Consider the following 1,153,433-nt stretch of genomic DNA (forward strand, 5'->3'; position numbering starts at 1 on the left):
AGCCCGCATCTCTAGTAGAGGAAGCCCCCAGTGCCCAACCCCATCTCTGGAAGAAGCTGCAAGGCAACAGGGGAAGCCCCCGTGCCCTACCCTGCTCTCTGGCAAAAGTGCTGGGTGGACGGGATGGGAGAAACCCCAGCACCCGAACTCTGGTCCCCTGCAGAAGCATGGTGGTGGTGGGGAAAATCTGGGCACTTGGACCCCTGCTGCGACCCTGGTATTGGAGGAGCTCTCACTCTCTGCTGTGGCCCTGGGGCTGTGGTCCAGGGACAGAGCTTCTCCAGTCTTGGGAGCTGCAGTGGGGGATAGAGTTGCCAGGCTTCCGGTTTTCAAGCAGAACGCCTCGTTGAAAAGGGATGCTGGTGGCTCTGGTTGGCACCACCGACTGGGCCATTAAAAGTCCAGTCAGCAGCGCAGCAAGGGGCTGAGGGTATGGCAGGCTCCCTAGCTGCCCTAGCTCTGCCCGGCTCCCGGAAGTGGTCGCCGGGTCTCTGAGGCCCCTAGGCTCATGGGTGTCGACACTCTGCCCTCGCCCTGAGTGCCAACTAAGCAGTTCCCATTGGCTGGGAACCGCAACCAATGGGAGCTGCGGGGGTGGTGCCTGCAGATGCGAGGGCAGCATGCGGAACCTCACTGGCCACCAGTGCGCCTATGGGCTGCACTGCAGGGACTGGGCCACCGTTTCTTGGGAACCACAGTAAGCGCCGCTGGGAACCTGCACTCTGAACCCCACCCCTCTGCCTCAGCCTGGAGTCCCCTTCTGCATCCCTGCACCCGCCCAGAGTCCCCTCCTGCATTCAAACTCCTTCCCAGAGCCCGCACCCCCCGCTACACCCTCCTGCCCCAGTCCCCTCCTGCAACCCAGAGCCCACACCCCCCGCCAGAGCCCTCACTGCCCTGCACCCCAGCTCCCTGTTCCAGCCTGGAGTCCCCTCCTGCACTCAAAATCCCTCCCGGAAACTGCACCCCGCAAGACCCCCACTCTACCCCTCTGCCCCAGCCCTGAGTCTGCTCCTGCACCCCAAACCCCTCATCACTGGCCCCACCCCAGAACCCATACACCCAGTTGGAGCCTGCATCCCCTCCTGCACTCTGAACCCCTCGGCCCCAGCCTGGAGACCCATTTTGCACCCCAAACCATTCATCCCTAGTCCCATCCCAGAGCCCATATCCCCAGCCTGGAGCCTTCACCCTCTGCACCCCAACCCCCTGCCCCAGCCCGGAGCCCTGTCCTGCACCCTGAACCCCTCATCCCTGGCCTCACTCCAGAGCCCGCACTCCTAGCCAGAGTCCTCATCCCCCTCCCACACCTCAACCCTCTGCTCCCGCCCGATGAAAGTGAGTGGGGGTGGGGGAGAGCGAGTGATGGAGGAAGGGGGGATGGAGTGAGCAGGGGCGGAGCCCCAGAGAAAGGGCAGGGCAGGGGCAGGTCCTTGCTCAGTTTTGTGCTATTAGAAAGTTGGCAACCCTCGTGGGAATGGGGGACAGAAAGGATCAAATAGGTTGTGGGGTGGGAGGGATGGGATGGGGTTCCAGGGAAGAGGGAGAAAGGGATGGGGCTGTGGGCAGGGCCGCGGTTAGAAGGGGTGGGACTGCTGGCCGAAGGAATGGGGAGGGGTCCCCCCCTTGTTCTGGACTACGGCCCCAGGAAACCTTAATCCACCTCTATCCTTGCCAGGGAGCCTTTCCAGCCAGAGGCCTAATTGTATCCCAGGAATCCCTACATACTGTAACCCAATCTTAGCCCTGGGACCCCTATATTTTGTAACCATAAGTTTAACCCAGGTAAGCCAACCAGACCCAAGTCTAATCCTACCCTGGTGAGGCCTACCCTTTGTAACCCTAACTCTAGCCCAAAGAGCTGTACCAGTCTGAGGCCTAACCATAACGTGGGGCTACATACTGGCTCCAGGCCTAACCCTAGCCCAGGGAGCCCCCTTCCCTTTGTAACCCTGATCCTAGCCTGGAAAGCCCAATCAAACCCAGCCCTAACCCTAGCCCAGGGACCCCTACCCTTTTTAACCCTAACCCTAATTGATGTGCCCCTAGCAGACCTATGCCTAACTGCTGCATTGGGACTACTACCCTTTGTAACCTGAACACTCACCCAGGTAGCCCTACCAGGCCCAGGCCTAACTCTAGTGTAGGGCAACCTGAATTTTGTAACTCCAGCCCTAGCTCAGTGAGCCCTACAGTCCTGAGGCCTAACTCTGTCATGGGGAGCCCTACATTGTAACCCTAATCCTAGCCCAGGAAGCCTGTAACCCTAACCACAGCTCGGTAGCCCAACTAAACCCAGGTCTAAGCCGAGTATGGGGAACGCAACCCTTTTCTATCCCTAAGACTAGCCTGGTGAGCCCTACTAGACCCAGACCTAATCATGGACTGGGGAGCCCTGCTTTTGATAACTCTAACTGTAGCTCAGGGAGTGGTACCAGTCCCAAGCTTAACCTAAGCTTGGCAACCCTACTCTTTGTAACCAGGTACCCCAACCAGACCCAGGCCAAACCCTTATGCGGGGAGCTCTATTATTTGCAACCCTAATCTGGGGAACCCAGTAAGACCCAGGCCTAACCCCAACCCTAATGTGGGGTGTGCTCCCCTATCTAACTCTAACCTTAGGCCAGGGAGCCCTAACCAAATAGCCCAAACAGAGCCGGGCCTCACCACAAAATTCAGCCGGAGGTTTTCCTCATGCTGAGTGGTCCAATAAACGCTCTGAAGCAAAGAATATAAATTTCAGTGAACTGAATGTAGTCAAGCTGAAAGAAGTCATTCTTTTGTAAGTCAATAGTTTAATATCCAGGATTTAGTGCATGCAGAGATACAATATTAAAGCTTAACAGAAATAGTCCCAGTGACCTTGAAATGGCCCTGCTAAGGTAAAAATATATTGACACAGTCTACAGTGACCTGTAGAATCAGAAAATATATAGCAGTCGGTGAATATACCTTTTAGCTTTATAATGTACCTAGAAGATTAATCAATAAACCTGACTTAGAGGAAACAAATTGTATTTCCCAATCTGCAAAAATATGATTTACATCCCCTTGAAAAACTAGTTAAAAACTGCTTTTCCTATTTTCAAAAACATTGACTCAAGTAAGATGCAAGGAAGGGAGTTTTCTTGTTGCAGGAATACTTTTTTTTATATTGAAAGCTACATCATACTTCTATTTTCCATCTATATACATCTGTATAAATAAAATACTTCCATGTCTTGAAATCAGGCTTGCATTAGTGCTTTACCATCCCACATCTCATTTGATAAGGATTTGTTCAAAATCTGAGGCTTGATAAAGAGATTTGAGGTTAAAGTGCATTGCAGCTTGCTTAGTTCCTTAACACTGACCTGAATTAGACCTAAAAATATGAATCACACGCAGGATCATGGATCCAATGAAAATTACTCACACAGAAAAACAACAACAAAAAAGCCAGAATCCTCTTCGTTGTCAACAGACTGGCCACTTTATTTCTTATTTTTTTAAGAATTAACACACTGCCCCTCTATTGCAATGGTCACTCCTGAACAGGTTTTGATGCCAGACAACTTAAATGGTTACTGTCCAGAAGCTGCTTACAACACATTCCTTTAAAGCAATGGCTTTCAAGATTTTTCCCAGAGTGGACAACCTCTTAACAGGGATATCATCTTGTGGACCACCTTCCTGTCTAATAACAATCCCATTTGCAATCATGTCACATTCTTATGGGAAGCACAATTGATTACATGGGCAAGTTATGGTCTGGATGCTGCCACTTCATTCTCCTTGTTTAGTACGTTACTCTGTGAGTTATGCCATTGATTTCAGTGAGAATCCTTGCAGTGTAAGTCACTGTTCAGTTTGAGTAAGAGAGGCAGTCGTCAGCCCAGTGTGTCTCATCTAATGTCTCCACACAAGGGAGTAAGAAGATGTGTAAGGTGTCCTCTTGTCTGTGCCAGATACCAGATACGTGTGTAGTGAGGGGATGGGGAAGCAGCCTCTAAATAGTTGCTAATTTCTATTCCTTGCAGGTGAGTGGGAAGGAGTAAGGCCTTGGTTCTTCCTGGTGCCAGGTATAGGTGCAAGGTATGTCCTCCTCTTCCTTTCTCTCCCACATTGAGCTGAGGGAAAACTGGGAGGCAGATTGACTTCCATAGCTGTGCTTCCCCATACACAGGGCTTGTATCAAAGCCACAGTTTAGCCCTATAATGCTTAGGTACTTTAAAGCAATGAACACTTTGTCATTTGTGAAAGAATTAATCACACTGCGTCCTTCTGTACTTCATTTATTTCTTCCCTCTTCCTGTTTCTTTCTTTCTCTCAGCTCCCATGCACATTCTTCCTTCCCTTATCTCCTGATTACCTTCTCTCATGCTCCCACTCTGTTTTTCTAGACCACGTGCTTCACTTCTACGCTGGTTCACAGCTGCTTGGTCCATCTCTCCTGCTTCATTGTAGGTGCTGCCTGTATCTGAGTGTGGTTAGATGACCCTGTAGTCAAAATATTAGTAGTTGGTGTACAGTAACATTTCCACAGTTCCTGGCATATGTGGCACTGAAACAGAGGTGGTAACAATGGAAAATAGATTGGTGCAGACAGTCAAAAAGTGGTAGAAACTGTTGCTGTGATTTCTGTTTCAGTATTTTTGGAGAATGCAGATACTGCAGTGACGGTGCTATGTATGTAAGCATCTAGGCAAGGCAGATTATCACCTCCTTGTTTGCTGAAAATGACAAAATTTCAGTTTGTATCCAGTCTCACATTGACTTGGGATTTCCACTGGTGCAACTGAAAGCAACATCTGGGTTCCTGTCTCAGTTCTCCAAAGGTTAATTAAGAGTGCTTCACAAATAGGCAAAAGAGCAGATATTTGATTTAGGTTACATTAGAGATCAAATCAGTGCTAGGTTTTGTTTTAGCTTCAGTCAGGGGCGCTCTACCAATTTTGCCCGCCCAAGCAGTTGCTGCCGAATTGCCGCCGCGGGACATGGACTGCCGCCCCATTCTGAATGCCGCCCCAAGCACCTGCTTGGAAAGCTGGTGCCTGGAGCTGGCCCTGGCTTCAGAAGTGGAATAATCTCACAAACTGTTCTCAGGAGATTTTACGAGCATCCGACTTGAAAGCCTAGAAATAGGGGCATATTTGGCTTTAGGGATTAAAATCTGAGTTCCTGGCATTTGAAGACATTGGGATTCAAGGTTCTGGTTTTGACCCATCATCTTTATTACGTCACTGTGCTATAAAATGCTATGAGAACGAAATGTTGTTGTAGTTACTTGTAAGTCTGCATTTCTTATCAGATCCAATAGAAAGGCTAGGCCTTTGGAAAAACCTGCTTTTCACACGGGCTGCCTGTAAATCAGAATGAGTTAGGTTGGTCATGTTGGCTTTTAAAGCTCTTAACTTTGTAGGTCGTTGTAACATCTGATACCACCTCCTTGAATCTTTCCTGGCAGGTATTGGCATTCTAAGATTCCCCATCTTTTAGGGATCCAGGAGGTGACTGTGCCAGCTTTTGCTGTGATGGGGCAGAGGTTGTGGAACTCTCTCCATCTTGATATCTGGTTCAACAACATCTTACAGTTTCCCTGCCCAGAGTTCTGTATGGCAATAGTATAAAATGGTGGACTCCGGAGTTCTATTTCCCTCCTTTTCCTTTTCTTTTACTGTGCTGCATCCCTGCTCCTTTTTTCCTGTGGTGAGTGATATTTATGAGGCTGTTGTGGAGAGTAACAGATCATTATTAATTACCACTGTCTTTGCAGTCTGAGGTAGTCCTTGGAAGGTGGTGAACTGTGATTGTTCATGCAGCTAGTGCACACACAAAGATCCTAGTTTTATTGTTTTTCTGTCTGTCCTTCTTTCCTCCTGCTCACCTGCTCTCACTGCATTTGCTTCATGTGTTTCACCCACCTATTATAGGCTGCCTCGTAAGGTGTCCGAGGGAAGGGACTGTCACTGTGGGAAGAGATTGTCATTTATTGTGTTTGTACCATGCCTGACCAATTGAATCCTAACCCAATTGAAGCCTCTTTGTCCTACCATAGTATAAATGATTGATGGTAATGATCCTTCCAATTCAGAATTGAGGAACATTGGCTTAGTGTGGCAACTTGAATTCCTGACACTCATGCAGGCCCTGTTCAGTGGATAGGGAGAGGACTTCATTGTCTAGGGCTATCAATCCAGAATATTTATTGAGAATGGAAACTAAATTGAAAATGCAAATATTAGGGAGGCAGGATATCAATCTTTTGACCTACATCACAAATGTCTTACTTTTATGCCAGTTCTGTGAATATTGAATCTAGTGTGTGTTGCAGGCTCTCTAGGTACGAAGGTTTTAAAAAATACCTGTCAGAACTTTTCAGCTGATGTGTTACTGGAATCTGCGAGGGTTTAATCCTACTGAAAGCAGAAACCTGATATATCATTTTTATGGTCATGCTTTCCTTTGCTGATAATGTTAGTAGCACAGCTTAGTGCTTTCTGTAGCTAGCTTTGGAAGCCATATTCTATAGAGCTGTTTAAGACTGTTTATACAAGTCAGGGGGCTGGATGAATCCAAAGATTTGGTAATGCAGCCTTTCACTTCTAGGTCTCTACGTCAGATCCAGCCCAAAGGTTTGATCCTGCAACCTCTTCTTAACAAGCATAGGGCTCCGTGCTGTCAGTAGTTCCAACATCAATGGGACTATTCACCATAATAAGCACTTTGTTTGGCAGTAAGTGGCAGCATAATCAAGCTCAAGTTAATAGTGTTTGAAAGTCATGTGGTATCTAATGGCTATTCAGTAGCTTACATGAAATGGGTCTGTGGCCTTAGCCAATAACCGAGGGGATAGGTATCCATATTACATAATACCTGTGGCATTGTGAGGTATTGGCAGCTGAAAAGGTATACGTTGGGCTTTTGAATTTTTATGCATTTTGGTGCTGCATAAGGAAAGTCTGGATTGTTATTTCTTTAAAAATCAGTTTTTATTTTTTTGCATTTGAAATTTAGGTCTTGTTTACTGTGAAACTCTGTAGGTAGCTGGAGAACTATTCTTGTTTCATTTATAATTTCATGAGACTGAAATGTGAGCAGTTGAAGGTGGGGGTTGGGGGGGGAGATTTGTTTTTAATTAGTGTCTACCTTTTGAGAGACTGGGGTGGGGTTAAAAATGTATCTAACTCAAATGTGTACCATCTAGGACAAGGGATGTCCTTGCTAAATATTAAACAGTCTCATCTTTTTAGTTAAGTTATGAGCTTCCAATATACACCTGAAACCTCCAACAAGCCTTCCCCTGAAAGCAGGGCAAGCTCATCCTGACATTCCAGGTATTTTAAGATAAAAAGCAGAACACAAACACTTTTGAAAAAGATAGACAGACAAAGAGAATTACCCTTTAGATCCTTAGAGGAGAAAACTGCATTTCTATTTCATTTATATGGAAGTTTTACTTAATGCACTAAGATTCAGTAGTAAAGTACTTAGCTATAATGTTGACCATGTCTCCAATGTATGAGTATTCATGCAGCTTTGACTGAAGTCTGAACATTCTGTCCAGCATGCACTGATCTTAGTGTACTTGTGGCACCTTAGAGACTAACCAATTTATTAGAGCATAAGCTTTCGTGAGCTACAGCTCACTTCATCAGATGCATATCGTGGAAACTACAGCAGACTTTATATATACACAGAGAATATGAAACAATTGTGCCCACATATCTATTCAGGGGACACCATCACAGGGCCTAATAACATCAGCCACACTATCAGAGGCTCGTTCAACTGCACATCCACCAATGTGATATATGCCATCATGTGCCAGCAATGCCCCTCTGCCATGTACATTGGTCAAACTGGACAGTCTCTACGTAAAAGAATAAATGGACACAAATCAGATGTCAAGAATTATAACATTCATAAACCAGTCGGAGAACACTTCAATCTCTCTGGTCACGCAATCACAGACATAAAGGTCGCTATCTTAAAACAAAAAAACTTCAAATCCAGACTCCAGCGAGAAACTGCTGAATTGGAATTCATTTGCAAATTGGATACTATTAATTTAGGCTTAAATAGAGACTGGGAGTGGCTAAGTCATTATGCAAGGTAGCCTGTTTCCTCTTGTTTTTTCCTACCCCCACCCCCGCCCAGATGTTCTGGCTTAACTTGGATTTAAACTTGAAGAGTGGTCAGTTTGGATGAGCTATTACCAGCAGGAGAGTGAGTTTGTGTGTGTATGGGGGTGGGGGGGATGTGAGAAAACCTGGATTTGTGCAGGAAATAGCCCAACTTGATTGTCATGCACATTGTGTAAAGAGTTGTCACTTTGGATGGGCTATCACCAGCAGGAGAGTGAATTTGTGTGGGGGGGTGGAGGGTGAGAAAACCTGGATTTGTGCTGGAAATGGCCCACCTGATAATCACTTTAGATAAGCTATTACCAGCAGGACAGTGGGGTGGGAGGAGGTATTGTTTCATATTCTCTGTGTATATATAAAGTCTGCTGCAGTTTCCACGATATGCATCTGATGAAGTGAGCTGTAGCTCACGAAAGCTTATGCTCTAATAAATTGGTTAGTCTCTAAGGTGCCACAAGTACTCCTTTTCTTTTTGCGAATACAGACTAACACGGCTGTTACTCTGAAACCTGATCTTAGTGTGAAACTGAGGCTATATTTATTATCTGTATGTATGTTTCAAAGTCCTGGAGGTACATCTTCATTACATTACAGATAGCAGAAATATGTCCTTACCCTTAAGCAGCACCTAGAATACTGTTTTATTAAAGGTTATTATGTTCTTTCAGCAGATTTACAGGGGATTTTAAGAAATCCAGGCTAACACTTGACTCTTTTGCTCAGTCCCAAGGATCTTCACTTTCTTAATGCCATTGGAAAGATTTTCTGACAGTCCTAACTTACATTTTTTTTAAAATGGAGATCTATTGGTTACAAGATTATTTCACAGTATGTAACTCAGCAAACTTAGTAATTCTTCTGTGTAGAGTATTCCTATAGGAAATCTTAGAAGTTAATGAATACATAAATCAAAAAGATACAAATAATATAGACCTTCATTTCACAAATACTTTTGCATACATATAATTTTATATAGGTGAATAGTCACATTGAACTCTATGGAAACACTTGCATTCTTAAATGTTTGCTGGACTTGGCCTTTAATTTCTGAACTCTAAGGCTATTTTACTAGTTTAAGTCAGAGTGAGAAGATATATGTAATCAGCCATTTAGTTGAGCTTTAAAGGAAGATGGGGCCTGATCCAAAGCCTGCTGAAGTCAGTGGGAGTCCTTCTGATTTAAAAGTGCTTTGGATCAACAGAGACATTGCGTGGTGGGCAAGAAGGGGTCGCATGCCCTACCCCAGATTTGCTGCTTGGCTTGTACTAAGCATGCTCACATGGATTGATCATGCTCAATAACACAGCAGAAGCTGGCTGCCTTCACTCTGCCCTGCCCACTATCGGCAGGCACAGGTCATCTCTGGATCAAGCCCACAGTATGTCACTTACCCATCCCAGTCCAAATCACTGTTCAACTATTAACTCAGCGATTGAAATGAAACAACTCCTGTTGGCTTTAATGGGCATTACACTGGTTCTTCAATGAGTAAATTATATCACGTTATTTAAGTGGCACGAGAATTCAAAAGTGGACGGGAAAAGGGAACGGAGGCTGCTTCAGCACTATTCTGTACACATCAGACCCAGGGGATCCCTGTAAACCTTTATGCACTCCTGTACCCTCTGCCGGTTGGCACCAAGAGTTCCTGGAGCACAGTAACAGCACGAAGCTCAATGGAGTTCCAACCAGTACTGGGGCCTTTTTGTGCTATCACATATCACAGATTTGATTTTTTTCCTGCACTGAACAAAAGTAATGGGCTATAGAACAATAGTGACTTATATCAGCTGAGCATCTGGCCAAGAGCCCCAAGCTGTTAGCGCATAAAAAGGAAAAAAAATGCATCATTTTAATATTATGGGACTTGTTCATTCAGCGCTATTCAACATAAATCTTCAACCTTCTATTATATTTTTGCTAACTTACCAAACAATTGATATATCACAGTATCATAATGTAAATTAATCTTTTGTTGTTCTGCAATTTCCAGAGCAATATTGCCCCACAAACAAAACCCCTCATACTTTCAATCTAAAAATCTAGTAATATTCTGTCAATGAAGGACCAGAATCACTAACCCAAACAGGCAAGGCATAGAAGCCTATAAAAATTGTTGAGAATTTGCTGAATTTGTTGTTTGCTCTGTCACGCAACAGAATACTCAAGACTTTACTTTTGTATGCTTTTCAGTTTTTAGCCAACTGTATCTTTATTTCAATTAACATTAATAGAGGTCCAAATTCAGACTCCAAAATCAAACATCTTTAACTTTGGGGGTATCCAGATCCTTATCTCTAGACCAGACCTATCTCTTGGGCTTTGGATCTAAAATATTCAGTGGTGGATTCAAGCTAATGGGTCTGGAAGCTGCTCCACTTTCTTTTCCCAATTCAAGACCCAATCATGGAGCCTACTTTCTCATCCATATTGTCCCACCTTCACCAGAATTCTACTTCTACCATGCCAGTCAGTCTATACTGAACCATTCCAATTACACTCTAGAAGCCATCAGGAAAGGGATCCAGAGGCATCCACTTCTTCAGTGGTTACTTGCTTGCTAATTTCCCCAACTGGCACCTTTAGGAGGAAGTGCAAGGTCAGCCCCCTGGCCTTCTTAGTTCTGTGAGTTGTTTTCTGGGTAGATAACCAGCCTGACACTTAAAAATACACTGCAGGATGGAGCAGCACAGTGAGTTTCCTTCTATTCACTCTGTCACCAGTGACTGTAATACCAACCCCAAAACATTTTTCCATTTGCTGCTTTGCTGTGTCAGATTTTGGTGCACAACGCTAAACTCTAAAAAGACCCCTGAAGAGACAGAAAAAACTAAGCAGAAGGAGCAAGAATAATGCGAAAATACATGGAAGGTTAATGTATGCAGAAAGCTTGAGTAAATGGACTACATTTGCTGGAGGAAGAGGGTGCTATGACTGAAGTATTCAAAATAATAAATGAGAAAATGAGGTAAACTAGGGTCACTCAGACAAGTTACTTAAAGGAAAGAATATAAATAGGCACAGTCCCTACTTAGGTAGCTGGGTGGATTTAATAGATCCATGAGGATCCATATCTACTCCATACAACATTCAATAAAAGATTGTGTCTAAATGGAACAGTTTAATCAGAATTCTTTTGTTAGAATTCTTTGAGCAGGGTTAATATACATCTGGACAAGGGTGATCCAGTGGGATAGTGTACTTGGACTTTCAGAAGGTCCTTGACAAGGTCCCTCACCACAGGCTCTTAAGAAAACTAAGCAGTTATGGGATAAGACGGGACGGTTCTCCCGCATATCAGTAATTGGTTAAAAGACAGGAAACACAGTGTAGGAATAAATGGCCAGTTTGCATAATGGAGAGAGGTAAATAGTGTGGTACCCCAAGGGTCTGCACTGGGACCAGTGCTGTTCAGCATATTCATAACTGATCTGGAAAAAGGAGTAAACAATGAGGTGGCAAAGTTTGCTGACAATACAAATTACTCAACATAGTTAAGTACAAAGCTGACTGTGAAGGGATTGCAGAAAACCGACTGATTGAGCAACAAAATGGCAGATGAAATTCCATGTTGATAAATCCAAAGTAATGCATATTGGAAAACAAAATATACATACAAAATGATGGGGTCTAAATTAGCTGTTATCACTCAAGAAAGAGACCTTGGATTCAGCGCAGATGTTTTTCTGAAAACATCCGCTCAGTTGCGATCACAGTCAAAAAGCTATCAGAATGTAAGGAACCATTAGGAAAGTAATAGACAGTAAGACAATAAACATCATAATGCCACTATATAAATTAATGCTATGACCAAACCTTGAATAGTGTGTATAGTTCTGGTTGTCCCATCTCAAAAGTGTATATTGGAATTTGAAAAGATACAGAGAAGAGCAACAAAAATTATTAGGGATATGGAACAACTTCCATATGAAGAGAGATTAAGAAGATTGGGACTGTTCAGCTTGAAAAGATGACTATAGGCGCCGACTCTGTGGCTGCTGCAGCCCCGCAGCCACTGGCAGCCAAGCTCCCCCCATCCCCACCCTCTCCTCGCCTCCTCCTCCCCCGAGTGTTCAGCGTCCCTGCTCCTCCACCTCCCAGTGCTTCCACCTGTCACCTAACAGCTGTTTGGTGGCTCTTAGGACTTTCCGGGAGGGAGGGGGAGAAGTGGGGATGTGGTGCACTTGTGGGAGGAGGCAGTAAAGAGGCGGGGCAGGGGCAGGGCCTTGGGAGAAGGAGGTGCAATTGGGGCAGGGCGAGGGTGATGCAGGGGCGGGCAGAGGCGAGACCAGGGCTGGGGAAGTCGATGCCTATAGAGATGACTAATTTGGGATATGATATATGAGGACTATAAAATCATGAATGTTGTCGAGAAAGTGACTAGGAAAGTCTTCACATAACAAAAGAACCAGGGGTCTCCCGTTGTGATTAATAGACAGATTTAAAACAAACAAAACGAAGTACTTTACACAATGCACAGTCAATCTGTGGAACTCATTGCCATAAGATGTGAAGATCAAAACTATAACTGGGTTAAAAAAAGAACTAGATACATTCATGGAGGATAGGTCCATCTATGGTTATTAATCAAAATGGTCAGGGATGCAACCCCATGATCTGTATGTTCCTAAGCCTCTGACTGCCAGAATCTGGGACTGCATGACAGGATGGATCTCTCAGTAATTGCCTTGTTCTGTTCATTGCCTCTGAAGTATCTGGCAGTGGCTACTGTCGTAAGTGTGGATACAGATTAGATGGACTGTAAATCTGACCCAGTCTGGCCATTCTTATGTTCTTAATCCTGAATGAGGAAGGAGGTTTTCATTTTTAAAAACAGCATAATTCTCCACTCTGTCCTGCTCAGGGTATGATCATTTAGTTAAGGGCTGTATCATAAAGCATAGGCACAAGGGGTCAGAGTTAGGGCTGCAGGCACATCTTTACTTTGATATTTATTGACTTTTGAATGTTTCAGTTTACAACTTAACATTTTTTCTTACATAGATTCATAGAGTTGAAGGCTAGAAGGGACCATTAGATTATCTAGTCTGACCTGTATATCACAGGCTGTTAAATTTCACCCAGTTACTCATATATTGAGACCAATAACTTGGTTTTGACTAAAACATATCTTGGTTAAACAAGTTTTTGTTTGTTTGTTAGATCTAATCATGTTAAAACAATCTTTTGAAATTAATATCATATTCAAACAAATGCATAAAAATGAAGAAATTCAAATAATATGATTCTGTGTAGTTACCTATTTTTCATGTAAGTATTTTGCATTTCTCCCTTTGTTATATTTCTGCCTTGTTTATATGTTAATGAGTTAAAGTATTTCAGGAACTATAATTTTTGACTAGCTGGAGTCTTATGTTTAAATTCTTGGCCCAATTTTTCCAAAAACAGATTTTTCATTAAATTACTTAGGCCTCGTCTACACTAAAGGGAAAAGTCAATCTAAGTTATGCAATTTGAGTTACGTGAATAGTGTAACTCAAATTGATGTAGCTTAGATCTACTTTCTGCGGGTCCACACTACGTGACGTCGACGGGAGACACTCTCCCATCAACTCCCCTTGCTCTGCTCGTTCTGGTGGAGTACAGGAGTCGACGGGAGGGTGATCAGTGGTCAATTTAACGGGTCTTCACTAGACCCGCTACATGGACTGCCGATGCATCAATTGCCGCCGCATCAATCCTCCGGTAAGTGTAGACAAGTCCTTAGTTTTATATAAAAATCACTGAGTGCACATTGAAATAAATATGTTAGCATGTTCATGTTATCTGGAGCTCTGCATCGCTCTGTATGAGTTGTTTAAATAAACACACTGCTTAAATCCCACTATGTGAAAACAGGCAGTTTACAATATAGTTCCTGACATCTGGTAACCTTACTTAAATTGGTAGACTGATCCCATATTATGACAGACAGGCTTACCTCTTAGAATCATAGAACCATAGGTTTAGAAGGGACCACAAGGGTCATATAGTCTAACCCCCTTCAAGATGCAGGATTTGTTGTGTCTAAACCATCCAAGACAAATGGCTATCCAGCCTCCTTTTGAAAACCTCCAGTGAAGGAGCTTCTGTGGCCTCCCTAGGAAGTCTGTTCCATTGTCCTCCTATTCTTACGGTTAGGAAGTTTTTCCTGAGGTTTAATCTAAATCTGCTATGCTGTAGTTTGAACCCATTGCCTCTTGTCCTGCCCTCTGTGGCAAGAGAGAGAAACTTTTCTACACCTTTTTTTATGGTAACAGCTTAAATTTGTCTTTGCTGAATTTAATTTTGTTGTCTATAGCCAGTTCTCCAATTTATCAAGTTCCCTTTGAATTTTAGCTCTGTGCTCCAAAGGGTTAACAATGCCCCTGCAACCAGCTTTGTGTCATCTGCAAATTTGGTCAGTACACTCTCTATTCCTATATCCAGCTCATTAATAAAGATGTTAAATAACACTGGATAGAACAGAGCCCTACAAAGTCCCACTTGAGACCTCCTCCTAATTTCATTAATAGTTCCCCCATTGTGTGCGGTTACTTAACCAATTATGTATTCACTTAATGGTAGTTTTGTCAAGCCCACATTTCTCCAGCTTACTTATCACAGTGTCTTCTCTTCTAGAAAAGTGCTATTGAATATAACCAGGAGATGCCAATAGGCTTCTGGAGAAATTTAATACAGTTCTATACAAATTATTCTAACGCCTTGTCGAATTCTATTGGGAATTTTATCTAGAGCTGGTCAAAAACTTTTCTCACAGAAAACAGTTCTGTTGAAAATGCTGTTTTTTCTAAATGTACAGGTTTTGCAAGAAAGTAGTGATTGATCACATTTGCAACTGGAAAAATCTAACCTAATCACTTTGACTTGTTTCATTTTGATAATGTTGAAATGTTTTGTTTAATTTTTGACTTATATAAAATTATATGTAATATTGTAACATATATTAAGTAATACAAATTATCTTAAGTACAATAAGTCTAAATGAAATTATTCAACATTATTAAAACAAAATACTTCAATAATTCTGTGTCAGAAATGTTCAAAATTTTCATTTGGTGGGAAATTTTGACTTTTCATTCTGAATGGAAATTCTAGTTTAAGACCAGCTGTAATTATATCATTTCTATAGAATCTTTAACCATTTTATAGACTTTAATAGTGAATTCTATCCATCCTATAGAGTTTGGTAAGATGGCTTAAAATAAAGAAACAAATATTTATATATGAATTTTTTGAAGAGTCATTTGGGAACCTCAAGAATCTAAACAGGAAGCGATAGTTAGGAGAAAGGTGAAGCAACGGAAGATGCCTGCTTGATCTTGGGACTTACTGACCTTTTTTTGCCTACCTATTTACTCTTTACCTTTTTATAGGACCGTTGCATTTGGACTACATGAAAAACAGCCTACTAATTATCTGAGCCTTTTGCTTACCCCAAATTTACCTGACTGAGGGATAATGAGCTGTACAGTTTTGTCTGTTACCTACTGTTATATCTGTATTGACCAAAATTAACTGTCCGTAGCTAAGATAATAAATATCATCCTGTAGATTAAGGGGATTTTAAATTGAAAATATGTATTCCAACTATATAATGTAATTTGTGATCATTTGAATTTAAGAGGAGATTAATGACCTCATAGTAGATAGTTATCAGTAAAGTTAAGATTTTGTCACAGGTATTTTTAGTAAAAGTCATGGACAGATCGCAGGCAATACACAAAAATTCATGGAAGCCTGCAACCTGTCCTTGACGTTTACTAAAAATACGCAGGGGGGAGGACAAAATCTACAGTCCCAGTTGCTGCTGTTGCCCCGTGGGCTGACCAGTAGCCCAGGGGCTGTTCCTGTGGTGGCCTACTGCTCCAGCCCAGGGGGGCTGACCTGGCAGCTCTGGTGGCTCTGGCAGCCGCTGTTCATGCTCCGGCCCCAGCAGCCACTGTTTGGCAAAGGGGGCACTGGCCCATCAGCCCCAGGCTGCTGCTCCAGCCCCTTGGGCTCACCTGGCCCTGGGGGTGCTGCTCCAGTGGCTGTGGGGGCTGACTTGGCCCTGGGTCACAGCTCTGGTGGCCCCAGTGGCCACTACTCATGCTCCAGGCCTGGCAGCTGCTGATCCAGCCCGGGGGGCACTGATCCGATGGCCCTGGGATGCTGCTCCAGCCACAGGGACTCACCTGGCCCTGGGGACCACTGCTGCTGCAGCAGGAGCTGACAGCTGCTCCAGCCCCCATCACTGTGGATGTCACAGAGGTCCATTGAAGTCATGGAATCTATGACCTCCATGACCTCAGTGACAGAATTGGATCCTTAGTTATCAGTTAAGTGTAACAGTAAAGCAGTCTGTGATGTAATTTGTAATCTCTCCTTCAGGAAGACAGCCTTCAAACTGGCCTGTAAACTGAGATGTAGTGTGGTTATCTATTTTACATCAAGAAGGAAGAATGTAGACACTCTTAAAGCACCAGTGGTCCTACTGAGACTGTCTACTAAAATTTCCCATTGATTTTTTTTGAAGTATACTTAAAAATCCAAAAACTGAATTTAATATTCCTGAGAGCAAGAGGAATGCAAGCAGTGTAGCTAGGAGACAGAGCACTTTAGGAGAGCACCTCATTGCCAAGCAATACAGAGGAAGGTATAATCCAATGTGAGGCATTCTACTTCCTGGCACTGGAGGGAGCATATTGAGTAGGAGAACTGGTGCACTTTTACTACCAGTATAATGTTCTCCATCCCCAGTGTTAGCTAGTGAGCAGGGGGACATCACCCCACTTCTTGCCAGACACACCCTCTCTGAGATGTGAAGCTGCAAACCTCTTCCTGTTTTTGCTCTCAGAACAAAGGCAGCAGCATTTTGGCTGTCTCTTACTTGGCTTCCTTGGGTAGTGAAAAAGTGATTCCTTCTTTTTACTACTACTTGTTCTCTGCCAGGTTCCTTTCCAAACTGAGGGGTTCAGATAATATCTTTGACATAATTTTTGCAAAGAGCCAGATTTCTACTATCACCGAAGTTCTGACAAGAGACCGATCTTTATTGCCTGGCTCCAGTTATTGAAATAATGGATCTTCATAGCTACCACTTAATGATGAGCTGATTTTCTTCAAATGTGACTTATTCCTTAGATCACAAAATAAAGCATGTTGGATAAAAAATTATGCAGTCATTTTTAATTCTGCATGTGCAACAGCAACTTAATAAATATGCTATGTACAAAGAGAATCATATTTGTTGACCTTTGATGTGTAGCTACTCTAGGAATCTCTGCTGACATTTCAGATATTATGGTGTATATACATGTTCTAATAGCTAGACAGATAACCCATATAGATAAATGGCTATTGGTGAGTATGTCAGACAGAACAATCATTCTATTCTTGGGCAGGGAATGAAGATTTGATTCCAAATGTCATCCTATAGTAACAGGGTGTGCAATCAATATTCCCACTATCCATCTTCTACTGAAAACTGTTATACATATTAATATAATCTGAACTAACTCAACCAATTTCATTTTATGTGCTGTCAAATGCTTGTATACTGGCTTCCTTATAGGATTTTTCCTAAACACATTGTGTACTCTGAGCAGACATCTTTCCCAACCTACTCTTCAGACAAGTCCATTCTTTACATAAAGCTAAAACTCAGCCCTTTGCTGGGGTTTGGTTACATTTAGCGAAGAAAGCAAAGATCATCACAAATTTCTTCCCAAGCTTGGCTGCTCAGTCAACATGCTAGATTCAAGCTCCCTAAAATGTCATTCCCTTGTAGCTAGATGGGGTAATGAGTTAGCTGCTTCTGACAGGTAAACACTATTAGCAAGCAACCTGTATGTATTTCATATTAGGGATCATATGGTGTCCTTCACAGTTTCTCAAAATCCCGATGGACATTAACATAGTAAAATCTGACTTTTATTAACTTCCAGTAGGAATGTGTTACTAGGATTTGGAATGATGTGTATATGCAATTTAGAGTGGCCAAGAGCAATCTTTGAACTTTCTCACAACAACGTCCTAATGCTACTAGCCTAAGCCCTGGTCTACACTAGGAGTTTAGGTCGAATTTAGCAGTATTAAATCAATGTAAATCTGCACCCGTCCACACGATTAAGCCCTTTTTTCCGACTTAAAGGGCTCTTAAAATCGATTTCCTTAATCCACCTCTGACAAGTGGATTAGCGCTTAAATCGGCCTTGCCAGGTCGTATTTGGGGTACTGTGGACGCAATTAGACGGTATTGGCCTCTGGGAGCTATCCCAGAGTGCTCTATTGTGACCGCTCTGGACAGCACTCTCAACTCAGATGCACTGGCCAGGTAGACAGGAAAAGGCCCGCAAACTTTTGAATTTCAATTTCCTGTTTGCATGGTCACCTGCAGCATGCCACGCTGGCCAGAGCTCATCAAAGGAGGTGACCATACAGAGCTCATCAGCAGAGGTGACCATGATGGAATCCCAGAATCGCAAAAGAGCTCCGGCATGGATCGAACGGGAGGTATGGGATCTGATCACTGTCCGAGGAGAGGAATCTGTGCTATCAGAACTCTGTTCCAGTTTTCGAAATGCCAAAACATTTGTCAACATCTCCCAGGGCATGAAGGACAGAGGCCATAACAGGGACCCAAAGCAATGCCACGTGAAAATTAAGGAGCTGAGGCAAGCCTACCAGAAAACCAGAGAGGCAAACGGCCGCTCCGGGTCAGAGCCCCAAACATGCCGCTTCCATGATGAGCTGCATGCCATTTTAGGGGGTTCAGCCACCACTACCCCAGCCGCGTTGTTTGACTTCTTCAATGGAGATGGAGGCAACACAGAAGCAGGTTTTGGGGACGAGGAAGATAGCTCACAGCAAGCAAGTGGAGAAACCGGTTTTTCTGACAGCCAGGAACTGTTTCTCACCCTGGACCTGGAGGCAGTCCCCCCCGGGCCCACCCAAGGCTGCCTCCCGGACCCACCAGATGGAGAAGGCACCTCTGGTGAGTGTACCTTTTAAAATACTATACATGGTTTAAAAGCAAGCATGTTTAATGATTAATTTGCCCTGGCATTTGCGGCTCTCCTGGATGTACTCCCAAAGCCTTTGCAAAAGGTTTCTGGGGAGGGCAGCCTGATTCCACCCACCATGGTAGGACACTTTACCACACCAGGCCAGTAGCACGTACTCGGGAATCATTGTAGAACAAAGCATTGCAGTGTATGTTTGCTGGCATTCAAACAACATCCGTTCTTTATCTCTCTGTGTTATCCTCTGGAGGGTGATATCATTCATGGTCACCTGGTTGAAATAGGGTGCTTTTCTTAAGGGGACATGCTGAGGCTGCTGGAGGATCAAACCAATATGCTCCAGCATATGGTTGAGCTGCAGGAAAGGCAGCAGGAGCACAGACCGCCGCTACAGCCCCTGTGTAAGCAACTGCCCTCCTCCCCAAGTTCCATAGCCTCCTCACCCAAACACCCAAGAATGCGGTGGGGGGGCCTCCGGCCACCCAGCCACTCCAACCCAGAGGATTGCCCAAGCAACAGAAGGCTGGCATTCAATAAGTTTTAAACTTTTAAAGTGCTGTGTGGCCTTGTCCTTCCCTCCTCCACCACTCCTCCTGGTGCTTCTCTCCTCCACCACCCCTCCTGGGCTACCTTGGTAGTTATCTCCCTATTTGTGTGATGAATAAATAAAGAATGCATGAATGTGAAGCAACAATGACTTTATTGCCTCTGCAAGCAGTGATCGAAGGGAGGAGGGGAGGGTGGTTAGCTTACAGGGAAGTAGAGTGAACCAAGGGGCGGTGGGTTTCATCATGGAGAAACAAACAGAACTTTCACACCGTAGCCTGTCCAGTCATGAAACTGGTTTTCAAAGCTTCTCTGATGCGCACTGCGCCCTCCTGTGCTCTTCTAACCGCCCTGGTGTCTGGCTGTGCGAAACCAGCAGCCAGGCGATTTGCCTCAACCTCCCACCCCCCCATAAACGTCTCCCCCTTACTCTCACAGATATTATAGAGCGCACAGCAAACAGTAATAACAGTGGGAATATTGGTTTTGCTGAGGTCTAACTGTGTTGGTAAACTGCACCAGCGTGCTTTTAAATGTCCAAATGCACATTCTACCACCATTCTGCACTTGCTCAGTCTGTAGTTGAACAGCTCCTGACTACTGTCCATGCTGCCTGTGTATGGCTTCATGAGCCATGGCATTAAGGGGTAGGCTGGATCCCCAAGGATAACTATAGGCATTTCAATGTCGCCAACGGTTATTTTCTGGTCTGGGAATAAAGTCCCTTCTTGCAGCTTTTGAAACAGACCAAAGTTCCTGAAGATGCGAGTGTCATATACCTTTCCCGGCCATCCCACGTTGATGTTGGTGAAACATCCCTTGTGATCCATCAGTGCTTGCAGCACCATTGAAAAGTACCCCTTGTAGTTTATGTACTCACCGGCTTGGTGCTCCGGTGCGAAGATAGGGATATGGGTTCCGTCTATGGCCCCACCACAGTTAGGGAATCCCATTGCAGCAAAGCCATCCACTATGACCTGCACATTTCCCAGGGTCACTACCCTTGATATCAGCAGATCTTTGATTGCGTGGGCTACTTGCATCACAGCAGCCCCCACAGTAGATGTGCCCACTCCAAATTGACTCCCGACTGACCGGTAGCTGTCTGGCATTGCAAGCTTCCACAGGGCTATCGCCACTCGCTTTTCAACTGTGAGGGCTGCTCTCATCTTGGCATTCTTGCACTTCAGGGCAGAGGAAAGCAAGTCACAAAGTTCCATGAAAGTGCCCTTATGCATGCGAAAGTTTCGCAGCCACTGGGAATCGTCCCAGACCCGCAACACTATGCGGTCCCACCAGTCTGTGCTTGTTAACCAAGCCCAGAGTCGGCGTTCCACCACACGAACCTGCCCCATTAGCACCATGATGCCCACATATCCAGGGCCCCTGCTTTGAGAGAAGTCTGTGTCCATGTCCTCATCACTCACATTACCGCGCTGACATTGCCTACTCGCCCGGTATCGCTTTGCCAGGTTCCGGTGCTGCATATACTGCTGGATAATGCACTTGTTGTTTAATGTGCTCCTAATTGCCAAAGTGATCTGAGCGGGCTCCATGCTTGCCGTGGTATGGCGTCTGCACAGAAAAAAGGCGTGGAACAATTGTCTGCCGTTGCCCTGAAGGAGGGAGGGGCGACTGACGACATGGCTTACAGGGTTGGCTTACAGAGAATTAAAATCAATAAAGGGGGTGGCTTTGCGAGAAACTGAATGGCCCCCTCAAGGATAGAACTCAAAACCTCAAGGATAGAACTCAAAACTGGGTTTGGCAGGCCGTTGATTTCACAGAGGGAAGGAGGGAGGGAGGAGAAAATGAATGCAAAACAAATCTGGTCTATTTCTTGTTTTGATCCACTTCATCTATCTTTATACATCTTGCTGGCAGCAGACTGTGCAGTACGACCTCTAGTCGTCATCATCTCCTGTAGAGATGCTCGGCAGAAGACGGTGCAGTATGATGACTAGCCATCATCTTCTGCTGGCTGGAGGTTAAAAGACAGTGCACTGCCGGTAGGATTGAATTGCCACGAGATGAAACTTAAAAGGGAAATGACCTGGCTGAGTCACTCCCATGTTTGCCCAGGCGCCCGATTAAAAGAGCACCCAGAACTACGTCGATGACGGCTACCAGTCATACTGCACTGTCTGCTGCCAAAAGGCAATTAACTGCTGCTGTGTAGCAATGCAGTACCACGTCTGCCAGCACCCAGGAGACATACGGTGATGGTTAGCTGAGCGGGCTCCATGCTTGCCATGGTATGGTGTCTGCACAGGTAACTCAAAAAAAAGGTGCAAAACGATTGTCGGCCCTTGCTTTCACGGAGGGAGGGAGGGAACGGAGGCCTGACGATATGTACCCAGAACCACCCATGACAATGTTTTAGCCCCATCAGGCACTGGGATTTCTATCCAGAATTCAGATGGGCGGTGGAGACTGCGGGAACTGTGGGATAGCCACTCACCATGCAACGCTCCAGAAGTCGATGATTGCCTCGGTACTGTGGACACACTCCGCCGACTACATGCACTTAGAGCATTTGTGTGGGGACACACACAATCGACTGTATAAAACCGCTTTCTACAAAACTGACTTTTATAAATTCGACCTAATTTCGTAGTGTAGACATACCCTTAGTGTCTAGCTTTCACCTACAAGGCAGCACAGGTGGTTATACAAATCTTTGCAACCAGATAGCTTCATTGTCATCAGTTCATAGCCATTAGACCCTTATGAGATACTTCCCTTTCTTGGCTACATGATGTTGTATGCCTGAAACATTCTAATAAGGTTAATGGCTTGCCCACCATTGTTTCAATATGGTTTCTATATAGGTGATAATATCCAATTTCACGTTAACATAGTTACTGTCCTTTTGCCATTCCATTGAAATGGCCAACAGAAGCAGGAGCTCACGACTAACTTTTTAATAATGTGTCAGTTTCTGCAGTATCTGACCACTGTGGCGGCTATATCATATAATAATTAAATTGCGTTTCGATAGCACCTTCTATCCCAGAATTTCAAACGAATGAACTAATCCTAGCACCATTGCCATTAAGCAGTTATTTTGCTGACCTTGCAGATGAGAAAACTGAGGAACAGAGCAGTTAAGAGATTAAATGACTTGCCTAAGATCATACGGGAAGTCTATGGAAGATCTGGGAGTATCTTCTTCCTTCCAGTCCTGTGCTTTACTGACAAGACTATCCTGTCTCCATTACCTCAGGAAGGGGCAGCTTCATTGTATACATCTGCATCTTGAAGATTTACCCCACATGCTCTGTTAAATTCAGGACTAGAGTGGAATAAAAAAACAGAACAGGTGGAGTAGGCATAGCATTTTTTTATAATCAATATATTTTACTCTGTTACTATAGGTGTGCAGCAATTCTCCAAAAAGGGCCATGTAGTTGGAGTTTAATGTACTCACCCTGCACAAACTGACATGATATATAATCTGAAAGCTTATTTTATGTACATTTAGATGAGGTAAGATGTGGAGTGGTCAAGTGGTGCTGTAAGCCTATAGGCAAGATGAAACAATGATACCCAAAATGAGTGTAATTTTTTGCACAGGTCCAGAAACAAACGTTTTTATTGTTTCAGGTAATTTCAATCTGGTGTTTATTGGTCAAAGCAACTAAACAAAACTGTATTAACTGTATTAACATTTTTAATTGCCAAAATATGTCACTAGGGATTATAATAATTGTCTATATTTTCAGTTGAAATTTGCTGTCCAGACCAGTCTTACACTGAACCAGTAGCAGTATGTTGTGTGCCCACAGTCTGTACTGCATAGTGGGTGCATATAAATGTATGTCAATTCCTAATGTAATTATTCTCCATTTGTAAGCTTTTGTACATACAATGTAGCATCTAGTCTGCGTGGTAGAAGACTTTAATTTGTGATTGCCTATGCATGCATTACTAGCCTTTGGAATATTCTAGAAACTAGCTTTTTAATTCAGTGACATGTGCAGGTTGGTATTAGTGTTAGAGATGACAATACACAGCTTCTTGTTATGAATATGCAAAAGCTCTGAGAGACCGACGTGGACTAACAAGAAGTACTGAAGACAAAAGTCCACAAACAAATCTTTGCCTTTGCACTGAAGAGAGATGAAGAACATGCCATAGTTCTTACCAGCCATGTCATCAACAATATGACAAATCCACTTGACCCTGAATCACATCCAGAGATGCTTATCAGCATATCTACTGGGCTGCATCAGATGTACAACAGCCTTGACTGAAAAAAGCAGATGTTAGTGAAAAACAAATGGAGAGATTTATGAGAGGCACTTGATTCTGACAGGAATCTGACAGCCCCTTCAGCTCAGTCAAGAAATCTGGCATCACAACAGTTGCTGACATTACCAAGAAGACCAAATTTAAGTCTTGTAAGGGAGGGACAATCACAGCAATGATCAGTCCAGAAATTGTTTTCCACAGAGTCCGCTCCTTAGCAAGATGCAGAGATGATGTTTCAATGGCCACTCTTCTTAATCCCCAGTAGGACCTGTGCCTACGTCCCTCTTCCACGCTGATGGACCAATGAGAAGAACAGACAAAACTGAATTACAGCATCAGCTGGAAGCCCAGGCTGAAAGAATCTGTAAGAGTTAAAGAGCATGCAACAAAGAAACCACAGTGTATAACAGAGATGTCATGGCTGTCATAGAAATGATGTCTGGAGACAAATTCCACACATTCAAAAAACTGTCTGCTTAGTACGTGAGGCAAGTCCTAAAAGGATTTGACAAAGCTAATTTTATAATTGAAGTTTTTGACAGATATGACAACAGTAACTCTCTATCAAAGCTGCAGAAAGATAGCACCAGACAGGATATAAGGTTGGATGCAAGAAATACTAAGTGAATGCTGGATGCCCTGTGCCTCGGTGGAAAAAGTTTCTGAATGTGGCATCCAACAAGCAGTCACTTGTAAAATTCCTCTCTAAATACTTAGTTCAAAATGCACCTGAGATTGTAGAAGCACACTCAACACAAACACTCCTTCTTGCTGCAGTCTTGGATGGTGACGTAGCAAAGTCCATCACAGTAGAGGTACTGAAGAAGCCCAAGACTTGTTCAGTGGAAGTGTACTCGAGCAAGTGGTCACAAGGATGCTTCTGCATGCTGTATGTACCAATATGGGTGTGGGTTCTCTTGGTGTCAAAGGAACCATACTAATTAGGTCGCCTGAAACAGATAGTTTAGTCCTTCCTGTTCACTACTTTCCAAAAATGAAACACGTAGATGACATGTGGATTGAAACAGTCACCGTTACCAGCACAACTTACAAGTGTTGCTTCATACCTGTGCATGCAATTTGTGACGCACATAATCCTGACTTCTGCAACAAATTTTCTGCTGTACATTCATTAACAGGGTGTGACTATGTCGTCCCTATTTGATTCAGGGGGAAAAAAATCTGTGTTTAAATGTTGTCAAAACAAAAGGAGTTTACCACTTCAAGGATCTTGCCAAATTGAGAGACAGTAATGGACAAGCCACAATTTCTGCAGCAAGGAAGTTTGTAGTGGTGCTGTATGCTCAGAGCAAGAAAAAAAAAAGGAGACCCACAGAGACCTGAATTGCTTGCACATCAAGCTAGCCATCAAAAAGGACAAATCACTGCTCAGACTCCCACCATGCGCAGATAGTTTTGAAGATCATGCCAAAAGGATGTCTTGGCAAACAAAGATTTGGATGTCTTCAGACCACAGGTGCTGGAACAGTTTTTATAGTGGGGTTGCTGAAAGCCATTGAACAAAACTGTAAACCCTGAATATGATGGAAACCACTTCAAACCAGGGGGTGCTGCCATACCCTTCAGCACCCCTAGTTCCAGAACTTATGCTTCATACCTAGGTAAACCAGATATGGGATCATCATAGCAACATGGATGGAAAAATGTGACTGATGAACTACTTCCTGTATTCTTCAAGGGCCCAATGGCATCTGAGCTCCTATAAGATCTTATTTGTGCCTGAGCCAGTTGGGGTCACTGCACAATCAGCTGTGTCTTTAGTCAGAATGATCTTCCCTGCATGGAACGGTGTACATGCCAAGGCAATGAGGACTGTGATAAGCCACTCATTGTCGACAGAGTTCATAATGATGAAAATGATATTGGCTAGAAATTTCACAAGTGCTATTACATTTCAATGATACCTGTACAAATTTATGATTAGATTTTGTTTTATCCTTTAGATTGTTGTGATGATTTGGGGTCATAAAGGAATCCAATTTTATATCTCGAAATAAGAGAGTCATTAAACTAACAGAAACTAATGCATTTATTTCAAAGTGGTCATTTTAAAGGCTTGATGGTGTCATTGTTTATCTCCATTTCTATGGTAATGTCATTACTTGACAGCTCCATGTCATATACCATCTTAAAGTAGACATAATAAGCTTTCAAATGCTATATATGTAATGTATGCAGAGAGGGTACAGTAAGTTGACCACATCAGTGGTGTCTGCTGCTTGCCTGCTAGATACTTGTGTGTCTCGCCTTTGCCAGTAAGGGAATAGGATTGGTATTTTCTTCAAAACCAGAGAAAAGGATTGTAACATCCAAAGTGTGAAAAATGACCATTGTGCTCAGATCGAGGGCTCATCTGTGGCTTGTACAAAACCAGGCTTTTATGATATCAGTGTCAGTTGTAGGATGGTCCATGGGAGAGCTAATCAGGAATTTTCTGACAAGACAGGTTTTCACTGGAAAGAGCCAATTCATCTAACCTGAAATGTTTTGTAAAAATGTATTTGGTTTGATGAACTTCCAATGAACTACAGTCAGGGTTCTGACGGCAACCTGCATGGTAGGCTATTGGGGAGCCTGGGCTTTGACAGTTCCTGGCTTCAGGGCAGGTCTGCCATGTGGACCTCCCTGGGGACCCCCCAGGGCTGCCTTTGTGGAGCTGGGAGCATTGAGAACCTTAGCTTGCGGCAAGCCTTCTAGGCTGCCTGTTGCGTGCCTGGGAGCCCCTGCTCCCAAACTCCAAAGCTCCTGGCTCAGCTGTGGCTCCCAGGCCTTCCAGGCTCTCAGCTCCCCATCAGTTCACTAGCAATAATGGGGAGTTGGGCTGAGCCGGGAACCTTGGAACTTGGGTTCCCGGGCTCATTCCACATAGAAAATTTCAAAATGAAATGCTTCAGTTATTTTGAAACAATCTTTTTGGGGATTTTCCTTGCCTTGGGAAATTTTGAAAAGTCTACTTTTCATTCCAAAATGGAACTAATTTTTTTCCAGATCTTCAGAATTTCCCACAGAAAGGAAACTCGAACTTTGGACCATCTCTAGCCCTGGGAGCCCAGTGCCAGGAAATCAATGTCCTTGGGGATCAAAGAACATATTACTGATATACAGAACTAACTGCCTTTGTATATTCTGTCTGTGGATCTGCTCAATGAAATGGCTGCTTTTTGCCTCTCCCAGATGATATACTGACTCTCTCTCATTCAACAGTTGTCCATGGCAAACTGAATTTAATTCTAATTGAGAGCAACAAGGAAGGTGAGGTAATATCTTTTATTGAACAATCTTCTGTTTGTGGAAGTGATAAGCTTTTGAGCTTCACAGAGCTCTTCTTTGGGTCTGGGGAAGGTAACCAGAATATCTAAGCTAAATACAAGGTGGGACAGATTGTTAAGCATAAGAGATTCACACATTCTGTAAGACAGTGTTTTTCAATTACCAGTCCATGGATTGATGCCGGTTCCTGAGATTTCCCTGATGTAGTTTACGAAGGTAGCAAGCCGGTCCCTGGTATCAAAAAGGTTGAGAAACACTATTGTAGGGAGACCACTTAAAATGAAGTGGGAACTTAAGGGACAGCAGGCAGTAGGGTGTGCTGCAAATTATCATATAAGGTTAGGGTTGGAAGGGACCTCAGGAGGTCATCTAGTCCAACTCCCTGCTTGAAGCAGGACCAATCCCCAATTTTTGCCCCAGATCCCTAAATGACCCCATTAAGAATTGAACTCACAATGCTGGGTTTAGCAGGCCAATGCTCAAACCACTGAGCTATCCCTCCCCCAAAAAATTGTTGTAATGAGTCATAAAACCAGTGTCTCTGTTAAATCTGTGGGTTTTAATGGCCAGAAGAGTTATGAATTTATGTTTATAGACTCATCTTTAGAATGTGTTGTGCAGGTTTCCATTGAGGATGAGGACTGAGAGGTCAGATATGGAGTGATCGCTTTGTGATAAGTGTTCACCCATGGGTGAAAGGGTGTATTTTGTCTTTTATCATTTTTCTATGTGTGTTCGTTCAAGAGTGTAGTGATTGTCAGGTTTTACCTAAGTAGTTGTTGTTGGGTCATTTAGTGCACTGGATGAGGTACACCACATGTTGTGATAGACATGTGTAGGACCCATGGGTCTTGAAAGGTGTGGTTTGGGGAATATTGATCATTGTAGCAGTGAGGATATGTCTGCATGTTTTGCATCTGTTGTTCTACCAGGATCTGGTGCCTCTTTGAGCTGGTGTTTCCTGGTTTGTGGGGAGTTTGCTTCTGATGCTCCTAATCCTAAAGGTAAGTTTGTCATTCTCAACCTTGTGGTATGTACATTTTACTGAAAAATAGCACTATTTGAGGTAAATATGCTCTGCGTAATAGGCTTAACGTTTGCAAATAATTTCCCAGGCAAAGATAACACGTAAGTAACGTTATAAACACTCAGCCAGGCAAATACGGATATTTACACATTTCTCTTCAAATTTAGGGCAATGTCCTTGTTAAAAGACTGTTTATGGAAAATCACATTGTCACTGGGAACCCTTTTGTAAGATGCCCAGTCTTTTCAAATTAATTAGTATTTAAATCACTTGTGCAACATGAACAGTATGTGAAATTCATCTGAAAAGTGTTAAAGTTCTATTAAGAAAAGAAAATCCCAGCCCTGATACTCATATGCCAAGCAATCATTAATTTTCTAAGGGAATTAGTCACTTAAGTCCCACTGACTTTTAGCAGGAGTTGGGTGCCTAACTCCCACAGGGCGTTTTGAAAAATACCAGCTATGGTACTCAAGATTAGTCTCTCCCTCTAGGTCAGTAAGAGCCAGCAAGCTTAGCCGCTGGGGAGAAAAGTACCAAGCACTGCTGTCATGCCACAGAAATACATGCAAGTGGATGCAGGTGCAAATGTACTGTACTGGTGTAGTGAGTTGAACTCACTACAAATACTTAAATTAGGCCTCATTTTCTGGCCAGCCCCTTTCAAGATGCCTGTGTCCAGAAATATCCATTACATCTCTCTCTCTCTCTCTCATCTGCTGAGAGAGTCACAAATTTGCCCCTGCTGTTACTCATTTCAGCAGAAATGTCCTTCAAAACCAGAGGTGCAGGGAGTGAACAAAATTTACTCTGATGTTCCTCCTCCCAGCCACAGCAAGGAGTCCTCTGCATACACCCTTCTTATTGCTTCCCCTTACCTTCATCACTCCTTTCAGTGCCCTATAGTGGAACGGATGGTTGAGAGAAGGCAACAAAATTGGCCATCCCACTTTCACTTGCATTTTTTCTGGTCAGGAACATCAGCACAGCTCACCTGAAACAGTAGCTGCTGATGTCAGTGGCTGCTGATTCCCCTGCCATGTGACATTTTGTAACCAAGATCCATGTCAAATAAGTGATAAGAGAAAAATCTGTAGTCTCATTGCTTTTGAAAGGGCTAATCCTGTGAGTATAAAACATTTGACCCTTATAAGATAATGGAACTAAAGGCAATTACCAGCATGGATTTGATGCTGCCTAAGGTGTTAAGGGTGTATCTACATTGCAATGAAAGCCCAGGGTTAGTGGGACTTGAGTCAGTAGACCCTGGGTTTGAGTGTCTAGACTGATTGCTAAACCTAGGTTAAGAATTTTCTAACCTGAGCATGAGTGGCAGGTATAAGAGGCCAGGGGAGGCTAAGCCTCCCCACACAGCCAGCCCACCACCTTTGGAGCGCACCACCGCCTAAAGGGCACCTGGGCTGTGGCCTCGCCTGAGTTCTGCCCCAAGGTCCCATGCCTGTTTGTCCTTCTCCCACTGAGGCCCTGCCCTCGCTCTGCCTCTTCCCATCCCCACTCCACCCACATGGGGGCCTCGGAGGAGGGGCGAAGAGTCACATGGGATGGGCAGGGGGCCTTGGATGAGAGAGTGAAGAGGTGCGCATGAGCAGTGAGTGGCCAGCTGGGTGGTGGGCAGGAGGAGCCACGAGGAAGGGGGAGAAGAGGCACAAGCGGCGGGCAGGCAGGGGGACTTTGGGGGAGGGGGTTGGGAGTGGAGTGTGAGCAGGGCTTTGGGGGGAGGAGGCCAAGTGGCAGTGGGCCTCGGAGCAGGGCCATGATCCTGGCAGGCCCAGCTGCTTCAAATGGAGGAGTCACACGCCGCCCATGAACCTGAGCTCAAACCTGGGGCTCCAACATCCACATTGCAGTATGCAGACCTGAGCTCAATCATATCCCAGACTTCCTAACCCTCTCCCAAAATGTGACTGCTCTAGCTCTTTGATCATGGTACAGTGTGGGAAAACTTGACTGTCCATCCTGCACATTACAGGACATTTGAACAGCCTGCCAACACATCCTTCAGACTTGTCATTTGGTCTGTGTGCTCCCAACAACCAAAGACAGCAACATGGAGGAGTCACCAGTTGAAGAAGTCTCACTTGAATTTTCACTCTGATTTCAGGAAACTGGCAGAGCTTCCATGAGACACTGGTGGACATTTCAGTGGCAATTTCTGACCACTGAGGGCACCTGACAGAGCTAATGATGGAGGAAGAGGAGGACACAGACAAAGCAAACTTGAACTGGCTGATACTGCTCATGACAGTCAGCCCCCCACATAGACCAACACTTCTGGAGCAGGGCCACAAGCACAGACTGGGATGATCATATCACCGTGCAAACCTGGGAGGGCCAGCTGTGGGTCCAGAATTTTTTCATGAAGAAAGCTAAGTTTCTGGAGCTTTGTGAGCAGCTTGCCCTGGTCCTCCAGTGTAAGCATGCGTTTGGCCTGCTGATCCAGAAGTGAGTTGCTGTAACTGTTTGAAAGCTGCCTATCCCAGACAACTACACGTCTGTTGCCAACCAGTTTGGTGGAGGGAAGTGGACTGTGGGTAAAGTTGTGGTGAAGGTTTCTGAGGCAAACCGGCCTGTGGTTTACCCCAAGTTAGCAGGCATAAAAGATATTCTTGAGGTAATTGTTGGCGTTGAGAGAATGGGGTTTCCAAACTGTGCCAGGGCCATTGATGGGACTCACGTACCCATAGTTCGCCATCCTCAAGGAGCATGTGAGTACATACACCACAAAGGATGCTGCTATACTGTTATGCAGGCCCTTGTGAACCACAGAGGCTGACTTATGAATGTTGACATGGGCTGCACTGGAAAAGTTCAGGTGATGCCAGGGTTTTTCACTGATTGGGAGTCTATAGTCATAGACAGGCCGGGACACTATTCCCACTAAATGACATTGTCATAAATGGTGTTACTGTCCCCACCATTATTCTGGGGGACCCCACATACTCCCTTTTGCCTTGACTTATGAAACCGTAGCCTGATATTAAAGACCCAGACAAAAGAAGGTTAATTACACTCTCAGGGGTGTAGAATCACTGAATGTGCGTTTGGCAGATTGAAATCCTATTGGAGATGTCTCTAGACACATTTGGATTCCATTGTCTTCAATGCTGTGCCCATTACTGGGGCTTGCTGTGCTCTTCTCAATCTTTGTGAACCCAGAGATGAGCCATTTCCCCCTGCGTGGAACTATGAAATGGTGGACTGCTGAACTGCACACTCGGTGCCCTATTGCAGCTGGAGCTGGACGCAGGCAGGCAGCAGACGTCAGGGATGCTTTGTGCTCATACTTTATGGACTTGCACAGGCCAGCGAGAAAGGTAGAAGAGTTCCTTTATGAATGTGCTGTTGGGGGAGAGGTTGATTGCTTTGTGGGGAGTGGTTGATTGCCATGCAGTGTACTTCTGAATGACCTGATTGCTTATCAAATGGGAGGGGAGGGGGTTGATTTACAGTATGTGTTGATATAAGGAAGTGATTGTTGTATGGGTTGATGTAACTAACTGCACTGAGGAATAGTATTCACATACAAATTACCAATTTTCCCTGATCATGTATTTACCTTTTTTATTTGAAATACACATTGTATGAGGTGATGGAGTAAGAACAGTAAACTTTACTGATAAAATAAAGAGCTCTATTTATACTTTTCTTAGAACAACATTAACTCATTGCAAGGCAGGCCATCTGTCATTACCCCACCAAAACACCAGTAACAACAAAACTTTTTAAAAGAAAAGCCCAAAAAACAAAGTGCATGATCACTTGAAAATAGTGAAACCATGTACAAAACAGAACCTCCCTATGCTTGCATCTCCTCTGCCCACCACATTTCCTTTCCCTTCCTTCCCTATTTGCCATGCATTTGGCACCAGAGAGGGTGTAGTATGGAGGTCAGCATGGTCACAATTGACCTGCCCAGCTGCTCACAGGGCCCGATTGCATAAGCCACCCAGCCATACAGTTGTCCAAGATGTTCCTGGACTGCATCATCTTCCCTTAGCAGCCATTCCTGTTCCAGGAACTGCAAAGCAAATGTCTGCTCCCATGCTGCAACCCTGTCCTCAAGCTGTGCAGCCATCCTGAGCCTTTCCTCTTGCCATGACTTTTAAGTAGTTGTAAGTCCCTCTGCCTTTGGTACTGGACCTGCTTGTTGGCTTTGTCAAGAGCTTCCTCTTGGAATAGTCCATGAAGGTACATTGAGCCTTGGCTGCTGCTGCGGTGTGGGCAAGCTGTGGAGGTATTAAAGCCTGTAGAAGTCACGGGGCCTGAAATAGGACAAGACACAGAGGGTTATTTTCTCAAATAGCTCAGCGCAGGAGCACTACAAAAATCTATGAAATTTCAAGGACATAAAATATTACTTTTTAAAACAGAACTTCAGTATATTGTGAGAGGGATGCTTCAGACCACAGAAGCTCCCTGGACACAGTTGGGTTAATCTCAGTGAAAGAAGTGGAGAGAGAATGGTAAGTTAAAAATCACAGCTGCTTTTTATTCTAAAATTTGCAGAACAGCTTAGGATTGGGGCAGCAGTTGGTGAACATGCTACAAAAGGGCTTCTCTGTCATTTCAGGCATTCCACATTTTGGAGGACATGGCAGTTGTTGTGGTGCCCGACTGGCAAAGGGAGGTGTTGCTCCAAGCTGCCTGTGGGAAACCAGCAGTGTATGCTATTGAAATATTCAAATATATAGTGACTGAACAGCACATCTCTGGGTGGTGTGGGCTGGCCAGCTACTGAGGTGGCCCTGGACAATACCCCTTCCTTGAAATGTGATTACCTATCTGGAGTTCCTGCTACAGGAAAAGTTTGCAGCTATCAGCACCCGAGACTGGGTAAGAAGTCTTGAGGGAATTAATAGCATGCTGCTGTAGCTTCTACATGGCTTAGCCTGTTATGACTTCATGCAAACACACAGAACTCCATGGCCATCCTCCTTATACCCTCTCTCTCCACTCTCTGTCTTCTCTTCTGGACAAATTTCAAATCCCAGTCAAATTTGGGACAAATGATATTGTCACGTATGGACTACATGGATTACATGTAACTGAAATTGACTAGATTTGCAAATGGAACACAATTCCACCTCCCCTGGTTCCCTTTCTCTGCACAGTTTCACTCTTTTCAGGCTGCTCATTACACTGTTGAGTGGTTATAGAGTGGAGTACTTACAGGGATGACAATGTAAGGTTATTATTTTTAAGAAACAGGGATGGCCTAGCAAAAATGTGCACCTATCAAGTCAAAATTCAGTTTTAAGGCTTTTTTTTGTTTTAAATTGTTTGCATTTCCTGGTTGCCATTTTGAATTCCACATGGGTGGGGGAGAGGGGCACCAACGTGCTGGCATACATCCTGCCATTAATGGATACAAGCCCCAGCTAGCAGTGTGTAATAACTTCTGTGTTGGTCCATAGATTGGAAAGCCCTCTCATTCCTATATTAATACACATTAAAATGGAGCCAGAAACTTACCAGGTTCTGGTGTGGCTTCTGCCTCTTCTGTTACTGTTGCTGATTCCTCAGTGGGCTGTTCTGGGCAGGGAGGGGGCATCAAGCAGCACCTCTGAGCACAGCTTCGGGATGTGCTTCAGCAGCTTCTGCTGCAAAGCCTTTTCTGGGATCGGTGTCAGCAGAAGAGTCACTTCACTGGCCTCGCTCAGCAGCCACTTTCTCTTTAAATGCCAGAGGTTCCTACTGTTACCAATATCTTTTAATGATGATGCCAAGAGGAAACATTGCAATTCGTAATGGATTTTCTCCTATCAATTTCCATTCAATGACCACACTCTGGGCTCATTCTCTGATCTTCCTCTAGCTCATCAGAAGTTCAGCCATGAGCAATTTTCTTAACTTTCTGCATCAGAGATGGCAGTGTTTGCAATTCTCCAGCCACAGCCACTTATCTGCTTTATTTCACCAGCACGCTTATCAATCTGTCAATTTATCTTCTTTCATTCTTGGTTAATGCAAAGTTTACATGTATATTCTTTATACTGGACATCTATTTTAGATAGTGCATAAGAATTCTCAGGTTCTTATTCAGTGGTGGTTTCAAGTAGAAATCTTTTTTTTTTTTTTTTGCAATATCTCCCTCTGGATTTTTGCATCTTAGTAGAGACTAGATGTAGGTGACTGGAATAGCAATGGGTGTAGAAAAAACTCAGAACTAGCTGAGATCAGAATGTTTAAAGAAATATATTGTGTATGTACCCCATGGTGGTTCAGAGACCAAAGGGTTAAAACTGGCACTGTTGGCCACTGTTGATTGGAAGCTTCACAGAAGCTGGGAGGAGAAAAAGACTGGGAAGCAGAGGGGTGGGGTGGTTACAAGAGGAGTGAGCATGCTAGAGAAAGTAGCTCTTGCTGGCAATCTACTAAAGAGCTGCCCAGAGACAACAGCCCAGGAGGCAATGAACTGACTAACAGGCTGGAGAGCTTGCAGAGATCCAGGGGAAGGTAGGAAGAAGCTCAGGGCCCTTGTCAGAATTGAAGAACACTAACCCTGCTTATCTACTTCGAGGGCCCTGAGCTGGCATCCAGTGGAGTGGGTGGGCCTGGGTTCCCCTACTGACTTGGTAGTGAAGGAAGGGTTTTTCACACTCCTGGGCACCAGGAATAGACTGACAGCCCCTCTAGGCTATTTGATCCCATGGGCTACACCACACTTGGCCAGAGGGGGTGCTGTTGCACTGATGCACTGCCTTACATATACCCATAGCTCAACCAAGAAATGTTCGGTCCAAAACATTCCCTTGCCTTTGCTTTGATTTCCCATCAAACCTACTGGGAGTTAGAAGTAGGACTGGCAACTTTGGTTGGGCCAGCATCAGTCTTTAAATCCAAAAAGGCTCTGGGCCTCCATGGTCCAGGGATGTGAAGTGAATTTGGACATGGCTCTGAGTTGGAAAGTCCCAACCAGAGTACACCAGCTTTTTAAGATAGTAGCTGGTCTCGCACAAACTGCCAAGTTCAGTGGGACCCTGTGAGAGTCTTGGTGGAATAACCTAAGATTAGAGCCTTTGGATTAGCCCAGAGGATGAGGGAGAGATACACAGGAAATGGACAAGAAACAAAGGTCAAGCTTTGATGGCTAAAAGCCAGATACCTGGTTATACTCTTGTGGGAGGAGAGGGAGTATGGTCAGAAATGAAACTTGGAGAGGTCAGGTAAGGGAAGAATGAGATCAGAAGGAGGCTGTCTGGTAGGTTTGGGAGAAAGGAAAGAAAAGAGCGGTAGAGAAAGGGGGATCACAAAAGATTTTGATTAAGCGCTCTTTCACAGCATTCAGATATGGGGACTTATCTTTATCAGCCTGAAACTCTGAACCTTGTGCAGATTTGCACATCTCTAATTATAATGACATTTTTCTACAGATTTATTTAAAAAAAGAGAAGGAATAGTTCCTGCTAGTATTTCTGGGGACACAATAGTTATGCTTGACTTTGCCCACCCCCAGCCATGTATCTATCCACACTGTATATACAAAGGAGAAAAAGTGATATAAAGCAGGGCTACTCACAGATCTGTGTCATTGCCAGAGACTTATTCAACTTTAAGAGAAACTTCTTTTAAAACAATGAATTGCTGCTGTCAGTCTGCTTTGCCATACATGCAAAACCAGGAATAAAGCTGATAATAGGAGCTAATGCCTTTCAATTGATTGGCTTACCTAACATTAGTGGGGTCTGGTCAGTACTGCCTACATTTTGGTTGGCTCAGAAACTTCATTTCTTATTAATGCTCCATCCCAAATAATTCCCTTTCTGAAACAACTTGCATTCTTATAATTGTTTCAGACTGGCAGCCATATCCACATTTCTGCTCTGCAGATTTTAATTCCTGCTCCAAGGGTTTAATATAAACCAAAGTGACACCTAAAAAAATGAAAAGTAAATCATACAAAATGTTTTCTGTTAACCTTTCATAAGTAGCTCCCTCATTATGTAAAATAAGTGGTAGGTCTTTAAACCCAGAAGACTTCTGTTTAAACATAAATACTGTCTTCCCTATAGCACCTTGCTTTGCAGCTAAAATGGGAGTCTGCAATCCTGAGTTCTGTTTGTGACTTTGTTACTGACCGTTTTGTATGTCTTAATTTTAGCTTTCCCAGCGCAGAGGAAGGCAGACTGGCTTCCCAAAGATGAGGACTCTCCCTCAAAATTCAGGTCAGGCAGTGCCTCTAGACATGAAGATAAAGTTCTGTTGTTATAATTCGGCTGTTTAAGACATTGGTTATCTCTTTCATTTGCTGTACATATAGCTCAATATCATAATTTTAATTCCAAGAGCTGTATCCTCCCAATCCTTTCCTAATAAAAGTGCTACCTTGTGGGATACAATTGGGTAACTTGAGAAGTGATCTAACCTCTGAGTTTTATTAATTCTGCAACTAGCCTAGATGTTGCTTATTTGCTGGAGATTTTCAGGCAGAGGCACCAGGTGCTAATTTGGAAATCTAATTGAGGGATCACTTACACCAAGGGCTGCAGCGTTAACCATATAACATAATTCCTTGGATAGGCACAGGCAAATTATCCATGGAACAAAAAAAAAAAGACTTTGTGTAAGACTCTGACTCTAATACACAATTTTTAAAAAGTGTAATTTTTTAAAACAAACCCATGACTATTTTTGCATCCAGACAACACCCCTTCCAAAAGGATTTCAATAGACAATCTAATCTATTCCAATGGCCTTATTTAGCTGAATTATACTTTCAAAGTTAGCTTAAATGATCACTTTTAGTACAGATGGAACAATAGTTTTACCTTAAACACAATATTACAAGGGGATTACACTTTAAAGGAATTTCACTTTATAGACACTGAGAAGTTATCCTCTACTTAATTGGCCTTCATGCACAGTAGCAATGGGAAAATCTAACTTCAGTGTATCTTTATCAGACTTTGCAGCCACTTGCATATTGTGATGGAGTATACCCTTGTTGTCATATCTTACACACTTTTGTTATGTTTTTTTCAAGATATACCTTAAAAGGCATTTGAAAACTCATAATTTGCTGGTCAGTATTGTCCTGATAAAATATGTGGGGCAATATTGTATGTGAAGTTATAAGATTCCCCATATGATATTGTCAACACATGTTCCAAACCCCACATCCCTGCCTAGGCAGAAGTCAGCAGACAGGTCTGTCTTGAACAAAGGAGTGTATTTTTGCCTTAATTTGCATTTAAGAAGTAAACAGGGTCATCAAGCAGGAAGGGAAACAAAGGAAGCTCAAACAGGTAGAAAAAACAGCAGGGAACATCCTTCCGCATCGTTCTTTGTCTCCTAGTTCCCAGCTGGAAATATTTTTCAAGAGGGCGACTAAGAGTATAAAGACAAGGGGCAAACACTCAAGACACCCCCGTCCCCTCTGTCTGTCACTGGCATTGTACCTAAGAAGATCAAGGAAAACAGCCACTGGATCTGGCTGGGGGTGGGGCGGGGACGGTCCTGACTTGAAGAGTTTGGTCAGTAGCCTTACTGGAAGCATGCAGTGAGAAATTTTGTTTGAATCTCATACAGTTTAAGTTAGGCACTAGTAAGCGTTTCATCTTTATTTTTCTTGTAACCTTTTCTGAGTTTCATACTATTTTCAGATGTCTCAAATCTGAACTGTGTCCTATTTTTAAAGCGTATTTCCCTCACCAAGGGACTTCATAGGCTCAACCTTATGCAGGCAGAAGACCCAGTGACTTCAGCAGGACTTTTGCCCTTAGGAAAATCTGTATAATCAAACCCAAAGTTTAGTCTTTCAGACTTCGTTTTAATAGTCCCAAATTGTCATGTGTGACCATTCATGTTCTATCACTGTTTCCATGGACTTAAGAAAACATAACTGAATTAAACTGATCTCCATTTTTGTAGTAATATGACCACTAAGGGCTGGAGTGTATTACAGTGAGGCAGGCTTGTACTAGGGGTAGGGTACAGTTGTATGGCCCCGAAGACATTCTGGTTCCTGGGGACATCCTGCGGCATCAGGAGTGAGTACATTACCTTGCTGCACCCTGTTCAGGAGCTGAAGCCAAGGCCACCTACTCTCCACCTTGTGTTGATTAGTGTTCCCTAGGGAATAAGGGCAGCAGCCCCTGAGCACTGGGACTTTAGTTCTGCCCAGCTTTACACAAGCCATGTGAAAGGTAGTGGTGGGGAACTTCCCTCCCCTGTATTGTACCCATGTAAAAGCTAGCCAGAATCTAGCCCTATCATGATTGGATCTTGTTTCCTTGCTTTTTAACCATGGCAGGTTTCCTAGCCTGAGTTTGGAGGCATTCTAATACCCCTAGTAGTTTGGCCTCTCATTGTGGTTTCCTATCGCCAGAAAAACTCTGCATAGATTTGTTTTTTGTAAATCATGCTATGTTTATCCTGTTCTAATTTCCAAACTAACATTTATTCTCCTTGTGACTCACCTATATTGAAATCTGAAGCACTTGCTGTCAGGGGACTTGAAAATCTTACCAGTTTTCACTGTTTTGCCTTGAGTTACATGTTCCAACTTGGAAGGAGAAGTGAGATGTAAGGGAAGTACACCAGTGTCGGGTGGTCCTTCAACAGATCAGAGAAAGAAGAAAAGGGAAGAATCGTTGTCCCTTTGAACATGGACTCAGAGCAAGTTTTGTCTGATGATGAATCTGAAAGAAAAGATGACGTGCACTTGTTGAATCCTGGTGACTTTGTTGCTTGTCCATAAGAACGGCCATACTGGGTCAGACCAAAGGTCCAGCTAGCCCAATATCCTGTCCTCCAACAGTAGCCAATGCCAGGTGCCCCAGAGGGAATGAACAGAACAGGTAATCATCAAGTGATCCATTCCCTGTCAACCATTCCCAGCTTCTGGCAAACAGAGGTTAGGGACACCATCCCTGCCCATCCTGGCTACTAGCTATTGATGGATCTATCCTACATGAATTTATCTAGTTTTTTTTTTAACCCTGTTATAGTCTTGGCCTTCACAACATCCTCTGGGAAGGAGTTCCCCAGGTTGACTGTGCATTGTGTGGACAAAATACTTCCTTTTATTTGTTTTAAACCTGTTGCCTATTAATTTCATTTGGTGACCCCTAGTTCTTGTGTTATGAGAAGGAGTAAATAACACTTCCTTATTTACTTTCTCCACACCAGTCATGATTTTATAGACCTCTATCATATCCCTCTTTACTCATCTTTTTTTCCAACCTGAAAAGCCCCAGTCTTATTAATTTCTCCTCATATGGCAGATGCTCCATACCCCTAATCATTTTTGTTGTCCTTTTCTGAACCTTTTCCAATTCCAATATATCTTTTTTGAAATGGGGTAACCACATCTGCAGGCAGTATTCAAGATGTGGGCGTACCATGGATTTATACAGAGGCAATATGATGTTTTCTGTCTTCTTATCTATCCCTTTCTTAATGATTCCCAACATTCTGTTTGCTTTTTTGACTGCCGCTGCACATTGGGTGAATGTTTTCAGAGAACTATCCACAATGACTCCAAGGTCTCTTTCTTGAGTGGTAACAGCTAATTTAAACCCCATCATTTTGTATGTATAGTTGGGATTATCTTTTCCAATGTTCATTACTTTGCATTTATCAACACTGAATTTCATCTGCCATTTTGTTACCCAGTCACCCAGTTTTGAGAGATCCTTTTGTAGCTCTTCTCAGTCTGCCTGGGACTTAACTATCTTGAGTAGTTTTGTATCAGCTGCAAATTTTGCCACCTCACTGTTTACCACTTTTCCCAGATTATTTATTAATATGTTGAATAGTACTGGTCCCAGTGTAGACCCTTGGAGGACACCACTATTTACCTCTCTACATTCTGAAAACTGACCATTTATTCCTACCCTTTGTTTCCTATCTTTTAACAAGTTACCAATTTGTGAGAGGACCTTTCCTCTTATCCCATGACTGCTTACTTTGCTTAAGATCCTTTGGTGAGGGATCTTGTCAAAGGCTTTCTGAAAATCTAAATACTCTATATCCACTGGATCCCCAGAGGTAGGCAGTTATATGAAGAAGAATTTATAGATGAGCTGGTCTCTGCAAGCTGGTTTAAAGAAATCTGTCCTCCTTTTGCAGACTGATGATTCATTTGGCCAGGACTTTCAGGATGGGATGGGGCACCTGAGGAGGATCTATATCAAAAGAAGCAAGACTTTCTGCAAGCTTAGTCTGAAGCTCCATGACAGTTGGCACTTTTCCTTGGGGGCAGTGGAGTGGAGGGGAGGAAGAAAGCATAATAGAAATATCCTATTTTATGGGTGTAGAATATTTTGGACATCCTGATTTCAAGCTCTGATCCCTCCAGAGGTGGAGTCTCTTCTAATATTTGTACCATTCTTTGAAGATGCTTGTCAAAATCTTTTTAACCTTCTGTCCACATCCTCTTCAAAGTCTAGACTTGCTATAGCAGCCATTTTTCATTTCATTTATCCCTTTAACTTTATTTTTCTTTTTAAAGTGTCTGACTTTTTGAGAAGTTTCCATTTTTAGCATTTCTATTCCCTGCATAGCCTTATCTCTGACCCACATTATATCATTCTCTAGACTTGTGATCTTTTTCACTAAGCCTCAGTGAAAAGATTTGTTTCCCTCCCTTGCCTTGGTATGAACATTTTAAAATTAGTTTGGAGCATTTTTAAAAAAATTCATTCTGACCCATTTCCTGTCTCTCCTGAGCCCATTTCATGTCACTTGGAATGTGCACTAAGGATTATTCTTATTATTCTGTTCAGTCTTTATGTTGCCTAGTTAGCCATTTAATTAATAACTTTTTGTTAAAGAATAGTGGGGAAGGGAAAAAGATCCAACTTTAACCCAGGGCCCAGGAATAGGTAGTGACATAGATAACTTTTTCTACCTGCCAGTTCATTTCAGGACCCTGTATAATCACACACAAAAGCTGTTGGCTCTTTCAACTGTGCATCACGTTATAGCAATTTTCATCAAAGATCTCTACTCACTCCTGTAAATTGGACCTTCATACCCCTCTCTGACACATGGAGCATACAAAATCTTTCAGAATTTATCAAAGCCTGTGGCCAGATACTGGATGCTGTGGCTTTGGCTCCAAGGGTATCAACTCTGTCTTTGTCATGTGTAAATAGGAAATCTTACCACTTAATTCCTACATGTAGAACAATGCCTGTTTACACAACTAACCCCTGCACTGTATTCAGATGTGATTTTTTTAAACTAGTGACTTGATTTACAAATTCTCAGTGAGAAATAAACCTTCACCATATGCACGTCACAGATGTCCCATTTTAAATAACCTTTGATCATTATTGCATTCCTTTAGCTCCAGTTTCACCAAGTAGTTAGGAGAGCCTTTTTATGTATCCTTCTTTATTTTTGTATTGCGAAGGTTTTTATAGTGGATCAGCTGAGCTCTCTCTTTCAACTAGCACCACTGCACCTGTTGGTCTGCTCAGTCCCTACTTAGAAAATATTTTCTTGCTATTTAAACACTCACTGACCATCAAGTACAGACTTTTCAGTACACTGATTAATCATCTAATCAAAGTGCTTTTTTTGTCAGATCCCGTTAAATCGGTTAAAGGGTTTACAGCATTTCTATGTCATTTTCATTAAAATGTTTTCCACTTGCAAATTTCTCTGTGTTTGAAATGGAACGTCTCTGTGTTCTGCTAACCTGACCTTGAGGGAAGAGATTTTTATTGACATATAGTATGCCTTACGACATGGTACTAAAGAAGCTCTGACCCTGTTCAGGAAAGATTAATTCAGCTGGAACAGATGCAGAGAAAGACTGCTAGGATGATCAGGGGAATGGAAACCCTATTTTACCAGAACAGACTAAAAGAGCTGACTTGTTTAGTCCAGCAAAATGAAGGCTGAGCAGGGATAAATATATGGGGGAAGGGGAACCTATTTAATCTAAAGGCTAATGTTGGCACAAGAACTAATGGGTATAAACTGGCCATGAATACATCTAGGCTGGAAACTAGAAGGATTCTAACTGTCCAGAGGAGTGAGGTACTGGAACAGCCTCCCAACAGGAGTAGTGGGGGCAAGAAACTGAACTAGTTTTAACATGGAGCTTGAAACATTTATGAATGGAGATTATATAACAGAGTGGCCTGCAATAGCAGGGAATTGGATTTGATGACCCAGGAGGTCCCTTCCAGTGCTATGTTCTTTCCTGGAAGTGGGCATGTGAATACATCTTGTCTGGTTATTCTGTATCAGTCTTTATGGCATGGAATAACTTCCCTTCAGTAGATTTGCTATAATGCATATTGAGGTGGAGACATTATTTGTTGAGAAACCTTTTCCACCAAAAGTGACACATGCAATATGAATATCCCCTTTTATTCCCCAATTCCTACCAACTTCCCTCCCCAAAACAAAACAAAAACCCTGTATCCCACGCAGATTTTTGACCCTGCAAAGGGACAAGTGGCAGAGACTCCAGGAGTCTATTTGCTATTGATTTTACATGGAAGGTGCTCGGATAGTACAGTGAAGGATAGCAGTGTAAAATTCTAAGATAGAAGATAGATAGAACTAGAAGTATGACTGTACTAGATGGGTCATAATCTTTCTTTAATTCATTTCTGAAAGTAAAAGAAGAGGCCTTCTAAAGATAATATATGTCACTATTTCAGAATGGTGCGTTTGCGCGACAGCTAATCGGTATTGACAAGGGATGCTGAGAGGTTTGTAGTGGGCCATGACCATAGGGTGAGTATTGTAGTTTATTTATCATGGTATGCAGACATTTTTGATAGGCTAGTTTTTGTAGTATCTAATTTCTGTGCCAGAAACTCATTTAATTTACAGTCATGTTGCTGCCTGTTTGGTGCAGTGGCATCCTTGTTCTATGCTTAAGAAATGACTAATAATACAATGGAGAGCCATTTCTTAAACAAGGTGGAGGTAAGCTCCCATAATGTAGAAAGTTATTACAGCCTTTGCTGTTTCGATGAAAGGACTAGTCGCACCGTTACCTTTTCTATAATTATTAATGTCCATAAAATGAATTGTATCATCCTTGCTCTATTCCATTTTGAATTTAATAGAGATTGTAATGAAATTTTCATAGTAAAACAACTTACCAGGAGGTCGAGAGAGCAAAAAATAAAATGGGAATGGAAGTCATCTAAATGTCCTTTTCTTTTTCATTTATGATAATAGCACTTCAAGCTGGAAAATGTGCTGGCTGCAGATTACCAGAGATTGGGAGGAGGAGAATATGAATACAACATGAAACATTGAGAACCTGTAGATAACTTTGCAAAACATTGCTAAGAACTCTTCATTGTGTGACTTGGCAGTGTTGTAAATTTTGTGTTGGCTTAAATGCTTTCAGAATGACTATCTTTTTATTAACTCTAGGAATGTTTTCATAATACCTTGAACTCACAGTTTTCATTGCTGCAACAGCATCTTCCTGAAAGGTTGAACAACTGGCTAGGTAAAAGCTATTAAGGCACCAAAGCAACCCGCAAACTTTTAGTGTTTAACCTGCAAAGCTTGCAAAAACGTGACTTGTTTAATTATTAAACACTTAAGAAAAAATGTTAAAAATATTATCCTTGTGTACGTATGGTGTGGTCTGAGCTAATTTACTTGTTTTCACTTAAAAAAGAAGACTATTTTGCTTTTAGCAACGTTAGCTGAGTTTTTAGTAGACCTCAAATGTTGTGAATTGAAGAATCACAAAGCACCCACTTAGGTTTCCTTGAAAAGGAAATTTAATTTTTGTGTTTTGTTTTGTTCAGAATATTAAACTTTAGGAACTAACATCAGTCTGTGTTAAGAGCATTCAGCCAGCTCAGAAACTAGCATCTTCCTGCAATTTTTCAGATGCAGTCAGATGTGATTAGACACCTGGAGGGAACAAGATGCAACACGGTTTCACCTTTGAGTGTTCCCAGAACTCACATGGACTACAGTCCAATTCCAGTATGTATTTCAATCCCTTAGTACTAACCCTGCAAGATACAGAGCGACCTAGACTTCAGTGGGCACTGAGGTCACTCATCACCTTCCAGGACTGGGCCTTTTGCTGCTGAAGTAAATACATTTTATAAAGCATGAGCTACCAAGATCAATATATTGTGTTTTTTTAACATCAGAGAGAGATGTATGTACCTGCTATACTGATCTGCAGGAAGCAAATGTATTACTTTTTCTAATAAACAATTTTATATGAGTGACAAATAGATTCTAAGCAGTGTGCCACCACCTGGCCCTTAGAATCTGTATAAGGGGGAAATAATATTTTCCCCACACACCTCTTTTGTGGCTTTCCTGCTTTTCTAATGCAGGCATGGGGGGGGGGGGCAGGTGTGCTTAGCCAGTACCCTCCCACCCCAACAAATGGGCAGGGAGTTGTTCCACCTCCCCATTCCCTGTATGCACCTGCTAGTGCAGCTAAGCTGGTGATCATGAAAGAAGGTAGTAAACTGCTTTTGCTTCCCTGGGAAACATGGAGGGAGCAGGGGAAGAATTTGCACCTCAGAGAGGCTATCCCATTAAATGCCCCATTACTGGGATCAGACAGCAATACAGCACCCTATATACTAGCCCTAGATGTATAATGAATATATTACATACTCCTATTTTAACAACATTTTGGAAGTATAAATGCCTGGTAAAGAATTCATTATTAGACAATATTTCTTATTGCTCTTCAAACATGTAATGTGGCCTAAGGCACCCAAATTTAAAATGTATGTATTGGTCCCTCAACTGCAACAGCAAATATTTCATTTAGCATAAGTGGAGATAAACAAATGTCTTGAAGTTTTAGCTTCCATTTAGACTAGAGAGTCAAAAACAGTCTTATTTTTGAAAAAAAATCTTGAGGAGTTGGAATGAGGAACGAGAAATAAAGTGTGTATGATATTCAGCAACAAATGAGTATCTTAGCTTATCCACTACCAAAATTCTTTTCTGGATGTTGAGCAAGTTCCAGTTTGACATATTGTTGATGTCTTTTGAAATCATTGGCACATTAATAATGTACCTGTAGAGTGAGATATTTTAGGTGGCTCTGTAGTGTGACATGCAGGAAAATGGAGAAATTGGTTCAAGAGTTTGTTGCATTATATACCTAGCTTTGAGTACAACTATAATCTCCCTTTATTCTATAAAAGTACATGATTATTGTGAATAGCACTGCAGTGCTCTTACTTTCCACCACAGTGGAATCCAATATAAATATTTTTATCTGACTACAAGTGGCTTTAAACATCTCAACGGTCTTTAAAATTGTACGCACTATATGTTTCTTTCACAGTAATTTTATTTTAATTTTTTGTAAAGATTTTTAAGACACATTGAAAGCAGATTAATATATAACACGAGAACCCTGCTTTCAATTGGCAAGTTCAATCCTAACGATTTTCCGCTGTTCTTTGATAGCAAAGAACCCAATATTATACACATTTGCTGCAAACAAATTTTATGTTTGTCACACGTAAGTCTGAAACACCACAACTGTTGTTTGATTCAATCTTTAACCATATTTGCTTGGTAAGTGAAAGCTTAAATGAATGAGGTATCTTTAAAATTCATCTTCAGGTGCCATTTAGGGAACATTAAGAATAAATTAAAAAATAAAAGGCTGAAGTGCTGGGATTTTAGCTTCCAGCAAAGTTATCTTTTTAAAGTCAAGAATCTGTTTTTTGAATCTCTCTAAGATGCACAGCTGGGCAGTTCAATAAGACCAGGAGGGAGTAAGAAGCAAGGCCTTATCAGGCATTTACTTGGAGTGCTTTCATCTCTTTGGCTTCACTTTCAGTGAGACTGTGTATACAGAAGACAGATTGGTGTTTAGGCTCCCAGTGGACCACTTAATATTTCTCTTTCTGCTGTCTTCAATGACTCCAATAAGGAAAATCTGCCAGTCTCTTTCTAGAATGGTTCACTGGAAAATGGTATTTTGAAGAATGAGCCAGGAAGAAATTTTAAGGTTGGAGTTTAGGAAACTGTTCACTTTTTCTTACCTATCAACCCTGCCACCATTACCAAGGCATTGGAATAACTTAAAATAAATAAAATTGCAGATGTAACAGTAGCACTAACATCTTCTTTGGTTTCTCGCCGAGGTAAGCCTGGGTGGTTTTTTTTTTTTTAAATTAATTTGCCTAATCTTCTGAAATATTCCAAGGTGGATGCTATGGAAGAGATGGGTCTTGTATGTGTTTCTGAAGGCAGTGATATTCATGATAGCCTTACACTCTTCTGGGAAGAGTTCCATAACTATGGACTTCCTCTGCTCTTTGCTGCCAGAAACTTTACTCATTTGGTTTGCAGTTCCAGAGAAGCACAGTTGTCAGGGCCAATCATGGTCTTTGTGAGAGACTCCTCAAGGATACATCAACATTGTGATAAAAGACCCACAGCATGGTTGCGGCTGACCCGGGTCAGTGGGCTCAGGTTGTGGAGCTATAAAATTGCAGCGAAGATGTTTGAGTTTGGACCGGAGCCTGGGTTCTGAGACCCCATGAATGGGGAGGGTCTCAGAGCCCAGGGAACAGCCCAAGCCCGAGTGTCTACACTGCTGCTTCTAGCCCCTCAGCCCAAGCCCAGGTCTGAGACTCGGTGCTGAGGGGCTTTTCTTGCAGTCTAGGTGTACCCTAAAAAGAGCTGGGCCCATTTGGTGAGGGGCTTGAAAATCAACATAAGGGCCTTGAATCTGGTCTTGTAGTGAATAGGGAGCCAAAGAAGCTAGTGTAGTGCTGTGGTGATATTCACCTGAGCCTGTTGTAGTAACGAATGCCCCCAAATTATGAGTTTTTACTATTTAATAATTGCCCAGGCATCGAGGCTTTTTAGAAAAGATAGGACAGAGAGCTGAGATTCACAAAACAAAACAAAAACCTCAGTCTAATGGCAAAATTTCTTCAGAGTTGCCAAGTACTCTGAGGAAACTCAGAATATCTGCAGCCTTTTGTAAGTGAGCACTGAAGAGACTTTCCTTTTGAGTGATGAATTAAAATATAAATATCAAATATTAAGATACCATATTACATTGTCAGATACCATAGGAAAAATAGGAAACCAGACTGAATCAATAATTGTGATTAAATGAAGTTATATATGTAAAAAGGAAGTGATACAACTTAGGGCAAAATATTGTAAACATTAATGGTGCTTTTACCTCATGAGCAATCCTGGTAGGAGAGAAGGGGGTTGCACTCATATTGATTTCTTTTAATTTAGTGAAGAAGTATGGTTAATATTTGCAGTCAAGCATGCTTATGCTATCAAGTTAGGGAATACACCTGTGATGAAAGAGGAAGTAAGTTAAAGGAACTGAAACCAAATAGTGTGTTTATAAGGACACTTGGTCACAGAGTGAAATAATCAGAAATGTAACCCTTTGATCAGTAATGCGCAGACAGCTCAGCCATACATACCAAGGTCCCCCATTATTGTAAAACAAGGAGAACAGAAATGGAAGATTTGTACAGACGGAAACTGACTTGTGGAGGTATGTTGCTGACTGGAGCAAACCAGCCACTCTTCAATGTATGTCCCAAGATGGTGGTACAAACAGCTACAGCCTAACTTGTCTTAAGCAAGCTGGTATGAAAAGAGCAAAGGAACTGGAAAATTCCAGCCCCAGTTGCAAAAACTCAGAGGTGATGCCTCATTCCTTAATTAGATAGTGAGAGAGGACAACTCTCATTTTGGTTGGATATTTTGAATCTTCATCAGAAGAAGAGGGCAGTGTCTAACTGGTCCATGTCAGCATCTCCAAGAAGAGGAAACAAGTTGGACCACTGAGCAGAAATGGGATAAAACGACCTGTCTCCTTCAGCACATTGTTTCCCAAAAGCTGAAGACACCTGGAAGGGAGCAAAATGAGGTTCTGGGCTGGCCACTTGGGCATCCTTCTAGTGATATCAAGTACCTATCTCAGATAGGCACCTTTAACTGTCTCTGTCTATTTTCCAGCAATTTAGGCTGCCTGTTAGCATGCCAGGAAAAGATTATGGTCACATCCATCCTTCACTCCATATGTATTTACAGTGTCCACTCCTGCTGTGAACAATAACTGAGCTGAAAGCTGATGGCTGAGCAAGGATCTGGTGATAAGTATCATACAGACTTTTTCTTGGGTGACAACCCAAATCAGATGGTTGACTGTTTCCTAAAATTGAGTACCTAATTAGTAAAGAAGTGTATATGAATGTGTATGTGCTTTAGTCATTGTCACAGAGTTCCAATGCATGTCCTTGTTTTGTAACAGGGTTCAATCTAGCATGTTGAAAAATAGCTTTGAAACCGAACAAGTTACTGTTAACTAAGATTGTGAAGCACTACATTGTTGTATGAACCATTGTTAATAGGTTCATACAGCCTTTCAAGTTCTAGATGTATACAGACACAGAACAAAACCAAGTGTAAAAACCACTTGAAATGCACACAGTCTATACACTTTGTCATAAACAGAGTTTGTCATAATATTTATGTTAGTTAGGAGTGCTAATCGGATCCTGGGCCTAATGTAATTCATGGGCATGTAGGTTAAAAGGGTTGAGTACTATAGATCCATTGGGAAGGAAATCGGGTTGAATTGTTAGGAAAGTAATTGACCAAATTGTTTTAGGCTTTAGCTTTATTGTTTTTCCTCCGTTTTGTTAGCAATACCAGAGTTGGCACAAGCGGGACCCAGGATGGAAGAGTATTTTCTATTGTGGTTGTATTATCTGATTCTGAAAACCTGGGTAGTTATTGTATTGACACTTTTTCTAGTTTGTTAGCAAAACCATAGTCCAATCCTATTTTTGCCATTGCTATTCCTTATCTATTAGTTGCTACTGTTAAGGATCATAACAAAACTTTCTATAAAATTAAATTCACCTTGAGTACTTTTCTTTCATTAAGCAATCTAAATTCAGAGATCCCTATGAAAGGTGATACGCATGATCAGTTAAGCATTTTGCTTAACTAAGGTTTGTTTCATATCCTATCTTTCTTACACTGTGTTGCTTTGCAGGTTGTCCTCCAGTATTTTGGATAATTTAATGGTCCAGGGCTGTAGAGGCAATATTTATTCCATAGAGACCATTCTTATGTACATAGCAGTGCTGGTATAAGTTAGAGCAGTCATAGGCTGCTTAAACTTGTGCCATCAGCTGGTTTGGTCTCAGGCTCCACACAGAATCATGCAGAGAGAGAAAAGTGGTTTGGAGCATCGTTTGCTTCCTTCCCCTTGGCATGAGCTTGGCACCGTCAAATACTGAGCCCTGGATACCTAATAACAGAGAAGAGTCCTGAAGATCTCAGAGCAGGTGCCATTGACTAATAGTTTTGACCAATTCTTTGAGTTGGTTTGACTCTTTGAGATTAGTCCAAGACAACTAGTACAGCCAGCTCTGTGCAATAATTCTCCCCCCTTCTATGTCTCTAAGATATGGTAGAAGCACTTCAGGCTACAGAGAAGATAAGTAGGATATGTGGAGAGGTCTGCCCATTTATCCATGATGGAAATAGATCAATCTCTAATGCAATCTGTCCCATCACTGTGTCGCATCGTGCTCTGAAACAAGAATGAGAGGGATACAGGCTGCAGGCCAGTTTTGCAGGGGGCAGCATTTTGCCAGATTGTCTGTGACTTTACTCAAGAAGAGGGGGTGGATAGTGGGCAATAGCTGGACACATTAGTTGCATCTAGTGAAGGCTTCTGGAGCAGTGGTTAAACTATTGCATGTTTTTAAAAAGCTGGTAGGTTGCCTTCCCCAAAGGAGGTGTTGACTATACCAGTTAGCAGGGAGCTGAGATGGTTTTTGCTAGCCTAGCCACTCAAGAGTTGCACGTGGTGGCTCTCACATTCTTCCGTATCTTAAAGACTTTGAGTTGGGTGGATGGGCTGGTTTCTGAGAAGGAGGGCATTTTGGTGTGAGTCCCTTTTTAGCACCACTGGTTTCTGGGAGCCAAGGAGGCTGCCCTGGGCATGGATGTTCTCTTCTGATATTTTTAAAATATGAAAACATAGTTATGGACAGTACTAATTTTCAGGAAATCTGTATCCTTGTTTAAAAATGAGGGCAGTACAGTCAGTTGATAGATGAAATAGTCGACAAATGAGAGAGAATAGATTGATCTTTTCCAATTCTAGAGAAACTCACTTTCAGTTTTACCATTTATCATCTAGCATATATTGGTAGCATGTTTCTGACAACATGTTGTACAATGACAAAAGTTGCCATGTAAGAACAATACTATTGATTATTTTTGTGAATGACTTGTACAAAGACTGATAAACAAAAATAGTTTATCTGCATAATATGATGATTGGCAGCTGAAGAGCCTGCCTTTGCGCTTGCAAAGGATAAGTAATATAGGTAAATTAGTATATGTAGGAGCCTTTAAAGGGCTGATTTTAAACTGCACAGATACATTAAATATGGAGGGAAAATAACTCAGAGGAACAAAATTCCCATGCATTTTCATGTGTTTTTTCTCTCTGCAGCTCTATCCCATTTCAAAACAGAAAAACTTTTCAATACCATCAAAATTTCTCTTTGAAAATCTGTGATTGGTGTGTGTGTGTATCAGTGCTATATGACATATACCGTGTCTTAAAAATAAAGTAGTGCATTATCAATTGAAAACAGTGACAAATGATTGAACAGAACAACAGATAAAAATGAAATATTGACATGTTTTACTAAAGATATCAATAATGCAAGGAAATTTAGAGTGTAAGGAAAATCCACCAAAAGTAATGAGCAAAATGAACAAATGTATATGTGGAAGAATTAGTACAAATAGGTAGCATAAGATACCTGAGAAACATACATTTTCTGTCTGGTGCATTGGGTTAACACATGAATTTCTTTCTGTAGGTCAGAGTTTTACTCATATGAGCTATTCTGTTGAAGTTACCTAGTGAAATTAAAAGAAAATGTACTCTTAGTTGTACTGTTGTAAACAAGGGGTAGATCCATTAGTTTCAACAGAGTTATGCCACAATTACACTGGTGAACTAGTATTACAGACCATTTAAATTTGTTTATGCTAACAATGCTTTTCCAAAAAATAAGTAAATAACCATGTGGAACTCACTGCCACATGATATTATAGAAACAAATAGTCTAGTATGATGCAAAAAAGGGTAAGACATTTATATGAAAAATAGAAATACAGCTAAAACAGCTAGAGTTACAGGTTCAGATTCTCAGCAACACTGAGTTTGGATTTCACACAGCTCAGAAAAGCAGAGGATGGAGGGAGTTGATTTTCTGCAACCTTTCTGCTCCCCCAGTCATAGACTAATAATCTTTTTTATTGAGCCTGGGCTGGCATAGAACCAACATAGCTGTGCCTATGCCAACTACCTCTTCTCCTGAACTTGGTGTTGGGGATATCTTGGGGCATGCTGGAGACAGGATGAGGAGCGAGTAAAGTGCACCAATTTCCAGCAATCCCCACCAGTATGATGGCCTTTAGGGGATGGTTACAAGTCAGGGCAGCCTAGAGAAGCCCTGAGTCTGCTCTTATTTGTGTAAGGGACTGAACAGGCCCTTGGTTACTCTTAGAATCTGTAAGATGGCAGAAAATTACCTTTGTTCCCCTCTTCATAAGCACTGAACACACTGCCATCATACCTGAGGATTCAGCCCAGGGACAATAATTCTAAAAGATATTCAAGTACAGCATTATTCCTAAAAGGTACTTTTTCTCTGAATCTGCCTTATCAGCCTGTGATGGGGCGCTTTCCCCACACTGGGCTCTAAGGGGTTAATAGAGCCATAGCGAGGCTGCGCAGAAGGCACCCAATCACAGAACACTTTATAGGAGCGGCCAGGCAGGCCCATATAAGAAGAGCTGCAGAGCAGTTTCAGTAGCTGCCTGGAGCTCAAGAAGGAAAAATCAGGCTCCTAGCAGGAGGAAGGAGCGCCAGAACCCTGGACAGAGCAGTCCTGCTAGCAGTGACCAAGGGGAGCTAAAAATGGCTCCGGCTGGCAGGAATTTGCAGGCTGAGGCCCTGAGGCGAGGGCAAAGAGGGTGCTTGCGCCACGGGGAAGTGGCCCAGGGAAAGATACTGAGTGGTTTGAGGGGACGCAGCACGTGGCTGCCATCTACAGAGTCCCTTGGACGGGACCCAGAGTAGTGGGCAGCCCCCGTCCCCTTGCCACTGAGGGAAGTGGCTGTACAGCAGACTGCGATACTGTCCCCCAGAAGGGGGAAGCACAGAGTGCAGCACAGCCGGACGGCCGTGTCCAGAAAAAGACGCTGTAGTCCTTGGAGTGACGTGGGTCCTGGAGCAGAAGTGATGGTGGCAAGACATCACCAGAAGCGGGCACATTGGCAAACAGAGCTAATCCCCAAGACAGCCAGCAGGAGGGACTGCAGTGGTGAGTGAACCCCATCACACAGCCCATAACAAGTACATTACCTTATATATTAATGGAAGGACTGTTTTGTTTCAAGAAGCAGTTTCAAGTCTCTGTGTTTTCCTTCAGAAATGATGATATGAGGTCCCAATGCAAGTATACAGGGGGAAAATACCTTTCTGTAAATAAGGGATTGCTTCCTTGAAGAGGGCAATATGCAAGACAAGTGTTTACTTCACGGGAAAAAATACCTTGCAGGCCATTTAGTTGAGTTAGTACTGGAGTATGGACTTGTGAACAGGAAACCTCTTGGTACTTAAAGAAAAACCTGATACAGCTTTAAGTCATAGGAGGATGCCTCTGCTTTTGACAGGCAGTCTATGAGGTATTCTGATGATCATATAAGTAGGGAAATAAAAATATAAACCAATTATTTTATGTAGGCATTTCCAGGGCACACATCACCTTATGATCTTCTGCTAGTGCCATCAGGTTTGATGTCCATCATCCAAAGTGAATCGTTCATAGTGTGTGCTGATTCACCTAAAAATATTGGGGAAAAAATTATTTTTCTTTCTGAGTTTAGGTCAGCATTGCTAGCTGTGGCATGAAAGGTGTTGTATTCTTTCTGCTACAACGTATGCTTTGGACCAATGTCCTTCTTGGCTGGAGAAGGATAACAAGGAAGGCCTGCTGGATTCACTGTCAGTGTCTTCCCAAAGGGGAAAGTTGCTGCCTTCCATTTAGGAAGCTGTTATATGACAAGTCACAACCCTTTCTCCTACCCGGCCCTCAAACATTTGATGTTCGCATTCTAGCCATCTATTCCCTGGTTCCTAATTTTCTGTTCCCTTTTAAGTTTAAGGTGCTTTCTGACATGTCAACCTTTGGTATCTGCCTGCCTCAGGTCTCCTTGACCTCTTGTCCAGACCTAGGTATGGCACAGAGACTGTGCTGTTATCTGTAACAAATAATCTCCTGGCAATGTATGATGATCACTTCTACATGCTGATGTGGTTAGATCTTTCAGCTGCCTTCAGGATTATTGATTAGGAGATCAGGGTGGTTAGAAAGATGGCTAGATCGTCAGGCTCAATGGGTAGGGATCAACGGCTCGATGTCTAGTTGGCAGCCGGTATCAAGCAGAGTACCCCAGGGTTAGTCCTGGGACCGGTTTTGTTCAATAACTTCATTAATGATCTGGATGATGGGATGGATTGCACCCTCAGCAAGTTCCCGGATGACACTAAGTGTGTGGGGGGGAAGGTAGATATGCTGGAGGGTAGGGATAGGGTCCAGAGTGACCTGGACAAGTTGGAGGATTGGGCTAAAAGAAATCTGATGAGGTTCAACAAGGACAAGTGCAGAGTCCTGCACTTAGGATGGAAGAATCCCATGGACTGCTATAGGCTGGGGACCGACGGGCTAAGCAGCAGTTCTGCAGAAAAGGACCTAGGGATTACAGTGGATGAGAAGCTGGATATAAGTCTACAGTGTGTCCTTGTTGCCAAGAAGGCTACAAGGCTAACAGCATATTGGGCTGCATTAGTAGGAGCATTTCCGGAAGATCGAGGGCACTGGTGAGGCCTCATCTGGAGTATTGCATCCAGTTTTGGGCCCCCCACTAAAGAAAGGATGTGGACAAATTGGAGAGAGTCCATCAGAGAACAACGAAAATTATTAGGGGCTGCGGCACATGACTTAGGAGGAGAGGCTGAGGGAACTGGGGTTATTTAGTCTTCAGAAGAGAAGAGTGAGGGGGTATTTGATAGTAGCTTTCAACTACCTGAATGGGGGGGGGGTTCCAAAGAGGATGGAGCTAGGCTGTAGGGTGGCAGATGACAGAATAAGAAGCAATGGTCTCAAGTTGCAGTGGGGGAGGTCTAGGTTGGATATTAGGAAACACTATTTCAATAGGAGGGTGGTGAAGCACTGGAATGGGTTACCTATGCAGGTGGTGGAATATCCATCCATAGAGGTTTTTAAGGCCTGGATTGACAAAGCCCTGGCTGGGATGATTTAGTTGGGGTTGGTCCTGCTTTGAGCAGGGAGTTAGACTAAATGATCTCCTGAGGTCTCTTCCAACCCAAATCTTCTATGATTCTTCTATGATTTAATTGGCTCACCAGTGAACTCTAGTGGGAGGTGCTGCCTTTTATGGCTTCACATCTTTGAGAGATTCCAGAGTTTGTGATAGACAATTGATTTTCTGCATCTTATCAACCATCTTTTTCAATTTTATCCAATAAGGGGGATTGGAAGGGTTAGCGGGGAGGTATAGACTATGGCTTTTTCACTATGTTGATGATACCCAACTCTATTTCTCAGTCTAGTTCAATTCCACCAGTGCTGTTGTATGCCTTAATCAGTGTGTGGTACAGATTGGGATATAGGAGCTGGCTGAATCATAGAATATCAGGGTTGGAAGGGACCTCAGGAGGTCATCTAGTCCAACCCCCTGCTCAAAGCAGGACCAATCCCCAATTAAATCATCCCAGCCAGGGCTTTGTCAAGCCTGACCTTAAAAACTTCTAAGGAAGGAGAATCCACCACCTCCCTAGGTAACGCATTCCAGTGTTTCACCACCCTCCTAGTGAAAAAGATTTTCCTAATATCCAACCTAAACCTCCCCCACTGCAACTTGAGACCATTACTCCTTGTCCTGTCCTCTTCTACCACTGAGAATAGTCTAGAACCATCCTCTCTGGAACCACCTCTCAGGTAGTTGAAAGCAGCTATCAAATCCCCCCTCATTCTTCTCTTCTGCAGACTAAACAATCCCAGTTCCCTCAGCCTCTCCTCATAAGTCATGTGTTCCAGACCCCTAATAATTTTTGTTGCCCTTCGCTGGACTCTCTCCAATTTATCCACATCCTTCTTGTAGTGTGGGGCCCAAAACTGGACACAGTACTCCAGATGAGGCCTCAACAATGTCGAATAGAGGGGGACGATCATGTCCCTCGATCTGCTTGCTATGCCCCTACTTATACATCCCAAAATGCCATTGGCCTTCTTGGCAACAAGGGCACACTGCTGACTCATATCCAGCTTCTCGTCCACTGTCACCCCTAGGTCCTTTTCCGCAGAACTGCTGCCTAGCCATTCGGTCCCTAGTCTGTAGCGGTGCATTGGGTTCTTCCGTCCTAAGTGCAGGAACCTGCATTTATCCTTATTGAACCTCATCAGATTTCTTTTGGCCCAATCCTCCAATTTGTCTAGATCCCTCGGTATCCTATCCCTGCCCTCCAGCATATCTACCACTCCTCCCAGTTTAGTATCATCCGCAAATTTGCTGAGAGTGCAATCCACACCATCCTCCAGATCGTTTATGAAGATATTGAACAAAACCGGCCCCAGGACCGACCCCTGGGGCACTCCACTTGACACCGGCTGCCAACTAGACATGGAGCCATTGATCACTACCTGTTGAGCCCGACAATCTAGCCAACTTTCTACCCACCTTATAGTGCATTCGTCCAGCCCATACTTCTTTAACTTGCTGACAAGAATACTGTGGGAGACCGTGTCAAAAGCTTTGCTAAAGTGAAGAAACAATACATCCACTGCTTTCCCTTCATCCACAGAACCAGTAATCTCATCATAGAAGGCGATTAGATTAATCAGGCATGACCTTCCCTTGGTGAATCCATGCTGACTGTTCCTGATCACTTTCCTCTCATGTAAGTGCTTCAGGATTGATTCTTTGAGGACCTGCTCCATGATTTTTCCGGGGACTGAGGTGAGGCTGACTGGCCTGTAGTTCCCAGGATCCTCCTTCTTCCCTTTTTTAAAGATTGGCACTACATTAGCCTTTTTCCAGTCATCCGGTACTTCCCCCGTTCGCCACAAGTTTTCAAAGATAATGGCCAATGGCTCTCCAATCACAGCCGCCAATTCCTTTAGCACTCTCGGATGCAACTCGTCCGGCCCCATGGACTTGTGCACGTCCAGCTTTTCTAAATAGTCCCTAACCACCTCTATCTCCACAGAGGGCTGGCCATCTATTCCCCATGTTGTGATGCCCAGCGCAGCAGTTTGGGAGCTGACCTTGTTAGTGAAGACAGAGGCAAAAAAAGCATTGAGTACATTAGCTTTTTCCACATCCTCTGTCACTAGGTTGCCTCCCTCATTCATTAAGGGGCCCACACTTTCCTTGGCTTTCTTCTTGTTGCCAGCATACCTGAAGAAACCCTTCTTGTTACTCTTGACATCTCTCGCTAGCTGCAGCTCCAGGTGCGATTTGGCCCTCCTGATTTCATTCCTACATGCCCGAGCAATATTTTTATACTCTTCCCTGGTCATATGTCCAACCTTCCACTTCTTGTAAGCTTCTTTTTTATGTTTAAGATCCGCTAGGATTTCACCGTTAAGCCAAGCTGGTCGCCTGCCATATTTACTATTCTTTCGACACATCGGGATGGTTTGTCCCTGTAACCTCAACAGGGATTCCTTGAAATACAGCCAGCTCTCCTGGACTCCTTTCCCCTTCATGTTAGTCCCCCAGGGGATCCTACCCATCCATTCCCTGAAGGAGTCGAAGTCTGCTTTCCTGAAGTCCAGGGTCCATATCCTGCTGCTTACCTTTCTTCCCTGCGTCAGGATCCTGAACTCAACCAACTCATGGTCACTGCCTCCCAAATTCCCATCCACTTTTGCTTCCCCTACTAATTCTTCCCGGTTTGTGAGCAGCAGGTCAAGAAAAGCTCCCCCCCTAGTTGGCTCCTCTAGCACTTGCACCAGGAAATTGTCCCCTACGCTTTCCAAAAACTTCCTGGATTGTCTATGCACCGCTGTATTGCTCTCCCAGCAGATATCAGGAAAATTAAAGTCACCCATGAGAACCAGGGCGTGCGATCTAGTAGCTTCTGCGAGCTGCCGGAAGAAAGCCTCATCCACCTCATCCCCCTGGTCTGGTGGTCTATAGCAGACTCCCACCACTACATCACTCTTGTTGCTCACACTTCTAAACTTAATCCAGAGACACTCAGGTTTTTCTGCAGTTTCATACCGGAGCTCTGAGCAGTCATACTGCTCCCTTACATACAGTGCTACTCCCCCACCTTTTCTGCCCTGCCTGTCCTTCCTGAACAGTTTATAACCATCCATGACAGTACTCCAGTCATGTGAGTTATCCCACCAAGTCTCTGTTATTCCAATCACGTCATAATTCCTTGACATCACCAGGACCTCCAGTTCTCCCTGCTTGTTTCCAAGGCTTTGTGCATTCGTATATAAGCACTTGAGATAACCTGCTGATCGCCCCTCATTCTCAGTATGAGGCAGGAGCCCACCCCTCACAGACATTCCTGCCTGTGCTTCTTCCTGGTATCCCGCTTTCCCACTTACCTCAGGGCTTTGGTCTCCTTCCCCCAGTGAACCTAGTTTAAAGCCCTCCTCAGGTAGGTTAGCCAGCCTGCTCGCAAAGATGCTCTTCCCTCTCTTCGTAAGGTGGAGCCCGTCTCTGCCCAGCACTCCTCCTTCTTGGAACACCATCCCATGGTCAAAGAATCCAAAGCCTTCTCTCCGACACCACCTGTGTAGCCATTCGTTGACTTCCACAATTCGACAGTCCCTACCCAGGCCTTTTCCTTCCATGGGGAGGATGGACGAGAACACCACTTGCTCCTCAAACTCCTTTATCCTTCTTCCCAGAGCCACGTAGTCCGCAGTGATCTGCTCAAGGTCATTCTTGGCAGTATCATTGGTGCCCACGTGGAGAAGCAGGAAGGGGTAGCGATCCGAGGGCTTGATGAGTCTTGGCAGTCTCTCCGTCACATCGCGAATCTTAGCCCCCGGCAAGCAGCAGACTTCTCGGTTTTCCCGGTCAGGGCAACAGATAGATGACTCAGTTCCCCGGAGGAGAGAGTCCCCGACCACCACCACCCACCTCCTTCTCTTGGGAGTGGTGGTCATGAAACGCCCCCATCTCAGGACAGTGCATCTCATGCCTTCCAACCAGCGAAGTCTCCTTCTGCTTTCTCCCCCCAGACATATCATGTGGTCCACTCTCCGCAATGGTACCTGTGGAGAGAACATGAAAGCAGTTAGTTACCTGTATCCGCATTGCTGGAACCCGGACATTCCCCCTTCTTCTTCTGGAGGTCACATGTTGCCAAGCTTGTTCACTGGCCTCTTGGCTCCGCTGTGCAACCTGCTCTAAATCTTTTAGAGCTTTGTGCCCTTGGAAGCATATCCTGCAGGGGGCGGGCACTGGGGCTGTCTGTTTGTTTGTTTCAGGGAAGCCTGGCTGTTTAAAAATAGCCAGAGCTTCGCGAACCAGCTGAGTGGCGGCGAACCAGTGGGGAACAGCAGGGCAGCACACAGAAGGAGTTTGCCTGGGAGTTCGCCTGGAGTGAGCCCGGTGAGGCTTACATCTTGCCAACTTCTCTGAGGAAGCTCATAGTAGGAAGGTGATATGGAAGGGGGGGGGTTCAGCTGTTGTGACCTGCACTGGATGTGCCATGTTTGTCTTTCTTCCACAGGACAGAAGCAACTTTGTCTGTACAAAGTGCAAGCTGGTCTCCATATTGGAAGAGAAGATTCAAGGTCTGGAGCAACAGATAACGACCCTGCGTTGCATACGAGAAACGGAGGATTTTCTGGACAAAAGTCAGGATATGCTTCTACGCTATCTGAAGCTCATCCAGATAAGACTAGTTGATGGTAGTGGGAGCAACTGGAAGACTTGGCCAGGTTATACCTTCCTCCTTTAATTGGAAGTGTGTCCCTGTCCATTGTTATGAGAGTTTACAATATGGGGGCATTATTAGACTCCTCCACTTCTGTCAGATGACCACATTGCAGCAGTGAGTGATGTCTGTTGTTTCAATTTGTGGCTAGTCTGAAGATAATGACCAGTTCTCTCAGATGTGAACCTTGCTACTATAATCCATCTTTGTCACCTCAAGATCAGACTAATGCAATGCATGAGTTTTGCTTGGGGCCACATTGCTATATCAACCTGAAACTGAGGCTGGTGCATAGTGTGGATGCCCATTTTTTCAGCTGTATATTGTGTTGGAGCCCACAATGTTAGGGCTCTGGGATCTACACTGGCTTACTGTCAGTTTTAGGGTTGAGTTCAAGATGTTTAGTTTTGAGCTATAAATTCCTAAATGGCTTGGGAGGTGCCTGTATATGAGAAACAAAGAGAGAGTGTGTGTCTCTCTCTCTCTCCCCATGTTCTAGGGCCACAGTAGTGGCCATCAGAGGCTCTAAAGCTGAAGCCCCAGCAGGGAGTAGGCTTGGAAGTATTAGATTTTTATTGGTAATGTCAATTTCACTTTACACACACAAACCAATGAAAACATTTCCATTGATGATCATCTAAATGTACAGATAGGCAAAGTAAGGAAAATGATGCTTGAGAACTTACTTGAGTTTGATTTAAGGATATGTATTTTGTATATTTTAACATCTGAAGTTGACAATTTGTGTTTTAATGGTTATAAAGTTTTAATTTTTGACCCCAGTGCCTACTGTCATTAAATAATTATTGTCTGACTCCCCCATAATTTCCTGCAACTGTAAAAAATTTTAGTTGATAAAAGTTAAAAATTGCTTAAATATAAACGTTGATATTATCTGTCAAAATAAAAAAAAAAACCAAATCAAATTTTAGCAAACGTAAATATAAGGGAGAGCTGCCAACACAGCCTGTTCCAGGAGGGCTCCTCAACTTTTGAATTCATTTCTCACTCCCTTTTGGCCCAACAGAGTGCACGTTTCTTGACACTCAGAGCTTATTGTATAGCCCACCTCTTTGTTCTGGCAATTAGACAAGGGAGGGGCACAATAAAGGCTGGTGTTAGTGGGTGTGGCAAGGTATTGTACTGTTATCCCGGATTATCCTCTGGCTTTAAGGGGTATGATTGGCTTTTTATGCTTTACTTTTAAAATATAGTGATCATGCCTAGAAAGCTTGGTTAGGAACCTTGCTCCCCCTCTTGTTATAAATCTAAACAAAGAAATGAAATAACATTAAATGAATACTTGAAAACCTGACGCACACAAATGTTTTCGTGACATTCCTTTTCCCTTTCTGTGTATTTGGCAATGATTTCAGTTCTTGATTATTTTTTTTTAATACTCTGTCCGTACCACACAATTTCAGAGGAGGGAGTATAGTCAGAGGAAAGAGGTGAAAATGAAGAGATACTGATGGCTGTTATCTTACTTGCATTACAATTCTAGTGTGCTTGGAGAGCCTTTCTGTGGAATTATAGGTTAAAAAAATCCCTGGCAATGGAACAGACAAATAAATTGTTGTGGGTTCCCGCCCCCCCATGTAAGCCTAGTTTTCAAAAAGAAACATTAAAGGTGTCTTTGTTGAAAACAACAAAACATGTTGGGCTCTTGTACAGAAATCAGCATTCCAGTCAAAATGGATTCGTATGTAGAGTATAATGTACTGTGCAGCATGATTAACTTTTCAATACATTTTAAAATTAAAAGTGATTGATATGCTATAGCACTGATGAGGGACTGTTGCACTGTAGGCAAATGCAGCTACTCTTCCAGCCGAGCTGTCTCACCAGCAGTAATTTTCTGTGTTCAGGCACCATGTAATCTTTCATGTGAAAGAAAAGCACAGTGTATTTAGTAATTTGGCAGAATGGTTTGACATAGGCTGATTGCTCACTTTCCTTTTTTTTTTTTCCCAAAGAGGTGATGCAGCCCCTTTTCCAATTTTCTGTAATGTGACTGATTTCCCAAACTTAAAGGCAACTCTAAGAAGCCTGTGTACTAAATCTGGGCCTCCACTCTTTAGCAGTTCTGATGAAATATTGTCAAGACCAGGGCTGCTTTATCTTTTCATAACTGTTTGACAGCAAGAATCACTTCCTCTTTCATTGGCCTGTTTTCTGCTGGGTTCAGTTGTTTACTTCCTGGTGCAGATCTATTCACTAATTCATGCTCACACCATTGCTTGAGTTGTGCATCAATATCTTGGCAGTATTGTGCGTATTTGTTCTTAAATGGCAGAAGTGGTGATAGTTAGGGCCTTCAAAGTCTCAAATACATATTTTTGATCATATCTTTCAGAAGCTTCCTCAATGTGCTGCACCATACTATTCCACCATTGATTATGATCCTTCCAGCAGATCCTCCTGACTGCTTGTTCAAGACATTTTTTCCCTCTATTGCCCATTTCCTCCTCCCCTTCATAGACTTCACTTTGGCCTTCTAGTATCTGTGCATCTGTTCTGCACTGCAACTTCTTAAGTCCTCTCATAATTTGATGGTATTACCTGTAATCCAATGTTGCTTTTTCATTCTCCTTAGTCCAAGTCGTTCTCCAGTAATCTCTGTGATAGAATCCCAAAAGAAAGCCCACTCTTCCTCCACTGTAGGCAGCTGGTCATCCAATATGGAATATTTGTAGGAAACGCTTTTAACTATTGGTGATCACATCATCAAGTAACATTGAAGCAGTCAGATGCAACCAATACCCATCTCTGGAACTTTATTAAACAGAATATTATAGCTGCTACTAGGAGTCAATTAGATTTCAGAGGAAGGCCAGCACGCCTACGTACACGTACATCCTGGATGAGTTTAGTCAAGGATTTCTGAACTAGAATGTGATGCAAAGTTGCATTGTTGCCCAATGGCTATTGAAATGTATACTTATGGGAATTGTGCTGTAACCAAGTAGCTATTAAAAATAGTCCATATGTGGAAGCAAATTTTAATAGATGCACATCATTATCTGATCTTCTTTCCAGTAAGATGTGTGGCTCAAGTACCAGTTCAAATCCAGTTCTATCATGGCCAAGTCTTGCATTCATATCTCCTAAGATGACAATATGAAGCCAGGGTGACATACTAGAGACAATGTCATCTAATGTGGTATAAAAGGCATCTTTTTCAGCATCCAGTCTGCTTAAATTGTAAGGAATAATGCTGTTGTCTTCTCAAGTGCAGAGAATGTGATGGTCAGTAAGGGGGCTTGTCCCCAGGGGTGTTTGTCCTTTCCTTTTAGAGTTTCAGTCTCCCCCTTGAAAAACATTTCCAGCTGAGACCCAGGAGACAAAGTCTGTGTGGAAGGATGTTCCCTGCTGTTTTTTTCGCCAGTTTGAAGCTTCTTTTGTTTTCCCTTTCTGCTTGATGACTCTGTTTACTGCTTAAATGCAAATTAAGACAAGCACATGTTCCTTTGTTTCGGACAGACCTATTTGTTAACTTCTGGCTAGGCGGGGTTTTGGGGTTTGGAACATGAGTTAAAAACATTGTACAGGGTAAACTTATACTTTACATACAGTGCTGGCACACATTTTATCAGGACAATACTGACCAACAAATTATGAGTTTTCAAATGATGCCTTACACGGCATACCTTACACAAAGATTATTACCATAGTGTGTAGGGTGTGAATACAGGAGTATATTCCATCACAGCATGCTCTACTTAATATTATTTAAAAATGATGAGAGTGACAAAAGGAAGTTAATATTGTGTCTATAGACTTTGCAATTGCTTTTAGTCTCAGTGCATTGATCAGCACTGTGGATACTGCTACGTCAGCATAGGGTGCTGGAGGACTTAGTGACTTAGTAGAGGAATTCTACTGTAGTACATTTAGCTATATGAGGGTCAACATTTGTATTACAGATTGGTTTTCAATAGATTCAGGAGTACTCCAGGGACATGTTCTCTGACCTACATTTTTACTGTTCTAATAGGCTACCCGATGACAAAGCTGATTGACAAAGTAGGAGGTGTGAAATCTAAAGATTCATAGAATCCTAGAACTATAGGGCTGGAAGAAACTTTGAGAAGTCAAGTACCCTTTGCTGAGGAAGGACCAACTAAACCTAGACCATTCCTGATGGGTGTTTGTCCAACCTGTTTTTAAAAACTTCCAGTGACAGGGATTCCATAACTTCCTGTTGAAGCCTATTCCGGAGGTTAACTACCTGCACAGTTTTTCCTAATACTTTCTTTAGAAGATCTAAAGTATGCAGATGATGTTGCCTTTTTGGAGAGACTACTGACTGATGCTGCCAGACCAGGTGCCAACTCATGCCAGTTTGGTTCATCTGTGTGCTAGTATTATTAAAATAGGTATGAGTCTTATAAAAATGTTTTTAGTGTTTAGACTTTGTGGAATGCTTATAAGTTGCTGCATGCATTAATCTCACTGATAATATCTGTATTCCATGTTACAAGGTAATATATAAGTGTTTGCTCTGTAACTGTAAATCACCAGTCAAGAGAGAAGCATTACCAACTGTGAAATACTAGATCGCCATCCTGCCCAACAAAAGAAGGCCCATCTATACCAGACAAACCACTGTGGAGCTTCAGAGGACCACAGACTTTGTTGATTGCTCCACCCATGAAGAGGAGACTGCAACTGAATTCTCCCAACAGCTGAATTTATAACTTGAAGCAGAAGTGGGGAAGGAATAAGAGGCCCTAATAAGGGAGAAACTGTATCTTTTATGCTGCTTGGACACTGAGGAGCAAGGATTACAAAGCATAAGCAAAAGATCCCCAGTGCTTAGCCTGGGTTAGCCCGAAAGGACATATAGAGCTTGCCTATTATAGAGGCTTCTATTACCTAACATAAGACAGGAACTCATTTGTGTGTATGTATGTTTAACTGCTTTAACCTTGTAAATATCACACTTCCTTTTCCTAGTTAATAAATCTTTAGATAGTTTATTATAGGACTGGCCACAAGCGCTGTTTTTGGTGTGAGATTTAAGGAACAAGTGACTGGGGTAAATGACTGGTTCTTTAGGGCTGGGAGTAACCTGAATATTGCTGTGATCTTTGGTGTAAGGGACCATCTATCACCAAGGGAAGGTTACCTGGGTGACAAGATAAATTGGAGTACCAAAGGGGACTGTCCATGACTCTATGTTAAGGCTGTTATAGTGCTTGAGAAAGTCACACCTGACAATTGGATGGTGAAATCTAAGTATAGAACTCACACCCAATTTGGGTTTTCTGTCCTGCTTCTGAATGGTTTCCTCTGAGGTTTATATAATAAAATATAGAGGTTATATTTTTGAATCTAATTTATTAATCTCTCTTTTTATTAAAGAGCTCTAATTCTTTATGTATTTGTTATATACAGGTGACTTCTTTGTTTTGTGAAATATTTGTTTCAGAATAGGTTGGAATATAGATTTGGGTCACGAGCATCTCACCCTTTTTCAGAATCCTTCTTGGCAAATAAGCCTAGGGGAATTTGAAAGAAATTTCAGCTACTAATTAGTGTGTGTGTGTGGCGTGATCTGCAATGTGTATTTTGTTTGATATGAAATTTGTGATTTTGTGAACTGCAGGGACATACATCAATTTCATGCTTTTGTGTTTATAAAGCATGTCAAGTTTCTTTCTAAGTGAGAAATTTGCGAGAGAGAAAACAGATGACATTTGCATGAATGATATAAAGACTTTTCCTAAGTTGTGTGTTTTGGAAGATTATAGTTTTTAAGGAATAGCTTGCTCTTTTATTATGAAAGACACATTGACACTCTTTGTAAGGGAAAGTAAGATATGTTGACATTCTTTATAAAGATAAAACCCTTTTTTCTCCTGTCATGTTTATACAATATCTTAACATTCTCTGTTAAGGTAATGAATGATTGAAATTGTGATGTTTTGAAATAACAATAGCAGCATTTGTATGGGATGTGTTTTATATTTTTATGTACAGGTATCAGCATTGGTGTGAAATAGGTATTTCTATAACATATGTCATGTTTTGCTAAATAATTAAAATAGCTTGTAAATAAAAAGACAGAGACCACTGTGCTTTTGTTCAAAGATGTACTTATTGAGAAACACTAAAAACTTCATTTACTAACATTGAAGGCTTTCATAACAACTTTTCCCCACATTTTGTCAGTATGTTGTTCTGGACACACTGTTTTTCCTGTGTGCGCCATAAAAATATTTATTCAAGCTCTTTTATTATTAAGATAAAATTAAATTAAAATAAAATAAACAGAGGACTAAAGAAATATTTCAAGTCAGTAGTATTCATCCAGCTAAAGGGAGCAAATACTATTGCCCTGTTACAGATTTCACATAAAACCACCACTGCAGGACGCTCCAACATTCAAGCACTTGAAAGTCTTTTGCCAATGAGTAAGAGGAGACCTTCCTCTTTGCAAAGCAGGTAGGAAGTGCAGTGAACTGACTTACCTGGAAGTTGCTCTTTCCTTATTTTAACAGTAGTAAGAACATGTATTTGGATAACTTGTTCTGCCAACTTCTTTCTTGCAAGTTTCCAGCAAGCCCTTGTAGTGTAAGTGATTCATAGCTGTCTGCTAACTTGCTCCTGAGTTCATTAACTCATATTCAGGACAAATTGGTGGCCTAGTGCTGCTTGATCAGGACACGCTGGTAAATGATGGCAGACACAGGGATGGATTTTAAGTGGCAGCCTGCAACTTTATTAAACTTAACCCAGCAGAGGGGCGCTACACACCTTTTCACCATACTTTCACATATCAGGCATTAAGTGATTCCAGTATGGGGTTACAGGACTCCCACCATGTAACCCAGAATTTGAGGTAGACTCTCCTCAACCAACCCTTAAGACTCAGCTCACTTTTGATTTTTTTCCCCATGCTTTCCCCCTGCGAGGGGGACATAGGGTACTAAAAAGGGGAGAACTTTGGCCCCTGAAGACCACAAGATCTCCCCCTATCCCATAAGCACAAGATCCCTCAGTAAAATCTCAGGTCCTTGTCTTTAAGGAACTGGCCCTTTTAACCACACTGGAAATCGGCCACTGGGAGCTCCAGTGACTAATCTGATTGCATTCCCCATCCACACTGTAAACACCTGTCTGATCCAGTGTTATGCTTATAAGAAGCACAAGACAATTGTTTTTAGGGGATAAGGCAATACACCAATATTTATTTAAAGTATAATTTAAATACTGAAAGTAGCATATGCTTTTATTTTTATATATACATGTCATAAATATAAAGGGAAGGGTAAACCTCTTTAAAATCCCTCCTGGTCAGAGGAAAAATCCTCTCACCTGTAAAGGGTTAAGAAGCTAAAGGTAACCTCGCTGGTACCTGACCAAAATGACCAATGAGGAGACAAGATACTTTCAAAAGCTGGGAGGAGGGAGCGAAACAAAGGGTCTGTGTCTGTCTGAATACTGCTTTTGCCTGGGATAGAACAGGAATGGAGTCTTAGAACTTTTAGTAAGTAATCTAGCTAGGTATGTGTTAGATTATGATTTCTTTAAATGGCTGAGAAAAGAGCTGTGCTGAATAGAATGACTATCCCTGTCTGTGTGTCTTTTTTGTAACTTAAGGTTTTGCCTAGAGGGATTCTCTATGTTTTGAATCTAATTACCCTGTAAGGTATCTACCATCCTGATTTTACAGAGGTGATTCCTTTACTTCTATTAAAAGTCTTCTTGTAAGAAAACTGAATGCTTTTTCATTGTTCTAAGATCCAAGGGTTTGGGTCTGTGGTCACCTATGCAAATTGGTGAGGATTTTTACCAAACCTTCCCCAGGAAGTGGGGTGCAAGGGTTGGGAGGATTTTGGGGGGAAAGACGTGTCCAAACTACATTTCCCAGTAAACCCAGTTAAAGTTTGGTGGTGGCAGTGGAAATCCAAGGGCAAAGGGTAAAATTAATTTGTACCTTGGGGAAGTTTTTAACATAAGCTGGTAAAAGTAAGCTTAGGAGGTTTTCATGGAGGTCCCCACATCTGTACCCTAGAGTTCAGAGTGGGGGAGGAACCTTGACAATACACATTAAAGGTTTTGCAGCTGGATTGTATAGTTATTAGTTTTGGTTAGTTTTAGTGGCTAGGTGAAACTGCACACGAAGGAGGGGAGGAGCTGGGTCTCTGTCGGACGCATCCAAAGCTTCAATGTTAAGGCAGAATGAGCCTAAAGTCCCATGGCAATACACCCTTTTTTATGGTAATAAGTTTTTATGCAAGTTTACGGGCTTTGCTGTGTTATGCTGAAGTTGTTAAAAGGCAATAGTTAAGGTTGCTTTCAATCAGTTACTGGGAGTTTTTGCAGCTGTTTTTAATTTTGTTTTTTGGCTGTATTTTTTGGAGGTATGCCTTTGCTTTACGGTTGTTAGTTTGCTCTTTTTTAGTTATTAGAGCAATTTTGGTAATAAAAAAAGTCAAAGCACCAATCTAATTATTTGGCCCATTTGGTACTAGCATTTTTTATTTGTTAAAATGCTCTAAAATTTTATTTACATATAAAACAGTAAATTTTAAAAGCAAGACTTTTTACAGAACAACAATTTACAGTTTTAACCTTTTAACCATACTAAAAACAAAATGGAATTTTTTTTTTACTAACTCTAAAACAGAATAGAACCATTTCTTTTTACCAATTTAAAACAGATTTTACTAACAAAATGCAAATATCGCTATGTAAAACAATTTTTATAGTATGAGTTAAAATTAGTTTTTGTTTAGATTTTTGGGCTTAGACTTTTGGGCCTACACCAGTTCCTCGTTTCCCAGAGCGAGATGTCAGTGCTGCTGTCTGACAGTGCACTCCATGGTCCCTGGAAAAACTCAGTCTGATTATCACACCAATAAGAAAACCTCTCTGAGGATGTCATATATTTTCAGATAATTAGGGTGACCACATTTCCCTATGCTGAATATGGAACACCTGGTAAAATTACTCATTCAAGTGAGTTAAACGGCAATCAGAACTATGCAGTACAAATGTTCCAATTAACATGAAGTTGACTGAGCCCCTGTTAAAAAGAAATGCTGCGTAGTTGGATTATTTTTATTTATCTTCTCATCATTTAGGCTTTAGAGCTCACACAGGGAGGGGTGACACACACACTCCCTTACACTGCCCTCACGCGGAGGGGAGGGGGTGACCAACTGACCCAACCCTCCCTGCTTGGCCCTGTCTGCCCGGCTGGGCCGCCGGGACAAACCCGCCTCTTCTGGTACCTGCTGCCGCGTCTTCCTGAGGCAACACATGGGGGGTGGGCATGCCCCCCTCCTCAGATTTCTGCCAGGGTTCACACCAGAGTGCAGCCAGCAACAACCTTTCAGAACTGTCTGGAGGGAAGGATGGAAGCTGCTTCAAATAGTGAGCAGGGAGGGTGGGGGGGAAAAAAAGGGATGACCTGGCCTGTGTCTTGCAGAGCTCATCTCTCCCTCCCCCACAATCCACCCTCCCCTGTGGCTCAAAGCAGCTTGTCCCTTCCTGCCTGCACAGAAAAGGCCTTTATGATTATCTAGTCTGGTCTCCTACATAACTCAGGCCATAAGACTTCCCTGAATTAATTCCTGTTTGAATTAGAACAGCTCTTTTTTAAAAAGCATCCAATCTTGATTTTAAAAATGCCAGTGATGGAGAATCCACCACAACCTTAGCTGATGGTTCCAGTGATTAATTACCCTCACTGTTAAAAAATTGTTTCTTATTTCTACTCTGAATGTGTCTAGCTTCAGCTTTCAGCCATTGGATCTTGTTAATACCCCTGTCTGCTACTATGAAGAGCCCTCTACTACCAAATCTCTGTTCCCCTTGAACGTACTAATAGACTGTGATCAAGTCACCCATGAACCTTGTCTTTGATAAACTAAAAAGATTGAGCTCCCTAAATCCTCAGAAACCATGTTTTCCAATCCTTTAATCATTCTCATGGCTCCTTCCTGAATCCTCTCCAGTTTTTCCAACATCATCTAATCTAATTGTGGATTAGAGCTGGGCAAACAATGGATTTCTGATTCTCTGTCCCACCAGTGCTACATACACAGGTAATATCTCTCTACTGCTTCTCGAGATTCCCCTGTTTGTACCTCCTTAGTTGCATAAGCTTTTGGAACCTTCAGGAGTGCAGCATCTGCCTTTGGCTAATCTACAGCTGTGAAGACCATGAGAAATCCGTTTATGACAGGGAAATTGGTCAACATAAAAACAATCACAGTAAGAACTTGGAAGGTGATAATGTTTGTGTGTTAGCTCCTTGTGAGTAGTATATTGTGTAAATGATGTGACATCACTGCTTTCTATTACATTAAAATAATGATCTCTCCCCCTGCGATTACAAAGAGAGGCCACAGGAGCAACTATAGTGAGCAGATACTGTGCTTTGATAAGACCCAGCTGTGCCACTTTGGCTTTTGTATTTTGGTAAGTTGCATTGTTTGTTTTCAAAGGGTGATTATTTGTTACCATCTTTGAAACAAGGTTATATGAAAAGAAGATACAAAATACAGCTCCTTTTGATGTATACTGTGTATACGCTTTTTACAAATTTGGGACTGTGCCTTTCTGACCATTTATCTTTTTGAAAAAAGTGGGAAATTATAGCTATGAGTCATTACTTTGTTTCCTGTTACAAAAATAAATAAATAAAATTCCAGAGCATACTGGAAGCCTTGGTTGGGAAGCTAGCAAACAACAATAATTATGCAAACTCTTAAATTTAACCCTTATAATTTTAAATATGTTCTGTGTTTTCCATTTATGTTTTGGTTGGAGATAAAGGTGGGGTTTTGTAAAGATTAAAGATATTTGTCAGTGTCACAGTTTTGGGATAACTTCACCTTTGCACCTTCCTCCCCCCCCCACCATGTTCTACTCTAGAAATGTCTGTTCAGGTTTCTGACCTCTAGCCATCATCCCTTTATGGGTAGGGACCTTCAGTCTTCTCTCACCAGAGCAGGGTGTTAAATGGCAGTCCCCAGTAGTTCACTGTGATCTCCCCAGCAAGCCAGTCTGCCTAAAGGCCAGCACCTGAGTGACTGTGCCCCCCATAAGGCTTTATGGAAATATGCTTATGAATGTATATATGACATAACTAGAATATGTTTTATGCTACATATGCCATGTAACATCTCTCTAAAGGTTATGATCTACTGAATCTATTAATCCTTAGTATGCATGTATCATTTTTGTATTCAAAGTTATGAATATTGGGTGTGTACTGACTTGATTTTTAAGTAGCCTTTGTAAAGCATTTGGTCAGCTTCTTGAAAAAGGAATGTGCAAATTAAGTGTCCAATCAAGAAGCACTTAAGGGATAATGGATCTTGGAATGCTCTAATTCACATAAGAAGTCTACTTGAGGATGTTCAAGGTAGCATGTGACCCCTGGATGTTACCTGTAAGTTCTGAGTCATTCATGGGCACGTGACTGGCCTATGTGAATCCAAAGCTCCATTTTGTAGCTGGATTCTATACAGGGGGAGGGAGGAAAGGGTGTCCACCCACAAGAGAGTCTATTTAAACCCCTGGGAAACCCCTCCATTTTGTTTTCATCTTGCTCAAGAGATAGCCTCTCCACCTCCAAGGATATCTGAAAGAAACTGGAATAAAGGACAGTAACTACAGGGGGTGTGAATGATTGCTGGACCCAGACTAGAAGGAGACTAGTCTGTAAAAGGAAGCTTACTGGGTGAGGTTTTCTTAGACCTAGAGTTGCATGTTCTATTTTATTTTGCTTGGTAATTTACTTTGTTCTGTCTGTTACTACTTGGAACTACTTAAATCCTACTTTCTGTGTTTAATAAAATCACTTATTAATTAATCCAGAGTATGTATTAATACCGGGGGGGAGGGGTCAAACAGCTGTGCATATCTCTATCAGTGTTAGAAGGTGAACAATTTGAGTTTACCCTGTATAAGCTTTATACAGGGTAAAATTAATTTATTTGGGGTTTGGACCCCATTGGGAGTTGGGCATCTGAGTGTTAAAGACAGGAACATTTCTTAACCTGCCTTCAGTTAAGTCTGCAGCTTTGGGGCACATGGTTCTGAGCCTGGGTCTGGGTTGGAGCAGACTGGCATGTCTGGCTCAACAAGACAGGGTGCTGGAGTCCCAAGCTGGCACAGAAAGCAGGGGCAGAAGTAGTCTTGGCACATTAGTTGGCAGCCCCAAGGGGGTTTCTGTGATCCAACCTGTCACAACCTGCACTTTTCTTTCTCTTTGAGGGCCAGGAACAGAGTACACCAACTTTTAAAAACCACCACATGACTATTTCTCAGCAAAGCACATTTATTCAGGGTAAGAAATATACACAGAAAACAAAAAACAACAAAAGGTCCTACACACATACTAAACATACCAGAAATTGCCCATCAGTCCTATGGTTAAAGTCTTTCCAACCTTTCAGCAAGGGTTGCTCCCGGATTTTCCTTGGCCTAAAGGTTATGGCCATTTGCTTGATAAGAAAGAAGGCCCTGGCGCTGTTTAAGTTCAGCCTTTACATCAAAATAATTGCTTTGTCTCCTAAAAACAGGAAAAACCAGTCCCTCCCTCCTCAACCTCATATGGTCATGCTTCAAACTCTGGTTATCTGCATTGCCAGCCTTGAGGTTTTTGTATTACCTCTCCATCTCCCCAGTGATTCCAGGAACACAAATACACATAGCCCTTTGTAGCAATACAAGTTATGGCTATTCTATGGGCTCTTATGTCTGGCCCATATGTTTAAAGATATGAGGAACACAGGCCTATTTGTCACAGTCACGTCATATTCAAAACTTGTAGCTGAAGATTAATCCTTAACTTTGATTTTTTTTAATGATCTGATTAAAATCAGCCATAATGCATGTTATACAAAATAGATCTGTCCTGGCTGTACATACAATCTTAATCAGAAACAAAAAAAGCTTTGTTTATGTTCATACTCTCTGGATAACATTAGCCCTATTCTCTTGCCTCAACGGCAGGTTTAGAGGAATTTGAGAGCATGGCATTTCACTCACTGAGCTACATAAGTTCAGAGGATGCTAGAGAAATGTGGGATACAACAGGGACCTCACTCAAACCTTTGTTTTTTGAAGACTTTTGTTGACTACATGATTGCAAGAAGGAGGCTGGCATATTTGCAGTAGACCTAATATTGCATAGACTAAACAGGATTTTGTGTTTATGCTCACGACACAATTTGTAGAAGCATGCTAAACCTCTGAAATTCTGTTTGAAATTTGCCTTTTCCTAGTGATTACTCAAGGGATAAGTACTAGAACTTCAGAGACTAAGATATGGAAAATAGATTCATAGATATTTAGGTCAGAAGGGACCATTATGATCATCTAGTCTGACCTCCTGCACAATGCAGGCCACAGAATTTCACCCACCACTCCTAAAAAAGACCTCACACCTATATCTGTGCTATTGAAGTCCTCAAATTGTAGTTTGAAGACCTCAAGGAGCAGAGAATCCTCCAGCAAGTGACCCGTGCCCCATGCTACAGAGGAAGGCGAAAAACCTCCAGGGCCTTCCAATCTGCCCTGGAGGAAAATTCCTTCCCGACCCCAAATATGGCGATCAGCTAAACCCTGAGCATATGGGCAAGATTCATCAGCCAGATACTACAGAAAATTCTTTCCCGGGTAACTTGGATATTACCCCATCTAAAAACCCATCACAGGCCATTGGGCCTATTTACCATGAATATTTAATTACCAAAACCATGTTATCCCATCATACCATCTCCTCCATAAACTTATCGAGTTTAATCTTAAAGCAAGATAGATCTTTTGCCCCCACTACTTCCCTCGGAAAGCTATTCCAAAACTTCACTCCTCTGATGGTTAGAAACCTTCGTCTAATTTCTAATCTAAATTTCCTAGTGGCCAGTTTATATCCATTTGTTCTTGTGTCCACATTGGTATTGAGTTTAAATAATTCCTCTCCCTCTCTGGTATTTATCCCTCTGATATATTTATAGAGAGCAATCATATCTCCCCTCAACCTTCTTTTAGTTAGGCTAAACAAGCCAAGCTCCCTGAGTCTCCTTTCATAAGACAAGTTTTCCATTCCTCGGATCATCCTAGTAGCCCTTCTCTGTACCTGTTCCAGTTTGAATTCATCCTTCTTAAACATGGGAGACCAGAACTGCACACAGTATTCCAGGTGAGGTCTCACCAGTGCCTTATATAACGGTACTAAAACCTCCTTATCCCTACTGGAAATACCTCTCCTGATGCATCCCAAGACGACATTAGCTTTTTTCACAGCCATATCACATTGGCAGCTCATAGTCAACCTATGATCAACCAATACTCCAAGGTCCTTTTCCTCCTCCGTTACTTCTAGTTGATGCGTCCCTAGCTTATAACTAAAATTCTTGTTATTAATCCCTAAATGCATGACCTTACACTTCTCACTATTAAATTTCATCCTATTCCTATTACTCCAGTTTACAAGGTCATCCAGATCCTCCTGTAGGGTATCCCTGTCCTTCTCTAAATTAGCAATACCTCCCAGCTTTGTATCATCTGCAAACTTTATTAGCACACTCCCACTTTTTGTGCCCAGGTCAGTAATAAAAAGATTAAATAAGATTGGTCCCAAAACTGATCCTTGAGGAACTCCACGAGGAACTCCACTGGTAACCTCCCTCCAACTTGACAGTTCACCTTTCAGTAGGACCCGTTGTAGTCTCCCCTTTAACCAATTCCCTATCCACCTTTCAATTTTCCTATTGATGCCCATCTTATCCAATTTAACTAATAATTCCCCATGTGGCACAGTATCAAACGCCTTACTAAAATCTAAATAAATTAGATCCACTGCATTTCCTTTATCTAAAAAATCTGTTACTCTCTCAAAGAAGGAAATCAGGTTGGTTTGGCACGATCTACCTTTTGTAAAACCATGTTGTATTTTGTCCCATTTACCATTGACTTCAATGTCCTTAACTACCTTCTCCTTCAAAATTTTTTCCAAGACCTTGCATACTACAGATGTCAAACTAACAGGCCTATAATTACTTGGATCACTTTTTTTCCCTTTCTTAAAAATAGGAACTATGTTAGCAATTCTCCAATCATATGGTACAACCCCTGAATTTACAGATTCATTAAAAATTCTTGCTAATGGGCTTGCAATTTCTTGTGCCAATTCTTTTAATATTCTTGGATGAAGATTATCTGGGCCCCCCGATTTAGCCCCATTAAGCTGTTTGAGTTTCGCTTCTACCTCAGATATGGTGATGTCTACCTCCATATCCTCATTCCCATTTATCATGCTACCATTATCCCTAAGATCCTCTTTAGTCTTATTAAAGACTGAGGCAAAGTATTTGTTTAGATATTGGGCCATGCCTAGATTATCCTTGACCTCCACTCCATCCTCAGTTTTTAGCGGTCCCACTTCTTCTTTCTTTGTTTTTTTCCTATTTATATGACTATAGAACCTTTTACTATTGGTTTTAATTCCCTTTGCAAGGTCCAACTCTACTTGACTTTTAGCCTGTCTCACTTTATCCCTACATATTCTGACCTCAATAAGGTAGCTTTCCTTACTGATCCCTCCCTTCTTCCACTCCCTATATGCTTTCTGCTTTTTCTTAATTACCTCTCTAAGATGCTTGCTCATCCAGCTTGGTCTACAACTCCTGCCTATGAATTTTTTCCCCTTTCTTGGGATGCAGGCTTCCGATAGCTTCTGCAGCTTTAATTTAAAATAATCCCAGGCCTCCTCTACCTTTAAACCCATAAATTCTTCAGTCCAATCCACTTCCCTAACTAATTTCCTTAATTTTTGAAAGTCAGCCCTTTTGAAATCAAAAACTCTAGTTGCAGATTTATTTTTGTTAATCCTTCCATTCAGTTTGAACTGAATTAGCTCATGATCACTTGAGCCAAGATTATCCCCTACAACCATTTCCTCTATGAGATCCTCATTACTCGCCAAGACCAGATCTAAAATGGCATCCCCTCTAGTCGGTTCAGCAACTACTTGTTGAAGGAATCCATCAGCTATCGCATCTAGGAAAATCTGAGCCCTATTATTATTACTAGCACTCATCCTCCAGTCTATATCTGGGAAGTTAAAGTCTCCCATGATCACACAGTTTCCATTAGTATTTACTTTATTAAAAACATTAAAAAGGGCTCTATCCATATCCAAATTAGATCCCGGTGGTCTATAGCACACCCCAAGCACTATCCTAGGGGAGGCTCTAATAGTTTTCTTCCCCAATTTAATTATTGCCCAGACAGACTCAGTCATATCCATTTCATCGCTTCTTATTTCTTTACATTCTATCTCATCATTGATATACAGTGCTACTCCACCACCTTTACCTTTATTTCGGTCTTTCCTAAACAGCACATACCCTTCAATACCTGTAGCCCAGTCATGACTACTATTCCACCAGGTCTCTGTTATACCTATAATATCTGGTTTCACTTCCTGCACCAGTAACTCTAGTTCCTCCATTTTGTTACCTAGGCTCCTTGCATTAGTGTACAAACATCTTAATTTTTGCTGTTTGGCCTCACTCACATTCTGTACCCTATTAGGCACGGTTATTTTACTACCAGTATAACCTATTAGACTTGTATCTACACTGCCCTTCCTCCTACCTACAGCTGTATCCACTCTTACTTCATTTTCTTTCCACTCTATGCTAAATTCTGGCGTGGAGATTACCTGGACATCTCCCAACCATCTCCCCCAAATTCCTAGTTTAAAGCTCTCTTAATCAGTTGTGCCAGCCTCCATCCTAGAAGTCTATTTCCTTCCCTACTCAGATGAAGTCCATCCCGAGAGAACTGTCCTCTATCCATGAATGCCTCCCAATGGCCATACATCCCAAAGCCCTCCTTATAGCACCACTGCCTAAGCCATCTATTGATAGTCATAATCTTGTCACACCTTTGTTGCCCTTCTCTAGGAACAGGCAAAATCCCACTAAAGATCACCTGAGCCTCAATTTCCTTAAGCGTCCTCCCCAGCCTAACATAGTCTCCCTTAATACTTTCCAGTGAGAATCTAGCCGTATCATTTGTTCCCACATGAAGGATAATTAGGGGATTCTTTCCCGCTCCCTTTAGAATCCTTTTTAACCTCAGGTCTACATCCCGTATCTTAGCACCTGGAAGACAGCACACCCTCCTATTTTCTGGATCAGCTCTGGTTACAGGCCTATCTATTCTTCTCAATAAAGAGTCCCCAATCACATAGACCTGCCTTTTCCTAGTGACGGTGCTATTCTCCAGTCTATCCCCTGTTCCCTCTGGCTGCAAGTTTTTTCCATTCCCATTCTCCCTTGTAATCCTTTTTAACCCATCCTGTATCCTCCTGGGGCTCATATTTGGTGTAATCTCCATTAACTCTTCCCCTTTTCCTATAGGACTAACCGCTCTTCTCTTCTTCCTTGCCCTGTCACCTTCAGTGACTACCTGCTGAGCCCCTTCTTCATTTTCCAACTCTGCAAACCTATTCTGAAGCTCTATTTCTCCTTCACTAGCCCATCTTTTCCTCTGCCTAGTTCTTTTAGTCACATGCTTCCACTGACCACTTTCCTCACCCAGTCTCCCCTCAAAATTCCCTAGTCCTGCTTCCATCTGCAAGTCTGAGCTTTTCCCTTCAGATACCTCATGTCTTTGCTCCATAATCTGCTCAAACCCCTTCCTAAACTCTACCAGACTTTCCACCTGCATCTCCAAACCTCTGATCTTTTCCTCCATCAGCTCTATCAGACGGCATTTCATGCAGACAAAACTCTTACCAGGTGCCCCCTCCAGGATCATGTACATACCACAGCTTCCACATCCAGTCATCTTCATTGTGTCATCTGCTACATGGGTCACTCCCACTGCCACCTCTGAATCTGTCATAGCCTTCCCACCTAAATCCTGTTAATCTGGGAAACACAAACCACACCAAAACACCACCACCCACAGCAAAACCAAACCCCACACAAGCACCACAAGACAAACTCCGCTTTCAAACTCCCACTCAAACTCCCCTGTTTACAGCTCTGTTTGCTAGCTCCTGTGCTGCTGCAGCTGTCTGTGCTGCTGCCTGACTGGCTGCTACCTTTATAGGACCCCTAGTCAGTGAAGCCCCGCCCCCTAATCAGGGCTCAGCTTCTCTCCCAGCACAAAGCCCCTACAAGCCTCTACACATACAAATACTACCAATACAAAGCCAAACAAACACAAATACCTTCTCCTCCAACAGAACTCCCACTCAAACTCCCCTGTTTACAGCTCTGTTTGCTAGCTCCTGTGCTGCTGCAGCTGTCTGTGCTGCTGCCTGACTGGCTGCTACCTTTATAGGACCCCTAGTCAGTGAAGCCCCGCCCCCTAATCAGGGCTCAGCTTCTCTCCCAGCACAAAGCCCCTACAAGCCTCTACACATACAAATACTACCAATACAAAGCCAAACAAACACAAATACCTTCTCCTCCAACAGAACTCCCACTCAAACTCCCCTGTTTACAGCTCTGTTTGCTAGCTCCTGTGCTGCTGCAGCTGTCTGTGCTGCTGCCTGACTGGCTGCTACCTTTATAGGACCCCTAGTCAGTGAAGCCCCGCCCCCTAATCAGGGCTCAGCTTCTCTCCCAGCACAAAGCCCCTACAAGCCTCTACACATACAAATACTACCAATACAAAGCCAAACAAACACAAATACCTTCTCCTCCAACAGAACTCCCACTCAAACTCCCCTGTTTACAGCTCTGTTTGCTAGCTCCTGTGCTGCTGCAGCTGTCTGTGCTGCTGCCTGACTGGCTGCTACCTTTATAGGACCCCTAGTCAGTGAAGCCCCGCCCCCTAATCAGGGCTCAGCTTCTCTTCCAGCACAAAGCCCCTACAAGCCTCTACACATACAAATACTACCAATACAAAGCCAAACAAACACAAATACCTTCTCCTCCAACAGAACTCCCACTCAAACTCCCCTGTTTACAGCTCTGTTTGCTAGCTCCTGTGCTGCTGCAGCTGTCTGTGCTGCTGCCTGACTGGCTGCTACCTTTATAGGACCCCTAGTCAGTGAAGCCCCGCCCCCTAATCAGGGCTCAGCTTCTCTTCCAGCACAAAGCCCCTACAAGCCTCTACACATACAAATACTACCAATACAAAGCCAAACAAACACAAATACCTTCTCCTCCAACAGAACTCCCACTCAAACTCCCCTGTTTACAGCTCTGTTTGCTAGCTCCTGTGCTGCTGTAGCTGTCCCATCCCTTAAATCAGGACTACTGGTGCAGTAGATCACCAAAACTGGCAGCTGCTCTTAAATAATTGATCTGTGCAGTGGAATTAGACATAGCACCACCTGCTCCAAACACATACTTTAAGCAGGCATTTGAAACAAGGGAATAAGGTAGATGGATGAGGGTGGGGGGGAGAGAATCTGGTCTTCAGCTGCTTTTTTTGTTCATGCAGTGTTTTAAGAGACTGATTGTGATGGGGTGGGACTCACCACTGCAAAGCCCCCTGCTGGATGACTAGCCAGTGCACCTTCTTCTGGTGGTGTCTCACCACTGTCGCTTCTGCTCCAGTGACCCACATCACTCCCAGGACTGCATGACACAGCCCTTTGGCTGTACTGCACTCTGTGTGCGCCCCCCCCCCTTCCAGGGGAATGTCACAGTCCCTTAGTCCAGCCATGTCCTCAGTGGCAAGTTCCTGGCCCAGAGACCCTGTAGATGGCCACTGCTTGCAGCACCCTCCTCAGTAGATTTTCCTGGGCTACTTCCTCACATCCCAGCACCCTCTTTGTCCTTGCCTCAGGGCCTCAGCCTACAGACCCCTGCAGCTCACCAGGAGCTGCCTTTAGCTCCCCAGGTCTCTGCCAGCATCACAGCTCTGTCCAGGATGTTTGCTGCTTTCAGCTGGCAAAGCAACCAGTCCTTCTCCCTTCTCACACTCCAGGGAGTGACTGAAGCTGCTCTGGTCTGCAGCCCTTCTTATATGGGCCAGCCCAGCCCTGATTGGCTGCTCCTCGCAGCCCCTCTCTAATTGGCTGCCTCCTGTGCAGTCTCCCAAGGGCTCTATTAACCTCTTAGAGCCCAGTGAGGGGCAGGTAGCTCATCACACTGATTTTTGAACTATTTTGTTTGCTATCCAAAGTTGTTGAATTGAATGTTTTGTGAGAACAAAATTTAGCATATGTATTGTTTGTGAATTGTTCACTGTTGGTGTTGTGTATTCAAGCTGTGTGAGAGGTCACCTAACTTGTATGTTGTTTTTTTCTTTTCCCTGACTGGATGATAAAACCTCTATAAATGCCTTCTATTGTACCTCAACAAAAATTTGTCCGGTGATTTTAAAAAGTCTGTTTTATAGACCCAAAATTTGCTTTCCACCACATTCGTATGATTAAAACTTCACTTGCAGTTGTTAATGGAAGGTGAATAAAATGGGTACAAATAAGGATGAAGTAAAATTCTATTTAGAAGTTAGTGAACTGTTCACGAATAACTTTTCTTACTATTTGGCCAGCTTTAGCAAAGCACAACATGGTTGAATCTAACATAAGATATTTTTTCCCCAAGCTGCAGAAGTTTTGCTTTTTACTATTAAGCCCAAGTATTTTTCCCAGTGCAAATGACTTTACAGTGCTTGCATAATTTTTTTGTAGGCTCTGCTCAATGTACACTGGTTTTAAATAATTCATTAATGAAAGAAATGATCAGCTGTCCCTGGAGGATTGAATAGTTTGGAATATTTTCAACAAGTAAAATATTTTGCGAAAGACAAAGAGAATAAGAGGTGAAATCTGCTGCCTATTAAACTTTTTAGACCTATTGATTTTATCAAGGAAATTTCTATAAGTAAATCTGTGTGGCTTTGAAGGAGCTTTGGCACTGACAGCTTCACCATTCACCCCTGAATACCATAGTTACAAGTCTGTTAGTATTTCTATTATAAGCTTTCTTGGGAGAATGGGGATTAATTTGGCTTTTGCAATATAAGGCTCAGCCTGGGAGCAATGTTTTTTTCCCTCTTGAGTTTAAAAAATCAAACCAAACCCTGTTCTGTGTTTTTTACTCATGAGCACAAAAATATTTATATAAATAAATAAATAAATAAATAGAAGCTGGTCGTTTCAGATACATGCGTGTGCTCTGGGCTTTGACCCAGTCATTAACATAACTTTCACATAGCTCAGCATATGTGGCTAACTTTTTGGCATTACTCAGGTGGAAGTTCCAAAGAATAACAAAGAAATGAGAGTTAATAGTCTTCAAGGCATGGTACCATGAGGGATCACACGTTCACTGGAGAAATAAAATGCACAAAAAAGAAGCTTGCCTTTTTTATGCAGTTGATTCCACCAGTGTATGTGTTGACCCATCACATTAGCATGCCTTGAAGACTATTGTCTCTCTTTCTGTAATTTATTATACAGTATCCTGTACCCATGCTGTCGGGCCTTACTGCCCAAAGTTGTGATCTTGTGAAACTCTCTTTTGGGAAAACAAAAGACCCTAGGTTGATTCAGATAACAGATTGTATGTTACTGCCTAAAAGAAATCATGAGGGTGCGGATGGAGCAGGAATAGGCCTGTTTCCAGGCAGCCCAGCTTTTAATTAGTGATGCCCATCAGCCAACCCAAGCGCTTGTGGCAAATACCTGGATTGACCAATGGGAGCCGTCCTCTCACAGGAGGTATCCAAGTGACGAACTTCTATTGCAGCACACTCTCACTAGGGGAGCCTCAAGGAAAGCCATTCAATTGTACCTACATAGGATACCTTTTTATCCTGTCTATGGTAACTATGGAATGGCCTAATTTTAAAAAAAATCCTTCTTTTAAAAAAGCTCTTGGGCTCAGTGATATCCTGTGGTAGTGGGCTCTGCAGGTTAATTATATGTTTGCCATGTTTAATTGTACTGCTTTTCAGTTTGATGTTCCTGTGTTACAATAAAGAATTACAGAGCGCCTGATCAACCTTCTGCATACTAGTCATTATTTTGAATACTTCTCTAATACTTCCCTGTTCAGTACGGCTAACCCCAGAAATCATGACTCAGGGCCCCTGAAGTTATGAGATGTTTAAAAACAATAAATTTGGGTCTTTTGATTTACCTTCTGTTGACTGACAGTTGGGGGTCAAGTTCTCAAGCTCTTTTTTAGCAATCATGAGGGACAGAAACTTATTTTTTTCCCCGATAAAAGCTGACATTCTCATAAATTTACATGATGCAAGGGTTGGGGCTTTAAGAAAAGCACCAGTTATCGTGAGACTCGTGATAAAATTATGAGAGTTAGCAACACTGCATGCTGTTAATTTCCTCTCTTTTGAAACAATTCTTTCTTTTTAATCTTGCTTCATAATCTCAGTCATTTTCATCCTCTTTTTTTCTGACAGATCCTTTTGAGGGTGATGAGACCTGAATACAATTTTCCAAGTGAGCGCATACCATCCATTTATATAAGTAGTACTGAAAATATAATGCTATTTGCTGTCTTATTTTTTATGTATCCTACCCTCTTGTTTGATCTTTTTGACTACACATGCACAATGAGGTGTATACACAATGACTTTAACCTGACTTATTGCAGTGGGAGCAGAGCTATGATTCTTTTTCTCAAGAAACACTGCCCCTGACCATTAGGCTGTTAATGCTTAGAAGTTGACACCTAGTTAAGATGTTCTGATTCAGTCCAATACAGGGAAGCTATATGCTTGTGTAAGCAGAGTCAGGATGAGCTCTACCCTGATATCTGGTGGCGAGTCATGGTGGGTTGTGGAAAAGAACTTCAGGGGCTGATCTCATTTGCATAGGCACACCCACCCGGCCTAGATGGTCACTTTGGCTGCTGTAGGAGCCCCAGTTTCCCTGTTATTGGGGCAGGAATAAACTGTTATTATCCTGATTATGTGACTTAAGGACAGTGGAACTGTACTTGGCCTTTTGTTATGATGGAGGGATTCACCATCAACTAAGCAGCACTCGCTAGGCAAGAGTCATGGGTTCCAAAACCCAGTGAATGGAGAGAGGCTGGGGACAGGTATTAATATTTGGTGGTATGGGCCCCTTGGTGTGGGTCTTACATGCTAATTGTATTTCCTCCTCTCTCCAGTGTGGAATATCAGAGCTATTTTTGATTCCCTTAGGAGTCTAGTTACAGGCTGCTGAGCTGAATTCATTTTGGGCTAATGGTGCACCAGCACTGAGGCTCCCCTACTACAAGCTGAAATCACAAAAGCTAAACTTACTAAGAGCTGAAATCACTGAGTGTTGTGTTAAGTAGTGGGGGAGCCTGAAGCTATATGGTGGAGCAGTTTTTGGGACGGCTGGCAGAGCAGAGCAGCTGGTGGAGCAGAGCAGTTTGTCAGATGCCTGGAGCAGCTCATGGGGGTGGCTGGCAGAGCGGAGCCCCATGGAGAGGTGGGGCCATCAGCTTTGGACCACGTAAGGTGCCCATTAACCCCCGCCCCCATCTCCACCCAGGTTGGGAGGTAAAACTCTGCAGATAAACTTTTAAACTCTGGGGCTGGCCTGACCAGGGACAGAAACTTTTGGGACTTTGGGTGATTTTGGGTTGCTGGACTCAAGAACCAAAGGGAAAGGACATGCCCCAATTTGCTTTGGGTGGGTTTTTTGTTCATGGGTTGTGTTATGAATCCTGTTGGTGGTGTTTCTCCAACATAATGCCACATTGTTTTTCTCTGTTATTAAAAGGCTTTTTGCTACACTCAGACTCTGTGCATGAGAGAGGGGAAGTATTGCCTCTTGGAGGTGCTCAGTGGGGGTGGTATATATTCATCCCAGGCCACTAGGTGGGGGCTCGAGCCAGTTTTGCATTGTGTTATTGGAAATGGAACCCCTAGATACTGAACCCGGCCCTTGTTGCTGCCAACTCTGACAGGCAGAAGGGTTACATTTGTAACTACCCAAGTCATTACAATACAATTAATTGCTTCGGTTGATGGGAGCCATAGAAGTAGCTTTTATCACAAGGGGAATCGAGAAAAGATTTTATACATGGTCATTAACATGTGGGTAAACACAAATGGAAGAATGTTTGTTTTTTAAATTGCTACAGTAAATGTATTAGTTCAAGGAATGCTACGTTATGAAGAGGAGATGGAGAGGTATATTAGGTATATTGGGTTTGGGAGAGAGAAGAGAGCTGTATCTGATACTGAGTCTGTATAAAGGTAAGATTAAAGAAAGAGAAGAGACAATAGGCAAATACAATAAGTTTACTGTTGTTTCCATTACATGCATTAGAATAATCCTAGACCCATCTAACTTTATACCCTTTTAGAAGACTTTATAATTTTTTTCTTTTCTGTATCATGATCTTTTTCTGTGTGGTGCCAGTTCTTTTTTTACGTGCTATCTTTCCAGTCAGCATACCAGGCCTTGTCATAATATTTATATGGACACATTTTAAGAGTGCCTTCAGAAGTTACACATGTTTGAGATACAGTTACCACTAAACACATTAGGTGTACTTTACCTATCTCCTATAAATTATACATATTTACATTACACACTTATAGCTTTGCAATAGCAAATGATATGCAACACACCTTGCACATTACAGACCTACTAATATCTGAGTCTGGGAAGGTTGGTTTGGTATTATATAATGTAATGATATCACTGTGCACTTATTGGTGAATTATTTTTTCATAAAGTTGATTTGCAGTTTCATGTATGTTTTCAGCACCAATTGAATAACTGGGAGATGGGAAAAGAAACTACTTTTGATCTTGATATTTTTATATTTCTGAAGCACTAACTCTCCAGATTGGGAGTTGCATATGGGATGGGATCTTCTCGTGATAATTAGGACTTTCAGCAGATTTGGAGTGTTGGCAGACTTCAGTACTGCTTGATTTTGCATATATTTTGCACACAGCATAATTTTTTTTTCTACATTACTGCTGTGAAAATCATGGTGTGGTTTTCTTAAAAGCACTAGGATTGTGTCGAGACTTATTTTACTATGTTTTAAAATTTTGAGATCTTCTTTATGACAGTTGATGAGAAAGGGAGGAAATCAAGAGGTAGCTCTGGAGATGTTCTTCGGAGGCTGTACTTAGAAGTGAACTGGAACTGTCAGTGAAACTTGGACTGCTGTGTGCAAGATCTCATGTAGCTGTAATATAAATCCAATCTAAATAATTGCTGAATGCAATTGTGAGCTCGTAATTCTTTTCCTTAAGGTGAAATGGCAAGCCTGTAAAATAAACAGCTTAGGTTTAGGTATATGCCTGAAAGAAACCTGCTGTATCTTCCTTCCTCTCGACCTTTAAGGTAACAGTAACTGGATATTCAAGGGGCAAGTCTTTTGTGATAGTTAGAGAAAACAGAGCTTTCTCCAAAAAATATAAATAACTAATTTACATGGGAATAGTGTGGCATACCACACAGGTCTGCAGGGGGTGAGTGACTTGCCATCTTGAATTTCCACTGAAAAGAGAGAAATCCCATGTTTGCTTTGTAACTTTACTGTCATTTGAAAAAGCATCTTTGTGCTTTTTACCTGTTCGGATGACTTTGGAACCTAAAACAAATGTTTAAAGCTGGTAAAATTGGTAATTGGACTTCAGCCTCTCATGGAAGAAATTAAGAAAGGTAATATTTGTCATAGAGTGACAGACTTCAAGGCCAGAGGGCTACCACTAAATCACCTAGTCTGACCTCCAGTATATCATAGGCCACCAACACCGCCTGGCATCTGCACACTAAATCCAACAATCAAAATGAGAGCAAAGTATTAAAACCCACAGGACACTAGACCATTATGTGTCCCAGGGAGAGAACAGGAGGAAGTGAGGTGAACCAATGGTCGAGGCCACTACAATGTGAGGGAAATTTGGATTAAAGCTTTTCCCACAGTCTTAAGATGTCAGTGACATATGAAAAGTTGGAGGCCTACACATGAAGAAATAAGTGTTCTGTTATTTTGCATTTGGAAATTTGGGTGCTCCAGTTGGGTGCACCAGTGTGCATTCATTTCTGTGGATGCAAGTAATTGCATGTACAAAATTTGGAGGTTATGTTGGATCATATTAAAGTAGTTCTGTATTAAATCACAAATGAGTTTGATTCCCCATAGTTTAAATTCTAGGGTATTACTAATTAAGAGCTCTCTTGGTTTTTGGTACTGTTTCTCTCCCTCTCTGTGTGAAACTTGCAAGCTGCTAATTGTGTTAGTACATTCTAAGACAGAGTCTGTTCTCAAAGCAATTCTTTGTAACAACTACTCACACAGAGAGAGACTCAAAGCAATACTCTGTAACAACAGAAACAGCACCCAGAGACTCCCCGCCCTTTTGTTGTATTCATCTCGCTTTGTTAACCATTGTGATTAAAATAGAGATAGAGGATGCATGTGGATGGATACTTGGTGTGGATAATAACTGAATGATCAGAGAGGTCCCAGCCTAAGAATCCAGTGTCCATCGGCTGAAGAAGGCGTCAAGTGGAAATAACCAGAGGACCCCCAGAGGGCAGACTGGAATCCACCCAACAGCCTCAAGAATGGGAGAACCAAAGAACAAGATAACATCTGGCAGCACGGAGCCACCAGGAATGTGCCATCTGCTGATTGATTCAGCAACAGCATGATGAAGCAATTCCCACAGACTGGCATAGGAAGAAATTCCTATAAAAATGGACTCTAGAAAGTGAGAACTTTGGGGTCTGATTCTGCAAACCAACTTCCAGGAGCATCAGATGTGCATCTGACAAGGTCCTGCTCCCTCCTCGTGTCCAGACCACCTGGCCAGTGGCTTGGCATGAGCAACTCTAAGGCTGGTAACTATGATAATAACCTTGCAGAACTTGTGTGTGTGTATGAATGAATGTGTGAATAAATATGAAATTGAATGGAATGTTATAGCGATAACTAACTGCTTACTATGATTCTTTCTGTTATCACAATAAATGTGGCATTTTGCCTTTTCCCCTTTAATAAGATTCTGCTGGTTTTTATTTTATTGGTATAACAGTTAGAGCTGAATATGTTATGCTATGGGGCCTAGACTGCAAAATAATGCAGGACCTGCAAGTCTCTCACAACTCCAAAGTATCAGAACTTTACCTTTTCCCATGTAAACTAAGTGTACGGGAGATTAAGTGTAAAACACTAGATGTAACTAAATTCTTCGTGACTGAAGTTCCAACACTGTGACGGGATTAGATTAAATTTGTACTGTTCTGATTCTCATTCCAATCCCCATCAGAATGCTGGATTCATTTTGTGGTCTCATTATCATTTTTGTCACAAGAGTGAAGTTTTTAATCCATCATACACCCAGCAAAAGACATCAGCCAGCAACTGTATTACTGTGACCTTTCCAGTGCTCTACAGTTTGACAGGCTGTTCCTATCTGCTTTGTTCCTTTTTACAGTTTCTCAGCCTGTGAAAGTGAGAGGGGATGACCAATAATCTCAGTGAATAGAAAATTGAACTGCCTGCCTTCAAAGGAATACAACTGTCTCTGTACTTGTGATGTCCTGTTCTCATTTGCAGTTAGAATGGCCTCATTGGTCCATAACTAACTTCCTCACCCTAATAATGTCAGGGGTGTCCTTATCTGATAGGTTAGTATATTAGTGATCTCATCTTATTATCATATACATCAATGCATTGCCCAGGAAAGTTTCTGGTTGTAATTTGAAGATGTTCCTATCCTAAAAAATCCAAAAACTGGCATCAGTTCATATTCCTGCAGTAACCTAGTATTATTTTACACAAAAATCTCCTCAGCGTAATATTCCCAGTTCCCCAATAACACTGTTGGGTAACTCAATTTATGCTAGGGTCATAGACTTCAAAGCCTTAAGTTAACTACTTAAGCTAAACATTTTACAGGATAGGCCTGTAGGTTTCTTGCATAACTGCTACATAAAATATCTTTAAGCTATCCCTATAGGACCAAATAAGAAAGCACAAAGGACTGGACTGTAATCCTACAATCCTGCCTAAATAAGGGACAGCTTCACTGAGTCAGGAGTAGAGCAGGAACCAGAATGTAACTCTGCTTGCACTTCCATCTGTGCTGGCAGTGTCCTTAAGAGACCTTTTGGGCAATATAAATGTTAAGTAATATGTGATAGTTTCTGCAGTTTCATTGTAAATATTTTGAATATGTTATACTTTAAGAATTAGAGGATGGATCTAGACTGTTCTCAGTGGTAGCTGATGACAGAACAAGGAGTAATGGTCTCAAGTTGCAGTGGGGGAGATTTAGGTTGGATATTAGGAAAAACTTTTTCACTAGGAGGGTGGTGAAACACTGGAATGCGTTACCTAGGGAGGTGGTGGAATCTCCTTCCTTCGAAGTTTTTAAGGCCAGGCTTGACAAAGCCCTGGCTGGGATGATTTAGTTGGGGATTGGTCCTGCTTTTGAGCAGGGGGTTGGACTAGATGACCTCCTGAGGTCCCTTCCAACCCTGATATTCTATGATTCTATGAATTTAAAGCTTCAAACACCATGATCAATCTTCACATCTTCCTAAATTGTTGTACCAAACTAGCACAGCCCTGAATCAGTATATCACCTCCTGTAACTAAATCGAACTAATGTCACCATCATAGGGACCAACTTTTAAAAATGCCATATTTTGTCAAACTCACTGGCCACCACTAATCTGCTGCAAACACAGGAGGCCATTGCAAATAAACTCCAAACCAAGGCCAATTCTCTTGCATCTATGTGTAAACAGGTCTATTTGTTTGCTGAATACTTTTGCTATATAGTAACGCTGTTATAACTGCTAAGGAATCCCTTTTTAAACTACACTCATCCAAATAAAGTGGTTTCAAAGTAACAGCTGTGTTAGTCTGTATTCGCAAAAAGAAAAGGAGGACTTGTGGCACCTTAGAGACTAACCAATTTATTTGAGTATAAGCTTTCGTGAGCTACAGCTCACTTCATCGGATGCATACTGTGGAAAGCGTAGAAGATCTTTTTATATACACACAAAGCATGAAAAAATACCCCCTCCCACCCCTCTCCTGCTGGTAATAGCTTATCTAAAGTGATCACTCTCCTTACAATGTGTATGATAATCAAGGTGGGCCATTTCCAGCACAAATCCAGGGTTTAACAAGAACGCCTGAGAAGGTGGGGGATAGGAAAAAACAAGGGGAAATAGGTTATCTTGCATAATAACTTAGCCACTCCCAGTCTCTATTCAAGCCTAAGTTAATTGTATCAAATTTGCAAATGAATTCCAATTCAACAGTTTCTCGCTGGAGTCTAGATTTGAAGTTTTTCTGTTGTAATATCACAACTTTCATGTCCGTAATTGCGTGACCAGAGAGATTGAAGTGTTCTCCGACTGGTTTATGAATGTTATAATTCTTGACATCTGATTTGTGTCCATTTATTTTTTTACGTAGAGACTGTCCAGTTTGACCAGTGTACATGGCAGAGGGGCATTGCTGGCACATGCTGGCATATATCACATTGGTGGATGTGCAGGTGAACGAGCCTCTGATAGTGTGGCTGATGTTATTAGGCCCTGTGATGGTGTCCCCTGAATAGATATGTGGGCACAGTTGGCAACGGGCTTTGTTGCAAGGATAGGTTCCTGGGTTAGTGGTTCTGTTGTGTGGTATGTGGTTGCTGGTGAGTATTTGCTTCAGGTTGGGGGGCTGTCTGTAGACAAGGACTGGCCTGTCTCCCAAGATTTGTGAGAGTGTTGGGTCATCCTTCAGGATGGGTTGTAGATCCTTAATAATGCGTTGGAGGGGTTTTAGTTGGGGGCTGAAGGTGACGGCTAGTGGCGTTTCTGTTATTTTCTTTGTTGGGCCTGTCCTGTAGTAGGTGACTTCTGGGAACTCTTCTGGCTCTATCAATCTGTTTCTTCATTTCCGCAGGTGGGTATTGTAATTGTAAGAATGCTTGATAGAGATCTTGTAGGTGTTTGTCTCTGTCTGAGGGGTTGGAGCAAATGCAGTTGTATCGCAGAGCTTGGCTGTAGACGATGGATCGTGTGGTGTGGTCAGGGTGAAAGCTGGAGGCATGTAGGTAGGAATAACGATCAGTAGGTTAGCTCTGCAATACAACCGCATTTGCTCCAACCCCTCAGACAGATTATAGTCTGGCTATGGTATGTCTACACTAGGTCTGTAGGACTAAAGCATGCAGGTTCCATGTTTCTAAGCCTGCACCTGAGCTTCCACATTGAACATTGACCCTGGGTTAGAATTTCTGGACCTGGGTCTCACACCCATGCTCACACTGCACTACACAGACCTGAGCCAACCCAGGCTGCTTCGTGCCTTCCCGAGGTGTAGCTGCTCTAGTCCTTTGTTTGTGGTGCAATGTGGGGAAAACTTGACTGTCCATCCCACAGCACTTTTCCAGAAGTCATCTCAGCCTGCCAACACATCCATCTTTTGGGAATCATAGCCAGCAACATGGAGGAGGCACCATTTGGAAAACTTGTCCTGCTTCCGCTTTCACTCCTGTCAGGAAATGGTCACAGATTCTATGAGACATTGGTAGACATTTCTGTGGCAATACTATAGGCACCTATCAGAGGAAGAGGATGATACAGACATGGCAGACTCCAACTGGTTGATGCTGCTCATGACTCTTTGCATAGTTGCTGATGCCCCCTGTGTAGACTGGTGTTTCTGGATCATATCGTCATGTGGCCCTGACATGATTAGCAAGGGGTCCAGAACTTTTGCATGAAGAAAGAGACATTTCTGGAGCTTTGTAAGCAGCTTGCCCCAACCTTCCACTGTCAAGAAACACATGAGGGTGGCCGTGCTGGTTCACAAGTGGGTTGCTATAATCATCTAGAAGCTGGCCACTTCTGATCACTACACATCTGTGGCCACATTATGGACTAGCGGAAGATGGGATATAGTATGTTTATGAATGTGCTTCTACCGCCATGTTAAAGGTCAATGAAATACTATTGTGGTATGCTATGAGTAGGGGATTGTGATACATTTTCAATTATGGCTGAGTTGACTGCTTATACGTGTGTGTGGCTGGGGAGGAGGCGGGAATGGTGGCTTGTGTGATGGGAACTGGGGATTTTCATTATGGATTGATCTGAAAAGATATTTTGAGGAATTGTGTTTAGATACAAATTCCCAGTTGTGCCTTAATCTTTATTCTTTGAAATATACGTAATGATGTGAGGCAATGAGGGTAATAAAGTTACCTAATGAAATAAGTGCATTTATTTGTTATCATGGCTGTATTGCCAAATAAATAAATACATTAAAAATGTAAGAATTGAAAAGCAGGCCAGGTCTCATTAAAACACAAAACCCTATAACAAAATAAAGTGCATAACACAAACATTGAACAGTGAAACTTATGCAAACAAATAAATAAATCTCCTTCATCCATGTGTCCCTTGACCCTCCCCACCCCTTCTCCTTTGCCTTTCTACATTTTGCATGTGCTTGGCACTGCTCTGGAGATGTGTGGGTGGGATGGAAGACTGCAGGGGGGAAATTTTCCCTGTCCAACTAGTGTTCAGTTCTGATTGCATGGGCCACCCAACCACGGTATTGTCCAGTGTGTTCCTGATCTTCTGGACATGGTACCATGGAGGGGACTCAGGATGTGGTGCGGGTGGAGCACGAGCCTGAGCTTTTGCGGTCGTTAGCGCAAGCAGCCTCGCAGACAAGTCTTTCTGCTGCACCCTATCTTCCTCCCTCAGAATTAAGCAGAGTGTGCACTCATAAGGGTAATGGGAAAATTTATAAATGATATGTTTAAATATTGCAGACCATTTTAGCCTTGGAGTGGGGGAGGGAGACAGTTGCCATGGTTTACTACCGATGGTTTCTCCACACTTTCAGGAATTCCACATTCTGGAGAACATAACAATGCTGGAAGTTCCTGAATGGAACACTCTAGTCCAAGGGACACTCTAGTCCAAACTACAAGGGGCAACCCAGCAGTGTACGTCAAAGAGGTTTTCAGGTTTATGGTGACTGAACAATGTGTCTACAAGCACAGTGGGGGCTGGTGACCTACAGGGGAGGGCCTGGAAGTATACCCTGCCTCAGAATGTAACTACCTATCTGGAGTTCCTATTATAGGAAAAGTTTGCAGTGATCAGCAGCTGGGATTGGGTGAAAATGTATGGGAGAATTAACAGGATGTCGTGCTAACATCTACATGGATTACTGCCTCCCTGTAACCTGCTGAAAACTTTCTGCAGGTGCATCTGCAGTTTACAATATGGTCTGCTCTGACTGCATCTACTGGATTACATGCAAACACACATGACAATACATACTCTCAAAGAACTACACAGCCAGCATGCCCACTTCTCTGGCATACTTTTGGACTGTGTATAATCCTCCAAGCCATATTTTGGACAGTGATTTTTTGTCTCCCATTCACTACATTTTCCCTTTCTGCTTGTACAGTTTACAGGTAGCTGGTTATGTGACGTCGCAAATTGTACAATGCAGCATACTAAAAGGGAAGGCAATATAAGGTTCTTACTTTTAAGACCCCAGCATGTCTTGGTAAGAATGTGCAACTATCTAGTAAAAATTTGATGTTAAAATGCTACTTTAAATGTTGTTTTTGCTTTCTGGTGTCGATTTTGAATTCCATGTGGAATTGGGGGTGGGGAGAATCCAAAGTGCTGGCATGCATTCCAACATTAACGGATACAAGCTGCTACTCATGGCTTGCAATAATCATTGCTTTGGGTCATAACCTGGAAATCCCTCTCATTTATATATTAATGACAGACATGGGGCCAAATATTTACCAGGCTGTGGGGTACTTCTGCCTTTTGCTGCTGTTCTCATTTCCACAGTGGGCTGCTCCTCTGGGCATCATCAAATGGCGCTTCTGACTATGGATCCTGGACATGCTGCACCTGCTCTGACAGCAAAGCCTCATGGGGACTAGTTTGAGCATCAGAGTTGCTTTGCTAGGGGGAGGGATAGCTCAGTGGTTTGAGCATTGGCCTGCTAAACCCAACCTGTTCTGACCAGTACTTTGAAATTTCTCTTAGTATTGACCTATTTAAATACTTTCTTGCAGGATGCCTACTGCCTATTTGTATTAGTGGAATATTGAAACCTACACTTAAAGCTGCCATGTCAGCAATATTTCCTATTGTTAAAATTGCTATTTTTGTTTTGTTTCTGAAGGGGGAGGAATTAGTGACTGTACTGCTCCAGGCAAATCAATGGCTGAGAGTAAAAGGACACTTACTTCTGGTACTTCTTTCTCTCTAATTAGAAATTAAAATTGATTTTATTGCAGTCTGTATTTGGGTCTGTTTATATGCGGTAGTGCATTCCAGCCCTGATAAATCAGTTTAAAATAATTTTGGTTTGTTTTTTCCCCCAACCAGCCTAATCAAAAGTGTGCTGGAGGAACTTAAAGGCCCTTCTTTTTCTTGTTTGTTTTTTATGAAGGGCCATGCCTACATTCTAAGAAAAGATGAATGAAAAGGATACACATAAAAGCAAAGAGAAAGAAAATATAGAAGGCCAATTCAGATTCACAGAGAAGATGTTAAAACAAAAGACAAGAAAAAGGGACAATGCTAAAAACACACAGAGAGCAAGCTGAATATGAGACAGAAATATCCTCATGGAAGACCCAGAAGCACAATTAGTTTAACTTGCCCTTCAGATAAAATTTATAGTTATGGGTCATTGGACTTTCCAGGATTAATAAAAGTTAAGAGATGGTATGTTCTTCCAGGCCCTTAAAGGGTTGCCATATATGCTTCTTGATTTCACTTGCACCACATATCATGATAAAAATCAGTGGAACTGATGAAGTGGCCCATTATATTATTCACTAGTTTCTGATATTATTTGCTACACTAGGGTCTGATCTTGTGTAGTTTAGTATGTTTTCTATAACATATAATTTTCTATAACTCTGGCAAACTGCAAAGGGCTACAGAAGGATCTCTCAAAACTGAGTGACTGTTGGCAGATGAAATTTAATGTTGAACAAAAACGGCAGATGAAATTTAATGTTGATAAATGCAAAGTAATGCACATTGGAAAGCATAATCCCAACTATACATATGAAATGATGGGGTATAAATTAGCTTTTACCACTCAAGAAAGAGATCTTGGAGTCATTGTGGATAGTTCTCTGAAAACATCCACTCAATGTGCAGAGGCAGTCAAAAAAGCGAACAGAATGCTGGGAATATTTAAGAAAGGGATAGATAATAGGACAGAAAATATCATGTTGCCTCTATAAAAATCCACGCCCTCATCTTGAATACTGTGTGCAGATATGGTCACCCCATCTCAAAAAAGATAGATTGGAATTGGAAAAGGTTCAGAAAAGGGAAACAAAAATGATTAGGGGTATGGAATGGCTTCCATATGAGGAGAGATTAATAAGACTGGGACTTTTTAGCTTGGAAAAGACACGGCTAAGGGGAGATATGATTGAGGTCTATAAAATCGTGACTGGTGTAGAGAAAGTAGATAAGAAAGTGTTGTTTAGTACTTTTCATAACAGAAGAACTCGGCCCTGGTCTACACTACAAGTTTAGGTCGAATTTAGCAGCATTAGATCGATTTAACCTTGCACCCATCCACACGACGAAGCCATTTTTGTCAACTTAAAGGGCTCTTAAAATTGATTTCTGTACTCCTCCCCGATGAGGGGATTAGTGCTGAAATCGACATCACCAGGTCAAATTTGGGGTAGTGTGGATGCAATTTGATGGTATTGGCCTTCAGGAGCTTTCCCAGAGTGCTCCATTGTGACCGCTCTGGACAGCACTCTCAACTCAGATGCACTAGCCAGGTACACAGGAAAAACCCTGGGAACTTTTGAAGTTCATTTCCTGTTTGGCCAGCTTGGCGAGCTCATTAGCACAGGTGACCATGCAGTCCCAGAATCGCAAAAGAGCTCCAGCATGGACCGAACGGGAGGTACTGGATCTGATTGCTGCATGGGGAGATGAATCCGTGCTATCAGAACTCCGTTCCAAAAGACAAAATGCCAAAATATTTGCAAAAATCTTCAAGGGCATGTTGGACAGAGGCTACAACAGGGACACATAAAATTAAGGAGCTCAGGCAAGCCTACCAAAAAACCAAAGAGGCAAACGGCCACTCCGGTCAGAGCCCCAGACATGCCACCTCTATGATGAGATGCATGCAATTCTAGGGGGGACCCCTACTACTACTCCACCCCGTCCGTGGACACCTGCAAGGGGGGAGTCTCATGCAACAGGCATGAGGATTTTGGGAACGACGAGGAGGAGGAGGAGGAGGATAGCGCACAGCAGGTAAGTGGAGAAACCATTCTCCCCAACAGCCAGGAACTGTTTATCACACTGGAGCCAGTACCCTCCCAACCTTCCCAAGGTGGGCTACTGGAGCATGAAGCCAGAGAAGACACCTCTGGTGAGTGTACCTTTGTAAATATAATGCAAGTTTAAAAGCAAGCACGTTTAATGATTAATTTGCCCTGAAGACTTGGGATGCATTCGCAGCCAGTACAGCCCCTCCTTGTAAATGGCCAACCCAATGGGTGCTTGGTATGGGAAAGGAGGGTGCTGCTGTTTGAAACCATTCCCACATGTTATGAAGATTGAAGAAGCCAAAAGACTGTGGCTTACCATGGCTGCCTGCAAGCCAAATTCTGTTGCCCAGCCCTGCGTGTGTGAACTCTCACACCAAACCGGCAGGCCCTCAATACAAGAGGCAAAATGCGATCTTGTACCGAAAGCACACGTGCTATGTAATGTTAACAACTTGGTTCACCGTAAAAGAGTCTACTCATTGTTCTCTAAAATGTGTCTTTTTAGATACTACTCTCTTTTTTTCCTCCCGCAGCTGCAAATGTTTCAACGCTCCCCCTATCATCTCCATCCCAGAGGCTAGCGCAGATAAGAAGGTGAAAAAAATGCACTTGCGATGAAATGTTCTCTGAGCTCACACAGTCCTCCCGCACTGAAAGAGCTCAGCAGAATGCGTGGAGGCAAACAATGGCAGAATCCAGGAAAGCAGAAAATGAACGTGAGGACAGGAGGGACGAGCAAGATTAGAGGTGGCGGGAGCAAGATGAGAGATGGCAGGAGCGCTATAAGAGGAGGCAGGATGCAATGCTGAGGCTACTGGGGGATCAAACTGATATGCTTTGGCTTCTGGTGGAGCTGCAGGAAAGGCAGTGGGAGCACAGACTGCTGCTGCAGCCCCTGTAACCAGCCGCCCTCCTTCCCAAGTTCCATAGCCTCCTCACCCAGAAGCCCAAGAACACAGGGGGGTGGGGGTGTTGGGGCCCTCCGGGCACCCAACCACTCCAACCCCAGAGGATTGCCCAAGCAACAGAAGGCTGGCATTTGAAGTGCAGTGTGGCCTTGACCTTCCCTTGTCCCCTCCTCCACCACCCCACCCAGTGCTTCTCTCCTCCCCCACCCCTCCCAGGCTACCTTGGCAGTTATCCCCCTATTTGTGTGACAAATTAATAAAGAATGCATGATTTTGAAACAATAATGACTTTATTGCCTCTGCAAGCGGTGATCGAAGGGGGAAGGGGAGGGAGGTTGGCTTACAGGGAAGTAGAGTGAACCAAGGGGGCAGGTTTTCATCAAGGAGAAACAAACAGAAACATCATGTCATGAAACCGGCTTTTAAAGCTTCTCTGAGGCGCACCGCGCCCTGCTGTGCTCTTCTAACCACCCTGGTGTCTGGCTGCGCGTAATCAGTGACCAGGTGATTTGCCTCAACCTCCCACCCAGCCATAAACATCTCCCCCTTACTCTCACTGATATTGTGGAGTGCACAGCAAGCAGCAATAACAGTGGGAATATTGGTTTCACTGAGGTCTAACCGAGTCAGTAAACTGCCCCAGCGCCCTTTTAAATGTCCGAAGGCACATTCTGCCACCATTCTGCACTTGCTCAGCCTGTAGTTGAACAGTTCCTGACTACTGTCCAGGCTGCCTGTGTACGGCTTCATGAGCCATGGTATTAAGGGGTAGGCTGGGTCCCCAAGGATACATATAGGCATTTCAACATCCCCAACAGTTATTTTCTGGTCTGGGAAGTAAGTCCCTTCCTGCAGCTGTTCAAACAGACCAGAGTTCCTGAAGATGTGAGCATCATGCACCTTTCCCGGACGTTCCACGTTGATGTTGGTGAAATGTCCCTTATGATCCACCAGTCATTGCAGCACTATTGAAAAGTACCCTTTGCGGTTTATGTACTCGCCGGCTTGGTGGTCCAGTCCCAAGATAGGAATATGCGTTCCATCTATTGCCCCACCACAGTTAGGGAGCCCCATTGTAGCAAAGGCATCCACTATGACCTGCACATTTCCCAGAGTCACTACCCTTGATAGCAGCAGCTCAGTGATTGCGTTGGCTACTTGGATCACAGCAGCCCCTACAGTAGATTTGCCCACTCTAAATTGATTCCTTACTGACCGGTAGCTGTCTGGCATTGCAAGCTTCCAGAGGGCTATCGCCACGCACTTGTGAACTGTGAGGGCTGCTCTCATCTTGGTATTCTTGTGCTTCAGGGCAGGGGAAAGCAAGTCACAAAGTTCCATGAAAGTGCCCTTATGCATGCAAAAGTTTTGCAGCCACTGTGAATCATCCCAGACCTGCAACACTATGCGGTCCCACCAGTCTGTGCTTGTTTCCTGGGCCCAGAATCGGTGTTCCATGGCATGAGCCTGACCCATTGCCACCAGGATGTCCAAATTGCTGGGGCCCATACTTTGAGAGAAATCTGAGTCCATGTCCTCATCACTCTTGTCACCGCACTGCCGTCGCCTGCTCGCCGGCTTTTGCAGGTTCTGGTTCTGCACATACTACAGGATAATGCATAAGGTGTTTACAATGCTCATAAGTGCCGCGGTGATCTGAGTGGGCTCCATGCTTGCCGTGGTATGGCATCTGCAGGAGAGCAGAGTTGCAACAGAAGCGGTGGCTAAAGGCAGATGCCACGAGAATAGATATTTATAGAGAATGATGAGAGGACGTTTGTAGCGATTTTGTAGGTTTTTTTCTCCTGCTGATAAAAGCCCACCATAATTGATTACTCTCATTATAGTTGGTATGGCAACACCCATTTTTTCATGTTCTCTATGTATATATATCTTCCTACTATATTTTCCACTCTGTGCATCCAATGAAGTGGGTTTTAGCCCATGAAAGCTTATGCCCAAATAAACTTGTTAGTCTCTAAGGTGCCACAAGTACTCCTCGTTCTTTTTGTTGATACAGACTAACACGGCTACCACCCTGAAACCTGCCACTCATTTTATTCTGTGACCTGAGGTGAGTTGAAGGGGTTGTGTCCTTTTTTTGTTTCCACTTTCCCAATTAATCTTGTTTTGCTATTCGCTTTTGTTACAGAGCAGCACAGACCACTGTGATTTCCTTAAGAAAGATGAACTTCCACTGAAACCAGAGAAGAGTTTGAACCGCATCTCAGACCAACTTTCATAAATGCATGACTAATGGCATGATGTCAGAGGGTGACTGGTCATATTAAGGGCAGATAGTGCCAGCCACACCTGTGCCATAATTAATGAGCTGCTTCTTGCCTGACTAAGGTGGGTCAGGTGATAATTTAATGGATATCTGGGCCTTATAAAGGACTGAGAGAGCTAAGTCTGGCAGAGGGAATTACAGGGAGTAAGTTGGTAGGCTGGTTCTGGTGGAAGATCCTGAGCTTGGATCTGTTGTAGGTTGAGTAGCCCAGGGAATGGAGGGACAAGGTAGCAGGAAGGTAGCGGGAAAGGCAAAAGGCACCGAGCCCAGAAAGGGGTTGAGAATGGTACACTGTGGGAAGCAGCCTGGGGGCCAAGTACTTTATACCAGAGGAGGGGAAAGACTAACAAATGTAACCCACCAGGGGCTCAGAACAGGGCTTACAGAGCAAGGTGAAGTAAAGTCCCAAAGTGCAGAGGAATCTTTTTATTTGCTTAGGACTCTTTAGTTGGACTTTTGTTACCCTGGAAGGCTTAAATTTGTTTATTGCTTGGCTGGAGGGCAAAGCCACATCTGCAGCACAGACTTGTGTGTGGAGAGTTGAGGAGATTTATCTTTGGGAGAGATACTGAGGCAGGGAGTGCTGGCAGTGCCATGCTTGGCCAGCAGGGTGCTATGGGGAGCAGCCATGCCCTTATGACCCATGTCCACAGACTCTATAGCCAATTTGGGGAAAGGCATATAGCAATCAACTTTAGCATGTCAGAGAATAAGAAGCTATCTATCACATTATTGTGTTGCTAGCAAATAATTTATTTTTTGTTTGTCTTTTAAAGACTGATTTGGTATTGGGATGTTTAGGACAATGGTTATATATGTGACACATTCTCGGTAGGTGCATATCTCAATTATGCTTCTTAAACATCAGTTTGGGAAAGTGATATACTAATGATGATGTTGTAGCCATGTCAGTCCCAGGATATTAGAGAGACAAGGTAGCTGAGGTAAATACCTTTTATTGGACCAACTTCTGCTGGTGAGAGAGACAAGCTTTTTGAGTTGGTCTCTCTGAAAAGAACTTGGTCCAGTAAAAGATATTACCTCACCCACCTTGTCTCTATAATATACTAATGAGGCAGATATGTTTATATTCAGGGAAAAATATTTAAAAGTATCATAATTAGCATCAGATGTAATGTCAGTGGAGTACAAACAGCTAAACTAGAATTATGTAGAGGGGAAAACTACTGATTTTGCTTACTTGTCTATTGCCATGAATCATTTATTAAATTGTTATGAATCACAAATTTCATGTTTACATTTATCTGGTTAAGGCCCTCATTGGTGACTTTGATTTAATTAAGTTGTAGCTACAACATTAAAAAATCTGTTTTTGCCCATCACACCTTTTTAATTTATTTCCATATGTGGATGCCTTGCTCTGAATAGAAACTGCATGGAAAATGCTAGAGGTGAGCTGGGTTTTCTGAGCGAACATCCTGGAATTTTTCTGTTGGATGTAGTTTTTACAGGTTAATAAAATTCAATTATTTGGAGCCAGGAATAAATAGTTCTATTTGCTTTATTAGATGTGATAAACTAAACAAAAAGTTTTGAGCTTTTAAAATATACTTAAAAATCCATTGAAGACTTTAGTATAGAGAATGCTATAATAAGTATTAATTAAAAAAACCCTTGTACCCAGAAATGTAAAGTCGGAATTTATAGCAATTGGTTTGGACACCATCAGCCCAAAGCTATGTGGTGAGCAAAAGTTTTGGTGACTTGTATGTTTTAATTACTTCTCCTGTGACTATGCCTGTTCAGGAAGACAGAGTATATATCTGTCCAGGTATTTACTGTACTGAAAAATCTGATTTTTCCCTTGGGCTTTTTCAGCTTTTTTCTTTTAGTTGAGCTGAAACAAGAAGTTTTAATAAGACCTTGATTCAACTTTCCCAAAAGTTAAATAGGGGTAGAATTTTCAAAAGTGACTGAGTGACTTAGGAATGTGAGTCCCACTGAATGTCACTTAGGTGCTTTTTGTAAATCGCACTCTAGATGTGTAAAGTAGTCACCTTGCAGGATGCGTGCTGGATCAAACTTGAGAGGCATTGAGAGAAGCATTGCATCTGCATTTTTTGCTTCTGGAGTTTGCTATAGCTTCCCTCAGGCGTGGGCCATTTTTTGATTTAAGTTCAATTAGAAGACCTGAGTCAGAAAATGTTTATCTGTGATTCTTTTCAGAGGTATTTCCAAGTGAAAATATGTGCAAGAATACATACATTACTGTTGAAGTGTAAAGATAAAAGGGGGCAGGGGGGGGATGTAAAGGGAGAAAGGCAACAGTCTGGAGGGAGAGAAACTGCTTTTAATCCTCTCTTGAAAGGTTTCCAGAATGCTGTTTCTAGCCCATTTTGAAAGCAATGTGGTCATCTATGACAAGCTGCTAAAAGAAAACAAGGAGTCCGGTGGCACCTTAAAGACTAACAGATTTATTTGGGCATAAGCTTTCATGGTTAAAACCCCACTTCTTCAGATGCATGGAATGAAAATTACAGATGCAGGCATTATTATACTGACACATGAAAAGAAATGAGTTACCTCCCAAGTGGAGAACCAGTGGTGACAGGGCTAATTCGATCAGGGTGGATGTGGTCCACTCCCAGTAATTGATGAGTAGGTGTCAATTCCAGGAGAGGCAAAGCTACTTTTGTAGTGAGCCAGCCACTCCCAGTCCCCATCCGAGCCCAAATTAATGGTGTTAAATTTGCAAATGAATTTTAGTTCTGCTGTTTCTCTTTGAAGTCTGTTTTTGAATTTTTTTTTGTTCAAGTATGGCTACTTTAAAATCTGTTATAGAATGTCCAGGAAGATTGAAGTGTTCTCCTACTGGTTTTTGTATGTTACCATTCCTGATGTCTGATTTGTGTCCATTTATTCTTTTATGTAGAGACTGTCCGGTTTGGTCAATGTATATGGCAGAGGGGCATTGCTGGCAGATGATGGCATATATCACATTAGTAGATGTGCAGGTGAATGAGTCCCTGGTGGTGTGGCTGATGTGACTGCTCTGAGTGGCTGCTCTCTCAGGAGAAAGGGAGGTAGATGAGAAGAAGCAGGTACAAATAAAGGATCATACCTAAAGGGAAAAAATATTATGACTGAAACCCTGGCCCCAGTGAAGTTATTAGTAAAACTCCTATTGATTCAATGGGCCCACAATTTCACTCTAAACATTTCAGAAATGTATGCCTGGATTATTGAACTCTTTCCTATAGAATCCTAGGACTGGAAGGGGCCTCAAGAGGTCATCTAGTCCAGTCATCTGCTCTCATGGCAGGACTAAAAGTGTTAACAAGACCATCCCTAACCTGCTTTTAAAAATCTCCAATGAAACCTCTCTAGTCAATTTATTCCAGTGCTTCCTGACTGGAAGTTTTTTCTAATATCCAACCCAAACTGCCCTTACTGCAATTTAAGCCACCTGCTTCTTGTCCTATCCTCAGATGTTAACGAGAACATTTTGCCTGTCTCCTCCTTGTAACAACCCTTTATTTATTTGAAAAGTGTTATCATGTCCCCACTCAGTCTTGTCTTATCCAGACTAAACAAACCCAATTTTTCCAGTCTTCCCTTAGAGGTCATGTTTTCTAGAACTTTAATAATTTTTTAATAATTGGACTTTCTCCAATTTGTCCACATCTTTCCTGAAATGTGGCACCCAGAACTGGAAACAATACTCCAACTGAGGCCTAATCCATGTGGAGTAGAGCAGAAGAATTACTTCTTGTGTCTTGCTTACCACACTCTTGTCAATACATCCCAGAATGATGGATGTTTGTTTTTTTTTTAACAAGAGTGTTGTACTATTGATTCATATTTAGCTTGTGATCCACTATGACCCCCAGATCCCTTTCCACAGTACTCCTTTCTAGGCAGTCGTTTCCCATTTTATATGTGTGCAACAGATTGTTCCATCCTAAGTGGACATCAGAAAAACATTCCGTATGAGGAGAGATTAACAAGGTTGGGAGTGTTCAGCTTTGAAAAGAGACAACTAAGGGGGGATATAATAGAGTACTATAAAATCATGACTGATATGGAGAAAGTAAATAAGGAAGTGTTATTTACTTCTTCTCACAACACAAGAACTAGGGGTCACTAAATGAAATTAAGAGGCAGCAGGTTTCAAACATACAAACAAACAAACAAAAGGAAGTATTTCTTTACACAACGCACAGTCAATCTGTGGAAATCCTTGCCAGAGGATGTTGTGAAGGCCAAGACTATAACAGCACTCAAAAAAGAACTAGATAAATTCATGGAGGATAGGTGCATCAATGGCTATTAGCCAGGATGGGCAGGGATGGTGTCCCTACCCTCTGTTTGCCAGAAGCTGGGAATGAGCAACAGGGGATGGATCACTTGATGATTACCTGTTCTGTTCATTCCCTCTGACACACCTGGCATTGGCCACTGTCAGAAGATAGGATATTGGGCTAGATGGACCTTTGGTCTGATCCAGTATGGCTGTTCTTATGAGTACTTTGCATTTGTCCTTCTTGAATTTCATCCTATTTACTTCAGACCATTCCTCCAGTTTGTGAAGATCATTTTGAATTCTAATCCTAACCTCCAAAGCACTTGTAACCCCTCCCAGCTTGGTATCATCCAAAAACATTATAAGTGTACTCTCTATGTCATTATCCAAATCATTGATGACGATATTGAACAGAACCGGACCCAAAACTGATCCCTGCGGGACTCCACTTGTTATGCCCTTCCAGCTTGACTGTGAACCACTGATAACTACTCTCTGGGAATGATTTTCCAACCAGTTATGCACCCACCTTAGCTCCATCTAGGTTGTATTTCCCTAGTTTGTTTATGAGAAGGTCATGTGAGACAGTATCAAAAGCATTTCTAAAGTTAAGGTATACCACATCTACCACTTCTCCCCATCCACAACGCTTGTTACCCTGTCAAAGAAAGCTACTAGGTTGGTTTGACATGATTTGTTCTTAACAAATCCATGCTGACTTACTTATCACCTTATTATCTTCTAGGTGTTAGCAAATTGATTGCTTAATTATTTGCTCCATTATCTTTCTGGGTACTGAAGTTAAGATGACTAGTCTGTAATTTCCCAGGTTGTCCTTATTTACCTTTTTACAGATTGGCACTATATTTGCCCTTTTCCAGTCTGCTGGAATCTTTCCTGTCTTCCATGACTTTTATAAGATAATCATCAATGGCTCAGATATCTCCTCAGTCACTTCCTTGAGTATTCTAGGATGTATTCATCAGGCCATGGTGATACGAAGACATAACCACACACAGTGTCTACACTGACACTTTGTCAATATAACTTTGCTGCAAAAAGCTCTATGCCTCTCATCAAGGTGGTTTCATTTTGTCAGCAAAGCAGAAGAGTTTTGTTGGCAGAAGGAGCATTGCAATGTGTACACCTCCACTGTTTTGTAGACAAAACCTGACTTTTGTCGACAAAAATGTGTAGTGTAGACAAGCCCTAGAACTAATCCTGCAGAACTCAGAGCAGGATTAGGATCCTGAAGAGGTGCAGACAACTATAATCACAGAATATGTCTATGGTCAAAAGAAGAAAAAAAGCACTGTGTTATAGGAGGAAGGGCATAGAAATATAGTTAAAGGAAATTATTCTAGCACTCTGTGGAACAGGTTATACCCGTTAAGATTTTGTGCTGACTTTTGAGCAGAGTACTATAGAAAAGCCACTGAAGAGGAAAGAAACAGGAATGCTATATGGTTTAACTTAAGCAGAAAGCCTGATTAAAAAAACTATTTGTGTACTCTCTGGAGAAAAGAAAACCTCTTACATTTGAAGATGCTAAAGGAGATATTGAAAGTAGATATACTGTAAATAACATCTTTGAATTAATGTTAAATCACAGAACTAGAGGACAGGAGCTCAAAATAAACAAGACTGAAAAAATAATTTAGGTATAAAATTATCCCATAAAGAGTGGCGAACTTATAGAATTGTTAAATGGTTAAAGGCTGCATTACAGTGACTGCTACCACCATTTTCAAATCAGAACTAGATTCGTATCTACTGTGAAAGAATGCATGTATTATTCGTGGATACAGCCACAGTAGAACTGTCATACTTGATACGTTCCCAGGATGCCTCTGGTCCGTAATTTTCCTAGAAATTGTTATCAGGGATATTGTACAGTACCTAGCTTACTGAGTGAATGTCAGCATGGCTTTGCAAAACAAAACAAAACCCCAGTCATGCTGGATTACTCTAATTCTGTTCTTCAAAGGAACAATAAGGAGAATGGATGAGAGGAAAAATGTAGTCACAATTTAAATGTTTGATAAAATATCCTAGGTCTATGATCTTGAGTGTGGCAGAAGTTCAATTATGCCTGTAGTGGAAAAGGCAAAAGTCATGGAAACAGAATTTAAAAAGTCACAAGTAATGGATGTTGCTTTGCATCATTTCCTGAATCATAGAATATCAGGGTTGGAAGGGACCTCAGAAGGTCATCTAGTCCAACCCCTTGCTCAAAGCAGGAGCAATCCCCAACAAAGTCAAAATCCTCTCATTCCAAATGCAAATAACTAGAATTGCTCCATAAGCTTGAATAATTTTGAACCTAGGATTTGACATTCCATAGCCCACTTCTGTAAATGCAACCCTTTCCTCTAATTATTTCCTTTCTTTTGTTTTACATTAGTGCTGTTTAGAGGGGGAAGGTGTGTTTCATGTGTGTTGAGGTGGAGAAAGCTCATGAATCCTTGAGTTAAAGTCTTGTGGTTTGATCATTGCTGTTCAACTCTTTTCTCCCTCATCCCTCCTCTCTTCTACTAGCTCCATGCCTCCATTGCATTTTATTACTTGTATTAGACCAGCGTTTCTCAAACTAGGGTCCGCAGACCCCTGGGGTCCATGAGGATACTCCAGGGGGTCCGCAGGCCCTGCTGATGAACTCCTTCACCTCCTTCTCTAAACTCTTCCCCCTCCCTCTATCTTCCAGAGGCTACTGAAGCCAAACTGGGAGATTTTAGACACTAAAAGTCCAGTAGCACAGTGTGGCTAAGGCAGGCTCCCTGCCCTGGCTCCACACCACTCCTGGAAGTGTCCGGCATGTCCCTGAAGCTACGAGGGAGGGGACAGAGGGTCTCCACGCACTGCCCCTGCAACTCCCATTGCCCGGAAACTGTGGCCAATGGAAGATGTGGGGGTGGTGCCTGCAGGCAGGGGCAGTGCGAGAAGATGCCCTGCCCCCGCCCCTACCCCCGCCTAGGAGCCGCTGCCAGAGAGATGTGCCAGTCGCTTTCAAGAGCCACCTGATGTAAGTGCCACTCAGCCAGAGCCCGCACTCCTCACCCCCTCCCGCACCCCAGCCTCCTGCCCTAGCCCACAGCCAGCATCCTGCACTCAAACTCCCTCCTGGAGTCTGCACCCCTCTCCCCCTCCCGCACCCCAACCCCCTGCCCCAGCCTGGTGAAAGTGAGTGAGGGTGGGGGAGAGTGAGTGACAGAGGGCGCGGGTATGGAGTGAGCAGGGGTGGGAGGAGGTGGGGTGGGGCCTAAGCGGAAGGGGTGGAGTGGGAGTGGGGCCTGGGACTGAGTGGGAGGTTTGGGGGTCTGTAAAAATTTTAAATCCCATTCACCCTTTTGTGTCCTTGCTTCCTTCAGAATTCTGTCTCCATCCTACCTGTCTATCTCCTTTTCGGTTCCAATACTTTGGGTGTTTCTCACATCATGCAGGGATGGAACAGAAGATTTGTAGAAAAGAAGCCAGTTTATAGAAGTCTATGGCTTGTAGAAAGCAGGCACCTAATTGTTGTTCTTGTGACCAGAGCACCGTAGTCTACAAGTGGCATTAATGTACAGTCAGTTGAACTTACTTTCTCTTTTCTTTTCTCTCTTACTTTCTCTCTTACTGTCCATTCTTATTACTTTAATGATGTGACAACTTGTGAATCTGTGCAGTTTAGGAACTGTGTTTGATACTGAGGGTTCTTTGTATATATCTGTTTCAGACTATAAATGCCGCTTTGAATGTGCAGATCTTTGCCTTCTCTATTCCCTGTTAGCCCCTAAATTGGGCTAAAACACCAAAGGCTGGTGACAAAATAAGAACAACAGGGAATAGTTAAACTTCGATGATCAACCATCCAAAAGACATTGGGTCAGTGAGAGCAAACAAACTCTATAGCCTGGTAGTTAGACCACTCACTTGGAAACCCCCATATCAGAATATCCTATATCCCAAGGGTTAGAGGACTCACCTGAAGCATGGAAAATTTGTGTTAAAATCCCTTCCCCACTCAGGAGGACAAGGGTCTTGAAATGGTTCTCCCACATCCCAGGTGAGTACTCTGACCATGGGACTAAAAGTTATGAGGGTGATCCTCTGTCTTCTCCTCTGATCACTTTTTACAAGCTTTCCTAGAGGGGCTTAATCCAGTAGGCGAGGTCTGAGCATATTTACCAGATTGAGCCCCTTAGGCAAGTTAGGTGGAGGAAGGCCACTCTTTCTCTGTTTCAAGCATAGCTCTGGGGCTTAGCCATCTGTATACAGCTGCAGTGTGCATGTCCAGAGGCAGAAACATAGCCACCTAAAGAATTTTTACTGCAAAAATTTAGGTGCTAAGCAAGTTTAGGTGCCTATCGGGTTTGAGGGCAGCTGAATGGGGGCTTTGTGAATCCCAGTGGGTTCAGGGATTTAGGCACCTAAAGTGGTAATTAGGCACCTAGATCCTTTTTTAATCCAACTTTTTGTCTCCAGTTATGGAGGAGAGAGAAGCAACCCAACATTTAGGGGTTGAATGAGGCAGGAAGCTCTGCCTGTTTTCCTGATCCCAGGTAGTCCCAAGGAAAGAATGAGCTAGTATGGGGCATTGCAGTGAGGAAGTATGTTTGTCTTCTAAATGATCTGTACTCTCTCTTGTGCTTTGTATGCTTAAGTGAAAGAACAAATGTGTTAGATTTCTGTGCCCTGGTCTACACTACAGGGTGAGGTCAAATTTAGCCGCATTAGGTCAATTTTAAAATGAATGTGTCTACACAACCAACCCCGTTCCGTCGACCTAAAGGACTCTTAAAATCGACTTCTGTACTCCTTCCCAAGGAGGGGAGTAGTGCTAAAATCGACTTTGCTAGGTCAAATTTGGGGTAGTGCAGATGCAATTCGATGGTATTGCCCTCCGGGAGCTATCCCAGAGTGCTCCAACGTGACCGCTCTGGACACCACTTTCAACTCAGATGCACTAGCCAGGTACACAGGAAAAGCCCTGGGAAATTTTGAATTTCATTTCCTGTTTGGTCAGCGTGGCAGCTCAGCAGCACAGGTGACCATGCAGTCCCCCCAGAATCGCAAACAAGCTCCAGCATGGACTGAAAGGGAGACACTGGATCTGATTGCTGTATGGGGAGAAGAATCTGTGCAGGCTGAACGCTGATCAAAAAGAAGAAATGCTAATATATATGCCAAAATTGCACAAGGCATGGTGGAGAGAGGCTACAACAGGGACACACAGCAGTGCTGCGTGAAAGTCAAGGACCTCAGGCAAACCTACCAAAAGACAAAGGAGGCAAACGGTTGCTCCGGGTCAGAGTCCCATACATGCTGCCTCTATGATGAACTGCATGCAATTCTAAGGGGGACCCCTACCACTACCCCACCGCTATCCATGGACACCTGCAAGGGGGGAGTCTCATGCAACAGGAAGGAGAATTTTGTGGATGAGGAGGAGGAGAATGTGCAGCAGGCAAGCAGTGAATCCGTTCTCCCCGGCAGCCAGGACCTTTTCACCACCCTGAAGCCAATACCCACCCAAGGTGGGATCCCCAACCCTGAAGCCAGAGAAGCCAGCTCTGGTGAGTACACATTTGTAACTACAGTACAGGGTTTAAAAGCAATAGCGTTTAATGTTTGATTTGCCCTGAAGAATTGGGATGCATTTGCGGCCAGTATAGCTACTAGAAAAGTCTGTTAATGTGTCTGGAGATGGAGCGGGAATCCTCCAGGGACATAGAATCATAGAATATCAGGGTTGGAAGGGACCTCAGGAGGTCATCTAGTCCAACCCCCTGCTCAAAGCAGGACCAATCCCCAATTAAATCATCCCAGCCAGGGCTTTGTCAAGCCTGCCTTAAAAACTTCGAAGGAAGGAGATTCCACCACCTCCCTAGGTAACGCATTCCAGTGTTTCACCACCCTCCTAGTGAAAAAGTTTTTCCTAATATCCAACCTAAACCTCCCCCACTGCAACTTGAGACCATTACTCCTTGTTCTGTCATCTTCTACCACTGAGAACAGTCTAGAACCATCCTCTTTGGAACCACCTCTCAGGTAGTTGAAAGCAGCTATCAAATCCCCCCTCATTCTTCTCTTCTGCAGACTAAACAATCCCAGTTTCCTCAGCCTCTCCTCATAAGTCATGTGTTCCAGACCCCTAATCATTTTTGTTACCCTTCGCTGGACTCTCTCCAATTTATCCACATCCTTCTTGTAGTGTGGGGCCCAAAACTGGACACAGTACTCCAGATGAAGCCTCACCAATGTTGAATAGAGGGGTACGATCACGTCCCTCGATCTGCTCGCTATGCCCCTACTTATACATCCCAAAATGCCATTGGCCTTCTTGGCAACAAGGGCACACTGTTGACTCATATCCAGCTTCTCGTCCACTGTCACCCCTAGGTCCTTTTCCGCAGAACTGCTGCCTAGCCATTCGGTCCCTAGTCTGTAGCTGTGCATTGGGTTCTTCCATCCTAAATGCAGGACTCTGCACTTGTCCTTGTTGAACCTCATCAGATTTCTTTTGGCCCAATCCTCCAATTTGTCTACGTCCCTCTGTATCCTATCCCTACCTGCCACCATATCTACCACTCCTCCTAGTTTAGTATCATCCGCAAATTTGCTGAGAGTGCAATCCACACCATCCTCCAGATCATTTATGAAGATATTGAACAAAACCGGCCCCAGGACTGACCCTTGGGGCACTCCACTTGATACCGGCTGCCAACTAGACATGGAGCCATTGATCACTACCCGTTGAGCCCGAGAATCTAGCCAACTTTCTACCCACCTTATAGTGCATTCATCCAGCCCATACTTCTTTAACTTGCTGACAAGAATACTGTGGGAGACCGTGTCAAAAGCTTTGCTAAAGTCAAGAAACAATACATCCACTGCTTTTCCTTCATCCACAGAACCAGTAATCTCATCATAGAAGGTGATTAGATTAGTGAGGCATGACCTTCCCTTGGTGAATCCATGCTGACTGTTCCTGATCACTTTCCTCTCCTCTAAGTGCTTCAGGATAGATTCCTTGAGGACCTGCTCCATGATTTTTCCGGGGACTGAGGTGAGGCTGACTGGCCTGTAGTTCCCAGGATCCTCCTTCTTCTGTTTTTTAAAGATTGGCACTACATTAGCCTTTTTCCAGTCATCCGGGACTTCCCCCGTTTGCCACGAGTTTTCAAAGATAATGGCCAATGGCTCTGCAATCACAGCCGCCAATTCCTTTAGCACTCTTGGATGCAATGCATTCAGCCCCATGGACTTGTGCACGTACAGCTTTTCTAAATAGTCCCTAACCACATTTCTCCACAGAGGGCTGGCCACCTACTCTCCATGCTGTGTTGCCCAGCGCAGCAGTCTGGGAGCTGACCTTGTTCGTGAAGCTCTATGAAGCTCTCCTGGAGGTACTCTGAAAGCCTTTGCAGAAGGTTTCTGGGGAGGGCTGCCTTATTTCGTCCTCCACAGTCGGGCACTTTACTATGCCAAGCCAGTTGCAAGTAGTCTGGAATCATTGCAGCACAAAGCATGGCAGCGAATGGTCCTGTGTTTTGGTTGCATTCAAGCAACATTCGGTCTTTATCTTTCTTGTTAGCCTCAGGAGAGTGATATCATTCATGGTCACCTGGTTGAAATTGGGGAATTTTTGTAAGGGAACAGTAAAAGGATCCTGTTCATGCTGGGTTGTTTCCACTTAGCTAAAAGAGAATCACCCCGGAGAATAGCCACGCGGTGGGGTGTGTGTGCGTGTGTGCTGCACATCCACCCGAAAACCTCAGCCCTTCCTTTTAAATGTGAAACCCAGCAGGCATTGCGTGCTATGGGAAAGGATGGCACTGCAGTTTGAAACCATTCCCACATATTATGAGGGAGTAAGAAGCCAACCCCACCTACCAAAAGGCTTACCATGGCTGCCTGGAAATTGAATTATGTTGCCCAGCCGTTTGTGATGTGTCACCATACCGGCAGGCACTCAATATAAATGGCAAAATGCGACCTTGTACCTAAAGCGCATGTGCTGTCTGCTGTGAATTGCTTGATTCACTGTGAAAGAGTCTCCCTTTTGTTCTCAGAAATGTATCATCTTAAATTTTACTCTCCCTTTTTATCTCTCCCCAGGTGCAAATGTTTCTATGTTCCCCCTATCATCTCCATTCCTGCGGTTATCGCAGATCAGAAGGCAAAAAACCCACACTCGCAATGACATGTTTTCCGGGCTCATGCAGTCCTCCCACACTGATAGGGCACAGCATAATGCATGGAGGCATTCAGTGGCAGAGACCAGGAAAGCATTAAGTGAGCGCGAAGAGCAGAGGCAGGAGGTGATGCTGAGGCTAATGGGGGAGCAAACGGACATGATGAAGCATCTGTTGGAGCTGCATGAAAGCCAACAAGAGCACAGACCTCCGCTGCATCCTTTGTATAACTGCCTGCCCTCCTCCACAAGTTCCATATCCTCCTCACCCAGATGCCCAAGAATACAGTGGAGGGGAGACTCCGGGCACCCAGCCACTCCACTCCAGAGGATGGCCCAAGCAACAGAAGGCTGTCATTCAAACAGTTTTGATTTTTAGTGTGGCTACAGTAAGCAATGTGGCCTTGTCCTTCCCTCCTCCCGCACCCCACCCCACCCCACTTGGGCTACCTTGTCAGTTATCTCACTTTTTCTTTAATTAATAAAGAAAGAATGCATGGTTTCAAAATATTAGTTACTTTATTTCCTTTGCCAGCTGTGATCAAAGGGGGGAGGGTGGTTGGCTTACGGGGAATTAAAATCAACAAAGGGGGTGGGTTTGCAGCAAGGAGAAACACACACAACTGTCACACCGTAGCCTTGTCACACTACAATGAACCCCTCCCTCAGGGAGTCTCCGGGGAAGTCAGATCAGCATTGTATGTGGCTAACACTGTTGCAAGTATCGCAAAGGTGTGTGAGTGGAGAGTGGAAGTTTCCTTTGCAGAATATGAGAGGCTAGGGGGGAGAAAGAAGAGGAATAGAGAATGGGTTAACTCAACACTTCAGCTAGCTCCATGTGAAGATAAGATACTGGCCCCGGCCCAAGGTGATGGGCTTAACGAGAAATCAGCAGTTGCCCAGCCGTGAGAAGAGGAGAACTAAGTTGAGCAGAGCTGCAGAGATAGCAGTGAGAACAATGAGAGCAAATGAGACAGTGACAGCGAAGGCCAATAGAAGGGAAAACAAAGTCTCCAGAGCCAGGATGTTTTGGGAAACCGAGGAGGCAAGCCGGTTTGGACTGGCACAAAGAGCACCAGAAGCAGAGGTCTCTGAGTGGAATACCCCCCACAAGGAGTCCAGGACTTAAAACCCTACTGAGAGCTGGAGCAACTCGGAGATCAACAGCGGATTCTTGGAAGACCTGGGGCCAGGACACCACTCCCATCCATCCTTTCCCCCCCTCTTCTTCTGACATTACACCCAGGCCTGGCCAGTCTTGGGTAGTGTGTGTGTGAGTATGAAAATGGGTTAGGGCTTGGGGCACTAACTCTTTCTTTCTTCCCCTGAATGACGTTGGAGCTTTCTCAGCACTCTCTGCTGTTATTTTATTATTTTATTAATAAAGTTTTACACTTAGACACTTGATGTGTTCCATACCTCCTCCCCAAAGATCCTGCAGCATCAGCCTGATCAACTGACGCCCCAGGCAGATTGGTAACGAAAATCTGTCACGGCCTGGCCAGTCATGAAACTGGTTTTCAAAACATCTCTGATTCACAGCGCACCTAGCTGTGCTTTTCTAATTGCCCTGGTGTCTGGCTGCTCAAAATCAGCTGCCAGGCAATTTGCCTCAACCTCCCACCCCAACATAAACATCTTCCCCTTATTCTCACAGATATTATGGAGCACACAGCGAGCAACAATAACAATGGGAATGTTGGTTGTGCTGAGGTCTAACTCAGTCAGCAAACAGCGCCAGCGAGCTTTTAAATGTCCAAAGGCACATTTTACCACCATTCTGCACTTGCCCAGCCAAAAGTTGAACTGCTCCTTACTACTGTCCAGGCTGCCTGTGTACGGCTTCATGAGCCATGGGAGCAAGGGGTAGGCTGGGTCCCCAAGGATAACTATTGGCATTTCAACATCCCCAACAGTAATTTTCTGGTCTTGGAAGCAAGTCCCTTCTTGCAACTGCTCAAAGAGCCCAGAGCTCCCAAAGATGCGAGCGTCATGCACCTTTCCCGGCCATCCCACGTAGATGTCAGTGAAACATCCCTTGTGATCCACCAGTGCTTGCAGCACCATTGAGAAGTGCCCCTTGCAGTTTACATACTGGTTGGCAAGGTGGTCCAGTGCCAAGATAGGGATAGGTGTTCCATCTATTGACCCATCACAGTTAGGGAACCCCATGCAGCAAAGCCATCCAGTATGACCTGCACATTTCCCAGAGTCACTACCCTTGATAGCAGAAAGTCAGTGATTGCACTGGCTACTTGAATCACATCAGTCCCCACAGTAGACTTGCCCACTCCAAATTGATTCCTGACTGACTGGTAGCAGTCAGGCATTGCGAGCTTCCAGAGGGCTATCGCCACTCGCTTCTCAACTGTCAGAGCAGCTCTTATCTTGGTGTTCCTGCATTTCAGGGCTGGGGAAAGCAACTCACAGAATTCACGGAGAGTGGCCTTATACATGTGAAAGTTTCGCAGCCACTGTGAATCATCCCATACCTGCAACACTATGCCGTCCCATCAGTCTGTGCTTGTTTGCCGGGCCCAGAATCAGCGTTCCACTGTATCAACCAGTCCCACTGCCGCCATGATGTTCCAATTGCCACAGCCCATGCTTTCTGGAACGTCTGCATCCATGTCCTCATCACAATTGTCCTCATGCTGGCATCTCTTAGCCCGGTTCTGCACATACTCCAGGATAATGCATGAGGTGTTTACAATGCTCACAACAGCAGCGGTGAGCTGAGCAGTCTCCATGCTTGCCATGGTATGGTGTCTGCATGGGTAATCCAGGAAAAAAGGTGCGAAACGATTGTCTGCTGTTGCTTTCATGGAGGAAGGGAGGGGCGACTGACGACATGTACCCAAAACCACCCTCGACAACATTTTTGCCCCATCTGGGTTATAGGGTCCCTAGAATTCCAAAGGGCAGCGGAGACTGCAGGAACTGTGGGATAGCAACCCACAGTGCACCGCTCCATAAGTCGATGCTAGCCACGGTAGTGGGGATGCACTCTGCCGACTTAATGCGATTAGTGGGGATATACACAGTTGACTGTATAAAATTGAATTCTAAAAATCGACTTTTATAAAATTGACCTAATGTCGTAGTGTAGACATACCATGTGTAAAGTGTATTGGGTATGTTTTATATGCTTCTCAATTACTGTGTGTCTCTGGAGAGAGTTACATTGTCACTGAGAAGCTTTGGGAGATCGTCTTTAAATATGAGAGTCTGAGGGTTCAGCAATGCTTCTAGGAGTTAGGTAGCTGGACAGCAGATGCAAACTGTCAGGATGGAGAACTGGACACAAGGTCTGTGCCCCGAGAGTGCCTAGGTACCCCCAAAATTGGGACAATGGCTGGACTATGTTCAGGACCAGGAGCCTTAAAACACTGAGAGATCCAGGGACCCAGAGGCTTGGATTCCTCTCTTAGCAGTCTGAGGGATGGTGGGAATGGGGTGCCTGAGTGGATCTGTGACAAATGGCATTGTTAAATCACCTGTGTCCTAACACTTTAACACCTGTAGTAGCTGCTGCATCTCCACTGAAGAAGAGTGGCTTTGTGTTAAGACCCCAGCTCTAAACAAAGCTTAGCCATAATTAATAATGAATGTAATTAATAAGTTATGGCACCAAATAAAATATTTGGTATGTGCAAAGTCACAAACACATGCATTTTTATGATGATCAATAAAAAAATAAAAACATGGTAGCTGTATGTGAGCAACTGCGGTGGATGTCCTATTTAATTTCTGTATATAGCAATATTTTCTTGATTTGTGCTGTTACAGTGGGTAAAATATGAGTTATCAGTTTAACAAGTGCTGCATTGTTAACTCTAAAGGTTTAACAGTAAGTTGTAAACATGATCCTGTGATGGGGCGCCCATCCCACAGAAGGCCTGCAGGGGTTAAAGTGGCTAGGCAGAACAATTAACTGCCCAGGTTGCACCTGAAGAAGGAAACGGGGAGAAGGACACTAATTGGAAATGGGCTCAGCTGGTCAGGAATAGGAGGGGCCTGTATAAAGCCCAGGAGCTGTGAGTAGCAAGAGATTGCAAGGAAGTAGTCTACAGTCATTCCCTGGGAGGGGGGAGCTTGGCCGGGCAAACCCAGAAAGCACGTGAAGCCATATAAGTAGGAAGAAGCCCAGGGAAACAGCAGCAAGAGGTAGGACAATACAGACCTTGGCTGCCTGTTACAGGGTCCCTAAACTGGAACCCAGTGTAGAGGGCAGGCCTGGGTTTCCCTACCAGCCACTTGGAAGTCGTTCAGGGCCTTAGAGATGCCTGCCAGACAGCTGGTTGGGAAGGACTTTAATGAGCTGGCTGGAGGGCCAAGCCACGAACAGGAAACTACAGCTCCAGAAGTGAGAGAGGCTGCAGGATGAAAGAGACAATGGGTAGAAACTGCTAGAAGATGGCAGCACCTAGCAAGAACTAATCCCCAGAACTGTCAGGAGGAGATGCCACGTGCAGTGAGTAGACACCGTGACAAATCCATTGCCTTTCTTAGGGGTGAATAAAAATAAGCTGTGGGAGGGTGGAATGGGCAGAGAATTTAAATTTAGTTCTGTACTGGATAGTTCTGAGGATTGGTAATAGCCAGCTGAAATCCAGCCTAGTCTAGCAGTGACCAAACTCCCTGCTATCTAAAGGATGATCTTTGGCATATGCAAGAAGAGTTGATGGTCTTGGTCAAGCTGTTACTGGAGAGGTGTCCAAAACACACAAAACCTCTAGAATGTGATACTAATTGGCCCCATTGGTGGCTGTTGTAGCAGGTAGATCAAAGATTGAGTATTCCTGGAGAGTAAACTACTCTTTCATCCTCAGAGCTGGTGCATTCTGGTCAGTCTTGAGTTGGCTGGAGGAAGCTTGTGCCTCTCTGTTGTTCAACAGAACATGCCAGTTTTGAGTTGCCACTCCAGCAACTTTCACAGACATTAACAATTGATTGGGTCAATAATGCAAGGTGCTGTTTGTCACCCAAGTCAGTTCAAGGGCTCCAGTGCCCTGCAGGAGATGCTCAGCACCTCACAGAACTGAACCCTAGCTTTGCTTTTATTAAGTAAACAAACTCTGGTAGGCATTTAAAAAACATCTTCAGCTTGCTGTATGAAGATGCTGTTGTAAATCATCAATTTATTTGAGGGGAGAGTAAAAGGGAGAAAGGAGATAAATAACACTTCAAATGGTACTTCATTATACAAATGTAATCTCCAGTTCCAATTCTTCCTCTTGGGGAAAAAAGCCCAATCAATTTTTTTCTTTTAAAAATCAAATAAAGCCTCCAATTGCACAACAGAATATGGTGGTTTTTAGGAATCTGCAACCATGAAATTAAGTATAATTACTTTGTTCCTCCTTTATATTTTTAAAACCATTTGTACTAAACTGCTAGAAATTAAATTACTGTGAATTTAAAAACCCCATTTTTTCATTGTGGAAGGAAGGGGACAAATTCCTTGTAAGGAAAAGGGAGCTAGTCATGCAGCCGTCCCTTAGTGCAGGAGGCTCCCTGCTGTGGTATATGCTTACTGTCAATATTCATCCACCTTGCAATTTCCATTTCAATTCCAAATCTCAGAATTGCTGTGCACTTGTATAATATACTGCTGGCTCTAAATCATGCTACCTACTGATGTTTAGCGACCTGAATGAAATTGTTTGATGTAATTGACTGGCACACTTTTATATATAAAAATAAGTCTGCTCAGCAAAGACTAAATTGCATTTTTAGTCAAATAAGCACAGAGATGTTTCTCTCAAATATATTGAAAATCAGCATGATTCCATAGTCTTCCTGAGCAACACTATCTGTGGACACCAAAGGGTGCAACCTTAAAAGCTGTAGTTTTACAATTGAGTGCTAATTCCCCCTTTCTTTTTTAAAACTGTATGTTATCCTATTCTGATAGATTTTTTTCTGGCCTGATCAACAATCTGCTGCAGGTAATAAGGGATAAAGCATCAACTCCCCCATGGAAGTAGGTTAGCTGTAATTATTAAACTGAATTAAAAAAAGTAATGGAACCTTTAAATGAAATACGTTAATTGTATTCTCTTTGGTATTAAGCCATAGTGTTGCTTTTGCTAATTTTAAAACTACTGTAGTTCTAGCTTGGGGTTTAACCAAAGCAAAACATTTAAAACCTAATTGGCAATAAGTTAGGTTAAATATACAGTCTCTTGCTCACTATGTGGTTTTCTGTTATTGAGCTATCGTCTAGGGATCCTTTGGCTCTCAATTTTATCAAGTTCCATTATAATCTCCCCCTCCTTTACAGAATGCATTGTGCTATAATATGAGATTTCTTCCCTCCAATAAGAAATTGGTTGCAGTGTCCTAACAGCCCCGGGAAGAATCAGGTATTCTAGCTTCTGGAAAAATCTTAGCAGAAGAATAGAACCAAGTGACTTTGTCTGGAACATCTCACTGGTGTGCAGCCCAAAAGCAATGAGTCACTTTTAGTCACTGATTGTCATTGTAGAGAGAAGTAAAGCCATACCGTGGTAGTGTGTTACCATTCTGCTACTGTGATGTTTGTAGGTGCAACATGATGTCTCTGGTACTGCAACAAATCCACACCAAAACATCACAATGAAATATCCAGATGTTGCACTGTGATTTTGTTTCTTTTTCATGGCTATCTGGAACTCCACTAGAGCTGGTTTTTCTGCCATCCCACCGGAATCCCATAGGCTGCCAGAAGCCAATCCGAGTGTGGGGAGAAGATGTTAGCTTGAAAAGTTTGGATTCAGTTTGGGATAGGAGATGACACTTTGTCAGTTTCTTGTGGCTACTATCCCATTAATTTTTTTTCTGCTGAAAATGATTTTCTTCTTCAATTATGTGGCATAGGTGAACAAGGGGAAATGGGGAAATTCTGAAACAAAAGCAATGGTTTGGCTTCCCTTTCAGAGTTGACAAAAAGGCAAATGTTGGTATCAATATTGGAAGCATTCAAAATTGAGTTGTATATTTCTGTGCCTCTAAACAATTAGTAATAGAAGAAAAACAACTATTTCAGAGCAGGAGGGGTGATGATACTGTGCTGTTTGCTAAATATGGAATTTCTGAGAGGGCTATTGCAAAGGGGCCTTGAATGAAAACTTACAAAGGAGTGGCTGAGAGAAAAAACTGAGGAAAGATATTCTGAAAATCAATAGGAAAAGGCATTTCTTTTTGGTAAGATATGGTGTGGCTGATGTGGATACTTGTGGACTTTCTTTGCACATTAAAATAAATATTAGCATTTCTCAGAAAGCCAGATCTTTACTTGGATTTTACACGTAATGGGACTTAACACCCAACAGCAGCCCTGTGTTACTCTTCAAGTGGCCCTTGGCCAAGATAAGTGAGAAGTCTCATTCTGAGATAAATGGAAAGTCTTCAAGAGATCCCAAACAGTGATATCAAGCAATCACTCAAAGGCCTTGAGGGCACTCTTGGGGTCCTGTTTTATAACCTCAGCTGTTCAATGAGCAGGACAAGCCTCTGGAGAGCTGGAGACATTTTTGAGCCTGATGCCATCAATATGCAGATTATACACAGCTTTACCTCTCCTTTTCACCAAATCTAGATCATGCAGTCTGTGTGGCTACAAGCACAAAATTCCATTTAGTTTTAATGCAATAAATAAATAAAGTGTTTCTAAAAATGGAGAATACAGCTGGAGTTCTTGCCCTATGAGACAGGCAGTATAGTTGGGGACTGAAAGGAAAATAGAAAAGTTGGTTGATTCATATATCCGCTAGTAACTATTGTACAGTAGATCAAGAATTTATTGATGCTGGAAGCAAACCATCTATGTTTCAGTCTGACACATGAAGATATTGGCTAAAATGTCAAATTGTGGTATCTTAAAGCCAGCTGATTACCTCAGAGCCTCACAGAATATACTCTACATCAAATCCTAATAAAACCAAAACAATTTAATACAGCCTGCTCACCATGTGTCCCTTTACATCCTCAGTCCTCTTTCTTCTAAATAATATGGATAGGGTCTAAACTCTTTGACTGTTAGTCACACTTACAAGATACTGCCCCAGGCAGCCCCAATTTTTTGTGGGTACAATTTGCATCCCTTTACATTTTACCCACAACTTAATTGTAGGTAACACCTCCACAAAAGACTTGATATAATATCTGATCCACACATCCAGTCAAGTGCTTAGGCATCTAAATGATAAGACTTGAAGCCTACAATTAATTGCAGGTGCAAAATAAAAGCAGATTTGCAAGAGAAAAATTACCCTGTCAGAAAGGCAGGCCTGGCTGTGACCAGTGAAACTGGGGCTCACTGTACTCAATAAATTGCTTCCTCCTTTTTAAAAAGTTTGGAAGTTTATTGTTTCTGAAAATTTCAGGTTTGCTGTTTCAGCAAGCAGATGTCCTTTATTCATTGACCAGGATCACGAAGGGGCCCAAAGACTTTAAGCTTCCCCTACCACCATCATCCCACTGTGCTTTACCTTCCTCTAGAGGTGAGAGGTAGTTCAACTTCCATGCCCATCCATTGCTTCTTTTTCTTTTATTCTTCTACTGTGAGGCAATATGGTTTATTGGTTATGGCATTGGACCGTGTGTTGGGCACAGTAAGTTATCATCTTCAAATCTTCACTGCTGAAAGAAGAGGGGGAGTGTTCTTAACTTGGGGTAGCTAACCTATGTTAAGTTAAAATGGTAGTGAAGACATGGTGATTGGGCTTTTAAGTTGGGTTATTAGCTTGAATTTAAGTCTATAGAGGAGCTTGAGAGCTGAACTCAAGTTGCTTATCCAAGATGGCTAATGAGGATTAACTAGCCTGAATTAAGAACACAGTTTTTTGCAGTATAGACGTACCTTCAAATTTACTATGGCTTCATGCAAAATTGGTGTCATACATCAAGGAGTCTGGTGGCACCTTAAAGACTAACAGATTTATTTGGGCATAAGCTTTTGTGGGTAAAAAAACCCACTTCTTCAGATGTATGGAGCGAAAATTACAGATGCTGACACATGAAGAGAAGGAAGTTACCTCACAAGTGGAGAACCAGTGTTGACAGAGCCAATTCGATCAGGGTGGATGTAGTCCCCTCCCAATAATTGATGAGTAGGTGTCAATTCCAGGAGAGGCAAAGCTGCTTTTGTAGTGAGCCAACCACTCCCAGTCCCTATTCAAGCCCAAATTAATGGTGTTAAATTTGCAAATGAATTTTAGTTCTGCAGTTTCTCTTTGATGTTTTTGCAGGAAGATCAGGAAAAAAAACCCCCCATTTTTACCATTTGGTGCAGAAGGTCAATTGGTATACAGTGCATGATCTCATACGAAAATTGTAATAGCCACACAAGAGACTGTAACTACAAAAATCTACACCAATCAATAGTTTGGCAGGGGGGTGGGGGAAAGGAGTAAGAAAAAAAAATCATCACCTAACCAGCAGAGACACCAATGGCCAAAAAGAAAATGCATGTTTTGTTCTGCAGATACTATCCATGTACCCACAATGTAATAAGGTTCATATTTATTGAATGATATATATTTTTTTATGCTGGAAATTTCTCCAATGTTCTCAGTTTTCCAGTGATGGTAAATTTTGTCTAGGTTGACCTCTCCCTCTGTATCCTACATCCAGCCTTGCTTTTCCTCCCCATGGCCACCACCCCGGGGTGCCCCCAGGAAGGAGTTGCCATTATAGCCTGAAGTGAGCAGGAGCACACAGACTGGGCATCCCTGTCCCAGAGGCAGCGGCACAGGATCCCCTTGCCATAGGTCCCTGCTGGGCCAGACAGGGAGAGCAGCCTGGCTTGTTCCTCCCCGCCCCTGCGCTCCACCCCAAAAATTCTGACTGCTCCCTGCTGGTTCGAGGCTTCCTGCCAGTCCTTGGTGCCAAGAGGAGCTGCCATGGCTTTTGGCAGGTATAGTGCGGGCCAGGTGTCAACCATGCACATAGCCACATGAGATGTGTAGCTGGTACCACATTTCTGCCCGGCTGAGTGCATGCATGGCTTAAAGGAGACATTGCCCAAACTGACAGTGTTATACCAGTACAGATTTTAAGTGTATGCCAGGCTGTAGAAATGTAACCTGTAATAGTAGGAGAGAGAGAGCAGGAGAAAAAAACCTGGATCCTAGATTAAAAGGCTGATCCTGCACCATGGCTCATGTGAATAACCCTCTTTAAGTAGGACTACTCATTTCAGTAAGTTGGCATAGATCTGGCCCCTGTGGAAGAAAGACAGAGAAGCAGCACAAGTTTTATTTTCTGGTTATAGTATGTTAGAGAGAAACTCTCTGTAGTAAAGGCCACTAGATTACTTGAAACTGAACAGTGGGACAGAATGCAGATTACTGTACTACAGACACTGATAGGAATTTACTTTGGATACCAGTATTATAAGGGAGAACTAGTCAAGGAGACTGTTAATGATTCTGCAGGTACACTGTTTCTTATTATTCTTGGCCATTTACAGAAAGCCCTTCTCTGAAAGAAAGTGACAGCAGTATATAGGGAAGAGTGGTGGTAACAGTAACAACTATAAACACCCTGTACTGTATATTTATATTTTAGGTCTTGTATATTACCAGCATGGAAACTCTCCCTCAAATACATATTTTATCTACTCTAACAGCTAGCTCATCTATATTGAATGTTGTTTCCACCATTTGATATATGTGGATACTAATGACCGGTTAAACCAGCAGACTACCAGCATAATTCAGGAATTCAAATAGTTTAGTTTAGCCATCCATTTCTTCATTTATCTCAAATAAAAATAGAATAAAATAGTACCATTGTGAAGGATTCCCTGCATCTTGTACTCTCCCTGATATCATGTCTGTTGACAGAAACAGGATCAGATTTATCCAGAATATATTTTAATTAAATGGTTGCTGGATTTGCTGGTCCAAATTATTTTTTGGTATAATTCCAATGAGCCACTCCATGAGAATTCAGTCTGCTGTGATCATTGTTGTAGGGAGTCAAATGGGAACCCCTCTGGGCTGTAAGCAGTAGATCTATCTGGTAAGCCAGAAGGGAGAACTTCCTCTGGCTGAAGAATTATATGCAGTCTTCCTTAGCTGGAAGCTGCTTTTGTATACAGTATAATTTCTACTTTTGTATGTTGCACACCTGCATTTCTGCTGGAGAATGGTGAAGCCTTGTGATAGGCATAAGTTTCTGATTAGCAGACAAGAGAGCTTGAATCAATTCCTGCAAACACACAAGTGCTTACTTTGATTGATGTGAGTAGTTCCACTGACTTCAGTTGGATTTCTCACATGCATAAAGTTAAGCTAGTGTTCTGCAGTATAGGACTAAGGAATTTATACTGACCTATTTAAATCATGTGTATTTTGGCTACTAGCTGGAAATGTAAGAATATCTATTGTTGAAACAAAAATGTTTTGAACTAGAGTTTGTGTTTTGCATGTGGAAGAATAGCTGAAGTCCTGAAGCTACATACTTGGGACAAACAGAGAGATGAATTATTATTTGGATGGGTGTTAAGGAAAGAATTTTTATGACAAAGAAATTACAAATAAATGCAGTCACTTTTTCCAAAGTAGCAATATGTGACTAGCCTTGTGTAGTGTTAATCTTTTATGATCAGGATAGTATTATTCGTGTGAAACTGAAATGGCTGAGATGAGAGGATATGGAAAAGACTGAATATAGGCAAAGTGATTTCCAAGGTGTCAGATACTAAGGATCACCTCTGGGCAACAATGTATTAAAATACTTTTCCATCTCCTCACATTTTGCAGATCAATCAGCACCTGGTGTACAGTGGAAAATAGCTCATAAAATGAAATATTGGATGGAAAGATCCTTATGAAAACATGACTTATAGGGAAAAACAAACCCATGCTTTCTAAGTTAATGTTTAACTTTTTTCCCCAAATGCTGAGAATAAAAAGTAGGTCAACAAGCGCATTTAAATAGCTTATTCCACAGTGTGGTTTAAATGAGTGCTAGTGACAAGTGTATGATGTGCCGAGCATTTTGGTTTTTCCTTTTATAGAGTATTGGTTAAATTTAGACTTGTTCAAAGTGGCTGTTATACATAAACCTCCAGGCAAATCCTCAGATCTCTCAGTCAGGTCCCTCTTTTTTTACACTTACACCATCATACCATTGTCTCCATAAGCAATACGTTCTATGCTACCACGCAATTATTGTAATAAGCTTTAGTTTGACTTCTACAGTGGAGCCTTGAAATAAGGAGCTGCCATTTGAATTAATAATTTGAAGTGGACCTCTAGCTCATTGGTCAGAGTACTCATTTGCTATGAACCTGAGGGTCTGGCCTTTAGCTTTGTTGAGGACATTCTCCTGTACAGTGATTTTAATTTAAAATGCTCAACTATATCCAGTCTGAACCCATTCAGAAAAGTTTTGAGTACCACTGAGCTGGGTGGTATCTGCCCAGTTCAGGTAATTTTACTGCCCTTGCAACATTACTCTCCGAGTCACACAGTTTAGATCAAACAAGTGTCCTGAGATGAAACAATATCTTGGATAGCTTTTGCAAGAGTTTGTCCTTAGCTTCAAAAGCCATTCTCTTGACCTATGACCTCTTTGTTTCCTAGGATGGTCAGAAACAATGTTGGCCCTAAAGTTTTGCAGGGGTGGGGCTAAAGCTGAGGGTAGAAAGAGCTTGTAACGCAGTTAAGATGAACTTTTCTTTCCCCATTACTCTTCCTTCATTGTTTGCTGTGCAGGGATGGTTCTCATCTGTGCTGTAGCTGGATATGCTGAGATATCACCAGAGTTGAGCGAATAATGAAGAAAACTATTCACTAATGTTCTGGCAGCTTCTAAATAGAATTTTTCTTAGCTCTTGTTTAGTCATTTTTATCCACGCTCATTGTTTTTGTGAAAATCTGTGGGAGTGAAGCGTTTGTTCATAGGAATGTTTGCAGAGAACAACTTTTGGACCTGTAGTCAAGATAAATCATAACATTTCTCCCACTAAAAAAGTAGCTTGTTAAAGGTTATATCCAGTAAGAGAGCAAAAGCAAAGAATAAATTCCTGTATTAAGTTCAAATGTATTATCTTTGTCAAGGCTGTATATCATTCAGCTCTCACCTACACAGCATCATAGAAATGTAGCCTGGAAGGGATCTCAGGAGGTCATCTAGGCCATCTCCCTCTGCTGAGGCAGGATCAAGTATACCTTGACCATCCTTACAAGTGTTTGTGTAGCCTGTTCTTAAAAAGATCCAAGGATGGGGATTCCACAATCTTCCTTGATAACTTATTCTAGTACTTAACTAACTTTTATAGTTAGAATTTTGTTCCCCTAATATTTATTCTAATCCTAAAGATGCAGATTAAGATGAGTACTTCTTGCCCTACCTTTATTGGAGATGGAGAGCAATTGATCATTATCCTCTTTATAACATGCCCGGTTTTTAACCTTTTTTCATAGGTTAGGTTTTCTAAACCTTTCATGATTTTCTTGCTCTTCTCTAGACTCATTCCAAATTATCCATTTCTTTCTTGAAGTGGGGTGCCCAAATGTGGACACAGTACTCCAGCTGACAGCTCACCAGTACAGGGTAGAGTGAAACAATTATCACCAATATATCAACTACAATCCCCTGCTCTCTTTTTTAGTATTACTGCCTAGCCAGTTATTCCCTATTTTGTAGCTGTGCATTTGATTTTTATCTTCCTACATGTAGTACTGTAGTGGGGCAGTTGCCTCACTTTGGCAGACAAAGGGTTAATAGCAGCCCTTGGACTGGCTGCGCAGAACCTAACCAATCAGAGAAGGGCAGAAAGGCAGCTAATCAGGGCCAGGCTGGGCCCTATATAAAGGCTGCAAAGCAGAGGCGACAGTAGTCTCTCCCTGACAAGCAAGGGAGGAGGACTGGCTTCCAGGGATAGCACCTTACATAGAGCAGCCCTGGGCAGGCTCAGGGGAGCAGAGGGAAAGCTCCAGCCTGATACCTGCCAGGCTGAGGGCCCTGAAAGAAAGGGCAAAGAAGGTGCAAGGGCCAAGGACAAAGTGGCCCAGGGAGCATGAGCAGTAGAGGGGAGAGAAGGAGGGCAGGATATGTCTGCCGCCAGAGGGTCCCTGGGCCAGAACCCAGAGTAGTGGGTGGTCCTGGGTCCCCCACTTTACCTGCACCTGGTCGTGGAGGAGCATGTCCTGATATAGAATGTGGCTTGCCCCTGAGGCAAGGGGCTAGACTCTGGGGCTGCAGTTGGTCATGAGGGCAGGTGCAGACTGAGGACTGCAGATATCCCCTGGAAGGGGAGAGAACCGAGTGGGGCACAGCCAGAGGGCTGTGTCCAGAAGAGGATGCCTCAAGCTAGGGAGCAATGTGGGTCCCAGACAGCACCGCAGAGCAACTGGTGAGATACCACCTGCAGAGGGCACTCCACAGCTGGACAGAACACATTCCCGGAGCAACCAGCAGGAGGTGCCATGATGGTTAGTCTGCACGTGTTACAAATACTTTTCACTTGTCTTTATTTAATTTCATCTTGTTGATTTCAGATCAATTCTCCAATTTATCCAGGTCAATTTGAATTCTAATCCTGACCTCCAGAGTGCTTGCAACTTCTCCCATCTTGATGTCATCCACAAATTTTATAAGCAAATTCTCCACTTTATTATCGAAGACATTTAATGAAAATATTGAATAGTCCTGGATCCAGGAAAGACCTCTGCGGGACCCCACTAAATATGCCCTCCCAGTTTGACAGCGAGCCCTTGATAACTACAGTCTGAATACGTCTTTTCAACCAGTTGTGTCCCATTTTTTAGTAACTTCATTTAGACTTCCTTAGTTGGTTTATGGGAATGTCGTGTGGGACGGTGTAAGAAACCTTACAAAAATCATAATATATCTCATCTACTACTTTTCCCCCAAACCCCATCCACTAGGCCAGCAACCATGTCAGAAAAGGAAATTAGATGGGTTTGTCATGATTTGTTCTTGACAAGTCCATGTTGGTACTTATTATCCTATTATTCTCTAGGTTTTTATAAATTGATTGTTTGATAAATTTGTTCCAATACCTTCCCAAGATTTGAAGTTAGGCTGACTGATCTATAAATGCCCAGGTTGTCTTTGGTCCCTTTTTTAAAGATAGGTACTATGTTAGTCCTTTTCCAGTTTTACGGGACCTCACCCATCCTGAAGGAGTTCTCAAAAATAACCACTAAATGGTTCTGATGTGTGGTCTACACAACAAATTTTGGTCAATGTTAGCTGCCTTGTGCTGACCTAGTTGTGTATGTGTCTACACTTAAATTTGTTTCACACTGAGTAAGTGCCCCATTACATTTATGTAATAACACTAGCTCCCTGAGTGACATTGAGCCAATGTAGGGAGGTCAGCTCAGCGTGAGTGTAGATACTGCATTACCTATGTCAACCTAACAGTCCTCCAGCAGCAGCAGTCTTACAATGTGACCAGAGTGGTCCGTGTCTGGCAATGGTTAACTGCACTGCCCAGGGGTCACACATACCAGAAGCCTCCTCTTTTTAAATCCCCTGCAAATTTTTGAAGTGCTTCTTCCTGGTTGTCCAGCTTGGTGAGCACATCTCTATTTGCTCTCCGTTGTTGTGCACAACTGCCCAGCTGACCATGCTGGCTACACGCTTCAGACATGCTCCTGCCTGGAACAGACAGGAGATATTGAATCAGCCCAGTTCAGTCTGCCCTGACCAGGGAGGAGATAGGACATGTGTTGCAGGTTCCTCCCTTGGAGCTGTCAGACTCCCAGACTGCAGAGGCCAGGCACACCAAGACCCAGGAAAACCTGCAGAAGCCCATGGGGAGAAGGAGTCATTGGGAACTTCGCTGGCCAACTACCTCAGAGACCCAGAGGACCTGCGGACTACAGGGCAAGAAGACCAGGTAGGAATTAGCCCAGGGGAGCCAGGCATCAATTCAGTTGTGGAACTGAGAACAGTCTCTGTGTGTTTTGGAGGGATCCCTGCTGACTCAGTGGCGGATAGACTCATCACTGATAGGACCCTGGGCTGGGACCCAGTCAAGGAGGGAGGGCCCAGATCCCCCTACCCCAGCTGCCAACACACCCACCCTTTGGCCATTAAACCACACTGTCTGGCACAGAAGGACAGTCTGACTGTGGCCATTCTGCCATACTGACTCACTAAAGGGCATCCCCATTGACTCTAGGCACCGAAGGGAAGTCCTATTGGCTCTAGCTGCCAGGCAATACTGTCTTGACTAAGAACAATCCACTGGCACTGGCCATTGTGCCATACTTCCTTGAGCTACAGGGCTCCCCTCGCAGTCTTAGGCCACTAGCTGAGCTGCCTTGAATCTAATAGCAGCCCCCCACAACCACCTCTGACTTGGATTATTAGGTCATACTGTCCTGAGAAGAGGCACAGTGATTCAAACTTGGGGTGACAGGGTACACCTGATGCCACATGGCACTGCTCTACACCCATGGAATGCCTGAGCCAGATGAGGAGGAGAAAAAATAGAGGAAGTGGGAAGACATGTTCTGCAAGATCCTGCAAGCCAGTGCTGCATCAGACCTTGAACAGAGGGTCTAGAAGGTGAATATTGCAAACTGTATGCGTAAGGAAAGAGCGGGCAGGAGAAAGAGGCAAGAAAAGGGAGATATACCAGGACATAATGGGGCTTGCCCAACAGTAAACTCAGATGCTGCAGACTCTTGTGGACCTCCAGGTTCAAGAATGCTTAGCTTGACCCTCCCAATGCTGACTGTGGCAAAGTGAAGCATAGTCCCTCCCTACACATCTCTTCAGCATTCCTCAGGGACTGTCTACCCCTACCACTCCATACCGGGGAAAAGTATGTAAAGCTGTGGTTGTCCATGTGTGACATAGACTTTAAGTTCAGAAGGGACCATAATGATCATCTAGTCTGACCTCCTGCACAATGCAGGCCACAGAACCTCACCCACCCACTCCTGGAATAGACCCCTAACCTCTGGCTGAATTGAAAAATTTTCAAATCATGATTTAAAGACTTCAAGTTAGAGAATTAACCATTTACAGGAGTTTAAACCTGCAAGTGACCTGTGCTCCATGCTGCAGAGGAAGGCGCAACCCCCCCCCACTCAAAAACAAAACAAAAAAAAAAAAACAAAACAAAACAAAACCCAACCCCAGGGTCTCTGCCGGTCTGATCTGGGGGGAAATTTTTTCCGAATCCCAAATATGGCAATCAGTTAGACGCTGAGCATGTGGGCAAGACCCACCAGGAACACACCTGGGAAAGAATTCTCTAGTAACTCAGAGCCTTCCTCATCTAGTGGCCTGTCTCTGCCCATTGGGGATTTTTGCTACTGTTCATATATGTGTACATCAGTGTTCCTTCCTCTTGTTTTATTAAGGTTCCTAATTTTTTAAGTTAAAAGTAAATACATTTTAAAGGCCTTCAGGTTTTATTGGAGCTGTTTTCATAAGTGAATAAACCTTTTTGTTTTGAAATGTATTCATCTTTGAGTTTACAACACATTACTGTATAATGCCTGCAGGCAGTGAAAGCAGTGGTATTGTATACGCACTACCCATAGGATCAGTGCCAAACAATGTAGTCATAAATATACAGCATGCACCCCATCACTAATAGGTGCAGTGTGAGTGATATATGCACAGATGTGCAGCAAGCACCTTACAGGCCCCAAACTGTAGCACCAGGTTGAGCACAATACACCACCACATGTCATTGTGGCTTGCTGTTAAAGTGCTCTTTCAAAGCCTCCCACACTGAGCTCATCTGATAGCCTTTGTGTCTGGCTGTTCAAACTCAACAGACAAAGGCTCTACCTCTGCCCTCCATCCCTGTGGCAACTTTTCCCTTTTGCTTCACAAATATTATGCAAGACACAACAGGCAGATACAGCCAGTGGGGTATTTTTCTCACTGAGATCCAATCTGAGTAAACAATTCCAGCGCCCTTTCAATCTGCCAAAAGCACATTCAACTGTCATTCTGCACTTGCTGAGCCTGTAGTTGAATCTTTCCTTAGTGCTGTTGAGGTGGCTGGTGAACAGCTTCATGCGCCAGGGGAATAAGAGGTAGGCTGGTCCCCCAGGGTCACTATTGGCATTTCAACATCATCAATGGTAATCTGCCTGTCGGGAAAGAAGGTGCCTGCTTGTAGCTTTCTAAACAGTCCTGTGTTCTTAAAGATGTGAGCATCATTTGCCTTCCCTGAGCAGCCAACACTGATGTCAGTGAAACGTCCCCTGTGACCCACCAGAACTTGCATAACAATGGAAAAGTAAGCCTTTCAATTGATGTACCCTGTGCCAAGGTGATTGGGGGCCAAAATAGGGATGGGTGTACTGTCTATTCCTCTACTGAGGTTTGGGAACCCCATAGCTGCAAAGCAATCCTCTGTCCTGCACATTCCCAAGAGTCACAGTCCTGATTAGCAGGAGACAATTAATGGCCCTGCATACTTGCATGACTACAGTCCCCATAGTGGATTTTTCCACTTCAAAATGCGCTAACCACTTGCTTCTTCACTGACCGTGCAGCTCTCATTTTGATGTCCCTGAGTTGGATGTCTGGGATGAGTTTGGCACACAGATCCAGGAATATGGCCTTTCACATATGAAAGTTCTGCAGCCACAGCTCATCATCCCAAACCTGAATTATGATGCAATCCCACCAGCCAATGCTCATTTCTCATACCCAGAAGTGGGGATCTACAGTTTGTAGCTGCTCCATGAACACCACCACCAACCTTCAATTGGTTCTTACTATGTCCCACAGCGAAATGACTGCCAAGAATTTGTCATGCTCCCCGCAGTTGTTCTTGCAGCTCTGCAAATACTGGAGGATCATGCATCCTGTGTTTGCAATGCTTATGACAATAGAGCAGAGCTGTGCTGGCTCCATGCTTCTGTCACATGGTGAACAGGACAAGTCTGGCTCAGGTTCATGGGAAATTGAAAATAGGTGCAAAAATTATGGGATAGAGATGATATTCAGTAAGCATATGTTTGTTTAATTGACTTCAGTAGGATTTAAGCAGGGACATTTTCCTGAATGGGAGCCTAATTCCTTTGTTGAACAGGGATGCACTTAAGCATCCCTGGACAATGATGCATATGTTTAAATGCTCTGCTAAACTGGCCCTTAATTAGCAAAACATTTATTTGGAAGTCTGAGAACCAGAGGCTGTAATTTCTCTCTGGAATTTAATAGGTGAGTCTATACACAGTAAAGCAACAATAAGTTTCCAATTGTCTCTTAAAGTCTAGCACAGCTTCATAGTGGTACCATTTCCAATCCACATACCTTTTAAATATTTAAAGTTCTAAATTGATCTCTTGCTGTTTGTTTTGCTGCTCCCTGTCACAGCTTGCTTTTTACTCTTTGTGAGCTAAACTCCGCTGGCTCTCTTTCTGTGAAAGAAAATAACTGTGCTCATACTTTAATAAATGATTAAACTGTATTGGTGTGTCATGGACTGGCCTTCCTTTGCAGCAGAAAGATGGACAGAACTATCTAAACAAAATATTTATGACTCATAATGTATCGAGATGACTCCAGCTAAAGCAAACATTTCAAATTTGTTTCATGTGCTCCTGACACATACTGCCCATCCTAATCGGCAACAATGAGGAGAACCCAAACATTTATGGAGTTTGACTCTGGAGAGAAGGTTTTTAACAGGGCAACTTGCTGACTTCTCTGTCTTTTCATGTTACCCTATTTGACAGTAGATAGTTGGATTAGACTGACAATGTGAGAGACCAAGTCTGAGCAAACATACCCGTCTGATCTTCTAGTTTGTTAAAAACTATTTTTGCCATTACATTCAGATCTGGCTATTGTAAGATTCAAGCTGGTAATAGGTACGTCCTCCTTGCATTTTATTCTGTTTACAATTTTTGAAAGCTAGTGTATGTAAAGGTGCCAGATTTGCAGTCCATGAGACTGGAGTCCTCCTTAGCTGCAGAACAGGTGGCAGGGCATAAGACTTCCCCCACTGCTCAAGCTGTACATCTCCTCATGGACCAAATCTAGGAATGATAGAAAAATCCGGACTCCATGCCAATTTATTTTCTGTCTATGGTGCCTCGGCTGAGAATACCAACAAGGGTACCACTCAGTACCAGGTGGGGTGATGGCTTTGTGAAGACTTCTCTGTAGGTAAAGCTGAGTGAATAACTGATTTTTTCCATTTGGTGGCTGAACCAAAAAAATTGCCCTCTCCCAAATTTGGTTCAATATTAATAAAAACTGACTTTTAAATTGTTTTTTTCAAATGATAAAACTAAAAATATTTTGAATTGACCAAAATGTTTCAGGTTGACCTGAAATGAATATTTTTGTTTCAGTTTGCTTGGGTTTGGGTGTTTTTCACCCGTGTGTCTTTTTTTTTTTTTAAGTGGCCAAACTTCAAAAAGAAAATGAAAAGTTGAAGCAAAAGATTTCAAAATGGTTGAAACAAAACATTTAGATGTCTTTGAAATTTTCCTATTTTGTCCAAAAGCATTGGTTGAATTTGACCCAAATTTGTGAATAATTATGGGCCTGAGAAATGCATTTTTCATGGCTGTATTTACTTGCCAGAAAAATTGACTCAGCTCTAGTCTAAGGCTCACTTATGTATGCCACTAAATTATAAGGAATTTCAATCTGTTACAATCTATATCCTGATCCTGCAAAGACTTATGAATGTTTTTAACTTGATTCATTGCAAGTAGTCGCTTGACATCAGTGGGACTATTCACAGAGCATGAAACTAAGCTTGTACTTACATCATTGCAAGAGTAGGGCCTAAGGTTGGATTTGAACTGGCAAATTATGGTAGAGGTGAAAGGCTTCATATTTAATGGTCAGTACCCTGAGCCACCCCAGTTCCTTCTTTTAAAATAAATATTCATAAAACACTAACTTGCCCAATTGCTATCAGAAATACAATTTAAGAAGTTGATAGTATGTTTCTACAGGGTGACTCCTGTGATGCTGTGTATAAGAAAGGTGACCATTTATATCACTGCTGTTACCACTGTTACACAATTTCAATAAATCTTTAAAAGAGTATGTCATAACTTTTTTCTGTCAATACCTTACAAATTGCTAAGTGTGATTATCTTGTTTGTATCTGAAGTTATGAATATTGGCTATGTATCTGTATCTCAAACATGTGTTGTATGCCTGGGTGACACTCTCCAGATAGATTTATATCAAGGCTAGCAGCTATGTGTTGACCCATTAAGAACATTCCACTCTCAGAATGGGCCATTGAAGAAACTCATCCCACCCAGAAGGCTTTTCCTGTGGATGCCTCAGACAGCAAGGAGCCAATGACCGCCCTTGTGATTCAGCATACCATGTAAGGACATGTGACCTAAGACTCCATCTTTTACCAATAACTTTCCATTTTAATGTGACCCTGGACTCCATATTGGGCCAGTAACTTTCCATGCACCTGGGCTGGACTATAAGTTGCAAGCTGTGACATTACTGCTTGGCCTCTTCCTGCCGCAGTTCTCTGAACTATGGATTTACAACTAAAAGGAGTATTTTGAACTATGGACTGAGGACCTTCCAATCCTTTGGAAGTTACCAGAGAGACTTTTGCAAGCCAGCAGTCTATTCTATCACTGCTATAATAAGGACTGATATAAGGACTTTGCAATCATTTGTATGTATGTGATCTATTAACCATTTTAACTCTTCTTTTATTAATAAATCTTTAGATTACTAAGGATTGGCTGATGGTGTGATATTAGGTAAGATTTCAGATGCATATTGACCTGGGGGTGAGTGCCCAATCCTTTGGGATAAGAAAGAACCTCACATACGGTGAATTACGTTTTCAATAACCTCTCACTCTATTAGACTTGTTTGTCTGTATGGGAGCCGAGAGGTGGAATGCCTAAACGGGGCTGTGTTTGGCTTCTGGTTAACCAATGTGGTACTGCAGAAGCTCTTTTGTTTGTGGCTTGGTGAATCTAATTATAGAATAAACCACCAGTTTTGTGGGATTGTCTGCCCTGATTCTTGCAGACTGCCCTGAGCGTGGCATTCCCAATGTGGTCTGTCCCGGGCACCTGGTCACAACTCCATCATACATTTTAGCAGATGTAAATCCACCTAACATTTATCAGTTGGAAGCACTACAGTATTTCAGACTTCCTTTATCAGGCATTGCTACTAGAATCTGTTCCTTTAGTCTACTTTATGACTGCCTCTCAGGCAATGATGGATGATGAAAAATGATATTCCCATTAACTTCAACTGCTACCAATAAACCTTTTACAGATCTCTAATTAATATGAAAGTTTACGAGATCTTGTGCATTGTGGGATCCTGCTTAAGAATCTAGGTAATTTTGCCAATACAAGCATGCAGCCCATTAATCTTCATGGCTCTGCAATTCCCAGTATGTCCCATTATGATGAAAAAGGGGCATCTGATGTAGAAAGTGTAAGTACTGTATAGAGAGTTAATAAGTGTTTCATTCTTCACTGGTGAATTAGTTTTATGGCACATAAATAAATCAAAGTTAGGAGAGCTAAAACATGAGGAACAGGTGTATATCATTCATAGGACTATATTTTCCAGAATTAAATTGTTTCCAATCAGTGAGACAAATTATTCATCATAAATTTGGTTATTTTTTGGTGTTGTCAGAAGCTGACTTCCGCCTCATGTTTCATAGAGATCAAAGGGCTGCTGACTGATGCTGTTACTAAACGTAAGTGCAAATTACTGAAAATCTAGGTTTTGCTGGCCCACAGTTTGATCTAAGAAAAAAGTAGGATGGCTCAAAGATAGGTGGGGGGGTAGGTTGGGGCTCACCAGCTTCACTGACCAACAATCTGCCTGTTTGGGCTTTTTGGACCACTTAATGTCTACTGTAGGATATTGTTCCTTCTTACTGATCAAAAATAAGTCTCCACTTCTGTGTAAAGGAGATAGATATGAGAATGTATGTAGGAGGGAATCTGGGCTGTCTGATAAGAAGCCAGACGCTACAGATGCTTTATTTTTCAATTCACTTTTAAAAAAAATTGTTGGCTGCATTCAGTATGGGCTGACTTCACTCAGAAAGCTGATGGATACTGCACCTTTATCCAATCATGTGGTTTTAGTCATTGGTGCCATTTATCGCTGTTTTTGCTCTCATCTGGGACAGATTAGTTAGTTGAGCTGTCATGGTGATTCAGGAAGCTATTACAGAGGGCAGCATAAACGATCTAGTGTGACCGGCTCTCGGGGAAGGCAGATGGAGGCCTCGTGCAGTCTGTGATTTTAGGAAATGTGCATCTGTTGTAGTAAAGAAGCAGCAATAGTATCTGTCTGTTAGGGGCAAAAGAGTTCACCATTGGGACTATGGCCAGACTAGTGAGAGAGTTTAAATAATTAAGGCCTCCTTTCCTACAGTCACTCTGAAACTGTTTATGGCTCAAATGGCAGTGAACCCAGCACAGTTTGGTTGGGGTAGAGGGGTAGGATGCATACAGTATCTGTATAGGAGGCCAAACTCCCTACACATTGCAGAGCTATGCTCCTGATGCACAGCAACAAGATGGGAGATTTTCAGTTTGGGGTGTGTTGTGATCATTGGTTCTACAAATGCACTCTGTGAGCTTAAGTGTGAAAAGTGAGTAAAAGTTCATAAAATGTCACAGTAACCCGTCATAACAAATGTTGATGGGCAAATGTGCCAAAAAAAATAAATAAAAAAAACCAAAAACAACAAACCACCCAAACAAGTGAAATAGTCCAAACAGAAAGGACTACTAAAATAACTAAAGACTGCTAAAATCATGCCTGGTAAACAAAAACAGTGTAAGACTGAAACTCAATGAACTGCAATTGGTGTATTAAAAATTAGGCCTTCCAGTGAACAACAAAATAATAAAAAAAAATGGGGCTGTTCTGATCAACACTCCCTCTTGGGAATATTTAAAAAAAATTTGGGGGAAAAATTGACAGAAAAAGCAGATGCACTGAGGGTTATAATCATGACTTCCACCCTCAATGTCTTGTGGGATGCTGGACCATCTTCCTCTTAATCCTAAAAGATGTCCTGACCAGACCAGGCCCGAAAAAGGGACGCATATGTATGCCACCTCCACCGGCTCTGGCTAAATCCCAAACACAGTCATTGAGTTTAAGGATAGAAGGGACCACCAGATTATGTACTCTGACCACCTGTATATCACAGGCCTCCAACACCCGCACACTAAACCTAACAACCAAAATTAGACTAAGTATTACGGTCCAAGCAGACTAGACTATTATGTGCCACAGGCAGAGAATAGCAGGTGCACCAGTGCCAGAGGGCCCCTGCAGTGGCAGGGAAAGGCTCAAGTGAGTTATAGCCAGATAATCCTGGCAAGTGAACTTCACCCACACGTGGTAGAGGAAGGCAAAACCTGCCCAAGGTCACTGACAGTGTGATCGGGGGGAAATTCCTTCCTAACCCACATACGGCGATCAGTTAGACTCTGAGCATAAGAGCAAAACTAGCCAGCCAAGCACCTGAGAGAATGAATGCTTGGCACCACCTCAGAGCCTTGCTCCTCCCCATCCACTGTCCCATCTCCAGCTGTTGCAATCCCTGATGCTTCAGAGGAAGAAGATAAAAAAAACTCAACAACCCTGTATACATTGTGGCTGGTGGGAAAATTCCTTCTTGACCCTGCAGGTGGTGCCTGAAGCATGAGCTTTCAGGGACATAAAACATAAGCCATAAGTGAGCCCCAAGACCGCTGGGCTCTGCCCCCCCCCATCACAAGCAATCCTATCATGCAGCTGCACTCATAGATTTGTCCTGCCTCTTTTTCAAAGCTCATTAAGTTATATCGCCTCCCCCCCCAAGCAAACTCCTAGTGGGAGGCTGTTCCAGAACCTCACCCTTCTGATGGTGAGAAACTTTCTAATTTCCAGCCTGAATCTGTTCATGGCCAGTCTCACCTAGGATGTGAGATTTCATCTCTGTCTCCTGCCCCAAATGTGTCTTCTTCCTTTTCTACCTTATTTCTTCTCTTTCCTATCCCTTGCCTTTTTCCTTCTGATTAATAAGAATCTGGCTTAGCTGGCCAAGGCTGCATATTTTGCAACATTGCTGCAAACCTGTGATGAGTAAGGCAGCTAAATGCAGTGCCCTGAAAAGCCCAATGCTGGTACAAATTTTCCAGGTCTCAGAATGGTTAATAAGACTATGAGCTGTATTTTCCAGCAGTGAGGCTGTAAGTGGTAGTCAACACCAGAGGCGGAAGTTGCTTTTTTTAATCTTCTCTGTTCTTTTTTCCCCCCTTTTGTGTGTGTCTTGTTTTCTAGAAAAAGTGATAGAAATTTAACACCAACTAACTTCTTCTCTTTTCCCCAAAAGGACAGTTATTATCATATTTAAAAGACTATCAAACAAGGTTGTTCTTGTCATTCTAAAATTCTCCAGCTAAAGGGAAAGAAGAAAAAGGTATGCTGTTAAAAATAAAAGCTTTACTTAGTAACTTATATTTCAAATGCTTTAACTGTTTTTCCTTCTTTTTCATATCTCTAACAAAAGGATAAAAGAATAACATAATTTTAATGCTGTTTGCACCATGGGACTAAGCAGGCTAAGATTTCTGTTTACCCAACCTCAGAACTTGTCTGATGCTCTTTAATGTTGGACTGTGACAGAGTCAGATTAACACCTTTGACTCTTAGGGCCACTTTATTCCTCTTAAATTAATACAATAGGCAGCCCATTGGACGTGTAGGAGTGTGACTAGTGGATCTGCAACAGTGTACATTCTCTACCCACTCTTGTGTTCACTGGAGAATGGTGTTATGCAGCAACTTCTGAGACCATAGCACTCTAATCTGTAATAGCGGCTACAGAGTGGTTTGTGCACGGAAGGAATATTTGGTCTGGATGGAAGGCTGGAAGGATTCCACATTACAGAGTTACAGTATCAGACCTAGGAATTAGGATCTTGAAGAATTCTATGAGTATTTAGAGAAACTGTCTAGTGGCATAGTTCCTACTACTGCTGAGCCTAGTGAGCTCATAGGTGCTATGAAAAGAGGCTTGTCTATGGTGCAAATCCCTAATACACTGCTCCTGGTAAGACAGTAAGGCACAAGCACAGTTTCACATTGGTGCCGTGTAATGATGTAATTACATTGATGTAAATTTCCATAATTTAGACAACCCCTTTGTAATAACGAGGCTCAGAGGTTTGGATACATCTTGCTAAAAACCCAGAAGTCAGATTTTGCTCTGAACTTCATGGATGTGCAGAATAGGGCTGGATATTTCAGACTCGGACAGAAATTGCACTTGAGTTTGTGGTTTTCAAGATTTCCAGCCCTAGTCTGCACACCTATGAAGTTCAAAGCAATATGTGACTTCTGGGTTTTTATCAAGATGGATCCAAACATCATTACACTGCACCAATGTTTCTTTTCACTAAATTGAAAGCATAAGGGAAGGGATAGTGCTAATTGGTTTATGCAGAAGACTGAAGTCAAGAAATTTGTGTTCTATATCCAGCCTCACTGCTGACTTGCTATATGATCTTGGGCAAGAGTCTATGTCTTATTTTCTTCATCTGTAAAACTTCTATGAACAGGTATTCATTATCAATACAAAAATCTGCCATACTTTACTATTTGGGTTCATTGCGCCCTCTACACCAGCTGCTGCAACGCAGGTGGCAAAGAGGAATATTGCACTGATTGTTTTATTCAGTTTTATTAGTTAATTCAGTAAAAATATCCATTTAACAATATACTTGAAACTGCTGCACAATTTAGCACTAGGATGTCACAGAACCCAGGAGCAATGTTTGCAGAATCCAGGTCCATTTTGCTGCAGGGTACACTGGCCATGATTGAACCCAATGACATAATCTGTTCTTCTGAGGTTAGAAAATTGCAAGAGGTGAAGAGGGATACCATCTTCTGATTTCTGACGTGATCTCAGCAGGTTTTTTTGTTCCTTTTAAAAAGGATTGTCAGACATACCTTCCACCCCTCTTTGCTAGCTGCCAGAAAGGTAATGAGACCTCAGTTAGAAATGCAGTGAGTGACAAGAGCTGAGCAGTCCAATTCAGTATATTGCTCCATACAATACTTGAAAACTGGCAAACATAGTTATACACAAGACATAATGATGAACCCATATGGAATGGGAAAATATTTGGACATAGAATTTTGCTCTTAACTTTTCTGGTCTTCTCTTAGTAAGCAGGCAAGCAACAGCTTCCAAAGTTAAAACCAATGTTATTTTTTGGCCAGCTGGGACAGAGGATTTAATTTCACTGGAGCCAGCTGGCTATCTTCTGCCTTCCTTCCACCTATTAGACTGAGGTATATCATCCTTGAGAAGTGACCTGAATCCTGGGTCTCAGAGCTTATTTCTTTGGCTTTTACTATTGGCAGTTGAAGTGCTAGTAAATATTAATTATTAGTGCTGTATGTGCTGTGCTTTATATACGTACACACACAGATATTAAACACAAAAACTATGCTAACGAAACTCCAAGCCTATAGCTTTAAACATGGAAAAATCAGGAAATGAAAAAGCTAAGGTTCTCAGAGTTCATTTTAACATCCTAATCTTGCCTCTCCTATGCTGCACACGGAATACTTGTAAATACTTTTGAGCTGTTAAATTTATTGAGCTGTTAAACCCAAACATGTACAGTATGTGCAATGAGAGGTAATAAATGTTATGAGGTCCATAATATTTTAATTTCCTGAGTTTGGAGCATTTAAGTTATTAATCTTAATATTCCACAACTGATTTTTTTGTACTTGTTTTTCTTTTTTAATAATGATAAGTAGTAGAAGGAAAGATAAACTGCCTGTTTTTAATAATGTTGGCATTTGAAATGTCCCTTGTAGGCTTTGAAAGTCCCAACTAGAACAATGAGTTGAACGGAGCCTGTGAGGGGTGATTTTGTATCTTTTCTGATGCTGTTGTTTGGCTGAGGTCTGTGTTCTGCATGGGCAGCAGCAGATCAGCTTACGCTGTGAATCTTCCCAATGATCATTTAGAATATGCAGAAAATTACAGATAACTGTGGAGAGTTCAATCACTAATTGTAGGTATGTGTGTGAGGGAAGTTGGGGGGAGGTTGGTATTTCAATAAGTCACCTGCATTTCCCTTAATTAAATTGTCCCAGCAGTCAAGATCAAACCTTTTTCCTGCTGAACCCCCAGTCAAGTCAGGCCAGGAGAACGTGCTGTTCACTCAGTACCCTAGTGACTTCCCAGAAAGATGCAGGTCTTCATTAGGCTGCTAACATCTCAGGAGATGCCAAAACTGTGCATGTGCAGAAGGTAACTTTTTCAGTTTTTTTTGCAGTTTTCCCCTCAGGCTTAGTCACAGAGAGAATTATTTCTCATAAAGAATAAACCACAAGTAGAATTCTCTCCATGTGTTTCCAGATACTTTCCAATAATGTTGATTGCTAAGATAAGTTTTTGCTTTGTTTCCTTTTTTTTTCCTGCTGTACAAAGGTGATAGTGGCATTTTTTATTTTAACTCCCTCTCATAATTAGACTCAGATTCATAGATTTTAGGACAGATGCATTATGAAACAGTCTTCAATTACTTTCATAGATTAGATTCATGGAGTTTAAAGCCAGAAGGGATCATTAGGTCATCTAGTCCAGGGGTTCTCAAGCTTCATTGCACTGTGACCCCCTTCTGACACAAAAAATTACTACATGACCCCAGGAGGGGGGACCAAAGCCTGAGCCTGTCCAAGCCCCGCTGCCCCAGGTGGGGGTCAAAGCCCGAGCCCCGGCACTCCTGGCAGAGGGCGGGCCCAAAGCCAAAGCCCAAGGGCTTCAGCTACAGACAGGAGGCCTATAACTTGAGCCAGCCACCCGGGCTTAAGCCCTTAGGTTTTGGCTTTGGCCCTGGGAGGTGGGGCTCAGGCTTCGGCCCCAGTAGGTGGGGCTTAGACTTTGGCTCCAGGCCCCATCAAGTCTAAGCCAGCCTGGAGACCCCTTTAAAACAGGGTTGCAACCCACTTTGGGGTCCTGACCCACAGTTTGAGAACCACTGATCTAGTCTGACTTCAAAAGTCCTTACATTTCACAGTTACCCTTGTATAGTGATGGAACTGGTACATAAGTGGTCAGAGCAGAAGCAGTTAGAGCTTTAGAATCAGGGACCAGGAATCAGAGCCAAGGGCCAGGAACCAAGCAGTGAAATGGAACAGGAGTAAGGTTGGGAACAAGGCTAGTAGCAGGGTAGGCATAGGAGAGATCACAGCTGTAGCCATGTGCATTGAATAGCTGAAGATCAGTTGTTTCTGTTGAGCTGAAGCTCAGGCTTGCTGACTTCCTTGGCCAAACAGGTGGAGTGGTCAATCAGATGGCCCGGCTGTGGCTCAGCTGCGCTCACAGCTTCCCAGAGACTGGGCAGGTGCAGCTGCAAATCCTCATTCCTGACAATATGGACCTTGTGTTTGATTAAAGCATAATTTATGTTTGGATAAAGCACATTTTACAGAAGAGCATCCAGTCTTTATCTGAAGATATCAAGAGATGGAGAATACACTACTTCCTTGGTAATTTCCCCCCAATGTTTAATAATCCTCATTGTTAAAAAATCATGACTTATTTCTAATTTGAATTTGTCTGCTTTCAGCTTCTAGCCATTTGTTCTTGTGATGACTTTCTCCGTCAGATTAACACCATTTTAGTAGCCATTTTCCCTATGAAGGTACTGTGTTTGAGTCACCTTGCAATCTCCTTTTCGCTAATCTAAACAGATCAAGCTCATTAAGTCTCTCACTGTAAAGCATTTTCGCCAGTCCTCAAGTCATGTTTGTGGTCCTTTCTGTACCAGCTCCAGGTTTTCAATATGCTTTTTACACTGTGAACACCAGAACTAAATGCAGCAGTCTAGTATTGGTCATGCCATTTCCATATACAGAAGTAAAATCACCTTCCTATTCCTGCTCATTTATCCTATTTGTACCCCCAATGACCACATTAGGGTGTTTTTTTGTTTTCTTTTTTCTTTTTTGTGATAGCATCACACTGGGGGCTCACATTGCGTTGCTTGTCCATTATGACCCCTACATCCTGTTCAGACTCACCTTGTTCCAGGACACATTCCCCTAGTATGTAGGTATGGCCGGCATTCCTTGTTCCAACATCCATAACTTTGCATTTGCTGTATTGAAATACATTTTGTTTGAATTGAAGTGGCCCAGATAGCTATCTACAGCTACACTATCTCTCATTCTTATTTACCATTCCTCCAATCTGTGTCATTTTCAAATTTTATAACCAGTGTCTTTATATTTCCTTGCAGATAATTGATTATACTGTTGAACTGGGCATAGCAGAACCCCCCACCCCCACAAACACCTCCATTTGCTGATGATTCCCTCTCGATGACTACTTTTTGAGATCTGGTAGTTAGTCAATTTTTTGTCTATTTAGCATGTCTTTTATCAGTAATGTATAGTGCTAAAGTTTGAATCAGAATGTGAAGTACTAAATCACACAGCTTACAAAAGTCTAAGCATACTACATCTACTTAGTTACTTTTATCAACCAAACTTGTAATTCATCAGAGAATGAAATCGGGTTTAATATTTTTTCCACAGTACCCTTGTCTCATAGATTCATAGATATTAAGGTCAGAAGGGACCATTATGATCATCTAGTCTGACCTCCTGCACAACGCAGGCCACAGAATCTCACCCACCCACTCCTGCGAAAAACCTCTCACCTATGTCTGAGCTATTGAAGTCCTCAAATCGTGGTTTAAAGACTTCAAGGAGCAGAGAATCCTCCAGCAAGTGACCCGTGCCCCATGCTACAGAGGAAAGCGAAAAACCTCCAGGGCCTCTTCCAATCTGCGCTGGAGGAAAATTCCTTCCCGACCCCAAATATGGCGATCAGCGAAACCCTGAGCATATGGGCATATGGGAAAGATTCACCAGCCAGATACCCAGGAAAGAATTTTCTGTAGTAACTCAGATCCCACCCCATCTAACATCCCATCACAGGCCATTGGGCCTATTTACCATGAATATTTAAAGATCAATTAATTGCCAAAATCATGTTATCACATCATACCATCTCCTCCATAAACTTATCGAGTTTAATCTTAAAGTCAGATAGGTCTTTTGCCCCCACTGCTTCCCTTGGAAGGTTATTCCAAAACTTCACTCCTCTGATGGTTAGAAACCTTCGTCTCATTCAGTTATGGGTGAGAAAGTAACTTCCTTTCCAAAATTACTAAAAATGTATACTCTAGAGAAACAAGACATGGTAAATCACAACTTAATAGCCTTAACATCAATTCATGGGGGAAAACCCCCAAATTTTAGTAACCTGGGGTTCTTATGACACATTAGGGAATACCAAAATTAAAGACAAGCAAAAGACCCACAATTATAAATTGACTATTAATAAAAAAAGACAAAAACACAATAAAATCACAACAGAAGCAAGCAGTAAACAATAGTTACTTCAGCTACAGTCTTTTCTGTACATCTCTCCATGGAGAGCTTTCATAGGGTATGTCTACACTGGCAGAGTTACAGCGTCGGCAGTTACAGCACCGCTCAGAGAGCGCTGAAGTGAAACCACTTGTGTGTTCACACTGTCAACTGCCTGTGCAATAGCATGTTCACACTTGCGGCACTTGCAGTGGTATTCAGAGCGGTGCACTCTAGGCAGCTATCCCACAGAGCATCTCTTCCTTTTCTGCTACTAACAGGGAAGGCAGAGGGTGTCGCGGGGTACTCTGGGTCCTGTTCCAATGCCCCAGCATTGCTTCGCATCCCAGGAATCCCTGTGCTTCTGTCAGGGTTCCTTCCCCACTCTGAACTCTAGGGTACAGGTGTGGGGACCCGCATGAAAGAACAGGGAAAGGACCACCTGGAGTTCCTATTTCCCCAAAATATCCCCCCAAGCCCTTACACCCCCTTTCCTGGGGAGGCTTGAGAATAAACAAGATGAGCACAGACCAGTCTTGGATTTTTAACACCCCAAAACCCAATCAGATTATTAAAAAACAGAACTTTTTTAGAAGAACAAAAAAAGATAAGAGAACAACTCTGTAAGATCAGAATGGAAGATAATCTTACAGGCAGGTAGATTCAAAACATAGAGAATCCCTCTATGCAAAACCTTAAGTTACAAAAAGACACAAAAACAGGAATACACATTTCCTCCAGCACAGCGAATTTCACAAGTCAAAACAAAGAAAACCTAACGCATTTTCTAGCTAGATTATTTACTAACTTTACAGGAGTTGGAGGGCTTGCATCCTTGATCTGTTCCTGGCAAAGGTGTCACACAGACAGACAAAAGCCTTCCCCCCCTCCAGGTTTGAAAGTATCTTGTCCCCTCATTGGTCATTTTGGGTCAGGTGCCAGCCAGGTTACCTGAGCTTCTTAACCCTTTACAGGTAAAAGGACTTTGCCTCTGGCCAGGCGGGATTTTATAGCACTGTATATAGAAAGGTGGTTACCCTTCCCTTTATATTTATGACAGCTTCCATCTGCATTTGGCGCCATCTTTCAGTGGTTTATGTACTGCGTACTCTGCCTTTTTGGTCTGCAGGAATGGATCCTGCACTGTGGACCAATATGCTGCTCACTCTCACTAACACGTCATGAGTGGCAGTGGAGTTATTCCTTAAACTACAAACGCAAGAGGAGCGCGACATTGATCTCGCCACACATATTAGCTACAACACAAGATTGCTTGTGGCATTCACAGAGGTGCTGACCACAGTGGAACCCTGCTTCTGAGCTCAGGAAACAAGCACTGAGTGGTGGGATCACATTGTCATGCATGTCTGGGATGATGAGCAGTGGCTGCTGAACTTTTGGATGAGGAAAGACACAATAATGGGATTGTGTGATGAGCTTGTCCAGCCCTGTGGCGCAAGGACACAAGAATGAGAGCTGCCCTGTCACTGGAGAAGCACATGGCGATTGAACTGTGGAAGCTGGCTACTCCAGACTGCTATCGATCGGTCACTAACCAGTTTGGAGGGGGAAAGTCGACTGTTGGATACATGTTGACAGAAGTGTGCAGGGCCATTAATTGCATCCTGCTCCGAAAGACTGTGACTTTGGGCAACGTGCGTGACATTGTGGATGGCTTTGCACAGATGGCCTTCCCTAACTGCGGAGTGGTGATAGATGGCACATATATTCCAATTCTGGCACCAGCCCACCTAGCCTCCAATTACGTTAATTGGAAGGGGTATTTCTCTAACCTTCTCCAGGCACTTGTGGATCACCGTGGGCATTTCACAGAGATTAACGCAGGATGGTCCAGAAAGGTGCTGAATTTGAACAGCCAGAGACCAGGGCTATTAGAGGGGTGCAGCACGGGCCCCTAAGAATCAGGACACTTTGAGGCAGCAATTTTAAGCTGAAAGCCAGTAATATTTATTGCTATGCTTGGGAGTGAAGTGCTTGTAATGCTAGGAGGTGATCGTGATTGGTGCAGAAGATGCACTATGAAGGTTTAAGAAAATTTCCTGTTGCTTTGCAGGGCTGTTTGCTTTCAATTAATGGAATAAAGATTGCTTTTAAACAAAAACAATTCTTTTATTTAAAAACAACAACTGGAGGAGAGAGACAAACAAAAAACCACATCAGCACTGTGGGGTAGGGGGAAGGGAGGGTCCCAGGAGGAGGTGGGGTTCCAGGACAGTTAAAGATTTGTGTATGTCCAGGTATCATATGCAACCTTGTCCTCTGGAGTACAGTGCAGTGGGTACTGTACTTCATCAGGGCTAAATTGCAGAGGAACGGGTGTTGAGTACAGGGGGTACTGGGAGGGGCAGGAGTGGAATGCAGTGGGTACAGACTGGAGCCAGGAGGTTGACAAGAGTGTGTTGGCGGGGTCTGGGGGGCACATAGGAAGGAGTTTTGTGACAGCGGCTGCAGGGGAGGGCGGGTGCAGAGCTGCTTGGTTCGCAGTGCTAGTAGTGGCCGGAGCGTGTCCACTTGGTGCTCCATAACGTTTAAGAGCCTCTCCGGGGCTTCGTTCTGGTGCGCCACGGTCTCCTTTCGGTGCCTCTTCTCGCTGTCCTGCCACTCCTTTAGTTCTTGTTTTTCGGCCACAGAGTGTATCATGACGTTATGCAGAAAGTTGTCTTTAGTTCTCCGTGGCTGCTTTCTAATTCTTCACAGCTGTTCAGCCGGCAATAACAAAGAGGGAGGCTGGGCTCCCAAGGTCATCTCTTTGAAGTTTGAATGCAACGTTTTACAGAAGCAGTATTGTTTGCAACACAGACAACGCTGATTCAGTGATTTAAAACCTAGCCAGTACTCACACACCTGTCACTAACTGTCTGACCCTAGGCAAGCACATGAGAGCCACAAGACCCCCAAAATGGTGAGTAGCCGCAGGGTAAATCAGTGTACAAAAGGGTCCAGGAACACTGGGCATGTGGCTCTTGGGGAGAGCCAGCACTTGGCGTGGGGGCTGATAATCATTCCTGTCCCCACACTTTACACAGAATGTGATCATTATGGAAGATGTCTCGCTTCTGAGGGAGAGCAGGGAATCAAGGGAGGGTCTTCTCCAAGACTGCGGCTTCCACCCTGGCCCTTATGCGGCTCGCCTGTGTGCAGCAATGGTTCCCCCCACACACACCAGTGATGGCAGAGTGGCCTGGGAAAGTTACCCTTAATGGGTCAAGAAACAAAGCAGCTCTGCCAAAGAACCTGTGGCATCAGTTTGCCCAGTATCTCCATGAAAGTTTGGTGGAGATCTCTGGGGCAGATTCCCGTGAAGTGAGGGAGTCAATCAACACCCTGTTCCGCTGCTCAGACTAGGCATGTGGTGGTATGTGCATCATACAGACACAAGCCTGCTTTCTGCAACCCTCCTGCCCCCCAAAACTCACTTCCGAGATTCCCAAAATCAAAGCCACTTATCAGGGGCCTCCTCTCCTGTTTGTGCTTCTCCAAGCTCCGAAAGCTGTGACTGGCTAGCCTCCTCTGGGGTAGAGAAAAGCTCCTGGCTGCATGCATCTCTGACCTCCAAGTCATCCTGTGCCTCTGGGTCCCCTCCCCCCCACATCCTTGTCCAAGATTTCCTCCTCCTGGCTCGGTCCACTCTCGACTGGCACGCGAGCCACCGAAGTATCCACAGTGGCCTTTGCAGTGGAGGTGAGGTCACCACCGAGTATTGTGTCCAGCTCTTTGTAGAACTGGCAGCTTGTGGGCGCAGCACCAGGTGGCAGTTTACCTTCCATGCCTTGTGGTAGGCGTTCCGCAGCTCCTTCACTTTGACCCTGCACTGCAGTGTGTCCCAGTCATCACCCTTTTCTGTCATGCATAGTGAAATCTGTCCATACATATCATAATCCCTACAGTTGGAGCACAGCTGGAACTGGACAGCCTCCTCTCCCCAAATGCCGATGAGGTCCAGCAGCTCGGCGTTGCTCCAAGCGGGGGATCGCCTGGCGCGTGGAGCAGGTATAGCCACATGGAAAGATGTGCTGAGACCACTGCACGCACCACCGAGCAATGAGGAAGGGGACTTTCAAAATTCTAAAGGAATGTACGGGGTGGGGATGACGGTTGGTCACTTGAGGGCAGGGCAGTAGAATTCAATCTGATAACCGGAGAGGCGAGAACAGGCATTGTGGGACACCTCCCGGAGGCCGACTGCCGCGCTGTAATCGACCCCGGCGTCTACACCGGCACTGCGGCGCTGTAGCCCTGGAGCAGAAAGCTCTATGCCTTGTGTCGGGGTGTTTTTTTTTTTTTTCACAGCGCTGCAACTGCTCAGTTTCTGCGCACTAAATGGCGTGGCCATGTGTGCACCTCGGGAGTTACAGCGCAGAAAGCTGCTTCACTGCCCAGAAACTCGCCCGTGTAGACAAGGCCACAGAAGTTATGTCTACACAGCTAACGTGAAAGCACTGCTGTGGTGGCACTTTACTATGGCTGTGTAGTCACGGCTCCAGTGTTGGGGGAGAGCTCTCCCAGCGCTGTAATGAAACCACCTCTGTGAGGGGACTAGCGCTGTCTACACTGCCACTTCACAGTACTGAAACTTGCATCACTTGGGGGGGGGTGTTTTTCATACCCCTGAGCGAAGAAACTTTCAGCACTGTAAGTAGACAAGGCCTAAGATTGGTCTGGCTTGGTGGGGATGTTCTTCTGCACGTAAACTGAGAGCAAAGCATATAATTCCTCAGTAAGTAGTGAGTCCTGTCTTAGTGTATCATAGATAAGTAAACAGTTTACAGAAAGACAAGGGAATGTCTTTTAAGAGTTGTTTAGTCCTGTTTTCATGATCATTGATTACCTAAACAGCTTATGAATGGGCAGAGGTAAGTCATTTTACCTAAGTCCTATGAAATTGAAGGAAGTATTTAAATCAGTAACTTAAAAGAAGCCATTCAATAGTTATTCATAAAATGACAATATTTCTTTTTAAACCCACCAGCTCATTTTAAAGAGTGGTTCCATAATAAGCAAATTAATGAAAACTGAGAATCTGAAATAAAAAATATAGCTTACTATTTCTCTCTGTTTACTAAGGTTACCTTATGTCTTCTTCCCAGGAGTACACAATCTTCTCGTGTTTAACAGAAGAAGGTGTTAATACCTTAATCACAGTAGTGTTTTCATATCCACTTAAAGTAATTTCAAGAACCAACTGAAATCTAATCTTTGGCAGGGCTTTACAAACCCCATCTCCCCAGTGATGTTGAAGTCTCGATGACATGTTGCAAAAGCAGTGGAAGGTCACTTCTTGATGCTGGGTTGTGGCTTCTTCTGTTTTCTGTTTAGTGGTTGTATTGCTGCTGCGAATTGCTTGGCTGAGATGAGAGAAACAGGCAGAGCTGAGAAGAAAGTGCTTAGGATGAGGGTGCTTAGGAGAGCATAAGAGAGCAAGTGTTTCAGTTCAGAGAAATGTATATTCATCTCTTTCCATAATCTCGCAGAAGATGGAAGACATACCTCTTTCAAGGGTTTGGCTGGATTAAAATATTTGCTGTTGTTGGCTTTCACTGTCTCAGCACTTCGGGGTTGATCTTGGCAGCATCTTCAGCTCACAAATATGCAATTTGCTAACACACAACAGTAAGGCTGTACTTCAACTTTATGGTTCTACTGCTTTTGTCTTAGTGTCAGGAAATAGTGCATTAAGCAACATGACTAACAACTGTCACCTATTTGTTCTCTTATACTCTCTCCAAGTGTACAGAGTGGAGTGTTTTGTTTGGGATTTTTTTTTCAATTCGTTTGTAATGTAATTTCGGGAAAGTATTATGGGGATTGACCCCAACCACCACGCTTTAAAAAATGATGATGTAAATACTCTTTAGAAGGAGTGTCATTGTATAAAGAAGTTTTGGGCTGAGTTAAAATAAAGCTGTGTTTGGGGGCATAAATCAGTATAGCTGCATTGAAGTCAAAGACATCCTCTTTGCAGCCTTCCTAGATATGACCCATCTCTCTATTCCTCATTAGCATTATTTATTAATTAGTGCTAGACACTGTAAAAACACATAGGGAGACAGGCCATGCCACAAGTTGCTTAAAACCTAGACAGAAAGGGGAAAAAAATAGGACAAAGATGGGAATAGAGCTACAGAAAGAGTCGGTGACTTGCCTAACCTCAGAAAGGGAAAGTGGTGGAGCTAGGCACTGAACCCCCATCTCCAGGTCTCCATCCACTGTCTCAACCCTGACAGCCTTCCTCTCTCAATTTTTTTCCACTCCCATCTATTCAATGTCACTTTCAGAGTTGCAGCATCTGCCACTGTGGCACCTCTGCCAACCATGACGCTGTTGTCGCCAGCGATCCTAGGATTTTAGAATCTGGAGACCTGATTCCCTGAAGTTTGGCAGGTCTAACTATGACTCAGGCTGAGCTATTTGTTTCTCCTGATTAGCACGGTTGACATTTCTCCCAGTCCCACTTGTGAGAACAGATATCTCAAGTTAATACACTGAATGCAGATGGATAAGGAGGCACCCAGATAACATCTGTCTCTCTAATGCTGGATGTTCAAAGTGAGAAACAGCTCGTAGGCATCTATTTCCCCCCTGCCCCAGCATTTCACCTACCCTAAACTATTTTACTGTTTCACAATAATAAGAAACAAGATGGAAAGAACAGCTTCACAATAACATGAAACAAGATGGAAAGAATGAAACAGAAGTTTAACAGAAATAAAATCTGAAAGAAAGGAACAAAACAATTAGGAAGAGAAATGGTATTGAGGCTGTGATTCAGTGTGATGTTTGGCAATGTCCATCCCTTACTTTGTTATATCTACCCCATCTTGTACATGGCTCCTCAGCCCCAGGGCTAAAAGCAGCATATGATAAAACCCTTAGCTGCTTTCTTCCCACTCTGAACACCGTTAACGTTTTTCTTGTTAACAGTGACAAATAACATACTTCAGAATAGCAATTTTGATTATATTGATCCGTTGGTAATGGGGTCAGTGTTAGATGTTGCTAACAGTATGAGTCATGACCAGACTTAACATTGCAACTTCATGCTGACTTTTTCTGCACCTATTTTTTTTCTTCTGAAAGCTCTTTAGTTTTTACAGAAAGAAGAATACCTAAAGATAAAAGCAAGATACATGAATGGAACTTACATGTAACGTGGGACTGGATCCTCACTTATACTACAGCCCCATTCCATTGCTAGAATGGTCTATATGTGCCTTAGAGTGTTTTGAATGAGAAACTTTTGGAGCTCAATTCTCTTTTACATGAAAGGTCTGATCCCACGTCTATTGAAATCAATGGCAAAGTTCCAAATGACCTCACTGGCTCCTACAATCTGGTCCTAGGTCAAAATTGTTCATCCTGGAATTCGTGGAATTTTTGCCAGTTCCTCAAAGGGGAACATCACATGTCTGATTCTTTTCTCACACCAGTGTAAGTTGGGAGTAATTGCCCTGTAAACAGTAGGCCTGATTTTCCACTGTTGCACCAGTTTTACATTGGTGTAGATTTTGTGGTGGAAAACAGAAGTAACCTGATGGAGAATCAGGCCTAGTGGAATTACACCAGTGTAAAATGGGTGTAAAGTGAGAAGAGACTCAGCCTGTAAGATTTTTGTTCTAACATACCCCATCACTATAGTATCTGTTGCCTCACTATGAGAGGTGCTGAGCATCCACAGCTGTCATTGAAGACTATGGGGGTTGCAAACAATCATGATTTCCAAGGTTCAGTTCCATGTGCAAAGGTAGACTCATAGAATCATAGAATATCAGGGTTGGAAGGGACCTCAGGAGGTCATCTAGTTCAACCCCCTGCTCAAAGCAGGACCAATCCCCATTGCAAAGAGTTTGTTAATATTTTTAAAGGGAAAATCTGTGGCAACAAATCACTCTTCTCCATTGCAGCGTCTTTCATACATCTCATTGAGATAGAGAGTATGGTCCTCATGCTGAATCATAAACAGAAAATTCTTCTGAATAGTAGTAACTTTTATGATTTTGTATGTATTCCTTTGTTTAACTCTAGTGAGGTATCTTGTTCTATGTGTCTTTTCTGTTTAAAATAATATTTAAACAAGATTTTGGCAATGGATGAGGTGCCAATTCCTATTATGGTTTACAATATGTCACAGGCTAGAACTAGATATTTAAATTGGCTTGGCAGTGTCTGGTTGCTGTTTTTTCAAGTGCATAGAGCTTTAGGCTTCCCAAATGTTACTCAATCTACCTTAGGCAGGTGAAAAAGGCTTTCATCTGTAGTTCCTAGTCTTTAAAGTATTCATGCAGAATTCACACTTCTTTATCCTTTCTGAAGTAGAGGTGGGTTATATTAAATATATTTGTTTTATGATCCAGACCAGCTGGAGGATGTTATACAGACTAAAGACAAGAAAAACTCATCAAACAGTAAGTGTTTGACTGAACTGGAAATCTGTTCCACGAGGTAGGGATTATGACTTCTTCTGTGTATGGAAAGTACCCCACACATTATGGGCACTGCTGGAAATAAATAATAAAATAGAGGTAATAGTTGAATCTTGTATCAATATATATGTATTTATTTTTACCACTGGTTGAATGTAATCTTATCATTTTGGGCACTGACAGTTAGACCACTCTGGGCAAGTTATCCTCCCCTTTACGCATGGAAAGTCAATAGAGTTACTCTGAATTTACACAAGGATAAATCACAGCACAATTTGTCCCATAGAAAGCAATAAATAATATTTAGGATGTTAGATGGGAATGTGTTTAGATCTTTGAAGATTCCTAAAAAAACTCAAAAAACAAAAAAGCCAAACAAAACCCAAATCCTACAAACAACCCATATATAAATATGCATGCATATCCTTTGTCTCCTGGTGTCACAGAGGGTGACATGATTTCAGGCTATATTCACACTTTTTGAATGATTTTACTTTTTGTGGGAAATGTAGTAAAAAATATAGTGAGAAAAGATAGCTTAATGAAATAGTTTTTTGTAATTCAGTGAATTTGTTGCTCATGAAAGGTGCCAGATTATCTCCTCCACTGTTTAGCTACAGAAGAATAGACTAACAGCAGAGCAGACTTTCACCGGTGTTCCTCAAGCTTGAACTGGTGATAAAAGGTACTTTAGTCTCCATGCTGATTCGATACTTGGTTAAAGTTAAGTAAAGTGTGTGTATATGAGAGATGCAAATATTTATTTCAAATTTAAAAGCAAATTTTGATTCTTTTATGTTTCTGCATGGCCCTGATCCAGCAAAACGGTTAAGTATGTGCTAGCTTTAAATATATAATATGTAGTCTAGGGGACTACTTGTGCTTAGAGGAATGAAGATAGCTTGGTTGGATTGCTCATATGCCCTGAGTCCTTGCCTCATCCTTGACAGATCACTCAGACCCTCAGTGGACTCTGGAAAACATCCTTAGGGTCAGAGTTACAAAGGCATTTAGAAGTTAGGTGTCAACATGTCTCAACCTAACCTCCTTAGCCACTTTTGGAAATCCCACTAAGCTCCAGTCTGCGTCTTTAGGAGCCTAAATACTTTTATAAATCTGGCCCTTAGTTTCCAAAACTACCCCTTCACCCCTGGGGTTGGATGTTATTGGTAACTCAAGAACTACAAGACAGCATAAATCTGTGTCTAAGCTTCCACCTTGTCTCTGGGATTTTCCTCCAGAACCTTCTCTGTCTCTGCTTCCCAACATTTTTCCCCCAGAGATCTGTTCCAACTCCTCCTTCTAACCCATGTGGTTACTAGCTGAAACTGCCAAAGTGAGTCAGCAGATCACCAGCAGCTTTATGCAGGGTTCTATGAAATCCCTTAACAGAGTAGGTCACCCACAGTGCCCTGCCTACTAGTACAATGAGTCTTTCATGTTTGCTATCTATTTGTGTTCACTTGCTATGAACGTTGGAGCACTCAAACTTTACTAATGTGAATATTCACAAAAAGTAAATTTTAAAGGTCAGGTGTATCTGAAGAGAACAGAGACAATACCACCTGATTTCTGTAACTAACATGATTTGAATTGCATATCCTACTGCAATTGCAGGTATATAATTCAACTTGGGCTACATTAGTCTCTAATAATGACAGGTTTCAGAGTAGCAGCCGTGTTAGTCTGTATTCGCAAAACGAAAAGGAGGACTTGTGGCACCTTAGAGACTAACAAATTTATTTGAGCATAAGCTTTCGTGAGCTACAGCTCACTTCATCGGACGCATTTCCACTGAATGCATCTGATGAAGTGAGCTGTAGTTCACAAAAGCTTATGCTCAAATAAATTTTTTAGTCTCTAATGTGCCACAAGTACTCCTTTTCTTTTTACTAGTTAGTTAAGTAAGCCAAGGCATGAAGTATTGTTTGTTTCATGGTAGAGAGCTGATCCAAAAACCATTGAACTCACTGGAGGTCTTTCCAGTGGACTTTGGATCAAACTTTGTATTATCACAATGTGAACTTTGAATTGTATATTTAGTTTTAATATTAACAATTTGCATTTCAATATGGTCATTAATTGCATCTAATCAGGGAACAGAAACAATACACAATGGATGAAATCCTATTTTAATTGAAGTTTATGTAGATTTTGCCATGATTTCATTACCACCAGCATTTCATCCAAGATTTATGTGACTCACTCAAACAGTGGAAACTCACAATTCACAAATGAGTTGCATGCCAAAAAATATTTTCTAAAGAAATGGGTAAATAATTTTGAGATGAATACACATGAAAATTGCAAGATCTATTTGCAGATGATTCACAAATAGAAAACAAATCAAAATTAATGGAGCAAATAATTTACTCCAAATTATTTCCTTAGTTCTATCCTTCTGCCTGAGATTGGTGACCAAGGTATTGATTATTGCTAATTATATTTGTTTTAAAAAGTTATTCTGAAAAAAAATTGTTTTGATTTTGGTAATATAGCCCAGTCCTGAGTTAAAGTCTATGCATAAAGACTATTGCAAATTTATAAAATAAGTCAGGAGGATAAGAAATAAAGATATAATAATTTTGCTATTTCTGAAAAGAGGATGTATATCCAGAATGTTGTTTTTTATTTAGGAAGTGGACATAAATATATAATGATGCTTTATATGATAGAAGAGTGTTCCAGATAAATATACCAAGAATATAGACATGTAGAGCTGGAAGGAACCGTGAGAAATCATCAAGTCCAACACCCCCATGCTGGGGCAAGACCAAGTAAACTTAGACCATCTGTGACAGGTGTTTGTCCAACCTGTTATTAGAAATGTCAAGTGATAGAGATTCCACACCTCCCTTTGAAGCCTACTCCAGAGCTTAACTACCCTCATAGTTAGAAAGTTTCCCCTAACATGTAATCTAAATCTCCCTTGCTGAAGATTAAACCCATTGCTTCTTGTGCTATTTTCTGTGGCCATGTAGAACAATTGGTCAACCTCCCCTATCAGGTCTTTTCTCAAGACTAAACATTTCCCTTTTTTTGACCTTTTCTCTTAGGTCAGATAGTCTAAACCTGTGTTCATTTTTTCCTTCCCCTCTGGATTTGTCCACATATTTCCTATAATGTGGCATCCTATAATGTGGCACCTAGTGCTAGGTAGATTTCTCTGGCTTTGCTAAATTCTCTTTTTTGCAGTCCATTGGCCTTATTCTGCTGCTTGCACTCCTTCCTTTCCTTAGAATGATGAAATATGTCATTTCATGATCACTTTCACCCAAATTGCCTTCCACCTTCACATTCACAACTAATTCCTCCCTGTTGGTCAGAATCAAGTCTAAAATAGCTGTCCCCTGGTTACTTCCTCCACTTTTGGGAACAAAAATTTGTCCCCAGTAGGTTCCAAGACTATGAAAAAGCTGATGTAGTCACAAGGTTTTATTATTTTTAAGGTTTTATTGTTACAAAATCAATAATTGTTGGAAAAGAGCACTATTAACATTCTCTGTTTTTATTATTAAAGAGGAGTCTTTTTCAAGATTTCTTAGTGCATTCTTTAAGAAGGTGCTGGAGTGAAAGCCTGAGAGACCTCTCTCAAGAGATTGGCTATAGTACAGTACAGACAGTGATAGTGTGTGCTTTCCTGCCCCAATCCTGATGTGAAGGTTGGGTCTGGGTGAAACCTGGCCCCATTGAAATCAATGGGAATTTTACTATTGATTCAGTGGAGCCAGGATTTCACCCTCCATCTCTAAGGGGGAAAAATGTTCACTTTGCATACCCAGTTCAACAAAGGTATCAGTTGTCATGTTGGCATTCTTATTGGAGATCAAATATTGAGTGGACAAGGGAACCTAAATTACCCTTCATCACTAGAGGTTGTACTTTGTGGTCAGAGTTGAGCCATGTTAGTGCAGAAGTGGAGGAAAGTGCAATGCCAATATTTGTATGTACCTGTTCTGTGGATATTAGGGATTTTAATAATCTGCGGTTTTATTCTTCCTTCACAAGATAAGAGTAATCCCTATTCAAGCTAATGGAAGTTACTCCTATCCAAGCACACTTTGCCAGCATTAGATTCACACAAATAATTAAAAATCAAAGCTGCCAAATAATGCTCATTGTAATGATGGATCTTGCCATGTGAATGCCTGTGAGGTAGGAATAAGACTGAGACCACTGACTCGTTTCTCATAAGCTATCAAACAGATATTTGATAATGGCTTTTAACTGCTACTAAGCAGGCCCAAATTCAAACTAATCACATTGTTAGTGTCCCAAGCCTTTATCTAAACCACATCTCTGCTTTTTCACTGTATCATTCAACATCCTCTCCAAAAATGGCTAGGAGGGTTTCACCCCAATGATCCTGGGCAATTTGATTCATAATAAAATAAGTCTCTGCAAAGACTGTAGACTTTTTGAAGCTTCTTTTTATATTTTAGTTATATCTGTTTCTTTTATGCTTTGTCTTTAGTGCCCCCACTATGCAGTGTGCTATGACTGAGAGGCTAGAGGAAAGGAGGAATAGAAACATTTTGCTTCTCATACATGAGTTGTTGTTGGCTAGTGCAGTCAGGAACATGAAAAGAAGGGTGCCCATTTTAGTGTTTCTTTTTCTTTAACATCACTTTGTTGTATTTAGTGCCACTTCCACAAAAGTTGCGCTCCATATCACCCCCCTCATCTTTATAGCAGGTTTTACACCATGAATTAGCTGTTAAATATTGTATAAAATCATAGTTTGCTTAATATACAAAGATGACCTAAGCATCCCTATTGCTAATTTGAAATGGCTTCCTTGCTTCTCTTCTTTTTAACAAGATAGGATATAATGTTTTGAGCCCAAGAAGATGCATTCTTGGCTCTAGCCCAGTTTGCATTTGCCCCCACCCAGACACTGAGCAATGCAAAGGAGGCTCATTTTTCTGCCTTCTGTAACTGTCTTGGTTTTTTTTAAAACCAGATGTCAAATGGAGAATCAACACACTTTAGTTGCTTTTAGAATAATAAAAAGGGGAGATGATAGAACATAATTGGCTTGTTCTCTCTCAGCACAATTGTTATTGATTTTTCAAGAATGTAAAAGTGTGAAATGAACATTTCTCTCATTCTGGACCATATTCTGCCACTCCTTGTCACTGCGTGGAACAGGTTTCCTTCCCCTTTTCCCCACACCCTGTGTTTTGGCTGGCAAAAGAAAGGGTCTCAGATGCCTCTTGCAGATGCTTCACCTGTGTTCTTTTATTTACAGTGGCTGTACCATCCCAATTCCCCCAACACCAGTCCCCGCTCCAACCCCTCTCTGGGTCCTCTGGCCTTTGAGGCTTATGTCAGCCAGCAGAGACAGCGCCACAACCCTCCTATCCTCCTGCCTGGCTAGCCTCCCCTTACTGAGTTCCTCCCTGGGTTTATATGCCTGCCCAGTTATCAACCCAGCTGGTTCCTTCTGGTTTAGCAGATTACCCTGAGCTTACCCTCCTTAGGGCCTGCAGCTGGGCCCCCTGCTAAGGGTTTCGGCCACACCCCCAGTCACCTTACAGGGAAGCAGGGGGAAGCCCTGTGACACTCCTACTTCACTAAATAGAACTTTACTCTGCAAATGGTCCTATCAGTTTCATTGGGGCAACTTGTAATGTAAGATGCTACTCAGTGTGAATAAGGGTGGTAGAAGCTGGCTTTTTCTCTGTCAATCAGTCCTTCTCCCATTGAAGTTATTGGCAAAACACTTGTTGAGTTCAGTGGTGCAGGATACGGACCGTGAGCAGCACTATTAATTCTTTATTCACTTTTGTGTTGAAAGCACCATTTTCATGGTTTTGGAAGGGAGAGCTCTAAAAAGTGAGAGACGCTCAAGAAAGGACAGACCCAAACCAAAGCCCTGGATCTACAGAGCCCTGAACTTTGTGGAAGCATGAGTTTGGATCTAGAGCCAAACTTCACAGCTGACCTCTATCTTTTTTTTTTAATGTGCTGAACCAGAAGAGTGGACCTGAACATCCACAGATTTAGAGTAAGTTGTCCTCTGAACTATGATCCAAATTCTGTGGTTAGGGGCCAATCCTTAGAGAATGTTACTAGCCATCTATCTACCCTTTTTTAATGAAAAAATTGGGACAAGATGGGGATTATACAAATCATAGTGAATGACATAGTAACCATGCTGAGGAACACGGAGCACAAGTGGAGTCTCACACTACACAACCCTTCAGCACAAGTGGCCACGAGACCCAATCATAGCAGTGCAGCAGTGGTTCTTTGGGAACACGATAGCAGTAGCACAGCTGATTGCCCTGCATTGCTCTTCATTTATTTGTCTGGCTGATTCAGGAACTGCATTAATAGGCTTCTGAGGATTCAACTTCTTCTTAGCTGAGGGGGCATTGTGGATAATGCCAAGTCAAGAATGCTGACAAATGCGCATGGGAGAACTCATGGAGCAGGTGTCTGGAAGTAAAAAAACAAAACAATTGCAGACACAGTAAAGACTCCTTGAAGAGTTTGCTATATATTTATTAAGTAGAGTGGGTGTCATGGATATTGCTAGAGGAGAGCTAAGAATATGCAATTAAATTCAGTAGATATTTCTGAACTAAGCCATTTTTTGAGCAGGGGGGAATACATTTTTGTTAAAAGTGAAAAGGCTCTGACTTTGCAAACTATCTACTCTCAGAAATGCCTTGTCTAATCATCAGCCCCCAATTTTCCAACAACATTTTCCTGTTGCAGTCAACTTCACATGAGAAGGTTCCAGTGGAATGATTCAATTTCGGGTGGAGGATCCTAATGAATGGAAAGCAGTATATAAAAGTAAGGTTTCAGAGTAACAGCCGTGTTAGTCTGTATTCGCAAAAAGAAAAGGACTACTTGTGGCACCTTAGAGACTAACCAATTTATTTGAGCATGAGCTTTCATGAGCTACAGCTCACTTCATCGGATGCATACCGTGGAAACTGCAGCAGACATTCTCTGTGTATATATAAAGTCTGCTGCAGTTTCCACGGTATGCATCCGATGAAGTGAGCTGTAGCTCACGAAAGCTCATGCTCAAATAAATTGGTTAGTCTCTAAGGTGCCACAAGTACTCCTTTTCTTTTTATATAAAAGTAAGTCACTTTAGAGCATTGATAAAAAGGGAGTGGAATGGTAATGGCTGGCAAATTTAAAAACACTTGTGCTAGTACCAAATAGCACAATCCACTCCATTATGAGTAATTTATCTTCCCCATCACCGTCAAGGAAATATGATCTATAGTGTAGGTCCCACAAACCATCTAAATGGTCTTCGTTTCTATTTTCCTAGAAGATGGTTCATTCCAGAAAACTCATACGTAAGTAATCTCAGTGTCTGAGGCCAATTATAAACAATGGACTGTTTCTGGAAGCCCTCTTCTGTATATGCTTTCTCATTCCGTAATCTTGGCCTCTTTCTCTCTTCCTTGATTTGTCACTTGAGAATTCACATAAAAGGAAAAATGCAGCACATTCAAAGGAAAGATCCTGGAGCTGAAATGTTGAAGCTGTTCTGCTTCTGTCATCTCTTAAATCAGAGTCCCAGTTTCTATTGCTTGTGTTGCTGAGGATTTAAAGTTTTGAAAAGTTGTTGTTGACATGGTGTGGTATAGGGCACCCCCATTCCTGATATAGCAGGGAGGATGATATTGATGGCTGAATTCTAACTATTGGAACATATATAGTGCTCACACCCTAGGTTAAGGCTGTGATGGTGTCTTCTGCTAATGACTGCTGCCAGAACAATTAGTCATGAAGTTAAATTTAATAAAGGATTGAAGCCCTTGCAAGACATTAATATCCTTCCCTTCTTTACTGCTAAAAGGCTGTCCAGATAGCAAGCCTGTCATTGGTTTGTGCTCCATCATGTTTCTTTGCCCAGATGATATTTGGCATGCTATAAAGTGTAAATCATTAAGCAATACTCATGTATACTGATGCCTTGTAATAATTTTACATACTTGAAGTGTTAACATTCAGAAGAATATTTTCCCCTTCACCTATTTGCTGTTGAGAGACGGGGAATGAATGAAAGGCGGAACAAAGTATTTTGGGGGGTGAACTGTTATACGATCCACAAGAGATAAGCATTGCTACATGATAGCTCTGGCTGCATTAAAGAATGGCGCAATGTTGAAGCATTTCATTCTCACCTTATTACAGCTGAGCAAATAATTGATTTTTCATGTCAATGGCCAAGTATAGAGAGCCAGGGTGGCTTCCCTCCGAACCAGAGGGTAAAGAGCCACCCTCTCAGCCTGAGTGGGCGGGGTCAGACCAAATTTACGCCAATCCCCGGAAGGGGAAGGGTGACACAGGAAGTACAGAGGGCGGGGCCCTTTGCCCAGTGAGGGCAGCACCAGGGAGGGAGGGAGACACAGGCTGCTGGCTGCTCCCTCCAGACCCTGCTGCTGACCCAGGGGAGGCCCTGGGCCAGGAGGAACTTGACTGGGAGGAAGGCCTGTGGCGACCAGGACTGCCCGCCGCCGAGTACCCAGAGGGGCCAGGCTGTAACCCGGGCCAGCGTGAGCCCGACACGGAGGGGGAGCTGGAGCTGCCAGCAGCTGAATACCCGGACGAGCTGGAGGGTCCGGAGAGGCCCGCTTGAGAGACTGGGTAGGAAGTAGCCCAGGGGCAGAACTGCGCCGTGGGGTGGGTGTATTTGGTCAGCGGGGTGTGGATGGGCCCCCTGCTGACCCAGCGGCGGGACCTTCGCCTCCCGCCACTATCAGGGCCCTGGGCTGGAACGCAGTGGAGTTGGGGTAGGGGAACGCAGGCCCACCCGGCCAACCCGCCTTGGGTAGCAGAATTGCGCGCTGTGGGCTCGGGCCGGCGCTCCCCTGCCCGAGGGGCGCGCTGTGGCCTCGGGCTGGTGCACCTTTCCGCTAATTCTCCAGCGCCCGAAAGGTGTGACTAAGGCCTGCCCGTGGGACTATAGCACTCCATCGCCCCCTAGGGGCTTGGAGGACCGATTGAAACCTGTCACACCGAGCCAAAAAATCTGGGGGGAAAATTGGTTAGTTTTGAACCAAAACTGAATTTTTCTATTTTTTCTTGCTGAAACCAAAAAACCTGAAAAAATATTTTGGGTTAATTTGAAACATTTTGACATTTCAGCTAAAACTATTTGCCGGATTTGACCCAGCAAATTTATAATTTGCTATAAAAAATTTGCCCAGCTGTACCACTTATTACAATGTCCGAAGGAACATGGGAGATGAAAATGGAATAATGTACACTGGTCCACATGTATTGTATAATACGTGATAGGGATTGCAGAGATGTAAATGAAGACAGATTTTGGCCCTGTGTATACAGTGACCAGAAGTCTATAGTAAAGAAAGATTGGATCACGTAATCTGCTCCTTTATGCATGAGAGAGAACAGACACATACAATTTTTATCCAAATGGAACTTTAGCATATTAAGCTAAAATTACTTTGGTGGGACCAATTTAAAAACAAACAAACAAACAGACAAGTCCAAGCTGCAGAATTCAGGTCTAGATTCTCAACACCTCAAAGTTAGTGGTGATGGAAATAGGATCTTGGTTCAGGGCTGTTTTTAAGTTAAAATATAAATAAATAAAACTCCATCTGCACCTTTGTCATCAACCTTCCCGACATGGTTCTCCTCTCCAAATACAGCCTAGCCATGTATTTTTTCCCCTCATCAACTCTACACACACACAGGCAACAGATTCAAGAGTAGAGCTGTGTGAATAACAGGAGGGATTTTGTTTTGTTTTGTTTTTATTTTTTGCTAACAGTTTCAGGAAAAAATGTTTGGGGTTCAACAAAATTTTGTTTGCAAAATAATAATAAAAATATTCTCTTTGATTTGAGAATTTTTAAAGTAAATTAAATGGAAATTGAAACCATGAATTTTGAACAAAAAAAATCAATGTTTCATTTAAAAAGTTAAAGCAAAACATTTTAGACAGTTTTTGTAGGTTTACTGGAACAATTCAGCTACACTAACATGAATTAACGACACTTTTTGGTACTGCCAATTCCCCTGCCCTCATCCCCCAAGCTGCCCCCCCGCTCCAGAAAAAAACTTAGTATGAGAAACTTTGCTCAGCTCTAACCACAAGTAATCTACACATCTCAGAGGGGCTTTTTGTGCTGCTCTTTCTCTGTAGAGGGGGATAGAAGGAAGCTGATGTGTGTCTTAAGCTCCGCACCCAAAAATCTGAAGCATTCAGGGTGGTTCGATGTTTTAGAAATGTAGGCTTGTAAGTGGTTACTCTTACCTTTAAAGTGTAGAAGATTGTGGGCCTGGTTCTTCCAGTGCCCTGAACCTTATGGGTGAAGAGGATGTAAAATGGTGTTCTAATGCAGTAGTATTCACACCCACTATGCTCTGATACAAATTTCTACACAAGGTGCAAGGCAGTGAAGAATCAGGGTCTGTGTGGCACATTTTTTTTAAAAAAAAACTCGTCAGTTAGCAACTGAAGTTAGAGACTGAACCCAAGAATGAAATGGGTGTAGCTTGTACATAAGGGTCCACTCACTGTGCTTGATTTTTTTCTTGTGTATGTTATTCTTAATCAGTTAATGCCATTTTAGTTAATTAAAAGAACATGACTGCCTTATTTGGATTTGGAGACATAACATCCGACATCTCTGTTGACTCATCATTCACATCTATTTCAGAGGCATTTCTCTTCAGTAAGGCCATGTCTACACTAGTGAGCTTACAGCGGCACTGATGCAGCGGCACTGCTGTAAGATAGCTTGTGTAGCTGTTCTATGCCGGCTGGAGAGAGCTCTCCCTTTGACATAGGGCTGTCCACACTGGCACTTCTGTCGGTCTAACGTATGTTGCTCAAAGGTGTGTTTTTTCACATTCCTCAGTGACGTAAGTTATACCAACAGAAGTGCTAGTTTAGACAGCCTTAGATTCTAGGTGAGGATTAAACTGCAGCTACCAACTGGGGTAGAGCTGCTATGTGACAGAAAGTGAAAGACCAACAAAAAATCTATAGCCTGGAATTATCCAGTGTAACACAGGGTGGCTAAAGCTATGGACTAATCAGCATGCTGGGTGTTAATTCCCCAGTAATGCACCCTGGTTCTCTCCCTTAAGGAGATGGAAGTGCCATAGAACTAATAAGGTTTTTATTTGAAGGAAAATAGTCCATGCTTAGGCTCACTCAGGTAGCAGAAGGTAAAGTTGTCAAACAATTTTCCAAGACTATTTTTGTTCAGCTAGGGACTCCACACGGGTGCCTGACTGGAGCCTCTCCTTGCCTTGGCCCCTGATTGGAGCTGGGTACTGTAATGGCAGAGCATGACGGAGGGACAGCTGGGCCAAATTTCAGTGGCATTGTGAAAGATAGGTACTGGGGCCCACAGAGCTGTGTGGCCCCTGGTGCGGATCAGGCCCACCAACGTGGGGGTGGTGTAAAGGGGGCAACTGCCCAGGGGCCCAGGCGATTTAAAAGATCCTGTGGGCCCCTGGCCATTCCCGCTGGCAGCGCAGTGAGGCTAAGGCAGGCTTCCTGCCCGCCCTAGGTCTGTGCCGCTCCCGGAAGCGGATTGCACATCCCTGCGGCCCTTAGGGAAGGGGTCTCTGCGTGCTGCCCAAGTGCCAACTCTGCAGCTCTCATTGGCCAGGAACTGCTGCCAATGGGAGCTGGAGGAATGGTGCCTGCGGGCAGAGGTGCGCGGAGACCCCCCCGGGTCCCTTGCCTAGGAGCAGCTGCCAGAGGGTGTGTCAGTCGCTTTCAGGAGCCGCTTGAGGTAAGCGCAGACCCCCTGACCGCTTCCTGCACCCCAACCTCCTACCCCAGCCTAGAGCCCACTCCCCCTCCCGCACCCAAACTCCCTCCCAGAGCCCACACCCCTCAACCCCTCCCGCACCCAAACTCCCTCCCAGAGCCCTCACCCCCTCCTGTACCCCAACTCCCTGCCAAGCGTAGAGCCCACACCCCATCCCGCACCCAAACTCCCTCCCAGAGCCCGACCCAAAAAACTAAGAAAACACCAGTCTCTTTACTGAATGATTTGTTGTTGCCAGTTTCTACCCTGCTATCTCCTCACTGCATATTGTTACCCTTTCTTAAGCCAGCAAAGCTATGGTTGTCTCTTACTCAGCAGAAATGGCAAGGTTTCAGCCTGGATCCAATTCCCAAACATTTGCAAAAAAAACAAAACAAATAACCCCCCCCATATCTTGGATACAAATATTATAAAGCAGAAACTGATAGTTTTACAGGGCTCTGCTTTCTTCTAGCCTTTGCTTTTTGTTTCTTGCCCCTCTTTCCTCAGCCAGCTGCCATGTAGGGCCACATCAGAAAGGTTAGTCCATTCTCCACTAGTGAGAACACTAGTCTCAATGGGAGATTTACAGATTTACATGGCTGGGCTGGGCCTCAGCAGAAGTGGGGCCCGTAGAGGGGCACCCCAGCCATGGGAGGTTGGGGTTAGGGGGAGGGGCTTCCCTCCCCCAGCCAGTCCCCGGTTCCTTCTCAGTTCCTTCAACCTTTGCTCATATGGCTTGCATTCCATTCCTTTAAGCATCTTTGTCACTTGCCTCTGGATCCTTTCCAGTTTCTTTATATTCTTTCTATACATTGTCCAATTTTGGTCACCACAGTACTCCAGCTGCAGCCTTACTAGCACCGAGTAGAGCAATACTCTCACCTCCCGTGACTTGCATGCTATGCCTCTGTTAATGCAACCTAAAATTTCATTTGCTTTTTCTGCAACAGCTTCACCTTGCTCTTGTTGAGGCTGTGATCCACTACAACTCCCAGTCCTCCTCAGCAGTGCTGCTGCCGAGCCAGTTATCCCCCATTCTGTTTTTGTGCATTTGGTTTTCTTTCTTTGTCTTCGTTGAATTTTGTTTTGTTGTCTATCATCCAGTTCTCCAATTTATCAAGATCCCTCTGAATTTTAGCTCTAGCTTCCAAAGTGTTGGCAATCCCCTCTAGCTTTGTGTCATCTGCAAACTTGATCAGTATGTTACCTGGGGTTTTGCAAAACCCAAATTCTTGGTAACTTTATTCTTTGCACAGCAGTGGCAGGAAATAAATCAGTAGGGATATGGCACATCTGGCTGACAGATAGTTGATGCATGTAGGCAAACAAGTGCTTTCACTTAAAGCTTCTACTTTATTTAGTCTCCAGCAATTACATACATCTGCAACTGGTAAGTGGAGCACCCCAAATTAATCCCAGATTAATAGTTACCCAAGGTCTTGAGGAGGTCTTGGGTGGAGTTCTGTAGATGTCCATTGGCCAGCCTTCCATCTGCAGGGGAACTTGAGAGGTGTTCAAGTGTCCACCAACCTCAGATTTCTTCCTCTTTTTACACCCAATTTGTTAGTATTACATAGATTGATTATCAAAAAACAACAACAACAAAGTAAAAAACCACCCTGCTCAGTAGGCTTTTAAGTTGTATGGAGTTTTCCAGCCGATAAGGCAGGGAATTTTCCATCAGCCAACCAGCTATTGCAAGACTTTCCATCTTGCAAAACTGTATGCTTCGGCAAAAAGCTCAAGACAGGAGGACACAGGGTTATGTTTACTCCTCATTGGTCACTCACTTTCCCCCTCCCCTTTTCAAAAATGGCTTTTCGAATTGCTTTCAGCAATGAGCATAACAATTGGGTTTCCAACTGCAAGCAGTTGTCTAGGCATGCTACTGGGCTCTGGGCTATCCACATTTCCCCTCTCCTACAAGTATGCTCTCTATATCTATATCCAGGTCATTAATAAAGATGTTAAACAACACTGGACCCAGAATAGATCCCTGTGGAACCCCACTTGAGACCTCCCACCAATCTGACCCATCATTCCATTAATAGTTACTCTTTGTTTGCGGTTGCTTAACCAATTTTTTATCCACTTAATGGTAGTTCTGTTGAGTTTGCGTTTCTCCAGCTTATCAGAATGTCATGTAGGATTGTGTCAAAAGCCTTGCTGAAGTCCAGGTATATTATGTCCATTGCATTCCCCCTATCCACCAAATCAGTTATCCTGTCAAAGAAAAATCGAGCTGGTCTGGCATGCTTTGTTCTTGGTAAATCCATGCTGGCTGCTAGTGATCACCCCTTCATCCGCCAGGTATTGCAAATTGAATTCATTGCAAATTTATACATTGCTCTAGTAGCTTCCCAGGTATTGAAGGCAAGCTGACAGGTCTGTAGTTTTCTGGCTCCTCCTTATCCCCCTTTTTAAAGATGGGCACTACGTTAGCCCTTCTCCCGTCTTCCGGGACCTCTCCTGTCATCCATGAGTTTGTAAATATTATTGCCAGTGGTGCCGAGATTTCTTCAGCTAATTCCTTCAGTACCCTCAGGTGAATATTATTCAGCCCCACTGATTTGAATTCATTCAAATTCATCAAAAAATCTGACATGTTCTTTACTTATCCCTTCCCCTTTATTGTCTGTGTTAACTATGCTAGTTTCCAGTCACATGTTGTTTTTTGTGAGAACACTGAAGCAAAGTAGGCATTGAGCAGTTCTGCCTTCCTATTATTTTCCATTACCAGCTCACCTTCTCCATTGAACAGTGGACCCACACCATCCTTGAGCTTTCTTTTTTGTCTGACATATTTGAAGAACCCCTTCCTGTTGTCTCTTGGGCTATTGTAAAGTCATTTTAGTAGCTCTAAGTCAGGTGGAGACCCTCTTGCCCTTTGCACACAGAGGGTGTTCCTCAGGGGCTCTTTTCAGCCCCTTTACACTGCTAAAAAAATGTAAAGAGGTTGCAGCAGAAGAGAATCAGGGCCAAGATCAGACCCTGTAAATGATGAGATTATACTAAAAAAGTTGTTTAACCCGATACATTAATCTCTTTGTCACTTTCATAAGTGTTTTTACTATATATATTACTGACACTTCTTCCTGCACAGCTTGCTAAAAACAGCTCTTGGAATTCTCTTAAAATCTTACCAGTATTTGAAGAAGCACTAGGCAATGAGGAAGTAACCGCTAAAGAGCTGTCACCAATTTCAGTGGCACGGTGTGAGTGATCCTTAAAGCTAGATTCAGATTTACAAATGTTCTTTGCACCGAGGGGACATTCCTTACAAAGGAAACATCACACCTGAGGCAGGGAAATAAGTATGCAGAAAGAAAATATCCTCCGTTAATTGTCACCGACCATATTGTATTGTTAAGGCACAAGCCTAATTTGGGGGCTCCCTTGAGGGAGCGCTGCAAAGCATTATTCCTAGTGTCTCCTGGAGATCCCTGGTATACAGAAAGAGAGTGGACTTCTGGAATCATAGAAGATTAGGGTTGGAAGAGACCTCGGGAGGTCACCTAGTCCAACCCCCTTCTCAAAGCAGGACCAACCCCAACTAAATCATCCCAGCCAGGTCTTAAAACCTCTATGGATAGAGATTCCACCACCTCCCTAGGTAACCCATTCCAGTGCTTCACCACCCTCCTAGTGAAAAAGTTTTTCCTAATATCCAACCTAGACCTCCCCCACTGTCATATGGACTCGCACTATAGGGCTGGCCACCTCTGATAGTTGATGCATAAGGACATGGGTTAAAACCTCCCATCCTGCTTTGTCCTTTGGGTGGTACGGTAGTATCTTGGTGACAAATGCAGATTTGAAGATAACATTTATTTAATTAGAAAAGCAAGAAAAACAGAGTACTACTGTAATCTAGCCTGTTTGGGCTGTCTGTCTCAATCTGTGCAACTAGCTCCAGATATGGTCAGAGAAAGTTAACAGGAAGTGCAGCATTGTCTTGTATCCTGGCAACATTAAACTTCCTGCTGAAGCTTACCCCTTCATAGAAAAAGGTGTACTAACAGGGAACAGTCCCTTGTGCCCTCCCTCCTACTTTTTCACCTACTCAAGTTCCCTTAATCCATTGTGCGTATTTGTTTATATTAAGATTCTCCACCTCGCCAAAAAAGACCTCAGCATCTGCTAGTGCAAAAAAAAACAAAAACCAACAACAAAAATCTTGTTGTTTTCATAGCTAAACAGTTCAAGCTGCAGTATGATGCAATGTGTGTTCAACCAATAAACACACACAGAATGTTGCCCATAATTGAGATACATTTTGGAAAAAATAAAAGTTTGGTTAAAATTGTTTTCCCGTTTAATGTTCAAACCCCTCTCTACTTCTTGGCTGCTTCTGGCTGAAAGGAGAGGTACTGAAATATCATGATGGGGGCTGTATTCTCAGTATTTGAGCTGGCTCAATAAGGAACTATTTAGAACAGGCTTTCTTGTAATTTTTTAAAAAATCTATCACCCTGATAAATAACCCTGTTTGGTGTATTAATATTTCCTGACTGTTTTGTATTTGAGTAGCACCTAGGGGACCACACCCCCATTTCCCTAGGTTCTGTGAGACAGTCCCAGCCCCAAAGAGGTTTGGTGAAGTATTCAAATGCTAGGGTGCTTGTTTAAACCATGCTTCTTTATTGTTCACTCATTAGTTCTTAGTTCTTGTCTCCCTCAAGATTTTTATAATTTTAGGGTTGAAACATACTCTTTCTGTGTCTCTTTGCTGTCATTGGTATTTTCTTTTCCCTGTCTCTATGGAGTCAAACTGTAGAAGCTCTTTTGTTGTTAATGTCCTTAATGTTTCTATGTACATTGGCTTAATACTTTGACTTCCCCCCACAAAGCTTTGATAATTGTAATTGTAACAAATGAGAGGAAGGGGGTTATCTTTTATTGGCTAAATCAAACTTCAAAGACTTATGTTCTAAAGTTCTCTCTTAATCAGCTGGTTAACATAATGAAGAATGTTGTCATGAAACATTTCTATCCTAGCTACAGCTCATTCTATAGGCTGATTAGTATTCATATTTCTGAGCAGGAGGTGAAAACATTGGCAAACATCTAAAATAATAATAATAGTTTGCACTTTTAAAGTCTTGAATAATTGTAATGTGCTAAGAGTCTGATAGATTCATCCTAAAAATGCCCCATGTTTCCCCCATTTTACAGATGGGAAAACTGAGGCACTCTTACATTTGGCAGCTTATGAAAGGTTACACAAGAATCTGTAACAGAGTTATAAGTCCTGGCTCCCAAATGGTAACCACTGTCTACTCTGATTTCCCTATCCCCCTCAACCCTTCTAACTGCTCATTGTATTCCTATTCTATAATAAACATATACCACACAGTATAGTACAATATGGTACGGTGGCATCTCCCTTCAAAAGAGTCCAAGGAATGGAATGACAGAGGTGTTGTAGGTCAGGGTTGAGACATTAGTGGAACTTTGGGGAAGCTCACACCTCCTGTACTTGAGCTACTCTTGGCTCAGCATAGTGATTAGACCCTTGCTTTCACTACTTTCACAACTCAGCCACAAAATGTATGTGGGGGAAAATACATTATATATATATATACCCACACCCAATCTCAAAGTATATTAAGTTTATATCTTTTTCTAGGTCATTCTGAGTGACAAACTTTCCTATGATGAGCCTTCATTTGATTTTTTTTCCCCAAAAAATATTTCTGCTACAACGCTCTCCCTTTCATTTCTTCCACTGATTTACTGTTAGTTGTTCCATTTAATGCTGTGTGACTTTTTACTAGTATGCCGAGAATGTGCTTTTTGTTCTGCAGTCTGAACATTTCAAAGATAGTTTGGGCTTCCCTAAAGTTTCATGCAATATTATTCTCTTCAGTATTCCACTGCATTTGTAAATGATATTTTATATATCTTTCTCTAAAAGTGCTCTGTGTTGCTTTCCTCACTTCTCTCCCCACCATAAGCCTGGCTTCTTCTGGTTAATTTAATACCTTTGCCACTAGAAATAGCCTTGTAAGTTTCTTACACATTCTGCTGTGTTTTACTGTGCTCATTATCTGTCTCAGTGTTTTACACAAGTTCGGTACAGTGGTTTCCCAATGTGCTTCCTTGCTATGCCTCATTTCTGTAGATGTTTTTCAGTGTTTACAAAGGGATTTTTTTTTCATTTGTTTTGCTGATGGTTCCTTCCCTGCTGTTTTGAATGGCACATTGTAATATAGTCTTCATCAGCTTCTCATTTCTGATTATCTATTTGATCATCATTTTCTTCCAGAGTTTCAAATGTTTTCTAAAAGTGAGTCTTGAAGTGCCTCCAACTCTTGTATCAGCTTTCTTACATGGATTTATAGAGCTATTCAACTGAGCTTTCCAAGGGAATGATGAATTTTAAGTTTTGTACATACTGTGACAAAGTTCCTCCTCTACCTTGGTGGGTCTTTCGCTTATTGACGGATTTGCTCGCCTTGGAGCTTCACAGCAGCCCTCTGTTTGGCCGCTTTCGTGAACCCACAGTCCAGGTCAACTCATCCTGTGTCTGACCAGGAGTTGGGAGGTTTGGGGGGAACCCGGGCCCGCCCTCTATTCCGGGTTCCAGCCCAGGGCCCTGTGGAATGCAGCTGTCTAGAGTGCCTCCTGGAACAGCTGTGCGACAGCTACAACTCCCTGGGCTACTTCCCCACGGCCTCCTCCCAATACCTTCTTTATCCTCACCATAGGACCTTCCTCCTGGTTTCTGATAATGCTTGTACTCTTCAGTCCTCCAACAGTATGTGTTCTCACTCTCAGCTCCTAGCACCTCTTGCTCCCAGCTCCTTACACGTGCACCACAAACTGAAGTGAACTCCTTTTTTAAACCCAGGTGCCCTGATTAGCCTGCCTTAATTGATTCTAGCAGCTTCTTGATTGGCTGCAGGTGTTCTAATCAGCCTGTCTGTCTTAATTGTCTCCAGAAGGTTACTGATTGTTCTGGAACCTTCCCTGTTACCTTACATAGGGAAAAGGGACCTGCTTAGCCTGGGGCTAATATGTCTGCCTTCTATTACTCTCCTGTAGCCATCTGTCCCGACGCTGTCACAATACATATTTATTGTTTAATCCTTGTAGCATCTAACACAATCTAATTGGCTGTGACAGGGTCACTTAAAAGTTTGCTGTCCTGGTACTGCAGCTGAGTAATACTTGTATTTGTGAACTACAGTATGGACTGCTCTGCATTTGGCTGAGATAAGATCAAATTATATTTTTCTGAGTAGCCCACAAAACATAATCCTCTAGGGCGTAGTAGTGTCAGCCTAACATGAAATGTAGTAACAGTGATAGTATTCACTGCTTGTATTACAGTATTGCCTGGAGGCTGCAGCCAGTTTGGGGCCCCATTGTGCTCGGCCCTGTGTTTTGTAATAAAACCACAATAAAAAGTCCTTATCCACATATTGTACAAATGTAGCACTAAAACAGGATTCTGTATAAATCTAGCTGTACCCTAGACCATTTGTGAACCTGTATTTCTCAATGAGCTCTTGAATGGAGCAAGTATCCCAAAACGTACTGAGAAAATGTTGCTTGCACAGGATGCTACATTTCTCTTTGAAGCCCATCGCAAAATCCCTCACGTGTAATGCTTAAACCACCCTCATAACACTTATTTTCATACTGTGAGGACTTTCAGAGCAATAAAGTGTTGTACGGTCTCTAAAATAGGAGACTCTGGATCTGATCACCTAGATTCTATGCCCAGTTTTCTACCAGTGTATTATGGACAGATTCTGCTACCCTCATGCACACAGATGAGTACCTTACTGTGCAAATGCTGAGGAAAATGGGACTACTCAGAGTGAGGAGGGACTACTCAGAGTGAGTTAAGAATGGCTGAATCTGATCCTATTTTAAGTTGGGCAAGTCACTAAAGCTCCAATCACCAAAGGTATTTAGGTGTCTAACTCCCATTGGAATAAGGCACTTAAATACTTTTTGAGGATCTGGGCCTACGGTCTGTCCAGCAGAGAGGAAAATCAGTCTTCTGAAGTAGAATCATAGAATCATAGAATATCAGGGTTGGAAGGGACCCCAGAAGGTCATCTAGTCCAACCCCCTGCTCAAAGCAGGACCAATTCCCAGTTAAATCATCCCAGCCAGGGCTTTGTCAAGCCTGACCTTAAAAACCTCTAAGGAAGGAGATTCTACCACCTCCCTAGGTAACGCATTCCAGTGTTTCACCACCCTCTTAGTGAAAAAGTTTTTCCTAATATCCAATCTAAACCTCCCCCACTGCAACTTGAGACCATTACTCCTCGTTCTGTCATCTGCTACCATTGAGAACAGTCTAGAGCCATCCTCTTTGGAACCCCCTTTCAGGTAGTTGAAAGCAGCTATCAAATCCCCCCTCATTCTTCTCTTCTGCAGGCTAAACAATCCCAGCTCCCTCAGCCTCTCCTCATAACACATGTGTTCCAGTCCCCTAATCATTTTTGTTGCCCTTCGCTGGACTCTCTCCAATTTATCCACATCCTTCTTGAAGTGTGGGGCCCAAAACTGGACACAATACTCCAGATGAGGCCTCACCAATGTCGAATAGAGGGGAACGATCACGTCCCTCGATCTGCTCGCTATGCCCCTACTTATACATCCCAAAATGCCATTGGCCTTCTTGGCAACAAGGGCACACTGCTGACTCATATCCAGCTTCTCGTCCACTGTCACCCCTAGGTCCTTTTCTGCAGAACTGCTGCCTAGCCATTCGGTCCCTAGTCTGTAGCTGTGCATTGGGTTCTTCCGTCCTAAGTGCAGGACCCTGCACTTATCCTTATTGAACCTCATCAGATTCCTTTTGGCCCAATCTTCCAATTGGTCTAGGTCCTTCTGTATCCTATCCCTCCCCTCCAGCGTATCTACCACTCCTCCCAGTTTAGTATCATCCGCAAATTTGCTGAGAGTGCAATCCACACCATCCTCCAGATCATTTATGAAGATATTGAATAAAACCAGCCCCAGGACCGACCCTTGGGGCACTCCACTTGATACCGGCTGCCAACTAGACATGGAGCCATTGATCACTACCCGTTGAGCCCGACAATTTAGCCAGCTTTCTACCCACCTTATAGTGCATTCATCCAGCCCATACTTCCTTATGTATGTTAATGCAAAGCGATTGTAGGTAAAGACTGCAATGAGCTGACCTATTTTGAGGTTAGCCCTGTGCACTAGGGTCAAAACTTTAACGAAACAATCCACTGCACAGACAAGAGCTGAGCAAGTGTTCAGAGGGCTGGGAATTCACAAAGAGAGCTCTCTGTCATGTGAACAGCCTTATCTCAGTTTGTCCTTCTACCATTCATGTCCCAGGCCTACTTTATTAAATTTCTTTTATTGATAGGGTGTTTTTTTTTCTATTTGGTGCTCATCATTTTGTCTGAACATCTAACATATGTTATTTTGTCCTCACAAAAAAAAGAAAACAAAAAAAAAGTGAGGTAATGTAGTTTTGTCTCAGATGAGAAACTGAGGCTCAGAGAGGCCACATGACTTTCCCAAGATCCCACAGAAAGTTTGTGGCAGAGCCAGGAACAGAACTCAGGTCTCTAGTGCTTTAGCCTCAATGTCTCTTCCTCACTAATACACCTCCTCTTGCACCCTGGGTTTCTCTTGGAGGTCAACCATTCAAGCAAGGTTTAACCTTATTTAGGCCTTGTCTACACTACAAAGTTTTGTCAGCAAATGCAGCTTTTTGTTCACAAAACAATGGAGGTGTGCATACCACAATGCTTCTCCCACCAACAAAACTTTCCTGCTTTGCTGAGAAAACAAAACCACCTCGACAAGAAGCTTTGCAGCAAAGTTAGATCGACAAAGTGTCAGTGTAGACACTAAGTCCATTAGGTCGCTGTAACTGGCCCACCGTAACTGCTCTACTCACCGTTTTGAACTCCACTGCCCGGCATCCAGCTACACAGGCATGCACCCCTCCCCTTTCAAATCCTCAGGAAGTGTTGGGGGTGAAATTGCTCAGCCTGGAGAGCCCCTATAGCTACTGCCCAGCTGAGCATGCTGGTTTCTGGCAGCAAATGCACTCCTGCCTGGACTACAGGGGAGGAGGTGCATCCCCTTGGTCTGTGGGAAGAGAAGGCTGTGGGAGAACTCGGAGGGAATCCTGGAATCTAGGGTGACCAGATGACAAGAACAAAATATCGGGACATATGGGGAGGCAGCCACAGGCTCACTCCCACCGCCCACCACACCAGGGCAGGCTCTAGGATTTTTGCCACCCCAAGCAAAAAAAAAAAAAAAAAAGCCAGAGTGCCGCCGAAGCAAAATATCGGGACCAATGGCATCCCGACTGTACATCGGTCAGGACGTCTGGTCACCCGAATGGAATCAAACACCAAAGCGGAATCCTGCTCTCCCTGTCACTAGTACTGCAGCTGCAGGCAGGCAGGGTGAGCTGCTGCTGGGGGTGGGGGAGAGATTCCTGCTGTGCAGAGCCAGGGAGGGAGGCGGGGGCTGATGTCAGGGGTGTTCTCCTCCCCCGACCTGTGTACCGGTCTCTGCTGAGCTGAGGTCGGGGGTGGGTGGGAGGGGGCGGGACGACACCAGCTGTCTGTGCACCAGCTTCTGCCTCAGGATTGGTTGCTTCTGGCTGCTGTCAGAATAAGTGTTCAGGCTGGTGAGTGCTATACGTAAAAAAGATACAGCATACTTATGCACTCACTCTCCCCTAATACACACTCTGTCTCTCTCTCCCACTCAAACACTCCCGGGGTGCTGGAACAATTTGCATAGTGGGAGTGCTGGGAGCCATTAAACCAAACCGTAAATCCTGTATATGATGGAAACCATTTCAAGCCAGGGGGTGAAGCAGCACCTCTCGTTCCAGCACCGATGCACTGCCCCCTTTCCTCCCACTTCTGTGAGCTTCTTGTGTTAGTGTTCAGCAATGTCAGTTTGGTCATATTACCGAGTGCTACTTTAAAAAGTGATTTAAAATATGTTACTTTTCTGGCACACACAGCAATCATTACAGGGTTCATAGCACAGAGCAAACAAACAATGCCAAGCTCAGCACATTACAGCAATCCACGTTGCTGTGGCTCAGTGTTAATATGCTCCTTCAAGGCATCCCCCCGCCAAATAGCCCCCCCGCCCCCTGTTGAGGTCTTTTTACAGTCTTGTGTTCATAATACACAATACTGAAGAGCAGTGCAGGACCCATACGTTCTGACAGAGATAGCTGACTCGCAGGTTACCAGAGCAGTTGAAAAACAGCTGGCAATCTAGTAGGATGCCCATGGAATGATGGATTGAGAAATCTTCATCATGTGACGCTGCACCTGACCCCAGGAAGCATTGTAAACCCTTCTCAAAGCACCATGGGGCCAGTTGCACAGTGGGATAGCTACCCATGGTGCACTGCTCTGTATCAATGCAAGAACTTCTATTTTGGATACACTTCACCGACACAAGAAGCATAGCATGGGCACGTAACAGCGGTTTAATTACAGTGGGGGCTGTATGTCAGTGTAACTTAAGTCAACTTAACTGTATAGTGTAGACAAGGCCTTAGCTTGGAAGATCTGCCAGATCCTGCTGGCAAACTTCATTTTGTGCAGCCCCCTTTAAAGATGCCTTCCAAATAATTTTTTTAAAAAAATCACTTGTAATTGTTTTAAATTTATTTTTAATTCTTTGTGATATATGACAAAAGCCTCCCACGGTTATGGTGTTTCTTAAAATAGATTTTTTTCTTCTGATAATTTTTTACTTGATCAAAAAAATCAGATCTGGTGTTCCCTGGATTTGCTGGAGGACAGGTTTGGGCCAGGGGGATATACATTAACTCCCTCCCCTTCATGGAAGAAGGACAGCAAACTTTAACAAAGATGTCCTTCCTCTAGTCAGTCAGGTTAAATGCGTGTTAAAAACTAATAAGATTTTTTAGAACAGTTGGACTAAAATATACCTTCCTCTGTCAGTTTCTTAGCTTTCACTCTCTAGGCTCTAGTGATGTTATCATTTCAATAGTTCTGTAGATAGAGGCCTGAAAAGTATTTTCCCCTGCCTTTTTTTTTTTTTGGTTAAAAGTCCAAACTCTGTTTAAACATAAATAGGCACAAACACACACAATTGCTTTTCCCTTTCAGGGCAACCTTAGAACTTCTGTAGCCCAAAACTGTCAGTGTCATTCCCTTTAAAGCAGCCTGCCTGATGGGCTGTCGTTTCTTCCCTAACCTCTCTCTAACTATTTCTCCATGCGTAATAATGCTTCCTATTCTCAGTGTGGTTATGAGACTTATGACTGGAGTGGTCCTGTGGGTGCACAGGAGGGTGATTGAGCTATGAGACTTGTACCCTCCCACACAACCTGTATAACAGCTAGGGACAGGTGCGGCTCCTGTGGTTTGTAGCACCATAGCTGGATGCTCACAAAAGCAACAGAAGAGAGAATGTAGGGGCTAGAGTTAGGACTCACTTGGACAAATTATAAGATTGGGGCGGGTGTCTATGAGATCATTTTCCCCTTAAATGTGGTGAAGGAGGGTTGGAGAAAGAGAAAATATTTCAGTATTCAACCTGCATATTTTTAATTAATGTAGTAAAATTAATATATTGACACTAGTAAATCTGCGAATATGCTCTCTTGACATTTTTAGGGGCTGGAACAGTTTGAAAGTTCCTGGGTGACAGAGCATCAAAATTAGGGACAGGCATCAATCTGCTCTTCTTGGAGTGTTTGGTGAGCAAGGTGATAGAAACTGTCCCATTGAACTGAAAAGAGGCCAACTGCAATGTATGAAGGATTTTTAGAGAGATTGGGTTCTTGTGCGTGAGTGAGGGGGAAGAGCCTCTACAACATGATATACTTTATTTTTATATAGTATTCTTTATGAACAGTAGCACATAGTTATCAGAGAGTCACATGTGAGAGCAGGAGACAAGGAAGATTTTTAAGGGAAGATTTAACTAAGGTGCCTCTTGCATCCCATTAAATCAGTGAAGAATTTGGCCAAGGAGTGTATTGGCAAAGAAGAAAGGGAAGTCTGATGGATGGCACATCACAAATGATAAAAAAGTGACTTTCAGTTGTGGAGAGTCATGGGAAGGTGACAAAAGCAGCTGTGTGTGATACTCCTGTTCAGTTTGGCTTGGATAAATACCCTAAAGTCCAATTTCACTCAAACCTCTTTGGTCTGAAAAATTGAGCTGGAAATCCCTTTACTGTCCAAAGGTATTTAGGCACTTTGGCTTCCAATTCTGAGTGGAACCCAGAAGTTTCACAGAAAACAAAGATAAGGGCAGTTGAGAGGGCAAATGTTGCTGCACTGTTCAAAACTAAAAGCCGTTTGGCTTGGCTTTTGTGTGGAGGTGTTGAGATGTGTACAAGAGGGCAAGGGGTAATTTATCCCTACCAAGACAAGACAATGGGAGTGGAGTCAATGGGCCGATAATGAGGAAGTAAGGTCTAATGGCTAGGACAAGAAACTGGGGGTCAGGAGTCCTGTATTCTGTTTTCAGTTCTGTACCTGAGTTGCTGTGTGACTTTGGGAAAATGTATATTAGCATCTCAGGTTTCAGAGGAACAGCCGTGTTAGTCTGTATTCGCAAAAAGAAAAGGAGGACTTGTGGCACCTTAGAGACTAACCAATTTATTTGAGCATGAGCTTTCGTGAGCTACAGCTCACTTCATCAGATGTTTACCGTGGAAACTGCAGCAGACTTTATATACACACAGAAATCATGAAACAATACCTCCTCCCACCCCACTGTCCTGCTGGTAATAGCTTATCTAAAGTGATCAACAGGTGGGCCATTTCCAGCACAAATCCAGGTTTTCTCACCCTCCACCCCCCCACACAAATTCACTCTCCTGCTGGTGCTAGCCCATCCAAAGTGACAACTCTTTACATAATCAAGTCGGGCTATTTCCTGCATAGATCAAGGTTTTCTCACATCCCCCCCACCCCCATACACACACAAACTCACTCTCCTGCTGGTAATAGCTCATCTAAACTGACCATTCTCCAGGTTTAAATCCAAGTTAAACCAGAACATCTGGGGGGGGGGGGTAGGAAAAAACAAGAGGAAACAGGCTACCTTGCATAATGACTTAGCCACTCCCAGTCTCTATTTAAGCCTAAATTAATAGTATCCAATTTGCAAATGAATTCCAATTCAGCAGTTTCTCGCTGGAGTCTGGATTTGAAGTTTTTTTGTTTTAAGATAGCGACCTTCATGTCTGTGATTGCGTGACCAGAGAGATTGAAGTGTTCTCCGACTGGTTTATGAATGTTATAATTCTTGACATCTGATTTGTGTCCATTTATTCTTTTACGTAGAGACTGTCCAGTTTGACCAATGTACATGGCAGAGGGGCATTGCTGGCACATGATGGCATAGATCACATTGGTGGATGTGCAGGTGAACGAGCCTCTGATAGTGTGGCTGATGTTATAGGGTTTACACCACCCTATACCGTAAACCTACTGACCGCTATTCCTACCTGCATGCCTCCAGCTTTCACCCTGACCACACCACACGATCCATCGTCTACAGCCAAGCTCTGCGATACAACCGCATTTGCTCCAACCCCTCAGACAGAGACAAACACCTACAAGATCTCTGTCAAGCTTTCTTACAACTACAATACCCACCTGCAGAAGTAAAGAAACAGATTGATAGAGCCAGAAGAGTTCCCAGAAGTTACCTACTACAGGACAGGCCTAACAAAGAAAATAACAGAACACCACTAGCCGTCACCTTCAGCCCCCAACTAAAACCCCTCCAACGCATTATTAAGGATCTACAACCTATCCTAAAGGATGACCCAACACTCTCACAAGTCTTGGGAGACAGGCCAGTCCTTGCCTACAGACAGCCCCGCAACCTGAAGCAAATACTCACCAACAACCACATACCACACAACAGAACCACTAACCCAGGAACTTATCCTTGCAACAAAGCCCGTTGCCAATTGTGCCCACATATCTATTCAGGGGACACCATCACAGGGCCTAATAACATCAGCCACACTATCAGAGGCTCGTTCACCTGCACATCCACCAATGTGATCTATGCCATCATGTGCCAGCAATGCCCCTCTGCCATGTACATTGGTCAAACTGGACAGTCTCTACGTAAAAGAATAAATGGACACAAATCAGATGTCAAGAATTATAACATTCATAAACCAGTCGGAGAACACTTCAATCTCTCTGGTCACGCAATCACAGACATGAAGGTCGCTATCTTAAAACAAAAAAACTTCAAATCCAGACTCCAGCGAGAAACTGCTGAATTGGAATTCATTTGCAAATTGGATACTATTAATTTAGGCTTAAATAGAGACTGGGAGTGGCTAAGTCATTATGCAAGGTAGCCTGTTTCCTCTTGTTTTTTCCTACCCCCCCCCCAGATGTTCTGGTTTAACTTGGATTTAAACCTGGAGAATGGTCAGTTTAGATGAGCTATTACCAGCAGGAGAGTGAGTTTGTGTGTGTATGGGGGTGGGGGGGATGTGAGAAAACCTTGATCTATGCAGGAAATAGCCCGACTTGATTATGTAAAGAGTTGTCACTTTGGATGGGCTAGCACCAGCAGGAGAGTGAATTTGTGTGGGGGGGTGGAGGGTGAGAAAACCTGGATTTGTGCTGGAAATGGCCCACCTGTTGATCACTTTAGATAAGCTATTACCAGCAGGACAGTGGGGTGGGAGGAGGTATTGTTTCATGATTTCTGTGTGTATATAAAGTCTGCTGCAGTTTCCACGGTAAACATCTGATGAAGTGAGCTGTAGCTCACGAAAGCTCATGCTCAAATAAATTGGTTAGTCTCTAAGGTGCCACAAGTCCTCCTTTTCTATTAGCATCTCAGCAGCTCAGCTACCTCATCTCTAAAACGTATAATACTTCCATTTGTAAAATACATCAAGGTTCTCTGATGAAAGGCATTATATATCCAAAGTATTATTATGGTGTGAGTGGTGGGTGGAAGACAGCATGAGACAGATTATCTAGGGAGGTGAATTTGTAAATCCATGTATTCTTATCAGGGCTATATATATACCACTATTAGTTAATATGAGGCTTACATTGTAAGTAGGGTTATACTTACACTTTTCTGCAACCATTTCCTTTGTTTATATTTTGTTGTCTAATTCTTAACATAATATCAGTAATATACCAAAACTCCTTCAGTAGCAAATAATTATCATGTAAAAAGAAATGAGAAGCCGACTTTTAAAAAACAAAATCTAGATCTTTTATTCACTATGTACATTATAGACATCAGCACTGTGTGTAAAATCTGTTCATATTGCACTGGGATTTCTACCTTTAAAAATATTTTGCTTTTGTCCTAGGAATTGCACCAAGCCTTAATACATTTTTAATAATGAAATAGTTGTGAAGGTCCAAGGAATAAAATAATAGCTATAGGATAATGACATTGGCTTCAATTTTTTTCGTATGGTTCATAGGAATTGCTAAGTTTAATCATAGCCACACATCTCCAAGGACTTATTTGGTTTGAAATTATTTAGTGTTGCAAATTCAGACATGAAATTATTTAGTATTGCCTGAAAGTTTGGCAACTGAGAGAACAGAAAACAGTCTTAATGAATTTAAGTGTATTGAAATATTTTTAGAATGCAATAAATATGTTGATAAGCTAGCAGGGCAGATTCAATTAGGTTTTAAAACCCTGTAATGTAGTTTTGATTAGATACTTTGCATTGAACAGGTGCAAAATAGGTGGCTTTTAAGTGTGAACTTTAGAGATTTATTAAATTTGTTCCCATTCAGTAAAAAAGTGAACTGAATGTTGTTTGCACCTTACATTTAGGCAACACAATGAGGCCTTCTGTGCACCAGAGTTTAAAGTAGTTTCTAAAAATAATGAACTGATTGTGTACAACCAGGATTTCACACTCCCATTTGCATAGATTTTAGGGATTTATTCTGGTTTAAATGTTTACTCTGCTAATAATAATAATAGTCATAAAATAGAGCTTATCTCAGTAACCTTGAAACATATAGATTTTTCTGTGTGTGCTTATATATATATATTATAGTTATATAAATATACACACACACAGATATCCCTTTTGTGATCAATAAGATTGAGGGAAACTATTCACTTGAGCTTCATACCCCCGTATTAATATAAAGCTCACAATCCATCTTCCTGTTTTATTAATGGACTCATTCTTTCTCACTAACTGGATGAGCAAATCTGAACAAGGATATGTGGACTTATTCAGGAAGCTCATTGAAATATATGAAAGTGTGGAGAAGCAGAAATGGAGTTGAAGAATTTTCATTCTAGCACCGTCCATATCTGTCAGTCTTCACAATGGAGCATTCCTCATCTCCATGGTAACTGGAGCCAGATCAGATCTTTGATCTACCCCAGATCTGTCCCCCTAGCCTCGTCTTCGTATCGCTCCTCAGGAAGAACTCTCCAGAACAATAGCTTCTAAAGCTGAAAAATACTGACTCTATAAAAGTGCTATTCAACTCAAAACACTTGCCGCAGAGTCTTGACATGAATTTTAGTGATTTACTGAAGGAACTCTATTCCTCTCAAACTACTTAATAAATGAACGAACAGTAGAAAAAAAAATCCTGGACATAATGCAATCCTTGGAGAGAGGGCCAAACTGTCTGACATGGACAGTCCTAGAATGAAAATTCACAGGTAAGACAAAGTTTTCCCTTTCTCAGTCCACTCCATATCAGTCTTCACAGCAAAGGTGTAGAAAGCAGTGAATGGTACCTAAGGAGAGAGGAGGATTCACTTTGCCCATGTAGAACTGTGAGAAGGAACATAAAGGTTGCTGCCGGTGGGGCACCCTGTTTCGTAACAGCCTTCAACCAAATGCTGCATTGTCATAAATATAAAGGGAAGGGTAACCATCTTTCTCTATACCGAACTATAAACTCCCTCCTGGCCAGAGTCAAAACCCCTTCACCTGTAAAGGGTTAAGAAGCTAAGATAACCTCGCTGGCACCTGACCAAAATGACCAGTGAGGAAACAAGATACTTTCAAAGCTGGAGTGGCAGGGGGGCGGGGGGAGAGGGAACAAAGGGTCTGTCTGTCTGTGTGATGCTTTTGCCGGGACCAGGTCAGGAATGCTCTTCAGAACTTCTGTTAAGTTAGTAAGTAATCTAGCTAGAAATGCATTAGATTTCCTTTTGTTAAATGGCTGGTAAAATAGGTTGTGCTGAATGGAATGTATATTCCTGTTTTTGTGTCTCTTTGTAACTTAAGATTTTGCCGAGAGGGATTCTCTATGTTTTGAATCTGATTACCCTATAAGGTATTTACCATTCTGATTTTACAGAGGTGATTCTTTTTCTTTAATTAAAATTCTTCTTTTAAGATCCTGATTGCTTTTTCATTGTTCTTAAGATCCAAGGGTTTGGGTCTGTGTTCATGCAAATTGTGAGGATTTTTATCAAGTCTTCCCCAGAAAAGGGGGTGTAGGGTTGGGGGGATATTTTTTTTTGTGGGGGGGAAAGACGTCTCCAAGTGGGCTCTTTCCCTGTTCTTTGTTTAATACGCTTGGTGGTAGCAGCATAGGGGTCAAGGACAAGGCAAAGTTTGTACCTCGAGGAAGTTTTAACCTAAGCTGGTAAGAATAAGCTTAGGGGGTCTTTCATGCAGGTCCCCACATCTGTACCCTAGAGTTCAGAGTGGGGAAGGAACCTTGACAATTAGGGGTGAGGATGTCTGCAATATAGTGTCTGAGAAAGTGTGGCTGGAAGACCCTGTAGTAGCCTTACAAACCTCCTCATGAGGTGTATGATCCATTTCCCCTCAAAAACAAAACTGCTGCTCTTTTCATAGTGCATAGCAATGAGAGGAATTGTTCTTGGGACTTTGACTGCCTCTGCTTGAAGAAGAGCTCTATGTAATCTTGAAAGTTTCTCACCAACAGAAATTTGTCCAATAAGAGATTTCTTCAGCCACCTTGTTTCTCTGCTATATGCACCTTTATTCCTCAGCCTCTAATTTATGGATTTCTACTTCCTTAAAATGTTTGGATTGAACCAGAAGGACTATAATTCCATTTCTTTTTATAGGAGGAAGATTGTGGTGAACTTGGGGCAGAGGCCTGTTTAATTCACAAAAATACCATGTTTAATAGAATGCGAAAGTGAAGTCTCATTAAGAATATACCAAACTCTGTAACTCCTTTGGACAAGAAGGTGGTGAGTAGGCAAGATGCTTTTAGTGGAGCAGTGGAGAAGGGACCTACCATCTGTGATGCTGAAAGGTGGTTTTATTAGGGCATTTAATCCACAGATTAAGATCATGATAGGAATCTGCATATTGATAACAGATTACTGAGGACCAGGGCTGGCCTTAGGGAAAATGGTGCCTTGGATGAACTTTCTTTGATGCCCTTTAAGTTCTGCTCCCCAAGCAGCTGGCAGACACTCAAAAGGCAGAGCAGCAGCACTGCGGGTGTCATGCTGCCGGGAGGGTGGAGAGGGGATGGCAGTCACTGAGTGAGACAGAAGAGATGGCATCCTTAAACACCCATCTCCCTTTGCCCAAGAGAAGTATATCTGACTATGTCATAAATATAAAGGGAAGGGTAAACCCTTTAAAATCCCTCCTGGCCAGAGGAAAAACCCTTTCACCTGTAAAGGGTTAAGAAACTAGGATAACCTCGCTGGCACCTGACCAAAATGACCAATGAGGAGACAAGATACTTTCAAAAGCTGGGGGGAGGGCAAAAGCCTCTCTCTGTCTGTGTGATGCTTTTGCCAGGGACAGAACAGGAATGGAGTCTTAGAACTTAGTAAGTAATCTAGCTAGCAATGCGTTAGATTCTGATTTCTTTAAATGGCTGAGAAAATAAACTGTGCTGAATGGAATGGATATTCCTGTTTTTGTGTCTTTTTGTAACTTAAGGTTTTGCCTAGAAGGATTCTCTATGTTTTGAATCTGATTACCCTGTAAGGTATTTACCATCCTGATTTTACAGAGGTGATTCTTTTTACTTTTTCTTCTATTAAAATTCTTCTTTTAAGAACCTGATTGTTTTTTCATTGTTCTTAAGATCCAAGGGTTTGGGTCTGTGGTCACCTATGCAAATTGGTGAGGATTTTCATCAAACCTTCCCCAGGAAAGGGGGGATAACGTTTGGGAGGATTTGGGGGGGGGGAAAGACGTTTCCAAACGGACTCTTTCCTAATAATATAATACCAGTTAGACGTTTGGTGGTGGCAGCGAAAGTCCAAGGGCAAAAGGTAAAATAATTTGTACCTTGGGGAAGTTTTAACCTAAGCTGGTAAAAGTAAGCTTAGGAGGTTTTCATGCAGGTCCCCACATCTGTACCCCTGAGTTCAGAGTGGGGAAGGAACCTTGACAGACTATGAAAACTTTACTTAAAGGCAGTTGAGGTGAAGCCACAGGTTTACTTGCTCAAGGAAGGTAGAGAGATGCAATCATTAAAGGTGTTTCATGGAAGACAGGTATAGTTGAATAGTTCTGTATAAAAGTGGTTGAGGATGTCTGAGAGGGTGAAGGTACGTCAGTTAGTTTAGAAGAGGGCAGAAGGCCAAGAAATGAACCATCATCTTTAATATCTAAAGCCAAAGGCTTAAAATGACAATGAAAGGTGTTTGCTATTGTATGCATCTGGCTTGCTTCTTTTGTGTTTCCTGTTAGCTGTTTGTCATTTATTGATAACAACTTTTTTTCCCTTTCCTCCTAACTTTCATTTACAGATGCAAATGGAATAGGATGTCTAAATTCTATGAGGTGTGTACACAACTGATAGTGGAGAAAATCATTTACATAAGTGCTGCACATATGATATTGTGCATGCACAAGTGAGACCACGGTTTGAAAACATGGCCTAATATTTACAGAATGATTTGAGATCCAGATAAAAGGAATTAGAGAAGCAGAACATATCTTTGTTTTTGTTTATTTGCCTGCAAGTTCTTAGTGTAAATGTTAAAGGTGATTGTTTTAAGTATTTCATAACCACTGTTTGTCTACTACTAATCTTGCTTTGTGCAAGGAGCCTTCTGAATTTTATTATACTAAAGATTTATACTCGGGTAAAATCTGTGACATAAGTCTTATACAATTTTTGGTGTCAGAGGATATTTTTTTTTTTACTGTCCGTAAATATCGTCCTGTTTTCCAATATTGTTGTCATAATATCAAATTCTAAAACAGTTTAAAATGTGAATTGAATCCATTTTTAACCAGCAGTTGAGATAAAGGAGTATATGCTGCCCATAACTGTTTCTCTAAGCATCAATTGGAAAAATACACGAAATAGTAGAGAACAACATTGTTTGTCCTTAGGAACAAAAAAAGAATTTGGTAAATTTATTTTAATCCTATTATCTCACTGGCTCATACTTACAAGAAGCACTTTCCCTCTATTCCATCTTCACCCTCCACTAGCTAGAGTTATTTCTGATATACAGAGGCAGGAACTCAAGGAGGTGGAGAAGTGCTAATGTCCTACTAAAGATAGTGTTTTTCAGCTGCACATATGAAATCAGCAGTAATACTTTCTCTCTTTGTACCTTTTTTAAGCTAGCATGGCCTAAAGAATTGTTATGTTTGTTTAAAATACCATTTCTACAGAAAGACTTGACATTGTCTAATGAACATTCAGTTACAAAAAATAAATTCTTAGCCATTTCCACTCTTCCACTCTAAAGTGCATTTGACAGTCTGAAATGATATTTTTCTCAGCTAAACCATAAAGGCAGCTTAGACTAAATATTTCTAGTTACGTTAAGGCATTAATAATGTATCACTTCATCTAGGAGAGATTTTAAAAACGCTGCTTTACTAGCCTGGAGGATTTCATCAAAATGTACATATGAATCAAATCTTGGCAATAAAAAAGTAAAAAGTGTAAGTTTTATATTTGAAAACTCAAACGTGTTGCATAAATAGTTTATCATGTATGTATAATTTCCAATTACGTATATTACACAATAGAACAGATTTTCAAAGGAATATGAAGAAAAATGTAATAAAAAGTATGTTTCAGGGTCTGCTCATGTGCTGGTGATATTCTCCCCACTTCCTAGCATTCATATTATGAGATTCTTCAGCATATCTGTGCTTCTTCAAAATAGAGGACACACTGAGTCAATTTATCAAAAAGAATCAAGTCAACTGACAGTGTAATCCCCACAGGGAATTGTCTTTATCACTGCAACACAATATCTTTGCCTGGGCATATCATGCTAACTAGCTATCTCACTACATTTAGCGGAAGAGACTGCCAAATTACTGTTTTATTCAGTGCAGATACACATCTAGAGAGTACATTAAGATCTTTACATTGGATCATGGGCTGATTTAAAAGGACAATTCAAATGTGCTCTTGTATAACCATAAAATCATAATATGATGATGATAATAATAATAGAGTTTATCCATTTCCACACTAAGCTAAATTTCAAGCATATTATCAACATGTAATGAAAAAGCCAAAAATTAAGCATAAGTAATAAATGAGGAGAGCAAAGAAAGGTATACAAGTTATCTTTTCTCTGCTACTGTTTATATTGTCAGCCTGTGTAGCCAATAACAAAACTACTTACCCTAATGAATTAAACAAGAGTATCCAGTTGCAATGGTTAATATGTATACATTTAAAGGCATCGCCAGCCGCTACTTTCTTCCAATTTTTGAGAGCAATGACTCAAAGAAGGAAAAAGGACATTCTGAGGGTATATTACAGTAAGCAATGTCACGGTTCAGGGCAGTTGCACCTGTATTCCCTGTCTGTGCTCCAGCAAGGACCCCCATTCTTAGGCTTTTGGCTTCCCTCCCCAGCCATCACCATTCTTGGGTGGAGACACACACCTCTCTTCCTCCTGACTAAGGTATTTCCTTGCTGAACAGTTTCCTGCCTAAACAATGTTATACCCCAGCAAGGCAGACCGCCTAAACAGGCCAGTGACTGTGCTTTTCTTACTCTTCAAAGGCCATAAACAATGTAATTGCCACTGTTATAAGTTAATACACTGCTCATTAACGCCTAACGTAAAAGCAATACAGGGAAAACACATTAAACAATTTAAAAAAAATCAAAAACCAACATGCATGCTAATAAGCTTACCAGAGATCACCCCATCTCCAATAGGGGCTCTGGCTCATGAGCAGTCCTTACAACTCTACCCAGGGTTTTTTCTGTGGTAACAAGTTCATAACAGCTGTTAGCTCAGAACAAGCACCCCCACCAAACTGTGAATCACTCCGTTATCCAGTTTGAGCCTACGGTCTGGTCCTCATGTTACAGCAGTAGACAAAGGTTTTCCTCCTTATGGGACTGCTCTAAAATTGTGGGTCTGGAGGTGAGAAGTTGCCTTGCCCTCCTCCCATGAATTTCCTAGGAATCCCACTTAACTTTGTTTGTCTAGCACATTGTTTCAAAGAGAGCTTTGGAGTTCATAACACTTTCCAAGGTTTGTTAGGCCTTAACTATACTACATCTACGTATACTAGTTTTGTCTACAAACTCAGGTTTCATTGACAACACAGTCAAGGTGTATACGCTGCAATGCTCCTTCTGCTGACAAAACCCGCCTGCTTTGCCAACAAAGTAAAACCACCTCGATGAGAGGCGTAGAGGTTTTCATGGCAAAATTATATTGACAAAGTGTCAGTATAGACACCATGCTTGATTATGTCCATTGTACATGGCCTCCAGGAGGTGTCCCACAATGCCCATCCTGACAGCTCTGGTCAGCAGTTCAAACTCTGCTGCCCTGCACCCAGGGACACATGCCCCTCCCCTTTTAAAGGTCTGGGAATTTTTGAAATTCCACTTCCTGGTTGCTCAGCATGGAGAGCTCACATTACATCTTCCCAGCTGACCATGATGGGTCCATGCAGCAAACGCTTTCCCGCTTGGAGCACACCCAAGTTGTTGGATCTGTTAGCACTGCAGGGATAGGAAGCTGTCCAGTCCCAGCTCAGCTCCAGCCACAGGAACTTCAATACCTATGGGCAGATTTCTTGTGGCTTATTGGATAAGGGCTACGAACAGGACACCCAGCAAGGGTGGGTGTGCAAAGATAAAGGAGCTGAGACAGGCATACCAGAAGGCAAGGGAGGCAAACTATTGCCCTGGTGCTGCACCGAAGACCTGACACTTCTATAAGGAGCTGGACATCATCCCTGGCAGTGACCCCATCTACACCACCAAGAGTCCATGAATACTTTGGCAAGGCTTGAGGTGATGGACAGTGGACCTAATCACAAGGATGAAGTCATGGATGAGGAGGTAAAGTTGGAGGATGATGTGAATCACACAGCAGGGTCGTCTGGTGGTGTGGCAAATCAGGACCTCTTTTCCATTCCGGAGGGGTCTAGCCAGGCCCAGAAGTCCATCTCTGGCCCACATGATGCAGGAGAGGTGAGCCCTGGTCAGTGATCTTTTTGAGTTGATGCTGCTCAGTTATATGAGTTAGACCTGTCCTTTGCTCTATATATTCTGGAAGTGGGTGAAGGGATAGAAATGTACAAGACTAGCTGTGTTTGAGTTTACTCCACATTCCCCTGTGCAGCTAAGCAGTGTGGCGGAATAGTGTGTTAATGCACACCAAGATTTCATGGGAATCCTCCAGGGAGGTCTCTAGGAAACTTTCCCAGAGGTATTTGCTGATGTTCCTTGGCAGAGCTGATTTGTTCCTTTCCCCAATATAGGAAACTTTTCTGTTCCACTCAGCAATCATTTGTGCAGGCAAGCAGCATAGGGACTGGGTCTGAAGCTGACACATGCAGAAGATGCCCCTTTGCAGCCTTGCTTACCCTAAGAAGTGAGATACCAGCTTCAGTTACCTCTGCCTGTGGAAAATGGTGCAGAATTTACAATATTGTCCCTAGTCACTTGCACTGATCCCCTTAAAAAAACACCTAGACCCTTTTCCCCATCTTGAATGCCCAATCCCCACCCGTGCCGAACTCACCATGGTTAGGGTATTCACTGAGCTGTGTACTTGCCGAGGTACAGTGAAAAAGTGATTCATATGTTAAAAGAGGTGTATTTTACTATAATGATTCAATCCTGTGCATGAACTAGCAATCATGCCTCTGTGTATTGTTTCTTGTGCTTCTGCAGATGTGGTCTTCAGGGGAACCCCTACACACTGGTGGAGTGCCTCTGCCAGATATGGAAGATACCAAGATGTAGCAAGGAGGACACATTCTGAGAGGTGCTCCAATCCTCAGAGGCTGAAAAAAGAGAATGCAGGGAGTGGAGCAAGACCCTGAAGGAAAAATTTTAAATAAATAGGCAGGACAGAAAGGAGAGTGAGGAGTGCATTGTAAAGGGCCAGGAACAAGTGATGGAGGAGGAAACAGAGATATTGAAGTCCCCAATCACACTCCAGGCAGAACATATGTGCTTGCCTCCCCATCCCCCACACAGCTGACACAGAGCTGCTTTCCATGCCCTCTCCAAACTCCTCCCACACATTCCTTGCAACTTCCCAGAACATCTCAGGACCCCGTTCACTCCACCCCTTGAAACAGCTTCCAGAATGATAGCTGGACTTACACACAGCTATGAGAGCCTACAGTGCTCTGAACTGTTCTCTCTTCCCACCACGCTTTTTGTGTGTGTTGTTAATTAGTATTTAATAAAAACAACTCTCTGAAAGATAACCAATCTTTGTCTCCTTCACATGTTGGTGGCTGTTGGCAGTAATATAGAGTGGAAATTTGATCAATTGCAGACTACAAATCCCAGTCAGGAATCATCTCAATTTTCATGTAAGGCAGCATGTTAACAAAGAATGGCAGAGCACGGTACAGAAAGACGTTACTGGTGTTCATTATCAAAATGTTGCCCCAAAGCCTCCCTGATTTAGATAGTCCCCCTGTTGTGCCCCCTCTAACAGCCCTGGTATCTGTCTGCTCAAATTCAGCAACCAGGCAATCCTCCTCCACACTCCACCTTGGGGTAAACTTTTCATCCTTAGCATCACAAATCTTATGGAGTGCACAGCAGGCTGCTATAACCATGGGAACATTTTCCTCATTTAGGTCTAACCTGCCATAAAGGCAGCACCAGTGCACTTTTAATCTGCCAAAGGCACATTCCAAGGTCATTCTGCAGCTGTTCAGCCTGTTGTTGATGCTCTCCTTCCTGCTGTCCAGGTTTCCTATGTAAGACTTCATGGGAGTTGTCATAAATATAAAGGGAAGGATAAACACCTTTAAAATCCCTCCTGGCCACAGGAAAAACCTTTTCACCTGTAAAGGGTTAAGAAACTAGGATAACCTCGCTGGCACCTGACCAAAATGACCAATGAGGAGACAAGATACTTTCAAAAGCTGGGGAGAAGGAGAAACAAAGCCTCTCTCTCTGTGTCTGTGTGATGCTTTTGCTGGGGACAGAAAAGGAATGGAGTCTTAGAATTTAGTAAGTAATCTAGCTAGAAATGCGTTAGATTCTGATTCCTTTAAATGGCTGAGAAAATAAGCTGTGCTGAATGGAATGTAGATTCCTGTTTTTGTGTCTTTCTGTAACTTAAGGTTTTGCCTAGAGGGATTCTCTATGTTTTGAATCTGATTACCCTGTAAGGTATTTACCCTCCGGATTTTAGAGAGGTGATTCTTTTTACTTTTTCTTCTATTAAAATTCTTCTTTTAAGAATCTGAATGCTTTTTCATTGTTCTTAAGATCCAAGCATTTGGGTTTGTGATCACCTATGCAAATTGCTGAGGATTTTTATCAAGCCTTCCCCAGGAAAGGGGGTGTAAAGATAAGGGAGGATTTTGGGGGGAAAGACGTTTCCAAACGGGCTCTTTCCCAGTAAAATACTGGTTAGACGTTTGGTGGCGGCAGCGATAAAGCCCAAGGGCAAAAGGTAAAATAGTTGTACGTTGGGGAAGTTTTAACCTAAGCTGGTAAAAGTAAGCTTAGGAGGTTTTCATGCAGGTCCCCATATCTGTACCCTAGAGTTCAGAGTGGGGAAGGAACGTTGACATTGCGGCAGAGCGGTGGGATTAACTTGAAATCATTTTGAGATCAATTTGAGATTTTTTGAACCAGAAGCACAGATTTGAAAAGGAATTTTTTTTTCCTTTGGGCTCCTGGAAAGCAGGTTTTAAACTGAAAGCAGTTAGAGTTTTTTTTCTCTGCTTGAGGGCCAGAGCAGAGAAAAAAGGGGATTGTCTTTTGTGAGCTGGAGTTTTCTCTACCTAAAGGCAGGGTAGTTAACCTCCTGCAGGGAAATTCATAAGTCTTATAGATTCATAGATACTAAGGTCAGAAGGGACCATTATGATCATCTAGTCTGACCTCCTGCAGGGAAATTCATAAGTCTTATAGATTCATAGATACTAAGGTCAGAAGGGACCATTATGATCATCTAGTCTGACCTCCTGCACAACGCAGGCCACAGAATCTCACCCACCCACTCCTGCAAAAAACCTCACCTATACCTGAGGTATTGAAGTCCTCAAATCGTGATTTAAAGACTTCAAGGAGCAGAGAATCGTCTAGCAAGTGACCCGTGCCCCATGCTACAAAGGAAGGCGAAAAACCTCCAGGGCCTCTTCCAATCTGCCCTGGAGGAAGATTCCTTCCCAACCCCAAATATGGCGATCAGCTAAACCCTGAGCATATGGGCAAGATTCACCAGCCAGATACTACAGAAAATTCTTTCCTGGGTAACTGAGATCCCACCCCATCTAACATCCCAGACCTGAAGAAGTTTTTTTTTCCTAAGAGCAACTAGAGGAGTTTTCTGCCTATTTACCTGGAGACAAAGGTGTTAGGTTTTTTGTTTTTTTTTTTAAGGATTTTTCTGGAGGCTGACAATCACAATCAGAGAACACAGGTATCCAGACAGCACAGCAAAATTTTACAAGCCAAGTTTTTGTTTTGTTTTCTTTTCTTTTCTTTCTAACTCTCACGTGTAAAGTTAGTTAAAAACAGAGAGGTTAGAATGACAGACTGCACTGTTCAACAGAAGCTGGAATTTGAGGCTGAGAAAAAACAAAAGGAACATGAAAGATGGGTAGAACTCAGACGGATGGAACTGGAGGAGAAGGGAAAAGAGAAGAAGCATGCACTGGAGATGGAGAAGGCAAAGGCTCAGCAGAATATACCAACAAACCCTAGCAATCTTTCTCCAGGTACCCCTTCCCATCCCAGAAAGTTCCCCACCTACAAGGCAGGCAATGATACCGAGGCCTTCTTAGAAAACTTTGAAAGGGCCTGCCTTGGGTACAGCATCTCTACAGAACAATACATGGTAGAGCTGAGGCTGCAGCTCAGTGAACCCTTAGCTGAGGTGGCGGCTGAAATGCCTAAGGAACAAATGAACCAGTATGAACTGTTTAGAACCAAGGCGAGAGTCAGAATGGAGCTAACACCTGAGCATTCCCGTGGGCGGTTCAGAGCCCTAAGGTGGAAACCAGACATGTCATTTACCCGACATGCCTACTACATTGTGAAACATTGGGATGCCTGGATATCAGGAGCAAGTGTTAAATCTCCAGAAGATTTGCCCTTCCTAATGCAAATGGAGCAGTTCTTAGAGGGTGTTCCTGAGGAAATAGAGAGATACATCCTAGATGGGAAGCCCAAAACTGTAATTGAGGCGGGGGAGATTGGAGCCAAATGGGTGGAGGTGGCAAAAAAGAAAAAAACTGGTCGCAGTTGGAGCGGATACCAGAAGGGACAACCTCAGACCACACCCTACTACCAGGGGCAGCCCAAGGCCCCACCTACCCCCCAAGGAACCCTCAGCCACCTTATCGTCCCGCCACACTGTTTTCCAGCAACCCCCCTCACCCCAGTGACCCGTCAGCTGGACGATGGGGTTTTAAATGTAACGAGCCAGGGCATGTAAAAGCCAACTGCCCCAAGAACCCCAACAGATTACAGTTCATTGCACTGGAATCACACCAGAGGTCCTCAGGCCCAAATACCTCCCAGATACCCTCGGAGCGGAGGGAAACTGTGAGTGTGGGCGGGAAGAAGGTCACCGCATAGAGGGACACCGGAGCACAAGTGTCGGCTATCCATGCTTCCTTAGTGGACCCCAATTTAATCAACCCAGAGATCCAAGTGACAATTCAACCCTTGAACTCAAACTCTTTCAGTTTGCCTACAGCCAAGTTGCCTGTCCAGTACAAGGGCTGGTCAGGAACGTGGACTTTTGCAGTCTATGATGATAAACCCATCCATAATGTGTGCATAACGGTGACCACAACAGTAGAGAGTAGTGTGGGATCCATCCTTTCAGACAGAGATGGCTGGCTCACAGTAAACAGGGGCTGTTGAAAAGTTCTGCAAAATGCAGTCAGAAGCCCATGGAATGCTGGGATGGAAAGAACTGCATCATGGGATGTTGAGCCCACACCCGTGATCCACTCATGATCCGCCTTCCCACAACTCCTAGCTTAGGGGTTCTCAAACTGGGGGTTGGGACCCCTCAGGGGGTTGTAAGGTTATTACATGGGGGGTCACGAGCTGTCAGCCTCCTCACCAAACCCCAGTTTGCCTCCAGCATTTATAATGATGTTAAATATATTAAAAAGTGTTTTTAATTTATAAGGGGCGTTGCACGCAGAGGCCTGCTGTGTGAAAGTGGTCACCAGTACAAAAGTTTGAGAACCACTGTCCTAGCTGTATAAGGTGGCGAGTAGCACAGTGGGATAGCTACCCACAGTGTGCTGCTCTCAGTGACAATGCTAGAGCACCAAGCATGGATGGCCTCTGCCAACAGAAGCAGCGTAGCGTGGACATGCACAAGCGATGTAAATATACCAGTTTTTGATTGTTGGCTTAATTTGCATCGACAAAACTCTGTAGTGTGGACAAGGCCTTAGTCAGGTTTCCTCCTCAGAGACATTAGATTTAATTCTACAATAATACATAACCATTTGCATTTTAATACAATGAACTTCTAAGATACTTGAACTTGATTCAATAAGGGTTGTCCAGAATAGTGCATAAAATTGCCATATCTGTCACAAGCATGCATTTTCATCTAGAGATTGCACCCATCTCTTGTTTTGGCCAAATTGCAAAGTCCAACTTCCCCAGAGTTATGATGTTTGGATCTATTGTTTGATTCATCCTTTTATATAGTTAGGGACCAGCTAGAAAGTTCAGTAAAAAAATTCTCTCAAATTTATGGGGTGGTGGTGGCAGGAGGAAGGTTGCGGATTCACAGTTTTGGTTTAGGCCTATCTGTATCAAAAACTGGAACCATTTATCCAAACAATTGCGACCTTTAAACCTATCTTTAAAATCCAAATCCAAATCTTTGGTGGACTTTGGGTAAATGGGATTGAGATTAGAACTATCCCTGACTGTATAAGAATTTGTATCTGTGCCCATCTCCATTTGTAGCCCCAGTCAGTATTCATAAAATTGTCCTGGAACTATGTTCGGAAAAGAGGGAATAAAAAGGTTTCCTCAGAGGTCAAGTCTTCATGTAATGCCAGTGGTTAGATGTGTCACCATCTAGAACAGTTTCACTGACTGGGATTGTGGCACTGGAGGAGAGGGAATTGTTAGCATCGCTCATCACAGTAGCAAAGGAATTATGTATACAACAGTCAGCTGAAATGAGATTTAGTTCTTCACCAGTATCATTTCAAACTTCTGTTTTTCCACTTCATCTGCCATACGTTAAAAACATAAGAACGGCCATACTGGGTCAGACCAAAGGTCCATCCAGCCCAGTATCCTGTCTACTAACAGTGGCCAATGCCAGGTGCCTCAGAGGGAGTGAACCTAACAGGTAATGATCAAGTGATCTCTCTCCTGCCATCCATCTCTACCCTCTGACAAACAGAGGCTAGGGACACCATTCCTTACCTATCCTGGCTAATAGCCATTAATGGACTTAACCTCCATGAATTTATCTAATTCTCTTATCATCAGAAGAGAGGCCTTTAGACTAACACAAATTGTCAAAAAGAGTTGTAGTAACTACTAGGCCATCACTGCTCTGTGATCCAACACCTGGTCAGTATTTTTCAGCAGGAAGTCCTGGAAGCCTGTGAGTTTCAACAGTTTTGGAGGCAGACTTCTGCAGATGGTCCACTACCATGATAGAGGTGGTGGTATGGCCATGTCCCACAGTCTTCACAGTGGGGCATTCCCTGTTTCTGTGGGAACTGGAGGCAGACTGTTAGATCTTTAAAAAAAGAAAAGGAGTACTTGTGGCACCTTAGAGACTAACCAATTTATTTGAGCATAAGCTTTCGTGAGCTACAGTTCACTTCATCAGATGCATTCAGTGGTGAGCTGTAGCTCATGAAAGCTTATGCTCAAATAAATTTGTTAGTCTCTAAGGTGCCACAAGTACTCCTTTTCTTTTTGCGAATACAGACTAACACAGCTGCTACTCTGAAACCTATTAGATCTTTGCTCTGAACCTGAGCTTAGGACCACCCCTCAAGATGAACCATCCAGAATTCTTTGCCTCCAAGCAGTACATAGAGTGGATTCCAGGGCTCCCTTTGTAGCAGACCTTTCCCCAAATTTTTAAAAGATTTAAAGGGTTAATTTGTATCAATTGCTTCATTGGCTTCAAGGATTTCCTCCTCAAAAAGCCAAAAGCTTTTTTGAGGAGAATCTGAAGGACAATATCTCTCTGCCTGAGAGACAGCAGTCCACAGGAATTCAACTCCTGGCTAGTATGGGCACAAGGCCCACACCACCATGAAACCTGGCTTCCAGCTGATGCGTGAGCAAGATCCATGCTGAGTCAGTTGAGCAGGCTGCTTGAAGGATCCTTTCACTGAGGACAAGCTACAATCAGTAGCATGATACTGAGGGTAAGTTTTTCAAAGCTCACCCTCCTTCTCCCTGAGGTATCCTGTAACAGGGTGCTCTGCCCCCTTTAAGGAGTAGTAGTGCTCAGAGCCAGTGACCCTGTTCCATGACATGGCCCCTTTAAGTAAATAGGTATTAAGGGAGCAGCAGGCAAGCTTTGAAATGGGGTCCAGGTATTAATCAGGAAGCTATCTCCTAAAAGGGATAAGAATACAACAGCTAGCTGATTCTGGGAGAGAGGTTCCATGAATCAGGTCTAAAAGCCAGCTACTGCGGGGGTTAGGAAGCTGGCTTAAGCCATTGCACAACCCTGTGAAGGAAGTCTGTGGAATCCCTTAACCTGGGGAAAGTGTTTGGGTCTGCGGGGGCCAAACAACACTGTATTTTTATATGGACTTAATAATTTGGACTTCAGAAAGGGGAATATTACTTTTTAAGTACTTTGGACTGCGAAAAAGTTATTTGGAAGAAGCAAGAGGGAAGAGCTGTATAATACTTCTTCACCAGATTGATGTGGAGTGGGAATTCCCTATCAAGACTCTACCTAAGGCTCTAAAAGGTCCACATTACTTGACCTAAGGTTAGGCCAGCTTCTTAGTAAAGGATTTAACAACTGGGGGGAATACTATTGTCCAACCCACAGACAGGAGAATGAGATAATCATTAAGACTAAAATTGGAAACAGCACCCTCAGCCTTGAGAATATTGGCTGGAGATTCTTATTGTGCAATTCTGGGTTCATCTGGGAGGCCATTGTGTGTACTTGTGAATGAAGAACTACCTACCTAGCAGCATCTTCTGGACTCCTATATGACTCAGCAGGTATGTGGCCCAAGGAGGAGACATTTTGTATAACCTGTCTCATGCTATGACAATTTAGCTCCCACACCCCAATCCCCAATTTCCAGCATAGGATGTTGTGGTGGGGCGGTGCCCCACCCCCATGCCAGATTGGGCTACAACAGGCCAGAGTGTCTGTGCAAGGCAGCAGCCAACCAGGGAGGGCCTGTTAGAGAGCCAATTAGGGCCAGCCCATCGGGCTAGGCTAGGCCCTATATAAAGGCTGCAGGGGAAGGGAGCAGGCAGTCTCTCTCAGACCTTCAAGGGAGAAGGTCTGTCTCCTGAGTGAAGGAGACCAGCACCGAGGACAGTGCTGGGCAGGCTTGGGGAAGCTGAGAAGAGCTCCAGCCCAATACCCGCCAGGCTGCAGGCCATGATAGAAGGGCCCACAGGGTGCAAGTGGGCCGAAAGGGAAGCGGCCCAGGGAGGAGAGGCAAACAAGGGGAGCGAAGGAGGGCAGGGAGGCTGCCGCCAGAGGGTCCCTGGGCCAGGACCCAGAGTAGAGGGCAGGCCTGGGTCTCCCCCTTGTACTACACCTGGCCGTTAGGAGTGGCCATAGCGGACTGCACCCGACTCCTGATAGAAGGGGATGTGGTTGGCTACTGTGGCTGGGGTGAAGAGAAAAGACTGCTGTTAAACCTCCCCACCCACCCGGGAAGGGGGCAAGTATGGACTTGGGGGCACTGCCGGAGGGCAGTGTCCTGAAGAGGATGCTGGGAGCAATGCAGGTCGAGAAGCCAATTGAGGGCTTGAGATGGATGGGACACCACCAGCAGAGGGCACTCAGCATGAACTGAGCTAATTCCCAGAGTGAACAGCAGGAGATGCTCCGGTGGTGAGTCCCAACACAGTCACAGATGTATATATTTACTAAAAGGGCAGAAAGCCTTCAGCACAGTTTAGGGAATCATGGTCGAGGCAGAGAGTCTCACTCTATTCCTTAGGGTTCTACAACAAGAAGGAAAGTCAGGGTCAACTGGCTCAGCAGGACACACTTAGAACCAAGGGTATGCAGTCTAGCTTAGCTAGCCTTTCAGTGCATCACAGGCCAGGTTGGAAGTGTACTGATTTACCTATTAGGACCCAAGTCCAGTTGGAAAACCAAAAGTAGTATTATGGGATGAAGACACACAAAAAAGTGGTCTCAATATCTCAGAAGTAGGGTACAAAGCCTTCATTATGCCTCTCCACGCCTCCCCCAGTCAATGAGTGAAAAGATGGTAAAGAAGATCATGAAGGCACAGACCTCAGTGATTATAATCCCCTTTTCATTAACACTCAGGTCTTAATTCTAAGGTCTAATATGGATATATCTAGAACCTTCTCTCAAAATCCCAAAACGCACACGCAAAACAGTGCAACAGAGACCTATCATGAACTAATATCCAGTGCTACGTAAACCTGTCAGCTGGGAAGCTAAAAAGAAGGAACCACAGTCACTCATTCTAAGGATATGTCTACACTACGGAATAAGGTCGAATTTATAGAAGTTGTTTTTTTAGAAATCGGTTTTATATATTCGAGTGTGTGTGTCCCCACAGAAAATGCTCTAAGTGCATTAAGTGCATTAACTCGGCGGAGTGCTTCCACAGTACCGAGGCTAGAGTCGACTTCCGGAGCGTTGCACTGTGGATAGCTATCCCACAATTCCTGCAGTCTCCGCTGCCCATTGGAATTCTGGGTTGAGATCCCAATGCCTGATGGGGCTAAAACATTGTCACAGGTGGTTCTAGGTACATATCGTCAGCCCCCCGTTCCCTCCCTCCATCCCTCCGTGAAAGCAAGGGCAGACAATCGTTTTGCGCCTTTTTTCCTGAGTTACCTGTGCAGACACCATACCACGGCAAGCATGGAGCCCGCTCAGGTAACCGTCACCCTATGTCTCCTGGGTGCTGGCAGACGCGGTACGACTTTGCTACACAGTAGCAGCAACCCCTTGCCTTGTGGCAGCAGATGGTACAGTACGACTGGTAGCCGTCATCGTCATGTCCGAGGTGCTCCTGGCCACGTCGGCTGGGAGCGCCTGGACAGACATGGGCGCAGGGACTTAATTTAGAGTGACTTGACCAGGTCATTCTCTTTAGTCCTGCAGTCAGTCCTATTGAACCGTCTTATGGTGAGCAGGCAGGTGATACGGATTGCTAGCAGTCGTACTGTACCATCTTCTGCCGGGCAGGCAAGAGATGAGGATGGCTAGCAGTCGTACTGTACCATCTTCTGCCGAGCAGCCATGAGATGTGGATGGCATGCAGTCCTTCTGCACCGTCTGCTGCCAGCCAAAGATGTAAAAGATAGATGGAGTGGATCAAAACAAGAAATAGACCAGATTTGTTTTGTATTCATTTGCTTCCCCCCCTCCCCTGTCTAGGGGACTCATTCCTCTAGGTCACACTGCAGTCACTCACAGAGAAGGTGCAGCGAGGTAAATCTAGCCATGTATCAATCAGAGGCCAGGCTAACCTCCTTGTTCCAATAAGAACAATAACTTAGGTGCACCATTTCTTATTGGAACCCTCCGTGAAGTCCTGCCTGAAATACTCCTTGATGTAAAGACACCCACTTTGTTGATTTTAGCTCCCTGAAGCCAACCCTGTAAGCCGTGTCGTCAGTCGCCCCTCCCTCCGTCAGAGCAATGGCAGACAATTGTTCCGCGCCTTTTTTCTGTGCGGACGCCATACCAAGGCAAGCATGGAGGCCGCTCAGCTCACTTTGGCAATTAGGAGCACATTAAACACCACACGCATTATCCAGCAGTATATGCAGCACCGGAACCTGGCAAAGTGATACTGGGCGAGGAGGCGACGTCAGCACGGTCATGTGAGTGATCAGGACATGGACACAGATTTCTCTGAAAGCATGGGCCCTGCCAATGCAAGCACAGACTGGTGGGACCGCATAGTGTTGCAGGTCTGGGACGATTCCCAGTGGCTGCGAAACTTTCGCATGCGTAAGGGCACTTTCATGGAACTTTGTGACTTGCTTTCCCCTGCCCTGAGGCGCATGAATACCAAGATGAGAGCAGCCCTCACAGTTGAGAAGCGAGTGGCGATAGCCCTGTGGAAGCTTGCAACGCCAGACAGCTACCGGTCAGTTGGGAATCAATTTGGAGTGGGCAAATCTACTGTTGGGGCTGCTGTGATGCAAGTAGCCCACGCAATCAAAGATCTGCTGATATCAAGGGTAGTGACCCTGGGAAATGTGCAGGTCATAGTGGATGGCTTTGCTGCAATGGGATTCCCTAACTGTGGTGGGGCCATAGACAGAACCCATATCCCTATCTTGGCACCGGAGCACCAAGCCGCCGAGTACATAAACCGCAAGGGGTACTTTTCGATAGTGCTGCAAGCGCTGGTGGATCACAAGGGACGTTTCACCAACATCAACGTGGGATGGCCGGGAAAGGTACATGACGCTCGCATCTTCAGGAATTCTGGTCTGTTTCAAAAGCTGCAGGAAGGGACTTTATTCCCAGACCAGAAAATAACTGTTGGGGATGTTGAAATGCCTATATGTATCCTTGGGGACCCAGCCTACCCCTTAATGCCATGGCTCATGAAGCCGTACACAGGCAGCCTGGAAAGTAGTCAGGAGCTGTTCAACTACAGGCTGAGCAAGTGCAGAATGATGGTAGAATGTGCATTTGGACGTTTAAAGGTGCGCTGGCGCAGTTTACTGACTCGCTTAGACCTCAGCGAAACCAATATTCCCACTGTTATTACTGCTTGCTGTGTGCTCCACAATATCTGTGAGAGTAAGGGGGAGATATTTATGGCGGGGTGGGAGGTTGAGGCAAATCGCCTGGCTGCTGGTTACGCGCAGCCAGACACCAGGGCGGTTAGAAGAGCACAGGAGGGCGCGGTGCACATCAGAGAAGCTTTGAAAACCAGTTTCATGACTGGCCAGGCTACGGTGTGAAAGTTCTGTTTGTTTCTCCTTGATGAAACCCCCTGCCCCTTGGTTCACTCTACTTCCCTGTAAGCTAACCACCCGCCCCTCCTCCCTTCAATCACCGCTTGCAGAGGCAATAAAGTCATTGTTGCTTCACATTCATGCATTCTTTATTCATTCATCACACAAATAGGGGGATGACTACCAAGGTAGCCCAGGAGGGGTGGTGGAGGAGGGAAGGAAAATGCCACACAGCACTTTAAGCACAGCACTTTAAAAGTTTACAACTTTAAAATTTATTGAATGACAGCCTTCTTTTTTTTGGGCAATCCTCTGTGATGGAGTGGCTGGTTGGCCGGAGGCCCCCCCACCGCGTTCTTGGGCATCTGGGTGTGGAGGCTATGGAACTTGGGGAGGAGGGCGATTGGTTACAGAGGGGCTGCAGTGGCAGTCTGTGCTCCAGCTGCCTTTGCTGCAACTCAACCATACACTGGAGCATACTGGTTTGGTCCTCCAGCAGCCTCAGCATTGAATCCTGCCTCCTCTCATCACGCTGCCGCCACATTTGAGCTTCAGCCCTCTCTTCAGCCCGCCACTTACTCTCTTCAGCCCACCACCTCTCCTCCCGGTCATTTTGTGCTTTCCTGCACTCTGACATTATTTGCCTCCATGCATTCGTCTGTGCTCTGTCAGTGTGGGAGGACAGCATGAGCTCAGAGAACATTTCATCGCGAGTGCGTTTTTTTTCTTTCTAAGCTTCACTAGCCTCTGGGAAGGAGAAGATCCTGTGATCATTGAAACACATGAAGCTGGTGGAGAAAAAAAAAGGGACAGCGGTATTTAAAAAGACACATTTTATAAAACAGTGGCTACACTCTTTCAGGGTAATCCTTGCTGTTAACATTACATACATAGCACATGTGCTTTCATTACAAGGTCGCATTTTGCCTCCCCCTACCGCGTGGCTACCCCCTCAACCTTCCCCCCTCCCTGTGGCTAACAGCGGGGAACATTTCTGTTTAGCCACAGGCAAACAGTCCAGCAGGAATGGGCTCCTCTGAGTGTCCCCTGAAGAAAAGCGCTCTGTTTCAACCAGGTGACCATGAATTATATCTCACTCTCCTGAGGATAACACAGAGAGATAAAGAACGGATGTTGTTTGAATGCCAGCAAACATACACTGCAATGCTTTGTTGTACAATGATTCCCGAGTACGTGTTACTGGCCTGGAGTGGTAAAGTGTCCTACCATGAAGGACGCAATAAGGCTGCCCTCCCCAGAAACCTTTTGCAAAGGCTTTAGGAGTACATCTAGGAGAACCGCGAATGCCAGGGCAAAGTAATCCTTTCACATGCTTGCTTTTAAACCATGTATAGTATTTTAAAAGGTACACTCACCAGAGGTCCCTTCTCCACCTGCTGGGTCCAGGAGGCAGCCTTGGGTGGGTTCGGGGGGTACTGGCTCCAGGTCCAGGGTGAGAAACAGTTCCTGGCTGTCGGGAAAACCGGTTTCTCCGCTTGCTTGCTGTGAGCTATCTACAACCTCCTCCTCATCATCATCTTCTTCGTCCCCAAAACCTGCTTCCGTATTGCCTCCATCTCCATTGAAGAAGTCAAACAACACGGCTGGGGTAGTGGTGGCTGAACCCCCTAAAATGGCATGCAGTTCATCATAGAAGCAGCATGTTTGGGGCTCTGACCCGGAGCGGCCGTTCGCCTCTCTGGTTTTCTGGTAGGCTTGCCTCAGCTCCTTCAGTTTCACGCGGCACTGCTTCGGGTCCCTGTTATGGCCTCTGTCCTTCATGCCCTGGGAGATTTTCACAATGTTTTTGGCATTTCGAAAACTGGAACGGAGTTCTGATAGCACGGATTCCTCTCCCCAAACAGCGATCAGATCCCGTATCTCCCGTTCGGTCCATGCTGGAGCTCTTTTGCGATTCTGGGACTCCATCATGGTCACCTGTGCTGATGAGCTCTGCATGGTCACCTGCAGCTTGCCACGCTGGCCAAACAGGAAATGAGGTTCAAAAGTTCGCGGTTCTTTTCCTGTCTACCTGGCCAGTGCATCTGAGTTGAGAGTGCTGTCCAGAGCGGTCACAATGGAGCACTCTGGGATAGCTCCCGGAGGCCAATACCATCGAATTGTGTCCACAGTACCCCAAATTCGAGCCGGCAAGGTCGATTTAAGCGCTAATCCACTTGTCAGGGGTGGAGTAAGGAAATCGATTTTAAGAGCCCTTTAAGTCGAAATAAAGGGCTTCATTGTGTGGATGGGTGCAGGTTTACATCGATTTAACACTGCTAAATTCGACCTAAAGTCCTAGTGTAGACCAGGGCTAAGAAAGTGTTCAAAACCCTCCTAGGATCCCTGAGGAAATTCACAAATGATATCTATGTATCTCTTGATGTTACAAGGGTCATACATTAGGGCAAAGTCAGCTGAAGCAAAATACATATTAATGTTTTTACAAGATGGCTTGGCCATGGGGCTCAAGGTCAGCACTTCTGAAGAGACAATTTAGTGACTGCAGACATATTTCACTGTAAGAAACCCATGAGACTCTCTCATTACTGTCACATAAAAGTGATGGTCTTCAGCAGGGACAGCTTATGGGTGGGTGACATGGTCAAGTGGGGCACCATAGTCAAGAGGACCATGCCCACCTCGGAGGCAGGGGGAGGGGATAAAGAGTGCTGTGGGGTGGGAGCCTCCATGATCCTGTAAGCATCTCTTGTTATCCAGATTTTTTTTCCCTGTCCTATCACATATTCTGTGGCAGTAGCTGTGCATATCTCCCCCTAGGCAACATTGCCCAGGAGTACTATTGTTTTTCATCTGTGCTAAAATCCTGATCCATGCCTTCATTTCCTGTCAATTTGACTATAGCAACTCTCCTCTTGAAGGACCCTCCAAATCCCAGTCCTTCATATGCCGGCATGTGCAGAAAGCTTAATTTCTCACAAAAAATGTCTGACCACTCCTCTTTAAACACTTCCACTGACTGCATGCATTTCAGAATCCAGTTCAAAACTGCCTGTCTCTATGCAGCTCTTTTTAGTACCTGCCTCTTCTCTGTCCCGCCTTGACGTAGTCTAACCACTGTTTGTGTAAGAGCTTCTCCTTTGCAGCTTCTGCCATCTAAAACAATTTCCCCTTTACTCAACAACTCTTCACCTATTTTAAAATCTCATCTGAAAATGTAGCATTTTTCCTTTGCCTAAACCTCTTCATTTCTTTCTCCCTTCTGTTTTTTTAAAATTTAATTGTGTAAATATAAGAACTCTGAAGCACACGTTGCACAAAGGTTCTATATCAAAGTTGTATGAGCATGTATTATTTTTCCATGTTTCAGAGGCAATGGAATTAATTTTTACTTTTAAAAAAATGTGCCTAAAGATTCAACTTTAACTGCTGAGTCTGCAGGTTTCTGCAGCCAATGATTTTAAAGATGGATAGTGACACATGTCCTCATATCAGAAATCAGAACTCAGCTCTAACAAATTATTGAAGATGCAACTGAGCTTTATCCTGCCACATAGTTATGTTTGGGGAGCACTGGACTGGTGATGTACAGCGCAACAGACTTCTCACTCTCAGCCCTAGTGGCTGGATGAGGGATTATTGATAACTTGTTGGTAAAAGCATAGTTTAGCACAATCCATGAAATATCATCAGCTTTAGTAATTCAATTTTTCACTCTCCAAGGATGTGCTGGGATTCCCTCTGAGACCTCTTTCCACTTGGCTTCCCAAGTACTCAGTTCGATTCCAGCCTTCGTCACTAAAGTATCATTATTTGGCATATAGCAGTACGAGGCTGACTTGATAAGATTCAAATGCGGGGGGGGGCGGGGAGATGAATGCAGGGTACATCATGGCAACAAAGTTACACAAAAACATTCTCCCTTTATATATATTACACCTCTCATTGCATTTACTATACATTGAATCACAAAGTTTTGGATTGGACTGGTTACTTTGCAGGAACCAATCCCTGTGCAGCATGCACTGTACACACAATGTCCATGGTTAACTTCCTTTTTACCTCATCTCTACATTCCTAACTTATTCTGTTCCTTGTTATCTAGTTTATAGAAATAGTTCCCTGTGTTCTTTCCCTCTTATCTTAGTTGGCTCAGACATTCTGTCGTCTTAGCTTATTGACCTATTTATTTCTCTTATTTAGCACAAACATTCTGTTTTCAATCTGATGATTCATTTACATCCCTAATTCTATCTTCCAGAAAATGAGGCCTCCCTCCATGAATTAATTACTCATGTTGGTCTGGACCTCAGCTACAGGACAGAGAGAAAGTTTAGTTGTGGTGGTTAGCAGAAGCAACAGTGCCTCCAGAATGAAGGGATGTATTTTTCCTATTTCCAGATATCTGTAGAGACTGTGCCAAGAAAATCAGAGGGTAGGATTCTCTGGTTTGCTACGATCACTTTGCACTGCTCACAGCACTAAGTGACTTTTCTATGTATTTATTTAGGAAGGTTTAACAACTTCACAAATCCTTGCCATGTAAATAGTAGCTGCTCCGCTATTGGTAGCCTCTTATTGGGAAAAGAAAAATAGTCCAGCCACAGAGGAATGGTTCAGAAAAGTATTGGAGATTGTCGTTATGGAAAAAATAACACACCAGTTAAAGAGAAGACACAGATAAATATTTGGTTACCTTTTATTCAATATTCAAAGTACAGTCATCTGTAAAAAACCAACTCCTCCTGTCCAATTTTTTCAATATTAACATTTGATGGATCTGTCTGGTGTATTATATGCGTATATAGAGATTTCACTCACTTTAATAAGATCACTAGAAATGACATATTAGAGGTGTTGTAATGATGCTCATTGTGAAATATGGTAAAACACTATCTGGAGATTCCCAATGGAGAATTCCCCTGTGTATGGGTAATGTCTGCTGGTATAGAGATTTGCTGCCTTCTATACAGCTGCAGCTCCCATCTTGTGTAAGAGGCGGGTATGCTGGGGACAAGCAGATCTCAGCTCTGTTATGCATGCTCTTCAGTTGGCATAAGGGACCATAAGGGACACTGGGGCTAGGGCACTAACTTCTATGGGGAGTGTATCAAGCAGCTGCAACTGGTTCCTTGAAGCTGCCTTTCTTCATTACATCCATACACAGGCCCATAATATTTAATCAAAAACTGCTAAGAAAGCCTATGTTTCCCATTGCAAATGCAATTTACGTATTGAAGCCTTCTTATATTTTTAAAGCTTTTTTTTTTTAATAATTTTGAAAAACCAAGTAGTCCGTTGACACGTTGGAAATATGATTTTTAAACTGGCATATGACACAATAGAAAGGATTCAGCATGCTTAAGAGGATTGAATACCTTGCAGAGAATCCGTTTGACATGTTCTCTTCTTCCCAAAATGATATGGTTTCTCACATTTTAAAATCATTATTTTATTTTTTGATGGTATCCAAGGTCTTAAACAAGTTTGTTTAATGTGTTGACCCTTTTTGATAGTGTTTGAAGCTGTGTGTCACCTTTTAACTGACTAGTGATGCTCTAAAATGTATAAGTTTTAAAATATGAATACGATATATATGAATAATGTGGCCACATATTAAACCTTGGAATTTGTGTTATAGGCTTTGCATATCATTTTGAATTTTTTCTTTCCAATCCCCTTTAATTTGACTTACTTTATATATTTTGCCATTTTAGAATTCATACTTTTCCTGATACATTGAACATCAAGAGTTTGTTTTGCAAAATCCATTAGAGAGATTCCAATAGATTTTGCTGATCCCCAACTGTGACGTTCAAGTTGTTTAACAGCAGTCTTTTTGTTGAGCTTGTATTTATAGAAAAGATGAGCAAACGTACAGTAACAGCCAAGGAAAATTACAGAAAAAAGCCTGCCTCTAAATTTTATTTTATGCTGACAAATTATGTAATCTATCTATAATGTGTTGATCTTACATTCCCAAAACAAAACATATTACTCAAGAGTGGCAAACCTCTGGCTTTTGGGCCAAATTCAGTGCTGAATCGAAAGAATGGCTCCATGCCCGTTGCCAAATTTCATTTGTGCAGAGCTCTCTAAGATTTTTTTCCTTTTGAATATTCATTGGTTTTGATTTAACTTTATCTAGTATATTTCTGCCTGATATTCCTGCCCACTCCCTCCCCACACCTCTAGCTTGGTGTGATGGGAGATCATTTCCCTAGACCACATCCCTTAGTGGTCAGAGCACTGGCTAGCCATACCACCTTCTGGTACAAGTCCAGGAGTTGGCAGTAGAAGAACTTGGGCCCTCCCAGAGCCTTGGAACAGGCAGTTAAAGTGTGAAACCTGGGCCAGGTATCTCCCTGGGATACTTCCAATGCTTAATTTGTAATGAAAGAGGTGCCAGGGCTCAAGCAATTTTTTTTTACTTTCATAACTGATGCAGCAAGCCAGAGGTGCCAGGGCTATGAACTACTGAAAACACGGATTACTTCCTGCTTTCTTCAGAGGCACAGTGAAGGCTCTGAGTTGAGGTCTGCTTCAGGGTGGCATGGGGCTCCTAGTGGACTGCTGGAGGAGCTATCAGTTCATGTCTGCTCTCTTGCATTGACCACCCTGACAGAGCTGTGCTGCTCCTGCACCCTTTTAAGCTCCACCTCCACTGAGAGCACACCCAGCAGGGGTGCTGGGTGGAACCTCCTATGACCAGAACTGCTCCTTAATTCCCTTGTCACAAGTGTAGGGTTTGTACACCCCATCACAGTTGGTGAAAGTTTCTTCTGCAATTCTTCATTTTACAGCCTTACTACACCACATGAACAGCTTGCATACAAATGTAGTTCCGTTCCATTTTTATCTCCATCTAGCTCTTTTAAAAAAAATAAAAATCCAGAGTTGAATGTCCATGTGTCCTCAGGGCCCTGTCACATTGGAGCTGTGCTGTCAGATCCTAAAATACCAGATACATTCTGTGCTATTCTAGCAACTCCCTTAAAAGGGCAGATGTAAACAAATTACAAAGTCATCCATATATCGTTGTACATTGTTGTACATATATCGTTGTGCGTTGTACATATGAACTTCCAAAAGGCATTATACAAATCTGCTTTTACCATATGTCTATTAACAAAAATGTAGTCTTGTGGCTCAACCATAAGTCTGGGAACTGGGAGTTCTGGGTTCCATTCACAGACCTCCTGTTTGTCTATGGACAAGTCCTTTGGCCAAAATTTTCAAAAGTGGTTAAAGTGCCTCAGCTTTTGGGTGCTCTGCTTGAGCCAGAGGCACCATCCACCTGCGAACATCAGCCCCATATTGACTCAGATAGAACACAACAAAATTGAGGCACAAAAATATTGGTCCCATTTCTAAATATTAGCCTTTATCTCACTGTAGCTCAGGGACTTTTATGTCCCCAAACATAAAATGTGGATAGTACTTTTCTACAATAGAGGATGTTGTGAGGCTTAATTCTTTAATTTTTATAAAGTGCACTGAGACCCTCACAATCTTGCCAGTTCTTGAGATTTTTATCATGAGTCATGCAATATATGGTGTCCTTCAACTCCTGGAATCATGTGACTATGAGAGACTCTTAGCTTTTATCTCTTTATAAAGTAAGTGTGTATGTAGCCCTGATTGTGGAGAAAAAGCATTAAAATGACCACACTGCACCTTTAAGTGTGGGGGAAGTTTCACTGGCACGCTTAATGAAGGGAATAGCACTTTATAGCTGTGGGGGGTGGAAGGGAGAGGTGAAACTGCTGCAAAAGAGACAAGGGGCAACACTGACTTCTTCTTCGAGTGCTGTCCCTATGGATGCTCCACTCCAGGGGACGGTGCGTCCTGGCACTGTTGATCGGAGATCTTCAGTAGCAGTGCCTGGTCGGGACACACGCGCTCAGCTGCTGTCTCGTGGTGTCGTTAGAGTCTGCCTGAGCGCGCGTGCGTCCCGCACTCCCCTCAGTTCCTTCTCAACCATCCTTGGCTGAAGACTGGACTCGGGGCAGTGCTCATCTCTTCACAGGTTACTGTAGGAAATAAGTAGAGAAAAACAGAAATATTTAGCTAGCCATTTCCCAGTTCTCTCTTTCCTTTAGCATAGTTTGTTAGCTTAAAAATTTTTTCCCCCTCAAGTTAGTCTCTTGTTGAGACTTCCCCGGCCGCTCATACTTTCATTATGCTGGGGTCAACAGGCTTTAAGAAATGTGGCTCCTGCAAGGAGTCTATGCCGCGGTCTGATGGGCACTCACTCTGAGTCAAATGCCTTGGCGAGAGACACATCCCTGCAAAGTGTCTCCATTGTAACAACTTAAAAACTAGAGCTCGCCGTGACAGAGACTTGTAGCTAAAAATGCTTCTCATGGAGAAAGCTCTGCAACCGCCTATGCAGAAGGGCAGTAAACCCTCTCCCTCACGCTTCCCTGCCAAGTCAGAACTGACCGGGAGCACGGCTTCACCCTCTCACACGAAGAGGCAGGAAGCCCTAATGTCTCCTCTGACACTCAAAAGGGTAAAGGATCTCCCACACGGTCTTTACCCTTGGTGCTGACAGCATCAAGAGCAGGCAACTCTGACCGCCCCAGCACCTCAGCAGCAACTCACGCGTGGCACAAAAGCAGGGACCCACCTTCCCACAGGGGGAAGCTTTCCTCTGCACCGGTCCTGCCGGCACCAACAATGGACCCGGTGCCGGCAACTTGTTCCACCCCAGTGCCAACAAGAACATCGGCACTGAGCCTGCCCGCCACCCCCGGAGCAGATTCAGATCCCCTGAGAGGCTCTTACAAACATCTTGCGGCTCCTACTAAAGCGAAGCAAGCGAAGCGAAGCACTCCGGGCTACCGCTCACACTCCACGTTCCGTAGCACACCAGCCTAGGGAGCAGCAACAATTTCTGCACCAGAAGGATACCTCTGTGGCCCCTGAGCCTCACTCTCCGCTCCTAGTCATGGAGCCCTCACTGTTTAAACAGCAGCTCTCACCACCTGACCTGTCTACTTTCATTGACAGAGAGATCGACATACAGCAGCAGGCAGAGTTCTCCCCACCTGAGTCTCCCCCTCCACAGGAGCCATACATATCCCATACATATACAAGACACGGCGCATCATAAGAATCAGCCTCAGTTTCCCTACTTTGTCCCCCGAGTGGCTGGGACCCAACTTTTCCTTCCCGGTGCCCTGGCCTCAGTGGCACCCATGGTCGGCTCCTTCCACTGCTCCTCCTTGCACCTCTTCTACCAGACCGCAAGCTCATCCTACGCCTATATCCCCAACTCCATCAACATCTAGAGCTCCTGAACCTCCTCTTGAAGAGGTGGGCTATGAACCCTTCCCGGATATGCTGGCTCCTGCCTCACCATCAGCCGCAGAGGATGCCCTCATGCCTCCACCTCCACAAAACATGGACGACTTTAAGCAATGCCAGGAACTTTTCAAGAGAGTGGCACTCAGCCAAGGCATCCCTTTGGAGGAAGTCCAGGAGACACACCACAGACTCCTCAAAATCCTCCAACCCTCTGCACGCTCAAAGATCGCACTACCCATAATCGAAGCTCTCCTAAAGCCAGCTGATAACTCTGGCAGACCCCTGCCTCCATCCCACCAACATGCAAGAAAGCTGAACCTAAATACTACTTGCCCGCGTTGTTTGAGGACAATGGTATCAACCTTATCAGAGGCCCCATGGACAACAATATAAACGACCACAGTCCAGACCATACAACACTGGGAGAAAATGCAGCAGACCTCCTAGGCACAGGCAAAACCAGGCACAACCAACTACTTCCCACCCATTGGGAAACAAACAACAATTTTGAAGTGCTGGTCAGGGGTCTGCACGACCACCCCTTGACTCTGCCACCTACTTGCCCATTTGGCCACCGCCTCCAGGCTTTCCACCATGTCCAGCAACAGATCATGCGCGGGCGGGGTCCTGGAAATAGTTCAGTCAGGTTACTCCATCCCTTTCCTATCTTCCCCGCCCACCTTTTCCCTTCCCTGTCCCTCTTCAGGGACCCTTCTCATGAGCACCTTCTCCATGTGGAGGTGGCTCATCTTGTCCACCTAGGTGCAGTGGAACATGTACCGATGCAACATCGGGAAAAGGGTTCTACTCCCACTACTTTCTGATCTAAAAGAAAGGCAGGGGATGGAGACATATATTAGACCTACGCCAACTGAACAAGTTCGTACATATACAAAAATTCAAGATGGTCACAATGGGCACAATAATACCCAGGCTGGAACAAGGGGACTGGTTCACAGACCTTGACCTACAAGACACCTATTTCCATATATCCATTCATCCAGCACACAGATGTTTCCTGCGATTCACACTTGGACACGACCATTTTTAGTACAGAGTACTTCCATTCGGTCTCTCCACAGCACTGAGGGTATTCTCCAAGACACTAGCTGTAGTTGTAGCTCACCTCCGCAAGCATGGGATTATATTTTTCCCAACTTAGACAACTGCCTTATCAAAGCCAGCTCCTATGACGAGACATTAAAAGTGACGAACTTTACCATCTCCCTCTTCCACAGTCTAGGCTTGCAAATAAATTTCCAGAAATCCACCCTGATACCTACACAGCAGATAGACTTCATTGGATCTCACCTGGACTCAATTTGAACCACAGCCTCGCTTCCACACAACAGATTCCTCACTATTATGCATCTCATACACACGCCCCAGAATACAGGCACAGACCTGCCTACAGCTTCTTGGTCATATGGCAGCCACCACCTTCGTGGTCAAATACGCCAGGCTGCACATGAGATGCCTTCAGGGTTGGCTCACCTCCAACTACAAACCCAGGAGACACAGTTTCTGCATAACACTGACTCCACCACCGAACGTATTGGCCTCCCTACATTGGTGGACAAAACCAGAGAACCTACGCATGGGTGTTCCCTTCCATCCACACTCCCCAGTACTCATGCTCAACACGGATGCTTCCCTGATAGGTTGGGGAGTGCACCTAGGTGATCACAAGGTACAGGGCTGCTGGTCCCTATCAGAGACATGTCTGCACATCAATCTTCCAGAACTCAGAGCCGTCAGGTACTCTTGCCTTCACTTTCTTCCCACCATTTAGAACAAGTCCATCCAAGTTCTGATGGACAATACAGCATGTATGTTTTACATCAACAGGGAGGGAAGCACGATAACACTCCCTATGCACAGAAGCCATCCGACTATGGAATTGGTGCATTCAACATCACATAGAAATCAACGCTTCCTACCTGACTGAGTGTCACAACACTACTGCCGACACACTCAGCAGACACTTCTCCGAGAAACACAAATGGGAAATACATTCCACGATACTCCGACAGCTCTTCTCCCACTGGGACACTCCATCAATAGACTCATAGACTTTAAGGTCAGAAGGGACCATTATGATCATCTAGTCTGACCTCCTGCACAATGCAGGCCACAGAATCTCACTCACCCACTCCTGCAATAAACCTCTCACCTATGTCTGAACTACTGAAGTCCTCAAATTGTGGCTTAAAGACTTCAAGGTGCAGAGAATCCTCCAGCAAGTGATCCATGCCCCATGCTGCAGGGGAAGGCAAAAAACCCCCAGGGCCTCTGCCAATCTGCCCTGGAGGAAAATTCTTTCCCGACCCCAGATATGGTGATCAGCTGAACCCTGAGCATATGGGCAAGATTCACCAGCCAGATACCCAGGAAAGAATTCTCTGTAGTAACTCAGATCCCACCCCATCTAACATCCCATCACAGGCCATTGGGCCTATTTACTACTAATAGTCCAAGATCAATTAATTGCCAAAATCATGTTATCCCATCATACCATCTCTTCCATGAACTTATCGAGCTTAATCTTGAAGCCAGATAGATCTTTTGCCCCCACTGCTTCCCTTAGAAGGCTGTTCCAGAACGTAACTCCTCTGATGGTTAGAAACCTTCATCTAATTTCAAGTCTAAACTTCCTGATGGCCAGTTTATATCCATTTGTTCTTGTGTCCACATTGGTACTGAGCTTAAATAATTCCTCTCCCTCCCTGGTATTTATCCCTCTGATATATTTATAGACAGCAATCGTATCTCCTTTCAGCCTTCTTTTGGTTAGGCTAAACAAGCCAAGCTCCTTGAGTCTCCTTTCATAAAACAGGTTTTCTATTCCTCGGATCATCCTAGTAGCCCTTCTCTGTACCTGTTCCAGTTTGAATTCATCCTTCTTAAATATGGGAGACCAGAACCGTACACAGTATTCCAGGGGCGGTCTCACCAGTGCCTTGTATAATGGTACTAACACCTCCTTATCTCTACTGGAAATACCTCGCTTGATGCATCCCAAGACCACATTAGCTTTTTTCACGGCCATATCACATTGGCGGCTCATAGTTTATCCTGTGGTCAACCAATACTCCGAGGTCCTTCTCCTCCTCTGTTACTTCCAATTGATTCGTCTCCAGTTTATAACTAAAATTCTTGTTATTAATTCCTAAATGCATGACCTTACACTTCTCATTATTAAATTTCATCCTATTACTATTACTCCAGTTTACAAGGTCATCCAGATCTTCCTGTATGATATCCTGGTCTTTCTCTAAATTGGCAATACCTCCCAGCTTTGTGTCATCCACTTTATTAGCACACTCCCCTTTTTGTGCCGAGGTCAGTAATAAAAAGATTAAATAAGATTGGTCCCAAAACCGATCCCTGAGGAACTCCACTGGTAACCTCTCTCCAGCCTGACAGTTCACCTTTCAGTATGACCCATTGTCTCCCCTTTAACCAGTTCCTTACCCACCTTTCAATTTTCATATTGATCCCCATCTTTTCCAATTTAACTAATAATTCCCCATATGGTACGTATCAAACGCCTTACGTGAAATAGAGGTAAATTAGATCCACTGTGTTTCCTTTGTCTAAAAAGATCTGTTACTTTCTCAAAGAAGGAGGCCAGGTTGGTTTGGCATGATCTACCTTTTGTAAAACCATGTTGTATTTTGTCCCAGTTACCATTGACCTTAATGTCCTTAACTACTTTCTCCTTCAAAATTTTTTCCAAGACCTTGCATACGACAGATGTCAAACTAACAGGCCTGTAGTTACCCGAATCCCTTTTTTTTCCTTTCTTAAAAATAGGAACTATGTTAGCAATTCTCCAGTCATATGGTACAACCCCACAGTTTACAGATTCATTTAAAATTCTCACTAATGGGCTTGCAATTTCGTGTGCCAGTTCCTTTAATATTCTCAGATGAAGATTATCTGGGGCCCCCAGTTTAGTCCCATTAAGCTGTTCGAGTTTGGCTTCTACCTCAGATATGGTAATATCTACCTCTATATCCTCATTACCATTTGTCTTGCTACCATATCCCTAAGCTCCTCATTTAGCCTCATTAAAGACTGAGGCAAAGTATTTGTTTAGATATTGGGCCATGCCTAGATTATCCTTAACCTCCACTCCATCCTCAGTGTTTAGCGGTCCCACCTCTTCTTTCCTTTTTTTCTTCTTATTTATATGGCTATAGAACCTTTTACTATTGGTTTTAATTCCCTTTGCAAGGTTCAACTCTACATGACTTTTAGACTTTCTCAGTTTATCTCTACATGTTCTGACCTCAATAAGGTAGCTTTCATTGCTGATCCCTCCCATCTTCTACTCCTTGTATTACGCAAGATCACAGAGGACAAGGCCTGTGTCATACTTATTGCCCCAGTTTGGCCCAGATAGACATGGTATCCTTACCTGCTACGCATGTCCATCCATCCTCCAAGGACTCTCCCCGACAGACTAGATCTCCTCTCTCCGAATTGCGGTCGGCTTCTTCATCCACAGCTCTGGAAACTCCATCTGACGGCATGGTTCCCAAGAATTAGCCTGCTCGGAACAGGTTCAATATGTCGTCCTGCACAGTAGAAGGGACTCCACTCGTAAGACTTACCTGCAAAAGTGAAAATGCTTCTCCATCTGGAGCTTCCACAGATGCCTGACACCCCAGACTGCAACTCTCCCTGACATCTTAGATTATCTTTTCAAACTAAAACAGGATGGGCTTTCACTCAGTCCTATCAGAGTACACCTCGTGGCCCTTACCATCTTCCATGACACTCTGGACTGCTATTCACTTTTTGCCCACCCCACCATGAAACGCTTCCTAACGGGCCTGCAAAATCTCTATCTTGAGATTCATTCACCAGTAGCCTTCTGGAATCTCAACCTAGTTCTCCACGGCCTTATGAAACCTCCTTTCAAGCCCCTGGCTACCTCATCCCTGCTCCACATGTCCATGAAATTGGATTTCTTGGTTGCCATAATATTAAAGAGAAGGGTTGGTGAAATAAGCACCCTGATGACCTACCCTCACTACACCATTTTCTCTAAAGACAAGGTTACTATGCGACCCCAACCCAAATTCCTCCCCAAGGTGGTGTCTACCTTCCACCTTAACCAGCCAATACACTTACCTGTATTCCATCCTAAGCCCCACATGACTCCACAAGAAGCAGCATTACATACCCTTGACATCTGAAGGGCTCTTGCATTCTATCTTGACAGAACTAAACCATTTTGTAAATCCCCTAGGCTATTTGTTTCTACTACAGAGAGATCAAAAGGTGATGCTATCTCTAAGCAAAGACTCTCCAAGTGGATCTCGGACTGCATCAGATCCTGCTATCAGACCCAGAATGTTCAACCACCAGAGAGTGTTAGAACTCAGTCTACTAGAGCAATGTCAACATCCGTTGCCTTCCTCCATAATGTAAGCTATTACAGACATATGCAAGGTGGCCATGTGGACATCTGACCACACATTTACCAAACATTATGTTATCACACGGGATACCACAGCAGACACAATAGTTGGCCATATGGTACTGTCTACTGTCGTCCCTCACACAACTCCAAAATCCCACCAACCATAGTGGGTACTGCTTCACATTCACCTGGAGTGGAGCACCCACAGGGACAGCACTTGAAGAAGAAGAGAAAGTTACTCACCTTGCAGTAACTGAGGTTCTTTGAGATGTGTGTCCCTGTGCGTGCTCCACTACCCACCCTCTTCCCCTCTACTGTGGAGTACTAATCAGACAACTCTATGGTAGAGAAGGAACTGAGGGGGGTGAAGGACATGCGTGCTCAGGCAGACTCTAACACTGCCGCGAGACAGCAGCTGAGCACGTGCATCCTGACCAGGCAGTGCTACTGAAGATCTCCGATCAACGGCGCCTGGTCACACTGTCACCTGGAGTGGAGCACCCATAGGGACACACATCTCAAAGAACCTCAGTAACTGCAAGGTGAGTAACTTTCTCTTATCCCCTGGAATACAGCTGGGCAGAAAGGTTTAAAAGGGGAAGGCGGTGCAGTGAAACCTCCTTTCACACAGAGCAGGCTGGGGCTGGTGAAGCCTGGGGTAGTGTGTTTGATTTCCAAAGGCAGCCCCCCAGGCTGATGGAAGGGGCGGCTCCAGGTGAAGCAAACACCAATGCAAGTGAGCTGGCTGCGTTTGCTGGTGGGACAGTCAGCAGGGATTTGATGCAAGTGGCCAGGGCAATTGTGTCTGAGGCTGTTTCTGGGGTGTACAAAGTGTAAGGGGTCACCCGGAGCCAGGATATTCAACTCAGGTGATTGCATGAGATGATGGAAATGTTGAATGCAGGGGTGAGTTGAATTAACAACAGATAGAGGTTCCTGATTGCAGGAGTGCTTGGATCTGCATCGGGTGGAGGCTGCAGGGGCAGGTGGTACAGGTGGGTCCTTACCACACGATGTGTGAGGCACGGGGTCCGGGCACTATAGGTTCTTCTGAGGCTTTAGATGGCGAAAATGGGGATGGACCTGACGGGGTGTTGAATGGTTTTGGGCAAGGATTGGGAGTCTTAAAGAAGCTATATTAGGCTCATCGGGGGGCACACACCTGTAGGTAGGCTCATGGTATTGCACAGTTGCTACAGGCTAAATTGCAGTTGTTGCAACAGCTTGGGACACCCACGGGAAAGAGGTCTTGCCGGGATGGTGATGGAGGCATAAGGAGGGCACGAGTTGTGAAAGGCAGGAGGGGCAGACCCCTTGCGTGAAGTGGGGGAGCACTGGGAAGCTTTCTGCTTTTCCACTATCAAGGACTGTAACTAGATGGGATAGCATTGTTGTTCCCCTGGACGGGGGCGGCGGGGGGCAACAGGGTAATGAGGGTGCCACAATGGTCAGTCCTGTACATAGTTATGCCAGGGTGGCTGACCCAATGGGAGTTCACCTTCTTAATACTACTAAGGTAAAATCCTGTGAGGTGACTATGTGGCTATGTTTCACAGGGAGGTGTTGCTGGATAATAAGGAGGGATTGAGTAAACAGAACAGAGAGATGTCCAAGTAGCCGAGGGGCCCTAGAACGTGGAAAAATTGGGAGGCTGCCTTCCTTATCTATGCAGGTGCTATAGCTGAAGCTTACCCAGAGAGAAGCCCAGCCTTGTTTAAATATATGGATATAATCAGGCGGGCACACAGTACATTCAAGAGCATGTCTTGGTTTCATTATGATTAGCAGTTTAGATTGAGGGCAGCAACACAAACGGGGATTTGGTGGGACATACCATAGCACACGCTGTGTTTGGAATGAATGACACTGCAGGGACCTGGTATCCACATGGATAGTGGTCTGTTCATTCCATGGCAAGCCCAGCAGAGGCCTGGGTTCCATGATGATATTTACTGGGCATTTAATGATAGCAGTTGTTTTCGCAGCATCTGTAAGTTCAGGCATGCTTGCAAAATGCGTTTTGAGGATCATACAGTACATTCATGCCAGAATGGTAAGGGGAGATCCCAAGGGGGAAACAGGATGGAGGGTATAGCAAATGCCACCCACAGGTTTGGCTCAGCAGCAGTGGGGCATAGGGGACAGAATGCAAGTGGGGGCAGGGGGCAAGTGGAAAACGGTGGAATAAGCAAGGGCACGATTTCCAGTTAAGCTGGAGGTGTTATGGGCACTCCTGTGGGACTACCCCAGCAAAGGTGATGGGGTGGATTTATGGGTGAGGTTTAAAGGGGTTTCTGATCCCCTTTATGTTTAAAATAATAATAATAATTGAAGTTAGAGGTGGGGGCTGGCTATACTGTTAATACAATGATTCCTCAGGGATGAATTGAGGGTAGGGTGACAGGGCCATTCAAGCAATTGCCAGTGGAGAACTTGTGAGTTTTTCCCCCCAAGGTTTGTCCCCACAAGAAGTCTTCAGGAAAATATAGATTTCTTTATCACCTTTCTGGGGTTGATAATGGCATAGCAGAGGCCTTGTCTCATTTTCAGATGCACAGATCTCTAGCATTGGCACCAGGAGCCAGCAAGGAACCCAAGCAGATGCCGCTATCTCTATGGAACCTTAGCGGAGGATGGTTGTCAGTGTGGTGCAGAGAGCAGTTGCTCTGCACACGTGGCAGAGCTATGACAGAAGTTTTAATGATTTCCTGCCATTTCCGGCTCAGGAAGGCCAGTCAGCAATGTGGCCCATTACAGAAGAGTGGGTGCTGAGGTACATGGTGGTGTTGGCAACCCGACAACTGGCATCCTCAACAATCTCGAATCTCCTTTTTGCCATTACGTTCATCAGCAGGCTGAGTGGTTATCCAGATCCTCGCCGTATTTTTTTTTTAGTTTTTGGCAGGGTGATCACATACCAGTGGCTCCAGGGAGGATTCACATCACCCTATCACAGTTTATATGCTCAGGGATCTCGTGCAGATCCTTGGCACCGTATGGCCTAGTGGACAGGAGGCAACCTTGTTCAGGGCCGCATTCTTGATAGCAATTTTTGGTGCTTTCAGGATCCGTGAGCTAGTACCTGAGCATTTAGAATTATTACACTTGCAAAGGTCAAAGATGGATCAAGTAGGCCAGTGTGCATCTGTTATCCTATGGGAGGGTGGTGAGCCTGAGGTCTGCCCCGTGCAGGCTTTCAGGGCCTATAGGGTGATGCATCTGGGTGGGGGGAAGGAGGGAGAAACGCCCCTTTTTATGCGTGGTGACAGGAGTCCTCTCACAACATATCAATTCGTTACAGTGTTGAGACAGGGACTGACTAGCCTGGGGCTGCCAGCCCATGAATTTGGTTCCCATTCATTCAGAATGGGGCAGCAACAGCAGCAGCACAGGTAGGTAAGGGAGCAGAGGCAATTCAGGCAATCAGGCGTTGGCATTTCGGAAGTGCACCAAATATATGAGAGACCTGAGTTGGTAAGTCAGCATTAATTTGTTGTACTCTCATTCCAGATGTTGGACGACTGGCCATGCAGCCAGTGGTGCGGATCTGCAGACACAGTACTGTCTTTTGGGTGCATAAGCATGCGTCCAAGTTGCTTGAGGGTTCGCAGCTGAGGTTTGGTAGTGAAACAATGCTGAGATGGCATGGAAACAGGGGCATTTATGGGATCAGCTGATACCACATCTATAGGCTATGGGGGCTGGTCAGAGGCCACCAGACATAATTGTGGTACAACTTGGGGCAAACAATTTGGGAATGTTTAAAGGGTGTCAAATTAATGCTCAGAGGAAGGAAGGATTTGAAGCTGATCCTTGAACTTTTTCAAGGAGTTAAAATGGTACTGTCAGACATGTTTCAAAGCAGGGTCTCGCGGGGAGCTGTGAGGTCCCCCAGGGTGGACAAGGCAAGGAGGTGACCAACAGAGAGGTGGCCAAATTCCCTGGGACCATAGGGGAGGCTGTAATTTCGCATCCTGGCATAGTATATGGGGCACTAGAGTTATTTCGGGAGGATGGGCTTCACCTGTCAGACTTAGGTGTGACATGTTTTTGGTTGATATAAAAGAGGGCATTGTGAGGTGTCTGGGAATCTGATTGGGTTTGGGGAGGAGGCAGCCAAGCTATTTGCTGGTGCCTCCTTGTGGCGGCTGTCCAGTGCAGGTACTCCATAGGGAAGGTGTACAGAGACCAGATAAATGGCTTGGTAAAGGGCTTAAAAAGGAGGTGTTGGTTAAGGGAGCGGAATGGGGGCAGGGAGGGTTCAGGGCTCCTATGACTGGTACGGCAGGGAGTCAACTCTCACCTTTCTTATAGCTCACCTTAGCCCTCTTATGAGGAGGGGGTGGATAGGAAGGTCCCAGCAATGGGTTGGCTGGGGGATCTGGATGGAAAGAGGGGGGGCTGGCAGAAGCCCCCTGGGAAGTTATTGAATGAACATGGGGTTACCGGCACTGTAAGCTTTTATCTAACGAGTAGTCCCTGACATCTAATAATAAAGTTGCAGCCTGATTAAAATCACATGTAATGTCTCCTGTCCTTTCAGTATAGCTGGACAACAGCTCAAAAACCAGAAAGCAAGTAAAAGGAACAGAAATATATTATTTTTAAGCCAATCTCTTGATTTTGGGGGTGCTTGGCTGCTGGGGTTGGCATTAATATCTTCAAATGGCAGGCATCATGAATTGCAAAGTATTATTACTTCTATTAAGCTCAGCGAATAACTTGTGGGAAATAAAGTACATGATGAATTTAGCTTCTTTTTATACATATAGAATGTTTGAACATGGATTGCAATTTCATTGCATGTATTTGTTGTTCACTTTTACTGAGATTTTCTTACAAGAGTACTTCATGGTATGCTCATGAAGATTTAGCCTATACTTTGGATAAACATGATTTAACATTTTAACTGTGTCGGATAGTCGTGAGTAGTCACAATATCAATTCCCTATGTCACCATGCCTGTTGCTTCTCCATGGCTCCAAAGCATGAATTGCCATGCTCAGTCAGAGTTAGTGAGGTTTATTTTCATAACAGGTTAACAAAGGAACAGAACACAGTCTAAACTAAAACCTTGGCAACAGGCTTCAGGGCTAACCCTCACAGGAGCCTCTGGCGTCTAGCTCCTGTCAGCTTCCTAGCCTCAGCTGGCTTTGCTCCCCTCCTTGCTCCAGGGACCCACCACAACTACCTACCCTTACTCTCCAGCTACCTACTAGAAGCCCTTTATAGGCCTAGGTGCAGCCCAGCCCTCTTTAATTAGCTGGATTGGCCTCACCTGCTAGTCTATCCACAGAGACCAGTTATCCTGTGACACCTCTCTCCCCTCTCTATATATATCAGCAAAAGACTTTGAAAAAGTTATTTGAGGCTTAGAATATTCCAGGGAGAGGTAGCGGATAAGCATGATGTCAAGGTTCCTTCCCCACTCTGAACTCGGGGGTACAGATGTGGGGACCTGTATGAAAACCTCTTACGCTTACTTTTACCAGTTTAGGTTAAAACTTCCCCAAGGTACAAATTAATTTTACCCTTTGCCCTTGGATTTCCACTACCACCACCAAACTTAATCTGGGTTTACTGGGAAACCTAGTTTGGACACGTCTTTCCCCCCCAAATCCTCCCAACCCTTGTACCCCACTTCCTGGGGAAGGTTTGGTAAAAATCCTCACCAATTTGCATAGGTGACCACAGACCCAAACCCTTGGATCTTCGAACAATGAAAAAGCATTCAGTTTTCTTACAAGAAGACTTTTAATAGAAGTAAAAGAATCACCTCTGTAAAATCAGGATGGTAGATACCTTACAGGGTAATTAGATTCAAAACATAGAGAATCCCTCTAGGCAAAACCTTAAGTTACAAAAAAGACACACAGACAGGAATAGTCATTCTATTCAGCACAGCTCTTTTCTCAGCCATTTAAAGAAAACATAATCTAACACATACCTAGCTAGATTACTTACTACAAGTTCTAAGACTCCATTCCTGTTCTGTCCCCGGCAAAAGCAGCATACAGACAGACACAGACCCTTTGTTTTTCTCCCTCCTCCCAGCTTTTGAAAGTATCTTGTCTCCTCATTGGTCATTTTGGTCAGGTGCCAGGGAGGTTACCTTTAGCTTCTTAACCCTTTACAGGTGAGAGGATTTTTCCTCTGGCAAGGAGGGATTTTAAAGGGGTTTACCCTTCCCTTTATATTTATGACACATGATACGGGGACTTCCTGAGAATTTGAAAACCTCTTCTGCACTACATAGATATTGGCCAAGGCATTAGGTAAAATTAGGCTACTGTACAATTTATTGACTGGGTGCAGAGTTCAGAGTTTATATTTAATGTTCTCTTATCCCATTAATACAAAGTAATAGTGTGATTGTACAGACCTGATTGTGAAATATGCAGTCAGGTCCTTTCTTCTAACTTCTTAAATTTCTTCAACTACAGGGCTTTGGTGTGGGGTTTTGGGAATATTATCCTGCTGCGTTAAGCTATGTCCCATGCCACATGAAATAATACTGCATGCATTACATTTATTGGTGTGTATTTCTCTGTCAATGCCACAAAATAGGTGTGTGCTGTGTAAGGTTTGAAATACTTGTGTTAGGGCTGATATAACTGTTTTCGGCATGGGATTTTGGAAACATCATTACCTTGTAGAGTTAAGCAGCATCCCATGTAAATCACATTGCATTGTGTACCATATGATTTCTGCATACTTATTGGATCAGCTGCAGTCTGTGATAGAAAAGAACAAGAAACGGGCTTAACGGGTTGTATTGAGGCTGATATGCAGTTTGCTCCTGGAAAACAGGCAGATGTAAGTTCCTCCTCCCACTTGTGATGCTACTGCTGGTAGAGTTCTTTTTAGGATCCGACGTTTGTGTGGGTAATATTGTTCAGCACATACATAGTAGAACTGCTTAGAATTTTTGAATTTCGAAGTGTTGACAATATTTTTGTCAATTTCAAATTTCAATTGAGAAAAAAGGGATATGTTATTTGATGACATTTTCATAAATTTCACCCCCGTTTTTTGACCAGCTCTGCTTTATATTATATGACATTAGCTAAAGTGCCTACTTGGTGCCCCATTGTTTTCAATGGGGTTCTGCATGGGCACAGTAGTCTTCCCACACAGATGACCATGTAGGATGTGGAGAGCCTAAAGCAGTTTTTGTGAGTGTGGTATAAAAAGCCCTATGCTGCAAAGGAGTAAAAATGCTGGAGCTGCACACACATTTGGATTGGTAAGGCTTCTACTTTAGGGGGAAGAGGAAGCTTGGACTTGCTGTATAAGTGATGATGGTGCTGCTGGCAGAATTCTATTCAGGGGGTCTTACTGGTCAGTTATATTGCTGTCACTGTGAGTGTGTGCAGAGCACACATATTGATCAATTATACTTCGATTTGGTAGTTATGAGAGATGGTAAACTGCATGCTATCTAATGCTTCAGACAAACAATTTTCTCTGAAATCTTGGCTCTGTTATCAAGGGATCAATTGCATTTTGTACCATTCTATTTGTGGCTGTATTCCATTGGCTGAATTCTACACTATTTCCTTTTTTAAAACAAACTGGTGACCAAAGCAAAGATCAGCTCCAAAAACCCCACATATTCATTCATCAACACCTGCCTCCCTAAAAAGGACAAAACCACTATAAAATCCTAACTAGAACCATCTAATTTTAATTTCAAAAGCATGCTGACAAATGACAAATTTCGCTTTTTTTTTAGAAAAAGAAGCTTCATAATTTCCAATTTAAAACCAATATCAGAGGAGCACTAAAGCTAACAGTATTATTTTAAGTGAAAGAAAAATCTTTTCTTATAAAGGAGAGGGTGTTTTGCTAGAGGAAAGAATAAAAATGCTTTAACCCAACTATTTCACGTATGTTGGCTTCCTCCCTACCCTCTCCTACAAAGTAATTTTGTTACGTGGCCACATAAGGACTTCTGGCATGATTTTAAAAATCACTATCTGTAAATACTGAACTTATGATCATAAAACTTGGTCTCTGTGAGGGTTCATACAATCAAAAGATAATCACTCAGTTTTTCATGGAAAGCAAACTCAAAAGGGGTGCAGTTTGCTGAAATGACTTAATCTTCAAGTTCAAGTGAATGCTTGCACACCTTTTAAATTTTGTTTCTGTCGTCACCCATCTCATTATTTTATAGATATATATAATGTAGATACAAAATAACATGTAGACGTCATGACCCATGACTCTTGAACCCAACTGTGCTCCAACCCTACACCCTGGTAGCTTGCTGACAGTTGCTTACGTGGGACCCATGAAGCCCAGTCTCACCTTGAGGGTCCACCCCTGAGGTCCAATTAGTAGAGTCTCTGAGTGGCCCCTTCTTTATCAACTATGGGTTCCTGTGACAGGGTGTACCAAGACCTTTGAGGCCCACCACTGGAGGCCTTGCAGTCCTTCACACCCCACCCCAGGAAAAGGAGAAGTAAAGCTGGGTCCTCAGGTCTGCCTAGAAAGGCTGCAGTGAAGCAGCCAATTAGAGCACAGCAGGGTCAAATACAAGGAGCTGCAGGGGTGAGCAGATCAGTTGCTGAGTGGGACCACAAGGTTGAGGAAGAACATGAAAGTCTCCAGGTAAGGAGACCTGGAAAAGATCCTGTTCAAGCAGGGAATGACAGAGAACCCAAGGACTGTAACCCTAAAGTAATGGGTGAAGGTGACAGGACAGAGTAGGAAGCAGTGCCAGGAATGCAACAGATATTAAAAAAGGCAACATGTGGCTGCTATTTGTAGGGTCCCTGGGTTGGAACCCAGAGAAGTAGGCAGGCCTGGGTCCCCCCACAGGTGAAGTGGCCAAAGCCCTGAGACGTGAACAAGTTTTGTTTTGGAGCCCAAGCAAAAGGCTGGAATTTAAACAGGCCTAGAGATGGGGATGGAGACCCTGGAGAGGGCCAATCATTAGTTAAACTTTGTTATGCTGAGAGGGGACTGAAGTGAAGGAGTGACTTGGCTGTAGAGCTGGGACACCACAGAACTGATAAGTCTCTAGGGAGAAAGTCCTGGGGCACTGCTCTATACCAGGGCAGGCACAGACTTAGCTAGCCCAGAAGTGGTTGAGGACTGAGCCCAGAGACTGGACTAAAAACTTTTTTAATAAAAGCCCAGGGACAGCCCCTAAGGGACTTTTGTTACTCCAGAGGCAGTTCATTTGTGCATATTGACTGTGTGTGACTAGGTCACTGAAGACCTACCTGATGAGTTTAACAGCTGATAGGGTGCTGGAGCAGAGCGAGAGAGAGAGAGAATGACTGTGTGTGTTTGCGTGCGCGGGCACGCACACGCACACAGGTTCACACCCAACTGACGAGGTGCTTACGAGAGGTGAGTGTCCCCAGTCACAGTATCATCCACAATGTCACCTAGAAATGCCCACATCCTCCCACAACTCATCTCTCTTGGACCTAGTACAATGCATCCATCTCATCCAAGAGGAGATAAAGGGACACCTTGACAAGGTGAAGGAGGACTATTAAAAGCATGAGGACAAACATAGAGAACTGGGACCTACCTGCTCTATAGGATAAAAGGTATGGCTTTCAACAGAACACCTCTCCATGGACAGACCCTCATGGAAACTAGACTATCAGTTCCTTGGCCTATACCAGATTTGGTGACAAATCAACCTAGTTACCTTTGAGCTCCAGCTTCCTTGATCTCTTACAATCCACCCTTCATTCCATGTCTCACTTAAAAAACCATACACTGAGAACAGATTTCCCCATAAAGCCCAATTACTGTCCCCACTGGTACATGTGCAGGGTCAGGAGGAATACATTGTTCATGAAGTCCTCTACTCTAAGAGGCAAATTATGGTACCTGATTGTTTGGAAAGGTTACAGCCCAGAGGAGCCAGGTGAAAATATTCATGCTCCTGCCCTGAGAACTACCCTGAGAAACCTGGTCCCTTGTCACCTGGAAGGCACCCCTCAGGAAAGGAATGATGTCATGATCAGGGGTTTTGAACCCAGATCCTCAGGTTTCCTGGGAGCAGCCATTCTCCAACCCAAAACCTGGCAGCCTGCTGATGATTGCTTATCTGGGACACAAGAAGCCCAGCCCCTGGTTGAGGTTCCAACCCCAGGTCTGATTGTTGGAGTCCCATAGTGGATGATTGGCCCACTGGCCCTACGTAAGCCAGCAGCAGGAACAGGAAGCAGTGTGACCAAGTGAGCTCCCCACTGTTCCTGCAGCCCCTTCCTCTCCCCTAGTTTGATTTCCTGCCATCCCAGCCTAGCATGACTCCTGGCATCTGACTTGTGGTTCTGACCTCCAGTTTGTCTTCTGCTTCTGACCTCTCAATATCTTGACCCAGCTCACTCTTGACTCCTTCTCATATTGCAGACTCTGGTCCTGATGACTAGGTCTGGCCACCCATGACTCAGCCATGACAGTAAATGGCTTCAGTTATTTGGGTCTTACAGAATGGCTTGAAGAAATCGAGTAATGTATTTGTATGCTGAGGCTTTCACAACAGGTGATTTACAATGGTACCGATCACTCCTGAATGTGTTGATTGTGTTTTATGCATCATTGAAAATGGAATTCCTTTGAAATTCTTCTCTTTTAATCTGTTTAACAATGAGAACTGTCACAGCAAGGGAAGGAAGAGAATGAATAACTAAGAAAATTGTCATTTAATAAACACAATGGCAAATGAGTGTGTGGATATGCTGGGATGTTCTCTGCTTATCTGAATGCAGCCTTTTGCTCAGATTGCACACTTCTCCTTTGTGCTGCTGCTAAATTAGTTAGAGTGCACCTATATTTGGAAATTGCATAATCATTTTTCAGTAGTGGCGTAGCTGCATTGGTGTTGCAATATACTCTACTGTGGACCAGGTAAACATGTTTATCACCATGTATCATCTAACAATAATCAGAGGTTAAAATGTCTGAGACTGATGTACACTAAAACTACTCTATTGGTAGCACCAGTGCTGAAAAGTCAGTAAGAACATTCCTAATGTGCACGAGGCTGCAGAGCCTGGACCAAGTTTAGGTACTAGACAACATGGCTTGTCACAATACAGTATTTTTCAATGACCGGTCCGTGGACAGGTTCCAGGCCCTGAGATCTCCCTGACACAGTTTAGGAAGGCAGCAAGCTGGTCCCTGGTATCAAAATATTGAGAAACACTGACATAACCTATGAGTTGAGATTGGTCATGGATTTTGGCAGGGAAAATTTTTGAAACAAATTAAATGTAAAGAAGATGGATGAATCATAGTACATTGAAGTGAATAGTAAAACTGCTATTGACTTCAATGGGGCAGGATTTCACTAGATATGTGAAAAGTGAGGGGGGGAAAAAGCAAGATGTGACACTTGTCATTTTCTTTACTATTTTTTGTAGCAAATGTGCCCTGCGTGCTATAATGTGATCAATAGAGTAACAGATTTTAGAATTGTGCTGTACTGCAGAATCAACTGCACTCTGTTTGCAACAAAGGTTGAAAACAAAGCAGCCTTAAAATAACACTGTAGAAACAGTAAATGCATCAGGGGCAAGGGAACATTTTCAGAGTTTAAATGAAAGAGTGACTTCCCTTCCATTTCCTCCTTTGGTGTGTATGAAGGGGGAACAGTAATTCTATTAATGGAATTAATCTGGTTGTTTGCCCTAATTAAAACAAAACTCTTGACTTACAAATTGGCACCTACAAAACATTTTCACATTAGTTATCCTGTCCTTTCTCTTCATCCCTGTTTTTTGTTTCACTCTCCTCTTGCATTTTGTTTTAAACAAAATCTTCCTTTTACTATATGTCTGTCCAGCATCTAGCACAACAGAGCCCCAAGCTGGTTGGGAACTCTGTGCTACTTTAGTACAATTAATAGTAGTTATTACGCTAGCAGAAATTCCTGTCACTTCTGACTTTCTACCCCTAGAAGGTTATGGAATGTCATTCATGGCAGGTTGGTGCATGCTGCATGTATGCTTAAATGGTACTACTGTTTGAACACTTGTACACTAGAGTGCTTTCTACTCAGAAAACAAAACTTAAATGATGTGCTTTGAAGAAAAAAATAATTTGAAATTGAAATCTAGTATTGATGCAATATAACCGTGTGTTCTGATTATTGTTGCCTTTGTCTTTCCTCCCCCTTCTTTCTTGGTTGTGTGCTATACTCATTTCCCATTATGTTTTTAAGCTCCTCTCAGTGAGGACTATCCTGTATTGTATCTTTGATCAGGTCCCCATTATACTGTGTGCTGATCTTGATTGGCAACTCTGATCATTACCATAATACTACTACTAATAATAGATCTCAAAACACTTCACAAAGGCCAGTTTAATTTACATTTATTTTGTGAAGTCTATTCACTTACATTTTGCATCATAGTAAAATTCTTAAGGTGTGTAAACTCTTTACCAGGTTTGTGGCTTTCCGGGACAATACTGCAAACACATTTGCTGTATCATCATAACTGACAGTTCCTTTAATTTCACATTATATTTCTGTAATAAAAGGATCCAGACTAAATAAACCATTCAATAATTCAATGTCTAAGACATAGTGGGTGCCCATTTAAAGAAATCTTTCAGACCCAAACTTAGCCACTTACACATGGACACTTGAAATCAATATAAAATCCAGCATGTTTTAATTTACTTCAGCCAATTCTTTCTTGAGAAGTTATGGTAAAACTTTGAGTAGTGTAAGTCCATCACAGGTCGTGAGAAATTCACAGCACTAATATAGGAAACTAGAGGGATATTTTCTGGCTCTCCAATCTTTGTTCACTTTTTAATAATGTACCACTGTATGTATGGGTGAGCAGAAGAAGTAATTATTAAACACAAATACATAAAATGACTGTATTGGATGTTCAGTTTCCCTCCTTTTCTCTTATTATTTGATGACATAGCTGTCCGATACCACAGTGATGGAATAACTAGAATAGAATAGCGGGGGATGGCAGAGAGGAGGCATGTGGGACCAGATTTTCAAAAGAGCTCAGCTTCCATTTGGGTGCTTAAATAAAGGTCAGACTGGTGGTTACTGAGCATTTTTGACAGCTCCCACTGTGACACTGATAGATTTTAAAAAGAGCTTAACATTCAATATGAAAGTCTGGCCTAAGTGGGAGCAGAGCTTTCCTGATCATCTGACTATTAAAGCTGTTGATAAATTGTACAGTCAATTGTTTAACCACACTGCGGTTCATTATGAAATATACTCAAGATACCAAATAACCAATTGCAGTCAGATTTATTGCTAGAAGTATAATACAGTACAGTACAGGAAACAAGGTTCTATACAATACCAATCTCTGTGAAGCCATCGCGTGGCAACAGTGTTACCTTTTACCTTATGCAGAAGGTGTGCTCCCAAAGTTACACCCCTAAAGCCATTTTTTTATCCCCTACTTCTTTAGAAGTAAGAGGTACTGTGTATATCATCTGAAACTAGATTTAACCAATCCACTTCCCATCTTGTTTTTCTGGTACTGTGGTGTACCCCTTTGTCTTTGTTCTGAACACATGTATTTTAGATATCAAAGGGAATGAAGACACCTCCTAGGCTGCTACTAGGGTAGAACAGTCCTATGTCTTCTCCTCTTCCTTTAGGACATTTCAGTACAGACCTGAGAGAGTAAATTCCTTTCTGTTGTTATGATAAAGTACTCAACTGTCCTGATCTTGATAGCTTACCTATTTGCTCAAGCCAAAACTTACTCCAGTGATTGCAAGGGGTTACGGGATGCTTAGCATAAGTGAGCAGGGTTATATAAAACTCATAGACAAATGTAGGCTATATAACTGCTAGCATGTTTGTATTTAATGCATACATATATAATTAGTGCAGATAATACATAGTATTAATATATATGCTACTCAGCATATATTAGTCAACAAAGCCAATTGCATTGATGGTAGTCCATATATTACATGTTATATTGTATGATTCATAAAGATTAAAGAAAAGTAAATTGTAAGTTAATAGATTTTGAAAACTTGAGTGAAGAAAACGATGAGGTTGGATTTTCAGACGTGCTGGGAATCCACAGCTTCTTGGAAGCATCTAGTGCACAGCAACTCTGAAAATGTGACCCAAAATGTCTAACCAGTAAGGTGATTTTTTTTCCCATTGAAAAGAGAGAAACTCAATCATGTCTAGCTGGTGGATATAATTTTATTCTGCATGTTGACAAACCAATTTAGAGTTTTTTGTGTTGTAATTAATTACATCTGAAAATTAGGATTGCATTAAAAAGCAAGATGTGTAGGGGATAGATTTCCTGTAAATAATGGATGAAATCTTGGCCCATTAAAAACTTTTTTAAAGTTAGTTTTAACTCTCTTATCTGATCCTTCCCCACCACAAGAAGAACAAAGGCATAAGGATGTGTGGGACTTAAACTCAGGTCTGTAGCACCTGGGACTGCTGACATTCATACATTGCTATCAGGAGGCCGTGCAGTGCCACCTCCAAAGAGCACTGTGGAGATTAAGCACCTCAGGAAGTACTGCTCAAAGGGTCCAGAGGAACAGAACCCTGTGGCCTTCTGATTGGCCCTGGCTCACTATTTAACACCTAAGAATGTCCCAGGAAGTTGTCTAGGTAACCATGTAGACCTCTGGCTTGCTATGACTCTAGACCTCACCTTGTTTTCTGATCTCCAGTCTGACTCTGAGCTTGACTCATACGTGCTGATTCAGGCTCTAGCAATTACTCTGATTCCTGCTTGCTGACTGCCCCCTTGCGGCTGTCCTCGACTTGTGAACACCAGCCCAGCTGTGACTGCTAGGCCAGACTGCACATGCTCTTGTCCCTTATAAAATAATGAAAGAAATATTGCATACTTATTAGGCAGATGGTATATTCAGGAGCTGAAGGTGTTATCTAAGCCAACCATGGAACCAATGAAAGAATAAGAGATAGTTACTAGACTCATTGACTGTGCATCTAAACAAGCCTGAAAGAGGCGAAATAGGAAGGAAAAGAGTATTAAAAGCTCTGAAGTGAGCATATCTCTTTCTCTCTCACACACACACACTCCCCCCCCCCCCGAATCCCTGCTTATCTGGCACACAATCATCAACTGAGTCCATCCATCTCTACAGAAGCTGCCATGACAGTTAAGGAAAACAGAGAAGACTCAAGAAGAAACCAACCCAAGGATATCTCCCCAAGATTTCAACATGGATTGGTGAGTGAAAGTTAACTGTGACAATACCAAGGGATTAGATTTAAAACACTTGTAATGAGTTTACTGGGATATGAAAAAGGTGTAACTTAATATTTTAAGTTTCTCCTGTTTATCACCAAATGGTGATACTATGTATCCCTGAAGAGGAGACAGGAGCTAAACATTGGTGAACAAAGAAATAGCAGGATTTAATTGGATTTAAGATTCTTAATATTTGTGATTGGCCTGTCTTACATTGCTTAAATGGCTTCTTCTAAGTAACTGATTTAATTTTTCCCCTTTTATATAATAGGATTTAGTTAATATTGCTTACTTTGCCCAATTATAAACTGGTTATTAATAATATCCAACCGATCCACCTGCCCTTAAACTCTTTTGCTTAACTATTATCCTTCTTAATTATCTAAGGATATTCTAAGACTGGCTTCAGAACTATCTTGAGAAATAATACCTTGGTGTCAATTTATTAAAAGTGAAGCACCTCACCAAATGTGAGTCCGCTCTCCAAGGTGTTATATCTGCTAAAAGCTCACCACAGAGAGGCATACAGAAGACCTTGTAACAGAAGTAACCAATTGATAATGTGTTCTGTCATCTGTCTTGTGGTGTTTAATATTTTCTTTTCCTTTTTTAATAAAAAAATAGCCATGGTTGTTAATCAGTTATTTTCCTTGGTCTTGATCATGATATCCCCTAAGGTAAATAACCCCTGTGACTAAAGCAATGGGAATCTCATCTCCTGAGATTGTCTTATGAATAGTCTGTATTAATTCCATCTTTTGATTTGGTTGTCCCTGCTTTGCCAATAAGAGAAACAATTAGTAAGAGCGAGCCTAATATTCCTTTTTTCTCTAAATTAAATATTTGTAGTAAGTTTTAAAATAAAATTGCTTGGTGTCTAACAATTTAAAATTACCCTGTTTCTTACCCCTCACCCTCAACTCCTTATGCTTTGGTAAGGACAAGGACTTGAATGCTGGCGAGTCCTGGTAAGCAGCATAATGATGCAGTGTGGTGAGGCTTGGGCTTTCTCCACCAATGAAAGTGGGGAAGGCACTATCTAAGCTTTATTCAATCTGTGTTAGTATTAATGAATACTATTTCTAATATGAAAAGTCTCTTTAGGTGTAAAGATAAGATACTCTTAAGACCACTTTTTCAAATGTGATCATCTTTCTTGTGCTTGCACTCACAAAAGGGTAGCTATGCTTTATGTTGGGTGGTTTTATGTAGGAAAATACCTGAGTTGGGTATTCAGTTGCAAGCATAGGTGCTGACTCAGTGGGTGCTCAGCACCTACCAGCAGCCCCACTGATCAGCTCTTCTCCCTTCCCCCAGCACTTCCCACCCACTGACAGGCCTGCCAATTAGCTCCTCTGCTGCCCGCCTGCCAAGGATCAGCTGTTCAGCAGTGTGCAGGAGTTGGTGTGGGGGAGAGGGGCATGAGGGCGGGGCATGTTTTGGGGATGGGGGGAATGGGGTGGGAAGAGGTGGAGCATGGGTGGAAAGAGGCAGGGTGTGGGTGGGGCTTTGAAGGAAGTGATGGAGTGGGAATAGGACTGGGGCATCCTCCGCAAATCAGAAAGTCTGCAACTCTGGTTGCAAGCATTTTTCAGCCACAGCGTATGAGCCCTTAAAGATTCAAAACCTGAAAAATGGCCTTTAGTGAGATTTGTGTGCTCACCACCTTAGGTTTTTTTTTTACCACAGAGAGTATAAATGCTTACTGAAGGCAGTGGAATTATGGCAAACTAAAGAACTCTGTTTAATCCAAGCAATACTGTGAGTGCTTTACTTTCTTAAAGCCAACTTGGGAAACTTCCCAGGTTACAGTTCATTTCTCTCTATGACACCAAACAGAGAGGCAGTGAGGGGGACTTGGTTACTGTACTGTCATCTTTGTAATAACAATCACAGAATTTTCATCCTCTCTAGCTGCCACATTTTGCAAGCAAGCTTTCAAATGCAAAATTAAACACTTGTCTGTTAGATCTAGTGTGATTCTCCTTGCTGATCCACAACTAGTACATAGGGAAGCTGTTGGGTAAGTTGGGAGGGCAAATTCTTATCAACAAAAAATAAAATACCTATTTTCTCTCCCACTGCTCTCCCTTAATCATCCCTCTTGATTTTTATTCCTCCCCTTCCTACGCCCAACTGGTCCTAAATACTAGTGTCCCAAGACTTGGCTCAACTTGAGCTGTCATCCTGAGCTAACTAGTTTGGATTCCAAACCACCCTGCTTCCTTATGGGTGAACTGTAGGCTAGGTAACTCTCCAACAGTGGGCTTTGCCATTACCTGTGGATGCAATTGAATAGTAGGATTTTGATTCTTATATCCTTCCTTATGATAGGAGCTCACAGTGAAGAGATCCAAATTGTTCAAACAACCGAGACTTGTTTTGTGAGCTGAAACACTGTTTTCTCAACAACATCTTAAAAAAAAAGACAATTGAGAAAAGTAATTAATAGATAAGTGTGATAAGTTTGGGTCATTTTTGTCCAACATATAAGTTCCAATTGCAGAAAGCAGCTGCCAAGTGTAGTCAAAAAACAATTTCATTGACTGTAAATCACACTTGGTCTTCTAGCAATGACAAGAATAAATATTAAGTAAATCCATATTTGAAATAGTAGCTTTGGGCTTGATTTTCATTTACACTAAGATCCCTTTCAAAGGTTAATGGTACAAAGGGGCTATCATAAATATAAAGGGAAGGGTAAACACCTTTAAATCCCTCCTGGCCAGAGGAAAAACCCTTTCACTTGTAAAGGGTTAAGAAGCTAGGATAACCTCGCTGGCACCTGACCAAAATGACCAATGAGGAGACAAGATACTTTCAAAGTTGGAGGAGGGGGAGAAACAAAGGTTCTCTCTGTCTGTGTGATGCTTTTGCCGGAAACAGAAAAGGAATGGAGTCTTAGAATTTAGTAAGTAATCTAGCTAGATATGCATTAGATTCTGTTTTGTTTAAATGGCCGATAAAATAAGCTGTGCTGAATGGAATGTATATTCCTGTTTTTGTGTCTTTTTGTAACTTAAGGTTTTGCCTAGAGGGATTCTCTATGTTTTTAATCTGATTACCCTGTAAGGTATTTACCATCCTGATTTTACAGAGGTGATTCTTTTACTTTTTTTCTTCAATTAAAATTCTTCTTTTAAGAACCTGATTGTTTTTTCATTGTTCTTAAGATCCAAGGGTTTGGGTCTGTGTTCACCTATGCAAATTGGTGAGGATTTTTATCAAGCTTTCCCCAGGAAAGGGGGTATAGGGTTGGGGAGGATTTTGGGGGGAAAGACGTTTCCAAGCGTGCTCTTTCCCAGTTATATATTTGTTAGATACTTGGTGGTGGAAGCAATAAAGTCCAAGGGCAAAAGGTAAAATAGTTTGTACCTTCGGGACGTTTTAACCTATGCTGGTAAAAATAAGCTTAGGGGGTTTTCATGCAGGTCCCCACTTCTGTACCCTTGAGTTCAGAGTGGGGAAGGAACCTTGACAGGGGCCTTTATATATGTGCTTTCACTTTCATTTTCCCTTATGTTGAAATTATTTTTTTTTTTGGTCAGTCAATATACCCTTTCCCCCTTCTTTCAAATAATAAAGCCCTGAAAATAGGGCAGTTTGATGTAAGCCTTAGTTCTATAGTTTTTTACTCATATGTAGATTTTTCCTGTATGTAACTCATTGTAATGCACAAACCACTTATCACAGAACAAAGAAAATTCTTGGTATGAGTTTTACCAGGTAGAAAAAGAAAGCAGAGATGAAAAATGTCTAATGTTTTTGTGTAAAAAGATTAAAAATGGAATGCCTGTTTCAGACTCATTAAAATTATATGAACAAGAAATTTTAAGCACTTTAATGAGGCAAAAGAGTGAAGAACTATATAATACTTTTCTGTATCTAGTATGTAAATTGTAACCATTCCCTTGACCTGTACATATTTCCATAAAAGGAGGGATACATTTGATGAAACAAGGTGTAAGAGCGAACATATATATAAAATCAGAGTTAGCATATATTCTATGAAACAATGCTCTCTGGAATAACCCTTCTTTGCCCAAGGCACAATACAGTTCAGTAGAATTTGATCTAAAAATTACCATGAACATTTTAACAACTTGTGTAGATTTGGTATGTAAATGAATGAAACAATATGTAAAGTAAGCCTTTTAAGTGCTAATGATTTAATCAATAAATCAATCTGTACTATCCTTTATTATCTGAATTAATTGCACCAGAGGCCCGATTTTAAGTACTGTAAAGATGTATGATGGCAGTACCTGCTGACTTTAGGTGCTGGCTATCTAAGTCTCTGATCCTGCAAAGACTTACACACATGCTTAACATTAGCACTCCTTGTTGTCCCATTGAAATCAATAGGACTACTCACAATACCTAAAGTCAAATACATGTGTAAAACTTTGCAACATACATGATATGATGAAGCAAGTGGATGAAACAAACAAGGGATTGAGGAGGCATAGAGCACAAAGTACAAATATGTTTTTCATAGACTAGTTCTATGCACAGTTTGTAGTTAGAGTATTATATTTGTGTGTGTGTATGTATTTTGTTCTTAGTAAATGAAAACAAATAAGTTGATCAGTAGCATCAGCTTGCCACCTGCCTGACCATTATGATCTGGCAGTGTTTGGAGGGCATACAAATCATTAATAATAATCATGGTAGAAGTAAATCTTCAGGGGGAGGTGAAAGAGGCTTTATAGATTTATTTATTGTCAGGGGAGGGAATTCCACTGCAAGGAAGAAAGCATCAAGATTCTTGTTGAAGTGGACAAATAGGCTAATGGGGCATTTATCGGAAGAGCAATAGGGCATTGATGACCTAAGATGATAGGGTGAAGTGGTAGGGCAGGGATACATTGTAGAAAGTAAGGACAAGAAGTTTGTAGTTGTTTGGTTTTTTTGTTTTGTTTTATATTCTCTTCTGCTCTCATGAAGTGCTACTTCCCCTCTTGTTTCAGAGTAACAGCCGTGTTAGTCTGTATTCGCAAAAAGAAAAGGAGTACTTGTGGCACCTTAGAGACTAACCAATTTATTTGAGCATAAGCTTTCGTGAGCTACAGCTCACTTCATCGGATGCATATTGTGAAAAGTTTAGAAGATCTTATTATATACACACAAAGCATGAAAAAATACCTCCTCCCACCCCACTCTCCTGCTGGTAATAGCTTATCTAAAGTGATCACTCTCCTTACAATGTGTATGATAATCAAGGTGGGCCATTTCCAACACAAATCCAGGTTTTCTCACCCCCCCACACACACAAACTCACTCTCCTGCTGGTAATAGGTTATCCAAAGTGACCACTCTCCTTACATTGTGTATGATAATCAAGGTGGGCCATTTCCAGCACAAATCCAGGATTTAACAAGAACGTCTGGGGCGGGGTAGGAAAAAACGAGGGGAAATAGGCTACCTTGCATAATGACTAAGCCACTCCCAGTCTCTATTCAAGCCTAAGTTAATTGTATCCAATTTGCAAATGAATTCCAATTCAGCAGTTTCTCGCTGGAGTCTGGATTTGAAGTTTTTTTGTTGTAAAATAGTGACTTTCATGTCTGTAATCGCGTGACCAGAGAGATTGAAGTGTTCTCCGACTGGTTTATGAACGTTATAATTCTTGACATCTGATTTGTGTCCATTTACTCTTTTACGTAGAGACTGTCCAGTTTGACCAATGTACATGGCAGAGGGGCATTGCTGGCACATGATGGCATATATCACATTGGTGGATGTGCAGGTGAACGAGCCTCTGATAGTGTGGCTGATGTTATTAGGCCCTGTGATGGTGTCCCCTGAATAGATATGTGGGCACAGTTGGCAATGGGCTTTGTTGCAAGGATAGGTTCCTGGGTTAGTGGTTCTGTTGTGTGGTATGTGGTTGCTGGTGAGTATTTGCTTCAGGCTGGGGGGCTGTCTGTAGGCAAGGACTGGCCTGTCTCCCAAGATTTGTGAGAGTGTTGGGTCATCCTTCAGGATAGGTTGTAGATCCTTAATAATGTGTTGGAGGGGTTCTAGTTGGGGGCTGAAGGTGACGGCTAGTGGCGTTCTGTTATTTTCTTTGTTTGGCCTGTCCTGTAGTAGGTGATGTCTGGGAACTCTTCTGGCTCTATCAATCTGTTTCTTCACTTCCGCAGGTGGGTATTGTAGTTGTAAGAATGCTTGATAGAGATCTTGTAGGTGTCTGTCTCTGTCTGAGGGGTTGGAGCAAATGCAGTTGTATCGCAGAGCTTGGCTGTAGACGATGGATCGTGTGGTGTGGTCAGGGTGAAAGCTGGAGGCATGTAGGTAGGAATGCTGTGCTGGAAATGGCCCAACTTGATTATCATACACATTGTAAGGAGAGTGATCACTTTAGATAAGCTATTACCAGCAGGAGAGTGGGGTGGAAGGAGGTATTTTTTCATGCTTCCCCTCTTGTGTGTCCCACTGAGGTGGGAATGGTGGGTTGGTCAGGAAGATGATGATCTGAGCAGGATTCTGAATGGCCAATTGCAGCAGTCTAGACTAGAGAAGACAGAATTGAAATAGTATGAAATAAAGACATGATAAAGAGTTTTGGAGGTGTGGACTAAGAGGAAGGGAAACATCTTTGGAATGTTACGTGGGAAGTAATGGCAAGATTTAGGTATGGGTCTGGACATGAGAGTCCACAGAAGGGGCTGAGTCAAAAACATTTGGAATTCTCACTGTTTTTAATAAAGATAAAAATTTATAGTTATCCCATTACACAGCATGAGCCCAACCTGTGTTCTCTGAGCACAGAAAACTCAGACTGAAGCCAACTAGAGTTTTGGGTGTGTAAGGGGAGTGCTTAATATGCCATTAGAAATACCCTTTCTTTTGATTTTTATTCTCCTTTAATCTCAAAGATAGACATTGATGTTTTGTTTAATAAAAATCTTTATAAATTATACATGTGAAAATGTAATTATAGTATCTCTTTAGTCTTGAGTCTTCGGTGTTCTTGTCTGATTTCTATGTATAGAACTGTACAGCTGACTGCTTCCTGAAAACCTGAGCAAAGAATCCTTTTCAGATGAATTCATTTTTTTTTAATTTTGGAAAGGGGTAATTCTACAAATTGTGACATATACATAAATGATCCATTGTAGTACCTTGTAAGAAATGTATATTTGTCTGCCAGTATGTCTGTACATAAATTATAGCATTGCCCCTTTTGACCTGAGAGGCTAGTCAGTTTGGTGCCCTAGGGATGTTCCATTTGGAAGTAGAAATTGGTGATAGGTATTTCTTTCATGCAGTTTTGTTTGTTTACAAGGAATATACAAAGTCCTCTGAATGTGGAAGAAACCAAGAACAAAAAGATCTGTTTCTTAGCTTACAGCCCTCAAGCCTATTTAGCCAAAAGCTCTCTCTAGCTTTTTCCAGGGTCACACTGTGCATATAGGCTCTTCCTGCTTGGCTTCTCTTGCTTCTTTTCCTATGCCTCTGTTCTTGTTTGTCACCTGAGACTTGGTCTACACTACATACAAAAATCCACACCCCCTGAGCAACATAGTTATACAGACCCTAATCCCCCATGTAGACAATGCTATATCAGCCGGAGAGCTTCTCCCACCAGGGTAGCTACCATTTCTCACAGGAGTTATTAAGCTGATGGAAGAGTTTTCTCCCATTGTCTTGTGTCTTCACCAGATGTGCTGCAGCTGTGCCAATGTAAATTTGTAGTGTAGACCTGCTCTAAGTATCTGTGTGTTCTCTCACATTCTCCTACATACCTACCCAAAACAATACTCAGGGGAAAAGTTCCTGGGAGGGTTTGTACACACCTTTTTGTCTTAGATGGGGCTTATGTTTACACTTATGTTAATTGCAGACTGAGTTCACACCTATCAACCTCAATGGGGTTTTAACCCAACCCAGAATAAGGTTTCACCAAGGTAATAACAAGTTACCTAAAACTCTCTCACCTTACATATCTAAATACAAGAATTATTGAAGTCAAATGGATAATTTGCAGGAGTTTGGATAAAATAAGAAAATTGCCAAATCTTCACCCAAAACTCAAACTATAGCTTAAATAGAATTTTTTAAACTTAACAATGTTTAGATAATTTTTGTCCATTATTTTTCATGATGAATATATAATATAAAACACATGCATGTCTTTGTTTTTCCCCTGATTTTTTTTTAACCTAATGGAAGAGTCTGTCGAGAATGCGGCGAACAGCGGAGACGCTAACAGAGGGAGTTTGCCTGGGGAGAGCCCACGGAGGCTTTCATCTTGCAGGCTTCTCTGAGTAGTTACTACAACACCTGAGGAAGCTCTTAGAAGGAAGGTAATATGGATGGTGAGCCTTCAGCTCTTGTTACCCGCACAGGATGTGCCATGTTTGTCATTCTTCCACAGGACAGAAGCGACGTTGTCTGTACAAAGTGCAAGCTGGTCTCCATATTGGAAGAGAAGATTGAAGGTCTGGAGCAACAGATAACAACCCTGTGTTGCATAAGAGAAACTGAAGATTTCCTGGACAGATGTCAGGATATGCTTCTATGGGCACAACATTATGAAGATTCAGAGCAGGCTGTGCTGTGGGAACAGAAGGACGGTGAAGAAATTTGGCAGCATGTGACCTTCAGAAGAAGAAAGGAGAGCATCCATGTACCAGCAATGCAGATACAGGTAAGCAACCATTTTCAGGTTCTCTCCACAGGTACTAATGTGGAGAGTGAACTAGATGATACATCTGAGGGAAGGGAGCACAAGGAGACTCCACCGATTGCAAGGCATGAGATGCACTGTCTTAGGGAAGGGAGTTCCACGACCACCGCTCCCAAGAGAAGGAGGCGGGTGGTGGTGGTCGGGGACTCCCTCCTCAGGGGGACTGAGTCATCTATCTGCCGCTCCAACCAGGAAAACTGAGAAGTCTGCTGCTTGCCAGGAGCTAGGATTCATGATGTGACAGAGACTGCCGAGACTCATCAAGCCCTCAGATCACTACCCCTTCCTGCTTCTCCATGTGGGCACCAATGATACTGCCAAGAATGACCTTGAGCAGATCACTGCAGACAACATGGCTCTGGGAAGAAGGGTAAAGGAGTTTGAGGCACAAGTGGTGTTCTCATCATCATCCCTGTGGAAGGAAAAGGCCCGGGTAGAGACCGTCAAATCGTGGAAGTCAACAAATGGCTATGCAGATGGTGTCAGAGAGAAGGCTTCAGATTCTTTGGCCATGGGATGGTGTTCCAAGAAGGAGGAATGCTAGGCAGAGACGGGTTTCACTAAACGAAGAGAGGGAAGAGCATCTTCACAAGTAGGCTGACTAACCTAGTGAGGAAGACTTTAAACTAGGTTCACCTGGGGAAGGAGACCAAAGCCCTGAGGTAAGTGGGGAAGTGGGATACCAGGAGGAAGCACGAGCAGGAGAGTGCAAGAGGGGAGGGCTCCTGCCTCATACTGAGAAAGCGGGACGATCAGTGAGTTATCTTAAGTCCCTATACACAAATGCAAGAAGCCTGGGAAACAAGCAGGGAGAACTGGAAGTCTTGGTACAATCAAGGAATTATGATGTGATTGGAATAACAGAGACTTGGTGGGATAACTCACATGACTGGAGTACTGTCATGGTTGGATATAAACTGTTCAGGAAGGACAGGCAGGGCAGAAAAAGTGGTGGAGTTGCATTGTATGTAAGAGCAGTATGACTGCTCAGATAGCCAGTATGAAACTGCAGAAAAACCAGAGAGTCTCTGGATTAAGTTTACAAGCGTGAGCAACAAGGGTGATGTCGTGGTGGGAGGCTGCTATAGACCACCAGACCAGGGGCATGAGGTGGATGAGGCTTTCTTCCGGCAACTAATGGAAGTTACTAGATCACAGGCCCTGCCTGGTTCTCATGGGAGACTTCAATCATCCTGATATCTGCTGGGAGAGCAATACAGCGGTGCACAGACAATCCAAGAAGTTTTTGGAAAGTGCAAGGGACAATTTCCTGGTGCAAGTGCTGGTCACAACTGGGAAGAATTAGTAGGGGAAGCAAAAGTGGATGGGAATCTGGGAGGCAGTGACCATGAGATGGTCGAGTTCAGGATCCTGACACAAGAAAGAAAGGAGAGCAGCAGAATACAGACCCTGGACTTCAGAAAAGCAGACTTTGACTTCCTCAGGGAACTGATGGGCAGGATCCCCTGGGAGATTAACATGAAGGGGAAAGGAGTCCAGCGGGCTGTATTTTAAAGAATCCTTATTGAGGTTACAGGGACAAACCATCCCGCTGTGTAGAAAAAATAGTAAATATGGCAGGCGACCAGCTTGGCTTAACAGTGAAATCCTTGCTGATCTTAAACACAAAAAAGAAGCTTATAATAAGTGGAAGATTGGACAAATGACCAGAGAGGAGTGTAAAAATATTGCTCAGGCATAAAGGAGTGAAATCGGGAAGGCCAAATCACAATTGGAGTTAGCAAGAGATGTTAAGAGTAACAAGAAGGGTTTCTTCAGGTATATTAGTAACAAGAAGAAAGTCAAGGAAAGTGTGGGCCCCTTACTGAATTAGGGAGGCAACCTAGTGATAGAGGATGTGGAAAAAGCTAATGTGCTCAATGTTTTTTTTGCCTCTTCACCTTGTTGCTTCACGAACAAGGTCAGCTCCCAGACTACTGCACTGGGCAGCACAGCATGGGGAGGAGGTGACCAGCCCTCTAGGAAGTAATAAGTGGTTTGGGACTATTTAGAAAAGCTGGACAAGCACAAGTCCATGGGTCCGGATGTGCTGCAGCCAAGGGTGCTAAAGTAGTTGGCGGATGTGATTGCAGACCCATTGGCCATTGTCTTTGAAAACTCATGGCGATCGGGGGTGGTCCCGGATGACTGGAAAAAGGCTAATATAGTGCCCATCTTTAAAAAAGGGAAGAAGGAGGATCCGGGGAGCTACAGGCCAGTCAGCCTCACCTCAGTCTCTGGAAAAATCACGGAACAGGTCCTCAAGGAATCAATTCTGAAGCACTTAGAGGAGAGGAAAGTGATCAGGAATAGTCGGCATGGATTCACCAAGGGCAACTCATGCCTGACTAATCTAATTGCCTTCTATGATGAGATAACTGACTCTGTGGATGAGGGCAAAGCAGTCGACGTGTTATTCCTTGACTTTAGCAAAGCTTTTGACAAGGTCTCCCACAGTATTCTTGCCAGCAAGTTAAAGAAGTATGGGCTGGATGAATGGACGATAAGGTAAATAGAAAGCTGGCTAGATCGTCAGGCTCAACGGGTAGTGATCAATGGCTCCATGACTAGTTGGTAGCCAGTATCAAGTGGAGTGCCCCAAGGGTCAGACCTGGGGCCGGTTTTGTTCAATATCTTCATTAATGATCTGGAGGATGGCGTGGATTGCACCTGCAGCAAGTTTGCAGATAACACTAAATTGGGAGGAGTGGTAGATATACTGGAAGGTAGGGATAGGATACAGAGGGCCCTGGACAAATTAGAGGATTGGGCCAAAAGAAATCTGATGAGGTTCAACAAGGACAAGTGCAAAGTCCTGCACTTAGGATGGAAGAATCTCATGCACTGCTGCAGACTAGGGACTGAGCTGCTAGGCAACAGTTCTGCAGAAAAGGACGTAGGGGTTACAGTGGACGAGAATCTGGATATGAGTCAACAGTGTGCCCTTTTTGCCAAGAAGGCTAATGGCACTTTGGGCTTTATAAGTAGGGGCATTGCCAGCAGATCAAGGGACGTGATCGTTCCCCTCTATTCGACATTGGTGAGGCCTCATATGGAATAATGTGTACAGTTTTGGGCCCCACACAACAAGAAGGATGTGGAAAAATTGGGAAGAGTCCAGTGGACGGCAACAAAAATGATTATGGGGATGGAGTACATGATAATGGTAATTAAATATTCATGGTAAATAGGCCCAATGGCCTGTGATGGGTTTTTAGATGGGGTAAGATCCAAGTTACCCGGGAAAGAATTTTCTGTAGTATCTGGCTGATGAATCTTGCCCATATGCTCAGGGTTTAGCTGATCGCCATATTTGGGGTCGGGAAGGAATTTTCCTCCAGGGCAGATTGGAAGGCCCTGGAGGTTTTTCGCCTTCCTCTGTAGCATGGGGCATGGGTCACTTGCTGGAGGATTCTCTGCTCCTTGAGGTCTTCAAACTACAATTTGAGGACTTCAATAGCACAGATATAGGTGTGAGGTCTTTTTTAGGAGTGGTGGGTGAAGTTCTGTGGCCTGCATTGTGCAGGAGGTCAGACTAGATGATCATAATGGTCCCTTCTGACCTAAATATCTATGAATCTATGAATTTATGAGGAGAGGCTGAGGGAACCGGGATTGTTTAGTCTGCAGAAGAGAAGAATGAGGGGGGATTTGATAGCTGCTTTCAACTACCTGAGAGGTGGTTCCAAAGAGGATGGTTCTAGACTGTTCTCAGTGGTAGAAGATGACAGAACAAGGAGTAATAGTCTCAAGTTGCAGTGGGGGAGGTTTAGGTTGGATATTAGGAAAAACTTTTTCACTAGGAGGGTGGTGAAACACTGGAATGCGTTACCTAGGGAGGTGGTAGAATCTCCTTCCTTAGAAGTTTTTAAGGTCAGGCTTGACAAAGCCCTGGCTGGGATGATTTAGTTTGGTGATTGGTCCTGCTTTGAGCAGGGGGTTGGACTAGATGACCTCCTAAAGTGCCTTCCAATCCTGATATTCTATGATTCTATGAATGTGTAAAATGTGATAGTAATGTTTTTGTTAAGCCCTCTCCCCTCCACTCCAGGACAACTATTTAAGTCATAGTGTAAAAATAGCAACCTAGGAACCAGATTCTGTATTTAAATACACTGGTGTAAATCCAGAGTAACTCAGCTGACTATAATATTATAGCTGAGATCAGATTGTGACCCTTACTGATAAAGAAATGTCTATTGGGAGTGGGATACTAATTCCTCCAAAATCATAGCACTTAGGCATAGATCTCTGCTGGCCCCTGTGTGGGCTGGCAAGGGAATGAGAAGGCAGAAGGAATTTCCATTCCACCTTAAAGGAGCAGAGAGAAGGTAGAGTCAAGCTTTGTTTTGGCACTGGGTAGGTCTTGCTGAATCTTCTTAAAGGGTGATACACTGAGGGCACTCATTTTGCATGCCAAAGAACTGTACCTTGATGAACAATCTTTTTTGGCGCTCCAATCCCAATATTGCAATTCTACCCCACCCTGAAGTAGGCCAGTACCTTAATAACAAAATGTGGCCCTTACTTTTTGTCTTGGATATGTGGGAAGAAAGACAAGATACAAGGGATGTAGTTTAATTAGGCTACAACTATATTAATTTAGCTAGTTTTGAAGTTACTTGACAATAACTTGTATGGTGCAGGTCATGATTCCTTCCTTAATTCTTTCCAGCTTTTGGAAAACTGTCATTAGCCCCAGGCTCCTTCAGACCTGTCCCCAGGCCATTGACCTCCCCTTGTATGAGTGTTAAGGGGCTAGGGAAAAGGGGTTATCTCCTCACTTACTAGACATTGAGAGCCCCAACTCCATTCCCCAGCTTCTTTAAGTCCATTTCCTGTTTATCAGGGATCTGGACCCATTATTGAACAAGTATCTGCACTGGGCACCTTCCACCTGCTAAACAGCAAAAACTTGAACTTTACTTCCTGACTTATACCCCGGGTCCTTGAGCTGCTGTGGAGAAGATGGAAAAAATCAACCCACATTGGCCAATCTGGGATGAAGGGAAAAATTCCTTCCCAGTCCCCCAAAGGACACCTAGTGCAATGCCCACAGCAAACAAAAAAAATCCTGCCCTACTCTGATCCCAGAGGTGGGAGCTGCTAATTAGATGGGGGTGGGGGGCGGGGCCTCAGGCTAGAGAAACAGGGTTTACATAAACCTCCCCAGGGGCAAATGACTTACTTAATACTTACTGGCCCATCCGTCAGCTGAGATACCACCTCCCCACTCCACACCATCACTCAGCCAACTGCTGGGGGGGGGAGGGGGAGAGGGGGAAGCTTAAAGGAGTCACTACCCCTTTTTGCCACCTAACCAGACAAAGTCCCTCTGCATACCCTATCTTTGAGGTTTCAGGGCTTACATTTTTGTTAGCTATGGAAGTTTCCCTCCAAGTTCAGTGTGAGTTTGATTATTTCTCAAACTATTTATTAATTATTATTCAGAGGTAAAATTCACGTATCAATGTTAGTGATAGTTGCCACTGGAAAAATGTCAAAAACAGCAACTGCCAAATAGAGGACCTGTGTTCAGTACAGATATCTCTCTCAGGGTTTCTTTTGTCAAGATTTTTAATAGATCATGTTAGTTTGGGCATTTGGGGAAGAGAGGATGGAGACAAAAAACAACGCCCCCAAAACCCCCAGATATTTCCTTCCATCTGGTTTGCCAAAATATAATCCATTACCTATGGTCCTTAATAAATTCAGATTCTTAGATTTTTACATTTAGTTGACTCAAAAGGTAGGAAATGCAATCTTGTAACTGTTAAATTAAATTATTTCAAAAACCTGCATGTCTGCAGATCCTCATTGAGTGTCTCATAGATGGGTGTACATTATCTTTTATGTACAGATACGCATACGTAAACTGTTTTTGAAACACAAATTGTTATATTACTCTACAGTGAATCATGATGAGCAAGGTCCTCAGCTGGTGTAAACTGATGTAGTTGCACTGACTTCATTAAAGCTAATATACACTAGGTTAGGATCTGGCCCATTATGCAGATCACAGTCATCTTGTACTCTTCTCTCTTATACATTGGTGGTCAGTACTGCTGGGCAATTCTTCATAAAGTCAGCATCAGGAAGGGCATGGTATCTAGTGCAGTGGTCCTCAACCTTTCCAGACTCCTGTACCCCCTTCAGGAGTTGGATTTGCATACCCCCAAGTTTTACCTCACTTAAAAACTACTTACTTACAAAATCAGACATTAAAATACAGAAGTGTCACAGCACACTATTACTGAAAAATTGCTTACTTTCTCATTTTGTCTGTATGAAATTTTAGTTTGTACTGACTTCGCTGGTGCTTTTAATGTAGCTTATTGCAAAACTAGGAGGAGTTGATGTACCCCCTGGAAGACCTTTGTGTACCCCCAGGGGTACACATGCCCCTGGTTGAGAACCACTCATCCTGTGGGTCTTTTGTGCAGCTGATGCAATATGCGTAGCCCATAACCTGCATTATTAGTTGGAGTATGTGTGTTTCAGTGGAAGAATAGACTTTCCTGACATTGATTTGAAAGTTTATGATGGGGCAGGTGAAAGCAATAACATGCTGGAAACCAGACAGGAGAAAGCATTCAAGATGTATCTATAAATGAGAGAAACTTTATTATCCCAGAGGAAATGTATAAATATCTGAATGATTTGCATGGAGGAAAGGAATGCTGTAGGAAATCACACTTCAGATACACTAATTTTCATCTGACAAAAATGAGTCCCTATCTGTCTACTATGATATATCTTTTTTTGACTTTATGTGAGTGTGTCTGTTGTTTAAAGAATATACAATTTCTTTGTTATTTCAAGGCTAGATTATTGTAGTTCTCAATTCGTAGCTCTCCTTGAGCATGATTCTCATAGGATGAAACTTACACAAAATAACACAGCTTGAATTTTCACTTGTATAAAGCTCAGCACATCACTCCTGTATTATCATTTTTACATTGGCTTCTTGTGAAATGTGGTGATTTTTTAAAGCTTCCTTTATTCCATATAAAGGCCTTTAATTGTAGACCATCTATCTAATCAATCTGTGATCTCAATTAGCTCCCCAGTTACTCTGAATTAAGAGTATCCAATGTATAACTTTTTAAAATAATCGAGACAATAAAATAATGAGAGCTAGAGATTTGTTTGTCCTTTCTATCAGTATTTGATATCAGGAATAGCATGGATATGATCAAAATGGAGACTATATCTCTGCCACTCCCAGCATCATAAGTAACAATTTTAGAGGCACCAGGAGTAATCTTTTTTATGTGGCTCCCTGACTTGCATCTTCTTAAAATGATTGTCTACATTGTCTCAAGTTTGTTGGAGGAACCAGCTGTTATAATTGATGTACAACTATAATTTATTTTATTATAGGTTGACAGCCACCCACCATTTCAATAAGTAGAACTAAGTTTATTCAAGTAGTAAAATATAGGAAGAAATTGTTTATGGGTCTTTGAATGTAGAATGCAGAAAGAAGTCTGTCCTGGAGGTAAAGAATTAATTCAAATAGCTCAAGCTAGAAAAGATTGTCCCAATCTTTTTTAATGCTACCATTACTGCAAGGTCTCTTTGAAATTCTCCTAGCTTTAATTCACTTCCATTCATTTTACGTTTACTGTGTATACAAGGATGTTGCATATTAGCTTAGTTGCAGAGTAGATCCAAATCTTTGATAACTGCATTTGCTGTTTCCTCTGTGTTCATTGCCCTGTGTTCTCTGTGCCATCAGCAGTTTCGATTAGTTGATTGCTGGTGGCTCTTTTCTCTTGCTCTTCCCTAGGGATCTGAAATAGCAGAACTCTAAAACTTACTCCTGTTGAGAATGAAATAATATATTTTTTGCTGTATTTTATTAACACACCATTGGCTATGTCTACATTATGAGCTGGGTGTGTGATTCCCAGCTCACAAAGACATACCCATGCTGGTTTTCATCTGGGCTAGCATGCTAAAAACAACGTAGCTGTGCTACCATGGACAGCGACAGCAGCAACGCTATGCTAGCAACCCCAAGTACAAACTTTGCCTGAACCTCATGGGTATGGATGGGGGGTCGCTAGCACATGCCACCAGTGCCACTCCTGTGCTGTTGCAGTAACACTACTACTATTTGTGTGCTAACTCAAATGAGAGCTAGAATGGGTATATCACTGGGAACTGGGAATCACACCCCAAACTCCTAATGTAGACTTAGCCTTATTTGGATTGTGGTAGCACTCACAATGTGATAAATGTTCTCCACACACTTAATTAGAGGAAGACCCCAAAAGCTAACAGTTCAGGAAGACAAACATACACAAAGGGCTAGGGATAAAACATAAAACCAATTTTAAAAATTGAAGTCATCTGTTCCACTGGTCTTCTATCTACACACGATTAGCTGGCCCTTTTTTGAATGTAGCTTTATTTATTAATAGTTTTCTGCTTTCCAACATTTTGACTGGTCCTGTAGACAATGTCCTATCCTAAGACCAAGTGCAGTACATTACCTTTTAGATGAAATAGTTTTGTTGTATCCTAGTTTTATCAAAGGCTTTCTGAGAGCCAAATACATGGTATCATTTGCTATCACCAGTCTTACCTATGACTTCAGACTGATCAAGGGTCAGATTTTTCTCATGAGAGATATTAAAGAAAGATAAGTAAGAAAGAGCTCTATTGAATGTGTCATTAGTTAGTTAAAATGCTATACACATGCATAGTGAGGGTGCTTGATTTGAGAATGATGCATCAAATCTGAAAATAAAATTACATTCTTGCTTCATGTAAATGCAATTTTAAACACTTTATTTCATATTTTTTCTTGTTATATTCTCTGCCTATCCAAGACATTTTCTTTCTCAATCCATGTTGGTTCTCCAATTACATGATGATGAATAGACTTGTCTTCTAACTTTGTTCATTATATTATGTGGTATATAGCTGTGTCTCAACTGTGAGTGTCAGGATATTAACTCTCTAAAATATCAAGCTACTGTGAACCAGTACTAAACAGCAATAATAATACAATTGGCCTTTGAAGTCCTGGTAAGAGGATTTTCATCCTGTGAGTATGAAGGGAACAGCAGGACTGAAGTGGAAAATAAGTTCTCCTACTAGAAATGTCCTCTGTCACCAAAACCCAGGAGAAGTTTTAGGGGAAAATATGTTTATGAAGAACATTAATATTGCCTTAGGGGAAACTAAAGGGGAAATATAGACTAACAAGCAAAGTTGGTATTAGGATCTTTTACAGCTATAGGTAAAATTCTGAGTAAGAGGTACAAGCCAACAAATGGAGAGAGTTCTGGGTCTCACATTTACTGTATGTGAGAAGACCCAGGAATAAATTACATGGTGGAAAATAGGAATATGTATTCTGCTTGTGACATTTTCTTCCTCTGTGGTCATCTCTTGTTTCCTGGTGAGTATCATCAATGTATTATATATAAGTACTATTAGTAGAATGATAAATTATGGAAGAGTGTCAGGTTCAAACAGTCTTTTACACCGAGGGTAACAGGAGATTTTAAAGACACTCAAACACATTTTTGGAGAGGCTGGATGGTTCATGGGAATGGTAAGGGGCTTTAAACCCTTTCACCTCTGTCATATCTTTAAATTCATTCCACGACAGTAACTAAAAGTTGCGTGGCTGTACAATGTTCTGTGGTATCAGTCTAGAGCTGTGAGAAGAAAGGTTTCCATTTCAGAGGATTTCAAACTTTGGTTTTGTTCTGATTCAGAACAAAGTCCCAAAATTCTCTATGAAGGGAATGGAGCCATGGACCCTGTAAGCTTTGAAGTCCTTGGCTCCAGAGCAGTCTGCCTGGTGGGCTGTCATGGAGTCTGGAAGCCCTTGGAAGTCTGCGAGGCAGTCTGGCAGGTGGGATGCCAAGGACCTGGGCAGAAGAGCTGGCAGGAAACCAGGTTTCTATTGGAATCCTGCCTGAGTTCTGGAGGACCTTTGTCAAAAACAAAGTCTCCAAAATATTCTTATTTTGACAAATCAGCAAATTCTGACTGGAAAAATTCTGGCAACACATCTCTTTTAATCAGCTCTATATCAGTCCAATTTCTAATGGACTGGCATTGACATCAGAAAAATACTGCAATGCTTGTATTAACTGGTACCTTTGCTGGCAGCCTTAGGGTACGCTTACACAGCAAAAAAGGCCAACAGTAGCAAATCTCAGAGCCAGGTCACCTGACTTAGGCTTGCAGGGCTCATGCTGTGGGGCTAAAAGTAGTAGGATAGATGTTTTGGGCTTGGGCTGGAGCCTGGATTCTGAAACCATGGTGAGGAGGGAGAGTCTCAGAGCCCAGGTTTCAGCCTGAGCCTCAGTGTTGACACTACCATTTTTAGTCCTGCAGCATGAGACCAAGTCACTTAACCTGGGCTCTGAGACTCGTTGCACTGGCTTTTTTTTTTTTTATTTTTTTGCTGTGTAGATGTACCCTCTGCTAACACTAAATGGATGGAAAAACTAAACTACTATATTGCCTGAGGGGGATGTATTACAAATGTGATTTGTCTTTTGCTAAGCAGTGACCATGTGCTAGGTACAAGCACAAAAAGGAAAGTACCTGTCACACAGCAATCCCATGCTGAAGGGCAGACACAGGTAAGTCAAGACACAGGAGGTCCAGACAACCTTTACAAAGAGGATGGCGTTACAATGTTTGTTATTGCTTGGAATAAATCTCTTCCATTTCAGCAAGGCACATTCATGGACCAGCACGGGGAAGCTTGCACTGCCTCTGCAATTAGTGTGCCTCTTCTGTGGATAAAGAATACTTTCCTCTCCATTGCTGTCAATAGGATTTTCTCTTGAGCATTCATTTCAATTCAGTGATAAAGGTTTTACATTCACAGCATCAGTCTTTTTGTTTTTCTTGTTGGAAAGAATGGTTGAACTATGACAAGAAAATGCTTTATAAGGTGGTCTGTCAGCATGATTTAGATCTTGAAAGGGGAGAAAAAATGAAGAAAATCAGACCTAGTGTTGCACTGTGCAAATCCATTATCCCTCTAGCCAGGCAGCAGCCCTAGAAATAATCATATTTTTAGGAGTTGCTACATTTTAAATAATAGAACAAAAGCTTTATTAACTTCATGAGCAGACAACTGCTTACATCTCCAGTTGAAAGAGGCCCAGGAGGAGCATGGTCTCCTAAACAAGTTCTCACATGACTAGCTGTTCCGTCACATGAGATTGTCCTGTTTTAAATTTAACTGGCATATCTGATGGGTCATCAGAGCCTTTGCTGAAGTGCTAGGCTCTCAGATGAGGTGTAAAACCTGAAGAGTCTTGAATAAATCCATTCACTAAAGATCTCAGAACTTTTTGCATGAATAGGTCTGTTTAACTCTGGTTTTCTGGCCTAATTCTGGCTTGAGTTCAGCCTAACTAAATTTTGCCTTTGAATTTCCATACTACTGGTAGTGGGTGCAGTATTCTTTTTTCACTGCCTGTCTGAAATTATTATTCAATGTTCCTATATGGAGTTAAACAGCTTGCATGATCTGACCTACACATGTCTGCATTTCAGTGGCAGATAGTGTTTTCTATACAAATCCTGATTTTAATAATGTTGTGGGATCTCAGCACTTCTCAAGATTAGGATAGTAATTTGCAAAGTGCTTTGGGATGAAAAGTGCACTATGCTGTACATATACTGAAAACCTGGTGTGATTGACTGAGTCCTGTCATTTCTCCTAGTCTCTAGTGAGCTGTAGTAGTTGGATCCCATTGGTTATCAGTAAGGCTGCAAGTCTGTCATGGAAGTCACGGATTCCATGACTTTCTGGGACCTCCATGACTTCTGCAACCTGCTGATGTGCCTGACCCCATGCCAGCTGCACACCTGCCCCGCCCAAGCACCAGCAGGTGCCGCGGAGCTACCCTCCCTCTCCGAGCACCCAAGATTTAGTCAGGGGTATGTTGTACAAGTCTTGGACAGTTCACCAGGCTGTGACTTTTTATTGTCCATTACCTGTGCATGACTTTTACTAAAAATACCCTTGACTAAATCTTAGCCTTAGTTATCAGTTATGCCATGTTGTAAAACAGTGACTTTTTAGCTCATAGTATGCCACTTCCCTCTACAATGGATTGTGCACTTTTTGTGTTTAAAATGGTCTGTAAATAGGTTAATGTACCTGTCTTCTTGCCCCCGGGAGATGTCTTGTCTTTAGGCATTTCTACCACTAATGCCGCTTACATTTCATGGTTGTGATTTCCTCATATGGTAGGGATAACTTTATTTTCCTGTAGATGTTCCCTGGAGCCAAAGGAGAATGAAGGGAAAATCTTTGCTGTAAAAGTCTTATTTATGAGGCTCATAGTGACAGGGAGGGGAAAAAATCCTAAGACAAATAACACAGGTTTAAAAACAAGCAATATTCACATTTTAAAATGATTTGTGGAACACAGTATTTTAGGTCTATAAAATAAAAATATCTTTGGATGTTGTTAATAAAGCAGGCGGCACATCTTTCAAAATCCCGTTGTAGCCAGCCAGTGATTTTCAATGAAACCTGACATGTTCATTTTTGCCAGACTTAACAGCCCCCAAGGCCTGTTGAAAGTCATCTGAAAAAAGGCCTTTTTAATGGATCGGAGTTGTTGTTGCTGAAGCCCTAGAAGCTCCCTATATTTATAGAGATTTGGTTTCCTTATGTCTGTATCAGTTGAGCAGCAGGCTAACTGCAGCGATGTAGCCTAACAAAGTAGGCTGGTTATATATATATAACCATAAGGAATACCAGTTTAAAAAATAGCAATCCTGGAAAACATTACAATTGTACCTTTAAATATTTGCTACTTTATTTTTCTTTTTACCTAAACAATAAGGAATTAGTCCCTGGGAATTTATAACTATATCCGCTGTCATCTGAAAAATTTCGATTAGATGCCAAATCTCCAAGAAGACAATGTGTAAAACTGGTTGGGAATTTTTTGGTGGACTGTTTTCCTGTCAAAAATGTTGATTTGTTGAAAACCAAAACTGTTCACAGGAAAGGGTCCATTTTGATTAATTGTGGGTCTCTCTTTTTTGAAAATTGAAATGTCCTTTTTTAGACTTAACTAAAACTAAAATTTCTGGTTTCCTAGTTCAAATGACTGTTTCAAAAATTGAGCTAATCATGGTATTTTTTTAAAATAAAAAATGGTCAACATCTAAACAGAACATTTCAAAATTATTGAAATGAAGTATTTTGATTGACCTAAAATGACACTTTCATATGGTGGTTCATGAAAAATTTTGCTTTTTCCTCTTCCCCCCACTCCCCATCCCTAAATTGGACAGTAAATCTTTCAAAATCTTGAATATTTTCTTAGGATGGGAAAACCATTTCCTGAACAGCCTTAATCTCAATCTTCCTGAGATTTACAAAGCAAACGAAGATTGATTACGTACAAGGGTAGGGGTGGTGTTCAAATTTTGTCTGTTTGGGATCAAAGTGTATAGAAACTGCCCCTTAGATGATTCACATTTCTCTATTGCAACCGCTGAAATTGTAAATACAAAAGCATGTATAATATGAATTACACAGGCCTGGGGACTCCAGGTCCCATTACTCCTCACTTTTCCTTGTTGAGGGACTTTTCTCTCCAACCTGGAATGATCTGAGAATAGATCAAATGCCACAGGAGTGGTTTGGTGCAGCATCTTGGCTGTCTTAGGTGAGGTGTGGATGGGACATCTTGAAATTGGAAGTAGGAAAAAGACCTGAAAACAATACCATTCAGCAGTGGGGGAAACCTGCAGGCCATGTGCAGCCCATCAAGGTAATCTGATTGCAGCCAATGAGACATTTTGCTGATGTTGACCATCGCAGCTTTCAATGGCCATGGTTCACCGTTCCTGGCCAATGGAAGCTATGGGACGCAGCGACATCATGCCCCTGTGGCTTCCTGCAGCTCCCATTGGCCAGGAACAGCAAACCGCGGTCACTGGGAGCTGCGGAGGGCCATGCCTGTGGACAGTCAACATCAGCAAAATGTCTCATGGCCCGCAATCAGATTACCCTGATGGGCCACATGCGGGCTGCCCACTACTGCCATACAGGAATAGTGAGGCTTTGAAGATGTCATTGTCTGGATGCTTGTTATCTGCCTGGATTCATAAACTCACCCACATTGTTACCACAAGATAGTGCCTGATCCTCTTTTCAGTCAGGATCTCTTCAGAGGCCCAAAGGTGCTGGTGTCTTGGTCTTCATAGATGAAAGAGAGAACCTGTGGTTTTCTGCCCCTTTCTTTTATATTCCAGTGACTTAGATTCTTTAAGGTCAGTCTTCAAAGTAAAGTTTATCCAAGAAGTGAGGAAGTCAACATAGAGTCCGGTGGTGAAGGTGGATCCATGCACTTTCTTCCCCAGTTAGCGTTAGGTAAAATGCAAATTGTTCTGTTGCCTGCTGTCTCCTCCCCCTACAGTCTTGAGGACCCTGTTTACTACTTATTAATAAATTGAGGTAAACACATATTCCTTTGTTTGGGATAGATCTATTTAACAACTTTTGCCCAGTCAGGACTGTGTGCTTTTGAATACAGGCTAATATCATACGGGGGGATTCCTAACTTTTTATATAATGTTGATACTGGTCAATATTATCATGGTGAAATGTGAGTTATTAGTTTTCAAACGATACCACACAAGGCATATTCTGTACAAAGATTACTACAATATCATGTAGGGTATTGTGATAGACCCAGGCCAGTTGGATACAGCAGAGTAGCGTTATTGGGATCCAGGAAGTGGGCGGGCTTACTGCCATGGATCTGGTCGCTGTGAACAGTTTCCAGGTCCGGAGGAGGTCCTGGTAGAAGACCGGCAGCCCAGAGAGGTCTTGCGGAAGACCTCTCGGATGGAGATAAAGGAACTGCCGGTCATATCGGAGCCCTCAGAAGTGGCGCAGGAAGGTGTGCACCAGTACGCTCCACACCGGACTACCTGCACCATAAAGGAGCCTCTGCAGGGCCTGGAGGCAGGAGACATGGACCTGAGTGCGGAGACACTTCAGGCCCTGCCCTCCCTCCTCCAGGGGTAGATGGAGAACCCCTGCAGAGACCCAGTGCAGTCCTGACCAGAAGAACTCCAGAATCAACGTCCGGAGGTTGGCCAGGAAATCCGGGTCCAGGACCAGGGTGTTGAGCCGGTACCAGAGCATGGACAGGACTAGCTGATTGAGCACCAGTGCCCGCCCTTGAAGGGACAGACACCGGAGCAGTCCTGTCCACCTCTGGAGCCGCTGTACCACCCTGCCCTCTAAACCGTGCCAGTTTTCCAGCGGAGACGGATGCGTGGCAGAAAAGTAAACACCGAGATAGAGCAGTGGACTCACGCTCCACTGGATGGCCTGAAGCGCGGGTGGGAGGGAGCTCGCCTGCCACCAGTCCCCTACCACCAAGCCAGAGCTCTTGACCCAGTTGACCCAGGCGGAGGAGGCTGCCAAGTAGATGGCCTGGCACGTCTCCACCCGCGCCAAGTCGCCCAGGTCCTGGACCACGAGGAGCACATCGTCAGCATATGCCGACAGGACCAGCCGCAGCTCCGGCTCCTGTAGCGCCAACCCCGTCAACCTCCTGCGGAGGAGACAGAGGAAGGGCTCAATCACCAGAGTATACAGCTGGCCCGAGAGGGGGTACCCCTGCCGTACTCCTCGTCCGAAGCTGACTGGTTCAGTCAAGGTCCAGTTGAGCCTGACCAGACACTCTGGAGGCGTACAGCACCTGGAGAAAACCCACAAACTGGGGTCCGAAGCCAAACACGCGCAGAGTGCTCAGGAGATACCTGTGATCTACCCTGTCGAACGCCTTCTCCTGATCCAGGGACAGGAGGGCGAACAACAGACCATCCCTACACCCGAGTTCCAAGAGATCCTGGACCAGATACAGGTTGTCGAATATCATGCGGCCTGGGATGGTGTAGGTCTGGTCTGGGTGGATCACGTCTGCCAGCACAGACCCTAGCCGCAGCGAGATGTTTTCGCTACGACCTTGTAGTCCATGCTGAGGAGCGAGACGGGACGCCAATTTAGTAAATCGCGGAGGTCCCTCTTCTTTGGCAATAAGGCGAGCACGGCTCGCCTGCATGAAAGAGGTTGGACCCCGCTCTGCAAAGACTCGGCCCAGACGGTGATTAGGTCTGGGCCGAGGACGTCCCAGAACACGCGGTAGAACTCCATGGTCAGCCCGTCCATGCCCGGAGATTTATTGGTAGGCATGCGGCGGAGGGCTTCCGAGAACTCGGCCAGAGTGAGAAGCAGCTCTAGCTGGTCTCGGTTGCCCACGCTGACCATCGGGAGTTCGTCCCAGAGCACTCTGCAAGCGGTAGGATCGGTCGGATCCAGGGAGAAAAGGCCTGTGTAGAAGGCCCTGGCCCTCCCGCACATCTCCACCAGATCCGTGAGGGGGGTGCCATCCTCTACGAGGAGGCAGGTGACGTGCTTCTTGGCCCCCCTCTTTTTCTCCAGGGGATAGAATAAGCGGGAGCCGTGATCCATCTCCCGAACGAGGCAGATGCGGGATCAAAGAAAGGCACCCCGGGCCCAATGGTCCTCGAGGGCCTGGAGCTCCTCCCGCTTCTCCCGGCATGCCCCGCAAAGGGATGGATCCTCGGGGCTGGCGGCCAGATGCCTCTCCAGCTCTAAGACCTCCCGTTCCAACTGTCCTATCGCCGCATCCCTCCGTCGACTGGCGCCCCGGGTGTAGTCACAGCAGAAGAGCGGGGCGCGCACCTTCCACAGGTCCCACCACTGCCGCGCCAAGGGAAAGGCACACCGCTGCCCTCGCCAGGCCAGAACTCCCGGAAGGACGCCACGAAGCCCACATCCTCCAACAAGCTGTTGTTAAAATTCCAATAGGCCGGCGCCGGCCTCTCTGCGCAGAGAGAGACTGTCATGGTGGCTAAGTGATGATCGGAGAATGGGGCCGGCCGGATGCTGGAGGAGTGGGCCTGTGAAAGATGGAAACGTGATAAATAGATGCGGTCCAACTGGGAGTGGCGCGACCAATGGGCCTCCACCTGGACAAAAGTGAACATCGAGACGTTGTCCGGGTGGTGGTTGCGCCAAACATCCACCAGGGAGCAATGGTCGACTATCTCCCGGAGGACGTCCGCGGCGGCCGGGCACTGCTCGGTCCCCGAGCGGTCCCGCTCCTCGAGGGTAGTATTAAAGTCCCCGCCCAGGACCAGGCACTCGCGAGGCACAAGGTGCCAAGGAAGGCAGACGCCTGCTGAAAGAAACGCAGCCGCTCTGGGCCCGATGTCAGGGCACAGACATTGACAAGATTGACCACGAGCCCCTCCATATGGACCCAGAGGTGCAGCAGGCAGCCCGACACAGCCTCGGCGACCCCCAGCACCTCGGGCCATAGGTCGGGGAGAACAGGGTCGCCACTCCAGCCGTACGAACTGTGAGATGGCTAAAGTAGACCCTGTCCCCCCATTTCAGCCACCAGCTATCTTCGGCAGCCAGACCCATATGGGTCTCCTGCAGGAAAACCACAGAGTACCCGCCTCCCGAAGGAAAGAAAGCACCTGGCACCTGCGGAGACCCATCCTACAGCCCCGGGTGTTTAACGTTGTGATGGTGAGAGGTGCCATGAGGAGGGCTGGGGGGGATCCTAGCCGGCATGGATGCTCGCGGTTCCCAACGGGTCGCGCAACAATCAGTGACCTACCCCATAGGTAAGTAGGGAGTCACGGAAGAGGCGGACCAGCTGGTAGGCCGCTGCGGCTTGCTTCCCAGTCCTTTTACCCTCCCCCATGAGGGCCCTCACGGCCCAGAGGATTTGATGGAAGTCCCCCACATCGCTGGAGGGCGAGCTGCACCTTGTTACGGGAGCCCCGGACATCCTCAAGGAACTCCCACAGCTCCTCTCGCAGCATATGGGGGGCTGGGGTCTCTAGCCCCCGGCTTTCCTCTGGAGGGACCACTGACACAGCCCCATGGCCCATCGAAATGGGCAGGCAAGGGGCAGACCCCCAATGTGGCACCTGATGGGCTGGCGCCACGCAGCCCCCCTCAAACCCTTGCTTGATTGGGAGCGGCGGAGGGAAGATAGCAGCCCCTAGTGACTTGGGACTGGGAAATACAGAAGCCACTCCCTGGGGGCTATCCTCTAGGAACGAGGAGATGACGGCCCCAGGGGCGGCAATGATAGCATGGGAGGTGGAGGGGGCAGGGGCAGGGCAGACATCGGGGCAGGGCAGGGGTCCAGAGTAGGGGCAAGGCAGGGGTTGGGTGCAGAGTCAGGGAGAGGGGCAAAGGCAGGATCCTGGGCCCCAGGAGCTAGGCCGTTGGAAAATGGCCCCTCTTGCTCGGGCTCAGGGAGCTGGGGGTGGGGCAGGGGGCCCTCCGTGATGCTGGGCTCCAGCACCACGGCCAGCGTAGTAGCCACAGCATCTTCAGTGGGGACCCCACCCAGGAAAGAGGTTGATCGTAGTGGAGGCGGTGGGCGGGAGAGATGACGGAGCGGCAGGCGGGTGGGCTGCCGCCACCTGGGCATATGCCCTGGGGGTCGGGGGAGGGACACCCGCAGAGCTGGCGGGGGGAGCAGCGGGGCGGGACGCTGTGGCCGGTGGTGGGGCCGTGGCAGTGAGGGCAGTCCCTGCCATGGAGGGCCTGGTCTTTTTGGCAGTGCCCTTCCCCTTCTTCTTACCCTGGCCCTTCCCGCCAGCTGCAGGGGCTCCCCCAGAATCTGAGGGGGGGAGGGACGTGGCAGCACTGGAGGTCACCCCGCTGCCCACCGCTGCCGGTGCCCTGGAGGGGGCGGTGACAGGTGGTTTGGCAGCGGTGGTTGAGGTAGAGGCTTGGGGGGTGATGGAGGGGCAGGAAGGGGAGGGGTATCTAGGGCTGCTGGAGGAGGGCGCCAAAAGGGATGGGCTGGACAGGGGGACTATCAAGGGCTTGTGGGGGACAGTCACCGACTCAGGGTAGGAATCCGGCTCCTCTAGCTGCACTAGGGGAGGAGGGTCATAACAACATTTGGGGAGTGCAGTGAGATCAGGGCAAACTCAAACAGGGAAAGGGCACAAGCACATGGGAGGGGGCATGGGCACACTGAGTAAGGGGCCAATCAGGGCAGGGGTATCACGTGGGGAGGGGGAGAACCAGGCTGAAGGCAGGACAGGGAACCAAGGGGCTAACTTCAGAGGAAGGGGCAGGGCAAACAAACAAACGCTGCAGAGGGAAAAGGATGGGGCAGGCAAACAAACTGAAGCCAGTGAGGTGCTGGGGTAAAGGGGAAGGCAAAAAGGCTGCAAGGGGCAAAATGGGGCAGGGAGTCAGGGACAAAGCTGGGGGCTTGCTGAAGGGGATCAGTCAAGGATGGGGCGTGGGGGGGGCACATGTGCCACATGCGTTTGCAAAAGAGTCAGTGCAGGCTGGTTGCTGCTTCAGGCCCAAGAGATGGTGAAAGGGGGCGGCAGGCCAAGCAAGCAGCAGAGTCCAAGAGGCAGGAGCTTGAGGCAGATGGTAAGTGTCCACTGGGGGTGATGGAGGGGGCGGTGCCGACAGTGGTGGTGTTGTGGGGGGGACACACACAGATAGACTGGGGGGCAGGCTCCACGCCACACCCCCTGTGTCCCCACAAACACAGTCAAAACCCCCACCACAAGAGCGCAGTTCAAAAGTCACTCAGCCTTCAAGCCCCCTCCACAGTGGCCTGTAGAGTCCCTGTGCACTCCCCAGCACCAGATGGCCTCGTCCCCTCCTCCTTCAGGGTCCAGCAGCTCCCAGGCAGCAAAGGCAGCCGCAGCCCCAGGCAACAGCCCGGTGGCCAGGTAGGCACAGACTCAGGCCCTCCCACTACTCTGGGTCCCAGCCAAGGGACCCTCTGACTGCAGCCTCCCTGCCCTCCTTCTCTTCTCCTGCTCATCTATCCTCCCTAGGGCAATTCCCCTCTGGCCCCTCCCACCCTCTAGGGCCTTACGGTCAGGTTGGGGCCTCAGGAGTCAGACCTTCTCCCTTGAAGGTCTGAGAGGGACCTTCTTGTTCTGCCGCTTGTGTGGGGAAAGCGCCTGGTAGGCTGGGGCAGTTTGTTTACCTGCCGCGTCCGCTGCTCCAGGCCAATGGGAGCTGCTGGAAGCGGCGCGGGCCAAGGGATGTACTGGCCGCCGCTTCCAGCAGCTCCCATTGGCCTGGAGCAGTGAACTGCAGCCACTGGGAGCCGCGATCGGCTGAACCTGTGGACGCGGCAGGTAAACAAACCAGGCCCGGCCCACCAGGGGCTTTCCCCGCACAAGCAGCGGTGGAACAAGTTTGGGAACCACTGCGCTAGATAATGGCAGAACCAAGGATTGGTGGGAAAGGAGCAGAAAGTTTGGCATATCATACTGACTGTCAGACACATGCAATTGATTTTAACTTTTACATTATCTAGGAGGGATCATTAGCAGCCTTGCTTTCTGCTTTCTTAGCAGTGAAGCAAGTATGACTTTATTACTGGAAGCACCACAACTACCTTTCAACAGGTGCTTTGTTCAGACTCCTTAGTCTTGGGTCCATATTTCATTCTGTCTCACACAGATTGTGCCTTGTCCTGCAATCTGTTGCATTCAGTTAATATCAGAGGTACAAAACTATCAGAGATAGTTGTGGAACGGCTTACTGTTGAGACACTGTTTTCACATCCGTTGAAGACTGCTGCCAGTTTCTTTTCTGCTGCACTAATGTAAACCTGGAGGGAGTCAAAATTGGACTTGCAAGCAGTTCTCCTTTATAACCTTACATAGAGAGAAACTGCAGCTTCTCCATAATATCCAAGACTGTTAAATCTGATAGTGTTATAGAGTCTGTATGATTTGCCTTTTTTATATAATTGTAGATAGAAATTATATTAAAATTTGACATTTGTTTTTGAAAATTCTTAAAATGCTTATAGGACCACCAGAACCATTATTTCTTTTCCTTCTAAGCAAGTATTTCTATCTGAAATCATGGAAAATAGAAGAAAAACTGTGCCCCTTTTCCTTAGTAGAGAAACCGTTTAATGGGAAACTGCCAATATTTTGTTATGACATTCTAATAGTTTGCCATAGCAAACAAATTCAACCATTTGATTAAAAAAGCCATATTACATGACCACAAGGATTTACAGAGTACAACTCCTATTAATTACATAAACTAAGAAGTTGTAAACATGTAAAATGCAAGACCTATGACCACAAAGAAGGAATCAATAAATTTTAGTCTAAAGGCCAAAATTCTGTTCCCCTCTATACTGATGTAAAACCAGAATGGAAATATTTGAAGCCAATGCAGTCAATCTTCATTAGAATTTCATAACAAAACCTATAACTCATTGATCAAAGCCACCTGTTCTTCAACATACATATCCTTTGCAGGTACCAAAAATCTGGGTGCTAGCATTGACTGTCTGTTCAAAAAGATGTAAGGTGGGTGTTATTGGCATATTGGTGCATGGCATCTCATAACTTTGGGGCCAGTCAGGCTCATTCTCTCCCATAGCTGCCTTCCCTAGTTACCTTTTTGCCTACTATCTCCCCACCCACTGGCGCCAGAGCTATTAAGCCAATTTCTTACTCATGGCTGGATCTTCTTCCATCAAGTAGTAATAGGTAAGAATAGTATTTTAAGCTTCTGCTTGCTGCTTGTGGAGACTTTCAGCATCTTTTGACCCACTAGAAGAAATATTTAACCTAGGAGAGAGACAAATAAAAGAAGCTTACAATTTAAGGGGAGTGAGGGGAGGAGAGAGAGAACAGAGGAACAAATTAGCCTAAACAAACTGTAGTGACACTGGAGAAAATCACCACTCTTACAGATAAGAAATTTGTTGGAGATAATAGTAATTACCACCACAGTAATAATAAACCTGTTTGGTCCATGTGTAAAAAGTAAGAAAAAAAAAAGAAACAAAGCAATTCAATTTGGCTTTATCTTTGCAAACTTAAAATTGTGAAATCCTGGTTCTATTAAAATCAAAGGAAAAACTCCCATTTAGCTCATTAGGGCCAGGATTCCAATCAAGGTTTTTCTGATGTAAGTCCAATGTAAATTGGACCATCTTGTTTTGTAGCAAGTGGTAGTTTTACCACCGACTTCAATGGCAACAGTATGGGGCCCATTGATTTGGCCTTAACCTGAAGTTAATGAGAATATTGTCTTAAATTAGGTCATAGTCCATCCTCACTGAGATATAGTTCACTTTCTATTTAATAACTTTCTTTTTTTATGATAACAGGATCAGATCCATTATCTGTTTAGAAGTGAAATAATTGTCTTTCAATTTGCAAATTAAGGAATGCATAAAGTGATGCACTATACAGTGTGCTCAACTATACTGGGCTACTGTTCCTGGTGTGGTTCTCACTGACTTCTGAGGAGTTACAGTAGAATTGAATTTCTCCCATTGTTTCTAAACCAGAACAGAAACAGGGTTTTGTAAATCAAAAAGCTTTTGTATGATAACATTTACCAAGTTTATCTTAAAAGGATTTTAACTAAAGTCAATTAGCAATCTGTAGCCAAAATGTGTCTTAAGAGGGATGAAAATCTTGTCTAAGATGCTGAAACAAAAATGCTAGAAGGTTGTGACTGTCTTTTAATATTTATGTAATCCCTCTGACAATATCAATCTTATTTTGTGAAAACTTCCTTGTAACAGAACCTCTTCTTCAAAGGAAAATATAGCCTAAAGGGCATACATGAACTTCATTTCAAAAGCCTAGAGAACTTCTCATTGAGATTCGTCGAAATAACTGGGTCTCCTTTCTTGAAGGCCAATTAGCAAAAGAGTACTATAAGATTGGAATGTAAGAGTTGCCAGGATCTTAAATTATTACTGTAGTTTTGAAAGAAAAAATAGTTCATACAGAGATGTTTCCATATACTGTGTATGCTATCCAAGAATATGCATTCCATTTACTGTACAGATATGCATCCATTTGTGGAGTTTGGCAGGCTGAGAATTCTGTACATACAGATCTGGCTTTTTTGTTTTTCTACTTGCGTTTTGGCATACAATAATATACTGTATGTTACTGGTATATATTGAAATATGTTATCAAATATGTATTTTATTGTATTATTGTGATTTTAAAAAGAACATTGTAGTCAAAGATGCCCATTAAATTCCCTGACAAATCTTTATGAAGTGTTAAGGTTGACATTGGATCTCAGTGGAGTCCAGTAAATATCTAAAGTATTTATACACAAATAAATTAAATAGACTGAAGTAACAGCAAACAGATCTACCCAGTTTCCCACTAGCACTAGTAACCTCCCACTGTCTTCCCACTCAACCTTCATTTTGCCCCCATGTTTTGTTTTATATTCAGAATGTTAATTTTGTATGTTGTTTTGAAAGCAGTAAATCCAGGGTAAATTGTTTCAGAATTTTATAGATTATAATAGGAGTTGTCTAATTGGAAAACAACAAACTTCCAGGAAAGTATAAAATCTCATTTCCTGTTCAAGGGCTCTATGTCCAATATACAATAGTAATAACATTTATTGTAGAAAAATGACTCATTGGTTGCTGCACAGTACAGCTAATATATTTGAAAATACAAACTTGTAACTGGATGTTGACTTCGCATAAACCTAACTGAATTGGTCTGTTTGGTAAAATCATTCTAATTATATTCATAAACATTCTCCTCCACCTATATCTAACACTATGGGCTTGTCTTCACTAAAAATGTTTCATGTTCGAACATGATTATGAAGTCAAATTATCTAACCCAATGCTGATCCAAACTGACTGGTCATTGTAGAGGAGGATAATTTAGGGTATGTCTTCACTGCTGAGTTTACCCAGGTCTGGGAACTTGAGTTAGCCAAGCTTGGGTGTAATCATCCACACTCCTAAGACACATTGGATTCATACCCATGTAGCTACATCCAAGCTGGCATTGTAATAGCCTGCATTAGGTGCTAGGCCCACAGAAATCCTATCCCATGATTCTTAGCACTGCAGTAAACTGTGCAGTTCTTTGAATCAATTCATGTGTATTGTGGATGAACTTGTCTGGCCTTCCCAGACGCCTATGCAGAACTTTTCTTTGCCCATCGTTTCAGTAAACAAAGGCACTTCCAGCTCAGCATGCTACACACTGTTGTCCCTGCTTCCATTCCAGCTGGTGCCAAATCATTGATCTAGCTCCGGATGTTGGAATTAAAGCAACTCTTGCTTTGGGAACAGCAAGTAAATGCAGGACATGAGACATGGTGGAAGGAATTTTGGCAGTGTCTTGTCAGCCTGAGAAGATGGTGTTCTTTGAGGAGGTCGTGGAGGCTCCTGATGCAGGTTGTAATAGCTGCAGCTTTCACAGTATGCTGACCAATGGTTCTGGAGAAGGACCACAAGCACTGGCTGTTGGGACTACATTGTCATGCAGACCTGGGAAGAACAGCATTGGGCTCAGAATATTTCCATATGGAAGCCTAACTTCATAGAGCTGTTTGCGCAACTTGTCTCAACTCTTCAGCTCCAAGACATGCAGATGAGTGAGGCTACAGCAGTCCAGAAGCAGGTTGCTATTGCCATTGGAAGGGTGGCGCCCCAGACTGCTAGAGGTCAGTAGCTAATCAGTTTGGCATTTTCAAGAAGACTGACAGTGCTGTTATGGTGGAGGTTTGTGAGGCGATCATTGCTATGGTTCACCTGTGTACAGTGAAGATTACTATTGTCTCTGAAATAGTAGCAGGCTTTGAGTGAATGACGTTCCTGAAATGTGTTGGGGCCAACTATAGCTCACATCCATGATAATAGAATGATATCGATTCCATCAGCAACATCAAGGAAGTGGAGAGTCGGTAGTACAGTTTTTTTGCTGCTCTAATGAAATTGTCAGAACATTGTTACTTTGGACAAACATTAAATGATGCCCTGCGTAACCAGTTAATCTCTAGATTTTGCAATGACCAGGTCCAGAAGAAGTTACTGACTGTATCCATGCTTACATTCAAAAAGGCTATTGAAGTATCAGTTGCAACAGAAACCTCAGAAAAGGATTTTTTGGAATTTAGTGTGAACTGAGAAGCTAATCTCCTTAATTGGCAAGACAGGGGTTCACGGGGATGTAAAGAATTTGTGTGTGGCCATTGTGTGGAAACTACAGATGCTGAGAAGGATTACTGGGCACATCAGGTTATTTGCAGAAAGTGTCAGAAGAAAGGACACATTACCTGACCTGTTGTACAAGTCAATGACCAGCAACACAAAGTAATCATACATCCAAAAAAACACTTATGAAGACTGAACTTAATAAAAGGACAGGAGTTGGGAATTTATAATGTGGAAAAAGACAAGAGCTCTAAAGACACTGACCAAGGCCTAGCCCTGTACATTTAATCAGAAGCTTGAGTCCGAGATGACATCAGGGTCACACCCTGGATCGAAGGAGTTTCTATGAGAATAGAGCATACCATCTCACTGACTGCTGCATCTACCAATCAGACTTTGTCACAACTTCTTCAGGTAGAAACCTTCACAGTTTTTTTTAAAGATTTGTACTGGGAGAAAAAAAAAGTTAGTTCCAAAAGGAATATGCCAGTGAAAGTTCAAGGAGATGGACAATCAGTTTTATCCTTGTATGTGATTGAAGAGATGTATTCACCATTATTAGGCAGATCTTGGCTTGAGAAGCTCAAGGTGAATTGGACTGAGATCAAAATGATCATAAAAGCACTTTAAAATCTTCAAGAAATACTGGACAGGCATTCCAAATATTTTGAAAGAGAACTTGGACAGATGAGAAAAGTATTGGTGAAGCTCACTGTTAAGTCTGACAGCTAGCCAAAATATTGCAAGCCCAGAGTTATGCCTTATACTCTGAAGCCTCTGATGGAAGCTGATTCAGACCATTTAGAGAACGCTGGAGTCCTGTCATTGGTTTTACACAGTGAGTGGGCTACATTCATCATACCAGTAATCCAGCAGGATGGCTCCATCAAAATTTGTGGAAATTTCAAAGTGACACTGAATCCAGTTTTATGTGCAGACCAGTGTGCATTACCTCCTATTGGAGTTTTGTTTGGGAGGACAGTGTTTCAGTAAACTGGATTTGCTCATTCATACCTACTAATGGAGATTGATCTGACATCTCTCAAAAATCTGTCAACTCTCAAGAAGGCTTATTGTGTTACAACAGTTTGCCTTTCAGTATCACATTGGCCTGCCCTGTTCCGGGAAAGAAATGGATGAGATTCAGATGGAAGTGAATGGAGTTAAATGTTTGGATGACAGCCTTTTTTTATTTTGTGAATTGTTCAGAGACCAGTCCCATCATCTGTTACAAATTTATCTGGTACTCCTAAATATTCACCAAGTAGTTAGAATGAAGCACTGTCAGACTGAGTTTTTCATCTTTACTGTTTGCTATTTATGGTGTGTTTGGTCACATGATACTCTTTCTGCTCTGACTGGATGACTGAATTTCTTTCTAAGGAGAATAAAACAAGCCACATGTTGGATAAGTGCTTCCAGTAACAGTATTTAAAACTCTAAGGATTCACAAACATTTTCAGGCTTACACACTTATTAGTGAATCTACACATTTCAGCCAGCTCTACTGAAGACTTTATTTTCCAAACTTACAATAGCTTTCTATAAAGTTAATACATATTTTAAGATTAAATCTGCATTCTTTGAGTATCCCAAATTTCCATTGAAGTTAATAGGAGTCTTGTATGCTAAAGGAGTGCATAATGAGGCCCAACATGTTGTATTCATTTCTCCAAATATATATTTCATTTTTCTAAAAAGTTTACTCCATGTGAATAATGCTAGAATAATAGCCAATACAGGTATATGATCCCATTCATCAAAGCACTCAAGCATGTGCTTAACTTTCAACACATATGAAGTCTCAGGAAAATTAATGGGACTATACACATGCTTAAGCATGTATTTAAGAGCTTTCTTCTGGATTGGGGGTCATAATAAGAGGGGGAAATAACTCATAAGTAATCTTGGGCAAAATTAGATTTTTTTTTAAAAAAATGACAAATGATATTAATATTTTAAAGCTTTTTTTAAAAAAATTTCAGTTGTGGGAAGTTATGGGGGGTAGGCAATAGAGTTGGTCAGGCAATTGCTTAATGACCGTAAACAATGAGATTCAAAAAGTTAAAGCTTTATAACCAGATAAGATGCAAATTAACATGGGATGTCAAAATATACTGTATAAAGATCTGTAAATCAAACTAATTACACAAAATAAGAAAATGCTACTTGAGAATCTCTGTAAATTTTGATTATCAATATTTTTTCTTCAGTTTGTGTGTGTACTGTGAATGCAACATTTTACCACCCTTTACTGATCAAAATCTAATCCTTCTAAGCCTACATTTAAATAAGGATGCAAGTTTCAGTTCAAACTTCCAATAGGCTGCAATAGTGAGGAAAATTATTTAAAAATGACATTGGCACTGTGTCCATATTCAACATAATATCAAAACCACAGAACGGTCTATTAAAATCTTTTTCTCATGTTAATCTTGGAACATAAAAAGCCAAGGGCCTGTTCTGCAAACCTTTGGTTGCATTAATAAATACCTACAGGACTCAGCCCCAAATCCTGAAGTCCTTACTAGGTTCTCACTAAGTCTTTACTCACGCAAAATTCCCATTTGACTTCAGTAGGACTTAGAACTAAGTAAGGTCTTCAGGATTTGGCCCAAACTGAATTTTGCTGTGCTTTTTTCATATTTAGACTTCAGAAATATGTATCTAACAGGAAGCATGGGAATACTACCCCATGTTTAATGTGCCATATGTTTGTCATATTCTTGAAATATATTTTTGTTATGGAGCCTAAAAGTTCAACAAACTGTGGTTTAGCAAATCTAATAACTGTATCTATGGCAGGACACTTTTACATTGTCAAATATTGTTGGTTATCATTCACTCCATTAAATTTCATTTCAAGTTATGTAGATAAGAAACAATTATTGAACCTATCAGGATATATAACACTTTTGAAGTGTACTGTGTTTAACACATAGCAAGTACTCAGTCCTGTAACTTTCCAACTGACAGGTAGTTTCACTCACATGAGCAGCCTCTGAAATGAATAGAACTATTTGTATGAATAAAAGTTTGCAGGCTTGGGATCATACTTTGTCAGCCAAATTTTCAGCCAACTTTGACCTGGCCTTAAAGTTTACATGCACAAAATTGCTCCTGCAGCTGTTTCTGCATATATTGGGCAAAATCCTGGCCCTACTGAAGTCCCTGGCAAAATTTCCGACTTCAGTAGGGGAAGGATTTCACTCAGTCTGCTTGTCTGTACAAATAAAGTAATTGCAGGTGCAAAAATGAAACCACTTATTGACTATGTCTCCTTTTTGAGTAAACAATTTCACCAGCATAATAGAGCAATCATGGTAGAAGGATTTTCTGTACTTGTACCAGCACCTTAGAAGATGAATATTTTATATTTTAACATTGTAGGCCTTTTGTTTCTGATCTTGTATAGTAGTGCTATATGAGACACTTTCGGAAGTGAAGAGGGACAATAGGTATGTAGGATTGCATACCACTATTTATGTTCTTATTTTGCTTGCACTGCTGCATTAGGATTTTATTGAATTTGAGTTCTAGGAACATATTTAGATTTGTATTCAGAGGTAAAGTTTCAGTGTGTGTTAAAGCTTTGGTTTGATAGTTTTGTAGCGAAATCATTGTCTCCACTTTATTTCTGTGGAGGAATGGGGGGAGTTCTGTCATTAAATTGAACACATCACTGGAAACCTGACATTTTTTTTCCACCAGGATAAGAGTGATTGCCTCATTACAAGAAGTTGCGACTCCTGGATCATAGAGCAGGAGCCGTTACAATTATAATTGTTTTTGTATTAGCATGGACCTATGAGTTCCAGAAATGAAGTTGAAATACCAAAGCCATTTCACAAGCAAACACTAAAAATCCCCACCGTGTGTATCTGTGTACATAGTACCTCTGAAATGTTTCAGACTATCAAATACGAACCGTTGTTTATCTTACACCCCTAATCTTCAGAAACATCATATGCGAATAGAAAATGATTTAGTGGGAGCTACATGTTATATGCATGGCACCTCTGAGTTTTATAACATCTTGATATTAAAAAAAAATCAGTTAAGTGATTACTCACTGTGCACATCTCTATTTGAGTTGTCTGTCTTAGAGAATCATATGGTTCTTAGGTAGGTATGGTCATTTTCATGTACTTCTAGAGTCTTCAGACCATAAAATCTTAGTTTAAAATATGTGTTTGGAACGCACAAAGTATTAAGGACTAGTGTCCTTCTATCTCTAGCCCATAGAAAGGGGCCAGTCCAATTGTGCTACTGCAGGAACAGCAGTGGGAACTCTGCCTGGCCTTCTGAGAACAGTGATCTGCAACTGCCCCTTACCAATAGCATGTTGTTGTTCTCTGTGCCAGCTCAGATGCCCCGAAGGCAAAAGCATCACCCGTTTCTATTCACTTCCTTTCCACATATCTGATGAAATACTAGGCATGCAGCCCCTGTTTTCCCTTCCCCCATAATGCTTGCAGAGAAATGCAGGAAAACCATTCAGGGTGTGGAAGGTATTACTTTGATGAAGGCTATATGATCATATAGGTCAAGCCACAATATGGCCCTAAGAGTTTTGACTGGGGATGCGGCCACCTGTCAGAAAAGGCTGACATAAACTCCATTCTAATATTCCAGTCACTAACGTGCAAAGAATTCTGGACTCTGCCAGCTGTGAGATGTGCCAATCAATTAGAACATGACCTGACATGCATCATAATTCTGAACATTGCCAGCATCTGTCTTTTACTCCATGCCTAGATAATCTGCGTGTGTGTCTGTCTGTGTGTGCGTAACAAAAGAGTCTGCACGGCAATAAAGTACATTGCCTAGTGTACTGCTTAAGGCTCAGATTTCATCATCGCTTTTTTGCCCCCCACTCACCCTCCATAGACATGAAAGACCATAAAAAGCAGCAGAACTGCCACATTTTTTTGTATGCAGTGTTGTAGCTGTGTTGGTCCAAGGATGTTAGAGAAGCAAGTGGTGAAGTAATATATATTTTTTTTATTAAATCAATTTCTGTTGGTGAGAGAGACAAGCTGTTGACCTTCCACAGAGCTCTTCTTCAGGCCTAGGTGTGTTCTTGAGGTAGCTATCCCATTCCACTACTCATGCTGCTGTGACTACACTTTTATTTTTAGTGCACTAGCTCAGTCAGCACTAGCGCGGACAATCAAGCTGGAAATTGCACCTCCAGCTCCAATGTATACATACTTGGAAGCAGGACTGCAGCTAGTGGCTTACCAAGTATGCAGAGCCATTAGCCAAAACTCCTGTGTGTTTGGTGGTTAGGGGGAGGTGAGTTAGAAGGGGGAGGGGGGCAGATGATGGGTATTATTTATACAGCCAAAATTGTTGCTATGTACTCATCATGGATGATTCTATTCCCCTATTCTCTGTAGAGATCTATTATATGTTTACTTGAGTTTTGCTCAGTCCTTCAGGAATATGCCATACTTGTGATGAGTGGGCTACTAAATGGATGTTTCTTTTTAAAGTCAGCTGTTTTAGCTAACATACCCAGGACCATGTTTCTATGCTAGCAGTCTCCATTGTAAGATCAGGGCCTAGTCCCTTGCTGAGTGTCTCCTTCAGGGAGCTGACTCCCACTGGAGTCTTTAAAATGGCTAATCACAGTATGAAGACTAACAGTATATGTTCAAATAATTGTGGGAATTCATTTTCGTGTTTACATGTGTGCAGCTGAAATAGTGATGCTTTTTCAAAGGATTCAATAGTTATGAAATGAGTTGGGGCTACCAGTCTTTCTGGGCAGGAAATATTTTGTATATATAGAAGCTGTTAGGGATTTTTGTACACAGTTAATTTTAGTGAGAATTTTCAAAGTGTTGTAGCTGGCACTTCTGGTTCCCTATTCTTCAGCATTTCTGAACAGAAGCAACTAGAGATCATTTTTTAACCAATGTAGTCCAAACTGTTTTAACACTTATGTAATGTACTTAAAATCAATATAAATAACATTTTGGTAAAATCATTTATTAAACAGTAAGGTGAATTATCAGGAGAGAGATTCAAACAGACTAAACTAGACAATTCATGTCCATATGCTTATTTGTAAACAGTGAAGACGTCTTCAAGGGAAAAATCATAAATCCATCTATCAGAGTCACACATGATGAATTCGTATTACAATATCTTATCACTCCTGGGTTGATAGTGAAGTGCTCTCTTAAAACGTGACAGCTCTGCTCAGTATGTTTCTGGCCCTTAAGGAAATGTGGTTCTACTGGGAGTTGAGGAGGATGCTCAAACCTGAGCATCTTTATTACATTTTTGTGCTAATGTACAGTTCAGTAAGCCTGTTGCTTAAAATCACATTCAATGAGCATTTTAGCCAGGACAAACAAGGCTCAATCCTGGAGTCCTTACTCAAGCAAAACTCCAATGGTAGGCAGGACTGGATGCTTGATTAACCCTTGGCATAAATCACAGTTCTGATCCCCTTGTAGCATAAAGTCGTCTGGATTTACAAACAATCTGCTGCCACCTGCCTTATGTGAGAGGTGCAAGACAGACTAAAGTTGGAGGATGCATGGCCAAGAGATTCAATGTTTCAGTGCACGCCCTTTGTAGCATCTGGCAGTAGGGTTCTTATGGAGACATGAATGGAAACTAAAGTTGGCCCTGACTCACAGAACCTCCAAGAAGGTGGCAGGTATAAAACAATCAAAACTTCTCAGGAATATGACTCCTCCCTGGAGTCAATGGACCTGTTTTAGTAATGTGCAATTTACACATTCATTCTCCTCCTGCAATGAATAACTCACTGGATCAAACTCAGTCTTTAATTCAACCACTGTAACCCCACTGATTTCAATTTCAAATAATTTTGAGAACTAAAATTATCACCAACAACAATCTTTCCATAAAACATGAGAAATACATTCCTAAACAGTGACAAGGAAACATCTTCATTATAGAGATCAACCCAACTGCTATGGCAAACTGACAAGCAACATAACAACTTAGTCTGTTAGAATTACAGATGACACCAAAATATGCGTGAGAAGTAACAAAGAAGGAGGGGGAATAAACAGTTAGATATGTCTGCTTGTTTGGGAATTTCAGGGGAAAAATATATTTAATCAGGAGAAGGCAAATAGGAAGGAATGCTCTCCCTTACTTTTTTCCCCCTGCATGTTTTTCTTTAAACTCCTTGACAGGAGTATCTATAGGTTGAATTTAGCCCTTGATGCTTTACCTTTCAATTCTTCATACAGAGATCTACACTGATTGATTTTTTTTTCTATATCTTAAAAACCTGTTCCTCAAGGTCATCAAAAGTGACCAATAGGTATTTAGTAGCTGCTCCAATTTGCCTCCATGGGATCTTGTTCCCCAAACATTCTAAAGATCATCCTTTTTCTGATACAAGAGGTATTTTATCAGCTAATATGAGTGCTTAAGAAGCATTTCAGGAATAACCCATACGTCTTGGGAACTTATCTATTTTGTACAGTAATTGTGGGTTTCAGGCATCTAAAGTTGCCTGACCTGAATGGAAGCTACCCACACAATTTTTGTTTACTTAATGTGCACCCCTTGTTCTTGTCACTCTCCGCCTCTTGTTTGAGAAATGCTGAATAGTTGTGCACATATATAAATGTATGCACCCTTTCTGTAAATGTTTTATGAAGCAGTTTAGAAATGTACTTGCATGAAATGTTTCAAATATCTAGCCATAAGAGTTACATTGCCATGTGCTAAAATATCTTGAATCAAGCAGAAATGCTAGGAAAAATGAACCTTGGATTAGAAATGTCCTAGGTATTCATTGTACTGGAAGGAAAGATGGAAATGTGCTGATATCTTTGTTCCATGGTAATATCATCAGACAATGGATTGAGGGGATTGTGATTTAGGTTGTGTGTATGTGCAAACAGCAATGAATCCTATCAGTGCATTAGGATTTGCCAATATAGTGTTCTGAGCATTATCTTCCTAAGGCTGAGATCCTCTCCTCTGCACAAAGGCTGAGTAAATGGGCTTTCTGCAAGCAAGTTCTATAGGAGAAAAAACTGCTCCAGCTCTGGCCTGCAGAGTGGCAATTAAGATGCTCTGTGGTCAGTACTGCAGCATACGGGCTTTCTGAGCCTCTATATCAACTTTACTTTTTAACATAATGTAGGAATTTGGCTTGTGGGACTCTGAGGGTGGGATTCACTTGTCACTCTGCATGTCATTTTGTCCACCCCCTACTTCCCAAGTCCCCTCTATGGTATAGTAGATTCCAATGGGACTCAGCTGAGGAGTGCAGATGCCATACATGGATCTTCTGCATTCTGTCCTGCATGGTGGCAGTGTACCTCTTCATCAGCTTTTGGGCTATGCATCTTGCACAACGACAAAGTAAGCTGATTTGGGCTGAACGAAGCACACAGATTGGTGGGGGTATGAAGAACAAGGTTATAGTTTGTACACAAGATGCTGCTACTGCAGTTTGCAACCTATTTTTGAGCTGGTCTCATTCCTCCCTAGTTTCTGGTGGTAGAAGTGACATGCTGAAAGTTGAAGACTTCTGGAAAGTCCATGAAATATAGGAGTAGGTGATCTGGGAATGAAACTTCGTGGCTATGCAGCTATGACACCATTTCTTCTAATTTATTCAGCTCATTACTAAATTACAGTGATTGTTTGTTTCTTTATTTATTTGCTCCAACCCCTCAGACAGAGACAAACACCTACAAGATCTCTATCAAGCATTCTTACAACTACAATACCCACCTGCTGAAGTGAAGAAACAGATTGACAGAGCCAGAAGAGTACCCAGATGTTACCTACTACAGGACAGGCCCATCAAAGAAAATAACAGAACGCCACTAGCCAACACCTTCAGCCCCCATCTAAAACCTCTCCAATGCATCGTCCAGGATCTACAACCTATCCTGAAGGACGACCCATCACTCTCACAGATCTTGGGAGACAGGCCAGTCCTTGCTTACAGACAGCCCCCCAGCCAGAAGCAAATACTCACCAGCAACCACACACCACGCAACAGAACCACTAACCTAGGAACCTAAAAGTGGCAATTCTTCAAGAAAAAAACTTCAGAAACAGACTCCAAGGAGAGATTGCTGAATTGGAATTAATTTGAAAACTGGATAAAATTAACTTAGGTTTGAATAGAGACTGGGAGTGGATGGGTCATTACATAAAGTAAAACTATTTCCCCATGTTTATCCCCCCCACACACGCTGTTCCTGTTGAGACGTTCTTCTCAACTGCTGGAAATGGCCCACTTTGATTATCACTACAAAAAGTCCCCCCCCCGCCCCCGCTCTCCTGGTGGTAAGAGCTCACCTTACCTGATCGCTCTCATTACAGTGTGTATGGTAACACCCATTGTTTCATGTTCTCTGTGTATATAAATCTCCCCACTGTATTTTCCACTGAATGCATCCGATGAAGTGAGCTGTAGCTCACGAAAGCTTATGCTCAAATACATTTGTTAGTCTCTAAGGTGCCACAAGTCCTCCTTTTCTTTCTTTATTCAAGCTCCTAGATGCAATGTTCTGACTCCACCATGCACATTCTTTTTAGAAGAGTATCTTTCTAATCTTTCAAGAATGTCCCCAACTATCAGTAGCAGAAGAGGCACGTTTTCAGAATTCTGACTCTTTGGCAATACATATCCCCCCTGCCAAAGGAAAAGAAACTCTATCCCAAGCACAGAGAAATGGTATCCCAAATTCATAAACAGTCATACATGCCTAACCTTCTTGCACTTAAAAAAAAAACAACCAAAAAAGCAAATGTGGTTAACATTCTGCATAGATTGGTGTCCTCCTAATAATCAAATTCACTTTAAGCAATGTGAAAACATACTTTTAAAAATTGTCTGTAATCACCAGTGTGTGCGGGGATACATTTTTTTCTACTGGTTTAATATGACTTATACCACTTTGCCAGGGAAAATAAATCAAGTGAATGCATGAAAATGTTATGTACATTTTGAATTAAAAACTAATGAACAGAAAACACACAAAAGCAAATGAAAACACACTTCTAGTTCTACATCAAAAAAGTGAAAGTATGACCGATCAACTACTCATTTGTACTCTTCTCTCCTGTCACAGAGGCGCTCTTCGTCTCCATCACACCTTCTGTTAAGCTATATTTTGATTAAATATGGATAATCATATGGCCCTCTACCTCATATATACCACACTGTACAAAAATATTCTAGAGTGTAGGAGGGCTCCTGCCCTTTTCATTCCCTCAAAAGCAAAATATAATCTTTTTCAAGGGGGTAATAAACTTCCCCCCCCAGCCATGGAAATTTCCACAATATCTTATCTCATTATACAAGGCAAATGTAAGTATATGCGGTCTCAGTTGATCATGCTCTGTTTGGTTTTTGGTTTTGGTTTGTTTTGGTCCTGTTTTTCCTTTATCCTTTCCAAGCATTTCAGTATATTAATTCTATCTAACCTGCTACAGTATTTTTCCTTTCCACTCCCTTTCTAAGCTATCTACAACATCCCTTTATGATGACTCAACAGCATTTCTCTAGTCTCCTTTTTAAAGTTATTCTTAGGGCTTGTCTTCACTTAGGCCTTGTCTACACTACAGGGGAAATTTGATCTTAGCTATGCAATTTGAGTTACACAAATAGTGTAACTCCAATATAGCTTAGATCTACTTACTGTGGGGTCCACACTACACGATGTCGACGGGAGATGCTCTCCCGTTAATTCCTTCTACTCTTCTCAATCTGGTGGAATACAGGAGTCAATGGGAGAGCGATCTGTGGTTGATTGATTTATTGGGTCTTCACTAGACCCGCTAAATCGACTGCCGATGCATTGATCACCACTCATTGATCCTGCGGTAAGGGCTTGTCTACACTTACCAGCGGATCAATGAGTGGTGATTGATGCATTGGCAGTCAATTTAGCGGGGTCTAGTGAGGACCCTCTATATCAACAACAGATCACTCTCCCATCAACTCCTGTTCTCCACCGGATATAGAAGAGTCGGGGGAGTCGCCATTGTGTAGTGTGGACCCCGCAGTAAGTAGATCTAAGCTACATTGATTTGAGTTACGCCATTCACGTAACTCAAATTGCGTAGCTTAAATCGAATTTCTCCTCTAGTGTAGACAAGCCTTAAGTGAAGACAAGCCCTCAAAATAATTTTAAAAAGGAGATTGGAAAAGTGCTGTTGAATCATAGTAAAGGGATGCCCTCCTTTCTAGTTGGGTTATTGAGTTTGTGCTTTTTTTAAAAAAACTCCTTTTTGATATTCAATCTTATAAGAATGAGGGCATTAAAGATAGGGCGACAGAGTTATGATAATGATGATCCCTTAATATCTTTCTGCATGAAGTCAGTGCAGTAATGGAGAAACAGACTGAATACAGTGTCACAAAAAAACTGTGGTGGATCCTTAAAGCAGAGTTCATTTTCTTTAAATATAAAAGTTACTGGGACTTCTACGTGCCCTGTGCCTGCAACCCACCATGACTAGTAAGAAAGTTTTCTCAAATGCTTGCTAAGAGGAATATCTGCTGGTTGCTCGAAGTAGAGCAATTTTTAACACCAGCTGCGGACCATCTTTTTGGTGCTGCTACAGTAACTATTATAATTTGGCACCCAGGTATAAACACACAAGAAGGAATATAAACAAAAAGTTATACACCATACAGTTACATTACCACTCAGGTTACTAGTAAAAGGCACAAATAGCTCTGAAATCTGCTCAGGACTAGGCTATCACATTTTTAAATGTATTTTTTCTTGCATGCAAAATTTGTTTACTTTTTTTTGTGTCTGTAATTTACTAAACAGCACATGTTGACTTTAAACAAACAAACACAATTTCCAGAAAACTTTACACTTCCAGAAATCAAAGTAGGAATGAAGAATATTGACCAGCTCTGGGATCAAATGATTGTTTTGTTAAAAATATTTAAGGCCACAGCCAAAGTAAGCGGGAGGCTCATATGGGGACATTCCAAAATTCCACTAAAGCAGTGAGTGATCTAATCGGGATGATTGTCACGCCATGTGTATGAGAGAATTTTTTAACTAAGAGGCAGTCATGTTCGGTTGCTTGCCACTGGGGCTGGGGGGAATTATGTAGAACAAATATTGTTGATGGAAAGGGATAGGTAACAGGTGTTTTTCTTTAAAGGGAGTGTAGGAGCATTTGGTAGCTGAGGGAGAAAGGTTATGTTGAGTTATCTGTGGGTGTGGAAGGGTCCTAGCCCTGGAAACCTACTCCAGTTGATTGTGTCTCTCTCTTCTACTCATACATCTCTTCCTCTAGTTAAAGCTGAACGTAAGCCTTAGCTGCCTCTCTGCTGTGGAACATCCCAATGAAGCTGTAGTGTGCCATGAAGGCAGTAAAGCACGGGCCCCTTAAAACTCTGCTTTTGGGCTCTCTAGGCTGCACTTGGGGCAGCCAAGGCCCAAATTAAGCTTTCAAGGTAGAGCATCCTTTTACAACCACGGGCTTCCAAAATTTCCCTCGGGGTAACATGTGCCTCCTTCAGGGTGAGGGTAAGCTCCAATTTTGCTCTGATTATGCTGGCATATAACACAGGGGGTGTTTGTGGGAGCATGCCCTTAAATGAGGATAGGCACCATCTGGTGATCATAGGAGTTGGGGGTCTCCGTGCTGCACGGCTGGCTTTTGACAGTGGGGAACCCGGCGAGCTGTGGCTGGGGGCACAGAGGGGGGTGCCACCAGGCACTGCCCCGTGGGATACTCGTTCCTGGAGGAGCTCAGAGGCCAGTGCTGGGGATGGCATGCGACCCGGCTTGCGGCCGGGGCCTTGCGTGTGGCAGGGGAGTCTGAGAAAAGAGGATGGCCGCGGTTATCACCCCAGAGGGGGAAGGCAACACAGAGGAGGAATGTAGCCGCTGAGCCTTGGCACTGCCTGTCAAGGCTCCCGCCTCCCTCCCCATCTCCCGCGCTAGTGCTAGCGCCTTCCCGGACCCCAGCGAGCCCCTGTCACGTCGGTTGTTTTGTTTAGCCCGGTCTCCGCGGCTCGCTGCGCTCGGGGGAGGCGGGGAGCAAGTTGCAAGGCGCTGAGCCCGGGCCCCGCGCCCTGCCGCCCCTGAGGTGGCCCCGCGCCGAGTGCCCGGGAGCCGGGCAGCGGCCAGCCCGCCGGCTGCTGATTGACATCCCGGCCGGAGAGGAGGCGGGACCGCCGGGACCACTCTGCACGAGCGGCTGTGAGGCTCCCTCCCCTCTGGCATCTCCCCTCCCGAGGCTGGTTCCTCGCTCCCCCGTGCGCATCAGTCCCAGGCTGCTCGCCCTCCTCCCTGCGTGGCTGGCTCGGTGGGCAGGAGGGGGCAGCCTCCTGGAGGATGAAGAGCTCAGCTGGGGGCAGAAGGGCAAAGCTGCCAGGAGCTAAATGCCAGCCCAGGAACGGTAAGTGTGGGGGACCCCGGCTCCGCCTTTCCTAACGTGGGCTGCCCTCGTCTCTGTGTCTGACGGGGGGAACGACCCTCCCCATCCTCTCCATTTCCTGGGGGCAGCGAGCCGAGGCGGGTAGAGATTCCAGGTCTCTCCTTAGCGAAGCAGCAGCAGCGGGTGCTGTTTATTTTTTCCCCGGTGGAAAGGTGCAAAGACATTTGCAACCCCTCTTCTTTTAGGTGAGTAATAATAAAGTGCTGGTATGTCGCGGGGAGGGGAAGCGTTAAAGTGTTGAGGTCTGTGCAGAACGTTATTACTTATTTTGTCGCTCAGAGAATCGGGGGTAATTTCTGTCTAAGCATCTTTGCCTTGTCGGACAAGACAAGCTGTCCTGGGACAGGTCTGTGATGAAACTCCTTTAGCTGTTCCTCCTGTATTTCATTTACTCCATCCTAAGGCTGGATGGGAAAAACAGTGTTCCCATGTCTTTTGACATCTTGTTTTGATAGTGGGGTTTTTACTTGATTCAGAAGGATTTTTAAAGGTATTTATGAACAGGCAAACTTCAATAAATTTGGAAGGAGCCCTTCAAACTCTTATTGGCTCACATATTAATGATCTTAATGTCTGGAAAGAATTTTTTTAAAACACTCATCTTATGTTGTTACTTGAAAGCAGATGCATATTTCAAGGGCTAACAGTTCTTCAGAAAGCAGCTCCACACTTTGGAAATATAGGCAGTGAGCAGTTTTATATGAGCTATCACAAATAAGAGTTCAGGTTTATAACCGTCATTTACTGAATGGTGAATTCCTTTACCCAAAGACAAATCTGTTAAGTACCATTTCCTTACTGTAACACTTGGCTGTCGTTGTCTGCTTTGATGAACAAAGCCAATGGTTTATTGATACAGGTCAGATTGTTTTGAATTCTGTCTAGAATTCCTTGTAGTGGTTCATTGTCAGTGGGGTTTTAAAACCACTCTTTGGCCTAAATTAGATAAGTGTGTTTGTATAAATCCAGGGTATCTAACCACAAAAGCCAAAAATGGACCACTTAAATTATGCAGATGCAGCTTAACATGTCACATTTTACAATAATTTATGCTGTTTGTTGCCAGATGTCTTTGCCAGAAAGTAACTTTGGTGCTATTCCAATGGAGATCACTAGGCAGCCTTAAGTATTCTGTCACAGATGTATAGTACAGTGCAAGAATAGCTACACTGGTAATGACAGTTTCCTAATGAGTGAGAACTTAGTGGTATTAAGTGTGTTTTGTTGAAGACGGTGCTTGCTATGAAACTTAAATGCATGCTGTCAACCTGAGACTTAGTAGTCATTTAAAAATGAAAATTAAAAGTTGTTTCTGGTATTATACCTGAACCAGAATCCTTCTGCCAATAATCATGGTTTTACAATCACATATATTTTCTCTCTGCCCTGTTTTTCACAAACTGAAAATGGAGCCAGAGTATATAAGACTACATTTGAGAAACTCTGGAAAATGTGCATGAAGTGCTGTCAAGTTTACAAAGTAACCATATAAATACATCAAACATTCTTAATCTCTTTCAATTACAATAACTTAAAATGTTACTTGTCACAGCAGTAGTGGAAAATTCAGACAAAGCAGTGATGTTTTTTAAGTTGGTAGTGTCCCTTTAAGTTGTGAGACCCCAGTATGCACAGATATTATATAATAACCAACCACACAGGGTGAAATCCTGGCCTTATTGAAATCAAGAGGAGTTTTGCTAGAACCTGAATGGCTCAAAAGGGAATGTACTAGCTATGGAATCTGAGCCACACCCAAGCACTGGGAGTTCAAATCTAGTCATAGATAGAACTCTGAAATAAATAATGGGAGTTTTGCCATTGACTTCAGTACAGCCACGATTTCACCCACAGATTTTATTATGAGCATCATGAGGCCAAGCTGAGAGCCTTTGGCTGATGTTTTTGTGCCATTATGTCAAAGTGTATATTTACTAGACTATGTTAGTGTGATTTAAAACAGTTTTTAAATTACTTTACAATAAACTAGATATTTTAAATAAGCATTTTATTACTTCTGATCTGTTTTGGTTCTAATCTAAAACACAAAATAGTGTAATGTCTATCAGTCAGTCTGAGAGAACACTTCCTTAATACATGCGTTATGTAAAATCCATGCACCCCTAAGGTATTGTATAAATAGTAATAGCAATAAATAATGTTTAATATTAAACTACAATGTAGTGGAGCACATCTGTTTTGTATCTTATTTCATTTTCAATGGTATTTTAAAAAGACAATAATTCTTTCTGCTGCCTTCAGTTGGAAAGGTACATCAGTTTTATTTATGTAGGGCATTTGTTGTACACTAACAGCCCCAAATGATGGCAAAGACAAATGTTAGGATAATTTGTATGATCTAATGCTAATTATGTGGTGCACTGAGTACTAGAAAATGTGTGTACAAAAATCTTAGAGTGTTGTTCTAGGACACTTTTTTTAAATTTTAAATCTTCAACTTCAAAGAAACACTTTATTTTCTAAGTGAGACATTCTCAGATAAATGTTAGCATCTCTTAAGAATACTGATTATTTCTCTGTCAGTATAATGAAACTACTTAAAATGCTTAGGTTACAAAGAATATAGGGATTACAAGAGGCAAGCAGGATGTGTATGCACACACACATATATAAAAATGCAATCTTGTAAATTGTTATAAATATATAGATTGTAACATTTAGTTTAAACATATAATGTATGTTTGTTTGTGTGTTCACGTGTATTCAAATAAAATTGCAATTTGTACTTGTTCCAACAATTTTATGTATTTATTTCTTTTTTTTAGCAGCAAACAGACTTGGACAGTTGGCTTATTGGTGCATGCATAGAATTATCATAATGGTATTTGTAGAGGTCCTGTGGGAAACAAGTACCAGTCACATCTCAGAGTAGTAAAGGGAGCTATTAGGAAGTTGGAAAATCATGCTGTTTCTTCCTGTTCTGTTCTCTTGTTTTGCTGTGAAGCAAAAATCATTGGCCACAAACTCAGTTGGTGTAAATTGTCTTGGCTGTCTTGACCTCACTGGATCTATTCCACTTTATACCACCCGAGGATCTGGCCCAATATGCCTATGTACTTTTGGATTCAGAGAAATTTGGCTGATTTTTCTTCTGCTAGTAAGAATCTCTTTGCCAAATTTTCATTTGAAGGCTCCAATTTTCCTGTGAGATGCTGAGCACCTTCAATTGACAATGAACCTACTAGGAACTGAGAAAACTCAGCACCTCATAGAATCAAGCCATAAACATTCAATATCCTTCTAAATTCCCCTTCTCTCTATAAGCAAGCACATGCTGTTTTATTATGGAGCAACTCATTACCAAATGTGCATGGGTAAAGCATAGAAATAATAGAAATGTAGGACTGGGAGGGACCTTGATAGATCTAGTCCAGTCCCCTGCACTAAGGCAGGACTAAACATTATCTAGACCATCCCTGACAGGTATTTGTCTAATCTGTTCTTAAAAATCTCCAATGACATAGATCCCACAACCTCCGTAGGTAATTTGTTCCAGTGCTTAACTACCCATATAATTAAGAATTTTTCCCTTATGTCTACCTTAAATCTCCCTTCCTGCAAATTAAGCCCATTAATTCTTGTCTTGTCCTCAGTGGTTAAGGAGAACAATTTTACTCCTGGAGGAATTCTGTGCCACTGTGCGCATGCAGAATTCATGTCATCTGCAGATTTCTTTGCCTGCCCGCAGAAAAATGACTTCTGATGGGGAAGCAAAGGGAAGCTGCAAGAGTCACCATGCACCCGTCCCCAGAAGTTCAGGCATATCATTTCAGGTTTACAGAGAAGCTGGCAGAGAGGTAAATCACCGTGTGTGTCTGTGGAGCTGGTGCTGGGGACACCCTGGCCTGTGGCGTCTACTCTGCATTGGGTTCAACTGCTAGTCCTGGCTGAGTTGGGGTGAGTGAAGATGGGACTTCCTCTTTCCCTGCAAGGAGTGGCCAGGCCTGGACCAGGTTAGACCCTTCCTTAGAAACCTCCCCTGTCTGCAGAAAGCTCCAACCCCACCCCATTTGCTTCCTGCCCCCTTCGCTCCTCAGCCACAGGGGAGCGGTGACTGTATGGGGAACTGCTCTCCTGTCCACCCAACCCCCTATGTACCCCCCATACCAAAGCCCTCCCACCAAGCCTCACCCTGCACCCAGAACCCCACCACTGAGCCGTAGTCCCTGCATTTGTAGCCCCCCCAATAACCACCCCTCATCAAGCTCCACCCCCCTGCATCTGGACCCCCATTCCTGCACCCAGACCACTCCCCGGTGAGGTCCCCACATTTGAACCCCCACTCAGATGAGCCCCACTCCCTGTGCCTGGACTGCCCCAGTGAGCTACACAGACCCCTACTCTACTGAGCCCCAAACAGCTGCACCTGGACCACAACCCCACCAAGCTCCCCTCCCCCAGCACAAACCCTCTGCTGAGCCCTCCACACTCAGGCCCCCCTACCGAGCTCCATCCCACCACACCCAGATCTCTCCTGATGAGCCCCAACAACCTTCACTTGGACCCCCTTGCAGAGTCCCATTGCACCTTCACCCAGAATGGTCCAATGAGCACCGGTGTATCAGGAGGCTTCCTGCACCTGGACCCCCACTAAGATGCCTGCATACAAAATCCTCTCACCCCACATCCCACACCAAGCCCCTCCACACTTGGATCCTGCCAGACAGAGCCTGCCTGCCCTCACCTGGCATGGAAAGACAGGGCCCTGGAGTGTTTCTGAAGTAGGCCTGGCCCTTGCGCAGTGTCAGGGTTGGGTGCAGCCTCACTGTCGAGTCTGTGTCCTGGGGGTGAGGTGCTGCAGGGTGATCTCCACCTCTATGCATCCAGTGGCCTGTGTTCCCCATTGCCATGAAAGAGCCTTCATATTTATTTATTGACAAAATTTGCAGACTTTTAAAATATTATCTGCAGAATTTTATTTTTTGGTGCAGAATTCCCTCAGGAGTAAACAATTTATCACCCACCTCTTTATAACAATCTTTTACGTACTGAAAGACTGTTATGTCTCCCTTCAGTCTTCTCTTCTACAGCCTAACCAAACCTAGTTTTTTCAATCTTTCCTGGTAGGTCACGTTTTCTAGACCTTTAATAATTTTTTTTGCTCTCTTCTGGACTCTCCAATTTGTCCACCTCTTTCCTGAAGTGTGGTGCCCAGAACTGGACACAATAGTCCAGTTGAGGCCTAATCAGTGTTGAGTAGAGTGGAAGAATTACTTATTTTGTCTAGCTTACAATGCTCCTGCTAATACATTCTAGAATGATGTTCACTTTTTTCGCAACAGTATTACATTGTTGACTCATATATAGTTTGTGATCCACTATAACCCCCAGATCCTTTTCTGCAGTACTCCTTCCTTAATTAGGAAGTTGGGAAATCATGCTGTTTCTTCCTGTTCTTTCACTTTGCTGTAAAGCAAAAAGAGTTGACCACAAACTTAGTTGGTGTAAATTGTCTTGGCTGCCTTGACCTCAGTGGAGCTATAGTGGACCTCAGAGGGCAATCATTTCCCATTTTGTATTTGTGGAATTAATTATTCCTTCCTAAATGTACTACTTTGCGTTTGTCCTTATTTAATTTCATCCTATTTATTTCAGACCATTTCTTCAGTTTGTCAAGGTCATTTTGAAATCTAATCCTATCCTCCAAAGTGCTTGCAACCCCTCCCAGCTTGGTGTCATCTGCAAACTTTATAAGTGCAATCTCTATGCCATTATTCAAATAATTTATTAAGATATTGTATTGAACTGGACCCAGGACAGGTCCTTGTGGGATCCCACTCGGTATACTATTTCACCTTGATTGTGAACCATTGATAATTACTCTCTCAGGGAAAGTCTACACTACAGCACTACATCGGTGCGGCTGCAACGATGCAGCTGTGCCACCGTAGTGCGTCTGGTGAAGACATGCTATGGTGATGGGAGAGCGCTTTCCCATCAGCATAATTACTTCATCTCGGCGAGAAGCATAAGCTATGTTGGTGGGAGAAGGTCTCCTGCCGACATAGCTCCAGTGTGGACAGTGCAAAACTTGCATCACTCAGGGTTGGGAGGGGGGAGCTTTTTCACAATCCTGATGACATAAATTAGATTGACTTAACCGATAGTGTAAACCTGCCCTCAGTACGTTTTTTTAACCAGTTATACACCCATCTTATAGTAGGTTTATCTGGGCTATATTTCCCCAGACCGTATCAAAAGCCTTAGTAAAATCAAGATATATCCCAACTATTGCTTCCCTCCTATTACCCTGTCAAAGAAGGATATTAAATTGGTTTGACATTTGTTTTTGACCAATCCACGTTGACTGTTACTCATCACCTTATTAATTTCTTGGGGCTTACAAATTGATTGATTATTTGCTCCATTATCTCTTTGAGTACTGAAGTTAAAATTTCCTGGATTGCCCTTATTCCACTTTTATAGATAGATACTGTATTTGTCTTGTTCTGATCCTCTAGGATCTCTCCTGTCCTCCATGAGTTGTCAAAGGTAATCAGTAATGGTTCAGAGATCTCTTCAGCCAGTTCCATAAATAGTCTAGGATGTATTTTGTCAGGCCCTGCTGAATTGAAGACATCTAACTTGTTTAAGGCCATGTATACATTATAAAGTTTTGCCAACACAAGCTTTGTCATCATTATAGCCACTGCAGTTAGTATATCTTTTGTGCATGTACATACTTGGCTTCTTGCACTGGCACTGTGTATACACACCAGGATTGCTTGTGTTAATGCAAAGTGAGGTGCATCCTGGGTAGGAATTCCAGTGTGCAACCTCTACCATTCAGTGCACTGTATTTTTGGATATTTTGGGTAATGCAAGGTGGGGCAGAAATGACATGTGCAGGGGTGACTGGGAACAAGGATTCAACTTCCCATAATACAGTGTTCTCCACCCCATAATATCTCTGTAACATGATTTTTGTGCCTATTTTGAATTTCCCATGAACCCACATGGGACTTGTTGCTGTTTGCCATCTCTGACAGAAGTATGGAGTCTGCACAGCTCTGCACTATTTTCATGAGCGTTGTAAGCACAGGACACACAATCCTCCAGTATTTGCAGAATTGCAAGAAGAACTGCAAGAAGCAGGACAATTTCCTGGTGGCCATATTGCTATGGAACATAGCAAGAACCAATTCAAGGTTGTTGTTGATGTTCACGGAACAGCTGCAATTGATAGAGCACCACTTCTAGGCCCAAGAAATAAGCACTGATTGGTGGGATTACATCATAATTCAGGTTTGGAATGATGAGCTGTGGCTGTAGAACTTTTGGATGCTCAAGGCCACATTACTGGATCTGTGTGCTGAGCTCACCCCACCCATCCAACTCCAGGAAACCAAAATGAGAGCTGCACTGACAGCAGAGAACAAGGGGTAAGCACAATGTGGACACGTGCAATGCTGGATTGCTACTGGTCAGTGGGAAGTCATCCCAAAGTGGAAAAATCCACTGTGGGGGCTGTTGTCATGCAAGTGTGCATGGCCATTAATTATCTATGCAAGACAGTGACTCTCAGCAATGTGTAGGACATGGCTTTGCAGCTTTGGGGTTTCCAAGCTGCAGTGGAGCAACAGATGGAATGTACATCCCTACATGGGCTCCAGAGCACCTTTGGAAGAGTACTTCAACAGAAAGGGTTGGCTGATTAAGGAAGGTGCATGATCTCACATCTTTAAGAATACAGGGCTGTTCAGAAAGCTACAAACAGGAAACTTCTTTCCCAACTGGCAGATTACCATTGGCAATGCTGAAATGCCAGTAGTGATCCTGGCAGATCCTGCTTACCCTTTGCTCCCCGGCTCATGAAACCTTACATTGGCTGCCTTGACAGCACTAAGGAATGATTCCTCTATGGGCTCAGGAGTTGCAGAATGATAGTTGAATGTGCTTTTGCTAGTTTGAAAGACTGCAATATTCGCCCTCCAGGCCTTCTGTTGAAGGTCTGATGCTGCACTGGCTTGCAGATCCTCCCATGCCCTTTCCCCCTCCTCCCTATCTGGCTCAGGCATTCCACTAGTGTGGAGGGGGAACCCCTCAAGGCTACACAGCTGCAGCTTCAGATAAAACACAGAGATAATGTTGTCACTGTAATGGGAATGGGAAGAGAAACTTAAGATTCAGAACTCCATCCTTCTCTTGCTCCCCTAAAGTGTTAAGCAAGAGATGCTCATTTACACTTCTGCTCTGGAGTGCTTGTACCCGGTGCCACACAGCTCAAGCCGTGGTGTGTATGACACACCAGGGGTGAGGGAAATGAGGAGGGAATTGCTTGGTTCCATGAAACTATGTGTCTAGGGCACTGGCACTGAATTTTCCACAGGTGGTGATGGTTTTAACTGATATTTCACTCCTGAGGGTAACAAAGGCAGAGAAAGCACAGCTGCTGCTGGTGTCCTGAACTTGCCTGGGCCTGTATGCTGCTAGCCTGTTTACTACACTGGTACCTGCTGAAGTCATTGCAGACTGGCGTGGGAGTGTCCCTATCATGGAGGAATAATTAAGGCTGCTATCCCTAGAAAACTTTGGGAGAGGATTGGAGTGTACTTCCATGGAAGTTTCATCAAGATCTCTCTGGAGGATTCAAGGAACATCTGTGCATACATAAACAAATTGCTATGCATGTCCGTCCACCACCCATCCCTGCCTAACTCAAGAGGAGGATGAAAAGTAGATAGCAGCTCTACCTTTCTTTGTTCTACCACTACCTCTTGTAGTATAACTAAATTAATGAAAAGTCAATAGCTGTCTCCTGCTAAGTTGGGGGCTCCATCATTGTACTGGGAAATTTATTTACGTACTTACCTGAGGTTCTGTCCCCTGCATCAGTCTCCTGCACGCTCAACTGCAAGGACTGGCTGTATTGTGGTGGAATCAAAAACAGATCCTGGCTCATGGCACAGCCGGAACCTATGGTCACCAGTTCCCCATCCTCCTCCTCCTCACTGTTCATGGCAAAGGTCTCTGACTCAGGCCATGTCTACACCAACATTTATGTCAGCAAAACTTTTATTGCTCAGGGATGTGAAAAAAATAACACCCCAAGCAGTATAAATTTCGCCAGCATAAGTGGTAGTGTGCACAGAACTATGATGACAGGAGAGAGTCTCCTGCCAATATAGCTACCACCACTCATTGCGGGTGGTTTAATTATGTCGACAGAGAGCGCTCTCCTGTTGACATAGAGCGGCTACATGAGAGATCTTACACTGGCACAGCTGCATTGGTATCGCTGTGCTGCGGTAACCTCTCTTGTGTAGACATAGCCTTAGGCTCCTCAGAGACATTTATGGTGGTGGGGTTTCTGCCAGAATGGCAATTAGTGGGTCTGCAGGTCAGCACCAGATTGATTGGTGGCCTCCTGGTGTGCCTGTCATAGTTCCTTGGCTTTCGAGCAGCACTGCTGTTGGTCCCTGTCTGACCCCTTCTCCTGCCTCCTCGAAGCAATCTGCTCATAGTTGTTCACATTTCTACAGCTGGTTTGGAACCATGCCTGCACAACGTCTCATGGGCCAAGGAGATCCGATACCTCCTGTCTTCTACAGACTGGAATGCGTCTGAAGTGTGTAGTCAGTTGGGCAGTTGTGCACAACAGAGAGCAGACAGAGGTGTGTTCACCAAGCTGGACAACCAGGAAAGGGCATTTCAAAAATTCAAAAGCATTAATTTTAATTTTAAGCCTGCCTTAATTGATTCTAGCAGCTTCTTGATTGGCTGCAGGTGTTCTAATTAGCCTGTCTTAGTGGTCTCCAGAAGGTTCCTGATTGTTCTGGAACTTTCCCTGTTACCTTACCCAGGGAAAAGGGACCTGGTTAATCAGGGACCAATAGCTCTCCCTTTGATTACTCTCCCGTAGCCCTCTGGCCTGGAGCGAGAAGGAGGGAGAGGGCTGTTGCTGATACTGCTGCTGTTAGGCCCTGGGCTCTCCCTGCTGCTGTTGCTGCTCCATCTGCTCCCCTGGCCAGGCCAGACACCCTCCCACCCGCCCCGGTTCTCTGCTACCTGGTTGCTGGCCAGCTGCTGGACCCCCCATCCTTGGGTGCTGCTACTGCTCCAACTGCAGCCCCTTGGGGGGGGCTACTGGCCCACTCCACAGAGGGGGGAGTGAGGGACTCCAGCCATTGCTGCTGTGGACACCACCACCACCTGAGAGGGGTCCTTTCTGCCTACCTGGCCCACCACCTGGAGTTCCTGGAGCTGCTGCTGCAGAGTCTGCTGCCTGGAGCTGCTGGTGCCCCGAGGAGGACCATCTACCAGTGTGGGAGCACCTAGAGACTGCAGACCAACGTGGAGGGGGCCTTTTGACCTGAGTGACTTCAAACTGTGCTCTTGTGGTGAAGATTTTGACTGTGTTTGTAGGGACACAGGGGGTGTGGTGTGGAGCTGCCCCCCAATCCATCTGTGTCCCCCTCAACCCCCACCACTATCACTACCGTTGCCCCCTCCACAACCCCCACACTACCACCACCGTTGCCCCCTCCACAACCCCCACACTACCCCCACCGTTGCCCCCTCCACAACCCCCACTGGCTGTTTACCATCTGCCTCAGCTCTTGCCTCTGGACTCAGCTGCTTGCTTGGTTTGCTACGCCCTATTTCCACCCTTTGGGCCAGAAGCAGCAGCCAGCCTAAACAGACTTTGTGCAAGCACACGTCCCCCCCCCCCCCCCCGGACTGCCCACCCCACAGCTTTTCCCCTTGCTACCTGCCCCATTTGCCCTTTGCAGCCTTTGCTTCCCCTTTTGCCCCAGCCCCCCCTTACTAGCTTCAGTTTGTTTGCCTGCCCTGCCCATTTCCCTCTGCAGCCTTTGTTTTGTTTGCCCCGCCCCAGCCTCTGAAGCTAGCCCCTTGGTTTCCCTGATCTAACTCCAGCCCACTTAGCCCCTTGCGCCCTCCCATGCGCTTGTGCCACTCCCCTTTTTTAGTTTAAATCCTCTTCACTGCACCCCCAATGCTGTTGTATTCCCCCCTGTCCTAGTGCAGCTAGAGGAGCTGGAATCCCACCCAGTGTTGGTTATTTCCCCTAACTCCTGATTGCGCCCCCGTCCAGCCCTCCCCCTTTGGCGCCCTCCTCCCCTGCCTGCAGCCTAGGGGGGAGGAGTGGTTGACCTGCTTCCCCTTTCCCGTCCTACTTCTGGTGTCTCCCCTCCCTCCCTGCTCACAATGGCGGAGGATGAGACGGGTGGGGCCCCTCCAGAAAACCCCACTGTCCCTCCCCCACCTGCCACCCCATTGCCCCCCCCAAGCCTCTACCTCCGCTGCCGCAGCCGAACCACCTGCTATTGCCCCTGCTGGGGCACCGGCTGCGGTGGACACCTGAACGACCTCCCTTGCTGCCACGTCCCTCGCTCCCTCCGACTCTGGGGAAGCCCCCGCAGCCAGCAGGAAGGGCCAAGGAAAAAAGGAGGGTAAGGGCCCCACAAAAAAGAGGAAGCTCTCCATGGCAGTGGCTGCCCCTACTGCTGTGGCCCTACCGCTGCGGCCCCACCACTGGCCGCGGCGTCCCTCCCCGCTGTTCCCTCCACCAGCTCTGCGGGTGTCCCTCCCCTAGCCCCCAGGTCATACGCCCAGGTGGCGACAGCCCCCACGCCTACCACTAGGTCATCTTTCCCACCCACCGCCTCCGCACCACCTATAGCGGCCGGGGCCCCTTCCCGACCTTGACCAGGAAGCACGGCGTTCGTTGCCTCCTGGTGCCCGCCTTGCCCCACATGCAGGCGTTGGCGAGGGTGGTGCGGCCCACGGCCCTTGTGGCGGCCTCCAAAATGTACAGAAAGGTTGTCTTCTTCTTAGCATCGGAAGCCGCCACCCAGGAGGTGGTGGAGAAGGGCCTGGCGGTGGGGGACGTGTTCGTCCCCCTAGAGCACTAGGGAACCGGGGCGTCCATCTAGTCCTGACTTCTGTCCCTCCCTTTCTTCCCAGTGCCGCCCTGTTACCCGCCCTCTCTACCCATCTCCGTTGTCAGTCCTCTCCCACTGGGCTGCAAAGACCCCGCCCTCCGTCACGTCCTCTCGTTCCGCTGGCAGGTGCAGCTTCAACTGTCACCGATGGCACGTGATGGAGAGGCGCTTGAGGGGTCATTCTTGGTCCCCTACCAAGGGGCCCATTACTGGATGCACTACTCCACAGGGGAGGCCCGGTGCTACCTCTGCTGGGCGATGGGGCACGACCGGAGGGACTGCCCCTTGGCCCGGCAAGGAGGAGCATCCGGGACCCCTGAGCCCTGGCAGGGCACCGGCCCTGTCATCGCCAGCGCCCCTGGCTGCCCGGCACCCAAAGCCACCCCTCCTCCTTCCCAGTCCACCATTGCTCCCACTTGGGCCCAAGGGGCACCTCTCCCACTGTGCCCAGATGAGCGGGAGAACCCCGCCTCTGCTGCATACAATCTGGCGGGGCCTGTGGAGGAGGGTGCGGCAGGGACACCGCCGGCCATGGGAGAGGGCCCACCCCGGGGGAATCTTTCCTCCCTTGTGCTGCTCCACTGTTACTCCCCCCCGTCCCTGAGCCATCACCTCTGTCCCCTGACATGACCCCTGCTACCCAGCCCCTCCACTCCTTCCATCCGATGCGGAGGCCCCCCGGAAGACCAGGAAGGGAGCACTGATGCCGAGCCTTTCGCTTTGCCCATGGGTGTGTTCCATCCACCGGTACCGGCTGGGGAAGACGTGGCAGCACCGGAAAGTAGTATCTCCCCTCCACAGGAGTCCCTCCTCTCCGAGGCCCCTGAAGGAGCCCCTCCTGCCCTGGTACCATCTGAAGCCCCTGTGAGCCCCGAGGCGATGGTTGCTTCGGGTGCCAGCGGGGAGAACCTGGGGGTGGTGGAAAGCGATCTCCCATCCATATATGAGGAGATGGAGGCCCTGGGTCTCACCCTGGTCACCCAGGGGGAGGACAACTCTTTGCCAGTGGGCCTTGATCTGGGTGACCTCACTCCAGCCCCCCTTTTCCCATGCTCCCTCCCACTGACCGTTGCTTCTACTCCCACCTCCGAGGAGCCCCTGGAGTCCTCCATCAACCCGGCCGCAGAAGGCACCCCGCTGACGGCTGCTGGGCCTGTTCAGACAACATCCAATGCCATGCAACCGGGACCTGAGCCACCAGGGGCACCCCTCGTTCGTGTGGAGCAATCAACCTCCTTCCTGGGGGGGTGGGGCTTTACAGAAGACAGTCCACCTCCTGATGCAGTGGCTGCCAAACCCCCTGTAGAGCCTGTGCCCGGCATCGCTGAGAGCCCCATCCTCATCCCCCCCCAACCCTTGAGCCTGACCGGAAGGTTCTACCACCCAGCTGCTTGGCTTCTGAAGCCCAGACTTTCACCTCTGCCCCTGCCCTTGTCCCTGATCCCGGCCCTGCCCTTGATGCTGACCCTGTCCCTATCCCTTCCACCTCCCGCGATGTTATTGCCAGCCTTGGGTCTCTCTCCTTCCCTTTTCCAGCAAATGACCCCCAGGGAGCAGCCTTTGTGTTTCCCTGTCCCAACCCACTAGGGGCTGCTATCTTCCCTCCGCTGCCCCCTATTGCCCCAGGGTTTGAGGCGGGCCGCGTGGCACCAGTCCATCGGGTGCCCTGTTGGGGGTCCGCACCTTGCCTGCCTGTCTCGGTGGGCCACAGGGCTGTGCCAGGGGATGACCAGGAGACAGTAATCCCACCCCCCCATGCGCTGCGAGAGGAGCTGCGGGAGTTTTTAGAAGATGTCCGTGGCTCCCGCAACAAGGTACAGCTTGCTCTCCAGCAATGGGGGGGGACTTTCATCAGATCCTCCGGGCCGAAAGGGCCCTTATGGGGGGAGGGTAAAAAGACCGGGAAGCAGCCTACCAGTGGGTCCGTGGCTTCCGTGACTCATTGCTCACCTACGGGGTAGGTCATGGTTTGCTGCGTGGCCCAATGGGGGCTGGGCAAGCATCCCTGCCGGCGAGGATTCCCCCCAGCCCTCCTCATGGCACCGCTCATCTTCGCAACATTGAACACCAGGGGCTGTAGGATAGGTCTCTTCAGGTCCCAGGTGCTCTCTTTCCTTTGGGAGAACAGGTACTCTGTGGTCTTCCTGCAGGAGACCCATACGGATCCGGCCGCCGAAGACAGCTGGTGGCTGGATTGGGGGGACAGGGTCTACTTTAGCCATCTCACAGTTCGTACAGCTGGAGTGGCGACCCTGTTCTCCCCCAACCTATGGCCCAAGGTGCTAGGGGTCGCCGAGGCTGTGCCGGGCCTCCTGCTGCACCTCTGGGTCCATATGGAGGGGCTCATGGTCAACCTCATTAACATCTATGCCCTGACATCGGGCCCAGAGCAGCTGCAATTCTATCAGCAGGCGTCCGCCTTCCTCGGCACCTTGGATCCACATGAGTGCCTGGTCCTGGGTGGGGACTTTAACACCACCCTCGAGGAGCGGGACCACTCGGGGACCAAGCAGTGCCCGACTGCCGCGGACGTCCTCCGGGAGATAGTCAAACACCACTCCCTGGTGGATGTCTAGTGCGACCACCACCCGGATGACATTTGCATGTTCACCTTTGTCCGGGTGGAGGCCCATCGGTCGCGCCACTCCCGGTTGGCATTTATTTATCACGCTTCCACATATCTCCCACATTTATTTATCACGCTTCCACCTTTCACGAGCCCACTCCTCCTGCATCCGGCCGACCCCATTTTCTGACCATCATTTAGCCACTGTGACAGCCTCTCTCTGCGCGGAGAGGTCAGGGCGGGCCTATTGGCATTTCAACAACAGCTTGTTGGAGGATGTGGGCTTCATGACATCCTTCCGGGAGTTCTGGCTGGCCTGGCGAGGGCAGCGGCGTGCCTTTCCCTTGGCGCAGTGGTGGTGGGACCTGGGGAAGGTGCGCGCCCGGCTCTTCTGCCGTGACTACACCCGGGGCGCCAGCCAATGGAGGGATGAGACGATAGAGCAGTTGGAACGGGAGGTCTTAGAGCTGGAGAGGCGCCTGGCTGCCAGCCCCGACAATCTGCCCCTCTGCGGAGCGTGCCGGGAGAAGCAGGAGGCGCTCCGGTCCCTCGAGGACCATTGGGCCCGGGGTGCCTTTGTTCGATCCCGCATCTGCCTCCTTCGGGAGATGGATCAGGGCTCCCGCTTCTTCTATGCCCTGGAGAAAAAGAGGGGGCAAAGAAACATGTCACCTGCCTTCTGGCAGAAGTCGGCACCCCCCTCACGGATCCGGTGGAGATGTGCAGGATGGCGAGAGCCTTCTACGCAAGCCTTTTCTCCTTGGATCTGACCGATCCTAACGCTTGCAGAGTGCTCTGGGAGGAGCTCCCTACGGTCAGTGCGGGTGACCGAGACTGGCTAGGGCTGCCTCTCACTCTGGCCGAGTTCTCGGAAGCCCTCTGTCGCATGCTCACCAATAAATCTCTGGGCATGGATGGGCTGACCGTGAAGTTCCACCGTGTGTTCTGGGACGTCCTCGGCCCAGACCTAGTCACCATCTGGGCCGAGTCTTTGCAGAGCAGGGTCCTCCCTCTTTCGTGCAGGCGAGCTGTACTCGCCTTATTGCTGAAGAAGGGGGACCTCCGATTTACGAAATCGGCGTCCCGTCTCGCTCCTCAGCACGGACTACAAAGTCATAGCAAAAGCCATCTCGCTGCGGCTAGGGTCCGTGCTGGTGGACGTGGTCCACCCAGACCAGACCTACACCGTTCCGGGCTGCAGCATCCTTGAGAACCTGTATCTGGTGCGGGACCTCTTGGAACTTGGGTGTAGGGATGGTCTGTCATTTGCCCTCCTGTCCTTGGATCAGGAGAAGGAGTTCGACAGGGTGGATCACGGGTATCTCCTGAGCACTCTGCGAGCATTTGGCTTCAGTCCCCAGTTTGTGGGTTTTCTCCGGGTGCTGTACGCCTCCGCAGAGTGTCTGGTCAGGCTCAACTGGACCCTGACCGAATCAGTCAGCTTTGGGTGAGGAGTATGGCAGGGGTGCCCCCTCTCGGGCCAGCTGTATGCTCTGGCGATTGAGCCCTTCCTCTATCTCCTCCGCAGGAGTTTGACAGGGTTGGTGCTGTGGGAGCCAGAGCTGTGGCTGGTTCTGTCAGCGTACGCTGATGACGTGCTCCTTGTGGTCCAGGACCGGGTGACTTGGCGTGGGTGGAGGCTTGCCAGGCATCTATTCAGCAGCCTCCTCTGCCTGGGTCAACTGAGTCAAGAGCTCTGGCCTGGTGGTCGGGGACTGCTGGAAGGCGAGCTCCCTCCCACCTTCACTTCAGGCCATCCGGTGGAGCGTGGGTCTGCTGCTCTATCTCGGCGTTTACCTTTCTGCCACACATCCCTCTCCGTCGGAGAACTGGCAAATTTAGAGGGCAGGGTGATAGAGCGGCTCCGGAAATGGACAGGACTACTCCGGTGCCTCTCCCTTTGAGAGAGGACACTGGTGCTCAATCAACTAGTCCTGTCCATGCTCTGGTACCGGCTGAACACCTTGGTCCTGGCCCCGGGTTTCCTGGCCGACCTCCGGACATTGATTCTGGAGTTCTTTTGGTCAGGACTGAACTGGGTCCCTGCAGGGGTTCTCCATCTACCCCTGGAGGAGGGAGGGCAGGGTCTGAAGTATCTGCACACTCAGGTCCATGTCTTCCGTCTCCAGGCCCTGCAGAGGCTCGTTTACAGTGCAGGTAGTCCGGTGTGGAGCTTACTGGCGCACACCTTCCTGCGCCGCTTCTGAGGGCTCCGATACAACTGGCAGCTCCTTTATCTCCATCCGAGAGGTCTTCCGCGAGACTCTCCGGGCTGCCGGTCTTCTACCAGGACCTCCTCTGGCCCTGGAAACTGCTTTCAATGACCAGGTTTGTGGCGGCCACTGAGGGGGCAGATCTCCTCGCGGAGCCCCTGCTACACAACCCCCAGCTTCGCGTGCAGGTGGCGGAGTCCCCCTCAGTGCGCCAGAGGTTGGTCCTGGCAGAAGTCACAAGAGTCGGAGACCTCCTGGACTATGACCAGGGAGACTGGTTGGATCCCCTGACGCTCGCTCAGCGCATGGGGCTCTCCAGACTTCGTACTCCCCGATGCGTACTTCAGGAGGTGAGAGCCGCTTTGCTGCCCGCTGCTCAGGTTTACCTCAACCGGGTCATGCACAAGGGCGTGCCCCGCCCACCCTCCACCCCAAGCCTGCTGGACCTTTTCATCGGGCCCCTGCCCTGTGGACCCAACTAATCTCCCCACTCCTTCACCGTGAGCTGGCTGCACGAGCTGCAGCCAATCTGCTTCCAGACCGCGCCAAGGAAACATCTATACATGCTCATGCTCCATACCCTTCACTCCCTTACCCTCGCCCTGATACAAAATGGTGGGACCTCCTGCCATCTTTGGAGGGTGAGGAGCCCCGGTGGGCCAGCCTATATTCCACCTTGGTCCCGAGGCCCACCGGGGATATCAGTTGGCAGCTCCTTCATGGAGCTGTGAGCACAGGCATGTACTTGGCATGGTTCACCCCTATCCCAGACACCTGCCCCTTTTGCAGCATGAGGAAAACCCTGGCACACATATATTTGGAGTGTGCCAGGCTGCAGCCCCTATTCTGGCTTCTCACCAATACTTTATTACACTTTTGGTTGCACTTTTCCCCTCACCTTCTTATTTATACACTCCCTATCCGCGGCCCCACAAAGTCACAGGATCTCCTGGTCAACCTCCTCCTGGCCCTGGCTAAAATGGCCATCTATAAAACCAGAGTGAGGAGGTTGGCTGATGGAGTCTCCTGTGACTGTGGGGCCTATTTCTGATCTGGGCAGAGTTCCTCTGGGCGGCGTCCACTGATTCCCTTGATGCCTTTGAGGAGCAGTGGGTGCTGTCCGGGGTTCTCTGCCTGGTGTCTCCGTCCAGTTCCCTTCATTTGACCCTTTGACCACACTCCTGTTCCTGTTATTTCATTAGTTGTCCCCCATATTTATTTGGTGTCCAGGTCCTGTGGATCCCCCTCTTAGGCTGGTGGGGGGGATCCTTTAGCAGTGATTGGAGGGTGTGGGTGTGTATGTATGTGTATATATATATAGTGTGTGTGTGTGTGTGTATACATATTTTCATCCTTTGTCATTTCACCTAGTTTCAGCTTTTTGTATGACTTTTTATTTTGAGGTTCAGGTCACTGAAGAGATGGATAAGCTAGGGTGGTCTCTTAACATATTTCCTATCTTTCCTGTGCATTGGGATAGTTTGCTTTTGTGCCCATAGTAATGTGTCTTCCAAAAACTGTCAGCTGTTGTGAACTCTTTTTCTCTTTGCTTCCCACAGGATCTTACCTTCCCATTCTCTGAGTTTGCTAAAGTTTGCCTTCTTGAAATCCATTGTCTTAATCCTGCTGTTTCCCCCCCCCCTGCCATTCCTTAGAATCATGATCTTTATAATTTTGTCTCTCACCCAAGCTGCCTTCTACTTCAAAATTCTTAACCAATTTCTTCCTATTTGTCAGAATCAAATGTAGAACAGACTTTCCCCTTGGCGCTTTCTCCACCTTTTGCAATAAAAAGTTATCTCCAGTGCATTCCATGAAGTTGTTGGATAATCTATGCCCTGTTGTATTATTTTCCCAACAGCTGTCTAGGTAGTTGAAGTCCCCCAATACCACCAAGTCCTGTGCTTTGCATAATTTTGTTAGTTATTTAAAAAAACCTCATCTACCTTGTCTTCCTGGTTAGGTCGTCTATAGTAACCCCATACTATTATCACCCATGGTTTTTTTACCCCTTTTATCCTTACCCACAGCCTTTCAACAGGTGCCTCCAACTTCTATCTCAGCCTCAGTGCAAATGTATAGATCTTTGATCTACAGGGAAACACCTCCTCTCTTTTCCCTGCCTGTCCTTCCTGTACAAGCAGTACCATTCTGTACTAATATCCCAGTCATGTGAATTATTCCACCAAGTCTCTGTGATGCCAATTTTCTCATAATTGTGATTATTCCCTAGTATTTCTAATTCTTCCTGTTTTATTCCTCATACTTCTGTCATTAGCATACAGACATCTGAGATGTTCATTAAATTCCCCCCCCCTCTATATTCCTCCTGTTTCTCCTTTGTCCCTGCTATAATTGCCATGTTCCCCCACATTCTGACCCTTCATCCAGGTCTTCATGTTCTGGACTTACAGTGGGCTTTTGTCTCCTGCCCCCGCACTAGATTAGTCAGTCTGCAGCCAAAAAAATATGTATCTTCAATCTATATCCAAAATATCCTAAGACACTGTAATACTGACATGAGCTAATGTAGCAAGTCAAGACCTCACCGGCGTGGTGCCTCCTGCTGGTCATCTGGGAATTAACTCAATTCCATCCTCAGAGCGCCTCCTGCTGGCTGGTGTCTCTCCTGCCTCAGGTCCAATGTCCCTCCCAGACCCCAGTGCCCCTTTTCCTTGAAGTTCTGCCCACCACAGTACCCCCACACTCTGGGTCTCCTCTCCCAGGGGAACCCCGTTCCTCTTAGCCCACCTTGCCTCAGTGGCTACTGCCAGTCATCATTTAGCCTCCTTTATCTGGGGCAAACTGCAGTCTGTAATGGCCACTCATCATTGGCAAGGAGGTTGGACCAGCTACCTCGGCCAATCCCCAGGCTGCACCTCTGCAGCCCCGGTACCTCCTTGGGCCTTTAACAAAGCCATAGCCTGGGGAGTTGCCAGGCTGGAGCTCCTCTTGCCTTTCCCCAGCACTGCTCTGTTTCAGGTACCCTGCGCTCCCAGGCAGCTAGGCCCCTCTCACTGCAAGGCTGGAGTGAATCTGTGTCTACCTTCTGGCCAGTGCAGCTCTTTTATAGGACCTAGCCTGGCCCTGATTGGCTGCCTCCAAGCCTTTCCTATTGGCTGTCAGCCCCAGCCCTCTCCCTGGGGCTGGCCTTTAACCCTTTCTGGGCCGGAACGGGGTGACTGTCCCGCTACAGTTAATCTTTACCATTTTAATGACAAAATGGCTTTCTTAAGTAAACATAACTAACAATAAAAGAAGCACTTTACCAACATCAAACTTACATAATACTAACGGGTTTGTGAGGACAATGTTTTCTACACTAGTCAAAGTATTTAAAAAGATAAGTACAAACATTTTAAATCTGTCCTCTAATGCCACACACAGAAAGTCTTGTCTTGCATATTTAAAAAAAAAATCACCTTGAAAACTCAGATTTGGAGCAATGTAAAATAGGATTAACATTTCCACTAGATGTGGTCTAGACAGCAAGTTAGGACAGAGAGTTCCTTAAAAAGTGTCAGATCTTGCTAAGATTATAAGTATCAACGAACTCGTAAAAAGCCTGGTTTTAAGGGATTTAGGATTAGATGAGCATTGGCAATTTAAATTTAAAATCACTCAAGAACTGGAAAATTTAGATGAACGGTTACAGGCAGAGAGTTCTATTACAAGTACTCTCAAAGTAGGTGTTAAGAAGTACTCTAATGAAAACCCTGGTGTAAATCAAGCAAATAGTTTTAGATTGCTACTTAAGAAAATTTGAATTATCTATATACATTGGCAAAAAAAATTATTGTAGCTTACCTTTTCTGAAGAACAGGTGTGGAATATTTATGACTAGAAGTAGTAAAAAGGAATAGTTCTTAAATTATTTGTCAACACCAAAAATAACTTTAAAATGAGCACATTTTGCTTTCATTCAAAAATATTGTGTTACAGTCAAGTTATACTCTTATAAGGCAAATATTTCTATCTTTCTCCTATAAAATTTTCTGGATTTTTGAATATTTAGGATACAGAACTGAACAGTGTGGGATATCCTACATGCATATATGTTGATGTTTTAACATATGGAAATATATATATTAATTGACTGAATTTATTGTTCATGAAAGATGTCATTTCCTTGCCTAATCATATGTACACAAACTACTCTCAGCATCATGTGATCATTCAGCTCACCAACAAATGCTTCACGGACAATTAACCGTGCATGGAGCAGTTTGTGAAACTTTGAATTAAAGCATAATAGCTAATTTTTTAAAACTAACAAACAACCTAACTTCTTTCTATTTCTGTACTTTATGTTCTTTGTTGATGCAGAGCAATACATGTTCATAAAGTGTATAGGCTTGTTTTCTATATTTCTGAAGGTAGTTTTATACTCTTTTGTATTGCCAAGAGGCCCCAACAGAGATAAGGGTCCATTTGTGCTAGGAATGGTGAAAATATATAATAAGAAACATGAAGAGTTTACATTCTAAACAAACAAGGTAGACAAAGGTTTTGACAAGACTAGGAAAAATTGCTGGGTTTGTTAACATGTTTTATCTAACCTTGACCTTTTCCTTAGTGTAGACTCAGGTTGACACTTTTTTTACCTGGATTTAGCTGGTCAAGGCACTGATAAAACAGTAGGGTAACAATTTCCATAATTGGAAATAGGTATTTAATAAGAGGTGCACTGTGGATTGTACTAAGTCTGAATTTGCAATAAAGGGACAAACAAATTTTCTAGAACTTAGGTGCTCAATGTTTGTGAATGAAACAAATGGTATTCTTTTGAAGCTTATATGCAAAAAGATTCCCCTCTGATTCGTATTCAGTTTCACTTTTGCCCTGATGAGTTGTCTGGGCTATACAGAATTATTTATAAAGATGATGTGGAGATTTTTAATCATGCAGTAACCACAAATGGCTCTACTGGGACATGAAAGGTGCTTTTAAAAGGTAGGGATAATTCTCTTCACTGATCATATGGCTGTTTAAGTTTTGTATATTTGTGAAATGATTACTCTGACAGAGATATAGAAACTAACATATTTTACTACAGTTTGAGGCAGTATTTTATGTTTTGAGTAACACTGACTCAGTGGCATTTTATGCTCACATCTGGAAGTTTCCAGTCTTAGTATTCAGTTTGCTTTCTCTCTTCCTCTTTCCATTTAGCCTTGCCATGTTATAACAATGAATCATCTTGTCCATTAAATAAACTTGGAATGTCTGCTCATACACTGAATTTGTTTCATCATGTTGCCATAATAATTTATTGGAACGCCGGCAACTCCAACTGCTTTCCCATATGTATTTGGGCTGGACTTTACTCAGTGTTGTTTAATCCTTCCATTGCTCAGAACATCACAAAAACTGGAATTTGTCTTTTCTCTCATGCAGGTATAAAGTAGCATTTTTGCTTTTTGTCTTTGTGCATAATTGATCTGAAAATTATTAGACTATGTAATATTTGGTAATTAAATAAAATGACAGCAGAATTCTCTTAATTGATACATAACAATGTAAACTGAACAAGAACTGCACCTCTTATTAATCATTGTGATTACCACAGGCTCATATGGATATACTGTGATATTTATTTCTATTTCATTAACAGATGTAAAATAAGCAGTGTTCAAACTATTAACACATTTAAAAAACAAAAACACAAAACTATAGTCAAATAAGTTAAAAGATAACAACTAGCATGAACTGAACATACTACAGGAAAGTATGTGCTAGCAAACATCAGTTCACACCTGTCAACCCGTGAACAAGAGTGCTGGAAAAAGTTGTATCGTGGAGGTGCTGAGAGCCACTGAACCAAACTGTAAACCCTGCATATTATGGAAATCACTTATAGCCGAGGGTGCGGCAGCACCCCTAGTTCCAGCACCTATGCCTGTGAATAGCTTTACAGACAGCAGTAGAGCTGCCATTTAAATAGACATTTTGTAATGAGGGGTCCTATTGTTAAGTCATGGAAAGGCACTACACTGGCTGTTCCTTGGCAGTTTTCAATATTGCTAACCCCAAATGTTAAAAAATCAGAAGTCAGGCTCACCAAGAACATGAGATTGGCTTTAAAATAATGAGATTATGTAAAAATAATAGATTTGGTGTTCTTTTTATTTGCCTTCTGCTTTTTGAGCCTTTAGGGTGCAGTGGGGTCACATTTTGAAGCTTTATTCACAGCCACAAGGGCTAGAAATTTACTTTTTATTTAAGAATGAAAGCTGATATCATCACATATCCACTTGACTCCAGGATCTGGGGCTTTAAGGAAAACAATAATTATCATGAGACTCATGACAAAATCATGAGAGTTGATTATCAAGATGTTGATTAAGTGGATTCTACTCGAATTACAAGTACTGTTCATTGTGTGATATAAATTATTTCCATTATTTCTTTAGTGGTTTTTGTTTGTTTTTAAGAAGTATATGGTTCCTCATAGCATCAAAACACTGGAGAAGCTGCTCTCAATAAGTGGAACTAAAACAGTTGTATGAAATATATACAGTGTCTCAGTGAATATCAAAGTGTTCTTCTGCATAAATGCTATCAAGAGTAGCAATAACATGAGGGGGGAAAGGAGTCCAGGAAAGCTGGCTGTATTTTAAAGAATCCTTATTGAGGCTGCAGGAACAAACCATCGTGATGTGTAGAAAGAATAGCAAATATGGCAGGTGCCCTGCTTGGCTTAACAGTGAAATCCTGGCTGATCTTAAACACAAAAAAGAAGCTTACAAGAAGTGGAAGATTGGACAAATGACTAGGGAGGAGTATAAAGATATTGCTCAGGCATGCATGAGTGAAATCAGGAAGGCCAAATCAAACTTGGAGTTGCAGCTAGCAAGGGATGTTAAGAGTAACAAGAAGGGTTTCTACTGGTATGTTAGCAACAAGAAGAAGGTCAGGAAAAGTGTGGGCCCCTTACTGAATGGGGGAGGTATTCTAGTGACAGCGGATGAGGAAAAAGCTAATGTACTCAATGCTTTTTTTGCATCTCTCTTCACAAACAAGGTCAGCTCCTAGACTACTGCACTGGGCAGCACAGTATGGCGAGGAGGTGACCAGCCCTCTGTGGAGAAATAAGTGGTTCAGGACTATTTAGAAAATCTGGACGAGCATAAGTCCCTGGGGCCAGATGCGCTGCATCCAGGGTGCTAAAGGAGTTGGTGGATGTGATAGCAGAGCCATTGGCCATTATCTTTGAAAATTCATGGTGATCGGGGGTGGTCCCAGATGACTGGAAAAAGGCTAATGTAGTGCCCCTCTTTAAAAAAGGGAAGGAGGAGGATCCGGGGAACTACAGGCCAGTCAGCCTCAACTCAGTCCCTGGAAAAATCATGGAGCTCCTCAAGGAATCAATTCTGAAGCACTTAGAGGAGAGAAAAGTGATCAGGAACAGTCAGCATGGATTCACCAAGGGCAAGTCATGCCTGACTAATCTAATTGCCTTCTATGATGAGATAACTGGATCTGTGGATGAGGGGAAAGCAGTGGACGTGTTACTCCTTGGCTTTGGCAAAGCTTTTAATACGGTTTCCCAGAGTATTCTTGCCAGCAAGTTAAAGAAGTATGGGCTGGATGAATGGACGATAAGGTGGATAGAAAGCTGGCTAGATCATCAGGCTCAATGCGTAGTGATCAATGACTTTGTGTCTAGTTGGCAGCTGGTATCAAGCGGAGTGCCCCAGGGGTCGGACCAGGGGCCAGTTTTGTTCAATATCTTCATTAATGATCTGGAGGATGGCGTGAACTGCACCCTCAGCAAGTTTGCAGATGACACTAAATTGCGAGGAGTGGTAGATATGCTGGAGGGTAGGGATAGGATACAGAGGGCCCTAGACAAATTAGAGGATTGGGCCAAAAGAAATCTGATGAGGTTCAACAAGGACAAGTGCGAAGTCCTGCACTTAGGATGGAAGAATCCCATGCACTGCAACAGACTAGGGACCGAGAGGCTAGGCAGCAGTTCTGCAGAAAAGGACGTAGGGGTTACAGTGGATGAGAATCTGAATATGAGTCAACAGTGTGCTCTTGTTGCCAAGAAGGCTAATGGCATTTTGGGCTATATAAGTAGGGGCATTGCCAGCAGATCGAGCGATGTGATCGTTCCCCTCTATTCGACATTGGTGAGGCCTCATCTGGAGTAATGTGTCCAGTTTTGGGCCCCACACTACAAGAAGGATGTGGAAAAATTGGAAAGAGTCCAGTGGAGGGCAACAAAAATATTAGGGGGATGGAGCACATAATTTATGAGGAGAGGCTGAGGGAACCGGGATTGTTTAGTCTGCAGAAGAGAAGAATGAGGGGGGATTTGATAGCTGCTTTCAGCTACCTGAAAGGGGGTTCTAAAGAGGATGGATCTACACTGTTCTCAGTGATAGCATATGACAGAACAAGGAGCAATGGTCTCAAGTTGCAATGGGCGAGGTTTAGGTTGGATATGAGGAAAAACTATTTCACTAGGAGGGAGGTAAAGCATTGGAATGGGTTAGCTAGGTAGGTGGTGGAATCTCCTTTTTTAGATGTTTTTAAGGTCAGGCTTGACAAAGCCCTGGCTGGGATGATTTAGTTGGGGATTTGTTCTGCTTTGAGCAGGGGGTTGGACTAGATGACCTCCTGAGGTCCCTTCCAATCCTGATATTCTATGATTCTATGATTTGATTGGTTAAGAAGATTGTGAGATTTTGATTTATTTTTTCTGGAAAGTGTTGAAAAACTGAAAGGTGGAGTAGGGAATAGAATAGTGGTGGGCAACCTGTGGCCTGTGGGCCACATTCGGCCCATCAGGGTAATCTGATCACGGGCCATGAGACATTTTGCTGATGTTGACCATCTGCAGGTACTGGCCCCCACAGCTCCCAGTGGCCGTGGTTCACCATTCCCAGCCAATGGGAGCTGCGGGATGCAGTGGGCCAACATGCTGGGAGTCAGCACCTATGGCTAAACATGTTAATGAAAGTCTCATTGAATTGAGGTGAGTTCCAGTCTGAGCTGGTGCTTCGTGCTGTGTCATCTCAGGCGTTATCTCTTCCTCAGCGTCTTTGGGACAAGGAACACCAGTCATCCATAAAGAAGCAGGAATGTGTTCCTGATGCCCCCCCTATGGTGACATGTCTCTTGACATGGCTAGTCAAGAGGCCAGTCAAGAGACTGATGATTTACAAAGCCATCAGTGGAAATTATCTGACTTCCCATCTGTGTCCTTGATTTTGCCATGAAGGGCCACATATTAGTCCTAATCTTAGTAATAAGACTGTCATAAAAGGAGCATGTGTTATCTGATCTTGGTGATTATTTGGTAACAGTGTAAATAGTAATTTATTTTCCTTCCATGTAAAAGCTTTATTATGTCAATTCCCAAGCAGACCCTGTATAATTTTTAGTATGAGCATCCATTCTTTTCCATTCCTTGATTTTTTTTCTATTAGTGAATATCATTAATATGTTAAAAGTAATTATATAGAGTCATATACAGAATAATTGTGCAGAATGTACCCATCAACTTATAGTTTGTTTTCTCAAACCATTCAGATGAAATGTTGTCTGGAGGAAAATTCACTTCTTTGGGGACACTGTAAATGTATTCTCCTTCATCTCCAGTCTAACAGTAGTTTACCTTGTCTTGTATTCCACCTATATTTGGTGTTCTCTAAAGTCTGCTTTTATTCTTTGAAATCGCTGGACTTGCAAATGTTTCTGTAGTTTGTGTCTAAAATTAATATAATCCTCTATTGCTAAAATTTCTCCTCTCTATTTGTATTGTCCCTCATCTCTCCACATCTGTTTGAGTCTTTATTCCTTTTGTTTTGTTCTAATTTTCAAATCCCATTTCCCCCCCAATGTTTTAACAGATTTTTGACTACAAATAGATTAATTCATTTTTAAGGCTACGTGAGACCATTATGATTGTGACGGTATGGCAATTTCCTGAAATATCCTAGTTAAACCTTATTGAATTAAGTTCAAGTATTTTAGGTATAGCTAAGGTAAACACTGGGACCTGTTATAAGCTTCAAGAGACTCTTTGAAACACTGTTTCAAATAGACAAATAGAGTAGAGGTATCAGGGCTGTCCCTAGCTATTCTGGGGCCCTACGCAGCCCCCCTGTGGGGGGGGGCAGGCCTCTGCAGAGGGTGGCAGGGCTGGCTTGGCGGGCAGGGGGGAACCGTCCCCCCCCAGCACGCACTGGCAGCATGGCTGAGGCTGAGTCGCTACACTTCCCACTGCCAATGAGTGCTGGCCCGGCCCTGCTGCAGTCCTCAGGGGAGTGGGGGGGCGGCTGGGGTGGAGCAGGGGCAGGAAGAGGCAGGGCTGGGGTGGAGCAGGGGCAGGGGCTTTGGGGGAAGGGTGGAGTGGGGGTGAGGCTAAGGCAGAGCAGGGGCGGGAAGGGGTGGGGCAGGGGCAAAGCAGGGGCAGGGGCTTTGGGGAAGGGGTGGAGTGGGGACGGATCAGGGGTGGGAAGAGGCAGGGCTGGAACTGGAGCAGCATGCAACTGCTCAGGGCACCAGGAAATTTGGTGCCCCAAATTTCCTGGTGTCCTACGCAGCTGCGAACTTTGTGTGTGGGTAGGGATGACCAGCAATGATTGATGAGTTTATCAGCAATGATTTTCATTTTTTTCCAGAAAATTTGTAAAGATACTGAATAGCATTTTTTTCATGAAAAGATCCCTGCATATGTGCACTAGATATGCCCCCACAGTATGAAGATTCCAAATTTACAGATACTTTTTTGAGATCTATCAGTTAACCATTATAAATTCATTTAATATTTGTAAGCAGGGGAATAGTCCCGCTATTGTGGGGAACTTTCCTGGCTTCTGCACTACTCTGGTGAAGTGGGCTAGCGAAAGGATCTGAGTCCTCGTTTCCACTTCCTTTACCCAGTGGCCTCCCTGCCCTTGAGGACTCCCCTTCCACTCTCCTGTCTGGCAGAGTCCTCCTAACCCCAACAAGGCTGGGCCCAGGATTCCTGGGGGGCTCGACCCCCAACCCTGCTGTGGTCACCTAGGACAGGGGCTAGGGTGTCCCCACTCTGGGGTACTCACTCTGCACTGGGCACTTCTCTGACCCACTGACCATTACATACAAGTTAAAGCAAATGCAAGTTATTTAATCAACAATTAATTTTAAAAAGAATAAGGAAAAATGGGAAAGGTTAAAAGAAACCCATCACCCCGCTCTGTGGCAGGGAACATCACAAACAGCGTCTCTGGAATGCCAGGGCAGTTCAGTCTGTTCCTTGTAAGTCCCAGGCCTTCTTCTCAGGCCCTGGCTGTGCTGCAGGGATGCTGTGGGTTGGACACTTGCTCTGGTGGTGGCCTCACGCTCTCAGGCTCTAAGTGGTAGGACCCTTCTTCCCAGTGTCGCCCCTGCCCTGTTGGGGTTACGATCCAAGCCTGGCCTGCAGAGCCTCTTGGCTGAGGCGTCTCCCTGTGCTGGGCCCGCTGCCCAGGGTCCCCCTCGCTCTCCCCAGCTGCTCACCGCACCCAGCTCCAGACTGCTCCAGCCCCAGCAGCACCGCTCTGTCTCTGCACTTCTGCTGCTGCCCTGCCTCCAGCTCCCTGGGCTGCTTCTTTGGCCCCTCTGCCTCTGGTTGCTGCAGCTCTGCTCCCAGGACAGGTCTGCTCTGCAGGCTGCTTCTGTGACTCTGCTCCCAGAACTGACCTGCTTCGAGGGCTGCTTTTCTGGCCCCTCTGGCTCTGGTTGCTGCAGCTCTCCTCCCAGGGAAACTCTGCTCTCTCTGGGCTGTGCCTCTGGCTTTGGGGCTGCAGCTCTGCTCCCAGGACAGGGTCTTCTCTCTCTGGATCTGGCCCAACTCCGCTCGGTCCCCTGCTTTCTCCTTAGCTCGGCCCCATTCTGTCTGACCCAGGGAAATCCAGCTCACATGGAGGACGGGACCTCCCTGGCCTCCTGACTCCCTGATTAGCCTGCTTGCCCTGTCATTCAGGCTGACCTGGAGCATTGGCCTCTCCTCATTGTTCCTGGGGGCTGTCAGTCTCAGGGTCCTGATTCCCCATCGACGCTTCCCCCTTTTAGTACCGGGAGCGAGCAACTAAAACACTGCCACTGAATGTTAGTAAGGGGGCAACAGTCCCCTTACATGGTCTACATTGATTTTGTATAATGATAACCTTTTTATATCAGAATCTCATGTAGGAGTAAGACAAATGCCTTACTGAAGTCTGTTATCTCACAACAGTTACCTTTATCAACCAAACTTATGATCACAGCAAAAAACAACAACAACAAAAACAGTTTGTTTGACAAGACTATTTTCCATAAAATCACGTTGACTGGCATTAATTATGCTACCATCCTTTAATTATTTACTGAATGCATTTCATAACAACCTTTCCATGATTTAGTCTGGCACTGATATCAGGTTAAAAGGCCTATAGTTACACAGGTCATCCCATTTATTCTTTTAAAATACTGGCATATTAGCTTTTTTTCCCAGTCCTCTGAAATTTCTTTACTGTTCCAATATTTGTTAAAAAAATAAACATTAGCAGTTCAGAGACCTCTTCAGCCAATTATTTTAATACTTTTGGGTGCAAGTTATTTGGTCTTGTAGATTTGAATAGCAATTTTGCATTTAAAAGGGCCATGTGTTACCCTTCTATAGCCCTATAGATAAAGCCTGGGAGGCTAAATCATACATCACCAACTCATGGAGTTGCTATCAAATTGTCTTCCTAAGGGGGAGTGGATTTGCTCACCACAGAGGGAGAAGGCAACACAGTCAAGAAAATCAGGAGATCCTCTGGATTCACTGGGGACACCATGTTGAAATTGTGGCACCTTAGAGACTAATCAATTTATTTGAGCATAAGCTTTCGTGAGCTACAGCTCACTTCATCAGATGCATACTGTGGAAAATACAGAAGATGTTTTTATACACACAAACCATGAAAAACTGGGTGTTTATCACTACAAAAGGTTTTCTTTCCCCCCACCCCACTCTCCTGCTGGTAATAGCTTATCTAAAGTGATCACTCTCCTTACAATGTGTATGATAATCAAGGTGGGCCATTTCCAGCACAAATCCGGGTTTTCTCCCCACGGCCCCCCCACCACCACACAAACCCACTCTCATGTTGGTAATAGCTTATCCAAAGTGATCACTCTCCTTACAATGTGCACGATAACCAAGGTGGGCCACTTCCAGCACAAATCCAGGGTTTAACAAGAACGTCTGAGGAACGGGGGAGGGGGGGTAGGAAAAAACAAGGGGAAATAGGTTACCTTGCGTAATGACTTAGCCACTCCCAGTCTCTATTCAAGCCTAAGTTAATTGTATCCAATTTGCAAATGAATTCCAATTCAACAGTCTCTCGCTGGAGTCTGGTTTTGAAGTTTTTTTGTTGTAATATCGCAACTTTCATGTCTGTAATCATGTGACCAGAGAGATTGAAGTGTTCTCCGACTCGTTTATGAATGTTATAATTCTTGACATCTGATTTGTGTCCATTTATTCTTTTACGTAGAGACTGTCCAGTTTGACCAATGTACATGGCAGAGGGGCATTGCTGGCACATGATGGCATATATCACATTGGTAGATGTGCAGGTGAACGAGCCTCTGATAGTGTGGCTGATGTTATTAGGCCCTGTGATGGTGTCCCCTGAATAGATATGTGGGCACAGTTGGCAACGGGCTTTGTTGCAAGGATAGTTTCCTGGATTAGTGGTTCTGTTGTGTGGTATGTGGTTGCTGGTGAGTATTCACCTCAGGTCGGGGGGCTGTCTGTAGGCAAGGACTGGCCTGTCTCCCAAGATTTGTGAGAGTGTTGGGTCATCCTTCAGGATAGGTTGTAGATCCTTGATAATGCGTTGGAGGGGTTTTAGTTGGGGGCTGAAGGTGACGGCTAGTGGCGTTCTGTTATTTTCTTTGTTCGGCCTGTCCTGTAGTAGGTGACTTCTGGGAACTCTTCTGGCTCTATCAATCTGTTTCTTCACTTCCGCAGGTGGGTATTGTAGTTGTAAGAATGCTTGATAGCGATCTTGTAGGTTTGTCTCTGTCTGAGGGGTTGGAGCAAATGCGGTTGTATCGCAGAGCTTGGCTGTAGACAATGGATTGTGTGGTGTGGTCAGGGTGAAAGCTGGAGGCATGTTGGTAGGAATAGCGGTCAGTAGGTTTCCAGTATAGGGTGGTGTTTATGTGACCATCGTTTATTAGCACTGTAGTGTCCAGGAAGTGGATCTTTTGTGTGGACTGGACCAGGCTGAGGTTGATGGTGGGATGGAAATTGTTGAAATCATGGTGGAATTCCTCAAGAGCTTCTTTTCCATGGGTCCAGATGATGAAGATGTAATCAATATAGCACAAGTAGAGTAGGGGCGATAGGGGATGAGAGCTGAGGAAGCGTTGTTCTAAGTCAGCCATAAAAATGTTGGCATCCTGTGGGGCCATGCGGGTACCCATTAGCAGTGCCGCTGATTTGAAGGTATACATTGTCCCCAAATGTAAAATAGTTATGGGTAAGGACAAAGTCACAAAGTTCAGCCACCAGGTTAGCCGTGACATTATCGGGGATAGTGTTCTTGACGGCTTGTAGTCCATCTTTGTGTGGAATGTTGGTGTAGAGGGCTTCTACATCCATAGTGGCCAGGATGGTGTTATCAGGAAGATCACTGATGGATTGTAGTTTCCTCAGGAAGTCAGTGGTGTCTCGAAGGTAGCTGGGAGTGCTGGTAGCGTAGGGTCTGAGGAGGGAGTCTACATAGCCAGACAATCCTGCTGTCAGGGTGCCAATGCCTGAGATGATGGGGCGCCCAGGATTTCCAGGTTTATGGATCTTGGGTAGTAGATAGAATATCCCAGGTCGGGGTTCCAGGGGTGTGTCTGTTCGGATTTGATCTTGTACTTTTTCAGGGAGTTTCTTGAGCAAATGCTGTAGTTTCTTTTGGTAACTCTCAGTGGGATCAGAGGGTAATGGCTTGTAGAAAGTGGTGTTGGAGAGCTGCTGAGAGTGGGTTTGTGGGAGGGGTGGGGAGAAAACCTGGATTTGTGCTGGAAATGGCCCACCTTGATTATCATACACATTGTAAGGAGAGTGATCACTTTAGATAAGCTATTACCAGCAGGAGAGTGGGGTCGGGGGAGAGAAAACCTTTTGTGGTGATAAACACCCAGTTTTTCATGGTTTGTGTGTATAAAAACATCTTCTGTATTTTCCACAGTATGCATCCGATGAAGTGAGCTGTAGCTCACGAAAGCTTATGCTCAAATAAATTGGTTAGTCTCTAAGGTTCCACAAGTACTCCTTTTCTTTTTGCGAATACAGACTAACATGGCTGTTACTCTGAAACCTGTCATGTTGAAATTGATTATGCCCTCATGTCCTAAACCCTTGTTAGGGGCTAGAAGGGATGGAAGCCTGTCCCAGCTGGTTCAAGCAGCAGTAATTCCCATACACAATTCCATTCTGATATGTCCATATATTATTGCCCAGACAATGAGGCTAGGATGCCAAATATAGCAGCTGCTCTCTTCCCAGTACCTGGAAAGCCTTTCTCCTTTCTAAACAGCAGAAATCGAGAGGAGCTTCTGCAGTGTCTGGTGGCAGGCAGAAGTGTGTACCAGAGTGGAGCTCCTTCCTGTCTGCAAATTTTAGAGCTTTTTTGCCCCATTCTGCTCCATATTGCATCAAAGAGGGGAACATATAACAAAACATTAGAAACCTCAGTATTTCAGTGATTAAAATGCCCCTGTTATCATGTCTGTTAATTCCTAAATTATTGTCCAAGTCACTCTTTACTTCCCCATTCTTTTCATACCTTCTCTTAAACCTTGAAGATTTTGGGACAAAAATATTGTGTTTGGCCAACCTGTGCTTAGCAAAAAAACCTAATAATAATTAAGGAGTAACTGGCAATGTGGCTTCAATCTTTAGGACTGCTCTAACTTTTGCTGGGCTACCAACAGCCCCACAGAACTTTTCTGCTGTCAGTGGTGATTGGGGTTTAGCGATGCCCAGGCCAAGTACCTTCCCCCAGTAACGCTTCATGTGCCACGGGTTAGAAAGGGGAGTGGTGTAGAAGCCAGATATTTCCCAATGCAGGGGAAATCCTCAGAGGACTGGATCTCTGCTGGCTTTGTGGTTGCCTTGCACTAAAGAGTGGCTGGCACAAAGTAGCCGGAGTGGAGTCCATAGTCTGATCTTTGTAATTCAGTAGTGAGACAAAATTCCTTTATTACCACAGATTTAAAACTTCAGTGGAAATTTAACTGCTGCACTTGTTAATTTATAGAAGGAAGGAAAGATTGAGGTGGGTGTTCAGTAATCACTCAGATCCGAGGAGCCTGGCAGAGGTCAGTCTCTGAGTTCTAACTGATTAGCAAGCATTATGTAACAGGAGCCTGCATAACATAACCAGTTCCAACTAGCTTTTGCCAGAGCCTCTTAATGACACAGTTTCCTACATAAGGATGCATGAGTAAACTAATTCTGGTATCTGAAGGCCTTAAAATGAACTAATACATCTCTTCACATGTACTGTGTTAGCTGGTCATAACTTATAAGTCTTCAAGTCTGGTGTGGAAAAATGTGTCCCATACAGGATGACGAACAGTACTTTCAAACTCAAACAGCACTACATACCACATATCTGTGTTACCCTATTAAGTAACTTGTGTGCTTTTTGCTACAGATGCATGCTATTGGTGTAGATAACAGTCTCAGCAAGCATTACGAGTATGACTTAGGACTCTACTGCCATCTATGCTAGCATTGTCTGCTGATGTTGTATGTCAGTTTTCATATGTATGTGCATAGTTTAGCATTTAGTCACTACTATCATTATACTAGTATATCTGAAAACAGTTATGCGGTGTAGAAAACATTAATTTTAAAAATAGCTTTGCTTGCCTCCAGTATATAGCCTATATTTTTGTTCTTTTACAATAATAGAGGTTTTGTATGAAAACAGGAACTCTTTTTCTTACAAAAGAAATGGGAACTATTTTATATAAAGATATTTTTTTCAAAGTTTTTCATGAGCAGTGGGGTTTTTAATTCTTCATGGGATTTCTTCCTCCCCTCCTCTCCACACATCTAAAAAATTCCCTATATTCTGTGTCCTTGGCCAGTAGAAAATTCTCCCTAACCTCTCATAGGTTCTCTGTGCCCTCAAGTGACCAACAAAAGGGCAATCTTGTCCTAGTAACTTTAATTCCTCACGGAGCTGAGCAGAAACAACCAGCTGCTTGTTGGGTTTTCCAGGGCTCTCTTTTTTTCCCATGAGAGCTGCCCTCTATAATCACCCGTCCTCTTAAAAAAAAAAACCAAAAAAAAAAACCACAGCCTTTCCCATTGCAGGGATTTCCTTCTCGAGGACATATCCTTCTAGGACATATCTCCTTATGCGCTTTAGAGTGGGGTCTGCCCTTAGCTGTCTGCAAAACATTGGCAGCTGACAACCGGGACAGCTTCTTCAGTAATAGGGGATAATTCCTCCCACTCCCCACAACCCTCAGGGCATGCTGCTTTCCTCTGCCATACATGACCTGGCCTCGGCCCCTCCCACACCTGGAAACACTGTTTTCTTCCTCTCCCCCACTTAATAGTTTCTGGGTCTTTACCATTTCTCTCTGGGACCCCTGCACAATATTTCTTTTTATCACAAGTTACAACATTAACAGCCATAGTCATATGCAAAATATCATTCCCCACCAGCATTTCCATGAGGCTACTATTTGGCATCCCCACTGCCAAGTCACCCTCTAACCCTTCCCATTCCAAAATGAACCTTAGCCAAAGGCACAAGATTTTTATGTTTCCCCAGTGCCAGAAACTCTACCTCCTGGTCAGACAGCATGTCAGTCTTTTGAACCACGCTTCCACTGACCAGAGACATCTGGGTACTAGTGACTCTCCACCCAGTGCATTCTTTGCCATTCACCTTGGCAACTTTAATACATGTTCAGGTCTACCCACACAGAATCAGACCTTATAAAATTCATCAGAGGACCTGCAGGTTCCTCTTGGGATCTCATTTTAAGTACAACTGCATTAACCTGGGCTGGATGGGGTGTGGATTTATTTTCTCTTAGCTTAGGGCAATGATTTCTCACGTGCTCGGTGAAGTTATACTGGACGCACCTTTTTGGATCACTTTCCTACACAGGGATTCTGTGATGTGGATTTCTATGAGAGGACTGATTCTGAGGAGGTGAGTGCCTCAGCTCCCAGCCACCCTCCTTCCTAGGGGTAAAACTGAGTCCCCCCTTTACACCAGGCTTCTGTCCCTGCCTCTGTGGCTTGTGCTTATTAGACATTTGGGCTTGCACAAAGGAATCAGTGTGGATGGCAACTTCCCGAGCAGAATTTAAAGATTTGTCCTGTATTGTGTCTCTGACTGCCTCAGAACATATGCTTAGGAAATGTTCTTGAGCAAAAAGATCAGACAATTGGTTATAGTTCTCAACCCCCTTTCCCTTTGCCCATTTTCTCAATAGGTCAAATATCTTATAGGTGTATTTACTATGACTCATGACAGCACTTTTCCTGAGATTTCTCAATGTCAATCTATACATGTCAGGGGTAATTTGAAACATTTGCAAGACAGTTTTTTTTTAAAAAATCAGGGTATTTCAAAACCTCACCAGTTGGCATTTCATTCCATACATTTAAATCTTTACCAGAGAGTTGTGCAATCAGTGTGGGGATTTTCTTGTCCTCTGGAACTTTTTGAACTTCACACCAGTTTTCAAAAGTGCTAAGGTATTCTCCAATACAGTCTGCTTCTTTATATGCAGGGCACAACTTGTCCCAGCTCAGTGCTCCTTGGATGGAGGGTGTGACTGGGGACTGTGGGTTCTGTCAATGACTTGCCATCATGTCCAGATTATACTGTGTCTCCTTATAATTTTCTAGGGCTTCTTTGTCTTTCAGCTCCATGGCTCACTAGCGTAATTCTTACTGCTACTGCCTTTCTGCCTTCCTTTCTTTGGCTCTATCTCTGCTGGCCACTTTTGGTATTTACACTATTTGTCTTTCTGTTGTTTCTCCAACCTGGCCAGCTCTGGCTTTTTAGTTGCTTCACTGGCACTCATAGTTATGATTTACTCTTGTTTTATTTCCCTTACCCAAAATAAACAAACAGAAAATAATAAAGCTATAACCTTTCTTGTGACTGTTCCCAGCCACCACATTTGAGACTCACTTAAAATTGTTACACCAGTGCTTAAAGTGTAAATCTCAGTTAAAATAACAAGCTGTGTATAAATCCTGTTTCAGCTACACCGCTGTGACATTCTGGGATACAATCCAGACCAATGAGGGCTTGTGTAGCCACCTGCCCTGCAACACAATGCTTTGCCGTTGTAGTTTCCAACCTGGGCTGTTCACAAATAGCCTAACAGCATGCAGTTCACACTCTGAGTGGTCTATGGATAGCTGAAGCCCTGGTTCAGCAGGTCTGACCCCAGAAAGATGTCAGCAACATATCAGTCACACTTTGGCTTCAGCCAGGATGGGTTACCATTTGCAGGGTGACCCCACCACACTTCTGGTCCCGGATTTTCCTAAAAATGAGTTCTGCACTGTCCAGCCCTCTCCTGGCCAGTTCAGATATTAAAGGTCCATTGCCCCTGTAAAGAGTCAATATTCAACAGTTTGCTACTTTAGCTGGAGTTACCAAACAATTCAGTTTAAACACAACACTGGATTAGTTTAGATTAAAAATAACATAAGTTTACTTAACTACAAAGAGAGAGGTTTTAAGTGAGTACAAGTATAAGGCATTAAAGTCAGAAATGGTTACAAGAAAAATAAAGATAAGTTTTAGCTATTAGAAAGTGTTTTAACAAGTTAGATTTGGTTCAAGGTAAAATCCTTACCACGTGTTCCCAGCAACAGGGCTGGCCAAATGCTCAGGTCAGGATCTCCACCTAAAGTCAAAGTGCTGGTTCTTTTGTCTTCTGAGGTGAGAGAGAGAGAGAGAAAGCTTGGGGTTTTGTGCCCCTTTCCTTTATAATCAAGTTAACCTTTGAAGTGGATTCTTCTGACCCCCAAAGCAAGGTTTATTAGAACAGTAAAGAAGGTTGTGGAGTCTGGTGGTGAAGGAGGCTCCATATTCTTTCTTCTCATTAGTGTTTGCTGAAATGCAAATTCATGTTCTCTCCTGCCATTTCTTCTCCCTGCTGTCTTGAGGACCCTTTTTGCTACTTATATGTATATTGAGGTAACCACATTTAGGATGGACCTGTTTAACTTTTGTCTAGGCTTGAACTGTCTGGTTTTGAACATGGGCTAAGAACACCACACAGGGGGAATTCATAACTTTCCATATATTGTTTCTAAATACATTTCACCATGATATTATTGACCAGTGAGTTATTAGGCTTCAGAAAATTCTGCTATAATGTCACCAGTATTTAGTCATGAATAAATAAACTTTCCTTATTTACTTTTTCCACCCCGGAACACTGAAGAACAGGACAATATAAACCTACAAGACTTTAACACTCTTATAAGCTGCAGTTATTTTGTGTAGTTAGGATCTAGCTCTGCAACCCTGATAGGTCACACATCTGATGGAGACTATGTCTGTGCACTAGTCCTTGTGCAGCAAATTCTTTCCCCTAAGGGTTTCTCAAACCATTTCAGTGTGTGGGCACCTCTCCTCCTATTGACAAAGGCTTATCTTCCCTGTGGCAAAGATAAATATTCACATGCCCTCGCTGTTCATACATTGTCTTAAATAAATACACGTGTAATATATTATATAGCATATTTCAAGCATAATGTTAACTCTTCTCTCCTCTCCTATAGAGTAGAAATGTAATATATTATGAGCCAAATCCCCTAATAAGAAAAACAGAGGATCATCAGGGATCTCTGTTTAATATAATGCTGACCCTAGACCTGACCCTATAATGCTCCACAGAACTTGTTAACATGAGGATACCCCCACAATATATAAAAAAGGTAGCATTTGCTGTTCCTCAAAACCGACAATTTTTATTTACATTTCAAAGAGAGTGAACAAGCTCATATCTCTGATTCCAATATGCAGTAAAGCTAGATGATCATTTCTACATCCATCCTGTATGACCAGTTTTCATCAGTTTCATTTGTTCTGTCTTTTCAGTTGCCTCTTTAATTGTCTGTTTTCTGTTTCATTGGCTTATGATCAGATTTGACAGTGACAGGATGACCATAAATATATTGATGGTAGTGGCTGCAACCAGATAGAATTGCAATTTCTTTTTTCCTTTGATATAATTCTATTTAGTCAGCATGAGTGACTTTGAAGCTTACATATGTATATCCAATATCAGTAATTCACCAGGCCATTCTAAAGTACATCAGTTTACAAGGTTAGCTGTTTACTTTGATCAACGAAGGCAAGCCCAGTATCTGTTTTCTGTGTAACAAGGTGCTCTTCATGTTCTAGAAAGTTATGTTGCTTATTCCAAATGGATTCATTGTTCTGCTTTTGCAGCTCTTGATGGTATGTTGATTTCAGTTAAGAAATAGACACTTTGCATAATCATTGTTATTCTTGAACACTGACATTAACAATCTCATTGTTTGCCATTTGTTGATTATCATCAATATATATAACTTTGGGGCAGATCTAAGTACATTTGCAAGTGTTTCCTTCATTTTTATATGGCATGCAACAGCCTTTTCATGGTTTGTGTCTTTGGATGTTTCACACACAGTTTCAACATTCTTAGGGCTTTGCATCTTCATACAGCCCAACTGAAGTCAAGGACTCTCCAAGCTATGCCCCCTGAAATTTAAGGCCCATATTTTTCCAAAACTTAAGCACAGGCTTAACTTTATGAACTGAGAATAGTCCTATAAAATTAAACATGTTTAAGTCATTGAAGATTCTAGGAAAAAATTTAGGACTACAACAGTTGTGTACTGTATTTAATTGTAAGGTGTTGTCCACTTCCTATGTAATATTTATTTATTTATTATTTACTGTGTCTATCTTGCTTTAGCCTAAACATTTTTCTCTTCCTAGATTTGTTCCACTATTTCTTTCCATAATATCTGTGGCTTTCTTTTTTTTTAACTTATCTTTTTCGACCACTCCCACACCCAGGCTTCTCATCCATGTCCCCACTTTTGCAAAAAGAGAAGAACTTCTCTGGCTCCACTTCGTGGAAGAGGAGAGACATGGTGGCCACTCAGCTCCTGACCTGTCTAACCACTTCCCTCAAAGACTTGGAACTCATCTTTCTTTCCCATCTAAATTCCCCTTCAGCATGGGGTCAAGAAATACTAGAAACTAGTGCCTCTTCCATTGGGGTGAAGAAAAATTAAGTACTATTAAAATACAGTCACTTTAAAAAAATCTTAGAGAAATTTCTGTTGTTTTTCTGAAGTTTTCTTTTTTTAGTTTGTTTGGAAGCTTAAGCCTTATAAAACCAAAATTGTGAGTCTGAAAGAGCTCTACTCTGACTCTCTTTAAATACTTGAGTTTGGTTAGCCTTTGAAACTGGTGGCATTATCCAATCTCATAGCCCTTGTTATATAATTTTATCCCAGAGCACTCTTATTTTTGTTGACTTTGTGGTTATGACTCAAGAAAGACCAACTTTTCACACCTTGAAGTTACAGGTTACATAGGGCAAATGCTTCTTGGCATAAATACTGCTAATGAATATTCTCTTTTGAGGATGCTGTTGTCATTAACAATTCTGAAGATATGATCTATTGTATTAGTAATATTTTGTAAATAAATCTAACCATCAATAACATATGAAAATTATAGCAGGCAAGAGTCTTATCTGCATGTTGAAAACATGCTGGAGGATGGTGCCAAGGGGTGCTTTGCAGCAGGAGACTACGAATTCTAGCTACAACATCTGGAACTCTTCTTGGGAGCTACCAGAGTAGCATCTCTGATATCCTTGGAATGTGCAAATTACTCTCTGGTCAGTGCCTGGCTAGTTTTGCTGACCACAATGGAGGTGGTATGGCCACGGTCCAGCATTCACCCTACCCTTTGTTGGGTTTGTTGCACCTGTGGACTCTAACTGGGATCAGGGACCATGATTCCCAAGGTGATTTTTGGCCAGAACCTTCAGACACCCCTGCAACAACTGATCAGAATCTAGCACGTAGAATACGCTATGCAAATCTTTAAATTAAGCAAGAGTTGTCCCATTGACTTCAGTGGGACAACTCATGCTTAAATTTATGTGCTAGAAAGCTTTATTGGATGAGGTCCTATAAGTGTTTTCTGGTATAAATTGGAATGGTGCCTCTTTTCTGGCCTGATTCAAATCTCAGAGAAGTCATGTGAATGCGTTCATTGACTTGGATAAGAGCTGCATGGGTCCCTTTTGAGGTGGTTATTTTACGGCAGAACTTTGAAAAGAGTAATAAAAAGTTCCATGCAGTAAATCAGCATTTACATTTTCTTATTAATGTTACTTTTCCCTTCAGCAAGCTTTTTAACTGTAACCAGTGTATTTCTTTTTTTGCTGTTGTTTTTTTTTTTAAATTAAGTTTAAATGTGTTAGCGGCTATGTTATGTGAGGCAGCATTAAAAGAGTACAGATGGTACTCACCATAGGTGAACATTTGGATTGTGAAGAATCCTGCTAGCATATTACAGTGTTTGACTGACCATGAACCAGAACAGAACATTATGGTAGACGAAAATTGCACTCTAACTGAGAAACACAAGTTAAATGGATTTTAAAAGAGGAAACAGATTGCAGGTCTAGTAGTTTGAAATTAAAGCAAAAGTGCAAACCACCACTGTTTGTGCTTGTGTGTGGTTTGGCCCTGTAAATAGACCTGTGACTGTAGAAAGTATAATTTGAGGTGAAAGACTGGGAAGATTAATTAACTAAAACTGCACTACATGTGCTCTTTGAGAGTCATTATTAAAACAGTAAAATTTCCTACTCTTAAATATTAAAATAAAAATATAAAGTGCCAATGTCTGTCACATTTGATGGGTTTTCAGCCGACTGTGCAAAGAAATATCCAAAATTCTTACAAAAGGGCAAAACTGGCCATGAATCTGGGGCAGGATTTGGTGGTGGGGACATTTAAGGGGGTGTGCATCCTCTCTGCAGCACAGAGCTATGTGTATATGGAAAGTTAGACAAGTGGCCAGAGAATGTACTATGGCCTGAATTCTCCAGTCCTCTACTCTTTGACAGGAGTGCATGGAGAGCTGCTTCAGCCACTGAGCTAAAGCAACCTCCACAAAACATCTTGGCAGCTGCCTTGTAGCTCATGGGATAAAGATTCTTCCCCTTCTATTTCCCTACACATTTATCCAAAAGCTATCTTATCTGGCTGTTCACTGCAAAGAGGATTTGGCCCAAAATTTCTACATGCTCTGTGCAAAACTCTCTCTCTCTCTCTAAAACACACAAAAGATGACATTAAAAGAACTTTATTAGGGATGCAAAGTCAAGCACTCAAATCTGGCATTTCCTGACTTTTAAGGCTGCCTGTGCAACCTTAATTTGACTTCCTTGTCCATAGGCATTATGATACAGTCTTTAATTACATGGTCACATACTATTTTTTTCCACCCGACCTCTGCTTCTTTCAGTGCACAGGATGGATGGTGCTCAGTTAACAAGCAGCTATTCATTATTTTGTTTGATCCCCATTCAGTATGTGGCCCTACCCCTTCTTTACTGTACACTATTCAAACGCTACTCTGAAGACAGAATTTCCTCATAGACTTTTCTATGACACTAATCACCATAGCATCTGAATGTGTCACAAAAAATGAATTTATTGTCACATTGCCCCTGTGAAGTGAAGGGGGTTATTATCCCCAATTTAGAGATGGGGAGATTTGGTACTGACAGACCAAGGTAAAAGTGTCCGCTAATTTTGGGTGCTCAGTTTGAGATGCCTAGGACCTGATTTTTTTCAGAGTACTTATCATTATATAGCATTTTATATGTTCAAAGCAGAACTCTCATTGATTTCAGCTGTAGCTGTGAGTGCTCAACACTACTCCAAATCAGACACCAGGACCTCAGATTGGGCACAGAAAAATGAGGAACACACAATTGTTGACCACCTGTGAAAAGTTTGCTTTAAGTAACTTGCCCAGCATTATATAGGAACTCTATGGTGGAGGTAGGGATAGAATCTAATTATTCAGGGCATCGTTTAGCCTGTAAATTACATGGGCTTAGTCTTATTATTAAGGCATTGGCTACAAAGAAGAGATTTCTCTGAATAACTAGATATTTTGGGATAAACTTCCTCGAGTCCACATATGCAAGTTTTTTTCCCCAAATTATCTGGCATCTTATCCATAATAATTGATCCAGTTTGGAACTGAAATAACTCTATTCTGGAAAGAGTTGTTTTGGAATAAGTTTCATGTGTACATATCCATATTTTAAATTAACTATTCCTTCTCTGGCAGTCCACTCTCTGCTATCCTACACTGCTTAGCTTTACACTTGGATTGGCCTTTCTGTTTAGCTGTGTGCATTCTATTGCTTTGGGGTCATCTTGATTAGATGTCTTCTCCCCATATGATTGCTGTTGTGCAGCCAGCTTGTGGTGGGTCCACACACCTGGAGGCATGTACTCATTATAGCAGCCATGCCCTGTTTCCATACGGACGTCTCTGGAGGTCCTGGACTTCCTTTTCCTATTCCTATTCTTTGTCTGGGCCCATCTGAACAGCAGTCACTAGACTTTCTACAAACTGCTATTGTTGTTTGCAGTGTTGTTATAGCCATGTTGGATATTAGAGATACAAGGGGGATGAGGTAATATTTTTTAGTGGATTTTTATCATTTTTCTGTGTGATTCATTCAAGAGCATGGTGATTGTCTGGTTTCCCCTCATCCAGCGCATTACATTCCCCATAACAACTATGTGGGTGGAACCAGACAATCACTATGCTCTTGAATGACCTCAACAGAAAAATGATAAAAGACAAAAATACCACATCACCTCTGGATGAACACTTTTCACAAAATGATCACTCCATATCTGTCCTTGATTTCAAAGGAAGCCTGTACAACCTTCAAAAGATGAGCCTGGGAGCTTAAATTCATAGAATCATAGAATCATAGAATATCAGGGTTGGAAGGGACCCCAGAAGGTCATCTAGTCCAACCCCCTGCTCAAAGCAGGACCAATTCCCAGTTAAATCATCCCAGCCAGGGCTCTGTCAAGCCTGACCTTAAAAACCTCTAAGGAAGGAGATTCCACCACCTCCCTAGGTAACGCATTCCAGTGTTTCACCACCCTCTTAGTGAAAAAGTTTTTCCTAATATCCAATCTAAACCTCCCCCACTGCAACTTGAGACCATTACTCCTTGTTCTGTCATCTGCTACAATTGAGAACAGTCTAGAGCCATCCTCTTTGGAACCCCCTTTCAGGTAGTTGAAAGCAGCTATCAAATCCCCCCTCATTCTTCTCTTCTGCAGGCTAAACAATCCCAGCTCCCTCAGTCTCTCCTCATAACTCATGTGTTCCAGTCCCCTAATCATTTTTGTTGCCCTTCGCTGGACTCTCTCCAATTTATCCACATCCTTCTTGAAGTGTGGGGCCCAAAACTGGACACAGTACTCCAGATGAGGCCTCACCAATGTCGAATAGAGGGGAACGATCACGTCCCTCGATCTGCTCGCTATGCCCCTACTTATACATCCCAAAATGCCATTGGCCTTCTTGGCAACAAGGGCACACTGCTGACTCATATCCAGCTTCTCGTCCACTGTCACCCCTAGGACCTTTTCCGCAGAACTGCTGCCTAGCCATTCGGTCCCTAGTCTGTAGCTGTGCATTGGGTTCTTCCGTCCTAAGTGCAGGACCCTGCACTTATCCTTATTGAACCTCATCAGATTTCTTTTGGCCCAATCCTCCAATTTGTCTAGGTCCTTCTGTATCCTATCCCTCCCCTCCAGCATATCTACCACTCCTCCAAGTTTAGTATCATCCGCAAATTTGCTGAGAGTGCAATCCACACCATCCTCCAGATCATTTATGAAGATATTGAACAAAACCGGTCCCAGGACCAACCCTTGGGGCACTCCACTTGATACCGGCTGCCAACTAGATATGGAGCCATTGATCACTACCCATTGAGCCCGACAATCTAGCCAGCTTTCTACCCACCTTGTAGTGCATTCATCCAGCCCATACTTCCTTAACTTGCTGACAAGAATACTGTGGGAGACCGTGTCAAAAGCTTTGCTAAAGTCAAGAAACAATACATCCACTGCTTTCCCTTCATCCACAGAACCAGTAATCTCATCATAAAAGGCAATTAGATTACTCAGGCATGACCTTCCCTTGGTGAATCCATGCTGGCTGTTCCTGATCACTTTCCTCTCATGCAAGTGAGAATTCATATGCAATTCATAACTCTGCTACACACTAAAATCATGCTTTTTAGTAAAGACACAGGATTTACGGCTTATTACACAATCTGTAACCCACTAACCTGGATTTTGTCATATAACTGGAGAGGTGTTAACTGGACACTTCACCTTAAATGGTCTCTTACAATATGTGTTAACTACTTCTGCTAAACAATCTGTTCCACCTTGTGTTTAGCTATGACATTCTGAATACCTTTCCTAGAACTGAAAAAGAGCTCTGTGCAGCTTGAAAGTTTGTCTCTCTTTCACCAACGGAACTTGTTTCAATAAAAGACATTACCTCACCCATGTTGCCTCTCTAAAGTCTACCAAATGGCTGACTGAGCAAATGCAAAGGAAGGGAGACTCCTGTAACAAGGACCAGTGCCATTTCAAAGCAAAGAAGCTCTGATAGAACTTCAAGAACATAAGGGACAAGAACAGGATCTCTGGTGATGGTCCCACTACCCGACCATACAATGAGGAGTTGTAGAAGAGTTTTGTAAGAGAGGCCGCCACTAAACCCTAGCATGTGGTCTGGACAATGTGGGACAGGAAGGCCTTGGAACATTCCCAAGCAACCAGTGAAGGTGCCCAAAACAATCCTGGCCAGGAGGTGATACCCCCAGGTAGCCTAGAGCTATTTGGGATGCCCAAGCCAGAGACCCAGGTGCTGGAGATGACTTCTGAAATCTAGGAGGAGAGTCAGCCTGAAACTGTTGCAGTGGGCAGCTGTACTACTCAGTATTATGTGCTGTGTTACAATACAACTATATAGGTGGATTCAATAACTTTGTTTGGTTTACTGGTTGAGAGATGAGAGCTATGTGCCTCTCTGCCTCATCCGCTTTCCCCACCACCACTTAACAGGTACAAAATGGCATCTGCTTGGATAGTTAAACACTAAAGGGTTTATCTCCCTGAAGTATCAAATTCTGCAACCATAAGCTAAACAGGTTGCCCTTCTCTACCCACTGCCTGTGCCACTGGATTCTTGCAGTCAACTGCTGCTCCACTGCTCCTTCCTCCTACTCAAAAAGGCCACACCACAGGCATTAAAACCTAAACACAATGCAATGCAGACACGTTTACTGTAGAGACAGATACAGAACAAGGAAAAAGTTCATGGTTTGATCAGCATCCTTAACTTTTAGCTATATTTACATTTTATGAGGTAAATTGTCAAAATTAGGCTACAGAGATATTTCAAAATGTGTTGAGATTATAAGACACTCATGGCTATTTTAAATCATACCCTCTGCTGGATATGATTCAGAAGCAAACAGTTCTGCAGGAGAACATTGTGGCACTATGTTCCCAACCAGCACTCCAACCTAGCCATGTCCTGAACTCTGTGGAGGACACAGGACAGTTGCAGCTCCCTTACAGTTCCCCGGATGTCAGGCCCTTCCCATGCCAGTTTACTCATCCCCTTGGACAAAGAAAACAGTTTCAATCCACTTTCATGAGCCCATCACTAAAATGTGTGAGCACTGAGCACATTAGACATGTTCTGAACCAGTTCCATTGGTTTTAAGTTTGTACTGTTGTGCTGAATCAATTAGTATGAAAAGCTCTGCTGAAACATTTCATTGAGGGTAGAGTTCCTCCTAATACCATCGGTTTCTAATAAAATGTTTACTAAAACACATTTCATTCATTCATTCACTTTGATCACTGCCGCATTCCTTTTTCCATCACTTCACTCTGGTTTCAAAGTAGAAGCACAACATATTCCTGAGCCCCTTTCACAGACCATTTGGGGCACCATATAGAGGCACCCTCTCTGGCTGCTACTAACATCCAGAAATTCTCTCCACCACTGCATATCAGCCATCAGAGAGGATCTCCCCCTTGCTTTCACAGATGTGCAAAATATCGCAAGCATCCAGCCTTATTGTGAGGCACTTCCACCTTCCCTTCAGTCTTCCAAATGCACACTCCACAGTCATTCTGCAGCTACTTGGGTTATAGTTAAACAGCTCCTTTCTCCTGTCCAAGTGTGCAATAAAAGTCTTCATAAGCCTGGGAAAACAGAAGGTAAGATGTGTCTCTCAGAACAACAGAAGGAATCACAACACCATTCATTTCCATAGAGGTTTCCCTAACTCACTGGAGTATAAAAACCTTAGCATCATGGACTTTTCAGCCCAGCCTATGTTAATATTGGTGAACCTGCCACAGTGATCAACAAGGTCTTGCAGCAGCATGCAGAAATACCCCTTTCTGTTGATGAATTCTGAGGCCTGGTATAGAGGGCAAAGAATAGGCCTGTGGGTCCCATCAGTAGTCCCTATAAAGTTTGAGAACCTCATCCATGCAAAACTATCAATAATCACATGTGCATTGACAAACTTTATGACTTGGTACAGAAGCTCCTTCTCCATAGCAGCCGACACCTTCATAAGAACAGTTGATTTATGAATAACAAACTGCTTAGCTTGTTGGTAGCCAGTAGCAATCAGGAGTGGCTGGCGTACAGATGATAACATCCACTTGCTTCTCCATGCTGAGGGGAAATTTCATGTTGGTGTTCTGCTGCTGCAGCTCTGCAGTGAGCTTTGGACAGATTTCTAGGAAAGTAGCCTCACTCACTCTAAAATTCTGCTGCCCCTACTGGTCATCTCAGATCTATGTTGCTATCCTGTCCCACTAGTCAGTCCTACTTGGCTGAGCACAGAAGTGGCGCTCCACTGCGGGAAGCTGCTCCAGGAAAATTTCCTGCAGAAGTCACTACTTGATTTAATTTTCATCCTCCTTCCTTCACCCACAGTGCTGCAACATCACTGTCTTGGTCTTCTAACCCATCCAAAGCCATTTAGCTGCATGACTGCCAATACATGTGGCGCATCCTAGTGCATTAATGACAGTCAGAATAGCAGAGGAGAACAGTTTTCTCTGTGTGCCCAACAGCAGATTGAAAATGGTGCTGGCTTGCAAAAAGCCCAGATGAATTATGGGATGCTAGGAGATGATTCATGGGAATTATTTGGTTTGCCCCAAGACCCAGAATTCCAATAGGGTTTGTTAGGCATCCTCAAATGCACCATGAGAAAAATCCTAGAATGCATAGAGCCTAGCGGTAGAACATTATACTTCAGAATATCTGCCTAGAATGCTGTGTGGTTATTTCAAAAAAGCACAGAGCCATGTGGACACGATTCACAAAGGAAGTAGCTTAAGCCAGTGCAAACAAAGCTGTGTGGGCACATGCCTTTTCTATAGTAATTCCACATTAGTTAAAGTGTAAAAACATATTCTGAAAAAACTTTCCTGTGTAGACAATGCCTTAGACTTCCTTAGGTTCATACCCCATGCATGTCACCTTGGATTTAATCCACTGCATGTCCCTGAACCTCTCGGAGTCTACTGTGATACAGCTGGTGTGCTGACTGACTGGAAGAGAGGGTATGGTAGGAAAAGCAAAAAAGGGAAGGATGTAAGTAGTTGTAACTTGCTAGGCACAATGTATACTCTGAATCAGATTTTACTTCTTTAGCAAAGTATAACATACACCCATTGTTTAATTACTTGCATTTTGCTGTGTCATTGTTTTTGTGATATATCTGGGAATATGTAGCCCAAAAAAATCACACAAATGTACTTTTGAATTTTTAAATGATTGCATGTGGAGTGTGTCCCACCTGAATTTTGCAAATAGCAAATCTGAAGCAAATACTGGACAATTGTAACAGAAAATTAATTTTGAATTTGTAAACTTAAGTATTGCTAAGGTCTTGCCTACACTTAAAATGCTGCAGCAGCACAGTCATAGCATTGCAGCTACACTGCTGTAGTGCTTCAGTGACAACACTACCTATGCCAACAGGCCAGGTTCTCCCACTGGTGTAGGTAATCCATCTCCCTGAGAGTCAGTAGCTAGGTTGACGGGAGAATTCTCCCATTGACCTAGCACTGTCTGCACTGGGGGTTAAAGTGTGTCACTCAGGTGTGGCTTTTTCAGACCCCTTTGTGACGTCTTTATACCAACCTAATTTCCTAGTGTACACCAGGCTACAATCATCCAGTCAGGGAACTTCTTTGTACGTATCCAGTTGAGACTGATCAATCCAGTTGAATTTTTAATGTAAAAAAAAAAATCAATGATTTCCCGCAAAAGTTTGTAGAGCAAAAATTATTTGTAGAAAGTATTTGGAAAATAACTTAAAATAACAAACAAATTGAAGAAAAGAGTGATCTGATTGTGGACAATTTGAAACCAGAGAAAAGCAATATTCATTCAATACATTGTTACAGATTTTTTTACCCTGTTTTGGGGAATGGAAAATGAATGACCTTTTGGGTAATTTCTTCAATAGTAGGCCTCTAACAAGGGTGCCAGTTACTACCAGTTGGTATGGACCCCTATATGTTATTAACTAGACTTTGCTACTCTTTAGGCAAAAAAAAATAACAGATTCAGTTCATTACCAATCCAGGCCTGATTTGAACTTAGCAGTGAAAGTTTCCATTACCAATCACATTATCCAACCAGTCTCATGAGGATTTTTAAAAAACTTTTATCTTGTGTAAGATGTATGTCTTCAATCCTGCACAGAGAAGAATCATAGAATATCAGGGTTGGAAGGGACCTCAGGAGGTCATCTAGTCCAACCCCCTGCTCAAAGCAGGACCAATCCCCAATTAACTCATCCCAGCCAGGGCTTTGTCAAGCCTGACCTTAAAAACTTCTAAGGAAGGAGATTCTATCACCTTCCTAGGTAACGCATTCCAGTGTTTCACCACCCTCCTAGTGAAAAAGTTTTTCCTAATATCCAACCTAAACCTCCCCCACTGCAACTTGAAACCATTACTCCTTGTCCTGTCCTCTTCTACCACTGAGAATAGTCTAGAACCATCCTCTCTGGAACCACCTCTCAGGTAGTTGAAAGCAGCTATCAAATCCCCCCTCATTCTTCTCTTCTGTAGACTAAACAATCCCAGTTCCCTCAGCCTCTCCTCATAACTCATGTGTTCCAGACCCCTAATCATTTTTGTTGCCCTTTGCTGGACACTCTCCAATTTATCCACATCCTTCTTGAAGTGTGGGGCCCAAAACTGGACACAGTACTCCAGATGAGGCCTCACCAATGTCGAATAGAGGGGGACGATCACGTCCCTCGATCTGCTCGCTATGCCCCTACTTATACATCCCAAAATGCCATTGGTCTTCTTGGCAACAAGGGCACACTGCTGACTCATATCCAGCTTCTCGTCCACTGTCACCCCTAGGTCCTTTTCCGCAGAACTGCTGCCTAGCCATTCGGTCCCTAGTCTGTAGCTGTGCATTGGGTTCTTCCGTTCTAAGTGCAGGACCCTGCACTTATCCTTATTGAACCTCATCAGATTTCTTTTGGCCCAGTCCTCCAATTTGTCTAGGTCCCTCTGTATCCTATCCCTGCCCTCCAACGTATCTACCACTCCTCCCAGTTTAGTATCATCCGCAAATTTGCTGAAAGTGCAATCCACACCATCCTCCAGATCATTTATGAAGATATTGAACAAAACCGGTCCCAGGACCGACCCCTGGGGCACTCCACTTGACACCAGCTGCCAACTAGACATGGAGCCATAGAAGCATAGTTAAATATCTGAGACCATCTGATATGAAATCCATGACTGATGTGAATGGTGCCGGATGGGTACCAGAAATAATTAGAACGTTTGTGCTTTCTATTTATCCACTAAGGATAAGATTCTGGTCAGTCTGTAGAAGTGTACTTTCGACCGCACCTAACTGAAATATATTAAAGGATTAACCTATGTGTATATTATTGCAATCTGTTTATATTTCTTGGAGCAATCAAATACCCTACTAGCATAATTATGCCAGTGATGTTCTTTATAAGTACAGAGGCAAAAGCAATAGTTAAAATATTTTTGCCTCTTAGTGAAAATAACTGCTTATATCTGGAAAAGAAATATCGGTCACATTGGTATTGTTTTTATAATTCAGAACTGCATTCTTATTATAGGTTTCAGAGTAGCAGCCGTGTTAGTTTGTATTCGCAAAAAGAAAAGGAGTACTTGTGGCTCACGAAAGCTTATGCTCAAATAAATTTGTTAGTCTCTAAGGTGCCACAAGTACTCCTTTTCTTTATTCTTATTATAAAATTTGACTCTGTCAAGTCAGTGCACAGAGGCAGGCTTGAAATTGAAACTACAGTGTTTAGTTTTTCAAGTAGTGATTTTTGGAGGGAACAATTTCAAAAAAGTGTTGCTTGATGTATAGTATATAGAGACACATGACTCCATTTAGATTGAATACAATGAAACTTGTGACTGAGGTAATAAGGAATCAGGTTTAACATCTTTTAATCATACATTTTAGTAATCTCAAAAGAATTCCCACCCTGTGGTAGCATTCACTGTTCCTGTCACTATGCTTGGTTGGGGGCAGAATGATCTCTCTGTCTTAATGCAAAGAAGTGTATTTCCAGGTGGACTGCTTCAAGGCTCCATTTCTTAGGTAAGCAGCATACTAATTTGACTTAAACTAGAGCACACTTATTGCGTTTATTCTCACTTGGTAGTCTTTAAGATGATATTTGCTGTAGTGATGAAATAATCATTTAGAAAAAATACTCATTCTGGAACTAGATGCAATGTAAAATCAGTTTTCAAGGAACAAAGGCAAAGTAAAGCCTAAGCGACTGGAACATATGTGTTACACTTCTGCTTAAATTTCTGTTAGTTGACATTAATCCTGCAGCCTCTATAATCTGGAGTTTTAGCATTGATATGTACCAAAAACAACCAGACACATCTCACATTTATTCTTTATGTGAATATTTATAATCATTCTATCCCAGGGGCATCATGTGCTAAAAAGTTCAGCAATTACATAGTTGACGCTGATATTTAAAGTATTATCATTAGGCTGTTAACCCTGAGATGAGGTTTCAATGACTCTCTGCAGATTCAAGAACAGAACACTGTATTGGCTTATACTTGGTTCACCCTTTAAAAGGTCAGTTTTTTTGCATTCGGAGGCACTAGAAAATTATTTTAATTAAAAAGATGAAGGCTCAGATTCTGACGAATTTAAATGTGCCACATGAGCCCAATATGTCAAATGGGCTGGATCCAACCTGCAAGCCTGGAGTTGACACCTCTGTCTTCTTTATATGAACAAAGAATTCTGTTATATAAGAATACCCTGACCAAGGTATATTTTCTAAGCATATGTGAGAGTACCAGTCTGTCTTTCTATCTTTACATATACTGGAGAAAATTGCTTATTAAAGATCAGCTGTCCAACTACTGTAAAGGGTATGTGCTATTTATTTGAAAAAATTGTTTTAAAAACAAGAATTTGGTCTCAGAAATTCTAATGAAACATTTCCACTTGGAAAATGGAATTTCATCAAAGTCAGAGACCTCCTGGGAATCCCTGCAGTTGTTCAATCACAGGGACAGACCACCATGCATTAGGGCCCATAGGGGAGAATGTGGGAAATGCAGCACTCAGAACTAAGACTCCCATGAGGCACTGTGGTAGCTCAGGCAGGTACAGAGATTAACGTTGAATGTCAGAATGTTTCATTTGGATTGAAAATACTGCAATTAAATGTTATATTTCTGAATTGAAATTTTTCTGAACTTTTCGTTCTGTGGAAAGTTTTAATATTTTGATTTTTCTGCTCTGAGGCCTACCTCTGAATGTGGTTGTTTGGCGAATTCCTTTCACTACTTTACTCAAAAATCCTGGATGCTCAAAAAAATCTAAAAATCAACTAAAATTCATAGTGTCATGAAGGCAGTGTCTGAGAGTGTGAACAGTTTAATTTTAATTTCAACCTCATAAGTTTCTCAACAGTGCAATGGTCCTCACCAAAATAACCAACAATGAGTTTTAAAACTCCTACTATGCTTTTATAAATATAATTGCTTATACACCAACGTGATAGAGATTTGTAAGGAACCTAAGGTAGATTTAAAAACCACCAACCCTTAAATCTGTCCCAACAATTTCTACTGTCAAATGCATACAGAGAACTTTTATCATTCATTAATGATGAAAAAAGCTATCTGGTATGCATATAATGCTTAGTCTGTTGTGAAATTCACTTTGAGGAAGGGTGAAACAGCTGGATGACATTCCAAAAAGAATCTTTGTCACCAAACACTTCAGGGTTCAGATTACAGGCCACAGTTGTCTCCCATTTCTTGCTGAGCATTGTATTGAAGGTTTTGAATGCTATTTTGATTTTCTAGTTTTCCGGGGTTGGAAGGATTTACAGACATCCAGATTTCCTGCTTTATGTTTCTCCTGAAGCTTTTGTGCTCATTTCAGCTGAGATTTTGCTTGTCAGGATCTGGTAAAAGTCTGTATTGGCAAACGTCTTGGCAGTACACAGAGAAAACTCCAATGTTTTCTGTGTGTCACACGGTGATTCCGAGTTTTCAACAATGAACGTCACCTTGATGTGCAGAATCTGGTGATCATTTTGGTTATAGTCTCTTCAGAGTTTTTGCTCTAGAACCAACAAATTCAGGATGATCTAGGAGACAGGTTAGCATAGTCCATGCGTTATTTACATGCCAGCCAATGAAGTACAAGCTCATCCACTGATGTGGCACAACAGGGGTAGGGTAAACGACAGTTGGTTATGCACTTGTCTCGCACTGTGTAAAACAAAGCCTTCAACTTGTTTGCATGGTCCAGAATCCAATGATGAAAGATTTCATGTCTTTTATTTCTTCTGTAGCAGTAGCTGCTGACAGCACAAAGTTAATCAGATGAACAGGACAGGTAATATATAACAGCTCTGGTTTCTGATTGTGTGTAATCTCCCATGTAGGAAGCAGAATCTGTGTTAGTTGTGGCCACATTTTCCCAAGTTAGTTGGTACATCTCAAACATGTTAGTTATCACTGCGTCCACAGAACAGGTGTCATCAGAAGGGATAAATGTCACATCAGCACAAAACAGTGTGGGTTTATGTGCTTTGAAATCAAGAAATGAAAACAAAAGGCCAAGAATCAGATGTCCCAAAGCATCAGGAGACTTGTCAAAAATCAGACTAAACATCACATTTCCACCAATTTGTTCCATTAGTTTAGATACTAAAGCATCATATCTATGAATCTATGAATCATCATTCTCTTTCAGATACTTATGAGTGAGATTGCCTGCATTAGGAAAGGTTTTTGCTCCTGGACAGTATTGTTTCACAAAGTCACCAATAGGCCCCTCTGCAGTTAACAGTGGGTTGTCCAGCGAAACAAAGAGCATGCAGAAATTCATTGACACAATCGTGTTGTGTCTTCTCTTTCATTAAAGCCCTGGTTAAAGCACTTGATATTGACTGTTTATCCTGAAGCTTGCCTTCTTCTTTAAGCTTCTTGGGTTGCTTGCTTTTGACATGCCCCCTTATTTTGTCAGCATGAGCACTGACCTCACTGCTGCGGTACTTGCAGCACAATGTGTCCTCTTCACTCCCATCTTTACTTCTCTTGAAATTTTCTAAGCACTGATTTTCTTGTTGCTATTCAGGCATAGATTTGCACTTTTGCCCCATGTTTACTGTTTACCTTATCTTCATTTGTGGATGATTCATTGCTTTAAAAAACCCTGGTAATTTATCAGTGAAAATCATTACAAAGTGAAAATTCAAACACTACATAAAAACTAATAAAATTATTAACACATGCCCTTGTATAAGGTAGGATAAGCTCTGTCCTGTTAACATCTCTCACCATCTCTTACTGGAAGCTTTGTGAAAATGGAATGCCATCCCTAGGATCATGTCCAGGTAATATGGAAAGTTATAAATTTAAGATTATACTCAGCAGTTGCAAATCCTGAAGCTGGGTGAAAGTATGTATGTGTCCTACATAGTACTGCAAAGGAAGTGTGTCCTGTAGCATGTTTTCAAACTGCCAGCCTTTGATTGTTACAAATTGGCCAGCTGCTACTACTACCCAATTCACAAGGGAGAGAAGGGGAAATTGTCACCAAGATAAAAGTGTTATCATAGAATCATAGGACTGGAAGGGACCTCAAGAGGTCATTGAGTCCAGTCCCCTGCACTCATGGCACGACTAAGTACTATCTAGACCATCTCCGACAGGTGTTTGTCTAACCTGCCCTTAAAAATCTCCAGTGATGGAGATTCCACAACCTTCCTAGGCAATTTATTCCAGTGCTTATGGACCCTGACAGTTAGGAACTTTTTCCTAATGTCCAACCTAAACAGCCCTTGCTACAATTTAAGCCTGTTGCTCCTTGAACTATCCTCAGAGGTTAAGAAGAACAATTTTTCTCCCTCCTTGTAACAACCATTTACGTCCTTGAAAACTGTTATCATGTCCCCTCTGTCTTCTGTTCTCCGGACTAAACAAACCCATTTTTTTCAATCTTCCCTCATAGGTCATGTTTTCTAGACCTTTAATCATTTCTGTTGCTCTTCTCTGGACTTTCCCCAATTTGTCCGCATCTTTCCTGAAATTTGGCACCCAGAACTGGACACAAAACTCCAGTTGAGGCCTAATCAGCATGGAGTAGTGAGGAAGAATTACTTCTCGTGTCTGTCTTACTACACTCCTGCTAATACATCCCAGAAGGATGTTTGCATTTTTTACAAGAGTGTTACACTGTTAACTCATATGTAGCTTGTGGTTCACTATGACCCCTAGATCCCTTTCCGCAGTACTCCTCCTAGGTAGCCATTTCCCATTTTGTATGTGTGCAACTGATTGTTCCTCCCTAAGTGGAGTACTTTGCATTTGTTCTTATTGAATTTCATCCTATTTACTTCAGGCCATTTCTCCAGTTTGTCCAGATCATTTTGAATTTTAATCCTATCCTCCAAACCACTTGCAACCCCTCCCAGCTTGGTATTGTCCGCAAACTTTATAAGTGTACTCTCTATGCTATGATCTAAATCATTGAACAGAACCAGACCCAGAACTGATCCCTGTGGGACTCCACTTGTTATGTCCTTCCAGCATGACTGTGAACCACTGATAACTACTCTCTGGAAATGGTTTTCAAACCAATTTTTCACCCACCTTATTGTAGCGCCATCTAGGTTGCATTTCCCTAGTTTGTTTATGAGGCGATCATGTAAAACCGTATCAAAAGCTTTACTAAAGTCAAGATATACCACATCTACCGCTTATGGGTGATTCTCTCACAGATAAACCCTCCTCCTGCATCATCCTTTGTTGCCTGTTGTCCGGGTGACAGCAGTGGACTTTGCTACTATTAGTTTATCTGCCACCTCTGTCCTTGTCTCTGCCTATTTAACTTGCCTTAAGACTCTTTTAAAAACCATGGAACTTAGATAAAGAGAGATAAGATTCCACTAATCTGTCTTAGGGACATCTCTGGCCCCCATTACCATCGTATCAGAGCATCTCATAATGTCCTTCTTTAATGTATTTATCCTGACAACACTCCTGTGAGGTAAAGAAGTTCTATCCTCCTTATTTTACAGAGTGGGAATTGAGGCACAGAGAGACCAAATGGCTTGTCCAAGGCTGGACAGGAAATCGGTGGCAGAGCAGTGAATTTAATACAGGTCTGCCAAGTTCCAGGCCAGCACCCCAGCCTCTGGACATTGCTAATTGTCCCAAATAGCAGGAAAAGATTTCTGTGAGAATAGTTCAAATTTTTCTTATGCTTGTTTATATCAAAAATCAATGCCACAGAATATGTGCATTTATCAACAAAAGCAATACAAAACAAACCCCACAAGGATAAATATAAAAAGCCTGGTATTGTAAACAATTCAATGGTTAAGAGTAGCAATTTTATTATTTAACATATGTAAGTGTGATTACAATTATCATGATGTAAAACTAACCACTCTCATTGTGCTACAGCTATTTTTATTAGTACATACTAGAAAGATTTGGGTGAATTCTGGAAAAAATTCTGTGCATATTTGATTGTACTTTTTTGAATCGGTTAGCTCCTGTTATGTGCATAAATGGATTTACTGGCAGGAATGTTTGCTGAAATTGTGTAAATACATTGGAGAATATTCACAGAAAGCAAATTTCTAATTATGTTTGTATTTGCACCAAACAATGTTGTTTCATGAAAAAAATAAATAAATAAAAATGAATGAAGAGAAAATTCTGTGCCGCCCCCCCGCCCCCGTCATTTCAAATGGTCACACACAGTTTTTAGTTTCTTCTTGTTTAGAAGTACTTCTTTAGAAATTTTGGATCAACTGAGGATAATGAATTCACATGTGGAGTACACATAGTATTACCAATCCTCAACATTGAAAAATCATGAGTCAGGGTCCCCCCCATCCCAAAAATCATGATTGGCTTAAACATAATGGGTGAAATCATGGCTGGGTTGAACTCAATGACAAAAGTACCACTGACTTCAGTAAGGTCAGGCTTTCATCCCATGAGATTTTAAAACCTAATACATTTTGAGATCTTTTCATTTGCCCTCTGGTGTTTGAGCTTTTAGAATTCAGGTTTTCAGGCTTGAAACTTACTTTTTTTAAAGAATTAAAAGTTGAGATTCCATGCAAACACATGAATCCAGAGGCTGAGACTTTTTTCTAAAAGATATGGTGTTCAAACAGGAATTAATTTAGGGATGTCCTATGGCCGTTGTTATACTGGAGGTCAGACTAGACAATTACAGTGGTTCCTTCTGGCATTATAATCTATGAATCATTGATCTTAAAACCTCGTATGTTTCAAACTGAAGATCTTTTGTGTAGACACCAGGAACTGGTAGGGACAGCTGGTAGGTTTGCTATGCAGGAATAAGAGAAGGATACAGTATGCTGTGGGGATGGGAGAAAGGTCACCACTGCATGACATTACCACTTCAGCTAGGCCTGACAGGTATGCATGTGTACTTGAGATCCAGATATTTTAGAGAATGAAAGCACACTAGTAAATTATGTGTGGAGGCAACTGTCAGCCCCATAAACCACATTTCTGTATTTCATAGTTCAGGTCTGATGATAACATATGGCCCACAAGCTTTTAGAATTCCTTTCTGAAAAACATTTATGCATCATTAATACTCAGTCCTTCTGGTAGTGACTAAAACAGTGTTTTGGAGCATTCCCTGAACCATTGCCTTTGCTCTCTGTCTCTGCATGTAGACTTTATTGTCAATGAAAGTGGCATGAAAAGCAATCCAAGACTCTTTAAAAGACTCATTTTAAATACTGTGCTTCCACCCTAGTATGCATTTTTCCTGTTACAAAATGTCATTTGCAATCAAAGGATTTTATTTCAGTGATGTGCAGAAAGTATATGTGGGTCACTACCATTCATGCTAGCAACTACCTCAGTAAATCATCTGTACATCTACCAACATGTATATATTGATGTAGCCGTGTGATTTATTGACACCAAATAGGCATTAGAATCCACATTTTTAAAACTCAGACACCTAAATTGCCTTGCACATAGACTCCTGCATCAGTACACAGAGAACAGGTAATTGTGCATTGTAGGTCAAGTAGGCAAAATGTAAATATATGCATGATGAAATTACATATTTTGTATGTACATATACATAATTGTTTTAACGGAAATCTTGTCCTTCAGAAGCCCTTTACTTGCAAAGACAGTTATCAATGCCTATATTTTATTTTGTTTAAATCAATACAAATTATTCTCTTTGGCCATAGAAATGGCTGAAGAATTTATATTTGTTCCTGGAAATTGTCTTTTATATAATTGCCTTTTAACTTTCTTCCTAATATTGCTGGTTGCATTTCTACTAGGGTCATCTTCATCCTGCAACTGTGACTGAATGTCCATTCTGTACCTGTGAGATTTGCAGCTCACTTGGATTGATGCTTCCAGGTTTCTTCAGGTGGCAACAACAAACCTTTCCTCTTCCAACTTCTCTGTGCAATTCTGCCAGTTTGCCAACTTTTCATAAAGGGCACAGCTGGGCTACAGTTCACACAGCTGGTGGAAGAAGGGAAACTCTGCATCACTGTGTGCTGTCTGGAGGACAGGTTAAAAATGTCATCAAACAGATGTATTCCTTTTGGTGAAATATTTGGTGGCTCAGTTCTCTTGTTGCAGCCACTAGTTCATGTATCTTAGCCAAGACCCCTTATACTCTGTAGCAAACTTCTGTGGCAAGATTCCTGGATACCACAACACTTTGTTGCAACACACTGGAAATTCATCTGCAGCTTCATTTAAAATTTAAAAATGAAGATTTGAAATTAAACATGTGGATGAAGAATATAATCAGTAGACTAGCCTTTTTGTGATTTATGTTGATATTGAACTCTATTTATTTTATGTTGTCCCCTCATTTTCAGTTTTTGATTTTTGTATGGACAATATCTCACTGCATTATAGAAGCTGTCAGGAGTGAAGCTGGAGGTTTTGGCTGCTGGGAAGGAAACAGCTGGGGCTTTTGGCACTGGGGGAGGCATTGGAGGCAGTTTAGGATTGTGGAATAAACCCATTAGCAGGATGTTTCTACAGGAAATGATCAGCAGTGAAAGTTAACAATGTTGACATTTAAATTGTCATCTATAGGTTTTGGCTTTCATAAGACACTGAGATGATTGGGACAATTTATACCTTGTTTCTGACTGTCTGAACTCTCAAGAAGATGGCAAATTGTACTGGTTTACACTCGCATTTTGTTTCATGGTTTTGTTTGCAATTGTGAGAGCTAGATTTAATTTCTTTCTTTTTAAAAAAGGACAGTTTTGGATTGTAGCAGAATTCTATAGAATCTGGTCAGCAGGGTGCATTCTGCAGCAGATTCCATGTGCAAGGAAATGCTGCATACACTTAGCCCAGCAACAACTCCCATAGTACATATATGTGACTTCTGCCTTGTAAACTTTGCCATTGATTTTAAATGGTGCCTGCACATCTTGTTTTAAGGTGCACAACTTTGGCTCAATTAGTCCAAGATGCACACAAACTATACAGTTTTACTGGGAGATGCTGCAGCCTAGCACAGACTTAGCTCAGTTTAACAGTGTGTATAGTTTAACAGTTTACAGTGTGTATAGATAGGCATATAAAATATTTGAAGGCAGGTCCAATGGTTTGGTGAAAAATGTGTCGAGTTGTGTGAGATCAGCATTTAAGGATAACCTCACATCGTTTCAATGCTGGACATGATGTACAGAATTATGCTATTTCCTCTGTCAGTCTCTGGGAAGAAAGGGAGAGAGAGAGAATTCATCATGTGTCCATGGGTGACTGAATACAAAATAGTATTGCAGCGTCAAAGGAAATAATTGGCCTCTTTATCTGGAGAGTTAGATGCCATGCTCCCCTTGCACTGGTAGAGAAGAACAGAGGTCAGAGGTATCGAGAAGGGGGTCACAGAGGCAGATAACACTGTCCCCCTTCCTCAGACATGGAAAAGCCTTTAAAAAGGGATGTATCAGGGAAGACAGATATCGGTGGTACACACAACTGTTCCTCTCTGAACCAATGGATTTACAAATGGAGAACACACAAGGAATGAATGATGCTCTAAGCCACTTTTAACTTTCCATACACAACACCTCCCCCACTTGGAATAATTATGCTTCCTGAGGTATGTGGGATACGATGGAGGGTTTGGCTCCCCATGATTCAATCCTGGTGTCTCTGAGTAGGCAGCTCATGTCTCCATGAGGTCTCAAGTTAGACCCTTCCAATCATTGGAAGTTTAGCAACTCTCCCCTATTGAGGAATTTCCACGAGGTGGGCTTTTTCTCCTCTTAGAGGTTTTTTACCAGGGGGAACATTTGGGCCCATAATGTGAAAATTAAGGCATCCAGTAATAATAAATAAGTGGAAATCCCACAACTGCTGTCATTCAGGGTCCTATCTGGAGGTGTGAGCATCCATTTGCTATTTCTCATTTTTTAAGTCCTGCTCATGGTGCACCTTAAAATTAGAGACCTAGATCTAGGGGAAGATTATTAAAATAAGTAATAATAATTGGCTCTAACTTAACTGGAGACTTAATGAGTGAAAAACCTTCAACCCTGATTTGCAAAGCATTCATAGTAGCACTGTGCACCACAAATATATCCAGACCTTTCAGTTTATTCCTAGAGTTCAGACACCAGAATTGGCTTGTAAAATAGCTTTGAGGTTTGTTTATTTAAGCTTTTCTCACTGGGATAGCCTCCAGAGATGGAAAATTCATTTTTGTGTCCTAGGGGGACAGCTGTCATGCGGTGTTATTTGAGCATACTTCAGCTGAGTATAATGCAAACACTGTAATGCAGTATAGTGCAAACAATGTAATGCAGAGCACTCAGTTTAAAATAGCACAGAACCACAATTGAGCTGGGAGTACATTTTGACTATTTGGCATGGTAATGCTAGATTGGGCTTTAAAGCTTTCTCAGTGTTGGAGGTGAGGAGGTTTACTGACCCAGCAGGACCTCTTGAAGACACAATTCCTGAGGGACTATGGGGGAACCTAAGCCAGAGTGGACCCTGGTGTACACCCTTTTACTGGGTATCTCATGTACTCTGTCCTGTACAGGGCTACATCTACTGGCTCATATGGAGGGCAGTGCCATGGCTGCATCCTAACCCTGTTGTCTTTGGGTATGCTGCTGTCAGCAGTAGATGGAGCGCTCTTTGCAAGCGTTATAACTCTGTCTGGCTGTTGTGCAGTAATACAAGGTGGGAAAGCCCTTGTACTCTCTGCTCCCGCACATACTTCTGTACAAGACCAGTCAAAATCTGAGCTTAATGAGCACAGCAAGCTTTCCAGTTTACTTCAGAATTTCATTTCCTGTGCTTCCACCGCACTTTGCTTTAGGAGTATGTCTAAGCTAGACAAACTTCAGAATGCAGGTGTGAACCATTAGGGCTTATCAGCACAGTATAACAACAAGGTAATATAGATATAATTTATATACATATTCATCACTTCATATAGAGATAGATATAATTTTAAACATATTAATTGCTTTGTCACTAGATACGCTGACTTCCATAAGTATGTACATATGTAGACAGTATCATCCTCGTTCTATGTGTAATAAACTGGCTGTGCTCATGGGATCCTGTCTTTCCATCAATGTGTTGACCCCGGTGATGATAAGTTACTTACTCAGTTAACGTGGTTGCGGCTTGTGCTTATGATACTCAAGGGCTTGGCTTCTACTCTTTTGGTAACTGTGAAGGTTGTATATAGATAACTAAAGATTTGTGATATCTATATTTCCTATATTACATATTTTTAAAAAAAATAAAAGACCCGATGATGACTTAATACCACATCCTTCTGTTGCTAAGCATTTCAAGTTTCCTCCTTTTATTTCTCCTTCAGAATCAAAATGTAATGACTAGCAATAGATCTGGGATATCTGGAGAAGCATTCAAATACTGTATTGAGGTTTCCTTAATGAAAATTTAACAATGATTTTCTTGACTGAAGAATATTAATTTTGTTTGTATTTTGATGCATAAAATTATGCTTATTATGCATTCTTGGGGATTATGTTTATATTCCTCATAAGACAAAAGGTCTATTAGAATTCAATTATGGAAATGGAAATGTTATAAATGAATGTATGTACAGTAACCTTATAGTGTTGGTTCATCACACTTAAGAAAAAGTTGAGCCATTCCTGGTGAATCCTCCTTTTCTGTAATATCAAATGGAAAAGGGTCTGTTATCCATTTTAAAGTCCCTAGTCCTCATGTTTTACAAATAGTCTCATAAAATCTCTCTGAGATTTTTACAAATAAATCCCCCATACAAAGGTGGGAGAATGGACCATTAATAACCCCTCCACAGTGGGTTTGGAAGCTACAGCCAACGTACCAATGTTTTCTGGGAGGATGATTTTCCCTGAGCTGTTGGGAAGTGGGGGAGAACATGGGACATTCCCTAGTATTGGGGGTGACTGACGGAGCAGAGGAATCTACCTCAGGGCAGTCAGGTGTTCTTGCCAGGCAGATTCACTCCTTTGAGGAGGGAGCTGAACAGAACAATTTGGTTCCTATCAGTAGGATAGATGAATAGGCAGGTAGTAGAACAATGGGTTGATGTAGGTTTGCTCATGACCAGCTGTAGCCAACACAATAGCCAATGCACATGGTGATGTAATTGGCTGAAGCATACTTGACAACCATAGATACAGAAGGGTGAGAATTAATATCTCAGAAATGATAATGCAGTTAAACTTGGCTGTAATTTTCTTTGGAAACTAATATGACAAACAGGGAGCCATTAGAGCATGTTTCCTTGGGAGCATTAAAAAGTGAAAGTGGAAACTACTAAATTATAGTTTTCAGACTGGTAATAGAATAAATGAGTTGCAGAAAGATAAAGATTTAAAGGCTCGTCAACTTTCAATTCGAAGAAATTAGAGGTGTACAACATAGAACTGTACTGGGACTATTCTGACTGAAATATATTTTAAATTTTTTATGGATGACTCTAACTCCTGAAGCAGTTTAAAGTAATTCCCATCGACTGTGATGATTCTTTAATTATGAGGGCAGAGCTAATCAGCTGAAAGCTGCCCTCTTGTTGAGTTCCGCCAAGAAATTGTCTTGACACCAGGAGATTTTTTTTGTCTTTTTTTCTTTCCTATATTTTTTCAAGTCAATCAGAACCTTATGGCCCATTTTCTTCCTCGCCTCAAGAGCAAACTCAAACATTGCTAAGAAAGGGCAAGTGACTTGTTTGATGCCAAGATCACTAACCAGCTGATAGTTGTTGGAATGGAACCAAATTCTATAGTAGTGCATCTTACAGAGTTAGATATTAGTCAGGTACAGAACTAGTTAGGATGCAGTCTTTATTTAGTACAAATGTATCAGACTTGCTCTGTTAAATGCATTATAAGCCTTATAAGAGTTATTGTATGTAATAATTACCTTGATTAGAAAAACAGTGCCTGGAACTAATCAAAGCACTCTAACTCATTGGTTTTAATCATTATTATTTTTTCCCCTTACAAAATGCAGGTGCTTGGTTTGAGTGTGAGAATAGCTATGTTTATCTTCAAGTTTTGATTAATAACTAATTCTTTTGCATGATGGAAAAGAGCTAATCAGATATTAAATTTGCTAATCAGTTTCTCATTTTGATTAGTGACATACTAATCACTTAAGAAAATCAAACATTACATATATTTAAGATTGTGACTTTAAGCCACAGCCTACTTTGGAGGTGGAGGATGCGTACGTGGAGGGTCTGCTGCCTGATAACAGGTCACGGAGGCCTTGTGCCTGAGGCAGGTGAAATGCCTCCAAGAGTACCTGGGAAAGTACATAGTGCAGAAGCGGCTGCCTCATATTCTTTTACAAGGTGAAGTTGAGCATGTGTTTCCATGCCTGCTTAACTCCACTGGCTGGTCCAGAGTGAGGTGGTAAGACTATGTTCCTACCCCTCACTTTCCTCCCCTCCCTGCTTCCTTCTTGGGAAACTTAGCGGAACTCCCCTCCAATAGGTGTTTTGCCTACACGGACTATCTAGAGACTTATTTTCAGAAGTATGGGGTACCTACAAACACCCCTTGAAAACAATGGGAGTTATGGCTGATTGGCAGCTCTAAAAATGAGGCCCATAGTAATAAATTTTCTTCAGTCCTACATCAATCTTACATCACGATATTCATGAATGTAATTTTTAAGTGTATGTTTGATTGTGACCATGTGTGAACCATCAAAGTTCATGGCAAAATTCCTACTGACGTCAATAAGGCCAGGATTTTGCCCAATGTACATGGCAGCCAATGCTACAGTGAGCAGTAGAACTTTATCTCATGCTGTCCTAGGCAAGAGTCTTTGTTGGCTCTTTCTCTGTCTGACTCTCTTTGCCATAGCATCTCTGTGGTCTATTATAGAATCATAGAACTGGAAGGGACCTCGAGAGGTCATCTAGTCCAGTCCCCTGCACTCAAGGCAGGCCTAAGTATTATCTAGACCATCCCTGACAGATGTTTGTCCAACCTGCTCTTATAAATCCCCAGTGATGGAGATTCCACAACCTCCCTAGGCAATTTATTCCAGCGCTAACCACTCTGACAGTTGGACATTAGGAAAAACTTCCTACTGTCCAACCTAAACCACCCTTGTTGCAATTTAAACCCATTGCTTCTTGAACTATCCTCAGAGGTTAAGAAGAGCAATTTTTCTCCCTCCTCCTTGTAACAACCTTTTATGTACTTGAAAACTGTTGTCATGTCCCCCTCTGTCTTCTCTTCTTCAGACTAAACAAACCCAATTTTTTCAGTCTTCCCTCGTAGGTCATGTTTTCTAGACCTTTAATCATTTTTGTTGCTCTTCTCTGGACTTTCTCCAATTTGTCCACATCTTTCCTGAAATGTGGTGACCAGAACTGGACACAATACTCCAGTTGAGGCCTAATCAGTGTGGAGTAGAATGGAAGAATTACTTCTCATGTCTTGCTTACAATACTCCTGCTAATACATCCCAGAATGATGTGTGCTTTTTTTGCAACAGCGTTACATTGTTGACTCATTTAGTTTGTGATCCACTATGACCCCCAGATCCCTTTCCACATTACTCCTTCCTAGGCAGTCATTTCCCATTTTGTATGAGTGCAACTGATTGTTCCTTCCTAAAGGGAGCACTTTGCATTTGTCCTTATTGAATTTCATCCTATTTACTTCAGACCATTTCTCCAGTTTGTCCAGATCATTTTGAATTTTAATCCTATCCTCCAAACCACTTACAACCCCTCCCAGCTTGGTATCGTCCACAAACTTTATAAGTGTATTCTCTATGCCATTATCTAAATCACTGATGAAGATATTGAACAGAACCAGACCCAGAACTGATCCCTGTGGGACCCCACTCATTATGTCCTTCCATCATGACTGTGAACCACTGATAACTACTCTCTGGGAATGATTTTCCAACCAGTTTTGCACCCATCTTATAGGAGCTCCATCTAGGTTGTATTTCCTTCTTAGTTTATAAGCAGGTCACATGAGACAGTATCAAAAGCCTTACTGATATACCACATCTACCGCTTCCCCCCATCCACAAGGCTTGTTATCCTGTCAAAGAAAGATATCCATTTGGTTTGACACAATTTGTTCCTGACAAATCCATGCTGATTGTTGTTTATCACCTTATTATCTTCCAGGTGTTTGCAGATTGATTGCTTAATTATTTGCTCCATTATCTTTCTGGGTACAGAAGTTAAACTGACTGGTCTATAATTGCCTGAGTTGTCCTTATTTCCCTTTTTATAAATGGGCACTATATTTGCCCTTTTCCAGTCTTCTGGAATGTCTCCTGTCTTCCGTGACTTTTCAAAGATAATTGCTAATGACTCAGATATCTCCTTAGTAAGTTCCTTGAGTATTCCAGGATGCATTTCATCAGGCCTTGGTGATGTGAAGACATCTAACTTGTCTAAGTAATTTTTGACTTGGTGTTTCCCTATTTTAGACTGAATCTACCTCATTTTCACTGGCATTCACTATGTTGGACATCTAATCGCCACCAACCTTCTTGGTGAAAACGAAAACAAAGAAGTCATTAAGCACCTCTGCCATTTCCACATTTTTTGTTATTGTCTTTCCCCCCTCATTGAGTAATGGGCCTACTCTGTCCTTGGTCTTCCTCTTGCTTCTAATGTATTTGTAGAATGTTTTCTTGTTTCCTGTTATGTCCCTAGCTAGTTTGATCTCATTTTGTGCCTTGGCTTTTCTAATTTTGCATTTGTTTATATTCATCCTTTGTAATTTGACAGTTTTTCCACTTTTTGTAGAACTCTCTTTTGAGTTTTCGATCACTGAAGATCTCCTGGGTAAGCCATACTTCCTATTTTTCCTATGCAGTGGGATAGTAGGATATTATTCCTACTGTTCTTAATGAAATAATGAAACCTTATTTCCTGAGCCTCCTAGTCTCCTCATGGTCCATCGTTTCCCCTGAAATTTAATTTCTGAATACCACATCACCCAAGGACTTTTACTATGCCATATCCTTATGAAGAATCACAAGGAGGAGAGGCTTCCCACCTCTTGTGCACCAAGGCTAGGGACAGTCTGGTCATTAATTGAAAGGATGTCCTACCTACAATGCAGCTTTTTTCATTGTAAGGGGACTCTTGCCCCCTTACTAACATTCAGTGGGGGTGTTTTGGTTGGCTAGCTCCCAGTACTAAAAGGGGAAGGGTCTATGGGAAACCAGGACCCTGAGACTGACAGTCCCCAGGAACAATGGGGAGAGGCCAATGCTCCAGGTCAGCCTGAATGACAGGGCGGGCAGGCTAATCAGGGAGTCAGGAGGCCAGGGAGGTCCCGTCTTCCGTATGAGCTGGATTTGCCTGGGTTAGACAGAGTGGGGCCGAGCTAAAGAGAAAACAGGGGCCCAAACTAAGCTGGGGAGCAGAGCTGTGCCAGATCCAGAGGGACCAGAAAAGCAGCCCAGAGAGAGCAGACCCTGTCCCGGGAGCAGAGCTGCAGCAACCAGAGCCCGAGGGGCCAGAAAAGCAGCCCACAAAGCAGGTCAGCGCTGGGAGCAGAGTCACAGAAGCAGCCTGCAGAGCAGACCTGTCCTTGGGAGCAGAGCTGTAGCAACCAGAGGCAGAGGGGTCAAAGAAGCAGCCCAGGGAGCTGGAGGCAGAGCAGCAGCAGTGCTGAGACAGAGTGGTGGAGCTGGGTCTGGAGCAGTCCGGAGCTGGGTGCGGTGAGCAGCTGGGAAGAGCGAGGGGGACCCTGGGCAGCGGGCCCAGCACAGGGAGACGCCTCAGCCAAGAAGCTCTGCAGGCCAGGCTTGGATCGTAACCCCAACAGGGCAGGGGCGACACTGGGAAGAAGGGTCCTACCACTTAGAGCCTGAGAGTGTGTGTCAACCACCAGAGCAAGTGTCCAACCCACAGCATCCCTGCAGCACAGCCAGGGCCTGAGAAGAAGGCCTGGGACTTACAAGGAACAGACTGTGAAGTGCCCTGACATTCCAGAGACACTGTTTGTGATGTTCCCTGCCACAGAGCGGGTTGATGTGTTTCCTTTAACCTTTCCCATTTTTCCTTATTCTTTTTAAAATTAATTGTTGATTAAATAACTTGCATTTGCTTTAACTTGTATGTAATGGTCAGTGGGTCAGAGAAGTGCCCAGTGTAGAGAGAGTACCCCGGAGTGGGGACACCCTAGCCCCTGTCCTAGGTGACCACAGCAGGGTTGGGGGTCGAGCCCCCCAGGAATCCTGGGCCCAGCCTTGTTGGGGTTAGGAGGACTCTGCCAGACAGGAGAGTGGAAGGGGAGTCCTCAAGGGCAGGAAGGCCACTGGGTAAAGGAAGTGGAAACGAGGACTCAGATCCTTTCGCTAGCTCACTTCACCAGGGTAGTGCAGAAGCCAGGAAAGTTCCCCACAATAGCGGGACTATTCCCCCGCTTACATCATTATCACTGCTAGCCATGTATTATGGATCTGTAAGTAGTGAGAGTGTAGGTATTTCCAATTTGTATCCTTGTAAGTGGATACTGCCATACCCCTAACTGCCATAGTACCCCTGCCATCAGAGCCTGGCATTGCTGGGGTCTTCATCTCTAACATCCCATGTTGACAATTTCCCTGTTGACCATTTATTTGGCCCTATGATGGCCTGTTTTTCTGTCTTCTGTGGCCCAGCCCTCCAGCCAGGACACCTTTAAGTTCTTTTCCTTTCCAGGATAACACAGTCAAACTAAAGAATTCACACAACAAGCTCCTCTTAGGCTGCATTGCATTTTCCTGTTCTTCATCCCTACTCCAGGGGACTGCAGAGTTCCTACCTTGCTCCTTTGACTGAGCACTGCCTCTTAGGGCTTTTTCCCAGGAGGCCCTTCTTCCTATCGGTTTCCTACTGTCTCCTCTTCCTGGGGACTCTGGCAGCTTCTCTGCGGGTCCTTCTTGTTTCTTAGGGTATGTCTACATGGCAAAAAAGAAAAAAGACCCCAACAACTCTGCAACAGCGAGTCTCAGAGCATGGGTATACAGATTCAGGCTCACACTGCAGTGATAAAAATAGCTGTGTAGACATCTGGGCTCAGGCTGGAGCTTGGACCCTGACATTACCCCCCTCCTCAGGCTTAAGAGCCCGAACTCCGGCCTGAGCCCAAAGATCTATGGTGCTGTTTTTAACACCATATCATGAGCCTGAGTCTATGGACTCAGGCTCTAAGACTCACTGTCACAGGCCTTTTTTTTTTTTTTTTTTTTTTTTTTTTTTGCCATGTGGACATACCCTTATAGGCTCTGTCTCCAGATCTCTCACAGGAGCATAACCTGGCCCCAGTGGTTCTCTCTAGCCTGCCTTCACCAAGCCCTTCCCAGAGAGAGGGAACTCCCCTGGCTCCTGTGTCCTGGGTCTTCTCCTCTTATTGAGTTCTCTTCTCTCTTTTACTCCTTTCTGATCCTTTTGTACTTGGGATCACTAGCTGTAATTAAGTCATCAGATCAGCTAGGGGTTAATTGCTATTTCACAAGTAAGGCTGAGCCTGGATCCTCTTAAAGGACCAGCCAGCCTCTGATAGTCCTCAAATGAGAGTGTAGTTGGCTTGGTATGTAATACATTCATAGATTCCAAGGCCAAGATTCCATTGTGATCATCTAGTCTGACCTCCTGTATAGCACAGGCCATAGAACCCCCCAAAAATAATTTTTAGAGCAGATCTTTTAGAAAAACCTTGATTTAAAAATGGACAGTGATGGAAAATCCACCAAAACTTTGGTCAGTTGTTCTAATGGTTAATTACTTTCACTGTTAAAAATTTGCACCTAATTTCCGGTCTGAATTTTTCTAGCTTCAACTTCCAGCCATTGAATTATATTATATCTTGTTCTGCCAAACTGAAGAGCCCATTATCAAAAATTGTTCCCCAGGTAGGTATTTATAGACTACAGTCAAGTCACCCCTCAACTTTCTCTTTCTTGAGCTAAACAGATTGAGCTCCTGGAATCGATTACTCTTAGGGCATGTTTTCTAATCCTTTAATCATTCTTGTGGCTCTTCCCTGAGCCCTCTCCAATTTATCAACATCCTTCTTAAATTGTAGATATCAGAACTGGACACAGTGTTCTAGCAGCGGTTACACCCATGCCAAATACAGAGGTAAAATATCCTCTGTATTCCTACTTGAGATTCCCCTGTTTAGACATCCAAGGATCACATTAGTCTTTTTGACCACAGCACTGCACTGTGAACTCTTGTTCAGCTGATTATCCATCATAAGCCCCAAATCTTTTTCAAAATCACTGTTTCTCAGCAAAGTCCCCCATCATGTAATTAAATTTTTTGTTCCTAGATGTATACATTTATATTTAGCCATATTAAAACACACATTGTTTGCTTGTATATAGCTTACTAAACTATGTAGATCATTCTGTATCAGGGACCTGTCCTCTTCATTATCTACCAGTCCCCCAATTTTTATTTCATCTACAAACTTTATCAGTGATGATTTTATGTTTTCTTCCTGGACGCTGATTAAATGTTATATAGTATAGGGCCAAGAATTGATCCCTCTGGGACCCCACTAGAAACATACCTGTTTGATGATCATTCCCCCTTTACAATTACATTAGCGACCTATTACTTAGCCAGCTTTTAATCCGTTTAATGTGTTCCATGTTGTTGTTATATTATTTTAGTTTTTTTAATGAAAATGTCATGTGGTACCAAGTCACACGCCTTACAGAAGTCTAAGTGTATTACATCAACACCATTACCTTTGTCAACAAACTTCATAATTTCAGCAAAAAAAGATATCAAGTTAGTTTGACAGAATTTATTTTCCATAAACCCATGTTGATTTGCATTAATTATATTACCTCCTTTAAGTCTTTATTAATTGAGGCCTGTGGCATCTGCTCCATTATCTTGCCTGGGATTGATGTCAAATTGACAGGCTTATAATTAATCAGGTCATTTCTAAAAATATTGGCATGCCATTAGCTTTCTTCCAGTCTTTTGGAACTTTCCCAGTGTTCCAAGATTTACTGAAAATCAACATTAATAGCCCATCCAGTTATTTTAAAACTCTTGGATGCAAAGTATCTGGATCTGCTGATTTAAAAATATATAACTTTAGTAGCTGCTGTTTAACATCCTCCTGAGATACTAGTGGAATGGAAAGAGTATTGTTGTAGGATATGCCTATATCATCTGTTTGTTCCCCAAATACAGAACAGAAATATTTATTGAACACTTCTGCATTATTATTGATGATTCTACCATTTCCATCTAATGGACCAATATAATTGTTAGGATATTTTAGTTCCTAACATACTTTAAAAAAACCTCCTTCTTATTGTCCTTAACTCTGCTGGCCATGGATTTCTCCCTGTTGTGTCCGTTTGCTTCTCTTTTCAATTCTCCACAATTCCTAGCTTCTGATTTATATTCTTTACTATCATCTTCCCCTTTCTTCCATAAATATTTAGCTACCTTCAATTGCCTCTAAAGCAGGTCATTTTAAAAAACCAATATATCCTTCTTCCTTGATTGTGGGATTGCAGCTTTTGGGGGCTTCTAGTAAAGTGTTCCTAAACAATTCCAATAATCATTCACATTTTTCTGATTAAATTCTTCCTCCCAGATGATTTGTCTCATAATGGAGTGGAGGGCAGTATCTCTGAGATAGTTGTATCTAAATCATGGAGGGTCTTGAAGATTAGTGGTAAAACCTGCTACGGATGTCTAAGTGAGTTGAGATTGAGCCACATTGCTGTATCTTTTTACTGAAATTAAAATTATATGGAACATACACTGTAGACATAAGCATCCAAATTCTGATCAGAGGTTTATTAAAATTAGACCATGAATTAGTGTTAATTAAGTTAAGTGTTCTCTTCAGTTTGATAATGGAAAGAATGTTTCTAGGATTTTTTATTTTAAATCAACTTTGTTTCTTTAACCCTTAGATTGTATGGTCTTTTGCTTGCCCACTGGCTGGTCAAGGCTGGGTCATGGATGAATCCTATTTGGGTGAAGTTCAGACCAATAAATAAGACAGAAATATTTTAAGTGTGAGCTAGGGTAAGCAACCAGAAGGAATGTTAATGATAATAACTGACACTGTTTAGGAGACACTATATGTGTCTGCCTTTATTTACTACTTTTAATAATTTGGAGATCCCACTGATTCCTGAGCTACTTCTACTAGACACAATATCAGAAGTAGTCAAAGAATTCTTTTTCCAACTGCACTTGGCTAGAAGCTGACAGATGTGGACCTTGCCACAATTATCCAATTAATTGTAACCTCCAAATAGGATGATTTAAAATATGCTGCATGTGGGGCTACTCCTAAAGTGCATTTGGAAATTTAAACTAAAGATGTAGAACAGAGATTTGTCTCTGTTTAGCAATGCAGGAACTTTCCCTCTAAATCAGGTTGTTTTTTAAAATAGCTATGGCTTTCTTCCTTGATTGTGGCTTTTTGGGGCATCTAGTAAAGTGTGCTTAAACAATTCCCAATTATAATTCACATTTTTCTGATTAAATTCTTCTTCCTAGCTGATTTGGCTCATAATAAAGGGAAAAGTAGTGTCTGGAATCTGGTGGCTTAGGCGCCTAAGTTGTGTTTGGAGGAGCTAGATGCCTGCCTTGCTTCACACAAAATGGTTGGAGGAAGAGGAGGTGATACCCACCTTATCACTTTTAGCCCAGGGATTACAGCATTTGCCTAGGATGTGGTTCTGTCTTCATGCCACTCCATCCTGTTTGTAGTGCTAACAAGGTTTATGGTACTACAACTCCTCTAATACCTGTGTTCAAGAAGCACAAACACTACGATTCTGACGGCCTCCTGCTCATGTGAGCAGAAGACAGGAAAAGCTCCCCACCTGTCCATCTTTGAGCACCCACACAAGAACCATCAGAATCAGATCTTTAATGTGATGAAATTCTGTCATGTAGATTTATTGTTGTTATATTTTCCATTGAATGCAACAGGCACTTTTCTCACAGGAAACAAATATATTTGCCAAATGCAGTTAAAATGATGCATAACCCAAGTAAACTTCAGTAATGAGTATTCATGCACATAAGGGAGTTTCTTATCAACCTTCTTAATAAGCAGATATTTTCTAATAAACCTAACATACTCTGGGTAATTAATAATGTGGTAAAAAGACATAGAAAAGGTAATTTTTTTGCAATGGTGTCATGCTCAAAATAGCCTGAAATTTCATCACATTATAAATAATTCTGCATCTTTCTTCTAAAGAACAAGGGAGAGTTATAAAATTACTGCAGAGACCATGATAATGGTATTCAGAGTGATGTTGACATCAGCCTGGTGGTTCTTGCCATCACTGAAATAGCAACAGTTACCATTTAATTCTAATGCAGTAAGATAGCCTGGGGCTAAATAATACATTTTTGTTAGCAATTATTTAGCACAATCCCAAACTGCAAAATACATTTACATAATAATTTGTCTCGTCTAGAGCATACTTACAGCGAGTGCAACTGGAAATAGAGGAAAGAAAATGGTTCCAAAAGGATGGAATGTTTGCATTACTTCAACTATTTAATATACCAAAAGCCTTTAAATAAAAATAAAATATAAACAAGTTGCCGATTTTAAACATTAAGTAGGCATGCATACAATATTTAACAATATTTCATCAGAGCTATGACCTTTTTATGTAATAGGAAATGTATGAATAGGAGCACATTTTCCTTAATCCTTCAGTATGCAAGGTTTGATTTATTTTAAATAACTGGAGTCTATGTGGAAGAATTTGACCGTGTACACTTTGGGCCAAGCCATCCCTGGTGAAACCCCATTGACGTCAATTTGAACAGAGTCTATGATTCAACAGAGGATACATCTATAGTGCACACTTCTTTTGGCAGTTTCTAGAGTATGTACTGAGGTAACTCCCAGCACAAGTTTAATTTTGCACTGTAGATGGTGAGGTACGGCATAAGTGAGTGGAATATGGACATACCTGAAGGGGATATACCTGAGTACCTACTGTAATGGTTCTCTACTCAACTTTCCATGCTGCAAGAAAGACTGTGGCAAGAGGGAACGTCTCTGACAGCTCCTCACTGCTAAAGCCTTTCCTCACCAGAGGGAAAGAGTCTGGTATCTCTCTGCTGCAGGTAAGGACTCTGGCAGTGGGAAAGGCTCCAGCAGCTCCCTACTACTGGAGCCTTACCCTGCCACGGGGAAAGGCTCCGGCAGTAGGGAAAGGCTCTAGCCAGGGCAGGAGGTACAACCTTTCACTGCTGCCTCCCCTGGCCAGAGCCTTTCACTGATATATATAGCTACACCCTGCAGTGTGGATGCAGCTTGTTTTTCACTGTACATGTATCTACCCATACCTACATGCTGGAGACACACCAGGGAGGAATATGGATTTTTCTCTGTCAGGAAGAACATGCAGCAAATCAATTAATTACTTAAAAATTATAAATAAATGTTACATAACTTAAAAACATACCATTAGAAATCAAACTGGAAGTAAAACATACAGTATAGTCATACTGAGCTATGCTCTTTAAACTGTGGGTTTTTGAATGAGATGAAGAGGACCAATTAGTGTTCCCTAGGAGTAGAAACTGGGTTTCATTAGGTCACCTGTGCCTCATCCTTAACTCATTTGCTTGTCCGGTGATAGTGATACTCTAGCCACTTTACCAAATAATGGGAAAAGCTGAGTGCAGCACAGGTTACAACAAATCGAGAAAATGACTATATGGTGACAAGCCACGAATAGCATTTGTACAAACTGTTGAAGCTCTCCTCCTTCAATCTAAAATAGGATTTATTACATGTCATGTGTATACAGGGCACCACACAGGGCAAACAATATTGTACTTCACCAGTATAACTATCTTTAGCTGAATCTTTAAATAGAAATGTTGTTCCTGCTTTATAGTCATTTCTTGTTCATATTTCGTTTTCAGGCCAAAAAAACCCCACCTTTAAACAGAGTAAGTTTCAGACACACACAAGAATAGATGCTGTTAAAAAAAATGCTAAATACTTGAAAATACCGGAATTTGAAATTAAATCTTCATTGCCAGCCTTACCTCTGCCCAAAATATCCTTTCCCACCCTCTTCATCTACACTAGGGATTTTCCTTACTTGTTATTTGAAATGCAGTTCTGCTCTGGTAAAGTACATGAACTACAGCACTGTGGTGGGTCATGAGTACCATACTGAGAAAACCAATCCCTTTTTCAATGTTTTCCCAATCTTTGTAATGTCCGTCTGCTTAGGTTTAAACTAGCACTGGGCTTCTATTTGTTCTATGTATAAGGTAGACAGGGCACAGAGAGATGGGTAGCCTGTGTGTGGGGGGTATGTATTTTTCAATTTGTATTGCGACATAAAAAGAACATAGTATAGCATCCTCCCTATTTCAGGAGGGTGCAGAGGGTTTAGTGGTTGTTTTGGTTTGTAATTGGATGGTGAATGAGGCAGAGGTATAATCTCTGGTTTGTATGAAAGTAAAATGCCTTGGGACTATAATGGAGGGATAATCTGGTGAGTGTAGAGTTCCAGTCCTATATAGACATGTTCTTTAGTACTTTGTAAGGTAGCATAAAGTATTTTGTTGGAGAGGGTGGTTATCTGTGATCTGTGATACATTTTGAGGGAGGGCTACTGGAAATCTTTATATATAGAGAGGGTTGGTTAGGATAGAGCCTTAATAAGGTTTATTTTTAAAAAAATTACAAAAGTCCATTAATGTTAATATTATCAAACTTACCCTTATCTTAATGACATATTTTACCTGCCCATCACCTGGAACAACAGTTGCAGGAAGTGGGGTGTATGTGGGTGTGTGTGAAGAACTGGTTGGAGTGCGTGGATTTCACTTGGTCAGTTGTGTGCAAGCAAACAATATGTGTTTTAATATGACTAAATTGTAGATGTCTACATCTAGGAACAAAGAATCTAGGCCATACTTACATGATGGGAGACGCTTTCCTGGGAAGCTGTGACTCTGAAAAAGAACAGCAGAACATGAGCTCCCAGTGTGATGCTGTGGCCAAAAGGTCTATTGAAATCCTTGGATGCGTAAAGAGGGGAATCTCGAATAGGAGTAGGAAGGATATTTTACTGCTGCATTTGGCACTGCTGCTGGAATACTGAATGCATTTCTGGTGTCCGCAATTCAAGAAGGATATTGATAAATGAGAGAAGGTCAGAGATTAGCCACTAGAATGGTTAAAGAATTAGAAAACATGCCTTATAGTGACAGAATCAAGGAGATCTATATATTTAGCTCAACAAAGAGAAAATTAAGGGTTGACTTGATCAGTCTATAAGTCTATTTGTTTCCACATGGGAGCAAATATTTGACAATGCGCACTTCAGTCTAGCAGAGAAAGATATAATATGATCCAGTGGCTGGAAGTTGAAGCTGGACACATTCAGATTGGAAATAAAGCATACATTTTTAACTGTGAGAATAATTAACCATTGGAACAGTTTAACCAAAAATTGTGGTGTATTCTCCATTGCTGTCAATTTTTAAATCAAGATTTGTTTTTCTAAAAGGTCTGTTCTGGGAATTTTGGGGGGAAGTTCTATGGCCTGTGTTACACTGGAGGTCAGACTAGATGATCCCTTCTGGCCTTGGAATCTATGGACCACTTCAACTTCTCTGCACTCCACCTTCTCTACCTGCACAGAGCCCAAGAGACTTTCACTCTGATTGAATTTTACAAAAGCATCAGCAAACTGGAGTAAAGATGAATTAGAAAAAGGGAGATGTGTTGCTCCACATACTTTTGTCTGGTTTCTAATATTTCCTTTCTGTTCTGTCATTTCCTTACACCACATTACCATCTTAGGGGAAATGGTGGAAACTGGGAGAAACAAACTTTCATGCATTTCAGTTGGAAAATATCCCTTAGCGGGTAAAACAGTGATTTCATTATATAGCATTTACTAAGAAATATTGTATGCCAGATGTAGCTTCCCAGTTTGTATCTTTAACAAGGAGTGCTGATTTACTATTAAATCTTCCTATCGAAATTTCCTTCAAAAGCTCATTAAAAGCATGGAATCTTGTATTAGGTTTTGTATGAATTCTTTATACACTATCTATTATCCTTAGACTGTCAAATAAAAAACACTCACTTCAATCATTGTGTCCTGACAGTGCTTGTTATTTTATTTGAGAACTTATGTTTTCACATGTCACATCCAGATTTAGTGTTCTAAGCTGAAAGATGAATTGTGAGCATCTCCTGCTATTCAGTATCTTTGTGCTGTCAGTTTGTGAGGGCCAGTGCTAAGAAGATGAGGAGAAAAAGGTTATTTCTTCATTTAATTTCTGGAACTGGTGCTTAGTCCAAATGTTCACAAAGTTTTTGCTGTTGCTGATATTCTAGCTGCACTGTCTCACAAGGGCAAGGCTGTATTTTAAGAACTATGTCAAATCATTCAGCCCAGTACTAATGAAGGTTGAATGAAAAAAAAACATTTAAAAAGCTAAGAAAATTGCAAACTTTTGGCCAGATTTTGATCTAGTTATGCTAGCATTGATTCAGAGTAGCTTCTGTGAAATCAGTGGATTTACTTTGGCTTTACATTAGTGTAACTTACCTCAGAATTTGGTTCTCTGTGCTGAATTTCCATTTGCTCACACAGGGAACCATAGACACTATCAGTGCCTTAACCATTCTCTTGCTTATAACAATATCAAAATGTGGTCAAGTTTGGATTGTCAATCCATATCTGTTTATTTCACTGTGCATTAAAAATATAAAAGACTTGTTGTCCTATCCCACAAAGATTTTCCACCTGAAACCAGGCTGTGGATGCCATTTGTAAAGCCAGTCCATCTCCATGGATACACAGAAAATTAGAACCATCCTGAAGAAAGTCCTTCTCTTTTGAAGGAGTACTTGTGGCACCTTAGAGACTAACCAATTTATCTGAGCATGAGCTTTCGTGAGCTACAGCTCACTTCATCGGATGCATACTGTGGAAAGTATAGAAGATCTTTTTATACACACAAAGCATGAAAAAATGGGTGTTTACCACTACAAAAGGTTTTCTCTCCCCCCACCCCACTCTCCTGCTGGTAATAGCTTATGTAAAGTGATCACTCTCCTTACAATGTGTATGATAATCAAGGTGGGCCATTTCCAGCACAAATCCAGGGTTTAACAAGAACATCTGAGGGGGGTGGGGAGGAAAAAACAAGGGGAAATAGGTTACCTTGCATAATGACTTAGCCACTCCCAGTCTCTGTTCAAGCCTAATTGTATCCAATTTGCAAATGAATTCCAATTCAACAGTCTCTCGCTGGAATCTGGTTTTTAAGTTTTTTTGTTGTAATATCGCAACTTTCATGTCTGTCATCGCGTGACCAGAGAGATTGAAGTGTTCTCCGACTGGTTTATGAATGTTATAATTCTTGACATCTGATTTGTGTCCATTTATTCTTTTACGTAGAGACTGTCCAGTTTGACCAATGTACCTGGCAGAGGGGCATTGCTGGCACATGATTGCATATATCACATTGGTAGATGTGCAGATGAATGAGCCTCTGATAGTGTGGCTGATGTTATTAGGCCCATGGTGTCCCCTGAATAGATATGTGGGCACAGTTGGCAACGGGCTTTGTTGTAAGGATAGGTTCCTGGGTTAGTGGTTCTGTTGTGTGGTATGTGGTTGCTGGTGAGTATTTGCTTCAGGTTGGGGGGCTGTCTCTGGCAAGGACTGGCCTGTCTCCCAAGATTTGTGAGAGTGTTGGGTCATCCTTCAGGATAGGTTGTAGATCCTTAATAATGTGTTGGAGGGGTTTTAGTTGGGGGTAGAAGATGACGGCTAGTGGTGTTCTGTTATTTTCTTTGTTAGGCCTGTCCTGTAGTAGGTGACTTCTGGGAACTCTTCTGGCTCTATCAATCTATTAATCTACAATTAATTTAGGCTTGAATAGAGACTGGGAGTGGCTAAGTCATTATGCAAGGTAACCTATTTCCCCTTGTTTTTTCCTCCCCCCCCCAGATGTTCTTGTTAAACCCTGGATTTGTGCTGGAAATGGCCCACCTTGATTATCATACACATTGTAAGGAGAGTGATCACTTTACATAATCTATTACCAGCAGGAGAGTGGGGTGGGGGGAGAGAAAACCTTTTGTAGTGGTAAACACCCACTTAATGATTTTTTCATGCTTTGTGTGTATAAAAACATCTTCTATACTTTCCACAGTATGCATCCGATGAAGAGAGCTGTCGCTCACGAAAGCTTATGCTCAAATAAATTGGTTAGTCTCTAAGGTGCCACAAGTACTCCTTTTCTTTTTGCGAATACAGACTAACACGGCTGTTACTCTGAACCTTCTCTTTTGAGTTGACTCTGGGCCTCCAAGCAGCATAACTCATATTGAGTAATGCTGGCAAGATTCCCATAGCATGTGGCTTCACTCAAGGGTCCTTTGAGTGGGACCTCCACCGAGTGGGAGGTGGAGTATGGAAACATAATATAACTAGAGGCTGAGAATATGGGGAGATGATGCACAGTTCCTCCCTCCAGTTGTTCCCAGATTGCCCGCTATGTGCTTTCTCCTTCTATCTGTGCCTGGGGCCAGAGGGAATGCTACTGCTGTGAAGTGAGATACAGAGATCCATTTGTGGAGAGGATCCTTCCAATGGGAATCTTGTATATATGATTTGCCCTATGACATGAACTGGTAGTGTCCTAATGGAACAGTTTCCTGTGACAATATCCAGCTCTGGGCTCTTGAGAGTTCAGTCATTTTTAAACAATTTTTTTCACAATGTCTTCGACTCTATTGGGCTTCTTGCTGAGACTTGGTGGTAATTTCATTAAATTGATCCTCTTAGTAATCTCCAAATTTCATTTTTATTGACTTTATTAAATGGGTTGACTTTTCTTTGTATTTGAAAAATAAGAAAGCCACTTTGGCCTTTCATAAATGTTATGGTTTTCTAAAATTGTAATTGAGTTTTATGGAAGGACTTCTGCAGTTATTTTTCAGCTAGTTGACTGCATGTGTGTCTATAACCACCATTGAGACTTTCCCCCCCTAGTTTTATTTTTTTCATTTTCATGGCAATCATTTAAGTGGTTTGTATTTTTTATGTGATTTAAATGGAATGATTTTAAAAGATGTTTTAGTTCACTTGATACTTCAGATATGTATTGATTTTAAAGAATATGTGTAATAAATGAAGGGGGGTGTAGTCCCCGTTTATGAACACCCAGCCAGCCAGTGAGCTGTATAATCCCTCTTGGTAGCTGTTCTTTATTTGCTTTACCTGTAAAGGGTTAAGAAGTCCCCCAGGTAAAGGGGGGAAAAAATGGGGGCCCCTGACCAAAAGAGCCAATGGGAAGACTACAACTTTTTAAAATGGGGAAAGAAACTTTTCCTTTGTCTGTTGTTCTCTGGGCTGGAGGGACAGAGCAGCCATGCTATAAGCAGCTTTAAGCCAGGTATGATCATAAATCATCAGATCATACCTAGAACTACTTATCTGAACTCCAAATGTGTAAGTAGATCAGCATGTTTAACTAGACATGATCAAGTTTATTCTGTTTATTTTTTAAAGGCTTGTGGGTCTCCTCTGTGCTAACCCTGGATGCTTTTGTTTGCTTGTAACCTTTAAGCTGAACTCCCAAGAAACCTGTTTTGGGGTGCTTAATTTTTGTAATTGTTTCTTTTAAGATCTAGCTACAAGACTGAGTTCCAAATGTAATTTTTCCCTTTTTGTTTGTAATAAAATTTACCTTTTTCAAGAACAGGATTGGGTTTTTGGTGTCCTAAAAGGTTTGTGCCTGTTGTTTGATTAGCTGATAGCCACAGCTAATTTCCTTTGTTTTCTTTCTCAGCTCTTCCCTAGGGGGAAGGGGGAAAGGGCTTGAGGGTACTCCACGAGGAAGAAATCCCCAAGTGCTCCTTCCTGGGTTCTAAAGGGTTTTTTTGCATTTTGGTGGTCGCAGCATTTACCAAGCCAAGGTCAGAGAAAAGCTGTAACCTTGGGAGTTCAATACAAGCCTGGAGTGGCCAGTATTAATTTTTAGAATCTGTGCCGGTCCCTACCTTCTGCACTCGAGGTGACAGACTGGGGATTCAGCCTTGACAATATGTATAGCTGAAAGGAAAGAAATTAATAGCTATACTATCATGCACATTGTGAAGAGAGTTGTCACTTTGGATGGGTTATTACCAGCAGGAGAGTGAGTTTGTGTGGTGGGGGGTGGAGGGTGAGAAAACCCGGATTTGTGCTGGAAATGGCCCAACTTGATGATCACTTTAGATAAGCTATTACCAGCAGGACAGTGGGGTGGGAGGAGGTATTGTTTCATGATTTCTGTGTGTATATAATGTCTGCTGCAGTTTCCACGGTATGCATCCGATGAAGTGAGCTGTAGCTCACGAAAGCTCATGCTCAAATAAATTGGTTAGTCTCTAAGATGCCACAAGTACTCCTTTTCTTTTTGCGAATACAGACTAACATGGCTGTTACTCTGAAACCTGTCTGAGAGTCAGCATGCCAGTCATAGACATATTTTGTTTTCTGTCACTCACTGAAGATAAATGTGATCTTTTGTTCTGTTTCTGTGCTGAACAAACAGTTGTAAAACATAAGCATCAAGAAAATGAAAGAAAGGGAAAATTAGTTTGAGTAAGACACCCCAGTGCTTCAAAACAGTCCTGTCATACTGAATTAGTTTAAAGAACAGTTCATTTCAAACTGGAAGTTTTTAATCAGTTAGTTCTTTGGGGCAGAGACTGTCTTTTGGTTATGTACAATGCTTAACCCAGTGGGACCTGGATTCCTTATTAGGGTTCCTAGGCAGTATGGTCACAAAAATAAAGATTTATAATAGCTTAATATCTTAATTGACAGTTTTAACAAAGCGCAAGAATTATATAATTGCCTGGCAATCTTAAACATTATTTGAGTCATTGCACATTTTATTTCATGAGTTGTAGTGGTGGACTGGAGAAGCTCTTATTAATTAGCAATTTGTAATAGTTAATAGGACTCCAGGTATGCTGATGATTTAACTTTTCAGGGGCTATCTTCTGAGTGGAACTTTTTAAATTTCTCTACAAAATACTGATTTTGTTGGAAACTTGGGTCAAAGTTTGGAGTTATTTTGAAACCCCAAATCAGGCAAAAATAAACTGCTTTTGAATTTAATTACAATAGTTTCACATCAACTCTCCAAAAAAAAGAAAATAATAAAGAATTAAGGCAAAGTGATCTTTAAAATGAAAAGGAGCTACAGAAGATAAAGAGAGTAAAGAAAGCAGACCTTGGTGGTGAAGTGATACAGGTGGTGGAAGAGTGTGTATGTGAGGAAATTGAAGGATATGAGAAGGAAGAGGTGATGTATTGTTCCACTGCTTGATGGACTATACAAGCCATTCAGTAGATGCAGAAATGTATTGCTGAATTGGGGGTGGGTGGGAAAGAGTGCATTATGCTTATGTTTAGTCAAGGTTTCAGGATAGTGCTAAGAGCTGGTTCTTGATGACTTCAGAGATGCTAAGACTCATCTGGTAGGGTAGAGCGGTAAAGTCTGAAATGGTCAGTTGTGTAGAAGATCACATCTGATTTAATAAATCATGACAGAATGAGAAGAGATTCTTTTGCGTTTTGTTTTTGCTTTTTGTGAACTAATTTTGGAGCAATTCTAGCAGAATGATATATAAAGAAATGCTGGCAAAAATGTAAGTGCTTAATTTTTTTTAACTTGCTGAAACTTCATCTCGGATTTTGCAATGAGAGACAGAAATATAACAAATAAGCTCCTTTGTGATAGAATGTTTATTTTGTACACATGTACATCAGGTGTCAAAGGCTCATTAAGCGAAAAATACTGTCCCCAGTGCATAGTCAGAATAAAAGGGCTGTATGCTGAGAGGTCTGGGGGGGAGGGAAAGGGGAGGGGCTTAAATGTGAAAAAATATCTTCTATCAGCCAACGGAATTGCAGCTTTATGGCCTTTACTACAATCCAGAGGCAGTGGTAGCCTCTACAAGTACCATGCCCTACTCCACAGCTGAAATGTCTGTGTGAATCCATCTATGTAGTTATGGTTTCACCATCATTGCATCTCTCCCACCCTGGGGGAGAGAGGTTTTTATATATATATATATATATACCCCAAGCAGATGTAATTGGATTGGATGGTTTACAGGGTTATTGTGCTAGCATTTTCCTCTCATAAGAACGGCCATATTGGGTCAGACCAAAGGCCCATCTTGCCCGGTATCCTGTCTTCCGACAGTGGCCAATGCCAGGTGTCCCAGAGGTAATGAACAGAACAGGTAATCATCAAGTGATCCATCCCCTATCACTCATTCCCAGCTTCTTGCAAACAGAGGCTAGGGACATCAACCCTGCCCATCCTGGCTAATAGCTATTGATGGACCTATCCTCCATGAACTTATCTAGTTCTTTTTTGAACCCTGTTATAGTCTTGGCTTTCACAACATCCTCTGGCAAAGAGTTCCACAGACTGACTGCATTGTGTGAAGAACATTTCCTTTTGTTTGTTTTAAATCTGTTGCCTATTAATTTCCTTTAGTCATCCTGAGTTCTTGTATTTATGAGAAGGAAAAAATAACAGTTCCTTATTTACTTCTGTCATAAATATAAAGGGAAGGGTAAACCCCTTTGAAATCCCTCCTGGCCAGGGGAAAGCTCCTCTCACCTGTAAAGGGTTAAGAAGCTAAAGGTAACCTTGCTGGCACCTGACCAAAATGACCAATGAGGAGACAAGATACTTTCAAAAGCTGGGAGGAGGGAGAGAAACAAAGGGTCTGTGTGTCTGTATGCTGGTTTCTGCAGGGGATAGACCAGGAATGGAGTCTTAGAACTTTTAGTAAGTAATCTAGCTAGGTATGTGTTAGATTATGATTTCTTTAAATGGCTGAGAAAAGAATTGTGCTGAATAGAATAACTATTTCTGTCTGTGTATCTTTTTTGTAACTTAAGGTTTTGCCTAGAGGGGTTCTCTATGTTTTTGAATCTAATTACCCTGTAAGATATCTACCATCCTGATTTTACAGGGGGGATTTCTTTACTTCTATTTACTTCTATTTTTATTAAAAGTCTTCTTGTAAGAAAACTGAATGCTTTTTCATTGTTCTCAGATCCAAGGGTTTGGGTCTGTGGTCACCTATGCAAATTGGTGAGGCTTTTTATCCAACATTTCCCAGGAAAGGGGGGGGGGGGTGCAAGTGTTGGGAGGATTGTTCATTGTTCTTAAGATCCAAGGGTCTGGGTCTGTAGTCACCTAGGCAAATTGGTGCAGCTTTTTACCAAACCTTGTCCAGGAAGTGGGGTGCAAGGTTTTAGGAAGTATTTTGGGGGGAAAGACGCGTCCAAACAGCTCTTCCCCAGTAACCAGTATTAGTTTGGTGGTGGTAGCGGCCAATCCAAGGACGACGGGTGGAATATTTTGTACCTTGGGGAAGTTTTGACCTAAGCTGGTAAAGATAAGCTTAGGAGGTTTTTCATGCAGGTCCCCACATCTGTACCCTAGAGTTCAGAGTGGGGGAGGAACCTTGAGAACTTCCTCCACACCAGTCATGATTTTATCGACCTCTATCATATTCCCCCACCCCTTAGTCATCTCTTTTCAAAGCTGAAAAGTCTCAGTTTTATTAATCCCTCCTCATACAGAAGCTGTTCCATACCCCTAATAATTTTTGTTGCCCTTTTCGGTTCCTTTTCCAATTCCAACATATCTTTTGGGAGATTGGGTGACCACATCTATGTGCAATATTCAGATGTGGACAGATCATGGAGTTATATAGAGGCATTATGATATTTTCTGTCTTATTATCTATCCCTTTCTTAATGATGCCCAACATTCTATTTGCTTTTTTGACTGCTGCTGCACATTGAGTGGATGATTTCAGAGAACTATCCACAATGACTCCAAGATCCCTTTCTTGAATGGTAACAGCTAATTTAGACCCTATCATTTTATATTTATAGTTGGGATTATGTTTTCCAATGTACATTACTTTGCATTTATCAACATTGAATTTCAGCTGCCATTTTGTTCCCCAGTCACCCAGTTTTGAGAGATCCTTTTGTAGCTCTTCGCAGTCTGCCTGGGGCTTAACTATCTTGAGTAGTTTTGTATCATCTGCAAATTTTACCACATCTCTGTTTACCGCTTTTCCAGATCATTTATGAATATGTTGAATAGGACTGTTCCCAGTACAGACTCCTGGGGGACACCACTATTTACCTCTCTCCATTCTGAAAACTGACCATTTATTCCTACCCTTTGTTTCCTATCTTTTAACCAGATACCAGTCCATGAGAGGACCTTCCCTCTTACCCCATGACAGCTTGCTTTGCTTAAGGGAGGGACCTTGTCAAAGGCTTTCTGAAAATCTAAGTACACTATATCCACTGGATCCCCCTTGTCCACATGCTTGTTCACCCCCTCAAAGAATTCTAGTAGATTGGTGAGCATGATTTCCCTTCACAAAAACCATGTTGACTCTTCCCCCAACAAATTATGTTCTGACAATTTTGTTCTTTACTATAGTTTCAACCAGTTTGCCTGGTACTGAAGTCAGGCTTGCTGGCCTGTAATTGCCGGGATCACCTCTGTGAGCCCTTTTTAAAACTTGGTGTCACATTAGCTATCCTCCAGTCATTTGGTACAGAAGCTGATTTAAATGATAGGTTACCGACTACAGTTAGTAGTTCTGCGATTTCACATTTGAGTTCCTTCAGAACTCTTGGGTGAATACCATCTGGTCCTGGTGACTTATTACCAAGACTACTCACATAAGGCAGGGAAGCAGGGATTTAGCTTTTCACTTGATGCTACACAATCAGATGGCATGCAGTGGTAAATTACTAAATTCTAGTAAATTTACCAGTTCAGAGAATGCTGCCTAAAGTGACTATGATGTGACTTCTGGCCCTGCGGTTTAGGAAAAACTGATTTTTCAGGTATTTTATTCTAACTCTATGGTTCTGATTTTTAAGTCTATCTTATCTATCTTATCTAATTATTTGGAATCTTAAACAGTGTTTTTAATTTTTTCCTTGCAATTTACCTTTAAGGTATTAAATTAGGATAGAAGAGCTATCGGCCAAATTCAGTCCTTGTAGGAGTGCTTAAATTAGGGCTGATTTTTTTTGGTCAAAGTTATAAATCTGAGAATACATAAGACGTGTATTTTTAAGCATATAAGGTCCTTAGAGCAGGAACTGTGCCTTCTGTACTTGTATAGCACCTAGCATATTGTGGGAAATACACAATAGTGATAATTGACTTTCAGTATTATAATGTGTTTCTCACTGAGAGGCTTTGCTCTGTCCACGAGCATTTAGTGCTATATTATTTCTGGGCAAAAGAACAACATCATTGCTTTTGATTATTTCTCACCATACTCTGAAAATAAAAGAGAGTTCAAGTAAATGGAAAGGCAGCCCTAAAGATCCTTATTGGTGTTTTCCTAAGGTGAACAGTTTATATGCTTCTTTGTATTTTGTGGTTACTAGGACATCATTCTGGTTCTGATGCAAAGGTGGGGTACTGAAAATATACAGTTGCAATACTGTAAACACCCTGGTTGAATTTCAGTTCTGTGCAGAGCGTCAGTGCAAGGCCCATGCTCAGTTTAAATGGCATTTGCCAAATCTTCCAACACACTAAACACCCTCAACTTCCAGTGACAACTAAGTGAGATGAATGTACTTAGTACTTTTTATGACGAGCTCAGGATCCTGCAGGATCTGGGCCAGAGAGTTCAACTGGATGGCTTAAAATCAGCACCTGGAATTTAATGAAAAACAATATTTCCACATGCATATTTTAAAAAAGAAACAATAAATAGTTGCTGTTCTTATCTTTCAGTTATTGATAGATTTAACTGCAGCGTCTCAGTCTATTTGCATAAAAATGGCCATTGCTATAAATCAGGTCAGCCGAAAGAGAAGTACACTAGAAAGAGTGGTGCACAATACAAAGCAAAAAGTGTTTTACTCAAGTTGCACATCTGTGATACTGCATTACTCAGATCTCTCCTGCTACTTGACATTTACTTCTCCAGATTGCACCTTGGAGAATGGTTTGTCATTGTGGCGACTTTTGTTTATAAACATCAGTATATTAAATTCAAAGAATGACATCAATAGGTTGTTATGACTGAGATTTACACACACAAAAGTCAGGAAACTTCAGAAGAATGGTTTCCACAATAACCATAACTTGTCCTGTTGCTCATACTGAGTATAGTGTTTTTTTGTATTACACCCTGCGTAGCGATTTGTGGGTTAAGCACTCTTAAATTCTCTGGTAGGATAATCTTTTTGCTGTTTCACATGCAGCATCAAATTTTGCTGAAATTTTAATGGAATTTTAATTTTCCTGACCATATAAGGTTGCAAAATCAGTTGATAACATCAGTGAAATAAATATGATAAGAAACTGAGGGATAGGCGTTTTTTTCCTCTCTCCCTCTCCTTGCTAATACACACTGATCATCTCTGCCTGATTGGGGAATGCTGCTGTTTATGACACTGTAGGCAGAGCTAGTGGACCACTGATCACCATACTTCTTCCTAGGAAGGTCCAGCAGCATGAGACAGGCAATTGTGTCTTTTCCCATACCACTTTAAAGTATTGGCAGAGGCACAGATTATTTCACAGAACTGTATGGATTCTGTGGAAAATACAATGTAATCAATGCAATGTGGATGAGTTACTCTGGCTGTGGGAATGATACCTTGCAATTTCTTGACTATTTTATATGTAATGTTGCACTTTTTTTTTTGGATTTGATATACTTGGTTTTTATTTTAAAAGAGAATACGAAAGTTGTCGGTGCGTCAGATGTTTTGTTATATTAATAAATTTAGATTTATTAAATGCATGTGCTTTACCTGACAAAGGCAACATGCACATAATATAACCAAAACACACTCACATCTGTCTTTTAAAAGCAGAGAAGGCAAAAAAGAAAAACCTCATAAAAAAACAAAACAAAAACAAAAAAATCTTCACAAGACTCATATCCCCAAGTCCTCTAGCAAATACCTGAGAAAAACATGCACACATTCAACAGAGATACACACAGATATACACATATTCAATCGCTCTCTCTCTCTCTCTTATATATTTCCTGAATTCTGGTGTTTTGCATCCTAGGGTTCATTGTATCTTACTTATACTTCTCCCTTAAGATGATCCAGGTATCTGGCAAAGTGTGATTTTTTTTTCTCTTTCTTATTTTTAAACTAGGAATAATTATTTTTTTCTGTTTTTTTACAGTATGGATATTTGTCTGCATGGATTCTGTACATATATGCTTTTGTACCACTGAAGGTTGAGCTTCGCTGCAACAAATGTTATTTAGAAAAACTTCTGTGACATTTTGACTCATTGGCGGCTAGACTACATCCATGCCAAGTTTAAAGTTTTATAAATATATTTTGAGTTATCAGCATGCAAAAGGGTCTGAAAAAATATGAAGTGATGAAAAATATCCTTTCATCGATGCTCAGGTAACTGAAAAATCAATAAATGTAATGTTAACAAGCCTCCTCCATGAAAATCACCTTGAGGCTAAACACATGCAGGAGAGATTTCAGCCCTACGGGAAATATCTTTCAGTGAATCACTTTTGTAACTTTCTAAAAGTTCCTTCTCATCAGCCATAACTAGTTTTGCGAGCACAATGCTATAATGTAGTCTGCATTCTGTGTCTAAAAACTATTATGTGTTGAATAGCTGCCAGGTGCATTAGCTTTGTCAATTTAACAGGGATTTGTTGTAAGTGAAGCTGCCTGCTACATAAGAAGTTCAGATCGAGCCTTGACACTTAATCTAAGTACTGTAGCTACAGGGATTTTCCTGGAGGTAATTTAGAGTGGTGATTAGTTGATTAAAGTGGTTCTTTGTGTCAGATTCAATCATGAATTGGCCTTATATGATATTGGTGTTCAACTGAATATTTTCCACATAAATTGGAAAGAGAATCATAGAATCATAGAATATCAGGGTTGGAAGGGACCCCAGAAGGTCATCTAGTCCAACCCCCTGCTCGAAGCAGGACCAATTCCCAGTTACATCATCCCAGCCAGGGCTTTGTCAAGCCTGACCTTAAAAACCTCTAAGGAAGGAGATTCTACCACCTCCCTAGGTAACGCATTCCAGTGTTTCACCACCCTCTTAGTGAAAAAGTTTTTCCTAATATCCAATCTAAACCTCCCCCACTGCAACTTGAGACCATTACTCCTCGTTCTGTCATCTGCTACCATTGAGAACAGTCTAGAGCCATCCTCTTTGGAACCCCCTTTCAGGTAGTTGAAAGCAGCTATCAAATCCCCCCTCATTCTTCTCTTCTGCAGGCTAAACAATCCCAGCTCCCTCAGCCTCTCATAACTCATGTGTTCCAGTCCCCTAATCATTTTTGTTGCCCTTCGCTGGACTCTCTCCAATTTATCCACATCCTTCTTGAAGTGTGGGGCCCAAAACTGGACACAGTACTCCAGATGAGGCCTCACCAATGTCGAATAGAGGGGAATGATCACGTCCCTCGATCTGCTCGCTATGCCCCTACTTATACATCCCAAAATGCCATTGGCCTTCTTGGCAACAAGGGCACACTGCTGACTCTCATCCAGCTTCTCGTCCACTGTCACCCCTAGGTCCTTTTCCGCAGAACTGCTGCCTAGCCATTCGGTCCCTAGTCTGCAGGGAGTAGCTTGGTAACCTTCCGCCACAATTTTTAACAAAATCCTTCACAGTAGCTCTGTGTTCATCTCCTACACAGACAGCTAAGTATTAAATTTAAAATAGTATCCCCTCATCTTTAAAAAAAAAAAAAGAAGGAATTCCGTGTGCAGAAAATTGGCAGTATGCTGAGTAATCTCATGAAATATAAATAGGTATTCTCCAATATGATTTTGACACATCTAAATTTCCAGTAATACAACTGAATTAGATAAAATCATATTAACTATAAAAAGTAGAGTTGATTGTAGAGCTCACTGGGTTGTTTTGAATTTGCTGTACTGAAAACAGCAATGTGTTTTACTTTTAAAGACTATAATCACAGCAGTAATGAACAGGATGGAGACTTCTGGGCCATGCAGTAAATAAATAAATAAATTGTGCTTGGATCTGTAGCAAAAGACAGGCCTGAGTATAGCATTTCACCAGTGTCTTGTTTTTTTCTGTTATCACTGAGAACTTCTCTATATGCTTTGTCCTGAATATTAAAGATGATCTGCAAATTAAGAACATGATTCAGGCCTTTTATGTTTAGTATATGTTTAAATTTAAGCATATCTTAAGTGCTTTCCTGAATAGGGACATTTTCCTGATTTGGGGCTAAAATGGGTACATTTAATATACACTGAGAAATATGTAAAGGCAGGGGTTATCAAGGCTAATAGAAACATTCAGTTCATACACAACTAAAATCATCCTCATTGTATTCCTCTAAAATTAGCTATTCTCTGATGTTACCAATACAAAACAATGCTAGTTGAACAGTGAAAAAGTCTGATTTTGTTAATTTGTTCATGAGCCCCAAGATCAATTCTTTACTGTTTTGCAGGATGTAATTAGTTATTTATGAGTATTGGAGCATCATCGGGCATTCATGAAAATGTTTGCAGATTCCAGAAGTGTCATGAATTTTTACACAAATCACTATTTGTATGAAAATTTATGTCAAAAATGTAGTCTTCATTATTTATTATGCTCATATTAAAATGCTTTTTAGCAGGAACAATAATAATATGATTTAGATGACCAACTACACAACATATAAATAATAGTGAATAGTGAAAATCAAAGGAAAAAATTGAAAATAGTTCATGTGCTCATAGTCTGAAATTTTATACATCTAAACTATTTGAATACCTAGGAATATATAAAAATATAACCCAGGCTACAGGCCCCCCCAGTGTTGGAAAGTCTGATGGGGAGGTGGAAAGGGAAAAAGTGCAATGGTTCAAGCTACCAATTACATATGATGTGTGATCTGGAGCAGACTGACACTTCCCAGAAAGTATGGAAGGCTGGGCACAGAGGCGGCAGGGCTAAGGAAGTGTGCTGATTTAGTGTTGGGGAATCTGTGGAACCCTAGACTCTCACTGAAGAGCCCCTTGGGAAGTACAGTGGTAGCATTGCTTTCCGTGTGCGTGATTGTCTCCACTTTTGCAACTCTCAATCTGTAGCACTTTATGGTGCCTGAATGGTACAGCAAGACCATATATACAAAACAAAACTACAACTCTTGTAAACTGCACAGGTTTAATACTATTTATAAAGTGCTTAACAGACATAATGTCTACAGATGACCAAAACATTTATAATGGGCATGGGTGTCTTGGGGGTGTAAATTTTGTGCGATAGGTCAAAAATTGTTTGTTTGTTTGGGTTTTAGATTGATGTGTGAATGAAAATCCATGGGTTTATATAAGTGGAGCTTGTGCGGCGGTGATATATGACTGTGAGTAATAACATATGTGAGTGTATATCTGCGTAGTTTAGAGTTAGGGTTGCCAGTTTTGGTTGGACATATTCCTCTATTAAGAAATAATCTTAATTAAAGATTAATCTTTAATTCCGGGAGACTCCAGGACAATCCTGGAGGTTTGACAACCCTATTTGGAGTGGTAAGTGGAAGTACTATGTTTACTTGTACAGTTTGTGTTTCCATTGATTTCAGTGGGCACTAGATAAGGCTCATAATGTAAAGACTCCCATTGACTTCAGTGGGCTTTAATGATCAGGGCAGTATAAGCTCCCGGCTTTAGGGCATCCTGCCAGCTTCCTGGCTTCCCTCCTGCTGGGACTCTGGGCAACTGGGGAAGCCTCAGAAACATTTAGAAAAGGTGTAAAGGAAATATAGCTTTTACTTTTTCTAAACAACATTTTGGAATTCTCATTCCATGGGAAATTTCATTTTTCATTCCATTTCAAATTGGAATGTTTCTTTCTTTCTGGAATTCCAGTTTCTGCTCAACTCTACCAATGTCTCTTTCCTGGGCAGTTTCAATTAATTTAGAATCCTGAAAGGTGTCCAAATCAAATTATTCCTATGTGCATTAACTTTCTTTATCAACTTGGAATTTCGTCTGCCAGTATGTTGCCTATTTACATAGCTTGGCTAGATTCTTCTGAAGTTCCTCACAGTCAAATCTGGTCTTGGCTAACCTGCAAATGTCACCTCACTACTTGCCGACTTGTCAAGCTAACAACAGTGTGTTAAACAACACTGGCTCTAGAACATAATCTTTTGCGGTGTCAAAAAATTATGTGTTTGTCTGGTCAGTTTCTGACCATGACAAAACTTTAATTCTTATCCCCTGAATGAACTCTCAGTGTTGATCCCTATAGCCCTCTATCAGTCGGGGATGTAGCCTTTCTATATCCAATGCTTTGTTTGTTTTTATTTTCTCCAAATACTTGTTTGTCATTGTTCCTGTTTCTTTCATGTAACTGCTTCCAGACCATAGAGTAATATTGTTACTACACTGGTTTGATACATTTTTACTTTGGTACCTAACATCATAATTTTTGTCAGTAATTTTGTCAATTTCTGTGGAACACTTATTGCTGAGGTACATCTCTTTTTACCTCATCCTTGATGGAATTGTTGGCACTGATCGAACTTCCTAGGTACACATAAGATTTTGCTTGTCCTATGACTTCACAGCTGCATTTCAACACTTTATGTATTGTCCCTTTTCTAACATGTAACCACTTCATCTTTTTGGCATTTATTGTCAGTCCAAGTATACTACACCAATTTAAAAGGTAGTGAAGAGAATCATCATTAATTCAGATGATATCAGAAGGCTGGAGGCAGTAGAGATGAAAGTTATTTGAAAGATGACAGGTGTAAAGTGGAATGATTTTAAGACAAATGAAGACGTTAGAAGGAGAGTAGAATCAAAAACATGACTATGTTGGGGATACTGTAGAAGACAAACAGATGAGAGGATGCCAAAGAAAAATGCAAACACAATCAAGGTCAGTCTGTCCTAAAGGTTGACTACTGACTAGATGGCGGGACATTGTACACCGAGACATGACGAGGCTGGGCTCAGTGGAAGAACAAATCATGGAAAGAAATGAATGACAATGATGTATTGCTGCCCAAGTCTGCAAAGATGCTCTGGTATGAAAGAAGAAGATTATTTATGTAAGCTCAGTCTTTTTCAATTTGTCCTCATTGATACTCACAGACACGTCCTGTACAGATGCATTATTAATGTTCTCCTTATCAAATACAGATGCAAATAAAACATTTAGTTCTTCAACCATTTCTTATTTGTTAGAATCATAGAATATCAGGGTTGGAAGGGACCTCAGGAGGTCATCTAGTCCAACCCCCTGCTCAAAGGGTTATGTGAAGTTCTTTACTTTTATGCCGTATTAACAGCCTCACTGGTTCTCTAACTTATTTTTATTTTTTTAAATTTTATTGCATCACTTTTCAATGTACATTTTTGTTTTTTGTGTGTAGTTTTCTAGATTTGTAATTCATGGATTATTTATCTTGAAGTTTCTTTGAAAAATGAGTGGCAGGTAGATGATCTGGGTTTTTGCACCAGTGTCGGGTGAATATTGGATATTCAATAATTCCCCCCCCCCATTTCCATATTTTCTATTTTTTATATTCACACGTGAGTAATCATTGCCAATTTTGATGAAGGGAGAGGAAGGAAATCTCTTCTGCTAAAAGATTCTCTAAAGCGCATAACTGTTTGTAGATTCTGATCTCTTCACAAGTTTATGAGCTATCAAGGAAAAATAGATTGGGACTGGGTCCTGTGAAGTTGAAGAAAAAGAAAACAGTTTATTAAAAATGGAAGCATATAACGACTTCTCAGATATTTTCTGATAAGTTTTACACATTTTTTGGTGTAGAGAGAGAGGCATGATAAATTTTACCTATGTCTTGATAAACCTGAATATATAATATTGTGGGATACATATAAGGTGTGTTTTATGGAACAATGATATCCTGAATCAGGAAAAATCTGTCAATTGGAATTTCTCTCCCTTTCATATATTAGATTTGGAACTCTGCACTGATAAAAGATTGATTATACTGCATTTGTTGCCATGCTACCCAGTTCAGCCAAGATTTTTTGAAAAATGACTAGTGATTTTGGGTGCATCAAGTTTTGGTTGCCCAGCCTGAGGCGCTTTAAAAGGAGTTGATTTTCAGAGTGAATGTTCTCAGTATTTTCTGAAAATAAGGTGTCTCAAACAGGACACTCAAAAATTTCTTTAAAAAAAATCTTGTCCTTTGTATATAATTGGTACCATATGATTTAGACAAGCAAAGCAAATGTGGACATAGCTTATTTTGCTGTGGAGACGTTTTATGGCTAATTCCCTTCTCAGTCCCATTCCACTCACAGAATTCCAGGCTCTCACAGGAGGCTGCTTCACTCTACCCTTCCCCCCCCCCACCTCACTTTTCCCTTCCCTTTCCTCTAAAAGAAGAAATAGGAATCCTTAGGAGGGGCTCCTGAAAAGACATCACTCTGCAGTAATGCTGGCTCCAAATTTTTCAATTCAATGTTTTTTTTTTCCCTTCCTGTTGGAAAATAGCAATTAATCAAAACTGAAAGCTTAATGAGAAAGGGTTGGTTTTGACAAAGCTCTTTTTAGGAGGCTTCTCGGGTCCAGTGTGGAATATCTGGTGTGAGAGAGCCACAAATAGCCTAGTGGTTAGGGCTAGGTTGACCAGAGAGCAAGGGTGAAAAATCGGGACGGGGGTGGGGGGGTAATAGGTGCCTATATAAGAAAAAGCCCCCAAAATCAGGACTCTCCCTATAAAATTGGGACATCTGGTCACCCTAGTTATGGCAGACCAGGGACTCGCACCTGGGTCTCTCATATTGCAGTTGAGTGCCCTGGATGTTCTGAGGAAAGGGCTTGCTCTTTTTTGTGAAGGGTCCCAGTTTTGTCCTTATGGGGAAGTGGAAAGTTTTTGAAATCTTGAAAACTTTTGCAGGATGGGAAACGTTTGGAGCAGCATTATTCTGGAGCAGCATTATCTTTTCATGAATCTTATTGATATATAACGTGGGCTTCAGTTGTATATCACTCTTTCAAATATTGGATCATAATATTGGCACAAGGAGGTAGAAATTACATAAATGCATCCCAAGAGAGAGTCACTTAATGAAAGAGCTTTGAATTTCTCTTGGGAGGACGAGGTTTTACTTTACAGTCAGGGCTATAGTGAAATAGCTGATCCCCTTTGTTTTGGCCACTTTTTTGGTCAGTGACCAAAAACAAAACAAAAAATGGAAGTAATTCTGCTGACCTGAAAGCAGGATGACACCTGAGATATTGGGATAGGGCCAGCCAGATTGAAAAGAGTTGGGAGTCATATAGAAAAATGGCTGAATTCCTGTAATTCAGGTTCTGTCTAAGGCAAAGGTGGCAAAAATAGTATCAATGGGCTGTCTAAGCATTGGAGTATGTCCATTTTGTATATTTAGTTTTTCCTTTCTTCTCCTTTACTTTTTCTGTTATTCTGACTTGTCATCAGAACCATGATTTAGTTGACGTTGAGTGACCAGACTTGTAAGTTACATTCTAAAGACAAGAAAATGCATTATATTTTTTTCTGCTCTAGATGTAAAGATTATTTTTAAAATGCATCGAAAAGTCTGTCAGCTGAATAAGTGATTTTCTTCTTCAGAGAGATATAAGCAAACCCTCCCAACAAGTGAATTGGCTGCTTTTTGTTTTTAATTCCTTTTTCTTTGGTTTTGTTAGAACAGTTTTTTATTTTTAACTGATTTTTTCCCATTACTTGTACAGAAGCTAATTATTCATGGAGTGAGATGACTCAAAAATTGAGTCCATCTCTGGTTAAAAAGAATTAGCTCCAAGTCAGACTGAAGCAGTTATAATTGTGAGATAATTCAGTTATTGTCTTCTGTGATATTCAACTCTGAGCCAGCACAAAACCTACACCTCAGTTCAGTGCCACTCAAGAACCACTTAAGCCCTACTTTAAGTGGTGTATAGTTCAGACCCTGTCTCTTTTCACTGGAATTAATTTCATGTGAATGCAGTTAGAATTTTGTTACAAGAAAATAAAAAAGCTGCTGGGAAAGGGAAGAAATTTTTCCTCCTATGGTAGCATTCTCTTTAGCATTGTTAGCTCAGTTGCCAGTATTTTCTAATTCTGGAGTTACAGATTTTTGCCATAGAATGTATCTGCCATAGAGATACTCAGCTCTATGGTGCCTCTTTAGGAAGCACCAGTGAAGTGCTTTCAATATTTTTTAACCTTTTTATTTTATGGAGAAGTCCTGGATGTCATGCTTTTTTTCCAGTATTCCCTAACATGCAAAGGGGTGTTGATTTGCTTTACAACAGTAATATTTATGTGTTCTCATGGATTGCATACCAAAATTGTAGCAATTTATTACAAAATCTGCCTCTAAATTCTACACACATCTAAACCTCCTACTTATTATTCTGCCATAACAAGTCTCACAAATGTTCCTACACAGAAGATCAGCAAAATATCAGCACATTCAATAATAAAAGGTGGTAGGGGATGTGGTCTGATAGAAAAATTGAGACTCAGGGTAAGGACAAATTACTATGCTACCCTGACAACTCAAAGTTTTACAGAGAAAAATAATAGCAAAGGATCCTCTTTTCTTCCTTATGTACCAATAGTTCCTGCAGATAGAAGGTCCCTAAAATTGTGGATCTTGTGCATCTTGGAAATCTGGGCATAAGTGGATCCCCTATCTGTAAATGAAGATACATAGTGTGGGATTGTACCATGGAGAACAGATGTCTTTCCCCAAAATCTGTGAAGTCAGTTAATTAATTATTTATTATTCTATTCAGGCTTTTATACTACATTGTAATATCTGAACACCTTCTCGTAGTGCATTAAGCAGTGCTACTTTTGTCTGTCACATGTGGTTTGTTCTATTTCTTTTTTCTCCTCTCCCTAGATGGAAAGTTGTGAGCAATGAGGGTTCTTTTAATAAATTATATGTGCACTGTGCTATGTGTTTATAGTAGCGAAAGCACTTGGAATGAAAAGTTGTTAGGGTTTTGATGCTTAGTTCCTGTGGAGGTTGATTCTACATGCCCAGTTTAGCCTCTGAGAAATCTGTTTCCTGCACAAAAGAGCTTTATTCTAGTAGCAGACAGCTCCATTGCACCTGAGGAGTGGTATTGTCAACCATGTTAATCATCCCAGGGCTTTAGGCCATCTTTTAGGCATCAGAAGCCCAGGCCATAGAGTGCAATAGCCTGTATGGCCTGGGGAGGTGTGTTAGTGCATTTGCCACTAGCTGCAGTTCTCTGAGGCCTGATGGCTTTGTGTCAAGGTAGACTGCATTCCTGTAGTTCAGCTCACAGTGAAGAAGGCTTGAATTACTGAGGTCCTGTCATTGTCCAGCAGGATAGCATGGCATCCCCTTGCTAACTGCAAATGGTAGAATGAGTTATTTGTGGACTCTGTTGTATGAGAGCAAGGAATTGGCAATGGGTCCAGGAGCAATACTAAACTCCAGACTGACTTGGCCAATTGTGGATGTGCCTCTGCTGAAGTTACTACTTTAGCTCAAGTGGTAGAGGCATGTGCTATTAAGGCTGAAGGTCCCAGGTTCAATTCACATTAACCAGTGGCATGGGGTATTCATTCTTTTTAGTTATAGTACTGCCTACTATTTAGACTAGGGCTGTCGATGATTTGCAGTTAACTCACGCAATTAACTCAAAAAAAAATTGTGATTAGTTGCAGTTTTAATTGCACCATTAAACAATAGAATACTAATAGAAATTTATTAAATTTTTGAATGGCTTTCTACATTTTCAAATATATTGATTTCAATTACAACATAAATATAAAGTGTACAGTGCTCACTTTATATTACTTTTGATTGTAAATATTTGCATTGTAAAAATGACAAACAGAAATAGTATTTTTCAATTCACCTCACACAAGTGTACTACAATCTCTTTATTGTGAAAATGCAACTTTTGTTACATAACTGTATTCAATAGCAAAACAATGTAAAATTTTAGAGCCTACATGTCCACTAAGTCCCACTACTTGTTCAGCCAATCAGTAAGAGAAACAAGTTTTTTTACATTTACTGGAGATAATGATGCCCACTTCTTATTTACAATGTCACCTGAAAGTAATAAAAGGCATTTTCATGGCACTTTTGTAGCCAGCATTGCAAGATATTTACATGCCAGATATACGAAACATTCATATGCCTCTTCATGCTTCGACCACCAATCCAGAGGACATGCTTCCACGCTGATGATGCTTGTTTAAAAAATGTGTTAAATAAATTTGTGACTGAACTCCTTGGAGGAGAATTGTATGTCTCCTGCTCCATGGTTTTACCCACATTCTGCCATGTATTTTGTGTTATGGCAGTCTACGATGACAACCCACCGTATGTTGTTTAATTTAAGAACACTTTCACTGCAGATTTGACAAAACACAAAGAAGGTTCCAATATCTGATTTTTAAAGATAGCTACAGCACGCAACTCAAGCTTTAAGTATCCGAAGTGCCTTCCAAAATCTGAAAGGGATGAGCTGTGGAGCATACTTTTAGAAATTGTCTGAAGTAAGGATGAAATTCAATAAAGACAAATGCAAAGTACTCCCTTTAGGAAGGAACAATCAGTTGCACACCTACAAAATGGGAAATGACTGCCTAGGAAGGAGTAATGTGGAAAGGGATCTGGGGGTCACAGTGGATCACAAACTAAATGAGTCAACAATGTAACGCTGTTGTAAAAAAGGCACACATCATTCTGGGATGTATTAGCAGTAGTATTGTAAGCAAGACATGAGAAGTAATTCTTCCGTTCTACTCCACACTGATTAGGCCTCAACTGGAGTATTGTGTCCATTTCTGGGTGCCACATTTCACGAAAGATGTGGACAAACTGGAGAAAGTCCAGAGAAAAGCAACAAAAACTATTAAAGGTCTAGAAAACATGACCTACGAGGGAAGACTGAAAAACTGGGTTTGTTTAATCTGAAGAAGAGAAGACAGAGGGGGACATGACAACAGTTTTCAAGTACATAAAAGGTTGTTACAAGGAGGAGGGAGAAAAATTGCTCTTCTTAACCTCTGAGGATAGTTCAAGAAGCAATGGGTTTAAATTGCAGCAAGGATGGTTTAGGTTGGACAGTAGGAAGTTTTTCCTAATGTCCAACTGTCAGAGTGGTTAGCGCTGGAATAAATTGCCTAGGGAGGTTGTGGAATCTCCATCACTGGGGATTTATAAGAGCAGGTTGGACAAACATCTGTCAGGGATGGTCTAGATAATACTTAGGCCTGCCTTGAGTGCAGGAGACTGGACTAGATGACCTCTTGAGGTCCCTTCCAGTTCTATGATTCTATGAAGTCTTAAAAGAGCAACACTCTGCAGAAACTACAGAACCTGAACCACCAAAAGAGAAAATCAACCTTCTGCTGGTGGCATCTGACTCAGATGATGAAAATGAACATGCATTGCTCCGCACTGCTTTGAATCATTATCAAGCAGAACTTGTCATCAGCATGGATGCATGTCCTCTGGAATGGTGGTTGAAGCATGAAGGGACATAAGAATCTTTAGCATATCTAGCACGTAAATATCTTGCGATGCCGGCTACAACAATGCCATGTGAACGCCTGTTCTCCCTTTCAGGTGACATTGTAAACAAGAAGCGGGCAGCATTATCTCCTGGAAATGTAAAAAAAACGTGTTTGTCTGAGCGATTGGCTGAACAAGAAGTAGGACTGAGAGGACTTGTAGGGGCTAAAGTTTTACATTGTGTTATTTTTGAATGCAGTTATTTTGGGTACATAACTCTACATTTGTAAGTTCAACTTTTGTGATAAAGAGATTGCACTAGAGTACTTGTATTAGGTGAATTGAAAAATACTATTTTTTACTGTGCAAATATTTGTAATAAAAATAAATATAAAGTGAGAACTTTACACTTTGTATTCTGTGTTGTAATTGAAATCAATATATTTGAAAATGTAGAAAACATCCAGATATATTTAAATAAATGGTATTCTATTGTTTAACAGTGCGACTAATCGCGGTTAATTTTTTTCATCGCACAATTTTTTAATCGCTAAATAGCCCTAGTTTTTATGAATAACCACTCCTTGCAACATTAAAGGGGTTATACTAAGAGTTTAAAGATCCATTCTGCTGATAAACATAATACTGAAACAAAGGACTATGAAAGAAAACCTCACAGAAAATACAAACAAGAATTGTAAACTTTAAAACCTAATAAATCAGTGCTATTTAAATTGTTATAGTGTATACCGATATTCATATATTCACATCCTTTCCCAAAAGAGAGAGTTCAAAAGAGCTACCTCTCACATATATAAAATGGTAGAAACTTTGAGGTCCATAGTGATCACTCCTTAAGAACATGCAGAGCAACACACTTCAATGGCAAAAAAATAAAAGGGGATTCTCTGATATTGATATGTATGTATCTGACATGGTTCAAGGGCCTCTCTCCCATTCAGTGCTGGATTTTTTTTTTTAATCTTTCTTTTCCCTATTCTGATTTTCATCCCAACCTCTTGTTGGACTTGTGTCATGCTGAGGCCTCATGCTTTCCAACGCCTTTATCACTGCTAAATGCCTGTTTATAATTTATGTACCCAGCTGCGGTGAAAGCATATGCTAGTAAGAGGCTGGGGAAGGTGAGGCTTCCTTGCTGGGGCAAACTACTTGAAAAAAAACCCAGAGCATTATACAAAAATAAATGTACTTGGCCTGCATTTTCCTGCAATTATAAACAATGTGCTTAATAGGTGCTTTCTCTTTTACAGTCTAGCATTTTTTCCTGCTTGATCCTGCAGTAAAGTCACAGTTAGTACTGGATGAAATTTTTCTGCCAAAACTTTTTTTTTCTATGAAAAATGCAGATTAGATGACACTATACAAGGTTTTGCAAATTAATGTCTGTTTCATCAATGTTTAGTGTGGGGGGAAAAATATGAAAAGTTGAAACATTTCATTTTGACATTTTTGAAACAAAATAACTTTTTTTTTTTTTGGTTTGAAATGATCTTTTGTTTAGAAATTTCCTTCAAATTTATTATTTTTTTGTAAACTATAAACATTGCTTTTGGTCAACTTGAAACACTTCCCCTCCCCCGGTTTTTCAGAATTGTCAGAATTTTCAGAATTGAACAATCCATTATTCACAGAGCACTAGCCATAGTCTTATGCTTATTGCATAAATCCCTGCAGCACTTCAACTTCGGCATTCTCGTTTATTATCCTTTCTTTTTTCCCTCTGCCTTGTGTTCTAGAGTTTTGCCTTTTGCTACAAGCCTTCCCAAATGCATGTTTGCGCGTACACACACACTCACCAGATTTCTAGGCATAATGGCTGAACCTAGTGATGGCAAACACTAGTCTATTGTGTGATTCTGATGAATTCAGTACTTAAATACTACTAGGGGCATATAATAGATATCAAAACATATTTTTTTTCAACACCATTTACTAAAGAGATTTGTGTACCAACTACTTGCGTAAATTCTTCCAAACTAGGGACATCCCAAGAATGGGAGATGGCACATAGAGCCACCAATTCAACAATCTTGCATTTGTACCTGCCAGGCATGTGAGTGCAGGAGATTTGCTTGTTACCAAGGAATTGCACCTGTTATATTTCCATATAACTATCACAAAATGAAGTTCTAAGGCCAAAAATTGAGCAGAAAATACAGTGCTCTCTGAACCTTCACAAATTAAAGCTGTGGGGATAGTTTTGCCCTCTTTCCATTTTTGGGTGGGGGTGGCAGGGGTGGAGGGAAGCTAGATTCAAAAGGGAACTTAAGTGCCATTCACAAAACCCGAGGAGGAGGAGATAGCACTGGTGCACCCCTTATATTCCATAGTCCTGTGGCTATATCAGTCACCTGGGATGTTTGAGCCACTCTGCCTGATTCAGAGCAAGGATTTGAATGAGAGTCTCCTACATTGCAGGTCAGTGCTCTAACTATTGGTATTCTGAGGTTGGTCTCTTTCAGTCTTTCTTGTTGAAGATATTCCACTTTGTAGAATATACTTAAATAGTCACTGGAGCAGGGACTGGTCATTCATATTCTCTCTTTCTGGCCCAATGAAATGGCCCATGGCCCAAGTCCCAGGTGAGTGCCTTCTAGCCTCAGGGCTAGCTAACCAAAATATTGATTATTCACATGTCTGTGTTCAGAAGGCTACTATTCTTGATTTTGACATCAAGCTACTTTGAAGAAGCTAAGAATGAGGTCAGTTAGTGGTATGATTTTCTTCCATCTTCCCTCTTTTCTCTTCTTCAGTCCTAAATGCACTCAAAAGACTGAAACTAATACATCAATTCTCTCTCTACCTCCAGCTGAGAGCACTGCTGGAAAACTGATAATGCATGTGCAAATGTATTAGAAAGAACTATGGTGGGAGGAATTTGTGGGGTAGTTTTGTTTTGGTGAGGGGCAAGATGCAGACAGAATGAGGAGTGGGATTCCTGTGATCCTGTTCTGGATTTACTCTCAGTTGAAGCTGGTAGAGTTACACTGCTGTTACAGAAGTGTAAGTGAGAAAAGAATCAGTCCATCTAAATTCACTCTAGGATCAAACAGGAGGAGAAACTGGGCTTAGAGCCCTTAAACACAAAGGGTGAAATCCTGCTCCTAGTGAAGTCAATGATAGTTTTGGCACTGACTTTTGTGGAACCAGGATTTCACCCAAAATAATTAGGTAACTTGAAAACCTTTTGAAAATGATATAGGGGATTTTGGAAAGTTGGCCCCAGTGCTGCCCGATATTACCTCTCTTACCTCCATAGTAATCACAGCAGCCAACCAAGTAAACAAACCCAGCAAGAGGAATTGAGTTTTGAACACCATATTCTCAGCAGGAAGAATCTCTGCAAAGACACCAATGATAAACTGAGATACAAAGCTTATCTACACCATTTCAAAGCTTCACTACCCTCTCACTCACAAGTAGACAGTACTCTGCTGATATTGCTCCTTGGTGGCAGAAGACATTAATTGTATCTAGAGTGAGTTAGGCTTTTACATCCACCATGAATAGGGAACAATACCACAGCATTTAAAAGTCATTTATTTTCTCTTGCACAGTGAAGAACAGTTATTTGCAAGGGCATGGATGGTGTTAAATATATTTGTATAAGTTTGTCCTATCTGAAAGTTCTTCTCTAATCATTTGGCATTGCTTTTGGCAAGATGAATGCTTTTTGCTGTATTCCTAGTTACTGGGGATTTTAAAATCAAAATACAGATATTGGTGCACGGTTCCCCAACTTTTTACCAAGGAGACCCACCAACTGCATTTTGTCTTTTTTTGTGTGTGACCCATCCACGTCCAGATTTGTCCAAGGATCGGGGGAGGTTAAAATCATACACCATCATCCTTCTCCTCCTCTGATATCTCCTACTCTTCACTCCACCAACCACCCACAGCAGTACCCTCCACCCCAGTACCACAACCCTAGTCCTGGCCCAATGCAGAGGGGAGGCCTAGGGATGGGGACTGGAGAGCAAGCCCACCCCACACTTGCTCCACAATGGTGGCTCCTGCTCCGTGGGGTTGGGCCTGGCTCCCCACTCTGGGCATTGTGATCAGGCACACAGGATTGCAATGCCTCTCATGTCTGGCCTGGCTGCCCCTCTGTCACGATGGAGGGGTGGCTGAGCCAAACCTGGATGGCACTGCGACCCTGGGCAACGGGTCTCAGCATCACTCATTCAAACTTGGCTCAGCTGCCGCTTCATCATGATGGAGGGGTGGTCAGGCCAAACTTGATTTATCTGTGTGCCAAGTCACAACGCCTGGAGTGGGGAGCCGGGCCCAGCCCCACAGGACAGGAGCTGCCTCTGTTGGATGAGTTAAAGGTAGTTTCATTCTCTAACCCCCTCCCCTCCAGGTCTCCCTGCAGCACTGGGCCTGCTACCCATTTGGAAACTTCCTGCAACCTGACTCACTGTTTGGGAAACGCTGAGATAGTGAGTTATATCATTGAGTGCGACTGATCATAGTCTTACTGTCTGGGTATGCCTATTCTTCAGACAGCAGCATGCTTCCCAGCTCAAGCAAAGAGACATGTATGAGCTGTGCTCAAGCTAACAGACTAAATATAGCAGTGTAGGTGGGGGTAGCATGGGCAGTGACTGGGGGTAGCCACCTGAGACTGTACTCAGGGGGTCTGGGTGAGTGTGTAGTGGACTCAGGCAGCTAGCCCAAGCTGCCACCTGTGCTACCTCTGGTTACACTGCTGTTTTTAGCACAGTAGCTCAAGCAGCTAGCATGTGTCTGTGTACCTGAGCTGGGAAGCAAGCTCTCAGCTGCAGTCGTGTTGTACCCTAAGAGTATTCCTGCTGTTCAGACTATGGGCCAAATCCTCAGGGGTGGTTGCAGCCCCTTTGTGCCTCTCAAGTGACAGAAAGGGTCTGTAATACAGATGCATGTCATCTGAGAAATCTCCTCGTTAGAGGCACTTCCTGCTGATGCATCTGTTCCACTGCCAGGCATTGCACTTCTATGCCCCCACCTCCTAGTGCAGTGGTTGTGTTGAAGATATATCATTGCAGGGGAAAGGCATTAGATCCATTAATACTCTAAGCCAGTGGTGGAAGTTAGAGCTGCTGAGGATCAATTTTAAGTGTCACTGGGGCCAGGACTAGGCCCCTGGCCCTCAGAATTGGGGAACTGGAACTGGTTTTCTGACATATCACAGTTCCCTCAGAGCAGAGTTTGGCACAGAAAACAATCTGCACCTATACTCCCAAACATAGGCACTGACTTTTATTTTTCCCTGGGGGTGCTCCCCCCCTTCTCCATTCCAAGGCCTCGGCCCCACTCCAACCCTTCCCCAGAGTCCCCACCCTCGGTCCACCTCTCCCCCCTGCTCTGCCCCCTATGCCAGGCCCCCTTCCCACCTGCCACTCGCAGCTCTCTGCCCTCCCCTCAAGCACCTCCCCTAGCCACCAAAGAGCTGATCGATGCCACCACTGAACAGCTGTGGCTGGTGGGTGCTGAGCACTCACTATTTGTTTTCTGTGCATGTTTCAGCCCTGGAGCACCCATGGAGCTGGTGCCTATGATCCCAAAGTCCTGTCACAGAATGCACTCTAAAATCTGGAAAGAGTTATTTTAGGCACCAAAGTCCTGGTAAGAATATGGAAGTCCCGTTCCAAGACATCCCTTTCTGAATGAGAAACAGGATTGGTATGGACTTTCTGCTGCCTGCCTGGGTACCAGATTGCTTTGAGTGACTGAGGAAAACAATCTCAGTTGCTAATCTTTGCATGTGGATAAGATTCATAATTAAAACAAATGAACTGATTGACTGTTTAACTATGATGGTGTACTTACAAGTCTGATATTGAAAGTCTCAGTGTCTCTTTCCTCCCCTCCCCGCTTTCTGGTTCTGTATTGTTTTCTTCATATTTTTTCCATTACTTGCCATAAAAGACTAGGTGAATGTGTGCCAATTAATTGTTTCTTGTATACATCCATGGCAAGCAGAAAAGTAGGAGACTGAGGTAAATCAAAAAATCTGGGGATAGGCACAAATTTATTTAATAATCTAAACAAACCAATTACAATGAATATAGGATAATGCAGCTGTAAAGAGTGGTGTAAAATTATGGCCCAAACCTGCAATGTTCTGAGTGTTCTTTAGTCCAAAGACTATTGGTTGAACTTGAGGGCGTTCATTACTTTGGTGAAACAGGCCAAACAAACATATTGTGGTCCCAAAAACTAGATTAACATTTTCAAGGTTGCACACTGTCTTTGCTATTAAAATATTCTCTTGTAAATCTCACTACTGTAACAATGAAATGAAATTACAGCATTATTTTTATTGGTGTATATGCAATAGACTTTAAAGAGTCACTCCCAGAAAGGGAAATAAAGAAACCAGAATGCATTCAAATCTAGTTTATTACAAAAATATCATCTTCTTCCATTTAAATTGGCTTAAATATATCTTTTTTTTTCCTAACAAATTATCAGGGTGGCAAGAGCCATGTCTATTCTATTTGCCTTACTTATTGTAGTGTCTGAGCAACTTCCAAGAGTAAAAAATAACATACCAACAAACTCAATTATAATTACATTTCTCGGTTCCCTGCTGGTAAGAGGCATGTTCAGGGTTTTGAGTGTGTAAATAAAACAAAGAAAAGGGGGATATTAATTTGATCAAGTTTGAGAGAAAAGATGGGTTTTGCAGTTACCTCCCCCGTGGGGCTTCATTTCCCCCCCCCAATTTAGGTTTCAAACCATTTACCTTCAGATGATTTTAAGGACATTGGGGGTACTGCATTGGTGGAGGAGTTAGTTACTTTTTGAGTAAGATGCAACTATTGATCACATGTGTTCTTGAAAGATAATTGTGGGACGGTGGGGGTAAAAATAAACGGGGGGGGGAAGAGATTAGAGATTTTTTTGTAATTTTTCCCTTTATACAAATTTAAAAATTAAAGTAAACCAGCTCTAAAATGGGTCAGAAAATGGGGAAAGGGGAAGGAATTCACAAAAATGCAACATTTTTTCACCTTTTATTTTCAAACTTCAAAATTTCAAATTTTTGAAATTTGAAGTGTCAGCTAGCTTGTACAAATCAGTAGGGGTGTGTGTATGCGGGCGCACATTCAGACTCTTGGCCTTCCTCTCACTATTTGAATGGAAGTGCAACATCTCAGTAAGATTCTGTCCAAGAACTTCAAACTGTGCATTGAGAAATAATTTCTATACAAATTGGAATAATGAAAAACAGGGTATTATGGAAAATTATAACCCTTTCACAATAAATAATGATGCAGAAAATAGTACCTTTTATGCACATGTTGGATGAACTGCCCCTTAGAGAGATGGGGCTGCTATTATACCCCCCCCTTTTTTTTTCCTGACAAAGTTATAGCCATAAAAAGGTTGACAGCCATAGAGGCTCAAAAGAGCTTTTGAATTACTGACAGGAAAAATGAAGAGAAATTACTGCTCTGCAGTGGAGTGGGCCATTAATTAAATGTGATATACAATGTGGTTATTCCCAGAAAGGGACAGAAGTTAACACACTTCAAAAGATATTGCACTATGTGCATTATGCTCTCTTTGTGGATCTGACCCATGACAGCATGGCTAATATGGTACTGTGCGATCACCACTCACACTTCAGAATGAGTGCAGGAGCACTCAGAAGAAGGAAGAGAAAGAAATGGTTTTCAGAGGCCTCTTAGGTATTGCAGTGTTCTCAGATGGAGAGCAAGAAAGAATCTGATAGAATGAAACAAACAACTCTAGGATACAAGTGAATTCTAGTTTAAATCTATAACTGTAAAGTTGTATCATATCTGGCTAACTTGACCACTTGTTTTATGATTTTATAGTTTCCTTTTGATTTAATATTACTTTCTCTGGATTTACAAATCAATGTTTCTTCTGAGATCCTGTTGGTTTGGGACTGTTTGGGAGATAATTCACTGTTATGCATTCTCAAGAACAAGGAAAAGGAACTTTTGTTCCTTGTTAAGAGATGCCTAACTTGCATTATTAGCTCTAAGACGTAAGGGAAAACACTACGTGTCCCCCAAGAGTTGCTGCTAGGACGCTCCTGTGGTCAGCAAGATGTACAGAGAAAGCCATGTGATCACTATGAGTGACAGGAATAAAGAAATGAAAATTATGGAGATATTTTGGACTCCTCTAAAATTCAATGTTGATTCTGTTTGTTTATACTTCCCCCTTCTTTGTGGGTCTCTTAAGTAGATTTAATTTATTTTTTAAAAAAAATCATACTCTTAGCTTTAGAACTAGATGAGTTAAAGCCTTTTATAATTTCACCTGAAACCAAGTGAGTTGAGTTTCTTTATCAAACAGAAACTTAGCCCAGGTTCACCAGGATTTTTTAATCTGAACTGATTTTCATACATGCCCCTTATAATTCCCATTTGTGCTGGGCAGGTTTTTATCATTTTAGCTATAAATGAGTCAAAACTTTTCACTTTTGTCAAAGTTTTGCCTCCCCCCCCCCACTTCTCTTCTGATTTGTTCACATGTGAGCCTCAAAGCAAAGCTCAGGAGGGGGGAACCCACATAAATTAAAACCAAAGGTTTGCTGGAGCCCTGTGAACCAAAACTGCTGAGTTTCACATGGCTTCATTCAGTTCTTCAATAGATTGTTATAGTCAATTTATTTTTGTATTTTCAATTGACTTGGAGACTTTCACATCCACAGAATTTGAATGTTAAATTTAAGATGAAGAACGAAGGAGAATTGTTAAAGTCATCAGAAAAGTACTTCAACCATAAGTTCCATGGTGGAAACAGAGAGAAGAGTATGAGGCAAGGGGTAAATCTGTCAGATTTCATAGTAGTCTTCCTTCCGCCTGCATGGATGTACAAAAGTGTGTTTATCAGCAGTGATGAAACCACCCACAAAAGAGTTGGGTTGGAAGGTGGTGCTGGGAAATCAGCCTGTTTTGTTTTCTCTCAAACAAACATTGAGACATTTGGAGCAACCCCTCTAGAAGCAAACAGTGCTGTTTTTTCCTGCAGAAAGTCATGGTTATGACACTGGTGGTATTGATTATGCAGAATTCATACAATGTGTACTGGAAATACTGCACACTAGTACATTAAGATAAGCCTGATTATTTCTACTGTACCACAGAATATGAAACACAGATGACTAGTTTGAAACACTAATCTCCTTCCCTTTGGGTACTTAAAACCAGCTCCAGAGCATCAGTGCAAAAATATGGACAGTTATTTTGGGAATGCTCCTGCTCCCATTTTGTTCTTTTGACAGATGATATTGATGACATTGTAAACAGAGTTTAGTTTACAATGGAAATGACTGAGACTAGGTCAGAGAATGATTCATCTGTCACATACCCATCAGCTCTCAGTTGCCTGCCCTTAAGAAATTGTGGTGTATGGTGGGGAAAGGAAAGGATTGTGCACAGAGGATTGCTGATGTTTTTTGATGAGCTGGTCACCTACTTTGATTCAATGGCCATTTCACTTCCAGTTACTGGCAGGTGCCCGTTTGTTTTTCAATGTGATAGTTGTTGGGTTTTTTCCACCTCTTACTGGGGTTTACCCAGGAACTCCTAAGTTCTAATCTTGTCTTTGGCATTGACTTACTCTGTGACCTTGCAAAAGCCACTTAACAGTTCTGCCTCAATATTTATACCTGTAGGAGAGGGATATTAATGTTTTCTCAGCTTCCTCACAGGGAAGTTGGAAGGATTCACATACTATCCTACAATGGAGTTGATTTGGAACTGCCCTTAAGGGAAGCTCAAAGAGGGAATTTACGATGTGTATGTAGGAATGGGAAAACTACCTTCACATACTGTTAATGTGGTATATCATTCTAATAACCATAACAGGAGGCTGAGGAGAATCATTCATAACAGAAGCTACAACATTCTAATACAGTGATATTCAGACAGACTCCGGAACTGAAAGTGGCTCTTTAATGTGTCTCCTGCAACACTTTGTAGCACATGATATTAAAACACTGTGATTTAATTATTAACCAATCTAAGTTATTAACCAGTAAGGATGCTTTTACTATGTTATTAACCAATTGTAGAATACTTGGTCAGTCATTTTGTTGTGAGAATATTATATATAAAATGAAACAATGAATTCACATTACTGTGGGTCTTTTGGGTAAAGCTGATGACTATTTTGGCTCCTGAACCACTGAGGTCTGAGTAACACTGTTCTAATAAATTAACCTCTTTAATCAGAAAAAAAAACAGAGATGAAAATGGTATTGAAGAGAAAATGTGAGACATATGAATAAATGAAGGAAAAATAATGTAAACATATAATTCTGCTCCCGAAAACAACTGGAAAAATATTCACATTAATATTTCACAGTAAAAATATTCACTGGTAAAAACTTCACATTTTCAAGGCACTGCACAAACATTAATTAATCAATTAACTTGAAGTAAATAAAGTATCTTTCCACTTTTGAAGCATAATGTGCTTAGCACACATTATGACAACAATAAATGGATTCTAAATCTGTTTCAGCAGATTCAGAAGATGCACTGTACTGTCGTGTCTGGTGAATACATTTGGAAGAGCATCTTAATCCAATATAATCAGACAATGGCCAAATGTAACTAACTAAGTAACAAACTGTTCATGTAAATAATTTGATGCATTTGCATGCCTCTCTTCTAACTGGCCTAGCAAAGTTTTATTTAAAAAATTATTTATTATCTGTAAACATATTTCTGTATTCTCAGGTAGAAAACAAGGGGAAACTCTGAAGTGAATCATAGAACTCAGACTCAACTTATTTTTACCTTCTAGACACCTTGACCTATGTTTTCAAAAGTGCAGGTGCTTAGACTTCAAAGTGTCTGCAGTTAGGCACACAAAATCACTAGTTAGTTTTGGAAAAATCTTGTCCCTTAAATGAAGACATTGCAGAGGTTGCACAAGGTCACCACTTGCCGGACTCAGAGTATTATCGTATTTTCCAGAAGTAACACTACTAATAAAAAAAATTCAGTACTGTTTGGATCCATCTCCCCTAGACCTTCTGACAATCCTAATACTTCACAATATTACAATACTAGATATTATTTTCCAGCATCTCAGGCTTATGGTTTAATAATGCATTTAAAGAGTTTCCTTCAACTCTATTTCTGAGTTCAGATTTTTTTCCCTCCCAGATTTCTTTGGAGAATCTCTCCATCAAGACTGTTTTCTTTCTAACCAAATGTACGTATGTCGCAATATTCTGTGAGTAAACCATACAATTTAAAACAACTGCAGGAAAAGGTCTCCAGTCTTCATGTCAAAGTAATTTTAGATTGAAAGGTCTTCCTATGTGTCTAGACAGAACCAAGAACTCTGTGAGCTGCTGCAAGATAAAGAAATAATGAAAGTAATAACATAATAGGTGTAGGTGTAAGCAAAGCAAATGCTTTCTTTTTCTGTTAAGACGGAAGCTCTCCTCCCCATGTACTCCACATAATGTTCACACGTAGGAACGGTCTTTGCTGCAGGGGTACGTTTATGTACATTTGTGTGGGTGCTAGATTGCTCTGGAGCTACTGTGTAAAAAAGGGTAGCAGTCAGAGGCAGTCTTTCACTAAAAGGATGGAAGAGTGAGGATGGAAGAATTTCTTATGACTGTGTTTTCTGATATTTCCTTGATCATCAAGAATGAAGATATTGCTACTGAAGCATTACATGAGTGACTGACTAGCCTGGTGCTTTGGAAGAACTTTTGAGTCAGGGCAAAGAAACAAAGTAGTTTAGCCAAAGTTAGTACACGAGTAGAGTTGTTAAAGCTGTCAAAGTGAATCTGAAAACAGACAGCAGGAAAACACCATGAGCTTTGCTGTATTTCTCAGACAAACAAGCTGTATTGCTTAACCAAACAATCTATATTCGTTAAACATTAGGAATTAACGTTTTGGGCAAGTATAATGTGAAAATCACTTATAAGAATGCAATCATGGAGCCAACACATGCCTCCTTGGGAGTGTGAAAATATTTGGGTTTCATCTTGAGGAGTTTCCTAAAAATTATCCACTCTGGAGCTGGGTTTTCCCTTAGTCACCTGCATAGTGAATAGCTTGCTTAAACCAGGGATGTCCTCAAATCCACAGAGATCCCATAGAGGCTGTGATACTAGGGCAGAAGTCCAGTGCCTCCACACTTCCTCGGCTACTGTCGCCCAGAGCGATATGGATCACTTGAATGGAGCTGTGCTGAGATTGGTTCCTTGCCTTTATCTCTGCAATTACCTTTGCCAGGTTTGATAGCAGAAAGTTGGAATCCATATAATAGAAGAATAAAGTCATCATTCTTATGCAGGGAAAGACCAGTGTGTTTGGAAATCGTTACCGCTGCAGGGTGGCTCTCTCCAGGATCCTCCACCTCTTACCATGCTCCCACAAAATGGTGGAGCCCCAAACAGAAGATGATCAGGCAGTGACTTCTGCAAAGCTGGGGTGGGTGGGCAGATAAGACGACGACGTTTTGGCACAACCTCCTTCCCATGGCCAAATACACAATATTTAATAATAATGTATTTAATCAGGGTCTCTGCTGTTTTCACCCACTTTGGGGGTGAGGTTTGTGGGAAGAGAGAAGAGGATCTGAGTCATAATTTAACATTGTTAATCCCCTTTTCTTTCTTGACCAAATGCTCTGATGTGTGAGACAGCATTCTATAATATAACAGATATGGCGTGATAAGTTATTGCTCCAGTACTCCAGCACACGCTTTTCCTCACAGGAGAGTGACTTCTGCCACTAAAACTGTGTGGTTTGTTTGCTTTTGACTCAGTTCGCATTCTGTTAAGGTCATGCTGTTGATGAGGGCTGTGTTCACAGTGGGGCAAATCCTTAAAATATCCTTTATAAAGATTATAAATGAGTGGAACAAGTCATTGTGTGAAAGACTGAAATTTAGAATGGAAGCTGCTGGTTTTCTCCAAACTTTGTAACTAAAACAAATAGCAATAGCACAACTGATTTTTTACACTGATCTGCAATTTTCTTCCAAGAAGGGAAAAAAGGAAAAAAAAATTACACTTTCAAACATTTCTACCTATAAAGTAAACCGTGGAAGAAAACGGACCCAAAATATCTTACCTCATCCACCCCAACACTGTAGATTGATCTATATTACACACTTTTAAATATACAAAAAATTATTTAAATAAATGAAATTTAAATTTATTTATTTATGACTGTTCTTACATGTGTAACTTAAACAGCTAGAAAGCTCTTGTGCCTTTGCTAATTATGTGCTCACTATCCTAACAAAACCAATGAGCTGTAATACAAATCAACTGTTCAATGTACAGCGAATGGTAATGGGACATGAAAATGTTCACTTCTCCGTGGCCAATGCAAACTCAGCCCAGGTTGAGCTATGTGAAAAAAGTTGATCCTTTCTATCTAGTTTTTACTGGGCAACTACTCCCTGTCTTCATACAAAACTATCACTACTTTTGTCACAAATTGACACCATTACTGGGAGTCACAGCAGAAAGGCCAAGGACTGAATGATGTAGAAAATGGAGTTACTCCTATCATCTCTAAAGGTATTTGCTCCAGATCAGGGTACTACAAGCATACTGATGGGACAAAGTGGAGGAGTTTTCACTGCAGCCCCTGTCCTGATAGAGGCCTACCTGGAGGATGATTTGGGTTTTAAAAAGTTATCTAGATATGCATTTATAAATGTTAGACTTTTTATTCTTTTGCATCTAGGAATAAATTTAAATTTCATTTATTTAAATAATTTTTTGTATATTTAAAAATGTGTGTAATATTAATCGATCTACACTGTTGGGGTGGATGAGGTAAGATATTTTGGGTCCGTTTTCTTCCACGGTTTACTTTATAGGTAGAAATGTTTGAAAGTGTAATTTTTTTTTTTCCTTTTTTCCCTTCTTGGAAGAAAATTGCAGATCAGTGTAAAAAATCTTGAAACGGTAAAAGGGATCACTGCCCTAGCCTGTTTGTGAAATCTTACTGCAGGAGAAATACCAGAAACTTGCTGAAGCAGCAGGAGAGCAGTAATGTGAAATGAGATTCGGTCAATGAAGACCGATAAGTGTAGTGATCAATAATCAAGTGATTTGTGAAAAGCGGTTGATGACAGTGAGTCTATGTTGGTTCCAGATATGTACTGTAGGGGCAGGACTCATAGTTGATAGCATTGCTATGTTGCAAAGCAAGTCATTCAAGTTGCCTTCCTGAGTGAGTGTCAATTGCAAATTCCATTATTAGGACTGTTTTCAGTCATTTTAAGTATCTAAATCAGGAAGTGGCAGCCAGTGACGGAACAATCTCGCATCGGTAAAGGCTTGGGGGAAGGTCAGTTGTTCAATTGTTTACTTTTAGGCTGAATGTGTTTTTGATGGCTTTGCCTGCCTGCAGTGTTTATTCTTTGTATGCCTCTGTAATAAACACACAGGGAAAGTGTGACAGAGATATAAAAAAAAAAAACACCGCTGCCATTAAAATAAGACAAACATGTATGTAGTTGTCTGGAATTTAATATGGGGTTTCGGGGGGGGGGGGGGGGGGGGGTTGGTTTTTTTTTTTTTTTTGGTGCCTGCACTTTATTCTAACACATTTCTTATATTAGAACATAGTGTTTCTTTAAAAAGAAACAAACCCACTGATAATGTAAATGTGGAGCATGAAAACATTAAATTCAACATCATTTATAAATCTTCCCAGAGAACTAAAAATAGCTAATTTGCTCAGGATTGATTAAGTTAATGGCAAACCGTTACTGGCTTGTACTGCAGATAATTAGCTCTTATTACTCAGCTATTGGAACATTTGTAGAGTTTTATCATTTATTGTTTTATCAATTCTATTTAAAATGCAATTCTGCAAACATTTTCACTTGAGAAGTCCTTACTAAGAAAGCAATCCCACTAAGTCAATGGAATTCTAAAGTAGAGGTATTTCAAACATGGTAAGTGAAATAAGTTCTCTTTAAGCCAAGCAATAGGAGACAAAACAGATTTAAAAAGTGACAGTTTTCATAAGCCATAGCAAAGAACTAAAGAAAGTCTGGTGACTATTTAGGTGTAGAACTACTGTAGAGATTTTTAGATTTAACTTGAAAATGCAAGGCCTGATTTTGCTCTCATTTATATCATTTTTATGCCAATGAAACTCTATTGACTTCAGCAGACATACTCCTGTTTCCTCGTTTGAGTAAATGACAATAGAAACTGGTTTGCAATCTTAAGGGATAAGGTGTGTTTAGACATCTATTATGTGGTGTGATATTTTCCCCATTGTGGAGTTACAACAGTAAGTTAGTATTTAAGGTTGTAAACCTTTTTTTGTTATAAATCCAATTTTTATACCTATCTTCTTCCAAAAAAACTTCTTTCAGTTTGAAGTTTTGTACTGTCGTACTTTCTAGCTAAAGCCCTTTTTTTATGATTAGTTTAATCAGACAAGGTATTTCTGAGGTATGGGGCTTTAAAAAGATGAGATGGATTACATTTTCTGAAAAGTCTTCTAACCTTTATTTATATAACCATGTCTCAAAACCTGCTTGTTCTAGAAATTTCAGTTTCATTTTATTCAATAGTCTTAAATACCCTTCACTGCAGAGGAATATTTTTAATGCTAAGTTTAGGGGGCAATTTGCTATGGATTTGGAACAATCAAATCCTCTGACAAGTCTCAGGGGATCTTATAAACTTCTTCTAATGTCTAACAGAGTTTATAAGCTTGTCCATCTGAATCAGCTTTGATGAAGGAATTTAGAAACTTCTCCATAGGTCTCTGCCATGCATCAGTTCTTCTCAGCGGTTTTCAACAGAGTGCCAGCCTAGCTAGGGGTTGGAGTTTGCAGTCTGCCAGCTGAGCCAGAGGAACTTGAAGTAGTTTGCAGATTCAGTAGCTGTAGCAGAGCTGCTCCAGAGGACGACCATTATGCACATACTTCATTATAGCAGTAGCTTCATGGATCTAGTCTGAACAACCACAACAAACAGCAAGTGGGTTTGAAACCATAAGTCTGCTGCTGCTGGGGTCTCCCAGAGAGTGGAGGAAAACATAACATCTGCTTCAATGTGTACAGAAAAGTAATATTCTTTCCTGTGATTTGTATAAAATTCCTTTCAGAATAAAAAATATTTTAAAACTAGTGTTAGGATAAATTAGGAATAATACTTTTAATTTTCTTTGTAAAAGACAGTGGGGTTTGTGGACTGGAAAGACAGATGGGAAGGAAGATGGGTAATGTGTTCCACATGGCTTTATCATATAAATAAATGGAGAATTTATCAATTTGAAGATGGCAACCATGACAGAGAAGGAATTTTAAGGAGAAAAAGGGAGTAACAACAGGTAGGAATCATGAGGACAATATATGGACTATGATAGCGCCACATGGATAGAAAATGGAACAAAGGGTTTTTTTTTAAATCTTGAATAAAACCCAAAATTTTCCCCCCTCCCCTATTTCTAAAACTTTTATTTTCTCTTTTCTAGCAACAATATCGCAGTATTTTTGAGCATGAAGTTAAGCAGACTCTCAGCAAGCTCCATTAGCTTCCCAGATGTGGGCAGACATTGCTGAATAGCTTGTAAAATCATTTACTGTACTTGGAGTTTTATACGGTGACTGATTTTAACAAAGTAAACAGAAATGCAAACCCATGTATTAGAGGGCAGTATTGCCTCGAGGTCTGTAATGTGTACCAATGCATTTTCTTTTTTTTTTTTTGTTATTGATTTTTATACATTCAAACCAACATGTGTTCAGTTTCTGAGTGAACACAAAGGCCCAATCCTGTTGCCTCTAAGAGGGTAAAGATTGTAGATTGATAAAGTATTGTTTCCTAAGGTCAGCCAGATTTGACCTGATAATTTTTCCATAAAGTTTTGGTGGACCTAGAGCTCAGCTACACTGGAGTTAGTGAGAGAATCCTAACCAAACTAGGCTTCCTATCATGTTATGTTAGACAACACTAGTAGGGACTGTAAAAGCAGTAGAGTGTCCTGTGGCACCTTATAGACTAACAGATGTATTGGAGCATAAGCTTTCGTGGGGGACATATGCATCTGAAGAAGTGGGTGCCAGTAGGGACTAGATCTTATTGCAATAGAACTCAGCAAGTATCAATTTAAACTTCCTCTTGTGGAAACACTGATATGGCCTGGTCTCTGCAAACTTATTCTGATGCATTACTAGTGTTTAGCTATGATCAAAACCTGTAGAAAATTAATGCATTAGGCTCTTCAGAGAGCCATATTAGAATATGACATGCTAGCACACAAATTCAAAAGTGCTCTGTCAAATCAAAGTATAAATCTTTGGGGAAATGCATTGGAACTAATAGAGAAATATTAAGGACTCCAGGTTTCATACACAGTGTTGTCAGATGTTTGGCTGTGTGTGTTCCTTCTTTATGCCATTCCAGCTCTGCACAAGTAACTGGCACAGCAGACCTCAAGCGAATCGCCCAATGACCACAAGATCCATTAAGGTATGAAGGCACCCAGCCAGGTTTATTGTTGATGAAGCACAGTCCTAGTTCCCTGGATCAATGTCTACAGTTACACTAGCACATGTATGCCCGTGACAATAGATGCAGCTCATTGAAGGGTGGGACTTTCCATTCCCCCCTCTGCTGGCCAAAGACACTTCCTCTGAGACTCCATTTTATATACCAATACAAACAAGTTACGTATGCCCCTCAGACATAGTTAGTTACTGCCCACTGATGTGGGTTGTTACCACCCATTATCTTGTACATGTTGGTTCAATCAAAACATCTGTATCCATTATACTTTCATCCTGACTATTTTTAAGAGAAGTATTTCCTGTTATATTGGTGTGGGGGGAGGGGTGTGTTTGAACCATACTTGGTATCGGGGGGGTTTTGGTACCATCCTTCTGGAATGTGTTTGCATGAGCGTCCTGTGCCTAGCCTTTCTTAGGAATGTGTATGCTTTTGCAATACCAGCCCTATTCTTGCCAGGCTTTGAGTGTGTGCGCACAGGCAGAGCCTGACTCCTGCTTACAGCCTGTCTCTTGCAGACTTTGCTTTATATTAGCAAAGATTTGACCACTACTTTAGCCCAGGCCTCTAATACAAGGGCTTATGTCTCAGGCTGTCTTGCTACTACACACAGTTTTATTGGATTCACTTCTTATTATAGGTATATAAAGGTGAGTTTTCAGGGTCTGATTCAAATGTATGTAACTGTGGAATCTGTTCTGCAACTATATTGGTAAACTCAGGTTTGCCTATAGAATTATATTAAACTATGCCTATTAATCTATGTTCCATAGGATGCACTATAATTTCTCAGTAGTTAGATTTCTGTCTGATGTATATTTCTGTTGGATATGATTTCTAGAAACACGTGACATCTAACTGTGGTGATATGCATATTAGAAATGTCATACTAAAAGAAAAGTATTTTGTCAAATTCCTCCCTCTGTTATACATGTGTAACCCTATTGATTTCATGGCCCACTGTGATTGCAGTAAAATACATGAGGCTGCCCCTGTAGTGAACTCTGCCTAGGTCAGCATGGATTAAGGATTAAAACTAGGAGGACCATGAAGAGGACTATGGCCCAAAATTTGTTGTTGGGCTCTTTCCTGACTGTTGTCAAGAATTGACCTGTTTATGCCATACATCCCTAATATTGCTGGAAAGATAGGGGCAAATGATTAATATAAATACAGTAGCTGACATCAAGAATAGATCTATTGTATCAGCCAGGAAACTCGTGAAAAGGAGACATGAATTTTCAAGATGCATAAGGAAGAATATATAACTTCTAAAAATATGCATTGTGTAATAGATGCCAAATAACTCCTAGTGTGTTACCAAACAGGAGTTATGTACCAATTTCCACTGGCACTGTGGTAAAAATGTACCCTGTGCTGAATTTCTCCAAAGTCACTGTAGTAACTTTGGAGCCCCAGGTTTTATTTTCTGCAGTATGGCTGAAAATGTACCAGCCAACAGTGAATCTATCCCAGCTTTTGGGTTTAGTAGAAATCTATTTTTCTAGGAATTAGTTTACAGAGAGGCCACTCTGGGGTGAATTCTCAAGATGTGGACTTTAAAATGAAGGAAAAAACTAAAATAAAACTTTCACGAAACCTGCACCTTTGCTACTAGTAATTGATAAAGTTTTTGCCCAAGAGATTCTTCTTCTCTTAAAAATAGCAAACATCTGAATTCCTTACTATACTTTGATTATTCACATGGATGGTTTCAACATTGACTAATAATTAACAAGGTCAACTTTTGGGAATATGACCTGAAGAGCCTGCTAACATTGTCCAGTTATGTAAAGTGTTTGTTTATTTCAGTTTCTCACGTTGCATACCATATACTAGTTGTACTGACATCAATTTAAAAGACAGCCGTTAACCAACACAACAAAACAGATCTAAAAAAAAAAAAAAAAAAGAGAGACAACCTTAAAACAAATCTTTCTGAGCTCATAAAGAGTCCTACGACTTACCACTCCCTCCAATAAATCCACACTCATCCACTTGGGGAAAATAAGTGAGTCTTGCAGCATTTCCTAAAGCTTCCGCAGATCATCTGGGAGGGAAGTTTCTTCCAGACCCAAGGGCCTCTCAATCAGAAGGTCCTACCACTAACTCTCAATTGTTTAGTCCGCACAGTAGATGTGTGACACTGCCACAGTATTGCATAGGATAGAGTAGCCAGGGCACAAATCACCCAGGGCTTAAAGCGGTTGTCTCAATATTTCACTTTCAATCATCAAGAGCTGGTTGGGAATTTTCTGCCAGAATGACTTTTCAGCTGGAATATTTCATTTTGTGTTGAATCAAGCTGAATCAAAACATTTTAGTTTCTGGAACTTCCATAAAACATTTTATTCTGCATTTCCCCATCGTGCCTCAATGCCTCATTGAGCTGTAGTTCAGGCATCTCATGCTCCCATTCTCTCTTATGGGCTCAACTCCCTGATTGGACTGTGTCTCTCACGACGCAACATGGTGTCACCTCTGACTGAACAACATGGTGCATCATGGGAGTCATGTCACCACAGGAGATATAATCAAGTCAGGGTGGCCTGAGTTGCCTGAACTGCAACTCATATGAGGCAATGCAGCACTGTAGAGAAATGCAGTTTAATGTTGAATTGACTCATACTCAGAATGAAACATTTTGCCATTTCTGAATCACAAGTTTTCAGAACTTCTCATCATGTGGAAAACTTTGGTATTTCAACTTTTTGTCCTGAATCTGCACAAAACCAAGCTGGAATATTAGACTTTCCAGTGGGACAGAAATTTAAGTTTTCACTCTGCTGTAACCTGGAGCCAGTGCATATTGGAAAGCACAGGTGTAATGTCCTCTCTGCCTGGAACACTGCCTTGCAAATGGGCACCTCTTCTTTGTGCTCACTGCAATGGCTGCATAGTTTGAATGTATAGCCCTATGTATAGCCCTAGAGGTGACCAAGGCATGGATAACTGTTGTACCTTGGTATCCAGACATATCTGGGGATCCAATAAGATACCCAAGTTGTGAACTTTAGAAACAAACAGGGGGCAAACCATATTAATCAGGTTTGCCAATATAATTGCTATTGCTGCCTGGAACATGAGCATCATCTCAGTCTTGTCTGCATTGAGTCTCTTCTATGCTCAGTCCCTGTAGACACTAGACAAATTTTCACTATATTAGCATAGTCTGAAGATATGGAAATATAGAGATGGGTGACATGAGTATAATAAATACACTATCATGAACCCACCCAAATATACTCACTATGTGATGAATGAGTGAGACAGAACAAACTCTGTAATAGCCTCCATGTCTGTAGGATAGATGAAAAATTGACCAACACTAACCTCTGCGACCTCTCAGAAAGAACAAAACAGAACCGCTCATGCTACTCCAGCTACCCTGTAGGGTCAATAACTGGGTCAGCCACAATCTAAAAAAATCAATACAGGCACGTGGAGAATGAAGCAGCTATGTGTATTATTTTTTTATAAATATCATATGAACTTCAGTGTACTTGTTTGATATTATCCTACCCAATTGTGTAGAATTAAATGAAAGGAGGCTGGTAGGGGGAAGCAAACAGCAAATGAAACAATATCAGAGATAAGGCCCTTTAAGGGAACAATATGGGGAGCTGTTCAATTGGGAATGCCCCTGCCTGGCTCCATCCAGTCTAGCATGGTTTACCCATCACAGACCTGAGCCTAGGATCAAAGAGGATAATAAAATCTTAAAAGTCTTGCCCTAAGGTCCTAGGGCACAAGGGGGATTGAGAGAGCTATCAGCAGTTGCCTGTGGGGAGATGCTGATGCTAACGCTAACAGAGACACACACAGAAAGAGGGGTATCTGTTTCTCCCAGCCCAGAGATAGAAGTAATTGGGTTGAATAGAATTTACCAAAGTTTACAAGTTTAAAGATTAAAGATAAGATAAGGAGAAATATGCATATAGGTCTTTATTGTTATAACGTATCATTGATTGCTATGTACCTTTGGGTGAACAAATAAATAATGTTTTGTATTGAATCTGTTTTTGTGTCACTTTAATCAACCACTGTCAAAGGTCCCCAGAATAAAAGGGTTTACAGTTAAGAACATAAGAATGGCCATACTGGGTCAGACCAAAGGTCCATCCAGCCCAGTATCCTGTCTACTGACAGTGGCCAATGCCAGGTGCCCCAGAGGGAGTGAACCTAACAGGTACTGATTTAGTGATCTCTCTCCTGCCATCCATCTCCACCCTCTGACAAACAGAGGCTAGGAACACCATTCCTTACCCAGCCTGGCTAATAGTCCTTAATGGACTTAACCTCCATGAATTTATCCAGTTCTCTTTTAAACCCTGTTAGAGTCCTAGCCTTCACAACTTCCTCAGGCAAGGAGTACCACTGGTTGACTATGCGCTGAGTGAAGAAAAACTTCCTTTTAATCTCCTCTTTTCCAAGATGAAAAGTCCTAGCCTCTTTAATCTCTCCTCCTATGGGACCCGTTCCAAACCCCTAATCATTTTAGTTGCCCTTTTCTGAACCTTTTCTAATGCCAGTATATCTTTTTTGAGATGAGGGGACCACATCTGTATGCAGTATTCAAGATGTGGGCGTACCATGGATTTATATAAGGGCAATAAGATATTCTCCGTCTTATTCTCTATCCCCTTTTTTTAAATGATTCCTAACATCCCCTTTGCTTTTTTGACTGCCACTGCACACTGCATGGACATCTTCAGAGAACTATCCACAATGACCCCAAGATCTTTCTCCTGATTAGTTGTGGCTAAATTAGCCCCCATCATATTGTATGTATAGTTGGGGTTATTTTTTCCAATGTGCATTACTTTACATTTCTCCACATTAAATTTCATTTGCCATTTTGTTGCCCAATCACTTAATTTTGTGAGATCTTTTTGAAGTTCTTCACAGTCTGCTTTGGTCTTAACTATCTTGAGCAGTTTAGTATCATCTGCAAACTTTGCCACCTCGCTGTTTACCCCTTTCTCCAGATCATTTATGAATGGGTTGAATAGGATTGGTCCTAGAATTGACTCTTGGGGAACACCACTAGTTACCCCTCTCCATTCTGAAAATTTACCATTTATTCCTATCCTTTGTTCCCTGTCTTTTAACCAGTTCTCAATCCATGAAAGGATCTTCTCTCTTATCCATTGCCAGCACGGTTGCGCTTGTCAGGTTAACACAGTTGGTAAATGGGGCTGCAGGAGAGATCGAGTCTGGGAATAGTAGGTGGTTCCAGCTATGGTAGGTGGTAAAGGTAGAGACTGAAGGGGTGGACTCAAGAGGGACTAAAGGGGTCTAAAGCACAGGTTTCCCTGTAACCATGACAACATATTCATTAGTTGTAAAAGGGAGATCAATCAATCAATGCCACCAATGCAACTGCCAAGCCTAAAATCATATTGACTGAGTTTGAAGAGACTTGAAGAGTCCAGCTATTACTGGGGGAGTTTTGCTACAAATTTCTTGATAACCTTCCCCCAACATAGGTAACTAGAGACAGGGTGATAATTGGATAGATAGTCTATGTCAAGAGATGGGTTTTGCAGTAAGGTTCTAACAACTGCTTATTTGAAAGAAGCTGACTCCTTTTGCTCCCTTTTGACATTCCTCGCCAACAAAGATCCCAATATCTCTCAAAAGGCTCTCACCAGCCAGGAGGACACAGGATTAATTCACAGGTCATGACTTAGGCAAACTCCAGTGCCTACAGAATTTCAACAAGTGTCACTAACCGAAACTCAAGCAGAGGCAGTTTGGTGGGCTAGGCTATGCTAGTAAGAACTCATGCTGTAACTGCAGAGGCAGACAGCTTACGTCCGATCCAAACAATCTTATCTGCATGCTAGTTTGAAAACTGTTTTGCAATGAGAAACACTGGACTCTGTCACCAGATGTAAACTAGCTGGATTAACAAGAGTATTCACTGCCCAGAGCCGTTCTGCCACTCTGAGTTTCAAGGATGCTATGGTGGAAGTGAATAATTTTTTCTTTGCCTCCTCTACATAGGGTTACCAGATAACAATTGTGAAAAAACAGGACCAGGGGGACAGGGGAGTGGTAATAGGTGCCTATATGAGGAAAAAGTCCCCCAAAATGGGACTGTCCCTTTCAAAACGGGACAGCTGGTCGTCCTACCTCTACAGCCATTGCTAAGACCCTCAAATCTCTTTATGCTGAAATTAGTGGACTTTGCCACTGGATTATCTAGCTTTATTTTCTGTTTCATCTACTGCAGGATATTTGTTTGTCATGGTAACTGGAGAGGACAAAGCCAAGGAAAAGAGGCTTTAAGAGACACTGGTATTTGGTTGTCTGGTTGTCGAGTATCACCAACCCAGCAGTACAGTGGCGGATTGGCAACACTTGATTCTTCCTGTGAAGCCTGTTGCGTTCCAGTAGCCTCTTTAATGGACTTAATGCGCGTGGCTTTGCAAAATAGAATAATACAGAGTAGTACTGACTTTGATAATTTTATACTCGGAAGACACGCAGCTAACAACATAATTAGCTGCACTTTAAGAGAAAAAAGTTGTCTGTCCTTTTCTCTGTATGGAAAGTGCACTTTTGTCTCAAATAGGGGAGGTAATTGTTGGTTCATGACAGATATAATTTCTACCCCCTCACTTCCAATCCCATCTCAAAATCCCCAGAGTATAGTTGAGCCAGCAAACACCACAAATTGTAGCTCTGTTGGTTTTCCATGTGGGATAGTTTTCTACTTTGCTCAAAGCTATCCCTTCATGCAAAGTTCATTTTACTGTAAGCATCATTGAACCAGAACTGAGTTCAGAGCTCCAGGGAAAATAGGCCTGAGCATTTATCCACAATGCCATTTAAGATGGCTGAAATCTTTTAATTCTAAGTTTGCTAATTCAATTGTAGTGCACTACTGCGCTTCTGAACATCTGAGAACTTAGCTTGTGCCTCATAGTCACTGATCCAAAACAAACCTGTTCACACAGGTAATAACGATCCACATATGTCAATTAATCTAATACAGTGAAGATAGTTCTATGCTACAATGGAAAGGAAACAACTTTCATTTAATAATACTTTGTAGGATAGATAACATAAGTTAGTTAAGTAATTCATATCAATTGAAAGTGTAACTTTTAAAAAGGGGACTGTGTGTTGCTTTTAAACGTTTTGAACAGGATTATCAATTAGTATTAATGAGACATGTTTCCTGCAGCCACAAACTGAACTTGCTTGTGCAAACAATCAGAATTGCACTTGAATATCAATTTGTACGTCACCGAAAAATAGAAGTGTGTAACTGTGGGTATACACTTTTAGAGGCCACTTTTGAAGTGTGGCCTTCTGAGACTTCCTGGCTCGTTATTTTCCCCCTCTATACTATATAGTGTGCATCAGAATGCTAGCGCACCTGCAGTCCTCATGAGTCAACCTACTACAGTTGTACTGCTGGAGGCTTGACTTAATGGGTTTTTGTTTACATTCCTCTAAAATATTGGATTGACTAGTAAACCTAATTTTTTAAAATATCAACAAATAATGTACAAGAAATTATCTCCTTCATCCCCTAGCCTGTTTCCCCCCCCCCAACACACACATCCCAACTTCAAATATAATAGAGAATGGTCTGGAACCATAAAGTTTGGATCCAGAACAGTATCTGAACTTCTCAAAAAAATTGTCAGTTTTCACATTTGGGTTTTTGTTCATAACTGCATACAAAATAAAATCCCCAAACACTCCCATGGAGGTGCATGGGAGTGTTCCTAGTGCAAGAAGAGAAGTGGCTTGTACATCCTGAGGCTCATAGTATGTTAGCCAATACCCCCAGTAGTGCTGTTCATACTCTGAATTCATGGTCCATGTGTGAAGACTGTGTCAGTATGGCATGACATATTTCCTGTGCCTAACTCTGTCATCCTGCTCTGCTGCTGCAAATGCTACCCTTGTTGTGCCAGATTTCAGAAAGAGATGGCAATAGTCAGTTTTTTATGACTGTAATGCCATCACAGGTGTCTAATGCAAGCACTAATCAAATGATTGGAGCTTGAGTTATTTATTTCAAACATGGCATTTTGTTGCATTACATTCGTGTGCATTTTATCTTTTTCTAGACTATTTTGATTGTTGTCTTACTCTCCATACTCCAGAATAAATCATATAAAGTTGTCATATTTATCCTAATATTAGTGATGTCCTATTACGCTGTTATGACTTATGTTGTCTGCTTATTTCTGTGAAAGTTAAGAAAAAGTATTATGCATGTATGAGTACACACACTGAAGTAGGTATGTGTAATGGACTATATAATATTTACTTATAAAGCTGAATATATTGGCCAGAAGACATGCACATTACAGTAACTCCATGCCCATAACATTATAAGCTTAGAGAGATACAGTACTATGTTTGTAATCTTAAAATCATACTGCACTCTAGTGGGGAATGCTTTCAATGCAAAAGATGTTAGGTATTGTACAACATATACCAACTGGAGTTTCTGACTAGTTACCTAATTAACTTCTAATAATAGGAAATTAATAGTATGTTAATATTTAGTTCTTCTGTTTGACATTTGGTTAAACGCTGGATTTCTTCATTTAAAATTGTGTTAGATACATAAAATATAACTCTCTGATGATGGATTGGTACCTCCAGCAGATTCCAGAGGAGTTAGACTTCGGGGGATCCCTTTTTCTTCCCGAGGAGAAATTCTTACTTCCACAAAGAAGTATTTGGAGGAAACTCCACAAGAAGAATCTGAGTTTTCTCACTACCTCTCATAGGTTTTCCTATAAGGGAATGTAATCTGGCCCATAAAAGACACCCCATTATCACTTTTGGTGTAATACATTTATTTAATGATAATTATTCACTTCAATGTTGCGTTTTGTTTTTTTTTATTTGGTGTTTGTCCTGGATCCAATGGTTTAATCTTCTTTTAGATTTCTGAAATACTATACCATATAGAGAGTTAACTGTATTTGTAAGCAGAAAATAAGCCAATAAAACTGACTCAGCTGATCCTGAGAGATGCTGACTTTACTGAAAGTAGCAAATGCTGAGCCGCCTCAGGTTTGGGTGCTTGTTCTTTGCATAAATTGTAGCAAACTGTTTTGAGTAAATAGTCTTCCATTTACATAAATGAACCCAATATTAATTGGAGATGAAGCAAATCTGGAAACTCAGATTGAAACTCTCAAATTTCAGGACTGGAATGTTCATCTCTCAATTTGCCCCTTACGCTTGTTTACAATTCAGTGAATACTTTCTGGTTCTGATATAGCCAAAGCCTTGAGATCAGTGGTGGGCAAACTGTGCCCCGCAGGCCACACGTGGCCCATAAGGGTAATCCACTGGCGGACCACCAGACCGTTTGTTTACATTTGCACAGCTGCCCGCAGCTCCAAGTGGATTACCCTGACGGGCCATGTGGCCCTCTGGCTGCAGGTTGCCCACCACTGCTTGAGATGGTAGTTGAGCACGTGAAAGGTCTCCCATTTGGGTAGAACAGCTTTCAGTATTTTGGTGTAGTCTGGTGTTTCTCAAATGTATTTGATCGTGCTCCCACTTCTTTGTGTCTGTACTACTTTAAGTGCTGTCTCCCCCTCCCATTACTCAAGTATATATACCAATAAAAATATGCAACTCTCACTAAATATGAGGTATTGATTCAAACACAGTCTGCAATCCATTGTAATAAGAGCAAAAGCAAAACTGAGATTGTGGTCGATGCTTACAATTAAATGTGCACACCGGGTTAATGTACAGATGGCAATGACTTCGTATACTGCTATGCAAGCTTAAAAGAAATCTGTCAAAATGCACAGCGCCATCTGAGGATCTGATATGTCTGGAGGAATCAGCTTTGCTAGTTATTCATTGCTGTGGGTAAAATGTGAGCAGTAATTCCCCCCCCCCATTTGATTGTAGTCAAATTAAAATCTGAAGCCTAGTCTTGATTTACTTTTGGACTCAGACTGTGGCATAAACCTAGTCTGGATCTGAAAAGAAAGATGGCCTTTGCTAACCCTCATGTACAGAAGCAGCGGTCTTTCACTTTCCTCAGTATGACTGACTTGAGTGTATTATGGAGGCATTAAAAGGGGCACCATATTTGGAAAAACTGAATGCAACTTCACTTAAAGCATGAAGTGCCTTGATTAAGTCTACAAGTATCCACTAAGTTTGCAGAACTGGTATTTTTCCTAATAAACTCTCACTGGGTACTGCATTCATATACCATATTCCTTCAATAATGAATTAATCTTGGTGTGTGTGCATGGAGCATGACTCATACATTTGTCTGATTTATCTGACTCCTGCCCACCCAATTTTAGCTGCTTTAATTTTAAAAGTTCATATTTGCATTTATTTCACTTTAGCTTCCAGGAGGCAGATTTTCCTTTCCCTTCTTCTCCGCTGAGTTCACAGGAATTACTTTTGGTTTACCCTGATGTGAGAGGAGAATTGGGATTTATAGATAAACCTTACCTTAAATTATGGTTGACTAAATAAGAGACTAAAATAAGAGACCGGTAATGCTTGTTTGTTGTTTCTCTTTAGAGTATTTTGGAGCAGAAAAGGGGGAAAATGGGCAGAATCTAAACAAAAACAGAATCATCTTTGATATTTTACTCTTGGTTTTATGATTAATTTAGATTTTGACTTGAAAGCAGTCCAGACAAGTGCAGAGAGAGAGTGTAGGAGTTGTACAATAATTAAAGTGATCAATACAAGAGTGATCTGTCTGCAACTTGCAGGGTCAGGATTTTTTATGCTTCTGGTATCTTCAGCATACTGAATCACAAAGATTGGAAATAAGCTTCAGCTTTCCCATGGGTTTTGATGGAAATCTTTCAACAGGGCCTCCAGGGTGTGCCTTACAGCTCTGCCACCGATAAAGCAACTTATTGCCTGTCCCCTGTAGCCAGACACAAAATTTGTATAAATACTGGAATATAGCTATATGTTGTTCTCCAAACAGAGCTTAACACTGGCCTATTTATAGTACTAAGTGATATGTAAAACTGATAACATGTTACTTACTTACAGTTTTCTTTATGATTATGTTCCAAGGGGGTTCAGCCATCTGATTTGCTCTTGGGGCCCTTAAAAGTACACTTACCCTTTAAGAACTTTCTTCCTTAGCTTTTCCATTAGCTCCCACTATTCTCAAATGTGGTATTCTACCCAGGAATGTGTATTTCACCCAGGTCCTTTGTAGCAGGACCCTGGGGATCTCTAGCTTGTGGAGACTAGGAGACTGGAATCCTGCTTAGACTGGCAAAGTTCCCCCAATCCTCACGGAATTTCAAGTTCTGCTCTTTGGGCAGCTTTTTGCCAGTTTGCTGCTCATACAGGATTGTCCTCATCCTCTCTGACAACCACCCTGATCTGCCTGGGCTGAAGTTTGTTATCCCAACTATTACTGGTCAACCAATTAGCCACATCTAAGGAGGTAGCAACTCTGTCCCTTAACTCCTTCATGGCTGGGGCAAAGTGGGGTTATACATTCCATCTCATATGTAAATGTATTTCTGTTATAGTAAATAATTGTGCTTTCTCAGGGAAGGTTACTGTTTGGCTGCTGTAGATCTCATCCAGTGCTTGCTAAGGAAGAGGTTAACTTCCCTTCTGGCAAGAAGAAGGAATATAATCACCTGTCCTTAATATGGAATCCTGGACCAGCTGTGCAGAATTGATTCCTCATAGCACACTAAGAGGGAAGTGAGTTGGTGGGTGGGGATCTAATCTAGTAGTCCTCCATTTTGCACTGGAGGAAACTGAGGTATAAAAAGAGGAAGTACTGTTACTTGCCGAAAACACAGTGAGTTAATAACAGAGCTGGGAACAGAACAAAGGTTTTCTGGTTTCTAGTGCTGTGACCCTAACCATTAGAGTAATGTTTCTTTCACATAATGGTTCATTCTGCCCTTTTTGTGCAGCTAATGAACAAATACAGCAAAATAACAGGAAAGTCAGAATAGAATTTAATTAGAGAAGGATTTTGCAGGAACAGTTTAACTCCAGGGACAGACTTACAGGTCCTGTTAAAATGTGTAAATACTTGCATTCGCTTAACTCTGGGGTTTAACAAAGACTCACTAAGAGAAAGCAAAATGTGTGAAATGAAACTGTATACGTTAAGAACTAAAATAAAAAATGAAGACTAACCATTAGTGCTTCTCTCTACTTTCCAGGTGTTGAGATACTGTGCATCATTCATGATTTTTATTTATTTTTTTTTTATTTAGAAAATATGAAGAAGCCCTGGAGCCCTGATGTACCGCATGGTAATCATTCTTACACCCCAGGTTTCCCAAGTGTACCAGACAGGGAAAGTGAGACAGAATTAGCACCTGACGACAGTGAGGCAAAGGAAGAGAAGGAGAAAAAACACACCAATTTCACTTTGTGCAATGTTTGTAACATTCAGTTGAACTCTGCTGCTCAAGCACAAATCCACTATAATGGCAAATCACATCAGAAAAGATTAAAACAGCTCAGCAATGGAAATCTTAAAAATGATAATGGTAAGCTTTAAACCTATATATCTTCTTTTTGTGTGAGGTGTATATGCTTGTCTGCTTAGTTCATGCAGGCTTATTTAAACTGTTGGTTCTTTGCAATATTGACATAATTGACTTCGGCAAATATGTCATGTGAAAAATGTTCATTATATCGGTATTTTTTGGCATTTTTTTGTAGTACTCTCGGTTTATACACACACCTACTTCAGTTTCTGTGCCAATAAGAAATAGAAGCAGCAAAGTTGATATCCTATGCCTATAACACTGAGGAGTAGCATTAGATTTAAGGTTTTTAAATGACTTAAATATGGCTCCTAGTAAATCTTCATGTTAGAACTCTTTTTGGTAAATATCAGATTAAAACAAATGGAACTTATGTCAAAATGTTCTCTGTGCAAGCCAAGTAAACTTGTACCAGTTTAGCCCACTATGTACTGTATGGTAGATAAAGAGTATTATTGATATGGATCTGAGAAAAGTAACATTAAAGATGATTTAAAGATGATCTAGGCCTGAGCCAAAGCACATTGCAGTTAGTGGAAAGAATCCCCCTGGCTTCAGTGGATTTTGAATGAGACCCAACCTGAGTGTTTGTCTGTTGCTAATGGTTTTTTGCCTGTATTTTTTCAAAGGTACTGGTTTAAACTTTGGTGCACACAGTGTTGTTGGTCCAGGTTCTTCCTATACTCCACTTGCATTTTACAGAGTTTAAACCTATTCAGTGGCTTTTTTTGTCTTCAGACTTTTATTGAGCTGTAAAGCCTGTTAATAGAGTGTTTTACTTTTCATATTTTTAAGGCAGTAGCAACACTTGTTGAAATTAACTATTTGCATAACTGATTCTAATGTTGTTTTGCATATAGGGGTAATACACTAATACTGTGTATAAAGATATTTTTGTTGCTGGTGTATTTTACAGTATATGGTAAGAAAATCATTCCAAGCCTGATCCTGTTTGATTTGCTCATTCAAGTCTTAATCCATGTCCCACTGAAGTTTATCAAAAGACTCTAATTGACTTCAGTGGGAGATGGATCAAAGATTCTATTATGTTAACAAGACCAACTGACATCTGTGAGTTTTGCAGAGTAGTTTTGGTCACCTGATGCAGTGTTTTTCCTATATGTAATCAAGGTGAATGAGATGCTTGTAATATAAACATGGTTAGAATTTTATGTACAGAAGCAGGAAGAACCTATTTGAGATAATATCTTTCAACATCATTTTGGTTTATTTCATATAAAAGGGAGGAAAAATATAGGTTTCATTTAGGATCAGTGTAATTATTTATTATTTGTATTAAAATAACACATGGATGCGCCAGTCATAGTTAAGGGCTCCATTGTTCTAGACACTGTAGAAACACTGAGCAAAAAATGTGGTATCTGCCCCAAAAAATGTAGTTTAATATTAATTTATGTAATACCTTAAATTCTTAGGTCCTGATCCTGCGACATGTAGTGCTCAGCTAGGCTGCTATGTCCATGCAGAGCTACACTGAAGTCAGTGGAGCTCTCTGTGGTTGTAGCCAGTCTTTTTGCATGCAACAGGTTACAGGACTGAGGCCTTATATGATGTATATACGATTGTGTTGTGTTTCTTCTTCAAACTAAATGCATACCTTTAAAATGTTCTGTACTAAAATCCATTTCTGGGATGAAATTCAACCTGTGCATAGGGTTGCCAAATTTCTAATCACAGAAACCTTTGCCCCACCCCTTCTCCAAGGCCCAGCCCCTGTTCACTCCATCCCCCCTCCCTCTGTCACTCACTCTCCCGAACCCTCCCGCACTCATTTTCACTGCGGGCTCTGGCTAGGGGTGGGGGATGAGGGGTTTGAGGTGCTGGAGGGGGTTCCTGGCTGGGAGAGGAGGTTGGGTTCAGGGGGGTGCAGGTTCTGGGGTAGGGCCACGGATGAGGGGTTTGGAGTGCAAAAGGGGGCTGGGGGCTAGGGCAGGGGATTGGGGTGTGTGGGAGGGGGTGAGGACTCTGGTTGGGGGTGTGGGATCTGGGTTGGGACTGGGGATGAGGGGTTTGGGGTGCAGAAGGGGGCTCTGGGCTGGGGCTGTGGGGTTCAGAGTGTGGGAGGGGACTCAGGGCTGTGGCAGGGGGTTGGAGTGTGGGAGAGGGTGTGGGGTGCGGGCTCCAGGAGGGAGTTTGGGTGCAGGAGAGGGCTCAGGGCTGGGGCAGGGGGTTGGGTTGGGGAAGCCAGTGTGGGGTGTGGGTTCCAGGCAGCACTTAACTCAGGCGGCTCCCAGAAGTGGCCAGCATATCCCTCTAGCTCTATAGCCAGGGGGCTCTGTGTGCTGCAGTTCCTGGCCAATGGGAGCTGGGAAGACAGCGGTTGGGGTGGGGACAGCGCGTGGAGCCCCACTGGCTGCCCCATGCATAGGAGGTGGACATGCCAGCCGCTTCCCAGGAGCAATGCGGAGCTGGTTACGGAGCCTGTCAGACCCATTGCACCAGCAACTGGACTTTTAACGACCCGATCAGAGGTGCTGACCGGTAGCCACCAGGGTCCCTTTTCGACTGGGTGTTCCAGTCGAAAACCAGACACCTAGTAACCCTACCTGTGCAAAGTACTAGTACGTGGCCTATGCACAATACACATCCGGAAGACAGGATTTAAGTGGTGTGTAGTCTTTATGCTGCCTCTGTGTACATGGGAGTAGTTCACCATTTGAGAATCTATTGCAAAAAATGTGATGATGTTGCGGAAATATAATGGGAATGACTATTTCACCATGTGTAGGTGAATGTGTGTCTTTTTTCCTTTAAAACAACCCACATGCTCTCTGTTAGAATTGTAGGACTGCTAAAGAGTAGTTTTATGGAACTGTTCATAGTTCAGGTGTAGGCATAATCCCTATTAAATCATGTGCACAACTCCCATTGAAATTAAACGCCAACAATGCATATCATCAAAAGCACTGAGGTTATAAAAAAAAATCATTGTTTATTAAATGTCTTCAATGGAAGTTTCGATTGGATTACTGTAGTGAAATATGCACTAATTTATGTGATTTATAAAAAGTGCTCCTTGTAAGAAAAACAAGTTTATTTTTGTACTTTATGCCATGGCAGCTACAGAACTTGCTATGAAGCATCATTGAAATGAATAATGTGTAAGATACACAGGACTTCAATAATACTGAAGTATTTATATTTCAGAGTTATCTGAAGTAGAGTATTTAGTCTTGTCTCCTCTAAAATGTTCCCACATTATTTATGGCTGCATACATCAGAGTGGAGGTAATTGCACATCTAGCACCTTGTTTGTGAGTGCAGTTTTTCAGTTTGTTTGAACACATGCAAAGTTTTTCACCCATACCAGTCTGTTTAGAAAACTGCTGAAAATGTGGGCCTGGTTAACTTCATGCCATGTCTAGAGAGCATAGGAAATCCTGAAAAATCAGGAAGTCTTCACAGAATGTATGGTGAGTGAAACTTTTTTGTGTATTGGCCTCTTTGCCTACCTATTTCTATATCTCTGTTTTTGTACCTTTGAATTAGGAATTTGCATGCCAGGTGGCAAAATCTCAGCACTGCTGCAGGTTTTATTTGTGTTTCATTGTTTTCATTCCATAATGTTCTGCCATTGAAAGTGGGTTAGACATTAAGCTTTATTAATATTCATTTTCCCAGCAGACATAGATGCCGGAAAAAGGAATGCCCTGGCTTGAAATGGTTTCCATCATATTCAGAGTTTACAGTTTGGTTCAATGGCTTTCAGGACCCTCCTTATAAAAATTGTTTCAGCACCCTGGCAGAATCTCAAAGCCAATACAATAGTACATTTTAATTAATCCCTGAGAGCAGACAGTACGTAGTCTAGTGGTATGTGCTCTCATCTTCATACACAGGGATTTACAAACACCATTTCCATTAGCAGGAGTTACACATGTAAATCCCTGGATATTGAAATGAGAATGAGACTCCACCTTGAAACAGCTAATTTGATAAAGATAATAGTTATAATTTGTTCCCTTTCATTTGGGATACCTATTAAAATATTAGGTGCTATTTATGTATCAAATTCTGTACAAACCAAATATATTTGAGTATTAAATCTTCAAAAATAGATATTGTTTAAACAAACAGGGTCAAAGCATACAACTATGTAGCCTGGGAGTTAACATGCTGCTTATATGCAGTGTCAGTGTGGAAACACAGGGATGGCTCTGACCTCATGTGGATACCTGTGGAATCTGCTAGGTTTTGGGGTAGGTCACACATGCTTTTCCACCCACTGATGGGATAGTGTGGGCAGGGGCAGGCTCTGTGGGAGGAGGTAACCTAAACCCATTGAATTTTAGGCAGGATTTCACTGTGGACTTGTTTGCTTAAAAATTGAGAGTATAATATGGTCCTGAGTGAGATCTGGCCCATTTGTTTTATCACATGCACATGGATGTATACTTTCAGCACTCTTTCTGCAATAACTGTTGCTTAAATAATACCATGAACTTTTAAAATAGGCTATTGAGCTGCTTTCTTTATAAAATGCCATTATATATCCATATGTATATAACATCTGATTGTAAAAGCAGCCACTTGTTAAGCCCAATGTATAGGTCCAATCATTCTTAATAGATTAAATTCTGCGGTAAATTAAACAATGAAAACAAACCGAAGCTTTTGTTTCATGAAAAAGTTTTCTAAAGCCTACACATCAGCAGTTACGGGGCTATCTCCTGTGTTGTCTGGCACAGTGAAGTGCTTGCCATCTGCAGTAGAAAATCTAGTTTCCAAGCGCAGTGATTCACGGATTGCAAAGACATCCAAGATCAGTGCAATGCAGAGGAGTATGCTTTTTTGAAGCTAATACACAATTGCAAGGTTGGTGAAAATATTGGAGTGCAATTGCTCCTTGTTTTGTGTCATCTGTGAGTTATTCCCACAAAGCAAGACGTGTTAGTGTTTTATATTGCGAGGGGAGTAATACAAATTGAGAACAGATTTATGTGAAGTAACAGCCCCTCTCTTGCTTCCAAACAAATTTGCAATGGACTGCTGAAGAGAAGTAGGATTCAGCTGTATTATGTTTGACTGTGTAATTAAAACTTCTCACTACAGTCTTCAAAATATAAATGAGATAGACTAGATATCTGGCTAGATATAAACCACATAGCGCCAAAAAAAAAAAGTTACTGTACTTTAGTATCCCTACATTATTTAATTATAAATTACATGGTCTTAAATATAAAGCCTGTTTATCAGAAAAAATACAGTGTATAAACAGCAGCATCACCATGGTAAAAACTGCATCTCCTTGCAGGTATATCCATGTCTGTATTGAATTTTTGAAACTGAGAAGGAAAAACACTTTAGTGCTTTCTTTAAAGTAATTGCTGAATGCAGTGTGAATGAATGAAGTGCTGCTGCAACTAAAACGGCTTCCCTGTGCAATAGTTTTTGTCAATATTTTAAATAAGGTAGAAAATACTGGCATATAGAGGATGAGTGTACAAAATGCATATGACGCCACTTCCCATGACTCAAAAAAATTGCAATCTAGGGCGTTTTGAACATAGGAGCCATTTACTTTAGTGAGGCAGTTGGCAGTAGATCTTTTACCAAGCTCTGTGCTTATTCAATTCCTGAATTCACAACCCAGACCAAGAATTATTCAATATAGTGAATCCTATTTACGGTTTTATGTACTGAAATCTAAGTCTTTTCAGGAACATAAAAAATCCATTCTGATAAATTGGAACTTAAATTTATTTGTAATGTAAGCCAGTCCTGTTTGTGTGTGTGTGTGTGTGTTTTTAGAAACTTATATTTTAAAAAGGTGACATATTACTATTAAATGTTCAGTTTGTACATGCTGCTAATTGTAGAGACTTGTTCCTATCATAATTCAGCACTAAATATTGAGCATCAGTAGTCAATCCATAGTTATGTTTACATTGAGATTTGTGTTTAAAGTAGAATTAAAATCCATCTGTTTTACACTTTAATGATTGAATTTAGTTTCCAAATACAGTAACTCTTCACTTAACATTGTAGTTATGTTCCTGAAAAATGTGACTTTAAGCAAAACGATGTTAAGTGAATCCAATTTCCCCATAAGAATTAATGTAAATGGGGAGGGGGGTTAGGTTGCAGGGAATTTTTTTTTTTGCCAGACACACTGTGTGTGTGTGTGTGAGTGTGAGAGAGAGAGAGAGATGTGCATTTCACCTTTAAGTACACTGCCTTGTTAAGTTAATCAGCAAGCAGAGACCAGAAAGATAGATTTTTTTAAGTGATGACCAGTAATGAGGCAGAATTTGTTACAAGAGAAGAAACGTAAAACGCATCTCATGCCTAATTTAACAAGCTAAAATAAATTCAAAGCAAAGGTCTCTCTCCCCATGTATTTCAGAAGTCTCATTGGCTGAATTTCTTTCCATCAGGATCCCTTCCCCAGGCCAATGCTGCTTCCTCAAGAAGGAACCTCAAGAAGTCGTCAAGTCCAGCCCCCTGCACTGAGACAAGTCCTAGTAAACCTAGACCATCCCTGACAAGTGTTTGTCCAACCTGTTCTTAAAAAACACTAGTGATGGGGATTTCACTGCCTCCTGTGGAAGCCTATGCCAGAGCTTAACTACCCTTATAGTTGGAAAGACTTTCCTACTGTGTAACATAAATCTCCCTTGCTACAGATGAACCCAATAACTTGTTTTCCTACCTTCACTCAACATGGAGAGCCAATTCATCACCATCCTCTTTATAACAGCTCTTAACATATTTGAAGATTATCAGATCCTCCCTCAGCTGTCTTTTCTCAAGAGTAAACATGGTTAACATGGGAGTTCTCTAGCAAACTCATGATAGTTGCTTGGGAACTCAAGTGAGCACTCAGCTACTCTGTTAAGCCTGAGATAAGTTAGATTGCTAATCCATGCCTTCAGCTGAGCATAAAGATTGCCATTGTACCTAAGATAAGAAGTGCCAGACCTGAAGTTTTTCCTCCCTTCCTTGTGCACCCTCACCCTACATTGAACCCTGTCTCTCTTTCATCTTTTCAACTCCTCTTTCTCATTCTGTTGCTCTTCCCAAACTTCCTTCTCCCACTATTCCCTCCATTGCTTTCTGACCCTTGTGTTGTCGTCCTCCTTTCTGACAAACGACTACACTCTCTACACCTGAATCTGTGTTTCAAACATGCTTCTTCCATAAAGGTGTCAACAACAGTGTCCCCCGCAAAATCTATTTTAAATAATATAGATTCCTGCATCACTTTGGGACAGATACGGCCATTTGAATCATTATTTAGCTGAACTGAATTGTCCGTCCAATTTTAAATGAATGCTTACTGAAGTAGGGATTGTTTTAATCTGTTTTGGATGCATTAAGCACACTTGAAAACCAAACACTAACATAGTTGTATTCGTTTCAGCTACCCTAAGAATAGTCCCATTTGTATAATTTTAAAGATGTATGGAAATTCTTAATCTGCCATTCTTCACTTCTTCCTGAGTGTGGCATCAGTATCATTTCTGAGAGAACTAGCATTTGAGCTGTACTTGTTTAAATTCCCTGACTGTTGAAGCCTGGTTTGTATGGCCTCCCCTCTCATTCTGTTTATATCATTGGTTTCAATATAGACTATGATGATTGTGAATTCTTTCCAAACCCTGTCAGTCACTTGTCTTCCTTTTTAATGTGATGTCTTTTTCTGCTTTGGCATTTGGCAGGCAACAAATCATATGAGTCATGACCACACACTATACTTATTAACAACATTTCAAGGTATTAATTTCTCCCCAACTGTCCAGTTTTTCTCCCACTCTGTGTAGAGGCATATGTACAACACTTATGTCTTAAACCTACATTTCCTTGTCCCACCATCTGTGCATGCATTGTAATTCTTAGGATCTCACAGAATTTAAAATTCTGTGTGGTAATATATCTTGTGAGATTTACATGGGCCATTACAATTTCCTTTCTCTTCTGTCCACAGTAATCCAGGCAGCACTTTCTTCTGTTCTTGGTCTTCTATTCTTTTCACTCAAAATCTGCCTTGTTCTTGGTAGTTGCCTTTCTGAATTTTTCATCAGGTAATGTTTCATTCTGTGATGGGGCAAGGCCAGATGGCAATAGAAAAGTAGTGGGAGATAGATATATTAGCTCCAGGCTAAAAAAATCCCTTGTACCAAGATAAGTGAAATGGCAGCTGCTCCAGGTCAATTAAGACACCTGGGGCCAATTAAGAATTCTCCAGAAGGCAGAGAGAAATGTCCCACCAGCTAAGCAGTGCCACCGGACCCTGTGATGTATCTTTGTTGTGCAATATTTCCAAAAAATGTTAGAACTCTTTAGAAATGGGAGCAAATTCCAGCAATGGCCACATTCAGAGAGAGGTTCTGACTTTACACTGTCAGGTCATCCTTTTCAAGTGTGTAAGAGCTGTGTGATCTTGTGTCCTGAAGGAAGTGTCTTGCAGCAGCTAACAGAGTGGTATCTGTGAAGGGGGATCTAAAAGAGAGACAATATAAAGTGAACAATAAAAACGTGGGGCGAATCCTCAGGGATTAAAGAAAATTTGAGCCGGCACTCTAACTTAGCTAATATCAGGAACTGGGTGCATGGTCAAGGGATACTGTGGGGTTTTTTTTCTTCACATAATTCAACATAAGTTTGACAATTTACCCAAATAAATCTATGTTCTCAAAAAGCCTTTGAAATGTAAGACTAAAACTTTAAAGCCTCTTTAAATATTTTTACAGCTTGTTAAATTGCCTACATTGTGTTCTTATGTATGCCAGTTACATACACCAGCTCTCTTACTCCAAGGCCAACTACCTAGTTTAAATTAAATAGATAAGATCCTTGCCTCAAAAAGATTAAATTAAGGAACAAAATTACTATAGTTTAGAACTCAGTTGTCTCCAAATTTCCACTAGTAGCAGTGACAGAGGGAAAAGCAGATAATGCAGGGGTTTCATCATGTTCTCCATTAATCAAAGATACACGAAAACAAATATGTCTGTTCCTGATGATGCACAAGAGTACAAATATTAATTGCATTTCAATGTAATTCCAATAAAATAATTAACTTTTAAAGCAAATTATTGAAGCTATTAAGAGCAGAACCATTGACATATTTATAATATAGACCAAATGGCTCAGTTTAACCACGGGCACATTAATTAAAAATAAGTTTGAAAGTTTGGCATGAAAATATATGGTGGTTGGTTAATATCTAATGTTTTGTGTTGAACAAAACATATAGTTAAAAATGTGGTATTTGAAACCCAGTATCGAAAGTACTGTATATCAGCACCAGTGTGCTCTTAGTTTGAACTTAAAATCTCACTTCTAGAGAATAAAAAATGGTCATAATAATTCATTATATTCTCTTTTTGACTTTTATCTGCAACTCTTTTGACGTCAACAGCTCTTGTTACATACAGACGTGAGAAAGCCGAAGAAAAAATCATGGATGTACCAGGCTTGGACAATAATATATTATCCTGACTTGCAAAGCTGGCATTTAAAGACTTCTTACTCAGAAATGAAGTTTCTGGAGAACAGTTGTAAACTTCTAAAGTTTTATGAACATCACAATTTAAAATTGTGTAACTTCAAAAGAAAACAAGCAGTATTTCTGTCGCTAAGTAAAAACACTTAAATAAGAGAGGCTGACTGAATGCACCCGATGAAGTGAGCTGTAGGTCATGAAAGCTTATGCTCAAATAAATTTGTTAGTCTCTAAGGTGCCACAAGTACTCCTTTTCTTTTTGACTCAACATAGAGGCCCTGAATACTAGTCAGAAATGAATTTTACCAACTTTACCATCACATCTGGGATATTAAAGCAGGGAATGCTTTTGCCCCTGTCATCTATCTGTCTCTCTCCTTTGGTTCTATTAAAAAGACTTGTTTGTAAGTACTGGGGTAGTTATAAATCATCCATAACATTTTGCTGTGCAGGCTGAAAATACATCTAGGCTGCAAAGATTCAGTCCAGTAACTTACATCTCTCTGGTCTTCCATCAAGACCCGCATCAGGAAATCTGCAGTGGGGCCTGGGCAGAAATTGTTTGCCCCCTGTTTTAACTTCTCTGAACTGAGACATACTGACTGTTGGATGGCCCTCCGTGAAAGATTTTACAAAAAGGGCATGAATCGATGAGCTTATAATGCATTTTCTGAAGAACAAAAACATCCAATCAAATAACATGTCTGCTTTACCTTTGACAACCCTTCCATACACTGGTAACTTTTGAAAGATTGCATTCGTAATGAAGTATTTCACGATGTTTTTGAGCATTCGCTAAAGTAGACAAGCAAAATTAGACATGCTAGTAAGTGGAAGGCACAATGTGGATTCTGAAATACGCTCGTTTCAGTTGCTTCATGCACAAATCAGTTGCCTAAAGTTTCCACTTGCCTTCCAGACTGTCCCTATGTAGGGCTGGATATCACTCACTGCATCCCAAACATGCCTATAAAAGGCCCTAGGGAAGAGACTCTGATGCCAAGAGTTAGGGACAGCAATGGAATAGTAACAACTTTCCTACCCCATCCCTCCACTATGGGAATATGTAGTGCTAGCATCCCATTGACCATTTCCTGAGGAAGCTCTAGGCCCCCCAGGAGGAAAAAGAGCTGTCAGTACATCAGTAACAATGCCTTCACAGCCCTCTGAGAATAGTAGAACCAAACCTCTGAGAACAGGGTTATTTTCTATGTATTTATTTTTTCAGGAGGAAAGGGAAACCATATTGAGAGAAAAGACAGTGTTCACTATGATGAGGGAGTTGGAGGGGAGAAAGCATAGACAAATTCAAAGCCACTGTGTGACAGGGCAGGGAGGGAAAACTTGGTGTGACAAAGAGATAATTTTATAGGAAAGTGAAACAATAAGGTTAAACTGAAAAGATAAACTTTAATGTAGACAAGGATCGATAATGAGTAAGTAAAGGTGATACGAGACTTTTTTAAAAAAAAGATGCAAAAAACTGAAAACTTGAGAGAATATCAAATAGTGAGTGAAGTGCTGACCCCTTTTAAGTCAATGAGAGAACCCTTTATGTTCACTTCTTTTCCCAGGCTTTGTCATATGAATGTAACTTGTCTTGGTAGAAGAGGAATCAGTCTCATTTTGGAGGTTAGGTGATTTGACCATTAAATTACTGAGCAGCGCAACATCTAATTCCTCATGTTAAAAGTTTGGTGATATTCGAAAGAAGTTTCGCATGGAAATATGACATCAGATGTTACTCCTGCTCTGCTGGGGGAAAAAAACAACAACATTGAAATATGAAGCAGTCTCATAGTATCTACAGCAAATTGCTAGCATCAATTTTACTTCAATCAGTTTTTTAATTGTATAATCCCACAGATATAATCTAAAGGCAATATTAGATCTAATATGTTGACAATGTGTGTGTGAGGTGGGAGTCTTGTTATCTTGATCTCCATTTAGGATTGCAAGTCTAACAACTTCTGAGTAATGCTATACATAGCATGAAATTTTGGCAGTAACAACTGGGAATTTTAAAAATGAAGCTGAGAAGGGGCTTCTGAGGAGTTGGAAACATGAGAGGAAAAGACCTGAGAAAAGTTCTTTTTCCGATTCATTTCAGGACAATTGATTTAATGGTTGTTTAAAATGACATTTCCCCAGCCTGCCCTTCTCTTGCCATTTTTATGTATCGTTCCATGTGCAGTTTGGTGCCTGTCTATTGCCCCAGAGGTAGCTATATTTTAGTGATTATCTTCCTATGCAACTCTAGTTATGCAGTTCCCTAATAATTCACTATTTAGGCAAAACTCATGGATTTTAATATCAATAAAGATTTGATAGGCCCTTTGTTTATATGGGTCTCTTAAAAAACCACCAAGCTAATGGAGTAAATTGACATTTGTGACATTTGAACCCAGAGTTTCAAGAAGTCTAGCAATTTCAACCCAAGCATTAAGCAAATGCTCTGGAATGAACCTAAGAGAGAACTTGTCTCCTGCTCTTTCCTTTTTCGCTTGCACTCAACACACACCACAAGCAAAAGTAGATAAGTTGTTTAAATTCCAAACATGTCCCTCCATAAACAAATAGTACTTCTGGTAACTTCAATATGGACCATTACAGTATCAAGGGATATGAAATGCTTACTGTGTGCAATGGGTGGAAACTTTTTCTCTTCCCCTTTCCACTGAATAAAGTCAATTATTCGTGATATCTTTTCTGGAGACCTTATTTCTAACAAACCCCTCCGAAGCCCTCTCAGCTTCATTTTGGAATTTCCCACTTAATACTGAATGGCCTAGCAGCCAAACTTTCATGATATTTGTAGAATTACTCAGAAGTTGTTAGTCTTTCTACCCTATGTGGAGATAAGTTTTTTTCTGTCTCACAGATTGTGAGCATATCAGGCCTAATATTACCATATGCTCATTAGATCATTGTGTCTATGGGATTATTCAGTTAGAAAAATGGATGGAAGTACAGTATAACTGATGCATTGCCTCCTTGACTTATGGGGCTGCTATTCACTTTAATGGCAGTTTGTTCTGAGTAAAGATTTCAGACCTGGTCCTTATTTTTCAAGGTGCTTTTGGAAAGGGGAAAGGAGCTATATTAAAAAAATCTTACTTATTTTTACAATTCTAAATAATAGCCTTTCGGGGAGTTTTCTGAAGACTGACATGGCCATGTTACCTTTCACTGCACAGTATGAAAAGGGGCATAGTATAGTAGGAAAAACCCTCAAACTTGGGGAGAAGAGGAAGAAATGACTCTCCAGAAGAAGGAAAAGATGGGAAATTCCAGAAATCATTGGGGGCATCTTCCTTCCAAATGCATGCAGTATAGGTGCCTCAGCAACTTTGGGAGGAAAGTGCATGGGGGGAGGGGGAATTGTTTTGTGCAAATTCAGTTCTCTGTGGACCTGGACAGATTTCCATTTGAAAATTTGCTTGTAAATTACTGTTCTTGGACCACCTGTAATTAGCCCTGCACATATGTTAGCTGTCTTGGAGGTAAAATGAAGGCAGGGGAATTAATCAGTGCTGCCATGGCTCTTAGTAGTGATGCTATTGTTTTGTGTGTGGTGAGGGTAGCGTGGCGAGGATGGCTTTTTTTAGATCTGTGGGTCTGACTTGTTTTCTCATGGATCTTTGGTATAAGAGAAATTTGCAGTTTTCCCTCCTCCACTCTTATTCTGCTTCTCTTGCCCCATCTTCTGTGTGCTTCCAAGCCTCTCACCCTTGAGAGGAGAATCAGACAGGAACTCACAAGTATAAATTAGCAGGTTTCTTCCCCCCCCCCCCCCCCCGGGTTTTCTTGTTTGGGCCATAAATTGATGAGAAAATAGTATGTGGAGAAGGCAGGAGAATTTCAACACAATTCCACTTGCGGTCTTCCTTCCGCTGAAGATATACTGTGTAGATAAAAAATAATTGTTTTTTACCTGTGTTTTCAGTGAACAGTCTTGAGCAATAAATTCAGGTAACTAACCAGTTTTGAACTATTTTGACTTGTTATGGAAGTACTGCATGTGGATATACGAGAAGAGGATCAGATATTCATGGTTATATTCATTTTGCTGAATGGAAAGAATGGCTACATAAATTATTAAATAAATGTACATATGCTGCTTAGCATTGAGGGGGTTTTGGTTAGTTATTACAATAACATATAAATCTCTGCTCCTTTAAATGTAGTGATTTGAAAAATGAGGAATCCTGCCATATAAAGGTACAGCTTTCAGAGTGGTTATAATAAATCTCTTAATCTCCCTGAGCACTTATTCTCCTCTAGATTGTTCACAGGCATTTATCCACATGGCATTCATGTCCAATCTGGATTTAAATCCAGGGATGAATGTCTGAGAGTTGAGCTATCCGTTTTCATGCACTCCTAGTGAGGGCTCCACCATAACAACTCTGGATGAAAAGAAAAAAAACCTAAACTCTGCCACATTTGGCTTCCATTTCAGCTTTAGCAGAGTACAGTTCAACCTCTGCTTGTCCTTGGTGATTACAGCGTTAAAGAAAGCAATTATGTGGAAGAAAAACAGGCACTGTCCACAAAAAGTTTACATAGAGCAGATGGACATACATTAGGCTACAGAACTTTGAATTTAATGTGTTGCACAGTATGATGGGTCTGATTTGGGCCTGATAGCCATTTGAAACTGCTGTATAAGACTTCAGCACTTCTTTATATTCTGTACCAAAACTGTAGTACTTATCCTCAGTTGCTAAAAATGGGTATAACTCAGTCTGTTCCTTTATGGAAGCAGTAACTCACTGAAGGGTGTATGCTCACCGGACAATTTGTGCACATTAGGATGACGTGTTTAACTTGTGCCACCTATTTTTGTAATACAATTTTTAAGTCTGTACCCTTTGATTATATTGTAATTAGAAAGAGAAACATAAAGCCTGGGAGTCCAACTGCACACTTTAGAGGCAACTATCTCTTGAACATCCAATATTTCCTATTCTGTTGATATAAGAAAGTATCTAAATTTTGGCAACACCATTGCCATAAAAAATAAATTAAGGAACATATATGTAACAGCTCTAAGGAGAGTTCTCAGTTGTTTACCATACATATATAATGTTCTTTGACTGTAAACTGGCCCTCTCTATATAAACTATGTATATAATGGACACTATTAATGAACTGATTTGCTTCTGAATAATTGATTAGTTGTGTTGATATTCAGGCAAATCCTCTTTGCTAAACTCTGGACCTCAGTTTCTAACCAAATATTCTCTTCATTCTCCTCCGCCCCCCACGACCTAGTCCCAAACTACAAATTCCCCTCACCTTCACTGCAGCTGCAGGAAGTTCTCTGTTAATTCAGCCATACCTATATTAATTCAATCTACTTTGCCTAGATAACTTCAAATACAATGGTGACCCTCAAAACCAGTTTATTGCCAGCATATTTAAGATAAACAAACAGCCCTCAGTACCTGTGGTATTCTTTCCTCTTTCCCTACTCTTAGGCCTTGTCTACACTACACAGTTTTGTCAACAAAATTGAGCTTTCGGCAGAAGAGTGGTGCACACACTGAAATGCTCCTCCCACCAATGTAACTCTCCTGTTATGCCAACAAATTCAAACACGGGCTATAGGCAGGAACATTTGCTCACTACAATTAAAGCACAAGTAGTAAGCATTACAGGAGTCATTCAAGGTGGCAAGTAAACATTGCCTGGTTGAATGCATCATATAAAGACACACTACTGGGGCTCATTGTCAAAATGCTCCTTCAAAGCCTCTCTGATTCAAATAGACTCTGAGCCCCCCAATTGCCCTGGTATCTGGCTGCTCAAAATGAGCAGCCAGTCAGTCCACCTCAGTGCTCCACCCTTGGGGAAAATTTTCCCTCTTTGTTTTGCAAATATTATGCAGAGCACAGCAGGCTGCTGTGACCATTGGAATATTTTCCTCATTGAGGTCTAACCTGACAAATAGTGTCAGCAACCTTTTAATCTGCCAAAGGTACATTCAGCGGTCATTCAGCACTTGCTGAGCCTGTTGTTGAAGCGCTCCTTGCTGCTGTTTAGGTTCCTGATGTAAGGCTTCATGAGCCCCCAGAGAAAGGGGTAGGCAGGGTCTCCCAAGATCACTATGTCATTTGCACATCCCCCTTTGGAATCTTCTAGTCTGGAAAGAAAGTCCCAGCATGCATCTTTCTATACAATTCAATGTTCCTAAATATCTGTGCATGGTGAACTTTCCCTGACCAACCTGCACTGATGTCAGTGAAATGGTCTCAATGATCCACCAGCGCCTACAAGACCATGGAGAAGTAGACCTTTTGGTTGATGTATTCGGTCACAAGATGGTCTGGGGCAAAATTCGGATATGCATTCCATCTATCTCCCCACCGAAGTTAGGGAATCCCATTGCCCCAAAGCCATCAAGTATTTCCTGCACATTACCCAGAGCCACAGTCCTTCATAGCAGGAGGTGATTAATGGCCCTGCACACTTGCATCATCGCAACCCCATAGTGGACTTTCCAACTCCAAACTGATTCATGACTGACCAGTAGCAGTCTGGATGTGCCAGCATCCACACAGCAATCAACACTTACTTTTCCACTTTGAAGGCAGCTCTCATACTGATGTCTTTGCACTCCAAGGCAGGGGCAAGCTCTTCACACTATTCCAGAAACGTAGCTTGGTACATTTGAAAGTTCTGCAGCCAATGCTCATCGTCCTCTACATTCAATACGATGCGATCCCTTCACGAAGTGCTTATTTCCCGAGCCCGGTACTGGTAGTCCACCACGTGCAGCTGTTCCATGAATGCCAGCAGCAATCTTGAATTGTTTCTTTTGATTGCACACAACAAGGCAAATACCACAGATTCATTTTCTGTTTTGCAGCTCATGAAATATTGCAGGACTAGTTGTGTTGTGTTCATAATACTTCTCACCAGACTGGTCAGTAGTGCAGGATCTCTGCTTTCAGGCAGAGATGGTGGGCACACAGTTTACAGGGGATGTGCAAAAACAGTGCAAAAGGAAGTCAGAAGCCCATGAATGATGGGATGGAAAGAACTGCATCATGGGTTGTTGAGCATGCCCCCATGATAGACTGCGATCCATTCCCAGATCTCCCAGTGGCAGAGTGTGACAAGTTGCATAGCGGAATAGCGCGCTCCCACTCTCTCTGTCAATGTAAGAGCACCAACTACGGATGCACGACAGCGACACAAGGAGCATTGTGTGGATGTGCACAACTGTTGTAATTAAAGCAGCTTATGACCATCGACGTAACTTAAATTGACTTAACTCTGTAGTGTAGACATGGCCTTAGGAGATGTTTACACTACAGCTTAGGTCAGCATAACTTATGTCGCTTGGGGGTGTGTGTGAATAAATTACCCCCTTGCGTGATGTAAGTTACAATGATCTAAGTGCCAGTATGAAGCTTCTCCTGCTGACTTAGCTACTGCTGCTTACAGGGGCTGGAGTAGTTAAGCTGATGGGAGAGCTCTCTCCTGTCATCTTAGAGTGGGTACATTAGCAAGCTTACAGCATATTCATGTTATCTAACTTCATATACTTATTTCACTACCTCAGGTAACTGGTAAGATTTTTAAGAGTTTCTTTTGTAAATGTATTTAATCTGAAATATTACATTTGAAAATATTCCTACTCGTGTGTAAAGGATATTGGTGAGCTGTACAACAAAGACCTTGTTACCAATGGGTACTTTTAAAAAAAAAATTACAGGGCTTTGTCTCGTGCATAACCCTTAGTAGAAATCAAATTGTTAATAAAAATGTGATGCTTTTGTAAATATTGACGTGTCCTGCCAGGGTCCTCTTTTAATGTTGAAAAAGTCTGGCTCAGATCATAATAGTATGACTGATCTTTCAGAGTTTATATACTAATGGACATTAGGAAGAAAATTGAATAAAGGCCAAGTTCTGCAAGGTGCTGCTCAGCTTTCATTAGCATTAGTGGGGCAGGCCAGATAATGGAGGTGAGGGAAGAGGCCTGGCAAGAGGCAGCCCCGTACCCTAAAATTCCCTACCGCCATAAACCCTCCAGGGGCTAAGATTACGAAACTTGCTTAAAGCCTTCTTCTAGTCTTTGTCAGAATCAACACTAACTTTAAAAAAGATGTGCCAATCTTTAAAAAAGGGAAGAAGGAAGATCCTGGGAACTACAGGCCAGTCAGCCTCACCTCAGTCCCTGGAAAAATCATGGAGCAGGTCCTCAAAGAATCAATCCTGAAGCACTTGCATGAGAGGAAAGTGATCAGGAACAGCCAGCATGGATTCACCAAGGGAAGGTCATGCCTGACTAATCTAATCGCCTTTTATGATGAGATTACTGGTTCTGTGGATGAAGGGAAAGCAGTGGATGTATTGTTTCTTGACTTTAGCAAAGCTTTTGACACGGTCTCCCATAGTATTCTTGTCACCAAGTTAAGGAAGTATGGGCTGGATGAATGCACTACAAGGTGGGTAGAAAGCTGGCTAGATTGTCGGGCTCAACGGGTAGTGATCAATGGCTCCATGTCTAGTTGGCAGCCGGTATCAAGTGGAGTGCCCCAAGGGTCGGTCCTGGGGCCGGTTTTATTCAATATCTTCATAAATGATCTGGAGGATGGTGTGGATTGCACTCTCAGCAAATTTGCGGATGATACTAAACTGGGAGGAGTGGTAGATACGCTGGAGGGGAGGGATAGGATACAGAGGGACCTAGACCAATTGGAAGATTGGGCCAAAAGGAATCTGATGAGGTTCAATAAGGATAAGTGCAGGGTCCTGCACTTAGGACGGAAGAACCCAATGCACAGCTACAGACTAGGGACCGAATGGCTAGGCAGCAGTTCTGCGGAAAAGGACCTAGGGGTGACAGTGGACGAGAAGCTGGATATGAGTCAGCAGTGTGCCCTTGTTGCCAAGAAGGCCAATGGCATTTTGGGATGTATAAGTAGGGGCATAGCGAGCAGATCGAGGGACGTGATCATTCCCCTCTATTCGACATTGGTGAGGCCTCATCTGGAGTACTGTGTCCAGTTTTGGGCCCCACACTTCAAGAAGGATGTGGATAAATTGGAGAGAGTCCAGCGAAGGGCAACAAAAATGATTAGGGGACTGGAACACATGAGTTATGAGGAGAGGCTGAGGGAGCTGGGATTGTTTAGCCTGCAGAAGAGAAGAATGAGGGGGGATTTGATAGCTGCTTTCAACTACCTGAAAGGGGGTTCCAAAGAGGATGGCTCTAGACTGTTCTCAATGGTAGCAGATGACAGAACGAGGAGTAATGGTCTCAAGTTGCAGTGGGGGAGGTTTAGATTGGATATTAGGAAAAACTTTTTCACCAAGAGGGTAGTGAAACACTGGAATGCGTTACCTAGGGAGGTGGTAGAATCTCCTTCCTTAGAGGTTTTTAAGGTCAGGCTTGACAAAGCCCTGGCTGGGATTATTTAACTGGGAATTGGTCCTGCTTTGAGCAGGGGGTTGGACTAGATGACCTTCTGGGGTCCCTTCCAACCCTGATATTCTATGATTCTATGATTCTATGATTCTAACTGATGAATAGGAATAAGATTGCAAACTTGTTCTCACTAGGATGCAAAGCTCTGGCCAACAGCTAATTGTGGTTCTGAATCATAAATGTGAAAGAGCATGGCTTATCTTGTCTCCAGTTTGAGCAAATATTTATATAGGAGTGCACTGCATTTATATAGCTAGGAAAGTATTACTTAAGATCACAATTTTTATGAGATATTTGTATATTGCCTTGTGTGCAACATCATATATCTTTACAACGGCTTTTAAGTGAATTTCATAATGTTCAAAGGTAAAATGAAGATATAGTTCTGGAAAACTATTCATACATTAAATTTATCTGAATTAGGACTCTTCCAAGCCTCACCATCTAAATATTTTCTTTAATAAATTAACATTCTATGTTTCTTTTATCCAAAAGCAATGAGATTGGTGTTTTTGGTCTCACACAGTTATATTTACTGCAAATTGCCCCGCAGAGTGAAAATATTTCTTAGCAGTTATATTCCATTAGCCATAAAAATACCAAAATAAGTCTTGGACGTACATCTGTTTGAACATGCATTTAATTGGTAATTCAGAATAGTTTATCTGAGGGAAGAGTGTTAACATTCCTTGCGATGACATTTATTTTACGTTCATGACTGATGGCTATGGGCAGTTGTTATCCTCATGATGTCTGAGGGAGCTGCAATCCAGATCTTCCCTCGTCCTGTGTGTACTGTTGCCACCATAGTCTCTCTTTTTGCAAGCTGCAGAGTAATGGGAACCAAAAAATGTTATATAGACTCTGACGTTCCCATGGTGTTACGTGGGCCAGTGATCTGCTAGGTCACCCTAATCCTTGACTCTGGGAGCCAGCCTTGCCCTGCTCTACTGTGAGAACCCCCACTCCTGGACTGTTCACGCTCAACCTCTGGCATGTAAGCTGCTCCTTAGATTGTGCAACCCAATGACACTAGTCAATATCTCCAGTCCCAGACGCAACCCCAGGAACCTCCTTCTTGCAGTGTCCAGTTATGCGTGCTGGACACTGCAAGTTTATGAATTCATCAGCGTAACAAAGAAATTAATATGCACCAGGCTTGTTATCCCAGGGGGAGTCTCTGACATGCTTCAAACCAAACACACTGCTTCAAGTAGAATAAACAAACAAATTTATAAACTACAAAGATAGATTTTAAGTGATATCAAGTGATAGGCATTAATGATACACATATATGGATAGAGAAATTACTTTCAGCAGATTATAAAGCTTCCCCGATACCATACAAGGCATGCTTTATATGTAAGATCATGATTATATGAAAATGAGGAATATGGGGGTTACAGTACGTTCCCCCAAGGTATAGAATGTCACATAGACCCATCTACTTAAGGAGTGAAAACAGTTTGAGAAGCTCACTTCTGACTCTTAAGGAAAGTTATGGGCAGAAAGAACTCAAGTTTCTGTTTGTCATTTACAGCTTTAAATTGTCATTATTTGGTGTACTAGCTTCCTTTGTTATTCCAGCATCTAATACCTATATCTAAGTGAGGAATCTGTCCTGCTTATAACTATTGGCCCCTCACATTTCAATAGTCCACCTGTGTGAAATCTGTCATATGAATAGTTTTTATATGTTTCAACTAACCTCAAACTATTTGTGAATTTACTATGAATTCACTGAATACTTTCCGTGATTTTTTGGGGGGGGGCGGGGGGGAGGGGGCGGGATTCACAAGGGGACTTTGGAACATTCACAAAATGGCTGGTGGTGATTGCTGTGCCAGTGCCCGCTTTAAAACTTTTAGCCCTCTGGTTAGAGCACTCTCCCAGGATGTGGGAGACCTGGATTAAAGTCTCCCCTTCCAGCCGATATGGAACAGAGATTTGAATTTTGGTCCATACTCCCTTCCTAACCACTGGGCTATGGGGTATTCTTGGGCAGGTCTTTCTCAATCTTTCCTGTTGAAGCTGTTCTGCTTTGTATAAATAATGTAACGCAGGGCCAGTAAGAAGTACTCCAGTTCCTGCTCCACTAATATAATAATTTATACAAAACGGAACTTCAGCAAGAGAGATTGAGACCTGTCCCAGCATATTCTGTAGCCCATTGATTAGGGCATTCTCTTGGGAGGTGGGAGAACCGAGTTACAAATCCCTATGTCCTATCAGGCAGCAGAGAGAACTGAACCCAGGTCACCCCCATTCTGGGTGACTGCCCTGACCACTGGGCTAAAATTTGTAAAGGCGGCACCACCTTCCTCTGTTTTCTTGTGTGTAACTAGCTCTTCAAAAGTGCCTGGTGGGGGGGGGGAGGGATGTTTCAGGTTGAATGAAATGTTTTGTTCAACCTGAAATGCATTTTTTTTATGCCAAAAACTCTGGAAAAAAATTAGATTTGGTTCAACAACCCAAACTGAATCTTTTCCCCCTAGTTTTTGGAACTGCCCGTGAACTGAAATATCGTTTATTCACCCAGCTCTGTCCAATAGCGCCTGTCTGGCTTTCTTGGTATTTCTACTGTAGTCATCACTAGAATTGCTGCACCTATTAACTTGATATATTGTCAAGGCATTTGATTATGAACGTTGGAAACAATGTGGCTTATTGATGGGAAAGCGCCATACTAGTTGGTACACTGTCACATGGACTACTTTACATCCAGTTTCTAAGCTGGACAATTCTTGGATAGGCTTGCATGACTTTTAGTGGTAATAATTATAGTGCTTACATGATTTTTCATCCATAAGTGGGCAAGTTATTAATATACTTGTTTGACAGATAGGGGCATAGAAAATGAAGCATAAAGAAATTAAATGACTTGCCCAAGGTCACACAATGAGTCAATGGCAATCTAGTCCTAGCTGCCAATCTCCTGATCGCCATTGCAATGCCCAGTCACTGCTTGCCTCCCTTTTTGACAGATGTAGTCTAGATCCAACAGGTTTCCCCTGTATCCATCTCTTTTGCTCCCTCTTCACAGCTTACTTTCTTAACCACTGCCAGAATAGCAGTAGAAAGATAATAACTATTACTAGTTATTGTTTGTTTTTATTTGTACACCAATACAAGGAGCATGATTTGGATGTATTTTCATTTCATCATTAATATTACCAAGATTAATCTAACACATGCTATTTGTACTCTGCTCAACTGTTTTAACTAACGTGGTGAGTACCCAAAGACGTACCTTCCTTGTTTCAGTTCTATGTACGTATATCTGTATCTATATCCAGAAGCTGTATTTATATATCTGAATACTTTGAAAGCTTGGTGCAAAAAATTACATATAGTGACCGTCAGTTTGAAGGACTATTTTTCTCCGTCTCTTAAAGTATCTGAGAATGTCTGATTGCCTATCAAGGAGTAACTGGTAGGGCTGGGTATTGCACACTGGTGCAGTGAGAGTTTTAGGGACAGCCTGTGCAGGTTTTTGAGCGAAAGGATGCTGAATACTTTGCAGAGTCAGGCCCATAGGTATACTTTGGAGCTTTATTCAACCCCACCACAGTCAACAATTGCAATCCTGTTGGACAGCCATGCTGTATCTTTCATTCTATCTACAGATTCTTGATTAGGGGTCAAACAAATGTGAGAGATTAATCTTATTAAAAAATCAGACCTCAACCATTCAGGCTGTAGGTTTTTCACGTATCACTAAAATTTCTTCCATCAAGAGCAGGGAGTGTTGGTTCATTGTATATTGCTTTAAACCTTGTGAACTTTTAGTATAGCTACTATCAGCCAACTGGGCTTACTGTCCTGTCCCAAAGAGAGCTATATTTATAGTGGCGTATTAGTAACATACTAAATACAGTTATTACTTCTAGTGTGATGGGAACAAACAAGTTCTCTGCATTGTCTAAACAGAGTAAGATATAGTCCCTGCTCTGAAGAATTTACAGTCCCTACAAACAATTATGCACATGCTTAACTTTAAGCTTGTGAATAGTCCTTTTAAAGTAACTGAAGATAATGGGATTGCTCACATGTTTGAAGTCAAGCTTGTGAGTGTTAACAGGTCTGGAACCTAAAAAGTCAAGAGGAGTGTGAAAAATGTATATTCATACTGGTGATAGTTGTGAAGATATATTTATGCAGAAGATGACAGAAGTACACTTTCTATATACACATTGTCACGACAGGCCCAGATTTTTCATATATATATATTTTTACTTTTTAAAGTTATTTCTTAGAGTTGAATAAGATTTGATGTAAAAATATATTTGCTCTATCAAGAATCTGGTTGTGGGGTTAATTAAAATTACTACTTTAAAGTCAGTTCTGGTGAACTGGAGGACTTGAATCTTACATGCCTGCACAAGCATCTATAAGATGTGTTATCTGTTTTTCCCCTTCCTGCACCAAAACATTAGGTTTTTTATAACTTTATTTTTCAAACAATTTTATCCCCAAACTTTGCCATTGCCATAATTTCTGTGAGACTTATTCAAAGTGAGAGGTTTTTGTTTTGTTACATGTGTGCAGAAAATATGGTGGGTTTTTAATGGGAAAAATACATCATTTTCATCCTCGGAGAACACCAACCCCCCCTTTTCTCCCTCTCCACCCCCCAAAAAACAAAAAAACTTCTGGGCTGCCTCTCTAACTTTTTTTATATAATTTCATAGAACTGGAATGGAAACTTCAGCTAAAACAGTAATTTTTAAATTACTAGCAGGTGAAAATGGAGGCTGTTAGTTGAAACTGTTGTTCAGCTTTTACCAGGCAAATGCTATAATTATTTGAAGTGTATTCACACTTTTTAAAAAAAATATGTATGTTTGCATAAATATGTCAAGTATTCAGCTGTTGTAAATTGCTGACGCTCCACTGACTTTTTGTAATGGAGCTACACTGACCTATATACTAGCCAAGAATCTGTCCCTGTAAATATAATGTGTGAAATGTGACTAGTATGGTGTTTTTGTACTTGTTTACATCTTTGTACCTCTCCTGCATAATCATGATGGATTTACTAAAACGTCTGTAGTTACTATTAATATCAATACTTCAGTGTACTTATTTCTATTTTTGAAAACTGTTTGGAACAAAGCTCATTCTTGTATGCTTCCTTTTGTGTTTAATTTCACAGCACCATTTTGTTTGTTATTGTATGTAATAAATCTTTCCAAAAATGTTTGTATTTTCTTCATGGTCGCCCTGAATTTTATAATGAATTACTAACACCTACAAAGAAACCAAATACTAAATCTTTACTCTCCTGAATGTGTTTCTTCTATATATGTGTCCATAAAACCTATGAAGGTGTGCCTGAAAATATTTTTGGCAACAGCTTTTCAAACTTTTTTTTAAAGTTCGTTTATGTATTCTTAAAACCTTTCAAATCTCTTCCTCTTCCATTTAAGTTATATTTAACCTGGATGTTAGCTTTTCAAAAGCAAGAAACATTTACGTACCTTGAAAATTCAACTCTGTGTATATTTATACATAGGTTAGAAATATGAATGTATTTTATTTGCTCTTGCCCTGAAAAATCATGCAACATGCCCAGTCCTAGAGCAGAGGCTTCTTTCTGGTAGGAATTTTTGTTAGCTGATTAGGAATAGTATTTCAGATATTTTGCGACCTGTGTGTGTGTGTGTGTATGTTGTCAGGGATTACTGCTGTTGGGCAAGTTCTATCTGTGCAGATGGAAAAGGGAAATTTCTGGTTGACTTCAGGTTCGTGTCCTATCAGGCAGGAATGGTCCTCAATTGATAGTTGGAAAAATGACAGAAAAAGCAGCCTCTGTAGTTCACTGAAAATTTGTGATGTTGCTGTTTCTGAATTATTGTGTTCGGAACAACAGTGGTAGGAGTCAGAACACCTGACCTTTTTAAAAAGCAGACTAAGACCTACGTTTCTTTTTCTTTTACCTGATGGGATGGCCAGGCATTTAGCATATAGTGGTGCCAGTGAGTCTTTTTTCTGAAGGGGGTATCCACAAAAATGTTGTAAATAGTTTCACAGCATCAATGAAAATTCAAAGGGACAAAAGGAGCAAAGGAAAGAGATACTGCAGGAGCTGGCTGATCATTTCAACTGCAAATGCTCCTTTTGTGTGTCTGTTTCCTTCTCTAAGGAGAACCCTCTTTCAACAGCCTCTCTGAATCCATAACCAGAGAAATAGACTTTCATTGTTTGTTTTATTTAGCCAAAATTCACATAATGCTTTTCTAGAAAAGCTGAAAGGCTGTCTGTTGCCATTGCAAGATGTTACCTGATGTTTTCCATTCTCATTTACTAGGTTACTTTAATCAATACCTTTTCCATTTAAATTATATTAAGAGGCAATTTAAAAGTTTAATCAAAGTCTGCAGCAATTGTTAATGATTATATATGCTGAATTAGAACTTGGTGCATCAAAGCGTGAATTGATTCATGAGTGAGGCACAAAGTGATAGGAAATGAAGTGAATCAAGTCTTTTCTCAGCTCTGTAAGGAGGTTTGCAAGTGAGGTATTGATCTATTTGCCTTTGTGCTTCACTGCTTGGCCAGTCAATTATTTACAGATCACTGAGACAGTGAACTTCCTTGATCAGTTGAATGGGGAAAGTTGAATCTGATGTATTTGGTATTTTGCTTTGGGCAACTTAAGGAACTAATAGTAGTTCACTGCTTTGAAAAATCATGCTATGAAAATGTAAAAGGATGTAACAAGTCCATTTTCTAAATAAGAGCTTTGAAAGGTTGTCTTGAGCACACACACGCATGTAGACTTATTGCATGTTGATCTACAGCAAGCAACATACACGCTTAGAGGTATAATGTAATGCTTAAAGCGTGTTTATACTCTGAAAAGTGTATGTATAATGGCATCACAGGTTTCTATTTTCCATTATGGGGTTCTATATTACACAAACAGCTGGATTTTCACTCAATCATTTTCAACTGCCTTTACCATTCTCATTGGATAGGACCAACCATGGAACAGCCAATGTAACTGTGGATGTAAAAACCCACATTTGAGAAAGCAAATGTATAGGCAGGAAATTCTGTTCTCATTCAGTGACTTACAAATTAAAATCACCATTTTAGAAGATGAAAGGTTATTTGTTTAAATGTCAGCACTGCAGAATGAATTGGGGACCTGAAAATGAAACTGTTAAATTATTATCATGAATCATTTTACATCATGATGGTCCAAAGGTCTAAGTCAGGATTGGGGTCCTATTGTACCACATGCTGAACAAGCACAGATGAAGAGACCACCTCTCCACCAGTAATAAATGTTCTACACTTAGAACTTATTAACTATTTTGTTGATTAACAATAAAAGGCAGAATAGAATGCAGCTCGCTCTTCTATCGCTATATTAGCTATGTCAACAGCAGGAAAGCTTGTTTTCTCAGTAAACTAAGCTGATATTACACCAAGACAAATGGGGAACAGATATGTTGAGCAAGAAAGAACTAACAGATGTAATCACTTTTCTAGCCATAGCCACCACTTTAAAGTTAGCAAACAGCAACCTGAAGACACATTTTTAAAAGATGACTATGTAGAGTTTTGTATTAAACGTTAACTTGCTGTCATGCATTCCTAGCCTGAGCTGAATTTCTGGGGGATTCACAGATGCATTGTATTAAGTTACCAGCCATGCTAGATTGAAATGAGAGTCAAGTCTAGCTGCTAGTTGACAGGTGGAGTGCTTAGCATTTCTGTTTTATAGTCCTATCATTTAGTAGGATAAAAACAACTTTGACAGTCTGAAACTTAGTACTTTGTCTTGAGGATAAAACAATCTATTTTCAGTTCTCATAAAACCATCTAATCCATGACTAAAAGAAAAGATGTCAGGAATTTGTGCAGAGTATAGAGGGCAGAAGTGAATAAAAACATAGAAACTATATCATTGAACTTAAATGTGCTTAAGTATTTGACTAATACTTAACAATTTAAATCAAAATCAGAATAAGACTAACTGAATTTGCTCTGATGCTTATAGCAATCTTACTAGAGAAGGGTAGATACATTTCTATAGTAAAGGGGAACTATGTAACAGGGCTCTCTGGGCTCCATTTTAGCTTTACAGAGCTGAAATTATAAGCCTCCCAGGGAGCGAGTCTTGGATACCCAATGTATTAATGCTTTCTGGATAGCATTGCTGTCAACTACAAAGGGATCTGATGACTGCAGTCTTTGCCAGAGGAGATTTTCTTATTTCACCAAAGATCTCTTATCAGCCATGCTCTATCTTGGCTGGGCCAAGTAAATCCACATACCTGCACCCTTCCATAAAGATCTGCTTTGGGTTATCTTATTAGGAGGTGGGGAACACTTTTGAGAGTATGATGATGATGCCTGTCTACCAAAAACTGAAAAGGAGGGTGACATAGGAATGAATATTTGGATTACAATAATATACAGTAAAGTACCATATCTCATGTTAACCATGGCAATGATTTATCCTAGAGCAGCTGCTGCAAGGTTTGTGGGGCTTGAGGCATGATCCAATAAGATAACCTCTTTTTCTATAGTCCTATTTTAAGTAGGAATGAGACCTGTAAGGAGATTAATTTGTGTCTCACACACCCATGCCCCCTTTAGGACAGTTCTGTACGCTCATACTGTACTTTCAAGATGGCTGCTTTTTTCTAAACTATCTCCCTCTCATTTGTAATACTACCAGATATTCATTCCTAGATGCCTTTTTAATTCAGGATGCATAAAAACCCCCAAAACAAGAACACCCTGCTTAAAAAGTAGAGTGTATGATTGTACTAAACCACAATGATGTCTTTGTTATGCTGCCATATGCATATTAATACACTTGGGTTCTATGTTCTCAAAACATATGTATTGGAGAGCTTTATTTTTGTGTTTTTAACAGAATTGTAAATATCAATGTTCCCAGAGCAACACTTGCTTAAAAGAAAAACACACAGAAATTCCTTCTTTGAGTTTACACTTTTTCTTAAATATTAAAACAGTTATCTTGATACATTTCCAGATTATTTCTTAACCTGTTAGAGCAACAGCTCATAACAATCTATGTATGCTATATTGCAGAGCAAGAAGTAGATTGAATAATTGAGCTTCAGCATCTGATTTTTGGTTGGTAAGAGGATGTTTCCTGATGAACTGGCTTGCCTGGTTTGTTTTTATAATAAGATTTCAATGATGAACTCCACATGAGGTCAAGTCTTGATGATACAGCGGCATACAAGAAATCATCCAATATTTTTTCGACATGGAATGTTGCACAAGTGTGCTAGGATATCACAGCTCCATGTGTTTGAAGTTTTCTATATTGTTCTATTCATTGCTGAACCATACAGAATAAGACATAGATATATGTCTTGAAAGCTGCCAAATAGATGATAAATTCTTATGTTGCGTGAAAACACATACTAATTTTTGTATGAAATTCATTGTTGGGGTGAAGAGCACCAAGAAGTTGTTAAAGAAATAAATATGAAATCTTAAGAGTTGTACAGGGTGTTTGCAGTCTCCTGTTAGCTTTACTATATATATATAGTATATATATAATGCTGTTTGCATACTGGAAAGTCACAAACATCCACTTGGATTTTCTTAACTAAAGTTCTTTCTTACTAAACATAGATTTACACAGGCTTGAAATCTATATTACCAATCTCTATTTTTAGCTTCATCTCCAGCTTTAATGAAATATAAGTGCAAGACTAAGCAATTGATACCATACTGTAACATATTTTTGTTTACAACACACATTAAACCTCTTACACGGTTTCCTATCTCTTTGTGGGGGAAATTTTTTGTTGGAAAGTAATGTCCATTACAGCATTGAATTGTATGAGGTCCAACACCTGCAGTAGGTCATGGAGTATTGCCCAGCACTGAAAAACTATCCTCAAATCTCGGAAGGGCAATGATTGCAAGATTTTTTAGGGCAAGAGCATTAGAATACATGGTTTCTTTATAAGTTTCACGCACAGATGGTGCTTGCAAAGTTTTTAAGGGAAGATTTTTTTTGTGAAAGGAAAGGGTGCTGATCTCACGTCTCCGTTTCCTAAGGAAATACTTTTTCTGGACCTGATGGCCATTAAGACACACAAGCCCAACCATTCAAACCTGGGAACATCCATCCCTGGGATCATTCATTGTTGATTGACCACCCTGGAGTTTCCTCAGACCTGGCCAACCAAATTTGAGATGGAAGGGAAAAGGGCTATCAGGACATCTCCTAAGACAAAGAAGGTGTTAGAATATACCATTAAGAGACTCTCTGGGGAGAAAGCAGTTTGTTTTCCGAGGAAACACCTCTGTAGTCCACAAAGTCTATTGTGAATACGATAATTAGGAGAAGCATTTGCTATGGGTCAAAAGGGGCAGTTGCTTCCCAACCTAGATTTTGCTTTTCCCCACCTCCAACTCTTCAGAGTTTGATCCATTTAAGTCTTCCACTTCTTGCACCCATCATGCTGAATTTGGAGGTGGGCATTAGGAAAGCAAACGTTCCCTCCCCACCTTCAAATGTTTCTCAAATAATGTCCCTGATGGGACAAAATGAAATACTCTTTAGCATATACCTGGGGGGCTGGAATGCCCTCACAAACTAAACTGGGTGCTGACAGTTGGCTGACCAAGGAGGTCATACTAGAATTTACCTTACGTGCCATCTTTTTTGTAACTTCAGGTGAAATAGTCTGTCTGAATTTAACTTTCAGGAAAGTGTAAAAATACACATAAGGGAATACTTTTTATGTTTTTAAAACCTTTTCTCTCCAATGTTATATATAACTGCTGTGTGTTTGGAAAGACTCACCCAGTTTTTTGAGCTCTGACAAGAAAACATGTTAGTAACTTCAGAGGAGAGAGAGAAAATGTGTTTGTGTGTGTTTGTGTGTTTGTGTGTGTGTGGTGTCTAGGAGTCCTGGTCAAAAGGGGTGTGATTCAAGGGATCTTCTCCCAGCGACGTATATTGTAGATGGCTATGGTGGGTAATATTGAGAAACCAAGCTGGAGCAACAGGTACAGGTGTCCCAAAAGTTAACACTGCCCTTTTGTGTGCAGAGCTGCCATGATTGTGCAGGCTGGGTGTTTGCATGTGCAGACTGCTAGGTAGGATCTACAGAACTATTGCCTAGCCTACAAGTCTTTTGTTTTAATAATTGGTCTGCAGGATCTGATAATACTTTAGTTTTACGTATAAAACTGCTTTACATCACTGTCATTTGGGACAGATTGCATATGGTCCTTGAGTGGGCATGTAAGTAAAATTAAGAAGGTATAAGAAACCTTTCTCCTCACCATCACCACCACCCCTTCTGCCCTGCATAGGGGCCATGATGAGCAGAATAAGCAGTTCGCTAGTCTGGGACTACTGAAGAGGAATGTATCTATAATGACAGGATATGTCACTGGATGAAAAGACTTTTTTGTTATCTTTTTCTCTCTCACATGTAGTCTCAACAGCTGTCATTCAGATGAGAATACAAGATTGTTATTTACTCTTTCCCTTTTTGTCTATTTCTCTCGTTTCTTTCCCCCCGCAATTGCTTTGTCATTTGTATTCTTTGTAAAAGGAGACTCTGGTTCTCTAGAAATAATTTCCAAGACAACTCAGTGGGACTTCCTTGCGTTGTTTGAGAAGTGGCATGTTGTTTAAAGCAGGTGAAATTAGAAAAAAAAAAAACAAAAATGATAAAATTTAGCCAGCCACACACTGATTCACTAACACAGATTAGTGGTTACCTTTCTCTATCACTCTAATGTTTTTAATACTGCTAAAAATTTGAAGCTGGATAGGTTAAATAGCTTACCCTACTATGTTTTACACCATTACCCTTTAACTACATGTAAAATTCCTGACACACACATTTTATTTATCATTATCTAATGTGATTTCTTTTGGAAGTCTGTGTACAGCATATAAATGTTCCTAAATTACTACTATTTTTGGAGACCGTAGTATTTTATTTTATTAATTCTGGACACCTTGAATGTGCATTGACTATTGTAAAGAATGTTCATTTGTCCAATGCAAATTTCTGCTGTGGCTTCTGAACCCATTTTGAAGGATGTCATGTCAAAGCAACAAGTGAGACACATGAGATTGTGTACTTACCAACTCTTTTTCCTAATCCAAGATATATTTGGCTAAAAATCACTGCTTTATCTGAAAGTCTTCATTTTAACTATTTCTTAATAGTGAACTGTTTTAAATAATTCAAGTGTGGCTTTCTCACAATTTAGCTAATAATGTGGCTTGGAAAAATTTGAAACCAGTACATGGAAGCACCAAAATATATAGTTGGTCTGGGCTGTTAGTTCATCTTTTTGCATTGTGTATGTCTTAAATAGAATCGTAGGACTTGCACAAACTCCTAATATAGACAACTGAGTCTTTTGTAAGACAGTCATTTTCACACTCTCTCTGCTTCAATTTATTCTAGCAAATGCTTCCAAAAAGAAGCCTTTGAAAATGGGATTCAGTTGTTGTGGATATTTTGTCTCCATTGACATTATCCAAGAAAATGCATAAAATTTTCCTTATTTTTAGATTGCTTTTACTTAATGTCATGGTAGTAAGACCCAGCTCTGTAATTTAGCAACAGCTAAACTCAGTATACTGTACCTTTTTTGCTCCTCTTTTAACAAGATGCTTGTCCTGTAATAATTAATGCAATCTTTCTCCCCGACAGAAATTCATGGAATTTCTTGAATGCAAATATAATATCCAGAGCCTCTCTTTCTGTTTGAGCATAGGCTTCTATTTTTTTTCTGCTTTTAGCTCATTCTGGAAGCGGAGACAATTGACCTTTCAATTCCACCTGTCATTTTAAGTGGTACAGTAGGCTAACTTAAACTGTTTTTATCCTTCATTGTGACCATTCTTACTAGTTCCACAAGCATCCCTCTTTATATGTACTACTTCAACTGCAGAATCTGTCAAAATGGAAAATTAAGTTTTCTGACTGAATTACAGCACCTATAGCTATAGATGTTACATGCTCACATTAGTTCCAAACTGGGATCAAAATGTACTTTGCAGATGTCATTCATTTCTTTAGTCTACTCAAATGCCATAAAAATCGTCAGTCCAAGCCCAAATTGTGTCTTTTTTTTTAAAAGTAATTGGGTCTATCTCTGTACTCAAGTTCAGTTTGAAACTTTCCATAATAATTAAACAGAGCTTTTAAAGATTCTCAGTTCTGCCACTTTAGTTGGGTGATGCTTTTAGTCTTCTGCACTGACCGTGTGAGACAAATAAATCACTTGAGCCTGTAAAGAAAAGAGCTCCTCTTTTTTTCACCTGCCGTCCCAACCTTTTATTCAACCATTTCAGCACGTAATGTGCATTTCTGAAAAATGCTGCATCATTTGCACCTGTAACGAGCATCTCGCCCAGATGACACAGAATGCTGATCAAAATCAGTAACAGTTGATCCATTTTCCAGAGCTTTCCTTGGCAGAGGTTTTGAAAGCGCTGTGTTGGTTATAAGGTCACATTCTGAACAATAGCTCCCTTGTTTCTTAAGCTTATTTTTTTAACTGAATATAGTTTTAAAATCACCTACTTCTAAAGTGTCGTGCACTCTGTTTTGCCTGTTTAAAAAGTCATCCGAAGCTATTGGCATCTGTCTGTGGTAGTCAGAGTAGTACAGTGTTTTGCACGCCATATACCTGTCATAAACCGCTTCATCTAAAAATGGTGCAGACGGACATTTTTCTGCTACTTCCTTTAAGCTTCCCAGGTAATCGGGAAAATGTATCCCCTTCTAGCTGCTTACACAAGTGTAGCTTGTCTGTCAGTCTGTAATACAGCTTTTGTTTTGTAAGTGTCCCGATTTCCCTCTTATGGGTTGTATCCGCTATGATACTTTAAGAAGCCAGTGGCAATTTTTTTATACTTTCCCAAATGGATTCCAACCAGATCTTAGGTTTGCTTCTGGAAAGACACTTGAGTGGCCAGCATCTGGAAGCGTACCTGGGAGTGCTATGCTGCCATTGGATAAGTAATGCAGGAAAGAGTAAAGCATGGAGTAGGCATTGATTGATTTTTTAGGGTATGCGTGGCCGAGGATGGATTGATTTGAGAAGTTCGTGGTGATGAAAAGTTTATTGAAAGACTTTGTGTTGATCTGGAGATCTCCCAATGCAGAGAAGCAACTGACACCCTTCAGTAGGGTAGTTATCAAACACTGTCTGAAAATCTGTAAGATCAGTAGTAATATAGACACAATCTTGAACATTTGTTGCAACAATACTTGTCGTTAGTAGTCACTTTTTAGAATTAATCTAGGTGCAGTAGATTCCTAGTTAATCCATTAGATGCTGGATTATAATATTGTGAGTGGATGAGCTCTGACAGTGTGTTCCTCTTCATCAAGTTGTCAGGTGTATTTATTTCTCCTTTTAATTGTATGGTATCCATGAGAGGGCACTGCAGCACATGATTCAGATGTTGAGCAACTGTACATGAGAATCTACAGTAAAGAATTCAGCCAGATGGAGAGAGAACTTTCGTTTTGTTGTTTATATTATTATTTTTAAAGCACTTACCATTGTGATATTACATTGTGTTATTTCATTCAAAACCCAAAGCTATTTGCTGTGTCTTAGCAAAGGTGAACAACTCTAAATAGGGAAAGACTTCACAGGCATTTAATTCTAATATACAAACAAAATGAAAAATGTGGTGGTTTATGTTGGGTACTGAACTCACTTTTTAAATAAAAGTGGCCCGACTTTTCAGAAGTGCTGAGCACATCCACACTCCCCACTGAAGGCACCTAAATTGGAAAATGGGCCATTTTTATTAAAACGCTTCACAGATTTAATAAAATGGTATGAAAACACAAGAATCACTTCACCCATTATATAACACGTTCACCTTAGAGATGAAACAGAGTAGCTGTGTTAACAGTGTACAGCAATGTTTACAGTCCAGAGAGTCAGTATGAGTCAACAGGTAGGCATTGACCTGGTCTGGCTCCTCTTCTCATGTCTGTCACTGACCTGTCGTGAGATCTTGGGCAAGACACCTTACCTCTCTGAGCCTCTGTTTCTTTTCCCACCCCTTGTCTCTCTTGTCTGTTTATCTTATAAACTCTTCAGAGCCTGTGCTGTCTCTTTATGTACGTACAGTGATCAGCACGATAAGGCCTTGTGACTAACTCCTCTTTAGGTTTTTAGGAGCTAAATTTCTAAATGTATCTGTGCTCAAGCTACCTAACGTCAATAAATGAGAGGAGGGTTGAGTGTTTCTGTGGTGTTAATTACTTTTTCACCATGCTTAATTAACTTATAATCAGGGCACCATCTTGCTCTAAATTGTTAATTCTGATCTTTGTTTCACCTCACTTAGTATTTGGTATCAGTTAGTGAGAGTATTTGAAATAGTCTTCCAGTTGGTTTTCCCTTTTCCTAATCTTAATTGTTATTTAGGGAATATAGAGGAACAGTGAGCATGAGTATCTGTAAGGATCATATTTTTATGTGGCCTGCCATATATCTTTATTGAAGGAGTGCCCAAAACACATTTCATTAGTGGAACTGCAAGATTTTTAAATTATAGCTGACTGTACTCTGGATTGCTGATGAATTTCACTGAAAGCTTCTGCAAATCAGACTGATGGGACATTTAAACTGTGGTTTTTAAGTTGATATCTTATTCTAATTGAGTTTTGGGTGCATAAAGGAAATCTTTGAAAGAAAAGTTAGTATGACTGTAGTCCCACAATTTGCAGCTTCTAGATATGTGCCCCTTATAGTGTGTATGTAAGATAACAGATTTTTTGGCTTAAAAGGATATGGATCTCAAGATGCCAGCAATTAGAAGAATTTGATTGAGGGAAATATGGATGAATTGCTTAATATGTTTGTAATGCTCTTGGTGGATCATTTTTGCCTGGTTGTCATCCAGAAGAAAAAAATACAGCCTGCTCATAATAGCTAATGTGAGGAGCCAGATGGCTTTGTCATATTTGCCAGACAGAAATGAAAGATGAAAGGTGTCTTTATTATTATTTTTAAACATCAAGGAATCAATGTTCTAACCACCTTGTTATAGCTAAAAGGAATTGGAGTGAATATCCTTAATAGGAATCTATGGCATGGTGTTGAAACCAAGAGCTTGACTAGTAGCACTTTACACCGTTCTGGAGAAGCAGTTAGGTTTTCATCAAGGTCATTGTGCAGCAGGTCATGTCTTTGCCTTCCATCAAGATTCTTGCACAGCAGATCAGTTGCTTCAGTCCTTATATTTAGTACAGCTAACTATTGACTGTGCCAAGTAAGCTACTGTGATGGCTGTTTTGGAAACCTATTATTATTAGGCTGTCTGTTTCAAAATGCTCATTCTGTAATGATGGAATGCAACCATTCAGATACTAGGTACCTTAAAGTAACAATTCCAGTCCAATTGACAGCCAATACAAATATTTCATTATTTTATTTAATGTTTCGTTTTATTCTCACCTGACCAAGTTTACTGTAAATTGCACCATTTCAACTGATCTTCAGGTTGATAGGTACAAATTAGTAATCAAATTATTTTTCTGGATTCAGTATAACACTCCACTCAGTTCAGTTATGTGAAAATAATGTAACATCACCATTCACCCCCAATCAAATAACTTAGACTTGGGTCAAAGTGTAGGGAAGTTGAGCTGAAATCTTGTCTCCATTGAGTAGGATTTCACCTTAGTTGTACAAATTTAGGCACTTAAACCCATATTTAGGAAAAATAAACATTATTTTTAAAGATGCCAAGCTCCTTCAGTTCCCTTGACGTTTCAAGGGATTTATGGGTGCTTTATGCATCTAGAAATTAGGCTATTTTTATTTGAGTCTAAACTTATGCACTGAAGTTTGACAATTTTGGAACCTATTTTTTAATAATAATTAAAAGTCCTTCATTCTTTACCACACCCAAATTCACCCATATTCTTTAGGATGAAATGATCATGGAATGACAGATTTCATGGTTCTAAGGAAAGGAAGGAGTGAGAGCAGAAGAGTAAGGACAATGGAGTTCCAAAAAGCAGCTTAAAGAATATTAGATAAGTTAGGTGTAATCAAGTCAGCAGGCCTGACAAAATTAATCCTGGGGTTATTAAGGAACTAGCTGAAGTGAGCTTAGAATACCTACCAAATATCTATGAGAATTTATGGAGGATTGGTGAGGTCCCATAGGACTGGGGAAAGGCAAACATAGTACCTTTAAAAAGGGGAACAAATAGGACCTAGGGAATTAGAGACCAGTCAGCCTAACTTTGATATCTGGAAAGATAATGAAATCATCAAATAGTCAGTCTGTAAGCAACTAGAGGATAATATGGTTTTAAGTAATAGCCAGCATGGATTTGTCAAGAAGAAATCATATCAGAACAATGTAATGTCCTTCTTTGACAAGGCCTAATGGATGGGGGCAGGGGTGGAGGGGAAGCAGTGGACATGATTGTGATTTTTAGTAAGGCTTTTGACATGGTCACACATGACGTTCTCATAAATAAACTAAGGAAATGTGGTATTGATGAAATTACTATAAAGATGAGTACACAACTGGTTGAAGAACTTGTACTCAGAGCAGTTATCAATGTTTCATGGTCAAACTGGGATTATGTATCTAGTGGGATTCTACCAGTGTCTGCCCTGGGTCCAGTACAAATCAACATTTTCATAAATGAAGTAGATAATAATCTTATAAAATTTGCAGACCACACCAAGGTGGGAAGGGTTGTAAGCACTTTGGAAGACAGGATTAAAATTTAAAATGACCTTGATAAATTGGAGAATTGTCTGAAATCAACAAGATAAAATTCGATAAAGACAACTGCGAAATTCTGCACTTAGAAAGGAAAAATCAAATGTATTACTACAAAATGGGGAATAAGTGGCTGGGCAGTAGTACTACACAAAAGGATCTGGGGGTTATAGTAGGTCAGAAATTGAACATGAGCCAACAATGATAGTACCCTTTTTTTGCAATTGCAATCTGTGGTGTATTAAAGGAGTGCTGTATGCAAGACATGTGTGGTAATTGTTACACTCAAGTCAGCACTGGTGAGATCTCAGCTGGAGTATTGTGTCCAGTTTTGGACACCACACTTTAAGACAGATATGGGTAATTGACAGAACTGCAAAGGAGAGCAACAAAAACGATAAAAGGTTTAGAAAACCTGACCTATAAGGTAAGGGTAAAAAATCCAGGGCTTGAGAAAAGAAGACTGAGGGAGGAACCTGATAAGTCTTCAAATATGTTAAGGACTGTTATAAAGAGGATGGTGACCAATTGTTTTCCATTTTGGCTGAAGTTAGGGCAAGATGTAATAGGCTTAATCTGCAGCAAGGGAGATATTGGGTAGATATTCGGAAAACATTTCTAACTATAAGTATGGTTGAGTACTGGAAAACGTTACCAAGGGATGTTGTGGAATCCCTATCACTGGAGGTTAAGAACAAGCTAAAGAAACACCTGTCAGGATGGACTACATAACCTCCTGAGTTCCCATCCAGACTACATGTGTTTGATTTATTTTTAGAAGCTTTTATTCTTATATGTTGACACCTGAACAAAAAAGCTCTGCACAATGGAAAAGCTCAGACTTCCTACCATTTTTTTTTTACCAGAAACAATGAAGAGACAGCTGTCACCATTTTTAAAAGTAGAGTATTACTTGTGGCTGCCACACAGTAATAACTCAGGTACCTCTCTTATAGCTTACATTTTATCTTGTGTATAGGGAAATATTGGGGAATCTTGTAATGTGGGGAAATTATTCACTTTATTTGTTTATGGTGGCTACTGCAGACAGCCAAGCTTTAAGCCAATGATAAGATTTCTTCCCCTTCTACCACAGTGCAGCTCTTGTCTTGAGAGTTGGAGTGGGGTGGGGGCAGCTATTAAAGTTCCAGTTCCCTGTTACTCAGAGTTAGTACCAAACATGACACAAGTTAGAACTGCTGCCAGCTCAAAATTACACCAATGATCTATGGTCTTCAATGGGCCTTGTACCACTGACCGATAAGTGTAACATAGTAGAGTTCTGTCATTCATATTCCTCATGCTCTTCTGCCTTGACATGCTCCCTACAATAGACAAGGGAAGGGGAATATGCTGAGACACAGTCGAAGACCAATCTAGTACACCAGTGCCCAGCCAAGTTCCAATGTGGTAGGGATGTTCTCTGTCACGTACCTGCAGCCAGTGGCATAAAGAGGTCATAAACTCACTAGGGATTCTGACCCAATCTCTCATGATTTAGGCTCCCCCCACATGCTAATTATGTAATGGTTAGACTTTTTGATTCAAAATGACGTTTTATTTCAGGTTTCACTTTTTTTTTTTTTTTTTTAAGAAAAGAAAAAAATGATCAGAAATTTGGTCAAACAACTTGGTTTGTTTGACTGGAAACAATTTTTTTGACTTTCAGTTGGGCCACTGAACCAAAACTCTGTTTATTCACGCAACTGTAGTGCCAGCTTATCTGCCACCTCCTGTTTGATCTATTCATCATTTGTCTGATACCATCAAAACCTTTTGCTCCAATATCCTGTTACTCAAGCTTCAGCTCTATTTCTTTCTTATGCAACCTTGTTTCATTCCAGTCTTTTCATAGAAGCACAGAAGAGTAGGGGTTGGAAGAGACCACAGGAGGTCATCTAGTCCAACCCCTTGCTCAAAGCAGGACAAACCCCCCAACTAAATCATCCCTGCCAGGGCTTTGTCAAGCGGGGCCTTAAAAACCTCTAAGGAAGGAGATTCCACCACCTCCCTAAGTAACCCATTCCAGTGCTTCACCACCCTCCTAGTGAAATGAAAGAAAGAAAGGAAAAAAAATAAACGGCCAATCACCTCACTGCTAGGGGACAACAGGCCCAGCCAGAAACTGCTGCTCAGGACCAGCAAGGTTTTTTGAACTGATAACCGCTGGTTTATAAGGCCAGTGCTCTAACCCCTGAGCTACAGAGCCAGGCCACACACATATGCTGCAATGCTTTTCCTCCAGTGCTACACAGATGCTGCAATACTTGCTTCTGTAACATGCATCTGTAATGGACAAAGTGTTGGGCTTGGGGTATATATTTAGCACTGAAGTACCTAACGGCTCTTGCAATTCCCAATTTTTTTTAAAACTCCAGAACCAAGGAAACTGCTTTGTTAGTTTTATTGAAAACTCATATAGCTGTCAACAAGCTTTGAGGGGCACCTTTTTTGAAAAGTCATCATAAGCTCTGCATATGTGCAGCCAACAGACACACCGTATCCTGGGAGTTAGTAATAACCGGTTGGCAATTCTGGCAAAGGTTAAACAATAACAATGACATCATCTAATGATGATTCCAACTGCCAAAATAATATAGAGTTAGAGTTCTCTTCTTGTTAAGAGGGGCCAGTTAAGTTGGCTTAGACACATTCACATGCAGTGAATTGTTAAGAAAGGGTGTAGAGACCAAAAGTCCATGGTGAAAACAGTCTTGGAAGAGGGAAAAACCTTGTTTCAATTAACAAGCATTTTAAGGGAGAATCATAGCAAAATGTCCTGTGATAAAGGTTCAAAGCTATAACCATTGATAAATCTATTTCTTGTATTCTTGGCTCATCTGATTTGTTTGAATGTGTTGCATGGTCATTACATTCCATTCCTCATGAAATGTAACTAGAAAAGGCTGACATAGCCAAACACCTCACTGCCAGTATAAATAAGCACATGGAGATAGACAACACCTTTATTACTGTGATAATAGAATGAAGTCTTGGATGGGAAGGCTTTTCTAGTCAACAAAGAGAAAATTCCTTGTTTGCTGCTCTTATTGCTTTATGAAAAGCCACCGAATTTGAAAGCTGTAATATGAAGTTGAAATAAAATATTGATGGTCATCTACTCCAGAGTTATCATTTACAAAATAAATATGGAGACATGCATCTGTGTCCCGGATTATCTTATTTTAGAAAAGGTATAGTTCCATCTATTTTTAAATTGCTCTGTGATTTTTACATGTTTATCCTAGGCATTGTGGTTTTGCCACCTGATTATTTATTATTTCCATCTGTAGAGAACTAAAACAGTTTATGGTAGGTGACATAAATTGCATTCTTCATGAATATTTTGTCTGCTTTCAGAACAGTATGTTCATTGTACCAATCTAGTATTTTAAACTTTTATGACTCTTTTATATAATCTAAAAAAAAAAAAAAGACTATATCTCGGAAGAAAGAGATTTGTATGTTTTTTTTTCCTTTTTGTTTAATAGCCATAAGTAAGATAGCTTAGAGTCTTTATTATTCCTGGTTTTATTGCTTTTATAAAATATACCAGGCCATAACAAGCTTTGCACTTAATCTGATTGTTATTTCTGGTATTATAGTTAAGTCTGACCTCAGACATTCTTTAAAAACTTATTTTGCATCTAATTGTAGAACTGCATTAATAGCTGATGGTATGCCTGTCAATGAACACTAAGCCAAGATTATGGATGATGTAAAAATACAGGGAACCAGAGTCTAAAATTATTTTTGATTTTATTCAAGTTTGTATAACTGCTCAGGAGTAGCAATAGAGCAATGAAACAGGGTTGAAAGCCAAGTGATTTAACAATTGTTGCTTACTTTTATGAGTAATTGAGAGCATTAGTGTTAAAAAGCTACATAAAACCAGGAAAAAGGCAGAAAGAGATTAACTGTTCTTCTACTTTGACATATAGATATCTGATTACATAATAAATCAGCAAGAGGATGCATTTCGACAAATTCAGTGTTGATTCACGGTGATTTAGAGCAGCATAAATGGGGGCAGAAACTTGGGCTATGCAGCAGTTGCAGTGGCTTTGTGCCGTCACATCTCAAGGGTTGGTGTCCAAAAATAGGCAGCTGGACCAAAAGGTAGGGCATGGTGACCTCACGGTAGCAGCTCTCTTTATTGGCCCACATATCAGCACCACAATGGAAAACAAGGCAAGATTTAAAACTGGGTCCGTTTTTTTTTTAATTTGGCTTATTTTAAATGTTAATAATACATGCCTACAAAATTTATTAAACACACAGGTTGCAAGGTCATGTAGTGAAAAGTTTGGAAATGGCTGGCAACCTTCAGTCTTGGTTGTGTGCCTCCCACCACCACCCGTACATTTGCATTATGATACAATCTCTAACTACATGATCACGGTGCTATTTTTTCCACAGGACCCCTGCCTCATTCAATGCACAGAATGGACTGTGCTCTGATTAAAATTAAGTTATGATTAAGGCCTACTTTGAATTACAGGATGACTGTCCAAAAATTGCAGCTGAGTTACAGACAAACCACAGAAAATCATGGAGAAGTAACAATAGACATTATTTGTGGTAATAAGGTCCATTATTTATTTTTTTTGTATTTTTTTTTTGGTGATTTTCCGCAGTTGGCCGCCCAGAGCTGAGAGTGAGGGTCCCTGCTGTCAAAATTGTGATGGAAGGCTAATGTTGTGGGATCTGCAATTGCCACAATATCTCAAATTAAGTAGGGCCTTAGTTATGATCGGTTTGCCTTTTTACCTTTACCTTACCAAAGAAACACAAATATTAAATTTAAAGAATAAAATGAGATTTAAAGTTCCAGATATAATCATAATATCAAGAGAATGAGGTACAGTTCCTACTCTTACCTTTAACTCCCAGCATACATCTTAAGATGTTTTGTTGCATGGGGAGGAATCAAAAAACACTTGAGTATGAATCATTGATACAGTTCATTGGATTAGCTTCTGAAGAGCTATTATATTTCACTGTATCAATTTGCAGCACAGAAATATTAAGTGGATCTTTGATGCAGTGATTTTGCAGCGATTATGATGTATTATGTCACCAGAGCTATTTCGCTGTTAATATGGATATGATCCATACTTTATATTTTGAAGAATGAGACAGACAAGGTGAGTGAGGTAAAATCTTTTATTGGACCAACTTCTGATGGTGAGAGAGATCAGCTTTTGAACTTGCACAGGTTTAGAAAACATACTCCGTGTGTCACAGCTGACTATAAGATGGAGCGGATTGTTTAGCGGAAGTAGTTAACACATATTCTAAGGGACCATTCAAGGTGAAGGGAGGAATTGGCAGCTGGGCGGGCTGTTAGTGAGTTATAGATTGTTGTAATAAACAATAAATCCAGTGTGTAGATTCAGTCCATAATTCTGAGCGTCTAGCAGAGTTATGAATTTAAGCTCCCAGGCTCATCTTTTGAAAGTGTTGTGCAAGTTCCCGTTGAGAATGAGGACTGATAGGTCAGAGATAGAGTGATAGCTTTGTGAAAAGAGTTCAGCCAGTGGTATTTCTGTCTCATCATTTTTCTGAGTGAGTTCACTCAAGAGCATAGTGATTGTCTGGTTTCACCCACATAGTTGTTGTTAAGGCATTTAGTGCACTGGATGAGAGACACCACATGTTGATAGGCATTTGTAGGACCCAACAGAAGCTGGCCCAGAAAAAGATATTACCTCACCCACTTTGTTTCTCTAATATCTTGGCACTGACATGGTTACAACTACACTGCATATTTTAAAGAATGTCCTATAGAAAGCAAAATGGGCTTAATTCAACTCCCACTGAAGCCAACAGGAATGTTTCCATTGACTACAGTGGGGACTGAATCAAGTCCAGTATGTGCTTGCAATACCTAGTTTTCAGCATTTGAAGAAGTGTGTGTTGGGAAGCAGATGGAAGGGAAGGGAAGGGAACTATTGCTGGCACACAGGGTCTCCAGAGAGCTGCCCCAGAATCCAGAGTGGGCTGAACAGGCAGTACTTCCCCTAGCTGCTGTGTTGGGTGTGACCAAATAGGGGATGCTGGTATTCTAGGAAAACTGGGGTCTTTGATTTCTACTGAGAAGGACCTGTGGAGGAAGTAACCATAGTGGATTGCTCCTTGGGACACAGTCTCCTTGGACAGGAGGGGAGGGTTGAGCATACAGTATTTACGTTCCTTGTTGCCTTACTGCTGCTGTTTGTTCAGTTGGCTTTGAGCACTGGCCTTTACTTTGTCACTCCTGTCCTATTGATGAACTTGGACCCACAAGCCATAAATAGGTGTTAAGATATTAAAGAGCAGCAACATTAAAAAAGAACTCCATCTTGTAATTCTTTTTGCAGTTGCAAACCTCATCCTCTAACCTCCCCACCATCTCTCTCTGTCTTATGTCTGGGCAGACACTATTCTTTTGAATTTTTTCTTAAACACCAACCATGCTTATGGTGCTTCAGAAATAACAGACAGACCATGTCAAATATATATATATAGTGTGTGTGTATATATATATATATATATAAAACAATAAATTGTGTTACTTTTTTGAAATTGCAGGATTTTGTGGAGACTAATATTATTGCTAATGTCCTATGTTATGTTTTTTCTTGGTACTAAACATCTTAAAAATTAAGGTCATTCATTTGAACTGGTTTAGGCAAATCAAGTGCAGTTATCAGAACTTTTGCTAGACTTATGTGATCAGTTCTTTGACAATAGAAAAGATACTGTGCTTTAGATGACATTATGCACATGTCCATATGGTCACTCTGATCTGGAGGGTGTTAAGGATTGAAATGGTTGGATATTTGATAACTACTTAATGTGTGAGAGAAAAGGGAGACAGAAATCATATTACATTCACTACCACCATTTAAAAAAAGTGAATTTAATGCTGGTGAAAGATACCAGACGGACAGCTCTGAACACCGAAGGTTTATTTATTTAATGAACATGTACAACTCTGACAGCAGTATTTCAATCTTTCTTTCACTTCCTAACTGTGCCTCAACCATTTTCTAGAAGGATAACTTCTCCAGTATGTTAGAAGGCAATATTGTCTTCAAGTCGTTAAATCCTTGTTTTCTGTGCAGAGGCTGGCAAACAGGCTGCAGAATGGGTCAGTGTAAATGCAGCCACATAACTTGAATTGGCGTTAACTGAGGAAAGAGCCGCTAGATGCATGCTTAGATTCATAGATAGATTCATAGATATTTAGGTCAGAAGGGACCATTATGATCATCTAGTCTGACCTCCTGCACAATGCACATGCTTATGTAAGATCTGTAGCTACTGTACTATTGAGCAGGACTAGTGGCCATGGATGGATTACGCTGTAAATCTGCAGCATTCCTCCTGCTCCTTGATTGTGAGGATGGATCATTTATATCTCTTCCCTGCCCCAGCACAATTCCCTATACAAAAAGTCTGATTCCTTGGGGTTATTGTGGGGGAAGAAGTGTGACATTTTGTCTTAAGATTTTCTACAGCACCTGTCACCGTTGTACCTAAGCGTGGAATATATAATCAGAGAGCAGTACAAAACCCTAACGTAGATGGTCCATGATGGATTTTGCTCTTCATCTGTCCCAGATTTTCAGAAGAGTGTGTGTGTGTGTCCTCTTTCTCTGATGTTAGTGTATCTTCTGTAATATCAGAGTTACTTCCTTTTATGATAGAAAAATGTTGGCTGTTTGAGTCTTCTGGCATATTTAAAAGCCAGAAGGTTTTGGCTAAGTCTTATATTTTTCTTGTTTCAAGGTCAAATATTTTATCTCAGGCTGTTAAAAACTTTGTCCTAGGCCTGGTTAGCTGCACTGTCCCAGAAAAGCACAGCTGTCTTTGGGTGTCATGGATGTCTTTGACAACTGGTTCCTGGTCCACTGATGGCTTTGTAGATTAAGAACAATGCATTGAATTGGCACTGGAAGTAAACTTGAGATTAATGAGGTGTGTAGAGAATCAGTGTGCTGTACTCTCAGTGGCTTGCCTTCATGAAGAGGAATGCTGCTCATTTTGCACAAACAGGTGGTGACAAATGTTTGGATAACTCTGAGTAGATCCTTAATCAATAGGAAATCAGACAATCTTGTAGAAAGTTAAAGGAGGAAGACTGCATTTCTGCCACTGTTGCTATTTGGGAATCCAGGGTTAGTGAGGAGTTCACCAGAACCCCCAAAGGTTTATACTTTTTACTGGTAATGAGTGAAGCGTGCAGATAATATGGATTTGCTTAGAGTGACACCAGAAGATAATCTAAGAATAATGGAGCCAAATGAGGTAAATGGTAATATAGGGTAAATATGTGGAAAACCTTCTTATTAAGACTCAAAATCTCCCCTCAATACAAGTGCATTAAAATCTGTTAGACTGTGTAATAATCCCGAAGGAAAGTGATGGAAGCAATGTCACCTGAAACAAGATTGGATAAAACTCAAGAAAATATATTGTGACATCAATCCTGAAACAGCAAGAAGCAGGACTAGATGGCTAACAAATCTTTTTCCATTTCTAACTGGTTATTATAAATATTAGGTGAAAACACAATATGCAAGGAAAGGTTTTAATTAAATCTTCAAAATGCAGTTAATTTTCAAAAAATGTTAGTCACCATTAACTTTAGAGACTTGTGATCCTAAGGCACTTCTCAACATACTTATAATTTCAGCTTTATCTATATTGAATGAGTTGTGGCTTCAATGGTGGAAGAGCACAAGCGTTGTCTTTAGTAAAAACTTGATATTTAGGGGGATAGAGAAGAACATATGCTTTAAAATCAGAAATTAGTTTTATAACTTGGCTCCAACCAAGGGCGGCAGGTGGGGGACCTCTACCCTGAATTGAAATACTGGCTTTTCTGTAAAGATTTGCTGCTTTTCCCTGAGCTGCAGCAACTTCAAAGGGTCTGTTGGCATTAGCACAGCTTGGGTGGAAGCAGCCAACAGTTTGTTGAATATTTGTACAGGCTTTCTAATCCCACAAGGGCCCTTTGCTGTTTTATATGCAAATATAATGAATGATTAAATGAACAGAAAAAACATGGAACATATTCTAAATATATTGTTCCCCAAATAGATTATTTCAGATCGCTGTCAGTCCCAATTGAATACCAGTGTAGTGATTATTAGTTAATTTCCGGTTTGAGAGATTATAATCACATAGCTGGAATCCAATCAGGTTGCATGGTACATCTTGTTTTGTTTTTTGTTTTTTTTACAATGGAATCTATTTAAGTGCATCTGCCTGGTGTTTTATATATATATATTATAGTGGGGCACTGATTACAAACACATTGTTATGTATGAAATAAGTTTTCTTTCTAATACCTTGTTTTCGTAACTTCAGATTTGATATTTCTCTTGCTTGGTTTCTGCTTAAAGAAGAATTTTGGGGAAAAGTTTGAGGAAAAAAATTAATCTGTTCGGGAGTACAAAGAGTGAGGATAAAATACTTACTGAGACTTTAATGTCTCCATTGTGGAAGCAGCTGGGGGTAAAGTTGGAATTTGGCAGAGAAAGATCCCCATTGAAGATAAGTGATTTGGAGTGTTCCAATGAAAATTCTTTTTTCCACATCCCAGAGTTAAAGTGGTACACCTCCTTCCAGCACAGCTCTGCCTCAGATAGCCTGGGGCATACTGCAAATATTTTATTAACTATTCGGGCAATTTTTATTTTGCACATACTTACAGGAAAGATCACCCTAAACATCAAACATAAGCTTTGGAAAGCAAAGAAATGCCAATATGTGGAGCCATAGCTTTTATGCTATTGCAGCAGGTGTTTATCTACTTGTTTCAGTGCATTCCAAGAGAAACTTGCAGTTCTGATAAATGAAGCATTAAACATCTCTAGGTATCAGACATGTTAAATATGTGTTAGAGTAGTCCAAACATTATAATTTTATGTAATTCTTTCTGCAAAGAAAGCAATAACAAGAACAGATAACCTGGATTCCAGAAATCTAGCAACAGTCCTCCATATTTCTCCTCACCCTTTAGAAATAGGGGAAGATACTTTAGTGCACATCAAATAAGAAACAGATAAAGTCTGATCCAAAGCCCATTTTATTCAATGGAAGTCTCCCCAATTACTTAGTGGGTTTTTGGTTTGGTTTTTGATCCTTGAGAGAGGGAGTAGCACAGGAAAGTGACCGTATATTATCCTACTGAGCTCTGCTCATGCTCATTAATTAATATCATCTCTTTATTGAATTGTGCATGCATGTGGATGCATTGGTTGAGATTTTCAAAGTAGTGCAGGGGATATAGTTACATTGCATTAATTAATGGAAGATGTCTAACTACATCCTTGCACTGCTTTGAAAATCTCAGTCATTTTCATTCAGGATTAAATTGAGGCTAAAACTCATTTCATTTATGGCTAGTGCTGTGAACCTTTTCCCAGTGCCATTTAGTAATGGGATGTTTCTACGGGAAATAATTTCTGTATTTTTGGGCCCTGTGAGTGCTGAGTAAATTTAGCCCCTTGGCTTGAATGGCAGAGGACTGAAGGGAATATACTACCAATGTCCCCCATTACTGTAATAACTGAGTTATCATGATTTTTAATGTTTGTCCTCACAACAACCCTTCGATGCTGGAAAGTGCTATTATCCCCATTTTACAGATGGGGAACTGAGGCACAAAGACATTAATGACTTGCTTGCAGTCACACGAGAAGTCTGTGGCAGGACAGATAGAACCTGACTCTTCCAACTGCTAGGCTAGCACCCAAATCACAAACCATTCTTCCTTTCTAAGGATCATCTTTTTCATGTCTCATCCTGATGTGAAGGAGATTGGTCTAGGAGTGGCTCTAGCAGAATGATTTCTTGTGAGGAAAAAAGAGGATTTTTCATTTTCTTTTTACGCCTTTTGAGTTGCATTTTTTTAATGTTGTTGCAGCTCATCAGAGCAGTGGATGAGCATTCTGTAAGTGTGAATGCATTGCTGAGAATTCATTTGACTTTCATATCATTTCAATGTAATTCACAATGATTAATACATTTAGCATTTGTGTGACTATGAGATAACCCTCTATAGATGTGCTCCTGCAGCTGTACATAAGTATCTGCAGGAGAAGAGGGTCGATAAAGATTTATTTGCAAGGGTCCTTTTACTACTTTTTTAACAAGCAGCTTTTAGTGGCTGTTTATGACTTTGGCAGAGCTGTGAGCTCTCTCCTAGGACTACTCACATTTTAGCGAACAGGTGTCTTGCACATTGCTTTATTTGTAAATTAAGAATAAACTTCACAGTCTGTCCACTGTGTATTTTGAATCACTCCAGCTGAGTGTTGCTAGCAATAGCCAGTTGCTTTGAGAAAAGAGGACACTTTTAATGTTTTCTTACCTGAAAGTCCTTGGGAGTAGTAATCTTGGTATGTTTAGTACTTAGTTTTTACAAACAAGTCTCCTTTCCTGCTGCTTCTCTTACTTTATTTCATGTAGTGCTCTATGGAAAACTGACTTTCCTGTATTCAATTGAAATAATTATCCTTCTAATTATTGCCCGTTTGTAAAGCAGAATGTCCAAAGGTTGCTAAAGCAGCTAGATGTACAGGAACAAGGGAAAGCAGAAAGCAATAATAACCCTCAAACTAATCTTAAATTCCATTCTCTTAGATGATTGAAAAGGAGAATCAGTTATGAGCTGATTAAAACAAAAAATATAAAAATGTAAAATACATAAGTTGAAAACTCTGAATTAAACCTACTTGAGTAGAGTGCATTTGGAGAGCAAGACATCCCAGTAAAGAGATAATTGGAAACTCTGAGCTTTTGAGCCACAAAATTATGACTAAAAAATTGTTAGAACACTGTATTTTATAAGTGATTTTTTTTAAATATTGCCTCAGGTTGTAAGTTTGAGGCACCTTTTTATTTCTATAATTGGATAAATCAAACAAAGATAGATTTTACTAAATAATAAAGGGTTCTGTATCATCTGAACAGTGCTAGGAACTGGAAACAAATCAGAAAACCAAAACAAATCCCTCAATGCTAGCGTGAAACAGTAAAATGCAATTTGTATAATCATCTGGGAGTTCAGGTGCTCATTGAAAGCTTTTCTGAGCTGTTAAAGGCTCCTCTGAGACCCCCTTTCCCTCTGCCTCTCCCTCTCTGATTTTATAATAGTACCCTGGGTTTTTTTCCTTCACAACAGGTCTTGGCTCCCTTCCATCCTGCACTCTCATGGCACAATATATTTGGTCTTATTATGGTTCACACACTCACTGTGTAAGTGGCAGGAGCTTGAGGCAAAAGGCCTCTAATGTGAATGGAAGGCCAGGTTCAGGTGGAACTTCTAGTGTCTTCTCCCTCTTTCCATGCATCAGGAATCTCTAAGGGGTAGGCCATAGTGGAGGCATGCTTTCTCACTTTTCTTTACCCTTTTTTGTAGGCAGTAGCAGCAAAAGCCAGAGTGGTCTGGTGGGGTCCAGCAGGTCTGGCAAAATCTCTGCTGGATCCTATGTTGGGTCATTGCTTTCCTACAAGTGCCTGTGTCAGTGAGTTTTCAGTCAAGCATGAAGCTTGTTCTCTCCTGATGAAAATCTGGTGGAAGGCAGACAGTAGCAAGGGTGTCCCTCTGTGATATAGGTTGTTAATGTCATGTACCTACAGGCGTGAATCCATTCCTAAAACAGAAACACACACTGCACATTGTCTCTCACCTCTGTGTATACTGGTACCAGATGAGCTATGTCCTTGGGATGCGTTTTGTGGTGACTTCCCAAGTTGGTGTTGCATTTGGAGTGTTTTTTTTTCCTTTGCTGTTTCAGTAACGTAGAATACCTCATCCTGTGAACATAAATAACTGTTGCATATTGGTTAATAATGTACCTGTGGTACCAAAATGCCTATTGGGGAGAAAGCTAGTGCCATTATAGTTATGGATGGTCATACGAGGTAATGCTAATGCCTTTGGGTATTTGGGGAGGAGGGGAAAACAAAATAGAGTTCCTTTGTCAAGCAAGTTGCCCTCAGTGCACTAAAAATGGCATCAGTATTTCCGACATGCATTCTCAGAGCATGTGCAGTGGCCACATTTGATGAGTCTGTGAATAATATATGGAGTAAAGAGTCCTGCAGTAGTTGTTGACACTGTACATCATAATGGCTTCAGAGACTTTATAATCTGTTGTGTCAATAATGCACAAATTTATGTGATAAAGTAGAATGGCTCACAGGAGTAATTAGAAATAGACATGTGAATAATCCAAGCTTAAAAAAGTGTCCAAATGGTGCTTACAAGGTAAACAGCTGTGGCAAAAATAAAATATAAAACAAAGAAATAAAACTACGTCTGGGGATATGTTAATATCAATCCATGCAATAGATAAGCCATTACAGTCAAATCAGCCAGTAATATACACCGATTCCTCTCTCCACCTCCAGTGCTAGTGGCCAAATCCAAGTGTCACTGAAGTCAGTGAGAATTTGCTCATGACATTGGGGGACCACGATTTGCCTCCCAGATAACCACAGTGCCTATTAGATTTGCCATGGAGCTCAACAAAAAAGTTAATTACACATGTTATACATGCTGCTGACGCTGCCAGCCTTAATTCTCCTTTTGTCTCCTCCTTTCACAAACACATACCTGTCTCCTTTCCATGCCATGCTTTAAGCTTGGAATGTGCTTCCAAAGTCAGGACTCCCCCGTTGACTCATTCAACTCACTCTTAATGCTTCCTTGGCCACCGTGACCACACAGAATGATGTGGTACGCTTTTTAATTAAATGATAAACAAAAGTTTGACCCATTTAGATGCATGTCTCCCTAAACTAAGGGTCCCCATAATCCCATATCTTTAACCTGCAATTTACTTCTTCCCTTCTTCCTGCTGTATGTTATATCCTCACCTATCTGTCAGGTCCATCATGTAAACTGTAAGGGCTAGATGTACATAGGTGCCTAAGTCCAATACATAACACTCAGCTGCCACATAACCCTGAAGGCTCCCAAACACTTACAGGTATCGTTGTTTCCACCAATATGAATGCAACAAGCTGCCTGAGTTCTGATGCTGACAAGCTGCTAAGCTGCTTAGAGTTTAGGCATGCTCCGAGCATGCCTACCAGATTGGGCCTTTTAGAAAAGACAGCTGGGGCAAGCAGGCTGGGTCTAGATTGGGGAAAGATGACAAGTCTGACTCTCCCAAGGTCCAGGTGAGTGCCCTCATTACTGGGCTGCAAAGTCTCTTTTTCCCTCTGGCCCAGTGAATATTTAATTCTTCATACAACGTGGAACATCTCCAGCCGGAGAGATTGAGAGAGTCCTGCCCCAGAATAACCAATAGTCTGGTGTTTAGGGCACTCTCCTGGCGTGTGGAGACCTGGGTTCAAGGTCCCTGAATCAGGCAGAACAGGAATTTGCACCTGGATGTTTCACATCCTGGTGGTTAACTATAATGGGGTGGGTGTGTCTCTAGTTTTTCATCGTTCCTAAACACACCACACCTTCCCTCTGCATTTCACTCCTGCTTAGCTTAGGTGGCTTTTGCTTAGCTTGCTGGCTTCTGAAGATCCCTGTCTTAGGCTCTTAACTGTCCCCTGCATTGTATGAGGAACCTGGTTGTCTAACTCAGGGCTGAGGATATGCCTAGCACAATTGCTTTTCATTAGTGTTTTCGCCTAGGGACAATTGTAACCTGTGACACATTGTGCAGATAAATCCTCCAAATCCTCCCTTTGATTTGGTGGTAGAATTTTAACAAGATGGCATGCAAACCTCCCTTCCAGCTTATCACGGAGTAACTTTGTTTTTAACATAGCTATAAATAGACACCAATCATTATGATTAATCTTCAGTCCTAGCCGCAGATAGAACATGTTTATTGGACCAAAGCCAGACTTCAATCAGGTTTTCTAAATGTTCTGAAATTTTAGTAGCTTGCAGCTCATATAGGCCTTTTTTAGCCTGAACTGAAATATGAACATTTATTTTTAATTTTTTTATGGCGATCTTAATACAGCCAACAACTGAGAGAGAGATTTAAATTTAACAGGAGTCTAAATGTTTCTTGATTTACTCAGTAGACTTCAAATCCTATAAAAGTACATTGTCCCACTGTACCTACCAGGGTCAGCCTGCCCTGGACTGAAATGAACACGATTCTACCAGTGAGCAGCTTTCAAGTTCAATGCATTTCCAAGGCTTAAGTGTTGCAAGGCTGAATTGTTGAAAAGAACAAAAACATTCTGAAACTGTTCAGGAGGTAAATCCTGACTGTGCCACTTTTCTGTTACTGCTTAGTTCAACACACTGTTTAACTCTTCCTCCAAATGTTCTCTGGATCCTGAAATCAGCATCAAAAGGAAAAGCAGCATGGTGAGGACAGCATTCTATATCTCTCACAGCTTCAGAACATGTTTTTTTTTCCAACTTACCCTCCAAACAGTTGAGTCTCTAAATTGGTATCACAGTAGGTGACATGGCTTAGGAGAGTACGTCTCTCATAGTATTAAATTGCCTATTTCCCTAAACACACAAATGTTTTCTGGCATTTAATGGAGCCTATGGAACAGAGGTGTGAAAATAGGTCCTTGTACAATCATTATCAGCCTGGGCTCTTACTTTACTTACCACTGACACCTCTGGAAGTGGTAGTTTTCCTTAGGGGCCTGCTGTTTCTAGAGGTGCTGTGTGTACTTTATGGAAGCAAAAGGATAGAATCAGTCTTTCTGATAATGGTTTGAGTCAAGACTGATGAACAATGCCCTAGGATAAAGGCTCAGAAAAGGTGAGGATAATTTCTGGGACTCTGCTCATTACTGTAATTAGTCATGCTGGACTTGGATGATCTTGATCTTCCGTCAGACTAATAAAAAGCTAAAGATGGTTTCTTGGCCTACATCACTAGCTATTATGACGATCTCTGATATCATAGTGAGGACCTGGGTGCCACTTCAGTTTAATCTCAAATCCATTTGTTACTTCCATTTCACTAGCTCATATCAGGAGAAAAAATAAATGGGCCCAACACTCTAAAGCTCTCCAACACTGTTAGCTTCTTGTAGGAGAAATACATTTGTAATTGGTCCCTCATGTGGTACAGGTATGGCAGGAATCATCTGGTACTTAAGGATGGGATTCAAAAGGTGACCCTCTTTGTTTAAAGGGCTTTGCAAACACAATAGTATTAGAAGCAGAATAGGCCCACTAAGTAGAAGGATGAAATTGAGACTCAAATCACTTGAAATACTGAACTCTCTTTAAAGTCTGTTCTTTAAGAAGAAAAATAAATGTGGACAATTTGGAAATAATGATTTTGTGTTGCTAAAAAGTAGGTAAGGGCATACTTGAAGGGACTTGAGCATATACAGGGCTAATTGGTGTGTTTGAATGATATGCATTCTACAGTGTTAAGGGAATTAGCTATGCTCTGACCATTATTTCTGAAGTCACATTAAACTAGGCAGGAATTGGGGGGAAACACTTATAGTCTCAAATAGAAAAAGTGTTGTGATGCTGTGTATAAGAAAAATGACCATTTATATCATTGTTGCTACCACTGTTACACAATTGCAACAAAGCTTGCATTGCACAAAGTATCTTGCATATACGGTATCAATGGAAAAGTTACGATTATCCTGTGTATATGCATGTATCATCCTTGTATCTGAAATTATGAATATTGGCTATGTTCTTGTATCTTAAACATGTGTTGTGTTTTCCTGGGTGACATTATCCAGATAGTTGTTTAGCCCTGATGTAAATCTATGTGTTGATGATCCATTAAGGACACTCAGCTCACAATGGGCCATTGAAGAAATTCATCCTGCCCAGTAAACCTTTCCTGTGGATGCCTCAGAAAGAGTATGTGCAATGGCTGCCCTGTGAGTGAGCAAAGCATGTAAGGACATGCGAGAAGGACATGTGATCCTGGACACCATCTTGAGCCAGGTAACTTTCCATGTACCTGGGCTGTGGGCTTTGTTTGGGACAGTAAATTTCCATGCACGGAGCAGAGGATATAAAAGACACCTGACACACCTCCATCTTGCCTCTTTCCTGCTCTGATTCTCTGGACTGTGGATTTACAACTAAAAGGAGTATTTTGAACTATGGAATGAGGACCTTCCAGTCTTTCAGAAGTTACCAGAGAGACTTTTGTAGGCAGCAGCCTATTCCATCACTGCTACAAGCCTGATATACGGACTTTCCCATTATTTGTATGTATATGATCTATTAACCATTCGTAGCTCTCATTTTCTTTTATTAATACATCTTTAATTAGTTTACTAAGGATTGGCTGACAGCGTGGTGTTTGGGTAAGATCTGAGATACATATTGACCTGGGGGTAAGTGTTTGATCCTTTGGGATTAATAAGAACCTTATAAAGGCGAAATGGGTTTTCAGTAACCCCTCACTATGTTAGACCAGTTTGTATGGATGGGAGCCAAGGACTGGAATGCCTAAAGGGGACTGTGTTTGGCTTCTGGTTTACCAGTGTGGTACTGCAGAAGCTCTTTTGTAACTGGCTTGGTGAATCTTATTATTGAATAAACCACCAGTTTGAAGGATTGTCTGTCCTGGCCCTTGTAGTCTGCCCTGAGTATGTCATTCTCAGTGTGGTCCATCTAAGGCAAAGTGTGAGTTAGGCAGTTGGCATCCTATAAAATGACTTTCCTTGTAAAATAATGGAACAAATATTATTTTTAAAATGTTTTTGAGCATCTAGAGAAGAAAAAAACCCTGTGCAGTAAGAATCATGGATTTCTAAAGAACAAGCAATGCCGGACAAACTTGATTATTTTTTTAAAGTTTTTTTTCACAATCACAAAGCACCAGATTGTGCTACCCTTACTCATTTGGAGTAGCACGCTATCACGTAAATAGTCCCATTGATTCCAGTGGGACTATTTGAAAATTAAGGTACTACTATGCATGATATTACAATCTGTCAGAGTGCAGAATATTCTCCTAAGGGAAGGGGCAAAGACCCATTACTTGAGACTTTGTAAAGTAGACTGAGCAAAGTACTAGGGAATGTACTATACGGAAAAAACTCTGCACTTTCTTCCGTCTCTAGTTTCAGTTATTTCCATGGCTCTCTGGTGAGTTCAGGGGAGGAGCATGGAAAAGGAGTGCCATATCTCAGTAATTAGGAATATTAAAATTGAAGTACTGAAGTAGACCAATTGCATTCTAATATGCTGACACTCGTAGTGGTCTCTGTTGGATACTTCAAAGATCACGTCTGTAATACATCTGTCCATTTCTTCAGTATGGTATCCCATGCTTGACCAGAGAGTAAGCCTCTGTAACTATTCTCATTTGTTTAACTGCAGATTCTGTTCTTGGGGCAAATACTGAAATCACTATTCAGTTTTTACTCTGACAAAGCTCTCATTGACTTCAAATGATGATTTACTTGACTATGGACTGAATAAGGACCTGGGGACTATATTCACAAAGATTATTTAGATACAGCTAGAGGTGCCTGGTGGGATTTTCAAAAGCACCTAAGCAGTAGAGCTGAGCAAATAACTGATTCCTCCATTAAGTAGCTGAACCAAAACATAAAAAATATTAAATGGTTTGATTCAAATTGAAAACTTTTTTCCCTGGCTTTCTTGCCAAAAAGAAGAAAACAGAAAAAAATTGTGCAGGTTGATTTGACTCAACATTGCTGAAACAAAATGTCAATTCAAAATGACATTTTGAAACATCTCTTTTTGAAAATGTTGGAAGGAAAATAAATGGAAACTGTCAAAAAATATTCATCATATTTTATTCGGCCAAAACTATTTGCCAAATTTGACATGACTTTGCAAATAGTTTTGATTGCCACGAAACTGCACTTTTTTGTGAATTTAATATATGCCAACAGATTGTTTGTTTGTTTTCCAGCTCTACGAAGCAGGTTAGGCACTTAGCTATCTAATGGGATTTCAAAAAAACAACAAAAGTTGTTTGTTTTTTTGTTTTTTTTTATCTGCCTCTTCAGGTGCCCAAATACATTTTAAAATCTGGCCCTTTAGGATTTGGTCTACTTACTGTTCATCTAATCCTTTTTTACTATAAAGAATATCAAAATGATGTATATATTGTCATCTTAGTATTTTCTGTATTTTATGTCACCTTCCAAATATAACTTTATACCTTACTCAGCACTGTAGAGAATATACTACAAGCCCATCTGTTGTGCTAGCCCCTCTTTGCCTCATTCAGTTACATACACATATATTTTTTTACTACAGTAAAACCTCATTAATTCTCTCTTTGCTATTTTACAAACATGATAATTTTCACAAAACTCAGCAGTCTTGCCACATTTCTCTGGAAAATAAAATGATATAATAAGTGAGTGCTGCAGTGAGGTCTCATAATTGCTAAGACATCAGAGAAATTCTGTGGTCTGTTATGCAAGAGGTCACACTAAATGGTCACATTCTAGCCTTAAAAGCTTAGAATCTACAGCTTTTACAAAATTTACTGTTTGCTTGCACATTAGTGTTTGAAATATAATTAAACCAAAGTACAGTTGTTAAAAATGATCAAAATACACTTTCAATACAATATCCTTGATTTGGTTTTCTACCAGGTTAGCTTGCTTATTTGTGAAATTCTGCAATTTGCAATGGGTATTTTAGTCACTAGTTTTAGTTAGGAAGATTCCACAGTATCTTCATCGCACCCCCTGCTACTTTCAGATAGTTTGCTTATTTTTATTTATTCACGATGCTTTTATTTTTATTTTGTAAGACACAAGAGAGGTGCCCCTGTGTGAGAACAGCTGTTTGTACTTTTGCTAATACAATTGTAATGTTTTCACACTGACATTTCCTGCTGTGTCCATTGCTGTCAATGATTTTCAAAAAGTGAGATAAGTCAACTGCCATTGCAAAGTGGTTTTTTATAAATTAGGATAAAATTAGTGTGTGGGTTGACCACAAGGCATGTATGGAAGCTACTATGACAGTGGTTTAATCAAAATGAAGTCTTGACACATTTATAAACTAGCATTATAGAAATAGGAAATTTAAATTTTAGAATGCTAGTTCCACTGAGAGAAGATTGTTCCCAACACATGTTGTGTAGCTAACACAACTTGTTAGGCACTCCTAACATGTTTTCATCCTCGATGAAACTTTGTCTGATTCTTCTGTGATGCTTTCTGGGGGATCCCTGGGGCCTTGAGGCACATCTATCCTCAAATCTATCTTCAAATCAATGGGCGTTAGACAGGTAGATGCCTTTGAAAATCCCATCTGGTGCCTATCTATGTCTTTTGGTGCCTAAATAACTTTAAAAATCTGACTCTAAATGACTTCCCCAAAGTTACTCCAAGTAGAACTGGTCCCCTGAATTGATGGCTCCTGTGAGGTCTTGAGAGACAAAGAACTATTTTTTTTCAAGGTGTAATTCCACTGAAATCAGTGGAGTTACACCAAGAATTAATAGGGTCCAAAATATTTAAACCAAAACAAACTTTCACACTTCAGCTACCAATATGAGATTGTCACAGGGTCGCTGATCCCTGTGTGCGCCCAATTGATCCAATTAGGGGGCAGGGCTACAGCTGCAGCTATAGAGGCCTTTCAGAGGGAAGGAAGGGGAGGAGTTACTAGGACAAGCAGTCCTTGAGGAGAGGAATCACAGAGGAATGGAATCCCTGGAACAAGGGACCAGGTGCTCAGGGTGGTAGCCCTTGAGGCCAGTGTTCCTTGAGGCCAGTGACAGGGATCAACTCACTGTATATTTTGGGTGTTAATCTTAAGAAAGTTGTGACTTTTTTTAGAGATAAAAGTTGTAACCATTGGTTCTTTTCCGTATCTATTTTGAATATCTGTCCAGTTCTGAAATAGTGACATGTTGCATTTTATGGTTTAAATGAAAAACAGAAAACCTAATTTTCTGTATTAAAGTGAGGCTAAAGATACCCGTTTCCTGAAGAAATGAATGCTAATTTGTGATCTATATTCTTTTAAATTGAATCATATTCTATCTATAGGTTAGTATCTTCCACTAACTCTAAAGGGCCTTCTCATTTTTCAAAACTCTTTTAGGGTATATAGATGGCTGTCACATTTCTCAGATAACTTAACTGTTGTTCACTATTAGATTATTATGGCACTAATTTAATTTCCTATTGGGATTTAGGCTCCTAGGTCCCTTAGGCGCTTTTGAAAATGTTACCTGATATAAATAACTAGATAGTCAGACCATTTATCTTCTCTCGTAAGCAGACACCAGAGCTCAATATCCAGGTTCCATTAAGGATATCCACTGTATCTAGGAAGGCTAGGTGTTGTAAACTTCCCTCTAGATGACTAATTGAGGCCCTCTTCCACCATGAGCTGATAGTATCAGTAATATGTGTTTCCTGAAGCAAGATGATGTGTGTTTCATGTTCTGCGACCAATTGGAGGAGGAGATTGCCTTGATATTGAGGTGCAGCACCATGAGTGCTGACCCCAGCTCTGGGGTTTGTGATGTTGACCCTGAAAGGGACCCCATTGTTGGACTCCTTCAGGCAACACTTATCTTTCGCTTTTTATGATGAGAACTTGAACTTGTGCTCCAATTTTGCATTTTTTCTAATTTTGCTCCTCTTTTTGCTACGAATGGAGTGGGTTGGGAGAGTGACACATGAAGACAGTAGACTTTCTCCCCTCACTGACTGGGGAAGAGAGACTTAATGGGTACTGGCTGAGAGCCATTCATTTTTGGGCTTTGTCTTTAATTTTCAACAAGTTTCAACATCTCTTGGTTTCAGGCAAGACCCAGGGACTTAAAGCTGAGTTAGCCATTCCTAGGGCAAACTTTTAAAATGGCCCTTATCACACACAGTTTCAAAGTCCCCCTCTTTCCCCATCTTCTCCAAAAGTCCATTGTGAGCCTAACCACCTTCACCCCTTTATCCCTTAATAGTTCCTCACGACCTCTCTCTAAGATTGTCTGGTAGGCTCAGGCAGTCTGTGTAATATCTTTTGGGAAGCCCTTTATATTCTCCTAAACTGTTTTGCAAAATACTTTATGTATCCTTGATACCACGACCCATCATGTGGACATCTACTTTCAGGTGGGTGCATACCAGCACTGTTTTTAGTTATTCAGAGATACCTCTTCTGGCATAGATACTAATTTTATTATTTCACCCTTTTGTTATAACACCCTTGATTGAGTTATGGATAATACACAATTCAGAGAAGTTAATTGGACAGTTTTAAGCCCCTGCTTTGTTCACTTCCTTCTATGTAACACGGACATGCAGTGCTTTGCTGGCAGCATGTTAAATATTATTCCACATATGTATTGTGACACACATTTTTTAATTGAAAACCAGTGTGCACCTCTAAGGCCTGTTTAAGCATGCTGATCTATTAGCATGGGAAAAATGAAAAGACAATTATGTACTGTGAGGTCTCTAAGGAAGATATGAGAAGGAGGAGCTTTGAAGCGGTTACCAGTTCTGAAGCCATGAACGGAAAGCAGTGAACAGCATTAACTGTCCCATGCTATTGCTCAGCTGAGCTAAAATAAACTGTCATATTATGTGACCTATAAAATGGCATTAGGCATTTTATTACTAGCTTACTGTCAACTTGAGTTCTAAACAGTTATTAAAGATTATTTAGAGAAGTTATAGAATGCTGCTCGTTTTATTTTACAGCACAGATGGGATGGCCTTAATGTCTACAGACATAAAAGAAAGAAATAATTTTTAAAATGATGATCTAAGTGCAACAGAAAGTATAATAAATATAAAACAAACTTGTGCACTCTTCCTTGCCAACAGCCTTTTTATATTCTAACACCTCTGCCATTATTTTTACAGCTCCTTACCAGAATAAATTAGAAAGCAGAAACATTAAAAGAGTAATTTCACTATGCAAAAATGTGTCTTTAGAGTCACATTAGGTGCAGTATCTGAGTGTGATCTTTGCTTTCATAATCCATTTAGTAGTTTGATGAATGTTTAGGTTGTAAGGATGCTAAACAGGGATGAAACACTTTTGATTATGGGCATCATTGATCTTGATGAAATGCTGGAGGTGCAACTTGTTTTTAGCAATGCAGCTCATGTTGTCTGTAGAACTTGCTTTAGATTTCCTTGTATTGATGACTACTTTGTTTTCTGTGTGCTTGGTTTGATCGACACTCTGCAGTTAATATCTCTGTGGTATCTGGGTTTTTTTGTTTTTTTTCCCTCCAAACCATTTTATTTATACATTTGAAAAAATATATATAAGAGAAAAGAGAAACAGCTTTAGTGCCTATGAGAGGTCAGTAGCACTTGATGTCTGTTTAATCTTCACTCTCACTGACTAATGCAGCCTAAAAGGAATACATGAGTATGTGGGATGCATAATATTTGGAACAAGCAGTCTTTATTTTAATCGTCAGTTCATTTAAAATTTCTCAGTAATAACCACACCTCAGGACCAAGGAAAGCAAATATCTCACTGGCTGTCCATTTATGGTCTGCATGAATTTGAGATCACCAGTTTAACAATGTTTAGCTTCAGATTATGCCAAAGATTATTAACTTATAAACCTGTGTTCACTGTAGTGTAATAATAAATATTAATTTTAAGAGGCTACTTTGGACTAACAGAGCAGTGAGGACATGCAAAGAATTTGGTCCAAAGTTTCTTTGGCCCTCTCTTCTCTTAAAATGACCCATCTATAAATTAGCTGGAATTAATAGAGCAGTTGATTCCATAATATGTGTCTCATCCAATAGACTATAATTTTTATTAGGTTTCACTAGGGTACTTTTTTGACCAATCACATTTGGTATTCTAAGATTGGTTTTAGCAACTTGTGTGTTTTTTGTTTTTGTTTTTGCTTTGGTTTTCAGTGGCTTATAATACATATATTCCTTTGTAATTTAATTTACAACTATGTTAATATTTCCCCTCAAACAATGGTGAATTAGAACCCTTTTATGTAACTCAACATAGACTCTTCTAGTCAGCCTGTCATACAGCTGCTATGAAAACAGTTGCTTAACCCAACGACTTTATGCCCTGGGGTACAATGTGTCATGAATTGTGTTTCATTACCAGTATAAACAATTTCTGCTGCTGGAACATCTGCTTCTTACTTTGAAAGGTGTAGAAAACCTCACTATATAGTAATTGGATAATAAAGCTATTGAACTTGAGATAACTGTTTGTGGTAAAAGCTAGGATTTTTTATTTATTTATTTATTTAGCTAAAGGCCAAATCCTTGTCTCAGATCCCTGACCCAGGTTACAGTTAAATTAAATCAATTAGTTGTTTACCAACTGTATTCAGGCTTTCATTAATTGTTGCTGATTTGAGAGCTGTCAGTTTCTGTAGGTGACAAAATTATTATTGTTTGCTACTGAAGAGAAAAGCTAATCAAAATACTATTTGTTATACATAATGGCCCAACCCTGTAGACTTCTACATTTACACAGAGAGCAGTTCCATTTAAGTCCATATTTACAATGCCTTTGGCTGTGGTGAATCTTGCACAAACTGTTCGTGATTTTTTTTTAATTGTATTTATTATTCACAGGAATTCACAAAATACTCTCAGTGAATGTCGTCAGAACAAGGATGTATCTGAGAACTGTTTGCTTTCATGGTGTCCTGCTAGTCATCTAGGCCAGAAGATATTGGTTAATCTCCTTCTTTGGTTGACTGACACATTTTGAACAGGAGAGTAATAAACAAACAATGTCTGGTATCAAGTATTTGTGCTTAAAATTATTTAACTCTTGGGATTCATCGGTGCTTTCACTCAGTAATACTGAGTGATTTTCCAAATATTTATGACTAAAGAGTTACATGACTCCTATAACCATAATAACCCAAACTCAACACCTTGATTTAACTATTTGACCAGCTCTCCCCAAAAGTACTGTTTTTAATGGAGTGTATTAAACAAATTTAAGCCCTGCTCCAGCAAACAGACTTTTGTGGATGCCTTTGGGTTGGTGCTTGAAGGGCTCCCAGGAAGAGAACATATAACAGACAGGAGACTGAGGTTGTGGAGGGCGAAGAATTCTTTTGTAAAAAGAAGTGAGCTCTGCTAGAAGAGGACTTTTCTTTTTAACCTACAATAAAAATTTCTCTTGCCTTATTTAACTGGAACACTGAATTGTTAATATTTTCTTCTCAATATTCTCCGATTCGTATCTAATTGGCTCTTCTGCTTTGGTCAGCTTCTCCCTCCCTGCTCTCTGTAACACCTTTTCTTGGTGGTGGTGATTCATTGACACAGCCACAGATTATTCTCCATTGTATCTACCAAGGTTGACAATTATATGAGTAATAAGTGCTAGTTCAGTAATGTTTAGTCACTCACCCCCTCCCTCACTATTTTTCTTCATGGGGACAACAGTTTTGGAAAGCGCCTCTGTCCTCACCTGGGGTTTTGAGATATGAAAATTCATTTAGATCACAGTTACTATTCCTCACCCAGATTAATATGGTGAACTGAACCGAAGTTCTCAGCAGCAGCTGACATAAATTGCTTGCCCACTCAGTCTGCTCTGCTCGACTGACTGTTCTTGAATCTAGTTTACCTTGGTTCCATGAGAGCAAGCAGACTAATATAACAGGGTTACAATTACACTTAAATTTCAATGTCAGCGTTCAAATAGTGTTTGTAAATTCATCATTTACTGCAATTTTAAATAACATGCGATTGGAATTGTTTATTTTTTATATTACTTCTCAACTCCCAGGAATCAGAGGGTTCCAAGGATCTTCCCAATTCTTTGTTTTATACTTTAACTCTCTCTGCTCTCAAAAATTTCATATCTTGGTGACCTGGCTTGTGGTGGAGGAAGGCTGAACATAGCTTCCCAGAAACTATGGAAGGTAATCCTTATGTTAGCCAGAGGGTCAGTAGGGAACAATGTGACACATTCCTTCCTCTCAAGAATTAGGTATACCCCTGACCAGGAGCTCAAGACCTAACCAGGAGTCTGAGCTCTGTTTTCCATGAGGCAGTGGTGTAGTGCATTTTGTCTTACACATACTGAAAGTGAAATAACCCGTATGCCCCAGCCAGCCTAGCTGTACTGCATCACTTTGCCTTAACCATTATCTACATTTGTTTTCCACATACACGTACATTATCCACTCATACTACTTTGTCTCTGTCTCTCTCTTGTGTACAGGCACATTGATAAACACTTATTACTCCATAAAACTGTTCCTCTTAATAAAGGCTATTTTTGTTGCCAATTGATAGAAGAAAATACATTCTTGCTAAGCAGAAATGGATCAGAAGTAAATTTAAGTGATAATTCGTGCTTTGTTGAAGTCCCAAGTATAAATTCAATAGATATTTAGGCCTATGAAAAATGAAGATCCAACAGTGGAAAATGAGCTATTATCAGTTGGGTGGGTAAAGGGAATGAACTCCCAAATCAAACTTGTTCACCCGGCTCTAGTAGTAGCCACAATCCTGTCCTGAACAGGTTAGTGTCTTTTTAAGGGGTAAGAACAAATTTTGTCATGCTAAGTGCTTACCTCGTATGCATTAGAAATGTGCAAGTTACCCAAATTCTCTGTGACATGAGCCAATGCTTGTTGAGCTCTAACTTAGAGACAAACTCATTTAATGTAGACCTACGTTTCAGCTTGACATGAGATTCCAGAAAGAAAAGTGCTTCAGCCACCAACTTACAGTAGCCAAATGCTAAGGCAGAGAGATAATTAAAAATGAAAAAAAAGCCTTGTTTCCCTCTGGCTCAGGATTTGAGCAAGAGCGTATAAACATTGTTCAGAAAACGGAATTATTTATTTTATATTTTGTTGCTGGTCTTTTTCTTAAGTGCAATAATAAACCCATAGGCAGCAATGTCTTATAGCAGGTATCTGTAGCAGTAGACATTCAGTATTGAACTGAATAGTTGTCAGGATTTTGATTTGTTGGCTGAATGATGTGCTAGATGTCAAGTCATAGGTTGTTTTATTGACTTTCCCAGCTGGGGAATAAATCAGCTGGGTTTTTATAGCATTGTCAATTATTGGACTTGAGTGGCTTTCAGCTGTAGAAAATAGTGAGCAGATTGTAGAAGGTTTAAATGGACCTAAAACACTTTGATTTGACTGTTTGTAATACAGTACCCTGGGGATCACACCAGTCCGTTTTACAATACACATAATACTTTTATTTTACATTGGAAACGGTTGTGTTGGAGTGTGGTAATTAGACCACACATATATTATTCAGCTAAAAAGGTCTATCAATATATCTGCAGCTTCTATACATAGACATTTGTATGTGTGTATCTAAAATACTGTTCCATTGTAAATTTTGTGTAAGATTAAGTAACCACCTTACTTTAAATGCAGATATTGAAAACACATTGATAGAATTTTAGATCTGTCAGGAAATGATCTATTCCAAAATACTTGTCTCTTATGACATGTTCAGAGCTTTTTGCATTGTGATAGCAGTTGGTTGGTTTTAGCGAGTGCCTGAAATGTTTGTATATTTGAAAAGATGAATCAAGCCAGCAATATGAATGCATATATTTTCATTTTGTCAGCTCTGTGGAAATATGGCTGCTATACCACATTGATTTTATTTCAGTGCTTCTCAATTTTTGAGTATTGAATGCAGTCCCCTGGAAGTGTGCTCTATGGTCTGCTTTTGTTATCAAGAGCTTGTCATCTTTGGCATGCAATTTATCAGTGGCTTTATAGAAAATTGAGTAAAAATTGAAGTCACACACATTTCAATTGCCAATATTCATGATCTCTTAAACAGAACTTTATTTTTTGTAAAATTATAAACAAAGTGCAGAAAAACTAGTAACTTAAGGTAATTTTCTCTGCTTTCCAAGCCAGTAGCCAATGCAGCTATTGTGGAAGGGTATGTGTTCTGCATTCTTCAAAGAATCTGAAAGAGACAAGTTTGCTTGGATTTGTTGCCTTTTAAGAAGATAAAATCTGTGTTTCCAGAAAACTAAGTAATTGCGTATTTGTTCAGGAAATACTTGTGACCATTTTAAAGTTCATGGCCTATGCTGAAGTGCAGTAATGATTTATTTCAGTAGAGGCATCACACAGGGTGGTCAATATTATATAATTAACATGTACAAATAGATATTACAGTTTGCCCCATATATTTAGAATAAGAAATATTTGACCTGTGCCACTTACCAGATGATGACAGTTCAATGACAGCTATAGTATTTACAACTTTGGCCTTCTCTTACTCTGCTAGGTGCTTGAGGAAGTAGTCTCTCTCTGCACTGGTCACCAAAAAATATCCATAGCTCATTTCCACCTGAGCTTTCCTTTTGGCCCACTAATCCCACTTCGTGTAGTTAAGTACCTCCTCCCTCTTGATCTATTTCCTTTTCCTGCCTCCTTTTTCCGCTTGCTGAACCACTCCGTCCATCTGAACCTATGCCTCTTAATTTTTCTCTCCTGTTTTTGTCTTGTGATTGATTTAACCCTTTTGGACACCACAGTTTTCTGTAGTCAGACTAAGAGGGAGAACCAAAGAAGTGGAGAGAGATCCATCCCAACCTGTCCAGCTACAGGGACTCAAAATCTGAGATTTAGGTGTAATGTCATAAGAGATGAAATAACTTTAATAAAAATGTTTAATTACATTTTAATTCATTTCTTCTAAACCAAACAGCTAAAATAAACCCCCAAAACAAGTCAAATTGGTTGTAAAATTGTACCTTGTTTCTGAAACACAGTTACTAATGTGTTCTAAAGCATTTTTGAACTTAAGATCTTTCAAGGTCCTCCCTGCAAAAATCCTACTAATAGGATCTTTGGGTCTAGCAAAGTTGACCTCTTTTGAAGAACTGAGGTGGGGGAACAGCAGTGCTTGAGAGCCACACCGGCCCCCCACCCTCAATACACACACATTTTAGAACATGCCTCTGGGTTGCCCTAGCCTGTTCTGGCAGGTAATGGCTCCCAAAGGATTATAACAGCCAAACACTCCGCAGTTACTGGCAAGCGCACTATTCTGGGTGGTTTGGAAGAGATGGAAGAGCTGACATAGCTGCGAATCTCTGTTGGCACAGTTAAAGGAGCTCTTTTGAACTTCTCCATAATGCAAAGGGGCTGAATAATGGGGGCAAAGATCAGACCCACTGTGTGTGTGTGTGTGTTTCATTATCAAAAAGTTGTCCTATGTAGTGATTTGAAAAAGGCAATGTGTGATCAGACTCAAAATAAAAATTTAGAGTAAAATATATAATATCTGGGGGGAAAGATATTTGTAGTGTCTGAATATATGTCTTTCCTCTTCATCATTGTGATGGATCTGATAGTATAATACTGGATGAAAATAAAGAATTCATACAAATATGATAAAACTGAAAATATTAATTGCAGCTAATCATATAGTTCACTTTTGAGGATACTTCTTTAGGTGTCAATGTTTTATTTATTCTTAATAATGTCAAAAATATTCTTGACAGTGTACTTTGTAATACAAGAACAAATGTCAGGAAGAAACTATATGTTTCAGTCGCCATTTAACTGTTTGCTTGGGGTGGGTTCTGTAGCATGACCAATCACACATTTTTTGTCCATCAGTCACACCTGGCAATTTATGTCAAGCTGATCTGTTAAATATTTAAAAAGCTATTCCTATCTTTTTTATTTTTTGTCCTTTATGACTGAAATCATGTAAATGATTTTTCACTGTAGAGCATGTATGTGTGTATCTATCTATAGATATAGATATGATTTTGCTGCAGTGTAGAAATGTTTCAATGGAGGGGTTCTGGGGGAAGTAATATTAAATTGAAGCTTTGTCTTACTCATGTTATTGCCAACACAAAGATAATGTAATGATTTGGTTCTCAGTACTGAACTCTGTACTCTTTTATAAGGGTTATGACAGTATTTTTATGGTTGTGCACGGCATGGTCTCATCAAGGCTGTTGTTAAAGTTAATTCCTCTTTAATAAATGCTTGTTTTCCACACTGAATAGCCAGGTGAATGTTAACCTCAAGAATCTTTTTGAGATTTTTGTGTAGTAAAGATTAGGAAAGAGGCAAGAACTTGGCTTTGGTCTCAGGTGCCATTACTGTGTATTATGTTTGAAATGCCCCCCTGCCCTGCATCTTCGTTGATGGGGAGGCTTTGTTTGGGTCAGCGGGGGAAAGAAAATTTAAGAATTGCAACCCATCTCCCCTCCTCATGGGCTTGAGGAGGGGGGTTCTGTGGCTGATTGGTTGGACAGAAGGGTTCAGCATAAGTCTATTGGTTTTTGTGCACTCAAAGGGTGGGCTTATAAGGTCCTTTCTCTGCCATTGGGGACATTCTGGGTCAGGAAGAAAAGCCCCTTCCTTCCAGGAATAGATTAGGGCCAGGTCTTTGCTGTGGACTTCATGCTACATGACTCTGGGGGCTGGGAAGGAATTTCCCCTCATTTCTGGGTTGGGCTGGGAAAATTGGGTTTTTTAACCTTCCTCCCAGCAGTCCAGAGACTTGGTGGGTAGATTAAGTTTAAAGTTAGTTTGATCATAGCTGGCAGGTGCCCAGAGTAGGAAATTGATCAGTACGTATTCCAGTTCTCTAGCAAATTAGGACTTGAAATCAGGATTAGGAGAAGGAATCTCCTAAAGAATGTGGCGAATGGTAGTTGGGGCTCCTAATGGCAGGTATAGCGAGAACACAACCCTCTTTTCTCCACTCCCTTAACCCTAAGCCCTGGTCTACACTAGGACTTTAGGTCGAATTTAGCAGCGTTAAATCGATGTAAACCTGCACCCGTCCACACGATGAAGCCCTTTATTTCAACTTAAAGGGCTCTTAAAATCGATTTCCTTACTCCACCCCTGACAAGTGGATTAGCGCTTAAATCGACCTTGCTGGGTCAAATTTGGGGTACTGTGGACACAATTCGACAGTATTGGCCTCCAGGAGCTATCCCAGAGTGCTCCATTGTGACTGCTCTGGACAGCACTCTCAACTCAGATGCACGATTGTTTGCCATTGCTCTGACGCAGGGAGGGGCGACTGATGACACGGTTTACAGGGTTGGCTTACAGGGAATTAAAATCAACAAGGGGGGTGGCTTTACATCAAGGAGTATTTCAGGCAGGACTTCACAGAGGGTTCCAATAAGAAATGGTGCACCTAAGTTATTGTTCTTATTGGAACAAGGAGGTTAGTCTGGCCTCTGATTGATACATGGCTAGATTTACCTCGCTGCACCTTGTCTGTGAGTGACTGCAGTGTGACCTAGAGGAATGAGTCCCCTAGACGGGGGGCGGGAGGGGGGTTTGCAAATGAGTACAAAACAAATCTGGTCTATTTCTTGTTTTGATCCACTCCATCTATCTTTTACATCTTTGGCTGGCAGCAGATGGTGCAGAAGGACTGCATACCATCCATATCCCATGGCTGCTCGGCAGAAGATGGTACAATAGGACTGCTAGCAATCCGTATCACCTGCCTGCTCACCATAAGATGGTTCAATAGGACTGACTGCAGGACTAAAGAGAATGACCTGATCAAGTCACTCCAAATTTAGTCCCTGCGCCCATGTCTGCCCTGGCGCTCCTGATCGACCTCACAGAGGCGACCAGGAGCACCTCGGACATGACGATGACGGCTACCAGTCCTATTGCACCGTCTGCTGCCACAAGGCAATGGGTTGCTGCTGCTGTGTAGCAATGCAGTATCGTGTTTGCCAGCACCCAGAAGACATACGTGACAGTGAGCTGAGCGGGCTCCATGCTTGCCGTGGTATGGCGTCTGCACAGGTAACTCAGGAAAAAAGGCACAAAATGATTGTCTGCCCTTGCTTTCATGGAGGGAGGGAGGGAACGGGGGCCTAACGATATGTACCCAGAACCACCCGCGACAATGTTTTAGCCCCATCAGGCATTGGGATCTCAACCCAGAATTCCAATGGGCAGTGGAGACTGCGGGAACTGTGGGATAGCTACCCACAGTGCAACACTCCAGAAGTCGACTCTAGCCTCAGTACTGTGGAAGCACTCCGCCGAGTTAATGCACTTAATGCACTTAGAGCATTTTCTGTGGGGAGACACACACTCGAATATATAAAACCGATTTCTAAAAAAACGACTTCTATAAATTCGACCTAATTTCATAGTGTAGACATACCCATAGAAAAGGGAGAGCAATGGGGTCTCAGGAGTGGTGTTGGGACCAGGCTAATGGGATAGTGGGCTAATGATAGCCCTCCTGCAGATGAATATTGTTGGATAGTTTCCGGATGTGTTACTTGAAAATTTTTTGGCAAGCTCTAGCTTTATCATCTGAATGATTTGCTGATTAAAATTACCTTTTTCACAAATCCAGTTTTGGCAAAAAAAAATTGTGTGTGGCTCTTGACAAGGAAGGTGAGGTAATATCTTTTATTGGGTCAACTTCTGTTGGTGAAAGGTGCAAGCTTTCGAGCTTACATAGGGCTTTTCTACAGATCTAGGGAAGGAAGCAGGACATCTGAGCTAAATACAAATTGGGACAGGTTGTTAAGCAGAAGGGATAGTGCGTGTTGGAAGTGATCACATGAAACGAAGTGGGCAATTGGGGGTTAGATTATTATGCATACTGCCTTGGATGGCTCTTGTCAATTTCATTTTCTGCCAGTGAAATTGACAAGCTTTCAGGGAAGGTTGCAGAGCTGAGTGCTGGCCCTTCCTGCCTCCCAACCTCCTCCTCCACCTCTGAGCGCTGGAGAGGCACAGAGTCAGGGTGCTCAGCCTCTCCAGCCTCAGGACTGGAGTGAGGCAGGGAAGCTGAGTGCCCTGGCTATTTGCCTTTCCAGCAGCTGAGCTGAAGAACTCTTGTCAATTTCACTTTCTGCTTGCAGGTAGAAAGGGAAATTGACAAAAGCTTTCCACCAGGGTTGCTGAAGCTGAGCTGGTGTGGGGGAATGTGAGTAGGCTGAGTACATTGGCTCTCTGCCTCTCTGGGAGCTAGACGAAATGCTGGATGTCCCAGGTCTCCTCTTCTTCAGAAGCTGGACTGGAAGGCCCTTGTCAAATTTACAAAGCCAATCACTGATTTTTTTCAAGACATATGAAAGCTTGCATAGGGAACCAGATTGAGGTCTACTCTGTAAATAAGGTAGTAGAATGCAAATAATTTATCCATATAGTAGCTGTATAGATATGTTTTTTCTCAGTTGAAGTTTTGATTGTTTTCTGCCTAACTTATCTATCTTAACTCTTTTTCTTTCTTCTCTCCCTGTCCCTTTATTTTCCTTTTAAAAAGCCTTTTAGGAGGTGGACCTTTGGGATCACTTTAGTTTTCTCCATTTAATTGCTCCATCAAAGGCCAAGATGGTCAAACTAGATTTTAGCTGAGGAGCTCAAAGTATGTACCTTTTGACCTTGAGTATGTACCACCTCCACCTGCCTGAGTACTAAGCAGCTGAGCTCAGCACTTGTGTGTGCCCCCTAAGAATCAATGGTTGGTTTCAGAGCGACAGCCGGGTTAGTCTGTATTCGCAAAAAGAAAAGGAGGACTTGTGGCACCTTAGAGACTAACCCATTTATTTGAGCATGAGCTTTCGTGAGCTACAGCTCACTTCATCGGATGCATGCTGTGGAAACTGCAGCAGACTTTATTTATACACAGAGAATATGAAACAATACCTCCTCCCACCCCACTGTCCTGCTGGTAATAGCTTATCTAAAGTGATCATCAGGTGGGCCATTTCCAGCACAAATCCAGGTTTTCTCACCCTCCACCCCCCCACACAAATTCACTCTCCAGCTGGTGATAGCCCATCCAAAGTGACAACTCTATACACAATCTGCATGATAATAAAGTTGGGCCATTTCCTGCACAAATCCAGGTTCTCTCACCCCCTCACCCCCCTCCCAAAAACCACACACACAAACTCACTATCCTGCTGGTAATAGCTCATCCAAAGTGACCATTCTCCCTACAATGTGCATAATTAAGGTGGGCCATTTCCAGCACAAATCCAGGTTTTCTCACATCCCCCCCTCCCCCATACACACACAAACTCACTCTCCTGCTGGTAATAGCTCATCCAAACTGACCACTCTCCAAGTTTAAATCCAAGTTAAACCAGAGCATCTGGGGGGGGGGTAGGAAAAAACAAGAGGAAACAGGCTACCTTGCATAATGACTTAGCCACTCCCAGTCTCTATTTAAGCCTAAATTAATAGTATCCAATTTGCAAATGAATTCCAATTCAGCAGTTTCTCGCTGGAGTCTGGATTTGAAGTTTTTTTGTTTTAAGATAGCGACCTTCATGTCTGTGATTGCGTGACCAGAGAGATTGAAGTGTTCTCCGACTGGTTTATGAATGTTATAATTCTTGACATCTGATTTGTGTCCATTTATTCTTTTACGCAGAGACTGTCCAGTTTGACCAATGTACATGGCAGAGGGGCATTGCTGGCACATGATGGCATATATCACATTGGTGGATGTGCAGGTATACGAGCCTCTGATAGTGTGGCTGATGTTATTAGGCCCTGTGATGGTGTCCCCTGAATAGATATGTGGGCACAATTGGCAACGGGCTTTGTTGCAAGGATAAGTTCCTGGGTTAGTGGTTCTGTAGTGTGGTATGTGGTTGTTGGTGAGTATTTGCTTCAGGTTGCGGGGCTGTCTGTAGGCAAGGACTGGCCTGTCTTCCAAGATTTGTGAGAGTGTTGGGTCATCCTTTAGGATAGGTTGTAGATCCTTAATAATGCGTTGGAGGGGTTTTAGTTGGGGGCTGAAGGTGACGGCTAGTGGCGTTCTGTTATTTTCTTTTAGGCCTGTCCTGTAGTAGGTAACTTCTGGGAACTCTTCTGGCTCTATCAATCTGTTTCTTTACTTCAGCAGGTGGGTATTGTAGTTGTAAGAAAGCTTGACAGAGATCTTGTAGGTGTTTGTCTCTGTCTGAGGGGTTGGAGCAAATGCGGTTGTATCGCAGAGCTTGGCTGTAGACGATGGGTCGTGTGGTGTGGTCAGGGTGAAAGCTGGAGGCATGCAGGTAGGAATAGCGGTCAGTAGGTTTCCGGTATAGGGTGGTGTTTATGTGACCATTGTTTATTAGCACTGTAGTGTCCAGGAAGTGGATCTCTTGTGTGGACTGGACCAGGCTGAGGTTGGTGGTGGGATGTTCAGCAGGTGGGTATTGTAGTTCCACACCCCACATCCCACCACCAACCTCAGCCTGGTCCAGTCCACACAAGAGATCCACTTCCTGGACACTACAGTGCTAATAAACAATGGTCACATAAACACCACCCTATACCGGAAACCTACTGACCGCTATTCCTACCTGCATGCCTCCAGCTTTCACCCAGATCACACCACACGACCCATCGTCTACAGCCAAGCTCTGCGATACAACCGCATTTGCTCCAACCCCTCAGACAGAGACAAACACCTACAAGATCTCTGTCAAGCTTTCTTACAACTACAATACCCACCTGCTGAAGTAAAGAAACAGATTGATAGAGCCAGAAGAGTTCCCAGAAGTTACCTACTACAGGACAGGCCTAACAAAGAAAATAACGGAATGCCACTAGCCGTCACCTTCAGCCCCCAACTAAAACCCTCCAACGCATTATTAAGGATCTACAACCTATCCTAAAGGATGACCCAGCACTCTCACAAATCTTCGGAGACAGGCCAGTCCTTGCCTACAGACAGCCCCGCAACCTGAAGCAAATACCAACAACCACATACCACACTACAGAACCACTAACCCAGGAACTTATCCTTGCAACAAAGCCCGTTGCCAATTGTGCCCACATATCTATTCAGGGGACACCATCACAGGGCCTAATAACATCAGCCACACTATCAGAGGCTCGTATACCTGCACATCCACCAATGTGATATATGCCATCATGTGCCAGCAATGCCCCTCTGCCATGTACATTGGTCAAACTGGACAGTCTCTACGTAAAAGAATAAATGGACACAAATCAGATGTCAAGAATTATAACATTCATAAACCAGTCGGAGAACACTTCAATCTCTCTGGTCACACAATCACAGACATGAAGGTCGCTATCTTAAAACAAAAAAACTTCAAATCCAGACTCCAGCGAGAAACTGCTGAATTGGAATTCATTTGCAAATTGGATACTATTAATTTAGGCTTAAATAGAGACTGGGAGTGGCTAAGTCATTATGCAAGGTAGCCTATTTCCTCTTGTTTTTTCCTACCCCCCCCCCCAGATGCTCTGGTTTAACTTGGATTTAAACTTGGAGAGTGGTCAGTTTGGATGAGCTATTACCAGCAGGAGAGTGAGTTTGTGTGTGTATGGGGGTGGGGGGGATGTGAGAGAACCTGGATTTGTGCTGGAAATGGCCCACCTTAATTATGCACATTGTAGGGAGAATGGTCACTTTGGATGAGCTATTACCAGCAGGATAGTGAGTTTGTGTGTGTGGTTTTTGGGAGGGGGGTGAGAGAACCTGGATTTGTGCAGGAAATGGCCCAACTTTATTATCATGCACATTGTGTAAAGAGTTGTCACTTTGGATGGGCTATCACCAGCAGGAGAGTGAATTTGTGTGGGGGGGTGGAGGGTGAGAAAACCTGGATTTGTGCTGGAAATGGCCCACCTGATGATCACTTTAGATAAGCTATTACCAGCAGGACAGTGGGGTGGGAGGAGGTATTTTTTCATATTCTCTGTGTATAAATAAAGTCTGCTGCAGTTTCCATGGCATGCATCCGATGAAGTGAGCTGTAGCTCACGAAAGCTCATGCTCAAATAAATTGGTTAGTCTCTAAGGTGCCACAAGTACTCCTTTTCTTTCTAAGAATCAATGTGTTCCACCGCCATTGGATTTCCAAGCCAGCCCACAAAATGCCTTTTCTGAGGTTTTCTTCAGCAAGTACTTTTACATGTGTACATATTATGATTATGTGCATATTTTTAATTAGGGATATCACCCCAAGTGAGAATGCAGGTATATAGGGGTGCACTAGGTTTCATATAGAAGACCAGGCCAATTCAGTTGAAAATGTGCAAGAGTGTATTAGGGGAAATTCTTCATGGAAAGTGGATGGATAATGTAATATGTGAATTTGCCATCTGTTTAGATGCTTGCAATATTTTTGTAGTAATTCAGTTGGTAAACTGATAAAATGCAGGTATAAGAAGAACCAGATTTCCACCTCTTTAAAGCTTGAAACTAATGTCTGTGTTTTACCTTAATATTCTTGCTTTTGGTGGGAAAGTGACTCAACATTAGCATCTCATGTAGACCGCTTTTTAGGCAGAAGCAGAGAAACGCTACTGTTTGTTTTCTTAAATATTACAAACAGGCAGCCAGACAAATGAAGGACAAATTAAATCTACAGTAAAAAAATTTTAATTAGGCAAATTGAAATGACAGAACTACTGGAAGCCTGGACAAAAACAAACAACAAATGTCTGATCAGTGTTGAGAAATCTCAGCTGTATAAAACCAGGTTTTTCTCTTCTGAATGGTTTTGTGAATGAAAAATTTAAATTACCTGGGAAGTACAGAGCTGAGAGAGCCTGACAAGCAGTCTCTTCTTTTAAATCTAAGGAGAGCTTTAATACAGTAACTTGCTCTTCCTTTAAAATATGATGTTCTGACATTAATGCTTTTTCAAAAGATTCAGTGCCCTGTCAACATGAAAGCAGGCAGATTTTGAAGCAACAAGTCATAAAAGTACTGTAATCCTGCTGTCGTGTTATTCCCCCGCACCCCGTGCCATTGCCAGTTCCCACCCTTTATCTTTCCTTTGAAATCCAATAAGCACATGTACAGTGTTTAAAATAAAACCTAATGTATCTCCCTTTCATATTTTAGTTCTGTTAATTGTAGATTTCCACTACCAGTAATACTGTTCACCATCTTCACCTATGATTTAATAATAATATATATATACATCTTATATAGTACATTGCATCCATGAATCTCAAGATTTATTAATGACAGGTTTCAGAGGAACAGCCGTGTTAGTCTGTATTCGCAAAAAGAAAAGGAGTACTTGTGGCACCTTAGAGACTAACCAATTTATTTGAGCATGAGCTTTCGTGAGCTACAGCTCACTTCATCAGATGTTTACCGTGGAAACTGCAGCAGACTTTATATACACACAGAAATCATGAAACAATACCTCCTCCCACCCCAGCAGGACAGTGGGGTGGGAGGAGGTATTGTTTCATGATTTCTGTGTGTATATAAAGTCTGCTGCAGTTTCCACGGTAAACATCTGATGAAGTGAGCTGTAGCTCACGAAAGCTCATGCTCAAATAAATTGGTTAGTCTCTAAGGTGCCACAAGTACTCCTTTTCTTTTTAAGATTTATTAAGGTGAAGATCGTTTGCTCTTAAGCATTTCCTATCTGAAGATTTCCACCCATTGTAAGACCCCTACTTTAAACTAGAATATTCTGTGGGTAAAATTAATCCCTGGTATAACTCCAGTTAATTGACTGAAATTATACCAGGGATTCATTTGACCCAGTATAATATATATGAACCATCATTCTGTTTTTAGCAGCTCATTTCTCCTACTATCCCTATATAAATCTATGCGTTATCACTTCCCTTTATGCCACGTTATCAATTGCAGCAAAATGGGACTCATGCAGAGCACCTCATAACATCAGTAGTGCCTCTCCCTACCTCAGGATAAATCAGTTGGATATGACCACAGGGCCACAGAAGCAAGGTGAGGTGGATATGATCCTGCTGTGAAAAGGGCAGAAGTGAGTCAGACCTTTTTCATACAAATTTTGAGGTGCTTGTTTGCCAGAGTTTGAGAGCCAGATTGTTATCTGGTACCACGGGTGTAGCTGATGTTAGAAAAAAAGATAAAAAGTTGAATGGCACATGAAATACATTAGCCATCCCTGTTTTGTGCCCAAGGATTCGTTTCAGAAGCATCTCATGCTTCAAATTTTTAGCCATCTATAAAATAACTGTCTTTTCCAAATTGTTTTTACATTGCAAATCTCCATCCTGTGGGATATTTTCTGCTTACGTGTGCTTCTTTTATAAACATGGAAAGACAAAATGGAATCCCTCATAAATTATTGCAGTTACATTTGAAAGTAAATCAAGTCTTGAAAAATAATTCATTATGCTTCTGGGAACAATTTAGATATGATTCATTTCTAAAACTTGTAGAAAGCAGTGTATCATGTCTGAGGCGGTTGCAGGAGTGAAGTCTTTTGATTATAAATTGAGAACAGAAAATTCCACATGTTGTTTCCATGATTTTTTTTACCTTCTACAGAGCTGTTTCATTGATTTTAAAAAAAGTCTGATTAACTAGAAATAGCTATTGTATGGGCAGAGACAAGTTACTCATTTATTCTTTTCCAGAAGTCAGTCTCTCTAGGTTGTATTCTAGCCAAGCAAAACATTTTTGTCCCAATTTTGTATTCCTATGTGTGGGTGTGACTCCCATTGAGATGAGAAAATGCAGTGGCTTAATGTAGTCTTTCACTTCTGGAGACAAAAGACCAGCTCCTCAGCTGGTGGAAATCTGCCTACTTCAGTTGACGTCAGTGGAACTATGTCATCTTGCATCTACTGAGAATCTGACATATAGGTTCTTGTGGTGTGTGTGTGTGTGTGTATGTGTACATTATGATATGGTTTTTAATGATGAGATCACACACAATTTTGTCCACAGGACCCCACCTCTTAAGGTAAGAGAGTAACTGACAATCGTTGGTTGCCATCTTATGTGTGGACCAGTACAAGAGGGGGATGAGAAACATTTGGCCTAAGGGTTTCACAGATATTTGCTGACAGCAGAGGCGTGGTGAGTCTCAGGAATCATGGCTTCCATTCCAGGCTCTGGAGGGCAGCGTACTCCTGTGGTACAGGCTCTTCTGCCTGTTCACTCCAGGCTCGACCCCTTCTGCCCCATCCCTTCCAACTTGTCCCTGTTTTACAGTCCTGTCTGCTCCTTCCCTCTGGCTCCTTGTCCCAGTACCAGTCTCCAGCGTTCAGGCTTCTCATTCCAGTCCCCAGTTTCCTTGCCCAACCAGTGTTAGATGCCCCCTCTGGGCTCACTCTCCAAGCTGCAAGCTGCTGCTAAAATTAAAGTCTCTATCGAGCATGTGCAAAATGCAAATTTTTCAAAGGCTTGTAACTTGGTCAAATATGGGTGGATTTTCATGGGGGCATAAAAAGGCACATCCAAGGCCTAGCCAAATTTCAAGTCCCTGAAACAAAGCATAGAAATTTCCAAGGAAGTGGTCACCAGAATTCAGTGTGGCGAAAACAATGTATTTTTCCCTAGCCTTGTTCTCAGAAATGGCTAAACCATTTCAGCTGTAATCTTCCAATACGTTTCAGCCTACGGCAGTCATCCAACATGGAGAATTTCAGTCCAAAAGGTTGAAGTTTCACAAAATTATAAGCCACTGAAGACAGGGTTTTATAGTTGGAAGTGTTGAGCAAACAATGATAGGAAGCAGTACTGGCCCCATCTATAATAAGCACAAATGAGGGAATGTCTGTAGCTACGACCGCAGGAGGGGCTAGCTGCCTCGAGTGTGTAATCATCTGAAACATTAGGCATGTACTCAGGACCGCTAGCTCCTCCTTTCACTCATGCGGCCATGGATACACTCTATTTTTAGCACTCTAGCTCAACCAGAATGAGCCTGAGTATGTCTCCTTGAGCTGGAATTTACCCCTCGAGCTCAAAGTGTAGCCATACCCTTAGTTTGGTCAGTCTCAACTGGAACAGATCTTCAGGGTTTCTGACAGTATCTAACATACACAACTCCAGATCTCTCTAATAAGCAAGCAAGTCTGCAAATGGCAAATCCAAATGTTAATCATCCCTTTGCATCTGGGACATACAGGCTTGCATCGAGTGTTACGTCTATTTCAAACCCAGTGGGATATACCATCTTTGCATTCTAAAGGTGGGAAGTCCAGAGCTGCTAAGTCACTTAAGGATCGTACGGGGGGTAAATTCCAGCTCAAGGAGACATACTCAGGCTCATTCTGGCTGAGCTAGATGCTAAAAATAGAGTGTATCCATGGCCGCATGAGGGAACGGAGGAGCTAGCGGTCCTGAGTACATGCCCCATGCAGTGCTGGCCCAGTGTAGACTCTCTGCCACTCAGCTAAGCTCTGGAGTGGGGGTGGGGAGGGGAGTGATTTCCAGCCTGTTCATGCCCTGACCCTGCAGGCTCCACAGCAGGCCCCTGGGCAGGGGTTTAGCTCCCTTTTCACTTGCCCCCTCCCACCCTGGGTCCTGCGTCCAGGGAGTACAGGGCTGCTCTGTCCCCTAGGCACCCTCTGCTGCTGAGCCACTTCTCTGGCTGGGTTCGCTGAAGCCCCTGTAGTCAGGTTCCTTGGACTCTGGTGCTCAGTGCATCCTTAGGGCTTAACCCCTTCCTGCCCGTGCTGTAGCAGGGTGCAGGGGGAGACAGGAGGTGGCTGGATTATGTCAGTGGCCAGTGGCAGCTAGGAGGAGGTGTTAGCTGCCTCTCGACACTCTGCAGGCAGGAAGGGACAAGCTGCTTCCAGCCAAAAGGTGGGGGAAGAGATGAGCTCTGCAAAGACACTGGGCAGATCATCCCTTCCCCTCCCCCTCCTCTCCTGTGGCAGAAGCAGCTCCCATCCTTTCCCTCCCGTGTGAACCCTGGCAGAAATTGTGTGTGGGGGGGAATGTGACCCTGCCTGTTCCCCCATGTGTTGCCTCAGGAAGATGTGGAGCCAAGTACCAGGAGAATTGGGTCCATCCCAGAGGCTCAGCCAGGCATGGAGTTCAGAGTGCGCTGGGCAGGGAGGGGAGGGTCGGTCAGACAAACCCACCCACCCATGTGAGAGAGGTGCACAGGAGTGTGTGTGTGTGTGTGTGAGAGAGAGAGAGAGACCTCTCTCCCGTGAAACCTAAAACCTTAAAGATAAGGTAAGTAACAGATTTTTTAGATAAAGGAAACGCAGTGGATCTAATTTACCTAGATTTCAGGAAGGCATTTGATACCATGCCACATGGGGAATTATTAGTTAAATTGGATAAGATGGGGATTAATAGGAAAATTGAAAGGTGGATAAGGAATTGGTTAAAGGGGAGACTACAACGGGTCCTACTGAAAAGTGAACTGTCAGGCTGGAGGGAGGTTACCAGTGGAGTTCCTCAAGGATCAGTTTTGGGACCAATCTTATTTAATCTTTTTATTACTGACCTTGGCACAAAAAGTGGGAGTGTGCTAATAAAGTTTGCGGATGATACAAAGCTGGGAGGTATTGCCAATTTAGAGAAGGACAGGGATATCCTACAGGAGGATTTGGATGACCTTGTAAACTGGAGTAATAGTAATAGGATGAAATTTAATAGTGAGAAGTGTAGGGTCATGCATTTAGGGATTAATAACAAGAATTTTAGTTATAAGCTAGGGACGCACCAATTAGAAGTAATGGAGGAGGTGAAGGACCTTGGAGTATTGGTTGATCATAGGATGCTATGAGCCACCAATGTGATATGGCCATGAAAAAAGTTAATGCGGTCTTGGGATGCATCAGGAGAGGTATTTCCAGTAGGGATAAGGAGGTTTTAGTACCGTTATACAAGGCACTGGTGAGACCTCACCTGGAATACTGTGTGCAGATCTGGTCTCCCATGTTTAAGAAGGATGAATTCAAACTGGAACAGGTACAGAGAAGGGCTACTAGGATGATCCGAGGAATGGAAAACTTGTCTTATGAAAGGAGACTCAAGGAGCTTGGCTTGTTTAGACTAACTAAAAGAAGGTTGAGGGGAGATATGATTGCTCTCTATAAATATATCAGAGGGATAAATACCGGAGAGGGAGAGGAATTATTTAAGCTCAGTACCAATGTGGACACAAAAACAAATGGATATAAACTGGCCACCAGGAAATTTAGACTAGAAATTAGACGAAGGTTTCTAACCATCAGAGGAGAGAAATTTTGGAATAGCCTTCCAAGGGAAGCAGTGGGGGCAAAAGATCTATCTGGCTTTAAGATTAAACTCGATAAGTTTATGGAGGAGATGGTATGATGGGATAACATGGTTTTGGTAATTAAATATTCATGGTAAATAGGCCCAATGGCCTGTGATGGGATATTAGATGGGGTGGGATCCAAGTTACCCAGGAAAGAATTTTCTGTAGTATCTGTCTGATGAATCTTGCCCATATGCTCAGGGTTTAGCTGATCGCCATATTTGGGGTCGGGAAGGAATTTTCCTCCAGGGCAGATTGGAAGAGGCCCTGGAGGTTTTTCGCCTTCCTCTGTAGCATGGGGCACGGGTCACTTGCTGGAGGATTCTCTGCTCCTTGAAGTCTTTTTAAACTATGATTTGAGGACTTCAATAGCACAGGTATAGGTGTGAGATTTTTTGCAGGAGTAGTGGGTGAAATTCTGTGGCCTGTGTTGTGTGGGAGGTCGGACTAGATGATCATAATGGTCCCTTCTGACCTGATCTATGAATCTACACAGTGTTTCTTTTTACCAGAGGCTCAGTCAACTTGATGTTAGTTTGAACATTTGTACTGCATCATTCTGATTGATTGCAGTTGAATTTCTTGAATACGAGTAATTTTACCAAGTGTCCCATATTCAACATAGGGAAATATGGTCACCCCATGCAAAATACAATCTATATAGAATTTTGTTGTTTTTGTTGTGTTTTGGAGTTGTTTTTGGAGTTCTTCTGCTATGTATGCTTTTAAGTATAGTCATTATAGTCAATGTATGTAGATTTCTTAAGATGAAAATATCAGGTATAATGGTCCACAATATATGTTGTATAAATGTCTGTAAATCATTCACTTTTAAATGCATACAATGTTACAATATTTCTACATCCACATGTTCTGTCAGTTACAAAAACTATTACAAAAGGGCAGAACATTGTACAAACAAAATGAAATTATGGTATATATCACATATATTTTAGTGAAAATGTATTAAATTAAACATGCTTATTTGAATTAAAAATGCATTTCAAAATTATCTATATTTAATATGACAAGGAGGAAGGGAATATGTAATGGTGTGGTATGAAGGCTTTCTGGCAAGATGTTGGGAACGCTGCATTAGTCATGAAAAATAAAGACATGAGTAAGCTACATGATCACCCCCAAATGAATGCTTATGAAAATCTTTATACCACATATCATCATACTCTGTATATTCCACTCATTCTATATGAAAATGAAAAACTATTTTAGATCATCTAAAAAATTGCATTGCATTGATACTATGTCATATCCTTCCATCTGTGTTTGTTATTCTTCTAATGCAGGGATCCTCAAACTTCATTGCACTGAGACCCCCTTCTGATAACAAAAATTATTACATGACCCCAGGAGGGGAGACTGAAGCCTGAGCCCAGCTGCCCCAGGTGGCAGGGCAAAAAGCCTAAACCCCACCATCCTGGGTGGGGGGCCTGTATCCTGAGCCCTGTGACCCAGGGCTGAAGTCCTTGGGCTTTGGCTTAGGTCCCGGACAGTGGGACTCAGGCTTTGGCTTTGGCCCCAGCCTCGGGCCTCAACAAGTCTGAGCCAGCCCTGGTGACCCCAATAAAATGGGGTCGTGACCCACTTTGGAGTCCTGACCCACCGTTTGAGAACAGCTGTAACCCCTACTTCCCTTGAGCGCAACTGTACAGAGCTTGGAGGGAGCAGAAAATTATAATAAAGTTTAGAAACTACCAGCTAGCCCTGAACTGTTGCAAAATATTGGATCTGAAAACCAGTACTAGGCCAGATCTAAATAATACCCCGAGTCCTGCACCTCAGACAAATGCAATTTTCGGGTCAGCTGACACATTTGTAGGCTGCTTCAAGCTGTTCAGAAGTTTGAAATGTTAGAAGTACTTTTGGTGAGAGAGCAGTGGTGAAGGGCAGTGAAGCAGTCAAAGATTCAGGATCACTTACATTATTCAGAATCACTTGGCTCTCGTATATCACCACAACATTTGTGGGGTCTAGGCATTTACACGGCAGCTGTCATCTTGAGACATGTATATGAAATGCTGTAATATATACCATATGTGTGTATCTACTGCATTGCAGTTATATAAACCCTTGTATACGTAACATTTATTTTTCAAACAATAACTAGTGACCAGATAATGAACTATAACATGCAATATTTCATCTTCTGCTACATTTATATAGTAAACACAATTTGTTTCTAACTGGCTGTGAATGTTGTGGCCATCTTTTTCAGTTTATATCACACCGCATTTTAATAGCTTCCGTACTTGTTGATTGACACATCCAACAGTGGGTAATTTTAAGGTTCTTTCTAGATGTTTTTCCTCCCATCAAGTTTTTCAGATTTCTCGACCCATTTCTTGTCTGATAGGATGCAGTGAAAGCTGCTATTATTATTTAATTAGCAAACAAAAACTATATTTAGTGGCAGTTATGGGTGATTCAGGGCACACCCAATTCACCCCAAACCTTAACAGCATGGAGATAAAAAGCTTTGGGGAAAGACTTATCCATCTTCATATTGCCTACAACATTGATAGCATAATTAAGGCTAAGATTTAGTCACAGGTATTTTTGGTAAGTCATGGACCGGTCATGGGCAATAAATAAAAATTCACGGCCCGTGACCTGTCCATGACTTTTACCAAAATACCCGTGACTAAATCTCTACTCTGGGGAGCCCCTGCTGGAGGTTGACTTCTCCCCAGCTGCTGCTCACAGGGACCGCTCTGCAGCAGCTCTCCAGCTGCCATGGGACCGCTGCTGGTTGGCTGGTCCCCTGGGCACCCCCAGGACTGCTGCTTGGGCACTCTCCAGAGCCAGCCACAGTGGCCATTGCTTAGGCAGTCCCCATGCCAGGTGCCCAGAGCCTCCTGAGCAGCGGCTGGTGCGGCTGGCACCGGGGAGCACAGAAGCAGTTGGCCCCGGGTTGCTGTGGCAGATGCAGCTGGCCCCAGCCAACTGCTCCAGCATCCCTGAAGCCAGCTGCTGTGGAAGTCATGGAGTTCGTGGAAAGTCATGGAATCCATGACTTCTGCGACCTCCATGAAAGAATCGCAGCCTTAAGCATAATCCAGTACTCCAGAATGCTTTTACTTCCATCCACAACAGATATCCAAAGAAATCGCAACTTAATCTGACTTGTGCTTTAATGCAAAACCTTAACAGGTTTTATATTAATATTAACAGAGCAACACATCTGTCATACAGTCATTGTATTTGGGAAGTTATTTTGCTGTAACACTGCTGAGGTCACTGTTAAGTTTTTGTTTTAATGTGTATTCCATGCATAAAAGTAGATCAGAGGAAGATCTGAAGACATTTGTGAAAGGATACAATGAGCTGGCTTTTGAGGCTGCCACCAATGGATGTGTGGAGAGAAGTGGGACAGTGGTCTGATAGGAGGATGAGTGGATAAGTAGGGAGAGGCAGTGTTCTGATAAGATTTAAAGATGGAATTTGATATGGTAGAAGATGGGGAGCTAGTGGAGGACTCAAAGGGTGGGTGTGGGAGTGTTATGGTGAGAGTGACAGGCAAGGAAGATAATCTCAGCAGTTGTTTGCCTGGATCAGAATGGGGCTGCCTTGTTTACATATTTAGTAGCACACTTATGATTAGTAAGCTGTCTGAACCACCAAAGCTGCATCCAGGTGCCACACCAGAGCAAAATTGTAGCTCAGTGTTTGTGAAGGATTCTTAATATTTTCTCTGAACATCTTGGGAATTTTGTTTACTGAAGAAGTTCTAATTGACATTCCTGAGTAATATTTTTTCACTGTAATTTAGAGACTTTTTGTCTTCTTCCATTTACATTTCTATACAGTATTGTAATAAGATTATTGTTGTAAATCACATAAACTGAGGGACATTTTCTTATTCAATCATCACACAATTAGCATCATTTGGTTCTGAGTAAAAAGTTTAATATATCCCGGACACCACAAAAGAGAAGAGAAGGGGAGAAATCCAGTAGGGAATTGTGATGTGAATACATTATTTGTTTTTTTTTTAAACACTGTGTAAAAAAAGAGTTCCTAATTTATCATTTCAGTGGTATCAAAACTATACCTAGAAAAGACTTCAGATGCCTTTAAACTAGCTTGCCTTTTTGTGGAAGTAGGAAGAAGGTTCCACGCTGTTCTTCTGAATCTGTTCATTCAAGAGGTTGTGGTCTAATCAGATTATAATTTGTCCATGCCTTGATTAAGAAATGGAAAAATTATATACACTAGGAAAATAGGGCAATAAGAAAAAAAATGGAGCTGAAATGATCCATAAAAACATGACAGGTTTTTAATTGTGGAAGGGGGTTACAGATCATAGAAAGATATGGCTGTAATCAATTTTGTTTAGCTTTTAAAAGATATTAGCCTATTAATGCCAAAGAAGTAAATAAAAAAGCCTTGTTGATAATGATCTCAACCTTAATATCACAGTAACATATTTTCCATGTTTTTTTTAAAAATATATTAAAGGTGGAAAAAAAAAACAAATACAAATATTAGGTAGGTCGGGGTCAAGGAGGTCTTCAACCAGAACAGCAAGAAGTTAGTGTCAGAAATGAAATAATGTACCAAAGATTCAAGAATTTGAGAGGTTCCATTTTGGGTCAACTCTGGTTTGCTTCTGAGATTGGACAAGACACCAGCTATGGCAATACAATATTATGGAGACTGTATTGTCAGCATCATAGTTAAGGCAGCATTGAGCTTTTCATTTCATTAGGGATGAAAACAAATATTTTTCATAACCAGGATGACACCACTTCCTCTTAGGGGACAGATTTAATTATCTAGAAAGTCAGAAGTAAATGTATTCAGTAGTGTAGGCATTCAAAAGTTAAAATGATTCCTTTCTAATGTTTTTGAATGCCTGCGCTACTGAATACATTTACTTCTTTCTAGATAATTAAATCTGTCCCCTAAGAAGAAGTAGTATCATTCTTGTTATTATGTTATCCATTTAAAAATCTAGGACTGATAACTATTGTTTCTTTGAAACTTTCTAATTTACAAACAGCTGTGTTCTAACACAGAAATTTCATGAAATTTCAAGTATAAAATCTAGTGCAAAGAGTAGCTGAAGGCAAAGAGAGTTCCTTTCTATTATGATAAAAATGCACAGTACTCTTCATCCCAAAGAAAAAAATCAAATACAGAACACCTGATCTGAACATCTAAGAACCCTTTACTCAGACAGGCAGTACAGTATCTATCGCTAGAAAGGGAAGAGGGGCAATTTTTGCCAAATAAACTGCAGGCTCTGATGTGGACAATGAAATGTAATGATATAATACCTGGTCTCCTAGCAAAGCTAAACTTCTCTATCTGCCATCTTTGACTCCATTGATATTTCCTTCCTGGATTTGAGACTTTTGTCTCCTGCCTCTTGTGCTACCTCACTGAAGGCAACTCCTGCATCTCCTTTGTTATCACAGCATCCTTCCTTGTTTGAAAGTAATGAAAACAAACTGAAAAGACAAGTAAGCAATATGATTCCCATAGTCAAGCCCTTAGCTAGCTTCCAGCCTTCTGCCGGAGGAAGGATTTTTTATTTTCAGTGTGGACTTTATCATAAAAAGAGCTGGTTGAATAATTTTCAATAGAGCAGTTTTCTGTTGGAAAATAGTTTTGTTGAAATCAAAATGTTTCATGGGAATGTGTTGATTTTTGGCAGTTTTCCTCAGGAAAAAGTTGAAATGAATTTTTAACTCTTGTTTTGATAATGTTGAATTTTAATGTATGTCTAGATTGTATTTCAATATTGTATTTGATATTTTATATTGGAAGGTTTTGAGAATGAAACAATTTGACATTGTCTAAATGAAACATTGTAGATGATTTAAAATCAACTTCTTTTTCAGAATTTTCATTTCAAAATTTCAACTTTTCATTCCAGCTGAAAACAAAAACAAATTAGAATGATCTGTGGAACAGAAATTCCATTTTCCAATCAGTTCTAATCATGAACTAGTCTAATCTAATCTAATCATGAATCAGAATAATTATTCTGAGAGCTGAAAAAAACTCTTCCCCTTGACTAATCTTGTACATCTCCCCTGACCAGTATGTGCAGGAAAGGAGGAACCATGACAAAATCCCATTCTGATGGGGAAAGGGTGCATGATATGTCCCAATGACCTGTCTAAAGGACAGGTACTACCAGTTAAGAATCCATTTTAACCCCTCCCCCCAAAACTGCTCCAACCCATTTAAAAATAATAGGGTAATATTTATAGTCGCAGGTGCAAGTGAGGGCAGCTTTGTGAAAAACACTCTCAACACTACTGACTTTTTAAAAAATGGTGTTCTGAAAGTCTCAAGAGGGAAGAAAGAGACCGGCAGAAATCCTTTTAAATTCTTTGCAGAAAGGCGGGCTGTTCAGGCTTTGTGCAGGAGGCAACAGCACTGAACCCTTTGCACTGTATCATCATCTATCTTCTTAAATAATTGTAAATTAGAGAAGCTTCAAGCTTCCCATCTGATAGAGTACATCGCTACATGACTGGCTTGTGTGTTTGGTAAAGTTGATAGTGCAGTTTGTAATAGCCATGGCTTTCAATGTACTTTGCATTTTTTTTTTGCAACAGTGTTACTTACAGGTTGTGCAAGTACATACTGCAATATTTTATTTTGTTTACTTACAGAGGACCATCTCTATGATAGACACAAACATAGGCCTAAAGCACTGAAGAAGAAAGTATCTTTCCATATTTATTTTTAGCACAGGATTCACTTAAATTTTCATAATTATTTAAGTTTGTTTTATATGGAATTTTACAGTTTAAATGAAAAATGATAGTCAGAGGCCATGGTAAATTAGTTATTTTGCCATAACATTGCAGTTCTTGGGTACTGTGGGATGCAGACACATTCATCTGAGCTCACATCACCCTGAATTGGGTATTTAGTACGGCAGATTCACAGCATCAGTCTATTAAACTGGAACAATTTGCCAGCTGATTTGCTGTTCTTACATATAACATGCTACGTACGGAGTGAAATTGAGACAGCATATCTCTCATTTCTTTAGAATTCCTGATGAGGGTCACTAATCTGCAAACTGGTTCCTTATCTTTTGGGGACAAATAGTTGTAAGGGTGAAAAGAGAATGCAATGAAAGTAAGTTTAAAAGAAGGGTGAATTTTGTAAGAGATAGCAACCTAATACAGTAGAGCGGATAAAGCACTGGAAAGTATTAATAAGGAAAAATCCTACAGTGACATATAAAAACCTGTGGAAAGGGAAAAGTTGCAAAAATCAGTTGAAATTAATCTGCAGACCCTCACCATCTTATGACTTAGTTATTGCAACCTCTCTGATCTTGCTGAATTCCCCTCCCCACCCCACCCCTAGTCCACACAAATCACAGTTACTGACCATCTCCCCCATATTGGAATCCTTTAATTGGCTCCCTGGTTTCCTTCATATCAAATTCAAGATTATTTTCTTCAGTCTGAAGGCCCTTCAAAACTCTGTGAGTTCCCTGCTTGTCTGGTCTTGTTTTTTACTGCATCGCTTCCCTCCCATTCCACTTTTCAATGACACCAGCCTTGAATAGTCATTTGTCTGCTTCTCCCACAGATGTCTGTACATGTTCTTGTACATTGCTTCTTCAGCATGAACACCACCAATGAAGTACTCCATAAGGCTACCCTACACTACAATCCTTCATATCTTTCCTCAAGACCTCTTCTGTTTTAGAACCTACAAGAAATCAGCCAGGTAAAGATGGTTAGGCTGAGCAGCTGTCAGGGATAGGATGCATAATTTAGTAAAGAAACAAAACAAAAAAAAAAAACCCCTACCCCAAAACAAACAAATAAACTAAAGCTTTCAAAGATTCAGAGTCATCAGTTCACATAGGTATATGCTATGTGAACCAGCAGGAGAGTGAATTTGTGTGGGGGGGTGGAGGGTGAGAAAACCTGGATTTGTGCTGGAAATGGCCCACCTGATGATCACTTTAGATAAGCTATTACCAGCAGGACAGTGGGGTGGGAGGAGGTATTGGTTCATATTCTCTCTGTATATATAAAGTCTGCTGCAGTTTCCATGATATGCATCTGATGAAGTGAGCTGTAGCTCACGAAAGCTTATGCTCTAATAAATTGGTTAGTCTCTAAGGTGCCACAAGTACTCCTTTTCTTTTTGCGAATACAGACTAACACGGCTGTTACTCTGAAACCTATTTTATTATTGTTACCCTCGTCCTCCCCTACCCCTACTTTCACTGGTTTGTTTTTCCTCACTTGTTGTGGTCTTATTTCAAATTAAACTGTAAGCTCTTTAGGGCAGAGATGATGGATTCCTATGTACAACAGAGCCCCAATTGGGCAGCACAGCAATAATGTCATTGGCAGAGAGGGCAGCAGTCAGCTACATGGAGAAAGAGTTACTGCACAGACATCTCTTTTGTGACCTTTCCCTGTACCACATTATGGGCTCTTCTGGCAAGGGGATGAGTTTTCTGAAGTCAATGGGGCCACTCACATGCTTAAAGCTAAGCACATGCTCAAGTATTTTGCTCTATTGGGCCAAGAGCATTCACCACTGTGCCAGCCTGAGCCCTATGGCCCTTCTGCTGCTATCCAACAACAGAAGGGCACAGAAGAGTCTGTTGTTCTTCTCTCTCATCTAATAAACTTGCAAGTGCTGCAGATCGTCTCAGTAATGGAATAACAGCTTGTGAATTGAGTGATTTTTACATAAGAGAGCCAATATGAATCCTGGTGGTGGTGGGGAATAATGACTGTTTCAAATGAAAAATATCCTCTGGAATGTTCCAGGAGGGTAATTTTTACATGGTGCATGCGCACACAAAAATTACAGCACAAAGTGGAGAAGTGGATTATAGTGCACTGCATTGATTCTCCAATACTCACCCTCTGGGATTCATTTTGAATTAAAACTGAAAATGAAAAGATGAAAAAAACTGGAAAAAATTTTACTGAGCTGCCGTAAAGGTCATATATAATGTGTTGCATTAAATCACCAGAACACACATATAGCAATCAGTGGCAGCACAAGTAAAAATATAGTCTTGCTTAATAGTTTGACAGATTTCATCACAAGAAATGGCATGAGCTAAGCCAGAAAAGGGGGAAGCACTAATTTTATTGTACAGGGAGTAGCCAAGGCAATCTGACATGGATGAAAGAAGAAAAGCATTTTATTGTAAGTTAGACATTGACCTTGCATTATGTTTTTTCTACCTCTGTGGCAAACAAGTTGTTTTTCGGGAGTGATCCCCAACACTGTTTTATGTTATTGCCTCTCAAATGTCCTTGATGGTGAAATAGCTTTATATATATATATATATATATTACTTCAGTAATTTGAAGTGTGTGTGTGTGTGTGTGTATATATATATATATATATATTTCTGCCCTATAAATATACACTTCAAATTACTGAAGTTCAGTTGAAGGATGAAAGACAAAATTACAAGCATTATAAATATGTCTAAAGAAGAAGTATGAAAACACAAGATGGTTTAATTTTTCCATTTGTTGTGTACGTGTTGGAGTCTTGACAGTACTATTGACAGAATTCCCAGTTTCTTGTATGTGCAGTGGCCAAAGTTTGCTGCAGAATAGCTTTACTTCACTTCACTGATGTTACAAACCCAAGTATAGCCATTCAAGATTTGTTAAACATGGCTAAAGGCAGAAATTAAAGGAGGTAGATAGTCTCACTTTAACTTCAATAAGTTCTATGGGGTTTCTTATAGGACTCTTAGGATCAGTCATAGAAATTAGAGATGTTAATAGCCTACTTTATAATCCAATCAATTCCCAGTGCCAGGATTGGATAGTTTCTTATGATATATCTTGCATTTTCCCCCCAGTCTATTTTAAAAGGCACAAAGAGATTAGGGCTTCAACCATTATTCCACAGCCTAAGGTAAATCTCCCATCAGGAACTGTTTTCCATTTGGCCTAATTTTTCCTTTACTTTCATTCCATTAACTTCTGTTTATTCTCCCGTGTCCTGGAGCCTCTCCCCTCACGTGACTGAGCAGCAACATTGCCCTTACTAATGCTTGGAAGCAGAGGTATGGATACCAGCTACCATGCTGGTTGACGTTTCAAATCCCAGAGGAGATATGGTCTCTACCAACCCAGTCAGATGACACTTGAGGCCCCTTCTAACCCTGTGGTTCTATAATTCAGCTAGCACATACATTGTATCATCAGCAGCATATTCAAGCCAGGGTCTCAAAATGCTTTTGAGAAGTAGAAAATGCACCTAATAGTTAATAGCCAAATTATCTATCCTTCTCTGCTCATATAGTATGATTCATATGCTGGCCTCATAGCTGGCACTGCTTTATGTGGCTACCTCACATAGTAGCAAGATACTGCCCCAAAAGGGTTTAAAGCTATTTTGGTTGGATGTATTTCCCATAACAACCAAGAGACAAATACGCATTTTCTTCCCAAACAGAGTTCACATCTTGTCTGATGTGAGGATTAACTGCTCACACCTGGGTCTCTGCAGCACTCACAGAGATACCATTTTTTCTGGGAATTTTATAAGGATATTTAATAGGAAGACCAAATGTTCTAACTCAGGTCTTACTCAGCCTCTGACCACACATATCATATGCCTTCTGCTTTACTCTAAACAACCATATAAATCTTTGTCCTTCATAAGCAGTAAAATTCACTAACTTTTACAGTCAAAATTGTTGTTGAAAAATTAGTTTGTATAGCATGGTATTTGCAACAAATACAGTGACATCTGGCTTGAGTGACCACACGAAAAGATCATCCAAGTTCTATTGACTTTTTTGATTTTACCTTAAAGTCTCAAAAACGAAAAGACAAAGGACCCCAAAATCTTTTTTTAATCTCATGATTTTGAAATTTAGTGCATGATTTTTTGAGGCCTGACTCATAATTCTAAACACTGAAATGATAGTAGCACCTGCAATATCATTTGACCAATCCAAAAAGAAATAAAAACTAAGCAAAAGTACCAAAGGAAATAACAGCTCATCTTCAAAAGCCTAATTCATAAATGTGGAAGGAAAAGGAAAATTCCAACTTGAACCAATGGACATAATCTCTCTGTTTTGCTTTGTTTAGTGGTGGTTGAATTTACAGTTGAGGACTTTTACCTTTGGCTAATTGTTATAGTAATAAAACAATAATACATGTATTTAATTCAATTAAAAAAAGACCCTGGAATTTAACAACTGCTATCAAACTTGCAGAATTGCACATGTCTTTTCTGCAAGTTACTACAATTACGTATGGGCACAATACACAGAATGTGGAATTCTACTAAGTTATCACCTTCTGCTTCATCTGGTTGCAGAGAAGATTATGCTTTGACTGCAGCTCTCAGATAACACAATGCAAGACTGCTGAAGTTGGCATAGATCTTTTAGGCTTTGGAGAGGATACCACTCACTTTTACTGTTAAAGAATATCGTCACACGCAGATTCAGGAACTAGCATGACTATCGCATGCAGTCTGCTTCCTACTTCGCCCCTTCTGTGAGGCCCTGAACCTGAGTGAGAGCATTGGTATGCCTTTCTTCCATGACTGCATGCAACTTTTCCAATATGTTGTTTCTTCTCATCCACATATGCAGCGTTATCTGCCAAATGATGATGTTGCTGCTGCTACAGAAATTGGCCCAGTGTGCACTAGCAGAGACTTAATCAGTGGCCTTGGAACTCTCTGAAGGGTTTTCAGCTTGGCAAGGTTATGGTACAGGCTTTTTGAGGCAGGATGGGGGGGGGGGGGGGGTCAGGAAATTGGTGAATCTTCCTCTAGGGAACAGCAAGAGCCATTATTTTCCAGAAGCCCTCACCTTACGCTTGTGAGAAAGGGAAAAGGTCAAGCCCCAGCTTCTTGGCGCACACACAGAATTCAGTAATAGGGTATTGGGTTTGTGTTTGGTGGTACTTTTGGGCCTTCAAAATACATTCTGAATGGGCTTCCTGAGTTGTAATGACACTGTATCTCCTGTAGGCTGTGCTCTACTTGAGTTATACTCTTGAGTTCCCACCTGACCACCACGTATACTTATGATTATATTTATTCTGTGCATATGCAATACCCATTTGTAAGGGTTCTGCTCCATGGCTAATCACCATCTGACATATTTCACAAGTTGCCCAACAAATATTCCCCCCCAAAAGAATGTATTTAGTACTATTTCTCCATTATTTCATGTCCTTCTCAATGATGGACCTCTCCCCTTCCAACCCATTCTGTTGTTTCTTGTGCAAAGTGATTTTATGTATGTATTTATTTAAAAATAGCAATACAATTCTATAAAATTCTATGACAAGAAAATGACTAAATTCCTGGAAAGTATTAGAGGAACTGGAATTTGGGTTTCCAGGAAATTCTGAAATTTAAAAAAAAATCAGAGCAAAAAGATTAAAAAAATAATTTCAGGGGAGATTTCGAAATTTTAAGTTCCTTTCTAGTCAATCAAAACACTTCCTTTGATTTTAACAGGTTTTATAAAAAAAATTACTTTTTTGTAATTTATAATATAAAATAAGATTTTGAAAGTTATTTTGAAACAAAAAGCATTTCATTCCAAAAGGCTGAAACAGCATGTTTTGACCTTATCACAATACTGACTTTTAAATTTTTTTCCTAAATGAAATTTTGTCTGACTCTCACATTTGGATACTATGGTATGTATCAATTTTGATTAAAAAAAATTGTCATAATTTTTGGACCAACTCTGCTAATTATAACAAAGCAATTATTGAAGCTTAGATGTTTTAGTCGCAGTAAGACTAGAACTACTATTTTCATCTTGTATCTCTTGTAGATTTTCTGATCTAAACAACTGAGGACAAGATTTCCTGTTGTGAATATTTTTTGACCATTTTGTTTCTGGTATCTTCATAAACAGAAAAAAGCAAGTTCTTTTATCTTCTCCCAAATTATTTTAATTTGAGGCAGAAGGTATTTTTACACATTACATTGATTGTGCAAACAAATATTGAATGTCTGGCTGTGCAAAAGTGTACAATGCTGTGTCCCAGGAACTCTATAAAAGAGACATTTTCAGTATAAATAGGGAACATGGTACTTTTTTGGCAACCAATATATACAGAGAAGATTTAGACTTGAAAAATAACTACAGATGGAGTAACAGAGATGCTGCTAAATGGATTTCCTGCAGACAGAACAAGTGAGTCATTGTAGATGTAACTTTTTTGCATTTTGACTCTTAATTTGGTATACTTATGAGCATCTAATGAGTTACAACTTAAAGCTGGCCGGGAAATAGAATTTCTATCCCATTAAAAATGAGTTTGCAAGATGAGTTTTTGGTGGGGCAGTGGAGGGGGGACAGAATTACAAAATATTTTGTTTGGGCAGCAGGAACATTTTGATGTTTCCAAAATAAAATATGCTCCAGAGACTGCCAGGGAACAGGGTATCCCCTCTGCTGGATTAACTGGCTCTGAGGCTGCCTGGAGTGTTTGCCTCCCCCTCTGCCCACCTGGCAGGCTGCCTGACACCTAACTTTTCCTTGGAAACCTGTCTGGTTTCCTGCCAGCTTGCCCATTTGGCTCTTGGGCAGCCCGCCTGGCTTGCAGCTCTCAGGCTTACAGCTCCTTCATAGCTCAGGTCCCAGGTTCTTCTGCTCCAGGCAGCCCACCAGGTAGACTGTCCTGGAGCTGGCGCTCCCAGTAGAGCTGGGTGGAGAACAAGAAGTCTGTTTTGCAGAGAATTTCAAAATTTTGGGTTGTGTTCTAATCTGAGCAAAACCAAATTTGAAATATCTGAATCTTCCATGAAATGTAATTACTGTTTTCTAGTCATGACTAGAGCTGGGTGAGGTAACTGATTTTTTTTTTTGTTTGCTGGAAATTCCTATATATATATTTTTTCTATCAAAATTATGAAAAAAATTGGCAAATTGAATTTAAATGGAATTTTTCAAAGAAATCAATCTGAAGTAGATTTTTCCTAGCAGAGACAGTGGCCTCCCTTTATAGCCTATAGCCCAGTGCTTAGAGCACTTACCTGGGATGTGGGAGACCCAGGTTGAATTCCCTGCTGCTGGTCTCTCTGTCTCTCTTGTTCAAGCTGTTCCACTTTGTTTAAATAATTAGTCATTGGAGCAGGGATTGGAACTTGTGGCTTTCCCATCCTACATCAGTAGTGTAACCACCAAGCTCTTACTCTTTTCTAGGTCCAATTCTTTGCTATTATGCATGAATATGACTTGCTATGCTGAATGACAATGAATAGTAATTGGACCAGTGAGCACTCTAACCACTGGGATAAAGGTTATAAATATATCCCTATCCTTCACCACTAGCATCACAGCCCTCCTCTCCTTCCCCGCCCCATAATTTTTTTTTAGCTGAAACTATTAAGTGAATTCATGTGGCATTCATAAATATTTTCAGGTCCACTGAAACAGCACTTTTGTCTGAAGTATTTTGTCCAGCTTTAGTCATGGAAACTCTAGAAATAGAGATAGGCTTTGAAGATAAGAGTACTACCAGTTTATTCTGACTTGTATCACCACGACTACATCTTGACACACTCTTCAGTTTTCTTCGGAGGTTTGCAGTCCACTCATTTTCCAGGACCATCTCTCTTTAGCTTGCAAAATTTGAGAGGATCACAGTGTAATGTTGGAATAACTGAAAATTCTATTAGTAATTTCTCAGTCTTGATGGTGCTTTATAATGTAGAGGAGAAAGCACTTACAAAGGGTTGTTTTGGAGGTTAAATGCATACTACCCCTTGATCTCATACATGCACTGCTATGATCATCTCCAATTTTCCACTCCCTGACAACAATACACATTTAGAATAAGAGCCTATACAGTGGCCTGGTTCTGAATATTACTTCCAATTCCAACACCTTGTTGGGTTCCTAACCTTGGAGAAGTTTGGTTTCTTATTAAAATTGTGGTTTAGGCTTGCCCTTCAGTATGTGCCTAAGTGGGCATATTTTTATCTTTCAGGATGAGGAGTGTCCATGCCTTCTGACAATAAGCTAACAAGTCTTGGCACATTCTGTCTGTCAGACTTCACAACTCCGGAGAATAATTGATTGCAGTTGTTCATGGTGTTTCTAAAGCAAAATATTTCATGTGACTGGAAAGTCAGTCAGTGGTATATATTCATTGTTCCTGTTTTTAAAATACCACCCCACATACAACACTTATATTTGCAAAGCTCCATAAATAATTCATAGAATATCAGGGTTGGAAGAGACCTCAGGAGGTCATCTAGTCAACCCCCTGCTCAAAGCAGGCCCAATCCCCAATTTTTGCCCCAGATTCCAAATGGCCCCTCAAGGATTGAACTCACAACCCTGGGTTTAGCAGGCCAATGCTCAAACCACTGAGCTATCCCTCTCCCTGAATTCCTCACACAATCCCAGTGGTCTCAGTACAATACTTCTCATACTTTTCCCAGTAGTTACCAAGTGGTATGTGAGATTACCACAATTTTTTCCATGTACAGTTCTTAGGATAGGATATAGGACCTGTAGAAGTTGTGTGACAGTGCTTGGAAAATGCTGACTTTCCAAAATTTTCTACTGTAAATATTCATTTTCCCATTTGATATTTGGGCTTAATCCTGTACTCCTTACACAGGCCAAAATCCCAATGATCCAGAGATGACATTTTAGCTGCCTGAAGTACTTGCTCTCTGGCTCCGGGCATCAGAGCTACAATTCATATTCATGAGTTCCCAACCAATTCTCCCATCATGAGCTCAAATCATATATCTAGTTTTTTTAACACGTTTTAGGTAATACGAAAAAAAACCACTACATACATATTTGATGAAGTTTATATCTTGGCAAATTATTTTAGACTTGGAATAGTACTGTAAGTTGCTATTTTGTAAAATTCATCCAATATGGCTATTGTTACTTCCAATTTATAACTTTGTGTTTCATTATTTATTTGCACACATGGAATGTAATTGGCTGGGAAGCATTTTGTGGTACAATTTGTTTTGTGTATCTGTCTAAGAAAAAGTATTGTGCATAGTATAAATTCTCCCAAAATAAACATAGTAAATCAAAACAACATGACAATTAGACTATGAACAAGTTTAGAGTTGATTTCATAGAATCCTAGAATATCAGGGTTGGAAAGGACCTCAAGAGGTCATCTAGTCCAACTCCCTGCTCAGAGCAGGACCAATCCCCAACTAAATCATCCCAGCCAGGGCTTTGTCAAGCCTGACCTTAAAAACTTCGAAGGAAGGAGATTCCACCACCTCCCTAGGTAACGCATTCCAGTGTTTCACCACCCTCCTAGTGAAAAAGTTTTTCCTAATATCCAACCTAGACCTCCCCCACTGCAACTTGAGACCATTACTCCTCATTCTGTCATCTGCTACCTCTGAGAACAGTCTAGATCCATTCTCTTTGGAACCCCCTTTCAGGTAGTTGAAAGCAGCTATCGAATCCCCCCTTATTCTTCTCTTCTGCAGACTAAACAGTCCCAGTTCCCTCAGCCTCTCCTCATAAGTCATGTGTTTGTAGGGAGTGCTAGGAATCCAAGAAAGACACAATCCTGTTCCCATTCAGATCACTTGGGAAAAGTTCCATTACTTGTAGTGGTTGCAGGACTACGACTAAAGGCTGAGTGAAATGGTTCTTAAAGTGTGTGTCTATTCTGCAGAGTGACTTTAAAATGACAACTTATTCAACAGCTCTGCCCCCTGTGAATATTTGGGGTTGTATCTACTGATCTTAGTGACAAAATAAGATTTTACTACTCTACTCCTGTTAGGCTTGTGTAGCCAACATAGTTCAGACGGAATGACCTGGCTTCTATCTCTTCTTGTACATCAGGAATAGAATTGTTTAGTAAACTCCATTCAGTTCACATGCTTTAGAACTTTTGCTCTGTCATGTACGTTTTGGATTTTTTAAAATATATATTACGTCTGCTAGAGGAATGAGAACATCAGTTGGCAGCTTTCTTGCTAGAACACAACTTGAAAATTCTGAATAAAGGATGAAATCAGAGCAGTGGGACTATATTAGTGAAATTTGCATAGTAAAGAAAATTGCATATTCACAAAGCAGTTGTTGAAAAATAACTTCAGAATGGTTATGCAAATTCCTGCACTTTGATTGGTTAATAATGACTTTCAGGCAATCAGAGTACAGGGACTGGTATACTATGTGGTTATTTTAAAAATAACTTGATGGTGAAAATCAGACACCTTCAATCAATCAGATTGCAGGGAACTGGATAACTTAGAAAAAAATCTTATGGTAATGCTTTAATAATTTAAAAATCCCTGTGCTCAGAAATGCCTGGAGCATGGTTGCTGATACTTAAGCCATCCTGAGGCAGAGAGCAAGCATGGAGAATTTCAGTCTAAATCTTTCACAAAATGATCAGAAAGAGAAAGCATGGACTTATAATGGAAAGTGACAAGTAACCTCAACTATAGACATCGCTACCTGGTTCACCTCTATTACTATTCAAACTGTGGTACAGTTTTTCGCTTTGCCATTAATTAAATTCACAAAATACTCATCTACAGGTTTGGAAATAATTTTTGTGTAGGATGGATTCTTGCTTAGAATAAACCGTTTCCTATTGGTTCCCCATTTCCTTACTTAGACTAATCCTGCAACAATTTGCCCTGGCATTCGGGCTCGGGCAGCTTTTCCCGTTGACATCCAAGGAGGGATGTAAAAGTGGTTTAAGGACACATCTGGTACAGATGTTTTCATTCACTGGTGTTGTATTGATAGAACCCAGGAAATTGTGCCCTTTTGTGCCTATACAGCTGCTCAAGCTCAGGATAATTTTAGGTTGCCATAGAACAGAAGGACCTAGTTATCTAGACTGATTGGAAGGCAAGCTATGATTATTAGGAATCTCTTGAAAAAGAGAGTTTGTGGGGCATGTGGATTCCAGGGTTCATGGGGAAAACTCATGTAGTTTGACAGGTTAATGCTGATATATAGAGACCTAGTAGAAAGATGCAGCCACCAAACTTTCACTTGTTGCTCATGCAACCATGCAAGAGTGTATAGACATAGGGGATTTAGAATTGCAGATGCCATTGTCAGTTACTTACTTGTATAGAATATCCTAGGAATGTTTGTTTTTCATTTTGAAAATTGCTGTCATCTATGTTTAGAACTGATCGGAAAATGGTAGCTACATTTTTTTCATCAGTTTTGAAAAAAAAAAGAAAAAAAAAAAGAAACAAACTTGGACTATAAATGGAAAAACAGTTTGGGCTTTGATATATAGTGAAATTTTAGATTTTCAAAACCTACAATTTGGGTGGAGGGTTGATTTTTCATTAAAAATGGAACATTTAGGAGGAAAATGTTTGTTTTTGAGGGGAAGGGGAGGACACCATTTTGAACTGGAAACAAGTTTAGATAGAGCTTGACAAAATTTTCCATTTATATCATGGTATTGTCCCACCGTAACTTTGTTGTATTAAATCTAAATCCATAACTCCCTAATATTCAAATTCTTCACCTGCATATTTATAGAAACCTAGAGTTGAAACAGCTTTGATCTCTTTTTTCATATTTTCCTTTATTTCTGTACTATGAATATTAAAAACTAAAATTCTGATTATTCTATGTACACAAAAGGGTCTTTTGTACAACTGTACTAATGGCTCCATAGCACATTGTATTCCAAAGCTGTTCTTCCACAATGACATGCTAAGAATTTTTGTTTGTTTTTTAAAAAGCAGAAGGCTTGTAAAGTTAACTTACTTTTAAGGAGAACTGCTTGGTGTAGAGGGCTCTGTTTTAGGATAAATGACTCAAGGAACAGAAACCTCACAGATTCAATGGCGCAATACCCATTTATACCAGATAAGTATCTGGCCCACCTTGACTAACAATTTGGTGACTCTTGGCTGTTTAACTCTACATGTGTCTGAGTAAATTGATCTAATGGGAAATTCAGTTAAAAATGAATAAATGTGTCATAATAAATGTGTGTGTAATGGTGGCCTAATACTATGTAGAAAAAAGCCAGTGTAACTCAGAGTGCTAATCAACTGCATTATCCCAGATGTTTCAAGTACTGTGGCATATGTTGCTACTGGAATAAAACCTTCATGACGACCTGCATCTCAAAAGTATTTTGCGTTGATCATAGCAATTATATCCATGGCCAGAAAAGACAGAAACAAACAAGTGAAAAGAGACTCTTCAGCAAAGCTAGTAACCCAAAAACTAGTATGGGAATTTTATGTTTAGCAGTAGGTTCAGTTCTGTCACCTGATGGGGTTTAATTTCATTTCTGTCTATTTAACTTTTATCAGTGGTGCTTAAAACCCCCTTTTGTTGTGGTAGAAACCCAAAGAAAATTAAACTAAATATTTGGATGCAGCCAGTGAGGGCCCGTCTGGCAAGGATAATTTACTTGATATTTTTCACTGTGAAGTACACTGCCAGTTAACCAGGCATCAACAGTCAGTTTTAGCTCCTAACCCCAAATCCACTGAAATCAATGGAAAGACTCCCATTAACTTCTCTATTTTTTGGATCAGGCCTTTCATCTGTAAATGTGCACTCAATATAATACAAAGACAATTGAGGAGGAAGATGAATGTTTCTCTTTCTATGACCTGGTATCCTGCACATGCTACTTTTGTAAAAGTGCATAACACCCTCCTAAACCACAAGTTAAGATAACGTACAGGGAAGAATTATAAAAGAAGTAGAGAAACGGAAATTGTGAATGCAAAACCCTACAGACAATTGCATTCAAACTGACACAAAGGGGTGCCAGTGTTACAGGAATGGCTTAGAGCCCTGCTCAGCAGGGCAAGGGAGCATTAGTACTGAGCCATGAAGAAGCCCATGCTATCTTAACACACTAGCCCATAGCCCAGTCAGTCTCTAGGGTCACAGTGGGTAATCTTTCAATATGTTCCATGGTAAAATGAAAAAAATGACTTGGACCATCATTGTTCCCATCCTGTTTGGCTCAGACCCAACTCATATTAACCAACATGCTAAATCTATGCATGCTGCCTCTATATTCTGCAGCCTCAGAACAATTTGAAACTTGAAAGCTGGAAATTTATCATCTCTAATGGATGCTCTCAGAAGCTGGAGAAAGGCCAAAAGGAAAGACTGGGGGATGGGGAGCTCATTACCATCAAGTGGAATTTTCTTTCATTTTCATAGATGTTAGTACTTACCATATTTATCATTACTCAAAGCCCAGATTTCCATGTGTTGTACAGGGATTCCTGTTTTTATTAAAGGAAACATAGCCAATATTTCAAATAAATCTGTTTTAAAGTTTGTGTTAGGTTAAACTTCAAATCACGTAAGAATATAAAAGCTCAGTGTGTATGTAGAGTAAAATGGTAAAGAAAACTATTCATTCCAAATTTTGGTTTTCCAGTCAGGTAATATAATTTAAAGAGACTCAAATTTATATAAGAAAAGTTTAAATGAAAATTCAAGTTTAAAATCATTCTATTTGATTTCCTAACAATACCCATTATAATAAATGTTGTTCTTTAGCTATTTCATTGGCAGGCTCCAACATACTGTATATGGTATCTTTAAAAGAGAATTGTCCACATTTTAGCATTTTAAAAATCATTTCCTTTAGATAAAAGTACATGTACAGTATATAGAGAGTAATTTTAAATCATACTATTTAAAGTCCAATGTTAGATGCTTAGCTGCAGCTCCTAACCTAGCATGAGAAAAATATATTTTGCAACATGCTTTTCTAAGAGCTAAGCATGCATTTTAATGTGAAATGGGAGAGCAGAGAGCTCCCATGTTCTTAAGCTACACTATAAACCTAGAGGCTCCATCACACTGCAGCTGAACTGCTCTTAAAATGCATTGAGAGAAGCTACAGATTAACAGTATTTAGATGCATTGGTTTGATGTAATTTCAGGCTGCCTGAATTAATGTTCTGTGACAAGCCCTCCCTTGCAAACCTTTAGAAGCAAACTGTTTCTTTGTCTACAGTTTTAAGCGTGGCTACAGTCTCTCGTAGATTCTGCACTGTTTCTCACATATTGGTTTTTGGACAAAGTCGAATCATCATCTATGAAGGACTAACTGCCCAAAGGGTATACACCCAATTGCTAGTGGTTTATTCAGCTTTGACACTTCTCAGTGTGATCCTAACTGCCTTTTGTAAAACAAGCAGGCAAGGGAAAGGCTCAAGAGACTTTCTTCTATTCATTTCTGTAATAGTTTTCTTGCCACGGGAGACTTAAGAAGATTTGTACTGCCTGCTTTCTTTTCATTAGCAGTGAGTGCAATGCTGTTGGGTAAGTTAATGTGCTAGACTATAAAAAGAAAAGCACAGGAATTTGAAAAAATATATAGTTTCTCATTAATCCATTTTAATGTTATTTTTCTTAACTTATTCAGTATAGGATGCAGACAAAAATAAAGCAAAGTGTAACAGTTAAGATATTTTCTGTTGTTCTGAGCCAGAGAATTAGAATTAGCTGTAGTCTGTTTGTTGAATGCAATACTATGCTTCACTGATTTTTGGCAGGAGCATGTTAAAATTCTCATTATTAGACTGACAAGGAAACCTGATTGAATTTTCAACACAATCATAGTCTCTGTCATGGAATGTAACACTATTTAATAATTTCTTTTGTCTTTCTATATGCAACAAAATACACCAGTCTTCCAGGGGCTTACTATGACCACCACGTTGCATTAACCTGCCATGCTTAAATTACTGTTAGATGTGTTTACTTTTTCTTTTCCTGACTGTCTTCCTGAATCTGAGAAGGAAGATTGGGCAGATTTGTTAGTAAAAAATACAACTGTAGTATACAAATTCTTATTGTGTACAGTACAATAGCTATTTGGATCCTAATTACTTCAAAGGTTAAATTTGGCTGAGAAATAGAGGTACTTCAGCACTGAGTTTTATACGTTAGTATAGTTAATACATAAAATTTATATTGTGTGTACATACGATGGCATTCTCTTTGTATTTGTACTGTATTATCACCAATATCATCACTTTCCCAAAATTTCAGGACACACAAAATTTCCCAGGAACGTTATTGATAACCCGTGAACATAAATTAGTTTTATGGAATAATGCTTTCAGAAGGTGAATGATACATGTTAAAATCTACATTTGATAAATTAATACAGGACACTCATTCAGTACATATATACATTCAGAAGAATGAATCTAATGATAAATGGTAATAGTCACTAGAAGAAGATTGCATGCTACATCACTGAATTTATTAATCATACTGCTCAGCAGCAGCAAATTGAATCTTTTCTTTGATATTTTTTTCTCTTGGTGTGCTATGCATGTTTGTTGTGTTTTGCATTCCACAGATATGCCCAGAACATAGGTTAACCACTCTACCAGGAAATAGAGACAAAAATAATTACCTAGAAAAATACTGAGAACTCCAAGGAAACATTTTTGCGGGAATGATGCTTTTAAGAGAGTGAGCAAAACAAGTGTGACCTGAATTGTAGACCAGAAGTTCAAGATTTATAAAGCAATTTCTTAGTAAAATATATACCAATAAACAGAAATTTTTAGAGCAAAGTTTTATTATTTTTCCCAGTGTGTTTTTGGTTGTGTCTTTGACATTTTGAAATATTAAAGTAGAAATAACCTTTGATAGATTTGACTTACCACTATCTCTTATTAAAGAAATCATGTTACCACAGACCATACTGCTGTCAGCAAGTCTGCATACCTGATGTCCCAGTTGCCCATATATGCATTGTATGTTGAAGAACTGCCAGCAAATGATATAAATCAAGAAACAAATTATATTCTTTCTTATGGTGTCTTTGAATTTGCATGCATCCACATTTTTACAAATAATCACTCTGTAATTAAGTTCTTAAACAACTATAGTGGCTTGTAGATGATTTCCCTGAATTCTATTTGTATCATTTTATAGGACAGAAGGTTGACTCACTGGAAACTGTAATGTAGATCAGAGCCTAAAAGAGACCGTTACTCATGCATAGTTATATAGAAAAGGAAACAAATGGAAGTGTCATGCTCACCTCAGATTTCCCCCTCCAGTAAAATAGAAATAATATCATTCATTTCTTAGAAAAGTGGTTTGTCTCAAGTGGATAGAATTACTTCTTTTTAAAGATATGACACTTTATTGGCTTTCTAGACAACATGCCACTTTCCAAAGTTGTTCTTCTAATGTGGTCTATTTCTGCCAGCTACAGTAACTCAGCAAGAATTTGAAAAACCAGGCTACTCACCTGGAAAAACCTGGAGTGAAATCCTGGCCCCATTTCAGTCAGTGGTAAGCTCCTCCCACTTCAGTGGAACCAGGATTATTATTTACTCTCTAAACTAAAATGTGGAGGGGGAAAATAAGCAAGATTTACTAAAATGAGATAAGATTATAGTTTTTAAAGCCATGGAAGGCTATGTGTACATTTATGTTTAAAAGGAATTCATCAAGTAGTTGATTTTCCTATTCCTTTCAAATGTTTTTGGCATGCTTTGCATTTTAAAAGTCCGTATACAAAACAGTACATCAAGAATACTGTTGGTAAACCAATGATCATGATGTACCTCTATCACTACATGCATTTGCTGAAGGCTTCTTTCCTTTGAAAGGTTTGCTTTGTTTGTTGATTTCTCCTCATAATAATAGAAAAACAAACAGTGCCTTGCAGAAAACATAACCTGCAATAATTTCTTGTACACAGTATTTTTAACAGTCTCGAAGGGCCCTGTTCAGCATTCTTTAGTCACTCAAACTCCCATTGAGTTCAGTGGGCATTTTCAGGATTTTCAAGTGAGTGAGGAATACTAAATAGTGCTCTACAATAAGAGTTTATTCAAATATGAACAAGCCTTTAGGGCTACATTTTCAAACTAAATTATCTGATTCTTATATACAGATGAAGTTTGTGCTCATATTAGAGTGTTTGTTTGTGGGCCAAAAAATTGGCAGTAGAAGCTCCTACCATCTCAGAAACTAGTCATTATTTTGACAATGTGGGCATAGATTGTTTTTGTTTTTTCTTCAGATAAACACCTTCTCATTTTACATAGCAGTCCATAAAATATTGCCACTTCATTTTATCCCTTTAAATGACTATGTTCCAGAGGGACACATTTGAACTATACTTAATTTGAAAAACTAAGTTTAAAGTAGTTTCTGATAACATACCTGCCAGTGGATCCCACTGTCTGACATTGTTCACGTTTTTCTTTTTCTTTTTTTTTTTTTTTTAAGTTTTTTCTTCTTCTTCTACCAGGGTGATTTTGTTCCCATTAAAGGCCAGTGGGGCTTGGCCAACCCCTGTTCCATGGCATGGTCACTTTAAGAAAACAGATGTTCAAGGGATCAGCAGATAAATTGGGAATGGGGGCCTGGGGTTAATCAAGTGGCTACTTCCTGAATGACAGGCTAAAACCAAGCTGTGAGGTGACTGGAGAGGAGGGTGTGTGTGACAGTCAGAGTGTGCAGTGGAGCGTAGAATCAGGAAAGCAGGTCCTTGGAATGGGGACCTGAACTGCTGGTCTGGGGAAGTCTGCTTGAATCACAGTACAGCCCCAGGAAGGAGGGTAGTGAGTTTCCTGAACCCAAAGGGGGAAAAGTGTGAGAGTCCAGGGACCAGAGCAGAAGGACACCTATGTGAAAGACTCTCCAGGGAGGCCAGGAGCTTCAGTGGGACTGGCAGAACTCCACAGCTCAGAAGGAACTGGTGGTAGTGAGGGGACTGGGGACCTGAAGTCCTGGAGCAAAGTGAATTGGAGATCCTCAAAAGGAAGGTTTGGGCCTGAAGGCTCAAAAGATACCATATTAAAAAACAAACAAAACACCTTGATAAATTAGTCCCTAAGGAAAGGGGGATGTTATTTGTCCTATTCTGGGCTGTGGAAAAAGTTAGTGGGAGAGCCAGAAGGGAACTAAAATGTCTGTAGTGCCATGCCATGCCACAAGGTGCTCTGGGACTGCAGTCTGCAACTCTCCCCTAAGGCACACAGATATAACAGAGACAACCGACCAACGCTGCAGGGGGGAATGTGAAACAGACTATATTCAAAGTCCTGTCAAATTAGCAAAAAAAGCAACCTGAAAAAATAGAGAAGCTCTTTTTCTCTCTAACCTCTTTCTGTTCGTGATCTTTGGTGTTACTTGTAATTATAGTAGGTAAGACACTTTCAGACCAAGTGTGATTCCTAAGATGATGGTATCTTTAATGCTGCCTACTATAGGCCAAATCCTAAAATCATCATCAACATATCATTGATGTCAATGTAAGGATAGGTTTCAGAGTAGCAGCTGTGTTAGTCTGTATTCGCAAAAAGAACAAGAGTACTTGTGGCACCTTAGAGACTAACACATTTATTAGAGCATAAGCTTTCATGGGCTACAGCCCACTTCATCGGATGCATACTGTCAAGGTTCCTCCCCCACTCTGAACTCTAGGGTACAGATGTGGGGACCTGCATGAAAAACCTCCTAAGCTTATCTTTACCAGCTTAGGTCAAAACTTCCCCAAGGTACAAAATATTACACCCGTTATCCTTGGACTGGCTGCTACCACCACCAAACTAATACTGGTTACTGGGGAAGAGCTGTTTGGAAGCGTCCTTCCCCCCAAAATACTTCCCAAAACCTTGCACCCCACTTCCTGGACAAGGTTTGGTAAAAAGCCTCACCAATTTGCCTAGGTGACTACAGACCCAGACCCTTGGATCTTAAGAACAATGAACAATCCTCCCAACACTTGCACCCCCCGCTTTTCCTGGGAAATGTTGGATAAAAAGCCTCACCAATTTGCATAGGTGACCACAGACCCAAACCCTTGGATCTGAGAACAATGAAAAAGCATTCAGTGTTTTACAAGAAGACTTTTAATAAAAAATAGAAGTAAATAGAAATAAAGAAATCCCCCCTGTAAAATCAGGATGGTAGATATCTTACAGGGTAATTAGATTCAAAAACATAGAGAACCCCTCTAGGCAAAACCTTAAGTTACAAAAAAGATACACAGACAGAAATAGTTATTCTATTCAGCACAATTCTTTTCTCAGCCATTTAAAGAAATCATAATCTAACACATACCTAGCTAGATTACTTACTAAAAGTTCTAAGACTCCATTCCTGTTCTGTCCCTGGCCAAGACGACTACAGACTAACACAGACCCTTTGTTTCTCTCCCTCCTCCCAGCTTTTGAAAGTATCTTATCTCCTCATTGGTCATTTTGGTCAGGTGCCAGCGAGGTTACCTTTAGCTTCTTAACCCTTTACAGGTGAAAGGAGCTTTCCCCTGGCCAGGAGGGATTTCAAAGGGGTTTACCCTTCCCTTTATATTTATGACACATACGATGTAAGGATAGGGTCAACACTGAATAAGGATTTAAGGATTTGGCCATAACCTACTGAGCAGGGACTCAGTCCCATCTACAACAAGACCACTAGAATGGGGATAACCTTTAAAAAGAACCCATTATCTAGCTCATTAAACACTCCTGGGTCACCGAACATTCTGTTCTTTTTAAGCATGTAAAGTTGGGGAATCTATTTGACATAAATATTTCATTTTATTCGTCTGCAGGCAAAAGCAGCCATTCTTGACATTCTTAACTCCATTAGGAAAACAAAAAGGATAAAAGGAGACAAAAGGATAGTGAAGATCTGAGTGGTGCTTAAAATATTAATCTATTGATTATGGATTATGAAGTGGATTACTTAAAGGTGGATGGGATAGTGAGTGGGGATATTGATTAAGGGTAAAATTTGCTTGATTGGTTCAGAGGATTAAGACTGCTGAAATAAGAAAGCTTGAAAAGAAGAGTTTAATGGTGGTGAGATGATGAAAGGGGTGGTTCTCTTTCTTTTCTTTTTTCTTTGAAGATGTGAGATCTATGGAGGAGATTTGATGTTTGCATTTTGTGGAGCAATGTTTTGCAAGCAAGGAGATTAGTTCTCACCATGCCAGAGAGGTCAGAGATCCATGTCTGGGGACGTTCTTCTGTGGTGGTGGTGGAGTTGTACAGTACTACTCTGAGGAGGTGGGAGTTGCACAGGGAGTAGAGATTCATTTATTTCTGGGAAATAAGAACTCTGCAGGGGACATTCTGAGTCCCTCTAAATTAGTAATTTGGGGATGTACCTCTGTTTTAGGCAGTAAGGAAGTCATTGTGCAGTCCCTCCTTGATAAACCCAATACAGCACACTAATGATATGGCCAACTCTTGGCCTGCATTGAATCTCCTGTTTTGGGGAAAGCTTTTTGAGAAAGCTGTTGCAGACCAACACTGCCGATTTCTAGAATCTTCAGACTTCCTGTATCCCGGTCATCCAGGTTTTAGGTCTGTGTTAGGGGATAGAAAGAGCACTGAGTGATTTTTCTCCTGGCAATAGACAAGGACAAGGTTTCCATGAAGAAGTTGTTGGAATTGCTGAAGTGTTCCAGACCTTTATTCTTTAAAACCCAGCTAGGGAACAGCTGTTCCCAGGCAGGTTCTGCTGTTCCTCTCCCTCTCTTGAACCCTTTCATTTCTCTACTCCTTAGTCTCCAACTCCCCTTTCACCGGAGCTTTCTCCCTGCACCTCTGGAGCTATTACAGACTGCAGGAAACATAAAAGTGCTGTTGCTGCCCTTTATCCTCCAACACTGTTGGGGTGCTGTGGACAGAACAGTTTATAGATGTCTGCCGTGTCAGGTGTCTGACCCTCTTCCTTCCTTTCTCCACCAGAGTAGGAGAAATAGAGAGAGTATGCAGGCTGTGCGCTAGGAAGTAGGGTTGTGAAAAGGGATCTGTGAGGCATCCAGAAGGAGGAATGGCAGAGACATAGCTGAAGTGAAACTTGCAAAACATGCATTATATACTTTAGTTATTTACATGGTTTTTTTCATAACTTGGGTACCTACTTCACAAGAAGCAGTTTAACCTAGAATAACTCATTCCTCACAAGGGTAAAAGAAAGTATGTATACAAAAGTCTTTGCCAAGTCAAACTAGTTTGTGAATAAACACTACAGCCAGATTTCATGGTTCTGAATGGCTGGTTGCTCAAGAAAGATAGGAACTTCCGTTCAAATTGATATTACCGCAAGGTGATATTACATGTTCCAATCATGTTCCAATATCAGCAGACTTCTCACAGGGGCTTAATAGAAAGGGTTAGCTAGATGTTTTGTCCATAATATGTCTCCATTGCTACAGAATGAGGGGTTGTTGGTGAACACCAAAGAGGTCCAGGCTGGTGACAAGTTATTTGTTGAAGGTGGTAGCTTTATTTTGTTCAGTTTTGATGGTGATTCATTGACCAGTTTCCTTTTCATAAAGCTCATGTAGACCAGTAAGAATACACTGGAACAGAAGAATTTTCAGTGTTTGTGATTTGCTCTAAGATATATGGCCTTTGCAAAGCTTTCTGGGGGCTACCCTGCCTGGTGGTGTAGGCTCGTTGGCTAGCTTAGTATGCTGCATATTCCTTTAACATAATGTTACGTCCCCACTTTGCTAAGTCACTTCATATTTTTGAAGTTTTCTGGTTTGTAAATAGAGTACCACTCCACTTTTTGGTTTTTATAAATGTTTTTAATCAGTTCTTTATATGAAAACTTGAAGTCACATAAGTAGAACCGGCTGTGAATTTTATGTTGGAAATGAACTGGAAAATGCTAATTTTTCAAAACCAAAATGTTGAGGAAATTTTTGTTTGATGAAACATAAACATGACAAAACATGGACCTCTCTGGAGTCAAACAATGCACACACAAACATTCATGCTGATAGCTTTGTGAATAATTCGCCATTGGAGATCACCCATCCTCTTCGTAATTGGAGGCTTGCATGCAGTTTGACAGGCTGGTTGGCTGGAGTCCGTGTCCAGAAGCTGTCTTCTCCTTATCATATTGGGATAATCAACAAGTGTTCAAAAAGATGAATCCTTTCCACAAGCATATACAATGACTTATGGCCTTAGCTATTAAAAGTTAATTTAGACAACCCCTTGAAGGCATGTAAGCTGCCTGGCTTGTCAACATCCCAATCCGCAGGAGCAGCCGACAGATTCCCCTACAGACTGGAAAGGGGGACCTCAAAATACCATTCACCTTAAGTAGTGTGTGTATACATAATATATATATAAAATCATACAGTAACTGCAGGAGACAAACCTGGGCCCAAAATCGAAAGCACAAAGGGTGAGAAACAAATATACAATATATACACAATCAAAAGCCTTCTCTTGATTAAGGGAAATCAACCCAACATGCAAATCAAGCATTTTTTTTAAACAGAAAATTAAGTTGTTGACAATTATTTATGATAAGTTTGGTTTGGGGCAGGGAGTGGGCTAGTTTTCACCATAGAAACAAAAAATGTTGACTGGCTTTCCTATAGCCCTATTACTGCTAAATAGGGCCCTCCAACGACTGTAATATGCTCATCTACATACTAGTGTATAGAGTGACCATATGTTGTACTAAGATTCTCCTGTTTTTTTCCCCAGTGAGTCTGTATAGCTTTTGCTAGCCCAGAGGTTGGGCAGCCAATGTTTTGAGAATACTTGGTGAAGATCTTGTAGGTGTTGATCTCTTGTAGGTGTTGGTCTACAACCGCATTTGCTCCAACCCCTCAGACAGAGACCAACACCTACAAGATCTTCACCAAACATTCTCAAAACTATGATACCCGCATGAGGAAATAAGGAAACAGATCAACAGTCAGACGTGTACCCAGAAACCTCCTGCTGCAAGACAAGCCCAAGAAAGAAACCAACAGAACTCCACTGGCCATCACATACAGTCCTCAGCTAAAACCTCTCCAATGCATCATCAGTGATCTACAACCCATCCTGGACAAGGATCTCTCAGTTTTACAGGCCTTGGGAGGCAGGCCAGTCCTTGCCCACAGACAGTCCGCCAACCTGAAGCATATTCTCACCAGCAACTACGCACAGCACAATACTAACTCTAACTCAGGAACCAATCCATGCAACAAACCTCGATGCCAATTCTGCCCATATACCTACACCAGTGACACCATCACAGGACCTAACCAGATCAGCCACACCATCACTGATTCATTCACCTGCATGCCCACCAATGTAATATACTCCATCATGTGCCAGCAATGCCCCTCTGCTTTGTACATCGGCCAAACTGGACGTCCCTAAGTAAAAGGATAAATGGACACAAATCTGATATTAGGAATGGCAATATACAAAAACCTGTAGGAGAACACTTCAACCTCCCTGGACACGCAACAGCAGATTTAAAGGTAGCCATCCTGCAGCAAAAAAAACTTCAGGACGAGACTTCAAAGAGAAACTGCTGAGCTTCAGTTCATTTGCAAATTTGACACCATCAGCTCAGGATTAAACAACGACTGTGAATGGCTAGCCAACTACAAAAGCAGTTTCTCCTCCCTTGGTGTTCACACCTCAACTGCTAGAAGAGGGCCTCATTCTCCCTGATTGAACTAACCTCGTTATCCCTAGCCTGATTCTTGCTTGCATATTTATACCTGCCTCTGGAAATTTCCACCACATGCATCCGACGAAGTGAGTATTCACCCATGAAAGCTTATGCTCCAATCCGTCTGTTAGTCTATAAGGTGCCACAGTACTCTTTAAAAAAATAAAAGGAGTACTTGTGGCACCTTAGAGACTAACCAATTTACTTGAGCATAAGCGTTCGTGACCTACAGCTCACTTCATCAGATGCATACTGTGGAAAATACAGAAGATGTTTGTTTTTATACACACAAATCATGAAAAAATGGGTATTTATCACTACAAAAGGTTTTCTCTCCCCCCACCCCACTCTCCTGCTGGTAATAGCTTATGTAAAGTGATCACTCTCCTTACAATGTGTATGATAATCAAGGCGGGCCATTTCCAGCACAAATCAGGGTTTAACAAGAACGTCTGCGGGGGGAGGGGGGTTAGGAAAACAAGGGGAAATAGGTTACCTTGCATAATGACTTAGCCACTCCCAGTCTCTATTCAAGCCTAAGTTAACTGTATCCAATTTGCAAATGAATTCCAATTCAGCCGTCTCTCACTGGAGTCTGGATTTGAAGTTTTTCTGTTGTAATATCGCAACTTTCATGTCTGTAATCGCGTGACCAGAGAGATTGAAGTGTTCTCCGACTGGTTTATGAATGTTATAATTCTTGACATCTGATTTGTGTCCATTTATTCTTTTACGTAGAGACTGTCCAGTTTGACCAATGTACATGGCAGAGAGGCATTGCTGGCACATGATGGCGTATATCACATTGGTAGATGTGCAGGTGAACGAGCCTCTGACAGTGTGGCTGATGTTATTAGGCCCTGTGATGGTGTCCCCTGAATAGATATGTGGGCACAGTTGGCAACGGGCTTTGTTGCAAGGATAGGTTCCTGGGTTAATGGTTCTATTGTGTGGTATGTGGTTGCTGGTGAGTATTTGCTTCAGGTTGGGGGGCTGTCTGTAGGCAAGGACTGGCCTGTCTCCCAAGATTTGTGAGAGTGTTGGGTCATCCTTCAGGATAGGTTGTAGATCCTTGATAAAGCATTGGAGGGATTTTAGTTGTGGGCTGAAGGTGAAGGCTAGTGGCATTCCGTTATTTTCTTTGTTAGGCCTGTCCTGTAGTGGGTGACTTCTGGGAACTCTTCTGGCTCTGTCAATCTGTTTCTTCACTTCCGTAGGTGGGTATTGTAGTTGTAAGAATGCTTGATAGAGATCTTGTAGGTGTTTGTCTCTGTCTGAGGGGTTGGAGCAAATGCAGTTGTATCGCAGAGCTTGGCTGTAGACAATGGATCGTGTGGTGTGGTCAGGGTGAAAGCTGGAGGCATGTAGGTAGGAATAGCGGTCAGTGGGTTTCCGGTATAGGGTGGTGTTTATGTGACCATCGTTTATTAGCACTGTAGTGTCCAGGAAGTGGATCTCTTGTGTGGACTGGACCAGGCTGAGGTTGATGGTGGGATGGAAATTGTTGAAATCATGGTGGAATTCCTCAAGAGCTTCTTTTCCATGGGTCCAGATGATGATGATGTCATCAACATAGCGCAAGTAGAGTAGGGGCGTTAGGGGACGAGAGCTGAGGAAGCATTGTTCTAAGTCAGCCATAAAAATGTTGACATACTGTGGGGCCATGCGGGTACCCATAGCAGTGTCGCTGATTTGAAGGTATACATTGTCCCCAAATGTAAAATAGTTATGGGTAAGGACAAAGTCACAAAGTTCAGCCACCAGGTTAGCCATGACATTTTCGGGGATAGTGTTCTTGACGGCTTGTAGTCCATCTTTGTGTGGAATGTTGGTGTAGAGGGCTTCTACATCCATAGTGGCCAGGATAGTGTTATCAGGAAGATCACCGATGGATTGTAGTTTCCTCAGGAAGTCAATGGTGTCTCGAAGGTAGCTGGGAGTGTTGGTAGCGTAGGGCCTGAGGAGAGAGTCTACATAGCCAGACAATCCTGCTGTCAGGGTGCCAATGCCTGAGATGATGGGGTGCCCAGGATTTCCAGGTTTATGGATCTTGGGTAGTAGACAGAATATCCCAGGTCGGGGTTCAAGGGGTGTGTCTGTGCAGATTTGATCTTGTGCTTTTTCAGGGAGTTTCTTGAGCAAATGCTGTAGTTTCTTTTGGTAACTCTCAGTGGGATCAGAGGGTAATGGCTTGTAGAAAGTGGTGTTGGAGAGCTGCCGAGCAGCCTCTTGTTCATATTCCGACCTATTCATGATGACAACAGCACCTCCTTTGTCAGCCTTTTTGATTATGATGTCAGAGTTGCTTCTGAGACTGTGGATGGCATTGTGCTCTGCACGGCTGAGGTTATGGGGCAAGTGATGCTGCTTTTCCACAATTTCAGCACGTGCACGTCGGCGGAAGCACTCTGTGTAGAAGTCCACTCTGCTGTCTTGACCTGCAGGAGGAGTCCACCTAGAATCCTTCTTTTTGTAGTGTTGGTAGGGAGGTCTCTGTGGATTAGTATGTTGTTCAGAGGTGTGTTGGAAATATTGCTTGAGTCGGAGACGTCAAAAATAGGATTCTAGGTCACCACAGAACTGTATCATGTTCGTGGGGGGAGGGGGGGAGGGGCAGAAGGAGAGGCCCTGAGATAGGACAGCTGCTTCTGCTAGGCTAAGAGTATAGTTGGATAGGTTAACAATATTGCTGGGTGGGTTGAGGGAACCATTGCTGTGGCCCCTCGTGGCATGTAGTAGTTTAGAAAGTTTAGTGTCCTTTTTCTTTTGTAGAGAAGCAAAGTGTGTGTTGTAAATGGCTTGTCTAGTTTTAGTAAAGTCCAGCCAGGAGGAAGTTTGTGTGGAAGGTTGGTTTTTTATGAGAGTATCCATTTTTGAGAGCTCATTCTTAATCTTTCTCTGTTTGCTGTAGAGGATGTTGATCAGGTGATTCCGCAGTTTCTTTGAGAGTGTGTGGCACAAGCTGTCAGCATAGTCTGTGTGGTATGTAGATTGTAATGGATTTTTTACCTTCAGTCCTTTTGGTACGATGTCCATCTGTTTGCATTTGGAAAGGAAGATGATGTCTGTCTGTATCTGTACAAGTTTTTTCATGCAGTTGATAGATTTCCACTCCATACGGCTAAATGCAGTGCCTTGCATAATGACAGGTTTCAGAGTAACAGCCGTATTAGTCTGTATTCGCAAAAAGAAAAGGAGTACTTGTGGCACCTTAGAGACTAACCAATTTATTTGAGCATAAGCTTTCGTGAGCTACAGCTCACTTCATCGGATGCATACTGTGGAAAATACAGAAGATGTTTGTTTTTATAAACACAAATCATGAAAAAATGGGGACTCTTTGCCACTTTTACAGATCCAGACTAACATGGCTACCCCTCTGAATTTTAATATAGCAAGCATGGGTATTAATGATTGGAAAAATCTTAGTCACACATTACCGCAACATGAAAAGGCACAAGACCACATTGAAAGTATGCACAAATGGTGTGAGCTGAGTGTAAGGTTAAAAAATCAGACCACTCTTGATGCCCAAAATCAAAGATTGCTGGAGTCAGAGAAGCAGCATTGGCGTTGTGTTCTTGAACGTCTTATCTATGGTTGAATATCCATCAACATATGGATATCAATATCATATGGATATTGATGGATATTTAGAGGAAGCACTGAGAAATTATTCCAGCCCCAAAATGGCAAGTTTTTGGGCCTTGTACAACTGCTGGGAAAATTTAACACAGTGATGAGTGAACATTTCTGAAGAGTAACTGAAAATGAAATGCATGACCACTATTTGGGACCAAGAATTCAAAATGAACTGATCGTGCTAATGAGTGATAAAGTGAGAGACAAAATTGTTTCATTTGTTACTTTGGCAAAATATTTTGCTGTAATTCTAGATTGCACTCCGGACATAAGTCATAAGTCAAGAACAGGAAAAGTATAAAGAAATGCAGCTGTTGGGGATGCAATAGGTCTAACCAGGGTGCATGACCAAATCCATCTCCATTTTCAGTCTGTTTGCCAAGGTCTTTGGAAAAAGTTTATAGTTGGAGCAAAGGAGGGACACTTCACCTCCTCAAGGTCCCCCTTGGGGAACAGGGCAGGAACCACTTTGAAAATAACTGAGTGGCAATACCTTCTCTCTGATTGTCTCCTAAAAAACTTGGAGCAAGTCAGGCTTAAGAAGGATACAAAGGGCCTCACAAAACTCAGTAAGCAAACCATTAATGCCTTTCTTGGAGCAAAGTCATTTAGAGCAGAAGTGTATTCTGAGAATTTCAGGTCCTGTTCAACTCTGTCAATATTCAAAGTTGAGTTCCTAGGAAGATCCAAAAAGTAGCCATCAAGTCTCAGATGGATATACAGGAATGATGGATGCATAGGCTCTGTTGCTGGGGGAAAAAGAAAAACAAAAAAATCCACAGCAAAGTTGCTAATCCACACAGGATCTGAAAGCACTCAGTCTGACAACATCTTGAAATGGACACACCTCTTCCGCTCTTCATTTTTCTTTTCCAGGCCTAAGAAGAACTGAGTAGTTGCATCCATTTAAGAAAGTCTCTGAAATTGGGCCCTAACCAGTGCACCCTGAACTTTGCTATCCAACAGGTCCTGAAAGAGCTGGGTTTTTTAAATATTTCAAGCTCTTTTGCAACACAACTTCATTACACCATGAAAACCTTTTTCAAGTTCCACAGTCCTCAACTCTTAACTCCTCCATACTCCAGCAAAGGCTACTGGATTGTCTGCGGCGTGTATTGCTGCCAAAAACATTTCATATTAACTTTACACACCACTCACCATTGCCTCAAGGAGGTAAAAAAAGTCCTTTGAGGCTACTCAGGCGCCCCAAAAATAGAGTCTGGAAAAGGGCGACTATTAAAATGCCAATATGGATTATGGGCTTGACTGGAAGGAAGAGACAACAAAAGTAAGACCTGATCTGAAATCCCAGTAGGGACAGTACTACTAGGAAGGAAACAGAAATGGTGCCTGAAAACAACAAAAACTGTCCAAATGGTCCACCAAGAAAGAGCTGGCACTAGGACTCAACCAGATGTACTGCTGCCCGTCCATCAGGCTAGAAGCCTTTAAAAAAGCTGCAAGTTGCTGAGCAGACAGTGGATGCAGTTCCAATTGTTCCTATCCAATCTCACATTAAAAGTACAAGTAAAATCAACCCCCTCCCCTCAATTAAAATATTACTTGTCAAGCAATTTGTCAAAAGAGCCCCTCAGGTCAGAAAAAACTCAGCCTGACTTTCCCTGCAGTAGGAACATAGACATTAATTAAAAATAAATTATATATTTTGATCAAAAAGTAGCTTGAACTACCAGTAAACGTCCTGGAACAACTTCTTGTTCAACCACCGAATCAGACTTCACCCTGTAGGCAAAGAGAGTGGCAACCCTGTGTAGCCATGACTCAGAAGAACCTCCCTTTCCCAATCAGCAGTCAATCAGTTTGGTTGCCTGCATCTGTGTGCATCCCTTGCAAAAATGAAATGTGCACCTTTTTCTGGGACAGATACTCAAAAAGAGCCATAAGTTTTTTTTTTAATGTCCTTGCACCCATTCACATTCAGACAGCCCCATACAAAATTTTCCAGTGGACTAATACTCATCAGAAAAAATAAGAAAAAGACAGACATAGAACTCCTCTCCCCGCCAAGAACATAAGAATGGCCATACTGGGTCAGACCAAAGGTCCATCTAGCCCAGTATCCTGTCTTCCAACAGGTGCCAAGTGCCCCAGAGGCAATATACGGAACAGGTAATCATCAAATGATCCATCCCCTGTCACCCATTCCCAAGTTCTGAGCAACCCCTCAAATAAAACCACCAAATTCTTCTAAACATGAATCCCCAATATTTCCATTGATCAAAGAGACACACACTTTAGTCATCAGAGTATTTTTTTTTCAATCTGTAATGCTTCTGTTTGTCAACCACAAACAAAGACATATGTCTCATAGTATACTGAGCAGACAACAAAAACAAATTTAAAGTTAGGAAACCAATCTGCCAGTTCTGCTCCACATTTCCCTTTTGTCTTATCCAGAAGCCGACCAAATAGTGTCCAGAATATATCCCCTGGAGCGAGTTCAGGACCCAAAGAATCAGTGAGTTTGTCATCCCTTACACCCTCAGACTCAGAGTTGCTACCGACCTCAAAGGGGGCAAACCTCAGAGAGACTGGAGAAAGTGTTCTTCCCAACTGCACTGACCAAACTAGCTCACTTCACAGCCCCCTCAGAAACTGTAGTTTGGTTGCCTGCATCTGTGTGCATCCCTTATATGCCATTTTTTGCTTTGCAGCTTTGCCCGCACACTAGAATCCTCAGCCACAGCTACAAGTTCCATATCAACTGGTTCAGCTTCCATTTTGCAGTCAGGCTCAGGCTGAGAGGCCACTGAGTCAGGAGCCACAGAACCAGTAATGCCATCTCCCCCACAAACATCTCAGATATATCTCCATAGACATCTGGAGACTCTTAGGACCTGGTCTCTGCCACAGCCCACCTTGTGCTTTACTCTCAGAAACCCCCACATTCCCAGGCACAGGGTCACGCTTATCAGGAGCAGTTTGCCTCCTCTTAGGGCACTAATTAACCAAATGTGTCAGAATCTCACAATGAACACAGACCGTGTCCTCAGTCGCAAGAAGTACAATGTTGTCACACTCCCCAATCCTATACCTCAGTATTTAAAACTTTGGAATCATTTTTTTAATATCCTACAAACTTGCCTATGAAAGGACAAGACATGCCAAATCTCTGGGGCTTTACAGCCCAAAGGAATCCTCCTAATAGGGCTAGTCATCTTACCATAACTTGCCAGGGCGCTAGCCAGCTGCTCATTTCCTAAAAAGGGAGGAACATTAGTACTAGTGATTTGAACAGCCGGTGTTGAGAAGAGCACTACAGGGACAAAAACATACCCCACAATAATCCCCTCCACAACCACCTGCTAAACAAGGCAACAAACACAACAGTTTTGCTCATGTGGGAGGCATACCTCACATTTTTAAACCCAGTTGCCTTCCGCACAGCTAGAACACACTCCTCTGCAGACGCAGAGGCTGGAGACAAAATCCACAATCCATGGCCATGGGTTAAACCTTCAGAATCCACAACAAACTGACGTCTCTGACCCTTGGACTGCCTATGCAGACAAAAAGCCTGCTAAAATGAAAGAAATCCTGAAGGTAAACCCACAACAACCACAAAACTCTAAAAAAAAAAACAAAAAAAACAAACCCCCCCCACACACAAAACAAAACCCCATTACCCCAACAGAAACAGAGAGATCAGCAAACCATATCCACTCCCAACCTAACTCTCACAATCCTTAGAGAGAGAGACTGACTCTATAGAATGGGTGTTAGTAGAATTGTGAGGGGAAATATCTGAGACACCAAAATTTTTCCCATTTTGAATCAGAATGAAAAGTCATAATCTCAAAAATCACAAACCGAAAACCCTTCTCCACCCCATGTTAGGGTCAATTTAGATTTTTTTTCATTCTAAGTAGCTTAAATTTAAAAAAAATTGTTTTGAACCAAAAACCCGGATTTTTGTTTAGAGAATGTAAAAATGAAATGTTTTGACAATTAAATTTTTTTTCTTTAACTCTTTTTTTTTTTTTTGAGAGTCAGGAAATGTCTGTTTCATGATCTGTTTTAGTTTCAATGAAATGTCATTTTTGATTAAAAAGTATTGAAAAAGTCCTAACTAGCTCTAGTGATAAGCTCGCTCTTTTACAATGTGGTAGATTCAGGTTTGAGGCCCTTCTCTGATTGAACCTGTCTCTCCCATACCCCAGCTGAGTGCCCTAACCACTAGGCGATTGGATATTCTGGGGTTGTCTTCTCTCATGTTTTTTTCTTTCACACAGAAAAAATTGAAGAGTCTCATTTTTGTTCCAATGTAGAATGGAAACAAATGTCAAAATATTTCATAAAACAGAAATATTGTTTTCAGACCAGCCCTACACTTAGATCATCTGTCCTTGAGAAGACTAAACTTGGTTCAGCACCACAGGATGAAACAGCTGTATAAATCTCTAACCTCTATAACAATACCAATTTAATCTATCATTTATTTGTATTAACTTGTGTGCACTTCTAATCAAGAACGTAACAAGTGTCTGTGCCCATTCAGATTCTTAGAACACATTTTGGTTAGATTTACCTTAAAGACTTTCACTTTGCATTGGCTTTTTCTAACATATAAAATACATGTTTTATCTAGTCTTTGATGAAGCATGGATTACTTGAATATATTTATTATCTGTTGGGTGTATTAACATTCAATCATTTACTATTTCTTAAACAACCCATATACGTTTACCTTTATTACGTAGGCTATCTTGTGATTATAGTCTCCTAGCAACAAAAATGTCTCTTAAACTAAAAATTGTAATTTCAAGGGATCTGTGTCCAAATTACTTTGAATAGTCTTAATTCTCCATACATCTTCTGTAATTTAATCCCCTTTTTTGTCAATTTGATTTAATAACAAAAGCGTTTATTTCCTGAATCATCCAAAACATGAACATTTTAGATCTCTATGGAATGAATACTTTGGCTTATTTAAACCTTATCACGAATGCACAGGCATTTGTTGTTGTTCAACATGATTCTTGAGTTAAAATTTGTGGAAATGTTTTTCAGTACTCTTCTACTGAGGCAGGGCCTCAATAACTCACCATATTCTGTATTTTATGAGTATCATCTCATAGCCCTGCCTGAGGGAATGGGGTGAAAAACAAGGTTGAAATGGCTATATAGAACTGCTTCCTGTCTTCTGTTTGCTGGTAAGGAGAACTCTGTTTGCTCCAGATATGCTGATGTGGAGGGGAGCCCTGGAGAGCAGCCACTGAGTCCATATCTGTGAGCAACATGGAGTAGCAACTGTTACTATTCCAACTCCTAAACTAGAAAAGCAAATGTGGAGGGCTAGTCTCAAGACTTGTCCCTGGATAGAGTGGATTTTGTCCCACCACCTTTCACAAGGCACTCTCATGAAGTATTTTTACTTGTGAACATGATCAACAAAACAATTAAATAGCTAAGCTGATACTGTAGGAAGAGTTTGTTTCTGTCTAACAATTGATGGTCCTTAGGTAGTTCTATATCATTGATACTGTAGTTCTATATGATCTGTGCTGTGTTTATTGTTTTTAATGGTTTATTTGTGTATTCCAGGGGGAACATGCACTTGTAAATATACATCTAAATTGCAATCAGAGAAATAAACATATTAGGTAAGAAAATGAGTACCTGGTTCAGCATTTTATATGCGCACATATAAATATTTGCTGCAATATTATTTAATACTTAGAGGCTCACAGATCCACAAATTAGGCTCTGGGTTTTTTATACATGTTGGTTATCTGAGTGTTTGGTACAGAATAGGTATATTCAGCGAAATATGCAGTATGTATTAAAGTGATATTGACATTGTGACATGTATGGCACTATCCTATTGACAAACCTATTGAATTAAGTTAAACTTTACTGAATTCAGTTTAAGTATTTTAGGAATTCATTTAATCTTAAATATAAATATTTATGTACTATTGAGGTATTGTATGTATTTCCCTGGGGAAAACTGACCACAGCCTTCCAGGAACTAAGAATGGTGGGCGGTTGTTAGGCAAATTTACTTGGGTTGTCGTGCCTCCAGAGAGCTACAACCATCTGGAGAGAGGTTCACATATACTGGTTGAAACTGGGTTCTTCAGGGACCAACAGACAAAGGATTTTTTATTAAATAGCCAAAGTTAAAATTGTCTCAGGGTCTTCTGTCTAATCCAGCAAATGGTCAATACCATCTGTCCAAGTGGCAGGGGGAGGGCTGGCATTGACTTGGTCTAGTCTGTGTGGTAAGTTTTGAGTAAAAACTATTATGAACTTGTGACCACAGGCAAAACCCTTGTGTGGGATTTGAAGGACTAATCACCAACCAGAGTCCTTGTTGGAGTTAGAGGGTGATCTCTCTCTGATAAGCTTATTAGCATGTTTGTAGGTTCCTTTATTGTTTTTGTAATATTTTCTCTATAATGCTTTTACCTTAAGAATCAATATGCTTGCTTAGAAAGTACTGTGCAGTAATTTATAACTGTTGGCAATTATACTGTTAGTCAGAAGAGAAAGCAAAATGCAGATGCTGGCCATTTAGGCAGTCTCTCTCGCTGAGGGATATCGCAGTGTAAGCCAGGGGCTATGTAGTCTGTAAATGCTCTGGTGAGGAAGGAGAGAGATACAGGTCTCTACCCAAGTGTAACAGGGTCTCCTTGGTCCTGCTTCTGTCTCAGTCAACAAACCACACAGAGACCCTTGTGTTGGTTCAACACCCTGTGCAGTTTATTTATAATTGAGTCCCACCACCTTCACTGCATACCTAGCACCTTTACAAGCGGGGGGAGAGCAATCTCTCTTTCCCTCTCACTGCCTGCTTTTCCCCCTTTTCACTTTCTGTGCCTATTTGTGGGCTCTGGCTAATGGCTTCATTAGCTTTTGTGGGTGGGACAGAGCAGAAATTAGGCACAGGTATGCCTTGTCAGCTCCAATCTGCTATGAACAGAGTGCTGACTCACAGTTTCCTACCTAGCAGTCTGTCACACCAAGTGATGTGACAGCTGAAGATTTGGGAGCCTACAGTGGGTCCACTGCTGGATCACAGAGGAGGAATTCAGGTGCAGCTGTTGTTAACTGTTTGACTGATATCGTTCTAGATATAATATAGGGTGGTTTTAGGTTCAGCTGGTTTTTGTCCTTGTTTCTTGCACATAGCATATCGCTCATTGACTGAAGCCCCGGGCATCAGTCAACCAGCTTGGAACTGCCTAATGCAAGCTGTGATCTGTCCTTATCAGTTTACCCTATTTTAAGTTGTATTTTAACTATTGGGTCAATCAGCTGTGAATCATAGTTTGGGACTACATTTCTTAGCTGCTATTATGATTTTGAATAAACACATTTTGGTTTTTTGTAGGTTTTGGATGATTTTTTTTATCCAAAAATGTCATTTTTATTAGCTTGTATATATGTGGGAGTAGAGTATGTATGGTGCTCTGCTTGATAGATCTAGCAGATGTTGGAACTGATTGAGTTCATTTTGTTTGTAATAATAAAAGTGTAATTACTTAGCACTGGAATTTTCTCCATGAAGGCAAGAAAATGGTAGTCTGTGCGTTTTGGCAAATATCCACCTCAACATGAAATTTTATAATAGTCTGAAATTCTTCTTTCCATTTTCCTTGTATGTGCTGTGACTTCTCTATTCCAGTCCTATTCAGAGCTGCACAGAGAATGGCAATCCATCATTTTAAATCTGTCTGCTTTTCTGATTCTTTGTTATCATGATTAGACTTTGGCAAGGGTTGCTATATGTTGCCCTTTCCATTTTTGTGTTGCAGCTAAAAATATTTCTAAAAAGATTGCTCTTCTAGGTTTGTATTATTGGGAACAATGTTCAGAAGATTTCAAACCTGAAATGTGGAAAGACTGATTTAGCTTGGTCAGTTTCACAATAGCTGTAATCTTAGACTGTAAGCTTTTTCTTCTGTTTGTACAGCACCTAACACAATGGGGTTTTGGTCTATGGCTGCAGCTCCTAGGCCTTATACCACAATGCTGAGACTAGGTATCTTTCTAAAAGGTTTGCTTTAATCCAACTTCTGGGAGAAATTCTAGTCAGAGGTTCTCAAACTTTTGTACTGATGACCCCTTTCACACAGTAAGCCTTGTGTGACTGAAAACTTTGAAGGAACTGTCCCATAGTATCATCTCCTCAAACAGCAATAATAAATGTCTCAAGAGATAACTCTCACACTTCACATCATGGAGATGTATTAATGATGACATTAATGAGAACAGTAGGACTGAATGTTACAACATTCTTGGAAACAATGAAATAAAGCAGCCCACCACACAAACTCATGAGATTACGTAGTGCATGTGTAACACTGACAGACCCTGGTCGGTGGTGGGCAGGATAGAACCAGGGATCTTGAGAGCTTAGGGTATGAGCCTCTACCGCATGAGCTAAAAGCCAACTGGCCGTTAGCTAAGGCTGTAGAGCAGACTCAACCTCTCTCTTTTAAGTGGTCTTGGTGCCACTAGATGGGACAGAACACCACACCCAGAAGGTGTGTGGGTTACACATGCATGTCATCATTGTATTACTGAATCCTCTTCATCACACAATCCTCCTCCTCCTCCCTTCCTTTTTTCATACAAGCAAAGAATCATCTGAAAACGAATTACACAGCTTCAGTTCAACTTCGTTGCAAGAGGCCAATATTGCGTTTTGTGTTGCATGCTCTTTTCCCCTATTTATCCTGTAAAACAATTTTCAGTTCATAGCTGAATTTAGTGAAAAACTATCTATCAAAATAAAAATGCTTTCAATTTTTTCCAAAACACTTAGAATCATAGAATATCAGGGTTGGAAGGGACCTCAGGAGGTCATCTAGTCCAACCCCCTGCTCAAAGCAGGACTGATCCCCAATTAAATCATCCCAGCCAGGGCTTTGTCAAGCCTGACCTTAAAAATATCTAAGGAAGAAGATTCCAGAACCTCCCTAGGTAACGCATTCCAGTATTTCACCACCCTCATAGTGAAAAAGTTTTTCCTAATATCCAACCTAAATCTCCCCCACTGCAACTTGAGACCATTGCTCCTTGTTCTGTCATCAGCTGCCACTGAGAACAGTCTAGATCCATCCTCTTTGGAACCCCCTTTCAGGTAGTTGAAAGCAGCTATCAAATCCCCCCTCATTCTTCTCTTCTGAAGACTAAACATCCCCAGTTCCCTCAGCCTCTCCTCATAAGTCATGTGTTCCAGTCCCCTAACCATTTTTCAGAGTAACAGCCGTGTTAGTCTGTATTCGCAAAAAGAAAAGGAGTACTTGTGGCATCTTAGAGACTAACCAATTTATTTGAGCATGAGTTTTCGTGAGCTACAGCTCACTTCATCGGAGCTGTAGCTCACGAAAGCTCATGCTCAAATAAATTGGTTAGTCTCTAAGGTGCCACAAGTACTCCTTTTCTTTTTGCTAATCATTTTTGTTGCCCTCCGCTGGACTCTTTCCAATTTTTCCACATCCTTCTTGTAGTGTGGGGCCCAAAACTGGACACAGTACTCCGGATGAGGCCTCACCAATGTTGAATAGAGGGGAACAATCACGTCCCTCGATCTGCTGGCAATGCCCCTACTTATACATCCCAAAATGCCATTGGCCTTCTTGGCAACAAGGGCACACTGTTGACTCATCCAACTTCTCGTCCACTGTAACCCCTAGGTCCTTTTCTGCAGAACTGCTCCCGAGCCATTCGGTCCCTAGTCTGTAGCGGTGCACAGGACTCTGCATTTGTCCTTGTTGAACCTCATCAGATTTCTTTTGGCCCAATCCTCCAATTTGTCTAGGTCCCTCTGTATCCTATCCCTACCCTCCAGCGTATCTACCACTCGTCCCAGTTTAGTGTCATCTGCAAACTTGCTGACGGCAAGTTACTATTCATGTAATAGTTTTGTTGATGTTTTGGACAAATTGACCTTCGATGGAGCTCAGCAGTGTCAATATAGTTTAATTACAGTTTAAATAGAGCAATCTAGCTACTACACCTGATTCACATTAACATAATTAGGAAGTCTTTGTGACATTATCAATCTGAGGCTGATTTTTTAAATCATCAATATTTCAATGAGTCCCATGGTTTTAACAACTGAATATTTGTAGATAACGCTGTATAAAGTGTATAATTTATACACAATTTATATATATTACAGATACCAATTAACTCTCTAAATTCTAGAACATAATTTAAATTATCACTGATCTTCACGATCATAATGGGCCAAATCCTAACATAGAATGGAGTGATTTAAATTAAGGCAATTTCAGTGACTGAAATCATTATCTAAATCACATTTTAAAAAAATAATTAATTTTATATTAAGGTGAAACTTTATAAGACTTATTTGTGCTATTGCAACTTTATAACAAATTAATTTGTAAATGTCACTACTTGAATTTTAGAAAGCTGCAAAACCCCAAACTATTAAAATTAAGATCCTGATCTTGCAAACACTTAAGCAGGTACCTCACTTTTCGCACATGAATAGTTCCATTGACTTTGAGAGGGCTACCCATGTGCTTAAAGTTAAGAATGTACATAGGTGTTTGCTATGTTGGAGATTAAAATTGTTTTTTAAATTAAAACATCTTTGTACCAAGGTTTACTATTACCAAAAAATTATAATTTACTACTAAAATGGGAAGAAAGAACTAGCAACATGTAAATAAAAATGTGACAAATTAAAATGTAATGAATGCTAGAGCATGTGGCGTGCAATTGTTTAAATAACTGGCTATAGACAATAAGCCACATAATAAGTCTGTGGACGACATTCTGTGCAGATACAGTATTAAATTGTGGAACCCAGGTATATAGTTCAGTCATTCAGGATATGGCTTGATCATATGCTATTAAGAAGCAGGAATAGCCTGGGTATTCTCTCTTTCATAGTACTTTAACTGATTATCAGCCTGTCATAACACTGAGGCTGATCTGAAAAATGAAACTCCCACTGCATTGTAGATAAGGCATATAAAATATTTTAAAATTGAAAAACCCTATGTTAAAAATGCTGTAAGAAAACCACGGTTTGAAACCAGAGTAATTTTCTCATTCTGGAACTGAATCACTGAGTCTTGTATCACTGTTTCAGTTGCTCTGCTTATATTGGCCTTTTTGTTAAGATCATGCCTTTCAGCTTGTAGAGATTATCCTATTATTCCATTCAAGAAAAAAGGGTAATACGCTGTAAAGCTTAAAAGTAGCAAGTTACAATTAGAACTGGGGAAGCTTAGGAAAATCCTCCTAGGAAACGTATTTTTTTCTTCCATCAAAAGCTCTTTAAATTCCATAGTTTCTTAGCTTCATTAAGAGAAGAGCTCCAATCCTATGGTAACGGAGTATGGAAAATGGCAAGCACAGAAATACTTTTAATTTTTTGCTGGGCACTTCTGCACTTAGGTAAGCCTTAGGCTCCAAACTGTATGTAAGGGGCTATTTGTATGACATTGCCTAGACAATTTTTTTTAGCCTCAAGAGGTTTGTGTATTTTGGGAAAGCTTTAAATAATCATTGAACTTGCATACTTCACTGAATCACAGCTCAAAACCTTTTTTTTTTGAGATTCACCTTATTTATGCTTTGAATAGTCTTCCAAATTCTATTTATCCAATGACATTCCTAAATCTCATTTCTGCAGTCCATCCTTCCAAAAATGGGTGTTGAAATTAAAAGCACCGGTATCTGAGCCACATAGCATGCCCGTGTCTAAACCTGTCCTTTAATTTATGTCTGATGTGTATTACATCCTCACTTCCCTCTCCCATTTTCGTCATTTAGGCCCATCCTACAAACACGTCTCTGCATGTATTACAATGGGGTTGTTCATGTGTGCAAAGTTATTCACATGCCTAAGCATTGGTGGAACTTGGGCCTTTGATAGTAAAAGCTTTGCACAGGCACTTGTTTCCTGTGGAGTCCCTTGCACATTTGTAGGCACAATAAGATGTCTTCTAATGACAACTGACTGTTAATATTAACCACTGTGAATGTAAGCCTTTATTAGACTTTGCTGCATAACAAATTTTCTGTTGACTGACAGAGACATGTAGGCGAGGTATTTCTTTTTTTAATTGGACTAAATTCTGCTGGTGGGAGGTATGAGCTTTCAAAATTTGGGTAGCTCAAAAGCTCATACGATCCACCCACAGAAGTTGGTCCACCAAACTATATTACCTCACCTACTTGTCTCTCTCATATCCTGGGACCAACACAGCTACCACACCACTGCAAATGAATTTCTATTTGTTATCAACACTTGCTTGACAAAAATAGGGTTTTACTAAGGTATCATATATTGTATGTTATCAACAGATTCAGTGAAGGTCAAAGTATTTGAGTCATAATATAGCGTCAAAGGTGTTGCATATGGAGATATTTTTCCCCAGCAAGGTTTCTCTCTCTCCTTCAACTATGAGGATAGATGTGTCATCATATATCATTATTTCTAATAAAAGTGACACTAAAAAAATCTTCAGCGGTATACTTACTGTGCATGTATAACTAAGATGACCATAGTTCTCTACAAAAATGCTGTCTTCAAAGCTTAGAAATATTTCTTTCCCCTTTTCAAATTCTTTAAGCCTAATTAGTATTGGGCCTTTTTAAAAAATTCTTGTCCTCTCCTTGATATGAGTGGAATGTGTAGCTGTAGCCTACCAACAAGATGACAAAAAATGAAAATATCCTTTTTCATGAATGGTTTATCTGTAAGCAAATGGTGCATTAAACTAGAGTGACAAAGTTCCTGCTCTACCTTGGTGGGTCTTGCACTTATTGGTGGATTTGCTCGCCTTGGAGCTTCACGGCAGCCCTCACCTTGGCCGTTTTTCTGAACCAACAGTCTAGGTCGACTCCTCCTGTGTCTAACCGGGAGTTGGGAGGATTTGCGGGGAACCCGGGCCCGCCCTCTACTCCAGGTTCCAGCCCAGGGCCCTGTGGAATGCAACTATCTAGAGTGCCTCCTGGAACAGCTGTGCGACAGCTACAACTCCCTGGGCTACTTCCCCATGGCCTCCTCCCAACACCTTCTTTATCCTCCGCACAGGACCTTCCTCCTGGTGTCTGATAATGCTTGTACACCTCAGTCCTCCAACAGTCCGCGTTCTCACTCTCGGCTCCTAGTGCCTCTTGCTCCCAGCTCCTCACACGCACCACAAACTGAAGTGAGCTCCTTTTTAAACCCAGGTGCCCTGATTAGCCTGCCTTAATTGATTCTAGCAGCTTCTTAATTAGAACACCTACAGCCAATCAGCCTGTCTGTCTAAATTGTCTCCAGAAGGTTCCTGATTGTTCTTAGGGACCCAGGGTAAAGGGACCTGCTTAGACTGGGGCTAATATAGCTGCCTTCTATTACTCTCCTATAGCCATCTGGCCTGACCCTGTCACACTAGCAATGAATTAAAAATACATTCAGAGAATTGAACAGTCTCAAATTAGGGCAATTTCACAGCTCTGAAGCAGGAATTACATGTAGTAGTTAAAAGATAAGGGGTAAAGTTTTCAAGAGATTTAGACCTGGTCTACACTGGGGCGGGGGGAATCGATCTAAGTTATGCAACTTCAGCTATGTGAATAACGTAGCTGAAGTCGACGTACTTAGATCGACTTACCGTGGTGTCTCCACCATGGTGAGTCAACTGCTGCTGCTCCATCAACTCTGCCTGCGCCTCTCGTGGCACTGGAGGACAGGAGAGCACTCGGGGGTCGATTTATCGCGTCTAGACTAGATGCTGCCTGCTGATCTGGTGGGTAGTGAAGACATACCCTCGGTCTCTTTTGAAAACGGGTCTTAGACACTTTGGGCCAGATGTTCACACATATTTAGGCACCCTAAGATATGAATAGATGCTTCTGAAAATCCCAGTAGATGCATATGAAAGTGACACATATAACTTTTTAGGTGCTTTTGAAAAAATCTTACTAGGCACCTATCTGCAGGTGCCTAAATACCTTTGAAAATCTGCTTCTTAGTTTCCTAAATCATATAGGTACTTTTGAGAATTTTACTCTAACTCTTCTATGTTTTATCATGGACTTCAGTGAGGCCAGTCTTTCACCCCTGACGTGGATAAGTAGATTGTGTGAAGCAATCACTTGAATTCACAAGGAAATATTGGGAAGAACTGCCCAAACAATCAATCCAGACTTATTCTTCTGATGCTGCAAGTACTCAAGCTCAGAAACAGCTGACTCCCCATCCTCTGTTTCATATGTCCATGCATGCTCTTAGAAGAGAGCACATAGTACATGCAAGAACTTCACGTACCAAAAGGAAAACAAACTCCAACTCCTCTTACCAAAAATACTATGCTGTTTGGGGAAAAAAGCAATGGAAATCATTTCAAATGGTGCATAGGATTTTAGCTATATAACTCCTATTGACTTTCATAATTACTGTCTGGCTAAGAGTCCATGTAATATTTGAAAATTAAGGGTTAATAGTTTGTGGTGCTGCGGTCGTGAAGCAGTGCTTCAAAATAAGGACCCAACTTCAGAAGAAAGTCCTCTTTCCCCAAAATTAGCCTGAGACACTGAAGGAGGATTTTAATTTATTTTATTTTTTGACAATGAGATTTTCTGGTTAATTTGTCCCTATTGGGCATACACCTGTTGCACAAATGGCAAGTTTCCACAAATTTGTACTAAAGTGCATGTGCAAATAACGTTGAAGGAGAATGGTGAACAAGACCTTTTCAGTCAAATTATCTGACAACCTAAGATATGCAAAGACAAAATACAAAATAGGACTTTAAATCAAACAAACAAATAGGCATTGGAGCATCTATCTGGAAAGTGGAAGCAGTTAATAAGATGTTCAATAGAGATCTGCAACCTTATTTTGTTATCTACCTGCAGTTTATCATGCACACAAAATATATGTCATAGGGATATTCATAAATTGCCATTATGAATAGGAATTACTCCAAATGTTCTGTTTTTAATTCAGCTCTAAGGAAAGAAGTGTAAAATTTCAGTTACAATCTGAGGGATAAAGAAAAGGAGTACTTGTGGCACCTTAGAGACTAACATTTATTTGAGCATAAGCTTTCGTGAGCTACAGCTCCCTTCATTCGATGCTCAAATAAATTTGTTAGTCTCTAAGGTGCTATAAGTCCTCGTTTTCTTTTTGCGAATACAGACTAACACAGCTGCTACTCTGAAATCTGAGGGATATATGTTGACCTTGGAGTACAGTAACTTTTCTATTAAGGAATGTATTATAAGTGCCACATAAAACTCTGAACATGCATAACTAACTTATTACAACATTAAACCAGTACCACTACAGTTAAATGTCAGCCTCTAATATAAGTTCCAAATATGGGGAACTCAATATCTCAGCTACTCAAATTCCATCTCATATGAAAGTTGGTCTTCTATACGCTTTTCTGATATAAATGAAAAGAGGGTTTTTTTTATCCTTGCATAAATGTATGTATTCTACAAAGTAGTTTGAGCAATTAAGCTGTTTATATTAAATTCTTTTAATGAAACCCCAAACAAAAAATGGCTAACTTCACTGATGATGGTAGTGATCGTAAGGGTGAACTTTCTATGTAATTATTTTGAAGGATATAGTATTAAAAGTTAGAGATATTAAAACTTGCAGCTGAACTTCTGTCCAGTGTGTTTATTAAGAACTTTCAAGATGTTGCATTGTTGATGACATTCACCTTGTTACAACTTACTGAAAATTTAATCAAAAGAATAAGAAATTGGAACATAAAACCAAGAATCTAGCAGTCAGACACAAGCTGATCACTTTAAGGTTGTTATGATGTCCTTACGCCCATTTTTGTGTGTAAACACAAAACATAGCATAGTTACGCTATTGCAACCTTATTCAGCTTATCTCAGATCAGTGAGTGAAGTTACATAGTAGCTGTGTACTGCAAATACCTATTCACAATGGAATGAATTAAGGATGTCATGGTAACCCTAATTTGCTTTTTCTTCTGTTTTCTTGCTTTTGTGAGTTCATCCCTGACCCTCAATGTTACTTTAACAGAGTTACTTTGTATTTAATTGAATTATAGTGTTTAGAGATGAAAGTGTAGAGTATACAAGCCATAAAAGGATTTCTGGACAGATGGATGAACAGAGAACTCCACTGAGTTGCATTCTTTGAATACCATCTGGTTTAACAAATACTAGAAGAATAGAGTGAATATATGTTGCTTCGATGGCCCTACGTCTTGCCAGGAAACACATTACAGACATGCACGGGACAATGGTCTGGGAAGATATGATTCCAGCTTCCCAGTGAAGGCTTTAGATGCATGGATAGCTGCCATTATTAGAAATAAGTAGGGGGAATGGGGACGAATAGTTACCTCTGATTTTAGGTGAGTATGCTATAGGTCAAACTGAGTGCCTCTTCATGGTAAGAGGAGGAGGAGAGGGGAAAAAAAAACACCTGTGGTGGCAGCGAATCTCTGAGCCCGGGTCTACAGACTTGATCTTGCACTGTGGTGCTAAAAATATCTGTGTAGATGTTCAGGCCAGGTTCTGAAGCCTGAGAGGGGGAGGAGTTTCAGAGCCTGAGGTCAAACTTCTACATGGCTATTTTTAGCACCGTAGCCCAAGCCCCGCAAGCCAGAGTCTGTTGACCTAGCCTATGAGACTCACTGCTGCAGGTCTGTGGTGTTTTTGTGTTTTGGCTGTGTAGACAGAACCCTCTGAGGCTGATGCATAAGGAATACATTTTAATCTGTACTCTTTACTCATTTTCTCCTGGCTATATTGAGTCCAGTTCTGCTCTTCCTGAACTCAGTGCCTTTCCCCCTCTCATATGTGTGGAGCCTTGGAGATGGGGAGGCTTTGTCAAGGACAGCAGGGAAAAGAAAACCCTTGACCCCTTAAAGAATTGCACATACAGCCTTCCTCTCCTCTGGGGCATGAGGAGGAGGGTTTGTGGCTGATTGGTTGGATAGAAGAGATGCAGCATAAACTCATTGGCTCCTGCACACCAAAGGGGAGGTGCTTATAAGCCCTTCCCCCTGGCTAGCGACATCATCTACCCTGGGAAGAAACACTCCCTCCTTCTCTATGCTTGGCATTAAAGTAGGACTGATTTTTTGGTCTTGCTGTGGGCATTATGACAGTTGCCTCACTGCCAGTTTGCCCTGAACAATGTGGGCATTTTAACCTTTCTTTTAGAAGCCCAGGGACCTGGCAGATAGGTTAGGTTGTAAAATTCATTTTGCCACAACTTGGCAGGTGCCCAATGCAGGCAATTGATCAATAGAAGGCCAGGTAAACTGGAATTGGAAGCAGATTAAGAAAAGGCATCTCCTAAAAAGCTGAGAAATAGGGTCTGTTCTCCTAATGTGTGGTACAACAAGGAGACAAACATTTCTTCCCCAGCTATTTAATCCTCAAAGATGGGGTCTGTAAACAAGTTCACTCACCACTATGTACCCCCTCCAAGTTAGGTGTGATATAGGAACTCTCTTGTTGGGCTAGCACCTGCCAACAGTTGTTCTAGCACTCCCTTTTCCACTAATTCAGCCCTCTGGTACGGTCATCCTCTTAAATCCACCCCTTCTGGGGTTAAAGTTGTCTAAACTGAAAGTCCCCAAAATATCTTCAATATAGACAAAAATCTTTTCCCCTCTCTGGGGATCTTCCTCAGCCTGTCTGTCTCAGCTCCTAGACCCCTTCCTGGGCTCAATAACTCTTGTGATGGGCTTGCACACCCCCTGCCTTGGGGTCATAAGGGAAACCCAGTCGCACCTTGTGTTCCAGCACAGGGCCCTGTACTGAACAGCTAGGTCTGCTCTTTTCCCTGTGTTGCAGTTTTCTGGCCAGCCTCTTACGTTCTCCTTTGGGTGTCTGTCTCTTCCCTGGCTTCCCTGCCTGGAGAGTTTTTCCTATTCTCCTCCCTGTTTTTGTGAGGGTCTCTCTCAGGCATCCAGGTCTGGAGAGCTTTTTCCAGACTCTGTGAGCTTTCTGCCTGTCTTGCTACCCAGCTAGGGTTGCCAACCCTCCCAGTTTTGCTGGGAGTCTCCTGGAATCAGGATCTATCTCCTGGATGCTACTGAAGCCAAACTGGAAGTCAGGTGGTGCAGTGGCACTAAGGCAGGCTCCCTGCCTGCCCTGATCCCGTGCCACTCCCAGAAGCGGCCAGCATGTCCCTGTGGCACTAGCCATGCCCCGAGTGCCGACTCCGCAGCTACCATTGGCTGGGAGCTGAGAGGGTGATGCCTGCAGGCTGGGGCATTGCACGGAGCTCCATGTGCCTCCCCCCCTGCCCCCCAGGGGCCATAGGGCATACTGGCTGCTTCCAGGAGTGGCGCACAGAGGGGGCAACACGTGGAGCCCCGCAGCCGCACTTACCTTGGGCAGCGGCATAGCAGGGCTAAGGCAGGCTCCGCCCCCTCACACCCCACCACCCCTGCCCCAACCCTGAATCCCCTCCCAGAGCTTATACCCAGCATACCCTCCTGCACACCAACCCTCTGCTCCAGGCTCAGCCCAGAGCCCCCTCCCACACTCCGAACCCCTCGGCCCCAACCCCCTGCACTATCCTGGTGAAAGTTAGTGAGTGGGGGGGAGAGGGAGTGACGGAGGGAAGGTGGATGGAGTGAGTGGGGCAGGGGCGGGGCAAGGGTGTTTGGGTTTGTGTGATTAGACATTTGGCAACCCTATACCCAGCCAGACTTTATCACTCCTTAAACCTGGTTTTCATTCCAATTAAAGAGCAGAAGGTGGCTGCAGTATGGAGAATTTCCCTGCTTCCCCTCAGTTCATTCTCTAATCAGGTTGACTTAGTCCCAGGATCTCCAGCCCACAGGGAAAGCCACCCTGCTACACTATTATTGGGACCAGGTTAATGGGGATGGGGACTGGTCTCAGTCCTCTACCAGGTGGTAAGGATTACAAAGGAATGTTGACCTGCACTGAATGAGTTATTATCAGATAGTTCCCAAATGAATTACTTAGTAGTGTTGAGGCCTTGTTAAACCACATTCCTGGTGTCTTGTCTGTCTTCCTGCAGTCCAGGACAATGGGAGTTTTCCCATTAATTTCAATGGATGCAAAATCTGCTCTGTAATCGTCATCTTTCGCCACTTATGTCTCAGTTATCATTCTCACTTTTTGTTGAGGACCAGAGATGCAAAATTCCTCTTGATTATAATATTTCTCAAACTTTATCTAGGTCTGTTGGCAAGAGGAGAGACTAATGGAAGCTTGCGTATTAGTTTTTCAAGCTGTCATGCCACTTATAAATATAAATTTCATTGTGAAAAAAGTGTATTAAAATGTTAAATCCAAATGTAACCTTTTCTGTATGGAAAAAATTTGCTTTCAAGAGAGTTTGTCTTCAGTAGATTAAACGGTTTCATTTTTGTCAAGCTTTCTCTTTACTACCTCTTTAACAGCAAGATAAAATATCTATTTATGTTGAAAGTACTAATGGTAATGAAATGGCACAATATAAATAGATTACTTTCATCATAATGCACTGTTTTTAGAAATGTTCATAATTTAAACAGTTATGTTCCTTGACTTCTTTCCAATTAAGTTTAGTCATCTAGGGACTGTGAATTTTAATGAGGAAGCTGAATGGCCTTTTGCAGATATGATCTGTTGGCGGGGACACAATCAAACGAGAGAAGGTTTAATCTCATTTTTTTTCTATTTCTTTAAAGGATTGTGAAAGAGATAAGAGTAAACATTTAAGTGACTGAAGAGACAAGTGCTGCACAGAAAATGTACTGAAGGTTTATGTAGACTGAATAAATTTAAAAAAACCCTTTGCTTACTAACCCTTCAAGTCACCATGACCTTTCAACAGAAGTAGATATTTTATCTTGCTGTTTCAAAGATATAAGATATGTTAAACACACTTGAGAGAAAATTAAAATTAGAACAAAACTGTAGCCAATAGCTATCACATGCTGATTAGTCAGACAGTTCTAATGAAACTCTGCAAGGAAATTCTGGAACCCAAATCATTAAAAAATGTATCTTAAATTATTTCTTATGGTAAGCTATGGTGTATGCATCTAACTTTGAATGGACAAACCAGAAACCTCTTGTGGATTAGAATTATATTAGCTAAATGCCTAACAGCTGTCTCACAAGCATGAGACTAGATAAAGCAACCAAGCTGTAAATCTGTGCAAACTGCATGAAAGGCTACATAATGCAAACTGATTACTTTAGGACTTGCATTAATGTGTCTGTGAATAAAAATAACCCACCAACAAATCCTCTCCTAATTTTAACTGCTGAAGAGAAAATCTTAACAGATGGATCATTATGAGGTATAAATCTACAGTGAATTAATATTGTGATCAAAGAAAAAACTCAGAATTACAATCCCCATGAAGTAAGAGTTCTAATCTCTGTGCAGAAAGCCAAACAGTTGAGGCTTTATCATGACTTGATAGGAGCACTATGTGGAATACAAATGTCCTTTGTGGCAAGTTTATGGCTTTTTTTGTTTGGTTGGTTTGTTTTTTAATGAAGAAATATAAACACTTTAGGATTTATATTTAAATAAGAGGGAAGGTTCATGGTGTAGTTACTACAACACTGGGTACAATGTAGGCTATCAAAATTTGCTTCTTTAACCTCTGACATCTATTAGGAAGGATTAGTTCTCTGCAATTTTGACGTTAAATGACTTCAAATTAAGGATGATAAGAGCAGTGATTTAATTCATGGAGTCACTTAGGCCCTCACAGCCTAATTTTAATTCAGTTCCATAAATATTTCTAATGATACTTCTTTATAAAATCATGCCATCTAGTCAGCAGAACCACACCATAGAGAGAGGTTTCATTTAGTGAGTACTTTGTTTACAGTAAATTTGTAGACTGTGAGACTTTGTGCTAAATAGCAATGAAATGATAAAAACACAATAAGACCACCTAGGTATATTCCCTCCTGTCATCCCAATTTTATTTACCATTTTGGGTGTTGAACTGCCTAATGCTGATTACTCTCCTGTTACTCTGTACTCCAAGCTACTACCAGAGGGCTTTATTTCTTCTTTGGGTTATCATGCTCCTATGTGTAATCAGAATGGCCTGATGCTGTGAAGTGCTGAGTGCCCTGGACTCTCTTGACTTCCGTGGGAATTAAGGGTGCTCAACAACTCAGAATTTTGCTTGCTCCAAGAAAGCAGACACTTAGCACCTACCGAACATCTTCTAAGCAGTGTCAGCCATATTCATACCTGGAGTAAGTCCACTAGCTTCAGTAGATTTACACCAGGGATGAATTTAACTCTGTCTGTGTTAGCTTTGGGGCACACAACAGTTTACCGTACCTTTGCTGCTCACCTGCTGATGAAATTTCATGATGATAATGATAAATTCAAGAAATGACAGCAAAATTTGCCAAATCTAACCCCCCAAATTTGTGCAGTTTGTTTAGTTTCACAAAAATAGTTGTCCTGTGATAGTTTTGCAGAGCTTTACCATAAACATTGTTTACTGATTATAAACTACTAAAATTATAATACTCAAAGTACTATTGAATCTCTTGGACTTCTCATATTATCATCATAATGGACTGTTCATGTATATTACATAATAAAGAAAAGATAGGAAATGTGATTATTGTTCCTGTATAATCACCCCATCTGTAACATTAATATCTCAACTTTCTCTATTATGGTTTAATCAGAAGACAAAACTAACTTTAAAATTCCCTGTTTTTAATATAAAGTACCAAACACAGCATCTAAAACTGAACAAAATACTAAACTTTTAATAAAAAACCCACAACCTCTGATTAAAGGAAAAACATTGCTACTGGTCCATTAATGAATATTGTGAGTTTTAGCCCCAGGTATGTTTTGTGACACAGCTTTCCATTCCTGGTTAAAATAAAGAGATTCATCATGGAAATGCTAACAGTCTTAATAATCATATCATTATAATGTTTCCTCCTTGTAGCAAAATAGTGACTCCTATTTATGAATCACCAGCCATAATTCCTCAAGTACTATGACTTTTTTAAAGGAAACAAGAATGTCACGAGCAAAGTCACAATATAAGCAAATCATGGATGACGACATCTTCTTGTCATTGAACTGAGACTGATCCACACAGTTGATTTTCTTTGCACATTGAGTGCAGAAGCATAGTTCATGCAATCAAAACGGACTACGTAATGCTGATAAACAGAAGCCTGACATGTATCACAAGCTTTGGTGACATGTAGTTAAGGTCAATCTAAGCCATTTGTATTAAAACTACTCCATGTTAAGTTTTGGGACACAGTATATTTGCACTAAAGCGGTAGTTCATTAGTTGTTCACCCAGGGTGAACAACTCCTATTTGATTTCCGTTAAGCTTGTGCATTTGTATTTATCTCATTTGTCAGCGATTTCCCGCCAGGGTTTGTTGTCCTAACGCTGTACTTCAGGTTGTTTTATGGTGACTGTGTTCCATTAACATGGGTCACCACTGCCACTGTCTATGGAGAACTAAAATACAGCGCAGCCACCTGCTGAGCACAGAACAGAGTCTGCTGTAATGTTGTTAGGATTAGAGTTTGATCATTTTGTTTTTTAAAAGTCAGTCCGACACAACACAGCTGCAAACGTAATGTCTCTGCCAAATTCTCATCTATCAGAGTAATGCTATCTTAACAGGGTGAACTCCTGCTGCATGACACAGAGAATGGCAATTTATACCATAAATGAACTTCCTCAGGTGATTCCAAAAAGGGAAGGTGATTGTTACCCTGTGTGGTCCATGTTTCACGTTGATGATGTGCCTCCCTATAACATGACATGGCTATTTTGCATTTCGTAAGAGCATAAATTGTTAATCAATTTAACATGTTTTTTTCAGTGTTGTGACATTGATTAGACATGAAGCTTGCTTTTATTGACAGTGAAGGCTTCTAGAATTCCAAACTTTAGTCCTGATACATAAATATGCCACGAGTAGCTTTGATTGTGAGTAGTCTCCCTGAATTCAGTTGAATAGTATGTGCTGCTTTCCAAGACTGGCCTTATCATTCAATGGGACTGTGTATATAAATAGTTGTGAATGTGCATAAGTGTCTGTGTGGTTGGGCCCTATTTCAATATTTTTCTTGAGGCTGGAAATTTAGAATTTAAGGATTTAGAAGTTAGGACTTTATTAATATTTATAAATCCAGAAAAGCAGAGCCCTGCTGACCAATACCTGATGCTTCAGAGGAAGGTGAAATGCCTGTATAATGCAATAAACTAGCTGTACAGGATTTTGTATGAAGGGGAAGGTGGGAAGAAAAGTAATTAGTTTTGAGTTAGGTTAACTTTTTGAAAAGCTTTCATCATCATGCACTTCTTCACTTCCACCTGGAAATGGAAGTAGAAGACCCGAAACAGCTTGAGTGTGTTTTCTTTGTTTTAGTAGTTCCTGACATAAGAAGTAACAGTGGGCCTGTCCTCATATAAGATTTCCAGCCCTGATATGCATATCTGAGAAGACTGGATAAGCATCAAAAATTCTGATTGCTTATCTGAATTGAACTTTAGTGTAGACACTACACCATCGACAACACAGTCTGCATGCAGTTTGGAATTCCACATAAAGACCACTTTGAGATTCTGAAATGTAGGGTCATACTGCACTGTGCCTGAGATTCTTGGCTCTGCTACAGAATCATGGGAGGCAAAGATGGCTTCACATCATCTTTATGCCTCCCACTGTGGTTGCTGGAGGCAAGTTTAGTCCTCACCACAAGCTTGAACATTTTCTAGGCTGCTCTAATGTACACCTATAATGCCTTGCTCCTTTCTTTGGGCCCAATCCTATTCCCACTTAAAGTCTTGGAGAGTTTTAGTGCCACTGACTTTAATGGGAGCTGGGTTGAGTCGTTGGAGAGGCATGACTACCTCTGTTGAGAGTAGTCTAGTGAAAGGCTGGAGGACAGAAGGGATTTCTGCAGGCTACTCAGTACACTCATACAGTATACACGAGTAGATTAACACAGCTGCTTATGTGCCTCAAAGTCAAACTCCTTTAAATGGTTGTTAGCAGACTGATGACACGCCAAAGCCATACACATCACTTTAGGGGAGCTGGAATTGTTGGTCAGGCTGCCTCTGAGAGTCCTTCCATCTGTGCATGTTTTTTTTTTTTTCTGTCAGCATGAAGATTTGAAAGAGCATGAGGTCATCATCCCTGCGAGTCACCTTCCATATCTGAGTGTTAAGGAAGAATAACTTCTTGTTCGATAGTTATGGGGAAATGTTTCCGAGCTCAGAGAAGTAGTTAAATGGCAATGGGCAGTCTGATATATGAATGAACTGGAGGTACTCTTATGTGATCAAAAACATTTGACATGTATTGAAACAGCGAAGTACCCAAACCCATCAGGGAATCTGACATACAAACATAATTGATATATGATAAGTCAGATTTTCTGAAGTTCCCTATATAGCCTTGTGCATACATATTTTCCAAACAAGACAAGTGCACAAACACAGATGCATATGATGACCATAAGTGTTTGTGCTTTGAAGCTTACAAATGTCTGCTTATCTGTCTAATCTACCTGTTCACTGCCTTGTTAGAAAAGTGTTTAACCATTTTAAATAGCCTAATAAGGCAAGACACCATGAGAGCTGTGTTATTGCCTACACGAACTCTTGTGCATACTTTTGAATCCTGGAACCATGGCTCGATGAGCCCTAATTGTCTTGCTTAACTTGCCGATTTAAATGACTTATTCTTTTCTCACTGTCTTCTTGCTATAAATATACCAGCTGACCCTTTTCATTTTAAAACAAGGTGTGTTTTTGGAAATGCCATATGTTTTGGGTACTTTGCTTTGTTTAGAAAACTATATAATGAGACTTTAGTATTTCTTTCTGCAGAACAATTTTTAATGTTTTTATCTATAATTTTAAGTCTAAAATCAACAACATAAATGTCAGTTTAAATAGTAGACATGATATATGGTGCCAGATAAAATAATCTGTTGCGTTTTTAGTGTGATGGCCTGTGGGGGTTGAGGACAGCCTGTGGGTGCAACCAGCACACCAGCAGCAGTTGTCAGGCCTGGATGGAGGAGTAAAAAGGACTATAACTGTTTCAGTTGAGGCCTGACCAGGAAAGAGAGCAGATCTCACTCAGGGAGAGAAGCCTGGCTGAAGTAAGGCAGATAAAGCCTCCCTGAAGGAAGGCAGGCCTGCAACAGAGGGCCCAAGGCAGCTGGGAAGAAGGGTCAGAAAGTCAGTCTGTCCAGGACTCTGTGTTGGTAGAAGGCCTGCGGGAAAACTCCATTTGAGTCAGGGACTGCCCTGCCAGGGGAGTTGAGAAAACTCTCCCATGACAGAACCATCTGGCTAGCAGAAAGGGCTAAATAGCTCTGCAGTGAGGTAGTGGAAAAGGCTTTGTGGAGTTCGTACAATGGGAGCCGAGGGAAGAGGCTGAGGCAAAGGCCCAAGACTGGGCAAGGTTGGATGTAGTCCAGGGGTCTGTGGAGTCACACCGTGACTGCCTGGTCAAGGTCCATAGAATGAAACCCTGTGGAGAAGGACGGTGTGTTGGTTCTCCTACCCAGCCCACTGAGGAAGGTAGAGTGGAAGCCACTGACAAGCTGTGAGGGCTACCAAAACTGCCTATCCTGGGGTAAGGACTTGTAAGGACTCAGACTGAAGGGCCAATGTGGAATTGAAAGAGTATTAGTTATTGAACTGTTGGTTTCCATGGGAAGGGATGGAATGCTGTGTGACCCGATCAGAGGGTTGACTAGTCACAAGAAGAAGCAGGCCACTGCAGGGCTGGAACATCGGTCAGCAGATGTCCTAAAGGAGGACAGCCTTGCCCTGCTACCAACCAACGTGCCAGACCCAGTGAGTCTCACGTTATAATCCAAGACTTCTGTTTCCTTGTGGCAGTATGCAGTAAATGAGGATCTCTGTGGAGTTTGCGGAGAACTAAATCTTCTTTGTCAGAATACCAGTATAACCACCACTCCACAGTCACTGCTACAGCACATGACTGACAGTAATGTCTGCTCCTCTTGTGTGGGGTTTGCAAATTAATCCCAATAATCATGGACCCCACTGGCCATGCACCCCAATCTCAGCTTCTGCTTTCCTCATATTGCTGCAGATGTGCCACAGCAGAGTGCTAAGGCTCAGCAAAACACTTAGTAAAAGCTTAACTTTAAGCTATAAGTAGCTGCACTGAATTCATTGGGACTGTGTGCTTGCAGTGTAACAGAGAAGTACTTCTCTGGACTGGAACGTAACTACTTTGCGGTACCTGGGGCAAAGTCCCCCATGGTGCCTTCTCTCATTCTGCTTCTCTTATCAGATCTGCTTAGTTGAAAGTGGGGATGGGAAGTAGACGAAAAAGGGAAAAATCAACATGAACACATTTTTTTAAAACATCGACCATAGACACACTGCTGCGAACGTACTAAATAAGCTTCCTTCACAGTGAGCAAACCGGGAGGATTGAGAGGAAGGCAAATAGATTTTTTTTTCACAAGTCAAACAGAATCCTAACAGCATTTGAAGCCATTCATAACAAAGTTAGCAGTCTTCCACTAAGCTATAGCATGTCTGTAGTTAGACAAAGTCAGGAATGTTCATATAAATTAGTCACCATGGTGACTCCTCAAAGCCCTGTAAGTGTAACAGAAACAGTCACACTGGCCAAAACAAACAAACAAACAGGAAAAATCCTGCCTTCCTTCTGCCAGATTGTCATAAATATAAAGGGAAGGGTAAACCCCTTTGAAATCCCTCCTGGCCAGGGGAAAGCTCCTCTCACCTGTAAAGGGTTAAGAAGCTAAAGGTAACCTCGCTGGCACCTGACCAAAATGACCAATGAGGAGACAAGATACTTTCAAAAGCTGGGAGGAGGGAGAGAAACAAAGGGTTTGTGTTTCAGAGGAACAGCCGTGTTAGTCTGTATTCGCAAAAAGAAAAGGAGTACTTGTGGCACCTTAGAGACTAACCAATTTATTTGAGCATGAGCTTTCGTGAGCTACAGCTCACTTCATCAGATGTTTACCGGGTTTGTGTGTCTGTCTGTAGTCGTCTTGGCCAGGGACAGAACAGGAATGGAGCCTTAGAACTTTTAGTAAGTAATCTAGCTAGGTATGTGTTAGATTATGATTTCTTTAAATGGCTGAGAAAAGAATTGTGCTGAATAGAATAACTATTTCTGTGTATCTTTTTTGTAACTTAAGGTTTTGCCTAGAGGGGTTCTCTATGTTTTTGAATCTAATTACCCTGTAAGATATATACCATCCTGATTTTACAGGGGGAATTTCTTTATTTCTATTTACTTCTATTTTTTATTAAAAGTCTTCTTGTAAAACACTGAATGCTTTTTCATTGTTCTCAGATCCAAGGGTTTGGGTTTGTGGTCACCTATGCAAATTGGTGAGGCTTTTTATCCAACATTTCCCAGGAAAGGGGGGGTGCAAGTGTTGGGAGGATTGTTCATTGTTCTTAAGATCCAAGGGTCTGGGTCTGTAGTCACCTAGACAAATTGGTGAGGCTTTTTACCAAACCTTGTCCAGGAAGTGGGGTGCAAGGTTTTGGGAAGTATTTTGGGGGGAAGGACGCGTCCAAACAGCTCTTCCCCAGTAACCAGTATTAGTTTGGTGGTGGTAGCGGCCATTCCAAGGATAACGGGGGTAATATTTTGTACCTTGGGGAAGTTTTGACCTAAGCTGGTAAAGATAAGCTTAGGAGGTTTTTCATGCAGGTCCCCACATCTGTACCCTAGAGTTCAGAGTGGGGGAGGAACCTTGACATGGTGGCACAGCGGTGGGATTAACCTGAAATCATTTTGAGATCCAGTTGAGATTTTTTGAACTAGAAATACAGATTTTAAAAAGGAATTTTTAGGAAGTCCAGAAGGCAGCTTTGAAACTGAAAGCAGCTTGGTTTCTCTCTGCTTTGTGGCCAAGCAGAGACAAAAGGGGATTATCTTGTGAATTGCAGATTTTCTTTGCCTGGAGGCAGGGTACTTAACTCCTGCAGGGAAATTCACAGTCTTCCAACCCAGAGGTTTTTTTTTTTTCTTTTCTTCCTAAAAGTAAATAGGGGGTGTGTGCTCTACCCATTTGCCTGGAGACAAAAGTGGCAGGGTTTTTTTTTAGGATTTTGATTTTTTTTGTTTGTTTGTTTTACAAGGAGCACAGGTTTGAAAAGAAATTTTTTTTCTTCTTTGGGCTGGGTAAGCAGGTTTCCAAGTAGTTGGAGGTTTTTTGCTTTAATTTGGGCCCAGAGCAGAGACAAGGGAATTGTCTTTTTCTGTAGGCTGACAATCACTATCAGAGAATAGGTATTCTATTCCAGCACAGCAAAATTTTACAGCCAAGTTTTGTTTGTTTATTTCTAAACCTCGGGTGTAAAGTTAGTTAAAAACAGAGAGGTTAGAATGGCCAAATCCTCAGCTCGACTACAGCTGGAATTAGCCAAATTTCAGGCTGAGGAAAAACAAAGGGAACATGAAAGACAGATAGAACTCATGCGGCTGAAGAAGGAACAAGAAAGGGAGGCAGAACAACACCAAGAGGCTGCCCACAAGAGGGAAATGGAGGCAAGGAAGCATGTGGAGGAGGAGAGGGAAAAAGAGAGGAAGCATGTGGAGGAGATGGAGAGGATAAAGGCCCAGCAGAATATACCAACAAACCCTAGCAATCCTTCTCCAGGTACCACTTCCCATCCCAGAAAGTTCCCCACCTACAAGGCAGGTGATGATACTGAGGCCTTCTTAGAAAACTTCGAAAGGGCCTGCCTTGGGTACAACATCTCTACTGACCAATACATGGTAGAGCTGAGGCCGCAGCTCAGTGGACCCTTAGCTGAGGTGGCAGCTGAAATGCCTAAAGAACACATGAACAAGTATGAACTGTTTAAATCCAAGGCGAGAGTCAGAATGGGGATAACACCCGAGCAGTCTCGTCGGAGGTTCAGAGCCCTAAGGTGGAAACCAGACATGTCATTTACCCGACATGCCTACCACATTGTAAAACATTGGGATGCCTGGATATCAGGAGCAAGTGTTGAATCTCCAGTAAATTTGCCCTTCCTAATGCAAATGGAACAATTCTTAGAGGGTGTTCCTGAGGAAATAGAAAGATACATCCTAGATGGGAAACCCAAAACTGTAATTGAGGCAGGAGAGATTGGAGCCAGATGGGTGGAGGTGGCAGAGAAGAAGAAAACTGGTCGCAGTTGGAGCGGAGACCAGAAGGGACCACCCCAGACCACACCTTATTACCGGGGGCCGCCCAAAGCCCCACCTACCTCCCAAAGAACCCTCCAGACCCCTTATCGTCCCACCACCCCGTTCTCCAGCAACCCTCCTCGCCCCAGTGACCCGTCAGCTGGACGATGTTTTAAGTGTAACGAGCTGGGGCATGTAAAGGCCAACTGCCCCAAGAACCCCAACAGATTACAGTTCATTGCACCGGAATCACACCAGAGGTCCACAGGCCCAGATACCTCCCAGATACCCTTGGAGCGGAGGGAAACTGTGAGTGTGGGTGGGAAGAAGGTCACCGCGTGGAGGGACACCGGAGCACAAGTGTCAGCTATCCATGCTTCCTTAGTGGACCCCAATTTAATCAACCCAGAGATCCAAGTGACGATTCAACCCTTCAAGTCCAACTCTTTCAATTTGCCTACAGCCAAGTTGCCTGTCCAGTACAAGGGCTGGTCAGGAATGTGGACTTTTGCAGTCTATGATGATTATCCCATCCCCATGCTGTTGGGGGAAGACTTGGCCAATCATGTGAAGCAGGCCAAGAGGGTGAGAATGGTCACCCGCAACCAGGCTAAACAAGCCGTGAGGCCTAGCTCTGTTCCGGAAACTTCTATCAGGACCCAGTCAGAGGTGATGGACCTGGACCCCAGGCCAATGTCTGCAACAGCAGTAGTGGATCCAGTCCCAGAGACCCAGACGGAACCAGTCCCAGAACCGGAACCAGCCGAACAACCAACACCAGACCCCGTGTCAGCACTGAATCCAGTACTTGCAACCTCAACACCAGAGGGCCCCACCGAACCTGAACTGGCAGCAGCCGATAACCCTACACAAGAGGCTCAGCCGGAGCCTGAATCCCAACATAGTGCACCAGCGGAGAGCGGTTCACAGTCAACAGAAACAGCTCCATCCCCTATATCGCTTCCAGAGGGACCAAGCCTAGGTCCACAATCCCATGAGGAACTGATGTCTCCAGCATCAAGGGAACAGTTCCAGACCGAACAGGAAGCAGATGAAAGCCTCCAGAGAGCTTGGACGGCGGCACGGAGCAACCCACCGCCTCTCAGCTCTTCTAATCGATCCAGGTTTGTTGTAGAAAGAGGACTTTTATACAAGGAAACTCTTTCTGGGGGACACCAGGAAGACTGGCATCCTCAGAGACAGTTGGTAGTTCCAACTAAATACCGGGCCAAGCTCTTGAGCTTAGCCCATGATCACCCTAGTGGCCATGCTGGGGTGAACAGGACCAAAGACCGTTTGGGGGGGTCATTCCACTGGGAGGGAATGGGCAAGGATGTTTCTACCTATGTCCAGTCTTGTGAGGTGTGCCAAAGAGTGGGAAAACCCCAAGACCAGGTCAAAGCTCCTCTCCAGCCACTCCCCATCATTGAAGTTCCATTTCAGCGAGTAGCTGTGGATATTCTGGGTCCTTTTCCGAAAAAGACACCCAGAGGAAAGCAGTACATACTGACTTTCATGGATTTTGCCACCCGATGGCCGGAAGCAGTAGCTCTAAGCAACACCAGGGCTAAAAGTGTGTGCCAGGCACTAGCAGACATTTTTGCCAGGGTAGGTTGGCCCTCCGACATCCTCACAGATGCAGGGACTAATTTCCTGGCAGGAACTATGAAAAACCTTTGGGAAGCTCATGGGGTAAATCACTTGGTTGCCACTCCTTACCATCATCAAACAAATGGCATGGTGGAGAAGTTTAATGGAACTTTGGGGGCCATGATACGTAAATTCGTAAATGAGCACTCCAATGATTGGGACCTAGTATTGCAGCAGTTGCTCTTTGCCTACAGAGCTGTACCACATCCCAGTTTAGGGTTTTCCCCATTTGAACTTGTATATGGCCGTGAGGTTAAGGGGCCATTGCAGTTGGTGAAGCAGCAATGGGAGGGATTTACACCTTCTCCAGGAACTAACATTCTGGACTTTGTAACCAACCTACAAAACACCCTCCGAACCTCTTTAGCCCTTGCTAGAGAAAACTTACAGGATGCTCAAAAAGAGCAAAAAGCCTGGTATGATAAACATGCCAGAGAGCGTTCCTTCAAAGTAGGAGACCAGGTCATGGTCTTAAAGGCGCTCCAGGCCCATAAAATGGAAGCATCGTGGGAAGGGCCATTCGTGGTCCAGGAGCGCCTGGGAGCTGTTAATTATCTCATAGCATTCCCCACCTCCAAGCGAAAGCCTAAGGTGTACCATATTAATTCTCTAAAGCCCTTTTATTCCAGAGAATTAAAGGTTTGTCAGTTTACAGCCCAGGGAGGAGACGACGCTGAGTGGCCTGAAGGTGTTTACTACGAAGGGAAATGTGCTGGTGGTGTGGAAGAGGTGAACCTCTCCATGACCCTTGGGCGTATGCAGCGACAGCAGATCCAGGAGCTGTGCACTAGCTACGCGCCAACGTTCTCAGCCACCCCAGGACTGACTGAACGGGCATACCACTCCATTGACACAGGTAATGCTCACCCAATTAGGGTCCACCCTTACCGGGTGTCTCCTCAAGCTAAAACTGCTATAGAACGGGAGATCCAGGATATGTTACAGATGGGTGTAATCCGCCCCTCTGAAAGTGCATGGGCATCTCCAGTGGTTCTAGTTCCCAAACCAGATGGGGAAATACGTTTTTGCGTGGACTACCGTAAGCTAAATGCTGTAACTCGCCCAGACAACTATCCCATGCCACGCACAGATGAACTATTAGAGAAACTGGGAAGGGCCAGTTCATCTCTACCTTGGACTTAACCAAGGGGTACTGGCAGGTACCGCTAGATGAATCTGCCAAGGAAAGGTCAGCCTTCATCACACATCTCGGGCTGTATGAATTTAATGTACTCCCTTTCGGGCTGCGAAATGCACCCGCCACTTTCCAAAGACTTGTAGATGGTCTCCTAGCGGGATTAGGAGAATATGCAGTCGCCTACCTTGACGATGTGGCCATATTTTCGGATTCCTGGGCAGACCACCTGGAACATCTACAAAAAGTCCTTGAGCGCATAAGGGAGGCAGGACTAACTGTTAAGGCTAAGAAGTGTCAAATAGGCCTAAACAGAGTGACTTACCTTGGACACCAGGTGGGTCAAGGAACTATCAGCCCCCTACAGGCCAAAGTGGATGCTATCCAAAAGTGGCCTGTCCCAAAGTCAAAGAAACAGGTTCAATCCTTCTTAGGCTTGGCCGGTTATTACAGACGATTTGTACCGCACTACAGCCAAATCGCTGCCCCACTGACAGACCTAACCAAAAAGAAACAGCCAAATGCTGTTCAGTGGACCGGAAGGTGTCAGAAGGCCTTTAACAAGCTTAAAGCGACACTCATGTCTGACCCTGTACTAAGGGCCCCAGACTTTGACAAACCGTTCCTAGTAACCACAGATGCATCCGAGCGTGGTGTGGGAGCAGTTTTAATGCAGAAAGGACCTGATCAAGAATTCCACCCTGTAGTGTTTCTCAGCAAAAAACTGTCTGAGAGGGAAAGCAACTGGTCAGTCACTGAAAAAGAATGTTATGCCATTGTCTACGCTCTGGAAAAGCTACGCCCATATGTTTGGGGACGGCGTTTCCACCTGCAAACCGACCATGCTGCACTAAAGTGGCTTCACACCGTCAAAGAAACTAACAGAAAACTTCTTCGGTGGAGTTTAGCTCTCCAAGATTTTGATTTCGACATCCAACACATCTCAGGAGCTTCTAACAAAGTGGCTGATGCACTCTCCCGTGAAAGTTTCCCAGAATCAACTGGTTAAAATCGTCCTTGAGATGTGGAAAATATTGTTAGTCTTTATGTACTTGGTAGTATATTTAGAGATGCATGTGTCTTATTAACTCTGTTTTCCTAGAGCTCCAGGAAGAAATCCCAGCCAGTGTTTCACCCTAGCTGAGATTTGGGGGGCGTGTCATAAATATAAAGGGAAGGGTAAACCCCTTTGAAATCCCTCCTGGCCAGGGGAAAGCTCCTCTCACCTGTAAAGGGTTAAGAAGCTAAAGGTAACCTCGCTGGCACCTGACCAAAATGACCAATGAGGAGACAAGATACTTTCAAAAGCTGGGAGGAGGGAGAGAAACAAAGGGTTTGTGTGTCTGTCTGTAGTCGTCTTGGCCAGGGACAGAACAGGAATGGAGCCTTAGAACTTTTAGTAAGTAATCTAGCTAGGTATGTGTTAGATTATGATTTCTTTAAATGGCTGAGAAAAGAATTGTGCTGAATAGAATAACTATTTCTGTGTATCTTTTTTGTAACTTAAGGTTTTGCCTAGAGGGGTTCTCTATGTTTTTGAATCTAATTACCCTGTAAGATATATACCATCCTGATTTTACAGGGGGAATTTCTTTATTTCTATTTACTTCTATTTTTTATTAAAAGTCTTCTTGTAAAACACTGAATGCTTTTTCATTGTTCTCAGATCCAAGGGTTTGGGTTTGTGGTCACCTATGCAAATTGGTGAGGCTTTTTATCCAACATTTCCCAGGAAAGGGGGGGTGCAAGTGTTGGGAGGATTGTTCATTGTTCTTAAGATCCAAGGGTCTGGGTCTGTAGTCACCTAGACAAATTGGTGAGGCTTTTTACCAAACCTTGTCCAGGAAGTGGGGTGCAAGGTTTTGGGAAGTATTTTGGGGGGAAGGACGCGTCCAAACAGCTCTTCCCCAGTAACCAGTATTAGTTTGGTGGTGGTAGCGGCCATTCCAAGGATAACGGGGGTAATATTTTGTACCTTGGGGAAGTTTTGACCTAAGCTGGTAAAGATAAGCTTAGGAGGTTTTTCATGCAGGTCCCCACATCTGTACCCTAGAGTTCAGAGTGGGGGAGGAACCTTGACACAGATAAAACAAGTACATCTGTCAATGGCACACCTGCCTATGCTGCCAAACATATTTGGTGTGTCCTGACATTCCACTGCTTGGAGTGTGAGGGGTTGTTTGTTTTTTGTTGTTGTTGTTGTTGTTGTTCGTTTTGGGGGGTATTTTTTTTAAGGTAGCCAAAGCAGCACAAAGTGGGGTGGGAATAAGGGGAATATTTTTGATATAGATTTAAAGAAAAGTACATTCCTTGCTTCTTTCTTGTTCTAGCTGTGTCAAACATAATTAGCTGTTTTGTTTTGCAACTTAAAGTAAGTGGTTGAAATTTTTCATTCAGACACAAGAAGTTTTTGTATGATAAATATGCTTAAGAGGTTAAAGACATTAGCTATGCAGGTCACACTAAGAAAAACAGCTGTGTAGAATTTTAAATAAAAATTGCACCCCTTAAGGGGTTTTGAACTTGCAACCTTCCAGGTATATGACTGACACTCTATTGATTAGGCTACACAGTTTTAAATTAACAGCTGTTCAAATTTGTGGATGTTTATTTAACCACTGGGGGGAGCCCAGATTCCATGAATGTTTTAGAGACCTACTGATAATTACAAAAAAAAAAAAATGAATGTGAAATATTGTGCAGCTTTAGATGACAATGTCTGTTTCTAACAGAATCTACATCTACATTTCTGAAAGTCAGATTGTTTTTGCTTCTTAATGTATGAAAACAGAAAGAGAGACAATGAGGAGGCTAGAAAAGCAAGGAGTTGCCTGCTTTTGGGATACAACTTTGTCTCTTTTAAGATGACTTTTAGTATGTAATACTTGAGTAAATCAATACAACCAAAATAAATATAGTTCCCATGCTTTGTATAGTCATGGTGATATCCTGTACTTGTATTTTTTAATATCCTAGATTCCCCATCAAGTTTGGTCCTTCATAGATAATAATGATAGTGCTCTTTTTCTAATTTGGCTGTAGTTGCTACCATGACTCTTTGTTATAACTGTGCTCTGACTTTTTTGATATGATCCAAGTTAATGAGCTACAAAACAAGGCTCAGATGCCTAGAAAAGTTGCTGGTGAAATGCAGTTTGTCATCATCTTATAATAACCAGTTGATAGGCAAGAAGGTATTAAACCTTTTTTCTCCCTTGTGGATTATTTGATTTGTCATTCACTATTTCTGCAGCCTGTGTACTCAAACCAATTTGTGATAACATGACCAGAAAGCTAAATTCAGTACAGAGTTCATACTGACATTGTTATTCCACACGAGAGGCCCCAGTGGGGACAGATAATACTATAATTCAGATAACATGATGAAATGAGATCTTGTATCACAAAGACTGTGGTGGATGAAGAATTGTAAACATCTTCTCCTTTAATATAAATTAGAAGGAGATATGCAGTCATATTGAAGCAGCATCTGTGCTTTTCAGACCATTCTTGAGAATTAGTAAGCTAGTTTGAATTGGGAAATGGTGTTCATTTTGTAGAGTTATATGCACACTTTTAAAGATACTGATTGACTTTGGCAGGTATCTTTGATTTCAGATGTTTGGATTAGGTCAGAAGAAAAACGTGCTATATTTATCGTTGTGTATATTTTAAAACAAAATTTCATAAGCCTGAAAGAGTTTTCAGTTTGCATAATTAAGCTATAATTATTTATCATATAACCCTTAAGGATTATTTTTGGAGGTTTGGGGACATCTTAGACTATCCCCTGTTGTTCTCAGCAAGGATTCCATAGAGAGAGTAAAATATTTTCTACTTGAACTGTGTGATTTGGAGGTTCACTGTGTACTGAAGGTTTCAGCCAGCTAGTCTTAGCTCACTCCCCTCATTAATCACTTTCTAGCAGTTCCTCACATTAATAATTGAAATGTAATGTTCCATATCAGTTTAGACTACAGGGTTTATTCTCACCTCTGTGCATAACCACCCCCTTAATAGTAGGGGATTTCTTTATTTGTATAAGTGCCCTTCACCTTGAGAGTGGAATTTAAACCTTTTCTTTAGATTTCACATAAAGGCATTGCAAGACAATCTATGTTTATAATAACTATAGTTTTGTATATTAAAATAAAAATGAGGATAGTATTTGAGGACAGTATTTAATGAGGAGAGTAAATAGGGATGTCTGTCTTTTGAAGCAGTACTGAATTAAGGGCAGAAAAGTACATTTCAGAAATGATCATTCCAGACTTTAAAATCCCTGGAGATTTTATTCTTATAGAATTTATTCTGACAAGCCTGAGGCAAATCTTTGACTCCAGTCTTTTTAGGATTCTCCAGTAATGTACTGGAGTGATCTATAGAGAATTTTACACTAAGGATTTCAGGAGAGGAGGGTGGCAAAAATAGAGATGTGATAAGTGCATGTAAACAGCTCTGTAAACATCTGTCTTTTAAAAAGGCAAATTAGCAGAAATATTCATAGTGAAAGGTTTCTGAAAGGTATGTTGCTTTCCAGGTAAGCAAATGTGATGTTTTAGGTGTGCAAATTGTAAACTCTACTACATAGAGCATGATATTTCAACATAAAGTGTCACACTTTCAAAGGTGGACTTCCATCTGCTCTCATATTAAGGTTCATTGATCCTCACAAAGGCTTTTCAGTCTCTGTAGAGCTTTGGGATGAGATAATAATACTTATATAGTCTATCATTCTTTTCATCCGTGGATCTCAAAGTGTTTTACAAAGGAAGTCATAATAATGATCTCCATTTTACTAATAGGGAAACTGAGTCACAGAGTGGGGACAGTTACTTGCTGAAGGTCATCCAGCAGACTGGTGCCAATGCCAAGTCTCAGATTTCCAGAGTCCAAGTCCAGTGTTCTGTCCACTAGACCACATATGCAGATCACTGGATATAGATAATCTCCACCTGTTGGAAAAAATCCCAAGTAAAAGGTGCAGGTCCTTAGCACCTCTAAAAATTAAAAATTAAAGCAGCAACTGGGTTGCCTAGACCTTCATCTGCCAGTTGTTTATCCAACTACTTCTTAAACACAGTAAATACTGCTAAAGTCTACAATACTCATAATTTGTCTTTAGAATTGGTTGTCATAAATTCAGTAAACCGAGTTGATGGGCAAGATCTGAAAGACCAAATAGGGGGCCCAGGAAATGCCCATCATGTAGTTTCAGGCACTCTCATGAAGAAGGCACCTCTGTTTTATCTGTAGCTAAGTGTGAGGGAGCTCCAGGGAACACAAAGTTATAATTAATACAATAATTGTGTAACACTCTTCAGCAGCAGCTCTCAAACATTTTGCAAAGGAGATCAGTATCATTGTCCCCATTTTACAGATGTGGAAACTGATGCACAGAGAGGTGTTGTGACTTGCCCCTGCTAGGGAATAGAAACCAGCTTTTTTGAGTCCCAATCCAGTGCTCTATCCACTAGGCCACACAAGTTCTGGCCTGTCACTTAGAGAAAGGCAAAGTCTCCATGTTGGATCTGCTTATAAATAGGCTGAACAGATAGCAAGTGTGAAAAATCGGAATGGGGGTGGTGGGTAATAGGAGCCCCAAATATCAGGACTGTCCCTATAAAATTGGGACATCTGATCACCCTACTTATAAAACTCCCACCTTTGGCAAGTGCACAGGTAAGATGCTCATTGATCAAAGAATGTAGATTACAAACAAGCTGCTGTCTCCTTTGTTCCACCACAGAATAAGAGGTAAGTCAGCCTCCTGTTTCAACAGTCTTTTCTTCCTCTTCAAGCTCCCTTCTCCAGCCAGTAGTAATGGTAGTTTCAAGTAAAATGTAGCTTCCTAGAATGCTTCTGCCTAATAGCACTATCTCCAGACTCACCCCGGCTCTGTTTCCTACTGTTCCCTGGGCTCAGTTCCTTCATTCTGAATATAAGTAGGAAAATCATCCGATTTCTGAAATTCTACCCAGCCTACATCTAAGATTCCTGCTGCTTTATTAGCTCTCAGAGAATAGTGTTCTTGACTCACGAAAGGATGTGTAAAACCAATGACAGATCTAAACTCTCCTAAACCAGAGGACAAATTTCATTCTTGATGTAACAAAGATAGAAAGAGAGAGCTTATCTCCAGTCTGGAGTTTCAACACACTTTTCTTACCTGAGTTAGGTTAATAGCTCTGTAAAAGTTTGCAAACTCTAAAGCTCTTGTATTCGTAAATTTAAAATAAAAGTTACAAAGTGTACCCAAATGTCCTCAATTTCCTAGGACAAACCAGCAGATAGACAAGTGGAGGAAAAACTCTCATTAAAAGAATGTGAAGAAAATCACAACTCACCAAGAATCTGTCTATTTCAAAGGAACCTCCTGCCTTGGTATCCAAGAAGCGAAAACACACCTTTTTGATTAACTCCTCATCCACCACAAAAACAACTATCATTGCAGATTCGGCAACAGCAAAACATTTCACATGTTTCACAAAATACATGTAGGTTTTGTTTTCAATTGCTTGTGTGTTTAAAAAAAAATCCAAACATTTCATTTTGACATTGCTGAAATTAAACTTTTTGAATTTCTAATTCAAAATGGCTGTTTTAAAAATTCCATAACTTTTATTTTAAAAAGTTAAAGCTTGGAATGAAAACAAAACATTTAATTTCAAATGATAAATACCAGGGAGGGAGAAGAGTTATTTAAGTGCCAGTGTGGACACAAGAATAAATTGATATAAACTGGCATCAACAAGTTTAGGCTTAAAATTATGCAAAGGTTTCTAATGATCACAGGAATGAAGTTTTGGAACAGCCTTCCAAAGGGAGCAGTGGGGGCAAAAAACCTAACTGGCTTGATAACTGAGTTACAGACTAACACGGCTGCTACTCTGAAACCTGAGTTTAAGTTTACGGAGGGCAGGGTATGGTGAGACTACCTACAGTGGCATGTGGCACATCTGCAACAGCTAGCAGCAAATATCTCCAATGGCCAGTGATGGGACATTAGATGGGGAGGGCTCTGAATTACGACAGAGAATTCTTTCCCAGGTGTCTGGCTGGTGGGTCTTGGGATGCAGGCTGCCCCGGAGCTATGGCAGGGAGACAGGACTCCCTCAAGCCCTCTCTCGCCGCAACAGCCTGGGGCTGGGGGAGAGGCCACTGATGGGACGTTCGATGGGGAGTGCTCTGAATTACTACAGAGAATTCCTTCCCAGGTGTCTGGCTGGTGTGTCTTGGGGTGCAGGCTGCTCCGGAGCTACGGCAGGGAGAGACGAATTCGTCAAGCCCTTTCTCGCCGCAGCAGCCTGGGGCCGGGAGAGAGGCGCAGCTTAGAAGGAATGTAGCTTCCAGCCAACGACTTGTGTTGACATCAAAATACCCCAGAGGCAAACTGGTTAGAGACTCAGTTTACAAAGGTGTGGCCAAAATTTATGTCCAAGCAGACAGACAGACATACATGGCCAGATTTTCAATGTGCATTACTAAAAAAACCTGGGAGCTGTTGGGTGCTGAATGTTTTTGAAAATCTGGTCAATAGTGGGTATTTGTGTACCAAGATATATGCATGCCCTGAAGAGACCTAATTGCAATTGAGGAAGACAACTGATGGGACAATTAAGCACAGAAATAACCTATTTGATGTTAACAGATGCTGCCAAACAGAGAGTGCATGATTCACTGTTACTCCCAGTCTGGGAACTTAGGTTAGTGAGGATGAAGGCTTTTCTGCTTTGTGGTCACAAACAAACTCAGGCAATGGAGGTAAAAACTTTGAATATTTACTGATTTACCAAAAGATGATCAAGTCCCTCTTGAAAGTCCAAAACTACCGAGGGGAAAAAAATGAGATGACAGACATAATATATCATTTTATACACATAGCTACTTTGCATTGAGCAGATGTTTGCATTGAGCTGTCCTAGATATGTAGGTCTTTTCAGTGAGTGATCACAGGCTGAGAGCATTTGTCAGAAGTGTACAAAATCAAAAGCATGTTCCCTCCTTCATTTCTTATGGCACGCATGCTCAAGTAATAACAAAATATGTGTCAAGAGTGTGTGTCAGGAGAAACATAATATCTAAAGTTTTTAGTATTGTATGTACTAACGTATGTATTACAATTGGGTAAATTATCTCTGGTAATTAGGGAAAACTTAGTCTGTGACTCTCAGATCTGGTTCTGCCATCTCAAGCTCCCATTAGGATTGGTTTCTCTTAAAAAATTAGAATCTTTTTCAGGTAAGAATATATAGTATACCCAAAGGGCCCAAAATTATTTACTGTGTGAGTCATTTGCAGTTGAGAGGAAGTTTGTCTAGTAGTTAAATACCCATTAAAGCACCAGAGGATTCTTGGGTTTTATTCCTGGTGTAGCGGGGTGATTACCTGCTCCTGCCCTGTGGGGCTTAAAAAACAGCCCTGATGAGTGGCTGATACACTGCAGTCTGCCCAGGGAGCGGGGCTAAGTGAGGACAGGCAGTAGCCAAGACTGAGGTGAAGTGGGGATAGTAGGTGGGGGGTCTCCCCTGAGTGGGGAGACCCTCAGACTGAGGGGTTGCTGCCAGAGGGGCAGCAGCCCAGACAAAAGGGCACCGGGTCTGGGCGATACATGGGGGCCAGTGACAAGCAGATCACTAAATGGTAGAGGGCGCTCCAGAGGCTGATGAGCTAATTCCCAAGGACGACCAGCAGGAGGAGCCGCCGGGTGAGTCAGGCTCTATTACACCTGGCTATACCACTGACTCATCTTTGGTTATGGGCAAATATTTCACAGCTTCTGTGTAGCTCAATTTTCACATCTGTAAAATGGGCATTGTATTATTTATCTACCTCACTAGATTGGGCTAAACTGGTGTTTGTAAAGCACATTGAAACCCTTTGATTAAAGACATGAAAAATATAAAGTAATATTGACATGTGGATGTAGTCATTCAAAGGAACATGGGGAGAGAGCTGATTTGTTATGAATTGCAATAGGATTAGGCAAGAAAAAGAAAATAAATGAAGATTATGCAACGGGAAAAGAAATGGAAACCCAGATTATGCAGTCATCTGCAGAGTATATTTTAATGACTAATCCCCGAACCATTTTTAAAGATTTCAAATTCTCTGCAATGCCAACCTGTTATTTACAAGTTGACTTGTTAAATGGCAAGGAACTACTATGGTTTTGGTATGCAGATGATTACACTAAACAAAACAAACAAAAAAAGGTTGATTAGTGATTTAGGAAGGGATTTTAATTGCTCTGTGTGACACTGAAGTAAAGCATTTATATAAAAGAAATAAATACTGTCTTTGATCTTAAGTAAAGGAAGGAAGCAAATAGGGAAAGAGAAAATTAAGGCAATTTGTACTTTAAATTAACAGAAATGAACCTGTTTCAAAATAGTGCCAAAATACAAACCAACAAAAGCAAAAAGGACTGAAATTGTTGTTAATTCTTTGTTGCTCAGTTTTTAATGCTTGTTGTCATCATCAGGAGTTGTGTGACTTTAAGATTGGCCCATTGGATTCCAAGAAGAGAGTTCTTTCCTGTGCCAGTGTTAGGATTGGCACAGGGACAAAAGAAGAGGTGGATTGCACCTCTCTTATTCAGTGATGATTGGGAGCCATTTCATGCCTCAATCAGGTGAGTGGAAGCCTAAGGACTTCCCTGACTTGGGTCCCTATGGGCTGCTGCCACAGCGGAAGAATTGCCAAGAATAACCCATCGACTCTCCCTCCTGCCCACAGCTCGCCTCAGAATGCACCCTGATAGGTTTGCAGATTCCAGGGGTATTTTCCAGGGAGCAAGTCTGCCTGTCTTGTGGCCCATCGGGCAACCATGAATCAGGTCCCATACCTGGGGCTGGGGTTTTGTTGCTGAGTTATAACTCCCTAACAGCAGTTTGGAAATACTGATTCAGTTTTAAAGGGAGTGACTTAAATTAAATATGTGGCTACTGGTGTGTGTATGTGTGTGAGTGTGTGTGTCATTCTCAAATGGTATTTCTCTGAATTCAGTGTGTTTTTTTAAATGCATAAAAATTAAAGGGAAATGGGTTTTAGACATTAGAAACAGCTATTCAAAAATAATGATTTTTTAAAAAAATATTGGGAAAATTCACATTTCCCATTATGCCAATTTTTGAGTCAAAAATTTTGCTTTTGTGAAATTTTTGGGAAGTGGTAGAATAGTTTTGAAACATTATTTATATTAGGGGCAACCCCTGTGGGCTCCCCCAAAAGATCAGGGGCCTTTTGCTAGGTACTATATAACCACATAGTAAGAGACAGTTCCAGGCCAAAGGAACTTGGAATCTAACCAGAGAAGACAAAGTAAGAATGGGAGTGGAAGCAGAGGCATATGAAATTATGTGGAAATGAAAATTTTCAGCATTTATTCAAGAATAGAGTAATTTAAGTGAAAACTGGGAGATTTTTCTTGAAATAATGGGCCCATTCTCAAGTAGAAAACCCCCACAAAAACAAACAGATTTTCACAAAAGTGAAAATTTCACTAAAATCAAAACATGAAACCCTAGCATTTTGAGCATTTACACTGTGAATATTTCAAACAGCCCTGCTTTTTTTAAGGATCACATGGATTTGTTCATCTCTGTGGACAAATTGACATTCAATAGTTTCTTTACATTTTCAAAGAGCACCAACTATTCAAACTTGCATGGCCTTATTGATGCTAGTTCTTTCCTGAAACTTCCCACCATGGCTACCATAAATTCATCTCCATTGGTGGGAGAAACAATGGAGGCATAAGGGTAGACAAAAAGTGTCAACAGCTGCCAGTATTTTTAATCACCATGTTAGTCAGACCTGCTCTGAGCTAGATTAGAGGACATCATTTTTAAAATCCTATGGCAATGGGAGCCCTGGTTTTCTTACCACTAGGGCAAGTTAAATGGCTGTAGTAACTGCAAGAAACCGTGGAAGAAAATTCTGACTGGAGAGACAGCCAGTAAATCTTGTAAAATGCCATCAGATTACAGAGATAGTGAACTTCAATGGCAGTAAACAGAGGAAACACGGCAAATGAAATTTGTGGGGAGGGAGAAAAAGATCGCAATGCATCTAATTTTTAAAAATGCAAAACTAAATGCACATTAAGAAGCATAAAGGGCTTTAAAAGCAATTTAACATTTCTTCCATGGACTAATCTTTGTAGCGTCAAATCATTAAACAATAAATAATGGAGTTTTTGCAAGGATGACATCTCATGCTATCAAATCAGTGACATAAATCTGCCCATATGGATTAGAAAGTCATCCTTATCTACTTACAGTCTAATCTACTGATGATACATAGTGTGTTCTGTTGTCATTTCTTTAATATGGTTGGAGCTGAAGAACCCATCAATCATTTCTAGATAGCCATCAATAAGGATTTTAGAATGATCTTTTAATGAGGATAATTTTTAATAGTGAATTGTGTGTAACTGCCTGACATGACCGATTAAGATTCAACAAGAAAAAAGTAAATGAACTATTGTAATAAGATCTTACTTGTTGTCTATTATCCTAATCGTATTCCCCCCCATCAGAAAAAATGCATGCTCGGAATGCCTGGGGATAGTGTGAGTGACAGAAGTGTTGTTCTCCTGTATACATTAAGATATCATAATAATTGGCTAAAAGTTTAAAAACATCCGAAGTGTCATATAAAAATGCTTTATGAATAGAAGAGCACTTAAATGGCTTGCATATCAGCCATGTTGGAAATAGAAAGACTACAATTCTTGCTGTACAGATAATTCTTTACTTTATAACATTTCCCCCTCTTTCATAGGCTTTAAAGCAGCACCAACTGGTGTGGGAGGTTTTAATGCCACTGGATGTGCTTTCTGCAACCTGTTTTGCATGATGGTTTGCATATGTATGGACTCTGTCATTTTTATGTATGGACTCTGTATGGTTTCCACACAGCAGAACCCAAGCACTGCCAACTTCTTATTCAGATATAGGGATACCTGGAACAATTTCCTTCATAACTCTTCCTTTTTTAGAGAGGCAAACATTTAAGTGGTCAGAAGAGAAGGTGATGGTTGGATTGTTATCCTTCCCCTAATCCTCATTCTTCGTCACCTGAGGCAGGGAGTGCAGAGGTAATAAAACAAATCAGAAATATCCTAGCTGCATCCCGCAGTGGTGTTTGTAATTCTGTTGCTGAAGTTAAAAGGTGATAATTTTGAAGAATGGAATATGTTCCTGGTTAACCTATAGTGTCTGGCATGTTGTGCCACAAAACGAGGTATTGTTTATTAGTTGTTAGGCTTTTTTTTTCCCTAGGTGGCACTGTTTTCTTTAATTGAAGTAGTGTTTCATGACAGGAACAGCTGTTGAAGAACTCTTCTACTTATAAAATAAATCTGGGAGTTATTTTAGAACAAATAACTGACTTTATAATATTATACTGACTTTATAATATTAGCTCATTTATTATGGTAGCCTCAGTGACTTGGTACACACTATATTTTAGTATTAAATAGGATGAACATTTGTTTGTCTTTTCCTCTTTGGTATGCTGCATTAATACACTGTTTTCATAACAAAACAGCTATATTAAAACAAAGACAGCAGCAGCTGCAAAGGTAGCAGAGAGCCAACAACATGATCACAAGGACAGCAATAAATTGATCCCTTGCGTCTTCTCTGTCACTTAGATGACTCTACAGTTGGGCAGAAATAATTTAGGAAAATATTTTATATTAAGAGGACTCCATTCTTTGAAGTGATAGGGCATGGCAGGCAGCAAAATGTGATTTTTTTTTCTAGCCATGATTTTTTTAATCCAATGAGAGGCAATTTATCTCATCAGCTGACTGCCTTGTTAGTGTTACTTTCTGATGAGCAAAACATGACACATTTTACAACTTGGAGATATTTGTATGTTAAACCCCTCCACAAAGGTGTATATTTCAGCTGGAATAAAAAATAGGCACCCCAGTTTTCAATGTTACCGTAGCAGAATATCTTGGTGGCATATGTAAATACAATTGGGAATGATGACGATATAAATAATTATGCAGATGAAGAAGGGAAAGCATTTATGTTAATTACAATCCCAAGAACAGCTGACATGTTGACAAGTGAGGCATCATTTTGTGTTTTCATTTGAAGGAAAACCTGCATAACCATTGCCAAATTTGTAAAACTGCTCCTTAATTCTAGAAGAGCATGAAAAAGAGTGTGGGTCATTTTATGACACAAAATTTCAAGAAAATGTGGAAATAGGGGCAAACAAGAGGGGGGACCCCGCAATTACACATGAAGAGCTTGTCTATCCTGATTTAATGATATATCATAGTACCTTCTAAAAAGTGACAACATGTTTGGAGCTAATTCTCCAAACAGCAGATGTTCATGTGTGTTTTTATTCCATTTTAATTTATCATATTTGTCTTTTATTTTAAAATATGGGATGCAAGCTCAATAGCTAATGTCTCTAATAAAATAATCTTTTACAAGTGAATTAAAAACACTCCTTAATCTGTTGTGCATCTGTTGTGTTTCTTTCCTTTAAACCAACTTCAAGGAGTTACTAGGTTCCCTTGTATGATATTTATATCACATCATCAGGTAAATGAACTGCATAAGCCTATAAGCCTCTTTGCTCTCAAGTTTCTTACAAATATTTCTCAAATATATTCTTACAAATATTTTCTCAAATATATTCCAGAAAATATGAGAATGGAGACTCTGACTCCATACCTGTCCTCTGACCACCTAATTCTCCTCCCAACTGGCTATTATATTTTTGGAGGTCAAATTCAGCCCTAGTGTAAAGGGAAAAATTCTGTTTGAGCCAACAGCCAAATTGTAACTGTTAATACCAGGGCTGTGTTTAGAACTTCACGTGTAAGATCCACATGCAAGATTTTATTGCAGTAATTCCCAGAAACACATAACTACATTTATCCTTGTAATGATTTTGCTGTCCAATAGATTTAAAGTATCTGTTAAAAATGTGTGTGCTTTGATGACATGTTTGCTCTAGCATGGTATATGCCAAACACACACTCAGTCCCTCTGGCTGAAAGCATTCAAACCCACACACTATTGAAGAGTTCCTTCTACTTTTCTGGACTAGATAAAAAGAGGTAGTAATTAACAATGTATACTAACAAAATAATGCAAGGCTAAATACTAGGTTGGGATGGGAAAGATTTTCTGTTGGAAAATCCAGTTTCTATAAAATTGAATTTTTTTTCTGGGAAAATTTTCATTTTGCTGAATACTCCTGATTTTTTTCATCAGGAAAATGAGAATAAAATATTTCATTTCATATCCATTTGACCCAAAGGTGGAATATTTCCTTTTTTGAACTGAACCCAAATATTTTGTATTGAGTCAGCACAACAAAACATTAACTGCATTTCTCTATGATGCCTTATAGTAATTGTAGTTCCAGCCCCCATTCTCTCCTATGGGCTGGGGTCCCTGGGGGTCTACTTATGCAAGGCAATACACTTATTTCCCTCTGACCGAGCACTATGATGCATCACAGGAATCACATGACTAGGTACATTATGTGGTATGGAGTCTAGCCAGGGAACCTGGCCCATAGGGAAGAGTGGGGGCATCAGGATTCCAAATTAGAACTCCCGAAAGGCAATGGGAAAATTCACTTTAATGTTGAAATGTCTCAAAACAAAGCATTTTATGTCATTTCAACAGAAACAATGAAATGTTTACCTTTTTGGGGATGTCCAAAACTTTTGTTTCAATTAAAAATGCCTAACCACGAAGCTATTGGCCACTTTAGAATGTGTCTCATACCCCAGAATACTTTACAATCTGCTCGTTAGGCCACTAACCTGGGAAGGGGAAGACCTGGATACAAGTCCATGTTCTAGAGTGGAGATTCAAACTTAGGTCTCTTACATTCCAGGTGAGTGCCCTAATCCCTGGATTGTTGGGCATTGTCACTACCACCTCCCTCTGTCACCCTTTGTTTCCTAAATTCCTTTGCTTTTATTTGAAGAAAATTAAAAAAATTAAAAATGGCCGGAAATGAAATCATTTTATGGTTGGGTTGAACTAAACTTTTCATTCAACAGTTTTCCCCCAACTTGTCAATTTACTGAAAATTCCACACAGAAAAATCAGTTTTATATTGACCCCCAAACAATTTTTTTTTTCAGAACAGCTAAATTAAAAAGTATTTGCCCAGCTCTAGAGTGCAATCAGTTTGGACCATTAGCAGAGTGTCTTGCACTGTCTCAGGAGTTGCTTTGCAGTCCTTGCTTCCGGACAGCATCTCCCTCTCAGATGAATGTTTCACTCCAGCAGTCTCAATGCTTCTGGCATACTAATGTCCTGAAACTTGCTTTTCTCATTATCTTTATAGTATATTTTATATCAACTCTATTAATTATCAATTATACACTCAGAACAACCAGCTAGAATACAGATTCACATATATTCCCTTAGATATATAGCTGATACGTGAAGGAGCATGAAACTTATCTTCTGAAAAGCTCAGGTAGACAATAACCACAATGACTATCTCATTTCTTCAGCCAAAAGAAACACATGGCTAAGATGCCAAAGGCCGTTAGGGTGAGATGCAAGAAAGTGGTTGATATTCATAAACTAATGTGGGTGAAATTCCTCAGTAGTGTTCTCTTGTCAAATACTGGTCCCATTGAGGTCAAAGGCATTTTCCATTGACTTTGGTGGGGTGAAATTTCATAATACATTTTGTTGCTCATGCCACTGTTAGACAGTGCTTGAAGGGAACAGCAGACTCAACGTTACTTTATAGTCCCGGGACAGTGTCCAGAAAGGCACAAAGAACTAACACAAATAGGAGTGGAATTTTTCTTGTGGTGTTCATCAGGAATATCTTTGCTTAAGAAAAAGAAGTTCAGTAAAAATCTATATTGAAATAAGTAGGTTTTTTATTTTTGGCTGAGAAATTGTACACTTTCTGTAAATAGTGCTGACTAATTCTGAGCGGGTCAATGAGATCTGGCATATCTGCAACACATTGCATGCAAATACTGGATCTGGCCTCTTTGCTTTATTTTGGTCTTTAATATTCCCTCCCAACACATGCTGATTTTGTAAATGTGGGCAAAAACTACTTTCCAGCTCTTTCCCTTTAAATTACAGGAAGATCATATCAGCTGTTCCTTCCCTGACCCTGTGCCAGGTTCTTCTCTCAATTGCAGGCCGCCAGCTGCCAGCTCCCCACCCCACCAGCTGCTTCTAGAGCTCTGTTGAACTCAGCAAAGGTGTGAAGCTGTGAACTTGCATCTGAGAGAGGCAGCCAGCAGGGTCCAGGGAGGGGTGGTTTTGTAGATGCCTTGCACATAGTTCTGGGACACTGGGCAAGAGTACACTTTTCCAGTAATGACTTTTAAACGTGGGACTACCCTGGCCAAACCAGGACCTTTGGCAGTTACAGATTTGGGTTTGGTCTCCTTATCTCGTTACAAAGCCAGAAGCAAGATTAGGGATTGGGAAAGTGGGACTATTATCAATAATGGAAAACACTGTGTGACCTTTCACAGCGAACACAGTTTGAACATGAAAAAACTTCCATCGTCCTAACTAAAAAGGAATATTAGCAACAGGCTGTAATTGGCCAGATTGTCAGTGTCGAGTGATGACTTCTTTAACAAAGGCCAGACACACGATTCCTTGACTGCTTGGCCCTCTGCCCTCCTCAAAGGAGGTGATGACAAACTCCACTGACACAGGATCTAATACGTCTAGCAAGGAGCGTAGCGATCCAAAGCAAAGGCAGTGGTGTGAAGTTCTGTCAGCAAATCCAAACACAAGATTGTAGGGGAGGCTATTGTTCAGGTTACTCAATGGGTGTGATTGTGAAGAAATGGATGTGGATGGTTACATTCTGGAACTCTATGTGTGTTTTGTTGGGGAGCAGTGTACTCTGCTAATATATGTGAGTGCTATGATGCCTGGGTAGTAAGATGAGAGTTAGGGTGGGTGAAGATCGTGCTACCTGAACTAGTATCGTCCTTCATTGCATTGTTAAGAAGTGAACTCGACCAATCTTAATTCTAAGTAAATTAATTTTTGGGTGGGGAATTTCATGGTTTTTGTATGATAAATATTATAGTGTCCCCCGCTCTCCTAATTTCTATGAACCTCTTTATCAGCTGCACTCTACCTGTATACTTCCTAGATTCCTGCATCACTCCTGAATGCCTCCCTCCTGTGATTCCTCCAAACTTCGCTTTCAGGCCCCCAATCCCTTGAAATCTCATTGCCTCAGTGATCCATTGTATTCTTGTTACCTGCATGCCCCCTCCCTTAACCCCCTTACTGCCTCCCTTTTTATGGTCCCTTATTCCTCATTTTTAATGTTAAGAGATGTTAATATTTAATAATGGAACAGTGTCGGGGGCTGGGGAGAAGCACATGTCGGGGGAACTGACTTGGGGGGAGCCATTGTGCCCTATACAGGTGATGAAGCAGGTTGGTGAATATGCCTGGGCAGTGGGCCTGTCTGCTGACTCCTGGGATGTGCTGCTTGCCTCGTCCAATTCCCTGGCCCCCCTGGCTCCCTGGTTTCATGACCCTTTTCCTCCATTTGCTATTTCAAGATGACAGATTGTTCATGTTTGGGAGGTTGAAGAGGGGTGAATAGCAGGGTGAGGGAATCCGTGAGGAGCTTTATATCCAGTTCTGCTCCTCCACACTCTCCAAATAAATATTTGCATGCTCCTTGGCTTGTCTGTTCAGGGGACTTCTGTGGTGATTTAAGACCTTTGGGGAGGTGTGGACAAGCAGAGGGGCAGTGAAGCATCTAGTGTCCAAAACTGCTAGGGAAAGAAATGGGATAGGAGCATTCAGGAGGCAGCATCAGAGGATGGAGGCAGTTGGAGAATCTGGGTCATTCCTTCAGTCACTGTGTGCAAACCTAAATTAAGCTACACAAGTGCAATGAACATTTGAAAGAACCCCATGCCTGAGAATATTTGTCTGGCAATGAGGAATTTGTAATGTGCTTTAATAGTTACTGGGACCTGAAAGAACATTAAAGTGACAACAGGAAAAATCTTAAAAAGGGATAATTGTTTTAAAGTTTCTCTGCTACTGTTAGTAAATACTTTTATTAAACAAATATTATGGAAAATTTAGCTGTGCTCTGAAGCGGCTGTGTTAAAAGTAAAGACAAAATTCAATCGTCAAAGTGTGAAAAAGGGATTTTAAGCCTCATCGTAATCTTAACTATGGAGTTGCTACCTACAACTTCATACTATACTGCCCAAAGCCATCAACCTGCAATGAGATGTACATAGGGGGATCCCTGCATCCACAGACCCTCCTGGTGACTTCAATAAATAGGTACACTTCAAAATTGAAAGATACTTGTTAAGATGGAAGATCTGAGTCCAGGGTTTTGTGTTTCTCTAGTAAGCTAAAGCCTGAACTGCTTTAGATGACGATGTACTGCATTCTTGTCCCTACTTTAAATGCTTGTGATAGCATCAGCTCCTTGTAAGTACTTCATAGTTTTAAGCATTCAAGTGTTCTGTTAGGACTAGCTTCCAGAATGACAAACACTTACACACATGACTGACTTATTTATTTCAACTGGACATTGCCATGTGGTGAGCTGTGTCTTTAAGGGGTGCTGACCTGTGCCTGGTTCCCCTTCACATCAGCTGTGTGATGGAGAGGGGAGGGGCCTGAGAGGCTGTATTATCAGGAGACACTTCAGATACCTGTGTGGCTCAGTCTAGAGAGAAACCAGAGAGAACAGATTGTACCTGAGTGTGCTGGAAAGAGGCCTAGAGGGAAAGCCTGTTAGAAAGCGTATAGGGTAGGGTGGATTTTTGTGGCTGGAGCTAAAGACTGTTCCTCCATATAGAGTCTGGGGCAGGCAAACTGAGACACAGCAGCTCAGGATGTCCGAGAGGTAAGACACCCTCACAGATCAGTTGTATAAGTAACTGCTCACCAATGAGCAAGGATGACAATCTGCTGTTTAATACTGGAGCAGCTAAAACAGTATTTCGCATCTTCCATTTAGTGCCTGACCTGACTCCTACTGTAGTTAATAGAGAGACTCTCACAGAGGTTGCTGTGATTGGATCATACCTGTAAAAAGCATTTCACTTCCGCTGTTACACCGGGTTCTAAAAGAGGTGAGAGTGAACCTGAGGCAGTGACATGCTGAAGGTAGCAGTAGGGTGACCACCCATCCAGAATGGGGCAGGACAGTCCCCAAATGCCGAGTTCAAGTCTTAGTCCTGGGCTGAATGACTGCGGGACAGCATTTGTCCTGGATTCACTGCAGCAGTGCTCCCTGCATGCTGCAAGCTCGGGGGTGGAGGGCTGAAGTGGGCCTTAGCCCCCCACAAGGCTCTGCCTCCTGCTCCTCCTGTCCCCCGAGGTCCCACTCCCTGGCCGGGTCAGAAGCCAGAGCCGGGCAGTGGAAAGAGCTGCTCGGGGAGCCTGGGACTCTCCACCTTCCCTCGGGGGCAGGGACATGAGACGGGGGCTGCTCTTAGGCATCCCAGCACCCTGCCTAGAGCAAATGGAGGGCCTGGGACTCCCCTCAGCAGCCTGGACTCCCTGGGTGTCTCTTACCACAGTTCAGCTCTGGCTTCCAGCCTGGCCAGGGGGTGGAGTCTCAGGGGGGAGACGAGGGGCAGGGGGCAGGGCCACATAGTGGGCAGGGCTCCTGCATGTGTCCTGCTTTTGCCTTTTAAAAAAATAGTCACCTTAGGTAGCAGTGCTTTACCCATCACACGTGGTGGGGGGTCCTGGTATGCATAATGACCCCTCCTATGCTTAAACTGTTGTTACGTTTAGTTGAATTCAAGCTCTCACATTTTCTGTAGCACTAGTTTGTATAAGGAACCTAATATTAGTCTGATTCTTAAAGGTATTGAGCACCTGTATCTCCTGTTACTTTCAGTGGCAGCTGGGGTTAATCAGCACTTTTGAAAATCAGACTACTATTCAAAAAACCACACCACCATATGTTGTGAAAAATGTACATTTACTTAACATTCCAGGTAGGGGAGGAGGTCCATCTCTATATTCAACTTAAACCTTACTGACAGGTTTCAGAGTAACAGCCGTGTTAGTCTGTATTCGCAAAAAGAAAAGGAGTACTTGTGGCACCTTAGAGACTAACCAATTTATTTGAGCATGAGCTTTCGTGAGCTACAGCAAACCTTACTGTCACTAATAGATTTGTTATGCACATTAAAATTTTTCCCTTTGTTTTGACACTGCCTACAATGCAGTATATAATAACCTGCATGGCTGTTACAGCACATTTAAAATGCATAAATCTTCTTGTTTTCAAATAACACCACATTTGCCTTAACAACAATTTACTATTGATTAGGTAGGGCATTGTTTAGTGATCTTTCTTCAAGACAAAGGATGTCTTCTATCAATGTGCTATGCAAAACAAGTAATGGAAATGATCTGAGTTCAGTCGACCTCTCAGTGCATAAAGTTAAGCACCTGCTTAAATCTTTGCAGGATCTGAGCCTAACCAGACTAGAGAAAGAGGGTGGCAGAAAGGAAATATTTGTATTTTGCAGATGGGGAACAGAGAGAGATGATGCAAGAAAGCTGACATATACCAAAAACATACCCACGGAAGGCAATGATTGCAAATGAGGTAGGGCTGGTAACAAAGGTTGCTTTGGGTTTGTTATAACACACCTTGATTGCTAACTATGGCTAATTATAAAATAGAAATTAAATTGCATTTTATAAAGAAAAGTTGGTTAGGTGTCTCCACTGGACGCTCTATACTGTAGGTGACCTATTACTTATTTTCCTATTGAATGCATATTAAAATGATCAGGATTTTGATGCATGATAATATTTGTAGGACACTGCCACTAATAAGTCATCCGTGAAATCTAACAACCTATTTTGCTGATATGTTTGGAAATACCGGTACTTACTATAGTTACAGAACATGACTGGTGAAGAATCGTTGACATTCTTTGCTAATGTTGTGCTCTCTGACACTGTACCTTGTCCCTATAGAAATATACTAACCCATTAGCACTGGTAAGGTAGTCTTTAAATTAAATGATGGGATAATCTTTCTGTTGCCTTAATCTTTGTGCTAATGAGTTTGTATAATGCTGCTTACTGCATAGTTATGCAGCACGCAAGTGTACTAAAAATAACTGGTTAATTTTTTTTTCAGTGCATACTGAAACAAAAGATAAAATATATCTTTCCCTTGATGATATTTATTAATTTTTTTTCAGTGCATACTGAAACAAAAGATAAAATATATCTTTCTCTTCTGACTGATATTCCTGTTTTTAAATGTTCTATTTTTCAAGATTCCCAGAGAATGTGATGGGGCCCCAAATCTCATCACCATAAACAGGTTTTATTCCTGCAAGATATCATTTGCCTTCAGTGCCTATCTAACAGATGGATCCACATTTTCCTGCTACAGTAAAAAGCTGTTAAACTAGGAAGGAGAGCCACAGCAACAGCATTTTCATTTCACTGTATTTTCAATTAATTTTACTTACCATTTTCCTGGAACTTGTATCGAGTCTTGAGAAACGGATGATTTGCTTTCCGTGTGATATCCATAAAAATGTTCACGGCAACATTAACAGCTTGAGTGAGGTTACCTACCTCTTAGGTGATAGGGTGAGGCAAAATTCAGGTTCTGCTGTTAACCAAAATGTTATCCAACAAAATCAGGAGATTTTGAATAAATATAAGGGTGATACTGTGGTTGCACATGGTGGGGGGAGCTCTTCTCTCTTTCCCCACAACTTCCCCATGCACCTCTTGTGGACAGGTTCTCCACAATTACAGTTGCTTCACTTTGATGATCACAGGGACTCTTTTTTTTATCCAAATACTCATCTGGATGCCAGGCATCTGAAATGGTCACGTCCTCTCCTCCGCACCATCCAGCAGAGCTGTAAAGACACACAGGTGGAGATATTCTGCACAATCTTAAGGGATGGTGCAGGGAGTACATTCAGAGGGATTGGGGGTGGAGGAGAGAGAGGAGATTGACTTGTGTCCCTATATGTGGAAATGGAGAAAAAACTAATTGACCTCACATGAACAGTACTATAAATTAAAAGAGAGAGAGTTTTTTCCTCATCACTTCTCTCATGGCTTTATTTTCTTGCTGCATTATTATTATTTTTTTTTTTTAGTATTAGCACCAAAAATCAGGATAGGCTTAGTGTTTGATAAACAAATGCCTCTAAGGTTTTGTTCATGATTACTGCCTTTGATTGATGGTGAATTTATAACATAGATTCCCCTTAGCTGCTCGGGTTATTTTGTAGAGATGTTAACTGTTAGAATTGGCAGCATGGGTCCTCTACATACCAATTACTATTACTACAACTACAACCATTGTACTATTGAAATTCTTATTAATTAAAAAGAAAATATATCATAGTCAACAATTTAGCTTATCTGGATATTGCAAGCAAACATTTAATGCATGCAGTAGTTGTACCAGGATAGAGAAATTGACTTCTAAACTGATAATTGTGGGTGTCTGGTTTATCTTCTCTCTCCTTAAGAAACAGGGCCTGATTCTGGTCTCATTTACACCAGTTTTACACTGGTGTAACTCCATTGACTTCAGTGAGACTAATTCAAGTCTCTAATTCATTTTTCACACACACACACACACACACACACATTTTATATATAGTTTTGCAATATACTCACTCGGGACGAGAAGAAACTAATGGTTCGGAATCAAGCGATTAATGCTGAACTACTATAGATCAAATACTGGAACACAATGAGAGGAGAGAGAAAGAGATGAGATAAGTACTGGAACTCCGCTGTTGAACAAAAGGAGTGTGTGGAAGGACACCAACAGAGAGATCACATAGTGGATTATGCCTTTCCTGGGTAGGTGTTACACTAGTGGAGAAAGATGCACAACTGGAGATAGCCATTCTGGAGGGAGACACTAATGAAAAGAGATGAAGTACTGGAGTACAGCCAGCCAAGAGGGAGACCCCACTGAGTGTGGTGGATCAAGGCCTGAACACCGGATTTTTCCAACTAAAATAAAAGAGCCTGATTCTCTTTTCATCTTCATTGGTTTTATATTGGTGTAACTCAATTGGCTTGAGAGGAGTTACTCCTTATTTATGACAGGGTAGATAGGGAAAGAGTCAGGCATGCTGTCTTCTGCTTCCTATGAAAAAAGAGCAGTGACCAAACTGTATTGCACTGTCCACCATTAAACATTATTTAATGCCTACAAAAATGTTTACTCTTCCCTTTAGTTTTAGGTATGGCACTTTAAGTTTTACATGGCTGCAGGCTTAGCATGTGGTTAGATTTATTACCATAGTATCTTAAGCTTAGACAAAGAATAAATGAAGAGTTAAAATACTCAGGTACCAGCTAACTCAGGGGTGGGCAAACTTTTTGGCCTGAGGGCCACATCTGGGTATGGAAATTGTATGGTGGGCCATGAATGCTCTCAGAATTGGAGGTTGGGGTGCAGGAGGGGGTAAGGGCTCTGGCTGTGGGTGCAGGCTCTGGGGTGGGGCCAGAAATGAGGAGTTCAGGGTGCGGGAGGGGGCTCTGGGCTGGGGCAGGGTGTGCGGGGGGAGGGGGAGAAAGAGGTGAGGGATCCGGCTGGGGGTGCAGGATCTGGGGTGGGGCTGAGGAAGAGGCGTTGGGGGTGCAGGAGGTTGCTCCGGGCTGGCATGGAGGGGTTTGGAGGGGGATCAGGGATAGGGCAGGGGGTTGGGGCCCGGGAGGGGTCCAGGCTCTGGATGGTGCTTACCTCAAGCAGCTCCCAGAAGCAGTGGCATGTTCCCCCTCCAGCTCCTACATGGAGGCACATCCAGGCGGCTTTGCCCATTGCCCTGTCCACAGACGCTACCCCTGCAGCTCCCATTGGCCGTGGTTCCTGGCCAATGGGAGCAGTGGGAGCAGCATGCGGAGCCCCCTGGCTGCCGCTACATGTAGAAGCCAGCATGGGGACATGCTGCTGCTTCTGGGAGCCATGCGGAGTGGGGCAAATCCCCGATCCTGCTCCCCGGCTGGAGCAGGGCAAGCCCTGGACCCTGCTGCCCAGAGGGAGCTCACAGGCTGGGTTAAAACGTCTGGAGGGCCGGATGCGGCCCCCGCGCTATAGTTTGCCCACCCCTGAGCTAACTCAACTTCAGGATCAATATGGCCCAGTTGGGTCCTACCTGCCATTCCTTTCAGCTGAATACCTAAAATCCCTTTTTGTTACTGAGCATCCTTCCAACTTTGACACTGAGACAAATTAGAAACAACACTTGTAATTTAAAAGACAGAAATAAATAAAAGATAAGTCATAACCTTATGTCTTGGTGGCCCTAGCTGTTTCATCCAGTGCTCCCTTACTTCCGTGAAAACCTGTAGCCTGTGTTACTCTTTGTTTATAGTACTATAGTTATACCTGGAGTTATCTTATGTATGTATAAAACAAATACATCTGGGGAAAAATCCCATTACCCTCCACTTCCACTGCGTAGTCCCACTGAAGTGTATATTCTATCAGCAAAAGAAAAGATGAAAGCAGCACTACTGAACTTTTTCCACTTGCAAAATCATAGTTTCAGAACAACTTTGTTTTATGGCAACGCAGTCTAAAGTGCATCTGCAACAGAGCTATTGTGGAATTTGCTACTGATTCACAAAGAAATCTCAGGGCTTGGCTACACTTGCGAGTCACAGCGCATTAAAGGAGCCCCGGGCGCAGTAGCTCACTACCTGTCCACACTGGCAAGGCACGTAGAGCGCTCTGACTCCACGGCTAGAGCACTCCTGGTACTCCACCTCGGCGAGTGGAATAACATTTTGTGTGCCCCCCTGGAGCTCCGCAGTGCCAGTGTGGACGTCCTGGTCTGTTAGTGCGCACTGATCCGCCTCCAGAAGTGTCCCACAATGCCTGTTCTAGCCACTCTGGTCATCACTTTGAACTCTACTGCCTTCGGGTGACCAACTGTCAGACCCACATTTTAAATTCTTTGGGAATTTTGAAAATCCCCTTCCTGTTTGCTCAGCCGGGCGTGGAGTGCTCTCAGTGAATCTTTCCAGGTGACCATGACTCCACGTGCCAGGTGATCCCCTGTATGGAGCAATGGCCAGGTGCTGGACCTCATCAGTGTTTGGGGGGAGGAAGCTGTCCAGTCCCAGCTGTGTTCCAGCCATAGGAATTACGATCCCTTCGGGCAGATATCAAGGGACATGATGGAAAGGGGCCCTGACCGGGATGCACTGCAGTGCAGGATTAAAGTGAAGAGCTCTGGAATGCCTACTGCAAAGCCCGCAAGGCAAACAGCCACTCCGGTACTGCCTCTGTGACCTGCCATTTCTACAAAGAGCTGGATATGATATTTGGGGGGACCCCACCTCCACTCTGAGTACCACCATGGACACTTCAGAGCCCAGTGCAACAAGGCAGGAGGAGGAGCAGCAAAGTGGGAATGAGGGTGTTGAGGCAGAGGAAGACACCCCGGAGTCCCTAGATGCATGCAGCCAGGAGTTGTTCTCAAGCCAGGAGGAAGGTAGACAGTTACGGCGGCCGGTGCATGGGGAAAGACACACACCAGAGGAGGTTCTGGGTAAGCGGCTTTTATTTTGGGAAGGAAGTTATTTGGTACAGGCTCTTAGGGTGAGGGGGTTTAGGGTTGCATGCATGCCTAGATGTGGAATAGGGCGTTGATACGCTCTCTCACATTGCAGTAATCAGCCTCATCCAGAACTTGGGCAATGTTCTTGTGCAGGTTTCTCAGGAGAGCTACTGTGTTCCTTGTCCCAGTCAGGCTAACTTGTCCATGCCACTGTGTGGTGAGGGGCGGGGGGACCATTGCTGCACACAGGCAAGGTGCATATGGGCCAGGGTGGAATCCACGTTGCAGTAGAAGACCCTCCCTTGCTTCCCAGGTCACCCTCAGCAGTGAGAGATCTTCCAGGATGAACTCCTGTGGAAAATGTGGGGACAGTGTTCAGTATAGGGGCCCCCTGCCTCTGTTGGCTCTCCCCAAGGCATAGAAACCCAGAGGACAGTACAGCCATGAAACAATCAGTCACGCTTGACCCTATGCTTACTCACCATTTTGTGGCTCCCGTGGGTTATGTGCGCTCACTTTGGGACAGGCAAATTATGATATTGTGTCGACTGTGTTTGCCCTTAAGTACGGGGCACTCATTGCTCTGTCTGGTGTGAGCAATGCTGCCTCTGCTAAGTGTTGCATTTTGCCTTGAGATCTCAGCCATCTGTGTTATCACCGGCCGAAAAACTTCAAAGAATCAGAAAGAGGCCACGCAGAAGCGAGGAAAACATGTTGCATGAAGTCATGCAGCATTCAAGTAATGAAAATCAAAAAGTGCAGGAGTGGCGGGACCGCAAAAGAAGGATCCACCAGCAGAATGAGGAGCCCCAGCACAAAAGTGCGGTGCTCCGGCAGCAAAGCATGGATCAGCTGATAAGCATAATGGAGTGCCAAGCAGACTCTATCCAGGCGCTCGTAGCCATGCAGGCAGAGCACTACCGAGTCTGCCCCACCCTGCAGCCTTGTCCCAAAACTCTTTCCCTTGTGTCCCCATGTCACCTCCAACCCACTTTCCACAACATCCAGATTCTTATCTCCACTAGCTGCCTCCAACTCCTGTAGCTTCACCACCCAGCCCTGAAAACGATGACCCTTACCCACTGCACTCAACCCCCATCACCATGCGGTATAGCCATCCTGAAGTGCAGCATTCATTGCACAACACTCCAGACAGGAAAGCTAAGTATGGTAACAGGACATACACAAATCTGTGATTGTACCATTCCCCACCCCACCCCCTGGCCCTTTCTGTTTTCCAAGCAGTTGTGTTTCTTTTCAATAAATGGATTTTTGGCTTTGAAAACATTCTTTATTACTGCATAAAGTAAAAGATACCTTAGCCCAGGAAAGAAACAGACACTGCAAGTCAGCATAGTAAACACAGATTCCTACTAACATTGGAACCACTGCACTTCACTCCCGTGTAGGGCACCAGACATTACTGGTGGCTTTCAGCCTCAAATTGCTCCCTCAAGGCATCCCTAATCCTTGCGGCCCCACGCTGGGCCCTTCTAATAGCCCTGCTCTCTGGCTATTCAAATTCAGCCTCCAGGTGTTGAACCTCCAAGTTCCATGCCTGAGTGAATCGTTCACCCTTCCCTTCACAAATAGTATGGAGGGTACAGCTTGCGGATATAACCGTGGGGATGCTGTCATCGGCCAGGTCCAGCTTCCTGTACAGAGAGTGCCAGCGACCCTTTAAACAGCCAAAAGCACACTCCACAGTCATTCTGCACCAGCTCAGCCTGTTGTTGAACCACTCCAAGGCTCCCTGTGTAGGGTTTCATGAACCACGGCATTAAAGGGTAAGCGGGGTCTCCAAGGATCACAATGGGCATTTTGACTTCCCCTACGGTGATCTTCTGGTCTGGGAAAAAAGTCCCAGCTTGCAGCTTTCTGAACAGGTCAATGTTCTGAAAGATGCGTGCGTCATGCACCTTTCCGGGCCAGCCTGCATTAATGTCAATGAAACGCCCACAGTGATCCACAAGCACCTGGAGAATGATAGAGAAATACCCCTTCTGATTAATGTACTCGGAGGCTAGGTGGGCTGGTGCCGGAATTGGAATATATGTGCCATCTCTCACCCCTCCGCAGTTAGGGAAATCCATTTGTGCAAAGCCATCCACAATGTCATGCACGTTACGTGGAGTCATGGTTCTTCCGAACAGGATGCGATTAATGGCCCTGCAAACTTGCATCAACACTATTCCAATGGTCGACTTTCCCACTCCAAACTGGTGGGCGGCCAATAGGTAGCTGTCTGGAGTTGCCAGCTTCCAGATTGCAATAGACACCCACTTCTCCAGTGCCAGGGCAGCTCTCAATCTCGTGTCCTTGTGCCGCGGGGTGGGGGCGAGCTCCTCACGCAGTCCCATGAAAGTGGCTTTTCTCATCCGAAAGTTCTTCAGCCACTGCACGTCATCCCAGACTTGCATGACGATGTGATCCCATCACTCAGTGCTTGTTTCCCGAGCCCAAAAGCGCCGTTCCACGGTGATGAGCATGTCTGTGAACTCGTGTCGTATATGTTACTCGAGTTGATATCATCGTTGGAGCCCTGTCACTTTGGATCATAAGGAATAACTCAACTGCCAAACATGATGTGCTGGCAAGGCTCCTCAGCATACTTTTCAGCCGCTCAGGCTCCATTCCAGCAGAGCGAAAGGGAAGACAGCGCGCGCAGTACAAAAAAATGTTGAAAGATGGCACCAAATGTGCCACGGGAATTGCTGGGATGCAAACCAATGCATCACGGAGCGCGGGACAGGACTCAGAATGCCGCCACAAGCCACAGTGCCAGAATGGGAAGAGGTGCTCTGTGGAATAGCTGCCCATAATGCACAGCTCCCAATGCTGCTGCAATTGCTGCAAATGTGGCCATGCCAGTGCGCTTGTTCTTGTCAGTGTGGACAGACTGCAGCTCTTTCCCTACTGCGCCCTCCGAAGGAGGGTTTAACTCAAAGCGCTCTAGATCTGCAAGTGTAGCCATGCCCTTAGGTTACGAATGGCACAGCTGATTCTTGAAGGTATGTATGCTTTGATAGTGGGCACATTTCCTTCCCTTTCTGCCATATCAATCACATATGTACAGTTGGTTTGACACACACATAGTGTAGATAAAAGTACAGTCTACATATTCCTTAGTATCAAAAGTAAGAAGGAAATCAGGGGAACAAGGCAGTGCAAATAGCATATCAGTGATCTAGCTAGATGGCAAGATGCAAACCCATCAGTGCAACAACATATGGAGTTTTACGCCATATGCTGAGATTGCAGCTGGAACAACATACTCCTCAGCTTTGAATCAGGAAGCTTTGTCTTCTCTCTGTGTAGCTGTAGGTGCTGACCCTACTGCAGGAAGGAGTAGATAAGGAAAATGTTTTAATCTGTATGTTAATTATTTAAATTATTACTGTAAACAGATATTTTCAGAAACATTAAGTTCTAAATAGATTCTCTCTCCCCATTCCCCATTGAAGTGCACTGTGTAATTGTGTATTAGTTCTAAGGCAAGGGATCTTTCAAAAGATTCATATATTATGTATGCCTTACTACACTGGGACACAGAACATGGCATGCTCCATGTACTAGTGAAATGAGGGAATTATTCCATACCCAGTTGGAGAACAGGAAAGAGAACTTTTTTTTTCTGGAACGAGACGTTTGTAGATGTTAGTTAATACATGTGTTTGAGGTTTCTTTGCTCTTTTTGTTTGCACCCTGCCCCCACTGAAGTTTTTAATGGTAAAAATGTGAAACACTGATATAGTGGAAAGGAGAAATAATGGCTAAATGCACAACGCAGGCACCAGTTCTGTCCAGCATAGTTCAAGCACGCTACAAAGAGACATTTTCACGTTTCTTCAAATGTATAGTGCTTACTTAGAACTCCTACAACAATATTCATTTGGGGGATATACAGTATAGCAGAGTACGCTATCTTAGAGCCAGGAGAATGCACATAAAGAAAAGTGGAACTTACTCAAACATGGTGGGTCCCAATAGTCTCCTAGTTTAACTTCATTGTCTTCATTGGAGTTATGGTAGGGATGAACTTGACCCAGTAAGTTAGAGACTGTCTTGTGAAGCTATGAAGTTATCAGAAGCAGGACCTATATACTCTGGCTACGTGCTAGCAAAATGTGCAAATGTAAGACAGCACTGAAGTGCCCTCCCCTCATATCGGTTGGGACGTATTCTGTCACCGTTACACCCATTTTCTTGATTTTTATTTTTTTTAACCCTTGATTTTGAAAGTTTAGCAATATACCCCAGCTTTCCTTTTTCCCAGTGGAATAATAGAGGAGAGAATTGTTGGTCCACCCAATTAAACTTTGTTATCATGAAGGGCAAAATCCAGGCCCCACTGAAGTCAGTGGTAAAATTCTTCTAACAGACATCTACTAAAGCTTTGGATAAATTTGAATGGATAAGTAAATACCTGTAAATTTGCATAACTTTTAGGGATCCATCTTTTGATCATAGAGATTTCAACTACAGACACTGGCAAAAGAGAGAGACATGCTTAATGTCTTGAATTAGCTATTAGTAGACTCTCCGCTGAAATTTGCTTCTATAACTGATCAATTAAATGGCAAAAATTTGTAAAGTTATTGATATGCAGAGTGATATTTTAGTGGCAGATAGGAAAATGAAATGACATTAGAAAAATGCAAGAGGAAAATTATCCTAAAGACCTACTCACTGAGAGTGGAAACCTGGAAAGCAATCATATTGAAAGAGATCTAGAGATGATAGTAGAGAACACACTAGACTTCATCTTGCAATGCAATATGGCAGTAAAAAAGCCACAGGTTACCTATCCCAGACGTTTCACGTACTAAAGCATGGAAGCAATACCTTCTCTGTAGCCCTACTGTGACTGTATCTCCAGTATTGAGTTCTCCTAACTGGGGAGTTAAGCCAATGCTGGGGAGTTAAGCCAATGGAGCTATAGTGATTTACATCAGCTGAGGCTTTGGCCTGTAATGTTCTTCACTGGCAAAGATATGGTTATATTCTATACGACTAGATCTTTTTCATCTCTGATATCTTAAAAAGCTATGAGTAGACATGGCTGGACATTTTTCAACAAAACATTTTTTTTGCTGGAAAATGCCAGTTTGTCGAAACCAAAGCTCCTTTGCAGAAATGCATCAATTTCAATGGGAAAGGATTCCCAGGTCCAGGATAAAATTTCTGGTCAAAACTAGAGAGAAATCCTAGTGAAAAGCCCAGATTTAGAGCAAGGACTTGAACCTGTATCTTCTACCTCCCACATGAGTGCCTTAACCCTCAGGCTATTGGCTATTCTGAGTTGGGTGTCTTTCTGTTTTTTTTATTTATTTATTTTTTTTTGATGAAAAAATTCAAAAGGTCTCAGTTTTATCATGATACAGAACAAAGCCAACTGCTTGAAACTTCTAAATTTTTTGCAAAATGTAATTCTTGTTTTCTGGTCAACCTTAGTTATGAAGAAATATTCTTTTCTTGACATTGCTTTCTCCTCCTGACTCATAGCTTTGCATGTATTAGAAGACCATATGGTGGTAGTCCATAAACAAGCACTACACAGTTAGTCAAGGAAGACACTTGCCATATTAAAAACCATGACCATAACCATTTGCTAATTAGATTTTAATTATTTCATTCCATAGCTTCTTATGATGAATTTTGTATTATACAGCATTTATTTTCTTACTCTGCAACAGAAACTTCAGATGTCAAATGTCTTATCTTCATGTTTGATCTTTTGAACAGTGATATATATATATATATATATAGAGAGAGAGAGAGAGAAGGAAATGTGAAGATAGAAAAGTTGAAGACTTTGGGATGCATCAGGAGAGGTATTTCCAGTAGGGATAAGGAGGTTTTAGTACCGTTATACAAGGCACTGGTGAGACCTCACCTGGAATACTGTGTGCAGTTCTGGTCTCCCATGTTTAAGAAGGATGAATTCAAACTGGAACAGTACAGAGAAGGGCTACTAGGATGATCCGAGGAATGGAAAACTTGTCTTATGAAAGGAGACTCAAGGAGCTTGGCTTGTTTAGCCTAACTAAAAGAAGGTTGAGGGGAGATATGATTGCTCTCTATAAATATATCAGAGGGATAAATACCGGAAAGGGAGAGGAATTATTTAAGCTCAGTACCAATGTGGACACAAGAACAAATGGATATAAACTGACCACCAGAAAATTTAGACTTGAAATTAGACGAAGGTTTCTAACCATCAGAGGAGTGAAGTTTTGGAATAGCCTTCCAAGGGAAGCAGTGGGGGCAAAAGATCTATCTGGCTTTAAGATTAAACTCGATAAGTTTATGGAGGAGATGGTATGATGGGATAACATGGTTTTGGTAATTAAATATTCATGGTAAATAGGCCCAATGGCCTGTGATGGGATATTAGATGAGGTGGGATCCGAGTAACGCAGGAAAGAATATTCTGTAGTATCTGGCTGATGAATCTTGCCCATATGTTCAGGGTTTAGCTGATCGCCATATTTGGGGTCGGGAAGAAATTTTCCTCCAGGGCAGATTGGAAGAGGCCCTGGAGGTTTTTCGCCTTCCTCTGTAGCATGGGGCATGGGTCACTTGCTGGAAGATTCTCTGCTCCTTGAAGTCTTTTTAAACTACGATTTGAGGACTTCAATAGCACAGATATAGGTGTGAGGTTTTTTGCAGGAGTGGTGGGTGAAATTCTGTGGCCTGTGTTGTGCAGGAGGTCAGACTAGATGATCATAATGGTCCCTTCTGACCTAAATATCTATGAATCTATGACTTATTTGGAGTAGTTTTTTTAAAAAAATGTTTTGCGTTTTTAGCTGTGGATCTTAATTTCTCCACAAAATTTTAATTTTATATTTTTGAGTAGTACTACAAACAGTTCTCTCACTGAAAAAAATCCAGTTTATCATACTTATGATAGTGCTATTTTTGGAAAAGCGGGACATTCGGGCAATATATATGGAAAAATATTATCTGAAGCAAATGTATCCATTGGTTGGAGGATGCTTGGAAATATAGTAATGAAGAAAGACATCTAGATATTATGATAGACCCAAATTAGATATGAACTTTTAATGAAATATGTTTGTCTTAAAAAAGAGTGATTTAATTTTGGATATTTTTACAGAGACATCTTTTCATGGCCTCAGGGCTGCAGTCAGATCTTAGGCCAATATATAAAATTATTCTGGTTTCTCAACAACTATCTAAACCCCCTTGTAGACCAGGTTGAGGAAGAGGAGGATGAGTGCATATCAGAAATACCTTTATTGGTGACTGATCCTTCAACCTCTCTCCTTTCATCCTAACTTGGTATAATGACTGTCTTCTTGGTCAGTACTAGGAACTAAACAGAGAACGTCAGAGTTAAAAGCACTGCACTAAACTCTCAAGTTGAGAACTATAACAGAACTGTATTCTCTGTAGATCAGGCATACAGAAGGATGCATAACCAGTGCTTTACACTAGCAGCTGTTCCCCACCCTTTGCCCTGGTCCACAGTAGTGGAAACAGGAATATTTTACTAATTATTTTTACCTCATAAAATATCTATCTTGGATTATATGTATACATATAAATTATGTTAAGTGTTTCCACAGTACCATGTTTTGATAATGGAGATTCCGACCTGCGTAAAAACTGTTTATCAAAAAAGTTAATTCTAAGCAGCTGTGAACTATGTTACCGGTATTTCTGGCTCACTTCAGAAAGCAGTACAGTCCTCGATATCACTAAGTGATAGATTTCTCAGAAACATCTAACAAAACTACTTCTAATTTAGTAATAGTAATTAGGGGATTGTTTTGATCTTTTACTTTGGTGATGTCTTTTTTTTTTTCCATGAGGAAAGCTATTATGTATTTCAAGCAGGTACAGAATGAGGTGATAGTGTATGGGAGAGTGTATGGATCCAGATCTCATTTAGGCCAATGCTGGGTAACGTTGGTGCCAAAATCTCATAAGCCATTTTCATGACACTTCAGTCAAAAATGGTGGCAAACTTGTGCAGTCAGCAGAGCTGTTGAGATTTTCACCACCTTGAAACAGAAATATTTTGGTTATGTCCAGAATGAGAAAATTGAACCCCTTTTAGTTTTGGATCTGACACTGTGGTTGTAGGGTTGGGTTTCAAATGCAAATTACCTCTCCCAGAATTCAAGTGTTAGTATTCTAGGTTTCATTTTTGAATCATCTCTAATTTCAAGAGGTTTTTTGTTCTATTTTTGCTTTTGGGAGGGGGCGGGATTTTAATGATTATCTTCTTCAGAGTCAAGTATTCTATTTTGTACTTACGCTGGTGAAGAATGTGAAGTCACACTGGCCATGATACATGGAAATGTTAAATTACTCACATTGTTTCCTTTTTTCTAAATATAAATACAGTGGAGGTGTGCTCACATTATTCCTCTGAATAAAGTAGATTGATTTGTGTTCTAATTTTATATTGTTGCACCAGTAGTATATGCAACATATTGTTTTATTTAAAAAATAAATGTTGCTGTCATTCATTTTTTTTGGAAAAAGGAAACCTGCCAACCCACAAAAGATTAATGTGATTAGGTAAACAGTTAAATCAATGTACTGTATGTTTGTAATAATAATAAATAGCAATATATGCCACTTACTCTTTTTACAGCTTTTCATCATCAGAGTATTTAACATGACTTATTTAGCCCCACAATACTGCTGTGAGGCAGATAAGTAAATTTTATATAACCATTGTATAAATGATAAACTGAGGCACAAATATGCTAAATCTGTGCTTGAGCCAGAAATAGAGCCCAAGAGGCCTGACTCCCAGTCCTCTGTCTTAACTACTAGACACACTTCCAGGGCTGGAGTGTAGAGATTAAGAAAAGGGTTAACGTCTCAGAGAATAAAATCCTTGCTAACTGTTGCATTATAATATCTTTTCCTAATTCTTTTTCCTGGGCACTAGAGTGATGGGAGGCATAAAAGGACTTAACTAGATCTATACATTTGAAATCTTCTTACTCATTTCCATTCAGCATCTTCATAGAATCATAGAATATCAGGGTTGGAATGGACCTCAGGAGGTCATCTAGTCCAACCCCCTGCTCGAAGCAGGACCAATTCCCAGTTAAATCATCCCAGCCAGGGCTTTGTCAAGCCTGACCTTAAAAATTTCTAAGGAAGGAGATTCTACCACCTCCCTAGGTAACGCATTCCAGTGTTTCACCACCCTCATAGTGAAAAAGTTTTTCCTAATATCCAACCTAAACCTCCCGCACTGCAACTTGAGACCATTGCTCCTTGTCCTGTCCTCTTCTATCACTGAGAATAGTCTAGAACCATCCTCTCTGGAACCTCCTCTCAGGTAGTTGAAAGCAGCTATCAAATCCCCCCTCATTCTTCTCTTCTGCAGACAAAACAATCCCAGTTCCCTCAGCCTCTCCTCATAAGTCATGTGTTCCAGACCCCTAATCATTTTTGTTGCCCTTCGCTGGACTCTCTCCAATTTATCCACATCCTTCTTGTAGTGTGGGGCCCAAAACTGGACACCGTACTCCAGATGAGGCCTCACCAATGTCGAATAGAAGGGAACGATCACGTCCCTCAATCTGCTCGCTATGCCCCTACTTATACATCCCAAAATGCCATTGGCCTTCTTGGCAACAAGGGCACATTGCTGACTCATATCCAGCTTCTCGTCCACTGTCACCCCTAGGTCCTATTCCGCAGAACTGCTGCCTAGCCATTCGGTCCCTAGTCTGTAGCGGTGCATTGGGTTCTTCCGTCCTAAGTGCAGGACCCTGCACTTATCCTTGTTGAACCTCATCAGATTTCTTTTGGCCCAATCCTCCAATTTGTCTAGGTCCCTCTGTATCCTATTCCTGCCCTCCAGCATATCTACCACTCCTCCTAGTTTAGTATCATCCGCAAATTTGCTGAGAGTGCAATCCACACCATCCTCCAGATCATTTATGAAGATATTGAACAAAACCGGCCCCAGGACCGACCCCTGGGGCACTCCACTTGACACCAGCTGCCAACTAGACATGGAGCCTTTGATCACTACCCGTTGAGCCCGACAATCTAGCCAACTTTCTACCCACCTTATTAGTGCATTCATCCAGCCCATACTTCTTTAACTTGCTGACAAGAATACTGTGGGAGACCGTGTCAAAAGCTTTGCTAAAGTCAAGAAACAATACATCCACTGCTTTCCCTTCATCCACAGAGCCAGTAATCTCATCATAGAAGGTGATTAGATTAGTCAGGCATGACCTTCCCTTGGTGAATCCATGCTGACTGTTCCTGATCACTTTCCTCTCATGTAAGTGCTTCAGGATTGATTCTTTGAAGACCTGCTCCATGATTTTTCTGGGGACTGAGGTGAGGCTGACTGGCCTGTAGTTCCCAGGATCCTCCTTCTACCCTTTTTTAAAGATTGGTACTACATTAGCCTTTTTCAACCTTGATATGCGGCATAGCGTATTCTGTGGCTTTGGTCATTCAACTAGCTTTTCATTCGGTGTATATATATCCATTCTCAAGCATTCAAAAACAGAAGAAAAATCTCCTATGGATTGAAAGTGATGGTTGCTTTCTTTGCTGAATGTCAGTGCATATAGCTTTTGTTCATTTCATTTTATTAAAAATTAATGCAATGTACACTTACATTTGCTTAGTAAGGCCTCTATCCATCTAGTTTTAGTGGCTTTCATAGTTGAAAAGACTTTTTTTTTTTAAAAAAGGAATATAATAGCACTAGTATTAGATACCTCATATTTGGGGATTTTATGAGTTCATGGCATATCAAAACAATTATGCTTATTATATTCCATTAGGCAAGAAGTCAGATCTTTGTGCTGAGAATACTTCTGTCAGGCACAATTTAAATCTCTGCACACTTACTTCTCATCACAGACAGCTAATTCCTATTTTAAATAGCAACTTTGCTAGCCACAGAAGCAATACACAGAATTTAGCATTCCTAAAAGTTGACCAATTTAGTTAAGTAATAATATACCTCTACTTTATTGTTAAGATCAGCATACAGCTCAGACATGATATAATCTTATAAAGTTTGGAGGTTAATAAAGTCTACCTATTTAACCCTCTTGTCTTCTTTTATGCTTCTCAGTGATGAAGTAGTGTGTAGTTAAGGAGCACAATGTTTATTTCATTATTAGTGTCTTTATGAAGTAGTCATTAGAAGCTTTAACTTGGAATAATCAACTCTACAATTGTCAGTTGTTTCAGGATGAATAAGTAATCTGGTATTTTTTTTTTAATGTGAGGTTCTGCTGCAAAAAGTGAATGTATAAATGGAATATTTGGGGCTATATCTCTCAATGTATGTCTGTCTCCATATAAAATTCGCTCAGCATACAGCAATCCAAACTCAGCCAAAGATCTGAAAGTTAAACTGTATTTTTTCTGGTTCACACATAATCAAGAGGAATGAAAATTCCCCAGATGAAACTGAACAGACAATTCTCTTAAGATTGTAAGTTCTTTGGGTTGGGAGAGGGGCCATCTTTTTGTTCTGTGTTTCTACAGGGCTTAGGATAATGAGGTCCTGGTCCATGATTAGGGCTCCTAAGTGTTATGGTAATACAAATTGATATGAAAGAAAATATGCTTCTTAGTTATTTTGACTCTTTAGCACTATAAGGCATAAACAGCAGGGGGCAGTGTTATTAAAGTAAGGAGTTATAACTTGAAATACACAAGGAGCAGACTTTTTGAATAAGAAGATAGCTTTTTATGTAGCCAATTTTCTGTCCAGGACCACACTTAAATTTAGCGAAAGCTTTTGCAGATTGACAGACAGGATATTGAAGTCCATTATCTCTGCACACAACAGGTACGATAAAGGTTTGGACATCAGCATATTTACATGGCAATGTGATTTAGCCCTGACTAGATAGATCATCTCCAGAGGGTAGGAAGGTAATTCGACTTTCATGGAATACACACTCCTTGCCCTCTCTCCGGAAACTACCAACAATGATGACAATTTTGGTGGTAATTTTTGTGAAGTAGACATGCGCCCACTACTACAATAACTATCTCTGGATAACTGGACTAGGACAATACCATCTAACAGATATCACTTAATCCCTCCCTATATCGTAATGTTGTTCTGCATTTAAAATGTATGCTGTTTTTATAAATTGTGGGAATCTACAGCTTGACAAAAACAAAATATAGCTAATTGCACATCTAATAAATTTCAAATCATTATTAAAACATTCTTATTTATTTATTGAGTTTGTAGGGAACCTCGTCTTACTGCTGTCACTAGCTTGTTTGTCTTTCGGGGGAGTATGCCCACTGCCTTTTGTATGCAGCTTGGAATCTATATCTTCAATAATCTGTAATGTCCCTTCCTACAACATCTGCAGCATAATAATAATGGTAGTAACATCAGAACTCCTTTATTTGTTGTGGTGGTGGTGGTTCTTTCATCATGTTAAGTTCCACACTTGCTGACAACTCAAAGACCTGCCTACACCTCATGGAAACAATTGGAAGCCATGCTATTGAGAAAGAGACAGCCCACAGCATATATACATTTAATGCTTTCATTACTGGGGATTCTTGCATGAAAACAGAATTATTTTTGGAAATCCCAGCCCCACTGATGTCAATAATGAAACTGCCATTGACTTCACTAGAGCCAAGATTTCACCCTTTGTAGCTTGGTAATTCATGTATGTCTCTTCTATTTTCTTACTCTTCTCCTATAAACAAAATTTTGAAAATCCGGACTAGAAGTGAAAGTCAAACCACAGTTTAAAATAGGTGTCCTGGCTCCTGTAAACTGAAAACTACATCTTATGGTGGTTGTCAGTGTAATTTGTCCTGGTAGCCCGGATCAGTAGCAAGGGTCTGACAAGGAAAGAAAAACATTTTACTCATAGTACGCTAACAAAAGCTACAGGAATTTTGGTATTACAGCATCAAAACACTTAAACATTGAACCAGATCTTCAGCTGGTGTAAATTGGCATATCTCCACCAGGTGAATACATGGCCTGATGCCTATAAGTGGCACTTCATTTTGGTTAGGAATGAGAGGAATGCTTGAAAAAAAATGGTCAGTAGAAGTCCATGTTACATTTTGACCTGAAAAGTAATCAGATTATTTCTTGCAATTACATTTTAGGGCCATATTCTACCCTCAGACATCATGTAGAATTGATGCTCCTTGCATGGAATGAGGATAGAAAAATGTAATCTATTATTGTAATCCAGTTACTTAAAACAGTATTTACATGAAAATCAGTAGAAAATGTAACCTTCTGTCATAAAACAATGTCTAATAAGGAAAATCAGAAAGAGTACAAAATCTGGTGGGTTAAGTGTAAAAGTATAATAAGGCAGGCCAAGAAAAAAATTGACAAGTAATATTCTAAAGATGCAAAAACTAACAGTATTTTTTTAAAAAAATACATCAGAAATAGGAAGTCTGACAAACAGGTGGTGGGGTCATTAGATGACAAAGGTCTTAAAGGAGCACTCAACAAAGACCTGGTCATTGCAGAGAAGCTACATGAATTCTTTGCATTGGTCTTCACTGCAGAGGATGTTGGGGGAGATCCCCACATCAGAACTGTTCTTGTTGGGCGATCTGAAATATTGTCCCAAACTGAGGTGTCATTAGAAGAGATTTTGGAACAATGTGCTAAATTAAACAGTAATAAGTCACCGGGACCAGGTGGTATTCACCCAAGGGTTCTGAAGGAACTCAAATATGAAATTGCAGAACTATTAACTGTGCTATGTAACAGTGACTGAAAGATAGCTAACGTTATGCCATTTTTAAAAAGGGCTCCAGAGGTGATCCTAGCAATTACAGGCCAGTGAGCCTAACTTCAGTGCCAGTCAAATTGGTGGAAACTATAGTAAAAAACAGAAATATCAGACACGAAGATAAACAAGATTTGTTGGGGGAAGAGTCAGCACTGCTTTTGAAATGAGAAGTCATGCCTCCCCAGTCTCTTAGCAACAAGCATGTGGTTAAAGGTGATCCAGTCGATATAGTGTACTTGGATTTTTAGAAAGCCGATGATAAGGTCCCTCTACAAAGGTTCTTGAGGAAACTAAGTAGCATGATAGGCTCAGAGGGAAGGTTCTCTAATGGATCAGTAACTGGCTGAAAGATAGGAAACAAAGGGTAGGAATAAATGGTCAGTTTTCACAATGGAGAGAAGTGAATAGCGGGGTTTCCCAAGGATCTGTATTTGGACCTGTGCTGTTCATTGTTCACCGTCTTTTCCAAATCATTAATGAATATATTGAAGTGACAAAGTTTGCCGACAATACGAAATTACTAAAGCTAGTTAAGTCCAAAGCAGATTGTGAGGAATTACAAAGGGATCTCTCAAAACTGGGTGCCTGGGCAACAAAATGGCACATGACATTAAAAGTTGATAAGTGCAAAGTAAAGTAATGTCCCTGAGCATCAGTTATCCATCTCTAAAATGGGAATAATAGTTCTTTCTTTCTTCCACCCACCCTCCATTTTGTCTGTATAGCCTATTTAGGTGGTGTTCCTGCAAACACTAGCCCTAGTTGCTTAACTTTAAGCACGTGTTGTCCTATTGACTTCAATAGGACTACTTACATGCTTAGTGTTACGCATCTGGGTAATATTTGCAGAATCAGGGTCTTAGTCTCTGTCCCACATAGCTTACAGTTTATCTCTGTATTTGTACAGTGCTGGGCACAATGGGCCCCTGACCTTGCTTGAAGACTCCAGGTGCTACTGAAATACAAACAATGAGTAATACAGATAACAGAAGCTTTTTTATTATTTATAACCTGGCAATGTCAGGTTAAGTCAACTTTGTGTTAATTGCTGTTTAAGTATCTTTTGCTCAGAGATTGTGCAGTATTTAAAACTGCTCCTGCTCCTGGAGATCTTGAATGATCATTATTGGTGCTGAGCATTGGTATCTACTAGGAGACTCAGGCTCTATAAAATCATGGATTTGACTGAAATAATACACTTTATAAGTAGCCATGATTCAATTAGTTACCTTTTTATTATTGCCTTTCATTTTATGGTTTGCACAGATGGCCGTCCTGCACTAGCATGAGAAGACAGAAACCCATCCATTTTAAGATAATGGGATGCAGTACCTACAGTAAAAGCTTGGTTAGAATTGCATTTTTTCCTCCATGCATCATAAAGTAGTTTAACAATCTAATGATTTCTCAATAAAATGACAAGTTCCCCCCAAGTCTGATATCCAGTTCTGTGCAATCCATTAACATAAATTGACTTTCAATAAACCTAAGCAGTTGAGTCCCCGTGGGGACTAGAGAAGCAGAATCTGCTTTGATGGTATGTAAGTATTACTTGTTCCATTTGCATCTAGTGGTGTGGTATGTTTGGAAAGAAAGCCTTCTGTGGTTATGGAGTTTTCTGTTCTGATATCGTTATTGATTTTTGTTGCACTAGTTGAGTTTTCTGGTTACGTTCTGGCATATTTCTATTAACTGTGCAAAACTAGTTGCCTGGGCCAGAAAATTCATCGGTGTACATCAATACTCGACAGGATCCCCAGAGAGAGCCTGTACTACCTGATGAGAAAGGAAGTGAAGTGAAGCAAACTGCTTATATGTATTCTATAATAGGATTTATAACAGTGTGTCTATTTATTTCTCTTGCTGGTACTTCTTAATAAAGGCTAACATTAATTCAGAATTCAATCTCCATGGATTCTATTAGGATAATTTTTGTATTTATCCTTAAGGGAAAGTACTTATGGCAGGGGTGATGCTGTAATTGGTGCTCAGATACCAGGGTGATGGGCACAGTGTAAAACCCTAGACAGACTGTGAGACCATAATAATTCTTTTATGTGAAGTACAAAATATGTTCTGATATACTCATGTGACATGGAAACATGTTCCCAGGGAGTGGTGTTTACCTGAATGAAATGCAAATTAAAAGGACTTTTTAAAAAAAATGTTTATTAAAGTGGGCTAAGGAAAGGCTCAATTCCATCAAAAGTAATGAATTGAAATGGAGCACAAAGCACTTCAAGGTGATATGACTTCATCTGGTCCACTCCTTCTCTCTGATAACTCTGAGTGTATTTATTTACTGTTCAAAGAATATGTTCACACATATGTTCTGAAGGTCTGCATAAATTAGCAAAATAATTGCCATTCTGTTCTTGCAGAAATCATATTTGGAAACAATAATTTGCAATAATAATAATTGTTAATATGTATAATAATTCCAACTTTGATGTAATCTTTGAGTACCTGGCTTTGGCAGAATTTGCTAAATAGTGACCCAAGTGGGTGCATAAAAAGAAAGATGCTTTATAATTTTGCAGCATGAAATAACCTTTGCTGACTTTTTACATCTAGAGAAAACAATGCTGAAATGAAGCCACTTGGAGAAGTAAGTGTCCTCGAGACCAGCATTTGATTTTTCCATAGCATAAGGCTCATAAACAAACACCCACATATTTGATTGAAACACTTAAGTGATGGATATCACATAATTTACATCTGCTGTTAGTCTCAGGGAGAAATTCTTTCCTAGAGTTGGTTGACCAATGGAAAAATTATTTGTGATTACTTTGAAAAACACCCCAAATCAAAAAGAATAGTGACCCAGATTCTCAGCCATGCCAAATATTTGTTGTGTACAGCTGGTGGGGAACTGGTTTCTGCTACCTTGGTGGCATAGAGTACTTTAGATCACACTTAGTGTTTCTCTAAAATATGATGTCTGGCTACGGACCTTAAAACCTGGATGTAACCCAGGGATCAGTGAGCTGCAGCAGCATTTCAACTAGATCTCCCATGCCGGTGGCTACGAGTAGCAGGGTGGTAGAGGAAGCAGCAATGCCAGATCTATGCCAGCTAGGGAAGGGAATTCTGACCTGCGCAGAGCTGCTGGCCACAGTCTATTGCAAAGTAGCCAATGAGGATAGGGGAAAATCTGGTCTCATATTCACAACAAACTATTCCACCAATTATATTCTTCACAACTTTGTGCAAACCAGGCGAAGATGGCAAAGGGATGTAAGAAAATGGTTTGTTATCTCAATCACAGGAATTAGCAGCTGAGCCATAGAAATTACTTTCTGTTCAAATCCAGGCTTCTTTATCGATTTTAGTGAGACTTTTTTTATACAAATGTCCTGTATATCTCTTATCAGCTTGATGCAGCTTCAGTGGGTTTGGCACATTATGATGTTCTTGACATCATTCTTAGTAGTGTTAAGTTAAAGCTGAACAGTTTCCTTGACCTAAAGAAAAATGTGACCGTCCTGGAACTGAATTTAAGACCTAGTCGCACATCTTCAAAAGTATTTTGGAACTTTTCTTTTAACAAGTGACTAAGCTGAGCACATCTCCAATGGTTACAATTGATAATATGGAAGTAAATATCCACCAGATAGACTGGTACTTTCTAACAGAAATGAAAATCATTTAGAAGCTGATTGAACATGTCAAAAGAACAGGTGCATTGATTTTGGTCAGGGGAATGTAAAGTACCTCTCCTTGTGGCCATTAAGCTCACTGAACCATTCAAAGCCAGCAGGTGGTAGTGTCCATGTGGGAGGCTTTTCATCTTCCCCTAATGCATCCTGTATGAGTTGTTATTGGAGAGAGTGTACTGGATTTGATGGACCACGCGTAATATGGTATTGCCACTACTTTCCCTTGACAATTCTGCTGAGGAAAGGGGTTGGTTGAGTATATGACTGGGGGTTCATCGGTGCTTTCCGCAGAGGTTGCTGAAGGTATGTGCTGAATTAGCACATCTCCTGGTTCCCCTGGTCATGCCCACTTTTTCGTCTGTTCTTCTGGGGAGGGGACGGTCTGACCACTTTCCACCACTGCAATGTACTCCCGTCTAAGACATTCCACCGTTGGGGCCCTTCTCCAGGGTATGCACAATTTCCTTCCCTGGCTACTTTGCCCCTCTTTAGGGACAGTCCGCAGCCTGCTAGCATCTCCCACTGGCAGCAACTCTTTGGATGGACACAGTGTCTCACAGCCATTGCTGATAGCAGCTGGGAAGGAGGTTGGTCAAGGTGCCCTGTTTCTTTATCCCTCATGAACTCTTACATTCCACAAAAATGCATCAGCTACTGTATGTGCATCTTAAAGTGATGGGGCTGAGTGCACAGCAAAGAGACAGGAGCTGGACTCCACAACAGACCTGACCTGGTAAAAGCCAGCGGCATGTTTTGGGTGGTAATTCAAAGGAGGCAGGGTGGGTAGGTGGGGTGTGTTTGGGGGAAAGGTGGGGCACATGGGAGTCAACCACATGTTGGATTCTTGGTGGGGAAAAGAGCAAAGTGCCAGAGAAAGACCAGTCAGAAATGTCTCCAAGGAATTGTTTCTAGAGGGAGATGGCAATGCCTTTTAGGCTTGTGATTGGGGGAGGGAAGGAACAGAAAATCATCTTGCTGTGTCCTCTTTTAATAGAACTTTTCCACCTTAACTGATCGGCCTCAGCTGCAGAGTAACTAGGTAGCCACTACTGCAATTCTCAGGCTGTAGTAGTCCTTTCCACTTCTTCCCCTTGCTTTGTGAGGGCTGGTGGATGCTTGTCCACATGACAGCAGAGATCTGCCAAAGCTCTGTTTTACAGTCAAAAAGCCACATCCATGCCCCAAAGAGCTTGATGAACACTGTTCATTGAATAATTTCCAATATTTGCATTTTGGTTTGACATTAGGTTACTGGCAAGCACAAAGAGGCAACAGGAATTAAATACCTGAAGAATTAGAAAGTACTATAGTTCACTTGTAATGATCTGATGAATCTTGGTTGTGCCTTGGATAATTATTCTTTTTCTGAAAAAAAAATGCAGTAATGATAATTTAAGTATTTGCTCTTTAATTTTCACAATATGATCACATCTTACTGTAAAATATAATGAGTAATACAAATAAATCCCATCTACCCTATTACAAAACCATAATTTCTATGAAAGTGCATGGGACATCATGTGCAAACTAAACAAATCGGTCACGTGTTAAAAAAATCAATAAACATGGGACGTAACATACCCGTATATTGTGGCACATGAAATAAACAGTTTCTATTGTAAATGTGATAATGTGTCTCTAAATGGTATTATGTGTTACAATTTATAGGGCTGTAGGTGTCCTTTTATTTAAATTCGGGGTCACTTCTGTTTGTCTGTGTAGGTGTTCAGATGACCTGAATTGGTTGCCTATTTTTTAGAAACTGAAATAATAACAAAAATTCCTTCCTTCCCAGTCTGAAGGAGAAATAGCTTAGTGGTTTACAGGTTTTTACTTGTTTCATTGTATCAGTTTGTTTTTTCGTTTATGTTTGTGTGTGGATATCTTGGGTGTGTCAAAGTGTAGAGTGACTGTTGTGTCAAATAAATTAAAACTGCAGGTAGATTCTGTGGTCATTATTTTGTCTTGCAGGAATGAATTCCATAGTCTAGTCCAGCTCTTGACTTTACTGCTAAGAAAGGTATACTTTTTTACCTCATTTACTAATGTGTGAGAGTTATCCTGAGGTAAAAAACCCAGTGAAGACAAGGCAGTTTAGTTTTACCTGGAGGTAAACGTAGGTCAACCCAAGGGAGGTATACAGTGCTGACCTCACCTAGGTTTACCTCCAGGTAAAACTTAAGTGCCTTGTCTTCACTGGGTTTTTTCCCCCCAGGTTAGCTCGTGCCCCAAGGAAAAGAGACACCTTTTTTTAGCAATGAAGAAAATGCCATAGGAAAAGGAAGTTAGATAGTGGGTGGCAGTTCATGAGGTCTCTAAAGTCAAGTGGTGATAATTTATTTAGTATCAATCAGATACTTGCATGTTCTAAGGTGAGTGGTAGTTACCCTCTTCTGAGAAGGTGTTGGCAATCTCTGTCCACTGTCTCAGGATGTCTGCAATCTTTTTTAACATCCCTATAAACAAAGTGATGATGGGCCTTCTAATTTAAGTTTAGCCACTTAGAGACTGCAGAAGGACTGTACATGACGGCCAGAGGGCACATTGCAAAAAAAACAAGAATCAGCTTTGATGGTTTGTATAAGAAAAAATAATCCCACTCACTCGACTTTTGATATACGTCAGCTTGCTATGGAAACTTCATTTGTACTTTGAGTTTACCAATGATGCTAAGTCATTTTTTCTTAGAGTTAATTTTGTACTTGATTGATTTCTCTGAATCATTACCCTTCGCTGATAGCTACCATTGCCACATTTCTGTTCATTTTAATTATAGCTTACATCAAGAGATTTAATTCTGTCTCAATTCCTGCTGACTGCCACATTTCACCATGTAAATAAAACAATTAAAAATTCACAGAGAGGCATAGCTGTGAATAATGTACATGTAGGAATGGCTTACATAAGTAAGAATGCTCTGCTGCTTAGGACATAAATGTCTTCCATCTTGCTTCTAAAATAGTCTTGTAGGTTAAGTATATAATGTAGCATTATTTATCTATTTTTGCTATGCGACTCTGCTAATCTCTCACTGTATCATAGCTACAATGCTTTCATAAAAGTCTTAATTTTGCTCTTGGGTGAGTTGATGTGAAATCCCCTCCACATTTCAGCTGCCATATAATTACCTGACTATTAAACTAAGCTCCATCAAGGACCAGAACTGATTTCAATTGGAGATGAGGAATACAAAATGACTATGATAAACGCAGTTTAGGTGGCATTGCTCTCATTGGATCCACACTTTCCTACAGTTAAATGATCTCCAAAGGATAATTAGAGATTGTTCAAAATCAAAATGTTGTACCTCTTCGATTGTCTTTGTAACCAGCAAATGTTATCCTTGGTCTGTAAGGAGTTGGTTTGTAATCAGAACTGGTTGGAAAATTCTGAAAATTTCAAAATTTGTATGAAAACTGGAAAGAAACACTCAAATGGTTTCAGTTTTTTTGAACCAAGCATTTTAATAACTGTTGACCAGATCAAAATACACATACATAGTTTACATATATTTTTCAGTACAGTCAGGTTTCTGAATTTTTTTTAAGAACGTGAATAACTTTGCTTTATTTTTATTTATTGTTTGTTTGTTTTGTGATAGCGCCATGGCTGCCTTATGCTGGGTGCCACATACAGAAAGAGACATAGTAAAGTAGGTTTTCTGTCACAGAATACTTACAATTCAACGATGAGACATGACTGAGGCTCAGATTTTGTCATGGTTATTTTTAGTAAAAGTTATGGGCAATAAACAAAAATTCACCGAGCCTGTGAGCTGTACCTGACTTTTTTACTAAAAATAACCATACAAGCTGCGGGGCAGGGGCACGCGGTCCCAGCTGCAGGGGCATGCAGCCCCAGCATTAGTCCCTGGTGGAAACCGTGGGGCAGAGGTGTGCGGCCCCAGCTGCAGCCCCCACCATGAGGCAGCGGAGCATAGCCACGGCTCCAGCCCTGGCTTCAGCTGCTGACAGCTGAAGTTGAAGAAGTCACGGAGGTCCGGTAAAGTCATGGAATCCATGACTGCCATGATCTCCGTGACTAAATCATAGCCTTAGACATGACGATATAACGTAACAAACAATATACACACATGAGACAGAAGTAGGGTAATAACAATCAGTTGTGGTTACAGAGGCTAGTTCTGCATACAACTTAATGCTTCTGATTAATATAAGATGAAATAAGGAAATATATGATTATTTAACTTCCAAAAGGAGGTGACTTTAGTCATCTTCAGTTTTTGTGTTTTTAATATAAATAAAATGAAAAGGGATGATTTTCATATCAAGTCTGATTCAGAAAAAGAAATCCATTTTAAAAGGAACATGGCTTTACTGAGCCCATGTCACCAAACCATGTAAGCAGAGATTTAAAGTTAAGCATGTGATCAAGTGCTTTGCTGAATAAGGATGGGACATTGAAATCTATGTTCTATTTCATTGTATAGGACTTAAGTACATTAAGCACATGCTTGAACGTTTTGCTGAATTCAACCCTAATATGAGTGAATATAATATATTTTAGTGCTTATGAATTCTAAGGTAAGGACAGCATGGGCTAGCATCAGGTACAGTAATAGCAAGTTCTGTTCATTCTCCCTTACATGCCAATGCACCTTGCTCCTGACCAACTTAAACGTCTCTACTATGACAATGACAGAGAGAGACTATTCTGAGGACAAATTAACAGTTGTGCCCAAATTATGCCTAACTTTGACCATAAGTAGAAACTAGTTTCTGTCTAGGGCCACGTTTCTTCATATACCTCTAGTCCTGGACTCCCTCCCCACCACTTTTCTAGGGAAGTAATTACTCATGCCAAATATTAGATCAATATATGGATGTACATGAGCAGGGTAGGAAGGCTACATGCGGGCACAGACCTATGGGCCTTTATGTTTTGTAAGTCTCTCCCCCCACCTAAATATACACATACATACAACCCCAATCATTCTTTGGTGGGATTCCCACTCCTGTACTTGCAGTCTCCCTGAATGAAGTTCCAAACATATGGCCCTACTTGAATAGTATAATCCCAAGAGGATGTTGAATATTTTTCTCAGGCAGGCACTGGGGCAAGCTGCAACTTCAGAGACATATACTTAGGTTTAGAAGAGAATCTCCCCTTAATGCTATTTTATTTAAGAGGAAGAACCCTGGTCTGTGAAACCTGCAGGGACAGTTTTGGGCTGCACATGGTTGGAAAGGTAGAGACAAAAACTTGCCCTTAAGAAAATGGGTTATTATTAATATTCATGTCTGAATTATGGAGCAAGAAATCCAAATCTGTTTTCCTCCATGTACAACTTTTGTTGATTCAACCAAATTTATGTACTATTTAGGGAAAATTGGAACTTATGCCTCCAAGGCAATTAGCATAGTGTTAGGTCAACTTTTTCTGCAAATACATTTTTGATATTGAGTAATTTGCATGCTACTTTCAGTTCCACTCTGTGATACACTATTGTTGCTTTACTAGATAATGGTTACTTTTCATTTAATTTTTCCTTCCTCATTTCAGGTATGTATGTTAAAGAAGGCCAAACCACATTGGATGGAATACAATACTTGTTAAGCTGATAAGCCAAAACGTTGTGGTTCAGATAATATTTTTTCCATCACTTTTAAATGATAGTTTGGATAATTGTCCATTTTTTTAGATGATTATCTACACTGAAACAACCGACAATCCTTCTGCAGTTGCACATCTGTGCATGTACAGTATTTGTTGTGTTGGGAACAATAGTTCTTAAGCTTGGAGGCAATTTAGAAAATCAACACCTGAGTTTAATAAGAATGCATGAGCAGGAAGAAAAAGTTCTGAGCTTCCACGTAACCTGACTGTCCAGTAGGATATCAAGTGACAAATTCAGCATGTGAAACACTAAGCAAGCCACATTATGTGGTTTCTCTGAACAAGCTCCCAGTGGCTGTTCATATCCTGGTGGCAAGAATCTGTTTCTAGGACCTTATGAAACCTACCTTTTAAAAATAATTCTTTTCTACTCCTCCTTTATTTAGTTTTTCAAATCTCTTCGGGCATTCCAGCTTCAGTGCCGCCTCTTAATTTACTCAAAATTTTGTTCTCTACACTAAACTGGGAGAAGAGGTAGATACGCTGGAGGGTAGGGATAGGATACAGAGGGACCTAGACAAATTGGAGGATTGGGCCAAAAGAAATCTGATGAGGTTCAACAAGGACAAGTGCAGAGTCCTGCACTTAGGACGGAAGAATCCCATGCACCGCTACAGACTAGGGACCGAATAGCTAGGCAGCAGTTCTGCAGAAAAGGATCTAGGGGTTACAGTGGATGAGAAGCTGGATATGAGTCAACAGTGTGCCCTTGTTGCCAAGAAGACCAGTGGCATTTTGGGATGTATAAGTAGGGGCATTGCCAGCAGATCGAGGGACATGATCGTTCCCCTCTATTCGACACAGGTGAGGCCTCATCTGGAGTACTGTGTCCAGTTTTGGGCCCCACACTACAAGAAGGATGTGGAAAAATTGGAAAGAGTCCATCGGAGGGCAACAAAAATGATTAGGGGGCTGAAACACATGACTTATGAGGAGAGGCTGAGGGAACTGAGGATGTTTAGTCTGCAGAAGGGAAGAATGAGGGTGGATTTGATAGCTGCTTTCAACTACCTGAAAGGGGGTTCCAAAGAGGATGGCTCTAGACTGTTCTCAGTGGTAGCAGGTGACAGAACAAGGAGTAATGGTCTCAAGTTGCAGTGGGGGAGATTTAGGTTGGATATTAGGAAAAACTTTTTCACTATGTGGGTGGTGAAACATTGGAATGCGTTACCTAGGGAGGTGGTGGAATCTCCTTCCTTAGAAGTTTTTAAGGTCAGGCTTGACAAAGCCCTGGCTGGGATGATTTAATTTAATTTCACCAGCAACCACACAACAGAACCACTAATCCAGGAACCTATCCTTGCAACAAAGCCTGTTGCCAACTGTGTCCTCATATCTATTCAGGGGACACCATCATAGGGACTAATCACATCAGCCACACTATCAGAGATTAGTTCACCTGCACATCTACCAATGTGGGGGGGGGGAGGGATAGCTCAGTGGTTTGAGCATTGGCCTGCTAAAGCCAGGGTTGTGAGTTCAATCCTTGAAGGGGACATTTAGGGATCTGGGGCAAAAATTGGGGATTGGTCCTGCTTTGAGCAGGGGGTTGGAGTAGATGATCTCCTGAGGTCCCTTCCAACCCTCATATTCTATGATTCTCAAATTTTCATTTATCTCTTAAGCTGATGCAATACTTGTAAACACAACAAGAATGATATTTTAAATGGAATGTTTGCAATGTGTTTTGATACAATTCAGAGACATGTTGTGATTGCCTGAGAGAGGTAGAAAATCTGAGGAGGAGGCAGTTTAATGCTTCATTGGTATATTCTTAACTAGTTCGATGTTAACTTGATTTCCACCCACCCACCTCCGTACACAAAGGGTATGTATTATAGTAGGAGGTGACTACTAAAGGGATACATATATCTATGTGTATTTCTTTCACAGTGTTTCCATAGCAGGTATTTTCATGAGGGTATGACTGTAATTTCTTATATGCTTTACATATCTGTATGGTATAGTAAACCTCATATGCTCTCTGAATCAAACCAGACATGCAATGTAAACAGTACATCTTCTCTGCAAGCCATGCTGATAGCTTCAAGTGCTTTGCATTATTTATTTGAAAATGTCTGTTGCTTAAACACTGATTTTGACTCTGTGTTTTTGAAGTGGCAGAAAGTCTTTCAGTTCAGATCCATTTAGAGAAAAGGGAAAACTACTTACTATAAATTTAAAGCACTACAGTAGGAAATGGTGTCAGCAGGGATGAGAGTGAATCAAGTTCTTTATAGAAAAGGTAATTGAATCTTCCAAACAAATGGTCGTATTGCTATCTGAGCTTCAAGTTTCCTCTCTCTCCCCTCTGCCAATCATATACTGAACATGTAATTTGATTATGCCATCCCGAGTAGAGTTGGCTACCCAAAAGTGAATATTATTTCAAGTGTCTGGTTCTCTACTCCCAGCAAAAAGATTTTGAACTTTATCTTTAACTTGAATATATTTGTAGAATAATCGTTTATTTCTTGTGTGTAACCCTTGGTGAGCTCTGTGAGTGCATGCATGATGTGGGAAAAATTCTTTATGAACCTGCGGTAATAGCCGTAGAATCCCAGAAATGACACTAACTCCTTGAGAGTTGTGGGCCTCAGCCAGGTAGTTAACACTTTCACCTTCTCTGGGTTCACAGCTATACCATCTGCAGACACTATGTGTCCCACATACATCATGGACATCAGGCAGGAGAAGTACTTGTCTAAGGATAACTTGAGGCCAGCCTCTGCCAAATGATCCAGGACTTTGCACAGCTGGCTCCCATGTTTTTCTAAAGTGAGCCCGAACACTACGATGTCATCCAGAAACTCCTAACAGGCGCATGTCCCCTGCCACTTGCTCCATGAGTTGCTGAAACGTGGCTGGAGCCCCAGACACTCCCTGAGGCATGCAATTAAATTGGTAAAACCCCAAGGGGCAGATAGCATTTATCTTCTCACGGTCCTCTGGTGGTATGGGTACTTGACAGTATCCACTGCAGAGACTGAGGACAGAGAGTTAGCAACTGCTGTTCAGGCTATCCAAGGCATCATCCACCTGGGGCATTGTGTGTTAGTCGGGGATTGTCTGCCGGTTGAGGGTGCGATAGTTGACACATATCCGCACCTTGCCACTTCTCTTTCATACTACTATGATTGAAGACACATAGGGGCTCCTGAACTACTCAGTGATACCTGCTTGAGCGATGCCTCACATCTTTGATGTCAGTGTGGGCTAATTGTCTTGCCCTTACTCAAAAAGGCCAATCATGCTGCATTCAGATATAGTGCTCCACATCATGAGCACACCCAACATCCTACTCTTGTGTACCTTCTTCAGTTGCATTACTGCATCCACCTGCAACAATTGCTCCTCCTCTTCACATATCTCTCGAATGAGATTGTGGAAAGGGAGTGGGTTTTGGGCTCACTCCGTCAGCTGCAGTTGCCACAAGATCAACCCATCTTCTCAGGTGCTCTGAAGGATCTGGTCCAACCTAGCAGAATCAGTGCTCTTTGTGGGGGTTCCTTCCTTCCCCACTACCTGCTGTAGCAAATCCTCTAGTCTCCTGATGAAATCTGACAACCGTTCTTGGGGCTCCTGATAGGTGTGGCAGAAACAATAGTACAGGTTTTCACTGCTATCAGTGGTGCCGTAAACACACTCAAGAGCAGATAAATAGTCTTGCACCATTGCAACTGGTTGGGAGTCTTTCAGAACTTGGATAATTTGCATGGCAGGTCCCCTCAGACTCTCAAGCACCTGTTTACGCTTCTCAGCATCAAAGCATTCCCACTCTTGAACAATGGGCACCACAAAATCCCTCCAGCTCTCATAATTATCCTCCCGTGGGGGTACGGGTGACACTGCTGAGAGAGAACATAACCACTTGCATGGTGCACTTTCATATGCCAGCTTCAATGCATTTATGAAGGCATTCTCCAGCCAGCCCTTTGGCCCACTCCACCAGGCTGGGTGCTGCAGGTGTTGGAGCCTCTCCTCAGGCCAAAATTAATAACTCTTGTGCCCACTTCTCATCCACTATGAGAGCTCGCAGTTTCTATGCTAATGAATCCCCCTCAAGTGACATGGGCACACTAGTAGGGGACTGCTCTGGCCCAGGAATTTTCCAGGGGGTACCTCTCACTTGCACCTCTTTGAGCACCTTATCAAAATCTGCTTCCTTGGAGTGAGTACATAGTGCTACCATGCCCTTCACTTCGCAGCTGTAAATACGGATGTGGACCTTCATTCTCCCCAGTATTCCCGTTGCATCAAGGTTCTCCTCAATTTCATTTGATTCTATCTCTTCCGAGAACCCCACCACCAGCACAGCCTTGGTTTCACCTTATAAATCATCTTGCAATGAGTCTCCTCCACTAAACAGGAATTGCAATGTGATGTCATTGGCTGATAAGATTACCATCCTCTATGATGTGATTACTAAATGAGGTTCCTAATTTTTGCATGTGCAACCCAGACCAGACCAAATTATATCATAGGATCAGGTAGTAACTCAGTGAAACTTGGGGAGATTAGCTATGTCCATGCTAAATGCATTTTATATTTCACATAGGAGATGACTGAGTACAAAAGAGCGTTATTGAATATCAACTTTATGTAGGACAAGAGGTAAAATGGGCAGAGTGTTGTTATACAGACCACTCTGTCACAATTTGGTATTCTTGGGGTGAGATAATGAAATACTTATTAAACCCAGTATTGGGGTTCCTGAGGTTATTGTTCTGGGTGACTTCAAAATCCATGTGATGATTCCTCTTATGATTTTCATGAGTGTCCAAAACACATTTTGACTTAACACATAGAGCTAGCTACACTTCAAAACTGTCTCATTTTGGATTGAAGATTGGGGTGATGAAGATACTTCTGTCATAGTTCATGGGCTCATGATTCTGAGAAGTGGTACTCCATGAAACTAGAGCTGAGTGAATTTTTTTGATGAAAATATGATTGTCATAAAAATAAAGAGAAGGGTAACCACCTTTCTGTATACAATGCTATAAAATCCCTTCTGGCCAGAGGCAAAATCCTTTTACCTGTAAAGGGTTAAGAAGCGTAAGTAACCTGGCTGGCACCTGACCAAAATGACCAATAAGGGGACAAGATGCTTTCAAATCTGTTGGGGGCGGGGCGAGGCTTTATTTGTCTGTCTGTGTGATACCTCTGCCTGGGGACAGATCAAGAAAGCAAGCAATTCAACTCCTATAGAGTTAGTAAGTAATCTAGCTAGAAAATGCATTAGATTTTCTTTTGTTTTTGGCTTGTGAAATTCACTGTGCTGGAGGGAATGTGTATTCCTGTTTTTGTGTCATTTTGTAACTTAAGGTTTTGCCTAGAGGGATTCTCTATGTTTTAAATATGACTGCCTGTGAGATTATCTTCCATTCTAATATCACAGAGGTGCTTTTTACCTTTTTTTCTAATAATGTTCTGTTTCTTTCAAGAGCCTGACTGATTTCTCTATGATCCTAAGACCCAGGGGTTTGGGTCTGTGGTCACTTTGTAACCAATTGGTAAGGATATTATTCTCAAGCCTCCCCAGGAAAGGGGGTGTAAGGCTTAGGGGAATATTTTGGGGAAATAGGAACTCCAAGTGGTCCTTTCCCTGATTCTTTATTAAATCAGTTGGTGGTAGCAGTGTACCCTCCGAGGGCAAAAAGTTTGTGCCTTGTGGAAGTTTTACCCTAAGCTGGTAAAAATAAGCTTAGGGGGTCTTTCATGCGGGTCCCCACATCTGTACCCTAGGGTTCAGAGTGGAAAAGGAACCCCTTACAGTGGTATTTGGCCAAAATAAAATAAAATAATAATGCAGATTTGGTGACGTATAAACACTTTGCGACGTCAATATGGCTGAATTGTGTTGGTAGATGCCCCTCCACTCCCCACTCCCAAAAAATCTGAAAAAAATCAAAATATTTCTTTTTCAAAATATTGAAATTAAACATTTTGATTTTTCAATTTGAAATGACTTTTTGCTTTGAAAATTTCCTTTAATTTAACTAAAGTTTATGTAAAATGTTAAAACTACTCACATAATTTTTTTTAATTTATTTTTTCACTTTTCATAATGGCCATCAAACCAAACAATCCATTATTCACATAGGTCTACAAGAAACAGTCTGTTCAGCTGTGGAAAAAACTGATAATCCCTGTTTTTACTGGACTCAAGTCTGTTCAACCTCTCAAGCCTGCTGTGCTGCAAATTTAGTTTGATTATAAAATAATGAGAGGTGTGAGGTATTGCAGAAGGTGGAGTTCACTTTGGGGGTAGCAATTTTATTGAATTATTGAATTAGATTTATGGTTGCAAATCCCTTTGGATTAATTTGTGAATTATAGTTTTGTTTTTAATTAGTTTTATGCACATGTACTTAGAGATGATCAGTGGGATCATTTTATAAACTTGATAAAATACAACACACTCTTTCTACACACACACACCTACTTCATCACAGAAATGCTGATCTGTGAATTGCTTATGTTTTTAAGCAATTTGAGAACTTTATAATTAAATATAATTAAGTAATATAAATTTATAAGCTTAATATCTGCACACATGGCCCTATCCTGTTCCCAGTGAAATGAGTGGGAATTTTCCCACTGCTTCCCTGTAAAAGCAAGCTCAGGGGACATATTATGGATTTGTGTATCTTTAAGTATTTATTTTATTTTAAAACTTGTGTTCAGTGTTCCTTAGAAATAAAAGTTCTCTTTGAAGGTGCATTGCTACAAGATAACTGTTACTCTTAATAGTTGATTGATTCATTTACAAAAGTAAGAATACCATGTTTTTCTTATGCTTTGAATTTGCCATGCCCCACATACTCAGACTTTGGTTCTATTCTTAACATGCTGGTGGTAGGTCAAGAGGAGAAAAGGGATGAAGTGGAGTAGAAATTCTAAACAAGGTCGTCGTCTTCTCTTCACAAGTCATATAAATTATCCTTCAAAATGCAATTAAGTATCACAGTCGTGGACCACACTGTAAGTCACTAAATGATCTAGGTAAACACATTAGCTTCCATCCAAATGGTTAATATAAGAAATTGTTTACTGGGGTGTTATGCAAAGTTCTGGAGTCCCCCCCCCCCCTTAAAATCATCTGAACTCCATACATTATTTTATCAATCTGCTGGAGAAATATAATTTAAAATGGCATAATAGCATGTTTAATCCAGTCTTTATGACAATGGGCTTAATGTGTAAAACACACAAGACTCTAAACCATGGAAACCTTTTACATGTGTTGGATCCAAAAATAATTTGTAGTGACATTTTTAAATGTGCACTGAACTTTGAGCATGATCACAACGATGGAAAAAAATATCTCACCCATTGACTATTAAACCAGCACCTTTAGTTCCCAGTGCCAATGCCTGGAAACCAGCACATTCTTCTCTGTAAAGAACAGCAGCATGCCTGGCCCTAACAAAATCTCAGAGGAGAATGAGAGGGTGGAGAAAAGTCCCCTTAACCATTTCCTACACCACTATAGATTGCCCCAAGGAGCAGAAAGGATTGTGGATTGGGTCCAGTCTCCTCCAATGTGCCAATGAGCAGAGCTGAGATGGCACATGAGGGGGACAGTATGTCACACTTGGGAAAGGTCTGTAGCACATTACTCACCCCCTCTCTCCACGACTTAGTAAAGTGTTACTCAGTGTGAGTAAAGTGGCAAAATCTAATCCAAAATGGCTTAATATTTTTTTCAATGACAATTTTCAGACTTTCAATGCACATGAAAGTATGTACCTGGAGATAATATATCCTGAATGGCTGAGATGTAGTGGTTTGAACCACAATTCCCACATATTCACAATAACTACTATCGTATGCACATTTAGTCTGGGAGTTCAGAATACCCAAATGTACACCGTATATACTCGTTCATTAGCCTGTTCATTTGTGAAAGGACTCCCCAAGATGGATGGACAAAAATGGCAAAAACAGTAGGACCCTTTAATAAGCCGACCCTATATTTCTGGGGTTGGCAAACTTTGGCTTCTGGCCTATCAGGGTAAGCCGCTAGTGGGCCAGCATGTTTTGTTTACCTGGAGTGTCCGCAGGCACAGAGTCCCTCCACTCCCAGTGGCCTCGGTTTGCCATTCCCAGCCAATGGGAGCTGTGGGAAGCGGCATGGGCCCAGGGACGTGCTGGCTGCCACTTTCTGCAGCTCCCATTGGCTGGGAATGGTGAACTGTGGCCAGTGGGAGCTGCGGGGCTCCATGCCTGTGAACGGTCCAGGTAAACAAAACATCCCGGCCCACGAGCATCTTACCCTGACAGGCCAGGAGCCAAAGTTTGCCGACCCCTGATCTACAATGACAATGTATTAGATATTCAATTCAATAATTCAATAGAGCTTAAAATCGTCAACTTTTGGTGTGGAGCCGTTGATAAGCTGACCCCCCGCTTTTTGATGCTTCACTTTTTTACCAAAAAAATTCGGCTTTTGAATGAGTATATACAATACTCTCTTTCTTACCTGTCTAAGATTTCAAGTGGTTAAAATGGGATTCAGCACCACTGGGTTGGGCCTCTGCACCCCTCCATAGATTGAGACAGAGGGGTGGATGGGCCAAGTTTGATTGGTGCTACAACCCTGTGGGCTAGGTTGCAGTGCCACTGAAATTTGGCCCATCCACCTCTCCATAGGGTCAAACTTAAGTGGCGCTGTAGTGCTGTGTGCCAAGTTGCAATGCCACTCAGTTTGAGGGCCCTGTTAAACAGGGGGCCCAGGTCAAACTGCTCTTCAATCAGGACGGGGCATGTTAGGCATAAAAAGTAGGACAGCCCCGCAAAACCTGAGGCTGTTGAATGGTATGCTCTTTGATTCTGATTTCATACAATCTTGTTTCCTTTTGCATTCACCACATATGTTTCAAAGTTGGCGAGTGACATGTGCTCCTAAGTAGAATATCTGCTTTTAAAGATGACTCAGCAAGGTACTTGAGCAGCAGCTTCAGTAAAATTACTGCTCTCAGACTTAAAGTTACACTGTAGGATCTTAATCTCTCAGTACTTCAATTCTTTCTTTGTAAAATAAAGTTAATAATTCTTTTCTACCTCACAAAGTTGCTGTGGAGATAAATTCCTTAAGGTTTTTAAGGCACTCAGATACTATGTTGGTGGGCCCATATCAGTTCATATAAGCTAGCTCTAGATGGTAGAAGGTAAAACATGTCTCTATCCTGGAGATCAGAATCGAGACATGAGTATTGTTATTAATTAAATGCTGTAAATGCTCAGTTAGGACCTGTGCTGTGAATGTGTGTTAAGAACAACCACAAAACTTTTTTTTAAAATAAAAAAATAAACTCAAAACCAAGCTAACAGCTTTGCGTATTGTAGATCCATGTCCGATGGTACATTGAGTTTAATTTACATTTGACTGTTGTTCTTAGCACTTGTTTTTAAAATATAACCAAGTAAACAAACCTCACTAAAGAAAGAAAAATAAGACTATTTTCTGAAAATCAGCAACAGCCTGATTCCTTGCGATAGAGATAAATATATTTTCAGTAATGTGCTTAAAAGGCAACTATTAGTTTTTAATGAATGTAAGAGATTTATTTTTTTAGAAGAGCTACTAAAATAATAATCATACATGAAGGAGTACTTCATACAAGCTCAGGAAATTATATTCAGAGATTTAGCTGGGGAATTTGGTTCTGGTTTGAAAGATAACGTTCATTTATACTTACAAAAAATGTTTAGTTCATTAGCATACTTCTATTCTGTAGACACTGAAAAGCTTTAATGCCCGAAAAATTACTTAGATGTAACTTGGTTTTATGAATTACCAAGCACTAACGATATAAATGGTCTTATTATTCTGTCACATCTAGTGCTGTACTGTTCCAGAATGTAGCTATTGCACAATAGGAGGCATTCTAAAGTTGTTTTTTATCACAAAAGAACCAGCGTAGCTTGATTTTGAGATAATATGCTGACTACAAGTGGGTATATGATTTTAAGATGTTTGGCAAAAGTGCAAACCTTCAGAGGAAAGCCTTTTGAATGTTTCAAACTTGTAGGTATTATATTTCATGAACTGAGGCTTTTATGTGTTTCATAATAAAAATAACCGCTAACAAAATAAGAATAATCCAGTCATTTTGAGTGATTGAGAAAAACTGGACAGACCAAAAAGTGCTAACTTGCTGCTAAAATCACTCTGGGTCTGATTCTTAAATCACTTATATCAGTGTAAATAAGGAGAAATTCCACTGAAACCAGTGGAGTTAAAGTGGTATAGAATTGGCATAAATGAGAGGAGAATTTGGTCCATTATCATTTACCTTTTCAAAGCAGTGGGTAAGGACCTAGCTGGGTAACTCCAACAGATATCAATTGGAGTCATGTGGCTAAAAGATGTGTAGCACTTTGATACTTGCCCCTAAGAGTTGATATTTTTCTCCTCTCTCTGAAACACCTCATGATATATTGGTTAGAAATTGGTATTCTCTTTTGTGTCTGTAATTAATATCATAATCAGCATTGATTATTTCTGAGTCTTTAATTCAGTTCAGATTATGCACCAAAAAAATCTGCTATCAACTTGTGTTTTGGCTTTGGGTTTTCTTGCTGCTCAAAGCTTTCTCTTAATCATTTTGGGTACAGCAGACATAACACATTTGGGATACAGTTTTGAAAGCAATTTCCATTGCCTGGAAAATAGGCCTGAGAGTTGTTGATGGCCTCTTTGTATGGTGAAGTTTGCCCCTCTTTATTCACTGATTTTTGTAAGCATTTATTTTTAACTTTTAATACTGGCAAAAATTACTCTGAAGAAAGGTTCAATGTTAATACCCATACTGCGCTAAATGATAAAGCTCTTATACCAGCGTGATAAGCACCTGTGTGAAAGAAACTGATTACCAACTGAATTAGTCTGGTAATGCTGATAACTCCACAGCAAGGTCTATAATGATTGCAATGAAAAAAAGAAGTTATGCCATGAGATTTGCCTACAACCTATATATTTAGTCTTTCCATACCATGTCCATGTCAATCAAGTTATTGTGGAAATGGGTTAGCTTCCCAAAGATAGAGCATATGGCCTTGAATATTTTCTTCAAATAAATGTCCCCCAAATCTTCCATTCAGTGAGGGGCGGGGAAATAATGCTTTTGCACTAAGTCTTTAAAGATGGGATTTTCAAACTGGCCTGAGTTAGGAGCCCAAATCCCAGTTGTCACCAAACTCTCTCAAGCCTGTTTTGAAAATCTCAGCCTAAAGAAATAAAGCATATTTGTAACTAATGGCTGTGTATATGAGTGGTGATATTAGGAAAGGGTCTGTGGATCAGAATCTCTGCAGCCATTTTGTCCTATTGTAAGCTTGGGAATAGTCTTGCTACTGAGCGGAACTTTCCTGGCTTCTGCACTACCCCGGTGAAGTGGGCTAGCGAAAGGATCCGAGTCCTCGCTCCCACTTCCTTTACCCAGTGGCCTCCCTGCCCTTGAAGACTCCCCTTCCCCTTCCACTCTCCTGTCTGGCAGAGTCCTTGTAACCCCAACAAGGCTGGGCCCAGGATTCCTGGGGGGCTCGACCCCCAACCCTGCCGTGGTCACCTAGGACAGGGGCTAGGGTGTCCGCACTCCGGGGTACTCTCTCTACACTGGGCACTTCTCTGACCCACTGGCCATTACATACAAGTTAAAGGAAACACAAGTTATTTAATCAACAGTTAATTTTACAAAGAATAAGGAAAAATGGGAAAGGTTAAAGGAAACACATCACCCTGCTCTGTGGCAGAGAACATCACAAACAGTGTCTCTGGAACATCAGGGCAGTTCACAGTCTGTTCCTTGAAAGTCCCAGGCCCTGGCTCTGCCGCAGGGATGCTGTGGGTTGGACACTTGCTCTGGTGGTGGCCACACGCTCTCAGGCTCTAAGTGGTAGGACCCTTCTTCCCAGTGTCGCCTCCACCCTGTCAGGGTTACGATCCAAGCCTGGCCTGCAGAGCCTCTTGGCTGAGGCGTCTCCCTGTGCTGGGCCTGCTGCCCAGGGTCCCCCTCTCACTCCCCAGCTGCTCACCGCACCCAGCTCCGGGCTGCTCCAGCCCCAGCTCCACCACTCTGTCTCTGCACTGCTGCTGCTCTGCCTCCAGCTCCCTGGGCTGTGTCTCTGGCCCCTCTGACTCTGGTTGCTGCAGCTCTGCTCCCAGAGCAAGTCCGCTCTCTCTGGGCTGTGCCTCTAGCTTTGGGGCTGCAGCTCTGCTCCCAGGACAGGGTCTTCTCTCTCTGGGCTGCTTTTCTGGTCCCTCTGGATCTGGCACAGCTCTACTCCCCAGCTTAGCTTGGGCCCCTGCTTTCTCCTTAGGTCAGCCCCACTCTGTCTGACCCAGGCAAATCCAGCTCACACGGAGAATGGGACCTCCCTGGCCTCCTGATTGGCCTGCTTGCCCTGTCATTCAGGCTGACCTGGAGCATTGGCCTCTCCCCATTGTTCCTGGGGTCTATCAGTCTCAGGGTCCTGGTTTCCCATAGACCCTTCCCCTTTTAGTACGGGGAGCCAGCCAACCAAAACACCCCCACTGAATGTTAGTAAGGGGGCAACAGTTCCCTTACACTGTTCCACTGCATCATCTGGTCCTAAAGTCAGTTTAGCCAGTCTTGCATGCATCACCCCAATATGTGTGATCCTCGATGGCATAAAGCCAGTATAGCTGCTCTAATATGGCAAGAGGGACCAGCCCACAGAGCCAGCAGCAGCATTAGAGGAGTTCAAAGATAAATTTTAAATCCTAACTTGTGCTCTGTGCAGATCACTCCAGGGTCTGGCGCTGTACACGTCGAAAGTAAGGGAGCTCAACTAATTGGATTAGAATTAGATGGGTTAAAAATGGTTTAGAAGAGGGCATTTAATAAATTGTACTTGTATGGATTTGATATATGGCTTTGTAGATGTGAGTCAGCATGTATATTCTACATAAGATTCATAAACCAACAATGTACAGGGGCATAAAAGCATGTGGGTAAAATATAAGTGATTACACAGCTATATGAAAAATTCAGACTTGGGGGAAATGTATTCCTTTTTATGGCCACATCTGTTATTTTCACTAGCCTATTTTGTCTGCAGAATTTACATTGAATCTTGTTTAAGAATGTATGAGGTAGCTGATGGGCATCAAATGAGTCTGTCAAAGAGCTGACTGTTGATAAGGTATTGCAACCAGTGGCATGGCAAATCTCTGTACACAAATTCCTTGCAATCAATATTATATTAATCGTTTAGTCTCTGCTAGTTTAAAATGAACATCCTTCCAGGGACAGCATTCAGCCGAGTGGCATCCAGCGAAGTAGCAAACACTGCTGTATATTTGGAGAAGGAAGTTAAATTAAATGTGTGAAGCTCTAAATTGAATTAGTAGATTGAAAGCAGCATTATGTACTGGAGTGTCAGTAATGCATGGTGATATAAGATGGGAATGTGTATGTGATCCCATCTTTCTGATGGGCCTCTCACCAGAGGCAGAGGGGCAGGCCAGCGAAGATAAGCACCAACAACAGTAAAGTCCTAGTCCTAGCTTCTGGATCCTACCCAACAACCTCTAAGGTGGAGGGAAATAAAGCAAAAAGAATGAATGGAGACCGCTTCTCTGTTGGATACAATCGTTGTTCCAGAGGGTAAGGTCACGCAGTTGGCCCCAGGCATTCAGGCTTTGCATTTGTTTTTTAGATTGACATATAACAAAAATGCATCCAAACGCAGCCCTTGTAGAAAGAAATGGTTATTGACCTTACATGAAAAGAAGGAATCCACCTTTCCAGAGTAACTCACGTTATTAGAGCAGAGTTTGAGGACAGAAGTCTATTGCTTTGCAGTGTGTCATTTTATTATCAAAGGAATAGAGCAGAAATTTTATGATTTTTTTTTAATTCATCATCTTGTTACCCCTTCATCACAAATGGATCTGTGGATTGATCGCTCCACTGTCTGTGTAGAGTTCTGTATAAGAGTAGGACAGAGAGATAGCAATCCAAATCTTTCTCATCCTGACACACACGGGGTGTTCAATAAGCAAATAAAATTACTACTCTGCTTTGAAAGGAAGCAACACACACCATATAGAACCCAAACATATCCTTTTCCTGGAGTTTGGTCCTGTTGATAACTCAGATACCAAAAAATAGACTTCAGCCTCAGCTTTCTCTCCAAGTTCAGTCTTTCCTAGTGTAGCCCCTCCCCTAAGCTGTGGCTTAAGCCTCTTTCCTAGTGCTTGCTAATCAGAGTGTCTTCTCCCCCGTCCTTGCATGGTTTGGGTTCTAGGTTCTTTGTTGAGGGGTGCTGTCCCTTGGGAAAATAACTAAAACTACTACTTTTAACCAGGAGTATGATCCACCACGTAAGAAGCAAAATACAGTCCTACAAATCCCAATAAATGAAATACTACACGTGGCAGTGAAAGGCTCCTGCAGTGGAGAAAGGCTCCTGCAGTGCCACGCTGCCAGAGACTTTCACTGTGACGAGGAAAGGCTCTGGTAGACTGGAGGCAGCTGGACACTACACGCCTAAACATAGAAATTTAGATGTGGGCGGCGTAGCTTGGGTGTATAGAGAGCCTTGTAGAGTATACATCCTGGAGGATTCAGGCATGTAGGCACTGTACTCACCTAAGCTGTGTCTCATCATGTGTGCTGGTATTTATACTGTGTTATATGGGCATGCAGTGTCTGTACACACTGCCATAAGTGGCTTGAGGGACTGAGCAGTCCTGGCTCCTTGCTGGTCCTGCAAATTGTCTTATATTAAACCCCCCCTTAAGAAGCCTCTCTGTTGACTTGTGCAGGAGTTTCCAGTCTATTCTGTCCACACCCCAGACTCTAAACATCCTGGGAATTGGTGTTTGGAGTCTCTGGAGCCAATGTTGTAGCTGATAGGGTAGGTGCCATACAGGCTCAGTCCTGCATCCCAGAAGCTCTCAAAACTCCAAAAGAGATTACGTTGTGTTTTCCTGAAGGACTGCCTCTTGCCCCAGAGAAACACTCCAAAGTTAACCACAATTTTTATAGTGGGGGTGCTGAGAGCCATTGAACCAAACTGCAAATCCTGTATATGATGGAAACCACTTCAAGCCAGGAGGTGCAGCACGCCTCAGATCCTCAGTTCCAGCACTTATGCCTTATATCCTTGCTATAGCGAACACAATCCGCCTGTCAGCAGCAGTGACCCTGCAGGAGTGTAGCACTTTAGTTTAGGGTGACCCACTAGAGGAGGCTTATATTCTATGGAGGTCCCCAGAACCAGCCACCTTGTTGCAGAGATATTCACAGATTTGCCCTGTTCAACTACCTGGCTAGCAGCAAAAATGAGTTATGTATTGTCTGTTCAAGGTTTCTTGACTGTAATTATTCTCCAACCCAAATGTACACAGACTATTACGTTAACACTATCTGAAACACATTTACAGAATGATTTTGTACTGGTAAACCAGGGACACATCAGATAATCTATATGAATATTCCATGATAGATCACCATATCCATTATTTTTAAAATTTCTAATCTATTCCACAATATTCAAAGATTATGTCAATTATTTACTGGTTGCTGTGCCACGGTATGCCATGTTCACTGTCCCCAAGGCTCCCTTTATACAACCAAATGTAGGAGCCCAGGTTGCAACACAACTAACTCAAGCAATCTGAAAAATGTTAGCACAGTTTAAGATGGGTGTAGGAGGGCATCAGTTGAGTTAAGCTAACACAAATGAAAAGGTACCTTGTTTTCTCATGTAAACAGGGACCAAAAGTCTAGATTCTTGAAGCAAACAATAGGAACTGCAATATTTTATTCCCTTTATATGCCTTTACATTATATGGTCATTTAGTCATCAGTGTATAAGCTTCTTATTCCTGTTATATGCCCGCAGACCTTTTTTTCAGTATTACCAAGTCTCGCAGGCAAAACCAAAAAAAGCAGGGAGATGACATATTTCTCTTTTCTATGAATGCACACAAGCCACAGAATTCTACCATCTTTTTCACATATTGGTTGAATGCTTTCCTATTCTATTGTGTGTCTCCTGCTACAGAAACAAGCACATACCACACACAGAGGAGCAGAGATACTTCTTACCTTTTTAACTTTAAGGGAACTTGTCTGAGCTACCGTTTTGCTTTAAATTGGTTGAAAGTTTTGAGGGTAGGATTATACCTCTCCTAAATTACCAAATGTTTTGTGAAGGAGCTAAAATCCCAAATCAACACACAGTTCTTAAGTGTCAATATTTGCAATGGGATCTGTACACAATCATAACGTATGTGTTCGTTCATCTGCATAATAGCTTCACATCTGACAACATGGCTGCATACCACCTAAGAGCTGGAATAATTTTTGTTTCTACCCTGTATTCCAACCACTGGAAATATAGTAAAATCTAAAATTGTGCTAAAAAATTATCTTTCTGCCAAGCCAATATCTCCTTTTGGAGATCTGTTTGTGCCAGAGCAGATGCAGTGTGCAACTAAACACTATTTCCAGCCTAGGAGCATCCGGCTGGATAAAAAAGTTCCGTATTGTAAAGCTCAAATAACCCTTCATTTCTTCCATTTATTTGAGATTCACCCTGCTCGAAGATCTGATTGGGAGAATTATTGTCTTGGGTATTGAGGTAAAATAGGTTTATTATCTTAAACAAACAAAAGCAAAAAAAAGTAGCTAAGATATTAGTAGGAAACTGTTACATAAAGATTATTAATGTATTTTTATGACAGTATATATATATATAGGGAGAGAGACAGAGAGAGAATACTCTTTTCATGGCAATATTTTTATTAGATTCACTGTATGTTTATGAAACAGTTGGCTACTACATGCCAGAGCAGCAGACTTATTCATTTTGCTAATATCAAGCTGTGATATGAGACTTTTCACATACTGTCCCAGCTTCCTAGAGCTTAGGAGTTAGAAAGGATGTGAAAATCTCCATGCCTCTTTGAAATGTATGTATATTTTCACATATAATATTTCCTCCCAGGTTCCCTAATCAGAATTCTTCTCCAGTGCATTTCAAGAGCTACACTCAACTGCAGGTGGAGGCAAGCCTTGCTTGATTGACTGTAAAATGCCTCCACGTTTCCATAAATGAGAGAGAAATATGAAGATAAATATGTGAGTTAAATATGAAATAAGTCCTTTGCTTGTTTCTGAACCTGAATGCAGCTACCTCCATTATGAGACTGTATGAGTTGAGAGGGAGGGAAGGAGGAATGGAGAGATGGAAAAGGAAGGAAGGGGGAAAGGAATGTTCCATAAACATGCTACCTTAAAAACAAATATTGAATGAATAACAAAAAGAAAAAAAAACTTTCTGTAAGATTGAGTAATGTGCATTTGACATAGATGCAGAAGGTAAAAAATAAATTCTAAATGGAACTGAGATGCTACTTAATTTTATTTTTGTCATGAGATCTTTCAATGGAAATGTGGTTGCATTATTGCAAGGGATCTACTAAACCACTATGGCCAGAGCAAACATAGATTCTTGCCATTGACCCATCACACTGTCTACCAAATTGGCATGAAACAAAGTAGTGATGCCACTGTAAATCTTTTATTCTCTGACATATTATCCTGCTTCCTTTGAAAAGCACTTTTTCATTATTTTTTTTTACCTTAAACACTGTGTAAGAATGTGCTGCAATTCAGTGTTTATGGAAAATAAATGCACTTCAGTAAATGGAAAATGGGTTCCCCGACAAAGATCAATAAATGCCGCATACAGCAGAGTGAAGTTATCAAAATGCAAATATTTTAAACAAAATAAAATTTAAAATTGCCAAGATAAACTATTCCCTTAAAGCATACTGGTGGAGACGTTTTCTAGTTTACATAATGTAATTAAATTCAAGCTTGAAAAATTCAAATTCGTCCCAAAGACGTTACAACACGATTTAATGTGGTGATAAGGATGAAAATGTAGCATGTTTGAAGGCCACAAGAGTATTATAAAATTGTGTTTGAAAGCTGACAACAATTGTTTGCAAGCATTCTTAAGAAAGGCTGCTCACTCGTGGCATTATGAAAATAAAACCTATTTTGTTATTAGTCACCTCATGGAGACAATTTGGGTCAAATTCATCCCTGATATGACTTCACTGGGCTCACTGAATTACACTAGGGATAAATCTGGCCTGTTTTGTCATGCAGGAAACAAACAAATGCAAATGTAGTGGATAGAAAAGAAATATGAATCAAAGTCTTCTTAAAACATTGTAAGGCATGTTGCTTATTGTCTTGCTGTAATGTATAAGAGTGGTACAGGTGTTACACAATCTGCTTTGTTACACTGTTCGTTCTAATTCTTTATTTAATAGGAGTCAGAATGAATGCAGGGCTCGTAGTCCGGGCTCAGAAGTTCTAATCCTGGCTCTTCCACTGATCTGATGTAACCTTGTTCAAACTATTTTACAGATGAGAATGCAGGGGGTTCAATGAAGATAATACTGCCCAACAGCCAGGGCCAGGGAAATAGGATTAATTAGTTTACATGCTTACAACACCCTTTAGAAAAGGTAAAGCACCAGCTCTGCTATGATTAAGGTTTAGATTAGTTTCTGTTTAAAGCTTGAATTTTCTAAATGCTCTAGAATCCTCACAGTTACTCAGATTCAGAGATGACCCATAACCCTTGATAGTGAGGAGAGGGCACAATTTAAAGGGTTAAACTGTGACTACAGGCAAGGAAGAGGCGGGACTCAGAGGGCTTCCCCACACCCCCTCTGGTGGAGTTGTGTTGCCAGCCTGGTCTTGCTTCCCTGTTCTGGGCACCACCTAGTGGGGCTCAATGCGAGCACTAGGTACCGTTGCCTGTCCCAGGCACATCCCCCTCAGCCTGACTCCCGCCCTGGCAGAAATCGGGGGGAGGGAAAGCATGTGATCCACTAGTGGTAGAAGCTAGACAAAACAGCATAGAAATGAGGCATTCTGGTCTCTCAAGGTACATATATCACTTCTTTCCTTTGATCACACAGACCTGGATCAGAGACAGGGTCTCGCATACAAAACCGGAGGGGCATGGTCCACCTAGATCACTTCATATCACAATCACAGTTCTTCCAAGCTGCTCCAACTAATTCCTCCACCACTCAGTACATCTACCAAAATGAATGCAACGGGAATACATTCAGATAATTTCCAGTAGCTATTCCCTGCTCCAGCCGGACTGAGTTAGAGATGCATGGGTGTTTAACCTTAATTCTGTATTTCTTGGTTTTCACAAGTTTATTTTGCTGAACCTGACATTCTGGAAGGGCGCAAGATACCACTCGGCTACCTTAACTATGCATCAGTGCAGGGTGGTGGTTGTTTTTTGCCATTTAATACCGTAAGTATTAAATATTCTCTAGGCTTCTGATTGTCCTTTGATCATGTAGGATTATGGGAGTCCCCAACTCTCAAGTCATTTGGGAGTTGAATCAGTGGGACTAGAGTCCTCAGCAACTTGCAGGAGGTTTTTTACGCCTTCTGGCATCTCATTATAGACACTTTAAATATTTTTGTTAAAAAAAGAAAAGGAGTACTTGTGGCACCTTAGAGACTAGCCAATTTATTTGAGCATAATCTTTCGTGAGCATCCAATGAAGTGAGCCGTAGCTCACAAAAGCTTATACTCAAATAAATTGGTTAGTCTCTAATGTGCCACAAGTACTCCTTTTCTTTTTGCGAATACAGACTAACACGGCTGCTACTCTGAAACCTGTCAATATTTTCGTTGTTTATGAACCTTTTGCTTGCTTGTTCGCAAGCGTTTATAATCATAACTAGAATCAATCAAAGGGAGGAACAATTTGGATCTCCTTGTAGTGTTTCCTATTGGAGCTGCTTTAAAACATAACATTTGTCCCTTTTGAATTAAAGTGAATTTTGTCCCCATTTCATAAAATCTTGATGGCATAATCGTCTGGTGACAGCCATACTGTATTTCTATTTGATATTATTTGGCCAGTCTTTGCTTGTTTGTCTTTTGGCAAGATTTCTTTTTGAACTGGTTATACCTTCTCAGAATTGTTGTCTTCATGATTCAGGCAGGGTGTGCCCATTAACTCTCAATTAAATGTCCAAGATGGGTGATATATTTAATATTTGTACATTTCCTTTTCTTCCAACACACATTATTTCTTGTTGCACATTTGCCTTTCTTAAAATTCCATAAATACATATTTTATAAATTGTCCCTTCAATCATTTTTGAGGGAAGGATTGTTGTGTGTCTTGCCCTCCAACCCTTTTCCCCTCAAAGTAATAGGCCAATTTGGCACATTAGTCTTTACCTTTTGTATATATTTCTATTTCTGCCATTTAAAAAAAATCTCTTTAGCAGGTTTGAATGCCTTTGAGTCACGGAACTGAGATCAAAGACTAATCCATTAGTTGCCTTTCAGAATTGCCCTTGCCTGAGAGACACTCACAGAAAGTTGAAAACTAGCCTTGGTAAAATGTGTTGACTTCAGCGAGACTAATTCGGAAAGTATGTAATATGCCCAGAAGTTCTTCATTTGTTATTTACTTAGCCAATCTTGCTAAATAATCACATAAATTATATAAACAATTGTGTATCTTTAATCTTGTTTGTTTTGTGTATTGCCTTATAGTTCTTGGAGTAATTTTTCCCTTGAAAAACTGAAAGTAACTTCTATTGATGATCTGAGATCATTAGTGGACTTTTAGCTTAGCTGCTGGTTTTAAAAATGCTTGAAACCCATTGATTTTCTGTTTTAAAATTTAAAATACTTAACCAATTCCTCACCTTGCAGTGCATGCTTGGGGCCAATTCCCAAGCAGCCCACTGGGTCACAAGTATCTCAGACAGGACCTTTCTAACTGACAAATCTCATTGGGACCCATCTCATGATTTGTTCCAATGCAGATCTCAGCTAGCTCCAGTGGCCTGGGTGGGTATGAAGACCGTGCCCCCTCTCTATTCTCAGGCCTGCGCAGGAACCCTGACAGAAGCCAAAGCCTGAAAGTGCTCCCTTTCTCCATTCTGGAAGTAGCAGAGGTGAGATCAGTGAAGCCACAAGCTGCATGAGACATAGAGGTGCACCCCCTCAGTATGGATTGCTGTGCCTAGGACCATTGCCCAAGCAGCGCACTAGATTACAGGGGCCTCATCTGCATACACTTGCTAACCCACCAACTGCACTACAACTTGCTAGTGTTGCAACCGTTGTAATTTAAACCCGCAAGACCAGACCTGTAGGATGCAAAATGGAAGTGAAAACCTGTATGAGAGTTTGCCAGTTTTGCCATATTGCAAACATCCCTTCCAAATTCCAGGACTGTAATTCAGCCCAGGCACTGGCACTGAAGGAAATCCAGAATACTAGTTTAAGATGGGGAGGAGTGGGACCCTCAAAGGGTTACTTGCCTTACAGCAAACTGTAGCAACCTCCAGCTCCTCCAGGGAAGAGCCTATCACCCGACCCCATTACCACCCCTACCATCCAGTGGCTGTAGAGGTGGGCAGGAAAGGGATTGGAAGGGAAAAAACAAAGCAGCAGCTCTCTCCTCAACACATGCTGAAACAAATGAGAGGGGGAAGGGGAAGCAGAGGACCACATGAAGCATTGCCCTAGCTGATCCTAGTTGTGATCTTTTCCACTCTACCCATCCGAGGGTGAGTCCACTACTGCTGGCCTCATCAAAGCTGCAGTCTAGCTAGTAAGCTGAGTAGTTGATCAAATTTGCTCATATGTACCAAACATAATATTTACCAATATGGGAGTCAATCCAAACAAGATTTTCTCTCTCATGTGTGCGCACACATACACAAAACAAAATTTGTTTGGATTGACTCCCATGAAATATTTCATCACAAAAGACAGGGAGTTGGCTGAAAAAAATTATGTACCGTGGGAGAGTTACAACGGAAACTACATCTCAGTCTTAGCTACAGAATTTGCTATTGGCAAACATACTAGGTAAGGTTCATTTGAGGCATTACAGTTTATCCAATGCTCTTCTTGTGAAATGGTTATAGTGAAACTGTTAATGCAGATTTATAGTATGGCATGGGTACTTAACCAAAGAAAATAAGTAATGATCATATATCCATTTTGACACTTATTTGTCAGTGAGCATTTCTTGATAGGACCAAAAGTTGTTGTGGCTCAATATTCCTTAAATTTGATATATTGTCCTTGGATTTATGGAAAGTTTTTATAGCTCTATTTATACTTCAGATTTATTCACATCTTCACGAATATCATTACTACGCGGCTATGGTGAAACTATCCTCATTGTTGAGAAAAATAACCTATTTGGTTTCTTCATGGTACATTTTAATAAATGGAGAACATTTTATATTTCATCATAGATGGACCTAATTCTGATCTCTGTTGACATGTAAATCCAAAGTAACTCGATTGAGTTTGATAACTGACATCAGAGTTTCATGCTGTATTGTATGATATGCATTTCTTGAGCAGACTGATTACTAATCATGTACTTAAACTAATTTGTTCAGAAATTGGTGGATTTTTGGTATACTTTTCCCCTCAGCTATTTTTTTTCTGAAAAAGACCTTTTAGACATAATTAAAATTTAACTTCTTGTATTGTGTTGTAACCGACATCTCATTATTTTCACATATTATACGACCTATTGTTGATGTCTGAAGAGTGGGCCAAACTTGTCCTTGAAGTCAATGGCATTGTAGGAAAATGAACATAAAACATGGCTCAGTTAATTTTAATGTGTAGGCAACTAGTTTTAGTAAAAATAATTACTGGATGAAATGCTCTGGGGGTCAGTGTTCAAGGAAGGACGTGACAGATACGTAACTTAAGAGAGTTCTAATACAAAAAGGAGCAACAATTTAAAAACAAGATTATCTTTTGTGGCATGCTATAGGCTTTTGGATAAAATGGTTACACTGGGTTTTTCTGTCTCCTATACCATTTTCTCTGTGCGGGCTTTCCATTTAGTGATCCCATTTTCTATTATTCAGAGCTAAATTGCCGCAACACAAGTATGAGCTAGAAGTCACTTTTATACTGCAGCCAACTCTCCAGGAGGAGTTGGAAAAGAAATCCACCTAAACAAAACTCACTTCCCTCACAAAAAATGAGAAATCAGGCTTTATGCATATGAAGTTGACAAGGCAGAGGGTTGCAGTATACTGCCACTCACTGTCCAACACAAGTTTGCTATTCCATGTCATGGGTTAGAATGGTGGCTGCATTCAACCGTTCCCCTCAACTTTAGTAGGTGTTAAGGTCACAACATCCATGTAATCGAAGACCCTGTTTCCTTGCTGGACTGCCACCTTCAACATCGCTTTTGATTCTGGTTTGTGCAGAACACACAGAAGCAGAGAGACACATCCCCCCTCTATCCCCCTGTCATGCTGATACACCAGCAGGCCCTTCCTCACTTTAGCTCCACTGCAGAGCTAAAGTGATACACAGAGCTTAGTACAGATCCTCTTCACTGAGGTGAACATCCCTCCGACAGCTGGGCAAATTTTTTCAGACAAATAGTTTATTCGCCCCAAAATTCAGACTCTGGTCAACCAAACTATTTGCAAATTTGAGACAAATGTGGTGGTGAACAGTTTTGGACAAAACAAACACCTGCCCCTCAAAAAACAGGGGGGATAGATTCACAAGGAGCTTAGGTGCCATTCACAAAACAGTCCTCTTCTTTCACCCAATAGCACAGTGGTTAGGGCACTTGTCAGGGAGAAAGAAGACCCAGGTTCAATTCCCTGCTTTAATTATTATGTATTTATACAAAGTGCAACAGCTTCAACAGGAGAGATTGAGAGTTTCCCTCTGCAAATAGCCAACATGCTGGTAGCTAGGGCACTCACTTGGGATAAGGGAGACCTGGATTCAAGTTCCTGCTCCAGAGTGGGGATTTGAACCTTGGGCTCCCACATCATAGCTGAGTTCCCTAATCACTGTCCTATCAGGTATGAGGGTGGTGTGGGTGCATGCACAGTTGTCACTGGTGGTTGTTTTTTGGGGGGGTAAATCCAGCCCTTTGTTTCCTTTGCTTTTATTAAAAAAAATGTTTTAAATGCCTGAAAATGAAACAAAAGTTTTGTTCACTTTTTCGAGTGGCCAAAAATTCAGAATACTTTGGTTTGATTCAAACTGATTTTTCCCCCATTTTTCAGAACTGCCAGAGAAATGAAAAAATCATTATTTTCAGAGTTATACTTTGCCTCATAGATAGTCCATACGCAAGTAGTAATCACTTTGAATGCAGTTTTCTTGGAGGTAATTCACTTACTAGATGAGTAGAAGAGGATAGGCAAGCAACTGCAAAGTCTGTGGCTGGCGAAACCTCTATGAAATTCTTTCAGGTATCTAATTATACTTTAAGGGGTAGAGTAAACTGTAATTAAGCCCTTTTACAATTCTGATTTATCACAGAGTTCAGAGGTGGGTGCACATAGGAAGAATCTCTGTGTGCTAAGAGCCTAGACCAGTATTTTCAAATGTGTGTACCTGAACTTTGACACCATCCCCTCTAACTCCATATTTAGGCACCTAAAAGTGGTCTGATGTTTAGAGGTACTAAGTTTGCAAACCATCGAAAAAAGCAAGCCACTTAAGCATCTAATGGCCTAAATTTAAATGCCTGTGTTTGAAAATTATGTATGTTGTCCCTAATATATTTGAGAAGTGTTGTATTTAAGCTTTATTTGTAGTATGTGAGAGAGAACTTGACTCTGAGGTACAGCCCTGGTGAACGCTACAAACTTATGTTGTTATAACTACATCACTCAGGGGTTTGGAAAATCCACACCCCTGAGCGACACACTGACACAGTGTAGATGATGGGGGGACTTCTACTGTTGACATAGCTACCACCTTTCAGGGAGGTGGACTACCTACAAGAAGCTCTTTTGTTGGCGTTGATTATGTCTTCACTAAGCACTACAGCAGTGCGACTGCACCGCAGCACCTCTGTAAGTGTAGACAAGTCCACAGTCTTTTCATTGGGACATGGGAAACAGATAGAATTACTTTGCGGGCAGATATAGTGGCAGGGCATTTTCAGACTTCATAATTAAATTCAGAGATACAGCAGATCAAAAGGGAGCTGTACAAAAAGATGTAACAAGAAAATCTGGTGCTGATACAAACTAGAGTTTCTCTGTGTAAATGTCTTTCTGAATTAGAATGAGAAGAGGCTCTGTTAATACGATCAAAAGGTGAGAACAGAGCTGAAACCCTCCTTTTAAAGCTAACTATTATAAACCAGATACGAAAGTATTTGAATGTTATTGGCAGTGTGTTAGAAAAGCAGTGTCTTTGATCTTCTTCTGCAAGAAAAGTACTGGAGCATTTAGAGTTTAAAATAAATCAGTTGTCCCTGGGTGATTTTACAATATTTTTTTCGATTAAACAGTAAATGGCAGCACGCATTTTGTGTTTTGATCCCAATTTGTCTTTAAAGATAAACATGGCCGGCCTATGTCTGTCCTCGGAGAACTCAGTGGAACACATAGTTACTGTAGGCTGCTCTATTGGCTGTTGTTTGGTTGCAGTGGTTGCTCTATAGATTAAGGAACAAGTGTCTCAGCACGGTCTTAGAAAGATTGGAGATGCCTTTCTTTAGTATGGGATGAAAAATTAAGGTAAATAAAGATCCAATGGAAATCTTGCAAATGTAGGGATGTTATTAACAGCAGTGTTCTCATCAAATTGTCAGTGGGTAGTTTACATTTTCCACACACAAATTCCAGCTCTGGTTTCAGTTGATATTCCTCACTTTCTGCTCTAAATTGCTGTGTAGTGATGCTGTGCACTACCAACAGTTGCCATGTTTATCCCAGAGGTGGCTGGATTTCAGTGGGTGTGAATGATCCAATAGAGATCCCAAGTTCTGAAACCTCCTGACGTGCAGTGTATAAATGTAAGTCACTGGCATTTTCACAATATGCTAACACATTTTTTTTTTCCACAACAGGTGTAGCACATGGGTATAAAATTGCAAGGCGTAAATTTAAGGGTCAAATTCAGAGCTGATGAGAAAGTCCAGTGTAAGTTGATTTAAAATATCTGTTGAAAGAGCAGAGGCTGTATTTTATTTTACCCCATCCTTCCACCCACTCTGTATGTAAGTTACTGGTGTGTTACAGCTTACTGCTGTGTAACTTGCCCCATCTTTTATGTCACCAGAATGCCCAGAATGTTTGTTTTTCCTTTGAGGACTATACTTGACTTGTTGAATTAGTACATGTTTTCCATGGAATTAATTAACATGGTTTGTAGCCTTCTCTTCTTCACTGATATTTTATCGTACATTTAGGGTCCAATCCAATTCCCATGATAATCAACAAAAACCTCCTATTGATTTCAGTGGGCATTGGTTCAGGCTCCTTCTTTGCAACAATTTCCAATTTGGAATTACAGTGTAGAAGTTATCATAGATTGTATGTTGAGAAACAGAGATCTTAGTTCATTATCAGCCTTCAGTTTTGGACCTTGCTGTGATGAATGAATATGAATTAATCACTAGCCTGGTTACCAAGGGACCAGTGATCATGATCTAATTACATTCAATATGGTGAAACAGAGGACAGTTCCTAGCAATATATACTTGTGTTTCAAAGGGCCTAACTTCTCAAACTGAGGAGAATTATTAATTAAGTTATTAGGGAGAAAATTCAGACAGAAAAATAAGAATGACCTCTATCAGGAGTTATTTAACAAAGTGTTTACTAGATAGCCAAAAAGGCATGATTCAACAATCAACAAAGAGAGAGTAACTTTAGTCTAAAGTCCTTCTTGGTTCAGTGGCAAAGTGAAGGCTGCAATTAAAAATAAGGAGGCAACATATAACAAATGCAAAAAAGGGGAAACAGATAGCAATCAATATAAATTAGCAATCAACATAAATTAAAAGTTATAAAGTGTAGAAAAGGGAAGCCAAAGACATTGGGGGAGACTCCATGGGTGACTATATTATGGACAATAAATAGTTTTTAAAGTATATTAAGAATAAAAGAAATCCTGGCAATGTTATAAGCCCATTACTAGATGGAGACGGTAAAACTGTCAATAGTGATGCTGAAAAGGCAAAAGTGTTCAATAAATATTACTGTTGTATACTTGAAAAGAAGCAGGATGATGTACTATGCCTATCACATGAAGTATTTCCCAGTCCATTAGTAATCAAGGAGAATATTAAGAGCTACTCTGGAAACCCATTTTTACATCAGAAGGCCCAGATAACTTGTCCCCAAGAGTCCTAAAAGAGTTGACTGAGGGGTTCTCTGGCCCCCTGATGTCCATTTTTAATACATTTTGGAATAACAGGGACATTTCAGAAGACTGGAAGAATGCTAATGTACCAGTAAACAAAAGGGCATGCTGAATGACATGGCTAACTATAGGCCAGTTAGCCTGACATCAATCCTGGGAAAAATAATAGGAAAGCTGATATGGGATTCCATTGATAAAGAATTAAAGCATAAAATGAATAGATTTCAAAGCCATAAGGGACCTTTGTGATCATCTAGGCTGACTTCCTGTATAACACAGGAGGTCAGACTAGAACACAATTAATGCAATCATCATTATTTTATGGTAAATATGTCTTGACAAACCTGATTTCATTTTTTATGAGATTGCAAGTTTGGTTGATAAATGCAATAGTGTTAATGTAATGTATCTGAACTTCTGTAAGGCATTTTGATTAAGAAACTAGAAAGATACAAAATCAACATGTCACATATTAAATGGATTATAAATGGGATAACTGGTAGATCTCAAAATGTTGTTAAACATTATGAATCATAATAGAGAGAGGTTTCAGAGTAACAGCCGTGTTAGTCTGTATTCGCAAAAAGAAAAGGAGTACTTGTGGCACCTTAGAGACTAACCAATTTATTAGAGCATAAGCTTTCGTGAGCTACAGCTTACTTCATCAGATGCATATCGTGGAAACTGCAGCAGACTTTATATATACACAGAGAATATGAAACAATACCTCCTCCCACCCCACTGTCCTGCTGGTAATAGCTTATCTAAAGTGATCATCAGGTGGGCCATTTCCAGCACAAATCCAGGTTTTCTCACCCTCCACCCCCCCCACACAATTTCACTCTCCTGCTGGTGATAGCCCATCCAAAGTGACAACTCTTTACACAATGTGCATGACAATCAAGTTGGGCTATTTCCTGCACAAATCCAGGTTTTCTCACATCCCCCCCACCCCCATACACACACAAACTCACTCTCCTGCTGGTAATAGCTCATCCAAACTGACCACTCTTCAACTTTAAATCCAAGTTAAACCAGAACATCTGGGGGGGGGGTAGGAAAAAACAAGAGGAAACAGGCTACCTTGCACAATGACTTAGCCACTCCCAGTCTCTATTTAAGCCTAAATTAATATTAAAGAATTAAAGCATAAAATGAATAAATAAATCATATTTAAATTAATATTAATTTAGGCTTAAATAGAGACTGGGAGTGGCTAAGTCATTATGCAAGGTAGCCTGTTTCCTCTTGTTTTTTCCTACCCCCCCCCCAGATGTTCTGGTTTAACTTGGATTTAAACTTGAAGAGTGGTCAGTTTGGATGAGCTATTACCAGCAGGAGAGTGAGTTTGTGTGTGTATGGGGGTGGGGGGGATGTGAGAAAACCTGGATTTGTGCAGGAAATAGCCCAACTTGATTGTCATGCACATTGTGTAAAGAGTTGTCACTTTGGATGGGCTATCACCAGCAGGAGAGTGAATTTGTGTGGGGGGGTGGAGGGTGAGAAAACCTGGATTTGTGCTGGAAATGGCCCACCTGATGATCACTTTAGATAAGCTATTACCAGCAGGACAGTGGGGTGGGAGGAGGTATTGTTTCATATTCTCTGTGTATATATAAAGTCTGCTGCAGTTTCCACGATATGCATCTGATGAAGTGAGCTGTAGCTCACGAAAGCTTATGCTCTAATAAATTGGTTAGTCTCTAAGGTGCCACAAGTACTCCTTTTCTTAATAGTGAGAGGGTATGTTTCTAGTGGAGTGCCATAAGGATAACTTTTGACCCAGTACCATTTCATATATCTATCAAGGACCTGAAAGAAAACATAAAATCATTACAGATAGTTTGAAGATGACACAAACAATGGAGGAGGAGTAAATAATGACGAGGACGGGTCACTGATATGGAGCGATTTGGATCATTTGGTAAGCTGGGTGCAAGTAAACAATATATGTTTCATTATGGCCAAATGTAAATTTATACACCTAGGAACAAAGAATGTAGGCAATACTTCTAGGATGGGGGGACGGGATTCTACCTTGGGAAGTAATGACGCTAAAAATGATATAGGGCTCATAGTGGATGAGTAACTCAACAATGTTGTGGCAAAAAGGTTTAATGTGATTCTTGGGTGTATAAACAGAAGAGTTGTGAGTAGGAGTAGGGAGGTGATTTGACCTCTGGGTACAGCATTGGTGAGTCCACTAGTGGAATATTACTTGCAGTTCTGGTGTCCACATTATAAAAAGGATATTGAACTGGAGATGGTGCAGAAAAGAGATACAAAAATGATTCAAGGGATGAAGAAAATGCCTTATGGTCAGAGACATAGAGTTCAATCTGTTTAGTTTATCCAAAAGGAGATTGAGAGATGACTTAATGACAGTGTATAAGTATCTTCCACAGGGAGAAAATACTGGGTAGAAAAGGCTTTTTTAATCCAGTGGAGTAAAGCATAATAAGAACCAATGATTGAAAGCTGAAGCCAGAGAAATTTAAATTGGAAATCAGTGAAGGTGATTAGCCATTGGAAGTGGTGGATTCTCCATCTCTTGCTATCTCCAAATCAAGACTAGATGCCATTCTGGAAGATACGCTTTAGCCAACACAAATTATTGGGCTCAATACAGGGGTAACTGGTGAAATATAATGGCCTCTGATATATAGGAGGTCAGACTAGATGATCTAATAGTCCCTTCTGGCCTTAAACCTTATGAATCTATGCATAAGGGGGCCCCTACATATCCGAATCCTTTGTCCTCCAGGATGGACCACAACCTGCCTGAACAGGGAACAGTGGTCTGAGAAGCAAGTAAAGGCCCAGTCTGCTGAAACAGAAGTGATGGTGAATTTCTCATTAGTCCAACTAATATTCTTATGTGAATGGCCCCTGTCACTGCCACCTGGAGGAATGGGCAAGGTTATAGTCTAGGAGGAATGGCACTTGGATAGGGCCAGAGGGTTTGTCTAGGGCCATAAATTGCCTTAACCCAGCTCTTGACTGAAATAGTTATGGATCTTCTTAAAAACGTTTGATCTCTAACATGAACCCTGAATAAGACTTATCACTTCCTGCCACGACTTATTGCTTATATGATTATAATATCTCTAACAAATTGTGATCAATAGACATGATCAAAGAAGCTTCTGCATTAGGCATATTTTTCATTCTGATTTATCATCTTAACCCCAATCAAATACCTGAATGGGTCCCTTAGTGGAATAACAAGCAGAGCCAGTGCCTGAAATGTTGAATTGAGTTTTTTTTAAAGGCACTGTAATAAACATCACTATTCATGAAGAAAAATGTGACCTTTCATTTGAAATATATCTATGTCCAGACTGTAAACTAGTATCAGTATAAAATGTAAGCCACTTGGTTTCTACACATAAATGCATATTGGTGCTATTCATAGTTCTTAAACCTCATATTTGGAAAATCCTAGCTACTTACACATAAGGTTTGCTGCAAGTACTGTTATTGAACAGATAAAGTCTGCATGGCTAAGATTTGTAAAGGCTCTCCACATCAAAAGGAGAGTCTTTGTTTATCTCTAGAAAATGCTTTTATAAGAGGTTCTGGATAGCCATTTCCAATAGAGAATGGACCAGTTGATCAGATAGCAGCTAAACTAATGAAAAGCATCATGGAAGTGACAGGAAGATTAATTAAGTTCCTCCAGTTGTATTCATGTGTGGCAGTACAGAGTTCCTTTGGGTACTGTGCAGTTAAATGGTATTCATGGTGACAAATACTGCAGATTTCTAGAAGTGACACTTCTGAGTCAAGGGTAAAAGCACATTTGGTAGTTTTATCCAGTGGAAAAAGATCAGAACAGAGATGAGCTACTATGATAGTTAAACACACACACACACACTCACACAACCCTCCCCTTTAATTTAACCTCAGAGGATTAGTTAGGAATTGCAAAATCTATGTTATTTTGTAGTAAAAATGCCATATGTCTTAAACTATTCCAGATGGCTTCAAAGTAAAAACAAACCAAACTTCTAGCCAATGTATTAAGTGTATTTGACTTCAGGCACACATTTATGCACACTTGGAAACACTTCCAATTACTTTTGGATTCTTGCAAAATTGTGGCTTAATTACTCTTCTTTCTGCACTGTTGTTGTTATGGCATAAATAATAATAAAGTGTCCATTATCTATAATGTTCCCCCATCCCCAATTTGCTTAAATGCTGCTCAGATTACCTTGAAGAGGTTTTTTTTTTTCATTTTTCAAAGGGAAACAAAGAGATTCCGTGTGATTTGGGCTGCTGCTTCCATTTTGTTTTCAGATTCAACACAGTACATTTCTGTTGCTCATGGTTGTCTGTGCACAATAGATGAAATTTATTTTGAGAAAAATTGGAAGCCTCTCAGGTGTATGAGATCTTTTAGCCTTCTATACGAGACACACAAACTGATAATGTTGTGTCACTGGTGTCTTTTGTTGCACGGTATTACATTTCTGCCAACAAAGAGTCCCTGCATGTGCTTCTGCACTCGCCTTAAAAAAAAAAAAAAGTGCGGTAAGTCTATCAGATTGAAATTCCTCAAAGCCAACCAGTAAGAATCTTGATATAAATCTATTATTGGTTGCTTCCTGGGATAATTCGAAACCAGAAGTGAGGTTTCCAGGAATCAGCAGGCACATTAATTTTATTAAATATTAATCAATGTTTGCAGTAGACATGTCTGCAAGTAGTTTTAGTTCCCAACATGGGGCATAGTATAAATTAGTACTAAAATGTGTGTGAAAAGAGTGGGCTCAAAGTTAAAAAACAGGATGGTAGAGCATATACCTTACCAAGGGCTGCATTGTGGCTTTGGTCCTGAGCATAGGGGTGGGCCACCCCAGGAGAAACACGGGGCACAAATTATGTCTTTGGGAAGTACAATTCCCACCCTACTTCTCCCTTATTCTAGGCAGGTTGTAATATGCTGCTGACCCATACCTGCAGAAAATTTTAACACCTCTGTGACAGCTCAGCTCTGCTGGTCTGTGTATCAGAAGGGAAGAACCCAGAGTTTTCTCTACCTGCCCACTAGCTTATTCCTGCATGCCCAGACACCTGGTCCAAGTAGTGCACTCACAGGCATAAGGAAGGTTCTTACTTTATGACCCTGCAAAGCTCTGTTCAGTAGAGTCCTAAATGCTTGTCCTAAAACACCAATCACTGAATGTTAAAATTACCACACCAAATCCTGTTTTCCTTTGCAGCCATGCAATTCTATTTTGGGATCAGAATTTGGCCTGTGTTTATTGGAGCTCTGATGCTTTCTGTGATTTTTTGGGAATTACACATGTGGTGAAAGCATGATTTGGCCCGAAGTATGTGAATTTGGGCTATGGAAGCTTGCCAGAAAGAAAGACCAGCCTCTTCCCTTGCATCTGCTCCATAAGGGAAATTCAAAGTTACTTAAATAAAATATCCAGTTCTCTTATGGCTCTTTTTGATTATAGATTTTCTTTGTTTATACAACATATAATAACTGGAGTGACAGTTTTAACACATTAGAGTATAAAAGTGAAAATAATCACCCAAACTGTGTCTGTACTGAAGATGAGTTTTAAAAGGGACAAGATCCTGTGGTGGTGTAAAACTTAAACAGAGCTACAGTGCTTTATACCAGCTGAGGATCTAGCCCAAGATACATGACAATTTACGATGACACAGGTAGCATTGCACATTATGCAGCTGTTTAGAATGAGGAGGAGATGGCTTCTGTGCCGGCAACTAAGCTCCAAATGCTACTGCGTTGATCTGCCCCTTTAACTATTTGGGCACTGTGTACTCACCAGGTGCAGAGCTTCACTTTCGTTTGTCCCTGTTCGTTGCCAGAAAAATAAAGCTACCACAGCAAATAGCTGTGTTACTATCAGCTTCCCCTACATCTATAACCTTTGCTGTTCGGTCCAAATGTAACAGCTACCTCTACCTTCCTTGGTGTAGAGGGTCCTCCTTCAGCATGCTCAATGTAGTTTTGCTGTGCAAGATGGAGGCTGGATTTGCGACCTCTTGTAACCTAGAGCTCTGCAGAGATGTTTGGGGAGAGGCACGGCTAGGTCAAGAGCAGAGTTGAAGGATTTGCCATTGGATAGGTCCTCTGGTCTTTTTTATTCCCACTAAGGAGAGGTATGTGAGGGCTGCAGAGATTGTCCTTGAGTAAGTCTGCTGATGATCTGTGAGGATTACTTGCCCCTCCTCGAAAAATGTCACCACTTCTTATCTGAAATGCTTGGACTGGACATCAGCAACCACATTTTCTGCTAGAGGTAAAATATATTCCCTTGTACAAAGAGGCAGCAAATGAGTGAGTGAGAATGACTGTATAGCCTGGTAACTAGGGCACTCCCTGTAGGAGGTGGGAGACTGAAGATCAAGTCCCCGGTCTGGTCAATACTTAATTATTTATACATAGTGGAAAAGCTTCAACAGAAGAGGCTGAAAGAAGCCTATGCCAGAATATCCCATACCTCATCAGGGCCCTTGCTTACAAAATAGTAGACTCAAGTTCAAATCCCTGTTCCACAGAGGAGGGGAAATTGAACGTTGGTTGCCCGCATCTCAGGTGGGTGCTTTATCCACTGGGTAAAGGTTATAAAGGAGGCTTCCATTACCTCCTTCTCACCTTTTGTGAACCTAGCCCTTTGTTTCTTTTGCTTTTGTATAAAAAAGTGCCTGGAAACACAATGAAATGGAAAAGGAGTACTTGTGGCACCTTAGAGACTAACCAATTTATTTGAGCATAAGCTTTCATTTTGAATCAACCAAAACATTTTGTTTGACCCAAAATAGTTTTTTGTTGACTTTTCAATTTGCCCAATTTTTCTGAAACACTTGTGTTTTGCTTAGGTCAAGCTGAATTTTTTTTCTTGATGTTTTTTTTTTCCAGCTCTGACAGAGGAAAAAATAGTTATTCACCCAAGTTTAGCCATGACCCCTATACACCTCTTTTGCAGGACCTTCTTGTCATGAAATTCATATAATGGCCTTTCCCCTCCTTCAGTCTGCACTCAACTCTTTTGACCTTTGTGGCGGTAGCATGAAACCCAGTCAAGTCTTGTACGGGGTGTAGAGTTCCCTTGCATGTCTAGTATATAGCCACCATCTACAACAGAACTTTGTTTGGCTCCTTTGATACTAGAATAATTGCACCCTAAGTGATGGGACCTCATAAAAACTGAACTTAGTGTGGAGGTTTTAAGGATAAGAAGTGGAGATTTAAGTGAATTATACCATTAATGATCTGGATGATGGGATTACTTGCACCCTCAGCAAGTTCTTGGATGACACTACGCTGGAGGGAGAGGTAGATACACTGAAGGGTAGGGATAGCGTCCCGTGACATAGACAAATTGGAGGACTGGGCCAAAAGAAATCTGATGTGGTTCAACAAGGACAAGTGCAGAGTCCTGCACTTAGGACAGAAGAATCCCATGCATTGCTACAGGCTGGGGACCAACTGGTTAAGCGGCAGTTCTGCAGAAAAGGACCTGGGGTTTACAGTGGACAAGAAGCTAGATAAGAGTCAACAGTGTGTCCTTGTTGCCAAGAACACTAACAGCATCTTGGGCTGCATTAGTAGGAGCATTGCCAGCAGATCGAGGGAAGTGATTATTTCCCTCTATTTGGCACTGGTGAGGCCACATATAGAGTATTTTGTCCAGTTTTGGTCCCCGTACTACAGAAAAGATGTGGGCAAATTAGAAAGAGTCCAGCAGAGGGCAGCAGAAATGATTAGGGGGCTGGGTACATGATTTATGAGGAGAGGCTGAGGGAACTGGGCTTATTTAGTCTGCAGAAGAGAAGAGTGAGGGGGCATTTGATAGGAGCTTTCAACTATCTCAAGGGGAGTTCCAAAGAGGATGGAACTAGACTGTTCTCAGTGGTGGTAGATGACAGAAGAAGGAGCAATGGTCTCAGGTTGCAGTGGAGGAGGTCTAGGTTGGATATTAGGAAACACTATTTCATTAGGAGGGTGTTGAAGCTCTGGGATGGGTTACCCAGGGAAGTAGTGGAATCTCCATCCTTAAAGCTTTTTAAGGCCTGGATTGACAAAGCCCTGGCTGGGATGATTTAGTTGGGGTTGGTCCTGGTTTGAGCAGGGGATTGACCTCCTGAGGTCTCTTCTAACCCTAATCATCTATGATTCTATGATATCTGTCATCCTCTTTCCTGTGGAATGAAAGCATTTATCCCATTTGATCCCACTATAATGAGATAAACACTTCAGTGTACTTTCCTTTGTTATTTTTAGTTTATTTTTATTTATTTATCTTAAGTGTACTACTAGTGAAAGATGCCATATTGGCAATACACAAAACTAATATCCTTTACTGATCCACAGAACAGACTTGGTACATACAGAGGTACGGACAGTGCAGCCTTCCCAGTGCTGCTAATATGCATCCAATCTAATCTGAGGCATGACCTCTACGGCAACGGGGTATTTCATTATCTATGTCTTCTGTCTTTTTTCTGGAGACTGCCAACAAAGATGCCAGTTGTCCTAGCAGCTATGATCATGTGGGGATCTATCTATTAGGACCTGGCTTGGGATCACCACATTTGTCACAGAAACAACAAACTAGCTATGAGCTGCTAATGACTTACCAACTTGGACAGGATCTTGAGAGCTAGAGGTGAAAGGTTCTTAACCTCATTATAAATCTTTTCTGCCATCAAGTTTGTCTCTCACGTTGTTATTTATGGGCAGAAATCATAGTTTTAACTCATTTGAGCACAACTGTATTTCTATTTACGATTTCTGGGTTTTTAAAAATGCATTTAGAGGGAAACTAAGCTTCATACAAGACTTGGATGGAAACATCTATTTAACCTCATCCTGCAAAGTGCCAGCCATCTTCATATCCCATTGAGGTCCATGGAAATTGAGGGCATTCAGCACCCTTCTGGATTGTGCTCTCAGTGAGGAAAATATGTTAACGATATATGTGCTGTCTTTCCCGGCCTATTATATAATAGACCATATTATGTCACTGAGTGCATTTATTACACACACACACACACACACACACCCGCCAAAAAGTATAATATTTTAAGACTTTTTTTTTTGAAAGCTCAGATTAGTTGAACCAAGATATTAGAACACCCCAATGGGAGCTAGTTAAAAAAAAAAAATCTGTTTGTAGTACTCTTAGTACTGATGTCACAGGCACAGCAAGGACATGACAAGGAGGAGTCAGATTACAGTAAGAATGGGCAGTGCAGCATGCAGCCAGAGTAAACGCTAAATCAGACCGGGATTGTATCAGGGATAAGACTGCCTGCAAAGCACTCCTCCTGAGGAGGCACACTACTCACTCACTGTTCCTATGCTGGGAAATTTCCACGCAATGTAGAATGAAAGGAGCTCTGTTTTACATGTCAGCCCTGTGCAGGAGCTAATGCTGAATACACAGTGGTGGGATTCTGACTGCATGATTAATGAGAAACATCATGTATTTTGGTAAGTGTTAACTATGATGATGTAATTCTGCTTCTGCTCACATCTTATCCATAGGAGTAATTATTTAAAATTTTAGATGCAAGAACATTTCATGCTGGCACGCACCTAAAACTGACAACTAGAAAACCACATTGGTTGTGCAGTTTAAAAAGGAACCTATTGTCTTAGAAAGGATTCTGTTTGAATGGGTTATGGCTTAGTGTTAGCTGCTGAAAAAAATGAACTCACCCTACAGTTTGTCTTAAATGAACTTGTGTTTCCTCTGCTCAGGGGGGATGAAGAATTGTTGTGAAGCAAGGGAAGTTACAGACAAACTTAATGAAATATATAAGCTATTATTGCATGGTTTATGATTTGAAGTCTCAGTAAGTATTAGGTTTTCATTCAGCATTTAGGTCTAAGAATTCTAAGACTGAAAGGAGAAACAAAGCTTTATTTGCAATGGTATGTTTAATTTGCAATGGTATGTTTACCGAGTACTCTGCACTTTGCAGATCACAGCCATGGGGCTGGCTGCTCACATACCATGAAATACATGTTATTTTAAGCCTTTAGAGGTCTCAGAGCTGTTAAATATTTGTGCAGAGTTTAGTTTCGTAGCTTCATGGAAATCTTCCTTAGGTTTGCAGCTGAACTGGCTGCATACCCTAAAAACATGCTGGATCTTGGATATGTGTTACTAATGTAGTGCTGCAATACAGTGCAGGGATGTACAATCACACTGTAATACTGCAACTTACTGATGGAAAAATATTTTTTTAAATGTGATGAAAGGGAGGAAAATCCTGTTCTTTTATATTTGAAGTCTTATGCAACATTGGTATTAATGTATTGCTGCACAATATCTATTAATGAACAGAACTGGAGGATTTCTGGGACATTCAGCAGCTTTCTCTATTTCCTTAAATATTAAATCAACAGTTCACATTAAGCTTAAAGAAGTGTTTCTTTGATATTATGATTGACTGTGAGTGCTATACTGTACACAGTAGTGTGTTTTTAGTGTAGCCATTATTTCCTAATTTTCTTTACCCTCCTTAAAAATATACGGGGAAGGGCCCCCAACTTATTTACTAAAGCTGAAATCCATCAGTTGCCTTGAAGGCAACTGTGATTTTGCTGTAAGTTGTCATATTAGAAAAGATATTTTAAATTACTGGCAGAAATAGCCACCTTCAAAGATTAATTTTCTCTAATATGTCCTCAGAAGAGTGAGAAGAGATCACTCCTGTACATTGGCTGAACTATTGTTTATGCCATAAACATTTTAGGTTTGAGTGAATTGGATAATTTTATGATTAAAAACAACTTGGCATTAGGATTTGCTTTATTTTTTTATTTGGCTTGTTTTTATATCACTGCAAGTGTTCGATGTTTTCTTTGCAGTAAGCTTTGCAACGATTGCCTGCTTAGTTGTGGTAAGACTTTCTGGTTGACTATAGTTGTAAGGGTTAGAAGTATTGGGTAGAGGTCTGCTGTACTATCTTAAATTAAACTGTATCTGCTGTTTTAATGACATTTTCATATCTGTGTAACATGGGTCAGTCATTGTTTACCAGTGTTTTGCCATTCCAAACTGGGTGTACTGCTTAGTGATTCACATGGTAATTTGTTTAATTGTGTAATTCAAGTTTTTAATGGGGAAAACTGAAATGTGACCTGCTTCATTCTGAGGGTTCAACTAAAGTTTCTATTATGCAAGTTTTCAGTATGCTTTGTTTGGCCTGAAACTTCAAGTAGCATTAGTATAAAATTGGCTTCCTATTTTCCTTCTTTTGGGTAACAACCCATGCTCTAGGCGGGAATGACACATTCGTCTGCAGCTATGCTAGGCAGTCTCTTACTCCAACTGTCAGAAACCTAAAAGTTCATAATCTCACCTGCCCTAGTAGAATATTTTACTGGTACTAAGCAGTACTGCACAAAGCCAAGTGAAGGCAGAGCAGTGTGCATCACACATCACTATGACCTAACATTGAACCTTGTGCTCTATCCACCATTTATACAAAATATACATTTTAAAATTTATGCATAATTTACTGTAGTATTTCTTAAATTTTGCTTCCAACTTTTTTTTTTAATCTTTCTTGCTGCTGTTTCTTTTTGAATGTCTATTAGTGTGATGTTAATCTACTTTCAGACTAAAATAGGGGGAAAAACCCTCCCCGGATTGCAGGTGTGTATGTACATGTTTTACTTGCTTCATTAGGCCTAATTGGTACTGAAGTAAGGTAGCATAATGGTAGAGCATGCCCTATGCTGGGTGCCAAGTAAATATTAAAATAATTACCATGAAAAAAATGTAAATCCTTTTCCTCTGGAAATATGATTTTTACATAGTAAATATCCAATGATTGAAATAAGCCTATATGAAGCACTCTCTCTAAAGTTCTCTTCAGTCAAAGCCAGGTTACTGAATGCAGAAGAAGTCAATAACTGTGCACTTTGCTATATTTAAACATGCAACACCCAAGAAAATTTTGTGTAGATATTGTGTATATAGAACCACTATATAATGTGAAACTTAGCTTTCAAATGATCGAACTAATGGACGCTCTTAATGACATAAGCTTCACTCTTTCCTTCTATTAGAATTTAAATACAGTGATTTCAGGAACTGTTAATTTTCACTCACTGTGCTGTGATGTAGAGTTTGCTGTTGAGTCCCTGTGGATACTTTGGTTACCTATTCTACTAACTGTGCATTCAATATTTTGAGGTGAATATGAGTTGTGGAATTAAAATAAAAAAAACCTGGCAGTGTATTTGGAGTTTGTGGAAACCAAATGAAAAGAGTAAATACTCGTGAAGTATTTTGTAACTAAATATTTTACACTGTTTAAAAAAAAAAACTTTTGCCAAAGATGATTATCCTACTAATAATTTAGCAACCGATAAGTCTCTGCTGTGAACCTTCTCCACAGATTAGAGAAGAGAGACTGTGGGTGGTTGTCAGTGTCACAGAGCTGATGTTTCAAAGTGGTAACAGGGGATCTGCTCCAGTTCTGTGCCGTAATTTCTGGTAAAGGCAGAAGCATTGTTATGACTGACAGATTATTTGATCCTGTATGCCAGGTCTGTTTTAAGAAAAGGTCCAGTTTGGGATTGCTACCACAGTTCAGCTCCCTCTTTTAGCACCATGCATTTATATCACCCCAGCATGATGATATGGGCCAGTGAGTAGAGCCTGCTTATTTTTCAGCACCATTGTAACGGTCACTGTTGCTGCTGCTTGGGTCAAAATATATATTTGGGGCAAGGCTGTTGGGTCTAGATGATGTGATATGAAGTTCATTCTTTGCAGGCAGGAGATGAAGCCGGCTGGAGGGCATTTTAAGAGAGTTCTACGTGGTTGTGAGCTAGCAGCACATTACATGATTGTCAACCAGGGGATACGCTGCAGTGGTATTGCAGTTCAGGGACCGTGAACACTGTTTCTGAGAATCCAGTAAACCTGCAAAGGAACGGAGGGAAAGATTTTTTTTTAAACGGATTAGCACAAACTTTAATTAAAAATGAAAAAAGTGGAACATTTTGCAGTGATGTGTGCCTGATTGAGGGTGGAGGTAATATTCTGTAAGGGTAAAATTAATAAATAAAAAGAACAAATAGAAAAAATCCCTAATTCTAGGCAACCTGAAATTCAATCACATATCTGTTTGCACATTGGCTGTTTCCAGGTCCAGTTTTATTTTCCAGCGAACATAGTAGTATTTTGTCTGCATTGACGGTACAACTCTGAGTATCACTTTTTACTCCTGGAACAATTTCTTGAAAGAGAAATTCATATTGGATGAGTCATGAAGGAAAAAATGCTCCCTAAATCTCTCAGGCTCTTTAAAGAAAATACATATTGTAAAAAATGAAATAAATCTTTCACAGCAGTTTTAGTGAAAACATTTTAACAGTTGCCAATTTGTTTTTAGAAGGTTGTGATGTATATGCTAGATTACATATAGCAGAGTCCTCCCTCACTAGTTCTGTTTATCTTTATGTAAGGAAGGATGAATCAGTGAGCATCTTTAAGATCACACTTCTAAAAAATGTTGTGAAAAACCATTGATACTGGGTTATGCACTGCACTGTAGTTTATTACCAGCCATATCCAATAAAAAGTGTAGTTAATATATAAAGAATGGTGAACATGACAGAAGAATGTAGTTAAGAGCGGAAGTATTGTCTCCTGAAATCTAAAGAAGCCTTATATTTATACTGAGAACTTTACAGTGTATATGTCTTTACAGTGTACTTGTTTTCTGGAAAGTGAAGTTAATATCTTGAAACTTGAAGAATTAATTAACACACAAATACATAAAATAATAATAATTATAAATCCTGCTAGATACTTCCTAGTGCTGTGGTGTGTTGAATGCCTCCATTCAAATACCATGAAAGCTGGTTGTTAAAAGTTTCTTTAACTGGCTGCAGTATACTTATGGAAATGTGATGTGTGTGCTATTTGAGAGATAAGTTCCAAATTCATGAGAAATTGTGGCTCCCAAGGTTATCCCTTTGTGGGTGGCATAATTGTTCCAAGAACAAATGCAAAATTTAAATGAGTGCTTTCTTGCTTCATAAGAGAACATTTGGTCACAGCTGCTTTTGACTGCACCTCCCTTAACAGCAAATGTGTTTGTGTATATTTGCTTTAACTGTGATGAATGGAGTTTTCCTTGTTTTGGGCCCAATCATATCCTGCTCAGGAGAATCTTTCACCGCTGTTACACAATGCAGGGTCAGACCCATAGCACCCAGCTACCATCACTCACTTTTCTTAGTCCTAGCTCCTAGGAATGTAGGATTCCTAATTTTTTTCTTCCAAATGATATTTAATACAAATTCTTTATCATATAACACTTTAAAATAGTAATGTAGCATTTGATTCCAGAATTCTAGTTGGAGTCATATGGTTTCTACTTCTATATATCTGTGTTCAAATAAAAAAATATATGAAATTTTTATGATATGTCGTTGCCTGTTCGCAATTATAGAAATTCTTGCAGTTGCAAAAATGTTATCAGGTTACAAGAATCCCTTTCAAAGCCTCTGGCTCTCATTATGGCAGAGAGAACAGTGATAAAAAGGCAGAAATGTATTTGGACTTTGATCTTGAGAAAGGGAATGTTTCAGTTTGGTATTAGACCATGAAAAGTTCTTAAAATACAGCAAAGGTCATACAATCTTTATTTTTTAAAAAGGGGTTATTACATATCATTTACTGCAAAGATTAGTTTTGCAACTGAATTTCACAGTTGGTTGGTAGCATTAAGAGAAAATGCAGCATAAGAGATTGGCTAAAAATATCAAAACCTAAAGTGCTTGAGATCCTAGTTGAGTCAAATTGCTAGGGTTGAAAATGGGAAGAAGCTTTGCTCTCTTGCAGCATTAAGTCATTATATAGCAGAGCCACAAACCGTAAGTCAGCCAGTAGTGAACTTAAACACTGGGTTTGCTGAGATTTGATCGGATATTTGTACAAAATCTATACAGAGCTGCAAAATCTAATATATATATAAATATTCTAGCTCCATTTATCACCCACGTTTCTTCATCCCTTTATTGTTCTCTTTCTTATCTCTCATTTTGCTTTATCTAAGGCTACCACGATCATAAACGTGGCAGGGCAAGGGACTAATCAAGAGAGTTTAGACTCAAGTTCTTGTCAGTGTCAAAGGAAAAACAAACAGAATTGCAGCTTGAAATTTGGATTATTAGGGATATTACTGTGTCCTGATAGCATCATGAATACATCTGCCCTGTATCTGCTTTTTTGGTTAGAAGCTATGATGATTAGTAGCTTCTTTCAAAATTATAGAAATTAAGAGTTCTGTCGTAGATGTTTATGGCTTTTAAATAGAGGTGTTTGTTAATTTTTCACTTTCCAGTTTAGTAAGGCCAACAACTGTTTAAAAATCTAAGCATTATTGTTATAACATTCTATTCAATCTATTTATTTTTAAACAACTGGACTGAATGGTCAAATCAGTGGTTTGGAAATTAAGGGAAAACAATTGTCATTGTGGGGTCAGATTCGGATAGTCTTCCTCAAGTTGAGTAACACCACACTCCATGTCTAGGCATATTGATTTCAAAGTCTAGAATCAGAATCTAGGGGTCTTCAATACAGCTGGAAAAGCTCCTTGGTATTTTACATCTTATGGTACCTTGATCTTGGAGGCAGAGTTATAAGAGACACAATAATGAGATCACCTTGCAGTGTCTCCTTACTCTGTGTATGACCAGTTGATATTTTAGTGGGATGCATTGGAATCCAGAGGCTTTGGCTTATATTGAGAATTTGTATTTCATAGAGAGAATGTATTCTACTTATAATAAAAGGAAATTGGAAAACATATCATTCTTGTTTTCCTTCATAACACAATGTAGATCACAAAGGGATAGTTTGGGAGGAGAAGTCTATCCCTGTTTTATAAAAATGTGCTTTACCAAGATTTGAACAAACAAAGCAATGGTTTGCAAAAAGAAAAGGAGTACTTGTGGCACCTTAGAGACTAACCAATTTATTTGAGCATAAGCTTTCGTGAGCTACAGCTCACTTCATCGGATGCTTACGCTCAAATAAATTGGTTAGTCTCTAAGGTGCCACAAGTACTCCTTTTCTTTTTGCAAATACAGACTAACACGGCTGTTACTCTGAAAAAAGCAATGGTTGAGTTTAATTTAATGTTTGATTTCTACTCCATCAGTGTTTGCATTTTTTTCCTCCTGTCCTCAAAACTACAGAAGCAGATTCCAGATTGTTCAAATATTACAAGCCATGGAATTATTGTTCAGTTTCTTTTGTTCTTGTTGACCTTGTTTACTCACAGTTTGTTTACTGTGCAGTGCAGTAACTTATGAGGACAGAAGGAAATAATGGCTGTTTTTTCCAATACTGTTACCCATCATTGTGTTAGGGATCAATATTTAAAAAAGCAGAACCGTGACAAGATCTGCAGTTGTAAATGCACAAGGCAGAAGAAAAATAAAAGACTAGCCTTGGCACCACAGCTCAGATCAGTGCTCTTCTTCCTAAGCCAAGATATTTTTCACTAAAGACTGTATTGTCTGTATAGTCCAATGTTTAGCAAATGAGTTTTTGTTTGCCAGTATTTACCTGTGAAAGTCAATACACTCACCTTCTCTCAGGACCAGCCACTTATCAGAAGCATTTAGTCTGTCCGATATGTGACTATCATATAGCAAGCACAGTGCACCTTTGTTTTCGTATTATTAGTGATAAGTGGTGCTGCTAGAAGCAGCCAGTTCTTCAACATATGGTTTCAGAGTAACAGCCGTGTGAGTCTGTATTCGCAAAAAGAAAAGGAGTACTTGTGGCACCTTAGAGACTAACCAATTTATTTGAGCATAAGCTTTCGTGAGCTACAGCTCACTTCATCGGATTCATACTGTGGAAAGAACAGAAGATCTTTTTATACACACAAACCATGAAAAAATGGGTGTTTACCACTACAAAAGGTTTTCTCTCCCCCCCACCCCACTCTCCTGCTGGTAATAGCTTATCTAAAGTGATCACTCTCCTTACAATGTGTATGATAATCAAGGTGGGCCATTTCCAGCACAAATCCAGGGTTTAACAAGAACGTCTGGGGGGGGGGGGGAAACAAGGGGAAATAGGTTACCTTGCATAATGACTTAGCCAGTCCCAGTCTCTATTCAAGCCTAAGTTAATTGTATCCAATTTGCAAATGAATTCCAATTCAACAGTCTCTCGCTAGAGTCTGGATTTGAAGTTTTTCTGTTGTAATATCGCAACTTTCATGTCTGTAATCTCATGACCCTAGAGATTGAAGTGTTCTCCGACTGGTTTATGAATGTTATAAGTCTTGACATCTGATTTGTGTCCATTTATTCTTTTACGTAGAGACTGTCCAGTTTGACCAATGTACATGGCAGAGGGGCATTGCTGGCACATGATGGCATATATCACATTGGTGGATATGCAGGTGAACGAGCCTCTGATAGTGTGGCTGATGTTATAGATATGTGCCCACATATCTATTCAGGGGACACCATCACAGGGCCTAATAACATCAGCCACACTATTAGAGGCTCGTTCACCTGCACATCCACTAATGTGATATATGCCATCATGTGCCAGCAATGCCCCTCTGCCATGTACATTGGTCAAACTGGATAGTCTCTACGTAAAAGAATAAATGGACACAAATCAGATGTCAAGAATTATAACATGCATAAACCAGTCAGAGAACACTTCAATCTCTCTGGTCATGCAATTACAGACATGAAAGTTGCGATATTATAACAGAAAAACTTCAAATCCAGACTCCAGCGAGAGACTGTTGAATTGAAATTCATTTGCAAATTGGATACAATTAACTTAGGCTTGAAGAGAGACTGGGAGTGGTTAAGTCATTATGCAAGGTAACCTATTTCCCCTTGTTTTTTCCTCCCCCCTCCTCCCCCAGACGTTCTTGTTAAACCCTGGATTTGTGCTGGAAATAAATTGGTTAGTCTCTAAGATGCCACAAGTACTCCTTTTCTTTTTTCAACAGTATGGGTTATGTGAGCTTGTCTGCTGCTGACCAGCATTAAAAACAGCAACAACCCCTCCTCAGTGCAGCATGTGTTGTTTTTGGTAGCCATAGTTTCAGCTATAAGGAATAATACTTCTACTACTACTACGACTAAAAAATAATAAAAAAAACACACCTAAAATTTCTCAGAAATGCACAGCTTACTCTTGCAGTTTACAGGTCCGGTATAGATAAATTCTTCCAACTCAAATAGGCTGTAGAATGGGGAGTGTGTTTGTGTATGTGTGTGCCACAAAGTATTTTCATACTGTTTTCTCTGTCTGTCTGTCTGTCTGAAGGAATGCCAGGCAGGCAAGTATCGGTGCCCTAGGGATATTTTTATGGAATATTTTCAATACCCTGTTACGCATTTAGCACCAAGACATGAAGTAATAATTTAACAAACATTGTTCTACTAATCCTGACCACAAATTCTATAGCTTGCAATACTGAGTATTTAATCTACCATGCCACATGTGGTAGTGTGTCATTTACACTAACCACATAATAATATTTCATTTCTATTGGACCAAATCCTGACAGGCGCTGAGTACCTGCAATTCCTGTTGGCCATTACAATATGGTATACATACTCTCCCTTTCTTTTTCTGAGAGACCCTGAGCTAACTCCTTTTTTTAAATGAGATTTTTAAATCTCTTTTTATTTCAGATGGACTATTGATTTTAATTTATAGTTTTTATAGTGATTTTAACTGTTGTTTTGATCTTGTATGTTTTTAGTCTTGGACTGAATAGTTGTTTTATGCTCGACCACCAACGATATTTTTGTACATTGATGCAACTAGACAGACACCGAGGGGTGACCAGCAGCTACCCAGCACTTGGGATTCCCACTGAATGGGCGCTTTTAGAATCAGCAAGATGCTCAACATCCCTCAGGATTTCTCTCTCAGTGCAGCATGTTGTGGAAGTAAGTCTAGTCAGACCTATAGGAGTGGGATTAGTGTTCTAGAGCTGACTGGTGGAGCTCTGCTAATAACTCTCTCCAGGCACATCACTAGTTTCCAGTAGTGCTGGGGTTCACAATTTATAATTCAGTGGCTGTACAGGGACACATTGTGGTACTTATGTAGCAGATATAAAAAGTACTTTACAATAAAACAAACATAAATTAAAAAGCTGAGAACGCATACAGCAATTAAAGTCACTGTAAAACCCATGAATGCAATCAAAATGCAGTTCCAGAAGGCGACGTGAAATAAGAGAAAAAAAATCTGCCTTAAAGGGGGTTAGAAGTGTCCTGTCCTTCGTAGAGCAAAGCAGAAGGTAAACCCTACTACAGCTCTGGGTCCACAGATGCAAAAGGATAGACTGATAACCCACCTGCCCCTGTAAGACTTGGGTCACCACAAAAAAACTGATTCATTTTTCCATTAATGACTAATTGGGCACATCACTATCGTCAGATGCAACGATCAGCATTTAGAGAAGAAAATTAATTTAAATGGTCTAGCATTACCCTCATGAAGGCAATGTACAGTGACATTGTACATCACTGTTGACACCTAGACAACATAATAGTATTAAAGAGGATAATAGATAAGTCATTAACGTCTTTACATTGTTTATGCTTTCACCACCTACATTTTATTCTAAAATAGAAATTTGAACAAACTGAAGTGAATCGAGTTGGTGAGAGGAAATTATCTTTAACATAGAGCTATCACTGTTAACAGTACAAGCCAATGGGTACCACTAGAACTGGGTGGACTTTTCCCATTAATAGTCCAGAAAATATTTAACTGAGTTTGCTATGACTGTGTTCTTGCGACTTTGTGATTGCTTTCTGTGAATTTCTAGCCAGATAAGTTTACTAACAGGAACATTTCACAAAACCAGCAAATTGTAATGAAATATTGTGTAACATTTGCAGAAAACTAATTTTAATTTTATAATAAAATCAACAAAAATGATTTTTAGATTCGTCCAGGCATGAAACAGAAATTATGCCACATGACCTTGGTGTCCAATCAACAAAGCTTGAATGCTGAGTATCGGATACATTGCAACAAATGGGATTTCAAAAACAAGCGGCAAGTTAAGACTTATTTCGTGTATATTCTGGCATTTCAAATAACTTGAAGAAAAATAACAAACAAAAATAAATCATGTACATCAGATGTTATTAGCCCAGCTCTAGCAAGTTAAAAGTGAGATTAGTATCCCAGTATTCCACAATATGTAGAATAGTAGGTACAGTGATCACTGTTAAAACTTTCCAGGTTGCCTTAAGTAAATACAGTTGCTTCAGTGTGTACAGTAATCTTCAATTAGACCACAATAAGTACCATATTTGGAACTTTAGATAATACTGCAAATACTTACATAGCCTCATCAGTTCATCTCAAACAAAACTGGTTTTTAAGGTTGACCATGGGGTATGTGGTAACAGTTGGCAGATACCTTTCTGTTACAAAAGAAGCTATTAATTCTTGGAGTCCTTTGGTAAAAGGGCAGCTTTCTATGTTGGATTTGATTTCTAATGAAAGAGTCCTTCTCTTCAGCAAAAGGGGAAGTATTGGGAGGAGGAAATAATCATTATTTGTAATGAACTGTAGACTGTGTTGGAAAGAGATGGCCTCAAATCAATTCTGCACACTGTACCTAATCCTGCAGTCCCTGAGCAGGCAAAACTCCCATTGGCTCTAGTTGAATGGGAAATTTGCTTTTGTTGGGAACGATGGATCAGGGCTACTCTAATTAAAGTGATTGTAAAATAATTGGTAACAATTGTTAAACATTGTAGCTTCAGTACAAATGTTTAAAATGTTAATTGAATGCTCTCTAAAGATCCTGAATCGATGACCTAGAGACTGAAGCCACTCATTTCTATAAAGATAAAGTTGGCTATAATAAAAGCTTTTCTCCCTATAGCCTCCTGCCTGAGTACCTTAAGATTTTATTGGGCGGGGGAGGGGTCCATATTTAACTGGAAGACGGTAGTTCAGTTTCCATGCCTGTTAAAGCTTTCAGCCCCTGTGCTGAGATTGCCAATGCATTACAAATAGTGCCAGTGGGGCTGGTTTTTGTCTTTGAGGAAGTGACTTCAGACAGCAAATCATTTTCTCAAAGTCCACAAGCACCTTTGAAATGACAATGTTTCAATGATTATTACTATTCATGATTTTATCTGTTCCAAGCAACCCAAGTCACATTTGACCTAGTGGCAACAATCTGAAAGGCTCCATGTAACTTTTTAAGAATCATTCATTTCCCCACATAAATATATATTTCTGTATCATTGCTTTCCAGTCTCTTAAAATCTGAAAACTAACATTATTGCCCTTTTAAAAATGTTATGCTTATTAAAGAGTGATCTTTTTTCCTTTTGCTGCTTATGAGCAGGGTCCAGTTCAGCTGCCCTTACTCACAAGAGTAGTCCTGATTGAAATCCGTTAATTTCAATGGGAAAACTTACCAGGTTATGACTTCACATGTGTAAGGGGTTGCCAGATTAAGTCACGCTGGCTTTTTCTTACTTGTTTATCAACATTATTGGTGGTATCATTAAATATATCAGTTCACGTCAGAGAACAGACTTGGTTGGTTATCTGGTGCTTCTTTGCTAGCTCACAGACAATAGGTGTAAAGAAAAGCTATTGGTTTATATTTGTAATTTTTTCTTGTAAGCAGAATGGTCTTAACATTTCTATAATAATGTCACCTGTTTAAGATTACACTTGCAAATCATATAAACACTCATTTTCAGGGGTTTGTAACTCAGCCAGAAAATGTTGCACTTGGATGAAACTTGATTTTAGTCTCCAAACCAAAATTTTAACATTTCCAGTTCAGTGTTTGAAGTGTATTAAAAACATCAACAAAAAAGGGCTTTTTAGTGAGAAAATTGTTTTTACTCATAACCAGAAAGTGGCTTTGGCTTTTAAAGGAGTCATATTTGAGAGGATAAGCCAGGTTACAGTGCTTTAAAATTTTGTGGGGAGGAAAAAACCATCATAGTGGAAAGAGTGTATAACAAGAGGTCTAGGCATGTGCAAAATGAACAAAAGGTGAAAAATAAAATAAAAACAAAAAATTCCAGTATGATACATACATACACATACACACACAAAATGTGTGCACAGGTGTGTATATTACCTTGTATTACACGTCGTCACAGGGATAGTTGTCCCTTTAAGGGGGTGGGGCTCAGTTGTATCTTATGCCAGACTCAGCCTGCCTCCCCATGTGAAGAGAACGAATCCCGGGGTCATGGATTAGAAGCTTGTGACTGGGAACCAAGGCAGCTTGAATTAAGGGAGGTATAGGAAGGAGCAGAGAGAGAGATTATCCTTAGCTTCCCAGTAGAGGCCCTGGGCTAGGTGAAAGGATTTGATTTATATGTTGAGTTTAGGGCTGGATTTAGGGGCAGGTGGTGCCAGGCTTGGGGGGTACTGGGCTCAGGGTGCTGTTTTTGTTGGTGGTGACAAAAGGGAAAATAGAATGTGTGAAGTAAAATGTTTCAGGTCTTCCGTATGTGGATTCAGTTTTCACTAACCTCCTAGAATGTTCTGGACCTTTGTAGAATCTCATGGAACCTTCCAGACTTTCTGAGAACTACATTTTCCTTGAACTTCCTAGAATATTGTCAGCCATGCCCGTGTGGATATATAAGGGACGGGACAAACTTATATGACAGAGATAAATCATGCATGTATGCATGCATGCAAATTGTGCATGAAAGTTGTGAAATGGGCTACAAATGCAATACAGAATAAGTTATTCAAAAGTTTAACAAATGGGCAGTTGGTCTAGGGCTGGTTCTGGCTGAATTTATGTTAAACTATTTTAATTTGGAGAAATAAAATTCAACTCTGGAGAGAATGGACTGCAATGCTACTGGTACTGGTGGGAGTGATTTTTGATGCACTTGCTGGTGAGTTGGCCCACCATCTTACATATTGACAGGTTTCAGAGTAGCAGCCGTGTTAGTCTGTATTCGCAAAAAGAAAAGGAGTACTTGTGGCACCTTAGAGACTAACCAATGCTCAAATAAATTGGTTAGTCTCTAAGGTGCCACAAGTACTCCTCATCTTACATATGTTTTCAATACTAGTACCAGAAAATGTGTTCTCATTGACTAGTACGTATACTCACGATGAACAATTATATCTTCTGATAACCTAAGTAAAAAAACCCACACAACATTTACTATTTATGCCAACTGTTAATGTGTGTCTTTCCAACCCAAGTGCAGGTGGATTCTTGCATCACTGCAGAGCAAGGTTCTTCCAGCATGGATTCAGTCAAAGTTTGGGGTCTGTGTCACGTCTGTCTTGGAAATAGAGTTGTTTTTTCCCTCTTTTTCTTTTTATTAACTCTGGTCTTGATCCTGAGTCTCAGTTTATTAGGGGTAATCAATTATGTATTTGTTCTCCCTTCTGTTCCGATTCCTCTCTGTGTTTTTGAAGACAACCTAATTAAAAATGTTGAATAATTTGCTCCTTTTTTAAATGTTCTTTTTAGGTTGCTGCTTTTAGTGTATTTTAATTACATTGATACTATCATACAAAATATTATACGAAGATTTTCTGCCGTGATCAAATATAGAGTCTGATCCTGCTCCCATTGAGGCCAATGGAAAATTAGCCACTGACTTCAATCAGAGCAGAACTGAGCCTATCATGTTGCTGTGCCCCATGCAGCATCATCCATAATGGCATGGCATGTCAGAAACATAAGGAATTCTCCAATATCAAGATTTTGAGTGTGAAATAGTAGTGCAAATGTCATGTGAATCAAGAAAATCTGGAGCCCTCTGCATGTCATTAATCAGATCTCTCCCACGTACAATAACTAAGCATCAGGATGGGGTTGAAAGCCTTGACCCTACTGCTGGATTTTCAAAAGTAACTCACTGAACACTAAAAAGAAAAGGAGTACTTGTGGCACCTTAGAGACTAACCAATTTATTTGAGCATGAGCTTTCATGAGCTACAGCTCACTTCATCGGATGCATACTGTGGAAACTGCAGCAGACTTTATATACACACAGAGATCATGAAACAATACCTCCTCCCACCCCACTGTCCTGCTGGTATGATCTCTGTGTGTATATAATGTCTGCTGCAGTTTCCACAGTATGCATCCGATGAAGTGAGCTGTAGCTCACGAAAGCTCATGCTCAAATAAATTGGTTAGTCTCTAAGGTGCCACAAGTACTCCTTTTCTTTTTGCGAATACAGACTAACCCGGCTGTTACTCTGAAACCTGTCACTGAACACTCTCTCTCTCTCTCTCTCTCTCTCTGTATCTCTGTGTGTGTGTGTGTCTATACACACACACACAGATACAGAGAGGCCTTAATATAAAGGCCTTAATATTAAAGATATATGGCTTTTAAGGAGGGGAATGTTGCCCTGGATTTGAGGGGTGTATATACCCCATCATCCCATCCTACTCCTTATCAGCTGGAATGGCAAGGAGTTTGGAGTGAGAGGAGCCAGTCCTGTAGTATGAGGATGGAAAAAAGAGAATGTGTCCAGAATTAATGTACGTTTGTGGAGGAAGTTGTAGAAATAGTTGATGGAAGGCTCTCGTTAAACAAGGAAAGGGGGAGACATTCCCAGGGCATCAAGTTATCACCACATAGCAGTAAGTCGTACTTCTCAGCAGTAAGCAACTTGTGTACTTCAGTACAGACCATGTGATACTGGAGCATGACTGCTGATGACTGTCATTTCAATTTCTTGCCTGTGAGCTGCAGTCTCCAGCATATAGGGATACCCTGCGGCTGAAGATTTGGCAGTATTGTCTGGACTGGCCTTGGCAACCGTTGGACAAAAATCACCCGCTGTGTCAAACTCCCATGAATAACGGGGTAGTTTACTGATGGAATTTGAGCCTGAACTCTGCTATGCCTTGCTTTTGTTGAATTTTCACCACCGCAGTGTTATTTTGCATGTAGCTTTCAGCTTGTGAATACTTCACAGCTCTGTTAGCACAGCTGATGCTTGGCCTAGGACATGGAGATTTGCTTTGCTTCTGCCATTTTTGGAAATGCATATGCTAATATAGTTAAACACCACAGCCATTTGAATGCTTTCTGTGAACTTAAATAGCACGCTAAGTAAGAATTCTCCTGGAAACAAAATGCTGATTTTTTTTCTACATGCGGTAGCAACAGAATCTGCATAGCAACACTCAACAGCTGTGTGTGCTGTAGGTCTTCTTAAAATGGGTTAAGTATAATTTAGCTGACTGAAGAGTATAATAAATCGTGACACTCCCCATTTATATTCAATCTTTATCTGGGCACGAGTTCTAACAGATTTTGTCCAAGTACACAACGAAATGGAATAGCCGGCAACACACACACACACTCAGTCCCCCTTAAATATTGAATCAAATTCAGCCCTGGTGTAAAATAGCAGCAACTCCATTAAAGGCAGTGTAGTTGCACTGACTTATACCAGGTCTAAATTAAGTCCCGGGAATGTGGAAACACCAGTCTTTGATTCAGACACAGTTTTGACACAAGAGCTATGCAAACTTTGGTTGTTTCAATTTGAAGAGGTTTGGGCAAACCTTGTTTTAAGATTTGGCTTGGGTTGGCCCACACCAGATGAGTTTTTATTATAGTTTCATGTTAAAACAGACCAAAGCATTCACTCAACTATGTTATTCCCTCAAACCATAAATCAGACTATATTTGCTTGCAGCTTCAGATTTGTAAACCTGATTTGAGTTTAGGATTTGGAATGAAACCTTGAAACAGACAAATTATGCTTAGTTTCTGGTGTCTTAAAGGTTTCAGTATGAAATTTCCACATTGTTCAAATTGACACCTCTAGTAAACAGATTCAGTGAATCACAGTAATTGACCTTTAATTTTATGGGTCAAACTAATCAATTTCATTAATAACATCCGTCTACTAGGAATGCAGTTGGCCTCATGTCCCCAAGACCTTCTCTTTGCTGTGAGTGTGCTGTTTTTATACCTTTCCTAGATCCAAGAAACATGTTTTCATCTTTGGAATATTCCTGTTTCTTTTTAAGGATGTCATGTTGGAAATAAAAGATGGAAATCTTAATGTAACTTTAAAAGGACATCAGTGTGTTGAGATTAAGGATTAACCTAATCTCACATTTCAGGTTTCGGCATATGGATTTCCTCAATACATTTTAATCCATTTTTAATACTGTGCAACTTGTTAAAGAAGCCAAAATGTCTGGTACAGTTTTCTTCCTGTATACTACAATGTAGGTCAATTATTTGGGTTTTTGGTTCACACTTTACATTCACTATCTCTTATAAGGATTTAATTTATAGTTAATAGGGCAGTAATTTATGCTATTTAAGAACTGATTGTTATGAAACTTTTTGAAGTGCAATACTCTGAAAACAAAATTGGAGCCACTAACTTCATGCAAAGTTTAGACCCTGGTTCTGCAAACACTTACTTACGGGCTTAATTTTGTTCCTGTGAGTAGTCACTAGAGCTGGACAAATAACTGATTTTTTGGCTTGCTAGAGAGACAAGGCGGGTAAGGTAATACCTTTTATTGGACCAACTTCTGTTGGTGAGCGACAAGCTTTCAAACCACACTAAACTCTTATTCAGGTCTGGGAAAGAGTTGGTCCAATAAAAGATATTACCTCACCCACCTTATCTCACTAGTATCCTGGGAGTGACAAATACTGCATATTTGGCTTGCTGGCAATTCTAGGGGAAAATATTGGTTCGATTCAAAGTGAAGTATTTTTTAATTTTTTGGTGAATCAAATAAGTTGACAAAACTTCATTTTGTTTCTGGTTATTTTAAAGCTGCTTTAAAAAAAAGGCAAAGGAAATGAAGGGCTAGAGTCACAAAACCAGCAGGAGGAGGCGCCCACCCACATTCTGTTATACTCAACAGCCCAGTGGGTAGTGCACTTACCCGGGCTGTAGGAAACCCAGGTTTGAATCCTCACTGTAGAGGAGGTTCTTGTACCCAGATCATTGCCTCTCCAGGTGAGTGCTCTAACCACCAGGCTACTGGCAAGTCAGGGACAGGTTTCTCTCAATCTCTTCTGTTAAAGTTGTTCCACTTTGTGTAAATAAATACTCATTAGGTGTGAAAGAGAGAGAATGAGTTTATAGCCTGGTGGTTAAGGCACCAACCTGGGTTCAAGTCTCTGCTCCAGAGTGGAAGTCCAGCCTGGGTCTCCCACATCTCAGGTGAGTGCCCCGCCTACGCAGTGTGAGGAGAGTGGTGGTAGCACCTCTTCCTTCTGTTGCTTTGTGAGTGGGGAGGCCTGAGCTCCAACATTCAGATCAGGATTCTGATCTGACCTTCTTCAAAGTTCAGGGGCGTTAAGATTGGGGGAGGGAGAGGATTCTACAGGTTCATCACTAATGAAAACACAAATTGATTATTTAATGTACAAAATGCACATGTGTCTATTGCTTAGTTTAAGTGATACTTTTAGTTTGAAGAAGAGTAAGAGGAGATATGATAGCAGTATGTAAAATAAAGGATGATATTAAAGGCCAAGTGGTGGCTCCTATTTATTCATTCCTACTACACAAGAAGAAATAATAACAGAAATTAAAAGGTAACCTGTTTTAAATGGATAATAGGAAATACTTGTTTATGCAACATTTAACAACATCTGCAGTTAGACTAGCTAGTGTATAAACATTATAAAGATTAACAATTCTCATGTTTCAGGGCATAAACTGGTATCAGTAAGGGTCAGGTACAAATTCTCCTTTCTCCTCCATCATGGTACTCCACAGTATTGCACTATAAGGAGAATTAGGAGGCTTTTCCCCTTCTAATAAGCATCTGGCATTGGCCTATGTCAGATAACAATGCTAGCCAAGATGGACCTGTGTTGGCAGTTCTGTTATAATACCTATTTAGGTCCTGAAGCAGAGAGTGATTTAATAAAATACATGGTTGAAATATTTCAACCAAAACTCTTGCTTTGAGCTGTGGGACAATTGTCAAGGACCAGTAAGTGAGTTTTTGATGGTTTTACTGTGTTACACCCCAGGGTCTATATTTCCAGCACTTTGGCAGGGATACCCACAAGGTTATTTAATATTCACTTTTGGAAATGTTCGTGTCTCTGGATTGGTTCAGACCTATTTCTAGATATGTTGTTTTTAGTCAATTCAGAAGTTCTGTATTTTAGTCCGTGCACAACAGTTGAAAGAAAAGTGTGTTATGATCCTTGCTGTATTTCTTGTAACACTCACAATTTAGACCTTTTAAAATTATTTTAGAGAATCAATAAATGCTCTTAATTTTGCATATAATACCACGAGAATTGTTTGATTAAGGAGCAAGATTCTTAGAAATCTTCCATCTCATGCCCACAATCAGCTCTTGAATTAGAGTTAGACTGTAACATTATAATGTGCTCTGAATAAGGGGGAGTGCATAACTCTGCTGGCTCAGGAGCAGCTCAACAAGGGAATTGTAACACTCAATCATAATTCCCTCCATGGTAACCATCTTGCTCAAGGGGGGGAAGAAAGCATCTGCTGGCCTGCATATTGATTATGCCCTCCCTCTCCCCCAGTGCCAGATCAGCTCCATGGGTTGGCATTTGGGGTGATGGTGGGAGGGCAAGGTTCAATCTATTCCTTCATCCTTTCCCTAAGCAAGTGGGCAGCCAGGTTGCTATCCCTTCCATCCACATGCTGTGACCTGAAATGTGGGTAACCCAAGCAAGTTAGTAAGATGTGCCTTGCATGAGCTACATTATTCCCCTGAATGATAACATATGGGCAGGTCACAATTTTGCCATAAATAAGAATGCCTGATATCTCCTTAGGGGAAATACTGGTGCCCTGTTCATACTGGTTATATTTCAGTATACCCTCTATAAATGTCCTGTATTTGGTCAGTTAAGAAAACATGACAAAACCTTTTCAGAATATACAGCTAGAAAGCTAAAAATGTTCATTGGTAAATGTTCTCTTGGATGAAAAAATGTTTTGAATGAGTTCAACAGTAGCATGGCAAAAGACAACAGTGTGTGTAGTTATGCTGTAATAATATCACACTGTCAGAAGAATATGCTGAGATTTCCATTTCATGTTAGCAATGAAATAGCCAGCACATCACAGGTAGCTCATGCAGGTTACAAAAATATGATCCAGCTGATTTTGCTGGTAGTGGCTGTAGGCTTTGAAAAGTTTCAATAGTTCAAGCTGCTTTACTAAAAGTTGTTACTTGTATGTATCTTTTAACACTGTTTGTATTGGTCAAGGACAGGTAGTCCTTGTAAGCTAATTGTGTGGAGGATGTGTCTTTATCCACTTCCCTGTACTATTCATCAGGGGTCTCAAGGTTCCAACCCTGGGCATCAGTCTGGAGCAGCCAGGAGGCCACCAAGCTGATCACTTGGGCATGCTGCTGCTGAAATGCTAGGAATCAGGGTCTTAGCACATACAGATTTTCATCAGGCCCTACTTTCCTGTCTGCAGAAGGAATGAATCGCTTCCTGCCTCCTTGTTATACCAGAACTATGAGGCCAATTTATTTGACCCTCCTGTGAGGACTTACCACTGGAGCAAGTAGGCATAAAGAGGCCATATATACATACTATAACATGCTGTTAGGGATACCCAGACCTATGAGTCACTGTGTTATCTCTCTGCTTCAGCAAGAGTCAGTTTAGCTGGCAATTAGACTGTCTGTCCGCTCCCTGTCACACCTGTCTGTCTTCCACACCAGCAAACTCCTCAAGGCTCTCCTGTCCCAAAACTTGCTAAGCAGATAACAATCAGTGAACTCCAACCCCTGAATTCCGTATAGTCCCTACCACTGAGCTTTCACAAAAGATATTAAGCTTTGTCAAAGAATCAGTACATCACAGCTTATTAATTTAACTGGTGGTAAATATACCCTTTCCTTCACACTCAGTACTTAAATAGTTTATAGTGAAAATAAAACAAGTTTATTAACCAAAGAGCATGGATTAAATTATACCAAGTAAAAGAGATAAAGGTAGAAATGGTTACACGAAATAAAAGTGAAAACAAGCATCTAAAAGTCTAAAACTTCATCTTTTACCCCCAAAGTCTATTTTTCTAGCGTTTTACTGTCCAACATGGCCAGGACCCATCCCAGAGATCAAATCATTTGGTTTCTTTGTCTCCTGGGGTGAAGGATAAAGATGGAGGCTCTCTCTCTCTCTCTCTTTTCCTTATAGCAGCAAAGAGATTTTTTTGACTTACAAGTCAGGAACGCCTCCTGGGGATTCAGTCTGCTGTGTCTCTCTGGGGTGCAGGAGCCATGTTAATTCTCTGTCTCTAGAGTTCAGGAACAGGATAACCCCTGCAGGTTTAGCTTGATGGCTTTGTTGACAGCTTAATATGTAAATCGAGGTAAATTCACATTCCTTTGTAGGAGAGACCTGTTTATTACCTAGGCTAGGTTGTCTGATCTTAAACATGTAACTAGATGTTACTAGAACAAGGGAATTCATTGCTTCACATATAATGTTGAGACATGCATTTTACAATGATGGTGATAACCAGTGTGGTGTTAGTTTTCATATGATACCACATAAGGCATATTTTGTACAAATATTATTGCAGTAATGTGTAGGTTATGAATACAGAGGTGCCTAGAGTCACATGGAAATTATGAACAAAACTGAAATATGGTACACTTTTGCAACACAGAAGCAAATTAAATAACACAAGGTCCTGCCTCCCTCTCACAGACAATGACACATAAATACCTTATAGCAAAACATCATCCATACTGATGGGGACAGAGAATGGCTGTGAATCTGAATGCAGGACTCCGTCACTATGGGCTAGATGGTAGGAGAAGTAAAGTCCAGCTCAAGATAGGAACAGGAGGGTGGATCCCCACCCCTCTAGTGCATATCCCTACTAAGGATGTGTGCTGAAAATGGACAGGCTGGTTGAGGGCCACATCCCTGGCAACCCCACCAATCAGCAGCAAGCAAGTCTAGAGTGCAGTCCTGAAATGTGGTAATTAATCCCCTATGTCCTTTATTAAATGAATCTTTCCCAGCATCCTTTTCTGGTAGCTGGCATTTTAAATTTGGCAGAGACAGCAGCTGCAAATCATAAATTTGTTGTTTGGCTGTTGGATGATAGATCTCCCTTCTTTCCAGCTGGTAAGGAGTCCTCTGTTTCCCCTCTTATCAGTAAAGAGGTAACAGATCCTGACAGGCAGTTTTTAGCTGTATAGTGAAGGAGAGTTTTTAGCTGAATTCGACTTCAATATGACCACTTGAGCTAGCTGGTAAATGGAAATCTCTTTCCATGAAAAATTTCACATTTTTGGGAGGGGGGTGAGGGTGGAGGGGAAGGGAATTCATCCCTAATCTGGATGAAAAGTGAAAAATGGTTTTGTTTTGTTTTTTTATAGGAAGGGATTTCCAGAAAACCCCTATTTTGGGAAAACTACAATGGAATTTGGGGGCTTGCTGGCTGCCCACCTGGAAGGCTCTTGTCAATTTCACTTGTTGCCTGCAGGTAGATACTGAAACTGACAAGAGTCTTCCAGGTGGGCTGCTGGAGGCTGAGTACTCAGCTCTCTGCCTCCCTGGCATCCCCTCGGTCCGGCTGTTGGGAAGGCAGAGAGCCAGGACACGCAGACTCTGTCAGCCCTCCTGAAAAGGCTCTTGTTTGTATCAGTACTAATGAATACTGACAGACAAAATGGGTTGAAAAAACCTATACAACCTCCACAAAACGAAATATTTTTATTTTGTGCAGAATTTTCTAGTTTTTCTATTAAAAAACAAAAGAAACAAAATGTGTTTTAATCCCCCCTCTTCCCCCCCCCCGCTTTCCTTACGTTCCTCCCCCACAATTTTTTTCCCCCATGGAGGAAAAAATAGAAAAAGGGGAGAGAAGAGGAGCTGGGGAAAACAATGACTTTTTTTGGTTCTTTATTAAGAAACTGGAAAACTTAAACCAAAATTAAAACTTTCATTTTGGTTGAAAAGCCATGTGTCATTTAAAAAAAAAAAAAAGAAAGAACATTTTTGATGGAAAAAATATGGAGCAGCTCTGCTGGAGAGGTGAGAACATAGGGAGGAGTGCAGCGTGGTCAGCATGCTAGAGTTCCAGTGAAGCACCCGTGATCCTGGGAATAACAACATCCCATGCTGATTGTCAGGGCTCTGAAGGGTTTGTCTTCTGTCCCCACTGTATGGTTGCAGACCCCTCCTCCTGAGGAGAGAATGAGGTGACAACTGGGCGAGCCTGACCTTGCGATGGTTAGAAGTGTGTTTTCCCACAGGAGGCAATGGATTGACCCAAATTAATGTTCTTTTAACGGGAATGAAGATGTCTTATCTGTGCAACAGTTATCTATTGTGTGCATAGGTATTAGGTTGAGTGGGTCAAAAATCACTATTTCCATCCCATGAGAAATTCTGGCATTTCATCATCTGTTTTCATCCCAAATTGGGATGAAAAGTTAAAATAATGATTTTTTTTTCCCAAAAAACTTTCAATTTGGAAATGTTGAAGCATTTTACTTTGGGCCAATTTGATATTGAACTGCATCTGCTTGATCTGCTTTGGTCCCTGTGGGAGTCTAGTTCTGGTACCTCATGTCTCCATTTTCTTATAAGGGTTTGGCTATCATCCCCAAGTTGGATTTCATTTTCCATGATGCTTCACAATCATGGGACATCCATGATGCACTCCAGTACTTCAACCAAAAAGGAGATCATTGTGCATGCATCATGGGAGATGTAGTTCAGCCAGGGTGGCCTGCCCAAAATGAAGAGAGGGGGCATGTATGAGGCACTGCAGCAGCTCAGGTTTCTCAACGGAAAACCAAAAATTGGGGGGTAGAATTGAATTTTTCCCAGGGAAAATTTCAGATTTGCACAAATCACTTTTTTCATTTAAATAAAAAAAGATGATGGAAAATTCCAAATTAACTCTAATGTTAGGCTGACAGTCATTAGATACTTCTAGTCCTCAAACCCTGAGCTGTTTGGACATCCTTTCACTATGTGAGGATGGTTGATAAAATATTTTTAAAAACCCAGCAAATTCAATGCTGAATCATTTGAATGAAAGGTAACTTGTTTTTCATTTCAGTTGCGTAACAGAAGTTATGAAAAATATCAGTGTATCTGACTGACTTTTTTTTTTTTTTGATTGGGAATAGGAGATAGGTTTTGGCATTGGTTGGTTTTAGTAAACAGGGTTACGGAGATGGACATTTTCTGTATAGTCATCTCAGTTAAACAGTGCTCTATAGTTATGAACTTGCTGAATGAATTTTTAATGAACTTGCTGGCTCATTACTAGATACCTTCTCCATTCAACAGAATGAACTGCAGAGGAAGTGTCAAGACTGCACTGTTACACAGCTCAGCATCTAGTTAGTAGAGGGCTACGTAATTCCTAGAGCACAGTAAAGAAAAATAATATCCTGAAGTGAGAGGGAACCAGGCCCGGGACACAGGAGAGAGAGAGAGAAGCTTTGTGAGAGCAGAAGGCTGGAGGCAGCAGCCAAGGAGCTGGCTGTGAAGGGAAGGCCAGGAAGCAGGCAGTCTGACAGCTGGGCCTGGAAGGCTCTCTATAAATAAATCGGGGGGGGGGGTGTAAATACGAAGGAGGGAGAAGAACTGTTTACGCTAAAGGAAAATGCTGGCACAAGAACAAATGGGTATCAACTGGCTATGGACAAATTCAGGCTGGAAGTTAGAATAAGGTTTCTAACTATCAAAGGAGTGGGTTTCTGGAACAGCATCTCAGTAGGAGTCATGGGAGCTGGAAAAATTTATGTATGCCGGGGTTGCTTGTGATGGTGCAGAGCCAGGCTCAGCAGCCCTGGGTGGTCTCTTCCGTTTTTTTTTTACGTTCCTAAAATCTCATGCATCAGGGCTTTAGTTGGTCATCTGCAGCAGTAAGGAAGAGTTTATCCTTAAATGTATGCTATTTTTTGGTCTCCTTTCTCTGAAGCATAAGAGATGGCCACGGCTGGAGATGGGACACTGGAAAGGGTGGGCCAGTGCTGAGGTGGCCCAAAGTATTCGCTCTCTCAGGTGCTTGACTGGATGGTTCTTCCTCACATGCTCAGGGTCTAACTAATTGTCATATGTGGGGCCGGAAAGGAATTTTCCTCCAGGTGAGATTGGCAGTGACCTTGGGGTTTTTTCACCTTCCTCTGAAGCATTGGATGTGGGTCACTTCCTCGAATCATTTTGGTATTCTCACATAATCAATTGCCTGCCATGGCATCTTTGCTTTACATCTGAAAGACCAGTGCTTTGCCCACTTAGCCACCCAACCTCTCGTATAACAGAAAACTTCCCTGCATATTAATATCTGCTCAATGGTATCCCAATGTTTCCTTTTTCTGTTTACTCCCACTGAAAGCATAAGTACTTACTGCTTTATAGGGTGGGAGTTTCCTGGTAAGAACCCAGTCTTTGGCGGTAGAAACCCACACAGTTTTTGCAAGGAGATGTAAACATTTATTCATCCAGAGGCTTTAATAGATGGAATCCACAGTACTGTATGTCACATTTATGTTTGTATTAAAAAAAAATACCTGCAGCCTTATAAAAATTCAAAATACACCGAGCACCTTGTATTATTTCAGTGAAGTATTTTAGCAATTGACTTAGTATTTTAAAATACATTAGTTATTACTATCTTAAAATGCCACCAGGCAGAAAAAATTAGTAGAATAGGGTTTGAGGGGTTATGATGAACAATATTTTAAGTATGTTTTATGTGCCCTAATTAAACTTTATTAAAAGTGACTGGATATAAAATTTCCATAAACCATCCTTGTAATTTATTCCAGCCAAGGTTAAAATCTGTTCAGTCATTCCCTGCTTTATTTCATTCTCTTTTTTCTTCTTTCCCTCCTGCCTCCCAAATTTGATGTGACCCATCAGTTCTAAACTTGGGACATTTATGCCTGAGTGTGCACTTGTCCTTCTTTCATGCTTGACCCCCTTTCTGAACCCAAACAGTGTGTGCTGCAGTCCAGGAGTAGCTAATCATTTGCATCCCTGTCCCTTGTCAGCCAAATTCAGAAGGGCAGATGTGTTGATCAGTACAGCAAAGCAAAGGTTTTATGATATTCAGTGACAATTGGCAATTTGTGGTGTTTAAATTACTGATTTCTTAATCCTAAAAGGCTGGTGTCTTATCATTTTGCATGCGTTTACTTTGAGTCATCTTTGATTTGTTACACAGCAATGGTTGTGGTTAACCTGCAATCATGTGGTATAGGGCTGTCATAGATAATGTCTGATTTCATGTTGTCCAACCAAGTTTGTATGATTCAGGCTGGCCTGGATGAATTTCATAACAGTGAAGTATGATGTAAAAGATGTTAACAGTCCCTGGTCTTGTAAAGTTTATTGTTGAAGCTTTGCATATCTGAGTTTTAAATGCCTGTAGATGGAGCAAGCTGTGGTTCTTTAATGGAAACAGCTTATATTTAGTGTTTTAACACAGGAACATACCAGTTCAGGGTAGTGGCCCATCTAGTTCTATATCATGTTCTCTGAAAGTGACCAGTACTTCATTGTGGAAAATTATAAAATAACCGGCCCATTGGAGCAAGTTTCTTCCAAACTACTATCTGTTTTAGTGGTTGCTTTATGCCCAGAAGTATGAGGCTTTATATCCCTTATAAATCTTATTCCTATGTAATGTGACTGTGGATGTTCTCATCCATATAAATATCCTTTTGTGAATTCTGTGCTTTTGGCTCCACTCTTTTTTCTCGCCCACTAATATTTAGCTAGAAACAATTTATCTTACCCCCTGTCTACTTGTTAAGGGACATAAACCTACCAGAAATCAGATTTAAACATTTATTCATCCAATATTTACTGTGAATCAAAACCCAGAGTCTGTAATAGAGGAATTCTATAGTACAGTATATCACATTTGTCTTTTATGCACAAAAAAATAATCAGACTTCTTAAAAGCTGAATTTTGCAGAGCACCATGCTTGATTTCAGTGAATTGTTTGGGGTATCTTCTAAAATACAGTAGAATTACTACCAATGCAGTGTTTTAAAGCAAGAAAACTATATTGGGGTTGAGGCAGGGAAGAATTATACCCCACAGCTGCATATGACTAGTATAAAGCCACAGTGCTGCAGTACATCTTCCTTGTTTTGAATTTTAATGCCCCAGTAAAAGTGGTGGATCCACTTAGCCATGTACCGATTGGCCTTGTCCTGATTCCCTTCTGCATCAGGGTAGAAGTTGTTCTCTGGAGCTGTCCTTGACATGGTTAGAGTTTGCTCTTCCTTTATAGACTTCTATCATCCTTCCCTCAACTAATCCTTAACTCCCTGTATACTCCACCTTTCCATCCATACGCTGGTTTTGCTGCTGGCATGACCCTCCATGGATGGAGGCAGGGAGGATTTGATCCTAAAAATATACATAGCAGAATAGCTGTTAAGATCAGGTCCCCTCTGCTCCTCAGTGCCTATGGCTAAAGAAGTGTGTAATGCCAATATCCATTGGATTAATAATAAAGTTTTTCGCTCTCAAACTTCCCCTTGCTGATTGAAAATGGCATTGCTGTACACTACTAGCTTCATTGCTAAAGTTTTACTAAATGTCAGTGGAGTCTGTTGAAATAACAGAATCTCTCATGATATTTGTCCTATTTTTTCTGAGTTGTGTATCTATTTTGTTTAAGATAAAGATATCATAACAGCAGAAGTTAATTAATTTTATTTTTCCCAAGCATGCTCTTGAAAAATGGGGCTTTTTAAACAGCTAAGATATTCAGCATAAAAATGAAAAATTCTTTGAAAATCTATTTGCGATATAATGTTTCTCTGATTAATAACCCTTGCAAATGTGTGTTCATTATACCATAAACATGACCTTTATAAGGACATTAGAAAAATCCAACTGCTGAATATGCCAGGTCAAGGATTTTTAAATGTCAGCAAGTATAATGCTTTTAAATTAATGTGGGTTTACAGTACTCAACTGTTAGTACTATTTTTGAATTTTTTAAGGCTTCATGGTTAAGCTATATTAATGGAACCTGACACTAGAAAAGGGTACATTGGATTGACTCTAGTGTTGTTTAACAGGCTCCCACATGCAGTTCCACTGTGAGGTCCATGAGGCTTATAACAACCTTTTTGTTGAGCCCTGCATCAGTTACTCCATGGCGCACTCTAGGAGGTCTTTAATCACAATATATTGTAAGCTTCCTGGAGGGTGAGGGAATCCAGAATGCTCCAGCTAATACTGGAGCAGTCAGTCTGGTTCCCAGGAAAGATATTGCCACAACTGCTGAACCCCACAAAAGAAAGGGGTTGTGCTGGGTGAATGTTTGGCCAAAAATCCAAGCTGGCTGAAGAGATCCTGAACACTGCAGGTTTTCCTTGTCTGATGAATGCATTTATACAATTGTTTATGCTGTGAGTTCATCACATTGCAATGCCAGCCAAAAAGTGCCCATGCTCCTCACGAGAACTGGATCTAGCTGCCATTGTATTTAATTTGTTAAATATCCATTGACTTCTAATGAAACAGGTCTGAGCATAGACACTGGGTGAAAGCTGCACATGGAAGTGGCTGGCCAAGATGAGTCCTTTGGTTCTTTATGTGAGTCTACATGGTCAAAAGAAAAGGGACAACTGCTTTCCTCTGTAGCTGGCCCTCTTCTGCCACCTGTACTCCGGACAAGATCCTCTAGGCTGGCATTCTGATGTCATGATGAAAATGTTAGCATAATGTTATGCATTATGGGCTTGGTTTCAGCAAGCTAGTCTTTGCAGCTATAACCCAGGCTTCCCCATGATCATCCTGCTCTAGTAAAGAAGTTGGTATTGCGGGGGTGGAGTGGCTGACAAGAAATGAGCATCATTGTAGTTTGCCAAGAGAAAGGAGAGCTTGTGGAGCAGACACAGACAGACCTTTCAGTTGTTCTCCAGAGTCTGTTTTCACTTTTTTTTTAAAGTAAGGTCTGATCTACACTAGGAAATGAGGTTGGTATAACGACGTCACTCAGGGATATGAAAAATCTGCACCCCTGAAAAACGCAGCTAAACCAACCTAACTCCTGGTGTAGACAGAGCTAGATAGATGGGAGAATTCTTCTGTTGATCTAGCTACCACCTCTCAGGGAGGTGGATAATCTACACTGATAGGAGGACCCCTCCTGTTGGCATAGGTAACGTCTTCACTGACGTGCTACAGGGTGTAGGATGGGGCATAAAGCCAGGATCTAACCTAGTGAGCAGGGCTTTAAACTAGGTTCACCGGGGGAACCAAAGCGAGACCAAAGCCCTGAGGTAAGTGGGGAAGTGGGATACCGGGAGGAAGCACAAGCAGGAGCGCGCGAGAGGGAAGGGGTCCTGCCTATACTGAGAAAGAGGGACGATCAGCGAGTTATCTCAAGTGCCTATACACAAATGCAAGAAGCCTGGGAAACAAGCAGGGAGAACTGGAAGTCCTGGCACAGTCAAGGAATTATGATGTGATTGGAATAACAGAGATCTGGTGGGATAACTCACATGACTGGAGTACTGTCATGGATGGATATAAACTGTTCAGGAAGGACAGGCAGGGAAGAAAAGGTGGGGGCATTGCACTGTATGTGAGCTCTGAGCAGTCATACTGCTCCTTAAGTATGAAACTGCAGAAAAACCCGAGTGTCTCTGGATTAAGTTTAGAAGTGTGAGCAACAAGGGGATGTTGTTGTGGGAGTCTGCTATAGACCACCGGACCAGGGGGATGAGGTGGACGAGGCTTTCTTCTGGCAACTGACGGAAGTTACTAGATCGCAGGCCCTAGTTCTCATGGGAGACTTCAATCACCCTGATATCTGCTGGGAGAGCAATACAGCGGTGCACAGACAATCCAGGAAGTTTTTGGAAAGTGTAAGGGACAATTTCCTGGTGCAAGTGCTGGAGGAACCAACTAGGGGCAGAGCTCTTCTTGACCTGCTGCTCACAAACCGGAAAGAATTAGTAGGGGAAGCAAAAGTGCATGGGAACCTGGGAGGCAGTGACCATGAGATCGTCGAGTTCAGGATCCTGTCACAGGGAAGAAAGGAGAGCAGCAGAATACGGACCCTGGACTTCAGAAAAGCAGACTTTGATTCCCTCAGGGATCTGATGGGCAGGATCCCCTTGGAGAATAACATGAGGGGGAAAGGAGTCCAGGAGAGCTGGCTGTATTTTAGAGAATCCTTATTGAGGTTACAGGGACAAACCATCCCGATGTGTAGAAAGAATAGTAAATATGGCAGATGACCAGCTTGGCTTAACAGTGAAATCCTTGCTGATCTTGAACACAAAAAAGAAGCTTACAAGAAGTGGAAGATTGGACAAATGACCAGGGAAGAGTATAAAAATATTGCTCAGGGATGCAGGAGTGAAATCAGGAAGGCCAAATCACACCTGGAGTTGCAGCTAGCAAGAGATGTTAAGAGTAAGAAGAAGGGTTTCTTCAGGTATGTTATCAACAAGAAGAAAGTCAAGGAAAGTGTGGGCCCCTTACTGAATGAGGGAGGCAACCTAATGACAGAGGATGTGGAAAAAGCTAATGTACTCAATGCTTTTTTTGCCTCTGTCTTCACGAACAAGGTCAGCTCCCAGACTGCTGCACTGGGCAGCAAAGCATGGGGAGGAGGTGACCAGCCCTCTGTGGAGAAAGAAGTGGTTCGGGACTATTTAGAAAAGCTGGACGAGCACAAGTCCATGGGGCCGGATGCGCTGCATCCGAGAATGCTAGAGGAGTTGGCCGATGTGATTGCAGAGCCATTGGCCATTATCTTTGAAAACTCATGGTGATTGGGGGAGGTTCCAGATGACTGGAAAAAGGCTAATGTAATGCTCATCTTTAAAAAAGGGAAGAAGGAGGATCCGGGGAGCTACAGGCCAGTCAGCCTCAACTCAGTCCCTGGAAAAATCATGGAGCAGTCCTCAAGGAATCAATTCTGAAGCACTTACAGAAGAGGAAAGTGATCAGGAACAGTCAGCATGGATTCACCAAGGGCAAGTCATGCCTGACTAATCTAATTGCCTTCTATGTCAAGATAACTGGCTCTGTGGATGAGGGGAAAGCAGTGGATGTGTTGTTCCTTGACTTTAGCAAAGCTTTTGACACGGTCTCCCACAGTATTCTTGCCAGTAAGTTAAAGAAGTATGGGCTGGATGAATGGATTATAAGGTGGATAGAAAGTTGGCTAGATTGTCAGGCTCAACGGGTAGTGATCAATGGCTCCATGTCTAGTTGGCAGCCAGTATCAAGTGGAGTGCCCCAGGGGTTGGACCTGGGACCGGTTTTGTTCAATATCTTCATAAATGATCTGGAGGATGGTGTGGATTGCACCCTCAGCAAGTTTGCAGATGACACTAAACTGGGAGGAGAGGTAGATATGCTGGAGGGTAGGGATAGGATACCTATCATCTATTCGACATTGGTGAGGCCTCATCTGGAGTACTGTGTCCAGTTTTGGGCCCCACACTACAAGAAGGATGTGGAAAAATTGGAAAGAGTCCAGCGGAGGGCAACAAAAATGATTAGAGGACTGGAACACATGAGTTATGAGGAGAGGCTGAGGGAACTGGGGATGTTTAGTCTGCAGAAGAGAAGAATGAGGGGGGATTTGATAGCTGCTTTCAACTACCTGAAGGGGGTTCCAAAGAGGATGGCTCTAGACTGTTCTCAGTGGTAGCAGATGACAGAACAAGGAGTAATGGTCTCAAATTGCAGTGGGGGAGATTTAAGTTGGATATTAGGAAAAACTTTTTCACTAGGAGGGTGGTGAAACATTGGAATGCATTACCTGGGGAGGTGGTGGAATCTCCATCCTTAGATATTTTTAAGGTCAGGCTTGACAAAGCCCTGGCTGGGATGATTTAGTTGGGGACTGGTCCTGCTTTGAGGAGGGGGTTGGACTAGATGACTTCCTGAGGTCTCTTCCAACCCTGATATTCTATGATTCTATGATTATGTGTAAATTGCATAAATTAAGATGTGTAGGTCATTAACACCACAGTAAAAGTGCAAATGTTTTCATTTTCCTGAAGGTGGGGCTTTGCTTTGAAAAGCTTGAGAAACACTGATTTAATGGCACTTTTTCTTCTTGTTCAACATACTAACTCTGGTTGGCATTTAAAATCAAAGAAATATGTTGAACACTACTTTTCATGTATCTTAACAGTGGATAATTGTAAGGCTCCATGCTTCTCTGGAAGGTTGCAACAGGTGTGAGACCAAGGAATGATGGTTCCATGGTTAGGAGGCTGGTATGGAACTTGGAGAATCTGGGTTCAGTTTCCTACTCTGCCTCCAATTATTTGTGTGGCCTTGGAAAAATCCCTTAACCTCTCTGCGTCTCAGTTCCTCATCTGTAAAATGGGGATAATAGGGTTTCCCCATCCCACAAAGGTGTTATAAGGATAAATAGTAGACCTGTGCATAGGGTGACCCGCTGTTCCAATTTTTATAGGGACAGTCCCAATTTTTGGGTCTTTTTCTTATATAGGCTCCTATTAACCCCGACCCCCTGTCCCGATTTTTCACATGTGCTGTCTGGTCACCCTATCTATGCAGATAATATTAATTCTGTTTTGTGGGGGTTCTGATCATTCAAAACCTCATTTCATTCCAGTTTGGAATGGAAACCGAACATTTCTAAATTCTCTGTGAAAGAAATTGGAGCCCAGGCTCCAGCGAGAGCTGCACTGGAGCTGCTGGCCCTAGAAGCCTTGAGGTCCCTGACTCTGGAGCTGTGTACCCGGTAGATTGCGGTGGAGCCAGACTGGTGGGTTGGCAGGAAACCTGCCTGTGTTCCTTTGGAAACTTGGTTGAAATTAAACTGTCTCCACAGCACATTTCAATTTTGATGAATGGGCAAGCTCCAATGGAAAATTTTGTAGGAATTTTTTCTGACCAGCTCTAATAAATACATTAAATATTGTGACACACTCAGGTACCATTTATTCCTTGGAAAGCTATGATTATAAGTGAGATCTGGGGTACAATGGGTTAATATGCTTCATGGCTAGAATGTGTGAAGTACTGGGTTCTGGGTTCAGATCCCGTTTTTAGTAGATTTTAGATTAATTTGATTTTTTTTTAAATTCTTGTTTATGGGGGCAAGAATGTCCCCCATATGCACTGTGAATCAGCAGTACAGGGGATTTGAATGGTTTCTCTTGTACTAAAAACAGGAGGAGGTGGAAGATCATGTAATCAGTTTCATGTGACTACCATTTGAGTTACATACAAGCAGCAGAGAAATGTGCTCCCATATATGCATGACTATAGGGACAGATTCATTATGCTATTTAAATATATCTTTCTTAAAATACATTTTTATATCTCCCAACATGCTGCACCCATACTGTAAATGCAAAGAAATAATGTAAAACTGAGGGTGCGTTACTTTGCATCGGAATACATAGTCCCAGGTTGCTATAAATAAATTAGAGTTTATTTTCCCAAAACAAGTTACGAACTTTGCAGGAATCACAATTACATCTAGACAAAAATAATTCTCTAGATATCAACAGCTGAGTCACTGTCAAATTCATCCTCTGCAAAGTTATCAACTCTTAATGTGACCTGCTGCAAAGCCTATGAAAGAAAAGCATGGATCGCCATATGTTGTACAGGTTTCTAGGCTTCCAACTTCCCTACTCATGGAAGTCAGAGGGAGTTTTGCACAAATAAGGACTACAGACTGGACCCTCATTTCTAAGGTTTATTCTCTGTTGTTAGGTTTCATGTAATCTTTTCTGAAATTAAAAATGATTATATCACACATTAGTATTTGAATCTGAATATTTTCATTTTCAAAAGCATCTTGAAGATTTTTGCAATATGAAAGAACAGCACTAAAACTTGTAATACCAAATGAGAAATCAAGTGCATATGCTTCTTTAAAAAACTTCAAAGAATTGAGACCTAACATTATACATGTTAGGCATCATCATCAGACTTCCAAACAATATGTTGCTATTGCAGCATTGGACAAAGTAACTCAACTCTAATGTAGATTCATTAAGATCAACAGGGATGAGTACCAGAGATGAATTTAGTCTGCCAAATTTTAATATTTAAAATAGATCTGTTTACATATAAATAATATATAGCATGAAAAATCAAATTAATGTTCTGTATGCTGAGTGTGCATGCTCTAAATACTAAAATAGTACAGTATAAAGGCCATTTAGCCTTTAAATGAAGAATATTTTACCAGTGGAAGTTAAAATAATTCATCAGTGGATACTGTTTATTCTGGAACAGAAGTCATCTTGAAAGTGCCAGTATAGCACTTTCTAAGACAAGCATCTGTTGCAAAAATTCAGACTATTGATCCAAAGATGGGGAGCTTGTTCAGAGCCAAATGAACAATTTAGCAGTAAGAACATTAGTAAGGGAATGTGACCTAGTGGTTGTAAGATCACATTAGCCTGAAATATTCCTGAAAGGCGGATCTACATTTCATATCCCATGGACAAACCAATTATTTTCAAGCTTCCTGTAGTTCTCCCCTGATCTAAGAGCCTTTTGCATCTGTCTTGTTACAATTCTTTAAAAATCTCCTTCCAAGTTCTCTGCAGATCTGAGTGTAGTCAGTGTTTGTTCAAAGATTATGAAAATTTAGTATCCATTATAGCCAGCCCATCATTCTTAATGCTTATATCTTTTCTTAATTTGTGAACAAGATAATTTCAGACATGTCAAGAACACTTACTTGTCCTCACTGGTGACTAAGGGCTGGGTCCACAAAAGGACTTAGGTGTATAACTGCTCCTTTAGGCACCTCAAAACCACTGCTCAGCCACTATCTAACTCGTTAGGCACCCAGGGGACTTTAACAATCGGAATTTAGGTGCCTAAGTTTCTGCCAGTGAGCATGAGTACAGCTACCTAGGTGCCTATGCCATGCCTAAGCCACAGCAGGAACCTCAAACTAGGTGTTCGCCGGTGGGTCCAAATTTGGTAAACAGGCTCTGAGCATGCCTAAACATACTAATAACTTGCGGAGGAGGAGATGGCCTCCTTATCCACTTTTAGCTCAGTGATGAGAGCAGTCACCCAGCCTGAGGGAAACCCAGCTTCAATTCCCCTCTCTGCCTGCTTTGGAGAAGAGATTTGAACTTGTGTGCCGTAACCACTGGGCTGTGAGGTATTCTGGGGTGAATTTTTCTCTGTCTCTCCTGTTGAAGCCATTCCACTGTATATAAATAATTAGTCATTGGAGCAGATGGACTGGAACCTGGGTTTTACCCTAACTGGGCTATAGTCATTCTCATTTTCTTTGGCTTGATTAGTATTTAATTATCCCACTGGGTGGCAAGGCACCTAGAAGTTAGGGCGTTGCAATGCCTAAATTGCTTTGGATCTAGCCCTAAATCCATGGCAAGTTTAAAATTTAAGCTGCTTTGAGATTCAAAGCACAAAAAACCTTAATTAAAATAAAACAAAACAACTTATGCATCCCCCTACCCCAAACACACTTGTATACTGTAAAAAATGTCTCAGCTAATGTTGAACATTTTCTGGGGAAAAAAATAACCTTTGGGCTCAGACTCTGCATAATACATTTTAGCCTTTAACAGTGATTGGTTGGCTGACTTTAAGGTCCTGTAGAATGATGGTTCTCAACCTGGGGGGCCGCCAGCAGGTTTCAGGGGAGGCTGCCAAGCATGCCCAGCATTAGACTCTCTAGGGCTCAAGGCAGAAAGCCAAAGCCCTGCTTCAAAGGACTGAAGCCCAGGTGTCTGAGCCCCACCACCCAGGCGGAAGCCGTAGCCTGAGCAATTTATCTTCGCAGTGCCCTCTGTGGTATGGGGCCCCAGCAATTGCCCTGCTTGCTACCCCTTAATGCCGGCCCTGGCTTTTATATGCAGAAAAACAGTTGTTGTGGCACAGCTGGGCCAATAAATTTTTATTGCGGGGGGGGGCAGGGGAGGGATCAGAAAAAAAAGGGTTGAGAACCCCTGCTGTAGAAGAATGGGGGGCTTTTCTCTTGTCACCTTTGCCTCAGGTAGTAAAAACCCTCCATTAAGATACAGGATTGTTATTTCCGAGTCCCATTAGCTCCAACCAGGCTATAAAGGGAATATGAGTGTTACTGTGAGCCAGAATGAACTAGGGTAAGAATGACGGTTCTGGAGAGGATTCCAAGGAATAGCCATGTGGGGAGAAAGCGAATGCTGAGACTTACATTTTGCTATTGGTTTTGGTTTACTGAAAAGGAGACCCCAGGATGGGAGTGAATTTAGACACTAGTTTAGGGTCTCGGGTGATCTGCTGAGAATGGAATTAGGGATTCAGCCTATTCAGACAGCCTAAAAGGAAAAGTGTTTGCCAAGTAGAATGAAAATAGAATTCAGAATTGAATTGTTCTTTCATGTTATCTTTGTTGTGGTGGCAGTGAGTGATGGAATAATTTTGAGAGGATTAGATTAATAGTTTACATGAGTTTTAGAGTTTGTGCTCAGTTGCATAGCACCTAAAGGTTCCAAATACTTTTTAAAATTATCTAAACTGTTTGAGTCTGCAAAATTGAAATCTCATTTCTGAGATATCTGGCTCTTCTTCTTCTGGAATTTAAACGTGAAGTTGAGGGAAAGGATGAGGAATGCGCATGTGCACGTGCAGAAGGAGAGGACAGGTAGGCTGACGAGTAGAAAATCTTTCTCCAGGTCCAGGTCACAAGAGTTGTGGTTGCCCAAGCTGTTCGGAGCAGAATGTCAGCGGGATTGAGGGATAAGGGCGTTGCCCAATCACTCCGGCAACCAACAAAAATCGTATTTGTGTACTCTCAGTAGCAAACAATCATTGTTAGGCCCTTCAGTACTCCCAGGCTATTTTCTGCTGTGTCATCATTGTTGCATAGTTGATAAAGGGGTAGCCGTATTGCAATATATATATACACTCTGTGTGTGTGTGTGTGTATATACATACACACTCCTCCTCCTCACCTAACAGTGACCTATAGAGTATATCAAATTTTCATTTTGAAACAACTTTCTGTTAAGAAATTTATTTTAAATTATTATATCATACAATATAATAGAATCAAAAACAAAAAGCAGAATGTTTTTATTTGACCTGAAATGATTTATTTTTAATTTTATTTCATGGACATTTTCAAAATTCTTTAGTAAACCACACTCCCTTTCCCCACATTATGCATTACAAAGTATCAAATTGCATGCTAAAGGGAATGAGTAGGAAAGGTGTTTCATGCACAAATCACTGCTGGCTTTGGAGTAACATCTGCTCATGTGAAATATCCCATCTAGAATGTGAATCTTACATGGCAGGAAAGTGCTGCGTCAAGTATAGTGTATGCTCACAGACACAAATGCAGTATTGACTGCTGTACTTGACTTAAAATACTGCAAAAATAGCCTTTTTAGTGGCAACATAGTCAACTGTCGAGTTGGGAGTGAGTGGAATTAGTTGAACTTTTCAGAATTTCAACAAAACAAAAATGTTTCTTTTGGTTATAGAAAAGGGCAAAGGTTCAAGTGGGCGAGTTTTTATTTATTTTTTTTCAAAACCAGTTCACTCATATTTACCCAGTGTTTAATTTGTAACGAAGAGGTGCTGGGGCTCAAGCAGTTTTTTTACATTCATAACTGATGCAGCAAGCCAGAGGTACAAGGGCTATGAACTGCCAAGCCTAGAGGTGCCGGGGCTCAGCCCTGGCACAAATTAAGCACTGTATTTACCATGGATGTGTTGTCAGTGACTCTGGCAGAGGAACTATGGTGCCTGTATTTTAGATTCTTCGGAATCTCGGCCAACAAATGATTGCCTCAAACTTAGTTAAAATACTAAAGTTCCCGTGTTTCTAAACAGCAATATATTTTTCTCCCTTGTGAAGAAAAAGCTGGGCTCACACCCCAGACATGAACACTTCTGAATTTTGGGGAAGTTTAAATCCAGATTAGGATCTGAACTTTTTGTTGGGATTCTGGCTGAACCACATCACAAGTCTGCAAATACTAAAGTATTAATAGATGTCTTGCCACTTTAAAAAGCAGTAGTGTAGTGAAGGTCAAGAATCACTTTATCTCAGGATAATTTTTAAGGGAATGTTCAGGGCCTCAAGCGGTGCCCAGTTCATAGCAAGACTCTGTTCTATCCCTGCTGATGACCTCTGAGAGGTGAGCCTATGTCTTCCTCAGGCACTAAGCACAGGGTGTCAAAGGCATGCGGTGAGGAGGACAATATTCCATTTTTAGTTGTGGTCTATAGGATGGGGTGTGAATATACAGTTGAATATCTCCCTCCATCCACAGTGAAACTCTTACTACAGTCAACGAGAGGTTTGCAAAAAGAGCCAGAGTAAGTATGTCCTTCATCTAATAACTAAAACCGTGTAGGTATTGTTGTTACTTGCTAAATGCATTGTTGTCACATTCAGCATTGCTCAGTGGGAAAATGTACTCACCTCTATGACCACCATATTTTATTTCTTTTCCTTCTCTGTTCTCCTTCCTCTTTTTGTCTCTCTTCCCTGTCTATCCTCATTTTCCTTCCCTCTGCTAGTAATGAAATTAGATTCAATGAAATTAGACCTGCTTAAATAGCCACTAGTCCTGGTATACAACTGCAAAGTGTATCCAAATGTACTGAACAGGGTTGGCTCTTAGCAGGGAACGCACATCCAGTGTGATGTCAATGCTATGACAGCAGAACTCTCCAAAGCTCCAGGTTCTGATTACCTACAGCAATGGCATTGTACTCCCCAGCTTCTTACAGGATGACATACCATAAAGGATAAAGTGACTCCTTCTATGATCCTTTATCAGTGTCACATGACAAAGGCCTCAGCTACCTACTGTTGCCACCCCTCTCTGCACAGTGCCATCTAGTGAGAGGAACACAGTTAAAAATATAAACTTCAGCCAGCTCTACAGACCATTGGTTGGGACTAGGAGCCTCTGGAACTGAGTTTAAAAACCCAGGACAATCTGGGCTAAACAGAGGACAAGTATACTAAGCAGCCCAGTTGCTCCATGCAATTGCCGTAGTGTCAAACACTCACCCCACTTGATGTAGTTATGTATGCTGTAAGACTGTCAGGTTCTCCAAAATTTGATCTTTCATTTTTTTAAAAATGAAGTTTCTCATTTTATGGGTGCAAACATTGCATTTGGTTTACACTTGGAAGGTAAACAAGGGCAGCTCTGTACTCCTGTGTCTACAACCATACAGCTTAGAGCAATGGCCGTGCTCTCACATGCACCCTTCATCTCACTGGGGTGTTAACTCAAAAGACTCTGATGATATTTCAGAATGTCAGCATTGAAATAGTTAATGCTGATCGTTTAGCAGATGGGATGCAGAATGGGTGGGAGTGAAGTCCATGAGGGGGAGTCCTCAATAAGGTGGTAGTCACTAGTAGGAGGTTCCCAATTCCTGATCTACTATAAATTGAAATCCCAACAAACAGATGAGGAATATCTGGCATCTAATAGGCACCTTGGCTAGGACTTTACTTTTTTGCAATAGTATGGGTGATTTGTGGTTGGACACCACTTTGAAATAATTCTTTGCAAACATCCTGGGGCCCTCTTGCCTACCCATATACTTACCAAGTTTTCTTTCTCTGTTTGGCTGGATTTATCTTGTGTAGCACTACAGTGAGGCCTGTTAGAGTTATTTTTTACACAGTCCACGTAATAATTCCATAGGTTCATCTAGTCCGGTATCCTGTCTTCAGCAGTAGCCACTTCACTAATTTCTGCTATCAAGCAGATGATAAATAACTTTCCAATGGACTATGGTGAATGCAGACTTCTTGTCGTATTTTGATGTGGTCTCTGTGTGCTCGACTGCCTTACTCGTACAGTCCTGATTCTGTGCACTCTTACACAAACATAAATCAGCAGTAACTCCAACAGAGTCAGTGCAGTTACCCTCGTGTGAAACCAGTGTGAGAGTATGATGAACTTTAAGTTAATTCCTTTGGTGTACTAGTGACTAATGCGTCCTTTTCAATAATACTGTGTCAAGTGTTTCATAGAGGAACTGAAAAGATGTTAAAAAATATTGCCTTTGATCATTTGCCTCCAGCTGAATTTATACTCAGAAGCCGAAATGCTGATGTCCCTGCTACAACTAGTTAATTAAATCTTATGCTGTTAGCCCTCAATTAGAAGCATTGAGTCGCAACTCTGATTAGCAGATTTGCTGGCCAAATGTGGACAGATTTAGTGGGTCATTCTGACTGCTGTATATATGAACTCTAATGAGAAAAATATACTACTCGTTTATGAAGCAAGTGTGTGTGTGTGTGTGTGTGTGTGTGTGTGTGTGTGAGAGAGAGAGAGAGAGATATTTTTGATCTGTCTGTCTCTGTGTTCAGTGATGTGGGTAAAACTCCCTTTCCATTTTGGCCTCCTACCAGCCTCTCAGATTAGAAGAATACTGGCAGATTTCAACAGTTTCCTAGGATTCAAACAGTCTTTAATTAACAGTGAATTGATGTTTTGGAATGTAACCAAAATATGGGAGACGCTGGAAGACGAGATTGGGCTTGAATATTTCCAGCTCTCAATTATCTGGACTATGTTGGGATCTGTGGCAAGGGGCAAACAAATCTGTAAAATCGTGGTTCATTACAAACAGGTGGCTGCTTATTGGTATGCAAAGGGATTTATTCATTTACATAATGTTCCCTCAGAACTGTTCATTGGTAGCTTTAGCAAGGAGGAGCTTTTCTGCCTTACAGAGTTCTGAACCAAGCCCATCTACCGCAAGAGCAAAAAGTGTCTGTCAGCAGCTTTAGAACTGCAGTCGCATTCAGAACTTTGACAAACGCCCGTAATGTGGTATTTGGTTTATGAGTTTGCATTCACAATAGACTTTTACTGGTCAACGCTTGAGGCAGGAAGGTATGATTTGCTACTTAGGTTTAAGTTTGTGCAGAAGTTGTTGGGCTAGAGAAATAAATGAGCTTTAAGAAAATAAAATTTAAAACAAACAAGTGAACGGAAGAGTTTTGCACAGTCACCAGCTGAAATCATTTTTACTTCATGGAAGAGTAAAAAAACAAACAAACCACTTTTGCAGCTAAATTGATATGGAGTGTTTGAGTAAAGGACTGTGGTTTCAGCTTTGATTTTATAATAGAATCAAGTTAGCTGAACACCTAAAGGAAAGTTTGACTTGGACTATACTAACATTTCAAGATAATCCAGGGGAGGGAAATGGAGGTTTTACTAGCTAATTTTAGAGAACTGAAAGACTGATATCTTAGTCAATTATCAGCAAAGAATCATAAACATTAGTTAAGCCTGTTGCACACTTAACAATATAGTAATTTGATGGTAAATACAAATGTGTGTGTTTAACCTGACACTGGCATAAAACTCTTTCTATGGTTTTTTTTTATACCAAGAATCACTTTCTTACTATCTTCTTTCATATTTTTCCTTGAAGGTGGTACATGCCAGAGCCCTGCTCTTCCAGCCCTGGTGCGTACTCCAGCCCCACCATTACAGCCATCGCTGGATATTAAACCATTTCTTCCATTTCCCCTGGATACAGCAGCAGCAGTCAATCTCTTCCCCAACTTCAATGCAGTAAGTACCGCACTGGTGGATTAATGTCTATTCCGCTGATTTACAATTCTCTGGAGATACAAGTAGGCTCCAGATGGAACTTTGTCTTCACTTAGGATATGAGGACATTTTACCAGACTAGGTTTTGGTACATGTGTTACAGGGTGGATCCAAGATGAATATCTCTCATGATGATGGAATTCAATTGTCAGTCACCAACACGCTTCACTAAAAATCCTAAATAGCAACATATGTGGGTGAATATCAACAGCAAAACTTCAGGGACAAACTGAAGCAACAATGAAAATAGAACTAATACACAGTATACTTGCAGATTTGAATATCAGAAAATGAAACAATGTACTTTTCTCTTTCATCAAAGGATTTTTTTTCTTTGCCCTTACAACTACCATAGATTTTGCATAGATTTTAGTTTCATCTTTAATAATTACTAATTATAAATGATCCATCACACTTCGAGAAAAATGTTACCATTTAAATGTTTCCATCCATTTTTTCTAACAAAAGTCTATTTCATAATTCTTCAATTTTTCCTATATCTGCTGACATAATTAATTCTGTAAACAAAATTGTAACTTGGTTTTAAGTTGATATCACATTTGCTGCATTTTACTATTTTTTGCCTGACTAAAAGCAAGCAAGCACCAATTGCAGAACTAAAAGCAAGCACCAATCATAGCCCCTTTTGCAAGATGCACAAAGCCCCTTGCCTTACATACAAATACTAGATGTTGAAAGAATACTAGATTAAGAAAAGATAGAAGAAGCTGAAACTTCCAAATCAAAAGAAAATAATTCTAATTCATATATATATATGATTATTATTATTAATTATATATATAAATAATTGAAATAATTAGGAGTAGTAAAAGAACATGTCAATTCTCTAATTAGTAATTTATAACAAATATCAGTAATTAAATATTAATCTACTTGTTTATGATGTTTATGGGTATTCTATTTACTATAAAGTTATTAAAAATGTACTAATTGCTAATAATATTTGCTAGTCTTAAATACAAGCAATTAACAAGAACACATATTAATGAAGACCCCAGAAGCAGTAAGTTGCAAGCTGATTACTTTGAAATCCTCAGAAGCATAGCACCAATTCTAAACTATTCCCTAAAAAAAGTATCCCTCTTTGAAAGACATTTCATATCCAGAAATGTCATAAGATTAAATCCCACAGGTTTTTCTTACCTGTGTTACTGATAACATGTTTTGAAACTCAGGGGCTGCCAAGTGCCATTTCAAGTTGGGGAAGGGGTGGAGGGGAGGGACATCGCCCCCCTTCTGACAATCCTCTTCCACACCAGCAGCCTGACCCCTCTGGCCCATGAGCCCCGTTGCCCACCCCCTCCAAATCTGAGTAAATGGCGTTGTGACCTAGCACAAACCTGAGTGGCATTGTGACCCATGCACCAGGCTGCAATGCCACCTATTCAAATTAGGACAGAGGGATAGCTGAGCCATATCTGAGTGAGTGGCATTTCGACTTGGGGTCATGGGGTTGCAGCACCACTCGCATTTGGCTTCACCAAAAAGTGGTCAGGCCATAGCCTGGGTTTTTTCTCCCTAGCTCCGTGGCCTATTATAAAATTAAAAAAGAAATTAAAAATCTTATTTACTTTTTATGATTTGTGCTGCTTGTTTACTTTTTGCATCTAATCCAGTGTATAAAACTGGCCAATTACACTATTATTGTCAGTTTCACTTGCCAGTTTTCATTCACTAGCAGAATTGCAGTGTTGACTGAATCCTAAAACTTCAAGTATAACTTAAATTATGAAGCCACATACACATCTTTTCTGTTATTTTCTTTTTAAACAAAATCCCCGTTTAGGGCTATTATGTCATGTACCATTAAGTGGCACTTGCAAAAGCATACCAGTGCTGCAGGTGACTGATAAGCAGGCACTATAAGGCCGTTCCAGAAAGTGCCTTTTCTCAGAATTGATACTTTGGGAAATGGCCTCAAAGGGGTGTGTGTGTGTGTGTGTGTGTTTTGCTGTGTGCTGGGAGCTGCCTTCCTCCCCACATTTGCAAAAGTGGCCGGTATTTCTTGGATGTCCCAACTCAAATTAAGTATTTATGAATTAAATATATACATTTCTACTACAGTACATTTCGAAAGAAAAAAGGATGCAATACAATTATTCAGGAAATTAGAAAGTAAAAATGGTCTCCTACCAGTGCCCCTTTTGTTGCTCATCACCAAACATTTTTCTACTAGCAGTCCTTTCTTTGCTTACCCCACCACCATGTATACTTTAGACTCTCTCTGCCTCTCTCCCCATCTTTCTGGCAAGCTGGGACTAATGTATCAAGACCCCTAGTCCCTTGCCTGAAGTTCAGTCTCATGCAGTGTTATTGTTGCTGTCTCTAAAGTCTGGTCTACAGTAGAAGATTATGTTGGCATAACTATGTTGCTCAGGGGTGTGAAAAATCCGCACCACTGAGCAGCACAGTTAAGTTGACCTAGTCCCCCATGTAAACAGTGCTAGGTCAATGGAAGAATTCTTCTGTCAACTTACCTGCTGCCTCTCAGGGAGGTGGATTACCTATGCTGATGGGAGAACCCCTCCCGTTGGCGGGGGTAGCATCTACACTGAAGCCCTACAGCGGCATACCTGCAGCAGTGCAGTTGCACGGCATTTTAAGTATAGACAAGCCCTGGTATTTTGCCATCTGCTGAATTCACCTTTGCTGAATGTGACATTCCTGAGCAGGAAGATCCAGTCACCTCAGCTGTTGCCATCAGCACCCTCTCATACTTCATAGCTGCAATATGACCCCTGCATTCTGATTTGCGGCATCACACTTTGAGTTCCACTTTTCCATCTGAACAATACAATATTGAGCATTGCTACCTTTAGTTTGTAAGCCTGAATTGGGTAAAGACATTCTGTAAACATGTCAGTTGGCTGACAAATCCTGCATCTTTCTAGAAATTCTTTCCAGTCTGAAAAAAAATCTGTGAGGACATGTGAGCCGCAGTGGCACATAATCAGCCTAAGGAGAAGGTAGCATCCAAGCCAGTTTTGGCTTTCAACAGGACATTCTGACAAGGACGTACAATTAGCATGAGAGAAAGAGAACAAATGTAAGATTTGACCAAGATGTCTTTCCTAAATAGATTTGTTCATGCATGATGAGTTTGTAAATTTGCTTTATACCCAGTGATCTCAAATTCCTTTACAAACCTGCATTAACTGAGTTTCACAATACCCTGTGAAATAAATAAGACGTGTTATGAGACTAAAGTAAAGTCAAGCAGCAAGTCAGTAGTAGAATTGGGACTAATAATCAGGACTCTGGCTTTCTAACCCTGTGCTTTAAATGCTATATTGTACTCCATCTCACTACCAGTGGAGGTACTCATTCCAATAGCAGATATATTAGCATTGGCCAAATCACTGAGACCTAGAAGTCACAAATCATATTTGAGGCAACAGACCCTCAAAAGACCCCTCTGTCTCTCCCAAAGTCCTAGCAAACAGATGGGTTTTGCAGTATATGCATAAGGTCAGCTCATTTGGGCTATTTCAGAGCAAATTGGAGGTAAGTTCCAGAGCCCTGGGACCCGTACTGCCAACTTTCCAGAAGCTCTCTTTCTTTTAAACCAAGGGGTGGGGGTAGGAAGAATCTAGCTTAAATGCTTCTGCTTGACTGCAGCTGCAGCAGTGTCACAGGGGAGAGAAGACATCTCTCAGGTTGGCAGGTCCCAAGCCATTTAGGGCTTTATCAGCTCTCCCTAGAAACAATGCAGCCAGTGCAAAATCATAGTGCAATTAAGTAATGGGTGTGCTTCTAGAGAAACACTCTGCTTAAAAGCAAGCTACATTAGTTTTTCAAATAGATCTAAGGGGTGAAGCTAGATAACTTTCTGGATCTAGTTGAGCTAAATATAAAAGCGATGTAGAGTTATGTGTACACAAGCAATCCAATTTACTTAGATTGTAAATCTCTGGGATGGGGTGGGGGCGGGAGAGAGAGAGAGAGTGTGTGTGTGTACATACACATTGCATAGCACAATGATGTCCTGATACTGATTGGGGCTCTAGGAGCTACTGCAATAGAACTAAATAATACTAACAATTATATTTTATGTTATGATTTTATCCACATTTCAGTAAAATTCCCAATACAATATTATTGTATTGTTTTTGTTTAAAATTGTATTGTATTGTTCTTGTTTAAAATCTCTCAATTTGGGTCTCAGAAGGGTTAGCTGAAGCAATTACTAATGGATGCCACCGACAAAGAAACTGACCTCTGGCCTGTGTGAAGGCAGGGCAAGCAGTATCGAGCATCTGGGGTAGAAGATGTTGGGGATGGAGGACACTATGATTTTCCTTTCCGAACACTTCATGGGGAGACTGGTGAAAGGGGACAGAGAGAGCCAAATAGCTTCACTGTGTTTTTCAGAAAAAAAAGCAAGGAGTCCGGTGGTACCTTAAAGACTAACAGATTTATTTGGACATAAGCTTTCATGGGTAAAAAACCCACTTCTTCAGATGCATGGAGTGAAAATTGCAGATTTAAGCATAAATATACTAACACATGAAGAGAAGGGAGTTACCATACAAGTGGAGAACCACTGTTTACAAGGCCAATTCAGTCAGGGTTGATGTGGTCCACTCCCAATAATTGATAAGGACGTGTCAATACCAAGAGAGGGAAAAATGCTTTTGTAGTGAGCCAGCCACTCCCAGTCCCTATTCAAGCCCAAATTAATGGTGTTAAGTTTGCAAATGAATTGTAGCTCTGCAGTTTCTCTTTGAAGTCTGTTTTTGAAGTTTTTTTGTTGAAGGATGGCTACTTTTAAATCTGTTGTAGAATGTCCAGGAAGATTGAAGTGTTCCCTTACTGGCTTTTGTATGTTACCATTCCTGGTGTCTGATCTGTGTCCATTTATTCTTTTACGTAGAGACTGTCCGGTTTGGCCAAAGTACATGGCAGAGGGGCATTGCTGGCACATGATGGCATATATCACATTGGTACATGTGTAGGTGAATGGTGTGACTCATGTGGTTGGGTCCTCTGATGGTGTCGCTAGAGTAGATATGGGGACAGAGTAAGCAACGGGATTTGTTACAGGGATTGGTTCCTGGGTTAGTGTTTCTGTGGTGTGGTGTGTAGTTGCTGGTGAGTATTTGCTTCAGGTTGGGGGGCTCTCTGTAAGTGAGGACTGGCCTGTCTCCCTGTGAGAGTGAGGGATTGTTTTCCAGGATAGGTTGTAGATCGCTGATGATGTGCTGGAGAGGTTTTAGCTGGGGGCTGTACAAGATGGCCAGTGGTGTTCTGCTATTTTCCTTGTTGGGCCTGTCCTGTAGTAGGTGACTTCTGGATGCCTGTCTTGTTCTGTCAATCTGTTTCCTCACTTCCCCAGTTAGGTATTGTAGTTTTAAGAATGTTTGATAAAGATCTTGTAGGTGTTTGTCTCTGTCTGAGGGATTAGAGCAAATGCGGTTGTATCTTAGGGCTTGGCTGTAGACAATGGATCGTGTGATGTGTCCTGGATGGAAGTTGGAGGCATGTAGGTAATTATAGCAGTCAGTAGGTTTCTGGTATAGTGGTGTTCATCACTTATTTGCACTGTAGTGTCCAAGAAGTGGATCTCTTGTGTGGACTGGTCCAGGCTGAGGTTGATGGTGGGATTGAAATTGTTTAAATCCAGGTGGAATTCTTTAAGGGCCTCCTTCCCATGGGTCCATATGATGAAGATGTCCTCAATGTAGCTCAAGTAGAGGAGGGGCGCTAGGAGACGAGAGCTGAGGAAGCGTTGTTCTAAGTCAGCCATAAAAATGTTGGCATACTGTGGAGCCATGCGGGTACCCATAGCAGTGCTGCTGACTTGAATGTATAAGTTGTCCCCAAATCTGAAATGGTTGTGGGTGAGAACAAAGTCACAAAGCTCAGCGACCAGATGTGCCGTGCCCTCATCAGGGGTGCTGCTTCTGACAGCTTGTAATCCATCCTCATGGAATATTGGTGTAAAGAGCATCTACATCCATGGTGGCCAGGATGGTGTTTTCAGGGAGATCACTGATGCATTGTAGTTTCCTCAGGAAGTCGGTGGTGTCTTGAAGATATCTAGGAGTCCTGGTAGCGTAGGGTCTGAGGAGAGAGTCTATATAGCCAGATAACCCAGCTGTCAGGGTGTCAATGCCTGAGATGATGGGGCGTCCAGGATTTCCAGGTTTATGGGTCTTGGATAGCAGATAGAATACCCCTGGTCGGGGCTCTAAAGGTGTGTCTGTGTAAATTTGTTCCTGTGCTATAGCAGGGAGTTTCTTGAGCAGATGATGTAGTTTCTTTTGGAACTCCTCAGTGGGATCGGAGGATAGTGGCCTGTATAATGTGGTGTTGGAGAGTTGCCTGGCAGCCTCCTGTTCATGTGTTTTTCAGGTTATCTTTGAATGTTCATTCTATGTCATGAATTTGACATTTTCTATTTTAAAACAAAGCATAAAAGCAGCATGCTAATTAGTCTGGTAAGCTGAACGTTTGTAGGTCCTAATACTTAACTGTACAGCAAATGCGTACCGCGGAGTCATACATAAAAAGGAATTTTATCAACTTGGCCATTTAAATTGAAGACAGCATACTGCTGTGCAAGCCCTGAAGAATCTCTTTCTCTCTCTTAAACTCATCAGTTCAATGTGAGTTTATTTGGTAAAGAAACTGAACAGAGTTTTTACTGCGTCTGGACATATGAGATTCTGGATAGAAACAGGATGGAATACTTTGCTAATTTTAAAAAAAAGTATCATAACTTTGGTTACAGTGAAGAAGAATATCTGTGCAGTAGGAAAATAATTATGAGGAATATAAATATAAATAAACATCTCAAATGTGTTGATCACACATTTGGTATTCTCAGGATGCCACACCTTTTCTGCTACAAAATAAGATACTTTTTAAAAATATCTGAGTACTAGAGTCTTAGAAATATGAACTTAAGGCACTTTTAATTACTGCATTGAAAACTAAACAGTGGATTTCTCCAAGCTGTTTTTTCCTGATCACTCGCTACTCTGCAAAAAATTCTAAAAATATTACCTCACATTTTGTGGACTTAGTCTGCTAAAGGTTATGCCTAGCTTATGTAATGTGAAAGCTAGAAAAAGCAAATTTTCATAACTTCCCTGACCCCAAACAACTATTCGTAGGCCAGAAGCTTGACATGTTGGTTGTGAAATTGTACATTCTAGCCTCATTCCACATGCTGAACTCCCAGTGCGGTCAATGGAAAGCCTGCACCAAGATTGTGGGTAAGACATGTCCAGGGGTGTGTGCAAGGGGAGGCAAGCAGAGGCATGCCAGGCTCCCCACCCACTTAGTGCAGGCTCAGAACTGCTCCGAGGCTGGGGCGGGGAGACCAAGCTCCTCCGGCCCCGGGCCAGAGTGGGAGATGACAGCTCCTCCAGCCTTGGGCCTGTGGCCTTGGGCCAGCTCCACTGGCTCTGAGGCCACAGGGGGAAGGGCAGAGAGCCAGCTCCACTGGCCCCAGGGCTGCAACAGGGAGAACCAGGCCCTCTGGCTGCGGGGCGGAGAGGGAGAGCCAGCTTCTGCGGCTGTGGGGGAGGGAGAGCCAGCTCTTCTGGCTGCAAGGGGGGTGGAGGGAGAGCCAGTTCCTTCAGCCACGCGGGCAGGGTGGAGAGGGAGACCGAGAGCCAGCTCCTCTGGCTGTGGGAGGCAAAGAAAGTGCCCCTCCAAAAGCAGCCAATTTTTTATTCCTTTGTACACCCCTGGACATGTCCTTTGCCAAGCAATAAACCCATGGTTACTCTTTCGAGTCCCAGGTTGGTTTTAAAGAAGTGCAGCTATGTGCCAGAAATACAGCACACATGGATTTTTAAATGATGAAATGTTCTATAGAGAGCTCTTGTTCAATATATAGTTCGCCTTCAATGCCTTGACTTTTCTTCCAGCCATTTACACAATGCAGCAGTATTTAAGGGCCCCACATCTCCCTTCTGACTATGGAGCACTGAGCCATATGGAAGAGGGTTAGGCATTAAGCGAATGGAGTTGGGAGACAAGAACTTCAGTGTCTCCTGGAAAATGGATGAACATGCTTGCCAGGGCTATTAGTTTCCATCTGTAAGTCAGATTTTGCAGCACACCCTCCCTGACTAGCTGGTGCACAGGTAACTGAGGCCTCCCCACCCCATTTCTACAGGCGTTAGCAGGGAGCAATTGAGACCGGCCCTTTTGCTGGCAATTGCCTTTCTCCTCCTGCAGCCTTATACAACTGCATGGGGCAAGCCACTGTTTATTAACAATTCAACTACTTAACACAGAAGGTAGCCCTATGGTTGCTTGGGAGATGTAAATGACCTGAGCAAGCAACTGGTAGGAATAGACAGTACACTAAGACTTGTTGCTGACCCAGGAATTTCCTGGGGTTTTGGGCCAGGACATATGGAGAATAGAAGCTCACAAAGGGCCCTCCAGAAGATATTTTGAAAATTTTCTCTTTAGGCTCAGGGTCTCAGGTAGTTTGTTGTTTATCATGGATGAAATGTAGCTTTTGGGGCCAGGGAAATCAGAAATACTTTGAGTTTTACAAATCGTCACTGCTGGCAGTAGGAAATTTACAAAATGAAAACTGGTTATTTTGCATTGCTCTGCGAAATGGCCACACTGTCTGGGTTAACTGAATATGACTATTTTTTCTGAAGGATAGAGTGTCCTTTAAAGTGCAGCAGTCACAATGCTCTGGTTCAATAAAGGTTCAATAAAGGGATAGTCATGGCAAAACATGGCTTCAATTTAGTATGAATCTAAACAGCATTTTTATACAAGGACTTGGTAATACGAACAAACTCTTATGTTGTCACTGATTTTTAACTTGGCTTAAAAGTGAAGGCACTCTATCAGGCGAGGAACCATAATGCACCAAACCCTTTTAAATGTAATGGTGAAACAGAGCAGGAGGGATGTTATTGCTTCTGGTAAAGAAAAGAGAGAGAGCCTCAAGATTCCACTGCTTGTCCGGTCATTTACAGGTGTCTGTGAGCAGAATTTTCGTCTCTGGCTAATAGCAAAAGTCATTTGGGAGCTATCTTCACTCTGGTGTCTGATTCCTTAGAGCCCACATCTCTAGCACTGTTCAACTGACATATTTGCCAAAATGTTAGAAAAAGCTGTAATTGGTCTTTAATAGAGCTGGGTAGATTAGGAATAATGGCCTGGTTCACAAACAGAAGAAAAAGGGGGGTAGGGTGTATCCAAACAAGCAAAGAAAACAAAATCCAGGCAATTCAGACATTTTGTTTTGCTACTCACAAAACATGAATGAATCAACACTAGTAAGAAACATTCAATTATTTGCAGAGGCCAGGTTTGTTTGCTGAATCCTTTAACTGTTAATCTGTGCTCTACGCCCTTCCTGAAATATGCCCTGACTCAGATCCTCTTCTATCGCTGAGGGGCACACGGCTCAAGAAGCACAGGGCAAGGGTGGTCTTTGTGCTTACCCAGTCATGGGTTGGTTGTGTGCCAGCTCAGTCCACTGGAGCAATTTAGACCAGTTCCTGCCAACCCCAAAGAAGCTCCAACCATACTCCTGTCTTTCATCTATGGCTTATATCAACAATCAGACATGGCAGGGATGCTAGGAGTTGCTATTCTGGCTCTGTACTCCTGGTTGATTCTCCTGTATTGGGGTGAACATGATTGACTGTGGTTGCTTTAGGCCTGCTTTCCACTGCTGTCTGTCTTGTATAGCTTTCAGCCTCTTTTAGCAACCAACCAGTTAGGTCTCTAGCATGTTTCAGTCCAGACCCCAACAATGGTGTCCTTGTAATCGCATTCTAAATGTTACCTTCTGTTTCAACAGCTCTATTGGCTCTGCTCTTGGAGCTGTTTGAATTTCCTGCCAGTTGGTTGGAGCAATGTTCTGCAATTTTCTTTTTGGATGATGCTCCAGTAAGAGAAGTTAAAGCTGTTCTGTGTTCATGATGAGCAGCAGACACATGTTGTCAGATGGATGGCAGTAGTCTTGCAAGGTTAGAGGGGCTTATTCCTGGGTAAAACTGGATGAATGTTGCCAAAAACAAATCCATGAAAAGTTTTCATATGAATTTAAATTATAGTTGCCACAGCTGTGTTCACGCTCATTCTGTTTGCTTTCTACAGACATTCAAGTGATCACATTTCTTCCAACAATGGGAAGCAAACTTTAAGATCACATTAAAATACCCTAGGTTGTTCTCTACTTTGAACAACATCGTGTCCATGGTATTTTTGAGTCTAGGGTCTCCATAAATAGCAGGATATAATTCCCTTGTTCACCTCCGCTATTTCCTGTTGTCTACCAATTGTTTGGAGTGTGCTATGTGTCAGTGGTAGATCTGTCTTTTTGGCTTTTGATGGACCATAAGTATGATTTTTTCCCCCCAGTAGGTAGAATAATGGTGTTGGCCAAAAAACGGCACCTTCTTCAATGACCAGGTTCATGGCTTCGTTGAATGTCCCCACTGATGTCTCCTTATGGGTGGTCTTTCTGGACAGGCACTGCAGCCTATATTCCTTCTGGATCTGAGTATACCAATGCCGAGAGAAATGTTCTTCATGGAATCAGTTGACCCTGTGGTGCGTGGAATTCCAACTCTTGTATGATAGCACACAGCCTCTTCAATATCTTCCCGGCAGTGTATTATTTCTTCAGTCACGCATCGTGGCTTACTGGTGCTTGTTCTTGGTTCTGCTACTCCTAAGGCTGCCCCACTGATAGTCAGATTTATAACCTGCACCCACTGGTTCATGTGCATGTAAATAGCCAAAAGTGTCCCTTGCCACTAAGTCTTAGTAGTTGTCAACCAAATGGACTGGATTTGATCTGTGACCTGGAGGTGAAAACCTATGTGTGTCATTATCAGATCCTGAGCTGAAGCTGAGTCAGGGTAAATTTTCCTTTAAAAATCCCAAATATTTCTTCCAATTTTCTGCTGTAATTTATTTATTTTAAAAAATGAATAGCATCTAAAGATCTTATATATCTTTGCTTTTAAATTGATGCTTAGTAATACAGAAGGAATAAAGCTTTCCTACTTAACTATTTCTGCATTGCATATGTGCTAGCAGGCACTGCAGAGTGGGCTGACAGGTAAGAAGCTATCTGAAAGACATAGCATACTACTCTGCTACAAGAAAAGGAGTACTTGTGGCACCTTAGAGACTAACCAATTTATTAGAGCATAAGCTTTCGTGAGCTACAGCTCACTTCATCAGATGCATATCGTGGAAACTGCAGCAGACTTTATATATACAGAGAGAATATGAAACAATACCTCCTTCCACCCCACTGTCCTGCTGGTAATAGCTTATCTAAAGTGATTATCAGGTGGGCCATTTCCAGCACAAATCCAGGTTTTCTCACCCTCCACCCCCCCACACAAATTCACTCTCCTGCTGGTGATAGCCCATCCAAAGTGACAACTCTTTACACAATGACAGGTTTCAGAGTAACAGCCGTGTTAGTCTGTATTCGCAAAAAGAAAAGGAGTACTTGTGGCACCTTAGAGACTAACCAATTTATTAGAGCATAAGCTTTCGTGAGCTACAGCTCACTTCATCAGATGCATATCGTGGAAACTGCAGCAGACTTTATATATACAGAGAGAATATGAACCAATACCTCCTCCCACCCCACTGTCCTGCTGGTAATAGCTTATCTAAAGTGATCATCAGGTGGGCCATTTCCAGCACAAATCCAGGTTTTCTCACCCTTTGTGTGGGGGGGTGGAGGGTGAGAAAACCTGGATTTGTGCTGGAAATGGCCCACCTGATGATCACTTTAGATAAGCTATTACCAGCAGGACAGTGGGGTGGGAGGAGGTATTGGTTCATATTCTCTCTGTATATATAAAGTCTGCTGCAGTTTCCACGATATCCATCTGATGAAGTGAGCTGTAGCTCACGAAAGCTTATGCTCTAATAAATTGGTTAGTCTCTAAGGTGCCACAAGTCCTCCTTTTCTCTTTACACAATGTGTATGACAATCAAGTTGGGCTATTTCCTGCACAAATCCAGGTTTTCTCACATCCCCCCCACCAGGAAATAGCCCAACTTGATTGTCATGCACATTGTGTAAAGAGTTGTCACTTTGGATGGGCTATCACCAGCAGGAGAGTGAATTTGTGTGTGGGGGGGTGGAGGGTGAGAAAACCTGGATTTGTGCTGGAAATGGCCCACCTGATAATCACTTTAGATAAGCTATTACCAGCAGGACAGTGGGGTGGGAGGAGGTATTGTTTCATATTCTCTGTGTATATATAAAGTCTGCTGCAGTTTCCACGATATGCATCTGATGAAGTGAGCTGTAGCTCACGAAAGCTTATGCTCTAATAAATTGGTTAGTCTCTAAGGTGCCACAAGTACTCCTTTTCTTTTTGCGAATACAGACTAACACGGCTGTTACTCTGATACTCTGCTATAGAGCAGACTTTTTTGGAGACTGAGGATTCTTCAGACTCTCTGTTTTGCATGCAAAACATCCTCATAAAAGAAATTAAATGAAGTGCTCTTCAGATTTGTCAAGTCTTAATGAGTAGAACTGCTTAAAAATAAATTTTAATAAAGCATTAAAAGCAATGTTTTAATCAGTTGATGTTTACACCCTTTGTCTTAATAGCACTCAGATGAAAAAGATCAATGATTATTTTATTCTGCAAAGATAATAAAACCTTTAATGGGTGGCATAATCATAAAATCTACAGTTTAAATATGGATGGCTGGTATTAACCTGTTTTTAAAAGCTGCAATTAAAGTGAAATGGAATCACTTAAAGAAATTATTTGATTACTGTGGTCTGAGGAGGAAAAGAGTGAAAAACATTCTAAATTCATTAATATTTCTGTTGATGAGACAAACATATTCACAGGGACTTGCTTGCATTGCTACTCTAGATGAATAACTAGTTTACTTAATTTGTCCACAATCTATGCTGTGTTCTTTTATGGACAAATTTCCAAGAACAGGCATGGAAATAAGCATGCACGTTCACCACAGGAAATTTTACACTCTGACCAAAAGCACCCCTTGGGCACCCTACACGCTATTGTGATAATCTTTGTACAAAATATGCCTTGAGAGGTATCATTTGAAAACTAATAACTCACTGGTCAATAATATCATGGTAAAATATTTGTAGCAACATTATAACTTATAAAATCCCACTCTATGGTGTTATTAGCACTTGTTGGAAACCACACAGCCTGGACCAGGCAAAAGTTGTTCAACAGGTCGGTTCTAAACAGAGGAATGAGTTTTTACATCAATTTACATAGCAGTAGTAAACAGGATTCTCGAGACAGCAGGGAGAGGAAATGGCAGGAGACACAGCAAACTTCTAATTCAGCAAACAAATGAGAGGAAAGAGCATGGAGCCCCCTACACCACCAGTCGTATCCTTCACTGTTTGAATCAACTTTGCTTTGAGGGGTAATCCTCAGAAGAATCCATGTCAGAGTTTCACTGGACTATGAGAGAGGAGCAGAGAACCCCAAGTTCTCTCTTTCACCTAAGAAGACAAAGGCACCAGCATTTTTGGGCCACTGGGAGAGATGCTGACCAAGGAAAGGGTCAGTCATCATCTTGCTGGAAGACTGTAGGTGAGACAGGACATCTTAAACACAGCCTGGAACCAACACTTGCTAGATGCATGTTTTCATTTTTATTTTCTTGTAACCATTTCCAACTTTATCTCCTGTATTTGAATTCATTTAAAATCCTATATTCTTTTGTTAATGAACTTGTTTTTTTTTTTTTTTCAGCTTGGAAAAGAGGAGACTAAGGGGGGATATGATAGAGGTATATAAAATCATGAATGGTGTGGAGAAAGTGAACAAGGAAAAGTTATTTACTTGTTCCTATAATATAAGAACTAGGGGCCACCAAATGAAATTAATCAGCAGTAGGTTTAAAACAAAAGGAAGTTCTTCACACAGCGCACAGTCAACCTGTGGAACTCCTTGCCTGAGGAGGTTGAGAAGGATAGGACTATAACAGGGTTTAAAAGAGAACTGGAAAAATTCATGGAGGTTAAGTCCATTAATGGCTATTAGCCAGGATGGGTAAGGAATGGCGACCCTAGCCTCTGTTTGTCAGAGGGTGGAGATGGATGGCAGGAGAGAGATCACTAAATCATTACCTATTAGGTTCACTCCCTCTGGGGCACCTGACAATGGCCACTGTCAGTAGACAGGATACTGGGCTGGATGGACCTTTGGTCTGACCCACTATGGCCGTTCTTATGTTCTTAAACCAATCCAGTGCTGTGTTTAAACTGAACTGTTTTGTAACTCCAGTTAAAGTTGCAAACTGTTGACTGTTGACTCCTTTCAGGAATCATAAACTGTCCAGGAGAGGGCTGGACAGTGCAGAACACACAATTTGGGGAAAATCTGGAACTTGGAGGGTGTTGGGGCAGCCTGCAAATGGTAACCAAGGCTGGTGGAAGCCAGAATGTGAGTGGTATGTTACTAACAGGCTGCTGGGGTCAGAGATGCTATACCAGGGCTGAAGCTGTATAGAAACACTCAAATCTACACTACATGCTGGTAGGCTGTTTGTGAAGGGCCCAGGTTGGGAGCTACAACAGCAAAGCATTGTGAGGCACCCAAGGTTATGGGTCAGGTGGTGAGACAACCCCTCAGTGGTTTGGATTGCACCCCAGAATGTGATATGCACATAAAAATAATTTTTGAGCGCAATTACCTCTTTGAGTGTGTGTATATATTTAGCAATAGGGTTGGTGCCTTTGTTTAAGAATTTGGCCTAAACTACAAACATTTTAATCCATGATGATAAATAAATACAAGATTTGAGATTCTATCTTCCCTTCCCACAATTTTAAACCACGGTGATTTTGGCTAGTAAATGACACATGGTTAGGAACACATTCATCTCATGTGTCATGGAATGACTCATAAAATGGAATATTTTTACAGTGTCCATATTCTGTCTGATTTACTTTATCATCCCATCATTTTTTTAACAAGGAAAGACAGTCCCCGAAGGTTATATATTGGACGTGTACAGTCATATTGAGATTTTAAATTCAAGATTCTCATGCAACTGCTGTTTTTCTTGGCATCTTTCCTTTGGCTCTACTGAATGTTTGAAGTAATACTGCATAAAAAGAGCTAGACAAATGAAACTAACAAAATAATTCATAATTAATTGTGCAAAAGATTACGGTATATTTTATAATAAAAATATATTTTAAAAACAACAGAAGTGTTAATCACATTTTTACTACATATCAAAAAGCAACATATTAATGGAGTGTCATCCCATAATTCAGGGAATCACAAAGGCGGCTTAAAGCTGCCTTTGCCTCAGAAGTGTCAAAGATGTTTTAATGGCCACAACTGGTGAGGAGCTCAGTTTTTGTCTCATCCAAAAGATGGAGCCCCCACAGCAGAGTGTCCCTAATCAAGTGCTGGGCATGTCATTGCTTACTTAGAGAAAACAGTGGTACCTACCAAATCACCCAAACAACTTCCTCCAGAACCCTATATTTTCCTTTGGTGCTTTCCCTCCAAGTACTGATCCGACCTGATCTGATCTACCTAATAAGATGTGATTAGGCCACAGACTGAGCTAGTATTATCATGGAAGCTGTAAGTTTGCTTATGGCAAGTAGAGCTTGATTTTCCTGACTGTTACCCCATCCCAGTCTCTAGATGGTGTCTGAGTGTATCAGGGCAGGGAGACTCCTAGAAAGATTTCCCTTGGGTGACCTGCCTCTACTTAGAGGGGCTCTGGCAAGGAGGGATGGGACCAAGGATGGGGAGGAAGTCACTCTCTGGCATCCATTTTAAGAGAAGCTTGTGGAATAGAGGACACTAAGATGCTACTGAGGGGAGCTGGATAGATGAACTGCGCTGTGCCTGCATAAGCCCCACTTAACCCGTCTTACTGACTCTGCCACCACGCTGCAGCATTAAGGGGGAGTCGTGCACGAGGATCCTGCTGGTTCCTTTATAGTTTGTTGTTTTGAGACATTAGCTATATAATATTTGTTGTACGTATGGTTTAATGTTGTGATCCTAACTGCAAGCTCTTTTTTTGTCCTGCAGTGCCCACCCTTTGCTGCTAAATGTGCCACCTCATTTCAGAAACTTTCTACCTACTGAGCTTTACTGGTTCTGTACCTCCCTTTAGAAAGTGTATATTCTCCCAGAGATTTCCAGGTGGAGGCACCAGACACTAGTCTGTCACCAAAGCTGCAGTTTTAGTCATTGTCACGTCCTGCCAACGCATTTGAAAAATAACCATTGTGGTGACATTTAGAGCAAAGCCAGCTGAGTACATCTTCCAAAGAAACTGCTCTGGTGCCATTTTATGAGAAGTTGTTCCTTGTCACAACCATGGAGTAATAAATAAATAAATTCAGGTATAAACAAGTTTGGAGTTATGAGTTGCAATTCAATTGTGGGGTTGTGGTGACTGTGCAGAGGGCTAAGCCTTTATGCCAGTGCTATATTACAACAGCTGATCACTTCACATCAGTGGGACGATAGCCCTGTAATTCAGTTACCTATAGAAACTGGTACACTCTGCAGCTTCTAAGGAAAGACAGTTGCAAGCAACTTTGAAAAAAGTCTGCTTGAGGAGAGACTAGAGGCAGAGAGCAGGGGTGGGCTTGTGATGCCCTAGGCAAATAGAGGGAGATCATCACTCATAACATACAGGCTTTGAACTGTGACTTGCTATAGCAAATAAGTCTAAGCATTCTTCTTAATAATGGGCACGTGCAGGGTGCCATGACAGTAGTGAATAGGTAAAGGAATTTCCTATATTCACTTTTTGGCTTGCATTTTGTTTTTGAAATTTACTGATTTGCTAATGGAACAAAACTATTACATTATTGGTGTTGCTAGGACTCTGGGATGACAAGGAAAAAAAACCCAAAGGAGTACTGTCAAATCTAATCATAGCAGTGTCCTCCAGGAGTGCAGCATCAGCACCAGGAAATAGCATTAGCTGTTGTTGGTGTTCGGAAGTAACAGGAGAGGTATCTGGAAGAAGAGTGGTGATACTGAGAATGGCAGTGAAGAACTTGGAAAAGGCTATGGGATAGAGAGAAAAGAAGATAAGGCCTTTGATTTGGAATATTTCTAGGTCTTTGTACTCAGAGGTTGCTCTCATGGACGTTTTTAAATTGCTGTCTTTATTGGAGGCACTTAGTAAAACAGTGGGGGGGGTGTGGAAAGACATACATAGGATGTTTTAAACTTGCTTCACTATTCTAAAGCTCTTACACTTTCAGAAAATTGTTTAAAATAAAAAAAAATAAATATTATGCTTTTAATTTAACTATAAAATATGTAATCTGACTTATTTGGAAGCTACTTTGTTCTCTCACTAACTACCCACTGCCTTCCACCCACCTTATTCTCTCTATGTTGACATATTCTCTCTTTACTGCAGTTGTGACTGCTTGAAATCCAGATCTGTTTTTCGGCTTAATTTGCAAAAAAGAAAAAATAGGAAATTATCCCACATCATGTTGAAAACATGTCTCAAACTGCACTAAAATGAGTACCGAAGTAAAAATAGCTCATGCCTTTGAAGGGGAGTCGCAGTTATGAAAAGAATGGAAAACTCTGCTCAAGGGTGGCAATTCTCACCTGGTGTAAATTATCAACTCAAGATGTGCCCCTAGAAAAGCCTACCAGATGAAAAAGTTGCCCTTAAGTTTCCATCCACAAAGAGAAAAGCATGTATCCTCAATTTTAAATGTATCTAGACAACACACCGTGTGCATGTCCCTCTGAGGCAGCAGCAAAAAATGCTTAGTGTCTTTTCAGACAGGCAGAGTTCTTAGGAATGTAAAGGCGATAGTGTTAAAAAAGTGGCCATTTCAAAAGACACATGGTTACACCAAAGCTGTGAATCTGCGGTGTTATTTTATTGTTTCTACCCTAAAGTGCAGTTTAGTTAGAAAATGTTGGTATTGCTTTCAGAAATACTCCCCATAGCTGATACTTTGCAAAACATTGGAACTTTTTGAAAAGCCTTAATGCACTCAATTACCTTTTAAGGGGCTGCTCTGATAGGGAAGAGGTTTGCCACATAAATTGATGGTGACCCTGAGGGTGGAGAGTTCTGTATGTGTAATGCTAAATTTATTGTCCTTTGAGCAGTTCAGGTGAGAGAATTAAAAAGCAAAGCTGTGTGGTTAATACATATCCTTAGTTACACATTATGAATTTATTAGCATTGCACTTAAAATATAATGAAAGAAGATCAAATTAATTTTGATCAAATACATGTTTTCTCCTTTCTCAGTTAAACATGAAAATGATATAGGCTCACCAATTGGTAGCTCAAAAGCACATATAAAGTTTAAGGGTTCTGAATGTTTAGCCAATTAAGTGATCTGATTATCTTAGATTAAAAATCACACTGTGTATTATATACTTGACTTCATATTTCTTGTCTTGCCCCACAAAAGATGCTATACTGTGGTTTTGCCTGTTACTTAAACCTACCTATATGTGAAGCAGGATACACCAGAAAACAGGGGTTGTAGAGAACCTCAAGGTTAGTAATTAAAGGTGTACTTAAAATATATTTAAGCTTTCTATAAATTACAGTGATTAATTAGTAATGCAAAACACTCCTTGATGTTAGTTACAAGTATTAGTTGGTGTAAAGCTTCTTTTAATATTCGTTTTTATTTTTTTAAAAAGAGTAGTAATCATCATCTATTTTAGACTTTGTCTATCATTTAATAGTATTTGAGTCTTGAACCAAATCAGGGGTTTAACATTAGATTTTTTTTCAAGCAGATTGATCATCTGTAAAATAGTTTTTAGATGACTGCTACTAGTGATAAACATGCCTTTTTCAGGATTTGTGTGATTTTAAAGAATGTACTTTATACTATAAATAAAAAGGCAGAAGGCAGCTTTCAGTATACTTGAATACATCAGATGCTAGTCACTATTAAAGAAGGAGGTTTAATATAAATCAGTTTGCTTCGAAGTGGTCAGTGTTTTAGGAATTATTCCAAGTGATATTTTTCTCCTTTGCCTGACAGGATTTCAAAGCTATTTCATGCAACCTTCCCAACCATAATTCTGTATTTCAAATGTCCACAGAAAAAATAGTCAGGATCAGCCCAAATATGCATTTCTGAGTTCAGGGACCTGTTTCTCCTCTTCCTTACCCATTTTATTACAGTGTTATAACATCATTTACTTCAGTTTACATACTGCGGACTCTTACTGGTGTGGGATGAGACTCAGACCCTGGATATTTAACAAAATTAAAAATTATGTAAGCAAGGAAGGATACTCCTATTCGTGACTGATCCTCAAAGGACTTGGTGCTTCCATTTGGACAAACAGTTTCCAATCCTGCAATAAGCTCCATGCAGGCAGACTCTGAAGTCAATGGCGCTCCATCCAGGTACAGGAGGTCTATCTTTACAGAGCTCACTGCAGGACTGGGGACATAGTTTGGATGCTGTCTAAAGCTGACCCAGATCTTTAGGTAATAAATTGAGCTGTGAATTTAGTATGCATGTGGTTTCTTGTGAGATTTCCAGTAGGTCTTTTCTGGCTTTGTCTGGATCAGGTATACTACAAGAATAGCCTTTTGTACATTATTTTTCCTCTGGGCCAGGAAGTGCTGAGGTATGTAGAGGTATGTAGAACCAAAGAAAATCTTTGTAGTTACCTCACAGGTTCAGTAAATATGAAGTTTTAGGCTAAAATTCATGTTGCACCTTATTTTATCTGAACTAGTTCACCCATCGCTAATTGTTTATGAGACACGGAATAACTTCTAAAATGTACTGCTGATCTACTTTGCGTATGTCCTCATAGTTTTTCCATTTTGGCACAGCATAATCATCATAAAACAAGCCCTTGTTATATTTTTCTGTCCTCAAGTGATTGTTACACGAATCTCCTTTTTTTAATAAATTATAAAGAATGGTAAATACTTTTAATAGAAAATTCTTAAGAGACCATTTTCTGATAGGCAGCACCATGACCTATTGTGTTGATCTCAAGCCTGGGATCCAGGAACTCAGGAGAGCTGGATGACATTTTTTGGAGTAATAGTTTATTCACTGAAAAACGTAGTTTTGTGTTGACTAAAACTATTCCCACTTTTGACACAAATTTGTGTAATAGTTTCAGACCAAAAAAAGTGTCTGGGTCTAGATCCACCAGAGGACTTAGGTACCATTCACAAAACTGGAGGAGGATGCAGTGCTGCCATCACCCTTATGCCCAGGGCACTCACCGGGGATGTGGGAGACCTGGGTTCAAATTCTCCTCCAGATGAGTGGCCGAACCACCAGCATGTTGGCTATTTGGGGAGAGGGGATCTCTCTAACTCTCCTATTGGCGCTGTTCCATTTTGTATAAATATTTATGGAGCAGGGACTCAGACTTGGAATTCCCACATACCAGGTGAGTGCCCTAGCCACCAAGCTAGACTCTCTCTATGTGGTCCAATGATTATTCAAGTATGTTATACAAAGCGGAGCAGCTCCAACAGGAGAGAGAGAGAGAGGCCCATTCCAGAATAGCCAATATGTTGGTGATTAGGGTACTCTGACCTGGGAGTGGGGCCCTGCTCAAGAGGAGGGATTTGAACATGAGTGTCCCACATCCTAATAAGTGTCCTAGCCACCATGCTGTTGAGTGTCTGGGATCGGGGGGGGATACTACCTACCCACAAGCTCTTCTGGTTTTGTGAATCTAATCCTTCATTTCCTTTGTGAATTGGTTAGTTTGTTTGCTTTTAGTTAAAAATGCCCTAAAATTGAACAAAACATTTAATTTTGGGTCAAACTAAATTTCTTGACTTTTTCATATGCCAGAAATTCTGAATAATTTCATGTTTGCTTTGAACCATTTGTTTCTGAACTGCCAGTAAACCGAAAAATTAGTTATTCTCCCAGCTCTGTTCCTGACTATGTAGCCTTTAGCAATTCAATAGGACATAAATCCTGCCCCCTTCTCTGCGGGGCCCTACATTGAGAGGTGCCTGTAAAATAGGCAGCCAGAGGGTGGAGCTAGCAAATCTTTTTCTATACAGCAGCTGTAAACCCCTGCATAATGGGGCACAAGATGAGAGATGTAGAAGCTATTCCAGCTCCTCAGATTCCTGCGGATAATGCTTTTCCCCCTTAATCTTTGGAGGTCTTTAGAGCTCAGCCCATCTACTTAGTCTGACTTTTGAAACAGGATTTTTTCCCTTTAAGCTCTCTCCTTCAGTTTCCTCATTTATAAAGGAGGATGTGAATCATTATGTTCCCTGACGGATATTCTAAAAAGTTTTGAAAATGTAAAGTGTTATGAGAGTCACGAGGGTTACAAAGAATTACAAATGTGCATTGTGAAACTATCATACCCCTCTCTAATATAGGGCTTTAAGTTAGAAAAAACAGTCCATAAAACTTAAATAATTGATAAATGATGCCTAAGTTATACTATCACTTGACTTCTACAGTTTGGCATGAAGATCTATCACAATTAAAATATGCAAAGAAGGGTTTCCAAGCTGCTACCCATATAATACTTATTTTTAAAATTGATATACCCAGTTAAAAATTTGGGACAAGATATGATCCAGAACCCTACATTCTTCCTTAAATTGAATCCAAAGCAGAACATCACCTCATTGGTCCATCTCTAGTTCAGTCCTTCAGAAATATTTGGATAAATGTCAAAAGTTTTGTCAGGTTTCAGAGCAACAGCCGTGTTAGTCTGTATTCACAAAAAGAAAAGGAGTACTTGTGGCACCTTAGAGACTAACCAATTTATTTGAGCATAAGCTTTCGTGAGCTACAGCTCACTTCATCGGATGCATACTGTGGAAAGTTTAGAAGATCTTATTATATACACACAAAGCATGAAAAAATACCTCCTCCCACCCCAGTCTGCTGCTGGTAATAGCTTATCTAAAGTGATCACTCTCCTTACAATGTGTATGATAATCAAGTTGGGCCATTTCCAGCACAAATCCAGGTTTTCTCACACCCCCCCCAACCCCCCACCCCCACACAAACTCACTCTCCTGCTGGTAATAGCTTATCTAAAGTGACCACTGTCCTTACAATGTGTATGATAATCAAGGTGGGCCATTTCCAGCACAAATCCAGGGTTTAACAAGAACGTCGGGGGGGGGGGAGGCGGGGGGAGGAAAAAACAAGGGGAAATAGGCTACCTTGCATAATGACTAAGCCACTCCCAGTCTCTATTCAAGCCTAAGTTAATTGTATCCAATTTGCAAATGAATTCCAATTCAGCAGTTTCTCGCTGGAGTCTGGATTTGAAGTTTTTTTTGTTGTAAAATAGCGACTTTCATGTCTGTAATCGCTTGACCAGAGAAATTGAAGTGTTCTTCGACTGGTTTATGAATGTTATAATTCTTGACATCTGATTTGTGTCCATTTATTCTTTTACGTAGAGACTGTCCAGTTTGACCAATGTACATGGCAGAGGGGCATTGCTGGCACATGATGGCATATATCACATTGGTGGATGTGCAGGTGAACGAGCCTCTGATAGTGTGGCTGATTTTATTAGGCCCTGTGATGGTGTCCCCTGAATAGATATGTGGGCACAGTTGGCAACGGGCTTTGTTGCAAGGATAGGTTCCTGGGTTAGTGGTTCTGTTGTGTGGTATGTGGTTGCTGGTGAGTATTTGCTTCAGGTTGGGGGGCTGTCTGTAGACAAGGACTGGCCTGTCTTCCAAGATTTGTGAGAGTGTTGGGTCATCCTTCAGGATAGGTTGTAGATCCTTAATAATGCGTTGGAGGGGTTTTAGTTGGGGGCTGAAGGTGACAGCTACTGGCGTTCTGTTATCTTCTTTGTTAGGCCTGTCCTGTAGTAGGTGAATTCTGGGAACTCTTCTGGCTCTATCAATCTGTTTCTTCACTTCCACAGGTGGGTATTGTCATTAGCTGAACTTTATGCAGGCTGATTCAGTCCAACTGTTTACAGTATCTGCCCTTCCCAGCAAGTTTAAAACAGTTCTCCCCGTAAACCTATCCTTGTCTCTTGTGCTGAGATTCTTCCCCAGAAGGATGTCTCTCTGATAACTGGTTTCAGAGTAACAGCCGTGTTAGTCTGTATTCTCAAAAAGAAAAGGAGTACTTGTGGCACCTTAGAGACTAACCAATTTATTTGAGCATGAGCTTTCGTGAGCTACAGCTCACTTCATCGGATTTCTCTGATAACTGAGGTTTTCCTAAGCCTGGTCCCTGCTCCTGTCTGGCTTTGTCACCATCACCTGTAGCCAAGCTCCTGGCTCCCTCTGATGCAGGGGAGAAGCTTTAATAGCCAGTTTGGATATCTTCTGAATGGGATCTGCAATCCCTTATTAGAAAATAATTCAGCGTGTCTTAGTGATAAGTCAAAGCATGAAAACAAATAGTAAACGAAATCCGTAAACACAAAGGGCCTGATCCAAAGCCCAGTGAGGTCAAGTTGACTCCAGTAACCTTTGGATTAGGCCCCATATTCATATCTATGCAATACTAATAAAAAATTTAACATGATGGCTTAAAGTTTGTAATAAATATACATTGTGCCAAACCAGTTCTTAATTGTAGGGAAGAATATGTGGTTATGATGCAGTAGCCCCATTTTCCCCTGCTGCTGGTTGAAAAATATAGCAGTTTTAAAATCTTGAGAAAAGTTACTAAGATTTCAAATGTCTCTGTCTAAATTTAGGTATCTGTAGTAACTAAGTGACCTCGTTCTCTTCAGGGGGACCTGTTAGTGAAAATCAATGTTCGAAATCAGGACAGTTATTTAGGTATCTAAATATGGACCTAGTTGCCTAATTTAAGGCCATCTAAGTTTGAAAAAAACCCAGGACTTCGTGCTTTTTTTCTCCCCAAATCAACCATGGATCAAATTAAAGTCATGTCAGAGTAGAATATGGGGGGAGGGATAGCTCAGTGGTTTGAGTATTGGCCTGCTAAACCCAGGGTTGTGAGTTCAATCCTTGAGGGGGCCATTTACATATCTGGGGCAAAAATTGGGGATTGGCCCTGCTTTAAGCAGGGGGTTGGACTAGATGACCTCCTGAGGTCCCTTCCAACCCTGATATTCTATGATTCTATGCCTGAGTCAAACTATCAGCTCTGTCTTGGTGCGTGTGTGGGGGGAAAGGGAGGATACTGTGACTGCCTTCAGAAAAGTGCAGCCTACTGTGTTGGTGTCCAGACAGCTGCCTTACTCGAGAAAGATGTTTGACGCCTTGGTGAAGGAGTATTTCGGAGAAGTAATCAAGACATCAGTCTAAGGCCACTGACTTTGGTTCTGCCTCAACTACTGGCTAACCCCAGTGGAACATGTCTGTTTACACTGGGGCCCACAGGTGAGGCAAAAAAACAAAAGGGAGAGGCTGGAGCGTCTCAGCTGAGCACATAGCACAATTCATACTGTACCTAATCTCAGGGTTCTGCTCTGCTCAGGGGGCTGAGCATCACCACATGTAAGAAGGATTTACAGGAGGGACTGCGCCCAGCCTGAAACACTCATGAATTTCACACTCACAGAAAGGGCAAGATCTGACTAGGGAGGATCTATCTGAGGACTCTTGTTGTTTTCAAAGGTCTGTGGTTAAGAAATTCCTTTGCTCACCCTATGCTCCTTGTTTTCCTGCCACATTTTTCCTAAAAGTGTTCAGCTAGAAGTCCAGCATGTCCACAGTCTCGGTACAGCTCTGGGACAGTATGTGTACATGACTGGAGGGGAGGGGAGGGGAGGGACAGGCTAGGGAGGTTTCAGACATTGATTTAAGGGTCCAGAGCAGCTAGCTGGTGGCACACAAGGATGGGTGTCAGTCAAGAGGGTTGAGACAGGGTGTCCTGTATCACAGGGATAGAAACAATGAGTAGACTCCACCCAGATTCAGTTGGCGTAGAAGCACCTGGGTCCACTAGTAATAGACTGATATCTTGACATGGTGCTGGGCCAAGTTGTAAAAATAACAATATAAGTAGGACTGAAGCTTCTGTGGGAATTGCTGATTTTAATTAAACCTTGACATCATTCTCTGTTGGGTATTTGCAAATTGTCTTCCCATCCAAAAGCAGCAGCACTTTTCAATAAATTGAAGTTTTATGTTAGCTTCAAATTAAGGAGTAATCACTTCCAGGAACGTGGTGCCTTGAAGGCAAACAACACTGAATACTGTTTATACACAGTACTTCAAACTTCACAGTTACTTGAGTAGAACATATGCTTGTTGCGTGATTCAATTAGAGAGCGGGAAATTCAGTATTGGAAAGTTCACACTGATGAAGGAGAAGGTCACAGTTAGAGCTCAGAGACAGCTTCAAGTTCTACTTACTGAAGCTGCTGCTGCAAAATGGGGCTTCTTGGAAAGGTTCAGCCCCCGTGAGCTATTTCCTCTATAATTTGATGTAATTTGTATTTAAATTGAGCAAATCTGGCTTTTTTTCAGTAGAAAAATACAACAGACCAAAAAAAAAAAAGAAAAAAGAAAATGTCACCCAGCAAAACAAAAGCTACCACCTGTATGTATGTGTATTTGGTAGGGCCTAATATGATTTTGTCATAGGCAGTCCAGGACAGTGTTCTTCTTTTACAAAGTCACCATTTTCCAAAAGTCAGCGCACAGTGGCATGTGGGATAGCATGATTTTCCTGTGTACATAACTCTGGTCTTTCAGCCATCACTCTGTAGCAACTGTTTATAAACGTTGAATTTGTTATGGTGACCACTTGTATCTATGTTATGTATTTCATCGGAGGAGCTTATAATGCAAAAATTAGACTAAAATTAATGGAGAGAGAACCTCACCGATTACATTATTTTTTACTATTGTATTTCACAATTCAGGACTATCTGCATTAAAATACACTGTCAGTTGTAATATTTTCCAAAAATTTGATATAGCAATGGCAGGAAGCTAGTAAACTGTACTTCAGTTTCGTGAGTTAAAGGTACACTAACAGTATGTATACTCAGAGGGACAAGGTGGGTGAGATAATATCTTTTATTCGCCTAACTTCTGTTGGTGAGAGAGACAAGCTTTTGAGCTTTGACCAATGGCCTGTGATGGGATGTTAGATGGGGTGGGATCTGAGTTACTACAGAAAATTCTTTCGTGGGTATCTGGCTGGTGAATTTTGCTCATATGCTCAGGATCACCATATTTGGGGTCGGGAAGGAATTTTTCTCCAGGGCAGATTGGAAGAGGCCCTGGAGGTTTTTTGCCTTCCTCTGTAGCATGGGGCACGGGTCACTTGCTGGAGGATTCTCTGCTCCTTGAAGTCTTTAAACCACAATTTGAGGACTTCAATAGCTCAGACATAGGTGAGAGGTTTATCGGAGGAGTGGGTGGGTGAGATTCTGTGGCCTGCGTTGTGCAGGTCGGACTAGATGATCATAATGGTCCCTTCTGACCTTAGTATCTATGAATCTAAGAGCTCTGTGTAAGCTCAAAAGCTTGTCTCTCTCACCTACAGAAGTTGGGCCAATGAAAGAGATTACCTCACCCACCTTGTCTCTCTAATGTCCTGGGACCAACACTGCATATAATATGTATATGTAACACTTCACAAATAGTAACATCATCACTTATCCTAAAAGGGCAAAGGATGTGACTTTGACCTCACAGAAACTGAGGATTCACAGAGAATTCCAGCCCAGCGCCATTAAATACTCACTATGGAAGAGCTGCCCATTCACATGCTGTGCTGCCCTGCCCTACCCTGCCATTCCCCAAAATTGGCTGGCTGGCTCCTCCACTGTAGCTATACACTAATATCCCCTTTAAGGGGGTAGGATCTAGAAGACATTGAGGTAGAGATAATGCTACAGCTACTTGAATAAATTAAAGGCAGCTGTTCTGGGGATTTACGACTCCCTTTCTGCCATCCACTCACATTAAAAGTTCATAACGTTTAAGCTACTGACTCAGTTCTCTGAATCTTCAGAGTCACTCATCCTGCAAGTTAGACTTGCTCTATTTCTATTTTCAGGACATGTTTTTAAGGACACCTATGATCAGAATGTGTTTGAGTGGGTTTTTTTTTAAGGACATATTTTAACATGGAAGCTCTTTGAAGCTGCTCAGGTGTTTGAAATGTCAGAATGAGTCCTAGGGAGGTGGATGTGTGTGCAGAGTCCAAGTGGTCAAGGATCCACAATAAACACAGTTGATCACATGGGTCTGAAGTTTATCACATAGTTACCCACCACAAATGGGTAGATGATATCTTTCGGTCTAACTTGAGGTAAACCAAAGACCTAAATATGAAGAAACCATAGGCACTGACTCTATGGATGCTCCAAAAAAAATAGTGGGTGCTCAGCGGATCCCCCTGGCTGCCCCTATGCATAGGAGCCAGAGCGGGAACGTGCCGCTGCTTCTGGGAGCCACACGGAGCAAGCCTCTGACCCCGCTCCCCAGCAGAAGCTTGAGGGCTGGATTAAAACGTCTGAAGGGCCAGATGCGGCCCCCGGCCATAGTTTGCCCACCCCTGTACTAGAAGGTCCCATTCATTCAGCATAGGGGGAGTATTTTGTAGGCATGCAGATTCAGAGGTCATGTTGTGTCCTGCCCTTTGGCTCTGTGGTTTGCAAAGGAGAGAGTGAAGCAAGGAGCTTCCCTCACCTGCTTCTTTTCCTACCTGCCACACAAGTGCCATCAAATGGAAGCAAGCAGGGACTCCAGAAGACTAGTGCTGCTGCCATAGTCAGATTCTCCAGAGGGTTGGGGATCCATTCACTATCATGGTCTGACTCTCCATACTGGCCTACAGAATTGGCTGCAGCCTCTCTGTCTAAGGCACCCATTACCATAGTATCTGAGTGCCTTACATTTTGTAGCAGATTTTGCTTCCCAACTCCCTTGAGAGGAAGGGAAGCATTATTGTCCACATTTTCTTTACAGATGTGAACTAAGGCACAAAGGACTTTCCCAAGGTCACACAGGAAGGGGGAAAATAGGGAATTGAACCAGAACCAGGGTCTCCTGATTCCCAGACTAACACTAACTAACAACCAGATCAGGAAGTTGCAGCTGCAGTCCCTGGTGAGCCCTGTGTCTCTGAGATTAAGTGGAGCTGTTACTACAAGCCATAATCCTTTCCACAGATTTGTTAGCCTCCACTACTTGTGCCAATTTTGTCAGGGTACCGCCAGCATTCAGAGTTGGCAAACTTTTCTTATTCGGTTCAGACAATGATTACTTAATGACTTAGATAGCTGAGCTATGTCTTTCTGACTCATTTCCAACCATCAGTGTTGGATATGTCTGTTTAATTGGATTTCTGTGGGATATATTTTTAGTTGAAAATGATTAGTGGAATCCCTCCACAAACAGTATGCTTGCAAGTGTAAAGTATATTTACATTTATGGCAGGATATATCCTATTTCACACCAGTCATTTGCACGAAGTCAGAATTGTTGTATTTTGGAAATGGCTATCGCATTACTCCCCAAACGTCACTATGTTAATATTTTTATTGCTGTGAGACACCCCCAACTAGCAAAGACTTATGACTGCTCATAAAACAATGCTTTGCTAATATCATTAATGGTTACATAGAGAGAGGACTGATTTAATGGAAATAATAAAGTCCTTATCAAACATTTTTCTCCTACAGACAGGCACTAAATTCTATAAAAAGTAATGCATCTTCCCCACTTCAATATATATTTAGAGATATGCTGTCTAGGTTTATTGTGTTGTCAGCATGGCCAGCTGTGCTCACTGGATCTTGGAATAAGCTATATTTAGATAAAACACATTTATTCCAGGAAACCTTTCAGTATTAATCCAGCAAAGCAATTATATATAAAAATCTGCACTTTCCTGAAATTGGACCTTCCTTTGCCAACTGATATATTAATGTCTGAATTATTTCAAGTATCTGGTTTAGAATGTGAGGCAAGGACCAAGTCTTTCTATATGTATTATGCAAGACTGAGCACACCTACTGTGCTCAGAGAGCACAGGTTGCGATGTAAATTTACCAGAGCTGAAATATTTGATAATGTTGTCCTTAACTCAGCGGTATCCTTCCAGGTCCAGCAGCTCATGTGGAATTAACTCTCATCTGAGATACATGCAAAAGAAGTATTAGGAATAAGGTTGATTTAATCTTAATCTCATCTTCCTCTTCTTCTAAACGTACTCTCAATTCCCTACTTCTTCAGAAACAAATATAGGCATCTGGGTGACCAGAAGTGACAATATGGCTGTCGATTAATTGCAGTTTTAATTGCACTGTTAAGCAATAGAATACCCATTGAAATGTATTAAATATTTTGGATGTTTTTCTACATTATCAAATATATTGATTTCAGTTACAACACAGAATATGACGTGTACACTGCTCATTTTATATTATTATTTTTCTTACAAATATTTGCACTGTAAAAATGATAAACAAAATAAATAGTATTTTTCAGTTCACCTCATACAATACCGTACTGCAATCTCTTGATCGTGAAAGTGCAACTTACAAATGTAGATTTTTTTTTGTTACGTAACTGCACTCAAAAACAAAACAATGTAAAACTTTAGAGCCTACAAGTCCACTTAGTCCTACTTCTTGTTCACCCAATCACAGACAAATACGTTTGTTACATTTACAGGAGATACTGCTGCCAGCTTCTTATTTACAATGTCACCTAAAAGTGAGAACAGACGTTAGCATGGCACTTTTATAGCTGGTATTGCAAAGTATTTACATGCTACATATGCAAAACATTCGTATGGCCCTTCATGCTTTGGCCATCATTCCAGAGGACATGCTTCTGTGCTGATGATGCTCATTAATAAAATAATGCATTAATTAAATTTGTGACTGAACTCCTTGGAGGAGAATTCCATGTGCCCTGCTCCTTGGTTTTACCTGCATTCTGCCATGCATTTCATGTTATAGCAGTCTCAGATGACCCAGATGACATGTTCATTTTAAGAATACTTTCACTGCAGATTTGACAAAACACAAAGAAGGTACCAATATGAGATTTCTAAAAAATAACTAGAGCACTCGACCAAAGGTTTAAGAATGTGAAGTGCCTTCCAAAATCTGAGAGGGATGAGGTGTGGAGCATGCTTCCAGAAGTCTGAAAAGAGCAACGCTCCGATGTGGAAACTACAGAACCCGAACCACCAAAAAAGAAAATCAACCTTCTGCTGGTGGTATCTGACTCAGATGATAAAAATGAACATGCTTTGGTCCACACTGCTTTGGATCGTTATCGAGCAGAACCTGTTATCAGCATGGACACGTCCTCTGGAATGGTGGTTGAAGGCATGAAGGGAAATATGAATCTGTAACACATCTGGCCCATAAATATCTTGTGATGCCGACTACAACAGTGCCATGTGAACACCTGTTCTCACTTTCAGGTGACATTGTAAACAAGAAGCAGGCAGTGTTATCTTATGTAAATGTAAGCAAACTTGTTTACCTGAGTGACTGACTGAACAAGAAGTAGGACTGAATGGACTTGTAAGCTCTAAAGTTTTATATTTTTTTATTTTTGAGTGCAGTTATTTTTTGTACATAATCCTACATTTGTAAATTCAACTTTCATGATAAAGAAATTGTATTACAGTACTTGTCTGAGGTGAATTGAAAAATACTATTTCTTTTGTTTTTTACAGTGCAAATATTTGTAATGAAAAATAAATATAAAGTGAGCACGTACACTTTGTTCTGTGTTGTAATTGAAATCAATATATTTGAAAATGTAGAAAACTCTGGGCTCTCAGACTCTGTGAATGGGGAGGGTCCCAGAGCCTTGCTTCAGCCTGAGTCCGAACATCTACTTCACAATTAAACAGCTCCATAGCCCGAGCCCAAGTCAGCTGACATGGGCCAGACCCGGGTGTTCAACTGCAGTGTAGACATACCCTGAGGAGAAAGTTACCCTTTTACAGTTCCTTAATTTTTGATTCTCATACCAGAATATATAATTATCTCTAGCAACTTTACCAATGTGTTTAATATTTTCAAAAATTCCTCTGTGGAGTCTCCTTATTATCACTGAGAAGAATACTGGAATATTAACTTTCTCCAACTTAATTTATAATTAGAGTCCTTCAATCTTGGGGCCCAATTTTGCAAGGTCCTGAGCACTCTCACCACAAGATACCATTGATTGGTACCTTGTAGTGGATCAGTATAAACAAAGAAGAAACTCAGGACCAAGTCTGACAAGGTGATGAGAGGTACTCACCATCTCTCAGGACTGAGTCTTAGATGGCATCTTTGTTACCTTAGCTTTCCAGTTGTGCTACTTCTTTCAGGATACCAGTAACTCACACCTATTTTAATGGGAGTTACTTGGCATCCTGTGGTGAGAGAATTGGGCCACAGTGCTGCAGGCAGTTGTCAGGATGGGTTTTAACTAGAGCCACATAGTGTAAATGTAAAACACACCCAAATTAGGTTAAGTGGCATTTACCTGACTTAATCTTTTTTTAATAAAGCTCTTAAACACAGTAGGTTATATTCTGCTGCCATTTCTTCCAGTGCAACTCCCACTGATGATGTGTAACTGTGAGCAGAATTTGGCCTATTGTCACTTAAACATAGACAGTTTGAGTGCTTTTCCCTGGTTATGTAATTGGCAATGTTGCACAAGAGAAAAACCTACATAAAAATGAACAGTAGACACTATCAGAGACCAATAAAGAATTCTTTGGTACAGTTATATGTATTTATGACCATGGAGAAGGAAGGAGATATCTGTATTATTTTGTATTAATACTACACCACAGTTTACCTGCTTGATATTATTCTGGCTGACTGCACAAAGTTAAATCAGAGACGGCTGTAAGGGGGGAACAAGAAAGAAACAACAAGGAGACTATCAAGTGTCCTTAGAATAGCAAGGGGTGAGCTGGTCATTGGGAAATACCACCCTGGCTGCTGACAGGCAGGCAGTTAGGTAATAGGCTTTTCCCCCCCCAAGGCCAGAGCCTAAGATCAAATGAACACTAAGCTGTTAGAAATCCCTGCTTGGAGGGAAAAAAGGGGGATGAGCTGGCAGCCATTGTTCAGAGACCGTGCAGGAAAGACACAGAGAGAGAGGAAAACTGCAAGAGGAGTTCCTGACCAGAGATAGGCATAGCCTGCCATAGGGCTGTGGAATTCAGGCAGGGACTCTGTGGGATGTGTCTGAAGCAGCAGGGCAGAGGTGGTGAACTGTAAGCAAGACTCAGGTTTATGGACCTTGAGTAAATTTAACCCTTCACTTTGTTTACTGTGTACCTTCAAGTGAATGGATAATATGGGATAAGGAAGTGTTATTTACTGCTTCACATAACACAAGAACCAGGGGTCACCCAATGAAATAATAGGTAACAGGTTTAAAACAAACAAAAAGAAGTACTTCTCATAACACACAGTTAACCTGTGGAACTCATTGCCAGAGGCTGTTGTGAAGGCCAAAACTGTAACAGGGTTCAAAAAAGAACTAGCTAAGTTCATGGAGGATAGGTCCACCAATGGCGATTAGCCAAGATGGGCAGGGATGCAACACCATGCTTGATGTCCCTAGCCTCTGATAGCCAGAAGTTGGAACTGGATGGCAGGGGATGGATCACTCAATGACTGCCTGTTCTGTTCATTCCCTCTGAAGCATCTGGCAGTGGCCACTGTCAGAAGACAGGATACTGGGCTAGATGGACCATTGGTCTGACCCAGTATGGCCATTCTTATGTAATACATCTGTTTGGAAGGAGCTGTTTTGAGTCATTTTAATCAGCCACTGATCACAGACACCTGTAGAGCAGTGTCTCAAAGGTCCCAACTGTGCTGCCTGTCACATCAACACAGTTTGTGAACTGTGGGGCTGCCCACCTCCGGATCCAATCTGGGTGGTAAAGCCATGGGATTCCACCCGGAAAGAGGTGAAGGTGGCAAAACCTGTCACCTGAAGGGTGCACTCCTGAGGGACCCCAAGGGGACATAAGACACTGCTTACCCTGTAACCATGGCAGCTTGCTGGGAGTAGGGGGGCGTCGTAGCCTGCTGAGCCAATCAAAAGTGGGGTGAACCGAGGAGTTCCATTCTGGGAAGTGTGCAGATAGTGGCCTGTCACTTGGAAAGAGTGCCCACAGTGAGACTTGGGGCAGAGATCATAGGTGCCGCTTGCCCTTGAGCCGGCACAATGCCCATTAAAATGTACATTATGTGAATATTTTCTCTTTATGGGAATTTAAAAATAAATAGTAATGATTACAGCTACTACTAGCACTTTAGCACTTCATATAGATTAAATTCTCACAGTGCTCCTGTGACACAGCTATTATCTCCATTTTACAGGTGAGGCAACGGAGACAAAGGGAAGCTAAGTGTCATAACAAGAATGTGCAGTAAATCAATGGTAGACTCAGGGGTTAGACCTCTTGTGTCCCTTTGGAGACCCTTGTTTCCTTTCTCTCTATGGTGCTGGTGATCATTGGGAGAAGATAAGTAAATGGCAAAGGGTCTCCGTTCTTGCCCACATCCCTACTACTCCCTGCAGCCATGGCAGGGGTGATTTGGTGTGAAACACACAATCAGTGCATGAGGAGAGTGAGAGAGAGAGAAAATATTGTAATGTACATAAGTACAGCAATGTGTCTTGAAACGAACATTTTGTAGTTAGGCAAACCTTGATGTTTCCTTTCACTGAAAAGGCAAAATAGAACATTTCAAGTGTCCTCACAGAAGTTTTCAGTACATAGGATACCATTCAAAATAGTCAGTTTAATTTTTAGGAATATGAAGTCTCTAGGCTCTTAAATGTTTGTTGAGAAGTTAGATGAGACCAGAGGTGTTTTTTAGAATTAACAGGCAGGCAGATTACTAACAAGAGAATGAGCAAGCTTTTATTGTGAGTGTATCCCTCGTAGGCATCTGGGCCCTTTTGTTGTCCATAGAGACCTGTTAAAGTCCATAAGTAGCAGCTGTAACTGTGAGCCAATTGGCCAAGTCCATAGGTGTTGGGCTAAACATGTAGGATCAAATTCTGACACAACCCCCTTTGAATTCAGTAGGATTCCCAGGGTCATAATGCAGTGCAGACTCTGGACCATATTCATCTGGAACTCCTTCTTTGCATCTTGTACATATGAGTTTACTTTTTGGCCCCGTCACCTAAATAATTTAAAAAAAAACCCATCATACATTACCCTCAGTAATGTGTATTTTAATTGTGTATGTGACCCTGTAGAGGGGGTGCTCCTGAAATACCACACTGATACTCTAAGTCAGGAGACTTGCCCCTGGATTACAGAAGAGAAGGCTACAGAGGTTCAGGACTCGGTTTCCCAGATTGCCTAGGTTCCAGGGCAGAGAGAGAACCGCCTAGCAACCTTACCAGAACTAGTCAGAAGCCAGAACTCAGAGACAAAGGGCTTGGTTTTACTTTGGATTGTGTTTGGAGTGTAGCAGGCAGAGAAGCATCTCAGCCAGGGAGAATTTTTCTTCCCTGCACATTGCTATCAAGGGAAGACTTTGAGCCCTTTTGGGATTTCTTGGACACTGGTCAGCACTATCTCAGCAGAGACCAGAAACCTTGGAGGCTGAGGTGAGAGTCATGGTCAGGCTACCAAGAGCCAGCCTAATTGCACATTGGAATCTAGGCCAGAGAGTCACAAGGATTATTTGACCACCCTTGGTAGGAAATCTTTGTAAGAGCACCCCTGTTTATTTTTGTTGATATTGTGTTTTAAGCCAATTACCAATTTCAGCGCTGCACCACTCATCAAAGACTGAGCCCAAACTCACTATCTGCCTTGGCAGGTGCTGGGAGGGAGCACAGGGTGGTTTGTACTGGCTGTAAATGTTGGGAGGGGTGGAGATGATGTACTGATTTTTATTATCCTGGTCCCATTTTCTCCATTGTCCCTTATCCTGAGTTCCCCATACCTAATAAGCCGCAATCACTGTTTTATTATTCTTTGAATTGTGATAGGTATTTTATTTTTGTGTGTCCTAACTGACACCACTCTGTTTTAAACTGGGTATTGAATTTTTTCCCATTGGAAGACACTCTGTTTTCTTGGCATTCAGAAGGGATTTGTTAGGTGGAGGCACCAGGCACCCTTACAGGCAAACCCAGGATCCATACTCCTGAGGAGAAAAGCTGCCTGACCATTGTGGTTTCAGTTTATTCCTGGTGAATAGTTGTCCATATCACAAAATCACTACAACAGCATCCATTTGTGTTGGAAGGCTTAGCAGAGGCCAAGCATCAAAGGGACATAAAGACTCACCTACAGAGCAGAACTTGATTGGCACATTGGGTGAAGCTTGGCCACTGTGTGTATTTACACCTTGTTTGGCTAAATGTAGAACTTCACTTTGCAGGGCTGTAAATCCAACACCTATCACCAGGACAACATTCACTAATTAAAAACAAATAACTAACAGTGATTAGACCGCACTTTGAACTAATTACCATACTTGCTTTTTTTTTCTCCCTTTGCATTACAGAAACATTAAGATGTTTTTAAACTGATGAATATCTGTCTTTTTAATGATGCTTCTATTTGATGTTTTTAACAAATAAATTTCCTTTCTGATGAAGACCTTACTTTCCTTTTTGCCAAAGTTCAGAGCAAATTCCTGAACAGAGGGTTAGCAAGGAGAGAACCTTCAATATAGCAGCACTACTAGGCCCTGCAATAATATATCTTGTAAGCCAGAAGGGGAAGCTTCAGTGAAAGACTAAATAATCATTTTAAAAACAATATTTTGTTTGCAGCAGTACATTTTATAAACAGAAGCATTTTTTAAAAAAATAGCATTGATTTGAATACAAATCATACATTACAGTGTAAATGTACCATACAGTACAATGAAGAAATTGGATACCATTTTAGCATTTACTGCGTTGCAGTCAGATCCATCCTACAGGGTTTATCTGTTATCTCATTCAGTTGCCTCAGAAAAATGAAATTATGAATTTCCCTATATGCTCTCAAAGCAGCTGAATACACTGGGTCTGGTCTGTATGCTTAGTATAAGGCTTACAGTCATTTGCCTTCTTTTTACTGAAAGTTTATTGGCATTTGTAATTCTGTATGTATTTACATCAAACTTCTTCTGCCATACTGCTAAAGACCGAATTCTACAGTCCCTAAGGTAATGCTGACTGAGTTTGCAGGGGGGATGAGATTTACAGTACAGCAATATTAGGGTGTTTGCTTGTATCTTAAGCACCAGAATTGAACTCTTAATGATAGACAATATATTTTTGTGGCAGTGTAATTAATTTTTTCACAGGGTCGTGGATTCTTTTTTTCCTAAGTGGAAAATTATGCTAAGTCTTTGTGAGTTAATTAAAAACCTTATCTGTTAATTATCTACAGTGTATATACAAAATAGCTATTCACATAAATTCTGAAGTTAGGAGGTTTTATCACTGGCATCTTACACACTAAGTTAGAAAAAAATATTAATATACTAAACTTTTGCTTTTATCATTTTAATTAGAAGGTATTTGAAATGGTGGTTACAGTCAATCACCACATCTAAGTTGTAAAACTAATTGCAATAAAATGACACAGGGAGTAAGTTTGAAAATAAATGTCATTCCTTTTGTGTCTAATGAATCTAGGTTATATAAATATCCTATCTGCCACTAGTTTGGGCTGGGAGAGATAGGATTAAAAATGTCCCAACTTTGTGGTGATTTGCTGTCATTAATGATCTGGAATATTCTCCTGTAAGAGGACTTAGTTTATTGTAAATTCAGGACAGTTACGATTTTCCTCACAATACGTTCAGTAAACTTGGACTTGTAAGTGCTGATTTAAAACTGCTAAGTAATTTTAACTGGGACCAAAAAAACCCGTTGTCATTCACATGCAATAGGTACAGAGTTTGATTTCACTTAATGGAGGTATTAATTTGAGTGAGATTTTTCTTTAAATGAGTCAAGACATACAATATCTACAGTAAAGGAATTTCTGGTTCTTATTATTAGATTTTGTCTCTGTTTTAAATTCCTGGCATGTGAAGTGACAGAGCATATATTTACAGGTAATAAAAGACAAAAACAAAAGAGAGTCAAATGAGCATAGTGGTAAGGATTTGGCAGGAACACTTAAAATTAATACAAGTACTGAAAGAATAAAATTAGTAATCAAGTTGGGAGTCGTATGTTGGAAGTAACAAATGTGCTATATTATCTACAAAGATAACACACTGCATTCATTTTTCTTTGGTAGCTAATTTAACTACCAGGTTTTTATTGCTTCTCTTTCTCAGTCCCTCCATTATTAGCTGAAGTTGACATTTCCCACAAAAGTTCATCTTTGGTAGTGATAATTTGCTGCCTTATAAAATAAATGACTTTACATAAAATATATTACTGATTGCAGTGCCACTTGGCAGTATCTTGTTCACTGGTGAAATGAACACAGTGTGTTTCTATTATGACCTGTATGACTGTCCTTTAACAGCAATGTATATTGCAAGTGGTAGCATTGTCCCTTCTGTATATTTTTTTTCACAAATTGTTCTTTATAGAAGAATGTTAATTAGTAACTGATAGATATGAAGATTGGCAGGGACAGCTCATTAATTCCATTTAACTTAATAGCACTTAGATCTTAGCTTGCAGTACAGCTGTATTCAGACTGGATTATAAATGTAATTTTTTGGATCATTAACTTGCTTGATTAATCTTAGACAGCATAAGCATAATTATAGAAACACAGGACTTGTAGTGTGCTAGTTTAAGGTTGTACCTTTGCTTCTTTATATTTGTATCATTGTAAGTAGCATAAGTTTTGAGAGGGGAAGCTAAGAAATTAGTCCTTTTCTTTTCTCAACAATTAACCCATCCTAGGTAATAATCACTTCTGTTTTTTTTTAAATGCCCCGCATACCGTGCTTTGCTTTTGAGGAGTACAGTTATGGGGCATTTGCATAGTAACTGACCATCATTAGCAGTGTGTTCATGCTGTTCAAGAAGTATTAATGCACGTGTAGTGTATCTTTGGTGACCTTCATAGAATATCATGATTTCTGTGCAGGTTCCACACAGGGGACACTTACTGCCAGAAGATGTCATTGTGATTTTCATGTCACAGTCATTGTGGATGCCCCAGTTGGACAGCTGATAAGCAGTTCCCCATATTGGACAAAACAAGAGCCCAAATTCAAATATCAACTTCAGATTTAGAATGGATTTGATGAAGTACTGGACTTTATCAGTAAGAGGCCTGGGAAGGAAATGCTGTACATGACCTCACGTTATCTGTTAATAAAAATCAGGAAACCCGACCTGTCTGGTATCCAAAAAGCGTTTGTCAAGTTTTTTGTCAGTAGAATAGATTATACCCCCAAAATGAGTATTTGGCTTTGGTCCAAGTATTGTATCACCAGTGTTAAATAGCACTGAATAAACACACACACTAAATATCCCCTACTGCATGGAAATGCACACTTTCATAAAAGTACTAACCATGGGCTTAACTATCAAAGTTCAGACCCAGAGTCAGATCTAGTTCTGAACCTCCCAAAGCTCGAGAGGGGATGGTTTCAGTTCTTTGAATATGATCACTCTCTTCTACAATTTCTATACTCAAATAAAAAGAGATGGAGGAGTTAAAAAGGACATAAATGTGTGGTGTTATTTTTACAATCTCACACAAACTTAAGTGGTGGCTGGGGTCGCAGAGAGGTCATCGGAGAAAGGGTGTGACTGGAATGCTCTGTGTCTGTAGATATGTAGGAGGTTAATAGATAAGGTGCTGGTTGGTAGCTCTCAAGAATATGTAGCATAGTTCCTGGGTTTGGTAGGAACAATCACTTTTGTTTGCACTGTAAATGGCTTTCTCTCTGCAGCTCTTTTCTAGAGTTTGAACAGAGGAAGCATTTTCTGAGAGAAAGAGGAAGCATTTAGCTAATTTTGGTTTTCCCAAGGGGAATTCAGATTAATAGCCTTAAAGGGTAGCTGCATGCTTACTTTTTTTTACTAATGCTAATTTTTAATGAAAGTAAGGCTCAGAGAGAGTGCACAGTATTTTACTATTTATTTCTGTTTCTGTAGTTGAGGCTCCTAACCCTCTTTTTTCCTTCCTGTTTGCAGGCAGGAGCCCTGTTCAGGTGGACTCCTGCACCATTGCAGAGGGTAGAAAAGATAGGGCAGCAGCAGCTGCTGAAGGAGCTTGCAGCACTCCTAAGAAGACCAGGGAGGGGAGCAGGGAAGAGGTTTGGAGCACTGCAGGGGGCTGGATAGTAACCCTGACTCTGAGTGTTGAAATGCTTGTATCTCCTACTGTTGCTACAGAACAGCCAGTGGCTCCAGTGCATTCTCCCCCCAGTAGTTCTTTGATCTGCTGCTGAGAGAGGGAAAGGGGAGTTGCTCACATTGGAGCCCCGCCTTGGGGAGTGGGCGATGCACACATACCATCCTGGAGTGAAGAGGGACCTGGGTTATCAGGGTGCTGGCAGCTCTGCAGGGAGCTTCGGTTCGGTGGGGTTTGTAACCCCCTGGGCTCTCCTGCAGAATTCCAAACACACACATCTCTCTCTCTATTTCTGCCCCCCATCCATTTTTAAAAGGGGGATTGTTTTTCTCTGCTCCCAGGAGTGCCCCAGCCTCTTGGGGCTCTTGGGAGATGTTACAAGTGCTCCTTTCCAGTCATTCTCCATCACCACCTTTACCGCCCCCAAAATGGTGGTGTAGGTTAATGTGGCAAGCAGGGGTTCTGGAACTAGGGGCATTGGGGGTGTGGCAGCACCCCATGGCTTGAAGTGGTTTGTATCCTATACAGGGTTTACAGTTTTGTTCAATGACTTTCAGCATCCCCGCTATAAACATTGTTCCAACGCCACTGGTGGCAAGGTAGTGTTGCCCAAACCTCTTGCTGACTCTCTTCTGTGGCGGGTGGAAATATTTCTCCCCTTACCTGTTAGGAAGCACTGGATAGAGCACTGGAGTGGGACTCAATTCCGCTTTAAGACGAAGTCTTCCTACGTGAACTCAAGCCAATCACTTTAAGTTACCCTGGGCCTCAGTTCCCATATGTAAAATGATGATAGTATTTCCCTTCCTCACAAGGCTGTCGGGAGGATCTAATCCATGAATTATTTTGAGGTGCCCAGATGCTACGGTGATGAAAGCCATAGAAGTACCTTGACAAATACATAGTATAAGTTCATTTTGGTGGGTATCGGTGCACCTGTCTCCTGGTCATCTTCAGGTCCTTCAAGCAGCTGCTACTTTACCTGGTGCCTCCCACCCTTTCTAAGATGTTGGAGTCTATCTGGGCAGAGCTTCTACCTGCAAACATGAGGAAAAGGCAGAGGGTCAGTCAGAGACACCTATATGTCAAAAATTAGTATTAAAAAGGTAGGACACAACTAATCTGATGATAAATTGTGTAGTCAATTCCTTGATCATACTTCGATTCATTATTAAAATTCAAGAGACCAAATGACCTATATCAGTCTCATTTAAGGCCAGAAAAGACCATTTTGATCATCTAGTCTGACCTTCTGCACATTACAGGCCACAGAACCTCACCCACCCACTCCTGTTGCAGGCCTGTTACTTCTGGCTGAGTTACTGAAGTTCTCCAATCTTGATTTAAAGACTTCAAGTTACTCTACCATTCTCTACCACTCTACCACTCTCAAGTACATCCACCATTTACTCTAACTCAAACCAGCAAGTTTCCTGTATCCCACACTACAGAGGAAGGTGAAAAAACCCAGGGTCTCTGCCAGTTTAGCCTGGGGGGAAATTGCTTCCTGATCCCAAATATAGCAATCAGTTAAATCCCTTGTATGTGGGCAAGACCCATCAACCAGACACCAGGGAAAGAATTCACTGTAGTAACTCAGAGCGCTTCCCATCTCATCTCCAGCCATTGAAGATATTTGCAAATATCACTTGCAGATGGGCCATATGCCACTGTAGACAATCTTGTCAAGCTCTATCTCAAAGCAAGTTAGATTTTTTGCCCCCATTGCTCCCTTTGGAAGGCTGTTTCAGAACTTCATTCCTCTGATAGTTAGAAACCTTCATCTAATTTCAAGCCTAAACATATTGGTGGCCAGTTTATATCCATTTGTTCTTATGCCAACATTGGGCCTTAACTTAAATAATTCCTCTCCCTCCATGGTATTTATCCCTCTGATGTATTTACAGAGGCCAATCAGATCTCCCATCATCCTTCATTTTGTTAGGCTAGACAAGCCAAGTCTTATGGCTAAAGCCAATAATAATATAGTATAGGAAAAAGGTCTGATACAATACCAGTCTCTGGAAAGTCATCTCATGCAGCATTGTTACTTTCACCTTGCACAGAAGATGTGCTCCTAAAGTTACATCCTAAAAGCCATCTTTTTACACCCTACCTGTTAACAAGTAAAGGATATTGTTTACAACATTTGAAACTAGATTTAACTGATCGGATTTCTGTCTTATTTTTCCAGTACCATTGTGTACTCCTTATCTCTATGTTCTGAACACATGCATTCCAAGTACCAAGCAGGGTGAAGACACTTCCTGTGTTTGTACTATGGTAGAATGTTCGTATATCTTGTCCTCTTCCTTTGGGACACTACAGTATTAACCTGCAAGAGTAAATCCTTACCTGTTGCTATGTTAAAACATTCATATGTCCTGATCCTGACAGGTTTCATATCTACTTAAGTGAAAGTTTACTTCAGTTAATGCAAAGTTTTATGGGGTGCTAGACATTGGTGGGGAAAGTATAATGCATTCAGTTAACATAACTTCTGAACGCTTACATTAATACGATGCCTAGCATATATGTATTGGCTAACATGTCATTCACTCATCTTGACACTCCCTTTTCTGAATAGTGATGCCAATGATGCATCTTAACAGAATTTTAAATATGTCACCAGCAGGCAACAAATGGGTAGTTCAAAGATGGTAAAATTATTTCCCTTCTCACAGATAGATACCTGCAATTCAGATGTTCCTGAATCAGTTCAGACAACATTGTCTAGTGCTGAGAGCAGGAGATTAGAAATCAGTTGAAGTGACTTGCCCAATGTCCTATCTCAGTTTAGCCATGATATTCACCTGCTTGACAGATTTTCATAAAGCACTTTGAGATCTTCAGATGAAGACACTAATGTGTATAATTTCATAGTCTGTTACTTGTAATTCTTTTCATTCAGTTCTTTTTGTAATAGTTAAGGCTCAGCTCTAGACCCCGATGCCTGGCTCAAGTGGCCTGGTGGGTGCTAGGGAAAAATAACAGAGTAAGAGGAAAGAGTCCTCTCCTTCAGGCCTTGGACTGGCAGTGAAATTAGCCTGCAGAGGCTACTTGCACCCATTGACTAGAGTACCCCTAAGGGTTTCATAGAGTTGCAGGGAGTTTAGGGCCAGAGAGGATCATTAGATCATCTGCTTAGACCTCTTGTATATTACAGGCCATTAAATTTCATACAAATCCCCATTTATTGAACTCAAAGGCTTTAGTAAGACTAAAGCATTTCAGTCCTGAGGAGACTAGACTGTTGTATGGCACAGGGAAAGAACAGGAGAGTCCAAGGTGCCACCAATACTCAATGCCCTTGCAATGACAGGGAACTGATTAGCTGAGATATGCCCAGAGATCCATACTCTAGGATGCAGAGGAAGATGAAAAACCCTCAGTGTCCCAGACAATCTTACGTGGGGGTAGAGTCCTTCCTGACACCAATTAGGGCAATCAGTATGACTCTGAGCATGTGAGGAAGATATACCAGCCACATACCTAAAAAGAGGCTTCTCTGTACCACTGGTCCATCACATCAGGTGTCCCATCTCCAGCTGTAGCCAATCTCAAGATGCTTCAGAGGGAAGTGAAATAAATCACCATAATACATCTAAACTATTGTACATGGAGAAAAAAATGCTTCCTGACTTCTGCAGATGACCTTTGGAAGTCCTGAAGCATGAGATTCAATTATAGTTGTTAGCTTAAAGCAGAAATACATGGTTATGAGCATGTAGAAGTCAATGCAGGCAATCCCATTCTCCCCATATCCTCCCCTCATATGCAGCCCTCTTATGATTAGGAGAAAATGAGTGGATTTGCCACTAAGGCCATGTCTACATTAGCACTTATGTCGGCAAAACTTTTGTCACTCAGGGATATGAAAAACACCCCCTGAGTGGCATAAGTTTTGCCAGCACAGGTGCTAGTATGAACAGTGCTATGTAGGCAGAAGAGCTTCTCCTGCTGACATAGCTACCACCACTCATTGTGGCTGATTTAATTCTGTCAATGGGAGAGCTCTCTCCCATCAACCTGAGCGGCTACACGAGAGATCTTACAGTGACATAGCTTCATCGGTAAAGCTGTAGAAAAGTATTTTATTCCCTAGTGAAGAAAAGCATTTTATTGTCTTTACCAGTAACCTAAATAGTTCTAGAAGCCAAAGGTTTCTGTTGATGCCACATGTATAGTAGTAATGATAATTATTGATGAAGAGGCCATCAGAACAAAGTGGAGGATGCCACTCTAAGTCTGTCTAAAATGTGCTGAATCTTCAGTCTAGTACTTTAGATTGCACTGCAGAAGAAAAATCAATATTCTTTCCATGAAACTCAATATTGTGCCCCTTTTAGTAGTTGTGATCTAGTTTAATAAAGGTCAGGGACTGAAGTGGGGGGGGGGGAATGGAATTGTCTTGAAAATAGAAAATTGTATTTTGATTAAAGCTTTGATTTTAGAGTCAAACAAGCCTAGCTTGTTCTCAGAAAAAAAATTGCCTCATTCTGCACTACAGTGCACACTGTTAATTTCCGTATCTTCTTCCAAATGATGTAAAACATGATGAGAATGATTTAATACATCACATTTTGAAGCTGGGTAGGAGAGGATAGAAAGTACTCTTGGAAATGAATAAGCTGTAAATATATTTGCCACAGCTGTTCACTGTGCTCAGGATCACTCTCATGGATCTGCTCACTAAGTCTGACAGGAGATATGGAATGAACCTCAATGCAATCAATAGAAAATTAGACTTTTTAAGTGGAGTCACAGTTGTGGGACACACTGCAGGTGTAAGTCTGCTCTGTTCACCAGAAGTCATAGCGTGAATAAAATTTGTGTTTCTGTATTAGTATGTATTTAACATAGTAATAGAAGCCCCCCGAATCAACCTTCTTTTAAAACTTGTTTGCAAGAAAACTGAGTTTCTGAAGAAAGGGGAATCTTTGACCAATTTAGCATCATCAGTGAGTGACAAGCTTTACATGTAACTCTATAGTCAACAGACGAATTAAATAAGTCTGTGCCATGCTCTTGATTTCCTGTGTTTGGAGGACAATACGATTCATCTCAGAAAACCTGGGACAACATTTTTATAATAATATCAATGTGTGGTAAATCTATTTTCCCTCCGCTTTTCCCCTGCTTTTTTTAATCCTGAAAGAACTGAACCAGAAATCAGAGTGATAATGTTTTTATTCCTACTTTGCACTGGTGTAAATGACTACAGAAAGTGCAGGCCAACAAAGAATGAGACCCTCGATTGTCTCTATCTCTCTCTTATATCTTCATAGTGGTGGGGTGCTCACCTAATTTAGCACCAAGGAAATCCTGATATTGTTCAGGCATACCTGAGCAAAGGTCTATTTTCATTTCTTTGCTTCAGAAGCTACCATAGTGTACCTCTGAAGGCCTTATTATGATTTTCACACATCTTCCTCTTCTCTTGTGTCTATCTTAGGGTATTCGAGAGACAAGATGGGGAAGGTAATATCTTGTATTGGACCAACTTCTGTTGGTGAAAGAGACAAGCTTTCAAGCTTAGGCTATGTCTGCACTACAGAATTAGATCGACACAAGTTACACTGATGATCATAAACTGCTATAATTACATTGCTTATGAAAATGTAAGGGCCCCTCCTCTGCTGTTCCCCCTCCCCCTCAGCCTCAGCTCACTGTGCCGCTGACACAGTGCTCTGGGCGGCGGGGCTGCAAGCTAACAGAGCCGGTACTCTGTGCTGCGGTAAGGGGGCAGGGAGCAGAGCGGGGGGTTGGATAGAGGGCAGGGAAATTCGGGGTGGTGGTCAGGGGCTGGGGGTGTGGATAGGGGTTGGGGTGGTCAGAGGGCAGGGAACAGGGGGGTTGAACGGAAGCAGGGGAGCAGTCAGGAATGGGCAGGGCGTTGGATGGGGCGGTGGGGGGGCAGTCAGGGGAGAGGATTCTGGGGGTGGTCAGGGGACAGGGAGTGTGGGGGGGTGGATGGGGCAGGGGTTGCCGGGGGAGCCGTCAGGGGGCGAGAAGCAGGGGGGTTGGATAGGGGACAGGGGATGGGCCATGCCTGGCTGTTTGGGGAGTCACAGCCTCCCCTAACTGGCCGTCCATACAATTTCAGAAACCCAGTGCAGCCCTCAGGCCAAAAAGTTTGCCCACTCCTGCTTTACAGCCTACAAGTCCACTCAGTCCTACTTCTCATTCGGCCAGTTGCTAAGACAAACAAGTTTGTTTACATTTACAGGAGATAATGCTGCCCACTTCTTATTTACAATGTCACCAGAAAGTGAGAGAAAGGCTTTCGCATGGCATTTTTGTAGCCAGTATTGCAAGGTATTTACGTGCCCGATATGCTAAACATTCGTGTGCCGCTTCAGGCTTTGGCCACCATTCCAGAGGACGTGCTTCCATGCTGATGACACTTGTTAAAAAAAAAATGCCATAATTAAATTTTGACTGAACTCCTTGGAGGAGAATTATATGTCTCCTGCTCCATGGTTTTACCCACATTATGCCAAATATTTCATGTTATAGCAGTCTCGGATGATGACCCAGCACATGTTGTTCATTTTAAGAACACTTTCACTGCAGATTTGACAAAATACAAAGAAGATACCAGTGTGAGATTTCTAAAGATAGCTACAGCACTCGACCCAAGTTTCAAGAATCTGAAGTGCCGTCCAAAATCTGAGAGGGATGAGGTGCGGAGCATGCTTTCAGAAGTCTCAAAAGAGCAACACTCCGACGCAGAAATTACAGAACCCAAACCACCAAAAAAGAAAATCAACCTTCTGCTGGTGGCATCTGACTCAGATAATGAAAATGAACGTGTGAAGTTCTGCACTGCTTTGGATTGTTATCGAGCAGAACCCATCAACATGGACACTTCCTCTGGAATGGTGGTTGAAGCACAAAGGGACATAAGAATCTTTCACGCACCTGGCATGTAAATATCTTGCGACGCTGGCTACAACAGTGTCATGAGAATGCCTGCTCTCACTTTCAGGTGACATTATAAATAAGACGTGGGCAGCATTATCTCCTGCAAATGTAAACAAACTTGTTTGTCTCAGCAATTGGCTGAACAAGAAGTAGGACTGAGTGGACTTGCAGGATCTAAAATTGTACGTTGTTTTATTTTTGAATGCAGGGGTTTTTTATGTAATTCTACATTTGTAAGTTCAATTTTCATGATAAAAATATTGCACTATCGTACTTCTATTAGGTGAATTGAAAAATAATATCTTTTGTTTTTTTACAGAGCAAATAATTGTAATAAAAATAAAGTGAACACTGTACACTTTGTATTCTGTGTTATTGAAATCAATATATTTGAAAATGTAGAAAACATCCAATTATATTTAAATAAATGGTATTCTATTATTGTTTAACAGTGCAATTAATCACAATTAATTTTTTTAATCGTGTGATTAATTGCAATTAATTATTTTAATCTCTTGATAGCCCTAAAAAAAACAATTCCAGATTATGTTTGGCATTCATGAAGCTGCTGTACACGGTGAACCATTGCTATTGGGCTCAGGAAACACGCACTGAATCCTGGGGTCACATCATTATGCAGGTGTGGGGTGATGAGCAGTGGTTGCAGAACTGTTGGATGCACAAAGCCACCTTCCTGGAACTATGTGCAAGGACACCAAAATGAAGAGAAGCATGTAGTGGTTGCTGTGTGAAAACTGTCAATTCCAGACTGCTACTGGTTGGTCTTGAATCAGTTTGCAGTTGGAAAGCCCACCATATGGGTTGTGTTCACGCAAGTTGGCAGAGCCATTAATCTCATCCTGCTATGAAGGACTGTGACTCTGGGACATGTGTGTGAAATAGTGGATGGCTTTGCAGCAATGGTATTCCCTAACTGCACATATCCCAATTTTGGCCTTGTACCATCATGCGACAGAGTACGTCAATGGAAAGGGCTACTTCTCTGTGGTATTGCAGTTGCTTGTGGATCACTGGGGTCATTTCATTGATATCAAGGCAGGGTGGTCAAGAAGGTGCAAGTAGGGACTTTCTTTCCAGACCAGAAGATTCCAGTGGGGAATGTTGAAATACCCGTAGTGATCCTGGGAGACCCAGCCTACCCTTTATTGTCATGGCTCATAAAGCCTTATTCCGGAAACCTTGATAGCAGCAAGGCATGCTTCAGCAACAGGCTGAGCAGTTGCAGAATGACTGTTGAATGTGCATTTGGCAGATTAAAGGCTCGCTGGCACTGGCTACATGGCAGGTTAGACCTCAGCGTGGAAAATAGTCCCATGGTCATAGCAGCCTGCTGTACTTTGCACAATATTTGTGAAGTTGAGGCAGATCGTCTGGCAGCTGATTTTGAGCAGCCACATATCAGAGCTATTAGAGGAGCACAGCAGGAGGATATATGAATCAGAGAGGCTTTGAAGCAGCATTTTGACAATGAGCCCCAGTAATGTGTCTTTCTGTAATGCCTTCAGCCAGGCTTTGTTTACTTGCCGCTTGGAATGCCCCTTGTGATAATTGCTTCCAGAGCGTGATTTGTAGTCTGCAAATGTGCCAGTTGCTGCAGTGTATGAATTCCAGCGCCAACCACTGTGTGTAGGAGAAAAATAAAGATTCCTTTTCTTTCTATGAGAACATTTTTCTTAAACAGCAATAACTAAAACACAGAATTTGATGTCTTGCAAGGGACAAAACACTGAGGAGCACTCTCTTAATGGAAAAAGAAAAGGGGTACTTGTGGCACCTTAGAGACTAACCAATTTATTTGAGCGTAGCTCACGAAAGCTCATGCTCAAATAAATTGGTTAGTCTCTAAGGTGCCACAAGTACTACTTTTCTTTTTGTGAATACAGACTAACACGGCTGTTACTCTGAAACCTCTCTTAATGGAGGCTCTCATAGCTGTGTGTAAGTCCAGCTGTCATTAGGGAACCTGTCCAAAGGCATAGAGTGAAAGGGGTACTGCAACAGGCTGGGGACATGCAAGGAATATGTGCGTGGAGAGTATAGGGAGGGCATGGCAAGCAGTTCTGTATGGGCTGCAGGGGGAGGTGAGCATGCATGTGTTCTGCCTGCAGCGCAATCAGGCACTTCAGCATCTCTGTTTGGTCCTCCATCACTTTTATCATCCTCTCCTGGCCTTCTAAAATATGCTCCTGGCCCTGCTTCCTCTCCTGGCTATCTATTGTTAATTATTCATTAATTGTCTCTTGCCACGCCCTGTGAGCATGGTCTGTGGTGTCAGATTATTGGAGCACCTCCCTAAAAATGTCCTCCTTACTTGTCCTTGGTCACCTCCTTATCTGACGGAGGCACTTTGCCAGTGTGTGGGGGATTCCCTTCAAGGCCACAACTGCAGAAACACATATAAAGAGGAAATATTGTGAGTGCACTCACATCATTGAATCATAACAGTTAAATATAGTTCCTTCTCACTCTCCCTTGGCAAGCACACAACTCCCTGAGTGCCCTAAACATGGTGAGTTTGGCCTGGGTGGGGAGAGGTGGCGAAAGGTCCAAGATGAGGCAAAGTATCTTGGTGTTTTTTTAAGGGAATTACTGCAAGAGAGTAGGGCAGGGGTGGGTAAACTACAGCCCAGTGGCTGCAGCCGGCCCACCAGATGTTTTAACCTGGCCCTCGAGCTCCCGTTGGGAAGCGGGGTCCGTGGCTTGCCATGCTCCATCTGGGGAGCAGGATGGGGGCTTGCCCCGCTCAGCTCCTGGAAGCTGCAGCATATCCCTCCTCCGGCTCTATAAGTAGGGGCAGCCAGGGGGCTCTGCATGCAGCCCCCACCCCAAGCACTGCCCCCGCAGCTCCCATTGGCCAGGAACCGCGGCCAATGGGAACTGCAGGGGAGGCACCTGCGGACAGGGCAGCGTGCAGAGCCGCCTGACCATGCTTCCAGAAAGGAGCCAAAGAGGGGGACGTGCCGCTGCTTCTGGGAGCTGCTTTGGGTAAGCGCCTCTGCCCCAGCCCTGACCCCCCTCCGAACCCTTCCGTCCCAGCCTGGAGCAACCTCCTGCACCCCCAACCGTTCATCCCCAGACCCACCCCAGTGCCCGCACCCTCAGCTGGAGCCCTCCCCTCCCCTAGCACCCCAACCCCTTACCCCAGCCTGTAGCCCCCTCCTGTACCTTGAACTCCTCATTTCTGGCCCCACCCCAGAGCCCATACCCCCATCCAGAGCCCTCACCCCCTCCCATACTCCAACCCCCATTTTCATGAGCATTCATGGCCCACCATACAATTTCCATACCCAGATGTGGCTCTTGGGCCAAAAAATCTTCCTACTCCTGGACTGGGGACGCTGTTGTAAATTCTGACACCATTTTCCACAGACAGGGGTCATTTAAGCCGATACCTCCTACATGCATGAGGCTTCAGACCAGGTCCCTATGCTGCTTGCCTGCTGTGTGGAGTTTTGGTCCCTGCACAAGTGATTGCAGTTGGCATAGGAAAGTGTCCTACAGTGGAGGAAGAAACAAAGCAGCTCAACCAAGGAACCTTTGGTAGAGGATTGGCGAGTACCTCCAGGAAAGTTTCCTAGAGATCTCTCTGGAGGATTTCCATGAAATCTCTGTGCATTAACACACTTTTCCTCGGGGTCTCCACTGTGAAGCTGCATAGGGGAACTGGAAGCAGATGCAAACATTGCTAGTCTTGTTCATTTCTATCCCTTAATCAGCTTCTACATAAAACAAAGGACAGCTCTAGCTCATATACCTGAACAGTATCAAATCAAAATGAACACTTACCAGAGCGCCTGTCTCCTGCATCATGTGCACCAGAAATGGAGTGCTGGGACTAGCTTGAACCCTCTGGGGTCAAGAAGCGATCCTTGCTAGCCACAGTACCAGATGACCCTGTTGCCTGTCACACCTTACCTTCCAACTCCACTTTCTTGTCATCACTTTGTCCTTGGGGTTGAGTCTGCTGTCTCCAGACCCTACAAAATATCCATGGGGCTCTTGGCAGTGGAGATGGGGTTGCTGCCAAGGATAGTGTCTCCTTGTAGAAGTGGCAGAGAGCATTTACTGCACGGAGCTGCCGTGGTCACCTGGGATGTGAGCTCTCCATGCTGAGCAATCAGGAAGTAGAATTTCAAAAATTCCTGGTCTTTTAAAGGGAGAGGGGCGGATGCCTGTGTACCTGGGTACAGGGCAGTGGAGTTTGAACTGCTGATCAGAGCAGTCAGATTGGGCATTGTGGGACACCTCCTGGAGACCATTTATGGCAACATAAGCAAGTGCAGTGTCTACACTGACACTGCATTGATCTAACTTTGCCACAAAAAACTCTGTGCCTCATCGAGGTGGTTTTATTTTGTTGGCATAACAGGCAGAAGGAGCATTTCAGTGTGTACACCTCCAGTGTTTTCTCGACAAAACTGTGAAGTGTAGACAAGGCCTTACACAGAGCTCTTCTTCAGGTCTGGGAAACTTGATTGTTTAGCAGAAGTAGTTAACACATATTTCAAGGTGAAGTGGCCTGTTAATACCATTGGAGTCATAGAGAAGATAGGAAGGGGGCGGGGAGTACTGGGGATGGCTGTTAGTGAATGACAGATTGTTGTACTAGGCCATAAATCCAGTGTCCCTGTTCAGTCCATGATTTTTAGTGTCTTCCAGAGTTATGAATTTACGCTCCCAGGCTCATCTTTTGAAAGTGTTGTGCAGGTTTCCTTTGAGGATGAGGCCTGAGAGGTTGGATATAGAATGATCACTTTGTGAAAAGTGTTCACCCACAGGTGATGTGGTGTTTTTGTCTTTTTATCATTTTCCTGGGTTAATTCATTGTGAATGAAGTTGGTCCTATAAAACATATTACCTCACCCATCTTGTCTCTCAAATATCCTGCAACCAACACGGATACAATTTATTGTATGTCTACCCTGCAGCTGGGAATGTGCTTTCCAGTGTGGGTAGACAGACCCACACTAGCTGTCTTCAAGCTAAAGCGCTAAAAATAGCTGTGTAGCTAGTGGAGCATGGGAGCTGCTTGGGCTAGCCACCTCAGTACAAACCCACACAAACCCCCTGGCGGATACTCAGGCAGATAGCTTGAGCTGCTGTCCATGTTACTCTGGCTACACTGGTTTTTTTTTAGCCTTCTAGCTGAAGTGGAGCTTGTGCATGTCTGTCTACCCCTGCTGGGAAGTGTGCTCCAGGCTGCAATATAGACATTACCCTAAGTGAAAGCTCATCTCTCAAGCTATTTCCCATGGCTTACTCTTCTCGATCAGCAATTCAAGAAGGACTCTCCTCTGATGCACCACTGAGAAAGCAAGAAAGTTAATGGCTTCTACTCTCGGACAGACTGTTATCAGTCCTGCAGAACTAAACCTTCTCCTTAAAGCTCAGTGATGGAGGAATGATTTTGTTACAGAGATGTGGTAGCAATTCTGTCATTCATAGTTAAAGCTATGACATCAGCCACATAAAATGTTCAACCTGAAACTCAAAAATACTCAGAGTCAAGCTTTTATTTGAATTTTCTCAGCTGCATCTTCAAACATACATTATTTAGACTTTTTTGCCCCAGTGAAAAACATTGAAGTTAGTCACACACTTTTGTTAATGTTGTTGTTGTCCTCAGTGAATGATAGTGAAACATTTCTGGAGATATTTATTTTTAATTTCAAGTTTTGAGATAGGTTTGTTGGGAATGGTCACGTGGTTCTGTTTCCAATTTGGCCATGCCTAACCCATGTGGTTAGGTCAGCACTTAGGTTAGCGGAAGCTATTTTAGCTCATTTTCGAGAAGAGAGGGGGCTGAAATTTTATATGGCTTCTCTGAGCCCATCAGAGAAAATCTGCATGTAAATATTCTCATTTCTACCTGCAGTTAATTGCTTCCCCCAAACTTTGAGGGTAGATTAATTTGCATTCAAAAATCCTAGGCAGAATTACACCACTTTTCTGACTACACTGATCCTAGGGATGGGTGTTGGTTAACCAGCCGCCAGCGCAACTTACTTACCCCAGCAGGAATAGTTTTCTGGGGAACATTCTGCCAGAGTGCATTGCAGACCAGCTTTGCGCTCATCACTCTGGGGACCAGAAGTGGGTGAGTGGTGGAGGGCATGAAGTCGGCTGCACCAGCTTTATGCCATTTGGTGTGCCCACATTCCAAGTGTGCAGTGTAGGTGTAGCCATGTTGGTCCCAGGACATTAGAGAGACAAGGTGTGTGAGGTAATATCTTTTATTGGACCAACTTCTGTTTGTGAGAGAGACAGACTTTCAAGCCAGACAGAGAGGAAATTCTCAGGTGCTCATCAGGAATGTTTTATGTTCCCTTTATGTCACTGTGGTGAAACAAAGGGATGTTTAATACCTGCCAAGGATGTGGCCCCAGACTCTTCATTTTAATTATTGGATACTCAACCAGCTAACATGTTAAAATACAGCTTGCCCTGTCTATGCTGAGGTTTTACAATTTGTGAGATGGAAAATGTTAGCTAACACATTTAAAAAGAGTCCCTTTTATCCTGGACTAGACAACGGCTGGGATGAATGGGTCAGTTGCCATCTTTCAGAACTATTGTTTCAAACTGTCTGCAGAATCAGGCAAACACCACTGCATTGTTACGCTAAGATCATGTGTTCAATGTGTTCTTCACAACCATAAGCACTAGAAACATAAATTAAAGCTGAGATTCTGACAATTTAGTGACTCCAGGAGTCAGGGCTTATCGTGTCTATGGCTATGGCTACATGTGTGAGTGTAAACAGTTACATGTGCGTGTGCTTCTAGAGTGTATACCACGTTGAGTGTCCACCTATGCTGTGTTGGGCATGCGTACACACTGTACACAGGCACATACCTGTGTCCACACTGCCCCTTTTCGGTATGTGACGTTAACACTAAAATTTCAGGGGCAGCATTCCAAAGTCCTGTGTGCTACAGCAGATGCTCTAGGAAATGCTTTGCTTCATGTTGCTGCGTTCAGGCATTTGATGATAGCTGCTCCTGCTCATCTCTCCCTTCTGCCAAACAGTGTTGGGGAAATGGAGCAAGTCCAGGACGAGGCGTTCCTGCTGCTTCTCCTGCTCTTGGGACAAATGTTCATGCACTGCAGTATCACATACTGGGCAGAATTGGTTCAGAAAGCTATCAGAGGGTGAAGACTGCTGACCCAAAGGAGGAATGACCATCCAATCAGGTCCCGTGCAACAGATGTTTTGAATGCCGGAATTGCCATGGAACACACATGGATGGACCACTAATTCTGGTCACAGAGAACCAGCATGGTATGGTGGGACCACATCATATTGGACACCTGGAATGATGATAAGGTCTGCAGAACTTCAGAAAGAGGAAGCAGACCTTCACTGAGTTGTGCAAGGAGCTTGCACTAACCCTCCAGCACCAGATCACTTGCTTTTGGAAACCTATATCAGTGCAGAAGCGGATGCCTTTTGCCCTTTGGAATCTAGCAACACCTGACAGCTAGTGGTCTGTAGCCAACCAGTGCGAAGTTGGGAAGTCAGCTGTTAGGGTGGTGGTTGTACAGGTTTGCCAAGTTCTCGATACTGTGATCTGCCCGCTGGTGGTTGCCATAAACCAAGGCCCTGAAATTATACCGGGATTTCAGAGAATAGGTTTTTCTGAACAGCGTAGGGGCCATTGACGGAATACACGTCCCTGTATTTTGCCCACTAAAAGGGGCCAATGACTACGTGAACCACAAAAGTTACTATTCACTGGTTCCACATGGCTTAGTGAACCGCAGGGGTTGGATCATGAACACGAACAATGGACAGCATGAAAAGTCCATGACGCCAGAGTGCTCAGGAGATCAGGGTTGTACCATAGGGGGAAAGAAGGGACTTTCCACGTGTAACCCTTCTGCCCGTCAGAGTTGGCAGCAACAAGGGCCGGGTTCAATATCTAGGGGTTCCATTCCAATAACACAATGCAAACCGGCTCGAGCCCCCACCCAGTGACCTGGGACAAATATATACCACCCCCGCTGGGCGCCTCCACGAGGCAATACTTCCCCTCTCGCAAGCACATAGTCTGAGTGTAGCAAAAGTCTTTTAATAACAGAGAGAAACAATGTGGCATTATGTTGGGGAAACACCACCAACAGGATTCATAACACAACCCATGAGCAAAAACAACCCCACCCCAGGCAAATTGGGGCATGCCCTTTTCCCTTTGGTTCTTGAGTCCAGCAACCCCAAATCACCCAAAGTCCCAAAAGTCCAATGCCCCAAAAGTCTCTGTCCCTGGTCAGGGCAGCCCCAGAGTTCGAAAGTTTATCGGCGGAGCTTTACCTCCCAACCTGGGTGGAAATGGGACGGGGGTAAGAGGCACCTTACGTGATCTGAAGCTGACCGCCCCATAGCGGCGCTCCGCTCCGCCAGCCGCCCCATAAAACTCCTTCGCGCAGCTGCACTCCACTCCACCAGCCGCCCCACGAACTCCTTCGCTCAGCTGCGCTCCGCTCCGCCAGCCGCCCCACGAACTCCTTCACTCAGCTCCACGGCCCACAAGCAGCTCCTGCCATCCACACACTGCTCCGCGTCGAACTGCTTCACCAGCCGTCCCGCAACCTGCTCCACAATATATTTTCAGGCTCCCCCACTACTTAACACAACACTCAGTGATATCAGCTCTTAGGTGAATTCAGCTTATAGTAGGGGAGCCCCAGTGCTGGTGCACTGTCAGCCCAAAGTGAGCTCAGCAGCCTATAACTAGACTTCTAATGAAATCAAAATTAGCTCTGATATTCCACAGTGGAGAGAGGAGGAAGTGCAATCAGCATGTAAGGCCCTCACCAAAGGGCCCATGCCACCAAGTATTAATACTTGTCCCCAGCCTCTCTCCATTCACACAGTTTTGGAACCCATGACCCTTGCCTAGCGAGTGCTACTTAGATGATGGTGAATCCCTCCATCATAACAAAAGGCCACATACAGTTCCAAGCACAGTTCCCATAATCAGGGTAATAACAATTTATTCTTCCTGCCCCAATAACAGAGACACTGGGGATCCCACAGCAGCCAAAGTGACCATTTGGGCAGCTATGGTCTCATTCTAGGCATGGTGGGTGTGCCTATGCAAATGAGATCGGCCCCTGAAGTTCTTTTCCACAACTTGCCACACCTCACCACCAGATGTCAGGGTGGAGCTCATCCTGACACTGCTTACATCCTCCCCCCAGCCGAGACTTTGTCGTCCCGACAAATCACACTCCCTTTATACCAACTCATTGGTTTCCTCCAAAGGGCCTCAGGAAGCCCACTTTAGCTTCCACAAGCCTGTGTGCTAAATGTATTGGCTCCTCACTAGTCACCCCAGGTGCATCATAAGTTAACCGTTTCACTGGTCTTATCACCCTGTCTCGTCTATTGAGAATCTCTGTTGCCGAAGTAAGGGGAACATCCTCTTGAGTGATGGATGGAGAGGCTTCCCTGGAGGGTCCCTCGGCTACTGGCGTAGGCCCCTGCACTCCTAGTTCTAACGCTGGAGGGTCCAAGGTGCCCAGGACATCCTCTACCTGTCTGTCCCCATTGTCCAATAACCTGTGTGTGTCATCACAGGGGGGTCTCATCAGCAGCACCGGGGTATCAGAAAGGGGCCTAAATAGTTCCGCCATTGGGTTTAGGGCGGAAGAGGGAAAACTCTCGTTTGGTTCAGCTGATCGAGACTGAAATCTTGTCTCCATCCCAGGATACACCAGGGTTGTGTCTTCCTCCTCAGACTCACTCTCAGATGTGCAGAATAGGGGTAAGTTAGCTGCAGGGGGCCCACTGTCTGTGTTGGATGGTGGCTTTGGTCTAGCACCTCTGTTCTGCCCGGCGGCCCTGCCGTGGCCCATCTCACAAGGGGTGCTTACCAATTCCCCCACAGGGAGCAAAAGGTTTCTATGCACCGTCTTGATTTGCCCTGGACCGTCTTCAGGTTTGATCTTGTAGACCGGCAGATCTCCCAGCTTTTCCATCACCAGGTAAGGTATTGCCTTCCATCTGTCAGCTATCTTGTGTTTGCCAGCAATACCCAAATTTCGCAGCAGGACTCTGTCCCCCGGCTGGAGCTCCTGCGAACGCACTCTAGCATCATATCGATGTTTGTTGCGGTCTGCGTTCTTCCGAGCCGCAGCGGTAGCTAAGCGATAAGCATCCCGCAGCTTTTCTCTTAGTCGGGATACATATTGCTGATGAGTTTCATAGCTATCTCCATCCTCTGATACACCAAAGCACAAGTCTATGGGTAATCTTGGTTCTCGCCCAAACATCAAGAGATATGGGGTGACTCCCGTAGCATCGTTCTTTGTGGCATTGTAGGCATGCACCAGAAATGCGACATGCTGGCTCCAGGTTGCCTTCTGCTCTGGTCGCAAAGTTCCCAACATATCTAATAGGGTTCGATTGAACCTCTCTGGCTGAGGATCACCTTGGGGGTGATAAGGCGTTGTCCTAGACTTTTTAATTCCTGCTATCTTCAGCACCTCCTTCAGAAGGTGACTCTCAAAATCCCGCCCCTGATCAGAGTGTATCCGAGCCGGGAATCCATAGACTGAGAAATATTTGTCCCACAATACTCGAGCAACGGTGGTGGCCCTCTGATCACGTGTGGGATATGCTTGTGCATACCGTGTAAAATGGTCAGTCACTACTAGAATGTTTCCAACATTCCTCTTGTCTACCTCTACAGACAAGAAATCAATGCATACCAACTCCAAAGGTTTGTTGCTGGTGATGTTCTTGAGATATGCAGCCCTCGTGGGCAGAGTTTTCCTTTGAACACATCGAGCGCAAGTCTCACATTTCCTGCGAACATCTTCAGCCATTCGGGGCCAGTAGAACCTACTACGAATAAGTTCCAGGGTCCTCTCCGTCCCTAAATGCCCAAAGTCATCATGCAGGGCCCTCATGGCCAGGGCTCTGTACTTTTTTGGCAGTACTAGTTGTGCTCGTTGTTTTTGTAAAGGGTCAATGGTCATTCGGTGTAGCACTCCCTGAATCAGTTTTAGTTTGGTCCATTCTCTCAATAGTAGTTTACCCTCCGGGTTAGGTGGGACAACCGCAGCTGGGCTTCGCCCCTCCCTTTTGGCAAGTAGTGTATCACGAATGTCAATATCTTGCCGCTGGGCTTCTTGCCAGTCAGCCGCATTGAGCATGGGCAAAGGAGATTGGTCTAATGCAATATAGTTCACCGAAGCAGAAGGCATGCATTCAGGGGGCAGGCCCAAAGCTTCTGCAACACATCCCTGAAAGTCTTCACGGGCCTCTGGCTCTCGGCGACTCACACTGCAAATAGCTCTCACTCCATCTGTGGGTATCACAGCAACTTCTGGAGCCTGCGGACGCCTGGACAATGCATCTGCATCTACATTGCTTCTCCCTGATCGGTACTGAATGCTGAACTCATAGCTAGCCAAGGCGGCCACCCATCTCTGCCCTGTAGCATCCAGCTTAGCACTTGTTAACACATAAGTCAGTGGATTGTTGTCTGTCCACACCTGGAACTGAGCACCATACAAGTAGTCTCGAAATTTCTCAGTGATGGCCCATTTCAAGGCCAAAAACTCCAGCTTGTGGGTGGGATAGCGAGTTTCACTATCAGACAATCCTCGGCTGGCAAAGGCTACAGGTTTACATTTGCCTTCCACTTCCTGGTACAGGACTGCTCCCAGACCCTCCAAACTGGCATCAGTATGCAGGATAAATGGTTTGCTTGGGTCGGCAAAAACTAGGACTGGAGCATGAGTTAGGCAAGTAATGATTTCTCGAAAAGCCCTTTCACATCTCTCATCCCACCGTGGCCCAAATGGTGCAAAGGGGCCATTGTGTCTCTGCACAGGAGGCTTTGGGGACCTCCCCTTATTCTTGGACTTAGATTTGTTCTTGCTGGACTGATGTCCCCTGGTAAGATCATTCAGAGGCTTTACAATCGTAGCATAGTTTTTCACAAATCTGCGGTAGTAGCCACTAAATCCAAGGAAGGTCTTGAGTTCTCTGTAGTTACTTGGACGTGGCCATGTAGTGAGTGCTTCTATTTTATCAGGATCAGTACTCACACCTTCTTGGGACACAATGTGACCCACATACTTCACTGAGGTTCTGCAGAACTGGCATTTGTCAATTGAAAGCTTCAGACCATAATCCTCCAACCTATCAAGCACTTTAAGAAGTCTTTCTTCATGCTCCTCTAAGGTTCTTCCAAACACAATCAGGTCATCCAAATAAACTAACACTTGCAGCAAATTCATGTCTCCCACAACTTTCTCCATGAGACGTTGAAAGGTGGCAGGTGCTCCAGAAATCCCTTGGGGCATGCGTTCGAACTGATAAAACCCTAATGGGCAGATGAAGGCTGTCTTCTCCTTATCTTCTTCTCCCAGAGGGATCTGGTAGTATCCACTTCGAAGATCCAACACAGAGAACCACTGGCTTCCCAGCAAACAGTCTAAGGCGTCTTGCACTCGAGGCATAGTGTACTGGTCGACCACCGTACGGCTGTTTAGGGTGCGGTAGTCAATACACATCCGGATTTTCCCATTCTTTTTTGCGGACTACCACAATGGGTGAGGCGTATGGGCTGCGGGACTCTGTAATGATGCCATTCGCAGCCAGCTCCTGAAGATGATGTCGCACATCTTCCATCTCAGAGAGAGCAATCTTCCTAGATCTCTCCCTGAAAGGTCGAGAGTCATGTAGTCTGATATTGTGCTCTACTCCTTTTGCACATCCCACATCCCACTCATGCAGTGAGAACACCTTGGATCTTTCACAAAGTTTCTTCCTCAGGTGATCTTTCCAGTCCTCGGACACTGGTGAATCTCCAAAGTCAAACTTTGCTGGGTCTATTGCCGAAACTGGAGTTTCATACTGGGGTTTTACAATCGACTCAGGCTCAAAGAGGTCTGCTATCTTTTGTCCTTGCTTCACAAAAATATCACGACTCGTTTCATTAGCAATCAGTATAGTCACCCTTTCCTGGGCTTCAGCAGGCAGGGTTATGACTCCGCTGGGGACCAGCACTCCTTCAGGGAGCTCTCCTCCCATCGGCTGCTCTATCATTGCTAACGTCCCTTTACTGCCTTTCAGACAGGTACTCATGACAAGCACTTCTTGCTCCGTCCTTGCAGGCACTACTAAGGGGGCTGTGCCCGCGTACTTCAGTGCCCCAAGCGGTAGCTCAGATGTGTCCCTTTTAGCGCTCTCAATTTTCCTATAGGCTTCAGCACAAAGCGTATGGATCATCAGGGTATTCAGGTACTGGTCCCCAGCCCGCCTTCTGCAGTAATCCGCGAGTACCTTGAAGAGACTGGAGTTGGTCCCTATTAGCACAGACACATCAGAAGTCCCTTTAGGGTCAGGGCATATTAAGGCAGCTGTGTCTACCTCTTCTCTTACCCCAGCAACCTCCTCTGGGAATTCCAGGTGCACTATGACATACCCTTGATAGGGGTATTCATCCATGCTGAGGCCACATAGGCCAAGGCCAGTCAGTGGCTGTATAGGCAGGTGCCTAAGCATCTGTTGGTAGAATGACTGAAATATAATAGTCACTTGAGATCCAGTGTCAAGCACTGCTTTACACTCCACCCCTTCGATCCTCACCATGACCTCTGCTCGAGGCCCTATCAGTCCAGCAGGGATCCCAGCTGGACAGTCTTTTCTGGGGGAATCTTCAAATCCTGCAGACCTGGGGGGTCCCCGTCCCCAGACCCTCTGGCAGCTACCGGATCTCTCCCAACTGATCCTCAGCTTTCCATACACTAAGGAGGGGTTTTCTTCATTACGGCACTTGGCAGCACTGTGTCCATCCTGACCACATCGGTAGCAGAAGAATTGACCTTTCCCCCTTCGCCTGGGGGGGGTGGTGGCTCTAAGTGCGGGCTTCTCAATCGCCACAGTTTGAGGCTTCTTATTCCTAGAAGTCTTAACTTGGTCAACGGTACTTTGCAGCTCAGCTATCCGTTCCGTCAGGACCTGCATTTGTTGGGCAAGTTCCTCTCTGGTGCTCACCATCAGTACACTGGCCATTTGCAGTGGTGTTGTGCTGGCTGGCTCCGATGTTTGGGCTTCCCAAAACTCACTGGCAGCCTGCCTTTCTTCCTCCTCTCGGACCTCTTTTATCAGCTGGGAGTAACTTGGGGGATGTTCCCGTCGTTCTCTTAGCCGGAGATGAAGTAGAATCGGGTTCTGATACTGAGTTCCTCTTACAATTTGAGCCAGTCTAGTCTGATCCATCTGCTCAGCAGTCACTGCTCCCCTCATGACAGCTCTCTGAAGCAGTCTCTCCAGTCTCTGTATGTAGGCTGAAGCCTTCTCGCCCTTTTGTTGTCGGGAATTAAGGAACTTACAGTAGCTGTCTTCAGGGCCCTCTACGCTCCCAAAGTTGTGTTCAAGGGCCTCTAGGCAGTCCTTCACACCGACCCCAGGGTCAATGAGCTTCAGGGTGCGAATCACATCTAATGCTGGGCCGCCAAGGCTCTCTATAAGGCATCTTCGCTTTTCTGCATCTGGTACGGCCCACTCTTGCAGCATTTCAGTGGTATGCTCTAACCAGGGTTCAAACTCCTCCTCCCCAGCAAATAATCTTAACTTACGACAAGAGTCTGACTCAGCATGGGGCAGCACAACCTTTTCCAATATTTGCCCCAGAGCTTTTGTCCAATCATCAGCCGAGGCTGCAGCCTCCGAGCTAGAAGCTGCTGAGCCAGGGCCCAACAAACCTGACATATTAGCCATTATACAAACAGTAATTTCCTCAAAATATAAGCACAAAAAATATATATATAAATTGTTTCCCAATGTAGTGGATCACTCAACAGGTGCTTGCGAGGGGTACTGACCCAGGAGATCCCGGACGAGCCCACAAAATGTAACCCTTCTGCCCGTCAGAGTTGGCAGCAACAAGGGCCGGGTTCAATATCTAGGGGTTCCATTCCAATAACACAATGCAAACCGGCTCGAGCCCCCACCCAGTGACCTGGGACAAATATATACCACCCCCGCTGGGCGCCTCCAAGAGGCAATACTTCCCCTCTCGCAAGCACATAGTCTGAGTGTAGCAAAAGTCTTTTAATAACAGAGAGAAACAATGTGGCATTATGTTGGGGAAACACCACCAACAGGATTCATAACACAACCCATGAGCAAAAACAACCCCACCCCAGGCAAATTGGGGCATGCCCTTTTCCCTTTGGTTCTTGAGTCCAGCAACCCCAAATCACCCAAAGTCCCAAAAGTCCAATGCCCCAAAAGTCTCTGTCCCTGGTCAGGGCAGCCCCAGAGTTCGAAAGTTTATCGGCGGAGCTTTACCTCCCAACCTGGGTGGAAATGGGACGGGGGTAAGAGGCACCTTACGTGATCTGAAGCTGACCGCCCCATAGCGGCGCTCCGCTCCGCCAGCCGCCCCATAAAACTCCTTCGCGCAGCTGCACTCCACTCCACCAGCCGCCCCACGAACTCCTTCGCTCAGCTCCACGGCCCACAAGCAGCTCCTGCCATCCACACACTGCTCCGCGTCGAACTGCTTCACCAGCCGTCCCGCAACCTGCTCCACAATATATTTTCAGGCTCCCCCACTACTTAACACAACACTCAGTGATTTCAGCTCTTAGGTGAATTCAGCTTATAGTAGGGGAGCCCCAGTGCTGGTGCACTGTCAGCCCAAAGTGAGCTCAGCAGCCTATAACTAGACTTCTAATGAAATCAAAATTAGCTCTGATATTCCACAGTGGAGAGAGGAGGAAGTGCAATCAGCATGTAAGGCCCTCACCAAAGGGCCCATGCCACCAAGTATTAATACTTGTCCCCAGCCTCTCTCCATTCACACAGTTTTGGAACCCATGACCCTTGCCTAGCGAGTGCTACTTAGATGATGGTGAATCCCTCCATCATAACAAAAGGCCACATACAGTTCCAAGCACAGTTCCCATAATCAGGGTAATAACAATTTATTCTTCCTGCCCCAATAACAGAGACACTGGGGATCCCACAGCAGCCAAAGTGACCATTTGGGCAGCTATGGTCTCATTCTAGGCATGGTGGGTGTGCCTATGCAAATGAGATCGGCCCCTGAAGTTCTTTTCCACAACTTGCCACACCTCACCACCAGATGTCAGGGTGGAGCTCATCCTGACACTGCTTACACACGTATATGTGTAAATAAAAGTTACGGTTCACTTCACTTGTGTGTGCACCTTGTGTTTCCAAGTGTGATAAATGCATTAATCCGCAAAGGTTTGGGATGAGGTAGCAATATTCACAGCACAAGACTGCGGTTTCTGTGAAAATCTGGTTCCATGGACGTGCTAACAATTCCATTCCTTACGCAACCCTTTCCCCTCACCCCCAGCCGTGAATTGGCTAATGTTTAAAAAAAAGGGAGGTTGGTGGGGGCTCGTAACAATGATGTATGCTGTGAAATAACTGTTGCTTGTCCAAAGCACCGCAAAGAAAACCAGAAGACAAGTTCACTGAAACATCTTTAGGTCTCTGTTGATAACAAAGTGAGAATACAGACAAAGAGAAAAAAGTAACAGTGAAGGTACCTAACAGCCAAGTGCTTTAATGGCTCCCTACCCCACCAAACAGTTCCCACTTGCAGTCATGTGAGTTGTCATGCCCTAGGACCAATCCAACATAGCACCTGATAAGAGCTCTGAGCTACAGAGGCAGACAGAAGAAGTGTAAGGAAGAAATGTGATAATTCCCTACCAAAATCTTTCAGAACTTTTTTTAAAGTACTGTAACAATGCTTAAGGGCTCCCCATAAAGCAACCTGAAACACAGCAGTTAACATGAAACAAAACTATTGCTGAAGGATGACATTAAAGCATGTTAAAAGTCCCCGTAGCACAAAACCACAGCCAAAGCTGTTAAGCTTCAGGGTCCTCCCCAATTGTCTGATTTCAGTTAGTACATCAGCTGCAGGGGATCAAAACCCACCAAGGTATCTCACAACAGAAGGCAATGCTCTACTGAGATTGTCAAGCAGCACCACGGTGTCATAATAACGTCGCAGAGTCTCAGGTAAGCTTCTGGCTCCCGACCGATCCATTATGTGCGAGCTCACAACATCACAAATTTATCTGGTTTCCTGGGAACCAGAAGCAGTGTGCATACAGGTGAGATAAGGTTGCCTGTACTGATTTTGGAAAGCAATTGTGTCCCGTGCCCAGTCCTCGTAGAAGTATTCCTCTTTATCCTTACATATGTTCCACAAAGCAGGCCACAATAATCCAAACAGCACTGGACACATTCGCATCCCAGTGGGTCCAGAGGCATCACCAGTGGTCGTTTGCTCTGCAGCAACTCGATCTGTAGTACAAATCCCTTGTTCCTGGGTCGGCGATGTCGGGGTGTGGCTTCATGAGCCATGGTAGGACCAGGTCCCCCAAAACAAATGTCAGCACAGAAACACCATACATAGTCACACCTTTTCAAGGGAATAACATTGAGCTAAAATGGTTTGTAACAGGAACAAATGAACCCCCCCAAAAAGCTATATTCTCACAGAAGTGGGCAGTGAATTCTGTCGAGGTGTCTCCACGCCCTTCCCCTCACCCTGAGAAGGGAGGAACATCCACAGAATATCATCATAGTGACAAATGTGGACATCTCCTGTGTGGGGTTTGGGGACTAAGCTACAGTGACAGAATGGGGCTTGTCATTCCCCTCCTCCATGCTCTAGTGGTTCCCATGTGAGGGATTTTGAGTGCTGGTAGAGTATGTTGTGCTGGGCATCCAGCATTTTGTTCCCTGATGAAGGGTGGCGGAGGGAGATGCTGCCTAAGCAGCAGCCTGGGTACCAGCTGGAGGATGAGAAGAAGAGGGAGCAGGAGCCTAGTCTGGGAAAGGAGTAGTGGCAAGGGTGGTGGGTGGGCCCTGAAAACATTCTGCCACCAATTGGATTAGGGACTACATAAGCGCATAGTCACGTTCCCTCTTTGCACATTCCCATTTCCTGTGCTGTTTCGTCATTCGTCAAATGCCTCATCTTGCCTAGGAGCCCCATCTTCCCTTGCCCTAAAAGTCCAACTGCGCCTGACTTCTCCTGTCTCTGCCAACAAGTAGATCCTCAAGAGTTCTTCAACAGCTTCCTCTCCTCTCCTGGCAGAATAGGTTCTCTCTTGGCATTTGAATGTCCTGCCAAGTCAAACAAAATATCCTTAATTCCCACGGGTAACACAACTCTGTTGCCAAAAGCCACAATAGTGATGCTTTTGAGAATCCCATGAATGCAGCTGCTACAGCCTCCATCCTTCAGACTACTTTTGCAGCACATGAGGAAGGAGCTGAGGTTAAAAATGGTAAGATATCTGTAGGACTTTTATTAATATGTTGTAATGTTTACAGTGTATGGATGGACTGCTTGGGCTGGGGTTTGGGGCAATGTTACCAAGTCACCTTTGTGTTCTTTAAAGGCTGACTGTCACTTGGAGAACATAGTTATTTGAAGGTACTGGAATGAAAAAGGGAGTTGGCTTTTCAGTACTGTGGAGAACACTCAGCCACCTATGCTAGAGAGACATTTCTGATAATGACCCCTCTATATATTGCTGAGTGGAGGGGTTTGGTGAGCTACAAAGTTGAGCCCAGCACATTTGCCCTGCTTTTAAACCTCAGGAAACCAGCTTAAATTTCTGCTATGCCAAAAGTTTGCAGAATTATGCTTACAGGACTGGATGCCAATTTAAGAGGAAATTGACTGTATTCTATGCTAGCAGGCACAATTACCATGGAAGATGAACAGATAAGCACAGAAAACATCCACCTACCTCCTAATCCCAGTGCATTGGCAGAAGGTTCAGCCCATGTCCCGTGACCAGTATTGAAAGGGACATGGAAACAGATGTACTTTCTTCACTGAAGTTTTGGTTAACACTGCAACCCAATCACCTCTCCACTGATGAAGGACATGGAGTTGTGTTTGTGCAATCCCTGAAGTGGATGCTTCACCCACACCTACTTCTCCTGGCTTCTGCAGAGCAGCTCAGGGAGAGGACAGACACCAGGGCCTGGGAATGGTATAAAACATCTGAAATGGTCACAGGGTTAACAGACTGCTCTGACTTTCCTTGGATAAATAAATTGTTTCTTTTCCCTTTCCAGACAGATACCTGAGCCACCAGCCTCTCCCTCCCACTCCCCCAGCTTCCGTTCACAAGGGGGAGGAAATAGGAGGGGAGGAGAGGAGTGGTTGTGGGTCTTTGAGCAGCCATAAGTATCATAAAACTGTTCTTTCCCCATCTGGACTCTTTCAGAACCCACGTTCTCCCTCATCACTTCTGCCCCAGCAGGCTCTGCATAGGGACTATCACTGTTCAGAGTGCTGGCTGACAAATTCACAGACAACCTCCCGGAGCACAGGGACTGCTTGTTAATACTTTGCTACAGTTGATGATAAATGTTTTACAGTGGTTCTTGAGATTTCAATTAAACCTTTTATTTGCAACTGTGTCTTGCTCAGGGACCATGTCAGGATGGACTAAGGTAGGGGGTGGTGCGGTAGGGTGGCCAGCTTCAGGCATGTATTACTAGAGCAAGAGGGGATATTTCCAGGTTGTGTGGGGTGTATTGTGATTTTCCAGCCTCAGATTCCAGTTCCTGTCGCAGTTCAGGGTCCTCCTCACGCTCCTCAAGGGGGTCTTCTGGGCTATAGGTGCAGAATCACATTCTCCTTGCAGGGCTTCCTCAGAGGTCCCCGTTGCCTCCTCACCTTGCCCCTCATTGGCGTCCCATTGTATGATGAGAGAGGTGTGGGGTTGAGGAGGGGGTTGTGAGTGACCTCAGGCTCTGTATCCAGAGCCCTGGAAAGCACTCAGTCCAACTCATCGTAGCTGGGACATGAGCTAGGTCCCCCCTCCACTCCCACCCCTCTCGGAGCAACTGTTTGAGTCCTTCAGGAGCCGCAGGTGTTTCATGTGCTCCCAGGGCTGGGACAGAGTCTGGTGAATGGCAGCCTCCTCCAGCTGCCATGAAATCTCCTGGTACAGGTGAATGTTCCAGCCAACTTGGGCGAAGTTGCGGAAGAAAGTGTACTCTGACCAAACACTGATCAGTACCCAGATGTGCTCCAGAGACCAGGCGTCTGCGCTTGGTACATGATCCATGATCACCTGTACCGATCAACAGATTTCAGCAGGTCATTAGTACTGCTGGCTAAAGGGACTTCAATACGTTTGGGTAAGGGTCAGGCAGCAAAAGGATCGATGCATTGTGGGAATGGCCCTGGAGGACTATCAATACTGGTGACCTGGTATGCCCCCTTTTCCCTCCTCCATACTGCACTGTCGAATGGGTATGGGGCCATGCCACAGCAAAGACATGTACATACCCACACTGTCCTTCAGGAATGTGCTTCAGGGCTTCAGATGTGGACAGATGTGGACAGATGTGGTCAGATGTGGACAGTAAGGGGGGTTATGGCACGGCACAAAACCACACTTGTAGCTGTGTACATTTGCAAGTGTAGATGTTCTCTATGTCCCTGTCTGGGCCTCCTTGAAATTACTTTTTTAAAATTAACTGGATAACTCCAGTTAACACTGTCCCTTTAAGACATTAAGCTTTGCAAGATGCTTAGTACTTACATACAGTAACTTCTCAATGGTTTACATTTACCTTACTTATAAAGACACTTTCTATAAAGTGTTTAAATAAGGAATAGGCTTAGCCACTATAGACTATATTATAACGTTGTTTGAAAGGCCTATAGAGCTCTCTCAGGTAAGTATTCTACATTTTAAAAATATTCTAATCACATATAGCATGTTGGATTATAATGGCTTTTTTGGAATCATTACACTCTATTGCATAAATAAGAGGTGTTTTTAAAAATTGCCTAACTGGGCATAGCAGTACTGGCATAATGCAATGCAGCTCTCATGATTAACAATGAGAATTATTCTTCAGTCCCTAAACATGCCTTTCCATTAACAATTTTTTTAAATATGTGTGTATGTAATAGACTGTAATGGCCTTTTTGGACTCATGCACGCTGAGGAAATGTTCCCTTCAGGGCCCAGTTCTGTAGAAATTAATAAAATTTGTCTGGCAAACATCCTGCTTTTGTTTACTAGGAGTTATTAAAAGGATCCACTGTCACTAAAAACAATTATAACATTTGGTCCAGTTTTTCAAAGTTCATTCACATATGAACAAGCCTATTGGGAATGCGTTATGTAATCTTCATTCCGCTTGCTAACCTTTTGTTCCGGACTCTATCTTAAAGAGTAAGCTTGAAAATGCTCTTAGCTTTTTATTATTATGTTGTTTTCTAGAGTTTATATGTGCTCCATTCTTGGTTGATCTTGTGAAACAATGAGACTTTGAAAAAGTTAGGATTTTAACTTTATTGGTATCTTTACAGAAAGCTTAACATTTCTCCCTTTCTTTGTTTTAGGAAGTTGTTATATGTTTAATAATATTATTACCTCTGCCTCTCCTCATTTAAGTCTCCTTAAATACCACTTTTTCCACAGTGCCTACAAAAAAAAGTCAATTATTTTCAGTACTTGAAGCTTGAGCTCTTTTATTCTTATATAGTTAGAAAACCACCATGATGTTTGTGTGTGAACCTTAAATTAAGCTGCCACATTCTATTCGAATCTCTGTATGTATGTATACTGCCTTCACCACTGTAGCATTTGAGCACCTTTCAGTCATGCATTCAATGACATGACAAACATCTATCATGGGTGCTTCATTCTCTCTCACATCTGCTCCCCAGAGGGACAGTTGTGTGTGAGGTTTGTTTTGATAATGTTTGAGAGGTTTTTTGGATCTGCTCTGGGGATGAATCAGGATTGACTAGTGAAGGAGGTTGTTGTCTGTAGGTCCTCTGCATCATTAGTTGCAGAAATTGAAAGATGTGTATGAGGCAGGGAGTTGCAGGAAGAGACAGGAGGATCCCACAGTTCAGGCAGTTGAATATTGCCCTCGAGAACTAGACTCTATCCCTGCCTGTGCCACAGAGTTCCTGTGTGATGTTAATCGAGTCACTTAAACCAATTTTGTCACAGGTGGTTACAAATTGTGTGTTCCTCGCTTTCAGGATGCCCAATCTGATGCCCTGCTGTTTGATTTGCAGAAGTGCTGAGTACTCTCAGCTGCAACTGAAGTCAATGGGAGCTGTGCTTTAAACATATTAATTGCTACATAACACTGAATACTCTGAAAAATCAGGTCCTTGACATCTCAAATTCGGCATCCAAAATGAATGGATACTTTTGACCTTAATCTCCCTGTTCTTCAGCTCCCTATCTGTAAATTAGGGATAATATTCTCTCATCTCAGAGGGGTGTTGTGCATTAATTTAATATTTGTAAAGCACTCCTTACTATAGTGATTAGTGCCATAGAAAAGCCCAGGAGGAAACTAATAATTCTGTTTTCAGAGCAGGGTTTGGATAGTGTGCAGTAAATAAGGCCCAGGGCCACACTTTGAGTAACGAGGAAAAAACATAATATTGAAGAGCTGTTCCTTAAGTGAGCACTGTCCATTCTGTGCACCGAATAAGGCAGGGGTCCTGAGGAAAAAGCATCTGATGTAATTAAAGACCATATCATAATACAAACACATAAGTTGGGCAAATTAGGGTTGCACAGGCAACCTTAATTCTAGCATTTCCTAACTTTTAAATGCTTGATTTTGTAACCATAATAATGTTCTTTTAATGTATTTTTTGTGTATGTAAAATATATATACATAAACACGTGTGCACAGGTTTATTCTAGTTTTACAATTCATAGAATCATAGAAGGTTAGGGTTGGAAGAGACCTCAAGAGGTCATCTAGTCCAACCCCCTGCTCAAAGCAGGACCAACCCCAACTAAATCATCCCAGCCAGGGCTTTGTCAAGCCAGGCCTTAAAAAGCTCTAAGGATGGAGATTCAACCACCTCCCTAGGTAACCCATTCCAGTGCTTCACCACCCTCCTAGTGAAATAGTGGTTCCTAATATCCAACCTAGATTTTCCCCATTGCAACTTGAGATCATTGTTCTTTGTTCTGTCATCTGCCACCACTGAGAACAGTCTAGATCCATCCTCTTTGGAACCCCCCTTCAGGTAGTTGAAGGCTGCTATCAAATCCCCCCTCATTCTTCTCTTCTGCAGACTAAATAACCCCAGTTCCCTCAGCCTCTCCTCCTAAGTCATGGCCGCAGCCCCCTAATCATTTTCATTGCCTTCCACTGGACTCTCTGTCCACATCCCTTCTGTAGTGGGGGGACAAAAACTGGATGCAATACTCCAAGTGTGGCCTCACCAGTGCCGAATAGAGGGGAATAATCACTTCCCTTGATCTGCTGGCAATGCTCCTACTAATACAGCTCAATATGCCATTGGCCTTCTTGGCTACAAGGACACACTGCTGACTTATATCCAGCTTCTTGTCCACTGTAACCCCCAGGTCCTTTTCTGCAGAACTGCTGCTTAGCCAGTCGGTTCCCAGCCTGTAGCGGTGCATTGGGGTCTTCCTTCCTAAGTGCAGGACTCTGCACTTGTTCTTGTTGAACCTCATCAGATTTCTTACATTTTGTTCTAATGTGCCTAATTAGCACAATGATTGTGTCTTCAGACATTCATTTTTAGAGTTCTGCCCAGTTTTAAATAATTACTTCCTAAAAAATAGTCCATAGGCAAATACTGCAGATGGTGGTTATAATTACTAGAGATATTTTTCTCCTGAATCATTTTATTTAAGTGAGGTAAATAGTGTTTCTATATGAGACATATGAAAAGCAGCACATTACAATATTACACTGTTTCATTGATAAGATCAGAAGTGGTATATCACTAAGAAAGGTTGCACTTTTAATGTTGAATTTCAATTCACTAGTAATTATTCAGCATAATGACTGAGGCAACACTGAATAAATTAGCAATAAGAGGATAAGCCATGCATGATAGCACATCTAGAACATGCATTTTATACATCTGATATCAGAGTTTTCCAGTTGCACATAAAAGCAAATTATTTGAGCATCTTTCTTTTTTATTTATTTATTTAGCTAAGTTCTCTAAGAGGGCACAATAATTTATTTGAATTTTATACATATTTTATACATGTATTTATGTCCTTCGCTCCACCCCCAGGCGAAAGTAACACTCAGGAAATGAACCAGATTGATAGTGTACATCCACAGATAAGTAATGAATGTCAAATGCATTCAGGGCCAGATCCCTGAGCTATGCTGATTTACACCAGTTGAGGTTCTGGCTCAGTTGCAGTAACTGCATCCCCACCCTTTCCATGTGTCTCAGAAACAACATGGAGAGTTGTCCCATGTTCTGAACTGTGCAGTGTATATCAGCCATGCAGTTTTCAAAGTACATGAAGTCCACCAAGTTATTGGTTTCAAGGGTGTCAAGGTTCCTCCCCCACTCTGAACTCTAGGGTACAGATGTGGGGACCTGCATGAAAACCTCCTAAGCTTACTTTCACCAGCTTAGGTTAAAACTTCACCAACGTACAAATTAATTTTATCCTTTGTCCCTGGATCTCCACTGCCACCACCAAACTCTAACTGGGTTTACTGGGAAATGTAGTTTGGACACGTCTTTCCCCCCAAAATCTTCCTAACCCTTGCACCCCACTTCCTGGGGAAGGTTTGGTAAAAATCCTCACCAATTTGCATAGGTGACCACAGACCCAAACCCTTGGATCTGAGAACAATGAAAAAGCATTCAGTTTTCTTACAAGAAGACTTTTAATAGAAGTAAAGAAATCACCTCTGTAAAATCAGGATGGTAGATACCTTACAGGGTAATTAGATTCAAAACATAGAGAATCCCTCTAGGCAAAACCTTAAGTTACAAAAAAGACACACAGACAGGAATAGTCATTCTATTCAGCACAGTTCTTTTCTCAGCCATTTAAAGAAATCATAATCTAACACATACCTAGCTAGATTACTTACTAAAGTTCTAAGACTCCATTCCTGGTTTATCCCCAGCAAAGGCAGCATACAGACAGACACAGACCCTTTGTTTCTCTCCCTCCTCCCAGCTTTTGAAAGTATCTTGTCTCCTCATTGGTCATTTTGGTCAGGTGCCAGCGAGGTTACCTTTAGCTTCTTAACCCTTTACAGGTGAGAGGATTTTTCCTCTGGCCAGGAGGGATTTTAAAGGGGTTTACCCTTCCCTTTATATTTATGACAGAGGGAAAATAGCTTCGTGTAGCAATATTATGTTCTCTGTTATATAGTATAATGCTTGGTGTGGAATCTGTGTCCAGATTTGCAACATTCTTATAGTGTCACGGTTTGGATGTATGGGAATTAGGGCTGTAAAATGATTAAAAAAAACTAAGCATGATTAATCGCGTGGTTAAAAAAATTAATCGTGATTAATTGCGCGATTAATTGCACTGTTAAAGAATAATAGAATACCATTTATTTAAATATTTGTGGATGTTTTCTACATTTTCAAATGTATTGATTTCAATTACCACACACAATACAAAGTATGCAGTGCTCACTTTATATTATTTTGGATTACAAATATTTGCACAGTAAAAAACAAAAGAAATAGTATTTTTCAATTCACCTCATACAAGTACTGTAATACAATCTCTTTATCATGAAAGTTGAACTTACAAATGTAGAATTATGTACAAAAAATAACTACACTCAAAAATAAAACAGTGTAAAACTTTAGCGCCTACAAGTCCACTCAGTCCTACTTCTTGTTCAGGCAATCGCTCAGACAAACAAGTTTATTTACTTTTTCAGGAGATAATGCTGCCTGCTTCTTGTTACAATAACACTTGAAAGTGACAACAGTTGTTTGCATGGCACTGTTGTAGCCAGCATTGCAAGATATTTACATGCCAGGTGTGCTAAAGATTCTTATGTCCCTTCATGCTTTAGCCACCCTTCCAGAGGACATGTGTCCATGCCGATGATAGGTTCTGCTCCATAATGATCCAAAGCAGTGTGTACCAATGCATGTTCATTTTTATCATCTGAGTCAGATGCCACCAGCAGAAGGTTGATTTTCTTTTTTGGTGGTTCAGTTCTGCAGTTTCCACATTGGACTTTTGCTCTTTTAAGACTTCTTAAAGCATGCTCCACACCTCATTCCTCTCAGATATTGAAAGAAACTTCAGATTCTTAAACCTTGGATCAAGTGCTATAGCTATCTTTAGAAATCTCACATTGGTACCTTTGTGTTTTGTTAAATTTGAATGAAAGTGTTCTTAAAATGAACAACATGTGCTGGGCCATTGCTATAACATGAGATTGCTATAACATGAAATATATGGCAGAATGTGGGTAAAACAGAGCAGGAGACATACAAGTCTCCCCCAGGGAGTTCAGTCATAAATTAATTACTGATTATTTTTTTAACAAGTGTCATCACCACGAAAACATGTCCTCTGAAATGGTGGCTGAAGCATGAAGGGGCGTTTGAATGTTTATCATGTCTGGCATGTAAATATCTTGCAATGCTGGCTACAAAAGTGCCATGCAAATGCCTGTTCTCGCTTTCAGGTGACATTGTAAATAAGAAGCGGGCAGCATTATGTCCCGTAAATGTAAACAAACTTGTTTGTCTGAGCGATTTGCTGAACATGAAGTAGGACTGAGTGGACTTGTAGTTTCTAAAGTTTTACATTGCTTTGTTTTTTGAGTGCAATTATGTAACCAAAAAAAATCTACATTTGTAAGTTGCACTTTCACAATAAAGAAATTGCACTTCAATACTTGTATGAGATGAACTGAAAAATATTATTTATCATTTTTACAGTGCAAATATTTATAATAAAAATAATATAAAGTGAGCACTATACACTTTGTATTCTGTAAAAAAAAACCCAAACAAACGAGGAGTACTTGTGGCACCTTAGAGACTAACAAATTTATTTGGACATAAGCTTTTGTGGGCTAAAACCCACTTTAGTGGCACCACTAAGGTGCCACAAGTACTCCTCTGTTTTTTTTTGCTGATACAGACTAACACGGCTACCACTCTGTAATTTGTATTTTGTGTTGTAATTGAAATCAATATATTTGAAAATATAGAAAAGCATCAAAATATTACATTTCAATTGGCATTCTATAGTTTAACCATGCGATTCAAAGTGCGATTAATCACGATTAATTTTTTTAGTCATGATTAATTTTTTGAGTTAATCTCATGAGTTAATTGTGATTAATTGGCAGCCCTAATAGAAATGAATTCTTAAGGGGGCCCCCTCAACTGAGTTTTCAATTTTTGCTATGCAGTTTTGTACCTGGAATTAAACTTTGGCCATAATTCATTTGTGGGCATAATTTTTTTCATTTAGAGGTATAAAAAAGTGATTTACAATGACAGTAATGTATTAATGACAGGTTTGAGAGTAGCAGCCGTGTTAGTCTGTATCCGCAAAAAGAAAAGGAGGACTTGTGGCACCTTAGAGACTAACAAATTTATTTGAGCATAAGCTTTCATGATTAAGAGATTACAATGGGGCAAGGGGGCATTTGTCCCTGCATTTTTGCACTTGCCATTAATTGATGGTGCAAAATTGCACACAAAATTGGAGGCCTTTAAAAAAAATCAATCCCTTAGGGTTATTTACACTATAATTATCATGCATTCTAACAGCAACTTGGCTGTGAGAAGTCACAGGAGATTATATGAAGCCATGGCATTGACTTCACTTTCAGATTCCAGTAATTCTAGCTCTAGTAAAAAGAAAAGGAGTACTTGTGGCACCTTAGAGACTAACCAATTTATTTGAGCATAAGCTTTCGTGAGCTACAGCTCACTTCATCGGATGCATTCAGTGGCAAATACAGTGGGGAGTGTTATGGATGGTGATTTGTTTTACTATGGAGTTGTGTTTACCACTAAAGGAACCTGATCTATAGCGAGTTTTTCTTGAGATCTTGTTTCTCCAGGTATTTAGTGTTAGACTGTAGTTACTGGACACAACTACTACTTTTCTGGTTTGCCAGTTTTCTCTTCTACCAACTCTTCTCAGAAATTGAGCATTTCTGCAGTATTAAAATTTCTGAACAATTCAAGCTTCATGTGAAATCACGAATAATGGGAAGGAATTATATGGAACATAACATATGCAAACTCAAGTGAGAAATAGAGTATTCATTCTGTTGCAGAAAGGAAAAAAATTACAGCAGTTGGAGAAGGGTGGTAGCAATTATTTATAGGTGTGCTTCTAAAACTGGCACTGAAATAGCAGTAATGGGGGACAATGGACAGGTTCTGTCTTGCAGTAGCCAGTTTTAGAACACAATTAGCTCTGCAGCTAATTTGTTTGGCTTTGAGGTAAAATATGCTTTTACTTAACTTTTATCTGGTGGTTTGGGGCCTTATTTTAAGTAAACATTATTTTTAACAATCTTTGAACATGTGCATTATCTTCATATTCTGAGCTAGATCTGTTTATTTTTATTTTAGAGTGCAATGCATACAATATTGCCAAATTCAAGCATTTAGAACTTGGGTGTCAGGCCCACTGACTTAAGAATCACAATAATTAAGAAATAACGGTTGGTTCTTTTTATTGCTCTTTATTGCCCAGCCTTTACAAATAACTTTTTCAAACCTTTCTCTGCCACTGTAAGATCTAGAATCCTGTTTTAAATGAAAGCTGAGCTTTGCACATACCGGCGTGGCTCCAGAAAATGAAGCTATAAGAAGGTCACCAACTATCGTGCACTAGTGATAAAATCATGAGAGTTGGCAGTACTGTAAGGCAGGCAGAAGTGAGTCACACTATAACATACTGTTACATGGAGAGGCACTGGTGACAGCATTGATCATAAGCCCTTTTTACATTGGGTGTGAACACACTCGTCCATTAACAAAACTGGCAGGATATGTTAATCACAAGCCGCCCAGCTAAGACAAAAGAGGTTGTGAACCCACACAGGAGTTTCAGATTGAGTGGGCAGAGGGTTTTTTCTGAGTACCATTTGGGTAAGGATGGAGGTGGGTGTAGGAAGGCAGAACACACAGAATGAGAGAAACTTAGGGCCAGAGATTGAAAGCCAAACAGAAGTCTGTAAGCATGGTGAGACCCTAGAGAGATGTCTTGGTCAAGGGTGATGGCTGAACCAAGCGTGGACCTGTAAGCTAAGAAACTGCTGTTTTGATTTTGGTCCCTCCTGCTTTTGGAGAAGCAGGACTTTGTAACTGCCTTGTAATAAACAAGACTCCATCAAAGGAAACACCAGACTCCATGGTTAATTTCTGCTCCCACTGACAATACCGTGAACTTTGACTAGCCGCTTGGGTCAAAAATGGATACCAATACAATAGGCATGGGTGAATAGGTTGATATTTAGATTTGTTTGATATTAATATTCATGAGCCTTAGCATTTGGGAAATCCCTGAATATGAATATTCACCTACTTATCCCCTTTCTGTGCCTTTCTTTTACTCTGGGATGCTGCTGATGGGATCTTCTTTCATCTAGATTTCTGGGACAGGGCGTTGAGCCCCTCCTCTGGAGGCTATTGAGAAGGAATCGTGTGGTGGGGCTGGGGAAGATTTTTATTTCTTTCACTTTTCTGTAGGAAGGGGAGGTATAGATGTCAGACCTTTAATGTTGGCAGCAGTAAGAGAGCCAAACAAATGACTATCCAGAAACCAATATAAACCTGTTGAAATTTAGTAGCATTTTGCTGGCTGAATTTGGCAAATAGTCTTGCAATTCAACAAATTGCTTTTCACCCAATCCTATCGTACAGAGTCACCGACGCCTGGAAAATTGCACATACGTTATTGTAAATGGCACTGGGGACAGTGATGGAAATGGCAGTGGGAATGGTGATGGACATCTTCAATTTTGGGCCAACTGGCTGCAACTTTATTATCCCATTAACAAGATGGGTTTTTTTGAGGCAACCTGCACTCCTCTGGCAACAGCTGATCAGTCTGTCACAAGCCTTACCTCTCTTCTGTCCATGTGTCTCATCTGCATTGATTTACATGGTATGAATATTGGAGAAAGTTGTTTTCTGTTTATGGCTAAACTCTTGAAACTGAGGGGGAAAACAAAACACAATTTAAAAAAAAAAACCATTTGAAACAGTGAAAATTGAAAAAGAACAAAATTCTTTGTAGGTGTAAACTTTTTTCCTCACACAGCTCTCACAAGTCGCCAGATAATTAGGACATTATTTCTGTGTTTGTGATTAAATAGATATGTCTGGCAGATTTGTTAGTTAATGGCTTCAGTAAAAAGGATCATCAACAAAAGGAAGAGCAATTAATAACTATTTTACAGAAATTATCCTTATGGCTATTACATTTTGTATCAACAGTTGCTATGTAGAAACTCCCCACCCCAGATTTCTTCCTTGTCATTAACAAGACCCCACACAGAGAGTTGGCTAGAGAGGCCCAATAGGGACAACAGCTATGGTAGCTCTAGAATAGTTGCTTAAAATCATTGAGAGGGACATTGTCAAGTGGTTAGATTCAAAATGTGGACTTTGCTTAACAATAAATGAATGGGAAAGGGAGAGTTTGGGTTAACAAAACTAAATAAGGGGCCAACGTCTGTCATCTGTACTGAACATTAACTCAGGCAGTTACCAAAGCTACCAATGTAAGTTTAACATGACTGAGTCTTGAAGAAGGAATACAGTATTTGACCAAAGAATAGAAATATATTGTAATTTAAAAACAATGAAAAAAACCCCAAAAACTTGTATCTGACTAATTAAAAACACAAACAAAAAAACATTGTACTGGTACTTGGGTATCGAAAAGGAAAAGTAACTAGGATTGGAACGTGAAATTTTCCCGCCTAGTAGCCAGAGCTAAGAGTTCCATCATGGCTTTGCCACCAGCCCTGAGCAGTACACTGTCCCAGGAGCAGACCAGATGTCACATTGTGACTCTGAAAGTCACAGTCAGCCTTCCAGGTTCCTCCATGCTTCTAGGGGGAAATAACTGGTACCGGATCTAGATCTAGTGCAGAGTACTTCCCCGACCCCAGCATGCCCACATACCTCTGATAGCATGTTTGTATGTGTGAAGAAGGAGAGAAAAAGCTCCACCCATTCTCCATCCCAGCCAGCAATGTTGGGGTTGGGACATATTCTACATATCGAGGCTGCTTTGCTCCCCATGCTGCAACCCGCAATCCAGGAAGCCAGCACAAGGGAGAGTAAGCGGGCATCTTAAAATATCGTACCCTCCAACGTAGCCTCAAAAGCAGAACCATAATCTATTCCTATGTGAATGGCAGTATCTCCCTACCTCACACCTCCAACCCCGCATCCTAAATAGAAAAAATAAAGCCAACTATAATAACATAGCACTAGTAGAACAGTAAACCAGATTTTATCAAATAATTGTTATCTTGACAAAAAGAAAAGGAGGACTAGTGGCACCTTAGAGACTAACCAATTTATCTGAGCATAAGCTTTCGTGAGCTACAGCTCACTTCATCGGATGCATTCCTTTCTGTATGAGGTTTTTCATGAAGTTGATAGATAGTGGAAATCTATCAACTTCATGAAAAAACTCATGCAGAGAGGAATGCATCCAATGAAGTGAGCTGTAGCTCACGAAAGCTTATGCTCAAATAAATTGGTTAGTCTCTAAGGTGCCACAAGTACTCCTTTTCTTTTTGCGAATACAGACTCACACGGCTGCTACTCTGAAACCTGTTATCTTGACAGTGCCTCTTTCAAATAAAAGCACATATTACACATAAATGATATTTAAAACATGTAAAATACAATTTGCATGTATAAATAGTAGCAATCAGTGAACCTGAATAGAGTTCCATTAAGCATCTAAATTCTCATCTGCTTCTCTAAACATTGTGAGGCTATTGCTCCCCTCAAACTTGCCTACAACCCCTCCTCCCTAGTTCCCTCTGAGAGTTGAGTATCTCCATCCACCTGTGTGATCCCTACAGGCCCCACAAGCTTCTGCCTTCCAGTGTCAGTCAGTCCCCAGTTCCCATCAAGCAGCACTCAAAAATGTATATGATTCTCTCTGCCTTCCTACAACAAACTTTTAGATGCTTCTCTGATGCTTTTTAATTTTTTTTTTAAATTTGTGCATTGGCAGCAATTCCCAACTGAGATCTCTAGGAAAAAATAATAACGCCAAATATCACTCCATCATTCTCACTCTCGCTTATGGTTGTCTGCTCTGACTTTATTAGGAGCCAGGTTTATGGAGCCATATTGCGAAAAGTAGTTCTGACTTGCTGTGTCAAAGAACAATTGGCAGAGAAAAGATTCCTGCGTTTGAACCAGCTTTCCTTAATCACCTTGGAGGTTATCCAGAGAGCTTTGCTTATAGCACTGCAAGCACAAATCATAAGGCCATGTTCTGTAGTGAGTAGGAGAAGTACAAATCTATACAAAAAGGAAGGGAAATATGCAGGCATATATTTCTTTATCAGCAGGAAAAGAAGAGTAAATCTGCAGAGAACATTTGATCCTCTATCCACACCCTTCCCCCCCCCCCAAAATAAACAGCCACCCAACCAAAAACCTACTGCTTGCAAAAGTTATGTGCTGAAAACTTGTTAAGCCTAATGGGCGGACATTAGCTCCACCAGAAATCCAAGTCCCTTTCGAGTAAGCATCCTTACCACAGAGGTGGATAAACCCAAATCCTTGAGAAATTAGTTGTTCTAGTCTAGTGGCCATTGAAGCAGCTTTTGTACTGAACTTTAAGTGCTTATTTCCTGGATGGTTGGCTCCCTGATATCATATGAAAACTGTCGTGCTTCTGTGGCTAGTTTACAGCCTGGGTGTGTTAATGCTGAGAATCTAGGCCATCATCTGTGAAACGAGTACAAGTACTACGGCAGCTGAACCAAGTTCTGGTATCATCACCCAGCTATGTAGAGAGTCAGAGAGCCAGTGCATAATGTGGGAGAAGGAGGGGGTGAGGGGGAGGGAATGGTTGGGGAGAGAGGGACAAAGGAGGAAGAAGAAGAGAGAGAGAAGAAACTGAGGCAAAGGACAGGTAGAGAGAACAGATCAAGGTCCATCACTACAAAACATTTCATATTGGAGAAACTAACTGGAAGATCAGTAATTCCCAGCTGATGTCACAGAACTTGTGGCCATATATGAGGCATCTAAAGTTGCAGACAAACCATCTAATCCACTTGAGAATCTGAGAGTCTCAATGCAGTTTGTTTGTTAAACCACTGATTGTGATCTGTTCCTGTTGGCAGATGAAATTAATTTCTTTAATGCGCCTGTGGATTATGTATTTCAAAAATTGATACTAATGTTTATTTTGGTATTCCAGGTCCAACTTTATTTAAAATGTTATTGATTAAAGGATAGAAGTTATGGAACTCAAAAAGACAAGAGATTTCAGGGAATAGTTATTTTTATTGCAGTAAGACCCAGAGCCACCAATGATGGTCAGACTATATTACGCTAGGAACAGAATAAACAAATAGATAGAAACAATCATTACTGAGGAGAGATCACAATTTAACTTTAATCAGAATAGTACAAAAAAAGGATAGACATGGAATGGAGTGATGACATAAATCATCAAAGTCTTTTTGTTTTTTAATAGATAAGTTATCCCCCAAATGCTGTTTAGCCTAGTCATTGTTAGGTTGATTTCCTGAAGGTGTCTCAACAAAAGTGAGTCTTGCGGTGGGATCTGAATTAAAGATTAGGTCAGGAAGGGCAATCCAGACATAAGAGGCAGCGTGGGAGAAAGCATGGAGATATTTGTGGGAGAACAGGTACTCAAGGATGATTTCATTGGCAGAGTCAAGGATGTGATGGCATAAGAAACATAAAGGACTATCTTTTAGAGGTTAGGAAATATGTTTCTAATTCTCAGGAAATATTCAGGCAGTGCAAATTTTTCTTTTTTGCATACTTTGAGTACTAAGGTACTGGGTTAAAAATCTCAGCCTTTCGGGGAAAAGGTATATTGGAAGAGAGAAAAGTGTGTATCTGTTCAGTTCTTGTAATCGGACCTGAGGTGATAGGGTGAGTGTGAAGAGGTTCCCATGTCTAGCTTGGGGCTAAGGTTATGTCTGCATTTGAGCTGGGAGGGGTGATTCCCAGATTGCATAGACATATCTACGCCACAGTTCCCAAAGCCTCAACACCAATGAAATGTGGTAAAATCAGCCAAAGCAGACCCTGGGCTCTAGTGATGGCAGTCAGGTGACACAAGCAGATCACTCTTCTTTTTCCCTTTCTGTACCACCCAGGAATGGACTCCTAAATTGCCAGGCTATTTGCTTTCCCTATATAGCTGCCCCTCTCCTCCTCTGTGTTCTGTACTACATTCTGGAGCATGGACTTTTAAAACACGATGTTACAGCGTGAAAAGATTGCAGCGCACACATTAGATCAAAGTGTGAGATCATCACATTGTGCCACAGCATGTTGTCATTACAGTCCTTGACATAATCAAACTAATCCTTGTTGTTGTACATTATTTGTGTTACAGTGGAAAACAGATCAGAGCTCTGTTGTGCTGGGCACGGTACAATTACATGTGATGTTTGGGTTTTGTTCAGCACAATCTAACAGGGCTAGCACAAGCTGATAGTTTCCACACAAGCTGTTTGCAGAACTGTCATAGGGTTGGTCCCCCAGGGAACATGATGGGTTTCTGAACTCACCCAGCCTTTGATCTCCGATCTCCAGGCTGCCAGCAGCATTGGTATGGTTGTGGGATACTCAGCCCTCCAACTGAGTTCATGGGAGTCTACCTTTCCATGGAAGGATTCTCTTCTTTCAGAGACCTCCAGTAGGCCATGGCTCAGTTAAGTGCCCAAAGGCGAGTGTCTCTAGTAATATTTTTAAGTAATAGTTTGTTGCTGGAGGGGCCTGCGTTTTCTCAACGTCGGCCTCAACAGGCAGTGATCTCCTGAACAGCTCTTGCCTTCAGCCAGGCCCTCTGTAGGAGCCGAGGGCTGCAAATCTGTTCTCCACTCCTCAAAGTCTGCTGCCAGCTGAGCTGAGCTTCTCCCTTTACATCTCCCACTCCCTACCCCTGACATGCCTGGCAGGTGTGGAAAGGTAGGGTTGCTTGACTCCAGAGCAGTTCATTAACTCTCACTTGGCCAATGTGGGGTTTATACACCTTGTCATGGAGCTTTACCACCTTGTGGTGTTTTTATGATCTGAACACTTTTCCGCCAGGGGCTGGCCTAAGATCAAGAGCCATTTAACATCAACTATTGAATAGCCATCACGTGATACAATGTTTCAGTGCTGAGCTGCTCCAGATTCATATTAGAAGAGATGAAAAGCTCCATCTCCCTACTATTACAATTCCCCTGAAACATTAATTACCCACAGACAAAGCACCAATCCTGCATTTATCAAATACCTCATATGTTATCTTATGAGAAGTGAACCATAGGGGCATTAGTTCAGAACAAATTTAATTTCTTTAAGATAAATATAAAAATTACACAATCTGAGTATTGGATGCATCATGGTTAGGGCTTGGATAACTCAGATGATGACTTTGTACAGCCCCGTGACAGCGTGCCTCAAAATAAAGATTACCTGTTGCTTAAATGAGTGGCTCACGAATTATTATAAAGCTATTTTAAAATTTTAAAACATATAATTATCAAATGGTTATTGTCAAAAGAGGAAGAGTCATGACAACTTTAACCTGGAGGTTTGTGGAAGTTTATTTTAGCATTGGTGCTGAAATTTCACGAACAGTTTTTGTGAGATTTTGGGCCTAAATCATGGAATCAGAGAAATGTGTGACTGGAAGGAAGTTCAATAGGTCATCTAGTTCTGTCCCGTGCACTGAGGCAGGATTAAATATTCTTTAGACCATCCCTGATAGGTGTTTGTCTAACCTGTTCTTAAAAACCTCCAATGACAGAGATTCCACAACCTCCCTAGGTAATCTGTTGCAGTGCTTTCTACTACTCTTACAACTAGGTAGATTTTCCTAATGTCTAACCTAAATCTCTCTTGGTGCAATTTAAATGATAGATTTCTTACAGGACCATCCAATCTTGCCAGATTTTCTGCAACCTTTCCCCCGGAATGATGATTTTCATGAAAGTTTGGCCATTGCTGAAATAGAACCATAAAATAGGCTACTTATTGGATCTAACCATGGCACCAAAACCATGATCCAACTAGTTCCCCTGATCAACATGCATAGAGATTACTTTGCTCAAAGTTCTCACCACTTACATGGGAAAGAGGCATTCACCTGCCTTTATATTAGCAGCCTCTGCCTTTTTCCTGGATTATGGAGAGGGTTTGGTTTACGCATTGAGGGAGAAGATGGACTGCAGGCAGCAGAACCGGATTTACACCTTATGTGCCCCTAGGCACAGCATCTTCAGTCCCCCATGCCGCCTACAGCTGACCTTCATGTTTTCCATAAAAAAATGAAACTTTTAACCCACTTTTAACTGTTAAGTGCCCCTAGAATGCCAACGCCCCTAGGCATGCACCTACTGTACCTAATTAGAAATCCATCCCTGGTAGGCAGCCCACAATGGGTGAGTATGAACCTGAGGGAGTGTGTAACACCAACAGACCCTGGTCGTCAGTGGGCAGGATCAAACCTGGGACCTCTGGAGCTAAAAGTATGAGTCGCTACTGCATGAGCTAAAAGCCATATGGCCTTTAGCTAAGGCTGTAGATCAGACTCATTAATCTTTCAGTGGTCTTGGTGCCACTAGATGGGACAGAGCACCACACCCAGGAGGTGTGTGGGTTACAGGTACACATTATCCCATTCTGGCCTCATGAAGATTGTCCAAGAAAGATAATAAAGCCTATTTTGCCTTTCTGGCAAAGCACCCTCCACAATGGTGATTCCTCCTTTGGGAGGGCTCAAAGAGCAGCAGTGACCAGAGAGGCTCCCTGATAGTATGACTGCATTAGACCCATGCTTCCATGGTGAGTGTGTAAGGAGGATTGTGAGGGGTTTTGGAGAGACAGTTAGTGGAAGGGGAAAAGCTAGAGTACAGCTAGTGGGGATAAAAATCGACTGGCATGGGAGGAGTGTAAGTATGGTAGCTGCTCATACAGCCATGTATTTAATGCTACACTGCACTCCACAGCCTTGAGGGGGCAGGTAGGATATCATTCCCCTCTGACCCCTGTTGAAATTCTTTGTGTAAAACCCATTTACTCAGACTTTGTGCTGGGGAGCAGGATTTGACCTAGAGAAGTGTTCTCTAAAGGAGGGATAAAATGGTTGAAAATAGGTTTATTTAAATGGCTGAGAAATAATCTTCAGATACTTGAAGGATGATTTGGAATTTACCCTGACTCTGACAGAAACTGCCTCATCTAAAAGACTAATTTCTGGAACCTAGGACAAGGTTGAAGATTTTCATAATACTTGGGAATCCTGCCATGATGCAAAGCCAGCTAAGCACCATACTGTATGGAGTTGTTTATACATCCTCATTCACATTTCATTTCATACTCCCTTTCTTTTTTTCTTTTCCCCAGGTTTGTATTTTATTTTTTTACAATCGTGTTATTTTTATGCTGCTGTTTTCTTAAAGTAAAAACAGAAATTAGCATGTTGCTAAGTAAACATGTTCAATGTTAACTGACTCAGCTTTCTTCACTGCAGTGTGATAGAAATGAATAGTAGCCAAAAAATGCTTTTCAAGGTTACGAATTACATGGTCAGTAAAAAGCAGAAATAATAATAATAATAGAAAAAGACAGGGAGAAATGTACTGTCACCAAATGAATAATATTTGCCGTGGATTGGCACTGGACAGATTCTGTTTAATACCATAAGTGGCATAGGCAACCTTCCAATGGAACAGAAAAGCTTTTATTTTTCTCTTTCTCTCATTACAGATGGACCCAATTCAGAAAGCTGTTATAAATCATACATTTGGGGTTCCTCTTCCTCATCGAAGAAAGCAAATCATATCATGCAACATTTGCCAGCTGAGATTTAATTCTGATGTAAGTTGACTATTTTGTATTAGTCTAAAAAATATGTATTAGTCTATGCTGGATGTGCAATGAGAGAGTCTTTTCTGTGTGTATTAATTTACGCGTAAATGAAACATAATGATTTTAGACTGTGGATCCATAGTAGATGAGGATGTAGGGTACTGTACACAGTTGTAATTACTTGGTACTTTATACATGGTGGGTCAGATTCTCCCCTCAGTTCCATTCCTGCAGTTTACTAATTTCAGTGGTGCTGCACAGGGTATAAGTGAGGGTAGGACTGATCCACCATCCACCAATGGGCGCAATATAGTTTCTAGATCTTATTGCCTCTACGAGTACTAGATAATTTGGCTGCACTATTTTTCCTTTAAATACCAGAGGCATGTCTGCATTGTCCATATGGCTTGGCTGTACCTCTTCTGCTCTTGCTCCAAAATCTGTACCTCCAGTAGCGTAAACAGTTGTGGCAGTTCAGTGTTGCTGTCTTATCCATTGCAATCCTAGCTTTTAAAAACAAAGGTTATTTTCACAATTTATCCCCCACCTCATCCCCAACTAAATGATCCAAGGTGAAGGTGACTGCCCCCAGCCTGAAAACTCTCACTCTGTAAGGGGAAGAGGCTCAGAGTCTGGATGGTTTGTTGGACCTTCCACACCCTCACATTCCATCCCAGACTTCTCCCCATGCACCTCCACAAGTTCAGATCAGTCATCTTCAGAACTTGGGACATGACCGATTGGACCCATCCTTTCCTATTTTTCAGGGATAAATCAAAATATTTCCCTTGGTTCAGTCCACCTTCAAAAGAAAAAAATTTCTAGGTTCCCATTCCACATTCATAAGTGAGTAATAATTGCGCAAAGAATCTGCCATCCTATCAGACTCTTCTTCTTCCCAAGAGGAAGATCTGGGCTCTTTCTGTAGGAGTGTCCCTGTGCTTCCTCTCCATTTATGTGATAGCCAGTTAATAGCACAGAGGCTCAAGACCCTCACACACAGGCTAAGACCCAAAAGATCCCCCAATAAGAAAAGAAAGGTGGCCCGATAGGGAATAAACCACCCAATGCCACCAAAAAGTTCCAAATGTTTCCAGATCCCCAGTACCTACCATAAGATCCAGTTCCCCTCCCAAAGAAGCAGAACTCTTATCTCCAGATCATAACCCCGAGCCAGAAAGAACAGACAAGGTTCTGTACACAGACATATTTAAAAGTAAGGAGGTGGTAGACTCTATTGAGTAAAGCAGAGGGAAGAGGATGGGCAGATTCAAGTCAAGTGCAAATATTTCCAATTCAAATCCCTTCTTTTCTCCTTTGAAGATGCAAGTAGAAAGAATTGGAAAGTGCCTGACAAAGGAAAGAGGCTTAGCTGCCAAGCCCTGGAATTCTACAGGGTCATGGAAACAAAATATTCTCTTCCACAGGCATTGCATCTCTCTTGGAGGCTTTCTCACATGACTGGATTTGGGAGAAACTTATCTGCCTGTTCCAAACAGGCCTTGTCATTGACAGTTTCACTTGTTTGCCTACTAAAATAACCACTACCAATATAATAAGTTAACTTTTGATCTGCTGTTCAATCCCAAGGGGATCACAACAGTATTGGTAGAGATAATAGGTTGAAAAATATAGGAGCTCATCCAGGCGTATTCTTAGACAGCATACTTATCAACGCATTATTCTCAAGGACCTCCTCATGAGAAGTAATTCAGAGGACCACTCGTTGCTTCAGCAATGCAGGTTTCTCATAAACTTTAAGGGGGGGTCAGGAATCTCTTCTGTAAGTACTGCCTGCCTCGGGAGTAAGATACATTCAAATAAGTCTAGTGTCTTCCTGATGACAAGATCCAGACGCTGATCTCCACAGTCAACCAAGTGTCATGCATTCATCTTTACTTGCAGTCCTGGATCTTCTGGTTTCATGTATAGAAATTATTCCCTGCACACAAGAAGAGCTTCTTCTCACAGCCCTGGAACTATTCCCAACAAAGGATACAAAGATGGGTAAAGATACCATTCAGAGTTATCTGGCCTCTCTGTGAGTGAAAGTAGGATACCCAGATGAAGGCAGGATCCTATCTTTGTAATCCAAACTCCAGAATCCTACTATGGACACCAAGACTTTCAGGATTGGAAGCTCACCTGGAGCATAGCCACACAAGGGAACGTTGGCAAAGTCAGTGAGGATTCAGAGAATTGTTAACTCTAATGATCACAGTAGCCACTCTGGCCCTTCAGGATCTGAGGGGGAGCATGTCCTGGTTCAATCAGTCAACATGATGTGGCATATGTAAATCTGCAAGCAGGAACAAAAACCTCAAGTCTCAACACTGTAGTGATGATACACATCCTTTCCTGGGAAGAATGCCACCTACTCTGCATCCAGATGGCCCACATAAAAGGGACACAGAACACACAATTGAACTGGTAAAGTCATTGGCAGACACTCAACTCAGAGTGGTCCCTGAACCGAGAAATATTCCAGCTGATTGGAGGTAGGCTTTCCTCAGATGAAACTATTCACAACCATTTGAAATCTGAAATAAAAAAATCTTCTTCATCAGGGAAGCAAACAATATGTCACTGGGCGCCAACACTGGCTCACAGATGTCTGAATCTGCTTTTATAGTCTTCCTCCTCTTCTGCTGCTAGGAAGAATAATTCAAAAGATAAAAATGGATGACACAATGGTCATTCTCAGAGGCATGTGCAGCTGCAAATAAACCAGTCCCAGAAGGAATCAGTTCATTCAGTACATTTGACAGCAGCTTTTTGGAAAGAAATCTGTAAAGCAGATGCCTGGTCACGTCATAACACCTTAAAATGCTACAGGCTTGGATTCCAGTTCTCTGGAGCAGCATCCTTCAACAGGATGAAACTTTGTGTGATCCCAAACTAGTTAATGCCACTAATTTTAGGGAAGGGAGGGTCTGTCTACTTCTCTCCCTTCTCCTTAATATTTCCCTATTTTTCATTGCATCTCAAGTGTCTCTGACTGGGGTAGAGGTCAGAGTCCTTAATGGAAAATTTGTTATCTAATGATTTCCTCTCTGGGATCATATCTCTTCCTTCTGCTCCACCCAAAGTCAGGTCTCTGGGTATCTCTGTGATGCTGTTTTTTTCGGATCCCAGAAGCTGGGACTGGATGACAGGGGAAGGCTCAGTCAATGATTGTCCTGTCCTGTACATTCCTTCTGAAGCATCTGGCATCGAGCACTCTGGGAAGACAGGATACTGGACTAGATGGACCATTGGTCTGAGACAATAAGGCCATTCTTATAGTCTTATCAGTTACAGAAATTGCTATACAGAGGCTTTAAAAACACTAACAAGTATTCAGTATTTCAATATGGTATTGCAAATACTTATCTGGCTTATGGTTGGAATGAGCACAGACAAGCTCCATAGCCTCATGGGTAAGTTTGAACTCCTTTCAATATTTGGAGTAAGAGAGGTGCAGCAGACTAAGGTTATTTTTAAATTGCATCTGGAGTGAGATTCCCAGCCTAAATTCATAGCCTCATGCAAGTGGGCTAAAAACAGCTGTCTTAACATTTCTTTGATGTTGTGGCTTGGGCTGAAACTCAGGCTCTCAAGCACCTGCTGCCACTCCACAGCCCCCTGCACTACTCCCAGGGTTGAGAACCTGAGCTCTAGCCCGAGCTACAAACATCAAAGCATCATCAACACAGCTGTTTTTAGCCCTCTAGGTTGAACCCCACTGGTACAAGTCTGCAGACCCAAGCTGGGAGGCTTGCTTCCAGATGCAGTGTAGACATAAATGTCACCGGTTAGGGGAAAGGTCACTTTCAGAAAGGAAGCCATCAGGTAATAAGTTGTGATTAGTGGTACTGTAATATGGCAGATCTACACGTATTGCAAGTTTTTCTTCTCTTTTGCAAACGTCTTACTGAACATTCCTACCCTTAATTTCTACCATGTTTTGTTGAATGTAATTTAAAGCCATAAGAACCAGACCTTACTGGAAGTTCTACTGATGAAACTTTATTTTTAGATCCCAGAGATAGGATTTATCAGCCGGTAATGAATAGAAACTCCATTTACTTACTGTATGAGAGTATTATGAAAATGTTAATAGTAAAACTGCTCTTTTGGATTTTTTCATTTTTGTTAAAGATACAGAATTGTCTCCCTTTTTCTACAGATTTCTTTCAGCACAGAAGAGCTTTTTTCTGGTTGCATGGTCACAAAATTAAGTTTAAAGGAAAAATAAAAAAGCAGTACAATAGTCTAAAACTGTCTATATTCTTTCTCAAAAAGAAAAGGAGTACTAGTGGCACCTTAGAGACTAACCAATTTATTTGAGCATAAGCTTTCGTGAGCTACAGCTCACTGAAGCTCATGAAAGCTTATGCTCAAATAAATTGGTTAGTCTCTAAGGTGCCACTAGTACTCCTTTTCTTTTTGCGAATACAGACTAACATGGCTGCTACTCTGAAACCTATATTCTTTCTCAAGGAGTTATCTATAAATCTTCATGTCAGTGGTATGTAAGTGGTATTTCTTTTTAAAATAAATCTCTTCATACAACAGAAGGGAGGAATGAGCAAATAACTTGTGAGATGAGAAAGAACATTGAAACAGCAAAGGTGGGCTCTGCTCTATCTGTTTCTAGCAGTGAGCCTCAAAGATCTCCATTCAGTATCTTATTCTCAACATGGTACCATTCCAGTGGAGCATTTAAGCACATGTTGAACTGTAAGCACTTGAGTGGTCCAAGAGCTCAGTTGTGCCAGCTGCCAGAGTAGTCTGGTGCCAATCCAAGAAAACTGTTGAATACATGCTTAACTTTAAGCATGGGATTACTCCCATTAAGTCTGTGACACTAAGAATATGCTTAAACATCTTGCTGGATTGTGGTCATAGTGCTAAGCACCATCCAGGATCAAGCCCCAATTGACTTTAGTGAGACTACTTATGTGCTTACTGACATACATGCTTAAGTGCTTGCTGATTTGGGAACTTACTGCAAAAAAACCCAGCAAGGAATGATTACTTAAAAATATTACTTATGCCAAGTTTTTCTACTTTTTTCCACCATTTTGGTTTCTGCCTTGAGTAGGACCAGTCTTATTTTGCCAAGGTCACCAAGTCAGCAGTGATGGCCTGTTAACTAGGTCAACTGTTACATCACAAACTCCTCTCCTTTCACTCTTGGGTAATGGAGATCTCTGAGTGATCATCCAGTTGGCCTTGTGTTGGAAAGTTGGACAGAAAATTTGGTGTGTGCATAGCACTAGATTGCCATTATGATCAAATATAAAAGTATTTCCTAATATGCTTGCCAGAAATAATTGTTTAACATAAATAGCAACAGTAGCAAAGCTCTCTTGAGCTGAGCATTTGTCAGAGAGACCGTATCAATCATTCTTTTGCCTTGTTCCCCCCCCCTCACTTTAATATCACCCCAATCCTGCAAACACAGACCCCGGAGCCCATATGGAGGCCAGTTGATGTCAACGGAATTCTAAACTGACACAGAAGTCTGTGCTAGCAAATACCACTGCAGGATGCATGCAGAATAAGGATGAATCATATTTTATCTGTTATTCCTTCCTTGTTTATGGCCTTTGCAATAATACTGATTAGTAAGAGTAAATTAGAGAAAATGGAAGATACATACTAAATAAAATTTTATTCTGGGGATGTTTTATTAGAAAATGTTGAAACGTAAAACTACTGAAATATTAGAGAGACAAGGTGGGTGAGGTAATATCTTTTATTGGTCCAACTTCTCACCAACAGGAGTTGGTCCAATAAAAAATATTAAGCTTGTCTCTCTCACTAACAGAACTGGTCCAATAAAAGATATTACCTCATCCGCCTTGTCTCTCTAATATCCTGTGACCAACATGGCTACAACTACACTGCATGCTGAAATATTAGACATTTGGGCAGAGATTTCCAAAGCCCCAGCCAATGGGCAGGATCTGTGCATATCCACTGTTTACATATACAGCTATATTTGCATGGATAAATAGGTAGTTGAGAATTTACTTACATGATGACCACTGCACGGGTCACATTTTGTGCAGGCCTTTCAAAAATCATCCCATTAGGAACAGAAAAAGGTCAATCAGGGCAATACCCCATTCTCTCCTGGTTATTGAGAATTCCACCTTCCTGCTTTCACACCTGTTATCCCTCAATTCACTTTCTCTTCAGCTATAAATTTAGGTCGTGTTTGAATTCGTTTACGCTGTTTGCTTCAGTCATCTTCTGAGGTATCTACCTCCGTGTTTCTCACCCTTCCCGTGAATTAGTTGTATCCTACTTGCTCCTATTATCCTGATATTTTTTTAGATTTTATCCTTTACATTTAGAATCCATTCTCAGTACAAAAACATCAGCCTCTATTGCCATTCTCATAAAACTAAAAAAATTGCCATTCTAATAAAAACTCAGTCATGATTATACACAGGCATGTACCATGTACTGCAAGCCATAGAGCACAATTTTAAATGTTCTTAGGACAACATTTCTTTGGTGACTGGCATATTTTTCTTCTTCTTTTGTCCTTTATTAGCATATCAGCAAAGTGAATTCACTGTTAGACCCTGATCCTTGTGGGGGGAAAGTAGGGAATTCAGATCCTTATGCCTGCCCACCATCACAGTGAGGTCAGTGGACTCCAGAATTTGTAAAGAATTTGTAAAAGTTGCTCTCTAATTAGGATCATGGCCAATTGTGATGAGACTCTACCATGGAAGAGTATAGACGCTCTGCAGGTGGTGGACAATGGATAGCCCCTGTGTAAACACATGTAACGTTGAATGAAACATCTGTGTGTACCTTAGAGTGTATTTTCCAATGAGAAATAAGCCCAGTGTCTCCTAACTTAATTTCTTCATACATTATTTTAGTCCTATGCTACATCTGTTCAGTGAAGCACCATCTTTCATTTAGTATGGAGATCAACATTCCGGAGCAATTTCAGATTTCAGATATGGAATTGCACATGCTATTCATTGGGGATCAGAATGTGACTCAAAAATGGAAATATGCTTTTATGTCTACCCTTTCCAGAGATGATGGTTTAAAGCATTAACTGGAAAAAAGTAATAAACAGTAACAGAAAGTGACTAGATGTCCAGGGAATCTCTAGCATCTATGTCAGTGTATTGTAGAAACCCTGAAGAATTACTTGAGATATAAGATTTTTGGCATTATTAAAGTCCAGTAAAATAACCTAGAATACTTTGCACTTATATAGCATAAATAAAAAAATTGAGAACAACCCAATACATTTTGTTTTGGATATGAGATGGTTTCTGTTTTTACAGGTATATGCAGGACATTTTAACAAGTATTACCTCCTCTTTCCTGTGTCACAAAGTTTAAAGGCTGAAACAAAAAATTTCAGTCAGAACCTGTGCAATTCTCCTGCCATACTGTAAAACTGGAACTGTTATTTTGAACTGCATTCTGTATTTTGAAAGAACACATTTTTTTTTTACTTCATTTCTCTCTTCTTCTTGCCATTAGTTTGTTTTTTGTGGTTATGTAGGAGCCAATATTTTTTTTAAATCTAGAGTGATAGCTTCTAAATTATTTAAACATGCCAGAAATCTAGAAAAGCAATATCCAGCTGACATGCACACCTCCTGAATTGCCTCAGAGCATTTCTAAAATGGTTACCAGAAAGAGGAAATTAAATGATTGCTGATCAGGATAAAAATCATGTTATACAACAGGTGTATATAGTGTATTTTAAAAGTAGAGTTTTTAATACAATATATAATATACCTACTTTTATAACATACATGCAGTGGCTACATGGTTTTTACATATTTGAAAACCATAGGACCACACCACACCTCATGTTCTATCTTCTCCTTCTTCAGCTCCTGAGTATTTATGGGGCTATTTGAGCTGCCTTCCCTGGATGAAATTCTGAGGGGTATGGGAAGCTCCTTACTCTTGCCTGATAAAGTCCAGCACAGCATGGGGCACAAAGATGCTCAATTACTCTATGGCTAGCTCTTGCAGAGGGCCCATAAGGCGGGAAGCTCATATAAATGACCTTCTCCCTCCCTCCATCAGCTCTCCATGGGTCCCAGTGCCTCTCTCTTCTCTTGCAGGGAATGTGGAGTCTTCTGTTGTTCACAGGCTGCTTTAATGCCTGCAGAGCTACCTCCCATCCACATAAAAGTACTGCTTGTCAGGGGGGATGATAGGGATGTTGTGAGGGGTTTTGTTGCACCGCCACTCTCAGACCTTCCTTTTCCCTAGGGTTGGAGAGAGATTTTCAAGCTAGTAGCATTGCATGTCAGCTGGCAGCTCACTCTAGTGCTGAGATGGGGAAAGATGGGGAAAGAAGTTGTTGGTCTGTCTACTCACTGACTGTGTAATTGTCACTCAGTCAAGGAGACATCACCACCATCAGCCCTCCACCATACAGAGTTATCTCTGCCTCCCAAAACGTCACTCTTCAATGAACTGTGGCCACATATGGAGTCAGACTTTACCTGTAGGTAGGAAATGCATTTGAATGCCCACACTACCATGGCTGGTGCAGAGGTGAGCCTGCCTGATCAGAGAGCTGTATGAGCACAGAGCCTGGTCAGGCTGGAGCTGCGGTCAAATTTGGCCACATGTAAATCGTAGAGAGACTCTCTCTAACAATTGCTGGGGAGCAAGGAAGGTAAAGGGCAACTGCCCTTATATTGATTTTTCAGGCAACATTGAGCATTGGGCCAACCTTTGTGGATGATTTCTCCTGCTCCACATTCTGCCTGTCCTCCTGGTGCCTTTCAAAGAGCTGTTCCTTTGATGTAGCAACTGTGCTCTGCAAAAGGTGTGAGAGCTTTCAAAAACAGCACCGTTTTGCTGCACAAGATCTCTGAGTGTGCAGAGCCCTCCTCTTTTTAATAGTCTAGTTATGCAGAATTGGCAAAGCTTTAAACACATGTGAGCTGTCTTTTCTAATGAGCACTCTTCTAACTCTGGAGTATGGAGATGAACTGTTTTCAAAGGTTTCTGCTTCTAGCACAGAACTCAGGGGCTGCAGCATTTGCCCTTTGAAAAAGAAACTGTTGATAGGCCAGACTCTCAGCTCATGCCTGGGCTCAAACTGTCTTAAAATTGCTAGGAGCAACAGAGGAAAGAGGAAAAGGCCAAGGTGAGAGCAGCTGGAGGAGTTAATTTAAAAGGGACAAGGTCTGAGATGAGAGCAGGCTCTCCTCCCACCATTTAAACACGTCCAGACAATTAATATTAACGCCTTCTCTTCTCCCCCCAAAGTGATGAAATTAAGGTACCACTTAAGATACTAGCTGCTGCCCCAAAAGGGGGTTGAATTGCATAATGTTTGGATTTAGCTGTTATTTAGTGTGCCATGTTTACTTTGCATTATTTAATTATTTGTTGTAGCTTTTTCTCAATATATCTATGTAAAAAAGGCAGAAAATCAAATAGGAGGGAAATTGAAGCACCGGACTAGTAATCATGGGTACAGTCCACACAGTTCACATCTTGACAACAAAATGGTATCTGCTTGAGTCCCCGTTAATCAATGCTCCTGCTTTTTGCCTCCTAATGTATTTCTGTACTTAGGTCACCACCCTTCACCTTTTAAGGGGGCTCACTGAGGACAGAAAGATGTGAGAGAGGAGAGTTATATGTTGTATTGTGGTCCAGAGGACGAGCACAGATCTTAAGAGAAAATGTTTAGGTGTCTCATGTGGTGTAGAAGTGTTTCCTTCAAAATCAGTTCGCAACTGTAACCCACAATGATGTTTTTTTCCCAAATAGTGTCCTAATTCTTTTTTGAACATGCTCTATACTAGTTGGTCCTATGGTTGACATTATTTGATTATACCCCTATATTAAACATAGTGACACCTGTTCTAATGGTTTTCTGCTAACTCTGGACACTTCTTTTGATGACCAGTAAAATCTCATTCCCGTAAGAGTTCTGGAAATATTAATCACAGTGCACTGTGCAGCCTCCTAATGTAACTAACAGAAGAATAGTCCCTTTGGTGACAATTACTAACAGGCTCTATTGTACTCAGTAAACTAAATTCTACCTAAGAACCTATAGGACTGACCTTTCGTTATATCCTGCATTCTTAACGCTTGAAAAGTTTGTTACATTCTTAGGACAAATTGTGAGATATTGCAGTCACGTGTGCCTATCTGCATTCCTGTCACAACTGGAATTTGATTCTCTGTAGGAATGGGACAGAGTACCGAGGTTTTAAAAGCTTTCTATTCAAATAAAAAAATGCATGTTTGAACCATGCTTGTGAGGGTGAGTTGCTTCTGATCATGTGTAAGTTTTGATCTTAATTGAAAATGAAGTCTCCAAAGGTTTAAAATGGCCACAGGGGACTCGCTCCTTATCAGGACTGAATCCAATATGGCAGTCTCAAGTGATCCTCCCACAGCCTTTGAAAGCTTGGTCTTCAGAACATATATTGAAAACCTAGGCCAAACTGAGATACAAATATACTGGAGCATTCATATATAATTGACCTACACTGATGAAGAGCCGCTTGATCTTCATATTATGATTTAGAAACGTAAAGATTTATTCTCTGTTCGGTTCATATATGTTTCAGTGTACAGTGGTGGAACAACTGCAGGTACAGATGCATAGTAAATTTACTCTTGGTTCATTTGTATTAGATCTATCTGAATGAGCATAAATGTTTCCTCATATTCTTTATAAAGGATGTTTCAGAAGGTAGACTCTGAACAGGTTTTATCCTATCCTTTATTTTCTCTACATCAGTGGACTTGTCATGATAATCAACTTTTTTGTCCCAACCATCAATCACTGTTGATTACAGCTGGGTAGAAGTTCTGTTCCGCTGATCAGCTCATCAGTGCACATAATATTACACCTGGAGACTAGTGAAAATTATCCCGTGATGGGAGGATCACTTGCCTTCAAGGCTTTTGTCAAAAGTCCTTTCATTTACATTTGGGTCTCCTTGCAGTTGCCAATTCAAGCTTTGATTGTACTATTTCTTTAATGAAGATAATCCTTGTAAATTCAGTTGATCCTTGCCTAGATAATTAAAAAAAATCGTAGTTTTGAAATAACATCTTATGTTGTACCTTTTTTTTCACTTGACTGTACAAATATTGCAGTAATTAAAATTACATGAATTACAAATTAAATAGCTACATGGTATGTTGCATGGTACATAATTTAGCATAACTTTGCCCAGAATTTTTGCAAGGGCCATTCTGTCAATTTTTCATAGGTTCCCTAGGAATTTTCTTTGGTTTGTCTGGGATAATATTTATCTTTAATGTTTGGTTTATTTTAAGTGGTTGGGTAGCTAACTTCATAGTAATGAGAGCTTTAAAAATTAAACATACCTTTCATTTCTTGAAAGGAAATATGATTTATATTCCTGTGATCTTTGTTGCATGCCACATTTAGGTAAATAAATTAATTTCTTTTGTGTTTCTAAAGCCAAATATTTTCTTGCTTGTAATAGGAGTATTAAGCAGTTGTTATCAATATGATGTAACTTGGCCTGATTAAGTACTTTATACTTCACTAATAACTTAAAGATTACTTTTAATTAGCTATCTGGCTAACCAGATGTAAATGAATGTTGCCACACTATTTCCACTCACAGTCATTCTTCTTATTGTAGAGATACTTTTTGTTCATTATTACCATAAGTTTAATCTTCTACAGTATCAAAAAAGAACAATTTAAAGGAAGCCTATAAACATGACATTAAAAGGTTCAGGACCAAGTGTAAATGAAAAACAAAGTATAGAATATGAGAGTATGGAATAATGAAGATTTGATTAGCAGCCATGTTTTTATATAAAAGGTTTAATTAGCAGAAGCTCATTTTCTTATTCCTGCTAGCATTTCAGGACAGTGATATATTGCTTTATTGCACGGACTCATGCCAACAAATAGTGTTATGTTTTCATTAGATGCAGACACTTCAGCATTATTATCTCTAACCTTAATCTACACAATGGTACAAAACATAGTCAAATGGTACATAGTCAAATGTCATCGTTTAATAGGCCAGTGATGTATACAGTAATTTTAAAACTATGAAGTGTTCACTCAGAAGCTTTATTTTGTTTCTTTTAAAATTGATGATAAAAGCACTAAATTACAAATCGAATAATCACTCAAACAGGCTCGTTTCTTATGATCTGTCTTCTTGAACACCTCTTCTGCTTAGTACAGGTTTTGATCATTTGTTCAGAAATTTTTCATCCAGAGTGACACAACTGTTTATTTTTATGGTTTAATAATTAATATTAGTGCACTGCAGCATTATTATTTTACAGGATCCATCAATCTGTATTACCCTTCCATAAACCCATCACTCTTTATTATAATTTAAATAACAGAAAATTTTCTGTTGCTGCTGAATAGAAGTATTTGATGTCTACTGATTAAAATAATTCTAGGCAAACAGTCCACCACAAGATACCTTTCATTGCTTGTCAATTTATCCTGTAATGTGATTTTTACATCAGAGTTGTTTGTGGTGATAAACAGTTGCAATAAAGTCAATTGTAATGGTAAATAGCTGTGGAGAAGCAGCAATAAGTGAGTAGTCGTGTTTGGAGATACAGGAAAACATGGAATATATTGAAATTTTTATCTCCTCACTATTGAAGGAATATTGAATGTTACTCAAATTGACAGGATTTTGCTGTATATTATCTAAGCCCCTGGGAAATCTTTTCCAAATACAGATGCACTAACAAACTGTCTCTTTAGTTCCTGCAAATTCTGAAAGGGTAAAATTCAGCCTTTCCCTTAGAAAAGGTGAGTAACTGTTCCAGGGGTGTGGAGGTACATGTGGGGTGAAATTTGAACACACTACAATGTAGGAAGGTGCTCTAGGCGGCAGCACAATGCTTCTGTGGCTGTTGTTTTACCCTTTAGACTACCATAGTGGTTAGTGTCCCTCCATAACCACTTGGGAACCCCTTGTCACTATTTTGGGCCCCAGATCCAGTAGCCCTGCAATGACAAACCATAGCCAGTGTCCCCGTACATCTGAGCCTATTTGGGGAGCTAGTGCAGAGACCATCTCCCTCATGCATAAAGGACGAGGATGCCTTCCTTGAATATTCTCTCCACTGACAGAAGGTTAAAGGAGGGCTAATGTGATGAGTAGGGTGCAGATGTCACACTTAACAGGAGTGTTACGGGTTTTGTCAAAGCTAAGAGGGTAAGAAGAAGGATTTCTTAGATGATCATGATGTAAGTTTAGGCAATGCTTTTTGCAGTTTGTGTTGTACTTTTTTTTAGACGGAAGGAAGGGCATGTTTTTTGCACTATCGGTAGCTGTACTTTGTGTAGATTTTATCGCTCCTGTACCACTACGGAGTTGCCAGTAGCAGCAACCCAATTCTCAAAATCAAAATTAGCTGATGTTGGGAATGATCCTGGGCCATGGTGGTAGGCAAAAGAATTGGGGTCTTAACTTTTACAGTCCAATAGCAGAGTGAATGGAATTATCAAGGGTGGGTGGACCACATTAGCACCAAAAGGGAATACTTGTTTGCTCCCAGGACACTTAAAGCCTGAGTTTCTAATGAGAATTAATCAGTTTGAAACTGGTTTTCCAGCTGTGGCTGCATTGGTTATTATTTTCTTTATTTTCTGACATCAGCCAGTAGTGTTTTAGGTCCCAAGTGAAAATGAGGTCAGTGTTCACATTTTATTTCTTGCTGAAGTTTATCTACATCAGCAAACAATAATCACACAAGACAAGACATAGTTGGCAATCATTTCTCAAGGAAACCTGTATTAATAAGATCTACATCATTGTCCTAAACGTTGGGTTAGCGCTATTGTAAATGGCAATACTTGGGACCATTACTGGAGAATACTATAGGCCTTTAAACAAGGAGAGTTCAAGAACTAAAATAATTATAAAAATCATTTATAAAACACTATAAATATACACAGTGCTTGCTTTGCAGACCGGGAGGGCATGATCTTTGCCCTAAAGCATTTACATTCTAAGATACAAGACAAGAAACAACAATTTAGGCATGGGAGCACAGGGGGAGATTATTAATAAGGTGATGGAGGAAGGAAAGCTTCCTGAAAGCAGTAGGTTTTAAACAGCCCTTTGAAGGACAGGAGATTTGACAGGCAGAAAGTGGGAGAATAATTTAAGTTTAGGGGGCAGCACGATAAAATATTCTAAGCCAAGATTGTAGAAGAGTCTATGGGCACATAAAAGCAAAATGACTGGATGATGGCACTTAGAGGGTTGAGGCAATTAGGGGGGGAAATGAGATGTAGATTTTTTTTATAGGGCACTTCTGAAGGTGAGAACAAGGAGCTTAAATGTCATATGGTAAGAGAGAGGAAACCAGTAGTGAATTCCATGTATGATTGTGCAGGTGGGGTCATATGGAGAGCATGACAGGAGAGGGAAATGACTGTAGGCTGGATAAACTGGACTGGGGAAAGGCAAGAAAAAAAAGTTCAGAAAGTACAAAATTATGGAGGTCAATGAGAGAGAGGAGCCAGACTTGGACAGGTGTTTTAGCAGAGGCTGTACATAAGAAATGATAGGATTTAATGATACTCAAAGAGCTAAAAGGGATAGGAGGGGAAATGGAGAAAGATAAGACTCATAGATGACACCAAAGTTACAAACCAGGGAGAATGGAAGGATAGCAGAATTATCAAAGCAGGTGGAGAAGAAAGGCAGAGGAGAAGAATCAGGAGGAAAGAGAAGTACATTTTTAAAAACAGTGAGTTTCTGATGGCAGTGGGACATCCAAGAGATGTTTCAGAGTGGACAGAGGGAGCAAAGTCAGGAATAGACAGCAAGATCTGGGGTTCAATCATGAGGAAGTGCTTGTTGAAACAATGGGAGTAGCTGACATTGCAGAGGGACTGTGTGCATGTATATACAGAAGAGAGGAGAGGCTCAAGGACAGAACACTAGTGTAGCCAGCCCCGAGCCACTTTAGCCACTGATGAAAGGCAGCCAGTTATGATCTGTTCTGCCATCTACTGCTCTGTCTCTAGCTAGTACACCTGGACCTCCTGCAACACAAGGTTCTGAACTCCAAGGATTTAAAGATCTTCCTTTAATTAATCTTTGATGGGACATTTTCTGGGGAGTGTGAATCACTGTTTTTCCCCGCTGATATTAAAGACTTTTATAAAGGTGAATGTTGATGCAGATACAGCCTCTCAATTCACTATTTTCCAATGTTGCTAGAGGGGACAGCACACAAAGGCACATCCAGCATGATTAAATCATTCACTGTATTAAAACAGGGGGTTTAAATGAAAGTCGCGCGTATGTCCATCCTTCTTTATGTGCTCCCTAGCCTCAGGTTTGTTGTTCAGAGAGAAACACAAATTGCAATATCCCCTAGAACAGAATGTGAAATAGGTTTGTGGTGGTTTTAATGTTACAGAAAATGAAGCCATGAAATCGGTTTGAAAGTCAGTGTCTGCAAAGGTTATTAAGAAACATGTAGGTGTGCCAGACTTGGAGCAAGGTAACAGAGTAACAGAAGATCTAACAAATGTATTTGAGCATAAGCTTTCGTGAGCTACAGCTCACTTCATCGGATGCATTCAGTGATCACGAGAGTGATCAAAAACCAGTCGGAGAACACTTCAATCTCTTTGGTCACTCGATTACAGACCTAAAAGTGGCAATTCTTCAACAAAAAAACTTCAAAACAGACTCCAAGGAGAGACTGCTGAATTGGAATTAATTTGCAAACTGGATATAATTAACTTAGGCTTGAATAAAGACTGGGAGTGGATGGGTCATTACACTTCCCCATGTTTATTCTCCACCGCGCCCCCCCGCTGTTCCTCAGACGTTCTTGTCAACTGCTGGAAATGGCCCACCTTGATTATCACTACAAAATTTTCCCTTCTCACCCCCCACCCCTCGCTCTCCTGGTAATAGCACACCTTACCTGATCACTCTTGTTAAAGTCTGTATGGTAACACCCATTAGTTGAAAGTCTGTTTCATGTTCTCTGTGTATATAAATTTCCCCACTGTATTTTCCACTGAATGCATCCGATGAAGTGAGCTGTAACTCACGAAAACTTATGCTCAAATAAATTTGTTAGTCTCTAAGGTGCCGCAAGTCCTCCTTTTCTTTTTGTGGATACAGACTAACACGGCTGCTACTCTGAAAGAAGATCTAAGTGAACCACACTCGGGAGTTACAGCCGTGTGCCGTTATTGGCTATGAGCTTTGATTTCAATCTGTATATTCTTAATGTCCTGAGAGAGTGTTCTGCAGGCATGCCCTCTCTTTCTCAGAAAATGAGGTCCCACCAAGTACTGTATATGAATTATGAAATGAGCACCTTTACTTTAAACAAGAAAGACTGATTATAACTGTAGCTAACATGCCAGAATTTTGTTGAACTACTGGGCTAACAGAGAGTGACTACCTTTCAATGTACTGTGCATTGAAACATGAATTGCCTGCAGGAGATGGGTGTCCTTTAGTTTCACCACAGCGTCGTGTTCAGCATGCACAAAAGATGCATTTTCCACTGATGAGTGATGGGTTGGCACTTGAGGCCCTTTGGCTGGGTACAGAGGCAGAATACTTGCTTATAATTCTTTTGAATCAGCACCACACAAGACAGAGGAACAGTCTGGTGATCCTTTTACTCATGTCAGATCTTGATCCAGTTTATCTTGATCCCGGCATTGCATATATAAAGATTTCAGGTAGACCTATTCTGTAAATGTTCAGGTAATTCGGATGAGGGAACCAGCCCTTTGGCCAATTTGGAGTCAGTTAAGTTGTTACACAACAAGGCTGCCCTTCCCACCTGTGTGTTTAATGTTTACTCTAGGGTCATCCCTTTTATGAATGTTTTAAAAGGTGGGGGATGCACCCTTGTAATTACTTCAGAATGTAGTCCGTAGCTCTAACATTTTTTTATTAAGGGTGTGCAACCAGTTGGAACAGAGATTCCTATAGATAAATTCTGCTGCAGGCTTTTGCAGTAATAAACAATGAACTCAAAAGACTTCTGGGACCAGTGCTGTGGTCTGCTTAGTGAGGGTGATTTTAAGGCCCTGGCTCCTGAAGCCTGCTTAAGTCATAAACCTACATGAGGGTGCCTGAAAGGAATGTTCCATTCAATTGAATAAACTGTTCAGCTATAGATTAAATTCATCCCCAGTCGAAAGCTGCTTGCCCTACTAGCAAATTCAGACCAACAGGCTCCTTGGCTTAGCGTACAAGCTTTAAGCCATTCCCCTGGCTGGTTGTCTGCCTGAAGGAACCCATTAGATTTTCCATGTATAAGAAGCCTGAAGGTGCTAATACATCTTAAACCTCTGAGCTGGAAGGCAATATCTGGTTTATATTTGGAGTGGATACAGTTTTATTTTGGGGGGAAAGGCTAGGGAAGTAACACTGAAGCTAAAATTGTCACTGTGAGAAGAAATTGAAGAAAGATTGAGTTAAAGACCAAAAGCTCAATCCTCCATTTATGAGTTGGGGAAAAAACAAAACAAAACATAACATTGTAGCAGTAAGTGCTGTGCTGGAAAGACACAGGAGTAGTTAAGCCACATCTGGCGTTCTAATGTATATTTGTGAGGCTTGGCAGAACCAGTGTATAAAAGCAAATGGAGCTGAGACCTGCCCAGTGGCCCTCCCCTATGCAAATGGTTTTGCAACACACCTGCAGGCCTGCCAAATGTCACACATCTCACGTGACACTGATGCATTAGGCAATCTTGTCATGGCTGCCTGCAGCTCAGGTAAAATCTCAGGGAGAGAGATCCCACAGAATACCCTGTAGTGTAAAGGGAGATGTAAAGGGAGCAAGGAGAATATCATTTCTGGTCTCATCTCTTCTAGTGAACACTCTTCATATTGTTATGCGGTTGACAGTTTTCATTCCTTGCCAAGGCCTCCTATCACTAGGTAACTGTCATAGTAGAAACCAGGGTTCTATTCCCAGTTCTGCCTGAAGTGTCCTTGTGCATCCCTCGCCATTGTCTTATTTGTAAAATAGAGAAAAAAACAAAGTCAAATCCACTCAGTCACGCTGCCTTTCAAAATGAATGTGTTAAATTTGTATATGTGGCTATACTGTCTGTTACCAGTACTGCTAGACAATACTGTATGTTCAGAGCCAGAAGGAGAACCAGAAATCTGGATACCCAGATGTTCCACTGTTGTCCCACAAATAATTGTGTAATGTACTGACAGAGTTTGTCACATCCCCATCTAGGGGTTGGTCCACATAGAATATAACAACCTACTGCTGAACCCAGTTTCTTTTTTAGCTCAGGTGCAAGTGTCTTGTGCTGTTGATCGAAAAATCCTGGACTGAATGCCCATTTCCAAACTTTGAGTGCTTGAATTTGTAGTCAAAAGACCTTTTAATCTAGGTTATTTCCCTTTGTTCTATCTAATCTCTGACACACCCTTAAGTTAATGTGAGAACCCTGAAATAATTGTAATTCTTGAAATAATCTTATGTTGCAACACACTCTATTTGGAAGTAAATTTGTGTGTTATATTAGTATTTGTTGTACTGTTAGTTCCAATTAATCAGAATACAAATAATAAAAATATGTCTCTCTAAAATGGTGTAGCTCTTGGACTACATAGCGTGATAGGTGACTGAAAACAACATATGTGAGATTTTACATGTCTGTCTACAGAGTGGAAGACTGGCTGTACAATCTCCATGTAGGTCAGAACTTCATTTAATAAACTTATCTTTTGAGAATAATGAAAAGGAGTACTTGAGGCACCTTAGAGACTAACAAATTTATTTGAGCATAAGCTTTCGTGAGCTACAGCTCACTGCATTGGATGCATACAGTGGAAAATACGGTGGGGAGATTTATATACACAGAGAACATGAAACAATGGGTGTTACCATACACACTGTAACGAGAGTGATCAGGAAAGGTGAGCTACAACCAGCAGGAGGGGGCGGTGGGAACCTTTTGTAGTGATAATCAGGGTGGGCCATTTCCAGCAGTTGACAAGAATGTCTGAGGAACAGTGGTGGCGGGATGGGTGCGGGGGGGGGGTGGGAAATAAACATGGGGAAATAGTTTTACTTTGTATAATGACACATCCACTCCCAGTCTTTATTCAAGCCTAAGTTAATGGTGTCCAGTTTGCAAATTAATTCCAATTCAGCAGTCTCTCATTGGAGTCTATTTCTGAAGTTTTTTTGTTGAAGAATTGCCACTTTTAGGTCTGTAATCGAGTGACCAAAGAGATTGAAGTGTTCTCCGACTGGTTTTTGAATGTTACAATTCTTGACATCTGTTTTGTGTCCATTTATTCTTTTACATAGAGACTGTCCGGTTTGGCCAATGTACATGACAAAGGGGCATTGCTGGCACATGATGGCATATATCACGTTGGTAGATGTGCAGGTGAATGAGCCTCTGATAGTGTGGCTGATGTGACTAGGCCCTATGATGGTGTCCCCTGAAAAGATATTTGGGAACATTTGGCAACGGGCTTTGTTGCAAAGATAGGTTCCTGGGTTAATGTTTTTGTTGTGTGGTGTGTGGTTGCTGGTGAGTATTTGCTTCAGATTGGGGGGCTATCTGTAAGCAAGGACTGGCCTATCTCCCAAGATCTGTGAGAGTGATGGGTCGTCCTTCAGGATAGGTTGTATATCCTTGATGATTCGCTGGGGAGGTTTTAGTTGGGGGCTTAAAGTGATGGCTAGTGGCGTTCTGTTATTTTCTTTGATGGGCCTGTCCTGTAGTAGGTGACTTCTGGGTACTCTTCTGGCTCTTTCAATCTGTTTCTTACTTCAGCAGGTGGGTATTGTAGTTGTAAGAACACTTGATAGAGATCTTGTAGGTTTTGTCTCTGAAGGGTTGGAGCAAATGTGGTTGTATCGTAGAGCTTGGCTGTAGACAATGGATCGTGTGGTGTGGTCTGGATGAAAGCTGGAAGCATGTAGATAGGCATACCGGTCAGTAGGTTTCCAGTATAGGGTGGTGTTTATGTGACCATTGCTTATTAGTACTGTAGTGTGCAGGAAATGGATCTCTTGTGTGGACTGGTCCAGGCTGAGGTTGATGGTGGGATGGAAATTGTTGAAATCATGGTGGAATTCCTCAAGGGCTTCTTTTCCATGGGTCCAGATGTTGAAGATGTCATCAATGTAGTGCAAGTAGAATAGGGGCATTAGGGGACGAGAGCTGAGGAAGCGTTGTTCTAAGTCAGCCATAAAAATGTTGGCATACTGTGGGGCCATGCGGGAACCCATGGTAGTGCTGCTGATTTGAAGGTATACATTGTCCCCAGATGTGAAATAGTTGTGGGTGAGTACAAAGTTCAGCCACCAGGTTTGCCGTGACATTATTGGGGATACTGTTCCTAACAGCTTGTAGTCCATCTTTGTGTGGAATGTTGGTGTAGAGGGCTTCTACATCCATAGTGGCTAGGATGGTGTTTTCAGGAAGATCACCGATGGACTGTAGTTTCCTCAGGAAGTCAGTGGTGTCTCAAAGATAGGTAGGAGTGCTGGTAGCGTAGGGCCTGAGGAGGGAGTCTACATAGCCAGACAATCCTGCTGTCAGGGTGTCAATGCCTGAGATGGTGGGGCGTTCAGGATTTCCAGGTTTATGGAGTTGGGTAGCAGATAGAATACCCCTGCTTGGTTCTAGGGGTGTGTCTGTGCGGATTTGTTTTTGTGCTTTTTCAGGGAGTTTCTTGAGCAGATGGTGTATGACAGCCTCATTCTTGATGGTATAATATTAGCACTTATTGGGGTTTTGGTTGTGTCGGGGCATTGCTAATGAACTACAGAGCCTTGCATCTGTACGTCTCTTGTTTGAATCCAGCTGGGTTCAGTAGGGGATAAAAGTTGTTCCCATTTTATGGATGTTTGGTGGCTCAATTCCCATTTCTACATCAAAAACTCACCACTGCCTTTGCACTAATTGGCAGATTTAGCAGAAGGCCAAGAACTGCATGGGCTGTGGTTCCTGAACTACCTTTACTCTCCTTTTTGAGGAAATTTCCCAAATTTTTAAGCATGCTGGCAGGGAAGTGTTGTTGATAGCTTGCCCTGCTGCTGCCTTGTGAATAAACTGAAGGCTTTATTCACCAGTGCTGCCAAGCCAATGTCTTTCATGAACAATAAATCTGCACATTTTAAAAAAATCCTGAAGTTTATACTTGTGTATAAATTTGGAAATATGCAAATTGCTCATTACGTAATTTGCAGACATAGGATTTAAATGATCTCTGAGAGTTCTGTCTGTACTACTTCTGAATTGTGAATTAATGTATTAAATTGTATCATGAAATTACTGTCATGAAAAGCTTATATGTATGTGAATCCAAGGTGAGTTAGCAGGGTTGCGTCCAGTCTCTGCCAGGCCAGAAACAAAACAGTGATCAGCATTCGGTGAACATCTATTCAAAATAAAGCATCTTCAGACAATGAGTTCACTCTCCCTATGAGAAGGCACTTCTTCTTGCCTGAAAGGGTGGGGAACTGGGGGTGGGGGGTGGGAGCTGTGGAAAGTTTCCAAAAAGCAGAAGAAAGGAAGAAGGTGATGTCAGCAAGAATCTATGAATGTGCTCATAAGGGGGAACTGGAGGAGAGAGCCATTTTACACCATATGGCTGCTACAAGGCAAGTGTGAGGAGGATCCTGCCTGCCTGCCTGACAGCACACAGATGATCCCCCAAGGAAAGTGTGAGCTTATGAAGGACATTGCATTTTGGATGATTTCTTGTTTTCTTTGTGATCTGTACTCTGTATGTTTAAATACCACAGAATCAGAGGGGCTAGCTGACTGGACAGTGGGTTCCAACACTCAAAGGAGGCCTGAAGACAGAAGGTCTGTGCTCTGATAGTGTGTCTAGGGACACAAGATTAGGGAAGTGGCTGGACTCTGTTCAAGATCCAGGAGCATGAAACATCGCAGGGATCCAGAGCAGTCCCAGTGGGTGTGCAAAGAGTGCTCACTAAGATCTGTGAGAGAGCTATCCAAACTCTGGGAGTTACGGTCCTGCTATAGCAGCACAAAAGTAGATTAGAAGTAGATTACTGCATGGGAAACGTACAATAGCAAAAATTAACTAGCCTGAACAAACAAGTTGACTGTGTACTGGGGGCATTAGCTAAAAGAGAGTCCACTTTTCCTCAGGCAGGACAAAACCATTAGATAAAGTGTTACATGCACTCAAATGGGGTAGCTAGGTAGAACAACAGGTTCCAAAGAGCAGCAACAGGCTTCAGGTATACAGAAAAACTCCAGTCTGCACAGAAGTTCAGAAAGGTAATATCTTCAGGACAAAGATGACTCCTGAGTGAGAGTAGAAAGTACAGGACTAAGGTACCAGGATAATAGTAAAGGACCAACACAGACTGCAGAGGGCGAGGTGTGTGCCCCTTCTGATCCATTTTTGTTCCCTATGTAGTGCTTCCAGTGAGCATTGTGGCTTTGCACCTGGCCAAAAATTGCTGTACAGATAATTTGCAGCCCAATAAAGAAGGACAGAGGATTATCTGTGTGAAAGGCAGGTGGAGTTCTTGCTCAGCTTTATGGATGGATGCCTATCTTCTATGACATCTGTTCTGATGAAGCTGCTGTGGTAGACACCAAGTTGCAGCAGCTCATGTGCCTGTGTTTCTGTGTGTATATTAAAATGTTAGACATTTGTCTACCACTGACAGGCCACAGTTTGGCTTCCAGGATACACTGGACCATGGAAATATTCTGGCACGAAACACTTCTAATGGCTTGGAGTGTCAATGGCCCTAAACAGTGAACATAAGAACGGTCATATGGGTTCAGACCAATGGTTCACCTAGCCCAGTATCCTGTCTTCTGACAGTGGCCAATGCCAGGTGCCCCAGAGGGAATGAACAGAACAGGCTGTCATCAAGTGAGTTATCCATCCCCTGTCGTCCTCTCCCAGTTTCTGGCAAACAGAGGCTAGGGACACTCAAAGCATGTGGTTGCATCCCTGCCCAAGGGTGCCTACTCTTTAAAATATTCCAAACATTTTCTTTGATATGCTTATGGAATAGAAATGGGGAAGAAGAGAATGGAATCAAAGCAATTAGAAAACACAAAGAGAAGTCAGTCTGCTTTCAGTTGAAAACTGGTTCATAAACATTTGCCTATACCACGGTGGATTTTGTGATGGTTTTATTAATTGCAGAGCAATGTTATCAAATAAAAGTTCTAAATGGGGGCAAAGGGCATACCAAATATGTACTGGCCTTGGAATCTATGGATCTGTGTGCCACAACCAAACAATTAGCAAAGCCCATCTCAGGCCATGTGCTTTGTGTAGGGTGAGGAGAGAGGAATTGTAGATACAGTAAAAGATTGGATGTTTTTTTTGAACAGGTGTACTCTAGGAATTGTTTTGGGGAAGTTCTATGACCTGTTTTATACAGGAGTGGATTAGATGATCACAGTAGTCCCTTCTGGCCTTGGAATCTATGAATCTATAAAAGGGAGCTCTGCACCACAATTAAACAATTACATCACTTTTTTTCTTTTTACTGCTTTCTGTTCATTTCCTCTCCTTTTCCACCCAGAAGAAACCATTACGTATAATGATACAGGCTTTAATGCTATTAATTTATTGCCATACTAGTTAGAAAAGACCTAAGTAGCCACTAATTTAGTCCACTCCCTCTCCCTTTAAATTCAGATTATTTTGGCATTCCTGTCAGTAGTGGCAAGCATTTTAGGGTGAAATCCTGGCTCAGCTGAAGTCATGGCAAAACTTTTACTGATTTCAATGGAGCCAGGATTTCACCCCAAGGAATCAAGAATTGATATACTCAGTATCTATATTTTGCTCCCATGAGGCAGGACTGCTATCTTTATTACAACCTTAAAGTATCCACATGTCAATGGAAACAAGATGGTTGAGTGTTTGTAGATTTTGATTGATTGTGTAATGGCTTTGTAGGGAGGGATTTATAAGTGATTTAAGGACTCATGTCAAGATTTGCCAAAATTTCTTTTCTTTGTGGAAAAAGATAATAAGGTTTTAGATAAACTCAGAAAATATGTTTATGAGAAGTTGGTCAAATAGTATGCAGAGGAAGGAACTAATAGAATATACGGTAGTATTTGAATAAGCAAGCTAAAGAAAGCAATGGGGCTTCTAGAGAAATTTGCTAACTTTATCGTTGGTTGATTTCACTATAGATTTCAATGGAGCTTGAACTATTCAAGCAAATAGCTTATTCTTGAAGTTCTTTTGCTGTTTTTTAGCGCATTAAATTAGCTCATTACTGCTGAATATGTAGTGGAAAATAGCATCTGTTTACATTATAATAATATAAAAATTACTTACCAGTAACAGAATAAGGAGCAATTTGCAAAAGCTAATCATATTTGTGCACTTGTCTGCAAAAAATAAATTGTTAATATGTACCCAAGGGGAACACCACTTGCTGATTTAAGCTATTTAGTGGTAGAATTAAGTATAATATATTAGAAACAAAACTACTTAGGAATGAGTTAAAGTCCCAAGTATACAAAAATACAAAATGTAACTGTCCCATTCACTACGTCACCTTTAGTTAGCAATGGACGACCTCCAGAAAGTATCAGAAAGCTCAGTTGCTTATCCAAATGCTGTGGAAACTATCAAAACATCTTGAATATGCAAAAATTGGTTTGAAATCTAATAAGTACACTCTTCAGGGAGAACTCTGGTGATTTCTGCTTCCATTCAGACTAGAAGTTACCATAAGAACAACCTTTCCCATCACCATTTCTGGACAGAGTCACCAGTTGCGTTGAAAGGAGGCGGCAGGTAGAGAGAATTAAAAACCCAACCAAACTTTTTCCAAACCCAAAAGTTCAGTTCAGGTTTTGAATGAAGGTTGACGACAGTTATTATTGTATCCAAACTGGTTTCTGCATGTCAGGAAAGGGAACCCCTGACTCCTGATCTTGCTGCAACTATTTCCAGATATGAATTTCCACAGGACTAACTTGGGGTGAGGGCTGTGAATGGAGGTTTTGTGTCAGCCTCTTTGCAGTCTTGTCCAGTCTAGCCTAGCCAAAATGCCAAGTTTTGTATGCATTGTTATACAGAGATCCCCACTGAGGCTGGGTTTCACACCACACAGGCTGTGTGAAAAGATGTGTCCCCCCCCCCAAGTCTGACAACTTCACACCACAGAGGAAATCTCCAGAAGTTGCGGTTAAGTGGTGCTTTGCTTTAGGGCCTTGTGCATTAGTGTGATATTCACCCTTTGAGAGGCTTTAACTGAGTTCTTGAAGTACCAAACTTGTATATGCCTATCAGTGGATGCCACAACTGTTAAATGGTAAAATGCAGACTGGAATTTTACAAACCCCCACTTATTCACTAAAGTGTTGTCGTGCCTCATTAATTCGGATGGTATAATCTAGTCTTTGATTAGTCAGGTTGTCAAGTGTCCATGACTAAACTCTGACAAAACTGGAGAAAGATGCCACTCGTACCACAGTGGTGCCACATGAAAAAGTCAGCATTTCTTTGGGTTGTACGGCCATATCTGCAAGGTTAAATTAACCTTGTCTTGGCAACTTGCAGTGCTTTGTTAGCACTTCCCGAGCATTCTACTCCTATATCTTAGTGCCAATTACCAAAAGACAGTTACATGAATAAGATACAGTGTCACCAACATTTGTCTAAATTTTTTCGCTGTGATGCAAACCTTTGGGGTGTGGGAAATTTGTATTTTCATCTCTTTTACATTGAGAATAGTTGATGGAAATCAACATTGAGAACTTATAAAGGGAAGAACAGCCTGAGGATAACACTACGCAATAAATGAATGCATATTCATGAATAAATAAGAGACTGGGCTTTTTTACAGACTTCTATGAAGACAAGCTCCTTGGCCCCAAAGAGTTTGCAAGCTTGTACTTGAATGTCAATGGATGTGGGTGCCTAACTCCCCGAAGCTACTTTAAAAACCCAGACTAAGTAAAAATAAACATAAAACCACCAGGGGGAAGGGGAAATTCATAGAGTAAGGCCAAAAGTGACCATTTAGTCTGGTAATTCTGTGGAGAAGTTATTGACAGAAAGGTAAGGGAGGTGTCATTTGATTAGTAAAAATCTACCAAATTATCATTTCAAAGGTGTCACCCTATGCGGTGTGGCAGAGGGGACTCGATGCCCCCTGGTTCCCAGCTCCAGGTCCTCCGATTGGTGAAAATTGTGATAACACAGTGTTGTCCGACATGGGTCGAGTTGGTTATAATTCGAAATTCCTTTCTCCCATGAACACAGTGATACCAAACATGACAAACCTAGAACAATTATGTAAATATATATTCAAGAAAATATTTAAAAATCAACTTTTTAAAATTATATTTTAGCATAGGGGTGTCAAACCTGCAGCCCTCCCAAACTAAATTGTGGCCCTTGACTGATAACATTATTATCAGTTAATGCTCAGAACATGATACCTGATTATTTTTTGTAATGTTACAGATTACCAAACATGGAAGGAGTGCTTCAAGTTGATTTGCTATCATCGGCAAAAAAAAAAAAAAAAAGAAAAAGAAAAAAGTGGTTCAGTGGTATTGATTATCAGCTTTATTTATTATGCCAACAGAGATGTAATGAGGCACTGGTCAAGTTGTGAACGTTCAGCCAGAAATTACTGCTATCCATCCATGAATAGTATGAACAGAGTTACCTAACATGCATTATGTATCATAATTAATTACAATCACAAAGTAATTTATTACAAAATCTTTGGTTTTACTTTGTCTGTACTCTTTGTCGGCCCATTGATGCCTAAAAATGATCAAGACCAATCTATAGAGAATACCAATGCTGAGGACCTGGCTAAACACAACACTCAGTGGCATCTTACATGCTATAAGAAGTGCACCCGTAAACCGAATTCAACAAGGTTGGAGAGGAAGTATATTGAGCATCAGGAAAAAGTTGAAAATGCTGGGACAAGTGCCAGCTGTGGGCAAGACTTGCCTTATACTAGGTCCCATAGCATGTATTCTGAGAAAAATATCTGCTGTTTTTGTGGTAAGACGAAAAGCCAAAGGCATCCATTAAGCACAGTTCCAACATGTGAGACGGGTGAGAAACTGTATGAAGTAGTGAGAACGTTGCATGGAAAGTAAAGTGGGTGCATTGACCCAAAAGATGCCCGCACATATGGCAGTGAGTGTCACATTGAGTGCTACACAAGGAATGTGGTGTATCAAAAAGTGAAAGCAACAGAAACAAATACTGATCTTACTACTGCAAACTGTGTGACTCAGCTGGAATTCATAAATTGCCTCGCACAGCCTCTACCAGATGGGAAGATGGTGGTGATGGCTGATGCAGGGGCTAAATACGGAGAAATATGTGCTTTGAACATGATTGAAGAAGAACAAAGGCTTAGCAGAAAGGCTCTTAAAGCACTTATTGAAGATGAACTAGGGTAGGATATAGACATAGATTTTAGCAAACCTGTCCACAGAAATGAATCACAGCACATATCCTTAAAAGCTGCAAAAGACCTGGTGCTATCAAAAGTAGAAGAAAGTGCTGATATCAACAGTAATATGAAGACTCTGTTTGCAGCTGCTACATTTTTACAGAAAAGAATTTTATCCTGCAGTACATGGGCTTTTCAGACATCCATATGTAACCCCCTCTTTCCTCCCTGGGTTACGTGGGAGCAGGGCAACACTCGACTGTGTGCTTGGGTGCCTAATGTTGTTGACATTAAAAGAGATCCTGAGTATCCCAGTAGTGATATTGGATAGGTGGGTATCCTCTATCCATCCCTGTGCTGCAGTCCCTTTACTCCTAAAGGAATTTAAAATTGGCCGTGCCTCCACCTGGCTGGCCCCCATACAAACTCAATGGCGTGCCTTGGGAACCTCCAAGAATAAACCCACTCTAATAATAATAATCTGTGGCATGAGTCTAACTCAAAAATACCAGTTATAAATCATATACATCCAATATATTTAAATTAGAGTTAAACACACCTTTACTTAACAATTTAAAGAAACAGGGTATAACAGACTAAAGATTAAATGTCACTAGTAATTTAAATCCACAGGGAGCAGTTGAATAAAATCAATTGACAAATATAGGATACAGTGATAAATAAAATGTATCTAACTGGCATTTACACTGCCACCACCACCACTGGCATTTACCCCACCCCGCAGTGAACATGCCTCAGGATTTCAGAGTCCTAGACACTCGCTTGCGTGGGCACGCTTGAAGATCTGCAGCTGGAGACAGGACTCTGTTGGCTCTGTGTATCAGTCCTGCCAAGGCAACAAGCTGCACACCCTCTCTGACAACTGGAGCTGGCCCCACCAAATGTAAGCAGCCGTGGGTCCTGTTTCAATGGGAAGATTGCTCTACCTTTCCACAGACTCAGTCTCTCTGCTGTGCCCCTTTCCTTGCAAGTACTTTCCCAAACGAGAGTGGGTGTTACTCTCAGTCCTTCACTGCAGGCCCACCTCAGTCAGCTCTAGGCACAGCAACAGTTCCTACTCTGACTGCAGTGAAGCCACCAACAGCCTCTGAGGCTCCCTGCCCCATCAAAGCCCCTACAGGCTCCCAGCAGCAGCTTTTGGCTTCCTAGCAGAACCTCCTGGTATGGACAGAGCTCCACAGCAGCCATCTCACTCCTCTCGCAAAATGGAGCCCATTGCCTCTCTCCGTGCACTGCCTGGAAAAGGAAGTCTCTCACTCTTTCCTCAAGGCATCATGGGAGTTGTAATCTCTAAGGCTAGATTTCAGCGCACAGGATCTTTCCAACTGGAACACCCCCAGTAAAGTTCAGAGGCCCCTCTAGTAAAGGGGGCCTACACAGAGCTGACGTGAAACCTGAAAAAATAATACTGAGTGACCTCTGCTACTACTTCAAGCGGTGCATCGGTGGGTTGCAGTAGCTTCAGCAGCAGCTAGTATGCCATTAAGCAAATGGAGCACAAGGCTGCCATTTTGTTACAAAGCCTCATGTATGAGTACTTGAACGAAAGGCAAGTTTCCCATGCAGACACAATAACTATGTAATCTATTACCACAAGTAGCTGTTGGTTTAACAATGCATTCCAAGACCCATAGCAAACACCTTGTGTAGCTTTTTTGCTTGTTGCTGCACATTGAGCACGTTTTCAGAAAACTATCCATAATGACTCCAAGATCTCTTTCCTGAGTGGTAACAGCTGATTTAGACCCCAACATTTTGTGTGTATCATTGGAATTATATTTTCCAATGTGCATTACTTTTGCACTATCGATATTGAATTTCATCTGCCATTTTGTTGCTCAGTCACCCGTTTTTTGTGGGATTCCTTTTGTGACTCTTCACAGTCAGCTTTGGACACAACTATCGTGAGTAATTCTGTATCATACACAATTTTTGCCACTGCACTGTTCACCCTTCTTTTCCAGATCATTTATGAATATGCTGAACAGCTCTGGTCCCAGCATAGGTCCTTGGGGGACCCTGCTCTTTACCTCTCTCCATTGTGTTAAAAGGTTACCAGTTCACTTGGTTCAGATGAAGACCTAGAACATGAAAACAGAGCAATGGAAACTGTCAGAGGGCGGAGGGGTTGGTGGACATAACACAGTATCCAAATATTCTTTCCTGGTTTTTCCTGACAAACCCAGAACTCCATCAAATTACAAATGAAACATCCCAGTATGGGTGGGATGACTTCTCCAGAAGTAACCAAGCACCATCTTGACTCATTAAGTGCTGTTCAATACCAAGAAGGCATAGGTGCCAACTCCATGGGTGCTTCGGGGCTAGAGGACCCACAGGAAAAAAAATCATGGGTGTTCAGCACCCCCCAGCAGCCCCACTGATCAGCTCCTCCCCCTCTTCCCCAGCGTCTCCTGCATGCCAGCAGACCCAGTTGATCAGCACCTCGCCCTCCCTCCCAGCACCTCCTGCCTGCTGCGATCAGCTGTTTAGCAGTGTGCAGGAGGCACTGGGAGGGAGGGGGCAAAATGGGGGCCAGAAGAGGAGGTGTGGGGCTTTGGGGGAACGGATGGAGTGGGGGCGGACCCTGGGGCAGAGTAGGGGTTGAGCATCCCCGGGGAAAGTGGAAAGTTGGCATCTCTGCAAGAAGGGGAAATTTTAAAGCTGCAGGATGCATCTTCCAGGATTGACTGAGCAGTGGTTTGAGCATTGGCCTGCTAAACCCAGGGTTATGAGTTCAATCCCTGAGGGGGCCATTTGGGATCTGGGGCAAAAATTGGGGATTGGTCCTGCTTTGAGCAGGGTGTTGGACTAGATGACCTCCTGAGGTCCCTTCCAATCCTGGTATTCTATGATTCTATGACTGATCTCACCAGTTATGTGTGAAATATCATGTACCCCCAAATCAATTCTTCAGCTAATCGAATGCTCATATGCAAAGATCAAAAGCTCACCACCCTGCAAATGTTTAGCCAACAGTCTGCCCTGTATGGAGATTCCAAAAGCAGTATGGGATAAGGATCAGTGTGATGTATTTAGGAGTGATGCCCGAGACAGAGACAACACTGATAATGACTTTGATGAATAAATGTTTTCAGTCCTGCATGTCAAGGCTAACTTCCCTAGGACTAGCAAAGATCAACATCTCTTTTGACACATAAGCAATGCATCCCTGTGTTAAAAGTATAATTTTAAAAAGTTGATTTATAAATATTTTTCTCAAATACATATGTACCTAACTGTTCTGTCATGTTTGGTACCATTGTGTTTGTGGGAGAAAGGGCTTTTGAATGATACCAAATTCAACACATTTTCAATGAAATTGTGTTATCAACATTTTCACCAACCGGACAAACTGGAGCTTGGATGCAAGGGCAGCCATCCCCCCGCCATGCCACAGAGGGTGACGCCATTAAAATTATGATTCTGTAGAGTTTTGCAAATCCGTGACTTTGCTATCACTAACTCACCCATAGAATAAGATTTTATTACATTATGCTTCCAGACTAGTTAGCTCATTTAGTCTGATCTCTGTGTCAGACAGGCCATAGAATTGCATGCACTTAATCCTGTATAGATAATAAAATTGAATTTGACAAAAGGAGATAAGAAACAGCAAAAACAATGTGACTGAGTTCAGCAAATTTAGTACATCTCTTACGTCCTGATCCTTCCAACATGTAAGCAGATGAGCAGGCCCATTGATTTCAGCGGGACTATGCTTTTGTTTAAACATAAGCCTATGCCCTGTAGTTTCATGATGCTTGTTTGGATTTATGTATTTAACATTATTGAACAAATTAAGATTTTGAGATTCTAGTGTAATACCACTAGGCAGAGGGGAAAAAGTTAATGTAGTGTAGGAAATGTAATGTAACTGTATTGTTAAGAGTAATGCCATAGAATATTATTAAAGTCTGCATTCTGCATTAGGAACTGCAAGCATTGTCTCCCTATGCAGAGTCCAACTGATAGCCAAGAGAACAAGGTGTGCTGTATTGATGAATATTTTTGTCTCCTCTGTACTGATAATAGTATACAAGTTTGTATTTGATTGCAAATACATTTTTCTCTGGCTGCACAGATTTCAGACCTTCTAAAAGGTAGGACTTTAAATAAGAGCTTTATCTGACTACACCTATGTATTACTGTAAAATGAAAATAAATTGTGTAGATAATTTTGTGTTCTATGTGATGGACACCTGTGTGTGATATTTGTATAAATGGTGGTTACTCTCAAAGGCCCTGATCTTGCAATGTATTAAGTACTTACAGCTCCTTGGGTTCATAAGTGGCACCCCATTGACTTCAGTGGGGGGTCTGCATACGTGCAGGGGTCTATCCATGTGCAGTTTATTTCAAGACTGGGACATAAGCAATTTCCATGTTGTTGAGGACTATTCTTGTGCCCGCACTGCTTATTTCTTCTCTGTATTTTGACTGCTTTCCTCAAGATGTCTGTATCTTTTTTGACAACATTTAGATAGGCATTAAGGAAGAAATAGTTACAGAAAACCATTTCCTTATTGCAATAATAATAGTGCATGTCATTTAGGTATTTATTTTCATAAATATATACAATTAAAATTATTACTAGAATTAATTATTACTAGAAATATTATTTATTTTCACATAACATGTTTTCACAATTAGAAATGACATTTATTCATTGATGTTCAAAAAAAATCTCCTAATTACACCTCTGAATCTGTCCCATGGAGAAATGCTGTAGACAACACAGTTTGCTACCAATAGGTGTTGTCACAGCAAAAAAACCAAAAAATGAAAACCAAAAACAATAGCATGTGTATCTTCCAAATGTAATGCTGGCTGTGATTTACATCAAAATTCTTTGAAGTACAAAGCAAAGAGGAGCACATCTAGAGCCCAGTGACTCTTGGGAGGCATTATGGGATATAAGACTTCATGCTTTAGGGCATAGGCCATTCTGAACAACTGGGGGCTAGGAGGAAACTTTTTCTATGGGCAGGTTATTCCATACCCTACTTCAAGGTATCTGGAAGCTTCCTGTGAAGCAACTGGTAGTGGCCACTTTTGAAGACAGGCTATTGGACCAGAAGGTTTGACCTGGTATGGCAATTCTTTTGTTCCTAGAAACTGTGCAGCCATTGTGTGGAGGCTGCTACAGCCCCAAAGACTTGGTTTCCCTTTGGCCTCTGGGAAGGATGGAAAGATTCATACAGAATCAGACTCTTCAGGCCTGTGCCTAGCCCTCTCATGTCTTGCTCTCTCCCTCTTTGTGTGCTCCTGTGGAGAAAGTTCACATAGAACAGACCTCTGAAACACCTCGTGTCCTTCAGGTCAACGAGGAAGGAGGCTGGATTTAACCCAGTGGAATGTTTGATCCTACAGATGGACTAGACACAGAGATCACTATTCAATGAGATAGCATTCACAAATCTTGTCGGTGGCATTTATAGTCATAGAGTCATAGAATATCAGGGTTGGAAGGGACATCAGGAGGTCATCTAGTCCAACCCCCAACTCAAAGTAGGACCTATCCCCAACTAAATCATCCCAGCCAGGGCTTTGACAAGCCTGACCTTAAAAACTTCGAAGGAAGGAGATTCTACCACCTCCCTAGGTAACGCATTCCAGTATTTCACCACCCACCTAGTGAAAATGTTTTTCTTAATATCCAACCTAAACCTCCCCCACTGCAACTTGAGACCATTACTCCTTGTTCTGTCATCAGTTACCACTGAGAACAGTCTAGATCCATCCTCTATGGAACCCCGTTTCAGGTAGTTGAAAGCAGCTATCAAATCCCCCGTCATTGTTCTGCAGACTAAACATCCCCAGTTCCCTCAGCCTCTCCTCATAACTTATGTGTTCCAGACCCCTAATCATTTTTGTTGCCCTCCGCTGGACTCTTTCCAATTTTTCCACATCCTTCTTGTAGTGTGGGGCCCAAAACTGGACACAGTACTCCAGATGAGGCCTCACCAATGTAGAATAGAGGGGAACGATCACGTCCCTCAATCTGCTGGCAGTGCCCCTACTTATACATCCCAAAATGCAATTGGCCTTCTTGGCAACAAGGGCACACTGTTGACTCATATCCAGCTTCTCGTCCACTGTAACCCCTAGGTCCTTTTCTGCAGAACTGCTCCCGAGCTATTCGATCCCTAGTCTGTAGCGGTGCATGGGATTCTTCCGTCCTAAGTGCAGGACTCTGCACTTGTCCTTGTTGAACCTCATCAGATTTCTTTTGGCCCAATCCTCTAATTTGTCTAGGGCCCTCTGCATACTATCCCTACCCTCCAGCGTATCTACCTCTCCTCCCAGTTTCGTGTCATCTGCAAACTTGCTGAGGGTGCAATCCACACCATCCTCCAGATCATTTATGAAGATATTGAACAAAACCGGCCCCAGGACCAACCCTTGGGGCACTCCACTTGATACCGGCTGCCAACTAGACATGGAGCCATTGATCACTACCCGTTGAGACCGACAATCTAGCCAACTTTCTATCCACCTTATAGTCCATTCATCCAGCCCATACTTCTTTAATTTACTGGCAAGAATACTGTGGGAGACCGTGTCAAAAGTTTTGCTAAAGTCAAGGAACAACACGTCCACCGCTTTCCCCTCATGCACAGAGCCAGTTATCTAGTCATAGAAGGCAATTAGATTAGTCAGGCATGACTTGCCCTTGGTGAATCCATGCTGACTGTTCCTGATCACTTTCTTCTCGTCTAAGTGCTTCAGAATTGATTCCTTGAGGACCTGCTCCATGATTTTTTCAGGGACTGAGTTGAGGCTGACTGGCCTGTAGTTCCCCAGATCCTCCTTCTTCCCTTTTTTAAAGATGGGCACTACATTAGCCTTTTTCCAGTCGTCCGGGACCTCCCCCGATTGCCATGAGTTTTCAAAGATAATGGCCAATGGCTCTGCAATCACATACACCAAGTCCTTTAGCATTCTCTGATGCAGCACATCTGGCCCCATGGACTTGTGCTCGTCCAGCTTTTCTAAATAGTCCCGAACCACTTCTTTTTTCACAGAGGGCTGGTCACCTCCTCCCCATGCTGTGCTGCCCAGTGCAGCAGTCTGGGAGCTGACCTTGTTTGTGAGGACAGAGGCAAAAAAAGCATTGAGTACATTAGCTTTTTCCACATCCTCTGTCACTAGGTTGCCTCCCTCATTCAGTAAGGGGCCCACACATTCCTTGACTTTCTTCTTGTTGCTAACATACCTGAAGAAACCGTTCTTGTTACTCTTAACATCTCTTGCTAGCTGCAACTCCAGGTGTGATTTGGCCTTCCTGATTTCACTCCTGCATCCCCGAGCATATTTTTATACTCCTCCCTGGTCATTTGTCCAATCTTCCACTTCTTGTAAGCTTCTTTTTTAGTTTAAGATCAGCAGGGATTTCACTGTCAAGCCAAGCTGGTTGCCTGCCATATTTTCTATTCTTTCTACACATCGGGATGGTTTGTCTCTGTAACCTCAATAAGGATTCTTTAAAATACAGCCAGCTCTCCTGCGCTCCTTTCCCCCTCATGTTGTTCTTCCAGGGGATCCTGACCATCTGTTCCCTGAGGTTGTCAAAGTCTGCTTTTCTGAAGTCCATGGTCCGTATTCTGCTGCTCTCCTTTCTTCCCTGTGTCAGGATCCTGAACTTGACCATCTCATGGTTGACCATCCACTTTTGCTTCCACTACTAATTCTTCCCTGTTTATGAGCAGCAGGTCAAGAAGACCTCTGCCCCTATTTGGTTCCTCCAGCACTTGCACCAGGAAATTGTCCCCTACACTTTCCAAAAACTTCCTGGATTGTCTGTGCACCTCTGTATTGCTCTCCCAGCAGATATCCGGGTGATTGAAGTCTTCCATAAGAACCAGGGCCTGCGATCTAATAACTTCCGGAAGAAAGCCTCGTCCACCTCATCCCCATGGTCCGGTGGTCTATAGCAGACTCCCACCATGACATCACCCTTGTTGCTCACGCTTCTAAACTTAATCCAGAGACACTCAGGTTTTTCTGCAGTTTCATACCAGAGCTCTGAGCAGTCATACTGTTCCCTTACATACAATGAAACTCCCACACCTTTTCTGCCCTTTTGAATTTCTACACACTAAGGGTATGTCTGTAGTGCAATATAAACCCCATGACTGGCAAGTCTCAGAGCCCTGGTCATCTACAGCTTGGGCTGTAGGGCTAAAAATAGCACTGTAAATGTTCGGGCTCAGATGGAGACTGGGGTGTGAGATTTGCCTCATAGATCTTTTATTATGGTGTAGACACAATCTAAGGGTATGTCTACACTACGAAATTAGGTCGAATTTATAGAAGTCGTTTTTTTAGAAATTGTTTTTATATATTCGAGTGTGTGTGTCCCCACAGAAAATGCTCTAAGTGTATTAAGTGCATTAACTCGGCGGAGTGCTTCCACACTACCGAGGCAAGTGTCGACTTCCGGAGTGCTGCACTGTGGGTATCTATCCCACATTTCCCGCAGTCTCCGGAAATGAGATTCAAAAGTTTACGGTTCTTTTCCTGTCTACCTGGCCAGTGCATCTGAGTTGAGAGTGCTGTCCAGAGTGGTCACAAGGGAGCACTCTGGGATAGCTCCAGGAGGCCAGTACCATCAAATTGTGTCCACAGTACCCCAAATTTGACCCGGCAAGGCCGATTTAAGCGCTAATCCACTTGTCGGGGTGGTGTAAGGAAATCAATTTTAAGAGCCCTTTGAGTAAAAAAAAAGGGCTTCATCGTGTGGACGGGTGCAGGTTTTCATCGATTTAACGCTGCTAAATTTGACCTAAAGTCCTAGTGTAGACCAGGGCTAAGTAGAGCTGAACAACCCCCCACCCCCACAGTTTGAATATGCATTTTCCAGGGGATCCCCACCCCCCATCAAGTTAGTGAAAACTTCATTATAAACTCAATCAGAATTCTTCAATCAGCTCTCTAACGGGCAGAAAAAAACCAGAAAACTTTAATAGAAAACTTTTAGGATTTTCCCCCCAATCAAATTAAAATTTAGGGGAAGAAAAGTAGTAGAAATGTTTAAACTTGGAAAATGTCTTCAACTCTAATACTCCATAATATAAAAATAAAATATCTGTGTCTTTCCTGTTCATGTGTGCATATCCCTAAAGCACAGTGGAGGAAATATCTTCAGTTATTACACTCTACCTCTGGAGAGGAATTAACTTGCCTTTAATTCCAAATGACTTCAAATACAAAATAAAGCACAATTTAAAATACACACTTTTTGGCCTTTCCTGTCTTTTATGTTAAGTTTCTCATGCTATTTTTAAATTCCACTCACCACTTTTTCGTCTGATGCCCTAACTGAATCAGGAATCTAAGATCCGGAGTTCAGCGAGACCATTGTTTTAAATTAAACAGACAAAATAAGTGGTTTCCCTAAAAACAGAAACCAGGTGAAAACACTCAAAATAGCTACACTCAACTCACACACTCAAGTTTCCTTTAGTTTCAGTTCACAAGAGGAATCCAGGGAAAATCAAATGTCTAGTACACAGTTAATGTGAAGTTTTCAAGTGATCTGAGAGGCTCAGGGGAGGTAAGTCCTTTACATTGTTTGCTGCAACTGCAGTTGTGAACTGCTGAGGCAAAGATCTCCACTGACACTCAAAAAGGCACAAGCTTTATTTCAGTGACTGTGATTCTCTTTGCGACTGAGATCAGGAATTATACTCTGATCTTTTCAGTACTATCTAGAAAATTGCTCTTTATCCTAGAGCAATTGCTATTGTGGATATATCTTAAGATCAGCAACACTTATCATATGTTTAAATAAACATGATATGGAAACAAACAGTCTAAAAGCTGAGTTACTTTGAGGTTATTAAGCAAACCACCAACTTGTTTTGTGTCACAACAATGTGAAAGTTTCTGTTTTTCTTCTGTTTTGTAGTTTAATTGTATGTCAGCTGCCCCCAACTGAAATCTACCAAGGCTGTCATTAGTAGTACATCATTCAACTGATATTTATTAACATAATGAACAAAACATGCGTGGGTGTCTTTACAATTACAGAAGAGGACGTTGTTATATATATTCTCTTCTGTATACATATATACAGAACAACATTCTCTTCTGTGTGTGTGTGTGTGTGTATATATATATAAAATGGCATATATCCTGTTGCTCAAGTTCTCAATTCCGAATATGACTATTATTTCAAAGCAATATACATATTTTACCTAACTGTAGGAATTAAATGTGGCTTAGCCGCAAAGAGTCCTGTGACACCTTATAGACTAACAGACGGATTGGGGCATAAGCTTTCGTGGGTGAATACCCACTTCGTCGGATGCATGTGGTGGAAATTTCCAGAGGCAGGTATAAATATGCAATCAAGAATCAGGCTAGGGATAACGAGGTTAGTTCAATCAGGGAGGTTGAGGCCCTCTTCTAGCAGTTGAGGTGTGAACACCAAGGGAGGAGAAACTGCTTTTGTAGTTGGCTAGTCATTTCTTTGTTTAATCCTGAGCTGATGGTGTCAAATTGCAAATGAACTGAAGCTCAGCAGTTTCTCTTTGAAGTCTGGTCCTGAAGTTTTTTTTGCTGCAGGATGGCTACCTTTAAATCTGCTACTGTGTGTCCAAGGAGGTTGAAGTGTTCTCCTACAGGTTTTTGTATACTGCCATTTCTAATATCAGATTTGTGTCCATTTATCCTTTTACGTAGGGACTGTCCAGTTTGGCCAAAGTACATAGCAGAGGGGCATTGCTGGCACATGATGGCATATATTACATTGGTGGACATGCAGGTGAATGAACCAGTGATGGTGTGGCCGATCTGGTTAGGTCCTGTGATGGTGTATCTGGTGTAGATATGTGGGCAGAGTTCGCATTGAGGTTTGTTGCATGAATTGGTTCCTGAGTTAGAGTTACTATTGTGCGGTGTGTAGTTGCTGGTGAGAAGATGCTTCAGGTTGGTGGGTTGTCTGTGAGCGAGGACTAACCTGCCTCCCAAGGTCTAGGGATCGTTGTCCAGGATGGGTTATAGATCACTGATGATGCGTTGGAGAGGTTTTAGCTGAGGACTGTAAGTAATGGCCAGTGGAGTTCTGTTGGTTTCTTTCTTGGGCTTCTCTTGCAGCAGGAGGCTTCTGGGTACACGTTTGGCTCTGTTGATCTGTTTCCTTGTTTCCTCATGTGGGTATCATAGTTTTGAGAATGCTTGGTGAAGATCTTGTAGGTGTTGGTCTCTGTCTGAGGGGTTGAAGCAAATGCGGTTGTACCTCAGCACTTGGCTGTAGACAATGGATCGTGTGGTGTGTCCGGGATGGAAGCTGGAGGCATGAAGGTAGGCATAGTGGTCAGTGGGTTTTTGGTATAGGGTGATGTTAACATGACCGTCACTTATTTGCACCGTGGTGTCTAGGAAGTGGACCTCCCGTGTAGATTGGTCCAGGCTGAAGTTGATGGTGGGGTGGAAGCTATTGAAATCGTGCTGAAATTCTTCCAAGGTTTCCTTCCCAGGGGTCCAGATGATGAAGACGTCATCAATGTAGAGTAGGTAGAGAAGGGGCGTGAATGGATGAGAGCTGAGGAAATGTTGTCCCAGGTCAGCCATAAAAATGTTGGCATATTGTGGGGCCATGCGGGTGCCCATAGCGGTGCCACTGGTCTGGCGGTATAGATTGTCACCAAATTTGAAATAATTTTGCATGAGGATAAAGTCACAGAGCTCAGCAACCAGTTGTGCTGTGGCATCATCAGGGATACTGTTCCTGACAGCTTGTAGTCCATCTGTGTGTGGGATGTTTGTGTAGAGATCCTCTACATCCATGGTGGCTAGGATGGTGTTTTCTGGAAGATCACCAATGCACTGTAGTTTTCTCAGGAAATCAATGGTTTCACGGAGACAGCTGGGAGTGCTGTTGGCGTAAGGTCTGAGTAGAGAGTCCACATATCCAGACAGTCTTTCAGTGAGATGTGGCGTCCAGGATTTCCGGGTTTGTGGATCTTGGGTAGAAGATAGAATAACCCCGGTCGGGGTTCTAAGGGTATGTTGATTTGTTCCTGTGTTAGTGTAGGGAGTGTCCTGAGTAGATGGTGCAGTTTCTTAGTGTATTCCTCAGTGGGATCTGAGGAAAGTGGCCTGTAGAATTTGGTATTGGAGAGTTGTCTGGCAGCGTCCTTTTGGTAGTCAGACCTGTTCATGAAGACAACAGCACTTCCTTTATCAGCCTCTTTGATTATAATGTCAGGGTTGTTTCTGAGGCTGTGGATGGCATTGCATTCTGCACGACTTAGGTTATGAGGCAAGGAATATGGTTTTTCCACATGTTGTTTTTCCAAATGTGGCTTAATTTATCATATGAGTTGCACAAATGAAATACTCTCCTTGAGAAGCCATCTACCCTACTCAGAGACTACTGGCTTGGTTCATTTGAGTGGAAACGTCAAGTGAATTTCATTTGCTCTTAAAGCTTTCACTCTAACAAAGATTTAATGTGGACAGTAAAATAGACAATGCTTGTCTGTCTGCCAATTAGTCAATGTATTACTGGTTAAATTATATACTTTTATGTACTAATGTTAATCTCCATCTAATATGCTGGTTGGGGGAGAGTAATACCCTTCCCCACCCAAACAGAAAAAAACATATTTTGCTAATACCCTAAGTGTTATGATTAATGATATCATGTTACAGGTTTACACAAATGTAGGTTTTGCTATCTTGAATATCAGTACATGAAGTCCTCCCTGGGACTTGGGATGCTTACAAACATGCTTAAACTTGACCTATCTTTACACATCAATAAGGAGAATAATAGATGGTGAACTGTGACATGCCAAGGTCCTATATATATAATTACAGGGGGAAAAAAAAACTGGGTTAAAAGGAAGTTATGGAGGAGGCAAAGCCAAGCATTAAAAAGTTAGAAACTGCCAGGTAAGGTTGCCAGTGCAACTGGAACTATAGTTTCTTGTGCACATGCATTCTGAGATAGTCGAAAGCAAACTGCTATGTGAAAAACAGATGGGCAATGGTGATATTTGACCTTTTGTAATTTGGCCAAATCAGATGTATTTTCAAGGAGACAGCAAAAAGCAATCTTCTCATCTTCGTTGCCAAATGTCAAGGTTCGGCTGCAAACCACTGAGGCAGTAATGTTGTTTATAAAAGGTTGCACCATGGTGACCAGTCTGATCTAGTGCTCAAAGGGGCAGAGTTCCATAGTTGGGACCAATGGAGCTGCATAGTGAGCGGAGGAGCTCATACAAATGACTTCTCTGGCCTTAGAACTGTCTTTTCTCCCAAGTGCTTGAGTCAGAGTTCCTTCAGGAAGAATGGGAGGGGAGGAAGAGGGAGATTTGTTACTCCAAAGAAAGAGACACAAATTTACCTTGGAATGACTTGCTGTGGGCATTTCTTCTCTTCTCCCACCATTTGCCAAGGCAATGGGGAAGATTTATTCTCTCTGGCTGAAAGTTCAGTTTTGGTGCTTGGTCTGCTGTCACAGTCTGCCTCTCTTCTGACTCAGCCCTCCAACCAGGCCACATGTATAAGTCCACCTCTTTAGAGGTATATAAGGAGTCCAGCAACTGGGTTTCTCTATGGGTTGGTTGAGGGGCTCCAGGCCTTCCCTAGGTTGAGGTCTCGCAATCTTGACCCTTCTGTCCTTAGGGCCTTCTCTCATCTAGATTCCCAATATCAGGGAAAGACATGTGTGTGAGTAGGGGAGCCCAGGCCCACCCCGGCCACCAAGTTTCAATCCAGGGCCGGGTGGTAAGGCGTGCAACCATAAGTGCTATACTGCTGCCTCCCTGGATCACTTTCTACCTGTCCCTTTCCCAGGAAATAAAATAAAGACATTAAATAACTGAATTCAGAGGTAAAGTCTCTGACCTTCTGAGTGCCATGAATCTCTTCTCCATTGGTTTGATAAAGTTGCTACAGCAAGGCCCCAGGAGCACAGACAGTAAGTAGGTCAGTTCACCTCCACCATTTGTTCTCTTATTGAGCTGGTCTTCTCCTCTTTTAAGCTCCTCCAGCCCTTGAATGCTTTACAGTTATGGTGGTGTTGCCTAGACCCAAAGTAACTCTTTAACCCCTTCCTTTCTGGTGCAGGGTTTTTATATCCCATGAAAGCCCCACATACTGTTCATTAGGGAAAATACACTCCAATGCAAGAAGGTCCATGCAAGAGATTATTTATCCATCATCTTTTTCTCTTACTATGGTTGCATTAGGAGCCCTATCTGACCTTTATTAAGTCAATGGCTAAGCTAGTTTGGATTTTGATGGGAGCAGGATCCCGCAGTAGTAAGGTATTTGGTTCTGCAGTCACATGCTTAGTTGGGCATGTGCAAAGCCCTCCTTGACTTCAATGTCTATTGCCTATCTGCATATCAGATCCCATTGCATGATGGGGAGCCTGTAGGAGGCTTAGGGCCTTGTGTGGCTTTTCTGCTCTGGGGCTGATTTCAGCCATTCCCCAGTTATCAGTGGAGGTATGCAACGTTTAAAGAATTTTTTCATATCTGTTTTTTCCCCTTCACTTTGACTTCACTGAGCACTAAGGTCCCTGCACCCGCACAGAGCTCTTGGCAGTAATGAGGGCTAAAGAGCCAAATCATCTGTTATAAACCATTTAAAAAAAAACAAAACTCTCATCTAAATATAGGTTTCAGAGTAGCAGCCGTGTTAGTCTGTATCTGCAAACAGAAAAGGAGGACTTGTGGCACCTTAGTCTCTAAGGTGTCTAAGGTGCCACAAGTCCTCCTTTTCTTTCATCTAAATATGATTCAACTTTTTCCACAGGGGGTGTCTGATTTTGATCAGAGTTCCTTGTGCATGTTCAGAAATACGGCTTTCCTACATTTAGAGTGCAGTTGACTCCAATGGGGCAGATTAAGGCAATCTGCAGCCCTCAGCACACCACAACACGAGTCCCCTACAACCCCACCTTGCAAGCCCCCCTCTTTGTGTCACAGACTGGTGAGTGTGTTGCTGGTTCCCCTCTGTCCAATATGTGGATATTAGTTTGTTACAGCCCCAGCTAGAGAGCTTTACATCAAGCTCCAACAATTTGTGCTTTTTAGCTTTGAAGGGTCCCAGTTCAAGTCCGGGTGTGTTTGCTAAGATGTCTGCCATCACACTTGTAACCTGAGAGTAACTGGGGCCGCTGGCCCTCTTCCTTTCTAAAAAGGCAGGGAAAGGGTTCTGTTCTCCCCACCAGGAGGGGCAGAAGCAACCTTCTTTTCTTTCTCCAAAACCTAGAAATACAGGGGTGGCAGCAAAGTGAGGACCCAGTATCTACCCCAGCAACTGGTGTGTAACTGCTTGGTTGATAGGCCAGGACTTCTGCACTCTTCTCCTGGCACAGAGAGAGCCCTCTGTTAGGATGGTATCCCTGAAGTCCCCTAAAGCAGTGCATCATGGAGTCATCACCTCAGAGGGACGAACAGGGCTTCAGTTTTCACCTATCACAGAGGTATTGTTTTAGGCTTTCTGCAGACTCAGGCAGACAACTCTTCTTATTGTTTATTGTATGTATTATCAGAGCACCCAAGGGCTCACTACGAATGGGCCCCATTGTGCTAGGCACTATACAAACAGAGTCCTTGCCCCCTAAAGACCTTTCATTCTCAATAGAGAAGACCGATACAGGGTAGGGGAAAAGGCTAGAATTTACAAACAGAGCAATCGGTGTGATGGTAGCAAATGGCATGTTAGTTTCATGATTTTTTTTAAAATCTTTCTGCTTTGAGTTGGGTTTTGTTAAAAGGGGTTTAGCTAGAAGGAAAAACAAAGGAAGGTGTAGCTGAGAAGGGGGATAAGGCAGAGAACAAGAGGGAGGAAAGCATCAAAGGGAAGTGTGGTGATGCTGAGTGAAAAGACAGTGAGAGCAGCAAGGGAGTTCTTTTATTTCCTTATTTTTAATTAAAGCTAAGAATTTGATATAATCATGACCCCAGGAGTAGAGCCATAGGCCTGGGTGCTATAGTGCCTATGTATAACTTAATCTGGGGCTGCTCACAGGGCATAAAGTTAACCACACTCCAAGGTCTTTGTTGGATCAAAGCCTAAAGAACTTAACTGAGATGATATATGATTTACTCACGTACACAGCTTCTCAAGTTCACAGGGTTCTCTTGAAGACTGCAATGTAGACATGAGGAATGTAATTCTAGGAAAATACTGATGTCTGGATTGTTTAAAATATTTCATCTGTTTCCCTTTGCTCACTCAGTGCCATTTGCTTGGTAATGTGATGCTCTTATGGTAATTGTAATGCAATGCAATAACGATATAACCAAATATTTAATTGTTCATATAGAAATGTGAAAAGTCATTTTATATGAGTTAATGCTGAAGTTTTATTAATTCATGTTTAAATTCTACAAATTCAACATAAGCAGGTCTGGCACTGTACTATTAATGATTAGAATAAAAATACATAAATAAAATGAGGGCAACTTATCTGTTTTGCAAAAGAGGGTTTTTAAATTGATCTACACTACTGAGATTACTAGGAGCTCTTTATAAATAACTAGTGAAAAATTAGTTGGCATTTTATGGCTTTCCTGGCCTTGAAGTGGAGACAAATTCTCCTAGACTAGATCCTGCCCACACTTAAGTATGCACAGGATCAGAGCCTTCGAAGTTTAATTTAAGGATCCATAGATATCTAGCGTTGGGTATAACCTAAAAATCTCCCATTTGTAGCGTTTCAGCTTGCTGCTGTACAATGCATACTCTCTTACAGCGAAGTTTAAGTTTGCATTAGTAATATTTGATATGCATCACTGGTTTGCTTTCACATCATGTGACAGTGGCCCAGCTTTACAATGCCAAGAGTGGTGGTATTTATCAAATTATGAAGTCATGAGAAAAGAAGGAAATATTAAACAATATTTACATAGTTTATAGAGGCTGTACTGATGGTGAGAAACAGGCTTTAATTTTAAGCAAAAGGTCGTTGTTTTTTGGCGGGGAAAGCGGGGGAGGAAATCACAAAATATACTGTAGTAAAGGAGGAGCTTCTTCCCATACTATTACCCTGAATCAATTTAATCTGATAGAACTACTGGTTTAGGTACAATTAGAACAATATAATTCCCCAAGTACAATGGGCCTCCCCAATAACTGGCAATTAAAACAGGCAATAGTCCTTTTAAAATACACTGTTGGTGCAAGCCTACTTCCACTGAAGTCAATGTCAGAATTTCCACTGAGTTCAACATGTCCAGGATTTCACCAAGTGCATCTCTTAACAACTTGTACTTCTCTAGCTAGGTTACAAAGAGAGACTTTTTAAAAAAATCTCTTTTCCAGTTCACTTTTGTTTTCTGCCACTGTTATCTTAGTGTGTCACAGCAGGATTCACCTACCCCATAGAATGGTGTAGTCGATTATTCATTCTTCTCTCATAGTTCTGCATCGTGGTTTCCACAAAAAATCTGATTTATGCCTTCCCCTCCTCCCCTCTTTTTTTTTTTAACAATTCTGCATGACATTCTGGAATAATTGTATCTTACAATCTGTCTGATTTTTTGACTTAAGCTTTAAGTAGTAATGGCATTCTAGTAATGACACTTATTTAGTTCTCTTTAGTTCTCTAAGAAATAATTCAGTCAGAGGCTTCTATCACATTTTCTATTCTCACACTGGATAGAATATTTATGAATCATTTTCCATTTTTTCCCCCGCTGGCTTCCTCCTGATGATGAAGACAATAACAGATTTTTATAGGGTTCCAGTTCAGAGTTTAAGCTCATTTGGGGCTGGTTAAATGCTTATGGAGCAAACTATCCCATCCCACATAGAACTACCATTAACCTGCCAGCTATGATTATCTTGAAAGAACCTGAGATGCCTTTGTATCCCCACAAAGAATGGAAATTTACATTCTGAAATTAAAAAAAAGCATAAAATCTTCTGTAAGTAGAGTATGGTAAACTGGCAGCCCTCTCTGGGAAGTGAGTAATGGACAGTACTCAAGAGCAGCCATTTTTTACTTGTAAATTGAAACAATATGTTTCTACTTAGAGCAATTCTGTTTCTATATTTCAGAACTCTGTAAAGGTCACAGATTCCCATGAAGGGCCTCATTGTGCATCACTTGTACACTCAAAACTCTCCTTGAAGGCAAGTTTGTGGAGCTGTACCAAGGAATGTAGAAGTCAAGGGGAAGATGGGTGCACAAGAAATACAAATTTGGTTCTCCGAAGAAGCTTAAGAGAGTGTATCAAATTAATACCATATTAATAATCAAATGTGTATGGCCCAATTCTGATAAATTTACTCACATTTGAGAAGTAAGGTACTAGTCAATGTAAATAAGTATATCAGTGTCAGGGCCTGATTGATCAAAATAAAATACAATTCATTTAAAAAAAATTTGGACTAGATAATCATACTTACTATAAACCATAGACATAGACGTGATGCAGTAGTGGTATAAGGATGTACAAACAGTATTGTGCCATTTTAATGCAGTCATCCTAACCTGACATTGGTTCTTCAGATTAACAGTAATTAACATCACTTAACTGTTCATATTTGGCTTACAGTATGTCTCAATGTTATGTGTTGGGAACTGTAAAAGATGCATGATTGTGCTATTTCTGTTCAAGTTGTTTCTAATTAATAACTTCACTGTCCAGTGTTCTTTCAATAAGGGTACCTTCTGTAGCACTTTAATAATTTAAGGGATAGAGAAATCAATGTTTCAATCAAACCGAATGATGCATGTAAAAATAGAGGTAACAGTTTTTTGCTGGAGTAGATGAAATCTTTCTCTCTCCTACACTTCCTCCACACCCCAGATCTCAGGCATCCAGGTAGGAATCATGAGCTTTCATCAGGGCTGAGAACTATAAATAAACCTCAATATAATATAAATATTAGCTTAGCATTTCCTGGCATCACCCCAGAAAATTTGCCATAAGATAATGTTCAAATAAAACTCTAAGAGATCCTAGATAATGCAGCAACCTCCCACCTCTGCCGTATTGGTTTACATTGAATGACTAAGTCCTGGTATGGCTTTGATCCTTTCAGTTCCATATGTAATGAATTCCCGCTGTTTTCACTACAAGTTGCAATTCTACAATAGAACATACTTTGCTCTTGACTCGAAAATAACTAAAGTTTGAGGTCTTTCCTGAAGAATTAGTGGTCTTGTTCATTAGCAAAAAGCGAGTTGCTACCAATTAGAGTTGAAATTCAGTAGCAGAAAGCTTGAGGCATGTAACATCCCATTCATTTATGAACTGCAGGGTTGGTTCCTGTTTTGCAGAAGAGCTGCAAATAACCAGAGAAACTATTCAGGGAGAATATCCACACAGCTCTACCATGTTTTTAATAAGATACATTTTATACTTAAATACCCCCCAAAATCTGTAGCATAAATGAAGAGAAGAGTTATCACAATGAACCCTTAAAATAATAGGGAGTCAAAGTTCTTTAGAGTAGTGTGAAAATCTCTGTAGTACACATACAAATTTGGCTGTGATCTACTACATCAAGTAGCCAAAACACACCTGGCAACATGCTAGGCTTAGTCAGAGGGTCATACACTGAAAAGTTCCTCTCACCTTGAATTTCACAGGCTACCTTTGTAGCAGGTTGACTGAAATGACCTATTTTTTTTTAAGTCCAGACATTTGCATGTCTGAGTTGTATTCAATTAGTTCTTAGGTGATGGGGTGCTCTGGACAGTGAGTCCTTGCTTTCCATTTGTAAAGTTCCTGCTTCCAAAGTTAGATGTAAACCATCTCCTATAGACACCTGTGGCAAAGTTTGTAATAGAAAGTGTATAAACCTAGACCTATCAAAAGAAAAACATGTCTTCCTCCCTGCTCCCTGAGACTTGAAATCTTTATGTGATAGAGAAAAGCTCTTGATAGCAAAACTGATAAAGAGGAAACATTTTACATGTGGTAAAGCTCTATTAAACTGATCTGAAAGTAATATAGTATTACATAATATTTATCATATTGGGGTTGTTTGAATATGATTTTCATTGTTTCCTAAGCATCATTCTACACAGAATTTGGTCACTGCTTATGTATTGTGAATGGTACCCATTATTGAAAGGTAGTCTGTATTTGTACTAATACAGAGAATGCCAGTTTAGAAATGAGCCTGATTGCATGGTTCATTTTGTTCTCCTTTGTAGAGCCAGGCTGCGGCCCACTACAAAGGCACTAAACATGCCAAGAAGCTCAAAGCACTGGAAGCCATGAAAAATAAGCAGAAATCTGTTACTACCAAGGACAGCGCAAAGACTTCCATCACTACCAATACCATCAATGCCAGCTCTGACAAAACAGGTTAAGCGATAATCTTTGTTGTTTTTTTTTTTATTTTTCTTGTTTAACTCCATGTCTGTTTGGTTATGTGCTTGCCACATTGATTCATGCTTGATCCATCTTTCTGTGCAATATTGATTTTGTTCTTCTTTTCAACACACTTGTGAGAGTAAAATAGTCATGTAACTGACTTCTCTTTTGTGAAAAGAGGCTTGGCATTCTTTTAGGTTAGAATGCATACATATGACTCAAGTAATATTTATGGCAAATGAACTATTAAATACGAACTGCTCTAAATCTTGTTGTTTGTATGCAGTGTCTCTCTACACAATTACCTATGGCACATTTGTTTTAACTACAAACAATGCAGCAAATTACACTAATTGTGTCTAGGAGCCTCTGATAAAAGCATTGTTGGTAAAAGAGATACTGTCATAAATTTCAAGCATTGCATTATTATTTAAAGTGCATGATTTTGATCTGGGTAATAGCTGTATAACCTCCACTCCACATAAACAGGTAAGTGTTATTGATCCCCATTATTATGCTAAACTGAGTCTTCATACTGAAATAATAATCTTTAAATTATTGCTTGGGGGCTAGGTTTTTTCCTTGCAACCAAAACCCATGCAAGTATCAGGTGAAGTCAATGGGATTCAATTAACCTGACATTTTAAATATAGGCTACTGTATTGGACATTTCAAAGGAAGGATGTAAGTTTATAGAAGATAGTTTTAGTTGTTCACAAGAAATAATTGCTCTTACATTTCTCTGCAATGTACGTACTGTGTGCAACTTATGAGATGCATACACAAAGTCTTACAGAAAAAAAATGCATGATGAGCAAATAATGTATAATATTCTGGTGTTGCTGCTGAGAGCTGCTCATCTGGAACAAATTCTCCTGTGTCAGTTGGGGCTGTAAATAGAAATGTACAAACAACTGAAAGAGTTACAACAAAATATAAGTATCATATAAACATGCATTTAATTCTTTTTGTAAGGTCTTTGTTAGAAGACATATGGTAACGGCACTATGTGTGTTATGGGAAATTCATGTTATAATTGTGGTTCAAAAATCAAGGTGGGTTTTTTCATACTTGTCATATGCCTGAACTTGGCACAAGGGGCGCCTATAAAGGGCTTCCTGTTGCATCATGAGATTTCTCTAATACTGAATGTAGCCAATTTTTCAGTGACATTAAAAGCATTAATAATTGTGGAACAGTGGGGGGAAGGAAGGGGAGTACTGAAACAGTTACAAAAAATACAAAGCTAAACTAAAACTTAAACATAGTTTTAAATGTTGGGCTTTTCTTACTTGTTAGTGAACTGAATATTCTGTTGGTATGTCGAGAGTGCGTTTTGTGCAAAGGACTGACTTATTGCTTTATAAATGATCATGGCAGATTTCTTATAGACAAGGGAGGAAGACAAAAGTGAAATATTTACTTTTAATTGTTAAAAAGTTTTGCCTGCATTGTTTTGTTTTGTTTTATTTGTCTGAGGCAGACATTTGTTTGGAGGATGATCCAAAGCACATCAAAATTAGTGTGAGTCTTACCATTGACTTTATGGGGCTTTCAGCAGGCCCCTGAAGTGTTTTATGATCTGCTGTATATCTGAACTCAGTATTTTGAGTCTGTGATTATATCAGCATACAAGAAAGAAAACTGCACAGTAATGGTTGCAAAGGAAAGCACTGGCCTGGGGAGATGTTCCTTTCACTTTCAGATCTCATTTATAACTTGCTGGAGACAGTCCATAAATTAGGTATATATCTATGTGAACAATGTGCCTTTGGTGATTGATTGAGCATTCTGTACTATCTTTGCCACTGGGGCCATTCCAGTGATTTAATTTTAATTACGTTACATTGATATGCCAATGACCCATCCATGACCCCAAACTCACAAACCCCTAACTATCTGGGTAAGTTTACTCATGTGAGAAGTACCATTGAGTTCATCCACGCTTCTCACAGAGCTGAAGTTATGTGTGTATAACTGTTTGCAATAATGAGGACTATGTTGCTATGATAATATCATATTAGTGTGAAAATAGGGATTGGTCATGGAGTCTTGGAAAGGAGAAGGAAGAAGAAGAGAAAATGCTGATTGAAAGATCTGATTGTAAAAGTACCTCTGCCGAGGAAGAATCTGTTTCGAGGGATGCTGGCATGATGCCAACAAACCAAAAGCCAAGGCAGCAGGAAATACATTAAGATCAACTAGAAAAAAAACCAAATATAATGATAGAATTATTTTCACGAAATATTACAAACCCTAGCCAACTGTTGTCATTTAAAGATACGATGCAAACAAAAACTCACCAGGCTTGCTCTTCTGTCACCCCTAAAATGTATCAGCCAAAAGAAGGATCACCTGTGGACATTTGGAGCCCAATTCTGCACTCTGGATTTCTACTGGCGTAACTGAGAGCAGAACTGAACCTTCTTATTTAAACACAATTTATATAGAAAACATCATCTGCAGTAGCAAAAGAAAAACAGTACAAAGATTTTGGGTAGCCAAGTGGCTGACATTTCCCAGCAAAAGCAGGACTATTTGGACTCATTATCTGCAGGATTATTTGAATTTTCTTTTCAGTTGCCCTCCATTCCATGCGGGTTTCATAGAACTCTTCCGAATACAAATATTTTAGGAAAGGCAAAGAGAGGCTTTTGGACCACATATATGTATTCTGAGAATGTTGGCCATAAAAAGCATGTACACTGAGATTCACATCACTGACCTGAGAGAATGTGTTGCTATTCCATATGGTTTCATTAATTATTATACAGTCCATGATTTTGAGTACTAGTCCCTCCTCACATGGTCATTTGGAAATAGTTTTTTTCTACAACTTTATGAAGCGGTACACAGAAGATTAATGCATGATCTCAAGTAAGCCTAGAAGGGGTCATGTTCACAACACCACTAATACATCATGTACAACAGTGGCTAAATGGTGGATTACATGTCAGTCATAGCACATTCCTCAAGATTTCAGTTCACTGGTTCTACTTACCCTGTGCAACACCTACATCAGGAAACCTGCAGTGCCATGCAATAAAGATTATGAAAAAGACCACATCATATATAACCTGATGCAGGAGCTGAAGCAGCAATTTGTTACGTTGCTTCTCCCTAAAGTAATTTGTAAGGCAGTGGTATCAACATGTCTTAGTGCAATAAATAATGGAGACTATGCATCTTACTATACAAAGCACACAGCTTAAAAACTTGGACAAATGATGGCACTGCATAATAAGGGTGGAAAGCAAGATCTGCAGACATTTTGCTCATTCTGTGAAGGTCAGTAATATCTTAACCTATCTGAATAACTTTTAAAATCAATGGGAGGCTTCAACTAGTTAGTCTAAATGAGTGAGATTCTTTTGAGCAGCAAAGTGCTATGCATGGATGTACTGGCAATCACAACAATTTGAAAGGAAGATGCCCTGATCTCAACATATTGGAACTTTGTTGGCAGTTTACTTAACATCCATAGAGCAGCTTTACTGTAAAAATAAGAAGTGAATTTGAATCTCAAGGTGATGCTAAATTCACACTGATACGGAAACAGCAATTAATATTCTTTCCCTCTGATGAATCTGTGGAATGTTTGAGAGGTGACAAAAATGCATATTTTTCACACATATAGACATAGATCAGTATAAGTATGTTCTTATAAATCAAGTCCTGAAGGCATAGGGTCAGATTCTTTGTTTTACCCATCAGAGAATTTGAATGTTGCTTTGTCTTCCTTTGTCTCCATATGTTGCAGGCCACACATAACTCGTGGTTTTGTCCAGCATCTGATATCAATACAGCAAAATAGGCCATTGAAAAAGTGACAGTCATTAACAGAGCTTCCACCCACAGAGATCGACAATTTCTGTGTTGTTTTTGGATGTTATACAGTTTAGCCCAGATCCTCAGGGGTATTTAAGCACCCATCTCCCATTGATTTCAATTGAATCTCAATGCCTAAATACCTTGGGGACTTAGGCCCAGACCCTCAAAATTCCTATTAAAGTACAATATTCAGAACACTTCTCTAAAAGCAGAACAAAAGTCTATTTAGGAGAGCAGAAAAAGTATTCTATAAACCATGGCATACATGTACGTGTGTGTGTGTGTATGTGTGTATATATATATAACTTTTTTTTCTAGCACAATAGGTATGATCTGAAGATGCTTTGCTGCTCTCAGAGCTGTGGCATAATACATTATCTTCACACGTAAATAGGGCAACAAGTTGATACACATTCTTTTAAGCTTTAGGGTATTGATGGGAACATATTAGAAAAAATAATATGTGAGAATCTGAAGCAAAAAGCTGACGCTATGGGTGAGAAAGTTTAGGGAAATTGGGATTATACATCATGTGAAGGGTTAAAGGAAGTTACAATTTTTTGCTGAACAAATCTGTCAATTATTAGCAGACTTGTATAAACCTTTTAAAAACGGATTTATTGGAAAACTGAGAAAATCCTCGTATAACAGGACATGGATGATGAACAGATGGCAGTTGGGCATGAAATGGCACCCAATTCCAATCCAGCTTGCAGAGTTCTTAAATGGAATCCAGGTGAGGTAGGTGAGTCAGTTCAGCATCTGGTGCAACAAAGTGCTCATGTATTGGATGGGAGACAAGGAGGTAAGCTGAAAGAGTAAGGGGAATATGAGGAACTTGGAAAGAGGAGGTGATTGGGGGAAAACTTAGAGGAAAAGAGAGTGATAACAGGAAGAGGAGATGTCAGAAAGTAGAGATAAGATGACAGAAATGCCACAACAGTTGTATTCCAGCAACTGTCTGTTTCATTTTTGTATATCGTGCCTAAAATATTTACCCAGCACTCTCCTGGCATATTCCTTTGTGTAAATTCATAGATTCATAGATACTAAGGTCAGAAGGGACCATTATATCATCTAGTCTGACCTCCTGCACAACGCAAGCCACAGAATCTCACCCACCCACTCCTGCGAAAAACCTCTCACCTATGTCTGAGCTATTGAAGTCCTCAAATCGTAGTTTAAAGACTTCAAGGAGCAGAGAATCCTCCAGCAAGTGATCAGTGCCCCATGCTACAGAGCAAGGCGAAAAATCTCCAGAGCCTCTTCCAATCTGCCTTGGAGGAAAATTCCTTCCCAACCCCAAATATGGCGATCAGCTAAACCCTGAGCATATGGGCAAGATTCATTAGCCAGATACTACAGAAAATTCTTTCCTGGGTAACTCAGATCCCACCCCATCTAATATCCCATCAGAGGCCATTGGGCCAATTTACCATGAATATTTAATTACCAAAGCCATGTTATTCCATCATACCATCTCCTCCATAAATTTATCGAGTTTAATCTTAAATCCGATAGATCTTTTGCCCCCACTGCTTCCCTTGGAAGGCTATTCCAAAAGTTCACTCCTCTAATGGTTAGAAACCTTCATCTAATTTCAAGTCTAAACTTCCCAATGACCAGTTTATATCCATTTGTTCTTGTGTCCACATTGGTACTGAGCTTAAATAATTCCCCTCCCTCTCCGGTATTTATCCTTCTGATATATTTATAGAGAGCAATCATATCTCCCCTCAACCTTCTTTTAGTTAGGCTAAACAAGCCAAGCTCCTTGAGTCTCCTTTCATAAGACAGGTTTTCCATTCCTCGGATCATCCTAGTAGCCCTTCTCTGTACCTGTTCCAATTTGAATTCATCCTTCTTAAACATGGGAGACCAGAACTGCACACAGTATTCCACGTGAGGTCTCACCAGTGCCTTGTATAATGGTACTAAAACCTCCTTATCTCTACTGGAAATACCTCTCCTGATGCATCCCAAGACCGCATTAGCTTTTTTCACGGCCACATCACCTTGGTGGCTCATAGTCATCCTATGATCAACCAATACTCCAAGGTCCTTCTCCTCCTCCATTACTTCTAATTGATGCGTCCCCAGCTTACAACTAAAATTCTTGTTATTAATCTCTAAATGCATAACTTTACACTTCTCACTATTAAATTTCATCTTATTACTATTACTCCAGTTTACAAGGTCATCCAAATCTTCCTCTATGATATCCCAGTCTCTCTCTAAATTGGCAGTACCTCCCAGCTTTGTGTCATCCGCAGACTGTATTAACACACTCCCCCTTTTTGTGCCAAGGTCAGTAATAAAAAGATTTAATAAGATTGGTCCCAAAACCGATCCCTGAGGAACTCCACTGGTAACCTCCCTCCAGCCTGACAGTTCACCTTTCAGTAGGACCCACTGTAGTCTCCCTGTTAACCAATACCTTATCCACCTTTCAATTTTCATATTGATCCCCATCTTTTCCAATTTAACTAATAATTCCCCATGTGGCATGGTATCAAACGCCTTCCTGATATCTAGGTAAATTAGATCCACTGTGTTTCCTTTGTTTAAAAAAATCTGTTACTTTCTTAAAGAAGGAGATCAGGTTGGTTTGGCACGATCTACCTTTTCTAAAACCATGTTGTATTTTGACCCATTTACCATTAACCTCAATGTTCTTAACTACTTTCTCCTTCAAAAATTTTTTCCAAGACCTTGCATACTATAGATGTCAAACTAACAGGCCTGTAGTTACCCAGATCTCTTTTTTTTTCCCTTTCTTAAAAATAGGAACTATGTTAGCAATTCTCCAATCATATGGTACAACTCCTGAGTTTACAGATTCATTAAAAATTCTTGCTAATGGACTTGCAGTTTCATGGGTTTACTGAGAATCGCGTCTGCACTGGTTTTCAATTATGAAAAGAAGCCTTGGAACATACACTATTGCCATCACACAGACGTGATTCATATTGCATTACAGTAAGAAACATTATTGATGAGACTCTGATTGATCAAACTGCTAAGTGTCTTTTGCCTGCACTTTCAAATTGCTTCTTTGCATCTTTTTTGCTGAAATACAAGGAAAACGTGAAACTATAGATTCTGGCCTTACCTGGTTTTCTCTTTGTGCCGTATTTAGGCTCCATTGTCTTTGAATAGCTTGATGTTTTCTAATAATTTCACTGTGGGTCAGACCTATCCAGGCAATCTGCACACCTAGCTTGGAAGATATTTTACATGCTGAAAGGTCTTAGAAATTAGAATTCAGATCTGATGTAAGCAGATGCAGCTCCACTGGCTTCATTGTAATTTCATCCACTTACACTAGGACTGAATTTGGTGTAGGGGGTTGAGAAACTGAGTTCTCAACATCCAGTATGTCCAGTGGCGCTGTTGCAATGGATAACCTTGCATCCAGTGCAATAAATCATTTTTCTAGAATTGAAACTAGTTAACTTCTCAAATTACCCAGTTGTCCCTCTCATTTATATATGTGAAGGAGAGAGTGACAATGATTAAGTAACAATTCAAGCTGAACAAACCATTCTTAATTTATTTGCTGAGTTTAGCTACTTTTTCTGCTCACAAAATGTCTGTGACCAAACTGCAGTTTCCTCAGATTTGTTGTTCAAATTTCCTTGACAAATTTGAAGTATTTTTACTCAACCATGGACTGTCTTTCAGTATTTGATGCTGGAATATCAAAATTTGAGCTACGTTGGTTAGCTATGATTGGTCATAAATCTGCTGGTACTGTTTCTTATTGGATAAATATAACTCTTTTAATAAGAATGGATGGCCTACGAATTTCTCAGGGAGAGGAAACAGTTTAGGAGAAGTTGGCAAGAGATGCACAGGATTAAGGAATTGCTGAAAAATTTTAAATCCTTTTCATTTTAAGACATATACACATTGGCCAAAACATCATTCCTAGTAAAATTAGGCTATTAAAGAATGTATTGATTAGTTGCTGACTATAAATTTCAACTGTTTCTCATCACATTCACACAAAGTAATTATCGGTGTAGAGTTCTACCTGTAAAGTCTACAGCCAAGTCTCGTCTGTGTGAATAGCAGAATCCTCTTTCTAGTTTGAATTGCAAGCTTGCAAAGTACGCAAGCTTAAAACTACCATCCACAACTATTCGTGTGAGACGAATCAGACAAATGATCATGGACAGCAAATATAATAGGTGTATAACCCTAAGGGCCCCTCAATACCAGCTGGCAAAAGGGTTTATTGACGTGAAACAACTCTGATCAGGCCTGATGTACTTACTACACTTAACACATTTTGTCATAGTAGTCACTGGTGAAGAATGTTGTATAAAGTATCAAATGAGAGCTTGTATTATACTGGTCACCGTAAGCATTGGGAGATGTATGTACAGGTGTTCTTTTCCTAAGGCAGAGGGGTAATTATGTCACCCATAGTTTTGGGAGCCCCGAGAACGCGTCACAAGGTGTGCAACCACTATCACAGTGAGTTCATTCGAAAATTTGAGAAAATGAAAATGTACATTGTGTTATTTGCCCTTGTATGTTTATAATGCTGATTGACTGCTCCTTTCTCCAATTCCCTGAGTGAGCTCTCCTAGCCTAACACATTTCTACTATGGCTGAAAATAGTCAAATCCATGTGTATTTCAGATATATTCAGAGCTGCATTTGTGATTCATCTCCAGGAACAGGCCTGGAAAAGGGCTCCCATTAGGAAAGGAAAGCCAGTTTCTCTTGTTGCTGCTTTCATTTTATCTCCCTCTCATTTTTCTGTGACTTCATTTTTACTACAAGCATCTGTTTCCCACTTGTATCAATAGCGGATAGGGTTGATAGTTTATGAAAGAGTCCTCAAATTTGGAATCACTGGATTATTTCTGTTCTCAGTGACAGTTGATATAATTAACATTGGACTCTTCAGTAACCATTCATTTGTTTACATTAGAGTATATAATCTATTGTTCAAAGATCAACCATACTAAATTTTCCTCTCATAAGAAACACTGAAGAAAGCATGTTAGTTTTTTCATGATGTCTTACAAGTAGTTATAAACAACTCCTCTATTTTTTAGCATTTTTGCAGCATAGTAGCTTTTTAGGTAATCTTTCTTTTACCTAAAGAACAAACATTGAATTTATAGCAGTCCTAATACTTGTAATAATGATACCAATGTTTAATATATCTTAAATTCATTATAATATTTTACACTATCTGAAATCTACTGTTGGATTCAGAGCAGTTTCTTGTACAATTCAAATATAAAATTTGCCAAAATATGTGAATACACCTACAAATAGATAAAACTCTTTAATATTCTAATTCCCAAAAGACAGTACAGTGCAGTACATGTTTATATAAATTAGCAATACTTTGTTTCATCATACTTTGTTGTATCATGAGGCATGCTGTGATTTTAACATACAATGTCTAAGTACTATTTCAGTCATTTAAGGCAGATCAGCATTAATGGGCTGCATGCTGTGTCCAGGCTTGCAGAGATCACTGCTACATATTTCTCTTCCTTCACAAGTCCATATGTTGATACAGATCATTATACAACTGATGATTTTGAAGTCTGAATCTTTTAGGCATTTCTGGTTCATACGACCTCATTGGTTCACATATTTTGGAAAGGGGAAACCAGAGGTGTATGCTTGGAATAAGATGTGATTCTTTCTGTATAATTGCTTGGTAATTTATACATTAAGGGTGAGAGATTTAGATCAAGCTAGGGGACCTGGATGTCCAATTCCCATTAATTTTAATGGGATTGGGCATCTCAATCCCCTAGCCAGTTTTGAAAATCCCACATTAGGTGTCTGCCTTTTTAAATGTTATTTTCAAAGTAAAAGCTTTGGATATAGCCTTGTAACGACAGAGCAAATGGCACATTGTTTCATAAATGCTATCATTACTTGCCTGAGAATTATGGATTATGGATGAACAATTATCTAGCTTCTTGATTACATTCTTGGAAAATTCAGTATAATGACCCAAACTAGCCACATTTGATCAAACCCCAACATCCTTGACTTTAAATCACCTATGCTTTGACTTTTCCATACTTTACACCATCCATAATTAATTGCAGCACAAAATGTTATCAGCATTCTGCAGACGGTAGTACCATTTTTGCATATGAGCTTAATGGTAATTTGAGAAACAATAGATTCTCTTTTGATTTGTGTGTAGAAGTACTTTTCTCTCTTTTTCAGTGTAGTCAAATGTTAACATAAAATTACAATAATTTATATGCACATCAATTGATCATTAATGTGCAATAAAGTCCTTTTTTTCTTAATTGGATCTATATATGTTGCAACTAAGAGCTTCATCATATGAACACCAGGTGCTTTCTGGGTACCCAGCTGTTTATGATTGGGATTGCGTGGACAACAATTTTATGCTTGAATAGTCCTGCAGATACAAACTTCTGTCAGTTACAAAGTCTGGATCATCCTACCCAGATAGAAAGAAAGAAAAATGCTTTTGTTAGTATTGGACATATGAATGGAAAACCATTTTATTCTAAAACATTTAATAGAGTCTTTCATAGCATTTCAATTGTCAGCTTGTTTGTTGCTAGAACTCTTGGAATAATTTCTAGTTTGTCAGGCAATATCTTTACACTCATCAGCTTTGCTATATAAACTGAATATTGGAGACATGACACAATACACTGTGTCTGCCAGCGGCTCCTTCCAGATTGTGTATTGCTTTGTTGTTGTTTGAGCAGTCCTGTAGCTAGTTACGGAGGCAGGGGTCAAAGGTGCTGTAGCCATTGGGCTCTTACAAAAGATTGTAGCATTGCAATACTTCCCCCATACTCTGACACCTTTTTATTATAAACTCTTAGGATTAAAGATTTATTATATTAATCTGCTTGTCTATTTTCTCAGTTTATGGACTAATTTGCTATGAATTTGGAACCAATCCCATCACCCTATACTTGTAAATAGTTATTTTTTTTGAGTATCTGGAAAACTATATCTGTGCTCTCCATACAAGTACAACTGAGGAAACAGATCTTCCTTGAAGAACTCCAGTATCTTCAAGCTTGCAAGTGAGACAGTTGGTAATGCAGGAAAATAACAGTGATTATTTGTTTGTGCTTCTTGAGAGTGTTTTATGTTTTTTACTTTGTATCACATGTGGTGGGGGGGAGGGTACCCCTAGTAATGAAAGAGTCCATATCTCCACAGCAGGTTTAGAACTGGTATAGATGACAACTATGCCACACTCCTGTAGCCCCTAGTTTAGAGAGTGAAGAGGCGTGTGTTGGGCGGCATGCTATCCTCAACTGGCAAACAAACCAGTGGAAGTCAATAGTAAGTGATGGACTCTATAGCAGCCTCCAAACAAACAGACTCCTCCTTCCCCACATCCCTCCAGCCATTGTCGGGGTATACCACAAGAAGGACAGGAGATTTTAATGGATTTTAAGCAGGCCACAACTTTATTATATGGATGTCTGGGGCTACCCAGCAGATAAAGTGTACAGTGCAGGCAAATCCATGTTTATTCAAATCAATTCTCCAAGGCTTCCACCAGCCCCCCTTTGTTTCCATCCTGGTCCCCCATCCAACCCATGGCTTGGACCTTAACTCTCTTACAAGAGTGGTGGATGCTAAGGTGGGTTACGAGAACAGGGTGAGCAGGGGGTTGGCTCCCTGCCGTACCAATCAGAGGAGTCCCCAACCCCCTTCCCCTTTCTGTTCCTTTATCCAGTACCTCCTTTTAAGTCCTTTACCAGGCCATTTATCTGGTCACTGGCTGCCTTCCCTATGGAGTACCTGCACTGGACATCTGTCATAAGGAGGCGCCAGCAATTTGCTTGGCTGCCTTCCCCACAACCCAGCTGGGTTCCCAGGTATCTCCCAAATGGACTCTTGCCTAGCAGCCCTACGGGGGAGAAAGAACCCATTGTCCCATGTGTGGTCGTCAAGGGGCACCAGCATCTGTATTGTCCTTGACCCAGTACTGCAACAACCGCCCTCCACGGAGGGGGTATAGGCCACCCATTCTCTGGATCCTTGAATTGACAAGACTCCTTAAGAGAAAACAAAATAAGCAACTTGTAAGTCTGGAGCCAAAAATCTCAATTCCGCCGACCACATCATATTCTGAGGTTCCAGAGAGGCAGTGGCATCTACTCGGGTTCACTGCTAGCCCCTGGTGCAAGCTCACAAAATCTAGCAAACTGGAAACAAGACAAGGTGTCTGCTATGCCATTATCCATGCCCGTCACATGCTTGGAAGAAAAACAGATGTTGAAGGTTAAACGTTGTAGAACAAACGCCATTACCAATTTCATAACCCTGTGCGATCTGGAAGTTTGGCAATTGATAACCTGTACCACTGCCATGTTGTCGCACCGGAATCACACCCTTTTATTAGCCAGCTATGATCCCCAAATCACCACCACAACTAAAACAGGGAAACGTTCCAAGTAGGTCATGTCACACACAACCCTGTGTCCAGGTGGTGGGCCAAAACTGACAAAAAACCACAATGGAAGTCAATAGTAGGTGATGAACTCTATAGCAGCCTCCAAACAAACAGCCTCCTTCACCCCGCACATCTCTCCAGCCATTCTGCTGCACCCAATAGAAACTGGAACAGCAGAAGCTCTAGTCCTACATGTGTCCAGTATCCTACGGGTGACATTTTCAAAAGAACTTCGCATTAGCCTAACTCTGCTCCCATTGAAGTCAATGGGAGCAGAGTTAGGCCAATGCTGAGTGCTTTTCAAAATCACACCACCCTCAAAGCAGATTATTTCCATGATATAATATCTACTATAGCATTATTTCACTGAATACCTTACTAAATATTAGCAGATCATTTCTCTATCTGATGTACTACCAGATGTAACTCTGGTGTCTGTCATCACCAAAAAAATGAAAAAGCTCTTAGTTATGTTCTAAATATTTGATACATAGTCCACTGAAAAATAAATCTTCAGCTAAATGTTTTAGTTTCCTCTCCCTCTGAAATAAAATTATACTCAAGCATTGTATGAGACTTTAACTTTGTATCTCTCATTGTCATGTCTCCTTCCATGCTTCCCCTGTCTAACCCCTTGCTATCCTGGTGCATCAAATGACCACTCTCTCATAATTAAAAACCCTCTTCTAAAAACACTTATTAGGTAAAACATATTAGTACTACAGGAAGTTGATAGCAATTACAGTGAACTAATGGCTGGAAACTGTAGAAAATTGATAAAGGAAGCAAGAGTTCAGAAGAAGAAATGTGTGGGTGGCAGAGTTAAGGATCATAAGAAGGAGTTTTTAAGACTTATAATGGTGTTATACTACTATCTGGAAAAGGCAGAATTGTCAATAATAATTCAGAAAAGACAAGTGTTCAATAAAGGAGGATGTATTCATATCAGATGATGAAATATTTCCAGTCCAGCAGTAACTAAGGAGGATGCTAATCAGCAGCTATAGTGGCTACAAAAGTCAGATATTTTTCAATCAGCGGGTCTGGATAAGTAGAATCCAAAAGTTTTAAAAGATCTGTACAAGGAGCTCTCTTAGCTGTTAATGTTGCTTTTTAATAAATGTTGGGATAATGGAGAAGTTCCAGAGGATTGGAAGAAAGTTAATATAGTGTCAGTATTTAAAAAGATAAACAAAAGTAATTACAGGACTGTCAGCATGACAATTGATCCCAAGCAAAATTGTGGAATAGCTGATAAGAGGTTTGATTAGTAAAGAATAAAAGGAGGGTAGTATAATTAATGCCAATCAGCATGTGTTTGCAGGAAATAGATCTTGTCAAACTAATTTTATATTTTCTGAGATTGGTTTATAAAGGTAACAGTGTTGATATATTATACTTAGACTTCTGTAAGACATTTGAGTTGGTACTACATGGCATTTTGATTAAAAACTAGAATGATCTAAATCATCATAGGGTGCATTTCCTGCAGGAACTGGTTCTTGGTCCTATGCTATTTAACATTTTATTCAATATGACATGGAGGAAAACAAAAAATCATTACTGCAATGTTTGCCGCTGATACAAGAATTGGGGCAGTGGTAAACAATGAAAATAACAGGTCACTGATATAGAGTAACATGGGTCACTTCGTAAGCTGGGCACAAGCAAACAATACCTATATCAGGCATGGCCAAAAGTAAAGTCACATTTAAGAACAAAGAATACAGGATGTCAGGAATCTGTCCTGAGAAGTGCTGACTCTGACTTGGGCATTGTGGTGAATAATCAGCTGAATGTGAGTTCCCAGTACGGCACTGCAGCCAAAAGGGCTAAGTGATCCTGGGATATAAAAACGGGAATATTGAGTAGGAGCAGAGAACTTATATTACCTCTAGAGGATGTTGATCAGGTGGTTCCGCAGTTTCTTTGAGAGTGTGTGGCACAAGCTGTCAGAATAGTCTATATGGTATGTAGATTGTAATGGATTTTTTACCTTCAGTCCTTTTGGTATGATATCCACCTGTTTGCATTTGGAAAGGAAGATGAGTCTGTCTGTATCTGTATTAGTTTTTTCATGAAGTTGATAGATTTCCACTCCATACGGCTAAATTCAGTGCCTTGCATAATGACAGGTTTCAGAGTAGCAGCCATGTTAGTCTGTATCCGCAAAAAGAAAAGGAGGACTTGTGGCACCTTAGAGACTAATAAATTTATTAGAGCATAAGCTTTCGTGAGCTACAGCTGTATTTGACACTGTCCAGTTCTGGTTCCCACATTTCAAGGAGAATGTTGATAAATTGGAGAGGGTTCAGAGAAGAGCCAGAGGAATGATTAAAGAATTGGAAAACCTGCTTTATAGTGAATAGACTTAAGAGCTCAATCTATTTAGTTTATTAAAGAGAAGGTTAAGGGGTGACTTGATGACAGACTATAAGAACCTACCTGAGAAACTGAAATTGATAATAGAGGTCCCTTCAATCTAGCAGACAAAGGTATAACAAGATCCAGTGGCTGGAAGATGGCGATAGACAAATTCAGATTGAAAATAAGGTGCAAATGTTTAAGTGAGGGTAATTAACCATTAGAACAATTTACCAGGCAAGAACTAATTCAAGGTAGTCCTATGGACTATGTTATACAGGTGGTCAGACTAGATAATCAGAATGATGCCTTTTGGCTTCAAAAATCTATGAATCCATGAATCTATAATCCACTGAATAAATATATGCTCATGGCTCCCCTCTTACCCTTCATTCCCCGCCCGCCAAAAAAAAAAAAGCAAACAAAAAAAAACCCCGAAACATAAAAGGCGTCTACCATGCTTGAAGACTTCACCTTTTCATCTGCTGTATTGTGCATTTGAACTGTGCTGTAATTTAGGTCCCATTGTGGTAAAAACTTATGCTTATGCTTAACTTTAAGCAAATAACTAGTCCCATTGACTTCTGTGAAACTACTCAAATGCTCAAAGCTAAAGATCGGGCCCTCGGATTGTATCCTGCTTGGTCAATAACTATTTATCCCTCTGTGTTTTATACGGCACTGGACATGTGATGAATGTTCAATAAATAACAAACAAATCAAACACCAACAAGTTTAATTGCTGGTATAGATTTTTTTCTTGGTAATGTAAGGACTTCAAGCCACAGAGCTGTCTGCATCTTGTATTGTACAGATATATAATCTCTGTATTCTTAACCGTGTCATAAAATCGAGATTGGAGAATTAAAAAAAATGACTGGAAGATTAATTTCTTTCTATTCTTATACAATTTTAATATTTTCTTTCTGTCTTGGGCAGACTTAGACATAATAAGACAATTAAAATGTATGTTCTTATTCCCCAAGGTCTACATTTACAAGCATTCTTATCCACTCACATCTTTCTATCAGAATTTAGTTTATTTTGTTTCTTCCCTATCCCTTACTTGAACAACTGGAAAATAAGTATTTGAAGGGATTCAGAAGTATCTCCTAATCTGATCCACTGGATCTATGTTAATAGAAGTGTAGATAATAACATCATTTTTAGCTCCCCTCTACTTGTTTCCTCTCAATACCAAAGGGAGAGCAACATTCCTATCAGTTGTACTTTTTGACCACATTTTCCAAGTTTCTATTTCTGCATGCAAAAAGATTTTCTCGTACATGAGAGCCCCTGAAAGAGCTGTTTTAGTTCATCTGCCTTATCATGGGAGTCCCAAGACATCTGCTATACAGTTTTAATCCATTTCTTTGCTACATCCAACTTTTTACTATTTCTGGTCCAAATGTGTCTATTTTCTGCTCCACTGGTTTAATAGCTGGAAGTGAAGTTTCTAGCATAGCCTAAGCAGATCCATTTGAAAGGTCCATAAATAGATTACTCACTTCATCCACCGTATCCAGTTCACTAGCAGTGGTTGCCATTAATAAATCAACATTCACCAGCGGTTATTTCCTGATTTTAAACACAGGGAAATAACAAATATCTCAGACAGTCACTGAATGCTAATCAGAGCAGCCCTCAACAATTTTATGGCTGATCTTGCAAATTATTTTTTTGTCACACATTTCACTCCATCTCACTCATTATAACCCATTACTTATCATACCAACATACACGAGACTGACCTAAGTATTTGGAAGAAATTTGGCAAGATGATCCTTTGGGAATCGACCAAAACTTACTTAACTGTCTTATTTTACTTAAATAGAGTGTATAGAGAAATGTTAAAATAACAGCACTCCAGCTTCTTCCTGCAGAAGTCGTGTCAAGTTCAACTCTAGCCATTGGTTTACAAAGGAAAAGGTTCTAAACCAACTTTATTCTTAAAATTAAAACTGAGATTCTCCATTATGTTCCTGGATTCCCCAGTTTAAAGGAGGCCAAAATTGCAGGCTGTATGGCTCCTAAAGGCCGATTGTGGTGGCAACTGTTAGCAAATATTACATTTTTAATGGCAAGCACTTTAGGTTACCAAAGGGTCTGCCTAATTCCAAACCAGGGAAAGTTAAAGGTTTCCATCTGCTCCTTCCTCATCTCTCCTAGTTGTGAAACCTATCCATCCTAATACCCCATGGCTTTATCCCTGTGTCCTTGTCTTTTCCCCAATTTTCCCTCATCTTATTTTGTGACATTTTATCCTATCTTAGTTAATTTTAAATGATGGAAGGAAATTGGTGGAGTTTCTCAGCTTTTAACTGATCTTCTCCCACCATCTTATTAAACGTAAATACTCATGTTTTACATCAGTCTCTTAGTCTGGCACTAACAGCAATAGTGTCCTCTGGGGCTGGAAATCCAATTTTATGTCTCAGGTAATAGTTCAGGTAATAGTTGTTCTAGTTCTTTAAAGAGACTTAAAATTAAAAAAAAAAGTCCAAACTTCACTTCCCTGAGAGCTTGCAGAGGCTTATGCCAAACTGAGATATGCATGCTCTGAAAATCCCACAAACAGTACCAAAAAAAACCCAGGAGTTGTAGGTACTAATTTAATCCATCCTGCACAAGTCACAACATTTGTTGTCATCTGGCATGGATCTGTGCTAGTCTAAAATTAGTCTTTTTCAATTCCTCATACACCCAGAATGTATAACTATTCAAGATGTCTGTCATTATAGAACCAGGGATATATATTGCTGACATTTCCAGCCCTACATATCTGGGAGTGTATTTTTCTTCTTTTGGCAGAATGTCATGATCTGAGCAATGGACACTATGTACCTGCATACTTTGGAATTGACAGAGAATGCTTCCCAATGGCTGAGCTAGCCCTTTTTGCTGTTTCCTTTTAATACAAGTCTCAAGAACGTGTATTTATCTTTGAAGTCATTATCTATACTTTTGGCGAGTCACTCAGGGCAGATATAAAAGTGGATATTTTATCAAAGTAAAGAGGCTATATGATACAAATAGAGTACTTTTGGAATTAGTTTGTTTCCCTTAATATCAACTGCACAAAGAAAAGGATATAGACTTATTGTCTATTGTCCTCATCTGTGGTTAACTTAGTATACTGCTATTAGTTCAAGCTCTGCTTTATTTCTATTTTATAACACTAAACATCTGTCTTATCATCTCACTTCTATATATGTAGTGCTATGGTAGGATTCTGGCCAGACAGGTGGACTTGTAAACTTTTATTTAAATGAGAAAAACCCGAGGGTGACTAAAATGTATACTTTTTGCCTGAAAAAAGAGGTGGCACAAGTTAATTTAATTTCACTATACGTTTGATGTTTACCTCTGAGGGCCATGATTTAGAACGTCATAATAAGTTGAAAGATTTCAGTGAGGGGGAGGGGGTAACACAGTAAGCTATGTCACCAGTGTACTACAAGAAAAAAATGGAGGATGAGAGGTATTGGAAGAGATAAATTGATTGCCCATACTACACTTTCACATACATAGATACACGTACAAGTTCTGTATTTTTGCAGAGTACACTCTTCCTTGATGTTTGGTCCCATTTGGAATGTGTTTTACTCTCTTATTAAATGTAACTGCTACTACTGGGTTATGGACCATGGCAAGAGAGCTACAATGCAATGTGTAGATTCCTCAAATGGGACACCATGAAAATGGTTCTGATAGAGATACCCAGCATTGTATCATCTCTGCAGTTGTGATTTCTTTTCTTGTTTTTTTCATTCTCATGTCTTCAAGTAATTTATTTGTCCCATCAACCATGCTGACTGATGCCAGATGCACTTTTTAGCTTCAAAAGAAATGCCAATTCTCTTCACTTCATAATGACTTTAAATATTGACAGTTTTTCAGTTTTATAAATATAGACTTTATGTAGGGAGTTCTTTAAAGACTTATTGGTGTGGGCCACAGTAATGTACCTCATTCACATTTAGAGCCATTGAATGGTTAGTACATATTTAAGTACTTCTAACGATTTGGATTATTATTAACATGATTATGTAAATGAGTGTTTGGGGAGAACTTTAAGAAGGGGATTTTTGTCCAGAACTGTTAGCCCATTGTACAAATCCTTATTTAAGTGTCCCTATACCGTGGTTTCCCATGGTATCATGAGTTGGATACATATATAGCCTGGTGAGCATTTGCACTAATCATTTGTTTAAAGCGTATTGCAAAACATTTACTTCATGTAAGAACATTGGCCTTGTATGAACTGGAATTTAAATGCCCGTTTTCCCAGACACATCAAGCTACCATTTAATAAGATAGAGTTAGGTGCAGATTGTCAAACACTTACTAAAACACTATGATCCTAGATTATTTATCAATAAGGAACAATTCCAAATAGTTGTCTTCTCAAGGACAAAAATCTGCTTGTTAGTAACATAAAATATGGTTTAAGAAATCCAAATTAAAGAAAATGTTAGAAATTTTTAATTCCAGTTATGATCTCTATACTAGAATTGAAATGAATATGTTAACAACAATCAACAACAGTTATATTTTTAGAATAACCAGAAAGGGTTCATCTCTCTCTCTCTTATTCTTTAATAACATTTTTTATTTTTAATGAGGTTTGTACAAACTGATTTTAGAGATGCTTTTGAGCAGTGTCCACTTTTTCAAAAGTTTTTATTTTTGGAGGTGAAATCAAGTAAAAAAAAATAGGGCTGTCAAGCAATTAAAATTAATTGTGATTAATCGTGTGATTAAAAAATTAATCGTGTTTAATTGCACGGTTAAACAATAATAGAATACCATTTATTAAAACATTTTTGGATGTTTTCTACATTTTCAAATATATTGATTTCAATTACAACACAGAATACAAAGTGCACAGTGCTCACTTTATATTTATTTTTTATTACAAATATTTTCATAGTAATAAACAAAAGAAATAGGATTTTTCAATTCATCTAATACATGTACTCTAGTGCAATCTCTTTATCTTGAAAGTTGAACTTACAAATGTAGAATTATGTACAGAAAAAAACTGCATTCAAAAATAAAACCATGTAAAAATTTAGAGCCTATAAGTCCACTCAGTCCTACTGCAGGCAATTGCTCAGACAAACAAGTTTGGTTACAATTTGAGGGAGCTAACGCTGTCCACTTCTTGTTTACAATGTCACCTGAAAGTGAGAACAGGTATTTGCATGGAACTGTTGTAGCCGGCGTCACAATATATTTACGTGCCAGATGCGCTAAAGATTCATATGTCCTTTCATGCTTCAACCACCATTCCAGAGGACATGTATCCATGCTGATGACATGTTTTGCTTGATGATGATCCAAAGCAGAATGGACCAATATATGTTCATTTTCATCATCTGAGTCAGATGTCACCGGCAGAAGGGTGATTTTCTTTTTCTTTTTTTTTTTTTTTGGTGGTTCAGGTTCTGTAGTTTCCGCATTGAAGCATTGCTCTTTTAAGACTTCTGAGAGCATGCTCCTCACCCCGTCCTGATGAGATTTTGAAAGGCACTTCAGATTCTTAAACCTTGGGTCGTATGCTGTAGCTATTTCCAGAAATCTCACATTGGTACCTTCTTTGCGTTTTGTCAAATTTGCTGTGAAAGTGTCCTTAAAATGAACATATGCTGGGTCATCATCCGAGACTGCAATAACATGGAATAAATGGCAGAATGCGGGCAAAACAGAACTGGAGACATAGAATTCTGCTCCAAGGAGTTTAGTCACAAATTTAATTAACACACTATTTTTTTAATAAGCATTATCAGCATGGAAGCATGTTCTCTGGAATGGTGGCCGAACCATGAAGGGGCATACAAATGTTTAGTATATCTGGCACGTAAATACTGTGCAATGCTGGCTACAAAAGTGCCATGCAAAAGCCTGTTCTCACTTTCAGGTGACATTGTAAATAAGAAGCGGGCAACAGTATCTCCCATCACTGTAAACAAACTTGTTTGTTTTAGCGATTGACAGAATAAGAAGTAGGACTGTGTGTACATGTAGGCTCTAAAGTTTTATATTGTTTTGCTTTTGAGTGCAGTTATGTAACACAAAAAAACCTACATTTGTAAGTTATACTTTCACAATAAAGAGATTGCACTACAGTACTTGTATGAGGTGAATTGAAAAATACTATTTCTTTTATCATTTTTACAGTGCAAATATTTGTAATAATAATAATATAAAGTGAGCACTGTGCACTTTGTATTCTGTGTTGTAATAAAAATCAATATATTTGAAAATGTAGACAAACATCCAAAATATTTAATAAATTTCCATTGGTATTCTATTGTTTAACAGTGCGATTAATTGTGATTAATTTTTTTGAGTTAATCTCATAGTTAACTGCGACTAGTTGATAGCCCTAAAAAAAGAGAATCTTGGTGTTTAATTAATAGCAGTTACCATAGGTTCTGCTTATATTAATATTGTCTGAGTACGTTATAAAGCATTTGTCATAGCTAATGCATTCCTGTAAAATCAAGCAATATTAGAAGAGGACTTTTATAATGAATATTATTATGAGACAGCAGTAAGTGAAGTAAATTATAGAGGCATGTAAATGTAGTATTAGCTGCTACAGCAATGTAGTCTTTCACTGTAAATTAATTTCTTACTAGGATAGTAAAAAAATTAGGCCACTTGGAAGTCATCTGGGCGCTGCTAAACACTGATATGAGTTTTAAAGTACTTTGCTCATATATCTGGCTCTAAATTAAAAGCCGTATTCACAAAAAATAGTTTACAGTAGGTGCACTCAGGTCATCAACCCTGCAATTTTTTCTGCATAGATCTTAAATTCTTGTTCACACATCAAAACACGTATCTGCTATTCAGCTATGCACAGGGATATAGACAAGTTAAGGAATACATACAATAATTATCTGATGTATTAAAAATAAATGGTGTGAGTTTTAAATGCATAATCTGTTTATTTGATCCAGATTTCAAAAATCCTAAAATTTGGATGGGGAGCTCAATCCCTTGTTTTTTTAACTGGCCTGTTAAGAGGGTAGGAACTATTTGGAAATATGGATCTGGATATGTGTTCAGAATTTTAATGTGCCCCCAAGCTTGGCTCTCTGGTTTTGGGTTGGGCCAATCTCTGATTTAGTCTATAAAATAAATTATGAGAAAATCAAGGCAGGACTACGATATGCATGGGTTTTACTCATAAAATTAGGCCATGTAGCCTTGTCAATATTTGTAATGGTCTACATGAGACTTTACAGATATCAATATAAATACGAATGAATAAGCATTTAAATGATGCAGTACTATACTAAGATAATTCTGCTGCAATAAGGTTGTGATTATTGAATATGACTTGAATATGTGATTTGAATATGATTTGAACCCTCTTTGTTCCCCCATGCCATATGCTTCAGTTTAAGATATTAAACACAGTATGAGTTGATTCAGTATAAAGATGGTTTCAGAACAGAGAGGAAGGATGGTCCAGTGGATAGTGCCCTAACTTAGGACTGGGATTCAATTCCCTGCTCCTCCACAAGCTTTGTCTCTCACCTTGGGCAAGTCACTTAGTTTCTCTGTTCTCCAATTCTCCATCTGTACAATGGGAAAAAAGCAGTTTCCTATTTCTGAGGATAAATACAATACACATAAACAGGGACTCCAAAATTGTGATGATGGGGGCCGTATAAGTACATTAGATAGAATACTAAATAACTAGGCTGAAATGTTATTGCTTATCTGCTGTGATTTGTATTGAAAAATTAAGGTATCTCTTTTCTCATTGTATGTGGTGCAGATTATTAACAGATCAATTTCATTTTGTTGTATTTTATGAAAGAGCATTGCATGATACAGTTTTGACCAATGTCCAGTTTGTATTTAGGCCTGGGAACTCCTGATGCATCTACCTTAGTAAACACAGTAGAAAAGGGGGAGAAGGGAAGTAGGTCAAATATTCATTTAAAGTATATTTTATTATTTGGATTTTGATAGTTCCTAGGGCCCCGAACCAGAGATCAGGACCCCAGTGTGCTAGGCACTATACACATTCATATACTGTTTTCCAAATAAACAAAGATGATTTGACATTGTTATACTCTATGGTGGTGCAAAGGGGTCAGTGATCTAGACTTTAATCTAAAAAATCTGAGTTCAGAAATGTGTAGATCACCATTGAAATGAATTTGGTAGTTTCAGTTTAGCTCCCAGTGGATATTTGTTCATATAATAAAGCCACCACTCAGTGTGACACAGTTGGCAAGAGATGCCCAGTACTATAATATCAAGAATCAGATGAGGATTTAAGTGCATTTTTAACTATGATGCACATCCGATGCAGTGGCATTGATAGAAGGCATTGTGATATATCCTGTTGGGTTACAAGCTACCAGCTATTGTAATTACTGTTTCAGTTTATCTCTATTTAATTCCTACAAAATCTTCTGTCGCCTTTCAGGATTAAACTTTTCCATGCTTTATCCCTGAATGTTTTAGGTGAATATTTGTAGACAGTTGAGCAAAATTTGTTGAGCCATTTGTATATGTAAAATAGAAAAAAAAATCCTATTGGATGGCTGAATCTTGTAATACTTTTATTAACAGCTTTACAGCAGGAATAGCTAGGGATGTAAAGATGAGAAAATATGGAGAAGAAATAGTTTTTTCAATGAAGAAAAGTGGCTTTGAAAATCATACATTGGGCGCGCTGTAAATTTTACACAATATCTATCTAAAGAAGACTTTGATGCACATGTATACAACTACAGATCATGAGGGTTATTTCCAGGAAGAATATATTTCATTTTCTCTGTATTATCTCTGCGGTGAAATCTGGGCCCCATTGAAGTCAATGGCAAAACTCCCACTGACTTAAACTGAGCCAGGATTTTACCCTTTAACTTCAATTCCCAAACAAATTAAGATTTAAGAAATGTGAAGCACACTTGATGGTAAGGTGAAGCTTTGACTTTTCAGGTGCATGGTTCTGAAGCACATTACTTTATTGGCAGTGGTTTTTTAAAGAGTTTTCTAGATCTTTGGAAGAGTCACAGGCAAAAAGGGCTAGGGCTATAGAGAGGTTTTAAGATTCAGATATGTGTGTACTGTCTTTCTACTCTGTAAACATCAGATAAACCTTTTAAATCAAAAAAGTAATTCCAAGCTCCTTGCATTTTGATCTCTCACCAATTTTACCTCTGGGTAATTCCACTGATGTCAGTGGAGTTGCTCTTGATTTACACTTGTGGAGGGGGAATAGCCTTTTTTTGGAATATGAAGTGCTGCCCATGGGTCATGTTTCTTCTTTCCATCAAGTCATTCCAATGAAATTGTTCTCCCCGGACATGTCAACAAATACCGAGTTAATCCTCAGTCAAAGCAAGTGACACTGGTAGGCCTGGAAATAAATAAATATATAACAAGATAGCAATGTTGTTAATGTGTGATCATCATTTAGAAGCTGATAAAAATGATTCACTTGATGTACTTAGTAGTTATTGAGAAGCCTCAAGATGATATCTCTGAAAATTGTGTGCAATGGACAGTGTTCAAAAAGACAAAGAATTTTGAATAACAAAAGTAAGAGACAAATGAAGGAAAAGCTAATAACAGATAGGCAAACAAAACAAGGTGACGTACATAAAACTACATTCTTGTAGTTCTGAAATATGTATCATCCTCAGCCCTTTTCTTTAAAAAAATCATTAACATGACTAGAACGCCCTTTGTTAAACCGGTGTAAATCAAGTGTAACAGCATCATTGTGCCTTCAGTGATGTGACTCTAGATTAAGAACACTGAGGAGTGAATCTGGCCCCATGTCTTTGTGATCCTTTCTATCCTATTATTTTTGAGGCATATAATGAATTGCTTTCTGATATTGAGTTTCTTTCAGTTATCTACACACACTACCTGTCATTAGTAATAAGACTGAGTGCTCAAAATAGAAATGCCACTCAAGACATCAGGGGCTGGTCTTCATCTGCATTTCAAGCTGCATAGTTGTAACTGGCTGTTTCCAGCTTGTTACAAAATATATTGCATGGAACACTATCTAAACATGTTTCATTTATTTTTTCAAGTGTGGGTTAATATTTGTATTGAATGGATCTAAAAACAAGACAATCTTTAAATGGTCTGGTTTTTTGCTAGTGAATAACAAAACAAGTATTATTGCCCATATTTTAATAGCATATTTCATGTCAGCATTTTCAGTGGTTTGCAAAGGCCAATTTAAAATCTCTCTTTCCCTCCCAAACTCCAAATACACAAGTGCAACATTTTCATCTATTTCATCAGCTTGGCATAAAAACATAGGGACTTCCCAGCCAAGCCACGTTCAATGGTTTATCTTGCAGATGCTGTAAAACAATAACCAATCAAGAAGTGCAGGAACTTTTTCATTCTTAATCAGTCCTGCGGTCTCGCTTTACTATTTGGTTGCTAACAAGTTAAAGTAAAAAATCAGTAGTTGTTTGTGTCCTTGGTAAAAAGTCTAAGGAAGTTTGCTCAGGGCCAAAAAGTTGCTGGTTCTGACTTTATATATTTGTAAGTAAAATAAAGATCCCAACAAGGAATTGGACAAAATGGGTAGGTAGTGTTCTGTTTTCTCTCTAGTTTGTTTGTGTGTGTGTGTGAGAGAGAGAGAGAGAGAGAGAGAGAGAGAGAGAGAGAGAGAGAGAGAGAGCAAGCACAAGTCACTGCTAGTTGCCCTATAACATGCTTAAATTAAAAAATCTGAGTGAGAAGTTGTGTACTAGCCTATTAGTATAGCATTTATAACAGACAATTTAGAACAGGGGTGAGCAAACTTTTTGGCCTGAGGGCCATATCGGAGTTCTGAAACTGTATGTGCCTCCTCAAACAGCCTGGTCTCCACCCCCTCCCACTTCCCGCCCCCTGACTACCCCCCTCAAAACCCCCAACCCATCCAACCCCCCCCCGACTCCTTGTTCCCTGACTGCCCCCTCCTGGGACCCCCCGCCCCTAACCTCCCCCCAGAACCCCACCCCATCCAACCCCTTTTGCTGCCTGTCTTCTGACTGACCCCCGGGACCCCCTGCCCCTATCCATACCCCCGGCCCCTGACAGCCCCCACCCCCCCGGGACTCCCACACCTATCCAACCGCCCCCTGCTCCCTGTCCCCTGACTGCCCCCCCGGGACTCCCTGCCCCTTATCCAACCGCCCAGCTCCCTGCCCCTTTACCATGCCACTCAGAGCACCAGGACTGGCAGCTGCGCCACCTGGACGGAGCCAGCCATGCAGCTGCGCAGCCTAGAGCACCGGGGCAGGCCGCCAGCTCTCGCAGCTGCGCCGCCCGGCCTGAGCTCCCAGCCCCACCGCCCGGAGCGCTGGCAGCACAGGGAGGGGGCTAGCCTCCCCGGCCGGGAGCTCAAGGACCAGGCAGGACAGTCCCGCGGGTTGGATGTGGGCCGTGGGCCATAGTTTGCCCACCTCTGCTTTAAAATATGTACAATATATATATTTGTAGAGAAAATGATTGTTGAGAGCTGCTCTTAGCCTATGCTGTTTACATTTGTTGACCAATTAAAGGGAAAAAAGGAAGTTGTAATAGTACAATGGTCAACATTAGAAAGTCAGTATAGACTATTAGATGTGTAAATAGTGACCACCTCACTCCTGCAACTTCTTTTTTCCGGGAATTGATCTATTAACAAGTCAACATTTCATCCATACATATCAGAGGTATGCCTGTCGAATCACGGTCACTTAAACGTATTTGTTTCCCACTTTTTGTGATTTTGACTTTAGATTTGTGTGCGCGCGCGCCTTGGCAGCCATAACTAGTTTTATGTAAGTAATTTTGTATTTGAATTTTCTGAGTTTTTAAAAATATTTCAAATAAAGAGATTGAAATGAAAAGACAAGCAGTCATCTTAGTTTGAAAATAAATTTGCTTTACCACCATTTAGCTCAGCAAGAAATTATCCAGTTTTCCCAGTGAAGCTAAATCATCAACATGGATGTTAGATTACCCCTACTAAAGATGTCCACTGCTTTCTATTATTCTCAGCACAAAGGAAGCTACAAAGTGTCTTTGGTTAAAGTGACTACCATTTCCCTACAACCTTGCAAGAGGAAACTAGAGTGCATCTAGAAAAGTTGTCTATTTCCCTTTGTTTTCAATGGAACTGAAGCCAGGCTGTCCTCTGTCTGCTCCAGGTTCCATGATTAGGAAACTGGTCAAGAAAATGTGAGGAGCCAGGGGCCTGTGACTATTACAGACATGCTCAGCAACATTATCATTTTGGCTGTATTGCTGCAAACTGGTTTGAAACCACTCAGTTAAGTAATCTTGTTAATTGTTGTTCATTTTGTTTTTGTGTATTTTCAGTGTCTTATTAATCAGAGAATAAAAAGTTCTTTATCTGTGTAAATTTTCACTGCTGCGAAATTATTTTGCCAATTTCCACCACAAGAATTCCAAGAAAAGATACCACGTATCTAGAAATTTGAACACTTTAAAGAAACTTTTAGAACATAGGAACCCAAAGTGCTTTAGAAAATAGTCTTCACATTTATTATTTCCATTACTTTTGCCTAAAAATATGGAGGTCAGAGCAAGTAGGTTACAAAAGTCTCATTGAAAGGAAACTCAGGCACAATCTTACTACTTGTATATATTAACATACACAAGTAGTTTTCAGATGGTCATCTCTGAGATTTCATATTTTTTTATTTTATTTCAAGATTAGGATAATACTGCAATGTCTTGGATAACAAATGTGTGCCAACTCTTGTCAAATGTAGACTTTTTAATGGCCACCACTGTACTTGCTCAAGGATTTATTCCTCCTTAAACTGTTCAGCAAGCTCAGGGTGTGCAAGCTAAAAGCAGCTGTAAAACATACATTGTTACAATGCAAATGACACTGGCTCTTCTTTCTTCCTTTTGTTATTTCTGCCACATTTCTGTGTCATCTTTGCCTCTTAATAGAGGGGATGATTTACTTCTGATTTCTTCAGCTGGAAAAAGCTAACCCTGAGTGTTTTTTGTGTGATTTTATGTAAAATCAGAAACCAACTTGTATTTTCTTCCTAGAATCTACAGAGGTTCCCATAGATATTTATATAGTTTTATATCAGGGATTTTCAAACTTCATTGCACCACAACCCCCTTCTGACAACAAACATTACTACACAACCCCAGGAGGGGGTAAAGCCTGAGCCTGCCACCCCTGGTGGAGGGACCAAAGCCCAAGGGCCTCAGCCCCAGGCAGGGCGCCTGTAACCTAAGCCCTGCCACCCAGGGCTGAAGCCAAAGTCTGAGCCCCACTTCCCGGGGCCTCAGCCCCAGGCAGGGGGCCTGTAACCTGAGCCCTGCCACCCAGGGCTCAGCAAGTCTAAGCCAGCCCTGGCAACCCCATTAAAACTGAATTGCGACCTACTTTGGGGTTCGAACCCACAGTTGAGAACCACTGGTTTATATGTAGCTGATGTAAAGGACTACAGGAAATCTAAATACAGAATATGCAAAAGAGCAGAATAAGAATACTCAACTTCAAGTATCATATGCCTGTTTTATTTTGGATGATGTAGGCTGGTGAAGGATGTTGGTTCCTTAATGGGACACTCGTTATGCCCACAGTGCCTTCCCACAAAGGGGATAATATTGCATATCTGGAGCTTGTTTACAATTTTGTTTTTATTTTTTCCCCTTTCCTGCTGAATTTTCCATGTGTAGGGATAACAGGAACATTATTGTAAAATTGGAACTCCAAGAGGTATTACTGGATGTCATTCTCATCCCTCTTAAATTTTATTCCATATAGTCTCAAACTGTGTATATTTTGTATGTCTGTCATATTTTAATCTCTTAGCTCTTGTTTAAAGAACAAAACAACTCTAAATGACATTGGTAATAGGTAGTTTTGACATTCACTGCAAATTTCCTGGTAGAATGAACCAAAATTACTTAAAGAATTAAATATTGTCTGCCTAAACTTGTGTATTTTATAAATATAGCATTTAGTATATGGTAGAATAAGTATTCTGTTTTGAGCTTATAGCCAAAGGAAAGGAACATTCTCAGCAAACGTTAATCGATTATTCTTCTGTCTCTGATTTTCATGCTAAAAGTTTCTCTGACAGGCCTTGTAAATATTGCTAGAAAGAAGTCATTTCACTATAATTGCATGAGGTCTAAGGAGTCCAAAGGGAAAAATTAGCATGTAGACTTTAGGTCATATCAAGAAAGACCCTATTAATTTTAATTAAAGTAGTTGATGTTTTAACTTGGAGAAAAAACAGCCTTGTAACTAGTTCTCTGGAGGTCTCAGATCACTAAAAAGATTATGGATTGCAGATTAATTTAATACGTGAAAATATCTTTGTTTATATAAAGGTAATTAAATAAAAGTTATATTGACCCATTTATTGGGGGGGGGACCCACAACCTAATATATCAGCATAATAGGATGCTCAGAAGACTGGGCGGCCTAGTGTCTGGCACATCTGACCCCTTGCTTCCCTGTCAGAGGTACGTCAGTGCTTTCGGAGGTGTGATGGGGGACCCAAGCTCTCCCTCTCCACTGGGTGCCATTCCAGGGCCCTGTGTGAAACACAAGAGACTCTCCTGGCAGAGAGTGTAAGTTCACTGCCCTGGGCTAGTTCCTGCTTCTGTCTTTTCAGTTTTTACAACCAGAAATAAGCCACGCATATTATCCTTAGGCTTTTCAAATATCAAAGCTCTGTGTGTGTTACACATCAACAGGAGCACTCTGGTTCATATCAAAGCACTGCTTGGAATGTATCTATATACATTTATCTATTTCTAATGTCTAATTTAAGAGAACAATATTTCTCTCCAAAAGTGTCATAGTCTTCCCCCACTCCATTGTTTGTTCTTAAATGGGAATTGTTCATACTGGTGTTCTCCCAAGGAAAGTTTGTCTGCCTATTCTGGAGTCACCTTGAATTAAAGGGAAACCCATCATGATACTCTATTATGTATGTGAATGGAATTAGATAAGTCATCTTAATGTGAATGGTCATTACATGCGACTGCAAGGTCCAAAAGGCAAGCCAACAGCTTGCCTTTTGATTAGTGTTGAAAGCTACCAAAAGATGTAATAGTGCTGTCATAGGCACTTGCTACCTGCCTGTGGCTAGGAGAGAGTAAACCTGCAGCTTAACCAGTGTTGTTTCAGTACCATATCTTAGTCTGAAGTCTGACTGAGAAGGGTCTAGGGTACGAACAGAGATCAGGTACCACTGTTGTCGTCTTGCCCTACCACCCTACTCTGTGTACACAATTGGTTCAAGACAGTGTGGTTGTTGATTAGGTCACTTGAACCATGTGATAGTTTTCTGAGCCCTGGCAGGACAATTGCATATTTCAAAATTGGCATTAAACTGTTTTTTTAGAAGACAGCATTGATGATCTTAGCTGACCTCACATGATTGTCTCATAAACAAACTAGAGAAATATAGCCTAGATGGAGCTACTATAAGATGGGTGCATAACTGGTTGGAAAAGCATTTGCAGAGAGTGGTTATCAGTGGTTCACAGTCCAGCTGGAAGAGCACATCCAGTGGGGTCCCACAGGGATCAGTCATGTGTCTGGTTCTGGTCAATATCTTCATCAATTATTTAGATAATAGCATAGAGAGTACATATATAACATTTTGAGATGATACCACGCTGGGAGAGTAGGATTAAAATTCAAAGTGATCTGGATAAACTGGAGAAATGGTCTGAAGTAAATAGGATGAAATTCAATAAGGACAAATGCATAGTATTCCACTTAGGAAGGAACAATCAATTGCACACATACAAAATGGGAAACTACTGCCTAGGTCGGAGTGCTGCAGAAAGTGATCTGGGGGTTATTGTGGATCACAAGCTAAATATGAGTCAACTGTGTAACACTGTTGCAAAAATAGCAAACATCATTCTGGGATGTATTAACAGGAGTGTTGCAAGCAAGACACAAGAAATAATTCTTCCAATCTACTCAGTGCTGATAAGACTTCAACTGGAGTATTGTGTCCAGTTCTGGGTGCCACATTCCAGGAAAGTTGTGGACCAACTGGAGAAAGTCCAGAGAAAAGCAACAAAAATGTTAAAGATCTAGAAAACATGATCTATGAGGAAAGATTGAAACAATTGGGTTTGTTTATTCTGGAGAATCTAAAAGTGAGGAGGGACACAATAATGGTTCTCAAGTACATAAAAGGTTGTTTGAAGGAGGAGGGTGAAAAGTTGTTCTCCTTAACTTCTGAGACTAGGAGACTAAGCAATGGGCATAAAACTGCAGTAAAGGAGGTTTAGGTTGGACGTTAGGAAAAAATTCCTAAGTTCAGGGTAGTTAAGCACTGGAACAAATTGCCTAGAGTGGTTGTGGAACCTCCATCACTTGAGGATTTTAAGAACAAGTTAGACAAACACCTATCAAGAATGGTCTAGTGATTACTTAGTCCTGCCTTGAGTACAAGGGACTGGACTAGATGACCTATTGAGGTCCCTTCCAGTCCTACACTTCGATGATTCTATGAAAATGGATCCTTTAGCTACCACCAATCAAGAGTGGGATTTACAGGTTGATGTGCCCTTAATGGGGAGGGCAGAGCTTTCCACTTCAACAAAGAGGAAAGGTTGCCAGAGGAGAGGTGGTGATGGGTGGAGCTAGACTGAACATTTCCAAACCAACTTCTCTCTCCTGCCACCTCAGCTCTCCTCCTTCTACTATCACACAGTAACCAATGTTGCAACTTCTTCACCTCTTTGTCCTCACTGCTTCTGCAACCCTTACTTTCCATCCCTCTTTCTCCACAGCTGCTTTTCTCTCCAGCTCTTGCTGCATGAATCTGCCAACCAGAGGCAGAGTTCTGCCTTGCTCATTGTTGGCAGCAGCACTATGTTTTAATTTGTATATTAATGAAAAAAAGGCTAAATAGGGAGGTTTTAAATTTCTGGATGAGGTTTATTAAAAATACAAATTACAATATTCAGCAATCACCCATAAATGCACTAGAACTCTGCGTCCAGCTGGCAAATTAAAATTAAGTATTTTCATAAATGGTCTGTTATTTTATTTATATTACATATGTTACTGATTTTAGCTGCTTATTGCTTCAGATTTATCTTCAGAGCAAATGACAGAAAGTGAACTTCTCTGTATTTATGCTTATGCGGTAGGAACCAGTTGTGCACTGGCAAGAGGAATGGACTAGATGATGTAATAGATCTTTTCCATAACTAATTTCTGTGGTCAGTTGATCGGATAGGTGTTTTTCTATCATATATTTCTCAATCTGATGGCAGGCATTATTTGGCATTCATCATGCTTTCTTCTTTTTCTTCTTTTTAACTACTGTCTAATCGAAATAGATCATTAAAATGAAGCTTTGTTTACTGGAATGAAGTTACTCAAATGAATATTGCTAATACCTTTCACAATAGCTGTTTAAGTACCAGAATTTTCATTCTTCAGATGAAGTAATTAGGCCCATTTACTTTGCTGAAGTCATTGTCATCCAAGTTAAACCCAGCAGTAGTTTGCACATCCATGGCAACTCTGCATGCTACGTTCTCCATCAGTCCTTGCGTCCCCTTTAAATTGAAATTAAATAATTTGTTAAGTCTTGGGGAAAATATTGTCTTTCTTTGAGCTTACATTGTATTGAGTGGTTTAGACCATTGTGGTTGTATGTATGCAACAAAAATGATTTGAGGACTGGAACACATGACTTACGAGGAGAAGTTGAGGGAACTGGGATTGTTTAGTCTACAGAAGAGAAGAATGAGGGGAGATTTGATAGCTGCTTTCAACTACCTGAAAGGTGGTTCCAAAGAGGATGGATCTAGACTATTCTCAGTGGTAGCGGATGACAGGACAAGGAGTAATGGTCTCAAGTTGCAGTGGGAGAGATCTAGGTTGGATATTAGGAAAAACTTTTTCACTAGGAGGGTGGTGAAACACTGGAATGCGTTACCTAGGGAGGTGGTGGAATCTCCTTCCTTCGAAGTTTTTAAGGTCAGGCTTGACAAAGCCCTGGCTGGGATGATTTAATTGGGGATTGTTCCTGCTTTGAGCAGGGGGTTGGACTAGATGACCTCCTGAGGTCCCTTCCAACCCTGATATTCTATGATTCTATGTTTCTATACCAAGAGCCCTGTTCATAATAATAAAAAAAACATTAGAGAAGTTCACTTGATTAGTTCCATTCTTCTCCCAAGAAATGACTCAGAAGAAGATAACACTATATGATCACTATATATGCAGATAATACAAACTAAATAGTTTTGGACTAGCATATAGGGCCTGATCCAAAGTCCATTGATGTCAATGGGAAGACTTCCACTGATTTAAATGTGCTTTGCATCACATCCTTAATGCTGACAACAGAAATTTAATTAGAAAGTGGCATTTGATTACAAAATACCAGTGGACAAATGATATCAATATCTGAGCTAAACAAGTGTAAGACAGTGAATCGAGAAGTTTAAAATAGCCAGTGTATATTAAATAGGCACACTCTGCAAAACACAGTACAGAACAAGTATGTGTGTGTGACACTGGACAGAACCAGGAAATACACTCAGACTATGCATAAATGAAGCTAAAAAAGGCAAAAGGAACAGAGCTGTATGAAAAGGTGAATAGAACACAAGTTAGAGGAAATTATTTTAGAGCTCCATGAGGGGCTTATTAGACTATGTTTGGACAGCTGTCTCTGATTTTGAGCATATGTATAATTTTAGGCTGTATGAAGAACACAGAGGAGACTGAAAAGGTTCAAAGGAAGGCAACAAGAATGATCAAAGGGTTCAGAGGGTCAACATATGCAGAAAGCCTGGAAAAACTAAGAATGCACTCAGGGAGAAGATGTGTAAGCAGAGTTATATTTCAGGTTTTTGAGATGCTAAAGATAGAGAGAGTTGATAAATATTATCTCTTTAAGGTACAGTGATGTTAAATCCTGGGACTAGGAAAAATGGACTAAACAGGAGAAAAGGCAGTTAATGATATTATTCAGGCTAAGCTTGTTCATTCAGAAGATGGTAAATAAATTGCTTGAGATGGGGGTGTTTTTTCCATGAAAATTCATGCATTCCACCAATTAATATTGTGTGATTTATTTTCCTGAATATTTTTATTTTCTGAGAGAAATATTGTGTGATTGAAAATGATTTGAAGCATGGGAAAATTCAGAAGTAATCAGAAATATTTATGTGCACAAAAATACATATTTATGAATTTCTCACAGAGCTGGAGAAGGTAGTAGTGATTACATTGACGAAAGCCACGTCATTATTTATTATTACAATTGATCCTAGTGGCCCCAACCCAAATTAGGGCCCCATAGTGTTACATGCTGTATATTTCCATAGTAAGAGACTTACCTTATACCAAAGAATTTACAATGTAAATCCAAATTCTGCATTCCAATCCATGCAAGCACAGCCATGCATTGTGCAGATGGGAAACTGAGTCACAGAACAATTAAGTGATGCACTCAAGGTCATACAGCAAATCTGTTATGGGGCTGGGAAATAATCTCTTGTATCATGAGTCCCAATTCAGACATTCACCAGAATACCATCCCTTTTGTCAGGCCTAGGAGCCTGGAGCTCATCAGCTCGAGAGTAAGAGGAGCTGCATATTCAGTGTAGTGCAGTCACCAACAGTTACTGGTTCTGGAAAATATCTGTAAATTGGGATCTGTTGGGATGCATCAGTGAAGGGTAAAGAAAGATGTAAGAGAGAGACATTGTAGATCATTGTAGAGAATTAATAGTCAGAAGGAACTATGAGATCACTGAGGCAGTCTCTTGACAAACAAGGAGAATTTCCTGTTCCAGACATAGAACATGGCTTCCATTCATTCACAGTGCTCTTTCCTGTGTTGTCTGTATTCTTCCCAATTCCCTGTCCCTCTCCAGACATGCCCAAATGATAAGATACTGCCCATTCCTTATTTTTCAGTAGAATGAAATCTTCAAATGTGTAGTAATATTTAAAATCCACATTTTCTGGAGCCTGACCTACTGAATATCCTGTTATTGTCTTACTACTGCTGTCAAATGAGATTACTCGATATATTTTCTGGCTGCATCCCTGGTGGAAATCCAGTGTAAGATATTGTAGAGTAGTTTCTGTTCTGCTTATGACTGTATTTTTTTCTATTTGGAAAGTATGTGTAATATTTCACCTGGATCACTTGGATCAATCAGTGTTCAGCTGTCGTTAAGACTGAGCCAATCACAATACGTCCGCCATTCTTCTCTCACTCTTGCCTTTCTTCTCCATGTTCGTCCGAAATGTTTAACAATGTCATCTTCCCATCTTCTTGGAGGCCGACCGGGTGGTCTTTTCTGTTCTCGTGGATACTGCTCAGCAACGATTGCGGTCCACCTATTGTCCATGAGCCATGCTGCGTGGCCTGCCCATCGCATCTTGTTATGTCTGCTTTCCACGACAATATTTTCACACCGCTGCGTTCTCTGATCATTTCATTTGGGATGCGATCCAGAAGGGAAATTACCTACATAGCTCATTCCGTTGCCCTTTCAGCTACCGACAGCCGCTATTCTTCTCTCTTCATCAGTGCCCACGTTTCACTACCATACAGCATGGCTGGCAGCACTGTTGAATTGAAGATATTTGTACATGTGGTATTGTTGATTTTTCCTTTGAGGACATCGTTGATGGAATTAAATGCACACCATCCTGCCCAAATCCTTCGTGAGAGTTCTCCGTTCAGGTCTTGGCACATATTAACTTCTTGGCTCAAATATATACATATTGTTCCACTTCTTCGATTTCTTCTCCTGTTACCATTATTTGGGCTTTTCGTAAGACATCTGATTGCATGTATTTCATTTTGTAGCTGTTCATTTTCAGGCCGCCCTGACTGCTTTTCTTGTCAAGTCTTTGTAGCATGCTCTGCAGTTGGTTGGTGCTTTCAGCAATTAGTACGATGTCGTCCATGAATCTGAGATGGGATAATCGTTCTCAGTTTATGTTGATACCACTCCCCCAATTGATCTTGTTCATAACAATTTCAAGGCAGGCAGTGAATAATTTCAGTGAAATCATATCTCCTTGCTTTACACCTTTCTCGATTGGGATGAGGAGGGGAGTTTTGCGGAGAGTAATGTCTGTTGTACATCCAATATTCGCTTCTTTCAACAAACTGATATACTGCGTGTTAATGCCCTGCTCTGTGGGTGCCTTTAATATTGCGTTAAACTCGAATTATCAAAGGCCTTTTCATAGTCGATGAAAGCAATGCACAGCAGGAGTTAGTATTCCCTCACTCTTTCTAGGAGCTGGCTAAGAGTAAATATATGGTTGATCATGCTGAAATTTCTTCGAAACCCTGCCTGCTCTCTCGGCTGTTGTTCTTCCAGACTCTGCAAGAGTAGGTTCATTATCACCTTTGTAAAGAGCTTGTAGATGTGAGAGAGCAGGCATATAGGGTGGTAGTTCTTAAGATTTTCTCTGTCACCCTTCTTGTGCAGCAAGATATTCGACTTGATGGTATTTTTCCTTCTTCAAGATCAACTAAATCTAAAAGAGAGGAAATCTCCTGCAGAAATAATTTCTGATGTTATTCCATCTTTGCCTGGAGCTTTTCCTTTCTTCATCTGGTGTAGTGCACTTCGGACTTCGCTGACAATTATTGGGGGGACGCGTTCTTCTGACTCTTGGAGCGTTGGGAGAGGGACGTTGATTCTTGATTTGAACAGTTCTGTATAGAAGTCCTTGCAGACCTCCTCCATCCCTGCTCTGTCAATTACTGTATCTCCATCCTTGTTCTTCAGTGCTGTTACACTCAATCTATACTGTGTCAATTCCCGCTTGCATGTCCTAAGACTCTTGCGTGATTCAGCTGTTTTGAGAAGCTTTTCTTTCCGGGAGTTGTCAAAGTCGTCCTTCAGTTTTCGACATATAAGCTTGCACAGAATGGATGGAGTATTCAAGGTTGTTATCCAAGCTCCTTTTCATGTTTCTCCACTTCTCCAACAAGCTTTTAATTTCATTCAAGATTCTTCCCTTTGCCCTCTTCAGCTTTTCAATTTCAGCTGCTTTTATGCAATGTCTCAGCTTGTCAGCAAAGATACTATAGTCCTCATCACACTTTTCCATCAGGCTCCAGTCAAACCCAGAAATTGCTTTCTTCAGCTTTGCTTCATCAAATGTCTTTGGCCACTGTTTCCTGTTTGCCATCTGTAATGCCTTCTTTTCCACCGCTTTGTCGAAAATCAACTTCACTCTAAGCAGGCGATGGTCACTGCTGGTGTTGAAAGGCTGCACCACAGAGACATATTCCATGATGAGCCTTTTATTGACTAAAATATAGTTGATTTCATTCTTGCTCTTCGCGTTTGGCGCGATCCAAGTCCACCTTCTTGCAGTCTTCTTTTTGTACCAGGTGTTTGCCACTTACAGTTCTTTTGTTTCTGCCATCGCTACCAGCCTTTCTCCTCTTTCATTCCTTTCGCCGCTGCCATACCTCCCTATGAACTTTTCACCAGATTTCCTTCGACCAACCTTGGCGTTGAAATCTCCCATCGTGACCGTGTAAGTGGACTTTTGCGCGAGGGCCGTTTCAAGTTCTCGGTAAAATTCTTCCATTTCTTCATCCTCACTTGCACTTGTGGGAGCGTAGGTCTGGATGACCTTGAGGGTAGCTTTTGACTCCATCTGAAGATGCAGCACACCAATACATGATGATATTAGCTGGTATGATATGACTTTCGAAGACTAATCCTTACTGACGATAAATCCGACTCCTCCAACATTTCTAGCACCATCTCCTTTTCCGAGCATCTCAGCACTTCCATCCTTCCAGTTGACTTCCAACTCCTTCTTTCATCAGGTTTTGCAGACATCGAGGATACTGCATTTTATCCTTTTCTTCTCCTCCATCAGATGGTTTAACGTTTCCTCCGTTGCCAGCGACCTACAATTGTAAGTACACACAGCGAGCGTTGTCCTTTTCCATGTTGGCCTAGCACCTGACATTTTTAGCAACCTTTCATAGCTCAATTTCAGCTCTGCCACAGTAGAATGGTTCGATGATGCGCAGGGAACTAAGGCCCATTTACTCGCGTTGTTTTAGCCGTTAACTTCAAGCCATCCCACTAGCAAGGCGGGCAGGCATGCGTACCTCCTCAGGCTTAGCTAGCCTTCAACCTCTAAGGAGAAGGAAAAGCGCTCTTTCCTCTGAGAGAGCAATCCCCCTCCCGGGATTGGATAGTCCGACACCTTTTGTAGCATTGTTAGACCTACCAGGGCATACACCCCACTACCATAACTGTCAGATGGCCAGGGTCACCACTACACCATTATGAGGCCCTGAGGTAGGATTTTGCAGCGGTGTGTAATATTTGTGCAGACAATTTCTTCCATTTTATAGTTGTTCAGAACTCTGAGGAATAGGGAAAAATGTAATGGTATGAAACTTCTAAAAGTGCTTGAAATAGTTTGTGTACATGTCTAAAATGTGACACTTTAAAATCTGGTATTAGAGGACTTTCCAGAGCTGAAAGCAAGAGCTGAGTTCCATACTGGAAAATTTAGAAAACGCCTTTGGGTATAAGCCAGCTTCCAAGAATTGAGGTGTAGGAGGAAACTTTCCTTGGGAGCAGGTTATTCCATAATTGCTCACTGCAAAGTTTCTTCCTTAGAAGCATATAGTACTGGCAACTGGTGGAGAGAGGATACTGGACTAAATGAACCACTGGTTCTTTTCTGGTGATATACAGTTCCTGGTTTATCCTCAGTGGATCACAAGACATGGATCTTACGCTTGTTACTGGTTATCTATCTGGTATGTAACACAGGGTAATTGTGTGGCAGTATTCTACAATCTACATGTGGGAGAAAGAAAGAAAAACATTCCTTTTGGCTGGTTAATGTTTTTATTGTCTTTATGATTTTGGCAAATGGCAGCTGTTTGAAGATGCTTAGAGATTTGGAATCTTAGACACAGACCTGGGAGAGAGAGATAAGTAAGCAAAGGATCAGATGAAGTGCTCAAGGATACATGACAAATGCAATATAGTGCATGGCTCTGACATTTGTTACATGGGTCCCAATCCTGCAATGAGCTCTGCACTGGCAAGGAACAAACCCAGGACTGTGGCATCCCAGTCTAGTGCTTTAACCACAAAAGTATCCTTCTTCTCTAAACTAAATTGCAGTTCACATATTCATTTTTTTTCGGAGTGCATTTCCTGTTCTTTTCCCCTTCCCCCCCCACCCCCAGAATGTTTAATTTTGGGGGTGGGGAGGAAGTCAGGATGTGAGCGATCCTTTTTACTGAAGATGACTGACTGGTTCAATTGAGGTAGCAGAGAGGACGAGGCCATTTTGAATTCTAGGAAAGGCATTTGGAAGCTCAATTTTGCGCTTCAAATGTATTTTAATGACTCTCATGTTTCTTTGTTTCTGATTAAGAGATGAATGAGTTTCTGACAAACCACATGCTTCTGAATATCTCTTTTTGGCCCACCTGTGTCCTTAAATTTACATTCTGTACTAATCTGAGTAGATTAAATAAGAAATGGAAGTGTCCAGTCAGTATGGGCCATAACATTTACCACAGCGTGTATTCTGTAAGCATTTTCAATGGATGCCTGCTTTGTTCATTTGTGAGACTTGTTTGCTATCCTTTTCAGTGCCTCACACAGTGTTTCTGATATGCCCAGAAAATGCACTAACATTTTAATTGGTTTTAGTCTGAAAGTACAAATCTGTGATGGAACTAGATGCAAGGAAAGACACAATTATCCAGTAAAAAGTGATCTGAATATAATTTCTCAAGATCTTCAAAGTGACTTGCAGGACTTAAATCACACATTGTGGTTCAGAAGAACACCTGGACAATAAGGTCTAAGGGCTTAGTATTACACAGTTAATGAACCAATAACAAAGTAATCATTAACTTGTATCAGTATTATACTAGTGGTACCAATATTATACTAATTCTGTTGGTACAATGCTCTAACACAATGCCTCTGCTAACTGTGAAATGCTAATGCTTGGAAAATAGCAAGTGCCCTTCTTAAAATTTCTGAGTAGTCCAAAAGGCAAGCCAAGGGGCATTAAACAAATCAGTTTTAGCTTAATATTTGAGAGTTGAGTGACCTTGGGGAAAAAAAATTCTCTAGGGAAAAATGAATGAGTGTATGAGCATGCGGTTCTCCTCAACAGTGGAGAAACATTTAAAGCCAGAAAATACATAGGGCCTGACCCTTGATTGGTGTAATTAAATGAAATAATGGAGAATGTTGCTATACTAACTGAAGAATTGGGACCAGATTCTCAAAGATATTTAGGTACTTAACTCCCATTGTAATCGGGATATGGCCTTGACTCTTAAAGTGTAGAGGAACTAACATTCAATCTAATCCCACCGTCCTCAGATCTACTTTACTGGAAATATCAGCTAACAGAGTTTCAAATCAGTGTAACTTCCTTCAGATAATGTATCTTTGCCACACACATTCAAAGCCACTAGTTCTCAGGGGTGGTTGATAACCAAAAATTATTAGAATTAAACCTCGGATATGAAGGGGGTTAGTTTTGTGAATTGTAAGGAATAGTGTATATTTTGATTTAGACACATTTTAATTTAATCCTAGAGCAGGCGTTACAGATATTGTGCAATTAAAAGGGTTTTTTTTCCCTTAAATTATAAAATAGTTATACAAAACTATACACAATAATAACCAAAAAATGGACAAAACCAAAAACAAGCCAACACTTCGCAGAAACAAAGCCATAGATTGCTATACCACTGCACCCCGTCACACTTTTTTAATAGTCTCAGGTATTTCTCACTGATGTGTATTCTCATTGAGATAGAGAGAAATTCTTCTCTTAACACATGAGGAATCTATGGTTTTTGTAGCGATGTTTGCCATTATCAGTAGGACACAACAACTCTTCTAGCTTCTCAAGCTTTACCTCTTGGCCCTTGATAGCACAACTGCAATCCATTTAAAAAATAAAATGTAGTCCCATACAGTGAAGAAAATTCATGTACCATATATAGTTCTGTCTCAGCTGGTAATTTATGATCTCACATTATTTTTGTAACAGAACATTTAAGCAAATATTTCCAATGTTAGAACATTGCCACATAACGTGTCAAATTAACACCTTGATTCTCACACTACTTGCACATATCTCTGTCCACTAGGCCACTTTTAAGCAGCTGTGCAGTATAGCTATATAGTCCTATATAGTTATGATTTTAAAGTGATCTAACTTCATTTTAGATGCACTAGCAGTTGTTGTTGTTTAGTCTAATATATCTAGCCATTCTTTGTGTCATAAAGCCTTATAGTTAACTAACATCCCCATCTGTCTCTGAGACACTGAAATACACATGTTAGGGAAATATAACATCACATACATTTTTGAGATTAGATGAGAGAAGGTTACATGTTTTAATATTAAAATTACTATTGGAGATGGCTTAGTTACTCCAGGCAAACAGGAATACTAATCACTTTAAATTATATGAAATCTTGGTGGTTGATTTGCTTCTCAAGTTAAAGCCATTTTGCTAGGAGGTAAAGTAGCTGGTAAACCCTCCAAATATAAATCTCCAAGAGAAACTATCCCTTCCAATTGCCATTGCTCTTAGTAAAACAACCTGCCCTCAATTTTTATGTTAGCTCTGTTCCTGATTTAAAAACAATGGGTTAATTCTGGTAAAACATTGATCCGTTTATGTGCTCTTACCCAAACATTCTCAATACTTAAGGCTGGCACTTTATTTCATTTGGTGTAACTAAGCAGTGTTGGGTTGGGAAAGATGCAATTTCTAGGACTTCTGAATGTATTCAAGAATGAAGTGAGGCAGTATGTGAGTGTATGTGTTTTGGTTCTCAGCTGAACCATGAAATCCACACCTTAGGCACAGAAGAGGCAATGGGGACTATTTTAAGAGTCATGCTTGCAGAGAAAAGCTGACAACTGTTCCCCATCTGGAAGCTGAAAGGTGGAGTTGACAGCTAGGGTTTATTAAGAGGAAGCTGTAAGAGGCTAAAGGTTTCAGTAGGATGAGGGGTGACTCCTAGAAAAAAGGACTGGAATGACTGTCCCAAAATGAGAAAAGGCGGCATCATTTATCCAGATTTGATGCAAAGCAACACATGGACTATTTAAGCTCTCCTGCTGAAAAAGGAATCGAGTGATTAATTGTCCTGCCACAAGAGACAGACTACTCTTCTTTCCTTCCTAGGGAGGGAAAACTAAAGACATGCCCTGGGCTAGAAAAGGGCCCTGTTACATGTAAGTTTTAACATGTTTTGAGTTTGGTTTTCCACTCTCTTTTAAAAGAACTTACTCCAGGAGCAAGGCAGAGACACTATTATTTAATCACACTGATTGTGAAAGATCATTTGCAATATAGTCTAGTTCTATATTTGGAAGCCCTAAACTACCTTTTGCTTTTTGGGTTTCAAAATCTCTCCAGAATAACTCTTGGTCTTTTCCCTTCCCATAGGAAGGTCTGAATCATTTGCTAAATTACTGTAGTTGGATGGGATTTAAGTGGCACCATACTAAAAAGTAATTTAGTTTCCGATACTCTCTTCTCAGTGTGATGGTTTGATATTGACCCAATAATTTGCTCTAGTTTGTTAAGTGTTTTTGCAGTGACTGCATTACTACAGTGATATTATCTCTTACTATAGGTGATAGTTCTTTGTTTAGCAAAATGCCCAACTACTCCACATACTTTGTTAGCTATTGGAAGTTCCGTTTACATAGTAGGGTGTTGGGCAGAATTCAGAACAGGAGAGAATTCACTTTGTTTGCCCATTTATTTTATACCCAGAACATTTTGCTTGATCAAATGACCTGTGGATTTCTCTTAGTCAGCTAGAAGGAAAGATACCATGCACATAACAAAATGTCCAATGTTCCACTTATAAAACTTTTATGCATCTGGTTTTGCAAAATTAGGCTACTATTTTGTTTGTTAAAACCACCCAGGACTTCCATTTGCTTTTGCAGGTATGGTGGAGAGGAATGTGAAACTTTTTGATGACAGAGCCCCACACCCCAGAATAGACAATAGCCTGCTGGCTAAGGTACTCAGAGAGGATCTGTGATAGCTGGGTTCAAGGCCCTCCTCTGCCAGATCAGATTCAAAGCAAGAACTGAACCCAGGTCTTTCACATACCTGATGAATGCCCTAACCCTCAGGTTGTCGGCTTTTCTGGGACGTGGGTCTCTCTCATGTGTGTGTTGACAGAAATTCCATCCTGGGCTTAAGAAACCTGCCCCAGCAAAAGTTTTCTCAAACCTGTCTTTTCCTGCAGAAAGTATCGGTTTTGATGAATCAGCATTTCCTAAAAAATTCATCACCAGCTCTGGTTAGTAATCTCATTGGGCTAGACTGTAGCTATGCAATCTTCTCAGATAAGGGCTAGTGCACAGCAGAGTCACACCAGAAGCAAACCAGACAATGAAATGAGTCTCTGAGTCACATTCGTCCTCTTGGATTGCTCCTTGGGCAGCACAGTGATGTGTTGCCCCTTAATCTGGGTTTGTGGGATAGCCACTTAACTGGTAACTAAGCAAAATCTGCAGTCTGGATAGACTGCTTACTGGATTCAGTATAGGAACACGTTTCAGGTGTTGCTACCATCAGACAACTTCAGTTTTGAATAATCCATTAATCCATCCATTGACTATGATGCCTACTTTGAACCACCTGAGAAGTATATTTATAGACTATTAACCTACACCCTGAAGATTTTTAATACTGTAGTAAGAGAGAAATTAACTGTTTGTGATATACTGTAAACATATTATTTCAAAATTAATATGTTTCCTATCCTGAGGGAAATATTTGGGGCAATTATTGCTTCAAACATCTGCTACTTTAACATCTAAATTTTGCTTCATAAAAGTCATGCAAATCATCAGCTGAGAGTTGACTAAAGAATGCGTGCTCTCTAAAGGATATATGTGATTCAGTGCTAAGTTCTACGAATAACATGTCTGTGGTCTCTCTGATCTTTGCATTTGGAAAGCAAGGTACAATACATGTATGTGTTGTACACACTTACCCTATATTTAGCTAAGGGATCAGTAGACTAGGTTCTAAGTAGTTATTTGACTATGTTTCCACTAATAATCTTTCATGGTGGTATAATATATATAAACCCTACATGGGGTTATTGTTCAAATAAGTATTGGAATTTTTCTCTTCAAAAGATATGCTTCTGCTGCTGAAATAAATAATTTTTAGACACAGAATCATGACATCATATATTCAATATTGAGAGGCAGACTATATGATTGGTCAGAAAGATATCGAGTACATAATTTTCAGTGTTCTCCTTATTTGAAAGTCATGAGCATAGTAAAAGTTTTGTTTTGTTTTAAATTAAGGCAATATAAACATTTTTCAAATAGAATTCTGTTAGATTATACCCCTGTTCATGTGTGGAATTGTCTAGGTCATTCATGTCTTTGCTCCTCATGAATATCCCTGTCCTTAATACACTTGTGAACAATTTGGATAAAAGTATTATTCAGAAGCCATCTATTGTATAAATACTATACATTAATGGATGTGACGAAAAGCTGGCCATCAGAAACAAGCAAACCCTTTCTCAGAAAGTCCTCTTTTGTGGCCGGTAAATCTCTGCACACTTCTAAGTGATTGATTTGTCTCATTCTATGCTGATTTGACTACTTTTTCACATAATCTCTGTTCTTGGATCTTATCATCTCTGTGCTTCACATGTACCAGGTGACTCCCCCTCTTTTCTTCTTAAAACCTCTGTTTAAAAACTTCCTTCTCTGTCTCTTAGCCTTCCACCATTTCCCTCTCTGCCACTCCATTTTACCTGCCCTCACTTCTGTGACTAATATTCTGAAGCCCAGGTCCTGCAAAGACTTGTTTACAGGCTTAACTTTACACACACTCTGTAGTTTTATTGACTTCAGTGGAGCTGCTTCAAGCTAAGCAGATGAGTAAGTCTTGGCAGGCTCAGGGCCTTAATTTTTTTTAATTAGACTGCAAACTCCTTAGGACATGGCCTTCATCTTTTGCATGACTATAAAGAGCCATGGACAATTATGGTGCAATTTCCCATAAAATACATTTTTTAACCAATATGATTATAGTATGTAAATGAACAAATCAATATATCAGTTCAAAAGCCTAATGTTACAGGAAATGGTTATATAACCAGTGTGCATGGGCCTGCAGAGTTATACAAAAAAGACAAAGGTCCTGCCCTAACTTTCGTAAATTTTACAGCGAAGTCACACCATGTTTTGCTACTTCAGGTTTCAGAGTAGCAGCCATGTTAGTCTGTATTTGCGAAAAGAAAAGGAGTACTTGTGGCACCTTAGAGACTAACAAATTTATTTGAGCATAAGCTTTCGTGAGCTACAGCTCACTTCATCTGATGCATTCAGTGGAAAATACAGTGGGGAGATTTATATACATAAAGAACATGAAACAATGGGTGTTACACACTGTAACGAGAGTGATCACTTAAGGTGAGCTATTACCAGCAGGAGAGCGGCGGGGCGGAGGGAGGGAAACCTTTTGTAGCGATAATCAAGGTGGGCCATTTCCAGCAGTTGATAAGAATATCTGAGGAACAGTGGGGAGTGGGAAGGGGGGAAATAAACATGGGGAAATAGTTTTACTTTGTGTAATGATCCATCCACTCACAGTCTTTATTCAAGCCTAAGTTAATTGTATCCAGTTTGCAAATTAATTCCAATTCAGCAGTCTCTCGTTGTAGTCTGTTTTTGATTAAACTGTGATAATAATTTCAGCAATAACTCAACAATCATATTGGTACTTTGAATTCAAACTAGCCAGCATTTTGGTATTTATTAGTAATGTCCTAAAAAGGTGTCGTCATAAATTTATTTGTATAGATTTGTAAAATATTCCTTTGAACACTTTTGTTCCAATGATAGATTCCCACACAGCCAACATCTGACAGTGCCAAGATTTGGAAACTTTGTTTGCTGCAGGACCAACACAATCTCATGTTGATGGCAAAACCTAGGGCCCAGATACACCAATGGAACCCAGGCTCTGGGCCTCCCAATGTGGTCTTAATGTGGCCCTCTGAAGAAACTCAGAGCTTGGAAAAATTGCCCTAGACATAAGCAGAAGACCCAGAGATATCCACTGCTGGTTGATCTCAGTGAGTAGACCTTCTGTGGAGTGTCGGACAGAATTTAAGGCGGCCATTGCTTGGTAGAACTATTGAGAGGAGGTGATGGCAAATAGTAGCGGTGGCATCCTTCCCCTGGCATGCATCCCCATCACTAGCTTAGGTGCTCCTCTGGATATAGGGAAAAGGGGTCATGTTGCAAAGTGCACAAAACTCCAGCACCACCTTTTATTTAACACTTCGGTTTACAATATCATGGTCTATTTATTAAAGTACAAAATCACGGCATAAAGCATCACTGCTAATATTGGGGTAGTTTGACACAATGCCCTAAAACCTTATGATCAAAGTTCAATTATATTTATGTATAGAAGGGTTTAGAAACCATTTTTATCAAACAAATGGACAACATTGCTCAAAGCAGCAAAGTGATTTTAAAGAGAAAAATAAATGCTGATGAGACATTAGAATAAGAAAAGAAAAAAATCAATAATAAAAACAACAACAAATGGTACCTTCTTCATGCAGATAGAGGGAAACAATTTAATATGTCACAGGGTAAGCAGTGAGATGTGTCTGTGACAGACTGAATCACAAATGTAGCAGCTGTAGGCTACTTAGCATCACATTTTATTACAGAGGTTTCTGCCTCAACACTTGTACATGATCAAAATACTAAAAATAAAGCTTAGCTATAGCTCAAATTAACCCTCAAAGGTATTTGAAAACAACCACCAACCTCTCTCCCAAACAAACTGTATAAGACAGTAAAGCTAGTAAATTGTCCTTTTTTTTTGTTTAATTTTGTATTTAAAAAGGCACCATAAGTGACAATGCATCTGGAGGGGAAATGTTTAAAACGAATAATTACGGGATGCTAAACACCTATAAAGCTTTTATTGTAGAGAGGGCATTACTAAAATGAAATTGTGGTAGATGATTTTTTTGTAATATTTTAAAAGTTTTTCATAAGATTTATTTCATGTGTCCTTACTAGTGCTAATAGAACATATGAACCACATCCAAGATGTTTAATCTTGAACTGCTGAATTTCATAGGATTGGAAGGGTTTGGATTTCAGTCCAAAGAAGCTCAAACATTTTTACTCTATGAATCTGATCCAAAATTGGAAGAGCCTAGTATAGATGTGGCAGAAAACTTGCAAGTGTGGTTCATATGAGATTTCATTGATTTCCCTCAAGATTTTGTCCTAAAATCGTAGATTCGGAGACTCACAGACGTGTAGGATTGGAAGGGACCTCAATAGGTCACGTAGTCCAGTCCCCTGCACTGAGGCAGGATTAAGTATTCTCTAGACCAGCCTTGACAGGTGTTTCTCTAACTTGTTCTTAAAAACCTCCAAATGATGGATATTCCACAACCTCCCTGAGTAATTTGTTCTCGGGCTTAACTACCCTGACAGGTAGGAAGTTTTTCCTAATGTCTAACCTAAATCTCTCTTGCTGCAATTTTAGTCCTTTATTTCTTGTCACCTCCTCAGTGGATAAGGAGAACAATTTATCAACCTCCTCTTTATAACAACCTTTTACGTACTAGAAGACTATCATATTACCCCTCAGTCTTTTCTTCTCTCGACTAAACCTGTTTCTTTTTCAATCTTTCCTCATAGGTAATTTTCACTAAATGGCAAAGATTGTGTGAAATTTGCGTCATTTTTGGCTGAAATCTTACAGTCACAGATCACAAGATTTTGGTATCATCTGCTCTGAACCTGTTAACAATATTTCAGAGACATTGACAACTACACATGCAAGCCACTTTATGCTCCCTACATGCAAAGCAGTAAAATTGTTTTTTAAATGGATGAGTATATCAAACACTGACTACATGTTTATCTATTTGTAATAAATTTGCATAATAAATTGGTGCGCTGGCTTTTCAATCAGATATAAACGATGTAAAGCAGTTGGATTTGTGTATGGATCAATGGATCATGCAAACTAGTACATAAAAATTCAACATGCATTTGAATTTTGCTCTGCTCTGCACTTATAGTGGAGAGACAGTTGGTACTAAAGGATCATCTGTGCATGAAGCTCAAGCTAGTCCATTGGTCCCAGCAGAATCCTTGCATAAACAACATCAACAGAAACATGGGCAAAAAAAGTGCAAGCCTGACATTCAGGGTAAATTGAGTGAGAACTTTGCAAATTTGACAGGTGATTTAACAGCAGCTGCTGATGCTGTGATACAAGCCAGTGCAGATCAAGACTTTGGTTATAAAGCGACATCCTGAGAGTTACTGAGCTGTTAGAAAGAGGAGCAGGAGCAAAATTTCGAAGAACAAAGTGTTGCCTAAAAGTTCACAAGGGAAAGGAGGGATGCCACGTATGCAAGACTAGTGGAAGTTTTAGTAGTTTATCCACAGATAAAGTGTGTCTGGGAAATGAATGCTTTAAAATAAGCAGCTGAAATTTATTAAAGGTAGAGTGTATAAGCCTCACAGCTAAATATACATTTTTTTGTTTACAAGAACATTACTGAAGTATTTTTCATATTTGTTTTAATTATTTGATTTATTGTTGCTGATAACAACATAACCTCTTGGAAGCTTGAAACTGAAATCAAGTTTCCTTACCATGTGTTCCCCCCCATCATGCATGCAGATTGGTTTGTTATTGTATGGATGCTGGCATTATTTATTTTCTTTTTTTAGAAAAACATCATTGAAGCATTTGTTTTGGAAAAAAAAACATATAAAGAACTACATGGACTTTGCAAACAGGTATGAGAAATTATTTTTAAAAAAAAGGTGGGTCACAAGTTAGGCCTAAAATTGTTGCCATCCTCCCTTCAGATTAAAATATTAGTTCAAACAGTCATAAATTGACAAATAGGAAAGAGCAGAAAGCATACAAGTGCAGAGCCTTCTTGGAAGGTGTCCCCTGTAGATTAAATTTTCTCAGGAGCCTCCTCAACATGGCCTCTGAAATTGCACAAGCAGTTTTCCATGCCCCATTTTTCAGAGGCTTGAGTTTTAGATGCAGAAAAACTCTGATTCGTTAACTTAAACCTGCATTTGGAAATGCCAGTTTAGTAGCTAGGAATCTAGACATGCTGAAAGCGTGTCCTATGGTCAATAATGTAAGCAGTTTTACTTGATTAATTATATTGGTAGGTTATCTCAATCCATAGAATCTTAGAACAGTCACACATATTTTCATTCTATATTTATAAATAATTAAGGCCTTAATTTTGATCTCTGTTACCCCGGTGATAATCAGGAGTGACTCCAATGAAGTCAGGTTTCAGAGGGGTAGCCACATTAGTCTGTATCAGTAAAAACAACAAGGAGTCCTTGTGGCACCTTAGAGACTAACACATTTATTTGAGCATAAGCTTTCATGGGCTATAACCCACTTCATCAGATGCATGAAGTGAAAAATACAGTAAGCAGTATAAAGGCACAGCACATGAAAAATGGGAGTTGCCTTACCAAGTGGGGGGGTCCGTGCTAACAAGGTCAATTCAATCAGGGTGATTGTGGCCCATTACCAACAGTTGACAAGAAGATGTGAGTGTCACAGAGGGAAAATTATTTTTTGTAGTGACCCAGCTACTCCCAGTCTTTATTCAGGCCTAATTTGATGGTGTCAAGTTTGCAAATTAATTCCAGTTCTGCAGTTTCTTGTTGAAGTCTATTTTTAAAGTTTTTTTGTTAAAGAATGGCCACTTTTAAGTCTGTTATTGAGTGTCAAGGAAGATTGAAGTGGTCTCCTACTGGTTTTTGAATTTTACAATTCTTGATGTCTGCTTTGTGTCTATTTATTATTTTGCATAGAGACTGTCCGGTTTGGCCAATGTACATGGCAGAGGGGCATTGCTGGCACATATCACATTGGTAGATGTGCAGGTGAACGAGCTCCTGATGATGTGGCTAGGTCCTATGATGGTGTCCCTTGAATAGATATGCGGACAGACTTGGCAACAGAGTTTGTTGCAGGGATTGGTTCTTGGGTTAGTGTTTCTGTTGTGTGGTGTGTAGTTGCCGGTGAGTATTTGCTTCAGATTTGGGGGCTGTCTGTAAGCGAGGACTGGCCTGTCTCCCAAGGTCTGTGAGAGTGAGGTATCATCCTTCAGGATAGGTTGTAGATCCTTGATGATGCGTTGGAGAGGTTTTAGTTGGGGGCTTCAAAAACAGACTTCAATGAGAAACTGCATACCTGGAATTAATTTGCAAACTTGAAACCATCAAATTTGATCTGGATAAAGACTGGGAATGGCTAGGTCACTACAAAAAGTAATTTTTCCTCTGTTGATACTCACACTTTCTTGTCAACTGTTGGGAATGGGCCACATCCACCCTGATTGAACTGACCTCGTTAGCACTACAAAAAGTAATTTTCCCTCTGTTCATATTCATCCTTCCTTGTCAACTGTTGGGAATGGGCCACATCCACCCTAATAGAATTGGCTTTGTTAGCACTGACCCCCAACTTAGTAAGGCAACTCCCATCTTTTCATGTGCTGTGTTTTTGTACCTGCTTACTGTATTTTTCACTCCATGCATCTGATGAAGTGGGTTATAGTCCACGAAAGCTTATGCCCAAATAAATTTGTTAGTCTTTAAGGTGCCACAAGGACTCCTCATTGTTTTTCCAATGGAGTCAGTGAAGTTAAACCTGTCTGAGTGTGATCTGTCAGGCTCTTTGTTATTTTAATGATTACTATTGATATGAGTCAGTGAGTGTTTTAAGGTAAGAAATGAATATAATCTTCAGTAGCTGAGCAGAGAAATTCTCAAAACCAACTAACACTTGATTATCACCTAAACTGATGCAATTTTACTAGTACTAAAAGTGAGAGTAAGGAACCTTCAATCTGGTTTGCTGATTTATTAGCTATAATTTTAAGTGGTGTGTGATTGATCGATCTGTTCTGAAAAATCTAACAGCCGTGTTTTCATAGTTATTCTTCACAAACGCTGGTGCCAAAGTGATCACTCCCAGACTAATGAATAAAACGTAATGCACTATATTCTAATTACTTCCAACAAAGAAACTGGAACTGTAGATTTTACTGTGTAGATGGAATGTCTGTCATTAAGAACCATGTGTTTAGAGTAGAGCAAAAGGAAGAACTTTAGCCAAATCATCTAATTTGGCACTGCTGCAGTTTCACAGTTGGACTGATTTAAAAGTAATTTCTAGATAAAAGAATTGATGATAATTCTATCCATCTGCAGAATTCTTGACATTTGTTGTGTCTAAGTTATATCTGCAATCCCTGATCTTGCTACCTTTCCTTTTTAATTCTGCTCTATCAGCTCACATTTGAAACCACTGTCACACCTCAGGTCAAAATAGGAAAGACACCAGTCCAGTCCATTCTTTTCTTTTTTTTTTTTTTTTGCAGAATTAGCTAAAAAGTTAATTCCATGGAGAGATGCATTAATCTGTTGACTAAACTGAGATTAGAACATTAGAATGACTCCGTCAGCTTGGAAGTTCATGCACTGCATGATTTAGAGCTATTTCAATGTTTCCATAGCTGTGGCTAAAGGAAAAGCTAAGCTCACAAGCCTTATCGTAATGATTACTAGGAAGCTGGAAATGCAAAGTGTGTTGCAGGATGTGTGGTAAGAGACAGCTGAATGTTGAAATCAACATACATGATTTTTCCCCAGCAAGGCAAGTTGTCTAAGATTCAGCTGAAGACAACTTATTAAATAATCCTTCCAGCAGTCATAACCCTTCCTAATATGGGGCTGGAACATTAGTGATTATGCACTATGTCTCTAGAGTCCCAAAAGAACAAAGAAGAGAGTGTTTTTTTTTCTTTTTAATCCACACCATCTATCTTGTTTGGCACAGCTAAACCAACTGTCAACAACAGAGTCTGAGAGAAAGAGACAGAGGTTACAGTTTGATGAAGACAATGGTGATTATTATATATGGAAGCTTATAATAAGCTGATTGCAAGAGCCTGAGTGAAGGCTTATTATGTACTTTTCTAATAAGCACAATGTCTCCAAAATACCTTGATGGCTATACAGCCCTATTATGTACAATTGGGAAATACATTACCTTTACACTGTGTTTAGAAATTCTTCCAGTATCGCAAGACATACTATTCTACTGTCTTTGAACGGTGACACTACAGCATAAATGCAGTGTGGTTTGGAGAATTGTCAGATCATGCCTACTGTAAGCTGAGGACTGATGAATATAAACAGGAAACAAAATGAGGAAAGAAAGTTAAAACAAAATCCAAGAAGTTCTGGGCTCACTTTAATTTTATTTCTTGCAGTGTTTACTTGGGATTTGTAGTTTGGTGCATTAAAATTATGTTGGAAAGATTGCAGAAAAGAGTTTATAAATAACACAAAATACTGAGCACAAGCTGTAGTCTCCAAGCTGCCTTTAGTTCCCTGAGATGATGGTAGTCCACTGATGGTCACTCAACTTCTGCAGAATTTTAGTTTTCATGTTTAAAAATCACATTGTTAACACGTATGGCTACAACACAAACCTTCCAAATGGACCTGGTGCAATGTTGTCTCACTGTGTCTTCATATATATTAGCCAATTGATGGTCATTTGTCACTGCTCCTCATTTTTGCAGAAGAGCTAGTTAAAAGGTAGTTAATGTACTTATCCATTGTGGTTGAATATCATAGAAACTAAATATGGAAAAGCCCTGCTGTACTAGGTTTGTGTTGAATAACACATAGCCCTTGGCTGACTCTGCCCTTATATAGTATATGTCTCCAAAGAAGAAATATCAGTGCCAAAGAAGAAATATCAGTGGCAGTAGACACAGGGAAGTGGTCAGATTTCTGTGTTGTAGACACTGGTTCTCAACCAGAGAAGTCGGTGTACTCCTGTGGGAACACAGAGGTCTTTCAGAGAGTACGTCAATTCATCTAGATATTTGACTAATTTTACAACAGCGTGCATAAAAAGCAGTAGTAAAGTCAGTACTAACTAAAATTTCATATAGACAATGACTTGTTTACACTGCTCTATGTACCATATCAGTGTTTTTCAATCTGCGGGTGGCGACCCCCAAGGGCGTAACAGGATGGGTTTAAGGGGGTTGCAAATGCAGGGCTGGCATTGGGGTAGCAAGCACGGGCTCCACGAAGTTGAGATACATGCTGAAGCCAAAGGCCAAGCCCCGCCACCCGGTGCTCAAGCCGAAGCCCGAGCCCCACCACCCAGGGCTGAAATCAGACTCCTGAAAGGGGTACAGAAGTCTGGAAAGGCTGAGAACCATTGTTGTAGACAGTGAGTAGATCTGAGAGTTTCAACAGAAGTTGGCTGGGGAAAGTGGTAAAAGGTACGTTCTGCAGCTATCACTCACTAAGTCTGAAGCTGCTTCTTGACTCTCAACAGCTGGTGAAACATTTATTTTCAGATATTTGAACTTATTAAACTGTAGAGGGGAGATGAGGATCTTTGTATGTGTCTTTCAGGGAGGAGAAGGGAGCATGGGGGCCTTTGTTGGAAGGGGCAAGAGAATTGAAGCCTTTGCTGATGCAGGCCTTCTTTTTTTTTCATTTCCGTTTCCTCTTCTGTGTGACCAATCAATTCTCAAGCAATATAAGTGTGCTCTGTGCTAAACAGATCAAGAACGTTCCTGATTCATTTGATCGATGGCTCAGAGATTTTTAGAGGGACAAAATAACGTTCAGTTTTGGTAGCTGGTTTATTTTCAGTCCCTGCTCCTCTCCAAATAAATAAAGCTGAAGCCAAAGTACACTGAATTTTTCCAGGCAGATTTTATGAAGGAAACTTAAGCAATGTCAGTAGCCACCTGCCAAATGACTGATACCCAGAGTTATGTCATAGGACTGCTGTTTGTGTGAGTCTCTTCTAAAGTCCTTATATTTGTGAACAGAGCTTTTTTTAAATCTAAATCTGAACAAATGAAAACACCACAATTGCCCAAGAGTTTCAAACCTGCATTTCATAATGTGTACAGCCACCTCAGAGACAGTCATACGTAAAAACATTTGTTTCAGAGAAGTAGTGTCATCTTCCCATTTTTCTCTAAAGTCCTGAAAGCGTACTCTGAATTTCATAAAGTATCGTGTACACTTCAAATGTTCCAAATAAATACATAGAACTAAAAAAAAAAAAACAGGAGGACTTGTGGCACCTTAGAGACTAACAAATTTATTTGAGCATAAGCTTTCGTGGGCTACAGCCCATTTGTTGGATGCATAGAATGGAACATATAGTTCCATATATAGAAGATATATATACACATACATACAGAGAACATGAAAAGGTGGAGTAAGAGGCTAATTAATTAAGATGCGCTATTATCAGCAGGAGAAAAAAAACTTTCGTAGTGATAATCAAGATGGCCATTTAGACAGTTGACAAGAAGGTGTTAGGATACTTAACATGGGGAAATAGATTCAATTTGTGTAATGACCCACCCACTCCCAGTCTCTATTCAAACCCAAGTTAACGGTATCTAGTTTGCATATTAATTCAAGCTCAGTCTGTTTTTGAAGCTTTTCTGTTACAAAATTGCCACCTTTAAATCTGTTACTGAGCCGCCAGAGAGGCTGAAGTGTTCTGCTATCGGGTTTTGAATGTTATGATTCCTGATGTCAGATTTGTGTCCATTTATTCTTTTGTGTAGAGACTGTCCAGTTTGGCCAATGTACATGGCAGAGGGGCATTGCTGCCACATGATGGCGTATATCACATCGGTAGATGTGCAAGTGAACAAGCCCCTGATCGTGTGGATAATGTGATTAGGTCCTATGGTGGTGTCACTTGAATAAATATGTGGACAGAGTTGGCATCGGGCTTTGTTGCAAGGATAGGTTCCTGGGCTAGTGTTTTTCTTGTGTGGTGTGTGGTTGCTGAAGAGTATTTGCTTCAGGTTGGGGGGCTGTTTGTAAGCGAGGACTGCCCTGTCTCCCAAGATCTGTGAGAGTGAGGGATCATAGAACTGTGTGCATTTATCGCTGATTCAACTCCTTTGCAAATTTATGTGCAAATGAGATGCTATCCTTGAGCTCCAGGCAAGTTTCTAATGTGGCATTTAGTGCTACAGAAATTTTTCAAGGTTATGTAGGTGCCCAGATATCTCTGGGGACGTTGCTGTAGAAGAACCTGAACAGAATATAGAAGTATGTTGTAGCTGCTGCTGTTCCCCCAATGTGTTTAATACTGTACCTAGAGTCTCAGATATTCAAAATTGGGTACCTAGAGTGAGGCTCCTAATTCCATATTTAGACACCGAAATTAGTGGTCTGGTTTTCAAAAGTGCCTGAGGATAATATTAAAATGTAATTGAATCATCGTTGAAAATCTTGGCCATTACTTGTGCTAAGGAGGGGTAAACTAAATCAGATCCAACAAAAAACAACCCTGATGCCAGCTAAACTTGTTTAAGGTCGAAAAAGTTTGATTCAATTGTTTCTGCTTTGGCCCTCTTTATGGTCTGCTACCAGAACTGGAATTGTCAAAATAACAAGAGAACCTGTTCCTGAGGGATTTCCAGCTTACTTTTGTTTAGCTTTTCATTTTCAGACATGAAATAATATTTCGTTTGTTGTTTATTTGTTTATGATAGCTGACTTTTGGTGCTGGGAAAAACAAGAAGTAGATTTAATCATTTGTGTTTTCCATTTGTATCACAGTTCTTCATAATAATATTAATATTCCAAAAAATAATGCTTTAGCATATTATGGAAAGAAGTAATTTCTAAGTTCGTACATAGATATTGTTCAGAGCCATTTTAGATCACCTTAGCTTCCTATCGGGGCTCCAGCTCAGTGGGTTATTTAAGAACATATGTAACTGAGCACATGAGTAGCTTAGTAAAAGGGTCTAGTCACGTGCTGAAAGTTTTATGCAGATGCATAAGTGGGTTGGGGCCAGATGCAGCAGTATAAGCCCAAAGCACCATCTAAAAAAAAATCTAGAACGAAATATATAATATTTGGGTTTCTCAACCCAGTAAAAGTGTTGAGAAAACTATTTTGGGGCTTCTGCTGATTAAAATATTCTTCAGAAAAACAATCCTCCAAGTCAGTGAGAATCTTTACATTAATTTCAGTGGGCCCTAAAACAGGAGAATGAGAAGGAAAAAGCTGATTGCTACTAGTGACTGCAATTATGTACATTGCGGTAGTGCCTAGAAACCCCAATTAAGGACTGGGAAATTGTGTTAGGTACCACACACACACACACACACACAGAGTGAATGTGGTCTCTGAAACAAAGAGCTAATAACCTAAGTATATAATGAGAGGCAATGGGATGATACAACAAACAGGGAGAACATAAAATAATATCCAAAATGTGCTTTATGACATTAGCCTGTCCTCTGGCAATCCTGTGCATGTGGTAATACTGTCCTCTAGTGAGAGGAATGTCAAACCTTTTCACGTGATTATGGCTTACTACATAATGGCTGCAGCCTGCAGAAGGCATAAGACATGCCCTAACCCTGCCACATCAGAATAGCAAACAGAATGTGTGTTCACCATCGTGTATAAGCACACTTTGGCTGTCCTATGGCATGAGGCACGTCTAAGTGCCCAGTTACATATGCATATGTGCGCATGTTGGCCGTGAACACCCATCACAGAGTATGTGATTGCACCTAAAAATGACCTAGTGCTAAAAAGAATTCCCCTTTGTTTTATCCCCTATCCAGGGCATTGGGAATAAACAGGTAGAATTGGAAATATTAGTACCTACGCTAAATTGTGACTTATTTGGCACCACAGAGACTTGATGGGAGTCCTTCTTTTGACTTTATTGGGGAGTGATCCAGACCTTGTATATTTACTTCTCCTTTAAAGTGCCCCTCCTCTAAAATAAAGTATATGGGGAAGAGGAAGTAGAAAGTTTGTGAGTGGGAAGGAGAAATTTCAAAGCAGAGTGAGAGAAAATGGGTTTGTGGTTGAGACAGAGGACGGGGAGTCAGAAGATATAGGTACTTGTTCCATATATAGTGTGGCCTTGGTTAAGACATTTCAACTCTGGCCTAATTTATCAAAAATGACTATTGGTGTTGGGTACCTTAGAATTGAGTGTCCAACTTGAAACACATTGGAGAAGCCTGATTTTCAGTGGATGCTGAGCACTCACCCTGTGAAAACCATTTAAGCACTCAAAACCATTAGATACTCATTAAAGCCCATCCATGCCTAAGTTTCCTCATCTTTAAAGTAGGAGGATAATCTATACCTATCTATATCTCACAGGTTGCCCTGAAACGTAACTCATTGATATTTGTATGGCATTTTGAACCCTCTGATGGCAAGCATGGTAGAAATGCAAAATATTACTATTTATTATGAAGAGGAAGAGGGTATTTTAAAAAAATCACAGGTACTCAGCTGAGTGGAAGGCATGGCTATGGAATGGTGATCTGATTGTTGCAGCCACTTGATATTTTGAACTTGTGTATTCATTAGGAGATGATTTCATGGCTGAAAGCCTCTTCAGGAAAGCAGGTTGTCACTATCTTCCAGGACACTGTGTAAACGTGAATGTTTGAAGAGGTACATTTAGTTATTCATAACAATGCTGCATTTTCAGGAGCTGAAAATGAGGACAACTTTTAAATGGCTGGACTTCTCTCTCTACTTTTTTATTCTAATTCACATACCTTTATTGGTTATGATGTATGAAAGTGAGAACAGAGTGAAAGTGAAGAAACTAACTGCATAGAATGTTAGACTCCCAAAATGCATTTTTAATTCCTCCATTTTTTAAGACCAGAAGCTGAATTATGTCTGAATACCTGTCACTATTCCAAGAGGGGGGAAATCCTACCATAGGAAGTTAGCTGTAAACTTTATTGGATGCAATCTGATCGGCTGAGTAGTTTCTCTAACATTGGATGAGGCCAAATTTAGAGAGGCAAGGTATAAAAACCATTTGTATTGCTACTATATTATGTCCATTGGCGAAAGCATGCAGCAAAAGAACCACTTATAAAGGACAATGTGGTGTAAGTAGAGAATGCCAATTTGAGTCTACCACTGACATTAATACAAAGCAGTAATTACACTCACTAATATCCTCTTCTAATGAACAAATTGTAAAAAGACCAAAAGCTATTATAGAACCAACATGAAGAAATTGCAGTTAGTGGCTATATTGTTCCTGTTACCGTATGGTTGTTTTCCTCAAATGTCCATCTGTGCTGTCTCTTATGAGCAAAGACTGCAGCCTTCATTTAGCCCATGCCTAACAGCTAGGCAACTACACCACTTGCAACACTTCTACCTGCCTTCAGCAAGAGGACAGTACCTTTCTCACGGACATTAATAATCAGTACCGTTCCCCAAAATTAACCATGTCAGTCACCTTGATTTTCCAAATCAAATAGGTGTTTAATGTCAACCGGCTTACAAGGGAAAGCATGCAAGAAAACCAAAACAAGCCAAACATTAAATGCTTCATTCAAGATCCTCAGAAGCACTGCTAAAGCTATTCTGTAAACTTAGCTACATAGGAAAAAGAGAGAAAGCATAAACTGCTGCTATGAAGATGATTTTCCTTTAGACTCAGCTGCTCTCTTGCTCTGTCAAAGCCATCTGTGAGCTGTCATTTCTTTCTCAAGGTCCAGTCCCCATCTGATCTTTGAATTGATTGAATGAAATAATATAATTTTGCTTTTTCTTAATTATAAGGGGAGTTGGCAGCATCCTCTATATTTAGGTTCCCTAACATTTACCTGAATAGAAAATTGTTGTGACCTTTTTTTGAGATGGTCTAATACTTTCACTGTTTGCAGCAGGCCTTTGTTATAATTGGCACAGAGCTAAGTGCCATATAAAATATACGTACACACACCATTCTGCTTTTGCTGAGATAGAAACTGTTAAAAATCACTATTTCCCTTTTCTTATGTTAATGCCACAAGAAAATGTTGGCAGCTGCCAATATAATAATTGACCACATGAACATTCTCAGGGAAGGCTCAAACTACCACCACACCAGTAGCAGCCTCTCTGCTGGGAAGAGGTGGGAGCTGCCAGAGCAGTTCTGGTCAGGAGTGGGAGACAAGAGCCAGCATGTGGCCCACATCCCCACAGGGTCAGGAATTTCTCCAGTTCCCAGGGTCTGGAAAGAAGGAGACAGGTTATGTTGCAGCCAGCCAGCCGTACCACACCTGGACCTAGTAGTCCATTCTTGTAGTTTAACCTGGTAACTGGATTGCTAGCAGGGTGTGCAGCAATGGTAAAGGTTCTGAGTTCAAAGCCTGATGATGGTGTACAGTAAAGGGGATTGTTACAGTTGTGTATAACAAAATTTGTTCTGACATTTTGTTTTTTTAAAAAATGCGTAGAAATTGCTTTAAAAATGGTGAAAGAAATGTATTTAGATTTTAAGGTCAAACACTTGAAAGTTAGGAAATGCCAGGTTTTGGTTGCCTGCACAACTTTAATTCTCCCACCCACACCCCATGCATATGCATTATGATACAATCATTAATTACATGACCCCATAGTATTTTTCTACAGGACACCTGCCTCATTCAGTGCACAGGATAGATGCACTGTGCTGGATGGGAGAGCAGGAGAAAGAAGTGGGGGATTAAGGTTACATGAGAAACTGTAAAACTGTTATTTCCTAGCTTTTAGATGCTTGACTTTGCACCCTTCATTTTTTTCTTTTGACATTGATTTTGTTTATATTTATAAATATTGATTGATCATTCTATCAGTAACATAGTAAATTGTTTTAATATGCATACTCTTGTTTAATAATTGTGTCCATAGGAATCATGGTTTTTGAAACCAGGATTGTCGTAACTGAGGTTAATATTTGCAGAAGTCATTAGAGATTTTGGGTATCTCAAATCCAACTAAAGCACCTGAAAGAGGTCTAGATTTTCAGTTCCTTAACATTAGCTGAGAACCAGGCCCATTTAAGACATCTTAAGTTGGGCATCTTAAAATATGACATACCTAAAAGCACGTCACTTTTGAAAATCTTGGGCAGGAGTCTGTTTGAGATGTAAGAGCACACAGCAGAGATTTTCATATTAACTGCACAGATATTAATAGCAGAAGCTTTCCTCACAAGCTTTCTGCAAAGTCTCTTTCTTCATCAATCCCACAAGTGAAATGAAAGTCAATTTTCAGAACTTTCTAAATGGACCACCAAAAATATGTACAACTATTAGGTGGAGACAAGTGGAAAGTGGATGGAAAAGCTCCTTATCAAAGCGTCAAACTGTGGAGATAGGTTGACAATCCAACAGAGACTCAGAGTTGTTGGGACGTGAAAGTAGTGACTCATTAAGTATTTATAGTAAAAGACAGGATATTACCTCTTCCCTTCCTGCCCCAACTATTCTCTCCGTAATTTACCTACCAAATATCTGGGAGTCTTCCATGTATAATTTCAAATGCCTATGTGCCAATGGACAACTGTAAGTAGGTCACAGGGACCAATCTGCTATATGTTTTACTTAGAGTGCTCCCCAAGACAGATGTATGAAAGAATGTGCATATTTCTTCTCAATCACCCTGTCTTTCTGTAAAGAAAATGATACTGTTACAACAGATGCTTATATAGCTTCTGACAGTTCTCATGATAGAAACATTAGTTTGTTGCCAAAACCAGATTTACTAGCCTAATGCTCTCCTGTGTAGGAAATCAGTTTTTGTAGAGGGAGTAACTTTAATTATTCCTGGACCAAGTACAGGGGGAATACCATGTGGTATTACACTTAAGAGGGTTGTCAGAAGTTAGTTCTCTGAGATTCTGCGTTCTGCTTGTAGTTAGTTTAATCTATTTTTAAATTATAGGATTATAAATCTGTTGTAGAACTCAGTGTTCATACACTGGGTGTAGAAGAGGACACTGTGAAACTCTAGACTTGGTTAAAAATGGGAAAAAAGGCATAAACTCTCTTCTTAAAATATAGAGAGAGTTTTTGCAAATTGAAATTCAGTTCACTCATTCTTTCCTCTCTTATTTCACTTTTGATTAATGAAAACAATTTCTTTTCTCTTTTCTGTCACTGATGAATACTTCTCCGGACTTTTGGAGTATTATGGGGTTTTCTTCCTTTCTTTCTCTTGTCCTTGCAAGATTGAAATAGACAATATAGAGGATTCCTCCTCTGGTGCCTTCCCATCACATCCAGATGTTTTTTTCTTTCTAAATGGATCTACCTCATTGTAGTGCTATCCAATCCCTGCTACCGAGCTCTGAGATTCCCACATTTAAAAATGTCTCTAATGTGGGTTGTGTTTGTTTATTTTATTGAGAACAAATTTTGAAATCACTAATACCTTATGGCCCAGTTTGGGGCCCATTTTTTGTTCCTACACAAGGAGTATAAGGTGTCCCTTTTATATCCCTTTGCCATCTTCCTGCTTTGCAGATGTCGGTATAAGGTGAGGGAAAGTAGCTTCTGCTTGCTTGCCCATGGATGGGCAGCGTGTGGGCAGATCCCTAGCTGTGCCATCATCCCCAGTGAACCAGTCAGTTCAGCTGTGCCAGTGTGTGCTGAGGGACAGACAATATGCCAGGTATAGGGCTGGTACAGGTACTTATCCCCACAGCTGGAGAACGCTGGGAGGCACATTTGACTGAGTCAGATTCTTCTTCCTGACCTGCTCCTGGGGTACAGAACAGTGAACTGTCCCATTCAAGAGGCTTGTGGCAAAGCCATAGTTTAGCACTGTGGGAGAAAGTAGTCTTTTTAAGCCAGTCCTGTCAGCAATATATCGACATCAGTGATCAAGTATATCCACCTACATCTATTTGTTTTGCTGTTAGTCGAGATTTAATTTCCTACATTCTCCTTATTATTGGACTTCCCATATGTACTCCCTATTCTTTGCCCTTGAGAAATTGCTCTGCTAAATTCAGCAATGATAGGCATCAGACTATTCTAAATGTACCTGGGGGGGGGATTTCCCTACTTACCACTGCTCCAATTGTTTCCTCACATTAAAATCCCACCCTCTGTAGTGCAGCACTGAAAACTGCTGCTAGTGTACCCCATACTTCCTCCCATTGTCCCACCTACCCACCACCTGCTGCTGGCTCAGCTTCCCTCTGCACTGGACAGCACACTGCCTAAGGGACAGGGCAGGATGTGCCCTCACTTCATACCAGGAAACTCTTGTGTCACCCTTCTGCCCGTCAGAGTTGGCAGCAACGAGGCCCGGGTTCAGTATCTAGGGGTTCCATTCCAATAACACAATGCAAAACCGGCTCGAGCCCCCACCCAGTGACCTGGGACAAATATATACCAATCCCCTGGGCGCCTCTAAGAGGCAATACTTCCCCTCTCGCAAGCACAGCGTCTGAGTCTTTTAATAACAGAGCGAAACAATGTGGCATTATGTTGGGGAAACACCACCAACAGGATTCATAACACAAACCATGAGCAAAAACACACCCCAAGCAAATTAGGCCATGTCCTTTCCCTTTGGTTCTTGAGGCCAGCAACCCAAAAGTCACCCAAAGTCCCAAAAGTCCAACAACCCCAAAGTCCAGCAACCCAAAAGTCTCTGTCTCTGTCCTTGGTGAGTCCAGAGTTCAAAAGTTCATCTGCAGAGTTTTAACCCCCCCAGCCTGTGTGGAAATGTGGTGGGGGGGGAGGAGGAGAGTAAAGGGGCACCTTACATGCTCTGACGGCCGACTGCCCCACCTCTCCGTGGGTTTCTGCTGCAGCCTTCACCACCGGCCGCTCCTCTCCAGTAGTTGTCCAGTGAGCCACTTCGCCCCAGTAGCTGTCCTGTGAGCCACTCACCAATATATCTTCAGACCCCCCCTACTACTTAACACAGTACTCAGAGATTGCAGCTCATAGTAGGGGAGCCCCAGGGCTGGTGCACTATTGGCCCAAAGTGAATTCAGCTCTGCAATCTGTAACCAGACTCCTAGTGGAATTAAATTAGCTCTGCTATTACACAGTGGAGAGAGAAGGCAGTGCAGTTGGCATTTAGGGCCCTCAGAAGGGAGCCCACACCACAAGGTACAAGTACCTATCCCCAACCTCCCTCCATTCACTGAGTTTTGGAACACATGTCCCTTGCCTAGCGAGTGCTACTTAGTTGATGGTGAGTCCCTCCATCATAACAAAAAGCCAAATACAGTTCCACTGTCCTTGATTCACATAATCAGGATAAAGAAAAGGAGGACTTGTGGCACTTTAGAGACTAACAAATTTATTTGAGCATAAGTTTTCGTGAGCTACAGCTCACTTCATCGGATGCATTCAGTGGAAAATACTGTAGGGAGATTTATATACACAGAGAACATGAAACAATGAGTGTTACCATACACACTGTAAGGAGAGTGATCAGGTAAGGTGAGCTATTACCAGCAGGAGAGCATGGGGGGGAAAAGCCTTTTGTAGTACTAATCAAGGTGGGCCGTTTCCAGCAGTTGACAAGAACGTCTGAGGAACAGTGGGGGGGGGGAGATAAACATGGGGAAGTAGTTTTACGTTGTGTAATGACCCATCCACTCCCAGTCTTTATTCGAGCCTAAGTTAATTGTATCCAGTTGGCAAATTAATTCCAATTCAGCAGTCTCTCCTTGGAGTCTGTTTTTGAAGTTTTTTGGTTGAAGAATTGCCACTTTTGGGTCTGTAACCGAGTGACCAAAGAGATTGAAGTGTTCTCCGACTGGTTTTTGAATGTTATAATTCTTGACATCTGATTTGTGTCCATTTATTCTTTTACATAGAGACTGTCTGGTTCGGCCAATGTACATGGCAGAGGGGCATTGCTGGCACATGATGGCATATATCACATTGGTAGATGTGCAGGTGAACGAGCCTCTGATAGTGTGGCTGATGTGATTAGGCCCTATGATGGTGTCTCCTGAGTAGATATGTGGACACAGTTGGCAACAGGCTTTGTTGCAAGGATAGGTTCCTGGATTAGTGGTTCTGTTGTGTGGTGTGTTGTTGCTGGTGAGTATTTGCTTCAGGTTGGGGGCTGTCTGTAAGCAAGGACTGGCCTGTCTCCCAAGATCTGTGAGAGTGATGGGTTGTCCTTCAGGATAGGTTGTAGAGGTTTGATGATGCGTTGGAGAGGTTTTAGTTGGGGGCTGAAGGTAATGGCTAGTGGTGTTCTGTTATTTTCTTTGTTGGGCCTGTCCTGTAGTAGGTAACTTCTGGGTACTCTTCTGGCTCTGTCAATCAGGGTAATAACACTTTATTCTTCCTGTCCCAATGACAGAGAAACTGGGGATCCCACAGCAGCCAAAGTGACCATCTAGGCAGAGTGGGTGTGCCTATGCAAATGAGATCAGCCCCTGAAGTTCTTTTCCACAACCCGCCACAACTCACCACCAGCTGTCAGGGTACAGCTCATCCTGATTCTGCTTACACTTGGAAGGAGTGGAACTCTGGGTAGGATTTTGCCTCTTGAGTTACAATCCTTCCTTGAGTCCTCCCTGGGATAGTGTGACTCTGCACTGCCCTCAGTATGGGCCTGTATGTAATTCATACAATCTGGCCTCTGTGTGAAGGTATGAATCTATGGAAACAAATGGCTCTAACAGTCCAGACCCCCTTAATGTGCTGTTCCCTCTGTCAGTCAATCATTGTGCAATTTCAATTAATTTATCATGGAAGATAAAAGTACAATGATGATTGTATTTCTTTTGATTTAAAAGTATGGAAATGTATCTAGAAAATACATGCAGCTATTAGGCTCCTGGCAGTTTGCTGATGTGACTCTTGGTGTTGTGAAGCTTGATCATCCTAGATATGTAACATTCACATACGTTTGATGGTTTGGTGCCTTCTCTTCAAAGCTATGTTTTACATGATTAATCTTACTCTGCAGTCTCCAAAATAACAATGTAGCTACAGAAATTAAACCTTATACTTAACCTTATGCTTAACCTTCAAGCCGGAGTCAGAGTACAAATGTTATTTTAGCAGGTCAGCTGAAACTACAATCAGCAAAATCCTCTCTACACTTGATTGTAAACACTTTAAGCTAACTCTTTGTCCTTTGTCCTGGTTTTAAATTGAATTTTTCACTACACAACTCTTATTAATTAAATGGCAACAGTAGCTTCAGCTGGCAACACTTTTTTTCCCTAAAGCTCCTTTAGCAGAGAACCTTTCATTCATAGTTTCTGAAAGCAGATTTTCTTCTGCCTCGCAGATGAGAAATCCGTGTGATAGGCCTGAAAGGACAGCTCCCAAGTCTACTGACAACCAGGAATTACTTAAAATATCTTGAGAATAAATTGATTCTCCTCCCGCATCTTTCTCCTTCTTCCTCTCCTTTTCCTTTCGTCTGTTTTGTAAGCAACATTTATCAGAAAGTTCCAAAATTCAGATACTGCCTCATGCTTTCCTCTCTTGCTCCTTGCCCTATGCCTTTTTACCCCCAGCTGTTGTGATTACTGCCAGCTCCAGTCAATAGACCTCAATAGGAATGTAGTCCTTCCTTTTTTTGGTTAATCCTTTTCAAGAGTGGTGACCTATGCATTAAACTGAAGGGACTGATGGTAAAATGTAATATAGATTTTATTCAAAGTTATGCCCTGCTAATTGAAGAAACAGGCCATATTAGCACATAACAGAATCCAGCTGAACTACAGAAGTCCAAAAAGCTCTTGCATGCAGTTTTCTGTTTTCCTTTTCCTTAATCTCTTCCAAAACACTTTTAGTCATTGAACATTCAGTCATCTTTTTCTGCTTGCTTCTCATTGACTCACCAGCAAGACATGTCAACAGAGAACCTGGAGCCAAGGCATCAATGAGAAGAGGCTTAAATGGAATTATTGGTTTCTTCATCCTTTGCTTCTGAGTCACAAACACCTGAGTACATCAAATTGAAGTGGCTTGTCAGAGAACTGAATAGCAGGAGCTGGTCAAAATAGTGTAGTCAACACTCTTCCAATTAAACACCAAGGATGTCTCTGGTACATCGGTGCTGTAGTGCTGCTACACCGCCTGGCTTGAGGCAGTTTCATCAAATACAGGGTTTACAGTTTTGTTCAATGGCTCTCAGCACCCGCTCTATTCCAGCACCCCTGCTTTGGTATCTGGTTTCCATGGCCAGAAGTTGAGAGCAGTGGAAAGGCAACATGCTGGTCCTGGAGAAGTCTCTCAGCAGTGTTCCTTCCATCTGTCTAAGGAGTAGTATTCAGGGGTTTCAAGGAAAGCCCCACCTTATCCACCTCAGGCTGAAGGATGGTAGCCACGATGCAGGCCTCAACAAAGGGAAGAAAAAAGTATAGGCATAACGGGGTTTTATTAGGGATTCAGTGAAGTGGGGAGAATGCCCAGTGATTAAAAGTGAAGCCAGAAGAGTCACCTCAGCAGTGATCTTCAAATGCTGTGCTGGTTTAAATAGAAATAATTCTGTTTTTTGTCCAGAGCACTGACCTCCTCCATTATGGCACGTTCAATAGCCTCCATCATGTACAATATCACATTAATGTTTTTAAATATCATATAAGTCAATAGTTAGTCAAAAGTGATACTTAACTGAAAGAAGTACATGTCTAATTCTGTTACTGTACACTGAGGAACACACACAAAAAATCCTTCATTTGATTATTAAGATCTTTTTGGACAAAAATAAGGTCTGACAGGCAGCTGAATTTCTTAAATTATCCATTTTTAAATTAATTTTGACTCGTAAACTGACCAGCTACTTATAACTTCTCAGAAAAATTATTCTTTACTTGAAGAGTGAGTGCATTTGTCAAGGGGCAGTTAGACTGCATTCTTCATACATAGGAAAGTGAGTGAATCCCTGCTTTAAGTGCAAAACACATCTCAGCCTTAACTGCGAAACAGAAACTAGTGATTCTATAACATTTGTGACATACCAGGGTGCAGATCAGACTAATGAGGAGCTGTGTCACACCTACCCTGTAACCTGGGTGCCTTTACAATGCCTTGCTGCTCACAAACAGCCTTCAGGACATAAGTCATTCCCAGCTATGTTTGTGTGTGTGCTGCAGCTCACCAGTCACACCTTGGCTCTTACCAGCTATAAAAATTACCACAGGGTGACCCCCAATACACTACCAGTCCCAATCCCTCAGAAATGTATGTCCTGGATAGTATGACTATATTAAGTCCATTATTCCTTTAAGGGAATAATATGCACACAACTCGTTACCCCAAATGGAGTTACCCAGGCACTTCAACTTAAACACACTGGATTAGGTAAAACAAAAAATACATTTATTAATTACAAAGAGAAAGATTTCAAGTGAGTGCAATTAATGAGGCATACAAGTCAGAAAGGGTTACAAGAAAAATAAAGATAAAATGCTTACCGATGCCTAACTTAACAAACTCTATTAGATTCAAAGCAAAGTTTTCTCACCATATTCTGTCAGCAGTCTTACTGACCAAACTCTCCAAACTGACCAAACTCTTCCTCCAGAGTCTGACGACTGCTTCCTTTGTCTCTTCCAGTGCAGTAAAAGCAATAGGGAGGGAGAGAGGTGGGGGGGTCCTTTGGGGTGTTTGTCCCTCCATTTTATCATTTCAGTCCCCGAATTGAAAAACATTTTCAGCCAAAGGGTCTATGTGGAATGATAATCCCTGCTAGGTTTTTTTCACCTCTTTGAACTTCCTTTGTTTCCCTTTCTGATTGATGACTCTCTTTACTGACTAAATGCAAATTATGCAAAGCACACATTCCTTTGTTTAGGACAGTCCTGATATCTGCCTGGACAGGGCTGTGGGGTTGAAACATGTTAATAATATCATATAGGGGAATCTTATAACTTTACATATAATGTTACCAGTCATGTTTTACCAGGACAATATTGACTGGCAAACTGTGAGTTTTCAAATGATGCCTTACAAGGCATACTTTGTAGAAAGATTATTACAATAGTGTGTAGGGTGTGAACACAGGGGTATATTCTGTCAGAACACTAGACTACAAGACTGTGTGCGTGTGAGAGAGAGAGAGAGAGCATTTGGAGCCAAAATGTTCAAACTTGGGTGCAAAAATTAGGCCTCTAAATCCATTTTTAGTCATATGGACAATTGTCCTGATTTTCAGAGATGGTGATGATCACTCACAGTTCCCAACAAGTTCGAACTGAAAGCAATGGGAGCTGCAGGGGTCAGCACCTTTGAACACCAGGGTACTTATTGAAGGCCCTGACCCAGTGAAGCACATACTTAACTTTAATCATGTGAGTAGTTTCAATGAAGTCACTCAAGTTTGAAAATATTAGCCTACATATGTTTGTGAGAAGGCAGTTTTGTTTTTATATACTTTTCTGTTGCATTAATAGATGCAAATAGTATCTCATAAATGAATATAACTACTAGAGAGAACACTAAGAGTGGGATTTTCAAAGCAACCAAGTTAGGTCCCATTGAATTTCACTGGGGTCTGGACAACGAACTCCCTTCGTCTCCTCTTGAAACCCTGGTCTCAAGCACCATAAACAGTCTGCTACAAGATGAGTTTCAGATAAAATGAAACCAGCAATGGAATCAATAACTTCTGAAGTAGCGGAATGTGAGCACTGTAATACTTCTAGTTATTATGATGCACTAAATTAACTAATATAGAATTACTTTTAGCTTAAAAATATTTGTATGTACAGTATATTTGGCCAAATCCTCAATCCATTGAAATCAATGGCAAAATTTCCACTGACTTAAATGGGAGCTTGTTTTGGTTGTTTATGCATACGTTAAATTGGATATTTAACATCCAAGCCATCTGAGATGGTGGGAGAAAAAATAAGCCCATTAACAGTTATGATTTGTTTTAAACAAAAAGAACACCTTCCTCGGGGAGGGAGGGGGGAGGAGAGTGAATGTACAGTTTAAGAATGAAGAACTCTTAGGTTTAGTAGTAAGAATTGATGGGTGAGACTCACATTCTCAGAGAGCAGGAGGGAAAATGAACTAACTATAATTTCTGTGTCCTTAATCTAGAGAAAATTCATGAGGTGCTCATTTGGGATATAAAATTAATCCTGCTTACTTAAAAGGATCTTGATAACTCACTTGTGGTTTCTTACTTGAATTATGAGGTCTGTGCCTTATGGAATAAATTCATACTCACAGATGCTTTTTATGTATTATCTGGTTTTGTTTTTATTATGAAAATAAATCTGTGATTTTTTGAGTGCTCAGGTCTTGTCTTTTATAGATTTTTTTCTAAGTACTTACACTATTAGTATATTAAGATGAGACCATCAGTCCACTCTGAAACCTAACATGTTTCCTTTTATTTGCTGCTGACATCCCATTCCGCACAATATTAGTAATCTCTTTCTATGCCAAAGCCAAACAGTGACAGTTGCAATAATGAATATTTGCGACAGGCATTGGTATGAAAATAGCACAGCGCTGCAAGCCAGCGTCACCAGAAACAATTCTTTCACATTTGTACTTTGAATGAATTTCAGGCTTGATTTTAGCTTATATATTATTGAAATAGCTCTTAAAGGGTTGTAATAATACATTGTTAATAGATGCTAATTCGGTCTTCAAGCAATTGTCAATTAAAATGACTGATTGCTGGCGTTTAAAATCCTTTATACGTTTAATGCAGCTCCCTGTATTGAGAGCACCAATTTGCATGGAGAGAGCAGAAATTTAATATATTCAAAGATCTGAATATTGGTTAACTTGGAAGAATGGTGGGAAGGGGATTTTAGTTTCCTCTTTTTAAACTGACTTGACAGATTTTAGTACGTTTCTACCTTAAACCTTTACTGATCATTCTAAAGTCTACATGAGTATAGTTGTCTTTTCGCTTTAGACTTTGCATGACTTTTGACTGTAAACTAAAGTGTACTTTGAATAGTTTTCCCTTTTATTGGTTTTCACATTATTAATAAAATTGTATAAATGGAATGTATGTTGTTATAAGAGGCAACTTATTAACAGGTGTATGAATAAGACATATGGAGTGCGCATTGGTGTTTGCTATATGTCACACAGCATGCTGGTGGTATTTGGCTTGTTTAGTTAAATGTGTGTATAGGTTCTTGCTTTGAAGCATATATATTAAAATGAACTCAAATAGAGTAAGAGTTGACAGTATTTCCTTTTTCAGTTCAAGCTAATTACATGGTGAAATGCAAATCAACAAACATATAGGAGGTCAGATATTCAGGCAGAGTTAAAACTGCAGATATTTCACTAGGAGGGAGGTGAAGCACTGGAATGGGTTACCCAGGAGGTGGTGGAATCTTCATCCTTAGAGGTTTTTAAGGCCCGGCTTGACAAAGCCCTGGCGGGGATGATTTAGTTGTCATTGGTCCTGCTTTGAGCAGGGGGTTGGACTAGATGACCTCCTGACATCTCTTCCAACCCTAATCTTCCATGATTCTATGATTTAAGCATTTCCGTGCAGAGAATATGCCTTAAGAAATGTTGTTCTATGTAAGTTTTGTTTTTTCTGCTACCATATGATGTATCTGATTTTCTTTAAACCAATAAAAAGCATTGCCTAGTACCACTGTCTCACAGTTCTGGGATGACGACACTGAAGTTTTAAAGTAGTGGGAAGCATTGATGAGAATAGTTTTTAATTAGAATAATTTTGCTGCAGTAGTATTCAATAGAAGGAAAGCCAACATCAACACTTGAAGAATGAACAGGCTGGTAAATATTCATCACCTACATCGCCCACAAATACCACCAAAATACAGCACATATTTATAAGTTCTAAGCACTCCTAAGAGTCAGGAAGTAATATCATTCTCAAAAGAACTGCATCCTGGAACATGTCTTACCCAGCGAGGTCACCCACATGAGTATCATTATTCAGTGGTGAAATTAAAAGAAAAATATGGCAGCTCTCATATCAACCAAGTGTTACGGCTTGTAGCATAATACATTGTCCTGGTCATGGTCTAAGCAGAACATTTTTTCCCTCGATGATATTGGATGTGGGCATCAACTTAATGTGCTTAAGGAGAAGTAAAATCCTGTGTCGTAGGATATGACACCAGCTACCTTGCTTAGCGCTAATTTTTTTAAGCAAGTTACCAAGGCTATTTCAAAAGAAAACCCAAGAAGTTTTGATACTGATTTTCTGGAAATAATAAAGACAGAGCATGTATAGAGGAAATATATCTATCTATTATGTCCCCATACATTGAGATCTATGAGGCCAGTAGCACCTGTTTTACCTATGCAATAAGTGGCACCATAAAAGGGTTACGAATGGGGAGAATTGTGACATGAGAAGTTGCATGCTTCATTTTCTCCTTCCCTTATTCACTCTCATCCTTTTTCTTTTGAACAATTCATTTCTGAGTTTTCCCATTGTAATATAAGAGGGAAGCCACTCCTCCATTTCTCTCCCTGCTTGTTATCCTTTGGAACTGATGTGCACACTGCAGTGTCCTTGGTTAAAATATGAGTCTGCAGGATGGGGGAATGAGCAGACACAAACACATTTTTCCAAACAATATGATAGTTACATTCAGAGCTATAATATTAAGGTTAATATTTTAAATACTTCAGAGTCAGAAAATGCAAAATGTAGGGCCTAATCCTTACAACTGTGAAAACTGGGAGTATTGCTTACTGCTGGCCATAGTCAGACTGATGTCAATGTAACTACGCTCACTTAAAACAGAAAACAAAAAGCCTTCACTGGATAGTAAGTCTTTGCAGGATCTGTCTAAAGTTATATTAACCTTCACATGTTACAATGCACACATAAGACCCAGTTTTGCTTCCTGATATATTTGCTCAGCTCTCATTTAAGTTATTTAGAGCTTTGATTGCATCACTGAGCACAAAATTACACCCATTATATATTAAAGTTCACAATTAACAGGATAATTAGTCCAACAAAATGTGCCATATAAGCAATGTAAATGAAATAAGGTGGCAACTAGAACCTTAACATTTGCATTTCTTGATATTTCAGCTTTTAAAAATGTAACTTTACTGTTACATGAATTGAGGATTGTTTAGTTAACAATTGAGGATTATTTATCTTATGTAAGAAGGAAAGGAATGGGATTGAGAGCCTGATCTCAAGCCTTTTGAAGTGAATTGGAGTCTTTCTGTTGACTTCATTGACATTCATGTATATGTGTACTTCCATAGTTGCATGATCAGCATTAAAATAGTAACTACTTCTACAGTATGTAGGTAATGTGACAGGGTCGGGCCAGATGGCTACAGGAGAGTGATAGAAGGCAGATATATTAGCCCCAGGTTAAGTAGGTCCCTTTTCCCTGGGTAAGGTAACAGGGAAGCTTCCAGAACAATCAGGAACTTTCTGGAAACAATTAAGGCAGACAGGCTGATTAGAACACCTGCAGCCAATCAAGAAGCTGCTAGAATCAATTAAGGCAGGCTAATCAGGGCACCTGGGTTTAAAAAGGAGCTCACTTCAGTTTGTGGTGCGTGCAAGGAGCTGGGAGCAAGAGGCATAAGAAGCTGAGAGTGAGAAGGGTGCTGCTGGAGGACTGAGAAGCACAAGCATTATCAGACATCAGGAGGAAGGTGAGAATAAAGAAAGTGTTGGGAGGACGCCATGGGGAAGTAGCCCAGAGAGTTGTAGCTGTCACGCAGCTGTTACAGGAGCCACTGTAGACAGCTGCAATCCACAAGGCCCTGGGCTGGAACCCAGAGTAGAGGGCGGGCCCGGGTTCCCCCCATCCCTCCATCCCCCTAACTCCCTACTTGATACCAGAGGAGTTGAACTGGACTGTGGGTTCCACCAGAGAGGAAGGTCTCTGGCCTGTTCCCCAATCCACTAGGTGGATCAGCAGAAACTGTGGGGATTGTTCTTCTTCCTTTCCCCATGCTGGCTAGTGATGAGGCTAACTGAGTGAACGGCAGATTTGAGCCATGAAAGTGGCCAAAATGATGGCTGCCGTGAACCTCTGAGGCGAGAAAATCCGCCAATAAGTGCAGGACCCACCAAGGCAGAGGAGGAACTTTGTCACAGTAAATATGTATTGATAAACATAGTGAAATATGTATTTATCCTGTTCCATAATTCCATAAATAGAGTAACACTAAAACTATTTAAAAAATTGCAAAACCCTTTTCTTTAAAAAAAAAAAAGTGCAATCCCTTTTGATTTTTTTTAACTTGATCTGAAGACTAGAACTCAGTGAAGACTAACTAGCTGAAAAGCTAAACTTTTATAGCTGAGCCATTTTTTTCAGTTAACTTGAATGTGTACAAAAACCTCCAAAAGAAAACAAAACTAGCACACGCCACCACCACAAACATTTACAGCAGGAAAAGGTAACTTTCATCACCCTTTAATCGCACAAAATGGGCAAATAGATTTTATTCAAACATTCCAAAAATATGCATCTTTACATTTGAAAACGGAGACTATAATTGAGATCTCAATGTAACCCTATAAAAGGATCCTGTCGCCATGTAAAAGCAGAGATACTATGCTGGGAGTAAGACTATTTTAGATTTATTTCTGGCCTGACTGAAACCAGAGCCTGCTTCTGAAGTTTTTACAGCCTACTGATTAGACCTAAGACATTCAAATAACCTTTGAATACCCAGTTGCAATTCTGTATATGTAACCAAATCTTTGCACCCTTTGGAGCTTACCCATAATTAGACTGAAGATACACAAAAGAGCCAAACTGCTTGTGTCATTGTTTACACATTTGGGAACGGCTCCTGAAATGGAACTACATGTAATATGCACTATGGTATAATATACATATGTTGTAGGGGTGTTCCTTCTATACCCTGTGTAGGAGGGTATCTGTATATATGAAACTACTTTCCAGCTTTTGGAATGGCTCGTTCCTAGTACACAAATAAGGTGTCACCCAAGTTACATTTTTCTCTATGCACACGCATTCAAAACACTGGTGCTAAATATATCATACTATCCATATATATATATATATATATATATATATATATATAATACTTCTTAATTTACTTAGTAGGGCTGTCAATCGCAGTTAACTCACGTGATTAACTAAAAACATTAATTGTGATTTAAAAAAAATCACGATGAATCACCCTTATAATAATAGGATACCAATAGAAATTTATTAAATATTTTTGGACGTTTTTCTGTATTTTAATATTGATTTCAATTACAACACAGAATACAAAGTGCAGAGTGCTCACTTTATATTATTATTTTTGATTTCAAATATTTGCACTTTAAACATGATAAACAAAAGAAATGGTATTTTTCAATTCACGTCATATAAGTACTGAATTACAATCTCTTTACCGTGAAAGTGTAACTTGCAAATGCAGAATTTTGTTTGGTTCCATAACTGCACTCAAAAACAAAACAATGTAAAACTTTAGAGCCTACAAGTCCACACCGTCCTACTTCTTATTCTGCCAATCACTAAGACAAACAAGTTTGTTTACATTGACGGGGGATACTGCTGCCTGCTTCTTATTTACAATATCACCTGAAAGTGAGAAGAAGCATTCGCATGGCACTTTTTTATCCAGCATCGAACAGTATTTACATGCAAGATATGCTAAACATTTGTGTGCCCCTTCCATGTTTCAGCCACCATTCCAGAGGACATGCTTCCACGCCGATGATGCTCGTTAAAAAAATAAACTGTACTCTTTGCGGGGAAAATTGTATGTCTCCTGCTCTGGTTTACCTGCATTCTGCATACATTTCATGTTATAGCAGTCTCGGATGATGACCCAGGACATGTTCATTTTAAGAACACTTTCACAGCAGATTTGACAAAACGCAAAGTAGATACCGATGTGGATTTCTAAAAATAGCTACAGCACTTGACCCAAGGTTTAAGAATCTGAAGTGCCGTCCAAAATCTGAGAGGGACGAGGTGTGGAGCATGCTTTTAGAAGTCTTAAAAGAGCAACACTCTGATGTGGAAACTACAGAACCCAAACCACCAAAAAAGAAAATCAACCTTCTGCTGGTGGTATCTGACCCAGATGATGAAAATCAACATGCGTCAGTCTACACTTTTGCTTTGCATTGTTATCAAGCAGATTCCAGCAGCAGCATGGATGCATGTCCTCTGGGATGGTGGTTGAAGCATGAAGGGACATATGACTCTTCAGCACATGTGGCATCTTTCAGTGCCAGCTACAACAATGCCATGTGAATGCCTGTTCTCACTTTCAGGTGACATTGTAAACAAGAAGCAGGCAGCATTATCTACTGCAAATTGTAACCAACCTTGTTTGTCTGAATGATGGGCTGACCAAGAAGTAGGACTGACTGGACTTGTAGGCTCTAAAGTTTTACATTGTTTTATTTTTAATGCAGTTTTTTTGTACATAATTCTATATTTGTAAGATCAACTTTCATGATAAAGAGATTGCACTACAGTACTTGTATTAGGTGAATTGAAAAATACATGGGTTTGGTTTTTACAGTACAAATATTTGTAATAAAAAATAAAGTGAGCATTATATACTTTGTATTCTGGGTTGTAATTGAAATTAATATATTTGAAAATGAAGTAAACATCCAAAAGTATTTAAAATAAATGGTATTCTATTGTTTAATAGCACAATTAATTTTGGTACTTAGCATTTTAAAATCTTATTTCTAATATAAACTAAAATTTGAAAACATTAAGCTATGTTAACACAATGAATTAAAGAACTGGAAGAAGGTAAGAAGAAAGGAGAAAGCTTTAAGACAAGAGGAGGCTATTTACTCTCTCCTTACTTACCACTCCCTGTGCCTTCTCTGGGACTACAAGAGTGACTGCTTTCAGTATATTGTATGATTATATCTCCTGCCTCTAAAGACAAATTTTTGTTTCAACTCCAGTGTTGTTAAATTTGATTGTCTCCCTGCATGGACAGGTGACTTACACTTTAATCATGCTGAAACTATTAGAATAAAAATCCAAAAAGGAGAGAGAAAGGAGAGAAGATGAATAAATTCATAGAGATTACAGATGAATAGGACCATCTAGTCCACTACATTGCTAATGCAGGAGTGTCCCCTACAATACATCTTTATTCCATCTAGTTTTAAAAATTCCAAGAAATAATGCCTGTACTCCATCCCTTGCAAAACTAACCCCCTGGCTCAATGTCCTTATTAAGGATGTTTTCTTGATGTGTAGTCTGTTTCATTCCATGACACATGTTAATACATCCTCCAGGGGTGAAAGTAACATAAAAGTCTTACCAGTACAGGGGCCCGCTCCGGGTCCCCAGATGGGGTGGGGCCTCGGGCGGAAGGAGTGGGGCTGGTGGTCAGCCTCCCCCAGCCAGCCCTTCCACACCACCCGGGGCTCCGGTGGTGATTTAAAGGGCCTGCTGTGGTAGTTGTGGTGGCAGCCGGGAGCCCCGGGCCCTTTTAAATCACTGGGCCCCGAGGCAGCAGCCCCTTTTGCTCCCCTCTCTCGGTGACCCTCAGTGGGGCAAAAGGGGCAGCGACATTAGCGCTTTAATGTCAGATGGGTATGGGTCTTACCGGTATGCCGTACCGGCCCACTTTCACCTCTGACATCCTCACACCATCCTTAACCATTCCTCCCCTGTGTTTGTGTTTCTGTTGTTAAAATACTCATTGACAGTTATTGTTCAATTAGTTTGTGTGTTGCCAAGGTTTTTTTTTACATTTTCTCATAAATCAGTCTCTTTGCCCCCTTAATCATATATATATATATTGCTCTTCTTTAAATTCACTATAATTTGTTCATACATTTCAGATGTGTGAAGGACCATAAACTAAAGTATTTTAAGCACTGTTGCACCATGGATATATCGGGCCAGATTCTGCCATCCTTACTCATGCTAGGTACGCATTCCAGGAGCAGTCTCAATGAAGTCAAAAGGGCTTCTAATGGAGGAAGGTGCTACCCAACATAAGTAAATATAGCTAAGTCTGTCTATTGGGCACCAATTCAGCAACCATGCCTGGAAAAGCACTTTCAGGAAAGCACTTAGGCACAAACTTAATTTTAAGCACATATCTGAGTTCTACTGAAGTTAAGCACATGCTGATGTGTTTTTCTGATTCAAGGCCATGTAGAGGAACTAGCCCCGCCCTGTTCCATGATCTGTCTGCAATCTACAAATGGCATTGCCTTGTTTTGCGGCCATATTTTACTTCAATGTCATTTCTTATTTGTGGTCCAGCTTGATCCTTATATATTATAATAACAAGCTTGTTACCAAAGTCATACAGTATTTCATGGCTAGGATGTAATTGGAGGGCTTTTTTCATCGCGGCAGTAGGATGTAATCGGGTTATATTTTAAAACTGTAAAATCACAGTCACAAAATAACTATTTCAGAATGTAAATAACAAATCCCACCTTTTACATTATTTTAACCCTTAGGACTGTAAATGGACTAAAGTCAACTGTGTTCTGATAGGCTGGGCTATCTCTAATGTCACAATTCTACCATCTCACTGGTATAATCATTTGTAAATCAAAGTCTAGGTTTTTTAAACATTATCTGCCACCTTTTACTCCAGTGGTAAATTGTTTCAATAATACTCAAAATCTCATTGTAAAAAATAAATATACAGCAGGTTATATGGACAGTTTGTATATGATTTTAATAAATACATTTTTTCTTGTGATATTCTTCAAAATATATCAGTAAAGGAAAAATATAAAACAACACATCTCTGCGTTCTGATGCCATCACAAAATACTATAATTGAGTTTTATTTCATTATCATAATGATGTCTACAGAATATATGTTGATTGTATCTTTAATTTTAGTTTATTGTATTTGTAATTGAAGGAAAGGAGTCTCTAGATGAGGATAGGTGCTTCTTTATATGGGAAATGTCTAAATAATTAAAAATATATGTGTCACGTTGTGTACGATAGTTATACACACATTTTTTCTAAACAAATTGAGTGTGTCTCTACAGCTCTATGAAAAATATAAAACCCTGTAAGTAATTACTGTTATTAATCTATTATCTTTGGCTAAGATCAAGAGTAATATCAGTGTAATATTTTGTCTTTATCTGACTCATTTCAGAACCACACATTTTTTAAGAATAGTAGAGAACATTAAAAGATGATAATAACACATAGAAGTGATGGAACTTTATCAAGCTCAAAGGACTGTGTGCAAATATTAACTGTCTAATTTACTAATAAATTATCTGACCTCTTTTAAGGGATTAGCCTTCATGTGTTGGGGAATGGTGTCAATGGTCTAATATGCCTTTTCAGTTTAAGAAATTTGTACCCAGTAAGTGATTGTATTATACAAGGGGACAGTATGTGTGGTGTTTCAATATAACACTGTATTTTGCAAATGTACTCTAGTAATAAGAAAAAGATCACATTCAGTTGATTATAGTTAGTCAAAGTTTTGCCGAAATATTACGCATCTCTTTGTAGGTGCAACATTAACATTCCCAATGAAAAAGGTCAGTGCGTTTATTATGTTTCCATCTCCTTCTTATTTTGACTGCAGATCTTACCACTGGGACACCAGCAATATCAACAACAACAGTGGAAATTCAGAAAAGCAGTGTTAGGACAACAGAGATCACCTCTAAAGTGGAAAAAATCCCCACAACAGCCACTAGCAGCAACACATGCCCTTCCGTGGAGACTGAGGAAGAAAAGGCAAAAAGGCTGCTTTACTGTTCACTATGCAAGGTTGCTGTCAACTCCACCTCGCAGCTGGAGGCGCACAACAGTGGTGAGATGTAGCAGTTTCTTTTCTGTCTCAAGAGCTCTGCAATTATCTTCCTCTGAATAGATTAGATCTCTTGCAGCAGGGGACAAAGGGGTGGCAGAAAACTGGTAATTACATGGAATTCATTAACTATTAAAGAATAAAGATGACAAGCAAAGAATCTTTCATAAGGGGAAAAAAGGAAGTTTAGTGCCTGCAAGTTACCAGTTTTCTTAAATTTCACTTTTCATTGATTCCAAACATTATGGTGCTAAGTAACAGCTTATACTCTGTTACTCTGACTGCCAGAAGCTAGAACTAGACGACAGGACATGGATCACAGGATAATTGCCCTGTTCTGTTCATTTCCTCTGAAGCATTTAGCACTTGCCGGTGTCAGAAGACAGGATACTGGGCTAGCTGGACCATTGGTCTGATCCAGTATGGCCGTTCTTACTTTTGGTGGTCGGAATTTGCATACTTTCATTTATGTCAAATAGCAAAGAGAATAGTTTGGTATAAAATATAACAAATTATACTGAAATAGAGGGCATCAGCCAATCAAAATGCAAAGATCGGAGATCAAATCTCTTGCTGAGCAATAATTTTTGGTAAACGTACAGAATTAAAAAAAAAATTCCTGCACTAATTGGCTGATGATGGCTCCTGCTTGGCAACTAGTGACCATCTTTCCCATAGATTTAACACTTTCTTGCCACTGGTGTTAGTAGTGTTGGAGAGCCTTGGTGTAGACAGGCCATCATCTGTTGCTACCATGTTAAACACCATTTCGATTCGACTTGTTGTGAGCAGGTTTAAGGATTCTGGTGTCAGCAGCCAGAATCTTGTCTGTAATAGAGCTCCCAACAGCATCAGTGGGACATTTTGAAAGCATTCCCTAATGTAGACAAGGCTGGAAAATCAAGACCTTAGAAGATAGCCAAGAATAGACTTGAAGAAGAGAGAGAAAGCTAAACTTAAAGCCTGAAACATAACATAGCGACCGAGATTACTCAGTGTTCACCTATGAGCTTGTCTAATGTCTCATGAATGATCTTAAGCTTGCTATAAGTAGAATGACACTATAGGGGTATAGTATTGACAGGTGTGTATTTCGTACTAATTTGGAAGACACAGGTGGGCAAGTAGGTAAACATAAGTAATGGGGTTATTAGGCTAAAGGCCTTATTATATTAGTGTGAGACTCTGTGGGATTAATTAGGGTAAAGACTGGGTTTTAGCTGAAATATTATAGGCCTAAAATGATGAAAGGTCTTAAATTGAAATCCAAAAAAGATAACCTTGGCATGGTGCAATGTTCATTTAAACTGAAAAAAATGTGCTGATTTATTGTTTCTGATTGCGAAAAGAAGTTTGAGTAGTTTTAAATATTATGGGCCAGATCTTCAACTAGTTTAGATTGGTATGGCTCCATTGAAGTCAATGTAATTATATCAATTCAACATCAAATCAAGATCCAACCTTGTGTGTTTATCACAATAGAAAGTCAAAAAATCTTCAAAATTTAGGTTACTAGGCTGCTAAAGTAATCTCTATGTGTCTATATAAATTTTGAATAAAGATTGTCACATTATTATTCACATTGAATAGTGGCTTAAACCATGAGTGGGCGGATTAAAATCAATTAGGTAAGGTGTTATTTAACATGAGTAAAGATATAACAATCAGCCCCTTTATTATTGATTTTTGTCTATATTTTTTGTTAGTAACAAATGTGAGCAATGTCCATATTTCTCTTATGTTTTGGTTTCTGTCGCAGGCCCTTAAGATCCTTAGATTGCTGCCTGGAACTTGTGCTCTGTCTGAGTTACTTATTTTTTTGGAACCTCCAGGATTTGGGAACTGACTATTTAATTGCAGATTCAAGTTTCTGCTTCTTAAAATGTACTGTTTATCATCCTCATCACAGAAGCCTACAAATCACTTGCAACAACATCTTTAATAGCTAAATCACAGTTCATGTCTTATTAGCAGCGGGCATTAGTGAAAGAAGTCACACCTATTTAACTTCACCTCAGGACATCCTGAGCATTCCATTACTTATTGGTGGTAGCTGCTTGTTCCTGTTTTGTTGCCTAGATAGGTGCATTTAATAATTAAATTCCAGGTAATGATATATGAAATGTGAAATATCGTTACTCTATTATCCTACTGATATAGGCAATATGGACATGTTCCAAAGAAAACACATTGGCCAAAACTGAGATTTATAGATAGATAGATATAGATAGATATAGATAGATATGTATTTAAAAGTTGAAATAATAAAATGCAATCAACTTACCCAAAATATCTGTTTCCTATTTGGAATCTCTCCAGGGACTAAGCACAAAACTATGTTGGAAGCTCGGAATGGAAGTGGAACTATTAAAGCCTTTCCCCGGGCAGGAGTCAAAGGCAAGGGACCTGTTAATAAAGGAAACACAGGCCTACAAAACAAAACATTTCACTGTGAAATTTGTGATGTGCACGTAAACTCTGAGACACAACTTAAACAGGTACTTAAACAGCTTGGACAACACTGAATCCTTGACTCTGCCTTGTTTTCATAATGGCGAAGTACCTGCTCATTTAGCATGTGTCAATGTGTTGAGAATTCACATCTAAATGGAGCTTGCTGCTTTTGCCCTTTGTACTTGGGCTTGTGTTCTGTGTGTTTGTTTTCGGTATGATTTTCCTTCGGATAAAGTACAATTCCTCAAAAACTGCTGATTATATATATATATATTAAAACTGTTATAGAATCTTTCTCTAAACTACAATGTTACAAGTGTCTTTAGACTACTATTATTGTCATGGCTTAAAGAAAAGGAGTACTTGTGGCACCTTAGAGACTAACCAATTGGTTAGTCTCTAAGGTGCCACAAGTACTCCTTTTCTTTTTGCGAATACAGACTAACACGGCTGTTACTCTGAAACCTGTCATGGCTTTATAAACCATGTCATTTTGTGTGCTGTGTGATATTTGTATTCATGAGAATGTAGATGTGTGTGGAGAGAGTCTTTTTATAGAACGTTGAAAAACCTTCTGAACAGTGTGGGCTGTTTTTATCAGTGTTCCTCTGCAGCCAATAAGCCTCACCTCTAAATTGCAACTACTCTTAAGTTAAAGTCAATCATTCTCTCTCAGATGAACAAAGCCATTGTTCTGGAAAACACTTAGTTACTTTATGTGCCTTTTGGAATTGAAAACTTGTTAAGAAAAGTATGGAGATAAATACTCTGATGGACTACATTTGTATCTGTCTTACACTTTCAGGAAAAAAAGTTCCTTTCCTTGTTTATCTTTCCTGCAATAACTCTTTTCAGAAAAAAAAAAAGTTCTAGAAAAAAACAATTCTTAGCATCTAATGCTCCATAAAATCTGTACAGAAAATTGCTGTACATTCTAATAGATTTTATGTATAGGCTCTGCATTAATGTGGTTTTATTTTTAATTGACGACCACTCAGCATTCTGTGTGGCAGTCTTTCAGGTGAAATCTTGAAAGCTCCTGTCTGTCCTACATGGACGTTAAAAGTCTCATGGCACTTTGTTTCTTGGTAGGGGATGCCCCTGCGTTCTCCCATCTCTGCTGTGCAGCAGTTGGCTGCATTTCACAGATGCTTTAAAGTGGTATTTTTCAAAAATCCTCAACTTTGCTCCCATGAAGTCAGCAGTGCTAAAACTCCCACTTGACTTCTATAGGAGTAGACTAAGACCATGGCTGGGTACTTTTGAAAACGTTGCCCAAATACATGAAGCAGTAAAAGCTCCTTCAAGCTGAAATACATCTAAATGGTTATTAATTATTGCTTTATTTTATTTTAATCAAATTCATACCATTGTGGACAGCAATAGTCTTCAGGACTGGAGTATGCCTGTCGAAAGGCAGGAGTTGAAGGGAACTATTAATAATGTGATACTGATTGAAAGAAGGTAATTTGTAATATCCCTTTTTTGACAGCACATAAGTAGTAGAAGGCACAAAGATCGAGCTGCTGGGAAACCCCCTAAACCTAAATATAGTCCTTACAACAAACTCCAAAAGGGAGCACATCCGCTTGGGGTAAGCAAATAATTTTCTCTTCCATGATGTCCTACTGAGAAGGATTTTCAGAAAACATCACGGGGAAAAATGTGCAAAAGTTGAATGACGGAGTGGATTCCAGGGTGTGCGCATGCTGCGGGATGTAGCACAGAATCTAGGTTTGAGCATATTCCTAAATCTGTTGCTTACGTCCCTTGGGGCAGCTCAGATGCACCCTAGAGGTAAGGAATAGTTCTCAGTAGTAGATGGAGGTGGAAAGTAGGAAGTGATAGTTCACTGTACAACTGAAGACAATTGGAGTCTTTCTATTAACTTCAGTGGGCATTGGACTAAGCCCCATAAGCACTCTTCTTGGAGAGCTGTAGATGAGCTCAGAACATGGCTCACTGTAAAGGTCATTAGAAAGAAAGAAAGAAAGATAAGGGCTGTAAAGATCCTATCTGCACCTTCCACAGTGAATGCCCAAGAGGTCAATGCTCAGATTGCTGGACAGGATCCACCATAAAACACACAACGTTTTTATTTTAATTTATTCTAATTTTGTATTTATTAAAATTACCTAGATAAAATTAAACATAGTCAACAAACCATTGTTTTATCTTGTGAAATTTCAAGCCTGGGCTGGTCACATTCACCTCCCACGGGAGAAACTATTTGAGGCCCAGATCTTGTTAACTTCAAAGACTTTGGCCAAAGGAAAAGTAATACATATTTGCATTTAATAAAATCCTCCCAGTGTCTTGCATTAGTAATAAAATACTCTAGCTCCCTGGTGGGATAGTTGTGTGTAATATAACATCCATCTATCAGAATATCTGCCTGGGAATTCTTCATAGAGCATTGTGCTGTGTAATGCAATACAATTTTTCACTGAGATTCATTATTCTGGTATTTGATGTGGGCTCTTAACAAATCCCTGGTGCTGTACGTACCAGCCACTTGTTCGTGAACTGCAGTGTACACTTGCTGCAGTGAGGCAGAACTTGGGGCCTTTGTCTCCAAAACCGCCGTTCGCTACCAGTTGAGCCAAAGAGGAGGCTCCTTCAGTGGCCTCTATCGATGAGCCTTTCATCCTCAGTAGGCCAGCCATTAACCCACCAGAAAATTTCAGGACCCCAACATGTACAAACCTATAGAAAATAGAATATATAACAAGAAAAGTAAGATCTGGACTAGCAAATGATGGAAAGAATTATTGCATTATTATTATTTATTACATTTATTTACTGATGTATATTATAGAAGCACCTAGGAATAATCCCAGACAAGGATCAGGGCTCAGTTGTGCTTGGTGCTGTACAGATGAGTAACAAAGACAATCCCACCCCAGGAGCTCACAGTCTTCATGCCAGACAGGACCCAACAGCTGGATGTAAGAGGCAAAGGAAGTGGCGGGGGGGTGGATGAGGTAGTAGTAAACAAGCACAAGTTAGCAGAGATGCAGAAGTCCTAGCTTGCTACTATGACTTACTTACTAGGTTAAAAGGTTAAAAGCGGGTTTTTTGAGGGGTGGTGGGCTGTTTTTGTTTTGTTTTCGTTCTGCAAAATAACATGGACAATGCTGTTATTTGGAATTCAAATGCAATAAACAAAAAGCCAAAAATTCACTGATCTTCCTTTGATTATAAATATTTTTGATGTATTCTAAAGCTGATTAACTTTCTTTTCTCAACATTTTAGTTTTTTGGGTCACTTAATTGCTCTGCTTCAGTTTACGCACACTAATAATACTTAGCTATTTCACAGGGATACCCTGCATGTTAATTAGTATTTGTAGAGCACTTTGAAAATGTATAGTGCTATATACTGTATGAACTAAGCATTACTGCTATTTCATCTCTTTTGGAAATAGAACCATAAAACCATGAACACTTCAACAAATGAATTGAAAGCCTGTTGGGAACACTGGGGCATGGCCACTAGGTAACTCGAGGGGATGGAAGACCACGAGTGTCGATGAAGCCCCCTCGCACTAGGCCCCGGTGTCCTTGCCCCCCCCCTCCTGCCTGGAGGCACTCGCAGCAGCTCTGCGTGCTAGGCCCAAGTGTCCTTGGCCCCCCCGCCTGGAGGCACACACAGCAGTTATGCTGAGAATCTGCAACAGTATGTTGCAGAGTCAGACTGCCTGAAACTAAGCAAGGCCAAACAGGGGAGATATGGAAGAACAATGCTGAATAAAGCAGCTTTATGTATAGTTTAACAAATGATACAGAGAATCAGGGAACTAGCTGGGAACTGGATTGGCTGGCTATATGGATACTTGGAGCAGCTTGCTATTGGATAAGTATGCTGGGAAAAAGGATGTATAAAAGCCTGTGTAACTTCCTGCTCTGTTGTACAGGATTTGAGATTCAAATCTCCCTGTACCTTTTTGAAGCTTCAAATAAACTTTTCTGCTTCTCCACCCCGTTGTGATTATTGGGTGCAGCACACCGGGTAACGAACCAACGCAAGCTGTTGTTCAGCCTCTCGGCACTGGGTGCCGGCAACAAGCCTATATAGTTTCAATGGAATTTTATCTCTTCAACTTTTCAAACAATTAGAGCACTATGCTGCACCTTCTACATCAACAGTATCCTAAGGGTTTTTTTTCCCTCTTTTCCCAGTGGCAGAAATACACCTGAGTCACCAACAGCTTTGCTTCATTCATGGGATCATAGAAGTTAGAGATGGGAAAAGACCTATTACAGTTCTGTAACTCATCTTGTTCAACATTCTACCAATGTAATACTTGTTCCCTAATATATATATTTCTAATGCTTGCCCCGTGTAGTTTTAAATGTCTCATATAAAGGGGCTTCACCACTTCCCTTGAGATACTATTGCACAGTTTAATAGGTCTCACTGTTAGGAAGTTCCAGACTACATTGGGACTCACTCAGTCCCTCTCCAAACTGATCGGTTCAGCACATAAAAAGCTAACCTGACCAAAATCCCAAGTTGTTGTGATTCATTTTCTCGCTTTTCAAATCCATTTTATTATATAATAAAAGCGCTCCCATGTCAATGTGATTTTTCTGATGAATTTATTCTAAACGAAGATTTTTTTAAAAAAACCTATTTAAATAGAAAATAAGGAGAAAAAATAAAATCACAGGAAGGGAAGTAAGGAGCTTGCACCATGACCTGCTAAAGGGTGTGACATTGGGTGTTTCATTGACCAAGAAGACGACCCTGGGGTAGATTTTCATAGACACAAGGGGGGAGTTAAGTGCCCAACACCCAAAACAAATCAATGGGATTAGGTGCCTAACTTCCTTTTGTGCCTTTGAAAATTTCCCCTACAATTCTTCAGCAAACTTAAAGCAGGTAGGGCACCAGACCTAAGACCTGTGAGCTGATAGCTGTTAGATAAAAACTGAACTTTTGAATGGTGGATAACACTGATGGACTGCACAGCTGAAATTCACTGTTGATTTATGGGACAATCCTCCTGAGTCCAAGGGGCCAAGCTGGGGCAGTGTGGTGTTATTTGAATGAACACACACACGCAGTCTGTTGGCTGGGGTGAAATTGGCCCTATCCGTAAGTGAGAAATGTCCATATTTATACCGAGATGTATACCACCGATGTACAACTTACTGAGAGACAGAGTTGCAGCCCAGGGACACAAGGCCTGATCCAAAGTCCACTGAAGTCAACAGGAATCTTCCACTGGTTTTTGAGGTGGCCCATATTCTCATCTCAGATTGTAGTCGCTCATAGTGGGATAGTTTATGCACATATCAAACATCAGTACTAATACACTAAAATGAGATCTACCCCGAAGGGTATTTTTAATTATACTCAGATGTAGTTAAGCATTTTGTACACATTGTGTGTGTTTGAAAGATGTAAATGGAAACTTTTCAAAATTATATTTGCCGTTGCCCAGTGCTGATGCTTTAAAAACTTGTTAAAGAAAAAGCTGCAGTGTTTAGCTACAATACTACATCACAGCTCACTAAACAGTGAGCACATAAAGATGTTCATCAAAAATGAATTTTCAGAACCAAGTTTTTAAGATCTCTGCCACTTTTCATTGTCTCCGTAACTGTGAACAGCATCTCACTGAGAAATGCTATTTTACCGATTCCTCTCAGCAGGAGAGCCAGTCAGAAGATGTAGAATAGGGAACATGGAATGCATCTCTCATTTGTATGCAAGACAAACCAGGAGACGTTCATAGCTGTTAGGTAAAATTTGTTTATTTTTTGCAGGCGCTAATAAACAGTGGTTCACTGATTATCTTTTTTTTAAAAATAGAACTGACCTAGCAACAATAAAGTCCCTGCTTTGTAATGCATTCAAATGGGAGGTGTTTTCACTAAGTTCTAATCTGCAACATCAGACTGTCCAGATGGCTGCTTCCTCACTGACTGTCAATTCTTTCTTATTCAATTTTTCCCTTAAATTTTGTGCAAGTTGAGGTTGCTCAGTCCCTGTCAGGACTCACTAAAATGTTGATTTGAAATTATGTATCAAATTATAGGTTTCCACGTTACGATGTGAAACCAAAATAATATTGGGTTTCAAAGTAGCCTCTACCAAAACAACATGGACGTACTCCTTCCCAATTGGAGTGTGTGATATAGCAGCTCTTTTGTTGCACAGATGCAGCTCACTTTTAGTGCCAGAAACTAATACCACTTCTCTCTATATATATTTTTCATATATAATCTAAGAAGAGTAACCTGTCACGTGGCTAATTTGAACAAATTCTGCTTTCTCTGTTTTTTTTCTTTTCCTCACAGGTAAAATTAGTATTTTCAAAGGAACCTTCAAAGCCAATGGCTCCACGGATCTTACCAAACCCACTAGCAGCTGCAGCAGCAGCTGCTGCTGTGGCTGTGAATTCCCCTTTCAGTCTTCGAACGGCCCCAGCAGCTACCCTATTCCAGACTACAGCACTTCCTCCAGCACTCCTCCGACCAGCTCCTGGGCCTATACGGACCACCCATACTCCTGTGCTGTTTGCTCCTTACTGAACTCCAAACAGGAATCAATTGTACTGCAATAATTTTTCAAAACAAAAAGAAGCAAATCAAGAACATGGAACTATGCAGTGTTTATTTATAGTTTAAAGTATATATGAAGAGCCAGGACTTTTGATAGAGAATTGATAAAATTCTAAAAGAGGAAAGGGGCAGTATTTTCTCCAAATGAGAGCATTCCTCTTGAATATTGACCGTTTTAGAAGTGATCTCCAGCATTGACTCACAGTGGTATACAGAACTTGTGAAGCCTTTTTGACTGTGCTTTTTGGCACATATTTCCCCTGAAATGTCTTTCCTGCTTTATGAAACAACTTACAAATTTGTCTAAAGGGCATTAACTGGTTCCAATGTACATAAAATACTTTATTCTGTAGATTAAAAGAAGAAGAAGAAAAAAGATACACTGTGAATAGTAGTACCCTTACTGATCCTCCTGCCAAATCAGCAGTTACTGGGTATTTTTCTGAACAAAAGTAGCTACAATAGATGTCTTGTACAACAATAGTATTGTGTCTCTATCTATGCCACTAGGTTTATAACTGAGTTGCAAAAGGTAAAATGAACAAATTATCTCACTTTGTTAAATAGGCAAAATGACAATGATAATGTGGTGTTCCTAGTTAGAAAACTTTCTTTTCCTCACCTAATAGAAAACATTAAAGTACAGAGACATACAGTAGATCTATGGTTAAGACAAAATAAGAGATAAAGAACATTTAGTGCAAAAAATCCATGTGCTGTACACTAAATAGGCAAACTTCTATCTAACTGAAAAATATGTGTGCAGTGTATGTATCCAAAAGAGCTAATACTTACAGGATGGAACTAACATTAAAGGCATAAAGGTGGACAGCAAAAATATTATGTTTTCATGAATCACAGACCATTAGTGGTAGAACAAAGTGATGTCAAGAATGGGTTATGCATGGTCATACCTAGCAAATGAAAACCAACTGTGAAAAACTGGTCCCGTTGATGACAACACGAGATTTGCCATTGACTTCAGAGGAGCCAGGATTTCACCCCAAGACTAGGACATATTCTTTTTATATCATACCAGTGGGACTGTCTGTATTAAGTAGAGATCAAAACTTGTTTGTTATGGGTATGGTAATAGAAATGAATATGTTCTATGATTTTATTTCCTACTGATGTGATATATATATATATATATATATATATATATATATATATATATATATATATATATATATATATATATAATATCTAAGCAGCAACACACCATATACGTATTATGAGATAATTGCACATCATGGGTTTGGAGCAAATACCACCTTTAGGATCCTAATGGACCCTACATTCTGTAGCTGATCTTTGCTTCTTTGCAAGGTTTTAAAGCCTTATATATTCACTATGAGGCTTAAAGGGGTTGATAGTGTCCCTATAAAATAGGATTCATCAGGGGTATATATAGATATATTGTATATATGTTAGAGTAAGAAAAATAACTTATAAACAGAAAATCTACTATATAAAGTAATTATATAACCATTCCGTTTCATATGTGGGTCAGTAAATAGTAACAAACAGCAGAGAAAAAAAATTGGCATGTCTTGAATCTCTGATACTTGCTGCCTGCTTTTCCCTATAGGGATCTGAAAAATAGCTATTGAGATTATGGAGTGGGTTGCTGAGTCTGATGCAGCCACTCTGATGTGTAGCTCAGTGAAAAGCTTACCATACTTTTAAGACAAAGAAAAAAATTGAAACCATAATTTAAGTTCAGGTGGGGGGGGGGCAGGATGGTTTAAAAGATTTTATAACAATGCTGTTAATATAAAATAATGGCCATGTGGGCGCTACCTAAAAGTACTTGGGGTCAACATTAGCGGTTTGGGAGATGTCTAAAGTGGAAATATGCAGCACCCTCAACTTTCAGGTTATTAGTGGGCCTTCCATATACATTTTTTTAAAACTTATCTGCATATCGTTTTGTTTTTTTACAAAACTAAATAAAAAAGAGAAAGAAAAGGGGCTCCATGGATGGCTGTGTCCAAAGAATTCCAAAGACGTGTGTTTGTTTCTCTGTAAGGATTAATTAAAATAAGCACTTTATTAATCAGGTCTATGATTTGGTCCAGTGTATCTGCAAAAGTTTTTGCCTTGAAATCAAGTTAGTTGATAGTAATCACCTTAATCAGATATAGGACACAAACTAGATATTGTGGTGATTTCAGGACTACTTAATTACCTGAATTGCTTTGGCCCAAGATATTCATAAATAGAAGAGAAGAGTTGAGCTCCTAATATCATATTTAGGTACCTAAATAGGTGGGATATTTAAAAAAGTGCTCAGCATCCAGCAGCACCCAACAAGGTTACAAATGGGCCCATCTCTAAAGCGTTGGGCCTGCCACTCCGTCTGTTTGCAAATCAGTCATCTCGTTTAAGTGTATAAATGTAGTTTTAGGAGCCTAACTTTGATCTCTTCTTTTTAAAATCTTGGCTTGGGTCTTTAGAATATTCAGCCTATGTTCTGTACGCAGTAGCTGTGATGTCCTTGCCATGTGTGCATATCCCTTACTGAAGAGGGCAGTGGTTTTCAATCTATGCTCAATGACACCATTTGTCAGCAGAGTCTTTTCTACTTGTCCACAGATTGAAACATTTGAGAATCAAGGGGAGGACTGGAGTGTTGGGAAGGAAGATGAAGTAATATGTAGAATGGAAAAGTAGGAGAACCACTAACCTATTGTATAGTCTTGTGCACGACCTATTGGTAAGGGGGCACATACTGTACATCCTGCCACACTATCACAACACCATTAAAATCAACAGACCCATCTTTGTGAACATGTTGTGGCCTGTGGCATGTATGGAGGCACAGTACTTAAGGGAGAATTAATAAAAGATTTGCTAGAAATAAACAGTGTCATTCCAACTATTTCCACCTGCAACTTCACTTTCTGTTTCTTGGACCTTTTTTGTCACAGTGCTCTATGGAACGCTTTTTGGTCACACAAATCTCTCTTAAATTTCAGCTGTACACCACAATCTCAAACCTTTTCATGTCTCTTACTCACTACCTAATAAAGGATAAAGCCTAAATGTTAGAATGTATAGTGGATTTTCTGTGCCTTGCTGTCCCACCACCTGTTGAGCAGCACCTGTTTGTCAGGAATAGATCAGCATCCATTGCGATCCAATCTCCTCTGCTAAATGGCTGTTTGCTTACTATTTTAATAAATAAATGTGAAAACTACTGGCAGAGCAATCTGCTTGGCGAATGGTGAGTCCAATCCATGTGCATGACCGCAGCATTTGGAATTGGAACTGTCATACTTAAGCCACATTACACACACTTGTGTCAATATGCCCATGGCATCAAGCATAGTAAAGGGAGAAATGTCTTTTCTTATTTCATTTTAACTAAATATAAGTAACACTACAGGACTGGACAGAAGCCTAAAGCCCATGGAAATGTGTTGCTTCGCCCAAGATATGAATAAGTCATTGGACTGACAGTATGAAATCATAGTTGCTAGGGAAAGGGCTGTGTTTGTATTCAGACAAGCAGATTTGTTCTATGATGTTTTTAAAAAAACTATTGTTCTGTTCTGACCAGAAGTCATGGTGTTATATTTATGGGAGGGGTTTGTTTTTGTTTTTGTTTTTTTACAAACTATCTTTTCTGATAAAAACCGACATTTTCCAGGCATTTGTGCCTTCAGACATTTGGTCTGAAGATTCATCATTGTTCTGAACAGAGAGGTTAGTTACTGTCTTGAGAGCTAGTATAGACTTTAGGCTCTGCAAGGCCAGTAATCAAATGGTGTATCTACAGCGACTTTACATGAACAATGGCATGGATGTGGCAAGGAGTATTTATTTTTAAAGTATACATCTTAATTATTTCAAAACAGTTGATCTACGTTCTATACCTAGAATAATTAAACCTGTCGTTTTAGAAGGGGAAGACCACAAAACAGGCTGCACACTTGTAAAGACATACAGTCTTTTCAGATGCTGAAGGCACAGAGCCAATGCACAGAAGCCACGTGTGTAATTTTTATTGTCTCTCACTCATTTTTATATTGACCTCCAGTATAAAATGTCATTCTCTATCTTGATGGTTTTGCCTGTCTGTTGCACTTAAGTGTCTAGTGGGATTGCAGAACCTTGGCATGCCATTCCATAAGAGATGAAGCCACCTGTTAATATCTCATTCTTACTCTGCCTTTTGTTCCCCAAACAGTACACCTCTTCTTGAGGTTTCTTGGGAAATTTCTACCTCAAAAGAATTGGGGTAAAATTTTCAAAAGCACTTAAGTGACTTCAGAGCCTGTGTCATTTTCAAAAGTGACTTAGACACGTAGGACCAGATTTTTAAAGGTATTGCCTTTCAATGAGACTTAAGCTCTTAAGTGTCTATGTCACTTTTCAAACTGTGACTTAAGTGCTTTTGAAAATTTTACCCCATGGTACCTAAGTATTTGCACCTTGTGTCCCAGGCCATATTTGCTCATCAGCAAGTCCCATCACTTTGTTGACAGTGAATCATGGAAATCTCTGATTTAAGTTTCGGCCCACAGTTGAGGGGAACAGTCCACCAATGATAAATGAATAGGTCTCCATTAAACTGGTTGCTATCTCAACCAGCTCTTTAAGAATCTAACTGAGAAGAACAACTCTGCAAAGGAAGCACCAAACCTCCACTCTAAGAGGTTATTCCTGTACCAAACCTTGCTGTATTTAACCTTCTTCATTCTGTAAACCAAGGAGAAAGATGGTTATCATGCTTACAGAGCTAGAGGGTCAGCTGCCAGGGAAATGAAACAAGGCCTAGAAGGCTTTACAGTCCCAGACCCAAAACAAGACTGCTATAGAATGCCTAAAGTCCGTATAGTTTCAGCATGAACTCCTGTTCCTTTTGAAGCCAGAGGAAAAACTTCCTTTGACTTCAATGGGGATAAGATTTCACCTTTAATGTCTGGAGCCTAATAGGCTGATACTAACCTCTTCATAATCATGCACCCTCCCAAGTGTCATTCAACCCTGGGCTCTGAGTCGAGTTCAGACAACAAAACTGGAAAAATAAACTTGGTTGAGTTTCAAGCCTACATTAATGTCAGTCTAGCATTTGCAACGAACTTTGCATTGGACTGCTACTCAGTGGCCAGGAAATGTAGGGAAAACAGGAAAAGAATCTGAACCCCCGTGGGCTTTTTACTTTGTTATGTTTCAGTGGAGACAGTGAGACATTAACAGCAAGGAAAATTCTGCAGCTGCTGGATGACATATAGGACCAGTGAAGTTACATGAGCTTAGGTTTTTAAAAATAATGAATGTGATGGTGAAGGGAACCTAAGGGAGAGTGGCTGGCTCACATTTGTCAGTGACCTTGTGTGAGTATGACTGGAATCTAATATTTGTACTATGCACAACTGGAACTGAACATTTGCCTGTATAATTAGAAACACATCTGGATATTAGTGTCTAGTACAATAGCATAACATATAGGGTGCATGAGACAGATCCACAGTTGATGTAAACCAGTATAGCTCCATTTAAATCAATGGAGGCACACCAGCTTACATCAGATGAGGAACTGGCCATATGGCTTGTATTTCATACATAGTTTTGTCCCTGTAAAGCAGGGGTTCTCAAACTGGGGGTCGGGACCCCTCAGGGGGTCACGGGGTTATTACCTGGGGGGGTCGCAAGCTGTGCACCTCCACTCCAAACCCTGCTTTGCCTCCAGCATTTATAATGATGTTAAATATATAAAAAGGTGTTTTTAATTTGTATGGGGGGGAGGGGGGTCGCACTCAGAGGCTTGCTGTGTGAAAGGGGACACCAGTACAAAAGTTTGAGAACCACTGTTGTAAAGGATCTCCATGATTATAGTTCATATTTTGCTCTAATAGTATTTGAAATTTCCACTATATTTTAACTGTCCCTTTCAAGCTTTCATTAGCAGTGCTTCGGTATTCATACATTCTTTTCACATGAGACTCTGAGTGCAATGTGGAGTTGTAAATGTAGATTGAAGAAGCTGGCATTCAAAAACCTAGCTGATGAGCCATTGGATCAGAGTCAATAAATCACAGGATGAAGTTCAGGCAGCATTGAAATAATAATAATATATTTTCTATAGAGGGTGTATGTATATTACAGTAGAGTAACTGCCATAATTAAGGTTTCACAGGGCTTTCCATTCTACCCCCCATTTCAACTGCTCACAACTTTCTGAAACTTTCCTCTTTTGGGCTTTAATAGCTTCCAGGCTTCATCTCTGATTAAACGTGAGTTTTATTTTGTATGTGTACTAAATATGGGTCTACATTTTGAGACCAAGGAAAATGGAAAAGGAATAAAAACCATTAACTTTACATTAATTCTCATAACATTTTTTTAACAGTTCTAGCACTGTGTCTGCTGGGGACAGAGAGTTGACAGTGGCCATGGAGAAGTGCCTTTGGATTAAAATTGGTTTTGACTTGGTTTGCCAGGGGCCACACTGCAGATGCTTCCTCTGGGAGCAACCGATTGAGAAGGGGCAGGGAGCAGGCAGGGCCGTGGTTCTGATCCCCCGTTGTGCTGTCCAGTGGAGCTGGCTAGCCACATAAGAGGAGTATGCAGCATCCCATAAAAGGGTGTAACAAATTACTGTTCCATCTTTTCCCTAGACAACAGGGAATCTCAAGAAGGATCTGGAGATAATGCTAGTTCTCCCTCAGGGGGGATGTTGGTAGGCATGCTTAGGAAGTTTATAGGAAAGCAACTTGCCTCCTGTGGAGTGTCTGAGGTCCAGAGAGACAACCACTCGGAGTGGTTGCTTTCTTGCTTCACTGGTTGAGCAATAAGGCAGATATTTTGAGAGAATGTTTTCATTGTCAGTTTTCCATAGAATGTTTCTGCTAAACTGATCAGCAGTGAAACAGTTAACAATGTTACCAGTATAGCTGTCATCCTTAGGTTTCAGAGTTAAAGACCTCAATGAAAGACCTCTCATCCCCTTTGCAAAGCAGAGCAAGGGTGGAGAAAAGAACGTGGCTTGTATGTTTTACTGACATCTACAGAGTTAATCTGAACATCAACATTCCAGCAAACTAGCGGGATGTTGTTGATGGAAACAACTACCATAGAAACACTTTATCTGTGTTTTTGTAAGATTTCACAGCACCCTCTAGTCTGCTGTATCTCTAAGACATGCATGATTCAGGGCCCATTCTGGAGATCATGAGCACTCTCAATTCCGATTGATTTCAGTGGGAGATGTGTGTGCTCAGGGCCTTGCAGGACTAGGCCCTTCAAGCAACAAATCTCTGTTTTCAATGAGCTTCAAAGCTTTCCTAATCACGAAAGCCCTCCAATCCTGTTCCATTTAAAGTCAATGGGAATTTTGCTATTGACCTCAGTAAGTGTAGGATCAAGCCCTTTTTTCCAACTGCATTGCTAATAATCTTTCAAAACACACTTAACACTTTCCTCACTGCGACGTTTTTGCAAGCTAATATTTCCACAGTGCCTTCCACAAGATATCATAGAGCTGTCTCTCATGAGTATACTCTACACCTAATGTGTATGTGAGGAAACAACCTGGTGAGCCCGTTCAATATATATAACCAGTAATTAACATCTGCAGAAGTCTCTGTTATGTGTCCACGTATATGTTCATACCCTTACATACTGAACACAGTTGAAGTGTTTCCACAGTAGATATTTCCACCACTAAACTGATATTTCACCAGCACTAGTCTAAATTGCAAGCCAAGTATAAACCAGAGATGGGCCTGAACCAAAATCTAAGCTTTTAACATCATTAAAAAAACTTTGGGGACAGTTAAGGTTCAGATGCAAATTTCACAATTTGCACTATTAAATAAACTTTTTTGTTACTTGAATGTGCCCTAGCCAATTATTCCATGGACTTTCCCACCCCCAAAATTCATAGTGATCTATCAAATAATCCTTTAATTTTAAATAATGTGACAGTTTATTATAAATATTTTCCATACTTCTATATGTATTCTTCTCTCTCCACATCTTTCACTTGATACAGAGCAAAGATTTGTTGAAGAATTTCAGAGCTGTCATGGGACAATGTATCAGGTTCGGTCACTCCTTGTATCATAATGCAATTTAAAATGATTCACCAAGTGCTAACCGTGTGCCTCTCCAAAAGATTATTCAATTACTTTTTGTCATGAGCTGAAAGCTTGGGGAGGAGTGTGAGAAATGTGGGTATGTATATTTTGCATGTCACAGGAGTGGGTCTTTTGATACCAACCAGTATCTATTTCGGTTAACACATTAATTCTATTGACTATCATTGTGAAAAGCAAGAAACAGAAGCATCACACAAGAAATATAGCAATGCTGATTGAACCATGTGAGTGTCCTAAACCTGGGGGAAGGTTGAGACAGATGGTGTTGGTTTTTGGATATTAGATGTCAACATGAGTAGTTTCTTCCATTCCAGTTAAAATAGAATTCAGTAGTATTTGGCTGGACAACCTACTGTCAAAATACATCGATCATGCTCAATTGCTAAGCACTAGTTTATGTTTAAAAACAAAACAAAAAAACTCTTCTCTCTCCCTGCTAGTATAAGTTAGGCAGCTAAATCATAGCACAGTATATTGACAATGCCATTATTCCTTCCAAATATTGAAGTGGATTCCAGTGAAAACAAAAGAAGAGTTTGGCTATTGATTTAGATTCACCAGATTGATTGTATCCCGATTGTAAATGAAATATTTGAAGGCTATCAGAGTAGTGTACATAAATGATTATTTTCATTGTTTGTTCAAAAAGTAAAGAAGGCCAAATGTTGGTGTGCTTGAAATCAGTGGGAGTTTGGTCTAAGAGCCTGATCCTGCAAGATGCTGAATATGGAGGGGAGATGCTGAGTACTTTGCAGAAGGCTCTCATGCAAGCCAGATTTTCAACACCTAGGCTGTAGCTCATGAAAGCTTATGCTCAAATAAATTGGTTAGTCTCTAAGGTGCCACAAGTACTCCTTTTCTTTTTGCGAATACAGACTAACACGGCTGTTACTCTGAAACCTGATTCAAAATGTTTTGGCTAAAACAGGAAGCCTTCTGCTTTCTGTACAGCTGAGGCCAAACAATTTCAGCTCTTGGCTTTTTAATTACAATCAAAACCAGAGTATACTGCATTTTTCAGCACAGAAAAATTGCCACATTAGTATGTGCACAGTTGTTCTGTTTGTCGTATCTGTAATTTGGGCACTCTGAATGTCTGAGCAATTAGACCTGAGAATGTCATACTGAAGCTCATGCCATGGTATGGGAAGCTAAATGTCCTAGATTTGCAGAAAGATTTTTTGTGACTTGGTTTCATGAGCCATTAAACGTGCATGCTAATAAATATCCACTATTTTGTGTGTGTACTGTGGATGGGATTTTATTAATTTGTTTGATTATATATTGATTTGTATTACAATGGTGCCAAGACCCCAACTGGGCTCAAAGTCCCACTGTGCTAGGTGCTGTGCAAACATAGAATCATAGAATCATAGAATATCAGGGTTGGAAGGGACCCCAGAAGGTCATCTAGTCCAACCCCCTGCTCAAAGCAGGACCAATTCCCAGTTAAATCATCCCAGCCAGGGCTTTGTCAAGCCTGACCTTAAAAACCTCTAAGGAAGGAGATTTATACATAATACATAATGTATTGTAATACATAATGGATACATAATAAGAGCCAGTCCCTGCCACAGAGATTACAATATACATAGACAAGACAAAGGATGGGAGGGGAAACCAGAAGCACCAAGAGGTAAAGTGACATGTCCAAGGTCACATAGCAGGTCAATGGCAGAGGCTGGAATAAAACTTGGCTGCTGATCCACAGTCCAATGACCTATCCATTGGACCACATTGCCTCTCCAGTTAACCAGGATACATTCTGAATGTGAAATCTTAGTGCTGTGACAGGCCAGTGTAAATGAATTTTACACATGGGATGAACACAGAAGCTTAGTGGGAAGTGAGGTAAAGTAGTGACTCCACACACATGCATACTATATCTGCAGAGTTTGCTGAACCCAAACTATGTCCTGTCCTCTTCCCATAACCCTAGGGAGCATGCCTCACTGCATTCATTAGCCTTTAAAGTTCTTCCCATGCAGTAAAAGCATAGTGCTTTATCAGCCTTCTTCAGCCCCGAGGATTCCTCACTCAATTAGGAGAAGTCTGGTATTACCTTGTGCTGTACATAGCTATTCCCTATATGTGCAGAGAGATTACCTTACACAGCATCTTTCTTTTATAAAAGCCAAAGAAGGAGAATATAATGACTATGTTTTATTTAAAAGTTCAGGTTCAGGTCTCAGCTTGTGCAAACCAGTGTAGCCTGGTAGCTATCACGCTTTTTTAGCAAATCTGTGTCAATTGGCAGCATTGGAGCATTTGGCCCATAGGTCAGTTCGGTTCTCGCTGCCTCATAATTTTTATTCTCAAACTGTATCCAGAGAAATGATCCCGACTACAAACCTGGGCATTCCACAGTAAATATTTGTTGGCTTCCAGGAGACCTTGCTGATGTGAAAACGTTCCGGCTAGATTGCTGTTTGAATTCTTTATTATTTATTAAGTAAGGTAGTAAGCAAACGCAGCTGCACCAAGGCATCGCAGCATTTTTAGGGTCTCGCAAGAAGACTCCTGGGTGTGTGTGTGTGAGAGAGAGAGAGAGAGAGAGAGGGGACATGCCCTCCCACTGGTCTGGAAGAGGCTAACAAGCTCTTCTGGGCCTGTGCTGTGCTAAGGAGACACACCTGTTAAGCCTGAAAGAGGAGGGTCTTAAAAGGGGGCAGTTTACCATAGGAAGGGAGTGGTGACCAGGAAGAAGGCTACTCTGTGCAAAGGTTGCTAGTAATAGAGGCAGATAAGTTGAGGAGGAGACAACTAAGTTCAATGGCTTCTGGAGCTGTCCTGGCTGATAGCCAGGCAACATGCCCCAGGAAGAGGGGTAGGAGGTAGACCCTGTGAAGGGGCAACAAACTTTGACTGAGCCTGCACAGCTCTATCCAGGAGCTGACTGAGAGGCTGACCCCTGTTCCAGTCATATGCTCCTCTTCTGGAAGCATAAGAGAGGAAGAGGAACCATTTCCCTTCCAGGGTGTGATTTTTTTTCCTCCCTGAGAACTCTCCCAAGTGTAGCCTCTGAGGAAGTACAGAGAGAGGGTAAATGGTGGACAGTAGGACCTGGGGAGGGGAAGTGTGTAGTATGGTGGTGGGTGGGGGAGGTGTTTGTGTGTGTGTTTTTACAGCTACTTTGAGATCCTGAATTACCAAACCTATACATGGGCATTTTTTTTAATATGGTCCATTTTTGATGTGTTTTAGTCTCAACTTCCTACTCCTAATGCTTTATATTAGTGAATTTATCACATGGCAAATGACTAATTGCAAATATATATATATATTCACTAAATAGTCTGGCATAGCCATAGGCCAAGCTTTCTTTGGCTCCTGTAGAGGTGTGTTGCAGTTCTTGGGGCATTAGCCCTGTCCCAAAAGAGCAGGGGTGAGTAGGTGGTGTAACCATGCAGTCTACCCTCTCTGCCCCAACAAACTACAGCCAAAAAAAATCTGACTAATGTAAGTAGGGCCATCTAGCATGCTCCTTTTGAGGGCTCCAGAGCATTTGATGATCTGGCTATAAAGCCAAAGTGGTGGATGAAGAGGTGCAGCTCCTGAAGGGTGCTCCTTTGCTGACTGCAATCAATAAGGCAATGACCAGATGGCTCTAAGGTTTCTAGTTAGAGTAATGGGTGCTGTGCAGTCACTGGGGGTGGAGGATGGTGGCTCATGCCCAACTAAACTATGGAGCTTGGGGAACTCCAAATGTATCATACTAGGAAACCAAGATGCAGGGTCAGAATCGTGTCCAATTTAGTGAAATAAATTGTCATGAATCTGCTGAGCAGTCATGGGTGAGCAGAGGGGGAAGCGTGATGAATCTGCTAAGGGTGAATTCACTGGTGCTCTTCTCCCAGTAATGAAGAGGAGTGTGGGTCACCAGAAGGTAAAGGTTCTGGTGGTAGGTGGTGTTTGGAGAGGAGTGGGTCAAGAGAGTATTCAGGGCCGCAGAAGGAGTGTGGCAGTTAGCAGTGCTTATTGGGACTCTCCGAACGCTAGAGCATAGGGCCTAGCAGATGAAGTATCTAGAGGTGCTCCTGAGTAGTGGTACACAGCACATACTCCCAAGGGCTACTTGAGGACAAAGGCTGGTGACCACAACATGCAAGTTGCAGAACTGGCTCCCTAAGTTGTTTAGCGCAATCTGTTTGAAGTAAGGATATGTACAATTAATCTGGCAGTCAGGTCGGTTTGTAACCATTTCAGCGTTTATCCAATTTGGCTCATAAATCACTGCAATTCTGCAAAACCATCTAGCAATGTACAGATTAAAAACATAGATAAGCAGAGCAGCAAATAACTTACTGCACATCAGTCACACTCCAGCTAGAGGAGGCATGTCTGCACAGTTTGGTACACATTAACTGTTAGAGGGCTTTCCCTTCACCCTCTTCCCGGTTCGTTTCATGCAGACAGAAAGCAGAAGACTAGAAGTCCAAAATGCAGGCAATGCAATGTTTGTTGGGGTTAATTTCAAGCAAGCATATCCATAGCTCTATATGCCATCAGAGTCTATTTTCCAGCATTTCTGTTCTCTAACACCGCAGAGCCTTTACCTGTGTTCCCCATTTCAAACTCCTACTCTTTAGCAGGCCCAGATATACCTGCAATGCATGCCCCGTCCCAACCCTTACAACTTATGGTCATGCTCTGTTTTGGAGGGTCGTGAGTCTGGGGTCTTTGTCCCACCTCTTTTGTAGCCCAATGCGAGGGGTAAAGAGTAAGGTTGTGTTCTGGGCAAGGCCAGGCTTATCTTTGGCTTTTATTGTTTCTTAGGTTTGCCCCCAATCCTCGCTGGCTGCTTGACCTTTGCTTGAGAGAAGAGCTAGGAAGCCTTCCAGTGTATGCTCATATATTATGCTCTCACCATATGCTGTAACGCTTTTACCCATCTCTTCTCTCTTTTCACCCCAAATGCTTGTGGCCAGATGTAAGACACAATCTCTTTGGTCTTTGTTTACACATATTAGTAAGGATATAAGAGCATAAAAAAGTCAAACCAAAAGCTCTCTTCAGGGTTAACAAACAGGCCAGTACACTAACATTAACCCTACTGTGTCTCGAGTTATTTAAATTAGTGCACTAAAACTCAGCATCTAGGCAAAGAGCTACTGACTTTATTGACCACATCAGACATACCTGGTGGTATACCTGGACTAATAAACTCAAAAATTGTCTTTCCATTAGTTCTCATGCAACAGTTTAAATGGCTTTTATGGAAGTCTCCTCCTCTTCACTTGTTCCAAAGTCATGAAGCCAAGCTGTCCCTGCTGCATCTTCCACCCTCCAGTCACAATTCCATCACCATTACCATATTCAGGGAAACCCTATGGGAGGGGGAAGGTACTATGGGCAATTGCTAGCCTACTACTTCCAAGAGGTAGTGTCTGATTGCCACGCTAAAGACCACTGATCTTAAAGGGGCTTCCACTGAAAAGGACAGGACAATCCCTATATATTTATTGTAGGTACTTATATGGCCCCCATCCAGATAGTATCTGAATGCCCATACAACCTTTGCTGTATATATCCTCACAACACCTCTGTGAGGTAGGGAAGCACTATTATTTAACAGATGGGGAACTGAGGTACAGATAAACCAAGACCCAGATCCTCTGAGGTATCTAAGCACATAACTCCCATTGATTTCAAACTTTTGAGATCTGGGCCTAAGTCCATAGTAGAGAAGGACCTGAACCCAGGTTTCCTAAATCCTAGGCTAGTGTCCTAATCATTGGACCATGCCATCCTTCTTTTCATACTGAGGAGGTGACACATTGTTTACTCCCTTGGACCTGGCTTAGACATGCTAGCACTTCATGTTCTTTGCTCTGAAACAAAGCTGAAGTCAAGCTTGAGGCTGAGCCTCTTTCCAGATGATGTCATAGTATCTTCTCACATTGAGGACATTAGTAATGGGCAATTCAATTATTAGAAAGATAGTTGTGATGACCAGAAGAACCACATGATAAATTGCTTGCTGGGTGCAAAGTTTCTAGATCTTAGACATCTAGACAGGCTTATGTGCTGTGCTGGGGAGGAGCTAGTGGTCATGGTACATGTAAACAACAGTGACAAAGGAAAAGATAGGAGAGATGTCCTGGAGGCCAAATTTAGACTAGTAGATTAAAGTCTAGGACCTCAACAGTAGAATTATCTGAAACATATCCAGTTCCACACACAACACCAGAAAGACAGGCACAAGAGCAGGGTATCAATACAGTATGTGGATAAGACCATGGTGTAGGAAGGAGCGGGTTTTTAGGAACTGGGGAACATTTTGAGAAAGGAAGATCCTCTACAAGAAGGATGGGCTCCACCTAAACCAAAATGGAACCAGACTGCTGGCATGTAAAACTTTTAAAAAAATTCTGTAACCTTTTAAAACTAAGACCTGGGGAAAAAGCCAACAGGTGTTGAGGAGCATGTGCTTTGGGTGGAAACAACCCATATGGATTAATTTATTAAAGAGGAAGTTCTATATCATGATGAAAAGGATAGGAAAGTTACAGGTAGGAGGTAGTGAGGAACAGTCAGATATAAGAGTCCCATTGAAATATAGCTCATGAAGGCAAGCAACTGAATATTAACAAAATGTACAAGTGCTTATATACAAATGCCAGAATTCTAAATACTAAGATGTGTGAACTAGAGTGGTTGTTAAATAAAGATATTGCTATAACAGGCATCACAGAAACTTGGTGGAATGAAAGTAACCAGTGGGATATGCAAAAAGAAAAGGAGGACTTGTGGCACCTTAGAGACTAACCAATTTATTTGAGCACAAGCTTTTGTGAGCTACAACTCACTTCATCAGATGCATTCAGTGGAAAATACAGTGGGGAGATTTATATACACAGAGAACATGAAACAATGGGTGTTATCATACACACTATAAGGAGAGTGATCACTTAAGATGAGCTAATACCAGCAGGAGAGCGGGCGTGGGGGGGAAGAAAATATTTTGTAGTGATAATCAAGGTGGGCCATTTCCAGCAGTTAACAAGAACGTCTGAGGAACAGTTGGGGGGGGGAGGGGAATAAACATGGGAAAATAGTTTTACTTTGTGTAATGACCCATCCACTCCCAGTCTCTATTCAAGTCTAAGTTAATTGTATCCAGTTTGCAAATTAATTCCAATTCAGCAGTCTCTTGCTGGAGTCTGTTTTTGAAGTCTTTTTGTTGTAATATTGCGACTTTTAGGTCTGTAATCGAGTGAACAGAGAGATTGAGGTGTTCTCCGACTGGTTTATGAATGTTATAATTCTTAATTATTTAATTATTTTCCCAGTATATCCCCCCCACCCCCCGTTCCTCAGACGTTCTTGTTAACTGCTGGAAATGGCCCACCTTGATTATCACTACAAAAGGTTTTCTTCCCCTCTCCCACCTCCCCCCCCCCGGGCTCTCCTGCTGGTATTAGCTCATATTAAGTGATCACCGTCCTTACAGTGTGTATGATAACACCTATTGTTTCATGTTCTCTGTATATATAAATCTCCCCACTGTATTTTCCACTGAATGCATCCGATGAAGTGAGCTGTAGCTCACGAAAGCTTATGCTCAAATAAATGTGTTAGTCTCTAAGGTGCCACAAGTACTCCTTTTCTTTTTGCAGATACAGACTAACACAGCTGCTACTCTGAAACCAGTGGGATATGGTAACACCAGGGTACAAAATATACAGGAATGACAGAAGGTTGAACTGATGGCGGAATGGTATTATATGTGAAAGAAAGCACAGAGTCAAATAAAGTAAAAATCCTAAATGAATCACACTCTACCAAAAAAAAAGGTAGAGCCCTAGCCTGCTAATGCACTGTTTTCTGTGTGACATACTGAGGCAGAGTGGCCTCCCTCTGAGCCTGACTGGGAGAGATGACTACAGGATTCAAAAAAGACTTAGATGAGTTCATGGAGAATACTTCCACCAATGGCTGTTAGCCCATGCTGTGGTTGACCCTCAACCTCCAAATGCCAGAAGCTGGGTCTGGATGACCGGGGATGAGTCACTTGCTATTGCCCTGGTTTTGTTCATTCCTTCTGAAGCACGTGGCACTGGCCACTGTTAGGATATTGTGTTAGATGGACCATTGCTCTGACCCAGTGTGGCTGTTCTTAAGTTGGAAACCTGAACTTTTCATCGTAATTTCTCTTCCAGACTAGCACTGGGAACTAGCTATGTATATACAAATATAGTCCGCTCCCTTGTTTAATGTTGTACACATTACATAAGCAAGAAGTGACCAGTTGAATCAGAATGATTCATCTAGCTGGGGATGCTTGTGGTGGTATTACTTGGAGGGAGAGAAGTTGTTAATAAATAGCTATATATAATATATGATAAATATATATATTTATTATATAAAATGGCTGTGATTCTTGTTCTGGAGTTTATTTTACTTTGTGGGTGGGACTGGAAAGACCTCCAAGTCCATACAGCACTCTGTACCACAAACATGCTACAAAAGAAAAGTATGTAATGTAGGGCAGTGTGTATCTGAGACTATAGTCAGTCTGCCACTAATGTAGCCATTAAGTTTTCATGTTAGATTTATTGTGCTGTCATGACAGCACTTTTCTTTTCTGATGTATCAAGCCACTACTCCAGTACATATCTGTTGACATCTCATTTGTTTAGGAAGGCAAGTGATTACAAGTTACCAAGGAAACTAATAAGCAGTATGCAAGAAGTGGGCTCCAAAATTCTGCTTGGTAGATAACCACAATGACTTGCTTTAATTTCAATTAAATTACATCTACTTCTCATGTTGATAACAAACAAACCTTGTGCCATTATAGAAGGAATTCACATAACGATATTCATTTAGCAAATGGAAATGAACATTGTTTTGTGCATTATACAGCTGGAAAATGTATACAGACACTTTGTTGAAAGACTTGTATATTATAATTTTACGTGAAGAGGGCTATGTATTATGTGAATTTGTGGGAAGCCTTCTGTTCCATATTGTAAGTCTCTAGGACTGTGTACCAAAGCATCTGCAGAAGTTTTAAAACTGAGACACAATTGGTTTACTGACCCTGAATGCTGTACACCAGCATTATACAATAATTACATGGCTTTCCAGTCTACTTGAGCCCCATATTTTGACATTTGCTTTCGTTCTAATTTAGAATAAAAATAAAAATTTGAAATTTCCCCTGGAACAATTTTTGAAAGGGGGCGGGGGGGGAGTATTGGGTCAACTGAAACATTTTGTTCCAATAAAATCAAAATACTTTGTTACAAAATAAAGTCAAAATTGGATTATAAATTATATAATACATTTTGAAATGAAAAATCAAAATATTCTGCTCCAATCAGATCAAAACAGAACGTTTCAACTTGATCAGATGCTTTGTTTCCACTTTTTGCCAAATGAATTTATCAGAGTCAACACTGTCAGAAAGTTTCAATTTTGACAAAATGATGGGAAAATGTTCAGTCGGAAAAATTTTGACCAGCTCGACTACAATACGTTTCATCAAATTTTTAGTTTTGGGTTTTTTTTGTCATTTTTATATTCTAACCCTAAGCTGTATTCCTCAAGTGCATGGAGGCGCACCAACAGCAGGCAAATCTTTAAGAGAATAATTTGTGTGTGTGCGCAGATTGAGACGTTGCAGTGCTTGGTGTGAATGTGTGCGCAATGGACGCAGACAGCATAGAAGCAGCTTAAGAGGATGCAGGAGAATGAGCCCTGTACCGCCATGCTCCTCCTTAATGGCATGGGGGAGGAAGTTGAGGGTAGAGCAGGTCGGTGCGATGACAGACTAGAAGATCCTGACTAAAAGAATCCATTGGCCAACTGCCCCTTAACCCCTGCACAGAGAGCACAGGGCAGTAGCTGTAACTATCGCCTATGGGCTGTGGAGGAACTGCACAAGTGATCCATGACCTTATCATCAAGTTGATTGTGGGGTTTTTTGTTGTGTGGTGGGTTTTTTTTTTTAAGTTTGTTTTTTTTTGTTAAGGGAGGAGAACCTCAGTGGGTTATACCCACTGTTCTTCCCCAATCTGCTTGCTCTTCCAAGCCTTCACAATACCTTCCAGACCTGGAATGTGGTATTTTGCTAATTAGTGTCACACCTTCTATCCCGTCCTCTGTTTCTAAGTTCCCACTCTCAGTAAAATCACCAGGGTATCAAAAAGCAGCTGGAGATCAGAACAAATGCTGCAGACGCCTACACGCTGCTTAAAACTAAACAGCAGTAGGTATAATGTACTTTGAGATGATGCTCATCTCTGTCCCTGTGGAGACAGATGTGAATAAGCACACACCCACAGTGCACTAATGGGGGTGAAGGGGAGGGGGAAGGCCGGGAATACTAAATACAATAATGTTGGCATTGCTTAACGTTGTTTGTTGGCTTGGGATTTCATTTCTTCTTTCTGGTGTTTACAGTGTTTCCATGGTACTCATTGCTGTAAGAATCAGTCCAGTTTGGTACAAAACATGCAAGTGTGTGGTACAGCTTGAACCAAAACATCTCACATTGTTTCCACACACACACCCCATCATGCACCCAACTAAGGAGCATGATATTGCAGCCCTTATCTCATAATTCATCAGTGGGTCAAAAAGTGTGAGTAAAGCATGAAGAAAGGTTGCCAGATACTGACAACTCTCAACATCCGATGAAGTGAGCTGTAGCTCACAAAAGCTTATGCTCAAATAAATTTGTTAGTCTCTAAGATGCCACAAGTCCTCCTTTTCTTTTTTCTCAAGAGAGAAGTAATTACATCAAATATTATGGCTCCTGTAATACAGGAGGTCAGAGGAGCTGTTATAATTGTCACTCTACCTTTAAAATCTATGCAACAATGAAATAGTTTGGGTCAATTTTTTTTAACTTTTGAAAAAGTTTGTCTCAATTAAAAAAAAAATCCTTCAATTGCATTTTTTCTGGGGTTTTTTCAACCAACTCTAGAATCAAGTGTAAACAAATGGCTACAGCAAAATCAGAGCTATGACCTATGTCACAATAACAATCAAAGAGATGGAATGTGTAATCATAAAATAGTACAGCTCTGACATCCCTCATAATAACACTATTATTATTTGTCAGGAAAAAATAAACACAATATTTTGTTTTGGGTGAGTTTCCCCACAAATCAGGATATTCTCATTTGTTGAACCAAAATGTTTCATTTTGAGTCAGTTCACCATTAAACTCCATCTGTAATTTTTGCTGTGTTGCCTCATGGGAGTTGTAGTTTGGTTGCCTCATGACCCTATTCTCTCGTGTGGGCTAGGATCCCAGGCCAAACTACTTTTTCACGTGATTACAAGCGCAACATGGGAGATGCAGTCCAGCTGGGTCCAAGACCATTGGGGAGACTAAGGGAAGAAACACAGAGCCCTGCGCAGATATAAATCTGTATCTGAGGATCTGTGGGGCTCCACCAGGCACCACAGCAGTGAAAGGAGCAGCAGCCTGGTGGGCCGCCGCTCCAGCAGCCAGTTCCCTGTGCTGGCAGCTCCTCTGGCGTGGCTGTACCACCCCAGCCCTGCCCACTCCACTAGCACAACCAGGAACAGCAGCTGGTGAGCCTGGTGCCTGCCCCAGTGGGCAGGGCTGGGGGTGGTACAGTCACGCCGGAGGAGCTGCCGGCATGGGGCACTGGCTCCTGGGAGTGGCAGCCCGCCAGGCTGCTGCTTTCGCCACTGTGGTTCCTGGTAGAGGAACTGGTAGAGTCTCGCAGCTCTGCAGATACCAATTTATATCCACGGATGAACATTTTGTATCTGTGCAGGGCTCTAAAGAAGCATTTTGATTCAGGAACTTCAGAACTTTTCATTCCATATTTGAACTGTTCATCCTGATTTGGGAAAAACAAATATTGAAATATCAGAATTGCCCATGGGACAGAAATTCCCAGTTTTGCTCTACTCTAGCAGTGAATGAGTTGGGGGATTGCAGGAAGAGAAAGGATAGTCTCATAGTTAAGTTTCAGAGTAACAGCCGTGTTAGTCTGTATCCGCAAAAAGAACAGGAGGACTTGTGGCATCTTAGAGACTAACACATTTATTAGAGCACAAGCTTTCATGGGCTACAGCTCACTTCATCGGATGCATGTAGTGGAAAATATGGTAAGAAGATATATTTGTATACACAGAGAAGGTGGAAGTTGCCATACAAACTGTAAAAGGCTAGGAGTACTTGTGGCACCTTAGAGGCTAACAAATTTATTTGAGCATAAGCTTTCGTGAGCTGTATCCCCATGTTAAGTATCCTCACACCTTCTTGTCAACTGTCTAAATGGGCCATCTTGATTATCACTACAAAAGTTTTTTTTCCTCCTACTGATAATAGCTCATCTTAACTAATTAGCCTCTTACAGTTTGTATGGCAACTTCCACCTTCGCACGTGTGTGTGTGTGTATATAATACACACATAGATATAATATAATGTTCCATTCTATGCATCCGATGAAGTGGGCTGTAGCCCATGAAAGCTTATGCTTTAATAAATGTGTTAGTCTCTAAGGTGCCACAAGTCCTCCTGTTCTTTTCTCATAGTTAAGGCAGTTGAATGCTGCCCTAAGTAGGGAATTAGATTCTATTTCTGCATCTGCCACAGAGTTCCAGTGTGGTGCTGTGAGAGTCACTTAATTAAATGGAAATTTTCTGTTAGCCTCTGTGAGTTCCTCATTTCTGGGTGCTCAGTGTGAGATACCTGGGGCCAGGCTTTCAGAAGTGCTGAGCAGTCACAACTGCAACTGAAGTCAATGAAATCTGTGCTTTGAACATATAATGTGCTATAAAATACTAAAGACTCTGGAATACCAGGTCCGAGAAGTCTCATATTGGGCACCCAAAATTAGTGGATGCTTTTGACAATTCTAAACTTAATCTCTCTCTGCCTTACATCCCCATCTGTAAAAGGGGATAATATCACCCCTCACTCCCACGGGTGTTGTGAAGATTAATTTGTTTGAGAAACATTCAGATACTATGTTGAGAGCACCATAGAAATCTACAGGAGGAAATTAATAACTTTCTATTCCGTGCAGGGTTTTAATGGTGTGTGGCAAACAAGTCCTCTGGCCACACATTGAATGTGGAAGATAAAAAGAAATACTGAATAACTACCCCCTTCACAGAACAAGGTAGATCTGATTAGTCTTTTAGAACGTCTTATAAAATCGTGAACCTTGTTTTGAAATATGAGAATTCCCTAGGCATTTTTTCTTAAAAAAAAAAACAAAACACCCTATGCCAGATTTTATAATCAAATCTGGCCTATTTGCACAACTCAGGAGATGCAAAATGGCTGAAAATTGACTGCACCAGGGAACTGGACAAATCCCCTATTAGAGAGGAACTTGATGCAGTCATCATATCTACTCAATTACAATGGGATTTTCCTTTAGCATCAAAAAAACCCTACTACCTTGGCTATATTTGCATTTGAAATATATGCAAAGAAGTGTTTTATCAAATTTAAAAATCCTGTTTGTGGATTACAACTACCCCTGCACTTATGGGGAGGGATAGTTCAGTGGTTTGAGCACTGGCCTGCTAAACCCAGGGTTGTGAGTTCAATCCTTGAGGGGCCCATTTAGGGATCTGGGGCAAAAATTGGGGATTGGGCCTGTTTTGAGCAGGGGGTTGGACTAGATGACCTCCTGAGGTCCCTTCCAACCCTGATATTCTATGATCTTATCAATTTGTTGGTGCAATAAAAATGTGAATAAGGGTGTAAAACTAAAAATGCATAGTCACTGTAAAATGATGAGAGAAGTGTCCAAATAGAGGAAGTGTTTCAAGGATGGAAAAACACCTTGTAATATAGGAGGAATTGTTGGTGTTTGAAATATCTGCGGCTCCAGTAGATGTGCCTGAGGCAGAGCTTTCTAACAGAAGTTTATGATGAGTATCTTTGAAAATTCGTGGCGATCGGGGGAAGTCCCGGAAGAGTGGAAAAAGGCTAATGTAGTGCCAATCTTTAAAAAAGTGAAGAAGGAGGATCCTGGGAACTACAGGCCAGTCAGCCTCACCTCAGTCCCCAGAAAAATCATGGAGCAGGTCCTCAAGGAATCAATTCTGAAGCACTTAGACTAGAGGAAAGTGATCAGGAACAGTCAGCATGGATTCACCAAGGGCAAGTCATGCCTGACTAATCTAATTGCCTTCTATGACTAGATAACTGGCTCTGTGGATGAGGGGAAAGCAGTGGACATGTTATTCCTCAACTTTAGCAAAGCTTTTGACATGATCTCCCACAGTATTCTTGTCAGCAAGTTAAAGAACTATGGGCTGGATGGATGCACTACAAGGTGGGTAGAAAGTTGGCTAGATTGTCGGTCTCAACGGGTAGTGATCAATGGCTCCATGTCTAGTTGGCAGCCGGTATCTAGCGGAGTGCCCCAAGGGTCGGTCCTGGGGCCGGTTTTGTTCATTATCTTCATAAATGATCTGGAGGATGGTGTGGACTGCACCCTCAGCAAGTTTGCGGATGACACTAAACTGGGAGGAGTGGTAGATACGCTGGAGGGTAGGGATAGGATACAGAGGGACCTAGACAAATTGGAGGATTGGGCCAAAAGAAATCTGATGAGGTTCAACAAGGACAAGTGCAAAGTCCTGCACTTAGGACGGAAAAATCCAATGCACCGCTACAGACTAGGGACCGAATGGCTAGGCAGCGGTTCTGCAGAGAAGGACCTAGGGGTGACAGTGGACAAGAAGCTGGATATGAGTCAACAGTGTGCCCTTGTTGCCAAAAAGGCCAATGGCATTTTGGGGTGTATAAGTAGGGGCTTTGCCAGCAGATCGAGAGACGTGATCGTTCCCCTCTATTCGACATTGGTGAGGCCTCATCTGGAGAACTGTGTCCAGTTTTGGGCCCCACACTACAAGAAGGATGTGGATAAATTGGAGAGAGTCCAGCGAAGGGCAACAAAAATGATTAGGGGTCTGGAACACATGACTTATGAGGAGAGGTTGAAGGAACTGGGGATGTTTAGTCTTCGGAAGAGAAGAATGAGGGGGGATTTGATAGCTGCTTTTAACTACCTGAAAGGTGGATCCAAAGAGGATGGATCTAGACTATTCTTAGTGATAGCAGATGACAGGACAAGGAGTCTCAGGTTGCAGGGAGGGAGATTTAGGTTGGATATTAGGAAAAACTTTTTCACTAGGAGGGTGGTGAAACACTGGAATGCGTTACCTAGGGAGGTGGTGGAATCCCCTTCCTTAGAAGTTTTTAAGGTCAGGCTTGAGAAAGCCCTGGCTGGGATGATTTAGTTGGGATTGGTCCTGCTCTGGGTAGAGGGTTGGACTAGATGGCCTCCAGAGGTCCCTTCCAACTCTGTTATTCTATGATTTTATTATTCTATAAGTTACAGTGAGTGGCTGAGGCTATGAAGGAAAAGGCATTCTGCAGCATCTTGTTAAAAGTAACCAGGATTAAAATCATCATAGATATTGTATTGAGAAAACAATTATGCAAAGACAAAATGGAAATACATGCTCTTAAAGCATTAATCAAAGACAATAGTTAACAGGAGGATTTTATGCCAGTCAATCAAATTTCAGGCAAAGGGGGAGCGTGGTGTTAAGTTTAGATTCCAATTAAAGAATTAAATTATATAGTAACTCAGATAACTCCTTTTTGGATTTGTATAAGTAGAAGTCAGTCCATAATTTTCCCCTGTGGAATAAAGATGAGAATTTCAAAGGCTCCCTCCTGGCTAAATGCATTTTACATAAATGCATAATGCAAAAGTATAAGCTGCAGGGAGAACCATTCTGGCTATATACAAAGTCAAAATTATGTGACATTTAAAGTACAACTCAGAATGTGTGTATAAGGAACATAGTTTATTTCTTGGACACAAATCAACAACAAAATGCTTTCATGGCTATCACTCCGTAGAAAGGCCTTGAGGCTTCTGGGATCCATAAAACCAATTGCAACAGAGGGCCACAACTGAGTATGTTCTAGGACTCCCCTTGCTATGGGAGATGAACAGCTCTGAAGCTGTCAGAAACTCTTAAGGCAGTCTATTAAACGAGGACAATGTAGTGAAAGGGGAAATTGTGATGGAAGGAACCCTTCAATATATAAGGGAAAAGGAGCGATCATGACCATCAATTACATCTAGCCTGACAATCCTTGGAATTGGAGTGGCATCAGCTTTAGAGTGAGTATCAACACAATAAAGATAGTTACAGGGCAAGCTGTGCAGAATGAGGAACCTAGTTGTGTGTGTGTGGCATTTTTTGTTTTTATTTTTTAATAAATGTGCACCTCCCTCTTCTTCTGTGATATTATCCTTCGTGGATGCATAGTTAAAACAAAGGCAGGAAAAACCTTTTTTTAGGGAGAAAACCATCACGAAACAATGCAATGGCAAAGATAAGGTACCGTCGTAAAAAATGCTAATGGTCCTTGGTGAAACAATGGGGAAACTATTAATGGGGGGGAGAATGTTCCCAACTTCCTGTCTGCAATTAGGCTAGCAAGCTTTATTCTTCACAGACCCAAACCTAGGATCAAAAGAAACACTAAAATCTTATTGATGCTAGTCTAAAATGGAAGGGGTCTTGAATGGGCTGTCAGCAGCTGCCCAAAGAGAGAGGCTGATAGAGACACACAGAAGAAGGAGAGAATGCAGCAAGGTCCTCTGCTTCTCGCACCTAGAGTTGGAGGTAACTGGGCTGAATGGAACTTACCAAAGCTTAAAGAAAATATTAAGGTTTAGGTAAGGGGACATACATATAGGCCTTTAATGTTTTAACTCTTGTTTCTGATTGCCATGTACCTTTGCATGAATAAATAATGCATTCTTTTGAAGAAGCTACTTTTGAAATACTTTACTTGGCTGCTGCTCATAGGGGCCCAGAAGCTCGACCTCGTGGGTTAACACAGTTGGCAAATAGGGGGCTGCAGCCCAAAGACCCAGTCTAGAAATGCTAGGACCATGTGGTTCCACCCAAGTAGGGATGAAGGTAGTGAAACATGACCCTAAAGGCGTGCATTAAAAGGGGTCTAAGCACAGCTTGCCTGGTAACCATGACAGAAGCGTACAGTGTAACTACAAGGGAATGACATAAGGAGTGGGGAAATAACTGGACTATTTCATAAAACATGAAGATAGGATCAAAACCAAAATCACAGTTAGTACAATGAGAACTGTTCTAATAATCTCTTTTGGTTGGTTGTCCTTTCTGAGAAATTGAAGAAAAATACTCAGTTTAGATTAAAGCTAAGGTTTTTGTTTTATTTTTGTTCTTGTTTTTTAAGTTTTGGTGAATCTGAAAATTTCATTTTTGGTCAAATGAAACTAAATACAAACAAATGAAGTGTTACAAGTGGCATCTCTAAAAAAGCTTTACCCTGTATCTTTCATAAAGTTGTCTTTTATCTCCCTGAGTCAAACAGAGTCAAATCATACAACCAAATTCAACTTGTGTTCAGATGACAAACTATTTTAAAGCAAAGGACTAGAGATGAATTAACACCTTCATTCCAGTGTTGATTTAGTACACAGAGAGAGAGTCTGATCTGGGGCTTGTGTGATATTCGGCACAGTCCCAAGTTAAGTCTGCTTTTAAACCCTCTATAGACAAGTTGCTTGGTCTGACTAAGCTCTACTGAGAAGTAGTGCAGCAGACTGAGTAATCTGGAATCTGATACCTGTTCTATCTTTCAGATCCTGTTTAAGGAACAGCAAAGTAGATGGCTACCATTCATCCCTAAAAAAATGTGTGTGAATTTTAGTGCTTGTGCATCCACAGACCAGGGTTTAGAAACTTCCTTTATATCCCTACACAAAGTGCAGTATGAGCACTGCCAACATACACACTCTTGCTAATGGTCTCTGACCTGGAGAGTCCACCTTGGTCCACGACTGGCATGCTCACACCGGAGGTTCATGGCAGCCATTTCTGAAATGGACTTATTCTATGCTCCTTTGTTCCTCCTGTACAAGTTTGGCATCAAGGTGCGTGGACTCAGAGCCATTAGACGCTTGAACCAGGTAAAAACATTACATACATCCACAATTTGGTCACAAGGCAAGAAGCCCTATGTTCTGGGACATCAACTTGGGCAGCAACCCCCACCCCCTTCCCAGTTAATCTGCTGGTGGTCTATCGCTAGTTAAACTGGAGTTTTTTATCCTGTGACTAGGAGCTAGGCTTTAGCATGGTCTTTAAGTAAGAAGCTATGGGTTGGTAGCTCTGATCATTTTAACAGATTGTCCTTACTAAAAAGCAGTTTAGCTGCCTGCTCCCCCTCAGTGCTGAACTACACTGAGTTCTCTAAGTGAAATTCATCCTTTGTGCAGGGGAGCAACATGAGGCCTAAGACCTCTGGCGGGGGGGGGGGGGGGGAGAGAGCGCGAGCTCTCTCGCTCTAAGGTTTGATGCCTGCCTGCCGACGAGTGGGATCTGTTGGCGTTATACTAGCACCTGCCTCTCTCAGGTCAAGAAGGAATTCTAGCTAAGTAGCTCTGTATTTGTATCTCAACAGTATAAATGGACCCTGACCCTCCCACCTGCTCAGTTATAATCAATCATCTGCTCTCACCTATCACTCACTCACTTCAAACACAAGTATTTTAAGACTTGGCAGTATGTGGAGTTGAATTACTGTTAATGTTGTAAGAGCATGTTAATGGAAGATTACTACCAGAAATAACAACATCACTCAACATTGCCCAAGAAACAGATAAACAAAGTGGGAACCTGACAATCAGCAACAAAGCATTCAACAAAACAAATCTTTTCTCTTTTTTTTTTAAATCTGGCCGTCCTCTTAATGTGTGTACCCTTTAAACATCTGGTCCAGCCACAGACAACTATCTTCTCATATGAGAATCATGACAGGAAGAGATTGGAGATTATACCCCAATCCAAAATGTTAGTCTGATCCTTAGTTTTATGTAATAAAGGAATTCTGCCTCACAATGGCTGACTTCTTCTACTAAAATGGTGGTACTCGGCAACTATAACTTCTTTCTTGAAAGACAATCACAAACTTGTCTCCTCTGCAGCTGTGAAACACAAGCAATGCTTCAAAAGCTGAGTCAGAGTTAAAAACAGCAAGTCACTGGTATGATTGCAAATCCAGAGCAGATTATTGTGGTTGAGCATGGCATGACAAAGAGCAGTGCCTTGATACTCTAGGTGTAAAAGCAACTAAGTAATGGAACGATCGGCTGAGGGAGGAAGCTGTTATATGGCCCTGAGTGGTGGTCAAGAATAGGCTAGATAAATGTGAAGGGGGCAAAAGTAGAGTATTACTGGTTCTTGCGAGGGGGTGAATTGGGTGATTTACTTAAGGTGACCGTATGTCCCACTTTGAAAGGGACAGTCCTGTATTTAAGCTCTTCTGCAGGTGTCCCGACTTTTTCTTAAAAATGGGAAAATTGTCCCATATTTTCTGTCTCTCCCCCTCCCACCCCATCAGTAATGGCGGGTCCTGCTGCTGGCCAGATCCCTTCTTGCCAGTTGCCCACCCACCAACCAGCGAGTGTGTGTGTGTGTGTGCAAGGATGGGGGTAGGGGAAAGCGGCTGTGTGCATGGCCGGCTGCTCCCCCTGCTGGTCCATCAGTGCAGCCCCCTGCTGCATGTCGGTTCTTGGCCAGCAGGGCCCTAACCCTCATCCCATTTCTGGCTGGCACTGGTTGCATGCTGTGAGCCGCAGTGGCTGGTGAGTGCGGGCAGGTGATGGCCAGCTACATGTCGCCTCTGCTGCCCACCCAGTGGCCCTTTACATCCTCCCCCTCTCGCTGTCCTCTCCCTGTTTTTCCCTTTGTTCCTCCATATCTCCCTAGGCAGGGCATGTCCTGCTCCCAGCACGGTGCAGAGAACCAGCCCCGATCAGAGTGCTCGGCTTACCAGCAGCCTGGCCGGCAGGCTCCTTCCTTCCCCCACTGCCCCTGGCTGGGCTGGTGCCCTGGGAAAGCCCAAGATCCTCTGGCCCAGGGTGCTGGCCAGGAGGTGCTGAGACCTGCATGTGCCAAAGCCCCATACAACAGTGGCATGGGGAAGCCTCTCTGCCCCTCAGCTAAGCTCTGGAGGGAGGAGGAAAGCGATTTCCAGGCTGTTCATACCCTTACCCTGCAGGCTCCACAGCAGCTCCCAGGCAGGGGCTTAGCACCCTCTTCACTCGCCCCATCCACCCTGGGTCCTGCGCCCAGAGAGTACGGGGCTTCTCTGTCCCCTAGGCACCCTCTCCTGCTGAGCCACTTCTGGCTGGGTTCGCTGAAGCCTCTGCAGTCAGGTTCCCTGGGCTCTGGTGCACAATGCATCTTTACGGCTTAACCCCTTCCTGCCCTGCTGTAGCAGGCGGACAGGAGGCGGCTGGGTTATGTCAGTGGCCAGCAGCAGCCTGGAGGCATTAGCTGCCTTTTGACACTGTGTGGGCAGGAAGGGCAAGCTGCTTCTAGACACCGGGGGCGGGGGTGGAGGGTGAAGGAAAGAGATGAGATGAGTTCTGCAAAGACATGGGCCTAGTCATCCCTTCCCCCTGCCAACCCTCCTTCCCTGCGGCTGAAAGCAGCTCTTGTGCCTTCCCTCCCACACAGTGCTAAAAGGCTGCTGCTGGCCACGTTCTGCTGTGAAATCTCGGGAGGGGGAGCATGTGTCTCTGCGTTTCTCTCTTCTCGCCCCCCACGTGTTGCCTCGGGAAGACGTGGCACCAGGAGAAGAGGGTCTGTCCCAGGGGCCGAGCCAGACATGAAGGGTGGAGAGCACTAGGCAGGGAGGTTCGGGTCAGTCGGTCACCCCCTCCCCCATGTGAGAGAGGTGTACAGGAGTGCATGTCACTGCTCCCCATGTGTCTGTGGCGTAGGGGTGTTTGTGTCACCCCTTCCCCATGTGGACCCTAAAGCCTTAAAAATAAGAGGGTAAATAAAAAGAATCCAACTACGCAGTATTTCTTTTTAACAAGGACTCAGTCAACGTGATGATCTGAACGTTTGTACTGCACAGTTCTGACTGATTGCCATTGAACTTGCATGAATACGAGTAATTTTACCAGGTATCCCATAGCCAGCATAGGGAGATATGGTCACCCTCGATTTACTTGACCAGTTAAATCATCTATGATACAAAAATGAAACTTTTTTTTTTTTGGTAATCTGTAGGGGCAATATTCCAGATTAATTTAGGCCCGGTCCTGTGGGGTGCTGAGGCCCCCCAATTTACACTGAACCAAGGCACCATATTACATTATTATTCAATCCTCCGGAATTTGCCCAAGAAAGGATGGTGTAAAAACTAAATAAGGACCTCAGGATTTGCCTCAATGAAATTCATAGATCTGAAACTATCTGAAACAGTCCTTTTTTTTCTTAGGGATTTAGCTGTCTTAAATTGCCACTCAGTTTGGGTAAACTTGTTCAGGGATTCTACGTTATAAAGAGAAGGCTTTTTTGCATAAGATTTTGTGTAAATAATGTAACTATAGAGATAATCTGAGCACCCCTAGAACCGCCAGCATTTTAGAGTTTGGTAGATTTGCAGACATCGTGGCAATTAAGAGAGTTTGGAGGCTTAGGAAGGCACTCCTAACGAAGGATTTCTAAAATGAGATTGAGATGTAAATCAACCTATGTGCTCTGTACGCTGGTGTAGTGCATACTGTACTTATCACTGGAGAAAGAGGCAGTTTTTTACTTATTCTTATCCCTATTGTGGGAGTGCATCTGTTCTTTCTCAAGCAGCTAGGACGTCTCTATATGACTGGTGAGATCTAAGAGCTAAAGTACTCTTCCCCATAGTGGCTGAAAAGATCTATTTCAACTGGTCATATGGAAATACTTGGGCTTGAGAAGAAAAGGGCTCTTTGAACTACGGCTTAGTTTATGAGCCTGCCATAAGTGGGCAAGGATAGATGGTTGTTATGGTGTTTGAAACAAATGAGATCCTACACTGCTTTACTAAAAGCAGAATCTTGATTGCTAAATAGGGACATCTCAAATCCCTGCTAGCTGGGAAAGGCATGGTATGAGTGCATGGGAGTGAGGTGCTCCTGAATTCTAATTAATGCTGTGCTGTTATCTTGGCGAATGGCCATAAACAGGTCCTTTAGTCTCCCTGTTTCATTTTCCGTGGATAATACCACTTCAGGAGTATTGTAAGGGTTAATTAGTTAATGAAACTGACTGAAGGTGGTCCAGGAAGGTATAAACGGCACCTCCCTTTCAGGTAATTCCCCCATGCCCTAGGAGGTCCACCACAAGGAAGGGGAAGGTTTAGTTGCCACTGTTACCTGCCCTCAGGTTTTCCTCCAATGGGGGAAGTTTTAGGGCTAGTCTACACCAGAAAGCTATACTGGTATAACTATGCGGATAAGGGGTGTGACTTCTTTTTAATTGGTACAGTTATACCAGTATAAATCCTAGTTTATATATATAACATATATATATGAACATAGTTATAAAGATTCCGCTAACCATGAACACCTGATTTCATGGAGGATCATTAAGTATAGATAAAATATAATTTAGCTGCTTAGCATTTTTACAATAATGGAAGTTACTGAAGCTGTAATAGGAAGAACACAAATAATTGGGTTAGTAGGCTTTGTTATAGTTAGAGACCTGTTTCATTAGTGCAAGTCCTTGTGGAAGAAGTTATGCCAAAGGCTGCGTGGTGTGTTTTTTTTTTTGGTTTTGTTTTTTTTTCTGGGAGAAGCGCAGGCCTACAACACTACCTCAAGTCATCAATTTTGCACACTCATTCTCACACAAACAAATAAACACAAAGGGCATGGTATGCTGTAGAATTCTGAAAGAAGAGCAACCTGGTTACTAAGAAATAACTAGGCAGTTAGACTGCAATGATTATAGGAATTAATAACTTATTAATGCAATTTATTAATATTAATGATTAGAGATATAATTATAAACACCCAGAATGTCTCAGGTGGATAATGGGCAAGTATTAATCTGCTGTGGTCATGGAAATTGATCAGATGTAGTTCTGTATCTTATGAGTTACATAAAAAGGGGGATAAAAGATTCAGTCTAGTTCTCTATTTTCAATGTCATCCGGTCCCCAGGACAGTGTAAACTGAATCAGGACCTCTGTTTTCATTTAATCTTTGTTTCCAGTGGTCTCCATAAAGTTGTAAGTATGAACAATGCAGGAAACCACTTCATTGTACTGACTGATTCTTGTACTTATGAAGATTTTTCTATTTCAATTATATTTGCCTGTATTAACTAAACCTCAAAGTTTCTGTGCTTCACCATATTTTGTCTTCTCAGTTAACTTTAAGTGGCCAACTGAAAAAGAACCTGTCATTTGTGACAAGTGCATATTACACCCCAATATGTCTTAGAATTGTAATTCATCGGCCTACAGTTCCTTATACTGTTATAGCTTATTCCATTTCCTGGACTTGTAAGTGCTATAAACATCAATATAACTGCATTCACACTAGGGGAGTTTCCCACTTAAACTATACGAGTATACTTAAAGAAGCAAAGCCCTCTAGTGCAGACAAGGCCTTAGTTTAAAGGTGAAGCTGTGTAGGAATTGCTCTAACAGAGACATTACTAAAGCACCCCCTGGCTTTATGCCATCCAAATGACTTTAGTATGAACTGCTGGGTGCGCTACATTTATGAAAATCAGGTCACTCACTTAGGTGCCTATTGACTTAATGAGCCTAAACTTAGGCATACTTTAAAAAAGTTGGCCAATTATAAGACCTGGGCTTGTACCTTTTCACTTCACATCTTGTTCCTTTTTTCAGTTTCCAGGTGTTCTAAAAGGAGCAATAAAATACTGACATTTAATCCCCATGGTGATTTTTAAAAGATATAATGTCAGAAGTTGAAAAGTTACCCCTTTACTTGGGAAAATACTGTTTGTACGTTCCGAGTAGTTTCCTATTCTGTTGCATAGAAAACAGTTAGCCAAAATGCAGGGGCGGGGGAGGGGGCAGTTGTAAAAGAGTGTGGAACATTGAGAACACTGGGTCAGAATCCTGAGACTGAACATAATTCAGAGCAGTGCCCAGTTTCCTCTATCCCTACTGGGAAGAATAGCGCTCTTCAAGACTGAGGTATCCAGAGGGGAATTTTCTGGCTCTTACAAGCAAACATAATGTCAAATGATAGGAAACCTTTTTCCCTTTCTTTCCACCTAGACTGCAAATTAAACCAGAATCTGTGTGCATCTGTGGAAGGCCTTAAAAGGCGATGGGTGGCTTAGAAAATCTAAAGGAAAACAAGGCTAAAGGGAACCCATTAAAACTGGGAACATGATGTAAGGATGTGAATATCCAAAGCTTTTTCCACTGGTCTCCTGTGACTGAGAAATTCTTGAGGGGAAATTTTTAAAACCAAATCCCAGTACAGTCAAAGTTCTCTCAACTGTACACCAGCTAATGGGGATTTTTATCTCTAGATATGCATCCATTTCATGGACAACTCTTTTCCTTTCCATTTGTCTGCATGTGTGTTCTGTTCAGATAAATATATTTCTAATGCGTGGAACATGCAAGATGCTGCTATCCTGCTTAGATTCCTTTTCTTTTTCAACAGAAAACAGTAAGCACTATTTATATGGGAGTCATTCAAAAGAAAAATAAGGAATGTCATAATGAACTTTTAAAATCCTTTGAATCTGAACTATGAAGTCTCATAATGAAACTAGAACCAGCGTGGTTAATGAAGGGAGGGCATCCCATCTGTAGATATGGAATACAGACAGTTTTAGAAGCAAAATATAGAATTATGACTGTCAGACATTTCCATGCACTAGAACTTGGTATGGAATGAAGGAACATATTTATTTCAAGGGTTATAGCCATTAAACACAATTTTTCTCTGACGGACAAATCCTGCCTCATCCTTCATTGATCTTGAGGGGACACTTAGAGCAGAACTAGTGTGGTTCTACTGCACAAGGTGGAGAGGTCTACAGAGATCACCAACCTGTTACGTGACCAAAACATATACCTCACAATGACAGTAACTTGGTATCTTTGGGGAGACTTGTCCAATTTTGATATACAATATTTTTTGTGTATTTTAACCTGTTTAGAATAAATTACCATGGAATGATGTTTGAGATTATGTGCAGGGATCTCTGGTATTTTTGTGGAGATATAACTATATAATGGTATAGTGGAAGTCCATTAAAAGATCAACATTTACTAAAAGCTAATACATGGTTTCTACAGATACCTTCGTCTGATGCTACAGAATATCTCATTGTGTGGTAAATATTGCGGGAGGGAGCGGGAGTGACTGTTCCTTTCCAGTTGGGAAGCTGGCTAAGATAACATCCAGGGGAAAAAACTCTACAGCCCCACTCTACAGAACTTCTTGGGAATACCTGTAGAAAGGAACATAGATTGAGCCCAAAATGATCCTCATTTATTCATTCCCTCTTTTCAGTTATGAAGAGAGCTGATTATGCATTCTGAAGCCAGAATAAGATACACTGGAAGGAAAAAACAAAAATAAAACAAACCCCACCACTTATGTCTGAGTTACATACAGAGCTAGCATTTGTTTAAATACTGACCATATATTTTAGGCATGTGACTCTAAACCTCTCACAGATCAAGATGTGTAAAGAAGGATTCACACTGCTTAAAAGGCAGAACTTACTTTAGTTCCTTTGTACAGGACCAGAACAATCAAATCTTTCTCATTGGCACTATTTTAAAAGTTGGTCTTTAACTGTGATTGCAGAACTATGTTTTATTTATTGTTTATATTACCACAGTATTTAACCCTGGTCATGGACCAGGACCTCATTGTGCTAGGCACCATACAATCACAGAACAAACAAGATGGTCCCTGCTCCACAGCACTTACAATCTAAGTATTAGAAAAGAGACAACAAATGGATAATGACAAGCAGGGGTGTACAGGGAACCAATGAGGAAAACCTTTGCCAATCGTCGATATATCAGTACACTACTAGTTTAAACAAGTTTTGTTTTTTGTGGGCTTCATGACAAAGGAGAATTTTAAGGAGGATAATGAGGTAGCTTTGTGGATTTTACAGGGATCTCCTCCAGGTGTGAGGGGCAGAATGGGAGAAAGCATAAATATGTTTATTTGAAACGTTTTAACAAATGAGCAATGGAGGCTGGAATCATGGGCTGGTTGGTGGCATGAGTCAACATTTTGATGCTGAATAAGAGATGACTAGTGGGGATAGACCATAAAGGGCTGTGAAAATAAATACGAGCAGTTTATGTTTGAGGTGACAGAAGGGGGAGCCAGTGGAGGGATGCAAGGAGAGGGGTGATTTTTAGAAAGATTTTGACAGTCCCATATGACATTTTCATAAGCAAACTAGGAAAATATGGGCTAAAGGTGAGTGCACAACTCGTTGGAAGACCGTACTCAAAGACTCTTTGTGAACTGCTCCTGCAAGGAATAGTGTCCTTCCATGCATGTAGTGAAATTTGATATGAAGGAACTGGTTTGGGGGGGCTGTGTCACGAAGAGTTCTGTAGATTCATATATCTGACACAGAGTGTAGAGGCTCATGACTCACTACTGCAGAGAGCAATGTAGGCTGGCAGCCGAGGGGACTGAAATCTTCTTTGCACAGAGAGCTAGTGAATTTTGTCCATTATAGTGGGAAACAATTCTGTGTTATGCTGAAATATAAATGTATCTGTGATCACAAAACCCATATAAGTTCTGATTCTTCAATGTATTTAAGCACAGAACTACGATTCAGGAGAGCTGGGGGTCTATTCCTGTCTCTCTCACTGACCTGTTGTGAAGTGACTTGCCCAAAATAACACCTCTGTGCCTCTTTCCCTTCCCATTTAAAGAAATTATCACTGATAACTATATACCAGAAGGAGAAGTGGGGGAGGGGGGAAGGAGAAAGTAGAACCAGGGAGATGGATTGGGGAAGAATGGGAGGAAGTGAGAAAGAGGATCTCAGTTAGAAAGAAAGAGAGACCAAGGCCTGGATTCACAAAGGGACCTAAGTGCCTAGAAAATCCCAGGAACAACAATGGGTCCACAAACCCTGAGTTAGGCTCCTAGGCTCACTATACATGAATGGGGAAGATAGGCACCTGAGAATGGGATCCACAAAAGCCAGCATGCTAGGTTGGGAGCTGCCTAAACTAGCCAATGGGAGTTGTGATTAGAGGAATGTATTCTAAGCCCCACCTCTAAATCCAGGCAGTAAGGCTGCACCTATCTCTGCTTGTGACCCATAGTGAGGCACCCCTTTCCTGGAGTCAGGGGGCTTAGATGTCTAAGTTGGGGTTTTTACTAGAATGATTCAGACATTTGCCTACAAAGAGATGGAGATGTTGGTTGTGCCCACTTTTATAAATTTTTAGCCCAGTGCTTAGAGCGCTCACCTAGGATGTGGGTGACCAATGTTCAGTTCACTGCCTGAGGGGTGGGGAAAAACTATTTAAACAGGGGTCAGTTCTTAGCATTATTGTGAGACTGCCTTTCTAGCCTATTGGTTACAGTGTTCACCTAGGTGCTGGGAGACTCAGGGTCCAGTCCTCCTGTTCCAATTACTTTAAGTATTTATCCAAAGTGGAACAGCTTCCATAGGAGAGAATATCTCACAGCTCAGCAGTTAAGTTGCTCTTCTGAGCAGGGCTTAAGTTCTGCTGGAACACCATCTGGGGAGCTGGAAGGGTATCCTAGTACTTCCTGTACTTCTGGAACTATTACTCATAAGTGACTGTGCTGGGAGTACATTCCACCCACTCCTGTTTTTAGGACTTATACCTGTTTTTGAGAGGTGGCATCCACTGTTCAAATCCTTTCTCTCCTTCTGCCTGAGGTAGGGTTGCCAACCCTCCAGGATTGTCTTGGAGTCTCCAGGAATTAAAGATCACTCTTTAATTATAGGTTTCAGAGGAACAGCCGTGTTAGTCTGTATTCGCAAAAAGAAAAGGAGTACTTGTGGCACCTTAGAGACTAACCAATTTATTTGGTTAGTCTCTAAGGTGCCACAAGTACTCCTTTTCTTTAATTATAGTTTGTCATGTGATGAAACTTCCAAGAATACGCCCAACCACAATTGACAACCCTAGCCTGAGGGGGGGAGTTTCACCTGGGATGTGAGAGATGCAGGTTTGTGCTCTAATCACTGGACTAAAAGTTGTAAGGTGGGGACCACCATCACCTCCAGCCAGATGTTGAATGGGACCTAATCTGGTAGGCATGCTCTGAGGCTACCTACTGGATCAGGTCCTGCAGGCAACATTAGGCATTTGCCCATCTATCTTCCCCTTGTTTGTGACTCAGGTAAGAGAGAGGCATCCAGACACCTACAGTGAAGCAGCAGTGCAGATGCTCAAATGCATCAATGTAGGCATCTAGGGAACTATGGACTAAGTGCCTAAATTTCTGCTCCAGAGTTTAGGTGCCTACAGGGTCAGGTGGCAGCTGAAAAGGGGTTTTGGGGATCACAGTGGTGCTTAAATCTGGTGTTTAAGTGCCTAAATACCTTTACAGATGAGGGCCAACATGGGGAAACTGACAGAGGTGAAACTGAAAATGGAGAGAGCACTTTGAGAGAGGCTGAGAAATGAAGGCATCAGAGAGAGAGTGGGAAATGATTTTGTTTTCCATGAATATATAATTCATGATTTTGTTTTCCATTTACATATGTATTAGAAGAATGAAGAGGAAAATTTACAAGTGAACTGCAGACACAGGGCTATGAGGGGCCCCATTGTTCATCACAGATGAAGTAACAACTCCAACCACATAAGGTTGGAAACTCCAATCATAAAATTGGGGTACATTTTTTTTCAATAGGACTTAGAATCATAGAATCATAGAATCATAGAATATCAGGGTTGGAAGGGACCCCAGAAGGTCATCTAGTCCAACCCCCTGCTCGAAGCAGGACCAATTCCCAGTTAAATCATCCCAGCCAGGGCTTTGTCAAGCCTGACCTTAAAAACCTCTAAGGAAGGAGATTCTACCACCTCCCTAGGTAACGCATTCCAGTGTTTCACCACCCTCATAGTGAAAAAGTTTTTCCTAATATCCAATCTAAACCTCCCCCCCTGCAACTTGAGACCATTACTCCTCGTTCTGTCATCTGCTACCATTGAGAACAGTCTAGAGCCATCCTCTTTGGAACCCCCTTTCAGGTAGTTGAAAGAAGCTATCAAATCCCCCCTCATTCTTCTCTTCTGCAGACTAAACAATCCCAGCTCCCTCAGCCTCTCCTCATAAGTCATGTGTTCTAGACCCCTAATAATTTTTGTTGCCCTTCACTGGACTCTCTCCAATTTATCCACATCCTTCTTGTAGTGTGGGGCCCAAAACTGGACACAGTACTCCAGATGAGGCCTCACCAATGTCGAATAGAGGGGAACGATCACGTCCCTCGATCTGCTCGCTATACCCCTACTTATACATCCCAAAATGCCATTGGCCTTCTTGGCAACAAGGGCACACTGCTGACTCATATCCAGCTTCTCATCCACTGTCACCCCTAGGTCCTTTTCCGCAGAACTGCTGCCTAGCCATTCGGCCCCTAGTCTGTAGCGGTGCATTGGATTCTTCCGTCCTAAGTGCAGGACCCTGCACTTATCCTTATTGAACCTCATCAGATTTCTTTTGGCCCAATCCTCCAATTTGTCTAGTTCCTTCTGTATCCTATCCCTCCCCTCCAGCGTATCTACCACTCCTCCCAGTTTAGTATCATCTGCAAATTTGCTGAGAGTGCAATCTACACCATCCTCCAGATCATTTATGAAGATATTGAACAAAACCAGCCCCAGGACCGACCCCTGGGGCACTCCACTTGACACCGGCTGCCAACTAGACATGGAGCCATTGATCACTACCCGTTGAGCCCGACAATCTAGCCAGCTTTCTACCCACCTTATAGTGCATTCATCCAGCCCATACTTCCTTAACTTGCTGACAAGAATACTGTGGGAGACCGTGTCAAAAGCTTTGCTAAAGTCAAGAAACAATACATCCACTGCTTTCCCTTCATCCACAGAACCAGTAATCTCATCATAAAAGGCGATTAGATTAGTCAGGCATGACCTTCCCTTGGTGAATCCATGCTGGCTGTTCCTGATCACTTTCCTCTCATGCAAGTGCTTCAGGATTGATTCTTTGAGAACCTGCTCCATGATTTTTCCAGGGACTGAGGTGAGGCTGACTGGCCTGTAGTTCCCAGGATCCTCCTCCTTCCCTTTTTTAAAGATTGGCACTACATTAGGCTTTTTCCAGTCATCCGGGACTTCCCCCGTTCGCCAGGAGTTTTCAAAGATAATGGCCAATGGCTCTGCAATCACAGCCGCCAATTCCTTCAGCACTCTCGGATGCAACTCGTCCGGCCCCATGGACTTGTGCACGTCCAGCTTTTCTAAATAGTCCCTAACCACCTCTATCTCCACAGAGGGCTGGCCATCTCTTCCCCATTTTGTGATGCCCAGCGCAGCAGTCTGGGAGCTGACCTTGTTAGTGAAGACAGAGGCAAAAAAAGCATTGAGTACATTAGCTTTTTCCACATCCTCTGTCACTAGGTTGCCTCCCTCATTCAGTAAGGGGCCCACACTTTCCTTGGCTTTCTTCTTGTTGCCAACATACCTGAAGAAACCCTTCTTGTTACTCTTGACATCTCTTGCTAGCTGCAGCTCCAGGTGCGATTTGGCCCTCCTGATATCATTCCTACATGCCCGAGCAATATTTTTATACTCTTCCCTGGTCATATGTCCAACCTTCCACTTCTTGTAAGCTTCTTTTTTATGTTTAAGATCCGCTAGGATTTCACCATTAAGCCAAGCTGGTTGCCTGCCATATTTACTATTCTTTCGACTCATCGGGATGGTTTGTCCCTGTAACCTCAACAGGGATTCCTTGAAATACAGCCAGCTCTCCTGGACTCCTTTCCCCTTCATGTTAGTCCCCCAGGGGATCCTGGCCATCCGTTCCCTGTGGGAGTCGAAGTCTGCTTTCCTGAAGTCCAGGGTCCGTATCCTGCTGCTTACCTTTCTTCCCTGCTTCAGGATCCTGAACTCAACCAACTCATGGTCACTGCCTCCCAGATTCCCATCCTCTTTTGCTTCCCCCACTAATTCTACCCGGTTTGTGAGCAGCAGGTCAAGAAAAGCGCCCCCCCCCGGTTGGCTCTTCTAGCACTTGCGCCAGGAAATTGTCCCCTACGCTTTCCAAAAACTTCCTGGATTGTCTATGCACTGCTGTATTGCTCTCCCAGCAGATATCAGGAAAATTAAAGTCACCCATGAGAATCAGGGCATGCGATCTAGTAGCTTCCGTGAGCTGCCGGAAGAAAGCCTCATCTACATCATCCCCCTGGTCCGGTGGTCTATAGCAGACTCCCACCACTACATCACTCTTGTTGCACACACTTCTAAACTTAATCCAGAGCCACTCAGGTTTTTCTACAGTTTCATACCGGAGCTCTGAACAATCATACTGCTCCCTTACATACAGTGCTACTCCCCCACCTTTTCTGCCCTGCCTGTCCTTCCTGAACAGTTTATAACCATCCATGACAGTACTCCAGTCATGTGAGTTATCCCACCAAGTCTCTGTTATTCCAATCACGTCATAGTTCCTTGACATCACCAGGACCTCCAGTTCTCCCTGCTTGTTTCCAAGGCTTTGTGCATTCGTATATAAGCACTTGAGATAACCTGCTGATTGCCCCTCATTCCCAGTATGAGGCAGGACTTAAGTGATTTAGGATTGGAGCTGGGAGAATTTTTTCCTCTGAAATGTTTGTTTTATTGAAAAATGGAGATTTGAGGTGACCTGAAACATTTCATGAAATCATTTGAATCTTCGGTGAGTTGTTTGACCAAGCAAACCCCTTAAAATGTTTAGTTTCGTTTTTTTTTTCTTTTTTTCATTTTTTAAATGAAACTTTCACTTGAAATGAAGTAAATTTCAAAACAAACTCAATTTTATTAGTTTGAAAATTATCAACATTTTATGAAGCTCAGACAAAACAAAATGCTTCATTTCAGGTCTTTTGAGTTTGTTTTTGGTTTTAGTGTTTGGTTTGCCCCCCCCAAAAGAAGCACCTGATTTTTTTCAATAAGAATTACACTCCTACCTCAATTTTACATAGTACTTAAGCTCCTAACTCACTCTGAAAATATTATCCTTAAGCATCATGAGTAGGAAGATGATCATGATGCTGGGTAAAGCCTCCCTCACAGCAGTAACATTTAATAAAGAGGTGTGGAAAACATAAGAGGGAATTATTCTTGCCAGGAACTTGACATAGCAAAAAAAAAAAAATCTTTCTTCCTAACATTTTAATAGACTATATGAAGAAAAAAAACAAATCCCTGAATTTTGCAATCTTGATGTAAAATAAATAACTTACAAAATGCCTCAAACTTTTTGACTTTGATGGAGAGAGACAAAAAGAATGTTGACTCACAGGGTGAAATTCATCCTTGAGCTGAGTTCTGGCCTATGACCCTTTCAGTCTCACGTAAGCCCCCAAAAGCCTGGGGGTGGCCATATGCACAGGGATGAATTTCAGTCTGAACCTTTTGGTTTTAGAATGACTAGATATTAAAATACAAATGGAAAGCCATCCTAGCACACAAGCCACTGCTCTTTAAGTGGGAAAGAGTGATATAGGAGAAAACAATGGAATGTATTAACTCAATCTTATCTTGCAAAATAATCAAAATATGACTCAGATACGCCTTTTTAAAAGAGAGAGAGAGAGAGAGAAAAAGCTACTCTAAGCAGCACTTTCTATAACCTACATAGAGAAGGGCCACAGACGCCAAGATGTCTACTTAGGTCTTCACTATTGCCAGTCTAATGTGCACATTTCTCAGATACTTCAGTGTCTGTTGGGTGCACGAATACAAGAATAGATACAATGATCTCTAGGGCCACACTGCATTGTTGTTTTTACTATTTTAAGTGTAGTAAAACAATCTCTGATACCATACTCTGTGGTAACTGTGAGAATACTTTAATGGCAATCATTGTACTTCTATAGTTTCATCCAGGCTAGAGCTACTTTGAGATGCGCCTTTCTCATTGTCACTTGGGGCTTCTCAGACAAGGCTGGAAGTACACCAAACTTTCTTTTAAACTTGCCCAAAATTTTCCAAGCCTCTCAAAGTGCGCTGATTTTTATTTGATTTGATCAGAAATGTATTGTACATCAACATAATCAACGGTCACAGCAGCTCTTCAGCCCACTGTGCTGAAAAAAAGATATGGATTTTTCCAGGAGGGCTTAGGCTGAGTTTAGACACCTGGCCAGCTGGCCACAAAGTCTGGTGTTGAGGAATGCACCCCAAAACTCTCAGTTCACTGTCATGAATCCTTTACTAGAGCTAGGCATCTAAGCCAGGTCAGCCCTTCTTGAAGAAGAGGAGGTGACTTCCCTCCCCATATTTTATTCAATATTCCAGTGGTTAGGGCACTCGGCTGGGATGGGGGAGACTCAAGTTCCTAGTTTACATCAGGCAGAGTGAGGATTTGAACCTGGGTTTCCTGCATCCTGTGTAAGTGCCCTAAACACTGGACTATTTGTTAAAAGGAGGCCACTACCACCTCTTCCTCCATCTGTATTTTGTGTGGGACCCAATCCAGTAGAAACAACCTTAGGTGGCTTCTGGCAGGCCTACTGAATTGGGCCCCCATGGATGAGATAGATGGGAGAATGCATAGTCTGTGAATCCTCCTGAGGTTAGGCAGGAATTAGATGCCAAGCTGCTTGGTGGTGTCAGGTCTGAGGCTGCTGTGCACATGCTCACTAGCAGAATTTTGGATGCCTATGGGATTTTATCAGTGGAATTTTCAGCATCTAGAGAGGATTGACTCTAAAAGTTCCTGGTCCTCCACAGCTACCAGAGAGGACCACAATGCATTGCAGCAGGGAGTTTAATAAATGTATAGCCTTCCTGATTAGGGAGTTCTCTCACTGCTGCTTCAGGCATGTCTTTGTGCTCATGTTGTCATGCTACATGGTGTTGGCAAGAAGAGACTCCCAAACTGCTAGAGTGGAGACTGAGTGGGGAAAGTGGAAAATAAGGGAGGTGTCCTGTGAAAGCAGCCCGAGGAAGAGAGCAGAGCCCTGTCTCAATGCAGCAAGGGAACTCATAGCACAAATGGCTGTTAGAAGTTTAATTTTGGCAGCTCAGGCAGCTGGCCTTTCTGGATCTACAGATTTGAGCAATTGCAGATGACTTCTGGCTTACCAGGAAAAGCACAATACCTGGCAAATGCCCTGATACTTGCATGAGGGATGCTGCTGACAACTTCCTGTGTGCCCTAACCCTCACTGATGAGGAAAAGAGAGAATATTTCAAGAGAAAGAAGCTTTTAGAAACTCATTTAATAGGCAGACAGAATATTAGATGTGAAGTGGCCAAATGTAATAGGAGGTGCCAGGCCCAAAGAGAAACAGCTAAGACTATCAATTGCAGTAATAAAAGTCTCGCTGTACATTACAAATATGGAACGTTAAGAACAAATAAGGGACAGGATAGTTGAGAAACCAATTTATCAGCACAGCTTCAGTTAGACCCAGATCTCTCACTAGCAAAAACTATAGTAAGAGTGAGAATGCAAAAAAAAAAAAATAATAATAATAATAAAGAAACCACAATGTGACTTACAAGCTAGCAACACAGAGACTGCATTGGACAATATTGAGCTAGTAAAGAGAAAAGCGACAAATGTCAAAGAAGTCAGACTAATGTGCAATATAAGCACAGTGCACCACTACAATTGGAGACCAAAGAAACTTAATAGCAGGGAAGCTCGGAAAAGCTATGGAAAATGGGGAAAGACACCACGTCACAGCGGGCAGTGGTGTGGGAATAAAGACAATATTTTGAGTCTTAGCGTGGGCAATACAAAGGGTTAATCCAGAATTGCTGGATATTGCCTACTGCTTTCCCCTAACAGGACTGGGTGCAGAGACACTGTGATAGACTAACACGGCTGTTACTCTGAAACCATTCTTTTTATCATGTCCCAGATAATACTGAACCTCACTCTGGGCCAGTCCCACTCTCAGTGGAGTTTAAAAGTTTTGTCAGTGACTTTAGTGGGAGCAAACGCAGACTCCTTAAAATTCTAGAAGAGTCCCAAAAAAGGGCCTAGTAGTGGGAATCACTTCCTTTTCTGTCTGTCTCCTACTTAATTTAATAGTACATAGAATAAGGTATGGTTTTCTGTTTTGATGTCAATTCCCAGTAATTTACAAGGCTGAAATCACATGAGGCATGAAGTCACAAAATGACTGCTCCTCAGTCAATGTCATAGGAAACACGAGTGAACTGACTATTTCATCTTAAATCAGGAGGGGAAGAGCTCAACGTTTTCACAGTTCAATGCTTCAAAGCCAATGATGCTCGATAGTGAAATTTAAAGTAGATACTTCAAGGAGTATACAGGAGACCCATTCAGGTTCTGACGCTTTTTAAGCATTCCACTAGTTACCAGGCATCGTAGTTTGATGCTTGTTTGAGTACTTTAAAGCCCATTGAATGTTGCATTAAACTAAATGGCACATAACTCCAGTTCATAATGGGTTTGATTCTTTAACCTAATCTGGGCATAGAAGAAACAGGATTGTTAACTTTTCCACATAATGGGTCAGTGAAGGTATGTAAAGAGGGATTATGATTAGATTGTAAATTCTTTTGAGGCAAGGCCTCCCTGAATGTGTGCAGAGGATTTAGCACAACTGGACTTTGATTCTGGTCATCACTTTTGTTTTACATTTTTTTCATCCGTGGCGCCTTTGAATCAAATTGTAAAATTGGTTGTTTAAGCATCATCTTTGCTCTACCGCCACCCACCTATTTGCTCAATAGAAAATTATTTGACTTGAAATTTCTATTTTGGATTTGACAGCATTGGGTATGATAAAATCAAGGCCACAATAGTATGAACTATTAAGCAATTGTTTAACTTAGATTCATAGATATTAAGGTCAGAAGGGACTGTTATGATAATCTGGTCCAACCTGCACAATGCAGGCCACCGAATCTCACCCACCCACTCTTGCAATAAACCTCTCACCTATGTCTGAGCTATTGAAGTCCTCAAATCATGGTTTAAAGACTTCAAGGTGCAGAGAATCCTCCAGCAAGTGACCCATGCCCCAGGCTGCAGAGGAAGGTGGAAAACCCCCAGGGCCTCTTCCAATCTGCCCTGGAGGAAAATTCCTTCCCGACCCCAAATATGGCAATCAGCTGAACCCTGAGCATGTGGGCAAGATTCACCAGCCAGATACCCAGGAAAGAATTCCCTGTAGTAACTCAGATCCCACCCCATCTAACATCCCACCACAGGCCATTGGGCCTATTTACCATGAATAGTTAAAGATCAATTAATTGCCAAAATCATGTTATCCCATCATACCTTCTCCTCCATAAACTTATCAAGTTTAATCTTGAAGCCAGACAGGTCTTTTGCCCCCACTGCTTCCCTTGGAAGGCTGTTCCAGAGCTTCACTGCTCTGATGGTTAGAAACCTTTGTCTAATTTCAAGTCTCATTGACTTCAAGGTTTGATATGGAGGCACACACTGAACAGGAAACAAGTCAACACAGACACAAGGAAGATTCAAAACCAAAATTAAAAGTGAAATGCAACGAGGCCAGTAAATCCACAAAATGCTAAGCAAAATAAAATATTTATGAAATTGAACTGCCAAGCTTCTCTCACATCTCCAGTTGTGCGCATGTTTGTGGGTATGTCTTAGAAGCAGTGCTGCTTAAGGAGCCTGATTTTAGTTTTAGAACTGGAAGAAGTTGACACTGACTATTCTGAATTTGAGGGTTCAGACTTAGAATCACTGTCCATATCTCATCTTAATACAGATTTAAATATATCCAGTAAAACATACTTATGAAAATTGCCTTCACCTGCATATGGTTTCTGGATTTGGTCAGGTGTAAGAGGCACAGAGAAGCTGAAGATTAGTATCAAAACCATTCCTAAAAGTATCTTTACAAACCAACCTCTTGTTATGTAATGAACTGAGTGGAGAGGTGGAGACTATTGAAGACCAAGATCCTTTGGGACTGGACATAGCACCCTAGCTGCATATGGCAGGAGGAAGAATGTTCGGATGGAATAATCAAGTGGAGCAGGGAAGTACCAAAACAAAATCAAACCTTTAGGACTAAAATGTCTGAGATATTCATTAATCTTGAAGCCTCTCCTCTGGCCTGACTAAAGACTACAAGACCTGGGGTCCATAAAACAGAGACCACTGTCAAACTGAACTATAGAACAAACACAGTCCTAATACTTACTTTCTTGCAGGCATACACAGAGGGCAACTGCACATGAAACCCCCCTCCTAGCTTGTCTTCTATAGACTCCTTTTGCTTTTATGAGAGTGAGTGGCATCTCTTTATCCTGGAAGACTTAAACTAAAGGACAATTGCTGGGGGGCGGGAAGGGACCTATAATACTGACTTGCTTGTAGACATGAATGGGATTGGTAGCACAAATATGTCTCTAACATAGAGTTTCAGTAAATGATCACTATATACACTCCTGAAAAGTTAAAATAAAAAGTCCTTGCCAAAATACAAATTATCCATACCAGCTGAGCAAAGAGGCAGTGAAGGGGTTGCTGGTGTTATGCTTTCTGTGATGGTCAAATTTTCTGTAGCAGTTATTGCTACTATGCTGCACTGCGAATGAGCATCTCTCTTTTTTTCCCTGTTTTTTCCCCTCTTTTTCTAATCTTGAATATGCCTGACTCTATTTTCAGACTACTTCAGCAGCACTGTTTCTAATTAACACCCCACAAACACACCCACAACAGGAGAGGTGTGTGTGAAATTTAGCAGTTCAATTCTACAGGAACTCTCATAAATATTTTCTTTTGTTTTGTGTTTTATGAAATCACATGCCTCCATGCCTTTCACTTTTAATTTTGGATATCATTTATATAGTGTGTTACTGGTGGTTTAGAAGTAGAATTTTTATGAGCCACATGGGAAAACTGGGTTCAAATCCCATCCAATGCTCAGTTGAGTTTCATTTACCAATTTAAATTCTATTTACAAATGGACCTTCCCTTTTGGTGTGGTTCCACAGAAGACACCAGGGGAATTCCAATTAATCTATCATTTGGGAGCCCATGAAAGATGCTATTGATCCTGGTCTATTTTCAGTACACTAATCCCTCTTTGATGCTACAGTCACCAGGACAAGACCATGTGGAGAAAAAAAGCACTGATGGCCAAAGTCATATTAAGTCATGCTTCAGATTGTTGCCTGTGTATCCTTCCAGCTTCAACCTACTGGGTTTCAATTTGATGCATAATTTTATTTTGACAAAACTATGCCATAGGATGCTTCTGTGTGGCAGTCATAAAATTCACTGTTAAAATGGGCAGTGGTCAGGAAATCTAGATTTTGTCAGGTATCTTGCTATCTTAATTACTTTCCTTTTATAGGTTTCAGAGTAACAGCCGTGTTAGTCTATATTCGCAAAAAGAAAAGAAGTACTTGTGGCACCTTAGAGACTAACCAATTTATTTGAGCATGAGCTTTTGTGAGCTACAGCTCACTTCATCGGATGCATACCGTGGAAACTGCAGCAGACTTTATATACACACAGAGATCATAAAACAATACCTCCTCCCACCCCACTGTCCTGCTGGTAATAGCTTATCTAAAGTGATCATCAAGTTGGGCCATTTCCAGCACAAATCCAGGTTTTCTCACCCTCCACCCCTCACACACAAACTCATTCTCCTGCTGGTAATAGCCCATCCAAAGTGACAACTCTCTACACAATGTGCATGATAATCAAGGTGGGCCATTTCCTGCACAAATCCAGGTTCTCTCACCCCTTCACCCTCCTCCAAAAAACACATACACAAACTCACTATCCTGCTGGTAATAGCTCATCCAAAGTGACCACTCTCCCTACAATGTGCATGATAATCAAGGTGGGCCATTTCCAGCACAAATCCAGGTTTTCTCACCCCCCCCCACCCCCATACACACACAAACTCACTCTCCTGCTGGCAATAGCTCATCCAAACTGACCACTCTCCAAGTTTAAATCCAAGTTTAACCAGAACGTCCGGGAGGGGGGAGGAAAAAACAAGGGGAAATAGGCTACCTTGCATAATGACTTAGCCAATCCCAGTCTCTATTTAAGCCTAAATTAATAGTATCCAATTTGCAAATGAATTCCAATTCAGCAGTTTCTCGCTGGAGTCTGGATTTGAAGTTTTTTTGTTTTAAGATAGCGACCTTCATGTCTGTGATTGCGTGACCAGAGAGATTGAAGTGTTCTCCGACTGGTTTATGAATGTTATAATTCTTGACATCTGATTTGTGTCCATTTATTCTTTTACGTAGAGACTGTCCAGTTTGACCAATGTAAATGGCAGAGGGGCATTGCTGGCACATGATGGCATATATCACATTGGTGGATGTGCAGGTGAACGAGCCTCTGATAGTGTGGCTGATGTTATTAGGCCCTGTGATGGTGTCCCCTGAATAGATATGTGGGCACAGTTGGCAACGGGCTTTGTTGCAAGGATAAGTTCCTGGGTTAGTGGTTCTGTTGTGTGGTATGTGGTTGTTGGTGAGTATTTGCTTCAGGTTGCGGGGCTGTCTGTAGGCAAGGACTGGCCTGTCTCCCAAGATTTGTGAGAGTGTTGGGTCATCCTTTAGGATAGGTTGTAGATCCTTAATAATGCGTTGGAGGGGTTTTAGTTGGGGGTTGAAGGTGACGGCTACTGGCGTTCTGTTATTTTCTTTGTTAGGCCTGTCCTGTAGTAGGTAACTTCTGGGAACTCTTCTGGCTCTATCAATCTGTTTCTTCACTTCCGCAGGTGGGTATTGTAGTTGTAAGAAAGCTTGACAGAGATCTTGTAGGTGTTTGTCTCTGTCATTCTCTGGATTATCAAGGACCAAGCATGGGTCTTATGATGTTGGGCTAGGCAGAAATCTGGGATCAAAAGTGAGCAGTCCATGCTAGAGCATGTCCTGCTTGGAATAGGACATCTGTGGGTGGTCACCTTCAGCAAATGTTGCAAGATATCTTCTATCACTAACTGGAATCTTGTAGTAACCTAAGACAAAGACACCGCCCAAAGGATTGGGCCAAGTTGAATTACAGGCAATATGCTGGAATCCTTTAATTGGCCTGGTGTAAAGCTGGCCCCTTAGGTTGAGTGAGGGAGGGCACAGACTCCCCCACACTCCTCTTCCACATGGTCTTTGATTTTTTTAAAGGGAGTTTTCTCCATCATAACATTGACGTCACCTATGCCCCTCTATTTCAGAACTAGCTATGCAGTTGAAGAGGTGAAGGATTCTGACAACTGGCTGCACCAAGCCTCAAGTCTACAGCTAAGAGAAGAGATCAATACCCCCTGCCCTGGTCCTTGCTGGATGCCTGAATCTACTAGCTCAAGTCACCCGTTCCAGCTGAATAACAATCATGAGTCCAAGATCCCAAGAAACAAGAAGTAAGAACTCTAACTACTTGTTCTTATGTGGCATAAGGAGTCATCCTAAATGCCCAATTTTCCGTGTGTGTGTCAGTGTGAGAGAGAGAGATGTCGTTACATGGTTGAGCTTAAAGAGAAGGAAACTTACTCCCCTTAACTCTCCTGTGAAGGGTCAAAGTAATTCTTTTTGTAACCCTATAATTTGTTTCAATTGGCTGTGGAGTTAATTGAACATACTGATAGACTGAACCACTGATTTACTGATTACATTTCAGTTGCATTGATTTAACTTTACTTTTGATTGAGACTTCAAACTGATTATTTTTATTCCATCTTTAATTATAGTAAGTTTTAGTTAGTAATATGTTTATTTAGTTGTACATTTGCTCAATTATGCTTTTTAAATCCATAAAAGTACCCTGGACTTGTTTATCCCTCAGAACTACAACACGGCTAAGCAACCTAAATGTGTACAGGGGCAAATGGCCCACTCCTGCCTTAAACCCTTATGGCTACAACTCAGACACAGCAGGTGGCTTGGGCTTTAGAGTGTAGTTTGAAGAAGAGTGGTGTTCTCAAAGGTGTCTGGAGAATGAGCACATTCACCAATGAGCACATCACATTTCTGGTTCCAATGCTAGTGCTGATCACTATGTGAGGGAACAGGTTCCAGAATAAGTGGGTCAGCTTCTGGAGTGACAACATGGTATGGATAGTTAACTCAGCTTGCAAAGTCCTGGAGCATGAGGTGGTGGTGGCAAGTGTTTGTACGGTAGTGCCCTGCATATGAATATACCTGGCCATGAAGTGTATATTTCTGGGATTTAAAATGGTACTGCTGCTATTCGGAGTGATGGAAAACTATTTTTGTCCCTCGATGTTTCGAACTTACCCAGCATGTTTTCCAGACACCACAGATTTCAGGGTGTGCCAAGGCTTCCCCTATATATGGCCTATCCCAGAATCTCAGCTAGCTCTGTTTTTTGGGAGTCAGTGCACAAAGGCCTGGCACCCTCTACAATTTCAGGTCAATTTGCCAGCATTTCCTTCTGCACAAAGGTGGTGGGATTCCCCAATCCTTGCATGGGGTTTATCGTTCATAAGTTGCTTAAAAAGGTTAGTCATATTCAAAGGGTCCCTTGTAGATTTGAGAAAATTGGTCACTATTCAGAATTTAAGACATTTAGGGCTAGATCCATAAAGGGTCTAAATGCAACATTTAGGCATCAATGAGCTGCTAAAACCTTTGCACATCAGTCCCCTAATTTTGTAGGTGCTTAAGTTTTGTGCATGCCTACCGTCAGAAACTGCATAATTCCTGATGTCACCAAGAAGCTTGGCACACTAGCTCATGCCTAAGCCCTAGAAGGATTTTCAAATTTGGCATTCTCTTGCCTATCTAACCTGCAGGGCCCAATCTGGTAGGCATTCTCATAGCATGCCTAACCTGAAGAAAAGAGAGTTGGGGACAAACAGATCAGAAATTTTTGGAGAGACAGGCACATGTCTGGGTCCCAGAATACCCTATAGCTCAATGATGCTCATCTGGAATGTTGGAGATCTAAGGTCAAGTCTTGTCTACAAATTGGACAGAAGAACAATTTGAAAACAGGTCTCCCAGGTCCCTAACCACCTGACTACTGGCTATAATGCGTTGGGGATCTCCCTTTTTCTCACTTGTTTTTCATGAGAAAGGACTGAACAGGTGCCTAACTCCAGGAAAGGGTTCATGACTGTGAATCCCAAATGGAGATAAGTGGCTCTCCAGCCCAGAGTTAGGTGCTAATTACCTTCTCAGCATTTCCTGTGAGGTAGCTTAGGCAGTTCCCCACTGAGGTGGTTGGTTTCTTAGGTACCTAACTCTCCCCATACATTGTACAGAGATCCGGGACACTTAATTCACAGCTGAAGATTCCACTGGGTGGCAGGGCACTTAAAAGGTTGAGAGTTGCCACACCTACAAGACTGAGCACTTGGGATCCTAAGTCCCTTTTGGGAGCTATCCCCAAGTGCCCATACTCCTCTCCAAGGTTTGTAGTAGCAGAGCAAGGCAATGCTGTTCAAGACAAGCTTCCTGGGTGGCCTTTTTAAGATGGGGAGCAAGTTTCTGGAAAAAGGAACTAAGTTAGGCAGGGCATTAGCCATTGGAGACTTGCAATGGGTTCAAGGAAAGATCATCTTGCTTTTACATGAATCAAAAACAGATTGATTTGGTCATGGTATAGATATTCTCATGAATGAGAGTGGGGAAGCAGACCTTTGCCCAGTGCAGGCTTTGAAAGCATTCATTGCAATTGGGCCTGTTGGTCCAGGTCCACTCTTTATTCCTTTTTTATAAGCGTGGTGTTGAAGGGAGTCAAGTTTCTGTGTTTGAAATCCTCAGAATTCAACTTTCATTCATTTAGAAGAAGGGTGGATACATCTGCTGCAATATTAGGAATGGGAGCTGAAGAGAGATAATCTATTAGCACTGGCAGTCAAGGTGTTTTTAGGTCCTATATTCAGTCACCCCATGGGATAATAGGTCAATTTATTACCCATTCTGTTTAAGAATCGGGTGGAAAGGCCCCATCTATTGAAATGTGGCCATAGCATTGTTCATTGGGTCAGAAGAAAGTGTGTGGCAAACATGGGGACTCCAGCTGTAAGCAACCCCAATTCAGCCACCTGTGTGAGATGGCAGAGGAAAAGAATCATGCTTCAGGACTAGATGGCCCCTTTCATCCACTGTACAGAAGGCATTTCTCATGCTCTTCAGGTGATCATTATTCACCTGGGAGGGATTGATTTAGGCATAGCAAAAGGGGTTTAACTGATCATGAGGATAATGAGGGATCAGCCAGACTTCAGCCCTTTTCTCCAGTGTTATCTTGGTCTGGTTGGAGATGCTCCCAAGACAGATTTGGTGAGGAATTGACAGATCTGTAAAGATCAACGAGGTGTGAAAGGAATAATAAATCAGGAAATCCATTACCAGGACGGGGGTGTGTGTGTATGTGTGTGTGTACAGTGATTTCCCATTCAAAAATTAAGTACATCAGGGGTCTCAAACTCAGTTTACCTTATGGCCAGTGCCAGTCCTCAAATCCTCCCAGGAGGCCAATAATGTCACTGAAGATGCTGTTCATAAAAGAAAAGGTTTATATTGTGTATTTTATTTCGAATTTCTTAGAAATAATAGAACTGTCATATAACTTTACACAATTCTTTACCTGCCAGAGAGTTTTTAGTGTTTGCCTGGCAATGCTTCAGTTCTGTCAGTTTGTTGATGTTTGGCCTCAGTGACTGAGCAGTTGAAACCTTCAGGATTGCAGCAAGGTGTGGCTCAGATAGTTGTGTTCAGTATCTTGACTTGTTCATATTCATTGTGGGAAAAAAAGTGAAGCTGCCTCCATGGCTGACTCTTCCTGGCGACGAGTGGTGGTATTTCTGTCCCTCTCCCCCAGCCAATGGGAGCTGTGGGGGGCGGCGCCTGCACCAGACATTGCTGGCAGCGTGTCTGTCTGCATCTCTTCTCTGTGGGCCACGGTGGGGAGGTTCTTGGGCCTTGTAGATTAAAGCACTGGAATGGCCCTGCCAGGTAGTTCAGGGAGTGGTTCCTCATTGGTTTTTAGTTTAATAAAGTTGCAGCCTTCACCTTTAGCCAGATTCATGTCATTTCTGTGTTCACATACACATTCTCATCATTTTTTTTTATTAGCGATCGGCTAGATCAAAACTCTGATACAGACACACTTCTTGACTTTGAGGATTCAAACTCCAGATCTGAATTTGAGAGGTATTGATAAATGGTATTCCCTGCCTCAGTCAATTTGGTGGGAAAGCTGTTTGCTCAAAACTTAGACCAGGTTCATCAACCTTTTGTCAAACCTGAATCTGCATATCAGGTTTGTAAGAAAACCTGAAACCAGGTGAGTCTTCCATGGTTTCGGGTTTTATTGTGAACACTTCCCACAGCTCTGCCCATAACACACAAAGAGCACCATTCCTCACTGCCTCCTCTGAAATACTTAATACGGTACAGAATTAGCCTATTATCAAGAGACTTCAGGTTTACCTCATAAGATTTCTGTGACAGTCTAGTTTTGACTGGGTAGGTAATATGTAGGATTACTATTTTTCATGGAATTTAGGTTATGTCTACACTGCAATTAGACACCTGGTCCATGCTCGCTGACTCAGACTCATGGGGCTAGGGCTATGGGGCTGTTTTCTTGCAGTGTAGACAGAGTCGGCTCCAGCACTTTTGCCACCCCAAGCAGTGCAAAAAACACCCTTGCCACCGAACATGGAGGCGGAGTGATGGTGCGGCCGCCGAAGAAGAGTTGCGTCCCCGCCGCCGAATTGCCGCCGAGCGCAAAACGCACTGTGATGGAGCAGCCGCCGAATTCCAGCCGCCGCTGAGGGTGGATTGCCACCTCAGAGCCCAACGTCCTGCTGCCCCTGTACATTTGCCACCCCAGGCACCTGCTTGGTTCGCTGGTGCCTGGAGCCAGCCCTGAGTGTTGAGGTTTGGGCTTGGGCTGGAGCCCAAACTCTAGGACCCTGCAAGATGGGAGGGTCACAGAGCTCAGGCTGGACTTAAGTCACCTCATGCCCAAATATCTACACTGCAATTAAGCAGCCCCTTAGCCTGAGCCCTATGAGCTTGAGTCAGCTGGCACAGGCCAGCCATGGGTGTCTAATTGCAGAGTAGACATACCTTTGATGGTTTTTGTTCCAAGCCTGTGCAAAACCACAACCATAATTTTAAATATCCTTTTTGTGAAAGGATGGCTTAATTTTGAGGGCTGAAAGAATGCTGGCAACCACTTTTGCATTTCAGGTAATTCCCCTCAGGGCTGCTGAAGGCCAGTTTTTTAAACGTTGCCTATTTTAAAATGGCAGGATATACTTTATCAAGAGGAGTAGGACTAGGGAGGTGATTTAAGTCCTGTATATAGCATTTCTGAGACACTGGAATACTGCCTACAGTTCTGGGATTAACATTTTTGAAAAGATATTTGAAAAAAAACAGAGAGTGCAGAAAAGAGCCACAAAATTATTTGAGGGCTGAAGAAAATGCCTTATGGTGAGAGATTTAGAGCTCAGACCATTTAGCTTTTCACAAAGAAGACTGAGAGAAGACTTGATTACGGTGTGTTAGTACCTTAATGGGGAGAAAATACTTGGTACTAAAAGGCACTCTAATTTAGTGGGAAAAGACATAACCAGAACCAATGGCTGGAAGCTGAAGGAAGACAAATTCCAACTGAAAATAAAGTAGAATTTTTTTAACAAGGGGGGTAACAAACTACTAAGGGAAATGGTGAATTCTCCATTTCTGGATGTCTTCAAATTGATGGAATGCCATTCTGGAAAATATGCTTTACCCTAACACACATTACTGGGCTCAGTACAGGGGCAATTTAATGGCCTGTGGTTATTCAGGAGGTCAAACTAGATGATCTACTGGTCCCTTCTGGCCTTAAAGGCTATGAAAGTCTATCTGTCTTGCTATTTTAAAATAGGACATATATACTTGAACTATGCCTATATTGGCTCTTATATGTAGTACAACATACTCCTTAAGGAATACAGTCTATAGTTATTAAAAAAAATAGCAAGGTCAGAGTACTTTGTGGTGTGATAATTAGCAGCAGCCGTCCTTGTCATGTCTTTCAGTTCTTAACTCGCTGTTCCACAAGTGCGCATGGACTGTTCTGAATATTTTTGTTCACCCTGCAACAATTTGTATGAGGCAACTTGAGTCTGAATTCAAATGGTATTAGTCCAAGGAGCCCCAGCAGATGACATTGCCAATGTTCTCTTGCTAACATTGTTTTTGAAGTCATCTGTCTTTTAATACTGACAGTTAATTATTTGTTGTGCTTATGACTTTCTTCCTTTCTTACATTATGTAATGAGGCCTTGCTGCAGCCCAAGAAAATCTTTTTTGACTGGAAACAGAGCACATGAAACAGAGAGAAAGGACAGCCATTTTTCACTTTCTTCTGAGCCCTAATTAGAATTAATCTCTGTACCAGGTCAACTTTCTGGTTTAAGGTTTCTTCTTTGATGAAGAAAAATCTGTGTTTGTGTTCTTCCTAATATAATATTTAGCTCATTCTAACTTATTTTTGTTATTTATAGAAAAAAACAATGCTTGACACCAGACCAATTGCCTTGTACATTAAAGTCTTTGTAAAAATAGGTTCCCATCAAAACAAAACAAAAATAGCATAGCCAATGGACTATGACAAAGTTGGAGAGAACATGGACAAGGAAAAAGATTTGTGGGGAGTAAATTCAACCACCACTCACCATGGTGGGATAAGAGAACCATGATTTGATTAGGTGCCACACTGTAAACAGTTTGTTCAAAATCTGACTCCTTAGCAAGTCTATAAAGTTTTTCCTTAAAAGTCAGACCAATAATCCAGCTAGTTGGGTATTATACACTGCCTCCAGCAATGACCTACATCTGATGCTCAAGAGAAATGTTAAAATGCATCTGATCCAGGTCAATTCTGTAATGTCCTACATAGGAGTCAGCAAGGAATTTTTTCTCTGCAACAATCAGCTGATGTGTTGTTGAAGATGGCTGTTATTACTCCAGGAGTGCCTGGAGCTTCCAGCAAAAATCAGGGCTGCACTGTGCTAGTCAGTCTCTGAAAATATTTATGAAAATAGAAGTAAACTAGTTTCAGTGGGTCATTTTCTATATGCTAATTTAGTACCTTTTTTCCAAAAACAGAAAACTTTAATGAGCTAACAAGGCATGATATTTTTTATTTTTTACCAAAGCTATGCGTATCTAGCTATACTTCACCTCATTCTGAACTGTAGAATCTTTATTTAAATATTGAGAAGAAAGTAAAATTTCCATTGCTAGTGTAGTTTTGGCAGTATAATTGGTTATTTAATTATGTTGTCTTTTTATGTTTGTGGCGCTGTTACTTAAGAGGAATGAGGGGAGCAGGCTGGAAGGAGCAAGTTTGTGTAGTAGAACACTAGGAATTAGGGGCCTGATTCAAATGCCATTGAAGTCAATAAAGACTCATTGACTTTAGTGGGTTTTGGATCTGGGTCTAGGACAGCTGCTCTTTTTGCGGGCATGCTGAAGTGCTCTGTTTTGTCAGGGCATGTCTGTTACAGATTAACTGTGTTAAGGCTTTGAAGTGTGCCTGATGAGAAGAGCACTATAACAACCATAATGTCAGTACATTTGTCAGAATGCTCCTTCTTTTACAATATCTATTTATCACAGACTATGAGTGGAAGATTCCAAAAGGGTCACTGGAGTGGAATTTACATTCTGACTGCCTGGGCAAACAAGTGTCATGTTTGTGTACTGAAACCTGCCATGAGCAAAAAATGAACCTTGCAACAGCAAAGAGGGATTTTTGTTTGTTTGTTTGTTTTTCCCTCCATCCACAAAGGTGGTGAAAAGCCTAAACCTCGCTAGCTTTATTACACATTCACGTACAGAACTTTTTATACAGCTCTGCATCACAGTTGCCAACTTTCATGTGGTAAATAAACATGCTGACTTTCACAATAAACCAAAAATCAAGCTAATCCCATTTTAAAACAAGGCCAAAACAAGCCAATCCCTAAGAACCCCAATACTCTATGACTAGTTTTCCCCCCAGTATGCAGTCTGGGACTGTGGTGGGTTCACTGTGCACCCCAGACTCTCTCCTGCTCTTGCCCCTGCTTTATGGGAGCAGATTAAAAAAAAAAAAAAAAAGCAACAAGCTGCAAGCCCAACAAGCTACAAGCCAAAAACTAGCCAACAAGCAACTCACAAGACAGTTAAGCCAAAAACAAGCCCAATTTCTATGGTTTTTTTTTTTCATGGGTTTGGCATGTCTGCTCTGCATCTAACATTAAAATACTACTAACATCCAGCAGCCTACAAGACTTCAAATATGGCCTTCACATTTTTCCTTTTGGGTCTTTATCCAAAACCACATTATGCCTTAATTTTTTTTTCAGTGAAATCCCATTTCTCTGAAGCAAGAGACTCTTTTTATAACAGCATTAATCCACTTTTCAGTGTTGGTACAGCTACGGTAAATGTAAAATTTCCAAATGCGAATCAAAAAGTAAGTAGAATAAAGGTAATTAATTTTTCTTATCTATATTTACTTTGAGATCTCAGTGCACGTTGCTTGGTCATGTTATGTGGGGATTTGATTAAAATATAAAATGTTAATGTCATGAGTAACAGTTTTACAGACTAATCCTTTTGTACCACTGTTTTGTTTTATAGAAAAGAAGAGGATTTCTGCCAGTGTAATTGTGCATATTAGGACTAAGGGGTTTTTTCCCCCCCTGGGCCTTGCCCAATAAATTCTGGTCTTTAGTGGCTGTAAAGAACAAGTACAAGGCCAAGAAAAACAAATGGTCATCTTACAAACATAATCCTTTATGGGTCTTGGACCTGACTTAGAGCTGTCATCACTGAAAGTATTTGCATTACAAAGATTAGATATAAACCTTAGGGTCTGATCTAAGACTTCAGAGCTAACACAGTTTTCTGGCTGGATTGACAAAGCTCTGAAGATGAACTTTCATTAGATCTTTCAAGGGGAAAAAGGAAAAGAGACAGGAAAATGATATCGAGTGATGTGTATTGAGTGAACATGGTAATGGTGAACAACAAAGAGAAGAGGGTTTGCTGGTTTTTTTTTTCTTGTTTTGCATTTAAATCTCTTACCACAAGTAGATGAACAGATGAACGCTTCAGTTTTGACTTTGTCCAGATACGGTGTTCATCCGACTTTGAGTTATGTGTTATACGGACATATCATTAGTTGTAAAACCATCTCTAAGAACAGGGGAAAATAGAACCTGGAATCATTACCTGAGAAGGCTAGACCTGCTCCTAAGGGGGATGTTGACATTAAATATTAATGTTAATGCAGTTTCTTAAGGTTCCTTCAATACTTGTCTTGGCAAAAAAGATTCCCATTTAAGGCCAGATCCCCACAAGTTGCAAGCCCACAAAGCTTCATTAAAGTAAATAGAGCAACATTGATTTACACCAGCTGAGGAATCTGGCCCATGAATTTATGGAAATATTTAAGACCCAAATTCATGAAATAAACATTACTGGAAAATTCCCATTGACGTAAATAGAGACGTACGTCCAATAAGAGTACAATCCGAGAAGGGAATAGGAATAATGGAAGCATAAAGCAACCAGGGCTGCACAGAGGTTGGGGTACCTGGGGCAAAATCTGAAACTGAGGCCCTTGTGCCTGATCTATTGATTGTATATCGATTATATTACTGATTTTAGTTTCCCTAATTAGCCCTCTGAAATTTGATAGGTTATTGTCCCAGGATCAGTCCCAGTATTATCAGAATTATTGTTCAGTTGGGAGCCCCAGTGGTGCATGGTTGCAACGTTCTCACTTAAGGAATCACACTATATTTATAATGGTTTTATTAACATAAATAGCAAATTCACACACCCAACCCAGCAAGGCAAGCAGAGATAATACTGAATGAGCTAAGCATCAATATACTTACATTACCCCTTGTCAGATGCCCTAAAGTGTTAGTTTTCATCTTCCTCCCTCACCATCATCATCATCATCCCTAGTGGCTGTCATCATGGCATCTAAGGGCTACATCTTGCCCACGCCAAAACTCAGAGGCTGGGATACAGCTTTTATAATGTGTTACATGAAGCCACTATGCCTAATGTGCATTCGGTAGGAGTTTCAGCCCCTTTTCCTTATTTATAGTTCGTCACCCCACTAATGTTGGGGAGCCCTTCTCCTGTAGGTTATTAATCCATTTATCTCAACCTTAACAGCATATATGTCAATTAGTTACCAAGGCATTTCTGTGATCAGACATCAGCTGATGTCCCTAACTAAAAATATCCCAAGCTTGTATAAACTATCATCTTGAGATACCTATGAGTAGTTTAGTCATCACAAGACAGAATGCTGTAATATCTTATGATCTCAGGTTACTCTTGATTACTACTTATGCTAAGGGTTTTGGAGCCTTATGCCTTAATTAGTTTGACTAAAATATTGTCTTACAGGCTTTGAGGCTTTCCAAGCTCATTGCATGACTGCCTTAACTTATACCTATGCCCCATCTATAGGAATAGATATTTGCTAGGCTACAGCCCCAACCCAACCTACCAAAAAATTACCATTGAGGGAAGTGTGTGTGTGTGTGTGTAAATCACGCCCCCACCTGTCTCACCCTACAGCAATAGCCCAGCTCCTGTCCTGCTGAAATGTGCCTGGCTCCCCAGTCTGGGTGTTGTGACTCAGTGCAAGATGTCTCAGTAGCACTCAAGTTTGGCCACTGGGCCGAATTTTAGTGACTAGCTTTGTGATCCAGTGCATGGGGTCACAGTGCCAGATCACAATGGCACTCAGTTTTGGGGCCCTCTCTAATGCGGGGTGTGATGTGGTATGGAATATGGGTGACCATTTATAATACTATTGATACCAATATGGCAAAATTGCAATGAATCTTACAAGATATGCCATGTAAGGTATCGGTGGAAAAGTTACAACTTGCTAACTATGATAGTCTTGTTTATATGTATTATCTTTGTATCATGAGTTATAGATGTATGATATATCTGCATCTCCAACCTGTGCTTGTGTTCCCAGATAGTGCTGATGCCAATCTAGCCTGTTTGCTCTTGATAGGCCATCAATCAGCTGAACAATGAACACACTGAGAGAAGCCTGGGGCTACCCCTATAAGTCAGCAGGGCATGTAGGGATATGCTCGTGGACAGGGGCTCCAAGAGCATTTCCAGGCCCATGTGCTGTGAGCTTGTGTTTGGCACAAAGTATGTACAAGCCTCATGGGAAAGGATATAAAAGGCAGCTGCATCTCCTTTGGAGTAACTTCTCTACAATCTGAAGTTTTGAACAAAGGACTGATAGACCCATCCCAGCTTTGGATGTGTTCCAAAGGGACTTTACAAGCCAGCAAACTCACTGATGCTGCTAAGAACCTGATATATGGACTCAGAAGTCATATGTATGTATCTGATTGCTTTTACAACTCTCTTCTCGTTCTTTTATTTTATAATAAACCTTTAGTTTTCGATACTAAAAGGTTGACTGGAAACATGGTATTTTGGGTAAGATCCAAACTAGTACTGATCTGGTAATGTGGCTGGCCCTTTGGGAATCAGAAGAACACTTTGTATAGTGAATAGAGTTTTTTACATAACTTCTCACTTTACTGGATCTATTTTCTGTTTGGAAGCCACAGACTGGAATGCAACAAAGGGGTCTGTGTTACTTTTTATTTCAGCTTCTTGATAACTGGGAGGGGGTAAGGGGGTTGGAATCAGGAGCACAGTTTGTGACCGGTTGGTGAGTCTTACTACAGTATTAACTGCCCTTTGGTGTCCCTCCCTGCCTCAGGGTGGCCCTGGAAGCAACCTTTTTACTGGTCAGGCCTATAAAAAAGCCAGAATAACTTCCTGCAGTTCCAGGATACTGGGGTGGTGAATGCCATAAGAAGTCAACATTCACCCACCGTTACCACCCAGTAGTATCTGAAATGCTGCAGTTGTTTCCCCCTCTAAGTAAAGAGAGATTCTATGTTGGGTAAATGTTAACTTTATTAATAAAAAATGCTTCTATATGTACCTACATGCACACACAGATTTTAAGTATAAGCGTCCAGAAATATCATCCAATAGTTAACCTTTTTCAGGAATTGAACGGGGTGAATTTGTTTTGGTGAACAGTAAATTTGCCCAAAAAATGTATTTTGGGGAGACACCAAAAGTGATTCATGAATTCCAGTCAAACTGGGCAAATTAATTTTTCCCCCTGAAAAAATTGTTTTGACATTTTCAAAATTAAATGCTCCAAATCTATCTTTTGGAAACAAAATGCGGACAGTTTCTAAATGAAATTTAATTTTGAAATGTTGGTTTTCATTGACTTTTGAAATGTTTTTTGTTTGACCCAAATGAAATTTTCAGTGTTTGTTTGTTTGGTTTTTTTTTTCACCAAGAAAAAGACAAATGCCAGTTTTGATTGGAAATGAACTGATTTTTTATTTTTATTTTTTTTGGGGTTCAACCACAAAGCGTTATTCACTCAGGTCTAATTAGGAACCATAAATTGATATGTGTGTTTGAAAAGGTAAGTATGCACATATTTTCTTATGCTACCAAAGTGTGAAATGACAAACAAACATACAACAAAAAACAAACCCTTCATAATCACAATTCCAAGAAAACAATTATACATGCATTGATTAAATTCATATAAGAGAAAAGACAAATAGGATATAACAAAGAGAAATGGAGGACCAGGATATTGTGCTGAGCTCTAACACAATTGTACTTTAATTGTATTAAATATTTTCTCTTTATGTGATCTGCTATCATAATCTATATCATAGTCCATCTAGAAAATATTGTATATAATCCCAAATTATAAAAGTAATTAAATATAATAAAATATATCATATTATATATAATATGAATGTTCATTAACTGAACATTTAAATGTTTGTTTTTTTTTCCCTTTATTAACATTTAATCAATGTGTTATTGCTTTCTTTAATTGTGATTTTGAAGTGTTTGCTTTTATTGTATGTTTGTCCTCAAGGAAGGATGGTCTAGGACTTGGGAGAAAGGGGTTAAATTCCCTGCTCTGCTGTAGCCTTTCTGTGTGACCGTGGCTAAGTCACTTAGCTTTTCTATGCTTCAGGTTCATGTTTGTAGAGTGGAGATGATAGGAAAGTATTACCTCACAGGGGTGTTCTGAGGATCAATATGTTAAAAGACCATAAAACGCTTTGAGATCTACTGATGAAAATTGCTATATCAGAGATATTTTATTATTTCAAATCTGGGTAGTGTAATATGAAAATATGCATACTTAAAATTTATTTGAAAATATATCAGAAAAACTTCCATGTATTATTCATTATTCATACTCAATCTGAATTTATTTTGCGCGTGAGAGCTTTCTGGATTTTTACCACTTAGGAGGAAGGAACTTGACAAACAAAGGAAGCAAAGGAAATGCATTTGGGATGGTACTTAGGAATATCTTTTTCCCATTATGCTATCAATTTAATTTAAAATGTGTCTAACAAGGTTTTCCTTGGAAAACAACCCATTCTGCATTTACTAGTTGGTTAAATGTGAGTTATGGCAAAGCAGGTTTACACAGTAGACTCATCATTATGTAGAACAGCTTTATAATGAAGCTTGTGGACCAGTTTTATACATCTAGGCTGGAAGGAACTGTATATGTACTGACCCCAGAGAAAACTCTATATTAAATTGAGAGACAAATGAGTGCTACAGCTAGTCCTCAGTGGCCTCATCTTCACTAAGAAATGTAATAATGTTGAACTCTATTTTTAATAATAGAGTTAATTGCCATGATTCTGACTGGTCAGTGCAGACAAAGACAAATTGTTTTCAGTATCATGTGAGCTAGTCATGAATAAATCTAATTAGGATCACTACTTACTGACAACTAGCTTAAACAAAGCTGAATAAGTTTACACAAAGCTTGTCCTTTTCTACACTACACAGTCAGGTATGGTCACCATCATGTCACCCACCGCAAATGTTAAAAATTGTGTTTTAACACTGTTACATTCCCTGTTAAGAACACATTCATTAAGAGGCAGCTCTTTACATAAATACCTGGGCTGGATACATGCAAAGGTTGATCCAAAAAGACCTCTCAATTATTCTCCAGAGTCTTGTTTTTTATTTTTGTTTAAACAGCCACCCTCCGCCAAAGTCTCTGGCAGTTATAATAGTGTGTGTGGGCGGGGGACTTTCAAAACCTGGAATGTAACTGATGAAGAGAAGTCTGCCAGCCTTTGCAGAAAGCTTGAAAAGTAGCTCTGAGCCATGAACTGCCCCATTGATTGTAAAGGGGTTATCTCACATATCGGTGATAATTATTGTTGTGATGGATTTTGGAGCTGCCTGTAATAATCTATGAATACTGTATCTTGACCAGTGGTGTTTCCCGTATGCATACATTGAGTAAGTTCACTAGCATGTTTGTAAGAAAATACACCCAGGAAGGTGGGGATGGATCCTGATATTCACTTTGGAGCAAATACTTCAAGGACAATGCAGAGACATCTGCTTTGAAGTGCAGCTCCAACACCCTATTGAGCCACTTGATCTGGTGTAACCAGGCTCAGGAAACACAGGAGAGAATGAATGTCTTGGAATGGAATAAAAAGACACAGTCCTCAAGTACCAGCAGAGAGAGACTGTTGGAGTAAAACCTGACATCCAGATCCCAAGAGTCTTGAGTAAGATTGGCCTGCCTACGCCTTTATGTATGAGAGACTCACATATAGACTATTGTTGTTTTAAAACCCTCTTACCTTATGGTTTGCCTTGTTCCTATTGCTAAGATTAAACAATATTTTCTTTTATGAATGCTGTTTTGTATCACTGAATTCACCACTGGTCACAGCTCCCAAAGGAAAGAACCACAGCTACCGAGTCCCCTTGAACCTACTGGGTAAGTATGGTGGGTACACAGAGTACTGTAGCACTGCACTTGGTCTGAGAGTGGGAGATTCACAGTGCTGTGCCCCAGCAAAGTGGTAACGCAAGCCCTCAGACCTGTGGGGGTGTCCTCAGGGAGCCCAGAGAAGGGGTCAGAGGTGCAGTTAGCCCTTTAACTATGACAGTTGTTGACTATCACAGTTCATCACTGCATGTTAGAAAGGACATGAAAATCTGCATTAGCATTTTGAAAAGTGAGGGGTAAAGGATCACAAGTCCAATGGGAAGGATCAGCCATGGGAGTGCAGAAAATGCACACGTGAAGATGTGTGGGCCTTTAACAATACATAGCAGAGTTCTATTTTCCTGAAGTGCAGGCTCAGCATTCAAACGGTTGGGAAGTACTGACTTAAGGTAAGATCAGTTAGTACAAGAAACAACTGCTTGTCAAAGCTCTTAAAGACTTGAGCTTCATAATGTCTTCCATCTTTTGTTTTCAGGTTCCATATCCTCGCCTCTTCCTCCTGTGGCTGAAAATAGACAAAAGTATCTGAATTATTTTTACACCTACAGATATCTGCAAACTGTGGAGTATACTTACAGTTCTGGATTGAGGGAGCCATAAGAACCTGGAATGTTTCATTTCGGTGTGGTCTGGTCACATATAGCAAGAAGTTGCTATACCCGTTTTCTCACTGCCTTATTATCAATTGCCTCAACCACCAGTTTGATTTCAGTTCTACCAAAAGCTTCTCGTGTGCTGAAACAGCCACTCAATGCCTCTTAGACAGGAACTAAACTTTCAAGAGACTCACATTATTTGCCACTGTTGTCTTGGGGTTAAGTTTCCAATGGATGATGCTTAGTATACTAGAAAAATGATCATACCATGTTCTAGAAATCTGACATAGATGCAATATTACTTAGATTCGCTGTATATGTCATCAATCTCCTTTGGGCTGCTAGGGGTTGGTAAAAGTGTACCTCTCAAGAGATAATTGCTTTCCTATATTGTCTTGTCCTCCTCCTAGAAACAGAAGGATAACAGCAGCAGACTAAAATTAAAAGACTGAAGTATGAGAAAGTAGGCCAGTGCCACTCTACCTTGTTTAACTGTCTTTGTTGGAGGAGCAGTGAGCAGCTTCCAGATCATTCTAGCTGTGAACACATAGTAGAGGAAATTAGCGGAAATTGAGATGAAGAAGTGGTTAATGTTTGTGACCTGCTCTGCCAAATTTCCATGTCCTGGAAAATCTATGAAAACCCAAGCAACGGTAGAACAGACCAAGGCTGCCTTCGCTCATGCAATGTACTGCCAACACACCAGGTGGGGTTTTTTTGTTTGTTTTTTGGGTTTTTTTTTCTTGAAATACATTAATCCGTAATACTGAGTGGCTCATACTGAAAGTATGAAAGCAGTATGGCTCTTAGAGTTGTGAAAGTATAGCCTTATGCTTTCCAAATATGCACAAGCTACAGTTTTTTACTAAAATCCCAACCAAAAATAGATTTGGAGGGCAAAGATTTAGTAGGATAATCCTGCATTGTGTGTAACAAGAAAAGACTGTTCCTGCCTGCTTGAATCCCTCACAAGAAACTGGATAGGAAAGGCAAAGTTTACACTCTGGATGTGCAGTTATTCTCCCACACAGAAGAAATCTCATATTGGCACAACCGGATAGCTTCTGAAAGAAGCATCCCCCCCTAACTTAGCTGAACAGAACCAAATCTCTAAAGCTTTTGAGGCTTGCCCACCTCTACCAATAACTTATTTGTCCCTTGGAAAAATGTTCATGTTCATTCTGTTTTATTTTGCCCAGTAAGGATCCAGCCCTGTGAAGTGTCAAGAGCCAGTGGAAATCACTGGAAGATGGAGCGTACTTAGCTCTCAGCAGGATGGTGCCCTCAATGAGCGTAGTATGAGACCAATCCCAGAAGAGCTTTTTCAGGGAGCTAATGTGTCTTGTTGTGTTATCTTACTTTCATTAACCTTGACCCTCTCATTGTCTGACACTCATTTGTTGTGTCCTGTTTCAATTTAGAATGCAAGATCTTCAAGACAGGAATGATTGTCTACCAGAGTGTACAGCAAAAGGGGCCATTATCCTGGTTGGGGCCTTTGGATGTTACTGCAGGGAAAATAACGCATGTTGAAATAAGTAGTCTTCTTGACTATGGTTAAGATTTACTTAAAAAGACAGGAAACCAGTGACACTAATGGAACTAGAGAGACCCTCTCATTGTTTTCCCCCAGGAAAGCGTAATATGTCACAGACAACTTCAGACACTTTCCATGTAGTCTTTTTTTCTGATATGACCCATTTCTAGGAATTATATTTTTTAAATTGAGGATGTTTCAGAGAGAAGAATGCATTATTTTCACTACTTTTTTTCCTGCTGCTTTTCAAATGTCTCCCTAATTGAGCACAGCTGTGCAGTGGCGCAAAACTTACCAGGAAATGAACATTGTGATAATTTCACATTTCTAAAGCACCTCTTAAATGTCTCGTGTGAAAATACCAGCCTCAATACCTTTAGAGATTAACAGCATAGGACAAGATTCATCATATTGAGCTGTCTCCTGCAGGCATTTAGAAAAATCCACTTTCAAGAAGAGTCGGAAAAGGTTTCTTTTGCTGCAACAGCCCTGAAAGATAAACAAATGTGCTCCGAATAGAGACAAACCTTTTCAGACTGCTCCAAGAAGGGTTTGGTTGGTTTGTTTTTTTCACTAGACAATGAAGATTTCATATATTTTATTTAAAATCAGTCATCTCTGTATCAGTTTTCCATTGGGACTGTGGCCAATGGAAACATGTATAGACTCTTACGTAGTATTCTTAAGTGTATCATACTTCATTGTGTTTGAACATCTGTATGTGATTTCATCTTTGCACTTTAAGAGCTGATGCTTCTTCTACACATTTGGGCCTAATGTTCACCTGCTGTAAATGGACCTGTGTAAATACACTGATTTACACCAGTTAAGGATATGGTCCCTTACCTTTTTTCCTCACCCTTTTTAAGAAACATTACTGTAGATTTCAAAATATTTTTTGTTTTGAGTAAGATTCAAAATCAGTATGAGCATATTCATTTCTCATTCATGAGATGTTTGGCTCTCAATGGTAAAAGCTCATGAAGTTGGCTGATTTTATGAGATTTCTATTGTTAGGGTACAAAATATTCTGAGAACAATTTGTGTGATTTGGGTACTGAGTCCCAAGCCTGAACTCTAATGCAGACTTGTCCTGGAGCCCAAACCTTGAATGGTAGCCTTATCCAGATCTGAACAGTCTTCTCCCACCATTTGTATTCTCCCTGTCTTAACTTTGCAGTTCAGTGCTGTTTTTCACAGAAGTTCTAATCTTCTCCCGGAGCAATAATTCAGTGGACCCTGAATGGAAGAAAGGGTGTTTTCCTCACTTAGTCTCTCACCATGTGTCAAACATTTTCTTCTTCAGTTCCGCAGCTGTCCCCTCCACTAGTATCCTCAATTACGTTCTCATATCACTTTCAAGAAACTTTAGATGCAGTCAGTTTTCTGTAACTAGACACGTCAGTCCAGATATTTATGCAGATTTACATTGTTGTGTCTTTCATTAATCTAACTAAAGGTTTGGCACTGGTATCGGTATGTACTTTAATCCATTTGGATTTCAGCTGTTTTAATAAAACCTGGCCATTCGGGAATTCTAGACTGGTTTTGAGAGAAATATAGGTATGTCACTCCAAGTTTTTCCTTCTGAAATCCAGCAGCACAAACTCTATTCTGGATGTGATGATAAGAGTAATCTTTTTACAGAGCTTGTGTCCCTTCCACCCTGTGTGCTGGAAGATCACCCCACTCCTTTCTATACATTTAAATTAACTGCTATGTGTATTATTCCTAAGAAAGGAGATGAGTGTGATCATTTACAGCTAACTTGACTTAGATTAAAGGAAATAATACAGCATTTTTGACACTTACTTCATCTTAGGTCTATACTTGTACAATTGTCATTGTTTATGTTGTCTTGTGCTGAATGGCCCAAGTGAGGTGTTTTTTGTCGTTGTTTGACTGATGGAACTGTGGAACCGTTATAAATAGTCTTGTTACATGAAAACTAACATTTAGTCAAACTCAGTTGAATCAGTTAATGCTGTCAACATGGCTTTTAGTTTCTTAAAAAAAAAAAAAGTCTGGCTCCACAAGTGATTTTCAAATGTTGATTGTGCCTGCAGAATACTCAGTCCGTATTTTGAGAAACACATGCAAAGGCATGGGGTTAAAAGCTCAAAAGGAATGCTTGCAATCGTTTTTTCCAGGTAGCATGCACTTTCATCTCACACCTCATAAGACAACCAACTCTAATACACCTAGTCTGTCTGTGATAGTTCATTATAAATATGACTTTCTTTTAACCTTTCCTTTCCCCTTAGGCTGGATGTACTATTTTTTCTGAAATCTGAACAGAATTGACATTTTAAGTCAAAAGAAAATCAAAAATTTTGGTTTAGAATTTTTCCCACTCAAAAAATTGCCCAGGTTGACACTTTCTGGAGGAAAATGTTGATTTTTTGATGAAGCCACACTTTCTTATGGGAGAACTTCAATGCACTCTATTGGCAAGTAAGAAATCAAAGAAGTTACCATAACTTTCCTTTTGTTAATTGTATGATTCCACAATATACACTTTAAGAATTTGATAGTTTATTATAGTAATCACGTCAGTATTTTATCCTGTGTCCCACCAAAAGTAACTGAAATCATGTAGGTTTTCGTTACTACCATCCTGAGGTTCAGTCTAGATTGGGTTGGTACAGAGCCTTCCTAGTGTTGGGCCTTGTCAGTAGCATTTACTACCTGAGCACTGTCTTTCAGTCTCCCTGAGAATGTTCCAAGGATTCAAGACTTTCCTCTCTTAATTAACAAATTGAATTAATTTGTCAGTTTTAATTTCTTCTACTTACCTCTAATTTTGTGCACAAATAAGATATCTTGAGACTGTGTTGATTGGAACTGAGAGAGGATTGCTGGTGAGTTATGGACACAGTTTAAAAGCATGGGAATGGTAGGTGTTCAGTACTTCCCAAGTCCAAGTCCAAGTCCAAATCCAAATGAATTATTTTTATGGACATTGCACTTTTCTGCAGTGGACAATTTGTAATTCAGCCAATCAATAATCTCCCTACCTATGCATGCATGCATAGTGCGTCCTATTAGAAACTGTTACCAGGAGAGCTGGGCAGAAAACTCTTTTCCTATTCCAATAATTTTTTTTGAGATATCGAAGAATTTCTCTGTCCCCAAAAAGGACAGAGTCAATAGCTCAAATTTTTGCTGACCAAAAAAATTGGGGAGCAAAAAAAAAATAATGGTATGGGAAAGTCAAGCATTTCATTTTGATTTTTAACCTTCTTTCTTTAACCTTAAACTAGAAGACATTTGTTGGACTCACTAAACCACTTTTTTTCATTTAGAAAATGCCAAGAGGGGATATTTTGACAATTTCAGAATATTTTTTTCCAGTAAATTTGAGTCAGGATTTTTTTGTTTGCTTGCTTGTTTGTTTTGGGCCCATCCCTATTTCATGAACAGTTTCAATGAATTGGCATTTTTCAGCAAAATGGAAAAAAGGCTAATCAAAAATTCCCAACCAGCTCTAGACCCTACTCTGATTTTGTTGTTGTAGCTATGTGCATGTCTGACTTGATACACCATATTTAACGTGCCTGTCTCCCAGTTCTTAGATTGTAATATGTGGTATGATCCTTGTTGTTAAACTGAAAAAAAGAATTAGGATAATAAATGAATTTTTGAAAAAAAATAATTTTGAAGCCTGGATTAAGGAGTTAATGGATTGCAAACTATTTCTAAGATCAGGAAAAAGGGAGGTTATGGGGTGATTTTTAAGTTTTAAAGAGTTCATGGTTATAAGACTAGGTCATGGAGTGATTAAGGAAGCCAGAGGAGGAGTAAAAGATGTATTAATACAGCTTGGCATTAATATAGTGATTCAAAGCTCTTAATACACACAAATTTACTGAGTGGAGTATGTGACAAACACAAAATAATTTATTCAACATACGTAGTATTTTCTTTATGCTCTCAGACTATCCATCACCCAGTTTGTGTTTCTTGTTCACTTTCAAAAAGCTATTAAATACTCAACAGCCAAAATTCCAATGGTATTGGATAGTTGTGGTTGGTCACATAAGTCACATGGTGGTGTTTCCATTCCCTAACTGAAGGAGCATAATTTATAGTCAGAGACATGGTTTGAAGAAGCCACAGGGGTTTTGTGTCTCTCAAGGAGAAGTAGCAGAGAAGCAGGATTAGAAATTATCTTGTGGGTTTCTTTTCTGTGCCCTGCAGGCTCTGATTGGGCTATTGTCCCTAGACTGAAAGATTTATTGGGTGGGTGCATTGTTTAACTTTCTCTCATTGCAGCCCTCTAATTCACATTAGTTTTACATTGTCTTCAATGTCCTTACTCCTGATTTATACTAGTGTAACTAATAAGAGAATCATGTCAAAATAGCTTCATGCATAGGATGTCCCTTTGTGGAAGAACATCATGGTAGCAGCTCCTCAGCCACCTTTCTTCTGGCCACCAATTTAGAAGCTGAGGCCAGGGAAAAGGGATGTTGCCAAAGTATTCTATGCCAGAGGCTGGACACAAGAAATTACATTCTGCTGAATTGCATAAGGGTTGCTCTGTGTTATGAAGGGAATTGGGATGACACCTGCCAACACTTGGATCAGAGGAACAAAAGGTCTCTTAAAGTCACCTTTGCCACTCCTCCTCGAGGCATTACTCAAGCACAGCTCAGCCACTCCAGGGAACCTGGCTACAGAATCGTTAAGTGATTATCCCAAGGTCATACAAGGAGTTAGTATCAAAACCAAGATTGGAACCCAAGAGTTCTTGGCGTTGAGTTCTATGTTCAAAACTCTAAACCATCGAGCTTAGGGTTCAACCTACTATACCATTTGTTAATGTATTTATTGGCATGTACAATAAATATTTATGGCAGTTAGTGTAATTTTTATGGCCTATGAGAGCATAAACAAAATGGTGTGCACACCTACACATTAGTTCATGAAACAGCCTCAGGCTGAGTTCTGGCTGAAACTGGGGAATGTGCAGTAATGGAGGAAGTGGCAGTGCAATGATGTCGGTCCATAAGAATGGATGAACTAATTTGGATAACGTAAAAATGGCTCCAAGCCTTTGCCATAAAATCAAATGGGGACCTCGTGCTTTGAGATTAAAAACAAACAAAAATTTAAAAAGCACCTTCGAATAACTTAAAACATGTTCATGTGTCTGTGGAAATGGAAATTTGGAAAACCAATGAGAAAAGATGTTCTTGTTGAATTTGCAGCCAAACCCACAAAACATGGGAAATGCTTATGAAAGTTTCTCTCATCACCGGGAAAACTGAGAAGTCTGCTGCTTGCCAGGAGTTAGGATTCACGATGTGACGGAGAGACTGCCAAGACTCATCAAGCCCTCAGATTGCTACCCCTTCCTGCTTCTCCACGTGGGCACCAATGATACTGCCAAGAATGACCTTGAGCGGATCACTGCAGACTACGTGGCTCTGGGAAGAAGGATAAAGGAGTTTGAGGCGCAAGTGGTCTTCTCGTCCATCCTCCTTGTGGAAGGAAAAGGCCTGGGTAGAGACCGCCGAATCGTGGAAGTCAACGAATCAGGGAACTGATGGGCAGGATCCCCTGGGAGAATAACATGAGGGGGAAAGGAGTCCAGGAGAACTGGCTGTATTTTAAAGAATCCTTATTGAGGTTACAGGGACAAACCATCCCAATGTGTAGAAAGAATAGTAAATACGGCAGGTGACCAGCTTGCTTAACAGTGAAATCCTTGCTGATCTTAAACACAAAAAAGAAGCTTACAAGAAGTGGAAGATTGGACAAATGATCAGGGAAGAGTATAAAAATATTGCTTGGGCATGCAGGAGTGAAATCAGGAAGGCCAAATCACACCTGGAGTTGCAACTGGCAAGAGATGTTAAGAGTAAGAAGAAGGGTTTCTTCAGGTATGTTGGCAACAAGAAGAAAGTCAAGGAAAGTGTGGGCCCCTTACTGAATGAGGGAGGCAACCTAGTGACAGAGGATGTGGAAAAAGCTAATGTACTCAATGCTTTTTTTGTCTCTGTCTTCACAAACAAGGTCAGCTCCCAGACTACTGCACTGGGCAGCACAGCATGGGGAGGAGGTGACCAGCCCTCTGTGGAGAAGGAAGTGGTTCGGGACTATTTAGAAAAGCTGGACCAGCACAAGTCCATGAGGCCGGATGTGCTGCATCCGAGAGTGCTAAAGGAGTTGGCGGATGTGATTGCAGAGCCATTAGCCATTATCTTTGAAAACTCCTGGCGATCAGGGGAAGTCCCGGACGACTGGAAAAAGGCTAATGTAGTGCCCATCTTTAAAAAAGGGAAGAAGGAGGATCCTGGGAACTACAGGCCAGTCAGCCTCACCTCAGTCCCTGGAAAAATCATGGAGCAGGTCCTCAAGGAATCAATTCTGAAGCACTTAGAGGAGAGGAAAGTGATCAGGAACAGTCAGCATGGATTCACCAAGGGCAAGTCATGCCTGACTAATCTAATTGCCTTCTATGTCAAGATAACTGGCTCTGTGGATGAGGGGAAAGCAGTGGATGTGTTGTTCCTTGACTTTAGCAAAGCTTTTGACACGGTCTCCCACAGTATTCTTGCCAGTAAGTTAAAGAAGTATGGGCTGGATGAATGGACTATAAGGTGGACAGAAAGCTGGCTAGATTGTCGGGCTCAGTGGGTAGTGATCAATGGCTCCATGTCTAGCTGGCAACTGGTATCAATTGGAGTGCCCCAAGGATCAGTCCTCGGGCCGGTTTTGTTCAATATCTTCATAAATGATCTGGAGGATGGTGTGGATTGCACCCTCAGCAAGTTTGCAGATGACACTAAACTGGGAGGAGAGGTAGATACGCTGGAGGGTAGGGATAGGACACAGAGGGCCCTAGACAAATTAGAGGATTAGGCCAAAAGAAATCTGATGAGGTTCAACAAGGACAAGTGCAGAGTCCTGCATTTAGGATGGAAGAATCCCATGCACCGCTACAGACTAGGGACTGACTGGCTCGGCAGCAGTTCTGCAGAAAAGGACCTAGGGGTTACAGTGGACGAGAAGCTAGATATGAGTCAACAGTGTGCCCTTGTTGCCAAGAAGGCCAATGGCATTTTGGGATGTATATGTAGGGGCATTGCCAGCAGATCGAGGGACATGATTGTTCCCCTCTATTCAACACTGGTGAGGCCTCATCTGGAGTACTGTGTCCAGTTTTGGGCCCCACACTACAAGAAGGATGTGGAAAAATTGGAAAGAGTGCAGCAGAGGGCAACAAAAATCATTAGGGGACTGGAACACATGATTTATGAGGAGAGACTGAGGGAACTGGGATTGTTTAGTCTGCGGAAGAGAAGAATGAGGGGGAATTTAAAAGCTGCTTTGAACTACCTGAAAGGGGGTTCCAAAGAGAATGGATCTAGACTGTTCTCAGTGGCAGCTGATGACAGAACAAGGAGCAATGGTCTCAAGTTGCAGTGGTGGAGGTTTAGATTGGATATTAGGAAAAACTTTTTCACTAGGAGGGTGGTGAAGCACTGGAATGCGTTACCTAGGGAGGTGGTGGAATCTCCTTCCTTCGAAGTTTTTAAGGTCAGGCTTGACAAAGCCCTGGCTGGGATGATTTAGTTGGAGATTGGTCCTGCTTTGAGCAGGGGGTTGTACTAGATGACCTCCTGAGGTCCCTGCCAACCCTGATATTCTATGATTCTATGATTCTATCCTGCTGACTCTGGACCAAACATGTTCAGGTCAGCTTTGAATTAGCAGTCAGACTTTATGATGTTTAACCAACTCAAAAAAACTTTGAACTTTCTGAAGTCTCTCCGTCTATGCTGGTTCCTCTGCAGTCCATTCTAAGAACCAGTGTGAAAAGATTCTTGTCAAAATGTGTATTATAAAGATGGGTGATGGGCAGGTTCTCATTTATATTTCTCTGGCTATGTAAAACAGCCGTAGTTTAAATGAGAATGCGCTGTGGGAAGAGGAGGAAGTGTTCAGATGCAGGTCACAAGACTGCTTTTGGCACTGAATGATGAGTTAGGGTTAGAATTTTCATTCCAGTTCATTGGTGTTCTTGCAAGGTCTTGGCCATGCCAGTAATGGTATCAGAACATGGCCCAAGCCTAGTGCTGGGTTCATCCTGGAATCAAAACCACAGGATGAGGTTCAGATATGGGGATTCTATTATGAACCCCAAGAATTTCAAAAGATTTCAGAAGTGGGATTCTGGGTATGGCCTATCCCTAGATTGTAAAAGTATGACCTTAATTAGCTGGACATTTATTGTTAACACTTTCCAAAGGTTTCTGGTTGCTCAAACAACAAATACACTGGAAGTCTTTTAATGCAGGCTAACTTTTCATTTAAAATCCCTAGGAAAAATTACTAGTTATCCCTGTAGTGATGTTTCTTGTTTCTTCCTCTGTGGGAGGAAGGAAGGGAAGAGAAGAAAGGAATTGTGGACTGGAGCACAGAACTAAAACCCATCACCCATCTTTGCTCCAGAACTTACTCATCTGCCGACTATTGTATTATTAGCAATGCAAGTATGGAGGTGTAAATGTAAGCTCTGAGATTCTTTTTTTTTAAGTCCCTAAATAGGCTCACAGTTGCAGGAGTACAAAAAAGTGTCGAATCAGTATTTTATTTAGTTGCTGCTCACAAGGGCAGGACTACAGATAGTATGTAAAAATCAAGGATTTTCTTTTAACCAGAATTTTCAGCAGGAACAGTTCACACAGTTTCAAGCTGTAATGCACATTCAGGTCCGAATAAAATAATGCCTCTCTTGGATTTGTTTGGAGGGAGAACCCTTCATCATGTGCTCACCTATCTGGCAGCTATTGACCTCGGCAGAAGCACAATTTAAAACAAAAGTTAAATACCAGGCTTCCAAAAAGAGCCATAAAATGCCCTTGTAACCATGCCTGTGATCATTTCTCACCCACATGAATTAATCTAGTTATGTTTTTAGTATACCTAAAACCAAATTATAAGTCTGAGAGTAATGAGGATGAATAGCTATCTAATTACCCTTTTTAGAGGCAGATGTGAAGCTCAGTTTAAAATTTAATGTCTAGGTTTTTTGCTGTATACAGCCACAAATGGCCCTGAATGGATTTAAGATCAAGAAAGTTTTACTGTATATGCACTGGGACATTTCCTTCCAGACAGAAAGCTATATCAAGGGTGCTACACCAACGATCATTGTGACCTGCTGTATTTAAGAAGATGGAGAACTTTTTTAGTATAAAATGCAGCTTTCAACTAATGAGGGGGCAGGACAGGACCTGGAAAGGCTTTTTTTAAATTGAGCTTGGGCCCTTTTTGGCTGCTTTTTAAAAATGCTTAAATATGGCCTGAAAAGTTGCAAACTGGGGGGGGTGTTCCGCTTTGATTTTTACTTTTAGAAATGTCAAGAATGTAAAAATCTGGCTTTCAATGGTTTTGTCGGCAGAGTTCAGGGCATGCCTACTATGAGCTCATGCCACCTCAATTGAGATTCCAAGTTTGGTTAATAAAGGTAATAGTGTTGCTGTAATATATTTACTCTTCTATAAGACATTTGTCTTGGTACCAAATGATATTTTGATGAAGAAAATAGAATGATACAAAATCAACATGTATGCAGTGTTGTAGTCATGTTGGTCCCAGGATATTAGCAAGACAAGGTGGGTGAGGTAACAGCTTTTATGGGACCAACTTCTGTTGGTGAGAGAGAGAAAAGCTTTTCAAACTTACACAGAAAAATCAACATGGCACGCATCAAATGGATTAAAAACTGGCTAAATGATACGCCTCATAACTGTAGACAGGGAGTCGACACTGATCAGGGATTCTACTGTATCCTGCAGGGATTGATTCTTTCCCCTCTGCTATGGGAAGAAAACAAAATTATTACTGCTAATTTCACACAGATTGGGGAGTGGTAATTAATGAAGAGGAAAGGTAATTGACAATGACCTGAGTCACTTGGTAAGCTGGCCGCAAGCCAGCAATATAGCCAAATGTAAAGCCATATATCCAGGAACAAAGAATGCAGGCCATACTTACAGGTGAGGGCCTCGTGGGGGAGGGGTGGAAGAGAGGAGGGACGCAGGGAGCGGCAGGGGCTTCATGGAGGAGAGGGGTGGAGGACAGGAGGAATGCTGTGGCCGATGGGGGGGCCTCATGGGGGGAGGGGAGGAGAGGAGGAACATGGCAAGCAGCTGCAATGGGGGAGTCAAGCATGGACGGTGCTTGGGCGGAGCAGGGGAGCTGGGCAGGGACGGGGCTTGGGGTGGAGTCGGGGTGGAGTGTGGGCAGGGCTGTGTGCAAAAGAGACAGGACAGGGAGCTAGCTTCCCCCAGGGGAAAATTTCACGCACCTCCCATGGTCAAATCTGTATATTCTGCAACACTACTGTAAGCTTCTGACTAGAAAGTGGTAGCTAAATGTACTGCCCCAAACAGCCCACTGCCAGTGCAAGTTTGCCAGATCTTGGAGATCCTGCTAAGATTGTGTGCTGTGTTTCTCCAGCAAGTGAGAGTCAATGTCAGAGACAGAAGCTGCAGTTTCTCTCTCTGCTGTTCTTTTCTCTCCCCCTTTTCTGTGTGTTTTTGGTTTGCCTTCTAGGAAATGGGATTGGACTTTAGCAAAAACTACAGCTCCAGCCCATCTTAACTAACTTTCCTTTTTACCCTAAAACAAGTTATTACCATTGAAGAGACTATCAGACATGAGGTTTTTTCTTTAAACATTCACTCTAGCTAAAGAGAAAGGGAAGAAGGGATGTTGTTAAAATCAAAGCCTTAATTAATACTTTACATTTCAAATACATTTCCTTTCCTCCCCCTCCCCCCCCGGTACCTTTAAACGTTAAAAATGTTGTTGATGTGTTTGCCATGATAGTAAGCAGGCTGAGATCTCTATAAACCAAACTCTGAACCTTGTTTAACACTGCTTAATGTTGGACAGTGACTGAGTTATGTTAACACCTTTGACTCTTTACTCCCCATATTCCACCTAAAGTGAAACAAAATTTCATAGGGATATTCATCTGAGCATGAGCTCCCAGTTTGATGTTGTGGCCAAAAGGGCTAATATGAACCTTGGATGTACAAACGGGAATGCCAAGTAGAAGTAGAGGGTTATTTTACCTCTATATTTGGCACGAGTGTGACCATTACTGGAATACTGTATACAGTTCTGCTGTCCACAGTTTAAGAAGGATGTTGAAAAATGAGTGGGTTTATAGAGGAGCCACAAGAATTATTAAAGCTTTGTAAAACATGCCTTATAGTGATAGACTCAAAGAGCTCAATCTATTTAGCTTAACAAAGAGAAGTTAAGGGGTGATTTGATCATCGTCTAGAAATACCTATACGGGCAACAAAAATTTGATAATAGAGGGCTCTTCAGTCTAGCTGACAAAGGTATAACGAGAAACAGTGGCTGGAAGTTGAAGCTGGTTTAGACTAGAAATAAGGTGCACATTTTTAACAGTGGCGGTAATTAACAATTGGATCAACACACCAGGGGCTGTGGTGGATTCTGCATTACTGGAAATTTTAAAATCAAGATTGGATGTTTTTATAACAGATATGCCGTGGTTCAAACAGGAATTAACTCAGGGAAGTCCTAAAACCAGTGTCATACAGGAGGTCAGATTAGATTACCACAGTGGTCCTTTCTGGTCTTAAAAATCTAAAAAGTGGACAGCGGGGTGAATCCTCTTAGCGAGCTTCTTTTATCTAAGATGTTAATAAGTCACTGAAATCAAATAGTTAATAAACTAATATTTCCCGTTAATAACTCCGTTTACACTCTTTTGTGGTATTTCCCTTTCACTAGTTTTCCTGTCATCACAGTGTATGTCTACACAGCCCCAGCCAGGAGCCTCCCAGCCTGGGTCAACAGACTTGAGCCAGTGGGGCTTGTGCTAGCCCTCTAAAAACAGCTGCGTAGACGGCACTTTGAAGTTGCAGCTCAGGCTGAAGCTCGGGCTCTGAAGCTATGGAGGCGGGTGGGCTTCAGAGCCCGAGCTTCAGCCTGAGCTGCAACTTCAAAGGGCTGTCTACAACTATTTTTAGAGCTCTGGCATGTGCTCTGCGACCCCAAGTCTGTCAGCTCAGAGTGGGAGGCTCGCTGCTGTGGGATCTGTAGACATACCCAAAGCGTCTTCCAATTTAGAGAGCATCTGCATGTCTAGTGTGGAAAAACAAGTAGAAAGGGAAAAATAAACAATGAAAAAAATCAACCTTTCAGGCTGCCTTTATCAATTACAGCAAACTAAAAGATGGCACAATCCCAATTTTCTTTCCTTTTTTCTTTTGCAAGTCACTTTTAAAATAAGCATTAATTAGATAAGACATGATCTTGATAGCATTTCAGTGGGTTTGTTTTTGGGATACGACTGGGACCCTGGACATAATGGTTCAAATGAAGTAACCCTGTTTGAAGAAACACAGTTACACCAAGGCTGAATTTGTCTCAGTACCTTGAAAAAGAGCTGATCGCCCCTCCCGTCCCCATCGAAGAGCACATGTTCAAGTCCATGAAACAGAGGAACCCCCTGTAGTTCCTCCATATGCCTAACTACAGTTAAACGGATTCAGTGGGAGTTTTTGTTCCATAAGTCAGTGAGAAGGAGTCCTCGTATATTGGAGAATGAGTTGCAAACACAGGGCTTTGGAACTATGAGCTGAATTTTAGAAGGTGGAGAAGTATCTGACCATTGCTGAAGAACAGGATATACAGTTTGTCTAAGGAGCACATGTGTAAGAAACCTTCTGCTAAGCATGCAAGCTTGAATTGTGTTACTTTCATCATTAATCCCTATCTTTTCAAATCCTATGTGCAGGACTTGAACAATTTTAAATAAACATAGATTAGAATAATTTTTAATCCAATTTTCTCTCCTGAAGGACGTAACCTACTTTTCAGGTCTGAAGTCTGATCACCGCTCTGAACTGTGACACTATTCTATTCAATAAATGGCAAATCTCATTTCATTTTACTTCAGTGCATTCATTTTTATCAGATGCCATTTACCTTCTGGCTGACAATATTCTCACACCAAGTTTTCTGCCTGACCTCCAATGGGCTGGCTGTGTGAATGGGATAACAGGGAGATAATTTCTGTTTTTATAATAAATTACATTTCTATTCCTTATCTACTTCTGAATGTTAGTGACAGACAATTTCAAACAGTTCAGAGGTTTGAGACAGATAAGCACCCAAAAGAACTTTTTCAGAACCTCCAGTCCCAAGGAGGTCCCCTCTTTGCCACCAAGCCTTCTGCCTGCACCCTACCCATTATCCCTTTTTAAATAGCCTAGTAGCTTCTGCTTTGGGCCCTTGTGCATTATTCAATGTCACCTTGATGGACTATGGGTCTTCCTTGTGTGTTGTTCCAGAATGCAGAGTGGTCTCATGACTGGAAGCCCTACAGTATGTGAAATGAGCTGCTCTGTGGATTCCTGTCACACGTGTATGTTGTAGTTTGTGTGTGTTTGGGTTTTTTTTTTGTTTTTTTTTTTAAGGAACTAAGACTATGATCTAAATTCTGTTGTTTGATGCCTGCATACTAAGCAGAGGAAGTCACTGGATCTATGACAATTTATACCAGCTGAGGAACTGCTCCAGTAGAAGCAGGGAGATGATATTACCATGACAGAGGGCATTGGTAAGATTATTTCTGAAATACTCATGTCAACATTTTAAAAAGACTATTGACAAGTTAGAGAGTGTTCAAAAAAGTGCTACAAGAATTATTAGAGGATTAAGAAAGCCATCAAATACAGAAAAAGCAGTAGGAAAATTCAGCCAGTCCAGTTGAAAAATCAGTTTATATATGGTTCTTATTCATAGCCAGTATACTGAAGTTGACAAGAGTCTGCCCTGAATAAAAACTAAACAAAAATGAGAGAGTCTCAGGATTTAGTCCATAAACAGCTGTAACAATTTCAAGTCTCAGGCTCCTTTCTCTTCTTACATCTGCCACCTCAGCACCCATATCTCTTTACAAAAAATACTAGATGTTGAGTTCCTCTGCCAAGTTGAACCTCATGGCCACAGCACCTCCTGACCCAGTGACTTATCCTTACCACCTCATAATTTCAATGACACTTCCTCTTCCCACTGTGCTACCCACCCAAACACTACATTGCCTGACTAAATGGGGGAAGCTGGTTCAACTTCTTTACTTAAAACTTCTTGTGGATTTTTGTATGATTCTTAATATATTGTCTTGACATGTTCTGCATTAGACCAGCTGAAGATAACAATATCCCTGATAAACCACCCGATAGCTCATAATTATCAACTTTGTAAAAGTGGCCCTTTTAAAACATCATATATATATATATATATATTTGGTGGTTAGTACTTTATCCTGTTTGTACATGACAAATGCAATTATGCCATGATCCCTTTCACCTAATCAACCTCTAACTTTTTGTTCTGTGATCAGTTCCTTTCAAAAACTTGTAGTAGAGGGATTTTTTTTGTTTGTTTTTTGAGTTCTAGTTGCACTGAAGTTAATTCCTTCAATGTGTAGAACTTTAATTCCATTCCAGGCTAAATTTCTGGGAAGTTTTCAATAGGCATATGCCGATCACCACACACTGGGGTGATGATGCTCCCTGAGTGTATAGCTTTCTCAGTAATTTTATGCAAAAAAAAGAGCTAATGTCTGGAACAAGGTCAAAAAAATCTAAATCTCCACAGGAATAGCTGTGTGAAGACAGCTGAGGAAATAATTATATCTGAATTAAAAAAAAAAAAGACTGAGGTCAATACCTATTTCAGTTCTTGAACCCTGAAGAATTATAGCAGTCCCAGATAATTCTGAAAACTCATTAAAAGCCTTGAAGATTTCACTCCCATCTGAATTTCTGTTTGAAAATAACAGCAGTGATGTTATAGCAAATATACTTTCGAGTTTACTACTCTGTGGGCGCTAGATCTGTGTATGGTAGCAGTGTGGGAGCAGCGAGACCAAGTTCCTAAGATATAGGCCGAAGTTTGCAAGTGAACTGAGAGGGCCTAATCGGCCAGGGAAAAAAAGAAGGTTCCAGGATATTGCATAGTTAAAATGAATGGGCTCCAGGGATACGAAATTATAATGAATCAATTCCATTACTTGTACATGTAGAGCACCTTTTGCCTGAGGATTTTAGAATGATTTACAGCTAGTTTTTTTTAACCCCCCCCGCCCCCAAAAAGCCTCAGTTCTGTAAGGAGCGCTGCATGGTTGTGGGAGTCAGCCTGTGTAGCGCTTATTGCCGGTTCAGGGCCCAGGTTTAACACCACCTCTATGTGGTAACAATGATTAAAAAAGGGTTCTCCGGGCTTCCTTGAAAATGCTGTGAGCCCTCAGCTCCCATTGGAGAGGAAACTCGTGGTTTTGTTTTGTTTTGTTTTGTTTTGTTTTTAACCTGAAAATGGGAAGCAGGTTCAAGTAGGAAAGGTGTGGCATGTCTGAGCTCTGCTGTAAGGGTGCATAGCTCCTAGAAGAATTAAGCCCTAAATTAATAGGTATTAGCTGCCGACCTCACATCTCAGCACCACTCTGTCCTTTCCATCCAGATACATGATCCTATTCACCTTATTGGCATTAGTACTTGTAATGGGTGGAACCTCAAAAGGGGTGTTTCTGTTCACATAAGCTCTCCCTCCTGTTAAGTTTTGCTTCTACACCACTTTAGTCTGGAAAAGTGGCTGAAAATCTAATGGAGATTTCCAGTAACTTCATGTTTTCTGGTAAAAATGTCGCACAGCTTTTTCAAGCAGCACACTTGGTGCCCATTCTGCACTCCGGGTTGGATGGAACCAGGCAGTGCAGAGGTAGGCAAGATGGAATGAGACCTAGTGTGAGGGAAATGAAATATCCCAACTTTTTCAAACCTAATAAAGGCTCATCTCAAGCTTTGGGTGAGAGTTTGTGTCCAGTCTAGTACTACCTGAGCCCTGGATAACACTGGCTTTGAATGAATTGCTGTCCTCCACTCTTGGAAGTAATAATAGCTCGCAATGGCAGCCAGCAAATTTAGTTAATACATTCTTGGACCTGCTATGCCAAGACATCTCACGGTGCTCTCAAAAGTTGGCTTCTCTGGGTAGGGTTTTCCTGAGAGAGTGCTAACTTCCTAAATCATCAGCCTACCAGCATGGCAGATACAAGCCCCAGTCCTGCAAACTGCTCCACGTGGGTGAACCTCTCTGCCTGCAAGCACTTTACTGAAGTCAGTGGGGTCCCATATGAATACCTGGATCAACCTGTGGGGAAATGGAGGCCTTGGCTTATGTTTTCATCATAAACTAGCACTGAAGGACCTCACAGGTACTTAGGTGAAGGGGAGTGAATGGGAAGGGAGGGTCCCAGAGTTAGTCAGATGTCAGAAATAGATAAATGGCTCTGTAAGTCAGGAGGAGCACCTTGAACCTAATATGGACTCAGACTAACTACCAGCAGTGTAACTGAGCCAGATCTGGAGTTAAGAGCTTTCTCCATCTTGTGCCAATACCAATCAAGCAGCAGCATTTTGTGTCAGCTGTTATTTGTGCGCACACAGCAGCTAGCAAGACAAGGACATTACAGTAGTCTACCCAGAACAAAAGGAAAGCAGAAAGCAAGAACCTTTGCATCAGCAAGGTGAGGATGTATTCTGGCAATGTTCTTAAAACCAGGGCACACAAAGGGGGGGGACGACGACGACGATAGCTATGATGATAAAAACCTACCCTTTCCCACTCTTTTGTATTCAGTACTTAAAGATTCCTTAGCTGTGTTATGTTTTAATTTGATTTAATTTAATTGACAATTTCTGTTACTATTAATGTCAATAGAGGCAATGGTATTGTTTTGTTTTGGTTTTTTTACAGCAAAAATTACAGTAATACCATGTAAATTTAATTGTCATAGAGCTGCTTGCTCTCTGAGCATGTGTCAGTGGTGGGAAAGGTTTCAAGAAATGTTCTCCCTGCACTGGGTCTGGGCATAATCTGGTTCTTGTACTCATTGAGTTCAGGAACTACGTGCTAGCCCAGCATTGGAGTTTGTTTGCAAAGTGGCCAGGAGGGGTTAGGGTTGGAATCATGGCTCTGCCCCATCCCACAGTCCTGCCCAGCAAGCTGGCCCTCATCCAACGATAGGGTCGGTCTGTTGTAATGGGTGGTACAGTGGCTGTGTTTCCCCTGCAGATCTCAGGGATCCAGGAGGCATTGTGCTTGAGTGAGTCACAATGCCTCCAGGATGAACTGCTGGGTCTGTGTGCCTCCATATTGTCCCCAACACAGGGGCGTGTTATAAAAGGCAAATTGTAGTTTAGAATGATTAACCAATTACTAATATCCTAAATTCAGAATTAGACAATTACACTATAGCCTTAGAAGGTGCCCAGTTCAACCATAGGTGAGCAGATGTATTGCTGAAACGTAGAATAATCTGTGTAAGGTGCAGCTCTGAAGGATCGTGGAGTCCTCCAAAATAAGTATTAGCACAGCTGTATGCGTTTAATGCACTTGTGCTCCAAGCATTCTACAAAGGTATGGTTTGAACAAAGGTGGGAAGCCTTAGGCCTATCTTCTATTTATTCATAGTAGGTGTTGCAGGAACAATTTTTGTTCTTTTTAAGATACTTATTCAACTCCCCTTGAACTCACTGACATCCTAAGGGAGAATTTGTCTCCTCCACATGTAACTGCTTCTATACGTATGGCAGGATAAATAATGTTCAAAGGCCTCTTAAAGCACATAGTACAGTAGGGAAATGTCTACTTTCAGTATGTGTGGTTTTACATTTCCTTCAGCTGTCTGAGTCCTCCATTACCTGAGGATGTCCCCAAATATAGAGGCATCCTCAGGTGATGAAGGAGTGGCATAGTACCCTTTATGCAACCTCTTCCTTAGTCCTCAGCATTGGGTCATTTTCCTTCTGGGAATGTAATTGGGACTAATTCCTGTCGCCTGCTTTTCCTCTCAGGGGAACTCTCCTGTGCTCTCCCCAGAGCAAGTGTCATCTTTGTACGTCAAGTCAATTTGGATAAAGCTTTATTGGTGAGACAGTTTATACCTCACAGTGTAACGAAGAGAGAGAATCATCAAGTATCTGTTAACAGATGGGGAAAATCTGACCAGGATAAGGATTCACATTCAGTTAATCCTGTGTCCTAGTGTCATTCTTCCTCCTACGGCTGATGTCCATCCATCTCCTTTCTCCCAGGGTCATGCCCAGGTTTTTCTCAATACTTCTGGATGATATCTGCTTTCTCTTCTGATAATTTGAGGAAACATCTTTCACATACACAGGCCTGTCTACACTTGAAATGCTACAGTGACACAGCTGCATTTCTGTAGCACTTCAGTACAGACACTAGTTATGCTGATGGGAGGGGTTATCTAGTCCACCTAGGTAATCCACCTCCCCAAGAGGTGGTAGCTACGTCAATGGAAGAATTTTTCCATTGATCTAGTGCTGGCTACACTGAGGGTTAGGCTGGATTGATTATGCTGCTCAGGGGTGTGGATTTTTCACACCTCTGAGCAATGTAGTTGTCAACTTAATTTTCTAGTGTAGATCAGGTGTCCCTTACTGACAGGGATATTGAAGTTGCAAGTATCTCTCCACTTCAGTCTCTCTCTCTTTGTCATCATTAACAAGGATAGAAGAATTGCTACTAAGCAAGTCCATGAAGGAGGATATATTTTAAGACAACTCTCTTTTTCCTTACTTGTATGCATAGTACATTTTGCAAAAAGCTATGAGCCCTTTGCTTTGTATCTGTTATGTTTGGGACCTTAACCTCTAGGTTACTATAATTAGATCTTGTTGGAGGGTCTAGCACAGGACTTACATTATATTTGACTTTATTATGATAGCTGACATTTTTATATCTGTTGTCTATGGTGATCCATTATGAACTATTTCAGATTAAGTATCAGAGGGGTAGCCATGTTAATCTAGATCTGTAAAAGCGGCAAAGAGTCCTATGGCACCTTTATAGACTACCAGACTGATAGAAGCATAAGCTTTCGTGGGTGAAATACCCACTTCATCAGATGCATGTAGTGGAAATTTCCAGAGGCAGGTATAAATATGCAAGCAAGAATCAGGCTAGGGATAACGAGGTTAGTTCAATCAGGGAGGATGAGGCCCTCTTCTAGCAGTTGAGGTGTGAACACCAAGGGAGGAGAAACTGCTTTTGTAGTTGACTAGCCATTCACAGTCTTTGTTTAATCCTGAGCTGATGGTGTCAAATTGCAAATGAACTGAAGCTCAGCAGTTTCTCTTTGAAGTCTGGTCCTGAAGTTTTTTTGCTGCAGGATGGCTACCTTTAAATCTGCTATTATGTGTCCAGGGAGATTGAATTATTCTCCTACCGATTTTTGTATATTGCCATTCCTAATATCAGATTTGTGTCCATTTATCCTTTTACGTAGGGACTGTCCAGTTTGGCCAATGTACATAGCAGAAGGGCATTGTTGGCACATGATGGCATATATTACATTGGTGGACATGCAGGTGAATGAACCGGTGATGGTGTGGCTGATCTGGTTAGGTCCTGTGATGCTGTCGCTGGTGTAGTTATGTGGGCAGAGCTGGCATCAAGGTTTGTTGCATGGATTGGTTCCTGAGTTAGAGTTACTATGGTGCGGTGTGTAGTTGCTGGTGAAAATATGCTTCAGGTTGGTGGGTTGTCTGTGGGCGAGGACTGACCTGCCTCCCAAGGCCTGTGAAAGTGAGGGATCATTGTCCAAGATGGATTGTAGGTCACTGATGATGCATTGGAGAGGTTTTAGTTGAGGACTGTATGTGATGGTCAGTGGAGTTCTGTTGGTTTCTTCCTTGGGCTTGTCTTGCAGCAGGAGGCTTCTGGGTACACGTCTGGCTCTGTTGATCTGTTTCCTTATTTCCCACATGTGAGTGTCATAGTTTTGAGAATGCTTGGTGAAATCTTGTAGGTGTTGGTCTCTGTCTGAGGGGTTGAAGCAAATGCGGTTGTACCTCAGCACTTGGCTGTAGACAATGGATCGTGTGGTGTGTCCGGAATGGAAGCTGGAGGCATGAAGGTAGGCATAGTGGTCGGTGGGTTTTCAGTATAGGGTGGTGTTAACGTGACCGTCACTTATTTGCACTGTGATGTCTAGGAAGTGGACCTCCTGTGTAGATTGGTCCAGGCTGAGGTTGATGGTGGGGTGGAAGCTATTGAAATCATGGTGGAATTCTTCCAGGGTTTCCTTCCCATTGGTCTAGATGATGAAGATGTCATCAGTGTAGCATAGGTAGAGAAGGGGCTTGAGTGGACGAGAGCTGAGGAAGCGTTGTTCCAGGTCAGCCATAAAAATGTTGGCATATTGTGGGGCCACGCAGGTGCCCATAGCAGGTGCCACGCAGGTGCCACTGGTCTGGAGGTATAGATTGTCACCAAATTTGAAATAATTGTGCGTGAGGATAAAGTCACAGAGCGCAGCAACCAGTTGTGCTGTGGTATCATCAGGGATACTGTTCCTGACAGCTTGTAGTCCATCTGTGTGTGGGATGTTTGTGTAGAGAGCCTCTACATCCATGGTGGCTAGGATGGTGTTTTCTGGAAGATCACCGATGCACTGTAGTTTTCTCAGGAAATCAGTGGTGTCACTGTGTACCCCCAGAGAAATGTAATTGTGTTTCAGATAATGCTATTTCCAGATGTTGAGATGAACAACCATAAAAAGGCTGATGGAGGGTAGCTGCTGAGACAGCAATTCCATATATTTATGGAAGAAGGAATATTGTAGAGGGAAAATACACATTTTAACTTAATATCATATAGTCAATCAAATAAGCCTGGGCTACAGAATCAGTCCTGCTGTCCTAATAACATACGGAGATAATAAAATACTTTTAAACTTGTGCAGTTATTTCTTCAGAAAGGATGGGGTTAGAGTTGGGTCTAAGACTTTCATTCCTTTAAGTGTCTATAATTTGTTTAAAATACTATTAGTATTAGTTATTATTATTTCCTTATTACCATCTCTAAAATTGCCAACTATATTTTTTTAAATCTGCCACTGCATTTAGAAGCAGTTCTGACTTTAGCAATGGACAAGACTGTGCCATTATAATAAATTTAAGGGCTATTGCCTGTGGTTTTAACTTAGCAGTAATCACTTTCTTTTGCTATTACCTTCTATAAAAACTTGAAAGAAAAATATCTCTAGTAAATCACAAATCACATAGTTACCCTGAAAAATTACTACGTCTGCTCAGGCTTAGCAGAATTAATTTTTTTTATTATTAGGTGTCTAATATCAATATTTTAGCTTTTTTTTCTATTTTAATCTATTTCAATTTTCACACTTGTGGGAAATTATGGAGGGGGTCAGAAAACAGGGTGTCAGACAATAATTTGAATGGCAATAGACAATTGCGATTCAAAAAGTTTAAGCTTTACAACAATTTAAATGCATATTGTGAGTATCCTATGTCAAAATATACAAGGTAAATATCCTTAAATCAAACTCTAATAAGTTTTTAAGTAGCATTTTTCTCACTTTGCCTATCAGTAAATTTTGATTATTATTGATGGACTTATTTTTTATTGGTTTGTGCGTGTGACAGTGTTACCTAGCAACTCTGTGTTCTTGAGGAACCAGGGCACCGTACTCAGTCTGTCTGACTCACAAAAGATTTTCCCCACCACACATCTGCTTGAACCAAAACTGATCAGAAGAAAGACTTACAAAAAGCAATGAAAAGGGAGTGGGAGATGCACCTAAATCCCTGTGATAAGGATGACCGGATTAAGGAAACTCCCCAGCCTCATTTGCATCAAAGATGGGACAGGGAAGCATCTCCATTAGCATACAAAATGGAGAACAGAGATTCCAAGGCAAGAACCACACAGAACTCTGGGACCAGAAAAGCAGGGAAGCACTGCATCCTGGGGGATCTCTGCTCCAGATGTTTTCCTAATATCCAACCTAACCCCCCCCCCCACTGCAACTTGAGACCATTACTCCTTGTTCTGACATCAGCTACCACTGAGAACAGTCTAGATCCATCCTCTTTGGAACCACCTTTCAGGTAGTTGAAAGCAGCTATCAAATCCCCCCTCATTCTTCTCTTCCGCAGACTAAACAATCCCAGTTCCCTCAGCCTCTCCTCATAAGTCATGTGTTCCAGTCCCCTAACCTAGTTCTCTTGGGTCCTGGTCCAATGCCTCAAATACAAGTGACAATCCTTTTCTCTTTGGGCAACCCTCTGTTTCTTTCAGGAAGTAGGGCCTGTAGCAGAGCCAGTTTGGGCAACCTCAGTAATAGCTGCCTGGCTGGCTACACCACCTGATTGGTGGGAATCCTCAGTAGACCCCTTGTTAAGCCCAGCAGCAGCAGTAGTTTGGTGGCCGCACCAAGCAGTTTTCCATGATTGTGATAGCTCATATGCTTGTTCCCAGTCTCAGCTTACGCCAGGTAACCTGGCTCTGATCCTGGGTTCCAGTTTCTGACTCTAGTTCTGACCTGGGTTCCTGTGCCTGGCTACTGACTCTTGTTCTAACCACTATGACCTGACTCCTATTCCCACCTCTATGTATGACTGCCCACGCCCTGGTCTCTGACAACTTCATTCACTGTCCATCCTGTGAACTTTACAGGAGCATGTAATTAAAGACTATATGACTATGCATATTATAGTGTTCTAATTTAGGTCAGATGGGAAAAATCTTAATTCTTTTCCTATTGCTTGAGTGCTTGACTTTGCAACCTGAAATTTTTAAAATATATTTTTCTATATAGTTTCCTAGCCTTTTTTAAAAAAGCAGACGGAAATCATGGCATCCCATATTGGACCCAAGATTCAATGCTCATCAGCTATCCCTAGATCAGTGATTCTTGGACCTCAGTGCTTCAGAAGCTAAATTAGCAATTAATATTACCCAAAAGAGCTACAGTAGTGTGAATTCAGTTTCATTTATTATATATATTCACATTTAAACAATATGATGGGAAATAGGTATATATTTAATTTATTAACCAATCAGGATGCTTTTCCTATGTTATCAACCAATTGTAGTTGATAAAATAATACTTGGTCACTCGTTTTGCTGTGAGAATAATTTTATATATTTTAACCTGATTGGTTAATAATTAAATCACACAGTGTTTTAATATTGTGTGCTGCAAAGAGCCACAGGGGACACTTGCAGCTTGCAAGCCTCAGTCCGAGTATCACTGCCCTAGATCCACAGCACAGACCATGACCATTTGAGCTACAGGAGTAACTGGTAATGTATGGGGAGATGCCAGCAAACCAGTAAAGTGCCTGAAACCACTATGGCTTGTTGCTAAAAGCAGCCAAGTCAGCAGGAGGTAAATTGGCCATTCAGCAGTCTCAGCTTGCCCAAGGCAGGAGGGGACAGAGTTTTGGGTACCACAGAAAGGGCAGCTTAACCCCGCGTCCTTCCTGATAATAATTGTGTTGAAGTTGCTGGGTCAGGGGGGCAGGACAAGGGTGTTTGGTTTTGTGCAAGTAGAAAGTGGGCAACCCTAATTGCACAATGCTATTAATCACCGGTGGGGCACAAGCTTTCATAAAATACCTTACTCGATACACTTTTATAGTACAATAATCTTGAATACAATCAGTTGATTTGATTGCTTATTTTCTGGGTTCAGGCCCCCTGTTCTTCCCTGGGGAGTCTGTGCCCTGATTGTCATACAGGAGTGATTCACTACAGAAAGAAAGCATGGTAATATAATTAATGCCAGTCAACATGGCTTTATGGAAAATAGGTCTTGTCAGACAACCTGATTTCATTTTTTGATAAGGTTACAAGTTTGCCTGAAAAAGGGAACTGCATAAATGTGATATATTTTGATATATGTAAGGCATGTGCCTTAGTACCATAGACCAGCGTGATTTAAAAATAATAAACATTATACAATAGCAATAAAGCCCACATTAGCAACATATAGTCTTCTCTTCTGGACTTAAATTATATCTTCTTTTGATGGCCTCAGTGTAGCTTTGTGCTGGAAATGGTGCATTATGACAATTTAACCCTAATCTGTGGCCTGTTCCCACCAACTTTGTACGCTTCTACTAGTTCTTCTTGGGATACTACCAAGAATTTTCGTTCTCAGCGCCTCACAAACTCATAGCTCTTGCTATGAAAGGTAAAATATTTTATGTCTTTTGCCAATCAATCATAATTACAGTGTGTGAAGAAAACAGAGCCACTATGAGTGGAATCTGATCTCAGTATGATTCCAAACTGGGAAAAAGCCCCCTGCAGCTGTTCCACCGCATTAGATCCATCAGCTGCACCTCATTAGGAGACACATTCACCTTCTTCAGAGATCCATGCTGAATAACCTTCTGTTCTATCATTGAAAAAGACATGTGATGCATATTGTCACTTAACCCCTTACCTTCTGACCCTCCTCTGCAAATGAATAGAGTAGATAGACAGTCATATAAAGAGCAACAGAAAGATCACCCTCTTTGGCTTCCTGGCTTTCCTGGGGCATATAGGTTACCGGAGTTTTATTTTTGAATTCTGAAGTAACTAAACCAAAACAGACAGAAACAGGAAAAAAAACAAACCACAATTTGTGGATCTTGTGTGTGTGTGTATGTGTGTGTGTGTATTTTGGGTGCAGAGAAAATATGGCTATAATAGATATATTCATGACGTCATTGCAACTCTGCCTGTCTGACAGTTCAGCATCTGGTAAAGCACCATGTGGTATCCTAGCAGATACTGAGCAATCACTCAAGCAGAGACAATATATAGGAAAAGAAAGAACAAATGTAACCATTTAGTCACCAGATTGGAGAAAATTTTACCATGTTCTGTTTTGCAATAGACTCTGAATTTATTCAGGGGTACACATAACTGTTTATGCTGATTTTTAATCTCTTTTTTTTAAAAAAATCAAATTTGTTATTCCTTATTTTGTAGGGTTTTGTCCTCATTTTTCTTTTTCTTTTACCCAAAATGTTGATGGTTGAGTGTGCTTGGCCAGATGACTTTTCTTTTCCTGTTTGTAAGTTTCATACATTGTGAACAGAAAAAGTGATGAAACAGATGGTCTGGATTACTCCCACATTCACTATACATAGTGGACCTGATTTTTAAAAGTTGGCTTACTTTTGGCACCCAGAGCCTCAAATAATTGCAGGGGGGAAATTGCACCTACAATTATTTGCAGGTGGAATTAATGTAACTGGATTCTGATTTAGATAAGGGACATGAACTGTGCTTGTGAGTACCTGGGGATTACAAAATCCTGAGGTTCATTTAAAACCAAGATGAAATCATATTGAAAGAGACCTAGTAGGGATTAGAAATTTCCTAAGAATAAGGGCCTGGTCATATAACCCTTACATGCTAGAGTTGGCCTTATGAGGCACTGACTCCACCAGCATTTTGTAAGGATTATTTGTGAGCAAGACTTGGTCCTAAAGATATAGACTCTGGTTCTCCTTTCACTTTGCACCAACTTTGCAATAGTATAACTCCACTGACTTCAGGGTTATGTTATTACTAGGCTGTGACTCATCAAAAAACTGTTTCCTTTCTTGGTATTCATCAACAGGCTTTAAACATAAAGGTGGCTCCTTCCAGAAAAGAAAAAGGACCAGTCTGGGGCTGACCCCTGCAGAAAGGAGTGTGGGGGTGGGAGGTACGATGCTTGGGAGGAGGGAAATAAACTTCTCCCTGCTCTTGTATCTCTGCACACAGATCAGCTACCATTTGTCAGAGGATCACAAGTGTGCAGCCCCGCACACCACAGGTCAGCAGCAGTGTCGTATGCAATTTCCCTCTCCCTGGAGCCCTGATTGTCTGCCTGTTTCCAGGCAGGTGGAACTGGCATCTTCACCCCTGGCTCACTAGAGAGCTGGTAGGAAATCCCACCACCGCTTCCTCTGTCCAGCTCTCCTCCAGCTGGAGGATGAAGATTTGAGGTCGTTAGAGAAGGGGTTGCCCCAGGCTGCAGGAGCGGGCATCTTGTGCTGCTGCTGGGACACGGCAAACCCACGCGGAGCCTGAGCTCAGGGCTGGGACGTGGGCTCTATGAGCTTGTAGGGCATGGAAGAGTTGGCCACTGCCCAAAGGGAAGGTGATACTTTAATCTACCACTAAGGTGGTGAGGCTGGAGGGAGAGTTGAGGTTCTTTGTGACTGATGGAGGTAGAGTTCATCCTGGATTTTTCTCCCACCACCCGGTCTTTGCAATGACACTGGGATTCTATCTGTGCTAAAATAAAGGAGATGGGATGGGATCTGTTCAGGGTCTTATACTTCACCCATAAACTTGGCATATGCACTCCGGCCTGGAGCACCTCAAAGGGAACTAACTTCGTAAAAGCAGGAAGAGGTGAGGCCATAAGCCTGCACACCCTTCTGCAATAGTCAGCAGAGCTGGCTGAGCTGTGACGGGAGTATTCCGCTCCCGCAACGCAGATGGTGTACCTGTTGCACGGGTGCTCACTGTACATGATCTCTCCCTATCCCCTCCACCCTAGCAGGAATTCTGGCTGCCTAGGTCGTATTTCATCTTTGGTAACCTGGCTGCACTGTGTCCCTCTGCAGCTCCTTTAATGCAGCTAAGGATCTCAGGGGCATAGCACAGCCCCAAAGTAGGATTGCTGTTTAGGAGTACTCAACCTCTCAAGGCTGAACTATAAAAGAAAATAAAAATTGTTGTATTCTTTGCATTATACACAGCTTGTAAGAGCATATGGTGCTCATATCCAGTTGAATCGGCAGCCCCAGTGAGAAGCAGAGACTGATATGAAGAGCAAGAAAGTGAGCATTCAGGAAGGTTAATCAAATTGATCATGTGTTATCTTTGGTGACTGAGTGGGCCACCAGTAACCGTTTCTTCAGCAGAATCTGGTGGCACACATCCCCACATATATACCTTTTCCCCATATTTTCCCACAGTGATGTCTAATGAAGTCCACATGAGTGTGAGAGCGAATATATGCACGTTGGAAACTGTATGCACTTTATGCTACATGGGAGGATTCGGAACAAGGTGACATTTTTGGAAACTGACTTTCAAAGCATGTGGGTGTAACACAGACCATCTGTGTAGTTATTTTTCTGTTCAAAAACATACAAAATTTACAAACAAGAAAAACAGTCATCTGGCCCAGCATGCCCTTTTTTGATTTAACTTAATCTCACTTTCCTACTTTTTTCATTATAGTGCTCAACCTCCTCGAGTTCCAGATATAAATCTGAATCTCTCCTGAACTCCTGTACACTCTTGTGCGTCAGTCACTTTCCCTGGGTATTTATTCCATATGTTTAGAACCCTTTGCCTGAAACAGTTCTGAGTTTCCCCGTCTACTACTAGTTTGCTCATTTTAGATTGTTACCCCCAGTTTTGAATCTCTCACCAGTGAGAACAATTTTACAGTTTCAAAAAGGACTTCCTCTTTGCACACATCAAACAATTCATAGCTACCAAAAGAAAGGACTCTTGTGTTCTTAAAATGGAGGCAATAATACCTAGCTCTTAAAAACACTCTTTTACTCCATAGATCTCAAAGGAGGTGAGGTCTCACTGCCTGACTTTGGGGAACCTAGGACACAGAGAAATGGAGAGATTTGCCCAAAGTTACACCACTGGTCAGTGGCAGAAAGGAGAATAGAACTCCATTCTCTTGACTCACTTTCTAGTAACTCATCCATTGGATTATGCACCAAGAAAAATTGGTTGATACTAAAAAAACCCAAACCCCAGGAGATAAGTGACAACTGAAATTCAAGTAACTGCTGCTGAAGAAGTAAGGAGTGGCTGGGTGTAGTGGTGTGTGCTGGTCTGAAGAAAAGCAGCCTCTACGCAAGGAAGACATGTGAGAGGAAGAGTGGCAAAACATTGAGATGATGAGCTGCTGGAGGCTACCAAATGAATGTGAGAAGGATCCAGCTCAGTAAATTTTGGTGCTGGCAGACACATCAAAGGCCGGAGGGTGATATACGGGTTCAAGAGTAGTGCCAGGGCACATTGTTTCTGGGTGGATTCCAATGGCTGTCCGAGAGGGTAGCAAAGGCAAGGGAGGAAGCCGATATGCCCTTCCCTTTCTTGCTGCTGCTGGGCTTCCAGGGGAATTGGAGGTTCAAGCTGAACCCTAGAAAGTCCCAGTGCTATCAGGAATCGTCGAAAGGGTGGCATAAAGAGTATTATCACTACCTGCTGTTCCAGGATGGGTTTCCCTGGCTGCAGTAGTTGGGAAGTGGGAGTAGAGGGCGAGGAAGAGTGCAGGCGCACAGAACCCTCAGGTCTATAGCCTGTTTTGTTCCCACAGGCTTCCTATTGTTATCCTGTATAATTGTTCTGTTGTTTACATTAATATCAACACTCATTTGTTGCTCTATATTAAAAGATCAAAAATTAAAAGACCCAAGCCGTACTTGCATGAGTAGTCACATAGAATTCAATGGGGCTGCCCACATGAGTAGTTCCTATGGAGTACATTGGACCTGTACACCCACACCTGGGCATGGGGCACCAGGCAACTGCATCATCCTTGAACTGGGGATGAGGGAGGAATTTATTACATTCTTTATTGGGGTACAGCATACTCTAACCCATGCACCTAGCCGGGTCTGCTGCCCCTACACTGGGGCAAAACAGAGCTGTGGCTTCACTTAAACCCATCCATCCCTTTCCCCACCACTTGCTCATGGGAGGTGTGTTGAGTGCCCAGTCCTGGTTCTCCCCCTGTGCTGAGAACCATGGTCCAAGTAGGTCCCAGGCAGCCATTTGGGTTTGGTGAGTGGGACACAGCTCCCCCTTCTTCCCTGCATAGCCATTTTGGACCAGGGTACAAAGTAGCCCAGTACAAGTAAGTAGTTTGCAGGAATGTCCCAAAGTTTGTACATCATGAATTATTGAATATATATGTTTACAGTTTAATATATTTACCACTCAAAGAAAAAAAGTATAAAAGCCTTGGCTTAATTAATCACTGTATATTTGCCAAAATACACAATTTTCTCATGTCCGGAAGTATGGCAACCTCTGGGTAAGGGGGAGCTTGTAACTCACAGGGGGATGCCATTCAGGCAGAGAAAGCAGAGACAGGGAAGACTGTGTACAGCTGGGGAGACCTTCTGTCAGTATTATATTTAATAGTGACAAATTCTGTTTTAGGTTATTGGCCCCCACAGAGCGCATCTAACATAGGTGACCTATTATTAACCTGAGTTTCTTTTTTAAAGTTTATTTAGAAAATAGTTGAAACCGAGCGTGCTTTCCTTCCTTACCCGTTACTTGTTGCATGTCCTACTGCCAAGGCAGTCCTGGAGAGGAGGCCAACGTTTAATGGATGTTGTCACTGTTTTTTGGTAGAGAAAGAAAACTATTTGTAATTGATGTGAATCTCTATTCCAGGCTGGATAAGTAGGGATTATAATCATGTCATTTTTTTATATATGCTTTGGCAGATTGTCGCAAGGCATATGTGCTATAGCTAGAAAAGATTCACAGCTTGACAAAAAAAATGCACTTGCGTGTTTTTCAAAAGCAAACAGTTTTCGCAATTAACCCCAATGCTCTGTTTATACATCAAATAAAAATGTGGAAAGAACACACAGTTGTTCTCATTAATTGTTGATAAGCAATAAGTATTACAAAAAAGAATTACTTCAGCGTCTGTGCACTTCCAGGTCTTGGATGCAAAGTGAGACATATGCTGAGACATATTTGCAGCCTTGTGCTATCGAATGAAGAGGTGCTGTGATGGAATTTATTTATTTGGATTTTCTTATTTAAATAGGCTTGCCGGTCCCTTAGTCTCAGTGCTCATTGACAGTTCTCCAATACACAACCATAAAACAGCCCTCTTATAACCTGCACCCTACAACTATTAATCATCATATACACTACAAGCTACAATAACCCAACAGCAAAAACCATACATAAGCTCTTCCACCATTGCCTCATAGCTAAGGAAAAGAAATAGCCCTTGCAAAATGCCTTAAATGTCAACATGATGTTGTAGGCCAGGGGAGCAGTGAGTAGCAAACTTTAGGGACTTTCATGTTGAATGCAGTACCTGCTGTCCATTCTCTCTTACAAACGTGAGGCTGCAACTCAGGCATCCCCGCTGCCTAACGAGTAACATTGTGGCCTGGCTGGGTCAAGAACACACTGGACTTGGACTCAGGAGATCGGGGCTCTATTCCCAGCTCAGACACTGGCTTGTTGGGTGACATTGGGCAAGTCACTTTGCCTCTCTGTGCCTCAGTTTCCCATCTGTAAAAGTGGGATAATGACACTGACCTCCTTTGTAAAGGGCTTTGAGATCTACTGATGAAAAACACTATATAAGAGCCAGGTATTATTATGACTGACCAAGCTAAACATAGGCATTTCCTGATTCTTTACTTGATTTGTTTGGCATTTTTTAGGTTCCAGGAGGAGAAGAAACAAACAACTTGGGCATTCAGAATATTTGAATGGTCAGACTTTGATTATTAGACATTGAAGATTATGCCATATATCATTTAAAAAAAAATCCTCAGAATTGCACTGAGATCTTGTCAAGCAGCATCTCCAGCCTCCGTTGGGATTTAATCAGCGTGGAGGGCCTGGCACCAAGCTGAATTTCACTCTTTTAATTCGCATTCTAATTTGTCAGCTCAGCTGCGGCCATCTTGTTTGTAGAAAGATCTTACTTGTTTTTTATGTAGCAGAGTTCCAGCTGCTAAATGTAGATTATATACAAAGGGAAGATCTCCTTCAACCACAGCAATGTAATTTATTCTATATTACAGTAATTCAATCTGATCTCACTTCAGTTACAGTATCATTGACTACATTTCCCTATTTGTCAGAATTCCTGCTAATCTCATCAGCTGATACCTTCCAGACTTACTGAAGCTGTTTTTTAAATATGTTTTGAATGACTATACAACAGATTGCAAAGTGCTGGACAAAATTCTGTAACTCTGAACAGTTTATTTTTAATTTACATTGAATTATTGATGGTTTTGTTTTATTTTCTGCTCATTCCTAAAATAGCTGGAGAGCAAAGAAAAGTGTGGAAGTGGTAGAAGAAGAAGGGTTACTTTAAGGGAACTATAAATATCTATTCAGATATGCACTGGTCCGGTTTGAGTTTTATTGATCTATAGGTAAATAGTGTGTTTTTACTTTATGCACATAAATCATGATCTGTGGAATTCACTTCTGGTTCAAGCCAGTATTCCTGTAGAAAGGGGCTCAGTGGAACCATTAATCCAGTCCGTTGGCTTGGTTTTCATATATCGCATGTGACTCAGCATGCTGCTAAAACAACATCCATGAGAGCTGTAACATGATGATCTATGTGCTTCACCTGCCATGGAATGAAAGGCTCATAACAAAGTTTACAGATTATAAAATAGTGTCTTAAAACATTTATATGGCTCTGTAGATGTGCTGAATTTATTTTTCAACTCCACGTGTAATTATCTAGTACAAAGAGTATGGTCATCTTGCAGAAGGAAGTATATGCTTTTAGTATGAGGCTATTTGGGGATGGATGTGCCTTCAAAATTTTGTTGTTGTTGTATCATAATATGTAGAAAACGTATGGATAAACTGTGCTTTCTCCAGGGCATCATGATCAGAGAGAGAAAACACTCATAACACAAGTTATACATGTATGTTTGTATGAACAAACCCTGAAGGAATTTTATTAATCTTACTCTTGAATCATTGAAATGGGTGTGGGAGGGGCAAGTGAAAGCAAATCTAGATAATACTTAACAGCTGTTCTACCCTCAGTTCAGAACAACTGACTCAGGAAAAACTGGTAATATTGTGACCTCAGGAGGTTGACTCATACAGTGGTGGGCAACTTGCAGCCCACGGGCTGCATACATCCTATCAAGGTAATCTGAATGCAGGCCACGAGACATTTAGCAGAAATTGACCATCTGCAGGCACGCTCGCCCCCCCTCCCTCCCCCAGTGGCCGTGGTTCGCCATTCCCAGCCAATGGGAGCTGCGGGAAGCAGCAGGCTGTGCTCCATGCGGCCCATGGGCCGCAGGTTGCCCGTCACTGAATGGTTAAAAAACATGAGCTGACAAGTTTTTCAGGGTTTGCTAAGTGCTTTTCCAAGGGGTTTTCTGGCCTTCCTTTATCTTCTCATAAAGGTTTGCATACCTCATGATCGCTGTCCCTTCCTAGTCTCAGATAGCACAGACAATTCCCTTGCTTATTGAATAGAGACCTAATCAGTTTTGTCTGATATATTTTGCCAATAAGGCCTGGTTTACTTGCCAGCATGTGGGTTTAGCATTTGTACTATTGGTGGTTCTAGTTATTGATATCAGCTCCATCTCTCACACACACTCTCTCTCTCTCTTGCACACGTGCGCACACACACACAAATCTGCTTTGTCTCAGTTGTAAACCTCCAAAATAACACAATGTAATCCAATGAAATACAAAGGAAATATTTATGTAATTGAGACATCTTATTCTCATAAACCTATAAAATTAGAAAGAGCTGCCAACCTGTTGAATTTTCTTAGGGCTGTGCTCTTTTCTTTTATCAACTCTGTATATGATTTATGAAAGCTAAAGTGTCAGACTAAAAAAATAAGAGAACGTGTCATGCATACTAAAAAGGAAACCTTGGCAAAGCCAATGCTTCAAACATTTTAAATCAGGTCACAGTATTCTGCGTTGTGTGTTTTTGGGGTGTTTTTTTTTCCTTTTTTCACTTCTAAGATATATACATGAGTTTTTTCCACTCATTGTAAATAAGGTTTTTATTTCAAGCGTTCCAACTCTCCAACGAAAGGTTGACAAACTATTGAAAACAGGCCATTTTTAGAGTTGGTAGCTCTAGATGCCAAAGGACTAACAGCCCTAATACACCCCTTGGTTCTGATTGTTCCCAAATTTCTTGGCCAGAAGTTCTGGCTGTAAGGTTTTAGTGTAGCCTATAGACTTTTTTCTTCAAGCCCAGAGCCGTGGCTTGTCTTCATCTTCAATTTAAGCAAAACAAATATTAAATGAAAACAGTTAGCATTTGGAACTCATTAAATACAAATTACACTCATACAATATCATGAGAGTGGCAAAGTCCTTTAAATCATGTAATATTTAATATTTTAAGAACTCCCTTGCCACACTTCAGCACTTCTGTTTTCAGTATACTATATTATATCCCATGTGGCAATAACACACCAGTATCTTTTTTTCCAATGCTTGTTTGTGAGGCATATGATAATTGCTGATAAACAACACTTCATGCATGCAGAAGCGGATTACTGTTTTGTGGGGCCTGGTGTCAGAGCAAGTGCCCTCCTGCACCCGTGCTCCCAAATGGGTTTGGAGCACAGGGGCTTCTCCCACTCCCCAGCAGGAGCTCTGGGTGGGCGAACAGAGTGGCCCGCACCCTGGCCCTGCTCTTAGGCAGGAGCGCCGGGCGGGGTGGAGTGGGGAAGCCCTTGCACCCTGGCCCCGCTCCTCAGCAGGAGCACTGGGCAGGCGGAGCGATTTGGGGCACGGAGGTGGCCATTTTTCCATGGGCCTCTGTTGGCCCAGTGGCTAATCTGCCACTGCATGTATATCATTTACATACACACCCAGAACCAATTTTGATTATTTAAAAATACAGTCTAACTCAAAAGTTTAAGGTCTTTAGTTTCAGAAGTAACCTCTAACTTTATGGGTGCAAATTTGAACCAGCAAAAAAAAAAAATGCAAATGGAATTGACTGGTCATCTAAATCCTTATTTGCCCCTGGAGGTGGGTAGTTAGAAGTTCAACTGTCATCCTGTGCATCTTCTTCTTGCTATGGGAGTAATTATACTCCTGTCACAGGGTGGTCCCCCTGAGAGTCCTTTCAGGCCTTCCTCACAGATCACAACCACTCCATCTCTCCTGCTTTATTATATTCTTCTTGCATCATGATTCTTTGTCTGATTTAAGAAGGTGCAGGTGACTGTGCAGGAAGGCAGGAGAATGCTGGGGGATGGAGGCAGATCAGGGAGGAAGGTTGATGAGGCAAATATGAGCAGGGGAAGGTGGTAAAGTAGGAGGGGAGAGAGTCAAGCGAGTAACAGGAAATGGATAGCAGTTCCATTATCTGAGATATGAGAAGAAGGTACAGTAGAACCTCAGAGTTGCAAACACCTTGGGAATGGAGGTAGTTCGTAACTCTGAACAAAACGTTGTGCATGTTCTTTAAAAAGTTTATAACTGAACATTGATGGAATACAGCTTTGAAACTTTCCTATGAAGAAGAAAAATGCTGCTTTCCCTTTATTTTTGTAGTAGTTTACATTTTGACACAGTACTGTACTGTTTTTGCTGTGTTTGCTTTTTTTCTTCTTTATTTTCTGCTGCCCAGCTGTGTACTTCCGGTTCCAAATGAGGTGTGTGGCTGACTGGTCAGTTCGTAACACTCGTGTTTGTAAGTCAGAGGTTCTGCTGTAAGTGGAATCTCCATCTGAGCAGCCAGGGGAAGGTGTATTATTTACAATCCACAGCCAGCTTCTCTACTTGCTTCTAGGGACCGAGACCAGCCATCCTAACTCTGCCTTCCTTCAGGATCTGTCTAGATCCAGGGTTTCTTTCCTGTCAATATATATAATCCCAACTGCTAGGGTTGCTTCCCCTACAATTACCATTCCAGCTGTAGCTCTGCTCAGTTAATTGACACCCACTGTCAACCACCCATCTTCCAATTAGGCTCTAATTTATATATGCTGATAGGTATTAGAGTGACAGGGCACGAAGTTAGCTCCTGACTCAGCACACCCTGTTACAGCACCCAACAGAAAGGGCCAGTTGAAAGCCAATTGAAAACTGGACACTGTTTTTAAAACTTCACCCCAGATATAGCGGAGACTGGGGCATGGATGAGAATGTGCTGGTTGAAGCGCAGTCCAGACACGACCAACATGGTGAAGGAGAGCTGGGGGAAGCTAATGGAGGAGGTAATAACTGCTCTTGAAGTACTGTCTGTTATTGGTCACAAGAGTTCACAACGTGGGAGGTCACGTTAAACAATCAGTTGCTGTTGGATGATGATATTACAGCAGTCATCAGGTTGCCTATTTACCATGCTAGTCAGGACCTAGTCAGGAGGCTGTATCCGTTTCTTTTGGATGTGGACTTTGTTACTCTAATCCGTGGCTTTGTTACTTCACAGTTAGACTATTGCTATGCACACCACATGGGGCTAGACCTTAAAACCATTCAGGGTCTGAAGTTGATGAAGCATGTGGCAGTTTGTTTATTAAGCAGGGCATCTTATTGGAAGCACAAGTGCTCCGGGATCTACACTGGCTGTCTATAGGTCACTCACTAGGGACTCAATCCAGCAGAAAGGGAAAATTGTAGAGTACTGCCAACCTCAAGAGACCCAAAATCATGAGTTAGACTCCACAAAACCATGAGATTGGCTGCCAAAATCATATATACATATATATATATATATATATATATATATATATATATATATATATATATCCCCTCTACTCCTCTGCCAATGGATGTATGATAATTTCAGGTTGAAAAGTCAGCCTTTAATGCATACAAAGATGCACAGCTCTCCCTGGTTGCTCAGATGGAGGTTCCATGTACCTTCTTCTTTCGCCTAAGATAAGGGAACTGCCATCCATTTCCTGTTACTGGTTGACTCTCTCCCCTCCTAGTTTCACACTTCCCCTGCCCATATTCATCTCCTCAATCTTCCTGCCTGACCTGCCCCCATCCCCCTGCAGTCTCCTGCCTTCCTGCACCTTTCTAAATTGGACAAAGAATCATGATGTTATTTTAAAATATACGCTACCAGGGCTATAAAATTGAGTTGGAAAATGAACAATTAACATCCAAGAATCACAAAACACTCTCCTTGTGGATCAAGTTTTCCAATTATTTTGCAATAACAATTTATGTGAGAATGTCTTTACCAGGCCAACTAGCTTACTAACAGCTGAAACTCCTAACCCCAGGTCGCTTTCTGTATTTCAGTGCAATCATTTTTATAATCCTTAAATAATATATTTTAAAGAGAATCAATTCAGTCACATTCAAAGTATTTCAAAAATAAATTAAAATCATTCTGCTTTCTTCCAATAACTTTCATAACTACATAAATATATGAATCATCCAGTAATTACAATACTTTTTTTTAATCTCACACTTGTCCAAGTTGAATAGTTAAAATAATTATTTAATTTTGCTTTTTCCCCTCCTCCCACTGGGTTGGCGCTTCTCCTCTGCCTGTGTCTGGCAACACTTCCCCTCCCTCTTCCCCCCCCCCACCTCCCACTACCCTGAGAGTTTTCTGCCTGGGACCAGGAGGAGTCAGGTAAATGGCGCTGCCAGATCCAAGCAGAAGGGAAGCCCTGAGGGCAGCAGGAGGCGGGTGGGAGGGGAGATTGGGGTGTGAGTTGGAGGTGGTGCTGCTGGTCCTGGCCAGAGGAGAAGACCCTAGGCAGCAGCCAGGAGGACACAACTGAGTCTGGGCCCAGGAACACCTTTTCCCCAATGATCCCTTCCTCTGCCTCCCGCTGCCCCGACCCTTTCCATGCTAAGACTGATGCACATATGAAGGTAGGGCTCAATGGCAGAGCAGGTCACTGTCCACAGCCCTTAGGCTCTCAAAGGGAGCTGTGCCCCCACCCCCCATATCCAGCCCTGAAAATCAGGGGAACGGAGCAGCTTCTCACGTCATCATGAAACTCCTCTTGCCGGTTTCCAAGTCCCATGACTCACAATCAGTTTGTGAGAGCTGATGATACCAATTGTCCATCTCCCAGGAAGGGATACCAGCCCTTCACATTGAGTGACAATCCTACCACCCACGTCAGGCCTGTGCAGATACTGGAGATACGGGGAGAGGGGCAGTTTCTAATTATATTGACTTAATTTGTGGGCTTTTAGTTGGGCGTGGGGCTCACTTACTTAACAGCTTGGATTCCTTTTTTTGTTCCCCGCCTTTTAATGTACTCCCAGGATTTCGGGGAACAAAGTGTTCCTTATTTTTTTGTTGGTCCTTCATTTGCTGGACCTGTGAGATCTGTGAGGGTTGGTTGTGGATGTATGCATCTGGCACTAGGTGAAGGCACTGAGCACCGACGACCCAGGACCCATTGGTCCTAAGGGAGGCTACTGAGTCCCTGCAGAGAGAGAAATTAGGGGCTACCTCGGGCGGGGCGGGGGGGAAAGAAGAGGAGCCATGGAAGGGAGGCGACCTATTGTCATCTTCCTATTACGGAAGCTGGCTTGTACTTTGTAAAATATACACAGTACATATAGTGCCTCTGCAATACCTTTAACAAAACGTGTAAAGTAAAATAGCCATGGAAAGTGATATATATTTCTCAAATACGGTAAAGGGATGATAATACTAGCTGTAGGGAAGACTGCCCCTCAGGTGGTCTTAACTACTGTTTTGGGTCCCTGCTCTTCCCCCATCCTTGATCGTCCCACACTGGAGAGCAGAGAGAAAGGAGTCTCCGCTGCCCAGAAGTTGACGGTTGTTTTTTCACAGAGGAGTGGGGAGTTTGGAGGGAGCAGGCTGGGATGCTATGTTCTTCATAAGAAGAAGTGAGTCTCCCAGCCTCAGTGAAGACCTCCTCCATTTCCTTATAACCCTCCCCTCTGCAAATAATGTCATGGATCAACTTCCTCATCCCCTCCTCACCTGTTAGGGCTTGCCCTCTTTCCCTGGGAGCCTCTCTGCTAGGAGGGGAGGAGCAAAGAGGGAACAATAGTCCAGGAGCTGCTGGGGGAGAGTCATCTTCTCTCATCCCCAAGCCCATCAGCCAGGCTGCTTCAGGCTCCTTGGCCCTGTGGGATACTGCCTGACAATGTGGTGCACTGGGACAGGGAGCCTGAAGCAATGTAGAATATATCGCACAATATGGTACCGTTAAAGGATCTAGGTGGGAAGAAACAAAGGTGACTTTCTACTGCCTTTCTTCCCCTGATCCTGAAGGTGGCAGGGGTCTAGTTTGAGCTCTCTCTAATTTAGAGTAGCCACAAGGCTGGTCTACCATACGCTGGCTTGTAAATAGCCCTTTAGTGGACATGTCTGGAGCACCCACTTACGCCCCAAGGACATCCCTTATGCTGTGGGTGATGGAGAACCACCTATGGTGGCTCTATAATATGAGACTTTACCACCTGCCAGGGGAATTCTCTGATTCCTGTTTAGGGCAACTTTAAGTCCTAACTGAATCATCGGGGTGGTACAAAGGGGAGTTAGCATGGGGCAGCACTAACTGGGAATTATCCATAATGAACCCATTAACAGAAATATTCCAAAATGGTTACTGCTGTTGGGTTTCAGCAAGAAATCTTGAAAGGGCACAATCCATTGACCCAATGTGGATTCAGTGGAGCTGAAGAAAGCATTTCTGTGAAGATGTGCACCAGATGTACAATGGGCTAATACCTCTATTGTAATGCAGTACTTCTTAGCACATGGCATTCTATACCAAGTGACCTTGGTGTCACTGTAATTTAATGTTCTCATACAGATGAAAGAAGGCTGTAGAACCTGTGCTTAAAATAAATATTTATTTTCTCAACCCTATATCGAAATTTGCATATAAAAATAATTTACTGCACCCAGTGATTGCTAAACGAGCCCATGATGGGCTGTAATAAATATATAAGAGAGAAAACATTTGCAGTATAATTTTTACTACATTAGCAATAAATGGCTAGTTGTCCTTTTATTAATCCATTATATTTGCATTGTTTAATTTACTTGTAAGGCAGAGTTAGTATAAAATATAATAAGATACTGTACTGCAGTGATACCATGTTGGTTTTTAATTACTATTCTTATAAAATATAAATTAGCATGGTTAGCAATTCACTCAAAATCTAATTAGCTTGCCTTAGCTATCTTGTCAGATGCCTGCAATACCAAACTATTCTTTACAAGGTTAACATATTAATGAGAATGTGATTATGCATTTTGCTCATTTAATTATGACAAAACTTCATTTGTCTCTTAGATGTGTCTCAAACATAATCAGTAAGTGCCCCTTTAACAAATAATTTGATCATTGACATACAGAATCTGATGTATTAATTCTGTGTTCATTATTAAGTGCTTTTAGACTCAGTGTTCAATTTGAATGTTATTGTCACTTTGTGTGAAGACTCTTCAAGATCTTCTACATGTTTTGTATGTATGAGGCCAGGGTTTGGCTCAAGAAGGGAGGACACTTCATTATCCTTCTTTTCTTGGAGTGACAGTTAAGCTAGAAACTTGCTGCCCCATCTCCTGGACCTGTGACAACTAATTCTCAGGATACAAGTGAAGTGAGGCAGGCTGTCAGTATAAAGGAAAACCTAGAAGTATCAATCTCCTTTTATCCAAGGAAACCATAAGCAATCACAGTCTGCGTGGTTCCTGGGAAATTTGTTCCTGTAGATTATATGAGAACTGCTAAGCCTAATTGGGGTTTACTTACATGGCAGTTGAGATGTTCTGTAGGAATAATATAGACTCAGGGGCCCTGGCATAAAATACAATGGCAATTAAATGATGAAGGTACATATTTGAAATCTCAGTAGTTTAATCATCTTAAATCACCTAGTTAACCAAACCACCAAAGTAGATCCCCTTTTTCGTAGACAGTTTACTAACTGCACTATGTTATAACAGAGCCACCGTAGTTTTCAGGTGACTCTTAAGCAGACAGACTGTAAATGAAAGAGGAAAGTGTGATTTGTGATTGTCACCAACTGGTGGTCAAACATTAGTGATCTCCTGACATCTAGCCAGTTGTTTTGTAAGTACCATGCATATTGTGCATGGACAACAGCTGAAAATCTAGCCAGGAACCTTGTGGTCCATAGTAAGTGTAAGTATAGGTGAGCAAAAAGTGAGCATCCATCTCCCTGGCCAAGTTAACAGGTGTGCTAAGCTTTACTAAGCTCACACAACTCTTTGTGCATCTTAAAACAATAGAATATTTGTACTTTACACTACAACCATCTATTATATTGTAATACATGAGCCAAATTCTCTGATTGGCATAGCTCTCCCTGACATTAAAGCAGCTGTGATAAAGTACAACTGCAGATAATTTGGTTCTATAGCTTTTAGCGCTCCATCATTTGCTCTGTGTTTACTCCCTAAGTCACACCTACAAAATTTACATGTGCATCCACTGCACACACAAGAACAGGTGCTGGCACATACAACATGGATTAATGTGTAGCTATACCTGTTGTACATGTAATGTATTTTTAGCATGCATAGATACTATGTTTGTACTCAAAGAATTTGTGTGATAATTTTGCAGGTTCAGTTAAGGTGGCCATTTCTGAAAATCTGGCCCATGATGACTATACTTAAAATATTTTTCTAAAATTAAATGCATTTTCCACTGGAGGGGGCATGTTTTCCACCCAATGATGATTTTGGATGTTCAGAGTCAAACCCAAGCAATTGTATATGCTCTCAGAAAAGATTGCAGACATATTGCAAGACAAATTTATTTGCTATACCCATATTTAATGTTTAATATCAAAGTGCATGATTATATTGCATAGTATTTTATGTAGGTAAAATGGTGTGAGTTGAAGAGAACTGGCAAAATTAAACTCAAACTGCAAAACTTCAAAACAACTGGTGGCCAAACTTGCTGCACTTATTCTAGTTGTGATTATCTTGTCAACCTGATTAGAAAATACTACTTAAACCAATAAGGGACACATTTTAAAATAGCCATGTGCAAAGAACTCAGGTAGGTGCAATTGCCACAGTTTTGTGTGTGCAAATCATCTGATCTTAGGCACTCTGACATTTGTGTATGTAGTCTCCCAATTTGCATGGGAATTGCGGTAATTACATGCACAAGTATAGGTGCACTATTGCACCAGGATCTTGGAGAACATTTTTTTTACCCATCTCCTTGCAGTAACCTTTTATGTACTTGAAAACTGTTATCATGTCCTCCCCCCAGTCTTCTCTTTTCCAGACTAAACAAACCCAGTTTTTTCAACCTTCCCTCATAGGTAATGTTTTCTAGACCTTTAATCATTTTTGTTACTCTTCTCTGGACTCTCTCCAATTTGTCCACATCCTTCCTGAAATGTGGTGCCCAGAACTGGACACAATACTCCAGTTGAGATCCAATCAGTGCAGACTAGAGCAGAAGAATTACTTCTCATGTCTTGCTTACAACACTTCTGCTGATACAACACAGAATGGTGTTCACTTTTTTTGCAATCGCGTTGCACTGCTGACTTGTATTTAGCTTGTGGTCCTCTATGACCCCCAGATCCCCTTCCACAATTCTCCTTCTTAGGCAGTCATTTCCCATTTTGTATGTGTGCAACTGATTGTTCCTTCCTAAATAGAGTACTTTGCATTTGCCCTTATTGAATTTCATCCTATTTACTTCAGACCATTTCTCCAGGTTGTCCAGATTATTTCGAATTTTAATCCTATCCTCCAAAGCAGTTGAAATGCCTCCCATCTTGGTATCATCCACAAACTTTATAAGTGTACTCTCTCTGCCATTATCTAAATCATTGATGAAGATATTGAACAGAACCAGATCCAGAACTGTCCCTTGCGAATCTCCATTCGTTATGTCCTTCCAGCATGACTGTGAACCATGGGTAACTACTCTCTAGGAATGGTTTTCTAATCAGTTTTGCACTCACCTTATAGTAGTTCCATCTAGGTTGCATTTCCCTAGTTTGTTTATGAGAGGTGATGAGCGACAGTATCAAAAGCATTACTAATGTCGAGATATACCACGTCTTCCGCTTCCCCCCATCCACAAGGATTGTTACCCTGTCAAAGAAAGCTATCAGGTTGGTTTGACATGATTTGTTCTTGACAAATCCATGCTGACTGTTACTTATCACCTTATTATCTTCTAGATGTTTGCAAACTGATTGCTTAATTATTTGTTCCATTATCTTTCCAGGTACAGAAGTTAAGCTGACTGGTTTGTAATTCCCTGAGTTGTCCTTATTTCCCTTTTAATAGATTGGCACTATATTTGCCCTTTTCCAGTCTTCTGGAATCTCTCCCGTCATGAGGCATGCATTTATACTCACTGAAACCTGGATTTATTTATGCCATACAAGTAATTTCAAATAGAAATCTAGTTTTTTCTTGCTTAAGCCATTTGAAAATGTGGCCCTTACCATGTACAAAAAAAAGGGTGTGCACATCTTATGGAATAAATAATAACTAGTTGGACCTTGTTTATGAAAGAGAGAGTATCATTATTTTAATAGCTATCTAAAAGTTATATATGTATTTTATGTGGGCTAACATCAATAAATGAGATAAGATTTAATTTTTTCATCTGTCTTTACTTTTCATATTTGCCTCAAAAGATATCAATCATATATTTCATACAAAATACATCCCAGCTCTCTGCTTTTTTTTTAAATAAGATTATCTTATCTGCTTTATATTTTACTTGCAGTGGTGTTGTAGCTTTGTTGGTCCCAGCATATTAGAGAGACAAGGTAGGTGAAGTAACATCTTTTATTGGACCAAGTTCTCTTGGTGGAAGGGACAAGCTTTCAAGCTTCACAGAGCTCTTCTTCAGGTCTGGAGAAGGTAAGCAGAGTGTCTGAGCTAAATACAAGTAGGGCCAGATCGTTAAGCACAAGGGGTTCACGCAGGCTGTAGGACACTCCTCAAAATGAAGTGGGAAGTTAAGGATTAGCAGGCAACGAGGACCCCGTTACAGGGTGTGCTACAAATTGTCATGAGCCATAAAACTATTGTCTCTGTTAAGTCCATGGTTTTTAGTTCTAACAGAGTTATGAATTTACCTTCCTGGGCTCATCTTTTGAAGGTGTTGTGTAGGTTTCCTTTGAGGACAAAGACTGAGAAGAAGGATATGGAGTGATCACTTTATGAAAAGTGTTTGTCTATAGGTAATGTGGTGTTTTTGTCTTTTATCATTTTTCATTCAAGAGCATAGTGATTATCTGGTTTCAGTAACATAGTTGTTGTTTGGGCATTTAATGCACTGGATAACGTACACTACATTATCTCACCTACCTTATCTTTTACTGTAGGTTTTCATTTAATTAGAGTACAACCAAATTTTGGACAAGTACTTAAAATTGTTGATAAACAGTTGTGGGAGTTTGTTGCAGGCAGGGAGAATTAAGGGGTAAAAGGAGGAAATAATGAGAAAAAATATGTGGACTTTCTGCCATCTGATTAAAGAAGAGAAACAACAGTCCCTCTTTGAATGTGTAAAGGCTGTGGTATGTGCTGTAGCTCTGCCAAAAAACAAAAACAAAAAACCCCACATCATCCCAGCACTCACGCAAACAGAATAGTGCTTTACTTCACAAGCAGCACTACTGAATTCAGTGGGACTATTCATCAAGTAACTTTCCACTCAACACATGTCAGGATGAGGACAGTATGTGGCTCTAAGAGCACTTTATTCTAGAATAAATTCTCACCAGGAACTAGATTAAGCAACTACATAATATTTGGTCAGATTGTGAATCCCTTACTTCCACTGAAGAGCAGCTCTCATACAAGTAGTCCAGTTAACTTCACTGCTGCGGGTGTAACTGCTCACCAATGGGAATAAAGGGCTCACAATATGGCCCAAGATGATTGATGAAACTTGTCATCAAAATTTGAATTTCAACCTAAAAAGCAGACAATGTATGCATACATTTTCACCCTTTTTTTTTGTCATCTCAAAATTCACTGAATTGCTTCTGCACAGAATTCTTAGTCATTAGCTTTTGTCACAAGTAATTGATTGTGAATATTTGATAATTGATAATTATAGGCCAGTCAGTCTGACATCAATCCCAGGCAAGATAAAGGAGTGCCTGTTACAAGGGGTTGATTCATAAAGAATTAAAGGAGGGTAATATAAGTAATGGATTGATAGAAAATAGATCCTGTCAAACTAACTTGATATCATTTTTTGATTAGATTACAAGTTTGGTTAGTAAAAATAATAAGGTTGATGTAATATACTTAGATTTCTGTCAGGCATGTGACTTGGTACCATATGGGATTTTGATTAAAATTACTAGAAAGTTCTAAAATTAACATGGCACACATTAAATGGATTAAACACTGGCTATTTGATAGGTCTCAAAATGTAATTGTAAATGGGGAAGCATCATTGAACGAGTATGTTTCTAGTGGGTCCTGCAGGGATCAATTCTTGGCTTTGTGCTATTTAACATTTTTATTAATGACCTGGAAAATTATCACTTGCAATCCTTGGATACATAAACAAGGGAATCTCAGGTAGAAGTAGAGAAGTTATTTTACCTCTATATTTGGTACTGGTGTGACCACTGCTGGAATATTTGTCTAGTTCTGTTGTCCACAATTCAAGAAGGATGTTGATAAATTGGAGAGGGTTCAGAGAAGAGCCAGGAGAATGATTAAAGGATTAGAACAGATGATAGACTCACAGAGCTGAATCTATTTAGTTTAGCAAAGAGAAGGTTAAGGGGTGACTTGATCATAGCCTATAATTACGTACATGGGAGAACAAATATTTAATAATGGGCTGTTCAACCTAGCAGAGCAAGGTATAACATGGTTTAATGGCTGGAAATTGAAGCTAGAAAAATTCAGACTGGAAATAAGGCAAAATCTTTAACAGTGAGAATAATTCACTATTGGATCAATTTATCAAGGATTATGGTGGATTCTCCATCACAGAAAATTTTTAAATGAAGGTTGGATGTTTTTCTAAAAGATCTGCTCTCGGAATTATTTGGGGGAAGTTCTATGGCCTGTTTTATACAGGAGGTGAGACTAGATGATCACAGTTGTCCCCTTCTCTGGCCTCAGAATCTATGATATCTGAAATTTGAAGTGCGTTGGTTTTGCTTGGCCACATAGATCCACCAGTTACTGGTCTCTGGTGGATCAGGGACATGGGAGCAGTGGGAGTTTCTCCAGCCTCAGGCCTAGAGTAATGACTGACTGTTCAACCCATCTACATCCTCTAAGAAGAACATCTTCCTACCTATGAAAGACTTATGTATTAAGATCAGCTACTCTGATTTGGCAAGGAAAAAGATTGAATGATGTCTGTTGAACGTTACATATGTATTTCTTCCACAGAAAAAAATATCCAAGAGCTAGGAACAGCAAGTACGTATGTTCCATTTCTTGACAAATATTGTTAAAATGTCTGTGTATAACAGAACTTTAAAATGTTTTGTTAGTAAATGCGATTTAATGTTAGCATTCTCAAAACTGTCATCTGTCTATCATATTCTAATGCATGTGTCTCCCTGGTATCCTGGCATTATGTGTACACTTTGAAAAGTGGTAGTCACTGGCAAGGAATTTGCTCTCAAACTCTTCATTGATTTCACTTCTTTCTAAACAAAGTTGGTCTCATTTTCTTTCCTGGAGATCTCTTGACAGGACCTTCTGTATATGTCACAGGAATGTTTGTGAGAAAAAAGCAAATATTAAAATGCAACCTAAAGTCCAGGCAATGGTGTAGTTTTCTTAAGCCAGTTAGTGTTCTTCAACAACCAAAGATAACTTAACCTTTTTGCTAACTGACATGAAACAAGGTTGGCCACTTTCTTCAGAAAGGGATCAAATAAAAATGAGAAGGAGACGTGGATTCAGGGTTCGAGGACTTTAGGTGATACCTAACCATACATATGGAATGAAATTGATGTGCACAGACTGAGTTTAAGCAGATCACATTCCATTAAGCTCCATTCTTAGCAAAGCTTCTTGGGAAAGAAATCTACAAACACATTTTAATCGGTTTCCTGCTAAAAGTAAGGTCGTGATTGACATTTCACAAGCTAGCTATTGGAGGCAGAAGTCCCAATCTTATCAAGACCATAGCGTTTTAGTGAAACTTTAATAAAGTAAAATATTTAAACAATTTAAAATAGTACAGAAACCATTTTCTTTAAAGGAAATTGGTTTGGAGTGAAGGAATATGCAGTAAAACTGAATGAATGAAAACCTTATTATAATAAACAAAATGGAAGGTTGTTTCCTTAATCTGTTATACATTTTCATGTCTTATAAAAGCTCTCTCTATGAGCAAGAAAGGGATTTCTGCAGGAAACATCTTGACTATTCCTGAAAAATCAAATTTTTATTCCTCTTCCTACGTTATAGGGGGGCAAAAATGCATGTTTCATGCATTTGTTGCATAGTAAAAAATCAAATGTGTTCAACATACATGTAAAATATATGTGACAGAGTGTGATTTTTTTTTAATTTGGCCAGTCTTCATTGTATTTATGTTATATCTTGTATCATAGAAAGTATTTTCATATACAGTAAACACTAGAGTATAGCATTGACTCTACATATTATATCACACAAGACATTTCCATACACAACCACACTGCTTACGAGCACATCCTCTGAGACTGTGCAAGCTGTTCTAATAATAATAATCTTACATTTGTATAGTGCTTATCCCAAAGCACTTTACAAACTGATATGTTTACTATACACAGGGATCCCTCACATCCAGCTCTGAAAGGCAACCACCTCTGATGGAACAGTGCAGCTGCGATAACAGCACAGAATGATGCTAGTACACTACTATTTAGGACAGGAAGTGCAGAAAAGCTTTCCCCATTCCAATTAGTGGTTAAGGTAGACAGAGAGTAATCCTCTGGGTTGGAATTCGCCCAGGACATCAGGATTAATGCAACTTTTACAATGCTGTAAAATCTTTAATGACAACAAGCACTGAAGATTTATCTCTCATGTAAAACCGAACACCTCTAGAAGCACTGTGGCCCTAAGAGCATGATAGAGCATTCATTTGTTACGCACACAAATGGGTAAGTGTCACATACTGCATCACCATCAGTAATTCATACAGCAGCTAGGTGTTTCTTAGGAGTCTCTCATCAAGTATTGACTAGATTCAAACCAGCCTAGTTTTTGAAATTTGATGGAATAGGCTGTTATGCCTCTCAGTGCTCTTATAAAAAATTATGGTGTATGATACCGTAAGACACACAGGCCTGATTTTAAACCCAGCTTCCTGTTTTGAGGTCCACCACAATTTTGTGGATGCAAGTGATGTAATTAAGACATCTAAATATCTTAATTGTTTGCTTCATTCATAAGTACAAACTGGGAACCTGCTTCCAAAAATTAGGATTATAATGCCTATGTAAAATGATTGCAATCCTTTGAAAATTGTATCCCTTTTAATCTTTTAGATATGTCAGTACAGTGTGTATATAGACTGCAAATAGACAGAGAATGTACAATGGCTCATCTCTTCTAGAACATTCATCTTTATGAAATAATTATGTTGTTTTTTCTTATGAGTTATAAGAGTTATAAAAGAACAGTCATTATGAATTATCATTAAATCATTTGGGCAGGAAGGGACCACCAGTAAGTTATCTAATTAGATTCTTCCTAAATCAAGTTAGGATTCATCACCTTACTTGTAAAACCTTTCAGAATCATGTAATGCCAATATCTTAACTCCCTTGTGGTTATTAACCATTGCATAGCACTCTTCAAAAGAGCAGTGGCAAAATATTAAACTAGAGCAGAGTGAAACTTGTTGGTATCACTTAATAGGATTTCCTGTGAATATTTCTTGTTCAGTTGAAGTGATTATACCATATCCTAAATAACACAGTATGCTGGCCCTTTAGAGCAAGCAACGGGCCCACCATTGCCTTATTCTAGTTCAGCCTAGAACAGAGGAACTCTGGGAGTTGTAGTTCCCAGGGCTGATAGGAGTTAAAAGCAAAACAAGGAATGATGGAAAAGTGCGCCAAGGAATATAAATTCCCTCCCCCCAAAGAACTGGGAAGGAGTAAGTTTTGTTGCGAGTCTTTCTACTGATGAAAGAGAAGTGAGAAAGAGGGTAAGAGCTTTCTCTCATTAACCCAAAAACCTAGAAAAGCTTTGAGGGGGCTTTTCAAGAAGGGTCCAGAAGTGGCCTAAAAAGATAGCTAAAATTCTGGGTAGCAAGGAAGAGGTAATGCAGTGCTGCCAATCCCAAGTGTTCAAAAATCACAAGATCAACTTAATCACATGATTTTTATAAAACAATAACAATGGGGTTTTATTTGCTTTCTGGTTTCTGAGCTTTTAGGGTGCACTTAATTTATTTCTAAGTTTTTCACAACCATGAGGACAATAAACTTACTCTCCTTTAAAAAAAGAAAGCTGAGATTCTCCTGCAGTCTCTTGATTCAAAGAGGTGGGGCCTTGAGAAGGGAAACCAACCACAGGGGTTGTGATAAAATCATGAGGGTGGGCAACAGTCCATGGTTTTTGTGGCAGAACAAAGATAGCATAAGGAACCAGTAAAAGAGTTGGTGGCCACACCTGACACCTGCTTCACTGTTGCTGAGGAGTTAAAGGCTGGGACTTCTGGAAGAGGGAAGGCATGAGATCTCCTCTGCTACTCAGGAGTCAGCTGGGTGTGTACCTGTTGTATCCTGAGAGAGGAGAAGTCTGACACATCCTCAGTGGAGGGCTGTGATCCACGGGAAAAGACTGGGTGAAGACATGGATTGTTTTTGTTACCTTGAAAGAGATGAGTCTTTCAGTCTAGCGGGAAGGCTAAACTGGCATATCAAGAAAGGGAAACCGAGGCATGGTTGCTGTTGTACAGTGGAAACAAACTGCACACCCTTTCCTGCATAGGAAACCACATGAAAAAACACACTTAGTGATGTTCTTACCCACATCTTGGAACTAGTAGACAGTACAATTTCTTATATAACATGGGAAAGCAGCTGATGTAGGTTTTGGGGTATTTTTAGCCTTGGTGTTCCACACTGAAAACTAACGCCAAATATAAGTTGTTTTTCATTTATCTACTACACTTAGAATGCATAGTTAGAAAAAAAACAGCCATATATCAAAAGAGCTAATCTAATTTCTGGTGTTACTTCTGGCAATGGGCTTTGTTGCAAGGATAGGTCCATCTCAGGGATTGGCACCCTGACAGCAGGATTGTCTGGCTATGTAGACTCTCTCCTCAGGCCCTACACTACCAGCACTCCTAGTTGTCTTCGAGACACCACTGACTTCCTGAGGAAACTACAATCCATCGGTGATCTTCCTGAAAACACCATCCTAGCCACTATGGATGTAGAAGCCCTCTACACCAACATTCCACACAAAGATGGACTACAAGCCATCAGGAACAGTATTCCCGATAATGTCACGGCAAACCTGGTGGCTGAACTTTGTGACTTTGTCCTCACCCATAACTATTTCACATTTGGGGACAATGTATACCTTCAAATCAGCGGCACTGCTATGGGTACCCGCATGGCCCCAGAGTATGCCAACATTTTTATGGCTGACTTAGAACAACACTTCCTCAGCTCTTGTCCCCTAATGCCCCTACTCTACTTGCACTACATTGATGACATCTTCATCATCTGGACCCATAGAAAAGAAACCCTTGAGGAATTCCACCATGATTTCAACAATTTCCGTCTCACCATCAACCTCAGCCTGGACCAGTCCACACAAGAGATCCACTTCCTGGACACTACAGTACTAATAAGCGATGGTCACATAAACACCAACCTATACCTACTGACGGCTATACTTACCTACATGCCTCCAGCTTTCATCCAGACCACACCACACGATCCATTGTCTACAGCCAAGCTCTATGATACAACCACATTTGCTCCAACCCCTCAGACAGAGACAAACACCTACAAGATCTCTATCAAGCTTTCTTACAACTACAATACCCACCTGCTGAAATGAAGAAACAGATTGACAGAGCCAGAAGAGTACCCAGAAGTCACCTACTACTACTCTCACAGATCTTGGGAGACAAGCCAGTCCTTGCTTACAGACAGCCTCCCAACCTCCCAACCTGAAGCAAATACTCACAAGCAACCACACACCACACAACAACACCAACCCAGGAACCTATCCTTGCAACAAAGCCCGTTGCCAACTGTGTCCACATATCTATTCGGGGGACACCATCATAGGGCCTAGTCACATCAGCCACACTATCAGAGGCTCGTTCACCTGCACATCTACCAACGTGATATATGCCATCATGTGCCAGCAATTCCCCTCTGCCATGTACATTGGCCAAAATGGACAGTCTCTATGTAAAAGAATAAATGGACACAAATCAGACATCAGGAATTATAACATTCAAAAACCAGTTGGTGAACACTTCAATCTCTCTGGTCACTCGATTACAGACCTAAAAGTCACACTATTACAACAAAAAAGCTTGAAAAACAGACTCCAACGAGAGACTGCTGAATTGGAATTAATTTGCAAATTGGACACCATTACATTAGGCTTGAATAAGGACTGGGAGTGGATGTGTCATTACACAAAGTAAAACTATTTCCCCATGTTTATTCCTCCCCCCCACACACTGTTCCTCAGATGTTCTTGTCAACTGCTGGAAATGGCCCACCTTGATTATCACTACAAAAAGTTTTTTTTTCTCTCCTGCTGGTAATAGCTCACCTTACCTGATTACTCTCGTTACAGTGTGTATGGTAACCCCCATTGTTTCATGTTCTCTGTGTATATAAAATCTCCCCACTGTATTTTCCACTGTATGCATCCGATGAAGTGAGCTGTAGCAAATAAATTTGTTATTCTCTAAGGTGCCACAAGTACTCCTTTTCTTTTTGCGGATACAGACTAACATGGCTGCTACTCTGAAACCTGTCATTTTTAGCCTAGACATACAAATATACTTAAAACCAGAGTAAAGGTCCAGCTCAAAGGCAATCTCAGAATAAAAGAAGTGAATAATTATGCTAATAAATACAGTATGAAGCAGGTGAGTCTTTGAAAAGGCAGCAAGCTAAAATGTTAATGGGTGCCTTGCTCTCCTGTCTATCAATAATCACACTGCAATTTCAATGTGATTTTTAAACATACCAAAGTGTGAACGTCTGGCTTTTCTTTTGGAGTAATGTTGCTTGCTACAGAAACTTCAGTATTCTCTTAGAGATCTCTTTACTTTGGAGAGGTGTCCTCACTCACCAGTTGGGAAATTAAACTGTAGAATCCACAAATGAACAGAGCTGATAGTATAAACCTGATCTTCACAGACTGGCGCCTTGGGACTAATCCCCAGCTGGTGTGGATTGAGGTAGTAACAATGGAACTACCCTGCCTTACACCAGCTGAGGAGCTCAATTTTGATGTGACAGCTGAGAAATGTTTTGTTGTAATATTTGATGGCTGATTTTACAGTCTACAACTAACTTTTCTCGATAAACATTTTTGAACACTTTTGAGATCGTGTTGCCCAGGTGTAGTCAGGCAATAGACTGATACGACTAATTGTTTCATTTTAGAGGTTATTCTGTGGTAAGGGGCCTTCCCTCCATGCACTTTTAGCTCCTTGTACACATTTTAGTCATTACACTGTAACCTCTCCTTTGATTCCTCTGCAATGGGTCTGCTGCAGCATCATACCTCAAGGCTCTTCTCAAGAGAAGCAGTTGTCAGTAGGATGATCAGTTTTCATGCAGAAAGGCTGGAGTGTTTTTTCATTTCCCCAGCTGATATGCCCAACCAAGGGACTAACTCTGGCATGTGAGTGGAAAATCTAGAAATTGCCTTCAGTAAGGATTTTATATTGAATACAGCACACACGTGCGCACACACACACAGGATGTGTGAGAGATGCTTTACTGAGAGTACAGAAGAGGTTCTGAAGATAATGGTTTAATTTGCTTTTGCTATTCATCACCCAGTGTTTGTATATTCTGGCAGAAAGCCGTAAGTGAAAAGGGATTAGGCTGTTAACCTGCTATGATCTGTGATCGGTGAGGAATTGTCCATAATGGACAGCCATTCATGCTTAATGTCATATGTGCAAAGATTTGAAGTTGTAACTGTCTGTGTTAGAGCAGTAGGCTTTCAAAGCACTCCACTATTGTACATTTTATCCTGTGAGATGGTGAGAGAGCTAGTTTTAGACACCCTTGAAGTCAATGGATGCTTCAGGGATCCTCCAATGAAAAAGGCCTAATCAATTACACTGAGGGCCAAATTCACTGCTACCATAAGTAGATCCAACTCCATTGGCTTCAGTAATGTTCCTGTCTACCTATGTCACTGGTGAGTTTGACTCTGGCTTTATCTGAGTAATAAAATCTAGATGCTAAGATGGCATGCCATTGCAGAACTTGGTAGGGTGTCTTTTCTGGTATATTACTGGGGGTCCTGATGTCTTGAGAAAATACTTCATTGCTGGGCATTGTGGGTGTTAGGAGCGAATCGGGTTTGGGTAGCCCTGAAGGCTAACCTTAGTAGTGATCCCTACAATCCGAAAGCCAGTTCTGGTGATTGCTACTAGTTAAAGACAAGTGTGCGTTCTTATAGACTGATAGTCAGAGATCACATGGGGGTCCCAGTTTAGATCAGTGCAATTACCTTAAACTATACAATCCTAAGTACAAGTGTTCTGTCAGCCCTGTTGAATGCTAGGGGCCAGATTTTCCAACCTACGTGTGTGTGTATAATTTTGATTCTTCGATTCTTCATTTTTGCATATACAGGCGGTTCAAGCACAAATGTCAGGCCCAGGCATGCGTTTGAATCTATCATATGCACATACAGGGATTAGTGCCTGGAACATGCAGGGGCAGATGTCCACATGGACAAAGTGCTCTCTGTGGGTTGGGTCCCTTTCAAAGTGTGGTTGCAGTAGCTGTAGCAACAACACTGGTGAAGGGGAAAAGTACCAAAAATCCCCGCGGAACTTTGAGAACTCAAATACGTCAAACCCTGGATAAAGCCCATGGCTAATGTAGGTAAGAGAATGGGGATACACGCTTGCGTCCCTGCAGCAGGTGTGGTTCCTAGAAAAGAAAAGGTAGATGCTGATCCATGATCAAACGGGGTGGTAGCTCTGATAGACCCTTAAATGATAAACACGGGGCTTCATTGTGGCGATAATAATAGGCATTGAATTCATGTTATTGGTCTGTTGTTCCAAGGAGCCTTGCAGGATCGCAACGGATCCTGCTCTTTCTGTTCTCATGTGGTTAGAAAGAAAAAATGAAGGTAAGTATTTGAACCTGCACACTGTATTTATGAGTTATAGTCTGGATTTCCCTTAGCCCTCCTTCAGATATACCACTGGGAGAATCACTAGCTGAGCACAATGCACCATCAAACAAACAAAGACATCTGGAGGTCAGAAAAGGGAAGGCTGAGAGATCTGGACAGATTCTTACATACAATATGTATAGTCTAAAGAGACATACTTATTGGAAGAGTATGTACTCCATGGTCACACTACTTTTAAATATTATCCCATCCCTCTTAGCCCGCAATCCTACCAAGCACTGTGTACAGCAAGTAATCCACCATGACAAAAATCCCAAGGTGAGATGCCTGGATCAGTGCATTGATTATGCTGCCCTTAACACTCACAGACAGCCACTAAAGTGAGCAACAAAGAGAGAAACACATTATGCACCAGAGTGGTGGGGCACAACTACTGACCTGGGCAGAGGGTACTAGTTTCCGATGGTATCTGATGTGAGAAAATCCTACAGGTAAATAAATTACCCAGCAGATCTAATCTATTGTGTTTCTAATGTACCAATATCTCTGTCCTGATATAAAATCAGGACATATTGGTAGGTCAGCTTTTAATAATTCATCAACCGGCAAAGTTTACATTAAAGTCTCTGATAACTATGACTAAATCATGCCTAGTTGTTTGTCAATCACTCACTGAATTGGTCATAAAATGCTTCTTGCCCTCTGCAGCTGCAGTAATTGAGGCATAAATCTGGAGTGTGGTCAGATTAGAGTAAAATGTAACAAAATGATGTGTTCCTTACTGGATTGTATCTCATCACTGTATTTTCCTCTGTTCTCCTGTGATGGATGCTCTGTGTTCTCAGGCAAGATAAAAAATTGCTAGTAAAATAAAGCCTGGTTTCTAAAAGCTTTTGGTTGTTGCAGTTTTACTAGATTAGTGAGGTTCAAGTAATCTTTTTTTCAAAGATGTGGTTTTAAAAGAGTGGGTACAGTAAGATTCCTGTTGAGAGAAAGTGTCTAGAAACTTGCAATGCTAATTCAGACAGGGTTTGAGAGGCTTGCTAGCTCATCTAAGAACACTAGCATACTGAAGACTGTGTGAAATAATCCAGATATTAAACACTGAGTCCCTTGGCAACAGCAAAGATAATTCATATTATCTCTTCTACTGCCTTTATTTTTGTTATAAATGTAGTTTAAATGTAAATAGTCTCTTAGTCTGTAATTAGCATTTACAAGAAACATTGTTAATGTTACCAAAAATTAAGCCTAAAGAGAAACAGTTCAGTAAATGGAGCGTGAGACAGGGAGTCAGGAGACCCGAGTTATATTCCAGGCTGTGCCATTGACTCAGCATGTGATATTGAACAATGCGTTTAACCTCTCTGCCTGAGTTTCCCCATGTGTAAAATGGGATTAATGATATTTACTCTGCTTTGCAAACTGCTTTGAGATCCAGGGTTGAAAAGTGATTTGTGAATGTAAAGTGGAGGGTGATATTATTTAAAAAGCGTAGCTAGTAGGAGTGGGTACAACTCAAACTGGGGGCAATAACATAAGGGTCTGTCTCCTCCCCTCCCCAAAATCATTGATATGTCCTTTCCCCCAAATGCTAGCAAGTTCCAGCTCTTTCTTAAACTAGCCTGAGCTTCGGTCCTGTCTTCTATTCCAAGCAAGCCTGAACCTTTTCAAAGGTTCAGATAAAAAGTATTTTTTCCTTTCCCCTGCCACCAAATATTCTTTTTATTCCTGCCTACTGCACTACTAGTAATTCTGAGAAGACTAATCAGCTTTTGAGCAACTATCTTTTTCACCACCCTGGTGAAAAATATCAACAACTAAGGAAATACAACCTAGAAGAAAATACTATAAGGTGGGTACAGAACTGGTTGGAAAACTGTTCCCAGAGAGTAGTTATCAGTGGTTCACAGTCAGTCTGGAAGGGCATATTGAATGTGGAAGGGATCAGTTCTGGTTCCAGTTCTATTCAATATCTTCATAAATGACTTAGATGATAGCATAGAGAGTACACGTATAAAGTTTGCAGACAATGCCAAGCTGGAAGGGGTTGCAAGTGCTTTAGAGGACAGGATTAAAATTAAAATTAAAATTGATCTGGACAAACTGGAGAAATTATCTGAAATAAATAGGATGAAATTCAATAAGGATAAATGCAAAGTACTCCATTTAGGAAGGAACAGTCAGTTGCACACATTCAAAATGGGAAAATGAATGCCTAGGAAGGAGTACTGCAGAAAGAGATCTGGGAGTAATAGTAGGTCACAAGTTAAATATGAGTCAACAGTATAAAACTGTTGTAAAAAAAAACATACTGGGATGTATTAGCAGGAGTGTTGTAAGCAAGACACAAGACATAATTCTTCCACTCTACTCCATTAGGCCTCAACTGGAGAATTGTGTCCAGTTCTGGCACCACATTTCAGGAAAGATGTGGACAAATTGGGGAAAGTCAAGAGAAGAGCATCAGAGGGAGAAAAATTGATCTCCTCAACCCTTGAGGATAGGACAAGAAGCAAGGGAAGTTTAGATTGGATAGTAGGAAAAACTTCCCAACTGTCATGGTGGTTAAGCCCTGGAATAAATTGCCTAGGGAGGTTGTGGAATCTCCATCATTGTAGATTTTTAAGAGCAGGTTACAAGTATTAGGGGGCAAGATTTTTAAGAGCAGGTTAGACAATCACCTGTCAGGGATGGTTTAGATAATACTTAGTCCTGCCATGAATGCAGGGGACAGGACTAAGTGACTTCTCAAGATCCCTTCCTGTCCTATGATTCTATTCTCTGGCTTCCCTACCCTAGATCTGAAGAACCCACTTAGTCTGGGCCCATATGTTGCTGCTGCCTGAGACCTTTATGCTGGGACCTCACTCTGTTTTGATGTATCCTGAGGGGTGGAAGGGTGTTTGAGGGCCAAAAGTTTGTACTCTTGTCAAATCTCTTAGCAATCACACACAAGAAGAACTCTGTTTCAAGCCAATTCTTCATCCAGTTCTTGAAAACAGTTCGTATGTTAATGCCTAACTGACCACGGGAGATTGCGGGGAGTTCTGTAGGCTGAGGGTTCTGCATCGGGGTAGAACATGCACATAACTGCCCATGGAGACATAAGTTTTTATTTCACCAGTATGTGATTGGTTTGCTGTGCTGCAAGTGCTGTGCAAGTGAACTGCTCCTTGGAACATGCAAGAACTATGTTTAACTATTTTTGTGTAGGATCATAGCCAGATGGACTCTGAGGAGAAATATCTCTAAACAACTGGGGTCTTGGGAGGGCTGTGTCATTGGTTCTGAGGGCTAGGTGGCCTGACAGTGGGCCTCACTGCCCACTAAGAGTGTCAGACATGGGGTGTGCACCTGTGCATTCACCCAAGAGACCTAGGGCTAGGACCAGTGATCAGTCACTACCCATGCTCAGGGGGCTAAGCAACATATGGGATTCAGTGGTTGGGTCTCAACATAATAGACTGGTGTCAGTCCAGAGAACAGGACTGGCCCAGGTTGTGATACAAAACATCGCAGAATATTATTGGATCACAATTCATGGAAAGTTGTGACAGTGTGCTAAGTTGCTAGACTCAAGGCCAGAGGATTTTACTCAAAGGTATGGGGCAAAGAAGGGAAGGGTAAGAGAACTGGGGAGGGAGAAACTAAATGAAAGGAGAAATAGCAACTCCTCAGTGTAAATGTCTCATGAAGTAGTGCCAAGAGTCAGAATGGGGGTGAAGGAGGACTGTTGGGAGCAGTGAATTGGGGTTATTGGGAAAAGAATTGTGGATATAGTTATAACAGCTAGGAGAAACTTTGGGGATTGGGTCTACAACATTGTTGAGGATGGAATAGTAAAGGCATCCAAAGGTTCAAATGATGGTACTCACATATTGGGCTCTACAAAATCTTTCAGTACCTCTTGAGTTCCATCCATCTAAAATTATCTGATCAAAATAAAACCAACTCACTTACCCCCAGCTCCCAATAATTCCAAGGAATGCAGTTTTTTCTAATTGAGTCTGCTGGGACAATGCAACAAATCATCAACAGTCCATGTTCCTGTTAGCACTAAAGTTTTTATGACTCAGGAGCGAGGGGCAATGAAGTATCTTACTGCCAACTTACTCAATTCTACATAATTACAACTATTACCTATTTCAGAGGAAGTATAACTGGTGAGATGTGGTTAGAATTAGTCACACGTAGTGCTGTAGAACTATCTAAGCCCCAAAACAGCATAGGAAAAATAATTGATTATTTTTAGCTCCAAACAATGAAGTGGATTAAAGGCACCCATACACTTTGCTTGTGGACACGCGCTGCTGTAAATTCAAGTCATCAGCAAAGCCACATAATTTATTCTCTTTTGCAAATAGCCTGTGCCCTAAGCTACCAGCCACTGTAACAGTATGCGTCTTAAACTCCCTTGACAAAAGGCTTCTCTGGTAAGTAACGTGTGTTTGTATGGAAGCAGGAGTGGGTTGGGGATGAGGGCAAAAGTTACACATTGATAAACCAACCAGATACAATTGATACAAACCAGAACCCATTCTTGAAGACAGGGTGTAGATAGTCAATATTTGGGGGCGGGGGGAGAGGTGGTTCATAGTTTCATTGATTCTAAGGCCAGAATCATAGAACATCAGGGTTGGAAGGGACCTCAGGAGGTCATCTAGTCCAACCCCCTGCTCAAAGCAGGACCTATCCCCAACTATATCATCCCAGCCAGGGCTTTGTCAAGCCAGACCTTAAAAACTTTGAAAGAAGGAGATTCCACCACCTCCCCAGGTAACGCATTCCAGTGTTTCACCACCCTCCTAGTGAAAAAGATTTTCCTAATATCCAACCTAAACCTCCCTCACTGCAACTTGAGACCATTACTCCTTGTTCTGTCATCTGCTACCACTGAGAACAGTCTAGATCCATTCTCTTTGGAACCCCCTTTCAGGTAGTTGAAAGCAGCTATCAAATCCCCTCTCATTCTTCTCTTCCGCAGACTAAACAATCCCAGTTCCTTCAGCCTCTCCTCATAAGTCATGTGTTCCAGTCCCCTAATCATTTTTGTTGCCCTCTGCTGGACTCTTTCCAATTTATCCACATCCTTCTTGAAGTGTGGGGCCCAAAACTGGACACAGTACTCCAGATGAGACCTCACCAATGTCCAATAGAGGGGAACGATCCCATCCCTCGATCTGCTGGCAATGCCCCTACTTATACATCCCAAATTGCAATTGGCCTTCTTGGCAACAAGGGCACACTGTTGACTCATATCCAGCTTCTCGTCCACTGTCACCCCTAGGTCCTTCTCTGCAGAACTGCTGCCTAGCCATTCGGTCCCTAGTCTGTAGCGGTGCATGGGATTCTTCCCTCCTAAGTGCAGGACTCTGCACTTGTCCTTGTTGAACCTCATCAGATTTCTTTTGGCCCTATCCTCTAATTTGTATATGGCCCTCTGTATCCTATCCCTACCCTCCAGTGTATCTACCTCTCCTCCCAGTTTATTGTCATCTGCAAACTTGCTGAGGGTGCAATCCACACCATCCTCCAGATCATTTATGAAGATATTCAACAAAACGGGCCCCACGACTGACCTTTGGGGCACTCCACTTGATACCGGCTGCCAACTGGACATGGAGCCATTGATCACTACCCGTTGAGACCAACAATCTAGCCAACTTTCTACCCACCTTGTAGTCCATTCATCCAGCCCATACTTCTTTAACTTGCTGGCAAGAATACTGTGTGAGACCGTGTCAAAAGCTTTGCTAAAGTCAAGGAACAACACATCCACTGCTTTCCCCTCATCCACAGAGCCAGTTATCTCATCATAGAAGGCAATTAGATTAGTCAGGCATGACTTGCCCTTGGTGAATCCATGCTGACTGTTCCTGATCACTTTCCTCTCCTCTAAGTGCTTCAGAATTGATTCCTTGAGGACCTGCTTCGTGATTTTTCCAGGGACTGAGGTGAGGCTGACTGGCCTGGAGTTCCCAGGATCCTCCTTCTTCCCTTTCTTAAAGATGGGCACTACATTAGCCTTTTTCCAGTCGTCCGGGACCTCCCCGATCACCATGAGTTTTCAAAGATAATGGCCAATGGCTCTGCAATCACATCCGCCAACTCCTTTAGCACTCTCGGATGCAGCGCATCTGGCCTCACAGACTTGTGCTCATCCAGCTTTTCTAAATAGTCCCGAACCACTTCTTTCTCCACAGAGGGCTGGTCACCTCCTCCCCATGCTGTGCTGCCCAGTGCAGTAGTCTGGTAGCTGACCTTGTTTGTGAAGATAGAGACAAAAAAAGCATTGAGTACATTAGCTTTTTCCACATCCTCTGTCACTAGATTGCCTCCCTCATTCAGTAAGGGGACCACACTTTCCTTGACTTTCTTCTTGTTGCTAACCTACGTGAAGAAACCCTTCTTGTTAGCAATATTTTTATACTCTTCCCTGGTCATTTGTCCAATCTTCTGCTTCTTGCAAGCTTCCTTTTTGTGTTTAAGATCAGCAAGGATTTCACTGTTAAGCCAAGCTGGTCGCCTGCTGTATTTACTATTCTTTCTACACATCGGGATGGTTTGTCTCTGTAACCTCAATAAGGATTCTTTAAAATACAGCCAGCTCTCCTGGACTCCTTTCCCCCTCATGTTATTCTCCCAGGGGATCCTGCCCATCAGTTCCCTGAGGGAGTCAAAGTCTGCTTTTCTGAAGTCCAGGTTCTGTATTCTGCTGCTCTCCTTTCTTCCCTGTGTCGGGATCCTGAACTCGACCATCTCATGGTCACTGCTTCCCATGTTCCCATTCACTTTTGCTTCCCCTATTAATTCTTTCCGGTTTGCAAGCAGCAGGTCAAGAAGGGCTCTGCCCGTAGTTGGTTCCTCCAGCACTTGCACCAGGAAATTGTCACTTACACTTTCCAAAAACTTCCTGGATTGTCTGTGCACCACTGTATTGCTCTCCCAACAGATATCAGGGTGATTGAAGTCTCCCATGAGAACCAGGGCCTGCGATCTAGTAACTTCCATAAGTTGCCAGAAGAAAGCCTCGTCCACCTTATCCCCCTGGTCCGGTGATCTATAGCAGACTCCCACCACGACATCACCCTTGTTGCTCACACTTCTAAACTTAATCCAGAGACTCTCAGGTTTTTCTGCAGTTTCATACTTGAGCTCTGAGCAGTCATACTGCTCCCTTACATACAGTGCAACTCCCCCACCTTTTCTGCCCTGCCTGTCCTTCCTGAACAGTTTATATCCATCCATGACAGTACTCCAGTCATGTGAGTTATCCCACCAAGTCTCTGTTATTTCAATCACATCATAATTCCTTGACTGTGCCAGGACTTCCAGTTCTCCCCGCTTGTTTCCCAGGCTTCTTGCATTTGTGTATAGGCATTTGAGATAACTCGCTGATTGTCCCTCTTTCTCAGTATGAGGCAGGACCCCTGCCCTCTCACGTGCTCCTGCTCATGCTTCCTCCCAGTATCCCACTTCCCCACCTACCTCAGGGCTTTGGTCTCCTTCTCCCGGTGAACCTAGTTTAAAGCCCTCCTCACTAGGTTAGCCAGCCTGCTTGCGAAGATGCTCTTCCCTCTCTTCATTAGGTGGAGTCTGTCTCTGCCTGGCACTCCTCCTTCTTGGAACACCATCCCATGGTCAAAAAATCCAAAGCCTTCTCTCCAACACCCCCTGCGTAGCCATTCATTGACTTCCATGATTCGACGGTCTCTACCCACGCCCTTTCTTTTATGGGGAGCATGGACGAGAACACCAGTTGCACCTCAAACTCCTTTATCCTTCTTCCCAGAGCCACGTAGTCTGCAGTGATTCACTCAAGGTCATTCTTGGCAGTATCATTGGTGCCCATGTGGAGAAGCAGGAAGGGGTAGCGATCCGAGGGCTTGATGAGTCTCGGCAGTCTCTCCGTCACATCGTGAATCCTAGCTCCTGGCAAGCAGCAGACTTCTCGGTTTTCCCGGGTGGCAGGTAGATGATTCAGTCCCCCTGAGGAGAGAGTCCCTGATCACCACCACCTGCCTCCTTCTCTGGGTAGTGGTGGTCATGGAACCCCCAACTCTAGGACAGTGCATCTCATGCCTTCCAATCAGCGGAGTCTCCTTCTGTTCCCTTCCCTCAGATGTATCATCTAGTCCACTCTCCGCATTAGTACCAGTGGAGAGAACATGAAAATGGTTACTTACCTGTATCTGCGTTGCTGGTACATGGACGCTCCCCTTTCTTCTCCTGGAGGTCACATGCTGCCAAATTTCTTCACTGTCCTCCTTTCCCCACAGTGCAGCCTGCTCTGAATCTTCAGAACATTGTGTCCGTAGAAGCATATCCTGATGTCTGTCCAGAAAATCTTCAGTTTCTTTTATGCAACTCAGGGTCGATATCTGTTGCTCCAGACCTTGAACCTTCTCTTCCAATATGGAGACCAGCTTGCACTTTGTACAGACAAGTCGCTTTTGTCCTGTGGAAGAAAGACAAACATGGCACATCCAGAAGGAACCATTGTGATCATCTAGTCCAGGGGTTCTCAACCTTTTTCTTTCTGAGTCCCCCAGGAACCCCACACCACAGGGGGCCCCGCAAAGCTAAGTTGCTCAGGCTTTGACTTCAGCCCCAAGTGGCAGGGTTCAGGGCCCCATGCTTCAGCCCTGTATGGCGGGGCTTTGGCTTTCTGCCCTCGGCCCCAGCAAGTCTAACAATAGCTCTGCTTGATGGACCCCCTGAAACCTGTTCACAGCCCCCCCATGGGGCTCCAGACCTCTGGTTGAGAACCACTGATCTATTCTGACCTCCTGCATGAAACAGGCCATATATCTTCCCCAAAATAATTCCTAGACGAGATCTTGTAGAAAAACATCCAAACTTGAATTTAAAATTGTCAGTAATGGAAAATCCACCACGACCCTTGGTAACTCGTTTCAATGGCTTTCTGCTCATTCCTCAATGTGTGATCCCTCACCTTATTTACCGGACACTATTCTGTAGTTGGAACTATTACCCTCCTCCCAGTGCTCACCACTGTAGTATCTGAGCATTTCACAAATATTAATTAATTTATTTTTGCATTACTCCTGTGAGATGAGTGGGTATTATTCCTGTTTTACTGTTGGCAAACTGAGGCACACAGCTTAAGGTTAAATATATCTACTAAATTTGGGTGCCCAGCTTGAGACAGCAAGGGTCTGACTTTTCAGAGTACTTAGCATAATATAGCACTTACTGTGGTCAAAGCCCAGCTCCTGTTGACTTCAGTTGCAGCTCTGAATACTCAACACTTCTGCAAATCAGACTTCATGGACATCAACCTGGACACCCAGAAAATGAGGAATACACAGTTAGTGACCACCTGTGAAAAGTTTGATTTAAGTGACTGGCCTAGCACTGCATAGAAACTGTGTGACAGAGACAGAAATAGAATCTGGTTCTCCATGGTAGCATTTAACTTTCTTAACCATGAAACCACTCTTTCTCTTCCTGCAATCTCCTGCTTCATACACTGTCCACTTTCCAACTTCTGCAATCAATGATGCAAGGTTCCTACAGGAAAAAAAAAACAGCTTCCTCCACTACACAGCTGTGATTCAGTGCATACGATGGATCTGCTCTCGGGATGAATGATGCTGGGGTCCTGTGGGAAAATGTGATCATGTAATTTAAAAATAGTATTGTAATGCATATGCACAAACAGGCCAAATTAAATTTGCACTGGAAACCTTAATGCTGGCATTTCCAAACTTTTGAGTGTGTGACTTCACAACCTTAATATTCTGTTAACATAGAATTTTGGCTTCTTGTCCCAATCCCATTCTCCTCGATTACCCAGTCCTCATGTTCTGATGCCAGTCTCTTTGCCCAGCCAGTCCCAGTTTCCTCCTCTACTCCCTAATCTGTTATTTTCTTCCCCCACCCTTGGTCTCCAGTTGCTCCTCTCCCCAGAACATATTCCTTTTCCCCATTGGTTCCCAGCCCCAGTGTCTTCCTCCCTGGCTCCTTATTCAATCTCAGTCCCCCTCCCCACACACACTTACTTTCCTAACAGCCCCCAGGCCCGGTCTCCACCCCTTGGCTCCTTGTTCCTAGCTGATCCTCTGGCCCTCCCTGCAATACCCTAGGTCTAGCTTTTGTCCCTTCTGCATTTGAATCAGATGGCTTCTTCCTTCCAGCTGCCTGGGGGCCAGTAGTGGGGACATTGAGAGCACAGGGAAGACAATCTCCTTGCTAACAGCCAGGAGCAGCCATTACAGGAAAAATACAACGTTGTCCCTGTTACCCCTGAGCTAAAGCATGCTCAGTCACTATGTGGGGGTGGTGAATGTGCATTCTGGTCAACACTAAGATTGGTGACGGGACGGAGCATGCTCAATGAAGATGGAATCTTCAGAGATTCAGCCGCTAAACTCTAGAAAGTCTTTATTGAGCATGTGCAAACTGCAATTTTTTTTCCAAATGCTTGGCTAAATTTGGGCTGATTTTCAGGGGAATGCACGTCCCTGACACACAGCCACACCACTGCCAGATGTCAGGTCCCTACTCCAAACCATAAGGGTGCTAGAGCTTTCTAAAGAAAAGGTTACCAGGAATTCTTTTAACATTAAGAAACCTATTTTTCCCTAGCCTTGTTTTTGGAAAAGGATGAAGTGATTTGGCTGAAAGTAAATCACAGCAACAACTAGCTTGAGGCAGACACCCAGGATGGATACTTGCAGTCTGAACGGTAAAATTTGGCAAAGTTATATTCAACTGAAAATAGGGTCTTGCAATGGGAAATGTTGGGCAACCCTAAGCATAGACAGTGCGAGCATCCCCACCTATTAGTGCTAAAGCAAGCATATAAATATATTTGTATATTCAATAGACCCTCTGCACCTGGGTAACTGAATTTCTGTTTTGTTCCCAAAACCTTAATAAATGACAGCAGGAGAGAGAACATATTCTTGTTCAGAAACTTTTCATTTATTGAGACCTTTCACCACCTTTCTTTTTGGGCTCCTCCCAACTGATCTTTTCCTGCACCCAGGATGCACTGCTCTTTTTCATAATATCGAAAAGGCCAGCATCCTCAAGAAGAATAGGCCAGCATCCTCAGGAAGAATTGGTGTGAAGTTACAAGCACCACCTTGACTGAGCAATAGCCTTTAAGAAAATCATGGCTTACAATGTGTTATTTACTCCTATTTACTGTTAGTAAACTTAGTGCTCATGAAAACTACTGGACTGACAATCCTGGAGCCCAAAATTTCCTCCTGAACCCAAGAACAGTAATAGGATGGTGTGACGTTATTGACTTAAACTGGGACTGTATAGAACATTGTTGCAACCAAGGTCTTGTAATGGCACCAAATCTTGTATAAAGGGGGCCAAATAAGGTGTCTCAGACAAGGTTATGGTTTTCTGGTTATGATTATGCTGTCTAGCTGTGTGTATCATTTTTGTACTTAAAGTTATGAATATTGGCTGTATACTGTCTGTAGTTCAAACTTGTGCTATGCTTCTGGGTGACACCCCAGACAAGTTGGTTTCAGCACTGTCTAACCTGCTTGATGGCCCGTTAAGGACCATCAGCTATACAACTGACCCATTGAGAGAAGGCAGACACGCCTTGCAACTCAGCAAGGTATGCAGGGACATGCCTATGGACAGAACTTTAAGGTTTTTCCATGCCGTGTGATGGAATGCTTGTCCTTGGAACAAAGAAAGAAAGACCACATGGCAAAAGAATCTAAAAAGCTGCTGCAGTTCCTCCATCTTGTCTTCAATCCTGCTTCTTACCTCTGGAGGAACTTTGCTATACTGAAGCATTGAACAAAGGACTGATGACCCATCCCAGCTGTGGATGTGCTCCAGAGACTTGATTTGAACCTGCAGTTTATTCCATCACTGCTACAAGCCTGAACCAAGAACTTTGCCATTACTGTATGTAATTGATTCCTTTTAACCAATTCTAGCTCTCATCTATGTCTTTTTCCTTTTATGAATAAACCTTTAGATTTTATATTCTAAAGGACTGGCAACAGCGTGATTTGTGGGTAAGATCTGATTTGTATATTGAGCTGGGTCTGGGGCTTGGTCCTTTGGGATCGAGAGAACCTTTTTTCTTTTACTGGGGTATTGATTTTCATAACCATTTGTCCCCATAACAAGTGTCACTGGTGGTGATACTGGGAAACTGGAGTGTTTAAGGGAATTGCTTGTGTGACTTGTGGTTAGCCAGTGGGGTAAAACCAAAGTCTTCTCTGTCTGGCTGGTTTGGTTTGCATTGGTGTGCATAGAAACCCCAGCCTTGGGCTGTAACTGCCCTACTTAAAGCAATTTGTCCTGATTTGGCACTCTCAGTTGGGTCCCACCAGAACCAGCATCGTTACAGATGGTCAGTAACAAGAGTACTCCATCTATATGACTAGTGAGCAGGTTACAAATTGGGGGGAAACTGGAACAAGTGGTTTGGCCTGGAGCAGCGAACCGTGGCCACTGGGAGTCGTGGCCACTGGGAGCGGACGTGGCAGGTAAACAAACCGGGCCCGGCCCGCCAGGGGCTTTCCCTGCACAAGCGGCAGAACAAGTTTGGGAACCACTGTTGTAGGGAAAGGTGCCAACCCAGCTGGATGAATAACTGTCCCAAAAAGGTTATTAGGAGTGAGCAGAGAGCCTATGGGGAGTGGAAAAAGGGGTTGATGAGCAAAGATAGCTACATTGTGTAGGTGAGAAAATATAGAAATAAAGTTAGAATTGCTAAAGGTCAATCTGAATTTGCTCTTGCCTAGGAAATTAAAACAAATAATAAGAGGTTTTTAGTTATGTAAAGAAAAAGAGAATAAGGAAGGATGATGGCTGCTATGCCGTGTAGATGAGAGGAAGACTAAAACTAATCTATGGCCCCTGATTTTCTTCTTTGAGACAATAACTGGGGTTTTTTTTAGATAGGAAAGTGAAGTAGATTTCATATACTATGGACTTCAGTAAAGCATTTGACATCATACCACATGGGAAATTATTAATTAAATTAGGGAACGTGAGGATCAGTACAAGAATTGTAGGTAGCTAAGGAACTGACAAAAAGGAAAAAGGCAATGTAGTGTGCTGAAAGGTGAATTATTGCACTGGAGGGAGCTTACTAATGGAGTTCCTCAAGGATCAGTCTACAGAACAATCTTGTTCCGTATTTTATTAATGACCTTGGCACTAAAAGTAGGAGTGTGCTAGTAAAATGTGATGATAATACAACATTGGGAGGCATTGTCAATACAGAAAAGGATCAGAATACTATACAGGAAGATCTGAATGATCTTGAAGACAGGAGTCACGGAAATGGGATGAAATTCAATAGTACAAAGTGCAAGGTTATGTAGTTTGGAGCTAATAATAAGAACATATGCTACAAACTGGGGGATCATCAGCTGGAAGTGACAGAGGAGAAGAGAGAGAGCTGAGTTGTGGGTGAATCATAGGATGACTATGGCACACCAGTGTGATGCAGCTGATGCAGTAGGATGCATAGGCAAGGCATTTCCAGTAGAGACAGAGAAGTATTAATGCCATTTTACAAGGCACTGGTGAAATCTCATTTGGAATACTGTGTACAAATCTGGTCACCTATGATCAAGAATGATTAATTTAAACTGGAACAGGTGCAAAGAAGAGCTACACAGATGATCAGGAGAATGGAGAGCCTATCTTACAAGAGCAGACTGGAAGAGCTTGAATTTTTTAATTTAGCAAAATAAAGGCTGAGAGATGATAGGATTACTCTCTATAAATACATTGGGGTAAATACCAGGGAGCTATTAAGGTAAAGGACAATGCTGACACAAGAACAAATGGATATAAACAGGCCATAAACAAATTCGGGCTGGAAATTAAAAGAGGGTTTCTAACCATTAGAGGGATGAAGTTCTGAAACAGCCTCCAAATAGCAGTTGTGGGGGCAAGCAACTTAATTAGTTTTAAGAGAGAACTGGGCAAGTTTATGAGTGCAACTATATGACAGGGTTGCTTGTGATGACAGGAGACAGGGCTCAACAGCCCTGGGGCTCAATTCCAGTTTGTCTTATGTTCCTAAAGTTCATGCTTCTGTGTTTTAGCCACCCACCTGCAAGCGCCAGGAAGAGAATTTTCTCCCCTGTGTAGGTGTACCTCTGTCCTTCCTCTTCTATGCCAGTGACACACAATAATTTAGTCTCCCATGGGTTGTAAACCTTTGGTCTCATTTTGATTGTTGGGTTTAGTGTATGGGTATGGTGGTGGTGGGATATACAAGAGGTCAGACTAGAAGGCTCTCTTCTGGGATGGTTGCAGCTGGAGCATGGGAGGGCCAGGTCTCTAAGGTGGCACAGAACATTCTCTTTCCCAGGCAGCCAAGAACCTGATTCTTGTTCATGTGCTCAGTGTCTAACTGACAGCCATAAATGGCATCAGGAAGGAATTTTCCCCTAGATCAGACTAGTGGTAAGCTTGCGGGGATTTTCACCTTCCTCTGCAGTGTGTGGATGCAGGTCACTTGACAGGATTAGAATCATAGAATCATAGAATATCAGGGTTGGAAGGGACCCCAGAAGGTCATCTAGTCCAACCCCCTGCTCAAAGCAGGACCAATTCCCAGTTAAATCATCCCAGCCAGGGCTTTGTCAAGCCTGACCTTAAAAACCTCTAAGGAAGGAGATTCTACCACCTCCCTAGGTAACGCATTCCAGTGTTTCACCACCCTCTTAGTGAAAAAGCTTTTCCTAATATCCAATCTAAACCTCCCCCACTGCAACTTGAGACCATTACTCCTCGTTCTGTCATCTGCTACCATTGAGAACAGTCTAGAGCCATCCTCTTTGGAACCCCCTTTCAGGTAGTTGAAAGCAGCTATCAAATCCCCCCTCATTCTTCTCTTCTGCAGGCTAAACAATCCCAGCTCCCTCAGCCTCTCCTCATAACTCATGTGTTCCAGTCCCCTAATCATTTTTGTTGCCCTTCGCTGGACTCTCTCCAATTTATCCACATCCTTCTTGAAGTGTGGGGCCCAAAACTGGACACAATACTCCAGATGAGGCCTCACCAATGTCGAATAGAGGGGAACGATCACGTCCCTCGATCTGCTCGCTATGCCCCTACTTATACATCCCAAAATGCCATTGGCCTTCTTGGCAACAAGGGCACACTGCTGACTCATATCCAGCTTCTCGTCCACTGTCACCCCTAGGTCCTTTTCTGCAGAACTGCTGCCTAGCCATTCGGTCCCTAGTCTGTAGCTGTGCATTGGGTTCTTCCGTCCTAAGTGCAGGACCCTGCACTTATCCTTATTGAACCTCATCAGATTCCTTTTGGCCCAATCTTCCAATTGGTCTAGGTCCTTCTGTATCCTATCCCTCCCCTCCAGCGTATCTACCACTCCTCCCAGTTTAGTATCATCCGCAAATTTGCTGAGAGTGCAATCCACACCATCCTCCAGATCATTTATGAAGATATTGAATAAAACCGGCCCCAGGACCGACCCTTGGGGCACTCCACTTGATACCGGCTGCCAACTAGACATGGAGCCATTGATCACTACCCGTTGAGCCCGACAATTTAGCCAGCTTTCTACCCACCTTATAGTGCATTCATCCAGCCCATACTTCCTTAACTTGCTGACAAGAATACTATGGGAGACCGTGTCAAAAGCTTTGCTAAAGTCAAGAAACAATACATCCACTGCTTTCCCTTCATCCACAGAACCAGTAATCTCATCATAAAAGGCGATTAGATTAGTCAGGCATGACCTTCCCTTGGTGAATCCATGCTGGCTGTTCCTGATCACTTTCCTCTCATGCAAGTGCTTCAGGATTGATTCTTTGAGGACCTGCTCCATGATTTTTCCAGGGACTGAGGTGAGGCTGACTGGCCTGTAGTTCCCAGGATCTTCCTTCTTCCCTTTTTTAAAGATTGGCACTACATTAGCCTTTTTCCAGTCATCCGGGACTTCCCCGGTTCGCCACGAGTTTTCAAAGATAATGGCCAGTGGCTCTGCAATCACAGCCGCCAATTTCTTCAGCACTCTCGGATGCAACTCGTCCGGCCCCATGGACTTGTGCACGTCCAGCTTTTCTAAATAGTCCCTAACCGCCTCTATCTCCACAGAGGGCTGGCCATCTATTCCGCATTTTGTGATGCCCAGCGCAGCAGTCTGGGAGCTGACCTTGTTAGTGAAAACAGAGGCAAAAAAAGCATTGAGTACATTAGCTTTTTCCACATCCTCTGTCACTAGGTTGCCTCCCTCATTCAGTAAGGGGCCCACACATTCCTTGGCTTTCTTCTTGTTGCCAACATACCTGAAGAAACCCTTCTTGTTACTCTTAACATCTCTCGCTAGCTGCAGCTCCAGGTGCGATTTGGCCCTCCTGATAACATTCCTACATGCCCGAGCAATATTTTTATACTCTTCCCTGGTCATATGTCCAACCTTCCACTTCTTGTAAGCTTCTTTTTTATGTTTAAGATCCGCTAGGATTTCACCATTAAGCCAAGTTGGTCGCCTGCCATATTTACTATTCTTTCGACTCATCGGGATGGTTTGTCCCTGTAACCTCAACAGGGATTCCTTGAAATACAGCCAGCTCTCCTGGACTCCTTTCCCCTTCAAGTTAGTCCCCCAGGGGATCCTGGCCATCCGTTCCCTGAGGGAGTCGAAGTCTGCTTTCCTGAAGTCCAGGGTCCGTATCCTGCTGCTTACCTTTGTTCCCTGCGTCAGGATCCTGAACTCAACCAACTCATGGTCACTGCCTCCCAGATTCCCATCCACTTTTGCTTCCCCCACTAATTCTACCCGGTTTGTGAGCAGCAGGTCAAGAAAAGCACCCCCCCAGTTGGCTCCTCTAGCACTTGCGCCAGGAAATTGTCCCCTACGCTTTCCAAAAACTTCCTGGATTGTCTATGCACCGCTGTATTGCTCTCCCAGCAGATATCAGGAAAATTAAAGTCACCCATGAGAATCAGGGCATGCGATCTAGTAGCTTCCGTGAGCTGCCGGAAGAAAGCCTCATCCACCTCATCCCCCTGGTCCGGTGGTCTATAGCAGACTCCCACCACTACATCACTCTTGTTGCACACAAGATTATCTGATTATATCTCACTTAATCATTTCCGTGCCATTGTGGGATCCATAGGGCACTGGTGCTCCTCCGTCCCTCCTATTCTTTGCCTGTGGTACATGAAAGTCTGGCCTCCTGTGAGCTGTAATAGTTAGGTCTAATTTCAGGTGTTGGGTTTTGTGGGGGGGGGGGGGGTGCTGGGTGGTGTTGGTGGTCTGTGATGTACAGGGGGTCAGAGTAGATGATCTGGTGGTCCCTTCTGGCCTTAAACTCTATGACTCTATGACTGAACAAATGTTGTGCCTGACTGAAAGCAATCGTCTATAGAGATGAAAATGCAATTCAGTGCATGGCCTCTTCCATCTTTGGTCTGCCTACTTAGATAACCAATTTAGCAGCCTTCTCTTGTGTCCAATGAAGTCAACGGGCAAAGCTCCATTTATTAAAGTTAATATGCTTTTTCATAAAAGGGTGGCTGGGGTGGGGAGGAGGGTGAGTTGTTTGCACTGGTAATTAACTCTACTTTGTTGTTTCAAGAACAGGAATCTGAGCTGAATGATTCCCTGCAGCCACCTAACAAATCATAAGTCACATTGATTATTCTTTACAGTGACTTGGATTTGATTTGATCCGTAGGTTTTCAAACCCAATTCTATACGCTGTGGAAAAAAATCCATTTTCCTCTGAAAGCAATTTCTCTTAAACTGCTTTTTTCCTCACAAAAGTCCTCCTGCTGAAGGATTGGATTGTTTCTCTGCCACCCCCACTCCCCAGCCTCTCCACATCTCTCAGGAGGCTGCCTTTTAATTATGTTGTTACTTGTTTTCAGTTCCCTTTTATTATTTCTTTAAATGTTATTGTTTACGCTTTAAATTGATCACCCCTGTACAGGCTGAAGCTGAGCATTTGTGTAGCACTGAGTGAATTTCTCCTGCTGTTGCCCTCAGGATATGCACTGGGAACATGGTGTTTCAACTGATAGAGATTCTCATGATAAAAAGAATTTATAACAAAGGGCAAATTAATATTTTTGCACAGATCAATGGCATTGACAGCTGCACTTTCCTTTTTTTCTCACTTCAAGCTCCCATTCACTTAGAAAGTAGATTTTAATGTATTTGAACAGACTAATATAGAAAGCTCATTGTCATACAGAGTAGCAAAACTCACCAGAACAAATATGGCTTCATTGCTATTGTTCCTTTGTACATATCTCAGAGCCATAATAGCGTGCTTAAGCCAAATGGTACTATTTTAGTCCCAGTACAATATTTTTTTCCTCCTGCAAAGAAACATCTTTTACGGTTCAGTTAAAAGAAAATTGATACTCTCAGCCCCACTGTATTGTATGTTTATTCCTTTCAACATTTTTTACCACTTTGTGCTCACAGAATTCTCAAAGCAAGACATTTCCTTGCACCCTTTGTCTTTTGTTTGATACTAATTTTAGTTGCTGTTCTTGTTTTCAATCCTGTAGAATTTTAAAGGATATGTAAACATTCTATCCTGAACAGAAGAGAAGATTGGGAGGAATATACATGCACAGAAATTCCTAAGAAGGAATACAGAACTTTACTGCTTTAAGACTGAAATGGTCACTGACGGTAATGTCTCCTGCTGCCTCCTTCACTTCTGGACTTGCCTCTCCTTTCTATACAGAGATCTTCTATAGCTTGATGTGCATGGAACCCCCTTTTCTCTTCAGCATAAGCTTTTAGCAGCTGGTGATCTGCTGCAGCTTATTCATTACTTCTTTAGCTCTGAAAATGACTTTGCGTGAAATCCTGACCCCGCTGAAGTCAATGGCAAAACTCTCATGGACATCAACAGCACCAGAATTTCACCCTTCATTAGTCAGTGTTAAGGTATCTTCTCATGAAACCAGTGATAACTCCGATTATGCAAAATCATGGTATAGCATACATAGCCATTGGTTTTATGCCACATAGTATATATCAGCAGCATAGTTGTAACTACTACAGGATTTGCTGAATTAGAGATGTGTGTGTGTGAGAGAGAGAAAAAAATAGGTCATTTAGTTCATCCCTCTACTAATGCAGTGTTGTGCACTACAATACAGTATATTTCCTTTGTCTAGTCTTGTTTTAAATGTCAAGCATCACTACTTCCCTTGGGAGACTATTCCACAGTCTATTAGATCCCCATTGTTAGGAAGTTTTCCCTGATGTTCAGTCCAAATGCTCATTTTGAGTCTCTGCTGATCCCCGTACTCAACTAGTTTTGCATCTTTTTCTGTTATTTACTGCACTAAAATACCTTTCAAAGTCAATAAAATACAGGTCCCCCAGTCAGCTTTTTAATGCTGTGAGATTTGATTTTTTTTTTAAGTAAACGAGAAAATATTAAGTTGAAGAGAAAAACTGCCATTCATTCTTAAACTCAGAAGTGGGAAATTATTTTGGAAAAGTCATTTGAATGATAGAAAAGAAGGCCAGCTAAGGAAGAATGCACATTACAGATTTAAGGTAAGGTTCTGCTCCTTCTTTAGTCATTACTAAATATTTCCTTTTTTCTGCAGTGGAAAGCCTAAACTTTGAATAAAATAATCTTAGTCTCCATAAATGAGAATATATATATATGGAACAAGTGGCCTCAGTTTTGCAGTCCTTACTCAGTTGGAGCACATACTCCTGTGAGTATGCCCACTCGACCTGATTCTCCACTCTGTTACACCTTTTTTATGCCAGTGCTACTCCATTGGTGCTGAGTAGAGCATCAATCCCATCAACTTGAATGGGATTGTTTGCGTGAGCACGTGTTCATACACACAAAAACAGAATACACAACTGGACCCAGTGTAGACAGTTGAGAAACTGATTGTATCGTTAACAAGAAAGTAACGAATCCATATTATAATTCCAGTCTGACCTAGAAGCACATTGTGTTGGAGAGCTATGAGGACGTACAATGAAGACAGATAATGACCTTGTAGTATATGGAGACCCAAAACATAGAACTTAGCTTTTATTCTGTTACAGGTTCACATATACAACAAACCAGCTCCATATTGGAAAAACTTCCTCACATAGCCCTCTGCCCACCACGCAGCTGGAGCACGTTCAGTACATCCTTAAGGCTTCTAACAGTAAATAGCTATTCTCACATTAGCCACCAGGTAGCAATAAGGATAACAAATTCCTACAGCATTACAGACCTGCTTTCTCCTCTAACCACATCCTGCCACCTACACCCGCACACAGGGCTAGAAACAACTGTAGTCCTTATTCCCAGGGAAGCACAAAGATTATGGGGCTGGCTATCACTACTGGTAGCACCTTAGAGACTAACCAATTTATTTGAGCATGAGCTTTCGTGAGCTACAGCTCACTTCATCGGATGCATACCGTGGAAACTTCAGCAGACTTTATATATACACAGAGAATATGAAAAAATACCTCCTCCCACCCCACTGTCCTGCTGGTAATAGCTTATCTAAAGTGATCATCAGGTGGGCCATTTCCAGCACAAATCCAGGTTTTCTCACCCTCCACCCCCCCACACAAATTCACTCTCCTGCTGGTGATAGCCCATCCAAAGTGACAACTCTTTACACAATGTGCATGATAATAAAGTTGGGCCATTTCCTGCACAAATCCAGGTTCTCTCACCCCCTCACCCCCCTCCCAAAAACCACACACACAAACTCACTATCCTGCTGGTAATAGCTCATCCAAAGTGACCATTCTCCCTACAATGTGCATAATTAAGGTGGGCCATTTCCAGCACAAATCCAGGTTTTCTCACATCCCCCCCCATCCCCATACACACACAAACTCACTCTCCTGCTGGTAATAGCTCATCCAAACTGACCACTCTCCAAGTTTAAATCCAAGTTAAACCAGAACATCGGAGGGGGGGGGTAGGAAAAAACAAGAGGAAATAGGCTACCTTGCATAATGACTTAGCCACTCCCAGTCTCTATTTAAGCCTAAATTAATAGTATCCAATTTGCAAATGAATTCCAATTCAGCAGTTTCTCGCTGGAGTCTGGATTTGAAGTTTTTTTGTTTTAAGATAGCGACCTTCATGTCTGTGATTGCGTGACCAGAGAGATTGAAGTGTTCTCCGACTGGTTTATGAATGTTATAATTCTTGACATCTGATTTGTGTCCATTTATTCTTTTACGTAGAGACTGTCCAGTCTGACCAATGTACATGGCAGAGGGGCATTGCTGGCACATGATGGCATATATCACATTGGTGGATGTGCAGGTATACGAGCCTCTGATAGTGTGGCTGATGTTATTAGGCCCTGTGATGGTGTCCCCTGAATAGATATGTGGGCACAGTTTGCAACGGGCTTTGTTGCAAGGATAAGTTCCTGGGTTAGTGGTTCTGTAGTGTGGTATGTGGTTGTTGGTGAGTATTTGCTTCAGGTTGCGGGGCTGTCTGTAGGCAAGGACTGGCCTGTCTCCCAAGATTTGTAAGAGTGCTGGGTCATCCTTTAGGATAGGTTGTAGATCCTTAATAATGCGTTGGAGGGGTTTTAGTTGGGGGCTGAAGGTGACGGCTAGTGGCGTTCTGTTATTTTCTTTGTTAGGCCTGTCCTGTAGTAGGTAACTTCTGGGAACTCTTCTGGCTCTATCAATCTGTTTCTTTACTTCTGCAGGTGGGTATTGTAGTTGTAAGAAAGCTTGACAGAGATCTTGTAGGTGTTTGTCTCTGTCTGAGGGGTTGGAGCAAATGCGGTTGTATCGCAGAGCTTGGCTGTAGACGATGGATCGTGTGGTGTGATCAGGGTGAAAGCTGGAGGCATGCAGGTAGGAATAGCGGTCAGTAGGTTTCCGGTATAGGGTGGTGTTTATGTGACCATTGTTTATTAGCACTGTAGTGTCCAGGAAGTGGATCTCTTGTGTGGACTGGACCAGGCTGAGGTTGGTGGTGGGATGGAAATTGTTGAAATCATGGTGGAATTCCTCAAGGGCTTCTTTTCCATGGGTCCAGATGATGAAGATGTCATCAATATAGCGCAAGTAGAGTAGGGGCTTTAGGGGACGAGAGCTGAGGAAGCGTTGTTCTAAATCAGCCATAAAAATGTTGGCATACTGTGGGGCCATGCGGGTACCCATAGCAGTGCCGCTGATCTGAAGGTATACATTGTCCCCAAATGTAAAATAGTTATGGGTAAGGACAAAGTCACAAAGTTCAGCCACCAGGTTAGCCGTGACATTATCAGGGATAGTGTTCCTGACGGCTTGTAGTCCATCTTTGTGTGGAATGTTGGTGTAGAGGGCTTCTACATCCATAGTGGCCAGGATGGTGTTATCAGGAAGATCACCGATGGATTGAAGTTTCCTTAGGAAGTCAGTGGTGTCTCGAAGGTAGCTGGGAGTGCTGGTAGCGTAGGGCCTGAGGAGGGAGTCTACATAGCCAGACAATCCTGCTGTCAGGGAGCCAATGCCTGAGATGATGGGGCGCCCAGGATTTCCAGGTTTATGGATCTTGGGTAGTAGATAGAATATCCCAGGTCGGGGTTCCAGGGGTGTGTCTGTGCGGATTTGATCTTGTGCTTTTTCAGGAAGTTTCTTGAGCAAATGCTGTAGTTGCTTTTGGTAACTCTCAGTGGGATCATAGGGTAATGGCTTGTAGAAACTCGTGTTGGAGAGCTGCCGAGCAGCCTCTTGTTCATATTCCGAGAAACTGCTGAATTGGAATTCATTTGCAAATTGGATACTATTAATTTAGGCTTAAATAGAGACTGGGAGTGGCTAAGTCATTATGCAAGGTAGCCTATTTCCTCTTGTTTTTTCCTACCCCCCCCCTCCGATGTTCTGGTTTAACTTGGATTTAAACTTGGAGAGTGGTCAGTTTGGATGAGCTATTACCAGCAGGAGAGTGAGTTTGTGTGTGTATGGGGATGGGGGGGATGTGAGAAAACCTGGATTTGTGCTGGAAATGGCCCACCTTAATTATGCACATTGTAGGGAGAATAGTCACTTTGAATGAGCTATTACCAGCAGGATAGTGAGTTTGTGTGTGTGGTTTTGGGGAGGGGGGGGAGGGGGTGAGAGAACCTGGATTTGTGCAGGAAATGGCCCAACTTTATTATCATGCACATTGTGTAAAGAGTTGTCACTTTGGATGGGCTATCACCAGCAGGAGAGTGAATTTGTGTGGGGGGGTGGAGGGTGAGAAAACCTGGATTTGTGCTGGAAATGGCCCACCTGATGATCACTTTAGATAAGCTATTACCAGCAGGACAGTGGGGTGGGAGGAGGTATTTTTTCATATTCTCTGTGTATATATAAAGTCTGCTGCAGTTTCCATGGCATGCATCTGATGAAGTGAGCTGTAGCTCACGAAAGCTCATGCTCAAATAAATTGGTTAGTCTCTAAGGTGCCACAAGTACTCCTTTTCTTTTTGAGAATACAGACTAACACGGCTGTTACTCTGAAACCTGTCACTACTGGTAGCATTAGCTATTCTTAAGCAAGCTGGGAGGCGGCAACTCAACAATGGCTAGTCATGCTCAGAGAGATCACAGCCTGCACCTATGAATGCATGGTACAGCAAGTGTGGTCTTTGGGAGTTCCAAAAGGTTCAATACTCCTGGTGCTGCTCTTTGGGCACCACAACACCATGCAACTTCCAATTTAGGGTCATGCCTTCAAACCACACTTTATCTCTAGAACATTAGCTGTTAACTCTGCAGGAGCTGCATTCAAACTTTTATCTGGCAGCAGCAGCCTCTATTTAAAATGGACTTGTTATTTTCAAACTGCTCCTTCATGTGCAGGGTAAGGGATGTGTAGTCCCATGGACTTGCTTACCTCTGTCTGTCACATTGCTTTGTCATGGTACACGCTATAATCACTGCTGCAGTTCTGCTAACACTGAGAAAAGTGAGCAAGACAGACTCCCTTTCAAATGCCTTGAGGTTATAATAAAAATTCCAATAAAAGGTTTTGATGCAATGTTATAATAATTACATTGTAATTAGTTACAATCACTCATTGGTCCAAATTCTGTTCTCTGATAAACTGGTGTGCCTTGTTTCAGCTCCCCAATGAGATGTGTGTGTTTTCATGTACTGCAGTATATTTCCTATTGCTTTATCTAGTTTAGTTTTAAATGTATCAAGTGCCATCACTTCGCCCAGGAGAACTTTCCTCAGTCTATTACATATCATTGTTGGGAAGATGCATTGGTGTACCCGAGAGCACCACTAGATCTTTGAGAAGCTGTTAGAATAATCTTTAGTAGCTCTTTTAAAAAATTAATAATAGATGATTATAAGAATAATACCATTATTATAGAACTAAATAATATTCAAGTTTAATCACTAATTCTGAGTATAAAGTTTTTTCTCTAGTAAATTACCTTTCAACTCCTTTTTAAACTTTCCAACATCTCTGTCCAATGAATATGATTAGTGAAGTGAGTAGACAGTCATTTGATAAAGTCTGACTGACTTTATCCATGTTTGTGATAAACTCACATTATACTTCACTTCAAGTCCCCTGTCTTTGCATTTGGCTGGCACTATATTTTTGGATTTATAATAAAAACATTGAAGAAAGTTGAAGAAGTTGTCACTTTGGATGGGCTATCACCAGCAGGAGAGTGAATGTGTGTGGGGGGGTGGAGGGTGAGAAAACCTGGATTTGTGCTGGAAATGGCCCACCTGATGATCACTTTAGATAAGCTATTACCAGCAGGACAGTGGGGTGGGAGGAGATATTGTTTCATATTCTCTGTGTATATATAAAGTCTGCTGCAGTTTTCACGGTATGCATCCGATGAAGTGAGCTGTAGCTCACGAAAGCTCATGCTCAAATAAATTGGTTAGTCTCTAAGGTGCCACAAGTACTCCTTTTCTTTTTAGAAGAAATATTGACGTTCTCCAACAATGAAATCACTGCCTCCCCATCTTGGTTCATGAAGGCAAATGGAAAGGAGTCCAAAGTGGAGCTGAGTTAATTATTATTATTATTTATTACGATTGTGAATACTAAATTTGCCAAAACATTCATTGTGGGAGGCACCCAAACGATTTGCGAATTCAGGTCAAATTCACTATTAGTTTCAGCTGGAAAAAAAATGGATTCTTTTAAATACAAATGGTTCATTTTGACATTTCATTTCAAAATTATGTTTTGACTTGATTTTCAAACAGAGTTTAGTTTTGTAATTTAGCTACTTTTTAAAATAAAATAGGGCACCAAACACAAAAAAAATTCTGTTCGACCCAAAATGAAACTTTTTCAGTTTGTTTTTGTTTCTTTGTTTTTGACAAGAGGGGAAGGGGGGGGAGAGGGAACCTTCAATTTCAGTTTGAATCAAACCAAATTTTTGTTAGTTTGATTCCTGACTCCAAAAATCAATTATTTGCTCTGCTCTAGTCCAAATAACAAATATTGACACAAAGTTCCCCCTACACCTCTAGTACCTCAGAGTGTGAAACCAACCAAAACTCAAGCAGAACAGACATGGCATTAGTCCCCATGAGCTACTGACTTGCCCCCCACAGATGCAGGCAGTTTGGCCTAACCCTACGATCATGAGCACCAGTTTTCAGAATGCACGTCAAACATGGCTGTGGTGCTCCAATCCTTTCTGGCTATAATTAGAAAGGAGGCCTTGTTAATGGAGCTAATATGTTGCTTCACGGGTAAGATCTAGTCATGTTTCCAAGCAAGTGTCTACCAATGGCAGGAGAGGGACAGGTGTAATTTTCATATGAATGTCTCTTTGCCCGAACCTTAAAAATACTCTATGTTATTGCAGGAACTGGTGACAGAGTATAGCAGTTGGTTTCATCCTCTGGGTTCCAACCTATCTTAGGGTCCAGAGTGGCCCCACCTCATTATAACAAAACCTGTAACAACACAAACCATGTGGTAATGAATGTTTGTGTAATAAATACCCAGAGCTGGAAGTCTGATCTCTCGGAATGAGGAATAAAACCAGTACTAAGGAGATTCCATGTTGCCTCCAGCTGGGCAATTAGGTTTCCTAAAGTAAAATATGTGACCTTCTTGATTGCTGGCATTTTCCAGACTGCAATCAGAAGGGATTCTTAAGATAACATGTACCGTCTCTAGAGCTGCGCTCTCCAAAGAGTTAGCTTAAAGGGAATGAAATGTAATGATTTAATGTCAACAAAGAGGAAGAATGGTCCAGTAGTTGGGGCACTAGTCTAAGACTTGGGAAAGAGGGGTTCATTTCCCTGCTCCTTCACAGACTTCCAGTGTGACCTTGAGCATGTCATGTAGCCTGTCCAGGTATGTCTATACTGTAGCTGGGAGGGAGCCTCCCAGCCAGGTAGATAGACTTTTATTAATGGGGCTTGAGATAGGATGACTCAGGTTCCAGCATAACTTGCACATAGCTATTTTTAGCATGCTCAGAGTCCCACTAGCACAAATCTGTCTACCCAGGCTGGGAGGCTTGTAGACATATCCTCTGTGCCTCAGTGCCACATCTGTAAAATGGGGCTAAATAGTACTTCCCTACCTCACAAGGGTGTTGTGAAGATAAATACATTCAAGATCGTGAGGCACCCAGAAAATACAATGACTGGGGAGCCAGCCATATAAGTACCTAAAATAGATATATCCACAAACCTTTGAAATATCTGTTTGCACTTAATTCCTTATTTAATTGCATATTGCAAATGTGATATTTATTGCAATTTATTGAAAAACAATAAGGTTATAAATGTAATTGGTAATTGCTGTATGACTTATAGAATATCTTATTTACATAACTAATTTACTTGCATCTTGCATTTTAATTAACCCGCAATCAGTGTTTCAATGAAATTTTAATTTAGTGTACACAATTGAAAAAGTTGTCAAATGTTGCCCTTAGTCATACAACTAGGAGTTTCATTGTCTATTCAGTAAGATTAAGGACTATACAATTAAGATGAATTTAATCCATGAATTCACCAAACAGTGTATAAACCCTAGTCTTTGCCTGCTAAATTGCATTTAAAACAGAAACATAACACCAAAATAAAGGCTAGATTAATATGTTGTGCTAACACAAAATAATATATTTCTCTCACAGTATTTTTTTTTTCTAATAGATACAGTTGCAGAGCAAAAAATTAGGGGGCAAAAGTTGAAGGAAAATCTGTTGGTTTTTTCCTTCTTTTTTTAAAAAAAAGCTCTTCATTCCAACACTGAAAATGTGGCTAGCGGTGGCAAAAATCTAATTTTTGGAATGTTTATTGTGTGAACAGCAACCATTTAAATCTTTTGAAATATTGAGATTAATTCCAGCCTAAAAAGTTATTATTTCAGTCTCAAATACTCTGTTAATTTAAGGCATGGGAATAGGCAATGGTAGGTTATTGGATTTTGTTTGTTTGTTTTATTTTCTGTTCAAATAGGAGTAAATCTGATTTAGCTTTTCTAAACCTGTAAGAACCACATTACTCTGCAGATAAATCACACATTCCCTTTTCCAGCTCTCTCTGACAATGCAGTGTGTATAGAATGGAGCCCATGCATAGCTATTGTCTAACATTAATCACCATAATTTGGGAAGGAAACTATTTAGCTGCTTTGTCCTATGTTTAAATTAGAATATTGTTCAGATGTAAACTCCATTATTCAACTGAACATACCAGAAAGAATATGCCAATGTTTCCAGTTTTCTATGCACTGACATACTCATGCAGTTACCTCAGAATGCTCATAAAAATGCAGTGGTGTTTTGAAAGGTAATCGCATTGGCAGTCCTATCAGCCTATTTATAACCTTTCTGTGCTTGGGAATATGTTAGTGTAAACATTAATGTGAAATTAATTAATAGAAAGTGCATGTTTTACTACTACATAAGGCAGCTTTTATTCATTACTTTTGAGCAGAATAAAACAGAATAATACACTCTCTTTTACCTGACTTGAAATGTAATGGCTGAGATTTGGACAAAAGATGTAATTTAGTTATTTCAAGGTACTGGTGTGTCAGTGTGTACACCACAAGAGGTAATGTAATTTGTCTGCTACACTATTTATGCAGCATTCTGTCTGGCACAACATTCCCCCTAGACAGAAGGTGCTGACATATTTAAGATGCAGGCAACAAGCGTTTGATCTTCTGTTTATATTGCCTTTCTTTCAAAAACAGGAGAACAAATTCAGCAGCACTTTGGGTGCCTCTGCGTGAACATAACTCCTGAACTGAGGGAGCGAGCTGGAATTTCTCATCTACACTTTATGAATAAATTCAAATTGAGTGCAATTGCTAAAAAATATTGTCTAAAAATGTTTTTCGCATTTTCAGTTGATGTTCACATCAGTGATGTTGCTTTATATAACCAAGCATGATGTCTTATAACAAGGCATGTTAGCCTAACACATTTAGTGCAGGATTTTTTGTTTAAAGGAATGTAAACAGTTCATTAAAGGTCTCCCCTTCTTAGTCTCAAATAACTGGAGTGTCGGGGGATAGTTAGTGGCATACTACTCCACTGGGGGAGTGTATATTAGAATAGTATGGATTAAATGGTAAGCGCAGAGAAGTATAATGTGCAAATGTAGCAAGCATCATGCAGTCTTACTTCCATTTGCTCAGGTATGCTTTTTACAATATGCTGGAAAATGCCACTAAACTACTGGGAATTTTTTTTAAATTCTGTATGTTTGGGGAAAGCTGAACTGAAATCTGAATTTATTTTCACAACTGTACCATTTCATCATTATGATCTTGATCTTTTTAAAGGGGTGGGGACCTCAAGAATGGAACAGCAACCGTGAAAGATGAAGAAACAGGAGGGAAAGGGTGAATAATTTTTTTGAAGTGCTATTTTTTGCTTTAAACAGCCAAGAGAAGGTTAGAACATGTTTGACACATCTACAGGAATGCGGGTGCTGCCTAAAAGCAGTAGTGAGTGACACACTACATACGGTCATATTGTGCTGACAAGAGCTGAAACACTTTTGTAGTCTGCTTATCCCACAAACAGCTACAACACAGGAAGTAACAACACAAACTTCCCCATGCTGCTCTTCCAGTGTGCTCTGAACTACTCCCCCAATGCAAGGGGCTGTCCACCAACCTGGAATTTACAGAACACAGCATGCTACTGTGGCTTACCCTGATGTGTCCCTTATGCTGGGGGAAGAGAAAGGGTGGCATAGGCTGGCTATACCAGCTTTATACCACTTGGGGATTCCAACTGCAGTTGATAAATCCCTAGTTGGCTGTTTTAAGAGCATCATAAAGAGGCCAAGATGGGGTTCAGGATTGATCCCAGGGCCAGATCCTATGTTTTTTCCACACAAAACATCAGTGGATTTCAATGAGCATTCTGAATGCCAGAGGAATACAGAATTGGGCCCATTAATTTATATACATGCAGTACTTGATCTTTTGTTTTTAATTACAACCATTTGGGGAAGGTTTAACTTAAATGGTAAGCTAATAAATACAAGGAATATCTAAAAATGGGTCAATCAACTTCTCCAATACAAATACATTTTCGTCTTAAATTTCCTAAGTAAGCCTTGTAGGCAATGCCTTCTGACTTCTGTGGCCTGAATAGCCAGAAAAAATGAGCTAAAAATGAGATGTTGTATATTTTACAGTTGTAATCCTGTTTGATGCACATTTAATTCATTGCATTTCATTAATCTATCATTTACTATTTTAGGCTTTTTTTCCTATTAGTGAAAGTTCAGGGGATGTTTGGAGCCATGGTTTTGGTAAGAGCCAACTCTACTAGATATATCTTCATAGTGCAAAGAGGGCAACATTGGAGACACCTATTACCAATGTGCCCAGCGCTAACTTACAAATACTTTTGTCTGAAATGAGCTACTACTGGGCTTCTTATTAACAATTGAATGGTACTAGACAGTACGTGAGAGTTGGTTAAACTGTCTCTTTATAAAAAGTTGTAAGACGGGTTAAATAAAGAGAAATTAGGGAGCAATTCAGACTTCATATCATTTTTGCTCAGTTCTTAAGCAAAAATGCTCGCTTTGACTATAAAATTTTGATGATCGGATGATCAGTTGGCATTTCCTGTGATTGTGTCCACTCATCCTCAAGGTTTGAACTGAAGGGGCGTCTCATTAGTAATTTAGTCTTCATTTACAAAGTACATTTACATCATGAAAATCCAATTCATAAGTTTTTAAGGACTTTAAAAACACATTCCTGAACTTGTACAAATTTCTCTCGACAGAAAACAGCTGCTGTGTAGTTCAGCAATTTAACACTGCACCAAGTCGAGGAGCAGCTCTTTGCAAATCAGGACAAAGGCCTTTCATTTCCACTGCTTTTTAACAGCTCATAAAAAATGAGATGGTGCGTGGGCTTCATGCATGCAACATGTTCTCAGTGGTTTGAGCACTGGCCTGCTAAACCCAGGGTTGTGAGTTCAATCCTTGAGGGGGCTGTTTAGGGATCTGGGGCAAAAATTGGGGGATTGGTCCTGCTTTGAGCAGGGGGTTGGACTAGATGACCTCCTGAGGTCCCTTCCAACCCTGATATTCTATGATTCTATGTACCGTAGCCATTTGAAAGCATGCATGCACCCTGATTGCCATGAGAGGCTTCCACACCTGCTCTGAAAGAGCACGACTGTGACATTTCTGCATTTAGTGAAGCGCATGCTGCATGCATTCCTTTCCACTTTTCAGTTTCATGAATAATTTAGTCACCTGGTTGCACGTAGTGAAGCTGCATGCACGGTGAGGTGACAAAATGCATTCATTCATGGCTTTTGCCACACACCCAGAGAAAGGAGTGCTCATTGTTGAACTGCCCCAGGAGCAGCTCACAACTCTCTGCTCCCTGGAAGGAACTGAAATAGCTCTCTGTCTGGCACCGTGTCTATTCCTCTGCATACTGGCACAGCTATACCAACTGGCATGTTGGGGGCTACACCCAGTCTCCACACTGTCCTGCCCAGCTGTTACATCTGTGAAAGAGATGTCTATAACTATGCAATTATTTAATAAGGTGCCAGCACGTGGCCCTCAAGAATATGCCACATTGTTCCTCAGTTTTATAGGTCCAATACAATTTATTTTATTTACAGAAAATGATTTCCCCTCAGCAACTTGTTACGCCAGCTCTTAACATGGTGCCAGGGTACAATAGTTCTTGTTGCGTTAATTCTTTGTTGCAGCTAGCCAGAAGCAATGGCTCATTTCAGCAATGGCACTGAATAATAGCCTGCTCCCTATTGCAATGCAAATGCAAAGGATAGCTATGAAAAATGGCATTTCTTCATGGCCAGGTGGCCAAACTGTGAAGTAGTTGAAGACTGCCACACTTTCTTCATGCAATCAGAGTGGCAATGAGGGGACTCAGCCTGCATCACCTCCTCAGCTAAGTCCAGGTTGGCAGCTAGCACGAGGGTTTAAAAAAGGTGAAAGGTGTCTTCTTACACCCGTATACCATTGTATTAGCCAAGCCACAATTTGGCCCTTAATTAGCTGAAGTGACTTCAGTGGTCAAGCCATTACCACCCACGCACCTCAATGGGTGGAAAACTTGATAGGCCCAGTGATTGAACAGCCCCACTAGAAAAAGAGAGAAGAACATATGCCGGAGGACTCAAGTAGCTCCTCCCCTTCCAGAGTCTCTAGCCACTCACTTGCCAGTCCTTCAGTCCCTGCTTTCATGAATTAAAACCCTAGCTTGGGCCATGTGGTGCCTCTTTTTTCTTTGTTTCAGTAGTGTATCTCCCTTCCTCCCCCCGCACTACTGGTAGTTTTGGTGTTTTGCAGATTCTGCAGGTCTAACCGATCATCTGTGTTGGAGTCAGGAAGGAATTGTTTCATCCTCTAGGGGCTAAATTGGCAAAGCCTTGGTAGATTTTTTTGCCTTCCTTGCAGTTCAATAGGAATTGGATCTAGTAACTGGTGGTAGTAATTGGTAGGGATGTTATTTTATTGTAACTTGCACCCGGGGTTTCCAGTGCAATTAAAAGGATAAAAAGAATGGTTTCCAAAATTAAAAGACCTGGAATTTTGCTGGTGGGCCTTGGGCTTATAGGATAAGGGAGACCTTGTTGGCCGAGGGGCCGCCACTTTAGTACTCTCTGTCCTTCTCAGGGAGCAGGAGGGGCAGTGAAAGGATTCAAAACAGTGAGCTGAGTCTTAGAGGTAGGCTGAGGAGTGTCTAGCGTGAGTTATGGGTTATAGGATGGGAGCTCTTTAACTCCTGCCCTGGAACTACTTAAAATGCCTGAAACATAAGAGTATGGGTGCCAAGGTGGTAGCACCTCCCTGTGTCAGGTTTTATAAAGTTGCATTCTGCTGCTATTCCTGTGTTTGTCCTCCCTGGACATACTGTCCTGATCAGCTGCAGACATGTTGAGATGTATACAACCTGCTGAGTCCCCAGACTGTGATCTGTTACATGCACAGTGCTATTTAGTCATTCGCCTTATGAAAGAAAAGAAAACCCACAATGACTCTATTGTGAAGTAGACCCGATGTGTCATTCATATAACATCACAAACTGCTTTGAAAGCACTGCTTTGAAAGCTATGTATTTTTAATGTGAGTGATGCTTGTATAGTTGGGCATGTAGTTATTTCAACAAATAAGTAGGAAACAGCAATCAAGCAAAAGCTGTCGATTAGCAAAGCAAACTGGAAACATTTTTTCATATACCATCAAGATTTATTCCAAGTGCCTTCTGTTAAAATGGTACTGCTTACAGCATGCTTGCTGCAGTGATTCACTGATATATTAATATGCATTGCTGAGTACCAATGAAATCTATATTCTATTATATAAGCTTCTAATGATTTATTGTCATTTGTCCTCACTTTGAGCATTAGCTTTTCATTTTCTTTCCACTGCAACAGAAGCGCATTTCTTCCCCTCTTCACTCACCCACCAACTCCCCACCCCCGCATGTAACACGAAACTGAGCCATGGCTGACATACAAATAACATAGAATTAGAGATGGGGGTGGAACAAAAACCCCCAATCCTAAACCCAAATTTCACAGCTGACCATGCTCTTTATAATGGCCAAACCAATAGCCAGGATCCAACATCTTGAGACAGGTGGGAGGGGTGTGTGTGTGAAATCCAGGGGTGAATATTGTATCTTTGCCCATCTGTATGTGGAACTTCTGGAACCAGGGCCTGATTGTCCTCTCCCTTTGGTGTAAATCTAGACACATGCTATTGAAGTCAGTGGAGTTACACCAGTATGAAATGAATGACACAAGTGTAGAATCAGGCACACAGACCTAGAGCCACAGAGATTTAGACACCTACATTCAAAATGGATATCCTCAATATCCCCCTTAATCCTGTAGTCTCTTAGATGTCTGCGCATACGCACTGACTCAAGACTAAGCCCTGGCAGGATTCCCAAACTAGGCTTTGCCCCATCAATCTCACCTGTGGAGCCTGACTCAGTAGGCCTTTCCAGAGGCTGCCTGCCAGACTGGACCTTCCACAAAAGCTGGGTAGCAATGCATTTGTAATTTTAGCCCAGGGGTTAGAACATATACCCAGGATGTGGGGGGCTCCTGTGTTCAAATTCTCCTTCTGCCTAATGTGAAGGAAGGACTGAGTCTATGACTGGAACTTGGCAACTCACCTCGGATGAAGGAGACCCTAAACATAGAGTCATTTTCACTGTTTCTCTGGTCCTCTGACTATGTAATTATTCATACAAAGTAAAAGAGCTTCAACAGCAGAGCTTGAATATCCCATAGTCCAGTAGTTAAGGCACTTTTCTACAAGATGGAAGAATCAAGTTCAAATCCTTGGTCACATCAGGTAGAGGGGGAATTTGAGCTTAGATCTCCCACTCATTGGGCTGAGTGCACTAATCATTGGGCTAAGGGTATAAGTGTGGGGGGGTAATCCTCCTCTGTTTTTTGCAGGAAAGGGCTTAGGCACCTAACTCTAGGAGAGGGTTCATAGCTGTGAATCCCAAGTGGAGACAGGTGTCTCCTTCTGACACAGGTTGAGGTACCTAAGTCCCTTGAGGAGTGGGACTCAGTACCCACCCCTCTACTCAGAATTTCCTAGTGGCTAGTTTAGGCAGCTCCCTGCTCAGCTTGCTGGCTTCTGTGGACCCCATTCTTAGGTGCCTAACTGTCCCCAGGCATTGTATAGTGGAGTTTATGTGCCTAACGTGGGGCTGTAGATTCCATTAGGGGAAAGGGGGACTAAACATTAGGCTTTGCAATGCTGCATTGAAGTCCACAGTGTAGGACCCTGCCTGTGACTATAAATTCCAGTTTATTGCTAATAATTTGTGTGAAGGAATCATTTTAAAAAACTCTTACACATGGTATTACACATATGTTGAGAGCTATGTACACTAAACAAGAAGGTGGTCTGAGGTAATGGCATGATCAGATCACCACAGGAATGCTTCTCTGCTGCTCTTCAGGAAACTGAATGGTGGCCTCTGCTCAAGGGAAACATGTAGAAATGGAATTGCCCTCCGCAGCTACGTCATGGGGAACCTCCTGTCCACTGCTGCAGAACTTGCCCTGTTGTTACTGACTTCATGGGAACTTAGTATTTTGAAAAGGTGAGATTTTTCTACCTCGTGATTCTGAGAGAGGCTGCACTGACAGCCTATACCTGAGGTGAGCAAACTACAGCCCGAGAGCCACATCCGGCTCGTGGGACTGTCCTGCCCGGCCCCTGAGCTCCTGGCCGGAGAGGTTAGCCCTTGGCCCTCTCCCCCGATGTTCCCTCTGCCCCACAGCCATGCTGCCACATGGGCAGTGCTCTGGGCGGCAGGGCTGCGTGCTCCTGCAGGGCAGAGGAGCAGCGTGTCTGGCTCTGGCTGGGCGGCGTGGTTGCCAGACATGCTGCTCTGAGTGGCATGGTAAGGGGGCCAGGGCCAGGGGATTGGATAAGGGGCAGGGAGTCCCTGGGGGCAGTCAGGGGACAGGGAGCAGGGGGTGGTTGGATGGGGAAGAGGTTCTGGGGGGATGGGGAATGGGAGGGGGTTAGATGGGGGTGGGTCCCAGGGGGGTGGTTAGGGGCTGGGGTCCTGGGAGGGGGCAGTCAGGGGACAAGGAGCAGGGGGTGGGGGTTAGATGGGTGGGGAGTTCTGAGGGGGGCAGTCAGGGGGCAGGAAGTGGGAGGGGTCGGATGGGGGCGGGGGCCAGGCTGTTTGGGGACATGTGCACAGCCTTCCCTACCCAGCCCTCCATACAGTTTTGCACCCCGATGTGGCCCTCGGGCCAAAAAGTTTGCCCATCCCTGACCTATACCAAGGCCTGTGTGTTCACTTCACCTGCACTGGTTCTTTACTCAGGATCTAACTCACTCAGACACTTCTAAAGATAATTGTTTCATTAGACACTATTGGTGTTTTCTTAAAAGACATGGATTACTTTTCAGGTGTGTCCTTCCAGCCACATCTCCTGGAGCTCTGAGTCCATCAGCTCTTACATGTTAACAAAATTGGGCTGGAGCTGTATTTGGGTGGCACACTTCTAAAGTCTACTTCAGCACTGCAGGAAGTGGTCCAGTAGTTCAGTATATGTCACTCTGGGAACATTGTGCAGCTGGAGCTGCCAGGAGCTGATGGGTTGTGGTCCATAGAAGTTTCCGGGAAGTTTGTCTGAGTAGAGATGGTGGTGTTTGACCTAACTAGATTTCATCATAGGTACCAAAAGTTGTACTTGGCCTCTATAAATTCCTTCTGAATATTTCTTGATAAGCGGGGTTTTTTTTTCCATTTCTATCCTAATCTCTTAAACTGGTGCTGACTGCTGTTCAAGAAAGGCATGTTTCACGTTGGAGACAGCAACATTTTGGTTGTTAAGAACTCCTCCATGTATAGTTTGCCTAGCAGCTTAAATCCAAATCCTTTAAAAGGCTTATACGCATGCTTAACTTTAAGCACATAATTAGTCCCACTGAACTCACATGCGTAACGTTAGGCACAAGCTTAAGTTTTTGCAGGCTGCAGATGGAAGTGGGAACCCAAAGGGCTTTATAAATTGAAGTCATTATATATGAATTGAAGGCATTGGTGGCATAGCAACATTTGGGGGAGATCAAGGCTGAAGATATGGAAGACTGGTATGGGTTTTTGATGTGTTGTATGACATTTTCTGGTTCTGCCACCATCCACACTGACTATCATAGTTTGCTTACTTTAAAGAAAAAGCAAATAGCCTCTTTTTTGGCAATCCCTTTAAGAAATAAATAAAAGTATAAATATTTGGTGTACATATCTGTGTTTTTAGAATTGGGAATAGAATTGTGTAATTCATGTGTAGCGGTCAGCATATTAGTGAAATAGATTGCATCATTTGGTCTCAAATATGGTTACCAGGGCTCACATTCACCATCATTCTGAAAGCACCAACCTATCAATAATTTCTCCCATTCTTTGCCCAGTTCAGCATTAGGCAGTTTGTTACTCGACATAGCATCTGAGTGGGTCTAAGAAAATCAGGGCTCTGTTTGTAGCCTTACCATGACTAGCCATGCAAACTTAAGCAAATCTTTTACCTCTGCCTCCGTCTGTTCACCTGTAAACAAGGAGATAAAAATGCTTCCCCACCTTTAAATGCCTTGCGATCTGTTCAGGGAAAAACACTACATAAATCCTAAGTAGTAGTAATAAAAATAGTAAAAATTCCAGTTGTTAGAGGTCTAACTACTGGATTTATGCCAACAGGTTTTCATTAGATGTTTGGATTTGTGAGGGAGTGGGGGATTTCACTCCTACAAACAGCCAGTTACCTTTTTGACTTCCAATATTTTTGCCCACAAGTCATTACAAAGTGCAAATATTTAAATGCATAAATTGGCCCATTTTCTTTAACATAATATCTTTCTTTTGCTGTGGACTGATAGTTACAGTTGGAATACCATAGGAGGAGAAGGAAAAATTACTAACACCCCCATAGATTTTGCTGTTATCAAAAGAGGCAAAAGCCAAGCCGTAAACAGCAGTATCTACTCTTTCCACGCTGTATCCATTCATCTCAAGCTCTGACTGGGAAGGATAGATGAATCTTTCCTCTCTTGAATCAGTAACAGCAATGCAGACTTACTTATATGTAGGACCTACATTAAGTGCCACTGTCTCCTGCCCATCCCCTAAATTATTCCTTGCTGCAGACATCAATTTGAAGGGAAACATGAATAGAATCTGGATGACGTGCTACTATTATAACGTACAACTTTTAAGGTATGTGAAATTTTGTGCCTAAACAACTTGACACTGTCCTTATTTTCCACCTCACTGATCTCCTTTTATACCCTCTGCTCTTTGTGTTTCTGCTCCCCCGCCCCCTTCAACTTGTGGCCGTGGTACAGAATGCTGATCAGCAAGCCTCATCTCCAGCCAGTCATTTACAGGTAGTCGTTTCGGTCACCAAACTCTGACTGCATTTTTTAAGGAAATTTGGAAGCTGAGAAAACCTTAACATTCAGTAGGTTATTCAGTGTGCATGGGTAGCAGGTATATCCACTCTTCAGCCTCTCTTTGTATGTGATGCTGTAGAGGCTAAAGATTTTACAAACAAGGATTTGTAGTTGTAGAATTGGCAGTGCAGGTAATAACTATAATTTTTCTTCATCTAGTGCTCCAACTGTAGCAAGGGCAGATTGAAGCAGAGCAGTGCAGTAGCAATAAAAAAGGGCTTAAAGGTACATATGGCACCTGGATGGATATACATTAATAAGAGCAGGTTAGCTTATGACCATTTAAAGCTTTTAAATGTGAGTCTTGGTATTACAAGTCTCTGGAACAGATTCTCAGCAAGTGTAAATCAGCATAACTCCACTCAAGTCAATGGAGTGATGTCACTTATGTCAGCTGAAGATATAGCCTACCACCTTCGATGAAAAACAATGACTGTTAGGCCAGGTCTACATTACCACTTTCTTCAGTATAACTTACGTGGCTCGGGGTGTGAATCAGACACCCGCCGCGTGGCGTAAGTTACACTAACCTAAGCACCGGTGTGGACAGGGCTATGCCAGCAAGAGAGCTTCTCCCACTGACATGGCTACCTCTTGTCACAGAGGTGGATTTACTATGCTGACAGGAGAGCTCGCTCCCATTGGCATAGAGCGTCTTCACCAGACGCGCTACAGCAGCACAGCTCCATCGGTGCAGCTGCGCCAATGTAGCGCTTCACGTGTGGACTAGCCCTCAGTTCATCAGGAAGCACACATGTGGTTACATTTTCTAAAGAGCTGGGATTTGGCACCATTTTTGTAACTGAAAAAATGACTTAAATGAAGATCAGTGCACTTACACCTCTAACTACCTGCTTTGTATTGGCAGATGAGTATTTCAAGTTGTTAGCATGTAGATTTATACTTGTAAATCAACTGCAGGTGTAAATTGTGTCAACAAAGGAAAAGCTTCCCTCATGAAAACTTAATCCTGACTGTGAATGTGAATTTTATTGCTTGAGGTGTGGGGGGGGTCTCATTTTACTCTGGTTCATACATAAATAAGAATTTAAAAATCACACTGGTTGCGATTTGGGTATTTTTCTGAGTTAGCCTACTGTGGCAATGAGAGAACCTTTTAACAATGTTTGTGGGGGAAAGTAAAGACATAAGGGAATTGTACCTATGCCTTTGCAGTAACAAACATGGTCTCCTACTGCTGGTAATTTCCCACTCTCTAATAGCATATTATTTTTTCTTCACTACCACAACATGGAAGTTGCTTCATATCAATCACTTCACTTTTTCTTTCACAACTCAGAATATCAATACCTTTTACTAATGTGTTAAAATGGAAAGTTGATAGTCAGGAAGAAGGTTGCCAATATGACAAAATGGGCTCTGAGACAAATTTGACAGAGGTGATCTGTATTTTGCTTTCAGCCTTTTCACTGAACCCGCAGTGCACACAATGGGATTGGAATCTCCACAGCTCATGCAGGCTTTCCAGCCCTGGGCTCTTGCTGGGCTGGATGGTTAAGCTATTGTTTCACTAGAGTCAGGGAATTAACATAATTTATTCTTTTACCCAGAACTGTGCTTTATTTGCTCTCCTATTTCTCTGTATTGTACAGAATAATTAGTACAAATTGCATGATCAGTGGTACTTCTCTGAACCTGAACTTTCTATTAAGGGTTATAGCTAAGTTAAAACATCCATAGTAAAGAAAGGATCACTGATAACAAGTATGTTTATGTTAATGGCCACATACTCAGATATATATGTGCAACTTACATTGAAGTCACTGAGAACTGTGCATGTGTATTAGTGAACAGAATTTGAACCCAAGGATGGTCCAATATCAGAACATTGGTTAATATGCAAGGCACCAGGTTACAGATGGAATACCCTAACCTAAGTTCTTTCAACTTCATTAGTGTTAGTATTTTTTCCTAAGGAGGTTAGGGAAAGGGAAGTAAGGGTGAATGCTGTGGCAGTGAATACTATTTCTGGTTCTCCCAGGTTGACAGCTAGAACTAACACCGTACTCGACAAGGTGTCTTGATGAATGGTGTTGGTGACAGAAGCAAAACCCCAGATCCAAACAACCCTAAAACTCTGGGGAACTTGGGTGCCACATCTGAACTCAGCAGCTCAGGCCCTCCTGTAAACAGTATCTCAGTGGTAATGGGCAAGCAGCAGTCTGTGGTGGAGGTTGGAGGACTGTGGCATATCCTCTGAATTAGGCTGGGGTACGGATCCAGCAGAACTTACAGGATCTGAGTGGGAACCTTTCAGGGACTGCAAGCAGTTCTCTCTCTATGTTGATATGCCTTGTTCATTACATTTGTCATTTTGAAGCCAACTTTGTTACAGACTAAGACCTAATTTGGCAGTGAGCTGAGGAACTGAGATTTCACTGAGAAAGAGAAAAGACATGCACAAAAGAAAAATGTGTCAAGGATGTGAAATGGCAAGTTTGTGGTGGTGACCTGTGTTTTGAAGTAATTGAAGTAGTTTGTTGTGTTTTGATGCAGCCAAATGAAATATGTGCAAAATGAGCTGAGACCAAACTTACAAAAAACAAGCCAGCATATATCTTCTTCACTTTCTTATGTATTTTAATGCAAATACAACAGCAGCAGCGTGGGATGAGGGCACCAAAAGAGAACATTCCATTAGTGAATATTTAGTTTTAGCAAATTCCTCTATGTAATGTTTCCTTCCATCTCCCTCAAGCTTCCCCTACCACTCCAATCCCTGACCGGGGGGGAAAGAGTCCTCCTGAGAGAACAGTTGTGTGTGATGTTGCCCATTTCAAATGGAAATGAAATATCTGATTGCAACTGTAGAAAATTCGAGAGTCATATTGTAATAAAAAAATCTAACTGCTGCCCTCGAGGGGCAGTGTTACCGAGTAAGGCTATGTCTACGGTACCGCAGTAAGTCGACCTATGCTACGCAACTCCAGCTACATGAATAACGTAGCTGGAGTTGACGTACTTTAGGTTGAGTTACCGTGGAGTCTACACCCTGGGGGGGTCAACGGGAGAAACTCTCCCGTCAACTTACCTTACTCTTCTTGTTGTGGGTAGAGTACAGGGGTCGACTGGAGAGTGATCTGCTGTTGATTTGGCGGGTCTTCACTAGACCCACTAAATCGACGGCTGGTGGATCAATCTCAGAGTGTCGATCCCAGCAGTAGTGTAGACCTGCCCTTAGTCATATAGAGCTAGGACTAAAATCCTGGTCCTTCAGCCTCTAAAACCACAGACTTCCATTTGTGCTAAGAGACATTTCCTTTACTGTTAGGAGGAGCAGATCCCTCATTCTGCCTTGGACCAGTCTTTTCAGAGCAACATCACTCACACACAAAAATCCAGTACTTTGCCATATGATATTGACACATGCCAAATGACTCTTATACTCCTCTAGGGTATTGAAGGCATGGAGAAACAAGTCATAACTGCATGAATAAGTATTTGCCTATACAAATATGATTTTTTCTGTTAAATGGAGGTGCTCGAATTTTGCTGGAGGAAATAAGGAGACCCTTTATCTCCATAATAGACAGCTGTAATCCCTTTGGATTACTGGTTAAGTGATATTATTTTGTTATGGTGAGTTTTCTTGAGTAACAACATTTCTAAAGTGACAACTTTAGAAGTCCTGGATGAATATGAACCTTATATTCTGGGCATTTCTGATTTCTCATTCTTTGTAGTGTTTTGGCTACAAATCATTTGTTAGAGAAGAATAAAGGTCCATTAAGGACCTTAATATAAACTGTCATGTTAAAACTTTACATCTCTGCAATTTCCTGTTCATTTTATAGTACAGCAGTTTTCTTTAGTCTCCCTCATTATTACAGTTGGGTGTATGCCTAACCTCAGTGTGCAATGCTCTTTTTATTTTCTCTTCAGTGTTGTCATTCACAGTGAATAGCCTTCCAGGGAAAAGAGCACCTGATCTGAATATTCAGCTGATCAGGTTCAGACTCAACCTGATTCTTCCATGCAGTTTTAAAATTATGAAGAATCTTGAAGTATTGTCATTTATAGGGTAGTAACTTTCCTGGTCTATTAGAAACAGTTGGCAGATATATCAGAGACTTCAAGAGGATTATTGCTTTGAAGCAGATGTTAGACAGAATGGGCAATAAACAGCTGTTGCCATGAGAGGTTATGTGGGCATAGTTAAATATCTGCATGGCTCTGGCTCAATATGACAATGATCTAGCCAAAGACTTGTTAGTAACAGATTACTATTTCAAATATTCAGGAAAAACTAGCTTCCCACAACAGGTTTACAAAATAAACATCTGCTTTTCTCACACAAATTACTTCCTGTTTCATAATTGTTTAAGCAATAGGGATTCTTGGAAGAAATATTAATAGGGAAGTAAGATTTTTGCACCAGACTGAATAAAGGTTCATATGAGAAACATCCCTTAAAAATGGAAGTTCAGAAAAAATCTTCAGGTTGCCCTCTGCAAAGCTTGCTTGGGTGGGGCCAGAGGCCACTTGATGACCTATGACAATGAGGCCATCCAGCTCTAAGGAAAGTGGGTAAGTCACTGAACCCCCTTTCCCCCAAAACCATGTCAGATAAGTAGGACATTCCTGAAAATAATATGGGGAGAGGACTCCCTTTTGAGGTCAGGGCTTCACAGCAGACCTGCCTATAAGGGCTCAGCAAAAAGCCTGAGGAAAAAAATTGTATTATTTTCACCAAAATCCAAAGTGGACCCTCAAATATACAGCTCCCTTCAAATTCATCAGTCCTCCCTGCAATATCCCAACGATTCAGCCATAAATCATCAATACTCTGTTCCTAGTATGTCGGTGTTCCATAGCTGGAAGAAGAAAGCAGAAGGCAACAACAGTTTGTGGTCTCTCCATCTCCTCAGCTTCTGCACAACTCCCTCTGTTTCACTTACTGAGAAGGATCTGAGGGCACAGTATGTTCTGATTTTCCCTTGCTAGAGTGGAAAGAATCTTTGCCACTAGCTTTACCCACTCTAGCAGCCACCTAACCTGGTGAGATACCAGCAAACAGACATAAAAGTAGCCGCCTCTGGCCAGAAGATGGAGGTTAGACAGGTCTGGTTCAGTTTTGCAACTCTGTGCCCCCTCCTCCATGTGCTCAGAAACACTTCACTAATATTGGTGGAGATTTGAGTGCATGATCTGATATGAATGCAAAGTTCTACTCAGTTGGGCTTGAGGTCTAATCAGGGGTCAGCAACGTGTTTGTCGTAAAAGTTTTGAGGTCCGTGGTAATTTTTCAAAAGATGGAATGACATAACCGACCCCCAATGTCCATCACTAAGTACGGTCATTTTGTCAAGTGTCCATCACGCAACATGGTGGTGCCGACCCCTGGGTCTAATGAGTATTTCACAGCTGTAGTTGGGAGACATGGTTAACCACATAAATGGCTGTATTAGTCTAGCCAATGCCCTAGAAGGGGTGGAGGGAAGGATTAGCACAACTTGAACATACCATGCATATAGAATGTGTCTTTGGGCTGCGGGGGGGGGGATAAAACACAGTTAAACAAATCCACATTGACTATCAAGGTAAACTGCACATATATTCATCACTGGGGATAAAGCCAGGACGTTGGGTACTAAGCATAGAGGCTTCTCAACTATTTGCTCTCCGTTAGCTGGCATTAGTATAACTGTATCTTATCCTCTCTGTAGATGAGCCACTAAAATGCCACATCACACACAATGCCCTAGGAGACCCAGCTAGTTCACCCTTAGTGCATGCTTCCTTAGTGTTGGAATTGGCAACCCCCTTGTTGCTTGCATTCTGGGAGTGCAAGTGCCATGATTCTGGATTTCCCTGGAGTCAGTACACAAAGGTGTTCCTCCTGACCCCCTCCCACCCTTTGCAAATTCACACAAAAGCCACCAGGATCTGGCCAGAAAACACTTCATTTGCGCTCCTATTTCTCTTATGCTGAATCTAACTGAACCATGATGTTGCAGTTACATTGTCAAGTCAGAACCTTGTCAGGCAGTGATGAAATCCATGCAGGATTTTAACAGGGATCAAACAGTTTAAAAAAAAACAGTCAAGTTCAATGTAAGTTTAAACCTTGATATATGCTGTGATGGGTTCACCCTTTTCCCTCCAAGCCTGTTGTATAGCGGTCAACCTCCAGTGCCGTGCAGATGTTTTTGGGAGCTAGATCAAATGGTGATGAAGCAAATGAATGCTTTGGACTGGAGCGCCATCATTTTTTAAAAAATGTTTTCTCTGCAGTGAAGTGAACTTGCTGAAAGCATGGATACTGTGTGTTTCTAATCTATTGAGCAGGAATGGCTGGCATTTTATATTTATTTATGGTTACTCTGGAAGCAGTAGATAGACAATGGGATGGAGAAGATAATGAGCTAGAGAGATCATGAGCCAAATAGTTCAACTTTAGTTTTCCTCTTGCCCAGGTTCTCTTGCCTTGGCACACTAGTACCTGTGGCGCTCTAGAACTACAATATTGAAGGAGCTTTTTCACTATCTGACCATAACAGCGAAATAAAAAAGGTCTATTAAACGTATAACTTATATTTTGGGTTGCCCAAAAGCCCCAGTGAGGATTGCAGATCTTATTATGTTTGTACAGCACCTAACACATATTAAGACAGCCCCCGGCCTGGATTTTAGGGCCAGATTTGACCTTAGTTTCAGCTATGCAATTTCCTTGATGTCCATGGCTGATTAAAAACTTTTATAGAATCTGTCAGGGATATTTTCTTTGCTAAATTTTTATTTAGTTGTCATTTCCAAAAGTGACTGTATATTAACTGGTTTAGGTCAAGGGAGGCTTATTTTTAAATTATCCATTTTAAAAATAGGCAGCTTTCTTGGTTGAGGCTACCAGCATGCCAGCACCACTCTTCTCTTGTTACAGTTTTATAATGCTCTCATTGAAGTCAATGAATAGACTCAATGGGAGTTGGAATGGGCACATCATGCCCTATTTATTATTGATCAGTCAGGGCAGACATGGGCTATTATCAGTGTCTAGCCCCTCAATGGCATCATTCAGATATTTCTTGGGGAAAGGGGAAGATTGTGGTTCCCCTGCCCAGCAGGGACCCTGTTCCAGTCATTGCTTATGCCCTGCCTCTCCCCAGGGATCTCAAGTCTCCTTCAGCCCCTCTCTCTTGCCCACAGAGTGCATAAGTAATTGCCGATTGGAGTCAGGTTCTTAGAGGATTCCCCTGTGTGCCATTGCACAGAAACAGATTCCACATACACCAAGTCACAATCAATTTGGTCCAGCTGCCCCTCCATCTGTACAGAGGGACAGCAAGTCAAATTTCAGCAACCATACTGATTTAGAATAGGAACACTGCTTAAGGGTGGTTGGGCCATGGAACTTTGAGCAAGTGCAAAATTTGTTTGGTGGGAGGTGGAAGGAGCACCCACTAATCTGTGCTATTGTGGCCTCTGAATTTAGACAACCAAACACTGACACACCAGTCACATGGGATCATCATTTTTGTTATTGTGAGACTATTGTTTAGTAATAGGCCTATCCACTACAATTCCGCAACTGGCAGACCACATAAACCAAAGCAGAACGTGTTCCAACAACCAAAAATTTAGATCTGGGAGAATGACTGCCACAGTCCTCTCACCTTCTCCATCTTTGCCACAATAGTGGCAGCAGATTCAAGGAAGGAGCAGATGTCACACTTCCATGTAGCCCATCAAAAACCAGCTACAGTGGTTACCATTAAAAAGGTTCATATTTGTCAGGAGCTTCCACAGAGTGATGATAAAGAGGACACACTTTGTAGTCACTCCTGGTAAATGGTGACCTCTGAACTATTAGCAGCAGCAACCTTGTGTCATTAATGCAATATATACTAATCTACCATATTCTAATCACTGGATGAAAGTGTGTTTCAACTGATGGGTATTTGACAGTGCTGGACTGTCCTACACAGGGAATGTGTTCTCTGTTGAGCACTGGCTTTGCAAGCAAACATGAGTGGTTCACCTTAGAATGTTGTATATCTTGACTTTAGTAAGGTTTTGACACCGTTTCACATGACCTTTGCATAAACAAACTAGGGAAATATAGCCTAGATGGAGCTACTATAAGGTGGGCACATAACTAGTTGGAAAACTATTCCCAGAGAGCAGTTATCAGTGCTTCACTGTCAAGCTGGAAAGGTATATTGAGTGGGGTCCCACAGGGATCAGTCCTGGCTCCAGTTCTGTTCAATATCTTCATAAATTAGATAATGACATACTCATTTACTTGTAAAGTTTCCGGATGATACCAAGCTGGGAGAGGTTTCAAGTGCTTTGGAGGATAGGATTAGAATTCAAAATGATCTGGACAATCTGGAGAAATGGGCTGAAGGAAATAGGATGAAATTCAGTAAGTACAAATGCAAAGTATTCCACTTAGGAAAGAACAATCAGTTGCCGCCCGGCTGGGACCGAGGGGTTCAGAGGGCAAGAGGGGAGCTATAGTGGATCATAAGCTAAATATGAGTCAACGGTGTAATACGGTTGCAAAAAAAGTGAACCTCATTCTGGGATGTATTAGCAGGAGTGTTGTGAGCAAGACACGAGAAGTAATTCTTCCGCTCTACTCCGCACTGATAAGACTTCAGCTGGAGTATTGTGTCCAGTTCTCGGTGCCATATTTCAGGAAGGACATGGACAAATTGGGGAGAGTCCAGAGGAGAGCAACAAAAATTATTAAATGTCTAGAAAACACGATCTAGGAGGAAAGATTGAAAAAATTGGGAATGTTTAGTCTGAAGAAGAGAAAACTGGGGTGGGGGGAACATGCTAACAGTTTTCAAGTACATTACAAGGAGATGGGTAAAAAAATGTTCTCCTTAACTTCTGAGGATAGGACAAGAACAATGGGCTTAAATTGCAGCAAGGGAGGGGTATGTTGGACATTAGGAAAAACCTCCTGTCAGGGTAGCTAAGCACTGGAACAAATTGCCGAAGGAGGTTGTGGAATCTGCATCACTGGAGGCTTTTTAAGAACATGTTAGGCCAACACCTGTCAGACGTGATCTAGTTATTATTTAATCCTGCCTTGAGGGCAGAGGACTGGACTAGGTGACTTATTTAAGTTCCTTCCTGTCCTACACTTCTATGATTCTGTGTTACCTTACTGTGTTAAATGTATATAACTTGCTACTATTCTACAAACTGGTGCCGCTGCCTACACCAAACTGCCTATTATAGTTCACATATAGCACAAGGAATGGACCACACCAACAAAAATAGGCCATTCCCTTACGAACAGAAAGTTATGTGAGGACTATGCCTGCCAAAGGCCAGTACAGAATAAAAACACGTCTAAATAGGAGGCCCAGATTCAAATGCCTTCCAATTCTGAATCTCAACCTGGTCATTTGCCACTACTATCAGGACGCTCGGACTCACTCTTGAAATAGTTCTCTGTGGGCAATGAACTACGCAGCAGGATGGCTATCACCTAAAGGAAAGCGACAACAGTCCTCACTCTTATACACATAGCCACAACATGGCTAGGAAACTGTATCGCCAAAAGCCTCCTTGCTTTTCTTTTTGAACCTGCAAAGAAACAGATTTTTCCCCCCAACCTTCATTGACGTGAATTAGGTGCTCAGGTGCCACTTACATCCTTGGAGACTGAAGGCCTCTCTTTATCCCCAGAACAGTTAGAGATCATACAAATTTTACACAGTCCTGTCAACATCCCTGAATTCCTGGAGGGGAGAGACCCTTTTTATATGTGATAGGGCAGTTCCGTTTATATAATCTTTTCAGCCATTGCTGAGACTGCACACAAGAATGCCAGTTACTGACACTTGTGATATTAGCACCTATTTCTAGTTGTAAATGTGTCCTGAGAATGGATAAATTTTATTCCTGTATCTATTGTTCTAATTACAAGTCTCCTCTAAGGATACTTTATTTTGCAGATTTCTTTGCTTTCTTTGTAACCTTTGTCATTAGAATCTGGAGTGAGGACAAGGTCACCCCTACACTGCTGCTTCAGCACATTGCCATGTAGTTTCAAATTTATCTGCTGTACAGCAGAAAGTTTGGCAATTCCATTAGTACATTCTCAGAATAAGGAATGTAAATAAATTAGAAAATGACAAAGTATATCCCTTCTCAAGATAAGAGTAATAACATGAATGGGAAATAAGATGCAACTAGCTTTCTTGATGTCACGACACCGTCTACTTCTTGTTAGAGTCAACTGATGCAATGTTTATGAAAGTATTATCATCAACTGAGGTAAAGTTAAATCAGAAATACCCTGCTCTTCTTAGTCAGTTGCTCCCAAGGAAGCAGTTCAATACTGAAGTTTATTCAGACATTAACAGTTTTTCTACAGTTACAAGCCTTTTTTTTAAGTTCCATTCTCCATTCTTATCTTAAAGAACATTGCAAAGTAGACGTTTGCAAAGCCTTTTTGTTATTAAATTTTTGGTGTATTTAATTCCTGATCCTATTTTCAAAAAAAACATTGAGGGGCCCATTCTGGCCTCCACTCGAGCCCCTATTCATCACTGCAGCAGCTATAGGCGCAGGCAAGAATTCTCCGCAGTGTAGGAGCCAGCTAGGATCAAGGTAATCAAACCTATGTTGCACATTCCTTGTAAACCCCTGTAATGACATCATAAGGAAGAACTATGAACTGATTTTTAAAGATTTATTAATCTAATCTGGGACCACAAACACTGAAATGATTTAGCCTAGATCCTGCCAAGAATTTTGCATATGCTTAATCTTTATGCTCTGTGAGTAGTCCCATTGAAGGCAACAGGGCTACTCACAATGTGTAAAGTGAAAGCAGGGCCAAAGTTTTCAGTCAGAACTTTTTGGTGAAAAATACAGATTTGAGACACCAAAAACATTTCAAAAATTCATGTCAGTTTTATCAAATTACATCAGTCCAAACAATTATTTTTAAATGGAAAAACCAACATATTTCATGGTGACTTTTTTTTAAACAAAATGTTTTGATTTTTTTTGTTTGAAATGGCATTTCATTTTAAAACATGTGCATAATTCTCTTTTTGCACTGGGGCCTTTATCGTAATAAAATGGTTACTGCCTGTTGTAACTATACTGGAAAATTACAGTTGTTTGGGTTCCCCTACTGGTATATCTTTAGACCTTAACATGTTAAGATTTCCTTAGAGTTTCATCTTAACTGTGAAGGTCCTAGGTTGATTTGAAGAATAATCTTTATAATTTATAAACGTCTCCAAAAAGGATTCATAACAAGAATGGCAACTGACTTGTCTCTGCTCTATAGGGTTGATGCTATGATATAATGATATCCAGCTGTCAGACCCCAGGGACTACCTGCAGGACATAATCCCATAATGGATGCTGAACATCTACAACTCTGAATCCACTGCCAGGGATAGGTCAGTCAATGGGATTCGATCTAAGAGGGGCTGGTGGTAGAAGGTCTATACATGTTGCACACTTTGCCTTGGCAAAAACAAAACAAAACAAAACACCCAAAAACAAACAAGAGAAGGAAAAGGCTAATCTCTAAAAGGCTATGTTCTGCAACTAGCAGTACCTCTGTAAGAGAAGGAACCGCAATGAGACAAGTAGCTATTTTTGACACCTGACAGCATTTAACATTTCCTTTTTTCCTGAACTAGAACTGAAAAACATTTCTAAATACACTCTACAGAATCCACCTTCTCAAATCAATAACCTCTCCCCAGATACCCTTCTCTGTAGCTTGTACCATGTGTTTCTATTTGTAATGACTGGCTACAGGACGACTTTAAAACCATCATCTTACTATATGAATTATATTTGGAGCATGTCTGTGTCTTTTGGGAGTCTGGACAAATATGGAACAAGTAGGTGTTATGTGCTGGTTTTATATGAGTTTCATGAAGCATTTTTCTCCTTTGTAGGACTAGAGGAATTATGGGAATTTAAGCTAATTTTGAAGCCTGAAAAATTGCTAATCTCTGCAATGGCATTGCCCATTGTTCCTTCTGTAAATTAGGATTCTGCCTGAGTTTACAAAAGAATGGATTTTACTTGGTGAGGAGCCAACATCCAGTTTTATGGATTTTATGTACACAACAATTAACAAAAACAATTTCTGAGCAAATAATGCTGCACATTTCAGTTCTCTGTAACTTTTGCCTTGTTATTCAGAAATTAAAGTTTCATTTTTATGTATAATGGGCTTTTCCCGTAGCTTTTTATTCATTCCAAAATAGCCTTCACTATGTGAATCAGAGCACTACAGCTTGTCAGATAAAGGATAGACATATGAACTTCCACCATTCATTCTCATGGGGGATGAGGGAGCAGGATGTTAGCAAGGGGTTTGTGTCCATTTAAATGTTATTTCGAGACATGTAGCCAAAATATAATGAGAGTTTATACCCTTAAACCGTAATCTTAGAGGGTCTAGTTTGAGGTTTAGAATTTGAGAACTTATAACAAACAGTGAACAGACAACCCCTTCACTTGAGATGAGATGACGACACCAGCTGAGGACTTGGGTCAAAAGTGAAAACAATGACATGCACTTTTTTGAAAAGGGTTGCTAATCTTTCAACAGTCATCATCGTCACAAACCAGGGCAGTGGGGTTTAGCAGTTAAGGAACTAGACAGTGTCTGGAGACCTGGGTTCTGGTCCTGGCTCTGTCAGGTGACCTGTGGTGTAATTTAGAGCCAGGCATTTCATCTCTCTGTTCCTTTTGTAATTTTTGTCTTCTATACTTATTTGATTATAAGCTTGTCAGGGAAGGGACTCTGTACAGTGATGCGCTGATATTTGTTGTGGCCTCTAGGCACTACTGTAATACCAATATCTAATCCTATAGATTATATTTGAGATAGTGCAAATTACTTCCAAAACAGTGCATGAATAGAAGAGCAGCAAATACCATTATGCATTAACAAGCTGTCCAGTCTCCATGGGAATTGTAATGTGAAAACAAGTTGTAAAATTGGAGGTGCCAAATCCAATTTGAAAACAAACTTTTTTTTAGGTTTCTAATGTGTTACCAATGAGAACTGTTTTAAGTTGACAGTAATTAAGTAACTATCTTAATGGTATACCGCAAGACACCATCTTGGACAACAAAGAAAATGAAGTACTCAGTAGATGTTAAAATGTATACTCAAATTTCTGCAGGTATCTGATTGGTTACTTTGGTCACCACTAAAATATCCATAGTTACTGACCATTACCACACAGAGATAATAGATTGGAAAATGTTGACTTTTAAATGGTGACCATTCTATCACACAAAAGGATAACGTCTAAGGAGTAAAGAGGGTGAAATCCTGGCCCCAGTGAATCAATGACAAAACTCCTGTTGACTTCAGTGGGGCCACGAGGGGTATGGGGTGAAATGCTTGTTAGATAGAAAACTAGCTCAAAAGCAGGAAAAAGAACTTAGCTGTAGATCAGAATTTCTTCCCACCAAAACACATTGAAGGAATGGTCTGGGTGGAAGGAGGAGAACTGGGAGAGGATGTTATCATGGAAGCACAGGCTCAATACAATGTTGATGAGGGGGATGAACAACAATGTCAAAATCAGTAGAGACATCCAGTTGGATATGGATTGAGTAGAAACACTTGATGATTAATAGGCCTTTAATTTAGAAGAGCATAACAACATTTGGTTGCCTCCATTTCTGAAAGTGAAGAGGACCAAAAATTACATATAAAAGAGTAGCAGGTTGTGAGTCAAGTTTCTCAAATTCATAACCCCGTCAGGCTCATTATTCCAATTTCAGAATAGCCACTCTGATTGCACAGGAGTGATAGAGCTGATTCTCAGCTGAATAAAGATATTGTGTGGATAGAATGGTACATTTCTAAGCAACAGGGATCACAGAGATGAATCCTGAGACATAAATAGCTGCTGGTTTGACTCTCTTCACCTCCAAGTGAAGAAAGCTTTTGCACATATGTCTGACAAAATGCATAATCTCAGTTTTATTAAATGCTAGAAGACTAAATTCAAACAAAACCAACAATCTTATTATTCTGAGCTCTACATAGTCTCAAACATGAAAAAAAATTAACAAATCCATTTTTAAGCATTTACTTTTGATGACACTTTTTCTTGCCTGAAGTTAAACTGGAAATAAAGAAATATGTAATATATATGTAATCTTAACTCACTTCCATTTGTGTTTAAATAGTACAATTTAGAATAACTTCAAACACAAGCAGAAACTGGAACTGTGCTGGGAATTTGCCAAGATTACTATTTTTACATGGGAAGTTGCTACATTGTAAGTTGTGCATTGGGTTCTTCCGTCCTAACTGCACTTAGGACGGAAGAACCCAATGCACAGCTACAGACTAGGGACCGAATGGCTAGGCAGCAGTTCTGCGGAAAAGGACCTAGGGGTGACAGTGGACGAGAAGCTGGATATGAGTCAGCAGTGTGCCCTTGTTGCCAAGAAGGCCAATGGCATTTTGGGATGTATAAGTAGGGGCATAGCGAGCAGATCGAGGGACGTGATCATTCCCCTCTATTCGACATTGGTGAGGCCTTATCTGGAGTACTGTGTCCAGTTTTGGGCCCCACACTTCAAGAAGGATGTGGATAAATTGGAGAGAGTCCAGAGAAGGGCAACAAAAATGATAAGGGGACTGGAACACATGAGTTATGAGGAGAGGCTGAGGGAGCTGGGATTGTTTAGCCTGCAGAAGAGAAGAATGAGGAGGGATTTGATAGCTGCTTTCAACTACCTGAAAGGGGGTTCCAAAGAGGATGGCTCTAGACTGTTCTCAATGGTAGCAGATGACAGAAAGAGAAGTAATGGTCTCAAGTTGCAGTGGGGAAGGTTTAGATTGGATATTAGGAAAAACTTTTTCACTAAGAGGGTGGTAAAACACTGGAATGCGTTACCTAGGGAGGTGGTAGAATCTCCTTCCTTAGAGGTTTTTAAGGTCAGGCTTGACAAAGCCCTGGCTGGGATGATTTAACTGGGAATTGGTCCTGCTTTGAGCAGGGGGTTGGACTAGATGACCTTCTGGGGTCTCTTCCAACCCTGATATTCTATAAGTCTTGCTGATGTTTCTGGATCAATGTTTACAGCACGGCATTATATCTTCGCTGTTTCTAACCTGTGCCACATGGGTCCTTACTTTGGATCCACCTCCTTGTGTGCACTCAACCTGAGTTTTGGTTCCTAATATAAGCTAATGCTGTATTTAAAAGTGTGACCTACAGGCATCGTTGAGATAAAGAGCCCAATGTATGGTCTAACATAAGGCATGAGCCAAAGCTCAATGGTGTAAATGGAAAGACTCTCATTGACTTCAGAAACCTCATTGATACATAAGGAATACAATCACCAGTGTATAAATAGTGTGAACTATAACATTATTGGCAGCTTTCCTGTACAAGTCTCAGTACACTTCCAGTTTTCCTGGCTGATTGAAGCTATTTTTAATTACACCTTTTAAATGGGTACTTGTGGCACCTTAGAGACTAACAAATTTATTTGAGCATAAGCTTTCATGAGCTACAGCTCACTTCATCGGATGCATTCAGTGGACACTGTAGCTCACGAAAGCTTGTGCTCAAATAAATTGGTTAGTCTCTAAGGTGCCACTAGTCCTCCTTTTCTTTTTGCAAATACAGACTCACATGGCTGCTACTCTGAAACCTTTTAAATAGTGTCACTAAGACAAAAAATACATTTTATTTCTTCAGTGTTTCTGGTTTACACTGAAGAAAGAAAAACACACTGGATAAACTTTTCGAAAGCAAAAGTCAAAACGCTTGTTTGCCGTCGGGTACGTTTCATGCTGAGCTGGTACACAGCAGCACTAGCGCATTTCAGGTGGTCCCATTGGTCTCTGCAAAATCACAGCTTTCTTAAAAAAAATAAAAATAAAGTTTTGAGCACTTGTGACTGTAAACATAAGCTTCTAAATGTGAGCCAATGCAGTATTTCTACAAAAAAGCCAATAGAAACAGTAACTCTAAAAAAGGTGTGAAATGCACCCAGTCAACTACTGTGTTACTTGGAAGCCTAACTGTGAAAATACTAACCATTAGTATTGTTAATATCAGTTTAGGAGAAACACCCATCTATTCAGGGATTGTGGGTGGAGTTTAAATGGAGTACCACCATTCCTACCCCACCTTACCTGACTGTTGCGGGAAAACACATTTGAATATAGTAAAATTCCAGTTCTCCCAATGCCCTCTGTGCAAAAACCCTAGTTTTCTGAATCCAACCCCCCCTCCCCCCACACACACACGTAGCCCTGTGTTAGTTCAGCAGTCAGTAATAACTTCTCAGTTTGCCTCTTAGCACTAATCAATAGTTCTGTATTTGTACAGCAGGGATGAGAGATTATCCACAGATCATTTTGGTAGCAACCGCCACTTGGCAGGACAATGTCTAAAAGAAAGAGCTGTCCTGGATCTAAAGCAGACACTACAGATTATAGGGAACCGAGAAAAAGTTATGAATGTTGCACAGGGATCCAATATCGGGCACACCTCCATCTGCGATATCTGGGAGATAAGACAAGTTGCAGAGCCTTGCTGCATCCACGGACACCAATACTGGGGCAGGAGAAAGGAAACCCAAGCACGTGTGCCAGGGTGAGGCCCCACCTAAAGTGGTGTACATGAAGTCTTTAGAAAAGTCACATGAAAGGTGCACCAACAACCAGGCTCATGCTTAAAGAGGAGGCAAAACACTGCCACAAAGAGTGGAACGGCAAAGAGGCTTTTTTTACTGCCAGAGACGGCTGGTCCAAATTAGCACGTCTGTTTATCTCAACACCTGGTTATCCAAAAGTTTCAGATGTCCCCTAGAGCATTTGGATAAATGGGAGGATACCGCAGTTACTTTACCTGGAAAATAAATTCTTGTCTTGGGGATGAGGGGTTTCCCAAAATTGGCTAGATGAGAGGGGGATCCTAAAATTTGCTTTTATGTTAATGTGGAGTCCTGGCATGGAAAAGGCTGAGCTCAGCATTTAACCTCAGGTTACAAGCATATACAGTCAAAAGGCAAGTGCTTAAAAGTTGTTTTCGTGTAACTGGAATGTAATGGCATTCCATTAAGTCAAATGGACTTGTGGACACCCAATAACTGTATGATGAGAGCCCAACTAATAGCACACTTGAGAGTGCCTCTTGGTCAGAGACAGATTAAGGTAGTCTGAGGCCTAAGGCACATCAAGAGACAAGGTGCCCTGTGTCTGTACCCCCTGCAGCCCAGTCCCTCACATCCAATTGGAATGGTGGTAGTAGGGAGGCCCAGAGATATTGGGGCAGTACCATGGAGCCCTGGATTAGCAAAAGTGGTCATGGGGTGGGGGGGTCCACAATTTTCAGAGGATTAAAAACTACTCAAGATAGTTAAGTCCAAAGCAAACTGTGAAGAGCTACAAAGGGATCTCACAAAACTGGGTGACTGGAAAACAAAATGGCAGCTGAAATTCAGTGTTGATAAATGCAAAGTAATGCACATTGGAAAACATAATCCCAACTATACATATAAAATAATGGTGTCTACATTAGCTGTTACCATTCTAGAAAGAGATCTTGGAGTCATTGGGGATAGCTCTCTGAAAACATCTGCTCAATGTGTAGTGGCAGTCAAAAAAGTTAACAGAATATTGGGAATCATTAGGAAAGTGATAGATAATAAGACAGAAAATATCATATTGCCTCTATATGAATCCATGGTTCGCCCACATCTTGAATACTGCATGCAGATGTGGTCACCCCATCTCAAAAAAGATATGACTGGGGGTATGGAACAGCTTCCATTTGAGGAGCGAGTAATAAGACTGGGAAAAGAGACAACGAAGGGAGAATATGATAGAGGTCTATAAAATCGTGACTGGTGTGGAGAAAGTAAATAAGTGTTACTTAACTACTTCTGATAACACAAGAACAGGGGTCACCAAATGAAATTAGTAGGCAGCAGGTTTAAAACAAACAAAAGAAAGTATTTCTTCATACAATGCACAGTCAACCTGTGGAACTCTTTGCCAGAGGATATTGTAAAGGCCAAGATTATAAAAGGGTTCAAAAAAGAACTAGATGAGGTCCTGGAGGATAGGTCCATCAATGGCCATTAGCCAGGACGGGCAGAGATGGTGTTCCTAGCGTTTGTTTGCCAGAAGCTGTGAAGCACCTGGCATTGGCTACAATTGGATGACAGGACACTGGGCTAGATGGACCTTTGGTCTGACCCAGTATGGCCGTTCTTATGCACAATACTTAATGCAGCAGTTGGGATGTGTCTGCTTGACTACACGGGACAGGCCCAGTGCACTCTTGTACCAAGAACAGTGAGGGGATTTTGCAGCTGACACAGTGAGATGCATGGGCAGTTCCCCCTCTCAGAGGGAGACTTTTGAGCTAACTGCAGACTCAGGGAACCATGACTGTACTGGTTCATCTTTTCAAGCTTTTCTTTACAACCAACCAAGAGGGCTAAACTCTTATTTTCTACAAAAGAAAGCTGGGAGTCTGATGTAATCACATTGCTCCTGGAGTTAGGGCCTCTGATGCGGTTGTCAAGTTGTTGAAGTCCTGCTTCAGAGCACCCTGCTGGTGCAAACTGTCCAGAACGATAGTCTGGGGCACTGAGCAAGTGTCCTCGCAAAGACTATGTATCTGGAATAGTTCTCATCTTACATGACAGTTGTGAATAGCACACAGAACCGGTACATTTTATTCTGGTGGGATAATGCCTAAGATGCCCCAATGGCAGAGCCACCATGTGCTATTTATGGTCATTGGAGAGGCAATACAATGCACCCAGCACTACAATAGCAATGCAGAACTTGTATTCATTAGTCCAGAGGCATCAGGGGACCATAATGGCAACTGGCCAAGAGTCACACCAAATTTGTATTAAAATAACAACCACCTTTGTCTTCAAAAATCACAGAATATACCATGAAAACCACATGTGCCAGCATACAGTAGCCTATCTTGATTCAAATGGATATCTCATCCTGGTGCTTTGTATGCTGGGACACAATCTCTATTGGTCACAAATCATTTATTAAAGGTGAGAGTGGCTGCTAGCTGCATTGCAATATAATGATCCTCATACTTTAAACTGATGTAGGCCATCATATAAGATGATATCAAAGTGCTTTATGGACATTAGTTATTCATACCCCTCAACATGCAAAATGAAGTAGCTGAATTATTATTACATTCCTTATTTAGGACTCTGTGTGCCCAATTTGGCCCCAGGAGTCCACATGGACCAACTTAGGCATTAATTTGACAGAGATTTTGCCCCAGGAATGATGCTGTTTCTCTATATTTGCTTTCAGAGAAAAGCAAACTATATTTATTTTTTATTCTGAAGCTCTCCTAAAGGGGGATGAAACATCAAAAAGACAAATGGCATGGGAGCTGGAAACAGCACATATTTTTATGTTTAAAATGTAGTTCTCTGTGTGTCGCTTTAGTTCTAAAACGTGAGGTCTGAGGAACATAGAACATCAGTGTTTATCTTGAATCTCTGCCTTTGTTTTGGATTTAAAAAAAACCACCACAAGACCCAGGCCAACGACAAAACTAAATATCTACCTATGAGGTCACAGGTCTGCAATCTGTTGCGGTGACAGATCCAATATTGTGCTAGGGGAACAGTCAGGATGGCTGTTAATGCACTATTACAGGCACGGTTGGGAAATTGGCTGAGCACCATGTCACTGCAAGAAGTGGAGCTTATTACATGGGTCCAGGAGAGATATAACTTGTGGGTTGGATGGCTATATGGGGAGAACATTTTAACTGATTTTTATAATAATGTAAGCCAGCTGTAGCATTGAACTTAAAAATGTTATTACACAATAGTAACAGTTTAACTGGCAAGGTCACAATATAATACTAGAATAACTATCTGTGATGCACCAATCTTTCTATACCCATATTTGTTTAACTTGGTGTATCATTTAAAACAAAGACCACAATGACAAGGTGTCAGTCTACAGCAGACACATCTCAGGAAGTGTTCTGGAGAGACACATCATTAGGAATTGTATACACTTTGGGCTTGTTCCTGTTCAGAAAACATTGTGGCAGGGGTGCTGGAGCAATTTGTATAGTGGGGATGCTGAGAGCCATTGAACCAAACTGTAAACTCTGTATATAATGGAAAACCACGGCAGCCCCCCCTTCACCGCTAGTTCCAGCACCTATGCATAGTGGTGGGTATTTTAAATATACACAGGTGGAGGGAAGTTCTCCACGTGCAGCACTCCTATTTAGTGGGTAGACTTGGAGACCCACACATGGAAGCCTTGCAGGAGCAGGTCCATTGTCTCAAGTGAAAGAAAACCATTTCCTGAAAACAAACATGGTGTCCATCACTGAAAATACAGTTTTCTCAAAGGCCACATGGGAGATCTCATCTAGCACCTTATGTTGCACCCATAGAGATTCTGAAGCCTCATTCATCATTACATTTCTTTTTGGATCATCTACAGTTTTTAAAAAGCAAGGTTTTAAAATCATGTTTCTGTTGAGAAAATATTCCTCCAGTATAATTTGCAAAGCCACAAGCTATATCACAGGGACCAGATTCTGAGATTTGTTCTTGTCCAATAGTTGGTAATCATGCAAAGAATTGCCAAAAAATATTTTGGGAAAATAAATACAAAGTGCTAAACAAAATAAAAACAAAACACCTTGAGAAGGTGAGGAGTCATTTAGATTTAAGGACAGGGACAGAAATGGAACAGCTGGGGAAGGAGGGAGTGGGAGGAATGTCATGGGGCAGGAGATGAAAAATGGGTTATGAACTAGACTATTAATGGCATCATTATATTAATGTGTTAGGGCCATAAATATTTTCAGAGGTAATGGTCACTGAGTAAAAAGCAGACTATTTGGGATACTTGTTATTGGATCAACAAATAAACTGGTTTGAACAGGAACACACTAACCAGTAGGCAGTTACAGGGCTGGCCTTTTAAAATTACTCCTACTTTGAAGCATGAATTCTTCAGCATATACTGGATTGGAGAAAGAGAGTACGATTAACTCTATAACCCAGTGCTTAGTACTCCGTCTTGGGAGACCCAGACTCCTGCCCTGCTCCAATGATTATTTAATTAGTTTATACAAAGTGGAATAGCTGTAAAAAGAAAGAGACCCTGTCCTATAGTTTGGCTTCCCTGCTCTTCTGTTGTAGTCATCAGAACCCTGCCAGAGCAGCTGTGGACAGTAGCTAGGCCTTATCTATTTGTACTTAGTTAATAAACATAGTTATATGGAATCCAGCTGTGCCTGTGTGGGCTTTCCCATATTCTTAATGTAGAGCAGAGAATAAGGCCACAACAAGCTGAAAGAATATCACCTGGCTGATAGTTTGGCACTTTCCCAGAGAAGCAAAATGGCACACACTGCTGATGAGCTATGTCACAACAGAGAGTAAAGGGCTGCCTGGGGGACCAGAGCAACAAGAGCTACAGGATTTGGCAACAGTATAGGGTCAAGGAGATCTAGTAAATCAAATGGTTTAAGACCCTGATATGTTTAGTAGGTTTTAACCACTGTATCAGTAAAACTGGTGTACCACACTGAGTAACCATTGTTTTCCACCATTACTGTCAATTAATCCTGCTCTATGCTGGCAATAAAATGGTTACAATTCTAGAAGCTGCCTAAACATTGTCTGTAGGATGGCTTCTAGTACTTTCTCCATTGCAGCTGAACTGATGGTAGCACTGGTGAAGATTTTTTTTTTTTAATTTCCACAAGGCCATGTTTGTGTCCACACCTAAACAAAAGCTGCCAGAGGGCAGCCCCTCCTCAAGCACCCTCCAGAAGCAGGCTACAACATGGCATATGGATCTGCCTCAGTTTCCTTTTTATATAGCCCATCCAAAGGAACACTGTCTCTCACATCAGCAATTTAAACTCTAAAGTGCCAGAGCCCACAGATCCCTCGCAATAAAGATAGCTCCTCTCAAACCCCCACAGAAAAACAAGGTTGCAATGCAGGAGTGTTTCAGCCCTATTCAGAGGTCACCATTCCCAGGCTGCCCATAGGAGCGTTAACCATTCAGTGCCAGTTCCTTTAGCCCTGTTCCAGGGTCTTACTCTCCAGGCCATCTACCTGAGGGTTCCAAGACTTGCTTCTCTCCCAGAAGTCATTTTCTGTAGCCTCATGTCAGTTGTCCCATGAGGGGCTCCCCTAAGCCGCCTCACCTGTAAGTCCTACCCCTGCTCAGGACAACCCCTTCTTCCCGGACTCCTCCCACAGCCCTCCACTTGGATCTTCTGATAGAGGTCCCTTACAGTGTCACATTTCCCAGGCCTCTTTGCCTGCAAGTCCAACCGCTGCTTCACAGATCTTCGCTCCAGCGTCAACCCCTTGCTTCTGGCCCCAGCTTATACTGACCATGCTGGTTCATCACCTCTTCTTAGGGGCCACTGCACGAGCCTTCCTGCAATTTGGCAGCATTCCTCAGCTCAAGCCAGTCCTTTAACCGTTTTCCTCAGAACTGGTCACTCTATTCCAACTGGTTTCCTGCTCTTCCCTCGAGCAATTCTCAGCTGCTCCTTCTGTCTCACCTCTCAGAGTGACAGCCGGGTTAGTCTGTATTCGCAAAAAGAAAAGGAGTACTTGTGGCACCTAAGAGACTAACCAATTTATTTGAGCATGAGCTTTCGTGAGCTACAGCTCACTTCATCGGATGCATACTGTGGAAACTGCAGCAGACATTATATACACACAGAGATCATACCAGCAGGACAGTGGGGTGGGAGGAGGTATTGTTTCATGATCTCTGTGTGTATATAATGTCTGCTGCAGTTTCCACAGTATACATCCGATGAAGTGAGCTGTAGCTCATGAAAGCTCATGCTCAAATAAATTGATTAGTTTCTAAGGTGCCACAAATACTCCTTTTCTTTTTGTCTCACCTCTGTTCTCAGATAGCTCTCAGCTGCCCTTCCTGACTTCTTGACTTTCCGTTCAAGCAGCTCTCCTTGTCACGTGGCCCTTTCCTGTCTTCCTTTTGATATGGCCCAGGTGCCTTCACTTCAACCCAACTGGGAGGCAGCTGAGGAGTCACAAGCACACTGGCCTCCACTCCTTCTTAAAGGGGCCAGTCACAAATAGATGATGTGTGGGTTTTACATCAATTGATTTCACACTGCTCTGTGTGTGTGTGTGTGTGCGCACGCACCATGATCTGAACTGAGGACTAAATGAGAGTATGAGGCTTTTGAAATCGTTGAGCCATTTAAAAACCAGACATCCATCATTGACAGACAAACCCGAGGATTTTGTTTTTCGACCAGAGGCAACTTGAAGCCTTTCAGAAGAAAAAAAACAACCAAAAAAAACCAACAACCCCTGATTACTGAAACTGGCAATGTCAAACACATACACCCTTCAGGCAGCTAACTTGACATCTCTGCAAATCACACGCCAGTGTAAGGCACATGCCGCTGCAGAAAGGCTTATCCCTGCTTGTGGAATAGACGTGGCTTCAAAAGCAAGGCGGCCTGAAGCAGCAACCAAACGGAGGCAGGGCCTTTGTCAGCTAACACTGTTTCACACAGCATGAGCGACGTGACTGAAAGCAACTGTTTTCAAAACTCAGGCAAAGCCGCTATTTAGCCATTCAACTTGATGAGTCAAATGGTGCCTGTGGGGTTGCACAACAGCAAATCTTTGTGAGGTACGTTTATTGAAGAAACTGCGCCAGGCTGCACAACAGGAAGATAAGTATTCATGCCATTTCAGGAAGCAGGGAAAGGTTTCCATATTCTGTGGGAGTAGCATAGTGCAATCTGCAGAGATGGTGCCCAGACTGTGTCCGGTAAGCCCAGTGACAATTGTGCTTCATGCTTCAGAGCTTTGCTGGGTTTTTTCACTACCAAGCTTTTATGATTATGAGTAACTTGACATACGCAAGTGAGCCCATTACTGACATAAATGAGTGTTTGCAGGATTGGTGCCTAAGACAGTGTGATTGATGGACCCAAGGCCCCATTGCACTCTGGAGAGATGGGCATAAGCGAATCTAATTTGCTAGTGGCATGACTCCCCTCTGACCTGCTGCTACTGAAATCATTGCGCCTTAAGTAATGCCTCTTTAAATCAACACACCTATCTCTGATGTAGCACTTTTCATCAGTAGATCTCAGAACACTTCATAATCTTTATCCTCATATGCATGTGAGGCATGGACCTATTATCCCCATTTTACAGACAGGGAACTGAGGTACAGCAAATCTAAGTAGCTTACCCAAGGTCACATGAGAAGTATGTGGCAGAGCAGGGAAGCAAATGTGGGTCTCCCAGTCCTAGACTAGTGCTGTAACCCCTGGACAATAATCCTTCTTCTGGGAAAACCTACTGTTACACACACACGCTGAGAGCGGCACATACTTTCCATCATTGCGTCTTTAAAAACACCAGTGGTCATCGGTTAATTATCTTTTTAATAATTGTTCATATTATTTTTGTTAATGTTTGAAGAGGAGATTCCCCAGCCCCCCCGAGTCCATCTTCATCTCCAGGCTCCTGAAGTGAACATTGCATTTGTGTCATCAAAATAATTTCTGTGGCAAGAGGCTGCTGTGTCAAGCAGAGAAGTATGAGTTCTCTGCCACAGGAGAAGGTATGAAGCAGAAAGGTCTTTGAGCACAAATTTTGGAACCAGTGAGGGGAAATAGGTGATGTGATACAGTAACTTTCTATGTGGCAATTCAAAGTCAGGGTTTGTGTCCGATGACTGGTAAGCACTAGTTGCAGATAGTGGTGTTGTGCTTCCCAATTTTGTATTTTTTTTATTTTGTCTCTTTTTACATTATTTTTGGTGAGTGTTTTTTGCCAGTTTTGATTTGCTTCACATGTAATGTCAATTTACTGAGCTGCAAGAAAAAAATACTAAGTTCTACTCTGATATATTAAAGGTACTTACACTATGCCCTGATTTTGGTCCAAGTCTATGATCACCTACCTCTGTTATGCTCACAGACCTTGCTGTCAAGCCTGCACCACTGATGTTTTCTGCTCTGATGCTTTCACTACTAGGCGCACACGTTCTGCATCGTCCCACATATATTAGTGCATCCATAATGAAGCCAAAAGGAGGGAGAAGAACAAAGAAAATCAGCAAAATTTGCTCTTTATTCTCCTTTCCTGAGTTTGGCCCTGTGTAAAAACCCCTTTTGACTATTATTTAGTTTTCCATGCGTGGTCCCAGGAGCCCAAAGGGGTTTTACCTTGTCTTGGTAAGACGCTGGGACTAGAGCTGTGAGAAAATGTTCAGATACAAAGCAAAGTGGAGAATGTTGGCCTTTTTCCAGGTCCATGTTGAACATAATGGTTCCAAGGCACTTTGCTACACATTTCTAAATGTCTTTGCAGTAGCAAAAATAGCTTTTGCAGTAAAAAAATCTGACAAGTAGCTCTTTCCAAGCTAGGGGAAAACTAAATAAGGGCAAGCTCATAGAAATGGAATCCTTCTCTTGCAGAGTGGGAGGCCTTACATCACTACCTTAGTTGGCTCTGTCTTCTTACATCTTGTCTTCACTGCAGACTCAGCTTGGGTTAAACTGTGGGTTTTTTCCCTTAACATGCTCTACATCCACACATCGCCCTCTGTGCTACCCAGTGAATAAGTCACTGTGCCCAAGGTATAGAACACATCTTAACATAGCTTATCCCACATATTGCTAACCCGAGATCACTGGAGTGAAAATGTGCCCCCCCAGCCAATCCCCAGAATCTTTGCATATGTCTTCCAGTCTGGATCCTCACATGAGCTGTGGTTTCACCTTGACATTCCTATGTCCTACAACCTGTCCCTAACAATGTCTGGAGTGTCAATGTTTGAGCTTTGGAACCTCACTCCATCAGCAGTATCAACTGCACTATATACCTGCTCCAATGCAGGAAAAAGAGAACAAATGAACCAATGATTTGGAGTTTCCTTTTTATTGCTATGGTTTTATGTTTTTATTTATCTTACATTTGCACACCTTTGAACTCTGTTTAGTCAGGTGACATGACCACATTTTTAACATAAATGAATTTCAGTGACGGAGAAGAAGAAGGAATCTTTATTTCTTTAATGCATGGATAAGCACTACATATGTTTTCCAGGCAACAGCCCAATGTGTTCTACAACCCCATAAATCAGTCCCAGTGTATTCCCCATGCAGCTCAAGAAGGTGAGCACCAAGGCATCCATTATGGGCTTCACTATCATAGATCCAGGGTCACTAATAGGTGCATTTGGTGGTTGTCTGTTAGCATACCCCCCTCCTGCACCCCAACCCCCAATTTTGTGAGCATTCATGGTCCGCCATACAATTTCCATACCCAGATGTGGCCCTCAGGCCACCCCTGCTCTAAACCAATGGGAGAGAGCTGCCCCTTGGCATAGATAATCTACTTCCCCGAGAGGCAGTAGATATGTAGATCGGATAAGCTCTCCCGCCAACCTAGCGCTGTCTAAATGGGAGGTTAGCTTGGTATAACTATGTTACTCAGCAGTGTGGTAACTATGTTACTCAGAGGTGTGGCAGCTATGTTACTCAGAGGTTTTCACACCCCTGAGCCACATAGTTATACCGTCATAGGTCTGTAGTGTAGACCAGATCATAGTCTGTCAGCCAGTTGTGCAGCCACCATATAGTAATTTAATCTAGACCGCATTTCCCTATGACTTATGAAAACATCATGTGCAACTGTGTCAAAAGCCTTATTAAGCTCAAGCTGTATCATGCCTACTGCTTTGCCCCATCCAGTAGGCTAGTAACTCTGCTAGAGAAGGACAATAGGGTGATTTGGCATGATTTGTTCTTGACAACTCCATGCTGGGTATTTCTTACATGCCTATTATCCTCTATGTGTTTAAAAATTGATTATTTATTAATTTGTTCCAGTATCTTCCCAGGTATTGAAGTTAGGCTGATTGCTCTATAATTTCCTGAGTTCTCTTTGTTCCCCTTTGTAGAGATAAATGCTACGTTTATTCTTCTCCAGCCCTTTGGGACCTCACCCATCCTCCATGGATTCTCAAAGATAATTACTAATGGTTCAGAGATTGCTTCAGCTAGTTCCTTAAGTACCGTAGGACGAATTTCATCAGGCCCTGCCAACTCGAATACATCTAACTTATCTAAATGTTTCTTAACCTATTCTTTCCATATTTTGGCTTGCATTTCCCCCGTGTTGTTAATATTAATTATCATGAGTATCCAGTCACCATTAACCTTTCTAGCGAAGACTGAAGCACAATAGGCATTAAACACCTCCACTTCCCTTATGTCGTGAGTTATTAGTGCTCCTTCCCTGCTATGCAGAGGACCTACCCTGTCCTTTGTCTTTCTCTTACTCCTAATGTATTTAAAGAACCTCTTCTTATTGCCTTTACCTCCCTTGTTAGGAGTTACTTATATTGTGCCTTAGCTTTTCTGATTTTGTCCCTGCATTCTTGTGCTATTTTTCTACTCCTTCTTAGCAATTTGTCCATGTTTCCATTTTTTGTGAGATTCCTTTTTTTATTTTTATGTCACTAAAGAGCTCCTGATGGAACCATATTGGCCTTGTACTATTCTGCCTATCTTTCCTTTGCATCAGGATAATATGAAGTTGTGCCTTTAATATTATCTTCTTGAGAAACTACCAGTTTTCCCGAACTCCTTTAACCCTTACATTTTCTTTCCATAGGACCTTACCAACTAGTTCTCTGAGTTTGCTAAAGTCTGCTTTTTTTGAAGGAGACTGTACTTATTCTGCTGCTCTCACTCCTTCATTTTTTTAGAATCATAAAATCTATCATTTCATGATCACTTTCACCCAAATTGCCTTCCAAATTTGGATTTGCAATCAACTCCTCCCTGTTGGTCAGAATCAAGTCTAAAATGGTTGTCCCCGCTTCTTGGATGGTTACTTGGATGGTTAAAATGATTACTTCCTCCTCCTTCTGATACAAAAAGTTGTCACCAGTACCTTCCAAGAACTTAATGGCAATTTTATGTCTTCCATATTACCTTTTCAACAGATGTCTGGGCAGTTAAAGTCCCCCATTACTAGCAGGTCTTGTGTTTTCGATATTTATGTTATTTGTTCTAGAAATGCCTCATCCACCTCTTCTTCCCGATTTGGTGGTCTATTGTAGACCCCCTACCATGATGCCACCTCTATTATTTCCCTTTTCATCTTTATGCAGAGACTTTCACCTGGTCTGCCTCTCTCCTTCTTCTGGACCTCCTCCCTTTTAATGGGAGATGGAGTAGTATCCTCTCCTGTTTATATACTTGCTTGAAATAGCAGGCATAGAGCAAATATATACATCCTTCAATTGCATCTGCATAGCTCAGGAACCCTGCCCTTTTAAATTTTGCAATTACTTCAGAAACATTTTCAATTTTTACAATTCTTGCAGCAACTGCCTTGCAAACCCCCATGTCAACTGTGCCAACCATGGATTTCCCTACCCTTAACTTATTGCCAACAGATCTGTAGCAGTCTGGGGTTTCCACCTTCCCCAGGGTGATAGCTACATAGTTCTTGAGTTCTCTTATATGAGGTGTTTTACTGCTCAAAGGCCGGGGCAAGATCCTCACACAGCTCCACGAAAGTGGCTTTCTTCATGCAAAAGTCCACATTTCCATCACAGTGTGGTCCACCACTGCATATTTGTGGCCCTGGACCAGAAGAAATGGTCTGCATAGGAGGGATCTGCCATTAAAAGCATCTGCTTGGACCATGCCTCCATGTCCACACAGCTCCCTTTTATAGGTCCACATAGTTCCCTTTCACTTGTAAGCCTCTGCCTCCATCTTCTCGGGGCCAAAACAGCCCGCCACCATCTCTTAGCAGCAGCTTCTGAAGAGTCGTCAGAAAGAAACACTGCTTCCATAAGAAGCAGCAGATTCTTATTAAGATGAGAAAGAGCCATACCTTCAGCATTTAACAGCACCCAACTCCACCAGCTTGAGTCCTTCCAGAAATGAATTTCCCAGGCCTACACCATTCCATCCCACAGCCCCAGAGTGGGCAGACAAGTTGCCCCAAAGTACCCTGCAAATGCAAGCACAGAGTGACTCAGTGGGTTGTGGAGCTATGAAGCTCAGGATTTGTACCCAGATACCGGTATTGCTTATCGTGGCCAAATACAGTGGCGGTGCAGGTGTGGGGCATGACAGCAGTATGCTTATTTAGGCAGTGTTCACACAGTAGAGGGTTAGGCTTCCACCCATGACTGCTTAACCGGTGGTTAGCATGTTATTGGTTGCTTCTTGTACTCATCTTACATGTCCACACTCCACACCTGCTTCTCCCCTCTCTTACCTCAGCGTCAAGCAAGAGTCACCTCTTGCTGGGAACAGAGCTACACTGGTATACAGATAAGTGTGAGAGGAGACCCAGGCCCTGTATGGACATGTAGATACCTCGGACTAAAGTCCTGTATCGACATCTGCTGTGTCCGATGTAAAATGTGAGATGGGATAGTTGGGATAGTTTCATCTTGGGTTGTTCTAAATTCCTGCTCAGCAATATGAAGGGACTCTATCAAAGATTGATGCCATTTTTCCTCTCACTGATCCTGGTTTTATACCAATGTCCCTCTGTTTAAAAGGAGTGTGCAAGGGGAGAATCAGGCCCATTAGAGCCAGTTTTTATTTCCAGAAGTGGGTGTGAGCAGGAACACATTTCACTGTAATTCAAGTCAACCACCACTGGGGACCCTGCAACTAACTGAACTTTAATTATTCTACCATTATTCATGCTCAGACAAGAAGCCTATTCTGTTAAATTTGTCCTTGGGTGTTGTGCTTATTTCAGTATGTGCCTAATATACCAAGAGTGAAGACAAAAGTGAAAAAGAAAAAACAATCTCCAACAACAATGGTGGTTTCTTGGCTCCTTTACTGTAAGATGCATGGGATTTTGCTATCAGTGCAGCCTGTGAGGTTCTAGTGCATTGAAAATGAAATCTTGATCTCAATGTACTTACCTTTCAAAACATCAACAGCAGAAATCACAATACGCTGCTGCTTTGGAGTCCATGTCTTCCACCTCGTTCATGTATGTATTTTTTAGGTGAATGGTATGTTCTGACTTGGAGGGATCACTGCTCCAGTTTTAATAAGGTGTGGGCAATAAAACATCCCTGCTTGTTACACAAGGAGAGTACAGACAGTGCAGCACAGTCACATTCCGGGATCCAATCACCTGTGCCCACCAGAAAACCGGTGGTGAAAGAGGAGAAAATGTCTGCAAGGGTCACCTTGTGGCTATTTCTCACCATAGAACAGGCCACAAGGTCAGCCCACAAATCCTACAAGCAGCCTGGGATTCATGGGGGAGAAAGAGAGAGTGAGAATGACTCTATAGCCTCACAAACTGGGAAGAATTAGTAGGGGAAGCAAAAGTGGATGGGAATCTGGGAGGCAGTGACCATGAGTTGGTTGAGTTCAGGATCCTGACACAGGGAAGAAAGGTAAGCAGCAGGATACGGACCCTGGACTTCAGGAAAGCAGACTTCGACTCCCTCAGGGAACGGTTAGGATCCCCTGGGGGACTAACATGAAGGGGAAAGGAGTCCAGGAGAGCTGGCTGTATTTCAAGGAATCCCGGTTGAGGTTACAGGGACAAACCATCCCGATGTGTCGAAAGAATAGTAAATATGGCAGGCGACCAGCTTGGCTTAACGGTGAAATCCTAGCGGATCTTAAACATAAAAAAGAAGCTTACAAGAAGTGGAAGGTTGGACATATGACCAGAGAAGAGTATAAAAATATTGCTCGGGCATGTAGGAATGAAATCAGGAGGGCCAAATCGCACCTGGAGCTGCAGCTAGCGAGAGATGTTAAGAGTAACAAGAAGGGTTTCTTCAGGTATGTTGGCAACAAGAAGAAAGCCAAGGAAAGTGTGGGCCCCTTAATGAATGAGGGAGGCAACCTAGTGACAGAGGATGTGGAAAAAGCTAATGTACTCAATGCTTTTTTTGCCTCTGTCTTCACTAACAAGGTCAGCTCCCGGACTGCTGCACTGGGCATCACAACATGGGGAATAGATGGCCAGCCCTCTGTGGAGAAAGAGGTGGTTAGGGACTATTTAGAAAAGCTGGACGTGCACAAGTCCATGGGGCCGGACAAGTTGCATCCGAGAGTGCTAAAGGAATTGGCGGCTGTGATTGCAGAGCCATTGGCCATTATCTTTGAAAACTTCTGGCGAACGGGGGAAGTCCCGGATGACTGGAAAAAGGCTAATGTAGTGTCAATCTTTAAAAAAGGGAAGAAGGAGGATCCTGGGAACTACAGGCCAGTCAGCCTCACTTCAGTCCCTGGAAAAATCATGGAGCAGGTCCTCAAAGAATGAATCCTGAAGCACTTATATGAGAGGAAAGTGATCAGGAACAGTCAGCATGGATTCACCAAGGGAAGGTCATGCCTGACTAATCTAATCACCTTCTATGATGAGATTACTGGTTCTGTGGATGAAGGGAAAGCAGTGGATGTATTGTATCTTGACTTTAGCAAAGCTTTGGACACGGTCTCCCACAGTATTCTTGTCAGCAAGTTAAAGAAGTATGGGCTGGATGAATGCACTATAAGGTGGGTAGAAAGTTGGCTAGATTGTCGGGCTCAACGGGTAGTGATCAATGGCTCCATGTCTAGTTGGCAGCCGGTGTCAAGTGGAGTGCCCCAGGGGTCGGTCCTGGGGCCGGTTTTGTTCAATATCTTCATAAATGATCAGGAGGATGGTGTGGATTGCACTCTCAGCAAATTTGCAGATGATACTAAACTGGGAGGAGTGGTAGATACGCTGGAGGGCAGGGATAGGATACAGAGGGACCTAGACAAATTGGAGGATTGGGCCAAAAGAAATCTGATGAGGTTCAGTAAGGATAAGTGCAGGGTCCTGCACTTAGGACGGAAGAACCCAATGCACAGCTACAGACTAGGGACCGAATGGCTAGGCAGCAGTTCTGCGGAAAAGGACCTAGGGGTGACAGTGGACGAGAAGCTGGATATGAGTCAGCAGTGTGCCCTTGTTGCCAAGAAGGCCAATGGTATTTTGGGATGTATAAGTAGGGGCATAGCGAGCAGATCGAGGGACGTGATCGTCCCCCTCTATTCAACATTGGTGAGGCCTCATCTGGAGTACTGTGTCCAGTTTTGGGCCCCACACTTCAAGAAGGGTGTGGATAAATTGGAAAGAGTCCAGCGAAGGGCAACAAAAATGATTAGGGGTCTGGAACACATGACTTATGAGGAGAGGCTGAGGGAACTGGGATTGTTTAGTCTGCAGAAGAGAAGAATGAGGGGGGATTTGATAGCTGCTTTCAACTACCTGAGAGGTGGTTCCAGAGAGGATGGTTCTAGACTATTCTCAGTGGTGGAAGAGGACAGAACAAGGAGTAATGGTCTCAAGTTGCAGTGGGGGAGGTTTAGGTTGGATATTAGGAAAAACTTTTTCACTAGGAGGGTGGTGAAACACTGGAATGCGTTGCCTAGGGAGGTGGTGGAATCTCCTTCCTTAGAAGTTTTTAAGGTCAGGCTTGACAAAGTCCTAGCTGGGATGATTTAATTGGGGATTGGTCCTGCTTTTGAGCAGGGAGTTGGACTAGATGACCTCCTGAGGTCCCTTCCAACCCTGATATTCTATGATTCTATGATTCTATGGGTAAGAGTCCAAATTTCCACTCCCCCTGCTTTCATGGCTCAGTGGTTAGCACCCCTTTCTGAGAAGTCAAATCCTTTCTCCCCATCTTGGGGCGGGGGAGGGGGGATTGAACTTGTGTCTCCCATATCCCGGATGACCGCTCTGCCCATGGAACTAAAAGTTTCAAGGTGGGCAGCAGCTGCACCTCCTCGAGCAAACATATTTGAATGAAACCCAATCTGGTGGGCGTGCTCAGATACTGCCCACGAGATTGGGCCCCACAGGTAAGATAGGCAGAGAAGTGCTTATCTTCCTGCAGTTCTGGATCACTCTGGGATCTGGGCAGGAGACAGGTATCATTACACGTGGAGTGAGGCAGCCGTGCACATGCCCAGAGGCAGGAATTTAGGTGCCTTGGGAATGTTTGGCCTGAAAATTTAGGCACTGAGTGAGTTTTGGTGCCTACAGGGTTCGGCGGCAGCCAAAGTTTTGTGGCTATCAGCGGAGCCTAAAACTGGGACTTAGGCACCTAAATCCAAGACTTAAGTGCCTAAGTCCCCATGTGGATCTAGGCCTAAGTCTAAGATTATCAAAAATAAAAGCCTAAAATTAGATGCCTGCATACATATTTAGGTTCCTAAATAAATGGCCTGATTTTCCAAAGTGCTGTTGTAGTCCACACTGTGCTACACTGCAATTAAAAACCCGTTGCTGGCCCGTGCCAGCTGACTCGAGTTCATGGGGCTCCGCTTAAGGGGCTGTTTAATTGTGGTGCAGATGTTCCCTGCAAGGTGGGAGAATCCAAGAGCTCAGGCTGCAGCCCGAGCCCAAATATCTGCACTGCAATTAAACAGCCCCATAGCCCAAGCCCACATCAGCTGGCCTGGCCAGCTGTGGGTGTCTAATGGCAGGATAGACATACTCTAATAACATGGCTTTTTCAATACATACAGTAGTTATGTTGACTTCAGTGGGAGCTGCTGAGCGTGCAATCCTTTGGAAAATCAGGCCACTTGAGTAGGTGATTAAATATGGATTTAGGAACCTGGCAGAAGACTCCTAGTTTTGAAGATCTTGGCTTAAAACTGTTCCTAAGTTATGAATAGTGTGTTCGGAAATGGACATGTCAAAATTCATCCAGCCTCAGATTGTTTAGACACATTCAAGATTAAATAGCACTGCACACCCATGCCTGTTTGCCATTACGTTTCCTGTCCACTCAGCCCCCACTTTCTCAGGCTCTTGTCTTTGGAATGAAATCTACTTCATGCACAGAGTCATCGTAGGAGATCATTACCTTTACAAATTAAAGAGCTGCAGGCGAGAGGAAAAAGAGGGAGGAGGGAGAAGACAGTGTGTGTTCTCTCTCTACTAAGAAGGTGAGGAAAGAAAACGTGTTGAAGCTTCACACACTACATATCCAGCTGCACTGAATAGCTTTCCATGACACATTTTTATATTTAACAAAAAAAGTGTTTATTGCAGGTTGGTACGGCCTCAGCCAAGTGATAGAAACCGGAGCAAGTAAAGAGTAACAGTGGCAACAGTTAAAATAAACAGATTTCCCCGAAAACCCCCTCCTAGCCTTTCTCTTTGACTTGGTGCTGGTACTGCATTTTACTCATTTTTCCTGCAGATACATTTTAGCTGTCTCGGACAAAAGAGCTGAATCTGGGGATCTGTTATCTTTCTTCTTTTCGATGGAAAATGCATGCTCTCTTGCTCAGAGAGGAAGTGTATAAAAACAGTGTTGCCCTAGTCCCTCTGCAGACGCTTGTCTGGGCTGATGTGAGACTTGGTAATGGCAATTTAATAGCTGATGATTACGCAGCTTACTACTAAATCTATACTGTATAATGTTTTTGCTCTAGGAAAACCTCTAAAACATTCCAGATGCCCTTTCATAGAACAAAGCATGTTTACAGTCACATATGAAATTGTGGTGTCGGACAGAAACAAAACTTTGCCGTCCTTTCTAAAGGCTTGAGGCACAATCCTCAACTCATCACTCAGGCAACACTCCCATAAAACTTCCCATGCCTAAGTGAGGGGTTGGACGATTTGGATCCCTATGTAGGACTTCATTGTCCCCCTCCCTAGCCCATATGTGCATATGGAGGGGCAGTTTCCTCAGTGGCACCATTTCCTCTGCAGAGGATGCTCTGTAGGTCAAGGCTCCATACAAGGGAAGTAAGAAGCAATAAGGAGTCACTGGAGGAAGAGTGGGCAAGCTCAGGGGACACACATGGTCCTCCCTTAAGCCCCACAGAGCTCAGGCAGAAAAGATAACACAACTTCAGGCTGTATTATCTGTTCTGCTGAGCTCCTCCCCACATGAATGAGCAGCCATGGCAACCAGAGACTGGGAGCTACCAGCATCCACGCAGAAGGCCCTGGCTTCTCATGGATGCGCTGGGATTTGTGCAGGAGTAACCTGATTGAAGTCAGTAGTTACACTGGTCAAACACAGTCAGAATCAGAGAGAATCATGCTCACTATAGTAATTATTTCTCTTTAAATTACTGGGTTTAGTAACATTCGGCCACAGGAGACCACTGCCTATCATGGTGACCAATATTGTAATGCCCTGCATGCCACTGTCTTTACAGGATCACAGATTCCAAGGCCAGAAGGGACCATTGTGATCATCTAGCCTGACTTCCTGCATAACACAGGCCACACATAAATTCCCCAAAATAATTCCCAGAGGAGATCAATTAGGAAAACATCCAGTATTGATTTAAATATTGTCAGCAATAGAGAATCCACAATGATTCTTGGTAAATTGTTCCCATGGTCAATTACTCTCACTGTTAAACATTTACACCTTATTTCTAGTCTGAATTTGTCTTGCTTCAACATCCACCCACTAGATCATGTTATACCTTTCTCTGCTGGACTGAAGAGCCCTTATCAAATATTTGTTCCCCATGTAGGTACTTACAGACTGTAATTAAGGTCACCCCTTAATGTTCTCTTTGTTAAGATCTGTAGAAAGGAAGTAAGCAGTGACTAGGAGGGACTGAAGGAAGAGTGGGCACTGGAGGAAGGTTGAGCTCCTTGAGTATCGCTATAATGCATGTTTTCAATCCTTTAATCACTGTCAGAGCTCTTCTCTGAATCTTCCAATTTATCAGTAATTGTATCCTTGTACTCTGTCACTCTGTGTCAGAGTGATTTTTCTTGTCTTATACTTAGATTGAAGATCTTCAGGGCTGGGGTTGTCTTTTCATTCTGTATTTGTGCAGCACCTAGCACAATGCAGTCCTGGTCCGTAACTGGATCTCCTAGGCACGATGATAATACCATCATCATAATTAATGGAAGATAAAGAATTAATAGCCACGAAGATTAAAGTCCTTCATTTATACATACAACAAATACAGGCAACATCTGTAGAAGCTTCTCTTCTCTGCCATGCCAGCAACCTTACCCCTATCTTGGGGAAACCACCTCTAGGGGGCAGAAGGATAATTCTGGATAATCCCTAGGTCCACTGAGTCTTTAACACTGAGACTACCAAGAAGGATGTCAGCTAGTACTATTTGGACCTGGACAACACTCTGCTGAGAGGTAAACCAACACCACCAACCTCATTTCACATAAACTGCCAACTAGCCATTGAGCAACCACTTTTGCTCTCTCATGATGTGGGTTGAATACAAACCAGCAAGCTAGAGGTGAAAAAGCCAGTGATCAGTCCCATGAGCCATGTGTCCAGTTCTTCTCCTTCCAAATTCTAAAATCCCTCTAACTTGTTTATTGCAAGCATTCTCTCAGCAAGAGGAAAGTTTTGTGGGTTTTTTTTTCTTATTACATTGTGTTTTTTCTGGTTCTTTTTATTGGTTTCTTATTACAGTATGGTTTTTTTTTTGGTTCTTTATTATGTGTATGGAGGCATTTTCCATGTCATTATGCAGTGTAGTTCCTAAATCTCAAATACTATGAAAACCCCCCTTGTGTGTTTGTGTGTAGGGAATGTAGAGTAGTTCACTGAATTAATTCATCCATAAAACAAAGCTGCTGGGGCGGGGAAAACCCATGATTGCACCTTTAGAAAATCAAGTCCCAATTCTATCTGTTCAGTGATCTCTTACACAGGAGATTAGCCACAAGAACTTCAACTACTTACATAGATAAGCTCCTATATAACATAAGGAAAAGTATCAGAGTCAGACTGTAGTCTTTCAAACCACTCTGATCTCAATAAAGCACTCCAGGGTGCATTTCACAAGTTCTCTCTTTCTTGGCTAGTTTAAGCAACCAGCCCTGACCTTCTGACTTAACACCTGAAATATGGCATCATTTCAACACGATGTCTATGCCAGAGCCCCAGAACACTTAATCTAATGAACAGTACTAGCTACACTGCAACTGTTGCTGATGCTCTCCTTCCTGTTTCTCCAGCAGGAAAGATCAACACACAGATCCTTGACTCATATTGAGGTATTCAAGTGTGTGTTTGTTTGTTTTTATTTGTAACCATAATATAAAATTAACACTGGGAAATACACCCCGGCCTTGAGGTATTCACTCAATCCAGGTGCATGGCCTGGCCAGAAAACATCTATTCATCACCCCAAAACATCTCACAGTTTGACGAATTTTCCCCAGATCACAGGCAAGGTCTGACAGGCCTGGTCTACCCTACAAACTTAGGTCGATGGAAGCTGCCTGACATCAACCTAATAATGGGTGTCTACACTACCAGGTCCCTTCTGCCAACCTAACTCTCCTTTTACATCGATTTAATTATCCACTGCCACGAGAGGCGTACCACTTAATTCGATGTTGATGGGTCGACAGAGAGGCCGTGTAGACACAGCATTGTTTAGGTCAACTGGATTGGCCTCTAGGAGGTGTCCCACACGCTCTGCTATGACCGCATTGGTGATTATTTTTAACTCTGCTGCACAGCAGCCAGGTACACAGGAAACAGCCCCTCCGCTGTTAAAGCCCTGAGAATTTTTGAATTCCCATTTCACGTTTGATCACCATGGAGAGCTCGGCAACCCAGCTGATCATGGTGAATCAATGTCCCAAATGTGCTCTAGCCTGGAGTACACAGGAGGTGATGCTTCTTATTAGCTGCAGGCACAGCTCTGATCCAGCTGAAGAAACATAGACATCTACGAAAAGATCGCGCAGGGCATGGGAGAAGGGCTACACCAGGGACACGCAGCAGGCATACCAGAAGACCAGAAGGGAGGCGAACAATCGTTCTGGTTCTGCACCACAGACGTGCCGCTTCTACAATGAGCTGCATGCGATTCTTGGCTGAATCTCCACCACTACCCCCAAATGCAGCATGGACACCGCACAGGAGTCCCGAGCCAACTGAAGTAACAACCAGGAGGAGGAGGACAGCAAGGGATCCATTCTCCCCGAGACTCAGGAGGTATTTTTAACCCTGGAACAGTCCAGCCAGTCGCAGGACAGCATGGTGCCCAAGTGTGATGCTGGGGAAGGCACCCTGGGTGAGTGTGAAATTCCAAGCAAACTGTAGCGGTTACATGCTCTTATGTTTTATGTTTAATATGAAGAAAAAGTGAGGTGCAGTGGGATCTGCTTTGCAGTGTGCACTCCAGCTCTGCAGAGGTTGCCCCCCTGGAAAAGACTGTATGTGCATAGGGATGGCCCGGGAATCCTCCCTGGAGATCTCCAGAAAACTTTCATGTAAGCCTTGCAGAAGGTTTCAGGAGAGGGCTGCCTTATTTCTTCCACCACGGTAGGACACTTTCCCATGTCACTCCAGTATTAATTCTGCTGCCATCATTGCAGTACACAGCATAGCAGCACAAGGACCAGGTCTGTACCCGGAGGCTTGCAGTCTGGCATTGCAAGTTTCCACAGAGTGATCACCACTCGCTTCCCCACTGGCAAAGCAGGTCTCATTTTAGTGTTGCTGTGCTTCAGGGCTGGGGAAAGCTCTGCACAAAGTTCCTGGAAAGTGGCCATTCAAAAGTTCTGCTCCCACTGCTCATCATCCCATAACTGCATCACAATGCAATTCCGCCAGTCACTGCTTGTTTCCGGGGGCCAGAAACAGCGCTCCATTGTGTTCAGGTGCTGCACGACTGCCAGCAGCAACCGGGAATTGTTTTGTTCTCTGGCTTGCAGTACAGCTGCTTGAAGGACATGGCAATGTTCCGCACAGCTGCTCCTGTCTCAGCTCTGGAAATACTGCAGGATAAGGTGTGAGGTGTTTGTAATGCTCACAACAGTGCACAGCTGAGTGACCATGCTCCTTGAGCTATGATGTATGCACGGTTAGCCAGGCTTTTGAAAACAGGTGTGAAAAAGTATGAGTTGTTTGCCATTGATATCAAAGTAGGTTGGGAGGGAGGGAGGAAACTGCATCGTGGGAGGTCAAAGCCATGTTCCCATTCTACCCTGCAACAATGTTTTGGTTCCATGAGGCATTGCAAGCCCTTCTCAATACCCTCTGCAGCTAGTTGCACGGTGGGTTAGCTACCCACGGTGCACTGCTCTCTGCATCGATGCAAGCGCTGCCAGTGAGAATGCACTCCACCAAGACAATGAGTGCGGTGTGGACATGCCTGACCAACTTAATTACTGTGGTGGTTATATGTCAACTTAAACTAAGTTGACTTATCTTTGTAGTATAGACACGCCCTCAGAAACCTGCCTGGTTCCCTGCCAGCACTCCTGGCTGAGAATCCGTAGAACTACAGAGTCAGGGGCCTGGAAGTCCAGGGATGGGCTTGCAGGGTCCATGGCACCTGAGCAACCCTACCATGCAGGCTGTCCCAGGCTGTAAAACCAGGGCTTCCAGAGGCTGGGAGTCAGGAAGCATTGGGATGCCCAGCCCTAAGATAGGCCGCATGTCAGGGTTGCTCCAGAGTGGACCCCTGGAGCCCCAGCAGCTGCTCACTAACCAACATTCTTGTCAGTTTCCTCACTGCTAATCACAGCAAATTCAGTCAGCTGCAGCCAGTCCAGAGGGGAGCATATTTTGTTTTGGAAAAAAAGAGGTGTCATTATTTCCAAACCAAACTATTTTCAGGATTTCTTGTTTGCAAGAAATTTAAAAACTGGGTTTCAGTCCAATTCAGAACAAACCCAAATTCCAAATTCTCAAAATGTCTCATGAATCAGAATTCCCAAGTGTTGGGCAGCTCTAAACCTATAGTAGTAATCTACATGACTAAGCAGCACTTCAGAATTGAAATTAGCTCAGAATGATGGTTTCCCAACTCTCCTCCTTGTACTGCCATGTATAAACAAAAGGTGGGGTAATTGTTGGTCAAGGCCTATAGGCTTGGAGGGCTTTTATATCTGACGTCTCTGTTTCTGTTGCCAGCTCTAGCTAACCTTATAACTGATAGGTTGAAGAGTTTCTTTTAAGTCCCTTGAAAAAGGAGCTGCTTGTTGTCCTCCGTTCCTTACGGCAATCCGGTCAAGGTCATTTACACAGCAAGCTATTCTTCCTGACAAAAGGTACAAAGGCTACTAACTGTAGCAAAATGAGTTCTTTCATCATTATTGTAGAAGCAATTACTTCCTTTTACAGTAGAAGTCCAAAGTATTTTTGCAGATGGTTTTTTCACTAGAGTCAAGTTGATCCCTTATTGCCAAATGGTTAAAGCCCACTTGTGAGTTAATGATGCATTTTGGTTTTTAATACTCTGGTGACTGAGGGAACTGTAATGAATCTCACTGAGCTTTAATTCAGGGCATGAACCTGCTAATCAATGGTTTGGAGAAGTCACCTTCAAAGCTGTCAAAGTGCTACAGTATGTTTTATTTCTTTTGGTGAAGTACACCATCTTTTTTACTTTAGCTTGTCAAGATGTAGTTTCATTTCAGGCTACATCACCAAACAGTACAGTAAGCTACCAAGAGCTAAATAACAGCATGTAATTGTTTTCATGGGAATTATTAGTTTATTCCACAAGATTCCAATTCAGAATATTAATCTAGAAATAACCGTGTAGACGAGAGGACTAAGATATTAAACAATACAGTGCCTGCAATGGATTAGGCATTTTCAGTTATTATAGGTGTCACATTTTCTTTAGTTATATTTCAACAGTGGTAAGACTTAGTATGAGCCAAGAAATATACCCCAGTTCTCAGTTTCAGCCTAGCCACTCTCATTTCTGCTTCCAGGGGTTTACACTCATGCTACAAGTTCAGAAGCAATGTTCCAGTGACACTGCTGTTTTTTTTTTTCCTCCTTTAAACCGCATAATACAATTTCAGGATGTATTGGCCTAAATGTGTTGTTATTGGTTCCTGCAAGCGATAATGTATCCAAGATGTGACTGCAGCAACCTGGAAAGCAATTAGCATCTGTAAGGCAGGCTGTGATGATGAGATCATTGCAGAGAATGAAGATTTAACATGTACCTTTTACAGAAAGTTGCCATGTTTGGATCAGGCTTTTATTTTATTTATTTTTATCCCAGAATGCAGGAGGGGATGGTGAGATATCCGGTTAACATTTTGCAATTTTGTAATGAAATCCTATATACATCTTAATGTCACCTGATTTAACGGTAGAAGCAGATTCAGCTTGTGTTTTTTCACAGCTTCTGTCTGATTTGTATAGCTGGTTAAATATTTTTAGAGCCTCTTAAGGTCTGAGTTAACCCCAAAGCAGTAACAGGCTGCTATACATTTGTAGATCCAATTTTTTTAAACAGATGGCAAAGTTTAGATGATAAAACAGTAAATATTTGTCTGGTTTGTAGAAGCTGTATCATAGCACACATACCGCAGGGAATATGGATTTATTCCAAAGGCAGTTATTTGAGAAAAACTCACCAAAGTTTAATGGATTCTCTGTGAAATTCTTTATGACCAACAAGTCACCACAAAGTGATGTGTTTTCTAAGGTTCTGGAAGGGCAGTTTATGCTGTGGGACATCAACGACCCCAGGGATCTGAACATGAAGTCTAGCCAATTTTTCTTAGGATATCAGTAGCTGTAGGAAACGATACAATTTCAATTTGTATGTGGGGGTTGGGTGAGCCTGTTTACATACATATTGTTCAAATCAAGTGGCTTGCACTCCCTGAATTTTATTATTTTCAGTTTGGTGTTCAAACAAAATTCTCAAAGAGAAGTATCACTGAAACCACTGGTATTTCTTGGTTTGACAGATTTTCTAATTTGACATCTCTACGCATATCCATAAATTGTCCCAGAGTTCACTGAAAACTCAGCAGTTTCTGCAAACTTGACCTCACCTCAGATTTGTAATGAAACCGGAATTTGTAGTAATGTGGGTACAACATATTGTCCATGTACCTTGGTCCAGCTGAAGTCAATGGAAGCTTTGCCCAGTTCATCCTTGGTGTCAGTGGAGTTACTCTAAGGATTAATTTTGGCCTGTAATGGTAGTTTTAATTTTAGTACTAAACTTCTTTGTACAATAAATTACCTATTGGGAAGTTGGCTGTTTCTTTATTGTTGACAGCAAAAGAGAAAAACCTTTTTTAGAATGAAAAATTAAGGATGCTGTGTTGTTAATAGCAAACCTCTCCAGAAGCAGGAAAGACAGGCAAGCTGGTTTTTGCAAATTGCAGATTTGACTAAAATTTTTGAAGCTAATGAATGATTGGTAGATAAAAGTCTGTTGAAGAAATTCATGGATTATTTTGAACCAATAAATTCAAGAATTTCTTAATCTGTGAACAATTCACACACAGGGAAAAAAGGGAGAAGTTAATTGAATACATTATTGGTCATCAATTAAAACTTGGTTTTACTGGAGAGCATTACAAAACAGAGTAAAAGAGAACACATCACATTTTAACTGTGAATTTCAGAATTCATAAAAGGAATTATGATGACTACAGTTTGCATATAGTACAGCTACACAATTATTAGAAATTCTGTTTTAAGCACAAGAATGCAAGAAGTGAAGATTATTATTGAAAATTCTTATTTCAGGTATATGTCAGCTCAGTGGTTAATGGATACATTTTCCATCAGAGTTTGGGATTATATCACAGTGGTTTCCTGATAGAACATAAAGGACAACCACAAAGATAAGAAATAGCAACCGTATATGGTAATTTTTTGCTATGGTGAATCTCCAGCGTTACAAGTTCCCTCTCAACTTCTATCATTCATCAATTATAGGTTGTGCAAACCTGAATCTACTGCTGAAAAATGTTTTAGGACTTCTAGACCATGCCCAGCTTGCTATTGTACTGACTTTCTATTTAAGAAGGCTGCCTTTTTTATAAGCTCAAAAATCGATGTGAAAGAAATTTTTAAAATAAAATAGCATTGCTATAACATTGCTTTAAAATGATGAAAGTGCTGGGGAGACATGCAAAGTTGCTATCACTGCTTTTCAGAAAGGCTCTTACACATTCAGATTGGGTTTCTATTTTATTTTTTCTTTACTATGTGGAGTAAAAATTTATATTCTGTTATAAAGCTTATCTTTTCCATGTCATTTTATACTGTCTGTTACATTACAATATGCAGTCAGGTTTCAGATTGAAATGGAAGTGGTTTTCAGAAAAACACAGCCAATTTACCTGCCCTTTCAGGTTCTCAATAATGTTAGAAATATATACGCATCAGGGCAAGGTCTTGGAAGAATGATTTTGTCAAAAGACAATTAAGAAATATAGCATGGAAATTCAGCAAAGGCCAGAATGCACTTCCCCTTTGTGGCAGGGGTTGCATTTAATTACAAATTTCATCGCAAAGGGCTTGATTTGGTTGCCATTAAAGTCAAGGGCAAAGCTTCCACTTACTTCAGTGAGCATAGAATCAGGGCAGAAAAAAGTGGTATGATGATTTATGGAAAATATATTGTATTCTGAACCCCAGGGACAGATTCAGATCTTAGGACAGTATAAGGAGTTAATTTCTGGGTGGCCTTATGAGATCTTGTAGTTAGACATGGGCTTGAACTGCAAAGTTGAGTTTAGAATCCAGATCTTCTCAATAGTTTGTGAATGTTCAAATCCAAGCTGTTCCTTCAAATCCATCATAATTTATAATACACCATGGAGTAATTCTTCTTACGTCTGCCTTTGATGGGGTCCCTACCCCACGCAAGGCCTGAAAGGGTCAGTTAACCCTGTGACAGGCTACCTCTGTGGGATAGTCAGGGCTGATAAGCTTGTAACTGCAACTGCTATAAAACCTGGAACCAGCCTGTGAGAAGGGGGTTACAGTACTGAAGATCTGCAGTCGCTCTCTGGGTTTAGAGAGGGAAAGGAGGAAACCAGTGGGGAGATGAGCAACCTTGGGATCCTGGCCCTGAGGGAAGGGCATATGTAGAGGAGGTGGAGGAGCGTCATACAGGTGAAGTAGGAAACAGCCAGGGAAACAGCGGCAAGGTTTGGGACAGTGCAGACCTTGGGTATTGGTTGTAGGGTCCCTGGGCTGAAACCCAGAGTAGTGGGTGGCCCTGGGTTCCCCTAGCAGCCACTGGGAAAATGGCACAGGCTAGGCAGTGGAGCAGAAGAATGACTGGGACAGTCATTCAATTGGACTTTGATACCCTTAGAAGGAGTAACCTGGCCAGAGGGAGTAACCTGACTCGACAGCGAGTGAGACCATGGGGTGAGTGGCCAAAGGTTGGAGGGGGTTTCAGACTGGTTGTGAGCTAGTCCCCAGATGGGCCACAAGGAGATGCCACAACCATGAATAGCAAACCCTGTGACATTGCCTATGAATACAATGCTGATCCCTATCTATGTATAATTATGATATGCTGACATTTTGAAAACAAGTGATAACAGGAGGCAGCGGAGTAAGTGGATATTGACTGCTGTCAGGTGGCAGGGGTGTTAATGTTTTATAACCTTCATCCAGGCCAAGTGCTCAGCCAGGAAGTAAAGAGCAAGTCTCTTTCCAGCACTCCTGTATGTTGCATCTTTTCACGTGGGGATGGCAGGGTTGTAACAGGGCAGCCTGCCCCTTTAAGGCCCAGAGGGACCAGGAAGCAGCCATCCCTGTTCCAGGGAGGAGGTTGGTAGGCAGGTGTTGGGAACTGTCAGACCCAGGTAAGCAGTGTCAGGTGAGAGGGTCTGATGTTTGCCAGCTAGAGGATATAGAGGAGGGCCCAGTCCTATTCGGGGATGCCTAGGACCAGGAGAAAACGAAAGGTACATCCTCTTGTAACTAAATGCCAAGCTACGGACAGTGTGATGGACAGAATGGGGTGAGAGGCCCTGCAGAGGTGCTGAGTTGAGGAAAGATCCTGGCTAATTAGCTGCCAGAGGCCACAGAGCCTGCAACCTCTCTTTGATAGCAGGGCATTTGCTTTATGTTATCATTTTTGTTTTGCATTTGGAAGAATAGACAAAACCCTAAGGCAATGGCAAGGACTCATGTGGGTATGGCTGAGCAGGGTCACAAGCCTACAAGGGTGAATAAACCCTTCACAGGACAGAGTCAGGAACTAGATGGAGAGAATTACACTTTAGCCCAGGTGGAACTACCAGTTTGGCAGAGGCAAGGTCACTGGCTATCCTGATGAGCCAAAACTGACGAGTGAGAAGTAAAATCAGAGTCCACATTAGGCAAGCTCCTACTTGCTGAGTGGACTACAGGAAAGGTGGGAAGAGCCAGACAGAGCTGGAGTTTGGAGGAGAGAACATGGTTGTTACTTATTGCTCACCCTTGCTAAGAGAAGCCTTCTGTTTCCTCACCTGGGCCTCGGGTTGAGAAAAGCCTTCTTGTGTTATTGCATAATATAGCATATATAGCACTTTATCAAAGCACTGTGAAAATATTAACAAAACCCCCACAACACTCTGTGAGTAGGCAAGTACATATTATTCACATTTTACAGGTGGAGAAACTGAGACACACAGATCTTGACTTGTAGGCAATTTTCAACCTGGCTTTTTTTGAACCTGGGTGCCGTTAATGTCACTGAGATAAATAAGTATCTGATTGGGCCTGCAAATGAATACTGAGGCAGTCAAGTTATACTAAGTGTACCAATAAATAAATACACGCAAAGCTGTACCCACAATATTTGTGCCATTTCTTAGATAGTGAAAAAATGAGGCCAGATTTTAAAAAAATCTGGCCGAGATTGGTTACTAACCACAAAACACGTCCGTGCTAGGAATAGCTCATTAATTAAACCCACCAGCTTCTCTGAAGCCTTATCTGCCTGAATTGCATTGTTCTGCTTTCAAATTAGTTCCATAGCTACCCAGAAACAATACATAAGTATGCAAAACATTTTAAAGACCTAAAGTAGCTGTTCTAAAACCTTCCAGGTGGCCATCCACCTCTTACAGAAAGTGAAAAAAAAATTTTTGTCATAGACAAAAGGGCTCGAGGTGTTTTTAAGGAGACTGTCAGGCAATGCAGAAAGATTTTTTTTCCCAGTTTCACCAAAAATGTGATTTTCCCCCACATACCCTAGTTCTAATCATGATAGTTCAAATAAATTCAGAACTACTAGATAGGTTATTGTGATTTTTTTTGGTAGCTTGAGTTTGTGCCATCATTCTGTGTGTCCTGGTGAGTGAGTTTTATATGTGAGGCAAAAAATGGATGATGTACAGAATTAATTCTGTCTGGCCCTGAAAGAGATCGTTAATGTTTCATTTGCTCTTATGATTACTAGCGAGGAGAAAGCCATTATTGATTTAATACTCAAACTCTGTTTCCTAGCTGCATTCCAAAGAAGCTAAACCAGACTTGCCATGCTGAGTTTATTTACTGGGGTCTGGAGAAGAGCAGTTTTGTCTTTGCAGCACCTCATAGTTGAGTGAAACTAAAACCAGTTATGGTTTGGATCCAGATCCCATTTTTTTCTGAGTTCCCTCCTCCCACAAAGGCTGAGGAGGCAATGGCTTTGATAAACTGTTCAGGTTTTAGACTAACTTTACTGGGTCACAAATAACACTGAATCTCTAGAATTTCAAACAGCTGGTGCCATGCTGAGAAGCGCTGAAGAAATAAAGCATTGAACCAATCCAAGACAGACTGACACAAAATTCCAAGTCAAGTACCACATACAGTCAATGAAAATGTGATTTATTTTTTCCTCCATGGCAATGGAAATTTGTTCCAAAGGCTCTAAGAACACTTAGTGTACATGTATCACACATCTTCAAATGGCTGTATAGGCATCAGTGGTCAGATTGTGACTGTCCCTAAGGTGACTGCTCAGATATATGATAGGGAGTTAGGGTTTGCCACATCATGACTCAGGAGAGCATCAGAGACTGCATGCCTGGTATTCTCCCCCAAGCAGGTGGGTGGGGATGCACTGACCAGCAGCAGCACAGAGCAGGTGCAAACAGAAGTAAGCTGCACCCTTTTCAGGGCTGAAGTAAATTTCTTTCCTCCAGGAGCAAGGGGAAAGCAGGGAAGGAATTAGTACTCTGAGCCATGATTCCTTCCTCAGAGCCTTTCTGGGGTGAATTAACTACGTGCCATCCCATACGCAGGACTTACAGCTTGATCTAAAGTCCATTGGAGTAAATGGCAGACTGTCCATTTACTTCAGTGGACTTTATATCCAGCCCTTACCGCTCAGTCTATATCTAGTGCTAACTATTCAATGCCTACCTCTCTGGGGCATAGTGAGACAGTAATATTTGTCTGAATCTCAGGACTGTGAGGAGACTGGGAAGACAAACTGAAATTAATGAAGGCAGTCATGTATCCAAAGTTTGAACATGTGCCAGAAGCTGTGCATTCTGTCACCTTTTCAACCATCTGAAAAATAAGGGGGAAGTTAGGAGCAGGACTGAAGGCAGCTGAACCATTATTGGAAGACCAAGGCTTTTTTAAAAAATGTGAGTTATGCCTCCCAACTCTTTGTCACTGAGAGATGGAGGTCCCATACGTAAGTCCCACATAGAAGATATTATACTACAGCGATGTAGTGCTGTTAATAATTTCTCACACTATTACTCTTTCGGATCTCCCCTCATTTTGAGCCTTTAGCCCAAGTTGTGTCCTCTCTATGGTCCTTGGCTTGTTAAAAGATATCACTTAAAACCATTTTTTAAAAAGATTGAAATAAAGTGAGTGAAAAAAGGCAACATTAGAAAAATGGTATCACCCTTTTCGGTACTTTTGTATCCAAAATTTGTTTGTAATGTTAACTTTAGCAGAGAATCAAACAGGTAATTATATTTGAATGAAGCTCATAGTATTTTAGCCATGAGCTAGTTATTTGTATGCAATCAATCACACAAAACACTGTAGATAATGTACTAGATGTAATGTGTCAATCAATGTCTTCCAATATCCTATTTCATTATGGACTTTTTCATGAAGACTAATGTTCAAATGCATAGTATGTGTCCTAATCAGGCTATAGGCCATGCAACCTAGTGATCAGTAGAGGAGTCTGGTCTATAGTTGGAGCACAATCAGAGGACAGAACCAGAGGCATAGACAGGGGAAAAACTAATGGTCAGAGCCAGAACTCAGTAACCAGAATGGAACCAAAGGGCAGAGCTGGAATTGCAGTCAGGAGATAAGCCAATGGTGGGAGGAAGATAGGGACTAGGGCTGGAACAGGAGCAGGCATGGAATGGGTTGGAGCAAGGGGTGGTACAGGAACCGGTACAGGGGAAGCTGTGATTGTGGAATGCATTGAACAGCCACTGTGCTGCTGTTGCCACAAGGCTTAGGGTATGTCTATGCTAGAAACTTAAGTTTACCTATATTAAGTCGACTTACAGTCACCGCAGTAATTACTGTGATGGTTGATGTCCACACTACCCAATTTGGGTCGGTGGTGTGCGACCTCACCAGAAGCGCTTCCACTGACATAACAGGGGCAGTGTGGGGAGCCTCAGCTCTGCCGGCAGCTTCTTTCTGGGAGCCTGGCTGCCCCACAGACACCCAGGCTCCCAGCAGACTTCCCCCCACCCAGCTCCTCGTTCCTCGCTGGGAGTGGGGGAAGTCACTCAGGGCTCTCTCCACTGGGACTGTGAGGAAAACCACCCAGGGCTTCTTGCCTCCCCCGTTCCCCACCGGGACTGGGGTCCAGCTGCCCTGGCTTCTGTCCCCCCACCCTCTGCCTGGCCAGAAGCCGGGCAGCCTCGTCAATTTCACAGCTGAGCCATGAAATTGACAAGACAGCTAACAGCCCATGTAAGTAAGGCTGTATCTATATAGACACTGCTTTGCCGTAAGTACACCAACATAAGCCCTACACCTCTCATGAAGGTGGAGTTATGATGTCGGTGTAGTACGGCACTTGCATCAGAGGGAGCAAGGCTGCTGTGTAGATTCTGACATAATTAGGTAACGTAAACTGCCTTATGTTGACTTGTGTGGTGTAGACCAGGCCTCAGATGGTGATCTGTTGGCCCTTCTGTACAATCAGGGAGTACAGATGAGGTTAGTGAGAGGTTATTGGGCCAACCTTAGCTCATTGGGTTGCAAGGTGAGTTCCTGAGCCAGCTGAGTTCCTGGGAGTATGCACTCTGCTCCCAGTCACCAGCTCAGCGCTGTGGCAAGGCTATTACTTCAGATACTGATACCCAAAGCACTGACAATACAGTAGCTTTAGAAGAGGATGCTGGAATATTGAAAACTGAAAAACCCAGGATTCAAAGTTTTATAGAATTCACAACTTGCAGAAAACCCTATTTGTCTAAAAAGAGATTTCTCAAAAGTACTGTTTTTCCTCCAGGTGATGGGCATCCTCATATTACATGAAATAATTAGGAGCAGAAGGTACTTGATACCTCTCAGGAACAGGACCTAGTGACGGGTTAACTCAAATGGTTCAGATACTCAGTTCAGACATCAATAATCCAAAGTTCTGGTAGCTATCCAAAGCTTGTCTAGACCAAAAAACAAACAATCCAAAAGCAAGACTTTTATTACTTCAGGGTCATACAACTGGGTCATACTCACAAATATTGTGATACAGGTTTTCGGTTGTTTTTTTGCAGTACTTCTACTGCTGACCCCACATTAAACTCTGAAAAGATATAGGGAGATTTGTTTCCAAGTTAAACAAACATTTCAAATCTTGAATAGTGTTTGGTTCCATGTAAGGTTTGAGAGGTGATGGTCTGAGATGGCTCTTATTTGCGTCAAACCAATTCACCCATCTCACTGAGTTATTAACTCTTCATGCAGCAGATTGATTTGTAGTAAAAAAAAAAGTGAGACAGTATTCAGCAAATTGCTAGCCCCCCAAAATTGTACCTTTTTCTAGCAGGAGACAAAATGAAGGTCTTCAGAGGAGAACTTTGTATAAGTTCTAAAAATGGAATCTCAGTCTCTGACATCAATTTGACAGAATATCCCTGAACTATGGACATGGAGCTTGCCTGCAGAACAAAGACTTAAGCAATAACACACATTTCCTAAGTCCAGTGGATTTCCAAAAAGCCCTACCACATGTTTCCTGCTTGAAACAGTGTGAAAGTATGAAGCATATGCCAACAAATCATCCAAGCCTGCCCAGCAATGACTTTTATTCTGAATTCTGACATGAACCTTTCATCTGCCTTGGCTAATTTATTGGACTTGTTACAAGGAATTTCTTTCCATCGTCCTTATGTCTGCTGGCAGATAAACTTCAATAAGAGCTTTGTGATTCATCCAGATCAGCTCATGATGGTATTTGCCTGATTTAACTTCTCATGCATGAGCCCTTTAGTCTACAACCCTTCTCTCCCTACCCTCTGGAGCCTGGAGTGTGTTTCATGATTGGTTTAGGGAGCGGCCCAAGACAGTGCGGTTCAGACCACACTAAAATAAAGAACAAATGAAGCAATTCAATATTTTTTTAAAGAACACTGTCTTGTAATGTAGACCTTACCTTTGGCCTGTCTAAAAATGCTATACTATGATATCTTCCAGAATCGAAACAGGTATTTGTTTTTAATATGTCACTTCATTGTGAAAAGCTGAACACAGTTCCCATTATCTTTATAGGGCCAATAAGACACTCAAAGTCTGACTCACATTCTCTGCAACCTCTTGGAGGGCTACAGGAAGGATTACTCAGGGGATGATTTGGGCCAAGATTTTATAATCCCTCTGCTGTCTTTGCAGCTGCAATTAATATAGCAAATGTATTCCAACTGTGTGCAGACCATTGATGAAGACATCAATGTTGATGCGCAAGCAAGTAGTTTTATTTTTAAACCAATTTTGAATGAATTTAGGCACAAAGTTCAGAGAACTACAAAATGAAATCTCCTCTTCTCCATATGTACTAAGCACCGTAGGCAAGACTAACATTTTTCATGGTTATTTGGACAGGTCACGGGCAATAAACAAAAATTCACAGAAGCCGTGACCTGTCTGTGACTTTTGCTGCTACAGCTCCCTGGTTTCCCCCACCGCCATGGTGGCTGGGAGCTGTGGGGTTCCTTCTCTGCCCATAGCGGCTATATTTCCCAAATAGAAAACGAGACACCCCAGGCGTCCCCCTCCCCCTCGTACGAGGCTGTCCCCTGTCGCTGGAACCCTGAGGAGGCCCCTTCAGGAATCTGTCACCTGTCCCTGGAACTTGGCAGGGGGCCTCCTGTCACTTGTCGCTGCTGTTGTCTGTCGCTGGAACCTTGCCAGGGCCCCACTGGCTGTCAGCTCCAGAGTCCTGCAGCCCCTGGGGCTGAAGCAGAGAATGTCATGGAGATCTCTGGGAGTCACAGATTCCAAGACCTCCCTGAGATAAATGTAGCCTTAACTATAGGCAATGGGGGTAGTCTTCCCCCAGCTGGCCAGTGCTTGAAAGGGAGATTTCCAAAGAAAATCAGCTGCTTCAGGAATTGTTAGTGCTTTATGCAAAAAGAAAAGGAGTACTTGTGGCACCGTAGAGACTAACCAATTTATTTGAGCATGAGCTTTCGTGAGCTACAGCTCACTTCATCGGATTCATACTGTGGAAAATACAGAAGATGTTTGTTTTTATACACACAAATCATGAAAAAAATGGGTGTTTACCACTACAAAAGGTTTTCTCTCCCCCCACCCCACTCTCCTGCTGGTAATAGCTTATGTAAAGTGATCACTCTCCTTACAATGTGTATGATAATCAAGGTGGGCCACTTTAGATAAGCTATTACCAACAGGAGAGTGGGTTTGTTTGGGGGGGGGGAAGAAAACCTGGATTTGTGCTGGAAATGGCCCACCTTAATTATCATACACATTGTAAGGAGAGTGATCACTTTACATAAGCTATTGCCAGCAGGAGAGTGGGGTGGGGGGAGAGAAAACCTTTTGTAGTGGTAAAACACCCATTTTTTCATGATTTGTGTGTATAAAAACAAACATCTTCTGTATTTTCCACAGTATGCATCCGATGAGGTGAGCTGTAGCTCACGAAAGCTCATGCTCAAATAAATTGATTAGTCTCTAAGGTGCCACAAGTATTCCTCTTCTTTTTGCGAATACAGACTAACACGGCTGTTACTCTGAAATCTAGTGCTTTATGGTGCTCTTCCTTCTGAATCCCTCTGTACTAAGGCATCAACACTTGAAAGGCTCCCCTGGGGCTGCTGCCTCAGATCCCTAGTTCACCGGGGGCAGAAGACCCCTGGGGATCCCTTGGTTTACCACTGCCTCTGACAGATCCATGTAACAACTTTGCAAGTTCAAATGCTGCCACCACACAGGAGAGCCAATGCAGCAGTTGCAGAGGAGCCCCTGGTCTCTGCACTAAGGCATAGGATTTGGAAGCGGGGCTTGTCATTGTGCTGCTGCTTCATTGACCAGGGAGCCAAGGCAGTAACATGAGGGGAACACTTTAAGTGCCAAAACCTCAGTACAAGAGGAACTGGCTCCTTCTCGCATCAGGCCTCCCTCCACTCCAGACAGTGTTAGTCAAGCCTGTTCCCCTCTCAAGTATCCTTCACATACATTCTAACACTCCTCCCCAAAGACCCACATGCCTTGTCATGGCCACCTGAGACCCATCTTTTCCCCAGAGACTTTCCCTCATGCCCCTTGCTGCCCATTCTTCTTCCTGCTGTGAAACCTGCACCTACAAATTTACCTTACTTGTGAGCTCAGTTGTGAAAAATGAGTGGAAGTTCACAAAAACATCACAATAACCTACCACTCCATGTGCTGAAGGGAAAAGTTGCAAAAGGGAGACAGACTGTCAGGAATCAAAGAGGCCTATGGCTATAACCCAAGGACTGTACTAAGGTCATGCCTGGTAAACAAGAGACGTGTGGGACTGGAAATCAATGGGCAAAAACCTGTGTGTTGAAAACTAGACCTAATTGGCAGACAAATTGCAGGGGGTGGACTATTCTGCCCATCACTTCCCTTTTGAGGTCAGTAAGAGGGCTCTACCGACCAGAAGTGCACCTCGTTGTGGCTAGGTCTCAGAACTGGCTCTTGCCCTGTCTGGAGTCCCCATCTGTTGGTTGCTTGCACTCTGACCTCTCTCTCTAGGACTCAGGGTCCTCCCTCTTTGTGATTCAGCCCTCCAACCAGTTCACGAGTTCACTATATAGTCCCCCCACACGCACACACCTTCCAGAGTTACAAAGACCTGCACAAGCTGTCCATATGCTGTCTTAGACGGTCTTCTACCCCATCACAGGGTCCTTAAAATAAAAGACTTGGGGGGGGGGAGAAATCAAGAACTTGGCTGTCAATAATCACTGACTGAGAGACAGAACAGGAAAGGAGTGAGCTTTACCATTGTGACTGCCAGCCCCACCATCTCCTGGGACTCCAGGATCCACTGTCACACTTTCTTTGAACTGATCCTGAGAGATGTCCTGAGCTGACTGGGCTACAGAGAGGGACTCAGCTAATTCTACCGGCTTTGACTAAATCCCAAGCACCACCTGAGATGTGAGACTTCCCCGCCTCCTATGTCCTCTTCCTTTTACGTCTTATTTCTTCTTTCCTGTCCCTCTCCCTTTTTCTTCTAGCTAATAAGACTATATATTTTTCAACATTTCCGTAAGTCTGTGACCAGAAAGAGGTATATGAAAGCAATGCCCTAATAGCCTTATGTTGGTACAAGTTTCCCAGGTCTCAGAATGGATAAGACAATGTGCCATGCCTGTTTTTCTCCAGCAAGGAGACTGCAAGTGAGAATCAGTGACTTTGCTGTTCTTTTCTCTCTCTCTCTGTCTTGTTTTGCCTTCTAGGGAACAGACTTTAACAACAGCAACAATAACTCCAGCCCACCTTGACGAACCTTCACGCTTTTGCCCTAAAACACCAGTTATTACCATATTTAATACTACCTGAAAGAGAAGGGATGATAAAATAAGCCTTACTAAATACTTTACATTTCAAATGCTTTAACAGTTTTTTCTCCCCCACCCCACTCTCGTATCTTTATTAAAGCGTTAAACATTTGTAATTGTGTATTTGCCATGATACTAAGCAGGCTGAGGTCTCTTGTGTACTAATTCCCCCGAATCTTGTTTAACACTGTTTAATGTTGGACAGTGACAAAGTCATGTGAACACCTTTGACGCTTTTGGCCCATATATTTGTTGTATCAACCAGGCAAGGTACTAACAAGCTTCAACAGGACTTTATTTTCAAAGTGGAAACCTCTTTACCAAGCTGCTGCTGCACCCTCTGTAGCTTTCTCCCAGCCTCTCAACTCCTCCCCCTCCTTCCTGTTTCCTGTCCTTTCCGACTCCCGACGGCCAGTGCTCCCAACTCTAATAATTACAAGCAACATCTACACACCACAATATTCCATCAAAATTAATACAACGCTCCCCAAGAAGATGGATATTGTGCAGCTAACAAAGCGGGGATAGGGTACCAGAAAACAGAAGTAGCTGTTAGTCTGAGCAGGTCCAGTGGCAAATTCACTGAGATGACCTTGTAAAAGGGAATAACTTTGTGGCTAAGATTTTTTTAAATGGTGTGCTACAAGACTTAGGCTCTGAATATATAGTGTTTAGAATTGTAATGATGTTTTCTCTATAGTGAACTCACATCGTGGAGAAGACAGATATAAAATAGCTCCCAGCATTCAGAAGCTGGGACTCAATTTGTTTTTTTTTAAAGTAGGAATCAGCTCACATCCAACACAAATGGAAAAAATGCTGAGCCCTGCTCATTTTCTACTTCATAATCTTTATTGAACAACAGTATTGTTCTACCTGAACACGTTTTTTATTTTCAGGACTACAATACTTCTGCCTAGATTCAGTGTGTACCCGGCCTTGTGTACACTTCTGCTATAGCTGTTTATATGAACTAGAAGGCTCAAGGGATTATGAACTGCAAAGGAACACTGAGCATAATGCTAATATTTGGGGTTCTTCTGTGATGCATAAGAAATACTCCTGGGTCTATTTCCTAAATGTTTGCAACTGATCATTTTCTTTAACTGAGAGATACAATGTTATGCCAAACGATTACCTCTTATATGGAACACAGTACAGCACTGAATAGCCAAATCAAGGTAATTTCCACTCATATTTACTATGAAAATTCCCCAGGAATCCCACAAAACCTGGATTATCTAAACTGACCGTCCTCAGAACAGTCAGACAAGTGGGTCTGAACTTCACTACCGTATCGCTCAGAGATACTGAGAACGTCTTAGGAACTTTTGAGTACAGCACCTACAGTAGAAGAGATGGCTGCTTTTCAGCAAAGAAAGCTGCAAATTTAGGTGCAAGTTACTGTGACAGAGGCTCTCTATTAATTTCCAAAAAGTGTTCATTTAAGGCAGATATGAGTTAACAGTAGCATCAAGGGGCTAAACCCTCAAAAGAAACAGTTTTATCAGACTACTAGATTATTTTAGTCCCTGTCTCTTCTTATTCAGGCACTCCCCTTTTGTAATGAAGGAAGCAGAGGCAGAGCTGCAAGAATGAAAAAAATATTCAATTATATGTAGTACCTTTACTATGCCATGTTAGGTCAGCTGAAAAGCCTTGAAAAGCAGGACATTTGTAACCTAAAGATGAAAATCTGAATGCAAACTTGGCCAGCTTAACTGTGAAGCTCTTTTTGCAAACCATTGAAAAGCATAATTGAATCCAGCCCTCCTGGGAAGGAACCCTAATAAACTGGAGGACAACCTGTCTGTTAGCACTTTAATTCTGCCTTCACAGTTCTCAAGCCTTTATGAGATTACAGTAGAAATTTTCACTTACATGAATGATTACTCTTCCCGGTTATAGGTAAGGATCTGTTTTCTACATCTAGCAACCTCCAAAGAAATTGGTGGGGGGTGGGTGGGGGGGGTTATACACAGCTAGCCCTGCATTAAATGTTCAGAAAGGTGGCCATCTCTGTGGGCATATGGAAAATTTATTTTGCATTTTTGTGCCCGCAGTCCAGTTGAGAATGCAAATCTGAGTAGTTGCACCTCCAGCTATATGGCTGCAGTTCAGGCATAAACCAGATAAACTGGAGTTGCTGCACTTCTAGTTAACTGTAGGCACCTGTGAACAGGGAGGTATTATGGACACTGCTATGGGATGTCTCTAAAAGAACATATGGGCCTGATTCATTTCTCACATCAGTATATGTTTGGAATAACTCCACTGAAGTCACTAGAGTTATAGTGATTGAAAACTAGTGCAAGTGGAATTTTGTGTACACTGGAGATTTCAGCCACTGGTTGACAGTAGGGTTGCCAACCCTCCAGAATTGTCCTGGAGTCTCCAGGAATTAAAGATTAATATTTAATTAAAGATAATGTCATGTGATGAACCCTGCAGGAATTTGTCCAACCAAAATTGGAAACCCTAATTGACAACCACCAGTATAGCCACACCACTGTGATCCAAGGTAAAATACTATCAACCATGATTTGAACCAGTGCAGTTTAGCCCTGATTGGAAGCTTTACCAGCACAAATCCCAGGTTAGAGTAGCTTTGCTGGTCTATATTAGGAGTTTATACCAGTGCAGTTGCTCTTGTGTCTAGCCACCAGTGGCTGTAACAAAGGCAAATCCCTAGTGCAGGCAAGACCTGAGAAGAGAATCAGACCTTTTATTTCCAAAACTGTTTACAACTATTTAAGCGCCAGCAATTTACATTGCAAGCCAGCCAGCCCCTGAGAACTTGAACAACAAAAAATAGTTTCTAGACCATCTGCAAGGCAGGTGATATCACTGATGATGAAGATGATCATGTTGTAAAGAGTCCCACCTCTTACTGATGGAGCTAGCCTATACTTCCCTAGACACGTAGGGTAGTCCTGATCAAGGATCCCAATTGTCCCTAGCACAAGACTGTTAAAAAGGTATTATTTTACTCAGGTGAAAAGGTCTCAGAATTCTTTGATAAAGAAAATGACAAGGCTCATGAACTAATATAGTGTCACGATGACAAAAGCTAACTTCTGTTTAACCTCATGATGTAGTATCAGAATGTCATGGAGTACTGACCATGTTTGAAGTGAAGCTAACTCATTTCATTCACCATTTGAAATAACTAAGGACTAGATGCTCAGGTCAGGCAAAGATGGTCTTGGCACAAGACCCGTGGGCAGGGAAGATAGTTTAAAGCCATCTTTGAGGTCCTCCAGGCAGCTGCAGGCCAAATGTGCCCAGAATAAGTGATTGAGTCTGATTTCTCTTACCTGTAAGTCTGGAGTAACTCCATTAAATTAATGGAGTTTTACCCGTGTAAAAAAAAAAAAATCAGTGAGATTAGAATAAGGCCCTCTCACGCTCTTCCACTTTCACTTGCTTTTTGTCTTTCCCAACCTATATTAAAATCATTAATCTTCTCTTAAGTAAAGTAACCTTCCTTTTTCTTTGTTGGTATGCGAGTGCCTTCCACATGCTTAGTTTTGTTTCAGATAGACTCCTACAAATCTATTCAAAAGTTCATTATCTTCTTCTTTTAAGTCTTTTTCAAGTCATTTTTTGTCTTTCATTTGTCCCAGTTATGATAATGGCATACAAACCTCTATCACGAAAAAAGGATATTTCTGAAGAATTACAGACAGTCTGGGACATGTGTCCCTGGAGGTAGTTTTAGATGCCACAAAATCGGAGTTCACATTTTTCTGCTGTTGTGCAGTGATATGTAAAAATAAAACCTCAGTTCAGACACCATTCTTGCTGAAGTGAAATGCACTCTGTGCTTGTCTAGCTAATGTCATAGCTAGATCAGAGAAGGATTACTATAGGAAACTTCAAAATGACCTTACATGCATTTACTTCACAAAAGAGAAAATTGGGTTTGTATTTCTATGCTGCTTACAAACCAGATGAGGTCACAACCCTTTGCATGCCACTGATTAGGTTCTTACTCAATTCATTCTCACACACATCATCACTTCCATCTGGATAGTTATGGCTACACTATGGTACCAGCCTCTGTGTACAGATCATATTTATGTTGGGAAATCATGCTTTACAGAGCCAAGAATCAGTAACAACAATGCAAAAGGCTGAACTCTTCATATTAGCACATTTTTTCAAATCAGAACATTAAAAGGAGAGATGTCAACTTACATTGGAGGGGTTCAGATATTAGCTAGCGCTGCTATGAATCAGACCTTCGGAAACATCCAGTCATTGTTTTATGTGTTGGTTTTTGATATCACAAACTTCTGTGAACATTGTTCCAATTGATAATGCTATAACCATCATCTGGAAGACATGACACACTGGTTGGGACATCTAAACAACAGCCAATAAACTGCTAAGTACCATCATGGAGAGAATGACCAGACGACAGGAAAATGGGGCTAGCAACAGAAATGCTAGATAAATAATGTCAGGGAATAGAATAGGCTGAATAGGAAGGAGCTGGGAATGAACAAGTGAAACGAGAAAGTACAAATATAAAGGGAAGATTTTTTTCAGCCGTTATACTCCCACTAGATAAACAAAGTTGCCCTCTCAAAATAAAGCAAAACATGAAAGACATTTTGGGTGCACTTAAGAGAGGTTAATAGTGTACTTTGTGCTCCAGACACTAATAAATATATTCAAGCACCCATTAATTATGATCTCAAAACAACTGGAGTGAGAGAGCCCAATCTGCAGTTGGCATAACCCAGAATAGCTGTAAGCCAGTTGAGCTATGGTGTGGTCAATGAAGCTATGCCAGATAACAGCAGCTGAAGATTTGGTTCCTCAATCAACTTGAAACTTCAAAACAACTACAGTTCAGCAAATACCAGAACAAATTCTTTGTTGAATAATGTATTCAGTGAACATTGCTGGTATTAATCAAATACTCAATTTATCAAAATACTCAAGTGATTAGTATTCAGTCTTCGGTGCAACCAGCTAAATACCAAAAAGTTAGTTGCTGAACACGTCAGTCAATAAAAATTGGCAATTCGCCAAATGTATTTGCTGCATACAGCTCTACAAACAGCATTTATTTTGTATTATGTAGTCAGGGGCATTAAGAAACTGAACTGAATGAATGAGGAGGGAGTTTAGTCAGTTGACGATATCACTAGTAAGATTCAGAGTTTGCTATTTGTGACTGGCTCAGATAAGCATCTCCAAATTCAGATGCTTATATAAAGCCTATCTGAATTACCCAAATTTCTTCAGTTTGCAAAACTGGGCTGGAAACTGGTGAGATTTCTTGTACTTCCTCCTTGCATTAGTCAGCTTTTTTGCAGTATTTTTGTATCACTTTGGTGTAATGAAATCGGAAATCCACCTATTTTGAGGTTTCATCACAAAACTGAAAGTTGGGTCAGATTCAACATGATTTACTGAGGTAAGTGAACTTTTTAGTGAAGCTAGGCAGACTTATGGTATTGGGTGGAATTCTGTAAAATTCCATTCTCTTGTATGCTTTACATCTGAAATAAGGCAAGACATGGAAGTTTTGTTTAGAGTTTGCTTTGGGTGACAGATTGCTCCAATCCAAAACCCACAAAGTTCTATTTCCTAGTATTTATTTAGCTTTGATCCATTACAAACTTCAAATGCACTGGGCATGTTACAAAGTTAGAAAGCACAACCAATAATCACCTATGAAAACATTATAAAAACAGACATTATTAACACAACCCCACCTTCAATTCAATTTCCCCTCCCCCCCGTGAACCACACATACAAACAAACAAACAAACAAACAGCCAGGAAAACAGGTGCCTCACATTAATATCACCAAGTCAGGGCTGCATGGAATCAACTGGAGGGCTGGGAGGGCAGGGCGGAGGGGGAGAAATAGAGAACTCCAAAGCCAAATATCCCACGAAGGACACGTTAGGTGAAATCCAAATACAAATGCATATTTAGACTGCCATTGTTTACAAAGGATAATTTAATACCACACAACGTCTGTCAAAAGCAGCCTATTACTGATTCAGTAACACACAGCTTTTCTAAAAATGACTCAAGATCAATGGCCAATACAGATAATCAAAAGGAAGTAAATCTTTCTTTAATGATTTCTATGTAGTTAAACATTCATGACATATTGTCATTTTTTCTTGAGTGTATACTTAATGTAGAACTCTTTACAGTGAAAGATTTGCCAATGGCAATCTTTTTCATACAATATTAGCATAGCCAATTCTTCCTTTGTGACATGTTTCAGCATATAATATTAATTGACGAGTAGGTAATGTACTAGCTTTAGTCATCTCCTGTGATCTCATTAGTTAACATCCAGGAACAGTCACTGTAATCTTTACTACTTTGTAGAGTTATGTTTGTAGAAGATTATAATTTAGAGATGCTCCCTCATAAGGGACAGTATTATGAACACAGGAATCTGGATATATGCCCTGGAGGCGGGGGGTTGGGAACATCACATGGCTGTGTGCAACCAAGAAGCTCTCCAGTTTATTTTATTAAAGTTTTATTCCTTTCTTGTTCACTGTCTTGTTATTTAATGAACCTTAAGATGGTTACATAGTGTCAGAAGTGCTGAATGAGAAGTAAATTGCAATCATTTTGAAATGTTTGCAACTGAAAGCAGAGACAAAGGGAGGCACAAGAAGCCTATGGAGAATCAGTCAGAGGCTTTTGAATGCATTTGGTGAGCTTGACTAGCTTAAGAAGGGAGAAATACCAGAAATGGATGTGTTGTGACCTCCATCCAATCTGCAATTGTCAGACAATGTGACAGAACTGGAAAAAACTCAGAGATTTGAATTGTATTTAGCAGCCATAGGGGAAGAGGAGAAATGATAAAGTGAAATCACCAATCTTTATGTTGTTGTGGAGCATTGGATATTTAAAACAACTAAGTTTGATGAAGGTGAAAGCATGAAGTTAAGTAAAATATTGACTAAATTTGAGGAACATTGCATGCCAAAAAGGAATGAAACCTCTGAGAGACCCAAAATGTTTACATGCATGCAAAAAACTGATGACATTGTGGAGCAATATGTCACAGAATTAAGGAAACTTAGTAAAATCTGTGACTTTGGTGAGCTGACAGAATCTCTTATCAGTGACAGAATCATTTGTGGCATTAAAGATGAGGTGTTAAGGGAGAGACTGCTGCGTGAAGGAGATTTAACTTTAGAAATAGCTCTCCATATATGCAGGGCAGCAGAAAATGTGATAGCACAAGCCAAAGAGCTGAATTCACCAGAATGGGTTATCCATGTACTAAGAACAAAAGAATATAGATAGATGAGATCAAACCAAAGAGTGGAACCACTTGCTATGAAAACCACAGCTTGAGGGAATCATAGAATCATAGACTGGGTACATAGGGAAGACTGGATACAGACGGTCATGCAGAAGGTGTGTATCACAGCATGGTCCCAAACAGTGTGTTGCCTTTGGGAAACCCTGTCACAAATATGGGAAAAATAATCATTTTGAAAAATGCTGCAGATCCCAAACACAGAAAAGTCAAGCATATTCAGCTCAAGATAATATGGCTGAGGAGTTTTTCATAGATGTACTGGGATCTAGCAAGTCTGATGAGAGGGACTGGATACTGCCTATGAGAGTGAATGGAAAAACTATTCCACTGAAAATGGACACAGGCACTCAGGTTAATATTCTGTCTGAACAAGATTATGAGAGACTAAATACAAGACCAAAACTGGGACCAAAAAAATAAAAGTAACTGGTTATTCTGGAGCAAATACACCAGTGAAGGGGAGGTGCATTGCTAGCATCAACCACAAAAACGTCATGTACAAGCTCCCGTTCATTGCAGTGCCAAAGGAGGGGACACCAATTTTAGGCCTGGCTGCATGTGAGAAACTCAGACTGGTAAAATGGGTGTTCTTACTACAAGACTATACTGAACCTGGCTATGAAGTGCTCTTTTGGGAATATCATGACCACTTTCAAGGATTGGGTTGCTTGCAGGGTGAACATACAATCCGGATAAACAAGCAGGTCCCTCCAGTTATCCATCCATATAGAGAGATGCCATTTGCACTCTGTGATAAACTCAAGGTTCAGCTTGCAAGGATGGAAGCAATGCAAGTAATACAAAAATTGAAGAGCCAGCAGAATGGGTGAGCTCCCTAGTCATTGTGGAGAAAAGTAATGGCCAACTAATGCATATGCTTAGATTCCAAAGACCTCAATGAGACTATACAAAGAGAACATTTCAAACCAACCAGAGAAGGGATTATGACTCAATTTGCAAATGCTCAATATTTCAGTAAATTGGATGCATCCTCGGGTTTTTGGCAGCTAAAATTAACTGAAGAATGCTCAAAACTATGCACATTTAAAATACCATATGGAAAATACAGATTCTTTCACTTACCCTTTGGCATAGCTTCAGCACCAGAAGAGTACCACAAAACCATACAGATGATCTATGAACATATTAATGGTGTTGACACCTCAGTGGACACCATAACCACCTTGGGCTCAACAGAAGAGGAGCATGATCATAGATTTCAGGAAGTTCTAGATGCAACTAGAGCTGCAAACCTCAAACTAAATAGGGAGAAATGTGTCTTAGAGGTTGCAGAACTGACATTTGTTTTGAACATTATTTCCAACAAAGGTGTAAAATCTGATAAGAGGAAAATTTCAGCCATTGAAATGATGCTACGTCCCCAGTCAAAGAAAGAGGTCTAATGGTTCCTGGGAATGGTTGGTTATCTCTTGGAAAATTCATGCCTATTCTATCTTCCAAAGCAGCAGCTTTAAGAAAACTCCTATAGAATAAAAATGAATGGTATTAGGGTGCAGAACATGAGCTTCCTGGGAAGATTTTAAAAAACAACTGATACAAGAACCAGTGATGAAGTTGTATACACAGGAAGGCCTATTAAAAACTCAGCAGATGCTTCACTGCCTGGGTTAGGTGCAGTGATTTTACAGAAGCATGAGGTTTCTGGCAACCAGTGGCAGATGCATCCAAATCACTGACTGAGGCAGAAACTAAATATGCACAGATCGAAAAGGAGCTTTTAGGAATATTGTTTGCCTGTGAGAGATTCAATCAGTACATTTATGGACAGACAGTGGAAGTTGAAATGGACCACAAGCCCCTGATGGCTTACAGTAGAACTTCAGAGTTATGAATACCATAGTTATGAACTGACCAGTCAACCCCACACCACATTTGGAACTGGAAGTATGCAATCAGGAAGCAGAGACCAAAAAAAAGCAAATACTATACAATACAGTACTGTGTTAAACGTAAACTACTAAAACAATAAAGGGAAGGTTTAAAAAAAAGATTTGACAAGGTAAGAAAACTGTTTCTATGCTTGTTTCATTTAAATTAAGATGGTTAAAAGCAGCATTTTTCTTCTGCATAGTAAAGTTTTGGAGCTGTATTAAGTGTAACCCTTCTGCCAGGTGGAGCCAGCAACAACAAGGGCTGGGTTCAGTATCTAGGGGTTCCTTTTCAACAATAGAACACAAAATCGGCTAGAGCCCCCACCCAGTGATCTGGGATAATTACACACCACCCTCTGGGTGCCTCTAAGAGGCAATACTTCCCCTCTTGTAAGCACAGAGTCTGAGTGTAGCAAAACTTTTAATAAAATTAACTCAGCATTAATTTGGGAAAACACCGCAACTAGGGCTCATAAACACAAACCATGAGCAAAAGACCTATCCCCAAGTAAATTGGGCAGTGTTCTTTTCCCCTCAGGGTCTTAAGTCCAGCAATCCAAAAGTCCCTTTAATGTGCCCGTCCCTTCTCTGTACCCCACTCACAGTCGCTGTCCTTCACCAGTGAAGCCCCAGAGTTCAGAGGTTCATCTGCAGAGTTCACCTCCCACCCTACATGGAAGGGGGGGGAGAAGGAGGCACCTTACACACTGCACTGCTCGGGCACTCGCTTGTCACCCCAACGGCCAATTGCCACGCCTCTGCAGGGCTCTGCTCTGGCTCTCTCCACCAGCTTCTCTGCTGGTCACTTGCCATGCTTCTCCACCAGTTGCCCTACTAGCTGCTTACCACACCTCACCGCCAGCTGCCTTGCTAGCCACATTTCTCCACCAGCTGCCCGCTCACCAAGATGTCTTCAGCCCCCACCCCCCTTAACACAGCTCTCAGTGATTTCAGCTGTTCGTGGGAGAGCCTGACTGCTAGTACACAGTAGGTATTCTCTCACAATAGAGACACTGTCTCAAAGTAGGTCTAATACTTAGACCTAGGTATCAGTGATTTTAGCTCTGCAGCATGTAACAAGACTCTCAATTGAGTCTAAATTAGCTCTTATTATACCATAAAGAGAGGAAGGGTCAAATAGTGTCTAGGACCCTTAAACAGGGCCAACACCACCAAGTACAAATACCTGTCCCCATCCTCTCTCTCAACTTATTGGGCTTTGGAACCCTTGCCTAGTGAGTGCTGTTCAGTTGAGGGTGAGTCTCTCCATTGGGGTATTCCCAGTACAGTTCTGGTGCCCTCGGTTCACACAACAAGAATAGCAACGCTTTATTACTCCTGCCCCCATAACAAGGAGACTGGGGATCCAACACCAGCCACAGGTGATCATTTGGGCAAGCAGTCCCATCATGCTGAGCACCTGGGCAGGGTGGGTATGTCCATGCAAATGAGATCAGTTTCTGAAGTCTTTTTCCAGAGCTCACCACTAGATGTAAGGGGAGAGCTCATCCAGACTCTGCTTACATAAGTCAACGTTCAGTTGTAAACTTTTGAAAGAACAACCATAATGTGTTGTTTGGAGTTACAAAACATTTCTGATTTACGAACAACCTCCATTCCTGAGGTGTTCATAACTCTGAGCTTCTACTTTATTTAGCAAACTGCTAAATGACTGTACCTTAAGGATTCAAAAAATGATGATAAAGCTGCAAAAGTATTATTTGGTTGTGACCTGCACACCCAGAAATTCATGTTTACGGCAGATGCACTTTCCAGAGCAGTGGTTCCCACGAAACCAGAGAAGACTTTAGAGACAGAGATTGAAGCCTATGTAGATCTGATTGTAAAGTCAATTCCCAAAGCTAACAGGAAACTGCAACAAATAACAGAGAAAGATGAATAATTGGGAATCCTTAAAGAAGTCATTAAAGGGTGGCCCGAAGAAATAAGCAGTTACTGGCCAAATATAGGAGTCTATTGGAACTGCAGACATGAATTTACTGTGATAGATGTGGTGATTTTCAAGGGCAGTAAGGTTGTAATTCCAATGAGCCTCTAAAAAAAATGCTACAGAAGATCCACTAGGGTTATTTAGGAATTGAGAAGTGCAAACAATGAGTACAAGAGATGCTGTATTGGCCGTGGATCAATCACAATATCACTAATGTGGTAGGAAACTGCTTTTCATGCTTGAAATACAAGCCATGCCAACAGGCAGAGCCACTGAGACCTCATCCAGTTTCACAAAGGCTTAATGAGAAGGTCAGCACTGACTTATTCACCTGGCAATCAAAGGATTATTTAATAGTCACAGATTATTCTTCTCTGTATCCAGAAATTTGCACACTACACAGTACTAATAGTAAGTCAGTGATAGCCAGCATGAAGGGAATCTTCTCCAGACATGGAATTCCAGACCAAGTCTTTAGCGATAATGGGCTGCAATTTTCCAGAGCAGATTTTAGGCAATTTGCCATAGATTGGGATTTTCATCACAAAACATCAAATCCAAATTCTCCCCAATCAAACAGATTTTTGTAAAAGTCAATATGGATTGTAAAGAACCTTATGAAAAAGACTTTTGACAGCGGGTGTGATTTGTATAAAGCTTTATTGGTTTACCAAAGGTTTCAGAGTAGCAGCCGTGCTAGTCTGTATCCACAAAAAGAAAAGGAGTACTTGTGGCACCTTAGAGACTAACAAATTTATTTGAGCATAAGGTTTCATGAGCTACAGCTTATGCTCAAATAAATTTGTTAGTCTCTAAAGTGCCACGAGTACTGGTTTACCAAAGTACACCTCTGGAGAATGGCTTTTCTCCAGCTCAGCTGTTAATGGGAAAAAGATCTAATTTACCAATTACTGATAACTTGCTGAAACCTCATAACAATGAAGCCATGCAAAAGATCAAAGAAAATCAGAAATGGAAGCAGAAATAGTATTTTGACCAAAGGGCCAGTGATCTCCCATCTCTTAACCCAGGTGATAAAGTGTCCCTGAGGAATTACACCCATACTTGGGGCAAAAAGCGAATAAAGAATATCTGCATCCAAGGTTTTATGTAATCCAGATGACCAGGGGGACACATTTTGATGTAATCTAAGGGATTTATGAGTAATCCCAGCAAATTCTAACACACTGACAGCTCAGGTGGTCTCTGGCATTTCCCCTCTGACTGATCCTTTATCATCAACGCACAAAGGAGAAACTGTCAAGGAACAATGCCATGCTAATTAAAGGCTGATTCTGAGAAGATCAGAGAGGGAGATTAAACATTCTGAAAGACTCAGAGACTTGCTAACCTGCCTGGAGAGAAGGGGTATTTGAGGAAAGTGATTGATAAAGACTCACTCCAGAGTTATTTTCTGGTAACCTCTCCTCTCTAGTTAGTTGACACATTGGGTTTATGGAAATGTACTAGATATATTGAGAATGGAATGCATGTGTTATTAGATAGTTGTTAGCTGTTTTAGAGAGAGAGAGAGAGAGAGACTTGTTTTTCTTTAAGAGGGAAGATTTAGCGATATGTTTGAAGAAGATTATAATTTAGAGATGCTCCCTCATAAGGGACAGTATTATGAACTATTGAATTATGCATCAGCTCACTACAGAAGCTCTCCAGTTTATTTTATTAAAGTGTTATTCCCTTCTCATTCACTGGTTTGTTCTAAAAAATCCCAAGATTATTACATACTTTACTCTGCTTTCTTAGTTTTAGTAGCATTTTTGACCTTACCTCCAGAATAGTTTCAGTTATTAAAAGAAAACAGTCTACTACTATTTTCCCCGGGTCCAATATACAATAAAGAAATGTACCAAGGTGCAAACAGAATATTCCATTTTGCTTTTCTCACCAAAAAGGCTGAAACTCTTTTTCCCCCCAAAATTATTCACAAGGTTTCTTCAAAATTACCTTCCCCCTGAAATCCTCAAATGCCATGTGCAAATTAAGGCATAGCTATCAAGGTAATTGTGGACATCAGATGTCCTCTGTTATTACATAAAAAACCGTGCAAAGAAGAACTTGGGTTGGTGAATTAAGTAACAATTTGCATGGCAGGAATTAGTGGAGGATCCGCCCTCAGAATGTCAGCAGGCACTGTCGAGGCTAATGGAAGTAACCAGACTTTGGGAGACAGGCCCGTCCTTGCTTACAGATAGCCCCCCAACCTGAAGCAACTACAAACACCAAACAAACAACAAACAGCAACTACAAACACACAACAAAAACACCAACCCAGGATCCAAACCCTGCAACAAACCCCGGTGACAACTCTGTTCACATAACTATTCAAGGGACTCCATCATAGGACCTAACCACATCAGCCACACCATCAGGGGCTCGTTCACCTGCACATCTACCAATGTGATATATGCCATCATGTGCCAGCAATGCCCCTCTGCCATGTACATTGGCCACACCGGACAGTCTCTTCACAAAAGAATAAATGGACACAAATCAGACATCAGGAATTATAACATTCAAAAACCAGTAGGAGAACACTTCAGTCTCCCTGGTCACTCAATAACAGACCTAAAAGTGGCAATTATTCAACAAAAAAACTTCAAAAAAGACTCCAGTGTGAAACTGCAGAACTAGAATTAATTTGCTAACTGGACACCATCACGTTAGGCCTGAATAAAGACTGGGAGTGGTTGGGCCATTACAAAACCTAAACCTAATTTCCCCTTACTGTTACTCACACCTTCTTGTCAACTGCAAAAGTTATATTTCCTCTTGGTATCCTGCTGTTAAATGAATTTGTCTCTTTAAACTGACCTCACACTTGGTAAGGCAACTCCCATCTTTTCATGTATTTATACCTTCTCCTGTATTTTCCACTCCATGCAGCTGATGAAGTGGGTTCTAACCCACGAAAGCTTATGCCCAAATAAATGTGTTAGTCTCTAAGGTGCCACAAGGACTCCTCATTGTTTTTGCTGATAGACTAAAATGGCTACCACTCTGAAACCTGTCAGCAGAAAATAGTAAATGAACAAAGATCTCAATACTGTATCCATTTCCCGAGATCAAGGACCACTGTGCGTCACTTCCTGCAAGATAGAAGAGAGCTGGTGGCAATAAAGCTCTAAGCACTAGCTGCTTTTTGCTGAAAGCATTCAAGATGATTGGGAGCATTTTACTAAATGTCTTTAGCATTATTGTACTATAAGTTAATGTTAAATAATGCTCTTTTCCATGTAAAAATCAGAGACTGTGCCTTGTGTACTGGATATTTGGCTACAAGTTGGGTTTTTTTATTATTATTATTATATTAATTAATTTGAAAATGAGTCTGTGTGCAAGGAGAGATGGATACATCATAAGAAGTTGAATAGAATGGAATAAGCCTTTTTTTTTTAAAGAAAACGGTTAGCAAACAAAATAACCTGACATCCACTATGCCAAACAAGAATACTAATTCTGTCAGATGGCTGGGTGGTTTTTTTAAGTGTAGTTCCTTATTTAAGTGTAGATTATTATTGTTTTGATTTTGTGCTGGCATATTTAGACACATATTTTAATATTCCTCAGTAAAAAAAGGCAGCTGTTTGATCCAGGTTCAGGGCAATCCAAGGTGGATAGAGTATTCCTGATCTTGAATAAAGGGTTTACTGATATATGAAGTGTCAAATTGCTTTGTGTTCTGAAGGAAAAGCTGCAGGGGCTGGATGGTAGCTAAAATCATCAAGAGTGATGAAGTGAACTAAAATGGCTAGTCTGATATATTTGATGAAAGATAGTAAGGTGAGAAACAGTTAGGAAATGAAGGAAGTATACTAAGGACATGGACCCATGTAACCATAATACCCACAATCAACATTCATCTGATAAATCAGAGGAGGACCTCAGAGAGTAAATACAAAGGGATTGAAGAGAGGTAAGAAATGTGGGAGGGAACCCACAAAAAAGAAATACAACTTGGCAAAATGCAAGTTCATACATTTTGGGGGAAATAATCCACAGATATTCAGTGGTAGGTTATAACCTGGAAAGTCAAAATACCAAAAGAGACTTGGAAGAAATTGTGGCCAGCATATTAGACAGGATTTTGAAATATGATATCGCAGAGGTGCGGTGGAGGGGATAAAATCCAAGTAACAGACAGAGGTACCTAGTCAAGGAGTAGAAAATAGTCCCTCTTTGTATGACTATGTTGCAAATGTATCTGGAATACTGTATTAAATAGTTTCTGGGCAACTTATGGCCAAAAAGATATATGCACAAACTGAAGGGGAAATTAGGGATTTGCAACAGAAATGATTACAGCAATGACTGATGGATTTATTGAACTGGGACAGACAGACTCATAGGGAGAGATTAAATGGAGCCTGGCTCAGAGATGGCTAAGGGAAGACAAGATAATAAGGTGTAACAATGTAAAGGATGTAAACACTAGGAGCAAGAAAGAACACGATACAACTACCTACTGCCAGATGTTGACAGCAGCAACAAGGGCTGGATTCAAAATAGCTATTCCCTTAGAAAAATAACAGCCTTTTGACTAGTACACCTTGACATCTTCAAAGCATGGGCCATGATTTAGCCATGCAACTCGCATTGTCTTGAAGTGCATAACTAAAATTTCATTCAACATCCAAGGGTAAGATGCATGAATTCCCTTAGCAAATCTACTTTTCAGGGTTGAAAAGAGCATACTCCATACAAATGTGCAGGATGATTGCAATATATCAGAAGTTACATAACTTCAATATCATATCCCTGAGTAGTCGAGAGTGACTGACATTTAGTAATTATAATAAAATTCTGAAGGGAATATATTATAGTTGAGATGTCTGGGAATCAAAAAATCTAAATAGTTACGCAATACTGGAGTGAAGCCCTGCTTCAATTCACATTTTTGTCATAACTTCCTTATGTATTTTAAGCCAATTTCTACATTTAAAGTTAGCTCTGCCAAGCCTGTTGTCACTGCAGTTGGTTATTACCCATTCCTGGCTGGTTCTATCAGACTAACCCGTGGCAAAGCAGAGCTGTCAGTATAAGCAGATTGAATGTATAGGAGTGGAAATAATAAATGACAGGGGCTGTGCACTGGAGAAAACTAGGATTATATCATCACTCCAGTACCCATTAAACTCAGCAATTTCAGCCATTTGAAAAACAGAGATGTCATTTCTGCAACATGTGCTTTATTGAATGTAATAAAATCCACCATTTTAAGGGTGATCACTGTTCAGGCCCAGCTGACAAGACGCTTGTCTAAATAAACATTTCAGGGAGTCACTAATCTGTATCCAGCTTTTAATTCATAAATGTAAGACAGTATGGTTTATAATTCCTCATGTGTGAAAATGACAGGAGGTCAGCTCATTGTCTTTCCAGGTCCACCAATGAAATATGGCCTCAGGAGTCATATTAGGAGAATGTCAGAAGTTCCAGGCATAAGAACAGGCTTTCTGAGAAATTTCCATTTCCTAATTCCACTTAGGCTGGAAATACAGCAAGACAGCTTCTCACTCGGCATGTCTACCTCCAGTCCTGGATAGAACCAACAACTAGTACGCACTCAATGTGCAAAGGGTAATACATTAATCAGAATAATTCCTGTAAAGAATTCAGATCAGTTGCAGAGTTGTGTGTTTGTCTTATCAAGAGAGCACATTTTATTTGATAGGAGTTCCTTCCCTTTTTGACATGGGCTGTGCCTCATTTCTAACTCTCACATTTATGTCACAGATTTGGTCTGCTTCCAGTCTCATAGCTTTTCATTTAGGCCTCACTCTCAGAAAGCACTCCTGACGGCGTGAATGTGACAGTCTCCATCTATTCTGCATTAGTAATGGCAGTTTCTTCATATTTGATGTCCGTGAAGGAATTTTAGGAATTGATGAACCGGGTCTCCAGAACTATATACTGGGCCAAATCCTGGTCCCACTGAAGTCAGTGGCAAAATTTCCATTGACTTTCACAGGACCAAAGCGAGAGAGTGGCAGCCTCCTGTTTAAGCTTGTATCTGCACAATGTTGAACTGGTAGTAGCTCTTTTTTCCTCACTCAGATCCAGACCTTTCCCCAGATATTAAAGCACTGCGCTGTTAAGTGATAATCTAACAAAGGAATGGTTTAATACTGTTGTGAAAAAGGCTAAGAGCTAGATAGGCTGGTCTTTTCATAAGTGTATAGGGGAGAGGGAACATTTCTTTCCCCTGGCTTATTTCCCCCTGAGAAGCAGCAGAGACAATGATTTTCAATGAGTGGAAGGGCTTATCCTCCAGTGCATCCTCCTAGGTGTAAGTCATCCCAAGGGGTAAGAAGCCAGGACATCACCAGAAGGATCATGCACAATACCTTTTCCCCAGGCACACCAGGAATAGACTTGGTTGGGAAAATTTTCAATACTTTTTTTTCCCCCCACCAAAAAATGCCAATTGGTGAAAAAAGAAATTTTCTGAGAAAAGGTTCAGTTGCAAAAGTTGATTATTTTTTTTTTTTGAAATTGGAAAAATATTTTGTTTTGACATTTTCCTTAACAAAAAAACCCTGGTTTTCCAGTTCAAAATAACTCCCCGCCCCCTTCCCCCTCAAAAAAAAAAAATCCCTCCTTAAGCTAATTATAGTAACAAGAAATTAATAAAACGTGCTCAACATCAAAATGTTTTGTTTTGTTTTGTTTTCAGATGTTCAGTTTACAAAAATTTGAGATTTCAACATTTTGTCCCAATTCAGGATGGAAAAATATTTCAATATCTCAAAAATTTTCACAGAATGGGAAAACTGTTTCCCACCCAGTTCTCACCAGGGAATTTGTGCCTCCCCATGGCATAATTCCTTCTCTTGGCTGGTGCAGCTCCCACCAGTCCCAGTGCAGGGCTGGGCCTAGATAATACCATTTAGGCCTAAAAAAGTTGGGTTGGTATTTTCAAAGCTGACCAGGGGATTTAGCCACACATTTCTCGTTGGAATTCATGGTCAAGACATTCAAATTAATTTTGGGGAGCTATGTGGCTAATCCCCTAGTAGCCTTAGACAATCTCAGCTTTGATCTAGTTTTATTACATTCGAGGGCCTTTCTTGTTAGCAAGATGAATACCTAGTTTCCTGCACCATTTGATTTTATAATTTTACTGCATTCAGTGGGCTCCATTCAGAAAGAACATAAAATGGAACACTGATGGCACTTGAATGATGTTAACATACAAGAAAGCTGAAGTCAAATAAGGATATACATGTTCCCACATTTTCATTAAGTATATGTTTGCAAATATATAATACATATGTACAAATGCATTACAGATGTTATATAAAATCTTGCTAGAAATATAATATTACTGATAAAATATTGATAGTAATAAGGGCTGTAAGTAAACAACATTAGCTCTTCAGATATTGGAATAGATATTCCATACAGTTATTCGAGGATCAATACACAGTAACTGAAAAGTAAGAGAAGATGTGTATTTCACAGGCTGTTTTAAAAAATGTGGATTATTTTTGGATACTGATATTCTCTTAAATGCAACTTCCTTGCAAACGTACTTATCAAAAGGCATATATGAAAACGTCTGGTAGCTGTGTATAACAGTTAAAGAAAACTCATACTTATGAGTTTTCTTTTCATAAAAATAAGCCCAAATTCATCCTTCCTCCTCTCCCCCCACCTCACCTTAATAAGGGGAAAGTAATGATAGAAAAACTTAAATTACCAAAAAAAGATCTTCCATCTGTAACATACATCTAACTCAAAGGTTAGTAAAAATACCCAGGATGGGCTCAGGCACCAGCTTTCCAAGCAGAATGGGGCGGCAGTCTGTGTCCCACAGTGGCAATTGGGTAGCAGCTCCACCGCTCTTCCGGGGGCAGCAGCAATTCGGTGGCGACTGCTTGGGGTGGCAAAATTGGTAGAGCCGCCCCTGAAAATACCATATTAGGTGCTCCTCAGTCTTACTGTTAATCTTCTATGTCTTTATCTCCTACGTCTGTGCTGTCAACCTTTAATCTCTCTTATTTGAAAGGGAGCATAGTAACTGTCACTTAATAATTAAGGGAGATCAACAGTGAAAGAAGTACAATTCTTTAAAAATACCACAATGATGTAATTTAGTAGTGATAATGATGTTGCTGCTGTCTGACCTTCAGTTTTGCTACTTTTCATGTTGCATACAATAATATTTCATTTAACAATTCCAAAGTAGATATGAATGGTAAGAATAAACAGGCTTTGTATTTGGACCACTGGAAAAAAATATTATGTATTGAGAGGTTATGTGCCTGTCCCAAATGACTGACACAGGGCAACTGCTCGATTTAGTATATCTTTGTCTGAACAACTGCTGTAGCATAATACCACCTCAGTGGGCTGCCAGGTTTTTTTAATATCTCCAATATCTTGATTACAGCTTCACATCCAATTTAGCAACCTAAGCCCCGGCCTTATGGCTACAACCACACAACATAGAGAGTCAGCTAATAATAACAAACAGGTGTTTATATTGTATTAGGCAGCAAAGTTCTGAAACGTTGGCCTCTTATGGCAGTTTAGCGGTATAGCAAGAGAAAGATCAACCTCCCCATGTTAATTTTACAGCATCTCAAACCAATCTACGAACGTGTAACAATTTTAGACACACGAATACCTGTGAAATATTTGTAGGAAAGTAGGATTCAAATTTTACAGATGGAGAAACTGAGGTGAATGGAGTTGCCCAATATCATATAGGAATTCTGTGGCGGAGCCAGATTTAAAATCCAGTTCTCCAGGCTCCTAGTTCTCTGCCATAACCTATAGCTTCCTACTGTAGGTTTCAGAGTAGCAGCCGTGTTAGTCTGTATTCGCAAAAAGAAAAGGAATACTTGTGGCACCTTAGAGACTAACCAATGTATTTGAGCATAAGCTTTCGTGAGCTACAGCTCACTTCATCGGATGCAACCTACTGTAGTTACCCCAACAGACCAGAGAGCAAAAACCAATAGTTCTCATGGGGTATGAAAGGATGCAGCCACCAGCCTGTTCACTCATTTCACTGATCTGAGCAAATACCAACTTTGTGCCAATTTCTGTCTGATGTCCGATTATCATGTACATAAATAAATAGAGTAGAACAGACAGGGAATAAGAAGTGTGCCATAACTACCCAAAAATAATAATTTAGACTCTTAACATTGATTTCTTTTGGGACAGGCCCATACCATGAGTTCTGCTGTCAGTGATGTGGGAATAGCCTTCTCTGTTTTTCGCTGTCACTTGCCTTTTTAAAGAGCTGATGAAGGACATGCTAAACTCAGCACATTCTTTTCAGAGATTATGCTGCATGGTCTCATTATTCAAGAGAACATTGTGTCACCTTACCCTGGGTCATCCATGAGTCACAGTTCTGCCTGTGTAAGGACTTCAGGACGTGGTCCCAAAGCTTCTAATTAAGACACAGAGGCAACAATGAAGGAGTTTGACAGGGTTTGGAAGTCCGGTTTGGACAAGCATCTTCAGATGCTCCAAAACTGAGGGCATTTCTACACTGCAATCAGAGATGTGACTGCAGCATATGTAGACATAGCTTGACTAACATGAGCAGTGAAGCCTCGGCAGCATGGGTGGCAGCACAGGGTCCTAGGTGGGCTTGTACGGCCTGTGCAGCCATCCGTGGTGCCATGGCTTCTCTGCTATTGTTACTCGCGCTAGCTAGATCGAAGCTAGCTTGGATACACACGCTGCAGTCATACCTCTGATTGCATTGTATACATACTCTCAGAGATTTAAGCACTGGTCCATGCTGGGAAGAATATGGAGGTGCACCTCCCCAGAAAGAACTCAGAGTATACAAGGGAAGCATGCACATTGCCCCATCCCAGCCTTCTCCCTCCAGTGCACTAGACAAGCTCTGAGGGCTAGCGCATGTGGTAGCCATGACCACACATACTTCCTGTTCTTCCCCAGATCCTTTAGGGATTCTTACTCCCTCATTTCCCCCCACACATGCACACACAAAGGGACAGTTTCTACACTCCTCCCAACCTCTGGTACCCAGAACCAGTTTGGCCACCTAAGTGAGAAATGGTCTGCCAACATCATGCCTGGTATCAAAAAGATAAATTAAAAGGTTACTACTCCCAGGAGATATGCTCATGGCCACTTGGAATGTTACTGAAGGTAGAACTTCCAGTTCCAATTAACATTTGAACACATGCTGCTGAGCTGGAGGTTGGGTGAAACCTTGCTGAAACTGGCGGATATACCTGCCACCCTTCATTGATATAGATGTAAGAATCAAGTAAGCTCCTTTAAGAGTAAAATAGCTGAAAAAAATGAGATCCACCACCCAAAAAACAGGCCACATACAAGACAGGTCAGGAGATGAGTTATGTGAGCAGAGGGGTTTTGCTGAGGGCTGAATGCAAATGCAAAGGGCTCAGTATGGATTTGTTGGAGCTGCTCATGTGAGTGTGCACAGCCAGAAGGACCACAGACAAGGCAACCAAAATCCAAGGACAGCCAGCAAAGCTTGACCCTGAGAGAAAAGCTAAGAAAGAGAGATTTTGGGGTAGAGTGCTGGCTAGGAAAAGAGGCTTGCTCTATTGAGCAAGGAAACTGTCTCCTGTTTGATTCCGATTCTATTCAGGGAAACAAAAAGAATTTGTACATTATTTTTAATAAACAGGACTGCATCAAAGAAATATCCAACTATTATCAATTTCTCCCCTTAATGGAAACAACCCCAAAACCCCACAAATTTGCTAGCTGCTAAGGCCAAAAGGAGTAACATCTAAAAGAGTTGAGGGGGAGCAGATCCATAACCCAACCCCAATGGCAGAGGGCTGCAGCATCTCTTATCCAACAATGGAATGCTGCTCTGTGAATTCTTTATTGTTATGACTGTCTTTTAACACTGTGAATTGTGCCCTAAACATTATGGTAGGGGACGGCAGATATTTAAAAAAAGAAAAGTACTGGACCTAATTAATCCCAAGTGTAAGTATGTTGAATTCAATGGAGTAACACTAGGGATAAATTTGAAGTAGAAAGGGGAGAAATTCATTTGCTTTTTTAAAGATATGTCTTATTATTATTTATTTTTCCAGAATCATTCATTATTATTGTTGTTGTTTTTACCCAGGAGATTTGCTCTCCTCTAAATGCTGTCTCATAAGTTTTTGAAACATAAAGGTCACCGTCTTCTCCTTAAGTGAATGAAAATGTTTCCTTCTAATCAGATTTTAAAAGATCACTCGTCAGCAATTTTTGAATAAGAAACAGGAGCCAGCTAATACATATCCTGTAATACCTTCACCTTCTCATGTATCTGTTCAGTGCTGTTGTTCACATGGTTATTTAGCAGATCAAATTCTGAAATGTTTGCCTGGAATTTATTCAAGCTGCATAAGCAGTTTTGTGCAGACCAAGGGAAAAACACCTACATGACACCATGGTGAAGAGCAGACATCTGCAGTTTATTTTCCATGATTGGATTTTAATAGAATTTACATGAGGTCTTACTTATGTTCATGTTACAACATTAGGGAGTTTGCGCTGATTGTGCAAACTGAAAGGCAGAGCTGTCTGTTTTGATAGATGTGTGAGAAAGCCAGTCCTGTGTCTGCAGAGGAGAAATTTGTGGCTCTGAGCAGGGAAGCTAGTACAATCACTTCATGAGTGAAGAGGCAACAGCGAATCACTCCCCCAGCAAACGTACAGCCTCTGGTTTGTCAGTTCTTCTTGAACAACCCCTTTGAATCAGGTCTGGTACAGCACATTCATGGTCTGTACTTAGCCATTTTTAAATAAATTGCCAATAAAAAGGATTGTTTGTAGTGGTGGTGTAGCTGAGCTGGTCCCAAGATATTACAGAGACAAGGTGGGAGAAGTAATATCATTTATTGGACCAATGTCTCTTCGTAAGAGAGAGACAAGCTTTCAAGCTACACAGAGCTCTTCTTCAGGTCTGGGAAAGGAACTCAAGGGTGACAGTTAAATACAAGGTGGAACAGATTGATTACCAAAAGTAGTTAGCACATATTCTAAGGGCCCACCCAAGATGGATTGGCCTGTAAACACCTTTGCAGTCCTGTTTCAAAAACGTATGAGATAGTTCCTCTGCTACGATGCTCAACACCCCCCACAATGCACCTTTCAAAATCCATTTGTCTTATGCATGCCTATCACAACATGCGGTGTTCCAGACAATCACTATGCTCTCAAATGAACTCACACAGAAAAAGGCCCTATCACCCATTGGCAAACACTTCACAAAACAATCACTCCATATCTGACACGTCAATTCTCCCCCTCAAAGGAAAGCCACACAACACCTTCAAAAGACGAGCCTGGGAGCTTAAATTCGTAACTCTGCTAGATACTAAAAATCATGGACTGAATAGAGACACTGGATTTATGGTTAATTACCATACTAACTGCCACTTTTTTGTCTTGTGACTGCATCTGTGAATCAGGCAGTGAGGGGTACACAAAAAACACACACACCCTTCTCCAAACTGGCAATCTGATTAAAGAGCTAGTTATTATGGTGAGTACCCCTTGTGTTGTCAAATGGGAAATTTCAGAAGGTGAACTAGTAATACTTATGGTGCATGAAGTGTTTCCACAGACCATTAAGTACACAGACATTATTTCCCTCTCAGCTATATGCTGCCTTCTGCTTGAAGTGCTACCTTCATGATATGCTAAAGTAGCTGCCCGGAAAGAGTCAGTGCCTTTTGTATTACTGCGCATGTGGATTGGGAAGGAAGACACAGAAGGCAGTTGCTTCCACTCCCTGAAAATACATCAAGCAATACACGACAATGGATTACAAAAGATACATTAAGTTAATTCAGACATCTACTATCAATAATAGATTTTCTGGGTTGCATGAACTGGACCTTACAGAGTCCGTTCAGACGGGTCAGCAACACATTACCCTTGCACCTTTACCCTGAAATTTGAAGGAAACTATCACGCCCAGTTTCTGCTCTACTCTTATCTTACCACACTTGCTGAGATTCCCTGCGTCCCCATCCAAAAAAGAAACCCCACCCCACTGGTAACTTGTTGGGGCTGGTGGCCTCTTCCCCTCCCCACTGTGTTCCTTCATGAATTCTGGAATTTTCAGAGGGTTCTGCATGGGTATTGAACAGCTCTTGGAGCCTTCCAGACAAAGACTATTTATTCCCTCAAATCCAGAGTCCTCTGGGGTAAAACATGTCTTCCCCACACTCACTGAAGACATACAGATGGGGAAACACGCCTGCTCCTGTTGCAAAGGCTGCCTCAGCAAATGACAGTCACAGACATCTCATAATTTTAGAGGGGTGGTTAAAGAGTTCCAGCAGATCTCCTTGAAGCTGCACATTTCTTGGGCTAGAGGGGGTGAACAGTGGAAAAATCTATTCTAAAGCCTATTTGATAAATCCAACTCACCACTTAATACAGCCACATTTGCATCCTTTTTTGTCAGCTATTCTGTGAAAATGAAGGCAACCAGTTTTTGTTCACTCAGATGTTAGGTAAGAGCTTTATTCATATGAATACAGGTAATCAAATGCATATAAGCATATTCTTTGTGGAATTAGTGTCCCTATCATATCACTTGCTCTACACGTAAATGATGGAATCTCTTGCTTTAGGTCATTCCAAAAATTTCTAACTACACCTCAACCATTCTAAAGCATTTACAATATACTAATACTTTCATATCCTGGTAAAATAGCAATTAGGAAATTCATCATTGCTATTTAAAGTATCAGGCCCCACTGTGCTAGCCACTGTACAAATACATAGTAAGAAACAGTCCACGTCCCAAAGAGCTTACTCTCTAAACAGACAAAATGGACAATTGGTGGGAGAAAGGAAGTATTATTATCTATATTTTACAGATGGGGACCAGAGGTACGAAGAGATTGACTTGCCCAAGATCCCACAGGAAGTCAGTGGAGAAGCTGGGAATGGAAACCAAATACCCTGAATCCTAGCCAGTGCCTTACTCACAAAACCATCTTGACATTGCATGCTAGCTGTTCGTGTTGTACAGCACTTAGATATTGATACGGATAGGCACCTTACCAAAAACCAAAGATGGATGGAAAGAAGATGTAAAGAATTTCTTCGATGCCAGATTCAACAAAACTGAAGAGACATCCACTTTCTCTTGGGTATTCTTTGATAACATTTTTGCTAACTTCATCGTAAGAATATCACTGACCTGCTCCAACTTCCTGTCTCTGTTTTATAAGGATTATTATTTCAGTTGTTAGTACTATCACAAAAAAGCAGTCTGCTCCTGAATTTGAGATTAAACCAAGGCTAAGCTTTCAGTCAGTGTGGATGTGTGTATTATTAAAGGATCAAGTTTATCATAAAGACAATTCTGCTTTTTAATGCCACTGACGATCAGAAACAAACAAACTAGTCAAAGCAAAGAATTTATTGTAAATTACATCCCCACTAGGGAAAGGCCTGAATGTCTTTACTGGAATAGCACGTCTTATTATCATTTTTTTACCAAATCATATTTTAATACTGCTAAAATGTCATCTACATTTTATATAACTCAATTTCACTTGATATTTGCTTTTACAAATTCAAGATCTGGCAGAGTGTATATGCCCCCACATTTCTCCAATAGCATTAGAGATTTTTCTTAACAGCAAGTTCAACAAGAGCCATGTACTGAACTGGGATGGGGAAAGGAAAAAGAAATTAACGAATTAGATCCAGGGGCAGCAGAGGCGGGGAGGTAGAAGGTTGACACCTGCTATGTGTGGAGTGATGACTATGAGGGCAGTTTGAGGAAGCCACATATGGTTGATGGGGAAAGTCAGGTATCGGCTCAGGTCCACTAAGCTTTCTTGAAGAGGTAGCAGGGACCAGCAGATGGGGCACTAGCTTAGAACTGAGGAGACTTGGATTCTATTCCACTGACTTTCTGTGTGACCTTAGACAAGTCACTGCTTTCTCCTCCTACCCTTTGTCTGCCTTGTCGCTCCAGACTGCTAGAGTGTTCCACTTTATGTTTGTACAGTACTTAGCACCATAGAGCCCTGATCTTAGCTGGGGTCTCCAGTCTCCACCATAATAGAAATAAATACATGACCTATATATAAGAATAAAAGGACAGACTCTTACATGTTATGCATGAATTATAAAATGGCTTATGAAGACTTGCAAGACTGTTAGACTACAATCTTAATACCAGTCAGAAATGGAGTTAGCCTAAAAGAAGGCTAGCAGATTGGAAGGAGTGTATTTATTGGCTCACAGAGTGTATTAGTAGTTGGTATAGAAGCTACAGTTTTAGGTTTGTAACAAATGCGACACTATCATTATGTTAAATTGGTCTGCCTTGGAACATTGATATGTAATACTCTAGTATTCTACAGCAAAGATGTGGAAGGAGATGCTGGGTAGTCTGTGAATTGCTGTGTGGAAGACAACAAATTTACTCAGCTCTCTGGGGTCCTTCAAAATGAATTGGCTACTGTGCAAATACTGTCTATAACGGTTTAAGTGTGAACAGATTTGTAAAGATAACACAACCCTGAGGTAGAAAAAAAAGTATAATTACAAATCCCATTAAACTAGTAACTAAATGAAATAATCAGAACAGACATGAAAAACCTACTATTATTAAACCAGACTAATTCTCTGAAATAACATGAGTTCAGTCAAAAGTCAGAGTCAAGATAACAACCACTATGGGCCTAAGTCTGTGATCTTTCTTCCCAGGATGCCTGACCTCTAAACTCTTTTCTTTGCTGTGTAAATATGTAATATCACAACAGTAAATGAGGGCTCCCAAAGGCAGCTGTTCACAATCTGGCTTATTTGCACAATTTGGACTGACAATGTCACATCCCATTGGCATGCAGTAGTATTTTTGTTCACATTTATCTGTTACTGTATATGTACTGGGGTGCTATGTCAGCATAAAACCATTTAAAGCCTCTGCATCCAATCAATTTCTTGTGGATGGGCGATTCAAGAATTGTGCCTCCTAGATTTGGGGCACTAGAAATGTAAAAGAGAATCTCCTATTTCTTTCAAAATAAAGACTCTCCCTCACCCCACTCCAGAGGTTTAGATTTACTTGTGAGACCTGACCATCTTTCCCTGTAGAGACAGAGGGGCCTCTGTAAACACAGTCCCCTCTTGCAACTGTGGTAACTCCAGGGAAAACTTCCCCAAAGTCTGATTGGAGCTCAGGGTCTGACTCCAATTCCCATTGTAACAGGAGCCCACCATTTCAAGAAGCAGCCCGGTCAAAAGCCAAAGACTTTTCCTAGAGTAGGAAGGGAAGTAAAATGCTTAGGGGAAGCAACTGAATTTTGAGTGAGTCACACAAGTCAGAAATGAAGTTAGCCTAAAAGAAGGCTAGCAGATTGGAAGGAGTGTGTTTATTGGTTCAGGAAATGGTTTAGTAGTTGGTACAGCAGCTATGGTTTTAGATTTGTAACAAATGCTACACTATCATTATGGTAAATTGGTCTGCCTTGGAACGTTGATGTGTAACACTCTAGTATTCTACAGCAGAGATGTGGAAGGAGGCGCTGGGTAGTCTGTGAATTGCTGTGTGGAAGACAACCGATTTACTCAGCTTTCTTGGGGAGGTGAATACCTACACCAACAGCAGAAGCTCTCCCGTGGGCATAGGTCGCGTCTTCACAAAGCGGTACAGCAGCGCAGCTGTGCCGCTGCAGCCCTGCTAGTGTTCAAAAGCTGACACAAGGGGTCCGAGTCCTGTGTACAGCCCATTAGCACTTCTCAGAAAATTTGATTCATGAAACCAGAGGCCAAGAGAGGAGAGACTTAACAGTATGGAAGAACTGCCTGATCCTGGTCTCATATTTTTCAGTCTGGTTCCAGACTTATCCTGCTGGAGAGCTCACATAGACTCATGTTTCTTGCTTAAATTTTGCAATGGTTTAAAAAAAAAATTGCAAGCCGCTGAATTCCACCTTTGCAGCAGGAAGCTGAGAGGGACCTGAACACATAGACATGTGTAAAAAGAATCAGTTACAGAAGAAGAATGTTTGAGAATTATCTTGCTAATCTTCCCCCAATTCCCCAATAGACTGGATGGGTGGGAAAGGGCAGCAAAATTTGTTTCACAGACTAATCAAGAAATGTAAAGGCCAGCTCACTCACATACCCCTGTTCTTAGTTCTGTAAGTATCAGAGAAATGTAAATCATTTTTCATTGGAGGAAGTTCATCTCTATTCTCTGCTTACTCTAAAATTAATATTTTATTCTCTAAACACTACATTTTTATTCATAGTTAAATAGTTCTTCAGACTTCAATTTTTTTTCCTTTTCAAATCATTTACTGTAACTGAACTGGGAAGCATTTAGAGAACCCAGTGCATTGCCATGAGCCATGCAGTGACTGATTGCTCACATCTCTAAAGGCTGCTGCTTTATTAAATTGCCGATTTTGCCAGCAATAATAAAAATCAAATCTAATCCGTTATCAGTGAAAATTAACTAAAATACCAGTTCAAATAACAATCATATGAATTACCTAGATTTGCATTTTCCCCACACTGTAAACACAAATAAAATTAGTAATACTCCCCACAGGCTAGAACAAATCTCTCATGTGATGGGACTCTCTCATTTCTCTGGGGCCTATTCTGCACCCTAACAGACTTCATTTAAAGGAAACTCTCTAATATTCAAGACAAGTTTCCCATTGCTTAATTTCATTTCATTACAAGTACTTCTAGTTATAACCCTAGAATTACATTGGACTGGATCAAAGACCAGTCAAAAATAAATACATAACAGGGATGTAGTTCTTTGGCACTGGGACATAAGTGTACAGTATTTAAACAAGCTGTCTGAGCCCTAAAAATCTATTGCAAACTCATGCAATCCCATCATCAGGCAATGACAGACCCAACACCTCCTTGAAACCATTTTAAGCCCTGCTTTCCCACCTTCTTCACACATCAGGGGGCTGGGGCACATGACTTATGAGGAGAGACTGAGGGAACTGGGCTTGTTTAATCTGCAGAAGAGAAGAGTAAGGGGGGATTTGATAGCAGCCTTCAACTACCTGAAGGGTGATTCCAAAGAGGATGGAGCTAGACTGTTCTCAGTGGCAGCAGATGACAGAACAAGGAGCAATGGTCTTAAGTTGCAGTGTGGGAGGTCTAGGTTGGATTTTAGGAAACACTATTTCACTGGAAGGGTGGTGAAGCACTGGAATGGGTTACCTAGGGAGGTGGTGGAATCTCCATCCTTAGAGGTTTTTAAGGCCCAGCTTGACAAAGCCCTGGCTGGGATGATTTAGTTGGTGTTGGTTCTGCTTTGAGCAGGGGTTTGGACTAGTTGACCTCCTGAGATCTCTTCCAACCCTAATCTTCTATGATTTCAAATATATCTGTGGCATGTTATCATGCACCTCTTTATTACTTATTCAAGTTAGACATGAATATACATGAATATACAGAACTACTTACTGTGGCAGGTAACGTATCACTTAAATCAGAATCTGTACCTGATGACTGGTGGACACCTAATGTGATATCGATTTTCAAAAAAAAGCTCCAGAGGCAATCCTGGCAATTACAGGCCTAACTTCAGTACCTGGCAAACTGGTTGACACTATAGTAAAGAACAGAATTATCATACACATAGATGAACACAATACATTGGGGAAGCATCAACATGGCTTTTGTAAAGGGAAATCATGCCTCGCCAATCTATGAAAATTCTCTGAGGGTATCAACAAACATGTGGACAAGGGTGATCCAGTGGATATAATATACCTGGACTTTCAGAAAGCTTTTCACAAGATCCCTCCCCAAAGGCTCTTAAGCAAAGTAAGGAGTCATGGGATAAGAGGGAAAGTCCTCTCATGGATGAGTAACTGATTAAAAGATAGGAAAAAAGTAGAAATAAATGGTCAGTTTTCACAGTGGAGAGAAGTAAATCATAGAATCATAGAATTGGAAGGGACCTCGAGAGGTCATCTAGTCCAGTCCCCTGCACTCAAGGCAGGACTAAGTATTATCTAGACCATCCCTAACAGGTGTTTGTCCAACCTGCTCTTAAAAATCCCCAATGATGGAGATTCCACAACCTCCCTAGGCAATTTAAATATCTCTACTGGGACCAGTGCTGTTCAACATATTCATAAATGATCTGGGGAAAGAGGGGTAAACAGCGAAGAGGCAAAGTCTGCAGGCAATACAAAATTACTGAAGATATTTAAATCCACAGTAGACTGCACAGAGTTACATAGTATCTCACTAAACCTCATGACTGGGCAACAAAATGATAGATGAAATTCAATGTTGATAAATACAAAGTAATGCACACTGGCAAACATAATCCCAACCACATATACAAAATAAAGGGGTCTAAATTAGCTGTTACCACTCAAAAGAGAGATCTTGGAGTCATTGTGGATAGTTCTCTGAAAACATCCACTAACAATGCAGCATCAATTAAAAAAAAAAGAAAGAAAAAAAATAACAGAATGTTAGGAACCCTTAGGCAAGGAACAGATAAAGAGACAGTAAATATCACAATGCCACTATATAAGCCCATGACACACTCATACCTTGAATGCTGCATGCAGTTCTGGTCACCCCATTCAAAAAAACATACACCTCTACCCCGATCCTGAAAAGCCAAAAAAATCTTACCGCGTTGTAGGTGAAACGGCGTTATATCGAACTTGCTTTGGCCTCGAGCATTTCCATTATTAATAGTCACTTCCCATCCCCTGACTGACCCCTCAGAATCCCCAACCCATCCAACCCCCTGCCGCTCCCTGTCCCCTGACTGCCCCGACCCCTATCCACACCCCCACCCCCTGACAGGCCCCCCAGGACTCCCACACCCTATCCAACACCCCCGTTCCCCATCCCTTGACCACCCCACCCCCAGAACCTCTGAACCATCCAACCCACCCTGCTCTGTCCCCTGTCTCCTGAGACCCTCTGCCCCTTATCTAACCCCTTGGCCCCAGCCTGGCCCCTTAACACGCTGCTCAGAGCAGAGTGTTGGAGCCAGACACGCTGACCCACCGGAGTGCACAGCCCCACCCCCCAGAGTGCTGCTTTACTGTGTTATATTGCGTTGCGTTATATCGGGGTAGAGGTGTATTAAAAGTGGAAAAGGTACAGAGAAGGGCAACAAATATGATTGTAGATATGGAACAGCTTCCATATGAGGAGAGATTAAAAAGACTGGGACTGTTCATCTTGGAAAAGAGATGACTGAGGAACAGTATGATAGAGGTCTATACAATCATGACTGGTGTGGTGAAAATGAATAGGGAAGTGTAATTTAAAACTTCATGTAATACATAAGGCAGGGGTCATCCAACGAAAATAATAGGCAGCAGGTATAAAACAAACATAAGGAATACTTCTTCAAACAATGCAGAATCAACCTGTGGAACTCATTGCCAGGGGATGTTGTGAAGGCAACATCCTGGGTTCAAAACAAAGTTAGATATTTTCATGGAGGATAGGTCCATCAATGGCTATGAGCCAAGAGGATCAGGGATGCAACTCCATGCTCTGACTGCCATGAGCAAGGACTGGATGACAGGGAATGGATCACTTGATAAATTGACCTGTTCTGTTCACTTCCTCTGAAGCTAGATGAACGATTAGTCTGACCTAGTATGGCAATTCTTATGTTCTTAGCTTATTTATGACAAAATGGTCATATTTTAGTGCCTAAAGAGAAAGCGTATAAACTCACATATAGGCTCCTTTTTTAATATGAATAGTGTTATGGCATCCCTTTTAATCCTTCCACACTGATAATTTGTAGTTTGCGTTATTTAGTACAAATACTAGTTTAGGATTTTCAATGTAAAATCTCATTGTGTTATTTTCTGTGAAGATCTGAAACCTACACATTCTGGGTTTCTCCATTTCTAAATTCTTAACTGTTTTAATCTTCCCTCTTGAATACTCAGGCTATTTTGTTTCTCTTATAAGGATTCTCTTTGGGTGACTGGCATGGCACCCAGTCTACGTAGAGACAGACATGTGCTAGCTCTGCTCAAACTAGTGCACTAAAAATAGCATTAGAGATGTGGCAGCATGGGCAGTGGCACGAGCTAGCTGCCCAAGTAAAAGCCTTCCTGCTCCCTGGGGTCTTAATTCGGGTGGCTAGCCCAAGCTACCACCTGTGTCACAATGCCTATACTGCTATTTTTAGTACGCTGGAACATGTCTGCCTACCTGGGCATGCTCCCAGCTGCAGTGGAGACATACTCTTTCAGGCCCCAATTAAGCAAAAGCATGTAAGCACAGTTTAACTCCATCCCTGTTCAGCAAAGGGAACACTTACGTTGAACATTTGAACACTTACGTTGCATCCAAGTCCATGGGAATTGTGGCTCAATGTTTACATCAGAACATATAATTATTTCATCTCTTCTGCCTCCTATTGACCTCACAAAGCCAGTAACCTAAGTATGATGGGAAGGTAGGGATATTTTATGTAAAGGGCGGGGGGGGGGAGGGGGAAGATGCACATGTTTCAAGAATGAAGCTTCTGACAAATCTTTGTCAGAAAGTCTTTATTTCCATCTAAATATCTCAGCAAAGATCAGACTAAATTATCCATTCTATGACTTTGACAAAGCTAAATCCTTTCTTTCTATACAGCAGAAATTATCTTAATATTGAAAATGAGTTGTCAGACTCCTTGGTACCACACTTTCATTCATTTTTAATTCATTATCTGTAGTAATTAGAACTGGTTGAAAAATTCTCTGGTGGAACATTTTTTCATCAGAAAATGCCATTTCATCTAAACTGAAACTTCCTGCAGGAAATGTCAAGTTCAGTGAAATTTCATTTTGGAAGTAAAGTATTTGGATAGTGTCAAAACCTCCTATTATGACAATTTTACAATGGAACATTTCAATTTTTCATATCAAAATGTCTTGTTTTGAATTTATTTTAGATTGTAAAAAAAAGGTCAAAATCAAAACAAAATATTGCAATTTATATGATTTTTTTCCCAAAAATTATGCTTCATGGAAAATTTTGAAATTTGGAATGAAACTAAATTTCAAAATTGCAGAATTTCCAATGACTTTTCAAATGAAACCAAAATTCCAGTTCCTGCCCAGCTCTGCTAATGACACCATCAGAACGGTTAAAAGAAAGCAGTGTGTGATAATTTAAGATCTCTTTTATAAAAGAGAGATGAGTAATTCATCTCTAGTACCAATCTGACACTATACTTTGATTTGTTTACAATTTAAAATCACAGTGCCTGAATTATGTATGCTGAAATAATAAACCAAATTTAAAAAAGGCACCGTGACAGAAGGAAAACTAGGAGTCATAATACTGACACACAGACTGAACATATCTTGGAAAAGTATATTTGTCAGGATCCCAAGAAGGGCAGCCATGGCTCAGGGTTAGAGCAAGAGCAAATCTGAGGCCAAGAGTAGCTGCAGATTTTGTAGTCAGGTATAGGCCAGGGTTGATACCAACGGTCAGAGTCCAAATCAGGTTCATGGTCCGAGTCAGGTGGCAAAGGCCAAATCAAGCAGAAATCAAGGCAAAAATTCAAGAAGAAGGAGCAGATTCAAGAAGATCTGTGCTATTGCCTGGACATTTCCTGGAACGTCCCTTGGGTTTATATAGGGCAAAGAGCCAATCAGTAGCCTTGGGACTGCTGTCTGTCAAACCCTTGAGGCAGAACTTCCCATGGTCTGTGTCCCTTGTATGAACTGTGACCAATGATTGGGACTGTCCTTTGACCTGCCCAATTCCGGGGCCTTACAGGATGCTTAGACCATCCTTTGATGTCCTCCTAGTCTTGCCCCTGCTCCAAGGAAAGGGGCATGGAACATCAAGTCCCCAGGAGCAGGTTACACTCCTCCAAGTGGAAAACCAAGCTGTATGGGCCATGGTGGACCGGCTTCAGGTGAAAACTCACTTCCTTCAGGAACAGATTACAGAGATCCAAATGCAGATACAGTATCCAAGTCCTTGATACCTTCATTAGAGCATTATGATTGTGCCTGCAGCAAGTTTCATGGTTTCATAAATCAGTGAGGGCTCCTATTTAAGTTGTGGCCACATGTCTACACAACTAACCAGGCTAAGATCATTAGTCCTGGTCATTAGTCTCCTGACTGGTGAAGCCCTAGATTGGGTATCTCCTCCGTTAGAACAGGATCTTCCTGTATTGGCTAGCTGGGACTCCTTCCTGGGAGCTTTTGAAATGATTTTTGATTATCCATATAGGGCTGCACTGCAGAGATGGCCTTACATCAGGTCATGGGATCAGTAGCATCATATGCAGGCCGCTTTTGATGCCTGGAAGAACATATGGCTTAGAATGAGCTGGCCCAGGTGCATCAATTTTGGCTAGGCTTGAACAATGATATAAAAGACAAATTGGCCCACATGGAGCTTCCCTCAAGATTTGACACCTTTATTGATCTTTGTGTTCAGACTGACCTTCAACTTAGCGAGAGGAGAGAGGACCCATTTTGTGCTCCACCTACAACTCCCCGAGACTAAGCCCATGAAGATGCATTCAGTATGAGTCCAGTTGAAGCCTTCTGAATGGTAACACTGGTAGTGAGAGAATTTGTGCTTTTACTGTGGCAGCATGTTCCTGGACAACCACCCATACCATGCAGCTTCAGGAAACTCCCTCACCCAGTCTCAATGAGGGGACTGAGTGGGTAACATAGAAAACCGCACTGGGCAGGCACTTCCAGATATCTGTCCCACCTCCTCAAGATCAACCCCTCACATATAGCTCCAGCTACAACTCTGACTTCAGAACACTGAACAAGTTGTTCCCCTCCAGTGAGCTTTGATTGACTCTAGTGCTGGGGATAATTTCATGGATGCCACTGTAGCCCAAGTATTCAGTCTCCCCATATAGCCCAAGGCCATCCCTGAACTGGTTGAGACAGTCATCCACCTCTGGTCCTGTCAGCCAGGAAACCAAAGTTCGAGAAGCAGTAATTGGGGACCACCAAGGATTCCTTCATCTCAGCCTAATTTGGTCCCTACACTTTCCGGTGATACCTGGAATCCCCTAGATGGCCAAGTCTGAGTAGCTTCTGGAAAAGTTGTGAATTTCAGCTCAGAGTACTGATGAATCAGCTGCCTTTTAGCTCCCATGCCTAAGTTCCCAGAATCCCCATCCAGACAGGCCATCCAGGCTTCGGTATGATGGTGGGGATGCCTGGGGTCAAGCAGCAGGATGAACTTCCTTACTTATAGGATCAACTATTTCTCTCCCCATAAGATACCAAGAATTCGTGGAGATGTATGAAAAACAGAACAAAGACACTCTGCCCCCCATAGTCAATACAACTTCCCAATCGACTTTCAGCCCAGCTCCAAGAAATCAACCATGTCTCAGCCTGAACTGGCAGCTCTTAAGAATTAGATTCATGAGAATCTAAAAAAGGGATTCAGATGACAGTCCATCTCCCCAGCCAGAGGACTGTCCTGATTGTAAAAAAGAAGGATGGATCTTTGAGGCTGTATGTGGACTAAACAAAAGCACCATGCAAAATAAATATACCCACTACCCCGAACCCAGAGCTCCTAGGCCAAGTAAGAACAGCCCAGATATTCATCAAACTGGATCTCAGGGAGGCCTACAATTAGAGGTGAAAATAAAAATGGAGCTCTTATCAGTACAGGGCCAGTTCTGCCACTCCCCTCCTCTCTCCAGGAAGGGGAGGGGCCTTGGGCGGAAGGGGTGGAGCTGAGCTCAGCGTCCCCCAGCCAGCCCATCAGCGCTGTCTGGCCCGCATCACCCGGGGCTCCAGGGGCAATTTAAAGGGCATGGGGCTCTGGCCGCCGCTGCCAGAGCCCCTGGCCCTTTTAAATCACAGCCCCAGGGTAGCTACTTCTTTTGCCCCCCGGCAAAAGAGGCAATGACACTAAAGCGCTGCTGTGGCAGTGCTTTAAAGTCAGCGGTACGGGCTGGTACTGGTGGCTACTTTTTACCGGTACACCGTACCGGCCTGTACCGCCTTACTTTCACCCCTGCCTACCATCTAGTCAGGATTTGGCCAGGGAATGGGTGAAAGACTGCCTTTCAAACACAATATGGCCATTTCCAATACCAGGTGATACCTTTTGGCCTTATCAACACACCTGCCACCTTTCAACACCTGGTAAATCATGTTTTGTGGAATGTGTTGGAAGACTATGTGGTCACCTACCTAGATGACATTTTAATCTAATCCAGGAATTAACACAGGCACAAGCAGCATGTGCACAAAGTATCAGGAACATGGGCTATATGTAAACGGGAGAAAATGTATCTTCAAGCATCCCACCATAGAATTCCTCAAGTATATACTGTCCCCCAAAGGGGTCCACGTGGATCCCTGCAAGGTAGAAGCAACTCGTGACTAGTCAATGCCCTGAAGCATTCATGAAATCTAACACTTCATCAGATTTGCAAGTTTATATGGGCACTTTATGTAGGGTTACTCTCAAATTCTGCCTCCAATCACCTCCTTGCTTCAGAAATTAATCTGGAAATTGGAAGACCAGTGTGCTTTCAAATGCCTGAAAGAGATGTTCGTCACTGTGCCCATCCTCATGCACTCCAACCCAAGTCTACCATTTATCATGGAAACTGATGTCTCCAATATTACAGTCAGGGTGGTGTTGTCCCAATGACAGAATCTCCGTCAAGAGCTCCATCCCAGCACATATTTATCTAAAACTCTCCCCTACAGAATATAATTATGAGACTTTGGATAAGGAGCTGCTTGCCATCAAGTCAGCTTTTGAAATCTGGAGGCACTATCTGGAAGGGGCAAAATGCCACATGCAGGTATATACCAATCATAAAAATCTGGAGTCTCTGCAATCTGCTAAAGCCTTGAATCAATGGCAATTATGCTGGGCTCTCTTCTCAAGAAGAAAAGGAGTACTTGTGGCACCTTAGAGACTAACCAATTTATTTATTCTCAAGGTTTGTTTTTACCATTGCAGACCACACTGGCTCTAACAATGGAAAGGTAGATGCCCTTTCCAGAAAAAGAAGAATATGCCAGCAACCCTAGAGACTCCAGCATATTGCTGTCCTGCATCCTGAAACTGCATCACTTCCTTGGAGGATCATTACCATCATATTTAATGGCAACCATACATTCTGCTCTTCTAAACAATCCTTTTGCCCAGAAGCTCCTAATCTCTGATATCAAACCCCCAGCTGAAATCACATGGAGGGATGATTTCTTTAATGTTCATGGTATGTTTAGGTCCTTGAGGCAATCCCTCATCTAGAAGCTTTACATCTATAGCACGATGTCCCTTTGGCACGCCACTCTGGTCAGGCAAAAACCTCACACTTGACACGCTGATCCTTCTGATGGCCAAAACTGTGGTCTGACATTCAAGATATTAGATTGTGCGATACCTGCATCTATAGAAAGGTACCTTAAACTAAACCACCCAGAATGCAAGGTCCTGGGTCCAGATCACCATGGACTTCATTGTCTAATTCCCCAAATCTGAAGGTTGACATACCATCCTAACAGTAGTGGACCAGCTTACACAGATGGTGCACTTAACTTCCTTTGCACAATTACCTACCTCCGAGGATACTGCCCCCTCCTCACCACTCATGTTTTCTGATCCATGATCTCACAGTCCACATTACTTCTGACCTTGGACCTCAATTTGCATCACATATTTGGATGGCAGTATTCCATTTCTTAGAGGTGCATCTCCATAACTCAACTGCCTATCATCCAGAAACAGATGGCCAATCAGAAAGAGTATACAAGATACTGGAACAGAACCTATAATACTTCACAAATTTCAACCAAGATGACTGGGTCTCATTGATTCTATGTGCTGAATTTGCATATAATATTGCGAATCATGCCTTGACCCAGAAGAGACTGGTTTTTGCTCACTACAGTCTTCACCCCAGTTTTCATCCAGCATTTCTCATGGTGCCCACTGTGCCTGCAGCCTTGGATTGATACACCACATCCAACAAACCCAAGAGGAGCTAAAGCGACATTTTGATGTGGCCAAGGCAGCATACTCTGACTGCCACAGATAAGAAAGCCCTGTTATTGCAGTGGGACAGAAAATGTGGCTATTAGCCAAACACCTCAAGGCAGACTGACCAGTCCACAAACTAGACCGTCAATGTGTAGGTCCTTGCCAGATTTGCAGACCTACCCATTGACAGTCTAGTTTGCGGACTGGTCCCTCGAGATGCATCCTATATTTCATGCTTCCCTCCTTAAACTCTTCTCCGACAATCTCGTCTATAATGAAAAACAACCTTCCCCCCCCAAACCAGTTCAAATTCAGGGACAAGAAAAGTATCTCATTCATGACATCCTAGACTCCCAAATACATAGAAGAAAGTTGTGGTACCTTATCGATTAGGAAGGATACAGACCCAAGGAGTGGACCTAGGAAACATCTCACCATACACATGCCCCTGAAAAAGTCAACACCTTCCACAGAGCACACTCAGATAAGCCCAGACCTCCAGAATCACCCCTGAGATAAGCTGTTGTGATGTCAGGATGCTGGTCTCAAACCCAGGCCCGCTGGGTTTTCATGAAACAGTCTTGGTTGTCATGCCACACCTATGCATTTGGTTACCAGGGAATTCACAGACTTGGGTAAGCCAGCTGCCAGGGTTCCATGACCCACTTCCAGAATGGCCACATGGTCTTGACCCTGTATGGCTGGTGACAATAAAATTGCCTGCTTCCCTTCTGGTGTAGTCTGAATATCAAGTCATTGCCTGCTAGCTGCTACTTGGACCAATCTGACCCTGCCAGTCACCTTTCTTTGCCTTTCCCTAGGATTGGATCTCCTGGCGACTGGACCACCAGCATGAACTCTGACCACTTATCAGGAATGCCCTTTGACCACCTGACTCCCAGGCATAACAATTGGCTTGAATTCAGTGAGCCTACTCACTCACTTAAAGCTGGCACATGAGTAGTGGGCACTATTCCCTATAGAGTTAAAGATAAGCTTTCACTTGGGAGGACTGCAGAGTCAGAATAGGTGATGCTATAATAAAAGTGGAGATCCTCCTATGCTGCACTGAACATTTATTGTACATAGTGACACTTTGGGATGCTCATGTAACAAAAACATCGGGGGCAATAATCATTCATTGCTATTTTCAGTTGCTTTGATTCAATGATTAAATTAACCATTTTAACCTCAGCATTACAAAGATATTTTGCTTCCTTGAAGGCCTCAGTAAATCTTAAATGAAGTAATCTGTTTGTGAAACTGTCCGCAGGTGCCTGACATGCTCCCGGATAATAGTTTGTGAAAAGTAACTAGAAGTTCAAAAAGTCAGCAGTCACAGTTTATCAGCCGTTATTTGTATTAAAGATCATCACTAAAGGCATTCCTGGAAATATATACCTGGTCCTATAAACATCAACACTAATTTACCTCCACAATGAAAGGTTTCCTCACCAATGACCTAATCCTGCTCCCATTGATTTAAGTCAATGGCAAAACTCCCATTCAGTGATGCAGGATTGGGCCTTAATTGCCCCATGAAAATACTGTTCCTAGATCACCTATCTAGATCTATAAAACACTGAGGATAGGTCTACATAGCAAAACACACCCTATGTCAGTGAGACTCAGCACCAGGGTCAACTGACTTGGGCTCAAGCCGTGGTGCAAAAATAGCTGTGTAGACATGTGGGATTGGGTGGAGTCTGGGCTCTGAAACTCAGTGAAGGGGGAGGGTTTTGGATCCCAGGCTCCAGCTTGAGCCTGAATGTCTACACTGCAACTTTTAGCCCCGCAACACAAACCCTGGAAGTTGAGTTAGTTGACCCGGGCTCTGAGACTCACTGCAATTGGGGTTGGTTGTGGGTTTTTTTGTTTTTGTTTTTTTGCTGTGTAGATATATCCTTGAGAGGTTTATTTTAAGAGTGTTATAAGCTCCCACTAGAACTCCCAGATTGCCTTGCTCTTCATGAGCATGGATTGAACTTGCCAGGCTGCCTGGAGTGTTTTCGCTCAAATGCCACACATATATTGCTCACTCTGCTGCTCAGTGCTCTTGTGTACTAATACAAAAGAGAAAGTTGAGATAAAAATCAATTTTCTTCTGAGAATAAAAATGACCCAGTGTTTGTTGCCATCAAATACCTGATACAAAATCTTGCAACAACCATTGTGTAATAGAGCTGTTTACAGCTCACACTACATATTACAGTCAGGAATTTTTTTTTTATTTTACAAAAATGAAAATCTAATTTTTCCCCCAACATTTTTCAGCTTTTCATTGAAAAAAATGTTTCCAATTTTAAAATTATGTTCAAATTTTTTCAGTGAAAATTTGAAAGTTACGTTTTGAAAAAGTTTCATGAAAAAAAATTTAGACAAAAAGTTTGAGCAGCTCTTCACCATATAAAGCTATTTGGATTTATACTTATAAGTTCATGGGGGAGCACTCACAGGCTTAAAATTAAGCACAGGCTTACATGCTTGCCTGCTAGATTGAGGTTTTAGTGTGTATAATTAACTGTAAGCATCAAGCTTTCAAAAGAACCTCCAAGACGACATTAAAAACCAGGCACGTGAAATTGTACAAGCAAACCCACTCTTCCACTCGGCATGTCATTATGTGGGAACAAGCACATGTGCAGTTTCTGATGTGCAGTTTTAGAGATGTGTCAGAATAGCTGGGTGTAAATGTCCTTGGATTTTCCATTGATAGCATAATCTTATGGTTAACTACGGCAACTATTTTAAAAATCTCAACAAAATTTACAGAAAACTGATTACATATGTTAATTAGTAACATGAATGATGAAAATTGAGATAAAATTCTAGTGTATTATATTTGGGAGGATTCTGAAGGAATAGGTAACTGACTTTGGAAAGGTTTTTTTCTAAATATGTTCAGAATCATAGCTGGCTCTCATAATTGTTTACCCAACATTCATTGCAGCTATTAATTTTGCATGGGTAAATACATATTTTGTATGTTTTTTCATTCTGAACCCAATTCTGCCTCCCTTCTGTCCCCTGCTCTTATATAGAGTACCAAGCAGTACCTTACTCTCTAAACAGTCCCATTGATTTCTACAGGACTATTAATGGAAAAAAGGAATTACTGGTAGTCAATATGAATAAGACAGTCAGAACTAGGTTCATAGTACATACCCAGTGGATTGACCTGACTTGGAGGAGCTATTGCAGTCTCACTTTTACACTTGTAGGTCACCACTTTTTAATACACAAATTTGTTGACAGAATAGACCCAGTAGATATTACAGTCTAATAGGCTGCCACAGATACATATCGGGTTTTGGGTGATAAAAATATGTATGCTGTTCTTATTTAAAAATGCTAACTACAGTAGCTAGTATTTAAACTTCCATGTCTCAGAAAATTTGACAAAATACTCATCTTCAAAAATGATGTCAAAGTACATCACATAATTACTGGTAATTCCTATTTTAGCCTTTTCCAAATTCCAATTCCCGATGCAAAAGTCATAGGGTGACCAGATGTCCCGTTTTGATAGGAACAGTCCCGTTTTGGGGGACTTTTTCTTATATAGGTGCCTATTACTCCCCACCCGTTTTTTCACAGATGCTATCTGGTCAGCATCTTGTATGTGCACACTTATTAAAACTTACAGAATGGTAAAGTGAACCACGCTAGTAGCTCCACTGTGTGGGATACTAGAGCCCTGATCCTGAAAATGTGCCTGCTTTAGTGGATCCCTGGGTCTACGAGGAGCGTCACTGACTCCAGAGGAGCGTCACTGACTCCAGTGGTGCTCCATGTAGGCCCAGAAATCTGACTATCCAGCGTGACGTATAGGATCAGGACCTAGGCTCTGATCCTGCAAATGCTTAGCTTTACTCACATTTGTACTTCCAATACAATCAATTTCAATCAATTTATATAAGCTAAGGTTTACAATAGAATTTCTGATATGAACAACCATGGTAAGTCCTATGGGACATTAATAACTCCAAAGGCTTCCAATCAGATGTATAAAATTTAATAACAAACCAAGGCTCCCTACGTCAGCTTTACATCTGTCAGTCACTTTTCCCTGCCCTGCCTCTGCTGAGATTTGCAACTGACTGCTATCACTTTTTATGAACATCAAAATTGCTTTATTGCTGCAATGCTCGGAGAAGACATCTCTTTTAAAAGTAATCTAGATCAGTCAACCCATCCACACCTACTACATCATTCAGTAGTCAGTACTTTATTTTGTGACAGTAACAGGCAATAAAATAATGCAGTGAAATATTCTCATGTGAGAAGGTTAATTCAGTGTAGGTTAATAAAATCTTGGTGATTCATCATGGCATGTTATTATGCACAGCAGCTTATTAGCTAGATGTGTGAAATCCCATTGTTGTCAGCTGGAATTTATGTCCTGAGCACTGTTTTGCTTTTCTTATCCATTTTTCAACTACAAAAGACATTCACTTTCCCCATGGAAACAGAAGAATATCCAAAGGTCTTAAGAACTGCATGATCTCTGGCAAAAGAAAAGCAAGACAAAAATTATAGCCATTTCCCTTCTTCGCAATGCCAGTCTGAGCGGATGACATGGGTGCACTGTTCTACGTGCATGCAGGATTGAGGGGGAGGGGTTTCTAAGTCTTTAAGAGGTCAGCTAGTGATGAGTTCGTGACCTCAGTTCAAGCCATGAGCAATAAACGACTCAGAAATTGGTTGTTGTTTTTTCTTTTCCCTTTTTTCTTTTATTCACCTTTATGTGTGCTATGGTTGACAAGCACAAAGAGAGTATGGCCAGAGCTGTTAGATAACTGCTTATTCAAGAACACGTTATCGAGCCGAGGCATTTGGAATGTATCACAGTATCCGGGTCCCAGTGGCTGGAAGTGGTTACTCTACCGGTGAATTTAATAATTAGTAAGTAGCAGTAATATTACAATAGCAGCTAAGGGCTCTATCTCAGATCCAGGCTTCAATGCACGACAGTCCGACAGCCCCTACTTCAAAGGGTTTACAATCTAACTTGACAAGACAGAAGAAAGGTGGAAGGGGAAAACAGGCACAGAGAGGTGAAGTGACTTGGCATGTGGTGTCCCAGCAGGTCAGTACCAGAGCTATAAAAATAGAAATCAGGCCTCTTGATTCCCAATCCAGTGACCTGTGCACTGAATCTTGTTGCTTCAGTGGCACTAGCCAATGCTGATGCCTTGAACTCTGAGGTTGCTCAACTTGTATGTGCTCACAGTGGTACCCACATCCTACTATGCCTTTATCTAAGCACAAAGCTGCACTGGTTTAACTCGAGGTGGGAGACTATATAGGACAGGGGTGGGCAAACTTTTTGGCCCGAGGGTCACATCAGGGTGTGAAACTGTATGGAGGGCCGGGTAGGGAAGGCTGTGCCCCCCAAACAGCCCGGCCCCCGCTCCCTATTTGCCCCCTCCCAATTCCCACCCCCTGACTGTCCCCCTCAGAACTCCCAACCCATCCGAACCCACTGCTCCTTGTCCCCTGACTGCCCCCTTCTGGGACCCCACCCCCTATCCAAACCCCTCCCTGCTCCCTGTCCCCTGACTGCCCTGACCTCTCCACACCCCCACCCCCTGAGACTCCCATGCCCTAACTCCACACCCCCGACTGCCCCAGAACCTCCGCCCCATCCGACCTCCCCTGCTCCCTGTCCCCTGACTGCTCCCTGGGACCTCTGCCCCTGACTGCCCCCCCGAGACCTCCTACCCAACTCCCCACCGCCGTGAGCGTGCGCTACTGCCGCCCCCTTACCATGCTGCTCGGAGCGGCGGGAGCTCGCAGCTACTGCCCTTGGGGCAGCATGGTTGCGGGGAAAGGAGAACAGCAGGGGAGGGACCAGGGACTAGCTTCCCAGGCCAGGAGCTCAGGGGTCAAGCAGGACGGTCCCGTGGGCCGGATGTGTCCTGTGGGCCATAGTTTGCCCACCTCTGATACAGGACCATAAGTATCTGTGTTAGCTGCATATTTTAATCTGTATCCAAAATGTGATTTATGTGTTTGAATTTGAAGATTGTATATTAGACTGACAACCAGAGCTGAGGGGCACTCACCTCCTCCGAGAGTTTCAACACTGTCACCCACAGGAGAGACAGGGCCATTGGAGGCCAGGGATTACAGTCTATTAAAAACCAAATGACACAAAGCCCCCTGCAATGATGAAATGGTGAGCATGGATTATGGAGGCATTCCCTGCTGGTTGCGCCGGCTGACCAGGAATAAACAAGCTGAGGCACCAGGAGTAGAGTTGGTTGGGAATCTTTTCTCAAAAAAAAAAAAAAAAAAAGTTTTGTTGGAAAATGCTGATTCATCAAAATCAAAACTTTGAAGGAAAGGCTGCGTTTTTGACTAATTTCTCAGTTTGAAAAGTTTTTGGAATAAAGGTAGTTTCAAAACTGTTTAAATGTCCCATTTTGACATTTAAAAAAAACAGGAGGGGAGGGGTCAGTTCAAAACAACTTTGTTTTAAAATGTGTGCAAATTATAGTAAAAAAATAAAAAAGGTCAAAATCTAGAGGAAACATTTTGATTGATCCAAACTGAAGGATTGTCAGTTCAAGACGTTTGTTGAGAATGACTTTTCATGCTGATTTGGGACAGGAACATTTTTTTTAAATCTTGAAAGTTTTCTCAGCCTGGACAAACCATTTCCCATCTAGCTGTAACCAGGAGTCTTCACCCCCGGGGCACTGAAATAAATAAAAAATTGAGCAATATAGTCATAGATTTCTTCTGGACAGGGCTGGGTTTAGGTGTGGGTGAGCAGGGTGGTTGTCCTAGAGCCACCATGCTGCTGCACTACTCTTTCTTTTCCTTCTGCTCTGATTGGCCTATTAGGGGAGGGGGGGCGGTGATTGTTTGGTTTTTAGCTCCACTGATTGGCTGGCTGTTTTGTTTGTTTTTTTGTTTGACTGCTGCAGGACAGGCAACAAAAATATGTCCCGCCCTGGCTGGCAAAAGGGTGAGGGCTGCTCTCACTTCAGGAATAAGAAGGCCTCTCTTCTACTTAAGACAGATTCTCACAGAAAAGGGAGGTGGGGCTAGAAGATCAACAAGGCATATTGTTAGTGTGACAAGAGTGGGTCACAGGAGGATCTTCCTTTCTCAAGGAATGTAAATTGGTTCTGTTCACTTCTTGCAGCTTAAGAGAAAAACCTCTCTTATAATGAACGGTAAGTTTAGACGAAACCAAACATTCATGCAGGATGTTTGTTGATTTAAAATCCTTGAAGGCTTTGTTCCAAGTGCTGAATAAAACTATTTTAAGAAAGGTGTTGCTGTGTATATCACCAGTCACAAGTTCCCAAATGGAGGAAATGCAGGCACCCAAAATCCAAATTAGGCATGCAGGGTGATAAGCAGCTGGTATACATGGGGCAGCATGCCTGGCTCCTGGGCTAAGAATCACGAGAATTCATCCTAAGACAGGTAAGGGCAAGAGACCTAACGCCTAAGGCAAAGAGTGCATTCAGGGTACATCTACACAGCAAACAGACATCCACAGCTGGCCTGTACCAGCTGATTCAGGCTTGTGGGGGGCCTGGGCTGTGGGGCTGTTTTATTGCAGTGTAGACATTCACAGGGCCCTAGAGCCCAAGCCTGGAAGTCTACACTACAGTTAAAACAGCCCAGAGCCTGAGCTCCATGAGCCCAAGTCAGCTGGCATGGGCCAGCTGCTGGTTTTTAATTGCACTGTAGACATACTCTCAGAGACCAGAATGGGGACAGATGTGCAGCTAGCTTCTTTGCCATGACAGTGTGTTTTTAAACTGATTTAGTGTAGGGCTGTCGATCAATCACAGTTAACTCACGCGATTAACCAAAAAATTAACTGTGATTAAAAAATTAATTGTGATTAATAACATTGTTAAACAATAGGTTACCATTTGAAATTCATTAAATATATTTGGATGTTTTTCTACATTTTCAAATAATTTTAATTTCTATTACAATACAGAATACAAAGTGTACAGTGCTCACTTTATATTATTTTTTATTACAAATATTTGCACTGTAAAAATGATAAACAAAAGAAATAGTATTTCAATTCATCTCATACAAGTACTGAGTGCAATCTCTTTACCATGAAAGTGTAACTTACAAATATAGATTTTTGTTGTTACATAACTGCACTTTAAAAAAATTTAAACCTTTAGAGGCTACAAGTCCACTCAGTCCTACTTCGTGTTCAGCCAATTGCTAAGACAAACAAGTTTGTTTACATTTACGGGAGATACCTATGACTACTTCTTATTTACAATGTCACCTGAAAGTGAGAACAGGCTTTTGCATGGCACTTTTGTAGCCAGCGTTGCAGGGTATTTATGTGCCAGATACACTAAACATTCATATGCCCCTTTATGCTTTGCCCACCATTCCAGAGGACATGCTTCCATGCTGATGTTCATTAAAAAAATAATACGTTAATTAAATTTGCGACTGAACTCCTTGGGGGAGAATTGCATGTCTCCTTCTCTGTTTTACCCACATTCTGCCATATATTTCATGTTATAGCATGATGACCCAGCACATGTTCATTTTAAGAACACTTTCACAGCAGATTTGACAAAACGCAAAGAAGGTACCAATGTGAGATTTCTAACGATAGATATAGCACTCGATCCAGGGTTTAAGAATCTGAAGTGCCTTCCAAAATCTGAGAGGGACAAGGTGTGGAGAATGCTTTCAGATATCTTAAAAGAGCAACACTCCAATGCAGAAACTACAGAACCCAAATCACCAAATAAGAAAATCAACCTTCTGCTGATGGCATCTGACTCAGATGATGAAAATGAACATGTGTCAGTCTGCTCTGCTTTGGATCGTTATTGAGCAGAACCCGTCATCAGCATGGATGTATATATTCTGGAATGGTGGTTGAAGCATGAAGGGGCATATGAATCTTTAGCGCATCTGGCACGTAAATATCTTGCGATGCCAGTTCCAACAGTGCCATGTGAATGCCTGTTCTCACTTTCAGGTGACATTGTAAACAAGATGTGGGCAGCATCATCTCCTGCAAATTGTAACCAACCTTGTTTGTCTGAGCAATTGGTTGAAGTAGGAGTGAGTGGACTTGCAGGTTCTAAAGTTTTACATTGTTTTATTGTTGAATATTGTTGTACATAATTCTACATTTGTAGGTTCAACTTTCATTATAAAAATATTGCACTACAGTACTTTATTAGGTGAATTGAAATATACTATTTCTTTTGTTTTTTACCTTGCAAATATTTGTAAACAAAAATAAATATAGTGAGCACTGTATACTTTGTATTCTGTGTTGTAATTGAAATCAATCTATTTGAAAATGTAGAAAACATCCAAAAATATTTAAATAAATGGTATTCTATTATTATTTAACAGTGCGATTCATCGCAATTCATTTTTTTTTAATCACTTGACAGCCCTAATTTAGTTAAATTGGTGCAAACTTCTGCATAGATACTTATCGATGTAAGCCTGTCTTCTACTGATTTAGCTTAATCTGGTAAGGATCTAATTCAAACAAAACCAATATAAACTTGGTTTAAGAATCAATGAAAGAATATCTGTCCAGAGGCTTTGGTCCTGTGTAACTACAATGATTTCTAAATCCTGTTAAGTTAAACTGGTGCAATTGTTGGGTTTATACAAGTCTGAACAGTCTATGTCAGTTCTTCACAGTTTAAAAAATAATTAGCACTTAGCGGAAATTTATTTTGAAAAAAGGGAGGCAGGTAAAAAATAGTAAGTGAAGATTTTATCAATTAACTGCAAGAAATTAGCTTAAAAAAAGAAGCTCAATGTGGTACTTTCAGAAATCTTAGTTATTGATAATAAAGATCAAATTAAAGGGAGAGCAGGGGAATTACCTCCTCTCACATGACAGAAACATCCCTAGCATTAGCAATAGTATGTGACAGTCAGCAGAGGGTAATACACTGTCTCCGTGGAAACCAGCAGAATGTACTGGCTTTTGATCCCAAAAGTGAGCTAAAACACAAGAGGTATGAAATCTTTTGGTATAGAGGTTAGTTTTTGATTCACAAACACCTGCAGTTTGAAGCTTTAGGAGTACCTAAAATTTATAATTTCTTAATTGTTTCAGAATGTGCAGCTTTAGACGAAAACAAATATTTTTAGTGATATAGTTTCCTTCTGTTCATTCCTGTTTTCTGCTTTTGTAAACAGAACACTAGGCAACTTACAGCCTTGAAATAAAATTATAAATACCTCCCTTGCATAATTTCCTAATTAACCCTCTGTTTGTACATTTAACACCTTCCTTGAAACTGACTTCATTAGCATGTCTATTAAAAGACCATGCTGGGAGTTCATTACCATAGTTCCCATGTGTAATGAAGGGACAGATCTGGGACCGAATAAGACAGAACCACACTTCTAATTTAAGAAAATAGCCATAATTCTGCATCCTGAGCCAAAAGCACAGAAAGGGATGTAATGATTCTATAGAGAAACAGTTAGTATGCCTCAATATCAGGCCCCTGTACTTCACTTCCTTAGACAAATTATTCTGAGGCAAGAACCATGCTTACCACTGTATCTATACATCACCCACCTTGGACAGGGCTTTGGGAACGAATCAGGACTGTGCAGTTAATGAGGCAT

The 1,153,433-nt window shown here is 41.5% G+C and overlaps 1 protein-coding gene across 5 annotated transcripts; it reads left to right on the top strand.

Moving 5' to 3' along the window:
• The first annotated feature begins 275,226 nt into the window (after positions 1 to 275,226).
• ZNF385D (zinc finger protein 385D) lies at positions 275,227 to 898,343 on the top strand. Of its 5 annotated transcripts, none has more exons than XM_073333495.1 (9): positions 275,227 to 275,403; positions 403,730 to 404,008; positions 675,924 to 676,066; positions 760,058 to 760,168; positions 807,750 to 807,903; positions 886,033 to 886,263; positions 888,580 to 888,758; positions 890,207 to 890,308; positions 895,024 to 898,343. In XM_073333495.1, exons 1-9 carry the CDS (start codon positions 275,340 to 275,342, stop codon positions 895,255 to 895,257), a joined length of 1,497 nt encoding a protein of 498 aa, XP_073189596.1. In that variant the 5' UTR covers positions 275,227 to 275,339; the 3' UTR covers positions 895,258 to 898,343. The 5 variants fall into 5 exon arrangements, with proteins under 5 accessions (XP_073189596.1, XP_073189597.1, XP_073189598.1 ...); XM_073333496.1 differs by lacking the exon at positions 275,227 to 275,403 and adding an exon at positions 275,526 to 275,627; XM_073333497.1 differs by lacking the exon at positions 275,227 to 275,403 and adding an exon at positions 354,814 to 354,847.
• Positions 898,344 to 1,153,433: the final 255,090 nt, after the last annotated feature.

This window comes from Lepidochelys kempii, chromosome 2, assembly GCF_965140265.1.
Source record: "Lepidochelys kempii isolate rLepKem1 chromosome 2, rLepKem1.hap2, whole genome shotgun sequence".
Lineage (NCBI taxonomy): Eukaryota > Metazoa > Chordata > Testudines > Cheloniidae > Lepidochelys > Lepidochelys kempii.

What these genes read in the sequence shown, in the direction of transcription:
- ZNF385D (XM_073333495.1), top strand. Translation starts at nt 275,340, where the DNA reads ATGAAGAGCTCAGCTGGGGGCAGAAGGGCAAAGCTGCCAGGAGCTAAA. An exon ending in TAAATGCCAGCCCAGGAACG is followed by an intron (nt 275,404 to 403,729) that starts GTAAGTGTGGGG and finishes TTTTTTATTTAG; the next exon opens with AAAATATGAAGAAGCCCTGG. An exon ending in TGCCAGCTCTGACAAAACAG is followed by an intron (nt 807,904 to 886,032) that starts GTTAAGCGATAA and finishes TTTTGACTGCAG; the next exon opens with ATCTTACCACTGGGACACCA.